The following is a 1,153,433-nucleotide window of genomic DNA, read 5'->3' on the forward strand; positions in this document are numbered from 1 at the left end:
TCAGCGGTCAACTTTTCCCCCTTTTCCAATAGTTTCTCCCCGGCCTGCCTCATGGGGGCACTAGACATTACCGTCACCGGGAACAAATGTGCCAGGGGCATCCCCACCTGAAGGTGACCTCCCTCTTCATAGTGTTCCTGACAATCACTGCCATCCTGCTCAGCTGTACAACCGAGGGTTTCTGCAATTCAGACCTCACCAGTACCCCAGCAGGAAATTCCGACTCCCCCTCATGGTCTTTCAGAGCGTCCACTAAGAGGGCTTCGCCCTTAGGCACTCTGGGAAATTTGGGGGTCCCCATCACTCTCACTACTTCCCCGGGCCGTACCGCCATTGGCTTAGACTGGGTGAACCACACAGTCCCTCATTTAAATTTGGTATCTGGCCCAATGCTGCCATGCACTTCCTCAAAAGCAGCTCGAAACACTGGGTCGCCAAAAAGCTCTCACCGGCCTTATCCTTGCGGTGATGTGAAATCTTATTTGCCTTGTTGACATTGAGGTAGAGGTTATTTGCCTGGCTCTTCCACCTCCTCTTGGTAGGCCATTGTTTGTGATGAGCCCACCACTGTCAGGTCATGGGCGAACTTGATGTGATTGCTGTGGTGTTTGGCTGTGCAGCAGTGGGCTCAGCACCCAACATTTGGTGGGGGGGGTGTTGAGGGTGGTAGGGATGGAGAAACCGTTGGGCATCCTGGAGTGACAGTACTTTACTCTGTACCTCTTCCTGGGTTAACAACGGACCCACTGTATCAGCTGGTGTATTACCCACACTTGAGAATGTAAGAACAGGAAATTAGCATCAGTGAAGATTTCACATCACTCGGAATAGCCCAGAAGCAAGATGTAAAGTAGTCACTAATCTTCAGAACAATTTGTTCAAGATGACAGGTGATAACATTCAGCATCTTCAAAAGTGTATATTTTAGGTTCTAGTCAGACATTTATGAAATTATTTGAGGAAAATTGTGTCTTGCTGCAATTGCAATTAGAATGATAATCTTTATGAAGATCCATATTCCAATGCTGTCTGACATTTATTGGCAAAACTATCTTATGTGAAATGTATTGTTTTGTGGAAGAGGTATAGTGCAAAGACACAAAATTACTATAAATCACAAAGCAGCACAATAAAAACAATAATAAGGCTGTGTTATTGGACACTTCAGAAATCTGGTGGTGGAGGGGAAGAAGATATTTTTGACAGTGGGTCTTCAGATCCATGTACCTCTTCCCTGATGGTGGTAAAAAGAAGAGGGCATGTCCCTGAGCCTCAAGGTCCTTAAATTTGGATGCCACCTTGTGGCGCTGCCTCTTGAAAATGCCCTTGACAGTGGAGAGGGTTATGCCTGTGATGTAACTAGTCAGAATGCTCTCCACTGTATATCTGCAGAAATTTGGAAAAAATCATTGCAAGCATACTAAATCTCAAACTCCAAAGCGAAGTAGAGCCGCTGGCGTGGTTGACATCCAGCTGCTCACCCTTTCCACCAAGTCAAGTCAAGTTTATTGTCATTTCGACCATAAGCTGCTGGTACAGTACACAGTAAAAACGAAACAACGTTCCTCCAGGATCCCGGTGCTACATGAAACAACACAAAACTACACTAGACTATGTGAGACAGCACAAGGCTACACTAGACTACATAAAACAACGTAAAAACTGCACTAGACTACAGACCTGCACAGGACTACATAAGGTGAACAAAACAGTGCAGGGCAGTACAATAATTAATAAACAAGACAATAAGCACAGTAGAGGACAAAGTACAATATCATAATCAATGATGTCGATGTCAGTCTAGACTCTGAGTATTGAGGAGTCTGATGGCTTGGATGGACTCAGTGAAGACTCGTGCATGTTTTCCTAACTTCTTCATACTGAAGTTCACAATTAATTAATTGTGTGGTCTGGTAAAGATGAGTGCGCGTTGTTGTGACATCACTCAACCAGCCGAACTATTTCACTGCTATGCGCCCTGTCGCTATCTGAGATTTTGCCAACAGTGGTGTCTCTATAAAGTGTTTGAGCTATGTTTAGTCACAGATTCATGCATGCAGAGGGATAAACGCACATCCTTAAGATGTGCCTGTGTTAATTTCCAGCGAGGATAGAATGTTATTACTGAACCCAATGAGTATGTCGCTCTATTTCTAGAGGGGAGAATAGAGGTCTAGGTTTAGAAGCTTGGTTGTTAATACGGAGAGGTTGGTGGTATTGAACTCCAAGTTGTAATTGATAAACAGCAGCCCATGTGATTTGCATCAAATTGCTGTGTGGATGCATCACCATGTCACAATGTAATCTTTAATCATACTAAGCTCTGAAAACACTGCAGTAGTCTAAACCCTTGCGTCCTTGTTGATGCTGAACTAGCAGGTTTTCTGGTCCTTTTAATACACAAACATACCATTGTGTAACATTTGTAAAGTACATTAAAAGTATTAGAAAGACATCATTCCATGAACTTTGAGTTTAAGAAGAGCTTAGGGAAATGGGACTCCGGTGAGTTTAAAGTGAACATGGGAAATGGACTTTGAGTTTAAGAAGAGCTGAGGGAAATGGGACTCCGGTGAGTTTAAAGTGAACATGGGGAATGGACTTTGAGTTTAAAGGTAACATGGAAAACCGAGCCAACTCCCTAACCATCACCACCAACACAAAATCGGGAAGGAACTCAGCAGGTCAGGAGGCATCTCTGGAGGTAATTCGAGGTGGAGATTTTGGCTCAAGACCCTTTCATCAGGACTGCAAAGGAAGGGCAGAAGCCAGAATAAAAAGGTAAGGGCTTAAGATGGCAGGTGAATCCAAGTAAGGGGAGGAAGGTGGGTCGGTGGGGCCGCGGGATGAATGGAAATGATGTGTGAAGCTAGGAGGTGATAGGTCGAGGAGGCAAGGGGCTGCAGGAATCCGGCCCAAGAGACCTTCTGCTTGTTCCACCTATCACCTAGCTTCTCAAGTCATTTTCTTTCATACTCCCCTCCCTGACGCATGTAATTCAGTGAAATACATTAAACAGGCATGACTTTATGCCCTGCCGTGTCCCATTGCGACTGTATTTCAAAGCAACACACAGAACGCTGGAGGTCAGGCAGTTCCTCCAGCGTTCTGTTTGGATTTGGATTTCCGCTGTTTGCGACTACTGTATAATTCAGCTACACAGTATACCGCCTCCAACTAATGCCTCCCCGACTGCATCACATTGTTGAATACGTAGCCTTCACCTTGTTCACCTCCAATTCTTTTCAGTTTTTTGTAATCAGACAACTTTTGAAATCCAATCTCATTTACCACAAGTATGGTTAACTAATCCAGCCACGTATCTCTAGTATCTCTAGAATATCACCTTGGTGTGATTGTTTGTCAACATTTAAGATCAAGTTATGATCACTGAACTTAGTAATTTCAAAAGATCTGAAGTGATGCGACTGTATAAAGTAAAGCTGATAGCTTGAATTGTTTTATACCGAACATTACACTAATACTAACCTGCGTTAAATATCCTGTATTGCACTGTGTTGAATTGTATTGCACTGAATGTTGTGTGATACTCAATGGCTCATTGTTATGCCACGCATTATATTGTACAGAATTGTACTGAAGTGAATAGTACAAAGTTGTGTGCCATCCTGTACTGGATTCAGTTCTGATTTAGTTTGGAAGAGCTGGCCCAAACGTAACGAACATGGTCTTTCTCTGTTTCTATAGTGTATCGGTCGGAAATGCACTAAAATGCTTTAATTACGGTGAACCTGTGTTGGGTTATACGTGACGTCAGACGACAAGTCGCCTGATCATGATGGCCGGTTCCCTAGCAACCAGAAAGCGGTGTGACGAGGGTCACCTAGCAACCGCCGACAGGAAACGGGAGTGGGCCAGCACTGCCCATGAAGGCCGCTTACCTTTGCTGAGTTTCACGTAATAGATAGGGGTCCTCAGTTACAACAACGCCGTCATTATTGTGAGTGTGGTGCCATAGTAACTTCTCCTGGACCCAGCGGGTGTATCAAGCGCAATCGGAGGCCGCATTAGAAGGTGAGTCCGTGGGAAACGTGTGTATCAATTGGGTGCAAACCAAACGGCCGCAACGTTAAATTAAGTAAGTGGGAAAGTGGTTGTAAGAGAGGAGCTGTTGCATTAGTAAAATCAATGATTGTTTGATATCAATATTCGCGATATTGATGTTGCTACCGAAACCAGTATGTATTGCCCATTGCTCAATATTCTTTGAAAAGGAGGCGGTGAACTACCTTTCAGAGTCTCCGCAGTTTTTCTGGTGAAAATCCACCAGATGATATTGAATGGATTTCTGGACCGAGACTCAGTAGCAGTGAAGGACCAACGACACACTTCCAAATTAGGATGGTGTACTACTGGAAGGAGGATATCCAGCCGGAGAAAGAGAAAGGCTGCAGATGCTGCAAATCTAGCGCAACGCACACAAAATGCTGGAGCAACTCAGCATCTAAGGAGGAAAATGAACAGTTGACTTTTCAGGCTTCACAGAATTGGAAAGTTAGAAGTTCCGAGTTCCTCCAGCACTTTGTGGTGTCATATAGGAATACAGCAGGGAAACATGTCCTTCAGCCCAATATGACAGCCCAATTTAGCTAGTCCTATTTGCCTCTGCTTGGCCCTAATTCCTCTAAAGCACTTGCAGCCCTTGCTTCTTGGTGGTAGAGCTGTAGGCATGGAGGGTCCTGGACAAGAAACTGCAATTTATTTTGTAGTTGTTACATACTCTGGCAGAGTGTGTCATTGGGAGAGAGATTGAATATTTAGTATTGAGCATGAGGTTACTTTGTCCTGAATTGTGCCAAGGTTCTTGATTGCCTTTGAAGCTGCATTGAATTTGGGAAGTGGACGGTATTCCATTATGGTCCTGACTTGTAAAGTAAAAATCTGAAGCTATTTGAAAACTGAAGTAATGTAACTGATGATGGCAGCACAGATAACATCTGTGGAAAGAAAGGCAGGATTAAATTCTGACCTGCTTTATTAATGGTGGGAAGTCTATAAGATATCAGGAAGCAAGTCCCATGTAGCAAGCCCTCTCACCTTGTACTCAATTGTTTATGTGGCTTATGCCATTGACTTTCTGATGAGTGGTAAGACCTAGTTGTTGATGGCATATACTGCAACAACAATAATGCTGTTGAGTGCTGAGTTTATGTAGTTAGGTTCCCTCCTTTTAGTGATGATCATTATCTGGTACTTTAATGGCATGACTGTTTCTCTCATTTATCTGCCTATGCCACAGCACGGTCTAGTTCTTGCTGCTTGCAGGTCTGGGCAGTATTATTTTCTGTGAATTTCCAAATGGTATGGAACATAGAGTAATTATCAGTAAACATCCCACAGTCAAACTGATGTTAAAAAGAAGGCCATTGATGAAGATGGTTGGGTCTGGGATACTTAAATGATGTTATGCAGCTTGAAAATTTCGTCTGCAGCACCGGGGGATATGACGCTACCCTCTGGAGCATTTTCCCCGTAATAACTCATTGCACTCAGTCTTGCTATTGCATCATGACCCCAAACTTGGTCAAATGTTACCTTGATATTAAGGGTGGTAATGGCTGACTTCACATCTGGGACTTAGCTCTCAGGTCTATGTTTACACCAAGCTTTCAGAGAAATCTGGAGCGTGTAATGCTCATTAGTGATCAGGTTGTTGGAGAGTAGGTGACACTAAATAACACTGTTAATGACCTCTTCTATCTCTTTGCTGATGATTGCGAATAGAAGTGGAAGTGGGTATGGCAGATGGACTTCAATCCAGAAAGTGTAAAGTAGTACTTGAAGGTAGAGAATGAGTTTTGTCAAACACCTCTGCTCTCTCCGCAAAAAGCGGAATTTCCCAGTGGCCAACCGTTTTAATTCCTATCCCCGTTCCAGTACTGACATTTCTGTCCATGGCTTCCTCTTCTGCTATGATGTGGCCATTCTCAGGCTGGAGGAATAACACCTCATATTCTGTCTAGGTAGCCTTCAACCTGACGGCATGAATATCAATTTCTCCAACGTCTAGCAATTTTTTCCCCTCTCACTTCCTTCTTCAATTCCTGCACTGTGGCCTCTTGCCTCTTCTCTTCATCTGCCTATCACCTCCCCTGGTGGCCTTCCTCTTTCCCTTTCTCCCATGGTCCACTCTCCTCTCCTATCAGATTCCTTCTTCTCCAGCCTTTTGCTTTTCCATCTATCACCTCCCAGCTTCTTACTTCATCCCCCTCCCCCATCCACCCGTCTTCACCTGTCAACCGCTAGCTTGTCCTCCTTCCTTTTCCCACCCCCGCATTCTTATTCTGGCATCCTTCCCATTCCTTTCCAGTCCTGACGAGGGGTCTCGGCCCAAAGCATTGATTGTTTGTTCATTTCCATAGATGCTACCTGACTTTCTGAGTTCTTCCAGCATTTTGTGTGCATTGTACAAAGTTAATGGCAGGATTTTTAGCAGTGTGAAGGAACAGAGGGGTCTTGGGGTCCAAGTCCATAGATCCTGCAAAGTTGATGTGCAAGTTGATAGGTAGTTAAGGAAGGTGTATGGTGTGTTGACCTTCATTATTTGGGAGTTTGAATTCAGTGAGCTGAGAGGTAATGTTGCAGCTCTATAAAACTCTAATTTAACCACACTTGGACTATTTTGTTCAGTTTTGTACACTTGTTACAGGAAAGGTATGAAATTTTAAAGAAAATGCAGAGGAAATTTACCAAGATGCTGCCTGGATTAAGAACATATCTTATGAGGAAAGTTTGAGCAAGGGCTTTTCTCTTTGGAGCGAAGGAGAATGACAGGTGACTTCATAGGGGGATATGAGATTATGAGAGGCAAAGATAGTGTTGATAGCCAATGCCTTTTTCTCCAAGGGTGGCAGTGGACAATACTAGAGGACTTCCTTTTAAGATGGACGGAGGAATGCTTAGGGGAGATTTCAGAGGGAGTTTGTTTACGCACAGAGTGGTAAGTGCCTGTATGCACTACTGGGAGTGGTGGCAGAGGCTAACGTATTAGGGACATTTAATAGACTCTTGGCTTGGCACGTGGGTGAAGAACAGTGGAGGTTTGTGGGCTGTGTAGTAGGGAATGGTTAGGTTGATCTTGCAGTAGGTTAAAAAGTCAACACAACATCATGGGCCAAAGGGGCTATAGTGTGCTGTTTTATGTTCTGTACTGTAAGTGAAATCAATGGGTGTATTGTTAAAATAAACGGGTGTAACCGTAAAGTGAAGGATGGTCAGTGAAGAAAGTACGAACAGGTCTGAAACAGCTGGGTAGAATAAATACACAGAATAGTGAAATCAGGGTGTATCCATACGGATTGGTGAAATAGCTGGATACAATAGTGAAATCAATGTGTTTATTAGTGAAATGGGTACAATGTGGAATAAATAAATGCTGTTAGGAAATTAACACATCACAGTGAAATAAGTGTTTGCAACTGCTCTTTAAATAGGTGTATAGTGAAATAACTGAGTGTATGAATAGGTGGAATAATGAAAATAGAGAATGCATGTTGACCGTCTTCAAGCTACTGCTCATAAACTTCAAGTAACACAAAAGAAAATTATTGCCACTTGGAATGTAAGAACCCTATATCAAGCAGGAAGATTGGACAATGTGATAAATGAAATGGAAAGGCTAAAGATTAACATCATGGGAATTAGGGAAGTTCGTTGGACAGGTGCTGGAACATGTCAGAATAGAAATAAAACATTAATTTATTCTTGTGGAACATCCCATACTAATGGAGTAGGAATTCTAATGGATGAAAACATGGCAAAAAGTGTTTTAGAACATTGGGCAATATTAGAAAGAATGCTCCTTGTTAGATTCATAGGACAACCATTTGATTTAGCAATTACACAGGTATATGCACCAACAACAGATGGAACAAATGAGGATATAGATAAATTCTATGAAGAATAAGCAAAGAATGGATGCAAATCTCAAGATATTGTTATTGTCATGGGAGATCTAAATGCTAAAGTAGGACAAGGTGCCGATGGAAATACCATAGGAAAATTTGGACTGGGGAAAAATATGAAAGAGGCGAGAAATGGGTAGAATGGTGCAAGATGAATAATCAGGTCATTATGAATACCTACTTTAAAAACCATTCAAGATGCTTATGGACCTGGAAAAGTCCAGGTGATAACACCAGAAATCAAATTGACTTTATTACTATAAACCAAAGATTTAGAAACTCAGTGACTCAATGCAAAACATATGCAGGTGCAGACTGTAATAGTGACCATAACCCAGTAATATGTCTTGTAAAAGTAAAACTTAAAAAACTAAAGAAGCAAAAGCCTGAGAAATCCCTTGACTACTCGCAATTAATCAAAGAAGAAAACTTAAGACAAAAATTTACAATTGAAGTAAGGAATAGATTTCAAAGTCTAGAGATAGAGTCTGTTGAAGATGATAGCAATCATGTAGAAATGAAGTTTAACTCTCTAAAGGATGCCTTGGTAGAATCAGCAAAGTCAGTGATTCCTAAAAAAGATAAAAGCACAAAGAATAAATGGATGACAGATGAAATCAAAAATCTAGTGGAAGTAAGGAGACGGAAGAAAGCAAATCCTAAAGAATATAAGTCCTTAGATAAAAAAGTTAAAAGCTTATGTCAAAAAGCCAAAGAAGAATGGTTAAACCAGGAATGTGAGCAATTGGAAAGAATCCTTATTACTGATCCAAAAAGGTTACACCAACAAATCAAGAATATCACTGGTAAAAAGCTCCTTTATTCTTCAGGTGGATGTTTTAAAGCAAAGAATGGTACCATTATCATGGAAAAAGATGAGATTATGAACAGATGGAGTGAGTATATTCAGGAATTGTTTGAAGACGATTGAGGTGAGAAACCAGAAATTAAGAAGAACATTGAAGGTCCAAGTATTTTAAAATCTGAAGTTTGTAATGCAATAAATAAGATGAAGAAAAAAAAGGCAGCAGGTCCTGATGAATTAGTAATAGAACAAATTATTGCCCTTGAAGATTATGGATTTGAAAAACTTACTGATTTAATCAATGACATTTATGAGACTGGAATAATACCAGAAAAGATGAAAAAATCAGTATTTATCACTCTTCCTAAGAAACCTGGAGCAATAGAATGTGAATTACATAGGACCATAAGTTTAATGAGTCATATCACTAAGATACTTCTAAGAATTTTGATGACAAGAGCTAAAAGTTAAGATACAAGCTGAAATAGGTAAAGAACAATGTGGTTTTGTGAAAGACAAAGGGACAAGAAGCGCGATATTGATGTTAAGGATACTAACAGAACGAGCTATTCAAGTGCAAAAAGATTTGTCCGTTTGTTTTATCGACTACACAAAAGCCTTTGATAAAGTGAAACACAATAAGTTATTCGAATTATTACAGGAAACTCTAGATCTAGATTGGAAAGATCTCCACCTAATCAGAAATCTGTACTGGGAACAAACTGCCACTGTAAGAATAGATGGAGAAGTGAATCGGTTTACGAAAATCGAGGGAGGCGTTAGACAAGGGTGTGTTTTTTGCCCTGATTTGTTTAATGTGTGCAGTGAAACAATATTACAAAAAATAAGAGACATCTTGGGTATCAAAGTAGGCGGTGAAAACATCAATAATTTTAGATATGGGGATGACACTGTGTTAATTACAAGTACGGAGGAAGAACTACAAAACTTAGTTGATATACTTGTTGAAGAAAGTGCAAAAGTGGGTCTATCTGTCAATTGCAAAATCACAGAATGTATGGTGATATCCAAAAAGAAGGAGAATCCTATCTGCAGGCTGAAAATAAATGGGGAAGACATAAAACAAGTACAGAACTTTTGCTACTTAGGAAGCTGGGTGACATCAGATGGCAGGCGCGACATGGACATCAAAAGAAGAATAGGGATGGCAAAAGACACCTTTACAAGAATGAAGAGTATACTGACCAACACTAAACTAGGCATGACAACCCACCTCAGAGCACTGAAATGTTACGTTTATCCAGTTATGTTATATGGCTCAGAATGTTGAGACAATATCTAGTAACATGAGAAATGAATTGAAGCAGCAGAGATGTGGTTTTTGAGGAGGATGCAAAGAATATCATGGATAAAATGAATATCTAATGAGGATGTCATGAACAGGGCAAGCACAAAAAGAGAAATAATGTATGAGATCATGAAAAGGCAACATAACTTCATTGGACATGTGATTAGGAAAGAGGAGTTAGAATGCACGGTAATTATGGGAACGATTGAAGGGAAGAAAGCAAGAGGAAGACAAAGACAAATGATGATGGAGACAGCAGCCAGAGAACTGGAAATGAATACCAATGAATTGATCCACTTGACCTGAAACAAGAATGTATGGGCCACGGCAGTCAAAGCTCAAACTGGGCATGGCACCTGATGATGATGATGATGATGAGGCTAATAAAACAAGGAGATGCAATAGTAGAGCTAGTGGGCATTTCAATGAAATAATTGAGTGTCAGAGCGAAATAGGTGGCTGCAAAAGTACATTAGGTACATTAGTGAAATGATAATTGGTGCATGTATTGTATCTTCCCCTGCACCTACCATTAACACCTCAACACCTCCACATACCAACTGCTATTGTCCTGATCTTCACCTCCCGCAGCCCCCACCTTCCACCAACTCCCCAGTCGTCATGGACACACCTTCAATGAGCAGACAAGAAGAGCTCTGGGGAAGCTGAGACACAGCAAAGCATTGAGGCCAAATAATGTGAATTCCAAGGTCCTGAAGGAGTGTGCTGAGCAGCTGTGTGGAGTTCTCCAGCGCATTTTCAATCCAAGTCTCAGCCTGGAAAGAGTCCTGACTGTGTGGAAGACATCGTGTGCTCCCAGTACCCAAGAAGGGCTGACTAAAAGTGCTACAGCCCTCATTGCTGGGGGAGAAGCTCCATTCAATGCAGGTTGGCACTTCCATTGTATCCTTGGTAATGGTCTACCGAACTGGCAGACCACAGTTTGTGCAGCTTCTGAGCTGTGTGCCAAACAAGGCTATAAGCAGCACCGGGACCCCATGGAGGACTGTATTGGCTCCCTTCCTGTTTACCCTGTATATCTTGGACTTTAGATACAACACTGAGTCATGTCATCTACAGAAGTTCTCTGATGACTCAGCAATAATTAGGTGTATAAAGGGAGGACGGGAGGAAGAACACAGGGCCCTGGTGGAGGACTTTGTCAAATGGTGCAAGCTGAATCATCTGCAGCTCATCATCAGCAAGACAAAGGAGATGGTGATGGACTTTAGGAAGACTAAGCCTGCATTGTCCCCTGTTACTATTGATGGTGAGAATGTGGATGTGGGAAGGACCTACAAGAACCTGGAGGTGCACCTGGATGACAGACTTGAGTGTAGCACCAACACAGAGGCTGTGTACAAGAAGGGCCAGAGTCATCTCTACTTCCTGAGGAGACTGGGGTCCTTTGGCGTATGCAGGCCTCTCCTTCACGTGTTCTGTCAGTCTGTTGCTGCTAGTACAATCTTCTCTGTGGTGGTGTGCTGGGCCAGTGGCATCAACATGGGTGACACCAACAGGCTCAATAAACTGATAAGCTGGCACTGTTATAGGAGTCAAATTGGACATCTGTCATAGAACAAAGGATCCTCCAGAATATCCTGGCAATTCTGTTTCTCACCTTCTGCATGCCATCTTGGCTGAATAGGGGAGCACTTTAGGTAATAGACTAGTACAACTGTGCCACTCCAAAGAGCGCTATATGAGGTCATTCTTACCTTCGGCCATTAGGCTCTATAATGAGTCAACCTATAGCTGGGGAAGTGATGCTGCCTGGCCTGCTGAGTTCCTCCAGCATTTTGTGTGTGTTTCTGCGCAATACTGCCATCACTTCTTATCTGGATGGTGTGAATATGTGCCAATTACTGTATAATATTATGGTAATTCTTGCACTTCCATCTTATCAGTGTGAACTTGTAGATCTTGTAATCTTTGACTGTAAGTCTTGTGCATATTATCTTTAAAGTAATTTTTTAAATTCTTTCTGACTTCTCTTCTAATATTTGTATATCTGTTCACTTATAATGCTATTGTGACACTAATTTCCTTTGAGATCAATAAAGTATATTTATCCATGAAACAAGTGGGAGGAAAAATGAACAAAGTGGGAAATATCAATAATCATCTAATGAGGGCATCAAGTGAAAGATGTTCAGTAATATAGTGAATTATTAATGATACCGGGGACATCTGTTGTAACATTGGTGTTTGTGATGTTCCCATATACCTGCTCTTTCTTTATTGTGGTAGAGGTCACAGGTTGACATGGAATAGTACAGTATAGAAAAATGCCTTTCAGCCCATCATGTCTGCCCCAACCAAACCATTCTAAGCTAATCCATCTGCCCACACATGGTCCATATCTGTCTATTTCAGGGGTTCTCAACCTAGGGTCCATGGACCATCAGTTAATGGTAGAGGTCCATAACATAAAGAAGATTGGGAACCCCTGCTCTTTTTCTTGCTTGGTCATGTGTCTGTCAAGATTTATCCTAAATGTTGCTGTAGTATTTGTTGCTACCACCTTTTTTGGTAGCATATTCTAGTCACTGACAACTGTCTGTGTAAGGAAAAAAAACTTGCTTTGAAAATCTCCTTCAAACTCCTCCCCTCTCACCTTAACTTTTTGCCTTTTAGTGTTTGACATTTCTACCCTGGGGAAAAGACTGACCGTCTAGCTTATCTGTGCCTTTCATAAATTTTTTATTAGGTCTCCAAAGTTCCATGGAAAATAATCCATTTGCCCAACCTCTCCTTTATCCAATAAAGTAACAACCAGGTGATAGAAAAGAACCCCTTCTGCATCCTCTCCAAAGATTGCACATTCTCCCAGGACCAGAAGCTTAATACAGTATTCCAAATGTGGCCTAACCAGAGTTTTGTATAACTGCAATATGATCCCAACTTTTATACTCAAATGCCATGGCTAATGAAAATAAGCATACCGTACCCCTTTGTTACCAATACACTTTTTCACTTTAGTGCTTAAGGAAGCACCAAATTTGCTGCTGGGGTCTGGAGAGATTTAACTTTCAAGCCTTGTATCTATACTCAGGTTCAGTGACTGTCTTTGCCATCCAGTTCTCTTATGTTTGGCAGAGTAAGCCATCCACTTTGTGTTTTACAACTGAAAGTTATTGACAACTTTCTTTAAAGGACACAAAACTCAGTAGCAAATTAAAATTAAATACTTCAACAATGCTTAAATATATTTTTCTGGTAATTCAGACTTTTAGCACTGAATTCCTCACATTTATGCTCCTGAAGAAGGGTCAGCCTGACACATCTACTGTTTATTCCCCTCCATAGATGCTGCCTGACTGGCTGAGCTTCTCCAGCACACTGTGTATATCGCTCTAGATTTCTAACATCTGCAGTACCTCTTCTGTCTATGAAACACTAGCGTAATAGTATTATTACACTTTCAGACTTGCCAGCAGGAACAGGTGAGTCAGAAAGGAGCACTGGAACTAGGGTCCCAGTTGTCAGAAGACAGCATGGCAAACGTTATTCGGTGAGCTAGGTGCCAGTACATTGGGATTTCTGGGTGGTCAAATTACAGATTGTCAGAGTTTTACTCTATCTGTAATTAGTTTTGAAATTTAGTTTCATTTTTTAAACTCACTGAACACAACCAGTATCAATTATGATTTGTGTCTCCTTGATAAGTTTCTGTTGTACTTAGTCCTCTATTAATTCTTTTCAGCAACCATGCCGCTTCCTGATGTTATGTTCTGCGCTCAGCAGATTGAAATCCCCCCTGAGTTTCCAGAGATTTTAAAACAGTTTACAAAGTCTGCCATCCGGACACAGCCACATGATGTTCTTCAGTGGTCTGCTGCGTGAGTAAAGCCTTTACATCATCTAACAGGTTTAATATGACAGCATGTTTGTCATGGAGAAATTAAGGTCAAGAGCTAAAAAGAATATGAAAGCTTTAGGACTGTTCAATTATAGCCATATCCTGACAACATGGCTCTGAGAATCTGGATATATGCGTTGAGGAAGGCACTTTAGTAGTTGTGTTATTGCTCTATTTCACTCTTGACTATATGATTAAAATTAAAACATCTCCAGCAATACCTTCCAATCCTACTCTTACACTGCTGTTGTTGAGGGTCAGCCAAAGACTTGAATTTCCACTTGTTACTCCTTCATGTACACAGTGCCTGGGGTTCCCAACCTTTTTTATGTCGTGGACCAATAGCATTAAGTAAGGGATCCGTGGACCTCAGATTGGGAACCCCTGAAAGAATGTTATGTAGTTAGTCCATTAATTTACTTTCAGTGATAACAGCCACACTACTCTACTGCCTTTTGTGATCCTCACAATGTCTCTCTGTGTTCAGCACGTCTGAAGCAAGCAGCACTTTCTCCATTTACACTGGTGAGGTCATTTCTTCAAAACCTGACACAAACTTGTACTCTATCATCAATCTTCCCATCCATTCTTTTGGGATGGTTATGATTAAAATAAATTGCTGCCTTGTGCCCTGGGCCATATTAACTCTGCATTATGAATCTACCTACTCTTACCTCTGATATATATTTTGCATCTACTTTTGTCTCACCCTAACTGTAGTCGAAACTCTCAATCACATCTTTTATTAATTTCTAATTGACTATTTCAGTCCCCAGCTGTATGACCTCAGGGCTTCCAATCTGACTGTATGCCTGTTCCTCTCATTCATGTTTTCAACTTGGAAACACGGTTGGTGTTTATTATCTGCACTTTAGCTGCAAATATTCTTCTGGGCAGATGTTTTACAATCCAGGTGCTATGTTCAAAGTTCAAAGTAAAAGTATTATCAAAGTACATATATATCACCATATACAACCCTGAGATTCATTCCCTTGCAAACAATCACAGAAAATAAGAAACACAATAGAATCAGTGAGAGACTGCAACCAAGAGAATGGACAAACAACCCACATGCAATCAACAACAAACTGTGTAAATACAAAAAGAAAGATAAAAAGGAAATAATAATAAATAAGCAAATACTGAGAATCTGAGATGAAGGATCCTTAAAATGAGTCTATAGGTTATGGGAACAGTTCAGTGAACAGGCAAGTGAAATTATCCCCTTTGGTTTAAGAACCTGATGACTGAGTGGTAATTACTGTTCCTGAATCTGCTGGTGTGGGACCTGAGGCTCTTTTGTACGTTCTTGCTGCTGCCAACAGGAAGAAGAGAGCCTTGAATGGTAGTGCTCCTTGATGATAGATGCTGCTTTCCTGTGACAGTGCTCCGTATAGATGTGCTCAGTGGTGGGGAGGGCGTTATCTGTGATGGACTAGGCAGTGTCCACTACTTGTGTAGGCTTTTCCATTCAAGGGCATTGGTATTTCCATACCAGGCCGTGATGCAACCAGTCATTATGAAGTTGCCTCCATATTTTGATGGTCAAAATGAGCATAAAAGCCATTGAGATCATCTGGGAGATGACACATCTATAGAAGTTAGTCAGGGTTTTAGATGACGTGCCAAACTTTCGCAAAGTTCTGAGAAAGTAGAGGCACTACCATGAAGGTGCCTCCATATTTTGACGGTCAAAACAAGCATGAAAAGCATTGAGCTCATCCTGGGAGAGCAACCTTGTTGAGACTTATGCCACTTGGTTTCACTTTGTAGCATTCAAGCCTTGCCACAGCTGTCAAGTATCCTTCAGTGATTCAGGTTTGGTCCAGAATTACCACTTTGCACGTAAGACACCAATGTCAGGATGCTGTTCATTGACTATAGCTTAGCATTTAATACCATCATTCACACAATTCTGATTGAGAAGTTACAGAATCTGGGCTTCTGTACCTCCCTCTGCAGTTGGATCCTCGACTTCCTAACCGGAAGGCCACAACCTGTGCGGATTGGTGATGACACCTCCTTCCTGACGATCAACACTGGTGCACCTCAGGGGTGTGTGCTTAGCCCATTGTTCTTCTCTCTCTATACCATGACTGCGTGGCTAGGCATAGCTCAAATACCATATATAAATTTGCTGATGATGCAACCATTGTTGGAAGAACCTCATATATACCATATCGCAGCCACCACCCTGCGACCAGACATTGTCCTAGTGTCTGAGTCGACTAAGCAAGTGGTGCTGCTGGAGCTGACAGTCCCATAGAAGAGGCCTTTGAAGGGAAGCTCTCCAAGTACGCAGGACTGGTCAGCAACTGTCAGTAGGCTGGATGGAGAGCGAGGTGTCTCCCAGTGGAGGTTGGTTGTAGGGGATTTGTAGCCCATTCTTTAGTTAGAGCCTTCAGCATTTTGGGCATTGAAGGAGAGAGGAAGAGGAGAGCCATTCGCAGTACCACCAATGCAGCAGAGAGGGCCTCAAGATGGCTGTGGCTCAAAAGAGGGGAGCCATGGAGTCATAAGTAGCTAGCCATCTGGACACAAGCTGGGGGCTGATCAGCCCCGGCTGGGTCACCTGGAGGAGGTTGTATGATGTTGAAAGACCCGAAACACCCGATGATTCCAGGAACATCACTGAAGATGTGTCCAGAAGCATCAATAGATGTATGTACACAGATAGAGATGAGAGAGTGTACAGGAGTGAGATATGCCAAATAATGGAGTGGTGTCACAGCAACAACCTGGCACTCAACGTCAGTAAGATGAAAGAGCTGACTGTGGACTTCAGGAAGGGTAAGATGAAGGAACACATACCAATCCTCACAGAGGGATCAGAAGTGGAGAGAGTGAGCAGCTTCAAGTTCCTGGGTGTCAAGGTCTCTGAGGATCTAACCTGGTCCCAACATATCAATGCAGTTATAAAGAAGGCAAAGCAGTGAATGTACTTCATTAAGAGTTTGAAGAGATTTGACATGTCAAAAACACCCTCAAAAACTTCTATAGATGTACCGTGGAGATCATTTTGACAGGCTGCATTACTGCTGGTATGGGGGGTGGGGGCTACTGCACAGGAATGAAAGGAAGCTGCAGAGGATTGTAAATTTAATTGGCTCCATCTTGGGTTCTAGCCTACAAAGTAGCCAGGACATCTTCAAGGAGCGGTGTCTCAGAAAGACAGCGTCCATTATTAAGGATCCCCAGCACCCAGGGCATGCCATTTTCTCACTGTTACCATCATGTAGGAGGTACAGAAGCCTGAAGGCACACACTCAGCGATTCAGGAACAGCTTATTCCCCTCTGCCATCCGATTCCTAGATGGACATTGAACCCTTGAACACTACCTTACCACACTTTTTTAATATATATTATTTCTGTTTTTTTGCATGATTTTTAATCTACTCAATATACGTATACTGAAATTGATTGATTTATTTATTTTTTCTATATTATGTATTGCATTGAACTGCTACTAAGTTAACAAATTTCACGACACATGCCAGTGATAATAAACCTGATTCTGAGATGGCTTTCTCGAGATCATACCTGGACCTCATGCATTTTACTTGGTCACCAGACTTGCATGCCATTGACCTGTCCCTCAGCAGATTGAGAATTTCATCATTCATCAAGAGCTTCTGGTTGGGGAAGACTGCAAATGATTTTGTGGGGACAGACTTGTTCTGGATTGTTCCTCTATCGTAAGATGAAAAATGAAGAAGCTTATGGTTGCACAGTGTTCAGATCCATCCATAGCTCCATGTGTAATATTAACAACCTGTGTCCCCATGCAGCAAGACTTAATAGCTTTTAGACTTGGACAAGTAACATTTCTGCTACATGTGCTAATCCACAATAATTTTTAACAAGTCTAACCAATTCTCCAAATGGATAATCACGTGACTCTCAAAGATTTTCCATCAAATCACAAGTCAGGAATGTGATGGAGTCTGTTATATAAAAATTTCCTGATGAGTGCAGCTCTTAAAACACCAAGGCACTTAAAAAAAAAATCCAAATTTTTGTCTGTCTCCCTGGATGTTATACTTCAGAAGATGCACTGCAAAAATTAACTTTGAGTTCTTTGTGGCACCTCCTAGCTGAAGTCCATAAACAGCAACATTGAGAATAATGCTACTTCTGCACAGTTTTTCTTAGGGAATGGCAGTGGTAAGACTGAAGAGAGAAGAGTTTAAAACAGTCCATTATAAATGTATTTTCTGTTCCAGTATGATAATCTGATAATAAACACAATCAAATAAATGAAATTAGGATGGCTCAGTAGCATACTGATTAGCATAACAGTATTACTGTGCTATTACAGTGTCAGCGACCTGCGTTCAATTCCCCCACTGACTGTGTGAGTTCCCACTGAATAGTCCAGTTTCCTCCCACGTTCCAGTGACAGATAGATTCGTGGGTTAATTGGTCACATGGGTTGCATGGGCTGCAAGAGCCTGTTACTATGCTGTATCTGTAAATTTTAAAAAAATATAAAATCAAACAGATGCTGAACAACTAAAGTCAAAACACAATAATGGAAGCGTCCAACAGGTCAGACAGCATCCGTGGAAGGAAAAAAACAGATTTAATGTTTTAGGTCAAAAACTGCAATGTTAACTCTTTTTTTTCTTTCTTCTGATACTGCCTGACTTAGCAAGTGTTTCTGCCATTTTCAGTTTCCATTTGTGGCAATCTAATACTTTGATGAATTGCCTAATATGTTCCAAACTATCAGAAACTAATGTAAATTTGTGATCAATTATGTTGACAGGTATTTTGCAGCTTTATCTAAAGGGGAAACACCTCCTGTGAAGGAGCGGCTCGAAATGCCAGTGGCAACACAGAAAAATGATACTGGTCTTACACCAGGACTTCTGAAGGTTCTGCACAATCAGGTATGATACTGGAAAACTTATAAGCAAAAATTTATGAATAATTTATATGCAAGGGAATAAATAATTATTATAGGTACTGTGTACATACATCTACTGATGCTTCTGGACACATCTTCAGTGATGTTCCTGGAATCATCGGGTGTTTCGGGTCTTTCAACATCATACAACCTCCTCCAGGTGACCCAGCCGGGGCTGATCAGACCCCAGCTTGTGTCCAGATGGCTAGCTACTTATGACTCCATGGTTCCCCTCTTTTGAGCCACAGCTATCTTGAGGCCCTCTCTGCCTCATCGGTGGTACTGCGGATGGCTCTCCTCTTCCTCTCTGCCTCGATGCCCAAAATGCTGAACGCTCTAACTAAGGAACGGGCTACGAATCCCCTACAACCACCCTCCACTGGGACAATAATTGTTGTCATGGCTTGCAGCTTCCTATCAACCCCTCCCTTCGCTGTTGCCTCCAGAATTTGGTCAACATCAAGCTGCTTCCACAGTGAAGTCATGTTAGCTGCAGGCCATTTGATCCGCCTCCTGTTAGACTTCATGTTAGAGGGATTAGTTTGCAACACTTGGAGGTTCTGGGTCCTATGGGGTGACTCCGGGCCTGGCCCCTCCTTCGTCTCCCTAGGTTGGACACCTGCGCGTTGCGCTGCTCCTGCTCCCGCCAAACACTTCATCCTCGCTTGGTGGATCTTCAAGCTGCAATCGTTCTTGCAGATTTTGCCACATGCACACTGCTTCCTCATCGGCATTTGTTCATTGCCTGGGTCTGATGTCGTTGTGGCCATCCAACTGGGGCGCTCTTCCTCCCCCCCCTCTCGGGTACCCCGGGAGTATCTTTTCCTTAGATTCATCGTAGCTTTTGTGGGGGTTCTGCTCTCAGAGGACACAGATTGGGTTGCCAGCCCGTTCTGCCCCGGTTGCCGTCTCTCCGGGCTGTCACTGGCTTTCCAGTCGTCACCACTCTTTTCGCGGTTGTCACCCAGTCTTTCCTGGTTGTCACTGATGAACTCAGGGTGTAAGCTGTGTACATACATCTACTGATGCTTCTGGACACATCTTCAGTGATGTTGGTAGACACTAGTTCATAAATTCATACGTAAATTTAAAATGGACCTTTGCTTCATATTTGCATTTATACTTTATAAACATTACTTGTTTCCTGTCGTTTGTCAATTTTGTGCTTACATGGAGGATATTGCCGGGAAATAATTATTGCAAGGTTAGATTTAAGTTTTGCTCTTTTCTAGTAGAGGTGTGGTGGAATGATTCCAACTAAATCAATTGACAATGTATTGAAATCAAAGCAACGCAATCATCTGGCATTTCCATGTCTTTCACTTCAACTCAAGTGAAAGAAATGGAAACTCCAGATAATTACATCCGAAGAAAATGGACAGGAATATTGTGGCACCATTCAAATTTACCTTCTTCCATCATTCTTGAGCACTTCTTTTCTTTCCTGAATCCAGCTCAGTGGCCAATTTATTAGGTACACCTGCTTGTTTAATGCAAATATCTAAGCAGCTAATCATATGGCAGCAAATCAATGCATAAAAGCATGCATAATGATCAAAATGTTCAGTTGTTCAGACCAAACCTCAGAATGAGGAAGAAATGTGATCCAACTGACTTTGACCGTGGAATGATTGTTGGTGCTAGAAGGGATGGTTTGAGTATCTGTGGGTGAAAATGTCTTATTAATGAGTGAGGCCAGAGGAGAGAGGTCAAATTAGTCCAAGCTGACAGGAAGATGCCAGTCACTCAGATAACCACATGTTTCAATAGTGGAATGATTGTTGATGCCAAACGGAGTGGTTTGAATATCTTAGAAACTGTTGATCCCATGGGAATTTCACACACAACAGTCTCTAGAGTTTACAGAGAATGGTATGAAAAACATAAAACATCCAAAGAGCAACAGTTCTATGGACAAAAATGCCTTATTAATACGTGAGGATGGAAAGGCAACAGTAACCGAAATAATCATATGTTACAATAGTGGTTTGAAGAAGATATCTCTGAATGCACATCATGTCAATCCTTAAAGTGTATGGGCTACATCTGCAGAAGACCACACTAGGTTCCATTCTTGTATCTAATAAAGTGGCCACTGAATGTAGAAACAGAGAAAAAACATCGTATATCTGCTAATCTTGTCCAGGAATAATACAGGGAAGTGTAGCTCATTGCTTATTGGGGTTCTTCGATGAAGTTCAATTCACCACTTAATGAAAAAACAGATTTTAAGAGCATTCCAAAAAATGAAAGCGGTGAAAATAATCTAGTGTCCTGAAAGACAATGAGCTGAGGAGAGTCAAGAGATTGCTGCATGAATAGAGAAAAATGAGGAAAATGGAACTGTATCTTGTGTTGATCAGGGACTTCCTCAGCAGGATTGTTGTGTTTAACTTCCCCATAACTACTGATGAGACACGAAGCCAGGAGATAGGACAAAGCCGGAACACGAAATGTTCCTGTATTCATTAAAACCACACAACTACAAATCTCAAAACTCAATTGTACACCCCAAAGTACGAGTATTTAAATGATTTGCCAAAAGAACATTGAAGACATTGATTGGAACAACTATCGGTTAGTGAAAGTCAGCCTGAGATTGGTGGTCAGCTGACCAATAGGCACTGGTTGTTTCAGCTCACTGTAACACCTCCCTCTTGAAGATGATTACCTGTAGGATTTGAACCAAAAGTTGATTTGGATTGGAACAACCAGCTTAGTGGTTCAGTCCTTCTTCGTGGTTGTAGGCTGTCACTTTCTTGTCTCAATGTTGCTCGTAGCTGTACTGGAACTGTTGGTTGGTTTGGTCGGGGTAGATCGAACCGTTCTATGAACAGATGAAGGTTCAGCTCTGTGTTTGATAATCTGCCCAATGAACTGGTGGTGCCTTCAGGAGCATGTGGTCTCAAATGGTTGATGTGGTGATGCTAGCAATGTCTGTCTATAATAACTTTGTAGAGCCTTTTCCCCATTCGTTTGCCAAACTTACCTGGTATCCAGGGGTTTTGCTCATTGCAATAACGTTTGACCCACATAGTAGCTCCGGGCTTAAATGACCTCACCTGTCAACCAAGGTCCCTGTGGCTCCCTGTGGCTCCCTTTGTGCACCTGGCCATCTGCTGTCTTGGATGTTGGGCACTGGCAGCATTACAAACAATTGTGTAGTTTTCTTTCTTAAAAGCGCTGCAGCTGCTGGCTTCCCCTCGAGACCTGGATGTGGTGTAATTCGATATGTCAGCAGAAATGTGTTGCGAGCCTCTGCTGCTGTTTCTTCTCTTCTTGATTTCGGAAGTGATTATTAGAACGTATCCACAAAACTCTCTGCTTGGTCATTGGACTGTGGATGATATGGGAGTGAATGGATGTGGATAATTCTGCTGTCCTGGCAGTCTGCAGCATAACGCTGTGAACTGAATACTGTTGTCAGAAACAAGCTTTTCTAGTTTCCCAAAGCAACTGAAGATCTGCAGCAGCTGTTGAATTGTAGGCTCTGTCGTTGACTTCATAGATTATATTTCTGCCATTTTGAATAGATGTCAGCCAGGACAAGATGGACCCACCCATTGAATGAGCCAATGAAAGCTAGAAGGAGATGGAAGAATGGGCCAATGAAGGGTAGAAGGAAACAGCTCTCATTACATGCATGTGCAGTTCAACTCTTTGAGTGAATATGCAGAAAGTTTGAAGTTAATAACTCATTTCCTTCTACCTTAGGCCACAAACTTATCAATCACCCCTCGTATGCATGAATGCAATCAACATCTCATTGCATGAATACAACTCAAAGCTGACAGTAATTAACACTCATTTTGGGTGCATTGGTGGCAAGACCCAGGAACTGAAAGCTACATTTAACTGCTGCATAGCCAATGTCTTTGTACAGACTTCATCCAGAGGGATGATCCAGAGATCAAGCTTGTCCATCCAGTCAATGCCAAGGACATTTATATCTGGCTGATCTGTTAGGTAACACACACACTGACTTGGTTACTGTTCAGCTTCACCATGCGGTGCAGTTCACCAGTCAGCTGGGGGGCTCCATCTGATGCACTGCAGGCATCGTGATGAGATGATTAGACTGGTGGGGAGCCAATTGCGCACCAGATCCATATACAGATAATAGTGATGTCTGACACCGTATTGAGTTGTAGCCGGGCCAACTGATTATTGATAAATATGTTGACATACCATCTCCTGGGCGTGAAGTCAACTTTGAATGTGACTGTTAAATTGGTGGCTTTTGAAACTTCTTGGCCTAGAAGTGAGTGAAGAATGGAAAAAGCCTTCTTTGTGACCATGGTGTTGGCATTTGCAGTAAATATATTTCTTGTATTAGCAGTTTCTTGTTTAATGGCGCGCACAACAGTTCTGACAATATTGGTTTGGCCGCTTGGAGACCTGCTTCGAGTTGATGTCTGAGCCATTGAGACCTGCATTGACATGGTTCTTTTCCACCAGGTGGCATCCCGTTTAGTGTCCATCAAACGCTGACATTCTTGAGTGACAGCTTGTAAAGTCATATCAGAGTCTTGTTCCAGTCTGGTCAGGAGCCCTTTGTGAACGCCTGTATTGCAGGTGCCTGAAATACGCAAATAAAAATCAGACGTTTGAACTGTGATTCAGTTAGTCTTACCCAGTTAGAACTTTTCACATTTGTGATTGATGATACCAGCATATGTGATGAAGTCATTTTCTTATATCATTTCTAAAATGATAGCAAAGTGTGGAAAATATCCAACTAGTGAAAGATTAATAATGCCTGCTGTATCAAAATTGCTCACCACTGTTCTCAAAATGGATACCACTATTTTAAAATAAGTTCCTCTGAGTAATAACTAGCTCATTGTATTGACAAAATGAGTGAAGGCATCAAGTATCAACTCTGCACAGAGCTACAAAAAACTGAATTTCAATACCACTGGATGAATCAACTGTGCGAGACAACAAGGCATTTCTAATGGCATATGTACAGTTTATCAAAAATGGAAAAACTTATGAAGAGATTCTCTTTTAGAAAAAAGTTAAAAACAAATATCATCAGAGAATCAATCAGTGACAAGCTCAAAATGTATACTGAGGGTAAAAGTATTTTGATTAGGAACATGATTTCTTGTGCAACAGATGCAGCACCATATATGACAGGTCACCATGCTGGTTCAGTGGCATTTATGAAAAAACACATTCCAAGTCTGTCTGTAATCCATTGTGTAATTCATTGTCAACACCTTGCAGCCAAAAATCTGAGCCAGGGACTTTTTTCAAGCATGATTCTTGTAATATCTGCTATCAACAAAATTAAAGCTCATCCATTAAATAGCAGACTATTTTTCCAGTTATGCCAAGGTAATGATAAAGAATTTGAATGCTTGGTTCTTCACACTGAAGCTGCTGCTTAAAACGTTCCTTTGAATTTTTTGACACTGTGGTTGAACTTTTGCTCAAAGTTAACAAGAGCTTGGGACACAAGATAGAACTTCTACGTAGAAGCGTGGCATACCTAGCTGATATGTATAACAAAATGGACATTTTAAATATGAAACTGTAGGGTGAAAATTTCAATTTAATCCAGGCAAAAAGGGCAGTATCCACTTTTATCAGAAAATTGGAAATATATAAGTAAAACAGTGGGAGAAGAATGTCCTCACAGTTGCCTTGCATGGAAAGTATGGCACTCTCTTTCACAGACAGTAATTTGCAAGAGTACTGCTTACACCTGCAATTACTGAAGAAGAATTTTCAGAATTGATTCAAGGATTTGAATGATCTGGAAATTCCAGACTGGGTGATTTAACCCATTTCTTAGCAAGGTGGAGGAACAGGAAGAGAGTTTGCAAGAAGAAATTATTGAAATTCAGAAGAAGAAGATGCAAAAATATTTTTCAAAAATGTCAGATTTTGTGGTATGTGGCTACATGTCATAGGCATTTTCCTGGTACTTGGAGAAGAGCCAAACTGCTCTTCATTCCATTCTCATTCTCCTACCTTGTTGAAAGAGGCTTCAGTGCAGTGAAACACATACTCACAAGAAACAGAAACCACTTTGGGGACTTCTGGCTTTTTCTGTCACAACAAACCAGATATTTCAACCCTTGCTAAAAACTGTCAAGCTCAGGGATCACATTGATATCAAAGCTGCACAGGTACAGTGTAAGCTAGGTTTAAAGGCAAATAAAAATTTAAAGCAGAATCGTTTTTCTCATGTTAGCATATGCTACACATGCTTTTACAGTATGGGGGTGCCAGAAATTACATTGTGCCTAAGAGGGGTGTTGTTAAGTATAAAGATACTTTAGGGCAGTGTTGACAAGTATGAAAGTGCTTTAAGGGGTCTTGGGCTAAAGAAGATAGGGAAACACTGGTGTTGATGATGAAAATGAATACACTTGGCTTAAATTGGATAATAGTTAATGTGATTTCCCTGGATTTGATTACATCTGACCATGACATCTATATATATATATATATAGTCACTTGCTTTAAAAGCCTTTCCTATTTAAGATACTTGAATAAAAGAGAAACACATACAAAATGCAGGAAGAATTCAGCAGATCAGGCAGCATCTGTGGAAAGTAATGAACAGTTGATGTTTTGGGTTGAAACCCTTCCCAGGACTGCCTTAATGAGTACAACAGGTTTAGATTATGCACCTGTGTCTTAAGTTTAACTTCTGTTAATTAAACTGGAATTTGGGGATATGAATTATTTTAAGGGTAGGATAGATTCTTGGTAAACAAAGAGGATAATGCTGTGTGTAGGAAGGAAAGTGGAGTAGACTTTATAGTCAGACGTGCTGTGGTCTTATTAAATGACAGAACAGGTTAGAAGGGTCTAGTGACTTATTCCTGCTTCTAATTTGTATGCTTTTGATAATTTTTGATTATCAAGATGTTGAAATGTTGCTATGCTGAAATTCAGTTTCTAAAATGTATTTGTGCATCAGCTCTCTCCAAAGAACATTGTTGAAGAATACGAATTGGAAGAGAAATGGAAGGATTTAGGTTTGCCAATCCAGCGCCTGAGAAGCATTCTGCAGCTGGGAAATTTTGAATACGAGATTGAATGGATGAAGTTTCTGGCACTTGCTTGCAGTGATTTGGGTGGGGTATGTTTACATTTCTAATACAAAACTAAATATTTGATGAAATTTTTACTGGAGATAACAGAGCATAATATTGGATGTTATTTGCTGCAGTAGTTATTGCATTGTGCTGATATGTAAACCATTCAAAACTCCAAAGGTAACATTAATTAAGTGATAAATGAGCTGTCTGTCAAATGCAAATGTAATAGGTTTGTTTCAGAGATTTTACAAAATTATTATCTATCACATCAAAATTTTAATCCCTGTAATATTGCTCGGTAAGAACAGAGTTGAGTAAGAACATTATTCACAGAACGTAGAAAAATGCGCCAAACTAATTATACTGATGATGTCTAATTACAATAATCCCTTCTGCCAGTAAATGGTCCATATCGCTCCATTCTTCGCATATTCATGTGCCTGCATAAGAGCTTCTTGAGTGTTTATCTACCTCCACCATTACTCCTGGCAGTGTGTTCCAGGCATCACCTTTCTGTGTATAAAATAAAGCTTGACCAACCCATCTCCTGTGAACTTCCACCTTCTCACACTAAATGTATTCCCTGGTAAAAGACATTTTGACCCAGGGAAAAAGATAACTTTGTCTAGGCCTCTAATAATTTTCAAGATTCAAAATTGTAAAGGAGAATGAAATAATTGTTACTCTAGATCCAAAGAAAAACACAATAACACAATAATAATAAAAACACAATAAATATAAATACATAAAATATTTTCTGTATATAGATTGATTCTATATCCATCAAGTGATGCTTGGGACAGGAGTGTCTGTACATAAGGTGACTGATAGGAAATAATAAAGTAGTTGTAGTTGTGGTTGTGGTGGAGTGGGTTAGTGGGTGGAAGTGTTTATCAGCCTTACTGCTTGGGAAAAGGAACTGTTTTTGTGTCTGGTTCTCCTGACATAGATGCTACGTAGCCTCATCCCTGATAGGGTGGGACAAACAATCCATGGGAAGGATGGTTGGGATCCTTCATGACATTACTGGTCCTTTTGAGATGTTCCCACAACCTATGGACTCACTCTCAGTACTCTTCAACTCATATTCTTGATATTTATTGCTTATTAATTATTATTTTTTCTCTTTGTATTTGCACATTTTGCTGTCTTTTGTACACTAGATGAATCCCCAAGTTGGTGCGGTCTTGCATTGATTCTTTTATTGTTATTTTTCTATAATGGGTTTATTGAGTATGCCTGCATAAAGATGAATTTTAGGGTTGTGTATGATGACATGTACATACTTTGATGATAACTTTACTTTGAACTGTTTCCGGCACCTTTCTGTATATATGCCTTGATGGCGGGTAGGCTGGTGCCAGTTTCGACTACCCGTTGGAAAGCCTTCCTGTCCGCTTCAGTGCAGTTTCTGTACCACGCGGTGATACAGCTTGTTAGGATGCTCTCTGCAGCACATAGAAACTACAGCACAGAAACAGGCCTTTTGGCCCTTCTTGGCTGTGCCGAACCATTTTCTGCCTAGTCCCACTGACCTGCACACGGACTATATCCCTCCATACACCTCCCATCCATGTATCTGTCCAATTTATTCTTAAATATTAAAAAAGAACCCGTATTTACCACCTCATCTGGCAGCTCATTCCATACTCCCACCACTCTCTGTGTGAAGAAGCCCCCGCTAATGTTCCCTTTAAACATTTCCCCCCTCACCCCTTAACCCATGTCCCCTGGTTTTTTCTCTCCCATTGCCTCAGTGGAAAAAGCCTGCTTGCATTCACTCTATCTATACCCATCATAATTTTATATACCTCTATCAAATCTCCCCTCATTCTTCTACACTCCAGGGAATAAAGTCCTAACCTATTCAACCTTTCTCTGTAATTGAGTTTCTCAAGTCCTGGCAACATCCTTGTAAACCTTCTCTGCACTCTTTCAACCTTATTTATATCCTTCCTGTAATTTGGTGACCAAAACTGAACACAATACTCCAGATTCGGCCTCACCAATGCCTTATACAACCTCATCATAACATTCCAGCTCTTATACTCAATACTTTGATTAATAAAGGCCAATGTACCAAAAGCTCTCTTTACGACCCTATCTACTTGTGACGCCACTTTTAGGGAATTTTGTATCTGTATTCCCAGATCCCTCTGTTCTACTGCACTCCTCAGTGCCTTACCATTAACCCTGTATGTTCTACCTTGGTTTGTCCTTCCAACGTGCAATACCTCACACTTGTCAGTATTAAACTCCATCTGCCATTTCTCAGCCCATTTTTCCAGCTGGTCCAAGTCCCTCTGCAGGCTCTGAAAACCTTCCTCACTGTCTACTATACCTCCAATCTTTGTATCATCAGCAAATTTGCTGATCCAATTTACCACATTATCATCCAGATCATTGATATAGATGACAAATAACAATGGACCCAGCACTGATCCCTGTGGCACACCACTAGTCACAGGCCTCCACTCAGAGAAGCAATTCTCTACCACCACTCTTTGGCTTCTTCTATCGAGCCAATGTCTAATCCAATTTACCACCTCTCCATGTATACCTAGCGACTGAATTTTCCTAACTAACCTCCCATGCGGGACCTTGTCAAAGGCCTTACTGAAATCCATGTAGACAATATCCACTGCCTTCCCTTCATCCACTTTCCTGGTAACCTCCTCAAAAAACTCCAATAGATTGGTCAAATATGACCTACCACGCACAAAGCTATGTTGACTCTCCCTAATAAGTCCCTGTCTATCCAAATGCTTGTAGATTCTGTCTCTTAGTACTCCCTCCAATAACTTACCCACTACCGATGTTAAACTCACTGGCCTATAATTTCCCGGATTACTTTTCGATCCCTTTCTAAACAACGGAACAACATGAGCCACTCTCCAATCCTCCGGCACCTCACCTGTAGAGAGCGACATTTTAAATATTTCTGCCAGGGCCCCGGCAATTTCAACACTAGTCTCCTTCAAGGTCCGAGGGAACACTCTGTCAGGTCCCGGGGATTTATCCACTTTAATTTTCCTCAAGACAGCAAGCATCTCCTCCTTTTCAATCTGTACAGTTTCCATGATCTCACTGCTTGATTCCCTCAATTCCATAGACTTCATGCCAGTTTCCTTAGTAAATACAGATGCAAAAAACCTATTTAAGATCTCCCCCATTTCCTTTGGTTCCGCACATAGCCGACCACTCTGATCTTCAAGAGGACCAATTTTATCCCTTACAATCCTTTTGCTCTTAATATACCTGTAAAAGCTCTTTGGATGTTACCAGGATGTTACATCTGTAGTAATATGTGAGTATAGATGGCCACAGACCAGCTCTTCTCAGCCTCCTCAGAAAGTAGAAACATTGTGAGCTTTCCTGATTATAAACTTCTACCAGGTCTCCTTCACTCCAAGAAAACAGCCCTAGTTTGTACAACCTCCCCTTATAGCACATGTCCTCTCATCTAGGCAGCATCCTAGTAAACTGCAGCCTCTCCAAAGCCTGCACAGCCTTTTTATAGTGGAATGAGCAGAACTGAAGGCAATACTCTAGATGCAGCCTAACCAGAGTTTTACACAGTTGAAACATAACTTCCTGATTCTGGAAATGAATGCCTCTAATAACAAACATGCACGCCCATTAACTTGTATGATCACTTTCAGGCGCTATGGATTTGGGTTAGCCATTAGTGACACTTGGTTGCAGGAGGGGCAGGACTGGCAGCTCAATGTTCCAGGGTTCCATTGTTTTAAATGTGATAGAGTGAGAGGGATTAAAGGGGGATGGATTGGAAAGAGTTTGTCAAATGTGTTCAGGAAAGTTTCCTTAATCAGTACATAAAGTCCCAACTAGAGAGAATGCAATACCAGATCTCCTATTGGTGAAAGAGACAGGGCAGGTAACTGAAGTTTGTGTAGACAAACACTTTGCATCAAAAGATCATATTGCCATTAGTTTCAAGGTAATTATGGAAAAGCATAGGGCTGGTCCTCAAGTTGAGATTCTAAATAGGAGAAAGGCTAATTCTGATGGGATCAGAAAGGATCTGGCAAGTGTGAATTGGGATAGGTTGTTTTCTGGCAAGGATATACTTGGTAAGTGGGAGGCTTTCAAAATTGAAAATTTGAGTGTACAGCGTTTTTATGCTCCTGTCAGAATAAAAGGCAAAGTTAATAGGTTTTGGGAACCTTGGTTTTCAAGAAATATTGAGGTTCTGGTTAAGAAAAATAAGGAGGTGCATAGCAGATATAGGCAGACAGGAACAGGTGAGGTACTTGAAGAGTACAAGCAATGAAAATGAACACTTAAGAAGAAAATTAGGGTGGATAAATCTCCAAGGCTTGACAAGGTGTTTCCTCATATCCTCTGGGAGGCTAGCGTAGAAATTGCAAGGGTATTAGCAGAGATATTTGAAACATCCCTAGCCACGTATAAGGTGCTGGAGAATAGCTAATGTTGTTCTATTGTTTAAGAATAAACTTGGAACTTATAAGCCAGTGACCTTGGGAAAGTTATTGGAAGATATTCTAAGGGTCCATATATATAAGTATTTAGATAGACAGGGACTGATTAGGGATCGTTAACATGGCTTTGTGCGTGGTAAGTCGTGTCTAACCAATCTTATAGAGTTTTTCGAGGATGTTACCAGGAAAGTTGTCTACATGGACATTAGCAAGGCCTTTGACAAGGTCCCACATGGGAGATTTGTCAAGAAGGTTCAGTCGCTGGGCATCCAAGATGAGGTATTAAATTTGATTAGACATTGACTTTGTGGAAGAAGCCAGAGAGTGGTTGTAGATGGTTGCCTCTCTAACTGGAGGCATGTGACCAGAGGTGTGCTGGGTGTGTTGTTGTTTGTCATCCATGTCAACAATCTGGATGATAATGTGGTAAGCTGGATCAGAAAATTTGCGAATGACACCGAAATTGGGGGTGTAGTGCACAGCTAAGAAAACTATCAAAGCTTGCAGTGGGATCTGAACCAGCTGGTGAAATGGGCTGAAAAATGGCAGATGGAATTTAATGCAGAGAAGCGTGAGGTGTTTTGCACTTTGTGAGGACCAACCAGGGTAGGTCTTACATGGTGAGCAGTAAGGCACTGAGGAGTGTGGTAGAACAGAGGGATCAGGAAATACAAATCCGTGACTCCTTGAAAGTGGTATCACGGTAACTAGGGTCGTAAAGAAAGCTTTTTGCACATGCCCTTCATAAATTGATATATTGAGTACAGGAGTTGGGCTGTTATGTTGAAATTATATAAGACGTTGATGGGGCCGAATCTGGAGTATTTTGTCCAATGTTAGTCACCTACTTACAGGGAAAAATGCAAATAAGATTGAAAGAGTGCAGAGAAAATTTACAAGTATGTTGCCAGGACTTGATGACCTGACTTATAAGAAAAGGGTGAATAGATAGGGACTTTATTCCCTGGAACATAGAAGATTGAGAGGAGATTTGCTAGAGGCATACACAAATATAAGGGGTATAGACAGGGTAAATGCAAACAAGCTTTTTCCACTGAGGTTGGGTGTGACTAGAACTAGAGGTCATGAGTGATGAACTGTTTAAAGGGAAAATGCGGGGGAACTTCTTTACTCAGAGGGTGGTGAGAATTTGGAATGAGCTGCCAGCACAAGTGGTAGTTGCAGCGTCGATTTCAATATTTAAGAGAAGTTTTGATGGGTACATGGATGGGAGGGATATGGAGGTCTATGGGACTAAGCAGATTAATGGTTTGGCATGGACTAGATGGGCCAAAGGGTCTGTTTCTGTACTGTGGTGTTCTATGACTCTTTAGAATCTTTATACAAATTGAAAAAAAGTGAATAGATTAAAAGGATAGAACATCTAATACCAATTTATTGGTAAATTTTATGGTTTTCCTCCTCAACTGCATGGGCAGTAAGATATATTGTCAGTAAACTTGCTATTTTTACTGCTGCAGTGGGTGTCCCTATTTTGCCAAATTCTTCCGAAAGGGGGATGCTGGGACATATTTTTTTTAAAATTAGGAACTAATGCTCTTGGCGATGAGAAACCTCCATACATGTCGGGAATCAATAATGATATCTTTCATCTTTGCAATATGCAGAACATATGAACATATTCTTGATATTGCCAGGCATAAACTTTGGAACAGAATAATGGTTTTACAGTTAGCAGAAGTGGTGGAGAACTTGGAAAGGTTTAACTGTTTGGGTTGGCCATACAAATTCTCATTTGTTCAGTGATTTTTTTGAAGCTCCATCAATAAAACAAGCCATTTCCCTCTTGACATATTATTGTTATGGATATTATGCTCAGTTGGGAAATTCCACTTCATAAAATCTAAGGTTTCAACACTAGATGGAGCTGTTGAAAATCTTCTGTAATCAAACTTAATTTTTCAATGTCAAAATGAGGTAAATTTATTACAACATATTGTTGTGAAGTAATTTTTATTTTAAACGTTATCTCTTCTGACTTTCCAATTTGCTATAATTTTCCTTCCCTAAAAGATCCTGATTACAGATTGGCACTGTATTTTACAAAGTAGTTTTTAATAAAGTTATGGAGGTGTCGAGCACCTTCACTCCATTTGCAAAAAGCAGGATTTCCCGGTGGCCAACATTTTTAATTCCAATCTTCATTACCATTCCAAGATGTTGATCCATGGCTTTCTCTTCTGGCCCAATGAGGCCACTCTCAGGTCTAGGTAGCCTTCAATCTGATGGCATGAACATTGATTTATCTAACTTCCCCTGCCCTCCCTCTTCCCTCTTCTTCAATTCCCAGCTCTGGCTCCCCTCTTACCTCTTCTCATCACCTGCCGATCACCTCCCCTTGATGCCCCTTCTCCTTCCCTTTCTCCCATAGTTCACATTCCTGTCTTATCAGATTCCTTCTTCTCCAGCACTTTAACTTTTCCAGTAATCACTTCCCAGCTTCTTACTTCAACCCTCACCTATCACTCCCCACCCCGCCCCCACTATCTTATTCTGAGATCATCCCCCTTCCTTTCCAATAATACTGCCTGACCTGCTGAGTTCCTCCAGCATTTTGTATGTGTTGTTCTGCATTTCTAGCATCTGCAGAATCTCTTGTGTTTTTAATAAAGTTGTTAGTTGTTCAGAACTTTCCAGATAGAAAAAGAAAAGAAAATTTTCAGCCCCTTTCACAACCTCAGGGCTCACTAAGGTATTTTACAGTCAATGAAGTAGTTCAGAAATGTAATATTAGCAATCTATGTTGATAAATTTGTATAAAAATAAGTAAATATAATTTAAATAATCCAGTGAGCTGAAATCTTGTTCAATGGAAGAATGGGAAAAGATTCCAAACTTTGGTATGAGTTTATAGGTAATCCCTAAATTAATTGAATGGATTTCCAGATATAAAATTCAGTTTTGATTCTGTACAAAGGAGTGTTCAATTTTTGTTATTTTTTTATTGTGATAATAATTATTCATTTGTTTTGTTCATGAGTCATTATTTTCAGACTGAATTTTTCTGCTGTTTATGTGAAATGTTTAAAATTTAATGAAAAAGAAAGTTAGATGAAATACACAATTCTTCCTTTACACTGCATTACATATCTCTGCTTTCCACAACACATTATTCAATATTCTGACTTTTCTGCACTTTTTTTCTACAGTTGGAATATCTATGCATTTTATAAACAGCAATTTTGGTCTCAAAATTTAGCCCTGATGGTATCACCCGTCACAGCTGCTAACTATCACTAACAATATGATCTTCACTTGTCTGGTTGTCAAGTAAGATAAAGAAATTAGCTATATTTGTCACATGTACATAGCAAGACACAAGTGACATTACTCAGAAAGCACAGCAGCTTTTCTACTTTCTCAGGAGTTTGCAAAGACTTGGCATGACATCTAAAACTTTGACAAACTTCTATAGATGTGTTTTGGAGAGTATATTGACTGGTTGCATCACAGCCTGGTATAGAAACACCAAAGCCCTTGAATGAAATTCCTACAAAAACAAGTGGATATGGCCCAAGCAACACACAAAACATTGGAGGTACTCAGCAGGCCAGGTGGCATCTATGGTAAAGAGTACAGTTGACATTTTGGGTCAAGTTGCTTCAGCAGGGTCCTACTGAAGGGTCTTGGCCAGGTGGATCAACCGTACTCTTTTCCATAGATGCTACCTGGCCTGCTGAGTTCCTCCTGCATTTTGTATGTGTTGCTTCGATTTCCAGCATCTGCATATTTTCTTTTGTTTGTGAATAGATACGGCCCAGTTGCAGGAAAGCAGGTACAGAAGCCTCACGACTCACACCACCATGTTCAGAAACAGTTATTACCCCTCAACCATCAAGCTTTTGGATCAAAGGGGATAACTTCACTAGCCCCATCATTGAAATGTTCCCACAACCCATGGACTCTTTATTATCCGTTCTTGATGTTTATTGCTTACTTATTATTATTATTTCTTTCTTTTTGTATTTGTAATTTGCATCTTTTGCACACTGGTTGAATGCCCAAGTTGGTGTGGACTATCATTAATTCTTTCATGATTAGATTATGAAGGCACACAGTCCTCTTTTATTGTCATTTAGTAATGCATGCATTAAGTTATTATTCTGTTATGGATTTATTAACTGTTCCCACAGGAAAATGAATCTCATGGTTGTACACGATAATAAATTTACTTTGAACTTTGATCTTTGAAATGCATTGTTAGCATCAAATCAAATCAGTGGAGATTGTGCTGGCCAATCTGTAAGTGCTTCTGGTGCCAACATGGCATATCCACAACTCACTAACCCTAACCGTGCATTTTTGGAACGTGAGAGGAAACTGGAGTGCCAAGAGGCAACTCACACGGCCACAGGGAGGATGTGCAAACTCCTTACAGACTGCGATGGGAATCAAATTCCAATCAGTTAATTCTGGTGCCGGTGCTACACTACCCTGATGACCAAGTGGGCAAACAACTGCCTAATGAAGTTTAATGTGGGGAAGTGTAAGACATGTACTTTGGTAAGAGAAATCAAAAAGCAGATTATTACCTAAATCTAAGGAGTCTAAGTATTCTGGTACAGGAATTTAAAAAAAGTTAGCAGGCAGATCCAACAACCAGTGAAAAAAGTATGTGTCATTTTGTAAAAAGGGTTGGAGTTTTAAAAAGGGAAAATTAGTGGTAATTATATATATTTTTGTCGTCTCACTAAAATATTGGAGGCAGTACAAAGAAGATTCACCAGACAAGTTCCTGAGATGAGAGGATGGTCCTACCAAAAGAAGCTGAATAGTTTGGGCTTGTATCCATGAGAGGTGAGAAGAATAAGAACTGGCCTTATTCAAACACCTACGATTTTAAGGGGGCACGAAAGGGTATATGTTGGGATATTTTCACTCGTGAGAGAGTTTTGAACAAAGGGAAATAACTACAAGATAAAGGATTGGTATCCCTGGTGTCATGGATTCTTGATTACCTGACTGGCAGACCACAATATGTGTGCTTGCAGCACTATGTGTCTGGCAGAGTGATCAGCAGCGCTGGGGCTCCACAGGGGACTGTCTTGTCTCCCCTTCTCTTCACCATTTACACCTTGGACTTCAACTACTGCATCTTCAGAAGTTTTTGGATGACTCTGCCATAGTTGGATGCATCAGCAAGGGAGATGAGGCTGAGTACAGGGCTACTGTAGGAAACTTTGTCACATGGTGTGAGCAGAATTATCTGCAGCTTAATGTGAAAAAGACTAAGGAGCTGGTGGTAGACCTGAGGAGAGCTAGGGTACTGGTGACCCCTGTTTCCATCCAGGGGGTCAGTGTGGACATGGTGGAGGATTACAAATACCTGGGGATACGAATTGACAATAAACTGGACTGGTCAAAGAACACTGAGGCTGTCTACAAGAAGGGTCAGAGCCGTCTCTATTTCCTGAGGAGACTGAGGTCCTTTAACATCTGCCGGACGATGCTGAGGATGTTCTACGAGTCTGTGGTGGCCAGTGCTATCATGTTTGCTGTTGTGTGCTGGGGCAGCAGGCTGAGGGTAGCAGACACCAACAGAATCAACAAGCTCATTCGTAAGGCCAGTGATGTTGTGGGGATGGAACTGGACTCTCTCACGGTGGTGTCTGAAAAGAGGATACTGTCCAAGTTGCATGCCATCTTGGTCAATGTCTCCCATTCACTACATAATGTACTGTCTGGGCACAGGAGTACATTCAGCCAGAGACTCATTCCACCGAGATGCAGCACAGAGCGTCATAGGAAGTCATTCCTGCCTGTGGCCATCAAACTTTACAACTCCTCCCTTGGAGGGTCAGACACCCTGAGCCAATAGGCTGGTCCTGGACTTATTTCATAATTTACTGGCATAATTTACATATTACTATTTAACTATTTATGGTTCTATTACTATTTATTATTTATGGTGCAACTGTAACAAAAACCAATTTCCCCCAGGATCAATAAAGTACGGCTATGACTATTGACCATTTAACTGAGGTACAGGTACATGGAAATATCTTGTCACAGAGGGTAGTGAATCCCAGGCATTCTCTGCTCCAGTGGATGATGGAAGCTGAATCATTCAAGATATTTAAAATAGAGGTGGATAAATATTTGATAGATCAAGGAGTATTAAGGATGATTGAGTGCTGACCATTCTACTTACCAAGAGAATTCTCCTTCATGATCCTGACTGCAGTTTACATACAGTCAAAGGCTGATGCTAAGCAGTCACTCAAGTACTGAGTGCCACTGTCAGCAAACAAGAAACAGCCTACAGTGATGTCTTTCAAATGATTGCCAGGGACTTCAATCAGGCTTGTTTGAGGAGATCTCTGCTCAGTTATCATCACAATATCACCTGCAACATCAGGGGTCCCAACACACTTGACCACTCCTATGCTACCATAAGGAATGCCCACCGTTCAATCCCTAGACTGCATATTGGGAAATCTGATCATTTGGCTGCCATCCTCCTACCTGCATACAAGCAGAAGGCTAAAGAGCAAGGAGCCAGAAGTAAGGACAACGAAGAGGTGGTCACGTGAGGCGGAAGAGTGGCTATAGAATTGTTTCAAGTTGGTGGACTGGGCCGTGTTCAAGTACTCATCAGAGGATCTGAATAAATACACCACGGTTTTCATAGACTTTATTAAAACAGTATAGATGAGTGTATCCGCACAAAATCATATAGCCTTCACCAGCCAGAAGACTTAGATGAACCATGATATCCGCAATCTGCTGAGGGTCAGATCAGTGGTAACTAAGTGAAATACAAGAGGCCCAGATAGAATCTCTGGAAAGGCATCTCACGTAGAAAATGGCAATTTGGGACCTAACCTAGAATCATGGAAGGATGCTTGACGGCTGTGGCAGTACTTGAGTGCTACCATCTTCTACAATGTGAAACCAAGTGGCGTAATGACAATAAGGTTGCTCTCCCAGATCAACTCAATGCCTTTTATGCTTGCTTTGACAGTCAAAAAAATGGAGGCACATTCACAAACTCTCACTGTCCCCAATGATTTCAGTCTGAGGCCGACATGAGAGCATGCTTCGGGAGGGTGACCCACAGAAAACATCTGGTCCAAACAGGATACCTGGCCATGAACTGTGCTGATCAATAGGCTGAAGTATTGACTGATATCTTTAACCTCTCACTTCGGCAGTCTAGGGTATCCTCCAGCCTCAAATAGGCTTCAATTATACTGGTGCCTAAGAAAATGTGCTAACCTGCCTCAGTGTTTGTACCAGGAATATTTGTACCACGAAAGGCCAACCTTAAAGAGGATCTACTCAAATAAGGCATCAAAAATGCCCTGCCTCAGAATTCTTCCCAATTACTCTGTGTGCATCTACATCTACCCTGTCATTCCTAGTAGTTACCTACAAGGTGCTAGCAGGGAGATTGTTCCAGAAATTTAAACAACAATCTTTAAAAATGCAGCTTCCTCATTCGTATGCCTATTGCCTCCTTTGCTGCTGGACGATTGCAGTTTTGATCACATTCTTTATCTTCGCCCCTTTATTCTATGATAGCTAAAACTCCCTCTTCCCAGGGACACCAGTAAGGCAAATGTATCAGGCTCACAGGCCCCTCTCATCAATGCACAGGAGGGGTTGGGGTGGCCTTTATTTGAATGACTGCAAGGACATCTTCCCTGGTGGCACCCCCTTTCAAACCGAAAGCTGTCCCAACCACTAAATGGGACCAGCTCTTTTGTATTCACTCCCCATTCAGGTTGGGGGTGACTACCTTCAGATGCCATGTGTCATCTTTCTCAGTCTGCCAAGCCATCAAAGTTGTGGAAACTGATGTCTCTGCTGTAACTCCCTATCTATTTTCCCCAATATCTTTTCTATTCTATGCTACAGAACTAATTATCTACCTTCAGCAACCAGCATTCATTACAGAGTGTTGTTACCATTACACTGTAGCATGCTATTCACAGCTTCCTGTCACACTCTCAGTATCTTCTGCCTTTGCGTTTGCTGTGGGTCTGTTTCCATCAACCATGGTCAGTTCTGGTGTTCATCCCTTAGGTTCTTTGTAATTGCGGGATTACTGGGTACACTTGGTCCCCGACTCTGTCTGTTTAAGCTGAGTCCAGTGTTTCCACTGATTGCCTTGCCGAGTCTGCACATGGACACAAGTGTCATCTGTTAAAAGTACCATCTGTGGTCTTATCCATCTGGGAGGAAACCCTACCTTTTCAGGCAACACCCTCACCATGACTTGGTCACCTGACTATCTCCTTTCTGTCCAGTCTCTGACCAACAATGTGCTGCTGTTTTGCTCAGTCCTTCAACACTCTAAGTTGGTTACAAAGATCTTTCACATACTGGGTTATTCTATCGCTGTAAGTCCCAGGCTCATCACAACCCATCATTACTCCATAAAGGAGTTGCATTCCTCACCCCATCAATAGTTCGTAGGGGCTGAGACCTAGCATGTGGTTTGGGGTTGCTCGCAACCCAATCTCATCAGGATCTTTGGTATTACATCAACCCATGCCTTTCCCATCTCAGTTATAGCTTTGTCTAAGTCATTCTTGATTGTCCAGTTCATCCTTTCTACCATTCCTGAGCTCTGAAGGTGATAGGGTCCATGGGCTGATTTTAAACCCTTCGTCTTGTAGTATCTCAAAACACAGGCTATCACCCCTAAATGACTTGCTTCATCTTCTGGAGCGATTAGTAGATCATCTACATATTGTAAGCTGGTTGGCCAGCAGAGTGTTAGATTGAGCTTTTCCGAAGTCTGCAGCATGATTTTATTAAAAATTGCTGGCCTATTGTGGAATCCTTTGGGGAGTCTGGTCCACATGTACTGCTGCCCACCCTGCATGAAAGCAAATCGGTCTTGGGATCCAGGTGCTAAAGGAAGCTCCCAAAATCCATTAGGGATATCCAGGACTGAGAAAATATTCTGTTATGGAGACAAGCCATTTGGGTTTGTAACAGGGCTTACCATAATTGGATGCAATCTTGGCATGATCTTATTAAGGGTGGTATTGTCTATTGTTTAACAAGTATGATCCATCTGGCCAGAAAGCAGAGTGACTGGTTAATGCAGTCTCTATTCCTATCTCTTAGGGTTTTAGTTCCCTAACTATACTCTGAACCACTGTCAGGGCATCAGCTTTTGTCGCATACAGCGTATGGGTTTTACGCAGCCCCCTCCCAATCTTAACAGAGTTTATCTTCACTCTACCACAACCTTGCTTGTGTAACTCAACACGCTAGGAACTGTTAGCAAAGTAATCCACAAAACCATCCTGGCTCCAGTCTGTGATGATCAAATTGGCAGTGGCTGTGGCTATGCTGGGTAGGTTGTGTACTCTACTGGTTGTACGTCTTTGTTACTCCTGATTTGTCCATGTTATTTCTTGCTTTCCGGAATCAATAATGGCCCTTGCCTCTCTTAAGATGTCTGTTCCAAGGATAGTACTCTTGTTATTTGGACAGATCCAGAAATCTACAGAAAGCTGCAATCCCACAATCTCAAGTACCTGGGACTAACTTCTCTCTGCCTTTATTGTTTCACCTCCTGCACTGGTAATATAAATGACCTCTCCAGCCATGGGCAAGAGTAGATCAGTTAACAATAATGATGACCCCTTGTCCACTAACATTTCATACTGCTCTCCCCCTAATAAACCTCTTGTGTACATCCATGAATGACCGAATCTGACAACAGTGGCAACTGTCAGCCACTTGTCTAACCTCAACAGCTCCATAATCTGGTCAGCCGTCAAATCAGAAAGAGAGGGCACTGCTGTGGACTCTGCCTGCTTTGATAAGTGAGCTTTTCACTTTCCTCATTTTTCAGGGCACTGCCTCCAACCACGGTCTGAGAAGCCACAGCTGTAACAAATCATCTCCTTTACCCTCCCACGTCTACTCTAGTAGCTTTTTGCCACATTCCCCACCTGTCAGCACACAAAGCAAGTTCTCTGACGTTACGGCAGCTACATTCGATACAGCCACTCTACAATTTCTCTTGCACTCATTTTGGTCCATCTCACTGGCCCATGAAACTATTGTGGAGTAGGTCAATCCCACTACTCTCCCCAAACCTAAAACTTCCTGGTGGGCAGAGCTCAGGCCTTCCTTAAAGAATTTCAGGAAGATTGAGACATTCCTCCCTGGATTATCCAACCCTGAATACTCCTCATATGCTCGATATTCATGTTCTGCATAATCCATGGCTGTCTCATCAGTTCTTTGAATCACTGGCATTGTCATTCCCCAGTGACTCTCACCTTCCCTTCAGTTTAGGCTTCACTTCCCCTTTAAAAGAGGGATATCTCTCTTCATTGCTCTTGTTCCCAGTAGTTGCCCTTGTACCATCCTGCACCCCTGGGCCATGCTATCCAATATATTCCTCGGGCACTTCATTTTTATCAACACGTCTCTTTAGGGTGCATCTGGTGAATTTCAACCACTTCCTCGAGCTTGTGCCAGAATTCTGAATTCCCATATGCGAGTTTAAGTGAGGGCATCTCTTACAAAGTGCGCTGTCCCTCCCCAGGGGTGAAGGGCTTATGAATGATCATAATCAGGGTCAGGGGCTGGACTGGGCCTTCAGGGATTTTGACCTGACGTTGCCTGACCTCAATAAGTACCATCCTGACAGATACGTCTAGGTAAAACCTTACGTCAAGGTTACAGATGTATGACAATACACACACACACTCACAAACACATATGCTAAAATACAGTTCCTGGAATGAGTATACATGCCCCACTAGCGTCCTGAACCTTCAATAACCACCCTTCACAACTGGTGGCCCCGTCTCATTAAACTAACACACAAATTTTAGTCTCTTCTATAAGTATACGTGCACTCACACACACCACACTACTTTTATCTATCAATTCAACTCTCTGTCATGTTCATGATACCTAGTGATCCCATAGCCATTAACCTGAACAGATTCAATTGTGAGTACTAATGTTAAAAATACTCATTCACTTAGACTGCTGAGATCACAGGCTGCACAAATAAGCTATTCCACTCCAGACACCAAATGTTGTTGCATGAACAAAGTCTCTAGAAAGAATTACTGGTAGATGTGAAGCAGTCTCCTTAGTCAACAAGATGAGATACAGCAGGCATCAGATGGAGATCCTTTTGGAGGAAGAAGGTCTGCCTGACCCAACACTACACATTTTTGAGCTAAAGATCAAAGAAAAGTTCAGGACAATTCCATATTTACAATCAAACAACAGGAATTCTGCAGATGCTGGAAATTCAAGCAACACACATCAAAGTTGCTGGTGTACGCAGCAGGCCAGGCAGCATCTGTAGGAAGAGGTGCAGTCGACGTTTCAGGCCGAGACCCTTCGTCAGGACTAACTGAAGGAAGAGTGAGTAAGGGATTTTAAAGTTGGAGGGGGAGGGGGAGATCCAAAATGATAGGAGAAGACAGGAGGGGGAAGGATAGAGCCAAGAGCTGGACAGGTGATAGGCAAAAGGGGATACGAGAGGATCATGGGACAGGAGGTCCGGAAAGAAAGACGGGGGGGGAACCCATAGGATGGGCAAGAGGTATATTCAGAGGGACAGAGGGAGAAAAAGGTGAGTGAGAGAAAGAATGTGTGCATAAAAATAAGTAACAGATGGGGTACGAGGGGAAGGTGGGGCCACACTCAGGTTGGAGGAACAACACCTTATATTCCATTTGGGTAGCCTCCAACCTGTTGGCATGAACATCGACTTCTCTAACTTCTGCTAAGGCCCCACCTCCCCCTCATACCCCATCTGTTACTTATTTTTATGCACACATTCTTTCTCTCACTCTCCTTTTTCTCCCTCTGTCCCTCTGAATATACCTCTTGCCCATCCTCTGGGTCCCCCCCCCCCCGTCTTTCTTTCCGGACCTCCTGTCCCATGATCCTCTCGTATCCCCTTTTGCCTATCACCTGTCCAGCTCTTGGCTCTATCCCTCCCCCTCCTGTCTTCTCCTGTCATTTTGGATCTCCCCCTCCCCCTCCAATTTTCAAATCCCTTACTCACTCTTCCTTCAATTAGTCCTGACGAAGGGTCTCGGCCTGAAATGTCAACTGCACCTCTTCCTACAGATGCTGCCTGGCCTGCTGCGTTCACCAGCAACTTTGATGTGTGTTGTCCATATTTACAATGCTTCCTTTGAGCTACGCACCACCTTCACACCTATCTCTTCATATCCGTGCTACAGACACCCAAGTACACACAAATCCAGAACTTGAATCAGCATTGTCTGGTTTTCTGATTAACTTTTTTCACGGTTTTTAGGAACCCATTGTTCAGATACGCAGTTTAGATTTAATCCACAGTTCATATTCAAATCTGGTGGCCTAAATCAGTTGCTGAAGTTATTTGCTATATGTGCTAACCCCAAAAAATGCTCTAACACCTCCTCACCATTGAGCATATCTACATAGAGCGCTGTAGCAGGAAGATACAGGGCCTCAGGCCTCACAGCACCAGGTTCAGACACAGTTATTACCCCTCAACCATCAGGCTTTTGAACCAGAGGGGATAACTTCGCTCAACCCCACTCACTCTAACACTGAACTGTTCCCACAACTTATGGACTCACTTTCAAGGACCCTTCCTCTCATGTACTGGATATCTATTGCTTATTTATCTGTTATTATATATTTTTTTCTCTTTGTATTTGCAGAGTTTGTTGTCTTTTGCACATTGATTGTTTCTCTGTCTTGCTGGGTACAGTCTTTCATTGATTATGTTGTGTTTCTTATATCTACTGTGAATACCCACAAGAAAATGAATTGTATATGGAGATATATTTGTACTTTGGTAATAAATTTACTTTGAATTCTGAACTTTGAGTGGAGTGATATGGAGAAATGGCACAGAGAGGAGTTTAAGGCCAGCAAAGAATCAGCCATAATCATATTAAATAGCAAGGCAGGCTTTGAACATCTGATGGCCAAATACTGCTTCTGTTTTCTTGTGTTCTTGAATCAATTACTGTATAATAATTTTTCACAGCGATCCCAAGGAGCTTGGTCAGTTCAACAGAGGAGTCTCATTCTGGCTATATTGTTTGTACTTACTTGAGGTGAGAGCTGAATATGCAACTTGGCCCAGCAGGGCAGTGTTGTACAGATTTCCTAAAAAGGGCAGCTATTGCACTGTTAATTTTTTTGAAGATGGCTAACAATGTTAATTTTACATGGAGGTTACATATGATTATTTTGACTGTTTTCCATGGCTGAGATATTTTCATCAAAAGGTTAATTTTCCAAAATATTGTGTCTTTCCAAGTGAACATGGTTGGTTAGTAATGCCTCTTCTAAAACTAATTAACTCTATATTAAACAAAGGACTTAAACCATGATAGTGTGGCGGCTTGCCCACGCGGCAAGCGAACGGGCTCCAGCTGTCCTGGGCAAGTCTGCAGCCAGCGGCAACCGAAAGGGCTCTGAGTGTGGGGCAAACCTCGGCCTGGAAGCCAACGTCACTTCCGCCCCGCAAAGCGCAAGGGATGCTGGGAACGGGCACTTATGCGCGTGTGGATTGAAAATAGTTCAACCAGACCATGCTCGATTCAGTGTGTTGCTTTCACTCGTCACGTATCAGCGTGACTACATTGGTGACCCCAACGGTCCAACGGCATTTGAACCCAACATGAACGACTTGGCTCTGCAGAATGCAGTTTCCCTTAAACTGCCAACCTTCTGGACCACTCAACCCCTGGTCTGGTTTGAGTAAGCGGAGGCCCAGTTCCAGGTCAGGCAAATTGTCTCAGACGCCACCAGGTATTGCTACTGGTGGGCGCCCTCGACCAGGTGACGGTGGGCCACGTTATCGACTTTCTGCATCAGCCCCCGGCAACAGACAGGTATGAGGCACTCAAGGCCCTGTTAATCCGCACAATTGGCCTCTCCCACCGCGAACGGGCTGCGCGGTTACTGCACATAGACGGCCTGGGCAACCACGCACCATCAGCCCTGATGAGCGACATGCTAGCACTAGCAGACGGCCATAAGCCTTGCCTGCTTTTTGAACAGATCTTCTTGGAGCAAATGCCAGAAGGCGTCCGCCTGCTGCTAGCAGATGAAGACTTCAGAGACCCACGCAGTGTGGCTGCCCGCACGGATGTGCTTTGGTACACCAAACAAAATGGCGGAACCACCATTGAAATTAGTGCTGCGGCACGGCCGGAAGTCCAGCCCTCCCACACCCCAGCAGCGGAGCACGTAACACCCACACCAAGGGATGGCACCACTTCTGAGTCTTGGTGCTTTTATCATCAAAAGTGGGATTCTGGGGCCCGCCGCTGCCAACTGCCATGCTCGTTCCAGGGAAATGCCAGGACCAGCCGTTGCTATAGCTACAGCGGCTGGTCACCATGATAGCCTCCTCTACATTTGGGACAAGCACTCCGGGCATAGATTCCTGGTGGACATGGGACCAGAAAGCAGTGTCCTACCCCCCTCGAGCCACGATACCCGAACTAGAAGAACAGGACCGGAACTTACGGCAGCCAACACCAGCACCATCTGCACCTACGGCACAAGAAACATCCCCTTGCAGTTCGCTTCCAGCCACTTTACATGGACATTTACGCTGGCCGCAGTGTCACAGCCATTGCTGGGTGTGGACTTACTCTGCGCGCATTGCCTGCTCGTGGATTTGAAAGGACGACGATTTGTCGATGCGAAGACGTTCCAGACTTTCTCCCTCGATAAGGCCAGGTTACCAGCCCCGCGCCTGGACTCCGTCACTTATTCCAACAACGAGTTCGCCAGAGTGTTATTAGAGTTCTCATTTATCATCACGCCGCAGTTTTCCTCAACAAACCCCAAGCACGGCGTGATGCACCACATCCCTACACAGGGACCACCCCTTCATGCCTGGGCCCGCAGGCTACTGCCCGACAAGCTCCACCTCGCGAAAGAGGAATTCAAGAAGATAGAGGAGAAGGAGATTGTGTGGCGTTCCGACAGGCCGTGGGCCTCCCCACTCCATATGGTGCCCAAGTCTGCGGCAGGGTGGAGACCGTGCGGCGACTTTAGGGGGCTGAATATCGCCACCATGTCCGATTGCTATCCGGTATCACACATCCAGGACTTTACGGCCAACCTGCATGGGGCGCGCATCCTTTCAAAGATTGACCTGGTCCAGGGGTATCATCAGATCCCAGTCCACCTGGACGATGTACCCAAGACGGCCCTCATTACCCACTTCGGCCTGTTCGAGTTCCTCAGGATGCCGCTCGGGCTCAAAAACGCGGCACAGACGTTCCAGCGCCTGATGGATGCAGTAGGGCAAGATCTGGACTTTCTGTTCATCTACCTAGATGACATACTTATCGCCAGCCGCTCCCGCCAGGAACATCTAGCACATTTATGCCTGCTCTGCTGCCGCCTAAGCGACTACAGCCTGGCTATCAACCCCGCCAAGTGCCAGTTCGGCTTACCCGCCATCGACTTCTTGGGACACTGGATCGACTGCCATGTTGCTGTGCCTCTGCCGGCAAAAGTTGAAGCCATCTGCCAATTCGCCAGACCCAGCACTGTTAAAGGCCTGCAGGAATTTGTTGGGATGGTTAACTTTTATCACCGTTTCCTGCCCTCAGCGGCCCGGATCATGTGGCCCCTTTTCGGCTTGATGTTCGGCAAGGTCAAAGAAATCACCTGGACAGAGGAGGCGACGGCGGCTTTTGAACAAGCCAAGAACCTACTAGCAAACGCTATGCTCTTGGTCCACCCCTGGGCAACCCGTGGCCAGGAGGACACACCTACAGCGGGCCTAACTAAACTCCAGGAGCGGCTTGGAACACTTGCCCCAGTCCTGACGTCCCATCACGGAACAACACCCTCTTTCGTGCCCAAGGACCTACAACAGAGCAAGTATGTTTTCGTTCGCCAAGGCGCGCACAGACCACCCCTGCAACGACCATACGAAGGACCCTACAAGGTGGTGCGCCGTAATAGGACGACCTGCGTTCGCGACATTGGTGGTCGGAAAGAGACATTTACCATTGACCGTCTCAAACCGGCGCATCTAGACCTTGAATGCCCGGTTGCAGTGCCACCCCCACGACGACGAGGCCGGCCACCTAAAAGATGTATAGTGTGCAGGCTGTGGACTCTGCACCTCCTATCGCCGGTTCTGGGGAGGGGGGTTGCGGTTCATGTAGCGGCTCGCCCACACGGCAAGCGAACCGGCTCCAGCAGTCGTGGGCGAGTCCACAGCCAGCGACAACCGAGGCGGCTCTGAGTGTGGGGCAGACCTCAGCCCGGAAGCGGATGTCACTTCCGCCCCGCAAAGCATAGGGGATGCTGGGAGCGGGCACTTAAACGCGCGCAGATTGAAACAGTACATAGTTCAACCAGACCCTGCTCGTCTCAGTGTGTTGCTTTCACTCGTTGCGTATGAGCGCGACTACAATAGGTAATTAAATTTGAATTAAACTTGCTCCCATCCCATTTTCTTCATTGACGGTAGCAGCAAGTTTTAGCAGCTGATGGAAATCTCTGAAAACACAAGGATATGATAACATAGCATTGCACACATCTCTTAAATTGAAGCAGCAACTTATTAGTAAATATGCTTTCTTTTTGAAGTCTCTTTACAGTGCCTTGAGGTACGCTTGTGAAATTCTAACGACTGACCCACCGGGTGGTGCTGCTCACATTAAAATCGAAACCTTCATTTATCTTTTCACCTACCTGGCGAAGATGGATGGGGAATTTTCAGATGCCAAAATTGAAGAAATGCTTCTAACCTTAAAGGAGGATGTGTGAGTATAACATAGAATCCTGTCATTTCTGAAAAGATGCATGAAGAATTACAAGTATCTCATAAGTTGTTTTCAGAGGCACTAATTATATGAACATCATCAGAACAGTGACTTCTTGCTTTTTTCCTTTTAGTTCTTGAACTGATTTTAGTTAATAATCATAAAACAAAATCTGTTAATTTATATATTAAAAATAATGGGCACTCGTAATTCCCCACAAGCTTTACAGGTTTAGATAGTCAATACTCGAGCCATAAAGAGCAGCAAGTCTACAGACCTCAGCTTTGATTGCAACAGTGATGCACAGCATTCCTGGGGTAGGAATTGTAAAAGTTGTTCTGAGAAGCTATAATCTAGTTGGACAGTGATCCTCCCCCAGATATTCAGTAATAATTAAATGCTTGCTGATATTCATCAGTCAGGTCCACATGCCACTCAGGGAAACACAAGCATACATTCAGGTGGGACAAGAAAAGGAAATTGGCAAAAAAACATTGCTTGCAGTGTAGAGCATCTTAAAATTTTAGATGCAATATTTGCAGAAGTTTGGGGTTTTTTGATTGCCTCAAAACTCTAGGGGTAATGTTGCCCTTTGATATAGAATATATATGTGTGTGTGTGTGTGTGTGTATATATAAAACACACACACACACACACACACACACACATATATACATATATATATTCTATAATATGCATAATATATATATATATTACATGCATACATGTGTTTATATGCATTTCTATCTGTAACTGTATGGCTTTTAAATATGCAATAATTGTTATTCATGCCATATTTCACTATGCAGATATTATAAAGAGCAGCTAATTAATTGTATGATAATTTATGAGGAATGCCAGCTGGGAATCTAGGAGAATGGCCTGTGCCATGGGACTTTTAAAATATTCTGTCTATACCTGGATGCTTTATTTTACCTTTAACTTGATTTGATCATCTGTTCAATGTTTTATTCTCCTATTTTCTTACCACAGTTCTCTGTACTACCTCTAGCATTTGAAAGTCTGTTTATTCCTAGAAATGTTATAAACATTCAAGGTATAGCTTGATCAGGTCATTTTCCAGTTAGATCATATTTACCTCAGGCTTGTATTCCATACTTTGGCTGTGTGGTATAAAAGACCTCTATAAAACAATCTCGGGCTTTACAATTGAGTTGCAGTATAAAATTGATATGTATCATATAACATGCACAGAGAATATTGAAACTCAAGTATTATCAGCATTCAGTATACATGCTGGTACATTAAACAGCCATATACATGAAAAAGACATGGAAAAGAAGATTTGACAAGCAGATTCAGAAAATGGAAACTTCCCTGTACCTGCAATAGTTAAAGGAATGGAACACTAAAGCAATTGATCTGTGAGTTATTCAGGTGAAGCCTTTCATATTTTCTGGCGGGGAGAGGGGCTTGAGTATTGACGGAACTGAATTTGAAATAAAAAGATTTGCTTATAACGAAAAACTGATTTGGAAGGTTAAAGCAAAACAGAAGATACTGGAAATGTTCAGGCAGCGTCATTAGAAAGAAAAATGAAGTTAACCTCTCATACTGAGATGCTTTGTTAAAGTGGAAAAAAGAGAAAACAAGTAAATAATAAGTTGTAAAGAGAATGAGGGGAGGTGTGGCTGGGAGGGTGAAGCTAGGGTTGCCAAGGGATAAGCTATGAATGAGATTATCTGGTTGATGGGTTAATGAGGGCAAAACTGTAAAGTGCAGAGCTGTAGAAAATGCCTAGCAGGTTGACTATGCTAAAAAGAGTAATAGAACAATATATTTAAGTAGTGAAAAGTTAACGCATGTTGTCATTCAGTGGAACTAGCAATTGAAAAAGGCTTTGGCTAGTCAACACCTCTTCTGTTTACAATTGGGTTACTAGCTTTGCAATGATGGCAATGAATATTCACTAAATTAATAGAGCGTACGGAGAATGGGCCTCTATTTTCTCAACTTTGTAATCTGTTTGAAATATGTGAAATTCTCACAATGGATATGTTGAGAAACTTCTTCCTCTAAGTACAGGACAAGGTATCAGCCATATAGTACCAAGATGTCTTATTTTTAGATGTAACTTTCTATATTGCTCTAGGGTCTCAGGAGGAGCAGAACAGAGTTGATCTAGAAAATCGATCATCGATGTCTTGTATAGAAAAAGTCATACTGCACTGTCCCCTCTGAAGCTCTTAAAATGTACTTTTTGGTGACTTTTTAAACATGGTCTGATTGGACTGTGTCATGTAAATTATTCTTAATTCACAGATATGCCTTAAAATCCAGCTTTTGAGTTTGTTTCTTGGTGATAATGTCAGTGCATTTAAAACAGCAAATGACTTACAGAGTGACAGCATCAAAGTTGCTGGTGAACGCAGCAGGCCAGGCAGCATCTGTAGGAAGAGGTGCAGTCGACGTTTCAGGCCGAGACCCTTCGTCAGGACTAACTCAACGAAGGGTCTCGGCCTGAAACGTCGACTGTACCTCTTCCTACAGATGCTGCCTGGCCTGCTGCGTTCACCAGCAACTTTGATGTGTGTTACTTGAATTTCCAGCATCTGCAGAATTTCTGTTGTGTACAGAGTGACAGCAGCTGTTTTCCCATTTTGTGTTCCATCCTTACCATGGCATTGAACATGCTAACTGGATATCAATGACCTAGAACAGAGAATTTTAATAATCCAGCTGAGTTTAAAGCTTCCTGCAGCATACCTAAGATACAAAAAAAATGTGTTATTCAGAAGAAATGCAACATGCTTTGTAATGGTATCAAGAATATTATTGTATTCCATATATTGTCCTACACACACGCACACAGTTCATTTGGTACTGCTGGACTATGCTGGTATTCAAGTTACTTTTTGTCATTGTAATCTCATATACCCCAGTTTCCTAACGTATGACAAGACCATAGATAAATGGGGTAAATTAATGCTAATTACCTCAACCCATCCCTTACAGCAAAATTCACGTCTTCAATTGTTTAGACATAGACATAGAATAGTACAGCACAGTACAGGCCCTTCGGGCCACATTATTGTGCCGACCCTCAAAGCCTGTCTCCCATATAACCCCCCACCTTAAATTCCTCCATATACCGGTCTAATATTCTCTTAAATTTCACTACTGTATCTGCCTCCACCACTGAGTCAGGCAGTGTATTCCACGCACCAACCGCTCTCTGAGTCAAAAACCTTCCTCTAATATCCCCCCTGAACTTCCCACCCCGTACCTTAAAGCCATGTCCCCTTGTACTGAGCAGTGGTGCCCTAGGAAAGAGGCGCTGGCTATCCACTCTATCTATTCCTCTTAATATCTTGTTACATTAAATAAGATTAGATTCAACTTTATTGTCATTGTGCCGAGTACAGATACAAAGCCAATGAAATGCATTTAGCATCTGACCAGAAGTGCAAAGAATAGTGTTATTTACAAAATAACTGCGAATAAAAGAAGTGCTACAGCACACAAATATAAAAGTACTGAGACGGTGCAATATGGGTGCAATACTGCTTAGCGCAGTGATGTGAGGTTCAGCAGTGTCACAGCCTCAGGGAAGAAGCTCTTCCTGTGCCTGCTGGTGCGGGAGCGGAGGCTCCTGTAGTGCCTACCGGATGGGAGGAGAGTAAAAAGTCCATGGTTAGGGTGAGATGCATCCTTGATAATGCTTTTCGCCCTGCCCAGGCAGCGTTTTGTGGGAGATGTTCTCAATGGTGGGCAATAGGGTGCCAATAATCCGCTAGGCAGTTTTCACCACACGCTGGAGTGTTTTGTGGTCCGATATGGGACAATTGCCATACCACACTGAGATGCAGTTGGTGAGTATGCTCCCAATGGTACAGCGGTAAAAGTCCGTTAGTATCCTGGGACAGAGGTGAGCTTTGTTGATGCTCTGCAGGAAATAAAGTCGAGGTGAGCTTTGTTGATGCTCTGCAGGAAATAAAGTCGCTGTTGCGCCTTTTTGATCAGGATGGAGGAGTTCAGGGACCAGGTGAGAACCTCGGAAATGTGGACACCAAGGAATTTGAAGCATGATACACGCTTCACTACAGTTCCGTTGATGTAGATGGGGACGTGAGTGTGACTTCTGGCAAACCTGAAGTCCACAATGATCTCCTTGGTCTTCTGGGTGTTAAGGGCCAGATTGTTGTCGGCACACCACGCAGCCAGGTGCTGGACCTTGTCCCTGTAGGCCGACTCGTCATCCCCTCTGATCAGGCCAACCACCGTGGTGCACCTCTACCATGTCTCCTCTCATCCTCCTTCTCTCCAAAGACTAAAGCCCTAGCTCCCTTAACCTCTGATCATAATCCATACTCTCTAAACCAGGCAGCATCCTGGTAAATCTCCTCTGTACTCTTTCCAGTGCTTCCACATCCTTACTATAGTGACGCGACCAGAACTGGACACAGTACTCCAAGTGTGGCCAAACCAGAGTTTTATAGAGCTGCATCATTACCCCGTGACTCTTAAACGCTATCCCTTGACTTATGAAAGCTAACACCCCATAAGCTTTCTTAACTACCTTATCTACCTGTGAGGCAACTTTCAGGGATCTGTGGACATGTACCCCCAGATCCCTCTGCTCCTCCACACTTCCAAGTATCCTGTCATTTACTTTGTACTCTGCCTTGGAGTTTGTCCTTCCAAAGTGTACGACCTCACACTTCTCCGGGTTGAACTCCATCTGCCACTTCTCAGCCCACTTCTGCAACCTATCAATGTCTCTCTGCAATCTTTGACAATCCTCTATACTATCTACAACACCACCAACCTTTGTGTCATCCGCAAACTTGCCAACCCACCCTTCTACCCCCACATCCAGGTCGTTAATAAGAGTCACAAAAAGTCCCAGAACTGATCCTTGTGGGACACCACTAGTCACAACCCTCCAATTCGAACATACTCCCTCCACCACGACCCTCTGCCTTCTGTAGGCAAGCCAATTCTGAATCCACCTGGCCAAACTTCCCTGGATCCCATGCCTTCTGACTTTCTGAATAAGCCTACCGTGTGGACCCTTGTCAAATGCCTTACTAAAATCCATATAGGTCACATTCACTGCACTGCCCTCATCTATGTGCCTGGTTAGCTCCTCAAAGAACTCTATCAGGCTTGTTAGACACGATCTGCCCTTCGCAAAGCCATGCTGACTGTCCCTGATCAGACCATGATTTTCTAAATGCCCATAAATCCTATCTCTAAGAATCTTTTCCAACAGCTTTCCCAGCACAGACGTAAGGCTCACTGGTCTATAATTACCCGACTATCCCTACTACCTTTTTTGAACAAGGGGACAACATTCACCTCCCTATGATGTATTACTGGTTATTTATTTCCATTAAATTATATGTTTCCACTCTATCAAACTTCTTCATAATTTGAAGGTCTCTTCCCAGTGATTCTTTTCCAAAAATAAGAATTCCAGTCTGCTTGATAGTTGCAGCTTCTCATTTTGGTCATTGTCCTTCCAAGTCTTTCCAGTGTTTTCTCCGATATTTCAGCAAAACTTTTAATCTATTTCATTCCTGGAGGTTGAGGATATCTTGCTTCCACTCTAATCCTGAGTTGATTGAATATTCTGTCCATGGGAGAGGGAGATGGTTCTTGGTGGTTTCTTTCAGATTAAGATGAAGTTGTACGGCAGCTTACTGGTAGTTCAAAAGGCAAGAAATAGGACTAAAACATCATTAATAACACTTTTTATGAGGTTAATTGTGATAAACTATCTCCGCAAACAATGAAGAGGTGAGCGGAGGCAAACCTGACTCGAGGGATGAGCCATGCTGGTGCATTACAAAGTCAGAGTGTAAGGTGTTCGAGATGCTTCGGAGACGGAGGTGGCGCCGCTGTGGGAGATGGAGTTAGGGTGAGCAATTCAGAGATGAGTCAAGGCAGAAGAGTTTTGATGCCCGTCCACCTAAATCAGGTCTCTCTCAGTACCTAGCCAATTTGGAGAGATCAAGAATGGCTTCGGCTATGTGACAAGGTTGAAGCCCAGAGCAAATAGTTGGGCAACGAGTTCTAGGCCTGGAGCGTATTACAGTGATGGGGCCTGAAATCTAATGCGTGATACTACCCAGTGTTTGGACAATTAAAACGTCGGCCCAGGTAGTCTGGAAAGGCAAGGTGCCAGGACCAGAGGTGAGGTTCGGGCTGATCTCGCTTGCTTTCCTGTGATGTTCACTCCTCTCTCTGTAGCACTGAGCCTGTGAGACTGCTCAAGCTGTTACGTGCTTCATGTCTGTGAGCTTCACAGCGATTTGTCCCGCTACATGATGACCTGAGACCAAAGCTTTGGGCTTATTCTGGCGGCTAAGGGAATCTGGGGTCTATGGAGTCAATTTGGTTTGGAATGCCGGTGCTGGCTTCAATTGTCTGCATGCTTTGTGTTTTTTCTCTTTCTCTCTGCATTGGGTGTTACTATTTTCAATTGGGTTCTTTTGGGTTTCTTGCTTTGTGGCTGCCTATAAGCAAACAAATCTCAAGGTTGTATAATTTATACATACCTTGATAATAAATGGCTCTTTGAATGTCATGTGGCTGTGTTGCTCGTGATGAGCATTCCTCCTACTGTGTTTACATTTGGCCTCTATGTTTCTGTTGTAAAGAATTAACATGTTCAGTGTCTTCCAGATACTATTACATGTTGTGTAATCACAGGCCAGAAATAACGATGAGTTGCTGACAGTGTTTCCACTGCCTTCTTGGAAATCTTAGTACTAAGAAATGGTTGCTGATATTTAGAAAGTTAACTTTGTTTCTCAATGACTCATGGTGCACCTTGGCAGGGATGAAGTCTGGAATGTCAGCGTTGTGCAAAGGGGCATGTTGGTAGAGAACTTTGAGAGATATCAACTCCTCCCTGATGGGACTCCATAAGTATAAGGCTCACCCCTTGTATCATTGAGTAAAGGAGTCAACAATGACTTTGATTGTGGCCTTCAAATATGCTCAGATACAAGTGTCACCTGAATACAATAATATTTATTCTGTAGTTCAATCTATAGATTAATTCAAACAGTAACCTTGATGCAGGTGCAACATTACCCTAAGGGAAATTGAGAAAAGGATTGGTATAACGACACAGCTTTATTTCACCTCAGTCACGGTGATGAATCTTTTAGGATTATTAGATTAGATTAGGTTAGATTCAACTTTATTGTCATTGTCCCGAGTACAGATACAAAGCCAATGAAATGCATTTAGCATCTGACCAGAAGTGCAAAGAATAGTGTTCTTTACAAAATAACTGCGAATTAAAAAAAGTGCTACAGCACACAAATATAAAAGTACTGAGACAATACTATACGGATGCAATACTGCTTAGTGCTGTGAAGAGAGGTTCAGCAGTGTCACAGCCTCAGGGAAGAAGCTCTTCCTGTGCCTGCTGGTGTGGGAGCGGAGGCTCCTGTAGCGCCTACCGGATGGGAGGAGAGTTAGAAGTCCATGGTTAGGGTGAGATGCATCCCTGATAATGCTTTTCGCCCTGCCCAGGCAGCGTTTATGGGAGATGTTCTCAATGGTGGGCAATTGGGTGCCGATAATCCACTGGGCAGTTTTCACCACACGCTGGAGTGCTTTGCAGTCGGATATGGAACAATTGCCATACCACAATGAAATGCAGTTGGTGAGTATGCTCTCAATGGTACAGTGGTAAAAGTCTGTCAGTATCCTGGGACAGAGGTGAGCTTTCTTGATGCTCCGCAGGAAATAAAGGCGCTGTTGCGCCTTTTTGATCAGGATGGAGGAGTTCAGGGACCAGGTGAGATCCTTGGAAATGTGGACACCAAGGAATTTGAAGCTTGATACACGCTCCACTATAGTTCCGTTGATGTAGATGGGGACGTGAGTGTGACTCCTGGCATGCCTGAAGTCCACAATGATCTCCTTGGTCTTCTGGGTGTTAAGGGCCAGATTGTTGTCGGCACACCAGGCGGCCAGGTGCTGGACCTCGTCCCTGTAGGCCATCTCGTCATCCCCTCTGATCAGACCAACCACCGAGGTGTCGTCTGCGAACTTGATTATGGAGTTAGAACCATGTACAGGAACACAGTCATAGGTGAAAAGGGAGTACAGAAGAGGGCTCAGCACACAGCCTTGAGGCATGCTGGTGTTCAGGGTGAGAGTGGAGGAGGAGAGGTTGTCTAACTTAACTGATTGGGGTCTGTTAGTCAGAAAGTCCAAGGTCCAATTGCAGAGGGATACGCTGATACCAAGCTGGCCAAGTTTGGTGATCAGCTTGGAGGGGTTCACAGTATTGTACGCCGAACTAAAGTCAATGAACGGCATTCTGACATAAGAGTTATGTCTTGCATGTCTTCACATAGCTGACATAAAATGGGAATGATTTTCCAAGGACAGCCAAATTTGTTTGGATTAATCAGAAGTTGTGGTAAGGTTGAGAAAGGCCTTTGCATTGCTACATTTTTTTTTAATTTGTAGTGTTTATTTTTGTTTTTAAAATAACTTTGTGCTGTAAGTGACCATTGAAAGTTTAGTCCAAGTTAGTCCAAAGAATTGGCTTTTTCCTGTGTGTTCCAGACATGGAAGTGATTGTGATGTCCCCACTTAAATTTCCAGCAAGTTGAAACAATCCAAAAATAACAATTACTTAGGAGTAAAATATTTCTAATTACAAACACTGGGGATGAGATAAAAACAGTATTATGCACTTGAATTTCCTCTCCCAAGAGAGGAAGAACTCAGATTTGTTCTCTATCTCATGATAAATTAGAAACAGTCTTGCAGTGACAATAAGCAAAGGCTTCAATTTGCTGGTGACCAGAATAGTGCTTTTACTGGGTCATCCCAGATTTACATCTGATAGGCTTAGCTGAATTTGGACTGAGCTGAGTTTTGCTGCTGCTGTTAGGCTGTTTACTAATCCCTGCTGCTTAATTATATACAAAAATAACGTAATACAAATCAAAATAGAATAAAAGCAAGATTTTCAAGGAATTAGAATATTTCTTTATGCATATTGATAATGTGAATAAGTAATTCTTACCTGTTCCTTCATTGCACTAATGGTTTTTATGAGGTACAGTATTTCTTCTTTAATTCTAAACTTGCCCTCTTGAATTGCCTCTGCTTAACAAAGCTAACAAAAGGGGATTGCCAAGCTGATGTAATTGCACCTCCTGACTTTTTATTCATCTCACCTTTGAATGCGGGTTTTTATAAGAAATCCCCCATTAGTTGTAAGTCAACATGAAGTTTAAAATATGCAACAAGGAAGGTGTACTTAATTAAGCTCTCTAAAATTAAGGGAATTTGTACAGGGTAAAGTGCCCTCAGTGGTTTTCAATGAGATCACCTCTCATTTTTTAAAAAAATTGCAGGGAGTATTAGGCTAATTGTTTCTCAAGAATCCCCTGTGCCTGCACTGTAGTTGAGGCAAGTAAATACTTCCTTTGGTAGGCGCCCAAAATCAGCCACAGTACTCTGGGTATGGTCTCAATGTAATCCTGTCCAATGGTAGCAGAAAATGAACAGTGCCTATAAAAGCATGTTAATGTGGGAGTGTTGATGGGCCTACATTTATTTTGCTTGAGGGTCTTTCCCTTACTGTTACATTTCAGGCCTTTTTAAATAAAGGCTAAAATGACATTGTCTTCCTAATTCCTCTTGCACTTGCATGTTGATTTGCTGTATTTGATGTCTGAGCTAGGAAATGTGTAGAGTCTCCATTGTTCCACTGCATAAATCAGGAGTCCACTTGTGTAGGAAAGGCAGCATAATGGAAGATGCTGCCTCTGGATTAAACCCATATCATAAGTGGACATGGATTTGCATAGAGAAATGCCGTTGGGTCTCAGCAGAGGCATTGGCATTAGATGGAAACCCCAATATGACTTTCTAAGTGTTTTCTGACCATGTCTTTTGCTCTAGCTGACATCAAGCTGACTTAGCTGGCATTGCTTATTTTCTCTCTTCCTCTTTTCTTCGATGCCAGTGGTACATTTGCATTGCTTTCAAATCCAATGGCACCATTTTAAAACTCTAGGTAATTTTGGATGCTTCACAGTTACAGTGGATTCTAGTCAATTGGGCCATTGGTTAATTGGGCAGCCACTTATTTGTGACAACTCTTTTAAAAAAACAAAAACTAATCAAAAATAGCTGGGATTCCTTCACTTATTTGGAATGTTATGCCACTTAATTGGGACAGAAAACTGTTGCTGAACAGTTTCTAACTAATGTCAGTCTCATGCGCTTGCGTAGCCATTAGACACAACACTGTGCTTCGAGCAGAGTTTTTAAATACTGTCAGTTGCATGTGTTTGTGTTCAAAAAGCAGTGAATTTTGTCACTGATAGTTAGAGGTAAGCAGTAAGACGATTCAGAACTGGTTTGCTCACTGTGGTTTCCAAGAATTCAGGCTCAGAGATGCCAGAAACAGCCAGGAGTTCCTCCACCCTAAGTGTGGCCTTATCTCGACAGTGGAAGAGGTCATGGAGGGACATATCCGAATGGGAATGGGAAGTGGAATTAAAATAGGTGGCCACTGGGAGATCCCGCTTGGCTTGGAGGAACAGCACCTTATATTCTGTTTTGGGTAGCCTCCAGCCTGCTGGTATGAACAATAATGCCTCCACCCCCCCCACCCCCCGCCCGCCCCACCTTCACCATTTCCTATCCCCTTGTCCCTCTCTCATGTTATCTCCTTGCCCACCCATTGCCTCCCTCTGGTGTTCCTCCTCCACCCTCCCTTTCTTCTTCCTTCCATGACCTTCTGTCTCTTTCACCAATCAACTTCCTAGCTCTTTGCTTCATCCCGTCCTCCAAGTTTCACCTATCACCTGGAACTTCTCTCTCCCCTCCCCTCACGTTTCAAATTTACTCCTCAGCCTTTTTTCTCCAGTCCTGCCGAAGGGTTTCGGCTCAAAACATCAACTGTACTTTTTTAATAGACAATAGGTGCAGGAGTAGGCCATTCGCCCTTCGAGCCAGCACCACCATTCACTGTGATCATGGCTGATCATCCACAATCAGTACCCTTTTCCTGCCTTCTCCCCATGCCCCTTCACTCTGCTATCATTAAGAGCTCTATCTAACCCTTTCTTGAAAGCATCCAGAGAATTGGACTCCACTGCCTTCTGAGGCAGAGAATTCCACAGATCCACAACTCTCTGGGTGAAAAAGTTTTTCCTCAACTCCGTTCTAAATGGCCTATCCCTTATTCTCAAATTGTGGTCTCCGGTTCTGGACTCCCCCAACATCAGGAACATGTTTCCTGCCTCTAGCGTGTCCAATCCCTTAATAATCTTGTATGTTTCAATCAGATCCCCTCTCATCCTTCTAAGTTCCAGTGCATACAAGTCCAGTTGCTCCAATCTTTCAACATATGACAGTCCTCCCATCCTGGGAATTAACCTTGTGAACCTCTGCTGCATTCCCTCCATAGCAAGAATGACCTTCCTCAAATTTGGAGACCAAAACTATACACAATACTCCAGGTGTGGTCTCACCAGGGCCCTGTACAACTGCAGAAAGACCTCTTTGCTCCTATAGCAACACTTTCAGTATGCTGGATGAACTCAGCTGGTCGGGTAGCATCAGTTAGAAACGATGAGTCGACATTTCGGGCCAGAACCCTTCGTCAGATATAAACCCTTCGTCTTTGCTCCTATACTCAACTCCCCTTGTTATGAAGGCCAACATGCCATTAGCTTTCTTCACCGCCTGCTGTACCTGCGTGCTTACTTTCAGTGACTGATGAACAAGGACACCTAGATCTCGTTGTACTTCCCCTTTACCTAACTTGACACCATTCAGATAGTAATCTGCCTTCCTGTTCTTGCCACCAAAGTGGATAACCTCACATTTATCCACATTAAACTGCATCTGCCCACTCACCCAACCTGTCCAAGTCATCCTGCATTATCTTAACATCCTTCGCACATTTCACACTGCCACCCAGCTTTGTGTCATCTGCAAATTTGCTAATGTTACTTTTAATCCCTTCATCTAAATCATTAATGTGTATTGTAAATAGCTGCGGTCCCAGCACCGAGCCTTGCGGTACCCCACAAGTCACCGCCTGCCATTCTGAAAGGGACCTGTTAATCCCTATTTTTTGTTTCCTGTCTGCCAACCAATTTTCTATCCATGTCAGTACCCTACCCCAATACCATGTGCTCTTAATTTTGCCCACTAACCTCCTATGTGGGACCTTATCAAAAGCTTTCTGAAAGTCCAGGTACACTACATCCACTGGCTTTCCCATGTCCATTTTCATAGTTACATCCTCAAAAAATTCCAGAAGATTAGTCTAGCATGATTTCCCCTTTGTAAATCCATGCTGCCTCAGACCAATCCTGTTACTGCTATCAAATGTGCCGCTATTTCATCCCTTATAATTGACTCCAGCATCTTCCCCACCACTGATGTCAGGCTAACTGGTCTATAATTCCCTGTTTTCTCTCTCCCTCCTTTTTTAAAAAGTAGGATGACATTAGCTACCCTCCAGTCCTCAGGAACTGCTCCTGAATCTATAGAACATTGGAAAATAATTACTAATGCGTCCACGATTTCTAGAGCCACGTCCTTAAGTACCCTGGGATGCAGACCATCAGGCCCTGGGGATTTATCAGCCTTCAGTCCCATCAGTCTATCCAACACCACTTTCTGCCTAATGTGAATCTCCTTCAGTTCCTCCGTTACCCTAGGTCCTCCAGCCACTATTACATCTGGGAGATTGTTTGTGTCTTCCCTAGTGAAGACAGATCCAAAGTACCTGTTCAACTCCTCTGCCATTTCCTTGTTCCCCAAAATAAATTCACCCATTTCTGTCTTCAAGGATCCAACTTTGGTCTTAACTAATTTTTTCCTCTTCACATACCTAGGGAAGCTTTTACTATCCTCCTTTATATTCTTGGCTAGCTTGCCTTCATATCTCATCTCTTCTCCCCGTATTGCCTTTTTAGTTATCCTCTGTTGCTCTTTTAAAAGTTTCTCAATCCTCTGGCTTCTTGCTCACCTTTGCTATGTTATACTTCTCTTTTATTTTTATACCGTCCTTGACTTCCCTTGTCAGCCACAGTCGCCCCTTACTCCCCTTAGAATCTTTCTTCCTCTTTGGACTGAACTGATCCTACACCTTCTGTATTATTCCCGGAAATACCTGCCATTGTTGTTCCACTGTCATCCTTGCTAGGGTATCTTTCCAGTCAACTTTGGCCAGCTCCTCCCTCATGGCTCCATAGTCCCCTTTGTTCAACTGTAACACTGACACTTCCGATTTTCCCTTCTCCCTCTCAAGTTGTAGATTAAAACTTATCATATTATGGTCACTACCTCCTAATGGCTCCATTACCTCGAGTTCCCTTATCAAATCCAGTTCATTGCACAACACTAAATCCAGAATTGCCTTCTCTCTGGTAGGCTCCAGTACAAGCTGCTCTAAGAATCCATCTCGGAGGCACTCCACAAACTCCCTTTCTTGGGGTCCAGTACCAACCCGATTTTCCCAGTCTATCTGCATGTTCAAATCCCCTATAACAACCGTAGCATTACCTTTGTGACATGCCAATTTTAACTCTTGGTTCAACTTGCACCCTATATCCAGGCCATTGTTTCTTATTATTGATGCTCCCCGGCCTGCTGAGTTCCTTCAGCATTTTGTGTGTTTTGCTTGGATTTCCAGCATCTGCAGATTTTCTCTTGTTTGTAATGCTATTTATTCTTCTGTGCTCTACCCCACCTATTGACCCTCATTGAAACCGCTGCCTCATAACTAAGGAATATATTGCAGAAAAATCCTGCAGTATTGCACTTCTTGAATGTTTAATAGCATTGCATTGGATAGGCATTAAATTATGGTGATGCAGTTGCATACCACACAGTTAGAGCACTTTGTAAATATAGGTATAAATTCAACCCCAGGAATAGAATGATAAAGGTTAACAAGGCCCTATCACTAAATCTACTGACAGTAGAATGACTTGAAACTCCTGGCAGTTTATTTAAATAATGTGATGTAATGTACAGAAATAGTTTTTTTTCCCTTTCTCATCAATTTTATGATGATGTGGTTATATAGGCGTAAGTGTGGGGGTTTTGAAGCTGAAATAAAACAAATATGACTATTTGTATTATGTTTCATTTCTAGAGAATATCTCTAGGTGTTTTACAGTTAATTTTCAGACGTAATTCATGTGGTAAAGCATAAAATAGCAAACAGTTAGTAAAATGTTGGGTCTTATAAACCAAGATTAGATGATGAGAGAGGACACTGGGGAAAGTACCCTGCATTTTCTCAGATAGTACTGAATAATTTTTGATATCTGCGTACCAGAGGAGATGGGAGCTTCTTTTAACATTTGGAATAGTACTATTGCACTCTCTCAGTACTCGACTAAACTGCTAAAGTATAATTTGTGTTCAAGCACCTGGAGTGGTGCTTGAACCATAGCAGACTGAAACTTAAACAGTGACCACATGGCTGAGATACTAGAGGGTTGCCAGTTCAATAAAAACAATATTCCATCAAAGATTACTGCTAACAGAAGAGGAAGGAGATAAGAAGTAATGGCTGCAATAGTTCTTCTGTTGGTATTTAAATAATCTTCTGCTTATTTCCAATTTCATTCCTAAAATTTAAGGCAAGAGCCAGTGCGGGATACTTTCATAAGTTTGTTAACATAAAGCACAGTGGCTTAAAATTTGCTGAAGAAGGCATCTCACAAGGTTATGCTTTCTTTTCTCTTCCTCAGCTTAAAACATTTTTCATTCTAACTCTGTTCACATCATTACTCGCAGTTTAATTAAGTCATGTGATTGTTATTTCTGTTTGACGTTAATAATCGTACATCTGTTTCATAATCAGTTGATACTGATGAGAAGATGCAACATGTAATTCTTGATTGAATTTACTTTTACTCAGCAAATGCCTTCACAGTTAACCTGCTGAAGTAACATTTGCTACTTAACTCTAAGAATAGATATGTGGAATTAGTTTGACTAAAGCGCTTTACCTACCTGCTTCCAAACATAATGCTGCTATTACAGACTAAATTAACCCTTGAGAAGTTTATAAATATTGTCCATTTTCATTTGACTTGCTGGATTTTTAGAATAATTAATTTAAAAAGTTATAGCCCTACAACACGGAAACAAGCCCTGTGCCCAACTCATCCAGGATGACTATAAATGCTATTCTCATGTTCTTGCTTTTGACCTATATCCCCCTATCCTCTCCTTGTATCCATCCAAATGGTTATTAAGTGCTGTGATCATACCTTTCTGTACCACTTCTTCTGGCTGCTTGTTCCATCTACCCACCGCTGTCTGTGTAGAAAAGCTTGCAGCTCAAATCTCCTTTAAATATTTTCACCCTAACCTTACACCTATATGCTCCAGTTTTAGATTCCCCCGTCTCTGAGAAAAGACTGGCTATTTGCCCTATCTATGCCCCAAGTAATTTTATAAGCATCTATAAGTTCATCCCTCAGCCATCTGTATTTCCAGTAAGATCAACCCTGCCTATCCATTCTCTCTTTATAACTGAAGGCCTCCATTCCAGTGAGCATCATAGCCAATATCTTCTGCACTCTTTATAGCACTGCAACATCACAGTATATTTACTTTCCGTTGTAATTAAGTTATTCCTTTTTTTATTCTTTTCGTTGTTTGGGTCATTTGTGCTGTAAAAATATGATGCTGTCATGGTTTCTGCACCTAGAGTATGATATCAGACTCTTTCTTCAAGTAGGATATTGTTTTTTCTTTAGTGATAAAACTGATGATGGCAAACAAATTTATTAATGAAAAAATAAAATTTACAAGCCAGGAATCAGAAAATAGACCTGACTTTTTCTAACTATGTATACAAACAGAACATACTGAAAACTCATGGTAGGTTTTATAGCATTTGTCTAATGCTGTCTGAACTGCTGACAGTTTGCAACATTTCCTGCTTTTACTTCCGATTTTTAGGATCTGCAGTTTTTGATTCTCTTCATTGCATTTCCCAAAGAATCTTTTTTCTGAATTACCTAAGCCCCTTACTGAATCAGACAGCAGACTCTGTGGAGCTTTTTAAATCCAAACCTCATAAGATCAAAATCTATGGGTTCAATCAATAATCTGGATTTTTAAAAATTAGGGTAAATAACAGCCAATATTGCATGCATCAAGTTCTCACAAATTATATTGTGATAAATTTTAATAGTGATCTTCATCCAGGGATAAGTATTGGCAGCTCAATAATGACAAAACTTTAGGTCTTGAAACTAAAGCTTTTCAATCTTTTACTGCCATTTGAGAGAGTTGCTAGATTCTTGATTTAACATCTCAAAGGTAGCACCTCCATCAGTGCAACACTTATTCACTACTACTTTGGAGTATTAACTTACATTTTTACGCTCAAATCTCTGGAGTTGCCTTTGAATGCACAGGCTTCTAACTCCGAGCCAAAACTGTTATTAACTGAGAAGTGAAACAACTTCTAAGATTGTTATTTCTTTGGGAGGCAATGAAACTCTGCAATGCATCTTGTGGCATACTTTTAATTATTTGTTTTCTATAACAGATTACATCATATCACATCATTGTATGATGGGTTGTCAGAGGTATGATACTTTTTCCTGACTTTAATTTTTCCTCTGTAATCCTCTATTATACTGTATATCCTTATTTTCAAGGTATTATCTTCAAATAATTAAACAATTTAACTCTTTGAAGGTCTGCACTCTGCTATTATGCTGTGGTCTGTTGAGTTAAAATAATCAGAAATGCCGAAGTGGTCATTTCCATTCTAAGCATGGGAGATTGAGAAAAGTTATGGGACTGTTACTGCAATGTTGTACCCTCATGAGAATAGGCATGCATAGTAAACATTCAGTAAGCTAAAAGATGTGGAAATGGAAGGAAACATTAAGTACCACACTCAGTTTACCTAGATCGCGCGGCGGTTCGAACGAATATCGTATTTGTGAAGTAGGATGCTGTGCACAATCCGGATTTGATGGAGACAGCCGTGAGAAGCACGGAGGAACACCTGGAGTAACTTCTGAAAATGCCCGCTGTGCTGCCGCTGCTACTGTGCGATCGAGAATCTCCGAAGGGAAGGCCCCAAATCCTCGGCTTTGCCTATTGCCTGTTGCCGGGGCCGGGGTCGAAGCTCTCAGCAGAGATGGTGCTCAAAGCTCGGTGTCGGAGAGCTGGTCGGAGGCTCGGAGTTTTCGGACGGACTCGGAGTCGGACTGTGGTCGGATGCTTCCAGGGTGCTGCATCGGCAAGTTTGCAGCGCTGGAGGTTCACCGTTTGTGTGAGATGATGAGACTTTAGAGAGACTTTGAGATTTTTACCATGCCATGGTCTGTTCTTATCAAATTATGGTATTGCTTTGCACTGTTGTAACTATATGTTATAATTATGTGGTTTTTGTTAGTTTTTAAGTCGGTTTGTCATGTGTTTCTGTGATATCATTCTGGAAAAACATTATATCATCTTTTAATGCATGCATTACTAAATGACAATAAAAGAGGACTGCGTGTCCTCATAATCTAAATAAATAGCTGGTATAAGACAACCTTGGAAAAATGTTGAGTATTACAGGAACAAAGCAGACTATTCAGTGAGCCTCTTGAATATTCAATTAGGTAGTGGATAATCTGTGTATGAACTCCACAGTTCATACTGTGAAGGATATTCATAATGCTAAATATCCTTGCCTAACAAAAGATTCATCAATTTTGGTCTCTTCACTTTTTAAAATTTGAGAGTTTCGGATTTCTGCTCTGGTTGGTTTGAGCATGTATCATCCCAAATGAACTCTCTCTTATTTTAAAGTAATACGCACTCATTCTCTACTTCCCTGTAGGCATTTTTAAAGTGGGTGGAACTCTAATTTCTAAATTTAAGCGGAAACAAATCCTGTCTTTTAAAACTTCTCATGATAGATCTGCTTCCGCCTTGGAGAAATTATCAATAATCTGAGTTGCTTTCCCCTTTGTCAAAGAGCCCTCCTAAAGTCTGCTTTCCAGAACTGAAAGTATCACTGCAGTTGGAGTTCAAATAAAGATCTGACATTTACATAATTTCCACCCTGTTGAATGGCCAACATCCTATTAATTATCCTATATCCTACTATGCATTTTTTCAGATTTTAGTGATTTCTATATCGCTCTACTCAACTACAATTCCTAGTCTATTTTTGATTTTTATCATAATTATCTCAGATGGGAAGTGGATCAAAACTTTCTTTCCTGCATTGAACTGGTTTTGCTCATTTTGCAAATTCACATTAGCTGTCAATATATCTTTTTAGCGTTATGACTATTCAGTACCTAATTTGTCATTGCATGAAAATTAAAAATACTGATTGTGAGATTTGTAAACTTCGATTTGTACATGCAACTTCTATGTTTAGGCATTTAGATTGCTGATTAGCAGAGCTCACCTCGTCCCATGATACTCACAGTACAATTTGCCTTTGTGGACAATGCAGTTTTGCATCTGCAAACCATAGAGGATGCTGGTGTTGTTGCTGATAATAAAATAAAATAACTGAGCCCAGAATGCATGCACACATACAACTTAACTATGCTTTATTTGCTTGCGCACAAAGAGAGCAGCAAAGCCCCTGTCACCACACTGTTCTGAAGTCTGAACAGAGAAATGCCACTCTTATATAGAACCGGCTAGCAGTTACAAATATTAAACATTTGGTGAACTATGTATGTTTGAATTTACCAATCACCATTCACAATACAGGTGTTAAAAGTCAATAGAAATTACACGCTGACAACTGATTATACTTTAAGTTTACTAGACCAATTAATTGTCCCTTAGTTGTGTGTGCTCTGCATTCTTTCATTATATCCTTACCTCATCACCCATATGTGTAAACCTCTCTGCAAAGGAGTGATTTCTTGCCTGGGCTGTCTGTACTCTATTTTCAATATATCATTGCCTGGACACTGTTAACTCTTGCCTTGCTGCAACTTCCACACTCCCTCCATCTTGTCCTGTAGAGGATAACATAGATCTTACTAAATTTGAATAGCACAGAGTCACTAAAACTCCATCAAGAGCAGTTAGTCATTTGATCATGATGAAAGCTCTGTAGGCCATTGATCCACAGAGAGATCTCAGGCAAGAGATTAAAATGTATATTACAAATAGCAGGGAGTATTAGAACCGCTAGTAAAGAATGAAACCAGATAAAGGGTCCCCCTGATGAAGATGGAGTCCCATGTAACTCTTGTCCAGTCTTCTTAACCTTATCAGCTTTTAGGTGGGTATGCACAACTAAATTGTTGATATTCTCTGGTGTATCACAGATATACGTGCAACACACCTGCTGATAATGGAACAAGTACCAGCTCTTTGACTACAAAAGTCTTGTGCTAGTCTCGTGCTAACAACAGCGAGGGCCAAGCTGTCCTGGGCCATCAGAGAGGCAAAGCATGCACACGCCCAACAAATCCACAGCCACTTCCAGGACAGCAGCGACATGCGGCGCATGAGGAAGGCATTCAGGACATCACCAACTGCCTGTGCTGGTGATGCCTCCCTTCCAGATGCGTTGAACAACTTCTATGCTCGTTTTGAGGCAGAAAATGACGTGGTGGTGACTAAGACCACTCCTCCTTCCAATGACCAGGTGCTGTGTCTTACCGTGGCCGACGTGAGGAGAACTCTGTGCAGGGTCAACCCACGGAAGGCTGCTGGACCAGACAATATTCCTGGCAGAGTGCTCAGAGGATGTACAGACCAGGTGGCAGATGTTCTCACTGACATCTTCAACATTTCCCTGAGCAGCGCCGTCATTCCAACATGCTTCAAGGCTGCCACCATCGTCCCCATGCCGAAGAAGTCTTCAGTGTCCTGCCTCAATGACTACCGTCCTGTTGCTCTCACATCCATCATCATAATGAAATATTCGACAGGCTCGTTATGAGGCACATCAAGACCCTGCTGCCCCCCTCATTGGACCCCCTGCAGTTCACGTATCATCCCAACTGCTCAACAGACGACGTCATCACCATCACCCTCCACCTGGCCCTCATCCAGCTGAACAAAAAAGACACGTACGTTTGAATGCCATTTATAGACTTCAGTTCAGCATTCAACACAATCATTCCTCAGCACCTGATTGGAAAGCTGAGCCTACTGGGTCTGAACACCTCCCTCTGCAACTGGAGCCTAGACTTCCTGACTGGGAGACCTCAGTCAGTCCGGATCGGGAGCAGCATCTCCAACACCATCACACTGAGCTCGGGGGCCCCCCAGGGCTGTGGCTCATTCCACTGCTGTTCACTCTGCTGACCCACGACTGTGCTGCAACACACAGCTCGAACCACATCATCAAGTTCGCCGATGACATGATTGTGGTGGGTCTCATCAGCAAGAATGATGAGTCAGCATACAGAGAGGAGGTGCAGTGGCTAACAGATTGGTGCAGAGCCAACAACCTGTCTCTGAATGTGAACAAAACAAAAGAGATGATTGTTGACTTCAGGAGAGCATGGAGCGACCACTCTCCGCTGAACATCGACCACTCCTCCATAGAGATCGTTAAGAGCACCAAATTTCTTGGTGTTTACCTGGCCGAGAACCTTAACTGGTCCCTCAACACCAGCTCCATAGCCAAGAAAGCCCAGCAACATCTCTACTTTCTGCGAAGGCTGAGAAACGTCCATCTCCCACCCCCCATCCTCACCACATTCTACAGAGGATGTATTGAGAGCATCCTGAGCAGCTGCATCACTGCCTGGTTCGGGAATTGCACTGGCTCGGATCGAAAGAACCTGCAGCTGAGAAGATTATCGGGGTCTCTTTTCCCGCTATTACAGACATTTACACCACACGCTGCACCCACAAAGCTAACAGTATTGTGAAGGACCCCACACACTCCTCACACAAACTCTTCTCCCTCCTGCCATCTGGCAAAAGGCATCGAAGCATTCGGGCTGTCATGACCAGACTGTGCAACAGTTTCTTCCCCCAAGCCATCAGACTCCTCAATACTCAGAGTCTAGACTGACATCTACATCATTTATTATTATATTGTAATTTGTCCTCTACTGTGCCTATTGTCTTGTTTATTAATTATCGTACTGCCCTGCACTGTTTTGTTCACCTTATGTAGTCCTGTGCAGGTCTGTAGTCTAGTGCAGTTTTTATGTTGTTTTATCAGAATCAGAATCCTTTAATATCACCAAGTATGTGGACACATACAAGGAATTTGATGCCAGTTTCCCTGAGCTCTCGCTGTACAGAATCAAAAAGTAAACAAAACAGTAGTGTAAGTACTCATGAACTATATACAATGAAGTATACCTGTGTATGTACAGGTGGATTTGGTTTATAATAGACTAAAATTCAAGTGTTCATAAGACTGATGGCGTACGGAAAGAAACTGTTCTTGTACCTATTTGTCCTGGCAATTTTTATGTAGTCTAGTGTAGCCTTGTGCTGTCTCACATAGTCTGGTGTAGTTTTGTGTTGTTTCATGTAGCACCAGGATCCTGGAGGAACGTTGTTTCGTTTTTACTGTGTACTGTACCAGCAGCTTACGGTCGAAATGACAACAAACTTGACTGACTTGACTTGATTTTGAAGGGCCACAGTGCAGAATTCCAGCATTTCAGCAGTAATGTCATTGATGGCCTGGCTCATATCATGTAGCCAAAGATTCCATTTTAGAGGGGGTATCCCTGGCAACCAGTGAGGCCTGATGGCCACATACCAGTAATGGGATTCAGAGGGTCTCCACAGGAATAGACTATGCATGCACTGTTCCTACATCTTGTATTCTTATTTAGGTAACTGCATAAAGTCCATTTGGAGATATATAATTAGTCTACTGGGGGAGAGCCCAGCAGTGGTAGACACCGCCAGTGTCTTTTTGGGATTATATCTGGCAAATCATACAGTTGTTGCTACTTTCTTGCTGTGGTCAAGAATCTCACCTTTTCCATTTTCTCACATCATCCTCTATATTCTTGCACATAGTGTGCTTTAGTCAGTAAAGTCTTTTCAGCCACTGTCGCATCATGCTGTAATTGTACTACTTCGTCAAAGAATTTGCTAAGTATTGGCAACCTGATCACGTCGGAGTGCTGTGTAGCCATAAAAATCTACTGCTGATGCCTCAGCAAAGGAGTCAGCTCATTTGTTCTGTCTAGTTATTTCATCCTTCCCGTTGGCATGAGCCACATAGTTCATAACAACAATTGTAGTAAGTAATTGAAAGGCAGGAAGAGATTCATTGTTAATTCACTGTGTTTTATCAGAATTCCGAAGAGGTGAGAAACCCACATCGTTTCTATAATTGTCTATTGTCATATGCCACTGCTGAAGTATAATGAGATTCAGTGTAAATTCTCGAAAAGGGAGGTGAAATTCTCGAAAAGGGACAGGACTGAAGGTGCTATATTTCAATGCGTGCAGCATACAGAATAAATTAGCGCAGCGCAGATCTTGTAGTGCAGTTAGAGATTGGCAAGTATGATGTTGTGGGTGAGTCATGGCTGAAAGAAGATTATAGTTGGGAGCGTGACACCTAAAGATATACAGTACATTGTATCAAAATGACAGGTAGGCAGAGGGGGTGCCATGGCTCTGTTGGTTTATAAAAAAGATACAGGGTCAGATAATGTAGAATTGTTGTGGGTAAAGTTTAGAAACTGCAAGGGTAAAAAACCTTTGACGGGAGTTAAATACATGCCTCCAAACAGTATCCAGGATGTGGGCTACAAATTACAGCAGGAGATAGAAAATGCATGTCAAAAGCTCAATATGCTCGTAGGTTGGGAAAATCGGGTTGGTGCTGATTTTGGATCCCAAGTGGGAGAAGTTCTGGAATGCCTATGAGATGGCTTTTTAGAGCAACTTGTAGTTGAGCCCACTAGGGGATCAGTTATTCTGGATTGGATATTGTGTAATGAATTAGATCTGATTAATGAGCTTAAGGTACTGAAACACTTAGGAGGCAGTGACCATAATATGATATAATATGCCCTGCAATTTAAGAGGGAGAAGCTAAAGTCAGATGTATTAGTATTACAGTGGAGTAAAGGGAATTATGGAATCTTGAGAGAGGAATTGGCTAATGTTGATTGGAACGGTACCCCAGCACGGATGACAGCAGAGCAGCAGTGGCTGGAATTTCTGCTAGCAATTCAGAAGGCGCAGAATCGATACATCCCAAAGAAGTAGTATTCTAAAGGCAGGTTGACATGACTGTAGCTGACAAGGAAAGTCCAAGCCAACATCAGGGCAAAAGAAAAGGCATATAACAGGGTAAAAATTAGTGAGAAAGTAGAGGATTGGGAATCTTCTAAAAACCAACTGAAGGCAATTAAAAAAAGATGAAATATGAAGGTAAGCTAGCCAGTGATATCAAAGAGAATATCCAATGTTTTTTCAGATATATAAAGAGTAAAAGAGACATGAGTGTAAATATCAGATCACTGGAAAATGACTCAGGAGAAGTAGTAACAAGGGTCAAGGAAATGGCTGAAATGAATAAGTAATTTTGCATCAACGTTCACTGTGGAAGGCACCAACAGTATGCAGGATTTTCGATAGTGTTAGGAGGCTGAAGTGAGTGCAGTTGCTATTATTAGGGAAAAGGTACTGGGAAGCTGAAGGGTCTGAAATTAGATAAATCACCTGTGCCAGATGGACTATACACAAGGGTTTCGAAAGAAGTAGCTGTAGACATTGTGGAGGCATTAGTAATGATGCTTCAAGAATCTCTAGATTCCAGCATGGTTCCAATGGACTGGAAAATTGCAAATATCACTGCACGTTTTATAAATTGAGGGAGACAAAAGAAAATTATAGGCCTGACCTTAGTGGTTGGGAAGATGTTAGAGTTGATTGTTGGGTATGAGGTGTCAGGGAACTAAGAGGCACATGACAAAATGGGTCAAAGTTAGCATGGTTTCCTTAAGGGAAAATCATGCCTGACAAATCTGATGGAATCCTTTGAGGAAATAACCAACAGGATAGACAAAGGAGAATTAGTGGATGTTGTGTACTTGGATTTTCAAAAGACTTTTGACGAGGTGCCACACGTGAGGCTGCTTAGCAAGATAAGAGCTCATGGTATTATAGGAAATATACTAGCATGGATATAGCATTGGCTGATTGGAGGAGGGCAAGGACTGGGGGGATAAAGGAAGCATTTTCTCATTGGCTGTTGGTGTCTAGTGCCATTCCGCAAGGGTCGGTATTGGAACACCTTTTTGCATTGTATGTCAATGATTTGGATGACAGAATTGATGACTTTTTGACCCAAGTTTGCAGACCATATGAAAGTAGATGGAGGGGCAGGTAGTGCTGAGGAAGCAGGGTGGCTACAGAAGGACAGACAGATTAGGAAAAGGGGCAAAGAAGTGGCAGATGGAATACAGTGTCAGAAGTGTATGGCCATGCAATTTGGTAGGATGAATAAAAGTGCAGATTAATTTCTAAACAGGGAGAAAATTCAAACATCTAAGGTGCAAAGGGACTTGGAAATCCTTGTGCAGGATTCTCTAAAGGTTAACTTGCAGGTTGAGTCGGTGATGAGGAAAGCAAATACAGTGTTAGCATTCATTTCGAGAGGATTAGAATATACAAGCAAGAGTGTAGTGCTGAGGCTTTACGAGGCATTGGAGGGGGTTCAAAGGAGGGTCACAAAACTGATTCCGGGATTGCAAGTGAGGAGCGTATGATGGCTCTGGGCCTGTACTCAATGGAATTTCAAAGAATGGGGGAATCTCATTGAACCCTATTGAACGTTGAAAGTGCTAGTTAGAATGGATGTGAAGAGGATGTTTCCTATAGGGGGTAAGTCTAGCACCAGAGGCCACAACCTCTGAATAGAAGGAAGTCCATCTAAAGCAGAGTTGAAGAGGAATTTCTTTAGCCAGAGGGTGATGAATCTGTGGAATTCATTGCCATAGGCAGCTGGGCATTGACTATATTTAAGGTGAAGGCTGATAGATTCTTATAAATTGGGGCATGATAGGGAATGGGGTTGAGAAGGGAAATGGATCAGTCATGATCAAATGCAGAGCAGACTTCATATGCTGAGTACCTCATTCTGCTCCAATGTCCTATGGTCTTATGGTCTAAATGTTTACAACAGCACCAGCTACAAGGATGCAGGCTTTTGTTCAGGTAAGAAAGTTCAGCTACTTGAGCAGAACAGGGCAGAAGGTAGCTGTGCCATCTCAGCTGCTCTATGAGGTGGAGGAAAAGCCAAAGAAAGTGATATACAAGCATATATCAGGTGGTGTTTTGTAATGGGCAGAATTAAAACTTTACAATTTCCTAAATACAGTGCAGGAATGGATTATTTAAAGTAAACTGTGTAGTCTGTGGTGCTGGTGGTGGTGGAGGCAGGAACTGTTCTCAAAGTTGCCTTGGCCTGAGTCCATCTTTGAGTCCAGTGGCCAGGCCGTCCACGAACAATACATACCCCTCATGGACATCCCCATAACATCCCCATATTTTACCTCTACCCTGTCCACCGTCCCATTTCCATGTTTGTTGATGTGCATCAAAGAACTATAAAATCGTGCATTTAGAATAGCATTATTGAAAATATATCTACACTGTTGGCGGGTGGCCAAATGGTTAAGGTGTCAGTCTAGTGATCTGAAGGTCGCTAGTTTGAGGCTCAGCTGATGCAGGGTGTTGTGTCTTTGAGCAAGGCACTTAACCGCTGATTGCTCTACGACGACACCGGTGCCAAGCTGTATTGGCCGTAGTGTCCTTCCCTTGGACAACATCAGTGATGTGGAGAGGGGAGACTTGCAGCATGGGCAACTGCTGCTCTTCTATACAACCTTGCCCAGGCCTGTGCCCTGGAAACCTTCCAAGGCGCAAATCCATGGTCTCATGATCCTAACGGATGCCTATATCTGCACTGTTCAGAACAAAAATAATACCAGTCACAAGTGCACGAGACAAATGCCTATAATGCAGGTAATGTTAAAACTTAAGTTTACAGTGAAATTTTAAGCAATAAGTTAAACTGGTAATGATGAGCCTGAATTTGGTTGCTGTTGTGGAGACAGGTCATACAATGAAAAGAAGTTGCAAATGGAGCACAGTGTCGGGAAGTGTATGCATTTTGGTAGAAGGAGTAACTCGCCTTTTTACTTAACTCTTCTCATCTCATACAAGTAACAGTATATGTTTTCCTTTAACCTAGGTTGCAACTTATTTACAATAACATTTATTAAGACAGGTATCCCAGCTTCCAGAGTTAATCTGGAATACTTTTGAAAACATTTTCGTACATGTTCTACATATTCATTAACATCACTGTCTTTTGTCCAAATCTACAGTCCAAGAGAAATATTTTCTCAGAGTGCCTACTAGATCAGTTCAAGATACATTTAATTCCACATTTCACTCATCCCCTCTGCACCCCTTTGCCTCCCTAGTGCTATTGAGATCCTCCGCCAGAGGCAGAGCATCAGCTGGCACTGGCCTCACCGACTACTGAAGAGACACCATTTGGTGTGGGCCTTGTTGAAACTGTGCCTGGGGAAGGCAGAGTTCATCCTCAGACTCTGGTGCTAATTGTTTCTTTTTAAATACCGACACAGACGCCATTATCCTTTGCTTGTCTTTTCTCTGTCTTTTCCTTCTTTAACTTTTGCTCACTTTCTCTACCTTTGAATTGTTTTTTATTTCACATCTACACTGAACAATCACAGACCACCCTACAATCTTCTTGCATTTTCCTTTCTCCGTGAACATGTCTGAGATACTCACTTAGTCCATTCCACCCATATGATACACTTCTCAACATAACTTAATGCTTTCTGGTCATAATGCATGCTATTAGAGTCCTTTAGAAGTCTGGCTCAGGGACTTTCATGCTACCGTTCAAATACACACTCACACGCATACAGACACATGCATTTCGGAATTCAAAGTGCAAAGTAAATTTATTATCTAAGTACATATACAACCCTGAGATTCATTTTCTTGTGGGCATACTCAAAATATCCAATAACCATAATAGGATCAATGAAGGACTGCACCAACAGGCAGACAACCAGCGTGGGAAAAGATGGCAAACTATGCAAATACAAAAAGGAGGAAAATAATAATAAACAAGTAAGGAATAAGTATCAACAACATGAGATGAAGACCCCTTGAAAGTGAATCTATAGGTTGTGGGAACAGTTGTCGCGTAAAGTCATCCCCTCTGGTTTAAGAGCCTTATGGTTGAGGGGTAATATCTGTTCCTGAACCTAGAAGTGTGAGTCCTGAAGTTTCTGTACCTTGTTTGTGATGGCAGCAGTGAGAAGAGAATATGACCTGGGTGGTGGGGGTCCCTGATGAATAATGCTGCTTTCCTGTGACAAATGCTCCATGAAATTGTGTTCAATGGTGGTAAGGGCTTTAAACGTAATGGACTGGGCCGTATCCATTACTTATTGTAGGATTTTCTGTTTGAAGGCATTGATGTTTCCATCCAGGTTGTGATGCAGCCAGTCCATATACTTTCCACCACACATCTACAGAAGTTTGTCAGAGTTTTAGATGGCATGCCAAGTATTCATAAACTTCTAAGGAAGTAGAGGCACTCGCATGCTTTCTTGGAATTGCACTTACGTGCTGGGCACAGGGCATGTTCTCTGAAATGTTAACACCAAGGGATTTAAAGTTGCTTACCCTCTACACCCCTGATACCCTGATGAGGACTAGTTCATGGACCTCTGGTTTCCTCCTCCTGAAGTCAAAAATAGGGGATAAGGAAATGACGGACAAACTTAACAAGTACTTTGCATCAGTCTTCACTGTGGAAGCCAGAAATTCGAGAGTGTCAGTGGGCAAAAGTGAGCGTAATTGTTGTTATTATGGAGAAGGTACTTGAGCAGATGGAAGATCTGAAAGTAGATGTCACTTGGACCAGGTAGACTACACCCCAGGGTTCTGAAAGAGGTGGCTGAAGAGCATTAATAATGTGTGGAGGCATTAATAATGATCTTTCAAGAATCACTAGATACTGGAATGGTTCCAGAGGCTTGGAAAAATGTAAATATCACTTCACTCTTTAAGAAGGGAGGGAGGCAGATGAAGGGAAATTACAGGCCAGTTAGCCTTTCTACTGTGGTTGGGAAACTATTGGAGTTCATTACTAGGATGAGGTTACAGATTACTTGCAGGCACATGATAAAGTAGTCAGCATGGTTTTCCTCAGGAGAAATCTTGACTGACAAGTCTGTTGGAATTCTTAGAAAAAATAGCAAGCAGGATAGACAAAGAAGAGCCAGTATATGTTATTTACTTGGATTTTCAGAAGGCTTTTGACAAGGTGCCACACATGAGGCTGCTTAACAAAATAAGAGCCAATGGTATTACAGGAAAGAAACCAGCACGGATAGAAGATTGTTGACTGGCAGGAGACAAAGTCCAAACAAAGGGGGCCTATTCTGGTTGACTGCCGGTGACAAGTGTTGTTCCGCATGCATCAGTATTGGGACCACTTCTTTTCATGTTATGTGTCAGTGATCTGGATCACAGAATTGATGGCTTTGTGGCCAAGTTTGGAGACAGGTAGTGTTGAAGAAGCAGCAAGTTTTCAGAAGGACTTGGACAGATTGGGAGAATGGGCAAAGAAGTGGCAGTTGGAATATAGCGTAGCAAAGTGTATGGTCATGCACTTTGGGAGAGGGAATAAAGCTGTACCCCATTTTCTAAATGGGGAGAAAATTCAATACTCTGCTAAGGGACTTGGGATTCCTTGTGCAAGATTCCCTAAAGGTGAACTTGCAAGTTACATTGGTGGTGAGGAAGGCAAATGCAATGTTAGCATTTATTTTGAGAGGACTAGAATATAAGAGGAAGGATGAGATCTCTAAGAAATAATTAAATAGAATGAAGCCAAGGGTTAGCTATCTCATTGGAACCTCCAAGTAACTGTTGCCACTAATTATTAAACAAAATAAAATAACTGGACCCAGAACACACACACACTTACAACTCAAACATACTTTATTTTACTTGTGCACAAGGAGTAAAGCATGGCCCCTGTCACCATACTGTTCTGAGTTCTGAACAGAGAAATGCCATGATTATACAGAATTGGCTAGCAGTAACAGCTATTGACCATTTGCTAAACTCTGTATGTTTGAATTCCTTACTTGCAAGAACAATTACCATTCACAATATATACATTAGGTGTTAATAGAAATTACAAATTGACAACCAATGATACTTTGAAGTTAGGAAAGCCATTAATTGTCTCGACTTCACCACACCTCATTCCCATTCCAACTTCACTCCTTCCGAATGCTCTGCTCTCCACTCCCTCAGCACTAATCCTAACTTTACTATAAAACCTGCCGATAAGGGGGGGTGCTGTGGAGTCGGCGTACTGACCTCTACCTTATCAGGCACAGCAACAACTCGCGGATACCTCCTCTTATTTACCCCTCGATCATTAGCCCACTAAGGAGCACCCGGCCATTGTCTCCCACACCATCACCAACTTTATCAGCTCAGGGGAGCTCCCATCCACTGCTACCAACCTTATAGTTCTCACACCCTGCACTTCCCGTTTCTACCTCCTACCCAACATCCACAAACCTGCCTGTCCAGGTAGACCTATTGTCTCAGCTTGCTCCTGCCCCACCGAACTCATTTCTGCATACCTCGACACTGTTTTATCCCCCCTTGTTCAATCCCTTCCCACCTATGTTTATGACACTTCTCATGCTCTGAATTTTTTCAATGATTTTAAGTTCCCTAGCCTCCACCGCTTTATTTTCACCATGGATGTTCAGTCCCTATACACCTCCATCCCCCAACAGGAAGGTCTCAAAGCTCTCCATTTCTTTTTGGATTCCAGACCTAACCAGTCCCCTTCTACCACCACTCTCCTCTGTCTAGCGGAATTAGTCCTTACTCTTAATAATTTCTCTTTTGGCTCCTCCCACTTCCTCCAAACTAAAGGTGTAGCTATGGACACCCGTATGGGTCCCAGCTATGCCTGCCTTTTTGTTGGCTTTGTGAAACAATCCATGTTCCAAGCCTATACTGGTATCTGTCCCCCACTTTTCCTTCGCTACATCGATGACTGCATTGATGCTGCTTCCTGCACGCATGCTGAGCTTGTTGACTTCATTAACTTTGCCTCCAACTTTCGCCATGCCCTCAAGTTTACCTGGTCCATTTCCGACACCTCCCTCCCCTTTCTTGATCTTTCTGTCTCTATCTCTGGAGACAGCTTATCTACTGATGTCTACTATAAGCCTACGGACTCTCAGAGCTACCTGGACTATTCCTCTTCCCACCCTGTCTCTTGCAAAAATGCTTTCTCGCAGTTCCTCCATCTCTGCCGCATCTGCTCTCAGGATGAGGCTTTTCATTCCAGGACAAAGGAGATGTCCTCCTTTTTTAAAGAAAGGGGCTTCTCTTCCTCCACCATCAACTCCGCTCTAAAACGCATCTCTCCCATTTCACGCACACCTGCTCTCACCCCATCCTCCCGCCACCCCACTAGGAATAGGGTTCCCCTTGTCCTCACCTGCCACCCCACCAGCCTGCAGGTCCAACATATAATTCTCTGTAACTTCCACCACTTCCAACGGGATCCCGCCACTAAGCACATCTTTCCCTCCCTCCCTCTCTCTGCTTTCCACAGGGATCGCTCCCTATGCAACTCCCTTGTCCATTCGTCCCCCCCATCCCTTCCCACCGATCTCCCTCCCGGCACTTATCCTTGTAAGCGGAACAAGTGCTACACATGCCCTTACACTTCCTCCCTCACCACCATTCAGGCCCCAAACAGTCCTTCCAGGTGAGGCGACATTTCACCTGTGAGTCGACCGGGGTGATATACTGCGTCCGGTGCTCCGGATGCAGCCTTCTATATATTGGCGAGACCCGACGCAGGCTGGGAGACCATTTCGCTGAACACCTACACTCTATCCACCAGAGAAAGCAGGATCTCCCAGTGGCCACACATTTTAATTCCACGTCCCATTCCCATTTTGATATGTCTATCCACGGGTTCCTCTACTGTCAAGATGAAGCCACACTCGGGTTGGAGGAACAACACCTTATATTCCGTCTGGGTAGCCTCCGACCTGATGGCATGAACATTGATTTCTCTAACTTCTGTTAATGCCCCACCTCCCCTTTGTACCCCATCCCTTATTTATTTATTATTATTATTTTCTCTCTCTCTCTCTTTTTTCTCCCTCTGTCCCTCTCACTATAACTCCTTGCTCATCCTCTGGGTTCACCCCCCCCTTCTTTCTCCCTAGGCCTCTCGTCCCATGATCCTCTCCCTTCTCTAGCCTCGTATCCCTTTTGCCAATCAACTTTCCAGCTCTTAGCTCCATCCCTCCCCCTCCTGTCTTCTCCTGTCATTTCAGACCCCCCCCCCCCAACTTGCAAATCTCTTACTATCTCTTCTTTCAGTTAGTCCTGACAAAAGGTCTCGGCCCGAAATGTCAACTCTTCCTATAGATGCTGCCTGGCCTGCTGTGTTCACCAGCATTTTTTGTGTGTGTTAATTGTTTCTTAGTTGTTTTGTATGTTTCACATCCTTTCGTTATATTCTTATCTCATCTCCCATAACTGTAAACTACAATGCAAACAGAAGCTATGCTCTTCAAAGACCTTTCTTACCTGGGCTGTCTGCAATCTATTTGCAATCTACCCTTGCCTGGACCTTTTTTTAACCTTTGCCTTGCTGAAACTCCCGCACTAGTTCTGATTCCTATTCTTTATGCCTGCATTTTTTTGTAAGCAAAAACATCTTCCATTTTAAGTTGCTTCTAATGGTCTTAAATCACTGCAGTAACACTTAAGACTGATTTATACTTCTGTATCAACTCAACGCTGTAACCTACGCAAGTGACCTACGCGCATTGTGAGCATTTATACTTGTGCATTGATGTGTCTACGTCACTCTGCAATTCGCGCACATCATGCATGCGCACACACCTGCCCGTGCAAGGCTTCGTGGTCATGGTAGTCTTTCTCGGGGTAAACAAGTTTAAAGCGAGCGTCGTTTTTCGTAAAAGCGAAATGTGTCCTCCATAATTTCGGAGGTCTGTAAAGCTTTATGGAAAGCATTGCAGCTAGAGTTCCTTCCCTGTCCTTCAGTCGCCCAATGGGAAGCTATTGCAGCGTAAGAGGAAATGTGATGCTACCAAGCGGACCAATCACAGTTGTTGTGTTCTGTGCTGCTGCGACACGTAGTTACATTTTGGGAGAGGTGCGCGTCAGGCTATGGCGTAGGGGTCCGCGTTGGCTCTCTGTAGGGTTTGTGGTGACGCCGTACCTACAGTGTCAAGTTGACACAGAAGTATAAATCTGCCTGAAGATTAGCATCCTGGCCCCTGGAAATGGTCTTCTGGTGAAAACAGTTTATCCTGTTTAGAGGTTGCTTAACAGAAATAAGTAGGTCTTTGTCCAGAAAACTTAGTGGAATCAGACATCCATCATTTTCATGGGCATATCCCTCTTCCAAACACAGCTGAGAATTTACACACATTTCCTGAATTGCCTTAGCATTTTGGAACCAAAATTATTATTTATCTTTTGTCTACTTTACAAGCCTTAATCTTCTATTAAGTATAAACAATAATTACAAAATTAAATCACTACACAATTAAATCATGAGAGTGTATTTCTACTATAGGCCATTGCCAAGAGAGTACCGTGGGATTGCTTTTCATTACTTCCACATTTCAACTGCTGAATAAACCCATTAAAGACAGAGTTTTTTCTTTTCTCTGGAGATCACCTAACCACATGGGGAGTCTGCACACTAAATCTTAATCCGCTCAACAGAAAAATAATTACTTAGCTCATTATCTTTTATAAGACAGCAGTACAGTACTTCACATTTAGCATATACCTGAAGCATATCCCATTCCTCGACATTGGAAATGAAGCAGTATCATGTGAATTTGACCAACTGGGAGTAATGCTTGTTTGGCCATGAAGAGCAACACTTTTAAACTTATGGTTTATTTTTAAAGACGGCTTAATTTTACACTTTGTAAGAAAAATAATTTTTAAAAATCTTTAAAATATAGTATTTTCCCCATTTTAACCAGAAATGTTATAAATATGTAATGGAAAAAACTGGCATGAGTGCTATTAGTGTTTCTCAGTTGTATATTAAGCCCTAAATCAGAAAATCAAGCTTTCAGGAGAACCTTTTCAAATTCCAAATCCAACTATATTAATTCCACATTGCGTAGCTAATAAATTCCTTATATCCATATACTTAATGGAAATGCATATATAAACTTGTCACACCATTAATAACACTCTTCTACACAATTTTGATCTGGTTCTTCCAGTTGCTCAATATGTGTTTGAATTCTGGTAAATTATTCTGTTTAACCTCATATTATAATAATATCAGTTTGTTGCGTAAAAAATAGGAATTAACATACTTTAAATATTGATGATGGTGACTGCAGGGCTTGAATTAAAGAGAGAGACTGCATAGATTGGAATTTTCCCCCCGGATCTTTGGAGACTGAGGGCTGACCTTATCAAGGTATATAAAATTGAGTGGCATAGATAAGATGGATAAGGGGATGTCCTTTTCCCAGGGCAGGGGAGTTTTTTACTAGAGGGCATAGGATTAAGATGAGAAGGGAAAGATTTAAATGTGAACTGAGGGACAACTTTTTTCCACATAGAAAATGGTGATTATATGGAATGTGCTGCTAGAGGAAGCTGTAGGCCATGTGAAAGTGGAATCTCCCAGTAGCAACCCATTTTAATTCTTCTTCCCATTCTGACGTGTCAGTCCGTGGCCCCCTCTACTGCCACAATGAGGCCACACTCAGGGTGGAGGACCAAAACCTTATAATCTCTCCGGGTAGCCTCCAGCCTGGTGGCGTGAATATCGATTTCTTGAACTTCCAGTAATTGCCAACCACCCCCCCCCTTCACTATACCCTCTTCTCATTTTCCTCTCTCATCTCGTCTCCTTACCTGCTTATCACATCCCCCCTTTGGTGCTCCTTCCCTTTCCCTTTCTTCCATGGCCTTCTATCCTCTCCTATCAGATTTCCCCCTTCTCTTTCACTATTCGACTTCCCAGCTCTTTACCTCAGCCCTCCCCTCTCCCTCTTTCACCTGTCACTTACTACTTCTCCCCACACCTCCTTAGTCTGACTTCTCATCTCCTTTTTCCAGTCCTGATGAAGTTGATAGTTTACTCTTTTCCATCGATGCTGCCTGGCCTGCTGAGTTCCTCCAATCACAATGATTAAAAGATATTTGGCAGGTATATAAACTGAAAAGGTTTAGAAAGAAATGGAGTAAATGCAGGCAAATGGGGGGAGATATTTTGGTCAGCATGGACAAATTGGACCGAAGGGTCTTTTCCATGCTATATAATTGTATGACTTTCAGTATAACCTTGGTAGTTAGTCCCTGATCTCTAAACTCACTTTGCCTGAAGCTTGTTTGCATTCAAGTCTTTGTGCACTTTGACAAAAGACATTGAACAAATAGTTAAAAAACTATTTTAATTTGCATATTTATATTTCTACTTCTGCTGCTGTGCCAGTTAAAACAAAAGTGTTGTGGTAATTATTGCTTTAGGACTATATTATATGAATTTGCATCATGCAAGTCTAACTTTAGTCATAGTGGTTCACCTGAATGAGGACTGCATACTAATCACACTTTTTTTTGGTTTTACTTCCTGTGAAAAGATGTGTAAAAATAAATTTTCCTAAGTTCAAAATAACTCACACCTGAGACAATGAATTTTTCAATGGCAAGTTTGTACATGTTTGCAAGTATAAGTTCCTGGCCAGTATGATCACACAATTAGTTACTTATCTGAGAGTTTAATCCTCTGAGTTTTCATCATCTTTTATAATTTATTGCACATTAATATGTTTTTACTTTGAATAAGGAAGGTCAAATGCAGAAAAATAATTCATTCATTTTAACTATCACACTTACTTAATACGCTCGACTCCAGTTAATTAGGATACATGAGGACCAGTACATTTTGGCCCAATTAAGCAGCTGCCCAATTAGCCAAGATTTTATGGAAATAGTTAAAAAGGTATAAAAAAGACAAATTGTGTTACAAATAAAGTAGGTAAATGTACAAATTAGAACACTACCAATACTACTGCAGTATCGACGGAGGAATTCATCTGTGTCACGTTTTGACTGTATATGAACAAAATCAGTGTAGACACCTAGTGCAGATAATGAACTGCCTTCATACAATGCTGTTAACGACTGCATCCTCCAAATATTAATTTTCATTGCAGCACTCAAGATATCATCAATACCTATAAATTCTTTGTAGTTTTTAATGTGAAGTAGTGAAATCATTTTATTTTCCCTCCCAACCGTTTCTGGCATCTCAAAGTCTGAATGATAGAAATAGTTCTGAATTGTCTTACTGCTTATTTCTTGTCAACTATCAGTGACAAAAATCACTGCTTTTTGAACACAAAACACTGGTCACTCTAAGCACAGCGCAGTGTCTAATGGCCACACAAGTGTACGGGACTGATGCTAGTTAGAAACTGTTCATCAATAGTCTCCTGTCCCAATTAGGCAGTATACTATCCGAAATAAATGAAGGGAATCACAGCTATTTTCTCAATTAGTTCTTTAAGAGTTGTCCTAAATAAACTGCTACCCAATTAACGGATGTCCCAATTAACCTGTATCTTCTGTATATCTGATGCGTGTATTTGAGCTTTGGAGTCTTGGGAAGGAGAAGTGCCAGTAGATTTTGGGCTACAAAGCAGGAAAGAAAGGCATGTATACTGAGTGAGTAACTTTCCAGGATGTCTCCTTCTGCAGTTTATGGCACCTCTACATATGCCCTCCTTGTAAGGTTAATACTATCATAAGCATTCTTCAATCAATTTGATCATCAGCACTGAATAAAGAAGCAATGAGGCATGTTGAATGCAGCAGAGGCAATGTACTATGGTAATGTCTTAGCCACAACATTGCAGCTAAGGTGCTCAGACTTGTGTTGGAGAACAGCTGCATCATTTGGTAAGCTATCGTCATATAGCAACATCTAGAATTTGCCTGATAATATGTAAAATTGCTTGTACAAATCCTATCCAAGACAAGTCTACACTGATCAATTACTGTCCAATTATCCTAGTCTCAATCATTATCAGATTGATGGAACATAATATTTAGAATTCATTCAAAGAATGTTTACCAATAATCTGCACACCAATGCTTACTTTGGTTTTCAACAGGCCCACCCAGTTCCACACCTACAATGGCTTTTATCTAAAAGTAGAAATAAGAAATTAATTCCAGAGACAATATTCAACAACCTATCAATCACCTCCCCCTGGGTCCTCACTACATCTTCCATTTATTCCACAGTCTGCTGTTCTCTCCTGTCAAGTTCAATTTTCTTCAGGTCTTTGTCTCTTCCACCTAACAACTGTAGTTTTTCTCATCATTTCCTTTCAACCACTCTCTTCCAACTATCTGCCTTCACCCCCCACCCCCCACCTGGATTCACCTGTTATCTGCCAGCTTGTGCTTCTCTAGCTCTGCTTCTGCCCTCTTCCTGTTCAGTCCAGCATGAAGACGCTCAAGTCCATTCGCACCTCAGAATTTAGAATTTTCTTCCTATTTAGAAAATAGTCTACACCTTTATTTCTTCTACCAAAGTGTGTGACCATACACTTCCTTACACTATATTCCATCTGTCACTTCTTTGCACATTCTCCCAATTTTTCTAAGTCCTTCTACAGACTCCCTGCTTGCTCAATACTACCTGCTCCTACACCCATCTTTGCATTGTCTACAAACTTGGCTAGAAAGCCAACGATTCCATCATTCGAATCATTGACGTATAATATGAAAAGAAGTGGTCCCTTCACTGACCCCTGCTGAACACACTAGTTACCGGCTAATCATCTTCACCAATGAAGGGTCTCAGCTCAAAACAATGATTGTTCATTTCCCTCCGCAGATCTGTCTGACCTGCCGAGTTTCTTCACCATGTCATGTGCATTGCTCAAGATTTCCAGCATCTGCAGAATGTCTTGTCCGTCTAGTTACCTGACTGTGGCCTCAAAGGATGATTCATGGAAAATCAAAGTAAATGAGAATTTGAGTGGATGTAGGGGACAGCTGGGTTGAGACATTCCATTGGTTTATCTATTACAAAGAAAGGTTATTGTGGTTGTTAAAAGTCAATTTTCATAGGACATCGCTGAAGGTGTTCTACAAGTCAAGTTAATTCACTTTTTATTGTCATTTCGACCATAACTGCTGGTACAGTACACAGTAAAAATGAGACAATGTTTTTCAGGACCATGGTGCTACATGAAACAATACAAAAACTACACTGAACTATGTAAAACAACACAAAAACTACAGTAGACTACAGACCTACCCAGAACTGCATAAAGTGCACAAAACAGTGCAGGCATTACAATAAATAATAAACAAGATAATAGGCACAGTAGAGGTTGGTGTCAGTCTGGGCTCTGGGTATTGAGGAGTCTGATGGCTCGGGGGAAGAAACTGTTACATAGTCTGGTCATGAGAGCCCGAATGCTTTGGTGCCTTTTGCCAGATGGCAGGAGGGAGAAGATTTTGTATGAGGGGTGCGTGGGGTCCTTCATAATGCTGTTTGCTTTGCAGATGCAGCATGTGGTGTAAATGTCTGTAATGGCAGGAAGAGAGACCCCGATGATCTTCTCAGCTGACCTCACTATCTGCTGCAGGGTCTTGCAATCCGAGATGGTGCAATTTCTGAACCAGGCAGTGATGCAGCTGCTCAGGATGCTCTCAATACAGCCTCTGTAGAATGTGGTGAGGATGGGGGGTGGGAGATGGACTTCTCTCAGCCTTCGCAGAAAGTAGAGACGCTGCTGAGCTTCCTTTGCTATGGAGCAGATGTTGAGGGGCCAGGTGAGATTCTCCGCTAGGTGAACATCAAGAAGTACAGGGCTGTACTTTAGACCAAATTACATTCAGCTAACTTATTCATGATCTTTCTTCCATGATAACATTACGAATGGGAATGTTAGCCAATAAGTGCATGCTGTTTATTTCCATTCTCAACTTCAGTTGATGAAGCATTCCATGTCTGCATGTGCTTTGCTGCTACAATATATTTTTCTTATGACTTTGTGAAAAAAAACAGACAGAAAATCATATTAAAACAATAAATTATGGTTACACACAGCCATCCCTCTTGGTAAATGCTGTTGGAATGCACAGAAAACTGTATCTTCCTTCAGTCTATTAATGATTGAGAATTGACTGATGAGATGTTAATCGGTCAGAGTGAACAGAACACACAAAAGCAATTTTTCCATAATGTCTGGTTGATGTCAGTGTTGTTTGTGTACTCAGAACATTGCCTAGAAGCGCAGATAATTCTCACCTACAAGTCTTTAGCACCATAGTTCTTATGAGATGTTGTCTTGGCTGGTATCTGCTGCATCATTTAGAATTATGTTCATATGGAAAATGTTACTGATGTTATGTTGGTCATCTCTGATAGACTTTTATAATATAGATTAAATTAAAATAAAACTTAAGTGTTTTGCAAACAATTAAAACGTTGATAATGATCATTGTCAGCAACAACAAACTGGTGACAGGCATTCCACTCATTGGCAAAGTGACCATTATGTCTCCAGTGGTCCCATGGTTTTTTTTGTTCTTATGCAAAGTCTCAAGTCCATCCTTTCCAGCATAAAATGGTAAGCAACTTCAGATCAGCACTTGTTTTCCCTATCATGATGAGTGCCTGATATCTGAGGTCCAACTTCCACTGTAGCACAGGCAGAAGCTGCCCAACGTCTGAGCTCAGACTGCTGCCACCATGACCCCTGGGTTCCAATGTTCAAAGGAGCTTTGCGATTGTCATAGCATTCCAGAAATCTGTGCTCCAGCAAATTATTAGGATCTCAGAGGCCTCTCACTGGGGGAGTAACGCAGTTCCACGGAGGAAAAATCAGCTATCTTCTTTCAGGTTAAAATAATTCCATCATTGCAAGGATAACAATGGCCCTGCTGTTACTTATTAACTACTGCAGCTCACATCAAGATAATATAGTCTAAATCTAAGCCAGTAACCCTAGATTCAAGATTGTCTTCACGGGTATCTGCAGCATAGAAAGAATTAATTAATCTATCAACTTGACATAGTAGAAATATTAGAGAACCCAAAAGAGACACTGTAAATGGTCAGGTAGGGCTTCCAAGGAATGATTAGTCAAAGGTTGTATGGCTTGGTCATTAATTTAAGTGTAAAATTGTTGCTGCTTTGCAGTTAAGGGAAAACCATAGATGAATAGTAATCAGAAAACTAATATGAAGAAAAAGAAAACAATATTGCAACATTTTCTTTGTTACGGGTAATTACCTCATGAAATTGCTGAAGGGCGATGAGGCATGCTTGAAGCGAAGGAATACCCACGTTATTGTTCGGTGGACCCTCTGAAATTCAATCCTTTAAGCACACGGGAATACTGCTGCACAACTCTAGGCTGGAATGTTATCTGATTTGAAAACCACCTGGCAGATGGTAGGACACCACAAACTTGAGGACAGCATCTATCCCTCTGTTTTTAGCTTCATGAATGGACCGCTTACATGATACCGATTGAACTCTGATCTCCCAATCTACCTCATTGTTGCTCTTGCATTTTATTTGTCCATCTGCACTCCACTGCCTTTGTAACTGCAAATCTATATTCTGCATTGCATTTTATTTTATTATCTTGATGTCCTTATGCGTAGTATAATATGTCCGGAAGGCATCAGGCAAAGGCTTTTGTCTTTCATATGACAATAATATACCAATACCAATAGTAAAGTAGTTGCTGCCTAGGACTTTCTAAATAATGGGGACCAAGACTTTTTTTTTCTTTTAGTGAGGACTAGTCTGGGTATCCATCATATTGCCTTGATGTCGTATCGTGTCTTTAATTAGAGATCAGTACATTTTAATGTGGTAAGTGGAGGTGACAATCATATGGACAGCTTTAACCAGAGTAGTTAAAATGTTTCATTCTACTTGGAGCAATATTCATAGAACCAAATAGAGAATATTCTTTAGTATATATGTAGGTGTACCTATTATAACTGAAAGAATCAGTGGAAGATCCTACCTGAAATACAGTAAAGGTCTTCTGCTGACTTGTATTTTGAAATCTCTCTGAGAATCCCAGAGGTTTATCTACCATATCTAATGACCCTATATAATTGCTGGTGTAATTTTACTTTAAAGTACTTGCAGGAGCTTGCACAGATGTGGGGAGTCATGCATTTGGGGTATAGACTTTATTCCAAAAGAGCATATTGCTAAGATACTTTGGACAAAGCTTCAGAATGAATTTGTCATGCAAACTTCCTGGATGCATTGTGTTAGTAGAATCTGTTAGCAATTGGATACATTTTTATTTTTGTGTGCAATGTGATGGTTTTGAAGAATAACTGAAGATTCACATGTGGAAACTTTAATATCACATGATTCAATCTGTCACTATCCATTAGGAAGACCAGTATCTGGACAAATCCTGTAACTACACTACTTGTTTCTCTTCAGTTAAAAAGGACCTGAATTCACTACGTAACCTGATAACCCAATTAGAACACAGACTATGTAAACCACTGTTGCCTGAATTAATTCAGAGACTGTTTTTGGTTATTGCATCCTTTACCACTACAGTGATTGGAGCATTGCCTACAATATCTGGCTGATCTTAGTTATCATTTATTAACCTTTGTTATTAATTGCAAACCTTCAGAAACCCCTCTTCATAGTCATGTTGTGATAAGGATGTTGTTTCTTGAAGGCTGTTGAGCGATACACTCTTCTGGCAGCAGTCCTTCTCATGCCTTGATTTTGTCCTGCTCCTGCTTGTTACTAAAACATTCATAGTTGGTAAAATAAATAGATAGATTGATAGATAGTTAGATATATATATATTTCATCTCTTCAGGACAATTTGTCAGAATGTGTATCAAAACAATGTTCCATAAAGGTTGGAGTCATTTCTTCATACCCTTCATGTATCTGACAGGCATGGGTGAGTCAACTGCGTAATTTCATGTTGCAAGCTGCGTAAGACCACTATAATGGTACTACCGCAGTTTGAAATTGCAATTGGTTACACAATGCCAGAATGATTGGCACAACTCAATCAACTTTCCACTCTTCTGATTTTAAACACCCAGAATTAATTAATTAGATGGGAGATTCAGCTTCACTTTCATGCTTTCACTTTTCCCCTATGAAGTTACCTTCTGAATCTTCCATGCCTAAAGTAGTTGATCTTTATTCAGTTGCTTCAGTTATTATAAATATGACAGCTCAATATAACTGCTGCTGTTTGAAAATTCTTCCTTCATAGAACAGTTCTTTATATAGTAAATCATTTTCTCAACTCTTAATTCTGTCCTTCAATATGTTAAAATTAATTAAAAGACTGATTCAGAATCAGGCAATTACATTTAAGCCAACAGTTGCTATTTATAGTTCTCCATTAAACTAACCACTTTTTCATGTGACTGTGCCCATTAGTGCATTACAGTACCTAGAAATGGTCAATGCCTCCCCAACCCCCATAGTTGACCAGTTTGCCATTTCAGATGTTCTTCTACTGTATTAAGTAACTTCAATTAGCAAAAAGAGCCTGTCAAAAGAATTGATTATGAGAGTTTACTTTCATCTACTATTGATTGTTTTAGGTAATTTTAATCAATTAATCTTTATCTATTGAGATCACAAGGAAGTCTCTCTTGCTCTGCGCTCTTTCCTCAAAAAATGTATTCAACATCATTTCCCTATAACTTAGCCTAGAGAAGTACTTAATGTTTCAGGCAGATGAATTTTCACCTGAAAGTCATTGAACTGAATTGTTAATGCAGTTTCTCTCTCTACAGTTACTGATTGCCCAGCTGTTTATTTTACAGAATTTTTATTTTTGCATTTTTGAATAAACTCATTAACTATCTCTCCAAATGGAACTAGACTCTAGCTTTTCTTTTGCTTTGGGGTCAGGATAACATGTATTGTGTTTCAGAAGCTTCTCTGAGCATCTTATCAGTGGCTTTTTATTTTAACCCAGTCACTGCATTAATAGACATTCCTTCATAGGTGGGGCATAGAATATAAAAATTGGGATGTTATTGTGCAGTTTTACAAAACGCTGGTTAGACCCACTTTGAGTATTCTGCACCGTTCTACAAACGTTTGTAGATGGTCACAATACAATAGAGGAAACAGTTGTGCTGAAGAGTGTGTGGATGAGGTTCACCAGGATGTTGCCATAATTGAATGACTTTATCAAACAGAACAGAACAGGAACAAGCCCTTCAGCCTCTGATATTGTGCCCAACTATTTCAGTGAATGATGCCTAATTACACTAAACCCTTCTGCCTACAGGGATCCCTCCATTCTCTGTATATTCATGTGCTTTAGCTATGGTTAGAGTTTGGATAGGCTGCACCTGTTTACCGTGGAGCCATGGAGGCTAAGGGCCATAGAGATTGATGTACATAAGAGGCATAGATAGGGTAGATATTCATAATCTTTTCCAGTGTTAGGGGTATCAAAAATGGTGTTGGTTTAAAGTGAAAGGAAGGAGTATTTAAAGGGTATTTAAGTGGAACGTTTTTTGCATAGAGAGTGATTAATGTCAAGAACTTGTTGTTGGAGATAGTGGAATCAGATGTAGTCATAATGTTTAAGAGACACTTAGACATGTATTTGAATAGGCAAGTTATAGAGAATACAGACCTAAATCAGGCAAATGGAATTGGAGTAGACAGATAAACAATCAGCATATACATGGTGGGTTGAAGGCTCCTTTTGTGCTGTACCATTCTATGAACTTATGACTATTATTTTTAGGTTTCTCAACTGGTTAAATTGACAGGATATGATGTGTTCATTTCATATCCACTATTTAAAGATGTTTAGCTGCCATGACATTTGCATTGTTGAAACAGATGAAAAAAATGGGAGATTGCAGATGTTCCCAAGCAGATTCTTGCAATAATTATGCCTCACAAGAGGGATGTTTAAGGTTGTTCAGGTCATGGGAATTTGTTTTTCCCTGATGTTGGGAGGAAGACATCTGTAGCAAGAATGAAAATATATGAAAGGAAGTTGCTATAGAAAAATTGTCTCTTGGTTTGGATTCATTGTCAAGTAAGTAGTGGTTCAGTGACTGAAGTAGACCAATAAAAAGGGTCCTTACATCTCGCAGATTGGATGGTGAAGCTCCTAAGTTTTCAGATTGTCTGGAAGACCCAGCTTTGGATTACTCTCCCAACACTGGCTGATTTGCAACAGGAAAGGAACTGGACAGCACCTTAGCTATCTCAGTAATTTGCAGATTGTTACACCATCCCACAAACTCCTAGGAGGAACGATGTCCACAGCCATGCAGCAAAAGCTTGCTAGCAAATTCGGGTTGCATGATCCAGCCTCCACTTTGGTACCCAGGCATTGGACAAATTCTTGTGCTATGGTGAAGCAAAAATATTAGCATTCAGATCCTAATAACACAAAACCTTAAGTTGAAGAATTATCCTTGTTTTACTCCTTTTAAACTCTATAGATTCATTGATATTTTTCATGGGCCTACTGTACAAAACTGCAGAACTCTCCAATTCCACCCACTACCCCCCACCATGCTCTCCCCTTTCAATCCTGCTCCATTCCTCCCATTTCAGTCTCCTTTTCCATCCCCACCCGCCTTCCTATAAAGCACAGTATCCACACCTCTTGCACCCTCCCCCGTCCCTTTTCTGGTTCTGATTCCATCTGCCATTCACCTCTCCCTTAATAATTCCCATTATCACCTCCCTTATTTGTCAGATTCTATCACTGGTGGCCTTTTTGTTCTTTCTCATCACCCCCCCCCCCAGCAGCTATCTCCACCTTCATCCCCCTCTCCCAGAGCTTCACTCCTTCTTGTTCCTCTCTGCTTCCATCCATCATTTACCTACTGTTCTGAGCAGGAAATTCTTACATGGTCTGAAAACTGCATGACACTTTAGTGAGACATTATATAAAAGAAAATTTCAGCTGTGTGGCAACAAAGGCTATGTGTGTGGGAGCATTGCAATTACTGTGCAGCCATGCACGTGCGCAGCTTAGAGGGAACCGTGCTTTCTCACTGAAAATGCTGCTCAGACCACTAAATTCTTCTAGCAGATTATTCGTTGCACTGGTTTCCACTATATTACTGTGAATAATCTTTGCCTGTACTTAAACTTTTAACCAGAGATTTTTTTAAATGTGTGATGTGTAAAATACAGAACATCTTCCTCCATTTAACATCATGATACATTTTTGTTGTTTCCTTGTAAACATTATCACAAGGAAATGTCACTGTGCACTGTCTTCATAAACACCTACACACCACTGAATGAATAAATAAATATTAATATTGATGCTCTGACTATACAACTTAAGAAACTGTGCATAACAGTAAAGGAGTTTAGTGGCATGGGTGACTATCATTGGTGCTTGATTCTTTAATAGAAAATACACAGTAGCAGTTCTGATTATATCTATTAGCAATTACTGTCCCTTTTAAAATTTAACTTGTATTTAAAGTATCTTGGAATACAAGGACCTAAAAATTGTTTTGCAGTTGTAAGGAGGTATCTTTGGACTGTGCAGGCAGTTTTGAGGGCTGAGTCACAACCATTTTTGGTTCTTGGGTCTCATGAGACAGATTTGCAGTAGCTTCTAGAGAATTCTATAGTGTAGAGAAGGTAAATTTCTCAGAGAGATCCAAGGATAGGGGAGATTAAGAGAAGGGGAAGAGGTGATGAGTGAGAAGCCAATAATATTCTTTGGCACTGGGATGAGGCCAGGAGCAGCACTCTTGCACTAGGAAAACAAGAAATGACATGTATTGGAAAGCATGTACTTCCAAAACAAGAAAGGACATGTATTAATGTAGCATCTTTAAGTTAAAAGCAATTAACACCAAATGAAATACTGTTGAATTGTTGTCACTTATAATGAAGAGAACAATTGAGAGAGAGAGATGTGATCATAACTGACCTTATAAAAATGCAACAATTGTAGGCAAGCATGCTGTCATCAATACCCAGTTGTTGTGCCTTCCTTTCTGCCACCAACTACATTTGCAAGCTTTACTGCATCTCTCTGATTGTAGCTGGGCTCTCTGTCTTACCGGGCTCTTGGTGATGATGAAAGCATTTACAGGATAGTGCCATGCTTTATATGATGGCATCTGGCAAAAGGTACCGAAACATTCGGGCTCTCACGACCAGACTGTGTAAAAGTTTCTTCCCCCAAGCCATTAGACTCCTCAATTCCCAGAGTCTAGTCTGACACCAACACACACACACACACACACACACACACACACACACACACACACACACATATATTCAACTAAACACCACTCCACTCCCTTTGCAATTTTTGCTCATTTCTTTCTCAATTCCCGCTAAAACATTGCTTACATTTACATTATTTCTTATTCTATTGTAATTTGTCCTTTACTGTGCCTATTGTCTTGTTTATTAATTATTGTACTGTCTTGCACTGTTTTGTGCACTTTATGTAGTCCCGTGTAGGTCTGAAGTCCAATGTAGATTTGTGTTGTTTCACATAGTCTAGTGTAGTTTTGTGTTGTTTCAGGTAGTCTAGTGTAGTTTTGTGTTGCTTCACGTAGTCTACTGTAGTTTTGTGTTGTTTCATGTAGCACCATGATCCTGGAGGAACGTTGTTTTGTTTTTACTGTGTACTGTACCAGCAGTTATGGTTGAAATAATAATAAAAGCGACTTGACTTGACTTGAAACTGCCAGGATAATAAATCACCACAAGAAATGTATCAACATTAGTTTCCACCCCCACCATTTTCAACTGTTATGCATCTGTTTTTTCCCTGCATTATTAACGTATCAAACAATTTACTACCCACTTATGCACCTCACAACAGATTGAAGTGAATAACGCGTTCCCACTTAAGTCTCATTCCCTTTTAACCCTTGTGTGTATCGTGATACTGGCTCTCAGTTAGGCACTGCCCTGATTTAAATATTTTGATTTGAGTTTTCACATATTTCAATGTTCTTATTGTCTGTAGACCTCTTGCATCCTTGTGGTTCTCCAAATTCTCTGTGCCTCTTCAGATAGGCATTCCTACTTTCATTATTCTTTTATTGTCAGTTGTGTCATCTGCAAACTGAGGCTTAAGCTCTGAATTCCCTTCTTAAGCCTATCCACATTTCCTACTCTGTCACAAAAGTTTTGTTCACCTTTCTTGTACATTGATAAATGGCTTGTTAATTAGTTTTTAATATTTTTCTGAAGCACTTTGGGGTGTTCTACCAATCCAGTAATGTTTTTCTTCACTGTTTCATAACAGCTCAATTTTGTTACACTGGCATAATCAATGATTCACCAGCATGGCCATAGAAAATGTTCATCATAATGCTATAGCCTACATGAACACCAACAGATCTCTATTTATTGTTTATGATGATTAAGAACATCACATTTTGTTGCATCCTATATAGCTATTGTAATGCTTTCATTTGAAACCAATCATCTGTGCAGATGCTCTCCAAGTTAAATAACATCACAGAAATGAAATTACTGATACCCTTGCTACCTAGGAAAGAAGCAAAGCGTAGATACAAGAGGACACAGGCGAGTGTCTTCGGCCTGAGAACATTGCCAAGGAAATGTAATTTGGTGCATTGTTTAATGGAAAAGAGGCACTATCATAGGAGCTAGAGGAAGTCCATCCTACAGCTATGGGAGGAATAAATCAAAGATGAGTTTGTGTTAATTGCTAGATTAGCAAGCAGAGTACTCGGCTATTGACCCAGAGAACTGAGTTAGAATCTGGCCTGGGTGTTTGGGGAAACGTACACTTAAGGAGTTAAATTAGTCTGTTTCAGTAACAGCAATCATGAAAATACCAGATTGTTGTGGAATCCCATCTGGGGCATTAATATCCTACAGGGATGAAAATCTGCCATCAATACATGGTCTGGTCTGCATGTGACCCCAGACAATGTTGGTGATTTTAAACTGCCTGCTCAGTTCAGAGCATTTAAGGATGGACCAAAATGCTGGTGATGACCAAATCCTGTGACTGAATAGCAAATAATGTGAAAAGGCTTGATTCAAGTGAGTTTCAGGTATGTACCCAAGTTACGTTTTGACCAAGCTGGTCATCCCTATGAGGAGGATCAGGTTTTCATTCTTCTTTGCATTACTTTCATTACTATGGATGCCCAGTCTTTGTAATGCTTTAACCTGTGCTATTAGAAAGAAACAGAACAAATGTGTTAGTAATAACAAAACACACAAAAAACATGTTATTATAAAATACATATTTAGAATATCTATGTATTGTGCAGAAAATAAATGTAGAATGTTAAGTGCAGGAAATCTGGAAAATGATATTGCAGATGCAACAGTTGAAGATGGGTTTTTAAATAAGAATGTACAGAGCATTTTTATAACAGCCAACTTTCTATAATTTTATTTTAGAGAAAAACAAGGTGGACTGATACAACCCAGAAACTTCAAGCACTTCCAGAAAGCTAAAGATAGTAAAGAAAATGAAACGCCTCTTCAAGGTCAAGTTTAAAACTGCTTAACACAAAAGCGTAATGTACAACAGAGAACAACTAACATGTTTTTAGAATCTTCATTTACTATGACTTTATACTTAATAAAGTTCAATCTTTCTAATTTTTTTGTTTTCTTTTTGCTATTATGTAAGATCTACTTGTTTTATATTGTGATTAAAGGTAATATATTTGTTGGAAAGCACTTTAGGATGTTTTGAGGATTCTTTAAAGCAATATAAAAATGAACATATTGAGGGAATCCAAGACAAATGACCATCATTGTAAGATAGTCACTAGAAAATGCAAAATATAAAATTAGAAAGTGACTTATTTACCCAGAAACTAGTGAGAAATTGAAACTTGCTATCAGATAAAATAGTTGGAATAAGTAGTGATGAAACCTTTAAACAGAACTATAAGTAATATGAGGGAAAAAAATAGAAGCTATAATGACAAGGTTAACTGAGGTAAGGCAGTGTGTTGTGTCTTTGAGCAAGGCACTTAACCACACACTGCTCCAGTCCACCCAGCTGAAAATGGGTACCGGCAAATGCTGGGGGTTAACCTTGCGATAGACTGGCGTCCTATCCGGGGCGGGGGGGTGGAGTCTCGCACGCTTAGTCGCTTCACGCCACAGAAATCGACATAAGCACCGGCCTGATGGGCCACAAAGGCTCAGGACAGACTTTGACTTTTTAACGGAAGTAAGAGGGAAGAAGTCTTGTGTATGGTCCAGTTAGGCTGAATGGCTTGTACTTCTGTTGTAGGTCCCATGTTAATCTATCCTTTGACTTCAAGACAGCCAGCTTTTGTTAAAATCTTCAAGTTTATAAATTGAATTTTTAGATGTAATGAAATTAAATGCACCAATTAAAACATTTACTACAGTCTCTTTGGTCTTTTAAATGAGCGTGAGAACAGTTACTTGAACACTGCTAACAACAGGAATTCTGCAGATGCTGGAAATTCAAGCAACACACATAAAAGTTGCTGGTGAACGCAGCAGGCCAGGCAGCATCTCTAGGAAGAGGTGCAGTCGACGTTTCAGGCCGAGACCCTTCGTCAGGATGTTCGTTAGTCCTGACGAAGGGTCTCGGCCTGAAACGTCGACTGCACCTCTTCCTAGAGATGCTGCCTGGCCTGCTGCGTTCACCAGCAACTTTTATGTGTGTTACCTGAACTCTGCTTATGGGTGTGTGCGTGTTTTTTCTCCCTTTTATAAATTAGAGTTTGATTGGAATTTTTTATAATTTCGAGTTTAAGATTTACTTTACTTCAACTTATTTGAGAAATAATTACAAGTTTTGTCTTGGACATTACACATTGCTTCACCTACTGATGCCATTTAATTTCAAATTGTTTTCTGCATTTATTTGATCCATCAAAAAGAAAGATGATTTGTCCAGTTAAATGTAGTGGCCACACTGGTGGTATTGTCTGTGTCAGGGCAATTATTTTGCACCATCCGCTTGAAAGTTTCCGTTCTGTAGTAATTCTCATTAATGTGAAACAGGCACTTAGCAGTAAATGTTTGGTAACTTTTCTCAGACACTGGGGACCAGACAAGCATTCATGCCTAATGAGTTGCAGTTAACAATAGATACATGACAATCTAGCACATTTGTGGGAATGTCTTTGATTTGTGTTCAATCAATAGGCAGGGTAATTGTATACTGGAATGGTATTTCCTTGATGATGTCATTATGTTATTATTATTACTTCCTCTGACTTTGTAATAAATGCTTCGTAGTCTCAACTAAATGCATTGTACTATTAAGCAACAAATAAATTACTACACAAACTAATTATTACTGGCTGACTCATTTTACAAAAGAAAATCAAGTTACCAAATACTGAGTGCAAGCTGTGTCCCTAAGTAAGAGGGTTCAGAATCAGGTTAATATCACCGGCATATGTTGTACAGTTTATTGACTTTGCGCAGCAGCACATAATAATAGTAAAAAAATATGATTCACATACAACAGAATACATCACATTGCTATAATGTAGTTTTAACATTAGTATTACATTGTACAGTGACTTGAGTGAAGATACAACAGAGAGAAAGGAAGCAAGAGACTGGACAAAGGTCATAGATTAGTTTATGTATATGTAGGTATGTATATATGTAAAATAAATAATAGTGCAAAAATAGTAACAAAAAAGTAGTGAGGTAGTGTTCATGGGTTCATTGTCCATTCAGAAATTGGGAAGAAGCTGTTCCTGAATCACTGAGTATGTGCCTTCCGACTTTTGATCCTCCTTCCTGATGGTAGTAATGGGAACAAGGCATGACCTGAGTGATGGGGGTTCTTAATGATGGATAGCGTCTTTTTGAGGCATCACTCCTTGAAGATGTCCTTGATACTACAGAAGCTGGTGTTCATGATGGAGCTGACTAAGCTTGCAAACTCTCTGCAGCTTACTTCGATCCTGTGCAGTAGGCTGACCACACCCCCAACCCAGAGTGCTCTCCATGATACATCTATAGAATCTTGTGACTGTTTAGGTGTCATACCACACCTCCTCAAACTCCTCATGAAATATTGCCACTGTCATGCCTTCTTTGTGGCTACATCAATAAGTTGGGTTAATATTTCTGCATTGTATGAGTAAAACCTAATCATAAATTGCCTGCACGTTTTGCTCTAAATATGATTCACATACAACAGAATACATCACATTGCTATAATGTAATTTTAGCATTAGTATTACATTGTACAGTGACTTGAGTGAAGATACAGCAGAGGGAAAGGAAGCAAGAGACTGGACAAAGGTCATAAATTAGTTTGCAATACATTCTGGGACAAACCTGTCTGGCTCACTGAGGTAGGATTAATCAGGAATGCATAAGGACTTGGAGCAGAGTTGGCTTTCTGGGCTTTCATTTTTCCAACATTCTTCAAGATCATGGGTGACCTACCTCAGTGCTATTTACATTCATCCCTTGATATCCAGATATCTGTTAAACTCTATTTTGAATTAGTTCAATAACTGATGCTCTATTCTCTCTGGAGAATTCCAAAAATTAATCAAGTTCCGTGAAGCAATTTTTCCTCGTTGTTATGAGACACTGATTCCTGGATTGCAAGACCTTAGCCCAGGGAAACATCTTCCCTACATCCAGCCATTTGGACCCTGTAAGAATTTTATAATTTTGAATGAAATCACCTCCTTCTAATTATTACGGAGTACAGACCTACATACTCAATTTCTCCTCATTGGGCAAAACCCACCATCCCAGGAACAAGTCAGGTGAATCTTTGTTTCACATAATGGCTACGATATGTTTTTTTAATCTCCAATCTACCAGGAGACTTGGCAATCTAATCTTTTTTGATGCTTGTACAGTCGCTCTTTTTCTCCATTGGAGTTTTCTATCTCTAAGACTTAGTCACTTGGTTCTGACTTGGGAATTAAATGCTGAATGAAATAAGGTGAGTGGAGATTCATATTGAGCGTAAACATCATTTTATTTTATTTAGAGATACAGCACAGTAACAGGCTCTTCACTGCCCAATAACACCCATCTGGCCAATTAACCTACTAACATGTACATCGTTTGAATGTGGGAGGGAACCAAAGCACCCAAAGGAAGCCCGCACAGTCACAGGGCAAACATACAAACTCCTTACAGACGGAGGTGGAATTGAACCCGGGTCGATGACCTGTAACAGTGCGACGCCAACTGCTAAGCTACTGTGCCACGTCCAGTCACTGTGGACCAACGGAAGTGAAAAACGAGAGATTCTGCAGATGCTGAAAACCTTGAACAACCGACACAAAATGCAGGAGGAACTCAGCAAGACAGCATTATGGAGCGAAATAAACTGAGCAATTTGGGCTGAGTCCCTTCTCCGTTTATTCACCTCCATAGATGCCGCTGGAATTGTTTCTCCAGCATTTTGTGCATTTTGCTCAATGAGATGTAAGATTTGTTTCTAAGTTGTAAATTCTGTACAGTTATACTTAAGTTTGCAGTTTATCTGTATATGTATGGTACCTGACTTAATATCTGTCTCCAGAAATAGTGTTACCACAAATAGATCTATTTTTATGTTTCTGTAAATTAAATTTCACTGGAACAATTCAAAGTTATAACTTCAAATGGAAAGTGAATTGCATTCTGTCAATTGTCTTCTAAAGAATTTCAGAGCAACATTTACTGAACTGCAGAGTAAATTAATGCTGTCTTCCAAGTACATTGCATTTTCTGTGTGTCACTTGTTGTTCAGTGACTATGTTTAAGCTCTTGATCCTCTCTAAGCTTCCTCTCAGCTGTCAGTCATATCTGGCCTTTTGCCATGATTCAAACTTGGGAACTTCCCTATCTAGGAACTCTCAAGTGAAATATTGCTGATGCTGGAAGTATGAAATGAAAGCAGAAAATGCAGAACAGGCAGCATCTGTGGAGAGAGGAACAGAGTTAGCGTAACCAAAATTCTGCCCCAATGCAATGATAATGCTGCATCTTATCCATAAATCCCAATGGAAGCCCCATTTATGAGTGCAGTCATTGGTCTAAATTAGTGTTTGCATTTCCTGCTCATACGTATTCCCAAATGATCCTGTGGACTCCCAGGGCAGCAGAATATGTAACTGAGCCTGTGACTAAGTTTTAATCATTTTAATTGAACTTTACTATGCAGGTGTTATTTTTAAAATTGAAGTATATTTATGTTTTTAAATAATGCTTTTTGTGTTTCAAGTTTTACTGATTGTGAATTCAAAGACACCCCGCAAAGGAGTGACTACTGACAGTTTTCAGAGCCCATGAGCTTTGGGGAGTGCGGCTTCTCCAGCTAACGAAGTGGTTTCATGAGTACAATTTGCTACTTTTTTTTTTGGTTATGTCCCATTTTGAGCTTGTGTTTTTGCTTTGTTTTCAAATAGATTTATTAAAATACCAACAATGAAAAAATATAAAATGAAGTCATCTGTGTCCAGGTGCTGTTGTGCCCATTGATAGTAAAAAGCCTTGTGTAAAGCAGTGGATATTGTGTGCTCCCTCTCCAGGGACAGCCAGGCTCACATATAACATTGAAAAGGAGTCGGCAATCAGGATGATCTTCCTATGCAGGCTACTCTCTGGACTTGAAAACCTTCAACATGGATAGATTTAAAGCGGTGTTGATGTGCTCTTGATTGGTAAGGGCATCAAAAGTAATAGAAAGCAAGCAGGTGAATGAGGTTGAGAGGAAACATAAATCAGCTATGTTCCAATGGTAGAACAGATCCGATGGCCAAATAGTCTAATCCTACTACTACGTATTATGATCTTTCCAGTGCCGGGAGCAAACCAATGAAGAAGTTCACTGAATGAAAAACTTAAGAAGGATGAAGCCAAAATGCAACCAGCATTTTAGGAGCTTCATCTTTGTACAGTGTATATTCAAAGAGAGACTACAATTTCTCAACCACCAAAATTACAGGCAGCCTGGCTGAAACACAGAATCACTCTGCAACACGCTCCACTCCAAGTCCCCACTGTACATGTGGAAGACTCCCACTGAAGGGGCATCATCCTGCAAACGAACCCCTCTCCTACCAGCAGGAACAGGAACAGAAACAGGCTGCCATGTTGCATCTGAACAGCAGGACAAGTATGGAGTGTGCAGGGTTGGCATAGATGGCATTTCCAAGAAACACACATCAAAGTTGCTGGTGAACACAGCAGGCCAGGCAGCATCTCGAGGAAGTGGTACAGTCGACGTCTCAGGCCGAGACCCTTCGTCAGGGGTGGCTTGTATTATGTGGGACTGGATCTCAAGGAAGGTTTCAAAGCCTGGGTTGAATGATTGTTTCCACCCCAGTGGTGGTCAAACCTTCAGGATTGCTGTACACACCTCTATCCCCGTCACCCACAGTGTCAGGTCTCCCGGAGACATAGCTACAAATTTGGTGCTGTGCAGTTTGTTCCTCTCAGATGTTATGCTAAGACATGCTAAGGTGCTGATGGCTGAGCACCTGGGGGAAAATTATGCCAAGGCCACATTAGTATAACCAGTTCGTTTTTTTCTCCCCTGGGGAGGGGGGCAACAACTTTGTGGCAACAAGTGATCTGTCCCGACGCTTCCAGATTCAGAACCTTCCATCAAGGATGGAAATGATGGAGATTAAGAAGTTTTAAATGGCAGACAAAAGGGAAAGGGGTTGAGAGAACACAAAAGGATAGCAGTTTGTCTTTTCCTCCAGATTCCAGCATCTGCAGCCTTTTATGTCTCCTTTCACCAAGATGTTGCATGAAGTGGAGTTGTCAATCATGAGGAGACACTGCACTAATGGGCTTTGTCTTTCTTGGAGCAGAAGAGGTTGTGGGGAGCTGCGAGCCTGTGGGAGGTACTGTATACAAAATTATGAGGGACATAAATAGGGTAGATATTAGGATAATATTCCTCCGAGCAGAGGTGCCAAAAACTATACAGCAACAATGTATGGGGCAAGAGGTTAGAAGGAATCTGATGAAAAATAGTTTCCAGTTATAAATCTGGAACACTGTCTGAGTGAGCGGTGGAAGCAGGTACTAACTTTTAATGTCTCAACATTTGAATGAGCACTTGAATCACTGATGCATAAAAGGATATAGATCAAATGTTGCCAAAAGTATATTTACTACAGATGGGTTCTTGATGATCTTCATGGCCTCTGCTACATGACTGAGTTTGATTAAGACATCAGTCTCTAATATAAAGAAATACAACCAGTGGCCACTTTATCAGAAACCCCTGCGAGTTAATGCAAATACAGTATATCTAATCAGCCAATCGTATGCCAGCAACTCAATCCATAAAAGTATGCAGTCATGGTTAAGAAGTTTCAGTTGCTATTCAGACCAAACATCAGAATGGGAAAGAGATGTGATCTGTGTGATTTTGACCACACAATAATTGCTGGTGCTGGACGGGCTAATCTCCTGGGATGTTCATGCACAACAGTCTCTAGAGTTTACAGAGAACGGAGCAAAAAACGAAGGAAAAACATTCAGTGAGCGGCAGTTCTAGAGGCGAAAATGCATTATTAGCAAGAGAGGATAGAGGAGAATGGTCAGACTAGTTCAAGCTGACAGGAAAGTGACAGCAACTCAAATAACCACTTGTTACAACAGTGGTGGGCAGAAGAGCATCTCTGAATGCACGATGCCTCAAACCTTGAGGTGTAAGGACACTGTCCTTACACATCTGGAGAAGAAGGATGCTTACGTGAGAATGCTGTTCTTGGACTACAGTTCAATATTCAACACCATAATCCCCTCCAGGCTTGACAAGAAGCTCAGAGACCTTGGCCTTCACCCTGCCTTGAGCAGTTGGATCCTGGACTTCCTGTCAGATCCCCAGCAGGTGGTAAGAGTGGGCTTCCTCTCCTCTGCCTTTCTGACCCTTAACACAGGTGCCTCTCAGCGCTGTGTCCTAAGCCCCTCCTTTTCTCTCTGTATACCCATGACTGTGTTGCTACCCATAGCTCCAATCTGATAATTAAATTTGCTGATGATACTACGTGGATAGGCCTAATCTCAAATAATAATGAGGCAACCTACAGAGAAGAAGTCATCACCCTGACACAGAGGTGTCAAGAAAACAACCTCACCCTCAATGTCGTAAAAACAAATGAGCTGGTTGTGGACTACAGGAGGAGTGGAGACAGGCTAACCTCTATTGACATCAATGGACCTGGGGTTGAGAGGGTGAACAGCTTTAAGTTCCTTGGCATACACATCACCAAGGATCTCACGTGGTCTGTACATACTAGCTGCGTGGTGAAAAAAGCACAACAGTGCCTTATTCACTTCAGATGGTTTAAGAAGTTTGATATGGACCTCCAAATCCTAAGAATTTTCTACAGGGGAACAATTGAGAACATCCTGACTGGCTGCATCATTGCCTGGTATGGGAACTGTACTTCCCTCAATCACAGGACTCTGCAGAGAGTGGTGTGAACAGCCCAGCGCATCTGTAGTTGTGAACTTCCCATTATTCAGGACATTTACAAAGACAGGTGTGTAAAAAGAGCCCAAAGGATCATTGGGGACCCGAGTCACCCCAACCACAAATTGTTCCAGCTGCTACCATCGGGAAACGGTACCGCAACATAAAAGCCAGGACCAACAGGCTCCGGGACACAGTGGTGCTTCTACCTGAGTACATCAGAAGGGACTTGTCTTCACCTCTCTGCAGTGTCATCAATCAAACTGTGCCATCTGCTGCATTCTAATTGCACAAAGCATAACAGATGAGGCTGATTATTCCCATGTTTCTAAAGGTAGCAAATGGCATTAAAGCTCTGATAGCACAGGATTGTTCTCGGGCACTGCAAGGGCAACTATCAGAAATGTCTGATGCAACTCATTTTTCACTGTAACTTCCCCTGCCTCTCTTCTGTCATGGGAACTCATGAATATTCAATCTTATACACTTCTAGGAGGATTACAAACTTTGAAAAATAACATTAAATGTGTTTTTTACATGTTCAAGATCTTGTGTATTTTTTTATTAAGTGCAATCGTGAACAATAGCCAGATCAGAAATGCTGATCAAGTCAACTAGTTCCCAAAGAGAACTCTGATAGGCCAATCAGATGGTTCACTGCTGCTCAGTGATAGAAAACAAAAAAATCATGTGTACAATTACAAACTGTAAGAAACCTTTAAAAATAGTAGAAATACTGGAGTCATGACGATCGTGATGAGGTCTGCTGGAGAGAGACATTTATACACATGCTGTCCTCCATCGTTCAAAGAGATTGAAGGATAAGGTTACAGGGTGACAAAACGTGGCAGGAGCACTTGGAACTAAAAACTAATCCGTACCGGGAGAAAACAGCACCTGTTCTTTCCGCACTGTTCTCCAGCAGTTTGAGGACTAAGTCCAGCCGGAACATAGCTCACAGGTGCTCTTGAAAGTCAGGTATTAACCCTACCTACCAACAACCAAGCATTGCCATCCTGGTCCCCTTCATGATAGCTTATGAAGAAGCATGTGACTTCCCTGCCAGAGATGATAGGTGTTTGTGCACTCGACTCTTGAAGGCTTGGACCCCATTGTCGCAGATGTTTCCAACCACAGCATCTGGAAGGCTGTTCCAAATTCTGACAGCACAGTGAAGGAAGCTTCTATCCAGTGTGTAGGTTCTCGCATAGAAACAGCATGAGCGGCATAGATAAACTTGATCGTGCAGTGCGCCACTTCTCATAAGATGAAGGCAGCATGGCGCGAAGGTCTGCAGGGCTGTGGCTGGTGTGCATTTTGTATAGCACAGTAGCCGCAGCAACCTGTCGTCTGTGGTGTAAACTACTGATGGCTAGCTTCTTACAGGCTGTGGCTTCATCTACACCTATAATCCTGAGAGCCTTTCTTTGAATGAAATCAAGCTGGCTGAGGACACTCTGTGAGGCATTCATCCATGATAAGCAGGCATACTCCATGATAGAACATAGAACATAAAATAGTGGGGCATGTATTGTTTCTTGAACAGAAGGAAGATATAAAGTTGCTGCAGGCCCTCTTAGCGTCAAGTAAGAAATCAATCACTAGAAAGTGGCTAAATCCAATACCACCTACATTAGAAGATTGGCAGGAAATTATCTTGGAAATATTTTAAATGGAAAAGTTGATTTACTCCCTGAGAACTCAAAAAGAAAACTTTTATCAAATCTGGAATAAACGGATTGAATATATAACCCCAATGCGAGCAGACTTTAGATGACTCTCCTAATGATTTATACTGCTCTTCTCATCAACACAGTAATATTGCTAACGTAAGCACCCCTAGTCTAAATGTCTACTGTTTTTTATTTTCTTTTGGAAAATAGAGAATTAACACAAGTAAAGGAAAAGATTTGGGAAAGGGATAAAAAATGATAAAATTAAGTAAATAAGTACATAGGGATTGGATAATTATGTCTGGGGGCAGGAGCAAGCATGAACAAATTAGGATATAAACACCTACAATGGTTGTTACATAGGCTTACACACAACACTTTGGACCAGTAGAAATGGTCCAGAAGAGATATATGGAAACTATTATTACTATTTTTCTTAACAACTAATACCATTACTTAGCCTAATAGATTAGAATTACCGCTGTACATAATTATCTATTTAAGTGTCTAATTTCCTTTTATATCATCTCAATGTGTACTTAACAATGTACAAATAATTATAGTTTTATACATATAAAAAAATGGAAAAGGTTATACGTGTGAAAAAAGTACATGATACTTGTGAATTCCTTATCCAAATAAAATAAAATTTATAAAAATGTTCAGCACAGTACAGGCCCTTCAGTCCACATTGTTGTGCCGACCCTCAAACCCTGCCTCCCATATAACCCCCACCTTAAATTCCTCCATATACCTGTCTAGTACTTCGTACCTGGGCTTTGTAAACGGTGGCTCTGCCCTCTTTGTCTAGTTTGGATGCTATTTTTCACAGAGCTCTAAGCCTTTGTCCAGCCTTGTTTGAATTAGTGGAAAGGTGTTTATCCCACACCAACTTGCTGTCAATATTAACACCAAGGATTACTAGCTCCTTCTTTAAATCCAGCTTGCAGTTCCCAAAACACAGTTCGGGGTTAGATGGATTCCTCTTCCTAGACATCACCATCACCTTGCACTTAGTAGGCTCAAAGGTGACATTGCAGTCATCTGCCCAGGTTTTCATCCTGTCAAGATCCCTATTCAGGCCTGCTGCCACTGTATTACTCTCTCCTGCTCTAATTGGTGCAAATAGTGTGAAGTCATCAGCGTACAGGTATAGTTCGTTACTGTATGCATCAACCAAGTCGTCGATAAAGATGGAAAACAGAAGTGGCCCAAGTATTGAACCCTGTGATACAGATGCATTGATGGTTGAAGAATCAGAAGCCTGACCAGAGATAACAACTTTGATGGTCTGTCCATGAAGGTAGCTCTGCAGCCATCTAAGCAGCTTTCCAGATATTCCTTTGGATCTCAGTTTAACAGAGTCCATTATGCCAGACCTTGTCAAATGCTCCTTTGATATCCAGGGCTATGACACACACTTCTCCACTTTTGTCTAAGAAGATGTTCCACGTTTGAGATAAGGTGGTGAGGAGACTGGCTGTACTGTGATCAGGTCTAAATCCATACTGCCTACTTGAAATTAAGCTGTTACGGAGTAGGTAGTTCTGAACTTGTTTGTGGACTGCTGCTTCCATTACCTTGCTGATGACACTGAGTAAGGATATGGAGCAGTAATTTGTGGGATCAGCTCTGGAATCCCACTTGTGTACTGGTGTTACTGGTGCTACGTATTTTCCATTGTTCTGGGAATACACCACTCGAGAAGCATAGCTGGAAAAGGCGGCAGAGAGGACCTGCAAGTTCTGCACTGCATTCCTTTAAGGCCCTAGTTGGAATCTGGTCAGGGCCAGATGCTTTATCAGGCTGAAGCTGTTGCATAATTTTCCTGATGTCTTTAGATTTGAAGATGATTTTGTTCAGCGAGATGGTAGTAAACTGCTATTATGTGTAAAGCATTTTGAATGGTACTTAGGTGGTGCTAGTGGACCTCATTTTGAAGGATGTTCCACTGACAATCTTGTCTGAACTTAATGGGTCTTGCCAAATACAACAGTTTGCACCCAAAGTTTTTCATCTGACACCGCAACATTCCATAGCCTTAACATCTTTTTGGGCATATTTCAGGGCTGGGATTTATTCCCTAAAATGTTTATGTCCTCTAGATTCCATGAGTTTTGGAGCAGATACAATATGTTTTGAGTCAAGCCTTTCCAATGAGTCCATCCAATCTGGAGCAAGCTAATGATTAGAACTTTGAACAGTACACAGCATTGTGCAAAAGTCCTAAGCATATGTAAAAAAAATCTGTAAATGAAAGATGCTTTCAAAAATAATGAAAAGTTTCTAAATATCAAAATATTTACTATAAAGAGCAGTAAATATTAAAAATTTAATCAGATCATTATTTGGTGTGACCACCCTTTACCTTTAAAACTGGATCACTTCTCCTAGCTACACCATTGAGCAGTTTTATAATAAAATCTGATGATGGGTTGTTCCAAGCATCTTGGAGAACCTGCCACAGTTCTTCTGCAGACTTTGCCTGTCTTGCTTGCTTCCGTCTCTCCGGGTAATCCCAGGCAGCCTCAATGATGTTGAGATTAGGGCTCTGTGGAGGCCATACAATCTGCTGCAGAACTCCTTTCTCTTTTCACTGACAATAGTCCTTTATGACCTGAGCCATGTGTTTGAAGTTGTTGTCTTACTGCAGAATGAAGCTGGAACCAATCAGATGGCTCCCTGATAGCACTACATGATGGATGAGAGTCTGCTTGTGCATCTCAGCATCGAGGATTCGAGATCACCAACTCCATTTGCAGAAATGCACCCCAAAACTGCAAGGAACCTCCAGCATGCTTCATTACTGGCTGTAGACACTCAACCATGCAGTGCTCTTCAGCTCTTCTACAGACAAAATGCCTCCCATCTGAGCCAAAAATTTCAGATTTGGACTTGTCAGTCGAGAGCACTCACTGCCATTGTTCAGCACCCCAGTCGTTGTGTTTTTGTGCGTAGGTGTGTCTCTTGGCTTTGTTTTCATTTCAGAGGAATGGCTTTTTGGCAGTCACTCTTCCACAGAGACCATTCCTGACAAGGCTGTAGAGCGATGTACTTGGATTCCAGATGTTTCTGTGAGTTCGGAGCTGATAGCAGTGCTGGATTTCTTGCGATTTAGAGGGGATGTCAGTTTGATGTATCTCTTATCTGCTGCACTCAGTTTCTGTGGCTGGCTATTGCATTTCTAATACATTTCTTCGTGCTTTTTCAGAAGAGCTTAGACAGCACATCTTGAAACTCCTGTCTGCTGTGAAATTTCTGTTTGGGAGAGACCTTGCTGATGCAGGATGCTCATCTTGGTCTTGTTGCTGTGTTCACTCTTGCCATGGTGTAAGAATTGATGACTTGAAGGTTAAACCATTACATCTGCCACCCCTCACCTTATAGTTTGATTCCTTCTGTACCCATTTCTGTTTCAGTTCATCAGTTTAGTTCATTCAACTCAATATGTCATTGATCATTAGTTCCCGTTTATTGTTTTTGTTTAATCATGCCTGGGCTATGTACCTACAAAGTAATCAAGTTTTTACTTGAAAAGTGGTGTATTACTTAATATGTTGCTTTATGTAACGAAATACAAAAAAATTCTCTGAAACATTAAATATTTTGGAAAATGAATGTTCAAAAATCTAAAATTTGCTCTTTTCTACTGACACTCTAATGCAAGCATCAAAAATAAACATTTAAAATAAAATTTATGTAAAAATCTAAGGTGCCTAGGACTTTTGCACATTTCTGTAAACCTTTTGGCCTAGCATGTCTGCACCAATCGTGTTATGCTCCACTAACCCCATCTGTCTGTACATGGTTAGTATGACTCCATTCTCTGCCTGTTTGTGCCCATCTAAATGCCTCTGAAACATTTCCCTTCTATCTGCTAACTCCACCTTTCCTGACATGTTCCAGGCACCTACACTTCCCATTTTTATCTCCTTTAAACTTCCCCTCTATCACCTTAAAATATGCCCTCTTTTATTTGAAGTATCTACCTCTAGAAAGACTCTATCTTCCCAATCTATGCTTTTCATAATTTTATATAGCTCTATCATGTCTTCCCCATGCCAACCTTCTCCTCCCTCCAGCTCTAACCATACAGAGGAAACAATTCAAGTTTTTTTCCCCAATCTCTCCTGATAGCTATTATATTCCAATCCATGAAATATCTTGTAATAATCTTCTGCACCCTTTCCAAGGCCACCACATTCTTCCATTAGTGTGGTGACTAGAACTGCACACATTACCCTAACTTTGGCCTAAATAAAATTTTATACAGATGCAACACAACTTTCCGACTTTTATGTTCAACGTCCGAACTGGTGAAGTCAAACTGGAAGCCCGAGAAGAGTTTATTTGTCAAGCATATTGTATGCCTCTTGTTGCACTGCAAGCTTGCTGATGACATGTACCTGCGTATGGGCAAAGGCTAAAGAGCAAAGCTCCAGGCATTAGGACAACAAAGGGGTGGATTTGGGAGGCAGAGGAGCGGCTATGGGATTACTTTGAGCCACATTCAAGGACTTATCTGGAGATCTGAAAGAATACGCCATGGTTGTAACCGACTTTATTAGAGCAGCTGTAGAATGAGCGTGTCCCCACAAAATAATTCAGTCTTCCTCAATCACAAGTCCTGGGTGAACAACGAGATCCAAAATCTGCTGAGAGCCAGATCAGAGGCATTCAAGTTTGGTGACTAAGAAAGTTACAGGCAGTTCAGGTACGATCTCCAGAAAGCCATCTCATGAGCAAAGTGGCAATTCCAGACTAAACTGGAATCAACAAAGGATGCTTGACAGTTGTGGCAGGGCTTGACGACTATCACCTCTAATCGAAATAAATCAAGCAACATAGGAGACAGTAGAGCTTCACTTCCAGATGAGCTCAATGCCTTTGACCATCAAAACATGGAGGAACCATCACAAACTCCCACCTCCCCCAATGATCCTATGATTTTAGTCTCTGAATCTGACGTGCAAGTAGCCTTCAGGAAGGTGAACCCACAGAGAGCATCGGCCCAAGTGAAGTACCTGGCCAAGTACTAAAGACCTGTGCAGATCAACTGGCTGGTGTGTTCACTGAGATCTTTAACCTCTTGCTTCGGCAGTGTTTGTTACCCACTTGTTTCAATCAGGTTTCATTTTTACTGGTGCCCAAGAAGGGCATGGTGCCCTGCCTCAAGGATTACTGCCCATCAGCACTAACATCCACAGTGATAAAGTGCTTTGAGAAGTTAGTGATGAAACCAATCAACTCCTGCCTGAGAAGCAACTCTGATCCGTTCCAATTTGCCTACCGAAGCAAAAGGTCTGCAGCAGATGCCATCTCTTTGAGTCTTCACTCAACCCTGGAACATCAGGATGCTCTTTATTGACTACATTTCAGCATTCAATACCATCACCCTCTCAAAACTAATCAATAAGCTTCAAGACCTTGGCCTCCATACCTCCTTGTGCAATTTGGATCCTGGATTTCCTCACTTGCAGACTCCATTCCTCTCCTCCATCAGCACAGGTGCACCATGGGTCTGCTCTACTCACTTTATATTTACGAGTGTGTGGCTAAGCACATCTCCAATGTCATACAACATTGTCATGGAACTGATGACACCACTGTTGTAGGCCCAATTAAAGGTGGTGATGAATCAGCATATAGGAAGGAGATGGAAATTCTGGCTGAGTGGTGTCATAACAATAACCTCTTACTGAACGCAAGCACGAGGAAATCTGCAGATGCTGGAATTCCAGGCAACACATAAAAGTTGCTGGTGAACGCAGCAGGCCAGGCAGCATCTCTAGGAAGAGGTACAGTCGATGTTTTGGGCCGAGACCCTTCGTCAGGACTAACTGAAAGAAGAGCTAGTAAGAGATTTGAAAGTGGGAGGGGGAGGGGGAGATCCGAAATGATAGGAGAAGACAGGAGGGGGAGGAATGGAGCCAAGAGCTGGACAGTTGATTGGCAAAAGGGATATGAGAGGATCAGGGGACAGGAGGCCTATGGAGAAAGAAAAGGGGGAGGGGGGAAAAACCCAGAGGATGGGCAAGAGGTATAGTGAGAGGGACAGAGGGAGAAAAAGGAGAGAGAGAGAAAGAATGTGTGTATGAGGGGGAGGTGGGACATTAGCAGAAGTTCGAGAAGTCAATGTTCATGCCATCAGGTTGGAGACTGCCCAGACAGAATATAAGGTGTTGTTCCTCCAACCTGAGTGTGGTTTCATCTTTACAGTAGAGGAGGCCGTGGATAGACATGTCAGAATGGGAATGGGATGTGGAATTAAAACGTGTGGCCACTGGGAGATCCTGCTTTTAAAATGTATGGCCACAAATGTGTAGTGGAGAGTATATTGGCTGGCCGCATCACAGCTTGGTATGGAAACACCGATGTCCTTGAATGGAAAATCCTTCAGAAAGTAATGGATACAGCCCAGTCCATCACAGGTAAAGCCCTCCTAACCATCCTGTATATCTACATGAAACACTGTTGCAGGAAAGCAGCATCCATCATTAGGGACCCCCACCACTCAGGACATGCTCTTTTCTCGCTGCTACTATCGGGAAGAAAGTACAGTAGCCACAGGACTCACACCAGGTTCAGGACAAGTTACTACCCCCAAACATCAGTCTCTTGAATCAAAGGGGACAACTTCATTTGCCTCATCATTGAAATGTTCTCACAACCAATGGACTTGCTTTCAAGGACTCTTCAACTCATTTTCTCGATATTTATTTATTTATTATTGTTATTTCTTCTTTTTGTATTTGCACCTTAGTTGAATGCCCTAGTTGGGCAGTCTTTTATTGATTCTGTTATGGTTATTATTTTATAGATTTATTGAGTATGGCCACAAGAAATTTACTCTCAGGGTTTTATATGGTGACATATATATACTTCGGTAATAACATTTACTTTGAACTTTGACATGATAATGGTTGTCCTCCTCAACAAAGACAATGAGATGGCTTAAACGAGGAGGTAGAGCAACTGATAAAATGGTGTGAGCACAACTTGATTCTCAATGTTGACAAGACCAATGAGTTGACTATGGACGTTAGCAAGGCGCAGGCTGACTACTCCTCACTATACATAAATAGCTCCTCTGTGGAAAGAGTTAGGAGCATCAAGTTTCTGGAAGTGCACATAATGGATGATCTCATTTTGTCCCTTAACACCAAGAAATCACAGCAGCATCTCCACTTCCTTAGGAGATTGAGGTGAGGCTCTTCCCCCCATTCTAACCAATTTTTACAAGAGCAACATTGAGTGTCCTGACCAACTGCCTCACTGCCTGATATAGGATTTGCAAAGCATCTGACTGTAACTGCCTACAAAGCAGTGAAGTCTGCTGAGAGGATTGTCGGGGTCTCTCTTCCACCCATTAGCGATATTTAATCAGGAACGCTGCATATGCAGGCCCTTGGCATTGTCAATTATCCCTCCCTTCCGTCCAACGATCTCTTTGACCCCCTACCATCAGGCAGGAGGTAATGTGGCATTAGGACAAGAACTGTTAGGATGGGAAACAGCTTCTTTCCCCAGGCTGTAAGACTACAGAACTGCCTGTCACCACTGAGGTCTCAGCATGCATGAAACACCAGTGGTGGTGTACTGTTTACTTTTTAACTAGTGTCGTAAGTGCACCTTAGTATTTGTTAATTTATTTGTGGTAATACTACTTTGTGTTATTTGTGTCAGTTATATGTACATCTTGGTCTAGAGGAACATTGTCTCATTTGGTGGTATACATGAGTATTTTTGAATGACAATAAATGAACTTACCATTTACGTTGCCATTTTAAAGAAGCTATAGACTTGCATCCCAAATTTCTCTATTCTTCCAATGCTCCCAGGGTGCTGCCATTTATTGCATTTGACCTCTCAAAATTCATCATCCAACACCTGTCCAGGTTGAGCTCCATCTGCCAATTTTTGCCTGATTTCCCAACTGATCTAGATCCTGTTACATCAGGTGACTTCCTTCCTCCTTTTGCTACATTTTCTCACCAGCTTCATTCATGTTTATGTTGCCTGCAAAACGTACTAATATCGAAAGAGATTCCCACATAGATTCTTGCACAACACAACTGTTTTTTTTTCTTCTATGACCATGCAAATTCTATCCAATTTACCAACTCACTATTTGATACCATGCAACTTATCTTCTTGACCAGCATACCATGAGGAATCCTGTATCCTTTATTAATTATGGACCTGCATTATATATACGAGGACTAGTTTGAAGCTATAGGGCCGTTACCTTCAACTAGTTGCCATTTTTTTAATGTGTTCTGAATTCACTAGTCTTCTCAATTATCATAGCAATTGCAAACTTTACCCAGAAAGGGCACTAGATACAACATAACCTTGTCAAATAAAATCCATGTAAGCAAAATACAACAGTTATCAATCATCTTTGTCACTAAATTAAAAACTCAGTAGTATAAATGAAAGGCTATATCATTGTAACTAGTTCTCTTTCTGAGTAAAGTTTGCTATTGCAATGATAATTGAGAAGATTATCTGAGTCTCAGCCTGGAAAGGGTCCCGACTGTGTGGAAAACATCATGTGTGGTCCCAGTAACCAAGAAGGGCCAATTGAAAGTCTTGAATGACTACCGTCTGGTGGCCCTGACCTCACACATCATGAAGACCCTAGAGAGGCTGGTTCTGGCTCACCTCCGACCCCTGGTCAGATCAACCCTCCATCCCCTGCAAGTTTTCTCCCAGGAGCACATTGGAGTTCACGGTGCTGTCATCTACCTGCTGAATATACCTGCTTAGTATAACACTAAGGGGCAGAAAACGCTGGTGGGAGTTGTGTACAGGCCACCTAACAATAGTAGTGAGGGTTGGGGATGGTATTAAACAGGAAATTAGAAATGCGTGCAATAAACCAAATTGGTGAAGGTGCTGAGGAAGAGGATTTCTTGGAATGTATGCGGGATGGTTTTCTGAACCAACATGTTGAGGAACCAACTAGAGAGCAGGCCATTCTAGACTGGGTATTGAGCAATGAGGAAGGGTTAGTTAGCAATCTTGTCCTGCGGGGCCCCTTGGGTAAGAGTGACCATAATATGGTGGAATCCTTCATTAAGATGGAGGGTGACATAGTTAATTCAGAAACAAACGTTCAGAACTTAAAGAAGGGTAACTCTGAAGGTATGAGATGTGAATTAGCTAAGATAGACTGGCATATGATACTTAAAGGGTTGACGGTGGGTATGCAATAGCAAGCATTTAAAGATTGCATGGATGAACTACAACAATTGTTCCTCCCAGTTTGGCAAAAGAATAAACCAGGGAAGGTAGCGCACCCGTGGCTGACAAGGGAAATCAGGGATAGTATCAATTCCAAAGAGGAAACATACAAATTAGCCAGAAAAAGTGGCACACCTGAGGACCGGGAGAAATTCAGAGTCCAACAGAGGAGGACAAAGGGTTTAATTAGGAAGGGGAAAAAAGATTATGAGAGAAAGCTGGCAGGGAACATAAAAACTGACTGTAAAAGCTTTTATAGATATGTGAAAAGAGAAAGATTGGTTAAGACAAAATGTAGGTCCCTTACAGTCAGAAACAGGTGAATTGATCACGGGGAACAAGGACATGGCAGACCAATTGAATAACTACTTTGGTTCTGTCTTCACTAAGGAGGACATAAATAATCTTCCGGAAATAGTAGGGGACCAAGGGTCTAGAGAGATGGAGGAAATACATGCTAGTAGGGAAGTGGTGTTAGGTAAATTGAAGGCATTAAAGGCAGATAAATCCCCAGGGCCAGATGGTCTGCATCCCAGAGTGCTTAAGGAAGTAGCCCAAGAAATAGTGGATGCATTAGTGATAATTTTTCAGAACTCTTTCGATTCTGGATAAGTTCCTGAGGATTGGAGGGTGGCAAATGTAACCCTGCTTTTTAAAAAAGGAGGGAGAGAGAAACCAGGGAATTATAGACCGGTTAGCCTGACATCAGTGGTGGGGAAAAATTCTAGAGTCAGTTATCAAAGATGTGATAACAGCACATTTGGAAAGCGGTGAAATCATCTGACAAAGCCAGCATGGATTTATGAAAGGAAAATCATGTCTGACGAATCTCATAGAATTTATTGAGGATGCAACTAGTAGAGTGGATAGGGGAGAACCAGTGAATGTGGTATATTTGGATTTTCAAAAGGCTTTTAACAAGGTCCCACATGGGAGATTAGTGTGCAAACTTAAAGCACATGGTATTAGGGGTATGGTATTGATGTGGATAGAGAATTGGTTGGCAGACAGGAAGCAAAGAGTGGGAATAAACAGGACCTTTTCACAATGGCAGGCAGTGACTAGTGGGGTACCGCAAGGTTCAGTGCTGGGGCCCCAGTTGTTTACAATATATATTAATGACTTAGACAAGGGAATTACATGCAGCATCTCCAAGTTTGCAGATGACACGAAGCTGGGTGGCAGTGTTAGCTGTGAGGAGGATGCTAAGCGGATGCAGGGTGACTTGGATAGGTTAGGTGAGTGGGCAAATTCATGGCAGGTGCAGTTTAATGTGGATAAATGTGAGGTTATCCACTTTGGTGGCAAGAACAGGAAAACAGATTATTATCTGAATGGTGGCCGATTAGGAAAAGGGGAGGTGAAACGAGACCTGGGTGTCATTGTACACCAGTCATTGAAAGTGGGCATGCAGGTACAGCAGGCGGTGAAAGAGGCAAATGGTATGCTGGCATTCATAGCAAGAGGATTCAAGTACAGGAGCAGGGAGGTTCTACTGCAGTTGTACAAGGCCTTGGTGAGACCACACCTGGAGCATTGTGTGCAGTTTTGGTCCCCTAATCTGAGGAAAGGCATTCTTGCCATAGAGGGACTACAAAGAAGGTTCACCAGATTGATTTCTGGGATGGCAAGACTGGATCGACTAGGCTTATACTAGCTGGAATTTAGAAGATTGAGGGAGGATCTTATTGAAACATATAAAATTCTAAAGGGATTGGACAGGCTAGATGCCGGAAGATTGATCCTGATGTTGGGAAGGTCCAGAACGGGGGGTCACAGGATAAAGGGGAAGCCTTTTAGGACTGAGATGAGGAAAAACTTCTTCACATAGAGAGTGTTGAATCTGTGGAATTCTCTGCCACAGGAAACAGTTGAGGCCAGTTCATTGGCTATATTTAAGAGGGAGTCAGATATGGCCCTTGTGGCTAAAGGGATCGGGGGTATGGAGAGAAGGCAGGTACAGGGTTCTGAGTTGGATGATCAGCCATGATCATACTGAATGGCAGTGCAGGCTCAAATGGCCTACTCCTGCACCTATTTTCTATGTTTCTATGAACAGAGCCTACTTCTTTTTGGATAAGCAGGGCAGCACTGTGAGGATCATGTTTTTGATTTCTCAAGTGCCTTCAATACCATACAGCTCTCATTGCTGGGGAGATGCTCTATTCAATGCAGGTTGGCACTTCCATGGTATCCTGGATAATGGATTACCTGACTGGCAGACCACAGTTTGTGTGGCTTCCGAGCTGTGTGTCATACATGGCTATAAGCACCAATGGGCTGCCACAGGGGACTGAATTGGCTCCCTTCCTGTTTACCCTGTATCCTTCAGACCTTAGATACAACACTGAGTCATGACATCTGCAGAACTTCTCTGATGACTCAGCAATAGTTGGGTGGACAGGATGACAAATACAGGGCCCTGGAGGACTTTGTCAAATAGTGCAAGCTGAATCATCTGCAGCTCAATGCCAGTATGACAAAGGAGATGGTGATGGACTTTAGGAAGACTAACTCTGCACTACTCCCTGTTACTATTGATGATGAGGACATGGATGCGGTGAGGATCTACAAGTACCTGGGGGTGCACCTGGATGACAGACTTGAGAGGAACACCAACACAGGCTGTGTACAAGAAGGGCCAGAGTCACTTCTACTTCTTGAGGAGGCTGAGTCCTTTAGAGTATGCAGGCCTCTCCTTCACGTTTTACCAGTCTGCTGTTGCCAGTACAATCTTCTATGCAGTGGTGTGCTGGGGCAATGGCATCAACACAGGTGATTCCAACAGGCTCAAAAAACGGATTAGAAAGGCTGGCTCTGTTGTAGGAGTCAAACTGGACACACTGCAGGCTGTGGTAGAACCAAGGGCCCTACAAAAAATCCTGGTAATTCTGGACAATGTTTTTCACCCTCTGCCTGCCACCTTGGCTGAACAGAGGAACGCCTTTAGTAATGGACTAAGACAACTGCAATGCTCCAAACAGCGCTGTATGAGGTCATTCTCACCATCAGCCATTAGGCTCTAGAAAGAGTCAACCTATAGTTAGGAAAATGACTTCCTCCTGTTTGAGGTAACTTTTTTTTGTTCTTTCTTATTCTCTTCTAAAGTTTGTATTATCTGTGCACTTGTAATGTCACGGTGATACTGTGATTTCCTTTGGGATCAATAAAGTATCTATCCATGTAAGGCAGATCCATCCATGATAAAGGATACAGGATTCCTCATGCAACACACACGAAATGCTGGAGAAACTCAGCAAGTTAGGCAGCATCTATAGTGAAGAATAAAAAGCTGAGATCCTTCATTCATTTCCAAGATGACCTACTGAGCTCCTCCAGCACCTTGTCTGTTGATCTGGATTTCCACCACCTGCAGAATCTCATGTTACTGATTAACCTGTTAAGTCTAAACTGGATAACTGCTTTCAGGAAGAGGGTGTAATCATGTAGTTTTTATGTCCGTCATTGTGGAGGTTCTGACTCACACTCACATTATCTGAAGGAATAAACAATTACACCGTTTTAAACAATAGTTTATCTTCAATTCAGAATCTGTTAGAAGTTGTTGCCCACAACTGTAATTTTATTTTTAAAATTTACGAGCTCAAGATGTAAACGGAAGTACCTCTGCAGACACGAAAGTAAAACAATTTATTTCAAGGTCTCCAGACAAACGCTAGAATTCTCTCCGCCCTGGTAAAATTCGACAAGCACACAGCATTCTGTCACTCGTCCGTTGAATGCATCTTCTGGAAAGCCTGTCAATGGCAGATTGAGGTCGAGGGCAGTCACTTCACCACTGACTGAGGGTTTTTTTTAAAATGCAAAAATTGTCCGCAACCGCTCTTCAAAAAGCACCATTCCGTCATCCATAATATACAAAACAAAAACTAATCGCGTGGAAATCACGTGGGAACCGAATACACAACACTGCGTGGGTAGGACATGGGTTTGAAAAAAAAACACATGCATTTCCATCCTCCACCTCCCCAAAAAAGCACCAAGCAGTCCATCCCGTGGCACTGGAAACCCAACTGTTGAACACGGTGATGGGGGCTGGGGATTTTGATGACAGGTACTGGCGTATGAGAGAACAAAACTCTAACCTGTCCGAGAGCTCCAATGAAGGAAAAGGGGAGGGGGTAAGGAGTAAATGGGGTAACGAGCAGCGAAACAGAGGTGTGACAGGCAGTTGGGCGAGGAAGAACACAGGGAGGAGAGAAGGTATGGAAATCAAGGGGGACGGGTATGGTAAAGGAGCCGAAGAGAATAATTGGACGCAGAGGAATAACTAGAAGAGACTGGTAATTAAAGAGTTGTACAGTGACAGAGAAAACGGAATGACAGCGATCAGAATACAGAGGTACCGTAGCCGGGTACTGGGTGGCCACGTACCACAGGGAGAAGTTTCAGCAGACGAGGAAAAAGACCACGGAGGAACACAAGGGATGTGACAGAAGCGCACAGAAGGATGGTGTAATAAATTAATAGGAAGCGATGGTACTCAAGGATGAAAGAAACGGATGGGTGGGAGGACCGAAGAATGGCAGGATGCCAGAGGTAACTAAGAGACATTTGGTAATGGCTGCGAACAGAGTACAGTACTAACGTTGCTGGGCAAGGGGTAACGCTATTAAAAGAAGTTAATGCCAGGGCTGGAAGCGAGTGATACTGACAGGCGGTGAGATTAATATCGAGAAGGCGGGGTTATCGCTAAAAGTGAAAGCCTGCGGTGAAGAAGGGTTGGAGCTTCGGGTCGGGATTTCCCAGAGGCGTTTCGGTTGCTCTGTCACTGTAGATGCGAGCGGGTTGAGGAGTGTCGGGACCTGCGACACCGCCTCGGGACAAGTCCCATGTACCGTAAATTCTCCGCTTCGTCCCAAATCTCCGCTTGTCTTTAAACCTGTGCTGCAATCTGCTCTGATCGGATTAAGTGGAGTCTGTTCCGACCGGCTTGTTAGTTGTACGTCCACGTGCTCGGGCAATAGTTTGTAGCGGAGCGCGGCCGGCGACCGAGAGCTCCGCAGCACCGAATCCGGACAGCAGCGCTCCAGCAAGAAGAGCCAACCAAGAGCGACGACAATGATGAAGCATGTGCGATGCGACGGAGCTGAGCGAAGGAAATAGCCTCCAGCTCAAGCCGCGACCTCCCTCTCCCCTTTCGATACGGGCAAGATCCCACCCCCCCTACTTCGGGACGCTGGACTCCGCCCGGTTTGGCGCCTCACTATATTGCGGAGCTTGCACTCCGACCCAAGATCTGCCCCTGGCCCGGGACCGCCGCCACAGCCCAGCAGCAGCCGACCCGTCCCCGTGATCTGCGGCTGTTGCCCGGTGGCGCTCTCAGCCGAGCCCGCGCCCCGCCCATGCGCCCCGGAGGCCGGCTCCCGGGGCTCTCGTACTGTTGCCGTGGTGACGGCGGGCGGGCGAGCGGCCGACCCGCATGTTGCTAACGAGGGAGGTGGTCGGCGACCGGCCGGCCGCGACGAGCGGGATCCCTGCCGCCGTCGGATGCCCTCAGCATCTGCCCGAGGACGAGTGGGAGGATGCAGGCACCGAGATCCAGGAGGATGCCGACGAGCGGTCGGAGTCAGACACCTGCAGCGTCCTGTCGGACGATTCTTTCTACCCTCCGGAGCTGCGCTCCCCTAGCAGCGAGATCACAAACGCGACCGAGGGCCCGCTCACCTTCTACCGAGCCTGCGCCACCAACAACGCCGTAGGACTCAAAGAACTGATGTGCCGGGAGCTGAGCGAGCAGGAGGTGATGGCGGTGGACAGGAATGGTCGGGTAAGTGAGGGGCACTAGGGCTGTACCGGACTCAATGCTTCAACACACACACAGCCGCGTTCTCACACGCCCAGTTTGGAGTACTTGTGTTAACATGCGCCCGGCGTGTTCCCACACATCCACACACTGACTTGCACATGTTTACTCTGTGCCGCTGTACACATGCGCACGGCGCCCAAACCCCGTGCACGCCCGGCACATGTTGCCGGGCTCCCGCATTCCAACTCGGCAAGTCTGGCAGCACTGATGTAGGGGAATAAAGAGTCGGCACTTTGGGCCGAGACCATCCATCAGGACTTCAAAGAGAAGGAGCAGAAGCCAGAATAAGAATGTGGGGTGAGGAGAAGGAGTAAAAGTTGGCAGGTGATGGGTGAGGCCAACTGAGGGACCCATCCGCCTTACCCCTCACCTGGTCTCCTTTCCTCACCCCCCCCCCCGTATTCTGGCGTCTTCTCCCTTCCTTTCCAGTCCTTTGTATTGTTTTGCATTGTTAGATAAATAGATAGATATACTTTATTGATCCCGAGGGAAATTGGGTATAGTTACCCGTAGGAAATCTCTTGCTTCTCAATTTCCAACTACAATTTGAGTGGGTCTGTAGTTCCCTTAAAACATTTGTAGATATTTTTGTGATGTTGATAATCCACTTGTTTTATAATTTTTATTCATTTTGGGAGGTTGGATACCATTGGCATTCATTTCTCATCTCTAGTTACCTTGAGTAGGTGATGGTAAGTGGCCATTTACAATTGCTGCATTCCCTTTGACGAATGTACTCCCTCAGCAGTATTGGGAAGGGAGGTCTAGCGATGAAGGACCAGGATGGTACACAAATTGGACAGAAATGTATATAGGTGCTGGTTTTCACAAGCATCTGCTGTGCATGCCATTCTTGTTGGTAAAGATTGAGGATTTGGGAGGTGCTGTATGTGCAGCCTAGGTGATTAGATAGGGGATCACGTTTATTATTACTGACATATTTTGTGAAGTATGTTTTGCGGCAGTGTAAAGTGCTGGACAACAAAGTTTTTGAAAAAATTTAAAAAGAGAAATAGTGATGTAACCAGTCGTAGTGGTCTATGCTGTACATCTGTAGAAATTCGTTAGTCTTTGCTGCTGCAGGGCATTTTGAATATCAAAATTCAAAATATGTACACTATATACAACCTTGTCTCCTTACAGGCAGCCACAAAACACCAAGTGGAACCCATTTAAAAAAAATAACAAAGCACCCAATATACAAAACAAGAACAAATTGTGTAAACAATTAAAGTAAGCAAATAACATTCAGAACTAAAGTTCATATGTGTGTACGTTGCATTATCTGTGTGCTAGCGGTGGAGGGAATGAATTTTCAAAGGGGGTGAAAGGGTACTAGTCAAGTGAGTTGCTTTCGCTTGGAAGCTGCCTAACCTGCTGAGTTCCTCCTGCATTTTGTCTGCGTTGCCCTGAAAGGCATCAAGCTTCTTGAGAGTTGGTGCTCCACCAATCCAGGCAAGTGGACATGATCCTGACTTGTCACTTGTAGATGGTGGAAAGGTTTTAGGGTGACATGAGTTGAGTCATGTAGGCCAGGGTTGCTTTACCCACGGACTCTCACAGCTACCTGGACTACACCTCGGCCCACTCCTGTTACTTGTAAAAACACCATTCCCTTCTCTCAATTCCTCTGTCTCCACTGCATTTGCTTTCAGGATGGGGTTTTTCATTCCAAGATGATGGCGAGGTCCTCCTCCTTCAAAGAAATGGGCTTCCCTTCCTCCACCATCAATGTTGCTCTCAACCGCATCTCTTCCATTTCGCACACGTCTGCTCTCACCCCATCCTCCCGCCACCCTACCAGGGATAGGGTTCCTCTTATCCTCACCTACCATCCTACCAGCTTTCGTGTCCAGCACATAATTCTCTGAAACTACTGGCATCTCCAACGGGATCCCACCACAAAGCACATCATTCTTTTCCTCCCTCCCCAACCACTTTCTGCTTTCAGCAGGGATCGTTCCCTATGCCACTTCCTTGTCCATTTGTCCCTCCCCAGTGATCTTCCTCCTGGCAATTTTCCTTACAAGTGGAACAAGTGCTACACTTGCCCCAACACCTCCTCACTCACTACCATTCAGGGCCCCAAACGGTCCTTCCAGGTGAGGTGACACTTCACCTGTGAGTCTGTTGGGGTCATCTATTGTATCCGGTGCTCTCGGTGTGGCCTAGTGTATATCAATGAGACCCGATGTATAGTGGGAGACTGCTTCACCAAGCACCTACGCTCCATCGGCCAGAAAAAGCAGTGTCTCCCAGTTACTGTCCACTTTAATTCCACTTCCCATTCCCATTCACGTATGCCTGTCCATGGCCGCCTCCACTGTCATGATGAGGTCACGCTTAGGTTGGAGGAACAATATCTTATATTCTGTCTGGGTGGCCTCTAACCTGATGGCATGAACACCGATTTCTCAAACTTCCGGTAATGCCCCCCACTCTTCACCTTTCCCCATCCCCTTTCCCCTCACTTACCTTGTCTTCTTGCCCACCCATCGCCTCCCTCTGGTGCTCCTCCCCCCTCTTCTTTCTTCCATGGTCTTCTGCCCTCCTCTGTCAGACTCCTCCCTTCTCCAGCCCTGTATCTCTTTCAACAATCAAATTCCCAGCTCTTTACTTCATCCCTCCCCTTCAGGTTTCACCTATCACCTTGTGATTTTCCCTCCCCCCTTTAAATCTACTCCTCCGCTTTTTTTGCCCACTCTTGCTGAAGGGTCTCGGACCAAAACATCAGCAGTACTTTTTTCCATAGATTCTGCTTGGCCTGCTGAGTTCCTCCAGCATTTTATGTATATTTCTTGCCCTTATCTATTTTTCTGTCAAAAATTCTGCCTGTTCTATTCTGCTCAGATTTCATCATCGCTCCAGTCAGCTGTACAAAACACTTGAGCTCTGGTTCATGACTCACCCCACTTCCTATCAAACTGTTTTTGAAAACTCATGAATTTTGGTCACTGTTGGCAATCCCATATTCATTAATTTGGGCATGTTGCTCGTGATTAAATCTGAGTTGGCCAATTCAGTTGTTTGTTCAGTAACATTTTATTTCAGAAGTGCCCCCAAATATACTCAAGGCATTGGCTAGCTTTCATACTAGAGATGTCCTGTGGAATAAGTAAAAAAAAATTAAGTTTCCACTGTGGATTTGCTCCACTTTTTATGACAAAATACTCTGATGTCCGCATTTATGTATACTGCTTTGGGCATCTGTGACCAACCCTTGCACAACCTTTGTTCAGTTCTGACAATGCAGCTTCTGCTACTTGCTCACACTTACTGGTATTTTTCTCTCCCATTGGTGTGGTTCCTTGAATTCAGCTGCTGCTTGCTTCCAGGATCCGTGCCTTTTAAACTGGGGTGTTTATCTCTGAGCAGTAGCAGAAGTAGCTTCTCATGTTGGAGTAATGGTGAGGTTTATTTTGAAAACCCTTTGGTGTTAATTGTCAGCGCCTCCTTTTGGCTCAAAGTTGAGCCCAGCTTTAACTTGATCTTGGTGCGTGACACATCCTTATGGTTGATGTTGCTCTTTGATTCCTGTGTTTTATATCTATTGCTATATGAATTTGTGCTAATGATTCATTAATTTAGAAATATAGCCTGTTCTGCCCTTCATTGACTGTACTTTGTAAAAAAAATTCAGTATTCTCCTTTAACAATATAAAATATGATACATATGTCCTTTTTACTTTCAGAGTATTTTTTTTCCATACGAGCTAATTTTCTTTTAAAATTGTGTCAGAGGGAACCAATTGGACTAAAGACAGGTAAATCTCCAGGATAGTGATATATTTTACTCCAAGATGATAATAAAAGTAGACAAGGAAACTGTTTATACATGTAGTCACGACCATGTCTGGAAACCATTAGTGGTTTCTTTAGAATCTCTGGTTACTCATGAAAGTTTCTGTGCTCTAGGGACTTCAGAGCGAACTTAAGGTCATTGCAGAGGAATATTAATCCACCAGCCCAGAATACACTTAGTTGAGATCTGTGGAACAACCTGATCTTGCTGTTTTATTTTAGAGGTTGTGAAGAATAACTTCTGGGTATCTGCAAGGTAATTTTCTTGTAACTGATGCTCCTGAAGTACCCCTTCTCTGGCATGCAGCCTACAATTAGGATTTTGAGGCAGATATTCTGTGCTCCCGACAGGGTGTGTCCAAACTGGGCTGGTCTGGAAGTGTCAGGCAGCTGGAAGGGAAACAGCAAGCACTAATGTAGCACGACTTTCAAAGAGCTATTGTCCTTGAATGTTTTAAATATCTTTTACTGTCCTGAATTATCTGTATTTTTCCAAACTAGACTAAATCATCATTGTATCTAACTTCTTAATTTGGTTAAGTTAAAATATATGCTGGCAAGTGTTCAAGGCCAAAGGCTGGCTGGCTTACTTAGTTACTTATCTATTTATTTATTTAGCGATAGAGCGTTGAGTAGGCTATTCTGGCCCTTCGAGCCATGGTGCCCCAGCAACCCCCATCAAACCCAATTAACCTGATTATCCCTAACCTAATCACAGGACATTATACAATGATCAATTAAACTTTGTCTTTGGACTGTGAGAGGAAATCGAAGGACCCAGATAAAACCCACACATTCCACGGGTAGGACATACAGAGACCCTTTACCGAACAGCACTGGAGCTGAACTCTTAACTCCGGAACACCCTGAGCAGTAATAGCATCGTGCTAACCACTACACTACAGTGACTGGTGTGAAAGGGAGGAAAAAGTTACTGTTTCATTGCATTTCTTTATAGTTGGTGGTGGGAGGGCCTTCACAGAAATGGCATTGTGCAATGGGGCGGGTTGGTAGAAGATATTTTTGCAACGATAGATTTAAGGCCCATTTACTTTTATGCTTCAATGCAACGATGACTTGGTCTCTTAACGTGCAGCATTGGATATTTTGGCTTGAAGACTGAATTTGGGGTAACCTCAGTTCGGGAGATGAAGTGAAGATGACATGGGTTGTCCTGCAGACAAACTTCATTCCAGTGGAAAGCATAAGATATGTAGCATTGTGGTGTGGAAGTTTAATGAAAGCATCGGGGAGATGACGTAGCCTTTGGCACTCTGCACTGAGATTGTGTCTGCAGTGATTGCACAGATGGAAAGAAACCTTTGAAGGAAAGTAAGAATAACTTCCAGGGTAAAATTATTCCAGAGAGTTGGCAGGGTGTACTTATTTGTACAACACACACAACATCCTGGAGGAACTTAGCGGGCCAGGCAGCATCTATGGAAAAGAGTAAGCAGTTGACGTTTCGGACTGAAATCCTTATCAGGACACTTGTCTTTGTGCTACTGCTGGACTGCGATATTGTCTTTGTACTTATTTGTATTAGGGAGAAGGTGAAAATCTGGAATGGACTGTCATTGGGTCAGGGGAGAGCAATTGATTGGGTGAGGGAACAATAAGTGGAATTTCAAAGTGATCCCCCTGGTTTTTCACATGGATTGTTGGGATTCTTTTCCATTTCTAGAATGGATCCTTGAGGCCTTGGTTTGAGATTATTATATGCTGGAAAGAGCAGGTTCGTAGGAATGTTCTTACATATTTTCAACTTCGATTTAAGCTCATTCTCGTAGCTGTACATACCCAGGCTATAAACACCATGAAAATTACCCTTTTGCAGCAGCACAGTACACTGCAAACATGACAAACACAAATTAGTGTGAATTATATGAAAGCCCTTTTAACTGGGCATCTCTAGAGACGCAGCTTGTTAGCCCCTCACTAACAGCCACCTTTCACAGCCTCCGTGCGTCTAGGGTTGATTTGACTTGGGTCCCACCAAAGCTGGGAGGTTAGGATGTCCCATATGTGTGTGAATACTGTGTAAATACTGCTGTCATGCAATTAGCTGTCGGCAAGAAATAACAGATTGTACACTGCTTTCAATTATAAAGTATATTAACAAATGTCAGCTTTATTGAACAGTTAGTAGGAAAACAAAAGGAAAAAATAAAAAGGGCCCATTACAGTTAACCCAGTCCAAATGTGCACGTAAGTTGGAGCTGATCTTGAAGTTGTTTTTAACTCGCGTGCTGGACCCACGATCTGCATGAAAGTAAACACCATCTTCCAAACTTCGCTCAACATCCTCCTTAAACAAATGGGCTCCCCCATGGGAGTACTGGTCCTTCTCCCTTGAAGTCATTCATCTGCACAAAGCATCTTGTGCAACAGGGGTGGCATTCTCAGCCATCTTCCCTCCTGTCTTCTCCCAGCTCTTGCCAAAAAAGACCTCGACCTACACCAGTATCTGTCACAAAAACCTCTCCTCCCAGCGTTCTTTAGAAGCTTCTCCCAATTCCACTCTCCACAACATTCCTAAGCATGAACATCACAACCCCTTATCTTTAACAGTAATCCAAACACTACCAGCAGAACACGCTGCTTCTATCGAAAGCCATAAAATTAAACGCCCTACAACATTAGCAGTAAAATCTTAACCAGCATGTTACATATACATGCCCAGGAAAATAAATGATTTCATGAGAGAGAGAGGAAAGAAAGAAAGAAAAAGAGAGAAAATAAATCTAGTCCTAGATAGGATTGAGTTATGGGTCGTCTAGCTACTGATTTTCTCTTTGCCATATTTCACCAACAATGCAGAACACTGCTGCACTAGAATATTAGCCTGGGTGAGCTGCTGAGTTTTCTGAAGTGTGGCTTGATCCTGAGTTCCAACAAAAGGGTAACAAAGATAATGCATATAATTTTGTCAGTATTTATTTATAACTTGATTCTACTTGCTGAGTAAAAGTATACTGCAAATAATATTTCACCTCCTTTCACTTAAACCCTAAATAATAATTTTAACTTCCACTGGTTAGCACAGGTTCATAGAAATACATTTACGAATTTCCACTTCGTGTCAAATGACATATTTGGAGCAGATAATGGAAATTTTCAAAGAAGAAAATATATGGACACTGTGAAAGAACTAACAAATCTAAATGTGCGAGATATCATTGACGCTGCGAGGGATCGTTCGATGTGGAGAGCCATGAACACCCAAGCGTGTAACGCGCAAGGCACGTGAAGAAGAATAATGGAAATTTAGATGTTATATAACTATTGACTTCTCCTCTGCTAATTTTTAGGAATGAGAAAATCATAGGATGAGATCACCCAGTCCCCAGTTTCCACTCCTGGCATCTGAAGGTTATTGTTAAGTTGATAAATACATTGATAAATTGTTTATTATTACATGTACTGAGGTACAGTAAAAAAAACTTTGCTATGCAAGGCATTTATACAAATCATTTAATCGCATGAGTGCATTGAGATTGTACAATAACAGTGAAGAGTAAAGTGTACTGTTATACAGAAGTTGCAGTGCAGGGAGACCATAATGTGCAAGGCTCTAACAAGGTAGATTGAGTCAAGAGTTAATCTTATTGTACTAGGAGATGCTTTAATAGTCTTATAAGTGTGGAAGAGAAGCTGTCCTTGAGCTTGGTGGTATGTTTTCAGGCTTTTTTAAAAAATATTCTGCCATTTCTGGAGGGGGGTTGGGAGAAGAGAGAATGTCTGGGGTGAGTGGGGCTTTTGATGGTTGGCTGCATTACTAAGGCAGTGAGACGTAGAGACAATTCAGTAGCTTCTTGTAGTCTTGGGCAGTGCAGTTGCCATACAAAGTCATGATGCACTGAGATAGGATGCTTTCTATGGTGCATCAATAAAAATCGGTGAGAGTCAAAAAGGATTAGTCAGATTCCTTTAGCTTCCTAAGGAAGTAAAAGGAGTTAGTATAATTTCCTGGCCATGGCTTCTACATGATTGGACCAGGACAGGCTGTTGGTGATGCTCACTTCTGGGAATCACTAGGCTCTTCATCCCCTTCCTATGCTCTGGGAGGAAGTCCTAGGTCTAGGACAATAGAGATGCATTTGCTTGGAAGTGTAGTATTGAAGGTTGATCTAATGTCTGCAGTGGTGACTGTGGATACATGTGCATTGAACACTTTCAGGATGGGTGATGATATTCCATTCCCTTTCCATTCAGAACGTCCATAAAATGCATTAAGCTCATTGAGAAGGGATATGCTGTTATTGACAATGCTGCCCAGCTTTGTTTTGTAGTGCTGCCACAACTGATGGCTTCTCTGGATCTCAATTTTGGACTGGTATTATCTTTTAGCACCCCTGATAGCTTTACAGAGGTCGTGTCTTGAATTCTTGTGTAGGTCAGGGTAACATGGTTTGAATGCTGCAGTCTTGGACTTAAGTAGGGAATGTCTGGATTGACATCTTTAGTACCAAATCCTCTATCACTATTTGATTATGTCCATGATGGTGGTGACATACTCCTCCAGGTTAGCTGCTGAGTCTTTGAATGTGGATCAGCTTACAGTCTCAAAGCAGTTGAGTAGAAGCTCATCCACAACCTTGGACTATACAAATTTCTGTACTGGGTTTCATGTTTCTGTTTGTACACTGTGAAAAGGAGCATAGCCTGTGGTTTGATTTATCTAAGTATTGGTGCATGGTAGATTGATAGGTGCCAATATTAGGAGAAATTCATAACATTACTTTATAATCTACATCAGTTGATGACATCACACCATTTTATTGCCAAAGCCAGCTGAAGGACCCCACTTCCATGCAAACAAGGACATAGCTTCTTTTTTTTGCTTTATTGGTTGCTGGTTTGCCCTGTTTTCTTGTGGTATGTCAGATTTTGTCCAGTTGCTCTGTCAGAATCTGTTTTTATATGAATCAGTTGGGATCATTGAGTTATAAAGCTGACAGAGTTATTTTCTTGCAGGAACCCACATAGTAACCATTCATTTAGTAAACATTCAACCCATCCATGTAAGTGTCACAATGTCTTAAGTGCATCGTCTCCAAACACAGTACATCAGTCAAAATTTCCTTTGTTTCCTGCTTGAAGTTATCCTGATATCCTCATTGTTAACTTGATTGGTGCTGGCTGCTTTAATCATTGACATAGAAGTTTCACCTATCTCTTCTAGGGGTTCCATCAGGAATCTCTTCTATAGATAACACTTCATCAGCTTTCGTTAAATAATGGACTTTGAAACTCTGTATTTTGAAAAACAGCTTTAATGTAATCTATACTTCATTGTTCTTGTAACTCAAAAAGCAAAACCATCTAAAACTGGTTAAGATCTCCACCAGCACAGGTGTGTGCTTAACCCCCGGCTGTACTTGCTTTACACCTATGACTGTGTGGCTAAGCACAACTCCAATACTATATTCAAGTTTGCTAATGACACCACTGTCGTGGGCCGAATCAAAGGGGTAATGAATCCCTGTATTGGAGGGAGGCTGAAAATTTGGCTGATTGGTCTCATAACAATAACCTCCTACTCAATGTCAGCAAGACCAAGCAACTGATTTTAGAGTTCAGGAGAGGGAAACTAGAGATCTGTGAGCCAGTCCTCATCAGACGATAAGAGATGGAGAGGGTTAGCAACTTTAAAGTCCTGGGTGTTACTATTTCAGAGCATCTCTCATGGACCCAGCACGTAAGTGCAATTGCGAAGAAAGCACTGCAGCACCTCTACTGCCTTAGAAGTCTGCAGAGATGTGGCATGACTTCTAAAACTTTGACAAACTTCTATAGATGTGTAGTGGAGTGTATGTTGACTGACTGCCTCACAGCCTGGTATGGAAACACCAATACCTTTGATCAGAAAATCCTACAACAAGTAGTGGATTTGGTCTGGTACATCACGGGTAAAGCCCTCCCAACCATTGAGCACATCTATATTAAACACTGTCATAGGAAAGCAGCATCCATCACCCAGCCCCATACTCTTTACTTGCTGCTGCCATCAGGTAGAAGGTATAAGAGCTTCAGGACTCACACCACCATATTCAAGGACAGTTACTGCCCCACAGTTACTACTGAACAAAAGGGGATAACTACACTCACTTGCCCATCCATTGAGATGTTCCCACAACCAGTGATCTCACTTTAAGGACTCCTTATGTTGTTATTTCATGTTCTCATTATTTATTACTATTTATTTACATTTGCATTTGCACAGTTTGTTATCTTCTGCTCTCTAGTTGATCTTTCATTGATCCTCATAATTACTATTCCATAGATTTGCTGAGTATGCCCACAGGAAAATGAATCTCAGGGTTGTGTATAGTGACATATATGTACTTTGATAATAAAATTTACTTTGAAATTTGAAGATTAGAAATCCTTACCACTAATTCAACATTGCCCTTGGAAAATCAAATTAACCTCCAAAGAATCCGGTTGCTGTAACCTGACTAAACACTTTTAATATCTGAGATAATGTGAAGTACAAGAAGGATGAGAATTTCTTGCTCGACCAGAATTTTGAGCAACAGTCAATAATTGAAATTAAATGAAAAACAGAATTCTGGAAGTACTCAGAGGGGTAAGCAGCATCCGTGAAGGCTAAAGGTGTAACTCAACAGTTTGAATCATAATCTTGTAAAGAAGAAGAAAGATAGCCACTATATAACTGTACGCATGGGCATTGTGATAGAGGCTTGTGGTAACAGGTAGAACCAGATGGGGTGGAGTTGATGGGCAAGTGGAAAAAAGGAAAGGAATGGAAAAGGTGAATAGAGGGAGAACACTAGGGGTGTATTTGTGAGGAGAGAACACCATATGTGTGGGTTACATGAAATTGGAATAGGTAAATCCATAGCATTGCTTTGTTTACAGGTAGAACGTGAGAAGTTGTCCTTACTATTTGAGTTTGCCTCTCCATAGCAATGGAGAAGACAGGGTAGACAAGTTGATGTAGGAGTGGGAAGGAGAGTTAAGATGACATGCAGCCTGAAGTTCGTGATGCCCATTGTGAACAGAGTGCAGGTACTCAGCAAAAAGTGGCCTCATCTACACTTGTTTTCACTGATATGAAAGAGGCTACGTCATGACCAGTAAATGCAGCAGGCCAGGTTGGAAGAAGTGCAGATGAGCTTTTGTCTCAGCTGGAAGGGCTGCTTAGGGGCCTGAATAGTGGTGAAGGTACAGGTGTTAAACTTCCTTTGTTGCTAAGGTAAGCGCCAAGAATTAGAGAAGGGTGGGTGGGTTGCTGTAAATGGATGAGGGAATCACATATATCGAAAATAAGGAGACAACAAGGAAATGGCTAACAAGAGGAAGTCTGCAGTTGCTGGAAATCCAAGCAACACACACAAAATGCTGGAGGATCTCAGCAGGCCAGGCAACATCTATGCAAAAAAAGTACAGATGACGTTTCGGGCTGATACCCTTTGGCAGGACTGGAGAGAAAAAAGAAACAGCTAATCTAGTTGTAGCTTCCTGAGGCTGATATAATAAAATGTTGACTTAATTTGTGATATTACATTATAACTGAATTACTTTGCCATCTGGTCATAATATCATTTGGATGGAAGGAAATATGTTTGTGAGATGTTGGAAGGAAAATCTAAGTATCTCAGTGGCAAGATTTATAACCTGTATAGATTTCTTTTGAGTAACAGCTGAAATGATTGCCCCATTTTTTTGTTTAAGTAAATTAACCATTCCCAAAGAGCAGTCAGCCTTAGGTTTGTGCAGAAGCTGATAGAGCAGTGTGATCAGGCGAGAATTAATGAACAGTTACACTAGTGCCTGCTGGAAATGTATATCTGTGGGTTTCTGCCGCGGATCTCGCTCGCTGACTGATTAGCATCTAAACTGCTGAGGGGCACAAACCTCCCATTCATCTGCAGCTGGTCATTAAAACCAAGCAATTCCACTATCCTCTGCACAGCTGTGCGTTAGCTACCTGATAGCTTGGTTCAGTCATATGCTTCTGCAACCACAACTAGTAGCAGGTCTATTTGGAGAACTGAAGTTCCTAAGTTTTAAAATCATTGGTAATCGTTGACACCTCTGCAAATGACTGCTGCTGTGTGGCAGTCTGTCATTTACAGCGCTGCCATTCATAACAGTGCATGTTATTTTCTACACAATTCTCATGAAATAAAATAAACTTCTTTGTGTGCTGTCTCCTTTTATCTTTCTCATTTGTTATACGAGCCATTCATTTGGACAGCTGGCTGGAATTTCTATGGTAGAGAAGACTAACTTATGCTACAGCAAATTTCTACAGATGACCATGGAGCACATTCTAACCGGCTGCATCACTGTCTGGTATGCGTGGAGGGAGGGATCGTGATAAGCTGTAGAGGGTTGTAAACTTAGCTCCATCATGGGCACTAGCCTCTGTAGTATCCAGGACATCTCCAAGGAGCAATACCTCAAAATGGTGGCATCCATCAGTCAGAACACAAGGTATTCTGCAGATGCTGGAAATCCACAGCAACACACACAAAATGCTGGAAGAACTCAGTGGGTCATGCAGCATCTATGGAAATGAACATTTTTGGGCCAAGACCCTTTATCAGGACTAGAAAGGAAGGGAGAAGTTGTCAGACTAAAAAGATGTGGGGAAGGGGAAGGAGAACAAGCTAGAAGTGAGAGGTGGTCAGGTGAGTGAGGTGAAGTAAGAAGGTGGGAGGTGATAGGTGGAAAAGGTAAAGAGCTGGAGAGGAGAGTGTACCGTGGGAAAAAGGGAAGAAGGAGCATCAGGAGAGGTGATTGCCAGCTGAGCAGAGGTGGTAAGAAGCCAGATTGGGGAAAGGAGAGGGAGAAAAATTACCAGAAGGAGAAATTGATGTTCATGCCATCAGGCTGGAGGCTACCTAGAAGGAATATGAGGTGTTGCTCCTCTACCCTGAGAGTGGCCTCATCATGGTATTGAGCAGCATATTGGAACGGGATGAGGATAAGAATTAAAAAGGTTGGCTACCAGGAAACTCCACTTTTTACAGATGGAGTAAAGGTGCTCGACGAAGTGGTCTTCCAATTTACATTGGAGCTCACCATTGTAGACGAAGCTGCATCAGGTCCACTGGATACAGTAGACGATTCCAGCAGGTTCGCAGGTGATATGTTGCCTCACCTGGAAGGACTGTTTGGTGCCCTGAATGGAGGTGAGGGAGGAATACACAGGTGCAGCATTTCTGTCGCTGGCAGGGATATTTGCCAGGAGGGAATTTAATGTGGAGGGATGAATAGACAAGGGAATCATGGATGGGATCCCTATGGAAAGCAGGGATTGGGGGTGAGGTAAAGAAATGCTTAGTGAAAATGGTGGAAGTTGCGGAGAATGAGGTGTTGGATGCGAAGGCTCGTGGGATGATAGGTGAGGACAAATGGAGTTCTATCCCTTTTGAGGCGGCAGGAAGATGCATGAGTATCAGAATCAGGTTTATTATCACTGGCATGTGACATGAAATTTATTAATTTAGCAGCTGCAGTTCAATGCAATACATTGCATCTCTAGCAGAGAGAGAAAAAATAATAATAATAAATAAAATAAAACATAATAAATAAACAAGTAAATCAGTTGCATATATTGAATAGATTTTTTTAAAATGTGCAAAAACAGAAATACTGTATATTAAAAAAAGTGAAGTAGTGTCCAAAGTTTTAATGTCCATTTAGGAATCAGATTGCAGAGGGGAAGAAGCTGTTCCTGAATCGCTGAGTGTGTGCCTTCAGGATTCTGTATCGCTTACCTGATGGTAACAGTGAGAAAAGGACATGCCCTTTGAATGTTTGGGAAATGGAGGAGATGCAGGTGAGGACAGCATTGATGGTGGAGGAAGTGAAACTCTATCCTCTGAAGAAGGAAGTCATCAGAACACAGGGTGGGAAGAGATGGGAAGACTAGATAGCAATGGGACTTAGTGAGTTTATAAGAGAGATTGGTGGACAGTTTGTCTCTAGAGATGGAGACAGAGAGATTAAGAAAGGGGAGAGAGGTGTCAGAAATGGACCAAGTGAATTTAAGGACAAAGTGGAAGTTGGAGGCAAAGTCATGGGTGCATGAAGCAGCACTAAATGCAGATGTTATTGTAGTGCAGAAAGAGTTGGGGAGCATTACAAGGGAAGGCTTGGAAGATGGATAGTTCCACATAGCCTACGAAAAGGCTACCCCTTGGGTTTGGAGAAAGTTGGAGAAAGTAAAGAAATTGTTGAGTGTGAGGACCAATCAATTCTGCTAAATGAAGGAGGGTGGTGATGGAGGGGAACTGGTTGGGTCTGTTTTGCAGAAAATGCTGTCTGTTGTACCTTATTGGGTACTGGTCTATGGTAGTAATGCTTTAAAAGGCGTTCATTACTGATGACCCTAGAATACGTTTGTTCTCTCTCTCAGATATGTTTGGATTGAGCTAGTTCCACCTTCAAATCCACACAAATTAACTCTACAGTTCTGGTCTCTTCAACAGGCCAGATGATCTACTCCTGCTGCTATTTCTTATGTTAACGTTCTTGATTTTGATTTAAGATTTGTTATTTTGTGTCAATGGGTAGTCTCCTGTTAGGTCCAAAAGCATTCTTGGACATAAGCTTTTATTGGAGTATAATTCATGATTGTTCTAAGTACTTTGAAGTCCAAACACCACTAGACATGTTACAGCAGCTACTACTTACAATTGATATTTCCTCAATCATTCCTAGAAATTCTGAGCATCCATTGTGCTATATTGTTCATTGTTAAACAGCACAGCAAATAACAATTTTGGATATACAGTTGCCCTTTAAAATTCAGACTCAACCTTGTCCAGTTAAATGCACTGGAATGGTCCATATTCCTTCCAGAGAAGATGAACTGCAGATTGACTGCAGTCCAGGATCTTGGCCAAGGGCATGGGTTAGGAATTGAACAGAGCACACAGAAAATAGGGGCGGGAGCAGGCCACTGGCCCCTCAAGCCTAACTCACATGGTGAATCGATGCTAGCCTCAACACCTTTTCTGTGTAACTCCCTGTAATTGTTATATCCTTGTTATTTCAAATTTTTATCTATGTTGACGCAAACAATCCAATGATCGGCTTCCACCTTCCTCAGGGAAAGAGAATTGCAAAAATTCACCAGCTTATGAGAGAAGAAATTTCTACACATCTCATGTCATTATTTTATGACTATGTGCCATTATTTGTAATTCTTCCATTAGTTAAAACATTTCAACATCTGCTCTGTCAAGTCTTTTTAGGATTTTATGTGTTATTTGTTAGTTCACCTATCATTTTGCTAAATCCCAAAGACCATAAACTCAAACTATCTACCTTTTCTTGATATGACATTCTTCTCACCTCAGATTATCCTGGTGAGTCTGCTTTGGAATGACTCAGATGTTTCTATAACCCTTTTTGGTTGAGTGGGCCAAAACTTCTCATAGTATGTGAGATTTCCTCACCAGTAGTCTGCATATTTGTAAGAAGTGCCCCTGCTAAACTCCAAGCTTCACAATAAGGATCTAATATATTTGGCTACTTGTGATACAACAACCCTCTCATCTCAGGAATTAGCTGAGTGAATATAGCTATAGGTTCCTCTCCAGCAGCAGCTTGCTACATCCTTGGTGAGGCTATTGATTGTGAAATAGGTTCAGGTTGGAAAGACAAATTAGTATCTAACCAGGAGCTGTTAAGGTTAATCACATGGGCTGGGGACATTTGGGTTACTTAGAGGGTATTTGCAAGGGAATCAGTATTGTGAGGAGGAAGCATGCTTAAGAAGTGTAGGCGAGGAAATAAGGGAGTCCATTTTCAGAATGGAGTCTGGCTGGGGAAGTCCCATTGTTGTATATACAGCAAGCACTGTCAAAAAGTTGTTCTGAAAATGCCCAGTTAAACAGTAGTATTTTAGGCTGAGGCTAATTTCTTTGTGCTGCACTCTAAAAGAGCATTGCACCATAAAACTCACAATTCAGCACATATCTGGCATGGAAACGCTGTCATCCATAGAGGTGCAATTTACAACTGGAAATGCCACTTTGCAGGCATCCCACCCTGCAAAAACTCATTTCAGGGAGGTAGCACCAACAATTTGCGGGACACTTCTGGGAGAGGTGGGATGTCTGCAATAGAGTAGCTCCTTAGCAGCTAGCCAGCTAGTTTAAATAACGTTAGCTATGCTAATGAACGAATGACACCTGTTAAACTCACCTCAACATGTCTTTCACAGTCTTAACCCACCATGGGCAATAGAAAAGTCACTGTTGCAAACAGTGCAGCGAGCAACACTGTCATTTTTGTTGACCCCTATTAGGCAGGGGTACACCTTAGTGTAGTCTGGGGTGACGTACGTTTTATTTTTTTTGGAACACTCTGCCATGGCGCGCTCTCTCTCTCTTGCTCGCGCTCTCGCTTGCTTTCTCTCTTGTTCTCTCGCGCGCGCTTTCTCGCGCTCTCTCTCTCGCTTGCTTTTTCTCTTGTTTTCACTCTTGTTCTCTCGCGTGCTCTCTCTCTCTCTCTCGCTTGCTTTCTCGCGCTCTTGCTCTCTCGCTTGCTTTCTCTCTCGCTCTCACGCGCGCGCTCTCTCTCGTGGTCGCTCTCGCGCTCTCTCTTGCATTTCTCTCGCTCGCTCTCAAAACAATTGATTTCCGTTATATTGTATATAATTTGCGGGCATCAGGGAGCCACTATTCATATGCGGGAAACTCCCGGAACTTCTGGGAGAGATGGGATGTCTGACTTTGGGCTGCTGCCAAGTGATGATTCTGCCCAGCAATGATCATTGTTACAGGCCATCCTGGGGAAAATAGATCCCCTTGAGTGTTACGCTAAAAGTGAAAAGCATCTGAATTTCTACACCTTGAGGTATGGGAATGGTCTATTTCAATGCTCATGTAGGTTGTTTCTGTTCAGCATACCTTTGGAATGATTGCGTAGAAACGAGTGGTGAGACTCATTTATTGCTGCTGTGTTTACTGATCTCCTGATGCCTTTGCTTAATAAACGAAATGCAATGCTGTAGTTCATAACTAATCCAGTTGGCCTTCTGATTTCCCAGTGTCAATATACCAAAAGTGGATGATATCTTTGAGATATTCATGCACATGTACTTTAGCATACAAAATATTTAAGTTAATGATTTGGCCTTCCTCTATTAGATGTGCTGTTTGCACTCTTCTATGGTGGAATTGATCGAATTTGTGTAAAGTTAAAATTACAAAAACTTCACATTTTCTCAAACACTTTTTTTTCTTTGTTGCATACCAAGCCATTAGTACTGGCATTAAAAAATAATGTTTTGACTGATTAAATAAAACCAATTTTAAGTAACTTACATTTCCCCTTCCTACTGTAATCATTGTGCAATTTCCAATCTTAATATAGAGTTCTGCAAAATATATTTAACTAAGTTAATTGGAGCTTTTTTCCTTCCTGTTTTACTGCCTGTGTGAAACTTCCTGATATGGCTGAGTGCTCAGCCAGCTTGATAACTTAGCAGTTGTATGATTAGGGATTGTACAGGTGGTATTAGAAAAGGGGAAATCAGTGACACAGAAATTACTGGATCTTTGCGGGATACTTTCTTCAGAAGCTTTGCTTCTGACTAGAGAACCTGAACCATTGAATTTCAAGTTATGATGTTAGAAACAACCAAAGGGCGTTTTTCCCTGCTATAAATTACATGGAGGTGCATGGGATTGTGGTGCAGTCAAAGCATGGTAAAATATAAAACATATCACCTTCAGTAAGTGATTAATTCTTCAGATAGCTTTTTTTTTTGTCGTGGTTGGAGAGGGAAGGATTGTTGACCCAACACAAGGGTGGCCCATTCTGACAGAATCAACAGTGTAATGTAATTTATTTAGTTAATGAAAGGAAGGTCTGCTATATTTTTTGTCGTAATTTGGGAGGGAAGAAGCCATTTCACATTGCTGCTTTTATCTTGTCTTTTGGTATCCTTTGCTGCTTGTCAGAATATTGTTTACACTGTAATATCAGAACAAGTTGATTTATGTCAGAGAGACTTCTACAAAAACCAACATTTCTAAATTTAGTTCATGACCAACAGAAAAGCAAGCTTGCTGAAGGCTAAGGCCATATGGCAGATATCAAAATTACCAGGGAAAAGTAATCAAGGAAACCTGGAATGCTGCTTTTTCTTTTTCAAGGACTAGAATATAAGGGTTGAAGCAGGGTTGGTGTTGAAGTTGTGCTCCAAAACTCTGCTATACAAAACACTGGTTGGAGAACAACTGGAGAGCTGTGAGTTGGTTTGGGTACCAGGTCTTAGGCGGGATAGTGTAGATTTCTGCACCATGTATGCAGTAATGAGGTTACACAAATTATGGTTCAAGTGGATGGAAAAGGGAAGTTGATTGACAGGACTGGACAGAGTAGGTAGAGGAAAGGTATTAACGATGGTGGGTAAGTCCAGACCAGGGGGCCACAGCCTCTGAATATTGTAAGCCATTGAATACTGAGATGAGCATGTACCCAAAGAGTGGTGAAACTGTGGAATTCTCTAGCACAAATAGCAGTCAAGGCCAAATCATTCGATATATTCTAGAAGTAATTTATTTGTATCACAAGTGGTTAAAAATGTGGGGAGAATACTGTAACCAAGTGTTGAACTTGAATGACCTATGATGATTATATTGAAAGGTGGAAGAGGTTTGAAGAGCCAAATAGCTTATTGCAGCACTTCCTGTTTACTTGTGTGTTTGGATATGCAGTAGAATCTACTGTAAAGAACATTACACTTGTGCAGGGTAGGTCACTTGACTCTTCAAGCATGCCTCATGCTCTGTTTCTATGTCAGTTCTCCATAGCTCTCAATTCCCTGATATTTCAGAATTTATCTGCATTTTTAAATACCCCCAGTGATGTAGGCTCCACAACCTGCCGAAATAGAGAATTCTGGAAATTCATCATCTTCTGTGACAAGTTCCTAGGCACATTTGAATGTTCAAATGAACATTCCTTAATCTTGTAACTATGCCCTCTTGCTCAAGATTCTCCAACAAATGAAAACATCTTGATATTTAGCCTGCAATATTATTCTGACATCCTGACTAATATACAGTTGAGAGTCTTGTATGTTTTAATTAACTCACCTCTCATTTTCCTAAACTCCTAAAATATAGATCTAATTACTTTAGTCACCCTTTCATCCCAGTAGTTAATCCATTGAATCTCTTTTGAACTAGCTACAATATCAGTTTATCGTGAGGCCACACCAGTACACTGTGCAATTGTAGCAATATTGCTTAAGAATATTTCCTATCTCTAAATTCCAGTCCTCTTGTGCTAAATACTAGTATACCATTTGCCTTTCTAACTGCTTGCCACACCTGCCCACTATCTTTTGCAAACTAGGCACAAGATCACCTGGATTCGTCTGTCCTTCACTCAACTAATTTTTCTATAGCTCAATTATAGTTTTTTTAGATTTCTCTTACCAAAGTGTATGTCCGCAACTTTCCCAGATTAATTTCCATTTCCCAGTTTTCATCCAATCACTCAATCAATATATCCTTTTTGAAACATGCCTTCCCACCTGTTTTCATATCACGGGAATCGTTGAATCCCTTGCCCTCTGGCTTCTCCCCCAGATCATTAATGTAATTCTTAAACAATTGAGGGCCAAGAATTGAGCATTATGACATTCCACATCTACTGGCTTGGAAAGGCCTGTTTATTCTGACATCCTGACTAATATGCAATAGCCATTCTTCAATCCATGGAAAAACGGTTCCCCAACTACCTTGTGCTCATGTGCATTAACCTTTTATGAAGCACCTTGTCAAATGATTTACAAAAATCCAAATATTCTACATACACAGGTACTTCTGGTTACTCAGCTTTTTACATCCTTGAAAAACTGGCAGATGTGTCAAACATGGTTTACTTTTCACAATTTAAAAAAAAATGAGCCTTTGAAGAAATCTGTGAAAAGAAATTTCTACGTGTCATAAAAGCTTGGAACTTTCCGTGCAAAGTCATTGATGCTAGGTCAATAATTAAATGTTGATATTGACGGATATAGGACGAAAGTGTAGTAGGGCCAGAGAACAGCCATTGTTTTATTTAGCTTGTTGAGCTAAATGACCTATTCATGTTTTTATACCAAGTCAAGTTTATTGTCATTCGTACAAGTAAAGTGAGGTACAGGTACAATGAAAAACTTGCTTGCAGTAACAATGCAGATACATTGATTCAGAGAACACACAGAGCACAAGTTGCACATAAATTACACAAAACAGTGAAGAAAAAGCTTGCAGTCACCTCTGACTTGATGACCTTTAGATATTTCACCTCTCAAGGGTCTACTGCTTTGTTATAAGTACAGCAAAATGTTTTACTTTTCTTTTGTGGTTTGCCAGTCATAATCAGCAGATTTTGAACTGTATTCTGTTATTAAAAGCACACGAGAAAGTTGCACAACAAAGAAAATCTGCCAAATTCTGAAATAACTTCAAAAGCAGAAAGCTCCTTTGGTAGATAACTTCAGCCTGTCATCAACAAGTCTGTTGTGGAAAAAATCACATGTATTAACATATATCATGCTTGTAATGGGGCCTCGAGGAGTGGTGGAGAGCAGCCAACAGTCTGGGTTTAATGTTATTGAAGACATTTCTTGCTGTTTCTGGTGGTTCCTGTAGGTGTAATTAGCTCACCCATAATACTGTGAGAGAAACACTTCTTCTCAAGCTTGAGTACAGTACAGCAATAGAGTGTGTGAATATCACATGCAGTTCCTTACATAGCTTCATAAAGAAAGACATGAATCAGAAGAAAACAAGCACAAGAACTACTCATTCATCGCATTTACCAGGCTATTCCTCCCTTGGTTTGCAATCTTTCCCTTGAATTATTTATGCAATTACACCCCTTTTTTGACCGGTGTACTCCAAAATATAATTCCATGCTTTGCCAAGGAATCGGCCTTTTATCATTTAGCTTTAATCCGTGTCCTATAGTTGTGAGTCCATTTCCCATTTGATAATAAATAAAGGTCTGAGATTCTGAAATTGTGACAATATCCTAAAAGTTCCTTCCAACATGTTCTCAAATACTCCAATTGCTTTGTTAACATATACTGTACCATGACCTAGAGTAGAGGTGACAGAACAGGAATGTGGAGTCTTAAGATTGAATCATTTCCTGTCAGGTTCCTGGTGTTTCCTTAAAATACAATGAGCTCCAAGCTGGCATTAGAAACTGTTCCTCCTGATTTATTTTGCCTAAAGTTTTTGTGGTTTGAATCCCTCTGTTAAACCATTTACAGGTTTCCCCCACCATCCGAAGGTAGAGTGTTCCTGTGAAACGGTTCGTAAGCCGGAACGTCGTAAAGTGAAGAAGCAATTACCATTTATTTATATGGGAAAAATTTGTGAGCATTCGCAGACACAAAAAATAACCTACCAAATCACACCAAATAACACATAAAACCTAAAATAATGGTAACATATGGTAAAAGCAGGAATGATATGATAAATACACAGCCTATATAAAGCAGAAATTCTTTTCTGTAATCATTGCACTGTCCACCGTAGCGAAATCTCATGTAAGCACTCTCGGCAGGAACACTCGGCGCAAGCGCTCTCAGCGGAAACACTCTCTCCAGTAACCTTTAAGCTATGAAGTTGCCAAATCATACCAAATAACACATAAAAATACACAGCCTATATAAAGCCTATACACAACCTATATAAAGTAGAAATAATGTATGTACAGTGTAGTATCACTTACTGGAATCGGGAAGACAACGAGCACACTGATGATGGTGTGTTAGGCTGAGTCATCAGAGGTTGGGGTGGTGGGACACTGGGGTGTCATCTCATCGTTGTCTGTTTCCATCAGGGCAGGCGGGTCATCTTCTATGTCTGCCTGCCTCGATGTTGAAGGTCGAGGTTCGTCGTCTGCTGTGGCTGATGTGGAAGGCTTGAAAAATGACAGTATGCTTGACTGCTAGCCTCACGCATTTTTCTATCATACAGTTCTTTGTAAGCACTCAAACCACCCTGCAAATATGCCCTAAACCTACTTACCCTTTCAAAATTAAAGTCGTACTTTTCTGCAATCATTGCAGCGAAAATCTCATGCAGTTGCTTCACGTTCAGTTCCTGGACGACTTCACTTTCGGTCCGTTGCTATTGCTTTCGGTTTCAATTGTTATCCTCTCCTCTTCCAATTGCATTAGCGCTTCATCTATCAGTTCTTGGTCATGGGATGCCAAAACCTCTTCAATATCATCTTCATCAACTTCCACAAACTAACTTTGCCCTTACTTCATTCACCATGATCGAAACGCTTAATTGTGTCTAGTTTTACGCTAAGTGTAACATCCTTACAAGCTCCTTTAGGCTTTTCCAATGCCTTAGAACTCATCTTGCTAATGGATGCTCAAAATAAATCGACATAAAGCACAGATGCTCACAGGCACGTGTTTAAGCAATGCCGGCTAGAATGCAGTTCCATGGGAGGAGCTTGGCTGCTCAGGGCACGGGCTGCCTTTTTTCGTAACCGTGAAAACACCTGTTAGCGAAAACAGGTAACTAATGTAGGTCTTTCGTAATAGCGAGGTGTCATAAAGCGAACATTTGAAAAGCAGGGGACACCTGTTATCCCCTCTAAGGAAAGCAATCATTTTTCTGTTCTCTCTGCATAACCCTGATGGTGCATTCCATGATCCTTGGAATTTTAAAGCTACTCTTGGTATTTTATGATTGATATTTTGAAGGAAAATGTCTTTTGTGGATATGGAAAAGCAGTAATGCATTCTGAACACATTTATTTACAGTGCCCCATGAAGCATAACTTCCAGCTATACTGTACAAAATTCATTAACAGTTTGGATGGAATTGCAATAAGTTCTAAGTTTTATCAATGAATTGTATGTCGTCTAATGAGTATGCATTACTGTGGGCAGGCAATAATGTGTGGAAAGCAAATATCTTATACCACCTCTCTTAAAGCTCTAATAGTAATTAACTGAAAGATTATAACCACTAGCTAAATTCTTATTTTAGATTCTACTCTCAGTGTCCCTCTAATAGGGTTTACTTTTAGCTTAATCAGTAGTGAATCATGCATGACGGCTAATCTGCAATATGTTCTACAATGTAATCTTCATGGTCAATTTTGTTTTTTTTTACAACAAAATTTATGATAAAGAATACATTTGGTCAATGTATAATTCAGGTACAGTATTAAAACAAAAATAGCCTGTTCAATATATTGGTATGAAAAGGTTGACTGTTTCATCGTAGTAAGATGATGTTTTATTAAAGCCAGGCACTTTATGCTATGCCACGGTAAGCAAGTTTATCTAAGGATGTGCCCATGGCTGTGTTTATTTTTCTGCTGGCAAGTTACAGTTGAATTTCCAAGTTAAATTTTCTGAACAAATATCAACAGTTGGGGTATGGCAAATATGCCAAACTCCCCATGAGTTGCTCTTCAAGTATGAAAATTCAAATTTAAATGCAACCATCTGTATCAGATATAACATTACATACTTCCTTGATTTTGCTATAAGTTTTACTAATAATACAGAGTACTCAAATGAAGATAAATCTAATTTTCCCCTTAATTTTTTTTGTCACTGTGCGCCTTCTACATATTCTGTTCAACCAGCAGTGGTATAATAATTGAAATAGCTCCTCACTTGCAGATTCTTAAATGTACTGAATAAATTTAAATAAAACAGTAGGTAGACAATTCTGTGTCCTGTGGTGTCAGGAAATCCTACTGTAAAGAATCCATTCCCATTCTGACATGTCTATCCACGGCCTCCTCTACTGTAAAGAACCCATTCCCATTCTGACATGTCTATCCACGGCCTCCTCTACTGTAAAGAACCCATTCCCATTCTGACATGTCTATCCACGGCCTCCTCTACTGTAAAGAACCCATTCCCATTCTGACATGTCTATCCATGGCCTCCTCTACTGTAAAGAACCCATTCCCATTCTGACATGTCTATCCACGGCCTCCTCTACTGTAAAGAACCCATTCCCATTCTGACATGTCTATCCACGGCCTCCTCTACTGTAAAGATGAAGCCACACTCAGGTTGGAGGAACAACACCTTATATTCTGTCTGGGTAGCCTCCAACCTGATGGCATGAACATCGACTTCTCTAACTTCCGCTAGGCCCCACCTCCCCCTTGTACCCCATCTGTTACTTATTTTTATGCACACATTCTTTCTCTCACTCTCCTTTTTCTCCCTCTGTCCCTCTGAATATACCTCTTGCCCATCCTCTGGGTCCCCCCCACCCTTGTCTTTCTTCCCGGACCTCCTGTCCCATGATCCTCTCGTATCCCCTTTTGCCTATCACCTGTCCAGCTCTTGGCTCCATCCCTCCCCCTCCTGTCATCTCCTATCATTTTGGATCTCCCCCTCCCCCTCCAACTTTCAAATCCCTTACTCACTCTTCCTTCAGTTAGTCCTGACGAAGGGTCTCGGCCTGAAACGTCGACTGTACCTCTTCCTAGAGATGCTGCCTGGCCTGCTGTGTTCACCAGCAACTTTGATGTGTGTTGCTTGAATTTCCAGCATGTGCAGAATTCTTGTTGTTTGAAATTTGAAGAGATCCTTTGAGTGAGTACTATTGCAGAAAACTTGAAAATCAAGCTCTGCAGTTTGAGTACATAGCAGGGGTTATGGTCGGAGATGAATTCAGGCAGAGAGATTAGCTGGCGACTGTAAACAAAAAATCCCAGGGACCCAGCTATATTGTATTTACTTGAGTAATTCCCTAAACAGCCAGCATTTGATTTATAGAACGTAAAACATTACTGCACAGTACCAGCTTTTCAGCTCACGATGTTGCGCTGCCTTTTAACCTGCTTTAAGATCAATCTAATGCTTCCCTCCTTCATAACTTTCATTTTTTTATCCTCCATTTGCCTAAGAAGAGTTTTCTTAAATGCAGCTAATGTATCTGCCTTTACAACCACTCTTGAGAGGGTGTTCCATGCACCCCCCACTCTCCGTGTTTTTTTTAAAAGACTTGCTTCTGACACCTCCCCTATACTTTCCTCCAATCACCTTAAAATTATTATCCCTTTCCACTCTGGGAAGAGTTGCTGGCTATCCACATTTGTGTCCATATTCTGCCCGTTTCTGGTATCACAAAGGAACCTCCACCATTCTGTTGTTTGTTGTGGTGCCATGAGAACTTTTGCATCTTTTTATAGGGGCATTTGGTACATTGGTTCAACATCTTATTCAATAGACTCTATTCCAGCAGTGCAGCAGTGGTCAAGTGTCAACTCACATATCGCACTTTCACTTTCATCTACAGCGTGTGATTCACCTTCTGATTTACGTCTGCCTTATTAATCTAAGGTTGAGTTGGATGTACTTGTAATCCTTTCTCTGTGGTAAATTGTTATTTTATCAGACTGACTGGACATTTAAGGTTTTTGCTGATGTAGCTTTCCCTTAAGTCTCACATCATCAAAAAAAATCCTATTGTTTATAAATGACTAGGCAGCGGTGGGAAAACAAGTGAAGTTTTCAAAAATAACTTGAAACGTTTCCAGGAAAATTCCAGCTGTAAACAATTTACCAGCTCAAGTCATTTGTTGAAATTAAACATGGCGTTACTGGCTTGGTGAGTGTGAGAGTCTGCTCTGTGCTTCCAGCTCTGCTGGACTCAGACTTGCGCCCCCCTCCCCCCCATTATTATGGATCTGGGTGGGGGAGGTGAGAAGAAATGATGTGCACAATTGCTACATTCTCACAGGAAATGCCTGCGGTCTCACGACAGCCAGCAAATACATCCCCATCCATCCCACTGGTCTCCAGAAATGTTTCTGCGAGAGGTCCAAAAGTTCATAATCTGGAGGTATAAGGTGAAACCAAATATTTAAATAATGACCAGTGAGAAAAGCCCATATTTGGGCTTGAACGATCAGGCAATCATCATAGCCTTCACCAATGACTCCTTGCTAAAAAGATGTTTTGAATTGCTGTGTACCTCACAGAAAACAAGGATCTTAATTCAGGGTATTTTTGTGTGTAATTTCCCTCATTGTTGCCAATTTTGTCTTCACTATCATCTGTTCTGTTATTTTATTACCATTTCCCCACTATTTCCCCCCCTTTGTTCTACCTCTTGTACCCCAGTGATGTGGCCAGCTGAAAAATTCCAGCATTTCAATTTTGCTGTCACTTCCATTTTTCAGTTTTTTATCTCTGAAGTTGTCTGAGCCAGTATAATAGATTTAAATACTAGAGTGACATAGAGGGATGCCAGAACTGATGAAAGTGAACGTAATACATGATTAAGAAAATGGAATGATGAAACAGGACACTGAAAACTTGACCATGAGTTGGATTCTTTATTTTGCTCATTTTTTTTTCTTGCTGGATACGACCTTTCTTACGGATATCGGTGGCCTTTCCAATCTAATTTACTTTGTTGGACCCCTTCAACTTTAGTGGCTCCACATTTTTGTGAGAAAAAATAACTACTTAATATTGACATAAGGCTACTACATTGCTTATAAATGCTTCATTTCCTCCTGCAGCTTTTAGCAATTGCCAGTTTAATCTTTTCTTCTTTGTTCCCTTTTTTATCTGCTTAATTACATCAATTTTTCCATGTTGTTGTCTTATTTGCAATTGACTCTGTGTATTTAATATTTTAGTAATATTTGAATAGTCTTGTATATATACACATATTGTTTGATTCAGTACTCTTCATGTAAATAATTCTTACGGGTTATATATATAAAATACATGAATTCCGTCATCACGTGAAACGTGCTCACCCCACTTGGAGTAAGTCACAAAGTTAGGCTCACATTTTGGATTCTTCCTTTGAATTTCTTTCCTTTGAATTAGTTTAAGGTTTTGAAGTTACAAAACATAACATTGGTGATGAGGTATTTTTAAAATGAACCTGAGACAGGTATCGTCCTTTTGAACCACAGTAAGGAACAGTGAATAAAAAAATGCAGCCCATCACATACAAAGACAGTCGACTTTAAAAAAAAAAGAAGCGCAATGTGTGTTCATCAGTAGGGAAGACATGATTTGGGTTTTTAAAAGAGTCAGAAGATAGAAGAATTCACAGGTTCATAAAGAGTAATAATCATAAAGCAGAAATGGCTGACTACATTGGAAAGATTGGCATGTTTGATTCCACAAGAGACAACTAGCTCATATATGCTGAGTTAATTGAACAATATTTTGAAGCAAATGAAATAGCCAATGAGAAACAAGCACCGATTATGCTGAGCACATACAGTTTACTTCAAAGTTTGACTGCTCTAACCAAATCAGCAGAAATGAGTTTTGCTGATACTACGAAAGTAACGCAGGAACATTTAGAACCAAAGCCATTGTTGATTGCAGAACTCTTTGGGTTTCATAAGCGGAATCAGAAGGAAGAGGGGCCCATTTTGGTTTATGTGCCTGAATTGAAGAGGTTTTCTAAGCGTTGTCAGTTCAGTAATGGGCTTAATGATGCACTGAGAGATCGTTTTGTTTGTGGAATGCTACAAGAAAGTAGTCAAAATGGCTTGTAACTGAAGCACAACTTGCATTGAAAAGAGCAGTTGAAAGAACTGTGTCAATGGAAACAGCAGACAGACTCAATTGAGTTGCAGTCAGGAATGAAAGTGAACGTGAACAAAATGGCAAAGTTGAAACAGTAACCAGCCTAGCCGAACGAATTTGGTTTATTGTTGTGGCAGTGGCTCACATCCACCAGACCAATGCAGGTTTAAAGAAAAAACAAAGAGCTTGTAGGGCAGACAAAATAAATGGACTGCACAGAGAAGAGAAAGAGTTAAAAGGCAAAGTGGTAGTTTCAAAAATAGCATTAATCTGCATGCTATTGATGGAAAAAAAACTGATAATGATGAGAGTGACACAGGACTGTGTTGCCTTGAGAACTGAATGGCAAGTTAATTAAAATGGAATTGGATACTGGCTCAGCTGTATCAGCATTCCACAAAGTGAGTTTGAATGGCATTTCAAAAATACTAAACTGAAGCCTGCGGATATTCAACTAAGAACTTGTACTGGAGAAAAGATAACTCCTGTGGGAATGACGTTCAGAACAGTGAAATACAACCAAAAAACCAGATTGGGCTTGTGTAGTAAAAACAGGAGGACTAGCATTGTGAGGGTGTGATTGGCTGAGACAACTACAACTTGATTGGAGAACCATCCATTATTTGCATACCACATCCCTGATAGGTGGACGTGGAGAGAATGTTTCCTGTGGTGGGCGTATCCTGAACTAGATGGCACAGCCTCAAAATTGAGGGGCAACCTTTTAGAACAGAGGTAAGCAGGAGATTTTAGTAGTAAGAATATTTAGAGTAGTGAATTTGTGGAATACTCTGCCACAGACTGCAGTGGAGGCCAAGTCTGTGGGTATATTTAAAGCGGAAGTTGATAATTTCTTGATCAGTCAGGGCATCAAGGTATATGGTGAGAAGGCAGGTGTATGGGGTTGAGTGGGATCTGGAATCAGCCATGATGGAATGGCGGAGCAGACTTGATGGGCTGAATGGCCTAATTCTGCTCCTATGTCTTATGGTCTTATCTCCTGCAACAGAGTCAACTGAAAATATATTAAGAAAGGCACTGGATTATGCTACAACTGTCTCCATGTTGTATGCCATGAACCATTGCCCAACAGAGGGCAAACAGGTGTTGGTGCCTCTGGTTGGTAAGTATATTGGACCAAGGAAGGACCATGCTGCTCAGATGGAGCATAAAACTAAAGGAGTGGTCTGAATACAACAGTTTTTTGAAGGCAACATATTTGAGAGAGCTTCCGATATGTTAATCAGGTAGTCATGTGTAAAATGTGACTTGGTTTTAAGCTGGGAAAGGGTTTAAGGAGTCTCAGAAATGTTGTAAGCATTAGGCTTTTGTGACTATAAAGAACCAGAATATACTCTGTGTGCACTAAAGTTATTGCATGAATTTCAAGTGGGAAACAAAAATCTGCTTGTAAAAGTAATTGCCAAGACCAGAGCCCAGTTGGATGAATGGAAGGAAGGCCAAAAAGAAAGGAGTCAATGGAGATACGAAAGATTCAAGATGATGTTGTGGTTGAGGAAACCAAGAAGAGAGGTCAGTTCATAAATGGATCAATAGAAGGATTAATAAGAGAATACTCCAGGGAACGAAATGGACTTTCCCAAGGCCAAGATGCACAAACCAGCAGGAGGAAAAGGAAAGAGCTGTCAGATTCACTTCCCGCAGTCTCTGAGTCAATTCCTACAACCACTGTGGAGGAGGCCCTAGAACCTGAGATTGTTTCACAGCTACAAGTCTCACCTGCCAAGCAGAGTGACCTCCCTTGTCAGGAAAGACGTTATCCCATAAGAATAAGAAATCCTCCACAGCGATTGAATCTTTAAGCCTGTGTGGGACAATTTAAAATTTACTATGCTGTGGATGTCTGTATATGGAAGTTGTATTATATAATGTACTACATATATAGTTGAGATGTATTCTATATTGAGTTGGAGTTTATAGCTAAGCAGGGAGGAGTGTTGTATGTTTAATATTTCAATGTCATCATGCTACCATGTGAAATACGTGCATGCCTCACTTAAACTAAAATGCAAAGTTAGACTCGTATTTCAGACTCCTGTGTCTTCCTTTGAATTGCATTAATGTTTTGAAGTTACAAAACATAACGTCTAACATGGGTGGGTGTTTTCTGCTTCCAGACTGGCCTGATGGTGGCTTGTTATCAGGGGTTCATGGACATTGTTTTCATCTTGGCTCAGTGCCCTCACCTTGATGTCAACTGGCAAGACAAGGAGGAAAACACAGCTCTGATTATTGCAGCACAAGCAGGTAAGAAACAAAATGGTCACTAAACTTGTTAGCTGCAGTTTATTCTATTACATGTGCCTCTGCCCACCACTCCATTTTAAGTTATACCTCACCTTGAAATTCATTTGAGAATGGAACCAATTGCAAATCTGACTTGCCAGATTCTTCCCATGCAGGGTCAAATTTCAGTTTGATGCTTCAGGAAGGTGAGGGGAGATTTTCACACCAATCACCCCTTTACAGCTTGCACTTGGTGACTTATTTCAGTTCTACATTGTTAAAATAATTGCTTCCCCTCTCATAATGAGGGCTGGTACCTGGTCTTTTATTTAAATGATCTATTGGTCAATTGCAGTTGGATGGGGACACCAACCAAATTAGGAATTTTCCATTAGATGTTGTCAAGTAGAATAGATGAGAATTAAAAGCATTTTACTTTTGGAGGAAGTGGCATACAGCAATGACATGAGACATCGAGAACTTAAGGCTGCCAATGCTTGGGTTCACCAGTCCTAAAGCATGCTGAATGCAATTGTAAATAACTGAATGGTTATTCCCTTCATCCTCACGTTTCAGCCCATACAGGGAATAACAAACATAATTTCTTGAAGTACCTTAATAAGTGAGGTAGTAATTATTCTGGAGCGTAGGCTGTTTCACTATGGCACAGAAATGCCTGAAGCAATCAGGAAGAAATCACACATTTTTAGTTACCAGCTTTGGGTTGCAGCAGCAGTGGAGTGTTCTGTGTCCTGCAGCATTGCAATGGTAGAATTACTTCACTCTCAGAGATGCTTTAACTTAGGTGTTCAGGTAGACCACTTTTTGATGATTAATCCCTAACAGACAGAAAGCTTTTTCCCTGTATCTCTATACAGGTGACAATAATAAACCAGTCTAGAAATGTTACTAGTGTTAGAAGAGGAGGATTGTGGTGGTGCATTGAGCATGACCTGGTTTATCATGCTGAATATTGGGGAACTCATTCTTCAAGTCAGTACCCAAATACTCAAATCGCCTATTAACACTGTCATGTACCATAGGTCATTTTGTTTGTGATTTAATCTCTGACATATGAGGACGGTATTTCTTACTCTACCTGGGTAAGTCTATCTTTGCAGCCCTACATTGCTTCAAGTTCACATTAATGTTAAAATTATCATTTTTTTTGAGGATTGAAGACACACTGTCAGGATTAATAGGATGAAAGAGACAGTCTCTTGTACACTTTTAAGATTTGACAACCTCACCCAGTGAGTTGCCTCCATGTAGGACATCCTTCTTTGGACAGGTTACCCTTCCTTAAAGCATGGCGCTTTTTCTCAAAGCGAAGTTTCCTTCCTAAGATACAGGATTGCACTTCTCACCTTGGTATTCTTTCTCCTCGCAGTGTGTCCGCTTTCAAAATCATAAATGCAGTGTGGGATGGCATCCTGTGCTGAGTACCCTTTGTTCTTATAGAGAAGGCATCCTAAGTGCTGGATATCATAATTTGATGCAAATTGTCTATTTCAGTGTAGGACATTCTTCCTCAAACTGGCAGTCTCTTCCTACTTTACGCTCCTTTTATATGATGTGCCCTTAACAATATTGAATCTACTTTTTCAGTATGAAGAACCATTCCCCAGTTCCAGGTACTTATACCTTAATCAGTTGACTAATAATCATTTAGCTATTTGGAATATCACTAGCAGTTCTAATAATTGGATAGATGAGTGGTAATTATGTGACTATTTTATTTCCATCACTTGTAAAACTTAAATGTCTGTGTGTTGCACTGCATAGGAAATGCATAAAGGTGGGCAGGGCATACTGAAGAAATGTTACTGTGACATTGTAAAACACAGATATCAATTAATGGGTGCCTGGCAACACGCTTCAAAATAGTAATTCAATCTGGCAGCTTTGCTGAGATTGAAAACTGCAGAAGCAAAACTCAAGGTTTACAATCATCAGCAGAACCTAAATAGTGATTTCTACTCTCAATCTCACTGCTGGGTGTCTGTCAGTATTTCAGAATTGTACACTAGGATTGCTTGAAAAATGTCAGATTGTAACATTCTGATTTTGCTTTGAGAATGGAACAAAGGAACAGGATTAGACCAGCCAGCCAGCCTGTCATTCAACTCCACTGTGGCTGATCCATATCAACACTTATCCCCTTTCACTCCATATCTCTTATCACTCTTGTCTGAAAATACCTGTCAAGTTTCGTTTTCAATGTTCAATCCATGTATTTTTTTTGCATATTGTAGAGTCATGCTATTATGTTTTCCTTAAAAAGACAAACAAGTTTTGCATCCTGAATAACTTGACACTTCCTCAATACTGACTGCAATGTGAATCCTGATTACGTGTTGAAATCATTGGAAAGATCAGTTATTAGAACAATGGGTTAGACTATCAGTCGGATGCACTATAGGCCTGGTTTTAAGATTAAGTAAAAATTGGCGAGAATCTCTGTGCTGGTCTGTGCCTTGCATCACTAACTCAAGGTACAGGCAACTCCAATTCTGTAGGTTCAATGAATAGTTGGAATCCTGCTTTGGTTTTTGAAGTACCGACAGTAAATGGAAAAAAAAACAGGAACGTTATGATGAATCATAGCAGTTGGTGTAGTTTTGTCACATGAAAGATTTCCTTACATAGTTGCCAAGATAAGATTCCTGCACATAAAGTTCATCATAATGCTTTGCCAATTGTATTATTAGTTGATTAAATGCACTATTAAGGTCCAGATTGCAGATGAAATTCTTTTGAAATAATTAAGTTTGAACTTACTGTAATGTTCTACGTAAATATTTCAAAGCTGCAGCATTCAACTGCAGAATTAATATTGCCATAGAAGACCTGAACTAAATGTGGAGTTTGGCAGTACTGGCAGCAGAGTTTATTAACTGTACAAGGAGTTTACATAGGTAGCTTTTTTCCCTAACTGTTCACCCAAGCATTTTCTTTGAAATATAAAAATAAGACTGTATGAAGGCGGTATCCATTACTAAGGGCTCTCACCATCTGGAATATGTCTTCCTCTTGTTACTACCATTGGGGAGGAGCTACAGCAGTCTGACTGCACACAACTGATGATTCAAACACAGCTTCTTCCCCTCTGCTATCAGATTTTTGAACAGTCTCCGACTCTACCTCATTATTTCTTTTTTTTCATATGCTATTTACTGTACTTATTTTGAAATTTATTATAATTTTAATGTCTTTGCTTTGTACTACTGCAGCAAAACAACAAATTTGATGTCATTATAGGACAGTGATAATAAACCTGATTCTGCCTACTATCATAACCGTGTCCAGTCATTCCCACTGTTCCTGCCACCTGACCATAATCGGTCTTGGTTAGATTTTTACAAGAAGATTAATTGGTATAAAAATACTTGTACAATGTGATATGACACTAAGCTAGGTTACTGTTATTGATGTACCTTCATTCTGTCATCTTGGTCATATTTGTTATTGTACCTCTTAATATCACATCTTTCACTTGGGATCTGTTCTCCAGAACTATGGTAATGAGGCCTCATCTCCTCACTGCATTTAGTAATAAGTTAGAGCGGGTGTGATAAACCCTGGGTTACTGGGAAGTGAGGGAAGAGGTTGCTGCACCTTTGGTGATGATTTGTGTTCTCATTGGTGCCGGGAGTTAGTATTAGAAGATTGGAGAGTGGCAAATATTATTCCTTTGTTCAAGAAAAGTAACAGATTAATCCTGGAATTATAGACCAATGAGTCTAACCTCAGTGATGGGCAAACTATTGGAGAGGATTCTTAAGAGACAGGATTTATGAAAATTTGGAGAAGCATAGACTGTTTAAGGATAGTCAGCATGGCTTTGTGACAGACAGCCCATGCCTCACAAGTTTGATTGAATTATTTCAGGAAGAGACTGGAAAAAATGGATGAATGAAGAGCAGTGGATGTAGCGTGTATAGATTTTAGTAAGCCGTTTGACAAAATTTGGCAAGGTTCATTTGGAAAGTCAGGAGGCATGGGATGCAGGGAAACGTGTGAATTCAGAAATGGCTTGCCCACAGAAGACACTTTTTAATTTGAATGATAGATTTCTTTCTTTCAAAGGCATTTAAGGCTATGTTTTAAAAAAAAATGATCTCCATCGTGAGTACTTTAATCCAATTTGATTGCAGCTTCCTCAATAAATGCAAAAACTATCAATACTTACATCACAGTGGTACAGCTACTATAGTTACTGTGTCACAGTGCCAGTGACCCAGGTACAACTCTGATCTAGGATGCTATCTATGTGCCACTTGAATTATTCTCTCTGACTACGTCCCCTGTTATTTTTGCTAACCTCCCTCACTATCCACTATACCACCCATTTTAGCGTAATCTGCAAGTTGACTAGCCATGCATTTTACGTTCTTATCCAAATCATTGATATAGATGACAAAGAACAAAGAGCCCAGCACTGACCCCTGAGGCACACCATTAGCCACAGACCTCCAGCCTGAGATTCACCTTGTTCTTTCTACCATGAAGGTAATTATGTATCCACTTAGCCAGCTCTCTCTGGATTCTTTGCATTCTCACTTTCCGGAGCAGTCAACCACGTGGAAACTCGTCAAAGGCCTTACTGAATTTCCATAAGACCATAAGACAAAGGAGCAGAAGTCGGCCATTCGGCCCATCGAGTCTGCTCCGCCATTTTATCATGAGCTGATCCATTCTCCCATTTAGTCCCACTGCCCCGCCTTCTCACCATATCCTTTGATGCCCTGGCTACTCAGATACCTATCAACCTCTGCCTTAAATACACCCAATGACTTGGCCTCCACTGCTGCCCGTGGCAACAAATTCCATAGATTCACCACCCTCTGACTAAAAAAATTTCTTTGCATTTCTGTTCTGAATGGGCGCCCTTCAATCTTTAAGTCATGCCCTCTCGTACTAGACTCCCCCATCATGGGAAACAACTTTGCCGCATCCACTCTGTCCATGCCTTTCAACATTCGAAATGTTTCTATGAGGTCTCCCCTCATTCTTCTAAACTCCAAGGAATACAGTCCAAGAGCGGACAAACGTTCCTCATATGTTAACCCTCTCATTCCCAGAATCATTCCTCTCTGTACCCTCCTTTTATGACACAGGAACTACTCCCTCCCTAGTTACATTGTTCCCTTAAAATCACTGCTAAAGTTATCTCATGCCCTCTTCTTGGCTTCCTGATTTTCTTGAGATGATATTTTACATCCTGATGCAGGGTCTCAGTCCAAAACACCATGTTGATTGCTTATTCCTTTTCATAGATGCTGCCTGACTTGTTGGTCCAGCATTTTATGTGTATTACTTCTGTAGGAATTCACTAGATCCTAGCTGACTGCAGCTGACCTATGCCACCACCTTTTTTTTTTCCCCCTGGTCAGTCTCAAAATCCCTGCTCATACAGGGTTCCCTGCTCCAACCAGCCTAAACCTTCAATCTAACAAGAACATGCTGACCTTGAACTCTCACTGCCTTATCTTTAAACCACTTGCCTCTGGTCCCTTTGGCCACAAGCAACTACTCCAATCAACCTCCTTTATTTAGAAATACTCCATGGTAATGGGCCCTTTTAGCCCACAAGCACATGTTGCCTAATTGCACCCAGGTGATCAAGTAACCGAACCAGTGCATCTTTGGAATGTGGGAGGAAAATGGAGCAGCTAGAAGAAACCCATGAGTCATGGATTCCTCCTGTCTCCTCCTGTCAAAATTTGCCTTTCCCCAATTTAGAATTTGAACCTGTGGACAGTCCTGAGCCTTTCCATAACTATTCCAAAAAACTAGAACCGTCGTCGGTGGTCCCAAAGTGCCCTCCAGTTGTCACCTCAGTCACTTTCCCTATCCTACTGCCAAGTGTAGGTTGACCTTTGCCCTCTCCCTAGCAGGGCCCTAGGAAATATTCCTGAATGCACTTAACAAATTCCACAAACTTAACAGTATGCCAGTCCCAGTGTGTGTTAGGAAAGTTAAAATCCCCTATTGTGACAACCCCAATATTCTTATGACCCCGTACAACCTCCTTGCTTATCCTTCTGACTTCTGTTGACTATAGAATAATCCCAAAAATGTTATCTTTCTTTCTTATTTCTCAGCTCCACCCATAAATCCACAGTAGATGATCCTTCAGTAATTTAATCTCTGACTCTTAATCGAAGAGGCAACTTCCCCTTCTCTTTCCTGACTAATGCACCTGTACCCCGGAACATTAAGCTGCCAATCCTGTCTTCCCCTTAGCCATGTTCTGGAGGATGAACAAGTGGCTGAGGAACTGGTGTAGGAGGCAGGGTTTCAGATTTCAGGATCATTGGGACCTCTTCTGGGGCAGGTGGGACCTGTACAAGAGAGACAGGTTACACTTGAACTACAGGGGGACCAATATCCTTTCAAGGAGATTTGTTAGTGTTATTGGGGAGGCTTTAAACTAGATTTGCAGTGGGATGGGAACCAGAGTGCCAGAGCTGACAGTGTGGCTGGGGTGAAAATAAATAATGTTAAAAGTTCAAGCAAATCCGCTAATAGAAAGGTTTTGAGTGGTGGTAAAAATCTTCTGAGGTGTATATATTTCAATGCTAGGAGTATTGCGGGGAAGGCGGATGAGTTGAGGGCGTGGATTGACACGTGGAATTATGACGTTGTAGCAATTAGTGAAACTTGGCTACAAGAGGGGCAGGACTGGCAGCTTAATATTCCAGGGTTCCGATGTTTCAGATGTGATCGAGGCAGAGGAATGAGAGGTGGGGGAGTAGCATTGCTTGTTAGGGAAAATATTACAGCAGTGCTCAGGCAGGACAGATTAGAGGGCTTGTCTACTGAGTCCTTGTGGGTGGAACTGAGAAACAGGAAAGGTATGGCCACATTAGTGGGATTGTATTACAGACCACCCAATAGTCAATGAGAATTGGAAGAGCAAATCTGCAGAGAGATAGCAGGCAACTGCAGGACACATAAAGTTGTGGTTGTAGGGAATTTTAATTTTCCATATATTGATTGGGACTCCCATACTGTTAGGGGTCTAGATGGTTTAGAGTTTGTAAAATGTGTTCAGGAAAGTTTTCTATAGAGGGACCAACTAGAGGGGATGCAAGTGACGGAAGTCTGTGTAGGGGAGCACTTTGGTTCCAGTGATCATAACACCATTAGTTTCAACTTGATCATGGACAAGGATAGATCTGGTTCTAGGGTTGAGATTCTGAACTGGAAGAAGGCCAAATTTGAAGAAATGAGAAAGGATCTAAAAAGCATGGATTGGGACAGGTTGTTCTCTGGCAAAGATGTGATCGGTAGGTGGGAAGCCTTCAAAGGAGAAATTTTGAGAGTGCAGAGTTTGTATGTTCCTGTCAGGATTAAAGGCAAAGTGAATAGGAATAAGGAATCTTGGTTCTCAAGGGATGTTGCAACTCTGATAAAGAAGAAGAGGGAGTTGTATGACATGTATAGGAAATAGGGAGTAAATAAGGTGCTTGAGGAGTATAAGTGCAAGAAAATACTTAAGAAAGAAATCAGGAGGGCTAAAAGAAGACATGAGGTTGCCTTGGCAGTCAAAGTGAAGGATAATCCAAAGAGCTTTTACAAGTATATTAAGAGCAAAAGGATTGTAAGGGATAAAATTGGTCCCTTTGAAGATCAGAGTGGTCGGCTATGTGTGGAATCAAAGGAAATGGGGGAGATCTTAAATAGGTTTTTTGCGTCTGTATTTACTAAGGAAACTGGCATGAAGTCTATGGAATTAAGGGAAACAAGTAGTGAGGTCATGGAAACTGTACAGATTGAAAATGAGGAGGTGCTTGCTGTCTTGAGGAAAATTAAAGTGGATAAATCCCCGGAACCTGACAGGGTGTTCCCTTGGACCTTGAAGGAGACTAGTGTTGAAATTGCAGGGGCCCTGGCAGAAATTTTTTAAATGTCGCTGTCTACAGGTGAGGTGCCGGAGGATTAGAGAGTGGCTCATGTTGTTCCGTTGTTTAAAAAAGGATCGAAAAGTAGTCCGGGAAATTATAGGCCGGTAAGTTTAATGTTGGTAGTAGGTAAGTTATTGGAGGGAGTACTAAGAGACAGAATCTACAAGCATTTGGATAGACAGGGACTTATTAGGGAGAGTCAACGTGGCTTTGTGCGTGGTAGGTCATGTTTGACCAATCTATTAGAGTTTTTCGAGGAGGTTACCAGGAAAGTGGATGAAGGGAAGGAAGTGGATATTGTCTACATAGACTTCAGTAAGGCCTTTGACAAGGTCCCGCATGGGAAGTTAGTTAGAAAAATTCAGTCGCTAGGTATACATGGAGAGGTGGTAAATTGGATTAGACATTGGCTCAATGGAAGAAGCCAAAGAGTGGTAGTAGAGAATTGCTTCTCAGAGTGGAGGCCTGTGACTGGTGGTGTGCCACAGGGATCAGTGCTGGGTCCATTGTTATTTGTCATCTATATCAATGATCTGGATGATAATGTGTTAAATTGGATCAGCAAATTTGCTGATGATACAAAGATTGGAGGCGTAGTAGACAGTGAGGAAGGTTTTCAGAGCCTGCAGAGGGACTTGGACCAGCTGGAAAAATGGGCTGAAAAATGGCAGATGGAGTTTAATACAGACAAATGTGAGGTATTGCACGTTGGAAGGACAAATCAAGGTAGAACATACAGGGTTAATGGTAAGGCACTGAGGAGTGCAGTAGAACAGAGGGATCTGGGAATACAGATACAAAATTCCCTAAAAGTGGCGTCACAGGTAGATAGGGTCGTAAACAGAGCTTTTGGTACATTGGCCTTTATTAATCAAAGTATTGAGTATAAAAGCTGGAATGTTATGATGAGGTTGTATAAGGCATTGGTGAGGCTGAATCTGGAGTATTGTGTTCAGTTTTGGTCACCAAATTACAGGAAGGATATAAATAAGGTTGAAAGAGTGCAGAGAAGGTTTACAAGGATGTTGCCGGGACTTGAGAAGCTCAGTTACAGAGAAAGGTTGAATAGGTTAGGACTTTATTCCCTGGAGTGTAGAAGAATGAGGGGAGATTTGATAGAAGTATATAAAATTATGATGGGTATAGATAGAGTGAATGCAAGCAGGCTTTTTCCACTGAGGCAAGGGGAGGGAAAAAAACCAGAGGACATGGGTTAAGGGTGAGGGGGGAAAAGTTTAAAGGGAACAGTAGGGGGGGCTTCTTTACACAGAGAGTGGTGCGAGTATGGAATGAGCTGCCGGACGAGGTGGTAAATGCGGGTTCTTTTTTAACATTTAAGAATAAATTGGATAGATACATGGATGGGAGGTGTATGGAGGGATATGGTCGGTGTGCAGGTCAGTGGGACTAGGCAGAAAATGGTTTGACACAGCCAAGAAGGGCCAAAAGGCCTGTTTCTGTGCTGTAGTTTTTCTATGGTTTCTGTGTTTCCGTAATGGCTATAATATCCCAGTCCCACTTAGCTATCCAAGTCTTGCATTCATCTGCCTTATCTGACGGAATTCCTGCATTGAAATAAATACAATTTAATCTCATAGACTTTCCTTCTCCTGGCGATTCTTCAACCTTGTTATCCAATTTGCTGTCACTAACTTCTGTATCACTTTCAAGCCTCGCATTTGCTTCCCTGATGCTTGGGATCCCACCCCACCCCCGGCAGTTATTTTAGAAAGACAGAGTATTACTCAATATTCCCTCTACTGCCCTAGATGTATTTACAGTCCATTAATGTCATTAGGTGGCCATGAAAATAATTAGTTCCAACTCCTTTGCTCCGAGTCTGAAAAGGTGTCCTTTAATTGGATAATCTCACCAAGGAACTGAGCCCGTTCTCTGAATGGGCAGAAAATCAATGATTTTTGGGTCAGTTTGTGTGGATCAGTTCAGTAATGTCAAATACAGTGGATTCTAGTTAATTGGGACAACATCAGGACCAGGACATCTTGGCTCCATTAAGCAGGTGCCCCAGTTAGCCAAAGTTTCATGTAAATAGTTAAGATGTAAAAAAGACAAATTACCATTTAACTGAGTAACAATTTGTGTACTTAAATGAAATATGGAACAAACGAGAACACTACCAATGCCTCTATAGTATAATAACACTGTGTGTTAGTTCCTGATAGTTATCGATGGAGGAATTCATTTGCTTCTTTTGATTGACTATAACTGAACAAAATCAGTGTAGACTACTTTCATACAATGCTTTAGATGATTGTATCCTCCATCATTTTCTTTTTTACATTCAAGATGATTGTCAATACCTTCTTAATTCCTAACTTGTTGACGAAGTGTAATCATTTCAGTTTCACTCTTGGCCATTTCTAGCATATCCAGGACTGATTGCTTGAAATCATGGTGAACAAAACAGCTCTGAATTGTCTGACCGCTTATTTCTTGTCAACGATCAGCGTAAAAAAAAACACTGCCTTTTGAAGAGAAATATATGCACGTGACACTGTTTAAAAACTGACCACAGTGTAATGTCTAACAAAAATGCAAGTGCACCATCTGCCGCTAGGTACTGTTCAACAACAGTCTCCTGCCCCAATTGAGAGGCATAGTGTCCCAAATAAACGAAGGGAATCCCGGCTATTTTCTCAATTTAGTTGTTTTTTTTAAGAGTTGTCCCAAATAATGATTAACCAATAAGCCAATTAACCAGAATCCATTGTATTATAGACATTGGTTAAGGGGGGATTTATGAGGCAAGTTTTTTTAAACAGTGCCTGTTGCCTGGAATACACTGACAGGGGCTATTTTAGAGCAGATATCATAACATTTAAGAATCACAGACAGGCACATGAACAGACAGGGAATAGAGGGATTTGAAGGAAAATGTGATTAGTTGCTATTGTGGTGGGTGTAGACAGCATGCATTGAAGGGCTTTCCTGTACTGTGTTGTTCTGCATTCTAATTTGAAACTTAACTCTATCACCCATGGCAGTCCTGTTTTTCTGAGGTTGTGGCTTTCATTAGTACTTTATGACACACTTAACAGAACATTAGAGTGACCCTTGGTTTGCTCACTCAGTCTACTGAACAGAACACTCTCATAAGCATCTTTTGTCCGAGTAATTTTACCTCTTCTCGTGACTCTTACTGGAAACGATGAGAACTAGCTTCTCCTCACCAATGTGCTGGGGGATAAAGTAGGAATCAGATAATAATAGAATATGCATATTATGTTCCTGTAGGGTGCAGAAAATCTGAAATTCTCCAGAAAATGTGGAGGCTGATTCCTTGGGGGGTAATTATAGAAAAAAGTTGATAATGTTTTTGAAAAATTGAGGAATTGGAGGGCTATGGAGAACTGGCACATGAGCAAAATGAGGCCTAGGGCAGAACAACTCTGACAATATTGAACGGTAAGGTAGACGAAGGGCTGAATAGCCTCCTCCTGCTCTTGTATTTTGATGTTCTTGTGTTTGCTTTATCTCCTGTTGGAGGAAGATTAATAGTATTCTGCTGACCGTAATTTTGTGAAATGACTGCAAAAAAAAATGATGTATGTAATATATGTTGTGGAGATTTGCCAATGAGAGTAAAAATATCAACCATAATCCTTGACCACATATTTCTTTCACTCACCACACCTATCGATGCTGTGGTTTCTCAAATTGAGATCAGTGGTTTAATGTGAATATATTCTGACCTTCGCCTGTTTGGAATGGAAAAGAATTTTGTTTTTCTCATTTGGTTATCATTAATAATACTTTGATACTATAATGAAATTGGAAGAAAGTAACCTTGAACTGAAACCAACCATCTTTGGTGGATGGAAAAGATCTCACAGCACAATTAGGAAGAGAAGGAGCATTTTCTTTGGATCCCTGACCTTTTTGTATCATTCAACCAACAAAATAAGGGTGAAAGTATATCATCTGACTATTAACACAATATTAAGGGAATCTTCTGTTGAAATTATGCAAAATTAAGCTTAAATGTGCCATCATGTAGTATGAAATTCAGTATATAAATACAGCTGTCTGAAACATTTTTGGGAAGGTATTTCCATCCATTTGGATGGATTCTAAAGGGAAAATGCTTTTTGTATCTTTCAAGGTATCACTTTTGTTGCAATTATCTGTGTAGACTGGTAGAACACTCTTCACACATGGCTGCTGTGATTCCGTGTATTTGCAATCTCTAAGCACCGTATCTTTTGCAGGGCACATTACCATCACGAATTACTTGCTGAACTATTATCCTGGAATTGACATTGAGAGGAGGAATGTTCATGGGTTCACTGCACTAATGAAAGCAGGAATGCAAGGAAGATCAGATTGTGTCAGAGCCCTGATGCTGGCCGGTAAGTACCACTGATTTCAACTAGTATCATTTGTGATATCTCACCTGTTTTCTCGAGGTGTACAAGATCCCGAGCCTCTTAAATTGAGCAATACAGACCAAAAGCAAGGAATTTACGCCTTTTTACACGGCTAGTGTATTCTAGGCAAGGAACTTTAAAATGGGCATCAAGATCTTGCAGAGGGTGCAATGGAAATTTTAAGAATGGTGCCAAGGATGAGGTGCATTGGCGATGTTGAAAGATACAAGAATCTTTCCTTACAGCAAAGGAGATCAGAGATTTAATGGCTCAAAATTTAATATCTTTTGTACCAGTGCATAGGAGTTAGATGCTTCTACTAGAAGGTTTATAACCAGAGCACACAGATTTGGTGTAACTGAAGATTAAAAATGCCAGTGATAATGTACAGAGAAGCGATTAGTGGTGAAAAAAATCTGGCCTGAAAGGTGGTAGGAGATTCATTAATTCAATTTTGAGTGGACAATAGAATCAGCTTGCTGTTTAACCGGCAGCTAAAATTCTGGTGTATGGCAATATGTATTGATTTTACTTATAGATACTTCTCCTTCTCAACCTCTTGTCTGGGCTTTTCCCATTGAAGCACACCCATCATCTGTAGAGGGAGATGCTGGTACCCACAGACTAATATTGCATGTGAGGTTGACCCAGATGTTCAACCCATGGCAGTCCCTCTTAAAACTGGCACTTATTTTGATAAATCTTTGAGGACTTGATTACTCTGTTGAGGTCTATGGAGTGGGAGATCATGGAGTGCATTGGAGACAGTTCTTTGTGGACATTACCTGCCAGTTTTAAAAAGCGAATGGGGGCTATTGGGACTTGTCTGCGGAGATTGCATGGTTAATAGTAACTAGGGTTAAATAGCAAGGGCCAATAAAAAGCAGCAGGTTTGAGCAGTGCAGCCATTGTGGGAGTGGACAGTATTAGTGGTCAGGCTTTGGCAACAGGCTTAGGGCAGGAACAGACACAAGCTAAAACTTGAGTTTGAGAAGTTAAGAGACATAACAATTGTAGGCAGGATGATAGTTCAGGCAGTGGAATGCTCCTTCTGTGAGATGTGGGATTTCAGAGTACCCAATTGTCTCCCTGATGACTCCATCTGCAGTATGGGCACCTGACTGACAAGTTTAAAGAGCTGGAGCTGGAGCTGGATGTACTCAGGGTCAACTGGGAGAATGAAAATTTGATAGATGAGTCTTTTACTTGGGTGATCACACTCGGAGTGCGGGCTTCAGATAGTAGATGGGTAACCATCAGAAGTAAGGAGAGTAAGCAGTCAGTGCAGGGTTCCCTTGTGGTCATTCTCCTCAGCAACAAGCATACCCTTTGGATACTGCTGGGGAGATGACCTATCAGGGCACAATGGCAGCAGCCAGACCAGTGGGACTATGGGCAATTCTGAGGCTCAGCAAGGAAAGATGAAGTCAGGCAGAGCGGTAGTGATAGGAGACTTGATAGAGGAATGGACAGGAGATCCTGTGGCATTGACAGAGAAGCTAGAATGGTGTGCTGCCTCCCAGGTGCTAAGGTCCAGGACGTCTCATAGTGGCTGCAGAAGGTTCTCAAGAGAAAGGGTGTGCACGTTGGCACCAACAACTTGAGTAAAAGGAGGGAAGAGGTCCTCCGCAGTGAGTATAGGGTGTTACCGAAAGGGCTGAAGAATGGTATTTACAAGGTAGTAATCTCTGGATTACCTCCGGTGCCAGGGCAGGAGTGGGATGATGGTATAGATGAATGAGTGGCTGAAGACGTAGTGCGGGGGCCAGGGGTTCAGATTTCTGGATCATTGGGATCTCTTCTGGGGAAGGTATGACCTGTACAAAAAAGGACTGGTTACACGATCTGAGGGGGACTGATAGCCTTGCAGGCTGGTTTGCTAGGGCTGTTGGGGAAGGTTTAAACTAAGTTGGCAGGGGATGGGGACTGGAGTGATTAGGGCCAAGGATGGACTGGCAGGTGATGGGGCAAACCCGAAAAGGGTGATGAATACAGGACTGAACATGTTATATTTGAATGCATGCAGTATATGGAAGAATAAGGCAAATGACCTTGTAGCACAGGGTTTGGTGTGGCTGTGTTGGTAAAAAATCAAATCAAATCCTTAGGAAGAGGGGACATGGGATCAGAAGATGTAGAATCCTGGTGGGTAGAGTTAAGAAATGGCAGGGGGTAAAAAGACCCCCATGAGAGTTGTATACTGGCTTCTGTCAAGTGGCAATTCAGACTAAGCTGGAATCAATGAAGGATGCTCGACAGTTGTGGCAGGGCTTTAATGCTATCACCTCCTGCAAAGTAAAATCGGATGACATAGGTAACAACAGGACTTCGCTTCCAGATTAGTTCAATGCCTTCAGTGCTCACTTTGACCTTCAAAGCATGGAGGAACCATAACAAACTCCTGCAGCCTCTAATGATCTTGTAATTTCATTCTCTGAGGTTGACATGCGAGCTGCCTTCAGGAGGGTGAACCCATGAAAAGCTTTCGGCCCTGACTAAACACCTGTGCTGATCAACTGGCTGGAGTGTTCACTGAGATCTGTAACTTCTCACATCGGTAGTCTGAGATATCCACCTGTTTCAAGCAGGCTTCGCTTTACCAGTGCCTAAGAAGAACATGGTAATCTGCCTCAATGACTATTTTCCAGTAGCACTTACATCCACAATCATGAAGTGTTTTGAGATGTTGGTGATGAAACATATCAACTCCTGCCTGAGAAGTGACTTGGAGCCACTCCAACTTGTCTACAGGTCCACAGCAGATGCTATCTTGTTGGCTCTTCACTCAACTCTGGAACATCTGGACAGCAAAGATGCATACATTAGGCTGCTCCTTATTGACTACAGCTTAGCATGCAATGCCATCATCCCTTCAAAACTAAACAATAGGCTTCATGACCTTGGTTTCAATTTCTCCTTGTGCAATTGGAACCCTGTGTGGTCTTCTGCTGCTGTAGCCCATCCACTTCAATGTTCGACGCATTGTGAATTCAGAGATGTTCTTCTGCACACTACTGTTGTGATGCTTGGTTATTTGAGTTACTGTCTCCTTGAATCAGCTTGAACTAGTCTGGCCATTCTCATTTGACCTCACTCATTATCAAGGCATTTTCGCACCATTCTCTTTAACTCTAGATACTGTTGTGCATGAAGATCCCAGGAGAATGGCAGTTTCTGAGATACTCAAACCACCCTATCTGGCACCAACAATCATTCCACAGTCATTGTCACTTAGGTTGCATTTCTTCACCATTCTAATGTTTGGTCTGAACTACAAGTGAAACACTTGACCAGGTTTGAATGCTTTTATACATTGAGGTGCTACCACATGATTGACTGGTTGAATGTATGCATTAACGAGCAGGTGTACCTAATAAAGTGACCACTGAGTGTATATATTCTGGCAAAAGAACATGTCTAACAAGGCTAACATTTATTATCCAGTCCTAGTTGGCCTGGAGGAAGTAAAATGATTTGTCTTCAAAAACCAATGAAATTGACTGTAGAGTAAGATATTCTAGGATCGTGACAAGAGATATAATGGCAGACCATGACCTTTTCACACATTACTCTAGTATTCCATCATATCTTTTCCCAGTGTCAGCTAGTCAGCAATTGTCAGTCTGAAGACTGGTAATTCACTGAGTCACTTCAGGCAACCTTAGTTTTCAGCCCAGATTGGGTTACCTTGATTTCCTGGCTGCCTAAGAGGGTAGTGATATCATCTAATCTAACAGCAAAGCTTGTCAACATGTAGTGAGGTTACACAGTCCGGTGGAAGGAATGGTAATTTGAGCTATGCTGGTCATGCACTGACGTGAATTGATGTTTGTTTTCAGTTTGCACTGATATTTTGCTGCAGAGAATGATAGGAAAGCAAGGTTGCATGCAGCTAAATCCATTAACCAGAAAAACAGCACAACCCCTTTCACACAATGTACTTAAGCGCTGGATGAAGGTGGTACTCCAGGGTATTCCAAGTACGAGGGGTGATTAATAAGTTTGTGGCTTAAGGTAGAAGGAGTCAATTTTAGAAAACCTAGCACATTTATTTTTCAACATAGTCCCCTCCTACATGTACACACTTAGTCCAGCGGCCATGGAGCATACAGATCCCTTCTTTGTAGAAGTGGTCCACAGCAGGGGTGATTGATAAGTTCGTTACCTTTTAGTATTGCTAAAAATTACTTTACCTATCTTGGTATTAAAATTACTAAAAATTTTAAGGATCTCTATAAATATAATTTTTTCCATTAATTGACTACACCAAACAAATGCTTTCTAAATGGTCACCTATGACAATATCATTAATAGGTTGAGTTAATGCTATTAAAATGATAGTTCTACTGAAATTCTTATATTTCACGCAGATCCTTCTTTTGTTCCTAAAAAGGATGGTGGCATGGCATTGCCTAATTTTAGAATGTACTATTGGGCAATTAATATTCGGTATATTACTTTTGGATTCACTATTCAGATATCCATGAATGTCCTTCATGGTTGGAATTGGAGGAAAGCTTGGTGAAAGGATTCTCTTTGGCCTCTTTACTGGGAGCTCCCCTTCCCTTTTTGTTTTCTAAGATTAGTAGACAAGATTTTAATCCCATTATTAAACATACATTAAGAATTTGGTTTCAGTTTCATAGATTTTTCGAGTTAAATAATTTTATTTTTTCTAGTAATATTCATCTCAATTTTTTTAAACCATCAATTTTGGATAAGGCCTTTTTAATCTGGAAAACCAAGGGAATAATAACTTTTTCAGATTTGTTTTTAGAGGACTGTTTAATGTCTTTCTGTCAGTGGATAAATATGATTTATCTAATGTACACTTTTTTAGATATTTACAAATTAGGTATTTTTTACGTGGTTTGTTGCCAAGTTACCCTTCTGCTTATCCACCTAATATGACAGATGCTCCCTTTCAGTTTAAACCATTTCAAAAAGGATTGATAGCTATAATCTGTAAAAGGTTATTGAACTCACGAATGATATCTAATGATAATTAAATGTGCTTGGGAATCGGAATTTCAAGAGTCATTTTCAGATAATCAATGGAGTAAAATGTTTCATTTGGTTAATAACTCATCTGTTTGTGCCTGTTATTCCTTGATACAGTTCAGGGTAATGCATCGGGCCCATATGTCAAAAGATAAACTAGCGTGTATTTTCTGCAATATCAATCCTATTTGTGACAGATGTAATATTGAGATGGCCACTTTAACTCATATATATTGGTCTTGTATAAAGCTAGATAACTTTTGGAGAGATGTTTTTAAAATGCTATCAAAAGTCTTGGATCTGGATCTACAACCTAATTTACTTACGGCAATTTTTGGGATTATCCCTTCGGAAGCAGGAAATATTCCTGTTTCTGCTCAACGTATGATAGCCTTTTCGACTTTATTGGCTAGGAGAGCCATTTTATTGAAGTGGAAGGATTCTAATCCATCTACGGTCTTTTATTGCCTCCTCCATATGTCCTGTTTTAGAAAATAAGAAGTCGGACATTTGATACATCCTTTAAATTTGAGCAAATCTGGAGACCTTTTATCCAATATTTTCATTTTATTTGATTTATTACTCTTCCAATTTTTTTTCGAAGTTTTAGATTTGATCAGAAAGTCTTTCTTTTTTATTTGGTCGCATCCTCAAAATGGACTGCCGAGTCCCTTTTTTTCCCTTTTTTTTATAGTGTAGTAGGTTTTTTTTCCCTTCATTTAAAATTCAATGTTTTTTTCTTTTCATGAACTGATAAGAGGAGAATCGCTGTTTTCTTTTTTTTATTATGTATTTTATACTAGCTTAACAATATGATTTTGAAAATGTCTATCTTAATCTCGGTTTGTAGTGTTATTGATATATATATTTGAGATAATTCTCCTCTTGTTCCTATTTATGTTTCTCTTAAATCGATAAAAAGATTAATAAAGAAAGAAATAAGTTCTTGGCCTAAGGTAGGAGATGGGTTATTAACTTCAAACTTTCTGCATTATCACTCAAAGAGCTGAACTGCACTTGCATGTAATGAGCGCATCTTGGATCTCCAGGTGCTCCACAGCAGGGGTGATTGATAAGTTCGCAGCCTAAGGTAGAAGGAGATGAGTTATACAGCACTTGTTACATGTGCAGTTCAACTCTGACTGAAAATGCAGGAAGTTTGAAGTTAATAACTCATCTCCTTCTACCTTAGGCCACAAAGTTATCAATCACCCCTGCTGTGGACCACCTCTGGAGGTTCAAGACACCGACTTCTACAAAGAAGGGATCTTCACAACCGCTGGACTATGTGTGTGTACATGTAGGAAAAATAAATGTGCTAGGTTTTCTAAAATTGACTCCTTCTATGTTGCATTTCTTAATGCCTGAGTTACTGATCAGGAATTTATGCTATTAGCTCCAGTTAAACAAGCATGCAGGGTAGCATAGCTGTCATTGTAGTGCTTTACAGTGCCAGCGGTAAGATCAGGGTTGAATTCCCGCCACCGTCTGTAAGAAGTTGTACATTCTGTCTGTGACATATGGGTTTCCTCCGTTTCCTCCCACATACTTTGGTGTCAGAAACATGGCAACACCTGCAGGCTGGACCCAGCACACCCCGAGTGTGTTGGTCATTGGCACAAAGGATGCATTTCACTATATATTTTGATGTACATGAGAATTTGTTTTTTATACTAATCTTGTTCAGCAGCTTTAAGTTTCCTTATATCAAGCAAATGTGATTTAGTGAACATCTATAATTTCACAATATTCTGTCTTCCTTTTCTGGAATGAGGGTAGTCAGGTGTGATGTATTTTTAAAATCCCACCCTCACCCCTTTTGTGTGTGATCGCAGTTCAGTGAAACAAACTGGGAAAATTTATTATACTGAAGGTGCTAATACCAATGCGGATTGTCATTAATTAGGATTTGTATTTCTGAGATTGGGCTAGTGAAGAAATTTTTGCACCTATGGACACTGTATCATTACAACTTACCTGTTCTGATTATGATCTATAGGGAAACTAACAGCATTTTCATAAAACCTTGCACACAACCTCTGATTTTCTGAATTATTTTAAGGCCAATGGTTTTTGTCTTTTGCGCATACTGTAATGTAGGAAGCTGATGACATACTCTGCATGTGTTTGTGGGGTATATATTAGCCTGGATACAAAATAATTCCCTTGATCTTTGAAATAGGTCCAGAGCACTCTCTTAAGATGGCAGATGGTGTGGGGGTGGTGGGGGAGGTCCAAAAGTCACCATCCCAATACCATAACTCTCCTATAGGTCTTGAGGGGGAACGTCAGCCAAGTTTCAAGTTACAACTTTCTGATTCAGAGGCAAGAGTATTATTACTAATTGGGCCCAACTGTAGATATTTTTCATCAGGATTCACTGGACAGATTCTACTGCAGATATTAATCTAATGCTGATCATGGTGCTTTCTCTCCAGGTGCCGATATCGATGCAACAGATCCAGGGAAGGGACTTACTCCACAGCAATGGGCACAGTTTACAGGGCGGTTTGAAACAGTCTGCCTCATGCGAAAACTCCTGGCCCAGCCCTGCCCTGTCCAATTCAGTGATAACTATAAGCCCGAGTGGCCAAAACTGAAAGAACTTGTAGCCAAAGCCAGTGAGCCCAAGAACTGTTTAGAAAAAATATGTGAGACTTTTAGGTCAGCATTTGTTATCAACTTCCCTCATGATCCAGAAGAAGATGGCCCTCTGGACCACATGGTTAGAATGACCACGGCCATCACCAGCCCTTTCGTTGCGATTGGTTGCAGGACAGTCTGTCCAAATAGCCCCCCTTGCGTGGGAAAGAAAAGATACACAGTTCAGGAGATTCTGAGGCAGCAAGAATCTTGTAAAACAAAGGCTCCAAACAAGGATTATGTTAAATACCAAAAACTATTTCAGAACTCTCAACTAGTGATGGTTCCAAAAAAGAAGGAAAGGAGAGCCAGCCTACAGACACTGAAGTCTTCCACTTCACATGTATCACCTGCTTCTTCCAGGAGGGGTAGTTTAATGCCCTTGAGCATGCTTAAATGGAGTAGTGTTCAGCCGGGCATTGTGGTGCCGAAGGTGCGTGTGGTCAAAGCGCCCACTCCGACTTACAACCCTGATAAAGTGCGCAGGAAGAGCTCTGCCAAGAGCAGCAATTTCCTGGAACTACCCTTATGGAGGTATAAGGAACTGAAAGAAGAGAGAAAGAAAGCAGAAGAAGAAGAAAAAAGGAAAGCTGAAGAAGCAGAGAAAGAGAGAAAACACAAGATTGCACTAAAAAAGAAGTCGTAGGGATAAACAAAATATGTCAAAAAGCAAAGCAAAACCAGGGGAAAAAAAACTGAACAATTCCTCTGCTAAACAGGAAAAGTTATTAAGACCTGGCCCTGCAAGTTCTGTAAGGCCCAGGTCTACAACTAATACTTCCACATTATCAACATAAACAGTTGAAGGTTTTGGGTAATTCAAGGTATGGTGCAACGACTTCTTAGTAATACAGGATGTAGCTAATTGTGTCTGAAATCTTCTGTTAATGTAATCCACCCTTGTTGAGTGTCCAGAGGCAAAATAAGTTGCACCTTTGTTCTAAAAATAGCTTTGAAATTGAATTTAGCCTCCAAGTCTGCAAATTGTCAAAATGCATTTGATTTTTTTTGTTATAGATCATTTGGACACTGTGATTCTTTGCTTAATAAGCCAGGTGTCAAAACATCAGGCAATTGTTTTATAGGTTTTTCTATATAGATTGAGCAGAGGTCACATTTACCTCAAACACAAAACATATGGCTTTAATAGAACAGAGGGTCAGCATGTCAACTGAGCTTACCACAGTGGAAGAGCTGCTCCTAATATGATCAATTAATGCAAAAATTACTGGTATCTGGTATAATTTACCTGTGATTGTTTTTAAAAACAGTGGATTTATTTTGATGGTGATGCTACTGCATAGAAGAACCATGCTCACGTTTTAAGGAAATGTTGAGTTAGCAAACTAGTGGACAGCTCCAAGAACTAGTTTGTTTCTGAGGCTTGCAAGATAGTGATTGGGTAGCTGTAAAAAGAAACAGCCTCATGTAGCAGGACCTAACAATTTTTCTTTTTTGAAAAAAAACACTTCAACATAGAGAAATCTACCTCTGATTGAATCACCTGTCCCATTGGTATCCTATTGTGAGCTGCTGTTGAAGCTCAATTCATTTACTGATCCTTACTGCAGTCACTGCACTTGGTTTACAAAACAAAAAAAAAAGCAGTTTAGGAGAACGAGTAGCCAGCTGCTTGACATTTGTTCCTAGGGCAAAGGTTAGGCCTATAACAAAAAAATGGCCCCACCGTGGAGAAGGGATATTATGAGCATCCTAGTTGGCACCCTCAAGCCTTTTGGACAGGGCAGTGTGCTGTTTTAATTTTCAAGATGTGTGTGTGTGAGAGAGTAATATTGTAGGATTGTGCTGAGCAGCAGGAGTTCAGCTGCAAGTTATCCTTCCAACTTTCCATTGACATAGTGGGTCACTGTGTTACTGGATAGGCAAGATGTTGCTTATTCCCTTTTCAATGCAAAGGTAAATAAGGTACAAGGCACTGAGATTATGGATGAAGTAAGATTTTATGTAAAGGGTGAAAATATCAGTTTAAAGAATACCAACCCACAAGTACTAAGTCATATTTGAAACTCTTTCTTCTCAGACTTAGCTCTGTAATTGCCCAAGGTGTCAGTCAGTCAAAATTTTGTATATTGTCGGGGCTAGCTGTGGTCAGCAGAGTTTTTCACTTTTCAAAGCCTGACAGTCTTAAGTAACTTTAAATACAGAGAGTATGAGTTCATTCACAACATTTGGCAAGTGTGTATTCTTTTTGTTGTTGGAACCCATTATTTGGTGATTTGGATCATAAGACCATAAGATATAGAAGCAGAATTAGGCTATTTGACCCATCGAGTCTACTCTGCCATTTCATCATGGCTCATCCATTTTTCCTCTCAGCCCCAATCTCCTACCTTCCTCCCCATATCCCTTCATGCCCTGACTAATCAAGAATCTACCAACCTCTGCCTTAAATATACAGAAAGACTTGGCCTTCACAGCCGCCTGTGGCAAAGAATTCCACAGATTCACCACTCTCTGTCTAAAGAAACTCCTCATCTTTGTTCTAAAAGGACGCCTCTGTATTTTAAAGCTATGTCCTCTGGTCTTGAACACTCCCACCATGGGAAAGATCTCTCCACATCCAATCTATCAAGGCCTTTCACCGTTCAATATGTTTTAATTAGGTTACCCCTCATTCTTCTGAATTCCAGTGAATACAGGCCCAGAGCCATCAAATGCTCTTCCTATGAAAAGTCATTTAATCCTGAACCTCCTTTGAGCCCTCTCCATTTTCAGCTCATCCTTTCTAAGATGAGGGGCCCAAATCTGGTCACAATATTCCAAGTGCCAGTACTTTCAAAAGTCTCAACATTATATCCTTGCTTTTATATTCCAGTCCCCTTGAAATGAATGCTAACATCACATTTGCCTCACTACAGACTCAACCTGCAAATTGATCTTTCGGGAATACGGCATAAGAACTCCCAAATCCCTTTGCACCTCAGATTTTTGTATTTTCTCTCCACTTAGAAAATAGTCGACCCTTTTCATTTCTTCTACCAAAGTGTAAAACTGTACACTTCCCGACACTGCATTCTTTCTGCCACTTCTTTGCCCATTCTCCTTTTCAGTTTGCACTTTTTAGGAAGCTATCTGACCCTATACAGTAGCACCCTACAGATTCTGTACAATTACACAGTGGTCTCTGTCAGGTAGTTGGGAGGATACTTTAAGATTGTTAAATTTAATAGAACTAATTCTTCTGTGCACTAGGTTGGAAATTTCAGTCATCCAAAGGTTCTGTTTAATAGATCTCTTAACTAGAAGGGAGAATGAAAAGTTCTTCTCCATCAGAGCTAAAGGTAAATTAGGTGGCAAAGGCTTGCACCACTATGCCTAACGTTTTTGTGTCTATGCCGTCAGTTCAATCAAACATAATTTGCATCGTTACACCACCTACACATGGCATTAAACCTGAATCTGGATTAATTTATAGGAATAACAAAGATTGTACAATACCAGCAAACAGATAATCAATTTAGGACTTTCTTTCTGGAAGGTGCTGGATTTTAACCCACAGATCAGGGTCATTTTCAGACAGCAAGCATTATGCAATAAGTATTATACAAGAATAAAAACAGAAAATGCCAGAGCAAGTCAGATTACATCAATAAAGAGAGAAACAAAGTTAATGTTTTGGGTCCCCGTTCTTTTCCAGTTCCAAAGGTTAGTGACCTGACACATTAACTCTAGTTACTCTCTTGATAGATGGTTCCTGACTTGCTGAGCATCACCAGAATCTTCTGTTTTTAATTTAAAAATTCCAGTAGCTGCAGTTACCTTGTATGTGAAGCATTGTTCAAGACTCAGCTCATTAACAAGCATTATCAGTGGGATTGCATTTACCTATATTTCAGGGATGTAATCACTTGGTGCTCTAACTGTGCTTCCAGTTGATTTAGACAAGTGCATTAGCAAAAGCATCCTATTTGAGACTTAAAAACGAATTTTGTCAATAACCTAATTGTGTGACATGATGTTTAAATATTGACTATTTCAAAATTGACTATCTACCAACCTGAAGTCAAAACGTACAGATCAGAAGTGAGGAGCTGGCTCCCCATTAAAACTGTGACACTTGCGTAAAGGTAAACTATTGCTTAGAAGGTTTGAAAAGAGGTAGTCAAAAAACCCACTAACAAGTGCTTAAAAGCTTACAGCTGTAATTGTTTTCTCTTATATCCTTGAGCTAAAATCAATAAAACTAAAGAGGGTATTTAGCCCTATTCATTTGATTGCAAAATGTGGGAATCACTGGCAATGCCATTAAATTTCATCCCTAAATTGCCCCTAAACTGAGGAGATTTAAGAGTCAATAACAGGGGTGTGTGGAATTAGAGGGTTAAAGGATGACAGATTTCCTAGTTGATCAATTGTTGTTAAATGAAAATCTTACACTATTGTATTACCTGCAACAAAGCTAGATTTATCTTTAATTACAGATATTTAATTACTTGAATTTAAATTCCACAAATAGTCCCTGTGGGACTTGAATTCGTGTCTCTGGAAAAATAATCCAGAATTCTAGCTGCTACTTGTGCAACTTAACCACTACCCTACTATGTATTGCTCAGACAGAGCTTGATGTATTTATGATCTGTTACCTAGGTCATTTCCATTTGAAAATCTAATCTTGTGATCTCTATTCCACTCAGGAAATGGTCACTAACCAAAAATTAAACGTACTGGTAACATGCAACACAAAAATAAATTTTGGTACTTGCAAATTATTTGCTTTAGGTAGACATTTGAATTGTGCAAGAAAATCCTTAGCACATGTCCTCTTTATTGCTTTCAGTGGGTGATGTCGCATATTTCAGCCCTGGGTTGGAATACACTTTACAAAGTAAGGCAGGTCACTCAGGGATCAGGCAGTCCACATTAACTCTGGCACACATAGTCATCAGAATGCTTTCTGAGTTCAACACCTAGCAATAATTTTAAATTGTAGAACCTTTCCCGATTTGTAATTTTATTGTGATATACTAGAGGGAAATGAGTTAAGATGTCATCATTATTTAATGGTCCTACACTGTGTCAGAACAAGATGTTTATATGCAATTTTTATTAACTGGAATACCAAGCTATTTTTACAAAACAACTACATCATATTTAAATTGTTTTAAAATAATTTTAAGGATACTGAATTGATATGGAAACTGTCAGTTTGATTGTTATTGAGGATGATCCTTGTGAACAAAAATACTAAACATCATTATCGGTACTTTTGGAAGTGCATCAAATATTGAATGTCAAATAAAAGCTTAAAATCACACTATAAAGATTCTTAAAACATTGTTTTCCATTAAAAGTACTAGATGAAAATGCTACTTTCTCTGTCACCTTTTTCATCGCCTCACTTTCTGGGTCGCCGTAGATTTTCTTTACAATGTATCAGGCACTTAGCAGCTTGCAATTTACATCAGTAGATGAATAAACTCTTCTGACTTCCAGCCAGGTGCAGGTATCAATTTTAACTGACTTTTCGATGACAAACTGCCATCTTCATCAGGGATCATCAGTAGGTTTAAAACTTAGAGAACGCATGCTATGATGAAGGATCTTGGCTGAAACGTCGACGGTTTATTCTTTTCTAAAGATGCTGCCTGACCTGCTGAGTTCCTTCATCATTTACTGTGTGTTGCTCTGGATTTTCAGCATGTGCAGACTCTTCTGTGTTTATATTTAATTTGCAGTCTCGTCCTACAGCTGTGCCACATTGTCTCAACTGTGTACCCACTTTTAATTTCTTAGGAAAAGGCAAAATTGTGTAGAATGATGTGATCAATAGTACCTATAATTGTTAATACGTGATATTTTCTTATTTGAAAGTGGATGATCCATTTTGGCTCCTTCATATTCCCACCTTCATAGAAGCCCAACAGGATAAAGCAACTACTTAAAATGCTAGATGGGATCACCTGTAGAAGCAGAAACAGAATTAATGTTGCTGGTCAGTGAAGTCATCCACCAAACTGACAGAAGCCTTCTTCTGTCGGTACAGAAGCAGAACAAACTCAAAGTTCCAGATAGGTGGTGGAAAGAACTGAGAATGGACAGAGGAAATAGAATAGGAGGAAATGTAATCAAGCTTGGTTTACAGAATATGGTTGTGAGGACATCCTTATTGCTTTGAGAGGAGTTGCAAATGAAAATGAACAATCAACAAACATCCCCACTGCACCAAGGTGAAGGCAACATACAAGATGTACATAGATTACACCTACTAAACCCACAACCTCTACAATGGTCACAATGGAAGCACCATCATCACTAAATTCCCATCAAAAATTTGTCACGCCATCCTAATATTGAAATTTATTACCATTTCATTTTGATTGCATCAAATGCTAGCACTTGCTGCAAAAAGCACAGTGGTATATTTTCCTCACAACAGCTGACGGTGGGTGCACGTCACTATGGCCTCATTGCCAAAAAGGATTGAGCAATAAGTGCCTTTCCAATGACACCCACACTTTATGAAGTAGCAACCTATCTTGAAGCAAGGTATAAAGGGGTTGTGTGTGGCTAGAACAAGAAGTGTTTCATGAAAAACCAGGCATAGCCAGAAAAGATTTGGTGAAGTGAATGAAGTTACGAGAGAGATTGTTCAATGCAAAAATGGGTTGAGTTGTGCAGACAAGGGTACAGTATTAGATGTGGGCCTAGACAGCTCACCAAGGAAGAAATGGTCAATTTTGCAGCCCTGCCTACTGGGGGATGAAGATGTGGAGGAGGCAGGGCATTAAGTGTAAAAATAAATCAGGTGAGTAGAGGAAGGAGAGCTTCGGATCAATGACATATTCCATCTTGAATTTTCAGCTGGCTCTTGAAATCTGAGAAGGTAGTGAAACAATCATACAACAGCCAGCTCTTCAGTACTAGTTCCTCAGCTCTTCATAATTTTTCTTTACATATTCAATATAATCTAGATAGTTATTACTGAATTTGATTTTTATTTTCTGGCAAACGTATACTTGATAAGTGGAAGGCCTTTAAAAGTGAAATTCTGAGAGTAAAAACCTTGTACGAGTATGTCAGAGTAAAAGGCAAGAATAACAGGGAACCTTGTTTTCAGGGGATATTTTGGCCATGGTTAAGAAAAAAAGGTGCTTAGCAGGATAGGAACAAATGAGGTACTCGAGTACAAGAAATGCAAGAGAACCCAATGGAATCGAGAGGGCTAAAAGAAAACATGATTGCTCTAGCAGACACAGTGAAGGAAAATCCTAAGTGCTTTTACAAATATGTTAAGAGCAAATTGCAAGGGACAAAATAGGCCCTCTGAAAGATCTGAATGGTAAACTATGCGTGGAGCCTAAAGACATGGGGAAGATCTTAAATGGATTTTTTGCATCTGGATTTAATTGGGAGATGGACACAAGAGGTGATAGAGGTGAACCCTGTACAGATTACATTGGAGGTGTTTACTGTCAAGGCAAATCAGCATGGACAAATCTCCAGTGCCTTACAAAGTGTTCCCCTGGACCTCGTGGGAGGTGAGTGCACAAATTGCAGGGGTCCTAGCAGAGATATTTAAATCATCTTTAGTGACAGGTGAGATACCGGAGGATTGGAGCATAGCTAATGTTATTCCACTCTTTAAAAAAGGCTCTAAGAATAAACCATGAAATTATAGGCCAGAGAGTCTGACATCAGTAGTGTGGAAAGTAATAGTAAAGTATTCTAAGGGACTGGATATATGAGTATTTGAATAGACAAAGACCGATTAGGCTGTGAGTGTGGTTGGTCATGTCTAACCAATCTTAACAGCATTTTTAGAGGAAGTAACCAGGGAAGTTGATGAAGGCAAGGTAGTAGATGTTGTCTAGCAGGGCCTTTGACAAGGTCCCTTATGGAAAATTGGTCAAGAATGTTCAGTACCTCAAAATGACGTATTAAAATTTGATTAGACATTGGCTTTGCAGAAGCCAGAGTGATGGTCGCCTCTCTGACTGGAGGCCTGTGCCTAGTGAAGTGTCGCAGAGATCAGTGGGGAGGGACAAGTGGACAAGGGAGTCACGTTGGAAGTGATCTCTGCAGAAAGTGTGTGGTGGGGGAGGGGACAGAAGATGTGCTTGGTGGTGGGATCCCGTTGGTGATGGCAGAAGTTAAGAAGAATTATGTGCTGGACATGGAGGCTAGTGGGTTGTATGTGATCATAAGGCCATAGACATAAGAGTAGAATTTGTCCATTTGGCCCATTGAGTCTACTCCGCTATTCAACCATGGCTGATCCTTTGTGATGCTTGGTGGCGGGATCCCATTGGTGATGGCAGAAGTTATGGAGAATTATGTGCTAGATGTGCAGGTAAGGGGGTGATCGGTGATGCTTTGTGGTGGAATCTCGTTGAAGATGGCAGAAGTTAGAGAATTATGTTCTGGACGTGGAGGTGGTGGCGTAGTAAGTGAAGGGTTTAAGGGTAACGTGAGGGAAACTACTTAACTCATAGAGGGTGGTAAGAGTGTGGAATGAACCGCCAGAGCAAGTGGTGGATGTGATTTTGATTTCAATATTTAAGAGGAGTTTGGATAGGTACATGGATGGGAGGGGTTGAGAAAGGTTCTGGTCCAGGTGCAGGTTGATGGCACTAGGCAGATTAAATGGATTGGCATGGACTAGATCAGCTGAAGGGCTTGTTTCTGTGGTGTAGCTTTCCATGACTCTCTGACACTCCTAAAGCTAAGTAGAAGGCAATTAATAGTACGTCTGACCCCAAACTCTTAATTTCCTGTTCTGCACAATAACTTGACAAAAATGTATTGGGAGGGGGGGAGGTATTTGATCCTCCACAATATTCCGCGTGGGAATTTAAACTGGAGGTGGCAGTGTTTTTTTTTACGAGGTCGCGTTGCGAGCATGGATGGAGAGCGTGCTCCGGAATGGTCTGTCACTGGATCAAACTTGGGAACCTCTGTTCTTGAGCCCGGCGCTGATCTCACTGCGCCACCAGCCAACACATTTGCCCACTTGATGTAGTTTCAGAGAATGCTGAGATGGCTGTAAGTAAGTGCCTATTCTCCTCATGCATGCTGATAATTTGAGTGATAAGATAATTGTAATAAGGAGTAGATCATTGAAGCCCACGTTGTTAAGAAGGTTCAGCAGTAAGCTACTTTGCTGGACTGCCCTTGGTGTTATTAATTTAGGTTAAATTAGAGTTACAAACCCTTTGGTCTGCTTCATAACCATTTATCAGAGTGAGTTATAATGACCACCTTCTTTTTCTGTTTCAGAAGTTTATCAGCTGCTCCATGCCCTCACCAAAACACATGGTTGAGAGTACAGATGGAAAAGTATTTTATACTTGGAAGATTGCCCATCATTGAAAGTTAGAACTAGCTAAATGAAGAGAAAACATACAATGTTTTGAAAATGTAAACTGCAAATTAGTAAATAAATACAGCTGTTTAACATCCCTTCATTGGCCCCTGTGGGAACATATGCTGCTGAGTTGGTTATATAAAGAGCATTTTCATTTAGTTTTTCACTCTGATTCTACTATATTTACTCAAGCAGCAACAGCTAATGGAGTCCAATTCTCACCTTCAGAAATATGATCCCACTCCCATTCTGAGATCTCTGCACTAGCCTCCTATGCAGGAACAGATTTTTCTTCAATAACTGGAAGATGAGGTAACTTGACAGAGGTGGATAAGATGATAGAAGGCATAGATTGAGTGGATATCCAGTATATTTTACCCAGTGTGACAATGACTAATATAAGAGGGCTTAATTTCAGTTGACTGGGGGAAAGTATAGGGGGATGTCAGATTTTTTTTTCCACATAGGGAGTGGTAATGCGTGAAACACACTGCTGGGCTGTAGGTAGAGGCAGATACATTAGAGACATTTAAAAGACTCTTAGGTAGGCATATTTTATACATAGGCATCCGTTAGTCTTGTGAGACCATGGATTTTGTACCTTGGAAGGTTTCCAGGGCACAGGCCTGGGCAAGGTTGTATGGAAGACTGGCAGTTGCCCACGCTCCATGTCCCTTCTCGCCACGGCACCGATGTTGTCCAAGGTAAGGGCATTAGGACCCATACAGCTTGGCACCGGTGTCGTCGCAGAGCAATGTGTGGTTAAGTGCCTTGCTCAAGGACACAACACACTGCCTCGGCTAAGGCTCAAACTGGCGACCTTCAGATGACTAGATGACCGCCTTAACCACTTGGCCACACGCCAACACATAGGCGTATTAATAGGCATATTAATGAAAGAAAAATGGAGGGTTATGTGGGAGGAAAGGGTTAGATTGATCTTAGAGTAGGTTAAAAGACTGGCATAACATTGTAAGGCAGAAGGCCTGTACTGTTCTATGTTCTAACTACACAACCGACAGTTCCACTGGTGGTGTTTTTATTGGCGCTCAAACTGCTCTTCCAGAATATTCCTGTTTCTTTATTAACTCCTTCCACTCCCACTGCATTTTACCTAGCAACACCATTTAGATGTTTATTCTCTCCAACTCATTATAGACTTCTCCCCTTTGTTACGTGGCTATTGAGCACAGGATTTCACTTGATGTTCAAGATTTGGCAGGATACTGAAGAACAGGGGTTTTCTCCCAGTGTTTTAGTCAAATTTCATCCCTGAAACAAGGTTACTGACAAGCAAATTATCTGGTCATTATCCCAATGTACTTCATGGAACCTGCCATTGTGTTTGACTCTAATGATTTGCAGATCATTAAGAAAATTTATTCAGTTACAAAAAAAGACCAGAAATTTTTAAAAAAATCAGTAATGGTGGCATTGAAATTACTGGATCATTATTAATTAAATATCATCACAGTCACTAATGCCAAAGAAAGAAACATGCTGTTGTTTTTTTCTCCCTGTCGCGTTATTAGGCCACTTCACAGAGCAATTTTTAAAATGCCCTCTGAAATGACCAATCAAGGAAAATTTTGGTTGGGCAATAAATGTGAGACTTCCCTCACATTTCTCGTGGTGGGTGGGGGTAGGGGGTTTAAAAAGAAATTGACTGCCAAGTTTTCCCAAATTACATGTCAAAAGTGTATTTAATTGGACACAAAGTACTCTCAGGAATCCTGAGTACATAAAAAGCGCTGCGGCAATGTAGAAGTATGCAGAGATCAAGTTGCCAAATGTTTTCAATTACTTTAGTGTTTACTTCTGATACACACACTTATTTCAATTTCTAATGTGATTCACAACCTGCATACAAGTGACACTGAGAATCAGCAATGATTGTACTAACAAGGCAGGAAACATAAACGCAGAAGCCACTCACAAAGTGCTCACACATGCACCAATGTCTGACATTCTGCAGACTGTTTCTCTATCATTCCAGAAGCTGAACTGTCATATTTGAAATTATATTAACACAAGAAATCAATATCTGAGGCACCAATTTAATTAAAAATGGCTAATTATTTCCAAATGCATTTTGACACAGTTTACAAAATTTAAAATCATGTATCTGTTTCTTAGGCAGAAAGAAACTTTCAAATATCCAGGACATTAAGAGACCGGTTAATGATCTGGGGTATCTCCCATAAGATTACTGATCTGCACCAATATCTGTACATTCATTTCAAGGCATTGGACTCTTCACTTGCGAGGCTGATGGATGGAATGATTGATTTGATGTGAAATAGGCAGTTTCTCCACTGATGGAGAAGGCTTCTGGTGGGCAACTTGTGCAGCAGCAGGAGGAAAGTCTTTATCCCCCTGTGGAAAGGAAAAAAAATACAATTAATTTGCATGTTAACATAAGGAAGGCAATTAGACAAACCCATTCTATAAAAGTTATCTTTACTAACGTCAAGACATTACAAACTATTTTATAACTCATAAAGCACATATGATGAAGAAACCTTTACAAATTTATAAATCAAGTGGTCAACTAAAACACAGGAATTTTCTGCAAACAACAAAGCAGTGAAACTGAAATACTTCTGTTTATCTGACTTTGAACGACAAATATTGGCTAGCGAACCTATTTTTAAACAGACCATGGGATTATTTGCTTCTAACTGAGGGGCAGACTGAGCATTCATTTAAGATCTCACCCAAAAGTCACAGGAACAGGAGCTGGTTCTTCAACTCAGAGCCCATTTTCTACCGTTCAATTACATTATGACTTATTTGTACCTTAGGACATAGAACAATCCAGCTAAGGAACAGGCCCTGCAGCCTACGACATTGTCCTAAGCTGATTAAATTAGTAATCAAATGCCTTCTACCTGTACAATGTCCGTGCCTTCCATTGATCACCTGTCAAGAGCCACATAAACACCCCTGTACTATTTGCTTCCAACACCACTCCAGGCACCCATCACTGTGTGAAACAAGCTTACCTCGCACATCCTGTTACTTAATCCCTTTCACCTAAAAGGTTTGCCCTCTGGTGCTAGACATTTCAATCCTGGGAAAAAATGCCAGCTCTATTCTATCTATGCCTCTCACAATCTTATAAATCTCCATCACATCTCACTTTAGCCTCCATCACTCTAGGCAAAACAATGCAAGTCTGCAAAACAACTCAAGTTTGCACAACCTCTCCTTATAGCACATGTTCTCTAGACCAGGCAGTATCCTTGTAAGCCTCTTCTGCACCTTCTCAAAGTCTCCATATACTTTCTAGAAAGGGATGACCAGAACTGAACTTCAGCAATAGACCTGGATCCCAAGTTCCCTCTGCACATTAACACAGTTAACACTATTGCTAATAATATTGTACTATCTCCCTACATTTGATCTCCCAAAGTGCAACACTTTTGGATGGGTTAAACTCCACTTGCCATTTCTCCACTAATATCTGCAATTGTATCCTAATTAGTGGGAAGCTTTTAAAAACCAACAGAAAGCAAATTAAAAAACCATAAGGAAAGAAAAGATTAAATACAAAGGTAAGCTCGCCAAAAATGGCAAAAGGGATACCAAAAGATTTTGCAGATATATAAAGAACAAAAGAAGGGTAAGGGTGGATATTGGACTTCTGGAAAATGATGCTGGGGAGGTACTAATTTGGTGACAAAAGAAATGGCATACAAACTTAATGAGTATTTTGTGTCAGTCTTATCTACGGAAGACACTGGCAATATGCCAGAAATTTGAGAGCGTCAGGGAGCAGAAATGAGTATAGTTGGTATTACTAAAGAGGTGCTTGGGAAGCTGAAAAGTCTGAAGGTAGGTAAGTCACCTGGATCAGATGGACTCTAGGTTTCTGAAAGAGGTAGCTGAAGAGATTGTGGAGGCATTAGTAATGACCTTTTAAGGGATCACTAGATCCTGAAATGGTTCTGGAGGACTGGAAAATAGCAAATGTCACTCCACACTATAAGAAGAGAGGTAGCAGAAAGGAAATTTTAGGCCAGTTAGCCTGACTTCAATGGTTGGGAAGATGTTCAGGTCCATTATTAAATAAAGTTTTGGGGTACTTGGAGGCACATAATAAAGTAGGCCAAAGTCAAAATGGCTTCCTTGAGGGGAAATCTTGCCTGACAAATCTGTTGGAATTCTTTGAGGAAATAACAGACAGAATGGGCAGTGATGTTGTTGACTTGGATTTTCAGAAGGCCTTTGACAAGGTGCTGCATACAAGACTGCTTAAAAAGAGCTTATGATATTTCAGTAAAGATACTAACATGGATAGAGAACTGGCTGAGTGGCAGGTGGCAGAGAGTCAGAATAAAGGGGACCTATTCTGGTCGGCTGCCACTGACAAGTGGTGATTAGCAGGGATCGGTATTGGGACCACTTCTTTTTCATGTTATATATCAACGATTTGGATGTCAGGATTGATGGCTTTGTGGCCAAGTTTGCAGACAATACTAAGATAGATGGAGGGGTGGAGAGTGTTGAGGAAGCAGCAAGTCTGCAGAAGGACTTGGATAGATTGGGAGAATGTGCAAAGAAGTGGCAGATGGAATTATAGCGTAGGGAAGTGTATTGTCATGCACCTTGGCAGAAGGAGTAAAGTTATAAACTATTTTCTAAACAGGGAGAAAATTCAAAAATCAGAGGTGCAGAAGGACTTGGGAGCCCTTGTGCAGGATTCTCTAAAGGTTACCTTGTAGCTTAAGTGAGTGGTAAGGAAACAAATGCAATGCAAACACTCATTTACACCTGTCCCGTACTCTGAAGTTGGTCTTTAAGCACCCTCCAAAAACATATATTCCCAATTATCTCTTCCTAGTTTCTGCTCAATACTCTCATAACTTGCCCTGCTCCAATTTGATAACTCTCCCGCATGGTCCATGCTTACTTACCCTTGCCTGCTGCTATTGTACAACTTAAGGACTGTGGACAATATCATTAATTAATTAGCCAATCAACTATTAACTAACAATTTGCAAATATGCCTCTTTTAGAGTCAGCAGCAAGTCCTGAGACCTAACCCTTTTCAACTCACACCCCTCTTGCTTCTGGCTCCTCTCAATTCCATTTATGTGCCAAGTTAATAATACTTACTGTTTCTGTCTAATATTCTTATCGTGTCCACGGTCGGTCTATACATGGCCCAGCCAGAACTGGACACATTTTTGCACCTTGTTGTTGAACTCACCAAGATCTGCAACAGTACAGGGTTCCTCTAGCGATGAGCATTGCGGGAGATGTTACATATTCTGTCTAATATAAAGCTATCACTCCGGTCTTGAAGTTTGACTGAATTATCCTCACGAGTTTTCTTTTGGGGAAGAATGTAAAAGAACTAAATATTTCCACAAGTCTTTGTGTAATTATCTGAACTCTCACCTGAACAGTGTAAAGTCCTCCTCCTCCTGAGTATCTGACCAGAAGGAAAGAATTTCTCTACGTCTATTTGTAACCCCATGGGAAAGGTTTCACTACCAGTGTAATGGTTTTTCTGTAGCAGCAGTGTTTGGGTTATGACTAGAGATAACGGGGGCTTTGGAATGTATGCCGTCCAATGAAGGGAGTGTTTTTTTTCTTCTTGCGTGCCTGAGAACGAGGTGATCTGGGTCTTTTGTTCAGTGGAAAATGAAGAAAGACGAAGCCTGAAAGAAGAGGTCGTAGACACCCGGAAGGAGTGGGGCCGGGAGTCGACGAAGCCTGGGAAAATCGATGGAGGACCAACGGAAGGGAAACTGTGAGCTCCAATGTGCACATTAGATAGTTTCATTAAAATGGGCCCTTTTCTTTACTAAGAAATTAGTAAATTACTTTTAAGAATTATAAAGCTAAATCGTTTAATTGCATATGGTGTACTGTATGTTATTTCGTGGAACTGATCTGTAACAGGATAACACATCACACATCATCCAAACAAACAAGAGGTCTTGTACCTCTGATTTCACACGTTTAGCGGGGCCAGAGACAATCTTCCCTAGACTAACGCAACTGGTTGAACCTGAAGGTTACATATTGAAAAATGACCGTGCAGTGCTCCTTTAGGAATATCTGTCCTGACTATGCATTGGAATTTCTACCAGTGAGGCCTGAACTTTCAGCTTCAAGAAGTAAGGTTCTAGGTGCTCCCCTCTCAGAAGGATAGCTGTTGTGATTTATTGTTCAGCCACTGAATTCAGTGCAAGTATTTCACTGTAAAAATCATCCCGAGTCAGTTGTGTTGTACTTGGTCTCCAAAGGGAATGTATTCTTTGGGCTTATCTTCACTAGATTTTTAAAAAATGCACTTAATTCCCTGTGAAATATCTGAGGTCATGAATGGCATGAAACCTTCTTACGTATGAGAATTAACATTCCGGTACTGCAATCCCATCGGTTGGAGACCGTGGCTTCCTCTTAAAATTTAGAGGGGCTGCAGTGCACAATTTGCACACCCAGAAAAATTGGCAAAGTTACATTAATTACTTTCCAAAAGTAAATATCCTCTTCCTTAGTGTCAACAAGACAAAAGAGATGGTTATCTCCTTCAGGAGAACTCCCCACTACTCACAACGGCCGGCACAGCAGTGGAAACTGCAAGCAGTTTCAAGCTCCCGGATGCGCACATCTCATAGTCCCAGAACAAGGAAGCTCATCAACACCTCTATTTTTTGAGGAGACTGAAGAGAGCTGGACTTTGCATATCCATACTCGTGTCACTCTACAGATGTGCAGTAGAGATCACCCTGACAAGCTGCAGCACTGCTTGGTATGAAAACTGCCCACTGTGTCACTGGCACCAGCCTACCTGCCATCAAGGCCACATAAATATGTGCTGCAAAAAGGCTAGTAACATCATGAAGGATCCCATCCACCCTATTAACGGACTGTTTGTCTCACTCCCATCAGGGAAGAGGCTACGTGGCATCTATGCCAAGACCATCAGACTCAGAACTGTTACTTTCTCTAAGCAGTGAGGCCGATCAATACATCCACCCACTAACTCCACCACTAATTTAATATTTCCTATCAATCACCTAATGTACAGCCTAGTGTCACTTTACGGACATACAATTAATGTATCTTGTGTTTTTATATTTGTGTCTTTAAAAACTATTATTATTTGTTTTTAATATTTTGTGGAGATTTTTTTTGTGCTGCATCAGATTTGGACTAACAGTTATTTTGTTCTCCTTCGACTTGTGTACAGGAAATGACATAAAACACTTGTGAACTTTGTTTAAAATTCCCAACAAGTGGTTCTCGTATTACTTAAGTTTTCCTTGGGTTTTCCCTGGTTTTTCTCTTAACAGTAACCCAGAGGTCACAAGAATCCCCACAGGGAAATAACTCGTAAATAGCTCTATGGTTCATGTATATCTTTGGAGAGGTGGTTGAATTTGGAAATCCACGTATAATGTCAACATGTCCTTGGCAATAAGCTTTATTCAGGTACCCCATCTAGTGGTGAAAACTATGTGCAATAGCACAAGTTCCTAATATGGACTACATTAGATGACTAAATAGTTTAAACTTAATACGGCCAGTTAGCAATGCCATCCTTTCCTGTTTCTCCCAGTAGTGCTGAATTTTTCAAGTGAAGGGCAGCTGAAAGCGTTTAACCAGCAAATTCACAGTTTGAGACCACTGCTCCAAACATCTCCCAAGGGTTGCTGCCTACTTTAAACCTTAATCATGTCTCCCTATATTATCTTTTCCACGAAATCAGCAGCTCATTCATGGTCCGATTTAATTGTTCAGCTCCCAATTTCACTAACCTGCATGGTAGCTGATACTACTAACAGTATCCTTTCCTCTCTGTATGGTTTCTCTCTGCTTCGAATCATTCTCCTCCTAAATAAAGCCTCATAGCATATCTCCCCATGGAAACAATGTTCCTATTACAACCGCTATTCTTTCCAGCTTATTGAACACATTGCTTCTCAAATACAAAGTCAAATCTCTCTAATAATTGAGGCCAAACTAGCATTTTACGATCTCATTTGTCCAAGACTTCATCTCTATCTCTACTTCCAGCTCTGTAACAATGGCTTGCTTTCGGCTCCTTTGATGATAATTCTCATCCACACTGCCACTTCAAGGTTTGATTATGATATTCTGCTGGCTGGTGTTATACGTTCCCACCTTCCATAAACTAGAAACTACACACTGGTTTAAAAGCCTTATTCATTCATCACCTGTGTCTGGATTGCACTGGCTCTCTGTCTGGCATCAATTCAAAACTATATTTTTTGTACCTGTTTTCAAATTCTCGCCTGCTTTGCACTTTTCTATCTCTATCATCTCCCTTCTTCCAACTTTGTGGATATCCAAACGAATTGCTTCACCATTGGTGCCCACTGATTTCACTCCCTAGATCCCAAATTCTGCAATTCTCTGCCTACTCTTCTCTAGCCTCTTCACTGATGTTAAGATGCTCAACTCCAAAAAACCTGATGCCCTGTGCAAATATTGCTCAATAATAATCCTGTGAAGCATCTTGGGGTGCTTTATCAAGGCAACGGCATTAATAATAGAAAAATTGAATCATCAGCAGAAACACTTAGAGCTCTCGCTGTGAAAGCTGAATGGTATGATCACACTGTGACCAGATATTGGAGTGGTCATAGGGCAGGTAGTAGACATAACCAAACTATAAAAAGAAAGGCCAGATTAGTGTGCTTAACCAAATCAAGAAAAGTTAGAAACTAATCTGATAACAAAAATCAAGGGAAGTGTTTTACCAAGAAAACGGCTAAACGCGTTGCCATAAGAAGACTAAAGATCCCTTTAAGGGAGATTTTATGAAGGAGAAAGAAGGTTATGCAGATCAGATAAAAAGTACTAAGAGAAGGCTTGTAGATAATATAAACATCTGTTCAAATCAGATAGACCAGTTAGACTATTTCTGTTGTATCTGGACTACCTCAAAACTGCTGAAAATAAACTGCAGTTCAGTTACTGGATGAACGAGCAGAAGCTTAACATTTTGGAAAAGCATGGAAATGAGAGAAGGGTTAAAACCAAAGTATTAACTGTCCATTATCACTTTCCAGCTACCTCTGCCTCTTAAAAATAATTTTGTGTAGAAATAGAATAAAGAGAAATAATTGTATCTTACCCTTGCTAAAGCACCAGAGATAATTATTGGTACAGATGGTTTAGGGCTGCAAAATAAAAATGTACATTTGATTACACAAATCAGAATTGTTATAATTCTTCATCTATTTTAGGTGATGAAGGAAAATTCACTCACCCAATTCAACGGCAGTGATACAGAAAACACACAAGAACATTTATAGGAAGCATGAGGCTTAATACAATAAACATTACTGACAGCAATGGCAATGTGCTAAGGTTTACTTGTCATACTTTTCATTAATCATCACACAATGATTTATGATCAGAATTCTTAAAGTTTGTTCATAACCCCTTTTCCTCAATCATCCTTTCATTCACGTCTCTCCGTATAGCCTCCATTTCAATCCATTGTTTATCAGCTCACAGAATGAAGCAGGCAGCCCAAAAACTAATTATTAGTTCACTATAACAAATATGTTTTCTGCCAATTCTCTGGAATACCAGTCATGTAATATCCTCAATGGCACTGTAACACTGTGCCGTGAAATAGCTGAAGATTTATTACATTGTCTCCATTTGACAACAGTACAAATGACCTTCTACAGATATAACTAAAATCTCTTAACACTATCATAGGCAATTGCCCTTCGATAAGAATGATACTACACGTTTACAAGTATTTCTCATGCACAAGTTTTTAAGCGTAATTTGCGCACGAGTGCTCCCTATATACAAACATATTTGACTGCAACTGCACACAGTGAACAGAACAGCACAGGAAAGGAAGAGACATTTCATCCCACCATAACTACACTGACTTTGATGCCAAGTCAATTTATTTATTAATTATACAGCGCAGAATAGGCCCTTCTGTCCCGCCAAGCAACCCCTGATTTAACTCTAGGCTAATCATGGGACAATTTACAATGGCTAATCATGGGACAATTTACAATGACCAATCAACCTACCAATTGGCATGTCTTTGGACTACAGGAAACCCACGCAGTCATGGGGAGAACATACAGGCAGCAGTGGGAATTGAACCCAGGTTGCCTGTACTGTAAAGCATTGAGCTAACCACTAAGCTACCATGCCATCCCTAGTCCATATCCTCTATTCCATGCCTGTTCATATGTCTTAGGGCATGACTCTTAAACATTTCTATTATCTGCTTCCAGAACTTCCTTAACTAGCAAGTTCTAGGCACCTGCCGCTCCATGCTATGATGATAATCTGGCTTCGTAGATCTCATTTAAACTTTTCTATTCTCAATTTAAACCTATGCCATCACATATTTGATATCTGACTATCTACCTCATATATGCCTCTCATAATCTTATTTTTTAGTAGGTCACACCCCCATCCCATTTCTGACATTCCAGGTAAAACAATCCAAGCTTGTCTATTTTCTCCTAATAACTAAAATTCTCCAAGCCAGTCAAAACCTTGGTGAGCTTCTCTGCAGCCTCTCTAAAGCCACCACATCCTTCATATAATACACTCAATATTCCAAATGTGGTCTAACCAAAGTTTTATACAATTGCAACATGACAACCCAAACTTTACACTCAAAACCCTGACCAAACCTGTCAACATATCAATGCCCCTAATGGTCCTGACCTTTACTGTTACTTTCCTTCTGCAAGTAACCTTAAGCTTGTCTAGATTTGGATCCAAATTATCAACTCATCATGGATCCCATGTGACTTTATTTCTGTACCAGCCTACTCCAAGGGACCTTGTCAAATACTTTTATAAAGTTGATGTAGACAAAATTCACTCCCCTACCCTTATGACACTTCTTCAGAAATGCAATCAAATTTGAGAGACAGAACTTCCCCCGTACAAAGCTATGCTGAACACCCCTATTAAGTCTGCACATTTCCCAGTGTGAATAATCTTATCCCTAAGAATCTTCTCCAATAAATGACATTCCAGGTAATTTGTCAATTGAGGATTAGCTTAGAAAGAAAAGCTTTTATTATTATTCCCCCGGAATTAAGTGAACTTTATTATGAACTAGTAGCATCAATGTACAAAACTACTAAAAGATCTAAATCTACCTTCTACAATGCAGCATTCAAAAGTAAAATTTGCCATTTGTAATATTTCATAAATTTCTTGAAGTAATTTATGAAGAGGGCGAAGCTTAGTTATGATGGCGCTAAACGGCAACTCCTTTGCTTGTACCTTTGGAAACAGCTCTATTTCCATCTTTAATATCTCTATTTTTACTTTCAGGGTTCTTTTGAAGACCTTGACCTGGAGTTACATGCTGACTTTGGTTCTTTACGGGAATGGGACGGGCTCATCAGGGTTTCACAACTGGCTGTTATTCAACGTGCCAAGAATGCAACCTAAGAGCTTAGCTCACCTTCGGAGGCCCGGAATCTCGTGGCTCTGGAAACGGAGGGATTGAAGGTGGGTGCCTCTGCAGAAGATCGGTGTGTTGTGGGAGTCGGAAGATCTCTGACTGTGTGCCCAGAGACCCGAGATCTTCGGGCACAGAGCTCGGGAAAGGCGACGCAACAGACTTTTAACATTGTAAACCAGTGAGTTGTTTGTGATGTCCCTCCCCCCCCCCCGCGTTGTGAAATGGAGACATCTCTTTCTCCCTTATTAGGGAGAGAGAGAGCCTGTGGTGTGTCAAATACCAGGTGAACAAGTAGTCTTTGGGGTACCGCAAGTCTGTGTCTTTGCTGTTGCTTTGCTGCACACTTGAGGGCATGGTGGTTGGTGCCGATGCTGGTGGGGGGAGGGGGGGATCGTTGCTTTGCTGCTACTTATGTGTGGGAGGGGGGAGCTGGGGGGGACTTTGGGGTTCTAACATTTAACTGTCATTCATTCTTTGTTTTCATGGATGGTTGCGAAGAAAAAGCATTTCAGGATCTATATTGTATGCATTTCTCTGACATTAAATGTACCTTTGAAACTTTTGAAACAATTAATCATCCCACTGTAAACAAAGTCGATGTCCTGTAGCTGAACACAGCATAGGCAGTCCCTAAATTTTTGACAGGGCTCCATTCCTCAGAACTGTTTGTAACCTGCACTGTTTCGCAGTTGGAAATGTATAACAAGTGGGTGTGGGCATGGATCACGTGAATGAAGTACAGGATAGGAACAGGCACCAGGGCCCACAATGTTGTGTCAAACCAATTACATTAGCAATCAAATGCCTAACTACACTAATGCTTCTGCCTACATAATGTGCATGTTCTTTCATCTCCTGCGCATCCTTGTGTCTATTGAATGCTTCTGTCGGATTTGCCTCCATCAACATCCCAGGCACCAACCATTCTGTAAAAGTAGTTGCCCTGTACACTTCCCTTGAACTTACTCCCTCACACCTTAAATGCATGCTGTCTGGTATTAGACATTTCAACCCTGGGAAAAAGATACAGCTCTTTATGCCTCTTATATACCTCTATCAAACCTCCCCTTAGTCTCTGCCACTCCAGAGAGAATCAACCCTCATTTGTCCAACCTCTCCCTACAACACATGCCCTCTAATCCAGGCAGCTCCCTGGTCAATCCTTCTGTAGCCTTTCCAGAGACTCCAAAACCACATGTGGAGACCAGAACTGAAAGCAATAACTAACTAGAGTTCATAAAGCTAAAACATTATTTCCCAACTCCTGAACTCAGTTCCTTCACTAATTGACCCTATTAACCTGTGTAGCTAATTTCAGGGAGCTACGGCCTTTGACCCCAAGATCCCTCTGCACACTGTTAAGGGGCTTGCTATTAACAGCACATTGTCTTTTTATGTTTGACCTCCCTAAATGCAAATTTCACATTTGCCTGGGTTAAACTCTGCCTGCCATTTTTCCACCCATATCTGTATCCTGCTGTATCCTTTGCCAGTCTTCTACGCTACCCATAACACTACCAGTCTTCTTGTGTAAGTATCCCATGCATCTTAATCTTAGACCATAAGACAAAGGAGCAGAATTAGGCCATATGGCCCACTGAGTGTTCTCCACCATTCAATCATGGTTGATCCTTCTCTCCCCTCCTCAACCCTATTCCTCGGCCTTCTCCCCATAACCTCAGAAGCCATGTCCAATTAAGAACCTATCAATCTCTGCCTTAAATACACCCAACAACCTGGCCTCAACACCTGCCTGTGGTAACAAATTCCACAAATTCACCATCCTCTGGCTAAAGAAATTTCTCCGTGTTTCTGTTTTAAGTGGACGCCCCATCTTCCGAATGAGCTTCCCTGAAAGACCTTGTCAAATGCTCTATTAAAATTAGGACCTGTGGTAGGTTTGAGCAAAGTACCAACATTTAAGAATAAAATTTAGATATACAAATAAAAACACCCATTTTGTAAGAACAATTTAAATTAAGTCCATATTAAATTGTATAGTTAACGCTCTTGTTTTAATGTGCCTGTTTTGGAAATGTGCGTACACTCATTACTGTCAAAAAGGCAACTTTCTCCGGGAAGCATCCATGATTCATTTTTCTCCCACACAAGTAAAGAAGTTCATGTTCTGTTCTGAGAACTTGTAACAGGACCTTTATTGAGTCTTGGCTTACAGTGCTAATAAAATTTAATATACGAGCTGATTTAATACCTTTAGCTAATTTTAAATGGAATCCCCTGTAAAACTGTCAGGTGACAAATGCAAACTGAGAACTGAATGAGCATTTGGCTGTAAAATATATATCATCACACATAATTGCTACAAGTTTAAACTCCAATAAACATTAATGCGTTTAACACTGTCTTGATACTTGAAAACAGGAAGACGGCAGACTGATGGGAGGAGGAAATTTGGACTAGAAACCCGGAACCACAAGTTTCTCTAAGTGATCTGGCAAAATTAACCACTGAGTGTTTACATTTTTTGACCAGTTTCTGCCTCGCTGCCAGAGACTGCCCGTCAACGGAAGTAGGTAAGAAGTCACCCAGAGGGAGTGTCTTGCACAGATCAGCTTATTGGATCCTGACAGAAATACTTCTGTTCCTCCTGGCCCACATATCATGCAGCAGACCTCTTATGTCCCGAATCTGGCCCTTCTCGTCCCGTTTTACCTGGGAAGGTTGGAGCCCGGCTAGATTACTGAGAATCCTCCTGCTTTTCCATTTATACTCAGCCCAGCTCTCTTGCTGCCATTAATCTAAAAGCATCTAAACACAAATTAAGATTCATTCAGTTTGAGCTTCACAAACTGAACGAAATTGTGTTCCAGGAACCTCTCTCTGTATTTTAACAAGATGCACCTAATTAAAAAGCAAGTTGCCACAGATCACAATCAACGAACAGCTTATTAACTGTTGTTTTGGTCACAAAACACCACCACAAACTAGATATGTACAGAAATGACTGGGCACAAGTGTAACCTTGGAGATGGCATGCATGGCAACATACTGGCATCTTTGTGGACTGGCAGAGCAGGGTTTTCAAATGATACTGTCACTGGCCTTCACCTCATTTATAACCTATTCTAAAGTATTCACCTCAACTCCCTCGCGATTTAAGCTTCATTCATACAGGTCACTGTTGAGAAACTTTCAGACATCCAAATACACAAGGACACTGGGGTTTCCTCAGCTATTTCAGCAGTTCATTTTTCCAAAGAAATTGTGAACTTTGGTCAGGCAAGAATTTGTCTCTTTTCAATGACTATTATTATCCCTGCCAAGTCATGCAATTTCCTGAATTGGGCATTTATCACTGTCATTTCATTGTCACTGAATCAAGATCCTGGAATTCTTCCTAAACAGCTCTCTGTGGGAGCACTTCCTTCACAGAAACTGAAGCACTCACGAAGGCTCATTAATGGGTGGGACCCATAGTTCAAAAATGAATTAAAAAGAAGATGGTCCTCACAGTTACTCAGTAATTGGCTCTCTTCATTCAGGCTTCCTGCAGTTTGGTGTTGCCTTTTTATGAATATGGATATCATGGTTGTCACTTTCCAATCCACTGGCACCATTCCAGTGTTTATTAATAACAGTTCTTTAATATTTTTATTAGTATTCTGTATAAAAACTTTGGCATATGATCTGCTCATTTTCACTAGGATCTGTGCAAATGTTAGCATAACAGATGAAGCTCAAGGTTTCCAATTAATCTGTTGCGATTTTAATCATGACTGAGAAATGGTCTTTAGTTTGGAAAAACGTCGGTCTCTGTCTCCTTACCAGCATGCTTTGAGGAAAATGAACAAATTAAAGTGGAAGGCAGAAACTGCACATATTCTAAACCACCACAGTAATGTCCCACAAAGTGAGAGCTAGAATAGAGTCAGATGATTTCATAGGGCAACTGATGACACATTTATACTAATTTGTTGATGTGAGGAGAATCTGACTAAGGTTCATTAGATAGCAAGGGGAAGCGACTGTGTTCCAACAGAGCACAAGAATCACAACTTTAACCTAAATCTGGCCCTGCATGACCTAGTTGTCAGGAAGTGATCTCCACCGCCCCCACCCCACCACCGAGACTGTAGCCCCTCCAGAACAGATTGCCATTTTGATGACTAACAGCTACACAGTGTACTTTTTCAAGAGGCTACCAGTTTCTAAATAAGCCAAGAACTCCTTTTGACAAAAGGTTATTTTGCAGGAAATTATGGGCCTACTTTGCTTGCATGGACTTGCCAGAAAGTAATTATCAAATTATTTCTGATTCCTCCTTTGTACCACTCCCTTCCCCCAACCCAGACTTTCAATTATACCTGCCCCTCACTATTTACCTCAGAATATCTGTACTCCTCCAAATCAAATCCCTTGTATACCTGTTTGATGTTTACCACTACCATCGTACATACACTTTAAACAGGCAAGATCCTCTCTGGAATTCCTTCCTACAATCTCCCTGGAGAGGGATAATAAGTCAGCTATGATGGAATAGTGCAGCAGACTCAATGGGCAAATGGTCTAATCCAACTCCTCTGTCTTCTGATCTTACAGTCTCATATAGGCACTGACCTCTCAAGACCTTGTGCCAATTAAAAAAGTCGCAGAGTCAAAGACCACATTATTTCAATATAGACACTGCTTTAAAAACCTCCTTGCTGGCCACTCTTTCAGTTGCCTGTTGACTATTCCATTATGCAACTCAAAAGTCTTTTCTTTGCAATAATCTGCCCGTGAATGTGCTTCGGCAGGTTTTTTTTGTGAATGATGACAAAGGTGAACAACCTGCCTACTGACATTACTTCTGTTTGACCAGCAGCCTCTGTATGTTAGTGCATGATGAACAATGAAGATTCTGAATCAAATCTGCATGGGTGCATGGGACTGCTATTAAAATTTCCAAGATTGAATTTGCACTTCAAATCCAACCTGCAGCAAACTGAACCATGCAAAACAATAGTACTTTAGCCACAACATGTTATGATGCACCTGAATGCTGCTACAAAGAGGAATCAGTACATAAACCAAACAAAAATTGGATTAATTACATTATAAATTATTAAACCAATAAAAAGCTGTTTGGAAATTTGGAAATTTTATAATATAGAAATCCCTTCAAAACAAAATAATAATCTCATATTGATGACTATTTTTAGTTCTTCCCTCTCAGGGCTTCAGTAAAATAAAATTGAGCAGATGCTTTGATTGTTCACATGCACACTGCAGTTTATTTATATTTAATCAAACATTTAAATTCTGATTGTTCAATTACCACCTGGGGGCAGCCTATCTCAACAATTCAAACAAAGGCATGTCATAATGCAGACCTATGATTTTTTTCATTAGCAGACATGCACTCTTTGCAACAGCCCACTCAGATTAACTGCAGCATTTACATGCTCAACTTGCATGATCTTTCGCAACAGATGAAGAAAATTCTACAGATTACACTTAATTCTGCCTGTAACCAACAAGGCCTTTTCATGATTTACCCAGTATTGCCAACGTCAAAATAAAAACATAATTTACAATCCCAGGGCTTTGGGTGGTGTTCATTTTTCATCTTATCACTTATTTGTCTTGAGAATTGTTACACAGAAAGTCCGCAAGGACAGGGGCACGAACTTACCATAGCAAACAAAGAGGGTACCATTAGGAACCTCTTATTTGTTTATATGGAACATCTCCATATAAACATAGATACCCTTTATAGCATTTTAAAAGAATAACACACAAGCATTAATTAACATTAATAGGCATAAATACCAAAAAGGAATTGATGAGATAATAAACGTCTTCCATTGAAACTCATTAGAGATGGGTTTTCAAATTAAAATACTGAACAGGTTTTCAGATGCCAAGGTATTAAACAAAGACTGCTCTCCACAAGAACAGCACAGCAGAGGAAGCCACTTGACATGTATAGGCTGAAAACTGATTATTGTATTTGGATACACAGTATTTACTAAGATGCATGGGATCTGTGGTGAATTGGCCATATAGATTCAGAATTGGTTTGTCCATCGAAAACACAGGGTAATGGCTGATGGGACTTACTCTAGCTGGAGTTCTGAGATTAATTGTGTTCCGATGGGATCTGCATTGGGACCTCTGCTGTTGATGGGTGGATTTGCAATCCTGCAGATGATAAAAAGTTCGGCAGTGCTGTAGGTAGCATAAAAGTCTGGTAGAGGATACAGCAGGATGTAAACCACTTGCAGATACGGTCTGAGAAATGACAGATGGAGATTAACCCAGCCGTGTGAGGTGCTGCACTTTGAGACATCTGAAGTAAAAGGGGCTGTATATTGTTAATGAAAAGATTTTGGGGTCCAAGATTATAGTTCCTTTGAAGTGGCTATGCAGGTTGATAGGGTGGTAAAGCAGGCATATGGCATGCTTGTCTTTATTAGTCAAGGAAATGTGTTCAAGAGTCAGGAAGTTATGTAGCAGCTTTCCAAAACTTTAGTTAGACATTTTGCTCAACCCAGTGTAGGAAGGATGTGGAGGCTTTGGACAGGGTGCAGAAGTGGTTTACCCAGGATGATGCCTGGATTAGAGGGCCTGTGCTTCAAGGAGAGGCTGGATAAACCCGAGTTGTTTTCTCTAGAGCAGTGGAGGCAGACCTGAGATCTGATAGAGGTTTATAAGATTACAATAGGCAAAGATATAGTAGAGAGACAGTATATTTTCCCTAGGGTTGAGACTTGTAATACCAGATAGTATGCACTCAAGGTTAGGTGGGGTGTAAGCTCAAAGGATTTGTGCAGGGCAAGTTTTTTTAAATAACACAATGAGTGATGTGTGCTGGAATGTACAGCTTCGAGTGGTGGTGGTAGCAAAGACGGTGGGGCATTCAAGATGCTCTTAGCTAGGTGCATGAAATGGAAGGATATGGACATTATGTAGGCAGAAGGGATTAGTTTAGTTGGGTATTTGATTATCAGTTTAATTAGCTCAACACAACGCTGTGGCCTGAAGGTCCTGTTCCTGTTCCGTACCGTTCGATATTCTGTTGGCTTCCTGTCACTTAGACACTTATACTTCAAGATGCGCCTTGGGCCTGACTTCACAAACACATAATGTGTTCAGGAAAGCACTGGATAATGAGGATGGAACTGAATTGTCCATCCTTAGTAAGAATTATCCCCGCACAGCTTGCATATTTAGAGGCACCTGGTGGGATAATTTGAGACATGCTGCTGGTCGGGGTCGACTGTGGATATTGCGACTTAGTTGTCTACATAGAAACATAGAAAACCTACAGCACAATACAGGCCCTTCGGCCCACAGAGTTGTGCCGAACATGTCCCTACCTCAGAACTACCTAGACTTCCCCGTAGCCCTCTATTTTTTTCTAAGCTCCATGTACCTATCCAAAAGTCTGTTAAAAGACCCAATCGTATCCACCTCCACCACCATTGCCGGCAGCCCATTCCACGCACTCACCACTCCGAGTAAAAAACTTACCCCTGACATCTCCTCTGTACCTACTCCCAAGCACCTTAAACCTGTGTCCCCTTGTGGCAGCCATTTCAACCCTGGGAAAAAGTCTCTGACTATCCACACGATCAATGCCTCTCGTCATCTTTCTTTCTTTCTTTCCAAATCTTTTTATTATTATTATTCAAAAAATAACACGAGTACATCGAAGTAAACAACACTTACAATGTCTCAAGGAAAAAAAATTATTTTAAAGATTGAAAAATTTTTGTGATAATAAAAAAACCCTATTAAGCAGAAAAGTGGGGGGAAAAATACTCCCATTAGGTGTACAACCCCAGAGCCATGCATCATACAAAAAGCTTCTAAAGATAAACATCAAACCGCCAGCAAAAAAAATACTAGAAATTTACAATTAGATCGTGGAGAAAATCTATCAATAAACTCAAATGATAATAACGAGCAAATGAACCCCACCTTTTCTCAAAATCAAACAAAAGATCAAAGGTTTGACTTCTAATTTTCTCCAAACTAAGACACAGCATCACTTGAGAGAACCATTGTGACAAAGTGGGAGCTGATGTATCCTTCCACTTCAACAAAATGGCCCTCCTGGCTATCAACGTAACAAATGCAATAACGTGTTGGTCAGACACAGAAATACCATGGATATTGTGAAGAATTATTCCAAAAAGCACAGCTAATTTTCTAGGTTGTAAATTAATTTTAAGTGCTTTAGAAATTGTCAAAAAAACTGACTTCTAGAACTGTTCCAGTATAGAACAAGACCAAAACATGTGTGTCAGTGTAGCTGTCTCAGTTTTACATCTATGACAATAACCATCAACATTAGGGAATATTTTAGACAGTCTCTCCTTCGTCAAATGGTAACAATGTACAATTTAAAATTGAATCAGTGAATGACTAGCACAGATCGAAGAAGAGTTAACCAGCTTCAGAATCCGCGTCCAATCCTCCGTCATAAAAGTCAAATTGAGTTCCTTTTCCCAATATTATTTAATCTTAATTAAAGGACGCTTATCTCATTGTAATAGTAAATTATAAATTCTTCCAATAGAACCCTTCATCAAAGGATTCATACTCATAATAGTATCAAACAGGTCAGCCTCCAATATATAAGGAAAATTACTTAAATATTTTTGTAAGAAATATCTAACTTGAAGGTATTGTAAAAAGTGGGAGTATGAAAGAGAATATTTATCAACTGATTGTTCAAAAGATATTGATCTATCTTCTTTAAATAAATCCAAAAAAGAATTAATACTTTTATTTTTCCAAAGTAAAAAAATTGGATCACTCAAAGAAGGCTTAAAAAGTAATTTTGATAAATTCAACTACAAAGTTTAAATCTTTTAAGAAAAAAAAATTGCGGAACTGGAGCCAAATTTGTAAAGAATGCTTAATCACAGGGTATAGATTTAAATTAGCAACTTTAGCTAATTGTATAGGTAAAGCAACTCCCAATAATGAGGTTAAGTAAAACTGTTTCACAGCTTTCAATTCCAGGTCTACCCAAACTGGCTGATCGTTCTTATCAACCCAATGTAACCAAAAGGACGTGTATCACACATTAACAGCCCAGTAATACATTCATAAATTAGGTAAAGTAAGACCTCCATCCTTTTTCAACTTTTGTAAGTGACACTTACTAATTCTTGGTCTTTTATTATTCCAAATAAAAGATAAAATAATAGAATTAATCCGATCAAAAAACTTCTTAGTCAAAAAAAGGGATATTCTGAAATAAATATAAAAATTTTGGTAAAATCATCATTTTAACTATATGGATATGACCAACAAATGAAAATGTAAGTGGACTCCATCTACTAAATATATACTTCATAGAGTCTACCAAGGGAACAAAATTGGCTTTATAAAGATCCTTATAATTTTTGGTAATTATAACACCTAAATATCTAAAAGAATCTGTGACTTTAAAAGGAGTATTATCATATTTAGAAACAGGTTCATTCAAAGGAAACAATTCACTTTTACTAAAATTTATTTTATATCCTGAAAAATCTCCTCTCATCACTGTATACACCTCTGTCACGTCACCTCTCATCCTCCGTCGCTCCAAGGAGAAAAGGCCGAGTTCACTCAACCTGTTTTCATAAGGCATGCTCCCCAATCCAGGCAACATCCTTGTAAATCTCCTCTGCACCCTTTCTATGGCTTCCACATCCTTCCTGTAGTGAGGAGGCCAGAATATGATATGCAACCTGGTATGCAAGCCAGGGCAGTAGGACATGGAGAGCAAACTATTGCCCATGCAGCAGGCTCCATGCCTCCATTCAGCTGATGAATCCAAAGGAACTGCAGAGACCGATACAGTTTAGCACCAGCCGCATTGCAAGAATTGCCAGTCAGCGTTGAACTCCATGTAGGACTGCCTTAGGGACTCCAGCTCTGGAGCTTTCCTCCGGAGTTTACTCCTCAAGCCTTCCCCATGAGTGGTATAGCTGCAAGGCAGCAGCGGTTTGAGGTTGGAGCTTTCCTTCTTCTTGATGAGCTGCCAACTAAGGCTGACGAGCCCGATCTGCCTGAAGCGACTGGTTTTTAAGGCACCAGTAACTGCCTTTGCCCCTTCTGCTGTCAGTAGAACTGGTTCCATCAGGCTCAGTAGCTAAGCCACATGTGAAGGCCTGGAACTGGTCTTTATTTTCAAAGGCTATTTGAAACGCACACCATTGGGAGCAGGAAATAGGTAGTGAGAGCCTATCTCCCCCAGCTAGGACAACCTCAAGCAGCGGTATAACAACTGTCATGATAATATATAAACCTATTTTCCTACAGTCAAAAGGATAAGTAGCTTTTAAGTATTGAGTTGGCATGGTTTCTGCAGGTTCCATACTACTGTTTAATATGGCAATTAAGAGCTTATAACCAAATTTCCTTTACTGAAGGTGAACAACAGTTACCCAACAGCAATAGCTAATAAGGCAAAGTATTACTAGTCTTACCACACACACATAAATCTAAATGACAGTGGAAACAAGAAGTTGGAACAAGAATCAGGAGCCTGCCCTAGTAACCATTAGAATCCAACATTACCGGTCTATTTTCCTGCTTTCTCCACAAAACTCCATAATCCTATGATTGGAAATGTAGAAATTCTGTCTTCACTCATGTACCAGGACTCTGCCCATGACTCGAAACACTCAAAAGGAATTCTTTTTCATCTCATTCTTAAATGAGTGACCCTTGATTCTGAGATCGTGCCGTCTGGTTCTGGGCACTCCCTTGAGAGGAAACATCCTCCCTGGACTTACAGTGCCTTAAATAGTATTCACCCCCAACCCTTTGTTCACATAAATCAGGGATTTCCATCAATTCAATTGAGAATTTTTATGCCCCTTTTTCCCCCACAGTAGAGCCCTCAAGAAGGATGAAAACCAAAATTTCAAAAACTTTCAGAAGTCAGCATTTCATAAGTATTCATCCCCCTTTGCGCAACACTTAGTTAAGACAGCTCTCGCAGCTATTACTGTTCATAATCCTATTGGATTAGTATCTATTAGCTTTGCAAAACATGATATAGCAAAATCTGCCTATTCCTCCTTGCAAAATTGCTCAAGCTGGGCTGGCTTAGCTGGGGAGCAGCAGTACTTGAGGTCTCGCCAGTGATGTTCAGTCGGGTTAAGGCCAGGATTCTGGGCCACCCCAGGACATCAATTTTCTCCACTCCATAATTGCTCTGGCAGTGTGCTGTGGGTCGTTGTCCTGCTGAAAGACAAAATTCCTCCGCAGCTTAAGCTTTCTGGCAGAGGGTAGCAGGTTTTTTTTTTATCCAGGATCTCTCTGTATTTACCACTTTCATCTTTCCATCAATCCCGACCAGATTTCTAGTCCCTGAAGCTGAAAAACATTCCCATAGCATGATGCTACATCCACCATACTTTACAGTCGGGATGGTGTTACCTAGTGCACGGACCGGTTTAATGTTGACAATATTCTTGCAGACAGGCTGACCCGGGGGGGGGGGGCGCGGTGTTCAAGTTCAACAGTGAGCATGACAGGGAATGAGGAAAGGTGCAGCTGACTCATATCGTTTCATATCGTTTCCTCGTGGTCCGGTAGCACATGCTTTGCGGCCCAGTGGTTGGGGACCACTGACCTAGCTGATGCACTGTATTAGATTCACACTGCATGTGCCACTTAGTGTTGAAGCCAAAAAATTCCACATTAGACTCATCCAACCACAAGCCCTTCTTCCACATATTTACAGTATCTTCTAAATAATGCTTTGTAAAGTTTTTACAGACAAGAGTATGTGTTTCTTTAGCCAGGGCTTCTTCCTTGTCACTCTTTCATAAATACTCTTTTTGTGCAAGGCCTTGGAGATAGTGGAGCCATGAACCTCATCTCCAGTTGCAGCCACTTACTTCTGCAGCTCAGTCAGAGTAGCCCATCATAACAGTGCCATTCTTCTCCAATGACTCAGTTTAGAGGAGCTGCTTGAGCTAAGCTGTATTGCTGTGGTTTCATATTTTTCCACTTTTTCACAACGGACTGCAGCGAGCACCAAGGTACGTTCACAGCCTTTGAGATGGTCTTGTACCCACCCCCAGATTTGTACTTCTCTACTATTATTTCCCTGACTTATCCTGAATGCTCTTTGGTCTTCAATTTGGTTTCATCTGTTGAAACCATACTGTTGGACCTTACAGAGAAAGGGGGTATTAATTCTGATGAATTAACTGAAAACAGATTATCCTCCAATTTTCTACATCAACAAACTACGTGAGTTGGTAAGGTTATGTATTGTACTGAGAAAAGTCAGCGTAGTAATTACAAAGGGGATTAACACAATTTTGTTTTTTAATTTTTCTTAAATTGTTGACAAGTTTTGGAATTTTTCTTCTGATCTGACATAATGTATAATGTTTTGGAGATGTTCCCAAAAAATCCTACTTCAATATATTTTAAGTTTAGAAAATGAGACAGTAAAATGTGAAAGTAGTTTTGGGGGCTGAAAAGGCACTGTACCTCCAGAGTTTTGTATGTTTCAGTAAGATAATTTCTCATTCTTCTGTACTCCAATTAGCAAAGTCCCTAACAGTTTAACCTTTCCTTGTAGGGCAATCTTTCTAATGAATCCTCTTTGTTCCAATTAATACCTTCCTTAAATAGAGCACCAAAATTATTCACAGTTCAGAAGATGTGGTCTCACAAGTACCTTGCATCGTTGCAGTTAAACTTCACTACTTTTATACTACAAAGCTCTTTATACTTCCTGTATATATGTGACACTTCCCCTAAAAAAAAAACTAAATCAATAGTAATAACTGCCTACATTCATTAAATTATTCTACCAAGTGATTTGCATGCTAATTTACATATTAATTTACTCATTAGTTTACACATAATGTAAAATTGGACAAATAACAAGCTTCCATCCACATGAATACAGTCATTAACTATAAACCTAGTGACCTTTTATCTCTCAATGTCAAACCTGCAATATAACTAAACTTAACAATAGAAGCAAGAGGGTCAAATGATACCCTTATAGTAACACTATTACATTCCTAATGGCAGCATCTCTAGGAAGAGGTACAGTCAACGTCTCAGGCCGAGACCCTGACGTCGACTATACCTCTTCCTAGAGATGCTGCCCGGCCTGCTGCGTTCGCCAGTAACTTTGATGTGTGTTGCTTGAATTTCCAGCATCTGCAGAATTCCTGTTGTTTACATTCCTAATGAATGGTTTGTCTTGTACAACAGCAGTATCTGTGCAGAAAGGCCTGGCAAACTACTTCATTATCTTGCCATGAAAACCCTATGGATAACTAGAGTAAAAGGAAAAACAAACTTTGAGATAGTGCTGAAAGATGAGATCTCCAAGTTGAAAGACACTCAACAAGCCACTGGGGAAGAGATGTATGATGCGGTTCGAGTAAAGCCTTCTGGACCTTAAATTGCTGATGTTCCTGGGCACAAAATGAGGGTCAGAGGCTGCAAAGCTATGTTGATTTCAGTTACCTGGAACGTACGCAGTATGAATCAAGGAAAGCAGGAGACAGTGAAAGATGAAACGGAATGCATGCAAATTGACCTACTTACAATTGGCAAGCTGAAGTGGATATACCATGCTGGAAATGACAAGTAACTGGCTGGAGTTATATTGAAATAATATGCAGTCAGAGATTGCCTAATCTCAATCAGTCTATGGGGAAGACCTTATCAACATTACCATCGTACAAATATATGCACCAACAGCTGATGCAGAAGAAGATGAAGTAGATCAGTTCTATGAGCAACTGCAGGCTGAACTTGATGGGACATGCAAACAAGATGTACTGACAGTTATGGGAGATAGGAATGCAAAAGTTGGGAGTGGAAAGGATGGTCAAGAAGTCAGAAAATATGGACTGGGTACCAGAAATGAGGCTGGACAATGTTCAGGCAACCCCTGCAAAATCAACAACTTGTTCATCTCAAACACGTCTTTCCAACGACACCTTTGCAGACAGTACACTTGGACCTCTCCCAACAGATTACATAGAAACCAAATAGATTATATCTGCAGAAGTCACTGAGGGAAAAGCTCAATGTTGTCAATTAAAAACGAAACCTGGAGCTGACTGTGGTTCGGACCACCAACTACCAATGTGCAAAGTCAAAGTAAAATTGAGGAAGCGCAAGCCTTTCACCAGAGTACCAAAATATGATCTTCAAAATATTCCACCAGAATTCAAAGGTGGCCTGAACAATTGTTTCACTGCTCAAACACAACTGATAGGACACCAGAGGGCTTGTTGGAAAGTATCAAGAATGCTGTAGGTGAAGAGTGTGAAAAGCTCTGCATAAGATGAAAATGCAAAAGAGGCTGGATAGGATGAGTGAAAAAACTGAAAATGGCACAGGAAAGAAGAGATACCAAAGCTAAGGGAAAAAAGGTAGCAATTGCAGTTCTCAGTCGAGCTTTCCAACACTCTGCTAGGCGAAACAAAGAAAACTACAATAACATGCGTGAAGAAGTAGGAATGGAAAATACGAAAGGAAAGACAAGATCAATCTTCTTAAAGCTACAAGAAATGAAGAGAAAATTCCAGCCTCGTGCAGGAATGCTGAAAGATGAACAAGGTGCCAGACTCAACAAATCTGAGAAGTTCAAACAACGATGGAAGGAATACTATGAGTCATTATACCAGAAAGATCAACTAGATCAGGAGTATCATCCTATATCTTACAATCAGGAGCTAACAGTGATGAAGGATGAAGTTGAAGCAGCATTAAAAGCCCTAACAAAGAACAAAGCGCCTGGTGTTGAAGGAATTTCAATTGAGGTACTACAGTAATCATACACAGCTACTGCAATACTGACGACACTCTGTCAGCTGATCTGAAAGACAATGTCACAGCCAAGTGAATGGAGGCAATCAGTGTTTTTATCCAATATTGAAGAAAGGTAATTGGTGGAGTGTGAAAATTATAACACAATCGCCCTCATTCCTCACGCCAGCAAGATTTTACTAAAGACCATTCAGAAAAGACTTTAACCTTAGTTAGAGCGGGAGCTTCCTGAAATGCAAGCAGGTTTCAGGAAAAGGAGGAGGACAAGAGACAACACTGCAGATGTGAGATGGATTATCGAGAAGACAAAAGAATACCAGAAGGACATCTATATGTGCTTTACTGACTACAGCAAGGCCTTCAGCTGAGTCAATTATACCAAACTATGGATCACAATAAGACACATAGTTGTACTGGAATATTTGAGAGTCCTTATGCGCAATCTTTATATCAAAGTTCAAAGTACATTTGTTATCAAAGTATGTATCTATTATACAACGTTCAGATTTATTTCCTAACAGGCAGCCACGAAACAAAGAAGCCCCAAAACAAACCCCATATACGTATATTAAAAAAAAACTAACACTCAACATGCAGAGAATAAAAACTACATCAAGCCCACAAAATAAAATAACCCATAAAAAACTGTCGAACACCTAATGTGCAATGGAAAAAGACATCATGCAAACAGTAACCGCAAGCAAATAGCGTTTCTGAATTGAAGTCCGTAAAGAGAGGTTCATAGTTCAGCACAAAGCCAAGTAAACATAGCAGCAATCTGAACCAGCCCATACCTCGCCTTGGGCCTCGGCTTTGTGACCTTTTCAATCTGGCCCTGCACTTAAATCTCCAGCCGAATAATAGGTTCCGCCTCATGGGTTTCACCTCTTTGATTCAGTCTGCAAGTCTCTGTTAACATATCGTGTCTAGTCGCGTTGATACGTTCTGGGGCCTGGATCCCGTGGCTTCGAATCGGCCTGTGCCCAACCTTTCATGCTCTCAGCGAAGGGCCTGCCACCTCACCTCAGTTCACCTTGCCTCCAAGTCCAAAGGGAAGTTATGGACTATTACTTGCAATAAACATTTGCCAGAAAAAGTGTGATGAACAAAGTATTTAGTTGCAATCCTTGTTTTGTTTGCCACCAGTCAGAAGTCACTGAGGCTCACTAGCGCCATCTTAAACCAAGAAGTATCAATCAAGAAGCAGCAGTTCGAATGGAGCACAAGGAGAAACAGAATGGTTCAACATCCATGTCCTCCTGCCTGTTAAATTTGTATGCCAAACAAATCTTTAGAGAAGCCGGAGTATATGAGGAGGATTGAGGGGTGAGAATTGGTGGCAAAATCATTAATAACTTTCATAACAAGAAAGCACGACAATACTGGTTGTAAAGAGGACCAGAAGCAAATGCTAACCAACATCACGGAACATAGCCTCAAGATGGGTCTGCACCTTAAACTGAAGACTAAGATTATGACTACTGGCAGCACAACCAATTTCAATCTCAATGGAGGGGAAATTAAAGTGGCTGACAGTTTCAATTTACTTGGATCACTGATTAACACCGAAGCAGTAAGCAGTCAAGAAATCCAACGAAGAATTGCCCTTGGCAGAGCAGCCATGAAGGATTTAGAGAAGATACTCGGGAACAGGAATCTATTTCTACGTACAAAGGTTCAGCTTGATGGTATTCTCAATGGAATGATATGTATGTGAAAACTGGATGGTAAAGAAGGATGGGGAGTGTATCGCTGCCTTTGAAATGTGTTGCTAGAGAAAAATACTACGCATCTCGTGGACCTCTCACAGAAGAAATGAATCTGTCCTCAATGAGATCAAACCAAGTCTTTATCTGGAGGCTCAAATGGCCTATCATACTTTGGGCACATCATGTGAAGAAACAGCTCCCTTGAAAAGGATATCATGTTTGGTAAGGTGGAAGATCGATGGAAGAGAGGAAGGCTCCCAGTCAGATGGATGAACACAATAAAGACAGCTATGAATGCAACATTATCTACAATGAGCTGCCTTTGCAAGGATCAAAACTCATTTAGGGCAACTATACATGGGGTCACCATGAGTCGACGACTCAATGGCACTTAACAGCAACATTCCTAATGATGAACACTCAATAAAAGGTTTCGTTAAATGGGCTTCATGTATAATCAGTGTTATCTTTCATTAAAGTATTAACTTGGCTCTATATAACTCTGAATACAGTGCATCACACAAGTTCCTCAGTATCAATTGTAACTCCCAAAAGTTAACAGAATAATTTTATTAACTACTACAATAATTAAAATTATACATTATTTCCAAAATATTCCCAATCATTACAAATCTAATAAGAGCAATTTCTAACTGACCTTTCTCAATGTTCACAAAATTCCTATTTTATGTACACTCTACTTCACATTGTAACTCTCAGCTCAGCTCTCTGGACACCATACTTTGCTTTCTCCAGTCATTGCCTTTGAGGTTCCACCTCTGAATGGCTTCCAGGCCATCAGCAGCTTGACCTTAGCTTACTTCAGGCCTTTTAGTAGCTCCACAAAGAGCGCAAGTCTTGTAATTAACACATCAATCTCCATGACCTCCATAGTCTCTTCTAATACAACACTGCTATCTGACTTGACTGAAGGGTTTTGCTCTAATGGCCTGCATTGAGCTTCATTCTCAGTTTCCATCTTCTCCGTGAATCCCTGCAATGGCACAGCCAATGTCCCGATACACCAGTGAATCAGCTGTTTTGCATAGACTAAGCATAACACGAGAGCCCGCTTCTAAAGCAGTCACTATTAAGGATTAGAAATATACCCAACGCTGAAGACAAAGATTAGCTTTATTTGTGACATGTACATTGAAGCATACAGTGAAATGTGCCGTCTGCATCAATGACCAACATAGTCCGAGGATTACTCTGCTCAGTAATAAATGTTTGTCATTCTAAGATAGATTAATCTGATCTTCATTTTGGCTTATTTGGGTGCTGTGCTTTCCTATACAACTCCATGGCCAGCACAGGATTTCCAACAATGTACATCTTCTGCAATGGCATCTCACTCCAGTTGTACTGTGTAATTAACTGCTTTAGCTGCTACGGCACTGTGAACTAAACATGTACGGCACTCTTGCTGACAAATCCCCATATAGTTAATACAGCAAGTCCACCAATTTTGAAAAGCACTTATTATTACTGAAAAGATTTAATTTGCATTAACTTGCCTAACTCATAATATAACTTCATATCTGTGAGTATCCAATACTTAGCTTGCTTAGTACAGCCATTGGCTTGCTATTATATGACCTTTCTGCAACCTATCCATTTGTTCACTTCTCTCATCAGCTGGTCTGGGCCTCACATTCCTCTTCAGATGTGCTCTCCTCGGACTCCATGCCACTGCAGTATTTCCTCCACTGAGACCATCACACTATGTTGGAGTGGCCCTAAGTAAGACCATGCCTCGTCACCTTATCTTGCAACAGAGGGAGTGCAACAAAGCTCAGATTCCTGCTACGGCAGATCTGCCATACAAGGGGAGATTAAAGTGAACTTTCCCTTATATCCTCTAGAATTTAGAAGAATGAGGGGTAAAATTAACAAGATGTACAAAATTCACGTGGTCTAGAAAGGGTAATTTGGAGTTGGATGTTTCCATAGCTGGGATACTGTCTCAAACAAGAATCAACCATTCAGGATTGATGAGGAGACTTTTTTTTTTCCTGACCCAGAAAATGCATTTCTATGCCTAACCAGCATGGTGGCACTGACCAAGAGTACAATGTACTTATTAATTCTAGATTGGCCAATAAGTTTGCCCGCCCTCTGTTCCCTTGCCATTTTAATACCCCATGCTCTTCCCTCATCTCCTAAACCTACTTAATGGCATTACATGCAAAACTTTTAAAAAGTCTGTTCTTATCATCTTCAGATTCATCTACAACCATTTTTTGTTTAATTGTCCAGATAACCTCTACCTGCTTTGTATCATCTTTTTAAAAAATCATTACAACACACGCAATCAATCATTTATTTCTGTTACTTCCTCCACCTCCCTGCTGTTACAGTCATAACCTTTTCCAATTCTGGCAAAAGATGACAACAGTGAAGATTGCAAAGAATTTCCAACATTCCTTTTTGAACTATAAAGTGCTCAATGCAACCTAATGAAATGTAAAACTGAGTAGCATAAAGAAATTTAGTAACAGGACTAAGGAATAAAAAAGAGAAAGACCAATTTCAATGTTTTAAGATAGCGCTGGTGAAGCACAGCTTTACCAGAAAACAAAACTATTAGCTACTTTATTAACCACACTTTTTCTTGGAAACAATCGCTGCAGTCAATAGCCTGCAACTTCCCTTTTGGAGTTGAGCTTTTGAACTGCTGCACGACCTGGCATTTTTGCTGTGTCAACTGAAGTCTCGAAAGTGCAGGATGGCTTAGGTATGACAGGTACAGGCTGAAATGAGGCAGCAGGGCCCAGGCCCAAGAGCGGGGGAATGAGCTAATGTCTGGTTATTGCTGGAGTGGACTTGCAGGCGATTTGAAGTGGCAGAATCAAGGTGAGGCAGAGTCGAGGGACCAAGAGAGCTTATCTAAGCAACAGGGCTTTGTCCAAGAGCAAGGAATCACCCAAGGTTTGGCCGATTTAAGCTCTGGGCCAGATTAACAAGGTCAGGATATCGGGGATGGAGGACAGGGATGGGCCAGTGTTCAGTTCGCTGCTCAGCGAGGTTTAATCATCTTTGTGAACTTTAGTTCTGAATGTTATTTGCTGACTTTTATTGTTGGCAAGATTTGCTTCCTTTTCTGGGTGTTTGAAGTTCTTTTTTTAAAAAATGGCTTCTATTGGGTTTCTTTGTTTTCTGGTAAAGCTGAGCTTCTCCTGTAAGGAGAAGAATCTCAAGGTTATATAGGGTGCACATACTTTGATAATAAATGTACCTTGTACTTTGAGAAGCAAAATAACGAACAGTCCCAGAAGCATGCACTGATGCTGAATCAATTAGAATGTCTACTGAGGTTATGTGAAAGGTTTTAAAATGCACTGGTCAGATCTGACAGCCAGTTCCACAAAGTCTCAATAAAACTACAACAGAAATTCATTCTCTGACCTTCAGTGCGAACCTCATTACTCACCAAGCAGTCAAACCAGAAGTGTCCTTATGATTTGTTTCCCATTCGCTTTCATCCATGAAGTTTACAGGGCTAAATCAGACAGCAGGGCTCCATATCTTGAGTAAAGACAACTGTTGGTGTTGCTGAAGATCCAGGGATGTTCATCACAGATCTACCCCCCAGCTACTTAGTTAATTTACAAAATAGTCTTTTTTTGATGAATTGCAATAAGAATAAATTATGAAGAAGCACTGTGCAAGGGGAGTGAAAATTAAAGCCTGTCATGTGCTGTACAAACAGATGGCCACAAAATGAAGCACAAAAATACACTTGCTTTGGAAGAAAACAATTCACAGCCTCAACGTCGCTGTGTCTAAGTAGCAAATGACACATAAAAAATCAGAATGCAATGACACATAAAAGACATGGGGTTATTGCTTAATTAAGGAAAACAATTCCTGTTAAAGTAGTTTGCAACAAACCAAGCTGTGAACTAGAGAAAACTACAGTACTCAAAATGCTTGAGGATCATGACCCAGGAGTTCTTCTTTCTATAAAATATGCACATTCAAGCAACAGGCCATGCCAGGTGTATTTGAAGCAGCAGGGGAGCAATATTCAAATGCATATAATCTACAATATGCCTTGTTCAATGATTCACTAATCCCAAGCTTCCAGCTCATAATCAATACAACACATATTACCATCAAATTTGCTGTATGATTCCCAAACTCAGCAAGAAGTCTTGAAGTTATAACTTTGTAAAAGAACGTCAGATTAAAGCACAAAGACCTTATCTTCAAGAGGATGAAATCAGGACTACCCAGGTGAAGCAAAATGCCACTAAAATCCCAAAAAATGATGCAGATAGAGAAAAACAATTTAGGTAACTTTAGAGTAGACCTCACCTTCAGGTTAAGGCCTGTTTCTGATTAGAGGCCCATAGAAGAAGAGAAGAAAGCCCTTAACTCTGAGTGGAGTCATCGGGACGCAGTCATGATGGCGGTTTTCAGCAGGCTCTCTTATTTTTATGAGGCTGAATTGCTAGCTCAACGCTCAACCCAGCACGGATGGGAAGCGTGCAAGGGAGCCGGCTGGATTCGAAGCCGGGAACCTTCGTTCCGAAGTCCAGCGCTGATGCCACTACGCCACCAGCCGGCTTAGAGGCCCATGTTATGTGAAAATAGATACATACAACAGATGTCAATTGTGCACTGGATGCCTAATAACATCATTCCTGCACACCAGTGGCCTCTGTGCATAGATATATCAAATGCACAGAAAATGCACATGACTGACAGCACAGTGGTACAGCTTGTAGTGCCATAAAAGTGCTCAATGCAAGGCAATGAAACTCAAAACCGAATCTATTCCACCCCTGACCTCAGATGCTGACACTGTGGAGTTTGCATGTTCTCCCTATGGCCCACCTGGGTCTCCTCCAGTAGCTGCGGTCTCCTCCTGCACCCCTAAAATGTGCAGGTTGGTACGGTAATTAGCAACTGCAAACCATGCCTTGTGTCCAGCAGCCTGATAGAATCTGGTGTGTGGGGTTGATGAGGATACTGGAGAATAGAAAATGGGATTAATGTCGAATTAGTGTAACCCCATTCCCCCTCTCCTGGTTTTACCTATCACCTACCACCTTGTACTTCTTCCTCCCCCATACCTTCTTACTCTGACTTCTCATTTTTTCCCCCCAGTCCTGATGAATGGTCTCAACCCAAAACATTGACTGTTTACTCTTTTCCATAGATGCTGCCTGGTATGCTGAGTTCCTCCAGCATTTTGTGTGTGCTGCTTTGGAATTAGTGTAATTTAGTCAGTAAAGACATGATAAGTTGAAGGATCTGCTTGGCTTTATAAGGCTCTATGACTGCAATTTAATTTAGCGAAGTGCAGTGTGTGTAAACAGGTTGTTTTTTTAAAAATCAATTAACAATGAAAGTACATTAAAATTCCTTTATAAAGTATACAGACTCAATAAAACTTCTGGCTATACATGCTCAATTCCATCTGCTTTCCCAAAGTTTGCACTAACTAGCATTGTCCAAAGTGTAATTTTCATAATAACTGTTAGCACAATCAAGTGTCTCCAAAATTCTAAAACATTGGTGTTTAATTGCAAGTAAGTATTAACCAGTTATGTGAGTGAGAATGAGTGAAGACCAGACCCACCTCATCGGCACACATGTATACCAAGCAGCAGCAACAACCAGACTCAATCAGGTACACTTCCTTACAGATGGTGATAAATGCCTTAAAATAAGAAGTGCTTAATTTTGACAAACAAAAAAAAATGGTCTAGGCAACTCACTAACCATGTTTTAATGTCCTAAAAGAACTCAATATATGACACGAAAATGCCGCAAAGTACTCTTGTGAATCATCTCTTAGAATGGTAACGTAGCCAGATATAATTTAAAGTACAGTGAATTAACTGTTTTATGTAAAATTATATTTAACAATGCATTTCAAATGATAAATCAGAAGCATGCAACACTGAATACTGGCTCTAGGGTTGTAGATAACCAGATGGTTATGTTCTCAAATATTAGCTTTAACTATTAACAGAACGGAATGGGCTTCTCATATTCCATTAAGTACAGCTCTATTAAGTTTATGTTATAAATATCTGATTGAGCAATTTTGTACTGGAGAATTACACCATGTGTAATGTGTCAGCACAGCATGGAAAAAAAGATCAAGATTGTTATTTGAAAGTAGAAAAAACAAATGGCTGACAAAGAAGGCTTAGCTGGAACTCCACTCACCTGTAAGTGTTTTCTTATTTAATGTACTACACCAGTGGTCCCCAACCACCGGGCCGCGAAGCATGTGCTACCGGCCCACAAGGAAATGATATGATTTGGCGATATGAAACGATATGAGTCAGTTGCACCTTTCCTTATTCCCTGTCACACACTGTTGAACTTGAAATAACCTACCAAGTCATACCAAAATACACACAAAACCTAAAATAACACTAACATATAGTAAAAGCAGGAATAATATGATAAATACACAGCCTGTATAAAGTAAATGTAAGGGGTTTCTTCTTTTATGTTACTGCGTAGGCTAATTAAAATGGCTTCTTTGTTATGTTAACTGTTGAGAAAGTTCTCCCACTAGCAACTTGTTTGGGTTATGTTACTGATAAGAGAGCAAACGAACCAATTGGGATAGATGTTATTCTTTCTAGTGTGTCTGTAAGTGATTGTGATGTGCAGGTTTTTGGGGAGAAGGCGCGATGGAGAATGAGAGAATGGACAAGGTGCTGTGAGCCGGTTAACGGGGGTCAGACCCCAAGCAGGAGTCGTCATCCCAACTGTGAAGTATGGTGGAAGCAGCATTATGGTTTGGGGCTGCTTTGCTGCCTCAGGGCCTGGGCAGCTTGCAAATGCTGTGGGAACAATAAATTCAAAATTGTATCAAGACAATTTACAGGAGAACGTCAGGGTAGTGGTTCGTTACCTGAAACTTAATAGAAGTTGGATGATGCAACAAGACAATAATCCAAAAGACGAGTAAATCAACAATAGAATGGTTTAAAAAGAAGAAAATTCATGTTTTGGAATGGCCAAGTCAGAATCCAGACCTTACCCCAATTGAGATGCTGTGGTATGACCTGAAGAGGGCTGTTCATTCAAGATATCCCAGAAATATTAATGAACTAAAACAGGCTGTATGAAGGAATGGTCTAAAATTCCTCTTTACCTGATCAGCAACTATAGGAAACGTTTGGTGGAGGTTCTTGCCGCTAAAGGAGGTTCTACCAGTTATTAAGTACAAGACTTCACATATTTTTTCCAGCCTGGACAGTGAATGATTAAACAATATGTATAATAAAGCCATGAAAAGTACAATTGTTTGTGTGTTATTCATTTAGACCAATTGTGTTTGTCTATTATTGTGACTTAGATGAAGATCAGACCACACTTTACGAGTAATTAATGTAGAAAACCTGGTAATTGCAAAGGGTTCACAAACTTCTTCCTGCAAAACAATGTCTTACGGTCTTGTAGTCACTCCTTGGCTTCTAAAATCACCTTCAAAATCACACAATGAATCAAAGAACTGTGTGATAAATTTATAACTTATTGATAGCTTTGATGCTGATTTCCTGACGTTAATACTTAATTGCTTAGAATCCAGTCTGACAAATCACTCCATACTGATAGAGACACAAGATATTATCTTTCAGATGTTAGATCAGGTTCTGTTTGTTTTCTCAACTACTTTCTTTAGAAATGTTGAAAATGACAAGTGTCCTGTGATTAGCATTCGCAGATAAACTAACACAAAAATCAAATAGATCATTCAGCCATCCGAATAATTTGAGACCTTTGCTAACCAATGTTTCTGCCAAAAGACAATGAATACTCTCCTGTACAAATGACCCCCAAATTACAGCCATGTGGATAAAAGAAATTCATCCTTCCAGAATTCACATATCACTAACAAAAATTTAAGGTGAAGAATAAAATCTGTTCTCACGTAATTTAAGCAAGAGAAAAAGTAGTAACAAAATTGACAAAATAATTTTTTTCCAGCTCTCGTTTCTTTAGGGATGTGCAGATGATGTGGCTTCGCATTATGGAAAATTGCAATTTGAACATCTATATACTACTAAAATTCTCATGCTCTGACCTCCAATTAGCCCAAACGGTGCATTACAGCAGCACTTTTTTTTGGACTAAATTGACTTAAAATGCACTAACTTACAGAATGCATGCAAAGTTCAGGGTTATATATTCGTATAAAATTGCTCAGTCATCAATCAACAGGCCCCACTTTCCACGACCCGAGCTGATTCCAGCTTTAATGGAAAACACGACGCGACACCACAATGCACACGCACGACCCGTCTCAGCAGCGCCTCATGATGCTCATAAAGCCGATCCCCCTTTCATGGAAACCCGTGATACGACACTACGACACATTTGAAGTTAATAACTCATCTCCTTCTAATGAGATATTAACTTCAAACTTTCTGCATAATCACTCAAAGAGTTAAACTGCATGTGCATGTAACAAGAGCTGTATAACTCATCTTCATCTACCTTAGGCCACAAACTTATCAATCACCTCTGCTGTGGACATTTTCTGGAGGTCCAAGATCCGTATGCTCCATGACCGCTGGACTAAGTGTGTAAATATAGAAGAAGACTATGTTGAAAAATAAATATGCTAGGTTTTCTAAAATTGACTTCTTCTACCTTAGGCCACGAATTTATCAATCACCCCTCATATATAGTGCGTTAGTGGGTGGAGGTGCTGATCAGCTTTACTGCTTGGGTGCTAAGTAGCCTCCTCCTTAATGGGAATGGGACAAACAGTTTATGATCAGGGTTGGTGGGATCCTTCATGATGATACTGGCCCTTTTCTGTGCGTGCGCGCTCGTCCGTCCGTCCGTCCATCCTTGATTCGGTCGAACTCTCTGGATTGCCACCACATAAACTGGAATTGAAGAGGGGATCTCCCATCATTTCAATGAGGAACTTGGATCCACCAAGACTTTGCAATGGAATGCGAACGATGGTGGAAGAACTGCACGACAATCTCATCGTAGCAAAGATAAACATTGGTGCATTCAAAAATGACATTGACATGATCCCAAGAATTACTCTCAATTTATCAGAAGGGGAAGATGTCCCTCTTCAGCGGAGCCAGTTCCCGATACAGTCATGCTTTGCTATAATTACACATAAGGTGAAGGCCAAACCATGGAGAATGTGCTGATTTTTCTGGAGAAACCGGTATTCCAGCATGGTCAGCTGTATGTGGCTTTACGCCTGGGAAGAAGAAGTGAAAATGTTAAGAGTATTCTTGAAGGGTGGCAGATCAACCAGAAATGTTGTCATCAAAATTATCCTTCGTTAAACGAGGAGGAGCTGTATTTGTCTTGCTATGCGTCTTTCTTCTTTAATTTCCAAAGCACATCACATCAGACTGCATTACCTTTCTCTCAAAGGGCGCCCCAACAGGTCACCGGGTTGTCGAGTAGAACACAGAAACTTACAGCACATTACAGGCCCGTCTGCTCACAATGTTGTGCTAACCATGCAAACTACTCTAGAAACTGCCTAGAATTTACCTTCCGCATAGCTCTCTGTTATTCTAAGCTCCATGTACCTATCTAAGAATCTCTTAACGACCCTATCATATCCTTTCCTACCACTGTCACCGGCAGTGCATTTCACACACCGACCACACTCTGTGTGGAAAAACTTAACCCTGACATCTCCTCTGTATCTGCTTCCAAACACCTTAAAACTATGGCCCCTCGTGTTAACCATTTCAGCCCCGGGAAAAAGCCTCCGGCTATCCACATGATCAACGCCTCTCATCATCTTATATAGCTCTATCAGGTCACCTCTCATCCTCTGTTGCTCTCAGGAGAAAAGGCCAAGTTCACTCAACCTATTTTCATAAGGCATGCTCTTCAATCCAGGTAACATACTTGAAAATCTTCTCTGCATTTTCTCTATAGTATCCACATTCTTCCTGTAGTGAGGTAACCAGAACTGAACGCAGTACTCCAAATGGGGGTTTAACTCACGGCTCTTGAACTCAATCCCATGGTTGATGAAGGGCATCACACCATACACCTTCTTAACAGCAGTGTTAACCTGCGCAGCAGCTTTGAGTGTCCTATGGATTATATTCTGTCTTCAAGTTTGACATACCCAAATAAACCACTTCACACATCTGGGTTGAACTCCATCTGTCACTTCTCAGCCCAGTTCTGCATCCTATCGATGTCCTGCTGTAACATTTGACAACCTTCCAGCCTATTCACAACACCCCCAACTTTTGTGTCATCAGCAAACTTACTAACCCACCCTTCTACTTCCTCATCCAGATCATTTATAAAAATCACAAAGAGGAGGGGTCCCATAACAGATCCCCGCAGAACACCACTGGTCACCACCATCCATGCAGAATACGAATCATCGACAACCAAACTTTGCCTTTTGTGTGCAACCCAATTCTGGATCCACAAAGCAAGGTCTCCTTGGATCTCATGCCTCATTACTTTTTCAATGAGCCTTGCATGGGGAACCTTATCAAATGCCTTACTGAAATCCATGTACACTACATCCACTGCTCTACCTTCATCAACGTTTTATTACATCCTCAAAGAATTCAGTCAGGCTCATAAGGCATGACCTGCCCTTGACAAGGCCATGTTGACTATCCCTAATCAGATCATGTCTCTCCAAATGCTCATAAATCCTGCCTCTCAGGATCTTCTCCAACAACTTGCCACCACTGAAGTAAGACTCGTTGGCCTACAATTTTCTGGGTTACCTTTTCTCCCCTTCTTGAACAAGGGAACAACATTTATACCTTACAATCCTGGTACTTCTCCTGTCCGTATTGATGATGAAAGACCATCGCTAGAGGTTCAGCAATCTCCTCCCTCGCTTCCCACAGTAACTTATGGTATATCTTGTCTGGTTCCGGCGACTTATTCAACTTGATGCTTTCCCAAAGCTCCAGCACATCCTCTTTCTTAATGTCTATATGCTCAAGCATTTCAGTCCACTGTAAATCAACCTCACAATTGCCAAGGTCCTTTTCCCTGGTGAATACTAAAGCAAAGTATTCATTGAGTACCTCCACTACCTCTTCCAGCTCCATGCACATTTCCCCCATCCACTCCCGATTGGTCCTATCCTCACATGGTTCATTCTCTTGCTCTTCACATACTTGTAGAATACCTTGGTATTTTCCTTAATCCTACTCACCAAGGCCTTCTCACAGCCACTTCTAGCACTCCGAATTTCATTCTAAACTCCTTCCTGGTACCATTGCGATTTTCTAGAGCTCTAACAGCACCTAGTTTCTTCAGAATCAGAATCAGAATCCTTTATTATCGCCAAGTATGTGGACACATACAGGGAATTTAATGCCGGTTTCCCTGAGCTCTTGCTGTACAGAATCAAAAAGCAAACAAAACAATTGTGCAAATAATTGTGAACTATATACAATGAGGTATACCTGTGTATGTACAGGTGGACTTGGTTTATAATAGACTAAAATTCAAGTGTTCATAAGACTGATGGCATATGGAAAGAAGCTGTTCTTGTACCTATTTGTCCTGGCATACAGTGATTTAAAGCATCTACCAGAAGGAAGGAGTTGGAACAGGTGATGTCCAGGGTGTGATGGGTCTACAATGACGCAGCTTGCTCGCTTCCTGACTCTAAATGCATATAAGTCCTGGATCGAGGGCAGCTTCACACCAATAATCCTTTCTGCAGCCCGGACGGTTCTTTGGAGTCTATTCTTGTCTTGTTTGGTAGCTGATCCAAACCAGACAGTGATGGATGAACAGACAACAGACTGGATTATTCCTGAATAGAATTGAATCAGCAACTCCTGAGGCAGGTTGTACTTCCTGAGTTGACGTAGGAAATACAACTTCTGCTGAGCCTTTTTTATAACAGTGTCCGCGTTGGGTGTCCACTTCAGGTCCTGGGAGATTGTAACACCCAGAAATAAGACACAATACTGTTGAGTATAGTGCATGGGGGGAGTATTGGGGGGCTCCTCCTGAAGTCCACTGTCATCTCCACAGTCTTGAGCGTATTTAGCTCCAGATTGTTCTGACCGCACCAGAGGGCCTTTCTTGAACCTTTTGTAAGCTTTTCTTTTCTTCTTAACTATATTTTCTACATCCTTTGTACACCATGGTTCTTTTACCCTACCATCCTTTCTCTGCCTCAATGGAATATACCCATGCAGAATGCCATGTAAATGTTCCCTCAACATTTGCCACATTTCTGTCGTGCATTTCCCTGAGAACATCTGCTCCCAATTTATGTTCCCAAGTTCCTGCCTAATAGCATCATACTTCCCCCTACCCCAATTAAATGTTTTCCCAAATTATCTGCTCCTGCACTATGCTAGATAGTCGTGACTACTACCTCCAAAATGCTCTTCCACTGAAAGATCTAACACCTGACCAGGTTCATTTCCCAATACCAGATCAAGTACAGCCTCTCCTCCAGTTGGCTTATCTACATATTGTGTCAGAAAACCTTCCTGAACACACCTAACATACTCCACCCCATCTAATCACCTTGCTTGAAGGAGATGCCAGTCAATATTAGGAAATTTAAAATCACCTATCACAACAACCTTATTACTATTGCACCATTCCAGAATCTGCCCCACTATCTGCTTCTTGATGTCTCTGTTTCTCTTGGGAGGTCTATAGAAATACCCAGTAGAGTTATTGCCCCTTCCTGTTTCTGACTTCCACCCACAATGACTCAGTAGACAATCCCCCCATGACTTCCTCCTTCTCTGCAGCTGTGATACTATCTCTGGTTAGTAATGTCACTCCTCCACCTCTAAACATCTAAAGCCCAACACACTCAACAGCCATTCCTGCACCTGAGACATCCAAGTCTCTGTAATGGCCACAGTATCACAGTTCCACGTATTGATTCATGCTCCAAATTCATCTGCCTTGTTTGTGATACTCCTTGCATTAAAATAGACACATCTCAAACCATCTGGCTGAGTGCTTCTTTGCTCTATCATCTGCTTATCCTTCTTTACAAACCCCTAGCAAGCTGTCTCTACTTGTGCACCAACCGCCCTGTCTTCTGCCTCTTCACTTCGGTTCCCACCCCTTGCAAATATAGTTTAAACCCTCCCCAATAGCATTAGCAAACCTCCTTCCCAGGATATTGTTTCCTCTCTAGTTCAAGTGCAACCTGTCCCACTTGTACAGGTCACCCCTTGCCCAGAAAAGGTTCTAATAATCCAAGAACTTGAAACCCTGCCCCCTGCACCATCTCCTCAACCACTCATTCATCTGTGCTACTTTTCTGTTCTGACCTTCCCAAGCTCGTGGCACTGGGAGAAATCCGAGATTACCACATTGGAGGTCCTGCTCTTCAGCCTCCTTCCTAACTCTCCAAACTTACTGTGCAGGACCTCGACCCCTCTCCTGCCCACGTTACTCGTACCAATATGTACCACAATCTCCAGTTGCTCACCCTCCCCATAAAGAATATTCTGCAACCGCTCAGAGACATACTGGACCCCAGCACCCGGGAGGCACACACTATCCTGGTATCACTTTTGCTGCTGCTGAATCTCCTATCTGTCCCTTTAACTATAGAGTCCCCTATGACTATTGCTCCATCTGACTTCACCCTACCCTTCTGAGGCTCAGAGCTGACCAAAGTACTCTTGCTCTGATTGCTTCTGTCTTGCCCAGGTCCTCCTCAGCAGTATCCAAAGGAGTTTACCTGTTCCTGAGGGGAATAGCTACATGTGCTCACTCATCTGCACCCCAAATTCTGCACTCTGTGTAACCACTTGCTCAAATGTCATATATATCAATTGCTCTGCCTCCTGGATGATCCTAACTTCATTCAACTCCAACTCAGCGCCTTAACGGAGTCTTTCATGAGCTGGAGTTGGCCGCACTTCCCGCAGGCGTAGTCATCAGGGAGACCATCAGGTTCCATGAATTCCCACATCCTACAGGAGGAGCATTCCACTGCCGTATCTGCCATCCCGCCTGCACTATACAACAGGCAACCAACACCAAATCAACAATAACGAAACAAAAAACTAACACTTCTAACCTGTTCCTTTGGCCTCAAGACTCTTTCTTGTTGAAGCCTCTTGAGTCAAAGCCTGAGTCCAGAACCAGAGGCCACAGTTTAAGAATAAGGGGTAGACAATTTAGAATGGAGTTGAGGAAAAACTTTTTCACACAGAGGGTTGTGGTTCTGTGGAATGCTCTGCCTCAGAAGGCAGTGGAGGCCAATTCTCTGGATTCTTTCAAAAAAGAGTTAGATAGAGCTCTTAAAGATAGAAGAGTCAAGGGATATGGGGAGAAGGCAGGAAAAGGGTACTGATAGTGGATGATCAGCCATCATCACAGTGAATGGTGGTGCTGGCTCGATGGGCTGAATGGCCTACTCCTCCACCTATTGTCTATTGATGTTGCTGTCACTGCTGGCCTACTCCCAACAATGGCCTCCCTGCTTGTCCCTTCTGTACTTTAATATGAACTGTTTCTCGTCCACCCCTTTCCCGTTAATTGGCTGTCACTTGTACTGTAACTGGGTGTGGAGATCTAAATTTTAATCACAAGGATTGGATAATAACCTGCAGAAGAAACAGCTCATCAGGTAAGACTTCTCAGTCAAGAGAGCTGCTGAGCAACTCTATATCAGCCTGGCCTTATATACTGATAACCAATGAAATAAGTAGAGGTTATATGGCCCCAAGTGCCGATTTCTTTTTCATTGGCATTTTTCCTTTGGCAGTTTCTCAATGACACACAAATCTGTTTGTATTAAATAGAGAACTGTTAACTGGAAAAATCCAAATTGGCTTTGACAGCCAGGTACGAGACTCACATGCAATAACCTACATCGACTAATCGAGTTGCTTTCCCTCCCTCTAGGCACTCGTAGCCTTCAGTTTGCTTGATAGTAACTTGAATTTAACTTGTGTTAAATACTCAAAACCATTTAAAGTGCATCATTGGGATATTTTGGAAACAGAAAGAAAAATCAATTTGTATGTTTTCTTAAAAATACAAGACTAATGCACCACTGTAGTGTAGCAGTTAGCGCAATGCTATTACAGTTTGGGGTGTCGGAGTTCCGAGTTCAACGACAACACTGTCTGCAAGAACTTTGTATGTCATTTCTGAGAGCATGTGGGTTTCCTCCAGGTGCTCCAGTTTCCTCCCACATTCCAAAGATGCACCAGTTAGTAGGTTAATTAGTCATTGTAAATTGTCCCATGATTAGGCTGCGGTTAAATAGATGGATTGCTGGGCAGTACGGCTGTTTAGGCCTGAACGGCATATTTGTGCTGCATCTCCAAAAAAAGTTAAGTCTAACAGCTGTTTATCTTGGCCATGGTGCTCCATCAACATCTTTGTTTCAGGCGAATAAGAAAGGATTGGGAAAGGGATGGGTAACAATCTTTCTAAGGGTAGGCCTAATTATGCACTTAATTAAACAAACCCTGGCAAAGATCGTTTGGAAGGAACAACAGCTGAACAGCAGATACTTGTAATCAGCAGCTGCATTTCAGGAACCAACGAACAATCAAAATTGTCCAAAGTAAGAGATGGAATTAAAATTATATTTTTCCTGGATCTATGGGTCACATTAAAGGACAACCTATGGAGACTGTTATCAATCACAGGAATTCTCTGCATGACCAGTGCTTGATGTACTGTATCAGGAATGCTGCAATGCAGTAATTTCAGCTTTCAGTATTTATAGCCTGAAAGCTTTCTTACCAATGGTGAGAAGACCTATTAATATTTCATTGTTTACAACAAATGAGTGGCTGAAAAAAATTGCAATCTACACTGGGGATCTCCAGTAAGGACAGGTCTGTTGAATAAAAAACCTCAGCAATGTCCCCTTCCGCAAAAAAAGTTGAACTATTACATTATGTCAGTGCCTCTAATTGAAATACTCATTAAATCCTACCTATATTGGAGGAGAAAAAAGACTGTTCTGCTCTATGTTGCATCAAGACATGGCTTACTCCCAGCATGTCAGATACGTCCATCAGACCCGAAGGTTTCTTGATACACAGGATGAACTGAATTGCTGATTCTGAAAAGGCAAAAGGTGGAGGAATGTATTTTGTGATGAATTCTCAGTGGTGATTCAATGTAGTGATTTTGTCAGATTTGTGTTCCCTCAACCTAGAAGACCTAACAGTTTTATGCCGTCCATTCTATCTACCTAGAGAGTTCTCCTCCGTGATCCTGACCGCAGTTTACACACCACCAGTGGTCGGCTATAATGAAGCACTTCAGATACTGCATGATGCAGTCTCCAAACAATCCACCCCAACGCAGTTCAAATCATAGTCGGGGACTTCGAACAGGCTTGTTTGAAAAAAAAAGACCTGTTCAATTACCATCAGCATATAACCAGACCACTGTTATACTAAGATGAGGAATACCTATCGTTCCATGCCCAGACCGTACGTTGGTAAATCTGATCACTTGGCTATCTTTCTACCTGCATACAGGCAGAGGCTAAAGAGCAAGGCCCCCGAGATGAGGACAATGAAGAAGTCATTGTGAGAGGCTGGAGCAGCTACAGGATTGCTTTGAGTTGGTGGATTGTGCATTGTTCAAGGACCTCATCTGTGAACCTGAAGGAATATACCATGATTGTCATGGACTTTATTAAAACAGTTGCAGACAAGTGTCCCCCCCAACAAAATCAGTCTGAGTTTCCCCAACCAGAAGCCCCAAATGAATCATGAGATTCACAATCTGCTGAGGGCCAAATCACAGGCATTCAAGTCTGGCGACCAAGAAAGTGACAAGAGGTCCAGTACGATCGCCAGAAAGCCATCTCATGAGCAAAGTGGCAATTCCAGACTAAACTTGAATCAACCAAGGTTGCTCAACAGTTGTGGCAGGGCTCGGATGCTCTCAGCTGTTATAAAGTTAAGTCAAGTGACAAGAGGCGACAATGGGGCTTCGCAACCAGATGAACTTAATACCTTCTACGCTTCGACTGTCAAAACATGGAGGAACATTCACCAACTGCCACAGCCCCCGATCATCCTGTGATTTCAGTCTCTGAGGCCGATGTGCAATCAGCCTTCAGGACGGTGAACCTACATAAAACATCCGGCCCAGACGGGGTATCTGCCAAGTACTAAACACCTGTGCTGATCAATTGGCTGGAGTGTTTGCTGAAATCTTTAAACTCACACTTTGGCAGTCTGAGATACCCACTTGCTTCCAGCAGCCATCATTTGTACTGGAGTCTAAGAAGAACGTGGTACCCTGCCTCAATGACTATCATCCAGTAGCAGTTGCATCCACAGTGATGAAGTGTTGGCGATGAAACACTTCTGCCTGAGAAGTGACTTGGACCCACTCCAATTTGCCTACCAGAGCAACAAGTCCACAGCAGATGCCATCTCGTTGGCTCTTCACTCAACCCTGGAACACCTGGACAGCAAAGATGCCTACATCAGGTTGGTCTCTATCAACTGCAGCTTGGTATTCAATATCATCATCATCCCCTAAAAAATAATCAAGAAGCTTCAAGACCTTGGCCTCAATGCATCTTGTGCAGAAGGTTTTACGATTTTCAGAATGGATCAAACATCAAATTCTGGTAAGAAAAAAGCCGGCAGCATATGCTTTTTAGTCAATTCTTGTTGGTGGACAGATGTTGGGGTTATGCCAACTTCTTGAACAACTAATGATTGAGTGTAGACTGTTCTACTTGCCTCAGAAGTCCTCATCTGTGATCCTCACTGCAGTTTACATACCGCCAACAGCCGATTATAAGCAAGCATCCGGAAACTACACAACGCCAAACAAGAAGCGGCCCATCCCAATGCATTTCAAATTACAGTGGACAACTTTAACCAGGCCTGTTTGAAGAAAACCAAGCCCGATTATCACCAGAACATAACCTATTGCACCAGAGGTCCCAACACCCTAGACCGCTGCGACACTACGATGAGGAATGCCTATCGTTCCTTCCCAAGAACGCACGTTGGCAAGTCAGATCATTTGGCTGTACTCGTACTACCTGCATACAGACAGAGCCCAAAGAGCAAGGCTCCAGAGATCACGACAACTAAGAGGTGGTCATGGGAGGCTGAGGAACTGTTACAGGATTGCCTTGAGTCAATGGACTGGGCCGTGTTCAAGAACTCATCTGAAGACCTGAATGCCTACACCAGGGTCATTACAGACTGTATCAATACAGCTCTGGATGAGTGTGTCCCCACAAAATCGTTCAGGGTTTTTCCCAATCAAAGATCCTGGATGGACAATGAAATCTGGAACCTACTGAGAACCAGATCAGGGGCATTCAAGCCTGGAGATAAGGATGCTACAAGAGATGCAGGTATGATCTCCAAAAAGCCATCTCTCGGTCGAAATGGAGATTCCAGACTAGACTAGGCTGGGATCAATGAGGAATGCTCAACAGCTGTGGCAAGGTTGGAACGCCATAACCTCCTACAAATTTAAATCTTGCGCCACAGGAGACAGCACAGTTTCGTTTTCAGATCAGTCCAATGCCTTCTATGCTTGCTTTGATCATCAGAACATGGAGGAACCATTTCACACCCCCCAAGTCTCCTAATGATCCTTCAGTTTCACTACCTGAATTTGATGTGTGGGCCACCTTCAAGAGAGTGAATCCAAGGAAAGCATCCAGTCTGGGCTGAGTACTGAAGATCTGAGTCAACTAACCGGTTGGTGTATTCACAGATATCTTCAACCTCTCACTCCAGCAGTGTGTGGTATCCACCTGCTTCAAGCAGGCTTCACTCATACCGGTGCCCAAGAAGAGCATGGTAACCTGTCTAAATGACTGTCGCCAATGGCACTTATGTCCACAGTGATGAAGTGTTTTGAGAGGCTGGTGTTGAAGCAGATCAGCTCCTGTCTGAATAGTAACTTAGATCCTCTCCAATTCGCCGATCAAAGCAACAGGTCTACAGCAGATGCTATCTCGTTGGTACTTCACACAACCCTGGAACATCTGGACAGTAAAGGTACATACATCAGGATGCTCTTTATCGACTACAGCTCAGCATTTAACACCATCATCCCCTCAAAACTAATCAGAAAACTCCAAGACCTGGGCCTCAATACCCCCTTGTGCAATTGAATCCTGGATTTCCTCACTTGTTGACCCTAGTCAGTTTAAATTGGTAAAAACATCTCCTCCACAATCTCTATCAGCACAAGAGCACTGCAGGGATGTGTACTTAGCCCCTTGCTCTACTTGCCTGTGACTGTGTGGCTAAGTACAGCTCCAACACCATATCCAAGTTTGCTGATAGCTCCACTGTTGTTGGGCTATATCAAAGGGGGTGACAAATCAGCATACAGGAAGGAGATTGAAAACTTGGCTGAGTGATGTAATAACAACCACCTCTCACTCAATGTCAGTAAGACCAAAGAATTGATTGTAGACTTCAGAGGTCCAAAAGCCAGTAATCAGCAGAGGATCAAAGGTGGAGAGGGTCAGTAACTTTAAATTTCTCAGTGTCACTATCTCAGAGAACCTGTTCTGGACCCATTATATAAATATTATTGCAAAGAAAGCACAGCAGTGCCTCTACTTCCTCAGGAGTCTGTGGAGGTTCGATATGTTATTGGAAACCTTAGAAAACTTTGATATATGTGTGGTGTTAAGTGTGCTGACTGGTTGCAATACAGCCTGGTATGGGAACACCAATGTATTTGAGCAGAAAATCCTACAAAAGGTAGTGGATTCGGCCCAGTACATCATGGGTAAAGGCCTCCCAACCATTAAGCACATCTACCTAAAACATGGCTGTAGAAAAGCAGCATCCATTATCAAAGATCCTCACCACCCAGGCCATGCTCTTCCCTCGCTGCAGATGCCTCAGGACCTGCACCACCAGGTTCAAGAACAGTTAAGAAAAAGGAGGTGCCCAGCAGGTATAGGCAGGCATGAACAAATGAAGTACTTGAGGATGACAAGAAGTGCAAGAGAACACTAAAGAAATAAATCAGGAGGGCTAAAGGAAGGCATGAGGTTGCTGTAGCAGACAAGGTGAAGGATAATCCTAAGGGATCCTACAGATATATTAACAGCAGGAGAGCAAGGGACAAAATTGGACCTCTGGAAGAACAGAGTGATAATCCAGGCATGGAGTTGAAAGAGATGTGGGAGATCATAAACGGATTTTTTTGCATCTGTATTTACTCAGAAGATGGACACAGAGTCTACAGAAGTGAGGCGAGGTGTTCCCTTGGACCCTGTGGGAGGCTAGTGCAGAAATTGGAGGGGCTGTAGTAGATATATATATATATATATATATATATATAAAGTATCCTTAGCCACGGATGAGGTGCCGGAGGATTAGAGGACAGTTAATGTTGTTCCATTGTTTAAGAAAGGATCTAAGAATAAGCCAGGAAATTATAGCCTCGTGAGCCTAACATCAGTAGTGGTGAAACTATTGGAAGGTATTCTAAGGGATCGGATATATAAGTATTTGGAAAGACAGGGATTGATTAGGGATAGTCAACATGGCTTTGTGCGTGGTAGGTTGTGTTTAAACAATCTTATAAAGTTTTTCGAGGATGTTACTAGGAAAGTTGATGAAGAGAAGTTGACGTTGTCTACTTCGACTTCTTGACCAACCTCCTGTGTGGGACTTTGCCAAAGGTCTTTCTAAAGGTTCAGTCGCTTGGCTTTCAAGATGAGGTAGTATATTGGACTAGACATTGGCTTTGCCTCTCTGACTGGAGGACTAGTAGGGTGCTGCAGGGATCGGTGTTGGGTCTGTTGTTGTTTGTCATTTATATCAATGATCTGAATGATAATGGTGTTAACTGGATCAGCAAATTTGCAAATGACACAAAGACTGGGAATATATTGTACAGCCAGGAAGACTATCAGAGCTTGCATTGGGGTCTGGACCAGCTGGAAAAATGGGCTGAAAAATGGCAGATAGAATTTAACGCAGAAAAGTGAGGTGCTGCACTCTGGGAGGACAACCATGGTAGGTTTTACACAGTCAGCAGTAGGGCACTGAGGGATCTGGGAATACAGATCCCTAATTCCTTGAAAGTGGCGTCACAGGTGGATAGGGTCGTAAATAAAGCCTGTGGCACACTGGTCTTCACAAATCAAACTACTGCGTACAGGAATTGGGTTATTATGCTGAAATTGTAAAAGATGTTGGTGAGACTTACTGTGGAGCATTGTCTGCAGTTTTGGTCACCTACCTACAGGAAAGATATAAATAAGATTGAAAGAGTAGAGAAGAAATGTTTAAGGATGCTGCTGGGACTTGAGGACCTGAGTTATAGGGAAAGATTGAACAGGTTCAGACTTCATTCCCTAGAACGTAGAAGATCAGAGCTACGATGGCACTAGAAAGTGGATTCTTTGAGCTCATCTGTGGAAACAGCTTAATTTCTACTTTTAATATCTCTCTTTTTTCTTTTCAAGGTGGATGGGATTCTGTCAGTGCCCTTGACATGCAGCTACATTCAAATTTTGGTTCTTTATGGCAATGGGACCCACTCCAGGGCTCACCCACTAGCCATTTTTCGATATCACAAGGACGTGGCCGAGAAGACAAGCCACCTTCAGAGTACCAAGGGTTCACAGCACTGTGGACGAGCTGACCCTATGCTAGTGCTGCTGACTGAGGTGTCACGGGAGAAAACAGAATCTTGGGAACTGCAGATCAGCTGTCAGAGGTCTCTGTGCTTGGCAAACTGCTCTCTCTCTCATAGGTGGGGGAGAGTTTGCTGCCGATTCCGGAGTCAGAGAACTTGAAAAAAACAGCACAGCAGACTTTAACATCTTAAATCAGCAAGTTGTTCTGCTTTTGTCTCCATACTCTGAGTGATACCTCTCTGCCCTTTTATGAAAGAGAGCAAGAGAGAGAGAGAGAGAGAGAGAGAAAAAGTAGGGGAGGTGGAAGGCTGATGTTTTGCTGCTGCTTGTGCAAGGGAGGGGGAAGTAGGCAGCTGTGGGGTTCTAACATTTTTACTGTCACTCATTCTTTGGGGTACTCTTCTGTTTTTGCGGATGTTTGTGAGAAGCAAGAATTTCAGGTTGTATATTGTATATATTCTCTAATATTAAATGGAACTATTTAAGATTGAGAGGAGATTTAGAGGTATACAAAATTATGGAAGGTAAAGAGAAGGTGAATACAAGCACTGAGGTTGGGTGAGACTACAACTAGAGGTCAAAGGTGAAATACTTAAGGGGAACACGAGGGGCAACTTCTTCACCTAAGAGGGCTATGAGAGTGTGGAACGAGCTTCCAAGCAGCTGTGGTGGATGCGGGGTTGATTTCAACATTTAAGAGTAACTTGGATAGGTACATGGATGGGAAGGGAATGGAAGGCTATGGTCTGGGAGCACATCAATGTGACTAGGCAGGTTAATGGTTTGTCATGGACTAGGTGGGCTGAAGGGCCTGTTTCTGAGGTGTAGTGTTCTGACTCTATTTCTATGCCTTGCTTATACGTGCAAGCCTAAACACCTCTCAACAGTAGTTACTGTATCTGATTTCACCATGTCCTCTGATAACGACTTCCAGATATCAACTGTGTAAAAATTACGTTTCCATCAAATCCCTTTCAAAACTCCAACCTCTCAGGATATTTATCTTTGCATTTTGCTACCAGTGTACAAGTCATAAAAGTAGCATAGTCACAAATTAATTTAAGTGAGCAATTTAGCAGAAAGTTGATTAAAGAGTGCAAACACCTTTCTGAAACAAGTCGCATACCTAATTTAGCCTTAAATGCCTATAAATATCACGAAGAAGTGAACAGGATTAGATAACCGCGGTAAAAGGTTTGGTCTGGTTGAATGACCTATTTAGGTGTTTACATACGCAAAAACATTGCCTTATGCCTTAGCACAGTACATTTATCTTTGACATCAATTTAATTGTGTTATATAAATAAACACACTCCACTCACAAACAGAGGCTTGGTACTGCTCGGAAGAAAATGCATTTGATTTGCCTCAGTTTTGGAGGTTGGGAAGGTCTGCTCATTATTGTTTGTTTGGATGTAATTTGGTACATTGATTTAGGAATTATCTTACAGCAGCAACACTGAGCACTGCCCTTTCCAACCACCTTAAAGTCAAAGTGATGAAATCTGAAATAAGAGCAGCTGCAAAGTAGCAAATATAAATCAGCAGCAATCCCAAGATAATGTATTTTTTCTTGATTGGTAATCTCACTATATGTATACAGGAAATCAAATTGGAGTATAGGTTCAACATCTCAGCAATTAAATACAAGTAAAAATTGCATGATTGAACATCAAATCTAGTGTGGGAATTATTTTGCAATTAAAATATTCTCATTTTTAGTTTTGCAAAAAATAAAGTTATTTTCAATGACAGTTATTTGGAGAGATTATTTTAGCAAAATTGCTTGAATAAGTATAATGAATCTAAACACAAAAGATTCTGGAAATGCTGGGAATTCAGTGCAACACACAAAATGCTGGAGAAACTCAACAGGGAAGGCAGCATCTACGGAGGAAAAGCAACAGTCAACATTCTGAACTGAGGCCCTTCATCAGGATTAGAAAGGAGGCGGAAAAAAAGCCAGAATATAATTGTGCGCGGAGGGGAAGGGGTACAGACTGACAGGTGATACGTGAAGACAGCTGAGGGAGAAAGTGCATAAGTGGGTGTGGTTAGATGAAGTGAGAAGCTCGGAGGTGATAGGTGAAGATATCAGAATGGGGAAGCTCTCCCACCCAAGGTCTCTCTCTAAGTAAGAACTGCAATTCAATTGTAAACAAGGTGGGAGAGCAGAAACCTGATTGGATGAGGACTAACCAATCAGGAGAGACAGACTACAAGGGTATAAATATCATTGGAGCAGACATGCCCAGGCATCATCCCGGAAGAAGATGGCAGAGTTTGTCATCGAAACATCAGTTATGATCGATACCGCTACTCGGACAGAAGCCCAAGAAGAGTTTATTCATCATATATGCCGGGAAAGCACTAGATCAGCAGTCCCCAACCACTGGGCCGCGGACCAGTATCGGGCCACGAGGAAACCTTTCCTCATTCCCTGTCATGCCCACTGTTGAGCTTGAACACACGCGAGGTCATTACCCGTACGTCATCCATGTCAGTGCGGGAAGGAGATCAACTCCTCGAGCTTGCAAATGACGGCGGGCTGAAAAGTATGTTTGACATAACATCTCTGCCGGCATTCCGGATCAAAGTCAAGGCTAAATATCCTGAGATAGCCACGAAAGCACTGAAAACGTTGCTTCCACTTCCAACATCATATTGCTATGAAGCGAGGTTTTCTGCAATGAGTGCAACAAAAACTAAATCGCAGAATAGACTGGACATAAGGAACCCCCTTCGAGTATCGCTGTCCCCCATCACCCCTCGATGGGACCGTCTTGTTGCAGGAAACGAGCCCAGGTCTCCCACTGATTCAGCGATATTGGTGTGTTGCAATGATTTTATATGTTTATACGAGGAAAATACGTGCTGTGTGTTTAATATCCAAACGTTACTTAAAATGTTAAGATGCTATTGACTTATATAACCATATAATAATTACAGCACGGAAACAGGCCATCTCTGCCCTTCTAGTCCGTGCCGAACGCTACTCTCACCTAGACCCACTGACCTGCACTCAGCCCATAACCCTCCATTCCTTTCCTGTCCATATACCTATCCAATTTTTCTTTCAATGTTAATATCGAACCTGCCTCTACCACTTTTACTGTAAGTTCGTTCAACATTTACTTCAAGCTCCCGTCCTCCCCTGATAATTGACTTATCACTATATTCATGCGAGGAAAATATGCGCTGGGTGTTTAATATTAAATTCGTCAGATAAACCCTTTTAGAAACCAAATTGAGTGTATTAGCCATTTATCACCTGTATTCCAGTCGCGATTAACACCCCCCCGAACAGAATCGCCAAAAACGATTTGTAGAAAAAAAATCGGCACGTACACGCATGCGCACTGGTGCCCGCGCACGGCTTCATGGTCATGGTAGTCATTCTCCGGGTAAACACAACGGAAATGACTGCTGCTCTTGTCCGTTAGCAATCCTACCCCCCCGCCCCCCGGGGTCTGCTGGTCCTCAAGAATATTGTCAATATTAAACCGGTCCGCAGTGCAAAAAGGGTTGGGGACCCCTGCACTAGATCCTATTTCATGCTACAATTCAGACAGAACTGTATAAGGTGTTAACAGTTTGAAGTACTATGGTAAAATACAGAATATATGCACTGCAGGGTTGAAGTTAGAAGGCAAAGATTGATTAGTCAAATGTTTTCATCGGGGAGTTACTCATAGGAAATTACCAGAGTATCTACCTTCAGAATAAAGATAAAGGACTATTGGGCTCTCTGGAAGGCTGAAATCAGCACAGCAGAAGGAGAAATATTTTGCTGGTGGAATATGTTACTATATTGACTAATTCTAAATTGTAAGTGTAATTATAGAATAATACAACATGTGTTTTGAGAGATAATTATTAAATTAGTTCCTGAAATAATGCTTAGGAATGCAAATTGGAGCTCTCATTAGAGAATCCTTTATAGGTGGAAAGTGAAAGAATATCAAGCAAAAAATGATCCATAAAAGGCTTAAGTGTCATTATGCCAATGGACTGATTTGGCATCTTTTTTTTAAATGCAGAAATATAAACCTCATACCCAAACCCCTTGCCCATCTGACCTTGTCCTGCCATCTAATCAGATGAATTTTAGATATCTTGGCTCATCATTACTTCATAAATAGTATCATTTAGATCAACCCTGCAAGTAACCTGCAGAAAATGAAGTTACTGACACATAGAAACCTTGCAAATGGTTTAGCCGAGTATGAAAGAGTCCCCAATATTAAAACAGGATTTTTCCATTATCAGTAAAATGTACACATGTGCTTAAGTTAATTTAAGGATTTGCGAGCACTGCAGCCTTTGTTCTATGTATTCAGCTGTAAGTAATGTACAAACCTTTGGATGTTGATACAACTGTGGCCAGCAATCTGCTGGACTATTAGTGAAATAAAGGCTGCAGTTATTCCCATAATTAGCAGTGCTGGAAGTGCAGCAAAGAGAGAATGAGACAAAGAATAAAAAGAGCAAGGACAATAAAAAAAAGAATGAACAACATAATAAGTCATATATTCAGTTATCTCAAAGTACTTTGCAGTACTTGACTTTCAAAGTGCCTCTGTTACTATAGTAGTGGTATTGCGGAAGCCTAACTCCCACAAACAGCAATGAAATGGTGACCAGACAATATATTTTGATTGAACATCACCACCAATTTCTGTTGTGCCTTCCAGGAATAAATATGCCATATGCTTCATCAAAATATTGCATAGGATCCTTTACATTCACGAGAAAGCTGTTAGACCTAACACTTCATAGAAATGACATCTCTTACATGCCATACTCATTACGGCATTTGGAATTTAAAGTAGGATTAAGCATCTTTAGGTCTCACAACCTCTGGAGTCACCCACACCTTATACAGTATTTTGCATTAATGGTCATTTATTCTAAGCTAGTAAACTCTTCTGCACAATACCCTTAGCTATGATTGGAAAATTAAAAAGGAAAAGGGATTTGCATTGACTTAGAACTTTTCCCAGCCTCAAGTTGGCTCAATGCTCCTTACAGAAGCCAATTTATGCACAGTAAGATCCCATAACAGCAATATGATCAGGTAAGTCTGTCCACAACTTGTTGACTGAGGGATAAGTATTTGCTCAAATTTTGGGAATAACTACACTTTGCTCTGACCAGTGACTGAGGCAATATGCTACCAAGATGGTTAAACTTCCCAATGCCCCTCATGGCAGTATCAATGAGAAATATTCCCACCAAGCCAAAGTATTAGATACAAAAGCTGGTAACTAATCTTGTTGATGAGCACCAAGCTTTAAGTATTTTAAAAGGACGACAGTTGATGAAATTTGAATCAGGAAGTCCCGTAAATCAAACATGTGGTTGCCAATTGAGAGATTCATCAAAAGAATGTCAGATGAGAGAGATTATAGAAATAAAGAGGGAAAAGGTTATTAAATGTACTTAAATGTGAGGATGACAACAATTAAAACCAGTAGTGTACAGCTGGGATCAATGCTGAGACCATTGCTGTTAGTCGTATTATATAAACAATTTGTATGAGAACAAGTATGGACGTTTGGCAAGTTTGCTGACAACACAAAAAGTGGTGGAGTAATAGACAGCAAAACCGGTTGTGAACAGCAACAGGGATTCACAGATCAGTTGGGAAGCTGGGTGGGGCAGTGGAAGATGGAATTTAATCTAGACAAGAGAAAGATAAGGCATTCTGCAATATCATATACTAACAGAACATATACAATAAACTGCAGGGACCGCAAGAGTATTGATCTACAAAGGGACCTTGGGGCACACGTTCATAGGTCCCTCAAGATGGCAAAGGTGCCATCCTGCATGCTTGCTTTCATGGGTCAAGGCACTGACTATAAGAATTGAGCTGCCATGTTGTAGCCGTACAGAACACTGGCTAAACCACACTCAGTACATTGCTACCAGTTCGTGTCACCATGCTACAGGAAGGATGTGGTGGCGTTAGAAACATTATGGAAGAAATTCACCAAGAGGTTGCCTGGAATGGAGGGCTTTACTTAAATGGAGAGATTGGATAGGCTGGTTTATTCTCACCGAAATGTAGAAGGCTGAGGTGTGATCTTATAAAGCATTTATACAATTATGAGGGACACCGATAGGGTAGCTGGTCAGTTTTTTTCTAGATGTAGAGGGGATAGATTTAAAGGTAATCTGAGGTAAGTCTTTTGCACAGAGGGTTGTGGTTATATGGAAGAAGCTGCAAAAGGAAATGATACAGGTAGATACAGCTACCATGTTTAAAAGGCATTTGGACAGGTAGTTTTATAAGAGGGATACAGGCCTATTGCAGGAAAATGGGATGAGGATTAGATTGTCTTCAGGGTTGATATGGATGAGGAGTGCAGAAGGGCCTATTGCTAGGCTGTACAATTTTATGAGAGGCTAGACTGCTGGGCATAGTGACTTCAGCAAATGGGATTGGCAGGATGCACATAACAGGCGAATTTAATTTCATGGAAGGTGAAAGATGGGGACCCAGCCAAGCGTGTACTGGGATAACTTAAGAGGTCAGGGACACAAGCTTTATTCTTGCCTCTGTGACACTGCATTTAAATAAACAATAGAACTCCAGGATAAGTGTTGATATTGTGCTTCTGACTCAATGAGCAAGATCAATTTTACATAAAGATATTAATTTAAATATGAAGCTCAATGCTTTACTGTCTACAATGCCTACTTCAGCTTTTCCTCTGATTTAAACCGTTGCAAAAACATCTGTACTGCAAAACATTCATAAATGTAATCAGCTGAGTGTCCCTAATTTTATAACATTACAATAGTGAATAGACAGCAATGCATATTCATTATGATATGCATTTTATCATTTGATTTGATGCCATCTGTCCAACAACAGATGTATAACTCTATTTAAATTATGTAATTAGTTCTTTATGATTCTTCTTTATAGATTAAGAAGGCAGAGTATTGATTGCGCTAACATTATTCATAAGCTGCCCAATAAATCTAAGCACAACTCCTGACTTTAAAAGTTTATTTTTAATACGGCAAATCAAATAATGAGCACATCAGAAGGAAAGAATCTCCTTTAAAACTGGCTGTATGGTATTTATAAATAAGCACCACATGAAATTCAGAGAGTAAGTCAAATTTTTAAATAAGTGTTGAAAATTCTTTTTCAGGACCCATAAGCATGTTTAAATGATCTGGTTCAGAAATTCATAAATGCAGAAATCATTACTAAGTCGACCATTTAATAGAAAGTACTGAACAAGTTTTCATGTGTTCAAGCAACCAGGATTTTACAAGCAATTATTTTTAAGTATAAAAATAAAAACAATTTTAATCTGTGATTATCACTCTTGAAGCAGCTATGCCAGCACAATCGCAGCTAGACATTAACCTTACCTGCAACTCGTTAAGTTTCATGTGAAAATTAGTATTACGACAGTGAGTGAATTACTTCCTTTTCAGATGCATGTTGAAAAAAAACTTTTAAAAAGGCAAGTTTCAATAATATTCAAGGCAGCGCCACTGACATGTCGATGTTTCGTGCGGTACTGTTAATCTAAATACAGAGCTATTGCCCCCAAAGAGATGACTCCATTCCGTACTGTGGGTAACACTTTACGCTGCATCTTTACAGAAACGCAATTAGACACAAAAGATCTTAAAAACAAGGCAAGGAGATTTTAGAAGTGGCCATCTCTCCTTCTGGGGAAAGGCAAGTGGTTTAATCATAAGCACTATGTCTCCATCTACTACACTCGAGTACCTAGTCAAAATCTGACATGCACCATCAGGCGTCATCTGACATATTATCATACATTTTGTGCCTGCTCTGTTAATGCAGTTCTTACGATCAAGACGCAGAATCAGGTTTATCATCACTGGCATGTGACATGAAATTTGTTAACTTAGCAGAAGTGGTTCAATGTAATACATAGTATAGAAGAAAAAAACAAAATAAAATAATAATAAATAAATCCATTACAGTACACGTATATTGAATAGGTTAAAAATCGTGCAAAAAACAGAAATATATATTAAAAAAGTGAGGCAGTGTCCAAGGGTTTAATGTCCATTTAAGAATCGGATGGCAGAGGGGAAGAAGCTGTTCCTGAATTGCTGAGTGTGTGCCTTCAGGCTTCTGTACCTCCATTTTAAGATTAAATTGATTCAGGTTTCAGATATCCATGCAAAGAACTTAACCTAAGCTACAATAAAAAATGCGTCCTTTTCTCTATTGCGTGGAGCACTTACCAAAACCCACCAAGAACAATGCATACAGATACCACTGGGCTAGATAGATAGATATACTTTATTTATCCCGAGGGAAAATTGGGTTTCGTTACAGCCGCACCAACCAAGAATAGAACATAAATATAGCAATACAAAAACCACAAACAATCAAACAACAAAATGCAAACTATGCCAGATGGGAATAAATCCAGGACCAGCCTATTGGCTCAGGGTGTCTGACCCTCCACGGGAGGAGCTGCAAAGTTCGGTGGCCACAGGCAGGAACAACCTCCCGTGACACCCAGTGCTGTATCTCGGTGGAATATGGCCGGAGTCCAACAGCAAAAAGTTCAATATCCGGTCTATAAACACGTTCCTCGATCGTAATATGACCCAGATTGCACCATCCGTTGTTAACCAGAACAGTAAGCCCCCAACTCCTTTACGCTTACTGCTCTCAGTGCACTTCCGGTCAGCCCGAATGGTCTGGCAGCTGTCCACGGAAAAGTCTGATCGGGTATGTCCTCGTGCAGCCCCGTTCCAGTAAAACACATAACACCGCCCCTTGGTTAATCTACCTCTTACCCAAGAGTGACTTCTGCAATACACAATGACCACTTAACAAAATCTCGACACTCAACTCATCTGCAGGAATTCAGTCTCTCGCCTCTCCCTCGTGGATCGCACACCAAGCTCTTCCCATTAGCACAAGCACAAAGTCACTCCATTGACCTCTGCTCATGCCACTAATTCCAACGTTAAGGATCTCCCACCCCCACCGCAAATAAATGGTGTCAACGCCACATGACACTTGAACGTCCGTCATTGTTGAAGTACATGGAAATAAAGAAATACAAGGATTAAGCAAAACATGATGTAACTGTCCAGGCTCCTACAAAACAGAATCATCAAGGATCAACTTTATTTACACATATTAGGAATTTGCTGTACGTTTTTTGTAAGAATTATATAAAAATACAGCTAGAAGGGATAAATGGAATAAAGTATGCATAAATACCACCATGTATTTACAATTATAAAAAGTGGTTTGAATTCTTTACAGTGCAGTGACTGAGATAGTGGATTGGGGAGACTGAGTAGAATGGTTGATCAAATTATCTGCCTGGGGAAGAAACTTTTAAGATGGCATGAGGTTTTTGTTTTACTAGCCCCATAGCATTTTCCAGAAGGGAGTTTTTGGAAAAGGCAGTTTGCTGATGGGTATTGTCTGCAATGATTTTTCCTTCCTGTTTCTTTGTCCTGCCACATATATGTCCTGCAGTGATGGTGGAGTACAGCCAATGACCTTTTCGGCTGACCTGACAGTTCACTGTAGTTTTTGTATATTGTGAGAAGATGCTGCACCAAACCACACAGTAACAGGTGATGTGAGGATACTCTCTATGATGGTAGTGTAGAATTGTATAAACACGTTCTTGGAAAGATGGAATTTTACCAACTGCCACAAGAAATACATTCTCTGCCGAGCCTTTTTGTTTATAGAGGAGATATGGTTCTTCCACATGAGGTCCTGCAAAATAATGATGTCCAGGAATCTGAATGTTGCAACAGTGCTAACTCTAGAGTTGTTGATGACGAGCAGGTGGAGAAGAGACGCATTCCTCCTGAAGTTGATATGCATCTCCACAGTTTAGAGGGCATTCAGCTCAAAGTTGTTTTGATTGCACCAGGACACTAGCTTGTTTACTTTCTGGTGGTACTTGGATTTTTTGCTTCTGGTGATTAGTCCTATGACAGCAGTGTTGTCTACAAACTATCAGTTCAGCTGATGGATCATTGGAGTATATTTGGTGTAATAATTGGTGTATAGAGAAAATAGGAGAGGGGAGAGAACACACCCTCGTGGCACACCAGTACAGACTGAGCGGGACGTAGAGATATTCTTGTCTAGTTTCATGTATTGCTTCCTGTCAGAAAAGGAGCTAGTGATTCACCAGCAGATGGGACCTTGTACTTTAAGTTTGGAGAATTTCTCTTGCAGAAGCTCAGGGATGATGGTATTGAAAGCTGAACTGAAATCAATGAAGAGAATCCAGACATATGTACCAGGGAAGTTGAAATGTGTAGTATGAAGTCCAGACTGATGTTAACTGCATCATCTACACATCTGTTAGCTTTGTAGGTGAGCTGCAGTAGACTTGGAAAATTCTGAGTTATTCTGAGGATTTGAGAAATGATATTACCAGGCTTTCAAAAGTCTTCATTGTGACTGATCTCAGTGCAACTGGCCTGTAGTCATTGATTTTTTTAGGGACTGGAATAATAACATATTTCCTTTAAGAGATTGCATAGTTTAAGGGACAGATTGAAAATGTCTGTGAAGATTTTAGATAGGCAGTTAGTGCATTGTTTAAGGATGGTGAGGAAAACTGAGTCAGGGCCAGCAGCCTTCTTGATATTTTGCATCCAGAACAACTTTCTCACCTCCTCTTCCTTGAAAACAAGGGTGTGGGGCATTGGTGATGGTCTGGCTGAGTGGACAATGGGGGGGTGGGGGGGGGCTTTGAATTGCAATCTGAGAGTCAAAATGAATGACACTGCAAATTAATTTAAAAATTTGAAGTTGGTCCAAATATTGAAACATTGCAGCATACTGGCTCCTTCTAGATAAGGGTCAATTATGTACTTCTATATGACAACTGCTAATCTACAGATCTAAAGTTTCCTACAGGACATTACTGCACAACCCTACAAATGAACGCAAGGACAAATAAGTGGTGATGCTAGGCAGGTGTTAATCATACTCTTGCCAATAAGACCACATCAGACAGTGAAGCAGTCTGAAGACCATATCACCCAGTTTGTGAAAGGGTAATTGAGGCCAAGGAAAAAGATGAATAACCACCCCGCCAACAATTCATTCAGCCTTAAGCTGAACAGAACAGACAGAATCACGGGTTAAATATCAACTACTCCTAAGCAGCTCATTCACTTCAACTGTTTTTTTGTAAATGCTCTATTTCTTTATTACTTCCCCTATACTTTGAGTTGTAGACTAAACCAGAGACCTCATTTCTTCCCAGGATCTCCCTTACCTAGTGGCTTCTTAAGTTCACCTACCCCACTTCTGCTCAAACATTCTACCTCCAAACACCTCACTAAGCTGCCCAACCAGTGCTCCCGATCCCACTCTGAATTTCATTTCCACGTGACTATTTTGGCCAATTTATTCCATGCTGGTTCACAGCTAATCTTACTCTTCCATTAATTATTCCTATTTAAGTTTAATGTCATCCAGGGCCAAGATGCAAAACACAGTACATACAGCACATATAGTTATGATAGTGCATATAAACACAAAAAATAATATCAGCACAAGTCTCCAAGTACCATGGCCTGAGGACTGATGAGCTTGGGACAAGCCACGTTTCTGCAAGAACAAGCACACAGCAGTTTCTCATTTCATGCTGGTTCAGCAGCCGACAACAAATCAGCTTGTCTCGTGCTGGGTCAGCTGCAGGTAATCCAGCTTATTTTCTTAAAAGCAAACACTGGAGAGCAGCACTGACGGTGTGATTGAGGGGCATTCTTCAACCCAGCAGTTTCCACAGCACTTGTCCTGCCTCCAGTGCCTCCTCCCCAGGGTGGCTGTAATGGGGAACGCCTCCAAATGCGGAACTGGGCTGCTTAACAACCATGGCCACACAGCTCGCCTGCCATCAGACTCTCAGTATTTTATATTACCAATGTCCATCAAGCTCTTGCAATCACAAGTACTTAAGACACATATTTGTACCATTTGTTGGACCCAGATAGGCCTCTGCAACCTAGCATGTTGTGATCTTATCAGAAATCGTACCTTTAGTGTTTTCCCCATATTCCCATCAACTTCCTCCTAGATTCTAGAATTCAATTGCACAATAAGGATGATTTACTTGGCCAGTTAAGAAACCAACCCATGTGGCTTTGGGATGCAGAAGAAAACACGAGTGCTTCGGGGTTCCCTGCAGTCACAGGAAGAATGTGACAACATCACATGTATGATACCAGTGGTCAGACTTCGAACTGGGTCACTGGAGTGGTGAGACCACAGCTCTACTGGCTACACCAATGGGCTTCCTCATTCTCAATTCTCTTCTTATTCCCTCTCCCACAGTAAATCAAGCATTCCTTTCCTTCTACAGTATGCAGCTGTTAGGTACAAGCTCACGTAGAGGCTCTGAATGAACACTGACGAATGAATCATATCCTTCAATTTTAACGTCCCTCAAACAGAAATAAATTAAAGTCAATTACTTTAAAGGACAGAATCTCACCAACCATTTTTTGTTCCTTTTGTATTTCAATGAAACATCAGAGTATCCCACTCCCAAACTCATGCTGTTTAACACTGCAAATTCATTAACGGGACAAGAGGTGAAATTTGATTTCCTTCCTGCCCAGATCCTTCCCTTTGCAGAAATGTTATAACTAAATCATAAGGAGGCCCTTTGGAGGTTAATTGTTTTCATTGAAAAAAAGTTTAATCTCTAGTCAAGAGCAGAAATGAAAGAAATTTCCTTTTTGGTAAACAATTTGGGTTATAGAATTTAGACAAAAGCAACTTGGCTCTTCTGTCAGTGTCACTTAATCTCACAGGTCAAGCGGTGAAGTTTCACCGCCAAGTCCAGACTGATCCAGGGCCAGATTCCTTCCTGGGTTTACAATCAGCATGGTGCATTTCTGCTGAGTCAGCCACCAACGTAAACGACAGGAAATTCATTTTTCCATGGAAAGAAACCAGCAAAAAGAAATCGCAAGATTACCAGATTATCATCTTCCATTCTAAAAAGACAAATGTCAGCAGAGATTTTGGACAGTTAGATAGGACACCCCGACCCCTAGTTTCAAAGTAATCCCACAGTAATTTGAGACACTGAAGGGTCATTTGTGGCTGACTATCTTGATTTGAATTGTTACGTGCATTTTCAATGCTTTTAGCCATATACCGAAAACATAAAGAAGAAAGATTGCAAGTTAAACAAATTAGATTAGGATGTGAATTTGCGCTTTAGGAAAAACAGAATAAATTCAGCTCTTTACACATAGGGACAATTAATCATCCAACTTGTCAGACTTGTTACAGGAGGGCAATATTCAGCTACAGAGATGAGTTTAACTTTTTATGAACTTTAAAAAAATGTGTAATCCTAACTGAAATATCTGTGAACACTAACCTCCGTTTAATTTTAAGGTGCTGGCTCTAGTAGACATGGAAAAACTTTTAGTTCATGCGGAAGAAGCTCCATTAGAAGGTATGTAGATGAAGCTGTAAATTTATACTGTAACAGAACACCTGGGAAATAAAAACTTCCAGCTAATTACTGCCACTTTAATTTAAAATTCATCCTATTATCCTGAACAACAAACAGAATCCAAAATTGCCGCAGAACCATAGAAATTAATAGAGAAGGGAAGAAAACAAAACCAACTCTACTTTGTTGGAATCTTTCAAATTGGAGATGAAAACAGCAAACACTTCATTATTTAACACTGGCATTGTGAGAAAAAGAATCCTGAAATGAAGAGTTCAATACCTGAATATTAGTTATTCTTTTTTACTTTATCTGGCACTCATGGAAAAACGTTTTCTATGCCTCTGATAATTATTGTTGGGATAAGAGACTGGCTTCATCTGGCATAGGGACATTATAGAGCATGTTTTTTTTAACATATTGCCAAGTGCATATGTTATACTAACTTGAAGCCAGCCAGGGTAACCACAGCACCATGCAATCATGCAGTGAATGCATCAATTACCAATGCCTTTATCAAGGGCTGATGGCAACTTTAAATCTAATAATTGATGAAATGGATAAGGGTTAAGTACACGATCAGATTTCCGGAATTTCATTGGGGTGACAGGGGCCCAGCTTGCATTTGTATTTTCTGTTGTATTTTATTTAAACCAGTACTACCAAAGCTAGAGAGACCCGTAGATGTGTGGCAGATGTTGGGAACACTTCACTGAGCACCTCCACTCCATCCACCAAAAGCAGAACTACCCAGTGCCAAACATTTTAATTCTGATTCCCATTGCCATTCCAACATGACAGTCCATGGCCTCCTCTTGTGCCACTGATAAACTAAAGTAATCCATCATGTTTCCAACAAGCTATAAGAAAGGAACTAACATATCTTATAAGAATTACTATGGTTATAACTAAAACTATTATCACAGCTACATGCAGAAGCATCTCCCCAGAAGTCTCCAAAAATGTTAAAAGGCCATGGCCAGGTTCCCTTACCATCGGTAAACCCATGCATCTTTTCTCCAATTCCCTTAATTTTCTGGATTTCCTGAGTGATATGCTGAGATAGATCTGTAATATTAGAAGCCTCATCTGGAATATAAGTACAGCATTCCTTTCCTATGACAGCACATGTCCCTCCTTTCCCTGTTAGCAATAAATCCAATGCCATCCTATTCTGTAAAACTACCATCCTCAGAGCTACTATTTCAGTAGTTAAATCCTTAATCTGGCTCTGGACATCAGTTAAAACCTTAGCGGTACCATTCATCAACTCCTCTAGTGCGGCTGACAACTTGATTACTTCGCGCGAATTTTGGGCTGTCCCATAGAAAGGAAAAGCAATCATCCAAAATCTCTCGCTTTCTGTAATTCCTCTCCTATTGTCAATGGTGATCAACCTGATGTAATGAAACAAGAACTACAGTTGATTCTTTTCCACCTTTCTTAGTAGCAAGCTACGAGAGAGAACCCTCCTTCAGCACTCTCACAGAGTCAGCCACGGAGTCTCTCTGTCGAAGCACAGAGATACAGAGTTCTTATACCATCTTTGTCACGTATGCAGAAAACAATTTCTAGCTAACCCCCCCATTCACATGTTCAGAACAGTGATAGTCCCAGTCAAAGTCCACTTAATCACCTCAAACAAAGTGCAGTCGGCCCTCCTTATCCGTGAGTTCTGCATGCGCGAATTCAACTAACCGCGAATCAAGAAAACCCGGAAGTGCTCTTCCAGCACTTGTTGTTCGAGCATGTACAGACTTTTTTTTCTTGTCATTATTCCCTAACCAATGCAATATAACAACTATTTTACATAGCATCTACACTGTATTAGGTATTATAAGTAATCTAGAGATGATTTAAAGTATACGGGAGGATGTGCGTAGGTTATCGTGGATCAGGATCGAAAAAAAAACGGAAGTTCTCTTACTAAGTAAATCGGAACAGGTACATCCGGTATTATTTAGCATCAGTCAGTCAAACGTTTGTCTTAGCATATAGTATATATTTTACCTTTCTATGCATATAAAATACTTGAGAAACGTATGTTTCAGTGCTGTTCGATCCAGTGACAGATCGTTCCCGAGTTCGATCCAGTGACAGATCGCTCCCGAGTGTGCTGTCCATCCCTGCCGGGTTGATATGCAGGATCAAAAACCCAAACCCAATAATTAAACCACAGTGTTGCTTAGTAATAACTGTAACTTTAATCCAGGAGGGCCTTTCTCATTTAACATTGTTCCGATCGTTGACCGACTGTAGCCTAATGCTTTTCCAATGACCGATGGCATTTCACCTCTTTCCGATTGCTTTATTATTTCCACTTTATTTTAAATTGCGATCATGATTATTTTCGTGAACAGAAACACTGTGGATTCAAAACTCTGCCGCCAGGTCCTAATGCCCACTGCACTGAGACAGGTTAAATATGGTCCGGGGTCCTGCTGGGTCCTAAGGTCCATCATATTGAGACAGGTTGAATAAGGGACTCGAGCATCCGCGTTTTTTGGTATCCGCGAGAGGTGCCGGAACCAATCCCTCGCGGATAAGGAGGGCCGACTGTAGATATTCCAGTTAAGTGGAATATTGATACAAAAGGACAATCAGTTTGATAGACATTCCAGCCACTTTAATTAAGAAAGGAATGCCCTATCTGGTTTGTTGGAGCCAAAACTTAATTACAAAGATGTTCTATCCACCAACTTTTATGCTTTAATTAAGGAGCGTCCTGTTTCGTCTCCATCAGCAACCGCCTTTTGTCGAAACCAAAAGGTGTGAAAAGTCAGGAGACATCCTTTTGTGGGTTTTTGAGCTTATTAACCCAAAACCAAAAAGTGTGGAAAACTAGGAGACACTATCTCACTCCAAAGAGCAGCTGCTCAAACACGCTGCAGCCATTCTCAAACCAGAATACACAGACTCAACCTTAACCATTATTTACAGGAATCTGAGAATCCCCATAAGACTTTATCACCACGATGAGGCCACCTTTAGGGTGGAGGAGCAACACCTTATATTCCATCTGGGTAGCCTCCAACCCCAATTGCATGAATATCGATTTCTCCTTCCGGTTTAAAAAACACCTCCTCTCCTCTTTCTTCTATTATTCAGTCTGGTCTCCTACCTTTTCTCACTTGTCTATCACCTCCCCTTGGTGTCCCACCTTCTTCCCTTTCTCCTCTCCTATCAGATTCCTTTCCCACCCACCTGGCTTCACCAAACAGCTTCTAGCTTTCCTACTTCCCCTCCTCCCAACTTTTTATTCTGGCATCTTCTCCCTTCCTTTCCAGTCCTGAAGGGTTTTGGCCTGCTCATTTTGTTCATTGCCATGGATGCTGCCTGACCTGTTGCGTTCCTTCAACATTTTGTGCGTGTTGCTTTGGGTTTCCGGAATCGGCAGAATTTCTAGTGTTTATGATGCTTACATTCCCTGCTTTCACATGCAACTCTATTTCACCAATAAATTTAGGAATTCCTTGCATATGTGGCCATAAAAAATGTATTGTCACGCAACATTCAATTTACTGCACACGTACAGAGTGTATGTTCGTGGTCTTTTGCTGCTGTAACCCATCCACTTCGAGATTCAACATGATGTGCATTCAGAAATGCTCTCCTGCACACCACTGTTGTAATGCATAGTTATTTGAGTTACTGTCACCTTCCTGTCAGCTTGATCCAGTCTGGTTATTCTCCTCTGACCTGTCTCATTAACAAGGCGTGTTTTGCCCACAGAATTCCTGCACGCTGGATGCTGTTTTTCGTTTCTGTTTCTTTTTGTGCCACCCTGTAAGCTCTGGAGCCTGTCGTGTATGAAAATCCCAGGAGATCAGCAGTTTCTGAGATAGTTAAGCCACCCCGTCTGGCACCAACAATCATTCCACGGTTAATGCCACTTTTTCTGCCCCATTCTGATGTTTGGTCTGAACAGTAACTGAACCTCTTGACCACGTCTACATGCCTTTATGCATTGACTTGCTATCACATGATTGGCTGATTAGATATTTGTAACAACAAGGTGTACAGGTGTGCCTAATAAAGTGGCGACTGAGTATATATGTAATGACATACATCTCTGGACCCCTGACATAGTTCCAAACTGATACATCCAGTAAATTAAGACAAAATCAAAAGTTTACAGTGGCATGCAAAAGTTTGGGCACCCCGGTCACAATTTCTGTTACTGTGAATAGCTAACCGAGTAAAAGATGAACAGATTTCCAAAAGGCATAAAATTAATCATGATACATTTCTTTAATATTTTAAGCAAGATTACTTTTTTATTTCCATCTTTTACAGTTTCAAAATAACAACAAAGGAAAAGGGCCCAAAGCAAAGGTTTGGGCACCCTGCATGGCAGTACTTGTAACACCCCCTTTGGCAAGTATCACAGCTTGTAAACGCTTTCTATAGCCAGCTAAATCCCTCAATTCTTGTTTGGGGGATTTTCGCCCACCCTTCCTTGCAAAAGGCTTCTAGTTCTGTGAGATTCTTGGGCTGTCTTGCATGCACTGTTCTTTTGAGGTCTATCTACAGATTTTCGATGATGTTGGGGTCGGGGGACTGTGAAGGCCATGGCAAAACCTTCAGCTTGCGCCTCTTGAGGTAGTCCATTGTGGATTTTGAGGTGTGTTTAGGATCATTACCCTGTTGTAGAAGCCATCCTCTTTTCACCTTCAGCTTTTTTTTTAACAGACGGTGTGATGTTTGCTTCCAGAATTTGCTGGTATTTAATTGAATTCATTCTTCCCTCTACCAGTGAAATGTTCCCTGTGTCACTGGCTACAACAGAAGCCCAAAGCATGATCAATCCACCCTCGTGCTTAACAGCTGGGAGAGGTGTTTTTTTCATGAAATTCTGCACCCTTTTTTATCTAAATATACCTTTGCTCATTGAGGCCAAAAAGTTCTATTTTAGCTTCATCAGTCCACAGGACTTGTTTCCAAAATGCATCAGGCATGTTTAGATGTTCCTTTGCAAACGTCTGACACTGAATTTTGTGGTGAGGGTGCAGGAAAGGTTTTCTTCTGATGACTCTTCCATGAAGGTCATATTTGTGTAGGTGTCACTGCACAGTAGAACAGTGCACCACCTCTCCAGCGTCTGCTAAATCTTCCTGAAAGTCTTTTTCAGTCAAACGGGGGTTTTGATTTGCCTTTCTAGCAATCCTATGAGCAGTTCTCTCGGAAAGTTTTATTGGTCTTCCAGACCTCAACTTGACCTCCACCATTCCTGTTAACTGCCATTTCTTAATTACATTATGAACTGAGGAAACAGCTACCTGAAAACACTTTGCCTTCTCCTGCTTTGTGGGCATCGTTTATTTTAATTTTCAGAGTACTAGCAGCTGCTTAGAGGAGCCCATGGCTACTGATTGTTGGGATAAGGTTTGAGGAGTCAGGGTATTTATAAAGCTTTGAAATTTGCATCACCTGGCCTTTCCTAATGATGACTGTGAACAAGCCATAGCCCTAACAAGCTAATTAAGATCTGAGACCTTGGTAAAAGTCATCTGAGAGCTCAAATCTCTTGGGGTGCCCAAACATTTTTGTGGTGCTCCTTTCCTTTTGTCACTCTAAAATTGTACAAAACAAAAATAATACACCAATCTTGCTTAAAATGTTGAAAAGAATGTTTCATCTTTAACTTCATGACTTTTGAAGATCAGTTCATCTTCTACTCACTTAACTATTCACAGTAACAGAAACTTTGACTGGGGTGCCACTGTAGTATTCTACTGGCCAGAATAAACAATTTCATATTTCAAATCAATAATTTAAACCAAAGCCCACACGATTGCTGAAAATTGGCAGCAAAAACAGATGCTGCTGCTACACTTAGAATTAAATCTCAAGAGTGAATAGAAGGGGGGGAAAAAGCCCTGAAATGTAACTATAAACTTAACTGTATTTCTCCAGTGATAGCAACAAAGAAAGAGAACCACATTGCAGTTTGGAGAATCTGACTTTATTTTATGATTTTAAAAAAAGTGGATTCTCGTTAATTGGGCACATTAAGACCAGTACATTTTGGCTAAATTAAGTGGCTGCCCTAATTAGCTGGTTTCATGGAAATCGTTGAAAAAGTGTAAAAAAGATGAACTACCATTTAATTGGGAAACAAATTATGTATTTGAAATAAATAGAAGACAAATTAGAATACTACCAATACCACTACTATACAATAAAACTGTGTATGACTTTCTAATAATTACTGACAGAGGAATTCATCTAGTATACACTGCCATGTACTTTTGATTGACTGTAATTGAGCAAGATCAGCACAGATGCCTAGTGCAGATAATGGACTGCTTTCGTACAATGCTTAGATGATTGCATCTTCCAAATCACCACTTTCATTGTAACATTCAGGATGATTATCGATACCTTCAAATTCTTCATAGTTCCTAACTTGTTGAAGTAGTGACATAGTTTCTTTTTCACTCCTGGCCATTTTTGTCATCTCCAAGCCTGAATACTTGAAACCATGGTGAGCAAAAGAGTTCTGAATTGTCTTATTGTTTATTTCTCACCAACGATCAATGCCAAAAATGACTGGTTTTTGAACACAAACAGACACAACTGATGCTTTTTAAAAACTGTTTGCTCTAACTACGGTGTACTGTCTTAACAGCCACACAAGTACACACGACTGACACTAGTTAGAAACTGTTCAGCAATAGTCTCTGGCCCCAATTAAGAGGCATAACGTCCCAAGCAAAGAAAGGGAATCCTAGCTATTTTCTTGAATACTTTTTGTTCTGTAAGAGTTGTCCCAAATAAGCAGAACCTCCCCCCACCGCCCCCAATTAACCAACTGCTAAATTAACCAGAATCTCCTGTAGTTGTAAAATGCGAGGTTATGTGATGATCCTTCCTCCACGTCTAAATGATGAAATTCAAGTTAATCGTAGTTCAATAGCCCCAACTAGGAGTTGAGGATGCCATCGTCTACCTGCTGAACCGTGTCTACGCCCACCTGGACAAGCCAGCGAGCACTGTGAGGGTCATGTTTTTTGACTTCTCCAGTGAGTTCAACACCATCCGCCCTGCTCTGCTGGGGGAGAAGCTGACAGCGATGCAGGTGGATGCTTCCCTGGTATCATGGATTCTTGATTACCTGACTGGCAGACCACAGTACGTGTGCTTGCAACACTGTGTGTCCGACAGAGTGATCAGCAGCACTGGGGCTCCACAGCGAACTGTCTTGTCTCCCTTCTCTTCATCATTTACACCTCAGACTTCAGCTACTGCATAGAGTCTTGTCATCTTCAGAAATTTTCGGATGACTCTGCCATAGTTGGATGCATCAGCAAGGGAGATGAGGCTGAGTACAGGGCTATGGTAGGAAACTTTGTCACATGGTGTGAGCAGAATTATCTGCAGCTTAATGTGAAAAAGACTAAGGAGCTGGTGGTAGACCTGAGGAGAGCTAAGGTACTGGTGACCCCTGCTTCCATCCAGGGGGTCAGTGTGGACATGGTGGAGGATTACAAATACCTGGGGATACGAATTGACAATAAACTGGACTGGTCTAGGAACACTGAGGCTGTCTACAAGAAAGGTCAGAGCCGTCTCTATTTCCTGAGGAGACTGAGGTCCTTTACCATCTGCTGGACGATGCTGAGGATGTTCTACGAGTCTGTAGTGGCCAGTGCTATCATGTTTGCTGTTGTGTGCTGGGGCAGCAGGCTGAGGGTAGCAGACATCAAAGGAATCAACAAACTCATTCGTAAGGCCAGTGATGTTGTGGGGATGGAACTGGACTCTCTGACGGTGGTGTCTGAAAAGAGGATACTGTCCAAGTTGCATGCCATCTTGGTCAATGTCTCCAATCCACTACATAATGTACTGGGTGGGCACAGGAGTACATTCAGCCAGAGACTCATTCCTCCGAGATGCAGCACTGAGCGTCATAGGAAGTCATTCCTGCCTGTGGCCATCAAACTTTACAACTCCTCCCTTAGAGGGTTAGACACCTTGAGCCGATAGGCTGGTCCTGGACTTATTTCATAATTTACTGGCATAATTTACATATTACTATTTATGGTTCTATTACTATTTATTATTTATGGTGCAACTGTAACGAAAACCAATTTCACCCGGGATCAATGAAGTATGACTATGACAATAGGTAATGACTGAGTCAGATGATTGTAAGTTGACATCACACTCCAAACCTGAGCACAAAATTGCATTGGGGGTGCAGGCGGACCCCATATTGTGGAGGTGTCATCATCCAAATAAACTGCCAAATCCACAACTCATCTGCCACTGAAGGTGAATACAGAAGCTCCCGTGCTACGAATTCATAGAAAATTAAGGCATTCTCCTCAATATCCTGGCCAATAATCGCATCATAACTAACCATACAGAACAGATAAAAACCAGCTTATTTCCAACAACTGGGTGACCATTGCAATTGGAATAACTGCTTCACAAACTTTAATCTTGCATTTATTCAGAGTACAATGAAAGTGCCTGATAAAGGTGACAGTAACCCAAATAACAGGAAAAATAGGGTTCCTAATCCTGCTCAAAATCCTCAAAGTATCCAGGGACTGAAGATTAATCTGCTGAACACTGCTGTCAGCAACTCAATTTCTTCAATGTTTTCATTAATTCTAAAATTAGTAGAGATATTAAGATTATTCTGTCAGGTTGTTCCAATCTCAATTGCTAACTCACTGGTAGCAGCTCTTGTAGATGGGTCAGTGGCAATTGAGTGGGTGAAGTGGTTCCAGACAGGAAGAAATTTCCAAATTCCAACTAAAATCCTGAGATGTATAGAGCTGATTAACTTCTGTTATTATCTTGCATGTCATTATCTAATTGAAAACCACCAATGTGCAATTGTATGCAATATTCCAGCAATGTAATAAAAAATTATATAAACACAAGAAACACAAGCAATTCCAACCATTGAGCACACCTACAGGAAACACTGTTGTAGGAAAGCAGCATCCATCATCAGGGATCCTCACCACTCAGAACATGCTCCCTTCTCGCTGCTGCCATCAGTTAGAAGGTACAAGTGCCTCAGGACTCACACCCACCAGGTTCAAGAACAGTTACTACCCTCAACCATCAGACTCTTGAATAAGAGTGGATAACTACACTCAACTTCACTTGCGCCATCCTTGAAATGTTCCCACAATCAACGGTCTCACTTTCAAGGACTCTCTATCTCTTTAGCATTCACATTGTTTTGGGTGGAACTTGTAGATCGATAACTTCTGAATCCGAGGGAAGAGACCCACCAAATGACCAGCAGTAGAGTGTTACTAGCAACAATAAAAGTCTTCATTTTACATAGTCCAATATTGTTACATATTAACTTCTAAAGAATTCTTCAGATTTCTTAAGTCCTAAGTCTGTAACTCAAGTTCTGACAAAATGATCTTCAATTTGAAATATTAAATATTTTCTGTTTTATAGAGGCTGTCAGAACTGCTCGTCTTCAGCAAATTTTGTTACTTATTATTGAAATACAGTACTTAATGGCAAAAGTAAATATTATGAAAAATTACTGCAATGTCCATTCTATTTGCCCATAAACAAATGAATCAGATATTTCCATTGATTTACCTATAATTATCGGTGCAAATAGATAAAGGATACTACCTTTTCTACTCACACCCAAAATATAAATTTTAACTATAAATAGAGTTACTCAACTCCATTCTTTAAGTGCTAACAGTATAAGATAGCAGCCCCATACTAAATATATAATGTAGTATTCTGGTTACATTATGAGATTTAATGCCAATATAACAAGAGTTGTTAGTGAGGGATTTTGAAAGATTGATGCTTTATGAGTGGAGATCGTTAATTGAACAGCTCTACTGGGAACTGATTGTTGCCACCTCAACCCACTGTTCTCATTAAACAAACCATATCAGAACTGCTCAATTGACTCTGGTGACTGAAGATCACGGATATCATATGGCAATACTGAGAGCTGCAGGAAAGATATGAGCAGTTCTTAGCTAACATTCCTCCCTCAGTCACCAGGCTGGACATAAATAATTACAAGAATGCCTACAGGAAAAATAACTAATTGCAAAAGTGGCTGCTAAGCATTTTGAAGCAGCAAGGACATGAAGGATGCAGTATTAATGCTGAGTACATTTTCTGCATGAAAGGCACTACGTAAGCATGTGCTGTCATTAAAGTTTGGAAGAAGAAACTTCTCTTCCTTTTATTCAACAGTTTTCGTGGAACAACATTTATAGACCAACATGGCATAGTACAGGCCCTTCATATACCAGCAAATTTCCAGGAACAGTTTTGTTAAATGAAACTTCCAATGTACAAGCTTAAAAACAAATAAATTGTATTTTTAAGCTGCAAATATAGTAAACAAGTGTTATTCATTCCACTATTGCTATTTTCCATTCCTATTAAGAATAGGATATGCCAAGCAACAACTTGTCCATTATCCAAAATCATTGAAGGAGCACAACAGTAATGAAGTATAATCTGCAGTCAGTTCAAGCTTGGCAGGTGGCAGCAAGTGCTACTGCTGCAGTTTTAGTAATCCAGTTCAATCCTGACCTAACTAACTGAGATTTGCACATTCTCCTGGTGATCAATTAAATTTCCCGAGTGCTCTGGTTTCCTCCTAAATTCCAAAGACATGTTGGCTGATAGGATAAACTGCTGGTATAAATTAGACCTGCTGTAGGTGGGTGCCAGAAGAATTGAGGAAGTGCATAAACAAGAGAGAAAATTGACAGAGATATAATTGGTGAATGCAAGTGACGTCATTGTTCTGAGAACCACCAGAAAAACAATGGACTGATTGGCATTCTACGTAGGAAACTGATCTCAGTGGATTGAAGAACTTAGCTATTCTCTCAAAGCATGCCATTTTAATTGATTTTGAAAATCTCTAATGATAATTTTTTTCTTTTCTGTGGAAAGCCCTGTAGATAATATTCTGAAACCTTTAAAAAATCTAACGCAGTGGAGCACTTTAACTCTTAAATGAACTCTGTTGTTCTTAACTTTTAGCTGACTACACCAAATTAAAAGGTTGTGTATTTCCACAGGTCTTGAATAACCACAGAGTCTCATCTTAAATCAGCCAAAGCTCTTGTTCTGACGTTATCAGGAGTAGACAAAGTTAAAGTCTTTCTCAGATCACTGATCAGAAATGAGTTGTCCAGACTCAAACCCTTCATGCTAAAAATAATGCTAGCTGACCGAGTAGAAATCTTAATAGTAGCTAAACGAGAGACAGGAAAAATATTTCCACTTTCAAGTGCGAAAGGCTGAGATTAGGGAACCCAAAGCTAAGGGATATTCATACAACATAGTCATGGGATTTTCGGGGGAAACTTTATTCAAACAAGAAGCCACTATGAGTACAGATACAACAGTCATGATGATTATCACAGATCCAAAGGGGGAAGAGACTGTTTTCAGAGCGTTTCCCAGTTCTACTCCTGAATAACCCAGCTCTAACTCTAACATCATGTAGCAATGCCCCCATGCCACCATGTTATTGTCATGGAGGTTCTGATTCCATGTGTATCCAGAACTTCTGTGCAAAACCCTCATCCTCTGTAATCAAACCACTGCAGTTGCAATGAAAAGACAAGATGCTACTCTCAGTGCAAGTAAATTGTTATTGCAAACACGACGAAATCTGCAGGTGCTGGAAATTCAAGCAACACACACAAAAAGTGCTGGTGAACACAGCAGGCCAGGCAGCATCTATAGGGAAGAGATACAGTCGACGTTTCAGGCCGAGACCCTTCATCAGATTTCCCTTTATTTAACAAGATTAAACTTTATTCAGTCTCTCCTAATTACATTTGTTCAGCTTTGTATTTTCCATCTATAATATTTTATCAGGTCTTATAGGACCAACGAAAATCCTACCAGATTTTCATTGATGCTACAAGACCTGAGAAAATATTACAGATATTTTGAATATCTATAATATTTGAAAGCTTTGAAATACAAAGCTTTGAATCACTTAACCAACCACTATTCTTTTCACAGCAGGCATGTATAATGGATAGGTCACATTTAGACCAAAGTAGTCTCAAATCCAAAACTGACAAATCACACAGCAGAATTAAAACTATTTTAATTATACTTTTCATTGTCTGCGCATCATAATGAATAACTTGCCCATCTATAATCAGACAAACCATACTTATATATGCATCAAAAAAAAAACAAATCTCCAAACCTTCAGATGTCTTGCTTGAAAACTCTATTCAATTAAGTCAGAAAGACACTGTTACTGTTTGGAACTTAACTCAGTTCTTCAAGTACATCCAAAGCCAAATCTGTGTTCACATAATTGGCTTTGACATCTTATATCCTCTTCCCACATTTGCTTTCCATTCAGTTTAAGTCCACTTTAATCTATTCACAATATTTTATGGATATTTTAATTAACATATGTAGTACGAAAAGCAAGTCCTCCATCAAAGAATGTGTAATATTCTTTCCATTTTTATATATTCACAGTGATACCACAAGCACATATCTGGATAACCCTAACGATACCAAACTTTTCTTTATATTTCCATAGAACACCATAAATGGAATGTTGAAAATAATTCATTCATTTTCTCAGCCACTTAATTATTACATCCAATTGAAAAAAAAATACAGAATTTTGACCAGGTATTAATGGCCAGGAGAAATTTAAGGCACAGTATTCCACATGATAATGTTGCAATCAACAGCATTCCAGGATTAAAGTTTGCATTTCTAAATACATTCCTTTAAATCCTACAATTTTTCCTCTGGTCTTTTGAAAGGATACAGCTAACTTGCTTTCCAAACGTCACCCATGTTCTAACTTCCCTCAAATCAGCATACTCGGCTTCTATGCCTACTAATTTTTCTGTTCATCTCTTGTAATACTTTGCAATTTTAAGTCTTCTGACCCACTTTTTCTGTAACCATCTTCATTCCTTCCATATTGCTACATCTCTGTTTCAATATTCCATCAATCTTCCCATTTCTTTGTTTCTTCTTCCATTTGGTGGTGGATCATTCAACTGTCTGAATTTACCTGAGAATTCCACACATTCCTAGAGCCTCTTGAAAATGAATATTTATCTCTAGGCTACCAGCAGCCAATGCAGAGAAAATGGATGTTAAAAAAATAAACAAAAGCAAGACATTGCAAATACTGAAACTCTGATAAATATCAAATTTTAGAAACACTCAGCATATCAGGCATCATCTGTGTAGAGAGAAAATGAGGTTAACATTTCAGATGAACAGCTTTTCATAATCACTAGGAAAGGTTAAAAATGAGTTTAGTTTGATTTTTATTTGGGAGATACAACATGGAACAGGCCGTTCTGGCCCAATGAGTCGTGCTGTTCAACACCCCCCCCCCCACCCCGATTTAACCCTGGCCTAATCACTGGACAATTCACAATGACCATTTCATCTACCAGCCGGTATGTTGTTGGACTGTGGGAGGAACTGGAGCACCCACATGAAACACAAGCAATCACAGAGAGAACGTACAAACTCCTTAAAGACAGCACTGGAACTTAACTCCGAAGCTCCGAGCTGCAATAGCACTGCGCTAAACACAACACTACTGTGGCACACCTGCCGCATTGAGAAGAAACTGGAAGAACTATGAGGGTAGCAACCAGGTGAGAGTGAAAATGGAGCATGGTAGTAAAGGTGTGTCTGGTATTCATTACCTCCCATTACACCTCCTCTAGTTTAGATACACTTCCTCTAGTCTAGATGCACTTGCACCACCACCATAATTCAGTCGTTACCACAACTGCCAACTTAAATTGTTTAATATCTTCTGCTCTCCAGTCTATCACGCCAGGGTAAAAATACCCCAAGATACTACTCTGAAGTGGAAAAGTATTGTTCCAACCACCTCCAGGTCAATAGTTACTCATAATCAACAATACTTAACTGCTGGATATTGCTAATCATCATCATATTGCTAATTATGGACCTTCCCTTTTAGTTTGACCCACTCCTTTTCATTTTCTCTGCAACTCTAAACTTCTCAGACTTGATGAAAAATCATCAGCCTGAAACAATAATGCTCTTTCTGTCTCCACAATGCAGCCAGTATTGCTGGCATTTCCTGTTTTTGTTTTAAATGACTGGTTTTGTTTCTACAGACAACTTCATGCTGACTGAAGCTGGTTAATCGCAGTCTCACCTGAGACAGAAGGTGCTTGAGTTTGGTCCTCATCCCAATGTCTTCAGCAAAATATGTTCGCACTTCTATACTAGAAGTATACCCCCTCCCTTGACGTTCCCTCCCTCTATACTGAGAGAATGCTGCGTTACCAGACTTGCTGCTTTTGTTTGTCTGTGATGTTAATCCAAAGTCTTGCCCACTGACCTCACTATAAAACAGGGTTCCCAACCTTTTTAATGCCATGGACCCCTACCATCAACCAAGGATCGGTGGTCCCCAGGTTGGGAAAATCCAGTATGAAAGATCTTCGGACATACACTGAAGTGCAAGGGTATCACTCTACCAAAATACTGGCTAATAGCCAGCCACCCCACAATCAATAATATTTAACTGGGCAGATAAATATTAGCATATTGCTAATTAATAGAGACTTGCTATGTAGGAATTGGTGTAATGCTCCTACATTACAACAGCGATTGCATTTTCGTAAGTACCTCACCGGCTGCAAAACTGTGGGCTTGATATTGTGAAATGCAGTAAATATGTTACAGTCATGAAATGATTAAAAACAAATTAACCCAAAATAATTGTAAGATTAAGAAGTCATAATTAGTCATAGCTTTAATCACACTATTAAACAACAATAGAATACTAATTCTTTATTGTATTTTCAAAAATGTACCATTGGTCAGAAAGAACTACAGTCTACAATTCAAATGAAATCAAGAACAGTGGAGTAGACAGACCAATTGGCTTTGTTCTGGCCATGAGGGAGGAGATGGAGGCTGCCATTTTGTAAAGACACCATGTGCTCCATTTTGTGAGTTAAAGTTACTTGGTTTGATCAGTATTTTAAAGTGGACACCATGATGCCTCAGGTAGTCTGCTGAATTAGGAATCATTTCCAAATAAGAAGTTATTTGTGGGGTGTTCTTTAGTTGGAAATAACATGCAGGTTTGTGACTGTTGGGGTCCATATTTGCCCTACATGATTCAAGCTGGTTGCTGATTGAGAACAAAGAGCCATAAATTACCTATTATCACTTGCTGAGAAAAGGGCAATAAATGGATGCTGACCTGAAGCAGAGCCAATAAAAGGTGACATGACCTGCAGCCAGTTACACTGAGGTGCAAAATTTGAATTGGTAAGAAGTGAATATAAAAGCACATTGAAGACAGCAATGACTCAGTAGGAGGTTCACCATCATGGATGTGAGGTACGCCATGGACACGTGAAAATTTGAAACGGGACTATGAGGAACGTGTAGCCAGTAGCAGAAACTCCATTTTAACAGGTATTATATTTTCTGTTCTTTGACTGTTCATGGAGGGTCAGGAAAACTTATCAGATTTAGCTTATTTCAATCCTTCGGGATTTCAGAATCGGACTATCAGTGAAATACGACTTGAAATCTGTTATTATGCGGCAGCAGTACGGTGCGAAGACATAAACATCTATAAATGACAAAAATAAATAAATAATGAGAAAAAGGGATAACGAGGTAGCTTTCATGGGTTCAAAGACGTTTCAGAAATCTCACAGCAAATGGGAAGAAGCTACTCCTAAGTTGTTGTGTACCGGTTTTCAGGCTTCTGTACCTCTTCCCTGATGGTAATAAAGAGATGAAGGCACATTTCAGATTGACAGGGTCGTTGATCATGGGTGCTGCCTTCTTGGGGCACCGCGTCTTGAAAATGTCCCTGATGGTGGGGAGTGTTTTGCCTGTGGTGGAGTTGCAAATTCTTGCAGATTCTTGCGACCCTGTGCCTTGGCGGTTCCACACCTTCCCAAGTAGCTCTGGAATTCATGTTCTAGTCCTAGTGTTTACCTATTCATATTAGTAAATAAGGTTTTATTTTCCTGTCACTGGCAAGTTGGAAATGAATTACATACCACACACATAAAAGTTGCTGGTGAACACAGCAGGCCAGGCAGCATCTATAGGAAGAGGTACAGTTGACGTTTCGGGCCGAGACCTGACAAAGGGTCTCAGCCCGAAACGTCGACTGTACCTCTTCCTATAGATGCTGCCTGGCCTGCTGCGGTCACCAGCAACTTTTATGTGTGTTGCTTGAAATTCCAGCATCTGCAGATTTCCTCGTGTATGAATTACATAGCTGCTTCTGTAAACAACAGGTCCTTCCATTTTGTTTCACCACTACAAACTCAAAACAGGCATAGTTTATATGTGTTGGGCACGTGGCCAAGTGGTTAAGGTGTTCGTCTAGGGATTTGAAGGTTGCTAGTTCAAGCCTCAGCTGTGGCAGCGTGTTTGTGCCCTTGAGCAAGGCACTTAATCACACATTGCTGTAGTGTCTGTGCGAGGAGCGGCGCCCCACACAGACTTCCAATCTGCGCCTTGTAAGGCATGAAAATGCCCGACGCAGGCCTCTCATGGTCTGAGTCGACGTTCCCTCCCCTGATATGCTTCCAGTTAGAACTGGCTGCAAGTGTCACTGATCAATCATGTATAAGCTCCACCGTAAAGCATGGACAAAGTTAAGCTTTTCCAGTTGTTGCAGAGAATGAGTCAGATTCAATATTTAGCCATATTAACGGTCTGCACAACCAAGAGTATGTGATGCTGAAGGGAAGAATTTGCCTGGGCACAGGAAACCTGGCAAAAGTTTAATGTCAGAGTGAGACCTGATCATGCTAAGAATAGATATTTATCTTACAGTAACTTGTATTGCACTTTAGCATACAGGTTTCTCTATCTCATAGCTAAGCTCCATCTTTTCATCCACACTATTCATGACACTTTTTTTAAAAAATGGGACCACTTCAGATGAAGAACAATTTTTCTTCAAACATACTGAGCTTTTATGATGCATTAGATGAGTGATTGGTGGAAGCAAGTTCAGTATTAGCTTTCAAAAGAAGACTGAATACATAGGAATAGAAAAGATAGTGGGGCAAAGACAGAGGTCAGGCAAGTTGGATTAATTACCAGCTTTTTTAGAGACCGAGCACATCAGAAGGAAGCATGGTGCCCATCATGTCAGGAAGACTATGATTATTTAAGACTTTACAACGTTTTCGAGTTAACCTATCTTTAAGATGAAAAGTAAAGATTACGCTTAGGAAGTGCACGAATGCAAACAGTTTGACAGTTCATCAAGTAACTTACAGCCATTTTCTTTTAAAAGCAATAAGTCTGAAGTAAAATTAATTTTATTTGATAAGGTCAAAGTTTTCCATTTCTCATATTTCAATTTACTTTGGCTTTATGACAGAATGCAAGGCAGAGCAAATAGAGAATGGTAAAACTGGAAAATGATAAAGTACATTGCATTTTGCTGTTAACAGATGCAAATCCCTTAACTACTCCTTCAAAAACAAAAAAAATCTGAGTTAGTCCTTTATGGGAGCAGAGAACTCTCTATATAGTATATAAAGTATATGCCCTTCTGATTTCCTGCACTAGATTTGTTTGCCTAAAGTTGTCAGATAAATGTTACATGTAATTTCTAAAATTTAAAATCTGGGCTATAATGAACCTTTCAAGATGATTGGAGTCCAGAGGGTGGCAAGAGAGGGGAGTGAGGGCAGGAAGTTATTGGATATTTGGTCATGAACATGAAGTCTTCAGTCATTTCCTCATATTCCTTTACACCTTCAAAATGAAACATAAAATATTGCCTTTTTAAAACAAATGCCATTGGCAGATTTTGAAGGCAGTGAGGTACAGGTACTTGCAAAATAAACAGCTCTGAGACAATAATCCCAGTACAAAAATCAATGAGTACTTCACCAGCCATTTGTCACCATCTCAATCAGGTGACCCCAGCAGCTGCTGTACCTTACTTCTCTTATCCTAACTTATCCAGGGAGAAATTAAAATGCAGACCCAAGAAGCTCAGTACCTGTCACACATACATAAACACAGAGTAAACATGTCTTTCCACGCATAGTGTGAAATATTCTACATGTGGCGTCATTGCTATCAGGTATGCTAATTCTGCTAATCTTGCAGGCTACAATAAAACACTAATGGCTCTAAGCAAAGTCACGTCATCAGTACACAGTTCGCTTTTCTAACTTTGAGGAAGGACTAATGATTATTGCATTTAAAGATAAGTAAACCTCACCTGTTGCTTTCCCAATCTTCACTCTCTTTATCTTTCTCAGCAGAAGACTGGTTTGCAGAACCTTGGTGCTTTTTCACAATGCGCATACCTCCTGCCTTGACTAGAGACAGGAACCAGTGAGGATGTTGGGGTGAGAAGGGGAAAAGGGAAAGGTGGGGAGGGGGTGCAAAAAAGAGAAAGAAGATGTTAATATACATTAATTTTTCCAATTTGCGAACAATATCAACATTCCTTAAATAGGCTCAGGACATCTTTAGAAATGTTAAAAAATGTAATTCTAAATGACATTTATTAGCAATTAGAAATTTATGGTATATGAAGCTTACATTTATTGCTTTGCTGTTTATGGTATTTTTCTGGATTCAACTTCTAGCAGGAACATGTGGCTGGTGAAACAGTGGTGGGTGTGGGAGAAAGTGCGTTGCCAGTTAGCAGAGAAGAATGAAAGAAGGAAATTAGAAGTTCTTGATAAAGTGTAGCAGTTACTTTAAAACAAACCAAAACCACTCAGAGACTGAGTATGGGAGTTGACACAGGTACAACGCACTTCTAAAATAATGAACTTCCAAAATCGAAAAAGTACTTTTGATCTTTTATGAAGAAACCAGCAAAGATGAATGATCTTGTTATAGTAAAACTAATGAAACTAAAGCTAGCAATATAGCAAAATAAGTGGTCTAATAATGATATAATGGTCTAATTAGCAATCGACTAGAGATCCTAAGCTGCAGCAGCGAAAAAAAACACACCCTGCAGCTCACCCCGGCTCTAACTAGACTAAACTGAACCTCAAGACAAAATGTGAATATGTTTCTACCATGCCCCAATCCACATGACAAGTTACCCACAATAAACACGCAACATAAAATACAATAGACGACATACTGCTAAAAATAGGAGACACAAACTCTTCAAGGATAAACATTATAACATTTATACAAATACAAATGTCCTCTTTCTTCCCTCTTCTTCAAGTCAAAACATATAACCATTACCTAGGTCATAGACCAGGGGTCCCCAACCTTTTTTGCACCGCCGACCGGTTTAATATTGACAATATTCTCGCAGACCCAACGATGGGGTGGGGGGGTGAGGCAGGGTAGGGTTGCCAACTTTCTCACTGTGTTTACCCCGAGCAAGACTACCATGACCATGAAGCCTTGCACGGGCACCTGTGTACACATGCGTGACGTGCGCACACATGCCATACGCATGCGTGTATGTGCCCATTTTTCTCTACAATTTTTGGCGATTCTGTTTAGTGAACCTACACTGTACATACATTATTTCTACTTTATATAAACTGTATATTTACCACATCATTCCTGCTTTTACTATACGTTAGTGTTATTTTAGGTTTTATATGTTATTTGGTATGATTTGGTAGGTTATTTTTTGGGTCTGGGAACACTTAAAAATTTTTCCCATATAAATTAATGGTAATTGCTTCTTTGCTTTGCGCTATTTCGGCACGAAAGGTTTCATAGGAACGCTCTACCTTAGCGGGGGAAATACGGGACAAGGGCGGTCCCATATGGGACAAACCAACTTAGCCCAATATACAGGTGTCCCGGCTAATATGGGACAGTTGGCAACCCTAGTTTGGGGGGGGGGGGGGGTTAATCACGACCGGAATATAGGTGATAAGTCAACTATAAGTCACTTATAAGTGGCTAATACACTCAATTTTGTTTCTAAAAGGGTTTATCTACGAATTTATTAAACACACAGCGCATATTTTCCTCATATGAACATAGAAAATCATTGCAACACACCAATATCGCTGAATCAGTGGGAGCCCTGGGCTTGTTTTCTTGCAACAAGACGGTCCTATCAAGGGGTGATGGGAGACAGCAATACTCAAAGGGGGTTCCTTCTGTCCAGTCTATTCCATGATTTAGTTTTCGTTGCATTCTTCGCAGAGATATGTTGGAAATGGAAGCAATTGTTTTCAATGCTTTTGCCGCTATCTCAGGATATTCAGCCTTGACTTTGATCCAGAATGCCAGCAGAGATGTTATGTCAAACATACTTTCCAGCCCACCATCATTTGCAAGCTCAAGGAGTTGATCTTCTTCCCGCGCTGACGTGTATGACGCGTGTGTTCCAAGTTTAACAGTGGGTGTGACAGGGAATGAGGAAAGGTGCAGCTGACTCATATCGCCAACTCATATTGTTTCCTCGCGACCCGGTAGTACATGCTTTGCGGCCCGCTACCGGTCCGTGGCCCACTGGTTGGGGATCACTATAGACTACCAACACTCAGCCCGGTACAGAGTGACCTTTATCACCATTCTCTGTCAAGTCAGTAAGTCAGGTCAAAATCATGAAACTTCTACAGCTGCAGCTTCTCAAACCTTCGTCTCCTGTAGAAGACAAATCATGGTTGTAGGCCTGTCTAGACAGCTGGTTTGGTTTTGATGCACGCCAGCCACACAAATCTCTTCTGTCTAGAAAGACTTGAATGACTCTTCCAATGATCCATGAGATTTGAGGTTCTGTGTCATCAACTATAAGCACAATGTCTCCAGGGTGGAAACTGCATTTTATACCTGACCATTTCTGACACTCCTGTCGCTATGGTAAATACTCCTTGACCAACTGTTTCCAAAACAAATTTGACAAGTTTGACTTGCTTCTATCTACCATGAACATAAACGTCTACCTTTTGGAACTCTCCTGGTGGTAAGGATGTTGAGGTCTTCAAAAGTAACAGATGGTTGGGTGTGCTTCCAAATCACTGGCTTGGAAAGATGCTTTACTAATTCGAAGACAATTGACAATAGCCTCAACTTCACAAAGGACTGTGTGGAAATCCTCTTCGTCAAGATTCTGTGCCTTCATGGTAGAACTGACGAGACTTTTGCACAGACTTGATCAATCTCTCCCATGTTCCTCCATGATGTGAACCTGCCGGGGGAGTTAAAAGTCCACAATTCCTTTTTGAAGGAGGACATCACTGATCTGAGAATAACTCCACTTCTCAATGGCTTCTTGTAACTCACGTTCAGCTCCAACAAAGATTGTTGCATTGTCAGAACATAGTTCATGAACCTGTCCTCGTCTTGATATAAAACATCAAAGTGCATTGACAAAGGAATCTGTGTCTCAAGAAGATACCACTTCAATGTGAACAGCTGTGAACGTGAAGATCTGATCACATTTTAGGTCATATTTATGCAGAAATAGAGAAAATTCTACAGGGTTCACAAACTTTCTAGCACCACTGTAGCTGGACAGGTAAGTATGACCCCCTACTACTTCGTGTACACTCTCTGCTCTTCACCTCAGAAGATCCTAAGTAATCTACTCCTACACGTGTAGAGGTTCATCTGCAGAGATCCTGTCCAGAGATAGATCTGCCATGTGCTAGCATCCTGGTGCTTTTTGCAGTTGTCGACAAACACACTTAGACAGGATTCTTCTTATAGCTGTACTAGCACTGGTAACCTCTTATTTTTCCAGTAACCTAGTAACGTGGTTACAGCTACCATGTCCCACCTCTTTATGTACGTATCTCAGAATGATGTCTGAAATATGAAGATCCTTTGCTAATATAACAGGATGTTTACTCTTCAAGCATGACTACCTACTAAGCTGTCCACCAGCTCTCAAGGCACCATCTTCAAATAATGGATTAAACTTTCGCCCCTTTGCAAACTTGAGAATTCATCTGGAAATCTTTCTTTAGCAAAATGCACTGTTCTCCATTTTAGTCTTTCTGAGCACTTCCACTGAGAGACAACCTTGGCTGATCTGACCTCTGATCTTTCAATCTCTCTCTAAAGAAAACCCATGTTGTTCTTCATCCGAGTTAGACTGAGGAAGAGCGATGTTCAATTACTTCCTCTTCTGACTGAGAAAAAAATGCAGGTTCTTTAATCTAAGAATCCAGGCCACTGTCTTCCTCGAATGGTCCAAGACTAAAAGTGATGGATTATGTGTGTTGCTGCGTCCTCCTCCTCTTCAATCTGCATGGCATTTATTGTAACACTCCTCCTGACTTCCGAATCATCTCGCAGAAGTTCTCCAGAACAATCAGGGTTCAGAAGCCATTCTCTTTCAGGCTGAAGACAACAATGAGATCCTGAGACCCATATCTCATTCTTCAGGAATGCTTTCACCTTCAACCCTCTAGAGGCCACATTTGCTAGACTGCCTGAAGTGTTTAGATATTTCTATTGAGATGCATGTAAGACCTTAATAATTTCTGAAATTGTTAGCAATGAAAGTTCAGAACCTGGAAGTTTCATTCTTGAAATACTCTAGCACAGAAGTACTATCAAGTCCAAAAAAATTGATTCATGAAACTGCATGTGCAACTCTATCCTCCGCATTGTGTCCATACAGCTTGCCATCATAGTAGTGATGAGCTCCATCACTGAGTGATGGAAACCGACTTCAGTGGAGCCACCCTAGATTTTCCCATAATAAAGGCACTGTGCACCCGAGAGCACAAGTTGTGCAGCAATGGGTAGGTCACTGTTCCTTAGCCATCTTTGCTTGCATCCATAAAGTGGTGTAACTGTGCAGTAGCGGCTCTGCAAAATCCAGAGGGTTCAAAATTCCAACAACTTTGAAATCTTCCAACTGGCAGTTCTTCCAGCCAGCTTGACCACTCGTGAACAACTGCTGTAGGTACAGTGACATCCTAGCCAAGCCCTTTCTTACATAGGCCTTGTAGGATCTTTTCAGCAGATAGTACCACCACACTCAAGATTCCTAAAGGATCATAGAAGGAAGCAACTGTGAAGACCCCACCTGTTACTTCTGGTGAGTTATCCATTTTAGATCATGATCTTAAGCTTGAAAGTATCAGACTGAATGCACCATTCTACACCCAGTACTCTCTCTACCGATAGTATATCTTGATCCAAATCCAAATCCTTCATGTCTTTTGCACTTTGCTCTTCTGGTATCACAGATAGCACACTACGTCTGTTGCTTTGTGAGCCGAAAGCACCTTTAGCACAATTGGATACAAAGTACGGATGGAGAGACACCGCCTCTTCCTCAGCGGGCACTGACACAAGGCAGTCATCAACATGGAAGCACTGCAGAGCTTTATCCACTGTCTCGCAGCCTAACTGTTCGCCATTGTCTTTTGTGCATTTCCTAAGAATGGGGTTGACACAGCTTGGTGATGAAGTTACTCCGAAGAGATGTACCACCTTTCTAAAGTCCACCATATATTGGCTGAGCTCACCATCAGGCTACCAGAGAAACCTCAGCAGATCTGTATCTTCTGCTGGTACTTTAACCTGGCTTAACATCGATTCAGTATCTGCCATGATCACCACTGGTTCTTTGCTGAATCTGGTTATGACTCAAATCAGTGAGCTACGAAGATCTGGTCTATATAAAAGCTGATCATTCAGTGATATTCCCTGAAAAGTCACTTCACAGTCAAACAAAAATGAAGTTTCCCTTTTCTGTTGTGGAATATACCAGACTTTCTCATCATTGCATTCCAGATCCTCTGCTGGCACTCTTTCAGCAAACCTTTGGAGATGACATCCTTCATGAAAACTGTGTAGTCAGTGAGAAATGACAAATCCTTCTTAAACCTCTTCCTTAGGTTCAGACGATGCTGTTCAGCAATCTTCCTATTTGGCATGTTAACCTCCTTCTTTCTCAAAAGGTAAACTAATCTTGTCCTGGCCATTCACCAATTTTGCAGGACTTACAACCAGCTCCATGAATTTGTGGTCTTCTCTTGACAAACCAGGTTGTTCATTCTGACTGCATTCAGGGAAGTCTGCCTTAAACTGCTGCTGCCAAACCTCATCCAAGATCAAAACTGAGATCCTGTTAAATGTCAACTCTGGCTGTGCACAGTCTCTTCCAGTGGTCCATTCACAGTCCTGCCCAATGTTGTTCTAATTGCGAAGGGTCCATTACAGACCCCGTGAATTACTTGCAACAATTCCAGTGCTTTAGGCACGTTTGTCCCTGTCAACTTCTGGCAAATGGACATATTTCAGTTGAAACTGTCCCTGAAAATCCCTCTGTCATGGAATGATCCATTTGTGAACAGGCATACTTCCCTGCGTACAGATAATGGGTAGGTCACAATAGTTTTCACCATCTAAGCCAGCCACTTCCAATCCTGGAACAATATAGCTACTTATGACCTTCTCTTGACTCATGGTGGCATAGGAGAATGTGGGTCCTTTTTCCTATCAGGTTGAGGTTGTTCATGAGGTCCACTGTGGAGAACACTGCTGTTCTTCCTTAATCCAGGAAAGCATAAGTAACCACTGTCTCGTTACCTTTTTTAGACTTCACCTGAACTGGTATTATAGGAAGTTTACAATCATGATCGCCAGTTCCTGTAAAACCATTAGATACCACGGCACTACTCACTGGTGTGTCTGATTCTTTCAAGGCTTGTTTTGATTCTGCACCCATTTTGTTAGTGTGAATATGAAGTATGTTAGAATACTTGTCACTGCATACCTTGCATGAAAGATGCTTCCTGCAATCCTTGCTGATGTGTCCTGTACACAAACAGCCAAAGCAGACCATTTTCCTTTAGGAAGGCAATCTTCTCACTATGAGCCCTTTTCCCCAGCTGAGGGCAGAAATCCAATGTAAGTTCACTCTCGCAGAACAAACAAACCATTTTGGCTGACGAAACCATTTCCCTTCCAGGTTCAGTTTTAGCTTTATTTCTCACAGAGGCCACAGTAGTGGCCAAAACTTTCTGTAGCCTTAGAATGAAATTGAGACTTAGTTTTGTTTACACCCTTGCTTATTGCAGGTAATGTGGCAGCCTGTATAAGTTCCCAAATACTGGGTCTGTAACAATCTTTGCTTGCCTTTCTGTAAAAGCAATGTCAATGGAAGTAGTTTTATTGTTGCACCTTTTCTTGTAGCTTACAGATCGCTATTCTCCATTAATCCCTGCACATATACAGCAATTTCTTTACAACAATCGACATATCCGTAGGCACATCCAGCTCACACGTGCTGCACACTTCCATGGCAACAACCTCTCAGTAAAAGACTGTAGTCTTGAAGAGCTTTCACGTCTTAAGATTTGATAGGTACCCAAGAAATAGTCTTCTACATGTAGTTGGATGCAACTTGCTGTTCATTACCAAAATGTTCCTGCAGCAAAGCTTTGGCCTTCACATATCCTTTCTTAGGGCCAACATGCTGGCAACTTCTGACAAATTCCCTAGGGCGACCTCTAGTGCACTGTTCAATGAATCAGAGGCAGTCACTATAGCCGTCAGTCTTGCCTTCAACACTATTTTCAAAAGCCCTTGGGACTGCATGATACTTGAAGCTCTTGGCCACCTGTGCAGCAATTTCTTCCTGCCACTTAAGCTGCTACTTTCTTTCTGTGGCCTTTCATCTTGCCCTTCCAGAGCATGTTTCCGCTTCAATAATTGTTGCTGTGCCATTAATGCAGCTAAACCAACCATGCAGTGGAGGTATTAGATACAGAAGATGCTCTGCCTGCAGAACTTGAAGCACTGACATTTGACACACTATCACTTGGGTCTATGTTATCCTGTGGGTCCTCTGCTATAAGCGTAGTCATAACGTGCCTTGGAATTTAAGAAACATTGTCTGATGAAAAGTGACATACATTTTCACTTGTTGCAGTAACATGGCCCTCAGTGGAACATGTTTGGGTCAACCATTCTTTAACATCCCCCTGTGAATGTTCTACTAAGGCATCTAATGTTTGAAAAACACTGGTTCTGTTTGTCTTGCTCAACCTTGGGAAGTAATGACAATTGCATGCTATGTTGCTTAGCAACAGCTTCACAGAGACCTCTCAAGTCCTCTAGATGAGATTGCACCTGTAAGGCATTTTCTTTATTTCCTATAAGATCCTTAACTGACGGTACTAAACCTTTAATTTGTTTACAATCACTTTGTATTCCTTTAGAAGACTTTTGATTCTATCCACTAAAGCTTTCAAAGTACAAACGTTTGTAAATTTAATTTCTCTTTTGCCAGCTCCAATATTAGGGTCGCTGATGTTAGTTCCACACATTGATTCACTCAAGTTACTTTTTCCTTATTGTACAACTCCCAATGAACTCTTTGTTTGCCCGAGGAGCCAACGATATTCCAATCAATAAATGTAAACAAACTGCTTGCGCATCCATAGCAGTTAAACCGGACAAATGCAAATGTCTGCAACCTGAACAATGTTTCAACAGTTCAACAAACCAAAGCAATACTCTTAGCAACCATCACATGATTGAGCAATGGTCCCCAATGGACAGGTAGCAATGACCATTCAAAACTGTGTTCAAACCACACATACATAGCGTAAATCAACAACAGGTTGTTTACTTGCCGCAAGTTGTTCTTGTTTCCGACATGCTGTTCGAAGTGTTGCAATTCCAATTTCGCCAACAGGTCTGAGGCAAACCTTTGCCATAGACTGGTGTTCATTTGGTACAACAATTTTTTTTGTTGACAAAATGCAGTGGTTACTTCAACACAAACCAAAACCGCTCAGACTTAGTGCAGGAATTGATACTATATTATGCGCTTCCAAAATAATGAATTTCCAAAATCAAAAAGATACTTTTGATCCTTCATTAAGAAACCAGCAAAGACAAACAATCTTGCAGTGATAAAAAAAACGAAACTAAAACTAGTGATACAGCGAAATAAGTTGTCTAATGACTATACAATGTTATAATTAGTGATCGCACAGCAATTTTAAGCTGTAGCGGTCAATTAAAAAATATCACCTCATGGTTCACACCTGGCTCGAACTAGACTAAATTGAACCTAAAGACAAAGCGTGAATATGTAACTATACTCATTTGCACCTACCATGCCCCCAACACAAAATACAACACAGACAGACAAAAAATACACACATAGCTCCTACATAAGGAAAGCTCTGATGAGGCCTTCTAGGAGAGGGAGAGGGGGATGGAATTGAGTGCAAAGGAAGAAGAGAGATGTGGTGTGCAGAGAGAAAGAGGAATGTAAAAGAGTATCCATATACAGTACAATCTTATTTTAAAGTCTGTAAACAAAAGAGAAAGAGTAAAGGAGGCAAGGATCATACTTAGAATGAGATGGTTTGGTGGTTCTACCTTTCAACACAAGGATGCAGCAAGGAGCAGAGCAGTTGGAGAGCTTGGACCGTGATGTGCTGACCTCAAGCAGTAGCTGAAGGATAGACTCATCAGGCAACAACCCCAGTATCTTTTTGCCACTTGGCACTCATCCTGCCAATCACCTGTTATTTCAGCTATAACACATCCTGCTGCACATTCAGTCCTGCCTCTGAGTCTGACGTACAGTTAAGCAATAGCTACAGATTACCATCAAGGTTTCATTAAATAACTGAAATCTAAATCTGTGAAAGGCCAGCATTTGTTTCCCATCCCCAAATGTTCTTGAAAACGTGGTGGTAAGTTGTCTTCTTGAACCATTGCGGTCCACCTGACGTTATTGCCAGAGTGTACAGGATAGGGAGTTCCAGAACAGAAATCCAGTAATGATGATGGACCTGATCAGGACGGTGTGCAACTTGGAGGGCAACCTGCAGACCTGATGTTTTTATAACCCTTTTGCCTTTGTCCTTTTTGGTGGTGAAGCAGATTGGGTAAAGATTGGTACACAGTGTCGGTTTATCTGTGCATTTGTGAAGGAAGGAATGAATGTTTAGTGTGGTGCATGGGGGCCAGTTAAGCAGGCAACTTTGTTCTGGATAGCATTGAGCTTTTTGAGAATTGTTGGAGCTCCAACAGCTTAAAGAAATGTCATTCAGCTCAAGTCCCCATGTACACTGACAGATTCTTGACCATTACATTCTAACAGCAGAGTTTTTATTGTTATTTATTGATTAAAAAGGTGTCCTATTTGAGCAATGAGGCTCTCAACCCAACAAGAACATTATCATTTTAGCGACAGAGTGCAAATGAAATCCTGAATTAGGCTTTAAAAGGAGCAAAATAAAACCCAAAGGGTCCACATGCTCTCCCAAGTCAAGGGCTAAATTCAAGTTTGTGATACCATCAGTGTTATAATCAACAGGAGTTCAGCGATAAATAAGGCACAGTGAATGACAGAAAGCTGATGCTTTACGTACCAAGGAACATCCAGCGGAGTGAGTTTGAGATAATGCAGTCAGCTCCACTGTCCTGAAATGCATTTGCAGATGCTGATTCCCAAATTACTACTTTAGGGTATGTGAGGGCTGCCCAACTTCTGGACAGCCCTGAAGACTCCAGTAATTGAACATCAATCTCTTGGACAGCCATTCAGCAGGAAACTCATTTACCAGAAAAGGACAATTTTCACTTTATTTAATCGCTTTGCTGATTGGAGAATAAGAGGTGCTTACAGCAAATGCTTATAACAGACATCAATGGAAGTTTCAAGAAAACCTCCAAACTGAATGCCAACTTTGCAATGAGGTTGAAGAGGTTCAGCACTTTTCAAAAGAAGAACCAAAATGACAAAAGTATAAAGATGTTCTCACAATATTTGTTTCCAAGGAGAAATTGACAGAGGCAGAGAGAGTAGGATTTACAGACAAAAGTGTAGTATTTGCTATTGCCATATTGGGGAGGCGAGGGAGGAAGCACCTTCAAAATAATTATGTGCCCTCTAGCTCCTTATAACAAACTTCAAATCTGCACATCAAAGCCTGTTTTTTATCACCTTAAACAAATTACTATCTACTTTTGATAATAGATAAACCAAACAAATTGACCTTAGAAGGGACAGATTACATTAACCTTCAATTGTTCTCCACTTAAGAGTCATACAGCACAGAAACAGGCTCTTTAGCCTATTAAATAAGAACCTCATTCCACCCAGGACCCACCACTCACCTACAACTCACACATGTTTAGGTTGGGATCAGAAACAAGCACCTGGAGGAACTGGCATGGACACACAGACAACACCAGAGGTCAGGATTGAATCTGGCTCAGTAGGGTCCAAGTGCCCTACTATCTATGCTACTGCTCTCCTGATTGTTGTATATATTGTCATGGTCCAAAGACAATTCCACTGCTATTCAAGAAATGGGATAATTCCTGGGCTTAATTATAAAGCAGCGTTTCAAACAGAAAATCCTGTAACACAGTAATGCTTTTAAATTTTAATCCGCAAAGGTTAAACAAAGTAAAATCAGAATCAGTGAGCTCTTAAAACAAACTACGTTGCAATAAAAGTCATCACCGACTTCTATTATGCAAGTGTTTTATTCTCTGCTACGGACATTCATATTGCAATATGCATCTGTTCATCATTTATATACTGCTCCCCTTTATCATGGCAAATACAATACTGTCATCACACATGCAGAACATATAAAATATGGGTTCCGAGTTAACTAATTAAATAATTGTGTCTCATATCACCCCAGGAGAAAGTCAATACTACACAGAGTGCAAATTAGCATGGCTTCCTTTCTGAAAAATAAACATAAGATTCCTCATTTAATAAGGAAAAGGAATTTTACAATGAGCCCCAATTATGCAAGGGTATGCAGGTTTGAATACATCTTGGTCTGTAACACTTCGGAGATCATATTTTAATAAAATGGGTTTGAGGCAAAAGAAATGACCAACTAACATTTGAAAATAAGAAAATAGGAGCAGGAAAATCCACTCAGCCCCTCAAGTCTGTCATGCTATTTCATACAAGATGACTGATCTGCCTCAAGCCTCATTTCTAGTTCTCCACAGCCTCCAGTCCCCTGCTCTTTCAAAAATATATCTATTTCCCCTTCAACTACCCCAGATGAACTAGCCTCCACAAGCTTTTGGAGAAGAGAATTCCAGAGATACACCACTGTCTGTGAGAAGAAATCACTATGCTCCACAGCTTTAAATGCTACCCAAATGTTTTAACTATATCCTCTTGTTCAAAATCCTCCTATGATTCAAAGCATCTCAACATCTAGGGAAGAGAAAGAGTTAACATTTCAGGTTGAAGACAGTGATTTAACTGTTTCGCTTCCCACAGATGTGGTTTGACCTGCTGAGTATTTCCAACATTTTCTATTTTAATTTCAGATTTTCAGCATCTGTAATTATTTCAACACCTCTCCTATCATGATCCCTTTCCTATATATTGTTTGCTTTTTTGTGATGGCTCTTCATTCTACTAAATCCCAAACAGCAATCTAAATCTGCTTGTGCCAAGACAACCTTTCCATCCCAGGAATTAACCTTGTAAACCTTTTATCGATTGCCTCCAACACCAGTATATTTTTTCTTAAACAAGGGGACTAAAACTTGTCACAGCTTTCAAATTGTGGCCTAATATGAACCCTGTACCACTCTAACAACTCTATTTCTAAATACCATTCCTCTTGTAATAAAAGTCAGCATGCCCTTTGCCTCCCTATTTGTGATTCATGGTCAACTGTAGATCCGTCTGCACTTGGCACATCTGAAATTTTTTTCCACGTAGGAAGTCTACCTTACCAGAGTGCATGACCTCACACTTTCTGACATGAGACCCCATTTGCCCTGTCTTCCCCGACTCATTCAACTCATCTGTATCCTGTTGCAGAGGCAAAATATCTTCATTTTAACACTTCACCTCAGCCATTTGTTTATCATTAGATTTGTAACATCAAATTCTGATTTTAAAAAATCGAATTTTCGCTTTCAGAAACTGACCAAAATGTCCATTACAGATTCTCATATAAACATTAAAGCAAAAAAAACCTACCAGCTCTCTTACACTGAAATTCTTCTTTTCCCTTGCAAAGTCTTAATTTTCTTATCCTCAGTATGCCCAATCTCAAAGTTTTTAAATATTTATGGAATTTGCTCTTGCAGGGACAGTATCTAATGAGATACTTATTAAGTGTGGTCACTCTTGTAATAAGGGGCCTGAAGCAACCAATTTACACATTGCAATCTGACAGAACCTGGAACTGGTATTGGTTTATTATTGTCATACATCAAGATACCGTGGTATCTTGGCAAACATCGTGTTGGATCTTGCTTCAGCCACCCAGGTGGTGTGCAATCCAACAGATGGTGGAAATGATTGGCAAGGACACTTTTCTTGTGATTGTGAGACCCTGCTGGATATTGGTACTGTAGAATACTGCGTCCAATTCACTGGTTCATTGGTGAGACTGACAGTGGGCAAGCTGCATTGCCTCGGTTGTTGTGCGACAAGTTCCTCAAGCCTCGAAACTGCCTGTTGCCGTTGACGGTGAAGAGGCCACCAGAGCTGGCTGCGTCCCTCTGGATTCAGGTTTTGGGGCTGGCTCCTCCCCTCAGTGCAGCCCTACAGTGTTCACTCCCGAGAAGACAAGCTGGACCGCTTTCGTCTCTGGCTGCAATTGCATGAAATGAGTAACTGTTGCAGCTTGTTTTGGCTGAAACGCGACACCAGGACAAAATCCATGCACCATCAATCTATAGGCCATGATACTCAGGCACTTACATTATTTTCTTTTTAATATTGGTTTTTCTGCTATCATAATTACAGGTGCTATATATATTGTGTGCTGTGTGTTACTTTTAGTACTGTGTTTTGCACCTTGACCCCAGAGGAACTGTTTTGTTTGGCTATATTCCTGTGTATGGTTGAATGACAATTAAACTTCAACTTGAAGACACAGCGAAAAGATTGTCTTGCATACTGTTATACAGATTAAATCATCGAGCAGGAATAAGATTAAACAATAACTAATGCAGAATAAAGTGAAAAAGTGCTGTGCAAGTAAACGATAAAGTGCAACATGAGGTAGATTATGAGGCCAAGAGTACATCTTAACGTACAAGAAGCTGTTCATGAGCCTGGTGGTACGTGCTCTCAGGCTTTTGTATCTTCTGGCCCGATGAATGTCCAGGGTGGGTGGAGTCTTTGTTTATACTGACTGCTTTGGTAACACAGCGAGTAGTACAGACAGAATCCATAGAGGGGAGGTTGGTTCCCGTGATGTCTTGTCCATGACTTTGCAATTTCTTTTGGTCATACGTGAAACAGCTGCCACACCATACCCTGATGCATCCAGACAGAACGCTTTTTATGGTGCATTGATAAAAATTGGTTAAGGGTTAATGGGAGCATGCCAAATTCCTTTAGATAATCTTTTAGATAATGAAATGATATTGCTACACCATGTCATAATCTCTCATGACACTTTATGCAAGCAGCTGGCCAATTTTATTATTTACATCATGGTTAATGAACTACATACAATCTAATTTCTTCTGTCACATGATATTTTACTCAATTTCATTTCTACACTTGATTAAAATGTAGGGATGTAAAACTTTGAGTGAAAATTGAATGTAATTTTTCCAGGTTTATTTTCATATCCGTTGGGTCTCATATCTGCTAAAAGTAAGAAAAATTAAATTGGTTTATGTCAAATATCCAGCATTTTTTATTTCAAAAATATGTTTCAAAATAAATAGAGCAAAACTGAAAATTCTGGTAAAACTCAACAGGTCAGGCAGCATCTATGAAAATCAATAAACAGTTGATGTTTCGGGCCAAGACCCTTCACCAGGAGACCAGGAGTGGAAAGGAAGGTGAATACAGAATATAAAGCTTGGGGGGGGGGTGGGGGAGGGAGAGGAGTTGAAGATAGAAGGTGATAGATGAAGCCAGATGGGTGGAAGAGAGGGATGAAGTAAGAAACTAGGAGGTGATGGTGGAAAAGGTAAAGGGCTAGAGGAGAAGGAATCTGATAAGAGAGGAGAGTGGGGAAGTAGGAGGGGCATTAGAGGGAAGTAATAGACAGGTGTGAAAACGAGGTAAGGGGGGGTTGAAAGCGGGGAATTGAAGAGGGAATCAGGAGAGGGAAAATTTACCATGTTGGAGAAATCGATGTTAATATCATCATGTTGCATCTATCACAATGACTATCAACATTAGGAAAGATTTTAGAAAGTCTCTCCTTTGTCAAATGATAACGATGTACAATTTTAAATTGAATCAATGAATGGCTAGCATAAATTGAAGAAGAGTTAACCAACTTCAATATCTGCATCCAATCCTCTGTCATAAAAGTCAAATTAAGTTCCTTTTCCCAATCCTGTTTAATCTTAGACAAAGGACGCTTATCCCATTGTAATAGTAAATTATAAATTCTTCCAATAGAACCCTTAATCAAAGGATTCATACTCATAATAGTATCTAACAGGTCAGCCTCCTATATGTAAGGGAAATTACTTAAATATTTTTGTAAAAAATGTCTAACTTGAAGGTATTGCAGAAAGTGTGAGTATGAAAGAGAATATTTATCAATTAATTGTTCAAAGGACATCAATCTATCTTCTTTAAATAAATCCAAAAAAGAATTAATATCTTTATTTTTCCAAAGTAGAAAAATTGGATCATTCAAAGAAGGCTTAAAAAAGTAACTTTGGTAAATTAAACTACAAAGTTTAAATTTTTTAAGATTAAAAAAATTGCAGAACTGGAGCCAAATTTGTAAAGAATACTTAATCACAGGATATAGGTTTAAATTAACAACTTTACCTAATTGCATAGGTAAAGGAGCCCCCAATAACGAGGTTAAATAAAACTGTTTTACAAGTTTTAGTTCCAGGTCTACCCAAATTGGCCGATCACTCTTAGCAACCCAGTATAACCAAAAAGACATATATCGCAGATTAACAGCCCAATAATACATTCTAAAATTAGGCAAAGCAAGACCTCCATCCTTTTTCAATTTTTGTAAATGACATTTACTAATTCTTGGCCTTTTATTATTCCAAATAAAAGATAAAATAATAGAATCAATCCGATCAAAAAACTTCCTAGTCAAAAAAATAGGAATATTCTGTGCTTCATATAGACCTATTTCGTTACTGAATGTTGACGCTAAGATTTTGTCAAAGATAATGGCCAATCGGTTGGAGAATATTTTGGGTAAAATTATTTGTAAAGATCAAACAGGCTTTATAAAGGGTCGCTATTCCTTTTCAAATGTTCGGAGACTACTTAACATTATATATTCATCCTCTTCTAAAATTCCACAATGTGTTGTATCTTTGGATGCTGAAAAAGCGTTCGACTGAGTCGAATGGAAATATTTATTCAATGTTTTAGAGAAATTTGGCTTTGGTGTTAATTTCAATAATTGGATTAAAATGATATATAAAGCCCCTATTGCTACTGTTGTTACTAACAATTGTAGGTCTCCTTTTTTTCAGCTTTCACGGGGGACAAGGCAAGGCTGTCCATTAAGTCCTTTGTTGTTTAATTTAATATTAGAACCCCTTGCTATTGCTCTTCATGAGGCTAAAAATATCCATGGGATCTTTGTGAATGAGACCATGCATAAGGTCTCTCTTTATGCTGATGATTAATTGGTTTATATATCTAACCCTGATGAATCCATTCCTGCCCTGCTAAAATTATTTAATGAATTTGGAGGTTTTTCAGGATATAAAATTAATTTTAGTAAAAGTGCATTGTTTCCTTTAAACGATTCTGTTTCTATATATGATAATACTCGTTTTAAAGTTTCAGACTCTTTTAGATATTTAAGTATTACAATTACTAAAAAATATAAGGATCTTTATAAAGCTAATTTTGTTCCCTTAGTAGACTCTATGAAGTATTTATTTAATAGATGGAGTCCACTTACATTTTCACTTGTTGGTTGTATTCATATAGTTAAAATGATGATTCTACCAAAATTTCTATATTTATTTCAGAATATTCCTTTTTTTTGACTAGAATATCATGTTGGAGAAATCGATGTTAATATCATCATGGTGGAGGCTACCTAGACAAAATATGAGGTGTTGCTCCTCCACCTGAGAGTGGCCACATCATGGCAGCAGAGGGTGGCATCGACTGACATGTTGAAATGGAAATGGGGACTGGGGTTAAAATGGTTGGCCTCTGGGAAATCCTGCTTTTTGTAGATGTAGTGAACATGCTTGACAGAGTGGTCCCCCAATCCACATCAGGTCTCACCAATGCAAATGAGATCACATTCAATGCACCAAATACATTAGACGGCCACAACAGATTTGCAGCCCAAGTGTCGCCTCACATGGAAGGACTGTTTGAGGCTACGATGAAATTGATGGGTTCAGCACATGTGCAAGAAGCAGCACTAATGCAGCCATCAATGTAGCACAGAAAGAGTTGAAGAACATTACCAGCGAAGGCTTGGAAAACATTGACTATTCAACATAGCAAACGAAAAGGCAGGCACAGGTCCATGCAGGTGTCCATGGCTACACCATGAGTTTGGAGCCAAAAGAGAAACTGTTGAGGGCGAGGACCAGTTCCATCAGATGCAGGAGAGTGGTGGTGGAGGTGAAATGATTGGGTCTGTTGTCAAGAAAGAAGCAGAGAGCTTTAAGGCCTTCTAGATAGCCTGCAAGCTGATGGCATGAACATCGATTTCTTCAACTTCTAGTAACGTTTTCTCCCTCTTCCATCTTCAATTCCCCACTCTGCAATTGCCCTTACCTCTGCTCCTCACCTGCCTATCACCTCCCCCTGATGCCCCTGTCTTCCATGGTTCACTCTCTTCTCCTATTAGATCCCTTCTTCTCCAGCCCCTTAACTATTCCACCCATCACCTCCCAGCTTCTTACCTCATCCCCTTCCCCTGGCTTCACCTATCACTTCTTAGTTTATACTCCCCCGCCCCCCCCCCCAGCTTATTCTGGCTTCTTCGCTCGTCTTTTCTAGTCTGTAGATGTTGTCTGACCTGCTGAGTTCCTCCAGTATATTATGTGCGTTACTCTGAATTTCCAGCATCTGCAGAATCTCTTCTGTTTATTACTTTTTCCACAATAATTATAATTAGTACAAGTATTTTTAGTCAGAAATAGAAAATACTGGCAATACTCAGCAGGGTAGATTTCATCTGTGGGAGGAGAACCAGAGTTAATGTTTCAGGTCAGAGACAGTTCATTGAAACTGAAAAAGACACAAAAGAAGCTGGTAGCTTCAGGAAGGATGGGGGAAGGGGATGTCTCTGACAGGATAAAACTTGGGTGACAATGGTTAAGCTGACATAAGGTTATCTTGTCAATGAGTGAATGGGAGCAGTTCGAGAGCAAGAACAAAAGAATGTGGGAATTGCAAAATGCAGAGCTGAAAGATAGGCTCAGCAGAAAAGGCTGAACATGTCCCCCACGACTAGAGAGAAATATAGGAAGGAGGGAAAAAAAAGAGCAATATTACAGATGGCCGATTGATATAGACCGATATATCAAGTTATCTGAAAATGTAGAATTCAATACGATAGAAGGCTGCAATAAGCCCAGATCTACCCCTTTAAGCTGCGTGACAGCATAGTGACTGAAAAGCTCCTGCGCACATAGCCTTTGTTGCCACGCAGTTGGAATTTGTTTATATAATTTTGAATACGTTAATCCACAAAATCTATGTAAATCTATGTTAATATAATTGTGAAATACCCTGCAATTAATGTATTAATGAACATAATTCATAAATTTTCTAAATAATAAATGTACCACAACCTTTACTTTGGAACATTTTAGAGCTTCAACATGTTTACATTGTCAGCATTTCAAGTTTCAGCACTGTTACAAATTGTAACAATAACCACAGAATGGAAGTCAGCTCATTGTTAAACTGTAGGTCCACTGAATGCCAATGCCATCTACACAGAACATTTTACTTTTGCTATTGTACCTGTCAGTTGTTTTAACTGCCTGACATTGTATACTTGTGTTGTGCATTTTGGTATGTTTGATGTGAAAAGTAATATATTTTGACTTTTTTAGTAAGTAATCTTTCAAAAAAAAAACATGATCTATTAAGGTTTCTTTAATTAAAAAATTCACTAGACCAAGGTAAAAATTTGTTTCTATAGAATTGTTTGCATGAATGGTTCTTTTATTACAACTATAAATTTTTCAATTTGCCTTGTTAAATTCTTAAAATAATAATTATTATTTTTAGTATCTTAAGTATGCCAAAAAGAAAAGCAGAAGGTAAATACTTTGAAGAATAAAGCTTGTACAAAATTTAATGTAGAATGGCTTTTGCAACTTGTAGATACTGAATTACCCTCTTCGCATCAAAAAAAAATTAGAGATATTCTTACATCTCAAGATACTGGCAAGGTTGTCTGCACTACTTCCGCAGAAGCAAAAGTTGGGGGTGAGTTCAGTAGTGGAAAAAAAATGGTAAGTATACAAGTTAAATAACTTAAAATGACACCTTAACCAGAGAATTTGGCGGCATGGTAGCGAGGTAGTTACCACAATGCTTTACAACGCTTTCTGATGCTCCAGTTTCCTCTCTCCTCCTCCCACTGTCCAAAGATGTTCTGGTTGATAGGTTAATTTGTCATTGTAAGTTGTCCTGTGATTAGGCTATGACTAAATTGAAGACTGCCGGGTGGTGCGGCTCGGTCAATAAATAAAAACTACAGAATTCATAAAGGTGCAGTTACCAAATTACCCAACTAGAAGAAATGTGTAAAATCTGCATATGTTACCTGAAAATGCAAAAGAGTGTGAGGCAGAGTGAAACAAAACCCGCGAAAGTCGTCTAACTCTGATATAGACAAAGCAGTAATTGCTAACATTATATTAATGCTTCTATGCATTCCAAGCAAGAAATTCACGCACGTGACTAAATGCTTAAACATACCAGGGTTGGTGCAGCAAGAATTATGCATTTGAATTTGAATTTGAATGCATCAGCTTTGTGCTTCAGAAACAGGTAACTGAAGAATTGTGGATCTGCCATCCATGCACTAATTACTGACGAAAGTACAGATATGTCTGTACAGAAAATGGTAATTCTGAATTTTAAGTTTCAACTAGAAAATGAAACTTTCTATAAGACTGTGTTCATGGGTACTTTGAAACTAAGTGCATGACAGTATCACTATTGTTGAAGTAATGAAAAAAGTTTTATGTTAACAGCAATCCTGATTTTCAAAATATGGTGATGTTTACGTCAGACAGGGTAAACGCTATGCTTGGAAAGAACGATGGTGTAGCAGCAATTATTCGACAAGAGATGGAGAATCTGAGCAACACAGAAAAGACCTGGGAAGGACGATGCATGGAAAAATGATCAATTATGCAGGATAGAGAAACACTGCTACAAATAGTGTATACTATGTTCAGCAGGTAGTCAGTAAAATAAAAGGAAAACTGGAAGAACTAGCTAGTCACAGAATGTGATGTTGTGTCATATCAGAATCAGGTTTATTATCATGAAATTTGTTAACTGAGCAGGAGCAATGTAATACATAATATAAAGAGGAAAAATAGCAATAAATTAAGTAAATCAATTACACATGTTGAATAGATTAAAAATAGTGCAAAAACTGAAATAATATATATTAAACAAGTGAAGCAGTGTTCAGGGGTTCAATGTCCATTTAGGAATCGGATGGCAGAAGGGAAGAAGCTATTTGTGAATCGCTGAGTGCATGTCTTCAGGCTTCTGTACCTCCTATATGATGGTAGGAGTGAGAAAAGGGCATGCCCTGGGTGCTGGGGGTCCTTAATAATGAATGCTGCCTTCCTGAGACACCGCTCCTTGAAGATGTCCCGGGTACTTTGTAGGCTAGTACCCAAGTTAGAGCTGACTAAATTTATGACCATCTGCAGTTTCTTTTGGTCCTGTGCAGTAGCCCCTGCATACCAGACAGTGATGCAGCTTGTGGGAATGCTCTCCACAGTACATCTGCAGAAGTTTTTGAGTGTTTTTGTTGACATACCAAATTTCTTCAAACTCCTAATGAATATAGCTGTTGTCTTGCCTTATTTTTTGCTGCATCGATATGTTGGGGCCAGGTTAGGTCCTCAAAGATATTGACACCCAGGAACTTGAAACTGCTCACTCTCTCCACTTCTGATCCCTCTATGAGGATTGTTATGTGTTTCCTTGTCTTACCCTTCCTTAAGTCCACAGTCTTTGTTTAGACCACTAAGCAAAGTAAGATGGCTGTCAAGACAGTTAGCTGTTACTGTCTTAATGAGGAATTATGAAGTTTTGATCCAGTAAGTTAATGAATTTGACCATCAATCAGCGATTACTCCCTGAAAATTTTGACCAATCGACAATATCGAGTACCATTAACTATCCTTAACAATGTTTTAGAATATCTGGCATCTCTTTCTAAATTCCTTCATAAAACATAGAAATTTACAGCCCAGGAACAGGCCATTCAGTCCACATTTCAGAAAAACTGTCTGACTACAAGTGAACCACTGCAGTATGCAAAAGCAAAAATTAAGAAGTTACAGTCAGTTTCTTGGTGATACTGTTTATTGGAGTGACAAAGTAAAAGACCTGCTTGCATCAATAAGTTCTGACGCCGATACTACGCCTATTCTTTGGTTCATTCAACGTGTGTGTAATCTCTCGGATAATAGATTTCCTGATGATGAGTTACAACAATGGTAAGCTTTTGACCCTGTTGCTATTGCAAACGCCACCCATTTTGAATTTGGAAAACAGGGCGTTGTACGGAGGACAAAACAAGATACTCACCTACTATTAGGAACTATGATGGAAGTGTTGCCTCAAAAGTATCACAGCAATACTGTGATTTCAAATTTGTCATTTCTGAGAATTAAAATGATCAATGATATGTTGAGTAACGTGCTCAGAAACAAGGAATTTGAAGAACTGTCAATTGTTGTTGACATCGCTGGAGCATTTCAAGCTGACTGCGAGTGTTGATTCAGTCTCATAACTTCAATCAAATATAAACCAGAAACAGATTGGAAGTGGAAGATTTGGATGTACTAACGAGGACTAAAATTAATCTGGACTGTGTTTACAGACAATGGATTTGTAAAAAAAAGACAGGCGAGAAAAAATTTATGAAAAAACAAAAGATTTTCTTTGTTGAATTGTATTCCATTATACCTTTGAATTAATAAAAAGTATGTGACTTTTCAATTTAAAAATTCATAGTGTGCGTATTATATAAAAAAAGATTTAAAGTGTCAAGCAGGTTTCAGCCACGTAAAAATATCCTGCTCAGAGCAATGGTTGGTCCCCACAGCTACAAAAAAAATTAAGAGGGAACGTTGCCCAGATGAGAGATGCTATTTCTCAAGTGTGTGTTGGGCCTCACTGGATATGTCCTCCATGAGGCAGCCTTCCAAATTCAGTAATTTAATTCTACAGCTTGGGTGATTTGAATTCTTGGTCTCTATCAGTCATCCATTCCAGCTCATTTTTGATTCTCTTCATTTTTTTTTTAAAACCTCTCTGGGAATGGAGAACTCATGCGGTCTGACCTGTTGGGCGTATTGTCCTGCTCTACATTTCACAACCCTTAAATTCATCTAGGTTCTCATTCTCCTACTGTTCCCATTCAAACACTGATCAAATAACCTCATTCCCAGTTTATCCTCATTTTCACCCTGGTTTTATCCTTTCGAGGACATCCCCTTCACTCATTCTACCTGCAGCTTTACCAGTTTCACTTGCCTCCTTTTCAATTTGGATGAAACATCTCTGACCTGAAGTAGTGACTCTCTTTCTCTTCCCACATATGCAGATACTTCTGCTGAATATTTCCAGTATTTTGTGTTTTGTTTTACAGCACTGTGCTCAAGTCTTAGGCACATAAGTATAGCTAGGGTGCCTAAGACTTTTGCACAGTAACCTGCAGTAATTTTATGTATTGCACTGTACTGCTGACACAAAAAAACAACAAATTTCATGACATAACTGATGATATACCCGATTCTGATATGGGTCTCTATTGTAGACTGACAGTGGGAAGAGGGCAGGGAGAGGGGAATCACGGTTGGGAAAAGGAGAAGGGAGAGGGGAGGGAGCGGGAAGCACCAGAGAGACATTCTGTAATGATCAATAAACCAATCGTTTGGAATCAAATTACCTTGTGTGGTGTCTCAGGGCTGGGTGTGTCTGCACCTGCGCCACCCCTGCCCTGGCTCTCCTCTGCCACTTGTCCCACATCCCTCTGGCAGCGCACCACCCTCGCCATTCCCAAAATCGTTTTCTCCCACCAAATCTACTAACTCGCTCTCTGCTCCACATTGACAAGTACAGTACTGTGCAAAAGTCTTAGCACTCTAGCTACCTATATGTGCCAAAGACTTTTGCACCATTTCTGTAGATTTCCACTATCCGTAGTTTTTGAATTCTCATTAGTTTTAAAAATCAGATTCTGAATTGCAAATCTTTGATAGGTTCTGATGTTAAACCCCATTTATACGGACCCCATTAATAGACCAGTTAGCCCATCCAGCTGTCCATCATGCAAGTTCATAGCTTATCTGATTGTAATTTCAACTCCGCATTTCAATCTACTGACTGTAACATTTAATGTTGCTGCGGTTTTCAAAACTCTACCTATTACTGACTTTAGAATCACTGAAAGATGAATCACTGTTTCCTACACCTGTTCAAGGGTTCAAAAGACATGCAGCACCACAAGAAAGAATTTTGTCTCAACTTTTTACTTCATGCCCCTTCAAGTGGAACTATCGTCTCCACATCAACACTGTTAAACCCCCTAGGGATCTTATACATTTTGATGAATACACTGTCTTTTTGTGCATGATAAGTGCTCAGGTAAATTCAAACCTCACTTTACAAATGGAGTAACTAAAACACCATTACTAAAAAAACGCTGGAGATTCTCCAAAACACGTAGCACAGGGAGGTCAGTTTGCCCTCTCTGAAAGGGCAGTTTAATCAATCCAATTATTGAGCAATTGTTATCTATTCAAGGATTCATAAAATATGGGGGAAATGGCATTATAGGCTCACCAATTATCAATGTCAGCAAAATGAACTCACAGTTGTCTTACCACTTGCATGATATTTTCTGTTAAAAATTTAGGATGCAATTATGGTGACTCCTTTCCAAATAGTAAAGTGTATTTTCACAACCCTCCATTTTCCAGTACTTGGCAATTCTTTAAAAATAAACATAATTTTCCCAATATTTTATATTGGTAAGTATGAACTGACCACATGACAAATATTCATAGTAAATTCAAATGTAACAGTTCTTCCAGCACTAAGAAAAATTATGAAATCCAAGTTTGAAGAAACTACTTCAATTTCTTTTTAAATGAAATGGCTTTCTCCAATGGCCCAGTTAAGACGGGAGAAATACTCAGATCTGGTGGCTTTTACTCACCTAGCTAGGCACAAGTTCTCAGCAGAAATCAAAATCTTATTAAATCTTAAATATTAAATCTTAAGAGCTTGTCTGCTGCATTAAATCCAAAGGGACAGCATGAATCTCCTCAAAATCAAAGTCAACGTCAATTTATTATCGAAGTATGCACAGGTTACCATACACTACCTTGGGATTCATTTTCTTGCAGGAAAATAAAGAAATGCAATAGAATTTAAGAACCCAACAAACAGCCCAATGAAAGCAGTAAGCTGCCAAACAGTAATCAGAAGCGCAGAGGCCGGAATCCAAAGGAACAATCTACTGGACGAACTCAGCGGGTTGAACAGCATCTGTGGGGAGAAAAAAATGTCGACGCTTCAGGTCAAAACCTAGCATCAGTACTGAGAGTGGAGAGCTGCAATGGGGAGTGGTAAGAAAGATTCCCGAGGTGACTGGTAGACTGGGGGGGGGGGGGGGAATGGAAGTAAAATGACACACTGGTAGTGCCAGGTAGGGTAGGGGAAGCAAGGAGAGAGTAATTAGAAGCTAATTTCATTTTAATTATTAATTTAAATATTTCGACTTAAATAACTATCTTCCCAAGTCTGCAAGCATGTGTGCATGTATTTTAATTTGATTCAGTAATTTTAATGTTTTTCACTTTCACTCATTCAGTATCAAGAAGTATGAGATAAACGTCAAGGGCATTTGAGTACCTGACATTTGCGCCTGTATAGTCCATGTCTTTCGCTAGGCTCCCAAGGTGCGTCAGCACCTCGGGGCATGCTGCAAGAATAAACATGTTCCAAGGGCAGGAAACCGACAGGTAAAGTCAATGGAAGTTCGTTCCTAATGCTGCATGCCTGAATATGTTTGCTCCAACTTACTTGCAGTGCCAGCTTGGCTCAAAGTTGCAGACCAAATATTTAAACTGCAAGAAAGAAGATGAGGGAGAAAAAAGGAAAAAAAATGTACAAGGTAAGATAACAGACCATAGGACCTCGATAAAAAGAAAAAAAATTTCAGCACAAACCTAGTCATATATCTTCAATTATTAGGAAATACAATGTTAATCAGTTACAATGATGATGCCTGGACATAAATATATCACATATTTATGCATTAAACAATGCATATTTAGACATTCAATTGTTTAAGTGATCTAAGAAATTAATCATTCACCAAGTCCAAACCATGGACGCCGAAAAAAGATTTCTAAATAATTACAGAGAGAATCTGCAGATGCTGGAAATCCGAGCAACGCACGCAAAATGCTGGAAGAATGTTGCGTTTGGCCTACTGAGTTCCTCCAGCATTTTGTGTGTGTGTGTGTGTGTGTGTGTGTGTGAGAGAGTGAGTGAGTGAGTGAGTGAGTGAGTGAGTGAGTATGTGTGTGTGTGTGTGTGTGTGTGTGTGTGTGTGTGTGTGTGTGAGTGTGTGTGTGAGTAAGTGTGTGTGTGTGTGTGTGTGTGTGTGTGTGTGTGTGTGTGAGAGAGTGAGTGAGTGAGTGAGTGAGTGAGTATGTGTGTGTGTGTGTGTGTGTGTGTGAGTGTGAGTGTGAGTGTGTGTGAGAGTGAGTAAGTGTGTGTGTGTGTGTGTGTGTGTGTGTGTGTGTGTGTCTCTAAATAATTACTTATCTTTTAATCACTGAAAAACTTGGGGCAGGAAATACAAGCTTCATCTCTGATCATTTACGTCCAAAGGTAAAAACCTAATGATTTGCCAATAGAGGATTAAAAGGAAAATTAACTTAGGCCATGGACCTACAAACTGTGCGTACATTAAGACGTCAAATTTTAAAATAAAAGACTGCAAAGTGAAGGATGGCAGTGCACTTAAGTTGCAAATCACATCCCATAATTCCTTCCTCTTATTTGCCCATCTTTTCTCTTACTTCACTCCTGTTTCTACTGAAAAATTCAGTCAGTAGTCATCAAGGTTCTAGAAGCAGCAAAGCCAGATAATGCAGTCATTAATCAGGCAAAAAACTGTAGATAACTAGCAGCTTGCTGATGAAAACCAAAGTTGAACCCAATAGGTTGAACTCAAGGTGCAAACCCAATAGTAGAAATTGATACCTCTGAAATTTTCAGTGAGTTTTCCTAATTTTAAGTGTCACTTTGAAATCGTTGGCAAATTTTCTTAAGTTTGTTTGATAGTGGAGCTCTACTACAAGTGTCAGTGTCGTTTCTGGGATTGACAACGTACACAAAGTGACAGATCATGAGATGATGCGAGTCATTAAACCATTGTTAACAAGTAAATTACGTCAACCTCAACTGTGAAACTGTATTTCCTCTTTCCCAACAGTAAATTAAATCCCAGGAGGTCAAAGTAACAGAGATAGGGAGAGTCCAGATCAAAAAGGCATCCGAATTTTACAAACCCCCATTCTTGAAATAAGGCAGCAAGTGGATAGATGGTTTAAAGTAAGAAAATGCTGGAAAATACTCAGCAATTCTGATAAAAGTGATTAACCTGAAGTTGCTGTCTACCCTGGTATATGCTTTTGAATATTGATGAATTCAGGTGGTCATGCCTCAAGGAGGAGGCATCCATTGTCAAAGAACTTCACCATCTGGAATATATTCCCTTTGTGTTACTACCATTGGGGAGGAAGTACAGGAGCCTAGAGACTGAAATTTAACATTTTAAGAACAAATTCTTTCCCCCTGCCATCAGATTTCTGAACAGTCCTATGAAAACCATCCCCTTATTTGTCTTTTGCACTATTCGAATTCAATTGACTTTATTACTTACATCCTTCACATACATGAGTAAAAATTTTTACGTTATGTCTCAATCTAAATGTGCTCCACTACCCTATCCGCCACAGCCCAACTTACCTCACCACACTAAACTCCATGACCTCATCTCTCCCAGCCCCACAAATACATTCACCAGCCCTACCCACAAACCTAATCCTAATGTCCAAAGGGGCACATCCCCCCCCAACTAACCCTAGGTGCACCTCGATTAACCCTGGCCACAACCCCACAAATGTTTGCTTCTTTAGGATTTTAATGCCTTGCACTGCACCACTGCTGCAAAACAACAAATTACACAACGTATGGCAGTAATAATAAATTTCATTCTGATCTTCCGAATTTTCCTCCAATCTGGAAAGATCAAGGTCCAAGCCAGCAAGTTGGAAAACAACAAATGCAACATTCCAATTTGAGAAAGCAGTGAGAAAGTATGGGGCTACAGATTCATCAACCTTACCTGTGGGTCAGGCAACAGAAAGGGAAATAATGATTAATAAATCTACTTGAGTGTAATTCAAAGGTGTAACTATCATGGTGGATAAAGAGTAACATGATCATAGTGAATGTTTCTTGGAATATGGTGCCATGTGAAAGGTTACTGAACAAGAAAAAAATGCTCATGGAATTGATGGAACATGGACTGGGTTACAGACAAAAAATAGACAAACCTCCCATTTTTAAGTTGCCAAGCTGTGGCTGTTGGAATGACAGAGTAAAGAGGCCTTATAGATCTCGAGTTTATATTTCCTAGTTCCAGCCTTCTACTCATTTTGCATATCTTCATCTATGAAATACTAAATGGTATAACAGCAGAAATATCCTGATCTGAAACGCTAACTTGCTTTTTCTCTTTCTCTATGAACGCTGTCAGAACTAATATACTGTATATCTTTGTCCAGTAAACGTGTTTTCGTGATTTTACAGAAGTCTTATTCGACTGACACTTGTTGCCATTTAAAACTTAAACCATTCTATTCAATTTGAAAATACAAGCTTTAAATTTGAAGAAATAATCTCAAACCTAATTGACAGAAGAGACAATTTATTACTTTTCTCCACTTGATCTTTGCCGTCTCCAGATTAAACATATCTACCCAGTGAATAGCAGAATAACAAAATGCAAATCCTTTCTTGTCTTAAGAACAAAACATCAGTCACCAAATGCATTAGAAACCCCACAGTGGAATAAATGCTGAAACAGGAACCTCGATGCTAAATCCCATAAACTGGTCTGCGCGATTGCGTCACTTGAACAGCATATTCAATACTTGCAGAAGTGATTTATTTCCAACGTTCAGCCAAGTTTGCGGCCAGTATTCGACGGGAAAGAAAGCAAACCAATTACATGGTGCTGCGAATCGTCATTCTCGGAACAAGGTGCATACATACCAGCAGGAGGGTGGCCGGCTTTGGTTTCCACCTTCTCCCTGGGTGGGGAAGACATCCTCGCCCCTTCGCTACTCCGCACTCGTCGCTCTGCTACAAAGTGGCAACGTGGCTCCACAAACACGGCAACCCGGAGGAGCCCGCCGGGCATGCGCAGAGCTACCCGCCTCTTCCCCTTCCCTCGTCCCTTCTTTCCATCAGGAGGGCGTCAAGCGCCGAGGAGGCGTGGAGAGCCGCGACGTAGAGCGGTGACGGCGACGGCGGCTGAGAGGAAAGGGGCGTCCGCTCTTCTGCGGGGCGGAGTTAGAGGCCAAAGGCCGAAGCAATAGAGGCGGGGAAAGGACTGTAGGCGAAGGGAAGGGTAGGGTGAGTAGGCCGAGGAAGAAGAGGGAGCCGGGGGGAGGAGATGGGTGGGGAGAGTGGGCTGAGGGTAAGGATTGATGAGGGAGAGGGGAAGAGGATAAGCGAGAGGGAGGTTGAGGAAGAGCCGGATGGGGGTGGAGGGAAGAGCGGGTTAGAGTAAGGGGGTAAAGGAGTTGACAGAGAATGAGGAGGAGTTTGGGCGGATGGAGAAGAAGAGGAACAGTCGAGATGAGAGGGAAGATTTGATAACAACAGAGATTATCTAATAAAGGGAGAATGGGAACAGAGTGATAGAAGGCAAAGGAAAAGTGTGAACAGAACACACACAAAATTTTGGAGGAACTCCGCATTTCAGGTAGTAGCAACACACATGAAAGTTGCTGGTGAACGCAGCAGGCCAGGCAGCATCTCTAGGAAGAGGTACAGTCGACGTTTCGGGCCGAGACCCTTCGTTGGTCCTGATGTATGTTTGATGTGTGTTGCTTGAATTTCCTTCATCTGCAGAATTCCTCGTGTTTATGTTTTTAATTTCAGGCAGTATCTATGGAGAGGGGAAAAAAAAGGCAATGTTGAAGTCCGAAATGTTGACTATTAGAATCGGCTTTAATAATACTAGCATATGTCAGAAACATAGAAAACCCACAGCACAATACAGGCCCTTCGGCCCACAAAGTTGTGCTGAACATGTCCCTACCTTAAAAATTACTAGGCTTACCCATAGCCCTCTATTTTTTTTAAGCTCCATGTACCTATCCAAAGGTTTCTTAAAAGACCCTATCGTATCTGCCTCCACCACCGTTGCCGGCAGCCCATTCCACACACTCACCACTCTCTAAGTAAAAAACTTATCCCTGACATCACCTCTGTACCTACTCCCCAACACCTTAAACCTGTGTCCTCTTGTAACCATTTCAGCCCTGGGAAAAAGCCTCCGACTATCCACACAATCAATGACTCTCATGATCTTATACACCTCTATCAGGGCATATCTCATCCTCTGTTGCTCCCAAGGAGAAAAGGCTGAGTTCACTCAATCTGTTTTCATAAGGTATGCTACCCAGTCCAGGCAATATCCTTGTAAATTTCCTCTGCACCCTTTCTATGGTTTCCACATCCTTCCTGTATGTAGTGAGACGACCAGAACTGAGCACAGTACTCCAAATAGGGTCTGACCAGGGTCCTATATAGCTGCAACATTACCTCTCGGCTCCTATATTCAATTCCATGATTCATGAAGGCCAATACACTGTATGCCTTCTTAACCACAAGGTCAACCTGGGCAGCTGCTTTGAGCATCCTATGGACTCGGACCCCAAGATCCCTCTAATCCTCCACACTGCCAAGAGTCTTACCATTAATACTATATTCTGCCATCATATTTGACCTACCAAAATGAACCACTTCACACTTATCTGGGTTGAACTCTTAGCTGCCACTTCTCAGCTCAGTTTTGTACCTTATCAGTGTCTCGCTGTAACCTCTGACAGGCCTCCACACTATCCACAACACCTCCAACCTTTGTGTCATCAGCAAACTTACTAACCCATCCCTCCACTTCCTCATCCAGGTCATTTATAAAAATCACGAAGAGTAAGGGTCCCAGAACAGATCCTTGAGGCACACCACTGGTCACCGGCCTCCATGCAGAATATGACTCGTCTACAACCACTCTTTGCCTTCTGTGGGCAAGCCAGTTCTGGATCCACAAAGCAATGTTCCCTTGGATATCATGCTTCCTTACTTTCTCAATAAGCCTGCGATGGGGTACTTTATCAAATGCCTTGTTGAAATCCATAAACACTACATCTACTGCTCTTCCTTCCTCAATGTGTTTAGTCACATTCTCAAAAAATTCAATCAGGCTTGTAAGGCACGACCTGCCCTTGACAAAGCCATGCTGACTACTCCTAATCATATTATACCTCTCCAAATGTTTATAAATCCTGCCTCTCAGGATCTTCTCCATCAACTTACCAACCACTGAAGTAAGACTCACTGGTCTATAATTTCCTGGGCTATCTCTACTCCCTTTCTTGAATAAAGGAACAACAGCCGCAACCCTCCAATCCTCCGGAACCTCTCCAGTCCCCATTGATGATTCAAAGATCATCATCAGAGGCTCAGTAATCTCCTCCCTTACCTCCCACAGTAGCCTGGGGTACATCTCATCTAGTCCCGGCGACTTCATTGGCTCTGCTTCCTGCATGCATGCTGAGCTTGTTGACTTCATTAACTTTGCCTCTAACTTTCACCCGGCCCCCAAGTTTACCTGGTCGATTTCCAACACCTCCCTCTCTCTGGAGACAGCTTATCTACTTATGTCTACTATAAGCTTACTGACTCTCACAGCTATCTGGACTATTCCTTTTCTCACCCTGTCTCTTGCAAAAATGCCATCCCCTTCTCACAATCCCTCCGTCTCCGCCGCATCTGCTCTCAGGATGAGGCTTTTCATTCCAGGACGAGGGAGATGTCCTTTTTTAAAGAAAGGGGCTTCCCTTCCTCCACCATCAACTCTGCTTTCAAACGCATCTCCCCCATTTCACGCACATCTGCTCTCACTCCATCTTCCCGCCACCCCACTAGGAATAGGGTTCCCCTTCTCCTCACCTACCACCCCACCAGCCTCTGGGTCCAACATATAATTCTCCGTAACTTCTGCCAACTCCAATGGGATCCCACCACTAAGCACATCTTTCCCTCCCCACTGATCTCCCTCCTGGCCTCCTGGCACTTATCCTTGTAAGTGGAACAAGTGCTACACATGTCCTTACACTTCCTCCCTCACCACCATTCAGGGCCCCAGATAGTCCTTCCAGGTGAGGTGACACTTCACCTGTGAGTTGGCTGGGGTGATATACTGCGTCCGGTGCTCCCGATGTGGCCTTCTATACATTGGCGAGACCTGACGCAGACTGGGAGATCACTTCGCTAAACACCTTCGCTCCCCCTCCTGTCTTCTCCTATCATTTCGGATCTCCCCCTCCCCCTCCCACTTTCAAATCTCTTACTAGCTTTTCTTTCAGTTAGTCCTGATGAAGGGTCTCGGCCCGAAACGTCAACTGTACCTCTTCCTAGAGATGCTGCCTGGCCTGCTGCGTTCACCAGCAACTTTTATGTGTGTGACTTAACCAACTTGATGCTTTCCAAAAGCTCTAGCACATCCTCTTTCTTAATATCTGCACGCTGAAGCTTTTCAGTCTGCTGCAAGTCATCACTACAAACACCAAGATCCTTTTCCTTAGTGAATACTGAAGTAAAGTATTCATTAAGTACCTCTGCTATTTCCTCTGGTTCCATACACACTTTCCCACTATCACACCTGATAGGTCCTATTCTTTCGAATCTTATCCTCTTGCTCTTCACATACTTGTAGAATGCCTTGGGGTTTTCCTTAATTCTGCCTGCCAAGGCCTTCTCATGGCCCCTTCTAGCGCTCCTAATTTCCTTTTTAAGCTCCTCCCTGTTAGCCTTATAATCTTTTAGATCTCTAACATTACCTAGATCTCTGAACCTTTTGTAAGCTTTTCTTTTCTTCTTGACTAGATTTTTTACAGCCTTTGTACACCATGGTTCCCGTACCCTACCATAACCTCCCTGTCTCATTGGAACGTACCTATGCAGAACTCCACAAAACTATCCCCTGAACATTTGCTACATTTCTTCTGTACTTTTCCCTGAGAACATCTGCTCCCAATTTAAGCTTCCTATTTCTTGCCTGATAGCCTCATAATCCCCTTTTCTCCAATTAAACGCTTTTCTAACTTGTCTGTTCCTATCTCTCTCCAATGCTATTGTAAAAGGAGATAGAACTATGATCACTATCTCCAAAATGCTCTCCCTCCGAGGGATCTATCACCTGACCAGGTGCATTTCTCAATACCAAATCAAGTACAGTCTCTCCTCTTGTAGGCTTATCTACATATAGTGTCAAGAAACCTTCCTGAACACACGTAACAAACTCCACCCCATCTAAACCCCTTGCTCTAGGGAGATGCCAGTCGATATTTGGGAAATTAAAAGCTCCCATCACGACAACTCTTATTATTACACTTTTCCATGATCTGTTTCCCTCTCTGCTTCTCGATATCCCTGTCACTATTGGGCGCCTATAAAAAACACCCAGTAAAGTTATTGATCCCTTCCTGTTCCTAACCTCCACCCACAGAGACTCCGTAGACAATCCCTCCATGACATCCACCTTTTCTGCAGCTGTGACACTATCTCTGATCAACAGTGCCACGCCCCCAGCTCTTCTGCCTCCCTCCCTGTCCTTTCTGAAACATCTAAAGTTTCTCCAGCACTTATTTCCAAGATTTCTCGCACCTACGGATTCCCTGTGTTTATGAAAAGTCTGAATGAATACTTTTCATCTGTATGCACTCAAGAGAAAAGGGCTTTGTTGTCTGATATTTCACTTTGGTTGCTGAAATTCAAGGAGTATTAGACGTTTTAACTGATACTTCACTAATGACTGACCAGATCTCACATGATGGGCTGCTACAAAAGGTTAGAGACCTTGCTGTCTCAGGTAGGCTGACCAACTGAATCCAAATTGTCTTAGTAATAAGAGTCTAATGGTGGAGGATTTATTATAATCACCCCACTCCCTCACCCCCATTAGCCCCATCCACCTTACCCCATCAGCCCCATCACATCATCCCTATCCCCCCCACATAACCCCCAACCAACCCCCATCACCTTACTAAACTACCAACCGCTCCCCATCCTCACTCCATCACTCTTCTATCATTCCCACTCCCATTATCTCCATCCCATCACTCCATCTCCTGTCCCATGTCACTCCCTTCACCCCATCTCTGCTTACCCCTTTTCCCCATCATGTCAACAACCCCATCCCCTGCCCAAACTCCCCTCCTTGCCCAAGCCACTCACCATCCTCAACCCCTTACCCCCACTCCCCTCTCCTCTCATTAGATGGCATTTAAATCAAATGTAATTTGTTAACGTCATTGTTTTTTTTATAAACTCCTTATCAAAGCCTTTCAAGCATAAAGACTTTTCTTGAGCTATAAAGGCAATATGCTGGAACTATTCAGCAGATATGGAGATAGAAATATTTCAGGGCAATGCTCACTCCTCTTTCTCTTGTCTTTCCTCAGCTCAGTCTTCTGTTGGTGAGGATTACCTTTTTTGTAACTTTGTACCACTGAAAATATTTTTATTTAATGAACATGGTGCAGTTTGACTGATGCGCAACATTCATATTTCTGATTAAATCTTATTCTTTGGTAGTTCCTTTTATTTAATCATTGTTTCACAGTGACTTTATGTGGAACTGATAAATCTACTAATGTTCCCTGTTATCTCCCCAGCTCATCTTCAGATTATTATGAGCAGCCTTCCTGAGTTGCTTTTGCCCATGTGCAGTTAATGAAAATTCCAGGATTTGGGCCATGTGACAAGTAAGGGCTGGCAATGAGTCAATTTTCCCTCAGGTCACAATGGTATGTGTTTTGGAGAAATCTGTAGATAGTAGTATTCCTGTGCATTTGCTGTCCTTGTTCTTCATGGTAGTAGGGACCATTGTTTGATCAGTGCTATCAAAGCAGTGTGCAGTGAGTACTTGCGGTACATTTTGTAGGTGGTATCTATTGGAACCATGATAATCCTGTGGGGTAGGTGGAGTGCCAGTGAAGACTGGATGGTATCAGTCTTCTTGATGTGTGCTAGCAGTGCACTGATCCAGGTAAATAGCAGTCTATAATGCACTTGACTATGCCCTGTTGATGGCAGGAAGGCCTTGGGGTGTTAGCAATTGAGTCACATGATACAAGATACACAGTGTCTGACCTCCTCTTTTAGCCACATTCTTTATTTGTTTGGTCCAGTTAAGTTTCAAGTCAGTGTTGAACCCCAGGGCATTGATGATGATTGCAATATCATTGAATGTTGAAGTGCTGTGAGATTACAACAGGGTCAGGATGAACTGGGGAAGAGGGCCAAGGAATAGCAGATGGAACTTAACTTGGACAAGTGTGAGGTGTTGTATTTTGTTAACTTAAACCAGGGCAGAATTTGGGCAGTAAATGGTCGGGCCCTGGAACATGTAGAATAGAGAGACCTAGGGTTTTCTCAAAGCAGTGACACAAGCAGACAGGGCAGTGACAAAGGCTGGCCTTCACCAGTCGGGGAACTGAGTCCTGGAGTTGGATATCCTGTTGCAAATGTATATGTCATCTATGAAACTCCACTTGGAGTATTGTGTGCAGTTCCAGTTGTCCAGGTATACAAAGGATGTCATTAAGTCGGAAAGTGTGCAGAAAGGATTTACGAGGATGTTACTAGAGCTAGATGACTTGAGTTATAAGGAGAAGCAGGATTTGTTGGGACTTCATGCCTTACAGCATAGGAGGCTGCTGGGGTGAGATTATAGAGGTATATAAAATCATTAGGTGAGTGGTCAGTTTTTTCCCCCAGGGTAGGGGAGTCTAAAACTAGAGGACCTAGATTTAAGGTGGCAGGGTAAAGATTTAAAAGGGACTTGAGTGATAACTTTTCCCTCACAGGGGGTCGTGGGAATATGGAATGAATTGTCGGAGGAAATTGGAAAGACAAATTCAATTGCAATGTTTGAAAGACATTTGGACAAGTACATGGATAGATGTTTAGAGGGATATGGTCAAACAAAGGTAAATGAGACAAGCTCAGGTCACCATATTGATTGGCTTTGAAGAGTTAGGCCAAAGGACTTGTTTCTTTGCTGTATATGCGGTTAGACTCTTGTTGGAGATAGTTATTATTGAGGACATAAGACATAGGAGCAGAATTAGCCCATCTGGCCCATCGAGTCCGCTCTGCCATTCAGTCATGGCTGATCCTTTTTTCTCCTCCTCTTCAACCCCAGTTCCCGGTCTTCTCCCTGTAACCTTTGATGCCACATCCAATCAAGAACCTATCAATCTCTGCCTTAAATAACACCCAATGACCTGGCCTCCACAGCTGCAAAAAATTCCACAAATTCACCACCCTTTGGCTAAAGAAATTTCCCCACATCTCTGTTTTGAAAGGGTGCCCCCTCTATCCTGAGGCTGTGCCCTCTTGTCCTAGACTCTCCCATCATGGGAAACATCCTTTCCATATTTACTGTGTGTAGGCCTTTCAACATTCGAAAGGTTTCAATGAGATCCCCCCCTCATCCTTCTGAATTCCAGTGAGTACAGACCCAGCGCTATCAAACGGTCCTCATATGATAACCCTTTCATTCCTGGAATCATCCTTGTGAACTCCTGTGGACCCTCTCTGATGCCAGCACATCTTTTCTAAGATGAGGGGCCCAAAACTATGATGCAAATGTCCTCAAATTTGTTCTTATAATGGAAGGAAGATTTTTGATAAAGCAGTTGTAGATGGTTAGTCCTAGAACTTCTGCAGTGATGTCTTTCATCTTGGATGATTGGCCTCTGAAAATTACAGCCATATTCTTTGTGCAAGGTGTGACACCGATCTCTGGATTGCTTTCTATTAGATGCAGATTGGCTTCAGTTTTACCAGATTTTTCTGGTCAGATGCTAAGCAGATGATCCAGTTCAATTTCTTCCTGAGATGCCCTGTGATGGCAGTATCATCTATTTGGTACTTTTAGTTGAACATGGTTATAGTGATCAGTCTTTAACTCTCACATGCCGGGTCTGACTATTATTGAGTATGGGGTGTTTTTGGAGGTGCCTCCTCCCATTAGCAGTGAATTATCTACTGCCATTCATCGTAAGATATTGCAAGGCTGCTGAGTTTTAAGCTGATCTGATGATGGTGAGATAGCTTAACTCAGAATATTGTATGTTTTTTTTGCGTTTAATCTTGTGTAACATCCTGTATTATAGCTTCGCTAGGCTGGCAGTTCATCATTTTTAGGTGAGCTTGGTGCTGCATTTGTATTTTTTTTTCATGATGGTGTGTGTGCTCACTATTTTGAACGTGCTGTGTGACTTTTGCATCTTGGACCCAGAGGAATGCTGTTTTGTTCAGCTGTATTCATGTATGGTTGAATGATAATTAAACTTGAACTTGATTTTGAATTTGATTTGATTTGATTTGGCTTGTCCTTCTGCACTCGTTATTGAACCAGAGTTGATTCTTTAGTTTGATGATCATGGCATGGTGAAGAATATGCCAGGTCACAAGTTTACAAATGGTGACGATGTGTATTTCTGTTGCTGATGATCCACAGCACTGTAGTCAGCTGCCTTACCCCTTGTGTTGCCTAACCTTTCTGTTGTAGGCCAAGTCCAACAGCAATGTCCTTGAGGATTTAGTCAGCTAGGCCTGAAATGGTGCTACCAAGCCCATTTTAATGATGGACGCCAGTGTATACTGTATGCTCTTATTACCTTTAGTGCTTCTACCTAGAGTGTTCCATGTGGAGGAGAACTAATTTGCCAGTTGCGGTAGGATGGTATGTGGTAATCAGGAGGAAGTTCCCTTGCCCATGATCAATTTGAAGGCATGGGACTACTCAGGTATATAACCATATAACAATTACAGCACGGAAACAGGCCATCTCGGCCTCCCTCATCCATGCTGAACTCCAACTCTCACCGAGTCCCACCGACATGCACTCGGTCCATAACCCTCCACTCCCTTCCTGTTCATATATCTATCCAATTTAACTTTAAGTGACAACATTGAACCTGCCTCAACCACTTCTGCTGGAAGCTCGTTCCACACAGCCACCACTCTCTGAGTAAAGAAGTTCCTCCTCATGTTACCCCTAAACTTTTGCCCTTTAACTCTCAACTCAAGTCCTCTTGTTTGAATCTCCCCCACTCTCAATGGAAAAAGCCTATCCACGTCAACTCTATCAATCCCCCTCATAATTTTAAACACCTCTATCAAGTCCCCTCTCAACCTTCTACGCTCCAAAGAATAAAGACCTAACTTGTTCAACCTTTCTCTGTAACTTAGGAGATGAAACCCAGGCAACATTTTAGTTAATCTACCCTGTACTCTCTCAACTTTTTGACATCTTTCCTATAATTCGGTGACCAGAACTGTACACGATACTCCAAATTTGGCCTTACCAATGCCTTATACAATTTCAACATTACATCCCAACTCCTATACTCAATGCTCTGATTAATAAAGGCTAGCATACCAAAAGCTTTCTTCACCACCCTATCCACATGAGATTCCACCTTCAGGGAACTATACACCATTATTCCTAGATCCCTCTGTTCTACAGCATTCTTCAATGCCCTACCATTTACCATGTACCATGTATGAGTGACCTGTTGTGTTCAAATTCAGTGTCAAGGTCAACAGCAGGTAAAACACTCAGTTTTATTCCTCCATTTGAATGTAGAAGTGGTAATGGCAGAACTGAATGAAACTGAACTGAATACTAAACTATTTTAGAGGATATGCAAGAGTCAACAACATGAAATGTGATCTGAAGACATGTAGGCCAGATCACGAAGGATGACCGATTTCCTCCTTTGAAGAACATCGGTGAACTGAATGGATTTTTATTATGATAATTATGGCAAGCTTGTATTTTTCATGGTCATCACTAGCTGAACAGAGATTTTTCCTCAAATTCTGGATTTTTAATTAAATTTAAATCCCAAAGTTGTTATGGTGGGATTTGACTCTGTGTTTCTGGAATGTTAACCCAGGTGTCTTGATTACCAGTCTGGTAATTTACCTCTTGATATTAAATAACAATTGCAAATGGATCAGAGACTGTTGCTATAACAATACATTCATGTGAGTTCTCAAGGAAGACTTGAAACAGGAAGACAAACTAGTTCCTTAACTGTACTGAACACAATTAAGAGGAAAGAGAAAACAATAGTTCATTGCCCACAATTTTGATTCTGGTTGCATTAGTGGCTAGCAAAACTCACAAAAATATTTTTGTAAACTTCACATGAGAAAGAAATGTATAGATGATATGTGGTTATGAAAAGAAACAACATCTAGTGTAAACGTGGAAATCTGCAGATGCTGGAAGTTCAAGCAACACACACAAAAAATGCTGGTGGAACATAGCAGGCCAGGCAGCATCTATAGGAAGAGGTACAGTCGACGTTTCGGGCCAAAACCCTTCGTCAGGACTAACTGAAAGAAGAGTTTTGAACATCTAGTGGAATAATCCAGCCTTTTTGATGTTAGTAGAATTCTTATGCCCTGAGCTAGAACTTGTGAATTTCTCTGATGGGCTGATACTCCACACTCGACTGTGGGAAATTCTATCTTCCATTAAGTTAATGTTCTGATTTCCTGTTAGAATTTACTTTGTCTTAACTTATTTACTCATTGCCCATTTTACCTCTACATTTAGGTCAGCAACAAAAGTCTTCTATCTCTTTCTGTTTCTAACAAGTCTCATTGCTCCCCAGATTCTTCAGCTTGGATTTCACAAATCTTCACCATGTTGTTCTTGGGCAGCAATTGTTTCAGTGTTTTGTCAGTTGTCTATCTTTTTACTATTTTAGTGACGGGATTCTCTTTCATCTGAAGGACGTTCTACAGACTCCTAGTAATAATAGTGCTCGTGTCTTTATGATTAGACTGTAAAAGTAATGCTTGATTTCAGATTCTTCTAGGGCAATAGATATAGATGTTCTTCTGAGACCAGTTGAATTAAGATTTTCCAAGCATGCATTGACAGCTGTAATAATTTATTTTAGAATTGTATTATGATGATTTTGTTCCATATATAAACTCACAGAAAAATGCAATTTGGCCCATACGTATCGATGCCTACCCAAAATGTATATTCAAACTAATCCCATTTCCTAACACTTGGCCCATATTCTTCTAAACTTTTGTCATCCATATAACTGTCCACATTTTAAATGTATCTAATGTATTTATCTCAACCACTTCCTCTGGCAGCTGATTCCATATACCACCACCTGCTATTTTTTAAAAAAAATTTCCCCCTCAGGTTCTTATTTCCCAGGAGTGGATCAAGCTTTGTCCAACCCTGAAAGGACCATCTATATACTGCATGAGGAAGCTTTCCTGAACAGATTGAATATATTCCCAATCTAGACCTTTAACACTATGGCAAATGCTATCAATGTCAGAATAGTTAAAATCTCCTATGATGACAACAATATTATTCTTATAACTCTCCGTGCACATTTGTCTTTCTAATTCCTGAGTTCTACTCGGTGCTTGTTGTATGATCCCTCTTCTTATTTCTCAGTTTCACCCATATAGCCTTGCAAATGATCCTCCTGTAATGTCATCTCTAACAACTTACTGCTGTGATGTTCCCCTTAATCAAAAAAGGAAGTCCCCCGGTCTCTTTCCTCCACCTCTATCTCACTTAAAGCACTTGTATGCCAGAATATTAAGCTGCCACTCCTGCACATCCCTTAGCCATGTTTACATAATGGCTATAATATCTTAATCCCATATTCCTATCCATGCCCTAAGTTCTTCCTATCCATGCCCTAAGTTCATCTGCCTTATCTGTCAGACCGTTTGCAATTTAATCAAATAAATTGAATATCATGGCCTGTTCCACCATCAATCCTGATGGGAGCTGCCCAACCATATGAATGTTTTACTGTTAGATACTGGTAGGTGCTCTTTGTATGTTGTGTTGGGTATGTGACAGCAGAGTTAAATCATTTGAAAAGGGAAGATGTTCAATGAATGAGATGAGTGTCAATTTAATGTTCCTTGGCAATACACTCTGCCATTGGCAATAAAGTGGATTGCAGACATGATTTACAGCAGATGAATTCCTGTTTGATGTTAAAATTGAGCTGTCTGCAATCAACATAACATGTAAAGTTGGATTAGAAATATTTAATAGTGTTGATTATATGAAAAGTGTCTGCATATATCCATAAATGCACCACAAGCTGGGCATGTAAATATTATCATATGGAGCTACCTTCGCCATTCTGAGCAGACTGACGTGAACACCAGCGGCAAGGTGGTTGATACTGACTGAAAATTTATCTCGAACAATTCTGCATTCAAGTTGTTCTTGCCAAGAGTTTTCTTCTTTCAAACAGTTCAGTGGCTTGGATGTACTCTTCCTTTATTGGGATGTCTGCAGTAAATCATCTAATGCATGCCAAATGTGCACTTTTTCCTTAGGAGGCTCCCAGTTTAGTGATTCTTTGAAATGTCCAGTTTAGTGATCTTCTTGATCTGTCACTGTTGTTAGTAGATGTATCAGAAATAAATTAGACCCTGTATTTGTTGATATCTGTTGCTTGCCACTAATAAATTGGATCATTTTATGGACAGTTTCTTGTTCGCTGTGGACAGATGCATTCTCTGTTAGTGTTGGGTTTGCTTGTTTGCTTGCTCTTCCAAGATGTTTGACATGGTGATCTGTTTTACTGTGCTGATTATGGTATTTGTCCTGTAACCTCTGTGATTACGTGTGCAGGATATTTTACTTTAGTGGGGTTTAGTTGATTTACAGAGATAAGTTCAGCACAGGACAAGCCCCCACAACGTTGTGCCAAACTGACTAAATAAAAATCCCTCTTCCCCACATATTTACTCTATTCACCCAAGAATAAGTTTATAAACTTCTATTAAGTCTTACTTCAGCCTCTGTCAGTCTAGAGGAAATGGCTTCGGCTTGTCCAATTTCTCCTTGGAGCAAATGTTCTCCAAACCAGGAATCTTCCTGGAAAACATTCTCTGCACCATCCCCAAAGCTTCCACTTTCTTTCTATAATGAGGTTACAAAACTGACAACAATAGTCTAAATGTGGTCTAACTAGAATTGTATAAAATTGTATAAAATAACTGTATAGAATTGTGCAAATAGCTCAACTAATAAAGGCAAGCATGCCGTATGGATTCTTTACCACCCTATCAAACTGTACGGCTACTTTTAGGGAAACACAAATCTGGAACTCTGTTCAACACTGTTACGGATTCTGCCATTAAATGTGTACTCTCTATCTTTGATATCCCAATGTTCAGCACCTCATGCTTGCTCAGACTAAGCTGTATCTACCACTTCCCCGCCTGTATCTGCAACTAATAATGTTTATCCTACAGTATCCTTTGGCAATTTTTATGTGGTCCACTATGCCACCAATCTTTGTGTCATCTGCCCGCTTACCCAGCCTACAGCGGTCCCTGCAGAGCTCCACTAGTTACAGACCTCCATTTGGGAAAAAAACCCATCCACCACTACACTCTGTCTTCCATGGGCAAATCAATTTTGATCCAATCAATCAAGTCACCATGGATTCAAAATATCCTAATTTTCAGGATGATCCTACTGTGTGAAATTGTCAATACCATACTAAAATCCATTTTTGTACTTTTGGTTTCATTGTCACTTTGTTCACCTTGTTGATCTCTCCATTTCTTTCTCCCTCTCCACCAAGTGTCTAATACTTGTTTTAAACTGTGGAACAAAGGCTTCCTATACTTTTTATACTTCTCTAGTTTGTTAACCTCTAAAGCCTATGTCACTTGTTTAATAAACTTAAAACTAAGAAGTGTAAATTGATGGAGGCTTCCATAGAGTACTGGTCACTGCCAAAATCTGTTCATTTCCTTATTTTTTCGGGTTGTTGAACATCACAATTCGCTATTGATCATGGTGTTAATCTTGGTTCTTTTTTCTACCCCCTTGGAAGATATTAGATCACATGTGAATTTTCTCAATGTTCAAATGATGTGCCATTGGTGATTAGATGAGCAGAGACTTTCGGTGTCTCTTTCTTTTTCCATTCATGCTGCATATCCATGACTTCTCATTGTTCTGTTTCTGAGGTCATGGCACCTTATCCACTCATGTTCCACCTGAAGTGTCAGGTAGAGTTAACTCTTTGGTTCTGCATCTCTCTACCGTTTATCAGAACATAAGGTGCTGATGTTCTGTTTCCCCTCTCCATCTGCTTCTCTGGCTGGTGGGCTTCTGTTTGAGCAGAGATCTTTCTATTCCCCTGTTCAAAAGTATGTCCTTGTAAGTTGTTAATCATCCTGACCAAAATATAACAGAATTTATCCTCAGAAAACACTAATTCTAAACATTCAGTCTTCCTTTCTCACAAGCAGTAGTGTCTCATCTCCATTGTGACTGTAACCAGCTTCTCTGTTTTGTACATTGCATTATTTTGTATATCTCTGAGTGAGACCCAACCAATTCTTGAGATGGGGCATTGTTAAGATAAGAGTGAGATAGGAATGGAAATGAGAGAAGTTGTGGATGTATACGAAAATAGACTAAGTGGAATAAAGGAGAAGACAAAGGAAAGAGAAGCTGCCGAAGAAAAAGAGAGAGAGAGTAATGGAGGATGTATTTACTGTACAACTTCAGTATCAGGAAAAGAGTTTCTGTTTTACACCCATTTATGGGCCAGATGGACCAGGTCATTTTCCACATTATTCCACATCTCACCCAAAGTTCCAGGTATCAGAATGCAAAGATGATGACTCTAATGGAGCAAGTTTCTTTCTGTTATTAGTCACAACATATTCTTCTTGATTCAGTTTAGAGTCTTTTACGAGGCATTCATTGGACAGTGAGAATTAAGTTGGTTTGTATATTTCAGACACTCCAAAGACTGGTTAACTATCAGTCTGCTTTATAGGTTGTGATCATTGTAATTTGTGATTGTAAGTTGTCCAAGACCTCTTTCAGAGTCGATGCCTCCAGAAGACACGGTACATCATTAAAGACCCCTCACACCCTCTCCATGAACTGTTTGTTCTTCTGCCATCAGGCAAATGTTACAGGAGCATCAAAACTAAAACCACAAGGCTACTAACAGCTTCCTCCTACAGGCAGTCAGACTGCTAAATAGCTGCTCTACCTGACTCTGCTTTGGACACTTTTAACTTGCACTGGACACTTATAACTTGATTTTAACTGACATGTGACTGTTGTGTTTTACTATTTATTGTTATGTTTATTATTTAGTGTTGTGTTTGTTATGTTATGATTGCACTGCTCCTGAGAAATGGTCTCATTCTGCCCTGTGAGCTGATGTACGGTTAGAATGACAATTAAGTTTTTTGAATCTTGAACTTTATTTGTTTTCTTGTTTATGAATAATACTAGATGTTCAAAACTTTATCTAAGAGAATCTCAGGTCAGCACTGAATCCATGAAACAAGGCAACTAGCTGCAATTTTGATAACTAGTGCATTTTTGTAGATTGATGATCCACCCAGAGGTCAGTCAAATGACTTTTTGCTTGTGAAAGACAGACATCATTGGTGGAAATATTTTATCAGAGCCAGAATCAGCTTTAACATCACTGGCATATGGTGTGAAATTTGTTGTTTCGCAGCAGCAGTACATTGCTATATATAATTAAAACTATATATTACAATAAGTATATATACTGTACATATATCTCCTGGTTGACGGGGGTCCTTAATGATGGCTGCCCCCTTTATGAGGCATTGCCTTTTGAAAGTATCCTCAATTCTGGGAGGCTTATGCCCATGATGGAGCTGGCTGAGTTTATAACTTTCTCCAATACTGTACGGATGCCCGTCCATAGCAGTGATTGACCAGTTAGAATACTCTCCATGGTATATCTGTAGGAATTTGTGAGTGTCTGGTGACATACCAATTCTCTTCAAACTCCTAATGAAATATATGTACTGTTGTGCCTTCTTTATAATTGCATCAATATGTTGGGCTCAGGATAGATCCTCATACTCCCAGGAAGTTGAAACTGCTGGCTCTTTCCACTTCTGATCCCTTCATGAGAAGTGGTGCATGGTTCCCTCAACCTCCCCTTCCTGAAGTCCACAATCAATTCCTTGGTCCTACCAATGCTGAGTGCAAAGTTGTTACTGCGACAGCAGCCAACCAACTGATCTGTCTTACACCTGTATGCCTCCTCATCACGATTTGCAATTCTGGTAACACTAGTTCTGTTGTTGACAAATGTATAGATTATGTTTGAGCTGTTTTATGAAGTGTAATACAATGTGAAACGGCATGCTGTTTCTTGTATATATATCCTTCATTTTCATTGATTTTCAAGGTTCTGTCAAACTAAAATGCTGCACACTGAATTGTTATTTGTTGTTATTGCTGCTGACATATGCAGAAGTTCAGTCACTTTATTCTGTGGTATGTAAACTCACAAGACAAAGAGCATTATTTATTTAATAGGTCAATGAAAGTGACTTTCAAGTGTTTGTGTTATGCAATATAAATACAAAATATTAGCTTTTGTCTTTTTTTAGAAATATTTGTATTTTAGCTTTATGACATTTGAAATATATGGTCTGGCTAGCTGCCATATTTTTTATTATTGATTTCCATCAATAATTTGTCTGCATATTCACCTAAAGTATTCCTGATCTTCAACTCAATCCTATCCTTTGAATGTGTAAAAAGTTTATTCAATCTTGGCACTTTTTTCTTGTTTTCAAACAATGGTTCCAAACCTGAATGGCACCAGCATCTACTGAGATAATAGTACTATCTTACTCCCCAAGACAGTAACAATCTGGTTATGATGAAGCTTAATCACAGCAGGATGAGAGCAGGGCATATCTGGGAATGGATTGGTAAATGAAGAGAGTGCAGTGATTCTTACGTAAAGACGTGCAACTGAGGGAAAATGGGGTCCGAAAGCCACTGAGTTGGATGTTGCCAACTGAAATTGCTGTTGTGGGGCTTTGCTGCGTGAAAGTTATTTGTTTTATCTCCTAAGTTACATCAGCAGCTATACTTCATTGCTTGTAGAGCAGCTTGAAATGCTGCTGAAGGTCTCGGCCTGAAACTTCAATTGTACTCTTTTCCATAGATGATGTCTGGTCTGTTGAGTTCCTCCAACATTTTGTGTGTGTTCCTTGGATTTCCAGCATCTGCAGATTTTCTCTTGTTTGAGTTCAAAATACTGCTTGACTATGGAGATTTCTGCACATTTTTTTGCTGAATATTTAGGCAATGGAGAGCTGGTCAGATTGTGCCTTGAACGTAAACCACTAGTTTACCATAGGACAGCACATTGGTTGGAGGATTGAAGCTGACACTGGGAACAACTGTGCAAAAGCTTTTTAAACAAATGGCATTTTAAAGTCCTATATCCACTAATTAGAGAGGCTATGCAATTTTGATGATCAGCACTTCAATGAACAGTGACCAGCCATCTGGGAGTAAACACAACTTCAATTTTAGGTGTTGTTTAAAGTGATACACAAATTCCCATTTCATCATAGCTATTCAAGGTTCAATCTGGTCACCTCTTTATTGCCTACATATTAAACAAAAATTTGCATAGTGGCCTTCTGTTTCACTTGAAATCTTTTTTTTCTTGGGCCCCATGGTAAGCCACATCAGTGCTGGAGTATTGGAGATGGATGAAAAGCAATTCTTCATTAAAACTAATGTAATTTCTTCAGGAAAAAAAATGTTGTGCATCGACTATGGCTACTTGTAAATTATGTGCACAGGAGCAATCTCAGCCATTTACAAGAGTGTGGCAGCAAGCTTGATTAGCAAAGGAATTAAAGAATCAGCTTCACTCTTGGTCACAACATCATCACTTTATGTAACCATTATTAAAATCTAGAAGTATAAGAAAAATAATAAAAAGAATAAATAGCAATACTGGCCTTTACCTCAAGAGCTAGAATAACAGGTGGAGGACTTTATACTTCATTTTATACAGACTTATCCAAGAAGTTAAAGTAGTCATAGTTGGGGGAGGTAGTGGGGATAAGATCCCATTACCTATTAAATGCTCCCAATGGTGTGCACCTCAAATAGCCTCTGACAACTAAGTCCAGCTCCTGGCCTCCATATGTAGCTTACCTGCTGAGCCTGATGGAACCATTTCTACTGACAGGAGAAGGGGCAAAGGTGTGTTACTGGTGCCTTAAAACCAGTCATTTCGGGCAGATGGGGCTTGTCATCTGTAGTTGGCTGCTCATCCAGGAGAAGGAAAACTCTTATCTCAAACCCCTCCTGCCTTACAGTTATACCCACTCTTGGGAGAGGCTTCAGGAGCAAACCCTGAGGAAAATCCAGAGCTGCAGTCCTACATTGAGTTCAACGCTGACTGGCAACTCCTGTGATGCTGCTGGTGCCAAACTATATCAGTATCTTCTGCATGGACGACAGCTTTATCTCCATATCCTACTGTCCCGGCTTGCATACCAGCTTGTGTATCATGTGGACAGCTAGGATGCAGTATCAATGGTCAACCCTGACAAATGGAGAGTCTCATTTGAGAACTTTGTTCAGTTGGTCATTGAACCTTGAAGGATGGACAAACCTTGTTGGAAGTACTGCACAGATAGACTAGAATTTGAAGAGTATGGTCACGTTTCTGGTAGAAAGAAAGTGATGAAAATACCTGAAATGACTGCCATGGCAAGGTAACTGTGATCATCCAAAGACACTTCATGTGGTAGAAAATAAAAAGAAACAAATTCTCCAAGGGAGGTAAAGATTGATGGGTATACATGAGGGTATTTGTGCAAAAGCTATATAATATTGCCAGGTTATAGAGGTTCGTGCGTGATTACATTGTTTTGCAGCAGTTGAAATAATCAGATTATCAGGTAACACACAAAGCACTGGATGAATTCAGTAGGTCTCAACCCAATGTCAACTGTCCATTTCCTCCCATAAAAGTTACCTAACCCACTGAGTTCCTCCAGCAACATATGTTGCTCCAGATTTCAATGTTTGAAATGCCACATGCCTGCAGATTATAAAGTAATAATCCAACAATATCAGCTGTGCTCTTCCCATATTAGAAACATATGTAAACAGTTGTGGATGGCTTTAAAGAGAAACAAGGTTTGATCATTTTTACTTGGTTATGTTGGAATTGGTAACTGATATAGTGATTGGTACTAATGTATTGTTATGCATCATATCTACATCTTACAATAATCTCCTTTCAAGCGGAAGCAAGATCTTAACTTCTTATTCAAACAGCTATTTATCACTTCCATGTCACCCTGACTTTAAAACAAGATATTACATGCAGCAGAACATTGCAATAAATTGGGTAGTGGGCCAATGAAAGGAAGATAGATTTTAACTTGAACAAGTGCGTGGTGTTGCACATTAGTAAGTTAAACTAGAGGAGGATTTACCTTTGTCCTTTTGCCTTCATCAGTTGGTGCACTGAGTACAGGAGACACAAGATACTACAAATGCTGGAATCTGGAGCAACATACGTTTGTATGAAGTGCTGGGGAACCTCAGCAGGTTGGGCACCATCCAGGTATGGAAATACTTTCTCAACCCAAAATGTCAATTGTCCATTTCCCTTCATAGATCCTGCCTGACCTGCTGAGTTCCTCCAGCATCTCATCCGTTGCACTGAGTACAATAGGTGGGATGTCATGTTATAGCTGTGCAAGTCACTGGTGAGACAACACTTGAAGTATTGTGTGTAGTTTGAACACTCAGCTATACGAACGATGTCAATAAGCTGGAAAGAGTATAGAAAAGATTCACTGGGAAGGTTTTTTTTATTCATTTATGGGACGTGGGCATCGCCAGCTAAGCCAGCATTTATTGCCCATCCCTAATTGCCCTTGAGAAGCTGGTGATGAACTGCCTTCTTGAACCACTGCAGTCTCTGAGGTGTAGGTACACCCACAATGCTGTTAGGGAGGGAATTCCATGATTTTGACCCAGCGACAATGAAGGAAAGACGGTATGTTTCCAAGTCAGGATGGTGTGAGTCTTGGAGGGAGATTTCCAAGGGATAGTGTTCCCAGGTATCAGCACAAGTTACCAGCACTAGAAAGCTTGAGTTATATAGAGAGGCTGGACAGGCTTTTTTTCCCCTGGACATTAGGAGACTGGGATGACTTTATAGAAGTGTATAATATAAAGGGCCTAGATAATGAGAATGGCCACAGCCCTTTTCCCCAGATTTTGGGAGTCTAAAACTAATTACAATGTTTAAAAGATGTTTAGGCTGGTAACGATTAAGAAGGATACGGGCCACATGCAGGCAAATGGGATTTGCTCAGGTAGACAACTCAGTTGGCATGGATGATTTGGCCCAAACAGCTTTCTTTCATGCTGCATAACTCTGTTAAATGTTGACAGTGAGAAAGAAAAAGAAATGGGACAATACAGCAGAGCAGCAGTTATAATCAATCGGGCAGGAGACTTAAGTAAAAACAAGAGCCAAGAAGCATTATGGGAGAGAACAGATGTTGCATTTACAGTGCAGACTATTGATCAAAATTGAAAAAAAGATTCTTACCAGCAAACTCATTTTGAATCTTGATGTTTAAATGCAATCTTGTGTGAAATGTTAACCAATTTCTGTTCAGCAAAGCTGCACAAACAATGTCAGAAATGGTCAACTAATGTCTAGGATGCCAACTGTTATTATTTGGTTTTTTAATTTACTATTTTTTCAGTTTCCAGGGATTATTTGTGTGGACAGTTTTCATTGCCCTTATCCGATCACTCTCAAACAGGTGATGGTGAGGTCCTGCCTTAAATTGCAGCTCATGGTACTCCTGGAATGCTCAAATCTTAGCATTTCCAGGATTTCGACTCAGCAATACTGAAGGAGCCACAGTACATTTTAAAATTAGGATGTTGGAAGGAAACCTGCAGGTAGTGTATGAAGGCACCTGCTTCACTTCACTTTCATGGTGGTAGAGTATTGGATTTGGGATGTGTTGTTAGACTGGACGAGAAAAGGAAATTAAGTGAGTTTTGTAGAAAATAGACCTGTGATCATGGTGTACCAATGGCAATGGAGAAGGTGGGAAGGAAGAAAGTAATAGATGATGAGTTTACCATGCAACTTTAATTTTGGGTAAAATAATTTCTGTTTTACACACCTTCTTAAATCTTGGCATACAGGATGCATCATGTTCTATTGTGCCAGTGCGAAGAGGTAATTTTGGCAAAGAAAGGTGTAAAAAATCAACAAGGCTGCTTTCTCCTGGATTGTGTTGAACTTGTTTACTGTTGTTGGATCTGCACTCAGCCAGCCAATTGGAAGGAATTCCACCAGACTATTAACTTGTGAGTTGGGGAGGGGGGAGGGTGGAAACACTTTGGGTTGTCAACAGGTGACAGTCACAGCAGGAGATCCAGCTTCTCACTTGCTTGAAATGATCACTAATGTTATAGAACAAGGAGGTCACCCTCAAAGCGGATCTCCCACCTGGTGAACTGCCTCTCTCACTTTCCAACTCCAATGTTTGCACCACCCTAAGCAGGGTTAATGTACGGAAGGCAGCTGGTCCGGATAGAATACCTGGCCGTGTGCTCAGAGTCTGTGCAGGGCAGTTGGCTGGAGTCTTCACAGACATTTTCAATCTGTCCCTGGCACAGGCAGTCGTCCCCAAAAGCTTCAAGATCGCCACCATCGTGCTAATGCCGAAGCAGTCCACTGCCATGGGCCTGAATGACTTCTGCCCAGTTGCACTCACCCCCATCATTGCAAAGTGTTTTGAGAGTCTGGTTCTATCACATCTGAAATCCTGTATGCCCTCTACCCTGGACCCCCATCAATTTGCCTATCGCACCAACAGGTCAACAGAGGACGCCATCTCCACGGCACTTCACTCTGCCCTGACCCACCTGGACAGCCCCAACTTTTACGTCAGAATGCTGTTCATTGACTTTAGTTCAGCATTCAATATTGTGATTCTCTTCAAGTTGATTGCCAAACTTCGCCAGCTTGGTATCAGCGTATCCCTCTGCAATTGGACCTTGAACTTTCTGACTAACAGACCCCAATCAGTTAAGTTAGACAACCTCTCCTCCTCCACTCTCACCCTGAACACTGGCATGCCTCAAGGCTGTGTGCTGAGCCCTCTTCTGTACTCCCTTTTCACCTATGACTGTGTTCCTGTACATGGTCCTAACTCCATAATCAACTTTGCAGACGACACCACGGTGGTTGGCCTGATCAAAGGGGATTTTGAGATGGCCTATAGGGATGAGGTCCAGCACCTGGCTGTGTGCTGTGCCGACAACAACCTGGCCCTTAACACCCAGAAGACCAAGGAGATCATTGTGGACTTCGGGCATGCTAGGAGCCACACTCACGTCCCCATCTACATCAACAGAGCTGTAGTGGACCGTGTATCAAGCTTCAAGTTCCTTGGTGTCCACATTTCTGAGGATCTCACCTGGTCCCTGAACTCCTCCATCCTGATCAAAAAGGTGCCTTTATTTCCTGTGGAGCATCAAGAAAGCTCACCTCTCTCCCTTTTACTGCTGTACCATTGAGAGCATGCTCACTGACTGCATCTCAGTGTGGTATGGCAATTGTCCCGTATCGGACCGCAAAGCACTCCAGCATGTGATGAAAACTGCCCGGCGGATTATTGGCACCCAATTGCCCACCATTGAGAACATCTCCCATAAATGCTGCCTGGGCAGGGCGAAAAGCATTATCAAGGATGCATCTCACCCTAACCATGGACTTTTTACTCTCCTCCCATCCGGTAGACGCTACAGGAGCCTCTGCTCCCGCACCAGCAGGCACAGGAAGAGCTTCTTCGCTGAGGCTGTGATCCCGCTGAACCTCATATCACAGCGCTAAGCAGTATTGCACCCATATTGTACTGTCCCAGTACTTTTATATTTGTGTGCTGTAGCATTACTTTTTATTTGCAGTTATTTTGTAAATAATACTATTCTTTGCATTTCTGGTCAGATACTAACTGCATTTCATTGGCTTTGTATCGGTACTCGGCACAATGACAGTAAAGTTGAATCTAATCTAATGTTATCTGCTATTTAAGAGTCCGTGGCTAGATATTGTCCATGTATGCAGGAAAGAAGAAGAGTGGGAAGTGAATAATAGCTTTCGTATTTGTACTACCCAGTTTAAGCCCCCTAAAAACAGGAGCCTCAGGACTCATATTGTTACTTCAGTAACAGTTATTGCAAGAACAATTATTACATCTCAGCCATCAGGCTCTTGAATCAAAGGGGATAACTTCACTCAGCTTCACTTGCCCCATCATTGAAATGTTCCCACAGCCTATGGACTCACTTTCAAGGACTCTTCATCTCACATTCTTGGTGTTTATTGCTTATTTATTTATTATTATTAGCATTGTTGTTACTGCTATTTATTTATTTTTGTATTTGCACAACTTGTGTTTTACACACTGGTTGAATGCCAAAGTTGGTGTGCTTTTTTATTGATTCTATTATGGTTATTATTCTACGAATTTATTGAGTATTCCTGCAAGAAAATAAATCTCAGGGTTGTATATGGGGACATGTATGTACTTTGGTAATAAATTTACTTTGAACTTTGAATTGCACAAGCGATTCAAATAAATGGTTATTGGTGATGAAAATTACAAATACTTTACTTGAAATTGTACTTTTCCCAAAGTAAATTTCTGGCTTATTTCTGAAATTTATTTGGCAATTAAAACTGTTTTAAAAAAACTTCCATGAACCAGTGCAATTGAGTAGTGTGTTTATTTTCCTGTATTGAAAATATCCAATGATGTCATTTAAGGAGGCACCCTGGAGAAATTTCAAGAATACAGCTAAAATTGGTTTAACCACAGATACATTGTTCGTATCTTTTAAATCACTGAAAGTATCTTTAAAAATAAAACTGACCTAATTACTGGTCTCAGTGGTATATACTTGTTAGTATCCTACGTCAACATTTGCTCCCAAAAAAAATCTAATTTGTGGTGCTTCCTTGAACAATCAGAGATACATATAACTTGGTGACAGTTGGCATGCTCAATTATTTGGCTGGCATACACTCAGTGCACACTTTATTAGGTATAGGAGTGTAACCCTGTGTGGTCTTCCATTGTTGTAGCCTATCCACTCGAAGATTCGATGTGTTGTGCATTTAGTGATGATCTGTATGCCGCTGTTGTAACGTGTGGTTATTTGAGTTACTGTTGTCTTTCTGTCATCTTGAATCAGTCTGAACATTCTCCTCTGACCTCTCTCATTAACAAGGTGTTTTTGCCCACTGACCTGCTACCCACTGGATGATTTTGGGTTTTTTTGCACCATTCTCTGTACACACTAGACTTGTGTGTGTGAATATTCCAGGAGATCAGTTTCTGGGATACTCAAACCACCCCATCTAGTACCAACAATCATTCCACTGTCAACTTCTTCTTTGGCTGTCCATCGATTTCGATGTTGACTAAGGCCTGGGCAAGGTTGTATGGAAGTCCGGCAGTTGCCCATGCTGCAAGTCTCCCCTCTCGATGCCACTGATGTTATCTTGGCACCGGTGTTGTCGCAGAGCAATGTGTGGTTAAGTGCCTTGTTCAGGGACACAACCAGGCTCGAACTAGCAACCTTCAGATCACTAGACCGTCACCTTAACCACTTGGCCACGCGCCACACAGGTCACATAGTCACCTAGATCACATTTCTTTCCCATTCTGATGTTTGGTCTGAACAACTGATGTCTGCCTGCTTGTATGCATTGAGTTGCTGCCTCATGATTGGCTGGTTATATATTTGCATAATAAAGTGGCCACTGAATGCATATGCCAGGTTTGGTAGGTAGGACCAGTGCGTGCATGAAAAACTTGCTTTAAAGACAGAAGAAAGTTTGTGCTTGTTAGTAACTTGCCTTAGAAAATCCATAATCCATTACAATGCTTTGTTGTTTTGCGGGTGAATTGCTAGCAGAATCATGAACTGTACATGGGAATTCAGTGGATGATCCTACAATATTTAGTTTTGCAATCCAAAGTGCTGTGACTTCCCCCACCCCCACCACAACTTTACAGATAAGTTCAGGTGGAATTGATTCCACCATTCTGTGAAAAATTTAAAAGTTGATACATGGGGAATGTTAGGACATTTGACTTCATTGCACTAGTTAAAGAAACTTATTTGAACAGTTTTTAAATTTTAATAGCATCATTTTATTTTTTAATCACATTACCCAGTTTCTTTCAAGACTGCAGTTTAAAGGCTATATAATCTCCATATAACCCAGTATGCTGTTTACCCTTTTTTCATTGTTGACAAAACACACTGTAAAAAGCATTTAACAAATTTAAATCTTGTCTATCTACATCTACAAACTGTCAGCAGGACAATCAACTACCCATCGATTCTCAGAGTATTTTATTTCCTACAATTAGAATTTGAAGCATTTTGTTTACTTCTCATTTGGCACCAATGAGTACTGCTGCACTATTCTCAAAAACAAAGTTATTTTAAAGAGGGCAGTATCCCTTTTATATTTGCCTACACAGGTAACTTCGAATCACAGCTAAATAGATAACCTTACAGTAAGCCACCCTTCAGTGTATCTTGATATACAATGCAGTTCTTTGAAAATAGGTTCCAGTTTCCATGGAATGCAGTGCAGTATGTTAAATGCAATAAAACCCATGAGTCTGTACGTCAATCGCAGCTGTGTTGTAAAATGACTTAAATGTTTCCTAATTAAGACCAGGAGCTCTGTGGTTTTGACATAGACAACACACGCTCATTGAAGGTGTGAAGTGAAAAGTTCATTTTAACCAAAACTGCCCACCTAGAAACCCATGAGATTAAGTTCTACAATGATTTTGCACCAAATTCCACCCCTATATTTTGTTTTACTTTGATTAATTACGTGACAGTGGGCTGGGTATTAAGTTCAATATAGTATTTTATGGAGTGTTTAAAAAATTCAAAGGTGAACAATAATGAGTGGGGTATAAAACCAGTGTTTCATCTGATCCTATAGGTCTTCCACCTGATAAATTAGGTTAACATTACCTTTGACCCACCAATCCAAGTTTTTAAAATTCAGTGTTTTAGGCCTGAAAAAGGATACTGCAGATTCACACAAACAGACCTTATGGCACATTGGAACTACTGTTGATTTTGTATCAAGAGAAAGAAACATGGGAAAAAAACTTTTTCTTTTTTTCCTCGATATTTTTTACAAACATGGATGACAACTTCATTTATTTACTGTTAACACTGTATTGTCATAAACAAAACTGGTATAAATGAAAAATTGTCTTCAAATATCTACATCTAAAACTTTAGGCAGTGAAAGAGAGAGAGAGACACAGAGAGAGAGCGCGTCTCATCAAATGAGCGTGTGGAATGATGCTCGTAATATAAGCGACCAATGAGGTTTTCAGTTAGTGACCACACAAACAAATCCACATACCAGAACAAACAATACTGCTAAATACTTCCTTCAGTTAGTTACTTCATAAAAAAAGAAAGCTTGGAAATTCACACATCTGCTCAAACTCGCTTACACTTTTGTTGTTCGTAATTAAAATAGTATTAAGAACAAGAGACAGAAGGAGTACTTTGGCATTGCTGTAATGGACACAATGCTCTCATTGATCAGTAATGTACATCCAATACTTCACAACAAAGCATTAAAATGAAAAAGAAAATGAACCCAGGAAGGTGGCGAGAGAAATAGTCTTGCTGTACAGAAGAAAACCCGACTGAAAACTACAAGCTGTGACACACGAAAATGTTTGTCTTCAAGAGGTGACAGACTGTCCCTGTAACAAGTGTAAACACATTCAGGCTCTTGTGCTTGACCTTTGACATGGCCTTTCCCATTTCCCTCTTCTTACTTTTAACCACTTTCATTGCCATCCACAATACCATTTTCTTTGCATGATTAATAGTCTTCCCCCTCCCTCCCCAATCACCCTCCTTCTCTGTATACGCATCATGAACTTCTAGTCCTATCCCACCGCACCCCCAACTCCTGCTCTCTGGTGAGCAAATCTTCCATTTCCTTCATATGAGCTGAATGTCACTTGCATTTCTCTCAGTACTTATCCATCCGACCACCATCTACAACGTTTTACCCAATGACTGTCCTATGGAACAGACCTCTGACAATTTAAGACTTGCTGAAAAATGTCTTGTGATATTCATGCACATGCACAGTTCCCAGGGTCTTGTTTTTTCTTGTGTATCTGCCACCTCTGCTTAGACCCAAGAATCGGGTGAGGCTGGATAGTGGCTTGTCTCGTAGTTTAACTCGCTATAGGGACGCGCGGCAGAATAGAAATCAACATAATTGCCTGTTGACTTCAGGCCGAGATGCATGTTGTATTCACTGGTTGCTGGGCGACTGTGCACCTGATCTTCAAAGAAAGAGTCATCGTAATTTCCAGTAGAATTTTGATAGGTTTGATAAGTGTCATAGTCTTTCCTACTAGGTTCCTGTGCAACAGGTTGCGATGAAACCTATAGAAAAAAATGAATTAGACCATGATTCTCAATTTAGCTACTTGAAATCTGCAATTTCCCCCTCCCCTTTTAAATTTATATCCAAATCATGTTTATATAAATGATATAAACATGAGAAAGTCTGCAGATGCTGGAAATCCAAAGTAACACAAACAAAATTCTGGACCTGACCTGCTGAGTTCCTCCAGCATTTTGTGTGGACGTAAATGCACAAGGCTTGATCAGTAAATTTGCGGATGTCAAGAAATTAGGTATTGTTGTTAATTGTGAAGAAGGTTATCATAGATTACAGCGGATCTTGATCAGTTAGGAGAGTGGACAGAGGAGTGGCAAATGCAGATAAGTGTGAGGTATTTCGAAAGGTCAAAGCAGTTTAGGAAGTATGATAGGGCCCTAGGGAGTGTCATGGAATAGAGTGACACAAGAGTGAAAGTGCATTGATCATCGGTAGAAATGGTGGTGAAGAAGGTGTTTAGTCCACTGGCATTCAGTCAGGTCACAGAATATAATATTTGGGACATAATGTGTTGGTTGTATAAGTCTTTGGTGAGGCAGTACTTGGAGTAATGTGTACAGCTTTGGTTAGTTTGTTACAGGAAAGATATTGAAAGACTGTAGACAAGATTTATGATCATGTTGCCGAAACTAGAGGGCTTGAAATATAGGGAGAGGTTGGCCAGGTTAGGTCTTCTCTCCTTGGAGCATAGGTGAATGAGTAAATGTATACGATTATAGAAATGTTTAAAATTATGAAAGGCATAGAAAAGGTGGATGGTAACAAACTTTTTCCCAGAGTGGGGGAGTCCAAAACTAGAGGGCATGGGTTGAAGGTGAGAGGGGAAAGATTTAAAAGGGACCTGAAGGGCAACATTTTCACACAGAGGGTGGTGAGTATATTGGATAAGCTGCCAGAGGAAGTGATTGAGACAGGTACAATAATATCATTTAAGAAGCACCTGAATAAGTACATAGAGTGATGGGGCTAACAGGGATATGGGACAACTGCAGGAAATTAGAGCTAATTGGCTGGACACTGTGGTTGGCATGGACTCATCAGGCATCATTCTATGACTAATTCTCTTTCTGAAAGTCACAGTAGAAACTATTTCCACTAACTTTTAATTTATACATTCCAGATCAAAACAGTATAAACTAGTTTCTTTACCTCCCCCCATTTAGTTTGCTAATTTCCTTAAATTGATGCATTACCAAAGCTTCAGGCAAGAGAAACAGATACCATTCCATCAAAAATAGGCATTACGACTTAGAACATTTCTATTAAATTCCTCTTATATTTTTCTGCTTTAAGAACAAAACTAATCAAATTTCTGTTTATATAGAATTAGTTTACACAATATGACAGTGATTTTCTGGATTTATAGCATTTTTATTAAGAATGGAATTCTAGTTTCAAAAATTTCCCAACATTTGCCAAGGCCACTGATGTCAAGAGCAGGCAGAATATAAATTTAACCTGTTGCTTCTATTAGTGTTGTACAATAGCTCCATTAGAATAAAACTGGCATTTGGAAAATAAAATAATGAGATTAGATTGCATAGATTTGGCCTGTATTCCCACATCTGAGGGATGATGAAGATATTTAACAGGATTAGAAACTATGTTCCCTGGTGGAGAGTATGTAAATGGGGTGGGGAAGGAAATAATTTTTAAAATTAGAAGGAAATCCAAGAGGACAATCAGAAAGCACTTCCACAACAAAAGATAGCGGAGGTCTACTGTACAAGTCAACAGTTATTATCAAATGAACTTCTCAAGATCAAGACTAGTAGATTGTTCATAAGGCTATGGAGCAAAGGTAACCAAATGTAATTGAGGTATTGATCACCTTAATCTAATTAAATGGTCAAACAGGGTCAAGAGGATGAGTGGCCTATTCCTTTGCCTTTAATGTCTTACTGCTAGAAACGGAATTTCAGTTTATAGATTCATAGAGTTACACATTGAAGCAGGCCCAACTCATTCATACCAACCAAGGCGCCTATATACATTAATCCCTTTTACCTACGTTTGACCTAAATCCCCCTAAAGCTTTCTATCTAACATACCTGCCCAAATGTCTTTTAAATGCTGTATTTGCACTGGCCCTTACCACGTCATCTGGAAGCTCATTCCAATATCCACCAACATCTGTGGAGAAATTTACCCCCTCAAATCACCTTTAAACACTTCCCCTCTCACTTTAAATCTAATCCCTCTAATTGGACCCCCTCCCCCACCACTAGCTAACCTGGGAAAAGACTGAAACTATCTATCTATGCCTCATAATTTCATAAACCTCTATCAGATAATCTCCCCAGCCTCCTTCGCTCCAGAGAAAATAGTCCCAGCCTATCAATTCTCCGAAAAACTCAAGTACGCCAATCCAATCAACATTCCTGTGAATCTTTTCTACACTCACTCTAGCCTAATCACATCTTTCCTATGGTGTGCTTAACCAAAGTGCTACAACAGAAAAGCCTAACCTTTGTTTTATTAGATGGAAATTTTTAATTCGCAAGTGTTAGGGATAAATTTGTCATGCAACTATCTTGATTACCTTCAAATTCTTGTGGTGTTAATCTTGCTCTACTATGTAGCTGGAGATAATTGTTCTCCATTGGTATAGTGGGTTTCCCAGGCTTTGGCTCCATCTGTATCTCTTGATCGAGAATGGATGGGAACATAAGGCTGAGTTTTCTACAAAAGTATACCTAATATTATTTTCTTCTTCCATCAGCTTGTAAAATCACAGAAATCACAATAATTTGGGAGAAGAAAAGCCACCAGGCTCACTCTCCTGGTAATTCTCAAAGGAAGAGAAAATATCTACAATTTACTGGAGCAAAAAACAACCTGCTGGAGGATCTTGGCAGGTAAAGCAGTATCAGTGAGGCTCCTGATTCCAGCAAGTTGTCTACCGTTTATAATCTGTAGCATTCTCACTAATGAAAGGAGACTAAGGGTTAGGAAAGCTTCTGCATTTTGCTGCTTTGTTCAGATGTCATTTCGTACAGGCTGCAAATAGTTAAACATGTAAGTCATTTTTGTTTTTTTTAAATGAATAACAGACCTGGTTGTGCTTGATAGCCTCAATGGGAGTAGCGTAGGAATTCCTATAGCCTGATCCAGCCACTACAGAGAGCTGAGCTGTTCAAATAAAAATAGGTCACATTAAGCATGTGATACAAGACATTATATTAAGAAAATCAATAGGTTATTGGTTAAGCTCTGTTATTTCCAGTAGACGTGTTCCCTCTGCCATTGGGAATTGAGCCCTCAACTTAGAAAATCTGAGAGCTTTCAAAGAAAGTATAAAAGTAACTTCCGTTTATGTACTGTCTGGTCTCATAAACCCTCATCTCCAACTTACTTGTCCCACCTTGTTGAATGGAAAACAATGTTCATTCATCATCAATGACATAAAATTCTGTAATTTGCTACATAACATTGCCACGGCAGCATTTCAATCAGACCCACCACCAGGATCTGCTCAATACAGTTAGTGTTGAGAAATAAATTCTATTCTACCCAGTTAGCCACATTCTAAGAACAAATACAACAAAATGTACTTATTTGACGGTGCCTATTGTAGAAAGCAGGTTCTTGCTTCTTACCACGCCTGAGTTTAGGTCCATAAATAATTATTTGTATGGTTTTGATAGCAAATGTACAACATAATGTGACTTAATCCCATTGCTCTGCTGGGCTTTGGAAGTTAACATATTCCTTGCATGATGGAGGGCAGTACCAGGAACCATGGTTTTAATGATTGATTACAATGCCACATTGCACATCATGATACCTTAGTTGGCTGACAGTCAATGCAGAGTTCACAAGAATGAATTTCTTTGTGTAGAAATAAAGATAAAGGCCTTTATTGCTAAGGTGTCGGAACCATCAGGGAACTCTTTAAATATCACTGTGCTCAGGTAGCTAAGCTAAGCAGGAGGTAAGGTTTGGTTACATTGAAAGGTGATTTCTTATTCTTAGACAATAAGGCATTGGAGCAGAACTTTCAGCCCATATAGCCCACTCAGCCATTTCATCACAGCTGATCCTGGATCCCATTCAACCCCATACACTTGCTCTCTCACCATATCCCTTGAGACCTTGACCAATCAGGAATCTATCAACTTCTGCCTTAAATATACCCACGGACTTGGCGTTCACCGCAGTCTGTGGCAGATTCACCACTCTTTGGTTGAAAAAAAAACCCCTCCTTACTTCTGTTTTAAAAGGTCACCCCTCAATTTTGAGGCTGTGCCCTCTAGTTCTGGATACCCCCACCAGAGGAAACATCCTTTCCATATCCAGCTCATCTAATCCTTTCAACTTTTGGTAGGTTTCAATGATACTCCCATGCATTCCTCTAAGTTCCAGTGAATAGAGGCCCAAAGCTGCCAAATGCTCCTCATATGTTAACCTCTTAATTCCCAGAATCATCCTTGTGAACCTCCTCTGGACGCTCTCCAATGACGACACATCTTTTCTGAGATACGGGGCCCAAAACGGTTGACAGTACTCCAAGTGTGGCCTGACTAGTGCCTTATAAAGCTGCACCATTATCTCCTTATTTTTATATTTTATTCTCCTTGAAATAAATTCCAACATTGCATTTGCCTTCTTTATCACAGACTCATCCTGTGAATTAACCTTCTGGGAGTCTTGCACAAGGACTCCTAAATTTCTTTGCACCTCTAATGTTTGAGTTTTCTACCCATTTAGATAATTGTTGTTGTCTGCATTGTTGTTCCTTTTACCAAAATGCATTATCATACATTTCCCAACACTGTATTCCTCTGCCACTTTTTTGCCTATTCTTCCAATTTGTTTAAGTCCTGCTGCAATCACATTGTTTCCTCAGCAGTACCTACCCCTCCACCTATCTTCCTATCATCCACAAACTTTACTACAAAGACCTCAATTCCATTATCCAAATCATTGACAAACAATGTAAAAAGTAACGGTCCCAATACTGACCCCTGAGAAACACGACTAATCACTGGCAGCCAACCCTTTATTCCCACTCGCTGCCTCCTGCCTGTCAGCCACTCCTCTCTCCATGCCAGTATATTTCCTGTAACACCATAGGATTTTATCTTGTTAAGCAGCCTCATGTGAGGCACCTTATCAAGTGTCTTCTAGAAATCAAGGTTAACGACATCCATTGCCTCTCCTTTGTCCACCCTGCTTGTTACTTCCTCAAAGCATTCTAACAGATTTGTTTAGCAAGATTTCCCTTCACAGAAACTATGCTGATTTTGACTTATTTTATCATTAGTCTCCAAGTCCCCCAAAATGTTGCCTTAATAATGGACTCCAAACCACTGAGGTGAGGCTAACTGGCCTATAATTTCCTCTCTTTTGTTCTCCTCACTTCTTAAAGAGTGGGGTGACATTTGAAATTTTCTGGTCCTTCGGGACCATGCCAGAATCAAGTGATTCTTGAAATACCATGATTAATGCACCCATTATCTCTTCAGCAACCTCTCTCAGGACTCTGTGATGTAGTCCATCTGGTCCAGGTGACTTATCTACCTTAAGACCTTTCAGTTTGTCTAGCAATTTTTCCTTTGTAATAGCAACGGCACTCAATCCTGCTCCTTGACACTCATGGACCTTTGGCATTCAGCTAGTATTCCACAGTGAAGACTGAAGCAAAGTACTTGTTAAGTTCTTCTGCCATTTCTTTGTCCCCCATTACTACCTCACCAGCATAATTTTCCAGTGGTCCAATATCAACTCTCACCTTTCTTTTATTCTTCATTTAACTGAAAAATCATTTAGTTATCCTGTTTCATAATATTGGCTAGTTTGCCCTTACATTTCATCATTTCCCATTTATAGCTTATTTAGTTGTCTTTTGCTGGATTTTAAAAATGTCCCAATCATCTGACTTCCCACTCATTTTTGCTACCTTATATGCCCTTTCCTTAGCTTTTATGCAGCCCTTAACTACCCTCATCAGCCATGGTTACCTAGCCAAGCAGTTTGAGAACCCCTTCTTCTGCAGGCCATATCTATCCTGCACCTTGTGAACTATTTCCAGAAACTTCATCTACCTCTGTTTTGCCATTATCTCCGGCAGTGTCCCCCTCCAATCAACCTGGTCAAGCTCCTCTCTCATGCCTCTGTAACTCCCTTTATTCTATTGCGATACTGATACGTCTGACGTGTGCTTCTCCCTCTCAAATTGCAGGATAATTGCACTTATGTTCTTGCAATATAAGTGAGAATTGCACCCAGGCTCAAAGAGTTAAACATAAACCCAATTTGCCTTATGTCTTAAAATTTTTAAATACCCAAGAATACTTAAAGAAATATACATTCTCTTCGATACAAAGTGGTGAATATAATCAACAACTGTCATTCCTGCACCTATTTGGTCCCAACAGCCAAAGATGAATTTTTCCCTATCATCTCTTGACAGTAGAGAATCCCTTTCTTCTGGCATTTCTCACAATAAAAATATCCTGGAACTCTCCTGTTTTGCCTCAGTTGTTAAAATTTGTTGAAGCTGAAGCCCTTTGTACAAAGGATCACAAGGTCAGTTAGATACTAAAGTCCCTAAACACATTTAGAAGCATTAAAAGTAATTTGCTTTTTCTTAATTTTGATAAAATGGTAATGAGGGAATGTAAGCAACCTATTTATTCATATTAGACAAAATTATTATTAACTAAAAGAAGCTATATTATATCCAAGTCTTGTTAAAATAAGGATAATAAGAGAATTGACATAAAACTGTCCAAGGATCACTTTGGATCAGGTGAATTAATATACTCCAATCCGTTGTGTTGGGCACGTGGCCAAGTGGTTAAGGCGTTCGTCTAGTGATCTGAAGGTCGCTAATTCGAGCCTCAGTTGTGGCAGCGTGTTTGTGTCCTTGAGTAAGGCACTTAACCACACATTGCTCTAGTATCTGTGCGAGTGGCACCCCACACAGATTTCCAATCTGCGCCTTGTAAGGCATGAAAATGCTCGATGCAGGCCTCTCATGGTCTGAGTCGACGTTCCCTCCCCTATCCTAGTAAACAATCAATAGAGCAGACTGGGAGAGGTTCTTCTACTTAACTACTTTCAGCTTGGTTTGGAATGGAAGCGAGGAAATCTACCTCAAGCAACACACATCAAAGTTGCTGGTGAACGCAGCAGGCCAGCAGCATCTGTAGGAAGAGGTGCAGTCGACGTTTCAGGCCGAGACCCTTCGTCAGGACTAACTGAAGGAAGAGTGAGTAAGGGATTTGAAAGTTGGAGGGGGAGGGGGAGATCCAAAATGATAGGAGAAGACAGGAGGGGGAGGGATAGAGCCAAGAACTGGACAGGTGATTGGCAAAAGGGGATACGAGAGGATCATGGGACAGGAGGTCCGGGAAGAAAGACAAGTGGGGGGGGGGGGAACCCAGAGGATGGGCAAGAGGTATATTCAGAGGGACAGAGGGAGAAAAAGGAGAGTGAGAGAAAGAATGTGTGCATAAAAATGAGTAACAGATGGGGTACAAGGGGGAGGTGGGGCCTTAGCGGAAGTTAGAGAAGTCGATGTTCATGCCATCAGGTTGGAGGCTACCCAGACGGAGTATAAGGTGTTGTTCCTCCAACCTGAGTGTGGCTTCATCTTTACAGTAGAGGAGGCCGTGGATAGACATGTCAGAATGGGAATGGGATGTGGAATCTACCTCAAGTCCTGATGTGCAACTATCAATTTTGGAACAGAATTTAGCTGAGTTCTGAACTTGCTTCATTGCCTTCCAAGGCTTGGTTGGCTTAACTCTGAATGTTTGCTCGAATAGAGTTGGACAGTTCTTTTAGAGGTCCGTAGAACCACTTGCATGTACATTAGCTCTTCTAGCAAGATGGGCAGAAAATGAGGAATACACCTTTGATGTTTAATGAAGATATTTCCATTTTTCTCACTGAAAATACATTATTGAGGAATATAAAATACATATTTATGGAATATCAGATTCAGCTGAGAAAGCAAACTAAGGTTAAAAGGCATTTATTGAAGAACTGAATTAAATTAGTAGAGATAAATACATGATAATCAGCATGGGCATAGTGGAAAAAACCTCTTACAACTCTGTGAATGAGGGAGTAGACTCAAAAGTCTACTCCAGGTCCTTCTCTTTATGTTCTCACCTGGAACAGTATCTTTTCTAGAGGTATGTTCTCCTTTACTCGCATGGTAGCTAGAGTTGGTCCCGCTTGTGTCATAGTCAGACTTTCTTTCTTTTAAGTTGATCATCTCTCGAGGTGAAGCTGGGGCGCTTGCTGAAATTGAGAGGATCTGTGTTATTCAGATATATTTCTTATGAATATTTTAACAACAAGGTTAGCCACTTGAAACTGGAGTTGTTCACTCTACTTGACCAACTGAAAGCCTTTTTGATTCGACAGCACAAAATTGTTAGAAAGATTGCAATCGGGAGGACAGTTTCACACACCACCCCATTTCATCATTCCTTGAAAGCCATGGAAAATAAAATTAATTGTTGAAATATTAGGAGTGGAGCCTTAACTCGGTTATCTGACAAAGAAGAAAGAATGGAGGCACAATCATGTCTTTACCTCTGCCACATCAAGCAAGCTGCTGATTCTTCTGGGCCAGCAGTTGCTGACCTTGGAGACAGAGACTGGGAGGAAAAGGGAAGCTGGCAGCAGGATGCAAGTAGGAAAAAGACATGGGGTTGTGATTCTTCCACAGGCTTTGCAACTGGTTTGATTCAATAAAGGAAACTCACGTATAGAAGAATACATCAATACATGTTTATATTGTTTTGAAGACATTCCAGTTACAGTTTTATGGCTCACAGCCTTTGAAAATTCAAGAGGGGGACAAAAAAGACCATAGATTCTGTAATCTGGAGCAACGCACAGGGAACTGTGGAACTCTATAGGACAAGCATCATCCATGAAGGGAAATGGTCTGTTAATGCTTTGGATAAAGACCCTTCATCTGGACTGAAGGAAAGAGGGGAGACAGACGACCTGTTAGGTTCCTCTTGACACTTTCTGTGTCACTGAAAACTCCAGATACCGCTACAGGAAAACCTTAAGAGCATGAGGATCTACCAATAGCAAATCAGAGGATAATGAAGACTGGGTGCACTGTTCCAAATAACAACATCATCTTGTAAGAGCTAAACTTCTGGAGTACTGAGCAAAAACCCTAGATGTACTTGTTTTAAATGAGGAAACAGAGAACTGAAAATGTTGACAGGCATATCCTTCCCCAAGGATATGCTTCACAAAACCGACTAAAATTCTTACGTGACATTATTTCGAAAAATAAATTTGTTTACAGCAATCTTAATGTCCTGGGAATTAGGACTTAATTTTGTGTAAAAGAAAAAAAGTGTGTAAAGACTTAATGAAATTCAGCCTGACTTGATTTACAATTGCTGATAGATTGAGGGAAAATGTTTACAACAAATAGCAAAACTCCTTGAAGTATTGTACTAATTTTAAGAATTGGAATATAAAGTTACTTCCCCTACTAACTGATCCTTGATTTAAAAAAAAGACTTTTGGCTAAGCTCCATGTTTGCCTCACTAAAATGAGGAATTCAGATTTTCTCACTAATATTCGCGGATATTAGTACTTCATTGCTCAAAAACCTGCATTGAAAACAATCACTGGCTTGCTCCCTTGCTGAAAAATCTCTTGTTGACAAATGACAATTTTATTGCAAATTCTGGGAAGGAAACTTGAAATGAGAAGGAACTGCAAAATTGACAGCAAGCCAATAAAAAATGTCAAGTCAATAAATTTTCTCCTTGGCTTTCATTTAGTCATATACCTATAGCAGGGATGATTCCACGTTATTAGGAACATGCAGCCCTGCCAATCACAACACTCAAGAGACTACTTGTGTACGTTTGCTTCCAAAATACCTCTGCAACTGAAACTATGACGTAACATGCTCCAATAACTTTTTGTGTACCTGTTGAGCACTGAGCTTAAAATGAAATGTACAAAAGGTAATTTAAAAGGAAACTGCAATGGTCAATTGGTTTCATGGCAGGTCATTTAATCAGGACAGGATTGCCATAAATTTCTGTTAGATGGGTTTCATATAAGTTATTTTTGCTTTGAAAACTGTTTTTGTAGCTTGAAGGATGACATGAAGGTTCGTGTGAAATGGACCAAATATTTTAAAGGATAACATTCCCACTGCAAAAAATTATTGTGATATTTTACATCCTACAAAACATATCTGTTTACTGCAGCTGGTTTTCAAATTCATTTGTCATTTAATATAGTTACTGAATAAAGTTGAACACAATTTTATATGAACTGTAAAGGGAATATACAAGGGGAAGTGAGCATTGATGAGAGGGTTGATAACAATGTAAAATACTGTATCATGAAATAACTTTATTTTACAACACAAAATGAAACTCAAACAGATCAGTTGTTATTAAATGCAATGTAAACACTTATGTGCAGCATTTAGGACTGATTTGCTGCCCTTACCTAGAAAGTTTAACCAAACTCATGTGTCTTCTCTCAGGTGGCATAAAAAATGCTCGAGCAATTACTTGGAGAACACTTGAGTCAAAGTCCATATTTTTCCCTCAGTCAGATTAACTAAGTATAAAATTATCAGGACGCTATTTATGGAATCTCGATGTGTACAGATTGGATACCACAATAAGTAGGTTACAATAATGACTATCCTTCAAAAATACATCGTTGGCTTTAAAGTTACCCTGAAATGAAATCAGCTACCGAAGGATATATAGGTCTGGATAAGTAACAGGTTTGAGGCTACTGTAATGTATTTCCTTTAGAGCAATGACCTACCCCCCCCCCCCTTAGCACAACTGTTGTCTGCGTATGCGCATTGTTCTTTTTCACTCGCTGCAATGCGAACACACCGGTTAAAGCCATCTCCCACATCTGTGTTTTTATTTAATATATGTGTATTTAATATATTTTTGCACAGACACAACAAATTGGTGACGAGCACGAATCTGAATGTCAGAAAATATCATGAACTGCACCGACGGTTACGGCATGATTACGGGACAAAACAACAAGAGTGAAACAGTACAGAGAAGGCCATCATGGACGCTACCAGATGCGCTGAATTTACAGTGTAAGTAACGTGGTGATGGCTTCAGTTGGGAAAGTTGACAAATTTGTTAGTGCTACTTAAGGCTGGGAGTTGTAGACTGAGAGAGTTGAACTGTATTGTATCGCAAACAATGTGGAGGAGCAAAAGAAAGCCCCTACACTTCTTCGCTTACTGGGTGCAAGGACGTAGTCTCTTATGCAACTTAGTAATACCTGAAAAGCCAGCAAGCAAGACATTAGACGAAATTGCTACAATTTTACAAAATCACTTGAACCATAAACTGCTGGCAATGGCTGAAAGATTTAGATTTTACAAAAGGAACCAGTCAAAAAATGATAGCCTTTCTGAATACATTCCAGAACTGAGCAAACTTTCCCAGTATTGTGACTTTCGAGATGGACTTTCTGATGCACTAAGGGACAGGCTTGTATGTGGCATGCAAAGGCAAAGCATAAGGCTACTGGCAGAAAGACACTTCACCTCAGAATGGGCATCGACCATTGCAACATCGTTATAGACTGCAGCAAAGGATGCCCAGAACTACAGAAAAAGAGGTTAGAATGTGAACTGCACACAATTTCCCTGAATGGTGCAAAAAGCCAAAGGTGTTATCAATGTGGCAAATCCTCCCATGCTTCAAATGATTGTTGATTCATAGAAGAAACATAGAGACATAGAAAACCTACGGCACAATACAGGCCTTTCGGCCCACAAAGCTGTGCCGAACATGTACTTATTTTAGAAACTACCTAGGGTTACTGATAGCCCTCTATTTTTCTAAGCTCCATGTACCTATTCAGGAGTCTCATAGAAGACCCCATTGTATCCGCCTCCACCACAGTTGCTGGCAGTGCATTCCATGCACTTACCACTCTGCGTTAAAAAAAACTTACCCCTGACATCCCCTCTGTACCTACTTCCAAGCACCTTAAAACTGTGCCCTCTCGCGTTAGCCATTTCAGCCCTGGGAAAAAAGCCTCTGACTATCCACACAATCAATGCCTCTTATCATCTTATACACCTCTATCAGGTCACCTCTCATCCTCCGTCGCTCCGAGGAGAAAAGGCCAAGTTCACTCAACTTATTCTTGTAAGGCATGCTCCCCAATCCAGGCAACATCCTTGTAAATATCCTCTGCACCCTTTCTATGGTTTCCACATCCTTCCTGTTGTGAGGTGACCAGAACCGAGCACAGTACTCCAAGTGGGGTCTGACCAGGGTCCTATATAGCTGCAACATTACCTCTTGGCTCTTGGACTCAGTCCCACGGTTGATGAAGGCCAATACACCGTATGCCTTCTTAACCAAACAGTCAACCTGCGCAGCAGCTTTGAGTGTCCTATGGACACAGACCCCAAGATCCCTCTGATCCTCCACACTGCCAAGAATCTTAGCATTAATATGATATTCTGCCATCATATTTGACCTACTAAAATGAACCACCTCATACTTATCTAGGTTGAACTCCATCTGCCACTTCTCAGCCCAGTTTTGCATCCTATCAATGACCTGCTGTAACCTCTGACAGCCCTCCACACTATCCACAACACCCCCAACCTTTGTGTCATCAGCAAATTTACTAACCTATCCCTCCACTTCCTCATCTAGGTCATTTTTAAAGATCACAATGAGAAGGGGGTCCCAGAACAGATCCCTGAGGCATACCACTGGTCACCGGCCTCCATGCAGAATATGACTTGTCTACAACCACTCTTTGCCTTCTGTGGGCAAGCCAGTTCTGGATCCACAAACCAAGGTCCCTTTGGATCCCATGCCTTCTTACTTTCTCAATAAGTCTGGCATGGGATACCTTGTCAAATGCCTTGCTGAAATCCATATACACTACATCTACTGCTCTACTTTCATCAATGTGTTTAGTCACATCCTCAAAAAATTCAATCAGGCTTGTAAGGCACAACCTACCTTTGACAAAGCCATGCTGACTATTCCTAATCATATTATGCCTCTCCAAATGTTCATAAGTCCTGCCTCTCAGGATCTTCTCAATCAACTTACCAACCACTGAAGTAAGACTCGCTGGTCTATAATTTCCTGGGCTATCTCTATTCCCTTTCTTGAATAAGGGAACAACATCCGCAACCCTCCAATCCTCCAGGACCTCTCATGTCCCCACTGATGATCTCAAACACAAAACTAAGCAAATGCATAAAGTTACTGAATGTAAAACAGAACCAGACAACATAGAGTCTGTCAAAGGTGAACTGTCATGCCTAGAACTGCATAGTATAACTGAAGCACATGACGAAATCATCTGGATCACAACAGATGTGTCTGGTGTGAAATTGAAAATGAGGCTGGACTCAGGGTCAGCTTTGTCCATAATTCCAGAGGCTGATTGCAACAGACTGTTTTCTAAGGTACCATTCGAGAAGACCTCAGTGATGCTAAAGACTAACACAGGTGAAAAAGTGCCTCCCAAAGGCAAACTGAAAGTAAATGTGATGTATGTTGTGTTCATGCGGCTCCACGGGACCAGAGGCACCATCTACCTCACAATCTACCTCAATATTGTGCAACCTCATACTTGTATATTATTGCCTGCCTGTACTACACTTTCTTCGTAACTTAACACTTTATTTTGCATTCTGTTATTACTTTCTCCTGCAGTACCTCAATGCACTGTTGTGACGATTGAACGGTATGGATAGTAAAAGTTTTTCACTGTACATTAGTACAAGAGACAATAATAAACCAATTTATGAATTTATAAACCTACCCACAAAACATGAACAAATGAAACATCCCACTTCACAGTGGAATGCAAGTGGGAAATGAGAGATCAAATTCAAGTAACCAGACTTTGATTGGCAGCCTATGTTTCCATAATCTTCTCCCTATCGCAATGACATACTGTAAGGTGCAGTCAAACTGATGAGAATTTACAACCACTTTTCCAGCAACACCTTTGCAGTGTTGCATGTCTAGGAGTGCCTGAAGGTAGATAAGTATGCAGAGTCACTTTCAAATACAGAAACATTAAGCTGATACATACATTGCGAGATCATAAAAGATGAGGTTAATTTAGTTTGCATTTTATAATCCTGGCAGTGATATGAAACAAAAATAATCCTTTTAGACTTGCTCATTCATAATTCTGTAACTGCCTACAGCCTACCACTTTCACTAAAATTACCACATTCCACCAATCTGATCCCATGCAAGTTTGTAATTTCTTTTGCTCTTGGTTGGGAGGAGTGCCTTCACCTGCTTAAGTTCTAATGTACTAGAATTCTCTTCCTCAATCTCCTCTCCACACCACAGTCTTTTACTTCACTCTTAAAAGGTACTTTTCTGTTCCAAGTTTTAGGTCACTTGTCCAAATATCTGCCTGCCAAAATCCCTATAAGATTTTCCAACCTTAGGTAAGCTGATCTTATTTCCAAGTACTATGCTTAAGTCCTTTTCTCACCCCACTTCTTAAAAATGCACTCATGTTTCTTGTCACCAGATCTGCCTTAATCAATCTCCATATTGGCTTTTATCTTGCACAGCTCTGCTTTGAAAACTCAACCATCCACTCTTCCTGCAGTTCTGAGGAAGCATCCCTGACTCAGAATAGTAGAGGCAGCCCCCATATTTGGATGGTTCCCGCTCATAGGAAATGGTCCATATCACAATTTTTCAGAACACAAAGCCATGTTGTCTGTATATGCAATAAGAAATGCAAATCTGTAGTTTTATATGTTTTCCCTCTTAAGTGAAAGGTGCTGACTAATATAACATCAAACACAAAAAAGGAGTAGCTGAAGACTGTTTGGCTTTTCAAGCCTGTGCTGCCTTCAATACAATCATGACAGATCCTGTACCTCAATACCATATCCTTCTCTCTTCCCATACCATTTAATGTAATTTCTGCCCGGAAATCTATTTGTTTTCTTCTTAAATATATTGCGATTTGTGTTCCATAGTCTTCTGTGGTAGAAAATTCCTCAGGTATACTTCCCTCTGAGTGAGGAAATTTCTCCTCATCTCCACCCAAGTTGTTTTATCCGATATACGGATAATGTGACCTTGGGCCCTAGACCCTCCCAGCCAAGGGGAATATCCTCGTTACATCCTGGCTGTTGAACCCATCATATTTTTGTACATTTCAACGAGATTGTTTCTCATTTCTTCTAAACTCCAGTGAATAGGGCCTTGTTTAACCCAACTTCTCATTACACAACAGACCCACCAACCCCCAGGACTGTCTGAAGAATTAACAATACATTGTTTTCCACAAAAAGTAATTCCATTCCTAGATAAGACACGCAATGTGCAAGATAAGTTCTACTATAAAAATGTTCTTCTATATTTTCTTGCTGCATTCTTACTCCTGTATTCAAAACCTCTTGCAATGAAGGTCAACATACCACTTGTCTCAAACTGCTGGCTACATCTGCACGTTTGCTTTCAAAGACTAATCTACAAGCATACTCAGGTCTCCTTATACATAAACATATCACAAATAACTGCATTTAAATGATACCCCACCTTTCTGATTTTCCTATAAAAGTGGATAATGTCACAGTTATCCACAGTACAGTGTATTTGCCATGTACTTGCTTACTTAGCCAGATGGTCTAAATCACCTTAAATCCTTTTACATCCTCAGCTGATAATTCTATCAAGCTCTATATTATCCGAACACTAAGAAATATTTATTCCATTCCCTCAATCAAATCATTAATACATATATGTTGTGAGTGGCAGGGACCCATGCACTGATTACTGCAGCACTTTATAAGGTACCAGCTGCCTCCCTGAAAGAGCACTACTACCTCCTCCTCTCAATTTCCTGTCTGTCAACCAATTTTCAATGCATTCCAGTATATTCCCATGTATTCATTTTGCATATAAACCTCATTTGTCGGACTTTAATCAAAGACCTCTTAAGATCCAATTACACCATGTCCATTGGTTCTCCCTTATTTATTCTGTCATTTATAGCTTCAAAAAACTCTTTGTTGAACTTTATTTTCCAAGTGTATACTGATCTTGTGAATATTTTCTAAGTAATCTAGTGTCACATGCTTTATCATGGATTGTAACGTCTTCCCAGCAACTGATGTTAGGCTAAATGCCCTGTAATTCTTCCAGTCCATATGAACCATTCCACAGTATAGAATTTTGATAGACAACAGCCAATACATTCACTACTTCCCCATGCCAAATTTTTCTTGTGCTGTGAGATGCATATTATCAGGCCCTGGGGATAGATCAGCTTCTAATTCCATTAATTTTGTTACGTCATTTTTTTTCAAGTGTCAATTTCTTATGTTTTCCTGCTTTTCCCCAGACTGTTGATTTTCCACATTTCTGGGAAGCAATTTGTGCACGTATTCATTGAAAATGGTCCAAAATACTTAATTGCTTTGCCATTTATTTGCTCCTTAATGAATTTTTCCTATTTCTGACTTGAGAATGTTACAACTGGTTTTACCAATCTTTTTCCTTCTAATAACAGTTATCAATCTCCATCAATTAGTCCTCATCAAACATGGAGGTAAGAAAGATTCCAGTGATAGAGAGATTTGGGAACTATAACTTAAATGTCTCCAGTCCTTCATCCTGCATCACAAAGATCATTTCCATTGGGTTCAATCCTGACCTCCAGAGCTATCTATGTAGAATTTGTGTATTCAGATTCAGATCTAGGCTCATTTATTTATCACATACACATCAAAACATACAATGAAATGCGTAATTTGCATGAACAACCAACGCAACCGAAGGATGTGCTGGGGGCAGCCTGCAAATGATGCCACGCAATCCAACACCAATATTGCATGCACATTTACCTTACCACCGCCCCCCTGGTTGTTTCTATTTCCTCCCATGTCCCAAAGGCATATAAATTAGTGGGCCAATTGGCCACTATGAATTGCCCTCAGTGTGTAGGTGTCAATTGATAGGAAGAGAGAGAACCGTTAAAAGGAAATAATTAAGGGAAATGGGATTATTCTGATAGCTGGCATAGATGCAAAGGGCTGAACAGCCTGTTACGTCACAGGAAAACATACAAAATATCACATTGAATGTGGAACTGGTTAGAATAAGTGTAATAGCTCAGATCTGTAAAGCTGGGAGTGAACTAGCATAGTTCACTTGAGGCAGCTTAAACTAACTACTACTAATTTTAACTCCTCCCCATACTTACACCAGAGCTGTACTGTAAGTAGAATTTAAATAGCATTCTCTGAGATTTCTCTGTTATTCTGTTCAGGATAATGGTGGGGAGGGCAAATTAACCCCGTGGCATTAGGGAAAGGTTATGCTGAATGAATTAGACGAGCTTGTTGTTGTCTGTACAAGAGGAAGAAGTGCTAATAGAGAAACTTATAGAAACAGACTGAATTATATGATGGGTTAACCTATGAATGACTCACCATTGATTACAATTAGTTAAGTTTGCAATTTCCTTTTAATCACACTACAATAATGACAGTACATCAAGCTTCTTTAGATTGCTTAATAAAGTGCTCTGGGATGGTTATAAAATTCATCACATAGATGTTAATTTTTTTATGTACTTGTTTTTACTGCTATCTTTATCGAAAAGTAGTTTGTTAATATAATGAAAAGTTTGTATTTGTTAATGAGGCAGACTGGTCCCCCGTGACAAATATTACTACGTTAGTTGTGCACCTCTGTGAGGATACCTATGACTTTCCAACCTTGAGATTATTATCTGTTTCCATAAGCTGTCGATGATCCTACAGGAAAATAAAATTGTAACACATATGCAGACCTCTGTGTCTTACAGAGATGGCCATGATTGCTCAGAGCAATGGACTGCATTTAAATAATGACAGTCGTCCATCCTGCAAGACCAAATAAGATGTTCAACTCAATTGCCTGCAAAAAAAAATCAATTCTGTTTTGAAATGAGTTGACACACACTGATTCCTATTTTAATGCCAGCATAATTATATACGGGTCATCTGATAGCAACAGATGGTGAAAGCCACAGATCGACTTCTCTTTTAATATTATTTCCCTGGATGGAAGAGTCCCCTACAGCACAGTAGAAATTGTTTTGCACTAATGTCTCTGCATACTGAAATTACAAGCTCAGAGATCATAGAAGGGCACCACCATGTTTTTGTAACTCCAAAGCATAAAAACTAATTGAAAGGAAAACAAAAGAGCCAGGAATTTGAGTCGAACTTTGCTTTTACATTAAGCGAGGAGCACAGTATCACATGATGGCATGATGACGTATGCCGTGCATGTACTTTCAAATATAATCTGTTAGGAATTATTTAAACAACAAAGAATGCTGAATTAAACAATATACTAAACAATCCTCTCTGCTCCTTCCTTCCTAGCATGTCGCACCAGACAGTCACCCATTCTTGTCTGGCATCTAGTGTCAGGATTGGTCTCCTCTCAGATTATCCGGGTCACGATATGAACGTTCCTGACTCAACCCTTGTTTTTTACAAGGCCGAGTGGCTAGCTCGATGCTCAACCCGGCACGGATGGAAAGCATGCTCGGGTCCTCCCTGCTTAACTATAAACTCCAACTCAATATAGAATGCACCTCAACTTAAGTATATGTCCTGCATACTCCTTCTGAGATTGAGCTTGAGGGGATCCAGGAACAGCACAGCTGGTGAGTTATGGAGTGTGCTGCATTGCAATATGCACGGAGGAAATTGGTGACTTTCTGATTTAGTGTCAACGTAGTGTGTTCTGCTGACATTGCTCACAGTGCGTTCTTTACACTCAGGACAAACCTTTCAGTCAAGCCATTTGTAGTTGGATGGTATGGTACAGACGTAATGTGTCTTTTCCATTCATTTTCCGGAATGACTGAAATTGTTCTGCAGCTGTGGCCCTTTGTCACTGACGAAGTGTTCTAGAACAACAGTCCTTGAGAAGAGGCTTCTCAACACACCAATAGGGAGTGAGGCTGTAGTGGAGGCTCTTGAGAACACTTCTGGCCACTTTGTAACTGCATCTACTACTACTACTAAGAAATTTGTCCCCATGAATAGTCCGGACAAAATCCACATGAATCCTTTCCAGGGCAATGCAGTCCATTCCCAGGGATAGAGAGGCACTGCTCGTGGTATCTTCTGGATGTGCTGGCATTCTGAACAGTGGACGGTGAGCTGCTCGATCTGCTGATCTATCCCAGGCCACCAGACAAAGCTTCAAGCCAATGTCTTCATGCTTACTAACACCTAGAAGACCAGCATGTAGCTCCTCCAACACTTTAGCTCTCAGCTTGGATGGTACAACAACTCTCAAGCCCCAAATAAGGCAACCCCCATCAAGGGTAAGTTCATCCAGGCACTGGTAAAAATGGGAGAACTGGAGTTTCTACTGCACAATCTCTCCATTTTAGGTGGTCATGTAGACCTGAGACACTGTGGGTCTTTTCTGGCTCCTCTTAGGATCATCCCTGCCATAATAGGGTGACTTTTGATTTGCATTAGGGAGAATACATCGAGAAGAGTGTCCTGTTTTGTAAATTTTTCAGGTATTTCCCTTTCCAAGGGTAAATGGGACAATCCATTAACATTTCAGTGATGAGTTGTCCTCTTGAATTCCATTTTGTAACAGTGCCCTCCAGCAAACAAAGCCCATCTCTGCATTTGTGCCGTTGCTGTTTGTGGAACATCCTTCTCTGGATTGAAAGTGGGCACCAGTGGTTGATGGTCAGTAATGAGGGTAAACTCTCTCCCATACAAGTACTGGTTCAAACGTTTTACACCCCAAACCAGACTCAAGACCTCTCCGTCAATCAGTGCGTAACTCTTCTCTGCAGTGCTCAGGAGACGTGATGCAAAGACTATGTGCTGTTGATTGCCGTCACGTGACATGGCTGCATCTACTGCATTATATAAGGTGAAGCATCACAGGCAAGCTTCACCGGACAATGTGTATCATAATGTGTGACCACAATGTCTGACATTACCTTTACCTTTTTGAAAGCCATCTCACACTGCTTTGTCCATTGGCTTTTCTTCCTGATCTGTAGTAATGAGTTCAAGGGGTGGAGCACAGTAGCCCGGTTTGGCAGGAATAGGCTATAGTAATTTACAAATCCTAAAAATGACTGAAACTGTGACACACCCTTTGGCCTTGGAGCATCTACCACTGCTTGTATTTTCACAGCACACTTGTGTAATCCTTGTGTGTCAGTAGTGTGACCACAGTAAGTGATGATTGTTTTAAAGAATTCACACTTGTCACATTGTGCTCTAAGCCCATAATCTTCTGATCTTTTTGACACTGTCTTGAGATTTTGGAGATGTTCCTTGTCATCCTTACCAGTAACACTGATGTCATCCAGGTAACACTCTGTGCCTGGACAGCCTTGCAGCACCTGGTCCATAGTTTTCTGCCAGAGTGCAGATGCAGGCACTACTCCAAAAATAAACCTATTATAGCGATAAAGCCCTTTGTGAGTGTTGATGGTGAGAAACACTTTGGAGTCTTCTTCCATCCCAGCCGTAGGTGCTTTTTTACTTGAGTATTTCTCAATGCACTTTTTTAAAACTGAAACTCTCACTGTGCTTCAACAGATAGACGGTTGCCTCGGTTTCATTTAAAACATACTCATTGCCACTGTTATGCTTTGTAACTCCAAAACACAAAATCGAAAGGAAAACAAAGGAGCCGGGAATGCGAGTCTAATTTGGCATTATGATGTACGCCATGCATGAACTTTTAAATATAACCCGTAATGAATTACTTAAACAACAAAGAATGCTTAATCATATATATTTACAAAATTACTCAAATATTACTGAAATATTCAATACACAACAGGTGCTACAAGCACTGATGTGCTTGTTATCCAAGAGTACCGTCAAGAAGTGGTTAATAATCTTAATAAATTTTCCCTACGCTATTTCTTTCTCTGACAGCTTGCTGGGGTGAAAATAGTTTGCTTCTACCTTTGCCCTTTGAGTTCTTAAGTAACTGATCTATGTATGATCTGTAGACTTTGACACAGATGCAGCTTTATGTGGTGGGAGGGTGGGTTAATTGAGTTCCTGCATAATTCTCCACTGCTAAATCTCGGTTCCCGACAGAGAAACGTGGCAGAAAAACTTCAAATACATCCCTCTTTCAGTAAAGGCACCAGATGTGGTCTTACTAATGCCATATATAACTGAAACATGATCTCACTACTTTTATATTCAATTCCACTACCAATCTACAATGATATTTCTGTTATCTTTGCTAATTTCTTGTTCAACTTATTTTTTTTTCTTTTTATTTTTATTGAAGGAATGACACAATACAGAATATATAATGGATTACATTTTTCCTTCATTTTGCTTTTATATCGTACCCCCAAATAAACCTCCCCCCACCTGCCCTCCCCAAACATATCATAGCAGCTAATATATTTACAACACAACAATTCACAAATACAAGTACGGACATTTCACAACCATACCCCCACACTACTTCAAGACGACGGCTCGCACACATCTGAGACATGTCAGATGATCCAAAATACACTCATGTTTACAATTCATCAACCACCTGTGAGGTAAATTATAAGCGTGTTAAATGGGAGGCAACTTCCCAAGTACAATCAAATGCCCTCAACTAGTAGGTAATTCCTTAAGACTCCCAAAATATGATAAGAAAGGTCCCCATTTCGAATAGAACTTTTTCACAGACCCCCTCAAAGTGAATTTAATCTTTTCTAATTTCAGAAAAAACATTACATCTTCTAACCAAGCAGCAGCAGTTGGGGGAGTGGCAGATTTCCAAACCAGCAAAATTCTCCTACGGGCCAATAGCGATGTAAATGCAATGATATCTGACTGGCTTGCATTTAAACCCAAATCATCATCTGCCACACCAAATACAGCTATAAGCGGGCAAGGTCTCAGTGTCACCCCCAAAACCTCACTGACAATTTTAAAAACCAGTGCCCAATAGTCATCAAGCCGAGGGCATGACCAAAGTGCATGTACTAAACCAGCCGGAGAGAAGGAACACCTGTCACAGCCAGCGTCTGTCCCAGGGTATATGTCTGCAAGTCTGGCTTTACTTAAATGTACCCTGTGTAAAACTTTAAATTGTATGAGCCCCAGTCTAGCACATGATGATGAGAAATGAACCCTATTCAATACTTTTGCCCAATATTCCTCAGCCAGATCCATTCCAAGGTCATCCTCCCACCTACTCCTAGTTTTGTTTAGATCTTGAACTCCCAATGACATCAGCTGAGAGTATAGTTCAGAGATCAGCCCTTTATCTTTAAAGCTAAGAGTGAATTTTTCCCATAACATAGCAGGTGGTAGATCAGGAAAAGAGGGAAATTTTTCCTTGACAAAGTGGCGAATCTGCAGGTATTTAAAAAAATGATTATGCGGAAGGCCATACTTACTGCGCAGGTTGTCAAAACTATCAAATATGTTATCAGTATACAAATCCTTAATGCGCATAAGACCGTTCAAACCCCAATGTCTGAAAGCTGAATCGAATGTGGAGGGAGGAAATAAATGGTTTTTATGAATGGGGCCCAAAACTGAAGCTGATATGAACTTATAGTGGCAGCGAAATTGATTAAAAATTTTGAGGGTGGAGAGCACGACCGGGTTAGATGTGAATTGAGAGGATTTCAATGGTAAGGAAGAATACACCAAAGCTGGGAGAGACGAGGAGTGGCAAGACCGTGACTCAAGCAGGCACCAGATTATATCTGGCCGGTGGAGCCAAAATAATACACTTTGAATGTTAAATGCCCAGTAATAATGAATAAAGCTGGGAAGATCCATTCCACCTACGTCACAACCTCTTTGGAGAGTGTGCTTATTAACCCTTGGGACCTTATTTTCCCAAATAAAGGAGGTTATAGGTTGGTCGACTGATTTAAAAAATAACTTAGATAAGAAAACTGGCAAACACTGAAACAAATAAAGAAATCTAGGAAGTATAGTCATTTTCACTGATTGAATTCTCCCAGCTATAGTAAGGGGTAAACTGCGCCATCTCTCGAAATCAGCCTTCATTTGGCTAACCTGAGGCCTGTAGTTAGCTTCAAACAGAGATGTAAAAGGGCGAGTAATATGTATTCCTAGGTATGCAAAACCATCTCGAGATAAAGGAAAAGGCAAGGATTCCTGTCGGATCTGTAGAGCCAAGTTATTAATGGGAAAGCATTTGCTTTTTTGAAAGTTCAGTTTATAGCCAGAGAAGGCTCCAAATTGACCTAATAATGACACAATAGCAAGACTACTACCTACAGGGTTGCTAACATAAAGTAAGAGGTCATCAGCATATAGGGAAACACGGTGTTCCATGTCCCCTTTTCTAACACCTTGAAATAATGTAGTTGACTTAGGTGCAATAGAAAGAGGCTCAATTGTAATTGCAAAAAGAAGAGGGGACAATGGGCAGCCTTGGCGAGTGCCATGTGTTAATGGGAAATAGTCAGATCGAAAATAATTTGTCTGTATACATGCTAAAGGCGAGTGGTATAATAGCTTAACCCAAGCTATAAATATTCTGCCAAATCCAAATTTCTCCAAAACACTAAACAAGTATACCCACTCCACTCTATCAAACGCCTTCTCCGTGTCCAAGGAGATAACAACCTCCGGACTTGGAGAATCACTGGGTGAATAAACAACATCACGCAGTCAACAGATATTAAAAAAAAGAATGGCGATTTTTAATAAAACTTGTTTGATCATCTGAAATTATCTTGGGAAGGGGACGTTCTAAACAGCATGCAAGCACTTTAGCCAAAATTTTCACATCTACATTCAAAAGTGAGATGGGGCGATATGATCCACATTGAGTCCGGTCCTTGTCCTTTTTAAGAAGTAGTGAAATAGCTGCCTGTGAAAGAGCAGGGGGTAAGGAGCCGTTCTCCAAAGATTCCTGAAACACTTCTAGAAGGATCGGTACGAGCTTATCCTTAAATTCCTTATAAAATTCTATTGGATAACCATCAGGACCTGGGGACTTAACACTCTGCATAGCCATAATGGCATTATTAATCTCTTCCTGCCCAAGAGCCTGATCTAGGTTCTCCACCTCTTGTTGTTCAAGAGTTGGTATTTCCAAATTATCTAAAAAAGTTCCATATTTGTTTTATCTGAGGGGAACTCTGAGGCATACAGAGAGGAATAAAAAGTTGCGAAGATGTTATTAATCTCTTTTGGATTGCTTGTCAAGTGTTGATGCATGTCTCTTATCTGAGGAATAAGTCGTGATGCAGCTTGACGTTTCAACTGATGAGCCATAAGCCGGCTCACCTTGTCACCATATTCATAATAGAGGCCACGTGTCTTAAGAATTAATTGTTCTGATAGGTTTGTAGGTAGAAGATTAAACTTCGCTTGCAAATCAACCCGGCTTTTATATAATTCCGCAGTGGGTGCCTCAGAGTATTTTCTATCCAGGTCCAAAATAGATTGCAATAACACTTGCATTTCCTTCCTACGCTCTTTATTGGCGTGTGAAGTATAAGATATTATTTGACCCCTCAAGTAAGCTTTTAAAGTTTCCCAAAGTAAAGAGTACGATACCGACTCAGTTTTGTTAGTCTCGAAGAATGTGTCAATGTTAGCCGATATATAACTACAAAATTTCTCATTAGAAAGCAAAAGGGGGTTAAGTCTCCACAGAGGCCGTTCTGTAACGTTTAAAGGAAAACATAGGAACAGTTTCACGGGCGAGTGATCAGATATAACTATAGCAGTGTACTCAATTTGTCTAATCATTGGTATCAAGGAGTTATCTATAAAGAAATAGTCTAGCCTGGAATAGGAGTGGTGAACATAAGAAAAGAAAGAGAATTGCCTGACTGATGGATTCAAAAATCTCCAAGGATCCATATAACCATTTTGTTGCATAAACATCGAGAAGGCCTTTGCCATACCAGAAAATGTTCCCTGAGGGCAAAACCTGTTAAGCAGTGGGTCAATAGCACAGTTCAAATCTCCGGAAAAGATTAGCTTATGTGTATTCAGGTTAGGTATTAATGACAAAGCCTTATTTGCAAAGTGGACATCGTCCCAATTAGGGGCATAAACATTTACCAAAATAACAGGTATCTGAAAGAGGGAGCCAGAGACTATAATAAAGCGACCATTAGGGTCACTGATTACATCAGATGGTGTGAACTGCATTCTTTTGGTGATTAATATTGCCACCCCCCTGGACTTACTATTAAATCTGGAATGAAAAACTTGACTAATCCATGCCTTACGAAGTCTATCATGGTCCTCCACTCTTAAATGTGTCTCTTGTAGAAATAGTATATCTGCTTTTAATTGCTTCAGACGAGAGAAAACTTCAGCTCTTTTAACCGGACCATTGAGCCCCTTTACATTCCAAGAAATAAACCTCACAGGGTGGCCTCCATCAGCAGCACTCATGTTAACCATATCAAAAGACACACAGGGCCTACAATCCAAAATAGTGCGAGGGCATAAGTTGCACACAATAACTCACAATGAAAAGAAAGTCTGATAAATCTGTAACACACAAAAGAATAAACTGCCATTGTAATCCCCCAAAACACTCTCCCCACCCCTTTACACAAAAAACCCAATTAAGCCCCGAAACCTAGATCTACCTCCCCAATTGAGGATGATCGCAGGCAGTACCCAACAAAAAACTTCCAAGGCGTTCCCCATACAGCCCAATTTTCAATCTAATCTAGGGTGGCTTCCCTCCTTAAAATTGATCCTATCACTTATACTATCTTTAATATGTTAAAGATGACACAGGTCAAGCTAAGCATTAAAAACAAAAAAAAAACACTAGGCAACACTTAGGCCTGAGATACAAATCCCAAATATGTACATTTTGCTGGTTGAAAGTTTTTGTTAATCAGTTTCGGCAGCATAGCAGTTCGACCCCATCGCGTTCCGCAAATTAAACTGGAAAAAATGAACAAAGAAGTGGATTGTGAAAATTAACAGTTTGCCTCAGCATGAGACCCCTTCAAAGCAGCATGAATAACCTAAAAAAAAGTCATTGCTCTTCTCGTTCTTTTTCTCCCCAGCGCAAATGGTGAAACTCTTTGGCCGCCTTTGGTGTATGGAAATAATGCTTTTTACCTTCATGCATGACCTGGAGCTGGGCAGGATACAAGAGACCAAATCTGACCCCTTTCCCGTAAAGCAGGGATTTCACCTCCTTGAAAGCTGCTCGTTTTCTCCCCAGCTCTGCACTGAAATCTTCATAAAAAAACACGCGGTGTCCGCGGAAATACAGCTCCTGCTTCCGTCTGTTGATGATGCGTTGCTTATCTTGAAAGGAGTGAAAGCAAACCAGGAGCGTCCTTGGTCTCGTTTGCTTGGCTTCAGAGACACTGGATGGTTTACGTCCGACTCGGTGAGCATGCAAAAGTACGAGAGGACTTGGGAAAAAATTTGTCCCCAGCACTTCATCAAAAAACTTGGTCATAAATTTAACAGGGTCCGAACCTTCCAAATTTTCAGGAATGCCAACCACTCTCAAATTGGATCTCCGCGACCGATTTTTGAGGTCACCTAGCTTTCCCTTCAGAAATGCGTTTTTGCTCTGCAACACTGCAATGGCGGCTTTGGCACTCACCAGTCGGTCACTGTAATCATTCAGGCCGTCTTCAACCTCACGAATGCGTTCGTCATGCGACTCGTAAGAAGACATAATTTGTTCCATGGTGGCATTCACTAGTGATAAAGCATCTTCAGGTTCTCTTTTTAGGGGAGAATGCACTGCTTGCATCATGTCAGTAATAAGTACTAAACGAAGCCTCTCCAAGTCATCGGGTAGCGCTTGTCCGGGTCCAGGTCCAGCAGCGTGCAACGGCGCCAGTACTGTAACATCAGCCTTCTTGCTCGAGGCTTCGCTATCTTTTTCCCCAGTTTTACTTTGAAGGTACATTCTACTTGCCATTTCAATGTCCAGCTACGTCCCGCGTTGTTCACAATGGTCTCGAGCATACGGCAAAGATAAGCAGGTAGATTTTCAATAAAAATCGGGAGCCACACTCACACACACCGACTCGCGCCATACTCAACCCTGGAAGTCTTGTTCTACTTATATACATGTATTTTGCAAATAATTACCAAATAATTTCCTAGGCAGACTATCCATACAGATATACTTTTCAAGTCAACTGCCATTTATGGAGTGTCTTTAAATTTTTATCATAGATTGCTTTTATACTGGTATATTGTTTGTGTACTTGTGTATGAGCATTACATAAGCCTCTGCTTTTATTGTAAATGTTTTCCGGATGTGGAACAGATTGTGATTTCACATTTATATTTGCAGGCTTTCTTATTTTGTCAGTGTAAATGACAAGGGCTACAATGTTTCCTGCAAAGGAAGGCAGTCAGGCTCAGTTCTAAGCATATAAATGCTGAAGTAAAGATGTTTCTCTTGAAATTAATGAAAATCAGCACATGTGAGAATGCTATGGTACTGTGACACTTGCGAAATGTGGTTAAATCTTTCAACCATTTTTAAAAAGCTAGACCAGGATGGACAGCTACTTAGGTATATTTACAGGTGTGTTAAATAGGCAGGCACATCATCTGAAAACAATGACCTATAACCACTTACACGAAGTTGACATTTGTCACATCATAAGTGCCGAACGACAGAATAAGGTTAAAACATAATGATCGTCAAAACATTCTAGGAGGGAGGTGGGGGAGGGCCATCCATGAAGTACAAAAGTTTGATTCATCAGTTCCAACCACTCCAGTGCCATCAAATCCAACACCAGCAAAGCAACTTGCATTTATATAATGCAGTAAAAATTCACAAGATGCCTCAACAAGAACAATCAGCCAAAAAGTAAGACCAAGTTACATAATAAGAATAATGACAGGAGGCCAAAAGCTGGACCCTTTTGGACCCCTAGCTGTATCCTACAGGACTCAAAGGAAGAAAGGAGGCAGAAAGGTGAAGTGGTTTATGGAAAGAGTTCCTGAAGCTCCCCACCACTCTACTGTTTGATTAAAATGACGATTCTGTTTAGCTATAACAGAAATATTCACCTCTGGCAGTCTGAACTGAAAATCTGAAAATAAATTATCCATAAAATCGTTACCAACACAAAACATGGATGAAAGAAATGTCCCCTCTACAGGTTTCCCCCGCCATCTGAAGGTAGAGCGTTCCTACGAAACGGTTTGTAAGCCGGAATGTCGTAAAGTGAATAAGCAATTACCATTTATTTATATGGGAAAAATCTGTGAGCGTTCGCAGACACAAAAAATAACCTACCAAATCATGCCAAATAACACATAAAACCTAAAATAACAGTAACATATAATAAAAGCAGGAATGATATAAATACACAGCTATAAAAAGTAGAAATACTTTTCTGCAATCATTGCACTGTCCACCGTAGCGAAAATCTCACACAAGCGCTCTCAGCAGAAACACTCTTTCCAGTAACCTTTAAGCTATAAAGCTGCCAAATCATACCAAATAACACATAAAAATACACAGCCTATATAAAGTAGAAATAATGTACGTACAGTGTAGTATCACTTACCGGAATTGGGAAGACAACGAGCACACTGATGATGGTGTGTTAGGCTGAGTTGTCGGAGGTTGGGGTGGTGGGACACTGGGGTGTCATCTCATCGTCGTCTGTTTCCATCAGGGCAGGCAGATCATCTTCTTCTATGTCTGCCTGCCTCGATGTTGAAGGTCGAGTTTCGTCGTCTGCTGTGGCTGGTGTGGAAGTCTTTAAAAACGACAGTATGCTTGACTGCTAGCCTCGCGCATTTTTCTATCATACAGTTCTTTGTAAGCACTCAAACCATCCTGCAAATATGCCCTAAACCTACGTACCCCTTCAAAATTAAAGTCGTACTTTTCTGCAATCATTTCAGCGTTGTCAATTGCAGTTGCTTCATGTTCAGTTCCTGGACGACTTCACTTCCGGTCCGTTCGCTACTGCATTCGGTTTCAATGGTTATCCTCTCCTCTTCCAATTGCATCAGCTCTTCATTTATCAGTTCTTGGTCATGGGATGCCAAAATCTCTTCAACATCATCTTCATCAACTTCCACAAGCCACACTCACTTTGTCCTTACTTCGTTCCCCATGATCGAAACACTTAATTATGTCTAGTTTTACGCTAAGTGTAACACCCTTACGAGCTCTTTTAGGCTTTTCTGATACCTTAGAACTTATCTTGCTAACGGATGCTCAAAATAAATCGACATAATGCACAGATGCTCACAGGCACGTGTTTAAGCAATACCAGCTGGAATGTAGTTCCGGGGGAGCAGCTTGGCTGCTTGGGGCACGTGTTGCCTTTTATCGCGCGCTGCCTTTTTTCATAACTGTTAGCGAAAACAGGTAACTAGTGTAGGTCTTTTGTAACAGCAAGGTGTCGTAAAGCGAACATTTGAGAAACGGGAGACACCTGTATTGCCAGGAAACTCAAATGTCTCTATTTTCCTGCTACATACAAGTGCTTTGTAATAGTATTTTCTATATATCAAAAAAGTTACCTCAAAAAAGTGGCCTTAAATCCAGTTGTTTCAAGCTCCTCTCCAACCTCTAGATGTATTTAAATTGCAGTTAGTGGTTTATAAACTCTTTTCCCCCTCTACTCAGAGTTGTTTAGTCAGCTTTAAGCACATGAAAGACAATTGAACATTAACAAGTGGTGCTTATTGACTTGGTCTCGCATTCAGTGCATCTAAACAAACAGAGTGGTGCTACAAATGGCAATTCTGAAACTTTATTTAATGTAAATAACATGGAGTATTTTAGAAAGATATAGCTTTCTCTATTTGGTATGGTTATAAAAATCTGTAGGATTCTACCACTGTATCAGTGGTAGGGTACTTATTGGAGAAGAATTTTAGAGGTAGGATCTACTCACATTTGATTTATTTGGGATAGTCAGCTTGGCACATCTTACAATGAAATGCATTCTTTGAGTCAAACATGAAGCTCATTGATGAGGATAGGGCAGTGAATGTTGTGTAAAGCTTTTGACAAGGTCCCTCATGGTAGGCTGATCCAGAAGATTACAGGACATGGTATGTAGGGAGACTTGGTAGACTGGATTCAAATCGACTTGGCCATTAAGGGCTGCTTTTAGTGGAAGGGCATTATTCTTTACTTCAGAACTATACTTCTTTAGGAGTTTGAAGAGGTTTGGTATGTCCACAAATACACTCAAAAACTTCTACAGGTGTACCATGGAGAGCATTCTGACAGGCTGCATCACTGTCTGGTATGGGGGTTGTGTGGGGGGGGTGCTACTGCACAGGACCGAAAGAAGCTACAGAGGGTTGTAAATTTAGTCGGTTCCATCTTGGGCACTAGCCTACAAAGTACCCAGGATATCCTTAGGGAGCAGTGTCTCAGAAAGGCAGCGTCCATTATTAAGGATCTCCAGCACCCAGGGCATGCCCTTTTCTCACTGTTACCATCAGGTAGGAGATACAGAAGCCTGAAGGCACACACTCAGCGATTCAGGAACAGCTTCTTCCCCTCTGCCATCCGATTCCTAAATGGACGTTGAACCTGTGAACACTGCCTCTCATTTTTAATATACAATTATTTCTGTTTTTTTTGCACCATTTTAATCTATTCAATCTAAGTATACTGTAAATTGATTTACTTATTTATGTATTATATTTTTCTTCTTCTTCTATAATAATGTATTGCATTGAACTGCTGCTGCTAAGTTAACAGATTTCACGACACATGCCAGTGATAATAAACCTGATTCTGATTATTCTGAACTGAAGGTCTATAATCAGTAGTGTTCCACACAAAAATTGGCAGAGTTGTGGACATTGAGGAAGGTTGTCAGAGGATTCAGCAGGATATAAGTAGATGAATTAACAATGTGGCCAGAGAAAGGGCAGGTGAAATTTAATCCAGACGAGTGCTCAGGAGGTCAAATATAAGTGGAAAGCAAAAAGAAATTGGCTAGTACCAAAGGAACATTGATGTACAAAGGGGTCCATTGCTCCTTGAAGTGGGGAGATAAATAGACAAGGTGGTATAGGAGGTGTATGGCAAACCTACCTTCATAAGTCACCCTGACTATAAAAGTTTAGGAAGCCATTTAGCAGCTGTACAAAACATTAGTTCGACCACTTTTGGAGTACCATATGGAGTTCTGATTGTTGCTTTGCAGTAAGGATGTGGAGGCTTTGGAGGGGATGCGTCAGAATGTTACATGCATTAGGGATTTTAAGCTACAAGGTATGTTTGGACAAACTTAAGGTTTTTTTTTCTCAGAAGTATGGATGATGAGGGAAGACTTCATAGAAGTTTATAAAGGTACAAGAGGCACATGTGGATAGCGGCTTTTTCCCAAGGCGAAAATATCATCATTTAGAGGGCACGGATTTAAGGTGAGGGGCAAAGTTTAAAGGAGATTTATGGAACTTAGACTTTAGGAGGGAGTCAATGGGAACTGATCACCATATTTCTAAACCATGATTAATTCCTCAACATGAAAGATGACTTCTTTCATCCCCATGAAAGAATCTGGGTAGCAACTTAACTGATAACCAGATCTGACAGCAAAGCAGGTTATATGACATGCAGGGAGTTTCTTAACGACTGGAAGTACAATGCAAGAGAATTAGCAACAAAGATGTGAGGAGAAGATTTTTTTCTGCAGCAGGAGGATTTTTTTTCTTGGACAGGATGTATCGAAACCTGAAGTTCTACAGAGCCAGGTTCAAGAGCAGCTACTTCGCTTCAGCTGTTTCTCGAAACTACCTGCACAACCCCAATCATTACCACGGTATAGTGACTATATGATCACTTTGAACTACAACAGACTTATGTCTTTTTGTTCTAATTGTGTTCTTTCTTGCATAATTTATGCTTGATTTGTGTCTTTCTTGTGAATGTGTGTTCAATGCAATATGCCCATGATGCTGCTACATTTAAGTTTTTCATGGTACTTGTGAAAATGACAATAAACTTAACTTGACTATTTGATTTTGAGTGAATATATATAGACTGTGTTGGAAACCGATTCCATAACAACTTTAAAAGGGGAATTGATCATATATGTTAAGACTATTGATTCCCAGGGAAATTACAGAATGATAGGGGATTATCCACTGCTGCGATTTACAGGACAAGGGGCTATGGGGACTGACGGTTTCAGGAAGTCAGCATGGGCAGAATAAGCTAAGGAGCTGTGCTATTCTATAATAGTTGTTTTAAACATAGAAATAAAAATAACTTTTTTATTTTTTTGAACTTAAATGGCGGGAACTTAGCTTTGCAGTTGCCTGTAACCAGAATGGCACCAACCTTGCCAGCTGGTCTGGGAAGTGATTGGAGTGCTGGTGCAGCTTACCTGAGCGATTGTTCGGGGACATCCTGACCGGTGATATGGAAGGAGTGCGTGAGGAGGAGTAGGGTCTCTGCCTGTCCCGCTCTATTGTAGAAGACGAGGCCACAAAATGATACTGTGACCATCCATCCTGCAAAAAAAAATAATTAGGATGTTATAATGACAGCCGTGCAGAATTGGACTACGGATCTCCATTGTCATTATCAAAGGGTAAGAGATTATCCACTGATAAAATTAAATAAAATAGGAAGAAATATTAAATATGGGATTAAATGGAGGTCCATCATTCACCAGAGAGGATTTAAATCAATCTTTTCAGCATCAAGTGAGTTAATGTGATTCGAATTCAGATTTCTTATTCAAACTACACATAGAAAGCTTCATCAGTAATATTGAGAGCAATTATTAGAAGAGGTACAAAAATCAAGATGAAATATACAAACTTTTTTGGAACTTGATAAGTGCTCAATCATCCTCAGTATTGAATACTTAGGGGAGGAGTGACTTAATATGAAAGGCATAAGTGATCATTATGAATAAAATTGTGATATCTTTCAAAATTGTTGCATTCACCCACAGAGTAATGACTGATTTATTCAAGAAGCAAGGTCGAATTTGAAAGTAACAAGAAAACGGTTGATTGGCATGATTACCAGTCAAAGATCAGGTCAACGTTCTCTGACAGGTTCTCCACAAAGAAAAGCTACCTGCGAGTGATTACAAGGCATTAATGTAACAGCCCAGATGAATTTCAAAATTAACAGCGCAAAATCTAAAATATTTACAACAACCTCATTCAATATGATAAGATTACATCTCTGGGGTTTGCTTACTGATAGATGTAGCCTTACATTGTCTGTACTTGGTTATGAGAGGAAGTGGATAGTCATTCAGTCATTGATAAAATCTTATTAGGAAACGTAGAGCACTAGGCTTGATTCCTAAGGCATGCCAGAACAGGGTCAGAGGACAAAAATATATTAACTCAAGACACTGGAAATCTTCAACAACACACATGACTAATGAAGGGTCTTGACCCAAAATGTTGACTGTTAATTCTTTCCATTGATGATGCCTGATTTGCTGAGTTCCTCCAGCATCTTGTGAGTGTTAATACTTCTCTTTTACTAAATCTGTTTTTCAGACTAAATCAAAACTCCGTATGTTCTCTGGGGAGGATTTAAAATGAGAGGAGGGGAATTTGGCCTGGTGTCGTGCCTATAATTATCCCATTTCATCAACAGATATTACTACGTCACCAGTCTGGAGAATCCAACTGCGCTCAAACTGGTGGCTAAGCTTTTTTTTATGACCTTTGGCATTTTGGGATGTTCCAAGGTAAGAAAAATGCTACCTGAGTTCAAGTCCATTCTTTCATTGTGAGCTGAGGGCTCCACTTAGGCACTCTAGCGTGGCTTCCTACTGTCAGCTCGTGTGCACCCTAAGATGAGAGGAGAAGGAGTGCAAGGATAGTTGGTGTGGGCGAGGACTAATGTTCAGCAGCCTGTGACTGCTCCATACAGTTTGGAAGAAAAATTTTCCACACGGCTGATTCTATGAAGTTAAACATATTGGAATCCCCAAACCACAGTGATGGGTATGTTGTCTAACAGTTCACCTCTGTAGCTACCAAATTGAACCTTCAAGAGGTAAGAATGAACAGGAGGTCACTGAACCCTTTGAAACATGCTGTAGGAACTCGCTGAATACTTTGTGCCTACTTTGAACTAGCCTCATAATTCTATATTCCCTGAACACCTAGAAACTGGTTGAGCCTCCTGAGCCTCTTGGGTAGTGAATCCATCAGCCTCCAGATGAAGAAGATTCTTCTTGTCTCATGTCACATTTCACTCCATTAAAACAAGCTTCTACAGATCTATAAAATAAATGAGCCTGGCAGTTAGAATCTGTAACAAAGTCACTGGTCTGCATCCTGGATTAAATTGTGCATCAACAATCTGCTGATCAATATCACAGGGCTGTCCTTGCATGCTACAGGATCTAAAAGGCCTTAAAAACTGCAGAGTGGAACAAGAGAGTCAGTCAGCTTTGAATCTGGTGCTGACATCAAATTCATCTGAACCAGGTTTAAACTCCAGGAACCCTTCCTATAAAATCACCTGACGAAACAACTAAACTGAGCTTCTGAGAAGGTTTCATCTCCACCAGCCTCACTCTAGCTGCAGTGTAAAACTTCCTGTTACAATAGGACATACACCATTATCAGTTACCTCAGAACAGCACCCGTTTTCTCATTTTCTTTTGCCAGACATGCTATCTAAAGTGGAATTTTCTTTATTTCTCCATTTTGATACAAGCACATCTCACCAAGAGGGTCAGCCGGTGATTTATGTGAAATTGAAATGGTAAGGCAGGTCATCAGCATCAAAAGGAGCAAGGCTAATGCACTACTGAGATCTTACTGTTGTCAGATTCTGATTTAAATGTTGTATATCCGCATGTTACTGATGACTGTGATAAAGCCCTTTCTTGCCAAATGCTTTCTACCTGCTGAGCAGTTTAATGTTTCAATTTTTCCCACTAGTATGTACTATATTCTTCATTTTATTTTTCACTTCAGTTGACCACAAGTGAAACCTTATTTTTACATGAGTCACATGATCATGGATTCAGGTTCCAGTTCAGTGACATGAGAATGTAATTCAGGCTAGCACTCCACTGGAATACCGAGGGGTGCTGCACTGTCAGAGTTGCTACTTTTTGGTGACACGTACAGGAGCTTAATGTTGATTGTTTTTGGAGGGGCATGTTAGATGCATACCTAGGTAAGACCAATGTGCATGTGCACACATCCTTAACCTGATGAACACTTACTGGGGGAAAGGGTGCTTTGGATCAATGCCCCACCTGTCCTCTCAGGTGGATGAATATACCAGACGAGGGACAGGGACTTCGCCCAACCTCTTTGCCCAATATTAGTTGGTCATATGGCTATTCGCCTCATTACTATTTGCAGGGCCTTGCCGTAGCAGCTGTAATTCCCTCCATTACAACATTGGCAAGACTTGGGAAGACTTGGCCGTGAACACTCTGGCACTTCCCAAAATAAAACACTGTGGATTTGTGCACTTTCCGCACTGTCAGCTTTCCCACCCTTGGCAGAATAAGCAAAGGAAAAAATGTAACATCTTCCTTTCCAACTTTGTAACTCCATAATGAAAGAGAAAGCACCAGAAACATTCAGCAAGTTAGACCGCACCTGAAGAAAACTAAATTGTTTAGGTGGAGTTCCAATGGAAGGCCTTCAACGTGAATTAATAACTTTGTTTCTCTCCTCACCCATACTGCCTGATCTACTGAGCATCTCCAGCACTTTTTATTTCACCTTTTGGCAATCGTTTGCTTTTGTATTGAACGTGGTAGAGCAGGAATTGCTACATTTCCAGATACATGATGCTTTCTGTTCCTTCATTACTTATATCTTGTAGTCAGATCACTGTGAATGAAGTTTACTGCAGGTCTAGTGGTCTTGATGCTTACCAAGTGCTTATGGATAGGGTGATGCCATAATTGATAAAAGAGTAGGATTTTGTTGGGAATGAAGAGAGTGTTTCTTCATTGAATGAAGAGGAGTAAGGGGAGGCCGTGGCTGACAAGGGAAGTAACGGACAGTATAAAAATAAAAGAGAAGAAGTATAACAGCAAAGACGAGTGGGAAGCTGGAGGATTGGGAAACTTTTAAAGAGCAACAGAAGGTAACTAAAAAGGCAATACGCAGAAAAAAAATGAGGTACGAAGGTAAACTAGCCAAGAATATAAAGGAGGATAGTAAAAGCTTCTTTAGGTATGTGAAAAGGAAAAAAATAGTTAAGACCAAAATTGGGCCCTTGAAGACAGAGGTGGGTGAATTTATTATGGGGAACAAGGAAATGGCAGACGAGTTGAACAGGTACTTTGGATCTGTCTTCACTAGGGAAGACACAAACAATCTCCCAGATATAATAGTGGCCAAAGGACCTACGGTAATGGATGAACTGAAGGAAATTTATATTAGGCAGGAAATGGTGTTGGATAGGCTGTTGGGTCTGAAGGCTGATAAGTCCCCGGGGCCTGATGGTCTGCATCCCAGGGTACTTAAGGAGGTGGCTTTAGAAATCGTGGACGCATTGGTAATCATTTTCCAATGTTCTATAGGTTCAGGATCAGTTCCTGTGGATTGGAGGGTGGCTAATGTTGTCCCTCTCTTCAAGAAGGGAGGAAGAGAGAAAACAGGGAATTATAGACCCGTTAGCCTGACGTCAGTGGTGGGAAAGATGCTGGAGTCAATTATAAAAGATGAAATTACGACACATCTGGATACAGTAACAGGATTGGTCCGAGTCAGCATGGATTTATGAAGGGGAAATCGTGCTTGACTAATCTTCTGGAATTTTTTGAGGATGTAACTATGAAAATGGACAAGGGAGAGCCAGTGGATGTAGTGTACCTGGACTTTCAGAAAGCCTTTGATAAAGTCCCACATAGGAGATTAGTGGGAAAAATTAGGGCACATGGTATTGGGGGCAGAGTACTGACATGGATTGAAAATTGGCTGGCTGACAGAAAACAAAGAGTAGCGATTAACGGGTCCCTTTCGGAATGGCAGGTGGTGATCAGTGGGGTACTGCAGGGTTCAGCGCTGGGACCGCAGCTGTTTACAATATATATTAATGATTTAGATGAGGGAATTAAAAGTAACATTAGCAAATTTGTCGATGACACAAAGCTGGGTGGCAGTGTGAAATGTGAGGAGGATGTTGTGAGAATGCAGGGTGACTTGGACAGGCTGGGTGAGTGGGCAGATGCATGGCAGATGCAGTTTAATGTGGATAAATGTGAGGTTATCCACTTTGGCAGTAAGAACAGGAAGGCAGATTATTATCTAAATGGAGTCAAGTGAGGAAAAGGGGAAGTACAACGAGATCTAGGTGTTCTTGTACATCAGTCACTGAAAGCAAGCATGCAAGTACAGCAGGCAGTGAAGAAAGCTAATGGCATGCTGGCCTTCATAACAAGGGGAATGAGTATAAGAGCATAGAGGTCCTTCTGCAGCTGTACAGGGCCCTGGTGAGACCACACCTGGAGTACTGTGTGCAGTTTTGGTCTCCAAATTTGAGGAAGGACATTCTTGCTATTGAGGGAGTGCAGCGTAGGTTCACAAGGTTAATTCCCGGGATGGCGGGACTGTCATATGTCGAAAGATAGGAGCGACTGGGCTTGTATACTCTGGAATTTAGAAGGCTGAGAGGGGATCTTATTGAAACATATAAGATTATTAAGGGATTGGACATGCTGGAAGCAGGAAGCATGTTTCCGCTGATGGGTGAGTCCAGAACCAGAGGCCACAGTTTAAGAATAAGGGGTAGGCCATTTAGAACGGAGATGAGGAAAAACTTTTTCACCCAGAGAGTGGTGAATATATGGAATGCTCTGCCCTAGAAGGCTGTGGAGGCCAAGTCTCTGGATGCTTTCAAGAAAGAGATGGATAGAGTTCTTAAAGATAGCGGAATCAAAGGTTATGGGGATAAGGCAGGAACTGGATACTGATTGTGGATGATCAGCCATGATCACAGTGAATGGTGGTGCTGGCTCTAAGGGCCGAATGGCATATTCCTGCACCTATTGTCTATTGTCTATTATTATGACATTAATGGTAGGGCCTTACAGTATCTGCAACTTATAACACAAGTGCACCCATCCATCTGGAGGACAAGTGGCTGGGAATGGGGAGGATAAAGGGAGAGGACATGGTGGATTGGGAGTGTAGGGTAATGAAATTGGTGGAAGTATACATAATTCACAACCACCGACATTGCGCTGGGGTTCACTTTAAGAGGCTGGTCTGACAATGATGAGGTAATTATGTAAAGGACTTTTTCTGTGCTTTGTGTTCAGATTTTTGGTGTTCAATAAATGAGTTGCTAGGAATTTTTCTAAACACTGAACTCCTCTGCTGTTTTATTTGTGAAGACCTGCAGGAGTCCAGGGAGCAGGTGAACTGGAGGGAGGCTGGTGATTTCACAACAGCATTAAGTCAGGTTAAAGATAAAGATCAGCTTTATTTGTACAGTGAAATTGCATCAATGACCAACACATTCCAAGGACGTGCTGGAAGCAGTCTGCAAGTGTTGCTGCACATGCCCATAACTTACTATTTCTAACCCATGCACCTTTGGAATGTAAGAGGAAACTGGAGCACCTGGAGGAAATCCAAGCAGTCATGGGGAGAACATACAAACTCCTTACAGACTGCCATAGGAGTTGCAGACCTAGGTCGCTGGAGCTATAAAGTGTTGCAGTAAATTCTAAGCTACTGTGTTGCTCTGGCTATCTCATCGTTACCATATTGCTTTCTGAGGAAACTTCCTTTGTACAAATTTACTACAAAACACATTAGGGTCACTTCAGGTTTTGAAGGCTGCAACAAAATTCAAATCTTCCATACACTGGCTGACACAAACTCAGCAGAGATAACCAAGAAAATAGCTTAAAAGATCTGCAATAAGTTTCTTCATTGGTTATCCTGCTTCCCACGAAACCTAGAATGCTCTTCAAAAATCATCTCTTTAACTGGGGTGTATTCCTTGCTCAAGTAAACAATAGCTAGTTTAGCAAGTCGACTTTTAAAAAAAACTACAAATGCTGCAATTTGGAAGAAAAATAGACTGCTCAAAGAACTCACTGGCTAAGGCAGCACCTGAGGAGCTAAGAACAGTTAAGACGATGTTTTGGACTGAGACCCTGCATCAGGAATGATCATTTATTTAAAAATTGATCATTGCCCTTCGCAGTTAGAACCTGTAGTACCAGATGTTTCCACCAGGTGGTGGAAAGAGTCTTTACAGCAAGACATTGCATGACTGCCCCACAGGAGAGGATCAATGTGGGCTGAAACATGTTTAATGAATACCAGGAGCTTCGCTGCACAATTTGAGATTCCAGATTGTTGTGAATATCATGACAATTTAAAATATTTACTTTAGCAAAATGGGATTTTAAATGAGAAACCTTTACATGAGCAAACACTCAGAATCCTATTCCCTGGCCCTTTGGTTGTTCTCGATGGAGGTGAGGTTGCTGGCTAGGCCAGAACTTACTGCTCATCCTAATTAATGCCCTAGAATTGACACAGTTTGCATCTAGTCGATTACATTGCTGAGGTATGGAGTCACATGTACTCAAGGGAATGTTAGCAAACTATCATGTTCAGAGAATAAAACCACAGTTACATCATGGTCATTAACAATCATGCCTAGAGATCAAAACAACAGGGTTAGCAGTAGAGCTCAGGGTATCGGAGTTTGGCGTTCAATTTGGACCTCATCTATAGGGAGTTCAGTACGTTCTTCCTGTGGAATGTGTGGGTTTTCTCCGGGTGCTCCGGGTTCCTCCTACTGTCTAAAGACGTACTGGTTAGCAGGTCAATTGGTCATTGTAACTTGTCCCATGATTGGGCTGTGTTAAATCAGGGGTTGTTGGACAGTTCAGTTCGGAGGGCCTGAAGGACCTATCTCTGCATCTCAATAAAATCATTATAAGTAAATAAAAGTGAGCCTTTTCTTTCATATTCCGTACTTTTCATGACATACAAGGAGCCTTTTTACCAGCTCTCAGAGCAAATCTTTTTTCTCATCCTCCTATTTTTTTTCACCGTAACCCCATTCCCCCTGACACAACTAAATATAATTCTTCCACCACCATCTACCCCTGGGGCAACTTACAGTATCAGTTCAAGCCACCAATCAGCATGTTTAGAATGTGGGAGGAAACCAGAGCATCTGGCAGAAACCGATGCATTCACAGTGAAACTGCAAATTCAAAAGTTCAGCATCTGAGGTCAACACTAAATCCAGGATTCTGGAGTTACCAGTCCGCTGTACCACCGTGCAATAAGTGGGCTTTTACGGCTACTTTTGTGATATCAGATTTTCATTCTAGATTTTTTCAATGGTGAACTTATATTTCCCGTCTGCAGCTGTAAGAGTGACAACCATATTTCCAGACTTCTGGATAGAAACAGAGTAGGTCCCTTTCCACGCTGCTGACTCCTAGTTTTTTCAGCCCTTCTCTGGGCTAGCAGACCATGTAGTAGTGCTGCATGACCAGACAATGACAGATATGTGGCCCATAGATGATGGCCGAGAATCTATAAGACCATAAGACATAGGAGCAGAATCAGGCCATTCTGCCCATCAAGTCTGCTCAGACATTTGATCACAACAGATTTGTCAACCCTATTCTCCTTTCTCCCTGTAGGTCCTTACTAATCAAGAACCTGTCAACCACTGCTTTAAATATACTAAATGATTTGACCTCTAGAGCCACCTCTGAGAATGAATTCCACAGATTCCCCACCCTCTGGCTAAAGAAATTCCTTCTGTTTTAAACGGAACACTGTTCTATTCTGAGGCTGTGCCCTCTGGTCTTAGACTCTCCCACTATTGGAAAAATCCTCTCCACATCCGTTCTATCTAGGATTTTCAATATGCAATATGTTTCAATGAGTCCCCTCCCCCACTTCCTTCTGAACTCCAGCACGTACAGGCCAGAGCCATCAAGCATGCCACATACTGCACACTAACCCTTTCATTCCTGGGATTAAAGTTGGCAGAAACTCACGCTTGTCCGGGAGTTCCTATGAATTGAACGCAAATCTGGGCTGAGTCAGACAAAGGTGACCAGGGAGACTGCATGCTTCGCAAGATCATTTTTAACGTTTCATTTTGGCAGCAGGTTGACACCTGATTGAATCAACATTCACTGGCAAATGATCAAGGTGCTTTTCAGGCAATGTGCTAGCACACCCATTGATGGATTGGAGAACAGTGTATTCAAAGATTGAGACCTCAGACCTGGGTCAATAGTCAAAATTCACAGGGCAGCACTGATTACTGCTCTCCTAAATGCTTCTGAAGTCTGGACCATCCACATCTCAGGTCAATGGAAAAATACAAGGCTCTCTCCACAAAGTTCTCCACATCCGCTGGGCGGACAAGCACCCTAGTGTCAGGGCCCTCTCTCAGGCCAATATCTTCAGCTCAGACGGTCTAATTACACTCAGATAGTTCCACTGGGCAGGCCATGCCATTTTACCACTTGAAACTAACGACTTCTTGCATACACTCATTTCCTAGCTTTGGACAGCCAAACAGAGGAAAGTTTCCAGAATGTTCTTAAGGCTTTGAAAATAAAATGGAGTGTCACCACTGACTGCTGAAAACCTACAGTCCACGGCTGCTCAATGAAGGAGGAGACAGGATTGTGCTGAAAGCCTCAGTGAATTGGGAGCACACAGAGGTCCTCCGTAAGTTTTGTAAGGAGCACACCACCTCACAAAGTACCCACCCACCACCCCATCAGGGACTGCCTGCCCCAACTCCAGAAATGTCTGCAGTTGCCACGCTGGCCTCATTGACTGGCTCAGATCTCACGGAATCAAATGGAAACGAGCATGATCTCAGGGCGCTGCCTAAGGAAAAGCACAAGAGGCTCTGCAGTCTGCTCTACAAGCCGGGTTTAAGGATAAATCTCAACACAGGAGAGACAGGTTGTGTATTGGGGGAAGAGGATCAGCATTTTAGAGCATAGACACCATGAAAAGGATTTGCGAGAAGCTTTCCAGAGTTAGTAATCCCTGAATTAATTTCAGGCTTTCCCACTCTACTACTCCCAGGAATGTTCCAGACTTTTGGATAGAGAGAAGGTTTGAACCTCCTGAGGTGAAGATTTTATGAATAGTTTCTGACCTTACCCATTGCCCATGCAGAAAAGAGATTTAATGTGTGAAACTGCTCTCAGAATATTCAGCCAAGCGTGCCTCCACGCCTTTCACTCTCAGCTAGCACTCACCATACAAATCAAATTGTATACTGCTCAATTTCCATGGTTCGACCCATGACCAGTGACATCCTTGTGTCGCATGTCTGCACAAGGCTATGAAACAGTTCTTCCCACTGGTATTCTACAGCACGAGGCTACAAGTCTATTTCACTGAAACCATTCAATTCTCATGGTGAAATAAGAGGAGGATAAGCCAATGGTAACATTTGTTCTATTAGGAGTCAGAGGACTTACAGAGTCACATTCAGCTGAATTTCAATACCTAGCAATTAGTACACTTGGAAAAGAACAATATTAGAATTCAAAGCATCTGTAGAAGGAACCCAAGTCATTCGATCACACACATTTCCAAGGAGGAACAAGTTGGTCATATAAATATTATACGAGGCACCACCTTTTCATTTTGACTTTGTTTTGAATTTACATCTACATTGGCCAGGTTTCCTGGACCTCAGAAACTCACCAGGTGAAGTGAGGTGACAAGGGCTGAATGTGTTGGACCAACTGGTTGTGGGCTAGGATTGCAGAAGTGTCTACTGCAGGCTAAACTAGGTAGCTAGAAATCCTGCCCCACTAGCTGCCTGGTCCCCTCACCGTGAACACCGAACATACCTCGTCCCCACCCTTCGATTCATCCCCCCTCAACACAGTCTGACTACCCTGACCACCGTCTCAACTACTTCCCCACCTCCATGCTCAAGAATCTTCTCACCAACTGCAGTACAGGACACGCCCATTACCTCTCCCCTACCAGACCTACCTGTTCTCCTTGGCTGGGGCCTTGTGCAGTTGGCTTCCCTCCTGATGGACCTCCATCTTGCCAATTAGACTGCCATGTGGAAAGCCATCAGAAAGAAAAATAAAAAGGTCCTGCAGTTACAAAAAAGGCAGGAAGAACAGGAAACCCATTCTGTTGGGTTTGCCAACATGAAAACAGCATCCCACTGTGGATTAACTCTGCAGGCTAAAATTCAGGCCTGAGTACTTGCTGTTTCATTTCCCTGATTCATTATCCATTTTTTTATGGTTCTTTAGACTCTGTTATCAGCATTTACATGCCTGAGCTAGTGGTTGTGGGTTCAAATCCCACTAAAACAAGTAACTCAGTCTGAAATTCCATGAGTCTAGAGAGCACTTCACTGCTAGAAGTCTATCCCTCGAACAGATATTAAACTCAACCAATCTCACATGCAATGCAGAAGAGCTCATGGAAATTTTAAGTAATGAATGTAACTATTGTGAATGGGGTAAAGAGGGGAAGATCCTTGCTCAGTCTGGTATACCTTCACCCTGCAGGTAACCCCTGTGTCATACTGGGTGTACCAAGAGGGAAATGCAAGCCCATAGTGGGCACCATGAGCTTACAGAAGGAAGATGTGATGAAGTCACACTGTATGCACAGGATGGATCAGTAAATGGATTTACTGAATGAAGCATGGAGAGTTCAATGCCAAAACGTGAAGGAAGATGGAGCTTGAAGAGGGATATTTGGTAAGACAGTAGATGCATCAGCAACAGAAACAGTATTGTATAAAGAAGAATGGGCCGATGAACAGATAGGACCAAGAAAAGGAAAGCATTAGAAGGAACAGCACTGAAAAGATGCACACATTTTTATCATTGCTAGCAGAGGCGACACTGCTAATTACTTTCCTCTGCCAGAAATGTTCCCAAGTAAGTCAACATTTTATCTTGCCTTTCAAAGGTACCTACTAATAACTTAAATATTGAAAAGGTTTCATGCCCACTCCATGTGTCCCGATAGAATGGCCCACCAGAGCTTATAGTTAAGTGTCCCTTACAAGGGAAAGTGCCTCTGAGTTAGAATCAAAAAGAAGATTGACACAGAAGGCCATTTGACCAAGTGTGCCTGCGCTGTTTCTGAAGAAGCTACCCAGTCTGTTTCCACCTTGCCACACTAGGCCCTTAACCCTACAGCTCATGACTCTTCAAGGACACATGCAAATGTTTAAAATGTGATGGGAATTTTTATCTCTACCACCTTTCAGGTAGCGAGTTCTAGAACCCTACCACCTTTTGGGAGAATAAAGACTTTTCATGAGGACGAATGAATTTAATTCTACTGTTTATTCCCTCCGCTACGGAAAATAGTTATCACATCATTATTTGATACACCTCAAGTGAGTCTTCCCTCAGCCTCCTCAACTCAAATGAAAATACTCCCAGCTCATCCAATCCCTCTTCAATTTTGCTGCCCTGGCAAAGTCATTTGAACTCTCTCCTGTTATCATCTTTCCTGAAACATAACCAGCACAATGCATGGGACTTTTCTCTAACTATGCTAAATTAAACTGAATTATAGTCACTATTTCAAAAAATGCTCTCCCACTGTTTGTTGGATTAAGTTTGGAGCCCTCTTTGAATCCAAACTCTTGGAGGAAAATATTAACCCTTGAGTGTGGGTGGGATTTCAGCAGGCAATCCGACAAGCTCCAGGAGAGCACTCTAGTAGGCATGGGGAGAGATGGAGGTGCAGGTTATATGTTAGCAGGTCAGAAATTAGAAACAACACTACTGAACATGCAGATTAAACCTGAGTTCTTCAGGCGGTGATCAGAAAACCCAGGAAAGATGGGTTGATGAATTAAATTTGCGCAACACTCATTAAGAGCAAGTAGAACAGCAGCTTGTGATTCCATCACAGGGTGTATGGACTTCCAAAGTTTCCTAGAGTTAGCCAGGAGACCTCAGGTGCAGTCAAGGGCTGAGATGTGGACAGAAATGATGCAGTTTCACAGATGAATGTTTCTGTGAACGTATTTCTTCACAGGATCTAATGCTTCTCAACAACTTTTAGAATTGGCATTAGAATATGACCCAGCTTTGTAAACTCTGAGACAGGTTTTATCCTGGCCACTTACTTGCAGCCACAGCAGAGGAGGACAATAGTGCAGGTGGTACTCAATGAGCTGCCACTCCCCGTCATTGGTAAAGGTGAGTCACCATTTAAAAGCCCAATCATTTGCCTTCCAGATCCCTACTGGACATAGAGTATCTGCATATGAGGCAAGGCAAAAATTCTCAGAGTGACCGACCTCTCACAAGGAGAGGGTTTCATCATTATCACCGTATATCTTACAGGACAGGTTAGGACATTGTGCGAGAATAAAAACTGAATGATGTAAGGAATTATAATAATACAAACAACAACTGCTGGAGGTACTCATCTGGTCAGGCAGCGGCTGTGAAGCAACGTTAATGTCTCAGCTCAATAAGATATTCTCAAAAATAAATTTTAATGACTGTGTTGCATCAGGGGATACCCCTTCATAAGGTGCAGGCTGAATCCCAGGATTGCCTGGATCTCTGCCTCATTCTGCATCCTTTGCTCTCTCCTCCTGAACGGGAGGGAACAGCAAGTGCATTAAGAGAGATATAATGAGTGTTGAATTTATAGATGGCTTTATGAGAGCGAGGGAGAAGAAAGAACTTACATAACGATGTAATTTTGAATTTCATTGGTAACTCGATGTGAGGAAGTGGTTGGAGGACAGATGGATGGTGTATCTGCATGCAAGTTGGTGAGTTGAGCGATGCATTCGGACAGAGTTAAGGGGGGGGGGGTTTCAGTAACAAGCATATCAAGAGTAGTCAGATATGCCACCATAGTATCTTACGTAAAATGATAAGGTCATCGAACAATAGAAAGCAATGAATCTGAAACAGGGACCATACTCTGCTGCTGTCTTTACAAAGGCCTTTGAGAATAGCTGCAGGCTTCATGAGGAAGGATGGTATCCCAGTAGATACTTACAGCAGCCTATATTAACAAAGTCCAGTGAATCTTGGGTTTACTTATTGCATGCTTGCCATTCTCTTTGAGTTCCTTCTCTGCTCTGCTGACAACTCCAGCATCACTTAAATGCATTGCTTGCATTGAATGACGTTCCAGACATTGTCCTCACATTTGGTCAAACAAATCATGCGGGAAACCTCATAAGAATATGGTAACACTGAAGCTGACTTCTCCGTGGATTGTCACCTCGTCGTGGTGGAGAAGCTTGTGTGGTCCTGTGATCCCGAGAGCAATGCTGTCTGGAGCTATGCTCCTGGTAGGGTCACTCATGGCGGTAAGGTCGAGGGTAAGGTTCCTGACAAAGAACAATCCAACCAAGACCTCAACGGTGGAACAGGCAGACGAAGTTACTTCGAGCTCAACGACTGTGAAGGCGGATGAAGGCTGCAACAAATCCATCAGCTCCACTCGTCATGGTTTCCATGCCACTGGAATCAGTTGGTTGATTTGTGAAGTATCGTGTGCTTCTTGGAGTGCAACATCAAGTACACATTAAATAAATACACGCACAGGCATCTTCGCTCTGTGAGCCACTTCTTCAGAACAAAGACTATCATCCTCGACCTCGAGGGATAGTCACGACGACGACTGAGGCTGAATTGAAACTGTTCCTACAAAGGTAAGCCAAAAACTTTGGATCTTCTTTTTGAAATTGGACACAACTCTCTTCCTCCAGAGTAGAGCTAAAACTTAGTCACTTATCCCAACATTTGTTACACAGAAACCAAGTATTAATCACAGAATGATTTAGATTGAAGCCCATCATATATTCTTAAATTGCTCCTTCTTCATCATTGTTTTAATAAAGGGAAGGAGGATTTGAACTCGAAGTATGCTTCAACAAACGTTTTATAGAAATTTAGACAAATTCTCTGATCTGGTGATCCTCCCGCATTCTCTCTATGGCTTTAACGTCTTTCTTGAAGTGAGGCATAAAAAACTGTCAGAGCATTCCAATGACAGACTTAATTATTCTTTCTGGCTTCATTTTCATTTATTTAATTTGTATAGCAGTTGTATTTCTAAAACCTAGGATTACATTTTGCTGTTTTTTTTTGTTTTGGTGCCACATAGCCTCGGGTTTTATAGGTTTGTACATCTCAGTCTCTCTGCTCCTCCACTCCAATACAATTTGTGTATGATCTCCCCAGGTTATGCTGGGGTTCCATTTCCTTGAATTGTTCATAACCCAGACAGTTTGCAAGTTGGAAATGTGGCCATTAACAAGTTCCCACCTGGCAGTAGAGGCCAGCACTCACGCAGTGACTGGCAAATCCATCCCACCAGTCTTGCAAATGTGTATGAGCTGCACAGAGATTGAGCATTTGTAAGCTGCAGGAGACCTGTGTATTTCAGCTCCTCACTCTTTTTCCTAAAATTTAGCATCTCACGCTTCTCCATTTTACAACAATGTCTACATGTTAACAAAACTGTAAACGATGTAAATGTAAAGTCCCAGTACTCCCCTTCCTATTTATGCGCCATGGGTTGGTTTGTAAACCAATCTGCCTTTGACTGCAAGAAACTGCAGAAATGTGGATACAACTCAGAGCATCATGGGAGCCAGCCTCCCCTCCACTGACTCCATTTATACTTCCTGCTGCCTTGGTAAAGCAGCCAATGTAATCAAAGACCTTGCACATCCTGGACATTCTCTCTCTGCCCACCCCCCAACCCCCAACCCCCCAACCCCCAACCCCAAACCCAATAGGGCAGAAGTTGCAAAAGCCTGAAAGCAAACACAACCAGGCTCAGGGACAGCTTCATTATATTGCAGACATTCCAGTCATGTGGAAACATGCAATCTCCCTAGAGAAGTAAAGAGCCCGATAAACATCCAAAAAGATTAATGGGGTGTAAGGAGCCATTGGATAATATGAGCTTTATTAAAATGACTTTTGTTTTTACCAAAACCTATTGGTCCATTCAACAGGAAACTTATGTTTTCCTGAAGTCACAGCAAAGTTTCAGAATCTACCAAATATCCCGGTTTAGTACTGCCTTAATGTGTGCTTCTTCAGTTAAGCTGAGATGTTTGCATATAATATAAGAATGTAAGAAATAGGAGCAGGAGTAGGTCATCTGGCCTATCGAGCCTGCTCTGCCATTCAATAAGATTATGGCTGATCTCACCAGTGACTCATCTCCACCTACCTGTCTTTCTCCCATAACCCTTAATTCTCCTGAACATGAACAGTCACAACATGATAAGAGCAGGCATGGTGAAATGGAGACTGCCTTACCTTCTTGTAAAGACTCCTCAGATCTCGATATTGCCACATGCTGTTCAGGACCTGAGATGCTGCCTTCACCACTTTGGGTGAGTGTCTGTGTGTAAGAAACCACAGCTCAGTTTAGGTACAACATAACAATTGTCATTAATGACTGAAAATGTTGAGGGGATAAAAAATTGAGAATGGGTGTTGACAGAAATAAAAGTACAGTGGATTCCAGTTAATTGGGGCACATTGGGATCAGTCCAATTAAGCAACTGCCCCAATTCATGGAAGTTTCATGGAAATAGTTAAAAAGGCACAAACAAGACAAACTACCATTTAACTGAGTAACCAATTATGTGTTTCAATGAAACACCGGACAAAATAGAACACTACCAAGATTACTACAGTACTAGAAAACTATGTATTAGTTCCTAATTGTTATCAGTGGAGGAATTCATTCAGTGTATGCTGTCATGTTCTTTTGATTGACAGTAAATGAACAAAATCAGCGCAGGCATCTAGTACAGATAACGGACTGCCTTCATGTAATGTTTTTGATGATTGTATTCTCCAAATCTTTACTTTCATTAACATTCAAGATGATTATCAATACCTTCAAATTCTTCATAGTTCCTAACTTGTTGAGGTAGTTAAATTGTTTCATTTTCACGCCCAGCTGTTTCTGGCATCTCCAAGCCTGAATGCTTGAAATCACAGTGAGCAAAGCAGTTCAAGAGTGTCTAACTGCTTACTTCTTGCCAACTATCAATGAGAAAAATCACTGCTTTTTAAACACAAGAACATAAGAAATAGGAGCAGGAGTAGGCCAAACTGATGCTATTTAAAAACTGTTTGCTCTTAGCATAGTGAAGTGTTTAAGGTCCACATAAAATGCATGCGACTGATGCAGGTTAGAATTTGTTTGGCATTAGTTTTTTGTCCCAAGTAAGCAGCATAGTGCCCCAAATAAATGAAGGGAATCCTAGCTATTTTCTCAATTAGCCTTTTTCCTTTAAGTGTTTTCCCAAATTAGTGGCTGCCCCTATTAACTAGAATCCACTGTATAGTGACTCTGATAAATAGTGAAGCTGGTATGAATTTGTCATCTTTACCTTTGTTGTCTCACAAGCTTTTTGCTTCAAATTAAGGGTGAAAGAAACAAGTCTGAACAAATAGTTTCTAAAGGTTAATGTAGTGTATGATTGATTTTGCTCCGTAGTCAGAGCTAAAACATACACACGTTTACTCACTGTGACAAGAAACAAATGTATTGAATCACTCTTCTCCATTATAATAGACGAGGATAAATTTATATTGGGTTGGGAAGAATACCAATGCAGGACCGACTGTTCTTTCTTGATAATTTGAGGTTTTCAGTATTGTTATTGAGTACAAGGGTCAGAGGAAAGGCGTGGAGCCCCATTCTAGATGAACCAGAGAGGGATAGAACAAACTAAAAGAAAATGTGGTACCAATGATGTGTTTCATTTTAAACCCTGCCCAATGCAATTAGCTCACAGGTATCTGATTGTGTTTGTGATAGCTCCTCATCCTCAGCCAGAAGGCTGCGAGTTTCATGAAAGGTACTTTAGTTGCAGGAGTCGGGGCAGTGAGGGAATGTCAGCTGGTGCCACTTTGTAGAGCGGCGTGGGGAGGAAGCAAACTGGCAGAATAGCTTATTATATATAAATGTGGGGAGTGGTGAGAAAACTTATTGTAAGAGGGAGTAGAAGAGCTTATCTGCTGCGGGAATGGGGGAGTGAGGGTTAGATTTCACATGTCAGCCAATTTCACGGTGCAAGTTTAGAAAACTGTCCAAATATCCTGCTGTCAGCAGAATCCAAAGCACTGTGGTAATCAAAGGAATGCATTTTGACTCTCTAAGAACATGTAAAACAAGTTATAGTGAGATGTAAACCCTTTTGCATCTCTTCCCATTGCAATGAATGGGAAAGAATTGAGAAATACAACAGAAAACACAGAGTGAAAATGTCCCCAAGAGGGAATCAGCAGCACATATTAATAAGGAGTTTAATCTCCCTTAGATGAAGCTTCAGATTATGAAACAATTCAATAAAATAATGAGGTATAAACCAGATTAGAACCTGAGTGTTGGATGTGAATGATTTGGTCCTACGAAACAGACAGTTCAAGATTTGAAAACAGCAACTGAAGCCTTCTTTCATAAAAAATAAAATCTATACAGTAATAGACCAGAGCAAAAATGTCAGCCTCAACACATCACAGCTTTTAAACTGAAGTCACAACTTGGAAGCGTTTCTGTTATCAGGGACTTAAAGTGGATCAATATAAACTATTCTGAAATCAAATTGCAATTGTCAGATCTACAATAAGGTGGCATCAAAATAATGCTTCAGACAAGACAAGGTCCAATCAAATGAATTCATTATGGTTTTATAAGTGTCCCTGGATTTGAGGGGCTCAGTGAAGATAGGGAAGGAAGTAAAGGAGGCAGTGAAGCATTATTATGGTGAATATTGCAGAACTGGTGATTGGATATGACCTTCAGGAGTCAAAGATAGTAAAATGAAAGGGGGGGAGGGGCCATCAACTCTCCTAATTTTTATTTCTAAACAGAAATTCAGATTGGGATGAGAAACAGGAAGTGCACATTAGGTCTGACAAATTATTTTGTCTGGTTCACATCCTCATCCAAATTTACAATGCAACCACAACACATTTAAACACTTTCCAAAGAAAGCTAAACTCCTTCAATTTCTTGGGAAAATCTGGAGTTTAATTGCTCTTTTCACCATGTACTTCCCATTTAAATTATTGCACCGAGAGAGCCTGGTGCACTGTAAAGACTGTAGATGCTGTGAGGCAGTGGCTATTTTGGTCTTGATTTGACCACACTGAAATTCCACCGTGATGTGCAAAAGCACATGGGTGGGTGCTGGGTGAGGCTACGAGAGGGATTTATTGATCATTAGGTTTGATGGGTCCTTGACATGAATCATTGACCTTGCTTTCTTCCAGCATTTTGTGTTTTGATTTGATATTTACAGCATTTACGTGTTTTGTTACGCCTACCTGCCCTTGTGTGCTAAGGAGGGGCAGGGTCAGCATTGGAGACTCACAATGAGAACATGGAAGGTTGCTGCTGAGGTGGTGGCAGGGTGGTAAGGTGATAGATTTAATGAGGGCCTAGTTGTCTTAGAAGTGCCCAACTAAGACCATATAGCCCATTTTTCCTTACACTACTCCAGAAGAAATCTTGCATTCTTGCATGGGGAGTGACTGCTTGGGCATGTCTGATGTGAAAATCCCATTCATGTCACAGGAGTGTTGTAAAATGACCTTCAAGGTTGTTCATTGCAGAGTCTAACTGTTAAGCACGTTCCCCCATGAGGGGTTCATCAACCTCCAGTGCTGACGATTAATCTCTCAGATGGCCGTAAGCAATTTTTTTTTAAAAATGCAAGATTGAATGAAACAGTGCAGTTAACTTCCTTTCATTTATTCTAAAAGTATTGGTGATGGGGATGAAAGATGACAAAATTTATCCGAACACTTAGCAAAAAATTTCTTCCCTCATTTTAAATTTAGGAGTGGAACTGAGGGACTTTGTAATAAAGCTTCCAGAAGTGTACCCAATCAACGTTGGCAAAACTTTTTGACAGCTTTGTTGATCAATGTGATTCCTGACCATTTACTGTGGCCTGATTCATATTTCTCAGCCAGTGTCATTCTACTCTGCAGCCAGCGAGAATCATGGCCCGTGCACATCTCAACTTGTTACGTACTTGTCTCCTTTACTTTTGGCGATGCCGATGAGCTTCTCAATCCCTCCAGAGTCTCGCAAGGCCTTGGCATTTTCCATGTTTTTGGTAATGACTTCATGCAAAGCACAGCAAATGGCAGTAATTGTCTCATCAGAAATGGTTTTGCTAATGGTGCTGCTCCCAGTACCGGTGTTGCTGCTGCCTCCAGGAAGACGGTGAACGAGATCTCGCATGGCATATTTCCCTTGGTGGGGCAGGAAAGAGGAGCATGATTAGACCAAAGGACCATACACATCTCCATATTATTATAAAAGATCACAGAAGTGCTGGAAAAGATAATTTTTCAAAAAAGATGACACCAGAGCTCTAAGGCTATCAGGAAAAACTAAAAGACTGAACAGAGTGAGAATGTCTAATGGTTATTCTGATACAGGTCCTTTCCTTCATGAAGGTGCAGATTTTCACTTATACTGAGAAGCCAAAACAGATTTATGAATATAAGGTAGTCATTAATAAGTTCAAAGTAAGACCATACGATATAGGAGCAGAATTCGGCCACTTGGCCCATTCAGTCTGCTCCATCATTCTATCTCTCTCAACCCCATTCTCCTGCCCTCTTCCCGTAACATTTGATTCCCCAACAAACCAAGAACCCATCAAATTCTGCTTTAAATATACTCAGTGACTTGGCTTCCACTGTCATCCGTGGCAATGAATTCCACAGATTCACCATCCTCTGGCTAAAGACATTCCTTCTCACCTTTGTTCTAAATGGACATCCCTCTATTCTGAGGCTGTGCCCTCTGGTCCTAGACTCACCCATGATAGGAAACATCCTCACCACATCCACTGTGTAGGCTTTTCAATATTCAATAGGTTTCATTGAGATCCCCCCTCATTCTAACAAACCAATCCTCATATGTTAACCCTTTCATTCCTGGAATAATTTTCGTGAACCTTCTCTAGACCCTCTCTGATGCTGGCACATCCTCTCTCAGATAAAGGGCCCAAAACTGCTCACAATACTCCAAGTGCAGTCTGACCAATGCCTTATAAAGCTTCAGCATCACATCCTTGCTCTTATATTCTAGAAATGAATGCTAATATTTCACTTACCTTCCTTACCACCAAATTTGCAAGGTAACCTTTAGGGAATCCTGCACATGGGCTCCCAAGTCCCTTTGCACCTGATTTTTGAACTTTCCCTGTTTAGAAAATAGTCTATACCTTTATTTCTTCTACCAAAGTATATGACCATAAACCTCCCTACACTATATTCCATCTGACACTTCTTTTTCCATTCTCCCAATCTGTTCAAGTCCTTCTGCAGACACCCTGCTTCCTCAACACTACCTGCCCCTCCACCTATCATTTAATCAACTGCAAATTTGACTACAAAGCCATCAATTCTGTCATCCAAATTGATGACATACAACGTTGAAGAGAACTGGTCACAATACGGATCCCTGTGGCACGTCACTTGTCACCGACCGCCAACCAGAACAGCCGTCTTTATTCTTACTCTTTGCCTCCTGCTAATCAGCAAACCTTCTATCCATGCTTGTATCTTTCCTGTAATACCATGGACTCTTGTTAAGCAGCATCATATGCGGCACCTTGTTAAAGGTGATCTGAAATTCCAAGTAAAGTTCAAAGTTCAAAGTAAATTTATTATCAAAGTACAGTGGTGCTAGAAAGTTTGTGAACCCTGGAGAATTTTCTCTATTTCTGCACAAATAAAACCTAAAATGCGATCAGATCTTCATGTAAGACCTAAAACTATATAAGCCATTCCTCCTTACAAAATTGCTTCAACTCTGGGTTGTTGGTGGGCTTCCTTGCATGAACTGCTTGCTTCAGGTCCTTCCACAACATTTCTATAGGATTAAGGTCAGGACTTTGACTCAGCCATTCCAAAACAAAACTTTTTAAACCAGTCTGTTGTTGATTTACTCTTGTCTTTTGGATCATTGTCTTGTAGCTTTATCCAACTTTTATTAAGCTCCAGGTGATGGACTGCTACCCTGACATTCTCCTGTAAAATGTCTTGACACAATTTTGAATTCGTGTTTCCTCAATAATTGCAAGTTGTCCAGGCCCTGAGGCAGCAAAGCAGTCCCAAACCACAATGTTCCTTCCACAATGCTTCACAGTTGGGATGAGGTTTTGATGTTGGTGTGCAGTGCCCTTTTCCCTCCAAACATAGCAATGTGAATTTCTGCCAAGAAGTTCAACTTTAGTCTCATCTGTCCACAGAATATTGTCCCAGAAGCATTGTAGAACATCCAGGAGGTCTTTTGCAAACTTGAGATGTGCAGCAAAAGAGAGTAGTGGTTTCCTCTGTGGTGTCCTTCCATGAACACCATTTTTGTTCAGTGTTTTTCTTATAGCAGACACATGAACAGAGACTTTAGCAAGTTCTAGAGATTCCTGCAGGTCTTTTGCTGTTACTCTTGGTTTCTTTCTCACCTCCTTCAGCATTGCACGTTGTGCTCTTGGTGTGATCATTGCAGGATGCCCACTCCTATTGAGAATATAACAATACTGAGCTTTTGTGGGTAATTTCTCTTACTGTGGACTGAAGAACACTCAGGTCTTTCGAAATGCTTTTGCAGCTTTTTCCAGCTTCATGCATCGCTACAATTCTTCTTCCAAGGTCATCTGAAAATTGTTTTGATTGAGGCATGGTGCACATAAACAGATCCTTCTTGATCAGAGCAGGCTCTATCAGTAACCTGACTTTTTGTGTGTCTTTTTGTATAGAGCAGGGCACCTCTACAACCCACACCTCCAATCCCATCTCATTGACTGGAACACCTGACTCCAAATAGCTTTTGTCGAGGCATTACATACATTTTCCAACAAATACATGTAATATTAGATCATTTTTCTCAATAAATAAATGAACAAGTATAATGTTTTCTTGTGTTATTTATTTAATTCGGTTCTCTTTATCTAGTTTTAGGATCTACGTGAAGACCTGATCACATTTTAGGTCATATTGGTGCAGAAATAGAGAGAATTCTACAGGGTTCACAAACTTTCTAGCACCACTGTATATATTCTGTATGTCATCATATACAACCTTGAGATCCATTTTCTTATGATCATATTCCATAAATCCAATAACCATAATGGAATTAATGAAACCAGTGTGCAAAAAACAATCTGCAAATATGAAAAGAGAGAAGATAATAATAATCATTATAATAATTGCCAGCCGATTAGCCTCTCAGCCTCGTTGGGCAGTCAGCCACTCAGCTGCTGAGACTCAGAGCACAGGTGAGGAGCCGGGCTCGCTTTCCGGTTCTGGGGGATGGCCTAGGATCTGGGACATAAAGTGCGGAGAGAAGACATCCTTCAGTGTAAAATCAGGCATGTCCACCCCCCCTCCACCCCACACCCCCACAGTCCTGAATCAAATCCAGACATGTCTGTACCCAGATCAGATGGTGCTCTGGTCAGTGTCTGTTCTCCATGTTAGGGGCGGCGAAAACTAAAACCTGTCTGTGGGTTTGAAAAACAATACCCTTTCACTTTAGAAATAGAGAGATGCCTAAGGAACAGAGTGATACAGGCACTGCCTGTGGGTTGCCAGGGCATTGCTGGAACTAGCGCTGGTCAGGATAGTACGTGAATTGCTGGCCGTGCAGGCACTGGGAAACCCGATAAAGATACTGCCAGCATTCGAAATAGCCCACCAACACCACAGGCTGAAGGCTGCTGCAAGTGTTTCTCAGGGGAAAGGTCCACTTACAACTGAGAGCACTCAAGCAGTTATGAGAAGAAAGACACACATGAAATAGTCATTAGAAATAAACACATTGATCCTGTGTGTATATTATCGAGTAATGGAACCTGAGACCGATATGGCAGCATACAGGGCCAAAATTCGTCGATAGTTTATAGCACAACGTCCCTCCATGCAAGTAAATGCATAATGAATAGCAGGTCAATGTAGATAAAAATAACAACAAATAAATAAGAAATAAATATTGAGAACATGAGAAGAGCCAATGAGACGGCATTTGCTGTAGTTCTAATTGGAAAGGACCCAAGTCGCTTCTCAGGCAGGTGCTAATATGTTTCATCACCAACCTCTCAGAACACTTCATCACTCTGGCTGTGATTGCTGCTGGATGATAGTTACTGAGGAAGGTTCTCAGGCACTGGTATAACTGAAGCCTGCTTGAAGCAGGCGAGTACCTCAGACTGCCAAACTGAGAGTTTAGAAATCTCAGTGAATATTCCAGCTAGTAGATCAGCATGGGTCTTTAGTACTTGCCCAGGTAACTTATTTGGGCCGGATGCTTTTCGAGGATTAACCCTCCTGAAGGACGCTCACATGTTGGCTTAGCGACTGAAATCACGGGATCATCAGGGGCTCCTGATGGTTCCTCCATGTTTTGACAGTTTAATCGAGCACAGAAGGCGTTATGCTCAGCTGGAAGGGAAGCCCTGCAGGTACTTAAGGTGTTTGATTTTACTCTGTAAGAGCCCTGCCACATCTGTCGAGCTTCCTTCATTGATTCAGGTTTAGTCCAGAATTGCCACTTCACCTGTAAGATAGCTTTCTGGAGATCGTACCTGGATTGCTTGTAACTTTTTTGTCATCTGACTTGAATGCCTCTGACCTGTCCATCAGCAGGTTGTGGAACTCATAGTTCATTCAGGACTTCTGGTTGGGGAAAACTCTGCATGACTTTGTGGGGATACATTAATCTACAACTGTTTTATAAAGTTTGTGACAACCATGGTGTATTCATTCAGATCCAGAGATGAGTCCTTGAAAATGGTCCAGTCCACTGACTCAAAGAAATCCTGTAGCTGCTCCTCTGCCTCCTGCGGCCACCTCTTTGCTGTCCTAATCTCTGGAGCTTTGCCCTTTAACCTTTGCCTGTATGCAGGTAGGTAAAGGTCAGCTAAGTGATCAGATTTCCCGAAATGCGATCTAGCATGGAATGCTCGGCATTTCTTATCTTAGTATAACAAAGGTCTAGTGTGTTGGGACCTCTGGTGTTACAGGTTACATGATGTTAGTAATTGGGCAGGGATTTCTTCAAGTGAACCTGATTGAAATCCATGACTACGATATGAAATGCTGTTTCCTGTTTAGTGACAGTGGTATCTCAAAATGCAGTACCTCAAGCACTTGATTATAGTCACCACCAGTGGTATGTAAACTGCAGTCAGGATCATGGATGAGAACTCCTTTGGTGAATAACATGGACAGCATTTGATCGTTCGGTGTTCAAGATCAGGGGAACATGAGTTCAACAAAATCGCCACATTGGAGCACCATAGAGCTTATCATGAAACACACATCTCCACCTTTTGCCTTTTCCAAATCAGCAGTTTGGTCCATCCAGTGTATTGACAAGCCTTCCAGTCTGATCACCATATCTGGTGTACTGGGAGTAAGCCATGTCTCAGTAAAACACAGAACACAGCAATTTCTCATTTCCCGTCAACACACTGATCTTGCTCAATTTTGTTCCCCAGTGACGGCACATTTGCTAACAAGATGCTGGGTAGAGAGGGTCTTATTCCTCTGTGTTTCATCTTGAAGTCCCTTCCTCTAGCATCACTTCCAGCCTTGTCTCCTTAAAGTTCCCATACCTGCTTGCTTGAGAATTAGGTACGCTGAGTCCTTCAAAATATCATGAAATCTGTGGTTCATTAGGTCAATTTAAAAGTACAAATGTATATTGCATAAAGGATAACTACATGCTGCAAAATGTAGTGAGTGTAATTCAAAAGAGGTTTATTTAGATATATTGAACATAGCCTACAGAACACTGTTGTAGTTCGCTGGCATCATCTTAATGATTCAGTCATCCACTAACTCTCCTTTGTCTATCCTGCCTGTTATTTCCTCAAAGAATTCCAATAGATTTGTCAGGCAAGGGTTTCCCCTGAAGGAATCTTATTAAGTATCTATATTTCTCAATCTCCCTTGAGATTCATTTTCTTGCAAGCAGAAACAGGAACAAAAAAAACACAATATAATTTACAATAAACTGTACAAAAACAAAGTCTAACAAACACGAATTGGAGTTAAGCTCAACCAATATCCTGCAAGGTAATGACAACTAGATGAAAATAAAACTAGAAATCTAGTGCTTCCCATGATTTTAAGAACATTATTGTATCCTTAGTACAATCTTAACATAGGCAACTCATGTTGAACCTTTTTGTGCAGATTTCCTTTCCTCTCCTTTCTCCATTGCACCAGCATCCTTGCCTCACTTGGGTTACCCAAGTTGCCTACTCTTGAAGCACACCACCTTCCCAGACTATCTGCGAAGTACAGAAGATACTAACATCAAATATTAGCAGCAAATATCCAACCGGGTGGTATTTGACCATCAGTCCGATCTCACGCGATCTTTTAAAATTCAAACAACATTCAACAAAAATGTAAAAATCAGCAAGGTTTTTATGTCTATAATCTTTCTTGCTGGTTGTCAGCACAATGAAAGAATAATCATCACAAGGCTTTGAGACTCCAGTGCAGTCTTGAACAATTGTGAATCCTTTAGCTGACTGCTGTGAACCAGACTGCGCAAATGGCCTCCACGAATTCACAGTCTATGAAGACCCCTAGAAATCTCAACGCAAAGTTGAACATAAAGTTTAAACTCCACACTAGATCTTTCTACTCTATGCTATCTCACCCTCTCAATAGGTCCATCCATTCTTTCACACTCATGTTTACCTTCCTTCATCAATGGTGAAAACACATGAAATAAAGGCAGACAAAAATTGATTTGCGCAGTTTATATAATATTAGTTGTGAATAGTGATTGCTACACGAAAACACTCACAACTTTAAGGGCCATGTCATGTTACAAACGTTGCAGCAATGGTTTGTGGAACGTTCCAGAGACAATTTGCAAAGTGTTCTTTAAGAAACTACAGCCCGCTTGTGTTCGCAGTGCCTTGTGCTTAAGCTAATAAGTTTTGAAATGTTGAGGTTCATCGGAGGTTAAGAACATATAAATTACTTTTTTCAATTTTCCCCTCTTTAGTTTTAACACAAACATTCATGACTGAAACAACCATATTTGGAACTAAGGCACTTAGATCAACAACACAATGAAGAGGCACATGAGGATTTGTGTAAAGGGGAGTTTGATGGTCGGTACATACTCAGTGGGCTGAAAGGGGACGATTCCATGTGTATGAACCAATGATCCTTTTACTCTATAAATCATCTCAACCTCACCCTCAAACAGGATTCTTATAACTTGAGCTTAAATGTCACAAAAAGAATACAAATACATCAATGAAGGTACGAGGAGAAACAAACTTCTACCAGAAAAGAGAGATATGACTGATTAAGAGAGGCACAACAGATTGTGAGAAGATTGGGAATGGCCTAATACGGGTCTTTAAAATTCTGCAGGGTCTGTAAAGTATAGAGGTTGAGAATATATGTTAATTTGTAGGAGATGATTGAAAGATCAAAGACAGAAGGGTTTTAGTTTTTGATCGTGCTACGATGGTTATTACTGGTCTAACAGCCAGAGTTAATCATATACAAGAATTCAGATCCCACTGTGGCAGCAGCTGGGATACTTAAATTTAACTAACTAATAAGTAGGGAATTTAATGTAGAAAGCTAGGTATGGTCACTACTATAACATCATTAAATCCCAGCTAGTTTACTAAGAGCCTTTGCTGGTCTGGCCTCACAGTGGTTCTCAAAGCAATAACATGGTCATCCCTGAATTGCCTCTGCAGTTCAGGGCAGCGATTTACAGCAAATGTTAGCTTCATACATATTTTAAAAGCTATTTTAGTCACTCATACATTCAATAAAGAATTCAGGTCAAACTATTTTAATCAAAGACTTGTGAGAACATTGAAGTTACTCATTTTGGGAGAAGCTGAGACAGGTAACAGAGAAACCTTTCACAGGCATTATGATGAGAGGAGATCAACAGTGGGAAGAGATTAGTTTGGACCATTCGTACTACCAGCCTACTGGACATAAAATATCTACTTTTGTGCTGTAGTTACCATGCATTTTTAAGTAATTTTAACTCTTCAAAGCCTATTACCCGGTAACTTTTCTGAGCAAGATTTTGAAATTTAAACATGGAGGGCAAACTAAGAAATTAAGTTGCTGAGATGAGAAAGCGTTGTTGAGGAATTTAATCAGAAATGCGTACTCATCTGTGACAATTTTTGTCAATAACCATCTCTATTTTTGTTAACTGGAAATGAAATGCCATTCAGCAACCAGTGAAGCATATTAAAATTTCTATTGAAGGGACAAATGGATTTGATCCTTGAGGAAAAATAAGAGTATTAGAACGCAGAGGAAACTTTTTTGAAAATACTGCTTACAGTTCATGGCTGAGAAATAACACTTCATCCCTGATTCAGAGGTCTCAATTGATTTTTGAACACATAATCTAGACTGAAATTCCACAGCAGTGCCGCAGGATTTCTATACTGGTGGAGGTGCCACCTTTCTGAGGAAATATTCAACCATGGCAAAATCTACCCTCTCACATGGCTGGAAAAATACCATGTCATTATTTCTGAACTGTGCAACACTTATCCCTTAACCATCATCACAAGAAAACAATCTTATTATTGTTTCATTTCTCTATAAGGGTTATTTTGTATAGTTCAATTCAGCTGCCATCTTTTCTACACTACACCAAGAACAGAGTTGAAAATCACTGCAATCAAGATATTCGGTCATTGTGAATGCAATGTTCATTTCTGTCCCTTCCACTAATCCTTCCAGCTTTATCAGTTAATAGATCATATCAAAATCACTAGAACTGATGAACTGACTTTTACATCACTTGCTGTGGGTGGAACTGAGTTGGAACCAGAATAGTTATCGTGAAATCATGGAGGGAGGGATCCACAGGGAACACTCCCTCCTTGATTCCCTTGTGCATTTATCCCTCCCCATTAATCTCCCTCCTGGCACTTTGGCAAGCAGCCAAAGTTCTACACCCGCCCACTCACCTCCTCCCTCATCTCCATTCAGGGCCTCAAACAGTCCTTCCAGTTGAGGCAACACTTCACCTGTGAATCTGCTGGGGTTGTCTATTGTAACTGGTGCTCCTGATCTGGTCTCCTCTACGCTGGTGAGACCAGTCATAAATTGGGGGACTGCTTCGTCGAGCACCTCTGCTCCATCTTACCAAAAGCAGAATTTCCCAGTGGCCAAACAATTTAATTCCCATTCCTGTTCTGACATGTTGGTCCATGGCCTCCTCTTGTACCAAGATGAGGCCACCCTCAGGGTGGGGAAGCAATACCTTATATTCCAGTCTGGGTAGCCTCCAACTTGATGGCATGAATATCTACTTCCTCATCCCTTCCCCTCTTCTTCTATTTCCACTTTGGCCTCTTCTTACCTGCATATAGACCCTCCCTGCTTCGCTCCCTCCTTCCCTTTCTCCTGTGGCTCACTCTCCTCTCCTATCAGATTCCTTCATCTCCAGCCCTTCACCTTTCCCACCCACCCGGCTTCACCTATCACCTTCTAGCTCTCCTTTTTCCCTTCCCCCCACCTTTTTATTCTGGTGTCTTCCCCCTTCCTTTCCATCCTGATGAAGTGTCTCAGCCCAAAACGTCGACTCTTTCTTCATTTCCATGGATCCATGGATGCTGCCTAATCTGCTGAGTTCCTCCAGCATTTTCTGTATGTGTTATCATATTTGTACGAACGGGATGCCGTTCATTTTTGTATGGTGGAAGCAGTGGGTTTGATGTTACTTTCTGAATGACCTTCATGTTCTTTCTGTTTCGTTGCTATCTGGAGAATACAAATTTCAGAGTTGTATATGAATACATGCTTTAATAATAAATGAACATTGAACCTTTTGTATTTAGAACTTTAATTTCAGAAGTATTTTATCCATTGTGAAATATTTCAGATATACTTTGGAACTGAACAGGAGAAAACTGCATGCTCTCTCTAAAATCCCATTTAGCAATATAACAAGGACCACACTAATTTGTGCAGAAATGCAGTCAGAAATTCATGCAACATGGAAGTTCTAAGAAAAAGGTACAAAGTCCAAAAATATCTATTTTTAAAGAATGCTGATAGTTAATGGGTTTTTACAACCATTAGAAGAGTAAGGTTGCAGTCAAAGCATCTGATGTGAGGCTCTGTAATTACAACAATAACCTGTTTAAAAAAAAGCACTAAAGGCAACTATGAGCTTGAGACCCTAGAATCTAGACTTTTCAAACAAATACTGGCAATTATGAGTAAGTGAAAAGTGGGAATGTGGAAAAACACAGAATTGAACGAATGTTGAGAAAATTAAAGAGATAGGGTGAGATGAAGTTATAAGGGAATTTGAGGGAAGGGATGCGACCTTCCAAAGCCGAGGCTTTGCTGAACTGCAAGTCAACAAGGGTAAGAAAAACAAGAAAAGTTGACGTGAGTTTGACTTAGGTCAACAGAAGCTTGGATGCACTCCGGTTTACTGAGGATGTTGGATGGGAGGCCAACCAGAAGGCTATTGCAGTAGTCAGGGATGCACCTGGGAATTTTAATTCAACTGTATTGGAAGGATATGTTAAATGTATATATTGATATAGAAATATGATCCTGTCTATGCTTCTTTACAGATAAGCCTTCAGCCCCGCTTGCTGCAACTTGCACATACTCGTGACAATAGACAAGTCTGAGTGTAATAAAGAAAACACGAGAGGTTTCCCTTCCAAACTGCTCATAAGTCTCAGAGAATCAACTCTGCTTTTCTAATTATCCTGGGAAATGCTTTGCTGCCAATAGCCCAAAAGAAATGCAAAGAGTTATCCTTCCACCTACCTATGAGCTCCTTGTTTCTGACATCCAAGGCCATGTTCCGCAACGCAGTGGCGACAGCACAAACCACCCGGTCATTGTCGATGCGCAGTAGCTCCACAAGAATGGGCAAACCCTTCTCCTTGCGTACCGCAGCACGGATGTAAATGGACCACTGTGAACAGGAACAGGAACATGTTGGAAGCAGACGGAACTAGACAACGGGCAATGTTCTGATGAAGGGAAGGTGGAGATCTTCCCTACTATGTATTTCCACTGACATAAACCAAACATTAGAAGATAGATGCTGAGATTCACGCTGGACCAACATTTGAACGGACTATGGCTTAAACCATGATAAACAGATTTAAAAAAGGAATGGGTTCGATGGGTAGATACAGAGAAGCTTCTGCTTGTGCAGAAGTCCAAAACTAAGGGTGATAAGTATAAATTCAAGAAGCAAATAAGGTAAAACCTATTTAATCATTGTGCGCAAGAAAGTGGCAGTGTTTACACAATGGAGGTGATCTGAAGAACCCAGAGTCCTTCACGTTGGAATGAAACTGAGGAAGACAGGAAAAGAAAGATAAGTGAAGAAAGAAGTGAAGAAAATAGGATGGTGAAGGTTCTGTGGAACTTGCTTCAGGGTAATAAATTCAATGCAACTTAGTACAGTAAAAACAGGTAAAAATATATCATAAAGGCAATGTAAGTTGCTGTCTACAAAGTTTTATTTACAATTGAATGAACAATGCACAGGACATAGAGCAGCTGATTCACTCCATCAGAATACTGCCAATGTGTTACTGAAGGAAATTTTTAGACAAAGCTTATAACCTAAGAGTGGTTTACAGTAAGAAGTTTAAGGAAGATGACCTAATGTTAATGCCACCCAGATCATTAAGGAATAATTATTTTAATATCTTATGAATAAGGTGTGAATTGAGGGCAGTGTGGTAGTGTAACACTATTACAGCACCAGTGAACTGGGTTCAATTATTCTGCTGTCTGTAAGGAGTTTGTACGTTCCCTCTGTGACTGTACGGGCTTCCTCTGGGTGCTCTGGTTTCCACCCATATTCCTACAGGTTAGTAGGCTAATTAGTCACATGGGTGTAATGGGGTAGCATGGGTTATTGGATCAGAAGGGCCTATTACCATGCTTTATCTCTAAATAAAATGTCTTTGAAGTGACTTCCAGTGAAGAGACACAGATACAATGATTAAATTTAAATTAATATGAAGATAATGAAAGCAGCCTTCTCCAAAGAGATACAGGATAATCCATAGGAGGATTTCAACATAACTGGGAATTGGGCCAATTACATTCACTTTGAGGTAAGTCCCTCAAACGGGAATAAAATATAATATGCAGGAAAGGAAAATGTAATAAATAAAAAGCAATGTACAAGGAAAATTAAAGAGATCTAGCTATCCAGAGGAGCAATAAAATTGCACTCCAGCCTCAATTAAAGCACATAATTTGCAGTGTGCCAGGTGTTGAAGGGTGTGAGAGAAGTGAGTGCAGATACTATTATAAGGGAGAAGGTGCTCAAAAAGCTGAAAGACCTAAAGGTACATAAGTCACTCGGATCAGATGAACTGCACCCTAGGGTTCTGAAAGAGGTAGCGGAGAGATTGTAGAGGCATTAGTAATGATCTTTCAAGAATTATTGGACTCTGGCATGGTTCCAGAGGGCTGGAAAATTGCAAGCACCACTCCACTCTTTAAGAAAGGAGGGTGGCAACAGAAAAAATATTATAGACCAGTTAGCCTGACCTCAGTGGTTGGGAAAAGGTTGGAATCAATTATTAAGGATGTGGTTTTGGAGTACTTGGTCACGCAGGACAAGATAGGACAAAGTCAGCATGATTTCCTTAAGGGAAAATCTTGCCTGATGAAGCTGTTGGAATTCCTTGAGGAGATTACAAGTAGGATAGATAAAGGGGATACAGTGGATGTTGTACATTAGGGTTTTCAGAAGGACCTTGACAAGGTGCCACATATGAGGCTGTTTACAAAGCTAAGAACCCACTGTATTACAAGAAAGTTACTAGCATGGTTAGGACATTGGCTGACTGGTAGGCTGTCAGTGACTAGTGGTGTTCCACAGGGGTCGGTGTAGGGACCATGTCTTTTTATGCTGTATATCAATGATTTAGATGATGGAAAAGATGGCTCTGTTGCTAAGTTTGCAGATGATATGAAGATTGGTGCAGGAGCAGGTAGTGTTGTGGAAACAGAAAGGCTGCAGAAGGACTTAAGACAGATTAGGAGAATGGGCAGGAAAGTGGCAAATGAAATACAATGTTGGAAAATGCATGGTCATACACTTTGGTGGTAGAAAGAAATGTGCAGACTATTTTCTAAATGGGGAGAAAATTCCAAAAATCTGAGATGCAAAGGGACTTGGGAGTCCTTGAGAGTCCCTTAAATTTAACTTGCAGGTAGAGTCAGTGGTGAGGAAGGCAAATGCAATGTTAGCATTTATTTCAAGAGATCTAAAATATAAGAGCAGGGATGTGATGCTGAGGCTTTATACGGTTTTGGTGAGGCCTCACCTTGTGTATTCTGAACAGTTTTGGACTCTAAGAAATGAAATGCTGGCATTGGAGAAGGTTCCAAGGAGGATCACAATGATGACTCCCAGAATGAAAGGGTTATTATATGAAGAACATTTGATGGTTCTGGGTCTGTACTCACTGGAGTTTAGAAGGATGAGGGGGATCTTGTTGAAACCTTCTGAATGTTGAAAGGCCTAGACAGAGTAGATGAGGAAAGGAAAGGATATTTCCCATGGGGGGGGGGGGGAGTCTAGGACCAGAGGGCACAGCCTCAGGATAGAGGGGTGTCCTTTTAAAACAGAGATGCCGAGACATTTCTTTAGGCAGAGGGTTGTAAATTTGTGGAATTTGTTACCACAGGCAGCTGTGGAGGGTAGGTCACTGGGTGTATTTAAGGCAGAGATTGATAGGTTCTAGATTGGCCATGGCATCAAAAGTTACGGGGAGAAGGCCAGGGAGTGGGGCTGAGGAGGTGGGAAAAAAAGGATCAGCCATGATTGAATGACAGAGAAGACTCGATGGGCCAAATGGCCTAATTCTGCTATGTCTTATGATCTTACAGTCTTATAATTGCTGTGTCAACATTGAACTAAGACTGCTAAGTGATCTTGCCACTGTACATCAGCACAGAACAGAATCATATGCATGATAAATGGGCCTTAGGATAACAGCACAAGAGTGGGCAGTATATGGGTGCAGCTACAACCAATCTCTAAGGATGGTATTGACAATGAACACACCTTTCAGAATATAGGTATCTGAAAGCTTCTTCATGGTGGTGCAAGTAAAGATGGATCCCTGGGCTCCCGTTTAATACAGCCAGAGCAGGCTTTAGCTGCCCGATACAACTTGCTTTAATTGCCTGCCTTGGAAGGTCCCTACAAAAGTCTGGCTACTTCGAGAATTCTTGTCTCTCCTGTGTTTACTACTATCAAGCCCACGTGGTTTTCAGCAGCTAGCAAAGTCAGGGTGTGAATAATTTAATAATTAGGATATTATTTTTACTGAATATTATTGTCCTCCTATGGCAGAACACTTCACATGTCAAGACTAACTGCAGTTTTCAAATGGAAAAGAGTTGGGATGGGAGAACAATTGAACTAGGTTGCAGAGATATGGTTGAATTATTACTTTAAAGCCATACACAATTTTAACACATTCATGTTAAATCTCTGCGTTATTTTGCTTTAGTAAGTGTGCCATATTGTAACTGCAACATCCGTCCAAAGGAGGCACTATTCTGTTGGAGGGAGGTTGCTGTTACAATACAACATAATTACTGCAACTGAGAGAATGCAACTGTAATGTGACAAATTTAAATTGACACATTCCATTAGGAATTGATAAAGTTATGTAAAAATAATAGGATGAATGTCTGCATAACAGATCAACCTTAAAGCACATTTAAAAATAGTAATTTAGCTTGTTGAGAAAGACTTGAGCTTAATATTGTTGCACAAACCAATACAATCCAATTAAAAATCAATAGACGAGGCACAGCAATTCATTGAGTTCAGTGGGTAGACAGTTTTCATTTGTTTCCCCTTGATCTTTAATAATTTAGCAAAAACTAACTTCCATGCATGGTAACAAATGCTGGCTTGAATTACTACTCAAAATACTTACAATGTAAGTCAGGCCATCAGCATGAAACCTGTTAAATGAGCCAAGTACCCTTGGAGGAGAATATCATTTGTTCTTCGATACATTATCATCATTTATTCATGAAAGAAGACAGTCACAAAATTAACTTTTCAGGGAAAATAAGCTTTGAAACGTTAACTCTGTTACTTGTCCCACAGAGGCTAACTGACGTTGCATTTTCCATTTTTTATTTCAGATTTCCAACATCTGCTTTATATTAACCTCTCAATTTCTTCATTACAGCTGGATGTCCCCATCAAACAATACCTGTGTTTGTGGAATTTCTGGGCATTACTTAACCATTGGGCTGCAACATTCTGCTAGATCAGGGGTTAACAACCTGGGGCCCACAGAACCCTTACTTAATGGTATTATTGGTACATGGCATAAAAAAGATTGGGGACCCCTGTGGTAGATGGTTCCTGCTGTTTGATTGTTGTGGGTGCTGGTTTTCCATCAATTTGCTCGACAGTGTCACCTGATCAGGGGTTTGTAAAGATATTGTATATCTTTGCAACTTTCGTATTTTATCAAATATATAGAACAACATTTTGGCCTTTTTGGTTACTTAGTGCGTATACATAGTAAATACATGACATTTTCCTGTTATATAAAAGGAATATCCTCAGCTTCGAGTTTCTCCCCATTCAAAAATAATCTGGTGAATTCATTTTTAATTCACTTAAATTGCAAGCTATAATCCATACTTTTTCCCTTCACTTTATCTGTATGCTTCCTTCATGCATCACTAATCACAGCGACTAATTATAAATCACTGGCAGACATAGGTACATGGCCTTCCAGGTCATTATCCCAAGTTGATTAAAATTGTAGCTTACAACACTTTTGTGAGATACTGGAATCTGGTGCTCGGGCCACTATTATAAACTGCATCTAATCCTCCTGATTCAGAGGGAAATATGCACAAGGAAAGAGATAAATTGAGCACTTATTAGATATAAGGAATTAGTCAATAAATTGTTTATAATATCTTGAGAGTTTTACTCATTTATTGTTTGGGGTAAAGGTACAAGAGTAAACTACTTACTCCTTCAAGTTCATTCCAATAATGACTTGCAGACTATATCTTAACTTCATTTACCAACCTTAGTATTCTGTAAGGAAAGAGTTAAATTTGACTCCTCTGTGGTATATGATAAATGTGTAACACAAAATGGAAGTTTGTAAGACAAAATGGTGTCAGCCTGGAATGAGGTGATAGTCTGGAGATCTGCATGATTGCACATCCTTGAGATTAAATACTGGTGAAGAATGCCTTCCTCCTTACAGACCTGTTGTCTCTGTTTCTAAGCCATGTGCCTAGGCCAAAGGTTGCAACAGGTAAGAAGGCACAGGCTGGTACCAGTAGGGGATGGAAAAGTATTGGGGTTAAAAACGATGTTAGATTTTTAAAGTAGTCCTGAAGGGTATAAAAAGGGACACCTTCTTTGTGCAAGGGGAATCTTTTCTTAGGCTAGCTTGTGACTCATGCTGAGACCTGGGAGACGGGAGAGAAGAGGTGAGGAGAGAAAGACAGAGAGAGAGGCAAGGAGATAACGAGTCAAGGAGTGAATAAGGGAAAGAAGGAAAGAGAGAGAAGAGGAGAGTGAGAAAGAGGTAAAGGCTGAGGGCAAGGGAAAGGGAGAGATAGAGTGAGAGGGAGAGAAAGGGTTGGAGAAAGGGATAGGAAGGGAGAGAGGGAGGGGAGAGAAGTGGGGTGAGAGAAAGAGAGAGGGAGGGGGAAAAGACTCACTTACAGACTCCAGTCAGTTCAGATTGGCAACAACATCTCCTCCACAATCTCCATCAGCACAGGTGCACCACGAGGTTGTGTGCCTAGTCGCCAGCTCTACCAGCTTTACACTTACGACTGCATGGTTAAGCACAGCTCTAATGCCACATTTAAGTTTGCTGAAGGCACCACTATTGTATGCCGAATTAAAGGTGGTGATGAATCAGCATATAGCAGGGAGATTTTCAGTCTGGCTGAGCGATGCCACAGTGACAACCCCTTACTCAATGTCAGCAAGACCAGGAGCTGATAACTGACTTCAGAAGGAGGAAACCAGAGATCCAGGAGCCAGTCCTCACTGGGGGATGAGAGATGGAGAAGGTCAGCATCTTTAACTTCCTCGGTGTTGTCATTTAAGAGGATCTGTCCTGGGTTCAGCACGTAAGTACAATTTTGAAGAAAGCACAGCAGCACATCCACCTCCTTAAGAGTTTTTGAAGATTCGGCATGACATCTAAAACTTTGACGAAGTTCTATGGATGTGCGGTGGAAAGTATGTTGACTGGCCGCATCTCAGCCTGCTATGGAAGCACCAATGCCCTTGAATGGAAATTCCTAAAAGTTCTGGATATGGCCCAGTCCATCACGAATAAAGCCCTCCCCACCATTGAGCACATCAACATGAAACACTGTTGCAGGAAAGCAGCAGCCATCATCAGGGACCTGATGCTTTGTTCTCACTGCAGTTATCAGGAAGAAGACACAGGACCCCCAGTGATCGGTTCATAACTATTATTTTGTCTCTTTTACTATTTCAATCATTCTTCTGTCTTTTGTCCTGTAGACTTCATATAACTTTAATAAAATAATTTCTGATAACCTTTAACCCATATAAAGTGTCACCTTTGAGGACTCTTCTTGCTGCTGAATTAGAAAATAACAAATTTTTAAATATTTTTGTTACATACTCTCGTGCATTAAAAACTAATTATCTTCGTGAGATTGTAAACTTCAACCCCTCCTCATGCCTTAACAACTTTTCATGACAAAGTGTTTCTTATACCCCCAGTGCTCAATGCAAGTGTTGCTTCTTGACCATACACCTGATTCAAATAAAGTTTCTTGTGTTAGACCTGCCCATTATTAAAGGTTTCTCTCTATCAGCTCTTCTAAATTTTCTTCATGACTCAACTGGATCATCTGTTAATCTTCTATACTCGAGAGAATTCAACCCTAGTTTTCCTGCACAACTCTTTTGTCTCATGATATTCCAGTGATATAAAGAACAAATAAAGCTAGGCATGCAAGCACTGACTTTGTGGTCTTACCTTCCAGCTCCCTGCAGCCAGGTTCTGTAAGGCTCCTGCCGCTCCTTCGAGAGTATCCGGATTTGAGCATTCTGACAAAAGTGTGAGGTAGGGTTTGACTATAGAGGGATGCCACAGGAGCTGTATCCCCTTTGGTGGATCTGTTGCCTCTGGGAGAGGTCCAACACCATCCCACTAGGAAAGGAAAAGAACGGGGGGAAAAAGTCAGTGCATTCAAGAAATTTAAGATGAAATGGCAGCAAAGAATCTTTCATCTACTGCAGAACCTTTATAATCCTCACAGACCAATTCTGTATGTAAAAATAACCCATTCATAACTCTGCATTCACTGGGATCTGAAATTCCCATTCTTTCCACAACAGAGAACAAATTGCCCTCTGGGAATGAGCAGAATTTTGGATGATGATTGCTCAGCTGCTGCAACACAATCTTGACAAATTGGGTCAAGGATGGAAACAAGATTCTCTTTAGAAATTGTCCAACGGTCCAGCCAAAACATGCCATGACATGGAAACTCAGAGTAAAAGAAAGCAACAATCATTTACACTTCATTTAAAGAATGCTTGCATCTATTTGTTGCAGCAGTTCCCAATTTCACTTCAACAGCTGGTCTACATTGCCTGCAGCATCTCTCTAAAGACCTCCAGGATGCCCCCTGATCTCATCACCCAGTCAGGTCCATGAAAGGCACACAAGATCTCATGGTGTTAAGCAAAACAAAAAAAAAATTCTGTTCAGGTGACTACACAAAATAATATATAGGTGTGTTGTTTAAGATCAAGTCCCTTCTGCCATCACAATTAAAGCTGGAGGATTATACATACATTCCCATTGCCTGTGAAACCTATTGAATGTTGAAAAACCTGATAGAGTGGATGTAGAGACGATGTTTTCTATGGTGGGGGAATCTAACTCCGGAGGACACAGCCTCAGAATAGAGGGATAAGGGATGTCCATTTAGAATGGAGATGAAGAGGTAGTTCTTTAGCCAGGGAGTGGTGAATCTGTGGAATTTATTGCTACAGGTGGCTGTGGAGGCCAAGACATTGGGTATATTTAAGGCAGAAGTTGATAGGTTCTTCATTAGTCAGGGCATGAAGGGAGACAGGGAGAAGTCAGGAGATTGGGGCTGAGAGGAAAATGGATCAATCTTGATGAAATGGTGGATTTGTGCCAAATGGCCTACTTCTGTTCCCATGTCTTATGGTATTTTGGGAGAATAGAAACAGAGAGCACAGGATCAGGGGTTAATCATTCATACCTTGTGCCACCTCTGCTATTCATTTAAGTTTATTGTTTAATTTTAATTAAATCTACTTAGTTGCCATTGTTCCAAAAGTCTAAGAAAAATCTACCAGTCTCGGTTTTGAGATTTTCAGTTGACTAGGCAGCAATAGTTCTCTGGAGCACTTGGTTGCAAATTTCCATTGCCATTTGTGTGAAGGAAGCTTTCCAACATCACTGCTGTATACTAATTTTAAAATGATGCCTCCTTGAGCTGAGAGGGATGTAAGGTGGGCTGCTGAGTTGATATTGTGCAGCTAGTATCTCCTCCATTGCATAAGGTAGCATGCTCAGTATTATCTTTCCCACAATGTGATTTGTACATTTACCAGTGAAACAGACAGTATCTCACTAATGATTGGCTCAGCTGTGAATTATCTCATTAGCTGTCTTCGTAGGAACAAACTAAAACAAGTTCTCAAAGAAAAACAAATCTCGTTTACTCATGTTAAGAATTTTTAATGCAATACAGATATTCTCAGAGGAACATTTTTACCGATAAAATTATCTGCACAACCCATTCTTGTGTATCTTTATTTTCCTGTCTGTGCAGACAATAGAAGATATATTAAAGAGGCTCTATTCAGATACAGATGAATAAGAATGGTACAGCAACAGAAGACAGCCTGCTATATGTAGATGCATGTTATCTTTATAAACCTTTGCAGGAGAATTGCTTCATCCTCACTTTGCGTTACCATTATTTATCAAGCTGAGAGCTAGGGATAAGTTTTTTTTTCACAGGAGGAGTAGAACTGATAAAGCTAAGTCTCTGCTCTAATAATCACGGAATCAAAGTCAAAGATGAGGCTGCATTTAAATAGCATCTTTCAGAACAGTATAATGTTTACAATTGCTTAAAAGCCAATTAAGTATTTTAGAAATAAAGCTAATGACTTGAACTTAAATTCTCAAGTTGTCAGAGTGGGATTTAAGCTCAAATCTGCAAGATCAATAGTGCAGTTTTCTGGGTCTGATGCCTGCAAGTGAAATCCTGTGTACCAATGCAACACAGTGCCTTGTTACACCACATTAGTGAGCAGTTAGGAGTCAACTAGAATGATATGGGATGAAAGTCACATGCACACTGAATGCTGGTCTCCAGGAAATAATTGCCCAATCTACAACTGGTTTCTCCAGTTATCAGAGCAGTTTGCAAGCAATGATTGTGGTAGACTAAATTGAAAGAAGTGAATCATTGCTTCATCTTGAAAGACAGGTTGGGTTCCAGGATGGTGAAGAGGGAAGAGATAAATAGATAGGTGCTGCATTCCCTAACAGCAGTAGGACGGAGCGAGGGTGGGGGTGGGAGAGGCAGAAGAGCAGACTAGGGTGACCGTCCTGCTGCCTACCACTTGAATTCTCCATACTATTCCCACACTGACAGAGGCCACGTATCTGTGGCCTCCATCGCAATAACACAAGCCTGACAAACAACACCTCTCCCACCTGGCACACTGTAACCTTCCAGTGAATTCTCCAACTTGTAACTCACTTTCTTTGTCTGTATCAAAACTGGCCATTTCTGCGGCAAGTCGTCCATTTGGCTACACTTTAATATACTTGATCTGAGTACATCTTACAGCCCTACTTTTTAGCAAAGTATTGTTCATTTTTGCCTGTCCTATCACTCTCTACTTCCTGATTAATTCATTTGCCAGACAGCCCTTACAAATCATCTCCATGATAATCTTGTCTTTATCCTGTCACAGATAGTTCCCTTGTTCTATTCTACACTCCCTGGTTTTCTGTGAAATTGACATTAAATTTTTTCATCCCTCTTTTCCAGTTCCAATGAAGGATCTCAGACCTGAAATGTTAACTGTTTCTCTTTCCTCAGATGCCGCCTAACCTGCTGAGTGTTTCCAGCATGCTCTGTTTTTACAACAGGGTATCCCCAGGATCAACTGCATGAAAAGTATATGGTGGAAAATCAGATGCTATAGATTGGGCCAGTATTATGAGGCTGGAGGTCAGGAAATTGCAGGGATCACGGATAACCCCAGGAAGGGCATGGCAAGAGGTCAGCTGAGGCAGATAGGAAATATGTTTAGGAGATACCAGAGGGAGAGCTGCCAGGTGGTGTTCCTACCTTAGATCTTTCAGAGGAGACTCTGAACTCAGGATTTCAAGACTGGGACCTCCACTGTCAGGCTCCTTTCAAGAAATTACAAAGAATGCTCTAAATATTGAAAAGGCCAGTGTCTGCACGATGCCCTGTCACGTTTCTGGGGCATGGACAAAATTAGGGAGGTGATATAAGGCATGCATTTCACACTATCTGGATCGTCCATGCATAGGGCTGACCATGAGGAAAACTATGGTCTTCAAGGCACACGTGGCAAGTCACTGATTTTCCTTTCTGAACATAGAAATTGTACTGCTCAGGGTTCACAATCATCACACCACACAGAACAATTTACAGCCCGGTTGGCTTCCTCTCCTAAATGGCATTAGTGACCCATTAGTTGTAGACTGAGGCATTGCGGGACAACGAACGGCAGGGTTTTGCTGCGATGATTCTATGGATGGAAGTCTGTAGTCAAGTGGTCGCGCATTCTCCCTCTTTCTCTCAGTGGGGGAAGAGTTTGCTGCTGATTCTCGAGTCGGGATTCTCGGAATAAAAAGCAACACGTCAGACTGTAATACCATAACAGCAACTTTTAGTCTCCCTTTTTGCTGTGAAAATGGGTGATATCTCACTGTCCTGTTCGTGAGAGAGAGAGAGAGAGGGGGGGGGAGAGAGGGTGAGTGAGAGTGAGTGAGAGAGACAGACAGACAGACAAAGACAGAGACACAGACAGACAGCCTCTGGCATGTTGAACTGTTGCGTAAACAATAGTTTTTGATGACTACAGACCATGCAGATTGATTCCTGGGATGGCAGGACTTTCATATGATGAAAGACTGGATCGACTTGGCTTTCACTCGTTGGAATTTAGAAGATTGAGGGGGGATCTTATTGAAACGTATAAAATTCTAAAGGGATTGGACAGGCTAGATGTGGGAAGATTGTTCCCAATGTTGGGGAAGTCCACAACGAGGGGTCACAGTTTAAGGATAAAGGGGAAGCCTTTTAGGACCTAGATGAGGAAAAACTTCTTCACACATAGAGTGGTGAATCTGTGGAATTCTCTGCCACAGGAAACAGTTGAGGCCAGTTCATTGGCAATATTTAAGAGGGAGTTAGATATGGCCCTTGTGGCTAAAGGGATCAGGGGGTATGGAGGGAAGGCTGGTACAGGGTTCTGAGTTGGATGATCAGCCATGATCATACTGAATGGCGGTGCAGGCTCGAAGGCCGAATGACCTACTCCTGCACCTATTTTCTATGTTTCTATGGTCTCTCTTTGGGTGCTTTGCTAATGCTAGGTGGGTGATGGGCACTGATGCTTTTTACTGAAACAGGTGAAGGGGGGAAGGTTGATGCAATGATGCTTACTGCTGCTTGTGGAGGGAGGGGGAAAGGGGGAGGCTTTGGGGTGCTACCATTTTTCTGTCATTCATTCTTTTGGGGTTCTGTTTTTCATCAATGTCTGCGAAGACAATTATTTCAGGTTGTTTATTGCATACATTCTCTGATAATAAATGGTATCATTTGAACCATTTTGACAGGTACTTAAGGTAATTCTCCACTATCAACTGAACAACCAAAATGAACCATGAAGAATGTTGAAAGATCACTGTGTTTCCCTCTGCACAGATGCAGTCTGACCCGTTGGGTATTTCCATCATTTTCTCCATTTATTTTAAAGAATGCCTCTTCCCTCATTGGCCTGTAGATCTTGTCTTTTCCAATAAATCACACGGGTGCTGGTTGTGGAGGAGCTTGGGGCAGATGGTGTGTTATCATGATGCTACAAACAGTAGAAGTACAGGGGAAGCTTGGTGAACTGGATGGTCTTTCCCATCCTAATATTTATTTCTTTCATCGTGTGCTGAGCATAAAAATAATGACAAATGGAACTCGCTTTCTGATTTTTGTTTGGGTGAGGGTAAAGGCTGAGGTTTCCCTATTGCACATCAGTACAGACAGTGATAAATGCTTTGGGAGAAAAACACTCCGTCACTGCTCTGTCTGCTGCCAGCAATGTGTGAAGTGACCCATGTACCTGCAAAGTTCTTCACATTTTGCTTGTGTTGTAATGGAAAGAAAAGCAATTATTATAAGCACAAGATGTGTGTGTGTAAAGGTTCACTTCTTGGCCTGGACTGACTTGGATTTGTCTAAGGGCCACTGTTGCCCTATGTCACACGTAAACAGACGGCAGATTTCTTCTTTTATTGTAAATTGCCCCGACCTTTATCTGGATTTTCCAATCACCTTTCTGAATTTTTTAAAATGTGCAATTTAACCATCTGGGGGAAAATAAAATGGATTTTCATGGGGCATGAAATTAAGTTTCCCACCTAGCTGTGCGATAAGTGAATCTGTTTAAAATCTTAAGTGCTTGCAAAGTTTTTTTTGCAAGCTGATGTGAATAATGGTCCCAGGCCATCTTCTTTAATGGTTGTTGCAGCCTAAATTGGTGCTGTGGATTTTGGGTCTAATACAAAAACCTATGGTGGGACTGGATTTTTGAATGTAAACAGCAGCCCTCACCTCAACCATTCAAGCATGTAATGAAAGGTGTGTTTAGAAATAAAACTGTGCAGCCTGTTTGTTAACCACAAGTGAAACTTGGTAATGACCATTTCCAGATTGTTTCTCATCACTTAGAAATCCCGTCTGGACACATCTGTAGCTGATTTCATCACGACTCTGATGAGGTTTCTGCGGCAAGCTTGCAAAGCCTGCAGCATTGCAGGCAAACTTGGCGTACATTTTAAGCTTAAGTGCACTGTATATGTTACCATATACTACCTTAAGATTCATTTTCTTGTAAACGTTTACAGGAAAAAAAGAAATGCAATAAAATTTTACAAAAAACAAAGACTGACAAGCAACTGATGTACAAAAAAAAGACAAGCTGTGAGAGTAAGAATAATACTGAGAACAGGTGTTGGAAGAAATCTTTCAAAGTGAGTCTGTAGGTCGTAGAATCAGTTTGGAGTAGTGGTGAATGAAGGTTCAGGAGCCTGATGGTTGTAATCTCCTCCTGAGCCTAGTGGTGTGAGATCTAAGGCTTCTGTACCTCCTGTCCATTGATAGTACAGAGCAGAGGGCAGGATCTGGATGGTTGAGATCTTTGATAATAGATGCTAACGTCCTGTGGTAGCACTCCATGTAAGTGTGCTCAATGATAATGAATTGGGCTGAATCAATCACTTTCTGTAGCCTTTTCCACTCCTTGGCATTGGTGATAACCCACCAGGCCATGATGCAACTAGTTAGGATACTCTCCACTATGCATCTTGTTACGTACCCCGTAACTGGGTTGCAAAACCAGCAGAAATGGATCACTCAGCTGGAGTCTGGATTACTAGAACTAAGAAAGTTTTATTAAAGAAACAAGCAACACAGTACTCTAATCAAAAGGATAATAAATGCAACAGTTCAGCAATGATAAACACACATGTGCACAGAATTAAGATAACAGGATCAATCAAGCTCTATCGTTGTCTAGGGGTAAATGACCAGTTTCAAAGTGACGCAAAGTTCAGTTCAGGTCGCAGTAATCGCTGCCGTGGGAGATGGACAGTGTGGGGGAAGGAGAGAGAGAGCAAAATGAATGAATATTCAAGGCTTCCACACAGACCTTCGCAGTCAGCTTTCGGGCGAGTCCTTTGTGATGTCATCTGAGATCCTTGTTTTCCTTATCTCTCTCTCTCCTGAAGACAGGTGGCAGACCAACTGCTGATTCCACTGGTGCCAGCCCAGGCCAGCTACATCTTAATCTATGTGTATTCTTGTCACAATCTATAGACGTTTGTCTATAGGCAGTTTCCCCCCTTTAATATAGCTTCTACCTCCCACACATTGGCCCAGCACAGATGAGAACACGGTCTGTCAGAAGCAGCAGCAAGCTGTCTAGCTTCAGTGTTAAAACACATTATACACAGCATGCATCAAAGTTCAACAGGGTCCTCAGCTTCCTAGAGTTTAGAATTTAGCTTTCTTCCCTCCAATTTACATTTGTTACTCTTTTTGCAGTATGCGTTTGTGTCCTTCTCCTGACTCCAAAAGGATCGAGTTTTCATGTCATTTTCATTGATGCTTGAGCCGTCACACTGATTGCTAACAAACTGGTGGTTAGGCGGAAGCTAGGGGGCTCACACCATTTGGCTGCTAGGGTATTCCATACGAGGAAACAATACACGATGGATCAGTGGTAATACCCAGGAGCTTCAAAAGGTGTTCTAGAAATCCACATCTTTACTTCTCACTATATTCTGTTCAGCCGTAGCACTGTATTGTAACAAGCTCACAGACTTATGCACATGTGATAACTTGCTTAATGAGAAAGTGAATATAACGCTTTATAATGTTATAGTTAAGCACGGCTTCAGCTTCTCACCAGAGGCGAAAATGACAGCAGCACTACTGATGGAAAAGTGTAATTACAATCTGAAAGTAGAGAGAGAGAGGAAAGCACAGAGTGCCTTCACTTGTCAAACATCTTTTAAATTCCCAGGATTTCTCCAGTGCTTTGCAACTGATAAGGTACTGTCGAAATGTCGTCAGTGTCAGTTGCAGGCAAACTCTGCATCTATTAAGCAAAGGCCTATAAACAGCAATAAGCTAAATAACCAGTTGATTTTTTTTGTTGGATCTGGTTGAGGAAATAATGTTGGCAGAACTCTGCAGCTCTTCAGGTATTGCTGGGGGGTCTTCCACTTGAGCAATCTCCTGGGACCTCAGTATCACAACTGAAAAATACTTTGCATTGGAAATGTGACAAAAGAATCACAATGGCAACATTAAAGTCATACATAATGTATGTTTTAGTATGGGAAGTAAATTGCATCTATTGCCATTGTCCAATTCTCTGCTCTCCCACAGCCATAGCAGAACTGAAGACTACTGATGATCTTAATTATAATCTACATGGCGTGTTACTTGAAATTGGATGGTATCATTATTAGTTTATCCTACTGGATGCAACTTTTGTTTAAAAAATACCTTCCAGACATTAGAATTCCCCCTTAGCTCTACCATGTATTCTGGGGTAAAATTCACTCTGTTTAGTTCTGTTAATCTCAAGAGTGACACGGCACATAACAGACAAACAAATCTCAAGAGTATATGTCCAGTGCATTTGTTGCATCTTTGAGATGGTCTGGGACATTAGAGAGTAGAGTGTTGGGAGGGAATAGGAGTCAACTTCTAACGTGATATTCTCAAGTAGAAACAAAATTCTAGATAACTGACCTTGCCCGAATCAATAACAACCTAACACTTCCTATGAGATGCTTTAACTCATGCTTCAACTGCAGTGAAAAGAAAAGCTCAACGTTTCAGACAGATTGGTCCTTCTGGCACTGATTTTATTGGACTTGCTCCATTTGGGTTTGATGCTGTGTGAACCATCAATGGCTCTGATTTCCACGTCCTTTGAGAAGACCTTCTTTGTTGCTTACCTCAAGGTATCCCCTGACAACTTGTTTACAGACTTGGCAACACCAGTCAACTCCTCTGCTGTGAATACTGATGAACACTTTTCAATGGGTTGACACACAGCTATTGTTGTTTCCAGACAGCTCTCTCACCTTTAACAAGCCAGATATCTGTTTTACTTTTTTTTCTGTTTTAAATACACTGAACAAACCTGAATTCTCCTAATGAATGCCACAATATGTTTCTCCATTTTCTATTTTGTCCCAACAGCATTTGACAAAGGCAACATGTGTTTTTGTACACCTGACTAGCTCATTTGCTAAACCCTGCACAGCATAATTAACTTCTTTCTCAAAAAATTATTTTCAGGATTTATGTGCCTCCACTTTACAAATGCCTAACTTAGGAACAGCCCATGGATACAAACAAGCACTTGGAAGACTGACGGGATGGATTTGTGGCTGTTGCAGGGACCTTCCATTCACAGCAATACCTGAATGATCGGCTTAACTGCACGTTGCCCTTGTTTGGCCTATGCTTTCATTTAAGTACGTTGCTGGATAGCATTAGCAATTTCTAAACTGTTCGTGTTATGAACAGTTTTTGGGAGCGGAAACCTGTCATAACCCGAAGAGGGTCTGTACTAGCAAGACAAATACTGTATTTATTGCCCTTTCCCAACTCCCCTTATTAAAATGGCGATGAGCCATTTTATTGAACCACTACAGTTGTCTGGTGACTATATACACTCAGTGGGACTGGGTCGGAGACTCAAGGTTTAGACTCATGAATGAAAAAGCACAGTGAATATATTTCTAAGTCAAGAGTGGGTATAACTCTGAGGAGAAGCTGCAGATGGCGATGTTCCTATGTAGATCCTGCCTTTGTTCTCCTGGCAGTACAGGTTATACGTTTGTTTAAGGGGATAAGCAGGATGAATAAAATGCAATACATTTTGTAGATGATACACACTGCAGCCACTATGCACTGTTGGTGGCGTGGATGGCTAATTTTCTTTCTTGCCCTAGTGTTAAGCACCCATCCAGGCCAGTGCAAAGTTTTCCTTCACGCTCCTAATTTGAGTCCTGCAAATCCTGGAACAACCTGGGTGTGTTAAGAAGTAAAACATATGCTTCAGGATGCTGGGCCTCTGACCTGCTCTTGCAGCCTGGTCCAGTCGAGCTTTTGGTCAATGGTGACCTCCAGGTGGCTTCACTGGAGGACTTGGCAATAGAAATGTCAATGGTTGCCAAGGGCAGCAGATTAGATTCTGGTTAGATGGTTAATATTCTTGTTAGATGATTAGATATAATTAATATTTATGCAGCACCTTGAACACAGTAAGAGATCCTAAGGTGTTCCAAAAGAGTATTTGATACTGAACCCCATAATAAGACATCAAGAGTGTGATGAAATCAGCTGGCGAAGCAGCTGATTTTAAATGGTATACAGGGTTTTGGAAAATTGTAGAGATTTATAGTTTGCAAAGCCTGTGGAGAGCAAAGGCATTGAGAAATTTGTAAACAAGAAAGATAACCTTAAGTCTGAAGCACTACTCGAACTGGAGCAATCTTCCTTTTGCCCATGGCTAATGTCACTGTTCAAGCCAGATATATGTATCACTGTTGCAGACTCTCCTTCATATTTGTGAATAATGTTTCATTATCTGCCCATTTGTTATCTGCTTCTTGAATTTACTTTCCTAACTGCTCTGCCCAAGATTTTTCCATAAAATCTGTCTAAATCATTTGAAACATTTTGTTCATAAACTGCTATTGAATAAACTGTCCTATCCTTGTTGTTTCCTAAATTGTGAGCTGCCTTTTTTAAAAAATCTTGTTGCTGTTGACAAAGTCAGAACTTATAACCTATTTCGCATCAACAATTGAGATGTGGAGACAAATGATGTCACGCTCCAGCCCATTCCCCTTAACTTTTAAATTTTTTTGTATCATTTGACGTATTCTCTCTTTCAGAGAAGTCCTTTTAACCTCCTTCCACATTTCCACGCTGAACAAAATTGTAAGGATCATGTTTTCTCCCAACTTGCAGGGAATTCAATTATTTTGATTGTAATTTACCACAAACATCTTGAAGGTGTAGAATATTGCGCATTTCAGAACCACAGGATCTTCAAAAGCCTTTCAAAACCAATGAAGCATGTTGCAGTACAGACGGTTTATGCAATTCATAAGGATATGTAGCAGGCAAACTGCACATAACAAACCCCCATGTGAACTTACAAGGTAGTAACTAGAAATGTTGTTTAAATGAGAAAAATGCCAGGATACTGGGAGAACTACACTTTTCCCTTTCAAAAGTATTTTTGGTGTGACTGTGGTTGGTCAGCCATCATTGGGATGTATGATCAAAAATTCAAAGTTCAAAGTAAATTTTATTATCACATATATGTCACCATGTACAACCCTGAGATTCTTTTTTCTGTGGGCATACTTAGCAGATCTATATATTAGTAACTATAACAGGATCAATGAAAGATCAACCAGAAGACAACAAATTGTGCGAATGCAAATATAAATAAATAGCAATAAATAATGAGAACATGAAATAACATGATAAAGAGTCTTTAAAGAGAGATCATTGGTTGTGGGAACATCTCAATGGACAGGCAAGTGATTGTAGTTATCCCCTTTTATTCAACAGCCAGATGGTTGAGGGGTAATAACTGTTCCTGATTGGTGTTGTGAGTCCTGAGGCTCCTGTATCTTCTACCTGATAGAGCAGTGATAAAAGAGCATGGCCTGGGCAGTGAGGATCTCTGATGATGGATGTTACTTTCCTACAATAGCATTTCATGTTCATGTGCTTAATGGTTGGGAGGGCTTTACCTGTGATGTACTGGGCTGAACTCACTACCTGTTGTAGAAAGGCAAAGGCCCAGAAATTCTAACATGCAGCATATGATAAGACAGATCCCATTGGAAAACTGACTTCCAAGTCTTGTCTAACATATCACAAAGTTTTCAATTTTGTATCTGGGCTTTTCAGTCATATGATGCACTTGACTGTGCATGACATCATGGATTCAAAATGACACACAGTTGTCCTAGGCCTCGCATGCAAAAATAGATCATCACAAAATTGCGAGGCCAGTTCAAATGATCCTTAAAGGCAACCTGCTTCAGTAGATCGCAGCCCATGCAATTAGGTTGCATGTTTATAAACATATCTCTCTCGGATAGGGAGTTTCCCTCAAGCTCCATCAACTCCGCTCACACCATTTGTGGCTCCCTCCACTATGGCATGGTTCCCCAGTGACTGTGTAGCTTTCTTCTTGGTGCTGCAGATTCCTCCCACTTGTAGCTTTTTAGGTTAGCTGACCACAGGAAACTGCCCTATGTGTACAGGTTGCAGTAGAACCAATTTGGGGTGGGGAGGGAGGAGATAGAATTTGTGGCAATGTTTTGGAGATTTTTTTAAATGGATACCAATGAACACTTGATGATTGACACAGTCTTTGTGGACTAAAGGACCTGATTCCAAGCTGTAATGCTGCATGATGCAAAGCCTGTGCGATTGGACCCAATGGTTTGCAGGTGCAGTTCCTCATATAAGATGCTGAAGGGTGAATGGCAGAGGAAAACCTTGTTAACATTTTCGAATGTAAGCAGGAACCTTTTATATATTTTCTCAAATAAATGGCTGTGGTGTCTTCATTCTGTTTCCTAACCCTTGAAGTGTGCTATTAATGAGGAACTCCTCTGAGCTAATCTCCTCAGGTCAACAGGATCACCGTTAGTAATTAACCTTGTGCATTTCCCCTATCATTTCATTTTCTGATTCTTGGCCTTTGTTTAAATAGTGGCCAACATCACTGAGGGTTGCATAGCTGGATTTAGACCAGTTCATGCAAGTGAATGTGTATAGAGAAGGGTGAAACCATAGACAGCCATTGGCATAGATAAGTCAGGGATAACACCAGGAATGGAAAGCTATGGCAATAAGGGGAGACCCTTTCTGAATTGTACACGTGTAGGGCTTGATTGAAATGAGAAAGTTCTTGGACTATCGGGATCTCTTCTGGGGTACAGGCAACCTGCACAAGAAAGGCAATTTTAATTAGAGGTGGACCAATAACCTTGCAGGGAAATTTGCTGGTGCTACATTGAAGGTTGAAAGCCTAGGTTGACAAGAGGCTTGGGGTTCTGAACAGAAGCAACTCATAGGATAAAGTAGTGGCTAGCAAGAGTGTGTTTTGTAATCAGGATAGCTGGGGGCACAGTAAAGGCAGGGAAGGGAATAGCCAGTTAAACTGAATTTAATTCAATGCACAAGGTAGACAAACTCAGAACAATAATAATAATAATAATAATTTTGTATAACCTTGAATATGCGCTTCCTTTGTTTGTGGAGATCTCTTGCTGTTGTATCAAAAAAGAACAAGGGATGAATTGTTAAAATATATATTTTGTTACACTGGGTGGGAACTTTGGTCAGCATGGCCTCGTGGGGGTAAAGAGCCTGTATCCCTCACAAACAGCACTAAAATAGTTCAGTTACTACACCCGCTTTGCTGCTTGAGTAACTTACTGCTGGCTGATAAACTGCTCTGCTTCACTGTACTTTAAAACAAAGAGCAGCATTTGTTGAATGGTGCTCATGCGTATACTGTTTGCAAAAACAAATAGTTTGTTGAAATACCTTCCTTGTATTAATACTACAATGTCAGAACACTGTGCACTTTAAGAAAATGCGGGGAGATGGCATTAATACAGAGGGGTGCCCACTTGTTGGTGTGGATGTGTTGGCCTTGTTTCTGTGTTTCTGTATTGTACCATTCTGATAACTGAGGAAGTTTACACGCTTCATTACTGCAGTTGTAAGATTTAAGATTGCTGCTCATTTTCTTTTTCCAGCCAGTTGCTACAGAGACACTGCTTCTGCTAATCTCACCCTCTGAACATTTTCAATTTATATTGTGCAGTCCACAAAGATACCCTCCCATCACTTCTTATCTATTAAACGCCAACTGTCATCTTTAAAATTTTCTTTTGATGGTTTGATTTCAACTTAGGAATGAATTCTGCAAACTGAAATAAACTCAAGTGCAAACTTGCTCAACAATCAAATATTGTTCTGTGTTTGCTCTCTGTCTCCTGTCCTCCTCTGAGGGAGAGCAAGTTCCCCCCACCCCATAGCAAGGTTACAAGTCACAATTTTTTCTACTCAGTGGATCAGAATGTAAGAGATATGATTAGTAAATTTTGCAGATGACATGAGAATTGGCCTGTTGTGGATAGTGAGGATGTTAATCTAAGTTTACAGTACATATGCAGATTGCATTTAATTCTAATAACAATGAGGCAAAGCACTTTAGAAAGTCATATAGGTCTAGGACATGTACAGTAGGGTTTGCTAGCATTCCAGTTAGCAAACCCAGCACTCCCTGAAAGATGCAACCAAGGTAGATAGGGTAGTGAAGAGGGTATGTAGCATGAATTCTTCATATGTAGGGAAATAGGAGATAAAAACTGGGCTGAGTGTTTTGTTTTTACGGAGTTCTCACCCTAAAGATGCAACTACAGCTGCTTAAATTGAAAATAAAACTCAGGTTTTTTTTTACAGACCTTTGCGATGCTAGAGAACAACAGAGACAGAACCATGGTGGATAAGTGGAATAAAGATACAGATCAGCCATAATCCAGCAGAAAAGTGAAACAGGCTTGGGGGACTCAATCTGTTCTTGTTTCTGTATTCCACAGTACATATCCAATTCCCTGCTGAATGTTATTTTTGACCCACATTCATTAACCTTCCCAGCAGTGTGTTTTAGATCATCACAGTTTATTCCACATAGAAAAATCTCCTTGTGTTTTTCTTGTTCTTTTGCCAATAAGCCAAGCATGAAATTACTTCATATGGGACCTTTGAGGGTGTTTTACAGCTGTAGCAGATGTTATATTTCTCCCATGCATTATCATACAGGTTCTGGCCTCCCAGGATTAATAAATAGATTTTGTGACAAATTTAAGGGGAAGGGCCAAAAATTATTGCCATTCCCTCATAGTGTAGGATAATAAGGAAATCAGAGAGAGAAGCAAGAATGGATAATTTGGCCTCTCGTGATTGCTCTGCGAATCAACATGATCATAAGGGTTTTGTATATTTCAATGAGAGCAGCTCTTATTCTTTAACACACAAGAGTATGGGGTAGTCTGCTTCTTCTCAGGAAACAACCTGGAGAAAATTGTTGGATTTCCTCCATGATTGCAGAAAGACATCTTTACACTTGCACACAAATTATTTTGCCATCGAACCAATGTACCACTTGCCTTCATAATTACTTTCTGTACTTGCAAATGACCTTTGAGTGATTCATGCCCAAGGACACCCAGAATTCTCTGATCACCAACACTTTTCAACTTTGCAGCTGTTAAGAAATAATCTGCCAAGTAGGATGACCTCATATTTTCCTACATAATATTCAATCTGCAAGTGTTCTGAACAATTCACTTATGCTGTCTATCTACTCCTAAAGCTTCTGTACATCCCCCTCATTTACAACCCACATTGTCACAAAGCAATCCTGCTCCACTCATCCAAGTCTGCAGTATAGATTGTGACAATCTGGAACGTTTGCTCCTGCTCCTACAGCAGCAACCCACTGGTCGCAGATTTGCAATCAGAAAACAACCTTTTCATTCCTTTTTTTCCTGTCCATTAACTAAATCAAAAGCAATACGTTACCGAAACACACATGCTCTAATTTTGTTTAATAACCTTTTGAATGCCACCTTATCCAAAGGCTCCTGAATATTAACTCTCATTTTTGTCAAGCATGATTTCTTTATCATTAGTCCATGTTGGCTCTGTCTAGTCGTATTATTATTTTCTAGACTCAGTGGCCTTTTATTAGGTAGCTGCTCGTTGATGCAAATACCTAATCAGCCAATCATGTGGCAGCAACACTCAAAAGCTTAAAAGCATGCAGACATGGTCAACAGGTTCAGGTATTGTTTAGATCATACATCAGAATAGGAAGAAGTGAAATTTAAGTTACTTTGATTGTGGGATGACTGTTGGTGCGAGACAGGGTGGTTTGAGTATCTGAGAATCTGATCTCCTGGGATTTTCACGCACAACATTCTCTAGAGTTTACAGAAAATGGTGTGAGAAACTCCTCATCAATGAGTGAGGTCAGAGAAGAATGGCCAGACAGGTTCAAGCTGACAGGAAGGCAACAGTAACTTAAATAACCACGCGTTACAACAGAGCAGAAGAGCATCTCTGAATGCACAACACGTCGAATGTTGAAGTGGATGGGCTACAGCAGCAGGAGACCATGAACGTACACTCAGCGGCCCCTTTATTACGTACAGGAGGTAGCAGAGTGCAAGTGCACTGCCTCCAATTCCTTTATTCTAGTATATTACCACATACTGACGGTAAGCTACCTCATCTGCAGTTCTCAATTTTCTCTCTCTTTCTGTTCATAAATAGTGGAATTATATTTACTACCTCTCAAACTGTGAGAACCATTCTAAAATTTTACAAGAGAACCCCCAGTGCATCCACTCTTTTCATACCTAGCTTTTTCAATATATTGGCATGTTAAGTCATTAGGTCCTGGGAATTTATTGGTTTTCTGTCCTAATTAACTAACGCTCCTCATTCATGCTCAACCCACTACTTCCAGGAGTATTTTGTGTTTTCTCTTTTTCTGTTATTTATCTTATTCACCATTTAATTTCCCCTCTATCTGTCCATAAAACCCCAGGTTAAATTTTATGAATACTTTCCATTTTACATATCCACAGAAGCTTTGGGACAATGATCTTCAGGTAATTACGACATGCATCTTCAGCTAATTTCACCTGTATCTGTCCATAAAACGCCAGATTAAATTTTGTGAATATTTTCCATCTTACATATCCACTGAAGCTTTAGGACGATGACCTTCAACAGGTAATGAGAGCCACTTTACCAAGTCTTGAAAATGACTAGAATTTATAGTGATCGTAGCAATCACTGAGAAATTAACAATTTTTCAATTGAAAAGGGTAGAAATACACCTTGGAAGCACAAAAGATCATCAAAATATTTGAACCTTCTTTATCTCTGTGCTGGTATTAAAGAAATGTGGATTTTCTACTGTAGGCCGTTACTTTATTGCTAAATTTTGCCAGCAGAATAAGATCAAATTTTTCCTAAAGAACATTGTCAGTCCCCCCCCCCCCCCCACCATTTTAAGCACCACATTGTACTGACATATAATGACTGACTTAACTCAAAGGAGTGAATTCAGCAGGTTGACTGCTCAGCAAATGCTATTAATTCCCCTTCATACTCTTCCCTTTCCCTCCTTCCCAGCTGAACTGACCTTACTCCCAGTCGGGCAGCTCAGCGCATTGAAAAGTTCACAAGCAAAACATTGGAGGAATTCAGCAAGTTAGGCAACACTAATGGAGGGGAATAAACAGTCAACATTTTGGAATGAGAACCTTCATCAGGACTGTCATCAGCATCTGCAGAATCTCTTATATTCATGATTTACTGCTCCAATGCAATCTCTTTGACGTATGTGTATTTGAAGAAATTTTAATCCCTTTTCAACGGTTCAGTGAGACTCTCAATGCTTCCCTTCTGCTGCTCTCTGCCTCTTTGACCATGTGCTCACATAGACTCACTTTTCACTTCACCCTCCCCATCCCCCCCCAGCTTGTACTCATTCCCCTCCTTCCATCTTCTTATTCTGGCTTCTTCCCCCACCCCCACCCCCAACCTCGATGAAGGGTCTCAGCCCAAAACAGTGACAGTTTATTCCCCAGCACAGATGGTGCCTGACTTGCTGAATTCCTCCAGTACTTTGTGTGTGTTGCTCAAGAATTGCAGCACCTGCATAATTTCTTGTGTTTAAAAGGCCATTGATTACCTGGTTCTGGCCCTTCTTTTTCTTCTTCTTCTTGCCCCAACAACTGGAACTCTCACTATCCTTGCCGTTGCTGTCACTGCACAGTAGTCCGTCAAACTCGTCTGTTCCCATCTGCTGTCCCTGGCCTGTCTCTGCGGCCAGCCGATAAGAAAGGTTCCTCAGGATACAGACACAATTCTCAATCGTCTGTGGCATGAAAACAAAGAACAAAGTGAATCATGTTGCATTACAGAAGTATACAGCATGGAATGAGGTCATTTTACACATTGTGGCAATGGTGGTTCTTCAAAGGAGACTGAAATTAATCCTTTTTTATTTCGCTTTCGTGTACAGACCCATTTCTAGTATAGTATTTTTCTTTGAATGATTTCTTAAACATTAGTGAAACTTCACTGGGCATCAGAGCTAGAATGCTTCCGCATCAGTTTTCAAAATTGCATTTAGTTAATGCTCTGGCCTCGAGAAGCTCAGTTCATTTTGGGTGAACATCACTTCCCTGTACGTATGCAAATTTTTGTATCATTTCCTGCGCAGGTTGACTTTGATTCGATTTGAAGGGAATGATGGAATAACATTCATCTCCATCCTCTCTTTATTTGCCTTTGAAACAGCAATATCTGTGAGTTTTAAGTTTTTGTTAATATTGGTAGATATTTAGTAGGTATATTTTGAAAGGAAATAATTATGTTTATTGTTTATCATTATTAAGATATTGTTGTGCCATGTGTTTACACGGCATAGTTATGGAGCATTGTGTATGTATGTGTATTACTTTGGTTAACACTGACTGCGAGAATAATCGGCAGCATTAATATATTCAGGCAGCGGCGGTTCTGTATTGAATTTAATATGCATTTTACTTTCTGCAGTTTCACAAGTAGGAGGTCTCATTAAAAACCTTGAAGAAAGCTTCCATCTCGGATGATTTTTGAGAAGTTGTTTAACTCACTGCATATCTGTGTAGATTTGCATTGTGAAGGCAGTAGAGTTAAAGTAATGAATACATTTGTAATAAAAAGATTTATTTTCCTGATACTGAGTTTAATGGCCAAAAAATGGTGAAGATTTTTCTTGCAAAGCTATAACGTGTTTACATGAATACTCATTTTTAACTGTACATCTATTCTTTGCAGTGCATTGTCATTAAATAATGGCAAATTCTGGCATGTCTTATTCCAAACCACTTTGATTATTAAAACGCAACACTTCATTCTGACAAAATTAAATTGACATTATAAGCGTGCAAACAATTTCCTTTGTTGCCATCAGCAGCCCATCCTCACATCTCTGCTGACTGCCCAAGGGCAGTCGTAGGTTCAGCTTCCACTGTTAACATCGGTTTGCATTCATGTGAGTTGTTGATTAAATTATTTCCTGTGGGGGTGAAATATTGTCCCTGACTCCCACTAATGGAGTTGGGATGTAAACTGCTGGTGTGGATTTTGTACTGTGGGACGAAGGGGCAGAGGTGAGGCGATTAAACTGTTAATGTCATGTGCCAGAGCCCAGTTGTCAGATCTAGGAGATGAACAATGGTGGATCATACAATGAGCTACTTCTGGGATAAATAAAGTCTACATTTCCTGTCAATACCTACTAGCTATCATCAATGCCAATGGTTCTCAATGTGGGCCACGTGCTCCTCAGGGGCCCATGTCAGACATTGTCTGGCCCACAAATAAAAAACTAGAAACTGGGGTCACAGGAGTTTTTGAATGGGCCATGAGAAGTTATCGGTTTTAATGAAATATTATGAAAATATGTAAATAAAATAGTCATGAATATGTGAACATTAATTTATTTGGAACCCTCAATTAAATGAATGGGAAAACAAGCTAGATGATGCCAATGATGCAGGAAAACATTTTTGCCTGTGTAAGTTGGTGGGGTGGAGGTGCGTGTGGCACGTCAGTCCTTATCTCTGCTCCTACTCGCACCGCTCACATCCTGCAGGGTTCCCCGCAAAGCCCCGCTCCACATCCACCTCCCAAATTACAAAGTGCAGATTGGGCAGGACTGCCTGCAGCAAGGCCAGTCAGTGAATATGCAGCAGGAGGCTGGCTCTATTTTCCTTCCACGGACCTGTCCCTGTTATAATGCTTAAAAACGCGACATGAAGGCTGCCGTTAATGCCGGAGGGTCATCTGCCTTAAATGGTTAAACTACAGAGAGGCGAGAACACACGAAGTCTACCTCTGCATCACTATCTACCAGTACAACTTCCATTATCCCTGATACTCATCATACTTTGAAAGGAAGTTCAATTTGCTTTTCTTGGTGAGTACACACTCTTTATTGTGACATAGAATTTAACAATATTTTAAAAAATATTTGCCTAAAAGCTAAATTATTTAAAAAATACTGCTTCAAAAGGTAGTTTTATTTTCACATGCATATTCAATACGGTTACTTTTTCACATGAGATTATACTTATTACAATTCATTGATGCTTACTGATTCTCTCACTTGTTTGTATCAGTCACAAGGATCATACTAAATACTCGAAGTAACAATATTAAGCACTTTTTGTTGCTGGTTGGAAGAATATTGTATATAAAGCATCCTATTCAGAAATAGTCTTACTTTTCATATATACCTGTAACATTTTATTTAACACATTAATACTTATAACCTGTTAAAATACAAGTATTGACTGTATGCTAGAATAATTAGCACAGTTGACCAAAAAATACTATAGCAACTAACGGAGTCTATGGAGGGTGGGCACAACAGAGGTACCTGAAAGTCACAAGTGGACCACGACCAGAGAAAGATTGAAAACCACAGATCAATGCTATTAAACAAGTGCCATTTCTAGGCTGCATGCCAGCACTGAATAGGGATTTGTAATGACAAAATCCTGGGATTGCTCTGACAGCTGGCCTATAAATGGCCTCCTTCGATGTCCATAAGGAATCACGAGATTGGAGAAAAACTATCGACTGAAAATCTGAACAGCTGTACAGCAGGCATAATCTCCTGTGCATTCCAAGTGCAGCTATGTTGGTTTGTTTGCTCCTTTAAGGTTGTTAAACATTTTCTGACACTTGAATTGCTGGGTGTGACATCATTTGAATTGGGATCTATTGTCAACCACTCTTTGAAGCCTAGTCTCATGCACATTAAGGAAAACTTTCCTCATGAAGAAGGCTTTGCACAACCTCACACTTGAATCTAAAGGTGTTTGACTTTAGGTTACCTGCTCTTTGCAAAACAGTTGAGCTTCAATTACTGCAACCTTGCCTGGATTTATTCTTCTCTGATGACAAAATCACAATTACCAGTGGTCCTGATACTTGGAATTCATTAGCATTATTGGAATCAGGATGGCTGGTTATTCTTTTCTACTTCTGTATAATATGAACGACCATTAGCACTAGACATATCCAACAATCTGACACTGTGATACTTATTGCTTCGAAGAGTAGATAATCAACACAGTAGGGTTCTCAATCACAGGTCACTTCAGAGAGTGGCGCAAACAGCCCAGCACATCGATGGATGTGAACTTCCCTCTCTTCAGGCCATTTGTAGCAGCAGGTGCATAAAAAGGGCCCAGAGGATCATTAGGGACTCCACCCAACCCAACCACAAACTGTTTCAGCTGCTACCATCTGGCAAACGGTACCACAGCATTAAGGCCAGGACCTACAGGCTCCGGGACAGTTTCTTTCACCATCAGATTTATCAATACACATTGATCTGATTGCATATCGGACTGTACGTACACACACACAAAAAAGTTACATACATACTTTTAGTGTTTGGGGCAATATCCTCCCACATTTCCCTCCTTATTGCTCGTACATAGTGACAGAGATGCAACTTAAAGATTTTTACTCCCTCAAGTTGTGAGATGGATGTAAGAAATGAATCTTAAATCTTAATCTTAAGTGTTCTGAGCTTCTACTATTAATAAATGTGCAATAGTCAGTGCAAAAGCATTCTATTGCATTCACAACATTTTTAATGGAGGAAGCTTTAATTCAAAAGACATGGTCTTCAATGGAGACTGCTAATCTACTTTAAAGGCAAGGACTTAACAGGCTTTTTCTCCATTTGGTAATATATCAACACATTTTGAGAAGCAAAGAATCTCTTGGAAGCAAAATATTTCAGTGACATCAAACAGCCCATCTGTAAACGTCCACCTTCGTATGTTAGAAAAGAGAAATCTGAGATCAGGCAAACCTTGCTGTCAATCTCACTGCTTCCCAGAGCCGACTGAATCACAAACAACAAAGCATCAGTGAGACCATCACATTCTCTCATCCTTCTTCGGGCTTCCTCGCCAGCTGAACTCACGTTCCTAAGAAGAAAGCACAAAATGTCATCAGCATTTCCACATCATTCTTGTGTTGTCCCAATGACCTTTCTATCTGAGGGCGTTAACCCACAGATCACTGCAGACTAATCTTTAGTTCAAATATAGGTACTGCAGATGCTAGATGTTTGACATAAAAACAGTAAATGCTGGGAGCATCTATGGGAGCAAAACAGAATAAATATTTCATGGAAGTACAGCAGAAACATTCTGATCTGATCAAATCTTAGCAACCTAGGTTCAATTGTGATCTTCAATGATATCTATAAAGAGTTTGCATGTTCTCCTTATGAGCACATGGGTTTCCTTTAGTGATCTGATTTCCTCTCACATCCCAAATATTAGCTACTTGGCAGGTTAGCTGACAGTGTAAAATGCAAATTGCAGCCCCACCCCACCCTCAATAAAAGAAATGGGATTAATATGAATGGATGGTCGATAGTGAGCATAGATTTGGTGGGCTGAGTAGCCTGTTTGTGTGCTATATATTTCCGTGAGTTTACTGCAGAACCACACAACTCAAAACGTGTTTTCCAGCCCATGGTGACTTTCCCAATTCATTGAAAGAGCGAATCAGATTGTCCTCTGATCTTTCTGTTGCAGTTTATTTCCATCCATATTGGCTGAAGGTCCTATTTTTCTGCTGTATGACTGTGACACGATGATTAACTGTTCCTTTCTCCACAAATACAGCCTGATCTATTGAACATTTCCAGTATTTTCTGTCTTTATCATTAACTACAAATGACATAAGGCAGGGAAACCATTGACCTCAACTCGCCCATGCTAGCAGAGGGATTCCCAAATTGGGGTCCACAGACCCGTTGCTTAATGGTATTGGTCCATGGCATAAAAATGGTTGGGAGCCCTTGCCCTATAGACTCTTCCTGACTACCTTCATCTGAATCTATCAGCACCACTCTCAAGTCTCTTCTTCGTCAGAGGTTTGTCCGGTGTTCCTTAAGTGTATTGATACTATTTGATTTCATCAGTCTCTGTGGTAGCAAGGTCTGCATTCTCACTGATCTTTGGACTAGAGGGATAAGAGACCCAATCTTTACCTTCCCGAAATGTACTCTTACAATTTTGGTTATCATTCTTACCTGCACCTTCTCGACTGACTCAGAATTATTTTTGTAATACTGCAAACAGAATGGTGCAAAACATGTAAAATCTAAAGTTTGCTACAGGTTTAGCACAACTTTCCTAATTTTCCATTTCAGTTCATCTTAAAACAAATCCTAGTGTTTGCATTAATTTTCCTAATGTTGGGCTAACCTGTTGGTGCAAGTTTTGGTGAAGCATTTGTATTCCAAAGCCACCTTGCATTTATCTGTGCTAAAATTCATCTGTCCAGACTGCAATGTTATAAATTTCCTACTGGAATTTGCTGCTGTCCTTTTTGGTATTGATAGTTCCCTTCCTCCCTTTCTGACCTCACGCCGAAAACAAAATCTACATTTAGTATCAACCACAAAGTTAGAATTTGCATTACTGGGTCGGGGAAGTTTTAACAAGTTTCCAGTGTAGATAAAGAAATCGGATTTCATCAAAACGATTTCCTAATTTGTTTTTATAATTTTCCAAGGATAACCAAATAACGTACTTCCCTTTCCTAGGTTAAACTCGTTGAACGATCTTATATCACTCAGTGCTGCACCACTTGGCTTAAAAAAACTGTAAGCAGCTACAAGAGAATATATTGCTGCTGCATTGTGCATAATAACTCTGCATAGCTGATAGAGATTAATTTTATATGTTGCTGAATAAATAACAATTTATTGGGCTCCTTAAACTGAAGCCTATGTTAATGTTGAGTGGCAGAGCTTAAACAATAACAAATGAAAGTATTATTCTAAAGCTCACATATCAAAATCTTTCACTCAAAAATCAGATGTTCGAATAGCTATCCACTGCAGCTTCTGGACAGCAAAATACCACTGCATTTAAATTGTAAAAGCTTGCAATACTGAGAACATTTTATTGACCAGAAATTTTGGGTGTTGGCTTCATTTTACAGATCACATTGCTTCTTATTACCAATATAAGAACTGCCTCTGAAACAATTTCCCCTCTAGTCCCAAAGGAGGTATTAAGTGGCATTAATAACCATGGTTTAGGAAGTTCTGCAGTATTTTCAAAGAAATTGACAACATTTCAAGGCAAAAGGCTACTAGGGTCATTCTATTCAGTAGTTTGTTCCTCAATTAAAATTGTGCATGAAGAAACTTGTGGACTTTTTTTGCAAATAAATCTAATTTTTTTATTTCTTTGACCTGAAGACTTTCAATCTTTGCAGCAAGGATAGACAAGGTTGGATTTTCTTGTAAAAGAGGCAGGTGGCCTTTAACATCAATCAATCAATGCTAGAGTGACATAGGTAGTTTCCTGGACTAATTTCGATATTCTAAGCAGGTTGGAAAGATATTTCTTAGAATTGTTCTCTTTTAACTGGTCTGGGATTTTATCTCTCCTTTCCCCTTCCCCCAGCTTCTCCCCTTGTTCAGTGTATTACAGGTTTCCCCCGCCATCCGAAAGTAGAGCGTTCCTATGAAATGGTTCGTAAGCCGGAATGTCGTAAAGCAAAGAAGCAATTACCATTTATTTATATGGGAAAATTTTGTGAGCGTTTGCAAACCCAAAAATAACCTACCAAATCATGCCAAATAACACATAAAACCTAAAATAACAGTAACATATAGTAAAAGCAGGAATGATATGATAAATACACAGCCTATATAAAGTAGAAATATTTTTCCACAATCATTGCCTGAACTGTTCTCTGTAGTGAAAATCTCACGCAAGCGCTGTTGGCAGAAACACGGCGCAAGCAGCCTCCAGTAACCATTAAGCTATGAAGCTGCCAAATCATACCAAACAACACGTCAAAATACACAGCCTATATAAAGTAGAAATAATGTATGTACAGTGTAGTATCACTTACGGGAATCGGGAAGACAGTGAGCACACTGATGATGGTGCGTTAAGCTGAATCGTCAGAGTTTGGGTGGTGCAGTGGCCCCCACCCTCTAGCCAGTGAACTGATACCGATCTGCGAAGCATGCAGGAGTCCAGCGGTAGCCGGGAGGCACACAGCACATCTTCAAGAAAAAAGCTGAAACAAACATGCTAATTAATTAGGTGCCACCCAGCATGTAAATGTCGGCCCAGATCAGAGGCGACGCAATCAGCAATCCCCTCTGATCTGGGACGACAATTACGTGCCGGGCGGCACCTAATTAATTAGCATGTTTATTTTGGCTTTTTTCTTAAAGATGTGCTGTGTGCCTCCCGGCTACCGCTGCATTCTCCGCGAATCGGTATCTGTCCGCGGCCTGGGGGTTGGGGTGGTGGGACACTGAGGTGTCATCTCGTCGTCGCCTGTTTCCATTAGGGCAGGCAGCTCATCTTCTCCTATGTCTGCCCGCCTCAATGTCGAAGGTCGAGGTTCATCTGCTGTGGCTGATGTGGAAGGCTTGCTTGACTGCTGAGACTCGTGCATTTTTCTATCATACAGTCCTTTGTAAGGACTCAAACCATTCTGCAAATATGCACTAAACTAACGTACCCTTTCAAAATTAAAGTCGTAATTTATCATTACTTATTCGGTTTCGATTGTTATCCTTTCCTCTTCCAATTGCATCAGCTCTTCATCTATCAGTTCTTGGTCACGGGATGTCAAAACCTCTTCATATCATCTTTGTCAGCCTCCACAAGCCAAACTCGCTTTGTCCTTGCTTTGTTCGCCACGATCGAAATGCTTAATTATGTCTAGTTTTATGCTAAGTGTAACACCCTTCCGAGCTCTTTTAGGCTTTTCCGATACCTTAGAACTCATCTTGCTAACGGCTGCTCACAGGCATGTGTTTAAGCAACGCTGGCGAGAATGCCATTCCAAATTCGGGGGAGAGCAGTTGCTCGGAGTGCGCGCTGCCTTTTATCGCGCGCTGATTTTTTTTCGCGCGCTTTTTCCGCACGCTGCCTTTTTTCGTAACAGTGAAAACACCTTCTGTTAGCAAAAACAGGGAACTAATGTAGGTCTTTCGTAACAGTGAGGTTTCATAAAGTGAACGTTCGAAAAGCGGGGGACACCTGTACATGGATTGACAGGAGAGCATATGCTCATTTTGCCATCTTGTTCAAGAGGATTCTTTGTTTCCAGTCCTAGAATGAGTTCATGGAAGGTTCGAAACATGCTGTTTTGCTAGATAGCACCAAGTTGGGCAGTCTTTCATTGATTCTGTTATGGTTATTATTCTATAGATTTATTGACTATGCCTACAAGAAAATAAGTCTCAGGGTTGTATATTGTGACATATATGTACTTTGATAATAAAGTTATCCAAGTATAAATTGATAATAAAGTCACCTTTTTTCTATTTCTCAACGCTCAGTGTATTTGTGCGTAAAAGGGTGAATTTGACACCTAACATTTTTATACTCAGAAACTGTGAAACATTGAAATTGCATTTGCTCACCCATTATCATCTTTGTGTCCAAAAGGTGTAAAAAAAAAGCAATGTATTTTGATTTTCCAAAGATTCTTCCACCTAGTTTCTTCTGTATGTTTCTCCATGCTAAATACAGACCTGTTACATCTAGATCTTCGGATTATTTTTAAAGTCATAACAGGCAGAAAAAGAAAAGAAGGTAGATATCTCCATTAATAAAAAAATGATTTTAGTACAGTTGGGAGAAACTATCATTGCTCAAAAGATCATGACATACAAACAATCTGGGTGAAGACCAGATGTAGTAAGTGCAAGAATCAACAAAACATTAAAAAGATTCATCAAAATGACTCCCTAATAGGGAGTTAAGAGCTTGGAGGGAATATGGAGAGAAGCAGAGTTGAGGGCAAGATCAGATCAGCCATCATTTATTCATTCATACCTGGTCACACCAGACAGTCAGCCATTCTTGTCTGGCGCGTAATGTCAGGATTGGTCTCCTTTCGGATTAACCGGGTCACGATATGAACATTCCTGACTTGACCCTTGTTTTTTTTTAACGAGGCCGAGTGGCTAGCTTGACTCTTGACCTGGCACGGATAGAAAGCGTGCCCGGTGTGGGGGGTGCCGACTTGGATTCTAACTCGGGAGCCTTCGCTCCGAAGTCAGGCGCTAATGCCACTACGCCACCAGCTGGCCATGATGTTAGTGAATAGCAGAGCAGGTTTCAGAAACTATATTCCAAGTAGGCATCCTCCTACTCTATTTCTTAGCTACTGATATCCATACTAAAGGATTCTCTCCACAATGGCACAGTTTTAACATTGAAAGAAAAAAATGGGAATCCAAATGCATGATCTCTATTTGAAAGACAATATATTTCATTATTGTTGTGGTATCCTGTGGCAATACTGTGACCAGCAGAGCTGTTGAGTGAAAGAACTTTCAAGTGACATCTCCTGGATCTGGTGAGTAAACCAATTTACTCTGCAACTAGTGTTACTGGCTGTCTGTTCAAACAGATGATACTTCCTACTAGCTACTTTCTTGCAAATGTCAGAAGAGTGACAGTATTTTCTCAGTGGAAAGCTATTCGTTTACATGAATATGATTCTGTGACGCTCTGCCTAGGTAGAATTATCAAGGTACTGCATTCCAAGCTAACAGCCCAACTGAGCCCAGGCATCATGAGAAAGTTTGCTTATCTCTGCTTCCCTGTCAGTGCAAAAATGTACAAAACTACTGAGAGAGTCAAGGATGGTCCTGCTGTCTAAAGGGATATTGTGGCGACCCACTTTCTAGCACACACAAACCTGTGCGCGCCAGCAGAGAGGCCGGCCCCAAAAAGGGCGCCAGGCTATCTTCACCAGCAGGGAGAAAATCCCGTGCGCGGGAAGGGTCTGCGAATATGCTTTCCCCACTGCAGTCCCGCCCAGGAAGGGCGGGGAACGGGAAGGCTTTAAAGGAGGCCACGAAGTTTGAATAAATCTCTTTTATGGCAACTCCAACTCACCGACTATGTGTCGTTATTCTACCGCTGTGTGTAGCACACTGCTACAATATATTATCAATTAGGGAACCGATCCTCTGATCCCTTTCCACAGACTTGTGTGAGGTCACAATCTCAATGTTATATATATTAGTAAACAAAGTCCATTTAAAAGGAGGCACAATCAGATGACAGACTGGCAGCCATTTAACTGAGAGCTACCAGGTTAAATGGTGTTCCATACCACTTCATCACAGCAGTAAGCCTAGGAGGGTTACAGAATGGAAAGGGCAGATTACAGAGTGTGAGCTACCTCATATATTGGATACTGAACTGACGAGCAGAATATGTAATATAGTAGAGGTGAGCAATGTCACATCAGAAGGATTCTACTGGGAAGTATACTGAAAGGTACTGGGAAAGGTCCTGAGGATTACCATAGTAGAGGTACTAAATTGAGAGATGTACTGAGGGACATCGGGGAGATGATGCTTCAGAAGCTATGCCAGTGATATCACTAGAGAGCGAATGGTCTACCAAAGGATACGATAAATAAAGTGATATCATGGAAGTTGCATCAAAGGATAATCATTGGATGGATGAACTGGAAGGTAAAGTGCGAAGTACCACAGAGAGGTGAAGGAATAAAACACATGCTCCATGGTAAGCTGGAAGATGTTACTTATTGACTTTGCTGAAATGAGCAAATCACAATGTTGACATGATATGTACTCAACACTAAAAGCACCCATTTTTTTAGCAGAATATGTTTGCAACTTTGTTCCATTTCCCACATGAGCACTAGAGGCACAACATTTGCTAAACAGCTAACAGATGCAGCAAAAAAACAGTGAATAGAAAAAAATAATTAGCTGCTCAAAATAGTCCTTGGATGCCCCAAGATATCATACAGCTAGCATTCCCTCTATCCAGCCCTCAGCAACACCCACCCATCCCTAGGATGCAGATCTTTCCTCTATAGTCCAAATAATGACCAACCCATCTCTCACATCCAACAATGCACAACACTACCATAAGATTCTTCCCTCAATTCATGAAGAAACTCGCTCCTTCTCAAAGATTTACTAATTGCAACGCCCAGAAGTCACAAAGCACAAGTCGATCTCACTGAACTTGATGTCTTCACTCTTCATTTGATGTCTTCACTAGACCAGATAGTTGAGTTTATTTCAGGGGTGTTCCACTCCGTGGGCTGAGAACAGAGTTCTGATAGATAAAGTTTGCTTCTTTCTTGTTTAAGACATCCCAACAAGGCTGACTTTGACTTAGTTTGTTATTCTATCTGAAAGCTGGCACCTCTGTCACTGCTGTACTGCATTAGTAATTCATTGGGAGTACTGGTTGAGTCTGCTAAAAAGTCTGGCAAAGAGGTGGTGGTGGTGGAGATAGAGGATGGAGTTACAGTGCTCTGGGCTTGGATGGGTCAGAATGGGGTACCAAACAGGAGTACGGTTCTTCCACCTATCCCGGCTCCAGCTTCCCCAAGGAAGCCCAACACATGTTCTCACTTGCATTTTTATGAGGTCTGGTGGTTATTTCAAGCAGCCATCAACCCACCTGAGGTACACAAAAAAACCTTTTTTTTCTCTAATAAGGCATTGCTCTGAATTTAAGCAGAAATCTGACTGGAAGCTCTGCAGCCCTTCTTATCCCCAGAGGTTGGACAAATCAAGGATCAAATATCTTCATTTGCAACTGAAAATATTTGTTCCCCAAAATGTACTGAAGTAATTCTATTAAAGTTGAATTATGGATAAAAGTTTGAGATATTATCTTCTTTGTAGTCCTAGGTCTGGGTAATACTTCATCAAAATGAAAACGTGATAAATCAAGACTGTAATCATACCACGTGCTGGCATTTCTGAGATGTAAACTAATTCCCAATCGAGAAGAATTATGTTACTGTAACTCGTGGTGTACTTCTCTATTTCATGTTAGACGATGTATTTTACAGGCAAGTACAATATTGAGCTGGTCTCTAGAGCATTTATAGTGATTAAAAACAGTGAAACAATATTACAAATTTATGAGATTGACTATCATTTTAATACATGCGTAGTTTTCATTTTGCTTTCTAGACTGGATTCATACTTTGCTTTCTCAACACAGAAAAAGACAAGAATATACAAACATGCCTGGAGAGAAAAAAATACATTGCATTATTTTTCTCTGCACCAACTAACTACATTTCATATACTGCTTTGCATGCTATCAGGACTAATAAGACTCCATCAATACTATCTTCCAGAGTTTTCCCAAAGGGAGGTGATAGGCAGATGAGGTAGGAGGGAAGCCAAAATGGGGAATGGAAAGGAGAGAGAAAGGGAAGGGGGGAAGTTACTGGAAGTTAGAGAAATTAATGTTGATGCTGGCAGGTTGGAGGCTACCCAGATGGAATATGAGGGAGGCTCCTCAAACCTGACAGTGGCCTCATTGTGGCAGTAGAGGAGGCCTTGTACCGACATGTTGGAATGGGAATGGCAAGTAGAATTGAAATGGTCGACCACTGGAGAACCTTGCCTATTGCAGACAGTTAAGTTGCTCGACAAAGTGGTTCCCCAATCTACGTCTGATCTCACTGATGCGGATGAGGCTGCACCAGAAGCACCTGATACAGTAAAGGACTCGGAAAGATCTGCAGGTGAGGCGCTGCCTCACCTGGAGGAACCATGTGGGGTCCTGAATGATGGTGAGGGAGGAGGTAAAGGGGCAGATATAGTACTTGTGCCACCTGAGGCGATAAGTGCCAGGAGGGAGATCAGTGGGTAGGGATGAATGGAAAAGGAACCATGGAGAGAGTAATCCCTTTGGAAAGTAGAGAGTTTTTTTGGCGGGGGTGGGTTCAGGAAAGATGTATTCAGTGGTAGAATCTCATTGAAGATGGTGGAAGTTATGGAGAATGTGGTACTGGATGCAGAGGCTTGAGGAATGGTAGATGAGGACAGGGGTGACTCCATCCCTATTATGGAAGTGGGAAGATGTGGTGTGGGCAGATGTCTGGTAAATGGAGGAGATGTAGGTGAGACCCCACGTCTCCCTTCTCTCCCCTTCCATTCCAAATTCTGGCTCCCCTCAACCTCTTCTCTTCACTCGCCTGTCACCCCCTCTCCCCCCCAAACCCCAGCACCCCTCCTCCTTCCCTTTCATCCCATGGTCCACTTTCCTCTCTTATCAGATTCCTTCATCTTCAGCTCTTTACCTTTTCCTTCTATTATCTCCCAGCTTCTCACCTCTCCACCCCCCCCCCTCACTCACCCACCTTTCCCCTGTGATGTACTTCTACTCTGGTTCCATGGGCTCTGTGGTAACTGATGAGGCCAAAGTGAGAACAGCAGGTTCTTTTCTGGCAGGGCAGGAGATTGACTGAGGGGTAGCTGAACTTTTCCACCATGCCTGATGCAGGGACTAGAGGCTCTCATTACCATCCCTGATGCACTCTGAGCAGTCACGGGACAGCGGTTCCCAGCAGTCAGTGGGGAAATTTTCAGCACACCCTTGAACATTTTCTCTGTCAGCTTGGTAATCTCAGTGCTCAGACTAGAGTGACTACATCCAGAAAGTTGGAACATTCAGATGGCATGCAAAATGCAATAATTTAATTCTCCATTTGAGACTACAATTTCAGGAACAATTTGTTTTAGACAGGATGAAAGTATACACAAATATAGTTGGCAAATAGAAGGGCACACAATGCCCTTGTTAAAAACCTAGCACTGGCACATGTGTAGGAAGCTGAATGATGCGTGCACTGCAATCCCCATGGTTACCAAACGGAGGCATGGCTTTCATGACTACGTGGTAAATTGACTTAGAAAAATGAATGTTTCATTCAAATAGGTTGAGAGTGCTTGGAGAGGCTGGCGATGAAGCATATCAACACCTGCATGAGAAGCAGCTTGGACACACTCCAATTTGCCTACTATCACAACAGGTCAACAGCAGCTGCCATTTCATCAGCTCTTCGCTCAACTCTGGAGGATCTGGACATTGAAGAAGCATATATTAGGGTGCTCTACATTGACTACAGCTCTGTATTCAACACTATCATCCCCTCAGAACTAATCAATATTCCAGGAGCTGGGCCTCAATACCTTCGTGTGCAACTGGATCCTCGATTTCCTCACTTGCAGACACCAGTCAGTTTGGATTGGCAACAACATCTCCTCCACAATCACCATCAGCACAGGCGTGTGTGTGCTTGACCACCTGCTCTACCTGCTTTATACTTATGACTGTGAGGCTAAGCGCAGTTCCAATGCAATATTTACATTTGCTCATGACACCACTGTTGTTGGCTGAATTAAAAGTGCGATGAATCAGTATATAGGAGAGAGATTGAAAATCTGGCTGAGTGGCACCACAACAACAACCTATCACTCAATGTCAGCAAGACCAAAGAACTGATTATTGACTACCGGAGGTTGAAACTGGAAGTCTGTAGGTAGGCCAGTCCTCATCGGAGGATCAAGGTGGACAGGGCCAGCAACTTTAAATTCCTCAGTGTTATCATTTCAGAGGATCTGTCCCAGGTCCAGTATGTAAGTGCAATTACAAAGAAAGCATGGCAGTACCTCAACTTCCTCAGAAATCGGCGAAGATTCGGCATGTCATCTAAAACCATGACAAACTTCTGTAGAAGCACGGTAGAGAGTATACTGACTGGTTGCATCACTGCCTGGTATGGGAACACCAAAGCCCTTGAACTGTAAAGCCTACAAAAGGTTCTGGATGTAGTCCAGTCCACTGCAGCTCTCCTCAACATTGAGCACATCCACATGGGAGCGCTGTCGCAGGAAAGCAACATCCATCATCAAGGACACTCACCTTCCAGGCCACGCTCTCTTCTCTCCATTGCCATCAGGAAGGAAGTACTCATGTTCCACACCACAGGTTCTGGAGCAGTATTATCCTTCAACCTTCGGGCTCTTCGACCAGAGGGGACACCTTCACTGACCCCAACAGTGAACTGATTCCACATCCTATGGGTTCATCTTTAAGAACTCTACAACTTGTGTTCTCGATATTTATTGCTTATTTATTACTATTATTTCTTTCTTTTCCTTTTTTTTATTTACCCTGTCTGTTGTCTTTTGCACATTGGTTATTTGTCCATCTCTGTCATGTGCAGTTTTAATAGATTCTATTGTGTTTCCTTGTATTTACTATGAATGCCCACAAGAAACTGAATCTCAGGGTAGTATATGGCGGCATAAAGGTACTTTGATAATAAATTCAGTTTGAACATTGAAAAAGATTGAAAACACATTGATGGGAACCCATCCAGGATATGCCGTCTTTTCATCTACCACCAGAGAGGAGGTACAAGAGCCTGAAGGCACTCACTCAGCGTTTTAGGAACAGCTTCTTCCCCTCTACCATCAACAATAGTGAGATAGTTATTGTTCATGAATGGACCATGAACTCATGAACAATACCTCACTATTCCTCTTTTGCATTTTTGTATTGTAACTTAAAGTATTTTTTTAAATCTTGCATTGTACAGCTGTTACCAAACAATTTTTGCAACATATGTCAGTCATAGTGAATCTGATTCTGATTATGTAGTGCTGGAGGTAGCCATTCTGAGAAATGCACAGGTTTCTGGATGTAAAATGTAAACGTGTCATCCGTTTACCTGTTCCTTTCCAAAATTCGATTTTCTGAATGATAGGAACTGTCGAGTAATATACTGTATGTTACTACAAAATATTAAAACTGTAATCACAGAGGACCTGGGTAGGTACAATCAATACCATAATAAGATAGGCACATAAACACAGCACTGTTGATTGGTAATTAGGAGCTAATTATCCATTATATTATTCCCTTGGAGAATGTGACTTTGAAACATTTGAACATGGTCAGAGCACAGCAAGTATAACAGTAAGGGATTCAGTCCTAGATCCTCTTCTGCCTGGTGAGACTCCCGCTACCTTGCTCCCAGGCTGCGAAAACTTGCTTTGAAGTTCACTGCTACTTGGAGCCGCTGCCAGAGCCAGTCTTCTGTTGAGAAGCCAGCTCCCAGCTGATCAATAAGACTGGCCCAGCACCATGTTCGGACTTTCTCATTAACACTGATTGGAACTGTTTGTCAAACTACTCTGAGAGTCAATCAGTCCACAGAATCACCTGCTGCCAAAGTAATTGAATAATTCTAAGACTAACATCCATTAAAAATATTTTTAAACTCCAAGTTGAACTGCCAGATGGTATGTAAAAATCATTTTGGAAGTCTGGGTTAGAATCCCAAGCCCATGCTAAATGGTTTTTCCATGAAAAGTTGCATCCCAAGATTTAGAATAGAAGTCAATTATCAAACATCAAATATTTTACTGAGAGAATCCATAGTTCTCTATGGAAAAACCTATTTTGAATAGTGGGGCAGCCAAGGAGAAAGCAAACCAAACCCAGAACAAGTAGGTGGAGGAAGTTGGTGAACCAGAGATAGGGTTGGAGGATGTAGAGAGTGAGTAGGGATAGAAAGGGAGCTTAGGTGAAGAACGATTGTGATGTTGTAGGTTGGGATGGAGTTGGGATAGAGGGGCAGCTTTGGGGAATGGAGGATAGGGGAGAGGGAGTGGAGGCAGAAGAGAGAATGAATTGGGGTAAGTAGAGTGGTGGTAGGGATAGGTACAGTGAATGGTAGAGGAGAGGAGGGGTGCGGCAGTGGTAGTGTAGACATAGTGATGCAGGGATGAGGGAGTAGCAGACAGAGAAGGGGAGGAGGAGAAAGATGGTTGTTAGGAATCCATTATTCCAGCCTTAGAACAAGACAGCAGCAGTTCATTAGCCTAGTGCCCTCAGTTCTACCCAGTACAACTGCTTCATTAATGGCTCCCTTTACATCAAAAGGACAGAAATGAGAACATTCACTGATGATTGTTCAATTTTACTCTCAACTCTTCAGCAAACAAAATAGTCCATGATTGCACGTAGCAAGAGAAATGACATTCAGACATGCAGCAAGTAAAACCTGATCCATAAACATGGAGGGCAATGACCATTTCCAACAAGAGAGAGTCTAGCCATCTAAGCTTAATATTGAATGGCATTACTTTCCTTGAGTTCCCTAGCACCAACACCAGTAACTAGGTGCCCAGAGGGCCTGACCACAATATTACTCAGGCTGAAGTGCAGGGTTGAGGGCTGGGTGTCCTGCAGTACCTTCAGACACCATGAAGCTTTTCCACCATCTACAAAGAGGATGACTGCAGCTCCAAAAGCACTCAAGTTCAACAACCTCCAGGGTAAATCAGTCCACTTGATTGTCACCTTGCCTACTGCCATAAACATTCATCTCCTCTACTTCTGGAGCTACTGAGTATATGTACGTTTACAAAGTGCACTCTGGTCACATGCCAACAGTAACTTCCAAATGCGAGATCTCTGTTGTGTGGATGGAGAAGGTCATCAGAACACCACCATCTGCTGCGTAAGCTCCTAGTTTCTGGGTCCAACTCCTGTAACTCCCTCCACAGTAATACTACAGGATTGTCTTCACCAGATGAACTGCAGAAGATTTACTATCAGCTTCATAGTCTGGGGATAGGCAATTAATACTGACCTTATCAATGATGGTCACATTCTTTAAAAAAAACACACCGATATATCGAAATCCTGCCTTGGCTAGAGTCTACTACATCTGTACCTTCTCTGAACGGCACCATCTCTCAGATAATACCCAAGCAAAATACTGCCAATGCTGGCGGCAAATCTGGAAATGCTCAGCAGGTCAGGAAACATTTGCAGAGAGCAAATGCTTCGGGTGAACAAAAGGTCCTCTGTTGCAACAGAAATGCCATTAAAAATGCTGAGCAATGATTGCACTCGTATGGGTTGGCCCCAGGCTCATCCAACTTGGAGCCTCAATTTGTTATTCTCTGCTGTCAAAGTGAGGTAAGGATATTACCTAGGAACCCCCAGCAAGTTGCAAGTAAACATCCATCACAACATGACAGCTTTCAAATCTTAAAAAGGTATTTTGACTATACCTTTTCGCACCGTCTCTTGTAAAAATGCTATTCCCTTTTCTCCTTTCCTTCGCCTCTACCGCATCTGTTCCCAGGATGTGGCTTTCCTTTCCAAGACATCAGAGATATCCTCCTTCTTCAAAAAATGGGATTTCCATTCCTTCACCACTGATGCCGTCCTCACCCGCTTCTCCTCCATTTCCCGAACATCCGCGCTCACCCCATCTTCCCACTGCCTCAACAGTGATAGAGTTCCTCTAGTCCTTACCTACCACCCCATGAGCCTCCACATCCAACATATCATCTTCCACAACTTCCACCATCTCCAAAGGGATACTACCACCAAATATACCTTTACTTCCCCCGTCTGCTTTCTCCAGGGATCACTCCCTCCATGATTCCCTTATCCATTCATCCCTCCCCGCTAACCTTCCTCCAGACACTTATCCCTGCAAGCAGCCACTGTGTAACACCTGCCCATTCACCTTCTCCCTCACTTCCATTCAGAACCCCAAACAGGTGCATTTTTCCCTGCCCGCTTCCCTTTTTTCTCTATCGAGCTCTCTCGTGGTTCTTCCATCAAAATAAAGGGGCTAGCAGAATAGCTCACTGCAACATAACCACTTCAGCAAAAGCTACACAGCAATTATATACTTCAAATGACACTTACTTCTGGTATTTGAGGAAATAAAAATGGCTCGTGTTATGAATTCTGTTCTCCGTCTGCAAACAGCAGTGATGCATTTAGTAACCACTTGCAGTGCCCTATCCAAAATATATGGCCTCTGCCCTAAAGCTTAACAACATGTGCCCCTGCTGAGTTTTGCTTCAACTGCCTAGCAAGTGATCAGTGGGATCATTTGTACAATTCCATGTATGCAACAAGAAAAACGTCTTTTTACCAGTTTCGCTGACAATTCTGGTAAATGTTCCATTATTTTCTGCTGTATAACAATGGCAAGAATCTATCCTAACCAGGGTGCTGAGGATGGCTCACCTGTTCTGTTTGAAAGCATTCAGTTCAGAACGAACATTGATGTGGCTTTTTACAGCCAGGTTAATGTTCTTCAGTCTAATTTCATTATGAAATTACTAAATTACAAACAGGCTAAAATAATTGGTTCTTGAGAACACTTGACAGCAGGAGTACAAAACACTCAATTCCAATTCCTTATAATCATGCTTCTGACAGTTCTAGTTCACTAACATTTAATAATATGCTTTGATAAGTTTGGAAAAGCTTAGTGTAAGCAATGAAGTGCTTTGTGGTTTAAAGTCTCATGCTGCTTGCAGCTCTGCCTTACCAGCCTTGTACATGCAACACACATCAAAGTTGCTGGTGAACGCAGCAGGCCAGGCAGCATCTGTAGGAAGAGGTGCAGTCGACGTTTCGGGCCGAGACCCTTCGTCAGGACTAACTGAAGGAAGAGTGAGTAAGGGATTTGAAAGTTGGAGGGGGAGGGGGAGATCCAAAATGATAGGAGAAGACAGGAGGGGGAGGGATAGAGCCAAGAGCTGGACAGGTGATAGGCAAAAGGGGATACGAGAGGATCATGGGACAGGAGGTCCGGGAAGAAAGACAAGGGGGGGGGGGACCCAGAGGATGGGCAAGAGGTATATTCAGAGGGACAGAGGGAGAAAAAGGAGAGTGAGAGAAAGAATGTGTGCATAAAAATAAGTAACAGATGGGGTACGAGGGGAAGGTGGGGCCTAGCGGAAGTTAGAGAAGTCGATGTTCATGCCATCAGGTTGGAGGCTACCCAGATGGAATATAAGGTGTTGTTCCTCCAACCTGAGTATGGCTTCATCTTACAGTAGAGGAGGCCGTGGATAGACATGTCAGAATGGGAATGGGATGTGGAATTAAAATGTGTGGCCACTGGGAGATCCTGCTTTCTCTGGCGGACAGAGCGTAGATGTTCAGCAAAGCAGTCTCCCAGTCTGCGTCGGGTCTCGCCAATATATAAAAGGCCACATCGGGAGCACCGGACGCAGTATATCACCCCAGTCGACTCATAGGTGAAGTGTTGCCTCACCTGGAAGGACTGTTTGGGGCCCTGAATGGTGGTAAGGGAGGAAGTGTAAGGGCATGTGTAGCACTTGTTCCGCTTACACGAATAAGTGCCAGGAGGGAGATCAGTGGGGAGGGATGGGGGGGATGAATGGACAAGAGAGTTGTGTAGGGAGCGATCCCTGTGGAATGCAGAGAGAGGGGGGGAGGGAAAGATGTGCTTAGTGGTGGGATCCCGTTGGAGGTGGCGGAAGTTACGGAGAATAATATGTTGGACCCGGAGGCTGGTGGGGTGGTAGGTGAGGACCAGGGGAACCCTATTCCTTGTGGGGTGGCGGGAGGATGGAGTGAGAGCAGATGTACGTGAAATGGGGGAGATGCGTTTAAGAGCAGAGTTGATAGTGGAGGAAGGGAAGCTCCTTTCTTTAAAAAAGGAAGACATCTCCCTCGTCCTAGAATGAAAAGCCTCATCCTGAGAGCAGATGTGATGCACACATTCTTTCTCTCACTCTCCTTTTTCTCCCTCTGTCCCTCTGAGTATACCCCTTGCCCATCCCCTGGGTCCCCCCCCCCTTGTCTTTCTTCCCGGACCTCCTGTCCCATGATTCTCTTGTATCCCCTTTTGCCTATCACCTGTCCAGCTCTTGGCTCTATCCCTCCCCCTCCTGTCTTCTCCTATCATTTTGGATCTCCCCCTCCCCCTCCAACTTTCAAATCCCTTACTCACTCTTCCTTCAGTTAGTCCTGACGAAGGGTCTCGGCCTGAAACGTCGACTGCACCTCTTCCTACAGATGCTGCCTGGCCTGCTGCGTTCACCAGCAACTTTGATGTGTGTTGCTTGAATTTCTAGCATCTGCAGAATTCCTGTTGTCAGCCTTGTACATGCTTTGTTCTCTTCAATCTCATCCCTGGGAAATTCAAACTATAGCAATTCATTTCTGATTGGCATTTGGGAATAAACTAGGGTAGACTTTCCTGGATCCAGGCAGAAGATCTGCCACCCCATTGTCATGGTTACTTTCTCTATGTCTGAGGGTTGTACGGCATAAGCTGATCTTTCACCTCCTGCAGGCATTAGGTGTGTCTTCCACCAAAGGCTTTCTAAATAGTCTTTAATACAAATGGTCAGAGATACTTCAAGGCAATTCAAAATAGAGTTAATAAATCTAAATTAAAATAATTGAAGTATATTAAAATACTAACTAGTGATTAAAAACATTAACATAAACTAAGTCCAGAATTTAACTTTTTCTCATCCAAATGAATAGGGTCGGCATACTTTCCTCCCTGGGATAAACACAGTATGTCACTGCTCTGCCACTTGGCTCAACAGAAATTTCAGCAACAATGTTGTTTGATGTGTTAATGTCTGACCTCCAGATTGCCTCACTCCTGCCTTTCTTGAGTTTCTGTACAGATGCAAGAAGCGTTGAGTTGTAAACGGTTGACTTCTTGTGGTCCTCTTTGGAAATGCAATCTGCCAGTCTCCTCAGGAGTCCTGATGAATGGTCTTGGCCCAAAGCGTTAACTGTTAATGCCCCTCCATAGATGCTGCCTAACTTGCTGAGTTTAGTGCACGTTGCACAAGGCAAGTACATTTCAGATTGTTATCTAAACACTTCTACCTGTGGCATCTTCATCTGTGCAACCTGATCACTTGGTTTCATTCATTACAGCAGTAACCACTTTCTGAAGACTTCTTTGGTTATAAAGATTTTAAGAGTATCCTGAGGTCATGTAAAATATTATGTAAATGTGTGACAAAACTTTTTTTTACAATAAGCTGCTCTTCTTCAACATTCCTTTTGAGGAGGAACTTAAACCATAAAACTGCAAAATGCTGTTGATGTATAATGGGGGAGTTTTCAAGTCAGAAAGGAAAGTGAGACAGACTTTCGTATCACTAGTATTTTGGAATTATTTAACTGGTGGATTTCCTTTTCATTATCTTCATCATAAAATATATCAAAAATTAAGAGACATTTTAATTAAAATTCATTGTTACTATGTACTTTACAGTAATGTGATTTGGAGCAAATTTCTGTGAATTAATTTAAGTCGCATGTCTGTGATTCTGATCCTTACCTGATTCTGAGAAGAAATGCAGAGTCACCAAAGAAATATACACTTCTAGGATTACAGTAATATTACGCTTCACTATGTGATTACCCAGCAAAAATGCACATCATTGCAACTAAAACAAAATTAGTAGGAATAATGGATAGATGTGCCTATATAATGCGGTATTAAGAAGAAGAAAGCCCTTAACTCCGAGTGGAGTCATCAGGACGCCGTCATGACGGCATTTTTTTTTAGCAGGCTTTCTTATTTTTACGAGGCCAAGTTGCTAGCTTGACGCTCAACCCAGCATGGCTGGAAAGCATGCAAGGGAGCCGGCTGGATTCCAACTCAGGAGCCTTCGCTCCGAAATCTGACACTGATGCCACTACGCCACCAGCCAGCCACATACTGCAGTATACCTGGTTAGAATCTACCAATTTACTTCTGGGTTAGAATCTATCAATTTGCCACAGATCCTTCCCAAACTGGACTAAAAGACTCCTTCCCCTAATTAGAGTAAGGCAGCTGTGAAATGTGTTTGGCAACTGCAAACCAGCTTAACCCAGTTCCTCATGGGCAAGAGTCCACAGTCCAAATTTGCCTATAATTCAAAGCTAATAAGCAGCAAGCTGCTAATATTCCCAGTTCTCAGTTAGTCAAGTGACACTGCAATCATAAACAAATTTGACTCTGGAAGGCAGCCTGCGACTCAACCAGGCTATCAGCCTTCTGGTACTCTGTGCATGCTTGGCGTAGTTCCAGGAACAATCCAGAGTTTAACAGGGGTGATTACACACACCTGAGTGACATCGATTATCATGGGCAAATGACTAATATAACTTTGTTATTTTGTGCCATGATTATGCAGAAGGCAAATCACTATGTGCCTTGGAGGCTTAACCAAATGGTCAAAGCCTGGTCTGTATTACTTAAAACTTTACCTGATCTGCTACCTGGTAATTTGGTCGTGAGGGTCATTCTTTCTTCAGGTAAGGCTACATTTGCTTTTGGGTTCTTAGGGTGGGATTTGGCCAGAGTGGGGAGTGGGGGGGGGGTGAGAGAGTAAAGGAACTATGTGGGAGTGTAGACAAACTTCACTTTCCAAGTGGCCACATCTGATGCCTATTGTCCCATCAAGGATACAGTGGTGGACATACATTTACCATCTCTCTTCAATCTGAAGGCAAATTTGCCCCAAAATTTCCCTGGGCACTTAGAACAGCATCACAGAAAGTTGGCTTTGTAAGCTATTTCTGGCATACTACCTGGATAAAATGTGAGATGTTAATTCTAACAGGCACAATGCTTTTCTCTGTGTGTTAGAATAGCACTCCCACAATGACTTAGTCCAAATTGGCATAGATTCCCCATGCAAAGTTGATTAAATTCCTGCTTAAAACTATCTGAGGCTGAGACATTCCCTGTTAAACCAATAAGCAACTTGCCCTGCTCTCAAAATATGATGAGGGAAGAACAGAATGAGTATAACTGGCCTATGAATACTTGATTGGCTGTGAAACATATTTGATCATACTGTCATGAAAGGTGACAAATATAATCAAGACATACTGTATGAAACAACATGCACAACCACTTCAACAATAATGATACACTTCATTCTGCAGCCACAAAACCTTTCAAATAAATGAATGAAATGCCCATGTGTCACTGTAAAATAACACAAAAAATTCTAAAGGGCTGATACAGAAAAAACACCATGGGGCAACACAAAAATGCTGCAATCAAAAGGTAAAAGTGGATAGATTGCTCATCACTGCCCATACCCTAATTTGTGCTGGAAACCTGCCATTAATGAAAACATTATTTAAGGCTGATGTTTCCTAAGACAATTAATCACGAAGACAAGCTGTTCAGGCTGATTGTGAAGGTGAGGAGTAAGGAACAAATAAATCCATGAAGCTACATGCATATACAAATGAATAAAAGAACATTCTTTCTTGAAATGGCTCCAGTTGTTAATACAAAAAGAGGATAGATTTCTATAAGGTTCTGAACTATCAATATGACCCAGACAGCCAGCAAATGGCTAACTGGGAAAATGGAGATGCATTAAGTTATCCACATGATTAGCCTTCAGGTCACAGACTTGGAAAGTTTGAATGCATCTCCTTGGGAGGAGGTCCGACTCTTTTCTCATGAGACCTGAAAGATGCTGGGAAAATTTACTCAATAAGTTCAGCCCCATGTTTCTTTTTGCCATTAATAATGTTCAGCGTCACAACAAGTACAGGACTTTCCCAGCTGTGGTAAGGATTAGCTTCCAAAAGAACTGATCTTTATGTGAAAGCCCGTAACAGCGGTACAATAAATGCAAAGCATTCATGGGACATACCAGCTGCCGTAGATAGTGAGAAAAGAATTCAGATGATAGTCAGTCTCCTATCTGTAAAGATGCAGTAAATTAAACTGAACCACACTTGCTTTGACAAGCTAAAACCTACAACTATTCATCCAATGGCAATTATTGCCACATGGAAGAGCACAGGTGCTCAAGAGAGCTGTTTCCATTTTAAGTAAATAATTTGTTCAGCAGATTCCTTTCCATTGACTTGATCAATAGGAGTATTAAATGTTAATAGTTTTAAGAACCTGAGTTTGAAAGGCAGTCTTCAAAAATGTCTCCTACCCTTCACTGTAGTTAATAAAGCAACGAATTAAATTAAATAATATGCTTTGTTGTACCAGAGACACATTTAATATATGCTTACTAACTAGTAGAACCCTATATCCAAAAATTTATTAATCTGCGTTTGAATGTACTTGGCAATTGACCCTCCATAGCCCCTTGGCTAGAGAACTCCAAAGATCCACATGGGTAAAAACTGTGATTCCAGTTCCTGACATTTCAGCCAGAGGAAACACCATCTCTGTATCTACATTGTCATGACCTGTAAGGGTTTTATCTAGTTCAACATTATCACATCTTAAAAGATACTATGGAATATAGTCCAGTGTGCTTTGATTCTTGTTAAAGGGCAGATTTACTCTCCTAGGAATCAAACTGGTGAACTTTCACTTCAGTTCCTCTGTCCTGGGTTTATCCATCCTTAGCCAGTTGAACCAGACACAGAAATTTTATTTTCTGCATTTTTTTTTGGCTTTCTTTGCCATAGTGGGAGACTGCACATTTTTTCACATTATATTGATTCTGCTATGCTCTTGAACATTTGCACCTTTGACAGCTACATCACAGAAGTTATGGCACATTTGTCTTTCATAAATCTATGTTGACTTTCCCCAATAAAAACATTATTTTCTAAGTATTGGCTACTGTTTCTTTCATTATAGATAATATCGTTAGGTTTACTTTTACTCCATAATTACTCAGACTTTTCTTTTTTAAATAATGTGGTTACATTTGCTAACCCCCAGTCTGTGGGAAAGTTCTAGAATCCATGGAATTCTGGGAGATTACAACCAGTGTAATCACCATCTCTGTAATCATTTCCTTTAAAAACCTAGAATGAAGATCATTATGACTTAGAGCAGTATACTTTTTTTTTACTAATGCTAATTTCTTTGATCTCATTCACTTCAACTTTGTAGTTCTCTGTCATCTGCAGGCTTTCTGTGCCTTCTATTAATATAAATATAAAATTCTTGATTTTCTATGCAGCTTCCTTATTCTTCAATACAATTTATAACTAATTTTTTATCCCTTCTGTTTTGTATTCATCAGTAGATGAGTTTCTTATCCAACATTGTTGGTAGAATCTCAGGTGGTGACGAGAGGGCGTACAGGAGTGAGATATGCCAACTAGTGGAGTGGTGTCACAGCAACAACCTGGCACTCAACGTCAGTAACACGAAAGAGCTGATTATGGACTTCAGGAAGGGTAAGATGAAGGAACACATACCAATCCTCACAGAGGGATCAGAAGTAGAGAGAGTGAGCAGCTTCAAGTTCCTGGGTGTCAAGATCTCTGAGGATCTAACCTGGTCCCAACATATCAATGTAGTTATAAAGAAGGCTAGACAGCAGCTATACTTTATTAGGAGTTTGAAGCAATTTGGCATGTCAACAAATACACTCAAAAACTTCTATAGATGTACCGTGGAGAGCATTCTGACAGGCTCCATCACTGTCTGGAATGGGGGGTGGGGGGGGGGCTACTGCACAGGACTGAAAGAAGTTGCAGAAAGTTGTAAATCTCGTCAGCTCCATCTTGGGTACTAGCCTACAAAGTACCCAGGATATCTTTAGGGAGCTGTGTCTCAGAAAGGCAGCGTCCATTATTAAGGATCTCCGGCACCCAGGACATGCCCTTTTCTCACTGTTACCATCAGCTAGGGAGGTATAGAAGCCTGAAGGCGCACACTCAGCAATTCAGGAACAGCTTCTTCTCCTCTGTCATCCGATTCCTAAATGGACATTGAATCTTTGGACACTACATCACTTTTTAAAAAATGTACAGTATTTCTGTTTTTGCACATTAAAAAAAATCTATTCAAAATACATTTTTTGAATTTTTTTTTCAAAAAAAATGTATTTCCCCCCCTCCCACTTTTCTTTTTCCCTAGGCCTCCTGTCCCATGATACTCTCATATCCCTTTTGCCAATCAACTTTCCAGCTCTTGACTCCATCCCTCCCCCTCCTGTCTTCTCCTATCATTTCGGATCTCCTCTCCCTCTCCCACTTTCAAATCTCTTACTAGCTCTTCCTTCAGTTAGTCCTGACGAAGGGTCTCGGCCAGAAACGCCTACTGTACATCTTCCTAGAGATGCTGCCTGGCCTGCTGCGTTCACCAGCAACTTTTGTGTGTGTTAATTGATTTACTTGTTTATTGATTATTATTATTAGTATTATTTTATTTTTTTTTCTCTCTGCTAGATTATGTATTGCATTGAACTGCTGCTGCTAAGTTAACAAATTTCACGTCACATGCCGGTGATAATAAACCTGATTCTGATTGATCATTTTCCCTGTTCTGTTTTGCATTAGAGGGAGAAACGTGACTTGCAACCCACAATAAAACTCTGATGATTATTTGGAAGTTCAACCAGATTGGTGCCTGGTTAGTCCCCAGCGTGAGCCAGGCATCCAGACTGCAAGCAGGGTGCGTGGTCATTCTGGAGACCCAGAATGCAATGTGGGCTGGCGTCAAGTTGTGGGCTGGAGTCAGTATCAGGATTTGGAACGTCAGGGGTCAGGAGTGCTGGTATGTTTGAGGCTGGGGCTGGAGTATATTTAAAGCTCACTTGGAAAGTTTATTATATCACTATGTATTATGCAATAAAAAAGCAAAACTAATATGCATTTGGGTATTAATGGAATAATATCCAGTGGTTCTGAAAATCTGTTTGTTCAGCACCAATGAAGTTCTATACATGTACGATTATCAGTGTATAGGGATCTAGCTACTTAAGCCACTCACTCAGGTTCAATGCCAAACCAGTGTGCAAATTTCACTTTCTTTCTGCATCTGCACAGGTTTCCTCAGGTGCTCCAGTTTACTCATACACCCCAAAGATATACTGGTTGGTAGGTTAACTGGCGGCTCTGAAATGGCCTATGGTGTACTGGTGAGTGGTAGTATCTGGACAGTTAAAGGGAATGTGAGGAGAATAGAAAGTTGGGTAAGTGTAAGATTAGTGTAAGTGGGTGCCTAATGACCAGGCAACACACACAAAATGCTGGAGGAACTCGGCAGGTCAGGCAGCATCGATGGGAAAAAGTACAGTCGACGTTTTGTGCCGAGACCATTTGACAGGGCACTTTGACAGGAGTTCGGCAAAACCCTCACTCAATGCCCCCCCCCCCGTGATCTCTGCAGCCCTCCTTCTGACTCTTCGACCATGTGCTTACCCAGATCCGCTACTAGAGTTATGTGTCCTTCCTGGGAACATGCCTTCACTGCTAGCTTGTAAAGTGTTTCGGCCTGAAACGTTGACTGTACTTTTTTCCATGATGCTGCCTGGCCTGCTGAGCTCCTCCAGCATTTTGTGTGTGTTGCTTGGATTTCCAGCAGCTGCAGATTTTCTCTTGTTTGTGCCTAATGATTGGTGAGTGAAGGATCTGTGGTTCTCACTGTGTAACTGTAACTATTAATTCTTTAAGTGGAGTCATTCCTCATTTACTGTTTAATATTAAAGTTCCTTTCAAGTTTACTGAGGACAACTGTTTTTCGTAGTTTGTTTCTGTCAGGTTTAAGATTCCAAATTAAATTAGACCTTGAGTTTTCCTTTCATTTCCATTACACAGATTTTGATAAATCAGATAAATTTGATAAATCAGAATCGGTGTAATCAGCAGCTGGATTTTTAGAGACAGCACTGACAGCTATGAATAGAAAGGGAGAATGGAGAAGGATTTGCCATCCCAGCCAATAACAGAAACAAAGTTTTACACATCTACAGTTTCAAAATTCTTCCCATTAGTGCCTCAAAACCTGAAATTTAAACCCGCATTTTAGTCTCTTCATGGGTATGAACAGATAACATGGGGATCTGTGATGATGTGTGCTAGAAAAAAATACAACAGTAACTATGGTTACAAGCAAATGGCATGATTGAAAACAAATTTAAAGGCTGCCAGAATGATAAATAGTGAATAATAAATGGTTGGCATAGTGAACTGGCTTTTCATGTTCTGGATGGGTGGGCAGGAAGATTTACAGGTGCTGGAGAGGTGAGAACACATTCCAAGTCCTATCTCCCTGACACTGATGGGTGGTCGAGTAGTTGGGGGCAGCTGGACATCAATTGACTCTTATTATCAGTAGAGGGTTGAAGGATTGCATTAATTCTTCAAGCATCCATGTGTTAATTGAGATTAATAACTTCTGCAATTTGAGATCTCCTGGGAAAAACTTTGGCTAAGTATCCTATGCTGTCTTGTAGTTGTTTCCAATCTGTTAAGTAATTTGATCTGGTTATGGAAACAAGCAAGGAGGCTGTACGTGTAGAGGGGCATGGCAGCAAACAAGACTTAGCAGGGCACTCAGTATAGGTAATGACATCAGGCCTGTGCCCATTTTGTGCAATGACCTTGCTTACTTTGTGGGCATAAAGGAATTTCTTCTGTCCACCTCAACTTTGGAGAAGTGGTGCAGGAAATCTGTTGATGCCCATGTTTGAACGAGAATTATTTTCATCAGTGTCATAAAGCCACAAATATCTCCCCCCTGTTATTAAAATCTTAAGTAAAACTATAAATATCGTAAACATTCCCCAAGCAGCAGGTGTGGAGAGAGAAACAGTATCTCTCCTCTTTTGGTAATTCCTGCTGCAACAAAGTGCCTTTTTCAGGAGTTTGCTGCAAGACAATATGGCCTGCTTACTGGAGCTGGTTGTGCATAATTAGAGTTGCGGATGCTATTGAGGTTCACTTATTCTGCTTTAGGATTTGGAGGATCTTGCATAGATAGTGTTGGTGACACCATTTGGAGGATCTTGCATAGACAGTGTTGGTGACACCACTTCAATAATTTCAGGTACTTCTCGTAGATGACCCACATCTGAGAAGCATACAGGAAGGCAAGGATTGCTGCTGCTCGGCACAACATGAGTTCCTTGGTGGACCTGAGGTTGAACACTTTTTGTCAGATGATCAGATGATCAAAGGCTATGCTGATGCACTGGAGGCAGTGGTGTAAGTTACCATTTAAGTCTGCTCTCATCTGAAGTTTTTGTACGTTCTCCTTGTGGAAAGTGTGGCCTGGGTGCTCCAGTTTCTTCTCACAAAGACATACCAGTTGGTAAGTGAATTGGTCATTGTAAACTGGAAGTTGCTGGGCGGCAACCTGTTCCGCGCTGTATGTCGAAATAAATAAGGTGACCCCAGACATAGAAAGTAACCCATATTTTTTCAAGATTTATCATGGAACTCTACTAATGAGGGGCAGTATTATACAATGAGGGCAGGAGAGGAGGGCACTTTGTTCTGCAGAGCATAGGGTTCACCCCCTTCTAGGTTCTCGTAAATGAGTAACTAATTACTTGCAGCTCAGCCGTCATAGGTATAACTACACAAGCATTATCTGTGTACAGCAGCTTGAAGACTTGAGCATGGAGTGTCTTGGTACTGGAGTAAAAGCCACATGAGTTGAACAGTTCTCACTCTTACTGTATATTAGCTCCACTGCAATGGGCACATTGGATTTGAGGTTCAATAAAGCAGCAAGGAAGTTTGAGAAGAGGGTTAGGGTGGTGACACAGCTTTGCTTGACTGCTGCACTGAAAGTAGAATTGTATTGGACACGTTGGTTAGAATCCTGCCTTGCATAACTTGAATGGGGATAAATTTCTGAGACAGCCAAGTTTGAACTAGAAATTTCACAGTCTCTTTGAGTAACAGAATCAAAAGTATGGTCTTTCGTGAGAGCAAATGATGCATCTAATGGTTAATGCTGGTCCATGTGCTTCTTATGGAATTGTCACCTATAGAAGATCGGGTTCATTTTTGCCTCTAGATGGAAAGAATTTGTCAACAGCTCTTTAAACACTGGGAGCAAAGAGTTAAGGAGGACTCTGGCAATGATCTTGCATGTGAAATATAGAACACAGAACACAACAGCACAGAACAGGACTTTAGCCACCATATTGTGACGACCTTTTAACCTATTCCTCGATCAATCTAACTATTCCCCTCCTACATAGCCCTCCATTTTTCTATCATCCACGTGCCTATCTGAGAGTCTCTTAAATGCCCCTAATGTACTACCACCACCCATGCACTCACCACTCATTGTGTAAAACAAAAAATGAGTGAAAAAAAAATTTCTTCCCCACAAATCGGTTTTGCCTTCATCTTCCCGACTATACTGTACACACATTATTTCTACTTTATATAGACTGTGTATTTATCATATCATTCCTGCTTTTACTATATGCTAATGTTATTTTTGGTTTTGTGTGTTATTTGGTATGATTTGTTAGGTTATTTTTTGGGTCTGGGAACACTCAAAAATTTTTCCCATATAAATTAATAGTAATTGCTTCTTCGCTTCACGCCATTTCGGCACGAAAGGTTTCATAGGAACGCTCTATCTTAGTGGGGGAAATACGGGACAAACCAATTTAGCCCAATATACGGGATGTCCCGGCAAATATGGGACAATTGGCAACCCTATGTTCAAGTTCAACAGTGCATGACAGGGAATGAAGAAAGGTGCAACTGACTCATATCGTTTCCTCACGGCCCAGTAGCACATGCTTTGCGCCCTGGTACTGGTCCGCAGCCCGGTGGTTGGGGACCGCTGCTCTAGCTCACTCACTCAACCTATCTTCATAGGATGTACTCTTTAATCAAAGTGGCATTCTGGTAAATCCCCACTGCACTTGATGATCCTTCCTATGATGAGGTGGTTAGAACTGAACACAAGATTCCAAGTGCTTTCTGCATTGACCATGTGCTTTCTGCTGCCCACCAACTCTTCGACCATGTGCTCTTCTGCCCTCTGACTCTTCAACAATATCCCAAGTGAGGTCTAATCAGGGTTTTATAGAACTGCAACATTACCTCAGCTTTTCAACGCAAATCCCTAACTAATAAAGGGTAACACACCATACACCTTCCGAAGAACCTTTCAACATGCATGGCAACTTTGAAGGATCTATGGACGTGGATTCCAAGATCCCAATGTTCCTTCACACTGTTAAGAAAACTGCTATTAACTCTGTATTCCGCCTAAAAGTTCAACCTTCCAAAGTGAATCACTTCACTCGATTGAATTCCATCTCATTTAACTTCCCAGTCTAGCTCTGCATCCTGTCAATGTAAAGTTGTAACCTACAACAATCTTTTAAACAACACCACCAACCTTTGTGTAACCTGCAAACTTACCAACCCACCCTCTGACATCCTCATCCAAGTCACTTACAGTATAAAAATCACAAAGAGCTGAGATCCTTGAACTGTGGAACACCACTGGTCACCGACCTCCAGGCAGAATATGCTCCAGCTACAATCATCCTCTGCTGTCTATGGGCAATCCAATTCTGAATCCACACTGCCAAGTTTCCCTGGATCCCATGTCTCCCAATTTTCTGAATGAGCCTACCTTGGGATCCTTAATAAACACCGTACCAAAAACCAGATACACCACCTCCACTGCTCTACTTCATCAATGTGCTCTGTCACATCCTCATAGAATTCAGTCAGACTGCCCCTCACAAAGCCATGCTGACTATCCCTAACCAGACAATGCTTCTTCAAATGTTCTCATATCCTGTTTCTACGAATCTCCTCCAATAATTTGCCCACCACTGAACTAAGACTTGTTGGTCTATAATTCCCTATTTCCTTTCATGAAGGAATAACATTCGCTGCCCTTTAATTATCTGGTACAGCTCTTGAAGCCAGTGAGGATGCAAAGGTCATTGCTAAAGACGCAGCAATATCTTTCCTCACTTCCCACAGTAATATGGGGTTTATGCTGTCTGGCCCCGTGGACTTAACTATCATAATGTTTTTCAAAAGTTCCAACACATCCTCTTTCTTAATATTAACACGATTTAAAATATCAGCCTTCTTTTAACTGTCCTCACAAATATCACAGACCCTCTCCCTGGCGTATTTTGAAGCAAAGTATTCATTAAAGACAAACCCTTCCTCCTCCGACCCCAGGCATATTTCCTCTTCCGTCTTTGATCCCACCCTCACTCCAGTCATCCTCCTGTTTTTCACATATTCTGCAAGGTCTTCTCAGAGCCCATTTAGCTCTCCTAAGTCCACTCTTAATCTCTTCTCTGGCTGCCTTGAAACTCTCTTCCTAACCCTTAAGTAAGCTTCTTTCTTCCTCTTGACTGGATGTTCCACATCTCTTCACCCTCCATCAAACTCTACATTTCCATTGCGCATTTCCCTGAATTCATCCGTTCTCAATTGATGCTCCCAAGGTCCTGCCTAAAAGCCTTGTAATTCCTTCCCATAAATACTTTCCCATACCGTCTGCTCCTATTCCTCTCCAAAGCTATGGTAAAGGTCAAGCAGTTATGGTCTCTGTCTCTGAAACGCTCAACCACTGAGAGATTTGACATCTGAATTGGTTCACAGCCTAGCACTATATCCAGTATGGCCTTTCCTCCAGGCGGCCTATCAACATATTGTGCCAGAAATCCTTCCTAGACACACCTAACAAAACCTGCCCCATTTAAACCTTTGGCACTAAGGCGGTGCCAATCGATATTAGGGGATTTGAGGTCACCCATGACAGCAACCCACAAAGGCAATGTGTGTTAAAGGGTTGTGTGGTAGAGATGTATTAAGACTAGCATTGTTCTGGTGAAACCAGAAAACACCCACGGTGATGGTTTGTGTTGATCTAAAGGGCTCAATGAAGTCTTCTGGGCTTTCTACAGGATCCATGTGTCAAACAACTCAATGAAAAACAAGATAAACTAACTCCCGTTAATCTCACACAGATGAATTGTGCAAACCTCCTCTTGTGACTGGTTGGTATCCACACCTGGGCAAGTCAACTTGCCGGAAGTGGCAACAAACCTTAGCTGCACATTGTTTGACGTTGCTCTGCATTTCCACTCTCCTTTGTGCATATGCACATTATTCACAGCAACTACTAGTCTAAAAACAGCGATGTAGATGTAATGTAAATTAAACTAGACACAACGGACAATTGGCTTAAATTTGATCACACTCAAAATTGAACTTCCTGCCAAAGTTTCTAGCCAGGGGTTTCTCTGGATTCAAAGCTGAAACTTAAATCTTGATGTCAGCTCCATGTCTCTTCATTTTAATACCTCATCCTATTTATATTACTGCGTTTGAGGACTTTTCCAGCATTTGTTGGATTCAGCAGTGGAAGATGGATGGTGACCTCTGTTGATAGCTGAGATTAATTATTGCACATTTATCATAGGGAAGTCTGCTGTTGATACACAGTGCCTGACAGACAGATGAAGACTCACTGTGAGCAGTACGTCGAAGATAGAGAAAGCACCATACTGACTACAGAGGATGACAACTACCAGATTCTCCAGCCCTGCAACATTATTCTGCTGCTGTGAAGCAGTGTGGGATTTACTTAATTAAATTTTCTATGTAAATTAAAGTTGCTATTTTAATATTTATATTTTGAAGGAATTTATTGAATCAGGCTTCCTCTTAATGCAGATAGAAGATCCCTTGGGAAAAACATGTGAGGATGCTGTTCAATTCAGTCCATGCTAACATTAATTGTTTAGATAGAACGTGAAGTGGACTCTCTTTTGATGAAGCTCCACGAGTTCAGTCCAAACATAAACAGAACAAATTCTGTTTTTCCTCCTTTGGCATGATTTCAATAATCTGCAAAAGAAATGGGGCAGGACGAAAAGCCATTGTAGGTAGGAGATTCCACTAGTCTGCACCCATCAAGGACAATCTGCAAAACTGCATATTTCTGGTCCAATGTTCTAAAACAACTGATTGGGGAGAAAAAAAAATGGCCAATTTTTGCCCTTAGGAGCAGAGCCAGCATTTACTGCCAATACCTGACAGTCTTTGAGAAGATGGCAATAGATTTTCTTCTAGACTAAGAGGAGAAGGTCCCCAAACAAAGATAAGAAATGTCTTGAATAGGACTCCAATTCCAAAGACCATGTAAGAAACGAGAAAGGAAATTATGAAATTATTATTGACAATATCATTGTCAAATTACAGAGATAACTAGCTGATTGAGAAGATGCAACATTATAAGGATCAATACCCCCAGCGACATGACGAAGAACATCAGTGAATTATCTTATTATTTTGCTCTTTTTGTACTTTTCAAATATATTTTTATTGTAACTTCAAGTATTTTTTTTATGTATTACACTGTATTGCTGTTGCAAAACAACAAATTTCACAACATATGTCCGTGACATCGGAGGAGGCCAAAGGGAGATGCAGATATATACTCACATCCTTCTACAGACGTGCAGTAGAGAGCATCATGACATGCTGTATCTCCGCATAGTACAGGAACTGCACTGTGATGGGCAGGAAAGCTCTTAAAGAGTTGTCAGAACTGTCCAATGCATCACCAGCACCAGGCTACCCACCAGTAAGGACATATATACAACAAGGAGCCAGAAAAGGGCCAGTAACATCATGAAGGAGCCCATCCACCCTGTTTGCCCACTTCCATCAGGGAGGAAGCTACATTGTTTCAATGCCAGGACCACTAAACTCAAAAACAGTTACTTTGCCCAAGCAGTAAAGCTGATCCACACCTCCACTCACTAACACACCCCTCCAACACTACTTTATCATCTTCTGTCAGTCACCTTATGTACAGGCTCCTGTGTCTAGCATTACTTTCTGGACATACAATCAATGTATATACACTATCACACATTAATATTTATTGAGTTTTATATTCTTGTGTATTTTTTTGGTGCTGCATCAGATCCGGAGTAACAATTATTTTGTTCTCCTTTCTACTTGTGCACTGGAAAAGACATTAAACAGTCCTGAATCTTGAAAATACACTTGATTCTGAATTGCTGAATTTTCATTTGTTTAAGTATTCTGCCACTTTCCCTTAACTAAATCGGCTGTGCCTCAAAAATCTTCAGTCAGCTGAAAAGGTTCAGGACTATCTTAAGGTTGCTATATAAATGCAAGCCCCTTATTTTATTTCCTGAAAAATTATTTGCTCTGGGAGTGATCCTTTTTCTGCTTGTAAATATTTTGATGAATATTTTTATAAATGAACTCCTACTAATTCAATAATTGAAATTAAAGAATGGCTCTTCAGTACTTTAGGATAGATAATTACTTCAGACTGGACTTTTTTTGAACAGTGTAACTTTTTTTAAAACACTAAGTATGGTCGGCGCAGTTCTTTAAATTTCGGAAGTCTTTTGTGCATCTGATGTTCAGATGTGTGGATATCAAATCCATATATCAAATATTGCATAACTCTTGTTGGAGAAAATTCATCTGTGTATCCGAAGCCTGTAAGTGGTCAGGGGGGCTGGCACCAAGGAGAGATAGAACAGGATGGTGAAGCCTGCTGCTGCACCTATTGGTGCCAAGTCCAAAGCGCTGTCAGTTAAGTCCTGTTTGCAGAAGTGATCTTGCTGTATGCCCAAACCCGCTTGGGTTCTTTAATCATTGCAATGTCTGTTCAACATACTCCTGGCTAACGTTCAGTCCCTGGACAATAAGCTGTGTGAATTGAGAGCCAGAATTTCCTCCCAGTGGGAAACAAAGGAATGTAATGTTTTGTGCTTCGTGGAGACCTGGCTGGCGGATGAGATATCGGATCATGGTATCGAGCCGTCAGGGTTCTCCCTGTTCTGGGCAGACAGGTCAAAACACCTCTCTGGGAAGAGTAAAGAAGGTGGAGTATGCTTTGTGCTCAATAATGCTTGGTGCGACTCCTGGAACATGCATGCCCTCAAATCCCTTTGATCCCCAGATCTGGAGTACCTGGTGCTGCTGTGTAGACGCTTCTGGCTGCTGAGGGAGTTCATGGCTATTATTATCACAGCTGTGTATATTCCACCGCAGGCTGATACTGACCTGGCTCTCAAGAAACTGTACGAGACCATCAGCACCCTGAAGACTGTACACCTGGAGGCTACCTTCATCGTCACAAGTGACTTTTTAATAGAGTGTTGCTGACTAAAGTTTCTCTGAAGTTTTGTCAACACATCCAGTCATGCACACGGGGAGACAGCACACTCGACCACTGCTACTCTCCCTTTCGCAATGCTTACAAAGCGCTCCTTCATTCGCCTTTTGGAAAATCAGATCTCTCCTCCATCTTACTGCTGCCAAAGTATGGGCAGAAGCTGAAACGAGAGGCGGCCATAGTTAAAATTGTCCACTGTTGGTCCGACCAATCGGCCTCCATGCTACAGCACTGCTTTGATGACGTTGACTGGAATGTTTTCCATGATGAGGATGTCAGAAAGTCTCCAAGTTCACGGATGGAGTCACGAGGTTCTTCCGGAATTACATCGAGGGTGTTGTCTCCCAGAAACTGGTCAGGGTCTATCCAATCCAGAAACCCTGGATCAACAGTTCCATGTGAGCAGTACTTACTGCGCGACACAGAACTGTTAATTGGCAGGAACTCAAGAAATGCAGCTATAATCTACGCAAAGTCATCAAGGCAGCGAAACAACAATACAGGGACAAGATTCAGACTCAACTTTGAGAGGCTGGTCAAGGACTACATCTGCAGCTTGCTACCACCCAAACTGGACCCCCTACAATTCACCTACCGACACATCCAATCAACAGATTTCGCAATAGCCACAGCTCTACACAACGTCCTTACACATCTGGAGAAGAAGGATGCTTGTGTGAAAATGCTGTTTGTGGACTACAGTTCAGCATTCAACACCATAATTCTGATCCGGCTCAACAAGAAGCTCAGAAACCTCGGCCTTCACCCTGCCTTGTGTAGCTGGATCCTGGACTTCCTGTCAGATCGTTGGCAAGTGGTAAGAGTGGGTTCCCTCACCTCTGCCCCTCTGACCCTCAACACAGGTGCCCCTTAGGGCTGTGTCCTAAGCCCCCTCATTTACTCTGTATATACCCATGACTGTGTCACCACCCACAGCTCCAATGTCCTAATTAAATTTGCTGATGACACTACACTGATTGGCCTAATCTCAAATAATAATGAGGCAGCCTACAGAGAAAAAGTCATCACTCTGACACAGTGGTGTCAAGGAAACAACCTCTCCCTCAATGTCGCAAAAACAAAGGAGCTGGTTGTGGACTACAGGAGGAATGGAGAGGGGCTAGCCCCTATTGACATCAATGGATCTGGGGTTGAGAGGGTGAACAGCTTCAAGTTCCTTGGTATAAACATCACCAAGGATCTCACGTGGTCTGTACATAGCAGCTGTGTGATGAAAAAGGCACAACAGTGCCACTTTCACCTCAGACGGTTGAAGTTGCTTGCTATGGGCCTCCAAATCCCAAGAACTTTCTATAGGGGCACAATTGAGAGTATCCTGACTGGCTGCGTCATTGCTGGTATGGGAACTGTACTTCGCTCAATCATAGGACTCTGCAGAAAGTGGTGCGGACAGCCCAGCGCATCTGTAGATGTGAACTTCCCACTATTCAGGACGCTTACAAAGACAGGTGTGTAAAAAGAGCCCAAAGGATCATTGGGGACCCGAGTCATCCCAACCACAAATTGTTCCAGCTGCTACCATCTGGGAAATGGTACCGCAGCATAAAAGCCAGGACCAATAGGCTCCGGAACAGCTTCTTCCACCAGGTCATCAGACTGATTAACTCATGCTGACACAACTGTATTTCTATGGTATATTGACTGTCCTGTTGTACATACTATTTATTATAAATTACTATAAACTGCACATTGCACATTTAGACGGAGACTTAATGTAAAAATTTTTACTCCTCATGTATATGAAAGATGTAAGTAATAAAGTCAATTCAATTCACTTCTCAGCACAAAGTGACAGTTTATAGTGATAGTGAAAATTTATCATCTGACTTATGCCTGATCCCAATCACATCAATCACGTCCAAGTATATTTGTTACCAAATATGTACTATGTATATTGTGATTCATTTTCTTGCACGTGTTTACAGGGAAATGCAAATATAATAGAGTTTATGGAAAACTATACATAACCAAAGACTGACTAACAACCAATGTTTGCAAAAGACGACAAGATGTGCTAATAAAAAAATGATTCTGAACATGTGAGTGAAAGTGAATCAGTACAAAGTAGTGGTGATTGCAGTTATCCACACCAGTTCAGGACCCTGATGGTTATGGGACGTTCTCTCCCCAAAGTCCATTGTCAGGTGCCAATCCCCAACTCTATGTCCTCTTGCTCTCATAGGTTATTCTCTAACAGTTGATAAAGCTGATTTTCTTGATGCCATCTATAACTCTGATTAGCTTTTCTTTGTCCAGGCTCAACTTTTCCCCCCAGCTTATGCCAGTTCACCTTAACTCCACTCTGCTGCTTTGATTTTCAGCCCTCTTGACATCCTCTGCTTGCTCAGTTCAATACCCAGGGCCTGCTGTGTAATGGTATATTCCTGGAGAATCATGCACAAATTGACAAGTTTAGGGGAAAAGACTTTCTGGGCCATTTCAAGTTCAAATCCAAGTTCCAGTTTAATTGTCATTCACCCATACGTGAATACCCATGGACACAGCTAAACAAAATAGCGTTACTCTGGGGCCAACGTGCAAAACACAGTGCCAACAGTCATACACACCACAAGGCATATATAGCACATATAAAATAGCAAGAAAGCAAGCACAAATGCTAACAGTAAAATACGGTCACACAAAAAATGTAGTCCAAGTCCCTGAGTCAACGAATGTTGCAGCAGTCTAAAGTTGAACACAATACAGCTTGTCCTCTGCTGAGTGAACTCTGGGGGGGCAGCACTGACCCCAGCATGGATGCCAATCCACACCGTGGTAGAGTACAACGACTCCGATGCCTCCCCCTGGGTGGCTGCAAACAGGTGATATCGCGGCTTGGGGCCTAGTCTTCACAACTACAGAGGTCCTGCAGCTCCCCCACCTTTTGCCAATAAACCAATGAATTGGACTTACAGCGTTCCACACCATCAATGTCCAGCAGGGTCTGGTGATCACAAGAAAAGCAACTAAACTGATCACTCAGTGTTAGACTGCACACCTCCTTCGTGCGCTGACGCCTCTCGACGCAGACAGCGGCACGACCTGCACTACGTCTTGCTCCTTCAGCTTCTCTACCAATGAGCAACTTGCTGATGGGGAAGATCTGCAGTACTTTAACTTCCTAATGTCCAGCAGAGTCTTGCAATCGCACATAATATATTTAAAAAAGACAATACCATTGGTTGATCCCATAAAAGCTGCTGCGTCTAAGCGCGCCGCCATCTTACCAGAAGTATATCATTTGATCCTGGATAGAAATTTAATTTGTACAAATGTAGTCTACTTCCTGTGAATGCTGTCAAGGAGCTTAGTCTGTCACAGATGGCCTCTTACCTGCAAATCCAGCACCAGTGATAGGACTAAGTATTAGGATAACTGGAGGTGGTGCACAGTTATTGTCCTATAACTGTGCCACAAAAAGTTTCAGACACACATTTAAAGTCAAGATTTTAAACAGAATGATGCTCTTATCTCACATGCAATAAAGATAAAGGCCAGGCTAACTAACCTGAGACACCCGGTGGCATTCCGCAGAACCATTGATGTGTGGAGTTGAATTTTCCGGTCTTCCTGGTGAGGTGAGATATCCCAACCAGAGTGCGGAATGATGATTGCATTGGTGAGCACAACAAGGGCGTCCTGGATAATTGGCATCTTTAGTGCATCACATGATGACAGGTTCCACAAGACACCTTCAAAGAGAATGAAGCTTAGATGTAAGTTAGTTTTTCAAAGAGGGAGCTGAGGGAACAGAAACACAATTAATGCTGAAAACATTGCAGTTATAGAGTGGACTGATGCTCCTTTTACACACTGACCACTACTAGGAGACATAACCAAAAAAGAGGATGTGTGTTGTTTAAAGGAATGCAGAGGTAAAAAGGTGAGTTGATTCTCTTGCATTTGTTTTGCCTGCTAAATTGTGAACCTATTCTGATGAAAGGTCATTGATCTTAAAAGTTAATTTGGTTTCTCATTCCACAAATGCTGCCTAATTTCCCAAATATCTTGTAGCAAGTGCTGATGAAGGGCCTCCGCCTGAAACAACAAGATGCACAGATCTCCACAGATGCTGCCGGAATTGCATTTTGTCTGTGCATCTCTAGCATTTTCTGTTACTTATAGTACTTGTTATTATCCCTGAGCTTTTGAAAGAAACTATACATGGCATCTTACATGGAATTACATTTCTTCCTCCCAGGATTTGTGTTAGTCTGTATTGCATGTTCTGATTCAATAATAACTTCTAAAAGGGAACTGGAATGGATATTCCAAGGCTTTGCGGAAGAGCGCAACTGATTCAAGCCCAACAAAACTCGAATGAAAAGACACACACAACCTTGGGGAAGAGACAAGAAAAAGAATGCAACTAACAAATTATCAAAATGTTATGTAATCTTCACCCTAAGTCACCCTAAGAAACATATGTTGTTCAACTGCATTTGAGATTTTGATGCAGTCATTTTTAGCAAGAAAGATTTATAACTAAACTAATTAGTTGATTTGACTGGGAGCCATAATCTCAAGAAACTTTATTACACTGAGTTCCTTATTTGGAGGAATGAATTCAAAATAGTGGAACTTTGCTTATGAACTAACATTAACAGAACCAGCTGGTTAACAAGGGATACCCCAGAGAACTGTAGTATAATACGGCAAACAACAAAGCTGATTCATCATGTAAATTGAGAGTTAAAATAAGTAACCCACATCTGCTGCTGACCAATTATCTAATCATTATTATAAGTTAGTGATCATGGTAGATTATATCTAATTTGGAAAAGGCCAAGCAACCAATTTATTCTGATGAGTAATGCAACAGAAGTCTGTACTGAATGTGGTCCAACATAATGGTCAAACAGAATGGGCTAAGGTAATCTCTGATGAGAAATCTAACAAAAAAAATTCAGTTTAGTCCTTTGACTGAATTTAGGGGAATGAACCTCAATTAATTACAGTCAGTAAAACAAAATAACTAGGGAGTAAAGAATGGCAACATCAAACAAGTGTTAACCAAGTTATACAGTAAACTGACAATACTAAGAAGTTATCTAAAGTTAGAGGAGCACAGGGAAGAATTTACAAGATAGAATAGATTGATCTTCACTTTTCACTGTAGAACAGCAGCTGGTGCTCTCTTTCCCTTTCACAATTCCATGTGTAGGATCTAAGGGTCCCAAACTTAGTCAAATTGAAGAATGTATAAAATACGTCAATCTTTGTTTTTCCAGTAGGACTTTATTTAGTTGCATAATTAGATGTGGGTGCTGAGGATTAATGAAGATAACTCCTAACTGACCCAGTGCTTATAAATTCGATGTCAAAATTCTCTCTACCTAAAACACAAGTTAATGCAACACTGTACAAAAATCCATGTCAATTTCATTTATGGGAATGAAAGCTGATATTCTAACATGTGCAACATGCAACGTATCAAATACATTTGAACCATTTACCTTCTGCGTACAGTCATACATTTTTTACTGCAAGGGTAGCAAAGACACTGTGCACTCTTTTGAAATTTGTTTCGATTGAAATCTAATTTAAGCCACCAAGGATGAATTCCTACACCCCATATGTTTCCTGGTTAACTTGTATGTGATTAGAGTAAGGTAAGGCAAGAAGTACCAGCATGTTAAAGGGAATGCTAGATAAATATGAGGGAAGCAGGGAAAATCAAGGTGACAATTTTATGCAGAAGGGTGGAGGTTAAACAACAGCATTAATCAATTTGCCTTTTTCTGAACTATAACTGCTTTGTACCTCCCGGTAATCTGTGGAGATTAAATAAAGAACATTAATAAATTTGCCTTTCTCTTAACTAGAAATGCTTTGTAATTCTCTGTAATCAAATTAAGATTAAAAAGGAATAATTAAATTCATAGACATACAGGACAAAGCACACAATTGAATTCAATAGCTGTATGTATTCAGACACAAAATTATAGTGAACTCATTAAATATTTAGTTCATAATATTTTAAAGTAGTTCATTAAATTTAGAAAAGGTATTAATGATGTATTGAACTGCACTGCAGAGCATTAAATAAGGCCAGGTCATTTAGTCACTAGAACCAGCCCATGCTAATCTGCACCAGAACACTATTTATCTAGATTATTAAAATTTGAAATAGATTGGAAATACTGTGTGCCTGGTAGTGCTGATAATGGGTCCTCAACCTGAAACAGTAAGTTGTTTCCATAGATCTTGCTTGGCCTGGATCAGTGTTTACAGCATTTTCTGCCTTCATTTATCTAGTTTGATTGCACAGCTCCAGACAAGTTTTACATTCCTCCAAGATCACTCTGAAAGCAGAGAAGTTAACAACTAGGAGGAAGGAACAGCTACAGCAATTATCTACAACACTTATAACTGTAAGCTCAGTATTCTGGGTTAAGACTTTGATGGTATTTATGATGACATAGGTTTTGGGCTTTAAAACTCTGCTTGTAGACAGTTATTATATGTCTTGAAGCATAGTGTACATGCAGACTGACACCATTCATCTCTATAACATGAAGGCTGAGATAGGTATACTATTAAAATGAGATAGGTACATTATGTAAGTGCTACATTAATATAGCGCTTTCCTCAGGGCATCCCACGGCATTTTAAAGTCAACTAAGAACACTCTATGAGTAATTTAGCATTATCTGCAATGACAGCCAAACAACGGAGAGAAATTACCATTACTCTGTTTTAAATGGAAAACTATTGTCAAGAACACCAAGAACTCTTCTACTCTTGTCAAAAGCAGTGTCACGAAATGAGTTTTGCTTACCTGCTTAGGCTTCAGTTAAATAGGTGAGACATTATCCCAGAGCAGCATTCAATCAGTACAGCAATGAGAAGATAGAACAGATAATGTGTCCAACAGCAGGACCGAGACTCAGTCTAACTCAGAGAACAGTCAGCAGACTGCTGAGCCACAATGAACTCCCCCAAAAATAAATTACATTGATCCCGTATGCATTTAATTTTGGCAAAGGTATTGTGTTGGGTGACAAGATAGAAGGTAGTTAATAAGCAAAAGCAGCAGCTTTACAGCAGGTAATCTAATTCAAGGGCTTCCCACTAAAATAATTGGGCAAGTCTAATTGAAATGTAACACCCACTGCCCATTATACTCAAGGCTCCGGTAGTAATGTGCACAGAACCAACAGCTACTATCCAGAAGACACTCACACTTCAGTCCAAATGAAATCCAGAGAGAGGAATGACTTCAATTACAAGCCATGTAAGGGTATTTAGATTGAAGATAAATAGCACAGAACAGTACACAGATGAGTTTATTATTGTCTCATGTACTGAAGTACAGTGAAAAATCTTGTTTTGGTACCGTCCATTGAGATGATTACATCACGTCAATACATCAAGGTGGTAACAGGAAAAACAATAATAAAATGCACTGTTCAAAGAGGCCACAAAAATGACATTTATATTTTATAAATAGTGCCATCTTAACTGAAAGTTAAGATGGCGCTACTGAATGGATGCAACAGCTCACGGGTAATTAAAAAGACAAGAAATTTGACGAAGAACATCACAAAAACACCCTTTCAGGGGTAGATTGTGTTAAATTATCGCCTCAGTGAGGGGGCGAGTGATGGCAAGGCGAGTTTGGGGGATGAGCTGAGATGGTGTGTTGCAGGATTGATGTAGATGGAGTGAGCCATTTGGAGGGGAAAGGTCAAGGCAGAGGAGTTCCGATGCCCGCACAACCAGTCCAAGTGGAGGTTGGATCACTCTGGGCATCAAGCTGATTTGAAAAGCTTGAAAGCGGCTTTGGAGTGGGCTGCGAATTCTGGGCCCGCAGCAAGTCCCTGAGTGACGTGGTCTAGGCCCCAAGGCCTTCGCAGTAGCTGGGTCCTAATACAAGGTATGATCCACTGTTTAGGCAATTTAAACGCTGGTCCAGTGCGGAGGTGACAGATTATTTTGTTTGCTCTCCATGATGTTCATTCCTGTCTCCAGGGCACCAGAGCTTTTTGCTGTCCCGTTGTTTGGTCAATTTAAACGCCAGCCCAGATAGACTAAAAAGACAGGGTGTCAGGATCCAAGGCGAGAGCCGACATTGCTCACTCTTCGCGATGGCCACTCCTTTCTTCATGGTGCTGAAGCGAAGAAGACAGCTGTGCTCTGTGCCCGCTAATATGACAAACTGCTAAGTGAGGCTTTGGACCCACCCTGGGCTGCTCCAGGGTTTGGAAGTGAGGTCTTCACTTGGTATGGAAATTGTTATTCGCTTCAATTGTTTGCATGATTTGTGTTCTTTTTCTTTCTTTTGCCCATCAGGTGTTGGTATTTTATTTTTATTTTCTTTAATTGGGCTATTTCAGGTTTCTTGCTTTGTGGTTTCCTATAACAAACAAATCTCAACATTGCATAATTTATACATTCTTTGATAATAAATGTACTTTGAATTTTTTAATTGAATGCATTGCTTTATAGGCACGATGAATATATTGTTTTGACAACATCACAGATATAAAGAAGGCCATGTATATTTCCTGGATATATATTTTAGGAATCAAATTTATTTTTGAGATTTAAAAAAAATCAGCTGTGCCTCAGCAGACATCCAAAGCATCTGATTTCATGAGTGTACTGGTTAAAACTACCTGGTGCTGAATGAAGCCATTTTTGCTTGGAGGGACACCTAATGGTTGAAGCTATTCTGCTGGAAACCATCAGGGCTGAATGAGGCTGAGAGTGATTTCCTGATGAGGTTTTGGCTGGCAAGGTGGCGAGAAGGAAGGTGTGCTGCCGGCCACAGAATCTTGGTGACAACAAGTTTCACGACGTATGACAGTGATGTCAGAAACCCCATCCTGGTTCTGATTCTGAATGGCATTCTTCCAGTTAGGTATCCAAGAGGTGATCGAAGGGTCTAGGGAATGAGATGCCAAAAGTAAAGGAATTCTGTGCTGTGAAAATCATGGACTCATTGAAAACTTACATCACAAAAGGAAGCCACTTGACCCATTGTGCCTGTGCTAGTGAAAGGTCTACAGTTCTGCAGCTTATGGCTTTTCAAGAACACATCCAAGTAGTATCTAATTGCACTGAGATTTCCTGCCTCTACCACTCTTTCAAACCATACCATCCCTGGCATGAAATAAAGTGTTTTCACCTTCCCTCCAGTTCTTTTGTCAATTTCATTAAATCAATGAGCAAGTTCCCTCAGGTATAGGATCTTTTGCTCTTGTATCTTCACGTCAAATCTATGCTTTCTCTAACATGGAAAACTAATCTTTCAACATCTACTCTGCCTAATACAGCTCTATCTGCTCTGTTCCAAAGAAAGAAACTCCAGCCTACCCAAACTTTTTGCTACAATTTTCAAGACTTAGCAACATCTTCATACTACTCCTCTGCAATGGAATCACATCTTTCCTGTGATACATCAAACAGAAATGTGCACAGTACCGCTTTATATAGTTCTATGGCAATCTTGATCATACATTCTATACTGTAGTTAATAAAAGAAAGCATCCACTATGCCTTTTAACACCTAAATGACATGTCCAGCTAACCTGTTCCTCCAGACCATTTATTGTTGTATTTATTATTACCATGTATATTGTTAATCCATGATATTAGGTTAGAATTTCTCAGAGCTGAGATTAATCTCCACCAACCTTATGTCCCACAGCTATTTTATTACTCAAAATCCCTCATGAATAGTTTACTTCTGCCAGGAGCAAGGATGAGTGTCACATTATAATGTAGAGTGGAACAGTGGAGGCCATCCATAATTACGTGTTTTACTGATAGTTATTCAGAAACCTTGGGGGTAATTCTTGCCCAGCTTCTGTTATTTCTGCCACTTGCTTGCACTGGTTTCCTTATGAAACTCCCTTGAGCTGGATGCATGTGTAGGCTCCTATTTATAATGAACATAGGGACAGCATATAATGAAGCACACAACTACTGAAATGCATTCAAAACATTGATTATGAAAAATGTAATAAATAGTACTGTCACCCGAAGCTGTATATCAACAAGTGATAAGTGATGTGTAATGTGAGGTGTGTGTGGTGGTTGCTAGCTGTACTATGCCATACTATTTGAGCACTGGTCGTGTCAACCATTTTTCTTCTCTCTCTACTTCAATCCTTCTCCAGTTTTCTATGCTCCCTACTCTCTTCACTCTGAATCTCTGTCCAATACCCCTATTAACCTCATCCTTTTTCCCTCACTTCAACCTCTTCTCCATCCAATCCCATTTCCCCTTGTGATCCCTTATCTTCTCCACTCTTCTGAACCCCATTCACTCTGCCTCTCCACTCCTGCATCCCCCACCACTCCCATTTCCTCTTTCCAAGTTTTCCCTTTGCAAAGTCTACCATGCCCCACAAATTATTTTTCCTTCTTTGGACAAAATCTGCACGGCTGTCAAAATAACCACAGCTCTCCAAGTTTTTATGTCAGGCTCTTTCAAGAGTACCTTGTCAATCCGTGGACCAACTGCACAAACTAAGACCTTTTTCTCTCATGGTTGATATATTTTCCTTTGTCAACTGCTACCATTATCATCCTGCGACTGAGATATATTTGAGCTATCGTTTCACTCTGTTCAAAGCATGGAAGTCAGAATCCTGTTTTCACTCATCTTTTTCAATGCAGAAGCATCTACAGAAGCAAGCCAGTGACAGCAAGAAAGATAAGATTGTGGCTGTCAGGCAGAGTTCAAGATAAAATAAAACAGATATTGCCTAACAATTGCAACACATTTTTCATCATTTTTCTGTTCACAATGCAAGCCCCAAAATCAGCCAAAGTGAATTTAATCATTGCATTCAATGAAAACATCAGATGGATAACTGATTTAAAAGGTGGAACTAGATTTGATAAACAGATCACTCCTGATATGCACAGAGGCAGCTCCTTTCAGTTGCCAGTGCCAATCATCCAGGGCTATGCTCTTTTAGAAGAGACGATGACATCTCAATCTGAGGTCAGATACAGATTGGAGCAGCTCATCGGCAGTCAAATCTCATTCACTGTTTAAGCCTGTTTGCTGAGCTATTTCAACTTCTTCTTCCACACTGTTTCGGATTCACGCTCTTGCTTTCAAATCTCGCCATTGCCTTACCCCTGCCACATTCCTTCTCTGGAACCACTCTTGTAACCCCTCCAGAATCTCCACACTTCCATGATTTCATTTTTGTCCACTCCTAATTCTGGTTACTCCAATACTCTGTGTGTTTTCAGCTGTTTAAGCATGAACTCTCGGGGGGCGGGGGGGGGGGGCTAACGCACAGAATCGAAGTAAGCTGCAGGGAGTTGTAAAATTGGTCAGCTCCGTCATGGGCACTAGCCTCCGTAGTATCCAAGACATCTTGAAGGAGTGGTGCCTCAGGAAGATCCCCACCACCCAGGACATGCCCCCTTCTCATTGTTACTGTCAGAAAGGAGGTACAGATGCCTGAAGGCACCCACTCATTGATTCAGGAACAGCTTCTTCCCCTCAGCCATCCGATTCCTAAATGGACATTGATCCCCTGAACAATTCCTTACTACTTTTAAAAAATTTATTTCTGTTTTTGCAGTACTTATTTGAACTTAGTATTAATTATACATGTATACACTTGCTGTAATTTAGTTTCATTTCCTGTATTTATCATGTATTTCATTGTATTGCTGCCATAAAGTTAACAAATTTCATGACATATGCCGGTGATATTAAACCTGATTCTGATTTTATTCTTCTAAAGGACTCTGCAGACTTAATTCTCAGGAATGCAGAGTTGGCATCTTTAAGAAAACGAAGGAATATTGCCATGGCAGGAAAAGAGGGAGGAAGGTTGGAATCCAAGCCAGATTAAAATGTAGGGGTATGAAAACTGCCTCTACACAGTATCTTGTTAGCAAATGTACAGTTGCTGGAGAACAAGATGAAAGACATAAGGGCAAGATTGCTGTGTCGGAGGGAAATGAGGGATTGCTGCTTTCTGTGCCTCACGGAGAAACGGCTCATTTGGCTATGTTGGTAAGACCCGAGGATGTCTCAATACACTGGATGAACTGGACTACTGATTTGGAGAAGGCAATAAGTGGTGATTTGTGTTTCATGATAAACTCTCTGTTATGCTCAGATATAGTGGTCATATCACACACTTGTTCCCCTAACCTAAAACATCTAATGATTAATGTTACTTACCATACTACTTACCAAGACTGTTCTCCACCATGATCCTGACCATAGACTGTATACCACCAGACATCGATGTTAAGCAGGAACTTGTGGTATTCAGTGCTGTGATCAGCAAACATGAAATAGCCTACCATATAACAATTACAGCACAGAAACAGGCCATCTCGGCCCTTCTAGTCCATGCCGCACTCCTACTCTCACCTAGTCCCACCAACCTGCACTCAGCCCATAACCCTCCATTCCTTTCCTGTCTATATAGCTGTCCAGTTTAACTTTAAGTGACAACATCGAACCTGCCTCAACCACTTCTGCTGGAAGCTCGTTCTACACAGCCACCACTCTCTGAGTAAAGAAGTTCCCCCTCATGTTACCCCTAAACTTTTGCCCTTTAACTCTCAACTCATGTCCTCTTGTTTGAATCTTCCCCCACTCTCAATGGAAAAAGCCTATCCACGTCAACTCTATCTATCCCTCTCATAACTTTAAATACCTCTATCAAGTCCCCCCTCAACCTTCTACGTTCCAAAGAATAAAGACCCAACTTGTTCAACCTTTCTCTGTAACTTAGGTGATGAAACCCAGGTAACATTCTAGTAAACCTTCTCTGTACTCTCTCTATTTTGTTGACATCTTTCCTATAATTCGGTGACCAAAACTGTACACAATACTCCAAATTTGGCCTCACCAATACCTTGTACAATTTCAAATTACATTCCAACTCCTATATTCAATGCTCTGATATATAAATTCCAGCATATCAAAAGCTTTCTTCACCACCCTATCCACATGAGATTCCACCTTCAGGGAACTATGCACCATTTTCCCTAGATCCTTCTGTTCTACTGCATTCTTCAATGCCCTACCATTTACCATGCATGTCCTATATTGATTAGTCCTACCAAAGTGTAGCACCTCACATTTATCAACATTAAACTCCATCTGCCATCTTTCAGCCCACTCTTCTAACTGGCCTAAATCTCTCTGCAAGCTTTGAAAACCTACTTCACTATCCACAACTCCACCTATCTTAGTATCATCTGCATACTTACTCATCCAATTTACCACCCCATCATCCAGATTATTAATGTATATGACAAATAACATTGGACCCAGTACAGATCCCAGAGGCACACCACTAGTCACCGGCCTCCAATCTGACAAACAGTTTTCCACCACCACTCTCTGGTGTCTCCCATCCAGCCACTGCTGAATCCATTTTACTACTTCAATATTAATACCTAACGATTGAACCTTCCTAACCAACCTTCTGTGTGGGACCTTGTCAAAGGCCTTACTGAAGTTCATATAGACAACATCCACCACTTTACCCTCATCAACTTTCCTAGTAACCTCATCAAAAAATTCAATAAGATTTGTCAAACATGACCTTCCACGCACAAATCCATGTTGACTGTTCCTAATCAGATCCTGTCTATCCAGATAATTATATATACCATCTCTGAGAATACTTTCCATCAATTTACCCACCACTGACATCAAACTCACAGGCTGATAATTGCTAGGTTTACTCTTAGAACCCTTTTTAAACAAAGGAACCACATGAGCAATACGCCAATCCTCCGGCACCATCCCTGTTTCCAATGACATTTGAAATATTTCTGTCAGAGCCCCTGCTATTTCCACACTAACTTCCCTCAATGTCCTAGGGAATATCCCGTCAGGACCCAGAGACTTATCCACTTTTATATTCCTTAAAAGCTCCAGTACTACTTCTTCTTAATCATCATAGTTTCCATAACTTCCCTCCCAGCACATTTGACAGCTACGATTAGGAATGCCTACCATTTCATCGCTAGACCACATTCTGGGAAATCTGATCATTTGGCTGGCCACCTTCTACTGGCATACAGACGGAGGCTAAACAGTAAGACTCCAAAGATCAGGACAACAAAGAGGTGGTCACGTGAGGCAGAGGGGTGGTATGGGTTTGTTTCGAGTAAGTGGACTGGGCCATGATCAAGGACTCATCAGAGGATCTGAGTGGATACGCCGCGGGGGTTGTCACAGATTTATAAAGCAGTCATAGATGAGTACTTCCTCACAAAATCATTCACAGTCTTCCCCAACCAGAAACCCTGGATGAACCATGAGATCCAAAATCTGCTGAGGGCCAGATCAGTGGCATGCAGGCCTGGCAATCAAGTAAAATACAAGGGTATGACCTTTGGAAAACCAGCTCACATGCAAAGAGGTATTTCTGGATCAAACTTGAATCACTGAATGATGCTTGACAGCTGTGGCGGGACTTGAATGCTATCACCTCCTACAAAGAGAAACCAAGTGACAAAGGTGACAACAAGGTTTCCCTCCCAGTTGAGCTCAATGCTTTTGATATTCGATTTGACCATCAAAACATGGAAGCATCTTCACGAACTCTGACAGTCCCTGAAGACTGTATGATTTCAGTCTCTGAAGCTGACGTCAAAACATCTTTCAGGAGGGTGAACCCATGGAAAGCTTCTAGCCAGAACAGGGAAACTGCTCGAGTACTAAAGACCTGTGCTGATCAATTGGCTGGAGAAGGCAAAAGATGGTGATTTGTGATATCTTTAACTTCTTACTTTAGCATTCTAATTCTAATGTACCCACCTGGTTCAAGCAGGCTTCAATTATTCCAGTGCCTAAACAGGATGTGGTAACCTGCCTCAATGACTATCGTCCAGTAGCATTTACACCCACTCTGATGAAGTGCTTTGAGCAGTTGGTGATAAAACATACCAACTCTTTCCTGAGAAGTGACTTGGATCTGCTCCAATTTGTCTACCATCATAACAGGTCAACAGGTGCTATTTCATTGGCTCTTCACTCAACTCTGGAACATCTGAACAGTGAAGATACATACATCAGGATGCTCCTCATTGACTACATCAATGCTATCATCCCCTCAAAACTAATCAATAAACTTAAAGACCCAGGCCTCAATACCTTCTAATGCAACTGAATCCCCAATTTCCTCCCTTACAGACTGCAGATGGTTTGGATTGGCAACAGCATTTTCTCCACAATCACCATCAGCTCAGGTTTACCACAAGACTGAGTGCTTAGCTCCCTGCTCTACTTGCTGTATACTTATGACTGTGAGGCTAAGCACAGCCCCAATGCTATATTTAATTTTGCTAATGATGCCTCTGTCGTTGGCCAAATCAAAGATGGTGATGAATCAGCATATAGGAGGGAGATTGAAGGTCTGGCTGAACCATTACCACAACAACAACTTATCCCACAATATCAGCAAGATCAAGAAGCTGATTATTGAGTACAGAAGGAGGAAACCAGAGGTCCATGAGCCAGTCCTCCAGAGGTACAGAGGGTCAGCAACTTTAAATTCCTCAGTGTTATCATTACAGAGGATCTGTTCTGGGTCCAGCACATAAATGCAATTACAAGGAAAGCACGGCAGCACCTCTACTTCCTTAGAAGTTTACGAAAATTTGGCATGTCATCTAAAACTTTGATAAACTTCTATATATGTGCAGTGAAGAGTATATTGACTGGTTGCATCACGGCCTTGTATAGAAACATGAATGCCCTTGAACAGAAAAGACTACAAAAAGGTGGTGGATACAGCCAGTCCATCACAGGTAAAGCTCTCCCCACATTGAGCACATCTACATAGAGCGCTGTCATAGAAAAGTGTTGTCCATCATTAGAGACCCCCACCATCCAGGTCATGCTCTTCTCACAAACAGGAGCCTTGTAGGCTATGATCAACTGATTATTGTTCAAAAAAAATAGAGAATTTTCTTTAATTCTGATTTGTAGCCTTATTTCACCCAGCTTGGATCGTAAAGAAATAGTAGCACCACCACACAATTTGAGAGAATATTTCATTGCAACGTGAAAACTTCATCCAAGTCACTAATGTCGACTGAAGATGACCAACACAAATCCCTGTGCCATCTCACTAGTTATTAAATGCTAATTTTATAACTAGTCACTAGCCCAACCTTCAGGTCAGAGTTGAATCCAGGTCACTAGAGTTACGAAGTGGTAGCTCTGCCAGCAGTGTACTAGTGTTGCTCCTGCTTTTGATATACCAGTATATTAACTGCATCACCATTGCACACCTACACTCCTATCCAACCACTAAATCACTGTGCTCTTGGTTTGTAATCTTCTACATGGCACTTTATTGAATGTCTTCTTGTCAGTGCCTTCTTTCACTGCATCACCCTATAACACAACGCCCAGAAAACACTCTAAACAGATTAGAAATGTCATGCAAATAAGATACTATCAGAATCTATTAAAAGACATTTAGCTTATTGGTCCTCGATAAAAGAATCAATCTTTAGTGTACATTAGTGAAAGTGCCTAAACTGTATTTAATCAACAAATGGGAATAGGTTAAATTTTCAGCTTGTTTTTTTAAGTACCTCCTTTAAGCTGCTTCAAAAAATATTCAATGGCTCATCCAGTTTAATCCCTTTATCGAAGGTTGGAAGAAATGCAGACATTTCCAAATGCATGTAAAGTGAACATCACTCATTTTCACATTGAGATGATGAATTAGATTAAATATTTTTCACAATAGTTTCTTGTATTGCACATTTTATTGCACAGCCATAATGTAAACAAAGGTTACCACTGGCTGGGTGGTTGAGAGACTGCCCACACGACAAATTGCCCTAACTTCCCTGCCCTCAATGGAGTATACCTAGTCAATACATAACAAAGGTGATAAGCCCCATTTTGAGTCAGGTCTTGTTCTGGTACCAGCTTGGCTGATTGTTCCTTTAACCTAGTCTATATTTTGTTGTCCATCCAGAGTCACCATGATAATTTTAAATATCAACCTATTGATTTCTAATACTTAAGAAAGGGATTGCATGGACCCTCCTGATTGATGAAATCAAAGGCATGTTGAGAAATACAGTGGCTGATGCTAACGTCTACATTTTTCTTGTCATACTGTGAAGGTCACATCCACCGTGCCTCCATCGGGAAGCAGCTCTTCTGCCTGTGGGAGTGGAGAAAGATTTTGACTATGACTTTCCCAGTGCCCCACGGTGAAAGGAGCAGAATTGGGCATGGGGCTAACAACAACATCCTGTAAAAACCCAGAGCTACAGAAACTCTAAAGCCTTATTCCTGGGAGAGGAAGGATCTTCACCTAGAAGAGGTACGATGGTCTACACCTGGGGACAACTTGAACGACTGGTCCTGGACAGAGGACTCCAGCGAGCTGCAGTTGGCAGCCTATGCCCCAGTAGGGGTGATGGGCTAAGTAACTAAGTAAATCTCACAGTGGAAGATGGCAGGGAGGCCCCTCTGTAGTTATGATAGTTAGACTTGTCTTCTTTCTTGAAGATTACCACGATTACAGATCTCTGAAGTTCCTTGGTGTTTCTACTTCCCAGCTTTTGAAAAGATTGTAGAATCCTGACTGGAGGTATGCACTGCTGAGTTTTAGGGTTTCAGCATGAATGTTATCTGCTCCCATGTCCTTGTTATTATTTAATTGGGATATGGCCTTCTTAATGGTTAGGAGTAGGAGAAACGTTGGCTTGAGTAGGCTGAAGTGTGTTGAAGACAAAACATAATTCTAACGAGTAGGACTACAACATAACCAATCTTAGTGAAGTTTTGTGTCAAAGAAGGTGGCTTCGTTGTTACAATACTTTCATCACCACAATGTTGCTCTTCACCTCCAGCAAACATCAATGGGGTTGGAGCTAATCCTCATAACTAATGGGGCACTGTTCAATTTTCAGACTACCCTCCAGAATCAACATCACTCAAACCTCTGCAGTTGAGCCTAGCCTTACAATCAACATTTACCAGGCAAAGATCCTCTACCGCATATCCTGTTACATTACTTTGTCTTCTGATTGTAAAGACTGCTTCCCATTCCTGGGGAGCCACCTCTCATCTCAGTGAAGGTAGGCATTGCTGATGGAGTTCACTGTTGCTGCCGATGTAAAAAGGCCATTTGAATGTTTAGTATTGACAGGTGATTGTTGACAGTACTTTGATGCAGCTATTACCTACTTACTAATGCTCAGTCTGGGTTTCACCAAGACTACTTGGCTCCAGCATTCATTGCACTCTTGATCCGAACATACACTAAGACATTGAGTTCCAAAGGTAGGGCGAGAGTGACTTTCTTTGAGATTGTGGCAGCATTTGACTGTATGTGACATCAAAGGGGAAACACAGCAATAGTTGGACTCATGGCCCACACAAAGGAAGATAGCTGTGGTTGATGGACATAAGCATCCTAGTCCTAAGAATCACTGTAAGAGTTCCTTAGGACAATGTCATAGGTCCAAGCATCCTCTTCATAGAGACATAGAGAAGCACAGCAGAGAAACAGGCCCTTTGGCCTATCTAGTCCATACCAAAACCATTTAAATTCCCTACTCTCAATGACCTGCACCAGGACTACAGCCCTCCACATCCTTACTGTTCATTTACCTATCCAAAATTCTCTTCAACATTGAAATTGAGCTTGCATGGACCACTTGTGCTGGCAGCTCATTCCACACTCTTGAGCTCTTTTAAATGAAAATGTTTTCCCTCATGTTCCCCTTTAACTTCTCACCTTTCACTCTTAAGTCATGGCATCCAGTTGTATTCCTCCCCAACCTCAGAGGAAAAAGCCTGCTTGCATTTACCCTATCTATACCTCTTCACTAATCACTTACCTTGCATTCTAAGATCAGAACTCTGGAAGTATTGAATTCCATCTCCACAGCAAATCAATTAGCCCATGTCTGCATGCAGCAGGACTTGGTCAATATTCCGTCATAACTAACGATTGCCTAGTATCATCAGTTCTGGGCAATGACCAATTCCAACAAAGTGCAAGTTAACTTATCACTCTTTACAAACTCTTAATATTCAAAGGTGTTACCATCATGAACACGCTAATCAAACTGGATTTCCACCTGGTGCTCTGGTTTCCCCCAGCATCCCACAGACATGGTGCTAGTAAGTTGTGGGCATGCTATGTTGGCACCAAAAGCAAGGCAACACTTGGAGGCTGTGCAGCACATATTCGAACTGTGTTGGTCATTGATGCCATGGGCACATTTCACTGTATGTTTCAATCTTTTGATGTACATGTAACAAATAAAGGTAATCTCTCTCTTTGAAACATTGACTTCCTGAGGACCATTGTTCACTAAAAAAACTACTGAACCAGCTACATAACTACAACAGTCTGTAAGAGCAAGACCAAAGTCACATGGCAAATGACACCTGACCCTCCAAAGTATCAAAATCCCTCAAAGGAATAAGCCCGAACTATTATGGAATACTCTTCAATTTCTTAGAAACAGGACATTGCAGCCCATTTGACTGGAGACCATGTACAATCCTAAACATTTATTCTGACTGCCACCAGTGCACTGTGTACCATCAAATTAAAGTACTGAAATTATGCACTAAGGCTACTTCAACAGCCCATGAAGTCTGTCACCAAGAAGGACATTTCCTTCATGTCACTTACTATTTTGAGTTTGAAATATTATACTGTTCTTGGAATTTCCTGCTTGAAGACATTGAGGGAGCTCCTTCAACAGAAGGAATTCAGTGGTTCATGAAGGTACCTCACCACCACTATCAGAATGCCTTATCAATAATAATATGCATATTCCATAAATGAACAAGAAAAACTTTTGTACTTCTACATGTACAGACTAATGCATGATAATCCCTAAATTGCTGTGTTTATGCTTGGTTATGATGGCAAACTAAGAGGAATAGATAGAGTGGACAGCCAGCGCCTCTTCCCCAGGGCACCACTGCTCAATACAAGAGGACATGGCTTTAAGGGGTGGTAAGTTCAGGGGGGATATTAGAGGAAGGTTTTTTACTCAGAGAGTGGTTGGTGCGTAGAATGCACTGCCTGAGTCAGTGGTGGAGGCACATACACTAGTGAAGTTTAAGAGACTACTAGACAGGTATACGGAGGAATTTAAGGTGAGGGGTTATATGGGAGGCAGAGTTTAAGGGTCGGCACAACATTGTGGGCCGAAGGGCCTGTACTGTGCTGTACTGTTCTATGTTCTACGTTCAAATGTTGATGGTTTCCTACCTTATCCAAGTTTTAAAACAAAGGCTCAAGCAACATATAAAGCTCCATTAAAATTTCAACTATTCCCAAAAATAGGATGCTCCTTCTCACCTCAAATAGTTTTACTTATTGGTGATAAGAAAGTAAATAGTAAGTTTTTTTTAAACCAAGCTGAGCATTGGGAGCAAAAAAACTATCAATGAAACCCCAAGGAGCATGTCCAAACTGAGATGGCAAAACTTACAAGGTTACAGTAAAATTAAATCTTGTCAGATCTGCTTCCTATTGCCAATTCTTTGTCAATCCTCTTTAGTAATGGAGCTGTAAACATTGATCAGGTGACAAATATGCTAGACTTCAGTACAGAACAAAACATAGGTAATGTTGTACTGTGTCACACTATGTTCTCTGGCTCTTTCATTTGTTCAAAAGGTGAGGCTTGAAGCTGCACAGGAACATTATACTTAAAGAAAGTGCTTGTTTTGGGAGAATACTGAACATGCTCTTATATACTCAGATTAAAAATAATCCAGATTAAATCACTATTATGTCATCAAGTGCATAGTGTATGGCAGTTTAACTTGTGGTCCTCACCCTACAGGACCGAGTCATTTGCTTCTCCAAGTCAGGGTAGCATGTCACTATTTGTGGTATTATTTATTAGCTATTTTGACTGATTTTCAGCTTTGTGCTACTGGTAAAATTATATAGTTATTTTGAGAGCTGCTGCCTACATGAAGGACGTTAAAAATGTGTGATTAGATAGTTTTAGATACTGTGACGGGATCCTGAATTACCCCTATGCACTGTACTAGTTTACCTCTATTAACTGTGCTTTTGAAAAGAGACAGAGTTATTTAACACCAGAGTTATTTAACACCAACAACTTGTTTGTAAAAGAGAGAGATGGAACCGAGCAGTTCGTAAATTGCTATGGTGACCGAAAGCGGTGTTATTTAATGGACACTCAATGTTATGATTTTCGGCAGGGTGTTGATACTTCTCAAGGACAGTCGCCTGCTTGTGCATTTCTTAGAGAGAAAGAGGAAGGAGGAGTTATTTGAATGACAGTTGATGCTCAGCACGGGAAGATAAAATAGGAGGTCAGACGACAGACCTCAGACACGTTTTGGACACTGAATGAACATTGTTGTGCCCGCAGGAAAAGTGGGTTTTGGAGGATCGATCAGGTGGATTGATCCGTCGCCCATGCAGTGGAAAGGGAAGGGGTTGGCTGTCCATGTGTCCACCTTTGCCTGGGGGATAGCTCCACCACAGAAAACCGGTCCCCTTTGTTAAAGTCACAATCGGTGACCTTTAAAGGATTTCAGAGGACAACGAGGAGATCGAAGGCATCAGCTCACCTGAAGACTCAAATCTCTCCCTCTCTCTCTCTCTCCATCACTACTCAACTCAATACCACGAACTGAACTGAACTTTACTTTACTCATCATCGTAAGACTGTATCTCTTTACCCCCAGACTTAAAGAAGCTTGGTTTTTCATACATATATTTCCACACTTACTGATATACTTACTTTTATATATATAATCATTGCTAACCTGTTTGATTTATCTACATTTATATTACTGTATCGCGTAGTTACTAATAAATATTATTAGTTACTAGCAATACTGGACTCCAAAGTGTTTTCTATTTCTGCTGGTTCTTTATTCCTGTCACGCGGTACGTGACAAAATCTATATATTAAGGTGCCCCGAGCTTTATACTTAATGGTTTTAATACATAAGGATAAACTCAATAGCCATAATCATTTACATGTATTAGGAATTTACTGTGGTTTGTTGGCACAACTTGCAACAAAAAAATTTAATAATTGTTAAGAATAAAGAATTATTATAAAATTAAGTTAGAGGTTAAAGTATGGATATGGAATAAAATATGCATAAACACATAAATACCAGCATATATTTACAATGTAAACAACATTATAAAAAGTGGTTTAAAGTGGTATAGTGACTGGGGTAATAGATAGAGAGGGTGAAGGAAGGCTATGTAGAATGGCTCATCAGATTAACTGCTGGAGCAAAGAAACTTTTATGATGCAAGGAAATTTTTTTTTGCTTTGTAGCCCTATAGTGCTTTGCAGAAGGGAACGTTTGGAAAAGGTAGTTTGCTGGGTGAATAGTATCCACCCTGATATTTCTGTCGTGCTTCTTTCTCCTGCACACATACAAGACTGGCAATGAAGGTAGACTGCAGCCAATAGCTTTTTCTACTGACCTGACAGTTCAGAGTAGTTTTTATATATTGTGAGAAGATGCTGCACCAAAACAGACTGTAATGGCTGATGTGAGGACGCTCTCTATGATGGCAGAGTAGAATTGTACCATGACGTTCTGAAGAAGATATTTATATTTAGAGTATTTTTAGTACTCATAGTTAGAATATTTTGCCACAATACCACATCAGCCCAATTGTAAGAGCATCTCCCAGTTCTTGATATCCCCTATCAAAGGGAATAGAATGTACATTTACTCAAAGACAAAATTTAAGGAATGGTTGGATCAGGAACTATAGCAACTCCTAAATAAAAACAAGGTAATTTATATAGAAACTTGCAACAAATAAGGGATTTTTATGTGTAAATTATAGGCACAGAATCATTTTTGGTATTTTAATCAGTGTGGACACAAAACTTGTTTGGCAAAGAAATTAACCAGTCACTTCCATTCTGCCAGACCAGATCTGAAAACAATTGTCACAACATGGACAGACACTGATGCTGCCCTTAAGCATTTAGCACCTTAGATTGCATCTGTACAAATAATGAAGGCTACCACCATTGAAATGTATGACAATATATACCAGAGAGAAATAAAAGAGTAATAAGGCATTTCAGCTTCTCCAGTGTTAACTGCAAGCTTCCAATCAGCATTACACCAGTTGGAAAATTAGCCATGATGGCCAAATGCTATTAAAAGGCTCACTTAGAAACAAGTTAATGGGGTATTTTGTGACGCTGTGATAAGATCATAATGTGCAAGATGTGAAGCCATCTCTTGTAGACTTGAACTACATTTTGATAATATTGGAAGTGAATCACAAACTTCATGAGGAAGAGAGGTGAAGGTTTTCTCTCTGTGGCCAAAGTAAACATTGTTTTTCAATCAAGCTCAAAGCTATATAAAAATGCAATGCATGCCATGCAGTATTGTGGCACCAAAGCATGGGTCAGTATTCTAGCTTTGCAATAATGAACACTGATTGTTATCATTAACTGCAGAAAAATAAACTCCTGGGAAGTTAACCTGAACAGCAACATACATACTGGCTGTGTTGATATCTTATTCATCACAAGTGCACAAACAACTCCCTGAGGCTACATGTTTTGACAGTGAAACAAAGAGATGAGTAAATATGTCATGACTAGCACTGTCATATTATTAGGTCTGCCACTCTGTGGGATACCTTGTCAATGAACATTCCTCACGGTTACACAGCGCCCTGCCAGTAGATTTGGCAGGCATCTAATTATACTTGCCTAAGAGATTGAAGGTGTTACAGACAGCACAAGCATTCTGCATGAGTCTCAGATGAAAGACAAAGCTATCTTCTGCCAGCGACTAACTAGGTATTATTCCATGAGGTATATCAAGCTGAGCCTTTGTGTTCCACCTCTTATTAGATTTCCTTCCGCTCTCATTGTGCTATCTGCCAGCAGCCCTGTCACTACTAATGGTGATGAAGTGGCGACCATTGCCAAAAAATAAATTGCCCTTCTTCACCCTTCATTAGTTACTGCGCTTTGCAACTGGATATGCTGAATAGCTACATCCAGTTGGCACTTTAAAAGCCCCCTGTGAGTTCTTCACCTAATAAGAGAAAGTTTCATATTAAAGGATCAGATCTTAAACGGGGCATTTTGCAGTTTGCCTTCATGTGATTATAAACATATAACCAGAACCATATAACAATTACAGCACGGAAACAGGCCATCTCGGCCCTTCTAGTCCATGCCAAACTCTTACTCTCACCTAGTCTCACCGATCTGCACTCAGCCCATAACCCTCCATTCCTTTCCTGTCCATATAGCTGTCCAATTTAACTTTAAACAACATCGAACCTGCCTCAACCACCTCCGCTGGAAGCTTGTTCCACACAGCTACCATTCTCTGAGTAAAGAAGTTCCCCCTCATGTTATCCCTAAACTTTTACCCTTTAACTCTCAACTCATGTCCTCTTGTTTGAATCTCCCCCATTCTCAATGGAAAAAGCCTATCCATGTCAACTCTATCTAATTTCCTCATAATTTTAATACCTCTATCAAGCCCCCGCTCAACCTTCTACGTTCCAAAGAATAAAGACCCAACTTGTTGAACCTTTCTCTGTAACTTATTTCAAAGTTCAAAGTAAATTTATTATATACATCACTATATACAACCCTGAAATTCACTTGCTTGCAGGCATTCACAGTAAATGCATGAAAAGAATAGAATCAATGGAAAGCCGCACCGAACCGGACAAACAACATGCAGAGGACAACAAACTATGCAAATACAAACAGAAATAATAATGATAATAAACAAACAAACAAATAAATAAGCAATAAATATCAAGAATATGAGATGAACAGAGTTTTTGGAGAGTGAGTCCACAGGTTGTAGGAAAAGTTCAGTGATAGGGCGAGTGAAGTTGAGGGAAGCTCCTGGTTCAAGAGCCTAAAAGTTAAGGGGTAATAACTGTTCCTGAACTTGGTGGCTGGTCCTAAGGCTCCTGTACCTTCTTCCTGATGGCAAAAGTGAGAGGCGAGTATGGCATGGATTGTGGGAGTCCTTGATGATGAATGCTACTTTCCTAAGACAGCTTCTTGCAGAAGTGCTCAATGCTGGGGAGGGCTTTACCCGTGATGGACTGGGCTGAATCCACTGCTTTTTGTAGGCTTTCCCATTCCAGGGCACTGGTGTTTCCGTGATGCAACCAATCAATACTCCATCCCATTTTTTTTTCAGTGATACAACGCAGAGTAGGCTTCTTCTGGCCCTTTGAATCACACTGCCCCAACAACTTCCACAAACTGAATGAATCCACCCTAACCACGGGACGATTTGCAAAGACCAGTTAATCTATCCGGTATGTACTTGAACTGTGGGAGGAAACTGGAGAACGTAGGGCAACCTACATATTCCAAGGCGAGGACATGCAGAATTGAGCTCTGAACTCCGGAGCAATAATAGCACTGTGCTAACTGCTACGTTACCGTGATGCCCACAGTAGATTTTAGATAACATGCCGAATCTTTGTAAACTTCAAAGAAAGAAGAGGCACTGCCATGCTTTCTTTGTGATGGAACCTACATGCTGGCCCAGGACAGATTCTTTGAAATGATAACACCAAGTAATTTAAAGTTGCTGACCCTCTCCACTTCTGATCTCTCGATGAGTGCTCGCTCACGGACTTCCGGTTTCCTTTTTCTGAAGTCAATAATCAGCCTCTTGGTGTTGTTGACATTAAGTAAGAGGTTGTTGTTGTGGCACCACTCAGCCAGATTTTCAAACTCCCTCCTATATGCTGATTTGTCACCACCTTTGATTTGGCCAATGATAGCGGTGTTGTTAGCAAACTTAAATATGACATTGGAGCTGAGCTTAGCCTCATAGTTGTAAGTATAAAGTGAATAGAGCAGGAGGCTGAGCACACAGCTTTGTGGTGCGCCTGAGCTGAAGGAGATCGTGGAGGAGATGTTGTTGTCAATATGAACTGACTTTGGTTTCCGAGTGGGGAGACTGAGCATCCAGTTGCACATGGAGGTACTGAGGCCCAGGTCTTGAAGCTTGTTGACTAGGTGTGAAGGTATGATAGCATTGAATGCCAAGCTGCTCTAATTCCATACCTCAGCTTGCCCATCAAACTCCTGGTAATGTCTCACTCTCAGTTAACGCTTTCTCAGTATTTACTGAGTCTATTTCAAAGCAAGGCATTGCATAGCATTCATTGCTTCAGCTATTTTTCAGTTGGAAGACTTGTTTCCCGGACCATCACATAACTTGTTTCTGTCATTACCTGAGAGCACCAGCAGTTCAGTAGAGCATGGCCAACAATATTGCACTGACATTTTAACCTACTGCAGTGTCAACCTAACCCTTCACTTCTAAGAAGACCTCCATCTTTTTTTCAGCTTTGTGTCTATTTACGGATCCCTTCATGTATCTGCCTCTACCACCAGCCCCTGCAGTGTGTCCTTCCACTCTCTGTAAAAATATACTTCTGACATTCCCCCTATACTTTCCTTCAATCACCTTAAAAGATGTTCTCTCATATCAGCCATCACCAAGCTGGGAAAAAGGCACTAGCTGTCCACTCTCTCTATGCCTCATATCATCTCATACACCTCTTTCATGTTTCCTCTCATCCTCCTTTGCTTCAAAGAGAAAAGCCCAAGTTTGCTGAACCCTTACCAACAAGACATGCTCTCTAATACATATAGTATCCTTGTAAATCTCCTTTGCAACCTCTGTAAAGTTTCTGCATCCTTCCTAAATGAAGGAATCAGATTTGAACACAATACTCCAAGTATGGTAAAACTAGAGGTTTACAGAACTGCAACATCAACTAACAGCTCTTGAAGTCAATCCCATGACTAAGGAAGACCAACACATCATACATCTTCTTATTGGCCCTAACAATTTGCACAGCAATTTTGAGGGTTCTATAGACTTGGACCCTAAGATCCCCCACACTGCTAAGAATCCCGCCATTAACTTTTAGCCTGCCATGAAATTTGACTTTTCAAAGTGCATCAATTCACACTTTTCCAGATTAAACTCTATCTGCCAATGTAGGTCATAGAAAACCTGGAGCCTGCTCAGTTACTCAGCTAGATCATAGGTGACCGTACCTTAAGTTCTTCACTTTCCTTGATACACTTATTTCCTAAAAATTCTATTTATTTCAGCCTTATTTGCTGCCATTTTGACACCCATTGTCATTCTCATTGTCATATAAAAGAAGTTGCCCCAATTTTTTTCTGAAGCCCTTCCTGATTTCATTGCTAAATGGCCTGAGTCTTGTGGTACATTTCAAACAGATTACTCAATCTGTAAAAAGTAAAAGCAAAAGTTAAAATTAAATTTATTCCAAAGGAAATTCCGTGCCTCATTCTGCTAACTTACCACTCTTACCCACTTTGAGCATCACCCCCAGTGATAGCCTTCCAATGATACACAGAGCTAAACAAATGAATACTGACTCAGGAAGAGCACTTTAATTTTTCTCAATGTTTTATTAATAAGAGATCCTATTTGTCATAAACTTCCATAACCTCAAGGTCATCTACTTGGGCCAAGATAAAGAAAAAAAGAAACAAACTGCTGGGAAAATGTAGCAGGTTAAGCAGAATCTGTGGAGGCAATGGGCTGGTCCCTTCTGCATCCACAGATGCTGCTTCACCCATTGAGTTAGTCTAGTATTTTTTTTTGCTCCAGGTTTTGGAATCTTGGTTCCTTTTGTCATTAGACGTTTGATCACAAAAACTGCATTTAAATATACGAATGACAACTCTGATGGAACATCCTAAAGAGTTTCATCTTGAACAAATTTCAGATGGAGGAAAGGAAGTTTCATTTCCAACTTTGGGAAGAGTGCATATTTAGACTAGAGAAAAGAAAGAGAATTCTGACCTGTAACCAGCTCCCTGATCTCCACGTCAGGAGTCTTCCGAAGCAATCGCACCAGTGCTGGGATCCCACCACAGTTTTTCAAGGCAATTTTGTTGTCGTCATTTGCCTTTCCGTACACCAGGTTTCTCAGGGCTCCACAGGCACTGCGATGAACTTCTTGCATACGATGGTCCAAAAGGTCTACCAACAACTGGATTCCACCTTGTCTTCTTATCTGCAAGATTAATTTATTTATTAGACACTAATAATTAATCCTCTTAAAATAAATAAATGTTCATGAGAGAAAATAACCCTATAGTTTAACAAATCCGTTCTAAATATTTAAAGTAACAGCAAGACAGTTATCCGAGCATTAAAAACTCACTCTGAATATATTCTTTTGGAAAGCAAACGTATTAAAATAAACACCTACGTTGTTATCCAATGACTTTCTCACAAAATCAGAATTTTCAATTCCTGCTCTAATGAGTTATTCAATTACAATCTACTGTTCCCAAGTTGTGGTAAATGTGATTAGTACAGGTAGTTATTCGACCACCGTCATTAATGTAAAAGGCTGAATGGCCGTTTTTCTGAGCTGTTTGACTCTATAACTCTGTTACAATTTTAGAATAATGCCAGAGCATATTTTAAATCTACTCAACCAAGCAAATGGTTTAGCACCTTAGCCAAATGGATGACTCTCCAGTGATGCATAATCCTTCAATATTACCCTCACCTGGATCATATACTTAATTCTCAGGCAGAACTTGAACAGTAATTAGCAACACTATTGACGATCATGTCAGAGACAGAACTTCAATAAAGTCCCTTAAGATAATCTCTCTTTATTCAACCCAATAATGAAACCAGCTTCCTTGAGTTGCCAGTACACCTCTTGAGCATCCGACATCAATAAGTAGCATGAATTATGGGTGCATTCAGAGTGGCTTCCTGAAAGTAGGGAAAAGATTAGTCTGCAATTGGGTTCTAGGCTAGGCGAGTACATTGATAACCTCACTTGAAAAAAATCTTAGAAGTGATCAGCATTTATATAGTATTGTTTAAATGCAATCTACAGTTGTCAAGAAGATTACAGCCAAACATAAAAATTAATCTTAGGCAATGTAAGACAAACAGCAACTAAACCACCAATAGTACCGGGCTCCCACAATAGGTAATAAGGTAATGATGCAGATGGTTTGAGATACACAGTGGCCACTTTATTAGGTACACCTATTAGTTAGTGCAAATATCTCATCAGCCAATCATGTGGCGACAACTCAATATATAAAAGCATGTAGATGTAGTCAAGAGATTCAGTTCTTATTTTGATTAAACATTAAAATAGGACAAAATTAGATCTAAGTGATTTTGATCATGGGAATGATTGTTGGTGCTAGACAGGGTGATTTGAGTATCTCAGAAAATGCAGAATGGTGTAATAAACAAAAAAAAATCCAGTGAGTGGCAGTTCCATGCATAAAAGCACCTTGTTAATGAGAGAGGTCAGAGCAGAGTGGCCAGGCTAACTCAGGCTGACAGGAAGAGGACAGTAATGTGGGGGGGGGGGTGGAGGACGTCGACTCAGACCATGAGAGGCCTGCATTGGGCATATTCATGCTTTTCAAGGCGCAGATAACGTGAATAATCACACATTGTAACAGTGGTGTGCTGAAGAACACCTCTGAGAGCACAACATGTCAAACTTTGAGGTGGACAGGTTACAGCAGCAGAAGATCACAAACTTTGGCCACTTTGTTAGGTACAGGGAGTACCTAATAAAGTGGCCACTGTGTGCACATATCGGCCAGGTCACCAAGAACAACCTCCCTGTTCTTAGATAATCAACCACTTAACAGCTCAGAACACTCAACGTCCTACAAGATCTTTAGGAGTTGAATCCAGATTGAATATCTCTTTCTCATCTACTGCTGTTTGAGTCAGTTTTCTGAACTCCCGCCCCCTAGACGTTGAGAGTCATTAATACCACTGTCAGCAAAAAATCTAAATTTAAAGGGGCTCTTCCCATGCATGGACGGCCAATTCTGGTTGGTTATTTCCTGGCATATCTCTTGCCATCTCAATTGAGAAATTAACCCAGACCATTTTAAAGGCTACAATGGCAACTAATGCTAAAATAATGCATGCATAAAAGTGTCACATATTTCAACTCTGTAAAAATTCAAGAGGCGTATACAACAATTTCTGTTTCATCAACAATAACCTTAGAGCTTCCATTTAATTTTCCTTCTAAATTCCTTAAATCCAAAGATGCAGGGATGGGCACAGTCACAGTGACCCATCTGCACACTCTCAGATAAGACACAACTAGAAACTGGACACTCAGTGATAGTTCTACAGTTTAATGTGAGAGAGTATTAACCAGACTAAAAGGAATGTGTCACTCCAGAGCAGCACTGAGGGAATTCTGCACTATTAAAGCAGATAAAATATTAAATTGATACTCTCTTCATCCTCTGATTTGAAATGAAAAGATCTCAACAATAAAAATAGAAGAGCTTTCAGGATTTCCCTGGACAATGCCTCTCTGCAACCAACACCACACTAAAATGACAAGGCTGCGTACTTGCCCTTGTTGTAAATGAACTGAGTGCTGCAGTTCCTGGTTCAAAAGTTCTGCAGTCCTGCAGCAGTCAGCTCTGAATAGTGGCAGAAAATTAAATCAGTAAAGCAGAAGGCTTTATAAATGTACCCATCCACAACACCAACAATGCCTGGAACTTTAGTATGAAAGACAATTTTGAAGAATTTGCAAACATTATGCAGATGCGTACCTTTTCAGATCTATTCCAACAAAGGCAGCAGTATGAAATATTTCTTCATACTGCTTCTAGTTTAAAATGGTGCTGGTGAAACACAGCGACAATTTGCTGGCAGCAAACAAAACTACTAACTACTCTATTAAATACACTTTCTTTGCTGAAAGGTCACTGATATCAAAAGCCTGCAACTTCCTTTTTGGAGATGAGCTTTTGAACCACCTGTATGACCTAGCATTTTTGTGGTGTGAACTGAGGTCTCGAAGGTGCAGGACGGTCGTGGTGTGGTAATGTACAGACTGAACTGTGGCAGCAGGGCTGCACCCAAGTGTTAGGAATGAGCCAAGTCATGACTGGAAAGGACTTGGAGCCGATTCAAAGTAGCAGAATGAAGGTGAGGCAGTGGGGCCTGGGCCTGAGAGCGAGGGACAAGCCGATAGTTGACTGATTTAAGCACCAGACCAGATTGGAAAGATTGTGTACGGGCCGAATCAAGGTGGTGGGTTTTGGGTCCAAGAGGGAGGACCGACCAGCTGTTTCGCCAATTTAAGTGCCAAGCTAGATTGAAACGGTCAGGGTGTCGGGGCTGAAAAGGAAAGGGATGGGTCAGTTCTGAATGTAATTTACTTACTTCAGCTCTGAATGTTATTTGCTTACTTTTATAGTTTGCAAAACTTTCTTGTTTTGCACTTTGGGGGCTTTGACAGTCTTTTTTTTAATGGGTTCTATTGGGTTTCTTTGTTTTGTAAGGAGATAAATCTCAAGGTTGTATATAGTATACACACTTCGATAATAAATATACTTTGAACTTTGATTTGATATTTGATTCACTCTTAAAACAAGCGACGACTGAGTGTAGAAGATAACAGGAAAGGCTGCAGGCTCCAGCGACGTCCTGGTTGTGCTGCTGAAGACTTGTGCTCCACGCCAGCCTTTGAAAGACTGTTCCTATATCAATACATTGGCATCTACCTGAAACAGTGAAACACTCCTCCAGAGAATGACCTGTACACAAAAGAAGAAACAATCTACCTGGTCAACAACTGCCTCATTGTCCTACACTCGATCATCACCAAAGTGATGTAAAGCATTGTTGATAGATCCATCAAGCATCACTTGCTCATCAATAACCTGCTCACTGAAGTTTAGTTTGGGTTCTGTAAGAACTACTCACCCCAGACCTCATTACAGTCTTGGTCTAAACCTGGGCATGAGCTGAACTCTCAAAGGTGAGTCGACATCAAGGCCTCATTAGACTGAACACGGCTTCGAGATGCCCTTTTAAAATAGAAATCTTTGAATCAGAGGGCAGAAAAGGTACCAAGTAAAAGGGAGCATAACTGTGCTTGTTGAAGGAAAATAATAAAAGCACAGAATATTGGTATAGACATTTCTTATCATATCCAATTCCCAACTAGCAGCAGCTCTTTGATCTTGAGATCATAAGTGGGATTGCTTATTGTTCAGTGATTGTTTGGTTTTGTTCACAGCTCCTCAGATAATGAAAGAGTCCAAGAGAGAGCAGCAGAACAAGACACATTCAATTTCTTCGTTCATAAAGAGCAAATAACGTACGGCACACATTTGGTAAGTGCCTCTCTGCCATCAGAGTGCATCAACTTACTTCCTGACATTCAAAGCCACTATTGTCACTGAGGCTACGTCCACACTAGACCAGATAAATCGGTAGATGAAGTTTCTTCTCTTCGATTTGATCCTCCGTCCACACTGAAACAGCATTTTCCTCCCCCGAAAACGGAGCTTTTCTAAAATGCTCTCCAAAGTGTTTAAATCTGAAAACGCCGGTTGGGCGTTTTAGTGTGTACGGGGTAACCGGAGGTTTTAAAAAACCTGTCGTCCCTTTCATCGGTGAAGAGACTATGGCTGTAGGAAATGTTTCCAGGGTGACCCCTCTGTGGGAGTGGGGAAGATGTTGGTGGGGCCACCCGGGGGTCTGTGTAGCTATTGTGGTGGCTGTAAGGCTGGTATTGTGGCGGTGAAAAGTACTGGGGGGGGGGGGGAGCCATCATATTCCTGATCATTGCAAATCCCTCTGCAACTGAGTTAGTCAGTTTTTCAATGTTTGTCATCAGCCGGGTCATACTGTCCGTGAACTCCCTGTCGGTTGCCTCCATACGTTCCAGTATTTGTTTTTTCAGTTTTAAGTCCTCCTGCGCGAGAGCCAACAGCTGTCCATCATTTGGCAATTTCCTTTTAAGTTTTTCTAGTCTGTAACTGGACAAACGTGCACCAAGTATACCATTTCCTCTTCACTTGTTTTCTGTAGATGGGTCCTGCGCATGCCCAGTAGGAGGAGATTCGCCCAAATATCTGTTTTAATGTAGACGGAGGTATTTTCAAAAACGCCTGGTGTGGACGTCTATCATTTTTACGTGAAACCGGCGTTTTCAAAATTATCCGATCTTGTGTGGACGTAGTCTGAGTTCCCCCTGCCGCCAGCACCCTGGGGGTGGGGAGGGCGGAATCAAAATCAACTATAAATCTAATCTGCTACATAAATACAGGGGCTACAAGAACATGACTAAGACTGACCATTCTATAGCAAACAGCACTTATTTTGACTGCCCAACTTCCTCTATTAATAGGACTGCCAGAAGATAGAACACTCCTCATTTCCTCAGATGAATATAACTCCAGTAATGCTTAAGAAGCTCAATATCCTAACCCAGTTCACAACAGAGTGCTTGATCAGCATGGCACTCACGAGAATCACGATGGCAGCATTATGTACAATCTTGCCATAAGACCACAAGACATAGAAGCAGAATTAATTCATTTGGCCTGTTGAATCTGCTCCGCCATTTCATCATGGCTGATCCATTTTACCTCTGAGCCCCAATCTCCTGCCTTCTCCCCATATCCCTTCATGCCAGGACCAATCAAGAATCTATCAAGCTCTGCCTTAAATATACAATAAGACTTGGCCTCCACAGCTGTATGTTGCAAAGAATTTCACAGATACACCACTCTCTGGTTAAAGAAATTCCTCCTCATCTCTATTCTAAAAGGGCACCCCTCTATTTGGAGGCTGTAGTCTGCCCTTAAGCTCTCCCACTATAGGAAACACCCTCTCCACATCCACTCTGTCAAGGTCTTGCACCATTCGATAGGTTCCAATGAGGTCACAGCTGCATCTTCTGAACTTCAGTGAATACAGTTTCAGAGCCATCAAAAGCTCTTCATATGACAAGCTGAAAACCTGGAATAATTTTCATGAACCTCCTTTGAACACTCTCCAGTTTCAGCACATCCTGTGCTCCCAACCCCCACCAGTAAGTCATCCCCTTCAGAAGTATCTAAAGTTGTATACTTATTATTGAGGGGAATAGCCACAGGTGTAGTCTGCACTGGCTGTGCATTTCTCCTCCTTCTCCTGACAGTCACCCAGTCTCCTGCAACCTAGGGGTGACTATCTCTCTGTAGCTCCTGTCTATCACCTCCTCATTCTCCCGTATGAGTCGAAGGTCATCGAGCTGCAGCTCCAGTTCCTAATATGTTCTCTCAGGAGCTGTGATCCGGTGCGCCTGATGCAGATGTGCTTTTCTGTGAGACCAGAAATCTCCCAAGCTTCCCACATCCCACACACAGTACAAAACACTGCCCCTGGAGCCATTCTCATTGCCCTAACAGATGAGGAATGAACGAATAAGGACAGGGGGAAAGTAACTTACAAGACAATGTACCTCACTGAAACCTGATCTCAGCTAAGTCTGATGAGCCAATGCCACTCTAAACACTGGCATACTCAGAAATAATGGCTGCTCTGCTTGCATTTGAATTACTCTTATTGGTCCCTTCTAATGAATCCATCTTGCTGATTCTTCGCTCCTCAGTTCAGAGAAACTGCCATGAAACTCTGCCCTTGAAATTCACCCTCCTGATTCCGCACCCCTGACATGGATTGTCCAAGGCTTCTTCAATAACAGTTCTCAAACATTTACTTATACTTCCAGGACAAGGGTAGCAGATACATAGCAGCACCACCATCTACAAGTTACACTTTACCCTGACCTGGATATATATTGCTGTTTCTTCCTCATTACTAATTCAAAAATCATACAGGAAGTATTTTCTTCAACAGTATGACTCTAGAGGTCAAAAGTGGTTATTCACTGCCCCAAGGGAATTTGTGGATGGACATTGAAATTGGCCTTGCTAGCCTTACCCTAAACAACAAAGAAAACATTCTATCCACATGTCTCATGGCTGAGAATGGGAACTGCTCTGCTTGTGACTGCAAGAAACAGCTGAGGATTGTGGACACAGCTCAGTACATTGCAGAAATCAGCCTCCCCTCCATCGACACCATCTACACTTCTCACTGCCGCAGTAAAGCAGTCAGCATAATTAATGATCTCACCTAGTCTACACGTTCTCTGTTCTTCCCTCTTCCATCGGGCAGAAGATACAAAAGCTTAAAAGTACATACCACCAGGCTCAAAGACACCTTTCACCTCATTGTTATAAGACTATTGAGTGGTTCCCTAGTACGATAAGATGGCCCCTTAACTTCACACTCTTACCTTGTTATGATATTGCACTTAATTGACTGCCTACACAGCTGTTACCCTAAATTCTACGTTCTGTTATTGTTTTACCTTGTTCTACCTCAATGCACTGTGTAACAATTTGATCTGTATGAACAGTGTGCAAGACAGGCATTTCACTGCACCTTAGTACATGTGACAATAAATAAACTAATTCCAATTACTGATAAAATCTCCATGCTATTTGAAGTCTAGTCAACTGTGAGAGTAACAAGACGTGCTTTGACAGCTTTATGAAAATTAGTAAGAGATTGTCAGGTCCAAGCAACCACCCGCCTGAGAAGGAACTCCATGAGGGCTTTGAAGAAATTTTCACATTATTTGAAAACAAGAAATTATTCTCAAGTCGAAGTTCAAAGTTCAAAGTAAATTCATTATCAAATACATGTATGTCACCATATCCAACTCTGAGATTCATTTTCTTGTAAGCATACTCAATAAATACATAAGAAGATAATAATCATAATAGAATCAATGAAAGACTGCACCAACTTGGGCATTCAACTAAGTGTGCAAAGACAACAAACTACAAATACAAAAAGAAATAAATAATAATAAATAAATAAGCAATAAATATCAAGAACATGAGATGAATGGTCCTTGAAAGTGAGTCCACAGACTGTGGGAACATTTCAATAATGGGGCAATTGAGGTGAATGGAGTTATCCCCCTTGCTTCAAAAGCCTGGTGGTTGAGGGGTAATAACTGTTCCTGAACCTGTGGGTATGAGTTCTGAGGCTCCTGTACCTTCTTCCTGATGGCAGTAGTGAAAAGGGAGCATGTCCAAGGTGGAGGGGGTCCCTGATGATGGCTGCTGCTTTCCTGTGATGTTTTGCATAGATGTTCTTAATGGAGAGGGTTTTATTCGTGATGGGATGGGCCATATCCACTACTGTTCAAGGGCACTGGTGTTTCCATACTAGGCTGTGATACAGCCAGTCAATTTACTCTCCACTACACATCTATAGAAGTTTGTCAAAGTTTTAGACGTCATGCTGAATCCCCGCAAACTCCTGAGGAAGTAGAGGCACTGCCATGCTTTCTTCATAATTGCCATTATGAGTTGGGCTTGGGGCAGATCGTCCAAAATAATAACACCAAGGAATTTAACATTGCTGACCCTCTCCACCTCTGACCCTCCAGTGAGAACTGGCTCGTGGACCTCTGGTTCCCTTTTCCTGAAGTCAATGCTCAGCTTTTTGGACTTGCTAACATTAAGTAAGAGGTTGTTTCAATCTCCCTTCTACATGCTGATTCATCACCACCTTTGATTTGGCCTATGACAGTGGTGTTATCAGCAAACTTGAATATGGCACTGGAATTGTGTTAGCCACACAGTTGGAAGTGTAAAGCAAGTACAGCGGGGGGCTAAGCACACAGCCTTGTGGTGCACCTGTGGTGAGGGAGATCATGGAGGTGATGTTGTTGCTAATCTGAATTGACTGTGGTCTGCAAATGAGGAAATCCAGGATCCAATTGCACAAAGAGGTATTGAGGCCAAGGTCTTGGAGCTTACTGACTAGTTTTGATGGGATGACAGCATTGAAGCTGAGCTGTAGTCAATAAAAAACATCCTGAAGTAGTACTTTTACTCTGCAGATATTCCAGGATTGAGTGAAGAGGCAATGAGATGGTATCTGCTGTGCACCTATTGCTTCAGTAGGCAAATTGGAGTGGATCCAAATTGCTTTTCAGGCAAGAGTTGAAATGTTTCATCACCAACCTCTCAAAACATTTCATGACTGTGGATTTAAGTGCCACAGGATGATAGTCATTGAGGCAGGTTACTTTGGTCACTATAGGTCTCTTTGGGCACCTGTATAATTGAAGCTTGCTTGAAGCAGGTGGGCACTTCGGACTGCTGAAGTGAGAGGTTAAAGATCTCTGTGAACACTCCAGCCAAATGATCAGCACAGGTGCTAGTACTTGGCCAGATATCTCGTCTGGGCTGGACCCTTTTTATGTGTTCACCTCCTGAAGGCTGCTCACACGATGGTCTCAGACTGAAATCATAGGATCATTGGGGACTGTGGGAGTTCATGATGATTCTTCCAGGTTTTGATGGTCAAAGTGAGCATAGAAGGCATTGAGTTCATCTGGAGAGGAAGCCCTATTGTCGCCTATGTCTCTTGATTTAATTTTATAAGAGTTAATAGTATCCAAGCCCTGCCACAACTCTTGAGCATCCTTCGTTGATTCAAGTTTAGTCTGCAATTGCCACTTCACCTGTAAGATGGCTTTCTGGAGATTGTACCTAGACCTCTTAACTTTCTTGGTAATCAGACTTGAATGCCTCTGACCTGGCCCTCAGGAAATGGTGCATCTCATGGTTCATCCACAGCATCTGGTTGGGGAAGATTCTGAATGATCTTGTGAGGACACACTCACCTATAACTGTTTGTACAAAGTCCATGACAACCATGGTATATTCATTCAGATCCATAGATGAGTCCTTGAATATGGCCCATTCCACATACTTGAAGCAATCCTGCAGCCATTCCTCTGCCTCCAATGGCAGTGTAAACTCTGTAGGTAAACTGGGGTTACTTTGATGTGGTTAAAATGAAACCTGGTAAGAAATTATACAACTATATAGAGTAATCTCCAGGATGCCAGTACTTCCAATGCAATCAGAAGGAAATAAAGAGAAGTCAGTAGCAGTGGTAATCCAGCTGTGTATATGGCCTCTTTCCATTTGCCTTTGGGAAGACAAATATAAATTACCTTCTTGAATCACTACTACTGCTTGAACAGTGTGCAAAGAAAGTAAGACTGACTTCCATTTTGATTTTGTGGGTTCCTAGTTGCTTAATGGGAGCAATATGGGAATTGTAGACTCTTCCATTGATGGGGCATGAGATGGCTGGGTGGCTGGGTGCTTATGCAGGGTTTCTGCATGGTCCATGTTATCCCCAAACCTTGAATGGCCTCTGGCCAGAGATTCCCAGGAATCATGAGGAGAATGTATTTCTTCAAGGAGGCTTTAAGCACATCCTTTCACTCTTCCCTGTACTTTTTCTCTCTCTCTGTTAAGCTCTTCTCATGGCAGAGATCAGGACAGAGATCTTGATTTGGGAGACCGGTGCTGGGCACATATTTGTCATGCCCTGTGCAATTTAGCTGATCCTGCAAAGCATCTCAGGAAGGCAGCGTCCATTGTTAAAGACCTCCAGTACCCAGGGCATGCCCTTTTCTCACTGTTACCATCAGGTAGTAGGTACAGAAGCCTGAAGGCACACATTCAGCGATTCAGGAACAGCTTCTTCCCCTCTGCCATCCGATTCCTAAATGGATATTGAAGCTTTGAACACTACCTCACTTTTTTTTAATATACAGTATTTCTGTTTTTTGCACATTAAAAAAATCTGTTCAATATACATAATTGATTTACTTGTTTATTATTATTTTTATTTTATTTACTATTTTTTTTCTCTCTCTGCTAGATTATATATTGCATTGAAATGCTACTGCTAAGTTAACAAATTTCACGTCACATGCGGGTGATAATAAACCTGATTCTGATTGAACAAACACTTATAGAAAAAAAACAAGCAAGAAATTACGAAGTTTTGGTCTGGCAGTTTTGAAGGAATCACAATAAATAGTTAAGTTGTGTGAAAATCAAGGTTAGGTTTTCAGTGTAGTGGAATTTCTGTGCAGATTTCCATTTCCATTTTTTCTAACAATGTAGAAAGTAACTATTTTTCCCTCTATAATCCATATTGGTTTACACAGCAATGCCATTCCTCATTTTTTTTTGTACTCCATTCTCCTCACATTGCATCAACTCTCCCTGATTCAAAAACTCACATACATACTAAGAGCAATTTCCTTAGTTGACTAAACTATCTACTGGCACATCCTTGGGGTGTAGGAGAAAATTGGAGCATGTGGCAGAAACCCATTTGATCACGTGGAGAATGTGCAAACTCTACAGAGAGAGCACCAGAGCCTGTGATTGAACATGAGTTGCTGGAGCTGTGAGACAGCTGTACCACCCTCCCAGGTTTTTGAGATTTCAAAACTATAGAAGAGCAACATGCACTGTGAAGATAAAAAGTTCATTTTATCAAGATGTTAGATCCTGACACTTGGTTTTCTGCATGTTCTGACGGTTTGGAGACTGCTGTCATTCTGTCTGAAAAGGCAGAATAAATTCCTTTGGAAAGAAGGTAAATATTTCAAATGTAAGGATAAAAGGGATTTTACTGCTACATTATATGCTGATGGAGCTGCTTGGGATAGTATGGGATGTTTTCCATAGAAAAAATGAAACCAGGTCAACGTAAGTTAGGACAGGCAGGAATTTCCCTCTCTCCACCTTAGATGCCTGGCTGTCAGTCATCTGCACCAATTGCAAAGAGCCCCCAACTCTCCTCTCTGCAAACTTTTCCATAGATCTTCAGTAAGTTTCTGAATATCTGTCTCCGCCATGTTTCAATGTGTATGACACTGATCTCAGGGTTAGCAGATTTTATGTTGAAATCTATTCCATTACCTCAAGCAGATAATGTAGGCTTATTACCTATACTTAGGTATTATTACAAATACCTAAGGATGCTGCATGACTGGAAAAAGTTCAAAGTAAATTTATTATCAAAGTACATACATGCCACCATATAAAACTATCAGACTCATTTTCTTGTAGGTATACTTCGTAAATTGAAGAACCATAATAGAATCAATGAAAGACTGCACCCAACAGGATGGACAAGATACCAATGTGCAAAAGAAAACACACCATGCAAATACAAAAATAAAGAAATAATAAGAATAAATAAATAATCAATACATATTGAGAACCTGAGATGAAGGAGTCCTCGAAGGTGAGTCCATAGGCTGTGGGAACAGTTCAGTGACGGGGCAGGTGAAGTTGAGTGAATTTGTCCCACTGGTTCAAGAGCCGGATGGTGGAGGGGTAATAACTGTTCCTGAACCTGATGGTGTGAGTCCTGAGGCCCCTGTCTGTACCTTCCTCCTGATCGTAGCAGTGAGAAGAGAGCAGAACCTGGGTGATGGGGGTCCCTAATGACAGATACTGCTTTCCTGCAACAGCACTCTGTGCAGATGTGCACAATAGTGGGGAGTGCTTTATCTGCCATGGACTGGGCCACACCCACTACCTTTTGTACGATTTTCCATTTAAGGGCTTTGGTGTTTCCATACCAGGCTGATGCAGCCAATGAATACTGTCTCACCACACATCTATACAAGTTTGTCAAAGTTAAAGCCAAGATAAAATGTTAAAACCAAGGCCCTAACAGAGATTTTCAGAGCATGCATATAATTCTATGACACCATTTAAACTACATACGACTGGAGATGCTGGAAACTGGAGGTTAAACAGCATTTGTGGGGGAAAGCAATTGCTGATAATTCAGATTGATGTTTTGACCCAAAATATCAACATTCATTTCCCAGCACAGATGCCTGACATTTTGCTTGTTCATTTAATTTGCACAGGTGGTTTCCCTAGTGTTCTGAACCAACATCATCCAAATGTGATTATTTGATAACTGTCTATCTTTGAAACTTTGCCAATTGCCCATCATTAGAGCAGTTATCACACTTAAAAAGATTGTTCAATTAACTGAAAAGACCAGTGGAATATCCTAAGGTGGTGAGAGGTATTATAAAAAGGGTTTTTCTTTCATTTTGTTTTTAGGAGAAATTGGAGACAAAGCCTGGTCTTTTTCTTCTCTTTCTCTCTCTGTCTTTCCCTGCCAATAACTCCCTCCAAAAAACAAGATTCTCCTGAGCACAAATGGGAGGAAATTATCACCACCATTCTTCGCTACAATCTCAAGAAAAACGTCAGGAAACCATTAGGTCATCCATTTCTGTGTTTGAAAGGGTCACTTTATAAGACAAGTAATCTAAGAGTACAACATAAAACAAAATTATTCTTAAAGTAACACCAAATACAGACTAACAAATCAGTTAGCTGTAATTCTAATTGTGGAATTTTGCTCTGCTCGGATTTGCTGCTGTGATTTCACAGAAAACATAAGCACAAAAAATATTTGCCGTCTGTTCCTTAAACAATTTGGTTAGCTTGATGTCTCACTGGTCATATTGGAGATAGTACAGTGCTTTCCACTTTAATGGAGATTAATTTATAATATCATGACCAGATGTAGTATGTGATTTATGTTCTTACAAGTAAGGTTGCCTTTATAAATAAGTTATGACCATCTCAGAGAGTGAGATATAAATCATACAATCAGACAAGCAAGCTATAAAACCAGCCAAGCATGTCTTTTTGCAAAACAGTGGTCAATTTTTCCAAAAACTTATTTCCCCCAATTTTCAAAAACAAACATTCATGTTGTTTTGGAGGTGCTTGCAATACCCACATTTATCCTCAATCCCCAGTTGCCCTTTAGATGTATTTCAGATGAGGCACGTGTACTTAAGATGCTCACACAATACTGTTACACTGGAAGGTCCAGGAGTTGGACACAGCCATGATAAAGGAGTGCTGATATGTAACCAAGTGGTCTGGTCTATGACTCAGAAGGGAACTTGGGATTGATGTCATGCTTGTGCATGTGCTTCTCATGTCCTCCAGGTGGTAGTTTGGGAGGTGCTTTCAAAGCAGACGTGGTTAGTCACTGCAGTATATACTGTGGGCAATGCAGCTGCAAAGTGGGGGTGGTAGAAAGAGTGTATATTTAGAGTAGTAAATGGCCTGATGACCATGTGGACTGCTTTGCCTGGATTGTTGGAGTCCATGACAAATAAGCACAAAGACATCCATGAGAGATGTGCCCTCAGAAATCAAAAGTCATTAATAGAATGATAATGTTACTTGGATGGTCAGGCTGGCAACATTCAAGAAAACCAGACCCGATTTTGAGAGTTCTTCGGAATTGAGAATGCACTGCCAAGGAACCTGCTAAGTCTCATGAAACAGGCAAGTCGTGGGCCTACATTTTTAGGTGCAGAACTCACCCTCCACATTCAGCTAGCACTAGCATGCTGGAGTAAACCAGTTGGGTCATTCTAGTTAAAACAAATTTCATTTGCATTAATGTGAATTAAAAAAGAGCAAAATTAAGTCTTTAGCTTTTATTTTTAAAACTATTTCCAAGACATTTGAAGAATTTGAAATTACTCCATCCTGCTGCTAGCCTGCAGGTCACCCTTGGGCAAGGTGTAGCACCTGCTTAGCCCCCCCCCCACTCAAAATCAGGGCCATGTGAAGCCATGGGAGCAGGAAGTGGATGGTCATATGAGCAGCTGGTGCATATCACAAGACCACTAACACTAGGCAGACAATCTCTGAGGAGTATCGGTAATAACTGTAATCAACGGTCATGTAAAGACACTGCCCAGAAGATGACAATGGCAAACCACTACTGTAGAAAAAATTGCCAAGAACAATCATGTTTACGGAAAGACCATAATCGGCAATGCCATTCAACACAGCACATAATGAATAACAAACTCATTGTAAGAAATTATATAGAATTTCTACCTCTGTGCAATTGATAAGGAAATCATTTTTGGGAAGTATGTAATTCAATAGCCAGAAAAAATTCTAACTGTCTGAATTATGAAAAAAATACATAAACTATAAACAAATACATTTTGTGCCATAGAAAGTGGAAACAGCTATTCAATGCATGTGTTCTTTAATTTCCTCAACCCACAAAATGTTTTGAGATCTGTTTGTTTTTCCTCTTCCATCCCCTGTGACTCTTTAAATTTCTTTATGTCACAATAAATAAGTAAACTGTTTGCCCAGATTCTAAGTTCTTGAATTCTCTTGAGACTATACCTCCTTACTACCATCTCTATCTTTGAAAGGTCTCTTAAAAACGCTTTGCCTATATGGGTCAGAACAAACTTTAGTTTTAATTACTCATATGCAGCAGCTCAGGGCATTTCAACAATGTATTATAAATGGTATTATTCGATAAAAGATTGGAAATGTGTAAACAGCAGAGGAATTCAAATATTCTCCTCCCTTTCCCTCTACCAATCTACAACACACCACCAAAAAAACTATATCAATTTTGGGGAATATGGGTTTTAATTAACAACTAGAAATAAAGAAGATAAATAATCTGTTTTAGACTAAAACATTTCTGTCCCAAGATTCGTGTATATATATTAGAGGAAGTCTTGGGTGAGTATAAAGGACAACAGTGCAGTGATCGTGAAGGATAAAGGCTCGAGCCTCTACACCACAAGCATGTTCTTAAAAACAAGTAAGAACTTCATTAGACGTCGAGTCAAAGAATTAACTTTAACAATGACAATGAAAAGTTGACCTCTCTCCCACCACCATCTCACCCTGAAAATTACTACTATGATTAAGTAAATAATGAACAATTGCTGGCTTACAATTAAAGTAGCTAAACACACTCTAACAATATACTGACCTAGGCAGCTTGAACAATTTTATTCCTGAATGTATAAATTACAATCTAGTGGCAATTATCAAAATGGGAAGTTTGTTTTGTATACTTAATTGCGTATCCTTTGAATGGTGAGGAAATGGAAGTGCCCTTTCATGAAATGTAATTTTATTTCTACAATGATCTCATCAAATGCAAATTACTGCCTTTAATCCAATGCTCTGCTTTATTAAAGAACATGACCAAGAAATTCCTGCAGGCAACTGAAAAAAGGTGGTGTTATGCATTTGAAAATGTGTTTTTACCAGAGTAAAGAAATACCACATCCATTGGGAAATTCATTTCCTGACTTTGGTGTGATTTTTGTTTGTCCATGTACTCGTGATCTCCCAAATGACGTCAACAGTGTTATAACACGCAAATCTCAGCTCCACAGTAATTTTCAAAATCAGTGGTCTAAAAACTGGCAGTCCATATTTATTCATGAAACAGTCAAGCCTCAGTAATCCCATTTCCCTCGCCTTCATGTAGAAATCTGATGTTAAGCACAACCTTCCATGTGTCTTGACTACTTTACCCTTGGGAGTCAAGGGCATGGTCAAGTTCATAATTTGAGCAGGACTGCAGGTTGCTGCTGTGGAGCACTATGGCATCTCACAATTTCCTATTCATTTCTAGTTGGGTGCAGTCATACTAAACTTCATACTCAAACAGAAAATACTTCATCACTTTTTCCTTTTAATCATAGGAGAAGGAAGGGTGACCACAGAAAATACTTGCAACTCCAGGCATTCCCAAATGGCATGTATTTATTGTCTGTACTTGTGTCATATAACTTCTACAGAGACTTCCCTCCTTATATATCCTGGAAATATCCTTTTTGTCCCAAAATCTAATTCAATACTGTCCAAATTACTATTCTTATTTAAATATTACAAAATCACAATGTCATAATAAGTCATTTTGTTGTCAATGCTTGTCTGATTGGATATTTATGAAATACCCCATACCAAACAGTAAATCACCTTTTTTCTCAACTTTGGTTTCTTTTATAAAACTAATTCATGAAAAATGTGTTTCTGGTTCGATCGGCGTTTATGACTCATCCCCAACTGTCCTTCAGATCTGAGCACTGGGTTTTCATGTGGTTTCTTTGGAAGCATTGTTACATTCCTGAGTGTTTTGTTATGCCTCTTCAATACTATTCAGAAGTGAATCATGTGTTTGTGGCCCCAAACTTACTGCAAGGATAAACATACTAAGGTCTGAGTTTGTTTCCAGGCTAATATCACCAATAGTGAGGCCATAGTTCCCATCAGCCAACTTTATTGGAGAGTCCACGTTATCTGCCAGTCTACTCCAAGCTCTGACAGGTAAAGAGATTACCAGACAGAGAAGCCAATTCAAGCCTATGCTCAAACCTCCTTCAAGCAACGATTCCTTGGAAACTTTGGCCCATGACTTGAGCCACAAGGTGAAGTTCACTTGTATAAAACTCGGGACAGACCACACTCTGAGTATTGTCTTCAGTTCTAGTTACCTCATTACAAGAAAAGTGTGGAAGCTTTAAGAGGGTGCAGAGGAGCTTTACCAGGACATTGCTGAGATAAGAGGACATGTCTTATGAGGAAATGCAGTGCAAGCTGGGGCTTTTCTCTTCGGAGCGGAGAATGAGATGCAACTTGATAGATATGTATAAGTGATTCGTAAGGCCAGTGATGTTGTGGGGATGGAACTGGACTCTCTCACGGCGATGTCTGAAAAGAGGATGCTGTCCAAGTTGCATGCCATCTTGGACAATATCTCCCATCCACTACATAATGTACTGGTTGAGCACAGGAGTACATTCAGCCAGAGACTCATTCCACTGAGATGCAACACAGAGCGTCATAGGAAGTCATTCCTGCCTGTGGCCATCAAACTTTACAACTCCTCCCTTGGAGGGTCAGACACCCTGAGCCAATAGGCTGGTCCTGGCCTTATTTCCTGGCATAATTTACATATCACTATTTAATTATTTATGGTTTTATATTGCTATATTTATACTCTATCCTTGGTTGGTGCAATTGTAACGAAAACCAATTTCCCTCGGGATCAATAAAGTATGACTATGACTGAGATTATAAAAGGCATAGATAGAGTGGACAGGCAGCACCTATTCCCCAGGGCAACAATGGGTAAATGTGAGGAGTATCCTTTTAATGTGAATGGTGGAAAGTTTACAGGAATGTCAGAAGTAGTTTTTTTAAAAACTGAGAGTGGAAGTTGCCGGGATTGCCTTGCTTGGGGTAGTGGTAGAGACTGATACATTAGGATAGGCATATGGGTGAAAGAAAAATGGAAGATTATAGGCCAGGTAGGAGGGAAGAGTGAGATTGATTGTGGAGCTGGAGAAAGGGACAGCACAATTGGTGGGTCAAAGAGCCTATTCTGTGGTGTACTGTTCGATGTTCTATGACTGCTCAAAATGAAGGAGTACTAATAATGCCATTGAGAACCTGAAGTCCACTTGTCAGAATACAGAGGACCTGCGTAAGGGACAGGAGTGGTCATCGTATCATAAACTATCCATCCGCCCACTCCATCAGGCACATCTTCCCATCTGAAAAAGTCAACAGCTTCCACACGTCTCATTACTCACAAAGCCCTAATGGAAACAAGTCATTCTCATTCCTGAAGGGTTGTCTGAAAGGAATGGCTAGGCATAATGAATAACTGACTTACTTCTCTGAAGGATATTAGTAAAAAGTGTGTGTCTGTATGTGTTTCAAAGAATGGTCCAGCAGTTTCATGTTCACTATTGTTCACTGTTACAGACTCTAATATTTTATTTCCAATTCTTTACAGTAACTAAAACTGCCTCAACAGCCATGGTAGGATATAAATTCCATTATCCTGATAACAATAATCAGGCCAGTAACCTGACTATTACCCTATTATATGCTTGATTTCTCAGACATTAGAGAGTCCCAATCCAAAAACCATGAAAAAATTATTTCATGAGCTTCCAACTGCTTTTTATATATTTTCCAATTTGGCAGTCCACTGCACCTCCCAAAGTGAAAGCAGCAACTATACGCAGGACTACCATCTGATAACAAGCTATTTCAATTGTACCAAAACTCCTTTCTGAGATTTTTGAATCTTTCAAACTCAGCACTCCACTGTGCAAATCCCATAGAGAGGAATTCACGGTTCAACTGGAGTATCTACTAATCAATTTATTTATTAGCTCTTTAATGCAATACAAGCAGTCCAAGTTAAATAATGATGTTGTTCCTGAGAATAGGCCACAGGTTTATTTCTTGGTACGTCGGAAACATCGACTTTCTGTAACTACTCATATTGTATCACTCTACATGCTCTTGTTATAACCATTTCATTCATTTGAATATTCAGCAAAAACATGACCCATAATTAAACTGATGAAATATACAGCGGTGGCAACTTTATCAGGCACTCCCTGTACCTAATAAAGTGGACACCAAGTGCACGTTCATGATCTTCTACTGCTGTAGCCTATCCACTTCAAGATTCAACATGTTGTGTGCTCAGAAATGACCTTTTGCACTGGTGTAATGTGTGGTTATTTGAGTTACTGTCACCTTCATGTCAGCCTGAACCGTTCTGGTCACTTTTCTCTTATCTCTCTTATTAACAAGGTGCTTCTGCCCATAGAACTGCTGCTCACTGAATGTCTTTTTTTGTTTTTTGCACCATTCTCTGTCAACTTTAGAGACTATTGTGTATGAAGACCTTAGGAGATCAGCAGTTTCTGAGGGACTCAAACCACCCCTTCTCCAACAATAATTCCATGGTCAAAGTCTCTTGGACCACACTGCTTCCCCATTCTGATGTTTGATCTGAACATCTTGACCACGTCTGCATGTTGTCATGCATTGAATTGCTGCCACGTGCTTGGCTAATTAGACATTTGCGTAAACGAGCAGGTGTACAGGGAAACCTAACTCAGTGGCTGCTATGTATATATTGTGTCTATTCATTAATGAATACCATGAGACATGCTATTATGACTATCTTGAAAATGTTTTGAAAATGTGCGGGAGTATTTGCCTCAATTCAGATTACCATAAATCAGACTGTCTGTAAACCAGAGGAGCCCAAGAGTGTATTCTATCATCCATCAGCATCCTCTGTTCTTTGATGAGGGCAAGTTAATACAGAAAAGTTTCGCAAACACGGATGTGAACGGACCCAATGCTTTTGCTGTTATATTGAGAACTGATGAGGTTTATTCAAGGAACACTTCTGAAATGAGAGTTAAGTTATTCCTCATAATATTTCTCTTGTTCCAAACTCCTTGCAATAATATCATGAAAGCTGAAAGCACTTATCCTAATAATTAATTGATAAGAATAGAGTCATCGAAAAGTACAACACAGAAACAGGCCCTTTGGCCCATCTAGTCCATGCCAAACCATTTAAACTTCTCATTGATAAAATATACATTCATCTTCTGGCACAGCTGTTAGTTTGGGTCCATTGTCAGTTTCAGCAAACAGATGCATCCCAAGGTTCAAAACACAACCCTTTTTGATCATGGACTCACTCTCTGATAAGCAAGAAATTACTTACTTTTAAGACATCAAACCCTGAAGTGGATAGACTACAGTGACAGAAGATCACAAACATACACTCAATGTCCATTTTATTAGGTATAGGAAGTACCTAATAAAGTAGACCACTGGGCGTATATTTCATTATGAAACCCTTTTTACTGGGCATCTCTAGAGTCATGGTTCTTTTAACCCCTCGCTAACTACCACTGGATTCAGCGATGAGAAAACCACCTTTCGCAAACTCCTTCCATCTAGGGTCGGTATAACTTGGTCCCAACAAAACCGGAAAATTGGAATGTCTTGACCACCTGAACCCCAATCTCTGCGAATACTGCATAATTACAGTTCCCATGCAATTAGCTGTCAGATCATACACTGCATACAATTATAAAGAAAGTATATTTAGAAATTTCTGCTTTATCGAAAGTTAGCAAGAATAAGAAAAGAAAAAAAATTAAAAAGGCCCATTACAATTAAACCAGTCCAAATGTGCAGCTAAGTTGGAGCTCATCTCGATGTTGCCTTTAACTCATGCACTGGACCCATGGTCTGTGTGAAAGCACATACCACTTTCTGATTGTTGTTTGAAATCTATCTCAAACAAATGGGCTCCCCCACAGGAGCATTGGTCCTTCCTCCTTAAAGCCATTCAGCTGCACAAAGCACCTTGTGCAACAGGGACGGCATCCTCAGCCATCTTCCCTCCCGTCTTCTCCCAGCAACAGCCAAAAAGACCTCAATCCATATGAATGTCCATCACAAAAACCTCTCCACCTAGCCTTCTCTAGAACCTTCTCCCAATACCACCATCCTGATTGGCTGACACAACATTCCTAAGTTGAACAACATAGTCCCTTTTCTTTAACTCAAACCCAAACAGGCTGAAAGCAGAACAGACTGCTCTTACAGAACTGTTAAAATGAAATACCTACAGCACAGCAGTAAAAATCTTAATCAGGGCATTAGTTAGTTTAATTATGGGTAGTAGGCAGAATATTCAATTGAATGAAATAGCTATTACAAGAAATTTGGATAAATTATATTCCATTTCTACATTCACAAAACTTACAAAAGTCAACCTAAACGTAGTGCTAGCATCAAAGACCAACCAAATGATGCACTTTTAAGTAAATGCACATCAGGAATGAAAACCAGGAACAAACGTTTATCAGCTCACACAGAGGCAAGGGAAAAAAAAGCTTCATAAGAATTGGGATACTGTATATATAGCAGAGTCTTGGATGTGTTTAATTTTATGGAGAGCAGAAAGCAGAGAAACATCCAAGCAGGTGCTAAGATAGGCATGGATGAATGGAGGATAAGCAGAGACAGGAGCAGCAGTTGCATGCAATGTGAATGAGGTAGAATTGGCAGCTTTGATGGTAGAAAGAATGCAAATTTGAAAGTCTACCCTGGAACAGGAAACGAGGACTTGAATAGCTAGGTTCATCTTCAGAAGCAGATAGAGTGGTAGGTAGTAAAGTGAATTAAAGTCAATAGTATTGCTGAATTGAATAATTGGTTTAAGGAGATTTCTCTTCATCCAGCGCTTGTTCCTTTGCAAGTAGCAAGACAAATTCTGAGGCAGTGAGGCAATCAAGTCAAATCTAATATAGACTTTTCAGACGATGACACCATGATGCAAGGAGTTAAACTGTTTCGGAAAAAAATTTCAAAATCTAAGGCCTAGGTAGCTGAAAGTACAGCCACCTTCAGCGGAGCAATGAAAGCAGGGACGTGAAGAAAGCTGTAACTAGAAGTCTTCCAAGTATGGTAGGGTTGGAACAATTTAAGATATATGTAGGAGAAAGAATATATAAGTACTTCAACACAAGACTTAAATCTGAGGGGCTGGTGAAACTGATGCTGTAGAAATGATATGAAGCTTAAAAAAACATACAGTTGGTATCTCACTGTAATTCTTCACATTAAATAAAGGCTATCATGACTCCATTATTTAATTTCTGCTATTTTCAAACTCCAGCAATGCCGTGAAGAGCAAGGAAAAAAGCTCTTCAAGGAAGCTGGTTAATGTATTCACACCAGGAAATACATATTGATGTTAAATAATTGGCTACAACTGACATTAATATAATATAAATCTCCTCATAAAACATACATTCAAGCTGTTTTGAAGAAAATGATTTGAAGAAAGGATATGTTCTAAAAGCTGTTTTATTTCCTCCATACAAAATACCTTCAGAAATGTACATCAATTGAACACAGTTATAAGGCTCAAAAAGCAACATATATCTGAAACATTCTGTGCTTTGTGTTATTGTATAACTCAAATGGGCAAAAGTATACAGGATGTTTCTCCACCACTCCACACCTTGTGGTTGTGGCTTGAACTAGCCCTCTGGCTACTGCATGTTTCCTGAGGTCCTGCTGACATTCTGGAACAGTCATTTCAAGAGGTGAAGCAGACCATGAGTGCCAACCCAACCCAAGTGGCAGGAAGTGACAACTATCTGTCCTAACGGCCTTCTGACGGATTGTGCTGCCAGGTGACCACTGATGAACAGAGACACAAGTTAATATATGTATATACACTTAAAAATTAATGGAAAGTAATTCCACAGAAGCACATTTAACATGGAAGTAACAACAGTGGTGTTAATTACAATAACATTTAAGGAAACCATTTTAATGGATACACCTAAGAGCATATCAAAGCGGTGGGGTCTGGCTCCAAAAACAATGCTTGGCCAATCTAAGTGGCAGGCCGGATTGAAAAGGTCAGGGTGTTGGAGTCAGCTTGCTGCTTGGCGAGGTTTACTCACCTCTGCGCTGAACTGAGGCTGTGGCCTGCATCTAAAGCACTCCTGGAGCAGCTGCAGTGGTGACTGGCTTTCTGTGTGTGAACTCACTTTTATGAATTTTAGTTCTGAATGTTATTTGCTTACTTTTTATTGTTTGCACAATTTATTCTTTATTTTTGTACATTGTGTTTGACGGTCTTTTTTAATCGGTTCTATTGGGTTTCTTTTTTGGTGACTGCCTGTAAGGAGACAAATCTTGAAGTTGTATATAGTACAACTTCAGTACTTCCATTCAATTGAGGTGCAGTTGGTCCCCTTGACTAACTATGCAATGCTGTGGACTCCGTGACAAGTGGAGGACAGAATGAGAAGACAGAATTCCTTGCTGGTACGTGCGCTAAAGAAAGTCATTGATCCTCTATAGAACCTCTGACTAGGTGGCAATGCAACCCAGTTAAACATTGGATCGATTGCTTTGAACAGCTTCTTACGTTCAATTAACTTGACCAATATGATTCAGTTCTGTTGCTGAATAAGTCTGACATTCTATATACTATAAATACATAGGTTAAAATGTGGAAAGCCAGACTAAAAAGCAGATGGTTCTTTTGGATGTTCAGGTTTTGGTTTCATAAATGCTGGGACAGTTTAACAATATTACAATTTCCAAGACACATAAAAAATCCAAATGCAGCAGACACTTCTTGGATTTAAGCTCCACTGGGTTAAACCTCCCCTTTAAAACCTGAGAGGCTACTCTGTAAATAAACAATGAAATAAAACTGCAGCATTTTCCCGAACATCACGTCAATGTCATGAGGTAAAAAGTGTGTTGCTAATTTGTGCATCGCAAGTTCTCTCACACAACTGTGCGATTATGAAAAGGTCTGCACCACGACTGTGGTTGTCAGATAAATGCTGGCCAGAACAGAGGCAGCCTTGTTCATCTTTGAATGGTGGCATGGGAGACACCTGTGGATTACGTAAATCTCAATTAAACATCTTACGTGCAATTTAACATCTCACCTCTAATACACACCTCCAACTGCACTCCCTCAATACCAAAGTAATGTCTCAGCATTCAAGCCTCTACAATGAGAGTTAACCGTGCACATCCTGGTTCAGAAGTAAATGTGTTGATAAGGAGCACCAAGTAACACAATATATGTGGCAGAGTGAAGCAGCACAGTGGCACAACTGTAAAGCTGTTAAAGCAGCCTGTGTTCAACCTGATCTCTTCTGCTTGCACATTCGCTGTGACAAATGGATTTCCCCTGGGTGTGCCAATTTCCTCCCAAATCCCAGTGATGTGCAGGTTGCCGGGTGAATCAGCCACTGTAAATGGCCCCTAGCGTATGTGATAGAATCTGAGGTACGGTAAATTGATGGAAAGGTGGGAGGAATAAATGCGGTATTAGCGTAGGACTGACTAGGTGGGATGAAGGGTTTGTTTCTGTGTTGGATTCCACAACTGCAGGCATTACAAAAAACTATGTTGAAAATGCCATCCCCATCACTGTACAAGTCCAGACATTACTTCATAAACATTGGGAGCTATTCGCTCCTGAAAACACAAGGGCAGAAACACACCTTTGCTTTTGACTAAATTGGCATAAACAAAGTTGCGCGTTAAGTTACTATGTGCTTCCACTTTGTTACTGAGACATTGACATCATCCCCATAGCACAGTGGGACACATACAGTACTGAGAACCACACCAATAATCCAAACCATCTCCTCTCACTGGCAACTGCTGACAGACAGATAAAGTTGCAATGTGGCTAGTATATGAACACATCTTGTTTGTTTCCACCTCCTTATATAATGATAAACTGAATAAACAGCAGTTAAAGCTATAATTAGCAAATATCACCTTCTGCTTACTCCAGCATTAATAATAATCATTTTTGAAGCTGATAAGAGACTGACAGAATCACTGTCACATGCGTGGATGTTTTAATAGGATTTCAATCCCACCACTTGTGCTGGAAAAGCATTGAGGTTTTCACCAAATGCGGAAAAAGTTTCTCCACAGCTGGGAATGGCAGGTCAAACAGTGCAACTCTTGAGATTATTCACTTAATGTAACGATTAATTCCATTGGGTACTCACCTCTGCCTTGATCTTATTGTCTCCGAAGCACAGGTGCTGGAGGTAGGCTGCTGCATTGGATTGCACTGAAGGGAACTGATGTTGCAACATCTGAATGACCTCTGGCAGCTCAGGATCCCGCCAGCCAAACTCCCTGTAAACATCCACATATTGTGAAAAATGTATGTAACACTTCCATTAAAATGATTCTGCATTATTCTAGATCTAACTTATGCAGTAAGGCATGCAATATTTTCTGAACACTGCACAGCCACCTTAAATAAATGCATTCTATATTATTCTGCATGTTTGCTTGTTTTTTAGATGCTGGAAGTGAACTCTGATATGGGCATTACATATCTCACCATACACGAATTAGACTTCATTAAAGACACTTAAATCCTGTCAATGAACTATATCATGATTAAACCTGTCCATGAAATCTCCCTGGAGATGATAAATTTTTGTACTCTCAAGATCCAACAGCACATAATGTTCCGGCCTCCAGAGGTACAGTTCACTTTGTATGCAGTTTGTTTTGTATGAATATCACTTTCTGTATGTAAGCTGTGTTTTATAGCATTACCTGCACGGGTAATTTGAATTTAATTTTGAAGCACACAGTGGAAAGACATCTATCTCCATCCTCTCTATCTGCCCTTGAAACAGCAATATCTGTGAGTCTTAAGTTTTGTTAATATCGGTAAACATTTATTAGATGTATTTTGAAGGAAGCACAAGTTTATCATTTATTGTCGTACGATGAGTTTACTCTTCTTTACACAGCATAGTTAAGGAGTGTTAGATGTGTGTATTACCTTAATTAACAGTGACTGTGAGAATAATACAGTATTAGTATATTCGGATGCACAACGATTCTGTACTGAATTTAATACATATTTTACTTAACTTTCTGCAGTTACACAAGTAAGGTCTCATTAAATGCCCTGAAGGATGCTTCCATCTCAGGTGATATTTGGGAAGTTGTTTCACTCACTGCACATATCTGCACTGTGAGGGCAGTAGAGATACCTATTAAAAGTGGTTTGAAATGCAATGAGAGGGACAACATACCTGTAGATAAACACACATCAGCCAAAGAAATGAAGAAATGAAAATGAATTAACAGCAATATTGGTACTGCAGTAAGATATTCAGACCCTCAAGCAATTTCCTTCATTCACTGATATTATATCCCAACTCTACCAATTTAAATTCGCTCCATAATGGTCCTATTTACAAATCACAGACCTGAAGTTAATAACTGAGCAAACAACTGCTGTTTCCTGTGAGAGTGTGGGTTGCAATTCTACTACCATTTGTGTAAAAGAGTTTAAACAATGACCCTCCTCTCGACCCATTATCAGAAAATAAATCCCCTTGTCAATCTAATCAATTACTTCCAATATGTAAAAAAACACAAGTCATAAGGAAACTAAGTTGAAGCAAAAGCTGGCCATTTGGCACCACACCTGCCTCCAACCTTGAGCAACACCATGGCTAATCTTAACTCAGCATCACTTTCCCAACCAATCCCATTATAGCAGCCAATTCTAACCAAACCAAATTGCTGCGGCTGGCGACCCCCACGGATTTGTTATACTTGTATGACATGCCCTCAGCTGCAATAATGATTGCTCCAAAAGTCGAAGATACGCACTTGATCCTTTATGAGCAATTAGCAAACATACAATCTTGAAGCAATGAAACCTAAGTGTACCCAAATGTAAGTGTAATTGAAATGACATCCGTCAGCTCCCTGCTGCAAACCACCACAATGCACGAATATGTAACTTATTCCCTTTGCTCTTACCACACCCGCCATCCACTCATGTGAGTAGTTACCATAATAAATGTGCACAAAAGAATACAATGCTGATAGAGAAGAGATGCTTGGCTCCTGCACTCATAATTCCCTCATTGCCAAAAGAGCTATGTCTTCATCTGTGTCTTGACTATTACTTAGCAAGTGAACCTCCACAGTTTTGTTGGGCTCTGAATTCCAATTATTCACAGTCTTCTAGATGAAGAAATTTCTCTCACACACACAAAAAAATGTAAAGATTTGTAAAACAGATAGTCATTCAGGCCACCATCAGTGGTAAGAGAACGAGAGATGTTTCAGCTCAGAGAATCTTGGTCTGCTGAAGTGACCAAGTCATCCCTCCCACATCGGTATTTAACCCTGCAAGCAGCCAAAGAGCTCCACCTGCCTATTCACCTCCGCCCTCACCTCCATCAACGCCCCAAACAATCCTTCCAGGTGAGGCAACACTTCACCTACGAATCTGCTGGGGTCGCCTATTGTGTCTGGTGCTCCCAAAGTGTCCTCCTCTACATTGGTGAGACCCGTCGTAAATTGGGGCACCGCTTCATTGAGCGCCTCTGCTCCCTCCATCAAAAGCAGAACATTTTAATTCCAACTCCCCTTCCTGTTCTGACGTGTCGGTCCATGGCCTCCTCTTGTGCCACAATGAGGCCACCCTCAGGGTGAAGGAGCAACACCTTATATTCTGTCTGGATAGCCTCTAAACTGAAGGCATGAATATCAATTTCTCCATCCGGTATAGATACTTGATTCTTCCCCTCTCCCTTTTCTTCTATTTTCCACTCTGGCCTCTTACTCAATTGCCTATCACTCTCCCTGGTGTTCCTCCTCCTTCCCTTTCTCCTGTGGTTCACTCTCCTCCCCTATCAGATTCCTTCCTTTCCAACCCTTTATCTGCTCCCCCCCCCAACCACCACTTTCCGCTTTTCCTGGCTTCACCATTCACCTTCCTGCTATCCTCCTTCCTCTTCCCCCCACCTTTTTATTCTGGCATCTTCCCCTTCCTTTCTAGTCCTGAAGAAGGGTGCAGGCCCCAAACGTGGACTGTTTCTTCATTTCCATGGACCTGCTGAGTTCCTCCAACATCTTGTGTGTGTTGCTTTGGACATCCAGCATTTGCAGAATTTCTTGTGTTTATGATCCACGGTATTTTTTTGATTTTTACTTACTTGAATATATATTTTCTCTTCTCTGCACTAAATGCCTAACTCCTTATTCTGAAACTCTTGCAACTGTTTATAGACATCCCAGCTAGAGGAAGTGTCATGCTCACACATACCTTGTCAAGCCTCTAATGAATTTAAAAAAAAACCTCTGATTCTTCTAAATGAGTATTAGCACATAGCACAGTCTATTCAAATTATCCTTGTATCACAAGGTATTTGCACTTCATGAATTAATCTACTGTACTCCATTTATTTTTCCTTTGCAGTATATATATCTTTTCTTACGTAGTAAGAGTAGACTTGACCACAATATTTCAAATGTGGTCTCACACTAGGACCGTAATATGACTGGAGTAAGATGTCCTTAGTCTTGCACTCAATCCCCTCCCCGAAGTAAAGATCAACATACTATTTGTCTTTGTAATTGCTTGTTATTTCTGCACATTTTATTTCAGTGATTGTGTACAAGAATTTCCAAATCCTGCTGAACATAAGCACTTCTCAATCTCCAACTATTTAAAAAATTTTTCTCTTTTCCTACTAAATTTTTGTTGTCATTTTTCAGCATGAGATTCCACCTGCCTTTTCATCTATTTGCTTAACCTTAGCCTTAAGAACATTAAATCCCATAGTACAAGCTTTTAAACCCTGGTAACATTCTGATGAATTCCCCCAAGCCATTGTACCCTTGCTAGGCGTGATTCCTTTAACCAGCAAGAGTGGTCTAGATGATGTCCAAATCTACAAAATTGAAAATAATTCACAAATATCAATTTTGATATCCCATTCCTCTAATTTCAAAGTTTCAAGGTACATTTATTAACAAAGTATGCATATAGTATACAACCCTGAGATTTGCCCTCCCACAGGAAGCTGTGAAACAAAGATACACACTGGAATCCATTTAAACAAAACATCAAACACCTGACAAACAAAAGAAGATATCACACAAACAGCAAAAAAAACCAAGCAAATAACCTGCAGAATATTAAACATCAAACCGCAGAGAGCCTGAAACGGTCCAGGAATGACAGCCACTGAGTCACTTCAGTTTAGCACTGCAGACCACAGCCGCAGAGACAGTTCCATGCCGAAGTGGCTCAATCAGATTGTGCTAATAGCAAAAAAGGGTAGCCAGAAACCCAAGGTACATGGACTGCAGAGTCCTCCAAAAACGAGTCCACAAAGTCTACCATTTTATTTGTGAATTTGATTTTTCCTGCACCAACTAATATATCTTAGTTATATGCTTACATTGACTACAGGACCTTAGAAAGCCTGTGAACCCCCAGTGTTTCAAACCATTCTCTACTCTTGGAAATAATGAGGATCTATAACTTCCTCACAGCAAAATAAATGCTTGAGGTACAAAAATGTATGAAGTATAGATTTTAAAATTGTATAAATTGCAGAAAACACAATGGCCCAGATTTTGTTATCATTCTACATGACAATGCTGGCAATTGGCCATACAAATACTGCTAATACCGCATGCTGTTGGAGCAGTGTTGCCAGGATAATCAAGGACGACCCACCCAGCCAACACACTTTTCGTCCGTCTTCCCTTCAGGAGAAGGCTCAGGAGCTTGAAGACTCGTATGGCCAGATTTGGGAACAGCTTCTTTCCAACTGTGATAAGACTGCTGAACGGATCCTGACCTGGATCTGGGCCGTACCCTCCAAATATCCGGACCTGCCTCTCGTTTTTTTTGCACTACCTTACTTTCCATTTTCTATTTATGATTTATAATTTAAATTTTTAATATTTACTATCAATTTGTACACCAGGGAGTGGGAAGCGCAGAATCAAATATCGCTGTGATGATTGTACGTTCTAGTATCAATTGTTTGGTGACAATTAATTATAAAGTATAATTAATTAATGTGGAAGTCCCACCCTTGCAGAACAAAATCCTGTGCTTCCTTTTACAATGTTTAGAATTATTTAGTGATTTTACTTCTTTTTTTCAAAAGAAAATAATAAAACTTGCAATCATAGTTGTTAAATATTTCAGAATGGTGAGGACATTTGATATACATTGACAAATGTAACAGTTGGCAAAAGTTGGAGATACGGCTTTGTCAAATTTTAAAGCTTATCAGAGTAGGGTGTTCTGATTTATCATCTTGTCATTTGGGGTCCTGCTTCCACTCACTCCCTTACCAGTTAGCTTCAGGATAGTTTTGGCCAACAAGACTGGCCTATCAGGGCTGGAGGGAATACACCAGGAGCAATGTGGAATGCAAGAGACAAGGTCAAGTGGCCAGCCGCACTCAAGGGGAGTCTGTGCCTGTGTCTTGATTCAGTCACTGGTTTGATGGAGACCTGGAAATTATGTTCATTGAGACCAGACTGCATGGCATAAACTGAGTCAAAGTACAAAGTGAAATATTCAGTGAAGGGTTGGCTAGGATTAGACAAAGGGTAACAGAGACCAACCATGAGAATGGAACTGAGTTGGACAGAACCAACAATCTCCAGAAGCATCTGAGTAACTTAAAAGATTAACTATCACCAAACAGTGCAAATGATGCTAAAACAGCATACTACACACAATATATCCACTGTACAAATCTGGACATTTCATGATCCTCCTTTACAACATTCACAACTCATGGAATTGTTGCAACATCTATCTGGAAACTCAGTTGTCACATTTCCATTGGGCTAATTTTTTAAAAATTTATATTTCAGCTCAAGCAATGTCAGGATGCCCATGGCAACTTAAATACATCTTCAACCATAGTGATTATTGCTGTAATATAGAAGAGGTCAAATACCTACAAACAACAATGAGAAAATGATCACATACGTTTTTCCCCTTAATAAGGTTAGTCCTGCACTGGGGTCTTTATCATTCACCTGAGAACACAGACAACATCTTGGTTTAATAGCTCACCCAACTAATGTCATCTCCAAAATCACCCTAATAAAATGCTGCTCCAGATTATAGATTCACAGAGTTATGCAGCACAGAAACATACACTTTGGCCCAATTTGTCCATGCCAATCAAGGTACCAAGTTGAACTAATCCCATAATGCTCTAATCCTTTCCAATCTATGTACCTGTTTACATATCTTTTAAACATCACAATTGCACCCACCTCTACCACTTCCTCTGGCAGCTCATTCCACATACCACTCCTCAGTTCCCCTTTAAGTCATTCTCAACCCACTTTAAAACTATACCCTCTGTTCTTAGACTCCCCTGAGAAAAAGGCTGTGACTTTCTAGCCCATCAATGCGTAATTCCATGAACCTCTAAAAGTTCATCCCTCAGCCTTCTAGCACCAGGGAAAACAATCCCAGTCTATCAAATGTCTCCTACCTCATGTCTCTCTTCTGCACTCTTTGCATAGTGACCAGAATTTCGCACAATATTTCACATGTGGTCTCACCATCAGCTCGCTTTTCACTTATGACTGTGACACCATATTCAAGATTGCTAATGTCACTGGCCAAATCAAATGTGGTGATGAATCAGCATATAGGAGGGAGATTGAAAATCTGGCTGAGTGATGCCACGATGACAACCTCTCACTCAATGACAGCGAGACCAAGGAGATGACTATTGAGTTCATTGGGAGGAAACTGGAAGTCAATGAGTGAGTCCTCATTGGAGGATCAGAGTAGGAGAAGTTCAGCAACTTTAAATTCCTCAGTGTTATGCAATGTTGGCATTCATTTCTAGAGGAATAGAGCATAGGAGCAGGGATGTGATGTTGAGACCTCACTTGGAGTACTGTGGGCAATTTTGGTCTCCTTATTTAAGAAAGGATGTGCTGACGTTGGAGACGGTACAGAGAAGATTCACTAGAATGATTCCGGGAATGAGAGGGTTAACATATGAGGAACGTTTGTCCGCTCTTGGACTGTATTCCTTGGAGTTTGGAAGAACGAGGGGAGACCTCATAGAAACATTTCGAATGTTAAAAGGCATGGACAGAGTAAATGTGGCAAAGTTGTTTCCCATCATGGGTGGAGTCTAGTACGAGAGGGCATGACTTAAGGATTGAAGGGCACCCATTCAGAACAGAAATGCGAAGAAACTTTTTTAGTCAGAGGATGGTGAATCTATGGACTTTGTTGCCACAAGCAGCAGTGGAGGCCAAGTCATTGGGTGTATTTAAGGCAGAAATTGATATGTATCTGAGCAGCCAGGGCATCAAAGGTTATGGTGAGAAGGCGGAGGAGTGGGACTAAATGGGAGAATGGATCAGCTCATGATAAAATGGTGGAGCAGTCTCGATGGGCCGAATGGCCGACTTCTGCTCCTTTGTCTTATGGTCTTATAATTTCAAAGGATCTGTCCTGGGTTCAGCACACAAGTGTCATTAGGAAGGAAGAACAGCAGTGCCTCTGCTTTCTTAAAAGTTTGCCAAGTTTTGGCATGTCGACTGAAACCTTGACAAACTTCTGTATAAGTGTTAGTCTGTCCCGAGCCTTATAGGCTCATCAGGCCAGTGCTTATGCAGGTTTCCATGGCATGAAGCGACTGAGAGGACGAGACTTCCCCTTGGATAGGACGCCAGTCTATGGCGAGGTTAGCCCCCACCATTTGCAGCTGGGTGGACTGGAGCAGTGTGTGGTTAAATGCCTTGCTCAAGAACACAACACGCTGCCTCGGCTGGGGCTTGAACTCATGACCTTCAGATCACTAGTCCAATGCCTTAACCGCTTGGCCACGCACCACACCTGTATAGGTGTGGTGGAGAGTATATCGCCTGGTTGCATCACAGCTTGATATGGAAGTACCAATGCGCTTGTATGGAAAAGCCTTCAAAATGCAGTGGACACTTCAGTCCATTACAGGTAAAGCCATCTTCATCATTGGGCATATCTACACAGAGGCTGATGCAAGAAAACAGCACAACAAGGATGCCCACCATCCAGGTCCTGCTCTCTTCTTGCTGCTGCTATCAGAATGTTGGCACAGGAGCCTCAGGACCAGGTTCGGAACAGCTATTTCACTTCAGTCATCAGGTTCTTGAACCAGAGGGGATAGTTTCATTCAACTTAACTCACTCCATCACTGATTTGTTCCCACGTAGTGTTCTATGGTTCTATGGTTCATCTCATGTTCTCGGGAGTATTTATTGCTTATTATTTTATTATTATTATTAATTTATTTTTTTCTCTTTCTTTTTGTATTTGCATATTGTGTTGTTCTTTGCACGTTAGTTGTCTACTTCTCCTGTTAAGTGTGGTATTTCATTGATTCTGTTTTGTTTCTTGTATTTACAGTGATTTCCTGCAAGAAAATTAATCTCAAGGTTGTATATGGTGACACGTATGTACTTTAATAATAAATCTACATAGAAATTGGAATCTTGTACAGCTGTAAAATATCGTATACTCAGTATCCCAACTGATGAAGGCAAGCACTTCATATGCTTTTTTCACCACCATGTCTACCACTTTCAAGGAGCCATGCACCAGTGCCCCTAGGTTTCTCTGTTTTACACCACTTCCCCAATACTCTGCCATTCACACATGAAAGTGATTTTCTCACTGTAATTAAAATATAAAATAAAAGTTAACACACAGACAAAACCAAAAGCAAATGCTCTGAGCTGGGTAGAAGTATTTTCTCCGACAACCACATAACAAAATCACATAAAAAGCAACTTTTATTTTGTGGTTAAATCTCTGGGGATTGAATCCACAAGCTTCTGAATCATGAATTGAGTACGTGTTATCACTATGCTAAAGCTAACCATTGAATAAAAAGGAGCAATTAATGACTAAAAAGCCAGGGACAGGAAACAAAACAGACAAAACTCATCATTTGAAGTCTCTATACATCTGTTAGACCTGCAGAATAATACAGAAACTGGGCATCTGCCGCATCAACACACCTATGAAAATCTCAACGACTGCACCATTAAAAAGGCAGTGAGACTACATCACAAGGAATATATAACACAATCACCACCAGATGGATACATTCTGCAAATATTGTGTACAAGAATGGGTACAATTCCATTTGGACCACGTATATGATTTCCTGCCTCCAGTTCCTTGGTCAACAAAATCTAAATGATTAAAATAAAAAAAATCATAAGTGCACCAATAAAAATATCATGTCATGATATTTGCTGTTAACGTTATTATAATAGAGTCCAAATGGACTCTATTTTTTTGGATATTCTTGAACAGTTGAGGCCCCAACAGTAAAGCCACAACTCGGCAATAGATACTGAGGAGAGCCGAGTTAGCCAAACTCATTGCAACTGTCAGGATGGCTATGCATCTTACCCTGAACAATTAACACAGTCCTCGAGTCAAGGCAAAACTTGGTGAATAATTACAAGGCTCACACATTCAATTCAATTCAGACAAGTGCTTTACATAGTGTAGGTGCCTGAACCAACTGCTGGTCACCAATTATCATATTCCAGCAATTATATAATGAGATACAATAGCACATAAATTCAAGCTAATTAATCACTTTGTTTCAGGTCATGGCAACAACACATAACTTAAAAAAATTTTTTTAACAATTGCAACGGAGTTGATGAGGCAAAGTAAGTATTAGATGGAGATCAAGTATACTTCACAGACTTACACAAGGGACTAATTTCACAAAGATTACTTTATGAAGGATGCATCAGCATGGGGTTTATATTAATAGTCATCTGTCTTCAAACGTCTGACTGTTCTGATCCCTTTGGCCTATTATTTCACCAAAATGTGATTACTTGTGCTGATTTATAGGATGTAACCATAAACATGCAAACTGTTTATTTTCCTCTTCCTTGATTAAGTACAACCAGCCCTATATTACATTACAGGACACTTTATTCATTCTTTCACATATAAAATACGAGGCTCGAGTATTTCAGTATGCAAAATGCAAGAAGAAATGTGAAAACAAATAACTTCACTTTGAGATTGAAACCTGTAATAGACAAGCAAGTCTTAGGAACAGAATTTGGATAATTTCAGCTAGTTCTATGGGATAAATCACAGTTCAAGAATTATATGAACTGGTGGCAGTTTTGCTGATTTAACATTAAAGGGGGGGTCAGAAAGTGGATTCAATAGTTTGGAGAACAGATGGCAGGATACATATCCAGGTACTCCTCTCCGAGTCTGTAGTATATATACTGAGATCAAAAAAAAAGATTCCCAAGCAAAAGTCACATTGCTGGCCAAGATTCAATGGTACAATTTTGCCTTGCAGTCAAATGCCGGCCCATTTCAGAACACAAAAACACAAAATCTAATCTGCCATTCTCAATTCAGCACCAATGGTAGGTGCTCCATGGCCAGAGGATGTGCTAAATTGTCTTTTGGAAGCAATATTAAACCAAGAATAAATTCCTCTCCCTTAAAAAGATCTCAAACCCTATTTAAAAGAAGAGTAACCACAACCCACAACCACCAAAACTCTGCTAACGTCATCCGAGTCGACATTATACTCAACCAATCAAAACATGACCGACTATTAATTCATTACACTGCCTATGGGACCTTACTGTGAGCAACAGGCTGCCTCATTTTCAATATTTCAACAAGTTCATCACTTCATTAAAACTGCCTCATTGCTTGCAATATGCTTTGGAATGTCAGATGTTATTGAATTTGCCTGGTCAATATACATATTTTTCTTTTAATTTCTGTGAGAGGGCTAAATCTTGGTCACAGTAGAGCAGGAATAGCCTTTTCTCTAATTCAATTCGAGCTCTAGATAACCATAATATATAGAGGCCATTCAGTTTGCCAAGTCTGTCTGGGCATTTTGAAAGATTAATCCAATTATACATAGTGGCTTGCACTTTCCCTAGAGTTCCCATTTTTTCCACTTTCAAGTATTTATTTGAAAGGCACAATAGCACCAGCTTTTGGGCTGTGCATTATAAGTGAAGGCATAAAAAATATCCAATAAGTATCATGTAATGGCTTAACGCAGTTAGCAGCATTTTGTCCCTACATTCCTCTCCTGTGTTTTGAGAACTGTCTGTTGGTTGATAGGCCTGAGCTGTGGTCCCATGTGTTTATTCTGGAGTTCCAATTCACATAAAAAGTATAATGCCTTAACTAAGCAAGAGGCTCTGAAGCAAGACATTCAAACCCCTGAATTCACGGTGATCCAAAACTTGTTTCCTCAACTGGACTTGTTTCAGTGACCCTGAGTTGCAAGAATCTATCAACCTCCATTTAAAATTTTCTCTTTCTTTCTAAATACAATATTTTTCTGAGGAACAGAATCATAGATTTCCCCCAGCCTTCTACCAAATGTCGTTCCTAACAGTTCCACTCTAATTTTAAAGTTAGGCAGGCAACCAAGTCTCAAGCTCCACAATCAGAGAATATAATTTCTTTCTACCTCTTCAGTGTTTTAATTGTCTTAAACACTTTAATTTCATCATCTGTATTTGATGTAATGCAAGTCTAGACCCTGGTCAGACCCCACTTGGAGTATTGTGCTCAATTCTGGTCACCTCACTACAGGAAGGATGTGGAAACTATAGAAAGGGTGCAGAGGAGTTTTACAAGGATGTTGTCTGGATTGGGGACCATGCCTTATGAGAATAGGCGGAGTGAACTAGGCCTTTTCTCCTTGGAGCGACAGAGGATGAGAGGTGACCTGATAGAGGTGTATAAGATGATGACAGGTATTGATCGTGTGGATAGTCAGAGGCTTTTTCCCAGAGTTGAAATGGCTAACACAAGAGGGCACAGTTTTAAGGTGCTTGGAAGTAGCTACAGAGGAGATGTCAGGGGTAAGTTTTTTATCCAGAGTGTGGTGAGTGCATGGAATGGGGTGCCAGCTATGGTGGTAGAGGTGGACGTGATAGGGTATTTTAAGAGACTCCTGGATAGGTACATGGAGCTTAGAAAAACAAGAGAGCTATGGGTAATCCTAGGTAATTTCTAAAGTAAGTACATGTTAGGCATGGCATTGTGAGCCGAAGGGCCAGTATTGTGCTATAGGTTTTCTAGTTTCTAGACAATGACACCTTGCTGTGCGGTCAATATAACTTAATTATTTCAATCTTTTTTTTAATGATTTGCTGGCTATTATGTAAAGGCAAAGATTATTTATCCATAACAGTAAAAATTAAAGAATTTGTATTTTTCCCTTACCAACTTTTATGTGTATATTTCTAATAGTATCAGTCTTTATGAAACAAGTTCAGGCATAATTATTTTCTTTTCTCATCTTGACAATGCTGATAAAATTGCTTAATTGTGTATGAATTGATATGGGCAATCTGCACATGCCTAAATAAACTGGCTGAAGAAACTCTCTTTAGCAGAAGACAACATGGAAGTTAACTCTGCTCTCCATGGTCTCGGTTTCTGGGCTCTTTTCACACATCAGGGCTCCGGCCCCTTGCAACTCCCCTGGTCTTGTTTCCCACATTTCCTAGAAACACACCTTGCTCTGTTTTCCACATTCCCATGAAATTTACTGAGACTTTATTCCCACACTCCTTTAAACTAGAAAATTAATTATTCTATAGAGTAGCATGTAAAAACAGTGAATTAAAATGTATTGGCATATAAATAGGCATCTAATGGTCTTGAAAAGATGCTAGTCTGGCACTACCAAAGTTCCCAGTGCACCAGATTAAAGGAGTTTTACTGTTTTATGATCTATTATTTTCTGATACAGACAGGCAATGTTGTAAATCAAAATCAGTGATCCGGAAGGTTAATGGAAAATTTCACCAATAATCCCCTCATTCTTTGTGAGATTTTCTATCTTAACAATTCAGAGCACAGGGGTGGCACAGGATAGCATAGTGGTTAGTGTAACATTTTACAGAGCCAGATATTCAATTCCTGCCCGCAAGGAGTTTGTATGTTCCCCAAACACATGGTCATGCCATGTTGGCGGCAGAAACATAGCAACACATACGGCCTCCCCAGCGCATCCTCAGAATGTGTGGGTTGTTAATGAAATGACACACCTCACTGTATGTTTCATTGTTTTGATGTACATGCGACAAATAAAGCCAATCTTTTATCTCTTTTTCAAATATTTACTTTAAACTTACCCGTTCAGTAGCACTAAATGAACTAAATTGTGACAACAGCTTTTTCTTCTGAATAGTTCCACTGAATTTAATGCAATTAATTATGGATACAAAGTATAACATGCAATCATTACATTTTAATCTCTGCTTTTGTATTATGCATTTAGTACAAACAGCAGGAATGAACTTCTCACCACAAATACTTTGACACATCAGCCAAGTGACATTAATCACAGTGAAGTTCCTTAGGAATTTGCAAAGATTTGGAATGACATCTAAAACTCTGACAAACTTTGATAGAAGTGTGGTGAAGAGTAAGTATATTGACTGGCTGCATCACAGCCTGTTATGGAAACACTAATGTCCTTGAACAGAAAATCCAACAAAAAGTCATGGATATGGCCCAGTCCATCATGGGTAATGCCCTCCCCACCATTGAGCACATCTACATGAAGCATTGTCACAAGAAAGCAGCATCCATTATCAGGGCCAAACACCACCCAGGACATGCTGCTGCTATCAGGAAGATACAGGAGCCTCAGGACTCACACCACCAGGTTCAGTAACAGTTATTATCTCTCAACCATCATGCTCTTGAAACAAACAGAATAACTTCAATCAATTTCACTTGCTCCATCACTTGAAATGTTCCCACAACCCATGAAACTCACTTTCAAGAACTATTCATCTCATGTTTTTGATATTTATTGCTTATTTATGTATTATTATTATGAGTTCTTTCCTTTTGTATTTGCAGAGTTTATTATCTTTTGCACACTAGTTGAGCAGCCAAGTTGATGCAGTCTTTTATTGATACTATAATGGTTATTATTCTACTATGGATTTATTGAGTATGCCTACAAGAAAATGAATCTCAGGGTTGTATATGGTGATATATATGTACTTTGTTAATAAATTTGTTTTGAACTTGAATCTTGAAGTAGTCAAGTAACAGCAGCAGGAATCACTTATTTCTGGTGGAAAAAAAACCTTTTTTATGTACAAGAGAAAAGTATGGACAATTTAGTCAAATTATATTGTGCTCATCCATGCAAAGCTCAGATTTTTGAGAGAATTTTGTTCTGGCACTTGCCTGGATGAATGCTGCAGCAACAACGCTTGTCACCGTGGATGAAGGAGTCTGCTTGACTGGCACACTGTCAACTTTTCCAAATGTTCACTGCTTCGACCAGTAACTCAGTAGCTACAATGTGTCTCTTCGACAAAATGCACTGCAGTTACTCACCTCAACTACTCCATCAGCACCTCCCAAACCCTCCACTACCAAAAAGAACAAGGACAACAAGAGCAGGGGAACACTACCATCTTCAGATCCCCTACAAGTCACACACAACCCTGACTTGGAAATATTATTGCTAGGCTTCATCATTGTTGGGTCTGAATCCTACAAACCTCTGTCCAAAACTGCTATGGAAGTACCCTCACCAGAAGCCTGCAACAAGATATCGTAGCATTATGTTCTGAATTAGGGCTAGGCTGTAAATGCTGGTCTTGCGAACACCATGGTCACAAAAATAAATCAACAGAACTTCAGAGTTGTGTCAAGCTAAATGCTTCAGAGTTCTCAATTGTACAGGAAGACACCAGACAGAAATTCATCACTTGCTCCCTTTTGCCTCTAATCTGGGATCATCCCACTCGTGCTCCTTTATTTACAAAGATGTGAGGCAAAAGACGATAGAGGCTGTAAACATGTTTTTTGGATGCAGTAATGCTTTTCCTCTCAGGTAGAGGCAAGTGATTATTCGGCATAGTTTGTCAAACAGCACACAAGTTCTACAAGATTTCTGGCCAATATGAGTTAAACAGATAATCTAGTTATGATGTTACTTTTTGTGGGACCTTGCTCGACACCAAGAGGCTGCTATATTTGTCTACATTACAAATGAGACTATATTTGAAGAATTGAAGACATTGCAAGAGAGTGAAAAGTATGGAAAGGACACTAAATTTGAAATATATTAAACAATATATTTTTAAAACTGATAACCAGATAATGAAAAAAATAGTGTTACCTTGTGGTGACCTTCTTTCAGATGCACCCTTTTAAGCAGTTAATTGATTCTTATCTAGCAATTGGAAAAGCAATTTCAAATTAACATCCTTGGTAACCTACAAAAACTCTGGGATTAAACATCTCTTATGGGAAAAGATCTGCAGCAGCCTCTATTAAACAATTATTTGACATCTCATACATTCCTGGTGAAGCTAATTGGCCACAGACGATTAAGCATCTGATAATTATCTACAGTAACTCATTTTAGTTGTCCAAATAATCTTCAAGAATACATAACGATGAACTTGAGTGATTAGGATAATCTTGTACCGTATGTTTTAGTTACATTGTGCAGACTTTATTTTATGGTGTGATTTGTTGATGCTATAATGCTTTTTAATTTGGACAGAGAAAACATCTGTTAACATATCTCCTGAACACTTCACTGTGAAAAGTATCGGGTTCTCCACGGAAGCACCAAGAAGTTTGGAGTTTTCTGTAAAATATTATTTTAGTTCCTAGTTGCATGCATGTGCTGGATTAATCCTTCCATTTTTAATTTACAATAGAAGAGGACTAAAGTAAATGCAAAGCAATCGATGTTGTTGTAATACTTCCTATGAAGATCATGAGATCGAATGTTACAGGTGAATTATCCATTTACACAGAGAGACCATCTGCCTTAACAAATTGGCCCTTTACAATCTTGCTATTCATTAACACCTCCCCGAACCTCTACCCACGCCAACACACACACCTTTCTAAGCTCAGAGCTAATGAAGTACTTATATGCTTTTGCAGACTTTTTTTAAAATCATATATGAAGCTTGGAAACCAGTTTGAATAAAGGAAGAAATCATAGAAAATAAAGTTGTAATTACCCAGCAATCTTTTGGATGAGGGATAAATACCAGGAATGAGGCCAGTAAAAGTCCTTTCTCATCTTTGCAATGTTAGCACTGAAATGAGTGGTAACATTTGCAGACTATTCCCAGCATATCCCTATGTAGTGTTGGTTGTCAGAGCAAATGGAACATTTCACTGTCTGTTTTGATAAGTGTGATAAATAAATCTGAATCCGAATTTGTGCTGTGCCATAAAACATTAATGCCCTCTGAGAGCGCTGATGGGTTCTTTGTTCAATGCCTGATCTTAAAGTGAATGTTTCCACCCAAACACTTTGGCATTGCATTGAAGTGTCAGCCAAGACTATGTTGTTACATTGCAAAGAAACAAACCCAAAATTACCTCAAGTTATCACGCTATGGCTGAAATCTACCAATCTATAAGAGAACCTTAAAAAAAATCTAATTAGGAATGCACTGGATTTTAAATAATGTATAAGCACAAATTCGCCTGCAAAAAATAAGACCAAACATTATCCTTGTCACTAAATACAAACAAGAGAAAATCTGCAAATGCTGGAAATCAAGCAACACACACACAAAATGCTGGAGGAACGCAGCAGGCCAGGCAGCATCGATGGACAAAGGTACAGTCGACATTTTGGGCCAAGACCCTTCTGCAGAGCTGCTAGACAATTGGCCTCCTATCCAATGAAGGCATAGTTCACTGGTCTGATGGAACTATGAAGATAGCTACATCAATGGGCAGATGATTTATTCTGGCTGATGTATATGGCCATCATGATTTTCATTCTGCGTTGACCAGGAATTTCTTTTCTTAGGATGTTGGCATCAGTTAACCAGGCCACTGATCATTGCCTATCCTTAAGTTTCTTCAAGAATGTTATGGTCAGGTACATTTCTGCTTGAGCAGCTGCGTATTTCTGGATTTGGTCTTGGGTGTACCAAAGCAGCAGTAATTATATGCCCAAATTAGAAGGGTGTATGAGGTGCAGGGACCCCTGTGCTTTCTATGTTTGCCCTTTTAGGTGGCAGAAATTACAGGTTTTATAATTCCTGACTCAGAAGCTTGCATGGGTTAGTGTTGTGCATCCTCAGACAGTGCATTTTGAAGCCATGGTGCACTAACAATCGGGAGTATGGTTGTTCACAACCATAATGTTCACAAGATGATGTTCAAAAAAGTACACACGCCGCAATCTAAATATCCAAAGAGAGCACATTAAATACAAATGTAGAGTACTAAGCAATCGTCGAAAAATCAGCCCTCCTCACCATTACACATGCTGCCATAAAGATATGCCCAGCGTAAGATGCAGGGTAAGCACCAGCTCGAAAGAGTTTATAATCTACTGCATGCTCCCTGTCAGTGTACGAGAGCAGCACTGGCAATCAGCAGGGAATGGATGGCAAAGCTCAAGAGATTTATAGCACACAAAGATATTATTGGTGAAAGCTCTCAAAAGACCAATATACTCTGCTCTCTTCCATCATCTGCTTCAAATATTTATCTAATTCTTTTTCCCTTTATGTATCCCTTCAACATCTTTTATTCCCCAAAACTATCATCTTCATAAGACTGCTCCTAACCTCTCAATGTGACAACCTACAACTGCATCAACCTTGTCATTGACGCTTCCAACCTCAACCGTGTTCGGGCTGTCAAATCTGAAGAGAATTTGGAAAACTCACGAGTCTGCATCATTAGTGTCAGGTTTCTTCACACCATTTGACAGAGTGAATCCTTCAAAAAAAAACTATCTTAAGTGGATCCTACTGAAGTCAGTGGGTTGGCAAGTTAAAGGTTACCAACTTAGTGAACTTTTCTAAGCTCATTCAGTTTCCCAACTAGCACATGTAAGGCACTGAACATTATCTTATCTATTTTATTTAGAGATACAGCACAGAACAGGCCCTTCTTGTCCTTTGAGCCTTGCCGTCCATTGATTCAATCCTAGCCTTATCATCAGGCAACTTACAATGATCAATTAACTTACTAACTGGTTTGTCTTTGGACTGTGGGATGTGGGAGAAACCCACACGCACACAGGGAGGAACGTACAAACTTGCTTACACTGGATACTGGAACTGAACACTGACACTCCGAGCCGTAATAATGTCACACTGCCTGTTACTGTACTGTGACGCTTGTATTTTTCAATATAACAGAGCTATATCTTATTGGAACCAACTGCTGTCATTCTCAATTCCAAGGCTCAGTCTGAGATGTTAGAGACAAACAACTGCAATTCTGGATGGCAAGAGTCCCCTCTTTATTTTCAAAATAACAGTAGATGCTTTATTTAAACTAACTGGCACTTACAAGTAATTGGGATACTGCAAGGTGATATTATTCATCCTTTTGTCAGTCTAATACTGACTCTTTGTTCCTTACTAATCAAAAGCTCCTTGTGTGACATTGTTAATGCCTCGTGCACTATCTCTTCTTCTTCTGTGATACTTACACTCACTCCCATTCAGTTCTGCTACCTCTTTGTGCTCACTGCATTCAAAAATCTGCTGGTGCTTTTATGCTAGTTAGTTAGAGGTACACAATTCTGTGCTGTGTGAAATGTGAACCTAAATGTGTGATAGAAACGTGATCGATGTCACAATATCGGCTCAACTTACGTTTGGCACAGAACTGTCTACGTTTATTTGTACGTATGCATTTAATTTGCCACAGCTATACAGCAGTACACATACAGGCAATAATGTATTAGGATTTCTGAGCTTGCCTTTAGCTTCCTTAGATCAAACAATGTCACATATACTGTGACTGCAACCCAAAGTGGGGGCTATCAAGCGCCATTAATGATGCAGCCAACTTAGTTAAAATGCCTTTAACATTACAAGTTGTGAGCATGCCAAAACTTTCCAATTATAAATTGCAGCTTAATGTAGTGCTACAGACATGCACAGTCAACACTAAAAGCATTGCAAGGAGATGTGAGGATGTGACTTGGCTAGCAGGGGATTTGCAATAGGCTACCTGGCAATACGTTGTCGTATACAAAAAGGGCCATTAACCAGGTAAATTGGGAAGGCTTACCTTGGGAGCTTCCTTAATGTGTGCCATCTTCTCCCACATCTGTTCCCAGGTGTTTCAGGTACAGCACGCTGGGTTGGGCCTGACCGCCACTTCCTGCAGGGTATGCTGCTTTGCTGAACTCTGGAGTGGCAAACAGAGCAACCCTCCTCACACCCAGGTCATACAGCAGCACCTTCACTTCATCAGTTATCAAGCAGGGCATCTGAGCACGGACCATCCCCCAATAGCCATGCTCTTTCCTGCCTTGGCATTTATCACACCAGAAAGAATCTCTTCCAAAAAGACTTCAGAAAAGCTGAGACAGGTTTCAAATCAATTACAGTCTTTTAAAGCCAAGACCAGATTTGTTCCCTTTGTTGCCACTTATAACTGCTGTATTCTTTTAAGTGCTAGTAACCCAGTTTATAACTGGACAAGACCATCTGTTCCCATTTTAAAGGCACATGCTGTTTTCATTTTACGTTTTTTGTTCTGAATTCCTGCATCCCAGTTTTAACTGAAACCACCAATGTAAACCTGCCAATTAACTTAATTATTTTGGTATGCCATTCTATGGTGGCAGAGATGGAGGTGGCGATGTAGAGAAATGTAAATTGTGACATAACTTTATGCTAGTAGCTTCTTTATGAATGAGGATATAGGAATTTATAAGAAAAGCACTAACACAGAAGTGGCTCCAAGCCTAACAACAGCAGTACGTTCCAATAGAGGTTGTTTTATTGAATTGTCTGGAGGTTCTGAAGTTGCTCATTTCACTAGGACTCCCTTAATTCTGTGCTACTATTGAGCAGGAAATTCTTCTCTGGTTAGCTATTTGTGAAGATTTCCTGAAGTCAATTTTGCTTGAAAATTCTGAAAGACGTTTTGGACTGAATAAAACTGCCTCGTAACATTTACAAAGCTGCTATACCTGCACCTCTGTTATATAATATCAACCCCATGCCCCTAACACTACCCCTGCCCACTGCCCTTTACTTTATGCACCCTGACCAATGTATACCCAGCAACCACTGGTTTAAGAAGTTGTCTCCTCTCTGATGACTAAACAAAAGACTGGTCCATTTTATTTTTGTGGGGTTTCCTATCGTATCCCTATCTGTACTTGTGGTCTGTAGCTTTCATAGGAGTTGGGCCAAAACAGGATGAGGAAAAGGGTTCCAACTGCAAAGTCTGTTAGCAGCTTCAAGGCGATGACACAACCTCGTGCCACAATATGCCAGCAACACACACAAAATGCTGGAGGAACTCAGCAGGCCAGAAGGCTTCTATAGAAAGGAGTAAACAGTTGACGCCCTGGGCCAAGATCCTTCATTGTGACCCTTTGTCTGTCCTGATGACGGGTCTCAGCCTGAAACGTCGACTGTTTACTCTTTCCCATAGATGCTGTATGGCCTGCTGAGTTCCTCCAGCATTTTGTGTGTGTTGCTTGGCTTTCCAGCATCTGCAGATTTCCTCGACTTTGTGCCACAAAATGTCATTTCTTCTTAAGTATTATATTACTTGGTAAGGCAAAGACAAGCAGTGGGGGAAAGAAAACACAGTAAAACAAAAAAAAAAGAGTACCCATAATGGCCAAAGAGCATATTACCTTAAAAGCAACCTCCCAAGTAATCAACTTCCATTAATCAGCAAATTATACATTCATGTCCAATTTTTATGACTGAAAGTTTGTAAAAATGATGGTTGCAGGCAGGTGAAATTGTTAAAAAGTGTAATGCTTACAGATGAGACCCTGAGATTTTAAGAAATGTCGAACAAAACTATAAAACTTTAATTAAGAAAAATAAAACTGACTTGCCAGTAAACAGCCTCTTTTGTGAATGTTGGTGCTGCAATGCAGAAAATACAGCAGCCAAGGATGCCAGAGATAATATGAAATTTATCAGATTATCTGCTGTTGGTAAAGCAAGTTCAGGGATAAATTATTGGCCTGGACAACACATTCCATAGGATTTTTCATGGTTAAATGAGAGGGCAAACAGAGAACTAAATTTAAAATCTCATCCAAAAGGTAAGACCTCCAGCAGTTCATCAGTACTGAACACAACATTTGGTTGGAGTACAGATAAGGTCAGCTATTAAATATGGTCTCACAAATAAAGGTGAAATGTACTGTGTTTCATGTTGCAAATAAAACAATGTGTCAGGTATGTCGGATAAAAAGGTTGTGTTGGAAGAAACGTTGGATTGCTTTGTGGATATTGTATTTGTGCTTGGCACATAGCCCTCTATAGCTTTAAAATTTCAGTCACATTTATAACTTCCACTCATGCTTCAGGAAAACTTAACAGAAAGGATATGAGAAAAATACTTTACATCCAAATTTTTTGATGCAAAGGACTGAGCTCTAGGTATCAGCAATATTTGGAAGACCAGCAAGAAATAGACGAAACTTGCGAAAAGCATCATTCTAACGTGAAGAAATGCTTAAGTTCTTAACCTGAGATTAAAAGTCAATAGTTACCCAGGTGTATTAAGGGGTATGAAACCACTGAGGAGAAGACGACTGACAAAATTTGACACAATTTCTAATGACCTTGGTGTAATGTAACTGACCATTACTGAGCAACATTACAACAAAATTTGAATACTTTAGGTAACCTTATGTTGAAAAACTGAACAAACATATCTACTGAGAGCTTGCACAACATTACCGTTCACTCTAGAGCACCTGAAGTCTGGTTTACCAAGCTACAAACTAGAGAGGTCAATTATTTAACTCTGAACTAACTATGCTATATTCTTAAAGCCCCAATTACCCTTTTACTGCCAACACTAACTATACAACATCTACACAACAAAATTTTAAGGTTTGAACACATTATATAGATCATTTGTTATTTGCAACATATAGAAAGGACGTAGCTTTGGTTTAAAAGGGTTACCATGAAGATTTGTTTGAAGTAATTCTACCAAAACTTGCATTTGACTGTGCCTTTCCATTTTATTTAGCTAAATGGAAGACAGCACTGTTTGATCAACACCTTTCAATATAAATATGGCAGTGGCAAAATTATTTCAATCACACTTTCTGAGGAATCTATTTATTTCATCCACTTATCGACACTGAAAACAATCCTGCACGAAGGTAAAGAGACAGAATGAGATACACAATCGATGATGCCAGGTTCCTCGTGTGCGTGTAAAGGAACCGGGGCTAAAGAGTTGTTAATACATTCAATGGTTATTTTATCAATGTCTCTATGTGACAAAGAACAACAGTTACATGCCCTAAATTATTGGAAAAATAATTTACTGTTAACTTAAGACAGAAAACATGGTGCTGTAATCCAAATTAGGTCTCCCTGCCTTTCTCTGCTGCTTAGAAGATCCTCCTAGGACCCAGTCCTGATGTCTCTTCTTTTGGGCTCAGTGTTACTCATGTTGGATTTTGCTTCCGTGAAGTGGTTTTGGGTGGTTTACATTCATAGCACTGTATTATTCTAGAGTGTAAACTCCTGGTTGCATTTCCCCCCATGAAGACAGTGACTACAGTATAAAGTTAGTTCTTTAGTCGTAAGGAATACTGGATAGTAGAGTAGCAGAGCCAAGAACCCAGACATATTCCTGATCTCAGTGCTGTTTGGATGGAGTCTGCACATTCTTCCCATGACTCTGTGGGTTTCGTCCCACATCCCAAAGATGCTAGGTTGGTAGGTTCATTGGCTGCAGTAAGCTATCTCTAGTGAGCTGAGTGACCGAGTCTGGGATGAAATGATAAGAATGTGCGGAGAATAAAACAAAATTGTATTAACGTAGGATTAATGTAAATGTGTGGTTGAGGGTCAAAGATGGCTTGATGGGCAGAAAGATGCTGTGCTGTCACTACGAAGACATAAAGAGTACTACTGCTTTCTTTTGTTAGTTAGGCTGACAACCTATCATTGTCTGGAAAGTTATGAGTGAAAACATGGCAAAGCATATCATAAATAGGCAAAAATAAACCGCTGGAAGTACTCAGCTGGTCAAACAGCATCTGTGTAAACAAAGGTAGTCAGTGTTTCAGGTCAACCATCCCTTCACTACTACAGATGCTACCCCAGTTCTTCCAGACTTTAGGTTCTTGCTTCATATTCCAGTGCTTGCAGTCCCTTATTGCTCCAGAATAATAGTGTAATGTCCTGGTTAAGTTTTTACTGCTAATGCTGTGGGATATTTCATTTAATGGTTTTCTGTAGAAGTAGTGTGTTCTGCTGATAGTGTTTGGGTTACCGTTAAAGATAAGGGGGTTGCAATGTTCAGTTTACGAATGTTGGGTCAGCCAATCAGGACGGCGGAATTGGGAGAACGTTCCAGAGAAAGCTGGGTGGAGGGGTTTTGTGATGGACACCAAATGAGTCAAGGTCGTTTACAGGGGGAGATGGAGAGAGAAGAAGATCGAGAGAACCGATGGTAGGACTCAATCCGACCGGAATATGCGATTTGATGGAGTCCAAGATGGAAAGTTCTATTGGAGATCGGTGAATAGGAGTTGGCGCCATGAGTACGTGGACATCTCCAGCTTTTGGAAGATCTGAGCTCTACCTTTGTGCACACTTGACTGTTTTAAGTATAACGGGTCCTTTTACTTTTTTTCCTATTTTTACCCTTTCTTCTTTACTAATTGCTTGATTAAGTGGCATTCATGAATATACTTTTCTTATAATTGTATGCAGTGTACAATCCATTATTTCTTGCTGACGGGTAATTGCAATTGGGCAGTATTTACACAATATTCACTCAGATTGGGGTGCGGATGGTCGAAAAATCCCTGTCTCCCGGTTTGGTGGGACCCAAGTTATATCGATCCTAGACATATGGAGTTTGAGAAAGGTTTTCTCACCACTGAGTCCATTGGCTTGTTAGCGAGCAGCTAACCAGCCGTGTTTCTAGAGACACCCAGTGAAAGGGGGTTTCAATAGTGTATTGAGTATTCAATATTACAGTAATAATAAAAATCACATTAATTAACATCGCTCCAACATTTTAAAAATCCAGTTGGCCCGACAACTTATTTTTATTGAGGCTGTGAGAATAACTATGAAGATTTACTTATACCACTGCAACGGATGTTCCTCAGTAGTTTTACAAATGTTAGACCTGCATTGAGTAACATGATCTCAACTATTTGTCGTGTGTTCAAATATTTCTGTTATTTAATGTATCCTCATGCCTGTAATAAAAATAGAAATTACTAGAATATTTAGCAACCAGGCAGAATTTATGAATAGGAAAACAATTAAGAATTCTTCCAACAAATCTGTTTTCCTCCATTTCTGGCCTCTTTAGGATCCTCTGCTTCATTTGACCTACCATTAGCAGCTGTGCCTCTGTTATGTTCTAGATTCTTGAATTCTCTCACTTATTCTGATCATTGAAAATGTTCCTTAAAACCTACCTCTTTCTGGTTTTGATTTGAATCATTGTCCCTTTTTACCCATAATCTTTCAAGCAGCTAGTGTCTTTTATCAAATAAGCTAGCAGATGGATGAAAAAACCTGCTTTTACATCTCAATAGTCAATAGTCTCTATAGTCTTCACTACCGTTTATAGTATTATCTTGTTTGTAATATATTCAAATGCCTACTGTGAAGTGCATTTGGGTTGGTCAATATATTAAATGCATTATACATACATGTGCCGGAGGATTGGAGAGTGGCTCATGTTGTTCCGTTGTTTAAAAAAGGATCGAAAAGTAATCCGAGAAATTATAGGCCAGTGAGTTTAACGTCAGTAGTAGGTAAGTTATTGGAGGGAGTACTAAGAGACAGAACCTACAAGCATTTGGATAGACAGGGGCTTATTAGGGAGAGTCAACATGGCTTTGTGCATAGTAGGTCATGTTTGACCAATCTGTTGGAGTTTTTCGAGGAGGTTACCAGGAAAGTAGATGAAGGGAAGGCAGTGGATATTGTCTACATGGACTTCAGTAAGGCCTTTGACAAGGTCCCGCATGGGAGGTTAGTTAGGAAAATTCAGTCGCTAGGTAGACATGGAGAGGTGGTAAATTGGATTAGACATTGGCTCGATGGAAGAAGCCAAAGAGTGGTGGTAGAGAATTGCTTCTCTGAGTGGAGGCCTGTGACTAGTGGTGTGCCACAGGGATCAGTGCTGGGTCCATTGTTATTTGTCATCTATATCAATGATCTGGATGATAATGTGGTAAATTGGATCAGCAAGTTTGCTGATGATACAAAGATTGGAGGTGTAGTAGACAGTGAGGAAGGTTTTCAGAGCCTGCAGAGGGACTTGGACCAGCTGGAAAAATGGGCTGAAAAATGGCAGATGGAGTTTAATACTGACAAGTGTGAGGTATTGCACGTTGGAAGGACAAACCAACGTAGAACATACAGGGTTAATGGTAAGGCACTGAGGAGTGCAGTGGAACAGAGGGATCTGGGAATACAGATACAAAATTCCCTAAAAGTGTCCTCACAGGTAGATAGGGTCATAAAGAGAGCTTTTGGTACATTGGCCTTTATTAATCAAAGTATTGAGTATAAGAGCTGGAATGTTATGATGAGGTCGTATAAGGCATTGGTGAGGCCAAATCTGGAGTATTGTGTTCAGTTTTGGTCACCAAATTACAGGAAGGATATAAATAAGGTTGAAAGAGTGCAGAGAAGGTTTACAAGGATGTTGCCAGGACTTGAGAAACTCAGTTACAGTGAAAGGTTGAATAGGTTAGGACTTTATTCCCTGGAGCGTAGAAGAATGAGGGGAGATTTGATAGAGGTATATAAAATTATGATGGGTATAGATAGAGTGAATGCAAGCAGGCTTTTTCCACTGAGGCAAGGGGAAAAAAAAACCAGAGGACATGGGTTAAAGGTGAGGGGGGAAAAGTTTAAAGGGAACATTAGGCGGGGCTTCTTCACACAGAGAGTGGTGGGAGTATGGAATGAGCTGCCAGACGAGGTGGTAAATGTGGGTTCTTTTGTAACATTTAAGAATAAATTGGACAGATACATGGATGGGAGGTGTATGGAGGGATATGGTCCGTGTGCAGGTCAGTGGGACTAGGCAGAAAATAGTTCGGCACAGCCAAGAAGGGCCAAGAGGCCTGTTTCTGTGCTGTAGTTTCTATGGTTTCTATGTGAAAGCTAAGTTAAGTAAAACGTTGCCTGCATTGATGGTCTTGTCAGAAATTTGCATTCTGACAATTAAATCCTCTTCCTTCCCTGTCCCATAATGTTTGCATCAGTGAGTAGGTCAGGCCACCTGTATATCCCAGTTGGGTGTTATAATGTACCAGAAAATCTTAAGCACTCAGATTTCAGCATTCCTTAGCTTAATAGAAATGGACGAGAAACTTTGAAAACCACGATGGTGGCATAGTGGTATGGTTAGTCACAGCCTCAGAGACCCTAGTTCAACCCTGACCTCAGAGACCCTAGTTCAATGCTGACCTCAGAGACCCTAGTTCAGCCTTGACCCCAGGTGTTCTCTAGGTGGAGTTCACATGTTCTTCCCGTGACTATGTGGATTTTCTGTGGCTTCTTGTCCCCAGTGTGCAGATGAGTGATGGAATCTCAGGAGGACTCGAAGGGAACGTGGGGTGAATAGAATTGGCCTAGTGTAGGATTAATGTAATGTAATCCAGTGGGCCAAAGGGTCTGTTTACATGCTGTATTACTCAGATTTCCTGTTACATAACTCAAACCAATTCCCTGCTTATTTACAAAGTTTATCATAACTTGTAGGACATTACAAGCTGCTTTACAGTTATTAAAGTACTTTTGAAGCATTGTCTTTATTATCAAGTAGTTAAAAAAAAACTCAACACTAACAAAAACTGGCTGTAATCTCACTGCCACACTTCAATGAGCTGGAATGCTTCTTACATTCCAACATTCACCAAAACTGCTTCATTAGATCCTGCCACCTGGAAATGTGATCTATAAATTATTTATTTACTTTCGAGATGGACAGAGTAAATCACCCATAATTGAGCAACAGCAATGCAATGCATCAAATCCAATGCAGCACAAAAGAAAAATAAAAAGATAAAGAACAAATAATAATAAAATACAGAATAAATGTAAATACATAAGGTAGCTTACATACATAGTATTGATACATAGTCCATAAAGTGATAAGGCACAGAGAGTGTTTGTAAATAAGGTGACTCCGAGTAGTGGTGGTTGGGGGCATGGAGGTGTTGATCAGCTTTACTGCTTGGGGAAAGCAACTGGTTTTGAGTCTGGTGGTCCTGGAGTGGATGCTATGTAGCCTCCTTCCTGATGGGAATGGAATAAACAGTCCATGAGCAGGGTGGGTGGGATCTTTCATGATGTTACTCGCTGCTTTTTGGTACCTTTCTGTATGAATGTCCTTGATGGCAGGCAGGCTGGCTGGTGCCAGTAATGCACCGGGTGGTTTTAAATGCCCATTGTAGAGCTTTCTGGTCTGCCACAGTGCAGTTTCTGTACCAAGAGGTGATGCAGCTGGTTAGGATGCTCTCTACTATGCATCCGCACAACGACATGAGTATGGTTGTGCAAGGTCCAGCTCTCTTCAGCCTCCTCAGAAAGTAGAGGCATTTGTGAGCTTGCCTGACTATGCAGGACATGTTCTGGGACCACGATAGGTGTGTGAGCTGTGCCCTCCCAGGAGCTTCAAATTGCTTGCACTTTCTACTTGCTCTGCCACTGATCCAGGGGGGGACGGTGGTGGTGGTGTGATTGGTGCGAGTTCTCCTGAAGTCAACAACCAACTCATTTGTCTTGTTGACATTAGGGAAGGGGCTATTTGCCTGGCACCAGCCCTCGAGCTCTTCCACCTCCTCTCTGTAGGCTGTCTCATCGCTGTTGATGATGAACTCCACCACTGTTGTGTCATTGCCAACCTTGGCAATGTGATTACTCAGAGTTTTGCCATGCACTCATGCGGGAGCACACAGCACTGGGGGCACCCATGTTGAGGATGATGGGGCATGATAGATTGAAAGTTGATATGTATACAACATTACACTTAAGTTCACATCGTAATCCAAAACTATCAACTAGTTTGGTATTACATATACAGAATGCACACACAGGTGACCTTCGCATGACAGGGGAGGTATTCCTAGGGATTGTATTCCTAGAATACAAGTGGTCCGTTTCATGATTTTCCAAAACTGCAAGCTGCATCATCTGCACATGTCAAAGAATACAAAATGCAAAAAAAGTTGTGCTCCCGATGTGGCCTTCTATATATTGGCGAGACCCGACGCAGACTGGGAGACCGCTTTGCTGAACACCTATGCTCTGTCCACCAGAGAAAGCAGGATCTCCCAGTGGCCACACATTTTAATTCCATATCCCATTCCCATTCTGACATGTCTATCCACGGCCTCCTCTACTGTAAAGATGAAGCCACACTCAGGTTGGAGGAACAACACCTTATATTCCGTCTGGGTAGCCTCCAACCTGATGGCATGAACATTGACTTCTCTAACTTCCGCTAAGGCCCCACCTCCCCATCGTACCCCATCTGTTACTTATTTTTATGCACACATTCTTTCTCTCACTCTCCTTTTTCTCCCTCTGTCCCTCTGAATATACCTCTTGCCCATCCTCTGGGTACCCCCCCCCTTGTCTTTCTTCCCGGACCTCCTGTCCCATGATCCTCTCGTATCCCCTTTTGCCTATCACCTGTCCAGCTCTTGGCTCCATCCCTCCCCCTCCTGTCTTCTCCTATCATTTTGGATCTCCCCCTCCCCCTCCAACTTTCAAATCCCTTACTCACTCTTCCTTCAGTTAGTCCTGACGAAGGGTCTCTGCCTGAAACGTCGACTGCACCTCTTCCTACAGATGCTGCCTGGCCTGCTGCGTTCACCAGCAACTTTGATGTGTGTTGCTTGAATTTCCAGCATCTGCAGAATTCCTGGTGTTTGTGTTTATTTATTTACTTTTTTAACAGAGGTTTATGACAGCAAATTTTTATTCCATGAATTGTCATAGCACTGGGGTCACCTATACTCTACAGCTAAAATCAACCATATTTTCTCATCAGAAACAGATTTATTACTGCTGTTATGAAATTTGTTGTTTCACAGCAGCAGTACAGTGCAAAACAATTACTATACATTATAAAAATAAATAAAATAACGCAAAAGATGAATAACAAGGTAGTGTCCATGCATCATTCAGAAATCTGATGGTGGACGGGAAGAAGCTGCTCTTAAAACATTAATTGCTGATCTTTAGCTCCTGTACCTCAATCCTGGTGGCAGTAAAGTGACGAAGGCATATCCTAGCGATGAGGGTAACTAAAGATGGATGCATCAGCATACCCATGCAATTTTTTGTTAAGTTTTGCTTATCATTGCTTAAAAATTTAGGTACACTCATTTATTTGGCAGATGCAATAATTTCAGTTCCAAAGCTGATACATTAAAAGGACCACACACAGAATGCTGGAGGAATCCAGCAGGCCAGGCAGTATCTATGGAAGTAGATGCTGCCTGGCCTGCTGAGATCCTCCAGCATTTTGTGTGTGGTCCTTTGATTTCAAGCATCTGCAGATGTTCCTTGTTTGACATTAAAAGGACTGAACTATAGGAAAAGAAGATTAGAAAATCTGTGGCTGCTGGGAATCAAAAACAAAATACAAAGTGCTGGGGAAAAAAGCAGAAAGTCAGGGAGGAACTGCAGAAAGAAAAATAGCTAAAAGATGTAATTTAGTTTTCGGTAGGAGAGAAGCGGAGGGGCGGAGGAATTTGCAGTAAAGGGAGTGCATGTAATAAGATGAATCAAAATGGCTTATTGGTCACAGCACATTAAGCTACTAGATCTGTGTAATGAATCATTAGTGGCAAGGTGGTGGGACCTGCCTGTCCAGGGAAACCTATGTGTTAAAGAAAAAAGCAGAAAATGGAAAGGGTTGGAAGATCTAAGCGTGCAGGCAGCGTCTGTGGAAAGAGAAACAGTTAATGTTTCAGCTGAATACATAGCCATAGACATTTAACTCTATCCTGCCAGCTGCAAACTTCTTTCAACCAAAGAAATTCCCTTGGTTTCATCTACCCAGACCAGTTTATTTCTGTCTTCTCAACTGATGAAAGGTCTTTTATTTGAAATGCTATTTCTGCTCCCAAAAATGTCTGACCGGCTACTTTTCAACTTTGAGAATTCTCAGCCAGAGATACTCGGGAGTTGGTGAGGATGTTACAATTTCTTCTGCAGGGTTCTCTTTTGTCCACCTGGCAATCTCCTGGCATGATACAGCTTGGAAGACAGTGTCCATTTCTGGTGTCTGGTGTTGGGTATGTGAATGATATGACATGCTCATGAAGTTTCAGTGCTGGGGGTGGTAGCTTGGGAGAGGTCACCCATTTGGGTTGCTTATTCTGCCAGTGGATTTGGAAGATTTTGAGATTCATTGGGTTGATTCTCTACAGCGCCCCAAGGTACTTGCAGTCATCAATTCCTGCTTCAGGAACATTTATGAAGACCATTGTAAAATATTTAAAAGATTCATCTTCAAACATCCACTTTCTCATCGGGACAAGGATTGCTCGAGTACACCATATACTGAAGACAGATAGTAAAGGAACTAAATCTTTGTGGATATCAAGAGTAAGATCCATGCTCTTGTATACTTCTCTGAATAAGCTGAGGAAAATTTTGAGCTCAGCCTCCAACCTCCAACAACAAAAGACCAAAACAAAAACAACTATAAGTCAAGGCTTTGGATCAGATATCCTGGCTGGCGACTTAAAATTTGGCAAAGGAAAACCTTAGTCACAAATCATATGATTAGGAAGAAGAGTATATACCATAGAATTTCAAAAACGCTGTAATCTAGACTGAGCTAATTATACAGAGCAGGGGTTCGCAACCTTTTTTATTCATGGATTTGTTCCAGTAAGCAAGGGGTTCATGGACCCCAGGTTGGGAACCCCTCATATAGAGGTTTTGCTGCCCCAGGGAAGGCCATGGTCACAATTCTCTCAACTCCTTCCTTCCAGCAGCTGAAGAACTGTTTCCTGAATCACATCACATACTCTGGCCGCTTATAGGCACAAAGACTTCACCACACACAATATTGGTTGCAACTTCAGCCAATGTTTATGGCAAGAAGCTGTTAAGAGGATCAACGGGACCAGATTTAGATGGCCACCTTGGTTGGCACAGAGAAGTTGGGCTGAGGGACCTGTTTCAACCTTGTGTTACTCTATGACATGGTCTTTTATGACCTCACTAAAAATCTTTGATTCCAACAACAATACAAATATACTACTTACTTACCTTTTCATAAAATTACTGAGCTGCTGCAGTCATGAGGGAATAGCATCATGCAATAAGTTTTAAAAATTACCCATTCCACAGGCATTAAGGGTTCAATACATCAAATATTTCTGTAAAATCTAACAGTCCATTGGTAAACAATTCTGAACTTTAAAACTGACATTAATTAAAATTCATTAGAATCATCTGCTTTTGTGAATCTTCGACTTAATATAGTTTCCAGTGACATAATCTGATTCCTGCTTTGTGGATTCATAGTCTGAATACACAAAGAAAAAAAATCAAAACCAAAACCAATTTCACCCTCTGAGGTTTTCATGCCCCATTCTGAGTAAAATCATTTAAGTATTGATGGAATTTTTATGTGCTCACTTCATATCATATAGCCACCAATTAAGTCAAGGGGTGAGGAAACAGATGATGCTAAGAATGAGAAAGATTCTGCAAAATCCATATACCAAATTCAATCAGTCAAGTGCTCACTTGGTATATTTTGACTTAGTTTAGAGATGATCCATCACAAACTCATCTTGGTTACTGTCACATGGAGGGAGGACAGTGTGTATAATTGTTATTTTTAAAACAGTTTCCAGTATTAAATCAAAGTCGGTTGCCATGATCACCAGAATTAAGGTGACTGTAACCTTTCCTTCATACCTCTTCCCTGGAGCAAGATCAAAATTGGGAATTCACTGAACTGATTCATCTCATTACTCATTTTAAGAGTCAAGTTCAATAATAATCCTTTTCTCAAATGCTTGTACGTTGAAAGGTGCTGGATAATAGAAGACTTATTTTTTCCCATTTCAGTATCAATATTAGACAATTCAAGATCAAATCAGTTATATCTTTGCAATATGCGTATGAGAACATTAGAAACAGTAACAGGAGTATGCTCTTCAGCCCCTTTTGCTTCTAACAGCATCAAATGAGATAATCACTGAGCTTTCTCTTCAGTGCCACTTTGTTTTGTAGTAGCTCCACATTTCTCAATTCTGTTACATTCCAGAAACCCAATGACTAAGTGGCCATCCCTTCAAGAGTGAATTTCTTTCTCTAAGTCAGACATTTTACTTCTTGGGTCAAACATAGAACATAGAAAAGTACAGCATAGTACAGTCATTCTAGATTAGTGAATTATGAGTATGATAAGAATCTGTACTGTATAGGGGCAGAATGCAATCCATGCTCACAATCTAATGGTGGTGTTGTTTTCTCAATCAGAAGTTAAACCAACATGATGGTCTGTTGATCCCTCAGTTGACATACTAGCCCTACATTCCTCCTTAGAACACCTGGAGAATAAAGACGCATATGTAAGGCTCCTTTTCATTGACTACAGCTCTGCCTTTAATACCATCATTCCAAATAAACTGGTTCCTAAGCTCCAGAACCCGGTCCTTAGCACACAGATCTGCAGCTGGATCTTCAACTTCCTCACAGACAGGACCCAGGCTGTAAAAATAGGGGACAAGCTCTCTTCTACAATCACTCTGAGCACCGGTGCCCCACAAGGCTGTGTACTCAGCCCCCTGCTATACTCACTGTACACCCATGATTGTGTAGCCAAGTTTCCATCGAACACAATAAGTTTGCTGATGACACCACAATTGTAGGCCGTATCTCGGGTAATGATGAGTTTGAGTACAGAGAGGAAATTAAGAACTTGGTGGCATGGTGTGAAGACAATAACTTATCCCTCAACATCAGCAAGACGAAGAAATTGGTTGTTGACTTCAGAAGGAGTAGCGGAACGCACGACCCCTTTTACATCGGTGGTGCGCAAGTGGAACAGGTCAAAAGCTTTAAGTTCCTCGTGGCCAATATCACAAATGACCTGACTTGGTCCAACCAAGCAGAGCCCACTGCTAAGAAGACCCACCAGTGCCTTTACTTCCTAAGAAAGCTGAAGAAATTTGGCCTGTCCCCTAAAACTCTCACTAATTTTTATAGCTGCACCGTAGAAAGCATTCTTCTAGGGTGCATCACAACCTGGTATGGAAGTTGTCCTGTCCAAGACCGGAAGAAACTGCAGAAGATCGTGAACACAGCCCAACGCATCACACAAACCAATCTTCCGTCCTTGGACTCACTTTACATCGCACGCCGTCGGAGCAGTGCTGCCAGGATAATCAAGGACACGACCCACCTAGCCAACACACTTTTCATCCCTCTTCCCTCTGGGAGAAGGCTCAGGAGCTTGAAGACTCGTACAGCCAGATTTGGGAACAGCTTGTTTCCAACTGTGGTAAGACTGCTGGACAGATCCTGACCCGGATCTGGTCCGTACCCTCCAAATATCCAGACCTGCCTCTCGGTTTTTTTGCACTACGTTATTTTCCCTTTTCTATTTTCTATTTATGATTTATAATTAAAATTTTTAATATTTACTATCGATTTGTACTCCAGGGAGCGCGAAGCACAAAATCAAATATCACTGTGATGATTGTATGCTCTAGTATCAATTGTTTGGCGACAAAGTATAAATGTTAATGAAAGCAAACAATTTGGTCACAAACCCATGAAGACATTATTTATTTTTGTAGTTTATAAATACTTCTGTCTTTTCGGGCACTACTGCTGCAGAACAACCAATTTCACGTCATATGTCAGTGATTATAAATCTGAATTCATACATGATGCCAAAAGATACACATTAAAAAATACTGTCTGCTTTTGCTTTGGGAAATGGCTTAGGTAATGAAACAACTGGATAAATATGACTTTTTTTTCCATTTTATATGTTGGCCTGAATTAAGATTTAAGAACACATCAAGGCGAGAGCCAAAATTTTGATATTCCGATTATGTCCAATACATCCATCCATGGCCTCCTCCACTGTCGTGATGAGGCCACACTTAGGTTGGAGGAACAACACAGTACATTCTGTTCGGGTAATCTCCCATCTGGTGACATGAACATCGCTTTCTCAAACTTTCAGTAATGCCTCCCCTACCCCACCCCCCACCTTTTCCCATCCCCCTCACTCTCTCTCTCTCATCTTATCTCTTTATCCACCCATTGCCTCCCTCTGGTGCTCCTCTCCCCTTTTTGTTTTTTCCATCACCTTCTGTCTCTTTCACCAATTTACTTCCCAGCTCTTGACTTCATCCCTCCCTCTTCAGGTTTCACCTATCGCTTGGTATTTTTCTCTCCCCTCCTCCCACCTTTTAAATCAAATCCTCAGCTGTTTTTCTCCAGTCCTGCCAAAGGGTTTCTGCCTGAAACGTGGACTGTACTCTTTTCCATAGATGCTGCCTGGTCTGCTGAGTTCCTCCAGCATTTTGTGTGTGTGGCTCGGTTTTCCAGCATCTGCAGATTTTCTCGTTTGCCAAAAATTTACTTCTGATTCATTATAAAGGTATGTCCAATTGTGACAAGAATGCTGGTTTTGAGTGCATAGTTCAATTTTCTTTTTCAGATGCCCTTGCATCGGCTGAAAAGCTACTAAGATGCCGTTCCATATTCATAGACCACATACTTAGTAGAATGTTGGTTGCAGGCTGAGAGTTGGTTCAATTGTGCTTTGCACAGTATTCCCCATCTCCTTGACAACTCACATATTATGAAAGGGAGGACACCAAAAGATGGGTGGTATTCCATGGATCTGAAAATGCTGAGCCTAATCATGTGATTTTATGTTGAATAATTTCCGAGGAACCAAAGTACTCTTTTTAGCTTTACAAGTTATTATTAAGGCCAGCCTTAGAATAATGTGTGGTCTTGTGAAAGCTGTTTAAAGTGTGTGTTTGAAGTGTTTGAGAATGAGAGTCTTAACCTTAGTGAGGGTCCAGATGTATCTTCATACCTATAGATAACGCTTCATCAATACTCGGAATTTATGACGTCCCACAGAATACTTCCAAAATGTACTGCAATGGATTTCAGTTGTCTTCCCCCTGAGTTAAGGCATCTAAGACCATTATGATATAAATATTAGGAGCAGGAGGAGGCCATTTCCCCTTGATCCGCTTTCGATATTTGATTAGATCACAACTGATCCATTTATCGCTTTTCTTCTTTCCCCTCCTATTCCCGTAACTTTTGATTTCTTTACTGATTGAAATTTAGTCCCATATTTGAACATTTTGAAGGATGTAACCTCTGCACTTTTCTGACGTAAGGAATTTCTGCAACGCTCTGAGCGATGAAATTCTTACTCCTCTCATTTTTAAATAGAAACCTGTTTATTCAGAGACTGCACCCCTGATATAAAATTCTTCCATAAAGGGAAATATCCTCCTGATATTTACCCTGTCAAATCCCTTTCGGTAATATTGCCCCTCTAAGCTCCACTGGGTACATATCTAAATTGAACGACCTATCTTCATAAAACAATCCCTCCCCATCCAGGATCATCTAAGTGAACCTCTCTAACTTGCCTTTAATTTTAGTATTTCATTCATTAATAGGTAGACTAAACTGCACACAGTACTCCAGAAACACACGAAAAGTGCAGGACAACTCAGCAGGTCAGGCAGCATCTAAGGAAGGGAATGGACGGTTAGCATTATGGAAAGAAAGAGGGTGGAGGCCAGATTTAAAAGGTGGGTGAAGGGGGAGTATTACAAACTGACAGGTGAGGGGTAAATCCAGATGAGACAATGAAGATAGGTAGGAAAGGAAGGGGAGAAAGTAAAAATGATGTGAGAAGCTGGGAGGTGACAAGTGAAAAAGGCAAAGGGGTGAAAAAGAAGTACAGGTGTCTCCCGCTTTTTGAACGTTTGCTTTACGAAACCTCACCGTTATGAAAGACCTACATTATTTCCCTGTTTTCGCTAACAGAAGGTGTTTTCACTGTTACGAAACAAGGCAGTGCACAAAAAAAACAGCGTGCGCCCCGAGCAGCCGCTCTCCCCGAGAACGGCATTCTCGCCGCCATTGCTTGAACACGTGCCTGTGAGCAGCCGTTAGTAAGATGAGTTCTAAGGTATCGGAAAAGCCTAAAAGAGCCCGTTAGGGTGTTACACTTAGTGTAAAACTAGACATAATTAAGCATTTTGATCGTGGTGAACGAAGTAAGGACAAAATGAGTTTGGCTTGTGGAAGTTTACGAAGATGATGGCATCACATGACCAAGAACTGATAGATGAAGAGCTGATGCAATTGGACGAGGAAAGGATAACAATCAAAACCGAATGAGTTATGATAAAGTACGACTTTAATTTTGAAAGGGTACGTTAGTTTAGGGCATATTCGTAAGATGGTTTGAGTCCTTACAAAGAACTGTATGATAGAAAAATGCACGAGGCTCAGCAGTCAAGCATACTGTCGTTTTTCAAGACTTCCACATCAGCCACAGCAGACGACGAACCTCGACCTTTGACATCGAGGCAGGCAGACATAGGCGAAGATGACCTGCTTGCCTTGATGGAAACAGACGACACCCCAGTGTCCCACCACCCCAAACCCCCTGCCACAAACAGATTCGCGGAGAATGCAGCGGTAGACGGGACACACCCAGCACATCATTAAGAAAAAAGCCAAAATAAAAATGCTAATTAATTACCTGGCACGTAATTAATTAGCATGTTTATTTTAGCTTTTTTCTTAAAGATGTGCTGCGTGCCTCCCAGTTACCGCTGTACCCCTGCGTGCTTCACGGATCACTATCGGTTCGCTGCCCGGAGGGTGGGGGCCACTGCACCACCTCAACCTGCAACAACTCAGCCTAACACACCATCATCAGTATGCTCAATGTCTTCCCAATTCCCGTAAGTGATACTACACTGTACATACATTATTTCTACTTTATATAGGCTGTGTATTTTTACGTGTTATTTGGTATGACTTGGCAGCTTCATGGCTTAAAGGTTACTGGAGAGCGCTTGCGCCGTGTTTTTGCCGAGAGCGCTTGCGTGAGATTTTTGCTATGGAGAACAGTTCAGGCAATGATTGTTGAAAAGTATTTCTACTTTATATAGGCTGAGTATTTATCATATCATTCCTGCTTTTAATATATGTTACTGTTATTTTAGGTTTTATGTGTTATTTGGCATGATTTTGTAGGTTATTTTTTGGGTCTGCGAATGCTCACAAAATTTTCCCATATAAATAAATGGTAATTGCTTCTTCACTTTGCGACATTCCGGCTTATGAACTGTTTCATAGGAACGCTCTACCTTCGGATGACGGGGGAAACCTGTAGTCCGAAAGAGCAGTGGTCCCCAACCACCGGGCCGCCAAGCATATGCTACCAGGCCGTGAGGAAACGATATGATTTGGCGATATGAGTCATCTGCACCTTTCCTCATTCCCTGTCATGCACTGTTGAGCTTGAACGCATGCGAGGTTATTACCCACACGTCATCCATGTCAGTGCGGGAAGGAGATCAACTCCTCGAGCTTGCAAATGACGGCGGGCTGACAAGTATGTTTAACATAACATCTCTGCCAGCATTCTGGATCAAAGTCAAGGCTGAATATCCTGAGATAGCCACGAAAGTAATGAAAACGTTGCTTCCATTTCCAACATATCTCTGCAATGAATGCAACGAAAACTAAATTACGGAATAGACTGGACATACGGAACCCCCTTTGAGTATCGCTGTCTCCCATCACCGTCTTGTTGCAGGAAAACAAGCCCCAGGCTCCCACCGTTTCAGCGATATTGGTGTGTTGCAATGATTTTATATGTTCGTACGGGGAAAATATGTGCTGTGTGTTTAATATCCAAACGTTACTTAAAATGTTATGATGCTATTGACTTACTTATATAACCAGAGAACAATTACAGCACGGAAACAGGCCATCTCTGCCCTTCTAGTCCGTGCCGAACGCTACACTCACCTAGTCCCACCGACCTGCACTCAGCCCATAACCCTCCATTCCTTTCCTGTCCATATAGCTATCCAATTTTTCGTTAAATGATAAAATCGAACCTGCCTCTACCACTTCTAATGGAAGTTCATTCAACACTTACTTCAAGCTCCTCTGTCCTCCCCGATAATTGACTTATCACTATATTCATGTGAGGAAAATATGCGCTGTGTGTTTAATATTAAATTCATTAGATAAACCCTTTTAGAAACGAAATTAAGTGTATTAGCAATTTATCACATATATTCCGGTCGTGATTAACACCCCCCCGAACAGAATTGCCAAAAACGATTTGTAGAGAAAATTCGGCATATTCCATGTACGCGCATGCGCACTGGTGACCGCGCATGGCCTCATGGTCATTGTAGTCTTTCTCAGAGTAAACACAACATATTTGACTGCTACTCTTGTCTGTCGGCAACCCTTTCTCCCACGGGTCGGCCGGTCCGCAAGAATATTGTCAATATTAAACCGGTCCGCAGTGCAAAAAAGGTTGGGGATCCCTGCGATAGAGGACTGCGAACTATGGAATAAAGGTAAGTAGGTGGGAAACCTTGGGGAGGAAGGTGTGGGTGATGGACAGGTCTTGAGGGCAGGGGAGAGGAGTAATGGAGTCAAAGGGAGAAGGCAAAACAAACTTCGGGGGGTAACAGAAGGGAGTGGTTGCTGGAAGTTAGAGAAATCAATGTTGTGCCGTTAGGATGTAGACTAGAAAGTGCAACTGTCGTAAGATTTCACTACCTTCATATTCCAAATCCTGAAGCTACAAATTAATAATATTTCATTATCATTCCAAGTATGAAAAGTTAAACTATTAATCAGGTTAGGACCCTGACAAAGGACCTTGGCCTGAAACATCGACTATTTATTCCCCTCCTTAGATGCTGCCTGACCTCCTGACCTCCAATAGTTTGTGAATCTTACTCTGGATTTCCAGCAGCTGCAGAATCTTTTATGTTCAGTAACATATTCTTAATTGTTGCAACATACATGCTACATAGTTGGAGGGTTCACTCACAACATCTGAATAAATTCAGTTTAAATTACACAAACATTAATTACATATGACATGAATGTGCTCCCAGTGTTCGTTTCTACAAGGAAGCATGCATTAATATTAAGTGCTGCCCACTCAAATCCTTGTAAATAACAGGAAATGGAAGCATGAGCTAAATGTTGCTGATTCTGCTCCTGTAATGACTCAGCCAAGGCAAACTATCATTAATACAGCTAATAAATGAGCAACACACATCAAAGTTGCTGGTGAACGCAGCAGGCCAGGCACCATCTCTAGGAAGAGGTACAGTCGACGTTTCGGGCCGAGACCCTTCGTCAGAACTTTGATGTGTGTTGCTTGAATTTCCAGCATCTGCAGAATTCCTCGTGTTTACGTTAATAAATGGGCAAGTTCTTTTCTCCCTCACTAAACACCATTGGCAAAGTCATCAGTAAACTGTCTGAACCTCTGCAGTTACAATGAAACAATGAGTCCAATGACTTCCCAAGAAATAACTATTGATCTGATATAAAAGCTGAAAAAAATCACACCGCTCCCTTTGTAAATAATAAAAAAAGAAGCAAGTTACGTGCCAAAAGATAAATGTAATGTTTGACCATCAAATGCATTATGAGAAATTACAAAGCTGGGGAATACAATGAGCAAATAAAGCTCTGATAATCTAATTGTGCTTTTGATCTTCTATCCCCTCACAGCAATTATCCTTTATTTGCCCTCAATGTAATTTAGTGATTACACAAGGCTGAAACTCATTAAATATCTGAGTGTTGTATGCTTCCTCTTTATTAATGAAAAATAAAATAGAATTTCCACTACATGTAAATTGCATTTTGCTTTGCTCCCCAGATCAAGAGAAAAGGTGAACCCAGGTTAATCCTAGGTTGTGTTACGCTGCCTGACTTCATCTGAAGTGGTAATTTCCTTCTGTATCCTTGGTAGGACAAGGGGAATAGCAGCAAGGAAACCTCAACCTATTTATATGTATGAAGTTGGATGTTCATTTAATGAGTAATATGTCAAAGTGGTTAAGTAATTGTTATAGTGGCCAGTGTTAGACCATTAATCCAGAAGTATGAATTTGAATCTTGATGGGAAACTAGGGATAGACAATAAACGCCAATATTGCCAGCGACATCCACATCCTGTGAATGAATAAATAATTTTAAAGAATTAAATTTGGGGAGAATTGCTCATTGCAATGCCCTTGTGGTCTCTTATTCATTGTTGGAATGCACAGCAACCACTGATTAATCCACTTCGGTAGAAAAGCAGAACATTGTTTAACTGTGAGAGATTAAATGGTGTAACTGTTCAGAGGACCTGGGTGCTTTTTTAACAATAATCATTTAAAGTTAAACTGCATCCACAGGAAGCAAATGATACACTGGTCTTTATTGCAAGACTACAAGAGTGTAGCTTACAATTTTATAGGGCTCTAGCCAGACTCTGGAAAATTCTGTTGTACATACTGTATCTAGTGTTGCATAAAGAAGAATGTACAGGCAGCTGAGTGAAAAGATTCAGCAAATTGGTTGCTGAGACAACAGGTTTATCACGTGAGGACAAATTACGCATGCTGAACATACTAACTGGAGTTTCAAAAATTAAGGCATCATCTCATTGAAATGTACTTCACTCTTCTGGAGCTAGGGTAAAAGTAGGGATGATGTTTCCTCAGTTGGGTTGTCTGAAACAAAGGAACTGGCCATTCATCAAGGACAGGGGACCCCAACCTTTTTTGCACGGCGGACCGGTTTAATATCGACAATATTCTTGCAGACCAGCCGATCCGGGGTGGGAGGGGGGTGTTCAAGTAGGGTTAAATTCACCTCAACATGTCTTTTACAGTGAGGGTTGCCAACTTTCTCACTCCCAAATAAGGGACAAAAGTAGCAGTCAAATCCTGACGAAGGGTCCAGGCCCAAAACATCCACTGTAACTCTTCCTATAGATGCTGCCTGGCCTGCTGCATTCACCAGCATTTTTCGTGTGTGTTGACGGGTCACTTGTGTTTACCCCGAGAAAGACTATCATGACCATGAAGCCTTGCACGGGCACCTGTGTGCACATGCATGATGTGCGCATGCACATAGGTGCCGATTTTTTTTCCACAAATCGGTTTTGGCTTAATCTTCCCGACTACACTGTACATACATTATTTCTACTTTATATAGGCTGTGTATTTATCATATCATTCCTGCTTTTACTATATGTTAGTGTTATTTTAGGTTTTATGTGTTATTTGGTATGATTTGGTAGGTTATTTTTTGGGTCTGGGAATGCTCAAAAATTTTTCTCATATAAATTAATTGTAATTGATTCTTCACTTTACGCCATTTCGGCACGAAAGGTTTCATAGGAACACTCTACCTTAGCGGGGGGAATACAGGACAAGGGTGGTCCCGTATGGGACAAACCAATTTAGCCCAATATACGGGATGTCCCGGCAAATATGGGACAGCTGGCAACCCTATGTTCAAGTTCAACAGTGCGTGACAAGGAATGAGGAAAGGTGCAGCTGACTCATATCGTTTCCTCGCGGCACGGTAGCACATGCTTTGCGGTCTGGTGGTTGGGGACCGCTGATCAAGGAGCTTGCATGAAACCTTTTCACTTAGAGTGGTAGATTTTTGGAATTCACAAAGATATGAGCAAAATCCTGAATTAAAACTACAGGGAGACGAACATGGAGGCTAGAAAGCTAAGGGATATGCCTTGTACAACTGGATCCTCAATTTCCTTACTTGCAGACCCTAGTCAATTCAGATTGGCAATTACATCTCCTCCACAATCACCAGCAGTACAGGTGCACCACAAGGCTGTGTGCTTAGCCTGCTGCTCTTCTCACTTTCCACTTATTACAGGTTGGTACGGAAACACCAATGCCCTTGAATGGAAGTAGTGGAGAGAGCCCAGCCTATCATGGGTAAAGCTCTCCCTACTGCCGAGCACATCTGTCCATGCTGTCGCAGGAAAGCAGCATTCAATCTTTAAGGACCCTCACCATCTGGGCCATGTTCTCTTCTCATTGTTGCTATCAAGAAGGAAGTATAGCAGCTTCAGGACCCATATCACCAGGTTCAGGAACAGTTATTAACCCTCAACAATCAGGTTCTTTAACTAGTGAGAATAAATTCACTCAACACAACACTAAACTGTTTCCACAACCTACGGATTTACTTAAAGGACTCTTTATCTTACGTTCTTGATATCTATTGCTTACTTATTATTATTATTTTGTTTGATTTTTATTTGCACTGTCTGGTGTCTTTTGGATATTGGTTATTTGTCCATTTTGTAGTGTGTGTGTGTTTTCACTGATTCTATTGCATTTGTATTTACTGTGAATGACTGCCAGAAAATAAATCTCACAATAATATATGGTGACATATACATACTTTGATAATAAATTTACTTGTATTTTTATATTTCAGGAAAGAAGAAGTGCAAAAATTATTGGAGCACATTTGCAGGGATAAATCCTGAGAACTGGACAGGATCTGTCCCAGGATACTAAAGATAGCAAGGGAGAAGATTTGTGGGTATCTGAGGAGATTTTTGCATCTTTGTTAATTACAGGTAAGATACCAGAAAACTGGAAGACAGCTTATGTTGTGTCCTTCTTCAAAAATTGCAGTAGGATAAACTGAGCAACTATAGGCAAGTGAGTCTTACTCCAGTGGTATGATGTTGTTTGAGCAGGTTTTAGCCATCAAAATTTACATTCACTTGGAAAGATACAAACTGACAAAGAGGAGTCAGCATGGTTTTATGCACGATTTCGTGCTTCACATATCTGATAACCAAGGAGATTATTGAATGCAGTGCAGTTAATGTTGTTTATATGAACTTCAGTAAGGCTTTCATCAAGGTCAAGCATGGTAGGCTGTTCCAGAAGGTTATGTTGGTGAACTGGATTCAAGACTGGCTGAATGATATGTGGCAGAGGGTAGTGGTGCAGGGTTGTTTTTCTGATTGAAAAACTGGAAGAGGTGGTGTACTGCAGGGATTGGTGCTTGGGCAAGGATGAGAATGAAGGTGGATATGATTTGTAAGTTTGCAGACAACACAAAAGTTGGTGTAATTGTGGAAGATGAATAATTTTGTTTAAAGGTACAATGGGAAACAGATCAGCTATAAAGTTGGACAGAGTGGTGGCAGATGGAATTTAATCCAGAGAACGACAAGGTAATGCACCTTTGAAGGTCAAACGTTGTTAGAAAGCTAGGGTAAATCGAAGAGACCTTAAGAGTGTTGAGGTACAGAGAGATCTTGGAGTGCAAATCCTTAGCTCCCTGAAAGTGGGGATAGGGGTAGATAAGGTAAATATGCATTTGGTAGGTTTACCTTTGTAGGCTGAGCATTTTGAATAAGAGTTGGGACATCATGTTGCATTTATACAGAACATTGATCTGACGGCACACCGGAGTTCTGGTACCCAAAATGCAGGAAGGAAATGGTAGCAATAGAGAATGTGCAGCAGAAATTCACAGGCTGTTGCCTGGAATAGGGAGAGATTGGATAGGCTGGGATTATTCTCAAATGAATGTAGAAAGCAGAGGGTGACTTTTTGGAAGTTTACATAATTATAAAGGGCAAAGATAGGATATATAGTCAGAAATTATTTTCCACGCAGTGGTTGCATAGGTTTATGGTGAGAAAAGAGAAAAAACTTAAAAGATCTGAAATGTAACTTTTTCAACACAGATAATGTTGAATATTTGAAATGAGCTGCTGGAGGACGTATTATAATGTTCAAAAGTCATTTTGACAGGTACGTAAACAGGAAAATAATGGCCATTTTTGGCTTTTAATGCTAATCTTGTGGGTAATGCAGGATGGAAGTACTAAGACAAAACAAAGCCATGATCTTTTTGAATACCAGCTCAAGGGACCAAATAGCCCACACTGCTTTCTGCTTATTACCTTCATTAGTCCTTTAGCAATAGTCAACAACCACAAAACTCGCCCAGTGCTTGCTTTTCCTACCGAGCAAAACAAGCTGCTTCTAAAATCTCCCCCGTTACTGGTTTTAACCAATTACAGCTCAACATGCATTTACCTAGCTTGTCCCTTCCTATGTCACTAGATAATGTGCAGGAATGGTTTGGAGTGTAAGATTTGTCAGATCATTTGTAGATGTTATGAAAACCTGTCAAGTTGTAGATAGTGAGAGGGGTTGTCAGTGCGACAGCATGATTTAGATCAGCTGGAAAGTTGGAAGGCGCATTGAAAAATGGAATTTAATCCTGACATATTTGTTGTTTGGACAAGCAAGGGTAGAATATACAGGAAATAGCAGGACTCCAGGGAATATTTACAAACAGAAGGATCTTAGGGAACAGGGCTATAAATTCCTAAAGGTGACAGCACTTTTAGCACAAGTGGATAAAGTGATGAAGCCGCATATGAGATGCGTACTTTCAGCAGCAATGCATAGAATGCAAGCACAATGACATTATGATATAAGACACTGGTTAAGTCATACCTGCAGCACTGCATGCAGAAGCGATTCACCAGGATATTGACTGGATTGAAGTGTTTCAGTTATAAAGGGAAACTGAATAAGCTGGGTTGGTTTTCCTGGAGCAGAGGAGGCTTTGGGGGTGGGGGGAGGACATAAAATTATGGGGGGAGGGGATAAATAAAAGCAGATAGTAAAAACATTTTACTCATGGTGAGGGTGTTTAAGACAAGAGGACATGGGTTTAAGTTGAGAGATGGGAGGTTTAAAGGGCATCAGAGGAGGATTTCCTTCATACAAAGCGTGGTAAGAGTCTGAATAAACTGTTTAAAGAGGCACATACTCTCACAGCCATTTAGTAGCATCTAGACAAGTACTTGAATTGCTAGAAACAGAATGATCAGATGTGATGCAGGTATCTGGGATTAGTAGTGATACTGTACATACAATGGGCAGCATAAACGTATCAAGCAGAAAATCCTGTTTCTGAGCTGCACAAATCCATGACTATAGGTTTTGAGACTCAGACAGTTGGTTAAGAAACTAATTTTCCTTCCTGCTTGTACAGGGAAACTTCTAATTTTCAGATTCAGAACGAAATTATGGACAAATTTAAAAATCAGCAGGGATACTCTATTTTTTCCAGTGTCAAGTTCTAGCCCAACAGTAATATTAATTAAAATTCAGTCCCCATCCCCTCAACAGAAAGGTCCTTCAATGAAAATTATTGCAACAATCATCTCCCTCCTTCACATCAAAAACATATTTGGTTTTATAAGCAGAAAGAAGTGCTAAAAATGTTGCATTGCAAAGATCTTAAGCTTTTGACCATCTGAATACAGGGCAGACTTGGATCAAAACCACTTAATATGATAATTACTTCCAAAGTCTTACTTATAAAAATTGTCAGACCCCCTTTACTCATTCCATCCACCAACATCATCAATAAATATTGATTTCTTTCTCTTTCTCAATTACATGAACTAATGTCACTGCAGATCTCAAAATAACAAACTCTTAATTTAAACCATTTCCCATGGCTCTGGGTGTATTAGAGAAGCTTTGGTTAATTGAGGACTTTTTTAAAAAACTTGCTCAGTACTGCATAATGTAAAAGCAAATAGAGATTTCACAGAAAAATTTTTACACCAAATCACTTTAAGTTCTTGAAAAATATAAAGAAAGAAACCATGATCAGAACAGATTTGGTGCTTCAGCCCTAAGTTTGCTTGTTAATGAAAAACACACTCCTCTTTTGGATGATGTGGTTCAATCCAAGGCTCCATGGCTGAATACGATGAGGGCAATAGTTCCCCACTGAGAAGGAAAATTGGTTCTTGATGTCTTGGGAAGAAACCTTTGAACACTTCTGGCAGCAATAAGTCTCACATTGTTTTGTCCTTAGGACAATGCTACCAACAACAGTCATATGAACATATGAATTCTGTGTAGGCCATTCAAACTCTTAGCCCCGCTCTTGCCATTTAAAAAGAATGTGGCTTATCTTACTGGAACCTCAACACCACATGGCACTAAGCACTGGGACGTAGCCCATTCCACTGAGAAATCTTGCACTGATAAACCACAAAGTGTTTTTTATATTTCTGAAGTGTTGCATTAGGTCAGCTAAATTACTCAAAGCAACCAAATAACACAATTGCCCAACAATTCTCAATAAAATAATGTTCACCAGTTGTGGTATAAATATTGATCTAGAAGTTACTGATTGTATTTACGTCAACTTAACTGGGCGGACAGGACCCTGATTCAAAAAGCAACTCATTTGACAATGCTGCAGTGGTGGACTGGGAAGGTCAATCTAAATAATGTGATCGTTCCTTGAGTGGGATTCAAGCTCACACTACATGACACAGAGGCAAAGTATTCTGCAGAAGATCTATGATCATGATGAGGGAAACAAGAAGGAAAAAAACAAACTACACAGTAAATAATTGCCCAATGTTGTGATTTTTTTTGTTCAACATTTGAAGCCTTACTGCATTATATGTAGTGGCAAAAGTTAAATACTCATTGTTTTTTAATGACCGAGGAGCACTTTTCAAGAATTTTCAGGTAGAATGCTAAGTACGTATTGGCACAGCACAAGATCTATTCACAATCAGGGCCATGTAGTTCTTTTATTATTGTAAAGAAATTCTAAGGTCCTTCACCGTAGTACAGTCCACCGAAGTCCAAGGAAAATAAACTTCCAACAAGGCTTGCACATAAAATGAAAAGATTATAAACTTCTTTACATACTTGGGCTAGATAATTAGAGTCATACAGCACTAAAACAGGCCCCCTGTCCCAACTCATACATGTTGATCAAAATGTCTATCAGAGTTTGTCCCATTTGCCTGTGTTTGGCTTATAACCTGCTACACCTTTTCTACCTATGTATATGTCACAATGCCTTTTAGATATTGTAACTTTATCTGCATCCTTTTCTGAGAGCTTGTTCCATAAACCCACCACCGCCTGCATGGAAAGTTGCCTCTCAGGTCCCTTTTAAATCTTTCCCATCTCATCTTTAATCTAATGTAACACACTCAAAATGCTGGAGGAATTCAGCAGGCCAAAGAATAGCTTTCGCCCTGCTGAACTCCTCCAACATTTATGCGTGTTGCTTTGATTTCCTGCATCTGCAGATTTTCTTATGTTCATCAAACCTATGCACTCTAGTTTTAGACTTTCTAACTCTATGTACATTTAGACTTCCTTCCTTCTGCCAGGCAGTTTTTGTATCCAATTGGCTAGCTCATTCTGGATCCCATGTGATCTCACCTACCACACAGGCCTAGCTACAGTCAAATTCATCAATGTCATTGCATCAAAGCAGCTTCTCTTTCCTCCAAACAGATGTGACAGAATGGAAGAGCTCAACACTATGACACAAAAACCCTCCTTTTAAATTGACCAATGCATGAAATAGTTTTATTTTTGGTAGTAAGTTGCCCAATATGATGCAACAAATATCAATCTTCACAATGCATAATTTTCTCAAAGAAGCAAATGGAATTAGTGCAAGCAGCAGGTTAATTCTGCTAGCCTGTGAAATTGGTTCAGTAATTTTACGACTCTTATGTTATTATAGTAATCCATTCAAAGGCATATCAGCATATTAACAGTGCTGTATCATTCTTTAAAGGAACAATATTGGTCAGGAAAAAATTGGTTTGACCTTTGGCTATTTGTAGTTTCATGTCAAATAAAATTCCTGTCCTGGTCAGCAAACCAGAATCAGGTTTAACATCATCGGCATGCCGTGAAATTTGTTAACTTGGCAGCTGCAGCAGTACAATGCAATACATGATAAATAAATAAATAAATTGATGGATTGCAGTAAGTATATATATTAAACAGTTAAATTTAAAATAGTACAAAAACAGAAATACTAAAGAAAGTGAGGTAGTGTCCTAGGTTCAATGTCCATTTAGAAATTGGACGACAGAGGGGAAGAAGCTGTTCGCCGAATGTGTGTAATCAGGCTTCTGTACCTCCTTGAAAATTGATTGATGCCACTGAATATCAAGATGGAATACTAATAAACTGGAATATCTTACACCGGCACCCTGAGAAACCTAAAAAGAACATAAAGCTAATAATAAGCTAAAGAGAGAGCTGTTAGAGCAATGGTCAAATATTTGATCAAAGATATATGCTTTATACAATGATAAGGAAGAAAGAAACAGGAGGAAAGGCAAGGAGGTTGAAGGAGGGAATTGAAGACATGACCATAACTTATTTATATTGACATATTATGTAGAAGATCCTAGGATTCTGCTATAACTACAGCAACTAAAGAATTTTGACTATGATGCATTATTTAACAAATTCTTTCCTGCTGCGTGCAAACTATATCTCAAGGCTGTAAAAACTGATTGGTTTGCATAGATCAGTCAAAGCCTTCATACATGGATGAGAATCTACCCTAAAGATCAGTTCAACTGCTTACACAAAATATTCTGCAGATGCTGGGGTCAAAGCAACACGCACAAAACGCTGGAGGAACATTCACTGTTCATTTCCACGGACGCTGCCCGACCTGCTGAGTTCCTCCAGCGTTTTGTGTGTGTTAGTTCAACTGTTTATAACCCATGAAATTCAAAACTGCAGTTTGATTACTTTTCAACCAGATGTAGAAATCTGCGGAAACCAGGGGAAGCCTTCATATTAGATGGCCATAATGCATTGTAGAACAAAGGCGTAATGTCAAAGTTTAAAGTAGGACATGCTTGATTTGTAAAGTTTGTCATCAGTTTTATGAGATTTGTGAGAATATTGCCAGGATTCAAGAGCTTGAATTAATAGGGAAAAATTGGACGTTTAGGACTTTCTTGCTTGAAACACAGGAGATTACATGAGCAGCAACCTTACAGAAGTGGATGAAATTATGAGTTTATAGATAGGATGAATAAACATAGTTTTTGTCCAAGGAAAAAGGGAATCAAAATCTAAAGGGCATAAGTTTAAGGTGAAAGGGGAAAGGTTTAAAGGGACATGAGGGCCCTTCTTTGCACAGAGTGTGATGCTATATGGAATGAGCTGACCATTGGTCAAGGAAGGTACAGCAACAGTACCTGTCGGCCCCCAACCAACACATATTCCACCCTCCCCTCCTACCCCTCCTCACACACCCCCACCCTGCTCTCATGACTATACCCCTTCCCCACACGAAACCACCACGGTGGGCTTCACAGCTGAACAGGTGAGAAGACAGCTGAAACGTCTCAACCCAAGCAGGGCTGCAGGACCGGATGGTGTCAGTACCAGGGTGCTCAAAGCCTGTGCCCCTCAGCTATGTGGAGTACTTTGCCATGTATTCAACCTGAGCCTGAGGCTCCGGAGGGTTCCTGTACTGTGGAAGGCGCTGCGCCCCAGCAGCCTCAATGACTACAGACCAGTGGCATTGACCTCCCACATCATGAAGACCCTGGAGAGACTTGTTCTGGAGCTGCTCCGGCCTATGGTCAGGCCACACTTAGATCCCCTCCATTTTGCCTACCAGCCCCGACTAGCAGTTGAGGATGCCATCGTCTACCTGCTGAACCGTGTCTATGCCCACCTGGACAAGCCAGCGAGCACTGTGAGGGTCATGTTTTTTGACTTCTCCAGTGCGTTCAACACCATCCGCCCTGCTCTGCTGGGGGAGAAGCTGACAGCGATGCAGGTGGATGCTTCCCTGGTATCATGGTTTCTTGATTACCTGACTGGCAGACCACAGTACGTGTGCTTGCAACACTGTGTGTCCGACAGAGTGATCAGCAGCACTGGGGCTCCACAGGGGACTGTCTTGTCTCCCTTTCTCTTCACCATTTACACCTTGGACTTCAACTACTGCACAGAGTCTTGTCATCTTCAGAAGTTTTCGGATGACTCTGCCATAGTTAGATGCATCAGCAAGGGAGATGAGGTTGAGTACAGGGCTACGGTGGAAAACTTTGTCACATGGGGTGAGCAGAATTATCTGCAGCTTAATGTGAAAAAGACTAAGGAGCTGGTGGTAGACCTGAGGAGAGCTAAGGTACCCATGACCCCTGTTTCCATCCAGGGGGTCAGTGCGGACATGGTGGAGGATTACAAATACCTGGGGATACAAATTGACAATAAACTGGACTGGTCAAAGAACACTGAGGCTGTCTACAAGAAGGGTCAGAGCCGTCTCTATTTCCTGAGGAGACTGAGGTCCTTTAACATCTGCCGGACGATGCTGAGGATGTTCTACGAGTCTGTGGTGGTCAGTGCGATCATGTTTGCTGTTGTGTGCTAGGGCAGCAGGCTGAGGGTAGCAGACACCAACAGAATCAACAAACTCATTCGTAAGGCCAGTGATGTTATGGGGATGGAACTGGACTCTCTCACAGTGGTGTCTGAAAAGAGGATGCTGTCTAAGTTGCATGCCATCTTGGTCAATGTCTCCCATCCACTACATAATGTACTGGTTGGGCACAGGAGTACATTCAGCCAGAGACTCATTCCACCGAGATGCAGCACAGAGCATCATAGGAAGTCATTTTTGCCTTTGGCCATCAAACTTTACAACTCCTCCCTTGGAGGGTCAGACACCCTGAGCTGATAGGCTGGTCCTGGACTTATTTCATAATTTACTGGCATAATTTACATATTACTATTTAACTATTTATGGTTCTATTACTATTTATTATTTATGGTGCAACTGTAACAAAAACCAATTTCCCCCGGGATCAATAAAGTATGACTATGACTATGACTAGTATTTAAAAGATAATTGGATAAGTATATGGCTAGGAAAGGTTTAGAGGGATATGGGCCAAACGTAGACAAGTGGGAAGCTGTTCGTCACGGACTGGTTGGATCAAAGGGCCTGATTCTATGCTGTATTATCCTATGGCTGTAAATACACAGTTTTTCTACTTTTTGATAACCTTTTTAATCTATTTTAAACTTACTAAACAGTTCTTTTATGATAGAGATGCATAAGAAAGAATAATCAGGTGGTGGTGTTAGCTTCTTCCATGATGTAGGAAGTACAATGGTAAGGATTTCCTGTTCAATTTCTTTATAATGCCTTTGATACTGAGTGGGAAAAACTCAACACCAATGCAGAGAGGACTTGTGGCCCATGTAAATAAATCTTTCATTTGTAACATTTGTAATACTTGGGAACTTACCACATATGCTTTTTTGTACATTCACCGTCACTAATAATGTCTATTTAAAGAACACAGTAGCAAAGAAATAAATTACTTTCAGCACCTTCACTAGAGATGAACCAGCAATGTTAAATTATGGTTGCATAGGGGACAAAATCATACCTGCAGAGAAGACCTAACTGAGCAAATGCCTGTTTGTCAAGCTGATCTTCCCTCATAATTTTGGTTGCTGTGGATGACATACGACTTGGACAAGCAAACTCTAAAAATATTTATGCAGACAGTAGTGAAATATATTAAAACAGAAACTGCAAGGAATGCAACAGATCATTCAACCCATGATGTTGTGCCGAGATAAATTAGTAATCAAATGTCCAAGTAAACTAATCCTTCTGTCTACACAAGGTCTATATCCTTCCATTTCCTGCACATTTAAGAGCCTCGTGAACAGTTCTATTGTACTTACCTCTACCACCATTTTGGGCACCCTATACTATACAAAACAAATTTGCCCTGCACATTCCCTTGGTATTTACCTCCTCACAACTTAAATGCATGCCCTCATGCCTTTCAAACATTGGAAAAGTATATTGGTTCCCTATTCTGTCTATGCCTCTCATAATCTTATAGAACTTTATCAGATCTCCCCTCAGCCTCCACCATTCCAGGGAAAATAACATAAGTTTGTCAATGCCCACTAACCCAGGAAACATGCTGATAAAACTCTTCTGCACCATTTCCAACATCCCCACTTCCTTCTTGCAGTGGGGAGACCAGAATTGAATGCAAAACTCCAGATGCTGCCTCAGTGGCATTTCCTAAATAGTGTGGACACATCGGAATTGGAATATTATTGCCATACTGTATGTACCAAGATAGAGTGCAAAGCTTGTTTTGCATACAGATCAAATCATTTTAAGGTGCATCGAGGCAGCATAAGGTAAAATAATAACAATGCAGAATGAAGTAGCACAGCTACAGAGAAAGTGCAGGGCCGGTAAACAATATGGTGCAAGATCATAATGAGGTAGACTATGAAGTCAAGATCCTTCCTTATCATACTAGGAACCCAATTAACAGTTTCATGGCAGTGGGGTAGAAGCTGTTCTTGAGCCTGCTGGTATATGCTTTCACATGGTTATATCTTCTGCATTTTGGGAGAAATGAGAAAGATATGTGAGGTAAAAGCAGGAGGACATGCAGATTGGGCTGGATGAAGGAAGGTGGAAAGGGGTGTTTGTTGCATAAATATGGACATGGACTAGAAGTACAAAATGATACATTTCTGTGCTACAAATACTTCGGAAATCTCTTGCAACTGGTAGCTTTCTATCAAGGTAACTCGCCTTTCTTCACTCGTCAGTAAGAAAAAGAATGGTATCGAGACCCTGCAGGAAGGACTGCCATCTTTCTGGCTGCTTTCCACCCCTTAAAGATATGGCTACTGGAAATTGTCCATATGTAAATGGAAGGTGGGAGAATTTGAGTTCTTTAATGGTATGTGTGCAAGAAAAGTTAACAGGGAAATATGCATGGGAATAGCAGACATCCTACCCTGCAAAAACTCATTTCAGGGAGGTAGCAACCCCACCCCCCCACAACATCATATCACCCCCCGCCCCACTCCCGCCCGTCAACCTCCAAGGGTGTATGTAATACTTTGTGTTAGTGATTTTGTCTAATCTGTAAACCAAGTTGGGTATATGCAGCAAATGTGACATTAAAATATGTACTTATATTATATTATGATGTTTATTCTATTACAAATTTAAGCAAGTCTACAGGGAGTTCGGCCTCATCACGTAGGACATCAATAGCGTAGCTCCTTAGCAGCTAGCCAGCTAGCTTAAATAACGTTAGCTATGCTGTAATGACACCTGTTAAACTCACCTCAACATGTCTTTTACATTTTAACCCACCACGGGCAATAGAAAAGTCACTGATACAAACAGTGCAGCGAGCAACACTGTCATTATTTTTGAGGTCGACTGTAAAGCCTGCCCACAGAGAAAAGTGATGGGTCTACCTAGCAGGGGTTTTTGCACCGCAGACCGGTTTAATATTGACAAAATTCTTGCGGACCGGCTGACCGGGGGCAGGGGTGTTAATCACGACCGGAATATAGGTGATAAGTCAATAGCATCATAACATTTTAAGTAACATTTGGATATTAAACACACAGCGCATATTTTCCCCGTATGAACATATAAAATCATTGCAACACACCAATATTGCTGAATTAGTGCGAGCCTGGGCTTGTTTTCCTGCAACAAGACGGTCCCATTGAGGGGTGATTGGAGACAGCGATACTCGAAGGGGGTTCCAGTCTATTCCGCAATTTAGTTTTCGTTGCATTCATTGCAGAAAACTCCGCTTCGCAGCGATATGATGTTGGAAATGGAAGCAACGTTTTCAGTGCTTTTGTGGCTATCTCAGGATATTTAGTCTTGACTTTGATCCAGAATGCCAGCAGAGATGTTATGTCAAACAAACTTTTCAGCCTGCCGTCATCTGAAAGCTTGAGGAGTTGATCTTTTTCCCGCGCTGACATGGATGATGCGCGGGTAATGACCTTGCGTGTGTTCAAGTTCAACAGTGCGTGACAGGGAATGAGGAAAGGTGCAAATGACTCATATCGTTTCATATCGCCAAATCATATTGTTTCCTCACAGCCCGGTAGTTGGGGACCACTCTTAGCATGAAGAGAGACCAATTAGGATGCTCGCTCTCCCTCTCCCTTTCAAAAAAATCTATTTCCGGGATATTGTATATAATTTCCGGGCGTCAGAGAACCACTATCGATATGTGGGAGACTCCTGGATCTTCCGGGAGAGGTGGGATGTCTGGAATAGAATTGATGTGATTGCACTAAAGGCCAGGAGTGTCTTGATAGGCCAAATGGCTTTTCTGGATCGTTAGTACAAATAAGAAATGTGATGAATGTCTTTCCTTTTTTTCAAAGTGAAGAATTAAACCCAACAGTTTGCTTCCTGTGGCTGCAAGCAAGATAATTAAGGCAAAGGCACAGGGACGGTGGCAAAGCATTGTATGACACAAAAATACTGGAAGAATTGATCCAAGAAAAGGTCACGCAATATGTGAAATTTAAATACATGAACAAGTTCTGAATTCAATAGTCAACCATTGAACAAATCTTTAGAAAGTTGACTGCTACAGAGCAAAGCAGCGGGGTTGCTTTGCATTGGGCTGACTGTACAAAGACAACAGATTAAGAAAAACAACTTTATCAATTAACTTTCTTAGCCTTGAATCCTACCAAACTGAAATACTTCTAAAAAGTAGTCACTTTAAAAATGCAAGAAGTGCAATAGCCAATCTCCACACAGCAAGCAAAAATAAAATAAGCTGTATTTCTTCAAAGTGGTGCCTTGGGATCTTATAAGTATATCTGAGATAGTGAACAAGACCTCAAATTAACACCCGATTCAAATATTGAGAGCTAGGAATTTGTGCTCAGACCTCCAGAGAGAGACTTGAACAGGCAACTTTCAAACTCAAGAGGTTACAGTGCTGCAAATCCAGCTATGCCTGCCACATTAAAGGCACTTATTCTGTGGAGCCAATTTCCATAAATTAGCTGTTGGAATCAAGCTCCCATAAGCACAGGTGCAGGCTCTCAAAGATCCCAAGAAATTCGCTTCCCATCAATGGAGCAGTGACCCACACAGTGAGGGGTGGTTGCGTGACGCAGCAAGCTCATTTTCGCTTCTGAATGCAACCTGTTGCACATGCAAAAGAGAGACTGATCAATAGTTGCGTTGATTAACTGGCCCTTAGACTTTACCCTTGAATTTTGGCTCATCGGGTGTCATCACCAGCAGAAGGCTGTTCCATACATTCTATCCATGTGACATCAAAAATATGGGGGGAAAAAGAATCAATAGCAATTACATGCTACAGACACAATTCTGAGATATGTTATCAACCACTTCATATGAGTTACAATTTCATCAGCTACTTCAGATGACCCAGTGCCCAAGGTCTGAGATATTCTGCTTGTTTCTTAACTCAGCTATTACTTTTCTTAAAAAGTCAGCTATTGGTTTATTATCCCATTACCTGGCTGTCCCGATTCATATTCTGCAGCAGTCTAATCCTTTATTAGAAGAGATTACATCAATACCACACAAACAGCAGCGGCTGTCACCTGCACGACAAGCCATAATGAAAACCAAGCAGCTTTCTTCCTGCATGTAGCCCTGGGAACTTGTCATTAGAAAATTGCTTTGACATTGTGGCACTGTACTGTGGACTGCTGACCAGTAAAGTCCACCTGTGCCGTGAGATTGCTCACATATTCAACTCCCCCATGCGACATTTCATAAGCCCATCTGCATCATGTGACTGCTCACAAGTCCAGCTACATTGTCAGATTGCTCACAAGTCCAGCTACATCGTGAGATTGTCCACAAGTCCAGCTACATCGTGAGATTGCTCACAAGTCCAGCTACATCGTGAGATTGTCCACAAGTCCAGCTACATCGTGAGATTGCTCACAAGTCCAGCTACATCGTGAGATTGCCCTCAAGTCCAGCTGCACCGTGTGACTGCTCGCAAGTCCAGCTGCACCGTGAGATTGCTCGCAAGTCCAGCTACATCGTGAGATTGTCCACAAGTCCAGCTACATCGTGAGATTGCTCACAAGTCCAGCTGCACCGTGAGATTGCCCTCAAGTCCAGCTGCACCGTGTGACTGCTCGCAAGTCCAACTGCACCGTGTGACTGCTCACAAGTCCAGCTGCACTATGAGACTGCTCACAAGTCTAGCTGCACCATGTGACTGCTCACAAGTCCAGCTGCATCGTGAGATTGCTCACAAGTCCAGCTGCATCGTGTGACTGCTCACAAGTCCAGCTGCATCGTGTGACTGCTCACAAGTCCAGCTGCATCGTGAGATTGCCCACAAGTCCAGCCGCACCGTGTGACTGCTCGCAAGTCCAGCTGCACCGTGACATTGCCCACAAGCTCATCCACATTGCTCATGTGTTCATCCACACTGTGAGATGCTCACAAGGAACTTGCACCCACACTGTGAAATCATGAGGCTACTCACAAGTGTGGGACAAGTGAAGTTACCAACATATGAGATGGGTCAGGAGGAATTTATGTCATCACAAAGGATACCAGTATACTTTATTGCTACTCATGAACTGGCATTATAATTTTCCAAAAGGGGTTTCAGAGATAAAATCATCAAACAAACTGTGAACACTGGGATCTGAACTTAAAATAGAAATTCTGGAAGAACTCACCAGTCAAGTAGCATCTGTTGAAAAGAAGCCAATTAATACTTTAGGGCAAAGTCTCTAGTTTTGATGAAGAGTTTTTGATCTGAAATATTGACTAGTTTCTGTTCCCACAGCTGCTGCTTGATAGGCTGAGCTTTTCCAGCATTTCTGTTATAGTTACTAAAAATGTCAACTCACATTGGTTCACTTATCACCAGTGCCAGAATTAAGATGGACAGCAACTAGTTTGGAAGATAAAAATGTTTTCTCACCTGGGACCAATGAGATGTACCCAGGCAACTGTGGGAGGTGAGGGAAGAGATTATTGAGCCTCTGGCAATGATCTTTGCATCATCAATGGGATCACAAGAGGTTTCAGAGGATTGGAGGGTTGCAGATGTTGTTCCCTTATTCAAGAAAAGGAGTAGAGATAGCCCAGAAAATTATAGACCAGTAGTCTTACTTCAGTGGTTGGTAAGTTGATGGAAAGGATCTTGAGATGCAGGATTTATGAACATTTGGAGAGGCATAATATGATTAGGAATAGTCAGCATGACTTTGTCAAAGGCTGGTCATGCCTTATGAGCCTGATTGAATTTTTTTGGATTGTGACTAAACACATTGATGAAGGTAGAAAAGTAGAGCAGTAGATGTAGAGTATATGAATATACTCAGCAAAGCATTTGATAAGGTATCCCATGCAAGGCTTATTGAGAAAATAAGGAGGCATGGGATCCAAGGGGACCTTGCTTTGTGGATCCAGAGTGCAGAATATAGTATTAATGGTAAGACTCTTGGCAGCATGGAGAATCAGAGGGATCTTGTTCCAAGTCTATAGGACACTCAAAGCTGCTGCACAGATTGACTCTGTGGTTAAGAAGGCATATGGGACATTGGCCTTCATCAACTATGGAATTGAGTTTAAGAGTCGAGAGGCAATGTTTCAGCTATAGGGGACCCTGGTCAGGCCCCTCTTGGAGTACTGTGCTCAGTTCTGGTCGCCTCACTAAAGGAAGGATGTGGAAACTATAGAAAGGGTGCAGAGGAGATTTACAAGGATGTTGCCTGGATTGGGGAGCATGCCTTATGAGAATAGGCGGAGTGAACTAGGCCTTTTCTCCTTGGAGCGACAGAGGATGAGAGGTGACCTGAGAGAGGTGTATAAGATGATGAGAGGCATTGATTGTGAGGGTAGTCAGAGGCTTTTTCCCAGGACTGAAATGGCTAACACAAGAAGGCACAGTTTTAAGGTGCTTGGAAGCAGGTATAAAGGAGAAGCCAGGGGTAAGTTTTTTTTTACTCAGTGAGTGGTGAGTGTGTGGAATGGGCTGCCGGCGACAATGGTGGAGGCAGATATGATAGGGTTTTTTAAGAGACTCCTGGACATGTACATGAAGCTTAGAAAAATAGAGGGCAATGGGTAACCTTAGGTAATTTCAAAGTAAGTACATGTTCGGCACAGAATTGTGGGCCAAAGGGCCTGTATCGTGCTGTAGGCTTTCTATGCTTTTATGAAGAGTGAAATAATTTATTCAAAGACACAAAACAGAAATTGAAATTTACCTTACAGTATTCCCATCATTATGCCAATGTGGTCTGAATGACTCTTAATTTGGCAGGGGGATCATTTCATCGACAAGAATGCTGTATCTACCTCATAATTCCAACCATTTTCAAACCAGCAGATGAAACAAGTACACAATGATGATAAAATAGAAAGTCTTGCAGAGATGGGGCAGGAGATTTGTATTTAATTCTCTCTGGTGTTTCAGGCCTTATTCTGTCACTCACGATCAGAGTCAATTCCAAGAACACTAGCAGCTGCAATTCAGGAATCACATTCTGACTTTGAATCAAATGAAGAGTGAGAGTTCTGAATGGAGGAGCTAACTGTCTCCTAGGTGGATACCTAAAACGTGATGGCATAATATTGAACAGCGACTGAGTTCTTTCCAATATCCTCACCAAGCTGGTTGGTTGTTAAAAAGACAAAAAGAAACTATTTGACTGAGAATCAGTTAGATGATGAAGAGTTAGTTCTCTTTTCAGTTGCAGCAGAGGAGGTTCTCAGACAGTGAGAACAGACATACTGTATCAGGCAACCAATGATGGGAACTTGATAGCGGGTCCACTGCCGGTGGTTGTACCTGTATATGAGATTTAATCATTTGAAATATTTTCCAACTGGAATTGCCAGCTCAATGGAGCAAGGATTCATACGTTTACAAAGAATGCTATTACGGGGAAATATGCTATAAACAAACTCAATATTAGACCATATTTATCACTATAGTTGAGATGTTGTAGCAGCTTTGTTACTGGAATAGTAATTCAAAGGTCAGGCCAAGAAGTTTAAAGAAAAACTGCTTTTCCCTTAGAAATACTACATTGCAGCACTAACACTAACTTTGATGATTATTTCAACAGAATGGATTTTTGAAGAACCAACTGATTCACTAAGGTCCTTTAAAGATGAAAGTACGCTGTCCTCACTTAGAGAGGAGATCTGTGAGTCTAATCCTCTTAGCCATGCATTCACTCTTTACAGAGCAGCAACTAACTTGGATATATGAAGCTGCACTGCACGGTAAAGGCAGCCCACCACTAATTTCTCAATGGTGAATGTGGAGAGGATTATAAATGATGAATGGTAAAAAAGGAAGTGTAATAAATTACGTTCTTTTTGAGAACACCCACATCCCAATAAACAGCAAAGGAAAAAATGTCAGTTAATAAAATGAACTGAAAAACTTCTGTTTGGACCTTTCTCTTCCTTGGCAAAGCAGTCAACATAATGAAAGACCTTCCTCTCCTTCCCATCTGGTTGAAAATACAAAAGCCAAAAGCATGTAAAGTTAGCTTCAATCACGCTAGTATAAGACTATTGAATTGGCCCCTACTATGATAAAATAGAATCTTACTCTCACAATTTATCTCGTTATGATCTTTCACATTATTGGTTGTTTCCACTGCACTTTCTCGGCAACTATAACACCTTATTCTGCATTGTTTTATTGTTTATCATTTTACTAACTCATTGCACTATTGCAATGATATAATCTGTAGGAATAGAATGCAAAATGAAGTTTTCCACTGTACCTTAGTACCTGTGACAATAATAAACCAACTTACCACTTGCAGATATTACATATGGATTTTATATTAGCTTATTTCATCTAGCCATATAATTCTTTTGAAATATAATTGTTCCGCAAAGTTTTTTTAAAACCTTAATAAATACTTTATATCATTAAGTGGCTTGAAGGGTTTACAGTAGAAAATGTTTATAATTGCAGGTAAATATCAAAATTACATTGGGCTACAATATAAGATTATCACTAATAGATCCTGATCGTAGTAAGAAGATGGATCTGGCTACAACAAGGAAATGTAAAGGTGAACAAGAACATGCATTTAGGGAAAATCCAAATAAACATAGATGGGAGTAGGGAATAGAAGAAAACATTGCTAAAATGACTGAGTGCTTAGGGTGAGTGTTGTGTGAAACATAAACAAGGAATACCCCTTAATAATAGTGGTCACGTTGGCACAGAGTGAATCTGTATTTACTGACAAGTACCTTTATTGGCTGAGCTCACAAGCACGTGAATTTATACGACTGATTACCTGTGTGCACACCTACCAAGTTTCCCTGACCATCCATGAACAGTCAAAGAAGAGAAAAGGTAATGCCCAGGAAAAGTGGTCTACACTGGCCAGGTATTGCTCAAAATCCTGATGTGAACTCCACATGTCCAATGTGGGGTCCTCCACATCTGCAATGGTTGGTCTCCAGAGAGTTGCTGCTGTCTGTATTCCCAAAATCCTCCATTCTTATTCTTTTCCTTATCAAATCAAACTATGATGTTTCAATTTCGTTGGCTCATGGTCATCTGATTTACCGGTATTAGTTCTTATAAGATGTGGCCTAGAGCTACAAGAGCATTAAATTATTGATGTTTCCATCAGCCTTGTGTCTTAAGTGATTTACTTTGTTCTACCTAATTCAGACTGGTTCAAACCAGTCTAAACAGGTCAGCCAAACACTGGGTCCAGATGTCCAAGTTGCAGGCTGTCTCTTCAGCAACCCTGAATTTTACATAATAAAGAGCTTCTTATCTGAAAATGGTCTCAGCAGAAAACTCATCATGTCCATGTTCAGTTGCTCTGACTAACTTATCCTGGAGCAAGATTAAGTTCACCAACAGTTCACAAAATGGTGGCTGCAAGGATAGTCTCACAAAATGGCTACCACCATTCCTGCAACCACATGGTAAGAACAAAGACTTCTGCTTTGTCTGTTTCTACTGCCCTTGCCTCATTCCTGTTCACTGATTTGTAGATTGCACTTCATTCTGGCCAACAAATTATAAATTCGTTTTTCATGCTATGGAATTTTAAATGCTCTGTTTATCATAGAATGGAAGCATGATGAGGGTTATTCTCACAAGGGTTTTGCAAGAAGCTTGAATGGTTTTCTGTGGAAAAAATTCAAACCCTTTAGAAATCAAGCTGCATTTTTAAGTAAGTTCCCATGATTGACAAGACAGCTAGCAACCCTTAGCTTAGCGACATGAACTGCTGCTGATCAAGGCAGGAAAGGGGCAAAGTATCTGTAAAGACAGATAATACGTTTTTATAGAATCTTCCATCACACCCATATTTTATGAGTGATTAGACTTCCATTCACACTGTAAAGGGATGTTCTGATGTCAACGAAGATACCTTATCAATGCACGAGACCCAAGAACTCTGACAGACAAAGCAGAGAACTTGGGAAGCAGTTTTACAGCAGCTTTTTATGAAGTTACTAAAGGCCATCCCTGGATAATTCATTTTTATAGATGTTCTTTAGTTGCATCTGTTCAAAAATCAGATAATGCACAAGTATGGCAGTGACATCTCACAGTATTGTAAAGAATGGCATCTAAAGCACATAATGCTGATTTGAAAGAACAATTAGTAACAATGAAGAGAGACAGGAATCTAATTTTGCCATTCATTGGGAACATTAATGTATATGTGCCAGACTTCAGAATTTAGTAATATTATGGGAATTTTGTTCATATGTATGGATGTCTCTCTCCTGCATTTACAACCTGGTATGGGCTGTATAATATACTGAAGCAAGTATTAGGATTTGCATTGTGAAAAAAAAATCAACGACCACATAGCTGGCTTGCTTACTGCAATTCCTGTGTAATTCCTTGTGCCAGATTCAATTTAGTGAAGGTTATTAAAACATTAATTCAATATTTCCAAATATGCCAATTGTGCACTCTTTTCGTAAACACAAAATAATCTGCAGATGCTGGGGTCAAAGCAACACTCACAACATGCTGGAGGAACTCAGCAGGTTGGGCAGCATCCATGGAAAAGATCGGTTGACGTTTCGAGCCAGAACGGTCCTGATGAAGGGTTCCGGCCCAAATCATCAACCGATCTTTTCCACGGATGCTACCCGACCTGCTGAGTTCCTCCAGTGGGTTGTGAGTGCATTATTTTCACTCTTTCCCTGAATTATTCCCATTCACTTCTTCACAATGCATAATATCATGTCGTGGAAATATACAAAATTGCCAAAAAGCTACATTCTTGATGATTCTATCTTTAAAAAATCTGAACGTTCAGTATATAAAAATATATAGAATACCAGCATCGGTGTTGGATTTATTATCACTGATGTATGTTCATGAAATTTGATGTTTTGCAGCAGCAGTTTCATGCAAGACATTAAAATCACCATAAGTTATCAAAAAAAAGTGCAAAAGATAAATAACAAGGTAGAGTTCATGGACCATTCCGAAGTTGTTCCTAAAACATTGAGCATGGTTATGCAGGCTCCTGGGAAGAGGATACACCCCGGTTGGTGAGTAAACTTTATGACGAATGTTGCCTTCTTAACGTCTCTGGTAGATGTCCTTCGAGGATGGGGCTGGTTGTGCCTGTAATGGAGCTGCCTGAGTCTACAGTCCTCTGCAGCCTCTTGTGACCCAATGTACTGGAACCTTCATAACAAGCCGCAATGCAACCTGTCAGAATGCTCACTACTATGCATCTCAGAAATTTGTGACAGTTTTTGGTGACATACCAAATCTCTTCACACTCCTCATGGACGTGTCTTCTTCATGATCACATGAATGTGTTGGACCCAGGACAGATCCTCTGAGATGTTGACACCCAGGGACTTGAAGCCGCTCACCCTTTCCACGACTGATCCCTGAATGGGGACTGCTAGGTGCTCCTCCTTCCTGAAGTTCACAATCAATTCCTTGGTATTCCTGACATTGCGCGCGAGGTTACTGCTGCGACACCAACCAGCTGATCTATATTACTCCTATACACCTCCTCATCACCATCTGGGATTCTACTGACAACAGTTGAGTCATTGACGAAATTGTAGATGCCATTTGGGCTGTGCCTAGCCACACAGACATGGGTGTAGAGAGAGTAGAGCAGTGGGATAAGCATACATCCTTGTGGTTCACCTTTAGAGATTGTCAGTGAGGAGGGGGTGTCATTAACCATTTGCACTGACCGAGCGGATCAGGAATAATATCCACGTAGCTGGCATTATCTTCTGGAGCAGCAAGATATTACAAAAAACAACTTCAATTCAACATTTAGTGATATATAGAATATTGAACTGAGGTAAAGGGGAAGTTGTCATTATCTTTTGGAGCATTATCTTGAGAAATGTGCAAGTGCATTTTATAACACGGTAGAAATTTAACAATGACAGCAAATTCAAAGTAGAAAGCACAAACTGACAGAATGTAATACAAAAAAATAGAACAACTGAGATATAATCTGGCTTTGTGAGACGAAGGCAGCAAATCACAATTGCAAGAGATGATGGATAAGAACAACTGCGGTGGGAGGTTTCATAAATGACATACAACATTACCATGCCACCTTGATAACTGAAACACTCAGCTGCAGGGAAGAGGCAACAGAATGCAACTACTCCACCAGAGTGGCTAGAAAAGAAGCTATAACATTACTGAGCAGCTAACCTGAAAGAAAGGAACAGTGGTCCGTGAATCTAAACAACATTTCTCCAGCTCACTGTCCCCAACCTTTTGATCTCAACACGGCAACAGCTAATTGTCACTTGTAATTGAATTACTCTGTCAGAGGCTGGAGGTGAATGACTCAGTGAACCATGATTAGCAAAATAAAATGGGAAGAATTACCTAAGAACTACAAATGAAGACTTTATCTCTTCGCTGAGTGATTGCAGGCACATTGACTTCCTTCACTCATTTCCAGAAAAACATTTGGTGTTTTCTTGAACACATCATCACTGCTTCTGTCAACAGATTTCCTGAGCAACTCTTCCTTATGTCCCCCATGTTAATTAACTCAAAATAAACCTTCATTTCACCGAAGTTTAAAAGCACCCTCCGAGTGTTAACAACGTCCAAGTTTTATCATTCACCCACCATGGCGCCAAGGAGGCGTAGTGGTTCGCTGAGGGCGTCAGGGTTCAGAGTTCAACTTTGGTGCCTTCTGTAAGGATGGTATACATCCTTCCCATGGGTTTTCCCCCGGGTGCACAGTCCAAAGACATACTGGGTAGGTTAACTGGCCATCGTAAGTTGTCCTGTGGTTAGGTTAGGGTTAGATCCTGGTTGTCTGGGGTTGCAGGGATGGCGTGGCTTGAAGGACCAGGAAGGGCTTACTCCCTGCTGTATCGATAAATAAATAATAATCCTGACCTTTGTAATCCCTCCTCTAAACCACACCATCTCCTTGTTCATCATCCTTTGACCAGTTTTCTAATCGTCTCCTCCTCTGTATAATCATTCACCTTTGGATAGTTCTACTGTACAGTACACTCTTAGCCATCCAGCATCCATGGAGAACTGGGAATTTGCATGAGAATTACTAAAACAAAACATTAATGTACCACGTACTAGTATTCTGCACACAAACCTTTATTTGCCAAAAATCATGTTATCTACCTGTCCTTTCCCTCGCGATAGACTGGCATCCTATCCGGGGGGGGGTGGGGGGTGGAGTCTCGTACTCTCAGTCGCTTCACGCCACAGAAACCGGCATAAGCACCGGCCTGATAGGCCACAAGGCTCGGGACAGACTTTCACTTTAACCTGTCCTTTCAAATAAAAATGTTTTACACCAAAATTCTAAATTTAAATGCTTAAGAACGTCAATGTAAAATAAAGCAATCGAGTGGATAGATGGGAGAAATACTGTACAGTACAGTTAATGGAACCAACCATCATGTTAACAGATACGAAGGACTGGGGCAGGCTGCTGTACTGCAGGCTACTGGGAGATAGTGTCTGAATAAAATTGCACTGGAACCGGGGGGGTGTCAAATTCGAATTACTGTTCTTGGAAAATATTTATGAAATTGCTCAAAGGTTGCATGAGAATTCCAGATGCATAAATATGAGAGAAGCTCAAGTCATAAACACAAGAGATTCTGCAGATGCTGGAAATCCAGAGCAGCAAGCACAAAATGCTATAGGAACTCAGCAGGTCAGGCAGCATCAATGGAAATGAATGAACAGTCGATGTTTCAGGCTGGGATCCTTCTTCAGGACTGGAAAGGAAGGGGAGAGATGCCAGGTTAAAAAGGTGGGGGTAGAGGAAGGAGAACCAGCTGGAAGGTGATTGGTGATACGTGGCTGTGGTATCGAGTCTGGGTGAGTACCTGATCGAAGAGTCAGAGGACAACAGACCTGAGACGACTCTCACTCACTGCTTCCCCTCTGTAACCTCTGCTGCCCTCCCAGTCTTTGACCATGTACTCACCCAAACTCACAACCACAGCCATGTATCACCTGTCACCTTCTAGCTAGCCCTCCCTCCCCTAACTTGGGAAAATGACCAAAGGCTGTGAAAGGTGCAATATTACAGCAAGTTCTTTCTATTTCATTCTGCTTAGTATCTCTGCTCAAAAAACTGGGCACCATCAAACTCTAGCCGGGACATGTGTAGAACAAAAAAATACCCTCCGGGAAAATAAAAAGAAACAGAATTAAAGGGGGAGTTAAGTAGACAAGCATTTAGTGAAAGAGTAACATCTTGTTGCATTAAAAAGCTTTATTAATGAAAGATGAAAATTAAAATTGCTTTAATTTTATCATCAGAAACCACAAAATTAAAAACAGTACTGCCCAGATAGTCAAATTACTGCAAAAACCCAATAATAGCTAGCTCTAAAAGAACAGTAACCCTCAATATCGAGTGCTCAAGCAAAGGGCCCCATTAAACAGAGGTGCATTACACAGTATTTCAAATAGATGCCTATATTTGCTTCAGCATCTTGCATGTCAGCTGACAATTTATAAAAGTAATCTGACAAAAGTTCCTCTAAATCAGCTGTCAGTTTTCAAAATTTACTTACCCTGACTTTATTTCAAATGATCTCCACAGGGCATAAATTATAAAACATCTAAATTAATTTCACAGCGCTGAAAAGCAAATCGAAAGAATCAATTCTGAATACACACGCAATACGTTCTTACTGTCATCCATATTTCTTCTTGTTGGCATTTCCATTCTGTTCACTTGAGTCAGTCTTTCTGCTGAGGCTCTGTGGTTGTACAATCATCTCAGAGACAGACCATTATGCACGGAGGCCAAATTTCAGTCTTAAGTGCGTAATCCAATTTGATAATCCCAATGTGATAACGTAGATGGGCTATATTGCCATAGCTGCAAATCTTTGGATGAAACATCTAATGGAAAACAATTTTCTCTTACATAGTTAAAAATATTTTGTGGAATTTTCTAAGAAGTGAAACAGAGGCCTTCCTAGTGTCTCAAACAATAGTTACCCTTCAGCTAAAAGGTGGTGTTTTGTCTAGTGGTGGTGTCCTGACAAAGGGTCTCAGCCTGAAACATCGACTGTACCTCTTCGTAGAGATGCTGCCTGGCCTGCTGCGTTCACCAGCAACTTTGATGTGTTTTGTCTGGTCATTTCTGACACTGGGAATGCAAGTTGGCTTCTAAATGTCCTGCACTGCAATAGGGACTAAATTTCTTAGGACATCATTTGTGCTAAAGCACTCAGAGATGTCTTGTGATCATAAATGACTTTTACAAATGGAAGATTGAACATTTCAGCACAGTGCAGGCCTTTTGCACACGATGTTATGTCAACCTTTCCTCCTACGTAGTCCTCCACTTTTCTATCATCCATGTGCCTAACTCAAGAGTTTCTCAAATGTCCATGATGTGTCTGCCTCTATAATCACCTCCTGGCAGGGTGTTCCATACACCTACCATTCTCCATTCAAAAAACTTACCTCTGACATCCCCCCTAAACTTTCATCCAATCTCCTTATGGTGATGTTCCCTTATATTAGCCATTTCCATCCTGGGAAAAATTCTCTAGCTATCCTTCCGATCTATACCTCATATCATCTAATACAACTCTATCAAGTCACCTCTCATCCGCCATTGCTCCAAAGAGAAAAGCCCTAGCTCTCTCTACCTTGTTCTAAGACTCAGCGTCTTCTAAGTCTTAGAAGGATGGAAGATGAAGGGTTCCCAACTTTTTTTAATGCCATGGACCAATACCATTAAGCCAGGGGTCCGTGGTTTTCAGGTTGAGAACCCCTTTTCTAAGGCATATTTGGTAACCCAGGCAGCATCCTGGTAAATCTCCTCTGCACCCTCTCTGAAGCGTACACATCCTTCCCATAATAAGGCAACCAGAACGGAACATAATATTCCAAGTGTGGTCTAACCAGCATTTTCAACTCAATCCCCCAACTACTAATGAATGTCAACACACCATAATGCCTTCTTAACAGCCCTATCAACATGCACAGCAAAATGTAAGGTCTTTCTACCATTTCCAAGGACCTTAAATTATAAACATTATATTTCATTAAGGAGAAAATAGTATTATAGTCTAAGGTACTGATAATTCTGCAGAATACTGAGCACAGTTAACCAATGGTAATGGGACAGGCTTCAATAACTTGCTCCAAAGGACCATCTGCAACTATATTGCCAATCTGTAGATGGAAATTGAACTGGAAGTCCTGAGACGCCAACTTACAAATATAAATGCTGATAGAAAGCTGTACATTATGACAACAGAAAATAAGACTTGCAGGCAGGAAATGCATCTTACTCAGGATTGAGAATGCTACTTTCAACCCTGGAAATGGATGGTGGGGAGGGGAGGGGGGCTACGTAATAAACACTTGTTTGGCCACATGCCTGCTAATGACTAAATATTTAAGATATTTGGGAGTGGGGGGGGGGGGGAACCTGAGAAGGTCAAGAACGTTTCAGGACAAAAATGGTACTCATCCGGTAAGAAATAAATGGGGAGATCAAAGTGGGAATGTGAGAGACATATGATGACACCATATACTATTATTGTGTGTGGTATTATTTATATGCCAGTTGCAATATTACAACCCAAAGATTATATTTTCTTTCAAACAATCACCCACAGGAGGAATTAAACGGCAGAGAGCTATTAGAAACAACTGCTGTTGCCAATTCTTTTCAAGACAACCTTCCTCCATTATGAGGACAAGACTGGGGACATACACTGATAATTGAGAGTGCCATATTCGCATCCTCACACAGAATAAAGTAATCCTCAATTATATGTAGACAAACCTGGACAACATCCAGGTGAAAGCTAATTGAGGACTATCAACATTCACAGCACATGATTTTCTTCAACAAAAGAAACTCTAATTACCCTTCCTTGAGATATAAATCTTTAACTATCGACAACCTGAAGGGAAACACTGACCAGAAATATAATTAATGCCAGGACCGTACACAGGTCAGAGGCTCAGTATTCTGCAATAGTGCTTCATTTCCACACTTGACAAAGTTATTCTACATGTATGAAATGTAAAGCAGCAGATGATCAAAAACATTTATCTGCCTGTGTGAATGAGGCTGCAACATTCATGAAGCACGGCACCAGCCAGAATATGATGCCTTTTCATCAGCACTTCCTCCAGCACTGGCACAACTTCACTGCAATTTGTATCATCTATCGATTCAGCTGCACTAACTTGACAAGGTTTCTTTTAACCCACCTCTCCAAAACCACTTAGAAGGATAAGGACAGGAAACAGGAACACTATCACCTTCAAGTCTCACACCGGCATATCTTGAAAATAACTTGTGGATCCTTCAGTGTCATTAACTGAAACACATGGAGCCACTGTACCTTCTCGCATGGCTGAGAAGGGGACACATCACCACTCTCTCAAAGGCAATTGGACTTTCAACCCATGAAAAACATTTTTATAAAGCACGTACCTTCTTGCTTGGAATGGAGCAGACTGAGAAGGGGACACATCACCACTTTCTCAATGACAATTCCACCCTATGAAAAACGTTTTTATAAAGTGTCCCTACCTCTGGTAAAAGTGGCTCTGGAAGTTTCATTTCACTCCCTCAGCCTCCAACTGTTCTACTCAGTATTGCAACATTTTTCTCCATCCCTATTACTCACATAATTATACACATAAACATTCAATGAAAATGAACAAATCTTATTTTTGTTTTTATTTTGGTCCTACAGTTTTCCTCCCAACTTCATCTTTATTTCCTGGTCACTTCAGGCACCTGGAGGGCTGGTAACACTCTTCTAACTTGGGGTTACTGGACCCATCCTGAGGCCTAGGATTAGCCCAATCAAATCCCACTGAACATGACTGAAAGTATGAAAGTGATCTGAACAGTAATAGGACCCCCCCCCCCCAACAATCAACTCAAACCCTATCAACAATGAGGGAATAGCTGCTGAGTTTTAAAATCCGATTTAAAAATATTATATTCCTACGTGGGAGACTTTGAGATGTCAAGTAAAAAGTAATAAACAAGAAAGCAGGAGATATGGTAGCTCCAAGTAGACAAGAGATTTTTTACAGAAAATCACTGTATTGAGCCAATATGCTTTTGTTTGCATGCAAACAAAATATTTAAATAATGTTCAGGCAGATGCAGAAGATTGCAGCTTTCACAATGTGCTGCTGTCTTGGTTTGATTTGTGTTCCTGATGTCTTTGAACTTTTGCTCTGCATAGAGAACAGAAAATGATAAAAAAAACGTTGTACAGCTGACAGGATATTTCTTTCTGTTGATAATAAGACCATCCTCACAGAAATGGGAATTTATCTCACTTACAAAGCAACGTAAGCCAGGTTGGTGCTTGAACAGTAATGCATTCTTTTGAAGCACTAATCAAGTAGGAGCAAATATAAATGCAGATTAAGAATTGGAGTTTCAGAGTGCCAACCCTACTGGTTTTATTCAAGATCTCAGAATTGTTTCTTCTCTGCATGATATGACATGGGGAGAAAAGAAAGATGCAGGAACATTACAGTGAACCAAACTGAACCAAATGTGGCTCTTGCTGATGAATCCAGACAGAGTGTCGCTGCAATATTTTTTTACCTCTTGACAGTAATAACTGGCACAACCTAAAATCCAAGGAGGACATTGTGAGCATTAAGACAGAAACTGCACTGAATTCTAGCAACGTGCAAATGCGGACTAAACATGTCTAATTTAAACCCTTTTCACAGGCAGGTTACCCAAGATTAATGACAGCATTGAGATCCAAGACAAAAATTGAGGGGGAAGAAGATGTATTGAATTGGAAACTTTAAATTTAACAGGAAGCTGTAAAGACTTCAATGCACACATTTAAAACCACAGAATGCAATTACTTTGTACTGATGCACTTTGAACTCAAATAAGAAATGAATTAGCTTCGCTATCTCTACATTAGTATGCAAAGAGGCAAATTTTTCGGAACAGAGAAATGTTAACTTAAGAAAACTAACTGCTTCAGAAATAAGTCAGTGACAGCCTCACAGAATGGCACTCACTGTACACAACCCAGCAGTGGAAATGGGAGCTGAAGGTCCCTTGGAATAAACCACAGATGATTAAATACAAGATTCAGCAGCTGTTACTGACTTTTCAGCATGTAGTCTCAGCAAATGAGATACGGTAAGACCAGAAGAGAAATTATACTTCTTGTTTCGCTCATACAAATGTTTTGTAATCACTCACTGGAATTGTTAATAGTCTTCATGCAAGCAGACCCCAAATCATCTCAGAGCTTGCCGTGCACCAAGAACAGCACATTGAGGAATTTTGGTTCCCTAGATGTTTCCAGAGCTTTACCTCATGAACTCTGAGGTGGAAAGGAAGTGACTAACTAAAAGAGAAAACTTTCATCACAGAGAGGGAGTATTTACTCAAAAGACACGCAGCATCCCTCAGTGAATGGCATTTGGAGAAGTTACTATTGATAGTGAAGGTGCAAAACAAATGAAAAAGAAATATTTTGTGATGGGAATGAGGAGGAAATTTTAAAAGATTACACTTAACAGTTCTCTGTGACGTTAAAGTTAGCCATCCTCTTAACAACGTAACAAGTTGGCCACTCACCTGGGATCCTTCTGAATGCTGTCGATGGAAGGTGATCGTGCCAAGGTGCCCTCGGGTGGGATGGCTGGCCCAGACTTGCTGTACGGCGACTCCACTGAGGGACAATACTGGAGTGTCCGGTAAGGGTCCCCATAATTGGCTGCCGGGCCGGTGGCATAGCTGGGCCTCTGGTAGGTTGCTGTGTTCTGGCTGCCCGTGCGCTGCAAGGGTACGGAGTCAACAGCAGGGGAAGACGGGGCTACAGTGGGAAAGTAGGGACAAAGCAAGAAACTGAGGACCTGCTCACAAAAATGGTTCACTAGGTCTAGGCAAAGGAGCACCACACATAAGTACAGGGGGTTGTGGGGTTTGAGAGGGGACACAAAATTAAAGTCAGAATCATATCAAACATCTCACTCAGAGAAAAAATACACATTGCACCACTGAATGCTTTGAAAGAATTGGTCTGCCTTTGAAGCTTCCTTATCTACACTGGACCCTGGCAGAGGGAGTTTGTTTGAAGGTAATAGTCACCAAGGACTGTCAAACAAAGTTGGGCAAATCCAGTTGAGTTACTGAACAGCTCTGACCTAGAGAAAGGAAGATGTAACTCTATAGTGCATTTCACAGCCTTAGGAGGCACCAGAAGTCTTATAAGCAAAGAAATGTTTTCAATGTACTAGCCCTGGCTAAACTGATAACCTTCTGATCTCTGATCAAGAAGGTTGTCCCACTCCAGACTCTTGCACGTAAAATCAAGATCAAAATTCCAATGCAGTATCGTGGAAGCCACACAGCTGCCATCTTTAAATGATGCCCACTACTCCCAAGTAAATAGATAAAAAGTTTTTGATGCTTTCTGGAAAAGAGGAGGAGGGTTCCCTCCAGTATTCTGGTCAATCACTGTCTTCAACCAACTCTCAAAAACATATTACAGGGTCATCCCATGTTATGATGGGGTTTCATTACTACGACCTGTTTATAATCTAAATAGCTGCCAAATGGGAAACACTATTGCAAAGTGAGTTTGTACATTGCGGAAAATGCCTGCAATCTTGCAGCAGTTAGCAAGTCCATTTCACTGGTGCCCCAATCATTTGTTCATACAAACGGACACAAGAAGAGTGTTTGAAAACTGAGGAAGACTTCATCTGCAACAATATTTTGCCATTCCATGCATCAATTGTATTGGGAGTTTTAACTAAACATAGAAATCGCTGGCTATATTGCTTTGAGACATACTGAGCGAATAGTAATGCAGGCTTTTTTCCCCCGCTCTAATTTTGTTAGTGCACTACATTTAGTACTGAACATACTGTAAAGAACGTGGTATTCATCCACCATCAAGACTAGCTGTCAATCAGAAAAGCCTCACTTCTGCTTCAACCGAGTGAATTGCAATTCATTTGAAATGTATCTGGACAACTAGTTTTCACATTGGAGGATAGTTGCTTTAAAATTTCTAGCCAGTGCAGAACAGAATTAAAAGAATGAATATTGACATCCTAATACATTAAGCATACTTTGGGACCTGTTTTACTCTGTAATTGTTAGCTTAGGATGAACTGTTATAAACCTGATGATTAGAAATCAGTTGTTCACATGATACCTTGCTTAGAGGCAAAAAAGCATAACGCAAGTAGAATATATGTGGCACCATGCATTTTGTCTAGCTACTAATGACTGGTAATTTCTCCTATATCACAGATCCTAAACATTTTGTAATGCTGAATGAAAGAAATCAGGCTCCAGTCGCCCACTACTGATCTTGTCATTCCCACTGAGTGACTGTTTTGGATAATGCAAGGCAGATTTAACCATGGCACCAGATCAGCAATCTAACATAGAACATAGAATAGTACAGCACAGTACAGGCCCTTTGGCCAACAATGTTGTGCCAACCCTCAAACCCTGCCTCCCGTATAAGCCCCGAACTAAAATTACTCCATATACCTGTCCAGTAGTCTCTTAAACTTCACTAGTGTATCTGCCTCCACCACTGACTCAGGCAGTGCACTCCACGCACCAACCACTCTCTGAGTAAAAAACCTTCCTCTAATATCCCCCTTGAACTTCCCATCCCTTACCTTAAAGCCATGTCCTCTTGTATTGAGCAGTGGTGCCCTGGGGAAGAGGCGCTGGCTATCCACTCTATCTATTCCTCTTATTATCTTGTCTAGATTATCTAGGGGGTGTAAATTCACAAATGTTTCTGACAGAAAAACATAATTGAGCAACTACTTTAAAAAGCTATCTTACATGGAAGAAACCTTTTAACAGCTGACCAAAACATGACTCCAGTCCCTGCTCTAGTCCACGATGTCTAAGGAGACCAGCTCGAAAGGTTGCCATTGCTTAGCAGTTAAAGATGGCTAATAAATGTACAGCTCCCTCCCCTCCTGAGAATAAAAAAAAAAGGCTTTGTTATTATGCTATGCCCCACAGTTTAAAATCTGACTGGAATTTGCTGTTAGAGCAGCCAGTGCTCACTGAAACTTGGCCGGCAGTAGGAGAGAAGTAAATTGTTATTAACAGCTTGTTGGTTCCAAAATGCTGTGCCTAGTATTTTGAGAGTACAGCACTTAAATGTGTATATGTTAATCCTGACTGAACAACCTAGAATTCACATTACGCTCCTGATTCCTTATACAAGGGAGAAAAACTGTTGATGTTCTAGCTCCTGGAGAAGCCACCGCTACCAAAGGTTCCTGGTGGAGATGTGTTAATGAGCACTAGTGAAGAAACTGCAGGGCTAAGCTTCAATGTATTTCCCACCTCCGGTCAAATAACAACAACTCACATTAACTTACATTAGCACAGTCCAACAAGCCAATGCACTCTGCAGAAGGATCATCAGAACAGTCCACTCCATCCTTCAGAAATGACTTCGCTTTTACTGGAAGAAGTTGCTGCAGCTTCTGTCGTAAGTTGACTTTTCGTGCTCTTTAAACTGAATCTATTTTCTGAATAAATTGACTCTGTGCCATAAAATAAATTGTTTGCTATAATTCCTCACCTCAATCTGAACTCATTAGCCGACAACACCAATAAAAACAAAATTGGTAAATAAGGAGGGTAATAGGAAATGTGGCTCCTTTGAGACAGGAATGTTGAATTCTGGTAATAGAAAGGACTTCTAGTAATCCATGTTCTCGATCAGGTATCAGAACCTGAGTGCTTAATACAGATATGACTTGCTGTTGGTTCCCTCATTACAATTAATCAAGATAGTTTGCACAGTCGTTATACAAAGCATGTGGTACTTTTAAGTAATGGAAATTATGTGCAGCATGGCTGAATAATGAAGATTATCTGTGGCCCATTTAAATAGTACAAATTACTCCTGATTGTATATGATTTATAAAATATTTAAGTAGTGCTATTAACTCATGACACAACTAAATAGTGCAAAACCACACCACATAGGTCAATAATAGAAAACAAAATGCTTCTGGAAAAAAAAAGTATCTGGAAAAAATCCTTTGGCCAAATTATTTCCCAAAACAACAAAATAACTACCCATTCCAAAATCAAGGAGTAGCCTTGGGCACCACATGGGCCTTGGCTATGCCTGCCTTTTCGCTGGCTATGTAGAGCTGTCAAAGTCTTCCCTGGTAATGCTCCCCAACTCTTCTGGCACTACACTGATGCTGCTACATGCACCTATGTTGAGCTTGTCAATTTCATCACATTTGCCTCCAACTTTCATGGTGCCCTGAAATTCACTTGGTCCGTTGTTTTTTACACCTCTCTCCCTTTTCTTAATCTCTCGTCTACTGACATTGTTTATAAACATACTGATTCCCACAGCTACCTTGACTATCCCTCTTCCCACTGACTCCTGTAAAAATGCTACTCACTTCCAGTTCCTTCGTCTCTGCCACATCTGTTCCCAGGATGAGGCTTTCCTTTCCAGCACATCAAAGATATTTTTCTCTTCAAAGAATGGGGATTCCCTTCTCTACTACTGACGTAGCTACCCTCACTCACATCTCCTCCACTTGCCAGACATCCATGTTCACCCTATCTACCCGCCATCTTAAGAGGGATAGAGTTCCCCATATCTTCGCCTACAAACCTATCAACCTTTACATCATTCTCTACAATTTCCTCCACCTTCACGGATTGCTCCCACTATGATTTTCTTCTCCATTCGTTCTTTTCCACTAAGCTCCCTCCCGGCACAAATCGAAGATTCAAAGATTCATTTATTATCAAAGTATGTATGAAGTATACAACTCTGAGATTCTTCTGCAGATAGCCATAAAACCAAGAAAAAACATGGAAACCAGTTCAAAGAGAAACAGCAAACCCACCAGCCTGATCATCACCCCTCAAACCCACCTCCCTCTGCAAGAAACACAACAGAACATCAACCCCCAAATTGCACTCTTCCACACAAAAAAGGAATGGCAAGAATACAGAATATAAGAAATGTTAGACTGAAAAAAGTCCATTGTCCATAGTCTAAAATCCATATGCAAAAATCTTCAGCTTCTTCAGCAGCGGAGCGATCCTACCAATGCTCAGAAGGCCATCAGTGCTCACCCTCCACATTCGCCTCGATGTTTCAATCTTCCTCGTCACTTTAAGCGGCAAATAATGGAAGCTTTAATTGGAAAAATGGAGTCAAGCATTCGCTTCTGCCCTGTCTCATAGCAGCACCTCCAGGTTCATGCATGCTGCTTCCCGGAACCTTCTTAGAGACAGCAAAGTACTGGATCATTCAATCGATCTCCAGGTTGCAAATCGCAGGCTCTAGCAGTTCCAGAAACACACTCAGGATGAGAAACAGGTGTAAAAGTGACAGAAATGCTACATCTGTCCAATCACCTTCACCCTTACCTCCATTCAGCGACCCAAGCAGTCCTTCCAGGTGTGGTAATACTTCACCTGTGACCCTGTTGGTGTCATCTATTGTATCCAGTGTTTCCGATGCAGTCTCCTCTACATTGGTGAGACCCAATGTAAATTGGTCGAGCACCTCCACTCCATCCGCCCAAATTATAATTGACCCGTGACCAATCATTTTAATTCCTACCACTATTCTCGTTCCAACATGTTGGTCCATGGCCTCCTCCTTTGCCACAATGAGGCCACTCTCAGGATAGAGGAGAAAAACTTCAAATTCTGCCGAGGTAGCCTCCATCCCGGTAGCATGAACATTGATTTCTCTTTCTGGTAATTTTTTTCCTTCCCTTTCATCTTCTTCTATTCCCCACTCTGGCCTCTTACTTTTTCTCCTCACCTGCCTAACACCTCCTTGGTGGCACTCCTTGTTCACTCTTTCCTGTGGTCCACCCTCCTCTCCTATCAGATTCCTTATTCTCTAGCCATTTACCTTTCCCACCTATCTGGCTTCACATCTCACCTACTAGCTATCCTCCTACCTCTCCCCCAGCATTTGGTGAAGGCTCTCAGCCAAAAACATTAACAGTTTATTCATTTCCATAAATAATGCCTGACCTGCTAAGTTCCTCTAGCATTTTATGTCTGTTGCTATGGATTTGCAGCATCTACAAAACTTCTTGTGTTTACAATTAACTACACAAGGCTCCCCACTGTATTTTAACTGCACAGTATTACCTTCTAGAAATAATCACTCGTGAAAGGGCTAAGCACTTCGAGTATGCTGCAATCAATTGAGTGATTAAGGTTGCCATAAAATTCTGTGAAATTCAGGAAGAGTCTGACCTCAATATTGGATTATTGGGTGGTGACACATGATGAGATTGTGGGTAAGTAAGTAAAAGTAAAATCAAACACAATAACTCAGGCTACGCCCACACTACGCCGGATAACTTTGAATATGAAGCTTTTTCTCTTCGTTTTGACCCTCCATCCACATTGAAACGGCGTTGCGTTTTCATCCTCTGAAAACGGAGCTTTTCTAAAACACTCTCCAGAGTGTGTAAATTTGAAAACGATTGTTGCGTGTTCCATTCACAACATGATGAGTTCCTCCAGCTTGTTGTGAGTGTTGCTTTGACCCCAGCATCTGCAGATTATTTTGTGTTTACGATTGTTGCGTGTTGTAGTGAGGACGGGGTAAACGGAGATATTTAAAAACGCTGTCATGACAACACCACAACAACAACAATGCTTTTTGTGCTTCTGCTTGGTACTGCGCAAGCACTGCCGGACAGCTGATATAACGCGCAGTAGGTGTGAACGGCGTGAGAGTTCAATTGTAAAGTGAGCTTTTTTGTCTATTTAAAAACGCTGTCATGACGTGCCGTAACTGATGGTGGCAGCGCGGCATTTCGTTGTTTTCTTGAGTTAGAAATGTACTCACGAAATACTTTGACCCATAGCTTACTGAATAAATAAGTATACTCACTTCGCCCCGTTTTCTGTCTTTACTTGTATGAAGGTGGTTTACCTACTTATGCAAGTACTTCTCTGACAATAGATGTGTAACAGCCTAATGTAACGTTGTATGGAAATACAAGATAACACTGATGCAGACATGTTTTATACATTTAACAAGGTGCTTTATTAATGCAACAGAGTTAGTCAGTTTTGCAATGTTCGTCGTCAGCTGGGTCATACTATCTGTGAACTCCCTGTCAGTTGCCTCCATATGCTCCAATATTTTAGTTTTAAGCCCTCCTGCACGACAGCCCACAGCGATTCCTTTTGAAGTTTTTCTAGTCTGTAACCGGACAAATGCGCACCAAGTATACCGTTTCCTCTTCGCTTGTTTTCTGTGTGTGTCCTGCGCATACCCAGTAGGAGGAGATTCACCCAAATATCCGTTCTATTGTGGATGGAGATATTTCGAAAAAAGCTTGGTGTGGATGCCTGTCATTTTTACTGGAAACCGGCGTTTTCAAAATGATCCGGTCTAGTGTGGACGTAGCCTCAGGTCTTTCTGGTAAATATCAGGAACTCTGAATAGAGCAGCTGGCATTTACTCCTTCCGGTGGAGCAATTTTGAGTCTTTCACACATGTTTATACGCATCGACATCCTATACTTAACAACGCATTTAGAACATTGGTTCTGTCAATTCCGTCCATAATCTTTATGGGATTACCTCTGATAATTACACTGGTGAGCTGCTTCATGGATCCTCAGCCGGGTTAGACCTGCTGCAGGATCTGCAAGCCCATTGGTATCAATGGGGCTTGTTGGGCTGCGAATAAAAGAGCAAAGGGGAGGGTATGTTCTTTTAAAATAATGCTTTTAATTACAACTCAGACCCCACTTAACACTGAGGATGTGTTCCTTGGAAGTGGCATGCTATGTAAATTAATGCTGTGCAGGGTCATCATAACATTATGTAAATGGCCATGTGTGCCTGATAAAAAAAATCACACCCGAAATGTATGATACATTATTTTACGTATACACAGTAATTTGTGGAGTAACGAACATGCAAATAGGCCTAACGTGTACATCACTGGAGCAGCAACACATAGCAGCAGCAGAGGGAAGCAGGTGATGGTTACATCTTAGGGGAGGGACCAGGCGATGGGTCCGCCCCTAATTTTGGCTTCTTCTTCAAGCAGGCATCAAGATTTGACTGCCTTTTCTTAAATTTCCTCTCATGAAGCAGTTCTCGGTAGCAGGAAATCATGTGGAGAGCACCTCTCTTTGCCCTACTGCTTCACGCCCAGTCAGAGTCATTATCGATGAACTGGTCCATGATTTGTGTGATCGTGGTGATGCTAGTGCTGAGGAATTTTGTGGTGAGGTTTTCATGCTGGTGTTGATGATAATATTGAGGTCATCGTTGCAGAAGCTTTTATCACATCAGCATTTTCTAATAACTGTTCTAATCATCGATGTAGCTAATTTCAAAGAGGCACCAATGTCAATCTGGCGCTCACCAGCTTCCAAACACTGTATCACTGGCAGTTTCACATCCAAGCTAATGCTTTTCCTAGTCACCGTAGATGCACTACCCTCACTGGAAGTTGCAGGCCGTTTTCCAGACACTATGGGCGAAAAAAATGGAATAAATTGGCGAGGGAGCAAGAATGTTTACGCTCATGGGGGAGGCAGAGCGTAAACTAATACCTGATTGGCTGTGAATGGCTCAGAGCGCATGTAAAGTGCTCTCATTGGCTGATTAAATGTTTACTGTAATGGCGGCCACTTTTGAGAAGCTTTAAGAGTTGTTTAGAATGAATTTTTGTCATTTTTAAAAATTTTAATAAAGAATTGAATAACCGTGTTGTAACAACTCAGTGCTATACGAGGTCTGAGTGTATACGCAAGCCCCTTTGGGTGTCTTTGGCTGTTTTTTGCTTGTTTGAATGAAAAAAGGATTTTAATGTAAATACGTTTCATTTATTTGCTTCATTATTTAAAGATATTAAATGGCACTCATCATTTGTTTCCAGAGGAATCCTAGATATTTAAAACCAGAAAACTTATATTTTTTATTTTATTAACATATAGCACGAAATAGGCCCTTCCAGCCCTTCAACCCAGTTTATTCCTAGCCTAATCACAGGACAATTTAGAATTAGACAATTTACAAATTAGAATGTGGGAGGAAACCCATGCGGTCATGGGGAAAATTTACAAACTCCTTAAAGGTAGTGGCGGGAATAGAACCTGGGTCACTGGTACTGTAAAGTGTTGTGCTAACCATTACACTATCCTGACACCCCATGAAGGACTATTGTGTACAGACCAGCAATTTCAGGTGTGGGGAAAGTACAGTTGCTGTACTTAATCTTTCAGACATTAGCTAAACTGGCCTAAACAGACTCCCAGCACTTTCAGCTTCTAATTTCAATCATCTGGTAATTAGCTCAAAGAGAAAGGATTTAACCAGTTGCAATTTAATCTATGCAGAGGCTCTAAGAAGCAGAGCTCTGATCCATGCCTGACTAAGTGACATCTGCAAAGATCCATTTAAGTACATGTTAAATAAGTAAATGGGACAAAAAGAATCAAGGTGTATAGAGAAATGGTTAGGCAAGAATGTTGAGAAGTGGTTTATTGTTCCTATTGCACTGAACTGCCTGATTCCATGCTCAAAGCAGTAATTACTGGACTTCCTATGAAAACAAATTAATTTATTTCATTTACTGTGGCTCATCACCTGTCTTCTTCAAGACACTGTGATTCAGGAAGGTGGAATTCATCATTAAGGACCCTCATCATCAGGGATATGTCCTCTTCATGTTTCTACCATTAGGGGAGATACAGAAGCTTGAAAGCCCACACTGAACAATTCATAAACAGCTTCTTCCCCTCCATCAACAAATTTCTGAATGGTCCACGAACACATGAACACCACCTCATTATTTCTTTTATCTTGCACTACTTATTTTGCAATTTATTGAATTTTCATGTCTTTGCATTGTACTGCTGCTACGAAACCATGAATTTCCCATCAGAGAAGACAGTGATAATAATTGTGATTCTGATTCTGTCAGGACCTTTCAATGCACTGTTCGTTTTAGCTGACAGTGCTTAAATGCTTCTCTCAGAACACCTAGTAGATCAGGATGAGGCATGCTTTCCACAATCCTATAATATGCTTCAAATCCCACTGAAAAAACATGTAATCATTACTCAAAGAAATTGTTTAATGACAGAAAGCTTTTAAAAATCAGTCCATACCTTGCTCCTTTCTGACAATCAAATCCCATACATTCTCTTCACATCTCATTCACTGTTCACTGACAAGTCTGCTTTCCTCTCATTGCAACTTGTGCCTCTAATCATAACTTTTTTCCTCTTTTAAAGCCAAACTCTAACCAAGCATTTGTTCAGCTTACCTGAATTCTCTTTCATTGGTTCTTTTTGCTTTCTGTTTCTGTGAGGCACTTTGCAAAGTTTGAATAAATTAACTGATCTACAGAACATCAATGTTATTTTGAATGTATTCACTCAAAAAAGAGTCACATACAGTGTCTATAAAAATTATTCACCCTCCCTTGGAAGTTTTCATGCTTTATTGTTTTACAAATCACAGTGGATTTAATTTGGCTGTTTTTAAGACTGATCAACAGAAAAAGACTTGTGTCAAAGTGAAAACAGATCTCGACAGTGATCTAAATTAATTACAAATATTAAAAACAAAAAAAATTGATTGTTTAAGTATTCATCCCTTTTTAAATAGCAATTGCTGCCTTGAGTCTGGGTGGATAGGTCACATCTGGACACTGCAATTTTTCCACATTCTTCTTTACAAAACTGCTCAAACTCTGTCAGATTGCATGGGGATCTTGAGTGAGCAGTCCTTTTCAAGTCCAGCCACAAATTCTCAATTGGATTGAGATCTGGACTCCGACTTGGCCACTTCAGGACCTTAACTTTGTTGTTTATAAGTCATTCCTGTGTGGCTTTGGCTTTATGCTTGGGATCACTGTCTTGCTGGAAAACAAATCTCCCAAGTTGCAGTTCTCTTGCAGACTGCATCAGGTTTTCCTCCAGGATTTTGCTGCATTCATTTTACTCTCTACCTTCACAAGCCTCCAGGGCCTGCTGTAGTGAAGCATCCCCACAGCACGATGCAGCCACCACCATGCTTCATGGTAGTGATGGTAAGTTTTTGATTATGTGTGGTGTTTGGCTTATGTCAAATACAGTGTTTAGTCTGATGGCCAAAAAGCTCAATTTGGGTTTCATCAGATCATCAAATTCTTCCAGCTGACTTCAGAGTCTCCCACATGCCTTCTGGCAAACTCTAGCCAAGATATCATGCAAATCTTTTTCAACAGTGGCTTTCTCTTTGCCAATCTCCCGTAAAGCTGTGACTGGTGAAACACTCGGGCAACAGTTGTTGCATGCGCAGTCTCTCCCATCTTAGTCACTGAAGCTTGTAACTCCTCCAGAGTTGTCATAGGATTCTTGGTGGCCCCCCTCACTAGTCCCCTTCTTGCATGGTCGTTCAGTTTTTTTTTTAGGATGGCCTGTTCTAGGCAGATTTACAACTGTGCCATATTCCTTCCCTTTCTTGATGATTGATTTAACTGTACAAGATGGGATAGTCAGTGACTTGGAAATTTTCTTGTACCCATCTCCTGACTTGTGCTTTTCAATAACCTTTTCGTGGAGTTGCTTAGAGTGTTTTTTCTGTCCTCATGGTGTAGGTTTTGCCAGGATACTGACTCACCAGCAGTTGGACCTTCTGGATACAAGTGTGTTTTACTACAAACGATTGAAACACCTTGACTGCACACATTTTTCCAATAACAGTTCGCCATTTAACTAATTGTGTAACTTCTAAAACCAACTGGCTGCACCAGTGATAATTCGGTGTGTCATATTAAAGGGGGTGAATACTTACACAATCAGTTACATTGTGTTTTATATTTGTAATTAATTTAGATCACTTTGTAGAGATTTGTTTTCACTTTGGCACAACAGAGTCTTTTTCTGTTGTCAAAAAGCCAAATTAAGTCCACTGTGATTCAATGTTCTGTAACACCTTGGTTAAGATTTTTACTGCTGTGCTGTAGGTATTTCATTTTAGCAGTTCCGTAAGAGCAGTCTGTCTTGCTCTCAGCCTGTTTGGGTTTGAGCTGAGATAAGAAGCTGTGTTATACAACTTGGGAATGTGGCATCAGGATGGTAGATTTGGGAGGAGGTTCTAGAGGACGCGGGTGGACAGTTCTCTGTTGGTGGGAGCTGGATGAAGACGGGGAAATAGATGGCCAAGGTGCTTTCTGCAGATGAATGGCTTCAAGGAGGAAGAACCAATACTCCTGTGGGAGACCCGTTCATTCGAGATGGATTTCCAGCGACATTTGGAAGATGGTGGATGCTTTCGTGCAGACCGAGGGTCCAGCGTGTGAGTGACAGTCAAGTTCAAGATGAGCTCCAACTTAAGTGCACGTTTGACTGTTTAAGAGCAATGGGCCCTTTTTGTTTTTTCTTTCTTTCGTTTAATAATTGTTTGGTTAATTAACATTCTTAAATATATTTCTTTATACTTTTATGTAGTGTACAATCTGTTATTTCCTGCTGGGGGCAATAAATCACACAGCTATCACACAAACCTGGTTTTGGGTGGGTGAGCCATCCCAACCTCACAGATCTGGTGGGACCAAAGTTGGATACTTCCTAGGTGTACGAAGCCGGAGAAAGATGGGTTTATCGCCACAGAATCCAGTGGCTGTTAACGAGGGGCTAACGAGCCATTTTTCCAGAGAGGCCCAGTAAAGTGGGGCTTCAGTCGTAAGACAATAAAGCATGAAAACTTCCCATGGGGGAGGGGGCTGAACACTTTTTATGGGCAATGTGTGGGGTGAGTACATCAGACCTACAAAGAGTAGAAAAACACGGATTCGCTCTCAAAAACACATTTATATTTGTTCACGAATAGCAGGGGCCTCAAAATAAGTAAACAATTTCACCATATGAGAGGGAAAAATATCACCTCTCAAGAAAGTAGTGACCTTGGGGAGGAGAACTTGATCTTTGCACTTGTGTATCTGAGCCTGTGACATGTTTCTTAGCCATTTGGCCTCCAGATCAGATATCTCAAGGTCCAAATCCTATTCCAGATATTTGAACAGAATAATGTGGGTTGAGACTGTGATGCCATATTGAAGGAATGTTGTTCTCTTAATGTTCTTGAAAAGGCATTCAAGTGTTCACTCTTGGTTGTAACCTAAATTATCCAAAGTTACTACTTTGTAGAAGAGCAGTCGAGTTACTGCAGTGTCTGATCAATAGTTATCACTCAAACAACATCAGAGAATTTATGTATCTGTTGGAGGTAACTTGGAAAATGTATCGCTCGGGCGGTTGATGGTTGGGTTGAGTTGTTCTCTGATCTTGCACCGTACAAAGAGATGTCTCCTCATCTGGTGATGAAATGGATTGAGAAAAACAGAGAACAGCTCAACACAAGTGTATCTACTCACTATCATACCATTGCTTCTGGGAGCTTGATGCATGTGAATTGGCTGCTCCATTTCCTTCCTTACTCCTTGACTTTACTTTGAAAGTATTTCACTGGGATATTCTGATGAGAAAGCTAAATCTTCCTTCATCTGAAGGAGTTACAACTTACAAAGGCATCCTTCAACTTTTAAGAGCATTGAGATTTACAAACTCATATAAACATCAGAAAAGCGAGGAAGAAAGTATATCTTAAGGTGAGGAGACTCCTGATTTTTTTAAGTCAGTGCCGCATTTATGGGGAACAATGGATACATATGATGGGAAGTTGGATATCACAAGACTGAGAAAGAAATGCAAGTGCATGCTGGGAGGAGGAGGAGGAGGAGGAGAATGAAGAGGCAGCTCACATGGAGCATGAATACTGATACAGATCTGTCGGTTCAAATAATAAATAAATAAATCTGTTGGGTCCTGCTGAAGGGTCTCTACCTGAAATGTTAACTGTACTCTTTTCCGTGGATGCTGCCTGGCCTGCTGAGTTCCTCCAGCATTTTGTGTGTGTAACTTGGATTTCCAGCACCCACAGATTTTCTTGTTTGTCCTCAGGTCAAATGGCAAATTCATGTCATGCAAATATTATGTCCCCATTAATATCATTTAATAGAAGCTTTAGTGAGCTATTGGAAAATGGCTGATGATGGAAACTGAGTTAAATCATGTGATAATACAACTTTGACTATCATACAAAATACTGGACCAGATCTCAAACAGAGATTGCAAAGACGACAGCTCCAAAAGAGTTGAAAATCAAAGGTAAAGTCACATCAGAATCTACCCATCGTCCATAATAGTGGTGCACAAATAAACCAGAGATGAAAAACAGATTAAATTACACGCTAGATAAACCTGCCTCATTTTACCTAAATTTTAGAGATCAACAGGAAACCTGATAAAAATATTTAAAATGTTAAGAAGATGTGGTAGATTTTACACCATGAAGCTCCTTCTTCTGGTGCGAGAAATCAAGAGCAGAAGGGTAGGATCTTAAAATAAGAGTTAATTTGGGAAGGAAGTATTTATTGAAACAAGATCTCAATTTCTTCTGTACTGAAGACTAGGGGGTCAACTGAAGCTTTAAAGATGGATACAGTTCCAATTGTCAAGGACACCAGGAAATACAGAGTAAAAGACAGTAAATGGGATTGCAGTCCAATAACTGATTACAGAGGGTAGCTGCCCTATTGACTTCATGAGCTTCGCCAATTCCTTTTGTTCCCAAGTAGAACTTGGGACAGAGGTCCTGAATCAGGGGCTCTTGCAACACACTGTGCAGACTGAACAATGAGAATGTTGCCCAGTGTTCTTGAGCACAGATTTTAAGTACTTAATTATAAACCGCATCTATCAGGCTATGAGTAACACAGGTTTGACCTTGAATCAGCTACTCATAGCTGGGGAAGAGGGGAAATTTGGGAATGCTACAGTTGTCCTCAGCTTTCACGTGTCTGGAAAACAAAGGTAGCTAAAGTCTGTGATCTACCAGGTACAAACTCAGGTCAGGTGCATCATTGGTTGCCATGGTCAAATAGCCTGCTACCATTCCCTTGTTCAGCTTCACTATTGAAAAATGGCTGCCTGGAAGAACACAAAGACTGGTGCCTGTGGAATTACACCGCAGCACAGCGGGCCCTTTCAGAAATGAAATGCGGAAGCGTAAAATTTATATAATGTCTTTTCCTCTTTTCCTGGCACAAAAGAAATCCAGCATCTAATTTGTGCATAGCAAGGTCCTACAATGGCTTTGAAGACAATTTGCTATTGATGGGTTTGGAGTAAGGAAACACTACCCAGCTCCTTTTTGACATGGTGCCATGGGAGCTTTTACATCTCGTTGAACGTGCCTTGGCTTAATATAGTCAGCTGAATGACAGTATATCATATGGTGAAGCACTCTCTTAGTGGTGCACTCAAGTGACAACTTTGATTTTGTGCTCGCCTCTGGTGTCAGCCTTGAATCCACAATTTTGTAACCTTCTGAGAGGAGGGAGTGCAAACACGGAGGCACGGCTGGCTCCCAAGGAGCAGGGCAGGGCAGAGCAATGTAGAAAGTAGCAGAGGGAAACAAAACCAAGCATTCATTACACAGTAACACCAGCAAAAGCAGTTCAATAAGATAGAATGTTATCCTACGGTCAGAGATAACAGTGCAATCAATGTCAAGTCCTTCAGTGCTTGGATTTAGTCTCTCATTTAGCTAATGGGGATTGAAATCTGTAGGTGAAGATGGAACCATTAAGGTGACTTCTACAGAAAATTTATTCAGATAACTTGCTCTGAAATTTACCAATGAAAACTCTTGCTCAAGGTAACCATGGCAATTTGCAGTTGTCCTTGAAATCTTCTGTCAATGTATGATTGTTGATTGCAGCTGCTCTCACTGCAAGAACACTTTCAGTCTTAACCGTGGTACAAATGGAGGCAAATTAACTTCAATATTTTTCAACCTCCAAGGATTGTATTGTGACTGCACTTTGCCTTTCATTAGCCATCACTCTTACTCAGTTAGGAAGGATAATAAAATGTGTAGCTGGCAGATTTAACACATTTACCCATTCTCAGGTTTCTGAATGTACCTTATGGGCCACTCAGTAAGCTCAACAATCATGAGTATAGAGGGATTATAAAAACCTTGAAGCTAAAAGGACATAACTGAATTAATTTTGCTTTTGTTGTGCTGCAGTTTTTAACATTAAGCCAACTATAGCACCCATGTGACATTTTCCATTTCCTCCCACCAGCAGAAACAATTTTGCTTTATTAACTCTATCAAAACAATTCATAACTTTGAAGATCTGCATTGAATTCCCCTTAACACTTACTACCTGGAGGAGAATAATCCTAGTCGCTCCAATCTTTCTGCATATTTGAGGTCTCTCATCCTTGAAAAAAATTGCAGCCTGGTGTACCAAGCTTTCATAAACAGAGCACTGAAAGTCTATTATATCCGATGCAGGATGCAAGCTCACTCCTCATATCCCTGCCTAGTGTTTCACAAATCTCGCCCTGCTGTTGTGGATAGTAGAGGTACAAAGAAATGTGATCAGGCTCACAGCTCCTCCTGTCTGTTTTTCATTTCAATCATATTGTGATCAGTCATATTTGTGGCGGTGAGAGTGTACAGCAGGATGGGGCTGACTGTCAATACCACCATGACAGAAGTGGTTTGCCAATGGAGTACCAGTGTCTCACCCACTCTACCTGCCTTCACTGTTGGTGATGAAAAGCTGTCAGTAGTGCCATCTTTCAAATATCTGGGGAGCATTCTCTCTGAGGATAGCGGCATTGACAACAACATTCAGAGCCCCATTAAACAGGCATCAGCTGCCTTTGGGAGACTTCGGCGTAGAGTCTTTCAGAACAGGAGCCTTCGTTCCTCCACAAAGGTCACCATATACCAAGCGGTCTGTGTCACCACCCTCCTTTGTAGCTGTGAAGCTTGGGTAACCTACAGCCGTCACATCAAGTCCTTGGAGTGCTTCCACATAAGCTGCCATCAGCGCATCCTGGGAATTACCTGGCGTGAGCGGGTGCCCCACACTGAAATACTTGTAAAGACCAACTGCAGGAGTATTGAAGCCATGATCACCCAGTGTTAGCTGCAGTGGCTGGGGCATGTGATAAGGATGCCCCCATGTCAGCTACCCCGCAGAGTGTTATACGGCAGCTACATCATGGTCAACGCTCAGCTGGAAGGCCGAAGAAGCGCTATAAGGATCAGATGAAGAATGCTTTAAAGTGCAAGAGCAGACCGAAAGGTCTGGAGGATGTTGCTGCTGACTGTATCACTTGGCGAAAGCTGTGCAGGGACAGTGTTCATATTCTGTAGATGGAAAGAACAACTAGAAGACAGCAGAAGAGAGCCAGAAATGCAGCCATGGCTGCCACCACTACCACATATACATGTCCCACCTGCAATAGAGCTTGTGGGTCCAGTATAGGACTGTATAGTCAAAGATCTGCACTTTAACTCCATTTATGCACTTTCTTCTGTAATCATTAATACCTAACTTTAAACATATTTCTCAGGTTCAGTTTTGAAATATTCAATTGATCTACTTTGTGACACTTTCAGATTTTCATTATCTTTTTGTGTGTTGATTCCTTCTTGACATTATTCACAGCTCTGAACTTCATGTATAGTCACCTGAAACTTCTTGCCACCTAGACCACTTTTGCAATGAGCTGCCAGAAGCTAATTGTTCGTTGTTGGTCACAATCTAATGTGATTTTGTCCTCCTCAAGTTCTCATTGATTTGAACCAAGATGCACTCTGTTCAAATAACTCCTCACCAAGCCCTGAAAACTGTAGAACACCTCATAGCAGTACTTGGCCCAGATTCAATTACACAATCCCCTAATTCCTTTAATCTATAATGTTTAATTAAAACCAATTTTAACACCATCGTGGCCTTATTTCCCAATTTACTTAAGCTGTATCTCAGTTGTCAGCATTTTCACAGTTCTGGGTTCAATTCGCATTTTTGAAACTTCGGGGTTAAGATGATCCCTTTTGAATGTCCTCTTGGGGGATATAAAGGACCTCTACTGCTTAGATTCCACATAGAAAGTGAAAGGATTTTGTTTTGGTGTCCTGGCAAATAATTATTTCTCACATTAACTAATATTACAAAACAGCATGAATTTTACAATGCTTTGTGGCATCTTGCTGCGCATTAACTGCTACTTTTCATACACCAATAATGACTATATTTCAACAATACTTCATTGTTACACTATTACCTTACAATGAACCATGTCTTCCATCTATAAATAAAAATTATTTTGTTGTATTTGCTTGATACTGCTCTAATTGGATTATTTAAGGTGACCCAAATGAACAAGCAACAAATACAATATATCTTAGAATGAGAAGTACTAAGGACAGCGGCAAAGAAGGGCGAAGGTATTCTAAAATAAAGACCTCTAATGTAGTTACGGTATTCTTAAACAGTAGCTAACCAAAATTGTTGTCCCTACTTTTATGGTAACGAATTAAGTACATCTAGATGTAGTGCATTTGATAAAGGATTAAATGTGACAAGATCATGAAGTTGAGTTGATCCTCTCTCAATTTTGGCCTAACAGCTTCAACTCTGATCAAAAAACAATTTAAGTGTATACTTTTCGATTCCTAGATTTCTTGGCAGTCGATCAGATCCTTGCATTGCAGTTCTTGTCCCTATTAGATACTGAGATAAACCTTACTAAAATTCCATTTAAATGGGAATCAGAGGAGCGTTAAACAGAAACTCAAATGGTGCCAGATCAGCCATGGGTTCTCAAGCTGAAAGGCTCAAACGAAGCTCTAATCTGCTTGTAAAGGCATCACTTTCTGTGTTTTCAATCACGAATTCACCATAATGTCTTTCCTATTTTTAAACTTGTCAAGAGCTAGCATATTACAGTTTATTTTGTATTTTCACTGGTTCCTCCTGATATAGTCTTTGATTTCTTTTTCATCTTCTAAATATTTGATTGGATGTTTAGGGCTTTCAAAAATTATAAAAGGTATTGCAAAAGACATGAATTTCTCAAACACTGTCTACTTCTAGCTCAATAATGTCAGCCATCCCAGTGGCCAATGCTGTTGAAATCCCTTACTGTGTTTCGCTCACCTCCATGCATGACAATTCAACCTTCTCTAGTTATGTTCTCATTTCTACAAGCCTTCAGCTCAGATCAAACTTCATTGCAAAAAAAAAAACTGCTGGAGAACTGATGCAATCTCGACCTAACCCAGTCCATTCCTTTGCCTTCACTGGTACTGCTTGGCACGCCGGATTTCCTCTAGTAGAGTGCTTTTTACTCCAGACTGCAGCATCTTAAGCCTTTTGTCATTCATCAAATGTTATTGCCATTGTCTACCCCCTTCCAGGTCCAGATTTATCCACTGTTGTATTCACTCACCTGTAACTACTGATGAAACTTGAAGCCAGATAACAGAACAAGCCGGAAGCTGAAATAAGCCTTTATTTGGTACAACTTCACCAGTCTCAAAACTCAACACAAACTCACATTTCCCAGTATGACTATTCAAATGGCTTGCCCCAGATAAGCCGAGTCCTCGATTGTGACAACGATCAATCCTTGGAAGTCCGTTTGGGATTGGTTAGTAGACCACTGGGTGCTGAGCCTTTCGGCTCGCCTCCTGAAGATGATTACTTGTCGGATTTGAGCCGAGGGCTTATTTGGAATGGAACAACCGGTTTATGCTGATGATTAGTTTGTCTGAGGCCACCTTCTAGTCGTAACGTTGTTTGCCACTCTGCTGTGTTGGGTAAGTTGAACCCTCCTAGGAGGAGATGAAGGTCCAGCTCCGTGTTTGAAGGTTTGCCACATGAACTTGTTGAAACTTCGGGAGCACATGGCTGCAGCTAGTTGATCTGGTGACGCCATTGATTTCCAACTACAATAATTTCGTGGAGCACTTTCCCCAATTGTTTGACAATCTGACTTGGTACCTAGGGCTCGTGCCTACTGTGATACTATCTGACTCACACTGCAGCTTCTGGCTTGAATGATTTCACCCGTTGACCAAGACTGATGTGGCTATCTTTGTGCACCTGATTATCTGCTGTCTCAGACATTGGATACTGTGGCAGCATCACATCCAGCACCATGCACACATCTCTTACCAAAAGCACTCAGCTGGAGAGCTCTCTTTGAGGTCTGATTGTAGTGGTATTCGATATGTCAGCAAGAATATGTTGAGAGCCTTGGACAAAGCTCCTTCCCTTTGATTTTACAAGCAATCATTTGAAGGTATCCCCAAAGCTCTCTGTTTGGTTGTTGGACTGTGGATGATATGGGTTGAGCAGGTGTGGATAATTCCACTGTTCTGGCAGAATGCAGCAAACTGAATTGAGTGTCGTTGTCAGAAACAAGTGTTTCTGGAATGCCAAAGCAACTAAAGACCTACAGCAGCTTTTGAATGTTAACCTCTATTATTGCTGACTTCATAGGTGTCATTTCTGGCCACTTGGAATATGTGTCAACCAGGACAAGGTGGTATATCCATTGATTGGGCCAAGGAAGTCAATGTGTTTTCAACTCCAAGGTCAAGTAGTCTGAAGCCATGGCTGTGCATTGGCTCTACTGGATTCTTTGCTGCCATAGAGCACTAAGTACACTGCCTACATATTCATGTGATATCTTCATACTTTATACTTTATTGTCGCCAAACAATTGATACTAGAGCGTACAATCATCACAGCGATATTTGATTCTGCACTTCGCGCTCCCTGGAGTACAAATCGATAGTAAATATTAAAATTTTAAATTATAAATCATAAATAGAAAATAGAAAAGGGAAAGTAAGGTAGTGCAAAAAAACCGAGAGGCAGGTCTGGATATTTGGAGGGTACGGCCCAGATCCGGGTCATCTATAACCAGCCAGTACACAAAGCTTGTGACGGGGCTTTTTCAATTGATGCCCAGGTGACAACAGTGGGACTGTTGAAACATTCATGGATTTACTATTCTTTATCCAAACAATGGGCAGGAGTTCACAGTTGAGAGCGAAGAATGACATCGCTAGAAGGATATGACATCTTCCTCAACCTTCACAATAAGATACCTGGAAATATGCTGAAGAAGAGGGTCTGCAGCTGTTTCTGGTCTGACTTTGTAGGCGATGACTAGAAGACCTTCTGCAGCAATCGATACAATCTGGTGGACTTCACAACCAATTGAAATCGCAGCCACAACTGTGTCTTCGTTTTCACTAACCTGCTGATTCACAAGTCAGGAGGGGGCACCTGCCTGACCAGATCTTTGGGTTGTTGTGTACTATTAGACTAATAACATTGCTGCCCACTTTTGCATATGGTTGGTTGAATGCACTGGGATGCCTTTCGTAGACCTGAAGATGGACAACAGTGATTTGTGACCAGTAAGGAGAGTGAAGCCTCTGCCATAAAGCAACCTGCGGAATTTCTTCCATCTTGATTTGTTCACAGGTCCTTTCTGCTGCAGTCAGTGATCTGCCCATCCATGAGAGCTTTTTTGAAAACATCAGGGAAAATTTGTGTATGACAACACCCACCCCGTGGTTGGACACAACTATCATGATGACAATTGGCAGCTTTGGGTTGAAATGAGTCAAGAGAAGGTTGGATGACAGTACATATTTTCACCTGATCAAAAGCTTGGCGTTTCCATCGTGGCACCCACGCTCAGCAGGACAATAATTGATTCTCACTGTCTGTGTACTGTAGGGAGAAAAGCTGAATAATGACTGATCATGCTCAAAAATGATTGTAAAGTGCTGACATCTGCTGGTGGCGGTATCTTCAAAATAGCAGTGATGTTTTTGGAATCTTTGGCATTGATGATGAATCTCAGATACTTGATTGAGGACATCGTGAAGCTGAAATTTTCTGCCCGAAGTCGTAATCCAAAGTCTTGTAGTTTGTTCAAAACTTAGTCTAGGCCTTAGCATAGTTCTGTGATCTGTGCCCATCACAATGATGTTGCCGAGGTAAGTGGCAGTACCATCAATACCACTCTGCATAGTGTGTATAAGCTGCTGGAAAGTTGAAGGAGCTGCCTTCACCCAGATGGAGGAAGGAAAACAAACCTTTATATGTTTTAATGGTGAGAAGCTCCTGTGAATTTTCAACCATTTCTACCTGGAGGCAGGCTTCTGCCAAGTCCAACTTTGCAAAGTAGTAACCATCATTGACTTTTGCCAGACCATCTGCTGGTACTGGTAATGGGTACCAGTGTATCTCCAGAACTTCTTTGAGACCAGTTAAGAAGTCTGTACACAACCTTACTGTACTGTTGACTTTCTTGATAATAACTATAGGAGCTGCCCAACGTGAGGAGTTGACAGCTTTGATCACACCAACTTATTGCAGACAATCTAGCTCTTACCCCACGATTGGTAAGGATGTGTATTGCACTGCTCTCCTGGGACAGAAGATAGACTTTGCGTCTGGATGGAGATGGAGTTCTGCTTGCAGTTTGGTGAAGCATCCTAAAGCTTCTTGAAACATTTCTGATTAGCATGGTTGCAGTTGTTGTATGGTCTCACATACTGATGGTGGAATGGTGTTGCCTGATATGATTTGAATGACCAATGTATTCATACAGACCTCATACAGAGGGATACTCCAGAGATCAAGCATATCCATCCAGTCAATGCCAAGGACATACAGAACTGGCTGCTCTGTTAGGTAACACACACCATTGACTTGGTTACCATTCAGCTTCACTATGCAGTGCAGTTCGCCAGTCAGCTGGAGTGTACCACTCAATGCACTGAAGATGGAATGAATGAGTTGGTTTGACTGGTGGGGACCCAAGTTCCACCACATGCATTTGGAAATAATGGTGATGTCTGATGCCATGTCAAGTTGTAGCTTGACCAACTGATTGTTGATAAATAAATTAACAAACTGTCTCCTGGGCAGGAGGGGGTGCAACGAGGTCCATTTTGAATGTGACCATTAAATTCCTTGTGGATTTTGAACACTTCTTGTCCTTGTGTTCCACTGGCCTTGAACACAGTGAAGGACAGCCAAAGCATTTTTTTTGTGTGTGACCATGCAGTGGTGTTTTCTGCAAATACATTTCTTGTATTGGCAGTTTCTTGCATAATGTCATGCACCACAGATCCACCTGGCCACTTGGAGATCTGCTGCATGACAATATCTGGGCTGTTGGACACTGTATTGACCATGGTCTGTTCGACAAGGTTTGAACTGTGTTTTAGGTTGATCAAAAGGTGACATTCTTGAGTGATAGCTCCAGTCTGGCCAGGATCCGTAGGCGAATATCTGAATCGCCAGGTGCTGAATTAGGCAAATAAAAATCAGACATTGAATAGTGTTTCAGTCATGTTACCCAGCTTGAACTTTTCACATTCACCATTGACGATACTGGCATAAATGATAAAGACATTATGCCTTATTTAGTAAGTTTTAAGCAATGGTAGCGAACACTGAAGAGATATGACTGCTCTTCAAATATGCTTGTTAGCTGTCGGCAGTTTCATCAAATAATAAGTCCTGTGGGTTCTTACGGCAGAATAAATTTGAAATAGCGCTCACGTTCAGCAGTACACAATTTTCGGAGCAAAGTATGTGTTTACTAGGAGTCATCTTTTCAGGAAAACTCAACCCAGAGTACAACTTCGTAGCATTTGAACCATGATTCAAATACAACTCCTGAAGTAGATCCGAACAGGAAACTGGAAATGGACACAACAACTGACTCACGCGAGTTCTTTTCAGTGTTTGACACCTACGTCATTGGACTCACTGATAACATGCTGGTTAACGTTTTGATTAAGTTCAGCAGTACTGCCTCAAATTGAGCTTGCTCCTGTTGTAGAATTGCGCACAAGTCTTCTGCTGAAATTGCCATGCCTGTATTATACAGCGCCTTGTCACCAATTTGTTGTGTTCACTCATCTATAACTACTGTTGAGATACAAAGCCAGACAACAGAGCAAGCTGGAATAGGAAATAGCCCTTTATTCGGTAAAACCACACTACTCTCAAAATGCAACTCAAATTTACACTCTGCAGTACAACTATTTAAATAGTTAACCCCAGAACAATTCAGTCCTTGATTGGGACAACAACCAATCACAGAAAGTCCGCTTGGGATTGGTTACAATTGACCACCAGGTGCTGATTGTTTGGGCCCAACCTATCATCAACCATCCTCCATAAACTTCATGTACGGGTCTATCTCTGAGAGATTCCTGCAGACCATCTGATTCAGTGCACTTTTGAGAAATTCCTAACTGATACCTTGAAATGCAACTTGAAAGGCATTTGTTCACATCTGCTTTGCTTCTTCCTGCTTAAGGACAGCAGCTGATTATGCAGGTTATTCCCATAAAGATATCTTAGGGAAGGATAAAGCTGGGCAGCTTCATCCACATGACTGAAGAGAACATACTAAGCCTGGGCTTGCTTAATGCTGAAAAGGAGATGTCAAGACAGGAAAGATTGCTGTGCAGAATGTTAATGCAAAGACAAAAAAAAGAGACACATACATACACTTGCCCTGTTGCCTAACATTAAATATAAAACGTTAGGTGACAGGGCAAGTCTCTTCTCATATATAAATGAATAAAAATAAAGAAAGCTAAAGTAATGATAATTTAAGGCCAAGCTCACAGGTATTACTAAACAACCACTAATATATTCTTAATCAAAATATGCCACCAAGCAGTTGCAACCAAAGCCAGAAATATGGGGATGGAAGGGAAGAGAAAGAGAGGTCTTAGGTAAGGTTGAGTGATGGGTTCACGGTCTATTTCTTGATTTTAAGTGCCAGATGCTGGGCATAGAGGCTCTGTAGATTAGATACTAAGAGATATATCTTTGAATGAGCTTTTTATGAATCAACAGTGGTGCTCAATTGAGAGAGCATTCAAGGAACTTCCCAGTCTTTATCTTTTCAGAATGACATAAACAAAACACAAACTCATCATTCCACAGATATTACTTAGCAACTCAAACTTGGACAATGAATTTTTTTGGCTCTCCAAGTTCTCTTTGGACCACTTGGATTATAGTAGTTCAAGAAGCCTCATCTAATAAAGCATAACAGACTCTGTTTTGGTGAGAACAGGAAAAGCATTTTTCAGAGAAATAGAAATTTCAACAGAGTAGCAAAACATGGTTAAATGCTAGGTTGTATGCCTGAACTTGTCTCAGAGAGATAGTGCGTTGTGTCAATGACATCCCAAGAAAAGGAAGAAGCACACATCAAAGTCCTTGCTAATAGGTGGCATTAGCAAGGAGCTAGTATGTACTGTTCTTTCCAAGGTGCCTTGGATACAATCAAAATGATTGCTAGGTTACTTCAGAAATAGGCTTTCACAAAATTATGTTGATTTTTGAGCGAAACAGGATATAATTAAAAGACAAAATTGTAAAAGATACAACTGTGATGAGAATACACATGGATTAAGATGTTAGCTGTCCTGTGCTGGCACCAGTGGTATCAGCAGTTGGTCTGCCACCTGTCTTCAGGAGAAAGAGAGATAAGGAAAACAATGGAGCAGCATTTGGAGATGTTAATGAAGGGCCGGGAGAGTTTAACGGAAGGAGAGCTGTCAAGATCGGCTCCCCCTTTGAACCCTGAACTGTTTGAAGTGATGGACAGGCGATACCCCAGCAGGGGGATAAAAAGGGACAGGTTCGCTAAGGCAAGACACACACGACACCACGAGGTAATGAGACCCTGGAAGCGGTGCGCCTCCCATAAGTCGGTGGCAAGTTTTGGAAGGCTGGTCGCGGGACCAAGCCATAGACGCGCAGGGTGGAAAGGCACGATCAGCGGGAACCTGGTGTGTGTCCGCCCCTACCTGGGTGCCAGGTTCACCGCAGAGAAACGATCGTATCTGGAAACAGAGGGGTCACGGTCGGTGACCTCAGAAGACATCACAAAGGGCTCGCCCGAGAGCTGACTGCAAAGAATATCAAAGGTCTGTGTGGAAGCCATTTGAATATTCATTCGTTTTGCTCTCTCTCTCTCTCCTTCCCCCAACTGTCCATCTCCCACGGCAGTGATTACTGCGAACTGAACTGAATTCAATTCAATTGAACTTTGCGTCACTGTGAAACTGGTCATTTACCCCTAGACGACGATAGAGCTTGATTGATCCTGTTATCCTAATTCTGTGTACATGTGTGTTTATCATTGCTGAACTGTTGCATTTATTATCCTTTTGATTAGAGTACTGTGTTGCTTGTTTCTTTAATAAAACTTCCTTAGTTCTAGTAATCCAGACTCCAACTGAGTGATTCATTTCTGCTGGTTTGGCAACCCAGTTATGGGGTACGTAACACAACAAAGAAATTAATCTTAATATTTCATACAGTTTAACTGATAATTATTTTTACTTCCAGATATTTCAAATTATATTACGAATCTTAACCTGCCACAGTGCAATTTAAATATGTATTCTGCAGATTATTGATCGTATGTACTAGGTTTACTAGTTCAATCATACACTCAGTGACCACTTTATTAGGTACAGGAGTGGAACCCATTATGATGATCACTGCCACTACAAGGTTCAACATATTGTGCATTCAGAGATGCTCTTCTGCAAACCACTGTTGTAACACATACTATCAGCTTGAACTAGTCTGGCCATTCTCCTCTGTCCTCTCTCATTAATAAGGTGTTTTGGCCCACAGATGATTTTTTTTTGTTTTTCGCTCCATTCTCTGTAAACTCTCAAGACTGTTGTGTATGAAAATTCCAGGAGATCAGTGGTTTCTGATCCACCCCATCTGGCACCAAAATCATTCCATAGTCAAAGACACTTAGATCACATTTCTTCCCTATTCTGATGTTTGGTTTGAACAATAACTGAACCTCCTAACCATGTCCACATACTTCCATGCAATGTGTTGCTGTTACATGATTGGCTGATAATATATTTGCATTAATGAGCCTCATCCTATCAAGAATGTCCTTACAGGTGTGCCTTATTAAGTGACTACTGAGTGTATAATCACATTACAACCGCACCTGTTTATTCAAATGAATGGCAGCAGAAGTTACTCATTTACTCTAGCACATCTAAAGTGTTCAGAATGTTTCTCTTTCTTACCATACCAAAGCACTCAGTTGAAGACTGTCGTGCTCTGAAGCTGACGCTCTGGGTTGAAAGAATACTGCAAGCAGAGGAGGTGAAAGCATCTAGCTTCACTAAGAAACTCAGGAGATCATGCAGCTAATGAGATGCATTGTTAAGAAAGCATCTACCTAAATTCATCTGGGGCATCTCCAGCGAGAAAATCAACCGAGAGGCCTGGAGTTGAATTTGATCAAGTCTTAATAAATACCTTGAGGCAGAGAACTAAGGGGATAAGTTCCACTTGAGAAAAAGTTTTAAAGTCATGAGAACAGCTGAACAACACACTATACTGTAGGTTCACAGCTGTTGGTGTTGTAGAAATGAAGAAAAGGTTATTGCTACTGGCAAGTAGAATTAATGATGAGAAGTTATCAAAAGCCTAAACATTTGCCTCCTTCCTTAAAAATGTTATAGCAACATTTTTGCCTGTTTTCAGAGATTCTGCATCAAGCAGTGAACTCAAAATGAAAAAGGTGCATAAATGCCCATTATCCCTGAACTGAATAGTAAAGGGATATTAATGCAGATGTATACATTTTGTTGATGAACAGCTGTTTTCCTTTTAAGTTTCTTTACTCATTTCTTCCAGGGCATTAGCAAGAAGACTCTTGTGCAGAAAACCAGTAAAAGGTAGGGAATGGGGACTAGGACTCACAGGAAACAGGAGCAGGAATGGCCATCGAACCCATCTATGTTCAATAATATCATAGCTGACTTTTTACCTCATTGCCACTTTCCTGTACCAGCCCCATATCCGTCACTTCCTTAACATATAAAAATCTCTATTCCTTATATTCCGTCTGGGTAGCCTCCCACCTAATGGCATGAACATTAATTACTCGAACTTCCAATAATACCCCTCCCCTCTCCTTCACCAATCCTCATCCCCTTTTCCCTCTCTCACCGTATCTCTTTGCCCACCCATCACCTCCTTCTGGTAGTCCTCCTCCTTTTCTTTCTTCCATGGCCTTCTGTCCTCTCCTATCAGATTCCCCCTCCTACAGCCCTGTATCTCTTTCACCAATCAACTTCGCAGCTCTTTACTTCATCCCTCCCCCTTCAGGTATCACCTATCACCTTGTGCTTCTCTCTCCCCTCCCCGCCCACGTTTTAAATCTATTCGTCAGCTTTTTTACTCCAGTCCTGCCAAAGGGTTTCAGTCTGAAACCTTGACTGTACTCTTTTCCATAGGAGCTGCCTGGCCTGCTGAGTTCCTCCTGCATTTTGTGTGTGTTTACTTCTATTCCTCCTTGTTTTGAATATACTCAGCAACTGAGCTACTATAACTTTCCTTGGTGAAAAAAATCCAAAGATTCATTGCACTCAGATCTCATCTGTATTCTGAATGTCTGATCCCTTATTCTGAGACTTACCCCATCACGGGGAAAAATGGCCATTTTGTCTGCAAGCCCAGTAATGAAATCACCTTTCATTGTACACCATATTAGAGGATAGGCCCGGTCTGATTAATCCATTTTTACAGATCAATACTCATAAAGTCAAAATTAAGTTTATTGTCATTTGCAGAAGTTCATGTGTGCACAAGTGCAATGAATCTTCTTAAGAATCAATGTGTACTTTGGTTGCACTTATCGAACACAAATGTAGATCTAGGGAACGAGATTATTGCTTCTATAAATGCTTACCCTTATTTTGCAAAGCTCATGCATCCCATTGAAGCATCAACAATCCTATTTAACAAGAAACCTTTTCTATTATTAAAATGTGCTCATAAATTTGAACCGAGTAAGCTGTAATACCCTGCAGAGGATCTGTTTGCTGCTGAAACTGATTATTCCCACACAATAGCTGCCTGAAAGCAGCTACACAGTTTGATAAGGTGGTTAAGAAGGCATAGGACATGTTTGTCTTTATTAGTCAAGGCAGTGAATTCAAAGGTCAGGAAGTTATGTTGCAGATTTATAAAACTCTAGTTAGGATGCATCTGGAGTATTGCAGACAGTTCTGATCACCACTTTATAAGAAGGATGCTGAGGCTTTGGAGAGAGTGCAGAAGAGGTTTACCAGGATACAGCCTGGAGTAGAGAGCATGTGCAAAAATGACAGGTTAGACATATTTGAGTTGTTTTCTCTGGAGTGGTGGAGTCTGAGGGGGGATCTGATGGAGGTTTATAAGATTATGACAGGCAATGATAGAGTAGGCAAGCAGTATCATTTTCCCAAGGTTGAAATGTCCTAGATCAGAGGACATGCATTTAAGGTGAGAGGGGGTAATTTCAAATGAGATTTGAAGCACAAGTTTATTTTTACACAGAGAATGGTGGGTGCCTGGAAAACACTGGCTAATGAATCTAGAGGCAGATACATTAGATACATTTAGATAGACCTATGACTGTGAGGCAAATGTAAGGATATAGGCATTGTGTAGGCGGTGGGGGGGATAGTTAGGTTGTCCGTTTCATTACTAATATAATAGGGTTGGCATAACTTTGTGGGCCGAATGGCCTGTTCCTGTGTAGTACTGCTTTATGTTCAACGTTCAATAATCCCAGCAACCTGGTTATTTTGAAACTAATACAATTACAAACTATAGTTGCACTCAACACCCACTCTACAAAACAATAATGATATGAGAAATGAGAGATCAACAACGCTTTGCATTTGGATCACTCAAACAACTAAGGAAATAGCTTAAAAATGCGGACATTAGAATACTTGACTGAGTTCAGGGTTATTAACAGACTTAAGCACAAGTAAAAGTAAATTTATTATCAAAGTACATATGTGTCGCCATATACAACCCTGAGATTCATTTTCTTGTGGGCATTCACAGTAGATACAAGAAACACAGTAGTATCATTGAAGGACCACACCCAACAGGACAGACAGATAACCAAAGTGCAAAAGGCAACAAAGTGTGCAAATACAAAAAAATAATAAAATATAATAAATATCAAGAACATGAGAAGAAGAGTCCTTGAAAGTGAGTTCACAGATCATGGAAACCCTTCAATGATGGGCAGAGTGAAGTTGAATGAAGTTACTTCCTTTGGTTTAGACCCTGATGGTTGAAGGGTAATAACAGTTCCTGAACCTGGCCGTGTGGGTCCTGAAGCTCCAGCAACTCCTTCCTGATGGCAGCATCAAGAAGAAAGCATGATCTGGATGGTGAGGTTCCTTGATGATGGATGCTGCTTTCCTTTGTCGGTGCTCTGTGTAGATGTGCTCAATGGTGGGGAGGGCTTTACACATGATGGACTGGGCAGTGTCCACTACCTCTTGTAATGCTCCCGTCAGGAGCACTGGTGTTTCCATATTATTCTGACCCTCTCCTCCTCCGATCCTCGATGAGGACAGGCTGATGGATCTCTGGTTTCTTCCTCCTGAAGTCAATAATCAGGTCCTTAGTCTTGTCACCACCCCTTAATTCAGCAAACGACAGTAAACTGAGCCCAACACATTGATGCATTCACAAAGAAGGCACACCAGCAACCCTACTTCATTAGGAATTTGAGGCGAGTTAGTATGTCATCAAACACTTGCAAATTTCTGCAATTGTGCATTTTGATTGTTGCATGGTCCCCTGGTATGGAGGCTCCAATGTGTAGGACTGAAAAGGGCTGCAGATGGTTGTAAATTCAGCCAGCTTCAACAAAGGTACAACCCTCCCCACCATTGAGGACACGTTCAAAAGGCAGTGTCTCACAAAGTCACCATGCATCATTAAGGACCCTCACCACACGAACATGCCCTTTTCACATTATTGCCACTGGGGACATCAGGAAGCTCCGCACAACCACCAAACTCCGTAGGGAGTGGGTCCTGCAGCTGCAGTATGCAGACCACTGTGCTCTTGTGGCCCATACTCAGGAAGATCTTCAGACTGTCCTTGCTGTGGTGGTGAGAGTATACAGCAGGATGGGGATGACTGTCAATACCACCAAGACAGAAGCGGTTTGCCAATGGAGTACCAGTATCCCACCCACTCTACCTGCCTTCACTGTTGGTGATGAAAAGCCGTCAGTAGTGCCATCTTTCAAATATCTGGGGAGCATTCTCTCTGAGGATAGCGGCATTGACAACGACATCCAGAGCCGCATTAAACAGGCATCAGCTGCCTTTGGGAGACTTCGGCGTAGAGTCTTTCAGAACAGGAGCCTTCGTCCTTCCACAAAGGTCGCCGTATACTAAGCGGTCTGTGTCACCACCCTCCTTTATAGCTGTGAAGCTTGGGTAACCTACAGCCGTCACATTAAGTGCTTGGAGCGCTTCCACATCCTGGGAATTACCTGGTGTAAGCGGGTGCCTCACACTGAAAAATACCACTGGGGAAGAGATACAGGAGATTGAAGACCCACATGATATGTTAGGAACAGCTTCTTCTCTGCCATCAGATTTCTGAACAGTACCTTGTCATTCCTCTTTTTGACTATTTATTTTTGTAACGTATGGAGTATTTTTATGTCTTGTGCTGTACTGCTACCACAAAACAACAAATTACATGACATATGTCAGTGATAACAAACCTGATTTTGGTCCTGGAAATTTCTCAGTCAATGGAGGGCAGAAGGGGGGCCCAATGTGCACTGGCACAGACACACCTGAAGCTTATTTTAGTATCATGAGGAAGGAATCAAGAATGGTTGAAGAAGGCCCCTGCAGAGTTTGTGCCCAAGGGAATTAATTACAAAGAAATATACTGCCTCTCAATACCAGTCCAAATTGTGGGAAGGCCTGGAAGAAGCTAGGCCTACTCTCATGAGATCCTACTCCAGATCAAACAATCTCAGTTACACACAAATTCCAAAGCTAATACTACTGAAAGAATGTCTTGGTACATCAGCATTCAGAATTTTGTTTACATAAATGACTTTTACACAAGAAAATTAATAATTTTTCTGAATTATTTTGAAATATTTAGGCTTACTATCCCTGATGGAGATATTTCCACCTACGACTACCACTCATTTTGGGTATCACCCACATAAAGTACAACATGCAAAGGAATAATAATTCCTTGGCAACTTCTCCAGGAATCTCCTTAAGGTGTTCTCTCCAGCAGGGTGTCTTGTGTGAACCCACACAACATTTCTGAGGCAGAGTTCTGTCAATGGAGACAAAACAACTTTCAGGAAATTCCAGGCACCTTCTAGATACTATTGAAGAATGTTGACAATTTTCCATTTCCTCGCCTGAGTGTGAGATTACCAGAAATGAGTAATGAGGACTTTAATGAGATTCTTCAAGCTCAGAGTCTCAGGCATAATGTTATTTATGTTGGGGGCATATGTAAAAGGGCCACAAAGCTAAATCACATGGCTTAAGTACATAGCAGTCATGAAATCTCTTCCTAATCCTCTCACCCTCTCAAAGAATACACCTTAAATACTATAAATATCTGTTGATTACAGTCGTACACTTTGGGGTATCTTTACTATATTCAAGGTAATAAAGTTTTTAATCATTATCTGTTAAATGATTCTGAGTAGTGATAACGTTTTGGTTTCCTTTCAATCAATAAACATGTTCTTTTTCTAAGAATCTGTCACTGACTTTAAGGGCATTCTGTGTCTGTTTGCATCAATGCATTCAGAAGGATTGTTAGTTTGCAGAGTTTATGTTGTGTGTGTAAGAACCAGCAACTCATTATGTGTGGCTGTACGATCAGTATTCAACCCTCTGGAGGTGTCCTTGAGTTTCCAGCAAAGATTAATTTAGGGCTGCTGTAAGCAACCATGGAGAAAATTCTTAAAGGCTTTACAAAGATCAAAATTTACAAAAATTTCCATGTACACTTTTCTGCTGATTATCTGTAAAAATATTAACAAAATCCTCTTTGACATTCATTTGGATAATGAAGAGTTAGTTCACTTTCCATTTAGTGTGTGATTAGCAAAGCATTTAATCAACTATTGGTTGAGAAAGGAAGGCTAAGTGTTGGGGGTAGAACAGTTGCCTTTGTGATAAAGCCTCCAGGGATAATTTATCTTATCTAGTTGTGAATGTGAATGTCCCTGGTAGCACTGGCATGTATTAACCATCCCTAGTTCTCCTTCAGCTGAGGAGTCAACCAGACATCAACCATACACCTAAAGACCAGATCAAGATGGTAAATTTCCTTCCCTGAAGGGCATCAGTGAATTGGCTAGGCTTTAGGGAGAAGTGGTCATTCCATGGCTACTGCTACATAGCTTGGCTTATATTTAAGTTAAATGCAAATTTTCCACTTGCCCTTTGAGAGATGCATACTTGAATCTCTAGAACAATGACCCAGAACTCTACTAGTTAGTCCAGTAACTTAACTGCTGTCTTCCAAAGGAGATGGAACCATTAAATTCTATGGAGCAAATAGGCTGCTGGATTGCTGTTGTGTATGAACTGTTCCCACATCCTATAGATTCACTTTCAAGGACTCTTCATCTCATGTTCTCGATATTTATTTCTTACTTACAGTATTTTTCATTATTATATTTTTTATTGCTCTTTTTGCATTTGTACAGTTTGTTGTTTTTTGCACTCTAGTTGTCCACTCAGTTGGTACGGTCTTTCATTCACTCTATTATGGTTATTGGATTTATTAAGTATGCCCCCAAGAAAATGAATCTCAGAGTTATGTATGCTGACATATACTATACGTACTTCGATAAGAAGTTTACTTTGAACAGGCATCCTGAGGGAGCATTGGTCATGATGTTGTTGTTCCTATCCATGCCTTGTGGTGCATTGGAAAGCAACCTTTGCTGTTTCCTTAGCATTTGTCTGTTTTTTTAAAATGAGGCCGAGTTGCTAGCTCAATGCTCCACCCAGCACGGATAGCAGGCATTCAAGGAGCCAGCCGGATTAGACACCAGGACCACTCACCTCAAAGACCAGAGTGAATGCTATTACAATAGCAGCCAGCTTTTTGGTCATAATGGTTTTAAAACAAAAATGCAATGTTTCATTTTCACTACAATTATTTTATGACAGGAATTAATTATTCTGATTGCATCTGTTAAGTACTGCACTCATTTTTTGCTCAATAACATAAACAAGGTAAACCATAGTCATTTACAGAGAGAGAGGAGACTTTTGTAAATACCACTGATGATCACAATAAATGTTTAATTCCAACTGCTGTCAATACAAATTGGTTCCAGTGCAATGTTTGAGAGACTGCAGGATAATAAGCAACATCAAATGCTATCTTTCATAGGAAATCACAAATGATCTGTCACATGGATGAGATAACAAATGAGATCTCATCTGCTGTTGCAAAAATGAGAAGTCAATCTCAAGGAACTATTTACGCATGACATAGGTGCTAAGACCAAAGGGCTAATGTTTAATGTGAGTTGAAACAGGTTTGTGGAGGAGTGAAATCTGAGGTAGATTTTTTCCACCCCGAGTGTGATTGCAGTCTGAAGTATATGGCCCATGAAGTGCTGGAAGCAGCACTCTTGTAACATTTCAAAAGCATCTGGATGAGTACTCGAATCACCAAAACAGGGCCAAGTGCTGATAAATGGGATTAGTATTGGTAAGTACTTGATGGTTGCATGGAAACAGAAAGTTGAAGGACCTGTTTATGTGTTGTATGACTCTACAACTAAGAGCATGATACTTCTCCCTGATGTGCAGGCCAATAATTATTCCTCAACCAACATCATTAACATTGATCAGTGTCTCACTGCTGGTTATGAGATGTTCTTTTGAGCAAGTTGGCAGACCCCCATTTTAGCACTGATCACAATTTGAAAAGTACTGAAGTGACTTGAGATGTCTCAAAGCAGTGGAAGATGCCTCATGAGTGCAACTTATTCCTCAGGTAAGAGCTCTCGGTGGGAACTGTGCTTCTAGCAAATGGGTGTGCTGGCGTGGCAGGGAAGACGCATAACTAACTAAAATAGCAAGCATGATAGCTGTAGATATTTCACTGTACCTGTACTCGTGCGATAAGTCCCAGTAAGAGATGGCTGCAGAGGGTCTCCTTGACTTTGACTGAGACTCCTCAGAGGGGGCTTTTGATAAACTCTATCTTCGTATATTGGGTCAATGTGGTGCTCTGGAGACTGCAGCGGGCGCAGGTCTGGACCCAGGTGGCTGTGCTGGCTGCTGTAGGAAGCCCGGGAGCTGGCTGCGATGCATGAGAGAAAAGAAGGATTTCAGCATGCAAAATCCATAATTAATAAAAACACCATTGAAGAAGCACAAACTCGGGCATAGAAATTGCATTGCCACCATTAATGGAGTCAAAACATCAGTGTACTTTATTCTAGTACTCTGAAAGTCCCATATAGAGCACAATCTTCAATTCTAAAGTTCACATATCACAGTAGTCGGTGTTTATACTTATATTTTATACTTTTTTGTCACCAAACAATTGATACTAGAACGTACAATTATCACAGCGATATTTGATTCTGCGTTTCCCGCTCCCTGGATTACAAATATTAAATATTAAAAATAGTTAAAAATTAGTAAATATTACAAATTTAAATTATAAATCATAATTGTTTTGTGCTGTATCAGCAACTTTGTTCATTTAAGTTCTCGTAGCTGAAGGGACATACCATGTAACAACAGATCCTTCCACCGACAAGGTGCTGTTGCCATTTATTATTGCTGAGATGATAGGTGGGCAGGGCAAGGATGGTAGAGAACTCTCAGGGACCTGGTGAAAACAGTACCTGCTGGGGGCATACCTTTGTGTGATACTCCAAGGCTACTGTTAGGCACAGCAGGCTGGAAGTTGCCGAGGAGGAAACAAAATGCACGCAGCTCTCTGGGGAAGCCTGCTGTGCAGGAAAATATGGAGACACCCTTCCGGCTGCTTAGGCCAATGTCTTCTTTCTTTAAGTATGCAGTACAGTCACCTCCCTGAGATCGAAGGCAGCAAGCCATAATGTATGGCAAAGATCAACTGCAAGTGCTCGGTATGACTGCAAGGCTGGGAGGCTGAGGATGATCATGATCATCATGAGCAAGGTAGATAAGGGACACTGATCTCAGCAAGATCCCACTGAAATCAGAGAAGCCAGTTGGCCTCGTAAATAACACAGTTTCAGGGGAAACGCGTTAATAAAAACCTGGCAGCTCTCCAAGTCAATAGAAAGAGCAGTCATTTTTTTCAAATCACTGACAATGAGGATTATACTGGAGATAAACTTGGAGCTTGCACTGCAGCTAAAATCATTTGGAGGAGTTCTATGCTTAAGATGCTTGCACAAATAAAAATCCTGCTGGAAAGTCAACAGCTGAATTTCCCAGTAAGTGCTAAGACTCCTAGGAATGGTCCTTGGTTAAGTTAATTTTCAACAGGAAAGTACTTCTTCTGGAATCACTAGGTCCCAGTCCCTGCCAGTGACACTTGCAGTTAAGCCTCCACTCAATGTGAAGTTGAGGCCCCTTTTTTCTTCAAGAAATTAGACGTGATTGTGAATGGGACATAGGGGAGACCTAGGAGTGGGGTGGGGTGGGGAGTAATGAGCGAATTTCAGTGATTCTCCCCATTTTATCCTATGGGCAATATGGGTTTGATAGAATTACTGGTGCAATTCATTGCAATAAACTACTTTAGGTGTGGCTGGGCAATTCATGAAGGATTGGGAATATTAGTTCGTGCTATTGAAAAGTGTTAGTGGAAAGGCCTGGATTATTAATCTAGAGGTATATGCGAGCTTGGAGTGTGAATTCAACTAACTAAACAAGTCTGTTACAGAGTCATGGTGAACTGGAAACTCTGATTATTCAGGGCTGAAATCCATTATCCTTCCCCTGCATTGACTAAATATGACTCCAATAGACTCAAAATAGCCTTGTTAAAATAACCCAGGAAGCAACTCAGTTCAGATGCAATTGCAGATGGGCAAGAAGTGACATGAATGAATAAATAAGACAGACACACACTGACATGTGACAAACCAATACTGGAAATGCTGAGAAGGCAAAATGATGACACCTAAACTATTCTGCTCTCCTGCACCATGTTTCTATGCAGAGCATTAATTGGAATCCCAAGGTTCTTCCCAGGAGGATTACCAAAAAAAATGGGCATTGAGCACAGAATCAGATTTACAGACAGTGTCTGAATGCTTGAACAAAGAGCCTCAGAAGATTTTTTAAGTGAGGAATGGCTCGAGAGACAGAGATGTTTAGTTTGGTCATTTCAAGGGGTGAAGGCACAAAGTGAAAACCTGAGCTGAGACTGTAAGGTAAGAACAGTACAGAGACTAGGAAGGGTGAGGCCAGGTAGTATTGAAGACAAGGATGTGAATGTTAAAACTGAGGCATTGCTTAAATAAAAGACAGCTGAGATTAGTGAGCACATGAGTAATGGATTACAAGGTGTCAGTGCAAAAGGACACAGTCAGCAGAAATATGGTTGGGCTGAAACTTATGGAGGAAGGCTGGTCTGGGGAGCATTGGAGTATGCAAGTAGGGACATGGTATGCTCTGGGCTTAATGGCAGATGAGCTGAGGTCAGTGCTGCATTCCTGTTACAGATGCTCTCGGTTATAGCTGGGCCATGTGACACTAAGGCTCTAAACAATGTGGTTCTGCCTAAGCTGGTTGCAGGGAGTGGGAGCCACACTAGCAGCGAGTTGAGTTTCTGATGTAGAATTATTAGTCTTCCGCCTTATACTTAAAGGAACTTTCTTCCTGTCCTGTACTAGAACCTACACAAGTAATGTGACCACTTAGAGACAGCAGTGGGTCTGAGACAGAAATGGTGTGTTTGGAACAGGACCTTGCCAATGTAAATGTGAGTAACTGCTAGTGCCTTTTTTGATCATTGTTACCCAGAATCGAAAGAAGTGAAAGAAATGTGAAAATAAGCCACTTGCCTGCAATTTTGGAAAGGCCTACATAAAAAATAGTAGGTATTTTTAAAAAATAAGTTTTATATAGTTCTGCAAAGGGAAATAAAATCAAATTAATAAGTCAGTAATAATTCACTGAAGCAGGTCAATATATGGAGTTTAGGAACAAGACACAAAGTTTGGGTGACCTGGCTTTGTTTGATGTCAGGACCAGATGCTTAATAAGGAAAGGGTTCCAACCCCAAAGATTGTGCACAAAATTCACCTTTCAGAGAAGCAAAAGGCCATGAGGGGTATGGACCCAGAGATTGAGTCTGTCCATGTGCAACACAGTAAAAGTGAGCTTGGGTGAGACACAGGAACTAGTGGGTGTGGGTAGCACAAATGTGATGAGAGAGCAAGAAGGAAGAACAGATGCATGTGCCAGGAAGTAAAAGTGTGAGACAGTAGAGAAGTGAGAGGGTAACACAGTATAAGAAAGTATAGCATAAGAAAACATCAAATATTTTAAAGAAGGATGAGAAACTTCCTGATGAAGGGTCTCGGCCTGAAACGACGACTGTACTCTTTTTCATAGATGCTGCCTGGCCTGCTGAGTTCCTCCAGCATTTTGTGCGTGTTGCTTGGATTGCCTGCATCTGCAGGTTTTCTCTCGTGAGTAACTGTATGCACACTGAAGTATATGTCATGAACACTGGATAAGATCAGGATGAACTAATACACAATTGATTAAACTGGAACAGAGTACCTGTATTGTGCTGTAGGTTTTCTATGTTTCTAACTGAGTTAGTTCCAGCCCAGTCACCTGACACAAATATGTAATATAGATGGCATAACTGAAATCAAATTGGAAAGACTCTTTGACAAAATTTATTAATGTAAATAATTAAAACCTATTTTGAATTATATTTGCGTAAAATGAGGACCCTATAGTGAGCACTGGCCAGCTGCTGTGATCTTGATGAACGACTAGAAGGTCACCTCCCACTAACAGCTGCAGGAGGCTTAGAGGAGAAATGATTGGGCTGTGGGAACTGATTGCATAAAAAAGTGATTACTGATTGCAGCAAGCAATGGTTCAAATTAAAGAGTCAGTTCCGCACTTTTGAAATTGAGAGCTAGAGATGAGAATACACTGAGAGAAAAATACATCCACGGTATTCCTTCAAGTAGTGCTCTGCATCACAGGCAACAGCAGATATAATCAGCAGTAATTAGCTATACTAAATCAATCTATTGTCTTCTACATATCACGTTCCCACAGCTTCCTGTTTTAAGGTTTCTTCCCTTCATTAGCTGAGGCAGTAAAATCTCTTGGGTTGTTTTCTGATTGACTACTTTTATACTACTCATGTTGTAAAATGACGAGAGTGTTTCAAGCTACAAGACTTACCTTTTGACAAGAGTGACTTTCATTTTCTGTAAAGCATCTTTCATAACCATAGATCAAACAATGCACTTAACAGCCAATCAAGTAAATTTGAATTGCAATGTGTGGGACAGTGGTCCTTGTACTTTCTCATTAATTGTGAATCAGAGTGACAGCCCACTTTAAGACAGTAACAGGTCATTTAGCCTGACGATCTGTTCTATTATTTTATTACACCATGGGTGATTTGCAACTTAATTTCATCTTCACACCTGTAATTGGCAAATTGCCCACTATATGCATGAGCATTTGGAGAGAACATGTAATTTTTATTGCCCTTTGTAGATAAAAATACTTTTTGATATCATCTACAATATTTCTATATTATGTTGCCTAATCTTGATTTCCACACTAGAGATAGCTTTTCTGTACCTATCCTGTTAAGTTCTTTTACCATCCGAAACATCTTGCTGATAGTGTCCAATTTCCACCACTTCCAAAAATGCAAGCCAAATTTCAGTAAAATATTTTCACAATTTAAGCCCTCAATCATTCTGGTGATGTTCCTTAAAAGCCAATATATTTTACTAAAATGTTGCTCCAAAACTGAATGCAAAGCTTTAACTCAGCTTTCTCAACATTGTACTTTTCTATGAAGTTAGAGGGTAGGAAGGGAACATCACATCACAGTTTATATGGCCACACATACTCAGTAGGTAGGTAGCTGATTGCTAATTAAATTGCCTCCTGGCTTTGGAAAAGATTGCTTGACAAAACTGCCCATGTTGATACTGGCTGGATGAGAAACAAAAACAAAATTTTCATTTGAGTAGTTATCCTGTTAACTCTATAACAGCGGCTGTTACAATCTTATGGAGTGGTGGAACAGAGCCAGTAGCTGATTTACTGTTTCTGTGATATCATGGTTTGACTTGGAACTAAAGATTAAAGACACATGAATAGTAAGCTTTCTAGCATTATGCAATATTATTGCAAGTCTATTATTGTTGAGCACTTGTTGGGATAGTCAAGACAAACACAAACGTAGACCTCCAGTGGTTTCCACCTCTTTCCTAGACTATCTTAGTCTTGTGATTCCCTAAGCCAGCATGGTCTCGATGCATCAGTTCTATGTTTTCATTCGGCTGTGAAGGATAAATTCTGATATAACTTACATTGAAAGGAACAAGGTGTACCTTCATTCAACTGTGGAGGATAGAAACCAATACAAGTTATATTGGAAAATAAAGCCGTGAATGGTATAATATCATACTGAATGGTGAAAAGTCAATTAGCAGGAAAATCTCAGCTTGGAAGGGAGCAGAAGACAATGTAACCGCCCATGATGCCGCAGCAGGACCTGAAGACTTCACTGGTGGATCATGAGCAATATGGGATGTTTCACGTCATACTCTGGGATTATTTCTGATTCATTTCATGAATGGCTTTCCAGCTGCCAGGGAGCACATGATAACCATTTGACCTACTGTGTGTAATGTTCATTAAGAGGTTTATTGTAGTATAGTCAGTGAAATATAATGCGGACTTTAATCAAATGGAATTTTAAACATTTGCTGCATCATCTAGGAATAAAGCTGCAAGCAGGAAAGCTATAAAAACAACCGCAAGTGGGAGAATGTGGCGCTTACTACCACATGCAATGTCCTTGAATGTTAAAATCCCACATAACAGTTCATAAAATATTGTTACCATCTTTCAGCAGAGAGATTTCTCATAATTCCTTATTGCCCATACTGCATTCAGACAAAACCCTTCATTATTGTAAAGATTTCTATCATCACCACTCTGAAGAACATAACAGTTCCACATTATTCAGCCTTTCCTAATTAACGTAATCTGTTAATTTCTCCTATGCACCATCCTCTTTGCTCTTAGGAATGGTAATGACATCTCACCAAATAATGAACATGTCTGAGCATCCAGCTGGATTACCTGCTAGGCTGCCAGGCCTTTGTAAGGTACTCCGCTCGTACAGCTCCTGCGGGTGCTTGCTGTATGGATCGGACGTGTGGGTGAGGCGTTTGGTGGGCGAGAGTGTGGCGTAGCTGGGCTGGGCCGAGCTGGGCTGGTGTGCGGGCGAGGTCACTGCATTGGCCGGGGGCGACGGGGAGAGGGCAGCTGAGGGCGCCGCTATGTTGACTGGCGAACTGGTGCTGTAGGACTTGGACAGGCGGCTGGGAGAGGCCGTCTGCTTTGGGGAGGCGAGCCGCTGGGTGGTGTAGATGCCACTCTCAGCGGCTGAGCCTGCCCGCTGGAGCTTGGGTGGTGAGCCTGTCCGCTGCAGGGACATGGGTGAGCTCACTCTCTGAGCGGGCAGTGTGGCACTGACGTAGTAGACTGAAGATGGATGCTGCGCTTCTGGCAGGCGGAAAGCGCTGCCGTGACTCGGCACAAAGGTGTCCCTCGACTGCGGTGCAGAGTGAGATGGGGAGGATTCAGACCCTGATGTACGACTGCCGTCACCAGCCCGGTTAGCCTGTACGGGAAAACACGGAGAGAGAAATCAAATTAATACAGCACTAGCAATGAAAACCTTAAATCCAATACTGTTTTTACCAAAGCACTTCAGAGTTACAGAACGGTGAGAGATTTGGTTTGATGGCCACAGAAGAATGAATACAAGCACAAAGAATTGTCTTAGCAAAAGGCAGGACATGTTAAGGAGAGAATTCCAGAGCTGAAGGCAGAAACATTCATAGTGAGAATTGGAATTCAGACAGGAATCTGAGGTTTCAGAAGTAGGGAAACACAAGGGGGTAAGGGATTGCAAATGTAGCAAATTGTCAGAATGAAGTCCAGTGCATTAGAATGAACAGGTCCAAGGAAGGCCAAGAGCAACAGAGTTGAGAATAAACTGAATCTTATGCAGTAAAATATCCTATAGCACTTTACAGGAAAACCACCAGGCAGAAATTAGCGTTAATACAATCTCTTGCAGGGCCTAAAACTTGGCCAACAAAGTAAAATTTTGAGCAAGCCAATTGAAATGAACTGATACATTGAGTGATTCAGACAGCTTAGGGTCTGATTAACAGATGGAGTGGGATCTTATGGTGGGGCAAGAGGACAAACATTATTAAGGGAAGACAGGAGTAAAATACACTCAGTGGCCACTTTATTAGGTACACCTGTGTACCTGCTCATTAATGCAAATATTTAATCAGCCAATCACGTAGCAGCAATTCAATGTATAAAACTATGCAGACATGGACAAGAGGTTCAGTTGTTGTTCAGACCAAATATCAGAATGGGGAAGAAATGTGACTTAAGTGACTTGGACTGTGGAATGATTGTTGGTGCCAGATAGGGTGGCTTGAGTATTTCAGAAACTGCTGATCTCCTGGGATTTTCACACTCAACTGTTTCTAGAGTTCACAGGGAATGGTGCAGGAAACAAAAATCATCCCATGAGCAGCAGTTCTGTGGGTGAAAAAGCCATGTTTATGAGAGCTGTTAGAGGATAACAGCCAGACTAGTTCAGGCTGACAGAAAAGCAACAGTAACTCAAATAACAATGTGTTACAAGCGTGATGTGCACAAAAACATCTCTGAATGCACAACACATTGAACCTTTAAGTGGATAGGCCACAGCAACAGAAGACCAGGAATATACACTCGGACATTTTTTTCGGTGCAGGAGGTATCTAATAAAGAGTCAACTGAGTGTAAAATCCTGAAGAGAAGAAACTGTGTGTTTTGAGCAATGATAATCCTTCATCCTTCTTGCCATCTGTAGGAACGTCAGCTATTCTCCAACAACAAAATTACTTGTGCAAAATATTTACTGTTTGATACTAAAACTTTGGCTAGTCATTTAGAGATGTCAATCTTGTTCTGACCCTTGGGTTGCCATTATCCTGATTACCTTCAGAAACTAAAGGTTAATCTCCCAGATTGTGCAAGCTTTGAATAATGGAAAAAAAAATCTAGCATTAGTTTCCCTGACTGCTTTGTTTGTAGGAAAAATGTTGTGGTTAGTGGGTAAAAGACTGTTCATTTGATGAAGTGGGAGGTCATCCGATGAGCATCCTATGACTATACCCAAATATATGTACATTGATACTGTCAATTAGAAAACTTACAGGCTCTTTAATAAATACTCTAGATGTTCACAAGAGTCCGTGAACACCTTGTGTATCAAGGCTTGGGGTCACATTCTTATTTCCATACCGCACCTCAGAAATATGAGCACACTATGCTGCCACTCCACTGCACCTTTAAGGGATGAGAAATCAGACTGAAGCCCAGACTATCCTTTCAGGTGAACATTTAAAAAATCCTAGCCTATTCTTTCAGGTGAACAGTTTAAAAATCCTAGCTGTGCTCCCTAATGCGCTGCCCAATATTTATGTATTTTCCAAAATTGGACATTGTCCCACTTGGTGGTGCAATAATATCAGCGCCGGACTCCGGACCAAAGGTTCCTGAGTTCGAATCCAAGTTGGGTTGAGCATCAAGCTAGCAACTCAGCCTCATAAAAACAAGAATAGCTTGCTACAGAAACACCGTCATGACGGTGCCCCGATAACTCCACTGTCGAGTTAAGGGCTATTCTTCTTCAAAACTGGACATTAAATCTGGTCACTTATCTTACAGTTGTCAGTGGGATCTTGGTGCACACAAACTAGTAATTGATCTTCTATATTATAACAGTAACTACATTTCCAATCCACTGTAAACTGCTCAAGATGCCTTGAAAGTATTAAGATCATTATAAGTGCGAAGTTCTTTCTCTTATGCCTGTTCTTCTCACTGTTCACATTTTTATAGAATTATATTAAGTACCTGCCCATAGCTATGGATGCCGACACCCGCTCCAACCTGACCACTCGAGGTCCTCCCAGAGAGCTGTGATGTAGTTGAGTCACCGCGTGAGAGGGTCTGGTTGCTATGGTAACCGCCCGAGTACTGGTATGATCCTTCAGGGTTGGCATTGATCTGTGAGGCACTCTGGGAGAGAAGACTGGGCCCTGTTCGGAGTCAGTTAAGTACAGTCAGAAGACTTGTCACCAAAGCAGAATGTACATATTTAATGCCCTTTTCTGATCCAATAGAATTTAATACTTTCAACCTTTCCAAATGAGACTACAGCACTCACCTATGATGTGAGTGAGACAGACAGTTAGCAACTCTTTCAACTAATCAATCAACAATGAGTTAAGTGTTAAATTAACTTAATTTCACCTTCACTTGAAGAGTATTCACGATGGTCCAGTATACCCGATTCTTGCAGAGATCTTAGGCAGGAATCTACCAGCTCCAAGCCACTGGCAATTTCATCGTCTGCACTTTTCTGTGCATCTGAGGTTTGTATATGTGGTTCAAAAAGAGAAAAAGAGTAAATGGCAGAATAATTAATAAACTCTTGCCCTAATCTGATACTCTGAGATAATAATAAGCTTGAAGGACTTCCTCTGTTCATCACATAGAAATTAACTCCATACTTAGTTCTCCAATTACGCCCTAAAACTAAATGGCACTTTGGTATAACATCACTTGAGGCCGTTACCAATTATCACAATTTTTCAGTGTGATTAGACAAGCTGCCAATTGAAGAGACCCTGTATAAGAGGTCACAGTTTTCCACTGTATGCATACAAAATCATTTAGAATTAAACAAATATTGGGTAGACAATACGTAGATAAAAATCAAAGAATGCCATGCAATATTACTCTGCCTGCCATTGTTCTTTACTGTTTGAAGCTAACTAGGCAGGCTTACAGAACTTAACCCCTTACTTTTAAAGGAAGAAGCTTTACCTTGTATGTGCCAGCGAAAGGAATCCTCTGTCGAACTGAGGAAACAAAAGTGAAAAAAAAAATATGGATGAGGTTAAGTATGACGTGATGTAAATAGCACAGTCAGTTTAAAATTACAGGAAAGCAAAAGACATTTAAGTGAAACCATTACTATAAAATATGCAACGTTACTTGATCATGTGTGATTACACAAATTCAACACTGGTCCTCACAAGGGGGTGAAACTTGATCAGGAACGGGTTTTAAGAAGCACTTTAAAAGAAGCTACCAAGCCTTCTGCAGCTCAGGATCAAGAGAACTGAAGGCATATTCTTCTGTGGCAAAGTGCTGAAGATCAGGGGCAAAGACCAGACTACAGTTGCTGCAGCAAAACAAACAAACAAACCACTTGTGGAACTCATTCAGTCAAGCAGCATTCATAGAGTGAAATGGAGAGCTGGTGTTTCTGGTCAAGAACCTGGATCAGAGGGGCAGCATTTGTCAGGAGTTACAGACAGATGTTGTATTGATAGAGAAGGTATCTACCTTCCTAGTTTCACCTTCTATCAGTATAGTGCACTTCACCATGGATTATGGGATGACCATCACCAAAACTAGGAAAGACAGGCTCCTTTGCTTTTCCAGCTTTGGAAACATCAATGATATCCCAATGCATTACCCTGCTAAAGGCAGCTTATCAGCACTTACAGGTAACTGAACTTCCAGACTGCAAGCTTGGCTACCTGCTGATTAAACGCATTAAGATTCCACTAAGAATATTTTCAATAGAAAGATCCTGTGGACATCCATGGTTAGACTTCCAATTAAATTCTGAAAGCAAACAGACCATTACCACAACTCTTTCAAGATCACTGCTTATTAGAAGTAACATTAGGCCTGCTGGCAATTTTACCCATTAACATGTTCTGTTTATAGCAAGGGTTCAAAGTTCAAAGTAAATTTTATATAAAAGTACATACGTATATGCCACCAACTCAGCAAATCTATAGAAGAAAGATGAAAGATCAACCTTTTTTATGCCATCGAATCCTACTATTAACCAAAGGGTCCGAAGACCATGGGTTAGGAAATCCTGGTTTATTGCCACTTCTGTGAAATGACTGTTCTGCCAGCAGTCGTTGGCTTATCTTAATAGGGAGGGGAGGGAACGTCAACTCAGACCATGAGAGGCCTGCGTTGGGCATTTTCATGCCTTACAAGGCGCAGATTGGAAGTCTGTGTGGGGCGCCACTCCTCGCACAGACACTAGAGCAATATGTGGTTAAGTGCCTTGCTTAAGGACTCAAACACGCTGTCACAGCTGAGGCTCGAACTAGCGACCTTCACATCACTAGACGAATGCCTCAACCACTTGGCCACATGCCCAACAATAATTTCAATGACAACTAACTGGGTATTTTAGAAGAGCTTTCATGTAAAAGAAGTTCTTGGAACATGATAGGTCATTTGTCTCTTCAAGTCATGCATTATATGGTTAATAATCTTTCTCAACACCATTTTCTTGCCCTACTCACTTATCCCCTGATTCTTCCAGTATCCAGAAATCTATCAGCTTCTATCTTAATTGTAATCAATGACTCATCTTTCATGGGCTCCTGGGGAACAGAGTTCCTAAGACTCACTCACCTCCTTCTGAGTAAAGAATTTTCTTCCTATTTCAGTCTATCCCTGACACTTTGATGGTCAACATTTCCCCATCTCTCACCATTAAAAAAAACTATTTTTTCTAACGAAGTGGATAAGCTCACTTCTATTTTCTTTTCTGTATTCCATCTGCGACATTGCTCACTTGCTTCCAGTCCCATGAAACCTTCTTGCATCCTTTTCACCCTAATATCCCTCTAAGTTTATGCAATGGACTAAATTGAAGGGATTACACATAACTCCTCAGTGAAATTGTTGATCTGGATTAAGAATGCCTGGGGTCCAAACGCCAATTCTGGTGATGCCCCATAAGGCACAGGCTGCCAATCAGAGAAGTCCAACATTTATTGTTTATTCCAACATTTTGCTTTCTATCTACCAATCATTTCCCAATTGAGAGATGGCCCTTCAGATCCAGATTAGTTTATTGTCATGTACACCAAGATGCAATGAAAATTCTTACTTGTGTGAAGATCCCAGGCATGGTAATTAAAAATGCAATAATAAATACAGGAAGCAATGCAAAGCAACATGAAGGTGCAACATATAAATGAATGGTTTGAAGATAGTAATGCATTGTGAAGCGGTGTAAAAGGAAATATTGAAGTGACAATAATGGAACAAACAAGAGAACTAGAATTAAAAAGACAAAGAATGTGGCAGTGTCACCCAGAATTCTTCAACACCTGGATTCTGACTTCCTGTTCTGAATCTGAAGCTCCCTTGTGCCAGGCTATTTGGGCAAAGACACTGAGAGTCAATCTCTTCATTCCCTCAGCCTACCGTGGCCTGCACCTCCTACAGATCCCAAAGTGTACAGCATTTGTGAATTGTGGGAGGGGAAATAAATATTTTCCTTTAATGGAATGAGAAAAAACACATGGATTTTTTTTACAGCAGATAATCAATTCATTCTGCCTGTTCACATTCCACAGGGAGTGAGGACGAATATTTACCAACAGGTTTCATAGTTGTCTTTGCCAGTGAATGAACTTTACCATGAACTTTACAGATTAAGGTTTTAGCAATATTAAAACAATGTTTTGCTGTACTTTTGAGGTCTAATCAAACAATCTCCCATAATTTGACCAAGCTAGCTCCCATTTCCTTTCAACAGCTTCAGATGCCTCCTGCTCAATCTAAGTCGGGTTTTAAGAAATGCCTGATTCTTGTTGTTGGTAAATGTCAAACTCAGGTACCGTGATCGTGAATGCATTCTTTCTAAATATAATGGAGCTGCTATGCATCACAGATGGTGGAATCATCTGTGTTACGCCGAATTTGGTCTCTCCTCCTTGTGAGTAGAAGTTCCTTAAAAAGCTCTCGTTGCCAGAAATCAGTGAATATTTAGAAATGAAAAACACTGAATTCCAAACAACAAAGAAACATCACTGTGACGGATTCCTATGGAAAATGGTCGGCACAGTCTGATAAAAGAGATTGCCTAGAATAGATCAGAGGCTTTACTGGTAAATTGTTTCAAAGGGTGCATTTGATCATCTTAGCTCTTTGACTATGTGATAGTCTTAAGATTTCAAGAACTCCCACCCAGAACAGATAAATTGCAGAAAGTTAACAGAAATTAAACTGGATTCAATTTAGTTAAACCTTGAACTTTCAGAATTAGTGCTCATAGTGTAAGGTTCCAGTCTCTGTGGTATCATCAACCACAAAGGTTATTTCACCAGCATTAACTAAGCAGCAGTTTCTGTCAAGCTGCCTAACAATTGATATTAATTTTTGATGGGCAAAGTGAAAATCCAAAATCCAAGTTTCATTTTGTTTGCCCAGCTGTTAATGAATTACCTCAGGAACTAAAGTGGTACCTTAGCAAGAAGAAAACATCAACACAGCTCACAGAACACTTACTTCCATAAAATCAGGTCAGTTTATACAGATAGACATCCAGAGAACTATTAACCGAAGGAGAAATGACGCACCAGGGAAAGTTTATTATAATCAGGGCATGCTACACATTCTTGTACTTGAGCTTTTAGTGTTTAAAACCGCACAAAGTTCTTGACGCCGTTTTAGTTGTACAAGGACATGACAGTAAGAATTTTAAGTAAAACTTCTTTAATGCAGGGCTTGAACCAAAGAATCTGTACTGTTAAATAAACATCTTCTTTTAAAAGACAATTGAAGGGAACAATTTCCTGAGAGATCTTTTTGACTGAAGAAAACATGCACGCTTATATGTAAGGTTCACACACCAACTTTAAGTAATGTGGTAAAGGCACCTGAATGAAGCAACTGTAAAACAATTGAAGTAAAAGAAACAGATCTGGGCCATTTAATCTCTTGCACCTAAATTGCCATTTAATTCAATAACGACTATATTCACTACCACGATGACATATCTTGAATGACTATGACTTAAATTCTATCAATTTCAATAGTTTCTACATTCTCTGCCAATTAGGCACAGGTTCCATAATTTGAGAGCCTCTGTCTCTCAATTGATGCTTCCCCACTGAGAGTCAGTCAAAATTATTGGAATGAATCAATCCTGTTATGCGTCATAATTTCACATATTTACAGTACTTTTGTCAGCACATAGCACAACCTGCTCTGAAATTCAGGTTTGGCACACATTTCCGCTCTCCCTGTTAGTATACAAGAGTTTTAACCTACAACCGAGACCACACTAACCAGCCCTTCTAGAGACGCAAACACGAGGAATTCTGCAGATGCTGGAAATTCAAGCAACACACATCAAAGTTGCTGGTCCGAAACGTCGACTGTACCTCTTCCTAGAGAAGCTGCCTGGCCTGCTGCGTTCACCAGCAACTTTGATGTGTGTTCCTTCTAGAGAGAACTGAACTTTACAAACCAGCTTCCACTACATTAGCAGCCTTAATGGTAGAATCAACACAAAAAAGGACTGATTTATCTGTGGTCAGTTCTGATGTATGTATTTGAGTAAAATGAAAGGAAAAATTCATCGGATATTAGACCATAAGACATAGGAGCAGAATTAGGCTATTCAGCCCATCAAGACTGCTCTGTCATTCTATTTTGTCATGGCTAATCCCGGATCCCACTCAACACCAGACACCGGGGGACTTCTCGACATATCTTTGGATGCCCTAACTGATCAGGAAACCATCACCTTCCACCTTAAATATATACATGGACTTGGCCTCCACTGCAGTCTACGGCAGAGCATTCTACAGATTTACTACTCTCAGGCTGAAAAAAATCCCTCCTTGCTTCTGTTGAGGAGGTTTAATTCATTTTCCTTCTTGTTGAGATGTATTATTTTCAGTCCATGAGGTTGAATATACTGCTTCCAAGCAACATCAAGCAAGATCAAGAAAGATATAATAAGATCATTTTAAAGGTGCCTGTATGATTTTGTGCTTAAATGTATTAAGATATTCTTGTTTGGGAGTTGGTTGAGGCATTAGACTTTATTACCATTGTCTCCACTCAGAAGTACTTACCAAGATTTACATGAAAGGGTCATATGTCAATCTATCTAATTGCCTCTAATTGGTATTTGGTCCATAAGCTTCCAACACCCTGTCTAGATCATTAATGAATATTGTTGGAAAATGGCTGAAATATGACAATGAGTATAGGGTATGGCGATGGCAGAACAATTAAATTACCAGGCAAATTATCCAGAGGCTTCAACTAGCAAAAGAGAGACTGGAGTTCAAAATTAGATAGTTTTAAAACAAATGACATCCATAAAACCTACCCATCTGGTAAACAATATTCAATTCTGGTTGCCTCTTTATAGAAAGAATGGGAAAGCATCAGAGAGGGTGCAGAAGTAGTTTACCAGGATTCTGTCTGGCTTTGATGCCAAGTATTTGAAGGACAGGATGGATAAACAAGGGTTGCTTTTTCTAGAGTGGTGGAGGCTGAGTGAAAATGCAATTAAGTTTATAAAATTATGAGAGGCATAGATAGATAGATCCTTCAGAACACTATTGAGTACGGCCTAAAGATATCAAACATTCCTCAATATTAAGCCTATTATTACTGGGATCATTCTAGTGAATCACTTCTGGTCCCTCTCTAGGACCAATACATCTTTCCTTATACAGTATAAGGTGTAAAATTGCTCACAATATTCCAGATGCAGTCTGACTAATGGCTTATAAAGCCTCAGCAGTACACCCTTGCGTTTTTGTATTCCAGTCCTCTCGAAATGAATGCTAACATTGCATTTCCCTTCTTTACTACTGACTCAACCTGCAAGTTAACCTTAAGGGAATCCTGTACTTGGTCTTCCAACTCCCTTTGCACCTCTAAGTTCTGATTTTTCTCCCTCTTTAGAAAATACTCTACACCTTTATTCTCCCTACCGGGCTGCATAAGCCAATTCTCCCTGATGCTGTATTCCATCTTTCACTTCTTTGCCTATACTCCAAACCTGTCCAAATTCTTCTCCAAATTCATGGGGCTTTGTGACACCACTTATTCTTCTACCTATCTTAATGTCAGCTGCAAACTTGGCCACAATGCCATCCCATCCTTTAGATGAAACGCCAACAGTTGCAGGTTCCCCTCCGAGCCACACACGCTATCGTGACATAGGAAAGTACTACTGTCCTTACATTGCTGCTAGATCTAAATCCTGGAATTGCATTCCCAGCCACATTCTAGAAACATCTTCATCAGAAAGACAGCAGTGGGTCAAGATGGCAGCTCACCACCATTTTTTCAATGGCGATTAGGGACTGACCACTGTTGCAGCCCTTGCCAGTGATACCCAGATCACAAAATAAGAAATGAACAATGCACAGGGAACCAAAGCAAATTCCACCTCTCTCACAATTGCTGCCTGACCTGACCCATTGTTTGTGCTCTCAGCACTTTCTGTTTTTACTTCAAAACTAGGATGGAAAAAAATGAATTTTTTAGTTCGTACATATGGTCTCAAAAATTCATGGATCACATTTTTTTAAAAGAAATTATTCACTCACTCAACACTCTAAATTGCACACAGGCACACATGCAATTTGATGAGCATAGCAAATACTTTATTGCCACGCAAGTTCTGTTCTGAAGCTTTCTCTCACTGACAAAGCAATATATCTTTTAGCTGACTGCCCGTCTTCTTGTAGCATTACAGATTATCCCATACTTCAAACATGACAAGTCATGCTTCAAATTCCTCAAGTTCCTCAAAGACATGGTAATCCCATGTCTTTCAATCCATCAAGAATCTTACATCTTCTAATTCCAGTTTCTGGCACATTCCTGACTGCCATTGTTACATCTCTTCCTTCTGATACCAACACATCAAATCTTAAAATTTCCTCAAGTCTCATCTCCATGTCTACATTGAAACATAGTCAAATGCGCCTTTTGTGTTAACAACCAACACAACTGAGGGTGTGGTGGGGCGGCCCGCAAGCATCGCCACACATTCTGGCGCCAACGCAGCACAGCTACAATGCTCAGCCGAACAACATGGAACACACAAGCAACAAAACAACAGCAATTGCTCCTTTCCTCCTTCCAACCAACACACATACACAGTCCTTTAGCCCCAAGCAAGCCATTTCATCCCTAAATTTCTCCACTTTGATCAGATGATTAGTAAGACCCCCCTTCAATTGTCTTAGTGTCCCATGCTGTTTGCTGATAAATTTGTCCTGGGAAATACCACTACAAAGTGTCTCAGAACATCACCTGAGGCACAGCCCATATGAGAGGGGTGATTGATAAGTTTGTGGCCTGAGGTAGAAGGAATCAATTTTAGAAAACCTAACACATTTATTTTTCAACATAGTCCCCTCCTACACGTACACACTTAGTCCAGCAGTCGTGGAGCATACGGATCCCTTCTTTGTAGAAGTGGTCCACAGCAGGGGCGATTGATAAGTTCATGGCCTAAGGTAGAAGGAGATGAGTTACTAACTTCAAGCTTTCTGCATAATCAGTCAAAGAGTTGAATTGCACGTGCATGTAATGAGAGTGTTTTGGACTTCCAGGTAGTCCACAGTGGGGGTGATTGATAAGTTCGTGGCCTAGGGTAGAAGGAGGTGAGTTATACAGCTCTCGTTACATTCACGTGCAGTTCAACTCTGAGTGATTATGCAGAAAGTTTGAAGTTAATAACTCACCTCCTTCTACCTTAGGCCACAAACTTAGCAATCACCCCTGCTGTGGACCACTACTGGAGGTCCAAGATGCCGACTTCTACAAAGAAAGGATCCATATGCTCCATGACCGCTGGACTAAGTGTGTAAATGTAGGAAAAATAAATGTGCTAGGTTCTCTAAAATTGACTCCTTCTGCCTTAGGCCACAAACTTATCTACCACCCCTCGTACTTGTCAAGATATGAGTAGAATTCCAGATCGAGCCTTCTTTTGGATGCTGAATCATGGGATTCAGTGCTCGATATGGCTTCCAGAGCTAGCTTTATGCATCACTCTTTCATGGTGTATTCTAAGCTCTAGCATTATTTGGAAGGAGATTATGGCTCATGCCTAATTTTTGATTAGTTTCTCATTCTTAGTAAAAACAATGGAAATAGATCTCTCACATCTGGCGACCAGAATCTGTTCACCCAGCAGGAGACTCAGACTTAAAGTTTTGAAAAGAGACATTAGATCATAGGCAGCCATCACGGTAAAACAATACATCACAAGGTAAAAATGTATGCAAAGGCCACGGCAAAGCAAAAATAAACAGAGTAGAACCTAAAAACTACAAAGCACATGTAAAAATTGCACTTTGCTTAATGGAGGCAGGCATGGGGCCTTCCAGACTGTAGGCTATTTTAGAAACAGCACGAAGATCATCAGGACATGTGGATGGCAAATATTCCAGCCACGGTGCATCAGAATCATTTCCAAGGCACAGCAATTTTGAAATGCTTCATCAATCACTTTTCCTCCATCATTAAGTCAGAAGTTAAAAGGATGCTCAGTAATGACTGCAGGTTGTTCAGTTCCATTCACAACTCCTTAGATAAGCAATATGTGTCCCAGTGCAGTAATGTGAGGGTATCATCCAGGCTGAAGGTGATGAGGCAAGTAATACATAAATGATACCGCAAAATCAGACCCTATAATGTGGCAGAGAAACTTCCGGTGGTGAGACTGTTGGCACAACTTCTAGTTGGCAGCTGCAAGTTGAAATCACATGCAAAGCTCAGTGGTGGGACTCTGTTCTCAGCCAAGTAGTTTGTTAAAGCATTATGGTCTGGACCCCTAGCCAATTGCTTAACAACGTCTATTATTAACGTTTAACAGTAAGGCTGCCATCCTGCTACTAAATGGTAGAAAAGAAGGAAATGTATCATTTATAATGGAAGATAAGCTCCTGGTATTCCTCCAGAACTAGGGATGGATGTGAGGGTTTGCTTACTTGGATTTTCAGAAGGCCTTTGACGAGGTGCCACACATGTAGCTGCTAAACAGGACAAGTGTCCATGGTATTACAAGAAAGATACTAGTATGTCTGGAATATTGGTTGACTGGGAGACGGGGAACTGTGGGAATAAAGGTGGGGGGGGGGGTGACATTCCCAGTTGGCTGCCGTTGACTGGCGGTGCCCCGCAGAGGTCAGTGTTGTTTCTGCTACGTTTGACGTCATATGTTATTAATCTGGATGACAGAATTGATGGCTACGTGGCCAATTTTGTGGATGATACAAAAATAGGTGGAGGAGCAGGTATGGTTGAGGAAGCAGTAGTCTGTAGAAGGACTTGGACAGATTAGGAGAAAGGGGAAAGAAGCGGCAGAAATAGTGCAAGAAGTGTGCAAAAGTGTATGTTCATGGACTTGATGGTAGAAGGAATAAAGTGGTAGACTATTTTCTAAATGCTGCCTGGTGGCGTAGAGATATTCACACTGGACTTCGAGGTGAGTGGTTCTGCGTTCATATCTGGCTAGCTCCTTGCACGCTTTCCTTCCGTGCTGGGTTGAAAGCCAAGCTAGTCACTCTGCCTCGTAAAAAAAAACAGACTAAAATGCTAAAGAAATGGCAAGGTTGCGCCAAAAGGAGCAGAAAGAACGCAACGTTGGTATTCATTTCAAGAGGACCGGAATGTAAAAGCAAGGGTGTAATGCTAAAGCTTTATAAGGCATTGCTCTGACCACATCTGGAGTATTATGAGCAGTACTGGGTGCCATGATGGCGTAGCAGTTAGCCCAACACTATTACAGATTTGGCCATTCCATAGTTCAGAGTTCAATTCTGGCATCCTCTGTCAGCAGCCTCTGTATGTCTTCCATGGGACGTGTGGCTTTCCCTGAGTGCTCTGGTCTCCTCCCACTGTCTAAAGACACACTGGGTAGGTTAACTGGTCATTGTAAGTTTTCCCACGATTAGGTTAGGGCTAATCGGGGCAGTGGAGTTGCTGGGGCGGCACAACTCAAAGGGCCAAAATGGCCTTCTCCACGCTGTATCACTAAATAAAATAAATATTTATTTGGCCCCTGGTCAAGGAAAGGAAAGGAAGATCTGGAGAGGTATACAAGAATGATCTTAGGGATGAAAGGGTGAATTGCATGAGGTTTGTTTGATGGCCCTTGGCCTGTGCTCACTGGAGTTTAGAAAAATGGGGGGGGGGGTGTCATTAAAACCCACTGAAAGGCACAGAAAGAGCAGTGTGGGGAGGATGTTTCCAATAGTGGATGAGTCCAGGGTCAGAGAGCATAGCCTCAAAATACAAGGAAAGGAATTTATTTTCAGCTAGAGGCTGGTGATTCTATAGAATTCATTGCCACAGGGGCTGCAGAGGCCAAGTCATTGGGTATACTTAAACCAGGTGCTGTTAAAATTCTTTATTATTAAGGGCATTAAATGTTATGAGGAGAAAATAGAAGAATGGCATTGAGAGGGAAAATAAATCAGCCATGATCAAATGGTGGAGCAGACTCAATCGATGAATGGCCTAATTCTGCTCCTATGTCTTTGGGTTGTAAATCATTTTTCCTTTTTACACTAGTGCAGCAAAGTTGGGTTCATTGGGAACACATGTCCATTTAACTGCAGAGGAAGGCTTCATCTTATACTTGAGTCCTGCTGAAGAGTCTCGGCCCGAAATGTCAACTGTACTCTTTTCCATAGAATGCTGGGTTCCTCCAGCGTTTTGTGTGTTACCTTGTATTTGCTGTCACTGTAACACTGATGTAAGCTATGCATGTTATGTTTTGTAACTTCAAAAATATTAAACTAATTCAAAGGAAGACATGGGAGTCCAAAATGTGAGTCTAACTTTGTGTTTTACTTTAAGTGAGTCACACATATTATATGGTAGTGAGATGACGTATGCAATTCACGTTTTGATACATATAACCAGTGATGAATTATTTAAATGAACAAGAATGCTTAATCAAACAATATGTATACAACATTACTCAAATATTACTGAAATATTAAATATTCAACTCTCTTCCTGGCTTAGCTATAAACTCCAACTCAATATAGAATGCATCTCAACTATATACACAGTATATTATATAATACAACTACTATACAAACATCCACAGCATAGCAAATTTTAAATTGTCCCATTTGGGCTTAAAGATTCAATCGTTGTCGAGGATTTCTTACTCATGTGGGATAACGTCTTTCTTGACAAGGGTGGTCACTCTGCTGGGCAGGTGAGACTTGCTGCCATGGAACAATCTCAGGTTCTGGGGCTTCTTTCTTGTTAATTGTAGGAATTGACTGAGACTGCAGAAAGTGGTTCTGACAGCTCTGGACATCTTTCTTCTCCTTCCCTTATCTTCTTCTAGTTCATGCATATTGATCTTGAGAAAGAGCAATTAGTTCACTGGAGTACTCTCTTAATAATCCTTCTATTGCTCCCTTTATGATCTGATTTTTCCTCTTGGTTTCCATATCCACAACATCATCTGATGAACCCTCTGGTTTCATATTTCCACTGACTCCTTTCTTTTTGGTCTTCCATTCATCCAGCTGGGCTTTAGTCTTTGCATCAACTTTTGCAAGTAGCTTCTTGTCTCTAACTTCAAGTTCATGCAATAATCTAATGCAGGCATAGTAGACTCTGGTTCTTTATACTCACAAAATGCCAAATACTTGTAACTTTCCTGAAGCTCCTTGAACTCTCTTCCACTTAAAACATAGCTACATTTCACACATCTTGGCCCGAAATGTTTACTGTACTCTTCCATAGATGCTGCCTGGCCTGCTGATTTCCTCCAACATTTTGTATTTGTCGGTTGGATTTCTAGTATCTGTAGATTTTCTCTTGTTTGTGATTGGATTTCACAGGTAACTGCCTGGTTAACATATCAGAAGCTTTCTCAGGTATGTTACCTACAAAAACTGTTGTAAACGGACTACTGCTTTCGCCACTTTCACGATTCCTCTGAGCAGCATGGTCCTTCTTTGGTCCAATATGCTTTCCAAACAGAGGCACAGAGGTTGTCATCAACACCTATTTGACCTCCGTTGGGGAATGAGTTATGATGTACAACATAGGGAAAGTTGTGGCATTATCCAGTACCTTTCTTAATTCACTCTTAACTGGCTTCATTGTAGGGGATGTGGCATGCAAATAGTAGATGGATCTCCAATCAAGTTGTAATTGTCTCTGTCACTCACGTCCCCACAATGCTGGTCCTCCTGTTTTTACCACATACAAGCTCAATGTGACTTGTTGATTGATGTATTTCACTGTTGTGACTGTCATTCCCACAGGAATAATCTTAGTTGGATATCTGAAGGCTTCAGCTTAGTATCTTTGAAATGCCTCTCAAATTCATTTTATGGAGTGACTGAAACAGCTGAGCCAGTGTCCCATTCTCTCTTATTAATTTTTCATTCACTTATGGTGGAAGTCATATCTCTGGTCTATTGTTAGCTTTCACATTGTAAATCTCAAGGTGACACAGTCCTGTGCCACTCCCATCATTTTCAGATTTTTTATCAAAAGCGTGCAGATTAGTGCTCTTTTTGAAAGTGCAACTTGACTTTTTACCTTTGTGTCTTCTCTTATCATTCCATTTATTTTTATCTGCCCAAAATGCTCTTTGTATGTGTCCTACTTTGTTACATTTTCTGCAAGTTTCGCCTTTAAACCTGCATTCGGCTGGTGCATGTGAGCCCCTGCCACAAGAGTAACACAATTTGTTTGGCCAGGCAGGTTTCTGTTTAGACTTTACAATTTCGTTCACATTCACTTTCATTCCTGACTGTAACTCAATTGCATCTGACTGTGGTTTCCATGGAAACAACGATTTTAATTGTTCTTTGTAATGTGAGCTGTGTTTCAGTTAGGAGGCATTTTTGAATCCTTACTTGTTAAGACTCCACAAACTAAACCATCTCTCAGTGCATCATTAAGGCCATTACCAAACTAACAATGCTCAATCTCTTCAATTCAGCCACGTACACTGAAATGGACTCCTCTTCTTTTTGATTCCACAAATGAAACCTAAAACATCTGCGGTCAACAATGGCTTCAATTCTAAGTCTTTCTGTGTCACTTTCATAATATCAGCAAAGCTCAGTATGAAAGGTTTGGTTGGAGCAGTTAAACTTCGAGCAAACTGTATGCCTTTAAACTCAATGAACTCAACAAAATTGGTTCTCATTTCTCACTGGCTATTTCATTTGCTTCAACATATGTTAAATTAGTTGAGTATATATATTCCAGTTACCCTTTGCATACTCCAAAGCGTACATTTTTCCAATGTAGCCAGCCATTTCTCCTTTTTTATGATTATTATCACCCAGTCCTCAAACTTTATGAACCCCTGAATTCCTCTGCTTACTCCCTTTTTTTAAACCCGACAGTCCACATGTGCCGGGCTGCGTAGTTTAATCAACATTCCTCATTCCTTTTTTTTTAGTTCAAACATCTTGCTGCACTTCAACAATAGGTCGATAGCTCACTTGGGTTCATTTAAAAAATATTTAGTTGCAAATATTTTGCTTTGTAACTTCGTAAACATTAATCCAAAGGGAGACACAGGTGTTTGAATTGCGGATCTACCTTCATGTTTCACTTTAAGTGAGGCACACACGTGTTACGTGGTAGCATGATGACATATGCAATTCACGTTTTTATATATGTAACCTGTAATGAATTATTTAAATGAACAATATATATACAAGATTACTCAAATATTACTGAAATATTAAATACACAGCAATTCAGAACTTATATGTGTAACAACTCTTTTAAAGAGCAATTCAATTAGACCTATGCTCTTGCCCTTTCAGCATAAACTCTGCAAGATGCTGTTTTTCAAACACACATCAGTTCCCCTTTGAAAATGGCTATTAATTTGCTCTCAACATTTTTTTTGGCAGTGCATCTCACTGCAATCTCACTGCATAAAATAACTCATAGTTCTGTTGGCAATTAACTTAAAATTATGTGTTCTTATTAACTATCCTGCCAGTAGATACATCTTTCTCCTTATTTATTCCATAAAAACCTTTAATAACTTTAAGACTGCTTTCAAATTTCTTTACCTTCTTGGCTCCCAGAAGAACAAGCCTAACTTTACATAGCAGTTATTGCACAGAGTGAGGTCATTTGCCCCAAATGGTCCATGAGCTGCCTCATCACATCCCTCTTTACCTAATTGCCATTAACTTATCCGTTACCCTTTCCTGATTTACATGTTTATCCAGCTTCCCCTTATAAGTATCCATTACTCCTTTCATCTCTTCACATCACCAGTTTAATAAATTCCAATTTTTATTTCATTTTATTTGCAGAAAAAATACCTTCGTATTTTACACTTCAACTGCAGACAAAATTAGCTTGATCTCACAGCAATTGATGCTTGATTGACTGCAAATCTTGAAAATGTGTTTATCACTGCTGCAAGAGAGAGATAGAGCTCCCTTTTCACAGAATCATCTACAGCCAGTGAGAACAAACAAATAAAAATCTTAATGAAGTTCCACAGTTTTTTAACACATAGATGTGGATGTCATCAGAAAATCAAGTTTTCACCTTGAGCAGAGAAGTCCTATTTATCCTGGCTAGATCCTAAACTGTGCTTGATGTGGTGGATTGATCAAGCAAAAGGTGAATTCATAAAAGAAACCAGGATAATGTCATGCAAATGAATCAAATTTAAAACCTTAGCAGCCAGCTAGCCTACCTAAAAACTCAGTTCGCTCTCCAAATAACTTGCAATGGTTTATAAGAACTAATAACTTCATGCAACTGAACATATAATGGGCATCATACATGACTTGACATGATTCTCCCAGAACATAATTAAACCCTTGATTCTTCGTAGCTTGTCCATATAAGGCAACCACTATTTATTTTATTTCCTTTATTTAAAGTTGAAAGCAATCTTTAAACACTATAAAATCCCATGATAATTTTACTAAAGGAATATAACCTTTCAAAAGAGATTACTGCCAGTTGACATTATCTGAAAGGGAATTGTAATTCAAAGAGCCAGCTGAAATCCTGGTAGGTCATATTCTCTGCAAAAACAGGGGCTTCATGATCCAGAGTCATAGCTATAAACAAAGTGAACTGAAAAATCATGGAGTTAAAGAATTGTTATGCCACAGGAGGAGGCCAATTGCACCAAAAATTTTTGCCCACCAGTTTCCATTTTTCTGCTATTTCTCCTGTAGTCTTAAAATATATTCCCACTCTGGTATCTATTCATTTCCATTTTGAAGGCATTCTGCTTCCACCATGCTTGCAAGCAGTAAAGTCCATAGGTGTTCTTTCTGGTCCTGGAAACACTTGCCAAAGGGAGAAGCCTCCTCCTCTATGCACTTATCTTAGACTATAGCACTGAGAGACCAGGCAGTATAAAGTTAGATAGAAGGTGTTTATTTTAACACAGCACATAAAAGATATATTGGTTATTCATCTAATCTAGTTATTATCTACCAGTCCTCTTGAAGAAACATACACCACATTTTCCCAATCTTTTCAAAAGAAAGTAATAATATTCCTAGCTGGTTGCAAAGAAACTCAAATTACTCTTTAATTCTCCTAACACTATTGCTTGGATCAGACTGCAAGGGCCAAAAGGCCTAATTCTGCTCCTATAAATTATGGTCTGCTTTTGTTCTGAAAGGTTCAGCCGATTTCAAAACTCTGTTAGGTCTTTTGAGTGACACTGGTTTGAAGAATCAGTGTTGAAATCTCCTCTGGCCTCAGAGATATATCACCTAAGGCATGTTTACACTCAACATTTCCACATTTGGCCAAACCATCCAAAATGAGCAAAATTAGGCCACTCAGCCCAATGAGTTTCTTCTGCCATTCCATCATGGCTGAGTTATTATCCCCCTCAATTCCATTTTCCTACCTTCTCCCTGTAACCTTTGATGCCCTAAGAAAGAAACTGTCAGCATCCATTTTAAATATACTCAATGACTTGCTCTCCACAACTGACCATGGCAATGTATTCCACAGAGTCACCACCATTTGGCTAAAGAAATTCCTTGTCAGCTCTGTTCTAAATAGATGTCCCTCTATTCTGAGGCTGTGCCCTCTGGTCCTATACTCAAAGGAAGCATCCTCTCCACTTCCATTCTGTCTAGGCCTTTCAATATTCAATAGGTTTCAATAAGATTCCCCCTCATTCTTCTAATCTTCAGCAAGTACAGGCCCAAAGCCATCAAATGCTCTTCATACATTAACCCTTTTGTTCTTGGAATCATTCTTATGAACCTCTTCTGGACCCTCTCCAATGCCAGCAGATCTTTTCTTTGATAAGGGGCCCAAACTACTCACAATATGCAGCGTGGTCCGACCAATGTCTTAGATAGCCTCAGCATCCATATCCTTGCTCTTACATTTCCTACACATTCAGCTTCTAGTTCACCTGCTTCTTCACAAGCTGGTACAGCTTCAGTCATATCCAAGTCACTTTCCATTTCTGGATTATCTGGAGTCAATAATCATTCAGTCTGCATGTACTTCTCACTGTCCATCCTGGAAACGGGCAATGCATTGTCTTGAACTGTATGTCTGAACAATTAAGTCAACTTCACAAAGCCGGTCAGGTTCTTGCTGTGCTCTAAGAACTCTACCTTCTCACTTGTTTCCCCTCTCCTTTAAAGGTTTAGTTACAACAGGTCTTTATTTATTCATCTAAACTGTCTCTTCAGCAATAACAATTTCTAGATTCAGATGAACCAGATCTTTTGCAATTGTGACTAAGTCACTGGAGAAAGTGGAAAAGTTATGGGGATGGAAATCTTTATTCATCATGACAAATGGATATTCTCTTGGAGACCATCTTGTAGAGATCCAGAAACTCAAAACTACATCACATTTTTATACCCTTAAGGTCAAAGGTAACAGTAGATGATTCGATATAATTGATAATTACAATGACATTGTTTACTTCTGTACTTTGAGTTGACAGTGCTTCCTTTGAATCGCATATCTACAGTGAGAAACATCTCTGAATGTTTGTAAACCTTTGCTAGAACTAATTCACTCAGATATTCTAAAAACTTCTGAGGACAGAGAGCGAGAGGCCCAAGATTAGTGTTGTGAGAGCTGACTCTCTGAGTACACAAATCCTCTGGTTATTGATAGATCAGCTACTTGATGTGCTAAGTGATAGTATCGAGCTTCCTTGAACTCGTTTACAATCTGCAAATTACTTACACCCAGCGTTGCCTGGATTGATGCAGGCCAGTTAACATAACCCCATTGTTTTAACACTTGTTTGTTGCATATGCTGCATATCTTATTGTCACCAATTTGCCCATCATATCTGTTTGTCTGTGGGCTAGCCTGTGCTCCACAGACAGTATTGTTTATTCACAAAGGTGAGCTTTTAACTTCAACTTACTGCTTGCAATTTACAATTTACATTAAGACCTGAAGACTGGATCTTGCTTGAATTAATATCACATTATTCCCAAACAAAATTCAAACTTGTCAAAAACCAATTAAGAAATATAATTCCACTGTGTCAATCTTGTTGCTGCAGTGCTTGTTCTGTATTTCAACCAGAAATATATGAGCTGTCAATTTTGAGTTGGACATGGAGAACCCTTTGGAGCTTGAGCTTTCAGAATTCCCTTTATAACATGAACAGGTTGCTTTATTACTCTATTAGAGCAAAATAGTAGTGACCCTACCAACGGCTTCTGCAGAACACCACTGCCTATCATCCTCCAATCGGAAGAAGAAATTACTACTGCTCTCTACTCCCTTTAACACAATTTCCTATTCAAAGTGCTATGATTTTTCAGTTCCAAGACTCCCAGTTTTGTTAATCGGCTTTCTGCCTGGGACTTTATCAAATGACCTCTGAAAATATATGATGTTGATAACATTTACTGCATTTCTTTTTGTTGTCCTTCTTTGTTACTGCATCAACAATTTCAATTGGGTTACTTAAATGCACTTTGCCTTCAGCTTCCTCCTTCAACTTGTACTTCTCCAAATATCTATTAGTGTTTTCTACGATTGATGTTCCTACAAGCTTTCCCACAATGAATTCAAACAGGGTGTCCTTGCACCCCTGTTTTGAATAAAGATGTTAAACAGTTGCCTTCTTCTAGTCCCATGAATTATTCTGGTTCTTGGAAGGATCAGAAGATGTTAGCAAAGCCTTCTGTAACCTTCACCTTACCCTCTACAACCTAGGATTCTTTCCATCTGATCTGCTGACGTGTTTACCTTAAGCATAACAAGCCTTCACTCCACCCATTATCTCTATCACTTCTACGGACATTTTGTCAGCTCTTCCTTGGTAAACATTAAAACAAAGTTCATAGTATTCAAGCTATGCGTTGCTTCTAGGAATCAATCATCATCTTTACTTGTTTTATCTGAATTTGTACAACTTACACCCCTGTGAAAGGACTGCCGTTCTTATACTCGCCCTTTGCTCATTTTCATTTCTCCTTCTTGGCTTACAATAGTCAGCTCGGTTCTTGCCAAAATTATTTACTTCCCTTGCACCATCAACCTTAATATTCCCTCTCATCATCTTCCCAAAATGCTTTCTTTCATTCATTCAAGGGATGAAAGGCCTCACAGAATGAGCCAGCATATAACTGCTCATCCCTAGTAGCTTCTGAGAAGGTGTTGAGGTGCTTCTGGAACCGTTGTAGCCCTTGAGGTTTAGGTATATCCATAATGCTGTTAGTGAGGGTTATAGGACTTTGACCCTGTCACCGTAAAGTAAAAGTGACATTTCTCCATGACGGTGTGCAGCTTACAGGCCAATTTCCAGGTGGCAGTGGTTCTCATGCCTGTGCCCTTCTGTTACAGGCCATGAAGTTGGAAGGTGCTGCCTAATGGATCTTAGTGAATTCTGTAAATTATATGAACTGCTGCTGATGCATAGTGGTGAAGTGAGTGAATTATCATGGATGGGGTGTCTGTCAAGAAGGTTGCTATGTCCTGTATCACGTTATGTTTCATAAGTACTCTTTGAAGCTACATTCTTCCAAGGAAGTGGAGAGTATTCCATCATATTCCTGATTTGAGCCTTTTAAATGGTGCACAGGCTATGAGGGGTTATGAGGTATTGGGATTAGTACTGATAGGCATGATGGTGAACATAGTTATCATGGGCCTAAGAGCCTGTATAAATCTATGACAAGGCATGCACAGGACACAGTGACTGGGAGCTTTCCAAGCTGCACAGAATTGCTTCCAGGCATGACATCAGTAGAAATTAGAAGACTATCCAATCTCGCAGAGTAGGACTAAAACTAGTTGCAGTAGGGCTGATCTACAGTGCATATCTGGTTCCTGGCTAGTTATCTGCAGCGCTTCAGAATGCAGAGTGTCTATTATAACAAATAGGAAAGAAATGCTTCAACTGCAAAACATTATAAATTAGAAGTATGCCATTAGCTTTAGAGCACTGCTTTAAATTGATCCTTTGAGAAGCACACTGCAAGCCTTGCAGCAAATACAAAACCTACCCAATATTTCAATTAATGCAAAGTTCAGGCAATTAGCTTTCTCAGTCCCAATAAAGCTTCAGATTTCTAAAAGGAAAGATAAATTCTCTGCACATCCTTCCCCCCCCCCCGCCCCCATAAAACTAGGCATTTGAATTCTTAGCAACACACACAAAATGCTGGAAGAACTCAGCACGCCAGGCAGCATCTATGGGGGAGAAAAGTACAGTCGACGTTTCAGGCCGAGACCCCACAGAACTCTTACACCCATTAAAAATCTCCACCTATGATCTTATTGATGTTTAGTGTAGGTGTAACGTTAGGCTAAAAAGACCAACAAGATTAGTAAAGGTCTCCTTGTTATCTGAGAAAAGAAATCAAAATTATGATTTGGTACTGAAAAAGTATGAAAAGAATTAACAAGCCTCAGAAACTGGCTTTTAACACATTGCATTGACTATAAATGCATCAAATGTATATCCTTTTCGATATGGAAGCTTACTTTCTAACTGTAGTTAAGCAAGAAACAGCATCCTCACTGTAGGTATATGTGCAAGTCCTAGTATAATTATTAGAGAAAGATGCCAATTCGTTTCTTGGTGCCTGTTCTCCAACCTGTACAGAAAATGTGTACAGTTCTCATGAAACTTAGCAGCTCCACCACAAAGTATGAAAGTTGATGGGATGCAAGATGCCTAGCCTGATGGCAGCAGGCATATTTTGGAACATGCGCATCCCTAAGGTTTATAGAATCTGTCGGCAAGGAAACAGGCCTATGGCCTAACAAGTAGGCACCAACCATTAAGCATTCTCTTACACTAATCCTATATGATATGGAAACACCAATAACCTTGAACAGAAAATCCTACAAAAAGCAGTGGATATGGCCCAGTCCATCACGGGTAAAGCCCTCCCAACCAATTGAGGACATCTACAAGAAACGCTGTCACAAGAAAGCAGCATCAAGGACCCGTTCCACCCAGGACATGCTCTCTTCTCACTGCTGCCATCAGGAAGAAGGTACAAGAATGTCAGGGCTCACACCACCAGGTTCAGGAACAGTTACTACCCCTCAACCATCAGTCTCTTGAATCAAAGGAGATAACTTTACTGAATTTCACTTGCCCAATCATTGAAATATTTCCATAACCAATGAATTCCCTTTCAAGGGCTCTTCGCCTCATGTTCTGAAAAGTTATTGCTTAGTTACTTATTATTGTTATTTCTTCTTTTCGAATTTGAAGTTCGTTGTCTTCTGCACTTTAGTTGAATGCCCTAGTTGGGCAGTCTTTCATTAATTCTGTTATGGTTATTATTCTATAGATTTATTGAGTATACCCACAAGAAAGTGAATCTCAGGGCTGTATAGGGTGACATATATATATATACACACACACTTCAACAATAAAATTTACTTTGAACTTTGAATGCCATTTTAGTCTCCCCTCACTCCCATCAATTCTACGAGATTGTTGCAGCACCTACACCCTAGGGGAAATTTACAGTGGTCAACTAATCAACCAATCTGCACATCTTTGCGATGGAGGTGGAAACCAGAAGAGCCAGGAAAATTTCCCAAGATGTCAGTGAGAATGTGCAGGCAGCAATAGAGGGGAAGATTGAAGCTGGGTCGCTGAAACTCTATTTGTTGCACCTTTGAAATGCCCTTTGAATTCCATTCCTTTAATTTTATTTTTGATGAACAAAATAGAGGCAAGGGTTTTTGTTTTATGCTGATACTTTTGTTTCATGTGAAGGCTGACTAGGTGGGTGAAGCACTGGGATCAAGAGACATTTGGTAGTTTGATTAGTGAGGTCAGCATTGAATCGGTGTAGTCTGAGTTGGTTTAGAGGGGTCATTGGTGATACAATGAAGCTGGAACAGACATTTTAAGGTTCTGCAGCAGATGAATTACATTAGTGCTTTTCACAACTTGGCAATTACATCTCTGCCAATTATTTTATACAATATAGCTCATACTGAAGCTTTATTTCCTTGCAAATGGCCAATAAATCCTCAGCCCTTCCCAGTATATTCCCGAGAATGCTTAATGTTAATTCTTTCCAATGACATTTTGTACGATATGGTGCAGTTCACACATAAACCTTAGAGCTGCTCAGACATTGTCGTACCAGCAGACTAGAACATTACTGCCTCCAGCACAGAATTGGACTTTGCAGGCTCTAGGAATCAGTGCCATTAAAATGCATATTCCTCTTCATTTTGTTAAGATTATTTTGTTTAGGACACCATTATCAGTATACCTTGCATCAGTAAACCTCTCTAAGCTAGTTGCTTCTATTTGCATAATTTGGTTCTTTTAAAACTGATTTCCCAAGCATGTACATTTACAATCTAATGGACTGATTTTCTTATCCACAGTGTGCTTGCAATAAGAACTCAAGCACCAAACTGCAAGGTTTTCAAAATCTTGGAGGTTTCAAGGTCATCAGATTATTTTATTCTTCTTTAGCACTGCCTGACAATGCTATCTATTCTGCAAGAACAAAAACAAATTCATTTATGGCACATTCCCAACACATGCAACAGCCTCCAGTTGTCTTTCATGATAAAGAACTGAAAGCAACTAAAATCAAACATAATGAAACAGTTTATCTTGGCAAAGAGTGCTTTGGGGAAATGAGTTCAGAAAAAATGTTTTAGAAGAAATTTGTATGCAACCCTTACTTTTATTGTATTTTTGAATATAACATTTAGGTGAACATAGCAGATAATTTTAATTATTTACTTGGATTAGTGGTGGATCCTCATCTCTAGAGCCAGTTTCAAGTGTTTAATCAAGGCTGATATTGTCTGTCCTGATCAGCAATTATCCCTTGATCAATATCATCCAGAAGATGGACAGCGGGCCATTTATCTGAATACTAGTTTAGAATGTTTATGTGGATAAATTGATTGTCAAAGTTATACAAGGCTGCAAATAATCAACTGCAGTACCATGGAGCCCAAGTAAAAGGTTTGTAATTTTCTCTGTACATTATCTCTGTATTCTTTCAATCTTATTGATATCTTTCCAGTAGTCGTAGTCATACTTTATTGATCCCGAGGGAAATTGGTTTTCGTTACGGTTGCACCATAAATAATTAAATAGTAATAAAACCATAAATAGTTAAATAGTAATATGTAAATTATGCCAAGAAATAAGTCCAGGACCAGCCTATTGGCTCAGGGTGTCTGACCCTCCAAGGGAGGAGTTGTAAAATTTGATGGCCACAGGCAGCAATGATTTCCCATGACGCTCTGTGTTGCAGCTGGGTGGAATGAGTCCCTGGCTGAATGTACTCCTGTGCCCAACCAGTCCATTATGTACTGGATGGGAGATATTGTCCAAGATGGCATGCAACTTGGACAGCATCCTCTTTTCAGACACCACCGTCAGAGAGTCCAGTTCCATCCCCACAACATTACTGGCCTTACCAATGAGTTTGTTGATTCTGTGGGTGTCTGCTACCCTCAGCCTGCTGCCCCAGCACACAACAGCAAACATGATAGATGACCAGGAATGCACATCTTACTCCAAATTAGGCCTGCCCAACATCATATACATTTTCAACATCACAACTCCTCTACTCAATACTCTGATTTATGAAGGCTGACGTGCCAAAATTTCTCTTCATGAACCTCTCTACCTGTGATGCCACTTTCAAGGAATTATGGATCTGTATTCCCAGATCCCTCTGTTCTACTGCATTCCTCACTGCCTTACCATTCACTGGAAGTCATCCTCTGATTTGGCCTCCCAAAGTGCAACACCTTGCACTTATTTGCATTACAAGGGCAAGGAACCTATAGTATTTTCTTGCCTTTCTTGGCAGTGAAATCCACAATCTTCACCACCAAGAAGGGCAAGAAGAATAGGGACAAAGAAACACCACTGCTTTCATATTTTCTTCCAAGTTGTGCAGTAGCTTGTTTGGAAATAGATCCTCGGTAGTTCATTGATGCTGGTCTAAACCTTCCCTATCCAAAATCATGATACCACCACCCTGAGCCAAGGACTGCAACAGTTTCAATTTGCAGCTTATCACCATCTTCCCAAAGGCAATTAAGAATGACAATAATTTCTGGCCTTGACAGTGACACTCAAGTCTTGAAAATGAGCGAAAACAAAATAAAAACAATAAATTTGCAATTAATTAATCTTGAACCACACTGAAACTAGGACTCTTTCAATCTTGTTGATATCTTTCTTTCTAGTAGGTAGGTGACTAGAAATGGAAATATTCCAAATTGAGACTCACTAATGTCTTGTACAACTTCAACATAACATCCAACTCTATGTACTCGATACTCTGATTTGCGAAGGCCAGTGAGCATAAAGCTGTTAAAAAATTCCAAATTTAACTTTCCACTAATGCTGGCTTCCAGTATCTTCTGGTGAACCATTTCTGTGTATAATATTAAAGTGCTACATTCATCTCAAACCAAGCCAGCTGGCTTTAGCCTTGGGCTTATACTATGTTGTTACATTAAACCAAATTGCACATGACATAGCAACTTTCTGATAGTGAAAGAAACTGCTCAGCCTCTCTTCTAGGCTCCACGCCTAATAGTAACTTTTTAGCCTAAAGCAGGCAGAAGTCTTCAAACCCTTATTATTGCTATTCTATATTTAGCCAATAGAAGGTGCCCAAGAGAGGGCTTGTACAGCTCCCCCTTGATTTCCCCTGTGTACCTCTGGAGCCTGGGCTATGGCTGGAGTTGACACCTTTGCTGGAGGTCTGCATTAAGATGACAGACAATGTAATAAACAGATTGTGTACACTGAGTGATTATTTCATGAGAAAGATGCTGTTTAATATCCAAATCAAACCAATGGAAAGGTGTAGCAAACTTGAAGAAAAGATGCCTTATAATCATAGTTTAAGGATATTTCCACCACCATGTTTTCTGCAAGCTGTATCTACATTGACTATAGACTAATAGAAAGAGATTCATTGGTCAATAACTTCATAATCATGGTTTCATTCAATGACTGTCAACGTAGAACCATTACCAGAGATCTATGTTCAAATAAGAAATTCCAGTGTTTCGTGAAAGGTAAGTTAGAGCTGAAATCACACCCTCTGAGTTCTACTGTGCTCAGCTACTTTAAAACTGATTAATACATGTAAAACATACAGTTCTCTAAATTGTATATTTTAAATTGGATCAGCGGGTCATCAGTGAGGAGGAAAACGCAAAAAATTTTTGAGAATGACATCAGGAATGCGATAGTTATCATGAGAAGATAAACAAATTGGATTTCTTGTCTCTGAGTGAGAAGACTATGGCCTAACCTAATAAATAAAGATGAACACACAAAGACCATTTCCACTTGTAAAGAAGAACATAACTGGTAGCCATCAATAAGTCAATTAGGCAACTCAAATACAATTTCTTATCCAAAGAGATGTAAGAATATTCACCTGCAACCAAAGGGAGTGGTTGAGGTAAACAATGTTGGTGTGTCTGAGGGAATGCCATATAAGCATGGGTTCCCAACCTTTTTTAAGCCATGGACCAATATTTTTAAGCAAGTGGTCCATGGATTCCATGTTGGGAAACCCCTAATATAAAAGGAGACAGAAATACTATATAAAATTTTGCTGTTAGAATTAAATTAGGGAAGAGACTTCTATAGAGACTATGCTATGCAATGAACTGTTTTAGAAACATAGAAAATAGGTGCAGGAGTAGGCCATTCGGCCCTTCGAGCCTGCACCGCCATTCAGTATGATCATGGCTGATCATCCAACTCAGAACCCTGTACCTGCCTTCTCTCCATACCCCCTGATCCCTTCAGCCACAAGGGCCATATCTAACTCCCTTTTAAATATAGCCAATGAACTGGCCTCAACTGTTTCCTGTGGCAGAGAATTCCACAGATTCACCACTCCCTGTGTGAAGAAGTTTTTCCTTATCTTGGTCCTAAAAGACTTCCCCTTTATCCTCAAACTGTGACCCCTCATTCTGGACTTCCCCAACATTGGGAACAATCTTCCTGCATCTAGCCTGTCCAATCCCTTTAGGATTTTATATGATTCAATAAGATCCCCCCTCAATCTTCTAAATTCCAGAGAGTATAAGCCTAGTCGATACAGTCTTTCATCATATGAAAGTCCTGCCATCCCAGGAATCAATCTGGTGAACGAGATTGAGCAAGCGTCACTAACTGGGGTCTTCCTTGATTGCAGTAGGTGACCATGATGTCTTCTGTGCCTTGCCGTGCCTTTTGCTCCTTTTGTGCTGTGAAATACTCTTGTAAAATAACAGAATGGATCTAACATGTATGTTATCTAAGGGAGACTAGCATACAATAATTTTAAGTGTTCAACAGGTCAGATTAACTTTCTTCCAAAAAGGTGTAAAGGGATCTGAGCTTCAGAAAACTAGAAATGTTGCTCTCCAAAGGAAAAGTGACAAAGTGCTGGGCTAAGAGAGCAATACAGAGAAAGCCAATGAGCTGTGCAGAGACAATTTTCCACAGCTAAGAGGTCAAGGCTCAACTGTGGATAGGGAGCAAGATTCATACACCACTACTCAGCAACGTAGCCAACATCACTTCAGATTACAAATTCTGATTCTTTCTCTCAATGTTATATTTAACATTTGCTACTGAGTGCAATATATAAAATCTTAATTCAGGAAAAAACTTATTAGAATCCTAATTCATAGACAATTTGTTAATAATGCTATGGTCCAGGAAGTCCAGGAGGTTGCCTTCAGTATTTTATATAATACTGGTTGCAAAAAAGTAATTATTGCATTACACTTAAATATTTAATGAGTGATATTTTCCAGTTCTGTCCAAATGTCTCAGACTTGAAACATTATCAGTTTCTCTTTTCATTCATACTGCCTAATGTACTGAATGTTCTCTGCATTTTCTGTTTTAGTTCTAATTTCCAGCATCTTCATTTTTCCCCTGATTTTCATTTACCAAATATTCTACTTCACCTATTATTGTAGATTAGCCAATGTCATTAGAGCCAGGACAGCACTGAGGAGGCTCAAAGAAGCCTAATCCAAATCAACAAACTTGAAATCTGTAGGAATATTACAGAGCATTTGTGTCAATTTAACAGTGCAGGAATTCAGTGCAGAAAACAACATCTGCAGAATGCTGAAATTTAAAATAATAAGAGAACATGTCGTATGAAGAAAGGTTGAGTAAGTTAGGGTGTTTCTCTTTGGAGTGAAGGATAATGAGAGGTGACTTGATAGAGTGCATAAGGTGATAAGAGGCATAAATAGAGTGGCTATCCAGTGCACTTTCCATAGGGTGGCAATGGGTAACACAAGAGGACATACTTTTAAGGTAACGGGAGTGAAGTATAGTAGGAATGTCAGAGGCAGATTTTCTACACAGGAAGTAGTGGGTTCATGGAACACTCTGCTGGGATGGTGGTAGAGGCAGATACATTAGGGACATTTAACAGACTCTTAGATAGACACGTGGATGAAAGAAAAATGGAGGGTTATGTGGGAGGCATGGGTTAGATTGATCTTGGAGTAGATTAAAAGGTCTTCCCAACATCGTGGGCTGACGGGGCTATATTATGCTCTGCTGTTCTGTGCTGTGCTCGGTTTCTTTAATTCTGGAAACATTTAGCAAGTCAGACATCTTCTGCAGAAAGGAAAACAGAATGCCTCAGGTCAATCATAGTTCATTTTATCAGAACTGGAAACAATCAGGACACACAGCTTTTAATATGCATAGGGGTGGTGAGATGGAGAAGAGAGAGAACAAAAGGCAAGGTCTGAGATCAGGTGGAAAGCAGGAGTAACTAAATGGCATAAATGATGATAATGCAGGATAACCAAAGCTGAGTGGAACAGAACAAGGTAGACCTGAAAATACTGAAAAAATTTGGAAAGCACTCTGGAAGTCTGGGATGAAAGTGCAAGAAATGCCCATTAATTGGAAGTTGCTGAACTCAGTGTGTTTATTCCAGATGGCTGTATTGTGCCCAGTCAGAAGACTGAAAAATTCTAAATCTTTTGTTGTACAAGTACTTACAATTGAAAGGTTGCATCTACTTAACTACCACTGTTCTTTTTTATTAAATCTGATTTGCAGCCAAAACAGAATGGTTTCTTTCAATGTCATGTATAATCATAAATAACTCGCTCATTGATGCATTAAAATGATCACGGTTCTAAGATTTACACGTTCGTAAAATGATTTGCATAGTCCACAGTCCAGAAGGTTGACGGCTTCTGATGACACCACAGAAACGCACAAGTTTCTTCATGTGCACTTTGCATGTGGCGTCTTCTAGGTGTCATTTGTTGTTCAGTCAGTGACATTCTTCTCGCCTCTACATCAATTGTGCTGAAGATCCACATCAGAGATTTACGTGCATGATCCATACTGACTCTTCAATGCAGTGCTAAGGGAATGCTTTATAATACAATCTTAAACCAAGGCCACATTCACTCTCTCAAATGGAAGTGAAAGAGCCAATGGAATTTCCTGAAGGCAAGTGCACTTGTCTGATGTTTAGTTGTCAGTAGAAAAACCATTGTCAGTAGAAAATTATCATTAAATCACCACACTTTGATAAATGCAGACTGGTAAATAAAATTGGCAATTTCATTCTGATTCTGATTTCTGATTCTATTTTTGCCACATATATTGTAGAGTGAAAATACTTGCTATGCATGCAATTCATAGAGATCATTCAATTACAACAGAGCATTGAGATAGTTAAAGGGAAAACAATAACAATGCAGAATAGAGTGCTACAGTCATAGGGAGAGTGCGGGGCAGGATGACAATGACATGCAAGGCTCTCACCAGGTAGATTATGATGTCATATTAGGGGACTGTTGAATAGTTTTATAATGGCAGGATAGAACTTGTCTTTTAGCACAGTGGCACATGCTTCAGGCCTTTGTATCTTCTGCCCTATGGGGGGGGGGGGGGAGGAGAAGATAAAATTTCCAGGACAGGTGGATTTTGACTATGTTGGATGCTTTACTGAAGATGTGAGAAGTGTAGAAAGAGTCCATGGAGGGGAAACTAGTTTCCATAATATGTAGTGCTGTGTCTACACAAGCAGTCTCTTGTGGTCATGGGCAGAGCAGGTGCCATACCAAGATAAGAAGTATCAAGATAAGAAACTTTCTATACTGCATTGATAAGAAATGTTGAGTCAAAGGGGATATTATAAATTACCTTGTCTGCTGAAGAAGCAGAGGTACTAGTGAGCTTTATTGGCCATAATGTCTATGTATCTGAACGAGGACAGGTTACTGGTTACGCTTACTCCTGGGAACATGAGGGAACATGAGCTTTCAACCTTCTCAAGCTGAGCACCATGTAAAAGAAGCATGTTCATCACCCCTCTTCCTGAAGACAATGGCCAACATATTTTTAATTTTACTGACTTTGATGGAAGGTTTGTTGTTATTAAGGCATGTTACCTTATCTTTCTTAGGCACCCAGTGTTATTTTAAAAATGCAGGTGGGAACCCCAGGCTGAAGTAAGGAGAGAATTAAAAGTGTTGGCAAATGGTTCTGCCTGCTGATTTGCACAGGTTCTGAGAACACATCACTAGGGACATGATCTGGGCAGGATGTTTTCCACAGAAGATTAGTCTGACATCTGTAACATTTATCGTGGCTTCAGGTGGTGACATTCCAGTCCCTTTCTGTTCAAAGTAAGCTTAGAGAGCATTAAGCTGATTGTGAGGGGATATGCTCTTGTCAGTGATGCTGCTGACTTTGTTTTGTAAGCAGCTGGTCTGGGACTAGCTTTGTATCTTAGATTTTGGACTGGTATTGCATCTTAGCATCCCCAGTAGATTTACAAAGGTCTTATCTCCATTTTTCATAGAAGCCATGATTAACTGATTCGAATGTCATAGTTCTGGACTTCAGCAGAGTGGATTTCCTGCTTCATCCATCGTCTTCAGTTTGGGAAGAGCTAAACTGACCTCTTTGGTACAAAATCCTCTACATACTTGCTGATATAATCCCTGATGGTGATGACATACTCATCCAGGTTAGCTGAGTTGTTGAGTCTGGGCCAATCTACCTACTGAGAGCAGTCATTTACAAGTTTATCAACTTCTTCCAACCCACACTACACAACTGTTTGTGCCGGATCCTCATATCAGTTTCTGTTTGCACACAGGGATGGGCATAGCCTAGTGGACTGCTTTTCTAAACTCCACTGCACTTGGCAGCGCTGCTTTTTCTTTCCGTTACAGCGACTACTTTTACAAAGATGGCATTGACTGCAAAGGGACACCTGAGATGACGAGAAGTGTGATCTAAATGCAAGACGACACTGGTAAACCACACTGACACGTTGCGGGCAGCTTATAAAACTTCTAAATATACCTCTTTTGAACTACTGTCACTGCAATCTGCGGCAAGGTATTTCCCTTTAAGCAACATACTTTTGAACTAACTCGATGAACTATTGATTTCACAATCTTCTGAAGGACTCAGTGGAGTTAAGTCTCAAGCAAGCAGATACAGCACCTTTAAGCAGACGAAGGTTCATCGTCATGGTCAGAAGTGAGACAAGAGGGGTGGACTCCAAGCTAGGCTGAAACAAAGTGGAAGAAAATCCCTCTGCCAAGCATCGTATTAGCAAGTGTGTGGTCTCAGGAGAACAAGATTGAGGACCTGAGGGCAAGCCTACTGTATCGTAGGGAAGTGAAGAATTGTTGTGTTCTGTGTTTTACTGAGAGATGGCTATCTCCAAGCATGCTGCCAGGTAGCATCTATGGAAAAGAGTAAACAGTTGACATTTCAGGGTGAGACCCTTCATTAGGATGCAGAGGGAGGCAGAGATCACAGATTGGGAGCAGTGACAGAGATATCACTGAACTCCCTTTGAAGGGAAGATTTGAACTACTCCAGGGTAGGCATCCATCGAAGAGACTTCACAGTATTAGCAATCCTGATGAGGGGTCTTGGCTCGAAACGTTGACTGTTCACTCTTTTCCATAGATGATGCCTGGCCTACTGGGTTGCACCAGGATTTGCTGTGTGTTGCTTTGGATTTCCAGCATCTCCAGATTTTATCATGTTTGGGTTTCCAAGCATACCACATTTGGCAATCAGACCCAAAGGCTTTTTGACACACAGGATGGACCAAGCTGCTGATTCGGAAAAGGCAAAAGGCGGAGGTGTATGTTTCATGATAAAATTCTGTGGTGCTCCGATGTGGCAATTTTGTCATACTCATGTTCCCCCGACCTGGAACACCTAATGATGAAGTACCGACCATTCCATTTACTGAGAGAGTTCTCCTCCGAGATCCTGGTAGCAGTTTACATACCATCATTGGCCAACTGTAATCAGGCACTTGAGATAACACATGCTGCCATCACCAAACAAGTAAAAGCCCCCATCAACACATTTCAATCAGGCTTGTTTGAAGAAATGCCTGCTCAATTACCATAAGCATATAACCGGTAGCACCAGAGGTCTCAACACACTAGACCACTGTTACACTACGATAAGGAATGCCTACCATTCCATGCCCAGACCGAATTTCTGGAAATCTGATCACTTGGCTGCCCTTCTCCTGCTTGTATATAGGCAAAGGCTAAAGAGCAAGGCTCCAGAGATTAGGACAACAAAGAGGTGGTCATTGGAGGCAGAGGGGCAGCTACAGGATTGCTCCGAGTTGGTGGTCTGGGCCATGTTCAAGGACTCATCAGTGGCTCTGAGTGAACACACCACGGCTGTCATTGGCTTTATAAAAACAGTTGTGGACGAGTGCTTCTCCACAATATCATTCAGTCTTCCCCAACCAGAAGCCCTGGATGAACCATGAGATCTGCAATCTGCTCAGGGACAGATCAGAGGCATTCAGGTCTAGTGTCAAAGATACAAGAGGTCTAGGTACAATCTCCAGAAGGCCATCTCACGGGTGAAGTGGCAATACCAGACTAAACTTGAGTCAATGAAGGATGCTCGACAGCTGTGGCCGGGCTTGAAGCTATAAAGTGAAATCAACTGACAAATGTAACAACAAGGCTTTGCTTCCAGATGAGCTCAATGCCTCCTATGCTCACTTTGACCATCGAAACGGGGAGGAATCTTCACAAACACCCACGGCCCCCAATGGTCCTGGGATTTCAGTCTCTAAGACCGATGTGAGAGCAACCTTCAGAAGGATGAACCCAAGGGAAGCACCAGGCCCAGTCTGGGTACCTGGCTGAGCATGAAAGACCTGCGCTGATCCACTGCCTGGAGTTCTTGCTTTTGCAGTCTGATATACCCATCAAGCAGGCTTCAATTATACCAGTGCATAAGAATGTGATAACCTGCATCGATGCCTATCATCCAGTAGCACTTACGACCACTTCTGCCTCAGAAACAACTTGGATCTGCTCCATTTTGCCTACCGGCACAATGGGTCCGCAGTTAATACCATTTCATTGGCTCTTCACTCATCCCTAGAATATGGGAAAGCAAAGATGCATACATTAGGAAGCTCTTTATTGACTACCACTTAGTGTTCAATTCTATCATCCTCTCAAAACTAATCAATAAGCTTCAAGACCTAGGCCTCAATACCTCCTTGTGCAATTGGATCCTCGATTTCCTCACTTGCAGACCCCAGTCAGTTCAGATGGGCAACATTTCCTCCGGAATCACCATCAGCACAGGTGCACCACAAGGCTGTGTGCTTAGCCTCCTGCGCTTCTCGTTTCACACTTATGACTGTGTAGCTGAGCACAGCTCCAATGCCATATTTAAGTTTGCTGATGACACCACTGTCATAAGTTGAGTCAAAGATGGTGTTGAATTAGTATAAAGGAGAGAGATTGAAAATCTGGCTGAGCGGTGCCACAACAATCTCTCACTCGCTGAGCAGTGAGTGAACACAGGCCTGTCCTTCAACTCCAGCCATGACACCCTGACCGTTCCAATCTTACCCAGCACTTAAATTGCCTAAACCTCGCTCTCGGACCCGGACACTGCTGCTTAGATATGTTCTCGGGCCCTGGCTCCACTGTCTCAACTCTGCCTTGCCTCAGTTTTGCTGCTTTGAATCGGTTCCAAGCCCAGTCCAGCAATGACCAAACATTGGCTCATTCCTCGTTTTCGGGTCCCACTGCCTTGACTTGACCAGCTTACATCATGCTGCAACTGTCCTGCACCTTTGAGACTTCACCTTAGACTGCAAAAACTCCAGTTTTTACAGATGGTTCAAAAGCTCAGCTCTGAAAGGGAAGTTACAGGCTATAGATTGCAGTGATCTTTTTCCGGAGAAAATGTAATTAATAGAGTAGTCAGTTGTTCTGTTTGCTGCCAGCAAATTGTTGCTATGTTCCACCGGCACCACCTTAAACTGGAAGAAGTTTGCTAAGCTTCGGCATGACATCTAAATCTTTGACAAACTTCTGCAGATGTTGACTGGTTGCATCACAGCCTGCTGTGGAAACATCAATGCACTTTAACAGAAAACCCTACAGAATGTAGTCGATGCGGCCCAGTCCATCGTGGGTGAAACCCTCCCCCATAATTGAGAGCAGCTACACTGAGCACCATTACAGGAAAGCAGCATCCATCGTCAGGGACCCCCACCACCCAGATCATGCTCTCTTCTCGCTGCTGCCATCAGGAAGGTCTACACGAGCTTCAGCACTTGCACCACCAGGTTCAGGGACAGCTACTTGAACTAATGGGGATAACTTCATTCAACTTCATTGCCCCATCACTGAACTGTTCCCAGAACCTATGGCCTTACTTTTAAGGACTCTTCATCTCATGTTCTCAATATTTATTGCCTATTTATTTATATTATTATTTCTTTTGTCTTTGCCGAGTTTGTTGTCTTTAGCATATTGGTTGTTTGTCCACCCTGTCTTTCATTGATTCCATTATGGTTCTTAGAAAATAAATCTCAGGGTTGTATATGGTGACAGATGTGTATTTGATAATAAACATACTTAGAAATGTGAAGTGTTTCTTGTTCCCGAGTTATTCAAGCAATATTCAGAGACTGTTGTGCTAACTGCTGTATGCTCTTCCGTGGAAATAAATCAGTGTAATTCCACTGCTTAATTTGGACACGAATTATAGACACACAAAGAGCAATGACAATATACAGTAACTATGTGCAACATGTTGGCTGGAAATAGGATGATTTCCCATGGCCAGTAATGGAAAACAACAGATGACTTGCTGAAGATAACTAACAGTGCTGTACAAAGAAAATTCTAGGCAAAACAATGTCCAATATGTAAAAAAAGAGCAGAGTCTTGGTTTAACATATCATTGAAAACATAGGTGCCTTCAGTACCAGACCTAGTGCTCAGTTCTAGATTTCCTCCTGAAATGTTCAAAGTATAGTTTTTAATCCACAACCTTCTGGTTAGCCAAGTGAGCTGTGCCTGAGTTCAGGTTGTAACTTATGTCCAGTTCTTTCCTCCAATTCCACGATGCCCTACACATGCAGCAACTGTGGCAGAGTCTGCCGTTCCAGGATCGGCCTCAATAGCCACAGTTCATGCTGCTCGACAAACCAGTGACTACCAGAGGCGCAGTACCCATGGTTGACCATGACCGACGGAGGCCACACACACACACACTTCCTCCTCTACCAGGTTTTAAGTGTTATAATTTCTCTAGTGTACATTAGATCTCATTCTGACAAATTGGAGTATCCCATACATCAGCCTGAACATTCAGTCTCTTCGCCACAGAGGCACTGAGATTGTAATGTGAAAAATCCACTGCAAATTCTCAGTTTACTCTGACAGTACCTCCCAAACCTCAAAAAGTGAGAAGGACAGGGGTAGCAAATATTCGAGACACCACATCTGTTTGTTTTTGCAAGTCATGCCCCACACTGAATTGGAAACATATTGCCAATCTTTAGCATCACTAAGTCTAAATCCTGGAACTCAGTTATCCAGACGATTGCAGCAAGTGAAAGCAGCTCACAACCATCTATTAAGAATTAGCTCTGCCAGAGATGTCCACGTCTCAGAAATGAAAGACAAGTATTTATAGTGGCTTAAATAGATTTAATGGTGGTATTATTTGGACTGATATGAACATCAAACGACTGCTTCTATCACATACCAATATACATTGGGCAAATTGTTGGTGGCTTCTTTGGTGTCACAACTCTGGAAAACCCCCTTCTCCAGCCCTGTATCTCTCAACTGTACTCTTATCCAGAGATGCTGCCTGACCTGCTGAGTTTCTCCGGCATTTTGTGTGTGTTGCTTGGATTCCCAACACCGGCAGATTTTCTTTTGCTTGTCTCTGGAAATATATTGCTATTCAACATTAAAGGATTGCTAAAATCAAGACAATGTACAGAGGTAACAGAATGAAAACTTAGAAACTTTATTTTTTTTAATTACCTCTTACATGTAGTTTTGATATACAGCTATAGGATCTCCTGAAATAATAGCCTTTCCAACAACTGACAATATAAAACTGAAACCCTTGAACAATAGTGGACATGTGCAATTTACTTTTGATCAATAAAGGGATCTTAGTCAAGAAAACAAGAAATTATTCCAGGTGTCAAATAGTTAGTAGTTTAATAGCGAGAGTGTTACCTGGCCAATTCGGTGCAAATATCAAATTAGAGTTTAACGTCATGTGCACGTTAAACACATATGCACGGGGCAATGAGAAACTTATTTGAGGCAGCATCACAGCACATAGCATGATATGAGCAGCATTCACTAAAAACATAAATTAAACATAAGTTTTCCAAGAAATAGCATAATTAGAACAAAAAAGGACAAACTGAATTTTAGTGCCAAGTGCTCAAAATGGTCATCGTGTTGTTGAGCTCTAGTGATACAAGCTTTTCACAAGTTAAAGAGTCAGCAGTGCTTGAAAGAAGCACAATCAACCCCAGCACAATATTATATTCGGCTAGGAATACTGCGCCATACAAGTAAACAAGCTGGTCAACCATACGTCTGAAAGTCAAAGGAGATGACTGACTACACAACTGCAGAGCAAGTAAAATGACATGGCCAGGCCCAAACCAGATAATCCAGCTGTGTTCAGTATCAAGGCACAGATCATTCACTGTGGTAAATAAAATGATACAATCCTCCTAATTAAATATGCAGAAATTCACTCCAGACTGAATGGGAGTGATGGATGCAGCTATTACTTATCCTGACATTCCAGATATTCACTGTTTCTTATCTCAGTATATACTTATGAAGGTGAAATACCACAACTATAAAGAAGGCAACACTGTCCACTTTGTCACAGTTGATAGATCAAATATTAGTGTCTATTTGCCTTTAATCAGAAAGAAGGGTTATCACTTGTGCAACATCATCACGACTCCTCATTTAGAACACACTTGGTTCAACCTAAGAGATAACCATTAGAAGAGAAGAAAACAGTGTTTAATACTGTAATAGGTTATGTTAGAAATCCCAAGAATTGGCAAAATGATGCCCCATTAACAAACTGAACATTATCCATTTGGCATATTTATTTTTTTCTGAGATATGGACATCATGGCTAAAAATAACGTAATTTTTTTCATTTGTCCCTTGTGAAGTAATATTAACATGAGAGAGATTAAGGAATGGGATGCAAAATTAAAATGAAATTATGAGTTTGACAAAATTTCTCAATCGTAGGAAGATGAAATGAAGAGTGTGGAGTACCACAAATCAAAAACAAAATAATTATAAATTCTACTATTAATGGTCCCAGGAAGTGAAAGTGAAGGCTGCAGACATGTGGAAGGGTAAAACTGAAAATGTACATATGAATGAGGCAAAAAAGTATAATTGTTTTTGGTCCATTTTTCAAAATGGCACCAACGGCAATGTTTTGCAGACAGCTCATTAAACTATTAGATACTCCAGTAGATTTACTACTGGCCAAGAGTAAGCATGACCTCATATAGTGTTCTTTGGTGCAGCCCATTTGTCTCCGTCTCTTTCTAAAAGTACTCCTCTCTTCAGCCAAAGTGCAGAAGGTGATAAACTATTGTCCAAGATTGCCAAGATTTTCCATACAGACTTTTATTTTACCTCAGCCTCCAGTGTGTCCAGTTTGACTGCTATAACAGAGCCAGCATTTCTAATCAGTTGGCTGGATAAACACCACCCCATAGAAGATTGTACTAGTGACAAAAGACTGGTAGAACACACAATGCCTATAGAAAGTATTCACCCCTCCCCACCCTGGAAGTTTCATGTTTTATTGTTTTACAACATTGAATCATAGTGGATTTAATTTGGCTTTTTTGACACTGATCAACAGAAAAAGACTCTTTCGTGTCAAAGTGAAAACAGATTTCTCTACAAAGTGATCTAAATTAATTACAAATATCAAACACAAAAATAATTGATTGCATAAGTATTCATCCCCTTTAATATGACACACTGAATCCATCACTGGTGCTACCAAATGGTTTTATAAGTCACATAATTAGTTAAATGGAGATTCTTTTTTGGAGACCTGTGTGAAGTCAAGGTGTTTCAATTCTTTATAGTAAAAATACACCTGTACCTGAAAGGTCCAACTGCTGGTGGGTCAGTATTCTGGCAAAAACTACACTATAAAGACAAAAGAACACTCCAAGCAACTCCACAAAAAGGCTATTGCAAAGCACGTCAGGAGATGGATACAACAAAATTTCCAAGTCACTGAACTTTTAAGTCAGTCAGCAAGAAATGGAAAGAACATGGCACAGCTGTAAATCTGCCTGGAGCAGGCCGTCCTCAAAAACTGAATGACCATGCAATAGTGCGCATGCGCCAGTCGTACATGCAGCCAGTTACAGCTGCTCCGATTAGCTTTCTTACTTTTTTCTTCTTACTTACTTTTTTAACTTACGTTGTTTGTTGTATTTTTTTTTCACGGTAACACGTTGAAGCTGCACCCTCTCTAACATGCTGGTGGAGAGAGTTTTATTTGGGTTTTTAGTGCTGGAAATAGTTACATATGGACACATCTCATTAGCGGGGCAGCAGTGTGGTTGCATTGTTTATTCGAGGCACCAGCTGATTGCGCTTATGCCGGCCGGTTTAACGAACGGAGCGGCGGACACCCCGGCTGAAATCTGGAGAAAAACCACAGAGTATGCAGTGGGGGATCAAAAAGGCGAGGGAAGAGGACCTGGGCGAGACAACTGAGACTTATGGAGAAGAGGAGTTATAAGCCGTGTCTTCCCTCTCCCATTATGGGCAATGTGAGGTCGCTGGGTAATAAAATGGACGAGTTGACGGCGCTAGCCAGGAGTCAGAGAACATTTCGGGAGAGCAGTGTTATTTGTTCTACTGAAACGTGGCTGCATGAGGACATACCCAACCAAAACGTTTCCACAGAGGGCTTCCAGACCGTTTGGGCTGACCAGAAGTGCACTGAGAGCGGTAAGCGTAAAGGAGAGGGGCTTGCTGTTCCAGTTAACAACAGATGGTGCAATCCTGGTCATATTACGATCGAGGAACATGATTGTAGCCTGGATATTGAACTTTTTGCTGTTGGACTCCGGCCATATTCCACCGAGGTACAACACTGGGCGTCATGGGAGGCTGTTCCTGCTTGTGGCCATCGAACTTTGCAGCTCCTCCCGTGGAGGGTCAGACGCCCTGAGCCAATAGGCTGGTCCTGGACTTATTTCCATCTGGCATAGTGTGCATATTGTTGTTTGATTGTTTGTGGTTTTGTATTGCTATATTTATGCTCTATTCATGGTTGGTGCAGCTGTAACGAAACCCAATTTCCCTCGGGATCAATAAAGTATATCTATCTATCTATCTATAAGGGGACTAGTGAGGGAAGCCACGAAGAGAGCTATGACAACTCTGGAGGGGTTACTAGCTTCAGTGGCTGAGATGGGAGAGACTGCGTATATAACTACTGTTGCCTGGGTGCTTCACCAGTCACTGCTTTATGGGAGAGTGTCAAAAAGAAAACCACTGCAGAAAAAAACTCACATGAAATCTCAGCTAGAGTTTGCCAGGAGGCATGTGGGAGACTCTGAAGTCAGCTGGAAGAAGGTCCTATGATCTGATGAAACCAAAATTGAGCTTTCTGGCCATCAGACTAAATGCTACACCGCACACAATCAAAAACACACCATCCCTACTGTGAAACATGGCATTGATTGCACCATGCTATGGGAATGCTTCACTGCAGCAGGCCCTCTAAGGCTTCTGGCGGTAGAGGGTAAAATGAATACAGCAAATATAGGAAAATCCTGGAGGAAAACCAGATGTAGTCTGCAAGAGAGCTGCAACTTTGTTTCCAGCAAGTTAGCAAGTGGCCAAGTCAGAGTCCAGACCTCAATCCAATTGAGAATTTGTGGCTGTTTACTCATGATCCCCATGCAATCTGACAGCACTTGAGCAGTTTTGTAAAGAGGAATAGGGAAGAATTGCAGTGCCCAGATGTACAAAGCTGATAGAAACCTATTACACAAGACTCAAGGTTGTAATTGCTGTCAAAGGTGCATCTACAAAATACTGACTTGAAGGGTATGAATACTTATGCAATCAATTATTTTGTGTTTTATATTTGTAACTAATTTAGATCACTTTGTAGAGATCTGTTTTCACTTCGACATGAGTCTTTTTCTGTTGATCAGTGTCCACCGTGATGCAATGTTGTAAAACAATAAAACATGAAAACTTCTAAGGGGGCAAATTCTTTTTAAAGGCACTGTATGAAGGAGGGGACTGCGTACTCCAAAGGACCTCTGTCTCCTCAGGAAGTAGAGGCAATCTTGGCCCTCTTGTACACAGCCTCTGTGCTGGTGCTCCACTCAAGTCTGTCATCCAGATGTACCTCCAGGTACCTGGAGGTCCTCTCCACATCCACTGTATGTATACACGGTATACACACTTTGATAATAAATGTACTTTGAATTTTGAACTTTCTTCCCCAAAATGAACAGTTAGAATGATGTAGAAGATAACAACACTTAATGTTATGAAGGTAATAAACAGCCAGCACTCTCTGCAGTGTACACATGCATGGTCAAATTCATTGACCCAGAAGTTATGTTAATCACCCAAAGGATGTGGTGCTTTAAACTTCACTAAAGTAATCAGCAAACTGACACAAACTGGCTAAACATGATAAAATAGTTTTTCTTATATAATGATGAGTAATAGAAATTTTGGCAACCTATTAACCTTTGACTACTGCAGAAGAACCTGGAAGGTTAGAGGGCTTGAGAAGATTACAGACACATTAATTAACTGGGAACTGAATAGATCATCAAGCAGAGGGGAGCTGTATGAAGGGCACGTTAAGTAAGGCGGGCAGGCATAACAGAGTTTTGGGTGATCTCACATAAAGTGGGAAGAATGAGAGCAGGAGGACAGTAATTTGTTGGAAGGATCAAGTGTGCAACTGACAGGAGCACGGCTGAGGACATCAGTAGCAGGTGAGATGGAGATATGGAAGCAGAAAATGGTGTTAAACATCACACCATTATATTAATGAATCAAATTGAAAGGAAGGCAGAACGAAGGCATACAGGCAAATGAGGAATCGGATTCCTGAATGCATTTTAGGAAATCAATCTGAAAATAGTGTTTGCAGCTTTTATTTGGCCCCATGTGCTATTGAAGCTTGAGGTACCCTGCTCAGCATTGTGCTGTTACCCTAACAGCAACACCTCCAAGGCATACATATGATATTCTTTAGTTCTATGTATGCCAAGGAATCCCAAGTGAAGCTCTCGGTTTAGTTCAGAGGGAGCGCTGCAATGTCAGAGGAATGACTTTCATTTGCATGCCCCAGGCACTGCTTCAAAGAAGCACTCAGGACACTTGCAGGTGCCAAGCACAAGCTTTATCCATTAATCATCTTCACAACACTATAGCTCACAATGACTATTAGCTAACTATACCAAAAGGTTCCAATCAACAGGCGACAAAAATCCAGCTGTTTTAGCCTCAACCCCTTTAATCCCTATACACCCACAAATGTGAGGCCACATTCTGCTATAATTTCATCTACAATTTTTCAAATGACCACTGTAACGGGCTAGATCAAATAAAGATGAGATGGAGTAACGGAAGGAGAAGGAAAAGCTGAGTAGCATGATATCAAGACAAAAGCCTGGTCCTCAATGTCACCAAAACACAAGAGCTCACCATTGCAGGGTACACACCCATCTGCACCAATGGTGCTGAGGTAGAATTGGTTGAATGCTTCGTTCCCAAGTGTAACAATCACAAATAACTTGTCCCGATCTGTCCATGCAGATGCTGTGGCAAAGAAAGGATATCGATGTCTCTACTTCCTCAGAAGGCTAAGCGAATTCAGTGACCCTCACCAAGTTTTACAGATGCACCAGAGTAATCATCTTATCTAGATGCAGCAGGTTGCTATGGCAACTGCCCTGCCTAAAACTGCAAACCATTGCATAAAGTTGTAAATGTAGCATGCCCTTCATGAAAACCACAGCCCACCTCCCTCCACTGATTCCATATCTATGTGTCAGTACTTTGAGAAAGTAGTCAAAATATTTATGTCTCACTACTTTGGGAAAACAGCATAACCAAAGGCTGATCCCACCCCATTCACTCATCTCTCCTCCCCCATCCCCAACTGGGCAGAAGATGCAAACAATTGAGAATACACATCGCCAAGCCCAAGGACAATCACCATTCCACTGTTATAAGACTTGAGTGGAATTTGTGAGCAGTGAAGAATTCTTGATCTCTCAGTCTACCTCTCCATGGCCTTTTGCACATTATCTGACTAACTGCATTGTTCTTTCATTGTAAATGTAACACTATATTCTGCATTGTTATTATTTTATCTTGATATATTTATACATGGAATGATCTGTCCAGGTGGCACACAAACAAAACGTTTTGCTATTCTCAGTACATATGGCAATAGAAAACCAACCTGAGTTGCCAGCTAGCTCTGGAATGGAACCTGAAAACTTGTTTTGGCGAGGATTTAAGCCTGGAGCTATACAGGGACCATACTGGAAAACAGACCTGAAATGGAAAACTAGCTTTGACCTTATGAACAGTCAGATTTGGCTTGAGGAAGCATTCAGCCCCCTCCTCCTTCTGATGCTCTGCATGTTTACAATGAGAGTGGATTTCCAATGAACCATGTAATGTGCAACACTACTGTGCACTGAGGGCAAGGTAGCAATACACCATTAAGTACTCTCGTGAGCTGGGCATGCCCTATTCTCGTTACCACCATCAGGGTCAAGGTATAGGATCCTGAAGTCCTACACTCAGTCATTTAGAAATAGCTTCTTCCCCTCCGTCATCAGGTTTTGGAATGGTCCATGAACACCAATTATTCTTCTTTTTGCACTATTTATTTATTGTTATCATTTATAGATTTTTGCTTCTTTGCACTGTACTGCTGCAAAAACAAGATTTCATGCTGCGTGTCACTGATAATGGATCTGATTCTGATTTTGGTACACTTGCTTAGAGTGGCCAGTGCTGTGGATACTGGAAATTCTCAACATGCATGTAAATAATACAAAATTATTGGCACAATGAAGCCGGTTAATAAATCAAACTGATTCAGATTCCATGATGACCAGATATGCTAACATGATATTCAGTCACCCCAACTCTGGGCAAATTTCCCTCCATCCAGCCCCTTCACATTCATTTCTTCTGTGTAGTCAGATAACTTTATAGCAGTGACAAAACCTGTGCGTAAAAGCCCAAGGCAGAAGTGGGAGAAAGACTGTGGAAAATTTTTCTCAGATCTTTTGTCCTGTGATTGAAGCAAGTTCAGATTTTGTAAGGCAGATGAATCATTACAGACTCAGGTTTAACATTGAAAAAACAAACTGCCTGTTAAATTGGTCAAAGCTTTCTTCAAGATTTCATGTAGGGAACATATTCTATGTTCTAATAGAACCAATTTCTTTTGAACAGAACTCCACAGCAATCTACATAAGTTAGTAGGCAGGTACAAGAAGTAGTTAAGATGGTAAATAGCATATTGGCCTTCATACCAAAGGGGGTTAGATCCACACAACCTTACTTTGATTTCAGTAATACAAATCTAATCATTGAAATGGAAACCAGTAGTGCCATTGATAGCCTCTTTTCAGAATAATCATGGAAAATTATTTCTGCTTATGTTAACATAGATTTTCTACATGGAATCAGATCCAATTAGTTGGAGAAGCCTGTCATCCATGCAACTTTAAAATTCAAAGAATGCAAATAATTATGAATTTTAGCCCCCTATTAATTTAATTTTTAAACACATCTGCTTATTCCGGTATTATCTTTTGTGGGAATAGATGTAGGCAATTCAGGCAGCCATGAGTTACAGGCACACATTTTATCGATACCTCTACATCACTAAATGTCCAACAGAAAACTCATCAATCTTGAATTCAATATTTTGAGTTGCTTAAGACCCAGAAGATTTTTGGGGGCAGAGAATTTCAGATCGCCACTATGCTTTGTAACTGAATATTATCAAAAAGAGTTGAAATCGCAATAGTTTTAGAGTCACACAGTACGCATGCAGATGCAGCCCCACACGCTGCACATGTCAAGGACCTGCATGTTATTTCCATTTACCAGCCTTCTCTGGCAATTCAAATGCTTGTCCAGATACTTAAATGGTGTGATGGCCTCTGCCTCCTTTACCCATGAAGCAGAGCACTCCAGATTCCAATTACCCTCTGGGGGAAAAGTCCTTCCTCCAATCACCATATACAGCAGATGCACTAAAATTACTTGCACATGTGAAGCTCACAGAAATAAAATGTACACATGGTAATATCAAATACAACAATCAATAAAGAAATAAGCATAAAACAATGGAATAATACAAAGCAGAGTAGTGCAAACAGAAGAAATGCAAAAAGAAATGCTAAACGTGACAATGATGGAAGAGGTAGAATCAGGGGTTAAAGAACTTGGCAGCACCACCAGGAACAGGATGTGAAGGAGGTGTTGGTTCAGTGGTCCGATAGCAATGGGGAAGGAGTTGTGCTCGAGTCTGGTCAACTGGGCATTCAAGCTCCTATATCTTCTCATTATCTTTTAGCTTCAATTTATGCATCCCTATTTTAGACCTTTTCCACTGTAGGAAGAGATTTTTTTATTATCAGCTCAATCTATGCCTTTACATGTTTTTATATACCTCTACAAGCTCCCTCCTCAGCTTCCTTGATCCCAAGGAAAACAAGTCCAGCCTACCCATTCTCTTCTCATTAGGAAAATGTTCCTTCCCAGTCAACATCCCAACATCTTGGTGCAGCTCCCCTGGAGCCTCAGGGGAGCAATAACACCTTTTCCACTGCATGTCCACCAGAATTGTTCACATGATTCCAGATGGCTTAACTGGTTTGTTATATGTATCACATAAAAATCTGAGGCTGCAAATTGTTAGGCTGAAGGTGGTTGCAGGTGGAGAAAAATATGATTTTCTCTATTAACTGTCTATTAGTATTTATTTCCTTCGGTACGTGTTGGGCACGTGGGCAAGTGGTTAAGGCATTTGTCTAGTGATCTGAAGGTCACTAGTTCGAGTCTCAGCTGTGGCAGCGTGTTTGTGTCCTTGAGCAAGGCACTTAACCACACATTGCTCTAGTGTCTGTGCGAGGAGTGGCACCCCACACAGACTTCCAATCTACGCCTTGTAAGGCATGAAAATGCCCGATGCAGGCCTCTCATGGTCTGAGTTGATGTTCCCTCCCTCCCTCCTTGGGTGGTTACAGCCATTAGAAGCAAAAGCAGATTTGCGTGGAGCAACTTACAGAGGAATTTGCTCCGTCCTATTTTACATGACACCATTGCCAGATACATTTCTTCATCTAAATCATGATGTTGTGCATCGTACATTCATTGATCTACCAAAATAAAAGATACTTGACCATTGAAATAAAACTCTGATCAGCAATTGTTCAACACGAATCCTGCAATAAGCAACAGATAGCTAATCTTCAGCTACATTCATTTATTCCTGTGAACACTAGTGCCTTTTAGGTAAGGCTTCTCATAGGTCAATATCAATCAGCAAAGGAAGACACAGTTAGTAGACCTATCAGGTTTTAGCCAAAATCCTGATAACTCTGCCATCTTTCCTGATGCCTAACTTTATTTGAGTGCTGGAATACTTTCTGTTCCCCAAATTCAGACCCTGCCTCGGCTGCAAACTACAACATCCTGTCACCAGTGAGGCAGAAATTAAAAAGATGAAAATGAATTGCACTTGAGTGCATGAGACATCTTGACAGAGACATCTGGTGCTCCAGTATCACAATGCCAGTAAGATCCGCCTCAACAACATGTGCATCCTTCCCCTACTGCTTTGCAGTTCAGAGACGTGGTCAATAATTGCATCATTAAGCAGGAAGCCAGATGCTTTCAACTTATGCTGGCTACAAGACACTCCACTTCAGTGAGCATCACTGACACTGAGGTATAGCAAACATAGTCTCACGGACATTGTCTGAATGGACACCTCAGTGAATTGCACCCCGTAAATCAGTATTAACAACCTGCTGAAGCACAGGAGAAAACTTTGGAGCAGAATTCAGTTTAAGTGGATATGAGTAATTGAGACTGACCTCAAAATATCATAGTCTTACTGTGCTCACAGTGGAGCAACAAGTGTAGAGTAAGATTCCTTGTATTGTCCTATGGGGACCACGCAATATCCAAGCTAGAGGCAAACAACTGATCGCAATAAAGTAATCGTAACTTCATATACACAATTTGTTTAATTTTAATTTATTGCTTATAGGCCACCCAATAACATTTAGACAAAACCTGGGGAGATAAAATTGAAGTGGTTAAAGATAAAGAACAACTCGCAAAACATTGGATGTGAACATTTTATTTTTTAAAGTAACTCCTAGCTCAGAAGAAGTTTACATCCTGCTTCACAGTTTTTGCCGAGCCCAAGATCGTCACTCCCACATGAAGCAATGTATTTTGGGAGGTCTAGTAAGGGTAGGACATAGACGATGAATATTAGGACCTTAGGGATTATTGAGGGTCAGATGGTGTACAAATCCAAAAATTCCTGGAGGTGGCAGCACAGATACATAGGGCAGTAGAGAAGGTGCACAGGATGTAAGCCTGTATTTGTAGGGGCTTAGAATTTGAGAGCAAGGAAATTACAGTAGAGTTTTATAAAATATTGTTGAGGCTACATCTGGAATGTTGTGTGCAATTTTAACTGCCACAATATGGAAAGGACATGATTATTTTGGCGGGGGTGTAGAAGGGATTTTTCAGGGTATTGCCTGGGATGGAGTGTTTCAGCCTGATGGGGCTGGGCTTGATTTCTTTGGAGCACAAAAGACCAAAGAAATTATCTGTCGGAGGTGGGCGAAGTTATGAGGGGCATGGATACAGTGGAAATTAGCAAACCTTTCCTCATAATAGAGGTGTCAATAACAGAGTAAACAGGTTTAAGGTAGGGTGTAAAGAGTTTAAAGAGGACATAATGAAGTACTTTTTCCAACTTGGGGTAGTTGAGGTTTGAAATGCACTGCTTGGGATGCTAGTTCAAACAAAAACTCTCACAATATTGAAGAATTATCTAGTCAAGCATCTGAATCACCAAGGCTTATAAGCTTACAAAGCAAGTGCTTGTAAATGGGAATACTCTGGATTGGTACATAATGGTTGGTATGAAGAGAGCAGCTTTTATCAATGTTCTATGACTCTATGACAATTCAATCCTTCACAAAGTTCTGGCTGCCAATTTCGCCCATTCTTGATAAACTACTTTGCTCACAGTCTATCTTTGGTTCTCAACTTATTCATGAGCTTGCAACCCATAACATCTAGTCTTACAATTCTCTAGTATTTGCATCTGTACATTCTTGACTTCCTTTCTTTTGTTGTGCCTTTACCTAGATACATTCATGGCGTGAAATCTCTTCCCTAAACCTCATTAATTTATGTTTTCTTATAGTTCTCTCTTTAAAACCCAATATTACACATAATCTTCTTCCAACATAATACATGCTAAAATTCAATACTCATTTCATCTGAAGTACTTAGTGATGAAAGGCACAGAAAAAGTGCTATAATATTTATTTTGAAGGGTCTAACTATTATTTTTCTTGTCCTGCTGTTTTTGATAGCTGAACTGTTGCAGAACCTGTAACAGCAAGAGGACTGAGCATCATTGATCATGTAAAGGACAAGTATCATTACACACCTGTTGGATTGATTGGTTGCACTGAAACATTCTACACAATTTAGTGCAATATGTGGAGTAGTTTCCAATTGGATGCAAAACTGCTATGGCGGTACAAATTAACAAATGTTTTGCTCAAGTTTCTGCTCAAACTCATGTGCTTATCGAAAAACAAAAATGTGCCCAATTTTAGCTGTCAGAAACATCTGCATTTTTCATTATCTTGCTTCAAGCTATCATTATCGATTTACTAAACAAGGGCCCAACTGATAGAAAAACTGGAGGGCAATATAAGAAGGAAGGGTTAGATTGATCTCAGAGAAGGTTAAAAGGTCAGCACAACATCATGGGTTGAAGGGCATGTACTATGCTGTAATGTTCTATATTGTAAATAGGCCAGTGAACACTGGCTCATTTCCTTGTACTTGAAAAAGTCCTTGGAATTAGTTTTCCAGTGGTGGCAACCTAGTATGCTTTATCAACATGAATCCATTTGGTTTAAAAACTTAGTGTCATCAGAAGAAGAGAGAAACAGGCCTGTGCTTTCCAGCAAGTTAGTAAATATGCTGCACTGATTTTCCCTCAAATGGCATCAATACTTTCAGTGTCACTTCTTGCCAAATCAGCAGGTATATCACAGCTTCACTTTGACTCTTGGAGGAAATGTGAAGTCATGGCATGCCATGCTCGGTGATGTTCGAGAAGTCCCCTTCCTTCATATTTTTAATCTAATTTACTGCTGCTTCCCTGCTTTCCAAAACTATCATTTTTGTGGTGCTCATACTTTATCGACAGTACTACCACAAGTGAAGGTCTCGAAATCCGACACACACTCACTGCCCTGGAAAGACAGAACGCAAAAGCCTGTGCATCAACCTATACTCATTTTCAGGACTGTCCTTATTCCAACTGGACTTCTAACCGGCTGTACAACTGGGCTGACTACAGCGATCTATAAGTGGGAACTGCAGAGTAAAGTTTGATGCAAAAGCTGTTCACCACGATGTCAGCTCCCAACCAACCTGCAACCTGTTGTACCACCGATTTATGATTTCAGTTTGAGCAGGATTTCAGTAGTAGTGGCATTTCCTGAGGCATTAGTTTCAACAACAGGAGAATTTGTTAATTACTATGCAAGAATAAAATTAATTAGGTAAACTTAACTCAGTGTTTTTTTAAAAGGCAAGATAACAGTACCAGCAAGTGACTAGGGTGCATATTGTATGCTACAGTTCACCACTTCTGTGAAACTTATTTTGGTACTAGAGATACTGACAATCTATATGGCTCCACTCAGTATGAACTTGAATGATCAGCCCAGGAATTAAAAATTCCTTTGTGGTGTCTACAAAATGTGTACTTTAGTAAAAACATTATTTTTTATAATGCCCTTATTATTAATTCACTAAATTAAAGGAGATCAGGTCCTATGTAAGAATATTTTTAACTACCAATTAATTCTAATTGAATTCAATTTTCTTCCCTTGCCCCTTCAAAGTTCAATATACATTATCAAAGTATATATACATTATATAACCTTGAGGTTTGTCTCCATACAGAAGCCACAAAACAAGAAACCCAAATGAACCAATAAAAAACATCCAAACACCCAATGCACAGGGATAAAAACAAATTGTTCAAACAATAAAAGCAAGCAAACAGCACTAAGAATGAAAATGAGTTCAGAGACACGAAGCCTGCAGTGGCCTGTGAAGACCCAAGCCTCAGTTCATCACACAGCAGAGCAAAACGCTGCGTAGCCCACAGACACAAAGCTCAGAGCACCCAGTGTAGGCCCACAACCTCAGCCTCGCGCCACAAAGAGTGGCGTAAATGCTGCAGGGCAGCGAGCAGGAACAGCCTGATCCCCGCCTCTGGTCCCAACACCCTGCCATTTCAATCCATCCGGCCTGGTGTCTAAACCATCCACAAGATCGGGTTGTTCCCTGCTCTAGGACCTGGGCTCTATCGCATTGATACCTTCCACACCCCAACCCCACTGCCACAGTTTGGCCCGTGCTGTTTGCTTAAATATTTCAGTTTAATACTAATTTTCTCACAAACTTTAGTTTTCAAAACTTCCAACTGACATCCCTCAGCAGTCAGATGATTTAAATACTATCACTGTACCATATTACACATCAAGCAATCATATTGAACTACTCTGACCCATTTTAAACTAGAGAAGATGGCCAGGAGGATTAAGTAACTAATCCCTTTCATGTTCCCTCCATATCTGCAATCAGAACCATAACAACTACATGTTAACACAATTTAGTCTTGCAGTTCAACCTGTTGCTCAGGTTGAATTGGATTAGTGAATATTTTTGTTTTGATTTACATTAATGACATGTGGCGAAGCACAGCTCCAATGCCATCCTTAAGTTTGCTGACAACACCACTGTCAAAGCCTGAGCCAAAAGTGGTGTTGAATCAGCACATAGGAGGGAGATTAAAAATCTGAGTGGTTCCACAACAACAATCTCTCACTCAATGTCAGCAAGACCAAGGGGCTGATTATTGACTTCAGGAGGAGGAAAACGGAGGTCCATGAGCCAGTCCTGATGGGCAATCAGAGGTGGAGAGGTCAGCAACTTTAAATTCCTCAGTGTTATCATTTCAGACAGAGGATCTGTCCTGGGCCCAGCACATAAGTGCAATTAAGAATAAAACACGACAGCACCTCTACTTCCTTGGGAGTTTTCAAAGATCCAGCGTGACATCTGACACTTTGATAGATGTGTGGTGGGAAGCATATTGAATGGCGGTATCACAACCTGGTAAGGAAATACCAATGCTCTTGAACAGAAATTCCTAAAAGAAAAATAGAACGTTGTCACAGGAAAGCATCATCACCACCACCAAGGTCATGCTCTCTCCTCATTGCTGTCAGCAGGAAGAAGGCACAGGAGCTGCATGACTCACACCATCAGGTTCAGAAACGGTTATTACCCCTCAACTATCAGACTCTTGAACCAGAGAGGATAACTTCACTCAACTCCACTAAACTGGTCGCATAACCTATGGACTCATTTTCAAGGACTCATCATCTCACGTCGTCGATATTTATTGCTTGCTGCTTGTTATGTTTGTTTGCTTATTTATTGTTTCTTCTTTCTTTTTGTATTTGCACAGTTTGTTGCCTCTTGCACACTGGCTGTCTTTCGTTAACTCTATTATGGTTATTGGACTTATTAAGTATGCCTGCAAGAAAATGAGTTTCAGGATTGTATCTAGTGAAATACATGTACGTTGATAACAAACTTACTTTAACCATGTAACAATTACAGCACGGAAGCAGGCCATCTCAGCCCTTCTAGTCCGTGCCGAACTTTGAAGTTTTTAAGAATTGTATGTTAAAAATCTTGTTACATGGCAATTACGATCTATTTTACACCATCACATGGAAACATCTTCAAATATATTTTGAGGAATCAAAATGGAATATAACAAAAGCTTTTATCCTATCACCATGGAGAAGTTGCTTCCACTTCTGCAGGAGTTAGTACATGGCAGACATTAATATAATGCAGATTTCAAGCAAGATCTTTGTTCACTGACCGCTAGAACATGGAACACATCATTAAATAAGGCAGATTAGAATGAAGGTGTATAGGAATATATTGAAATAAAGTTGGAGAAGTTGCCATAGAATACAGAAACCTGACAACCAACTGCTGTGATCAATAGTCTGTTTTTGGGTTGTAAGTGTGATCAATTGTAATTCTATATAATTGGACTCTGTTCTCACAAAGAATACAATTCATAAAATATCTATTTACCTACCTAGCTTTAATTCCAATCCAATTCTTTACTGCTGCACAATTTATACCTATGCTACATTTTTTATGAAAGGCATTTTCACACTTTGATAGACAACAGATTAAGTGTGCTATGCTGAGAGTTTGGAATTGTTAGGTTTAAACTTGAGATAGTTGTGGAATTATCTCCTACGGCTTCAAACATGTGATCCACACCTGCTACTGCCTTCTTCCAAACCAGGGATCAAAACAGTCCAAATTATTTTACACAGGTAGTGACAAAGATAATTTTATTATCCCGTCTTGTCTTATGGCCTGTCCTGGGGTTGGAGACCCTAATTTGACAGATCCAGAGACCGGAGTGTTGGGGGGTGGGGTGGGTAGGCAGGGTTTTGTTTTGCTGTTATGTCTGTCTTGTTGTATATTGGCTGTGTGTTATTTTGCTGAACACTGTAGGCATGCTATGCTGCTGCCAAAAGTGTGGTGGCACATGTGGGCTGCCTCCAGCATATTCTCAAACTGTGTTAGTTGTTAACATATTTCACAATATAGTTCGATATACATGTGACTAATAAATCTAATATTGAATCTTTATTTACCTAAAATCTGAAAAATATGGAGAGAAATCCCCCTGTTCTACTTTTGAACACTCTGGACCCAAACATATCTTTGGACACTTTGAAGTAGTAATGGGGGACGATGAAATGGCAGACAAACTGAATAAGTATTTTGCATCAGTCTTCACTGTGGAAGACACTAGCAATATGGTGTCAGGGGTCATGATGTGTGTGAAGTTACCATAACTAGAGAGAAGGTTCTTGGGAAACTGAAAGGTATGAAGGCAGGTAAGTCACCTGGACCAGATGGTGTACACCCCAGAGTTCTGAAAGAGGTGGCTGAAGAGATCATGGAGGCACAAGTAATGATCTTACAAGAATCACTAGATCCTGTAATGGTTCCAGAAGACTCGAAATTTGCAAATGTCACTCCACTCTTCAAAAAAGAGGGAGGCAGAAGAAAGAAAACTGTAGGCCACTTAGTCTGACCTCAGTGGTTGGGAAGATGATGGAAGAAATAACAAGCAGGACAGACAAAGAAGAATCAGTTGATGTTGTGGACTTGGATTTTCAGAAGGCCTTTGACAAGGTTCCACACATGAGGCTGCTTAACACGCTACGAGCCCATGTTACTACAGGAGAGATTCTAGCATGGATAGAGCAGTAACTAATTGACAGGAGGCAAAGAGTGGGAATAATGGGAGCCTTTTCTGGTTGGCTGCCAGTGACTGGTAGTGCACAACAGGGGTCTGTGTTGGGACCAATTCTTTTTATGTTATAGAACCATAGAAACTACAGCACAGAAACAGGCCTTTTGGCCCTTCTTGGCTGTACCGAACCATTTTCTGCCTAGTCCCACTGACCTGCACACGGACCATATCCCTCCATACACCTCCCTTATATGTTAATGATTTGGATAATGGAATTGATGGCTTTGTTGCAAAGTTTGCAGACGATATGAAGGCAAAGGAGGGACAGGTAGTTTTGAGGAAGTAGAGGTATCACAGAAATATAGAGGATTTAGACCGATTAGGAGAATAGGCAAAGTTATGACAGATGGAATAGAGTGTCGGGAGGTGTATGGTCATGCACTTCGGTAGAAGAAATTAAAAGGTTGACTGTTTTCTAAATGGAGAGAAAATACAAAAAACTGAGACGCAAAGGAGCTATGAAGTCCATGTGCAGGATTCCCTAACGGTTAATTGTAGGTTGTGTCTGTGGTGAGGAAGGCAAATGTGATGTTAGTATTCATTTCAAGAGGACTGGAATAGAAAAGTAAGGATGTAAGGTTGAGACTTTATAAGGCACTGGTAAAGCCTTTCTGCATATTTAAGGCAGAGGTTGATAGATTCTTGATTGGTCAGGGCATGAAGGGATAGGGTGAGAAGGCAGGAGATTGGGGCTGAGAGGAAAATTGGATCGGCCATAATGAAATGGTGCAGCAGACCCAACAGACCAAATGGCATAATTCTGCTCCTATATCTTATGGTCTTATATTACGAAACAGGAGAACAAAGGAGAAACCAGTCAAGGTCAAGAAAAATATAACTGAGCCCTGCATTGATTCTTACTTCTAGCAAAGAAAGGTTTCCCAGGAAATTCTTATTCTTTAACCATATCATTTAAAATGATTGATCGTTAGCTCATTACTGTTAAATTAAGATTAGGGAGTGAAAATTGGTCACCTCATTTCCTAGATCATAATGGTGACATTAAAAGTATCAAAATGATTGTAACTTCCTCATGCTTCAGAAATTCGTTTCTTTTTTTCTTATTTTACAGTTGTAAAACTACAACAAAAACTTAATCATATCACCCACAACTATTAATCTCAATGGTAGAGACATGAGATACTATAGATGCTGGAATCTGTAGCAACAAAAATCAAACTATTTTATAAACATCTGTCAGGCAGCATCTGTGGTGTGAAATAAACAGCTTATATTTCAGGTTGAAATTCTTCAATCTGGGTGATATCTGTCCAGCAATAATTGGAGCTCCTTCCTTTTATGGTTCACTATCCTCCCCGATCAGATTCCTTTTGCTTCAGCCTTTCCCCTTCCCCATTTATCACCTCTCAGCTTCTAGGTTTAATTCCCTTTAAACACACCCCCCCCCCCATTTGCCACCCTCCTTCCTTCCCTCACTCACCTGAATTCATTAGTCACCTGCCAGTTCTTGCTCCTCCCCCTCTCCCTACTCTCTTAAACCCCTTCCTCTCAAGTCCTGAAGAAGTGTCTCGGCCCAAGGTAGTGAATGTTCATTTCCCTTCCTAAATGCTGTCTGACCTGCTGAGTTGCTCTAGCATTTTATGTGGTTGAATAATTGGGCAAATCACTAAACTCCTAGACCTCGGCCTTGATACCTTCCTGTGCAACAAAATCCTCCATTTCTTCACTTGCAGACCCAGTCAGTATGGATTGGCAACAATATCTCCTCCACAATCACCATCAACACAGGCGCACCACAAGGCTGTGTGTTTAGCCTCCTGCTCCACTCGCTTTATACCTATGGCTGTGTGGCTAAGTACAACTCCAATGCAATATTCAAGATGGCTGATGACACCGTTGTTCTTGGCCAAATCAAAGTTGCTGACAAAAATCAGCTTGCATGTTGTCATAACAACAACCTCTCACTCAACGTCAGCAAAAACAAAGAGCTGATTATTGACTACAGGAGGAAGAAACTACAGGTCCATGAGCCAGTCCTCCTTAAAGAACTGGAGATGGAGAGGGCCAGTACCTTTAAATTCCTTGATATTATCATATCAGAGGATCTGTCCTAGGACCAGCACATAAGTGCCATCACAGATAAGGCAGGACAGCATCTCTACTTTCTTAGAAGTTTGCATAGATTCATCACATCACCTAATACTTTGACAATCTTCCATAGATGCACAGTGGAAAGTATCCTGACTGATGGCATCATGGGATTGTATGGAAACACCAATGTCTAGAAACAGAAAAATCTACAAAAAGTAACGGATGCAGCCCAGTCCATCACAAGCAAAACCCTCTCATTATTTGATACATTTACAAGGAATGCTGCCACGAGAAAGCAGCGTCCATCATTAAGGACTTCCATCATCCAGACCACGCTCCCTTCTCGCTGCTTCCATCAGCAGGAGGTACAGAAGCTTTATGTCCCATACCACCACATTCAGGAACAGTTGTCACCCGACAACCATCAGGCTCCTGAACCACTTCAATGCGGAATGGGCTCCACAATCTACAGACTCACTTTCAAAAACTCTACAACTCAGGACTATTTACTTTCTTTTAAAAAATTATTTTAATTATTTTTACTTAGTTATTGTCTTCTTTTGCACATTGTTTGTCAGTGTTATTTATCGGTTTTCATAAATTCTATTGTATTTCTTTATTTTCCTATAAATGCCTGGAAGAAGACTAAACTCGGTGTAGTATACAGTGACATATACTTTGATATAAATTTACTTTGAACCTTGAGGATACCACCCTTAATCCTGATATCATATCTACTCCTAAATATCAGAAAGGAAGAAGTTTATCATGTTCCTTTCATTAGAGATAGAGATGTCGCAAATCTTTATTCAATGAATGTGAGCATGTGCCTTGACAAAGCAGTCCCTCAGGTCACCAGAATTTGACAAGTGACCAATGCTAAAGGGGAATAACATGGGTATCGTCTGTTTGTAGGAGACCACTTTAGCCCATCCCACTAGCTTTCTATATTACTCTGAACACACTGCCATAGAACAACACAGGAAGTCTCCATCTTTCTTCTAAATTTCATCTCCAAGATATCTGTGGGGCCTTGCCTTTATCATTATCTCAAAGTAATGAAGCAATTAACATTCTTGCACTCCAAGCTCTTATCCTGTGTCCTTGAACTGTCCAGTACAGCTTAAACAGCCAGCCATGATTCATATGTTACTTTTCTTCTGAAACTGATCAAGTATCTCAGCAAGCTTTACCAAGTTAATAAGTAATACAGTAGAATGCAAAAGTTTGGACACCCCTGGTCAAAATTTCTGTTACTGTGAATAGCCAAGCGAGTAAAAGATTATCTGATCTCCAAAAGGCATGAAGTTAAAGATGACACATTTCTTTAATATTTTAAGATTACTGTTTTATTTCCATCCTTTACAGTTTCAAAATAACAAAAAAGGAAAAGGGCCCGAAACAAAAGTTTGGGCACCTTGCATGGTCAGTGCTTAGTAACACCCCTGTTGGCAAATATCACAGCTTGTAATCACTTTCTATAGCCAGTTAAGAGTCTTTCAATTCTTGTTTGGAGGATTTTCACCCATTCTTCCTTGCAAAAGGCTTCTAGTCCTGTGAGATTCTTGGGCCGTCTTGCATGCACTGCTCTTTTGAGGTCTATCCACAGATTTTCGATGATATTTAGGTCAGGGGACTGTGAGGGCCATGGCAAAACCTTCAGCTTGCACTTCTTGAGGTAGTCCATTGTGGATTTTGAGGTGTGTTCAGGATCATAATCCTGTTGTAGAAGCCATCCTCTTTTCATCTTCAGCTTTTTTACAGACTGTGTGATGTTTGCTTCCAGAATTCGCTGTTATTTAATTGAATTCATTCTTCCCTCTACCAGCAAAATGTTCCCTGTGTCACTGGCTGCAACACAAGCCCAAAGCATGATCGATCCACCCCCGTGCTTAACAGTTGGAGAGGTGTTCTTTTCATGAAATTCTGCACCCTTTTTTCTCCAAACATACCTTTGCCCATTGTGGCCAAAACGTTCTATTTTAACTTCATCAGTCCACAGGACTTGTTTTCAAAATGCATCAGGTTTGTTTAGATGTTCCTTTGCAAACTTCTGACAGTGAATTTTGTGGTGAGGACGCAGGAAAGGTTTTCTTCTGATGACTCTTCCATGAAGGTCATATTTGTGCAGGTGTCATTGCACAGTAGAACAGGGCACCACCACTCCAGAATCTTCCTTCAGGTCTTTTGCAGTCAAAACGGAGTTTTGATTTGCCTTTCTAGCAATCCTATGAGCAGTTCTCTCGGAAGGTTTTCTTGGTCTTCTAGACCTCAGCTTGACCTCTAACGTTCCTGTTAACTGCCATTTCTTAATCACATTACCAACTGAGGAAACGGCTACTTGAAAGCGCTTTGCTATCTTCTTATAGCCTTCTCCTGTTTTGTGGGCATCGTTTATTTTAATTTTCAGAGCGCTGGCAGCAGTTTAGAGGAGCCCATTGTTGCTGATTGTTGGGACAAGGTTTGAGGAGTCAGAGTATTTATAAAACTTTGACATTTGCATCACCTGGCCTTTCCTAACGATGACTGTGAACAAGCCACAGCCCTAACAAGCTAATTAAGGTCTGAGACCTTGGTAAAAGTTATCTGAGGGCTCAAATCTCTTGGGGTGCCCAAACTTTTGCATGGTGCTCCCTTCCTTTTCTTTCCCACTCTAAAATTGTACGAAACAAAAATGATACACTACTCTTGCTTAAAATGTTGAAAAGAATGTTTCATCTTTAACTTTATGACTTTTGGAGATCAATTCATCTTCTACTCACTTAACTAGTCACAGTAACAGAAATTTTGACCAGGGGTGCCCAAACTTCTGCATGCCACTGTATGTTAACAGTACAGAATAAACCCCTAGACTGTAGATTAAACAATTAATGGGTTGACATTACTGCAACTCAGGGAATTCATGATAATACACACTCTAGTCATCCCACACACGCATGAATTATATTAGAGGTTAGTTTGTTTCTAAAATCCATTTCCCCAAAGACTATACGTAAAACAGCATGAATATTGTTCTTTTTAAACCAAAGTCTGTTACAGTCTCTCTGGGTCCTGAGCTCTGGGATGCCTTCCCTGAACTTCCCCTCTCTCTTTCTTTTAGATTAAACTCCTTGAGCAAAAATTTGATCCCCCATATATCGTGTGTACATCATCAGCAGTGACACAGCAGGAAAATGTAGGGATGCACAACACACTGAAGCATTTAATCTGGCGGTATTAATTTCATTTTGCTGAGAAGTACTGACACGTTGATAATGCTGCAGCACTGCTCCAAATATAAAACCAAATAAAAGAATATTAATTGGCCATCTTTCCACATATAAATCACATTTAAAAAATATCTCTTTATGCTACTTCCTAAAGATTAATTTCAGAAGTCTATGATAATAGCTTTGGTGATCTGAAATTCTCATTTTAACTTTTCAATTCAAGCACATGGTAATTATATTATCTTGCTCCTGGCCAGTTCAATGTAATAGATTTAGTTAATGATATCAGTTATTCAAAATCAGTGTTCATATCCAAACTTCAGGTCAACATATTTTTGACTATTTTTAACCTGAAGTAAAAAATATATATAATTGAAAAGGGAACTGCCTGTGTCAAGTATTCGTTGTACTTATCCTTAGCCTGGTTCATCTTACTATTCGATCTATTTTTCCACTTAAACATTGATCTCTTTCTGAAATTTTGACTCTTGCAGTTCATCAAGCCTTGGTGGTTGGTAGGCATTATTTGAGTCCAATTCAAGAGAATACATTGACTATATAGGCATTCAATTAACACACACAAAATGCTGGAGGAACTCAGCAGGCCAGGCAGCATCAGCATCCAATTACTTTCCATCTTTGATTTGCAACAATATGACATGAATAACCAAACATATTCGGGAGAGTCTTTTTCTTCAATTTACTGAGTTTTGGGATTACGGTATTGTTGGCAAAGTCAACATCTATTGTGAATTCTGAACTCCCCTTCAGTGGGTACAGACCTTCCTGAACTATGTAGTGAGGGTAATCCCAAGCACATAAAGACTTGGCTGTCCTTGCTTGCAGAAGTCCTGGGTTCAGAGGTGCCAAAGTAGCTCAGGATATTCTGTATTTGGTCAAAACTGTCGCATGCGCACTGGTATTTGAGGGAATAAATAGTTAGATTGGTGGATGAGGTTCCAATCAAACAGGATAGTTTATTTTGAGTGGTGTCAGGTTTCCTGAATGTTGTTGGAACTGCATCAATCCAGAACATTAGACAGTATTCCATCACATTCCTGGTATGTGCCTTGTAGATTGTGGAAAGGCTCAGATAGGAACAGAGAAAATAGGAGTAGGCCATTTGACCCTTCAAACTTGGTTGACCATTCAGTATGGTCATTTGTCTAAATAACATATTCCATTCCCACTCTGCCCATTTCACTCTGTTGAAAAACCGTCTCCTTAAAAATATTCAGTGACATGGCCTCTATGACCTTCTCTGGTGACAAAGTCAACCAGTTCACCACACCGTATCTCAGCCTTTTGCTATCTTGCACATAATCCTAAATTATGACCCTTTAATTTAATTTATTTTATTTATTTATTGAGATACAGTATGAAGTAGGCCCCTCAGGCCATGCTGCCCAGCAACCCCCGATTTAACCCCAGCTTGATCACGGGACAATTTACAATGGCCAATTAACCTACCAACCAGTATGTCTTTGGACTGTGGGAGGAAACCAAAGCACCTGGAGGAAACCCATGCGGTCACAGAAAGAACGTACAATCTCCTTACAGGGAGCAGCGGGAATTGAACTCTGGTTGCTGGTACTGTAAAGCATTGTGCTAACTACTACACTACCGTGCTATCATCAGCCACACCTCACCAACATCCAATATGTCTACTCACCAGAATTTTGGACAGTTACTGACCCATTCTTCAAACTCAAGTGAACATAGATTGTGTCAGCTTCATCTCACCTCATACAGTGGAGCCACAGCCCTTCAAATCAGCGCAATGAACTCCCTCAGCACCATTTCCGTACAAATAATAACTCTCTTTAATTCCTCAGTTTTCTTGGATTCTTGATACCAAATATTACTAGTAGGTTACTCAAGTCCTTTTCAGTGAAGACTTAACTACGGCACTGGTGAGGCCTCATTTGGAGTACCGAGAGCAGTTTTGGGCCCCTTATCTAAGAAAGATATGCTGAAACTGGAAAGGGTTCAAAGGAGGTTCACGAAAATTATTCCAGGATTGAACGGCTTGTCATATGAAGAGTAATTGATGGCTCTGGGCCTGTATTCACTGGAATTCAGAAGAATGAGGGGCGACCTCATTGAAACCTATTGAATGGTGAAAGGTCTTGATAGAGTGGATGTGGAGAGGATGTTTCCTGCGGCGGGAGTGTCAAAGACCAGCGAACACAGCCTCAGGGTAGAAGGGCACCCTTTTAGAATGGAGACGAGGAGCAATTTCTTTAGTCAGAGTGTGGTGAATCTGTGGATTTCTTTGCCACAGGCAGCTGTGGAGGCCAAGTCTTTAATTATATTTAAGGCAGAGGGTGGTAGATTCTTGATTGGTCAGGGCATGAAAGGATATGGGGAGAAGGCAGCAGGAGATTGGGGCTGAGAGGAAAATTGGATCAGCCATGATGAAATGCCGGAGCAGGCTCAATGGGCCAAGTGGCCTAATTCGACTCTGATATCTTATAGTCTTATGCTATCGGTTAAGTTGCTGGGCCATGAAGAGTCAGGCAATTTGCTATAGGATGCACGGTGTTTGATCTGCTGTTGTAACAAAAGTACTTATGTGGCTGGTCCACTTAACTTTCTGGTCACTGTGACTCCCATAATGTTGATGAAAGAGTACTTGTAGATCACAAAACAATATGCTATTAACAACCGTTACTTATAATCCATCAGTCCAGGCTTTGGAGAATTCAAGCACTGACTGCTTCATTTTTTGAGGGATTGAGAATGAAATTGAACATTGTGCACTTACCACCAGAATTCCCACTTCTGACTTTATAAAACAAGGATGTTCTTTGATGAAGCATGAAAAACAGTTGGGACTCAGACATTACCCCGAGGATGTGGTGACTGATTAATCACCTATAACTTCAACCATCTTCCTTTTGTAGGACATGATTCCTACCAATAAAATATCTTTCCCTTGATGCCTAATAACTTCAGTTTTATCAAGACTTCTCGATGCTACACATAAGATGATGGAGGAACTCAGTGTGTCAGTCAGCAACTATTTACAGCAATGGACAAATCAGCATTCTGTGTTGAGATACTTCATCTAAAGTCCAGATGAAGGTTCTTAAGCTAAAATGTCGACTGTTCATTGCCTTCCATAATTGCTGCCTGACTCGCTGCGTTCTTCCACCATTTTGTGTGCTGCTCCAGATTCCAGCATCTGTAGTCTCGTGTCTTCATGATGCTATACCCACTATAATGCCACTATAATGTCAATGCAGTCACTCTCATCTCACTTCTGAAATTCAGTTCTTTGATTCATGTCTGTGATAAAGTCTGGAACTAAGTGTTCCTGTGACAGGGCAGGCTTTTGTTGAGAAGTATTGCTTGATTTTATAATCAATAACACCTTCCATCTCTTAGCTGTCAATTAAGAATAGACTGGATAGTCATGAGATTTTTCTTGCTTTTTCTGCACAAGATGCTCCTGGGCATATTTCCACATTGTTGGGCATGTGCCAATGTAATATTGTGCTGGAACAGCTTGGCTAGTATTGAAGAGCATAGGTCTTCAGTACTTTTCTCCTGGCCTTTGTCATAGCCAGTGTTCTCTGCTATATCTTGATATCAGAAGGAGTGAATCAATTTAACTGAAGACTGGTTTCTGTGACAGTGAGAACCTCAGGTGAACTCAAGAAGGATCATTCATTTTTCATGTTTGACTGCACACAACTGAGAATGATACTGTTTTGCCTTTAGCATGCACAGCCTGGGTCCTGCCATCACTGAGGATGGGGATATACTTCAATCCTCTTCCTCCAGTCAGCAAGTTAATTGTTTTCCATTATTCATGAATAGATATAAAAGATCTGCAGAGACTTGATCAGTTCTATGGGTTGTGATGCTGCTGAGTTCTATTGCATACTGCTTAGATGCACGTAGTCTCATTCTGGAATATCAGGAACTGGATCTCATTAGTACCAAGTTTATGTATTTATTAGCCCAACTACTGAAAATTACTGATTGTAACTCATGACTGACGTTATCACCAATTAACCTTTTTTTTGCATTTTTCATTTATACCATTTAAATACTAAATGCATAAGGCAAACCAAGCTTTCCTCTTGCCTACAGTTAACCATAACTTGTCACAATGTCCAACATTAACAATCCATAAGTAGAAATCTCTTCCTACTTTCCTATCTTCATACCCCAAATTCATTGTAATTCATTACCCCAACAATTCCTGCACACATCTGCAATTTGACCTTAATATGAGTTCATGGGTTCAATTATTAGAATATTAAGTAGTATTCCATGTGGGAGTGCAATCAAACATGTCTGCTCTCAGCAACGTGACCAGTTACTTTCCTCAAAGCATGTTAGAGCGTCCCTAAGGCGTTTATAAAAATTAGGCAGTTGTCATCACGCAATGCCAAAGAATATTTTTTCAACAATATCCTGTCTATCACATCATCTATGCTAATGCAGCATGTATTTTCTCAGAGTATTTTCTAGTTAATACTCAGGAGTAAGAACACCCAGCAGTTTTCAGCTCCTTAGAAACATAGAAACATAGAAAATAGGTGCAGGAGTAGGCCATTCAGCCCTTCGAGCCTGCACCGCCATTCAGTATGATCATGGCTGATCATCCAACTCAGAAAAACACCTTACAATGGAATAGAAATGAAAGCCTCAACTGATCAGAATTTGCAGTTATATGACACCAGAGAAGATATCAATAAGCTTGAAAGAGCAGAGAGAGAGCTTACAGTGTTGTTGCTGGGACTTGAGAATCTGAGTTAGAGGAAAAGATTGAATAGGTTAGGACTTTAATTCCAGAAGCATAGGGGCATGAATTATAGAGGTATACAAATTATCTGGGTTATAGGTAAGGTAGATGAGATTAGGTGAGTAGAACTAGAGGTCACACATTTAGGGCGAAAGGTGAAATATTTAAAGAGAACCTGGTGTGGAACTCCTTCACTCAGGGCAATACTAGTGTGGAACGAGCTGCCAACGGAAGTGGTGGACCCGAGTCAATTGCAGCACTTATAGGTACAGTAAATGGATGAGAGGGGTATGGAGGTTTATGGTCCAGGTGCAGATAGATGGGACCAGGCAGATAAACAGGTCAGCACAGACTAGATGGGCTGAAGGGCCTGTTTCTGTGCTGAAGGATTCTGACTCATAACTGGGCAAACTCCGACTCAAGCCACACGAAGCGATAAGACAAAGGAATCTGGTGAAGACAAGCATCCTAGAGGTGGAGGTACAAGAGAGCTATCCAGCATGAAAACAGGCCCTCTGACCAACAAATCCATCACCTCCAAGATATCTATAAAAGCTGTTGACATTTGCCTAAACAGGGCATAGGAAGGAATCTACAGTGTAAAGCCCATGTAGAACCTGATGAAGACAACTCAGCAACAATGCAACCCAGTGTGTCTTGTAGTTGCGAACTTCCCATGATTCAGGACATTTACAAGGACAGATGTGTAAAAAGGGCCCGTAGGATCATTGGGGACCCAAGCCATCCCAACCACAGTCTATTCCAGCTGTTACCATCTGGGAAACAGTACCGCAGCATAAAAGCCAGGACCAACAGGCTCTGGGACAGCTTCTTCCACCAGGTAATCAGACTGATGAACTCACACTGACTTGAGTGTACTCTATATTGTATTGACTGTTGTATTTATTATTAACTACTATGATTGCACATTGCACATTTAGACGGAGACGTAACGTAAAGATTTTTACTCATATATATGAAGGATGTAAGAAATAAGGTCAATTCAATTCAATGGAGCAAAGAATCTGTGTGATGTATAAAGGCCAAAACTGAAGGAACTCCAAGATTCAGAAATGTAGGAGATTAATTGAGAAAGGGATAGTTATGGAGGCTGATTTTTAAAATACTGGCATTATCTGACAGGAAGCCAGAGGTTTCGGTGACTGAATGAGTTTAGGCAGCACAGACTTGATGAGCTCAAGTTTATGGTGAGTGGAAGATGGGCAGCAGATAGCTCAGAGATTACCTGAGTAGTGAAAGCTGGAGATTTGAAACAGCTTCCCCATCTGGAAGGACTTTGATCTGGATAGATCTGTACTAAGCTGGGAAATGCTTTTATGACAGTATCTGTGTAACCTAAAATGAAACGAATCACTTCCATTTTTTTCCCTCTATCTGCCCATTCATAAGCACCCCAAACAATTCAATGAACCCTTTAAGAAACACGGCAGCTGAACCATATTTCTGAAAATAATTAAAATCCTGTTATTTTTTTGAGAGCTGGATTCTTTGAGTATTAACAAGAACTGTGTACAGGGCTGGAAAGTCAACACTTGTCTTTTTTTAAGTGTCTAATATTAAATTTAAATCCAATCAAGATATGGGTATTCATCTAAGGTAAAGTATAACACTCATCCAAATAATATCAACACTCAAAATTCATCTGCAGGAAGATTTTCAACTTCAGCAATCTGAAAAACAACAGCCCAAAGCCTATTTTACCTGAAATGGTTTAAAGGGCCAACCAACAGAATGCCTTCTTGTCCTCACTGAGAATTACTCACAATGATCTCAAATACAGTGGTGTGCAAAAATCTTGGGCACATATATATCATTTTGTGTAGTGCTGTGGTAATATTATGTATTGCACTTGCAATGATGCCACAAAAACAAATTTCATTACACATGGGAGTGATGATAAACCTGATTTTGATATAGGTCTCTATTGTGGAATGAGAGTGGGAGGGGGCAGGAGGAGGGGAATTATGGTTGAGAAAAGAGGAAGGGAGAGTACAGGAAGCACCCGAGGTACATTCTGTAATAATCAATAAACCACTTGTTGGGAATCAAATGACTTTGCCTGGTGTCTGAAGGCTGTATATGTCTGCACCTATGCTGCCTCTCTCCCCTGGCACTCCTCCTCTGCCACCTGTCCCACACCCCTCCCATGGTGTTCCACCCTCACAATTCCCAATATCCTCTGCTCCTGCCAGCTTTACAAACTTGCTCTCCATTCCACGTTGACAAATATAGTACTGTGCAGAAGTCTTAGACACTGTAGACTTTTGCACAGTACTGTACAAACTCATGTATGTTTGGATTGCTTTGTTTGTGGGATTAAGGTCACAGTTACTTCTTGCTGTCTAACCTCAAAAATGTACCAGCCTTCCATTGCTAACTTCAGCTATCTCTCATAGCTTACTCTGCATTGTTACATTAAAGAGTCACCCAAACTCCATACTTAAGGAGCATAAACTTTATTCACCTTATCTTTAGTATATTTTATTCCTAGAATATTCTACCTTGGCGCCTCACCGTGGCATAGGGGTGGCACTGGCCGAACATCAGCGAAGTACGGCGGATATTCGTTCCCTGGCAGGTCTGATCAAGCCGTGAAGGTGATGTTCCATTGCTGTACTACTAGACTAGATCTAGTAGTAGGATCGTGGCTGGCTAAGTCAAGGAGGTAAGCATGCCTTTGCTACTTTGTAGGTTATGCCTCTTTAGGCAAAGGCTGCACCCAACGAGGACACCGGCAGCAGAGCGTCTGATGGTGTCTGTGGCAGATGAATCCAAAAGGGTCAATGGTACAGCCACCCTGGTGGCATGTGGAGGAACCAGAGTGCTGGTCAACGGACGGCATCACTAGACTAGTTAGTTGTCACTGTGGGGCAGCTTCCTTATCCGCTAAGTCTGTTACACTTCTGTGTACCACTTAGCATCAGACTTGGAAGCCCAGAGAGACTGTACAGTGGGGGCATGACACCGTCTGTCTTATTACTGTGCAAGGCGTGTCAGTCAACATCGAAATCGATGGACAGCCAAAGAAGAAGAAAGAAGAAGTATATTTTAAAATGGTGAAAGTTTGGGAAGTATTCATATTCAAAGAGACTGGATATCTATGATCATGGAGATTCAGCAAGAAAATGGGATGCTGGTCTTTCCATTGAACAGGACTTGAGAACAAGTTTAGATGCCTGACTACAATTATGCAAGACTTTGGTGAGAACAGGCCTTCTTAAAAGGAAACATTTTTTTTTGCTACAGAAGGAGTGCAGTGAAGATCCGCCACACTAGTTCCTGAAATGGGAATCAAAGGAGGAGTTGGCTACACCACCATTATCTGGGGTTTAGAAGAATGACAAGGGACTTCTTTGAGATGTACTCAAATGACAGTCTGTCAGAGTCAAAGAAGGGTAGGATGTTAGCCTTGGCTAATGAATCAAGAATTAGAGCCTAAATTCCTCAAGAAAGACTATTTGGGATTACATTGAAGAAAAATTTCTTCACTTGAAGGACAGTATATCTTTGGAATAGTCTATCCCAGAGGACTGTGGAAGCTCAGTTATTGATTGCCTTCAAAAGAGAGATAGATGGATTTTTAGATATTAGAGACATCAAGAGATATGGGGACATAGCAGGTAAATGAGGCTGAGGTTGAAACAGAAGATCAGCCTCCAGTTGAATGGTGTTGAATGGCATAATTTTTTCAATTTCTTGTCCTGGTGTCCCAAGAGTGAAAATATATAAATCACAGGCTAATGCTTGCAGTGCAGGCTTTCCTAAAGTGCAAATATTCATAGAGCCCCACCTATGTCCTATTGCCTGGGACACAAGAGTGCCTAGGTGTAGTCTTAAAGGGTAGAAGAATGTCCTCCAATTAATCTGCTATTCTTGGGAGAACAGCCAACTATGGAGAGCTAGTTCACCTTTGTAATGACCACGAGTGGTGGTTTAATGAAAATCTAGAATGCATCAGATCTCCACAGAGATCTGGGAAGGCTGAAGGAAATATGGAAGGGCAAGAGCAATGGAATGATTTGAGATTTTCTTCAGCTAGTCTAACACTAGGTGAGGCAGCCTTAACAACAAAGCCATCAAATAACCGTAACATTTTATGTCATCAGCCAGTCATACAAGCACAATGTAATCCCAAACAAAAATTGATGGGAAAAGATGCCAATTTTAAAAACTAGAAATTTATCAGCATCTATTAATGCTATAGCCGGCCGGTGCCATAGTGGCATCAGCACCAGACTTTGAGGCGAGTGGTCCTGGTTTCGAATCCGTCTGGCTCCTTGCACACTTTCTATCCGTGTTGGGTTGAGTGTCGAGCTAGTAACTTGGCCTTGTAATAAAACAGTAAAATGCTATCGAAATGGCAAAAGTGCCACCCGATGCACCACAAGGTGTGAAAAGGAACAACAATTAATGCTATGGACTGATCTGTGCTACATCGGGCCATCAACTATCAAAGTTGCATTGGCATTCAGTCTCATTCACCATTCAAGAGATCATACTGCAATTGCCAGTGGCAAGACAATACACATCCCCAGTACTTGAGTTTATGACTGGGATTGGGGTTCCACAATTGAAGGTCATAGATCCTTGAATCCAGAAATGCAAAGCTGGAAACATGCATGCTTTCTAAATGCTGGAGGGGTTACGCAATGACTGCGCTCTGAACGCATGTGCTAATTGCAACGCCTTTATCTCAACGTCTGGTGAAGACAGATCAATGTGTTATGGGATTGAGATTTTACTTAAAAAACTGAGCACTTCTAACCAGCACGCAATATAAATGTTTATGATCTAATTTGATTCTCATTGGCTTTGTTCAGATAAGAAGGAATTCAAAATATTATGACAGGAAAATTATGCAGTTAGCCAGTTTCTCCTATTAAAAGAGAATGTACATTGCTTTAAAATGTACATAAGATACTAGGGGATTTTAATCCTCACTTCAGTTAATTAGTACTGCAAAGATTAGCTTCTTCCTATGTGGAAAATGATAAGCAGAGATATTGACAGCCATGTTGACCTTTCATTCTCCACTTGAATTTGCAAAAATTAATGTCATCCTAAAATGAATGATCTTCCCCTGGATGAGCTACTCAAAAATAAACATATCACAACATCAGGCACGGCGTGGTGCTTGCCTTGCACTCAACAGTAAGTTTAGGGGAAAAAAGAGCCACAGTGGTGGAAACTTTGTTAACTACATGCCATACCATCTGGGGTTTGGAACAGATAGTCTGCATAATCTATCAATCCAGTAGCTAGACTTCATAATTAAGATATTTTCATGATAGTGTAGATTTACAACTATGGACATTTGTTAGGAAATAATGAAAAATAATTATTGATTTTTGATTTAGACTGGGAGCTAGAGATTGGCAAAAGATGAAAATTTCATTGTTCAAGATATTATCTCGTACAATTCTTTCTAGTAGCTGGCAATATTTAAACAGGAATGGGATAGTGCCATGACATTGTTAAGCCATCAGGAATAGCTCAAGTTGGCAGTGCCTCCACTTTCAGTCCATACTCAATAGCACTCAGAGCTGGGATATTTGAGAAGGTCCATTTACAATGTAGGATCTGAAGTAATCTAAGCATGCAAAATTCTGCAATGTACCACTGATTGTTTGATGAAAGAGTTTCATTACACTATGAGAATATTAACTGTCATTTGCATCTGGACAAACGGGGTCTCTTCATCCCAAAATAGCTAGTTGGTCATAATCTGACTACACACAACTGCAATATATTGAATAACTCTGGTGGTTTCCCAATACACTCTTCTACCTCACCTGGCTATTTCTAATTTACAGTTGTGATCATTCTTGAAAGGGACTAAATGCCTGTGATAGAATAAAACAAAAAAGTGTGAATTGCTGAACAAACTCAGGCAAAATCTATGAAGTCAGAAATCAAATTGATGCTTTTGGTTGATGAATCTTCATTTGTCTTTCTCTCTTCAAAGATGCTGCCTGAACTGTTGAGTGTTTCCAAGTGTCTCTTTTGCCTTCCAGTTTTTTATTACCTTTCCCTACAAAGAGATGTGTATGCACCTATTTATGTCATTCCTGACCTGTTACAACTCCATAAGATCATTCTCAGTCTCCTGCACTCCAAGGAATAAAGCCCTGGCTTGCCCAACCTCTCCCTATAACTCAGGATCTCGCACTCTTTCCAGCTTAATGATCATTATAACATTACAACTATAATGGGGTAACTGAAACTGTACACCATACTCCAAGTGCAGTCTCACTCATGAATTATACAATGGACATATCATCCCAGCTCCTGTACTCAGTTCGCAATGGCCTCTTCCACATCCTATCTACTTGTGATGCCCATTTCAAGGGAAATATGTACCTGCATTCTATGATTTGCCTATCCTGCAGCATTTCACAGGACTCATTATTCACTGCAAAATTCACATTCTGGTTCAGTGTCCCAAAATACAACAGTTCATACTTACCTGGATTGAATGCCCATTTGCCATTTTTCAGTTCAATGACTTTAAATGATTAAGATCCCTCTGTAATTTTTGATCATCTTATCATTGTTACAAAATGTAGAAGGTTATCAAAAATTACAGGGGGATCCTGATCATCTAAGGGAGTTGAAAAACGACAAATGGCCTTCAATGCAGGTAAGTCCGAGTTGTTGTACTTTGGGAAGGCAACCCAGAAAAGGTTTTATATATTTTTAGTTTAATCATATTTATCTGCTTTGGGGTTAAGATTCATTGTCATGTCTTTCAAAAGGAGAGGAGCAAGCATTTGCCTCTTAAGCCTATTTGGCTATTTGGCGATTTTAGGACCTATCAATATGCCTTTCTGACTTATGTCTATCTCATTTTCCCTTTGGTTGACAGAAATTTAACAAACACAGTTTTAAACTTGCCAATTGTCTAGCATCAAATATATTTTCCAAACAATTCCCCCTCATATCTATTGATTCATTTCTATGTTAAGATGTGTTCATTTTGGATATTTATTTAATACCTGCTTCCAAAGAAAAGAAAGGAAAATGCCACAGTAACGTTTCAGAAGATGGGAAGGTCACTAATGTAACATTATTTAAGAAGGGCAGCAAGGATAAGCCAGAAAACTCCAGGCTGGTGAGCCTGACATCTGTAGTGTGTAAGATACTGGCAGGGGGATCCGAAGAACAAGATCTACCAGCATGTAGAGGTAGAGAGGGGAGAACTGATTAGGGGTTAGTCAGCATGGCTTGCGGGTGCAAAATTCTGCCTCACAAATTTGTTAGAGAGTTTTGATGAGGGTGGATGCTGTCTATATGGACTTCGATAAGATCACATATCGAATGCTAGTCCAGAAGGTTAGATCGCATGGGATCCAAGGAGAACTAGTTAAGTGGATACATAACTGGTTTGATGGTAGGAAACCTGTGATGAGTGTGCCACAGGGACCAGTGCTGGGCTTATTGTTTTTTTATTTCTATAAACAATTGGATGAGGATGTATATACAAGGTTAGTATGCTTGCTAATGACACATAATAATGTCCAAACTTCTCCCAAGAATAAATATCCTAACGAGGTAAACAGTTTCAGATTAAATCTCCTATGTAATTTTGGAAACCCAGCAATCCTTGAGAGTTATGAGTTGTAGCTGCTGGTGGAAGGAGGAGGGGAAGAGTTAGGTTGGAAGAGAAATGTTTTCCCTTTCATCCTCCTACACATCAGAATCCAAGGTCCATAGCACAAAAGCTTTCAGGTTTCTACACAAAGATCACCCACACATCCCCTGTAGTTAGAGGGGAGAGCTGATGAGCAGTAAGTCACACAAAAAAAAATCTCATTTACCATGACAACAAACAAATATGAAATTGTTTAGGATCACCAGAAGAAATCTGCCATCTAAGTATTCATGTCCAATTATTCTAATAGTTTCAATTGAAAAATAATAGAAACATGGTATTTTGTATCACAATTCTGTTAATATATCACTAATTTATTTGAATGACAGTTTGCACAAATTTGCTGTTTGATACCAGAAGTCACACGATCAATTCTATTGTGCCTTAGTCACAGTGAATGGATCTGAGAGCAATATTACAAGGTCTGGTGTTATGGAGTTGATCGTTCTACAAAAATGACAGGATTTGCAATCTACAAATTAATTATGCACAAAAAAGTCATTAAGTAAAATGCAATGAACTTAAGCCTTAAACTTGCTTTACAAAATTGGTGGAGTTGCACATAAATTGCTCATTAAACTCTATGGAAAGTTAGGATGGTGATTAAGAATTTATTTTTGTTTAAACAATCTGATCATTGTTATTATAATGCAAATAATCACTCTGGTCCTGAGAGTGCTTAAATTAAATAGTAGTGCATCATAACTTCAAAGGTAAATTGTCAGCAAATTTTTAAAATTTCAAATAAAAAATAATTTTTATTTCTGTACTTTCTTTCCCACTCATTATTCATTCTCCCTGGCTCTCCTTTCATTTATACTTGATTTGATTCTGACTCAACTTCCACCTCAGTCAAAGTGGTTCTTAATCAATATAAGTCTTGTTGCTAAAATGATAAACTACTGGCCTCGCCATTCTCCGAGGTCTCAGATGCCCTACTGCTCTCTTCACACAGCTGTCAGTACATCCTTCCAAAATGTCACAGCACAAACAGTACTTGATCAGGACATCAAAAGATGTCTAATTAACAGGAACACACAAAGGTCCTTTTCTCAGTTGTGTTATACTCCTGTTGGTTCCTGCTGAGAATCTACTCTAAGTATGTTATCTATTCAAATTCAGGGAAAATGGCAAAACGTCTGTGACTGAGAAAAAGACATTTCAACACAGAGAAATCCGTGAACAAACAATTATTACTTGTGTTTATTTAAATTACTCATTAAATATAGCAAAACACAATGACATTTCAAATATGTGTTACCAATCAGTATTTGACAGAGTAGCATATACAGAAATGTCAGGACAGTTCACCTAATGGTTGGTCAAAAAGGTGAACTTTAAGGAGAGTATCAAAGGAGGTGCATGGCAGGCAATTAACAGAAGAATTCCAGAGTTCAGGACCTTGCCAGATGGAAACCCGGCTACAATGTGTACAGATTAATTTTTAAAATGCTTGAAATGGGAAATAAGATTAGACGATGTTGGAAACACTCAGCAGGTCAGGCAGCATCAATGAAAAGAAAAGCAGAATTAATGTCTCAAGTCAAAGATCCTTCAAAGATTAAAAATGGAAATATATAAAGTGCCACAAATGGAGAAGCAGTTACCTAAAGAGTTAGTGGATGGGAAGATGTTCTAGAGAATGTCAGCAGGCACAATGTTGATAGGTGAATGAGACTTGGTGTAAGTTAAGATGCAGGTTACAAAGTTTTGAGTGAGCTCAATATAGTCTAAGCTACTTAAAATAAGTTATTGCAACATGAGTGATGCATCTAACTGTCCATTTAGGAACAACTTGGTGGACAATGAGTGTATGCTGTTGGGAAGTTTGTGGTCGAAACACAGTTCTCCATATGAAGCAGCCTTGGCTCATTACCCTCGTAAATGCTAATCCATCAACAGTTCATCAAAATGGATCAGTTTACTGACTCATTATTCATCAACTACCAGAGTCTATCGAGTGTAAATGTCATTAAACTGATCCAATTATTGGAACATAAAACTGCATCAGCTGAAAGAAATACATATTTATGCTCTGCTGCTAAATCTAAAGCCCGCTGGGTAAGCTCTAGATGATGTGGAGTCTGAATATTGAAAGCACTATGGGATTCCAAGCAAAATGGTTTATGTCCTCATTAACAGTTTTTTTCTTGATTTATACCAGCCTGATGCACACAGCCAGGCTATCCAATAATTAAATGCCCCAACCATGCTGTCAAAACCCAACCTCACTGAATGCGTTAACTTTGCTGTGACGGAGGCACATTGAACCTGTGTCATTTGCCACAAGTGGAGAGAGCTTGTGGATGCACTACAAAGTTCCCACCCCTTACAGTGCAGCAGGAATATCTTTGCCCTGGTTCCCCTGTCCTCACCTATGTATAAACAGGAGAAGTGTGAGATCAAATCTGCATCCCCTTTATTACAGCAAGAAGCAGCATTATGTTTAATATCCTAACTAGATTCAATGTCGATTATTTGGCAAGTCTAATCAAGCTCCATTGTGGGTGGCAGGAGGAAACTGTCAGCCATCCACTCTTTGTTATTTTCTACATTAAGGGAAAAATCAACGAAGTGCTAATGGTTGGAGATCAGCAAAAACGACTTCTTGTATGATGCTGGACTCAGCACTAGTCCAGGAGCAGATCCAGATCAAAGTGAAGGCCAACTGACCTTTGTATCCAGTACCTGAACTTTACTCTGACCATGGCTGGTATAAAAGAGATCCAATTCCTCTTTAATGAGAACCCCAACCTTCATTAAAAAGTTAATTACATGTTAAGGTTTTGATTTTTACTTTATATTTTTATTGTTCATTAGTTAATGGTACTTGAACTCATTTAATTTACCTGACTTAAATCCTATATTGAAATCTATTTAAAATGTTCTTACGTGGTTTTGAACGTCAGAGACATTTAATACAGTGAAATATGCCTTTTAAAACTGCATGCTTCACCTTGGTGGCAGGATGGTCCTGGTGACAGTCACCTATGGCCTGGTTGCTGTTCACAGCCAACTGCACCAACCATAGAATAGAAATCTTCAGTACAAAAGAGACGGTGCTCAGCGGAGAGGACCAGGGTGAGCAACAGGTCCAAACAACTGATGTTATCAGCACGTGGAAAGGAAACTGATAAAAGTGTTGCCTATTTCCAAAGTGCCAACAAAACTATAAACCTACAGATGGATTAGAGTACTTTGCGAAGAACATGCCAAGGGAGTGATAAAATATAGAATATTTCATTACCTTACCTTGGGTCCTTGGGTAAACGTTTTTTTTCTAAAAACAAGCGTCCATATGTTAATGTAGTCCGTGTCGAAAAGTACACAGAAATCATGCATAAGGTATAAATACTCTCTCTGTAATTTAATGGCAGCAAAAGCATATAAGACTGATCAAAAATAACAATTACCATAAATAGGAGAGGGAGAGGAAGCCAGTGCTGCTATTTGTAGGCGTGGACATAAAATCATAAGACAAAGGTGCAGAATTAGACCATTTGGCACATCGCGTCTGCTCCATTACAACATGCCAATTTATTATCCCTCTCAACCACATTATCCTTCTCCCCATAACCTTTGACGCCCCAACTAATCAAAAACATCACCTTTGCTTTAAATATAACCTCTGGCTAAAGAAATTCCTCCCAATCTCTGTTCTAAATCAGTGTCCCTCTATTCTGAGGCTGTGGCCTCTAGTCCTGGACTCCCCCCACTAAAGGACACATCCTCTCCAAATACACTCCATCTAGGCCTTTCAATATTTGATAGGTTTCAGTGAGATTCCCCTTCAACCATCCAAACTTCAGCGAGTATGAGCACAGAGCCATCCAATGCTCCTCATATGTTCACCCTTTCATTCCCAGAATCATTCATGTGAACCTCCTCTGGACCTTCTCCAATGCCAGCACAACTTTTCTCAGATAAAGGACCAAAACTGCTCACGATACTCCAAGTGCGGTCTGACCAATGCCTTTTAAAGCCTCAGCATCACATCCTTATTCTTATAACCTAGTCCTCTCGAAATGAACGCTTAACGTTAGATTTACCTTCCTTACCACCATCTCAACCTGTGAGTTAACCTTTGGGCCCTGCACAAGGATTCCCAAGTCCTTTTGCACCTCTGATTTTTGAATGTTCTCTCCATTTAGAAAATAGTCTGTGCCTTTATTCCTTCTACCAAAGTGCACGACTATATACTTCCCTACACTATATTCCATCTGCCACTCCTTTGTCCTTTCTCCCAATCCGTCTCAGTCCTTCTGCAGACTCCCAACATATGTTCATATGTATGGTGGAAATTGAATTTGAGCATTCATTCATATCAAGGGATGTCTAAAAGTCATGCATTTCATTACCCGGGGACTTCACATCCTTACAACTGAACACAATTTCATTTATTATTTTTATGCAAGTAATGGTGCACAGAACATTTTGCACCTAGTCCCCATTAAAACAAGGCTCAGTGGGAAAATGGATTATGGATTTCACTAAAGATGTAACTTCATGCAGGTTGTATTTACTCTTCACACTTTACAGACACAATAAATTCATTAATATGTCGAGCATCTATTAAGAATTCACAACAGAAAATGTTGCAACCTTGGATTTTTGTTTTCATCTCACTAAAACAAGGGAGTCACGAAGCTGAAAGCAGGAATCATGCACATCTCTGATATAAACCTTGCCTTTGCTACTAGTTTAATGTATTAAATTTCTGCACGATGCTTAGAGTGATTTTAACTAGGTGGAAGTGGAGAGGATTAAATACAAAACATCCTCGTAAGGCTGAGGTGTGGCAATATGTTTTCTCTCAGAGTCATGAGAGGTAGATAGGTTCTTGGTAAGCAAGGGGGTGAAAGTGTACTGCGAGTGTACAGGAATATGGAGTTGAGGTTAGAATTATATCAGCCATCATTTACTGAATGGAATAGCTGGCTCGCAGGATTGTAAACACAAAATAATCTGCAGATGCTGGAGTCAAAGCAACACTCACAACATGCTGGAGGAACTCAGCAGGTCGGGCAGCATCAGTGGAAAAGATCGATCGACGTTTTGGGCCAGAACCCTTCGTCAGGACTGAAGAGGGAAGGGGCAGAGGCCCTATAAAGAAGGTGGAGGGAGGGTGGGAAGGAGAAGGCTGGTAGGTTCCAGAAGAAAAACCAGTAAGGGGAAAGATAAAGGGGTGGGGGAAGGGAGGCAGGGAGGTGATAGGCAGGAAAGATGAAGAAAGAATAGGGGAAAACACAATGGGTAGTAGAAGGAGGCAGAACCAAGAGGGAGATGGTAGGCAGCTGGGGGAGGGGGCAGAGTGACATAGGGATAGGGGAAGGGAGGGGGAGGGAATTACCAGAAGTTGGAGAATTCTATGTTCATACCAAGGGGCTGGAGATTGAGTGGCTTATTCTTTGTCCTAATTTGAGTCTGTTCGTTGCTGCCCAGTCTGAGTATACACGCGTCACTCGGCAGCTCTATTACCACAGTGCACAATGCAGGACACAGGTCACCGTCCGGAGATGCAAAGGGGATGGGCAGCCAGTGCTAAGTAGCCCCATGGCTGATTTCCGTCAGCAATGCTTTGGATACTGTTGGGGTAGAGGGGATGACCCAGCAGAGGAAAGCCAAAGCTCTCATGTCTCTGGGCAGAGCATGAGTGAGAAGTGCTATAAAATATCTTGTTTTTTAAGTAGAACCATTTTCTGCTTTAATTGTTTTTCCCAGAATACCTCTGCCTTGCTAGCTAGAATTTGGGAAGAAATATTAAGTGAGCAATGCTTATCAAGTTCAATCTTCCCACCACCTATTCCAGAGTTATCTTGCCAGACGTATCCTGCAGCCTTGCAAATGATGAGATGCCTCCTTGGCTGGGAGCATTAGCCAGCTAATTGTGCTGAGAAACCTCAGCAGAGCTGGCTCCTGAATAGGAGAAGGAAAATGAGCTTGCTCACGTAATGGCTGGGACTGGCTTCATTAGCAATCGGCAGTCAGGAGGTGGCCACCTCAACTGTCAGCTCAAAGTTCAAGGTAAATTTATTATCAATACATATATGTCACTATATACAACATTGAGATTCATTTTCTTGTGGCATACTCAGAAAATCCAAGAAACTTAATAGAATCAATGAAAGACTGCACTAAACAAGATAGGCAAGTGGCTAATGTGCAAGAGACAACAACCTGCGCAAATACAAGAGAGAGAAAAAAATAAATAAGCAATAAATATTGGGAATATGAGATGAAGAGTTTTTGAAAGTGAGTCTTTAAGTTCTGGGAACAGTTCAGTGCTGGGGCAGTTGATGTTTAGTGAAGTTACCCCTACTCCTTCATGAGCCTGATAGTTCAGGGGTAATAACTGTTCTTGAACGTGGTAATGTGAGTCCTGAGGCTCCTGTACATTCTTCCTGATGGCAGCAGTGAGAAGAGTGCATGACCTGAGTGGTGGGGGTCCATGATGATGGATGCTGCTTTCCTTTTCTCAATGGAGTGCAGGGCTTTACCTGTGATGACCTGGGCTGAATCCACTACACTTTGTTGGATTTTCCATTCAGGGGTATCAGTGTTTCCATACCAAGCCAGTCAATATACTCTCCACCAATACGGGTCTTATCTTTCGTTACACTTCACTCGAGATTCCATGCTGCAAAAGGGCATTGGAAGGTTGAAGGGCTCTAGATGACAATATGCGTTTCTGGGGCCTGAACCATTAGCCCTCCTGTAGTATCACACAACAGCAACTTTTAAAAAAATTATCTGATTCCACAGATCTTAATTTGGATCATTAATTATACTTAAGAGCCTCTTGCATGTTTCCTGCTTCAATGGAAATATTGTGTTCCTTAAAGGCCTTGTCATCGCCATGTAATCTCCTTTGAACTCACTTTTTATTTAGCAATAAAAGAAGATGATGAAAGATAGAATACAATGTTTATTCAATGAAATGTGAATAAACATTTTTGTTGTGAATTTGGATTTTAGATTATGAGATTTTTATTTATCTCTTTGCTCAGTTGAGAGATTTTTTTAAGGATTCATTTGTCTGTGTTGTCTTCACCAGCAGTCCTTCAGGATTGAGGATGACTTACTGCCACTAATTTTGTGGATTCTGATGAGATGATGAGAGCAATGAGGGAGCTGCAGACTCTTCCACAGATGGAATAGGAGGAGTCCAAACAGAACAGGCAAATCAGTACTTTGAGAGATGGTGCACACCTTCTGCGACTTAAGGTGCTTCAGCTTGAAATTCCCAATGCCAATCTCAGAGTCCCTTCTCCCTATGTGTGGTTACGAGCAGGGGATTCCTTGAGCCAGTGGGGATATTTCACATTTTCAAGGAGGCTTTGAGAACAACCTTGAATCATTTTTCAATATATCTATGACAGAGCCCCACTGATTTCTGTTTCAGGAGTCTGTGGTTTTGCATGCAACTGAAGTGGCCTCCCCAAAGGAATTGAATGAATGTAATTAGGGCCTCGCTATTGGGAATATTGGCCTGGAATAGGACTTTGATGTTGTTTCTCTTATTCTTCCAGTGGGCTTTATAGGCTTTTGGTGAGAGAGGATTGGTGGTATCTATTTAGAGCCTTGAAATGGCTTTTGTAGGTAAGCCAGGTCTCATAAGCTTGTATGAAGGCAGGAATTACTGCTGCTTTGTATCTCTGAGCTCTGTACCAGGTTTTAGATTTTGATCTTCAAAAACCCTTTTCTTCAGTTATGTCTAATGCTTCAGGGACAGTAATCTTTAGCCTTGCTTAAGGCTGGTAAACTTTACACTTCTGTTTTTAGCTCCACACTGAATAACCTCATGATACATTATCCTTTTCTTTTTGGAGCAATTTATCAATGTAATTACAAGTAACATTTCCTGACTGTTGATGTCATTGTATTTCTGGTGGTCCATAAATCTGTCCCAGAAATCTAAAGGGGTAACGGATGTAACAATAAAGCATCTGCCTTAACTGGATCTGTAATTGACACTTCAGATTTCCTTATTCTTGGCTTTGTAAAAAGACTGTCATAACAAACAGCAGGCTTGCTATTGACATGCAGGTGACATTTTGTCATTCACACCCCGCCAGACATTTGTTTAGCAATGAAGAAATCTTCTTGAACTCACTTCTGCTATGGTTCCTGTTCTTGCCTTTCGACTTTGATACAGATGGAAAGTTTAGCTGAGCATTGCTTAATTTTGGTCTTCAAATTGGCTGCTCCTTGGTTAAACTGCTCTTTTCTGTGTCACAGCCTAACTTACCTAGTTGTCTGGTTTAAACTCCCCATGTGGCTTTCAGAAAAAAAATTCTCACGATTGCATTGTCTGTGATGCTCGGCCTGTGCCATAACATGCAGATTCACTTTGCTTGGAGTCGCTTTGTATGCCTTCCCTCTTGAAGAATAGGGATTTGAAATGAGTTTACCGTCATTAATCTATCAGAAGTTCCCAAGGTAATTCACAAGAATATTATTCACCAAGGTTTGACAACAATCCACATTAAAATACAAGAGATTTTCCAGCTAAGATCATAGCTCTAGAACAGAGAAGGGGCATGTAGACCCCAGGTTGGGAACCCCTGCTGTAGAAGGTATGGAACACCTTTAGGAAGAGGCAGAAAGTGCAGAGGCTAAGTGATTTAGGAAGGGAATTCAGAACTTGGATACCCAGCTAGCTGAAACAGGATAACAGCCTTTATTTCCCTAACACAAGAATTGGTGTGAGTGAAATAGCAGGGAGAAAACTGAGTGTTGAGTTATCTACTGTAGGCTATTGCTGAACTGCTTTTGATATTTATTCAATCAAACAGCATTGCATTAGCTGCAAATGATATGATTTAACAAGCAGGCTTCAGAGCAGTTTTCTTGACACAAACTTCTGGCCTTCTGTAGCTTGACAGCTTACTCGACTGCATACAACTTAGTTGGCATTGATTGCACCAATTTGATGCAATGACTGTGCCGATGAAGTACAGCAGTACTATGAGTTCTATGAGTTGTTCACATTTCTGCTATGGGTAAATGGCATGACACTTAGTGGCCATTTCATTAGGTACTTCCCACCCAATAAAGTGGCAACTGAGTCTATGTGCTGTTCTGCTGCGGTAGCTCAATCCTTTCAAGGTTCAGTGCGTTGTGCATTCAGAGATGCTCTTCTGCACGCCACTGTTGTAATGCGTGGTTATTTGAGTTACTGTCACCTTCCTGTCAGCTTGAACTATTCTCCTCCCGCCTCTCTCATAAACTAGGCATTTTTGCCCACAGAAGTGCCATTCACTGGATGTTATTTTTTTTGCTTTTCATACCATTCTCTGTAAACTCTAGAGACTGCTGTGCATGAAAATCCCAGGAGATCAGCAGTTTCTTAGAAACTCAAACCACCCTGTCTGGTGCCAACCATCATTCTACAACTAAAGTCATTTAGATCACATTTCTTCCCATTCTGATGTTTGGTCTGAACAAGAACTGAAGCTCTTGACCATTTCTGCTTGCTTTTATGCACTGAATTGCTGCCACATAATTGGCTGATATTGCCATAAATGAGCAGGTGTACAGGTGAACCTAACAAAGTGGTCACTGTGTGTATAACACTAATTGCTACACAGGAATAATAATGTGGAGTTGAGATTATAACGTATGACTGTGGTAAGTGAAGTTTACTGTCAACATAAATGCAGTACCAAGTCTAGGAGTATTTGACACTTATACTAGTAGTCTGAAATACAAATTCCAGACACGTCATTACTTTGTTAGATCAGAATCAGAATAAGACTTAATATCACCAGCACGTCATGAAATTTGTTAACTTTACAGCAGGACAATGAAATACATGATATATAAATATAGAGAAAAAAACTGAATTACAGGAAGTCTGAGGATAAGGAAGAAAATGGAGTTGAGAAGCAAATCAGCTATGATCTAATTGAATGGTGTAACAATCCCGTGAGAGAAATGAGTTACTTCAAGTATTATGCTGTCACGTTATATTAACAAACATTAATATTTGGGAGTATTTTGCTTTGGTTCTTCTGTGCACTAAATTTGTGGAATTTCTAAATAAATCTGTCAATGTCAACTAGGGCAGCAGAAACAAAGTAGGGCTTAGACTAGAGGAAACAGTTTGCTGATACCTTTATTGAGGTGTTCAGAAGATATAACAGTTCAGCACGGGACAGGCCATTCAGCCCACAATGTTGCGCCAGTCTTGATGCCAATTCATACTAAATGTCTCCTTCCTCTGTCATCCCTGTCTCTCCTTCCCCTCATATTCATGTGTCTATCTAAAAACCTCTTAAACTCCACCAAACCACATGCTTCCTCTACTACCCCGTGAAAAAATAAACTTGCTTCTCACTTTAAGCTTCACTCCTCTAGCCTTAGAAGTATGTTCTCTGGTGTTTGATATCTCTACCCTAAGGAAAAGATCCTGGCTGCCTATAGCTCTCATAGTTTTGAAAAATCTTTATCAGGTATCCCCTCGGCCTCCAACACTCCAGGGAAAACAACCCTTTCCTTATAAACCATACCTTTTAATCCAGGCTTCAACAGAGTAAACCTCTCCTGTGCCCTTTCTGTAGCTTCTGTACTGCTGATATGAGGCTCTTCTGCCTGCTGTAATTACCTGGATTATCCCTACTTCCCTTTTTTGCACCAAAGGCACAAACTTTGCACTCTCTAGCCCTCCAGAACCTCACCTGTTACTAGTAGAAACACAAAGATTTTTGACAAAGCCCCGTTAATCTCCTTATTTGCCTCTTTCAATATTCTGAGATATATGCCACCAGGCTCTGGCACCTTATCCACCTCAATGCTTTTCAGAAGATCCAGCACCAAATCCTCCTTGATCTCAAAAAGTTCCAGCACATTCGCATGCCCCATTCTGCCTTCAACAAATCCTTTTTCTTGGTAAATACCAATTAAAAGTTCTCATTTAGTATCTCAACCACTTGCTACAACTCTAAGCACAATTTCTCTCTATCCTTGAGTGGACCTACGGTCTCCTTATTTATCCTATTTTTCTTAATTTAAGTATAAAATGCCTTGAGGTTCTCCTTGATCTTACTTGCTAAGGATATTTCATGGTCATTTTCAGCCTTCCTAATCGCCTGCTTGAGCACTTTCCTGCTATCTTTATATTCCACAAGGGTCCTGTCTGATTTTAGCTTCCTAAACCTTACATGTGCCTTCATTTTCTCCCTGATTAAATTTAGGACCTCTGGAGTCATTCAAGGTTCCCTTACCTTACCATCCTTGTCCTTACTCCTTACAGGAATATGCTGATTCTGAACTCTGATCAGTTAATCTTTAAACAATTCCCATATATCAGACGTGAGCTTGTCTTACAACAGCTGCTACCAATCAATGCCCCTTAGCTCCTGTCATAATTTGTCTTCCCCCAATTTTGTACCTTCCTATAAGATCCAATTTTATTCTTACTTATAACTACCTGAAACCATAATGTGTTGTGATCACTATTTAGCCTGCCCCTTGCTAACCTTCCTTTTATTTTTACTTTCCCAGTGTCCCTGCTGCTGTAGTTTTCATTCCCCTGCCACTCTTATTTACATCTTCCCAAGTAGCCTAGCGAACCTACCAGCAAGAATATTGGTTCCTCTCCAGTTCAGATGCAAACAGTCTTGTTTGTACAGGACTCACATGCCCTGGAAGAGGGCCCAGTGATCTATAAATCTGAAGCTCTCCCTTGTGCACCATCTCCAAAGTGACATATTGAACTGCACTCAGTTTTGTTTTTAAAACTCAATTTAGAAACCTATTGGGTAGGAAATTGGATCATGTATGGCTGTTTATTTAAGCACTACATGTGATGGAAAATTAACTTTCCCAAGATATTTTTATGAAGTTGCCAGTTCCAAGTTGTTTCATTTCACAAATTCAACTTGGCGTTTCTCAGTGTGAATCATGTTTGCGTATCTGATGCAATATCTGTGCCAGGTGTCTGTCAAATAACATGGTTCTCCATGTAACTCTCTAGAGAAATTAGACCATATCATTCTAAGCAATGTGCATTTTTGTTTGCTCCCAGAACAATTCAATTTTAGTAATGCCAAAAACACATGAGGATCCCATTTTATTTCCCTTATTTTCTACAGGTCACATACCTCAACCACTATCCAAGACCAAATCTCTGAAACTCACCCTTCAAAGACAACAGCATCTGACAATACTGCTCTGTGATGAACAAATCTGTAATTCAGACTCAGTATTTATAAATATTCCAATCTTTTCCTGAGAACCAATTACTTTCTCTCCAAGGTAATGATCTTCCCAGTCTCTAGAATTTTGTCCTGCCTTTAGCCCACAAAATCAATGGGTTTCTCCAATGCCAACTTTCTCATCCCATTATTTGAATCCATAACTTCAAATATAAAGGAATTATGCTCTTTAATTTCCTCCACATACTCTTTCTGTTCCTCCTTTAAAGTTACAAACTTCCCCCTATCTATTACATCCTTTAGCTCATGGTCAGTTTTTGTTTGACTGGACTAAGAGCCAACATAGTCCTCAAGAATGATCTACCTGTGATAAGGCAGAATTCTTGGTCAACTGCTCTGGACAGGGACAGTGGCTTATCGCCTTGTTACCCAGCCTAACTGAGGAATAAGTGCTGTTAGCCATCTTATCGGAGAAGTTATATCATAACGGTCACTTGTGCTAAACCAGGAAGGAGCAAAGTACCGGGGCAAATTTAGAAATAAGAGGAAATCTGCAGATGCTGGAAATCCAAACAACACACACGTCACAGGCAGCAACTATGGAAAAGAGTACAGTCGACATTTCTGTCCGAAGCTCATCGGCAAGAAAAATTTAGATATCCTTATCAAAGACATGGCACAAATAAGCCACTTCCATGCTTCATTTTTACATCAGGAAAAAATTGCTACAGCTATTCTTCAATCTCTAGTATCTCATTGTGAAGCTCTGCATAAGGATTATATTTAATTCTCATACCCCTTATACTGTGGCACCATATTGTAATGAAAACATGGAATTTTAATCATATTCATTGTGAACTAAAAACTGAGAGCCATGGTTTATGTTTCTGTAAATATTGTTGCTGACTGTGATCATCAGGATTGGCAAATATGAAATAAGATCCTTTTTTACTAGGTTGTGTTCATCATGACTGCAGTCATTAAATCACAAATAATAGTGATGTAGTGACTTATTTGTATTAGAATAGATGTCTTTACTTTCATTGAAATAGCAGACATTTTGATACACAAATAATAATGATGTAGTGACTTATTTGTATTAGAATAGATGTCTTTACTTTCATTGAAATAGCAGACATTTTGATTAAAATTACACTCCATTGTTTCATTGTATGCCTAGTAATCAGAAAAAAACTTATTTCTGGTGAGTTAAATGGGTGTCATGATTCACCTTACTCACAAAGTAGGTACCATCAAATAAATTGCAAAATTAGCACATCCCCACTTTAATAAAAATAGTTATTATAGTTTGTTCTCTTTAAAAAGATTTTAAAATGAATCTGCACAATTAAGCAGGCAATTTGAATGTCATTCATAGGAAATGAGTCAGTGCAATTAAACAGCCCATAACTGTCATGGAGATGAGGGGAAAATGGTGGAGGACAGCAGCACAGCAAATGGTGCAGGGACTGCAGAAAATGGAAGAGGTGTGGAATTGACAAATGTTTCTTCAGAATGAGGCTCTCTTGACTCATGGAGTGCAGTGAACAGGTGGCAACTAGTCATTGTCACAGAGTTAAGAGAACACTGCAGAACAGAACCAGGCCCTTTGGCCCATCTAGTCCATGCCAAACTATTAATCTGTCTAGTCCCATCGACCTGCACCCGGACCAGAGCCCTCCATTCCCCTCCCACCTATGAGGTGGATCAACCTTCTCTGGGAATCCCCCATGTAGTAACACTTGCCTCTAACATGAACAAAATCTGTTCAGAAGGCTACTGGAGGGATGGTGTTTTAGTATTTTTCCAGCCCATCCTGCCTGTCCAAGTCCCTAAAGGAGCTTATAATTACAAGTAATGCCACTGAGAGTCCTTAAACATGTTATAATATTATATGGACCTCTGCCAGACAGTAAAATTCAGCAGAATGTTGACCAGATATTCATCTGCACTCAGGCCTACAAACTCTAATGAGCCTGTGTTGGTCCAAGGCCTAAGCATAGCCACATTCCCTTGCCTTAGCATAGTGTGCATCCTGATGGCCTGGCTAGATACTGGGAGGGATACAGAGGCAGGTCTCCAGTTTTAGCTCCACTTTCTGGCCTATTCTGCACCAAACCCTATCCCTGTGTGATTCAGCTGGATATCAGAAGGTATCACAAACAGCTCCTTTTAAAGTGTGCCACTGACTTCTGAGAACTGTTGGTTTTCCTAGGGTTGAGACAGCTACAGCGGCTCACAGCTTGAGGGGACTGAAGCAGACTTTGCCTTAGTGTTCCCAGTTCTAAATTTGCACATTGCTACCTTACACCTGAACATGCTTAGTGATTCAGTCTCTGTCTTTCTTTGGGGCATAGCATTCTAGATTCACAACCATCAACAACCTGAGTGACTTGATAGAACTTTCCAAATAAAACCCTGGTGTTGTAGTCCCCCTTCCAACTTACAATCCTGGCTTTGATTTCAATTCTTGGTCCATCCTCCATCAATATCAACATCAAAACAGATTGATACCATCATGATTATTAATAATTTTATTTCTGATCATGCATAAATCTTAACCCTGTTCCTTGACCTTTCATATATTTTCCAAAAAAGTAAGAGTGTATTAATAGTCAGCCATTCAAGAATGTTTTTTTTTTCCCTCAGTAGATTTAATTCCAACCTTTTGCACTATTTGTCACAACACTGTACAACCTGAGCAGAAGAAAAATATATTATTTAACATACTCCTGCAGAATCATTCCTTTGATAGAGCATTTGGTGATTAGAGAAGCAGTATTTCTACTGTCAGGATGCAACTGTGTTGCAACAACCATATTAACATCTTCCATGCTAAACTCTACACAACATCATCAACCAAAATGTCAGCCTTAACAAGGCTTTCCTTTTAGATCAGCAATAAATACATTCATTAAATATTCTCATGTTTTCTTTCACCCTCAGATTCTGTTTTAGACTATTTGAGGTACTAAGCTAAGTTTTTCTTCCTTTGGTAGCTAGTCCCTCAGAATCGAGGGTGGTCAGCTTTTACTCCCGTACTGTTCCAACGTGACTTAAGAGGCCAATGTGGAAAATGCAAACTCGCAGAAGGAGGTGGATGACAGGGAAGGCAAGGAGGACAGTTCACAAGTTCTTGTACTCCTTCTGCTGCAGTGAATTCATATCATTTATGTAACCTTGTACAGGCTACACCCCTTGAAGGTATTACTGAGGACAGTAACATATGAATGCTCAAAACCCTGACAAAATTACATCAACTTGCATCATACAGTATTTTTAACATGGTTAAATGCCTTAAGTACTTCACAGATGCACCAATCATGCAAAATTTGGCAGTGAGTCACACAAGGGTAAACGTTCAGAAGTTTGGTCAGAGAGCTAAATGTTTAACAAGGCAAGAGCAAAGTATTGTGCAAACAGTTCCAAGGATAATGCTCACGGGAGCTGAACACAATAAGCTACGTCTGTGAAAAACATGTTTAATGTCATTCCTACTCACATCACAATAGCAAGAAATACCTGAAATACATGTCAGTCTTCTCAAGGTAAAGATGGTGCAAGGAGCTTTAATTTGCAAGACGATGACTACTTCCACTTACTACAATACCATGGTTTATAACATGTTCTGGAGGAAACAACAACCCACATTTGTGAAATTAAATACATATTTATGCGATGAGTTGTAAACTCCAGATGTAGCAAGTTCATGATGACTTCAACACAGGGTACAGTATAAGTGAGAAAGCCAAGTATGTAAGCACTGCTTCCAAGTTGTGAACATAAAACAAGGTAGTCACTCCAACCCTCAAACCCTCACAGATGAATAAAATGAGTATCCATCTACCCTTGGAGCCCCATTGGCCCATGTATGAACTGTTTCTTCAGCTACCTGACCTACTGAGTGCTTCCAACATCTTCTGGCACATTTCTGATGTCAGGCATCTGCAGCTATTTGCTTTCTTTTAATTTTGCATGGTTCAGTGAGATCACCTCTCATTATTCTAAGTTCAAGAGAGTATATAGACCCTGTCTCCTTAATCTCTTCCCACCATGCCAAGAATGATTTGGGGAGTAAGAGACAGGATGCTTCTCTGGGTCAGGGCTTCATCAGTTTGGCAGCTTTCAGTGAGGTTCATCATGGACAATGCCACCGGCTGCCTCCTACAAATTTTGGCATCAGCCTGACAGCCTTTTGTGTTTCTTTGCTGGCAGGTTGGTGCTCAGAGCTCCTTCCTCGATAGGGCAAACATGCTGCCACCTAGAAATCTGAACAGACTAATATTCCATATGGAGATTCTGGGCACTTGGTTCATGTTAGAACATCACCACTCAAACGCAAGAACTTAAACCCAGATTAGTGCCACAGTATTTATAGTTTTTGGGAACTTTGCCACTTCAAGCCTAGAGGCATACACCCAATTCCGACTGTTCTCTGAATCTCATTACTTGGTATAACAGTGCTACTCATCCCAATGGATTAATACCACCAACCCTTCCACCACAGGAAGACCTGAAACGCAATGAACCCATTACTGATTTGCAGCAATGCAAGTACAACACAACTGCATCAGACGAGGTCTCCAGTACAATGGCTTGGAGATTTGGGCACAGATTATGGTGCTCAACCCCCACTTGCAGCAGCATCATAAATATGCATTTTTGTTTGAAGGATGGACTGAGAAACACTCGGCTCGAGAATCAGGTGGTGAGAAGTGGGATGGTGAGAAGAAGTCCAGCTTGCAGTTCGTGGGCAATCAGAACAAAGAAATGATCTAGAGTATGCTGAGATTTAACTTTAATGATACAGAGCAATGGCCCCTGGGCAGTGGAAAATCACATCCACAAACATTTCAGAACAGCTTTATCAGGGAGATAAAACAGAACTTCTCAAATAAGAGTTCCAAGTTCAAAGGAAATGTATTATCGAAGTATATATATGTCACCATAGAAAACCTGAGATTCATTTTCTTGTGGGCATACTCAATAAATCCATAACACAATAATAACCATAAAGGAATCAATGAAATACTGGGCAAAATACAACAAACTGCAAATACAAATAAATAAATAAATCAATCAATCAGCAACTTAAATATCGAGAACATGTCTTTGAAAGTAAGTCCATAGATTGTGGGAACATTTCAATGATGGGGCGAATGAAGTTGAGTGACGTTATCTTCTTTGGTTCAAGAGTCCTGATGCCTGACTGTTCCCGAACCTGATGCTGTGAGACCCGAGGTTCCTGTACCTTCTTCCTGATGGCAGCTACGAGAAGGGAGCGTGAGCTGGATGGATGCTGCTTTCCTGCGACAATGCTTCACGTGGATGTGCTCAATGGTGGGGAGAGCTTTCCCTGTGATGGACTGGGCTGTATCCACTATATTTGAAACACACAGAAAATGCCAGAGGAACTCAGCAGGTCAGGGAGCTTCTATGAAAATGAATGAACAGTTGAAATGAATGAATAGTTGACATTTTGGGTTGAGTTTCTTCATTAGGACTGACCTGCTGAGTTCCTCCAGTGTTTTGTGTGTTACTCTGGAGTTCCAGCATCTGCAGAATCTCTTGTGTTTATAGAACTATGGCCATGCCTACCAGTGGCTTGTGCTCCAAAATCATAGACTGATTGTTATAAGCATAAAAGTTTTATAAGCGTACAATCTTCTACAACACTTGCAGGTTTTATTTCTATTTAATTTTCCATATATTTTCATTACACATAACAAATGGGCACATTAACAGAAATGTGCATAAGTGCAGTTCAAAGGCTGTAAGTGCTGAACAGCAAGAAACCTTTTCAGTAACTTGCCACTGTGTTGGAGTGTCCACCACAAAAATACAGGACTACTGCCCGGTCTTTGTTACAGGCAATATGAAGAGGCTCAGCAAGCAACAATGATTGTTTACATAACTGACCTCCACACTGCAGCACTGAAGCACAAAGCTGAAGGACATGAGAGAGCAATTAAGCTGTAATTTTCTTGAGTAGTTGCAGTTGCATCACTGTTTTGCTGTGCTTTATTTATATGTCCAGACATCCCACCTCTCCCGGAAGTTCCTGGAGTCTCCCGCATATTAATAGTGGCTCCCTGTTGCCCGCAAATTATATACAATATCCCGGAAATCAATTTTTTTGAGAGAGGGAGAGGGGGAGAAGGGGAGAGGGGGAGAGAGGGAGAGAGGGAGAGAGCAAACACGCGACGAGAGAGAGCACGCGCCATGGGAGAGTGTTCCAAAAAAAGAAAATATAAAAAGTACATCACCCCAGACTACCCTAAAGTGTATCCCTGCCTAATAGGGGTCAAAAATAATGACAGTGTTGCTCACTACACTGTTTACAACAGTGACTCTTCTATTGCCCATGGTGGGTTAAGACTGTAAAAGACATGTTGAGGTGAGTTTAACAGGTGTCATTCATTCATTAGCATAGCTAACGTTATTTAAACTAGCTGGCTAGCTGCTAAGGAGCTACTCTATTGCAGACATCCCACCCCTCCCAGAAGTTCCAGGAGTCTCCTGCAAATTGATGGTGCTACCTCTCTGAAATGAGTTTTTGCTGGGTGGGATGTCTGTATGTCCAATACTCGAATGCAGGCTTCCGCCTCCTGATTTTTGCTGTTTGCTCAGTATTCTTTTCCTTGGCATTTTCTCATTCCATTTTAGTTTCCGTTCACAGCGCAACATTTTGAATGAAGCTTTTTTGCATTTGTTCCCAAACAGGTCACATTGGCAAAGCACCCAGTACAAATCCCACGAGTCCAACATGACAATTGTTGCTGATTGCCCTCTTTGAGCAAAGTCTAAGTACTGTAATCAGCCAAATCACTTCAAGACTTCTTTTATAGCCTTGTCATAATGTGAAAAGGTATTCAAGGTAAATGTATTCAAAGGTGGAAAATGGGCTGACAGTATTATCTGGTTCTTTTTTAAAGCACTCCTGTAAAATAGGAGATTAGACTACTCAGACAATATTTACTAAAAAATGAGGGCTCTTGGCCTTGCCATGAAAGCTGGCATTTCTGATAAGCTAAACAGAATTAGAATGTATCCTTTTGAACTATATTACAACGGCAGGCCAAAACAAAAGGTACATTTGAAATCAAGATTCAACACACAATTGCTAATTCTTTTCATGTCAGCCTTTCTTTCAGTTTTAAATTAAACTGATGATAAAACGTATGTTTGTTGTCCCTACGGTCAGAGTCTTCAGACTAATTTCCGAATTTATCTCATCTTCTCTCAAAGGCAATCTACACAATGGGTCTTTTATACTCAGCTTAAAGACCCTAAGACAGAATCAGGCACTTTGGTCCATCGTGTCCATACAGATCAAGTCCCCATATATACCAATCCCATTTATCGGAATTGGGTCCATAGCCTTGTATGCTAACATGGTGATTCAAGTGAATGTATTTTAATTTAGGAACATAAATAAGTAGGTTTTGAATTTTTATGATTTTTTTTTTGCATGTGAGTCTTTTTCAGATTTATTTGGGCTTTTATTAGTTTTAAAAAAAATATGGTTACTTTTCAATGTTCATAAACTTTAATCAATAAGATGCATCACTTCTCCATTTCTATATGCACTCTTAAATCACAACGATGGCATTAAAGTTAGGGATTAATGTGAAATTTCTGTGCTCCGATTCCCTGTACCACATTGTGAAGCATTTGAAATTTATTGCAGTGTAGTTTTAAATAAAAGGACAAAACTGTTTCAAGTTGAGCCCATTTTGCAATATTGTAACAAAGCCACAGAATGTCGGTTTGCAGCGGGAGGATAAAATTTCCAGAAGTAAATAAGTTCAGTCCTGCAAAAATTCTATCTTAATACCCCTTTGTGGAAGCATTACATCTACTTAACCCGATATTTGAGGAATGCCTGTGCACACCGCCATATCAGACACATGAAAGCCGGCCTTAACCCTGCTGCTTTTGAGGAGAGAGGTGATTTCATCATTCAGGCCAGTGCTCTGCTTGGACATGCACAAGAGCTGAAGTAAGACTACTATCTACCAAGAAAGTTGGTTTGCTTTGAAAATGAATCTGTTATCTACAGTGTAATATTGAATTCATTTTTATTGACAGTGATGGCAGTTGGTTCGTTGAATACTGCACATATTAGCAACATAGAGGATACAGCTTCTGGAATCAAATCTCTCATACTGAACAACCTCAGCAAAGCATTCATTTTCTTTCATGCAATCAGATTGAGTTCTATTTCTGTCTCCACTTATTAACTTTTTTTTTGTTTACAATCATCAAGCTTCTGACCAGCACATCAACGGGATTAAAGATTAGCGGTCTATAAACACACACTGAAAACCATATGCAGAATCCTGAAAGCAAAAAAAAAATTCTGTATAGTTGTCATTTGTTGTCAATACAGTTTTGTCGATTTAAAATAAGTGACTTGCCTGAGTAGGAGCTCATGAAATAAATTCCTTTCAGATTAGAATTCCCAGTGTTAAAGTGGCAAGCAACATTGTACATTTTACATTAAAATCAATCAATCAAAAGCTGTAACTGTCCTTGAAATTAGCTGAACCTTTCATTGCCTAAGTACAGGTTTTTAACCACATTTTCATAATGGACTACACTGGTTATGGCAAATGACCAGCACCAGTTCTCCAGTATAGATAGCTTTCTATGTAAAGAATTCTTGCTTTAATTAGGAACTAACCAAAAGCTGGAAAAAAAATCCTCTAAATCTCATTACATATACTGACCCAACTGATAATACTACATAAAGTGGCTATTTAAACTAGAATACTAACACTTTCTTTACACAAATTAAAAACAAGACATGCCACTAAGTAATGGGCTATCCTAACTATATCCAGTTACATGCAGAATCTCATCATTCCGGTGATCACACTTTGACCAGGGGCAGACAATTGATTAAAATGCTCAATGATCCGACTTTACCTGAATGTCCTGGCTTTAAGCATGCCCAACATGCTTTAAGTTGCGCCTTAAAATCTACAAATTGGACAGAGCATTTGCTTATAATTTTCCTTTACCTAGAGTCATCGAGACATAGAGCACTGCGTACAGAATCAGGACCCTTATCCCAAGTAGTCACTGCTGTATTATTATTCTGCCTCATCCCATCGACCTGAACCTGGACCACACATCATCATACTCCTCCCATCCATGTACTTATCCAAACTTCCCTGAAATGTCAAAATCAAACCCATATCCACCAGTTCTGCTGGCAGTTCATTGCACAATCTCATCAGCCTCTGAGTGAAGTTCCCTTTTGTGTTCCCCTTAAATAATTTACCTTTCACGCTTTACCTTTGACTTCTTGCTCTAATCTCATTCACCCTCTCTGAACCCATCAAAATGTTTACACTACTATCAAATCTCCCTTCATTTTCCTACGCTACAGGGAATGCAGTCCTAGCCTGTTCAACCTCTCCCTATAACTCAGGTCCTAGAATCCTGACAATCTACATTGTAAATTTTCTTTGTACTCTTTCAACCTTATTGATATCTTTCCTGTATGTAGGTGACCAGAACTGCACGCAATATTCCAAATTTGGCCTCACCAACTTCTTAAACAACTTCAACATAACATTTCAATTCCTGGCTTCAATCCTTTGCTCTCTGCACTCCATTTTCAAGGAATTATGGTCTGTATTCCCAGATCCCTCTACTGTACCACAATCCTTCCATTCATTGTGTATGTCCTACTCTGGTTTGTCATCCCAAAGAGCAACATCTCACACTTCTCTGTGTTAAATTCCATCTGCCATTTTTCAGCTGGTCCAGATTCCACTGCAAACTTTGATAGTCTTTTGTACACTATACTCCCAAATTTGCTATCATCTGCAAATTTGCTAATCCAGTTTACCACACCATCATTCAGATCGTTAATATAGATGACAAACAACAATGAACCCAGAACTAATCCCTGTGACACACCACCAGTCACAGGCCTCCAGTCAGAGAGACAATCATCTACTAATACTCTCTGGTTTCTCTCATGAGTTAACATCAAACCAAGTTTACTACCTCATCCTGAATGCTAAGCGACTGAACCTTCTTGGCCGACGTCCCATGCTGGACCTTGTCTGCACGTGCCTTGCTAAGGTTCGCGTACATAATGTCCACTGCCTTTCTTTCGTCAACTTTCCTGGTAATTTCCACGAAAAGCTCTATAAGATTGGTTAGGTGTATCCTAATATAGAGAAGTTATGTTGACTATCCCTAATCAACCCATCTACCCAGATACTTATATCTAGTCCCCCAGAACACCTTCCAATAACTTACACACTACTAACATCATGTCTACTGACCTATAATTTCCTGCGTTATTCTTAGAACTTTTCTTAAACAAAGGAATACCATTAGCTGTTCTCCAATCCTCTGGTACCTCACCTTTGGCTAAGGCCATTTTAAATAACTCTGCCAGGACCCCTGCAATTTCTGCATTAGCCTGCCATAGGGTCTAAGGTGACACCATGTCAAGCCCTGGGAACTAATCCACCCTAATTTGCCTCAAGACAAGAAGCAACTCCTTCTCCATAATCAGTCCATGACCTTATTATTGTTTTGCCTTGGTTCTGTAGACACTGTGGCCATTTCCCGATTAAATACAAATGCAAAAAAATCCATTTAAGATGTACTCCATTTCTTTCAGCTCCATGCATAGATGACCACGTTGATCTTCAAGAGGACAATTATATCCCTTGCTATCCTTTGGTTCTTAATATACTTGTAGAAATACAGGCACTACGGCAGTGTAGCAGTTAGCACAACACTATCACAGCTTAGAGTGTTCAGGAATTTAAAGTTCACCATTCTGTAAGGACTCTCTGTACATCCTCCCCGTGGAATCCCTGGGTTTTCCCCCAGGTGCTCCAGTATCCTCCCACAGTCCAAAGATGTACCAGGTGATCAATTAGTCATTGTAAAATTGTTCCGTGATTCCGCTATGCCTAATTGGGGTTGTTGGGTTGCTGAGGTTGCAGAAGGGCCTACTCTGTGCTATAATCAGAGAATAAATAAAGAAACAGAAGCCCTTGGGGATTCTCCTTCATCGTGTCTGCCAGAGAAACCTCATGCCTTCTTTTACCTCCTCTTGATTTCTCTCATAAGCAACATATTTTACATTAAAGGCTTCCTCTGAAACACCAATTATTGTCAACATAACAGGCTTAGTTTGCAAGCTGTGCCTATATAATCAACCATGATGGTCACGACATGTTATTTCTCTTATATAGGCAGTTGCTCGTGTCAAGAGTTCTTGTTGAAGTGGTGTCTCTACTAAACGCTGAAGAAAAATCCTCTCAATGTCCGACCATTTACTGACAAAAAAAAATGTCAGTATAGACCCTGCTGAGTCTCTTAAATTCTAGAATGAGCTGGTCTCTCGTGAGCTGCTCGTGGATAGTATTTGTCTTGTGCATGGCCTTGCAGTGTAGTTACTTTGATCGAATTGCCCTTCAGCTGCCCTGCCCCTTTACATCAGAATAGGCATTTGAGGCTGCTTGAGAAGACTGAATATCATACGGGAATTAATTGATGCTATTTGTAAAAAATCCAAGATCATTTATTCATTAGTTATATCGGTAACTGCCTGGAACTGAACCAGACTTCTTGCAAACTTTATGTAGTATTTGATCGAGCTGAGGTCCCGACTATATACGAATGCTCTCATTGGTATTGCATATTTCCACATCTTCTACTGCCTGCCCATGACTTGTCTCAGATCACCAGCTCTCTCCATGCCTTTTTTTACCTTTAATCTTAATGACTGCAATGCAAGCGATTCCCCCACCCCGTGCCTAGGCTCACTCCACCTACTCCTGTGCGCGCTGACCTACACTGGCATCCAGCTAAGCAACAACTCAATTTTAAAATTCTCATTCATATTGTTTAAATTCTTCCATACCTTTTTCTCTCCACCTCTGTACAGTTCACCCCTACAGCCCTCCAGGATGTCTATGTCTCTCCATTTTCGCCAACCTCATGATCCATAAATTTGATCTTTCCACCAGTGGTAACCATGCCTTCAGGTGCCTTAACCCAAAGCTCCAGAACATCTTCCTTAACCACTCTGCCTTACTCCCCCTTTTGAAAATCTTCCCCAAGACCTACCTCCTTGAATATTTCCATCTGGTCAAACTTATCTGAAGCACAGCAGGCTTATACTGAAGGTGCTGTATATAAACACTATTTTCACTAGCTGCAAATTTCAAGAGGACACTTGGACTAGATACAACATCCTGTCTCCTTGCCAAAAAAAACCTGAATTACTTTTTGCTTTTTTTTGTATTTCTTCAGTTTTGCATCTGTTTCAATGAGTAACTACCACTTTGTTGGGATTTTGCACCAGTGCAGTATTACACCAGCAAACAGATTTGTGACAGAGTTTGCTTATGCATAGGGAGCGAATGGGAACTTTAAACCACTTGCCACCGACTACTGTAGGATTTCCCTCCCTACAGAAAGCAAAATACATAAAGCTATGCAGCCTCTGAACTAACAAATTTACTTATACTGAACAGGAAAATAAAGAAAGATAGAACTGTACATTCTTGAATCTATATAAAAAAATAAAAAGCCATACAATTATCTTTTGTTGGACTGAAGACCTTTAACTCAGAATTAATTGCTAAATCTGGCAAACGTATCCGAGCTTTAAAGTGATCTTTGAAGGGTGAAGTCACATGTGACCTCAGTCTTCAGTTCTTTAACCTGCTTCCATTTCTTCGAAACTCATCTCTCCAGTTCTTAGCTGCTCCCAGATCTTCTCACTTTGATTCGGAAGGCAGGAATTGAGAAGTGATGGGTTGAGTGTATGCTCAGAAGTCCTCACCGCCCTTGAAGCCTTTCCCCAAACATTGTACTCGGGCCACTAGTACCCTTTCTGGCCTCTCAGATTTGCTCCACCCACATGACACCATCAATCTCTCCCTTTCTCTCCCACGCTGGCCTTTCAAATCAGCACACTTTTCAATACTTTATTCCAGGGGAGTTCTTTCCTGCATTTAATGTTGCAAATGATTTTTTTCTCCCTGATGCCAAGCTGCTTCACGACAAACTTTATTCTCTCCTCAGAATCTCATTCCTTTGTTCTTTCAATAGAATATTCATATGGAAAAGTAACTTTGTTGACATCATGCATATGTTGCTCACCACCACCCCCCCCAACCCCCCGCCAAAGCTGTTGCTTCATTTAACATTTTCAGATGGTTACAGTGCATTTCGTATAATTAGTTCAGAATTAAACATTGGAACAAGATAGACAAAAAGAAATTGTTTCCTGTGGTTAAGGCTTCTATTGTGGGGAAGCACAAATACTAAATTAAATGTAAATATATTAGAATGATTGGTAGGACCTTCTGTACTTGGAGCATAGAGAGGCTTTGGAGTTTCCATACAGGGTTAGTAGCTGATACTGGGAGTATGACAATATTAACATATAGACTTTGGAGGTGGATGAATTAAAATTCTTGAAAGAAAATGGGAAGAGCCTCCCCGGACACAGTCAATTCTATTTGCCTGAATGGACGGTAAAACACGAAGTTAAGATTGAAGCCAGACTGCTGGAGCTGGTAACAGCAGCACTACCTGCTGCTCCATGGATTGATGATATTTATGTCCTAAAAGCCCTTTATACGGTCCATAGAGGGTATGCACTTTCCTCCTCTGATTCACCATAAGCAAAGCATGGAACACACTCATTGTACAATTGTTCTGTCAACCTTGTTAATTACTAACACCTAAGTTACTTCCTGGGATAGTAACAGGCTCTTTAACATGGCCAGTAATAATTTGGTACCCCTCCAAGCAGTGTAATGCAATGTTAGCCTTGATTATCCTTTAAACACAGAATTTATAATGGAAGGATGTTTGATTTTTACAATGTTTATTGGAATGTGGCTGTGCACTTAAACCAATTATTACTCTTCTCTGCATTCCATTTTATCCAAAAGAGACAGAAGTAATTTTATTCAACACAAAGGATTCTGCAGATACTGGAAATCCACAATGTTGTGTATTTACTGCTTCAGTAATATTTGAATCATATTGTAAATATATTGCCTTCTTGTTTGTTTAATAATTCATGACAGTTTATATGTAAAAGTATGTGAATGGCATACATCATCATGCCACCACGACAGGCTGAGATCCTTCATCAGATGTTGATGCTGCCTAATTCTATTTAATCTTGGCCCCGCATCACAATAGCAGTTAGGATGGACTAGTGTGGCATCAGTGTCATAAAAAAAAGTAAAACATTCTATTCTTACATGCAAGTGCCTGCTTTGTATGGTTGTCTCCCATTTCTTGTTTTTGTTTCTATTGTTTGATTCTCAAGTTCTCCTCTTAGGATTTCTCAATTCTGTCAGCTAATGTGATGTTTTTACTCAAGCTTTTCTCCCCATTCCCGCTGTAAAATCAGTAATGCATTAGTTTTCAACAAACTTCATATCATCTGTTCTTTACAATATCATCAGTCAGACATACTGGCCCAGTTTCAGACAGTAGAAGCAAAGCCACAAGCTTCCTTCCTTAAATATACCATGCGCCACGTAAAATATGCAAAGCACTGACCAGAAGTGCATACAATGACTGATGGGCAAGATGGAAAAAGTTCTTCAACGGTTAGGTTTAGAAAAATCTCAGATGGAAATGCATCTTCTTACTGTTTTGCTGGAGTTGAGATCACTTTTAATCTGCACTGCAAACACACACTGGTCATTAACAGGTCCAAGTAATCAAAGTTCAAACTGCAGCACATCACACACTGTACTTCAGAATTTGTGGTTAGCTTGCTTGCAACTGAAGTGTCATTCAAGGATTTTTCAGGCCACTCAACCGTAAAAGGTATCTGTCAGAGGAAATCTCATCTCAGCAACATGGGCCATTAACTTTGAATACTCTATCCAGTAAAACAGTAACAAGGACACCAAGCAAAAATGAAAATAAAAGTAGAAGTCTCTGCTAAATGCACATATATCAAAGGAGACCGAGATGCACGGTATACATTTAACTTTTTTCTTCAGTATTTCTTCCCACTTTGAGAATTTCGCAGATATTCTGTATCCAAAGCACATTATCTCTGTATTTACTCAATATTAAACCCAAGCACTAATTGGACCTGACAAGTATGAAGAGCTTGTCCGAAGGACTCAGCCTCCGCAAATGTCCATGCAAGAGACATGGCCAATTACTGCTATCTTCCAGCTTCTCAGTTCCCTTTAAAATGTGCATGTTTTCTATATAAATTGCAGAAATAGTAGATATATCACTCCATTCCAGCTATTTTGCATTATATATTTGGTCAGATTCATTAGCTTTATCATAATCTGGTGATCTTTTCTACAAAATGCTAAAGAATGATGATAAGATTCATAAGGCATATAATATTTTACTATTTGTTAGAGGAATGATGGGGTACAGAGTGTCTTCACAATTGAGCAGAAATATGAGAGTTGTTAATAAATTCATTAAGCAGCTTAGGAGAAATATTTCTGCACAAGTGTTGTTTGAATTTGGAAGTAGTTGAGGCAAAAATATTAATGCATTAAAACAAAAGTAAGATATATACCAGAAAGAAAAGCAATTCTGATTAACTTAGGGTGGCAGTAGATGTGGAATATTATCATCAATATAGACCAGCTGCAAATTTTCCCAACTCAATACAATAAACTTTATAATTTAATGAAAAAAATTTTGCCTTGGCTTAAATTAATGCATTGGAAGAACTCACTTGGAAAGTTAGAAAAGACTGAAGCACCTGTAGAACATTTTGCATGATCTCTGAAAACCCCAAATCAGTTTGCATCTTATGAGCAACACACATCAAAGTTGCGGGTGAACGCAGCAGGCCAGGCAGCATCTCTAGGAAGAGGTACAGTCGACGTTTCGGGCCGAGACCCTTCGTCAGGACTAACTGAAGGAAGACTTTCAAATCTCTTACTAGCTCTTTCTTCAGTTAGATCTGACGAAGGGTCTCGGCCTGAAACATCGACTGTACCTCTCCGTAGAGATGCTGCCTGGCCTGCTGCATTCACCAGCAACTTTGATGTGTGTTTCTTGAATTTCCAGTATCTGCAGAATTCCTCATGTTTGCATCTTATGAAGTACTTCTGAAGTGCAATCACTGAAATAATAGAGAGTTTGGGAGTCAAGTTTTTTTTACAGCAAGTTCTCACTATCAGGAATGTTCTAATACCTAGATGATCTCTGTTTGGAATGCTAATGAAAAAAAAATTGAACTGAAATGCTATTGTTTTTTTTTCTCCACAGATACTGCCTGACCTGTTCAGCCTTTTTACCATTTTCTGCTTTTTTTTTTACTGATATTGACTGATGAAAGTCCCAAAGTCCCAGCAAGAACTGTTTTGGTCAACCTTAACAGAATCAATAGATCTTTTCTCTCCAGAATTTTAGTTTAACATCTCATCTAATGGATTGCACTAGTAGCCATGCAGTATTTCCTTATTGTTGCCTTGGATTATCAGACAGCATTCATGTGTGATATCTCCAAACTATGGCATGAATCAATAAGATTGTGATTCGGTGAGAGTGCAACCAACTATGCAAAAGTGCATTACAATAAGTTTCTCATCAGTTATTAAAATATGACATAACATCTATTATATTTGTCATGGGAGTTTAATAACTCTATGGTTGGTATATGTGCATCCTCACATTTCAATCAGGAATAAATATAGCCATTATGATACAGAAGAGGTATTGATGATTGTGGAGTAATCTAGTGAAGGCTATTAAGAGATGAGAACTTTTGAGGAATTTCATAAAGCAGATAATTACTTTGAAGCCAACAAATAGAAACAGAGGTAAACAGGAACAGAAACTATTTCCACTTGTGTAGAAATCCCAAACAAAGTAAGCATCCTTAAAATGAGAGGCAGGCCACTGGCATTGGTGTGGGTTAACAGATTCAGTATGCACTCCTTCAAAGAAATAGGCAATGAAATAGGGCATTTTCTCCTTCAAAAGGGCAATAAGTTTGGATGCACTGAATGATATTGCCCTAATTGTTGAGCAAGGATTAAAGAAAGGAATGGGTGGATGGAGCTCAGAGATTTGAACACAATTTAACTAAAAGAAAAAACATACTTGTGAATAGATATTTCATTTTCCTAGTGAATTTTTTAAAATCTCCACGCTGCTTTCTTTGAACTTTTTTTCTCCAATCTCTTCAACCTGCCTAATGATTACAAAGCATAGAAGCAGACTCATTAACCCACCACGTCCGTGCCAACCATTTGCATCGGTACCTCACTGATCAACAGCATCCCCCAGATTCTACCACTCGCCCATAGAAGAGGCAACATACAGCAGGCAAATGCCCTACAATCTAACAATCTTTGAAATGTGGGAGGAAATCATAGGAAATCTGGACAAACTAAACACGATTTGAAACTCTCTCTTCCATTGCGTGTGTGAAACTTGAATTTTGTTCTGTCCTTCCATATTCTGGATTCAACTGAACTAGACTCGGCATGTCTTGTTACTTCCATGTATCAGCATTCTGCAGGAATGCATCCTGTCATGGGCTGTGACATTGATTTGAAACTCAAAAAAAAATTTGTGAGTCGATGCTTCATAATAAGACTTTATCTGCTTTGCATGACCTGCTTCTTTTGTGTCTCTTTCACTGTATCTACTCATCACTCAGATTCTTCATTGGAGGCTGAATAATAAAGAGACACAAAATGATGTTTGATCCCGTTTTTTTCACAAACTTCTAAGTTGAATTAACTGAAATTGTAGACCATTATCCAACTCAATCTTCTCAGGAAGACCACGTACAATGAAAATTGATCTTGTTTCTTCTATGATGTCGTACCCGCTTTACTGCAGCTGATTTGCAATGTCTGTGCAAACACGAGAAAAGTAACCACATCTTTCATAAAGTGGTCTATCAGGACATGCTGAAATGGACCGGCTCCTCATTTTCAATGACACTCCTGTGAGGCGGGACCTGCAGTCTTTGCAGACTATGCACTGCTACCAAGTTCTGGATCCCTACCTATACCACTATAATAGAGAAAACAACAAGTTATTGTGTTCATGTTAACAATGTCAAAATACTGAAAGAGGTTCCCTCAGTATTCTGCTTTATAGCTGTTTGGAGTTACAACTATTCATGCCCCAACTGCTGCTGGCCTGATCTGTGCAAAGTACCTTATACTATGATGGAGGAAATTGAGATTTTCATTTAAACATGTGTCTTCAACTGTCCAGCCACACAAAGTATGAATTCTATACTTGCTTTAACAGTTCTGTATCAGTTTTGCTTTTGCCACCCTACTAAGTACAAGGTGAATCAATATCCTCGTAAAGCGATCTTGATAGTGTGGCCACTGTGGCATTGTGTTTGGATGTTCAATTTTCACTTCAGTAACCACATTGGAAGAGGGGTTAGTATACACAGTTTTATCTTAACCTCTGTAGCAGCAGTAACACCTTGTTCATAAAATATCTTGGGTGATTATTTCACTGCTTAAGGCATTCAGTATATCAATGAATCTTTATTGGTTGTTAATCATTCAGTACTGTTGGCTTCCTTCATCCATACTTTCATGTGTTGCATGTTCCAGGCCCAGCAATATAAATTCACCACATATCCTCCAACTTTGGCTCTATATTATTCTTCAGAACAGTTTAATTGAGAGATACCTTTCAGACCTTTCAAAACTGGATAATTTCGACTCTTCAGGGCAACAGAATAAAAGGTTTTGCTCAAGCACTGTGTTTATTCAATCATTCAACTTGGTTAAAATGTTCCTTTACTACTACCTTCTGCAGCTAGGAAACCAAGCTAAGTAAAATGGCATTTGAACATTATGCCCTTGAACACCAGTATAAGAATCTGCAGACTTACACTCAGTAGCCACTTTATTAGGTATACCTGCTCATTAATGCACACATCTAGTCAGCCAATAATGTGGCACTAATTCAAAGCATAAAAGCATGCAGACATGGTCAAAGAGGTTCTTTAGACCAAGCATCAGAATGGGGAAGAAATGTGATCTCAGTGACTCCGACCGTGGAATGATTGTTGGTGCCAGACAGGGTGATTTGAGTATCTCAGAAACTGGTGGTCTCCTGGGATTTTCACACACAACAGTCTCTCGAGTTTACAGAGAATATTGCTAAAAACAAAAAAAGAAATCTAGTGAGCAGCAGAGCTATGAGCAAAAACGCATTGTTAATGAGAGAGGTCAGAGGAGAGTGGCCAGACTGGTTCAAGCTGACAGGAAGGCAATAGTAAGTCAAATGTTTTGAAGTGAATGAGCTACAGCAGCAGAAGACCATGAATATGTACCTAATATACTGAATGATCTATAGCAACCGACCATGAAGATACACCTTATATAGTGGCCTCTGAGGGTATTTGCGTGCTGCTCCAGAAATGTGCTCATAAGATAATACCATAAAATATAGGAGCAGAAGTAGGCCATTCAGCCCATCGAGTCTGCTCTACCATTCAATCATGGGTTGATCCAGTTCTTCCAGTCATCCCCACTCCCCTGCCTTCTCCCCATACCCTTTGATGCCCTGGCTAATCGAGAACCTATCTATCTCTGCCTTAAGTGTACCCAATGACTTGGTCTCCACAGCCACACCTGGCAACAAATTTCGCAGATTTACCACCCTCTGACTAAAGTAATTTCTCTGTATCTCTGTTCTAAATGGACATCCTTCAATTCTGAAGTTGTGCCCTCTTGTCCTAGACTCCCCTACCATGGGAAATCACTTTGCCATATCTAATCTGTTCAGGCCTTTTAACATTTGGAATGTTTCTATGAGATCCCCCCTCATTCTCCTGAACTCCAGGAAGTACAGCCCAAGAGCTGCCAGACATTCCTCATATGGTAATCTCTTCATTCATGGTTATTAAGTTTTCATACTAAATACATTTTTCTAAGCTACTGTAAATTTCTTAGACTAATCTTTTTGAAACAGAACTGGCCTGTTTAGATAGTCAGCTACTTTGATATCTTTATTTTTTGATTGTTGGTGGAAATACCTGACCAGTTAGCACTCCCAGTCACTACTTGTTATAGAACGTGATATTTAATCTCAGCTTTTCAGTGTCTCACCTGTACATGTCTTCAAACGTAGCATACCTTTAGCTAATGACACTTTTTGAACATTTTGGTGTACATAATTAAGTAGTAGCTACTGAATCAATGACAATCAATTAAATTCTAAAATTCACTGTTTTCTCATTATTACCACAAGTAGCACATACGGTATACACACAGAGTTCAATGTTTTCTTTCTACCTATCAACTGCCAGACTCTGTCACAATTGCCACTCTTCCCTCCACCATCTGTTTATCACCCCTCTTTACCTGGATCCACCCATCACTTAACAACTCTTGCTCCACCCCTTCCATTCCCCACCCCCACCCCACCTCCATCACTTTATACGGACTATTGCCTCTCTATCTCACAGTCTAGATGAAGGGTCTTGACCTGAAACATTGACTGTCCAGTTCCCTCCACAAATGCTGCTCAACATACAAAGTTAAGGAGAGGAGAAGATGGCGGCGCGATGCAGCGCGCAGCAGCCACTCCGGTGGTGATATCTGTTATCTGTCAAGTTGGGTGCCGTGCACAATTTTGATTTAATGGAGGCAGACATGAGAGCACGGAGGAACATCTGGTGAAGCTTCTGAAATGTCTGTTTTGCTGCCGCTGCTACTGTGTGAACCGAAATCTCCAAGGGGGAAGGCCCCGAGTCCTCGGCTTTGCTTGTTGCTCGGCGGCCGGGGTGGGGTCGAAGCGCTCGGCAGAGATGGTGCTCGGTGTCGGAGGGCTAGTCGGAGGCTCCAAGTTTTCGGACAGACTCAGAGTCGGTGCTTCCAGGTTGCTGCATCGGCAAGTTTGCGGCGCTGGAGGTTCATGGCAGGGAGTTTCTCCCTTCTACCATCTGCGTGAGATGTTGGGGCTATCAAAACTTTGAGACTTTTTTTTAACATGCCCATGGTCTGCTCTTTATCAAATTACAGTATTGCTTTGCACTGTTGTAACTGTATGTTATAATTACGTGGTTTTTGTCAGTTTTAGTCTTGGTCTATCCTGTGTTTCTGTAATATCATACTGGAGGAACATTGTATCATTTTTTTTAAATCTTTTTATTGAATAAGTATACAAAAAGGTAAGCCATATAGGCACTAATTCACTGTTAGAATATAATAAAATTACAGGAGATATTAATACAAAAAAAAATACAAACAATGTAATTTAAACATAACATACCAAGGTAACATAACAGTATACTAATTTTTATATATATCAATAGAGAAAAGGAAAAAAAAAACCCCCAAAAAAACCCACCGTGCAACTAACTAAAAGCAAAGCAAAGCAATGGGCTAACTTGAAACCAAACAGAGTTAAAAAACTTAAAATCACGTCCTCAATCCCGACCTCCATTAAAAACAGTAAAAAAAAACAAGAAGGGTATATATTACATTAAATGAAAATATTGAATAAAAGATCTCCAGGTCTGTTCAAATTTAAATGAAGAGTCATAAAGATTGCTTCTAATTTTCTCCGAATTCAAGCATAATATCGTCTGAGAAAACCAAAAAAAGGTAGTTGGAGCATTAAGCTCTTTCCAATGTTGTAAAATACATCTTTTCGCCATTAAAGTAAGAAATGCAATCATTCTACGGGCTGAAGGAGAGAGATTACTGGAAATTTTAGGTAGTCCAAAGATAGCAGTAATAGGGTGAGGAGAGATATCTATATTCAATATCTTGGAAATAATATTAAAAATATCTCTCCAAAAAGTTTCCAGAGTAGGACAAGACCAAAACATATGAGTTAAAGAAGCTATCTGCCCCGGACATCTATCACAAAAAGGATTAATATGAGAATAAAAGCGAGCTAATGTATCTTTGGACATATGTGCTCTATGAACAACTTTAAATTGAATTAGGGAATGTTTAGCACAGATAGAGGAAGTATTGACTAATTGTAAAATCTGCCCCCAGTCATCCACGGAAATAATAGATCCCAATTCTTGTTCCCAATCTGACCTAATCTTATCAAATGGAGCTTTCCTAAGTTTCATAATAATATTATAAATAATAGCCGATGCACCTTTCTGACATGGATTAAGGTTAATTATGGTATCTAAAATGTACGTAGGAGGAAGCATTGGAAAGGAAGAAAGTATGGTACTTAGGAAATTTCTAACTTGTAAATATCTAAAAAAATGTATTCTTGATAAATTATATTTAGTAGATAATTGTTCAAAAGACATAAGGGAACCATCTAAAAATAAATCCAAAAACCGTGAAATACCCTTAGTCTTCCAAATTTGAAAAGCACGATCCGTAAAAGAGGGAGGAAAAAATATGTTACCTAAAATAGGAATCGCTAGCCCAAATTGGTTAAGATCAAAAAATTTTCTGAATTGAAACCAAATACGTAAGGTATATTTAGCTATCGGGTTAGACACCTGTTTAAGGCGTTTCAAATCAAAAGGAAGAGAGGAACCTAAAATACAGCCAAGTGTATAGCCCTGAACAGATTGTAATTCCAATGCTACCCATTTAGGAATGGATAGTATATCCTGGTCAAGTAACCAAAATTTCATATGTCGAATATTAATTGCCCAATAATAAAATCTAAAGTTAGGTAATGCTAAGCCTCCATTTCTCTTAGCTTTCTGTAAATGTATTTTACCCAGTCTCAGGTTTTTATTTTGCCAAATAAATGAAGAAATTTTGGAGTCAACTTTATCAAAAAAAAATTTTGGAACAAAAATTGGTAATGCCTGAAATATATATAAAAATTTTGGCAAAAAAAACATCTTAACTGCATTAATACGACCAATCAAAGTTAAATATAAAGGAAACCATTTAGATGAAAGTTGAATAATATGTTCAATTAAGGGTAAAAAGTTAATCTTAAATAAATCTTTGTATTTACAAGTAATTTTAATCCCAAGATATGAAAAATAATTATTAATCAATTTAAAAGGAAAGTTATGATATAAGGGAAGTTGTTTATTAATCGGGAAAAGTTCACTCTTACTAAGATTTAATTTATAACCTGAAAAAAGACCAAATTGTGCTAATAGCTCTAAAACAGCAGGGATGGATTTTTGGGGATTAGAAATATATAAAAGTAAGTCATCAGCATAGAGTGATATTTTATGGGACTTTAAGCCCCGAGTTATCCCAGTAATATTTGGAGATTCTCGAATGGCAATTGCAAGAGGTTCTAATGCAATATCAAATAATAAAGGACTAAGAGGACACCCTTGTCGAGTACCTCGAAAAAGAGGGAAAAAAGGTGAGCTTAAAGAGTTAGTGCGGACCGAGGCCACAGGAGAATGATATAACAATTTAATCCAGGATATAAATTTCGAGCTAAAATTAAACATTTCAAGCACCTTAAATAAGTAAGGCCATTCTACTCTATCAAAAGCTTTCTCAGCATCTAAAGAGATAACACACTCAGGAACATTTTGTGAGGGGGTATAAACAATATTTAACGGTGTGCGAATGTTATAAAAAGAGTAACGACCTTTAATAAAACCCGTTTGGTCTTCCGAAATAATAAAAGGAAGTACTTTTTCTAATCTATTTGCTAATAACTTAGAAAAAACTTTAGAATCAACATTTAATAAAGATATTGGTCTATAAGATGCACATTGAGCAGGATCTTTATCCTTCTTTAATATTAGAGAGATTGACGCTCTATTGAAAGATTCAGGAAGTTTACCAAGTTTTAATGAAGCCTCAAAAACCCTAACAGAGCCAAGGGATTAATGAAGGTGCAAAACATTTATAAAATTCTACGGTAAACCCATCAGGGCCAGGAGCTTTCCCCAAATTCATAGAGAAAATAACATTCTTAATCTCATCCGTGGTAATGGAAGTATCTAACATAGAAGACATATCCTGTGAAATCTCAGGGAAGTCTAGATTATCTAAAAAATCATTCATATATTTAGAATCTCGAGGAGACTCTGATTGATATAAGGAAGAATAAAAATCACAGAAAGTTTGATTAATCCCCACATGGTCAAGTATCAGTCGGTCATTTTGGTTATAAATCTGATTAATTTGAGATTTAGCATAATTAGACTTCAGTTGATTAGCCAACAGTTTGCCAATTTTGTCACTGTGTACATAAAATTCACTTCTTGTTTTCTTTAATTGGTTTACAATCGAGGATGAAAGTAATAAACTGTGTTCCATTTGAAGTTCAGTTCTTTGTTTATATAACTCCTCAGAAGGAGCTATAACATATTTCTTATCAATTTCCTTAATCTTGTCCACGATTACCAACTCCTCCTGCTTCAGCTTCTTCCTCAAAGCAGCAGAATACGAGATAATCTGACCACGAATATAAGCTTTAAAAGTATCCCAAGGAATGTTCACAGAAATATCCTCTGTATAGTTAATTGTAAAAAAAAGATCAATCTGTTCATTCATAAAGTTAACAAAGTCCGAGTCCTGAAGCAATAACGAATTAAAACGCCACTGTCTATTATTTTGTGTATTGGCCTGAATTTTAATAGAAAGCTTAAGTGGAGCATGATCCGAAATGGTTATAGAGTCATAATCACATTTAATCACTGAAGAAATAAGACGAGAATCAATAAAGAAATAATCAATTCTTGAATAGGAATGGTGAACATGTGAGAAAAAAGAAAAATCTTTTTCCTGTGGATGCAAAAAACGCCAAGTGTCCGTCGACCCAGAATCAGAGAGGAATGAATTAATCAAAGTTGCAGATTTATTAGGTAAAGTCCGTAGAGGAGCCGAACGGTCCAAAGCTGGAAATAAACAGGTATTAAGATCTCCGCCCCAGATCAATGAAAACTCATTCAAATTCAGGAACTGATTAAATAATGATTTATAAAATTCCGGACAGTCCATATTAGGAGCATAAACATTAACCAAAACTACCTTTTTATTAAATAGTAGACCACTAACCAATAGAAATCTACCATTCGGATCAGAAATAATATCATGTTGTATAAAAGTAACTGAGGAGTCTATAAAAATAGAGACGCCTCGAATCTTAGCATTGGAGTTCGAATGAAACTGTTGTTCCTTCCAGAATTTAAAAAAACGTAGTCTGTCCCCCCTCCGCACATGGGTCTCTTGTAAAAATAAAATTTGTGCTTTAAGTCTCCGGAACACTTTAAAAACTTTTTTCCTTTTAATAGGATGATTAAGACCATTAGTATTCCAGGAGACAAAATTAATAATAGACTCCATAAACCCTAAAGTCAACCCGCATCAAGGAGGATTGACAATAGGCTCGACCCACGAACCCGGAAAGGGAACAGAACAAATAAGAGATACCGGGAAGAAGAACGCAACCAATACTTCAATAATGTACATAGCCCAAGAAGAAAGAAACTAAAACGTGAAGCCCCTCCCACCACCCCCCACCCCATGACCCCAAGGCTAAATCTAACGCAGACCAGCCCGAAAGAAGCAAGCACTAAAACTACCCCCATGACTTCCGGTATACGCTCCCTAAAAAAAGTGTAAATATAAAAAAAGATCAGCTAATTATAAAACAGTAAGAGAATAAAAAAAAGGTAACTCAATTAAAACAAACACATTGTATCATTTCTTAATGCATGAATTTCTAAATGACAATAAACGAGGACTGAGTGTCCTCATAATCTAATCTAAAAAAAAAAGTTCCTCCAGTGTTTTATTTTTGCTCAGCAATCTGAAACTCTCACTATTGACCATTTTTTTTTGTTTGCAAGTTTCGGATGTTGCTGGCATCAGAGCTGTCAACAGCTTTGAATGCTTCTCAGTGTTGGATTTAGAAATGGCTTGGCAACAGAAGGCAGAGGATAGAGCTGGAGGATGTTAATCTGACTGGAGGTCCATAACCAGTGGTATTTTGCAGGGATCAGTGCTGGTACCTCTGTTGTTCATATTTAAGGATTTCAATTTAAATGTAGCTGAGGTTGAGCTGAACAGTAAGTTTGTGGACAACAAAATATTGACAGGATTGTGGCTAGGGAGGATGATTTTCAAAGCATTCGGCGGGGTATAGACCAGTTGGAAATGTGGATAAAAAAAAATTGCAGATAGAGTATAATCTGGACATCTGTGAGGTGGTGCATTTGGAAGGTTGAATGTAAGAAGAAAATATACGGTAAATGTCAGAATCAAGGTACAGAGGGATCTTGGGGTGCAAGTCCATAACTCCCAAAATACAGTGGTAAAGAAGGCAAATGACATACTTGCCTATATCAGTCAACAAGTCATATTATATCTGCATAAAGCTTTGATTCGGCTATATTTGGAGTACTGTATGCAGTTTCAGTCAGGATGTGGAGGCTTTACAGAGCGTGCAGAAGAGATTCACCGGGATGTTGCCTGGATTAGAGATATTAGCTATATCAAGTGGTAAAACACACTTCTTTTCTCTGTTTATAACCTTATACAACTATGAGAGGTAGAGGTAGGATGGTCAAAGGTCCTTTCCCCAGTGTGGCAAAGTATATACTGTGGGGCATAAATTTAAGAGGAGAGGAAGAACATTTGAAAGGGATCTATGAGCCAGATACTCTCACAGACAAATGTAGCTGCCTGGAGATACGATAGCAACATAGAAGTGGCATTTTGACAGGTTCACAAACAGACATTGTGGCTTATTGACCAAATGCAGGCAGATGTGATAGAGTTCAATTGGCATTTTGGCTGGCACGGATATCATGAATGAAAGTGCTGTTCCATGTTCTATGTCCTATGAATGGTCCTGTAGGGAAGTTTCAAAAGTCTAAACTGGAGCAGATTCAGCATACAGTTTCCCCAACGATATTGCTGGGGAACCGCAGCAATTTTGTTCTACATTACTGACACGACAAGTAAGTGTGGGACTTGCATAATAACAAGAATTCTTTACTTTGGTGACACTAACGTTGAGGAACGCTGGCAGTCATCTTTAAATATTTTCAGCTAGCTGCAGCCCAATGATTTTTTACAAGTTCTGCCTGATGTAATTCCCGTTAATTTGGCTAATGTCTTCCTTTTTACATATCTTTTATTTTGATCATCATTTCTATTCCTCTTGTCAGTGTACTCCGATATTCCATTTCTTCTGTCTTTATCAGTGTCTTCAAATTGTTCTGGCTGAGTGGTTTTGAAAGGGTTGATCGCATGTTACTTCTGTGTTCATGATGTATTAAATCTGAATAAAACAAAATTTCTTTTTCCTTTGGTTTCAGCAAACAGCTAATGTTCAGACCTTCTCTCCCAAGGGCAGTTAACATTAAAAATGAAGCCCCAGCTGCTCTTAAAGTCTGTAGAATATCCCTCACCACCTATCCAAAACTGAAGTGAACTTCTTTCTCAGTGGTGTCCTAACCTACAGTTATTTCTCATCTAATGTCACCAGAAATTGATTGGACTGGAAACAGTCCAAGGTGAAAAGTTCACACCAAATCCTCAGTGTGTAGCAGAGTGATGGTTTTAACTGTGGGCTTGCTGTGGAAAGGCATCATTGTGTGCAATGGAGCGAGAAAGGAGAGACACTGCCCAGGACAGAAGTGGGTCTTGGGTGGACTGAAGTATATTTTGATGCTGGACTGGAGTCACTGCATGGGCTAGAAGGATGTAGAGGCAGAGAGATGCAAGCGCTGGGGACAGAAGTGCATTCAAGAGTTAGCCAAGGTCCAACAAGGCCTCAACCGAACCGGTGAGAGGACAACATGTCTGGCCAGATTTTGGAACTATTTTTGGGATGAGTGCAGGTTGCAACCATTATGGGGGCGGGCGGTTGTGCTGACGGAGTAGATGATCACTTGCAATTGATGTGCAAGGTTCAAATCAATGGTTATCAAGGAGGCAGGGCCCTAGCAGACGCAAAGTACAGAACTGAAGTTAGTGACATTATGACATTATGCTATGAAAACAAAACGAGCACTTCCATTTTCCCATGGCGATAATCAAACGGAGAGGTGCCAGAGGAATGGCATTTTCTAACGTGGGTTTGACAGGGTAAACATTTATGTCGATCCAATCATTCGCTCAATGAGAAATAAATGGTACTGTATGATCTCTGCCAACATCTGGTAAGTACCACACAGATTTTACAACACTCATCTCTACATTATAATAATACTGTATATACTGTTACGACATCACTTGAAGAGGACATCACTACCCACAAAATGCTTTGGAATGTTGTACAATTGTATGTGAGATATATTGAAGAATTGGTTCTCTGACGCAAGGAGCTCATGCTCATGCTCCCTACAATTGTATAAGAGATATATGGATAGTTTCACCATTAAGAATTGGTTCTCTGACACAAGGAGCTCATGCTCATGCTCCCTACAATGCACCATACAATTAATATGGTTTGACAAGTCATTTTGCTTCAGCCCCCTAGTGGGTTAAGCAAAAAAAGTTGTGAACACAGATCAACTTATAAATTATGAGCATTTCAATCCATTTTAATAATAGATGGTTTAATTTACTAGGTGATAAATTAAAGTGCAGAAATTATTGTAAAGAATATTCTAATAATTGGGCATAATTACATTGACATCGTATCTAAAGTAACAAACTTTCTGCATCACAATCACCCAAATCCTTGTAGAATGGAAGTAACATAATTGGCCTCTTAAGCCTTTTCAACCATTTTAATGGATGGTGGTTGATTGGTGCCTAAATAATTTGATCCACAACAACATGCTTACTGAACCAAAATCTACCCATGTCAGTTTTGATCATTCTCACTTGACCTTGATCAGCATAATAGATGTTTTGTTCTATATATGAAAAAACTGTTGCCTCAACCCATTCATGAATGGCCTAGACCATTCATGAATGGTTTGAGAATAGCTTGAACTTTGAACTATATTTAAAATACTACAATGTTGAATCAGAAGCAATATTTTTGCTACTTGCTCCATCAAATCTTTTGAAAATATGACTGACCTAACTAAATCCTTGTAAAATTTTGACAGCTGGCTGATCTTTTATCAAATATTTCTTTCCCTGCAGCACAGAATATCCAGATTATTAATTTGCAAGTTTCTGATGCCAACTCACTGGAGGAAACACTGACCTTTTAAAATCATAAGCACCAAGGACCAAGCTTCAGAACAGTGTTCTTTTTGAATGTCTACAATGATTGAAGATTAAAGATTAGCTTTATTTGTCACATGCATGTCAAAACATACAGTGAAACGGTCGCTTACATCAAATCAAATCAGCACGGATTGTGCTGATGTTCCTCGCTTCTGGTGCCAACGTAGCATGCCCACAACACACAAACCTGACTGCATAAATAAGTGTAATGGTGAATACTTTGGCAAACATGCTTTATAGGCTAAAACAAAGACTATGAACTACACCAACAATTAAAAGCTGCCTTATGGATAATTCTCAGACCAATTTCTTTACCTAAATCCATAGCATTACAAGAAAATTCCTAAATTTTTCAATTTAAATTATTCACTGCTTATTCAAAAAAATGTACAAAATAAGAACTCACTATCTATTGAATGGCAAGGTTTTCAAAAAGTGACAACCTAGTTAAATTATAAAAAAGGACTATGAACTAAAATCAGTTCCCAATTGCAGTGTTATGGCTACAAAATGCCTATAGCATGTTAGTTTTATAAATGGATAAGCTTGAAGGCACTTCATTGTAGAAGTAGTGATCAAAGTGTTTTCTTTACTCCTGCCATTAGTTTTTCCTTTCCGAGTTAATGATTTAAGTGAAAATTATGGTTTGGAAATAAACCTTCATCAAGCTTCAATGTGTGTAAATAAACCCTATCTCAACCAAGTTCAAAAATGTAAGTTTATTGACTGCATCATGGTCAAGGCTTTCAAGTGCTGTGTGCATCATTCTATGGCTCTTTTTATCATTCAACTGCACTTTAAAATCAATTCTTTTGAAGCTTTTGATTCCTGTTCAAACCATTTTTATTGACTAGGACAGGGATTTATGATCATTTCTTTCTTTCGAACACAGCACCATTGATATCAACAGATCATCATGAGAGATTGCAAATTCCTCAACGATAATATTCTTGAAAATGAAGGTGTAAAATATCTATTCTGTGCTGGCCACTGGTATTTAGGTTAGCCATCAAAGGAAATGAACACAAAGTAAATATGAAAACAGATCTGTATGAGAGAAAGAGGTTACACATAAAAAGGGCTGAATCAATATATATTCCCGTACTCCCCAATGGATTGTGTAGGGTTTCACTGAGACAACAGCATGATGGGAATCTGGTAGTGGTTTCAGGAAAAAGGCAAAACTGGATGTGGAATGTTGATGTTAAAGGAGAGCAAGTATTCTGGCAGTCATAATTTGCCTGAAATGTAAGGTGTGAAAGGAATAAGACCAATGTACAAGGACCTGAATAGGCAGGTGGGATCTTTATACTATGGCCTAAAAAGTTTAAGAATTGCAGCTGAGTGCTGCTGATTAGAGGATTTAGAAAAGCTTGATGGCAGTGAAACAGGCGAGAATTTATATTGGCACATGTAACATTTATAGCTCTGAGAAGGAATGATTTGCCCCATTGCTGGAAACACTCTGCAGGTCACTCTGCAGACGTAGAAGCAGCAACAGATCTAGATTTTCAGTCAAAGAATATATCAAAACTGGGAAGAGTGGGAGATAAAATATATTTTAAGGTGCAGAGAAGAGAAGATCTGGAGACAAATATGGTGTAGGAACCAAGTGAAAGTGGATGGTAAAGGAGTTGGTGAACAATACACTACAAAGACTGGTGAGACCAAATTGGTTAACTTAAGAAACAAATAAGAGTGTGGTAATCATATTCATGTGATAGATCTCACACAGTAAGAGATGGAATAATATCACTGTAAACAATTTCTGGGAAATACAAAGATAGCAAGGTGGGGATTTCAACTGCTATAACATAAACTAGAATAGTACCTATATAAAGGCTAAAGAAAGAGCACAATTCTTGAAACGTATCCAAGAAAATCTTACCCATCTGTACAATATGCAGGAAGGCCAATGAAGGAGGCAGCTCTGGATTAGGTAATAAGCACAGGAAATTGAGAGGGTACATCGGGGGCAGTTTGATTTACAACTCGGCAGGGTATGCATGCCATTGCTTTCCTCTGAGATAGGACTTAACAGTCTGAGGTTCCCAATTGCTTCGAAAGGGAAGCAGCCATACAGGTGCCCAAGAAGAGCAAGGTGATCTACCTCAACAGCTATCGACCAGCAGCATTCACACCTACTGTAATTAAATCCTTCAAATATGCCCATTTATGGCTATAATTAACTCCAGCCTGAGCCAAGTCCTGGACCCTCTGTAAGCTGCCTACCACTGCAACAGATCTACAGCTGAACACAATCTCACTGGTTCTCTGCTCTACTTTAGAGCACTGAGACAAACACAAAACATACATCAGGCTGCTGTTTATTGATTAAAGTTCAACATTCAATACCATCACCCCTTCAGTATTAAAACTGGGCCTCTGTGCCTCCCTCTGCAACTGGATCCTCGTCAGGAGACAACAGTCCATACAGACGGGTGATAACACCTCCTTCTCGCTGACAGACAATGAAGGAACACCACAAGCCTGTGTGATTAGCCCACGGCTCCCTCTCTCTCACACAGGTCAAATGGCATCTAAAAATTTGCAGAGACGCTACCATTGTAGGTAAAATGTCAAATGGTAACAAGGAGCTGTTGAGGAATGCGATGGCTGGATTAATTGGGTGCTGTCACAACAACAACCTCACGCTTAATGTCAGCAGGACTAAGGAATTGATTGTGGACTTCCGGAAGGGGGGGAAAAAAATCAGGAAAACGTAGGCCAGTCCTCATTGAGGGGTCAGCGGTGGATGGGGTGAGCAGCTTCAAGTTCCTGAGCCAGCAGCTTTATTTTCTTGAGGAGACTTGGTCTGTCATCAAAGATGCTTGCAAATTTCTATAGACATACGATGGAGAGTATTCTGACTGGCTGCTTCACTGCCTGGTGTGCAGCCTCCAATACAGAGGATTGTAAGAAGCTGCAGCAGTTGTAGATTCACCCAGCTCCATTATGGACAAATCCTTCCCACCGTTCACATATTCAACCGACAGTACCTCATGAAAGTAGCATCTATCATCTGGGAAATGCCCTCTTCTCATTACTATAATCAGGAAGGAGGTACAGGAACCTGAAGACGCATATTCAACATTTCAGAAACAGCTTCTTTCCTTTCACTATCAGATTGATGAATAGTCCATAAACAGTACCTCATTATTCCTTTTTTTCTTCTATTTATTTATTCTGTAATTTAGAGCAATTTTATATCTTTGCACTGTACTGCTGCCACAAGACAACAAATTCCATTTCATATAAGACGGTGATAATAAACCTGTTTCTGATTCTGATGGGAAAAGACAGACCAGCAGAGAACATACTTAAATGCATTAAGGCCAATTTTCTTAGGCAGAGACACACTTTAGAAAAAATTGATGCAACAGCTCCTTGAAGGTAAATCTGTGTTAGTGCAGTGGGAGTGCATTGAAGGAGCTGATAGTCAGTGTCTGAACAAATATATTTACGTTATAAGGAGCTGCTCCAAATTCTAAATGCCCAAGCTATTAAAAATACATAAAAAGGGAGCTTACAGCAGGACTTTTATATTAGGGTTCAACCCTGTAGAAAGCCCAGGGAAGTATAGAAAGTGCATCACTGAAGTTGGAAAGAAAATGAAGAAGACTAAGAGATTGCATTTAAAAAATAGTGGCAAGACAAACCAAGGTTAAAAAGTAAAAGAAAAGAGAATTAGGAAGGAAAGAATTGGTTGTATTGAAGACCAAAATGGCAGACTGAGTGTGATGGTAGAAGATGTGCAAAGTTCTGGAAGACTACTTGCCAGCTATATTCATGGAAGAGAAAACTGATCAAGACAGTGGCATTCAGGAAGAAAAAGGTCAAGTATCCTGGGAGAGAGGACACGGTATATGGGTTTGAATCTTCAAAAATAGATAATCCAGCTGCAGCAATTAACATGTATCATAGGACCTTAAGAGTAAGAACTGAGGAAATAACAACCATTTTCCAATGGCTTTCACTCCAAGTGATGGAGAGGACAAATAGAAGGTTGCCGATGTGGTACTGTTGTTTAAAAAGGGTGAAACGTGCTAGTCAGTCTAACAGCTGTGGTCTAAAGAAAACCTTTTAAGGGAAAATATAAATCAGTATTTACAAAGCTGTGATGGATCCTTAGTACGCAAGTGTATTCATAATGAAATACTAAAGCTCGGCTGTGAGAAGCTTCAGTTACAAGTCTTCAATTCTCTAATCCACATTAGGGAGAGTTTGATATACCGAGAAATTCGGAAATACTGTAATTGTTACCATCTTCAAGAATCAGAAGCAGAATCAGGTTAATTATTGTTGCCTAATAAAACATGAGATTTTTAGTGAAAGGTGAAAGACTTATACAGTCTGAAGAGAAACCAGCGTGATATCAAAGGGCAAAAACATAATGAAAATAAGGAATAAAAAGGTAGTCTTCATGGTAGGAACGAGTTCAGAAATCTGATGATGGAGGGAAGAAACTGCACCTAAATCACTGAGTGTGGGCCCTCAGGCTCTTGTATCTCCTCCTTACAGTAATAATGAGTAGAAGGCATGACCTAGATGGTTAAAGTGCTTAATGGTGGAGGGGAGGGTTTTGCCTGTGGTGGAGCTGCCTAAGTCTACAACCCTCTGTAGCCTCTTGCATCGGAGCCTCCATACCAGGCTGTGAGGTGACAGGTCCAACTGTGGTCAGCTCTGAGGGGCCTCCACATAACCATCACAGGAACATTGACATTCAAAGTCCTCCTCAACTATCTCAACTCTTCTCTACATCACAATGTAGATGCCGCCCATCTCAAGGCAAGATGGACATGATCTTTATCATGCGACAATTCCAGCATAAATGCAGGGAACAGTGCAGAAATTCATCTCCATCTTACCTCTCTTCCACAATAGCATGCAAGTCATGATACAAGTCAAAAGGCCTATGCCATTGCCTAGAAATTACAGACAAGGGAAGGGAACACATGGTAAAGAGCAGGACACTAAGCTGAAGATGGAAGAACAAGTAAATAACATGGATAAGGCAGCATATGGGACAAGGCATAACACATGAGAAGGAAATTCATAATAGAAATGTATAAAGCATGAGGCAGATGACAAGAAGAGTACAGCATACAAACTTGTTCACTGCAGTACGGGTAGGATGTGACAATCCGGAGGGAGTGCAGAGATTTTATTAACACTTTTCAGGGCTGATGAATTATCAGTGCAAGGAAGGGATGGATTTTTTGAAAGAAGTAAGACTGAATGTCATCTGATGACAGCTTTATCAAACATAGCAACAGGCAAGAGTTAGGAAGTAGATTAGAAGATCCATTCGCAAACAAGAGATTTTTGGTGGGCATGGATCTAATAGCCATTTTACCTTGTTCTTTACAATACAGGTTCTAAGATTCTAATTTACTAATTTATCAGAATCCCTATCTTATGTAGGATTGGCATTTTATGCATGAAAGACTAGGATAAAAGTTCATGAAAGTCAAAGTTCTGATTAAGAGGTCTCAACCTGAGGTATCAATTGTTTACCTTTCCACAAATGCATCTGATCTTCTGAGTTAGTCCAGCTTTTTTCTATTCTTAACCACAAGACATTTAACTTTAGTATCAGAAGTGCAAACATTTCATCACACAAAGAGTAGTTACAGCATGAACCTTTGATTCACAGAAAATCATAAATATTTACTCAGCAAGTTAATTGTAAATCTGAGCTTGATTTATTAGACAAATATATACAGCTAAGATAGATTGATGGTGTGAAGATGCAGATCAGTCATGATCTCATTCAATGATGGGACAAGCTCAAAAGGCTAATTCTACTCCTCCTACATCATAACTAGTTATTACAAACACAAGCCCAGTCTACAGAAGGGTTGGATCAGTATCTTACACAAGATAATGACTTCTTGGGTTGCTGCACTGGTAAATCAGTTACCCTTTACTAGGAGTTAAGATTTGCTTATAATACAAATGTTAAAAACATTCTTCTTGATAATATAAGTATTAAAATAATTTACAGCAAAAAAATACCCACAAACATTTCAAGTAGCCAGCACAAGTGGTGCATGCAAGGTCAATTTCTACATTTAAGAGAAGTTTGAATTGGTACATAGATGGTCGAGGCATGGAGAGATATAGTTTCGGTGTAGGTCGTTGGGAATAGGCAGTTTAAATGCCTCAGCACAGACTAGATGGGGCCAAAGAGCCTGTTTCTGTGCTGTACTTTCCTATGACTCTATGACCATGGCACCTGGGCTTGAACGATGCATGTAACTTAATTGCACAGTTTTCAAAAGAAATGGCAGACTGATACAAGTTTCATCAATAAACACACTTCTGAGCTTTGGAAATGCCTAGGTATTATCTATCAAATCTACTATTCCAGTTGACAGCTTTTATATCACAATATCAGTGGACAGCAAAAGGCCAACACGGCCTCCCTCCATTTGGGCATCGTGTGTTTCTGCACTTTCTTCTAAAGACGACATTTCTATGGCAGTGAATCTTTTCACTTCACTTTATTGTTAAAGCAATGATCAACATCAAAATTGATCCCTTTCCCCTACCCCACTGTATGCTCAACACCAGTGATATAAAACATGATCTAATATCAAAGGAGGAAGCTCAGCACAGTGGAGAAATGTCTGCAATGAGTACACAAAGGAAATAGATAGGAAGAAAGAAAAAGCAAACATAAAAGCTATCATTTTGAAATGCTGAACCATAGTAGTGGAAGGAAGGAGAATTGTAGAAAAATTCAGAGATGTAGAGAGTAAGGAATGGGAGATAGTCTCTAGTTGTTGTGCAAAATGTATCTAACAATTTTAGAAAGTTCAGGAAATAAGAGATATATCATTCATTTTAAATGGTAAATACAGACCATTGTCCTTTCTATTCTTCAGCATATTATTCTTGCCCTGCTCCCAACCATGTCCAAATCGATTCCCTCCCCTCCTTCATTTCATCTGTACTACTGGTCTTCTGCAAAAATGAGTACAGCTGAGCTATTATTTGACCTTCCTGATTTAGCCTCCTTTCACTGTCACACACAGAGTAACAAAGGCAAAATGATTGTGCTGCAAAGAAATAAAAGGTTTATTTTGATCCCAAGGTATCCAACAGGTGCTTGCTTAACAATAGATGAGAAACGTTTTGTGGTGCTGTAAGACAACAACCAAATTGCCCATAGTAAGGTTCCAGAAACACTAACATGAAGATGAATAAATACCAGGCACTGTATCACACAGACGTCTCTAGACAAAGGTGCCCATAAATACTGCTGAAAAGCTTATGTTCCTCCTCTGATAGCAATGGAAATACTTTCCTCATTGTCTAAAAGCATACTAATTCCTTGAAGGAAAGTTTGGGTTGCCCATTTAACACTTGGAGTGCCAATATATCTATTTCCTACCATTGGATGGGATGTGCAACTCAACCTAGTCAGTCGTGGGTTAGTGATTGACATCTGACTTGGAGGTGTGCTGATGACTCAAGTTTCTCGACAATGAGTACCATAATATCACCAATTTGTGTTTAAAAACCGTTGAAGTTCTTTGAATGATGTGCTTTAAGAAAACCTTTGATGAACAGGATGGCATTCATAGTGTTAAGACATCCTAACAGAGACCTGTGCACCAGACCAGGTTGAGTAAAGGCTGAAATGTCATAAAAGAGCAATATTGCGGATGAGATGTTTGGGTTGGTCTCCCTCAAGTGGATGCAGATAATCCCACAGGATTTATTCAAAGACAGATCTCAACTAATATTTATCTATCAAATAGCTTTACTAAAATAGATTACTTGAATATTAACTGCTCTTTACAGAGAGATAGTTGTACACAAAAATACTGTCACATTATATTACAACAGTCGGGAAAGCAGATTTCAATGTCCGAAAGTCACAAAAGATATTTTTATAATTAAAGATTTTTATGCGTATCATACAAAGAACTTGGGGGGATTCTTTGATAAAAAGAAGTGAAATTGTGGAATTCACTGGCACACAAAACAAATGAAGCACTGAAGCATTAAGGAGAAGTTTGACAAGTGAATATGGGATTAAAATGTTAAGAGGGTAAAGGGGGAAGGATTGAGAAGGCATATCAATGAGAGGAGGCTCATACTCAGTTCACATCATCAAATTCAATACAATTTATCCAGAATCATTAGAACTGGCAGAAATATCATTAGCAGCACTTGCTAAACTGTAATATAAATGGGTGCTAAAGATTTTTACTAGATGCATAATGCACCTACAATGACATTTACTTCAGCAAAATTAAAACATATTGGAAATAGGAGTGATAGGCCATCTAGGTCTTCAGTCTATTTTGTCATTCAAAAAGATCACCAATCCTGTACCTCAAGTCTACTTTCTCGCTAATTTCCATATAGTTCCAGAAATCAATCAATCACAACCTTGAATATACTCATTGGCTTAGCATTCAAAATCTCTGAGATAAAGAATTCCAAAAGTTCATAATCATTTGAATCCCAAATTCCATTTTGGTTCTTGAAACACCCATCCCTTATCCCAAAGATAAGTTCCTGGCTGCCAGGCCCTCCTGCTGAAGTAAGTTTCTCCATAGCACCTACCTGATCAATCGCTCTCAAGAGTCTTGCACAATTCAGTGAGAGCAGCTTTTATTCTTCTAAATTCTTGATTATAATCAATAGCAATGATTAAAAGTCAGGCAGATGTCTAGAATGGAGTGATATAGATAGACATGTGCAGGCAGATATGCATTTAAAATTGACTTCATGGTTGGCCAAATGACTTGTTCCTGTGCTGTACTTTTCTACATTTTAGGTTCAGTGTTGGTGAGTGCAGAACAAGCCAAGCATAAAGGTCATGTACAAAAAAGACTGGAAATAGAGAAATGGTTCTCAGGTTTCCTGCACTTAAGTCCCATTGCTACTCTGGGAGAATTAAGTTAGGTTCTGCTTGTCACTTGCAGCCCTTGCTTGCCATTGCTTACAAAAGTCAAATGCAGAGGACCGGTCTACCTAACATGGTGCCTACAGGAGACGCCAGGTAAGTTGTGGTGTGGCTTCAACAAGTGTTAGGCTGACCTCATCTTTGAAATGCTTTAATAGCCTTTCACAGAAGGCAAAGCTGATGGCGGAGGTTTTTCTCCAATTGAAACTAGGAGGTTTCCTTTGTTAAGTAGCTCTTAAATATCTCTGATATCATGAGATGTAGGCAGATTATTAAAAGTGCAATAAATAATTTAAAATATTTTCAAAGAAATACATTTAGAATGCTAATACATAGTAATAATTAAATTATTAAACTGAAATAATTAAATTAAATCTTCCTATTGGCTTCCAAATCTGAAGCCTGGCAGGTCTCCAATCAAATCTGAATCGGATATGGGCAGGTCTACAGAAGTTAGAACATAACAGGAAGTAGCTAGACACTGAAGTTCTCTTCCATCAGTATTTGGGCTGAATATGGAAATGCTTAGCAGAGTACACTAAAGAGCACTGACAGGGGCTTTTGAAATTGGTTCGGCATCAGTCAAAGCTTTTGGAGAAACATTTAAGTAGGAAAAAAATAACTTTCCAGGATGAATCAAGATTTATGGAATGGTATTACATGTGAAGCCTCTTGATTTGAATATCCTGATGGAAGTCAAATGAGCCATTTATTGCAAAACAAAATTGTGGGAACAAACTGTGGTAAACACAGCTCAATACAGCTTGCTAGTTTATATGCCACTAGGTGAAGTTCTCAAGATCAAAAAGTTCACCCTCCAGACAAAAGAGTATACAGAGTGCTTTCTTCTTAACTAACAGAAGTAGTCAGTAACATAAATTATCATCCATCAAAACAATAAGCACCATTAAGTTTCACAGAAAGCATAAGACATTAGTGCGAACTATTTAACTAATACCATTATGACATTGCACATAAACAATCTTTTTAAATGTGTGAAATAAAATATACAATATTTTCTCTTAATTTACAATACAAAGTCTAACAAATTTAAATACATCATTTTACAATTGCATAAATAAATCTTTCTGTTTATTGTTTATAAGACACATCCATGTCAGCAAAATTTCCTTATCCTTGTATGTTGTCTTGTAAACTGTACAAGAATGCCTGATGGATAAAATATTTCATTGGAACTTAAAATTCAGAACAGGATCTGACCATTTAAACTTTTCTCACGAACTGGATAAATAGTGGCATAGAAACTTCTCACTTTTTGTCTTGCTAGCCCCATGCAGAGAAAACCTTAATTTTTTAGCCATCTCCATTTATCAATTTCACAAATTACTATCAACTTTGTTATTGAAAAGTGCAGAGAAACTATCCGTATGTTTAATTTCCATTTTCTGAAACAGTTTTCTAATACCTTAGAAAAAGAACAGAATGAGCTTATAAAATACCAAGAGATCTTATTGAAATCCATGAAGGAAACACAGGCTTAACAAAAATGATTAAGATGAATGTTTTTAATTGAACAGAAATGCACAAAGAAACACCAGCTGGCATCAGTCCATACATGAGAAAGGGCTTCATAAAAGCCATGTGCTTCCTTCACTGCAAAATAACCAAAGGATTGTAAGGTTTTTCATTGCATGCCCTCTATTTATCAGACTATCCTCATTAAACAAAAACCAATAGTAATGATTTCTGAGTAATGAGAGTCAATTGGTACCTGAGAATGTGTTGTATGGAAATAAATGTTAAACATTAACTACATCAGCATTAAGTGCTATTTATTGTATTCCACAGTGGCCATTTTAAGTTATGAAGGACAACGAACAATCCTTCAGCCGCATTTTAATTTGGTTAGGTAACATTAGTGCACAGCGTTAGACACGTTTAAGAGCTCAGGAATTGCAATCCGAATATTCTGCGTGTTGGTAGAGTATTTTTTTTTACACACACTATAAGCTCTGTAAATGTGGAACATTACAATTACAATTATCAGAATCAGGTTTATCGTCACCGGCATGTGATGCGAAATTTGTTAACTTAGCAGCAGCAGCTCAATGCAATACATAAAATAGAAGAGAAAAATAAATATAATAAGAAAGAAAGTACTCCTTGGATTTTCTGAATAAATGCAAACCTGGCCTAGAGGAAGAAAATAATTTGGTTTTTAAAAAAGTTATCTCATTTTAAAAGCAAAATGGATTATGTTTATTCACTATGAGGAAATAACAAAAATTAATCTATCAACATATAGCAAAGGTACTCGGGAGTTCTAGTGCAGGATTCCTCACAGATTAATGCAGGTTGAGTTAGCAGTGATGAAGGTAAATGCAATATTAATATACATTTCAACAGGACTAGAATATAAAAGTAAGGACATAATGCCGAGGCTTTATAAGGCATTGGTTAGATCACATTTGGAGTACTGTGAGCAGTTGTGGGCTCTATGTCTAAGAAAGCCTATGCTGATATTGGAGAGGACCCAGAGCAGGTTTATAAGAATGATCCTGGGAATAAAAGGGTTAACAGATTAGGAGCATTCAGTGGCTTGGAGCCTGTACTTGCTGGAGCTTAGAAGAATGAGGGGGGAATCTCATTGAAGCCTACTGAATATTGAAAGGCCTCCTGGCGTGATGTGGGGAGACCTTTTCCAATACTGGGAGAGTTTAGGACCAGAGGGCACAGCCTCAGAATAGAAGGGCATCTCTTTAGACAGCGATGAGGGTATAGTTCTTTAGCCAGAGGGTACTGAATCTGTAGAATTCAGGGTCACATGAATTCCCAGCCTCAATTTTGTCATTGGGTATATTTAGAGTAGAGATTGATGGGTTCTTGATTAGTAAGGGTCTCAAAGGTTACAGTGAGGAGGCAGGAGAATGGGGTTAAGAGAGAAAATAAATCAGCCATGACTGAATGGTGGAGCAGACTTGATGTCTTACATGTCATCATTACTCATTCAAAAATCTGAAACTCGCAATGACAGTTATGACAATTCCATTCTGTCAGCTATGCAGGTGTTCAGAAAGAAGGCCCATCAACAACTTCTCAGGGACAGAAATGCTGACAGTGGTATCTGTTCCTCAAGAACAAACTAAAATAAACCATGTGCTGCCCTATCTTATTGTGCACACTTCCACATAAGCCTGAACTTCACTGATATCATCCATTTCCAATCATCATGGTTTATATATTCCCTCAGTAAGTATTTGCACAATTTTGTTTTTGCATCGCTGCCAACTTCTCTGAGATAAACAATGAGTTTTTAAATGTTAATCTGTACATGATGAACTGTCAGACTATAGATGTCAAATAATTTCTCAAGACATTGTAGTAAAATGATATATTTACTGTGCACTGCTGTTGACAGACTGGACTTGAGGTGTATCTGTCTGTTCTGCTACTGAACTACGATGATATGTTTCTGCCTGTCAGGGATGTCACTTGTGTCACAGCTGGGCTTCATTCAATCCTAATGCACTTAAAGAGGAAAAACCCCAATAAAATGAAAATTACCTCCTTCAATTAAAATGTAGCAGAGCTCATAGCAAATGCTCTGCGACCCATCTAGGGATTCCTCTTTCTCTTTCCATCGTCTTTAGTTGAAGTATGGCCAGAGGAATTCACTGTGTTAAAAACTGAGATGAGAATTATTTCAGGTGTGCAAAATTAGGAAAGATTTGGATTGTGCAAATAAGGAGATAGTGTTTCCATGTGAAAGAGAATCTACATCCAGATACAGCTTGATGATTATTAACAAATGAACTGGTGGAAAAATATAAAGAATTCTTAAAATGCAACAAGCTATTTTTATTTTCAATGCACTGCCTTGGAAAATGTTTTGAAGGCATTGTTCAAAGGGGACACTTGGTTGTGTATTTGAAAAAGATCAACTTTCAGATCTATGGAAATAAGAACAAGGATGTGAAACTATTGTTTAATTCTTCCAAAGAGTTTGCATTGGACACAATGGGCGAAACTGCCTCTTTCTGTACTTTAGTATTCCATAACTAAAATCTAGTTTACACTGTTACTCACCCTCCTGTGGGTGGGCATCATGGTAGTGCAGCAGCTGCCACAGTGCTTTACAGCACCAGCTGTAAAATCGATCAGGGCTCAATTCCCTCTGCTGTCTGTACGGAGTCTGTACATTCTCAAAAAGCAACTCCCGAGTACAGCCCCTCAGGTGGCAGCAGCCAAATGTATTGCTTCCTTTGGACTACAGTGGTGAGGCCAAGAGGGGGAACTTGACGACTGGGCATCTCAGGATCTCCATACCTTCCGCCCAGGCTTGTGATGATGATCACCATCACTCGATGTCCTTTGAGACAGGCGGATACCAACCAACGTTCCTCCTGTGACTGCATAGGTTTCCTATGGGGGCTCTGGTTTCCTCCCACATTCCAAAGGTGCACTGGTTAGGGTAAGTAATGGGAATGCTATATGGGTGCTGAAAGCATTGCAACACTTACAGACTGCCCCTAGTTCGTGCCTTGGATGTGTTGAAAGTCCAAATAGTGCTTTTCACTGTACATATGCTAACCTCTTTATTACGTATACCTATGCAGACTCACTGTAAGAAGGGCTCCATTGGCCTTCAGTAATGATAATTAAAAGGGGTTTCAAGTGTTGCCATACCTGGCATATGGGGAAGAATCTGGGTGGATTAACAAAAAGATTAGTGGTGAGAGGTAAGGATAAAAGAGGAAAACATAACAGTGACACCATGCAGTGAGGGGAAGCAAAGAAAGAAAACCAGACTTTAAATAAACCTTCAGATGAAGTGGGATGAGGATGAAGTGTCCCTTTGAATTGGGAGAAGTGCCAGCATGAAATGAAAAATGGAAAAAGGTCCAAAGCCAGGCTCAACATTGAGAAAGTACTACATTCCTTATCAGGAGGGGGAGGGAACGTCAACTCAGACCATGAGAGGCCTGCGTCAGGCATTTTCATGCCTTACAAGGCGCAGATTGGATGTCTGTGTGGGGCGCCACTCCTCGCACACTAGAGCAATGTGTGGTTAAGTGCCTTGCTCAAGGACACAAACACGCTGCCACAGCTGAGGCTTGAACTTCCGACCTTCAGACCACTAGACAAACGCCTTAACCACTTGGCCACGTGCCGATCAGGTCCTGGTAAAATACTAATCTAACCTTTCGGTGAACATAAATGCAAATGTGCAAAGATGAAAGGTAAGTCTTCCCCGGAAGCCAGTGAATATTTATCCTTCAAGCTATGTATTTAAACAATGGCCTATTCACACTACAGTATGTGAGATCTTGCTGAGTACATCTTGGCCACTTTACAACTGTGGCTAATATTCAAAATTGACATAATTGGGTGGAAAAATAAGCCTTGGAAACTCCTGAAGTGGTAAGAGTCACAGTGTAAATTAATAAAAACAGAAATTGGTGAAAATAACAAGCTGGTTTTTCATCAGTCTGTCTAGGACAAAGTTTTCATCCATGAACATTCACTGACAAACTGCTCAATCACTCTCCAAAATTCAGACCCTCAATTCCTGGTAACATCTTCAAAAAATGTCTGCACTCTTTCTATCTTGAAATGGCTTTCAGATGTTGCACATTTGGAATGTTCTATTAGAACAACCTAGAGAAGTGGGTGAATTGCGCATACTGGAGATAGTGTACACTGCACTCTGCACTCAACATGCACCAAGTCCACCAATACCTCTACTTCCTCAGGAGGCTAATTAAATTTGGCATGTCCCTGTCAATTGTTATTAATGCAGCACAGAAAACATTCAATTTGGATGCATCGTGGCTTGATATGTCAACATGTGACCACAAAAAAAACTGCAGAGAGTCATGGACACAGCTCAGCACATCATGGGAATCAGCCTCTCTCTATGGACCACACACAAAATGCTGGAAAAACTCAACAGGCCAAGCAGCATCTATGGAAAAGAGAAAACAGTCAGTGTTTCAGGCCAAGACCCTTCATCAGCACTACAGAAAAAAGATGATAAGTCAAACTAATAAGGAGAGGGGGGGTGGGAGGGAAGGAAGAAATACAAGGTAGTAGGTTTCAGGAGAAACAGGGAGGGGGAGAGGTGAAGTAAAGAGCTGGGAAGTGGATTGGTGAAAGAGATAAGGGGCTGTGGAAGGGGGAATCTGATGGGAGAGGAAGGACGGCCAGGGAAGAAAGGGAAGGGGGAGGAGCACCAGAGGGAGGTGATGGGTAGGTAAGGAGATAAGGTGAGATAGGGAATTACCCATTGTCCTAACACATTTACTCTGTCTCTCTCTGCACAGACTGTTTTTATTTCAGATTTCCATTGTCCACATAAATATGCACACTTATCTTTTACTGATCACATTGACAACTTCTCACTCTCCACAACTGAAATGTAACAGTTTGACTTTGCTCCTGCTGACCAACCTGGGTGAGCCTTATCTACATTTCTGTTACACTGACAAACTAATTAGCCTGTAAAGAGAGAAACTGAAACTGTACAACGCTGAGGAAATCCAGCCCACTTAATGTTAAAAATGGCTTGCTGGTCTTTATATGCATAAATAAGACAAGTGACATGTAAGCTTATAGATTTACAGTGAGAATAGATGAGAATATGGGTGGGGGAGGGATTAATGTGATGCACAGATATTTCCAACATAAGATCTGGGTTCAACCTTATGAAATGCACCAGTAAGTGGCAAAACAGCAAAGATGAACAATAATGAGATCATGCAACAGTTGAAATTAGCCAGCTCCAGACTCCTTATCTAACAGTTTCACAGCAATTAGTTGCAGACTTTCCTTTGTGTTTCATACTGGGTCTCACATGGACATAAAAAATAATTGTGGCAAGATACAGTTTTCAGTGAACAACTGTTCATTCCATCTCATTTTATCATGTTGTAAATTTTTCTTCAAACCATACTTAACGAACATGAATTGCAGCTCTCTGTATTTTATTGAAAAAGAATAAAGTTATAAGAAAGGCCATAATTCTCTCGTATCATGTGATATGAATCAACAGTGACAAAAATAATTAATTTGACTTGATAACCATCTCACCAATTTGCTTACTTGTTTCAGACATGTCATAACAAGGTACTTGTATTTCACTCGTAACATTCATGGAGAAAAAATATTTTTGTTCTTGTTGAAATATTTGACAACCATACAGTTTGCAATTCATATTCCAATATTAAATACCATTGACAGTTTGGTAAATTTTATAAGCTGAATTATTTTTGCTGCTATTGCTATTTAACAATAGTAACTCAAACAAATCAATTAGAAATAAACACCTTGAGCTCTGCAACAGGATACCACAAAGTAACTTATAATCTAAAACATACTTTTAAAATAAAGTCACTATTATTGTATAAATTAGCTGCTAAGTAAAGCTTTTTCTAACCTCCAGCCAACACAAATGTAACCTCAGACTCATTCAAGACCAATAGCATATTTCTATTTCCCAAACACAAATCCTTGATTAGTGCTAATTGGTGCCAAACTAAAGACAATTAAGGACTGACCTTTGTCTCCAAGGAAACAAATTAAGACAACCTCACATTACTTCTGTATGCAACTATTGTAGCTGACAAAGACAGCTTGCACCTTAACAGGTTGAGACTTTTTTTAAAAAAATACAACTTGAATTAACAAGATAAATGACAGGTCACAACTTCTGATTTCATTCAATGTACCACCAGGACCTTTGTGAGGGACCCCAAGTATGAACCAAGAATGATGCCCATTCATAAAACTAAACACACCTGCTACAATATTTTCATATTTAAATACAGCTCAGGAAATAGATACATTGAGAAAAATACATAGTTAAAGAGGAATGTTAGCATGTTGGAAAGTGGAGCAACACACACAAAATTCTGGAGGAACTCAGCGGGCCAAGCCACATTTATGAAAATGAATAAACAGTTGACGTTTTGAGCCGAGACCCTTCATCAGTCGTGTAGGAGGTGTTGCTAAGTGTTACTTTGGATTTCCAGCATCTTCTACAGATTTTCTCATGTTAGAAAGTGGAACTGATTAGACAACTCTTAAGTAGTCGCCTTGAAAAGTTGTCAAATGGCTTCCCTGTGGCTCTGATGAGTTAATGTGCATCAACTACCAAATAACAAATGGAGAGAACCCATTTTTAACTGCCTTGTATTTTACTCTGGATGAAGCTTCAGGAAATGGGACAAATTTATAAATATATTTTGACTAATTGAATTGTTGTTCTGGTTGGTCAATTGGAAGGTTCTGTCAACAGGAAGTATTTTGCCAGCTGTATGCAAGAGGTCCAAAGACAGACACAGAATCAGAATGGATCAAGTTAGTGCTTATCAAATGCAGGTTTCACTGTCAGAAAAATGAGCTAGATTCTTAAGATCATAATGCTTACTGGAAACCAGTAGAGGAAATGTGTTTTTCCATTGGCCAGAGTTAAGTTAGATCAGCCACTATGGGCTAGTGATAAATATCACATGTACTGACTTTTTAATCTGTTCAGATTCAATAAGCTCAAGTCTGGAGTCAGAGATACTGCTGTCTACTTGCCTACATGAGGAACAATCCAATACTACTCAAGAGATTTGATACCATCCAGGACAATGCAGCCATCTGTCTCTCACCAACACACCATGGCCGCACCATGTACTAATTACAAAATGAAATGCAAGAATTAACTAAGGCTTTTTTGATAGCACCTATAAATTTCATCTCCCAAAACAACAGCAAATGGGAACATGCCAATTGAAAGTCCCTTTTTTGAAAAAAATACAACACTGCTCCTTTATTGATGAACTCGCGAGCCAACAGCACTGTGAGTGATTTCATTACAGGGCTACAATGGTCCAGGGCATCATCTCCTCCACAAAGACATTGGGTAATGACCATTCAATGCTTGACTTGCCAGTGACACAGGCATCCTATGCAAGAATCTGGAAAAGTTCTCCAAACATCTGGTGTCAGTGGCAGAAGGACTGAGGATATCTCCCAATCTTCTTTAGATGAAGGGCTACAGCAGTTCAAGATGGCAGCTTATTACCATTTTCTCAGTAGCAGTCAGGAATGGCCAATTTATAATGGGCTTGTCAACATGACTCTTATTTCATAACAAGCAGGAAAACAAACATCCAGAATAAATGTTCTAACATCACAACAAACTCAGGATATGTAGCATGTTAGTCTTCACACATTACATGTTTTCCACAAAGACTCTGATACTGCAATGAAACATTGTAAGCGTAAACACTACATTTCATTCTTTTACACATGCTTACATGTCACACGGCTGGAGGACTGCAATTTGTAGGTCACCGAAAAATAACTGTTTCAATTTTAATAGCATGTCCCTTACCAGTATTACTATTAGAAACTACATGCATCTTAATTGATGCATCAAATGACCATTAAGTAGGAACATTTAGCCCATTGAGTCTGCTCCACCATTCCAACATGGCTGATTTATTTTTCCCTCTGCACCTGATTCTCCTGCCTTCTCCCCATAATCTTTGCTACCATTATTAATCAACCACTTACCAACCTCCACTTTAAATATATCCAACGTCATGGACTGCACAGCCAACTGTGGCAATAAATTCAATAGATTCACTACTCACTGGCTAATGAAATTCGTCCTCATTTCAGTTCTAAAGGGACATCTTTTTATTCTGAGGCTGTGCCCTCTGGTATTTTCCCACTAAAGGAAACATCCTCTACTCATCCACTCTATCTAAGCTTTTCAAAATTCAATAAATACCAGTGAGATCACTCTCATCTTTCCAAACCCCAGCGAGTACAGGCCTAAGCCACTGAATGCTCCTTACTCATCATATGGTAACCCTTTCATACCCAGAATCATTCTTGTAAACCTCCTCAGGACCCTCCTTAAACATGTCCTTCCTTAAACATGGAACCCAAAACTACTCACAATACTCCAAACAAGGCCTGGCCAATGCGTTGTAAAACCTCAACATTAATTCTTGCTTTTAAATTATAGTCCTGTTGAAATGAATGCTATCATCGTATTTGCCTTCCTTACTACTGACAGAGCCTGCAAGTTAACCTTTAGGAAATCCTGCACTAGGACTCCTAAGTCCTTTTGTACCTCTGATTTCTGAATCTCTACATTTAGAAAATAGTCTATATCATTAATCCTTTTAACAAGTACGTGACCATACACTTGCCTACACTGTATTCCATCTGCTATTTCTTTGCCCATTCTTCTAATCTGTCCAGATTCTTCTGCAGACTCCCTGCTTTCTCATCACTAGCTGTCCCTCTACTTTTCTTTGTATCATCCGCAAACTTGATCACAAAGCCATCAATTCTGTCATCCAGATCATTAACATATAATGTGAAAAGAAGCAGTCCCAACTCCGACCTCTGTGGAACACCACGTCACCAAACACCAACCAGAAAGTGACTCCTTTATTCCCCACTCTTTGTCTCCCGCTAATCAGACAATCTTCTAGACATGCCAGTGTCTTAATACCAAGGGCTCTTTCAGGTCAGCAATCTTATGTCAGAATGAAGAAAGTGAAAAAGAAAGTAAATTCGTTTTCAGTTGCAGAGGAGATTGGGGAGATGTGCAGATAAAGAGAACAAACTGCAGACATTGGAAACCTGATTTTGAATTCTGAACCCCCTCCCCCAACAGAAGGCAAATTTAATACACTCACTTCTGCCCCCTGACTTTCTCAACCTTCTAGCATTTTGTTGGTGCCTTCCACAGTGCAGACTGATGCAAAATACTTTTTAAGTTTGTCCACCAATTCTTTTTTCCAGTTACTTCTCAAGCATCACTTTCCAGCGGTCTGATGTCCACACTTGGTGTCTTTTATATATATCTGAAAAAGCTTTTTTTTATTATTAGCTAGCATACCTTCATATTTCATCCTTTCTCTTCTTCATATTTTCTTAGTTGCCTTCTACTGGTTTTTTTAAAAACTTCCCAATCCTCTAGCTTCCCCTGAACTTTTGCTATATTGTATGCCCTTTGTTTTGCTTTTATGTTGCTTTGAGTTCCATTCTCAGCCATGGTTGCCTTGTCATCCCTTTAGAATGTTGTTTCTTCTTGAGGATGAAATGATCCTGCATCTTCTGAATTACTCCTGGAAACTTCTGTCATTGCTGCACCACTGTCATCCCTACTAGGATCCCTTTCCAATCAACTTTAGCTAGCTTCTCTCTCATGTCTCTATAACTTTTACTCAACTGTGTTTCAAATACATCCAATTTTAGCTTCTCCCTCTCAAACTGCAGGTGAATCTTATCATATTAAGATCATTGTCTCCTAAGGGTTCCTTTAACTTAAGTTCTCAAACTGAATCAAGTTCATTGCACAACACTAAATCTAGTAATGCCTTTTCCCTAGTAGGCTTGACCACGAACTTCACCCAAAAAGCCATCTCACATGAAGTCAGCTCTCCTGATACTATGGAAAGCGTAACACTCTAACATCAATATGACATTTCATATATTTCTCTTTTCCACAGGAGTACAGTGCTTAAACAAAATACAGTCAAGGACTGGGTCCCCGCATCTCATGCCAAGTGCCACCACTATTAGTTTGAAAGTAGTCACTAGAACAATTATGAAATGTTTTTGAAGAATTGCACAACAGTGTGGAAGGTGTGTTGGAGAATCAGTGGAATAGGAGCTCTGACCAGGGTATGGGATTTACACCTTGTACCCTGGAGCCCTATCTGTAGGCAGATTGCACTTACTGTTCATCCTACTCAAAATCAAGGGTGACTATAGCAAAGCCCATTGGAAACCCCACAATGTAATCTCTTTATCTGCCAAAAATGAACTAGCAATAATGTAATGGAAAGCTAAGAAGGCATAAATGACAAAAAAATGCTCCAAGAACAAGAAATCTGCCTCAACTGCTATGGAATGATGCATATCATGTTGGTAAATCCATGTACTTTAATGTCAGCATCCGAACTAATTCTGAAAGCACTCTTTAAAGTCAAACCATGATTTATAAGGGAGAGTTGTCCTATTATTATTTTTGTTGTAATAATGCAAACATTTTGTGTGGGTGGCTTCTTCTGGTTCATGAATGCTTTTTGAAGGGATACAGCAGCACCAGCTGTAATTTCCCCTCCCCTCCTAAACAAGCCATCCCACAAAATTAAAGTGTGGACTTCTGCCCCCAGCCAGCCAGCTATCTGAGCTGAATGACTGCAGATAAAACCTCAACGAGCACCTGGATATGTCAGCTCTTTGTGCATCCAAAGACTCTCCGAAAGCAGTCCTAATAAAACTCACAGAAGTGCTGACGGTGCATCTACCTAGTCACTCACCTTTGGCTCAGTTAAGCAATATCGTCAATGCCAACAGCACCATCTAATCCAATTTATTTTTATTAGGGCTCGGCTATTACAATCTCAATTTAATCTTCAGTGAAATGATGCAGGCCATGATAGAGTGAATAGTTGTTGATAGTAACTGTGTCATCTTTTATTAGTATCAGGTAAAATCTTTCTGTGAAATGGCCACACAGACTCTGCATTATCTTGTGCCAAATCTTCACCTGGTTTTCTATTAACAGCCACAGAAGGCCTGAAACTTAAAGCTATAGCAGGCCTGGGACGGTAATATATGGCAGCATTGTAATCACAAACTAATTTCTAACAAGAAGTGGGTAAAATCTCATTCAAAGTTCTGCTACCTATCTCTTAATTCTGCTTGAAGCCCCATTCACCCATCACCCTGTGCTCACCCTTCTGCAGTGGCTCCTCATTAAGGAAGTCCTCAGTTTTAAAGCGAGCAACATTTTCAGTCCTTCATGGCCTTGCTCTTTCCGGTCTCCAAAATCTCCTGCAACCTAATACCCTTGGTGAATTTTAGTCATGAGATCATCCCAGAATTTAATTGCTGCATTGTTAATGGTTATAGCCCCAGTCTATGAAATTTCACCAGTAAACCACTCGCCTCTGGTTGCTCTGAAGCGATTACTTTAAATCTGTTTGACCAAGCTCTTGCTGTCTCTTAGATTTGTCCTGATATTTTTAGATGCCACTGTTCCTCAAACTTTATTTTGAAGGGCCTTGGGAAGTTTTACTGTTGTTAAATTCCCTATATAATGCATTAATACAATTCAGTAATAACTGCTGGACCACTGCAGCAGTTCTGTAGTTGTAGATGAGTGTGTATGAGACGTTCTGCTCTGATCTATTTCATGTACATCCCGGAACTGGACCACACATTGATCTGTTCACTACAACCATCAGGCTCCTGAAACAGCCTGGGTAACTTTACTCACCTCAACTCTGTATTGATTCCACAACCTACAGAGTCACTGTCAAGAACTCTACAACTCATGCTCTCGGTATTTTTGCACATTGGTTATTTGTCAGTATTTATGGAGTGTTTTTTTCATAAATTATATTGTATCTCTTTACTTTCTTGTAAATACCTGCAAGAAAATGAATCTCAAAATAGTATTTGGAGATATATATGTACTTTGATATTAAATGTATTCTTACTTTGAATTTTTCAGAATTGAAATGATGATGTGGTGGGTATGAAACCAAAAAGAATGAATATGATATAACTTTGCACTCAAAGTATTTAACCATCAGTAGGAAACAAATATCTACACGTATTATCTGGAAAAACTTCAATCAAAAACTAATTTCCAGGTCATTTGCAAACTCTGAACCGTAAAAAGTTGTGTAATTTCTACCTGTATGGAATAATGATGCTCACCATTGCTGTTTCAGTGGATGTACAATCATATAAAAGAGCTCTTTGTAATTGTGGCCATTCATGAAATGTTAATTTAATTAAAACGGGAAGTCGAACTGGTTTCATTTCTACAAATAGAATTATTGGCGGGATGCTATATAGCAGTCTTCATCTTTCCCTGCAGTTTTTCTGTCCCTTCCATCCCTGGTGTCGCATGCTGACCAGTGGCCCATTGGAAAGCTCTTGACAATACGCACTCACATATTAAGAATTAGCTGAATGGCACAGAGAAACTGAAGAGGTAGAGAATCATCACGAGGTAAAACTGAAATTTATCTACTCCGAGGTTGAAAGTGAAGGAAGGTGATAAATATAAAATTGACAAGAATGGACTTGGTTCAGTGATCATTCATACAAGTCAGTAAATGAACAGAACACTACGGAAGTCCTAGAAATATGAAATGAGGGCCAGCAATGTGCCAGTAAACATACATAGGGGTTAGTCCAACTTGTGAAGAAGCTGGACTGCTAGCAGCAGAATTTTAGAGCAAGATCATATTTTCATAAATTGTTTTCAAGTATACAGCATCAGGTTTTAGAGAGGAACAAGGCACATTCTTGATCCTCTGTATTCATGGGCAGAATTCTGTCAAAAACAATAGTCAGCAGTGAGAAAAGTAGCAGGGCATTGAACATCAACAATCATTTATAAGGTTCAAATCACAATTAGATAAATATTCAACAGTCAGCCCAGGTATCTAAAAAGTTTCTTGCAAAACAACGTTCATTATATCAGAGTGCACCAGCTTCATCATATTGTCCACAATGCTGTACCAAACAGAAAACCTCTGTATTGGTCTGTAACATAATGCCAAGGTGTCAGTTTAAATAGAATTGAGCTTCTATTGTGCACCAAAACTGTGTGGAGCTCTGCCCATCCATTGCCCTCAATATTTTCAAACTGACACAATGGAAAGCTTTCCTGACGTGTTCTTCCTTTGAAATGAGTAAGCTGAATCTTGGTTGGTTAATCAATAAACTTTCAGAAAGAGAAAGCTCTCCTAGACTTTATGCAGTCAAGCATAAATACTTTATTGATTGAATCAGAAGACTGTTTTATCGTAGAGAGTTTAGAAGGTGGGAGAACAAACTAAAAGAGTTTAATGAGATAGTGGGAGATAGAACCCCCTACTGTTTCACTAAAAGGTTAATAACTAGTAGAATCAGAAATGGTTTAGCTATTGTGTCCGAAACTACCTAAATTTTCATCCCATCAGCCCATTTAGTGATACCTTCAATGATATAATTGGTGTTTACAACCACTACAACTTATACTTTACAGCACTTTAAACATAGTAACACATTGCAAGACTCACTGCAAAATACAGTTTACAGACAGAGAGTGAGAGTGATGTTAGGAAGAGCACTGCATTGCTTAAGCACCCATAAAAATGAAGGTGTCAGTAAATGGCACAAATGAAACTGGGAATGGACAGAAGAGATCAGAACTGTCAGAAAGGCAAGTTTGAGAGCCGGAAGAATTTTCGGAGACTGTTGGAGATAGAAAAGAACATTGCAGGTTCAGCCCAGGTTGCAGCAGGCTTTCATTCCTGTGAATTGCTCATAATCTGAACAGTTCATAAGTCAGAAATGAAGCCGTGACCCATGTTCCCACACAGCAAGGGATGCATTCAGCCTCACGGCAGCCAGCAAAACCGTGCCATTGATCTTCCCAAACACTCATTTGTATGTAAGGGCTGCACATGGCAGCGGGATGGGAATCCAGGCAGAAATTACGGGGAAGCAATACAAAGACCAAAGCAAAAGTCAGAAAAAAAGTCAAGAGTGGAGTACAGAAAAGTCACGTGCAAAGGACACAAAGATTGCTAGATTCTAAAAGGACAATAGTGCAAGGGCTCTTTATCTGAATATATTATCATAGTATTAAAAATAAGACCACTGAATTTGATCACCACAAAGGGGTATGATTTAGTGGCCATTACAGAAATGTGGTTGCGGGGTGAAGATGATTGGGAATTAAATATCCAAGGTATCAGGTAATACAGAAAGATACGCAGGGAGGAGGGTAGTGTTCTTCATGAAGGATGAGATCAAGATGATAGTGGGAGACAAAATAAGATCAAAGAAGCAGAATGCTTAGTACATCTGGGTGGAGATTAGGAATAGTAAATGGAGAAAAAAATCACTGGTGGGAGTTTCTATCGGCTACCGAATAATAATAATACTGAATAATAACAAATATAATTCTGAAAGGGTCAGGCAAATAGAAGCAGGTAGTTTGCTTCCAGTGGTAGGGGACACATCCTCAAGTTTCAGGGGACTAGATGTGGGATGGACATGAGGAGAAAATGCTTTTCCCAGAGAGTAGTGAATCTATGAAATTTTCTGCCCAGGGAAGCAGTACAGACTGACTCATTAAATATATTTAAAACACAGTTAGACAAATTTTTCATAACAGCATAATTAAGTGTTACTCAATGACAAAGCAGGCTCAAATGCCTAACTGGCCTACCATTGCTCCTATTTCTTATGTTCTTATGAAAGAGAGACAAGACACAAAGGCAGCTCCATTAAATTTTCAGGCTCTCTCGAAAGCCACTGTCAAAGATGATTTCATACATATTTTGTGGTGGATGATATTCAAGGAACCTTCCTGGTCTAACACCAATGAATACTTCTTCAGGTTTAAGTGAAGAATACAATTCTCTTAGTCTACTGGAACTTCATGTCTTACATGAACAATTATTTTTGTGGTCCTTGCCATTTGTTCTTGCAGGATGATCTGTCCAATGTGTCCTAGAATAGGCCATCAAGCTTAGCCTTAATTCCGATCTTTGGATGGCCATGTCTACTAAGACGTTCCTTTACCTCTTCTTCAGTGAATAGCACAACATGTGTGTTTCCCCTTGGGTTGACCTTGCCTAAGCTAAGTAATACCTCTGTAATGTTGCACTGCTGGGAACTTACAGAAACATTTTTTGGACGAGTCTTGTTAACCTTCAGCTAAAATCAATTTCATTATTAGAGATCATACTATTATGTTATGCACCGTTTGCTTTGAGCTACCTGGAGTATCATCTATTGATTTCTTGTTTTAGTCAAGACATGAGCTAAGAAGACCAGTTAATTCCAAACCTTCAACTAAATCTTGTCCCAGCTTCCTCTTTATGAGTTTAAATAGAGGGAGAATAAACAAGTGTATCCACACCACCCGCCCACACCCCCCCCCCCCCCCGCCCTCGGGTTCCAGCTGCATACTCACAGCCCAGAGTTCAAGCCGTGCAAACTGCAATCTGGACCCAGGCTCACAAATACCGTGCCCATGATTTGTTCTTCATCAAATTATGGTATTGCTTTGCACTGCTGTAACTATATGTTATAATTATGTGGTTCTGTCAGTGTTAGTCTTTGGTTTGTCTTGTTTTCTGTGATATCACTCTGGAGAAGCATTGTATCATTTCTTAATGCATGTATGCATTTCTAAATGACAATAAAAGAGGACTGAGTGTTCTCATAATCGAACATAATAATGAGTGAGCCGTCTATCAGGACTCCCATGATATCCAAACAATTGGATGGCGAATAATGAGACCCTTACGCAGAAGCAGGAAGGGTCGTCACAAGAATTTTCCTCAAAGTGCAGACAACTATAAAGCATACGTACGGAAATATTCTGATGAATTTCTTCCCAGGGTCTCAGGCTCCCATTCACAGGGCACTAATCTGCCATGCAGTTCTGTCTTCTGGAAGAAATCTCCCATTCCCCCTGATACAAACAGTATTGCTTCACTCTTCTATAAGTGGTAAACCGCTGCTAGCACTGAAATATCCACCTTTGGATCATAGCTGCAAGATGGTGTTCTGGTAGCTGCAAGAACTTGCACACACCAATGGGTAATCTGACATAGGGAGATCTCGCAACTGAAGATCTTGATCTTTAAGCGGCCTTCATAAGTAGCACTAGCATTAGGGTGAATTGAAACAATATTTTAATGCTGTACTATGATTTCAACCACAAAAAAATTTTAGGGCAGGTGAAAAATCTTTGGTTAAAAATCAATTATTGTTTTAGGGAATGATTTGGGAAAAAAAACAAGGTTGAAAGTAGTTTAAGCAAAGAATTCCAAACTTCACAACCCAGCGAGTTGAAGAAAAGATGAGAAGTCCACTAAAAGTCAAATAATCTCTCATTTATATTCCAGAAGTCAGCTCTCTGATTAAGGTGCATTGTGCTGACTGGCACTCAGTAGTCCTCTGTGTATTGCATAAATTCTATTCTACTCAATGCGCTTCCAGAATAACCATGTACCACAGAAAATATGCTGAATCAAATCAGAGTTAGACAAAAGAACAAAAGGGCAAAAAAATGATTTGAGATGCACAGAGGGGCCTTGTGTGCATGCCCATAGTTCATAGGGCATTTGCTACGTCTGCCTTCATTGACCGAGGCATTGAGAATAGGTGTTGAGGTGTCATGTTGCAACTGTATGAAACATTGGCCATGCTACAGAAAGGATGTGGAAGCAACAGAGAAAATGCAGAAAAGATTCACCAAGATGTTGCCTAGAATAGAAGGATGTAGTTACATGGAGAGGCTGGAGAGGCTGGACAGGCTGGGTTTATTCCCACTGGAATGTAGGGGGCTGATGAGTGACTTTATAGAGGTTTATAAAACAGATAACATAAATAATGAGTCTTTTCTTCAAGTCAGGGGAGACTAGAACTAGAGAGCATAGGCTTGAGTGGAGGAGGGGGGGATTTAAAAGGAAATCTGGGGTGGTAGTTCTTCCATGCAGATGATGCTGGCCATCTGGAACAAGCTGCCAGAGGAGGTGATAGAAGCACATACAATTACAATGTTTAAAAGGCATTTGGACAGGTATTGCGATAGGAAAAGCATAGAGAGGAACAGACTTAATGCAGACAAATAGGAGTAGCATTGATAAACACCATGGTCAGCATAGAACAGATCGGCTACAAGGGCCTATTAGTTTGTATTATTCTATGAGAGTTACAAGTACCATAGGCATACTGCATACAGATGACCCCAAAAGCCTACAAAGACTGCATTAACCGTAAAGCAGTTGTATTTACACAAATCCTATCGGAACCCATTTTATTCTCCCAATACTCTCAGCCAATTCTCTCATTCACCTACACACTAGGGGTAATTTACAGCAGCCATCGAAACTAGTAATAATTCTGGGATGAAGGAGGAAACCTGAACACCATGCAGTAACAGGGAGAGTGTGCAAACTCCACACAGCCAGCACCGGAGATCAAGATTGAAAGCAAGTCACTGAAACAGTATGGCAGCAGCTGTAAATTCTTTTTCTCCAGGAACCCGTGATTGCAAATGGCCCTCCAGGTGATGCAGTGCAAGTGAAAAATCCATAGTCAATGATGTACAACCAGGCCAATGGCCCATCAAAGCCATCCTCCAACAACTCACAATCTTCATCCTCAGACAACTTGGAACCCATGAGATTCAACCTCAAGTGACTCAGAATCCCTGAGATACAACTCCATGCAGCTCGCAGTCTTTGGGATTCAACCTCATACGTTTCATTGCTGTAAGGTTCTATGTTAAGCAACAAATAACCGCATGGTGATAGTGACTTCAGTCAACAAATAAACCAGCAATACTGTTGATTAAAATATCAAAAGGCAGTCTCATCTAAACATAAACAACAGGAACTCTGCAGATGCTGGAAATTCAAGAAACACACATCAAAGTTGCTGGTGAACGCAGCAGGCCAGGCAGCATCTCTAGGAAGAGGTACAGTCGACGTTTCAGGCCGAGACCCTTTGTCAGGACTAACTCATCTAAACATCATCAGTTACGATCAGTAATGTATTCACTCTGTGAACGTGAATTACCAAACATCCAACCTCTCAGCTAAAATAGTTCTTATTCTCAGACGCAATCTGCATATGGTATTTGGAAATATTTATTTAGTGGTGAAATAAAAGTGATACCCTTATAAAACTGAGCTTTTTTTGTTTGTCACCCAAGCTGTCCAGTTTGTAAACAACTATTTTTTAATCACAGGAATAATTGTAGGAACAATTCAGTCTTTTTTTCCAGTCTGTGACTCATAGCAATTCTCTTTGATACTTTGCTTATAAAAACATTTTTATAGCATTCAAAATTCAAAACATTTATATTCCTTGGGATTAAAGTATATAATTCTCTAACTGTGGCCAGACAGGCAGGTAGGCTGGTAAAGAAGACATATAATGTGTTTGCTATTATTGGTTGGAGTACAGGGCATAAAAGTTGATATTGGTTAGACTGCACTTTAAGTACTACATACAGTTCTGGGGATTTGAGAAGTCCCCTGCCATGCAGAGAGTGGTTGATGTCTGGTACTTGCTGCCAGAAGTAGTGATGTAGTCACATAGAATCACTCTATTTAATAGACATTCAGATAGATATTTAAATGGACAAGGTATAAAAGGAAACTGATCTCCTGCAGACGTGGGATTAGTGTAGGTGGGCCAAAAGGCCAACATAGACATAGATTGAAGAGCCTGTTTCTGTGCTGTCAAACTTCACAACTCTGGAGAACTTTGGAAAACAGATCGTCATTGAGCACGAAAAAGCAATTAACTCAAGGCCATGGCATACCAAGGGAAGTATGAGCCTGAGCTTCCAGAGATTTATCCTGGAATAAAAGTAGTGGAAACTATAAGATCAGAAACCTGTCCGAGAATTTAATTAAATTTTCATATAAATCATTTAGGAAAGTTAAACAAAACACCACATCCATTAAATAAGCAATTCTGAAGCAACTTGCAGAAAATACCTGAGTAATTCCTGTACGTAATAGAATTGGGCCACCAAGAGTAATTCATTTGAAAATTGGCTTATTTTATCCAATCTCTGAATCACTTTACAACTCGACATTTTAATGACCAGCTGCGCTGCACTAGAAAATTGAACTAATAAAGATGATTTCCTCCAAGAAGCAGAGAAACAATACAAAGTTTTTAAATGAATTTCGACAATTAAAGACAGAATTTACTTTTGATAACAAATTCTATAATTATGTCAGCGTTCTCCAAATCCACTTCACCTTTTCAGCCGGGTAAGGACTGCATTCATCTGTTCTCTAGCTAAACTACCAAGCCAAGTGGACTCAGTCAATGTCTGTGAATTACATCCAATGGTGGCTCCTCAATGGTAAGAGGCTTTACCTTGGCCCACAGTGTTAACAAAACACACTTTCAATGTCTGTACCTTATTATCTCCTCCCTTGTCCCCCTCTATTATCTTCAAACACTCGGACCACTCGTCACGCAGGTACAGCCAGATGAGCAGAAATTTCCTCCACAATCCTGCCAACCTTTGTACACAATTGAGTGACTCCACACCCAAGTATTTGGAGATATTTTCTCTTTTCAACCAGAAGGTGAAGGAGTAAAAGTGGACAGTAAAGACTGAGAAATAAAGCAGAAATAGGCCATCCATTTGGTTGACCAAACTACCTGAAAGCTTATCCACCAAAACAGAAAATGAGCTACACATTTTTGATCACCTATTCCACCACGGTACCTCCTGTACTTAATGAGTGGTCACTGAGTGTATGTTCATGATCTGCTGCTGTTGTAGTCCATCCACTTCAAGGTTTGACATGTTATGCATTCAGAGATGCTCTTCTGCACACCACTATTTTAACACATGGGTACTTGAGTTACTGTCACCATCAAGTTCAGCCTACTGTCTATTCTACTGTACACATGTATACCACCAAACAAAACATTGTTCTTTTGGAACACGACGCACAAGACAGTACATATAACTCACACACACATAAAGTAATATTACCATTAGCAAATTAACAAATTAATGTCACCTTCCTGTCAGCTTGAAACAGTCTCACCATTCTTGTCTGCTCTTTCCTGTTAAGAATGCATTTTCTCCCACAGAACTGATCTTCACTAGATTTTTTTTTGTTTGTAAACTCTAGAAATTCCAGGAGATCAGCAGTTTCTGAGATACTCAAACCACCCCAGCTGGCATCAACATTCATTCCGTGGCCAAAGTCACTTAGATCACCTATCTTCCCCATTCTGATGTTTGGTCTGAACAACTGAACCATTTGACCATGTCTGCATGCTTTTATGCATTAAATTGCTGCCACCTGATTGGCTAATTAGATGTTTGCATTAATGAGCGGGTGTACCCATTAGAGTGGCCAAAGAATGTACATAAATTGTGGACATAGGATTTGAGGCCAAAGCTAACACTGGAAGAGAAATGGTCAATGACGATGGTGTGGGTATTCAACTGTGGGAGGAATCACAATAGCCAAGTGGCTTTAGTTGTCATGGACTGGACAGTAAATAGGAATGACAGCTAAGGGAAATCCTCAATAACTTAGTGACAAGCTACCTTGTTGACAGACTTTTCAGAATAAACTACAACACAGTCATTGAAGTGCCAGTACAAAGATCTTTCAATGCTGCTGGGACATTGTGCATGCAATTACAAAAAAATTAGCTATCCCGATGGGCAAGTGATCAGAGAGATTCATGGTAGAGAAGAATTTTTGGTACAGTCTACCATTTGACAGTTTACAGCACTGAAATAGTTCTAACAGTAATACGATGTGGTTGGCACTGTGATTCTTCAGCAGATCGTCTTTAATCATCCCCTGCTGTGTTCTACAGTAACTGGTGAGCTTGTGGCCTTGAATAGTAGCGTGTAATGTGATTTTCAGTCTGTTTAAATCAACTAGCCACTGTGCAAACAGATGTCTTTAAAGCTGTGAGCAGTGCGGGTTGGATGCCGACAAATTAGCAGAGGCAGCCTGTCTTTGCGGTCAGCACCTCAATCACCCGGCCTTGCATTTCTCACATACAGCAGTCTCTTACAGCGCAATTTCAAGTGTTTATGGAGCAGCGTGTTCCACCTCACTAGCCAGCAGCAGCTTCATTATTCAATGAAGAGCTGTCGAACTAATAATTGGGCTGCACAATTTTCATCTCACAATTCCAGTGCCTCATTTGTCACAAGTGGTTCCTGTTAATTGTAATAAGCAATTCTGCTAACAGTTCTTGATCACTGCTTTATCCTTCACATCTATTTCTAGGTTACAGACAATACATTTTCAAATATTATTGGAAGTAACTAATATTTTAATTTAATTGTATTAAATAATATTGCCAGAAATATTGTTGATGCCAGCATATATCGCCTAACAGCGTAGATATTGAGCCAATTCCTCTAATGGTTTGGAACATAAGGCATTCAGCTCCTCAAACCTTTTCTGCCATTCAATGAGATCATAACCCATTGGTATTTCAACCCCTTCCACTTGTCTTGGCTTTGTAACCAGTAATATTTTTGCAGGGCAAAATTCTATCAATCTAGTGTTTTTTTTTTAATTGACTCAATGACCACTTTTTAAGGAGAGGGACCTTCCACTTTCCACCACCTTTACTGTGTTTGATCATTAATCTCAAATAGCCTGGTTCTAGTTTTAAGGTTAACCTCACCTATCAGAAGAAACAGTTTCTTTCCAACACATTACAGCCTTCTTTAATTATCTTAAGCAATACAATTAGCTCACCCTTATATTCTGAATGCAAACAATTCCAAAGCCAGTCCATGCAATTTATCCAGATAATTTAACCATCTCATGTATGATGTGCCCTTTTTTTTTTCCATAGACTCTGATGATAAGTTCATCAAAATATTTTACTAGTCATGAACACATCCTATCCAAAATGCATTGAGCACATTTCAAACTTCAATCTCACATTCAAAACTGCTTGATGAGGAAACAGATCTGGAAAAAAGCAAGAAATTCCTGATGTTCACAGAATCAAAACAAAAAGCAAGATCCGGAAGTCCAAGGCGTGTCTTGGGAATGAAGATGAGCTTCCTCTAATACAGCTTAAATGATCTCAAAAACGCCTTTTTGTATATTATTCTAGTAAGCTGAATAGACTCTGTTCTTAACAACTAACAAGAGTAAAAACATTTCTTTTGAAATCAAATTATCATTCAACAGAATTAAGCAATAAAACCAGAAAATGGAAAGTTTTGTCCCTACAATAACTTGACTCATCAAAGAATTAGAATTAAACACATTAAACACATTAAACTGAGGAATGTAATGGGTTCAGCATACCCTAGCACTGGGTTGACAGCTGACGGGAAACATTCAAGTGCACCAGGGCAGTGAGTTTCCTTCAGGTGCTCCAGTTTCCTCACATGCCCTACACCAAAAACTTGCAGGTTGATAAGGGTGATTGATAAGCCCTGATGTGTAGTTGGGTGGTAGAATTTTGGAGTAGTTGATAGGAATGTGGGGAAAATAACACACAATTAGTGTAAATGGCTGTGAGATAGTCAGCGCGGATTTGGTCCAGAGCTTTTGGACTCTATGTAATACTCAATCAGTCTTAAAGGACACTATCACTATTGAGCCTCGCATTAGAAATATTCTGGCCTTGTTATCAATAAATTTCACAAATGGACCAACCATCTGAACACTGTAGTCATAAAGCAGGACAAAGACTTTACACCTTGCTAAATATTTCCTGGTAGCTCAGTGATGCACCACTATCTGCAAAACTCAATTAACTGATGTAATGGATTATTGCCAATACCCACAACACAAAGAAACTAAACAGCATTCAGAACTGTTTGATCAAGGCCCTCCAGCACGTTTACAAATCACCAAAGTAATTGCTTCCTCTTCTACGTCTCTATAGGTAAAAAAAATGACTATTACAATAACTTAGTGGGAACATAATCACCTTCACATTCCTAATCAAATCACATACAATTCTGATCTGGACATACATTACTATTCCTTCCATCTACCTGGTCAAAAGAATAAAATTTCCAACTTAATGCTACCTTGTCTTCAAGGATAATTAAAATTCAGAGCAAATTTAATACAGAGACAATGATGATTCAGAGCAAAGGGTGCAATATCAAGAGTCCAGAGACAACAGCTACTGACAATACTGTGCAAAAGCCTTAGATGGTTGCACGGTACTGTATCTGTCAACTTGCAGTGGAGAGCGAATTTATAAATCGGCAGGAGCAAAGGATGCTGGGAATGGCAAGGGTGGAGCCCCACGGGTTGGGTGTGAGACAGGTGGCAGAGGGGTTCCAGGGGCAAGGGATGGTGCAGATGCAGATATAACCAGCCCTGAGCCACCAGGCAAAGTCATTTGATTCCAAACAATTGGTTTATTGATCATTACACTCTCGGTCCACAACAGAACATCACTCACATATATAACGAAATTTGGTTTTTTTTGCTGCAGCAGCAGTAGTACAGTGCAGGCACCCTATCTATTTATATGCGTCCAAGACGTTTGCACAGTCCTGTATTAGGGTAAGGGTAAACCTGGGAAGTTCAGGAACTCTGGATGACAAGACAAGCTCTGGCCAAGAAAAAGAAGGCAGCGTACATTGTGTTTAGGAAGTAGCTAGGCCACATCTGGACTACTGTAGATAGTTCTGGTCGCCCCATTATAGGAAGGATGTTGAGGCTTTGGAGAGGGTGCAAAAGAGGTTTACCAGGATTTGTCTAGATTAGAGGGCATGTCTATAATGAGAGCTTGGACAAACTTGAGTTGCTTTCATTGGAGGGGCAGAGGCTGAAGGGAGATCTGATAGAAGTTTATAACATTAGGAGAGGCATAGATAGATTAGTCATAGTCATACTTTATTGATCCTGGGGGAAATTGGTTTTCGTTACAGTTGCACCATAAATAATTAAATAGTAATAAAACCATAACAGGGGAGCAGGGGTCACCAGTGCCTTAGCTCTCCTCAGGTCTACTACCAGCTCCTCAGTCTTTTTCACATTAAGCTGCAGATATTTTTGCTCACACCATGAGACAAAGTTTCCTACCGTAGCCCTGTACTCAGCCTCATCTCCCTTGCTGATACATCCAACTATGGCAGAGTCATCAGAAATCTTCTGAAGGTGACAAGACTCTGTGCAGTAGTTGAAGTCCGAGGTGTAAATGGTGAAGAGAAGGGGAGACAAGACAGTCCCCTGTGGAGCCCCAGTGCTTCTGATCACTCTGTCGGATTAGATAGACAATATATTTTTCCAAGGTATGAAATGTCTAATACCAGAGGACATGCACTTAAGGTAAGAGGGGGTAATTTCAAAGGGGATGTGAGGGGTGAGTTTTTTTACTCAGAGAGTGGTGGGTGCCTGTTTTGCGCTGCGTGGGATGGTGGTAAAGGCAGAAACATTAGAGACTTTTAAGAGACGTTTAGATAGGCACATGAATGTTAGGAAAATGGAAAGATATAGACAACATGGAGGCAGAAGAGATTAGTACATATGATTACTAATCTCAAGATCTCTGAGGATCTAACCTGGTCCTAATGTATTGATATAGTCATAAAGAAGGCAAGACAGCGGCTACACTTCATTAGGAGTTTGAAGAGATTTGGCATGTCAACAAATACGCTCAAAAACTTTTATAGATGTACCGTGGAGGCATTCTGACAGGCTACATCACTGTCTGGTATGGAGGGGCTACTGCACAGGACCGAAAGAAGCTGCAGAAAGTTGTAAACCTAGTCAGCTCCATCTTGGGCACTAGCCTACAAAGTACACAGGACATCTTTAGGAAGCGGTGTCTTAGAAAGGCAGCGTCCATTATTAAAGACCTCCAGCACCCAGGGCATGCACTTTTCTCACTGTTACCATCAGGTAGGAGGTACAGAAGCCTGAAGGCTCACACTCAGTGATTCAGGAACAGCTTCTTCCCCTCTGCCATCCAATTCCTAAATGGACTTTGAAGCTTTGGACACTACCTCACTTTTTTAATATACGGTATTTCTGTTCTTGCACATTTTAAAATAATCTATTCAAATATACGTAATTGAATTACTTGTTTATTTATTATGTTTTATTTTATTTATTATTTTTTTCCTCTCTCTATTAGATTTTGTATTTCATTGAACTGCTGCTGCTAAATTAACAAATTTCACGTCACATGCCGGTGATAATAAACCTGATTCTGATTCTTATATAAGTTAATTGTTTCGGTACAACATTGTGGGCCAACTAGCCTTGTTCCTGTGCTGTAAAGCTCTATGTTCTATGTTGGGCAAGGGATAATGCCTTGATGACCATAAAAATTAATAATCCACTTAAGGGGGAAATTAAGAGGGTAAAGAAAGAATACCACATGGATCTAACAGACAAGGTTAAGAAGAATATCAAAAGGTCCTATAGATATATTGAGAATAAAAGAGTGGCCAGGGAGAGAGCAGGCCACCTTAAAGGTCAGCAAGGCTGCTTATATCTCGATCCACAGGAGAGAGGTGAGATTTTTAATAGTGTTTACAAAGGAGAAGAGCATGGTTGAGGATAACAAGCAGAATTTGCAACCTTACAGCGCATTAAGGTGTATAATTCCCCAAGGATGTTCACAAAACTAAAGGGCCTGAGTCATTGGAAGAGTTTGACCAGGCTAAGTCTATTCCTTGGAATGAACGAGAATGAGGGTCAACCTTGCAGAAATATTTGAAACCACGAAAAGCAGAAACAAGGTGATAGTGTTTTCCGTGGAGTGGGGAGTCCAAAATCAGAGGGGTAAGGCTTTAGAAGGATGATGACTATATGCAACAAGCTGCCACAGAAAGTAGTTGAGGCAGACACAATAGAATAAATTAGGAACCACTTGGATGGGTAACAGAAGGGGCAGGGCTTAGAGTAGGGGCTCCCAATCTGGAGTCCATGGACCCCTTGCTTAATGGGATTGGTTTATGGTATAAAAAGGGTCGGGAACTCCTGTCTTGGAGTGATATGGACTAAACACAGGAAATTGGGACTAGCTGGGTGGGCACCCTGGTCGGCTCAGATCTAGATGGGCTGAAGGGCCTGTATCTGTGCTGTATTTCTCTGAATGGGTTACAACAGTTAAACTGCCTGATCAACACGGCCTATATCTCAAATGTTCAAAATATTAAAATACCATTCGGGGCATACAGTAGGTGGCAGAGTTCTCTGCAGTATAGTTTAATATTTCAGTGGCCAATGCAACTTCTTCTACACCAACTTTAGCTTTTGCTATGTGCGCCAAGATTTGTGGCCGCCAGGCCCCTGCAGTTTCAGTGTGTACTTTAGATACTGATTTCCTGTTACAATATACAAACAGATTTACTGGAATCAATAGTTTGGAATACTCCTGCATGAGTAGTTGGACAGAAGCTAGCTGGTCATGAAGGAGAAAGGAATTTGCTTAAGGGACATGGCGGAATAGGCTTATATGGTGAATTGTGCTGAATTTCCGTTTCCTTTATTGCAAGTAAAAAATCGGCACCAAAATCTATGATCCAATTTAGGTATCAATTGCAAATGTCAAAAAACTCTGATTGCATACCTTTAACAAACAGAAGTACCATGAGTTGGGAAGCAGTATGGATTGTTTATGAATGTTAATGTTTCAACTTAAATGCACATGCTTTTCTGTTTAACTTCATAGAATCTTCTATGAAAATCATAGTGCTACATTTTTAATAAAATGGTGGTGCACAGAGGAACCATATTTAGCCCAACCTTTCTTCGCAGCTCTTTGAAAGAGCTACCTGAACAGTCACACTTTTGTGTTTCTTCTCCACATATCTGTAATTTCTTCCCTTTCAATTGTGAACCTCATTCGCCTTTGAAAGTTACTTTTGAATACAATAATCCCACCAAGCTCCTTTGCCAATCACCTTAAATCTATACCCTTTGTTTACTGACCATTTAGGGAAACATTTTCACAATTTGAGCAACACACAAAAAATTGCTGGAGGAGCTCTGCAAATCAAGCAGCATCTATGGAAGAGAATAAACAGTCAACATTTTGGGCCAAGACTCTTTATGAGGACTGGGTTTTGGCACAAACCGTTGACTGTTTATTTCTATCCAGAGATGTGTAGATCATTTTACAGATATTTCTCAATTTCCCCATTCTTCCAAGTTATCAGTAACTTGGTAAATGAAGAAACTGATTGGTTGGAACCTGCAATGCACTGCCAGCAGATATACTGTGACCTTCAAGCGGGAATCAGATAAATACAGGACAAAGGAAAAATTGGAAGGCAACTGATGAGTGGTTAGGGATGGAACTAGTGAGTGGTGTTCAGACAGTCAGCACAGACGTTTGATGCCGTAACCACTCTCTAATTATATGATGCTGCAGTGATTACTCCTGCAAGAGCACCACAACCTTGCCAAGGGATGGGTGGTCTGCACACCTCAATGACAAGGAAAGCTATGCTAGCTGAAGTCAGGGCCTTTTGCTTTGGCTCTGGATAGGGTCATCCATGCCAAACAGGTCAAAGGGTAGAGGCCAGACTAACAGTCCACCGGACCTCCAAGTTCCGGGGTTCAGCCAAGTGTTAACAGCCCTAACTGGTTAAACAAAACTGATACGGAAAAAGCAATGGAGAATCCTTCAACTGAGTGCAATGGTATTCCTGATTCTCCACCCGGTATTTGCATGACTGACAGTAGTGACAACAGGGAGGAAGCTACGGACATTGTGAAGGAAGCTCTGAACACTGCCAAGACCAAGACAAATTTTGGTTTCTGAAATGTATGAACCATGTACCAACATTGGCAAACTAGCACAGATAACTGCAGAAATGCCTCGTTACTGGCCATCGGTGAAAGCAGATGGACCAGGTCTGGCAGACTAAATGCAGCAAATGGTCAAATAGTTTTATCCTCAGGAAGGGAAGATGGTCAGCATCATGATGGTGTACCGGTCATTTTGAAGAAAGGCATTGAGAAATGCTTGCTGGAATGGAAACCAAGCAACAGTAAGCTGATGAGAGTCAGGCTAAAAGGGAAACAAATGAACATGACTGTGATCTAGTGCTATGTTCCAACTAACGACAGTGACATTGAAGAAATGGACATCTTGGAAGAATAGGTGCAATTGGAGGTAGAGTTAACATCAAGTCATGACTTAATCATTGTCATGGAAGCTGTACCAGAGCTGTGTTCTATCCACACTCTTGTACGGGGCCAGAGTGCTAGCGCATATCAGAGAATGACCTTGACAAGCTATCATGGTTTCACACCACGAGCCTTTGGAAGATGCTCAGTACCTTCTGGTCAAGAAAGATCTCCAACCATGTCCTACTCCATCAGTGTCATCAGGAGGACGTGGCCACAATCCTCATGAGTGTACGGGGTTCTTCTTTGTATGTTAAATTTAAACTGGCTTCTTTGTTATGTTAATCTTTTAAACTGCTGCGTATGTGGATTAAAATGGCTCCTATGTTATGTTAAATGCTGAGAAAGTCTCTAGCTGGACATTTGCTTGGGTTAATACAGACAGCCGGGTGCTATTAGCCAGTGGGTGTTCATGTTATTATTTCTTGGGGTGATAATGCTGTCTCATATGACTGGCAACAGGGAATCGGACGAGAGATGGGGAGGACGACGGAGAGATGGGGAGGACGGCGGACGTGCAGGAAGGCTCCGGTCCATCACTCTGGGTGGTCCCGAGCCACGAGTCAATGGGGTCCGGAGGGTCCGGGTGGTCCCGAGCTGCGGGTCGACGGGGCCCGGGTGGTCCCGAGCCGCGGATCGACGGAGCCCGGGTGGTCCTGAGCCGCGGGTTGACGGGGTCCGGGAGGCCCCAGTGGTCCCGTGCCGCGGGTCGATGGGGTCCGGAGGGCCCGGGTGTTCCCGAGCCGCGGGTCGACGGGGTCCGGAGGGCCCAGGTGCTCCCGAGCCGCGAGTCGACAGGGTCCGGAGGGCCCGGGTGCTCCCGAGCCGCGAGTCGACAGGGTCCGGAGGGCCCGGGTGCTCCCGAGCCGCGAGTCGACAGGGTCCAGGGGTTCCGGGTGCTCCCAAAGAACTCCCTGAGCTCCAACTTGTGCACGAAGAACTTGAACTTTGATAAGTCTGGCACCTTTTTTTTCCATTCCTTCTTTTTCTGTATTGAACTTATATTAATTTCATCGACTTAGTAATATCTATGAAGTGTACTTGGTAAAACGTACTGTGTGTGCTGGCTGATGATTGATGTTCGGGACTGATCTGGGTGGCATTGGTACAGCAACCGACCCAGCTGGAGGCGTCCAGGCGGGCGCCGGATGGGATTTCCCCTAGATATATACGAGCCAATACAGCGGAGCTTTACAGGAGGAAACGTTGGAGGTGGATTGGGCACGTGATGAGAAAAGAAGCCAACTCCATCATCACTACAGCACTTCATTGGACCCCTGAAGTGCAGAGAAAAAGAGCGAGACCAAGACAACTTGGTACCATACTGTAGATGCAGAAATGAGAACCTTGATCTGCATCTAGTGCACAATAGAGAAGATGGCCAAGCATAGACAGAGATGGAGGATCTTCATCACTGCCCTAAACACCAGTGGCATAACAGGTAAGTAAGTAGTGATTGCCAACTGAGTGTCTACAAAATACGCAAATAAATTTAGGCTTGGGCATTCAAATCTAAGATGCCTTAACAATGTACAAGTCTTTTCTTGTGTCAAAAATACCTCAGGTTCCAAAAACCTAATTTTGATAAATGAGTCCAGAGTCATGTTATCAATGGATATTTAATCAATCATCATTCTGACATTTTTATATCTCTTTTAAACCCATTCTCTATTATTTTACTTTATAAATATTAATTTATATTTAATAAAATATTCTAAGTTATACTACCTCTGTTTGACTCTTTATACCATGCAAAGGGTGTTACTCTATCAAGAATATCAAAATATATTCACTAACTCAGAAAAACACACCCAAAACAGCACTACTGTTGTGACTAATACCACTATGGTGCAGGGAGTTTGTGCTTTTGTGCAAAGATACATACAATTTGGCTACTCCAGTTGAATTCACTTTTTCATTATCTAGCAACCAGCAGAAATAATTTAATAACTATTGCACACCTGTTGAAATCAACCACTACACACCAATGTCTAATTTAGAGGAAACATGATGTGCCAGTGCTTATTGACTACACTTGCAACCTGGAGACCTGAGTTTAAATCACATCATAGCTGCTGTGGAATTTAAATTTAGCTAATGACCTGTTTTTTTTATATATATAAGCCACCAAGTGTTGTTAAAAATCCATCTGGCTCACTAATGACTAATGTATTTCAAGAGAAAAAAATCTGCCATCCTGTTTAAATTAGGTCTAAATGCAACTCCAGACCCACTAATGTGATTAACTCTTAAATAAGCTGGCCAACCAGCCAATTAATGGGGAAAGGTAATTAATCATGGCCTTGACAGCAATGTTCAGATCATGAAAAATAAAGGCAAAGCATGCCCTCCTCAAATAGTTAGTGCTCACTGAATCTAACCATTTCTAGAGTCAGTATGTAATCTGTCTACTTCTCAAAAATTCATACAATAAGAGCAGTACACAACAGAAAAAGTCAGCTGCTGACTCTCAATTGCTAACCTCCACATCCCAGTTGGCATTACTGACCATTGGATAAATGTTCTATGTGCAAGAACACAGAACATAGAACAGTACAGTACAGGCTGTTTGGCCCATCTAACTTGCTCCATCCAAGATCAATCTAATCCTTCCTTTCCACACAGACCTCCATTCTTCTTTCACCTATATGCCTATCTAAAAGTGAAGAAAATTGTCTACTGGCTTCTGAATTGAAGAATGCTGAAATGCAACTGACATCCTGATAAAACTGCACATGACTGATGACTGATGACAGATGAGGAGCAGGGCAAGCGCTTCTGTTAAGATCTGTCTTCCTGCGTATGATCCATGCTGAGTGTCCAGACATGAGACTTAATTTCATACCCAACCTCCAAGCGAGTGTTTCACAGGGACAGAAATCCCATGCGCTTACTCTAATAATCTGTGTGTAGGGAGGTCAACTGCACAGAAACTGTGAATCAAAGCTGACATTAAAGTTGACAAAACACACCAGCTATTTTTAGTAGAATTAACGAAAACATTTAAGGTAAATATGCAATTCTGGTCATAGATTTTACAGGACCTGAAGTCAAAGGTAAAACGAACACCTTACAAATTCCATGACAAATACACATTGTGTTACTTTCTTTCACCATACAAGTGTGAAGAATGATGGGTGCTTTTACTTAAAACACACACATCAATAATCTCTGTCCTTGGCAGTTATAGCCAAGCAGTAATGTGTGTTTCAGATGAATACATTCAGGTAATGTTCTGGATTCTCATTTAGGGCACTGAGGTCAGTAATTAGTTCAAGCATTTTGTGTCTATCAATATGATGGATATTCACTGTCCTGGTAAAGGAGATCTCATGTTTGCTAAGCTGGCTTTCGAAACACACAGCATCTGGGACTTGTAATATCACAAAACAGATACTAGTAAACTTCTAACTAACAGCTTGTTTAGTTTTTGGTTGTAAAAGGAGATCAGCCTTCAGTTCTTAAAATGCAAATAGCCAGCAGTAATCAGCTTGAAGTTAAAACAAGTACTGTCTATTTTGTTTGGACATATACATGTATGACTGTAAATACTTCGGCCAGATGAGGCTCATCAGCCATAGTTGGCAGCTCATCTAGGAGGGAGAAAAACCCTAATCTCAAACATCTGCTGCCTTGCGGTTATACTCACTCATCAAGGAGCCTTTGGGTGTAAACCCTGAGGAAAAATCCAGAGTTGGATTCTCTAAGGAGTCCAGTGTTGAGTTCAACGTTGACTGGAAACTACTGCAAAACTGTCATGGTCTCTACCTTTCCTTTGGACTCATCATCCCAGAGGGGGAGCCTGCTGCATGGGCAACAGCTTGATCACCATATTTAACTGCCCGGGCTAGCATACTGCATAAACAGCTACACTTGCAACATCCATGGTCAACACTGACCAACAAAGGGCCTCACTGTAAATAAATGAGCTTTGTTAGCTGGAAATATCTCCTCCTTGGTAGGAAGAGGGGAAGTACCGCTTGGATAGTGGGTATTGCCTATTTATATCAGGTCTTAAGGTCTTTGTCTGAGTTTAGAACTTCACGGTTGGCAAACCCAATAACAAGTGCAATTTCACCTGCCTCAACTCAATTCCAGCACTTCCTTCCTTGAGCAGAAAGCTGCTAGAGGATCTCAGCGGGTGAGGCAGCATGTGTGGATATATCAGGTCAAGATCCTGCGTCAGTGCCAAGATCCTCCAGCAGTTTACTTTCCCGTTGCAGATTCCAGCATTTTATATTAAATAAGATTAGTTTATTGTTATATCTACCAGTGTACAATGGAATTCCTTGTCTGCATGAGCTCACAGGTGGAACAGTCAGTATACATGGTAATAATCAGTATCACAATAAATACAATGATGGCAAAGCAGCAGAATTGTGCAAAGATTGGAGTGTAGCCTGAAGTAGAGCCAAAAAAACCTGAAGTGACAATAACAGAATAACTGAAAGGTAGAGTTAGAGAACATGGCAACACCATTGGGAAGGGGATGTGAAAGAGGAGATTAATTCAGCAGTCTGACTGTAGTAAAGGAAGTATCGATGTCTGGGATTTCAAGCTCCTGTATCTTCTCCCAGAAGGTAGAAGAGAGGAAAGGAAAAGGCCAGTGTGGCCGTAATCTATGACAATACAGTGAGCCTTCCTGAAGCAGTAGGAAGTGATGAGCAAGTGGGCTGTGTTAAACACTCTCTACAGCTTCAGTCTGTCCAGAGCAGCTCAGGGGCCACACCAGGCTGAGGTGCAACCTGTCAGGACACATTTAACAGTGTAACTGTAAAAGTTCGAGAGAATCTTCATGTCTTTTCATGACTGGCATGGACCATGCCTGCAGTCTCTTGTGCCTCAGCAGCTGAAACTGTGGGTCACTACAGCATTTCAGCAGCTGTCCTATCCACACCCAAGTGGTTTATGGGAGCATATAGGCCAGCTGGTGGCTTCACTGACATTCCCGGTTTCTTACACACAAAGTGATGATTAAAGAATACATTTTTTTTAAATTCAGAACTAGGCTTACATGACAGTTTTTGGTAGAAATAGGTGCCTTCTGCAAAATGTCTGTTGCAACTCAATTCATCATGACTTACTTTCAAGCCTGCAGCAAGTCATAAGAAAGACATTTGCTAAAATGACTATGTTTATCTTTCATATACAATGGCATTTGTTGAAAGACAAAATTGAGGAGTGACCGAATAAAGGTCTTTAAAATTATTTAAGGGGTTGGATAAAATAGAAATAGAGAAAATCTTTCCATTTCCAGGGAGATCAAAGCTGGTGTCATAAATACAAGATTATTACTAAATCCGCTAGGGAAATTAGGAGAGACTTTCTTATCCACTGAGTGCTTGGAATGTGAAACTTGCAACCAAGTGGAGCAACTGAGATTAAAGGTATAAACCTATTTAAGTGGGAACGTTATGGAAGGTTATTCTGTCAATTTTAGATGAACATGAGAAGGAACCTACATGGAGCTTAAAGATTAGAATCACTAAGACCAAGTTTCCAATTTCTACACCGTCCATTCTATATTATTCAACAGAAGGACAGCTTTTTCTCATGATTCACTGTCTGGAATACTAAGTTGACATGCGTTGATGTAACTAAGAGTAAGCTTTACTGAAGGTGCATTACATTGGCTCCATAGTCAATAGATAAGTAAGTGGATCTTGTAACAAAGAAACAATCCATCAATTACTGATACCGTGACTGGACTGGGCATTTGCACACACAGGCTGATCCAGTTATTCCTTGGCACAAATTGTTGAGCAGCACTGGGGTTCAAAGATGTCCAAGCCAACATTTCTCCCTCAGACACATGGTCAGATTCACATTAGTTGGTTATGCATTGCAATGACATTTTTGAGATCTTGCTGTGCACTGAAATGTAGCTATGGAACACCCTGATGGTTGTTCTCACAGTCATCACTTTCTTTATCCCTTGTAGTTGCCAAGAACCTGTGCCTTACTTTGCAAAATTCTTGCTTCAGTAAAACTGGCCATCTTCAGAGTCAGCATGAACTCTCGGAGGGCTAAAGGTGCAAAGCTGCATCACAAACTGTGCAGACTAAGAAAACTACACATCGCAATAGAGATTCTATGAACCAAACTGCCCTATATCTGATGGCAGAACTTGCAATACAGTGAGAATTCCATACCTCACACAAATTACGACAAGCCTTACACTGTGCAAGTCCCATGAAATCTTAAAATCTACTTCAGATGAAATAAAAGGTATGTAGCAGTAGGCTGATACAATCAAACTCACATGATTCTATAACCTAGTTAGATGAAGCACCTTCCAAAAGCTGACAAACAACAGAGATTCAAATTAAGTGCCATTTATTCAGTGGCATCCCAAGGTCGTGTCAGCCTAAACTGCAGCTGAGCCCTAATTACCGCTTCAATACTGTACACATTGCTTTTGCTCCAAATGACACTATAATGTGATTCAGTTGAAAGAGAATAATGTCCAATATACATAGTACTTTTCGTAATGTCAGAATGTCCTAAACTGCTTCATAGTCAATAATAGCCCTGAAGTGTTTGCAATATAGGGAAATATGACAGTCCCACCAATAGCAAGCCAATAACTAGTAAAATAGATTGATGGCACGGTCTGAAAGAAATATAATGGTCATAACACCAAGGATAACTATGATGATTTTTAAAATATTGACGTGGTATCTTTTGCATTATCTGAGAGGCAAAATTCATCTATTGCCTAACATGTCACCTGTTGAGAGCATCTTGGAAAGTGTGAAGATGGACAAAAGGTCAATCGAGATTGTGCTGTAGTGGCTGAACTTCAACCCATTCAGACCCTTTTTCTTTCAGATGATAGAAAACATGCATGAGATTCAGATCATGGTTTCTAGTTCTCTAGGATGACAAATTGCAGTTCTTTGCACAACCTTTGTTTTGACATTTGGTGTTCAATCAGGAAATCAGATTAAACATCACTCTGAACCATTGTCTTTTAACTAACAACTGTTTACAAAGCAAACCAGCAGCTATTGAAGAACATTCCACAATTCTCCCCGTCACATATCAGTGAGGTTGGGAGAACGTTAAAAAGGGAGTAGGGTTTTACTGGTAAATAGAAAACACCATTAGTAGACACATCTGAAAAGAATTTTGGAAAAAGGTTGGCTTCAAAAATACAGCTCCATGAAGATTTAAGCAATAATATCTCACGATAAGTTATACATATGGATGAGAAGTTCAACTGGGAACGAAAATATTCATGTCCGTAATTCAGAAACTCAAGCCAATCTATCAAATTTGTAAGTTAAAATTGACCAGCACAAGCAATCCACTCATGAAGAATCAAGAACCAACAACAGGATGAAGATAAATGTTATCAATGAACACAATCACAAATGCAGTGTAGAATGGGAAACATATGCACTTTGTGATACAAAACTCATACGAAGTGTAAATTGTTAAAGAACATCATGAGAACATCCCCTTCATAAACACCTTTACAATAACTATATCAGATAATTGCTAGCATTTCTTAGCCAAACAGTTCTGCTTGCTTCACTGATTACAGATCCTACATCCAATTGTGGACTCTATCTTATTTTTCTTCCTTTCAAAGTTTCATTCTACACTGCACAATGGTGAGAGCTCCCATGAAAGGCACTGCAAGATTGATAATATACTCTGGCAGGAATAAAATACTTCTTAAAGTCAAACCCTCTGATGCATGTAGGGTTCCATTACAGGAGTGCATGGTTCTGTTTATCCTTATATTGCAACTTCAGTTCTTGTTCAGACATCATCAACCCACCATTTGCGTCCCTTTTATGCTTTTTACACAATTAGTAGTCTGCAACACTGCAATTTTAACAATGTAAAGACTTAAGAACCTCAGGTTGTGCTAGTTCATGAAGTTTTCTTTTCCCATTTTAAAAGTATATTTTTAACTATTGTGATTGCAAATTGTAGTGATTAATATATGTATCCAATGTTGGATCCAACTGTTTAATTCTTAGATTAGACTGTTTAGCTGTTATTTTCTTTGCAGTTTATCAATTAATAATCAGCATGTATTTTAAGTGGTTGTTATCATGTGGCAGCACAAAGTATAATTCTGAAAAGCTATGGAAGCTTCTTTGTTTTGCATTATTTGAATAAGTGCTTTCCCATTGGTTAACTTGGTACTGTAGTACTAAATAATAGCTTTCTGATTTGTTAATTCTTATCCACAAATTTGAATAGAACTTTCCTTACCTCTATGGGTATAAAATAGCTAAACACCAAGCAGCACTATTTAAACCTAATTAGTATCTTTGATCTTAGCTTTTACTTCACTGATAGACCTCTATCAGTGTCTGTTCAACTCTCCTCTGTCCTATCAATTCTTAATAAAACAATTGTGAAGCAACAAGTTTTCAGTCAATTTCTTGACCTCTAGAAGAACATTGGATTAAAACATTAGAATCTAACAAGCATTTCAAAGTTTAGAATTTGGAACAATTGAAGACAAAAGTGGCATTTTTAGTACACAACAAAAAGGTTAAGAATTTCCTCTGTTGTCTGAGAGAAAAAGGGTTCTGGCTTTGAATACCACATGAAATCAAGATTGAGCATTGCTGCATTGCTATTTTTAAAAAAGCCGTGAAAATATTAGTTGTACAATCTATTGAGCTGTAACCTACTGAGTTATGATCTATTTTGGTCGCACGACAATCTATTTTGGTATCTAGTGGAAATATTGGTTGTACAATCTATTTGGTTGTGATATATTTGATTAATAGATCAATTTATGGTTGTTGGATCAACATATTTGGTTGTGATCTATTTGGTTGCAATCTTTTACTAGTGGGAAGAAAAGCGAAACTTGTGATAACCTACAAAACAGCATGATAGAGACAGAAAAAAGTCTAAAGTGCAAATCTTTGTTTTAACCAAATGAGCGAAAGAACACAGTAATTCAATTGAAGGGCATTGTGCAGAGCTCATAAACAAACTAAAACAATATGGAAAAGTGCAGTCATGACTTCGTGTGGATGGTCCGACACTTTGAGTTGTGTTACTGCTGTTTCTCTACCCCGTAAGATTCATATTTCTGAAGCTCTGACAAGTAATTCCATCTTACATCGGCCACTCCACAGTCTAAAGTGGACAGTTTCCCGATACAGTGACATAATGTGAACTCCGAGGAATTACTGGATAGAGATGACATGAATTCTACAGCGGATGATAGTGATGAAACAATAAGATTGACAGCTATGCCATAGCTTGCTCCAGTTAAGACCAAGGAGTGAAGACATACAGGACTGAAGATGAAACCACTGTTAATCAATGTATTGACATGCTAACCCCTTTAGGGGCGGATCCATCAACTATTTTCAATGTCCTGAAGCCATGACACATAGTTTACAGTTACTGATGTTACCAATGGATCTGTTCCATGCCACTAGTGTTTGTATGCCAACCATGGTTGGCTTTTACGGTTGATGGTCAACAATATCAGTGGATGAGGCTACCACAAGGGCTCCACGACAGACCCACTGTCTATCACCTGGCTGTGCGACAACACTTGAGGGACTTACCAGCCACTGATTTGACTATTGTACAGTATGCAGATAATGGCTTGATTGCATCCAAACCTGAAAACCAGCATGAACATGATGTGCTTTAATTGCTCGACTATCTATCCTGCAAAGGTCACAAAGCAAATCTATACAGGGCACAATTGTAACAAGAAGAAGTCGTTTACTTGGGTCAGGAAATTTCTCCAAGGTAAATGGGAAATCACTAAGGTTCATGAAAAAGCCATTAGATCAGCAAAGCTTCTGACAACAGATCAGCAACTCTGGTCATATCTGGGTTTGTGCAACTGCAACAAATCATGGGTCGATTCACATGGTGAAATTGCTCAACCACTCAACAATCTGCTGAGGGGCAGCAAGCACTCAGAAAACCCTGTGAGTCTTAATAAAGAACAACTAGAATCTTTACTAACTTTAAAGGCAGCATTGCGTACTGTATCTGCATTAGGAATCCCCAACACGGGCACACCATTTACCCTATACTGCACGTAAATGAGAAACATACATGATGGCACTCTTAACTCAAGAACATGGAGACCGACAGCATCCTTTTGGCTATTACTCAGCTAAATTGGATAATGTACCATTAGGTTAGGCTCCATGTTTATGAGCAGTGCAGGCAACCTAACTGCAGTCTTTGCTGTATCCAGCATCATGCTTGATCAGATTTTAAAAGTTTGAAGTTCACACTCAGTACACACTATGGATAGGGTCTCCCAAGTAACAGCTGTTTGGTGGTCCAAGTAGTCCATTGTTCTTGTGGCACCCAGTATCATCATTCATTGAGCAAATCCAGCTACTCCATTGCCATGGGACATGGAAGACTACGATGTCCACGATTGTCCAAGAACATTTACATGCATGAAGATGCAAATTATTCCAAGGAAATGCCTCTATTGAACCCAGGTCTGATTCTTTACACTGATGGCTCCTCAACAATTGAGAGACAAACTCAAATGGCTGGATGGGCAGTTGTTTCTGAAACTGAAATGCTGGCATCAGGAAGCATGGCTCCTGTTACTGTACCTCTGAACAATGGGCAGCACTAAACGACTTGATTGAAGCCTGTAAGTTGGCAGAAGGAATATCAGCTAATATTTTCACTGATTCGCGATATGCTTTTGGAGTTGTTCATGATTTTTGAAAGCTTACAGAGACTAAGTTGATTTCTTATGGCTGTAAGAATCAATCAAGAATGGCCAACTAGTATAAGAACTTATGGATGTCATAAAACCACTGTCAAAAGTTGCTGTATTAACATCTAAAAGTTACTCCAAATTGACTACAATGGAAAACCATGGAAATGCATTTGCAGATGAAAATGCAAAATTGGCAGAATGGGGAGGAGTAAAAGAAGTACCAGGATCACGCGCAGTGAACTCAACAATTGGCATTATAGATTTGAAGTTGAACTCTACATCACAGATAAGCATACAAAATATTCGATAGATGCAAGCTCAATGCTCTTCAAACGAAAAGTGGTTCTGGATGGAGCATGGTGGGAGGTTAAACAGTGAAGGAGTATGGACATGCGCAAATACTCATAGCTCCAACTACTTTGCTTCCTAATCTGCCACAGCAAATGCACTCTCTAGGACTCATTGAGCACAAAAGATAGTTGACAGGTTCTCCCATTGGTGGTTGAATCCGAAGTTCAGGGCTCAAGCTTGACAAATATTTGAAAGATGCATGACGTGCCTGCAAACAAATCCTGGAGTAGCAGAACAGCTACCACAATTAAATGTTCCTGCCCCACCTGGTCCATTTTTATGCTTACAAGTGGACTACGTTTATTTACCAAAGTGTCATGGATACTCAGACATACTCGTAAGAGTGGACAAGTTTTCGAGATGGGTGGAACCTATTGTAGCAAGGAAAACTTTACCACACACACAGCAAAAACTCCAATCAAGGACCATATTCTGAAATGGGGACTGCCATGTCACATTGATTCTGACCAAGGAGCGCATTTCACTGGAAGTGTTTGTCAGGAATTATGCTGACTGATGAACACTGAATGGTCTTTTCATTGTCCACAGTACCCAAAGTCATCAGGACAAGTCAAATGAAGGAAAGCAACCATCAAACAATGATTGATCAAATATCATGAGGAAGGTATACTATGGCCTACAGCTCTTTCTATGGTCTTGTGAAGCATCAGGGCAACCCTAGACAGGAAAACTAAATTAAGTCCATTTGAGATGCAAACAGGTCACTGCCAGAAGTCTTGGATCTCAAAGAAACTGATAAACACATTATGGTGGACAGTTTAGTTAACTATTTTGTGAAATTAACCCCAGCTGTCCATTCTGCTTCTCAATAGGTTTCTCCCAGTTGGGAAGACCCAGCAGAAGGAGAACATACCTGATTCCTGTTGATTGGGTCCTGACTAAGAAACTGCATAAGGAACCACTGGGAGCTCAGTGGGAAGGCTCCTATCAAGTGCTACTAATTACTAACTTGGCAGTAAAAGTAGATGGTAACAGTAAGTGAATACATGCCAGCCACTGCAAGTGAGCTAAAGTGGTACCCAACAAGGACAGATAATGTGATTAATGATTGTGTAGACAAGTTTCCATCAAACTCGATATATAAGTTTGCTGATGACACCACAATTGTAGGCTATATCTCGGGTAATGATGAGTTTGAGTACAGAGAGGAAATTAAGAACCTGGTGGCATGGAGCAAAGATACTAACCTATCCCTCAACGTCAGCAAGACGAAGGAATTGGTTGTTGACTTCAAAAGGAGTAGCCGACCGCACAACCCAATTTACATCGGTGGTACGCAAGTGGAACGGGTCAAAAGCTCTAAGTTCCTCGGGGTCAATATCACAAATGACCTGACTTGGTCCAACCAAGCAGAGTTCACTGCCAAGAAGGCCCACCAGTGCCTTGACTTCCTGAGAAAGCTAAAGAAATTTGGCCTGTCCCCTAAAACCCTCACTAATTTTTATAGATGCACGGTAGAAAGCATTCTTCTAGGGTGCATTACAACCTGGTATGGAAGTTGTCCTGTCCAAGACCAAAAGAAGCTGCAGAAGATCGTGAACACAGCACAGCACATCACACAAACCAAACTTCCGTCCGTGGACTCACTTTACATCGCATGCTGTCGGAGCAGTGCTGCCAAGGACACGATAATCAAGGACACGACCCACCCAGCCAACAAACTTTTCGTGCCTCTTCCCTGTGGGAGAAGGTTCAGGAGCTTGAAGACTCGTACAGCCAGATTTGGGAACAGCTTCTTTCCAACTGTGATAAGACTGCTGAACAGATCCTGACCCAGAGCTGGGCCGTACCCTCCAAATATCCGGATCTGTCTCTCGGTTTTTTTGCACTACCTTACTTTCCATTTTTCTATTTTCTATTTATGATTTATAATTTAAATTTTTAATACTTACTAATTTTAACTATTTTTAATATTTAATATTTGTAATCCAGGGAGTGTGAAGCACAGAATCAAATATCGCTGTGATGATTGTACGTTCTAGTACCAATTGTTTGGCAACAATAAAGTATAAAGTACAATGTGTTAGTAACCTCCTGGCCACAGTGCTTACATTGCTGTGCTACAGTAAGCAAATCACTAACCAGCCAGAAGACTTCAAGCATGTTGACAACTAGTGAACATTATGAAGTTTATTTAACATTAGTTGTTGTTACACTAATGTGTCTTACCATAATTTACATCTTATTACTTGTGTAGGGTTCTCAGTAATATTAACTGTAGTGTTAACTGTTAATTACAAAATGGCTTCTCTGAAGTGTTATAATGAAATGGCTTCTTTGTAATATGAACTATGAGGTAATGTTCTCTGTAGCTGAAATGTTTGGGTTATAGCTACAGATAACGGAGGAACTAACTAATTGAAGCTATTTTATTCTATCTGTAGTGTGGGAACCTGGGTCAGTGCGCAGGTTTTTCCGGAGGAGAACCAAAGAGGAAGGACGTGCTGGACATGCTCTGGTCGATCATCATGGTTGGTCCCAGGCAGCGGGTGAAGGAGGTCGGAGGAGATCAAATGGTGGAAAGAAGTCCCCATTAATTGAGCTCCAATGGTTGTGCACGAAGTGGTTGAACTCTGATAAGTTTGGTGCCTTTTACTTTCCTTTTATATTGTATCTTTATTAATTACATCCTTCTAGTAAGATTTATAAAGTGTAATCTGTAAATCGTACATTGTGTGCTGTCTGATATTTGATGTGAGTTTGTACTAGGGTGCATCACACAGCAACTACGCAAACGTGACACACGATTAGGCGGGCGGACGGGGTTGCCCTAGACAAACACGAGCCAGCCGACAGCCCTGAGCGTTACACTTGTTTATTTGATCATTAATAGAATACTTCAAACTCACATAACTGTGCCTACTAATCTGTCTAATCATGATATTATCTTATGAACACTTTGAAGAATATATACTCTTTGATATTGCATAACTTAAGCAATTTTGTTTTGATTATCTTATACATAACGTTGATACCACAAGTTTTTCTGCCTCTGAATTTTAAGATACAATGATTCTAAACGTGTAATTTGGAATCAAAGGGGAGGGCTCGTTTAGTTCTTAGACTGCTTAAGTGTTATTTTCTTTGATGTTTAACAATTAACTATTTAGTTGTATTTTAAGTAGTTTTTATGTATATATAATAGTTTAATATGCCTCTAGCAGTTATACAAAGTATAATTCTGGACAGTCAGGGAAGCTTCTTTGTTCTGTATTACTTAAATAAGTGCTTTCTCAATGGCTAACTTGATACTGCTGTATTAAATAATAGCTTTCTAATTGGTTAACTCTTATCTACAAATTTGAATGGAGTTTTCCTTATGTTTATGGGTATAAAATAGCTTAAAACAAAGCAGTGCCACATTAACCTTCTCAGTATCTTTAATCTTAGTAACTTTCTCCTCACGAGTCCTCTATCACTGTACATTCAATTTTCCTATGTTCTATCAACTCTTAATTTAATTGAATTGAGTACTGTGATCTGCTAAACCATGGTCCTAACTGCTGTACTCGTCTCATTAAGGAATGAGACCAGTATAACAGTTAGAAAGGACCTTAGTTTAGCATATCACAATTTTCAATTAAATTGAATTTAGTGGTGCTAAGAAGCAGCAGGGGCATCAAAACATTTGTGGGAATTATTTCACAAACAAGAGAAAATCTGCAGACGCTGGAAATCTGAGCAACACACACAAAATGCTGGAGGAATTCAGCAGGCCAGACAGCATCTATGGAAAAAAATGCAGTCGACATTTCGGGCCGAGAACCTTCGGCAGGACTTAATTATTTACTGGCCTGTGAATAATAATGGTGATGTAAGGCTCAGTATGATTGAGGAAATTGGAGGTGAAGATAATACAGAACGTATAATAAACATGGGGGTCTCTAATTTGCACATACACTGGGAAAACCAAATCTGTACTAATAATGATTTTATGGAATTAGAAAATGATAAAATTCTGGATCAGTGTGTTGAAGACACAACTAGGAACTAGATTATTTTAAATCTGATGCTCTGCAATGAGAAAGGGTTAAAAGAAATCTTGTTCCAGGAAATGTTAACATGACAATATTTTGCAGTAAGTTTAAAAGTGATTTGATTTTAATTTGAAACCAGGGTTTTCTATTTAGCAAAGGAAGGTATAAGGGGAAGATTGGCTGGGATACATTGAGAAACTACATTAAAGGTTATGACAGTAGATAGGCAAAGGCTTAGGGAAATAATGCACTTACCTGCAACAAATGTAAATTTCTTTAAGACACAAAATCACTGTGTGCAAAGCACTCCAACCATGGGTAAGGGGATAAATTAAAGTATCAATTCAAAGGGAAAGGTTTATAAAGCTGCTATAAGAAACTGATAAAGAAAAGGGAAAAAAGGAACAAGTGTAAATTATCAAGGAATATAAAAACAGAGTGTAAGAGGTATTTATGGAAGAAAATAAGATTAGCAAAGGAAATTGTAAACCTTTACGAAAATGGAAGTACTCTTAGTGGGGAAATAAGGAGATAGAGGAATTAAACAAAAACTTACAAAAACCTTGGAGAAGTAATGAGGAAATAAGGGTCCAGTGCAATGAATAAAAATCATTATTAGTCAAGAAATACTCCTTGAAAGGTAATGAGCCTGAATATTAATAAATGCTATTGCAGACAAAGAGGTGGTAATAGAAACAGTGGATGATTTGGTTATCAACTTCCAAGTTTCTAAATAATCTGCTAATATTTCCTGCATATTGGAAAATCTCAAATGTGATCTTAAGAAATGAATGAAGGGAAAAGAGGAGGTAGAGAAAAAGCTGGAACCAATGAAAAAAGGATACAATTTAAACACACATAAAATACTAAGGTTAAGCAGAGTCTACATGAATTTATGAAATAGAAATGATGTTTGACTAATCTGTTGGGAATTCTATGAGGTCCATCTAGTGGAGTAACTGTGGGGTATCAGTAGGTGTAATTTAAGTTTTGGAGGGATTTCAGTAAGATACCATACAGATGATGAATAAAATTGGGAGCAATATACAATATTGTGGATTGGGATTTAGTTAGCTGAGAGAAAACAAAGAGTTGGAATAGAGACATGAGAGATTGCAAATGCTGGAAATAGGAACAGAAAAATGAACTGCTGGAAGAACTCAGCAGGTCAGGCAGAATTTGTAGAGAGACAAATCATAAACATGAGAAAGTCTGCAGATGCTGGAAATCCAAAGCAAAATACACAAAATGCTGGAGGATCTCAGCAGGTCAGGCAGCATTTGTACAGTGAACTGGACAGAAGAATAAATGGGTCCTTCTTTGGTCAGCATGTTGTGATAGTGAGACACTGCAGGGATCGGTGGTTCAGCACCAACTGTTTACAATCTACGACAACAATTTCACTGAGCACCAGAGGTAATATTTACAACTTTTCGAACAATGCAAAACTACATGGGAATGTGAGCAGTGATGAGGATACAAAGTGGCTTCAAGGAGATACAGAAAATTTGAGTGAGCGAACAGTGTGGCAGATCGAGTACAATGTGGAAACATGCTGGAAAACAAAATAGAAATTCTGAGTTTTTTTTAAATGGTGAGAGATTGGGAAATGTTGATGCTTAGGGGAGTCTGTGTGCTCTTGTACACTAGTCACTGAAAGCTAACATGCAGATGCAGCAGTAAACTATGAAGGCAAGGGAAAGCTGGCCACTGCAAGAAGACTGAAGTACAAGCATAAAGACAGTATACTAGAAAAGGGCCTAGGGAGACCACATTTGGAGAAGTTACGTAGAATCTTGATTTTCTTACCTTAATCTAGCTGTTATGGGAGCCGTGCAATGAAACTTTGCCAAACTGCTTCTTGGGGTGAGAGGTCTGTCAAAACTGGAGAAACATCTGCTATGTAGGTATCTATCCTCTTGAGCTGAGGAGAACTAGGCATGACTTCATTGAGTCATACAAAATTCTTTAAGGGTTCAACATGGTAGATGCAGGAAGGCGAATTACCCTGGATAAGAAGTCTTGAACTGAAGGTCGATGTCTCAGGAGAAGAGCTATTACTTTCAGGACTGAAATAAGGACAAATTTCTTCACTCAGAGGCTGGTGAATCTTTGGAATTCTCTGCTCTTTTGGGCTGACAAGGCTCAGTGAATGATTACGTTCATAAGGAAAATCAATAAGATTTATAAATCTATACGAAATCAAGTGATAAGTGAACAGAAAAAGAAAATAACATTTGGGACATGTTAAATGGTTAAGCAGGTTCAAAGCAGCAAATGACATGTACCTCTTTCTGTTTTTCGTCTATGCTTGGTTTGTGTCAGGTGTTGAATAAGTGTTAGAGGGGTCACGGGGAAAAAGTCCAATATTCCTCTTTGATCATAGATCAATACAGGACAGAAACAGGTAATTCAGCCCAACAGTTCCATTCAGAGCACTGCATTCTCCTGCTAGCCCCATTGACCGTGTTCAGACCATAACCCTGCAAGTCCCATTGACCGTGTCCAGACCATAACCCTGCAAGTCCCATTGACCGTGTCCAGACCATAACCCTGCAAGTCCCATTGACCGTGTTCAGACCATAACCCTGCTAGCCCCATTGACCGTGTTCAGACCATAACCCTGCAAGTCCCATTGACCGTGTTCAGACCATAACCCTGCTAGCCCCATTGACCGTGTTCAGACCATAACCCTGCAAGCCCCATTGACCGTGTCCAGACCATAACCCTGCAAGTCCCATTGACCGTGTTCAGACCATAACCCTGCTAGCCCCATTGACCGTGTTCAGACCATAACCCTGCAAGCCCCATTGACCGTGTTCAGCCCATAACCCTGCAAGCCCCACTGACTGTGTTCAGACCATAACCCTGCTAGCCCCACTGACCGGGTTCAGACCATAACCCTGCAAGCTCCACTGACCGTGTTCAGACCATAACCCTGCTAGCCCTTCCCCTCCACGTACTTGTGCAAATACCTCTTAAATGCTGCAGCTGTACTCGCCTCGACCACTTCATCTGGCAGTCCATTCCAGGTACTCACTATACTCTATGTAAAAAATTATACCTCTCAGGTCTCTTTTAATCTCTCCCTATTACCTTTTATTCCTGCCCTCTAAGGTTTTTTGAGATCCTGCACAGTAACAGGCCCTTCCAATCCAATGAAACTGCGCTGTCCAATTACACCCACGTGACCAATTAACTTACTAACCTGAATGTCTTTGGAATGTGGGAGGAACAGAAGCGAGTGGAGGAAACCCATGCAGTCACAGGGAGAACATACAAACTATGTACAGACATTGGCGGAACACCCCAACCGTGGGGAAAAGACTTGTAAAATCCCAGGATCTTTCTGTCTAATTGAAAGAGGAGGCATTCCCAATTATGTGTTATTCATGCTGGTGATATGATCTCCCAGGGATATGAAAAACCATATCTAAAAATAAGAATGAGATGAATGACAAAGGCCAATAAAAGGAAATTATTTTTAACCTAGTTGTTTGGGAGATCAATGGAATGAGAACAGGCCACTGCTCTGGCAGCAAAGGTGAAAATTACTGTTAATTATGAGTTTCTAGCTACTGAAGGTTAATCTCCTGGACTGCTGCAAGCAGCCTGAGAATGAAAACAGAATAGATTTGTCGGAAATAAATTGTGTTCCTTTCACTGTCATATAAAAGTGCTCGAGCTGGGGGAAAAAGAGACAAAGGAAGAGAGAGAGGGAGGCACAGGGAGAGTAAAAGAGGTATAAAACAGGAAAAGAAAGCACATAAAATAAATTACACAGGACAGTGGAATGTGCTTTAAAACAAGCAGAGCTCCATGGTAGCTACTACAGCTCCAGGTGTCAGAGTTCATAGTTCTATCCCAGTGTCCTCTGTAAGCAGTCTGTATGTCATCCCAGTGGAATGCATGGGTTTTCTTCAGCTGCTCCAGCTACCTCCCACAGTCCAAAGATGTACTGATTACTAGGTTAATTGGCCATTGTTAATTGTCCTGTGATTAAACTTAGGCTAGAGTTAAAATTGGGCGACGCTGGCTGTGTGGGTTAAAGGGCTGGAAGGGTCTATTCTGCACGGCAACTCCAAATAAATAAATAATATATTGAAAAGCATAGGCTGTGTGTTGTAATGAAAGAACACAGCAGCTAATATTCTCACAGCAGGGTACATAAACAGCAATGTGATCATCATCAGACAATATGTGTCAGTGGTATTAGTTTCAGATTAAATATTGTGCCATTGGAGGTTTGATCCGGCAGCCCGACTGGATGGGTGAAACAATGTGGAAAAAAAAAGCCTCCAATGTGTCTCATATGTCTCGAGTTAGGTATTCCACATTCTCACTTTAAAATCCAGAAAATGGAATCTTTTAAAAAAGCTATTCATGCAAGGTTAAATAAAAACTTTCAAGCTATGTCTGAATGATTTTTGTGAAGCAAGCATTTTAAAAGAATATGAACCAATGAGTTAAAATACAGATCAGGCACAATCAAACTGAGACATGGAATGATCAACTCCTGCATTCCTTAATACACAGAAGAGCAAAATCCAGGCTCAAACAAATGCGTGTTTAACAAATAGCCAAAATATGACAGTGGATATTTTCTGATTGACTCCTGAGTTCCATAGTTGGTTAAACTAGTGATGGCAACGGTGAGAGCACAAATCAATTGCACTGCAAATGGCATTAACCGGTCTCACAGCATAGAGAAGAGGAGGAATGGGAATGGCTAATAGCTCTTCAGATAAAAGAAAGATCTACTCAGTTTGTGACTTTGTGCCCTTTCAATAAATAGAATTTATCAGCAAAGCTGTCTGTGTGAAAGGAATTTTAAGTGCATGAGTTGGGAAATCAATTTCAGAAGCAGTGTGAGGGTGATGAGGTAGGAAAAATAAGAGAAATGGAATGCTGTGGTGAAGAGAGAATTTAGTATTTTGCAAGACCTGTTATAATCATTATTTTCACTCGTACTGGTTCTTAGAGAAGAAAAGAAAATGAACAGGAAATGGGCTGCAGTGGGTAGGAAAAACCCACAGACTTGGGACATGATGCAACAGGTACCCGAAATTCCTCGAAATGTGAATGAAAAACTGCTCTTTGGTTAGAATTACTCAACATCTTCTGTGTTGTGGTGAAGTGGCCTTATTTTCTTCCTACTAGCAACACAAGAACAATATTAAAGCACTGACTACACTTCGTTGGCTTTAAAGTATTTTGAGATGTCCTGAAGCCCAGACAGGTGTAACAGAAATGAAAACATTTCTTCTTGCAGAGCTTATTAAGTCCCAAGTGCGTTGGGATGTGGGAACACTTGAGGGCTTCTATTGGATGCTGCCAGAACTTGTTGACCACTTGGGAAAATTGAACTGAATCTACTTAAGATTTTGAGAACAACAGTTACCTCTTACACCTTTAATATATGTAACATATTGCTCACCATCTCCAAATAAACCTGCCTATATATTCCAGCAACTCAAGCCTCCTACTGTTCCTGCTTACAGAGCGTTGGGCAGTATAAGTCATTTACTGACAAAGACTATATACAGAACGGAGCATAAAATACGGTGGTATAGTGTAAAGTACAAATAAAAGAATTTGGTTTTAATCTACAACTCAAGAATCAAAACTCTGTTAATTGGGTAAATCTGGAAGGAGGCGGTGGCGAATGCAATGTTGCCATGTATTTCACGGTAATAGAATATAAAAGGAAGGAGATAATGCTGAGGCTTTATAAGACACTAATCAGGCTGCACTTGAGAGTACTGTAAACAGTTTTGGGACGCGTATCTCAGAAAGGATGTGTTGGCATTGGAGAGAGTCTCGAGGATGCTCACGAAGATGATTCTGGGAATGGAGGGGTTAACATATGAGGAGTGTTTGGCAGCTTTGGGCCTGTACTCACTGGAATTTAGAAGAGTGTGGGGGGGGATCTCATTGAAACCTACCAAATGTTGAAAGGACTAGATAAGGTGGATGTGGAGAAGATGTTTCCTATGGTGCAGGTATCCAGAACTAGAGGGCACACCCTCAAAACTGAGGGGCGATCTTTTAGAACAGAGGTAAGGAGGATTTCCTTTTAGCTGGAGAGTAGTTCATCTGTAGAATGCTCTGTCACAGACTGCAATGGAGGCCAAATCCATGGGTATATTTAAAATGGAAGTTGGTTTCCTGATTGGTCAGGGCATCAAAGGATATGGCGAGAAAGCAGGTGTATGGGGTTGAGTGAGGTCTGGGATCAGCCATGATGAAATGGCAGAGCGGAATCGATGGGCTGAATGGCCTAATTCTACTCCTAAGTCTTATGGTTTAATAATAATGAGCATCTATAGTGGCCAAAAAGCCACTAGATGGTTTTAAGATCTCCTCTGATTTAGTAAAACTCTTCAACAGAAGACATTTTCTGCTTTTATTCCAAACGGATGGGTTATCTCCCGAAATGGTATGAAACTCACTCACCCAGGCAAAATCACAAATGAGAGCAATAACGCAACAAAGGCATGGTTAACCCAATGACAACAATTCAGTTCCTCCCACCTAGAATGTCTGAAGACAAGCTCAAACGCAATCTTCAGTGTGTAACATAATTCGGGTTGAATACAGATCTGTCATTACCTCCCCGTCAAATATTCCATGTCTCCATTAATAAAGTATTCCATGCATCTTTTTATTCCATCTTATTGACCATTTATGCTGCCTTTATGATCCCACTGCACTTACTTCACTGTCCTCCCAACTTATCATGCCTCCTTTCGCCTGGTCACACCTCCACAAATGCATCATTTCACACTTATCTAGATTGAGCCAAGAGCCTCAGTCATTTACCAACAGCTTGCCACATACTTGTGCTACTAAACTTGTCATACTTCAAAACAAGCAGTTTCAGTAAACCTACAAAAATAAAATAAAAAATAGCCCAGGTTTGTCATAGAATCACATAGCTTGAAAACAAGCTCTTGGGCCCACTGTGTCTATACCCGCCATCAAGTACCTATGTATACAAGTTCTATTTTTAAGTACTCAGCCCACAGAACAACATTTTAAGTTCTCATTTAAATACATTTTAACTACTAAGTATCCACTTCCATCATCTCCTCAGGCAGTGCATTCCTGATCTCACCCACCCTCCGGGTGCAAAAAAAATCTTCTTCGAATCCCTTCTAAATCCTCCACACAAGTCTTTTACATTGCCACGTTCATAACTCTAATTCTGCCATTAATTGCTACATTAACCTCATCTCAATCAGCAAAGTGACAGAAGAGCTTGCTCATCAATGTACCAGTTAGGTTTCTTCAAGGATCCATAGATCATTATATCCTGGACCAAAGAATTAAATTACTGAGGAGCGAAGAGATTGACTGCTTTTGATGTGAAGTATTGTATTAAGCAGCAGGAATGAAACTGAAGTCATGGCCATTAGGGGAAATTCTCCACAGGTTGGAATCATAGAGAGCAGGACAGTATGATATTTGGAGGCCAATTATCAGAATATATTTTTGTCCCAACTTGCTTCAATAATGACCTTCCTTCTGGTCTCAATTCAGAATTTGAAATATTTGCAGTGTTCAGTTTGCCTTAAAACTGATCAGAAAATGGAGTAGTCAGAACTTATATATGACAAGCCTCAGAGGACATTCAATTATGGACTAGTAAGTAACAGGTGACATTTATACTACAAAGGGCCAGGTTAAGGACATCCCTGGTGAGAGAGTACCTAACCTTTGACAATTAATGGCATTTCCATCATTGATTATCAACATCTTAGTGTTACCACCACAAGCAACTTTAAGAGCTGCTTGGAGTGGAATGTAACACATCCCCTGACTGTCTAAAGCATTTCTGGCAACAGTAAGGTATGTTTCAGGAATCCAATGTAGTACTTTCACTTTGACTGGATGAGTGCTCCTGCAGTGACACTCATAATCCTGGGTGTTATGCAAGCTAAAGTAGCTCACTTGATTCCAGCCCATCCAGTCCCTCTGTGACTAACCTACTGAAGTTGCAGCGTCTACAAAATGCGCTGAAGAAATTGGCATTGTCTTCTGCAATAGCACCTCCCAAAGCTCTGAATACTACTACTTCAAAGATCATTAGGCACCACAAATATCACCACTAGCAACTCCATAAACATCTTATACATAAGTTATCAGTGTGGGATGAAATGCCCTGTATAGCCTACTTAACGGTAGTGTTAATGTACACTTCACCATTTATAATGTAGTATAGCAACAAACTAAATTCAATTACAGAAAGACAATGAATGCACAAACACATCCACTGAATGAAAAATACAAGGAAAATCTGCACAGACAAAATGTTACATTGAACCTCACGTATCTAAAAATTTGGTAAAAGAAATTAACTTGAAGTACAGGAAAGAGGTAGGCAAGCCTAGGATGGGAATTACAGAGTTTGGGGCCCTGGTTTGCCGAAGGCAAGGCTACAAATTATATCATAATTAGAGGAATGCAATTTTCTTGAAAGATTGTAGGGCTGGGTAAGTTTATGGTGCTTGGGAGGGTGAGGCTGTGGAGAGATTGGGCCAAGGACTGATTTGAGGTTGAAAATCTTTCGGATGAGGTGACTCAGCGAGGGTGATAAGTACAGGGATATGTGTGATGGAGAGTGAGTGGATGTTAGCAATTGAACAGCAGATGCAATCATGCATTCCTGGTCAAGGCAGCAATGTTGATAATGCCTTAAGCATGAGAAGACAGTAAGTCAGCCTGTCTTCCTCTGCACAGCTGACACATAGGATTTCCCTGGACACTGTTGTAATGACATATAGAAGAAAAGTCAGAGCTTTCAAGAGAAGTGGAAGTTTTATTTACTCAGATATCTTTTACTTATTGGTTATATTTGGTTGGCAGGTCATATGAGATGTGACAAACATTGCTGAACTCTCGCATCCAAAGAGCATCTGAACACACTTCCAGATGACTCAGACATCCACTGGGGCCCACCCAAATGATGTAAGGAGATCTGTATTCTCACATCTTCATCTGGACGTCCATTCATACACGTACCAGGGCTTGCTTCCACTTAATTTCCAATTACATACCCATCTAACCCTACCCAAATGCCCACGTATCAAAATCTGTTGTATTCTGAAATTTGATAGTGGTGGGGAAGAAGCTGCTCTTAAAACACTGAGTATGGGTCTTCAGGCTCCCATAGATCCTCCCTGATGGTAGTAAGATGAAGAGAGCATGACTCAGATGGTGAGAGCCTTTTATTATAGATGGATAAAAGTAGCACTGATCACTGACTGTACTGAGGCAAGGATTCAGAATGTCAACCCTTGGAATGGAAAAGCTACCTGCATCGCTGGGGACCTCATGAACAATTCAGGCAATAATAACAGTGGGCACTTTATTCCCTCCATATTACTGTGCTGCTGGCAATGTGCTTATACAGTGGTAGCACTACTAGTAGTGAATGAGTGGAGAACTAAATGAGTTGTGTGGTCCATTCCCAAAATCTTCCACCTTCTCTGACTGTAAGCAATTTCACTGGCCCAGAGCCATGAGCCTTACAATAAATTAAATGATCACTCAATACCCACAGATTCAAGAGGGTCAGCAGCAAACTTAGGGGAGAAACTATATGAGAATTTTCAACACTTCCATTACTTGTAATGTCATGTGTGAAGCCAAGCAGAGCTCCAGAACGGATGATGCTAATGAGAGAGATAATGAAAGACAATGGAGAAACATTCAAAATGCTAGTAAGAGAGAAGAGAGAGATTAACGAGAAAGAGACACAATTCAGATGTTGGCGTCTGCCACAGACCGTTTGCTTTGAACCTGAACTGTTTGAAGTTTGATGGACAGGTGATACCCCATCGGGGAATAAAAATAGCCGGTTTGCTAAGGCACGACACACACACGCCACGAGATCCTGGAAACAGCAGTGTGCCCCACAAGTTGGTGGGAGTTTGGAGGACCAGTTTGCGGGAATCAGTCGGAGGCTCACAGGGTGTAAAGGTACAATCGGTGGGAACCTGGTGTGTGTCCGCCCTTGCCTGGGTGCCGGGTTCACCACGGAAGAACAATCGTATCCGGAACAGAGGGGTCACTGTCGGTGACCCCAGCTGGATCAGAAGGCATCGACAGGTTTGCCTGAAACCAACTGCATCTCTCACTCTCTCCCCCCAATGGTACAACAACAGCGATTACTTCGAACTGCACTAGACTGAACTGAACTCTGCTTCACCTTAAGACTGATCATTTTACCCCTAGACTGCGATAGAGCTTGGTTGATTCCTATTACCCTATTTCTTTGTATATGTGTATACTATCATTGCTAACCTGTTACATTTATATCCTTGAGGTTAGTGTACTGTATTACTTATTTCTTTAATAAAACTTTATTAGTTCCTAGTAATCACAGACTCCGAGTGTTCCATTTCTGCCAGTTACAGGGTATGTAACAGTAAATGTACTGTAATTGTTAAAGAAATGGATGATTGATGGCCATAACCATCCAATTAGAAATCCTTTTTGCCCGTTTACCACAGGAAATTTAGGGGAGGCAGTCATGAGCAGGTTATGACAAGAAATTACCCGGGGTACTTCCAGTCATTATATTGACACAATAAAAGGTGATCAGATTGACCCAAATATGTCATTATCACTTGACAGGGATTGTGGAAATCCAAGCTACTAATACTGAAAAATCCATTTCAAATAAAAATACTCTGTCCAATAACACACAACCCTGGCAGAATATATCATTCCTGATGGAATAAACTCTGCTTACATTGACCTGAAATCCCATTAGTGCCCCAAGGAGAGACTTTCTAATCCGACATCTACCGGTAAGATCAATGAGAAATGTGGGGGAAAAAAATCTTTAGTTGCAGAAATATTTAGCTCTAAATCCAATCTGTGCTGTGCTCAAAGCATACAGATGAGGGAGCTGTTCAAAGATGCAATGAATACAAAGGTTACAACAAGTGGGGGTTGAGGGGCTTGCTTTAAGATTCTTGAGCAACTAAAGCAGGCACTACACTTGGACAAAATAAATAAGAGGCCTGGTGAAGTCTGACAATGAGCTATTGTTACAGCTGTTCAACTACTTAAATGAGACCCTTCACCATAGCAAAGTTAAGGCCAGGACATTCTCATTGCAGACTGAAGATTCAAGGCAATGAAAACACATAGATACGCATATTAATAATCTGCATTATTCATTTCACTTTTAACTTACTAGTTTGCTCAGTAGACATACCTTCGATATTTGGCATAATTTTTTAACATAAGCAATGAAATACCATTCAAGACACTGTCATTTTGATTCTGAATTGGCTGAACATTTGTGGGAATGTGTAAAGTGAATGATAGCAAATCAGCAGTTTGTTTTTCTCCTGACTAATTTTGTTTCCATTTATTTTTAAACTTTATTCATAATAAATCATTCAATACCATTTCATCCTTTACCTTCATAGCCAATGTATTCTGTACTGTTCTATCATATTCGTACATGGCAACAGCACTGCTGCAACTCAAGAGGCACTCTGGGCTGGTATAATACTACAATACTTGCGGGCATTCCTCCCCTAACCGAGCCCCTCCCTCCCCAGTAGGAGTAGAACTCCACACTGCAGTCCTTCCCCACCAAATCCTCGTGTCGCTGCACCAAGCTTTTGAGCAGCATTCCTCCATGGACATCTCAATGTGCTGACAGACCAACAACTTCTGGGCAGCCAAAGAGCATCTTTCACGCAGTTGATGATCTGCCAGCGGCATCTGATGCTCACCTTCCTGGGAACAGCCCACAAATCAGAGAGAACTCTGTCATACAGCTTCTTTGGATGAACCGCGACACCACCCCTTCTGACCTTCTCCAGACCCTCTTCGCAAACCTACGGTCTGCAAAAATGTGAGCCACCGTCTCTTCCCCTCTACAGCCATCCCACAAGCAGCGGGTTGCGGGAACGGTGCTCCAGGCATGAGAAAAGGATCTGACTGGGAGTGCTCTCACTGTCAACCAGGCAAATTCTAAGTCTCTGTTGGTGAGGCCTGGCGATGAGGCATTCCACCAGATGGTCTGGACAGAAACACACCCCACTGTGTCCATCAAGTCCTTCTCCTGCAGTATCTGCAGGATGTTCCAGGCTACACACTGCCTGATGGACTTGTGGTCAAAGGTGTTGGCTTGGGAGAAGTTCTCCATGAAAAACAGGTGGTACGGCAACATTCAGCTGACTGGGATATTGCGCGGCAATGGGGCCAGACCTCTCCTTTGCAACACCTTGGCATATAGGGGCACCTGGTGCCCTCATATTCAGGTTCAATGCACAGCCCGAAGCACCCACTCACAAAGGTAGTCATCTACTGAGGTCAGCGAAAGGATCATAGGCATCCCTGCAAATTCGCTGTGTGCCGTTTCACACAGGTGCATCCATCCAAAGCTTATTCCTTTAAGAGACCCTGATTCCTTCTCTTAGCTAGAGAACCAGTGACAGGAAACTGCCACTGGGGCTTAGGTGATCGAGGTGAATTAGTCAATATCAGAAGCGGCTGACAGAACAAACAAATAGCATTTCTTAGCCCCCAGAATAATATAAAACCACAGCAACAATGCAGCTCATCACATTTGAGAGGAGGAAGCCTCTCTGTAGTGAGTCCACACACTAATCTGTAGTGTGTCCACACATCCTGCCACCCATGTAAAAAGAGCAGATTGAGGGGAGAATGGGTTTTAAAATAAATGAGTTATTAGCGTGAGACAGCAAAGGAGCATTCCACCGTCAGCACTCCAACTCGACTCATTCTCTCACACTGCCTAAGCACCCTAGCGACATGAAGGTTATTGTCCAGTTAAATTACTGATGATAGTGAATGGAACTCATGTATCAAAATATTCAGTAATAGAGAAAACACAACTATATCCTGTTCTAATTCTTAATCATCCCCAGCATACCCTTTTACATGTACCTGTGACATAGTACAGGGAAACCTGAGAGTAATTGCTTTAATGTTTGAGTAATGTTAGGTTACAATGGACTCTGCTCCTTAGCTGCTATTAACATGATTGAGTGGACTGAACAGTTTGTGTACTCAAACTGATGAAGTCCTTCTTTGTAGAGAATGTATTTTCAAGGGGAGAACATGCTATAACTCTTCAGTTTGACTACAGGAGTTCCAACTCATGATTGCCTGCAGCAAGGAGAATTTGAAATATTACTCATCAAGTGTGCTCTGTTGTACCTCTCATCAATCAACAGTCATGAAGCAGTAATCGGGAAGAGGCTTCCTCTACAGGAAAATACATTGCATGGCACAACTGAAGTAACACAAGAACTGCATGGGCTCAAGGAAAGAGCACCCTTTCTTTTACCCAACACCCTATCATTCCACACACCTTCAACCTTGGTAAACCAGCAGGGCATCAAAATGTTTCACGCACACACAAAACCTTCACTCTGAGCACACCTCCGAGGCTTGTGCTAAACTACAACATGAAAGTAAACAGGATTCATGCTTAATCCATACCTAATGCTGCTCATGCTGCCCGTATCGGATCCCAGTTTGCATCGCTCCAATTGGCTGGCGACAATCTGACGCTCCGCCTCCAGCTCTCTGGTTAATCTTTCAAACTGCAGCTCCTGCAACGAGGGGAGGGGGGGGGGGGGAAAGAAAGAAAGAAACAGGCATCAACCATGAGGAAAGTACATGGGGGCAGGGGATATTAAACAACACAATAAATTCCTCCTTCATACACCAGTCACTGTATGAATCACAGATCCATTAAAAAATTGATAACATAAGCCATTCAGTCCATCATGTCTATGCCAATTAATAAATTTCACTCTCCCACACTAGGTACATTACAAAATAACTCAATGTTCTATAACTCATGACCAAACAGTGCTTAATGCATCCTTAGGCTGATTAAGAAACAAAGTTTTCTCATCTCACCTCTAATCCTTCAACCTATTACTTCAAATGAATGTCTGCCAGTATTTGACTCCTCTGCTAAAGAAATTATTTTCCTCATATTTACCCCAGCTGGGCACTTTAATTATGACTGTCCTCAGCCTACTCTTTTCTAAAGAAGCAGAAGCTGTTCTATCCAATCTTTCCCAAGAGCTAAACATTTTCAGCGTGGGCAACATTCTTTGGCGTCTCTGTATGTGATGCGGAAACCAGAACTCTATGCAGCATTCAACACGTGGCTTAACTGATGTGTATAGTTCTTGCTTAACATCCCTACTTTTATACTCTATCCCTTGGCTAACAAAGTATTCCATCTTTTTTTAATCACTTTATTGAAGTATCCTGTTACCTTAAAGGATTTGTAGTCATTCATTTCCAGATCCCATAGCTCCTCCACACCACTGAATATCCTCTCATATATTACATGCACCATTGCCAAGACACATCTTTCCAATTGCATCACCTCCCATTTCTCTGGATTAAATTATATTTGCCATTTTTTGGCTCAGCTGACATGCATTCTGTAATCGAAACATTTCCACTGTTAACCGCATCATCAACTGTTACAAATATTGTAGAGTTATTTGTCATGATCTCTATATTTAATCCAAACTATTAATAAACATATTACAAAAACTGAATACCAAGACTTATGGAACCCAGTGTTAACAGCTTTGTAATCACAAACATACCTACCAACCTTCACTCTTTGTTTCCTGTCACTGGGATCCAAAATGCAACCCCATCGACTTAAATCTCAAATCTCTTTACCTTAATTTTTCAACCAGACTGTATCAAAACACTTCACGAAACCCATAGAGACTTCATCAAAGGCATTGCCATTAACAGTCTTGCTTGTACTTTCTGTAATTCAATTAACTTATGCAGTAAGAATCATCCCGTTGCAAACCCTTACCGATCATCATCGATTAATGTGTTTCAAATAAGTTTTGTACTATTTGCTTCCAATGAAATCTAGTCAACCATTCCAAGTTAAACTAAATGGGCTTCAATTACTCAGTTTATTCCCTCTTCTCATTTTAAACATTACTGCAACAACAGCGTTCCTATCCTCTAACAGGTTCTCATTGATCTCATTGAAACCAACTGAATGTTGAAAGGCCTAGAATAGGGTGGATGTGGAGAGAATGCTTCCTATGGTGGGGGTATCCAGAACTAGAGGGCGACCCTTTACAGAGGTAAGGAGGAGTATTTTTAAGCCAGAGAGTAGTAAGTCTGTGGAATAATCTACCACAGACTGAGGTGGAGGTCAAGTCCATGGGTATGTTTAAGCCGGAAGTTGATAGTTTCCTGATCGGTCAGGACATCAAAGGATATGGCGAGTAGACAGGTGTATGGGGTTGAGTGGGATCCGGGATCAGCCATGACAGAATGGTGGAGCAAACTCGATGGGTTGGACGGCCTAATCCTGCTCCTCTGTGTTATGGTCATATAGTCTAAGGTTGAAATATTGTCCTGAGCCTTCACAATTTTTGTTGGCTGCTTTTAACAGCATAGGCTGCATATTATATGGTCAGTGATTTATCCATTCTCAGTAAATGATATTTTTTCTATAACATTTTGTTTATTCATCATAACTATATCATTCTCTTCTGCTACAAAGACAATCAGTAATTAGTCATTAGGACCTAATCCACATCCACCACCTCTGTTAAATAACATTTTTGGTAACTAATACTCCTTACCTTTTCATTCGTTTCCTCTTTATGTACTTATAGGCCATCTCTGGATTTTTTTAATTTTCTAAACAATATTTTTCTTCATACACTGAATTCCTTTCTTAATGCCTTTGATTGCTCTACTTTATCAGAGAGTAATGTCATGTGGGTGACAGAGCTCCTGCACTGAATCAAAACCTACATGACACTGCTTCCATCTACTAGTATTAAACTGCTTTCAACTTAGTAAAAAAGACGTTATTCTGAGATTCATTACTCCTGTTTCACGCTTGTTCTTTTCCACAACTACTCTAAATTCATGTGAATTGTGATTACTTCCATAACAGTACTCTCTGACAGAAACTTCTTCCACCTGTCTAGCTTCATTTCTTAAAAGTAAATCCAGAATCATACCCAACACACCCCCATCCCCTGAAATGACACAGAGGAGATAGAAATACATCAATCTGACCAAAGAAAGAGTAAAAAAATAGATACAGAAGTCTCACTCAGTAGAGAGTCTTTCTTTCTCTATTTAACTAATAACTTACCTGACATAACTCTCTCCAAAATAATATTTTACCTTAAATGCAACACAAAATGAATTTAATATGTATGTAGACCTTTATGACCCTCAAAAGTGTGCTACTTCTAATAATAACAGCAGCCATCATTGGATTTGTAAAGACCAAAACTCCAGCCCTTCAAACTAATATATTATTCAGACACTGGAAGGGTTCTCCTGTTCTTCGAAAAGGTATCATTTTAGGTACATCTGAGAAGCAAACTAGTCTTTAGTTTAACTTCAACAGTCCATCACCTCTTCAATACTTGAGTATTGGTGTAGATTATGTGTAAGGACTGGTCCTGAACTCTTTAGGTTTTGATTCAGTGCAGGAGCTCTGTCACCCACATGACACTGAAACTATAAATAAGACAGTATGATCTACATCCATTATTCTGCTATCTTCTTCACAACTATTTGTAAACCTGTAGGGGATAGCATCAATATCCGCTTATAAAGAAATGAAGTAGAAGGCTTGACATTGTGAATTGTACTCAAACTTTTCCTGCTGGTCAATTTTATTACTTGTAAGTTTTAGGCAGACATAGCATAGCTGTCGGAGTTGAGGATGTGGTATGGTGATTATCAGCAGAAAAGAGAATTGGTCTGGCTGAAAACTGTAATGTTGTCAAGACTTGCTCCAATATTTCAATGCCTGCCTGCAGCATTTGGAGATCATCATAACCACTGAATTGTGATAAATTGTGGTAAATGCAGATCTGATAGAAACATGTAAAATTATGAAAAGGATAGATAAGATAGAGGCAGGAAAGTTGTTTCCACTGGCAGGTGAGACTAGAACTGGGGGACATAGCCTCAAAATTCGGGGGAGTAGATTTAGGACAGAGATGAGGAGGAACTGCTTTTCCCAGACAGTGGTGAATTTGTGAAATTCCCTGCCAAATGAAGGAGTGAAAGCTACCTCAGAAAATATATTTAAGACAAGGTTGGATAGATTTTTGTATAGTAGGGGAATTAAGGGTTATGGGGAAAAGGCAGGTAGGTGGAGATGACTCTATGGCCAGATCAGCCATGATCTTATTGAATGGCAGAGCAGGCTCAACGGGGCAGATGGCCGACTCCTGCTCCTATTTCTTATGTTCTTAAGAAACCACAATCTCTCGAATCACTACCCAGCAATGTGAAGTCAGTCCATGAAGAGAGCACCAGTTCAGTTGGACACCCTGTGGTCTCTACCGGACACAAAACAATCATTTCCTTGTGACTGGTGGCTGCCAAAACTCAGCTGGCAGTACCCCTGCACTGTGTCTCACCCTGACACTGGAAAATCCTAGACTAATATTCCAATGCAGTAATGAAGGACGGATTGCTTTATCATATATGTTGACGTTCGGTTTATATGTTAAACTGAGGCCCCATTTGTCCATCTGGGAAAACAAAAGGGATCCTACAGCAAGATTCTCTTCAGCGTTGGTCAGTATTAAGTATTCCACCAACTTCAAGAAAGAACTTTTATCTCATTGCATATCACAGCCACCATGATTTTCAAAATAGAGTATAATTTCCTTTCAATGGCTTAAAGCACAAACATTCAGCATTATGCAGGAAAGAGTAGATGCTGACTAACAGCAAAGATTCTGTAGACAAAGGATCTAGTGTTTTTCAGACGTATATGATGGAAAAACTCTTCTCGGGCTTCTAGCAGGGTACAGGTATCGATTACAACTGACCTTTTGATGACAACTCTGCCATCTTCATCAGGGATGATGCCTGGGCATGTCTGGTTCGGTGGTATTTATACCCCCATCATCCATCCTGCCTAATTGGTTAGTCCTCATCCAATCAGGTTTCCACTCTCCCACCTTGTTTACAATCAAATTCCACTTCTTACTTAGAGTGAGAACTTTGTCTTTGTTAAAATTCATTTCCTCTAGTTTTATTTCAGTGACTTCCTTTACCAGACGGTGGAAACCTACAACACGGAGCACAGGAGGTGTATCCATTTGGGATACCTGGGGAAATCAGCGTTAGCAGAACATTACATTCGCAATGGCCATTGGCTTGATTGCGACAGTACAGAATGACTGTGTACGACAATTGCTTTTGGGACCACCTGGTGATCGATACCTGTACCCAGCTGGAAATCCAAGAAGAGTTTATTCATTCTGTAGACAAGTTGTCAATCACAGCTAGAAAGCGGCTACCAAGTGTGATTATTGACAAAAATGCCAGGAAGCTGAGTGGGTGGGGAAATACCAGAAGGCATTCTTCACTGGTAAAATGACGACACGTTCGGAAGCAGCAGCCTCTCCAGCGTCAACCAAAGATGTTTTTGGCTTTTTAAATGTCATTCTTATGATCACAAGACAATGCTAGACATTTAGAACTTCCGAGTACGGTAGGTCTACCCCATAAACGAGCTGCTCATTCATGGAGGAGCTGGACTTGGTGCAGACCGTGCTACTGCTAAGAAAAGGCATTGGAGTTGGTGCACGAAGGTGGTGTGCAGTCTGACAGCGAGTTATCTTGGATGTTTTCCTTGCGATCGCAAGACCTTGCTGAACATTGGTAATGTAAAATACTGCAAGTCCGCTCCCCGTGTTTATTGATGAAAGAGAAAGTGGAGGAGCTGCGCAGGGTTTGATTTTGGCGAGGAACAGGCCTCTAGCCGCAGGCTTGCCTGTTGCAGCAGCCCCAAGAGAGCAGATGCCGGAGATGGTGCAGCATGGCATCCATGCTGGGCTGGGGGCTGCCCTCTACCCTCTACCGTTTGCTTGGTGGAAGACAAGCTGGATTGCAGCGTGCGTGCGTACATCCATTTGGGGACTGCTGAAAATTGCTTGTTGTTGCTGATAATGCACCATCAACTTACAGGACATGTCATATTATTTATACACATATGCACACACACAAATATATATATTTATTATTGTGTGACTGTATACTTACTGCTATCTTATATGTGCTATTTGTGCCTTGTGTTGTGTATGAATGTTGGTTCTGTCTTTTACACCTTGGCCCTGGAGGAACATTGTTTCATTTGGCTGTATTCATGGGTACTCGTATATGGTTGAGTGATAATTGAACTTGAACTTGAAATCCAAAACCTTTGAATAATTACTTTTTCTCCCTAAACATCCTGAGCATCCATTACCAACTCACTAGCAAACATTATTTCACTCCATTCCACTGTTTTAAAATTCATCCTTTAACACAGTCCCTTTCCAGTCAAGCAAGCATCCTAATCATTAGCAGTCTAATTCCACATTTCATCCTGAATCCCACCAAAACCTCATACTCTGCCTAATCCCAGAAAGAGTTCACAAAGCAGATCCAGTACATGATTAATCTACCCTGTGAGTTTACAGAATCTGCCTGATTCCCTAACCACTCCTTGGCTTTGTACCTCACTCTGTACATTATACATGGCCCAGTTGATTACACTCGTAGCCAGTCATATGAATGTGGTTTCAAATTCCATTCTGGAGGTATGAACACAGGCAGATACAGAGACATAAAAGCAATGCCAATAATGCTGTAGTTAAATCAGAATCAGGTTTACTATCACCTGCATGTGTTGTGAAATTTGTTAACTTAGCAGCAGCAGTTCAATGCAATACATAATGAAGAAGAAGAAATAAATAAATAGTAAATCAATTACAGAATACTTATATTGAATAAATTAAAAATCCTGCAAAAACAGGAATAATATTTATTTAAAAAGTGAGGTAGTGTTTATGGGTTCAATGTCCATTTAGGAATTGGATGGCATAGGGCAAGAAGCTGTTTCTGAATCGCTGAGTGTGTGCCTCCTACCTGATGGTAACAGTGAGAAAAGGGCATGCCCTGGGTGCTGGGGGTCCTTAATAATGGACGCTGTCTTTCTGAGACACCACACCTTGAAGATGTCCTGGGTACTTTGTAGGCTAGTACCCAAGATGGAGCTGACTGAATTTACGACCCTCTGCAGCTTCCTTCGGTCCTATGCAGTGGCCCTCCGCCCCCATACCAGACAGTGATGCAGCCTGTCAGAATGCTCTCTACGGTACATCTATAGAAGTTTTTCAGTATTTTTGTTGACGTACCAAATCTCTTCAAACTCCTAATGAAGTACAGTCTCTGCCTTGACTGCATCGATACATTGGGACCAAGTTAGCTTCTCAGAGATCTTGGCCCCCAGGAACTTGAAACTGCTCACTCTCTCCACTTCTGACCCCTCTACGAGGATTGGTATGTGTCCCTGCATCTTACCCTTCCTGAAGTCCACATTCAGCTCTTTTGTCTTACTGACATTGAGCGCAAGGTTGTTACTGCAACACCACTCCACTAGTTGGCAAATCTCACTCCTGTACACCTTCTCGTCTCCATCTGAGACTCTACCAACAATGTTTATATTATCAGAAAATTTATAGATGGTATTTGAGCTATGCCTAGTCACACAGTCATGGACATAGAGAGAGTAGAGCAGTGGGCTCAGATATTACAATGTGCTCCCAAGAAACTTTTAAAGAACAGGGAAATTGGTGATGATGTCTCAGCTACTTATTAGATTTCAAGCAATATCACAACGGTTAAGGGATTTTTTGGTGTTTATATTGTCATAGAGCAGCACGGAGGTAAGCCCTTCAGCCCACAAAGTTTGCAATGACCATGAATCACTTATTGACCCGTATCCTGCATTTAGCCCATTTTTCATTCTCCCCAAATACTCCTCGATTCCCCTCAGGTTCTACCACTAGGGACAAATTGCAGTGGTGAATGACCTCTCAACCTGTATAGTCTGAGATGCGACAGGAAATAGAGCACCTGGAGGAAATGCACACGGTCACAGGGAGAATGTGCGAACACCACCCAAACAGTACTTGAGGTCATGACTGAAGCCGGGCATGTGGCACGGTGAGACAGTGGCTCTGCTATCTGTGCCACAGTGACTATTTATTATTGTGGTCTGTACTGTTCCTTCCTCGGAATGACTAAACTTCCAAACTAGTTTATCAGCAGCTATACTATCCTTTGGGATATTCCAAGGACATCAAAGGTGATGTGTAGGTTCTCCTCTTGGTGACCTCCTCCAGCTCCACAATGCCCCTTCAAGACAAGTGTGTTTGTCTTCAACTATAGTAACTTGGGCATTCCTCACTTCTTTCCCTCTAGTGGTATCAGTGCTTCAGCATGCAGCTACAATTAACCCGAGTTCTTGATATTTCATTATAATGTTTTCAAAAACACTGAACGTGACACTTTTTAAATTAGTGGGCCAAGGGAGAGCCAATACCAAAGGTGATATAGCCCACAACCGAACCACTGCAGTATCAGCTCCATGACAAAGATTAGATTTTACTTACTAATCCAACAGGATATTTTTCTGCAGAGTTTATCTAGCAAAGCATTGAATCAATGAAGGACTATTTATTCCCATATCCAAATATCAGGTCAAAAGGGCTTGGTCAAAGCCTGTAACTGTGAATCTCTTACAGTTACAGTAGCTGATGAGATTGTGGAGGCATGAGTAATGATCTTTCAAGAATCACTATATTCTGGAATGGTTCCAAAGGACTGGAAAATTCCAAATGTCACTCCACTCTTTAATACGGGAGGGAGGTAGAAGAAAGGAAATTATGGCCAGTTAGCCTGACTTCAGTGGTTGGGAAGATGTTGGAGACCAGTATTAAGGTGAGGTTTCAGGATACATAGAAGTGTGTGATAAAATAAGCCAAAGTCAGCATAGTTTCCTTAAGGGGAAATCTTACCTGACTGAATCTGTTGGAATTCTTTGAGGCAGGATAGACAAAGGAGTCAGTGGATGTTGTGCAGAGGTCGGTGTTGGACCACTTCTTTTCACATTATATGTCAATGATTTGGATGATAGAATTGATGGCTTTGTGGCCCGGTTGAAGAAGCATGGAGTCTGCAGAAGGACTTAGACAGATTTGGAGAATGGACAAAAAGTTGCTGTTGGAATATCATGTAAGGAAGTTAACAGTCATGCATTTTGGTAGAAGGAATAAAGGTGTAGACTACTTTCTAAAGGGGGAGAAATTCAAAACTCGGAGTCATAAAGGAACTTGGGAGTCTTTGTGCAGGATTCCCTAAAGATTAGCTTGCAGGTTGAGCTGATGGTAAGGAAGGCAAATGCAATGGTTAGCATTCATTTTGAGAGGACTAGAATATAAGAACAAGGATGTGATGCTGAGTCAGGCTGCACTTGGGGGATCATGAGCAGTTTTGGGCCCCTTATCCAAGAAAATATGTGTTGGCACTGGAGAGGGCCCAGATGAGGTTCACGAGAATGATTCCAGAAATCAAAGGGTTAACATATGAGGAGCATTTGATAGCTCTAGGGCTGTACTCGCTAGAGTTTAGAGAATTAGAGGGTATCTCATTGAAATCTATCAAATATTGAATGGCCTAGATTGAGTGGATGTTGGGAGGATGGCTTCCTATAGTGCGTGAGTCTAGGACCAAAGGGCCCAGCCTCAAAGTAGAGGTACATCCATGTAAAACAGAGATGAGGAAGAATTTCTTTAGCCAGAGCCTAATGAATCTGTGGAATTCCTTGCCACAGACAGCTGTGGAGACCAAGTTGTTGAGTATATTTAAACAGGAAGTTGATAGATTTTTGATTAGTCAGTGCATCAAAGGTTACAGGGAGAAGGCAGGAGAATGGAATTAAGAGGAATGATAAATCAACCATGATGGAATGGTGAAGCAGACTCAATGGGCCAAATGGCCTAATTTTGCTCCTATGTCTTATGGTCTTTTTTCCTTGGCCATTCAACTTTCACATGAGTCTCCATCTAATCACAATCTACCACTATGCTCTGATGGAGGTCATCAACCTGAAATGTTGACTGATTTCTCTTTCCACAGGTACTGATTGACTGGCAAATTCTTCCATCACTTCTATTCTTGCTTCAGATTCCAACAACTGAAATTTGACCTGTTTTCCATTCCCACAACTGAGATTCGGATTCTGCTCCTGTTACATTTTTGAACAAAATAAGAAAAAATTTCTTGGCAAGAATTATTTCTTAAATCTTTCAGTAACATCACCATACAGGTTTCATTTGATCATAAAACTATAATCCACATGTTCAAATTACTCTATTGATGTAGCCTTTTCCCCACAAAATGAATGTAATATGTATGTAGTCTTTCATACACTTAGGGAGTGGTACACTCCAATGATCATTACTTTAGGATAGAAATATCAGCAGCTATCTTTGGACTTTGGAACTAAAGCCTCCTTGAGTTCAACGTCTCTTTGAAATGTCCGTCCTCCTCAAATTCAGGCATCTTGTACATCACCAATTTGCTTCACCCTACTACCAGCAGCCATGCCATTGGCTCCTTGCCCGGAGCTTTGGATTTCCTCCCTAAAGTGTTCAAAAGTATTACCTTAACTCTTCCTCCTACAAAATATCCTTTCATCAAACTAAAATTTCCATCAAGCATCAGGTAACACTTAACCATGTTTATGGTGCTATATAAAAGCAAGTTGACACTGTAGATCAGGCGATCCCAACTTTTTTCCTGCACTGGATCAATACCATTAAGCAAGGGATCTGTGGGCACTAGGTGGAGAATGTCTGCTGTAGAATATGATATGTATTCCATAATTACATGCCCAAAATTTATCTCTGCAAATAAATATTTTAGACAGGGAAAGCTTCTGTGATAACTGAGTAATAATGATATGGATCACAACTGAGTTTTTTTGCAATTCACTGCAATAGCCCAGATAGATTAGATTAGATTAGATTCAACTTTATTATCATTGTCCCGAGTACAGATACAAAGCCAATGAAATGCAGTTAGTATCTGACCAGAAATGCAAAGAATATTGTTATTTACAAAATAACTGTGAATAAAAAGTAAGTGCTACAGCACACAAATATAAAAGTACTGAGACAGTACAATATGGGTACAATACTGCTTAGCACTGTGAAGTAAGGTTCAGCAGGGTCACAGCCTCAGGGAAGAAGCTCCTCCTGTGCCTGCCGGTACGGGAGCAGACGCTCTTGTAGTGCCCACTGGATGGGAGGAGAGTAAAAAGTCCATGGTTAGGGTGAGATGCATCCTTGATAATGCTTTTCACCCTGCCCGGTCAGGATTTATGCAATCAGTTTTCGAACAACAGCAGCAAGCAACAAATTATCACATTCAGGAGTGACAGAGGAATAAGAGAATTAATGAGAATATGGTAAATCATTGGCCGAATAATGTAGCAGAAAAGAATGAGGCACTTTGCTTATTGCTGAGGAGCCCATAGCTGAAAATATATCTTTGATATTTTCCATTTTTCTTGGCTCATTTCCATTTCCCAATCCTGATGTCCCCATCATCCCCAAATCTCCTGTCACAGCTGAGAATATTTGTATTTATTAAGTTTCAAAGCTTAAACTGTTCTATCAAAATGAAACTCCAAAGTTCCAGCTTCAAAATGAGAGACCTTCCCTTGTGGACCAAATGCTTATCTGCCGACTTACTTAAAGGCTGAGCTTTCTTTTAAATCAGTGCAGGTCTTGATAAGATATTAATTCTACTTCATTCAGAAGTCCAGTAATCACATATAATCCAAGGGACATTGTTTGAATCACACATCAACACACTGTACAATAAAAACCTTTTACAACAAAAAGGTCAAGAATAACATAAAGCCATGAAAATCACACCTTTTTTTCTACAAACCAACTAGTAGCAGCACCTGCGAAGTACGATACAACAAGAGTTGAGATTAGGCACTAAAACACAACATAGAAGCTTTGAACTTCTCAGAAGTATTCTCATTCAGGACAAATCGATTCCAGGCTGATTTCTAGGTCAATGGGGGAGGTGGGAATAAAAGCTGATTATTTTTATTCATTTCATCTTTGAATACTAACCATTTATTCACATAATGGATTCTCTGCCAGACTATCTATATACACACACACACACACTTTTTCCTTTGAAGAACTTCTAGAACTCCCCTTCAATTCTTGTAGAAATAAAAATAATAACTTCCAATTTTATCTCAATTATTCCGGAGATCAGAGAAAATAAACAGAACTATTTGGCCATAACCTGAAGTTTTAAGCGGGAGTGGTGGGGTCCTGGTTAAACTTAAATCAGCAAATGGTCACTAGCTGTAGTTTGTCAAGAGGTTTGTGTGCATATTTTACTTGCGGAAATATCTTCAGCTTCAGGATACAATAAATGACAAGATACACTGCTGAAGATCACGCTGACTCCAGCTCATTCAAAAACGGACTGATACCAGGCTAAAACACCCCCATGTAAGGTCACAAGGCAAGCAAAATTCATTTCACTTTTATCCCTGTCCCAGACAAAAAACGCTATCAGCTATTGCACTGTAGACTAGACGAACTAAAGGACAAAGCACCTTAACCGATTTACAAGCATTTATAAAAAAGAAGTCAGCATTACCTCATTGCTCGATATCGATACATTCCTGGTTCAAGTACCTGAATATGGAACACGCTATGCAAATATCAAAGCAAAATACTCTAAGTCTCTCCAAGTTAACATTCTTTCCAATGAGCAAACAACTTTTTCTATTCGTTAGAAAATGTCTCATCCAATGCAGGCAGCCCGAGTGCTCACTGCCTTCCAGAGTAGAATGGAGTTCACCCAGGCACAAAGGTCTCCATGGCAACCACTGAATTTCGACCCTTGTTGGCATTATTTATGCAACATTTCACCACAAAAGGCCTCCTCAGTAGCTGTGAAAGCCAAATTCTGCTATTTTCCAATCAGCACTCTTACTTTTCCATTCCTGAGGCAATCTGCATACCGACGTTAAAAGATACCAGTGTGATGAAAATTGAGATGCTTTACAGAGATTGAAACATTGACTGATTAAGGTCTGAAAACCAAAGCCTGAGAGTTGTAGTGAAAATTTCATTCAGCACCATTTTAAAAGGGTTGACTGAGGACAAGCTGATATTAATACTGCAATTCAAATATATTTTTTAAGGAAGAATGAAATCAGTTGAAAAAGCTGCTGAATCATACAAACATTCATGTCTAGTCTTTTTTTACATTCCAGAATGGATTATTTCGGTCTAAATGTACTAACACTCATATTGTGTTATAAAATCAAACATCACTAGGCCATTTGGCCCAACATGTCTGTGAGAGTTTTCTGAGGAACTCTCTTTCAGTCCAATGTGTTCTTTGAGTTGTGTCCAATTCCCTTTGCACAGTCATTCATGAATCCAGTTCCACTACCCTTCCAAGTATTTTTCTTCAAAATGAGTGTAACTTCACAAGTTAACAAAAAAAATGAGCAATCACAGATAAACTCTTCTTCGTTCCCTTGGATGATATAGGGAAAGTATAAGAACAGTAAAGTTTAAATTGGGTTTCATTCCTTGAGGCATTAAACAATGATATCACTGTGGCCTTTAAAATAATTAATGCTTTGTAGAAGTGGAGAAAGAAAACATAATTCTAGAAGGGCCATCCAGAGCAGTCTTAAAATCAGATGTAGGTCACCCTGGATTATGACAGGAAGTACTTTACTAATAAAAAAAAGGCGTAGAAATCCAGAACTTTTAAATTCACAAAGTGTTCGATTTTAACATCCTTGTTCTGATAAAAAAAAATTATGCTCCCCAACTCCTTCTACTCTACGTGGATGACTACATTGGTGTTGCTTCATTCATCCAGGCTGAGCTCAGCAATTTCATCAACTTTGCCTCCAACTTCCACCCTGCCCTTAAATTCACTTGGTCCATTTCTGACACCTCTCTGCCTTTTCTTGATTTCTCTATCTCCATCTAAGGAGACAAACTGTCTACTAACATCTTTCATAAACATATCAATTCCCACAGCTATCTTGACTATACCTATTCCCATCCTATCTCCTGTAAAAATGCTATTCCCTTTTCTCAGTTCATTCATCGCTGCCACATCAGTTCCCAGGGTAAGACTTTCCTTTCCAGGACATCAGTGATGTTCTCCTCCTTCATAGGATGGGGTTTCATCATTGATGCTGCCTTCGCCCCCAACTCCTGCATTTCCTGCACATCTGTGCTCACTTAATCCTCCCCTAATCCTCCCCCCTTAACAGCGATAGAGTTCCCCTTGCCCTCACTTACCACCCCTTGATCCTCCACATCCAACACATCATTCTCCACAGTTACTGCCATTTTTAGCAGAATCTTACCACCAAATACATCTTTACACCCCCCCCCAACTCTCTCCTTTCCACAGGAACAGTTTCCTCTGTGATACCCTTGTACACACGTCCCTCCCTACTAATCTCCCTTCTGGCACGTATCCCTGCAAGTGACAGAAATGCTACACCCAGCCATTCACCTCCTTCCTCGCCTCCTTTCAAGTCCCCAACCAGTCCTTCCAGGTGAGGCAACACTTCACCTGCAAATCTTTTGGTTTTGTCTATTTTTTATCCAGTGCTTCCGATGTGGCCTCCTTTACGTCGGTGAGATTCAATGTAAATTGGAGGACTACTTTGTAGGGCACCTCTACTCCATCCACCAAAAGCATTTTAGTTCCTATCCCCATTCCCATTTTGACACATTGGTTCATCATGGCCTCCTCTTCTGCCACAATGAGACCACTCTCAGGGTGGAGGAACAACACCTCATATTCCGTCTAGTAATCTCCAACTAGATGGCACGGACATCAAGTTCTCCTTCCAATTTTTTAAATTTTCCATTCCCCTTCCCTCTTCTTTTATTCCCCACTCTGGCCTCTTACCTCTTTTCCTCATCTGCCGATCACATACCAGCGGTGCTCCTCCTTCTTCCTTTCTCCCACTCCCCTGTCTGATTCTTTCATCTCCATCGCTTTGCCTTTCCCACCCTCCTGGCTTTGTCTATCACCCTCTAGCATGTACTTTTTATTCTGGCACCTTCCCCATTCCTTTCCAGTCCTGATGAAGAGTGTCAGGCCGAAACTTCAACTGTTTTTTTATTTCCATATATGTTGCTGACCTGCTCAGTTCCTCCAGAAATATGTGAGTGTTGCTCAGGATTTCCAACATCCACAGAATCTCTTCTGCATAAAAATATATTAAACTAAAACTTCATCTCTGTTTCTCTCTCCACAGGGGCAGCCTGACCTACCATTTTTCCACCATTTTCTTTTCTGCTTGCAGCAGTAATTGGGTTAAAGTCGTTTTGCAACTCACAAACCTATCCCACTAGAGTCATTTACTGCTTCAGTGTCACACTACTTTTACTGAATAAAATGTATCAGAAATAGTCAGCACTATTTTGCATTTCAAAGGATGGAAAGGATCTATATAACTGAGCTAGTATCTACAAAACAACTCAATAATGCATTAATGCATGCATTACTAAATGACAATAAAAGGGGACTACGGGTCCTCATAATCTAATCTAATCTAATAGATACTCAGAAATAACCTGGCAATCATCTGTATCATAATAATATGGAAGCATTGAATTAGTTCCTGTCTGTTATTGTATTTTCCTTTTGTAATCACTCCAAATATTGAAGTTGAACAATCCTTTCTTTTCCCCTCTGGACAGCAATTTAAGCATACGGAATGGAGACAAGTACAAATCTGGGGTGTTGGTGGCAGTTCACATACTCAGCCTGAATCAGAAGGCAACATGTTCGCACCACCACATAGACTTAAGCATAATCTATTCTGAGACTTTTTGTATAGCACTGAGCAAGTGCAGCACTCCCTCAACTAATGCTAAAAATACAATCGATTCTAGTTAATTGGGACACACTGAGAACTGTACATTTTGGCCCAATTATGCAGCTGCCCCAATTGGATGGTTTCATGGAAATAGTTAAAAAGGTATAAAATTTTTATTTTTATTTTTGTCAACTGCTGTTCATCTGAGTAACAAGTTATGAATAAAACACCAAACAAATGAGAATACTATTAAAATTACTCATACTATAAAACTGTGTATTAGTTCCCAATACTTATTAATAGAGGAATTCATCCTGACTACATTGTCATGTTCTTTTGATTGACTGTAAATAAACAAAATCAATGCAGATAACTTAGTGCAGATAATGGACTACCTTCAAGCAATGCTTTCGACAAATGCACCGTCCAATTATTCATTTTCACTGTAACATTGTTGATATCATCAAATGCTTCATTGTTCCCAAGTGGTGAAATTGTTTCATTTTCACTCCCAGCCATTTCAGGCATCTCCAAGCCAGAATGCTTGAAACTGCAGTGAGTGAAGTAGTTCTGAACTGTCTTACTGCTTATTTCGCGCCAACTATCAGTGAGAAAAACCATGGTTTTTATTTAAAAACACAAACAAATGCAATGGACACTATTTCAGAATCAGAATCAGGTTTATTATCACCGGCATGCGACGTGAAATTCGTTAACTTAGCAGCAGCAGTTCAATACAATACATAATCTAGCAGAGAAAAATAAATAAATTTAAAAAATAATAATAACCAAGTAAATCAATTATGTATATTGAATAGATTTTTTAAAGAGTGCAAAAACAGAAATACTGTGTGCTTAAAAAAAAGTGAAGCGGTGTCCAAAGATTCAATGTCCATTTAGGAATCAGATGGCAGAGGGGAAGAAGCTGTTTCTGAATCGCTGAGTGTGTGCCTTCAGGCTTCTTATCTCCTACCTGATGGTAACAGTGAGAAAAGGGCATGCCCTGGGTGCTGGAGGTCCTTAATAATGGATGCTGCCTTTCTGAGACACTGCTCCCTAAAGATGTCCTGGGTACCTTGTAGGCTAGTACCCAAGATGAGCTGACTAGATTTACAACCCTCTGCAGCTTCTTTCGGTCCTGTGCAGTAGCCCCTCCATACCAGACAGTGATGCAGCCTGTCAGAATGCTCTCCATGGTACAACTATGGAAGTGTTTGAGTGTATTTGTTGACATGCTAAATCTCTTTAAACTCCTAATTAAGTATAGCTGCCATCTTGCCTTCTTTATAACTACATCGATATGTTGGGACCAGGTTAGATTCTCAGAGATCTTGACACCCTGGAACTTGAAGCTGCTCATTCTCTCCACTTCTCATCCCTTTATGAGGATTGGTATGTGTTCCTTTGTCTTACCCTTCCTGAAGTCCTGAAATCAGCTCTTTCGTCTTACTGATGTTGAGTGCCAGGTTGTTGCTGTGACACCATTCCACTAGTTGGCATATCTCACTCCTGTATGCCCTCTTGTCACCACCTGAGTTTCTACTAACAATGGTTGTATCGTCTGCAAATGTATAGTTGGTATTTGAGCTATGCCTAGTGTGACAAGAATACACATAGATGTTAGCTGTCCTGTGTGATCAGCAGTTGGTCTGCCACCTGTCTTTGGGAGACAGAGAGATAAGGGAGACAATGGAGCAGCATTTGGAGATGTGTAATGAAGGGACGGGAGAGAGAACTGTCTAGAGCGGCTCCCCCTTTGAACCCTGAACTGTTTGAAGTGATGGACAGGCGATACCCTAGCAGGGGGATAAAAAGGGACAGGTTCGCTAAGGCAAGACACACACGACACCACGAGGTAACGAGACCCCGGAAGCGGTGCCCCCCCGCAAGTCGGCGGGAGTCGTTTTGGAAGGCTGGTTGCGGAACCAAGCCATAGACGCACAGGGTGGAAAGGTATGATCAGCGGGAACCCGGTGTGTGTGTCCACCCTTGCTTGGGTGCCAGGTTCACTGCAGAGGATCGACCACATCTGGAGGAGGGGTCACAGTCGGTGACCTCAGGTGACATCACAAAGGACTCGCCCGAAAGCTGCTTGTGAGCAATATCGCAGGTCTGTGAGTGGAAGCCGTTTTGAATGATCATTCGTTCTTGTTCTCTCTCTCCTTCCCTCCACATTGTCCATCGCCACGGCAACGATTACTGCGAACTGAACTAAATTGGACTGAACTTTGCATCACTTTGAAATTGGTCATTTACCCCTAGACAACGATAGAGCTTGATTGATCCTGTTACCTTAATTCTGTGCACATGTGTGTTTATCATTGCTGAACTGTTGCATTTATTATCCTTTCGATTACTGTGTTGCTTGTTTCTTTAATAAAACTTTCTTAGTTCTAGTAATCCAGACTCCAACTGAGTGATCCATTTCTGCTGGTTTGGCAACCCAGTTACGGGGTACGTAACACTAGCCACACAGTCATGGGTTTATAGAGAGTAGAGCTGTGGGCTAAGCGCACACCCCTGAGGTGCGCCAGTGTTGATCGTCAGTGAGGAGGATATGTTATCACCAATCTGCACAGATTGTGGTCTTCTAGTTAGGAAGTCAAGAATCCAATTGCAGAGGGAGGTACAGAGGCCCAGGTTCTGCAACTCCTCATTCAGCATTGTGGGAATGATGGTATTAAATGCTGAGCTATAGTCGATGACCAGGATCCTTTCATAGGTGTTTGTGTTGTCCAGATGGTCTGAGGCAGTGTGGAGAGCCATTGAGATTGCGTCTGCTGTTGACCTATTGTGGCGACAGGCAAATTGCAATGGGTCCAGGTCTTTGCTGAGGCAGGACTTCAGTCTAGTCATGACCAACCTTTCAAAGCATTCCATCACTGTCAACGTGAGTGCTACTGGGCGCTAATCATTAAGGCAACTCACATTATTCTTCTTAGACACTTGTATAATTGTTGCCTTTTTGAAGCAAGTGGGAACTTCCGCCCATAGCAGTGAGAGGTTGAAAATGTCCTTGAATACTCCCGCTAGTTGGTTGGCACAGGTTTTCAGAGCCTTACCAGATACTCCATCTGGACCTTCTGCCTTGCGAGGGTTCACTCTCTTTAAAGACAGTCTAACATCAGCCTCTGAGACAGAGATTACAGGGTCATCAGGTGCAGCAGGGATCTTCACAGCTGCAGTTGTGTTCTCCCTTTCAAAGCGTGCATAGAAGGCATTGAGTTCATCTGGTAGTGAAGCATCACTGGCATTCATGCTATTGGGTCTCACTTTGTAGGAAGTAATGTCTTGCAGACCCTGCCAGAGTTGCCGTGCATCTGATATTGCCTCCAACCTCATTTAAAATTGTCTCTTCACCCTTGAAACAGCCCTCTGGCATTCAGGTCTGGCAACCCAGGCCTGTACCAGAAAACCAGGTGTGATTTGCACAGATCTAGCCTTCAGTAGATGAAGACTGTTCACTTTAAGCATGGTGTGGTGTATAATGGCCACACAACGTTCACACGATTGATGATAGTTAAGAACTGTTTGGCAACAATCACCTGTTAAACGGCAAAGTGTCCCAAATAAATGAAGGGTTTCCTTGCAGTTTTCTCTATTTATTTTTACTCTTTTTGAGTTGTATCAAATAAGCAGCTGCCTTGATTAACTGATGGCTCAATTAACCGGACTCCACTGTATATGGTCTCATGATTCACTAATGCATAGTTTGCCAGTAAGTTCTATCATAAATGAACTCTTACCGTGCTTCTCCAAACTTTGCCAGCCATATAGTAATGCATGCATTGTAGACAGGCCACAAGACCATAAGGTATAGGAGCATAATTATGCCATTTGGCACACCGAGCCTGCTCCGCCACTTTCAATTTTCCTCTTAGCCCCAATCTCCGGCCCTCCCCCGATCCCTTCCTGCTCTCGCCAATCAAGAATCTATCAACCTCTCCCTTAAATATACATACAGACTTGGTCTCCACAGCAGCCTATGGCAATGAAGAAATTCCTTCTCATCTCCATTCTAAAAGGACTCCCCTCTATTCCTCTGGTCTCAGACTCTCCCACCATAGGAGCACTTGATAGTGTCATTCAGGGTTAGTATGGATGATGCACTCCTTACAGATTTTTTTTGAGGCTTCTGTGTGTTCCTTGAAAAGAGAGTCAAAGTCCCCAGTGTTATCCAATTTTCTGATTTGAACAACTGGCTAGAGCTTCTCCTAAGCTGCTGAGAATGCCACATTTTTTGAAGAAAGTTTTGAGAACATCTCAAAGTGTTACCAGGGTCCGGAACAGTTACGACCCTAAAACCATCAGGCTCCTGAAGTGGTATGGAAACTTCGTTCATCGTAACTCTGAAATGATTCTGCAATCCACAAACTAACTTTCAAGGACTTTTTACAACTCATGCTCTCAGCATTATTTTTTTTGTTTGCACAATTTGTCTTCTTTTGAATTTGTTTGTTTGTCAGTCTTTGCTCAAGTATATTTTTTCATAATTTTACTGCATTTCTTAATTTTACCACTGTATATATTAATGCTTCCAAGAAATTGAATTGTAAGGTAGTATTTTAAAGTTGACTTTGATTTTGTCCTCCTGATAATGACTGAGTTTAAGCGGACTATCTGTTTTGGAAATCTTGCCTTAGGTATATCAGTGATATGGACTACCTATTGGAATGCCTGAACGTGATTTGCACCTCATTGTTGGGGACATTTCCTTAGAAGAGGATACAGATATTGATTTCCTTATTCTGTTCGTAAATTAAAATGATTTTGCAGATATAGCATTCTGGTATTACTTCAGTGCCTTCAGATGCCTGTTCTGACAGGTCCTTCAAGTATGCAGGGGTCTGAGGAAGCAAAGCTATCAGGTGAACCACGGACTTCAGGCTGGTTTGAGGATTTGTTGTTAAGATGCTCTCTTTCAGGTGGCATCGTGCAGAGGGGCAGACTGGGGAAGGATCTTTATTTTTCACCACTCTGCAACCATACCACTATATTCTGCCCTTTGTTATTCTTGATCCTACTGTACTACTTCGATATACTTGTGTGTGGACTGATCTGACTATGGCATGCAATTCACTGCATCTCAATACACGGGACAATAATAAACCCATCAGATAAATATTATCATGAAGAGAGCACAACAGTGCCTCTACTTCCACAGTAGTCCTCAGAGCTTTGGCATGTCATTGTAAACCATGTGTGGTGGAAAGTGTGCTGACTGGCTGCATTACGATCTGGTATAGGAACTCCAATGCCTTTGAGAGGAAATTCTAACAGAGGGTAGTGGATTCAACCCAGTATATCCTGGGTAAAACCTCCCAACCACTGAGCACACCTACATGAAACGTTGCCATAGCAAAGCAGCATCTATCCTCAAAGATCTTCACCACCCAGGCCATGCTCTTTACTTGCTGCTGTCATCAGGTAGAAGGTACAAAAGCCTCAGGACTCACACCACCAGGTTGAAGAAGAGTTACTATCTCTCAAACATCAGGCTCTTGAACAAAAGAAGATAGCTACACTCATTTAAGGACTTGTTATATTGTTATTCCATGCTTGTTTTTTTTATTAATATTTAGTTACAGCTGTGTTTGCTTCCAGTTAACAGTTCCTGATGTTTACAGTTACTGTTCTGTATACCTGCTATGTATGCCTGCAGAAAAAGAAAGAGTTTCAAGGTTGAATGTGGTGACATGTATGTACTTTGATAACAACTTTTACACTGATGTTAGAGTGAACAAGAGAATGATGCTGAAGGTAAGTAATTGGCAATTGGTTTAGTATTGCCTCGTGTTCTGAGATACAATGCCATCTAGACAGATCAGTCAAGTCCATCAACGTAGTACAATAAGATTAAGAATAACGTAGTGCAGGCTATAATGTTATAGTTACAGACAGAGTGTAGTGCAGGTAGACAAATAAAATGACAAAGCAGGCTGAGAAATCAAGTTCAAACACCATATAAGAATTTTATAATAATTGAAGCATTTTATAACAACAGGATAGAGGCTGTGCTGGAGCTTGGTGGAGTGTGTGCCTAAGATTTGTATCTTTTGCATGATGGAAAGGGGTGGAAGAAGAAGAAGAGAGAATTGCCACAGTGTGAGGGGTTTATCATTACATTGGATATTTTCCTGAGGCAGCAGGAGGTGTAGACATAGTCGATGGAGGAAAGGCTGGTTCTTGACATCAACTGTGTGTTCACAAATGTTGGCAATTTCTCACTGATCTGGATAAAGCAGTTGGGGTGTGGAAAACCGTTCCTGGCATTAATGGGGTTGTGGGGCATTCAGATAGCAAATGGATTTTGAGGGATGTGAGTGAATGGAGTGTGGATATGATGGTGGGTAGAGAAGATATTGCAGGGTTTGAAAGATGGGGAGGGGGGAGATATAGTCTAACTTCAGGTATTTGAGTGAATCATAAACGCTGTCGCTGCTGGAAATCCAAAGCAACATACACGAAATGTATTCCAGTTCCAGGACAGGCCACCTCCCAGCCTCCATTTCTTGGCCTGGACTCTCAGACTCGCAGACACTGGGCCTCTTAACCTCCGGACTTACAGGGATTTGGCCTCTGACCTCCACACAAGCTGACCCTTGGGCTTTGACCATCAAGCCTCCATCTCTGGACTTGCCAACCTGCAGACTTCTACATCTGGACTAGCCGAGCTCAGGAGTTCGACCTTCGGCTTTGCCAACCGGACTTCACTGACCTCTTAGTGTCGACCCCAGGATGCTCCCATGCTGGTTTGACCTTTGGGCCTTGGCCCCAGAATTTGCTGATCATGGGTTTAACCTTGGGCCTCAACCTCTGAGGATTTGGGAATGGCTGACCTGGGAATCACCGGTTTCCTCAGCTCTTGCCAACTCACCGCTAGAATGCCGACCTTTGACCACGGACTCCAAACACCTACTCCTGCACTGATTCTTCAATTAATGGCCTGTACCTGTAATTCTCTCTCATCCCTAAACCCTAACTCCCTGCCCAGTCCAAAAATCATCACTAAAACCCAAAGTCTGAGTTACGACATTGACAGACGTTGCAGCTCAGTGACATCTTGACCTTAAGCCCAAAATGCTGCTCAATGTGAAGAAAAATATAACCAGTATATTTTACAAAGAATGATATACATCTGCCATTGATGACAAGACAGTGATCCCCTTGGGACACAGACTCAGCTGGCATCATAATGCTCAAACCAAAACTTCAAAATAAAATTAACTGAACATAATCTTGATATACGTGCTTGAGTTTCAGAGTTGATTACGCTCAACGCACCTTTCAATTTATTTTGATTTTTATCTCCCTTCCTCTCCAAAATTATACCAACTGATTCCGCAACCTGTTACCTTCCGAAATAGCAGCTTTTTCCACTGATGAACACAAAACATGGGTTTTAGATTGTGTACATTGATTCCATAATTGACATGTCAGGACAACTTCAGTACAATGTACTGATATAGTTAATAGTATTATGATATTAGTAAAAGGAAAGTCCTACCCTTATTTTTAACACAATAGAATCTTTACCAACTTCTGCCATCCAACAGAATAACCATGGGATATGAATTTTTTTGGTGTTTTTTTACATACACTGTAGTATTGATGTCAACAAAGATGTCAAGAGGCTTGCAATAAATTCATCCCTAAAGAATAACTCTTCTTCGAAGTTTTTCCTTTAGCCATCACAACTAAAGAAAATAATTCCTTCTACATAATAATATACAAGCACAATGGACACTAAGCTTTATGGCATTGGAATAGTTTCTGTTTGTCACGTGTACCAAGATACAGTGAAAAGCTTGACTTGCATACTGTTTATACAGATCAAATTATTACACAGGGCATTGAGTTAGAATACATGAAAACAAGAACAATGTAGAATAAAATGTAGATGCTACTGAAAGAGTGCAATGCAGGAAATAATATAAGTGCAAGAGCACAATGAGGTAGATTTTGAAGCTGAAAGTCCACCTTACCATACAAGAGGTCTGTTCAAGAGTCTAAAAGCAGTGAGTAGAAACTTTCTCTGAGCCTGGCAGTAGGTGCTTTCAGGCTTTTGTATCTTTTACCTGATTGGGGGGCGGGGGGTGGAAGAGGAGAGGACGTTCGTGGTGTCTTTGATTATGCCGACTGCTTCACTGAGACAGTGAGAAATTTAGTCAGAGTCCACAGAGGGGAGATTTTGCGGGGTCCTTGAAAATGAAGCATGTATTAGCTTACTTGGGAGAATGCTGCTCTATGGATTTCAGGTGGCCTTGGCTGTGTATGTTCTCCTACTGCCGGCTGATCTTCTGTGACCTGTCCAATGCCTAAGTGAAATCAATGAACCTTCCAATTGATTTCATAAAGCACAAGAGTTCTTTCATATTTAAAGGCACTTGCTCCCCATAGCACATAACCCAAGTGCCTTAACAACTCTGAACTCCAGCAGTGTAAGAGCATTCCTCTTGCTCCATTTAGCTGAGGCAGTAACAGTATTTTCTCAGAAATGGCCAATTGTTTTCATGCTCTAACGTGGCTGCCAATTGAACATTGCCCCCTACTCTGGACTATCAGAAATATTTGACTGAATAATGTTGAATCTTTGAAATCGTGCTATGACACCACTGACTCTTAGATGTACGTGTCTTAATTCGTAAATCTACTTCTCACTGCAATGAGTTCTATTCTCTGGTCATAGGAATATATGGTGCCAAAAATAACTATATTGCCTTTCAACTAGCCTCTTCTATGAACAAAAGATTTTCCAAGATTGCATTTCTTTGAAAAATGTAGGAATCAAGTGTATTCCATTCCTGTAAAATCTTCACATGTCCATTCATGAATTCTGAGGACAATTGATTCCTGAGGTAGTTGCAGGCTCACTTCAGATATATCACATGCAGATTCATTCCTCAAGAAGCCTGCTGTGAAACATTAACTGTCCCTCACCTAAGATGTAAGACAAGCACAAGCATACTTAGTCCAGCTCTCAGCCAAGATTAATTTCCAACACTCAACCCAAGTTAGCAGTCGCAGTAAGAGATCAAATTTAGAATCTTCCTGTCCCCACTCCAGAAAGCCAATCTGACTGTGTACCTTTTTCGAAGGAAAGAGTGTGACAGCCAATCAGCACACTAAACATACCCATGCCACCAAGGCTATTAATAAATGGTTGTGTTGTTGTTGATGATGACAACAACTGATATCAAAGGGATTGCCTACCCACCCCCTATCATTAGATTTCTGTCTCTGGAACCTGGAGTCTGCAGGGTCCACCAGAAGGAGCAGATAAGGGACCTTAGCTAGAACACCACTCAGAACATCAGTTGAAAGGCATTTCAGATCAACTGGATTCATAATCCTTTGATTCAGAACCAACTGGGCTATGGCTACCTGTCGAATGACTCTACATATGGCATTCAAAATGATCTACATTCAGAGTCCTTGAGAAATTGATGCAAGGTCTCAAATTTAAAATTGTAAATGCAAAAGATGTCTTTACTTTTGTGCAGCTTATCATGGAGTACTTGTTCATCTTAGTTTCTTCTGTCTCATTTGGTCTTGTAAATGAGGTTCACCTCATCTGCTTCACTGGGGCATGAAGTGCAGGTTGTACGTCCAATAAGTGTACTCAACTAGAGCAGACAATTTAATGGAGAGAGAAAAGAAAACAAACCTCAAGATGCAGCTACTCTTTAGTTTGGATACAAGAACTGGCATACATTCTACAGCTTCACTTAATAGCATTTTGAAAAGATGGCACTTCTGAAAATCCTCATTAATGTCGTGAAGCACCAACCCAGATGGGGCATAAACAGTCAACCTGTCTGAGAGGTATATACGGTATATTATCCACTTTAGCCCAGCTGACACTTTCTCTCCCAGGCCGCTTTTGTTGGTTGTATTGCGAAATGATAGGCTGCAGAAAAAGTTGCGCTGATGAAGGGAAAAAACGGCAAACCAAACCCTAACACAAAGAAGGAATTGTAAAATAAAGGAAGTGATCAGGCAAGAAGCCAAGATATCAAACCAGATTACCTCGACAAGCAAACCATTTATAGAAAAATAATATCAGTATAGATTAAGTGAGTAATCTTTCAATCATCTTCTGCTCTTTGCATTACTCCTAAAATACGGTATTACATTAAGCCTCTGATATGGCACTACAGTACTAAATTCTGCTGTTTGTGAAAACTTGAATTCAAATGCTTTTTGTTGATGTATGGAAAGGCAATTAATCAACTACACACAACCATTACCCTAAAAGAGTATTGCTTAGACCATATGACATAGGAGCAGAATTAGGCCATTCAGCCCATCAAATCTGCTCTGCCATTCCATCATGGCTGATCCCCAATCCTACTCAACCCCACACACCTGCCTTCTCGCCATATCCTTTGATGCCCTGACCAATCAGGAAACTAGCAATTTCCGCTTTAAATACACCCACAGACTTGGCCTCCATCGCAGTCTGTGACAGAGCATTCCATGGATCCACCATTCTCTAGCTGAAAAAAAATTCCTCCTTACCTCCATTCTAAAAGGTCGCCCCTCAATTTTGAGGCTGTGCCCTCTGGTTCTGGATACCCCCATCATAGGAAACATCCTCTCCACATCCACCCTATCTAGTCCTTTCAACATTCGGTAGATTTCAATGAGATTCCAACCTCCACCCCCCACCCCCTCACCAACATTCTTCTAAATTCCAGTGAGTACAGTCTCAAAGTTGCCAAATGCTTATATGTTAATCCCTTCATTCCTGGAATCATTCTTGTGAACCTCCTCTGGACTCTCTCCAATAACAACACATCCTTTCTGAGATATGAAGCCCGAAACTGTTGACAATACTCCAAGTGCAACCTGACTAGTGTCTTATAAAGCCTCTGCATTATCTCCTTGCTTTTATATTCTATTCCCCTTGAAATAAATGCCAACATTTCATTTGCTTTTACCACAAACTCAACCTGCAAATTTATCTTCTGGGAGTCTTGCACAAGGACTCTTAAGTTCCTCTGCACCTCCGATGTTTGAACCTTCTCCCCATTTAAATAATAGTCCGCCCTACTGTTCCTTTTACCAAAATGCATTATCACACATTTCCCAACACTGCCACTTTCCCAACATTTCCTATCTGCCACATTTTTTGCCCATTCTTGACTGATGTATTCTTATGGTTCTTACATTTTGGTTGAAACAAAACTTCTGAGTAAAGAAACCTCACATTTTCAAAGCAAGACGACTAACACACGCAAATGGAAGTTAATTTTTTTAAGGTTGTAAGGTTGATATAATTGAATTTTACCAAATACATTCATTGGCCACTTTATTAGGTACAGGATGAACCCTGGTGAAGTATTCTGCTGCTGTAGCCCAAGGTTTGACGTATTGTGTGGTCAGAGATGCTCTTCTGCACACCGCTGTTGTAATACGTGGTTATTTGAGGTACTGTCATCTCCCTGTCAGCTTGAACCAGTCTGGCCATTCTCCCCTTAGCTCTGTCATTAACAAGACGTTTCTGCCCACAGAAATGCCATTCACTGCATGTTTTTTGTCTTTTTGCACCATACCCTGTAAACTCTAGCGACTGTTGTGAGTGAAAATTCCACAAGACCAATAGTTTCAGAGATCCTCAAACCACCCTGTGTGGCACTAGCAATCATTCCACAGTCAAAGTTACCAAGATCACATTTCTTCCCCATTCTGCTGTTTGGTCTGAACAACAACTGAACCTCTTAGCCATATCTGCATGCCTTTATGCATTGAATTGCTGCCACATGATTGGCTGATTAAATATTTGCATTAATGAGCAGGTGTACAGGTATACTTAATGAAATGGCCATTGAGTGTATAGATAGATAGATATACTTTATTAATCCTGAGGGAAATTTGGTTTCGTTACAGCTGCACCAACCAAGAATAGAGCGTAAATATAGCAATACAAGAAACCCCAACGATCAAACAACAAAATGCAAAACTATGCCAGATGGAAAATAAGTCCAGGACCAGTCTATTGGCTCAGGGTGTCTGACCCTCCACGGGAAGAGCTGCACGTTCGATGGCCACAGGCAGGAGCAATCTCCCGTGCCGCCAAGTGTTGTATCACGATGGAATGTGGCCGAAGTCCAACAGTAAAAAGTTCAATATCCAGTCTGCAAACACGTTCCTCGATCGTAATATACCCTGGATTGCACCATCCGTTGTTAGCCAGATCAGTAAGCACCCCACTCCTTCACGCCACTTACCACTCTCGGTGCACTTCCAGTCAGTTGGAACGGTATTACCCACCGAACTCCTCTTCTCCAAAAGTCTCTGTTGTCTCGACCTGGTCGTCTTTCCTTGGCTTTGTGATCCCCCTCTGTGTGTTTTCCTCCGGATTTCAGCAGGGATGTCTGCCGCTCTGTTCGCTAAGCCGACCGGAATTTGCTGGTCCGTGGAATACACAATGCCACCTTGCTTCTGTCCCGCGTGTCGGGCTGTGTAACAGCTTAATGGTATCATCCCATTTTCTTCCTCTCCCCCCACCCCCACAACAACCACCACACTGCCTCCCACCCCTTGGCCTACTCTGTGGTGCATCACATATAGTTTACAATTATTTGCCTACTTCTATATTGCTGATGGTATTGATGTTTCTGATTTGCAATGCTTTTTGCTGACTATCTGGTCATGGATAGGCAGAAATTTTCTCCAATTAAACATCAGGAAGAGCAATGCCTATCCCTTCGTTACTAGGACAAATGTAGTTCTCTACCTACCACTTCCATTTTATTTTATTTAGAGACACAGTCCAGACCAGGCCCTTCGGTCACTTTGAGCCACACCATCCAACAACCCCCTCATTTAACCCTAGCCTAATCACGGGGCAATTCACAATGACCAATTAACCAACTAACCAGTACATCTTTGGACTGTGGGCTGAAAACAGGGCACTCGGAGGAAACCCTTCTGTAAGCAAGTTTGTACGTTTCTTGCTGTGTGCAGAAGACGCCGGACTTGAACTTAAAACTCCAACACCCTGAGCTGTAATAGTGTCATGTTATCTGCTACGCTACCCTGGAGACAAATCTCTTGGAAGATTAGTCAATGACTTGAAATGTTAAATCTGCTTCTCTTTCCACTGACGCTCTCTGCATTTTCCAACTTCATTCTATTCCTTTTTTGGTGACACGCCTGATGTAACCATGATCTGATCTTCTAAACCGCAGATTAGACCCTCAACATGCTTGCTGCTTGCCCCTGCTGTTGACACCCTCATCGGTACCTTTGTCCCTCTGGACTTGAGGGCCTGCTGAGCACTAGATCAATGGCATTCAGACCTAGTGTCTCAGGAAAGTACAAGAGGTCCAAGTATGATCACCAGAAAGCCATCTCACATACAAACTGGCAATTCCAGACCAAACCTGAATCACAGAAAGAAGCTCAACAGCTGTGGGAGGGATTGAATGCTATCAGCTCCTACAAAGCAAGTGACAGGCTTTGCTCGCAGATACGCTCAATGCCTTTCATGCTCGCTTTGACAGACAGAACATGGAGGAACCTTCGCAAACTCCCACAGCCACAAATGACCCAGTCATCTCAGTCTTGGAGGCCAGCGTGAGAGCATCCTACAGGTGGGTGAACCCATGGAAAGAATCTGACCCAGACAGTGCAGCGAGCCAAGGACTGCAGACCCATGATAACCAACTGGCTTGAGTGTTTACTGACACCTTTCAGCTCTTGCTTCAGCAGTCTGGAGTACATTCCTGCTTCAAGCAAGCTTCAGTCATACCAGTGCCCAAGAAGAACTTGGTAATCTGCTTCCAGTAGTACTTAAATCGACTGTTACGAAATCCTCTGAAAGACTGGTAATGAAACATAACAACTCCTGCCTGGGGAATGACTTGGATCCTCACCAACTTACCTACCGTCACACAGGTCAGCAGCAGATGCCATTTCATTGCCTCTTCATTCAGCTCTGCATCTGGACAGTGACAGTGCATACATCAGGATCATCTTCATTGACTATACCTCAGCATTCAACACTATCATCCCCTTGAAACTGGTCAATAAGCTGCAAGATCTAGGTCTCGATACCTTGTTGTGCAACTGGATCCTCGATTTCCCCACCTGCAGATCCCAGGCAGTTTGGATTAGCAACAACATCACCATCAGCACTGGTGTACCAGAACACTGTGTTCTTAGCACCCTGTTCTACTTACTTTATACTTCTGACTGTGAGGCTAAGTACAGCTCCAATGTCATATTTAAGTTTTCTGATGACGCCACTGTTGTTGGCCAAATCAAGCATGGCAATGAATAGGAGGGAAATTGAAAAGTTGGTCAAATAGCACCACAACAACAACATCTTACTCAACGTCAGCAAAACCAAAGAGCTGATTATTGACTAAAGGAAGAAGAAACCAGAGATCCGTGAGCCAGTCCTCCTTAAGGGATCAGAGGTGGAGCGAGTCAGTAATATTAAACTCCATGGCATTATCATTTCAAAGGATATGTCCTGGGACTAACACGCAAGTACCATACAAAGAAAGTATGGCAGTGCTTCTTTCTTAGTTGTTTGCACAGATTAGCTATGTCATCTAAAACTTTAAGAAACTTCTACAGATGCACAGTGGAAATTTTCCTGACTGGTTGCTCCACAACTTGGTATGGAAACACCAATGCCCAAGGATGGAAAAGCCTATAAGAAGTAGTGGAGACAGCACAGACCACACAGGAGAGGCCTTCCCCACAACTGAACACACCTATAAGGAATGCTGCCACAAGATAGCACCATCCATCACCAAGGACCCTCACGATCCAGGCCATCTTCTTGCTGCTTTCATGAGGAAGGAGGTATAGGAGCCTTAGGTTCATGAACTTCTTCCTTCTGGTAGGCGCCTTAGATCACTGTATGCCAGGACAAACACGTACAAGAACAGTTTCTTTCCGTATGCCATCAGTCTTACGAACACTTGAATTTTAGTCTATTATAAACCAAGTCCACCTGTACATACACAAGTATACCTCATTGTATATAGTTCATGATTATTTGCACTATTGTTTTGTTTGCTTTTTGATTCTGTACAGCGAGAGCTCAGGGAAACTGGCATCAAAATCCCCGTATGTGTCCACATACTTGGCCATAATAAAGGATTCTGATTCCGATTCTGATTCTGATGAACACTTAGTACCCATCAAACATCAAGCTCCTGAATCAATGTGGATAACTTCACTCACCTCAACACTAAACTGATTCCACAATGTATGGACTTGCTTTCAAGGTCTCTACAGGTCATGTTCTCAGTATTATTAATTTATTTAGTATTATTATCATTTGCCGTTGTTTTTATATATGTACTGTTCGTCTTCTTTTGCACATTGATTATTTGTTCATCTTTGTATGTAGTTTTTAATTGATTCTGTTAAATATACTTGTTCTACTGCGCAAACACGACGGAATCTGCAGATGCTGGAATTTCAAGCAACACACGAAAACAGGCAGCATCTCTAGGAAGAGGTACAGTCGACGTTTTGGGCCGAGACCCTTTGTCAGGACTAACTGAAAGAAGAGCTAGTAAGAGATTTGAAAGACTTGAAAGAGATTTGAAGAGATTCTTTCAAATCTCTAACTACTTCTTCCTTCAGTTAGTCGTGACGAAGGGTCTCGGCCCGAAACATCGACTGTACCGCTTCCTAGAGATGCTGCCTGGCCTGCTGCGTTCACCAGCAACTTTTATGTGTGGTGCTTGTTCTACCTTGAATGCCTGCAAGAAAATGAATCTCAGGGTAGGATACAGTGAATGTAATTCACAAATAGATTTACTTTGAACTGAGTTATACAGAAATTTTGAATATGTTAGGACTTATTCTCTGGAGCACAGGATAATGATGCATATAGGCTTTTTCCCCACAGTTTGGGTGAGCTAGAACTAGAGGTAACGGGTTAGGGGGCTATGGTGAAAAACTTGAGGGGAATTTAGTCAAACAGCTTCACTCAGAGAGTGGTGTGACTGTGGAATGAGCTGCCAGTGGAAGTGTTACATGTGGGTTCAATTGTAACATTTAAGATAAGTTTGGGTAGGTTCATGGATGGGAGGGCACTGGAGGAAATTGGTCCAGGTGCAAGTAGATAGGACTGCACAGAAAATTAGGCTGGCATGGACTAGATGGACCGAGGCACCTGTTTCTGTACTGTACTAAGACAAAAAAGGTAGCCTGGCCTAGAAGCAGCTCTAAAGATACTAGTGGTTAGATCTGATCTGCACATGTTTTATAGTTGCTTTACTTTTTAAATATCAGATAAGCAATTCCATGATCATACAGTCACAGATATAAAAACAGAACTGTTCAGCACTTAACGGTGTCGTCAGCTCATCATGCCCATGCTGATCTTTTTGCCCATCTGCAGTACACAAACCCAATTTTCCCATCCTAGGACCATGCATTTATTTCTATGCTTTACCAACTTAAATGTCTCTTAACGTTAGTCATTGTATCTGATTCCAGCACTTCATCTGGCAGTGTGTGCCAGATATAAAAAGATACCGCTCAGTTATCCGCTGAATCTCATTTCAGCTTAAACCTATGCTCCTTACTTCTATATCTTAATATGGGAGAGTGATTTTGACTATCTACCATGTTAGTGCCTTTTACAATTTTATAGACCTTCATAAAGTCACCCTGAGCCTCCCTTCTTTTAGGGAAAACACACCCAGCGTATCTAATCTCTCCTTCTAACTAAAGTCTTCCTGTCCCGGTAACAGCATCTGGGTGAATCTCTTCTGCACTGCTTCCAAACTGTGCTGACCAGAATTGCGCACAATATTCCTTGTACGTAAAGTAGATACACAACGTTCAGATATTTATAATATAATCCCAAATTTGGGAGGCATTCTTTACTATGCTATCAATCTGTACTGCCGCTTGCAAGAGCTATGCACTGATAGCCCTCGGTGCCCTTCCATTTACTGTTTATGTCTTGTTGCTTTTTTTACATCCTGAAATGCATCACTTCACACTTACTGGAATCAAGTTCTATTCGCCAATGCTCCATCCAATTTTACACCTAATCTACATCCCTCAGTAGCCTTGCTTGTTATCCACACCACCACCAATAATTAGACATGAGATTCTGCAGGTGCTAGATAACTTGAGCAACACACACAAAATACAGGAGAAACAAGGCAGCATCTATGGAGGGGAATAAACATTTGATGTTTTGAGCCAAAACACTTCATTGGACTGGAGAGGAAGATGGCAGAACCCAAGTTAAGGGGATGGGGGAGGGAGGGGAAGACTGTAAGCTAGCAAGTGGTAGGTGAGGCCAGCAGAGGGGAAAATGGGGAAAGGGGCATTCTAGTGTCACCTGCAAACTACAACACCGACATTTACATCTAACTTGTTAAAATATTGTGCAACATTAAATGAAGCCATTCAGTCCTTATATGCCTCTGCTGGATTTTTCTTTAAACAGTAACAGACCTATTCTGTAATATTTTCACTTCATCAATGCCAAATTTTCCTTTCTAAATACATAACAAATTTCCTTTTGAAAGTTAACACGTACAGAAAATCCAACTACATCTTTATGGCTACAGGGGCCAGGCATTAGCTTGTTTTCTTTAAGCAAATTAACTGCTTCAAGACTGATTACCTATAAACACATTCTAGCCTGACCTTCTCACAATAGAGCACACAGAGGAGAAACCTTTACATGCAATGAAACAAACTCGATTAACGGAGACAGTCACGTTAACTCCAATCTAGGAATACTGTGCAGAATGTCAGAATTGATTTCGTTCTTTTACCCTGTGACTTGATGGAAATGCAAGCTGATAACTTTTGAGAGAGAGCAATGGGATGCTGGTGAACACAGGGATCAATCGTTTATATCCTTAAATACTGAAACTTAAGGATTGGGGGATAAACAGAGCCAGGGAGTAATTTTGCTATTAAATGATGTAAAAAGGAAAGAAAGGCTGAATTAGGAGCATGCGAGAAACTCATCCAGAAGATAACAAAATCTTGAGATTGAGAATTCCAAAATCACAACAAATTTATTGCATTCAGAATTATGAGGAAGCTGTTTACTTTTTTTCTCTTGTTGGACTAAAGAACTAACTGGTAATTATGAGCAATTATTGCATTGCAGAATGGGCTAATACATTGTTAATTTACCAGTCCTAACTGTCTACAAGTTCAATGGGCAATCAGTACACACATTAAAAAATAAAAATAAGGTAAAAGGAGCGATACCACTTGTGTGAAGCCAATGGCAGATGAGAGTAAATCACTGGGTTTATTCTGCATCTTTTTCCCGTAAAGTGTTCCATCAATTTTTGTATTAATAACAGTATAAAAGCTAACACTACATTTTGCAATATATAGCCTATTAATATTAAGACAAAGAAAATGCTTTATTCATATTTAGCATATCTAACTTATCTTTTTTAATGGAGAACACACAGCCCCATTTTATTGAATTCATTAGTCTTCCTTTCGTATATTGGTCAGATTATCAGGGCAATTATTCAAAGATGAACAGATACATATTACATACAATATGCATCACATAACAGGCTACCTGTCCCAACTCGCCTACCCTTCAGATCTCCATCCATTCAATCTGCCGCATCACAGCCATTTCACCAATCATTCCTTTCCCCTTCTCTCACAACACTTGGTCTGCATCCTCAAGCAAACATCTAAGCCACTGGCCTCAAACACTTCCCGTGGAAGCAAACTGGAAATCCTACAACTTTCTGTATAAATAAATGATTTTTTTCCTAATAGATTTATTTAGATTGAAATATAATTGCAGTTTAAAAGGCCTATTGATTTTAAAAACATTCTATTCTTATATTTTTATTTAGTAATTGGTCGTGATTTGGTTGGAAATTGTCTCACCTAAATCAGACGGCTGTGGGATCAAGTCCTTCATCAAAGACTTGAAAGTATTATCCAAATACAACCTGCACCATCATATAAAAGGTAAGCAATGTCTTTCAGACAAGGTGTTAAACTGAACCTTACTCTAAGGTGTAAGCAAAAGATCCCACAGTACTATTCTGAAGAAGAGGAAGTCAGTTCTCTGGTTGGCAATAAAGGACAAGAGGGCACAGCCTTAGGATAGAGGAGAGTCCATTTAAAACAAAGATGCAGAGAAATTTCTTTAGCCAGAGGGTGGTGAATTTGTGGAATTTGTTATCACAGGCAACTATGGAGGCCAGGTCATTGGGTGTATTTAAGGCAGGAAGTGATAGGTTCTTGATTGGACATGGCATCAAAAGTTATAGGGAGAAGGCCAGGGAATGGATTTGAGGAGGAAGAAAAAGGATCAATCATGATTGAATGGCCAATTGGCTTAATTCCTCTCCTGTCTCTTATGGTTTTACGGTCTAAAACTTCAGCTGTCAGCAACTTCAGCACTAAGCAAGCAACTTCTCCCCTTCATCGTCAATATTATTATTATTAATAATATTTGAAAGCTTTTGTAAAACTGTGATTTGTTTAGCGCAACTGGGTGGAGGAGATTAATCTTTTCCTTGTAGGAGACTCCAGGACATTCTTGCAAGGTTATCAACGTTGTCTGTAATGATGCTCTTGCATATTCATTGACAGCACTTGCATTCCCCATCTAGGATACTTGAATCTATTATACACAAATTTCTCAGTACATACTTTGAATCTGTCAGAAAGGGTGATGTGGAATCAGGATTTGCTCCAATCTGTAGATGACAATATATTTAGGGCTTTTTCAACGACTACTTAACTGATTCATAATTTAGTTTTAAAACAAATAGAATGAAAATGGGCAAATCTGTCTTCCGTCTGTTACAAAGATACGCCACAAGTAGAGCCACTGAGACAAATACCCCCTGCTGCTCAGGGCAAAAGCCAGTTTAATTTCCCCAAAACTTGCCAGAATTTTGCAAGACATTTGCAACTGAGCACTGCACACTGGCACGTTCACACTTAGGCTTAAGCTCTGAGATATCCTCATTTGACCTCTGACTGGCATAGAGTATTTGAAAGGCAGACCTCCTGGTACATTATGTAATTTTGTAGTACTTCAAGCAACACATCGAATAAGTAATCAACGTTTCTTATTTTTGAACCCCATTTTGTATAAAACACAGCATTTTCCACCATACCTGTAACTGCTCTTTTCTAATACTTCACTGATTTAAGATAAGGCACAAACATGCAAATCAACACACACAAAATGCTGGAGGAACTCAGCAGGTCAGGCAGCACCAATGGAAAGGAACAAACAGTCAAACTTTCAGGCCGAGACCCTTCATCAGGACTGATACACGAGAAAACCTGCAGATGCTGGAAATCCAAGGCAATGCACACAAAATGCTGGAGGAACGCAACTATCTATGGAAAGGAATAAACAGTAGACGTTTTGGGCTGAGACCCTTCATCAGGACAAACATGCAACTGTTCCTCTACAGATCTAGGAAAGCCTACCGGAAAGACCAAAAAATGAAAAAGTATTCCATTTACCATCCTGAGGAGTGCTGACGAGGAGGATATTATGAGGATCTTCTTCATGAGGAAAACAAGAACAATGAGGCACACGAATAAGAGGTCATTCACTTAAGACCAAGATGAAGAGGAAGTTCTTCCCACAAGAGGTTTGCGAACTTTTGGAACTCACTACCTGAGGCAGCTGTGAGACCTGAGGTACTGAATATATTGAAGGTCAAGGTAGATTTTTGCACCATAGGGTAACAAAGAGTTGTGGGGCTCAGGCAGGGAAGTGGACTCGGAAGACCAATCAGTCATGATCTTGTTGAATCATTGGGCAGGCTCAATGAGGCACACGGTCTAATCCTATCATTTCTCACAAGGTTCCTAGCCCTCTTCAATAAGAAATATGCGTACAGTGATGCACCACTCAAGGTTTAAACCTGAAGCCTGAAATCCCTTTCAATCTTAACCTGACAGATCTACGTATCAATTACATCTATTACCTCAACTTCAAGGAGTTACTGTATACTTAGATCAAAGGAGGACATTTCCTTTTATTTCCCCCCCCCATATCCTGCCCTAACTAACAACACATCACACTCACACAAATTAAACTCCAACAGTAAAGTGATATCAAATGGCACTCTCCATACGTCTAGTAGGAACAGGAAGGATAGCTCAAAGATAAGCCCATTAAGGGAGGACAGGTTGACTTGTCCTGCTTTTCCTCAGCTGCTAAAAATGATTAGTGAACAAGCCTATAATTTCTACACTTCCACAAAAATCACGTGAAGGCAAAGGCATGTATTAACATTACACTTCTGCAAAAGTTGGCCACATAACTGAAGCCTGATGTAGTATGCAGCATGTTAGCTTACAGACATATTAGAGGGTGCCAAAAATCCCCACTAAGGATTCTATAACTGAGCATTTAGCATCTATTGCTCACAAGACAATTCCCATAATTCATTCCTTTTTTCCAGATAAATGGATCATGCACCCAGTGCATACCAAAGGAAAGCAGTTCATCTTTTGTTCTGTGATTGATAACCTTATTAAGTCAATTCTAAAGTAAAGCTTTTCCTTACATGCTGCTTCACTCATGCATTGTGAGAGTATAATAGCCTATTAGGCAACAAACCCATGTGCAGAGCCTAATGATGGAAATATGGCCATTACACTCAATTTGAAATGGGAGGTCAAAATTTTTCACCCTAAAGTAGTTTTTCCTTTTATATCTTCCTCTGCCGCAACACACAGGAAAATTGAAAATTGTATCCATATTCAGCAATTTCTCTGCTCCTGAAATTCGCTGACAATGATGAATTATTTTCTGCACTTGTCCATTGTGATCGCAACTACATTGCGAAGACTCCCTCGTGCAAAGTCCTTTCCCAGTGACAGCCCTTGCAATCCAGAAGTCTGAGCACAAAAAATTGACCACCTCTCCTGTGCAGTACTGTGGTAGGAGATTTGCTGATTTTCAGATCAGATATTAAAAATAATTCTACCCTCCAGGATAGATGTAAATGATCTTACCTCATTCCTGCTTCAAAGCAGAGCAAAAGCCAGTTTGTAACCAACAAACTCATCACTAAACCAGATGATTTGGTTATTAATCTCATGGCTGTGTGACCTTGCAGTGCTTCCTACACAGACTGCATCTTAAGAAGTACTAATTGGCTATAAGGTGCTTTGGGACATCCTGCAGGCATTAAGGGATTATTTAAATGCAAACTCTTTCTTCTCATCGTGATAACAGTTTTCACTTGTTGAGCATGCACTAATTTGAGGGTGAAGGAGAACATGATGCAAAGACTGCACTGTACTATTTTTTTAAGAATCCCTTGGGCTACAGAATCAGAATTAAGTTAATTATAACTGTCTTATATGATATGAAAATTTTTGTTCTGCCACAACAGTAGAGTGTAACGATTATTATAAATTAGATAGTGCAAATACTGCAAAAAGAATAATGAGATAGTGATTAAAATTATGGTGACTGAGGGAAACAAGCTGTTTCTGAATCATTGGCTGTGGATCTGCAGACTCTTGTATCTCTGCCCTGATGGTAGAAAAAGAAGAGGCAAAGTCCTACGTGACAAGCGTCCTTAATGATGGATGCTGCCTCCTTGAGGCACTGCCTACTCTCTCTACACCCACAATTGTACAGCTAGACACAGCTCAAAAACACCATCTATAAATTTGCCAATGACACAAATACTGTTAGCAGAATTTCAGATGGTGAGGTAAAGGTGTACTGGAGCGAGATAGATCAGCCGGTCAAGTGGTGTCAAAGCAACGACCTTGCACTCCATGTCAGTAAGACCAAGGAATTGATTGTGGGCTTCAGGAAGGGTAAGTTGAGGGAACACAAACCAGTCTTCATCAAAGGACCAGAAGTGGAAAGGATGAGTAGTTTCAAATTCCTGGGCGTCAACATCTATCTTATTGGTGCAATTACAAAGAAGGCACAACAGTGGCTAGATGTCATTAGGAGTGTGAGGAGATTTGGTACACCACCAAAGACAGTCGCAAATTTCTACATATGTACCACAGAGGGCATTTTAACTAGCTGCATCACCACCTGGTATGGTGGGGCCACTACACAGGATCGGAGAATGCTGCAGACAGTTGTAAACTTTTCTCCAAAAGGCAATGCCACAAAAAAAGCAGCATCCATCGTTAAGGACCCCATTGCCCAGGAAATGCCCTCTTCTCATTGCTATCATGCAAGAGGAGGCTGAAGACACACACTCAACATTTCAGGAACGGCTTCTCCCCCTCTGCCATCAGATTTCTGAATGGACAATGAACCCACGAACACGCCCTCAGAATTTCTCCCCTCTCTCTTGTGCACTGCTTATTTAATTTATTTTATATATACACTTCTTATTGAAACTTATTGTTTCTATTACTATGTACTGCAAAGTACTTCTTCCACAAAACAACAAACTATATGCTGGTGATATTAAACCAGATTCTGATTCGGCTTCTTAAGGACGGAATTAATGGCAGGGAGGTCATGCCAGTGATGGAGTTGTCTGAGACTACGACGCTCTGCAGCTTCTTGCAATCTTCTGCATTGGAGCCTCCATACCGTCTGTGATGCAGCCCGTCAGAATGCTCTCTATTGCACATCTATAGATATTTGCAAGAAACTTTAGTGACATACGAAACCTCCTTCAGTTCCTAATGAAGTAGAGTCAATGGCATGACTTCTCTGTGATAGCATCAGTGCCTTAGGCCCAAGACAGATCCACCAAATGTTGACATCCTGGAATTGAACCTCGATGAGTACACCTCAGCTGTCACGGACCTTACTTGGAAATGCACTGAGGACTGTGTGTCTCGCAAGACGATCTGGGTATTCCCTAACCGGAAACCTTGGATGAATTATGAGGTCAAGTCCCTTTTGAAGGCTAGAGCTGAGGCTTTTAGGTCCGGGGATATCAGTCGCTACACGGAATCCAGGTGTGAACTCCGGGAAGCCATTAAGGGCGCCAAGAGGCAATATCGAGCCAAGTTGGAAGCCCAGGCTAACTAGAGGGATGCCAGTAGACTATGGTAGGGTCTAAATGAGATCACTGGGCACAAAGAAAAGGCTGGGAATATCAATAACTGTGGCGCTTCTCTTCCTGATGAACTTAACGTATTCTACGCAAGATTCCAACAGAAGAGGAGCTCCCTCCGGATGAACCGGACCTGGTGGCATTGAGATTCATCGTCACTGAGGAGAACGTTAGAAGGGCCTTCCTGAAGATAAATCCAAGGAAGGTGACAGGCCCAGATGGCGTCCCAGGACGGGTTCTCCGGGCCTGTGCAAGTGAGCTAGCTGGAGTGTTTGCTGACATCTTCAACTGCTCCCTGCTTCAGTCTAAGATCCCCTCGTGTTTTAACAAGGCAATGATAATCCCAGTGCTGAAGAGAGCAAGGTGGCATGCCTGAATGACTATCAACCTGTGGCTCTGACATCAATTGCTATGAAGTGCTTTGAGTAATTGGTTATGACACACATCAACCACAGCCTACTGGTCAACCTCAATGCTTTGCAATTCACCTACCAGAGCAACAGGTCAATGGAAGATGCCATCTCTTTGGCCCTACATTCCTTCTTAGAACACCTGGAGAATAAAGACGCATACGTAAGACTCCTTTTCATTGACTACTGCTCTGCCTTTAATACCATCATTCCAAATAAACTGATTCCTAAGCTCTGGAACCTGGGCGTAAGCACTCAGATCTGCAGCTGGATCTTCAACTTCCTCACAGAGAGGACCCAGGCTGTAAAAATAGGGGACAAGCTCTCCTCTACAATCACTCTGAGCACCAGTGTCCCAGAAGGCTGTGTACTCAGCCCCCTGCTGTACTCACTGTACACCCATGATTGTGTAGCCAAGTTTCCATCGAACTCAATATATAAGTTTGCTGATGACACAACGATTGTAGGCCGTATCTTGGGTAATAATGAGTTTGAGTACAGAGAGGAAATTAAGAACCTGGTGGCATGGTGCGAAGACAATAACCTATCCCTCAACATCAGCAAGACAAAGGAATTGGCTGTTGACTTCAGAAGGAGTAGCGGACTGCACGACCCCATTTACATCAGTGGTGTGCAAGTGGAACAGGTCAAAAGCTTTAAGTTCCTTGGGGTCAATATCACAAATGACCTGACTTGGTCCAACCAAGCAGAGCCCACTGCCAAGAAGGCCCACCAGTGCCTTTACTTCCTGAGAAAACTAAAGAAATTTGGCCTGTCCCCTAAAACCCTCACTAATTTTTATAGATGCACCGTAGAAAGCATTCTTCTAGGGTGCATCACCACCTGGTATGGAAGTTGTCCTGTCCAAAACTGGAAGAAGCTGCAGAAGATTGTGAACACAGCCCAGCACAACATACAAACCAATTTTCCGTCCTTGGACTCACTTTACACCGCACGCTGTTGGAGCAGTGCTGCCAGGATAATCAAGGACACGACCCCCCCAGGCAACACACTTTTTGTCCCTCTTCCCTCCGGGAGATGGCTCAGGAGATTGAAGACTCATATGGCCAGATTTGGGAACAGCTTCCGTTCAACTGTGATAAGACTGCTGAACGGATCCTGACCCGGATCTGGGCTGTACCCTCCAAATATCCGGACCTGCACCTCAGTTTTTTTGCACTACCTTACTTTCCATTTTTTTATTTTCTATTTATGATTTATAATTTAAATTTTTAATACTTACTATCGATTTGTAATCCAGGGAGCAGGAAGCGCAGAATTAAATATCGCTGTGATGATTGTACGTTCTAGTATCAATTGTTTGGCGACAATAAAGTATAAAGTATTAAGTATTTAATGCTGCTCATCCTTTCCAACACTTACTCCTCAATGAGGACTGGTGGATGTTCTATTGACTTCCCCTTCATGAAGTCACAATCAATTCCTTGGTCATACTGACAATATGAGGTTCAGGTCTTCACTCAACATTTTGTTCCTTAGCCCAAGCCACATACAAGGGAATGCTATCGAGTAGACTGTTGTACATGTACCTTATTTCTTCCTGGTCTCTTTTCATCTTTCAAAAAGTCAGAACTCAAAGTATCAATAATGCACAGGATGACAAAAACAAAAATCATGAAAGCTTTTAAATATTTAATGTAGCACTTTTTAAGTCATAAAAAAGCAACAGCAGTCAGAGTATCTGTACAGCCAAATGGCTTTGCACCTCCCTACCTCCTTGTCTGTTCATATTAAGAAACTGTAGCAATTTCTCTTTTTCATATTCAAGGTGCATGACATGGTGCTTCCTCAACTTGAACTCCTGTTGCCATAGTGTTGGTTGTTAACTTATATGTTTATATCACAAGTTCCAAAAATGTGCTAGATGCACCACCTTGAGGTGATCAGGTACATGGGAACGATTTTAGAAAGGAGGATTTAATTTTCATTATAGTAGAAGAACAAGTTTTCCATGAGCAGCCTGACCAGCTATCATTCAGTCAGCTTCTACCTTCGGTTGGGATCAAGGCTGGGATCCAGGTTGCAAGATCAAGCAGGAGATGGCAGCCAGGATTTCCAGACTGGGTAGGGAGGAGCTGACTGAGAGTGTAAGGTTCAAAGGTTAATGTATAAGGCATGTATTACCAAATCCACTCGCACTTTTCTTTCTCTTGGGTCCCTAAGTCTGAAGGGCACACCTCATACCACACCCTTCCCTATCCAGCTGGTGTGTCATCTGTCCCTGGATCCTACCTCCAGTTCATTAACTCATACTTTCAGAGTATGGCCAGGGTGCTCACTCAGCCCAGTGAGTATGGCACTTGGATGTTATTGCCACTGCGGCTACCACTTTTCCCCAGCCACAAATTCCCACACCATTACATCAAGACTTTTGCTTCCCTCTCTGGTGCACAGAAAGAGAACGTCAATTATGCTCGGTGCTTTGATCTGTATTTATGCCTCATTCAACATGTCCAACTAATTATCTGGTCCTTGCCACGCTATAATGCAAGTTCAAAGTTCAAACTTCAAAGTAAATGTTATTAACAAAGTGTGTGCGTGTATATATATATATATATATATATATACACACACATATACACACACCACCATATACAACCCTAAGATTCATTTATTTTAATACTCAACAAATCTATAGAATGATAACTATAACAGAATCAATGAAAGGTCACCCAACCAGGGTGTTCAACCGGTGTGCAGGAGACAACAAACTGTTTCAATGCAAAAAGAAGAAATAATAATAAATAAATAAGCAACAAGTATCGAGAACATGAGATGAAGAGTCTTTGAAAGTGAGCCCACTGGTTGTGGGAATATTTCAATGATGGGGTAATTTGGAGTTGAGTGAAGTTATCCCCATTGGTTCAAGAGCCTGATGACTGAGGGGTAGTAACTGCACCTGAACCTGGTGGGTGTGATTCCTGAGTCTTTTGTACCTTCTTCCTGATGGCAGCAGCAAGGAGAGAGGTCTTGCCGAGACAAATTAATAGCACATTTCCCACCTTCCCACAGTCTTTGTCAACATGATCAGCATGTGCCAGAATGAAACCACTGGTGAGAATAAGTAATCAAAAGCAATATTTTGCAAAAGAAAACAAAACTCAAATTTTTAAAATCGTAGAAATTAGAAAAAGAAAGAAAATATGCTGAAACACTCAACAAGTCATGCAGCATATGAGGAAAAATAAACAGAAATAATGAAATATTTCTTTCGTTTCTCTTTCCAGAGGTGCTGAGTGCTTACCAGATTTTGTCTTTCTGTTTGAAATCTCAAAGGAAACCATTGAGCAAATGCCACATTTCTTCCTGGTCAATTTTTTCTATGCTTTGAAAAGTAACGTCTGAGTACCAACTGTACTTGAAATGTGTTTGATTGGCTGCGAAACACTTTTGAGTTATCTCAAGGTTAAACAGGGAATGAGATCAATCCAAGGTCATGTTCTCTTTTATTTCAGCATCTAAGTTATTAATGTATCTCATGATAAGAGTCCAAAGTCATCCTAGAAATCACTGGGGAACATGTCGTCTCAGATCTGCCAGAGAGCAACCTAATGCCATCCCTTCTATTTCCTATCCCTCAAGTAGCTCCACAGGCATGCCACGTTATCTCTTGTTTTATGTGTTTTAGCATTTACTGATAACCCTTTTTGTAGTCACTATGTAACGCCTCCCGATTGTCCATCTGGCAAATATCTATAAGTACACTCCATTCACCAACATGCCAGTGACTCTTTCAAAATGTTCTACTAGATCAGGCTGATAGGACGTCCACAACCCTGCCCCCACCCCCCACCGAAATCTATGCTCACTCTGTAATCTGCTCCTGTTTAGCTAAATACCCCGTCATACTTATTCAATAATGGATTCCAATAAGTATCCCACAATTGTCACTAAACTGACAAGTCTGTTGTTACGCGGTTTCTCACTCCTCCACTGAAATCCTTCACCTTCATTTCAATCATGGATGGACATCTGCTACTCTTCTACATAAAAACACAATTTGGCGGAGTTTTAGAAATTATAACCAATGCACATGGAACTTCCCTAATGATAATACTATCCAAGTGAACCAACAGGCCCTGAAGGCTTGTCTATCTGATGAACTACTGTATCTTTATTATTACCCATTTTGTAAACCGACTGCTAGTCCACAAAATTTCCCAAAACTTCATCAAGTATCAGGCTTCATTCCATCTCTGGTATTTGTCCTATTCCTGATCTGAAAAAAAAACATATTTCACATTTCTTCCATCTCTTTGTGATCTATTGTCAGACATTCCTCCCTGCAAAATCTCATTTCAGGGAGGTAGCACCATCAATTTGCGGGAGACTCCTGGAACTTCTGGGAGAGGTGGGATGTCTGCAATAGAGTAGCTCCTTAGCAGCTAGCCAGCTAGTTTAAATAACATTAGCTATGCTAATGAACGAATGACACCTGTTAAACTCACCTCAGTATGTCTTTTACAGTCTTAACCCACCATGGGCAATAGAAAAGTCATTGTTGCAAACAGTGTAGCGAGCAACTCTATCATTATTTTTGACCCCTATTAGGCAGGGGTACACCTTAGTGTAGTCTGGGGTGACGTATGTTTTATATTTTCTTTTTTTGGAACACTCTGCCATGGCGCGTGCGCGTTCGCTCTCTCCCTCTCTCGTGGTCGCTCTCTTGCTCTCGCTCTCTCTCTCTCTTGTGGTCGCTCTCTCGCTCTCGTGGTTGCTGTTGCGTGCTCTCTCGCTCGCAAAAAAAATTGATTTCCGGGACATTGTATATAATTTGCGGGCATCAGGGAGCAACTATTAATATGCGGGAGACTCCCAGAACTTCCAGGAGAGGTGGGATGTCTGCATTGTTCTATGCTTAATAGCCCCACATTCCTCTTTACCATTCATTTTCTTCATGTATTAGTGAAATCTAGTAACTGTGGAATCCTTTGCACAGCTTTTCCATATTAGAAACTGTAGGAAGAATGCAATTTCATTGGTGAGAATGCAGAGGGGATTTCCCAGGCGATTGGATAAACTGGATTTGTGTTCACTGGAGCAAAGGAGGCCAAAGGGTAAACTGATAGAAGTATTTGTTTATCAGAGGCATAGACAGGGTAAAGAGTTAAAATTATTTTCTCATAATAGGGGTATCAATATTTTCATTTGATTTGATTTATTACTCTTCCAATTGTTTCTTTTCAAAGTTTTAGATTTGATCAGAAAGTCGTATCCTCAGGATGGACTGCCCAGTCCCCTTTTTCTTTTCCTTTTTTTTTCTTATAGTGTAGTGGGTTTTTTACCTTCTCATTTTAAAAATTTAAAGAATTTTTCTCTCTCTATGAATTGATAAGAGGAGAACTAGTTGTCTTTCTTTTTTATTATACGTTACATATTTGCTTAATACTATGTATGATATTGATAATGTCTATTTCACTTTCTGTTTGTGTTGTTATTGATATATATATATTTGAGATAATTCTCCTCTTGTTTGTATATATGCTCTTGCTAAATCAATAAAAAGATTAATAAAGAAAGAAAGAAAGATAGGGGTATCAAAATCAAGAAAGCACAGGTTATGGTGACAGAAAGGAATTTCAAAGGGGACCTAAAGGGTAAGTTTTTGTTTTATGCAGAGAGGTTAAAATTTGGAACAGGCTGCCAGAGGAGCTAGTGAAATCAGATATAATTACTGCACTTCAGAGGCATACAGACAAATAAGAAAGGCACAGAAAAATATGGTCCTTATGTAGCAAATGGAGTTCAAGTGGATGCTAAAAATGCTGGCAAGAACATGATGAGTCAAAGGGCCCATCCTTGTTCTGTACAAATCCATAACTCATTACATTTTTGAACTCATTACTGTCTTTGAAACTTCTACTTACTTTTTACTGCTCTTCCAGTCTGCCAATTTGCCTCCTCTTTACATCCTTGCAAGTTCCTTTTAGCTTTTACGCCATTTGTTGCCCATAGTTGTTCATCTTACTTTTGAGGTAGTCATTACATTGGTATATAACGGAAAGGTTGTGGCTGCTGAGGAAAGTGATTGAAGTACAGGCAACAGCAATTTTTAAAAGAAGATCGGATAAAATGCTGAAAATAAACTCATGAGTTTCAGATGGTAGCAAGAGAAGCAGATTAATTTGGGCAGCTCTTTCAAATTACCCACAGAGACATGATGAACTTGCTTTTTGGGATGTTTTATGATGGTATATAACACACACACACACACACCACTTCCATGTTGAATATATAAACTTCCATATTTATATATATAAAAAATTAGATTTGTATTGGTCACCCAAGGAAAAAGAACTGCATATGATACATTTATACCCTAAGGCAATGGGGAGCTGGAGTCTTCTCATGCACTGTTATTAATTTACTTCCTGGAATGCACACTGTGCAAAGTATGCTTTAAAAAAATCTGTGAGTGAACTCAGCTGAGTTTAGTAAGAAAACTTCAAATTACCTGTAGATAACAACCTAAGATCGCTGTAATTGGAGTAAAGTTGTCTACCATAAGATTAACTAAGGACAGAAATAAAACTACATTAAAAATATAACTTATGTCTGTGACATTCTGGTGTTCGTTTCTGCATACAGCAGCATCGAAATAAATGCATGATAACCTACATGTTTTTCTTTACCCACTATCTTTCCATTAGCCAATCAATAAAATACTTACACCATTATTAATCCTGCTGATTGGGGACATTGTTCCACGTCAATTACTTGGAATACACCAATGGTCAATCTCAACTCTGACAGGCCTCAGCATTAGCAGATCTTGGTTCAAAGAGTGAGTTGAGGGAAAAGGCTAGAGAATTTCTCCGCTTTCTTCAGTGGAATGCAAAAGAAAGTAAGAGATTCTTGAGACAAGTGTAGAAAAAAAATGTGATATGTGCATTAAAGTAGGACAATGGGACACAGACTGCAACTGACATAAGGATTAACAAAGTCTAAAAGTCATACACTGAGAATGAATTGCCAGTAGCAGCTGGAAGCTTTGTGTTCTCATTTGAGACAGTTGGACGTTATTTATCTTGCCAGATGAATGAATTGCGAATACTCCTTCCGTGGCTAATCCACAAAAAAAACACAATGTTGATGAACTTGGCAGAAACTATTTTCAACATCATATCAGCTTTGCTCAATGATTGATGCAACAATCTGCTTCCTTCAAAAGCTTTGCGCGTAGTAATATCTTCCTTAATGTGGCAGGCAGCACAAATCACATACAAATGTCTATGCACATATTGCACAGCAGATTGACAAATGCACTGCACAACCAATGAGCAACACAAAGCCAAATTTTGCAGGCAAGATTTTGGATAAATTCTTCTCCCTCACTCATGGCCAAGGCCAATTATAAATCCTTCTGAAAATTTTAGATCCATCCTTCTTAAAAGTCAAACCAAAGGCTTTCCTATTATGTTTCCTTATCCAGTTAAATACCTGGAAATGCTGTGTATTCACATTTTTCGGGAAAAGCTTCCATCACTTGATTGGTCAAACAACATCCGCAAAATGTACACTTGTAATAGTGAGATACTTACCTAGCACTGGACATTAATTACATCAGTTAACCTACTCACTGCATAAACTTTCAAATGCATTTCCACACCAAAATCTGCTTGCACTAAACTAAACAGGCAGCTCAAATTGGTTATTCCTGCCACCCGTTACTCCAATTTTGCAAAACATAAGTGCTGTTGAAAATGCTGTGTAAACCAAAATGCTTGCTGGTGCTGTGGGTGGAGTACAGCTTCATCATCTCCATGGTTGTGATAATTTTTTTTTCCCTTTGACTTTAGCCTGTAAATGGCAAAATGGAGGGAGCAGAGAAGAAAATACTGAGGAAAAAAAATGAAGTAGCCAATGCAAACTACAGGAGGATTTTTCTGTCACCCAAGAGATGGGTGAACATTACACAGCATTATGGGAAAATATTTAAGTGGTAGGCCACCATTTTGAAACAACCTGAGATCAGGCTTCTCATAATTAAGGTTTGTTCTGCCCCTCCCATGTGACGGCTTCATGATACAGGAAGCCCTGCCAGTTCTAATAAGTGTTATTATAACTAGAACTCTAACCGCTGTGCCATCAACCAATCCCCATCCACCCCTTCTCTATCTCACACAATCTCACACATTCCAATCAATGTTGCTAATTGCCATTTAGTCCTCTCTGTCAGCTCCATCTGGCCCCATTTGTTTTACAGAGGCTATAGGGAAGAGAAGGAATTTCATATTTTACAGCAAATTCTTTAGCTACACCAGTCACAGCAGAAGAACTGGCAAATCCTGCTACAAGTGACAGAGCTATATTTAATGCAGTGATCGGTTATTTCTGTTTGCCTGGGTGCACTCTGTGCACAAGTAACACTGACATATCCATCATATATTTTCAGAATTGTCATCTGTAACACACATTTTGGAATGGCCACACCTTTAATACGCTGCATAATCATTGAACAAGCCTCTCATGCTTGACTCAAACAATCAAATCTATCTGACCACATGAGACTGAGCGAGTCGTCGAGCCACAAGCGTGATCCTCAATTCTTGGGCTTCTGGGATATCAATTGAAGTTGAAGTTCAAGTTTAATTATCATTCAACCATACATGAATATAGCCAAATGAAACAACGTTCCACCAAGGCCAAGATGCAAAAGACATTGCCAACAGCACACATAGCACATAAGGTTACAAATCTCAGAAAAAACATACAGCCACGAAGAAAAAAATATATAGCCCACGTACCCAAGTGGCATAACTGTAGAATTGATGGTAAGTTGTCCAGGTCCAGCTTGTTCTTCCATTGAGCAAACACCGGAGGGCAGCACTGATGGGAGGGGCCAGCTCCCAACGCAAGTACAGATTTCAGCGTGCCCTGCAAGTGCTCTCCCACACCACTTCGCCATCTCCTCTCCTGGTTGGCTGCAACAGGCGACCCAGGGGCCTTGGCCTAGTCCTCACCACAAACGAGGCAACATAGCTCCTCCTGTCAGTGTCACCAACGAACAGGACTTGCAGTATACTACATTACCAAAGTCCAACAGGGTCTTGTGATCAGAATAAAATGTTCAAGGCAAGCACTCACACTGCGCACTGTCCAACAGTGCACAGCAAGCCCAGGCGAGAACACAACAGTGTGCAAAACATCCTGCTCCATTGCTATTGGGCAACTCACTGATAGGATAGTCCAACGGTACTTGACATTCTCAGTATCCAGCAGTGACCTATGATCTTAAAAAAGACAACCATGAACAAATACACCTTTGATTGGACCCGGATTGGCTGCTGCGTCTGAGCACACTGACATCTTACCAGAAATAAAGACAGAAAATTGCTAAGTATTTCAAGACAATGAAATTCCAGAATGCAATGTGTTTCTATTTCATCCCATGAATTATTTGGTACTCACATGGTATGAATAGTACTCAAAAACTTGCGAGTATCAAATAACTTCGGCTAGTCTTTGCACAAGCTTGTCAACACCATCTAAATCTATTGTAGGCCAATTGACAACAGACTATTTTTATTTACCAACATTCCACTTAATGTCTTGACATATGACCAGTAGTGTTGCAAAGGGTCAAATGGAAAATCTGTGTGTTGAGAAGATTATGCATTCAAATCTACAGTCAGCTTGAAGGTCACTGAATAGATTAATTAGTGTCTGTTCCTAGTAAGATCTGAGACTTTGCTCCTGATTCACCCACATCCCCTCCACTATCTATTCTCAATGCATTCACAGTGCTCTTTGATGAGGTTAAGACATTTTGTTAAAAAAACGAATTATCAGGAAAATGGGGGAGGGGAGAAATCTGAAATGATATTGACAGCTAAATATTAATGACGGCTTACAAAATAATGAAGGGTATGAGATCACACTTTGTTATTAGTTGATCTGCTGCCAGCTTGAAATATTGAAATAAAGACTCTAGTTTGGCCTTCACTTGGAAATTGAAGAACAGTAAAAATAAAAAACTATTAACATCAGCCAAAATCATTCCAACACCCTCCTCAGGAATAGTGCAATTAAAATAATGCATCTGAATACTGAGCTACACATTTCCAAAGCCTTTCTATAATGATCTACAGCTGGCAGCTGGAGGATGGAAAATGATGATCAAACAAACAAGTGACATTTTAGCTCCATTTCCCATTATGATTCCCGAGAGAAGGCTCACGTCTCAACATTAATTGGAAACTGAGGTCATCTTTTGCTCTGCGCTAGGTTTTGTGCACCCAACTAACCGTCATGTTGTTTTCCTAGCTAGAATTGAGGTGATAATGTATTTGATTATATTTTGTCCCCATGGGATGCCAATGCTGCATCGTCCATTCCTACTTGCCCATGTACTGAAGAGTCCATTAAGGGTCAACTACATGAATGGGTCTGGAGTCACATAAAAGCTAGACTGGATGAAGCAGCACAGTTCTCTCTCCAAGGAGTATCTCTGAGTTAGATACTTTCCACGTTTTGCACTGCAGCATCAGGCAATGGCCACTTAACAGAGATGAAGCAAATCTAGATACAGACTCTATTTTCAATTGCAAATAGCTTTGATGCCAACAATTTATAAAAAAAAGCTACTGTTGCAGTGCAAACATATGTGACAAAGTAAGTAGTAAAGCTCAAACGATGCACGGAAAACAAATTTCAAAAGAAAGTTGGTTTAAAAGAAAGATGAAACAACTTTCCATGGTGCCTTTCAAAATATCAAGGCAACAGCCAATGAACATTTTGTGGTTGAAATGCCAGATGACCAATAAGCAGATAAACTCCCACCAATACCACCATGATAATGATCTAGACACCTGATTTTTATTACTGGCCTTGGTTGAGAAACTAATATTGTCCAGGATACCAAAGAGAGTATCTCTGATGTTCTCCAACATGCCATGGGCCCACGCAAGTATGCGGCAGGATTCTTGGTTTGATGTCAATTTAAAAAACATTATCTGCTCTCTTTAAAAAAATCATGCTTAAAATATTATCATGCTTAAAAACCACGCTTAAAAATATCACAAGGGACCAATCTGGTAAACAGTAAAAAAATTCTCCCAGTTTCTTAGCCAATATGTGTACATCAATCAACTTCACTAAAAGCAGATGATTTTCTCAACAGTCACGTCTCCTTAAAATATATTCAAGTTGCTTCACACAAATTTGTTATAACACCATTGACTCTCCTGCTTAAGATATGTTCCTTTGGGTGTAAAATACTTTGGAATATATTGAGGTTATAAATCCTTCTGACAACAAGCAGGAATAGGATACAATAAAAACTTAGAGATAACTTGAGTTGCTTGCAGATCTTTTCTGCAGTACCTCCAACACACCACCTACTTACAACATATTTTGGAAAATCTTTGGGTGTTGATTTATCACTAGGCCTAGTATAGGAATCCAAGCTCCTGCAAGGTTTGTAACATCTTTTCTTTTAATATTGGCAGGGATGTGTTTTATCACCATTCCTAACTATCCATGGTCCATTGTTACCATGAATCGCTCTAGTCTGTGTAGTGAAGGTATTAACATGGTGCTGTTAGGGACTCTCAGGATCTTAACCTAGCAATAATGGAGGTAGGGCAAAGAACATCCAAATCTGTATGGTGTGCAATTTGAAGGGGAATGTGGAGGTGGGAGAACTTGCAAGTGCTATCACCCATTTCCTTTGAGGCATTAGGAGCTGCAGATTTGGTAGGTGATGTCGATGAAGTGCTGGGCAGTTTCTGAAGTGCATCCTTCAGCGGATATTCCATGCAGAATGGATGGATGAGATGCATGTCAACCGAACTGCCTTTTCCTAGGAGGTGCTGTGCTTTGAGCAATGTTGGAGATGGACTCTTCCAGCCAAGCGGTATGTACCTTGCAGTTGGTGGAAAATCTTTAGGGAACCTGGAACAGAGTCACAGTACACAGAGAGTGGTGGATGTGTGGAATGCACCGCTGGCGGTAGCAGTGGAAGCAGATACAATAGGGTCTTTAAGAACCTCTTAGGTAGGTACGTGGAGCTTAGCAAAATAGAGAGCTACTGTAGGTGCTAGAGAAATTATAGGCGACTTCTAGAGTAGGTTATATGTTTGGCATAACATTGTGGGCCAAAGGGCCTGTAATGTGCTGTAGATTTCTATCTTCTATGTAACCTAGCCTTTGACCTAACCGTGAAGCCGTATATTTTTGAAGCTGATTTACTTAAGATTCTGATCAATGCTGACCCCTAAGCTGTTGAAATGAGCGCTGTTATTGAAAAGATTAGGCATTTCCTTGCCGGAGTTGGTTAGTACCCAGTATCTGTTAGGCTTCAGTATCAGTTTTGAAGTTATCAGCCAAGCTTAATTAGGGATATTTAGTCCTTAGTCATCCCTTCCAGAAATGACAGATGGAGCTTAAACTCACATTTCTACATGCGGTGGATAACTTCAAAGTGGTCATGCTTCGAAAGCAAATGCAGGTACTTTAAGTGTGATGAAGTCTTGTTTCACTCGTCCTTTAATGCTGTCAGCTTCACGTGCCCACCATTGTGAAATTTATTTTATCTTGTTAATGGCATAAAATGCTAGTTTCCTCACTATCCGCATCTCCTTTAAGGGAAATGTTCAGCCTGACCACTCAGCCTAGGCTCCTCAAAATTTTAAACTTCTAATTAAATCTCCCTACCATCTCCTAAATTCTAAAGAAAACGAATCCACATCATTCAATCTGTTCTCATGGCCTTGTCCTGGCAAAAACCCTTCCAAATTTTTCATATTTCAAGTCATTTAAATTTTTTCTAGTCCTGGCAAAATCCCTTCTGGATTTCCTCTCCAGTGTAAATCCATCGATCCTACAATGGTGGCTGACGTACTTAGATGATAGTTACAGCCTAATCGGCATCTTAAACAGTTCTGCTTATTGCCAGTGCCTGAGTTTTGCTGCACGCAGGGACAGACTGTTTCATTATGAATAGTTTTAAATGGCCTTCAATAGAAGTGAGTACAACCGCTGGTTTATACTCACACACAGGTTTGGCACAAGCAACCAAAGATGAATTTCTTCCTTTGTTCTGGAGTGAAAAGGAACTAAACCAGCAGGATAAAAATCCACACGAGAACAAGAGGTCTTTCACGGGTGTGATTTTCATCTCATCTACATTCAAAGTCAGATCCTAAAGGTAAAAGGACACTGTTTAGTCACTGCCTATATTCTGCATTGGGATGCTGAGTCTACCAGATCAGACTTAATTATCTCCAATTTGAAACCCATTCAGACACACAAAGGTCGCAGCATTGCAAACTAAATTGCAACATTTCTCTAAATTTCTTGGTATCTCAGACTGATGCATACTTAGGGTCGAAAAAAATTCAGCCAACATCACTTGTGCACAAAGATCTCATTGAGAAACATTTCAGGCACATTCACATTCCTTTGACCCAATTAAGTTACCAACCCACTAGGATTCCCCTGGTGTCTCCAGTAATTAAATATTAATCTCCTGGACCCTGCTGTGGAAAGCAAGGAGGAAAAAAAGATACAAAGGCATTGCTGGAATTTCTTTGAGGATTGAGGTGGGGGAGGGATGGGAAGGATGATTCAGGTGAGGTGGTTAGAGGATGTGATGAAGCCTTGAGGAATCCACCTAATTATCTTTTACCCCAATCTGCTATCACTGTGGATGTATGCAATATTCTGAAGGAATGTTTTATGGCTGGTTAATACTGAACCTGAGGAAAAATACTGCAGCCATGCTTTCAGATATGTAAAGACACCATGAACATACTGTACATTTGGATTAAGCAGAGCAGGCAGACAGATGTACCTCGGTGTTAACAATAAAGGGCATTGAACACTGGGAATTATGAACATACAGGTTAGTATCATGCATGTTAGTAGCCCCAGAACATATTGGTGCAGACAAGAGCAATTATAAGCCTGTGATCCGAGTTGGTTCAAGGGAAAACTGGAATGAACTGAGGGACTACTAAATTTACAGGCACTCGGTTAGTGTTAACTGTGGCTCAGAGAATACCACGTACACTTGAGCCAAGAGATTGAGAGCTTAAGTCCCACTCTAGAGGCTTGAGCACAAAATCTAAATTAATGTCTGGCACAGCACTGTACTGTTGAAGTTAACGTCTTTCGGTTCAGATGTTGAAACACTGTACTGTATACTGAAAGAACAGCTAGAGAGTTATCCCTGGTGCCATTATTATCCAAACCAGCATTTGAAACATACAAGGTAGATACTTGTAGTCTGTTGTATGTACTAAATGTGTGAGGTTGTGATCTGTGACTTCAACAGAATTTTATTTTGCAGTGGTATTCAATGTGCCTACATTGCTACATAACAGCCTGGATACTAAGAACATGAGGAGGAGGAGGACCTAATGCAGACTAGTTGACTCCTCAAGCCCACCCTGCCATTCAAAAAGATTTCTGCTTTAACACCACTTTTGTACGCATTCCCCAAACCTGTCAAGTCGTACCAATCTCAACTTTGAATGCATTCAAGTTCTTTTCCCCAGTTTTCTCATTTCAGAACACAAAGACCCTCCCAAGAAGTTCCTCATCACCATCTTAAATGGACAACTCCTTCTTCTGAAACCATGACCCCTGGTTCCAGGCACACCCACCATGGGAAACTTCCTCTAACCATCAGTACAGCAAGTGCATTGTTCTTCGTGGCACATTGTTAAGTGTAATTTGGCTGATGGGTTTCTGGCATTACACTTCAGAAGTACTTCCCTACTCACAAATTGCTTTGAGAATCCCAAAGTCAAAGATGCAAAGGAAATGAAACTGCAGTAGTCTATTAAGCACCTGGTGTCTGATCTTTCATTTACATCACAACCAAATTTCCATCTCAGCACCACCTTCTTGTTAAAACTCCACATGCCTTCATTCTTTTAATATCCAAACATTTATTGATTTCTCTCTTTAGATTCCTCAATTACTGAGCCTCCATGGTCTGCTTCAGAACAGAATTCCAATGATTCACTGTCCTCTTCATGAAGAAATTTCTTCTCATCTCAGTCCGAATAGTTGGCTACAGTCAGCTTCTGTAGAGTCACTATATAGATGCAATATTTTTTTCAGTCAGTAGACTCAAGAAATCTAGGAATGATGGTCTTGATATTCCCACTGTGCTCATAACAGAATATAGAGCTTCTGCTCATCACTGTTCAAAATATGATCAAGGATTCCAGCCATGTAATCACATCTTACCATTTTATAACACTCTAACTACTCTGCCACTGGACTCTCCAAATACATATATTTGTAAACATCTTCATAAATACTTTGGAACACACAATCTAAAATGACATATTTGTGCATTAGCAAGGGGAAGAACTAATCTCTTGGATAAATTCTGAAACCTTCAGAAATGATTACACATGAAAAATATTATGGCTGCTGGTAACCTGAACCCATCCCAACAGTTTACCTCCTCTTCATCACAAAAATGTATGAGGTAATTACAGACCTGTAAGCTGAACAACAGAAGGGAAGATAATGGAAAAGATTCTGAGGGGCAGAATTAATGATCACTCAGAAAGCAAAGATAGCCAGCAGGGCTTTATCAAAGGCAGATATGTCCTGACCAATCTGAAACTTTTCTCTTGAGGTACTTTTTTCTTGAGCGTATTGTTAAGAACTTTGCGGTAGATACTTGGAATTCAGTAAGGCCTTCAGCAAGGTCCCACATGACAGACTGGTGTGAAAGGCAATGTTTCATGGGATCCACAATTAGCTGGAATCCAAACTTGGCTTCGCAATAAGATGCAGCAGATGTTGGAGAGTTGCTTTTATGATTAGATATACAAAGAATGGTAGCATGACCCTTGAACATAATATACAGTATATGAATGATCTGGAATTAGATGCAGGAGGCACAATCAGTAAATTGACAGATGATGCTGAGATTGATTGAGTTGTTGACAGTGTAGAGGGTAGCTCTAGACTACAGGACAATCCTGATGTGCTGGTGAAATAGGCTGAGTAATAGCAGCTGATGTTTAATCTGGATAAAGATGAGGTGATGCATTTTGTGAGCACTAATGAGGCTAGGACACATACCATCAGTGGAACAGAGGACTTTGGTGAACATGTTCAAAGGTGGCAGATAGAAAATGTGATTAAGAATGCTAGACCTCATTAGTCAGGACACTGAACACAAGTGCAATGAGATTATACTCCACTGGTCAGACCTTAGTTCTGCTCATTGCACTGCAAAATGTTGCTAAGGATAAAGCACTAAGCTATGAGGAGACACTGCAGTAGCTAGGTATGTTTTCAATACAGCAGAAGAGGTTAAGAGGTGATTGAAGTTTATGTGCCAAATAGATAGGGTTTTCTGCAGGAACCTTTCTCTTTTATGAGGGTGAATAAAACTGAGGACATAACTGTAAGGAAGTTAGAGGAAGTCTGAGGGAAACTTTTCTTTCCCCACTCAGAATGACAAGTACCAGCATGCACCACACTAAGAGAGTGCTGAGCGCAGGATCGCCAACAGCATTTAGAAGGAGAATAGATGAACATCTAGGAATTGAAGGCTATGGATCAAAAGATGGAGCTCAGATTAATGTGGATGGCTGCTCACTGCTTACCGTGAATGCAGTGACAAGATGGTATTATGTTGTACAACTCTATAATCAGCAACACTTACAACACGCTGGAGGAACTCAGCAGGTCGGGCAGCATCCGTGGAAACGTCGACTCATCGTTTCCACGGATGCTGCGTGACCTGCTGAGTTCCTCCAGCGTGTTGTAAGTGTTGCTTTGACCCCAGCATCTGCAGATTATTTTGTGTCTATAATCAGCAAGTCTTAGAGCTCTCCCAGTGGAGGTTGGTTGTAGGGGATTCGCAGCCAGTTCCTTAGTCAGAGCCTTCAGCATTTTGGGCATCGAGGGAGAGAGGAAGAGGAGAGCCATCCGCAGAACCACCAATGCGGCAGAGAGGGCCTCAAGATGGCTGTGGCTCAAAAGAGGGGAGCCATGGAGTCATAAGTAGCTAGCCATCTGGACACAAGCTGGGGTCCAATCAGCCCCGGCTGGGTCACCTGGAGGAGGTTGTATGATGTTGAAAGACCTGAAACACCCGATGATTCCAGGAACATCACTGAAGATGTGTCCAGAAGCATCAATAGATGTATGTACACAGCAGTGTTTATGGAGACAGGGAGAAAGGAAATAAGGAATTGAATGGGATCGCATCCAAAAACATCATTCTCTGCAACTTCCACCATTCCCAAAGGGATCCTACCACCAAACGCATCTCTATCTCCACTTTCTGCAGTGATCACTCCCTCCGTGATTCTCTTGTCCATTTGTTGCCTCCCCACTAATCGCCCTCCTGGCAGATATCCCTGCAAGCAGAAGAGTGCTACACCTGCCCATTCACCTCCTTCCTCACCTCCATTCAGGGCCCCAAACAGTCGTATCAGGTGAGGTGACATTTCACATGTGAATATGGTACGGTCGTCTCTTGTATCCAGTCCTCTACATTGGTGAGATCCATCGTAAATTGGGGGACCGCTGCCTTGAACATCTTCACTCCATCCACCAAAAGCAGAACTTCCTGGTGGCTAAACATTTTAAATCTGATTCCCACTCCCATTCCAACATGCCGATCCAAGACTTCCTCTTGTGCCACAATGAGGCCACCCTCAGGGTGGAAAACCAGCAGCTTATATACTGTCGGTGTAGCCTCCAACCTGATGACACGAATATTGATTTTTCCTTCTAGAAAAAAAACAGTCCTTCCCCTTCTCCTCTTCTTCTACTCCCCACTCTGGCCTCTTACCTCTTCTCACCTGCCTACCACCTCCCCATGGTGCTCCTCCTCCTTCCCTTTCTCCTATGGTCCACTGTCCTTTCCTATCAGATTCCTTCCTCTCCAGCCCTTTAACTTCCCTACCCACCTGGCTTCCACCTATCACCTTCTAGCTATCTTCCTTCCCTCCTCCCACTTCTTTATTCTGGCATCTTTCCCCTTTCTTTCTAGTCCTGAAGAAGGGTCTCAAGCCCAACATTCTGACTGTGTGTTCATTTCCATGGATTCTGCCTGACCTGCTGAGTTCCTCAAGCATTCTGTGTGTGTCGCTTGGGACTGATATAATTGCTGTGCTGGGACCTGACATGAACCCATTGAGAAAACTCCTGGGTTCTACTAAGAAAGCATTTCAGGTCAACGAGCTCTCATCAGATAAAAATCTATCAGTCTGTACATTGCAGGTGGTTTCCATCCATCTCAGTATTGCTGGCATTTCTGTTGACACCACAAGCATTTTGCCAATAAAACGGGCATCATGGATTGCTGTACAGGTACTGTGAAACACTGGAAAGTCAGCGTACTGCAATAAATTCAGAATACAAATTAGTCCATTCTTCATTGCTGCTGATCTCCCCTTCGAGTCCAGTGGGCTGTTATACTTACTGGGATTCCACATTGTAATCACTTCTCAGAAATGGCACTGTTCCAAGATCCTAATGATTCCAATGGGGGCAGTAGAGCTGCAGACTGAATCTGGTAATTATATCTTCCAGAACATGGCCAATTTGGTCTGTGATGGTTCTATCGAGGTACTTTTTGATGACAAACATGGTGGACACCTACACGGAGAACATTCAGTCTTATTCTGTGTGTTGCTCAACATGAAGGAATATTGATTGATCAGCTGAGGGAGGACAGGGGATGGAAAAGGTTTGAATGATGCTCTGGGGTTTAGATGTTTCAAAAAAGGGACAGGGAGGGAGGTAAAGGGGGAGAGGAAGTGGATTCCTAATCAGGGATTGGATCATAGCTGCAGAACGGGAAGTCATTCTGGAGGGATCGTCTACTGAGTAAGTGTGGGTAAGTCAGAAACAGGAAAGGAGAAATCACTCCATTGGGAGTATTCTATAGAGTCCCCAATAGCAACACAAATGCTGAGGAGCAGATTGCGAGGAAGATTTTGGAAAGGCGCAAAAATAGCAGGATTATTGTCGTGGGTGATTTCAACACCCTAATATTGATTGGCAAAAGTTTTAGATGGGCAGAATTTGTCAGGTGCATCCATGAAGGATTCCTGACGCAATATGTGGGCAGGTCAACTAGAGGAGAGGCTATACTGGATCTAGTACTAGACAATGAACTTGATCAGGTGACAGATTACTCAGTGGGTGATCATTTTGGAGACGGTGACACAATTCCCTGACCTTTAGCATAGCGCTGGATGGGGATAGAAATAAAATGGGAAATTGAAGTGGTATAGGAAAGTATTTAATTGGGGGAGGGGGAATTATGATGCTACTAGTTAGGAAGCATAAATTGGGAACAGATGTACTCAAGAAAATGCATAGCATAAAATGTGGTGGTTGTTAAGGGAGCACGTGTATGGGCTTATGGATAGATTTGTCCCATTGAGGCGGGACAAGGATAGTCGGGTGGAGGTACCACAATTGACAAGAAAAATGGAATATCTAGTCAAGAGAAAGAAAGAAGCAAATTGAAGGTTCCAAATGCAAGATCAGACAGAGCTGTTGAGATTTACAAGGTAGCCAGGAAGGCACTTAAGAAGGGAGAGCTAACAGAGGACATGAGAAGGTCTTGGCCAGTGTGATTAAGGAAATCCCAAGGCATTCTACATATACATGAAGAACAAAAGGGTAGCTAGAGTGAAGGTAGGACTGATCAGGAATAAAAGAGGAAATGTGCCTGGAATTAGCAGCGGAATGGGTCATCCTTAATGAATACCTTCCTTCAGTATTCACCAGTTAGAGGGACCTTGACAAATGTGAGAACAGCAGAGAAAAGGCAAATATACTGGAATCAGTCGACATTAAGAATGACAATGTTCTGGACATTTTCTAACACATTAGGATAAATAAGTCCTTCGTGCTGAATAGGACATGCCCCAGATTACTATGGGAAGTGAAGGAAGAAATTGCTTCATCTTTGGCAATGACCTTTGCGTCCTCACTGGCCACAGAGTAGTACCAGAAGATTGGAGGGTAGCAAATGTTATTTATTTTTGCAAGAACGGTAATAGAGATAATCCTGGCAATTAAAAACCAATGAATCTTATACAAATGGTGGACAAACTATTGGAGAAGATTCTTAAAGATGGTATTTATGAGCATTTCAAAAAGCCTTATCTAATTAGGAATAGTCAGCATGGTTTTGTAAGCGGCACTGTGTACCTTACAATCCTGATTGAGTTCTTTGAGGAAGTGACAAACCAAACTGATGAAGATAGGCAGTGAACTTATGCATATGGATTTCAGTAAGGCATTCAACAATGTTCTCCCATGATTGGCTCATTCAGAAAGTCAGGAGGCATGGGATCCAGGGAAATTTGGCTACGTGCATTCAGAATTCACTTGCCCATAGAAGGCAGATGGTGGTAGCAGATGGAGAGTATTCTGCCTGGAGAAATGTTCCACAAGGATCTGTCCTGAGACCCCAGCTCTTTGTAATTTTTATAAGTGACTTGGTTAAAGAAGAGGAAGGGTGAGTTAGTATGTTTGCAGATGACGCAGATAATGCAAAATGTTGTCATAGGTTACAACGAGACATTGATAGGATACGGAATGGGACTGAAAAGTGGCAGAAGTAGTTCAATCTAGAAAAGTGTGAAGTGATTCACTTTGGAAGGTTGATAGTACACAGGGTTAAGGCAGGATTCTTAGCAGTGTGGCGGAACAGAGGGATATTGAGATCCATGTCCAACAATCCCTCAAAGTTGCCACACAAATTGACTGGATGGTTAAGAATGCACGAGGTGAATTGGCCTTTATTAGTCAAGGTATTGAGTTCAAGTGCCACGACGTAATGTTGCATCTCCATAAAAATCTAATCAGACCACACAGGAGTGATGTGTTCAGTTCTGGTCACCTCAATATAGAAAGGATATGGCAGCTTTAGAGAGGGTGCAGAGACAGGACAGGGTGCTGCTTGGATTAGACAGCATGTTTTATGAGGAAAGTTTGAACAAACTCGGGCTCTTCCCTCTAGAGTGAAGGAGGATGAGAAATGACTTGATAGAGATTGAACTTGAGAGTTAGTTAAAAAGTCGGTACAGCATTGTGGGCCGAATGACCTGTACTGTGCTGTACTGTTTTACGTGATCGGATGATGGTTTCCTTATCCTGCTATCGGAGGCTTAATGAAGTCTGCAGTGATCCCGAGTGTCACTGCCTCCTGCCTGCTTACCATTCTGTTGACTTTCTATTGGGTTGATCTTGCCAATGAGATGAACATTGAGATGGAAGAGTCAGGTACCTCATCTGAAAAGTATGATTTTGAGAGGATAACTATGTCAGGCTGTGGAATGGTTAGCCTATGGGGCAGCTCTGCCAATTTAGACACCAGTTCTCACTTTTGAGGATGGCTTTGCAAGGCTGATTGACCTGGGAGTGGCTTTCTTATGCTGAAATTCGGGAGACAGCTTCACATTCCACCAAAGTTATAATCTTGCTGGTGAACGCAGCAGGCCAGGCAGCATCTATAGGAAGAGGTACCGTCGACGTTAACGTCGACGGTACCTCTTCCTATAGATGCTGCCTGGCCTGCTGCGTTCACCAGCAACTTTGATGTGTGTTGCTTGAACTTCCAGCATCTGCAGAATTCCTGTTGTTTGCGTTGTTAAAGTTATAATCTTTCTCAGTTTCACCACAGCAGTAAGGAAACTATTGTGATGAAACAACTGAGGGACTGCAAGAGATTTCCAAGGGCATTTCAATGTCAATCTTATTGGTAGAAATGTCCACTTATATAGAATTCATTACTTAATTCACATTTTCTCATTGTGTCAGGTAAACAGTTGCTTTCTTTAAGACCATTTAAACACCTTGCACTGTTAATTACTGAATGCTGCTTTAGAGAACATCTCCTCTTGGGTAAACAAGCATGAGAATAGATAGAGCACAACTGCTAAGAAGTCCTACACACAATCTGTTAGATGACTAATTCTGAAATTGCAATAAATCAGCAACTTTGGATACTTCCAGCAACAATTTAACTCTCTGCAATAATGACTAATACACAGAAACGAAAAAAAAATCACCTGAGATTATCTAAACAATGGGAGAATGTCAAATTGTAAATGATGATTGACTATTTTAGAGGAATAATAATATGTTGGAAAATTAGTGGCATAACCATCAAAGAATACTTAATTTGGGTTCCTAATATTGCTCTGTATGTAGGCAGGGTGAGACTTACTATCTTTCAGGATAAAGTAAGTGAAGAACTGAACATCAATAATGCCAAAAAGCAATCGCTATAACAGATGAGATGTTGCATTACAATTATAGGTCTATGGATTATGAAATGAGGTGTGCTTTTTCGTGCTTATACAAGATCTTGGCCATCTAATGGGGAAAATTGTCCGAAGCTGTCTCCTTTCGTGCGAAGTGATTCTGGCGTTTTTGAAAGTTGGAGAGAAAGACGAATAAAGCTTAATTCCTATCATAAAACATGTTACTTATTAAGAACAGTTAAGAGAATTGCAATTCTACATTTTATCAAAACACAGATTTATTGATTATCTGATTGTTTACAAGCTGATAATGGAACAAACTCAACAGTCTGAGTAAATCCATAAGGGAGAACTAGGGAGTCATAATTTGAAATTATGCACAGCCAGGTCTAGGTTAGATGTCAGAGTCAGAGACTGAATCATAACAGAATCAGGCCCTTTGCCTTACCAAGAGTGCAATGACGATGCTTTCATCTACCTGCTGAACAGTGTCCACTCCCATTTGGATAAGCAGGGCGGCACTGTGAGGATTATGTTTTCTGATTTCTCAAGTGCCTTCAATACCATACAGCCCTCATTGCTGGGGAAGAAGCTCCATTCAATGCAGGTTGGCACTTCCATTGTATCCTGGATAATGGGCTACCTGACTGGCAGACCACAGTTTGTGTGGCTTCAGAGCTGTGTGTCAGACATGGCTATAAGCAGCACCGGGGTCCCACACGGGACTGTATTGGCTCCCTTCCTGTTTACCCTGTATAACTCAGACTTTAGATAAAACACTGAGTCATGACATCTGCAGAAATTCTCTGATGACTTAGCAATAGTTGGGTGGACAGGAGGATGAGTACAGGGCCCTGGTGGAGGACTTTGTCAAATGGTGCAAGCTGAATCATCTGCAGCTCAACTTCAGTAAGACAAAGGAGATGGTGATGGATTTTGGGAAGACTTAGCCTGTTACCATTGATGGTGAGGACGTGGATGCGGTGAGGACCTACAAGTACCTGGGGGTGAACCTGGATGACAGACTTGAGTGGAGCACCAACAGGGAGGCTGTGTACAAGAAAGACCAGAATCGCCTCTACTTCCTGATGATACTGAGGACCTTTGGAGTATGCTGACCTCTCCTTCACGTGTTCTACCAGCTTGTTGTCGCCAGTACAATCTTCTATACGGTGGCACGCTGGGGCAATGGCATCAACATGGGTGATACCAACAGGCTCAATAAATTGATTAGAAAGGCTGGCTCTCTTATAGGAAAAAAACTGGACACACTGCAGGCTGTCGTAGAACAAAGGACTCTATGGAAAATCCTGGCAGTTCTGGACAATGTTTCTCACCTTCTGCATGCCACCTTGGCTGAACAGAGGAGCACTTTTTGTAATAAACTAGGACAACTACGCTGCTCCAAAGAGTGCTATATGAGGTCATTCTTACCCTCGGCCATTAAGCTCTATAATGAGACATCCTATACCTGGGGAAGTGATGATGACCTCCCTCCTGTTAAACTGTTTGAGGTAACTTATTTTTTATTCTTTCTTACTTCTCTTCTAATTTTTGTATACCTGTGCCCTTGTAATGCTATTGTGACAATTTCCTTTGGGAATCAATAAAGTATCTATCTATCTATGACGACTAACAACCCATTTACAATAATCCTGCACAAATCTAATCTAATTTTATTCTCCCTACATTCTGCTGCACAGCTGAGATGCAACTTACAGCAGTTAATTAACCTAATAATCCACACATTCTGGAGGGAAACCAGAGCATTTAGTCATAGGGAGAACATGCAAACTCTACACAGAGAGCACCCAAGGGTCTCTAGACCTGGAGACGTGGCTCTCTGTCTATACTACTGTGCCACCAGAAGTAGAATCCTTAGTTAGGACCCTCGCTCATGCAAGTGATGCTTACTCATTCAATTCTTCCAGGAATTAGCTGGACCTTGGTTTTGACTGAGATGCATACCATCTCAATCAAAACTTGAAGCACAAATTCATCTCTAGGATTAACTTTGATTTGCTGAAATGGTTAAGGTCATGCCAGATTCTGCCCCCTCCTCCAACCACTGAACGGGACTTACTTCTATATTTGCCCTCCCATATGAAATGGGCAATCATGGTATTTCCATGACCTTGATTGTTCCTGCAAATTTTTCTACAGAATGGTTTGCCATTTCCTTCTTCTGGGCAGTGTCTTTACAAGACAATTGACCCCAGCCATTTTCAATACTCTTCAAAGATTGTCTTCCCAGCATCAGTAATCATATAATGATTTGTGATATGCATCAGCTGTTCATATGACTATCCACCACCTGCTTCATGTGACTCTGGTCAAGGGACGAAGCGGGTGTTACACCTTGCCCAAGGGTGACCTGCAGGCTAGCAGAGGGAAGGAACATCTTAGACCTTCTTTGGTAGAGAGGTACGTCCACCTTGCCACCCCTTTAGAAAGTATACCTATTAAAAAAAATTAAAGGTATCACAATCATACAGATCCATTTGCATGGACAGGAGGATCTTTACCTCATCGTCCTTGCCGAGCTGTTTATTTATATCACAAACATGAGCAAGTCTGCAGATGGTGAAAATCCAGAGCACACACAAAAAATGCTGGAAGTCCTCAGCAGGTGAGGCAGTATGAATAAATGAATAAACAGTCGACATTTCAGGCTGAGACTCTTCTTCAGGACTGTGAAGGAAGAGGGAAGAGCCCAGAATAAGAAGGTAGGGGGAGGCGAAGGAGGCTAGCTGTAAGGTGATTGGTGAAGCCAGGTGGCTTGTATGCATCTTGAGACCATTTTGATTGACTCACAGAAGTCAACCATATTAAGATATTCTAGGAAATTTGAATTGAAATTCCTTTGGGAAATACACAGTGCTCCTTAAGAAAGAAGTTGTCAGTGCAAGGTATTAATTTAATATAATTAAACTAACACAATGCATCCAGCACTCTAATACTCACTAACTCAGGCAGGTTTCTTGAAAGAAAAGGACAACAATCTATCAGCACAGATTTGTAAAGTCACAATGAAACACAAGAATGAAATATTTATCCCAGCAATGTCAATACAGCTTGCAGTTCCATCTGAAGGTTTTACTTTTAGAATAAAGAAGCATTGTTCTCTGTAATCAAAACAGTAAATCATCATTTGTAAACCTTCACCAATAACTTTTTATAATTGCTTCCTTTCTCAGATTCATTCAATCGTCCATCTCGAGGTGGTTCAGATTTATTCCAAGCTTACATTTATTTTAAAAGAAGCTCCACTGACCAGTTTGCAGCTTGCCAAATCACTGACTGCTGTCAGCTCACTCAAATTGTTTCTGTTCATACAGAAGACCATGAGACACGGCAGCAGAATTAGACCATTCGGCGCAGTGAATCCGCCCCATCGTTCCATCATGGCTGATTTATTTTCTCTCTCAACTCTACTCTCCTGTCTCCTCCCCGTAACTTTTAATGCCCTCACTAATTAAGAATCTATCAACTGCCTCTTTAAATGCACCCAAATACTCGGACTCCACAGCCGTCTTTGGCAATAAATTCCACAGATTCACCACCCTATGGCTAAAGAAATATAGGTGACTGCAATGTGAAACTTAATGGGGTATCTGGAGCGAAATGCAACAGAAAGCTAATTAAACAAAAGAGGGAAAAATTAAGGCATATATTGAATGATTGAGATGAAGTAAGGTGGGAGAGTAGACAGTGCATCAAGCCGTGTGTAAACAGTGAAATACACCTGGCATATTAACCTCTGATTCAGGCCTCTAGTTCACCTTTCATCACTGGTAGTCACACAATCAGCTTTTTGAGCTTTAAGCACTCTCTTAAGTCTCTATCTCTATTGGTCTTATTGGCCTGTTCTGTCTCATCTTGCCCGTGTCCTATCTACTCTGATAACACTTCTGTGAAGGGCCTTGGATTGCTTTGCTGTGTTAAATGTGCCACTAAAAAGCATTTAATTCAATCGCCTATTCTCTGTTCCAAACTCTTGACAGATTTGTTTACAATATTTGCACATAAACCATAGAGATAACTTACATGTTATTAGATTGATTTCATATACTATTTGCATTTCATCAGGATTCCTGAAAGCACTATCCAATTAGTCCCACTTCCACACCTTTCTCCCCAGCTTCATCCTTTTCAAATAGATATTCAGCTTCCTTTTAAAATGGGTCATCAAATCTGTGTAATCACAGTTTCAGGCAGAACATATTAAATCATACACACGCACACACCTGGTAAGGAAGTAATTTCTTTAACAAGAGAAAATCTGCAGATGCTGGAAATCCGAGCAACACACACAAAATGCTGGAGGAACTCAGCAGGCCAGGCAGCATCAGTGGAAAAAAGTACAGTCCAAGTTTCTGGCCGAGACCCTTTGGCAGGACTGGAGAAAAAAAAGAGATGAGTAGATTTAAAAGATGGGGGAGGGGAGAGAGAAACACAAGGTGATAGGTGAAACTGGGAGGGGGAGGGATGAAGTGAAGAGCTGGTAAGTTGACTGGTGAAAGAGATACAGAGCTGGAAAAGGGGGAATCTGCTGAAAGAGAGAACAGAAAGCCATGGACGAAAGAAAAGGGGGGGAAGAGCACCAGAGGGAGGCATGGGCAAGTAAGGAGATAAGGTGAGAGAGGGAAAAAAGGATGGGGAATGGTGAAGTGGAGGGCATTACCAGAAGTTCGAGAAATCGCTGTCATGCCATCAGGTCAGAGGGTATCCAGACAGAATAAAAGGTGTTGTTTCTGCAACCTGATTGTGCCCTCATTGCAACAGTAGAGGAGGCCATGGATTGACATATTGGAATGTGAATGGGAATGGGAAGTGGAATTACAACGGGTGGTCACGGGGAGATCTCGCTTCTTCTGGCGGATGGAGCACAGCAGCTCAGCGAAACGGTGTCCCAATACACATCGGGTCTCAGCAATATACAAAAGGCCACACTGGGAGCACTGGATACAGCATATGACCCCAACAGACTCACAGGTGAAGAGCTGCCCCACCTGGAAGGACTGTTTGGGGTCCTCACTGGTAGTGAGGGAGGATGTGTAGGGGCAGGTGTAGCACTTGTTCCACTTGCAAGGATAAGCGCAAGGAGGGAGATCAGTGGGGAGGGACAATTGGATAAGGGAGCAATCCCTGCGGAAGGCAGTAAGTGGGAGGAGGGGGCCGAGGGGAAGATGTGCTTGGTAGGATGCGTTGAAGATGGTTGAAGTTACGGAGAATTACCTGCTGGATGTGGAGGCTGTTGAGGTGACAAGACGAACGCTCTCCCCGATAAGGAGGTGAGAGGATGGGGTAAGAGCAGACGTGCATGAAATGGATGAGATGCGGTTGAGGGCAGCCTCGATGGTGGAGGAAGTGAAGCCTCTTTCTTTGAAGAATGAAGAAACCTCCTTCTTTCCAGAATGAAAAGCCTCATCCTGAGAGCAGATGTAGCGGAGACGGAGGAATTGAGAGAAGGGGATGGCATTTTTACAAGTAACAGGCTGGGAAGAGGTATGGTCTAGGTAGCTGTGAGGGTCTGTGGGTTTATACACAAACAAAGGAAAATCTGCAGATGCTGGAAATCCAAGCAACACACACAAAATGCTGAAGGAACCCAGCAGGCCAGGCAGCATCACAAATATCTCTACTCATATGCTAATATACCTCTGAAAATCTGAGTTTCTAATTCTTCCAAATCCATACAGTATTTTTGCAGATAATATTTCAAAGTACATTTATTATCAAAGAATGTATAAATTATACAACCTTGAAATTTGACTGCTTACAGACAGCCACAAAGCGAGAAACCTGAAAGATAGATACTTTATTGATCCCAAAGGAAATTACAATGTCACAGTAGCATTACAAGTGCACAGATATACAAATATAAGAGAAGTAAGGAAGGATAAAAAATAAGTTACCTCAAACAGTCTAACAGGAGGTGGGGGTCATCACTTCCCTGGTTATAGGTTGACTCATTATAGAGCCTAATGGCCGAGGGTAAGAATGACCTCATGTAGCGCTCTTTGGATCAGTGTAGTTGTCTTAGTTTATGACAAAAAGTGCTACTCTGTTCAGCCAAGGTGGCAAGCAGAGGGTGAGAAGCATTGTCCAGAATTGCCAGGATTTTCCGTAGGGTCCTTTGTTCTATCACAGCCTCCACTGTGTCCAGTTTGACTCATTATAACAGTCAGCCTTTCTAATCAGTTAATTGAGACTGTTGGTATCACCTGTATTGATGCCATTGCCCCAGCACACCACTACACAGAAGATTGTACTGGCAACAATAAACTGGTAGAACATGTGAAAGAGAGGACTGTATATTCCAAAGGCCCTCAATCTCCTCAGGAAGTAGAGGCGACTTTGGCCCTTCTAGTACACAGCCTCAGTGTTGGTGTTCTACTCAAGTCTGTCATCCACGTGCACTGCCAGGTACTTGTAGGTCCTCACCACATCCATGTCCTCATCATCAACAGTAACAGGGAGCAGAACAGGCTTAGTCTTCGCAAAGTCCATCACCATCTCCTTTGTCTTACCAATGTTGAGCTGTAGATGATTCAGCCTACACCATTTGACAGGGTCCTCCACAGGGCCCCGTATTCATCCTCCCATTCTTCCTTTATATATCCAGCTATTGCTGGGTCATCAGAGAATTTGCAGATAACATGATTCAGTGTTGTTTCTAAAGTCTAAGGTATACAGGGTAAACAGGAAGGGAGTCAATACAGTCCCTTGTGGAGCCCTAGTGCTGTTTATAGCTATGCCTGACACACAGCTCTGAAGCCGCACACACTGTGGTCTGCCAATCAGATAGTCCATTATCCTGGATACAATGGAAGTGCCAACCTGCATTGAATGGAGCTTTTCCCCAGCAGTGAGTGCTGTATGGTATTGAATGCACTTAAAGTAAAGTAAAATAAAGGCATCTATTAGTCTTGCAAGACCACGGATCTGCACCTGGAAAGTCTTCACTCTCCAGGGCGCAGGCCTGGGCAAGGTTGTAAAGAAGACCGGCAGTTGCCCATGCTGCAAGTATCCCCTCTCCACGACACCAATGTTGTCCAAGGGAAGGGCATTAGGACCCATGCTTTGCACCAGTGACACCGCAGAGCAATGTGTGATTAAGTGCCTTGCTCAAGGACACAACATGTTGCCTCGGCTGGGGCTCGAACTCATGACCTTCAGGTTGCTAGTCCAATGCCTTAACCACTTGGCCACGTGCCCACACGTGAATGCACTTAAGAAATCAAAAGACATGATCCTCATCCTCACAGTGCTGCCCTGCTTCTACAAATTGGGAGTAGCCTTTGTTCAGCAGGTAGATGACAGCATCATTGACTCCAATGTGCTCCTGGTAGGCAAATTGCAGGAAATGGAGGGCTGATCTGACCAGGGGTTGGAGGTGGGCCAGGGCCAGCCTCTCTAGGATCTTCATGATGTGTGAGATCAGGGCCACCGGACGGTAGTCATTCAAGACTTTCGACTGGCCCTCCTTGGTTACTGGGATCACACGTGATGTTTCCCACACAGTTGGAACCCTTTCCAGGCTGAGACTCAGATTGAAAATGTGCTGGAGAACTCCACAGTATTCCTCAGCACACTCCTTCAGGATCTTGGGGTTCACACCGTCTGGTCCCAATGCCTTGCCGTGTCTGAGTTTCCCCAGAGGCCTTTTCACCTGAGTTTCCTCAGAACCCAATTTTTAAAAAAGAGCAACACCCAATGCGCAGAGAAAGAGAAAAATACACAAATCATGCAAACAATAGAAGCTAGCAACAACATTCCAAACCACATTGAGTCCTTAGCTCCCAATCCCCAGGGCAACCTGGACCAGGCCCAAGCCTCGGTCTCAGTTCATCATATTAGTGGGTCAAGCCATCACGAAGCTCTCAGACACAAATGACAGCAGTCGGGGCAGTCTCACAGCCTCAGCATCATGGAGAGAGGAGTGCACATCACGGGACAGTGAGTGGAATTGGCTTTCTTTAAAAGAAGTACTTGGTGCATATTACAGTCCAATAATATTGATCTCTAATGAGCAGATAACAGAGTTACACTGGTTCATCAAGAGTAGGATGCGGCAAATAGGGTAGCCGGTATCTCCTCCAAATGCCCTCTCTGTCACTTAACATGACATTGCCCTCCTACTGTTCACTGTTGGTGTCTTCTCAATTTGCTTTGAGTAACATCAGTATAAAGGATTTTGAGAAGGCAAGTAATCAATTTTCATGTAATATCAAGAAATCTGGTGCGTCAGAAAGTTCATTACTAACACACAAAACTGAAAAATGTGTGTAAGGTGTACACCATATATTACAAAAAACACCTTGCTTTTATATGGTGACTTTTGTGACTCATGCTGTCACCAAGTACTTTACAGCCAACGAAGCACTTCTGGTCACTGTTCTAGCAAAGATATGGTGGTTTTAAGCCAGATAATTTTTAATCAAAACTCATCCTTCGTTAATTCCTAACCCAATGGTCATTTAACAAATGGCAGTCTGGGGAGGTGCTTTGCCTCCATTCCTTGAGCACAGGGAATGATGAAAATATTCTGTGGAGTTCATTGCCACAGGCGGCTGTGCAGGCCAAGTCACTGGGTAGATTTAAGGCTGAGTTTGATAGGTTCTTGATTAGTCAGGGTATGAAAGGATACAGGAAGACGGCAGGAGATTGGGGCGGAGAGGGAAGTGGATCAGCCATGATGAAATGATGAAGCAGGCTTCATGGGCCATACGGCCTCATTCTCTTCCTTATCTTATGGTAATAATCGACTAAAATCATCCTGTCAAGTATTAGGTCACATGACAGGTCATAAAAGGGCAATATATTAAAGCAATGTACAGGAACATAAGGAACTGCAGAAAGTAGTGGATTTCTGCCCAGTGCATCATGGGCACATCCCCTCCCTACCATCAGTGATGTTTACAGGAGGTGCTGCCTCACAAGATCGCCACCATCTGGGCCATGCCATCTTTTCTCAGCTACCATAGGGAAGGAGGCACAGAAGCCCGAGGTCCCATACTGCCACATTCTAGAACAGCTATTTCCCTTCAACCAAAGTTCAAAGCAAATTTATTACAAAAGTACATAAGTGTCACCATTAATAACCCTGAGATTCATTTTCTTAAGGGCATTCACAGCATATACAAAAAAACACAATACAATCAATGGCGTACCCAACGGCACAGACTATGTGCAAAAATCAAACTATACAAATACAAAAGTGCAAAATGCGCAAAAATCAAACTATGCAAATACAAAAAGAAAGAAAAAATAGCCCAAAACATCAACTATCTATTCATTTCCATGGATGCTGCCTGACCTGCTGAGTTCCTCCAGCATTTTGACTATGTTGTTTTGGATTTCCAGCAACTGCAGACCTTCCTGAGCTTAAATAAATAAATACGCAGTAAATAGAACATAAGATGAAGAGTCCTTGAAAGTGAGTCCATAGTTTGTGGGAAGAATTCAGTAATGGGTTTTTGAACTAACTGGTAAAACCCAAACCGCTAAAGTTTAATAACTCTATGACAAATTTGAACTAAAATAGACTGTTTTTCTGCTCTAAATGTGTTTTCTTATAAAAATTGTGTATAATTTATGTTTATGGTTTTCTTGTGAATGATGCTACATGTACAGTTAAGTTTTTCATTATACGTGTGCTTATGATAATAAACTAAACTTTGACTTTGTATACTAGTAATTACTAAACTGGTAATTGATTAATGAGTGCCTCAGTAGTGTAGCAGTTAGTGTAATGCTAATACAACACCAATGACTTCGGTTCAATTCCACCACTGTGTGTAAGGAGTTTGTATGTTCGCTCCGTGACCGGGTGGGTTTGCTCAGTTCCTCCGGTGCTCCAGCTTCCTTCCACATTCCAAGGTCATACATGTGGATGAGTAGGTTAATTTGTCATATGTGTGTAATCGGGCAGTGCTGGCTCATTGGGCTCATTGTGCTACATCTTTAAATGAAGTAATTTTCCAATACACCAAACTTTCCCATCATACATTAGTGGTAACCCCCCTTATTTTTTTGCAAACTCCTTTACTAGTAAAAGTTCTTCCTATTATTGTTTTGGTTATGGATCACTTCCTGTAATGCTCTGGAATAATTTATTGCATGAATATGGGACAGGATTCAGGTTATTGATGTGGCCTTCACTGAAATCCTGGCTTCATTCTTCCAGGCACTTCATGGACAGAAACATTTAATTTTTTGCTAATCTGCCATCTGTTCCTTGTTGTGTAGATGCTTTGAGTCATTCTTGTCGGCTGGCTTCTTTGAGTTCATTTCCACCTATTTTTCTGGACAATTATCTCCAGATGCTAAATAATCCTTGAACACTTATCTCAGAATCATTCAGAGACCCCTTACTCCTTCACTTAGGAAGCAGGGGAAAAAATAGCCTTTTTTATTCATTTGAAGCCAAGCCTGATCTTCGGGAACTGCTCACTCATGCTCCGTAGGCCACATGCAGGCTTTCCATGATGTTCTGGTGGGGACGACTCAGCTTCTGAGAAATGACTCATTAATTTTACTTGGAGTGAGTCAGAATGCCCTTCATTCTGACACAGCCTACTTCGATCAATCAGGAAGTGGTGGGTTTCAGCGGATCAGAAAAAAATGATACATAAATCCCACTCCATCCATTTCCCAGTTTACAGAGCTTTACAATAAATATCCGACAGAGAATTGACCAGGCCCTACAATAAGATAAGAAAGGTGTGACAGGAAGTGATCTAAAGAGAAAGAGAAAAGCATGACGCTGAAAACATTCAGCAGGTAAATGAACATTTGTGGAGACAGAAAAAGAGCGTTAATGATCTGGACTTTAACAGATTATTCTTTGTTGGCCTGTTCAGAACAGCTGGCACTCACCTGTTTAAACCTCTGTGCATGGTGATGGTTCAGAGGTCACTTTGTCAGTTGCACTTTGCTGCTGCATTACACAGTGAGTCCATGATTGGGCAGATTTTACACTTCATTACAATGGATTAAATCACCTTTGAAATCCTGCACTGTTGAGACTTGGGGCAGGATCCAAGACCATGTTGATTTAAATAGGAAATTTGAAGCCAAAGGCTAAAGTCACAGAGGAACACTGTGCTTCCTTTAAGTTTAACATGTTTATGTTTTATTCAATGTCCTTTTCAGACAAAACCTTCCATGTTATTCATTCGTAAAACGAGAGATAAGAGACCACAGATCCTGCAATCTGGATCACCAACAATCTGGATGAACGCAGTGGGTCGAGCAGCATTTGTGAGAAGAAAGGAATTGTCAACAATTCAGGTCGTAACAACCTGAAACGATAATTCCTTCCCTCCCGCAGATGCTGCAGGACTCACTGGGTTCTTAAACTTGGTTTACACTTCTGCGTTAAAGAGATGCTGTAACCTACGCAAGTGGCCTACGCGCATTGTCAGCATTTATACTTGTGTGTTGGTGAGTCTGCGTCACTCGGTAATTCGCACACGTATCACGCATGCACACTCACCTGCCTGCGCAAGGTTTCATGGTCATGATAGTCTCGGGGTAAGCAAGACGCGAGCGTCTTTTTTCATGCGAGATTGCGAGATGTGTCCTCCATAATTTTGGAGGTCTGTAAAGCTTTATGGAAAGCATTGCAGCCAGAGTTCCTTCCCTGCCCTTCAGTCGTCCAATGAGAAGCTACTGCAGTGCAGGATGACATGCGATGCTACCAAGCGGACCAATCACAGTTGTTGCGTTCTGCCTTGCCACGACGCACGGTTACACTTTGTGAGAGGTGCGCGTCGCAGCAAGCAAGCTCTCACATAGGGTTCCGTGTCGGCTTTGCGTAGGGTTTGCGGCGATGCGTTGACGCAGAAGTATAAACCAGGCTTTACAGCAGATTGTCAGTTTTAAAATAGCCTTGGCCCTTAGCTAGCTGTTAGGTCACTTCAGGGCTAGGGCCTCGCTCTGAGCCTCTAGAACACCTATCACTACTCGAGCCATGACAATGAAATCTAAGATAGAAAGCACAGACAAATTAGCCTGCTGTATCCTGACCAATCAATTCTCTGCACGGGGAGCCATAAGTGGCAATCCTGGCATGCGCTTATTTTTGTTGCATTTTAGCCAAATCACCTCGATTTACCCCCAAATTCCTGCAGCAATACAGCGCACAGGGGTATCGAACCAATGCCATGTGTGCCTAAGATATTGTGCAAAAAATATTTGTTGCCACATGGTGCAGTGCCACCCCCTTGATTCTTCAAACTTCATCCAAAATAAAAAGATATATAATGACTATCAAATGAAGCAGTAATTGATTTTTTACAACCCAGGATCAGTGAGATGTTTTCACAGGAAACGTCTCACATTGCCTTAGCTACCAGCTAGATTACTGCGTGAACATGTGATGTTGGATGATAGGTTTTGAAATTTTTGCAGACCTGTTGTACAAATCAGTATTTGGAGAGTAAACAATTGAGACAGTTGGCATTGGCTTCGCTCTGCTTGAATTTTTACTTCTGTTGCTCGAGAGGATATTTAGTGATAATACTGCATTTAGTTTAGTGCCTCCATGAATAATTATTTTTCAAATTTCATTTTTAAAAATATTAATAAATTTTGAATAGGTTTTCTAAAATGCTTCATGTATTTCAATTTCCCTCTGTTACCTTTATTATACCTTTACCTGTACAACAAGGAATAAACGTAAATAAACAATAGGACTCATTATTTTTCCTTTAAAAAGTCCACGATTATTGTTACTAATTTATTAATAAATGATAATCTCTGCTGAAAATTATCACGGCACATGAGAGAGTTTATTTTAGCAGATTATCACCAATTTTGGAACACTCTCTCAAAATAGTTCATCACCCCTGCCATAGAACAACTATTTGGAGAGAGTTCCATTTATTGAACTGCTTTGATGACCTCCTGTTATTCTGAAGCCCTTTATGAGTAATTTTTAACTTTATCAATGTAGTGATTGGTAATTTATTTTGTCACATGTACCGAGATACATACAGTGCCTATAAAAGCATTCACTCTCTTTGGAAATTTACATGTTTTGTTGTTTTACAACATTGAATCACAGTGAATTTAATTTTGTTTTTTTGACACTGATCAACAGAAAGAACTCTTCCATGTCAAAGTGAAAACAAATTTCAACAAATTAGTCTACAATTATTAAACGCAAAATAATTGATTGCATGATTACTCATCCACTTCAAGTCAGTATTTAGTAGATGCACCTTTGGCAGCAATTACAGCCTTGAATCTGTGTGCATAGATCTCCATCAGCTTTGCACATCTGGACACTGAAATTTTTCCCCATTATTCTTTACAAAACTGCTCAATCTCTGTCAGATTGCATGAAGATCATGAATGAATAGCCCTCTTCAAGTTCAGCCACAAATTCTCAATTGGATTGAGGTCTGGACACTGACTTGGCCACTCCAGGGCATTAACTTTGTTGTTTTTAAGCCATTCCTGTGTAGCTTTAGCTTTATCCTTGGGGTCATTGGCTTACTGGAAAACTAGTATTCTCCCAAGTTGCAGTTCTCTTGAAGACTACATCAGGTTTTCCCCCAGGATTTCTCTGTATTTTGCTGCATTCATTTTACCCTCTACCTTCACAAGCCTCCAGGGCCTGCTGGAGTGAAGCATCCCCACAGCATGATGCAGCCACCACCATGCTTCGTGGTAGGGATGGTGTGTTTTTGATGATGTGTGGTGTTCGGCTTATGCTAAACATAGCATTCAGTCTGATGGCCAAAAAGCTCAACTTTGGTTTCATCAGACCCTGGAATCTTCTTCGAGTTGACGTCAGAGTCTCCCACATGCCTTCTGTCAAACTCTAGCTGCAATTTCAAGCGAGGTTTTTTTCCAATAGTGGCTTTCTCTTTGCCATTCACCCATAGAGCTGGTGAAACACCTGGGCAACAGTTGTTGTATGTGCAGTCTCTCCCATCTCAGCCACTGAAGCTTGTAGCTCCTCCAGAGTTGTCATAGGTCTCTTGCTGGCCTCCCTCACTAATCCCCTTCTTGCACTGACACTCAGTTTTTGAGGACAGTCTGCTCTAGGCAGATTTACAGCTGTGCCATATTCTTTCCATTTCTTAATGATTGACCTAACTATACTTCAAGGCAGTGGTCCCTAACCACTGGGCCGCAAAGCATGTGCTACCGGGCCGCGAGGAAACGATATGAGTCAGCTGCACCTTTCCTCATTCCCTGTCATGCACTGTTGAACTTGTCTGTAAAAGACATGCTGAGGTGAGTTTAACCCAACTTGAACAACCCCCCCCCCCCAGGTCAGTCGGTCCGCAAGAATATTGTCAATATTAAACCACTCCGCGGTGCAAAAATGGTTGGGGACCCCCGCTCCAAGGGATATTTACTGACTTGGAAATTTTCTTGCATCCATCTCCTGATTTGTGCTTTTCAATAACCTTTTTGCGGAGTTGCTTGGAGTGTTCTTTTGTCTTCCTGTTGTAGTTTTTGCCAGGGTAATGACTCACCAGCAGTTGGACCTTCCAGGTAGGTGTATTTTTACCACAATCAATTGAAACACCTTGACTGCACACAGGTCTCCAAAAACAGATCATGTGACTTCTAAAACCAATTGGCTGCACCAGTGATGATTTGGTGTGTCGTATTAAAGGGGGGGGGGGTGAGGTGGATACTTAATGCAATCAATTATTTTGTGCTTTATATTTGTAATTAATTTAGTTCACTTTGTAGAGATCTGTTTTCACCTTGACACAAAAGTCTTTTTCTGTGGATCAGTGTTAAAAATGCCAAATTAAATCCACTGTGATTCAATGTTGTAAAACAATAAAACATGAAAACTTCCAAGGGTGTGGGGGAGGGTGAGTACTTTTTATAGGCACTGAATCTTACATTCCTTTCATGCAGATTAAATCATTGCCCAGTCCACTGAGGTAACAAAGCAGAATAAACTGTACCAGCTACAGAGAGAGTGCAGTGCAGGTAAGCAATAAAGTTCAAGATCACGAGTTAGGTTGTGAGTTAAAAGTCATTCTTACCATACTAGCTACTGTTGCAAAGTAGGACAACATTAATAGTGAGTGGATTGGTTGTTTAAGTGATGTCAGGTAAAAGATAAAAAATTGTCAGAACATCAGGGAAAGGTCTGGAATCTTTTGTGCACAGCTTAAAGTGATGGTAAAACCTCGGTTTAACATCTCACATTGCACAGTATTCCCTCAGTACCACATTGATGTATTAGTCTAGATGCCATACTCGTATCCCCAAGGTGGATTCTGAACCTTCTCATTCAGCTTAAGTAGGCTTCCAGCTGAGCTATCACTGTTATAGAAGCAAAAAAAAATATTTGATTTGCATGATATACATCTCCATTAATGAGCCTGGCTCTCAGATAACAAGGAAAGATTAGCAGTCTAATTCTGCACCGATTCCACCAATATTCCACTGCAACTCAGGGGTATAATCAGGAGATTATACTGATCATTTTTTTTTAATTAACATGTTGCCAAATGCACTCTGGATAAGCATAAAATAGTTGAAGTAATGCAGTCTTTGAGCATGGCAAAGAGGCAATAATGGTGTAGGTGATACAATGACAGCAACCTGCACAGTGACAATGTTCAATGCTGTGTGGAGCCTACATTGTAAGCTGTAGGTAGTTATGGAACAAAATGTACTGTACATTAGAGCCTAATGATAAAATTACCTAAACTGCTCTAGGCACCTTATTGTATTTTATGCCTGATGGTGTAATATTTCATTCATGCAACTTAAAATACAAGCGAGTCAAACTGATCACAGTGAAAATTCCACATTAAGAACCCTTCATTTCTTCGACATTGTAAATATAAAGCATGTTCAAGAAACATCTGTTAAATCTATATGTCAGGAAATTAAATCCAGAAAATATTTTTACTGAATAATGCATAACACATATCGCTTGATGATTATCTTTCCCTTTGTTATTTGCAGGCTCAATGATATATCAAAATGAATCAAACCACTTTGATTTATTATTTATCATGTATGATGCCTACAATGGTACACAGTTTGCTTTTACTTAAAACGAATGACATCCTACTCTGCAAATAAATTCAATCTCAGTAAACTTTATGAATCAACCAGTCCCTGAACAGAATAATCCTCTATTTCTATGGTGCTTCAAGCTAAGAAAAAAAAATCATCCCTCAATGTCAAGCTAGAAAAGTAAGCAGGGCTGTTCTTCAGCCTGACTGGAGATGCAGATCTGTGTCTGATATCTTAAAAGGCTACAATAAATTATGAATTTAAGCCTCCAAGATTCTGGTCATTTTATATTCAGTGACTGGTCTGTTTGATAAATATTGGCTACTAAAACAGTATGTCTCCAGCCTTTGCAGAGAAAGGAATTGGAGTTCTTTAGGATAATACCTTTGGTTCTCCCAGAAAGAGGCACTTCCTGGTGTCAAAATGACTATTAATCAGAAGGTGTAACCGAGAGGTAACGTTGCAGCTATATAGGACCCTGGTCAGACCACACTTGGAGTACTGTGCTCAATGCTGGTCGCCTCACTACAGGATGGATGTGGAAACCATAGGTGCAGAGGAGATTTGCAAGGATGTTGCCTGGATTGGGGAGCATGCCTTATAGGTTGACTGAACTCAGTCTTTTCTCTTTGGAGCGACAGAGAATGAGATGTGACCTGATAGAGGTGTACAAGATAATAAGAAGTATTGATTGTGTGGATAGTCAGAGGCTTTTTCCCAGGGCTGAAATGGCTAACATGAGAGGGCACAGTTTTAAGGTGCTTGGAAGCAGGTACAGAGGAGATGTCAGGCGTACTTTTTTCATGCAGAGAGCAGTGAGTGCGTGGGATGGGCTGCTGGCGGCAGTGGTGGAGGCAGAAACGATAGGGTCTCTTAACAGACTCCTGGATGGATACATGGAGCTTAGAAAAGTAGAGGGCTATGGGTAAGCCTAGGTAGTTCTAAGGTAAGGACATGTTCGGCACAGCTTTGTGGGCCAAAGGGTCTGTACTGTGCTATAGGTTTTCTATGTTTCTATGATGCAGAGTAAGTTCAAAAGAAGTATGCAGGGCAAGATTTTTTTTGCACAAAGAGTGGGTGGGTGCCTGGAATGTGCTTCCTGGGCTGGTGGATGGTGGAGACAAATATGATGAAGCTGTTCAAGAGGTTCTTAGATAGACATATGAATGAGCAGGGAATGGGAGGATACGGACATCATGTAGGCAGAAGGGATGAGTTTATATGGAAATGTGATTACTAATTTAATTGGTTCAGCACGACATTGTGGACCATAGGCGCTGTTCCTGTGCTCTATTTTTTTATGTTCTAACATGAATGTGAGGAAATTTTTTAAGCTTCACTGAAGAGCAAACACAAGTACCATGGTCACTTTCTTGGCTGTATTATTCTCTGATCCCATCCACGTACTTTTCTAGTTCTTCCACCAGGCATTCATGTCTTGCAAAACAGTATAAATGAAGTTTACCTCTCACACATGGAGCTATTCTCATCTCCTTACTTCTGTCCTAATGTATGAAGCAAGAGCTGAGTCTAGAATTTTCTGAGCTAACAGAGTATGAATAGAAAGACTGCATTCTCTGCTCTGTATAAGAAAACACGACTTGCATACCATTCATTTCAATTTATCTAACTTCCAAAGAGACAGAAATCATTTCTGAATCATTCCACTGCCCTCAATCATAAAGATACTGAACACCAAACTAGTTGTCCAAGGCTGTAATATTATGACAGCAAATACTTTAGAAAATCAAGGACTGCGACTAAAATGCCAAAAGTATTCAAGATGTGTCAAATGTCACAGAGGCTTCACGATAACAAACTTACCTTTTGTGTTTCTACATTTCTCCCTTTTTCACAATTTTTCATTCTTTTCTGACCTTCACTTTTCCTTCTCTTCCTTAACAAGGTAGCTTGTGTCATTTTCTCTAGTTCCCTTTTCGTAACAATTCTAAGGCATTTGTAGGTCATTTCCTACTCACCACTTTCTGGGAACCCTCAGATCAACTCCAACTACCAACATCACAATTCACTGTAAGTCTCACTAACCCCTCGTTGCTGACCTACGGTAGCTTCTGCTCTACTAATGCCCTGAGTTTAAAATCTTATTGTTGTATTCAAATCGTCCTAAGGCATCTGGTCCAGCCAGTCTTGGCACTTCTGCCACTGTTTGGGGGTACCTTAAATGCTGAACACCCTTCCTTGTAATTGGCCAGATTTAGCAAACGTTGTTAACTCAGTCTGATAAGGCAGGGTTTGTTTGGCGTTATGACCCAATATAGTAGCAACCTCTTAATTTTTGAAGTGGATAGCCATTGGCTGACAGGGAATCATTTGCTCTTTGATAGTTCTCATTTTCAGTGCTGGTCACCCAGTCTAGCCGAGAACGGAAAACAAAAGAGCTAGCCCTTGAATCTGAAACATTAGCACCATTTCTTTCCCAATAGTAGCAGTGTGACTTGCTGAGTCCTTCCAGCAAATTTTGTTTTTATCCTAGATTTCCTGCAGCTGCAGGGTTTTTTAAAAAAATGCTTTTAGCTTAGCTTAGATGGAAGGCAGAGCAGGCAAACTTTTCTGGTTTAATTGTCATCATGAGGCAGACCAAGAGAAACTGACCCACAAAACCACCGCCTCAGCCACATACCCCTACTTCTGTGACCTGCACCTCTGTAAACTCCCATTACGATACTCCGACTCTAATACACTCCTGCTCAGTGTCATTCTTGTGCCTTTTTTTGTTCCTCCACTGGCAATCATCCATTCATTCATTTCCTAGTTTTGAGCTTAAAAGATCTCTTGCTAAACCTGTCTCCTCCTCTCTGTACCCTCTCTCTCATTAAAGACCTTATAAAAACTCACCTCCTTAGCTAAGCCATTGTTTAATTCCCCTAACATCACTTTGTGGCTGAATAATAAATAACTTTTTTATATATTCCTGTGAAGAATGTTAAGGCCATTTACTTACTATGTGAAAGAGTTCATGCAAAATCGATGATTGAAATTGCTTTTCTTGTAAGTGCTCACATTTACAAGATGAAAGTTTTTTTTTTAAGCATGTCGTACCAGACATTCAGCCATTCTTGTATGGCACGTGGTGTCAGGATTAACCGGGTCACATTAAGAACGTTCCTGAGTAGACCCTTGTATTTTTTTTATGAGGCCGAGTGGCTAGCTCGACTCTCAACCCGAAATGGGTGGAAAGCGTGCTCGGGGGTGGCCCGACCTGGATACGAACTCGGGAACCATCGCTCCGGAGTCCAGCGCTGATCTCACTGCACCAGCAGCAAGCAAGATGAAAGGTGAAAACCATGGACATATGAGACTACGTAACACATTGGATGAAATACCCCGCCATGGATATAGTGCCTTTGGATCTTCACTGTGCTTTACTACGGAAATGATCTGTATATAAATAAGAATTCAACAGTTCATTTCTTTAATTGTAGACGATTAAAATGTAAGGGCCAAAGGTTCAGTTAATAAAGAAAGAAAGAAATATTCAGCAGATCAAGCTGCATTTGTGGAGAGATTGAGTGTTAATATTTCAGTTCATTGAAAGAATCCTGATCAAACACCAATAACCTAAAAAAATTAACTATGCTTTGCTCAGAAATTGAAGTTCACACTTAATTGGTATACTAAATGAATGTCCATTTGGGCATTCAGCCAAAAATGCTACATTGAAAAAATTTAATCTGTTTAAAAAAGCTTTAGGGTGGTTTCCACTGCTACATTAAACTGGGAATTGCATGGTTCTCAAGAACAGCTGCCTGCAGAGATCTCAGCTGCTACACAGTTGCCAGTAGGAACCATCGGAAGCCAGTAAGAGCATTGAAAAGCCGCAGAAAAGGCAGCCCTAGAAATGAAGGAAAACATGGGGCTACAGTACTGGTAAAGTTGGGGGCTATAAATGCATTTTATTTGTCCACCTCCCAGACAGTCATTGGGACAGATTGAGTCCCATGTTGCAAGTGGTCACAGCACAGGCTGATCACAGCAGGAAATACAGCATGTATGCTGTTGTTCATTAATGCAGTAAGTACTATAAGATTCAGCAATGACATGTACAGAAGGCAAAACATGAAAAGAATTGAGCAGGCAGATGCAAACAACAACATATTAGTGAAATTGCTGACTTGCTCCTCGTTTTACTGGAAGTTAAAATCACAGGTTGCCCCCTTTCTGGCTCCAATTTCTGTTTGTAAGACAGAGATGAGTACTGCATACAGGGCCAGCAGTGGATGCATGAATAACATCACAGGGATGTCACATGAACTGAATCAGATTATGCAGACAGAGCCTTGTCCAGTTTTCAGATGGACGGCCCTCCAACAGAAAAGGTTGCACTCATGATCAATTATGTGTAAAAAAAAAGCTTGTGAATTGTTTACAAACAAAAGGGGGCAAATTAACCCAATTTTTAGAACCCTTTTCTCTCTGCTGCCTAGCTTTCTGAATATTCCAAGCACTTTGATTTCTTTCAAATTTCCAGCATCTGCATTGTTTTGGTTGAGGAATAAGAGGGAAGTATTTGCTACATTTACATATGGGGCAGGCAAATGAAAAACACTAAGTGAAAACCATGAGGCATGGCCACACAACGGAGGGAACAGTACAGAAAAAACAAGGGTCGGCAGTGAACATTTTGCTTCCCACCTCAAGGCAATATACCAAACATATGTAAAAAAACAAATGCTGGAACACAAAAAAGGATTAAATAGTTGACTAATGATAATTTCTGCACATGCTGGAAATTCAAGCAACACACATTAAACACACGTTGTAAGTCAAAGGCACAGAAATGTAATCAAAATTTATCAACAAGTCTTCCAAAAGTTTACAAAGGAAGATACTGTATAAGCGTAAGGAGCAGAGAAATAACAGTATTTTAAAGAGACAGTGGATGACTAGCACTCTTTAATTATTTATTTTTCTTGGCGGATTCTTGAGTCAATACTTGGGCAAACTTGACATTATTTTACTGCAACACACATCAAAGTTGCTGGTGAATGCAGCAGGCCAGGCAGCATCTCTAGGAAGTGGTACAGTCAATGTTTCAGGCCAATACCCTTCGGGACTAACTGAAGGAAGAGTTAGTAAGAGATCTGAAAGTGGGACGGGGAGGGGGAGATCCAAAATGATAGGAGAAGACAGGAGGGGGAGGGATGGAGCCAAGAGCTGGACAGGTGATTGGCAAAAGGGATATGAGAGAATCATGCGACAGGAGGCCCAGGGAGAAGGAAAAGGGGGAGGGGGGGGAAACCCAGAAGATGGGCAAGGGGTATAGTCAGAGGGACAGAGGGAGAAAAAGGAGAGTCAGAGAAAGAATGTGTGTATGAAAATAAATAACGGATGGGGTAGGAGGGGGAGGTGGGGCATTAGCAGAAGTTAGAGAAGTCAATGTTCATGCCATCAGGTTGGAGGCTACCCAGACGGAATATAAGGTGTTGTTCCTCCAACCTGAGTGTGGCTTCATCTTTACAGTAGAGGAGGCCGTGGATAGACATGTCAGAATGGGAATGGGATGTGGAATTAAAATGTGTGGCCACTGGGAGATCATGCTTTCTCTGGCGGACAGAGCGTTCAGCAGTGTTTGATAAATAAATCAGGTGTTTAATGTGTGTTGCTTGAATTTCCAGCATGTGCAGAATTCCTGTTGTTATTACCTTACTGCATGCTGTTAATTCAACAACATGTATCTTCAAATTCTTGTTCAAATGTATTCACAATCTTTAAAATTTCCGGCCTTCACCTTTAGCATTGATTTTATGATAAAGAAAATAACTTATTACTTCTTTCTCTTGTTGTACTGCAATTTACTCCCAACTTTTATATCAATTAAATTTTACAATTTAATTCATGTGATGTTTCACTTACGCAAAAAAAGAGGAAATCTGCAGATTCTGGAATTTCAAGAAACACGCATATAAAATGCTGGTGAACGCAACAGGCCAGGCAGCATCTATAGGAAGGGGTACAGTCGACGTTTCGGGCTGAGCCCCTTTGTCAGGACTAACTGAAAGAAGAGATAGTAACAGATTTGAAAATGGGAGGGAGAGGAAGAGATCTGAAATGATAGGAGAAGACAGGAGGGGGAGGGATGGAGCTAAGAGCTGGAAAGTAGATTGGCAAAAGGGATATGAGGCTGGAGAAGGGAGAGGATCATGGGATGGGAGGCCTAGGGAGGAAGAAAGGGGGAGGGGAGCCCAGAGGTTGGGTAAGTAGTTATAGTGAGAGGGACATAGGGAGAAAAAAGAAAGAGGGAAAATAATAATAAATAAATAAATAAGGGATGGGGTATGAAGGGGAGGTGGGGCATTAACGGAAGTTAGAGAAGTCAATGTTCATGCCATCAGGTTGGAGGCTACCCAGACGGAATATAAGGTTTTGTTCCTCCAACCTGAGTGTGGCTTTATCTTGACAGTAGAGGAGGCCGTGGATAGACATATCAGAATGATATATTCCGTCTGGGTAGCCTCCAACCTGATGGCATGAACATTGACTTCTCTAACTTCTGTTAATGCCCCACCTCCCCTTCGTACCCCATCCCTTATTTATTTATTATTATTATTATTATTTTCCCTCTTTCTTTTTTCTCCCTATGTCCCTCTCACTATAACTACTTGCCCATCCTCTGGGCTCCCCTCCCCCTTTCTTTCTTCCTAGGCCTCCCATCCCATGATCCTCTCCCTTCTCCAGCGTCGTATCCCTTTTGCCAATCTACCTTCCAGCTCTTAGATCCACCCATCCCCCTCCTGTCTTCTCCTATCATTTCGGATCTCCTCCTCTCCCTCCCACTCAAATCTCTTACTATCTCTTCTTTCAGTTAGTCCTGATGAAGGGTCTCGGCCCGAAACTTCGACTGTACCTCTTCCTCTAGATGCTGCCTGGCCTGCTGCGTTCACCAGCAGTTTTTGAGTGTGTTGCTTGATGTTTCACTTAAGTCAGTTTCACCTAAGACACGGACATGTATTCAATACGTTGGCTTCTTAGTTTACAATGAGATTTTCTTTTACCTTTTTTCATTTCTTTTCCTTTTTGTTACATATTAGTCATTGAAGTTTTGAAGGCAAAACACTGAGAAATATCGTATATAAAGCAAATAGTTTTCTGGTCATCTATTCACTGCCAACCTATTCTTCTTTTATCATTTATCCAACAAATGTTCTTTCATCAGTTTTCCTTACAACTTAAAACTGAAGCAGGCATCGTCACATTCACAGATCTCATTGCATAAATCAACTCTAACCACCAACAAACCATTCCTTCAAATTCCTAATTAAGAGAAAAGGCTTACAAGAAAGTCTTAAGGCTCTATTTGTGCTCGGTCTCCTAGGTTACTGTGGCTCAACTTTAAAGAGGAGACCAGCAATAAAGGGATTTTGAATAATAGAAAAAAAATACAACAAACTTGCACACATACTATTTATGACGCATGGGTAACCCAAAGGACTCGGTACCTAATTAAATACTTCTGGTGTATCCACTATTGTAACAGGGTAGCCTAGTTAAGCAAGATCTCCAAGAGAATTCTGGCAAATAACCAGATAACCTGCTTTTGAGACTGTAGCTTTCTTTTTGGTCTTGCTGCTTAGTAGGGAATAATGGAAGCAAGGCTACCTATTAACAAACCTTTACTGAAGGCATCGAATTTCAACCAACACATGTGGGTTGGTGTACCATTAAGAAAGTACACAAACACAGTGCTATTAAAGAGACAGCGATCCTCACATGCACTACACTGTTTCACCTTAAAAAGCCATAAATCTGCACAAGCTATGAACTACTTACATATAAGCACCAAGACTTCCATCTCACCTGTGAACTGTTGTAATGGCACATTCCTTGTCGCGAAGCTCTGATAAACCAGCTCTCTTAATAGATTTTGGGCTCTTCCTTTGATCTGCTTGGTATCAAGCTCTGTGATTTAAATGTACCATGTGGTATGATTGTTAGTTCATCTTTGTACTACCTACTGCTGTTAGCTGAAAGTTGATACCTTCAGTAAAGGAAGATTAATTGGTGTCCTTACTGTGAGAAAGCTAAATCACTGTTGACATGAAAATCTGGACTCAGGCTGCTTATGATAGACTTTTTTTTGGTCCCAAGAACATTTTAAAATGTATCAAACAATTGCTTGTTTCACAATCTTGTGTCGGTCTCTACCGATGCTTCAGTAATAGACACTTTGTTTCACTTACTTTCTGCAGTGCAAGACATCTCCCTGACTCTTTCAGGCAGATACTTGAATGATTAGGAATACCCCATTCTCCATCACACCATTTCACCACATCTCCTGGGTTGACGTCATTTTGATCTTTCCTCAATTTCCTACAATGTCACAGTTGCATGCATCTACAGTTCTGGTTTTTCTCCTCCAAAGGAGATCTCTCAGCTTTAGGTGCAGGACTAGCACCACCATTTGTACCTCAATCACCACACCTGCCTCAGGGAGAGCACTGCTTCCCTTGGTTCCCGCTCTCTCATCCTGGAACAGGACCCATCGATTCTCTGTTTTCCTTGACCACTTCGGTGCTACAGCTGGTGGCTCCGGTTTCACAAAATCTGTCAGCTCAAGACTTCTTTGGTGCACCTCCAGCGAATCTGACTAATGTCCTGTTTGGGTGAGGCCTGCACACTTTGAGGTATGAGCAGGTCCCTTATATCCTTGTTGTTCAACACAACAATCATCACAAAAAGCCAGGTCCTCAGTTCAAGTATTCAGACCAGTCTGGGCCACAGACTGTTGATATGTGCTTCAAATCCATAACTATGATAGGGCACTGGATCCATCTGTATTGTTAAGCCAAAAATTTTTCTCCTCATAACTCAACGGGTACCTCAAGTCAAGTCAGTTGTCATTTCGACCATAAGCTGCTGGTACAATACACAGTAAAAACGAAACAATGTTCCTCCAGGAACCTGGTGCTACATGAAACAACACAAAAATTACACTAGACTAAGTGACACAGCACAAGGCTACACTAGACTACATTAAACAACATAAAAACTGCACTAGGCTACAGACCTGCACAAGACTACATAAAGTGCACAAAACAGTGCAGGGCAGTACAATAATTAATAAACAAGACAACAGGCACAGTAGAGGACAAATTACAATATAATAATAAATGATGTAGATGTCAGTCTAGACTCTGAGTATTGAGCAGTCTGATGGCTTGGGGGAAGAAACTGTTGCACAGTCTGGTCGTGAGAATCCAAATGCTTCGGTGTCTTTTGCCAGATGACAGGCAGGAGAAGAGTTTGTGGGAGGGGTGTGAGGGGTGTGTGGGGTCCTTCACAATACGAGTGCAGCGTGTGGTGTAAATGTAGTGGGAAGAGAGACCCCAATGATCTTCTCAGCTGACCTCACTATCCGATGCAGGGTCTTGCAATCTGAGACGGTGCAATTCCTGAACCAGGCAGTGATGCAGCTGCTCAGGATGCTCTCGGTACATCCTCTGTAATGTGGTGAGGATAGAGGGTGGGAGATGAATTTTTCTCAGCCTTCGCAGAAAGTAGAGACGCTGCTGGGCTTTCTTGGCTATGGAGCTGGTGTTGAGGGACCATGTGAGATTCTCCGCCAGGTGAACACCAAGAAATCTGGTGCTCTTAACGATCTCAATGGAGAAGCCATCAATGTTCAGCAGAGAGTGGTCGCTGCGTGCTCTCCTGAAGTCAACAACCATCTCTTTTGTTTTGTTCACATTCAGAGACAGGTTGTTGGCTCTGCAGTAGTCTGTTAGCCACTGCACCTCCTCTCTGTATGCTGTTCTCTGCATGCTAATACAATTTTGGACTACAACAGAACAGTGTAATGCAGTATTCATATGTGTAGCTGTCTTTGCTTTATCAAACAATTAGGAAGCCTGAAGGACATTGTTTTTATCTGCTTTGTGCAATAAATGCCATTCAACTTTCCAACTCCACCTCTTCATTATTCCGTAGTTTGCATGATGCCCCAGTGGGACTATTCCAAACCTGTGCATCACTATAACCCAAGCAGCAAGAGCAGCTTTTACTATAGAAGCATATAAATTGGGAGCAGGAGGAGGCCACTTAGTTCCTTAAGTCCTCTCTACTGTTCAATAAAATCATGACTGATCTGAATGTAACCTCATCTCTGAATCCCTGTCTAGCCATGGTAACCATTCACACCCCCCCCCCATTTATAGAGTACCTATCTAGCAGAGCTTTAAAATAATTGAAGACCCCCTTCCTCAAAAAGTGACAGATTTTCCAAAAGCATCACAATTCCTTATGTGAAAATGATTTTGCCTCATCTCTGGCTTAAATGGGCAACTCAATATTTTAAGTAGCAGCTCCTAGTTCTAGATCACCCACAAGGGAAATCAACATCTTCACAACCACCTTGTCAAGACCTCTCAGAATCATACATGTTTTAATCAATACATTTTAGCCAAGTGTTAACTTCCCCAGCGACTTGTGACTCCATGTAATATGCCCCACTCTGTGGCACGTTATAAATCTGGGACCACTCCGACGTTGGCTGCTTCCTATCGCCTCAGTGATGAAGTCTCCTGCACCAATGTGACTTGCCACCTCTTCCCTTTTGCACTCTTATGATCAACAAGTAATTTCCAGAATCCACTTGCAGCATCCATGCGTCTCAATGGCAAAGACCCCGCTGCCATCAACATTTCTCCACACATCCTAGAATCATGATCTCAGCAAAACTGTCCCACATTAAGCGCCTCTTCTATTCTGGTTGCTGTTCTGCATTCTCACTTGAGCAAGAAATACAGCATATTAAATTGTTTTGCCAGAACTTCTTCATGTCAATACACAATCCCACAACGCTCAAAAAAAATCATACCTGCACAAACTGCCTGGTTCTACGTTTCCTCTGATCCCAATTTGCAGGCACTGAACATGTTACTCTCAAAAATATCTGACGGTATTTAATTAAAAAGCTCTGACAAAATCTTTACAACCTTGTTGTAAGATACCACCCCTACAAGGATTGAGAGCTAATGGTCTCACCAACATTTTGGGCATCTCTAGCCCTAGTGTCAATAGCAAATGTGCATTTTGTAAATCCATGCTGTGTGTGTGGCGTATTTCTTTGTTGTATCTCTCATGGTCTCAGGAACACATCCATTCTCTCTCTGTACAGGGCAGATAGCCATGCTTCTAAGGCTGACTAATATACCTGCACATTCATTGCTCTATCTAGGAAACCTTGTTCTCCATTTGCTTCACGTTTTAATAATTGACAACTTCACAGGTATTCTGCACTCCTTCTTCTAGCATAGCCAGCTCACATGCAACTGGATTTCATTTTAATACCTTCCCCTCTGACAGAGCAGCACTCCCTCACTGGTGTACTGAACAGTCAGTCTTCCTCATATGCCTGGAACAATAACCTATTGATTCAGAACTAAAACTGATACCTTAAGAAGATATTGACCAAAGATTTGACTTGTTCCTCAGACCCCATTCAGATGAGAATGTTTAAATGTGACAGTGTTTAAATTTAAAAAAAACATAAGATTATTTTGAAACAACAGGCTATTGCAAGTACTATTACAAATATTCAAAACTGACATTCAACCTGATCCCTGACTGGAACAGCCAAGTGGACGTATGCATTGCTGGTTCAATACTGAATGGGTCCCAGCCTTCAGTGGTAGTTCAAGTGGAAAATTTAAGCAGAACTGAAGGAGTAATTAAAAATAATGTAACAGCATATTGGAACGTCAAAAATTTCCACGAGGGGCTTGCTTGCTTCTCCTTGCAATCACTGAGCAAAGTTCAAAGAAGCTAACAATGCAGAATTCAAAATTATTTTTAAAAAACTGGACAACTTAAATGCATAATACATTCTCCAAGACCCTACTCCATATACTGCTGAAATGAGTATTACAAAAATATAGTCTAAAATCACTCATCGTTAAAGTTAACTTCCTACATTTAAATAGTCATAAGTATCCTGATATAAATAGTTCTTCAACAGTCATGAAATAACTTTAATGAGCTCATAGCCTCAATTAATGATCACTCATTCCCTTTCTATAGCTTCTTCTAAATGTGAGTCAAACAATATTGGAGAAGCCAAACAAATCTGCTTTTATTGACGAGCAGGGTGACGAAACATGAGTAAAGAGGGAATAAAAGTACAAGATCAAACCCAAAGTTAAATGTGATCGGGTATTTACAATGCTCACTTACATTAATTCCAACTCAGACTTCCATGCATATCATGCACATCTGCACAGAGGGTGTAGGGTGGTGACGTTAACTGATGTACAGTCCATTAATAATATTAACTGTATACTGTTCAGATTATGAACACTTGTCTCACCAGAAGGGTTAAGATCTACTTCCACATTAATGTCTATCCCAATATCACCTTCTGGCTCTCACTAACACTAACAGTGATCCTCCATGCCCCCTGATTATCCTTCAGCTTTCCAATGAAAACATTGGAAGATCTAAACATGTTTTCTATTGTCACAAACAAGAGAAAATCTGCAGATGCTGGAAACCTGATGGCATGACAATGAGGCCACACTCAGGTTGGAGGAGCAACACCTTATATTGCACCTGAGTAGCCTCCAACCTAATAGCATGAACATTAATTTCTCAATCTTCCAGTAATGCCCCCTTTTTCTATCACCATTCCCTATTCCCATTTCCCTCTCTCACATTATCTCCTTACCTGTCCATCACCTCCCTCTTGTGCTCCTCCCCCTTTTCCTTCTTCCATGGCCTTCTCCCTTCTCCAGCCCTATTTCTCTTCCACCAATCAACTTCCCAGCTCTTTACTTCCCCCTTCCCAGTTTCACCTATCATTTTGTGTTTCTTCCTCCCCTCCTCCCACCTTCTTACTCTGACTCCTCGTCTCTTTTTTTTCTCTCCAGTCCTGATGAAGGGTCTCGGCCCAAAACGTCGACTACACTCTTTTCCATAGACGCTCCCTGGCCTGCTGCGTTCCTCCAGCATTTTGTGTGTTGCCTATTTTCTATTGTCATCTCTCTCATTCTATTCACAAATTTTGTATCAGTGATCAAATGATTCTCCCAGCATTAATTTTCTCCACCTACATTAATTTCCTCTTAATCACTTCCCCATCCAGTCTTTTCCACTTAACTTAGCCTTTCTTGACCTCACTCATCATGCACAATCCTCGACACTCCAATGTGAGTTTATTTACATCCGTCATTGTTCCACTGGTTGAATCCTCTCCTCTACTTCTGCATCAGTAGGGTTGAGAGGGAAAATAAATCAGCCATGGCTGAATGGCAGAGCAGTTGATGAACCAAATAGCCTCACTTTGCTTCTATGTCTTATACATCTCTCCCCCACTGATCATCTTCCTGCCAAACCCACAATTGTTTTTCCCAAACAAGAGAAAATCTGCAGATGCTGGAAATCAAAGCAACACTCATCATCTTTTTTCCCTCCAGTCCTGCCAAAGGGTCTTGGACCAAAACGTCCACTGTACTTTTTTTTCCATAGATGCTGCCTGGCCTGCTGAGTTCCTCCGGCTTGTGTGTGTTGCCACAATTTTTTCCCATCTCTTTCTCTGTCACCCTTGTGATGAGAGCTTGCAAAAAAAATAGCTTGTCCATGATTAAGTGTATTAATCTAATTCTAGGACACTGTAAGTTTAGGTGTGAAACACATTCATGAATTTCTTGGTCAGTGCATTTTGTCTTTGAAATTTCATTGAGGGAGTTACAGAGCATGTTCAATTTTCCTCCTTAGTTGGAGGATTGGAGGTGAAATCTCATATTTGTTTGCAAAGAGATATCATGCTTTCCCCAGCACAATTCATTCAGCTTTACTTGTGAGTTGAAGAGACAGATATGATAGAGGAGTTTATTTAAGAGGCTAGCACGTAACATGCAGAGGATGGTAGGATGTGCGCAATGTGTAAAGAAGAGACTAGTGTAATTAGGCATCATTAGCCTAATTTGTTTAGCACAACATCGAGGGCCAAAGGGTCTGTTCCACGTTCTGTTACATTACTAAGAGTAACATCAACAGGAATTTAAATTCCCTGATGACTCACTATAAACAAAGGTAAATTGTATAAAAGGTGAGAATAGAAGTGGCATAATGAGAAGAATCAGTGAGTTGCTGAATTCCTAATCTCTCAATCACAAATTGCCTAGGATGAGACCCAGGGAAATCCTATTCTCCCACTAAGAAGTGAAGCAAAGGGAAACCTTGAAATTGATCGATCAGCTGCAACTGATAGGAACCCTGAGTCAACTGCTTGAGAAATGGGAAACGGGGAAATGCTCATTAAGATCAACAAATGGCAGACTTCTGATCAAAAGCATCAAGTGTAGACAGGAATCCTGGCTCAAAGATCAACCAATTTATATGATAGTGAGTTTCAGAATCTTGGGATCCGCACAGCTATTATGTGCAAATCAGCTGTGATATTACCATGGTAATATGAAAAACATGACTGCCAATTTGCACATAGCAAAATTCCACAAAGACAACATTGTCTTTGTCATTGTAGAGTATATTGTGGTTTCGCTTGTCACGAATGCTGCCTGAGTGGCTGAATTCTTCAAAGTATTTCTTTATATAGCTTGTGGTACTCCACTTCAAAATATTCCCACCCCAGAGTGTCACCGAGGCCTCGACTTAATGTCTCTTTTTAAGGACAGTGGAGCACTTCCTTAATGGCAAAATGGAATACTGCTAAAGTTTGAACTTAAACAATTCTGAATCCAAGATGAATGTGCCATTGCAGAGTCAAAACAGTTATCTAATAAATTCCTTATGTAACACAAAATTGCAACCTGCCATTATTAGAAAAATATATATGATTTAGAAATCAAAAATCTTTAATTATTAGAGCAACCTTTAAATTAAGTCTGTATCGCAGCATGAAGGCCAGACACATGAAGAGTGGCCAGCTATGGCTGGATATATTCTTGAAGGTTCCATCATACAACCTGCTAAATAGCACATTTTAAACTGTTAGCCATTTACGTGGCAGGCCAACTTCTCAAGCAAAAGGCATCTTCATTATCCAACAGAATGATTCTTCAATTTTTCTCCAGTTTTAATACACTTAACAACTAATAAGCATCCAAAGTTATTTGGTAAATTATCTTTTATGCCATTAATTTTTCATTCTATCTTCTAGATTAGAGGTTTAAATCCTGTCCTGATCCAGCTGTCCAATCACATCTCTTTGCATGGAGTGAGAATCAGGGATTAGTGAAAAAACAAGGACATGAATTAGGATTTGTTTTGGCTTCAATGACTCCCACAGTGAGATATGTCTGCACACAATGCTAAGGACCTGTTTCAGGCCCAAACAATTACAGATCCTTATACTAATCTACTATCAATACACACAAAATGCTGCAAGGACTCAGCAGGCCAGGCAGTGTCTATGGAAAAAGTACAGTCGACATTTCAGGCCAAGACCCTTCCACAGGACCACTCTGCTGGTTGATTAATCTTTAATTTACTTGGATTCTAGGCTAATCCTGGTGCCATCACACCTGAAATAAAAGACAGATTTCCAGAGGAATGCTATTAATTTAAGCACATATTCCCAATAGATGGGCATATTTTGTTCACAGTAACATAATTAAAGTAAAATGTTGTAATCATAAATTCTTTCATTAAAAAAAAATTGAATAAAGTCGGAATTTAGTTTGCAAGTCCGCCTTCTGAAATAATTTTATTTAACTTTCTCTTCGGCAAAAGCAAAATGGATTCACCCAAATGAATATTCAACGTCAAAACAGACAGTGGTCGCTAATCTATTTGTCCAAGGGGGACAACACAACTATGATGTTCTTACTGCACATGTCAAACAAAAATCCAACATGTCTCATTTAACTGTCACATGAGGTGCTGCCCAGTTCAATTCAACTGGATGTATGAGATTTTATTCTGTGGTCAGTATCATCACAGAGACCAAAGGCCCACAGAAGAAACATGAAAGAACAAAGCACTTGGATCCAGATCTCATTACAGCCTTGTCCAAACATGGACAATAAAAGATGAGAGTGGCTAACCTTTACATCAAGGCGGCACTTGATTGAATGAACAAACATCATGACGTTCTGGTAAAATTGGCCCAGGAGAATCATGAGGAACTCTTTCTAGTCAGTGGATCTGTCACTAGCAAAAAGGAATAGCAGCAAGCCAATTATGTCAGTCCCAGGAAATCACTGCAGATGTTCCACTGGGTTGTTTGCTAAACCCAACCAACCTCCTCAGCTGTTCCTATCGAGGCTCGTCCCTCTACTAAAAAAGTGGGAGGATCACTGATGTCTGCACAATGTTCAGCTTCTTTCACAATTTCTTAAATAACTGAGTAAATACAACACAACCTGGCCAACAATTGGAGATAGGCTTAAGTGAAAAGTAACATTCAGGCCACAGAAGTGACAAGGTAGCAAGTCTCCACCTGCAATACAGGATGAGAGTAATTGATAGCTCTGATTGATAATTAACAGCAATCATTAACACCCAGAGATCCCACTGACTAGTAACTGCTTTGGAACAGTCACATAATCAGCACATTGGAATCACCTACCTGTTGTAGGTAACTCACCTTGGGAGTCTGCAAAGCTTTTCCACAACGTATAAGGCATCAGTCTGATGGATAACCATTAAGAGTAATGTACATTTAATGCATCCACCTCAAGGGCACTATAACTGAAGGTCTAACATTAACAGTGCAGGGCAGTAACTAACCAAGATTTCTTCAGCTACAGTTGCATGCAAAGGTTTGAGCACCCCAGTCAAAATTTCTCTTACTGTGAATAGCTAAGCGAGTAAAAGATGAACTGATTTCCAAAAGGCATAAAGTTAAAGATGACACATTTCTTTAATATTTTAAGCAAGAAAACTTTTTTATTTCCATCTTTTACAGTTATACTTTATACTTTATTGTCGCCAAACAATTGATACCAGAACATACAATCATCACAGTGATAATTGATTCTGCACTTCGTGCTCCCTGGAGTACAAATTGATAGTAAATATTAAAAATTTAAATTATAAATCATAAATAGAAAATAGAAAAGGGGAAGTAAGGTAGTGCAAAAAAAACCGAGAGGCAGGTCCAGATATTTGGAGGGTACGGGTCAGGATCTGTTCAGCTGTCTTATCACAGTTGGAAAGAAGCTGTTCCCAAATCTGGCCGTACGAGTCTTCAAGCTCCTGAGCCTTCTCCCGGAGGAAAGAGGGACGAAAAGTGTGTTGGCTGGGTGGGTCATGTCCTTAATTATCCTGGCAGCACTGCTCCGACAGCGTGCGGTGTAAAGTGAGTCCAAGGATGGAAGATTGGTTTGTGTGATGTGTTGGGCTGTGTTCATGATCTTCTGCAGCTTCTTCTGGTCTTGGACAGGACAACTTCCATACCAGGTTGTGATGCACCTAGAAGAATGCTTTCTACGGTGCATCTATAAAAATTAGTGAGGGTTTCAGGGGACAGGCCAAATTTCTTTAGCTTTCGCAGGAAGTAAAGGCGCTGGTGGGCCTTCTTGGCAGTGGACTCTGCTTGGTTGGACCAAGTCAAGTCACTTGTGATATTGACCCCAAGGAACTTAAAGCTTTTGACCTGTTCCACTTGCGTACCACCGATGTAAATGGGGTCGTGTGGTCCGCTACTCCTTCTGAAGTCAACAACCAATTCCTTTGTCTTGCTGACATTGAGGGATAGGTTATTGTCTTCGCACCATGCCACCAGGTTCTTAATTTCCTCTCTGTACTCAAACTCATCATTATCCAAGATACGGCTTACAATTGTGGTGTCATCAGCAAACTTATATATTGAGTTCGATGGAAACTTGGCTGCACAATCATGGGTGTACAATGAGTACAGCAGGGGGCTGAGTACACAGCCCTGTGGGGCACTGGTGCTCAGAGTGATTGTAGAGGAGAGTTTGTCCCCTATTTTTACAGCCTGGGTCCTGTCTGTGAGGAAGTTGAAAATCCAGCTGCAGGTCTGAGTGCTAAGGCCCAGGTTCCAGAGCTTAGGAATCAGTTTATTTGGAATGATGGTATTAAAGGCAGAGCTGTGGTTAATGAAAATGAGCCTTACATATATGTCTTTATTCTCCAGGTGTTCTAAGGAGGAATATAGGGCCAGAGAGAGACCAACTGCCGTTGACTTGTTGCTCCGGTAGGTGAATTGCAAAGCGTTGAGGTTGATCGGTAGGCTGTGGTCGATGTGTGCCATAACCAATCGCCCAAAGGACTTCATAGCAATTGATGTCAGAGCCACAGGTCGATAGTCATTCAGGCATGCCACCTTGCTCTTCTTCGGCATCGGGATTATCGTTGCCTTCTTAAAACATGAGGGGATCTTAGACTGAAGCAAAGAGCAGTTGAAGATGTCAGCAAACACTCCAGCTAGCTCGCTTGCACAGGCCAGGAGAACCCGTCCCGGGATGCCATCTGGGCCTGTCACCTTCCTTGGATTTATCTTCAGGAAGGCCCTTCTAACGTCCTTCTTGGTGACGATGAATCTCGATGCCACCAGGTCCGGTTCGTCTGGAGGGAGCAGGATGCTCCTCTTCTGTTCAAATCTTGTGTAGAATACGTTAAGTTTGTCAGGAAGAGAAGAGCCACAGTTACTGATATGCCCAGCCTTTTCTTTGTGCCCAGTGATTTCATTTAGACCCTGCCATAGTCTACCGGCATCCCTCTGGTTAGCCTGGGCTTCCAACTTGGCTTGATATTGCCTCTTGGCGCCCTTAACGGCTTTCCAGAGCTCAAGCCTGGATTCCGTGTAGCGAATGGTGTCCCCGGACCTAAAAGCCGCAGCTCTAGCCTTCAAAAGGGACTTGACCTCATAATTCATCCAAGGTTTCCGGTTAGGGAATACCTGGATCGTCTTGCGAGACACACAGTCCTCTGTGCATTTGCAGCCAAAAAAGTTCTATTCAAAACGTTCAAAGGAACACCTAAACAAGCCTGATGTTTTTTGGAAACAAGTCCTGTGGACTGATGAAGTTAAAATAGGACTTTCTGGCCGCATTGAGCAAAGGTATGTTTGGAGAAAAAAGGATGCAGAATTTCATGAAAAGAACCCCTCTCCAACAGTTAAGCACAGGGGTGGATCGATCATGCTTTGGGCTTGTGTTGCAGCCAGTGGCACAGGGAACAGTTACTGTTAGAGGGAAGAATGAATTCAATTAAATACCAGCAAATTCTTGAAGCAAACATCACACTGTCTGTAAAAAAGAAGAAGATGAAAAGAGGATGGCTTCTACAACAGGATAATGATCCTAAGCACACCTCAAAATCTACAATGGACTATCTCAAGAGGCACAAGCTGAAGGTTTTGCCATGGCCCTCACAGTCCCCTGACCTAAACATCATTCAGGATCTGTGGATAGACCTCAAAAGAGCAGTGCATGCAAGACGGCCTAAGAATCTCACAGAACTAGAAGCCTTTTGCAAGGAAGAATGGGCAAAAATCCCCCAAACAAGAACTGAAAGACTCTTAGCTGGCTACAAACAGTGTTTAGAAGCTGTGATACTTGCCAACGGGGGTGTTACTAAGTACTGACCATGCAGGGTGCCCAAACTTTTGCTTTCGGCCCTTTTCCTTTTTTGTTATTTTGAAACTGTAAAAGATGGAAATAAAAAGGTTTTCTTGCTTAAAATATTAAAGAAATGTGTCATCTTTAACCTTAAGCCTTTTGGAAATCAGTTCATCTTTTACTCACTTAGCTACCCACAGTAACAGAAATTTTGACCAGGGGTGCCCAAACTTTTGCATGCCACTGTACATCTCTGAAACTCATACCTTTATCACCTAGATAGACGTGGATCAGCTGCATGGGGAAGTCACCACGTTCAAACTTCTTCCTATGTTGCACGTTATCTCAACATGAAAATATATCCTTGCCCATATATCATCATGATGCTCCAATCTGGACAACCCTTCCCAATAACATTCTACAATATCTTCTCCACCCAGACTGAAGCTTTCCAGCTCAGCACCACCTTCTCAAGGGCTATTACAAATGGACTATAATTGCTTGTGATACCCATACCCCGTACCTGATTTTTTAAAAGGCATTTTAAGAACAGCAACTTACATTTACAGATAACCTTTAATATAATCCTAAGGCTCTTCACTGGAATGTTAACATTCACCAAGTCACATAAAAGGATATATTGGCAGTCAAGCATTTTGTCAAAATTTTTAAGACGATCCATATTAAAAAAGGAAGAAAGGCAAGAGAAACAGAGTTAAGGAGACAGTACCAGCACTCTGGACCAAGTCATATGAAATTTTACACCAATTAATGTTCTGGTATAAAGGAATCTAAAACTAGAGGGGCACAGACAGTTTGTGTACCCACTTAATTGAGCAACAATCCAAGACTTCAGAAAGCAGAAAGTAGAAATATTGGAAGTCCAAACTGAAAACTGAAAATGCGAGAGGCACTTAGCACGTCAAGCAGTTACGTGTCAATTAAGAACAAAATCATTGGTTAACTACGTTTCTGTCTCCATAGTTGCTGCCTGACAATTTCTAGCACATGTTCCACAAGTTCATTCTTCAGCTATTTTAACAATTATTTCAACAAATACTTAATTTTAGGTAATGACTCACACTGCTGAACCATGTATTCAAACATTAGCAACAGGAATTCTGCAGATGCTGGAAATTCAAGCAACATATATCAAAGTTGCTGGTGAACGCAGCAGGCCAGGCAGCAACTCTAGGAAGCCGTACAGTCGACGTTTCAGGTCGAGACCCCTCGTCAGGACTAACTGAAGGAAGAGCTAGTAAGAGATTTGAAAGTGGGAAGGGGAAGGGGAGATCCAAAATGATAGGAGAAGACAGGAGGGGGAGGGATGGAGCCAAGAGCTGGACAGGTGAATGGCAAAAGGGATATGAGGGGATCATGGGACAGGAGGTCCGGGGTCAAAGACGGGGGTGGGGGGGGGGACCCAGAGGATGGGCAAGGGGTATAGTCAGAGGGACAGAGGGAGAAAAAGGAGAGTGAGAGAAAGAAAGTGTGTATAAAAATAAATAACAGATGGGGTACGAGGGGGAGGTGGGGCATTAGCAGAAGTTAGAGAAGACGATGTTCATGCCATCAGGTTGGAGGCTACCCAGACAGAATATAAGGTGTTGTTCCTCCAACTTGAGTGTGGCTTCATCTTTACAGTAGAGGAGGCCGTGGATAGACATGTCAGAATGGGAATGGGATGTGGAATTAAAATGTGTGGCCACTAGGAGATCCTGCTTTCTCTGGCGGACAGAGCGTAGGTGTTCAGCAAAGCGGTCTCCCAGTCTGCATCAGGTCTCGCCAATATATAGAAGGCCACATCAGGAGCACCGGACGCAGTATATCACCCCAGCCAACTCACAGGTGAAGTGTCGCCTCACCTGGAAGGACTGTCTGGGGCCCTGAATGGTGGTAAGGGAGGAAGTGTAAGGGTATGTGTAGCACTTGTTCCGCTTACAAGGATAAGTGCCAGGAGGGAGATCAGTGGAGAGGGATGGGGGGGACGAATGGACAAGGGAGTTGCGTAGGGAGCGATCCCTGCAGAAAGCAAAGAGAGGCGGGGAGGGAAAGATGTGCTTAGTGGTGGGATCCCGTTGGAGGTGGCGGAAGTTACGGAGAATAATATGTTGGACCTGGAGGCTGGTGGGGTGGTAGGTGAGGACCAGGGGAACCTTATTCCTAGTGTGGTGGCGGGAGGATGGAGTGAGAGCAGATGTGCGTGAAATGGGGGAGATCAAACATTAATTTCAAATTGGAGACACAGTTTGCTTCCAGCTCATGGAATGTATTGTTGGGTATGTACAAACGTTTGTAGAAATCTTACGGGGACTTCAGTTATAGAAACTGCAAGAATGTGACTGCCTCTGATTTCAGTGCAGTAACTCATAAACATGCAATACTTCTTTTAAAATTCCAGACATGTAATAAATCAAACAGAAATATATCTACATAAACACAATACCACATGGATATTATGTGTATGTATCCAATATTACAACAATGAGCTGCTTTATAATCCAAAATGTGTGTTCTCTCAGGCATTGACATTGAGTTTCCAACTTTATCTCGATGTGTGAATGAACACGAAGATCAACCCAGATTTGAAAAGATTGCAAGATGCCATGCCAAGAGCAGCAAACTACTGAATACATAAGAATGAGGTGCTATCCCAGTGGAACTGCAACACAGGACTATAAGGTACTGAAACACAAAAACCGCTTGCAATAGACAGAGCTAAAAGATCTCACAATCTACTGATCACATCAAAGCTATCCAGTCCCTTCACATGAATCATCATGACTAAAACACCAAAAGCAGAAGGTGAAACCATTCTTTATAATGAGGAAGCCTAGCAGAGGTGCCAATGATTAAAGTAGTTAAGACAGTAAGACATAGGAGCAGAATAAGACCATTTAGCCCATTGAGTCTCTTCTGCTATTCCATCAGGGCTGATCCTGGATCCTAGTCAACCCTTTACACCTGCCTTCTTGCCAAATCCTTTGATGTCCTGACCGATCCAGAAACTATCAACTTCTGCTTTAAATATACCCACAGACTTGGCCTTCGCTACAGTCTATGGTAGAGCATTTCACAGATTGACTTCTCTCTGGTAAAAACAAATTCCTCCTTATCTCTCAAACACGAGGAATTCTGCAGATACTGGAAATTCAAGCAACACACATCAAAGTTGCTGGTGAATGCAGCAGGCGTTCTCATCCCCATCCCTCTCCACTGATCTCCCTCCTGGCACTTATCCTTGTAAGCGGAACAAGTGCTACACATGCCCTTACACTTCCTCCCTTACCACCATTCAGGGCCCCAGACAGTCCTTCCAGGTGAGGCGACTCTTCACCTGTGAGTCGGCTGGGGTGATATACTGTGTCCGGTGCTCCCGATATGGTCTTCTATATATTGGCGAGACCCGACGCAGACTGGGAGATCGTTTTGCTGAACACCTACGCTCTGTCTGCCAGAGAAAGCAGGATCTCCCAGTGGCCACACATTTTAATTCCACATCCCATTCCCATTCTGACATGTCTATCCACGGCCTCCTCTATTGTAAAGATGAAGCCACACTCAGGTTGAAGGAACAACACCTTATATTCCGTCTGGGTAGCCTCCAACCTGATGGCATGAACATTGACTTCTCTAACTTCTGCTAATCCCCCACCTCCCCCTCGTACCCCATCTGTTATTTATTTTTATACACACATTCTTTCTCTCACTCTCCTTTTTCTCCCTCTGTCCCTCTGACTATACCCCTTGCCCATCTTCTGGGTTTCCCCCCCTCCCCCTTTTCCTTCTCCCTGGGCCTCCTGTCCCATGATTCTCTCATATCCCTTTTGCCAATCAACTGTCCAGCTCTTGGCTCCATCCCTCCCCCTCCTGTCTTCTCCTATCATTTTGGATCTCCCCCTCCCCCTCCCACTTTCAAATCTCTTACTAGCTCTTCCTTCAGTTAGTCCTGACGAAGGGTCTCGGCCCGAAATGTCGACTGTACCTCTTCCTGGAGATGCTGCCTGGCCTGCTGCGTTCACCAGTGACTTTGATGTGTGTTCCTCCTTATCTCTATTCTATAAGGTCACCCCTCAATTTTGAGGCTGTGCCCTCTAGTTCTGGATACCCCCACCATGGGAAACATCCTCTCCACATCCACCCTATCTAGTCCTTTCAACATTCAGTAGGTTTCAATGAGATTCCCCCGCATTCTTCTAAATTCCGGTAAGTACAGGCCCAAAGCTGTCATATATTCCTCATATATTAACTCCTTCATTCCCAGAAACATCCTCGTGAACCTCCTCTGGACTCTCTCCAATGACAACACATCGTTTCTGCGATATGGGGCCAAAAATTGTTGGCAATACTCTAATACACGCGTCTTATAAAGCCTCTGCATAATCTCTTTGCTTTAATATTCTATTCCCCTTGAAATAAAGGCCAACATTGCACTTGCCTTCTTTACCACAGATTCAACCTGTAAATTAACCTCCTGGGAGGTTTGCATGAGAAGTCCCTCTACACATCTGATGTTTGAACCTTCTCCCCATTTAGATAATAATTCACACTATTGTTCCTTTTACCAAAATGCATTATCGTGCATTTCCCAATACTGTATTCCATCTGCAACTTTTTTGCCCATTCTTCCAATTTGTCTAAGTCCTGCTGCAATCTCATCGCTTTCTCAGCACTACCTACTCTTCCATCTATCTTCGTATCATCCACAAACTTTGCCACAAAGCCATCAACTCCATTATCCAAATCACTGACAAACAATGTGAAAAATAGCAGTCCCATGCTGACCCCTGAGGAATACCACTCGTCACTGGCAGCCAACCAGAAAAACTCCCCTTTATTCTCACCAGCTGCCTCTTGCCTGTCAGTCCATTCCTCTTTCCTTGCCAGTATATTTCCTGTAATGCCTTAGGATTTTATCTTGTTAAGCAGCCTCATGTGTAGCACCTTATCAAATGCCTTCTGAAAATCCAAGTAAATGACACCCACTGCCTCTCCTTTGTCTGCTCTGCTTCTTACTTCCTCAAAGACCTCTAACAGATTTGTCAGGCAAGATTTCCCATTATAGAAACCATGCTGATTTTCACTTATTTTATCATTAGTTTCCAAGTACCCCGAAACCTCATCCTTAATAAAAGACTCCAACAGTTCCCCAATCACTGAGGTTACGCTAACTGGCCTATAATTTCTTTCCTTTTGCCTTCTTCCCTTCTTAAAGAGTGGAATGACATTTTCAATCTTCCAGTCCTCTGGGACCATGCCAGAATCAAGTGATTCTTGAAAGATCATACCAATACATCTGTTATCTCTTCAGCAACCTCTCTGAGGACTCTGGGATGTAGTCCATCTGGTCGAGGTGACTTATCCAGCTTAAGACCTTTGAGTTTACTTAGCACTTTTTCTTTTGTAATAGCAATGGCACTCACTCCTGCTCCTTGATACTCACGGACCTCTGGCATACTGCTAGTGTCTTCCACAGTGAAGACTGATGCAAAGTACTTATTACATTCATCTACCGTTTCTTTGTCCCCCATTACTACCTCACCCACAACATTTTCCAATGGTCCAATATCAACTCTCACCTCCCTTTTATTTTTTATATAACTGAAAAATCTTTTGGTATCCTGCTTTATATTATTGGCTAGTCTGCCTTCATCTTTTCCCTTCTTACAGCTTTTTTGTTGGATTTTAAAAGCTTCCCAATCATCCAATCTCCCACTCACTTTTGCTACCTTATATGCCCTTTCCTCAGCTTTTATCCAGTCCTTAACTTCTCTTGGCAGCCACGGTTGCCTATCCCTGTCATTTGAGAACAACTTCTTCTGAGAGACACATCTGTCCTGCGCCTTGCAAACTATTCCCAGAAACTTCTAAATAGCTGCAGACTTCAAGCGAAAAGCACTCAATAGCTGCAGTTGTACCTTGTATAATTAGAAGATGGTTGTGGTCATTGGACATTTATCTGGGTAGTCCCAAGATATCACATGGGGAGCTGCAGTAGACTCAATTGCTTTATCATAATCACATCAGTCACATTTCTAATACAAATTCAGGTTTATCGCACAATTTCATCCTTGCTAACTCTTGAATTTAAGTTGATAGTTTTCAATGCATGCAACACACTTAAAAGTTGCTGGTGAACGCAGCAGGCCAAGCAGCATCTGTAGGAAGAGGTGCAGTCGACGTTTCAGGCCGAGACCCTTCGTCAGGACTAACTGAAGGAAGAGTGAGTAAGGGATTTGAAAGATGGAGGGGGAGGGGGAGATCCAAAATGATATGAGAAGAAAGCATCCTTGTTTCTCCCCCTCCCCCTCCAACTTTCAGATGCCTTACTCACTCTTCCTTCAGTTAGTCCTGACGAAGGGTCTCGGCCTGAAACGTCGACTGCACCTCTTCCTAGAGATGCTGCCTGACCTGCTGCGTTCACCAGCAACTTTTATGTGTGTTGCTTGAATTTCCAGCATCTGCAGAATTCCTGTTGTTTGAGTTTTCAATGCATTGAATCTTTCTGTCATTAATTAAAAATTAGTAATTTCCAGATGAAGATTGTTCAACTAACTAGACTATAATTTTCTGGTCTTCCACTTTCAACTTTCAGGCTTGGTATACAAGGAAAATTTATAACGAAGGCATCTGCAATGTTCTCCAACACCATCTTTAAAACATACAGTTGAAAATTACCCAGACTTGGAGATTTTTCATGCTTTAGTGATGATAATTTATAATGATTACTTTATATTGCTAATGTTACTCAGACCCTTCCCTGATATATTAATCTATTCTGGATGTTTAACATGGTTCTTTACAGCAATAAAACACCGTTGCAACGCAATCCTCCAACATGTCTATTATCATTTTATTTACAATATCACTGTTACGACGGTCCACATTGCTCTTGACAACCACTTCCTTCTCACCACATAATTGCACTTCTTTTTGCTACTTTTGATACCCCTGGCAGTTTTTTGCTCCAAATTTGCCACAATGAAGGTGCTGTGTGGCAGCAGACCACAGGAGTGAACATTGTGCTCAAAATTCTGGTCCACGCAGAGATCTCAGAAGTCAATTCAATTTCCCCTCCTAGGGTGGTGTCCTATCTGCTGACTATCTCCGTTAGATTTCCAGCGTGCTTTATTCCACTAAGTATGTTGAGATGTTATTTTTATAGACACCATTACAATCATTTGAATGACCTCAAATGCCCAGTCACTACATCTGCGAGATTCTTATTTCTGTACATCATATTTGGTATTGTAAATAGTGTAGGTGGATATGCAAAACTATAAAGAGACATTAGTCTAAAGCGTGGCAGATGGATTTCAATGCAAGCAACTACAGGGAATTTTTGAATTCAAATACATAACTTCATGGGATAGTCTAAAAAATAAGGATAAATATACAAAGATAACCTACATTTTGGGGTCTTAACTAGTCAGGTGGATTACTAAGGTAAGGAAGTTTTATTAGCTTTATGCAAAGCTGCACCCGAATTGCCTCAGTGCTGTACATTTCTGGATACTGGACTTCATGAACAATATCTTGATTTTAGAAGTACTGCTGAGAGTCAATGGAATATTACAAGGTCTCCAGGGATTAGTTGATGAGGTAAGATCACTAAATTAGCTTTGTATTCCTAGAAGCTTGGAAACACCTGATCTTAGAAATTAAGCAACCTGAGCTCAAGCTTATTACTTGGGTGGAAAATGCCCAGCAACACCAGGTGCAGTACTACTTTTTAATTCCCTAGGTATAGATAAAGGTGCGTCTTTGGGAGAATCTGAAGGCTAAATAGATTGGACACTTAGGCCAAGGTGTCTGATCTTAAAAAAAACATAATTATAACTATTGAAATGGAAGCTAAGAAAGTCTTTTTTTTGATTCAAGAAATGACAACTGAAGTGTGGAAATCTTCAGAAAGCAGTCAATTTAAGATTAATTACTAGCTGAATAATAATTTACACTAGATAAGACTTCTTTTGGCCCAAGTTGGATGAATGGAATTTGCAAAGCAGTGAGCAACTTCTCTTTACATGGTAAAAGAGAAGTAAGAAGTGGATTGGCCTATTCCTGTTTCTTTAAAATGCCAGTTGGGTTCTATATCAGGCTTTTGATGGTATTCAAAGTTAAAGTGCCTTCTCTGTTATTCTTGTTGCCGGGTGACAAGCAACTAAAAGCTCTCTATGCTTATTTTCAAATTGTGCTGGACTCGAAGCAGCAACACCCACTGTGAAAAACAAAGTGATAAATGGTTGTTTCAAACATGCAAAAATCTAAAATAAAACATTGCTTCAGTTAGAGGGTGACTGTTTCTTACTCCTTATCTCTTAGTTTCATTTGAAAACAGATCTTTTCTTCAGAACAGAAAAAGAAACATTTCCTGCTCATTTTATCAACACTATTTTCTTCCCTGCTTTTGGCTTCACTCACAATGAGCACCAATTTTCCCACTGCTGTGCATCAATGTATCTAGAATGTGTTCAAGTACATCTCCTCAGGCATTTTCCAACTTCCCCTTCTGGAAAAAAAATACACAAATTACCTCTTGGATAATGCCCTCAAGATTGGCATGAGATTGCCCCATTGTTCCACGTGGGAGAGAGAAAAAGGTTCATTTCGGAAGAATGCCTGTTTCGCATGCTCAAAGATCTCACCTACCTGAATCAGAAGCAATAGTGGATGGCAAAGATCCCATGGCTTTACTTAAAAATTAGTGGGAGTAATTCTTTTTCCTACACAAATTGTAAATCCTAATTAACACTAAAACTTGCCATTCGTTTTACTGCTTTTCTGCAGTGTGGAAAATGCAGCCACATTTGCCATATTACCGTCGTGGATAAAAGGTGATGTATGGGTTAAAAGGAGAAAGCGAGGGACGGAGAGAAAGGCAGCTGTGAAACAGAGACAGGAAATGAAGAGAGATTTAGATGCAGAGAGGCGAGTTGCAGATGCAAGATCACAGAACTTTTCGCCCAGCAGCATACTGAAGAAAATTGATATTCAGCTTCGATTCTCAACGCAACCTGTACAATAAATACCGTAATATAGCTGTTCTCATTTCCACATTAAGATACATTTTTGAAAATGGCCTTTAACACAGTTAGAAATCCAATGTCCTTCTCTCTACTCACATATTACAAATGACCCCTTTCTGAGGTGCCCTGCAATTTGAAATCAAGAAATGCGTCGCGGCCGCTCAGGGACACTGCCGAGCCATCTGATCCTGGCTTCTTCTACCTCAGGATCTGGGAGCGTGGACACTCCGGTCCCTCCTGAACTTCCATTCCTTCACACAACTATCGACCGGTATCGGTTAATAGAGCGGCACATTCAGCTGGGGGAGAGCAGAGCTGGCGCACAAAAATGCCTTCCTTATCTGCTGGACCACTTGTGGAGTCACTGTTTGATTCTACGCGATTTGCTGGTGTGGAAGACGAGTGTTTAAACCATTGTTACTTGCAGGAGACAGCCTGACAGATTCAATTTCCATTCCACTTCTTACATTCGTAATCTAAAGAGTTATGCTTTCTCCCTCCGCCGCTCCCCCCCCACCCCTCCAGATGGTGCATCAGACCACAGATTTTCTTCTGATTCCCTTTATTCAAATAAGAAGCCCACCCAGCGCAAGCAGCGGCCAGACTTCACATGGCGGGGGAGCGGCTCCCTACATTACCGAGAACAGCGCCCGCCGCTGAGTTTCGTGGCACATTCGCACACGTCAAACGCGGGTTGTCACGGCAGGGGGTGGAAAAAAGAGAGAAACAGGGCTTCGGGTCGTCTTGCCAAGCCTCTGCACCGCTCCAGCACCCACCTCGCCACTACATACGCGATGATATCTGCGTAGGATAAAGAGAAAATAATGGGTCCAATTGCACTGACCCTTGAAGGAAGGAGACTGCGTGAACATCACAATATAAGGAAAGGCCATTTGATCCCTGGGTCCCCATTCCTGACTGATAATTTAACTCTTATTGTGACATCCATTAGAATTGTGAACAAGCCCAGCGACAATGGTATTACTGCACAAAGTGTTAATCAGCACATAATTTATTATCATGTCTGCTCGTTTAACCCAGCTTTTGCAGCTAGTACGTACTTGCATGTATTTCCCGGTTCAGTTCATTACCCTTATTTATTTTACTGTTTCCAATATGTGACGAATTCTCCATCACTCGCCAGAACACCACACATGTACCTGGAAAGATTCTGTCGTTAGAGTGACGGGCACACGTGAGGCTAGGACGGTCTTTCCCTGCATAAGAATTCCTCCCCTAGCGGGACTGAGAGCGGGATCGGGGGGTGGGGCGGTGTGGCTTATGGAGCAGACGTAGAAAGAGGCACAGCAGGGCACTCAGCGGCAGAGAAACTGCAAGGCAAGTGGGGAATTGTGGCCAGATGGATTGGGTAGAGCAGCGAGCACAACAGGAGATACGGGAGCACTGGGGAGTGGCGGGAGACAGATGAGAGTCAGGCTCACACAGTTGAATGGGAGGGAAAACGATGATAAACTGGTCAATACTGGTCGATTATTTTCCAGTCAATGTGGCCGCCTCTCGAACGTGCGCTGCTGCCACCAGCTGGTACTCGGTGTAAACGTACCTCTGTTCGTTCCCGCTCGAGTTAATGGACAGCGGCTCAACGCCGCCGTCGGTTTAAACTTTAAACAGTACGTTATAAACTGCATGGATTGAGACCTCGCTGTTTTGTAAAGATCACATAATAAGCAATGATCGACAGACGAAGGAGGCTTCTAATATTGCAAATATAATACAGGAACAGGCCCTTCGGCCCACGATAGCTGTGTCGAACAACACACCAAATCTCCTCTGCCTGCACAGGATAGGATACATATCGCTTCATTCCCTGCGAATTCGTGTGTCGAAAAGCCTCTTAACACCACCACTCCTCACAGCCCGTTCCAGGCGCCCACCTGAAACAAGCTGAAGTCTACTTCATTGAGAAGGCAGAAAGACACGGCAGTGAGAAATTTACTGGGGAATTTGCGGCGCAAATTTCTAAATTAACAGACGGGCACAAATGTCTGCAGATGCTGTAATCTGGGCGGACGAACGAATTTCTGGAGGAACTCAGCAAGTCAGGCAGCATCTGTGTGTGTGGGCGGGGTGGGGGGTTTGTTACTTTGAGTGTAGTACTCCGATGCAGGCGTTTGACCCGAAACGCCGGCAATTCTTTTCTCCCATAGATGGTGCCCGATCGTTGAGTTTCTCCCACGTATCGGTCATTGTTTCACATTAGAAAGTGGCCTACTTTGTCACAAGCCATTGTTAAAACGAAGTCCATGTTTATACTTAAAGGAAATTAAATGGTTGTTTGAAAGAGAGAAAAAACATTATAAAGAGTAAGGGCTACTACTACGGCCACTCAGGTCGAGGGGGCCGGCGTCGGGCACGATGACGGACTCTCCACTTCTCCCTCTCCCGCATCAATGTGTTCAGTTCATCTACATTAGCCGCGCCGCTGTCTTCTGGGAGCGTGTTGACCACAGTCTTGGGAGGGCGCCCAGGGTTCATCCTCCCGATGCTTGGGCTCCCATATGATGACTAGGCTGGCAGGTAGCTCGGTGTGGCGTAGACAGTGCCCCGCTAGTTGTAGTCTTCTGGCCTCGATTTTAGTGGTGAGCATCGGTAGGTCGTCATAGAGCTCGACGTTCGTCATGTGCTGCTGCCAACTCACGTCAAGAGCCATCCGGAGCATTCGTGTATAGCAACCATCCAGGGACTTTCGCATAGTCTTGGTGAGTGTCCACATCTCGCATCCGTACGTGAGAATGGACTCTATGACTGCTATGAAGATCCTCTTTTTAAGCCCTCTGGTCAGGTTCGACTTCCAGATTTCCTTCCTGTTGTTCATAGCCCTCCACGCCAGCGCCTTCCGTATCTTTATGTCCTTCTCCGAACTCATCATTCTTGACCCGAGGTACTTGTAGTCAAAGACTTTCTTAATGGTATCATTCTCTACGGTCTTCAGAGTACCTTAGTCGCAGTTAAACGCCATGTACTCTGTCTTTTTAGCGTTTAGGTGAAGTCCAACTTTATTGCACTGAATTTCTACTTTAGTCAGTGGCTGTTGTGCTTCCTCCATCTGGTCAGAGGGCAGGACAATGTCATCTGCAAAATCGGGATCTGTGAGCGTAACTGGTCTGATCCTTTTGGTTCGCCCTGGTTTTATGGTAAAACCAAGCTTGACGCAGAGCGTAATCAAGGACGATTATAAAGATGTGTCTCCTTGCAGCACACCAGCGAGGAGCTCGAACACTGCTGTTTCTCCGTCTGGTGATACAACTTTCACCATGGTTTTGGTATAGCTGGACTCTATTGCTGTCAGTAGGTGGTCTGGCACTCCGCGAGCTTTCAGGATCTTCAGCATTTTACCTCAGTGAATGGAGTCAAAAGCTTTGCGAAAATCAGTGTAAGTAAGCACGGCTGGTAGGTTGTTCTTCTTGACTTCCTCGCTGATCCTACGGAGAGCAAGTATTTGCATTACTGTTGTGCGTTTCTGCTGAAAACCATTCTGATTGAATCTTAGCTTAGGGTCAATGGCGGTGCGAATCCTGTTCAAGATCATTCGATTGTATAACTTTGCTAAGATGCAGGTCAAGCTGATACCGCGGTAGTTATCTGTGAGGGATCCAGACTTGGGGACTGGGATAATGTTTGAGAGTGACCACTGTTCTGGTTTGTCGCCTTTCATCGGTGCCGTATTACATATGTCCAGCAAGATGTCATCCAGGTCGCAGTTCTTCAGGACATCTGGTGGTATCCCATCTGGTCCAGCGCTCCTGCCCTGTTTGAATGCATATTTGGCCTTCTTCAGTTCCTCAATGGTGAATGGGCCGTCATCGATGTCGACTTGTGTTAGTATCGTGGGTATGTCCTCTTCTTCTTCCGTGATCTTTGAAGGGCTTCCCAGCAGGTTCTTAAAGTGGGTGAACCATGTCAGGACACGGTCCTCTGCTGTTTTACCACTTATTTGACCTGATGGGGACTTCTTCCCTCTGCTGATCTCATTGACTAGGTGCCATGCTTCTCCATGCTGCATGTCTTCATTAGCAGCTTCTATCTCTCTAATCCTCTCAGCTAGTTCCTCTTCCTTCAGTCAGTCGTAGGTGGCAAAGAGATTCTTCTTTGCTGTCTTGAACTTGTCTCTTAGCTCTTCTGTTTTGCTCCTTCTAATTTCGGCATGACAAGCATTGACCACACTTCTTGCTGCGACGACGTCAGGATTTTTCGAGATCCGACTCTTCTTGATTCACTTCACCGTAGGCAAACTGTTTGTTGCACCTGCGTGTGCGTCTATGAGCCGTTGATAGCGGTTGGTAGCAGTCTCTTCCTCCCCCCTTTCCAGTAGGCCAAAGCGATTTCTCACCTCCACTGTGTACTGGGCTTGAAGAACAGGTTGTGAGGAGAGTGCCTTCAGTCTATCTTCTCCTTGGGACCTGTGTCTTTGGGGTGCCGTAGGCTCAGTCTCACACTACTCTGTGGTCAGAACTGACCGAGTTGAAGGTGCTGTAGGCTTCTGTGTTGATCACACAATTACACCATTTTGTTCTTATGAGCATGTAATCAAGCTGTTTCCTGTAGGTGGAGGCTCTGTTTTTATATGTCCACAGTTTACCAGCTCGCTTATTGAATTGTGTGTTGGCGGCAATGAGACTGTGTTCCTGGATGAAATCAACTAGATATTGTCCATTTCTGTTGGTGAAGTCTTGGTATGAGTATGGAACATCTTCCAGTCTGACCTGGGCATTAAAATCGCCGAGCACAGCCAGGAAGTTATGTGCCGGTATTGAAGTGACAGCTTCGTGAAGTTTACTGTAGAAGGCCTCCACCTCCTTCTCCTCGCTGCAGTCGTGCAGGGAATAACAGATGATGACAGAGGTTGCCGGGTTTCCGTCGAATTCCACAGTAACGATTCTGTCACTGACTGAGACTACACCCCTCAGTGCCTTCTTCGCTTTGCTGTTCAACGTCAGCCCTATTCCACCTTGTGGTGACATCATCGTCAGCTCTCTCCATGCGGACGAGGTGATGAGGTGCATCCCCTCTACCTGTGAACCTTATCTCTTCGTCAGGGTGTACATGACGGTGTTCTTGGATCCCCAGGGTGGAGATCTCGTAGCTGCTTGCCTGTGATGACAACTCTGTGCATCGAGGCAAGAGGCGGATGGTGTTTGCGTTGAAGGTTGAGATGATCGTTTTTACCTTACAACGCAAAAGAGGCACAGTTCGCTCGACCCCCTTGTCGGACTCAACCTCCCCTGTGGGGTTTGAGGTTGCATCTTAATACTGCCTGTCTCGGCCAGGCTCTGGGCGTAAGAGTAAAGGCTACATAACGAGTAATGCCACTGCCTCCCAGTTCTATAGACTTAGGTTCAAACCCGACCTCCGGTTCTGCTTGTATGGAGTTTGCATATTCACCCTGTGATCACGTGGGTTTCATCTGGGTGTTGCGGTTTCCTCCTGCATTCCCTAGGCATGCCAGTTGATATGTTAATTGGTTAGGATAAATTGTCCCTAGTGTTCAGGTGAGTGTGGAGTATAGGTGAGGTTAGCGGAAATAGCTGCTTGATGGCCAGTATGGGCTTGATGGTGCAAATGGCCTGTCTCAATAGAATCTTAGGATTCTAAAACTTTAAATGGAAAAGTGAGAAAACTGAGGTGATCCTCATAGTGGTAGGTACTGTTAGACTTCCGGTTGAATGGTTGGCTTCTCTATACCATGACAATCACAGAGATAGTCTAGAGTAATTCAATCAGCAATGATGGCAAAAAAAAATCTTTCTTGATACTGGAAGCTTTTTGAGTAATTCAAACATCTAAAATTCTTACCCTTATTTTGAAGTCCTACCGTGGCTTCATCCTTCCCATTTCTGTAAACTTCTGTGACACTTCAATCCTTTCTGATCTCTGCATTCCTCAGCTATAGCCTCCTGCACACCCTGATTATCTCTTGGCCACCATTTCCATTGATGCCAAAAGCTATCTAGGGGTCAGGTTCCAGAATCATTCCCCATAGAACTCTCCATCTCTTTCTTTGACATCCCTTAAAAGACTCCTTAAAACCTGCCTCTTTGGTCAAACACTTGTTCAAGTGTACTGATAAACGCAAAGGCAAACTGTGCTTTCTTCTTGCTGATATTTAACCTAACAATCCAGAAGTAAAAATCACTTCCCACTCTCCTGTCTTCACACCTCTACAGTGTAACTCATTTCCCCAAACAATTACTGCACACATCTACAATTTGACCTTAATATGAGTTCATGGGTTTGTGGTGTCATGGCAGTGTAGTGGTTCAAATTACAAAGTTCAAAAAGGATCTAGTGCTTTTCCGGTGTATATGATGAACAAATTCTTCTTGGGCATTCAACCAGGTATAGGTACCAATTATAACGGATGTTTTGATGACCAACTCTGCAATCTTCATCAGGGATGATGCCTGGACATGTCTAATCCAATGGTATTCATACCCCTTTAGTCTGTCCCTCTTGATTGGTTGGTCCTCATCCCATCAGGTTTCCGTTCTCCCACCGGGCTAGACATGCCCAGGCATCGTCACTGATGAAGATGGCAGAGTTGGTCATCGAAACATTGGTTATAATCGATACCTGTACCTGGCTGGAAGCCTAGGAAGAGTTTATTTATTCAAAGTTGGTCTGGTATTGGGGGGGGGGGGGTGGAGGGCTACTGCACAGGATCGAAGTAAGCTGCAGAAAGTTGTAAAATTAGTCAGCTCCATCATGGGTACTAGCGTCCATAGTATCCAAGACATCTTCAAGGAGCAGCGCCTCATAAAGGTGGCATCCATCACTAAGGACCCCAACCACCCAGGTCATACCCTCATCTCATTGTTACCATCAGGAAGGAGGTACAGAAGCCTGAAGGCACACTGTCAGTGATTTAGGAACAGCTTCTTCTTCTCTGTCATCTGATTTCTCAATGGACATTGAACCCATGAACACTACCTCACTACTTTTAAAAAAAATATTTCTGCACTACTTATTTTAATTGAACTATTTAATATACATATTTATACTTACAGTAATTCAGTTTTTTTCTATATTTATCATGCATTGCATTGTACTGCTGCCGCAAAGTTAACAAACTTCATGACATATGCTGGTGATATTAAACCTGATCCCGATTCTGATTCTGTCACCTTATACAACCCTGAGATTCATCTTCTTACAGGCATACTTAGTAAATCCAAGAATCAATGAAAGACCGCACCCAACAGGGCAGACAAACAACCAATGTGCAAAACAGTCTGTGCAAATGTAGAAGAGAAAAAATAATGATTAAACAAACAATAATTATCGAGAACTTGAGATGAAGAGTCCTTGAAAGTAAGTGATAGGTTGTGGAACAGTTCAATGATGGAGTGAGTGAAGTTAACTGAAGCTGAATTAACACAATGCTGTTGCAGCTTGGGGCACTCTGGAGCTTGGAGTTCAATTCTGGCACTGTCTGTAAGGAGTATGTATGTCACCCCTGTGAACGAGGGGATTCCTCAGTCTACATGTTCCAATTTCCTCCTGTAGTCTAAAGACTTTATACTTTATAGTCGCCAAATAAGTAGTACTAGAACGTAAATCATCACAGCGATATTTGAATCTGCGCTTCACACATATTAAAAATTAGTTAAAATTAGTAAATTATAAATCATAAATAGAAAATAGAAAAATGGGAAGTAAGGTAGTGCAAAAAAACCAAGAGGCAGGTCCGGATATTTTTATATTATTTTATATATTTTATATTATTTTATCCGGATAACATACTGGTTAGTAGGTCAATTGGTTATTGTAGATTGTCCTGTGCTTAGGCTAGGGTTAAATGGATAGGTTGCTGAGTGGTGTGGCTTGTTAGGCCGGTAGGGCCTGTTCCATGCATTACCTATAAACAAACATAAATAAATCCATACATGCATATCTGCCTGGGAGTCAAAGTCAAATTAACTCTTCTGAGGCACTTTGGGATTCTTTAAACTTTCCCTGTTGGTCCTCACAAAGAATCAATAAACTCAAAAACTAATTTTGAATTCTATTGGATGAAACCACGTGATTTCAAAGCAAGCATGATGTAATCAAATTGTAATGTCTCATTTAGAATCATACCATATGGCAATTGCCCCTTTGGCCCAACAAGACCCATCAACCACTCAATTACATTAATCCTACATTAATCTGACGTTTATTCTCCCTATGTCCCATCAAACCTGCACAGGCACCCCATGGATTCCACCCATCACCCACACAATAGTTACCAATTAGCCTACTAATTGTCTCGGTGATGTGGAGAAAACTGGAGGACCCTGAAGAAATCAATTTGGCTAAATCTACACAGACAACACCCAGGATTGCTCCCGGGTCTCTGGAACTCAATTACATGCACCACTAAGCCATTGGGGTAATGTCATTTAAAAAATATGACAATGTCAAATTATGCCTTTGAACACTGTGAAGCACTGTGGAACATTTTGCTACATTAAAGAAACCTACTGCAATTGATAGATTTTATGGCTAAAGCATAAATTTCCAATATACATGCTTTAAGTTACAATTATGTATCTGCAGTGTTTTGTTAACCATTTGTTTCATTTTTGCCATTAATGACCCGCCTTGTAACACGTTAAGTAAATTATTTATAATTACCTGCTTTGGATACTTCAAAATTGTTCATGTTGAACTTTGATATTAGTAGATTATTCGAAGTTATCAAGCCTAGCTCCTCTACTAGATCAGGCACGTTCAGAGTCAACTAGTCCAGGGATTTAATCTCAAAACCAAAAGCTGCCTGGGACAACCCCAATTGAACAGCTCAATTAAAAAACAATTAACTCACTAAATATGTGATGCCCATAACAGCAAGAATATCCAATTATATCAGAGCTGTCTGCATAAAAGCGGAATCTGATTATACTGCATTAACAATCTGGGAAAGGGAAGAACTGATTCTCAAAGTAAAGCATAGGAAGATATACTCTGACAAGTTTTCAATGTTCCACAATTCTGAAAGGTAAACAGGAAACTTAACCATTTCCATTACTGATTCGAGAATTAGACCTAGGTTACAATGCAATAAAATATCCCTTAAAATTGCCAACAGACTAAATTTACAGAAACACAAACATCGGTGTTCATTGTAACAGATAAACGAAATGAAAGCCAATATATGGAAAAAACCACAGACAATGGAGGAAGACACAAGACCTGTCCCAGATTGTAAAAGTTGCATTACCAATGAAGTTGGGCTTTCCAAGACTGCCCAACACAATCAGAATGCCAGTATGCCAAATGAAATAGTGCAAACAAATGCTGGCAACGGCTTAGGGTCATGGCCACAAATCCGTTCTTGATCCTCTGCCTTCACAATAAGCCAAGTGTATGCTGATAAACACTCCTTTAAGAATTGCTGGTCTGATTAACATAAATTAAAAAAAGGTAATATTATAATTTAGATTATCCAGCGGATAATTGGCACCCAATTGCCCACCATTGAGAACATCTACCATAAATACTGCCTGGGCAGGGCGAAAAGCATTATCAGGGATGCATCTCACCCAAATCATGGACGTTTTACTCTCCTCCCATCCGGTAGGCGCAACAGGAGCCTCTGCTCCCACACCAGCAGGCACAGGAAGAGCTTCTTCCCTGAGGCTGTGACACTGCTGAACCTCTCATCACAGTGCTAAGCAGTATTGCATCTGTATTGTACTGTCTCAGTACTTTTATATTTGTGTGCTGTAGCACTTCCTTTAAATTCACAGTTATTTTGTAAATAACACTTTTCTTTGCATTTCTGGTCAGATGCTAAATGCATTTCATTGGCTTTGTATCTGTACTTGGCACAATGACCATAAAGTTGAATCTAATCTAGAAGCCTAATAGATTTTTGCCAATCATCCAATCATTTGGATATCAGTGGCAACCATGTTGGTAACAAATACACTTCCTTGGAGGGAAATCTGAGTGCCTATCTTTAGAGGAAGTGACAAAGAGGATGGTAAGGTATTGGATGTTGGATACAGCAGAATATCACGTGCAACAAGTTCCTTTCAAAATTTCCTCTCTTCATATTATGACTGGATATGAGCTATTAAACCAAATTTAAGTTATATTTCTCATCACAAAGATTAACCTTACACATAAAATCATTATGATAAATTGTAACATTAATATTTCCCTTAATTATTATGAATTAAATAAAGCCTATAACAGAATATCATGTGCAACAACTTTATTTCAAAATGTCTTCTCTTCATACTATGACTGGACATAAGTTTTTAAAAATTATTCTTGAATTGGAAGAAAGTAAGGTTTAATGTATGGCAAGATCTCAAATTCCAACTATCCTACACCAGAAAGAAAGCCACGCCCATAAAAGAAACATGACAGAGAATAATGACAAAATTGAATCCATAAACTGTGACTATTGAGAGACATTTCGAAAGATGTGTCAAATTTTGTTCTTAGTCTGTAAGAACGTACAAGGCAATTTATCTAAGTGGTTCTAAAAATGGAGGAAAGATGAAAGTGTTTTTAGAAATAAAAGTTTCAAATGTGCTTTTAAAAAAACAAACTAGGATTTAAGTTCAAGTTAATTATCATACATCAATACATGAATACTGCCAAACAAAACAGCATTCCTCTGGGACCAAGCTGCAAAACTTAGTACCAACTGTCATACACAACACAAAGCACATATAGCACATAAAAGATACCAAGTAAACATACAGTCACACTATATATGTATGTATAGCCAAAATCCCTGAGTGGCATGTCCTGTAAATTGATGGTGCATGGGTGTTATCAGCAAGAACAAGCAGTTCTCAGCGTTCCACAGACGAACGTACGAATGCAGGTAATCCAGCTTGTCATTCCACCATCGAGCACCAGGAAGCAGCATTGATGGAGGGACCAACCCCCAACCCACCATGGACGCTGTGCTACACCACCTCCAGTGTCTCCTCTTCTGGGTTGCTGCGAACGGGCAAGCCCCTGGTTTGAAGCCTGGTCCTTGGTACAACCGAGGTCACACAGCTACACAGCATCTATCTCACCAATAAACTAGGGAATAGACTTGCTGTATTTTACATTACCGTTGTCTAACAGGGTCTTGTGATCGCAAGAGAAAAGTCCAGGATAGTCACTCACTGTTAGACGGCACACCACTTTCACGCACCAACTCTGATGCTGTCCTGTATCAGGCAGTAACAGGGTGCACACAAACTCCAACTTCTCCACCACCGAGCAGCTCGCTGATACGTTAGACCTGCAGTACTCGCAGTCCTTAATGTCCAGCATTCTCTCATGATTGTGAGAAAGACGTTTAAAAAAGAGAAAAACATCTTTGTTTGGCCCCTGAGAGGCCACTGCATCTGAAAACATCACCATCTTACCGACATCTTAAACTCCCAAGAGAGGCAAGGTGGTCCATAGCAGTTTTATCTATTTTGTTTCTTGCTAGAATTATGAAAGATCTTTTATACAGAATATCAATAATGCAGCTGATATGCTCCTTTTATAGTGCCCATAACTTTTGATGCTTCTATTTCAGTTATTAATCTTATAGCGACACTAAGTATCGAGATTTTTATCTTGCTAAGTTCTGTCGAACGCTTGGACCTTATGTCGCCAGGGTATTCTAACACTCGGGAGTAATAGTATAGGAATTGTGTTTGTCATTTTATAAAAGCATGATAACACGCATTTCGTGATAAGTCATATTTCTAATGCTTTTATTTAACATGCTTCTCCACTCGATCAAATTCTATATTCACAAATCAGAATTCAGCAGCTACACAAATTGAAAAGTTAAATGGGCAGTGAAGAAGATAAACAAAAGAAAACAAATCAATCTTCACTCAATTATCAACATTGGTGATTTTAAACCAGTCAGCTTGGCACGCAAGTTAAAACAAACTGCTGAAAATAGCCTTGTTGCTTTTTCAAATACACAATAATAAAACTGCTCTGTAAAATTCTCTTTTATGCATTTGAATACCTTCATTAATCGTTCACAGAATCTCTCTTGGGGGTTAAGTTGACATTCTTACTGTAACAATTACTTTTGTCAGCTGAAGAGATTTACAGCTGCAACTCTGCCGGCAAATCCCAGGGGGCTGAAATCAGAATGAGTGCACAGCACAGCATCTCCCATCATGCGTCAGTGGAATCCACTCTGCTTTCCTTGGGATCAAAGAGCAATTACAAATTAGTTAATTTACATGATTAAAAAAAGATTGTCTTAGTATTCTCTTGCACCCTCCAATTCCGTCCTTATCTGTTCTCATAAAGTTCTTAATTCCCCCATTCACAGCTAAGATCTCAGTGGCCACAGGCTCGAACCCTGCAGTCCACGAATCTCTGGCATCCATTAAAATTTCTGACCAAGCTTTTGGTTCCCTGATATTCTAATGCAGCTCAGTTTCAAATGCTACTCCATAAATTGCATTGAGATATTTTACGACGATACAGGAAATACATAAGCACATATTGTTTTTCAGTGTGATGACTGGAATGTGATGTCAACGTCATTATCCTCTTCTCCACACATCCATACTTGGCCAAGAAAACTTCGGCTGTAAATCTTTTTGAAAAGGGGCAAGATATCCATTGGAACAAGTTACTTCTTAGCAGTCACTAGAGACCTTGATCAGGGCTGTGAATCCTACTTTTTCTCTCTCTAATGCAAGAAGAGAGAAGGCAATCCTACACACAAAACATAGCCACTTTGCGGCCCAATTACAGAGCACTGCACACTGCTAATCTAGGATAACAAGCACAAGACCACATCTGACTGAAAAGAAAATTACTGAGTATTTTTAAATAGTGGGAGACTGAAAGGTGTTGGTATTCAGAGAAAACTGGGTGCACTTCCACAAATTACTGAAAGTTAATGTGCAGATACAAGACAGCAATTAGGGAGGCAAGTTGTACATTGTTTTTATTTCAGGAGGATGTGTGAAGAGTAGAGACATCTTGCTGTGCTTATACAGTCCTGGTCAGAATGTGTCTGGAATATCGTGCATAGCCCTCGTCTCCTTAATTAAGGAATTATGTGTTTGTGATGGCATGATTGCTCTGAAGGTTCACCAGAGTAACTCCTTGGATGGCAGGTGTCAGTATGAAAAGAGTTTAAGCAGAAGATTCAAAATGGAACACTCAGGAATCTTTATGGCACCCCATCATTTGCTTCAAATCACTTTATCTCATCTTGTTCTGAAATCTACTTCCACTTTGCTGCAAATATGAAATTGTTCTTGCAGCCCTTGATAGATTTGTTTGGCCACAGTGACACGAGCAAAAAGCGTCTTGCTGTTCTCACCTATTATCTCCTCGCTACTCTCTTTCTTCAACAAATGTCAGCTTACGGTGCCAGCCACTCAGCAAAGCACAACCTGTGGGATTTCTAAATGTCATTTCCGCAGAAAAACCCTGCTAAATCATGAAGTTGTGTGTGGACAGAGCCCTGGGCTTGGTTCAACAAGAATGATAAAACAATTGTGTGTGTCTGGGGAATTAAGGGAACACAGGAACACAAACAAAAAAATTCTACCTGAGGCATGTGAAAGAAGTCAAGTTAGGTCAATAATGACAGGCCCATCACCAGCACAAATAGGATAAATTCAGAGTAGAGTGACAGCCTCATTTTCTTACTGGCTGAAGAAGAAGCAATGTTGACCTTTTCTACCCAGTTGTTAATCCATGGTTAATCTCAAAGATTTTATTCACCACTTTGCTTCACAAATGTTAGCTCTGCTATCAATACAAACATTGTTGTGGCAATTTTGTGGCCTTCTGCTTCTAATCATATTATTTGGGCATGAAGCTAGATCTATATTTCAGTGGAGGTGGTCAGAACAATAAATGAAAACAATGACAACTCATACAACTGAGAGTGGCCAAAATTATAGACATAGGGATTGTACTTCGTCAGTTAGCAAGAAAATTCATGAAACATTAATACAATTGTGCTCCAGTCTCCTCACAGAAAATCCCCTATCTCATGATGATAAGAGTTACTGTTATGTTTAGATTACATCATCCATTTAATACTTCGTGTCATAACACTCTGGCAAGATGACACATCAAAAACAATTGTCTGCGGCTCTTATATATTGCAACCCAACAGATCAGTATTTGCAAGTTGCAAGGAATAGTAAAATTTCATTTAATATTTTTGTTTTTAGGGTATCCTGACAAAGGAGTAACTAGTCATAGATGGCTCAGTCACAATCTCATCTCCTCATGCAATCCAACACGCACTTACATTTACTCATGTATTCAGTACCCTGGTATTCAGCCCCCAGCCCTTTGCTCACATAAGGGAGTATTACAACCAGGGATTTTGATCAATTTAACTGAGCATTTTTATTTGTGAATCATATGCTCCTTTTTTCACAGTAGAGACGCCCCCACCACAAAAAAAACAGGGAAAACTGTAAAGCATGAAAAATTAAACATTCAGAAACTGAAATGTCAGCAGTTCATCCCCCTTTGCTCAGTACTCAGTTGAGCCACCTCCCGTAGCTATTACAGACAGTAGTCTTTTTGGTAAGTCTCTATTGGCTTTGCACAATGTGATGGAGCAAGGATTGCCCCATTCCTCCTTGCAAAACTGTTCAAACTGTGCCAGGTTAGGTGGGGAGCAGCAGTGCACAGCAATCTTGAGGTCTTGCCAAAGATGTGCAATGGGGTTAAGGTCAGGATTCTGACTGAGCCACTCAAGAACACCAGCTTTCTGCATTGGAAGCCACTTACTTCATGGTTGCTCTGGCAGGTGCATTGGGTCATTGTCCTACTGATAGACAAGCTTCCTCCTCAGTTCAAGCTTTCTGGCAGAGCTTCTGACCAGATTCCTAATCCCTGCTGCTGAAAAGCATCCCCAGAGCATGATGCTACTCTATCTCTGTTTTATTATGTGAGTACATAACGGAGAACTTCAGTTCCCCAAGTGTGCAATATGAGTAGTTCACCTTGGAACTGGAAGTGACATTGGTGAGCTGGTTGCACGCACTCAGGTCGAGCTGAAGCCAGAACTGGAGTGTCTTGTAAATAAATATGTGCTAGTGTTTTTACCCACACTGTTTGTCTTTATTAAGAACAAAAACATAACAAACTTCACCATACTTTACAGAAAGGATGGTGCTATCTGGATGATGCACAATATTAGATTTATGCCCGACATACTGTTTAGTTTGAGACCAATATGTTCCACTTTAGTCTCATCCAACCACAAGGCCTTCTTACACATCTTTACAGTACCTTCTAAGTGATACTTTGCAAGGTCTTTACGGGCAAGGACATGCTTTTTTTTTTAAAAGCCAGGGCTTCTTTCTTGCCACTATTCCATAAGTACCCTTTTTGTGCAAGGGCTTAGAGATTGTGAAGCCATGAACTTCATCTCTAGTTGCAGCCACTGACTTCTGCAGCTCATTCAGGTGACTGATAGCGTCACAGTAGCCACTCGTACAAGTGCCTTTCTTCTCCGGGGACTAAGTTTAGAGGAGCGGACTGACCTAGGCAGCATGGCTGTGGTTTCATTTTTTCCGACTTTTTAATGATGGACTGCACTGTGCTCTCAGGTATGTTCAGCATAAGACTTCGAAATAGTCGTGTACCCATCCCCAGGTTTATGCTTCTCCATTATAATTTCCTTGACTTGTCTTGAATACTCTTTTGTCTTCTTTTTGGTTTGGTCTGTTGAAAATCTACCACACTTTTGGACCTTACAACGAGGGAGTATTTTATTCTTATGAATTCATTGAAAGCAATTTTCTACATCAACAAATTGGGCGAGTTGTTAAGGTCATATATTGCACATGAGGAAAGTTAGCGGAGTAATTACAAAGGGGATAAATATTTTTCAGCCTCAATTTTACTTATTAATTTTTAGTAAATTGTTGACACGTTTTGGAATTTTTTTTGATATGACACGATGTACAATGTTTTGTAGGTCAGCTCAAAAGATCCTACTTCAATATGTTTTAAATTTAGAAAATGAGTAAAATGTGAAAATAGTTGTGGACCAATCACAAACAAGAGAAAATCTGCAGCTGCTGGAAATCCAAGCATCACACAGAGAATGCTGGAGGAACTCAGCAGGCCAGACAGCATCTCTGAAAAAGAATAAACAGTTGATGTTTCGGGCTGAGACCCTTCATTAGGATTGGGGGACTGGAGAACTGGAGAAAAAAGATAAGAAGTCAGAGTAAGAAAGTGGGGGAGGGATGGAGGAAGAGCTGGGAAGTCGATTGATGAAATATATAAAGGGCTGGAGAAGGGGAATCTGATAGGAGAGGACAGAAGACTATGGGAGGAAGGGAAGGGGGAGGAACGCCAGAGGGAGATGAGGAACAGGTAAGGAAATAAGGTGAGAAAGGGAAATAGGAATGGAGAAAGGTGAATAGTGAAGGGGAGAGGAGCTACAAGCAGAAGTTTGAGAAATCAGTTTGGAGGCTTATATTCAGATCGAATATAAGGTGTTGCTCCTCCAACTGAAGTGTAGCCACATCACAGCAGTAGAAGAGGCCATGTTGGAATGGGCATGGGAAGTGAAATTAAAATGGGTGACCACTGGGAGATTCTGATTTTTCTGGTGGATGAAGCATAGGTACTCAGTGAAGCAGCCTCCCAATCTACGTCGTTGTGAAAGCTAAATACCTTTTCATGGCACTGTACATCACTGTACATTCACATACACACATACAGTGCCTACAAAAAGTATTCACCCTTGCCTCTTGGAAGTTTTCATGTTCTATTGTTTTACAATATTGAACCACAGAGGATTTAATTTGGCATTTTTGACAGTGATCAACAGAAAAGACGCTTTCTTCTCAAAGTGAAAACATCTCAACAAAGTGATCTAAATTAATTACCAATATAAAACACAAAATAATTGATTGCATATGTATACACCCCCTTTAATATGACATACCAAATCATCACTAGTGCCACCAATTGGTTTTAGAAGTCACATGATCTGTTTTTGGAGACCTGGGTACAGTCAAGGTATTTCAATTGGCTGTGGTAAAAATACACTTGTATCTGGAAGGTCCAACTGCTGGTGAGTCAGAATCCTGGCAAAAACTACACCGTGAAGACAAAAAGAACACTCCACACAACGCTGGAAGAAGGTTCTATGGTCTGATGAAACCAAAATTGAGCTTTTTGGCCATTAGACTAAATGCTATGTTTGGGGTAAGCCAAACATTGCACATCATCAAAAACACACCATCCCTACCATGAAACATGATGGTGGCTGCATCATGCTATGGGGATGCTTCACTGCAGCAGTCCCTGGAAGGCTTGTGAAGGTAGAGGGTAAAATGAATGCAGCAAAATACAGGGAAATTCTGGAGTAAAACCTGATGCAATCTGCAAGAGAACGGCGACTTGGGAGATTTGTTTTCCAGCAAGACAATGACCCCAAGCATAACGCCAAAGCTGCATAAGAATGGCTTAAAAACAACAAAGTTCATGTCTTGGAGTGGCCAAGTCAGGGTCCAGACCTCAATCCAATTGAGAATTTGTGGCTGGACTTGAAAAGAGCTGTTCACTCACAATCCCCATGTAATCTGACGTAGTGCGAACAGTTTTGTAAAGAAAAACGTGGGAAAAATGCGGTGTCCAGATGTGCAAAGCTGATAGAGACCTATCTACACAGATTCAAGGCTGTCAATTGCTGCCAAAGCTGCATCTACTAAATACTGAATTGAAGGGGGTGAGTAATTATGCAATCAATTATTTTGTGTTTAGTAATTTAATAAATTTAGACCAATTTGTAGAGATCTGTTTTTACTTTGAAACAAAAGAGTCTTTTCTGTTGATCGATGCCAAAAAAAAACAAAAATCCACTGTGATTCAATGTTGTAAAACAATAACACATGAAAACTTCTGGGGTGGGGGGAGTGAATAGGCACTGTATATGTATGCACACCTGCACATTGTGCAACATGAACACACAAATGCACGTGCATGCGAGTACTTGCATTTGTGTGTGCATGTACCAAACACCAATAATCATACAAATGTAAAAAAAACTCGGCTAAAAGTAATGTGTGTTAGTCTCAACTTTATATAAAAATAAAACACCTGCGATATACCAAGTTTTTAACATTGCAGATATAGACCTAAATTTGCAATCATGGGCAGAGTGGCAACTGACCTTACAACAATGAGCTAACAAAAATTAATCAATCTCTGCTTCCACCATTTTCCAACACTGGTTTCTGTTCAGCACCAGTTCCCATGATTTTTATGTTAGCAACAGTGCTGTCTTTAAGTTGGTAAATGTTAAAAGAATTCTCACTGGCACCAAACTAGGAACTAAAAATGTCAATTTTCAAATAACACTTTAGAAAACACAAAATAAAGACTAGAACATTTCCATGCAATGAATAAAAAACTGAAATATTATCAATAAATATTTAACAAAATTACAATCTTAAGATCCATGATATTCGGAATATTTGAAAGGGAATATGAACCACATAATTAAAAATTTCAAGACAGTATTCAATGATGTAACTTCACAAATAAGCATACTCCACACAGCAAAATACATAGCATTCTCTGAGTTTTTTTAAGTGAGGTTAATTTGTAAACATCCAATGCTCTGATGAGCAATGATTTTATAAGGTTGCATTGCAGAAGAATGCTAAATTACACAGCTTATAGACCACATGGAATCAGTAACAACAGCTTCTGGATTTCTGCAATTTACTATTGTGTGAGCAGACTCTAGATGCTGTTAGCTTCAAATTCTAACACTGGCAAATGCAGGCTATTTCACCATCTTTAGATGTGCAAATTCCTGCTGAAAATAGTGCCTTCAATTTTACTACTGCAGAAAATGCTGACTTTAAAACACACTTATGAAATTAGTAGTTTTAATCATTTTAATTTTGCTGTTCTTTTCTTTATTATCTCCCTGTACCTACTCTGCCTTCACAATGCTGTGTTATTATTTCATATCTTTGGTAATTTTGAATATTATTACTGAAATCTCATTATCCCAGTTTTTTGGTGTGGAATCTATTTTCTTCCGATGCAAATGCACAGTCACATTAAAAGAAGCAACGTAAGAATAGGAATTGATGATTTTTCCTGTTATATAAATCAATGAAGTCACAATTCATTTGTGGCCACCCTTGATTCATATTCTGATATCTTTATCAAATGAAAAGTTATCGCTTTACCTGAATTCTGTCTAGATCTTGCCTCATGCTATCTTGGGCAGATTGATTTTCTGAAGAGTTATGAACAGAATTGAACATAGCACAATCATTAGCTGACACTCCACCTTCACTGATGAAGGAGCTGAAGGTGGTTTGGCCTAGGATGCTGCCCAAATTTGCTCCTGGAATGAGATCTTAAGATTGAGGTGATTTATTTATTTATTTATTTTGCCAGCAACAGCGACTAGCTCCTCCAATTGGTTGCAAGATTTCCCCATTCCCATGGACTCACACAACTTTATGACAAACTAAGTCAAATCAGCCAATTCTACTTCACCCCTGGAATTCAGTTCTTTCATCCACATTTGGTCTAATACTCCGACTCCGGTGGAATGGTCCAGGCACATATGTAAACAGAATACTGGTAAGTCCATCTTGTCTGCACAGACAATACACCGTCTATCATCTTGCCGAACTGACGGAGCAATAATTAGTAGATTGGATTTGTCTTTTCTGTTAACAAAATACACTTGGTCAATAATGCACATTGTCAGGTAGATGCCAATACAGTGGATTCCGGTGAATTGGGACATATCGGGACTAGTATTATGCAATTGCCCCAATTAGCTGAAGTTTCATGGAAATATTTAAAAAAGATATTAAACAAAAGAAACTGAGCAACAAATTATGCATTTGATTGAAATACAGAACAAATTAAAATACTATCAATACTACTATAGGACTATAAAACTGTGTGTTAGTTCTGAATAGTTGTCAATGGTAGAATTCATCCAGTGTTCGTGATGAACAAAATCAGGGCAAACAGATAGTGGACAGCTTTCATACAATACTAACAATGATTGCGTCCTCTAAATCTTCATTTTCATCGTAACATTCAAGGTGATTGTTAATATCTTCTAATTCTTCATAGTCCTTAACTTGTTGAAGTAGTGAAATTGTTTCATTTTCACTCCTGGTTGTTTCTGGCATCTCCAGGCCTAAAAGCTTGAAACTGCAGTGAGCAATATAGTTCTGAATTGTCTTACTGCTTACTTCTCACCAACTATCAGTGACATTTTTTTTGAACACAAACACACACAATTGACGCTATTTAACAACTGTTAGCCCTGAGTACAGTGTAGCGTTTAATAGCCTCATGTCATGCATGCGACTGGCACTAGTTAGAACCTGTTTGGCAAGTCTGCTGCCCTCATTAACCGGGATAGTATCAAAAATAAACAAAGGGAATCCCAGCAGTTTTCTCGATTACTTTTTGTTCTTTAAGAGTTGTTCCAAAGAAGTGGCTGCCCTGATTATCCAGTGGCCCAACTGGAATCCACTGTATTGCAAATGTACTGAAATAATCTGAGTGCAGGTATGGTGAAATACAGAGCCAAATTCTTCAGCACTACAGTCAGGAATGCACATAGATATTTTGTGGTATCCTGCAGAATAAGTCATGTCAGCTGAAGACCGACAATGCAGACCTCAAGAGGAGGCTGAAGCTGACACATAAATAGGATTTCAAATTTCTGATCTCTTTACCTACCAAGTTTGGCTATTGTTCAGGGTGGGCATGTTATGAGGATCTCTTTTCCTTACAAATTGCTTGGGAGTCGCCCATCATTGATTTCTGAATGTGGAAGCACTGCTGAATTATGATCCATGGCTTTGCAAGACACTTCCATTCATTCTGAAAGGGCAACCCTGAGCTTAATCCACTTTCCCAGACTATAGCCATGCATGTTACAACTCTTCAAGCACTCACCTAGATACTTTTTAAATATGATGAAAGCTTATACTTCCCCACACTTTCACAGTAAGTTCTGGACCCCAACTTTTACATTAACTATTCTCTTTTACATTACTATTAAATATAAAAATGCATTTTACTTTGTCAGTTTTTAATTTTCAATCTATGATTGATGGTGGGAAAAGATCAGAACCCTTTAAACTGAATGTGCAAATTAAAACCTATGGCCTAAACCTGAGTCAAGTTGGATTTTCCCTGGGTAGATTTTTGTTAGCTCAAAGAATTAAAGGATACGTGGGACAAGGCAGAGCTGGGTGATGGACAGCCATTATCTCTGAATAGCAGAATCGTGCGGAGAACTAAATTCCCACACCTGTTCATGCATGCCTTAATTTCTTAGGTTTACACAAAGATATCAGACGGCTGCCAAAGCCTGGAGGGAAAAAAAGTGAAGGAAATTTTCAATGAATGATAAAGAGGCACATTATAATCCTACAGAGGTACAACAGGATGGATAAGAAGAATATATTTTCACTTCTGGCCCAAGCTAGTGAAAGGAATGTGGTCTGCCTGATTCTGGACTGTACCAGCCTGGTTTATAATGGGTATGTGTAGTCACTGTTCAATGTAAATCAGCAATCGCACTAAATGGAATGGTTCAACTCAGATTCTCTCAACTGACGTTGATGGCCAACTACAATTAAACTGATTTAGTCATTTAATTACTGCAAAGGAGCTCTCACCCCATACACCCCCAAATCCCCTCCCAAATCACCAAATCATCAATTTGTATAGAAACAATGCCCTGAAGTCTTACCAACAGTCCTTCCAAAAATCTTAGCATGTAGGCATAGAAAATAGCATACAGTATATTAATCCATGAAGATTATTAGAGTTTTAAACTGACTCAGTTTTGGCCTCAATAAATTTGCCCATAAAGACAACTCTATCAATTAGGTCAGATGAAACCAGTAATATCTATGCTTACTCATCAGTCGGAATACTGACTGCAGGAGCTGGGACAGCATGTTATGGCTACACAAAACATTAGCAAGGCCACATTTGGAGGACTGCATATAGCTCTATTTGTCCTGCAATATGAAGCATCTCATTAAACAGAGCGCAAAAATATTTGTAAGGATGTTACTGGGACTGGAAGGTTTGGCTTATAAAGAAAGTATGGTTAGGCTGGGATTTATTTCCCTCGAATGCAGGAGGCTGAGGAGTCACCTCATAATAAAATTGTGAGGGGCAAAACTATAGTGATTATCCAGTCTTTCCCCCAAGGGAGTTCAAAACTATGCAGCAGAGTTTAAAGTGAGAAGGGAAAGATTTAAAAGTCCTGAGGGGTAAATTTTGCATATAGGCTGAACTGCCAGACCAGCTATAATACTTAAAAGCAATTTGGACAGTTACATGGATAGAAAATGTTTTAAGAGATATGGGATATGCAGGCAAACGGGATTGCAGTTAGTCATCATGGACAGGTTGAGGTTATGTTCCCATGAGATAGCACGTTTAGTTTAATTTATTGTCTTTGAACTGGACATATGTATACCGCCAAGCGAAACAACATTCCTCTGGACCAAAGTGCATCACAAAGTTCATATAACTCACACAGACAACACGTAGAATAATATTACCACAAATAAATTAACAAATAACAGGGTGCATTTACGACAAAAGTTTATAAAGTAAACAGAATAACGCTACTGGCGCTTCATATGTGATGAGACCTGGGCAGTGGCAGGGAGTTCGACAGTCTCAGAGCCTGGGAGGAGAAGCTGCTTCCCATCCTAACAGTTCTTGTTATTGCTAAGGTCCCTCCTGCCTGATTGTAGGCGCTCAAAGAGATTGTTGGACGGATGCAAGGGATCATGGACAGTGCAAAGGGCCTTGCGTAGGCAGTGCTCTGGCTAAATATCTGTGATGGGTGGAAGAGAGACCCTGATGATCCTCTCATCAGTCCTTGCAGTCCTTTGTCGGGACTTGCAGTCAAGTGCATTGCAATTCCCATCCCAAACAGTGATGCAGCTGGTCAGTACACTCTCAATGGTGCTCCTATAAAAATTGGTGAGAATGCAAGTGTGGTGGGGGGGGGGGGGGAAGAGCCTCGCTCACCTCAATTTCCACAGAAAGTGGAGATGTTGCTATACTTTCTTGACCAAAGAGGTGATGGTGAGGGATGAAGTGAGATTGTCCACTATGTGCACTCCCAGAAACGTGGTGCTCCTACCTCTCTCAACGGCGGAGCCGTTTGTGTGCAGTTAATAATGGTTAGCCTGCACCTTCCCAAAGTCCACAATCACCTCTTTGGTCTTGTCCACGTTGAGACTCAAGTTGTCGTGGTTGCACTGTTCCACCAGCCGCTCTCCCTCCTCGCTGTGTGACGTCTCGTTGTCATTGTTGATGAGGCCAACCACTGTTGTGTCATCAGTGAACCTGATGATTTGGTTTGAACTGGATCTAGCAGTGCCATTATGCGTCAGCAGTGGGATTAGCACACAGCTCTGGCGGTTGCCAGTGCTCAGCATGATGCAGCTTAAGTTATTTTTCTGCCAACACGTATTGACTGTTGCCTTCTGTCAAGAAGTCCAAGATCCAGTTACAGAGAGAGATGTTGAGACCCAATGATGACAGTTCACCAACCAGCTCTCTATCAAGTGCCAAGCTGAATTTGATAAACAGCATTCTGATGTATGAGGCACCATTTTCCAGGTGGGACAGGGCAGTTTGGTGTGCAGAGGCCAAGGCTTTATCAATGGACCGACTGGAGGAGGGGGTCCAACGTAACAGGAAGATGGGATTAATTCAGAATCAGGTTTAATATCACCGGCATATGTCGTGAAATTTGTTATCTTTGTAGCAGCAGTACAATGCAATACATAGTAACAGAGGGGGAAAAAAAAGAGATCCATAACCAGCCGTTCAAAGAACTTCATTATTTTTGAAGTCAGTACCACTGGCTGCTAGTCATTGAGGCAGGTTACTATTGCCCTCTTGGGCACCTTGAAGCCTGCAGGGACAGCGGACTGCTCCAGAGAGATGTTAAAGATGTCTGCTAGACCTCTGTTAACTGGGCTGCAGTTTCTCAGCACCCAACCAGGTACGTCATCAGGCCCTGCAGATTTACATGTGACCTTGGCTAGGGTCTTTCTCACATCAGCTGTGATTAGACAGTGTGCCTGCTCCTTGGGGGGAAGACAGGCCTTTCTCAAAGGCATGTTGTTCTGTGCATCAAACTGAGTATAGAAGACACTCAGCCCACCAGGAAGACAGGCATCACTGTTGTTGACCAGCAGGGTGGATTTGTAGTCTGTTATGGTCTGAATACCCTGCCACATGCGATACGTGCCTCTGGTGTCACAGAAATGGTTATATATTCTCTGTGAATGATCCAGTTTTGCCTTCCTGATGGCATGGGAAAGCACAGCTCATCCTGACCTGACAGCAGTCTTACCTCCCAATTTGAAGGTAGCCTCCTGATCTCTCAGCTGTGCCCAGACTTCTGCTGTCAACCATGGCTTCTGATTTTCCCCTTACAAAGGTGTGTCTGATAATGGTGATGTCCTCAATGGAGTTCTCTATATAGTACGTCACAGACCTTGCAAATTCTTCAATGTTAATGTGATGGTTGTAGGTGACCGCCTCTCTAATTTCTATAGGTGTAACATGGAGAGCATTCTAACTGGTTGCATCACCATCTGGTATGGGGTGGTGGGGTGCTATTGCACAGGAACAAAGTAAGCTGCAGAGTTGTAAAGTTAGCCAGCTCCATCATGGGCGCTCGTCTCTATAGTATCCAGGTCACCTTCAAGGAGCGGCACCTCAGAAAGGCGGCATCCATCATTAAGGACCCCCACCACCCAGGTCATGCCCTTCTCTCATTGTTACCATCAGGAAGAAGGTGCAGAAGCCTGAAAGCACGCACTCAATGAATCAGAGCAGCTTCTTCCCCTCTGCCATGGGGTTTCTAAATGGGCATTGAACATATGAACATTACCTCACTACTTTTTTATTTCTGTTTTCGCACTACTTATTTAATTATTATATATACACACTGTAATTCAGTTTTTTTCTATATTATCACTGTACTGATGCCGCAAAGTTATAAATTTCATGACATATGCCAGTGATACTAAACCTGATTCTGATTCTGATTCTGAACACGTTCCCGTCTGTATTTTCAAAACACTCTGTGATGCTGAGGTTGCTCCTTCTGGCCCCGGTCTTTATCTTATTTTGAACTGGTTTGAATCAGTGGCCTGTATGCAGGAATTAGCATTAGTGGTCAAAGTATTGGAGCTGGGGGCAGGGAGCAGCTTTGTGTAATCCAGGTTTAATGTGTTCTTCCCTCTGGTAGCAAAATCAACACGCTGACAGAATTTAGGCAGAACTGTTTTTAAATTAGCATGGTTGAAGTCCACCAGCAACAGTAAAGCAGATCACTGATGGCGCGGCTGAGCTCATGCAGCTTTATGTGATACAGCTCTGTGACTGCTACCTGGCCATCACCAAACATCAAACCTTGTTTCCTGAACCCATCTCCTTTCCAGTTTTTACATATGCACTCAGCTTTAAACCTCAGTTAACATTGCTTGGTTGTCTGGTCTGGAAGAAGATGGTGCCAGCAAACAACGTGACCAAAGGCGACATCCGCAGACAGTTCATGAAATTACTTCTTTTACTTCCTCTTACTACTTTTTTCAAATATGATTCTGCTACTGTTGGAGCCTGTAATGTACAGTTTGAATGTGCAGATATCCCACTCTGTAAAAACTCATTGCAGGGAGGTAGCACCCCCGCCCCCCCCGCCCCCCACAACCCCATTTACCCGCCCCCTGGGTCGACCTCCAAGGATGTATGTAATACTTTGTTTAGTGATTTTGTCTAATCTGTAAACCAAGTTGGGTATATGCAGAAAATGTGACAATAAAATACGTACTTATATTATCATGGAGTCACTTTTTTACTCTATTACAACTTTAAGCAAGTCTTCAGGGAGTTTGGCCTCATCACGTAGGACATCAATAGAGTAGCTCCTTAGCAGCTAGCCAGCTAGTTTAAATAATGTTAGTTATTATAATGAACAAATGACACCTGTTAAACTCACCTCAACATGTCTTTTACATTTTAACCCACCATGGGCAATAGAAAAGTCACTGTTGCAAACAGTGCAGTGAGCAACACTGTCATTATTTTTGAGGTCGACTGTAAAGCCTGCCCACAGAGAAAATTGATGGGTCTACTTAGCACGAAGAGAGACCAATCAGGATGTTCCCTCTCGCTCTCACTCTTCCTCTTCCTCTCACTCTCCCTCTCAAAAAAAAATCAATTTCTGGGATATTGTATATAATTTGCAGGTGCCAAGGAGCTGCCATCAATATGCCGGAGACTCCCAGGGGAAAGGTGCAATGTCTGAATGTGTGTTGTCGGGTTGATTGAGCAATTGGGCACTCTACTGTCTTGGAGGAGTTCGGTGAGGCTTCGAGTGAAGTGTATGGCCTGGAGACAAGGTGTGAGCCCGTGGTCAACTCCATTTCTCGCCAATCTCACCGATTAAAGCATCAAGGAAGACTCAAATCAGTGAGGGCAAGAGCAGAAGGTGAGTGGGTCTTCAGTACCATCTGCCTACATGTGACTGGTCTCTCTCTCCCTCCCTCTCACTCGCTGTTGCCAGAGGAAGGTGCCCACGTTGACTGGTCTCTCTCTTCCTCTCACTCGTTGCTGCCGGAGGAAGGTGCCAGAGCCTTGGGTCTTGGTCAAGGTTTAATCAATGTGGTTGTTGACTGGACTCTGTAGTTTATGTTATGATGTGTTTCTGGTTCTGGTTGCTCTATTATTTGTCGCTATTTTGTGGGATTTTTGAGCGGGGGTGCACTGGCATGGACCCACCACAGCACAAGGTTTCACTGAAATGAACAGAGATTGATCGTTCCTGGACTGTTACATTGGCTTTGTGGTTTGATATTTTATGTTTTGTGTTTTTTCACTAGTTTTCTTTTGCTGTTTGCGCAATTTGTTCCTTTTTTTTTATTTTTGTGCATTGAGGGTTTGATATTTTATCTTTGAACGGAATCCATGGTTTTCTTTGTTTCGTGGCTGTCTGTGGAGAAGACGAACCTCAGGGTTGTACACTGCATACATACATCAATAATAAATGCAATTTGAATCTTTGAATCTTGTCTTGAATTGTTTACTCGAACTTTGTATCTGTTGGCATCCCTTCTTCTTTTGTCACATCTTCTACCACCTTAACAAATTCTACTCTCCTTCTCACCAGTTCTGCAAGATTCTTGTTTGATGCTGGCATCAAACCTAGAAGCACCTTAGGCTCTATTTTAATGTTGCCATGTGAATATAAACTCTTATTGTTCATTTAAAACATTGCCAAGAAAAAGTGAAAAGGTAGATATAATTTGATTTCAAGAAGAAGCATTCATCTGCGGTATGTTCGATATATCTATTACAAAAACTTGCATTTATGCAGTATATCTAACGTGGTAAACAGCTCGAAGATGGTAACAGAATAATAATCTACTGTAAGAACAGAAACAAAGGAGATAAAGATAAATCATGTGCCAAGAGCTTGATGAGAGAGTTTTTAATAATCATCTTAAAGGAGACAGGGAAAACTAGAGAGGGTATCCTGGGACATTTGAGATCATTGAAAGCAACCCTGCTGATGATGGGGATCCACAACTTTACAACCTTTTCAACTGGATCCTTGACTTCCTGACCAACAGACTGTACTCAGTGAGGATCGGCAGCAGCACCTCCATCAATATTTTTCTCAAGTCTAGTGCTCTACAAGGTTGCATCCTCAGCCCTTACTCTACCCCTGGATACTCATGATTGTGTGTCAAATTCCGCTCTAACTCTATTTACAAGTTTGCAGGTGATACTACTGTAGTGGGCCATAATTCAAATAATGATGGGCCAGAGTACAGAAAGGAGAACCTACTGACAGAGTGTTGTGACAACAGACATCATCAGCACCTCTACCTGCTCAGGAGGCTAAAGAAATTTGGCATGCCCTGTTTGACCCGCACACATTTTCATTCATGCACCATATAAAGCATCCTATCTAGATGCATTACTCATGGTAATGTTAGTGCTCTGCAAGAAACGGTACCGAGTTGTGGACATAGCTCAGCGCATCACAGAAACCAGCCTCCTCTCCATCAACTCTGTCTACACTTCTCATTGCCTTGTGGAGGGTGGAGCAAAGTCACGATGGTGCTAAACGGCGACTCTTTTGCTCGCATCTTCAGAAACAGCTCTATTTCTATCTTTGATATCTCTTTTTTTCCCCTTTTTTTAAGGTTCTTTTGAAGACCCTGATCCGGAATTACATTCTGATTTTTGGCTCTTTGCGGGAATGGGACCCGCTCTCAGGGCCTCACGACTCTCCACTTTTTGATATGCCAAGGACATAGCCTGGAAGGCTAGCGCGCCTTCAGAATGCCAGATTTTCGTGGCTCTGGAGACGGGCTGATTTAAGGCTGGTGCCCCTGACTGAGGCATCGCGGGAGAACATGGAATATCAGGAGCTGTGTATCCAGAGACCTGAGCCCTTCCGGGACCAATTATCTGGGAGCAGAGCTTGGAAAAAGTGACGCAACAGATTTTTAACATCATAAATCAGCAAATTGTTTGTAATGTCTCCCCTCTCGTTCTTTTTCCCTTATTGGGGAGAGGGAGAGCCTGTGGTATGTCGAATTACTGGGTGAACAAGTAGCCTTTGGGATATTGCAAGTCTGTGTCTTTCTTGTTGCTTTGCTGTGTGCTTGAGTGCTCAGTGGAGGGCGCTGGTGCTTTTTTTTGCTGTTGGGAGGACTGTTGTCTTGCTGCTGCTTGTGCGTGGGAGGTGGGAGCTGGGGAAGCTTTGGGGTTCTAACGTTTAACTGTCATTCATTCTTTGAATAAAAATTTCAGGATGCATGACGTTAAATGTACCAATTAACCTAAAGCAGCCGCCGCGATCAAAGATCCCAGCCACCCTGAATATTTTCTATTCTCAGCCCACCCATTAGGCAAAAACTACAAAACCCTGAAAGCAAACACTAGGCACAAAGACAGCCTCTGTCTCATTGTTATACACTACTGTCTGGTTCCTTAGTATGACCTTGAACTTTACCAGCACTGTACTTTATCTCCACTGTAACACTTTATTCTGCACTCTGTTATTATTTCACCTTGTACTACCGCAATGCACCACTGTAATGAATTAATCTGTATGAATGGTATTCAAGACAAATTTTCACTGTGTCTTGGTACACGTGACAAAAATAAGCCAATTAATCAAAGTACAGGAATTCAGAATGGGACGGTTGGAAGGATGTAGTCAAAAAGGCAATGAGTCATGAGAAATAGGAAGATTTGCAAAAGAAGTGAAAAATCCAAATTTAAGTTAATGTGGACAGGTTTCACCAAAAAGCAGCTTGCCTCTGGAATGTGTGAGGAAATAAACCACCTGAAGGAAACCCTCACAGGGGTGTGTAAATTCCACAAAGACGGCACCGCAGGTTGGAATGAGGGGAACAAGGAGACATTTGCACTAACTGCAATGTCACTGTATCATGAGAAATTCCTGGATTACAGATCTACGTAGATTAATGAGTTTGAATCCAAAGATTGGCTTTATCTGTCACATGTACATCAAAACATACGACGAAATGTGTTGTCTGTGTGAACAACCAACACAGTCTGGGGGCACCCCGCAAGTGTCACGCCAACAAAGCACGCACACGATATACGAACTCTAACCCGTAATCTTTGAAATGTGGGAGGAAACCCACGCGGTCATGGAGAAAATATACAAACTCATTATAGACAACGGCAGAAATTGAACCCTGATCGGCAAAGGCTGGTGCTGTAAAGCACCGTGCTAGCCGCGATGCTACCATGCCACCTACTGCTGTGTTACCATATCACCCTTCTCAACATGGCAGTCAACGAATTGAATCCAAAGTACCAAAGTAAATGATCTGGCATGAATTATCTGAAATGATGATTCTAAACCTTCAAATTTCACTGATCTCTGAAAAAAAAAATTTGGCTTGCTCTATATATGATTCCAGAACTGCATCATCACATTTCATCCTTCAATACCCTCTGAAATAGGTGGAACTGACTCAGTTCAGGAACAATTAGACAAGAGCAACATATACTGGCCTATTCAACAATAGCCACTTCCAGTGAACACAGTAATAAAATTATTTTCTTGACCTCATCCTTGTAATGCTTGGTTCGATGTATTCATTTAAGTACAGTAAATTGGATATCCTTCATGCAGTATTGGTGGGTACACCTCCATGATTGTCAGAAAAGCCCTAATTTGCTTTCACCTCAGATGTCCCTTGAATTAGATCATTTTGCAATTGTAAGTACCTTTTAATTCTTAGACAAAATTTTTCTACCACTTAGAAAAATGGAGATTTTTGAGATCAGGGGCTGGCAGATGAGAAAGATGGTCTTTCTCACAGTAAGTCTTGTGCAGTGGGACTGTGAGCGAGGATTGGAAGTTCGATTAAAACACATTCATTCTCCAGCTTGAGAAAGGATTTGGATAGATTGTGAGTAATTGTGATTGTTTTAAGTATGGCAGTGAAGCTCAATACACAAGTTTGCCACAAATTGTAAAGGAACTATCTTCATGTACCAACAAAATGGATACATCTATTGTCAGTATCTCAAAGAGACAATCATTTAACATCAAAGAGACCGTGTCTATGTGTTGGGATGAGATGGTTCATCTGAAAAGCCCAAGGGAACAATTTGCATTTCTGTAAAGTAGTCAATGGCTGATGTAACTGAATAGTGAATTAAATTCACCAAATGTCGTGGCAATTCCTGCTATGCAGCTGCCTGACTATAGATGTAGTAACGTTAAGAATAATTTATGAAACCTCTTTACACTCCATAAGCTGATGCCAGTTTTCCTCATAAAAAAGGTCTTATAGCATTACCCCTGTGAATTAGCTCTTTGAGGTCCTGAAGCATTAAGATTCAAACAGTCAGAATTCTAGTCCTTTGATTGCCTAACATCCCACCAAGCACTCAAAATATGCAATTTTGTTTCAATCATGTACGCCAACAACAAACAGATGACTTTCCCTTCACTTGGAAAGTGGGGCATTAAGAATTGAAGCAAGGTACGACACAAGTTAATTCCCAAATTCCTCAGGAAATAAAGCAAAAAAGTAATACTTTTCTAAAGCAACACACACAAAATGCTGGAGGAAATCAGCAGGATAGCTACATCTATGAAAAAGAGTAAACAGTCGGCGTTCCGAGTCAGGACCCTTCATCGGGATAGGAAAAGAAGGGAGAATTCAGTGTAAGAAGGTGGAGGAAAGGGTGGAAGAGGTATAAGGTTCTAGGTGAAAGCGGAAGAGGGGGAGGGGTGAAGTAAAGACCTGGGAAGTTGATTGGTGAAAGAAATAAAGGGCTGGAGAAGGGATAATCTGATGGGAGAGGACAGAAGACCATGGAAGACAGGCAAGGGGGAGGAGCATCAGAGGGAGGTGATGGGCAGGTAAGGAGATGAGGTGAGAGAGAGAAACAGGAATGGGGAATGGTGAAGGAGAGGAGTACGGTGGTGGCAATTATTGGAAGTTTGAGAAATCAATATTCTTGCCGTCAGGTTAGAGCCTACCCAGATGGAATATAGAGTGTTGCTCCTCCACTGTGAATGTGGCCTCAACGTGGCAGTAGAGGAGGCCATAGACTGACATGATGGAATTGGAATGGAGATCCCACCACTTGTGGCGGATGGAGCAAAGATCTTGGCTAAGTGGTCTCCCAATCTACGTTGGGTCTTACCAATATACAGGATGCCATACTGGGAGCACCAGATACAGTAGATGACCCCAACAGTCTCACAGTTGAAGTGTTGCCTCACCTGGAAGGACTGTTTGGGGCCCTGAATTGTAGTGAGGGGAGGAGGTGTAGGAACAGCTGTGGTACTTGTTTCACTTGCAAGGAAAAGTACGAGGAGGACGATTTGTGCAGAGGGACAAGTGGACAAGGGAGTTGCATAGGGAGCGATCCCTGTGGAAAGTGGAAGGGGGGAGGAAAAAGATGTGCTTGGTGGTGGGGTACCATTGGAAATGGAAGAAGTTATGGAGATTTACGTGCTGGACACCGAGGCTAGTGGGATTGTAGGTGAGAACAAGAGGAACCCTGTTCCTGGTGTGCCAGTGGAAGGAGGGAATGAGAGCAGGTGTGCGTGAAATGCAAGAGATGCAGGTGAGGGCTGTATTGGTGGTGGGTAAGGGAGCCCCTTTGTTTTTGAAGAAGAAGGACATCTCAGTTGTTCTGGAATGAAAAGCCTCGTCCTGAGAGCAGATGCAGTGGAGACGGAGGAATTGAGAAAAAGGGGATGGCATTTTTACAAGTGACAGAGTGTGAAGAGGTATAGTCCAGACAGCTGTGAGAGTCACCTATCGTTAAGCACATTCGCTCTGTCTGCCACAAAAAGCAGGATCTCCTGGTGCCCACCCATTTTGATTCTACTTCCCATTTCCATTCCGACATGTCTGTCCATGGCCTCCTCTACTACCATGATGAGGCCACATGGGCTGGAGGAGCAACACCTTGTATTCTGGCTGGGTAGTCTCCAACCTGATGGCATGAACATAGATTTTTCAAACTACCGGTAGTTGCCCCCTCCCACTCCTCTCCTTCACCATTCCCTATTCCTTTTTTCCTCTCTCAGCTTGCCTCCTTACCTGCCCATCACCTCCCTCTGATGCTCCTCCCCCTTCCCTTTCTTCCATGGTATTCTGACCTCTCCTATCAGATTCCTCCTTCTCCAGCCCGTTATCTCTTTCACCATTCAGCTTCACAGCTCTTTACTTCACCCCTCCCTCTCTCAGAGTTTCACATCACCTGCCACCTTGTACTTCTTCCTCCCCTCCCCCCACCTTCTTCCCAACCTTCTCAGAGCCGATGAAGAGTCTCGGCTGAAAACGTTGACTGCTTGCTCTTTTCCATATGGGCTGCCTGGCCTGCTGGGTCCCTCCAGCATTTTGTATGTGTTGGTTTTGGATTTCCAGCATCTGTAGCCTTTCGCTTGTTTGTTATACTTTTCAAATTTTCTAATGCAGTAACAATACTCAGAAGATTTAAGACATTATAAACCAATGTTGATTAATGCCGTTTTTATGTCTGATTTTGATACCTGCCCTCCCAATTGGTTCTGAATTATTTTATGCTGCATATTTTTTAATGTTCAAAAAATTACTTTAGCATTCTGCACAAAGAATTGAGTAGGATTGCCTTTATTATAGTGCTTTACATACCCAGTGCATTAAAGATGTTCCATCACAAGGAGTACTTTACAGTCAAAAGAGGCAGCCAACTTCAGCACCGAAATGCCCAAGAATGTAATTGAAAGCTTACAAAATTATCAGTATACTGCGTGGAACTACCTTATTCATCTTGAAAATAGTTTAATCTTCTACCAAAGAACAGATGGGGCTGCAGTTTACTGTTACGGCTGTCAGCTGGCATTCTTGTTGGTGCGATACTCCCTCAGTACAGATGTGTCAGAGCCAGTGTATGGTTTGTGCTCAGGTTCCGATAGGGGGGTCTCGACCCACAACCTCCTAGTCAAGAAGCAACTGTTCCACAGAGGAGGGAGAGAAAGGGGGAGCTTAAATAGAGAGGTAGAGAAAATAAGGGGACTAGTTGCATAATTATGAAGTTACCAGCATCAAAAAATGAAGTGTTACACTGCCCTTTTCTAATTCAGTTTCAGGAATTTTTTTATTACCGTGCTCAAGTGACTTAAGGTCTTTTGAAAAACAATTAAAAGGTTTCAAGCCTCACCTTGTTCTGGCAGCTACTGTGTTATCCCATGTGCCCTTGATTAAAGCAGAAACAGACTGTATGTAAGGTCCAAATGAAATGGAGCATCTGCTAAGTAAATGCATGGCACTGCAAACAGGGTTAGTAAAACCAAAAACTATTTAATAGAAACTAATACCCAACAGCATTTTCACCCTTTCGCATGCCTTATGTTGTTTATCTTTGTCCTCTGCTATTCCTGTCAGCTCTCTATGGCTTCTGTGGTGAAATCTCCTGAATCAATCAGCAATAAATAAGTCCATCCGTTGCTTTCAAGTAGTGAATTTCTTACCATGCAGTAACGATCCTGGACATAAACTCCAGTCTACCAGACGGTGAAACGTGCTCTCTCATGATACTAATACAGTTTTGCACTGTTGATTTTGCCTTCTTTCTGCCATTCTGTGATTCATTACCATGCAGTATCAATGGGTTTCACCATTCAGTTGTCTACACTCTTGCAATTAACAAAAACAAGAGAAAAATGTTCAAAATCCAGAGAAACTTGTTTCTGGATTCCTAAAACAACATCATGTTTTAGCCCAGTTAAATGCTTAATGAGCCAATGTGAAATAATGAGGTTTTCCCCAGTACACCAGTTATATCAAAGACATTTTTGCATATGGACTAAAATCAGGCCTCAACGATACAACACTTGTTGGCAGAGTTTCAGATAGTGATGAGGAGGTGGTCAGGTGCGAGATAGATCAGCTGGTTGCAACAACAACCTTGCCCTCAACGTCAGTAGGATGAAGGAATTGATTGTGGACTTCAGGAAGGAGAGGTTGAGAGAACTCACACCAGTCCTCATTGAGGGATCAGAAATGGAAAGGGAGAGCAGTTTCAAGTTCCCTGGTGTCAATAGCTCAGAGGTTCTATTCTGAGCCCAACATATTGTTGCAGTAACAAAGAAGGCACAATAGGAGCTGTATTTCATTAGGAGCTTGGGAAGAGTTGCTATGTCGCCAAAGATAATCACAAATTTCTTCAGGTGTACTGTGGACAGCATTCTAACTGGTTGCATCACCACCTGGTATGGAGGGGCCACTGCACAGGATGGGAAAAAGCTGCAGAAAGTTGTAAGCTCAGCCTGCTCCTTCATGGGCAACAACCTCCCCAGCACTGAGGACACCTTCAAAAGGCAATGCTTCAAGGAAGTGGTATCCATCACTAAGGACCCCCATCACCCAGGAGATGCCCTCTTCTCATTGCTACCATCGGGGAGGAGGTACAGGAGCCTGAAGACACACACTCAACGTTTCAGCAACAGCTTCTCCCCCTCCAACATCAGACAATGAACCCATGAACATGACCTCAGTATTTTTCCCTCTCTTTTTGCACTACTTATTCATTCATTTATATGATTACACTGTATATATGTTTTTGCAATTTATAGTTTTTATTATTATGTATTGCAATGTACTGCTGCCGCAAAGCAACAAGTTTCAAGACATATGCTAGTGATATTAAAGCTGATTCTGATTATGATTCATTTGTCTGTATCACATATACATGTGTCTAAGCTAGCAGTGAGAATGCTTACCTTCTGACATCACTGAGGAAAATTCATTACTTTTGTTTCAGGTGCACAGGGACGATACGCAGACTCTCTGGAGTAGTTCCAAAAGGATGGATGTGCACCAGGAAAAGGGATCCCCTATATTCTATGCTAAAATCCTAACCACCAACTCCATTCAGATTAATTGTTGCAAGTTTCCTATTCTTGACAATATTCCAGTGAATGGCATTGGGATGGTATACAATGTTAAAAATGCTATGTAAATGCAAATGGTGATTAGGTTCAGGCTCACTAAACCAGTTTATTGTCATTCGTGGTTAGAAGAGCTGACATCCTGTTAGTTGTTTTCAGTTACTAGAAAATGCACTGAAAATGCAATGTCTAAGAGTAAATCTTTCAAGAAAGATAGAGCTAAAGTAGTCCATTCAGTCTACTGGTGCCTTACTGCTGCTATCTCCTTTTGTTCTACTTGCAGAGACAAACAAAGATGGGGTGGTGGGGGGTAAGAATAGAAGAGGGAGGCAAATTCAGGTACACAACAGTATTCCAGGAGCAATGGAAGATACAAGAAGTACAGGGAAATACACAATGAGTCCTGATGAAGGGTCTCGGCCTGAAACATCAACTGTTAACTCCATGGATGCTGCCTGGCTTGCTGAGTTCCTCCAACATTTTGTGTGTATTGCTTTGATTTCCAGCATCTGCAGATTTTCTCTTGTTTGTGAAGTACAAGGAAATGACTGAAGGGAAGGAAGAGGACAGAAAAAGGTAGATAGATTATCAAGAATGGCTGAACAATACTAAGGGTGGAAAATACATCACAAAAAGGCCGTTGTCTTGTTCAATTTGACCTGGCTGACCCTTAGTTCAACTCCAGTTATTTACTATTAATTAACATACCTTGAGAAAGCGATGAATGGAAAAGTTTACAAGAGAAATTAAAAATCATAATTAAAGTTAGCAATGACCAGTAATTTGCTTGTCATTTAAGTGGCCTAATCATGCAAGGCTCTGTCATAATGATCTAGGTCACAAATGAAGGCACTGAGAAGTTACAGAAGCACAGAGGATGAGCATCAAATGCAGAATCTCAGTTCACAAGGACTTTTATTTATATAGGGTCTTTCACCACTCACTGTTAGCCATAAAACTATTTGAAGCCAGGGAATTTGGGAAAGTGTGGCAGCCAATTTTTCACATTGGAAACTGCCACAAACAGTTACATGTTCATGAAAGAGAAAAAGTCTTGAAAGAAAATAGTGATGTTAGTTGAGGACGCCAAGAAAAACTGCTCTTCTCCAAAACAACAACATGGGATCTTTTTATGTCTGCCCAGCAGAACAGAGTGTGCCTGATTCAACATTTCCTTTAAAAGGTAGTACCCTGAATACTGGAGCACTCTTTGTATACACTGAAAATTCAGCCAAGTTTTTACACTTAAGTTGTTGAAGTGAACCAGGAGATCACAATCTTCTACACTGGAGGCAACAACAAAAACAGCCGAGCCACAACTGAAACTAACTTAGCTCTGATGGCAAAGGCAAAGGTTGAGAAGATTGTCTCAGGGTAGGTGGTCCATCCCAGGACATGGTGAGAAACATAGTGCAAGAGTGAGGTGAGAGGCACTAAGTTAGGTCCACTGTCCCAGGAGGAGGTGAGGTGCACTGTCCTAGTACATGGTTGGGAACTTAGTCCAAATGGCTATTGCAGATATGTAAAAGAAAATGAATGATGTTGTTAGATTGTCACTGCCCTCTACTAAGATAACAAGAAACCTGTTCAGTTGTGTTCTATTTTGTTCAATGGTGCTGCTGTCTTTTTCAAGAAATGAAAATTTCCATTAGTTCATAAGGTTGCTCATACACTGCAACACTAATGATTTGTCTTCCCAGTACTGTTATTAATGCTCAAGGTCTGACTGTCATATTACTAATGAGAAAGCAGCTAAAACAAAACATTCTATTGTGATCTATGCATATCAATGTGACCTTGGAAAGGATCTCCTTACCTCCTCCATCCAACTTTAACTAAACCGCATGTAAACAGGAGGGACACTTCCTTTTACACTCCAGATTCTGTTCCAAGGATATCATTGCTGACCCAATGTTAACTCCACACATCTCTTGACTTGGTTTCACAGCATTTAAATATCCAAAATCCTTCAATCACAGTTTGAACATTTTCAATCAAATTAGCTTTCACAATTTTTTTAGGGAGGAGAAAGTGTTTCAGATTTTCACTAATTTTGTGCAAGGAGCACTTTCTGAAATCATCCCAGGAAGTCTAATCTCAATCATTTTTGTACTGTTCCTTCCCACTGGAAGTAATTGTTTCCCTCAAAGAATAACCACAATTATGGAGTTAAGGGAACAAGGATGTTACCTTAACAGCCTCAAGGGACTGAGCAACACTCACAACACGCTGGAGGAGCTCAGCAGGTCGGGCAGCAGCCATGGAAACGATCAGTCGACGTTTTAGGCCGGGACCCTTCGTCAGGACTGAAAAGGGAAGGGGCAAAGGCCCTGTAAAGAAGGTGGGGGGAGGGTGGGAAGGAGAAGGCTCAAAGGACTGTAGCCTGTTGGTGTTCCTAATACACAATATATTTACATATGTTTGTCATCTATCAAACCATTGTCCATCTTAAATACTTGTTGCTAGCTTATGCATTTTTTTCTGATAATTAGGAATAAATAATCAAGAGTTTTAATTCTAATCAATTAAAACTTGTTTTAGCCTATTCATTCTAATTAATCCTTAAGTACCACCTCTTCCTTAGTAACTCAATACTCCAAGTACTGCCAGCTTACGTAACTGCAACGTGATAACCCTGCTACTTTCCAATATTTTTTATTAGTTTCTACATAGAAGAATACATACAAGAAAGTATATATAAAAGGTCAAAAAAAATTTTTAAAACTACCAATTACATTATATCTATTCATAATAACAATCTCATTACCCTGTATTTTCCAGCATCTGCAGATTTCCTCATGTGACCCCATATTCATGTAGGTTAATCAGTAGTTATATTGAAATATATTAATTTATTACAAAAAAATCTAACTCCTACCAAGACCGAAGCTGTATATTAAGGAGAAAAAAGGTAAAACACCTCCTCATATAATAAATAATAATAATAGCCAACATCTGAATTTAAACAACGAATTGAAGGTTTTGAAAATAATTCAGAAACTCCTAAGCTCAGTGCCCTGACTGATGAAGGTCAGCGTGTTAAATGCCTCCTTCACCACCCTATCTACTTGCACTGCTACTTTTAATGAAATGTGCACATGTTCTCCTAGCTCCCCCTGTTCTACAATCCTCTTCAGTGCCCTCCCATTCAGAGAACAAGTCCTACCATGGTTTAACTGTCCAAAAATGCATCATCTCTCACTTATCTAAGTTGAAATCCATTTGCCATTCCTCAGCCCACCTCCCTAACTGATCAGGATCTCATTAGCTCCTCCTGAATCGCATGCAGCCTAACCTTCCAGATCAGCTTGTCATGCAGATCCTTTCCAAAGGCCTATCTGGTCAGACACGAGCATCCATGCACAAAAGAGTGCTATTTCTGATCAAGCCTTGACTATTCGAGTGATGGTAGAACCTGTCCCTCAGAACTCCCTCCAATAACTTCTCTACAACTGACACGTGGCTCTCTGGCCTGTAGTTCTTGGCCTGCCCTTGCTACCCTCCTTGAACAATGGAACTGCATTAGTCATTCTCCAGTCTTCTGGACCCTCGCCAGTGGCTAACAATAAAAGACATATTTCTGCAAGGAACTCAGCAATTTCTTCCCTGGTCTTACATAAGGTTCATGGGTGCACTTCAAGGCTGTCAACATTTTTTTACTCATAATACATATATGATCCAAAACCATACTACTTATTAGCCTTGTTTCTTTGATATCCATGGCAATCTCCTTAGTAAACATCGAAGAGAAATGGACATTAAAAAACCTCAGCCATCTCTTGCAGGTGAGCATACAGACAGCCCTGTTGGTCTTTAAGGGGACCTAGTAACCCCCCCAGTCACTTTTTGACATACTAATATAACTGAAGAACCTCTTGATATTACCTTTAACCCTGTGTGCCAATTCTAACTCATACTCTCTTTCTGCCCTTCTTAAGCTTGATCTTAAACTTCCTATGTTCATTGAGGAATTAATCTGACCCTGCTGGGGAAACACAATGTGCAGCATGCTTTCTTCTTTTTCCCTACCACAGCCTTGATATTTCTTGTCAGCCAGGATTCCCTGAACTTTGTATGTCTATCCTTCACTTTGAAAGGAAAATGCAGGCCCCTGGACTCTTGATACGACCGTTTTAAATGCCTCACACTTGCCAACAGATCCTTTGCCTTAAATAGAGTCCCCAGCTGGATCCTGACCAATGCCCTCAAAATTGGTCCTGCTCCGGTTCAGAACCTTAACCTGTGGAGCTGTTGTGTCTTTTTTTTTGCATAACTATTTTGAAACTAACAGAATTATGGTTATTGGGCTCACCCCATTCCTTAAGAGGAGGTCCCACATTGCTCCTCTCTGAGCAGTACATCATCATGACATGCAGTGTACAAAAAAGCCCAGAAGTTGAAACACACTAGGGTACCATGGAGACTACATAGAAACTCAAGAACTAGAATCTCTGCCTTTTGAATGATAAATATTTTACCTCAGCATGATTATCCTTTACTTACCCCATTTCTCTTAGTTCACCCTAACATTTATGGTAAGATACAATTCATTTGCACTTCTGGGGCAGGAGCTTTGCACTATAAGACTGTTTATTGAGAATGTGGGTATGGAGAAGTCTGACCATATTGTGAGATTTTTCAGTTGTTTCATTATGGGAAACCATTCAGCAGAGCATGTATGTTTGAAGTGCTTTATTCATTACATCTAATATGCTAATGTTTTCTATGCGCAGATCAAAGGCACAAAACTGATCAGCAAAGTAAACAAATCCTGTTGCATAAAACAGGACTTCTAAAATCAAAAGCACCCATGCATTCCTCACTGATGAAATTCTTGGGCAATGTGAAGCTTTGGCTTTAGATTCTTTGTGTAGGTGAAGAGGAAAGATCCACCCTCACCATTTTGGCTAAAAATACAGAAATCCCCATCTCCAAGCTCTAGATAATAACAATGACCTTATCTTTGGGAGCTGAATTGGAGTCATTATGATGCTTGGTTTTTGAGTCCCATTTTTCAGCTTTATTAAAAACCAATGTAGTTGTCCAAACATTGTTAAATAGAAGACGCACAGCCAAAAGGCAAAAGAAGTCTCCATCTCAGCAATGCCCTCAAACCAAGTCAGGCAGCTGATGATATCAACTTTAGAAGACAAGGTTTCATTTGCTCAGAGGATGGATAACATATTCTGAAGTGGGCAGAAACTGGGCTGACGGGCAGTGGTGCAAGGAATGAAATTTGTAATCTGACCAGAATCTGTGCAACATAATGATATATGTGCAATCTAATCACACACTGCAATGAATACTGCAATGTGCATTCCATTATTAAACCCTGAGAATGATCATTCATCATCTTGACACCATATTCTCTCTATACTCACAACAAATCAGGTGACACTGGCGCGAACAAATTATTCTCCTCATGTGGTCTAGTGATCAATAGATTGTAGATAAGACTAGTTTTGGTCTGGCATAGATTCAGATTAACGCTGTTGACAACATTTATTGTCTTGGGATGACAAAAAAAAAGTTTTGTTCTAAACTACAAAAAGCAGGAAATACTCCAACTAAAAAGGGACTAATTGGAGATTGGGGGACTTCATTGACTTTTAAATGGCTTTTGGGTCAACAATGCAATGGGAAGACCTCATTGCATCTTGATATTGATGAGCTTGGGAAGAGGAAGAGAAGCAGATAACCAGCCATAGTTCCTATGAACAAAATGTGAAAATGTGCATACATGCGTTGGCATTGAATGCACAATGAAACACTTGCTGTTGCTTGCTGTTTTGCCTAACATAAAGATCATTCAACAAATTTGTATCCTTCGACACCTAGAAGGACAACTGTCTCTACTTTCTTAGATGTTTGCACAGATTTGGCATGTCCTCTAAAACTCTGACAAACATCTGTAGTGGAGAGTATCCTGACTGGCCTCATCATGGCCTGGTATGGAAACACCAATGCCCAAGAATGGAAAAGCCTCCAAAAAAAGTGATGGACACAGCCCAGTCCATCGCAGGAAAAGCCCTTCACACCATTGAGCACATCTACAAGGAGTGCTGCCACAAAAACGCAGCATCGATCATCAAGGGCCCTCATTATCCGGGCCATGCTCTCTTATTACAGCTGCCATTGGAAAAGAGGTACAGGAACCTCAGGTCCCACACCACCAGGTTCACGACAGTTATTACCCTCCAACCTTTGGACTCCTGAACCAACGTGGAAAACTTTACCCACTTCAACACTGAATTGATTCCATAGCCGATGGACTGACTTACAGGGACTCCACAACTCACGCTGTCATTACTTATTATGTATTTGTATTTGCGGAATTTGTCTTCTTTTGCACATTGGTTGTTTGTCAGCCTCTTTTTGTATGCAGTTTTTCATTGATCATTTGTACCTGTTTGTTCTCGTGTGACTGCCTGTAGGAAAATGAATCTCTGTATAGAATCACTAAGAATCAAATCCACTGCATTATCTGATAAAGGGTCTGCCACAGAACGTCGACTGTTTACTCTTTTCCACAGATGCTGCCTGGCCTGCTGAGGTCCTCCAGCATTTTGTCTGTGCTGCTTTGGATTTCCAGCATCTGCAGATTTTCCTGTGTTTGTTACACTGCTGTTTTAATCTCTCATGACTCCTAATGTGGGACTTCTCCAGGTCTCAGGAGATCAGCTAGTTCACTCTCAAGACTACATTGTTCACTGCTACGTCACACGTTTGGTTCGTCCATCGTCGTCAACGAAGTCAACATTGTTCACTGCTATGTCACACGTTTACTATTGTCAAGGAATGAAACCGGTGTATTCTCCCTGGCTCTAGAAATTTTGGAGAATGGCTCCAAAAAAGTGCATACTTTGGAACATAGAAAATAGAACTGACAGCACAGAAACGTCAGCTCACCTCGTCTGCATTAATTATGATGCCAATCTAACTCAACCCATTTACTGACATATAGTCTGTACCTTTTATTCTCTGCTTGATCGGCATCTCACAAAATGCCTTTTGAACATTGCTAATGCATCTGCTCCCACTATCTCTCCTGGCAATGCATTCCTGGTACCACATTAGTTTTCCTTGGTAAAAGAAAGCTTCCCTCGCATACCTCCTATAAATGAATCTCCCTCTCACCTTAAAACTATGCCCTCTAACATTTGACATTTCCACTCTGAAAATGCAAGAACTTGAAAGCACGTACCACCATGCTCAAGGACAGGTTCTATCCGCTGTTATGACAACTGAGTGGTCCCCAAGTACAATTAAGTAGGCTCATGACTTCACAATCTACTACATTATGGTCTTGCAACTTAGTATCTACCTGCACTGCATTTTCCCTGTAACTCTACCACGAGATTCTGCATACTGTCATTGATTTCCCTTGTACTATTCAGTGCATGCTGTAATGAAATGATTTCAATAGACAGCATGTGAAACAAGGTTTTCACTGCACTTTGGTACAAGTGACAATTAATAAATCAATTCACCAATTTATCCCCCCCCCCCATCCATGCCCTTTGTTATTTCATAATGCTCAAACAGGTCACCTCTCAGTCTCCAACAATCCAGATGTTGTCCAATATCTCCATATAACTAATACATTCCACTCTAGTCAACATCCTCGCTAACCTCTTGCACACTCTCCAGTAATGTGGCTACCAGAAACATATACACAACTCCAGATGTGGCTTAATCAAAGTTCTATCCAGCTGAAACACAACTTTCCAACTTTAAGGCAAGCACGCTGTGCACCTTCTGTACACTTGTCCATTAGCCACATGTTTTGTCACTTCCAGGGAGCTATAGATTTGCTTCCCTAGATCCCTCTGCACATCAGTGCTCCTAAGGATCTTTTGGCTTACTGTATACTCTGCTCGTACATTTGACATCCCAAAATGCGTCACCTCATGTATGTCCAGTTTAAACTCCATCTGCCATTTATCTGCTCATATTTTCAACTGGTCTATATTCTGTTGTATCCTTTAACAACCTTCCACACTGTTCACAACTCAACCGCTTTTCATGCAGTCTGCAAGCTTCCTATCAGACCACTGACATTTTTATCTATAGACATCCCAGCATTGATCCTTGCAGAATGCCACTGGTCACAGTCCCTCGGTCTGAAAAAGAAATGCTCCATTACCACCCTCTGGTAATTTATGATCTAATTTACCAACTCATCACGAATCACATGATGAGTTGACTTAATCTGAACCAGCCTACCATGAGGGATTTTATCGAATGCTTTTCTGAAGTCCATGGAGACAACTTCAACTGCTCTACCTTCAAAATTCATCCTCAACTGCTTCTCAAATCAAATTTGTGAGACAGGACCCCCCAACCCCTGTAAAACTCTATGCTGACTATCTATGCTTTTCCAAATGCAAGTAAATCCTGCCCCTGAGAATTTTCTCTAATAAGTCCCCAACCATTGCAGACAGCTCACAGGATTCCCTAACATTACCCATACTGCTCATCTTAACAAAGGAACAACATTGGATATTCTCCGGGTTTCTGGACCTCACCAGTAATTAAAGAGGCTACACAAATCTCTGTTAAGGCCCCAGCATGTTACAATAGATTCCATCAGCTCCTGGAGTTGAATGCATCCTAATATATTTTTTTACACACACCTATACCTCGTCCCTTGTAATATTGGCATGCCCCTTCCTGATCTCATCATCATCTATGTCCTTCTCTTCAGTGAATATCAATGCAAAGTACTTATTTAAGATCTTGCCCACTTCATCAGGCTCCATACATAAATTCCTTCCTTTGTCTTTGAATGAATCTACCCTTTCCCAAGCCACTCACTTGCCCCAATACTATACATATAAAATACCTTATGATTCTCCTTAATCCTCTGTGCTAAGGTCATTTCATGGCTCTTTTTTTAGCCCGCTTGTGTTTTTTTTTTGGTTTTAAATGTTTCTTCTATGTTAATTCCTGGAGTACCTTGATTAAGTACAATACACAAAACCTTTCAGTAATGCTGTCAGTGAGCATGGCCCAAAGCACAAGTGCAGTCTTTCCCAGAGAGGATTATGTGCAGCTAGAAACTAATAATTCCTTTCTCCTGTCTAGAAATAAAATAATATCTGGGACCTTTCTTGCTGACCATATTGTAAATAATATTGCATTCCACAATATCATATTCACATTCACGAAATGTCATTTACTTGTTTCAGTGTCCTCATTAGCCCAATTTTTGTATAATCCTTTAATTCTGGCAAATGTTTTTCACATTGACTCTCATTCTCTCTCCCCCTCAATACACTGCCTTCACCTATCTCTGCCTAGGGCAGTTACTTATCAATGATAATGTTATTATCTAATTGCCACTGCTTTCCATCTGCTTCCTCTGCCTACTTGCTTGAACTGGTATGCTCCCTCGGTCTGTATCTGCAGACTTCCCTTCGCTCATAATCCTGCAAAAGCAAATACTGAAAGTCACCCTCCCCCTCATAGAACAGTGTTCCAAAGGACTCACTGACATTTGAAGCTTCATGTTCTCAGCTATTTTCCTTTCCAAGCCATTCACCAAACTGAGCAAGCACTTGGAAGGAAAATTGTTGTCAAAATATGTAAAATTTATGGAGCATCAGAATTTAAAACACGTAATACAGAAAATATAAAAAAAAACTATCAGTGACATAACATCTGAGCATGGTTTTACCAAAGGTAGTCCATCCAAAATAAAACTTCTGAATGGTTACAGATCTAACTGTATTTGCTGAGATTGTGGATGATGAAGGAAAGTAGACATTTTTAAGTATTCACTGGGAGAGAGTTTTGCATTGCTCTTCACACCAACTCCTGTCCCTTTCAGCACTCTGCTTATAAATTTATGTTGGCTCTGAGTCAAAAAAAAGGCCTCCTATTTAAAAATTTCATCCCTAACCACTACCTCTGTATTCCTTTATGATATCCTCAGTATTCTTATTTCCTGTCAATTATTTAAGAATTTTCTTCAATTAATAAATATAAATACAATTAAAGAATTAGTGACCATATTTCCAAGAGTTCATACTCTTAATTCTGAAATTCCCTTCCAATAGGAAAGGAAAGGTACATCACATCTGGAGTTTCTCCGGTTAGTGGACGATTTCCCTCCACGCCTCTCTGACGTAGTGGGGAACCGCGTACGAGGCAAGTTACAGCAGTGGTTTGCCATTGCCTTCTGCTGGGTGAGTTTCCAAAGAGATCACCAGCTCGTAACCCACCATGGATGGAAAGCGTGCAGGGGAGCTGCCTGAATTCGAACCCAGGACCTTCCGTCTTGAAGTCCGACGCTGATGCCACTACGCCACCAATATCTCCACATAATTGTTGATTCTACAAAACCTGAATCTTTTACTACGTTTCTCCTCCCTGGTACGTTATAACACACAAACGTAAAGCACCTTGGGATGTTTAATATACTGCACAGTTGTGTTAAAAATGATTACTGATCTCAACCTTATAATTACAAGAGTCTTCTTATGCAAATCTTGCATTTAACTCAATATAATTTTCTGGGTTAACTTTTCTCTCCACAATATATTCTTCTGTCCTACCATAAGATGCTTAAAGGAAAGTTGTTTACCCCTTTGGCAGTTCTGAGGTAATTCTCTGGCTCGATTTTACAATCCACAGTCATGCCCCTATTTTTGAAAAGGTTTCTCCTGCTCTACTCTCACCATACATTCACAATCAGTTTTAATGCTTTCCTTAACAGCAATAAATAACCCTGACAAGAGCCTGGGAGCAGGTTCTCAATTGTAGCTCAGAGCTGAAGAACTTAATGAGGAGAATCAGTGGATACCCAAAGGAGGTCTATGCAATACAAATGTACCCAAGAGGTGAGCTGACTGCATAAACTGCAAATGCCCAAAGGCCAAGGACTGGAAAACTGGTCATATCTCCCATCTTCATTTACCACTCTGCTGATATCATATCTTATAAATTCTAGTTACAGAGTTAATACATTTTGCCTGCTACTATCTACCATGGAGAAAATGTGGACTGAATATAGGAACTTTGCACTTGAATAATTTGAACCACACTAATACAGTACAGTATAGTTAATGCGAATGCTGAATTGCCTGGTGTGACAAGTTAAAGACTTGAGAAAATAACCCTTTCAATGGGCTAATGAGAGGAATTTGTAAAACAAAATGTGATATCAGCCCTCATCTTCAGATGTTCCGAAGATTTATTGGAGCAAATGCATTGCCAAGTTTATCTAGGACTAAAAAATGGAAGTTGAATACTTTGAAAGGTCGTCCTGCTGTTGATTTCTATGTACTTGAAGTGGATGTGTCACCACATTTTGTTACTAAATTTATTAAGTTTGTGCATTTTGAAGAGGTCTCAAATATGGGTTGTTTTTGCTTATGACAAGCAATAAAGCTACGCTCATGAGAGTTCATTTGTTGCTTTTGTTCAGCTGGTGCAGAGGTCCATCATCTGCAATGCACTGACTTTGGATAGGAAAAATAGTGTACATGAGTACCGATTGTCCTTCCATTTGAGAAGTAAATCAATTTCCTCCTCCGTTATGATTGGCAAGTTAGAAGTCAAAATGAGATGTAAGTCAGTAAGATTAGGGGAATTGTTTCCTCTCGTGTAACAATAAACATGCCAAGTCACCAGAGAAGTGTCTGGAATCAGCAACACAAATGGTTGAAAAGATGGAATTCCAAAAAATGGTAAAGACAGCAGCGATATAATTGGGTGGAGGACAAGTTCAATTAGACAGGCAGAAGGTACAAGGTGTGTTTGACTTAGTGAGAAGATTTTGTTTCTATAATACTACTTTGCTTTCTCAGTGTCAACGCCTGCCCTGGTCCCAAACCCCAACAAATTACTCATCCAATTAAGAATGAAATGATTTTTGAGATCAAAAATAGTATGCCCACAGATGAAAAAAGGGATTATCTTTGGAGACAGGGCTTGTTGATACAAGTTGGGGGTTTTAATCTACTTACAAATATATTCAGCTGCTTATACATAATGCAGACACTGTTTAGAAATAATTGTATCACTCTTTTTTAAAAATCAGCAAAAGCCAATTTTTTTCTTAAAATGTGGAACTTTTATTCTAAGTTACCTTATCTTGTAACTACCAAGCAGGTCGCAGCCATTAAGCAGGCTCACTTTCTGCATTCTTATTTAAGGATGTTCTCTAATTTCTACAGATGTAGAGAGCATTCTGACAGGTTGCTGCATTGTCTGGTATGGAGGTGGCATTGCACAGGATCAGATAAAACTGCAGAGGGTTGTAAACGCAGTCAGCTTTGTCATGGACAGCAGCCTCCCCACCATCAAAGACAGCTTCAAAAAATGAAGTCTCAAGGAGGTGCTATCCATCATGAGGGACGCTGACCATCCAGGACATGCCCTATGTTCATGACCATCATCAGGCCCTATGTTCATGACCATCATCAGGCCCTATGTTCATGACCATCATCAGGCCCTATGTTCATGACCATCATCAGATCCTATGTTCATGACCATCATCAGGCCCTATGTTCATGACTATCATCAGGCCCTATGTTCATGACCATCATCAGGCCCTATGTTCATGACCATCATCAGGCCCTATGTTCATGACCATCATCAGATCCTATGTTCATGACCATCATCAGGCCCTATGTTCATGACCATCATCAGGCCCTATGTTCATGACCATCATCAGGTCCTATGTTCATGACCATCATCAGGCCCTATGTTCATGACCATCATCAGGCCCTATGTTCATCATCAGGCCCTATGTTCATGACCATCATCAGGCCCTATGTTCATGACCATCATCAGGCTCTATGTTCATGACCATCATCAGGCCCTATGTTCATGACTATCATCAGGTCCTATGTTCATGACCATCATCAGCCCGTCATGACCATCATCAGCCCGCCATGACCATCATCAGGCCCTATGTTCATGACCATCATCAGGCCCTATGTTCATGAACATCATCAGGCCCTATGTTCATGACCATCATCAGGCCGTATGTTCATGACCATCATCAGGCCCAATGTTCATGACCATCATCAGGGAGCAGATACAGAAGCTTGAAGACACACTCTGTGTTTTAGGAACAGATTGTTCCCCTCTGCCATTAGATTTCTGAACACTCCATGAATCCAAGAACACTACCTCACTAATCTGCTCTCTTTCTGCACTTTTCGCTTTTTTAAATGTATTCCTGTTGTAATTTATGGTAATTTTATGTTTTGCATTGTACTGTTGCTGCAAAACTTCAAACTTCAAGACATATGATTGTCGGTGTTAATAAACCTGATTCTGAATTAGGAATTTTCTACATTTACTCATTTGGTCAGGTGAGAATTTTATGTACTAAAGAAGCAATATTTGTTTCTTTCCAGCATCAGGACATTCACACTTGGTTATGTCACGCTTCCCTTTTAGTTATAAGGCAGTGGTTTCAAGGACATTTTCACATTTGGTGAGGTGAGAACTCTATACAATAAAGAAGCTGCATTTGTATAGACTCCTTTCCAATGTCAAGATGTCAAGACCTGGTGATAATCACCCTTCCTTCTGAGTTATAATGCAGTGGCGTCACTCAATGACAGGAACCCACATGTCAATGGCAGTGCTCAGAGGGTGTTTTACTGTGCAGCTTTTGTGATCCCTCCTTTTGAATGAGTGGAAAACATGTGGTATTATTTGGCAAAGTGTAAATTTGTCCTCCTTGATGTTCTCAAAATTGAGGATCCAAATTTATAATCTTACTATATGCAAAATGGTTGTTGAGCTACCTTGTGTTATGTCAGTGAAAACATTTCATCGGTAATTAATAAACTCTGAAGCACTGCAAGACATGCTTAGCTTGTAAAGGAATCTATATTAATGCAGCTTCTCCCTTTACTGAATTTTACTTAATCACATCATGAGAAAAAAAGTACTCCACTATATACTGCATCATGATTAGATGCAAAGTTCCTCCTCATCTTTGGCCTCTTTGGGTACTCAAAGCAGTTACATTTCTACTTAAATGATGTGAAATTTGTTGTGTTGCAACAGCAATACAGTGCAAACACATAAGATTGCTATAACTTTCCAAACTAAATAAACAGTTCAAAAAAAGGAATAATGGACCGTTCACGTACCAATGGGAAATTGGATGAAACTGTTTCTGAATCACTGAGTGTGGTCTGTCAGGCTCCTGTACCTCCTCACCGATGGTACTAATGAGAAATAGAACATGCCCCTGATGGTGACAAGTAAACAAAAGTGGAAGGAAAAAAAGAACTGGAAAGACACATCAGAATACACAAAGACTAACATAAAAACATGGCAAACATGGGTCAAAGCAGAAAGTAACAAAAAGAGGTGTGAGTTTTCCCTGGCTGCTCCCATTTCCTCAATTATCCCAAGGATACACTGGTTGATAGGTTAATTGGCTACTGTAACTTGCCTTGAGTGTAGATGGGCAGTAAGTGAGTCATGAGGAATTGATGGGCATGTGAAGGAGAATAGGGTATAGTAAAAAACTGGGGCAGGGGTGTGGGAGAATGAGAAGAATTGTAGTACACTGTATGGACTCAAGGGTCTCTATTTTGAGAAAAATATCCAGTAAGAAATCAAAGAGAGGGCAGCTAGAGAATTCATTTTAACAAGTTTAGAACTGGAGTGAGGGAAGAGAAAGAGAACCAAGGAGACAGAAGGACAGAAAGAGATGCTTTATTTAGTAATTGGAACTTGGGATTGAGGGATGCAAGAGAGAAAAGGTGATCAAGATTTATACAGCTGATGGGAGGAACTGCATTGCATTAGGCGTGGGGGGAAAATGAGAAAAATCTGATTACAAGTTGTGCTAGGAATAGGATGGGGAATTTTTTGCAGAGTTTAATGGCACATATAAGAAACAATGAAATGGAAAAATGAGAATAAGCAACCTTTGGAGGAAATGAGTCAGAATAATGATGAAATGCAAATCTTTTAAAAAGAGATGGATTAAAGATGCCCCTCTGTTTTTAATTCAAAATTGATCCAAAAACAGTTCAAATATATGATCTGCACTTGATACATAGTTATTTTTAATTCATTCCTGGAATCCAGGTAAAACTGGACAGCAACTGACTGCCCTTAAAATGATAATGGTGAGCTGCCTCCTTGAACACAGCAACTGCTGAATACCCTAATTCTTGTAGTTGCGGTAATAATGTGGTGCTATCACATAGGATGTTCCAGCAATGTGATCCAGAGAAATGAAAGAGCAGCAATATATTTCCAAGAAGGATGAGTGTTTGACTTGGAGGGGAACTTAGAGGTGAGAGTTTCCCATGTGTCTGCTGTCCTTGACTATTGGGATGTTAATGGTCATGGATTTTGGAGATGTTTCTGAAGGTGCTCTCAAACAATTCTTGATATAGCATGGTGTGAATAAAATTCATCCAGTTCAAATTTAATCAATGAGGATGTGATGAACTTAATCCCCTCATTATTAAGTTTTGATGGATATCTTTCAAAGGCAGATTGATTAGCTCTGCCTTTTGAGATGGCAGCGCGACGCAGCGCACGCGGCCTCTCCGGTGAATGATATCTGTAATCCGTCAAGTAGGGGACCGTGCACAATTCTGATTTGATGGAGATGGACCTGACAGTACGGCGGAACATCTGGAAACTTCTGAAATGCCCGCTTCGCAGTTACTGTGTGGTAACCAGAATCTCCGGAGCAGAAGGCCCCGAATCCTTGGCTTTGCTTGTTTCAGCAGCCAGGGCTAGGTCGAAGGCACTTGGGAGGCTGTATCGGAGGGGCTGGTCGGGGGCTCTAAGTTTTCGGACGGACGGACTCAGTGTTGGCTGTGGTCGGCTGCTTCCAAGGCATTGGCAAGTTGATGGTGCCTGGAGGTTTATGGCAGGGAGTTTCTCCCTTTTGCCGCCTGATATAGGGGACTCGGGAGTCGATCGACCCAGGGACTTTGAGACTTTTTTTTGCTGTGCCCATGGTTTGTTCTTCATCAAATTATGGTATTGCTTTGCACTGCTGTAATTATATGTTATAATTATGTGGTTCTGTCAGTGTTAGTCTTCGGTTTGTCCTGTTTTCTGTGGTATCTCTCCAGAGAAACATTGTATTATTTCTTAATGCATGTATGCATTTCTAAATGACAATAAAAGAGGACTGAGTGTTCTCATAATCTAATCTAATTCAACTGTTTAACATGCACATAGTCTGGGTTGTATCCTGGCTCCTTTTTTTAATGCATCGATGCTTTTATCCATTACTCACAAGATATTGTTGGTCCCCTAGTTTGACAGCAATCATTGAATGAGGTTATGGTGAGCTACAAGATTTCTGAACATGCTAAACACAATTCTGTTGCTATTGAAGATTCACTGCATCTTTTTGAACACCATTTTATTGTAGCTGGCAACTTTGTTCTGAATCAGCCTGAAATATCACTGCGATAGCCACTTGCAACACAATGGAGCGTGAAGTTTGTGTTCACAAGCAGTATTCTGTAGGCATTCTTTTCTTCGTCAGAAACACCAGGTAGATTGGCGACTTCAAAGTCTTTGTTTTCCCAGGTTGGCCCTCACTCTGCTGAGCTCCTTTTAGCAATGGGCATCAAGGCACCGCACCAGAGCATAATGTATGTCATTAGTAATCTTGGGCTTCTTTCAAAGAATGTGTGGGGAATATCATTCATCAGCAGAAGGAAGGTAGTTTTTGTAACTTAGTCTTGATGGGTTCAGGACAAAATGCAGAGGACTCTCTGCCAAGACCATTCCTGTTACACAGCACTGTGCCATTACCAAGGTAAATCTGACATTTATGGTCCTACAGTCGGACATTTATGGATGAGGTATTCTGGGGTATGACTAAGAGTATCACTATGTCAAGCTGTTACTAGTTTCACCTGTGGGACTTCTAGACAACTCTTCCAATTCTAATATGCCTTCAGATGTTGGTAAGGATCACTTTGGATGTTTGAGTGGGACTGTTTTTGCAATAACCAATACTGAGGTTGTTGTCATCTATTCCATTAAGATTTATTTATATCATTACTTCTTGTAGTGATTTTGATACAACTGCATGGCATGGTAGGTCACTTGAAGGGGCAGATAAAAGACAAGCCGATTGATGGAACTGGATAAACACCAAACTTCAGTTTTCTCTCTCTAACAGACTGCACCAGCTCAACTGTAACAATACTCCAGCAGCTTCATGGTCATCATTGCTCGTACCAACTTTGTATTCCAGATTTATTTCATTCACTTTATTTAAATTCCTCAGTTGTCATATTCAAATTTCAGCTTCAATTGGTGGATCACTAGCCTCTGGAATACTGAGCAGGAACATAATCATTATGCCACTGCTCCCGCCATGTGTCAGAGCAGCTCTTTCGGCATCATGTATTGGAAATAGAGGAAACCCAATTAAATACTTCTATTTAATGTTGATCTATGTCTTATAGATTTTGCTTTTCGGCCAAAGGAGAATGGTAGAAAAAATGTAATCAAGCTCAATGCTATCTTGCATCAGGTAAAATAAAGGCTATTTAAATTGACAGCTTCTGATTATCTATGTCACTGAAATATATTGGGAACATATTCCAGTTGACAACAGCATCAGTGTTTAACTATAGATCATTGCTAATTAATACATATACAGTAGAATTATTTGTGTGTCAATCGACTCCAAAGTCTGAAGAACAGCACAACCAACAAAATCAATATTCCTACAGTAAAATGATCTGAGGCTTCCTTCATAAATCTTCTAATAACCTAGGCTGTGTCAATTAATAAATCAGCAACTCACTTTAACAGTTCTTTTTCAGATTAAGCCTAACCCCTAACTGAAGAGAAGGAAGAGCATGTAAATTCAGACCGAGCAGTTTAATCCAAGGAATGCTGTCTGTCTAGAAGTGCTAGCCCTAGGCTTAGCTGGCAGCAAGGTCAGAAAAATCCCTACCCCAGGATTATAATCATGATGACCTGTCAATTCATCAGTGAGGGAGTGCTGCATTGTCAGAAGTACCATCTTTTATGTCAGTTGTTAAGCAAGATTATGTCCGACTCTGCACGTGTAGGAGATACCATGATGGTACTTGAAGTAATACAGAGCAGGTTTCATCACTAATTCTTGTCCATATTTATCCCTCAACCAGCTATAAGAATGTCATATCCCGTTTGCAGGATCTTACTGTGTGTAAATTGCTACCATATGCACCAATATCAAAATAGTACACTGTTGGCTGTGAAAATGCAGCGATGAAAAGACCAAAACATTCACATTCTTTTTCTCTTTCTGTAATGTTTACATACAGCTAGCAGCCAAACATCTTGTTTACAATCCTGCAGAACACTCCAGAAGCAATAGCAAATACTAGAGACAAATAATAAACACAAGAGATTCTGCAGTTGCTGGAAATCTTGAGCAAGACCCTTCATCACGACATCAGATAAATAATCTTCTTCTGTTAAATGATTGAGGCAAGGCCATACTCTAGAAAAGGCATTAAATGGAGGATCTTCTGAGGTAGATATTAAAGATCTTATGAAACTACTTTGAGCACTTTATTCTCAATCACATTATCATTTGAACTTTGCTGAGTCTAATTGTGGTCACCAAGTTTGCTAAATCAATCTGTTTCAAATTTTGAGCATTTTCTTCTGTTTCATATTGTCTATATTTATCCATCAACCAGCTATATCTTCTCCTGTTTCATTTTACTTCCTCTGGAGTTCCCAGACAACTATGACCTTATAGATCTTTGGAGGATGCAGGTCAAATAGCTGGTGTTACAAAGTGGAGAGTTTGGCAGAAAGGATTTCTAAAATAAATTTATCCTTCAAAACAAGCCAGAAGCTAGCTTATTTAACTATGGAACAGTCTTTTAAACCCCTCAAAACATTTGAAGTAAACTCAAGGTTTCTGTAGGCGAGGCAGAATGTGTCAGGTTCCTTGCACTTTGCAGCCACTCTTGACACATTCTTCTTTTTAAACATCATTTTAAACCTTTCAAGGATTAAAGAAAACAACACAATAAGACATCTCGCAATGGATCATTCTTGTTTGTCATATTTTAGCATTTTATAACAAGGTATTAATACAACCCCACACACTGCAGGGTGGAAGAAAGGACATAGATTTGCCTATACTGCATTTATGGAGTTCCAAAGACAAAGCACTTCGTAATCAATCAAACATCCTTCAAGTGTGGCCAATGCTGAATTGCAGGAGCCATGCTTAACTGGTGCCTGCAAGTCACTGAATTACTCACACATACATATTTTTTTTCATTCTGGAATAAAATTATTCTTTCACCCACTCAACCATTCACACAAGAACACAAGAAAATAGGAGAAGCAGGCCAGCAGGTTCCAAACGCTGACCTGCTATTCAATATGATCATGGCTGATCTACAATGACGTAGCTCTTCTTTTGTCCCAGTTTTCCATCATCCTCAGTTCCTCCATGTTTCAAATCCCTATCTATTTCAACCTCAACATGGCCTCCACCCCCATCTGGGGCAGAGTATTCCAGAGATTCTCTATCCTTTGAGAGAAGAAATTTCAATGCTTCTTAGCTTTAAATGACTGGACCCTTGCTTTGCAACTATGTTCATTAGTGTGTGACTCTCGCATAAGTGGAAACTAATGAAAAATCAGTACTAACTGTGACACTTACAATGGGTCACTATAAAGACGGCAGGTGGGAAACATGGAGGCGTTATAATGGTGCCATTGATAACAATCGCAGAAAGACAGCAAATCCTTAAACATATTTTATGTGTTCAGGGACTAGGTTTTCAAGTGGAATTAAAAGAGACTGAGGTCAAGGTAACCTATTCTGGATGCCTGAAGAATTCTCCTATTCAAACTAACAAAATACCTGGCAAAGTATACATGGCCGTGCTCATGTCAATTGCATCTTATAGCCCATGTCAAAACTTTCCAAATTACTTTAACGTCTGTGTCTTCAAACCCAATTATAATGCTGTGTCAGTCTGGGTGTCAGTTTTGTGTGCAGGAAATGGACAAACCATTCAGAATTCTGGATCTTGTAACTCAGGATATTTTAAGACTCCAACCTAGAAAGCAAACATACTTATGGAGTATTGTCAGTACAGAACTCTCACTTAATTGAATGAATCCAAGTTTACAATTTTAATGCCAGCACTATGAGAAATGTGTTCCACTAATTGTGGGATTTACCCAATGTATAATTCTATCGTACAGAATTAAAATAATAGGGCGACCAAGAACAGAGTCTGCATGGTGAATGAATGAAATTCAGTACTCAAAGGCCATGGCAATTTTACTTTACATTTGGCATTATCATTTAATTTTTCACTAATTGCCTTGGAAGATCAAAGACAGAAGCCTCCAGTTGCAACCAAGTTAGCCATTAAAAATTTGTGTTCTAATAACTCTTATGCTACGTTTTCCTGCCAAAATAAGACAACTAGAAACTTGTAATGCTTTATGGTAGCTCAAATTTGAGCTCAAAACACTGTTTAGGTATATTTCCGGAGACACTGTCTTGTAGTTTCCGACCCACATCAAGCCATGTCTATATTTCTGCCTTTTGTGACCAAACATAGATTCTAACACAGCAAAATCATCCAAAAAAATTGAACAGACCCTATTCTGCCAAATAAATGATTTTTTTTACTAGCAAATGATTTTCCTCATTCACTTCTCCACTTTATCTACAAAATTTAGTCATATGCAAAAATATTCAGGAAAAATAAAGAAATAGAAGCTCAAGCAGAGTCTGGATTGCTTTGTATTTCAAAAAGACCAGGACAAAACTGGAGAGCTGTCAAACCCTCACTAGTGATCAGATACAGAACTATGTTTACAAATGACTTGTTGTTAATTGATACCCAGCTCATCTCTGTAGTTTGGAGGACAAAGTCAGAACAGTAGAGCTTACACCCTTCTAGACTCAGTGAGTCAAACCCTATCCATGGCTTCCAATTTTGCAGAAAGCAACTGATAACAATAATTTGCACATTTTCTAAACTAGCATTTTATCTTTAGTTGTCACCTTACTAAACACTTTCCCTTCACTGGCATCCTTTTTGTTGTTTCACCTTTCCTCTCTTCCATCTTGTCAGCAATCTTCCCTCTTCCCACTTATCTAGCCTTGATATTTGCTCAAGACCTGCTACAACTTTTTTAAAATGAAAAATACAAAAGTAAAAATAGAAAACGTTAGAGATAATCAGCAAGTCAGGCAGTACTTGTAGAGAGAGAAAAAGTTGATTTCTCAGCATGATGACCATTCAAAAGGTCTTCAATAATAATTGTGGCTATTTTTCTATAAGTACCACAACACCATTTTTTCCAAGTAACTTCTGCATTTTATTAGAGTGTAAGAAATTATTCTTCAGAAATAGAGATCCTAAATAACAGGAGCACCAAGTTTACATTTGAACTCTCTAGAGGAAATTCAGAACAAACCTTTCAGTAGTATGGACAAAAAGCAACATTGCACTTGTACAAGATCTTTCATTTTCTGTGGATGTGCATTTGATTTACCTGATTTTATTGTCAGTCATGCCTCAGTGGGTCAGAGTTTTGCCTCTTCATCACAAGACTGTGATTAAGTATCACTCAAGAGTCTTGAATGCATAATCTAGGTCAGCTAATATTTCATCAAGGGAGTGCTACACTGGGTTGCCAACTTTCACATGTGTCAAACCAAGACTCTATCTGCCTTCTCAGGTGAGATTATAATTTCTCTGGCACTATTCAAAGAGAAAAGCACTACTCAGTGTCTAGTCTGATATGTATCACTCAAACATCATCAATAAATCTATTACTGTATCTGGTCAAGATTACAGTGTTATCTGTGGGACTACTGTGCTGATGGCTGTACTGACTGGATTCCAGCAATACTTCTATGATATTGGGACATTCTGAAGTCACAAAAGATGCCAAGCTACTTCCAGGCTTTCTTTCTGTCAATGTAACTTCCATAAACTACAGAGTCTTGAAAAGAAGTCTGATTCTCATTTTCAAATGGCTCAATTCAAGCTGCGACAATCACATTAACTTTTAGTTCACATGATCAAGTTGTGGGTGCCAATCTGGATTGCATTTAAAACTGAAGGTCTAACATAAACTGAAAGGTGAAAATAACTGGAAGAAATCATTGTTTGCCATGTTGTTTAGAAACTAATTTTCCACATGTCTAACCACATATACAATTCGAGGTGCTACAGATGAACAGGTGATTTTCCTCCATTGCATGCCAGAGTACATGTGTAATCAATCTCATTGCACCTGGTAAAGGGTTTGATTGCTGCATGGTTAACTCTTTGGCACTCTTACCCAATCAATTCAATTGCAGCTGTTTCCCTCTCCTTAATTTAGAGGAGAATCATGCTTATTGCAAAATGCTTTTGGCAAATATTGCCCATAAACAAGTCTTTGTCTTTAAATGATCTGTCAATTTTGTATTGTCAATACTCCTGTATATAATTTATCAATGTCAAGTAAATATTAAATAATTGTAATCAACACCTTATAAGGCACGTGCAGCTTGGTGCAGCTTGTTATAAGTGTGGCTGATAAACATAAGCAGTAATTCATGGAAAATTAGTCAGACTCAAGTACGTGGGAATAATTGGCATCCTTCACAGGAAAAGAAATTTAGGAAAAAGGAAGACAACTTAATTATCCAATAAAACATGAGCAATTTTCTGAGTTGCAGCTTGAGTCTCAAAACTCAAAGACACCCAAGATGATCACACATGCCAAGAAGCGAGCACCAGAAACACTCTGTAGACATGACATCAAAGATGGGATATAATGAAATAGGAAATGGGGAAAAAGACTAAATTAGAAGGCTGCGAATGTACAAACAAAATTTTACTGTCAAGTAAGTGATCCACAGTACAAAGCATAATACTCTGCTTCACATCTCCATAAATCATTTAACTATTCCAAAATCAGCAACTTGTATTTTTCCAATGTATGATTTATAATAATGTCCCTGCACTAGGAAGATTGTTCACACAATTTGGAATATGGGAGGAATTAAAGAATTGTGGACTCAATTATCAAATCCGTACAAGTTAACTTACTGTGAAATTTTACTGCTTACATTTCTACTTAGTATTCTTAATGCATGCTGGGAAGCCAGGAGTACGATTTGCATTTATTCCCCAACTGTAAGTGTCCTTACAAAGGTGGCAGTGAGCCAGTTCCATGGACCACCACCACCACCACCTTCCTGCCATGATACTTATGCAATGTTGCAGAAAGAAAGTTATGGAATTCAGATCTTGCGTGGGAGGAATGGCAATATACTCTATTTCCAAGCCAGGATGTGTGGCACGTGGAGGGGAAGTTGCAGAAAGTGGTTTCCATGCATCCGTGATGATTGTAGATATCACAGGCTTGGGAGATGCCATGGAAGTGGTCTTGCTGTGCTTTTGCAGTGAGTATTGTAGATGGTACATGCTACAGCTACAGTGCCTTGCTAGCAGAGAACATGAATATTTAGGATATTGGAATACAAGCCATTCAAGTAGGCTGATTTCTCTAGGATGGTGTCAAGTTTCTTGAGTGCTGTTAAAACTGCCCTCACGCAGGAAACAACAGGTATCCTGGCACAGTCCTAACTTGTTCCTTATAGATAATGGCCTGATTTTGGAAATCAGTTGCTGAGTCACTAACTTCAGGACATCGCCCTCTGATATATTCTTGTATTTATGTGGTCAGTTCAGTTGAGTTGCTAGTTCCTGTGGTATGTTGAATTATGTGAAGGAGTAGTTTTTGGGGTACTGCAAGTCTGTGTCTTTACTGATGCTTTGCTGCATGCTTGAGTGCTCGGTGGGGGGCGCCGATGCTTTATCGCTGGTGGGGTTGGGGGCGGGGTCATTGCCTTGCTGCTGCTTGTGCGTGGGATGGGGGGAGCTGGGGGGCCTTTGGGGTTCCAATGTTTAACTGTCATTCATTCTTTGGGGCACTGCTCTGTTTTTGTGGATCTTTGCGAAGAAAAAGAATTTCAGGATGTATATTGTATACATTTCTCTGACATTAAATGAAACCTCCTAAGATATTTAAAATTGGAGTGCTCTGTGCAAATAATGCTAGCAAGCAAAGAAATTAGTAAAACACATCTTCTTTGTTGGAAATGATTAGTATTTGGCAAATGTATTATTTAAATGTTACTTCAACGTTCAGGGCTCAAAGTGAATTTCAGTAACAGAGTACATATATGTCACCATATATAGCCCTCTGATTCATTTTCCTTTGGCATACTCCACAAATCTATGGAATATTAACTATAACAGGATCAATGAAATATCAACCAGAGTGCAGAAAGTGACAAACTGTGCAAATACAAATATAAATAAATAGCGATAAATAATGAGAATATGGAATAACAAGATAAAGTCTTTAAAGTGAGATCATTGGTGTGGGAACATCTCACTGGATGGGCAAGTGAGTGTACCCCTTTTGTTCAAGAGCCTGATGGTTGTGAGTAGTAACTGTTCTAATATCCAACATTCTAATATCTAACAACAAGGATCTAAAAAGCGTGGATTGGGACAGGTTGTTCTCTGGCAAAGATGTCATTGGTAGGTGGGAAGCCTTCAAAGGGGAAATTTTGAGAGTGCAGAGTTTGTATGTTCCTGTCAGGATTAAAGGCAAATTGAATAGGAATAAGGAACCTTGGTTCTCAAGGGATATTGCAACTCTGATAAAGAAGAAGAGGGAGTTGTATGAAATGTATAGGAAACGGGGTAAATCAGGTGCTTGAGGAGTATAAGAAGTGCAAGAAAATACTTAAGAAAGAAATCAGGAGGGCAAAAAGAAGACATGAGGTTGCCTTGGCAGTCAAAGTGAAGGATAATCCAAAGAGCTTTTACAAGTATATTAAGAGCAAAAGGATTGTAAGGGATAAAATTGCTCCTCTTGAAGATCAGAGTGGTCGGCTTTGTGCGGAACCAAAGGAATGGGAGATCTTAAATAGGTTTTTTGCGTCTGTATTTACTAAGGAAGCTGGCATGAAATCTATGGAATTGAGGGAATCGAGTAGTGAGACCATGGAAACTGTACAGATTGAAAAGGAGGAGGTGCTTGCTGTCTTGAGGAAAATTAAAGTGGATAAATCCCCGGGACCTGACAGAATGTTCCCTCGGACCTTGAAGGAGACTAGTGTTGAAATTGCGGGGGCCCTGGCAGAAATATTTAAAATGTCGCTGTGTACGGGTGAAGTGCCAGAGGATTGGAGAGTGGCTCATGTTGTTCCGTTGTTTTAAAAAGGATCGAAAAGTAATCCGGGAAATTATAGGCCGGTGAGGTTAACATCAGTAGTAGGTATATTGGAGAGAGTACTAAGGGACAGAATCTACAAGCATTTGGATAGACAGGGGCTTATTAGGGAGAGTCAACATGGCTTTGTGCGTGGTAGGTCATGTTTGACCAATCTGTTGGAATTTTTCGAGGAGGTTACCAGGAAAGTGGATGAAGGGAAGGCAGTGGATATTGTCTACATGGACTTCAGTAAGGCCTTTGACAAGGTCCCGCATGGGAGGTTAGTTAGGAAAATTCAGTCGCTAGGTATACATGGAGAGGTGGTAAATTGGATTAGACATTGGCTCGATGGAAGAAGCCAGAGAGTGGTGGTAGAGAATTGCTTCTCTGAGTGGAGGCCTGTGACTAGTGGTGTGCCACAGGGATCAGTGCTGGGTCCATTGTTATTTGTCATCTATATCAATGATCTGGATGATAATGTGGTAAATTGGATCAGCAAGTTTGCTGATGATACAAAGATTGGAGGTGTAGTAGACAGTGAGGAAGGTTTTCAGAGCCTGCAGAGGGACTTGGACCAGCTGGAAAAATGGGCTGAAAAATGGCAGATGGAGTTTAATACTGACAAGTGTGAGGTATTGCACGTTGGAAGGACAAACCAACGTAGAACATACAGGGTTAATGGTAAGGCATTGAGGAGTGCAGTGGAACAGAGGGATCTGGGAATACAGATACAAAATTCCCTAAAAGTGTCATCACAGGTAGATAGGGTCGTAAAGAGAGCTTTTGGTACATTGGCCTTTATTAATCAAAGTATTAAGTATAAGAGCTGGAATGTTATGATGAGGTTGTATAAGGCATTGGTGAGGCCGAATCTGGAGTATTGTGTTCAGTTTTGGTCACCAAATTACAGGAAGGATATAAATAAGGTTGAAAGAGTGCAGAGAAGGTTTACAAGGATGTTGCTGGGACTTGAGAAACTCAGTTACAGAGAAAGGTTGAATAGGTTAGGACTTTATTTCCTGGAGCGTAGTCTTCTAGGAGATTTGAGGGGAGATTTGATAGAGGTATATAAAATTATGATGGGTATAGATAGAGTGAATGCAAGCAGGCTTTTTCCACTGAGGCAAGGGGAGAAAAAAACCAGAGGACATGGGTTAAGGGTGAGGGGGGAAAAGTTTAAAGGGAACATTAGGGGGGGGCTTCTTCACACAGGGAGTGGTGGGAGTATGGAGTGAGCTGCCAGACGAGGTGGTAAATGCGGGTTCTTTTTTAACGTTTAAGAATAAATTGGAGAGATACATGGATGGGAGGTGTATGGAGGGATATGGTCCATGTGCAGGTCAGTGGGACTGGGCAGAAAATGGTTCGGCACAGCCAAGAAGGGCCAAAGGGCCTGTTTCTGTGCTGTAGTTTCTATGGTTCCATGGTTCTATTCTGATTACTTGCCAACGCCTGAATGTTGTTGGGATTTTGCTGCGCACAGGGATGGGCTGCTTCATTACCTGAAGAAGTGTGCGCAAGTTTGAACATTGTAAGATTAGAAGCAAATAACCCTGCTTTTGACTTTATGGAGTTTAGGTCATCAATGATCCAGCTGGAGATGGATGAATCTGGGAGAGCAGTCTGTAGGTATCTTGCCACTGTGCTTCACACTTGAGATGATTGATCGTCAGTAAGTAAAACTATCTTGTGTGTCAGGTATGACTGTAATACTATACTGTATTCAAATTTAATCCTCAATCATATCTTTAGAAATAAGTACAGAATGTGAGATACTATGACGGATCCTTTCATTAGTTTAATCAGATATAATGTCACATTTCACGGTTGATTAAAAAAAAGCCTAATATTAGAAATTGCATCTGCATCTTTCTAAAAATGTTTCAACATGAGGTTACTATTCGTATCATGCCATATATCTCTGCAGTGTTAAGGATCTTCTAACTTAAGTGCTAATTTCATTCATTATCTTTTATTTATATATATACACTCATACATTAATTCTCAGTGGGAGGAGGTAATTAGAATGTGATGATGCTCAGATAGGATGTTTAGCGCGATTGGCCTAGACCAGTGATTTAAATTGATGTTTCTGTGTTGTACATCACATGATGTGGAACTGGAGGTATGTGCATTGTAGACTGAGACAGAAGGAAAAATCCTGGCTTGAAACAGTGAATATCAATGAATCCATTATGCTTTTAGAATAATCCAGCAGTTTCATAAGATTATTCTTTCATTGCAGAGCCGCAAATTACTATATTTATTGAACTGTCCTTGTATTTGAATGGAGATAAATGCACAAGTACATTTTGTATTACTAGCAATCGGAGCACTCTAGTTTATTTATTGATTTTATTTTATTTAGCAATTCTGCACAAGATTGGGCCTTCCGGCCTTCGAGCAACACTGCTCCAGCAACCCCTGACAAACCCGATTAAACCTAACCTAATCACGAGTCAACTTTCAATGACCAATTAACCCACCCGGTATGTCTTTGGACTGTGGGAGGAAACTGGAAGACCTGGAGAAAACCCACACATTCCACAGGGAGGATGCAGAGACTCCTCACAGAATGGTGCTGGAATCGAATTCTGAGCTCCGAAACACCCCGAGCTGTAACAGCATCGTGCTAACCACTGCATGACCGTGGACTGAATGCCACCTTTGTGACAGCAGCCATTATGCTGCAAGAAAAGCTTTTAAAATATAACTCCGCACCGATGTGCAGTGTTTGATTCTGTAGCTTTGTGTACTCTTCTCTTCAGATCTGAAATACGGTATGTAATATTATTAATGAATGTGCTAATGCAACCAGATAAAATTTATCCTTCCCCTGTCTTAATGAAGTCATTTAAAAATCATGCTACTGCATTCATTACTAACAAGACATAGTGTGATGCTCATCTAATTTAAAATATTTTCACAATAAAATAATCCACCATTCTTTTGACAATGCTACAGCCACCTAAATGCTTGTTTGCTAGAGAGATAATGACGCCCAAAATACTCTCTACTGTGAAGAACAAGCAAAGCATTTGAGAATTGAATAATCCTACATTCAGCAGGTGTATAGATTTAAGATAAACAACATTACAATTATGAACATGAATATTATTACAATGCACATTCAATAGTGTTCACTGTAACGATCTGTACTGAGCCACATAACCGGGATGTAACTGAGGACCTAAACCCCTTTCATGTCCTTTTGTATAGCCTGACATTAGGCAATCTGAAGTAACAAAAGAAGGCGGAGTGGAGTGATGATGGCGCTAAACAGCGACTCCTTTGCTCGCATCTTCGGAAACAGCACTATTTCCATCTTTAATAGCTTTATTTTTCCTTTTCAGGGTTCCTTTGAAAACCCTGACCTGGGGTTATACGTTGACTACAGTCTTTGTGGGAATGGGACACGGTCTCGGAGTTTCATCACTGACCGTTGTTCGGCATGCCATGGGCTTAGCCTAAGAGCCTTTGGAAGCCTTGAATCTCGGGGCTCTGGAGACGGGCAGATCGAAGGTCGGTGTCATGGCAGACCAGTGTGTCACTGGGGGAGTTGGAATATCTATGGCTGTATGCCCAGAGACTTGAGATCTTTGGGCACAGAGCTCAAAAAAGGCAAAGTAATGGACATTTAACATCGTAAACCAGCGAGTTGTTTATTATGTCTCCCTGCTCACTGTGAAAATGGAGACACCTCTTTCTCCCTTATTAGGGAGAGAGAGTGCCTGTGGTATGTTGAATGCTGGGTGAACAATGTAGTCTTTGTTTTTACTGTTGTTTTGATCACACTTGAGTGCTCGGTGGCGGCTGCCGATGCTTTTTTTTGCTGGTGGGGGGAAGGAGGATTGTTGCCTACTGCCACTTATGCATGGGAGGGTCTTCGGGTTCTAACATTTAACCGTCGTTCATTCTTTGGAGCACTCCTCTGTTTTCGTGGATGGATGTGAAAAAAAAGCATTTCAGGATGTATATTGCATACATTTCTCTGACATTAAATGTACCTTTGAAACCTTTGAACAGGGGGCTGACAATATCACATACAAGGCATTGGAGTGACTTATTAAAAAGATAGCAAATGGCATTTAACAAATAGAAAACATTATCAAACTGGAAATTCATGGATCTACTGAAAAGGTTCAGGAATCAAAATAGGAAATGTGGAAAAGAAAGACAAATTTATGAGCTGTCAAGTTCATCTCTTCTAGATGTTAAAGGTTTTGATGTATTCAGATTAAATTAATATATGCAGAATAAATTATCATGTTCTATGGATGGAATCAATTTTCTTTAATATATTTCAACTCATATTCAGTGAAAACAACTACAACTTGCATATTTATTTAGCTTCTTTAACAGAATAAAAATTATCTGCAAGCATTCACAGGAACTTAAGTAATCAACAGATGGCAGCAAGCCACATAAGAAAATACATTCTGGATTGCGATTATCTTTAGTTGGCAGTTCTGTACAGACCTACAGCTGGCCATTATTTATCTGACCTTCTGGTCTGGCTCTAGATTCATCATGAAGCCTGGAGCAGAATGTGGACACACTGTGTAGGTTGGCACAAGCAGCAGAGCCCAATTCATTTAAATGAGGTTGCTGACCCGAAGCAAAAATGAATTTCCAGCTATTTAGCCCATCAAATTCTACTACTGAGTGAACAGTCTCCACAATCCAGGCACTAGCTGACAAATCTGACCGCAAGTTTTTCTCATATTCGATAGCAAATCTAGCAAACCTCCAGGCCACAGAGAGTCTCGTTGATGTCACATCTGTTTCATCCCTTGCCAAGGTGTCTATGTCTTTTGCATTATTTGCGGGAGTATACAACCTTAATCTTACACTTATCAAATTTAATTTTTACAACTTCATTATTGTTGTCAATTTACCTGCAAACAATCACTGGAGAATTGAGATGGATGATATTTTGCTTCAATGTACACTTTGAATATTTCCTTGGATATATGATTTTTTTTAGATCCACTTTAAAATCATCATGTATTTCCCACAAGGCTGCAGTACTCGCGATGAGTTTATTTCATAAGAAAACAAGGGTTTGACACATGACTGATCTTTTAGCATCTCCGTCAGAGGATATTTCTGTACAAAATTTCACAATATTCTTAACTCCACTATTAGACGAGTCCCTCCCAATTATATTTGGGAAATGTAAATGCAGTAGAGTGTTATTTATGTGCAAACAAATAATAAGGATGGAGATTTAGAACTCAATCACAAAAGTGGTGAGTTTGATATAAAATGATTACATGGTGTGGAATTGACATATTTTAGGCAATTAGAAGCAAGTAGAGCTTATTGTGGATTGGAGAGCTTCAATGGATACTAAATGGGTTTGCTCAGATCAACTACGTATAAAGGCCAATGAATCAATATTTCAGAAGGAATAGAGAAATAGAACTTCTTTAAACACGATGCAGCAGTCTGTAATGAACACTGAAGAAGCCATTTACCCTGTATCAATAGGATGGTGTTCATAATTGCAAAACCGAACTGTCACACTACTGCTCAAATTAGCTCAGTTTCCAAGCCACACAGAGGAGGAACAAATTGGCATTTCACTTAATGCTGTGAGAAGGTAGCCAACTTTAAACTAAATAACCTCAAACTATTCAAAACTGTAAACACTTATGCTATACTTATGATTAGAATTACAACATTTGATTAAATGTACATCATAAGGTAAAACTACAGAAATTTGGAAGACAAGAGGGGGCCATTTAGGCATTCTGTGTTCTTAGCTACAGGAATCTAAAGTTAATTTTACTATCTGATCTTCTCTTAGTAATCTGGTGCCTTCCTCCAATTCAAATATCTTAGAACTTTCCCTGCAAAGATACAATAGTCTCTGTTCAGCTACTTGCATTCTCTGTGTCATAATCTTCCTCGCACTAACAGCCTATAATGTGAAGAATGCATCCCTATCCATCCCCCTGACAATAATAACTTCAAAATATACATTGTAATGATTAGATGTTCTGCTGAATCAGAGGAATCCTGTTAATCTAGTCTTACTTTAAACTATCATCATCTGGCAGAACATCAACATTTAATTAAAAAGGGAACACATTCTACACAAATCAATAGATCATTTAAGAGAATATTTTTTCACCAAAATACACAGTTACCTGCAGACTAAAATTGCCTCTTGCCAGAACAATTAATATACTAACCCAACAATTTTAACAGATCCTCTCTAAAGAAGGTACTGGGGTTTCCAGGAAATAGTTTATACAATTATTTTTAGATCAAACACTCTTTAAAACACAACAATTTCATTGGTTTAATGAATTATATTCACCAAACCTGTTCACTTTACCTGATATCCTACAGAAGAATAAAGATGCAGTTGGAAACTCAATATCTGACCTTACCACGTAACACATTCACTAATAAGAGATCTCTGTATGTACATTTAAACATAAAATAGCAGCATCTGATACCTTGCCTGGTGGATTATAGACATCCATCCCTCACAAATTATCTGTTACTTTGACATCCAAACTGCTGGAGGAACTCAGCAAGACAAGCAGCATCTATAGAGGCCAATGAACGGTCAACATTTTTGGCTGAAACCCTTCCTCATGTATGTTGCTCTAAATTTCAAGTACCTGCAGAATCTCTTGTTTTCATGCTATCCTGACATAATGTTTCCATTGGCACACTGTGGTAAACCATGTATATAGGTTGTAACTGGGTTACCTGTCTGGACATGCCTGGACACGCCCTTCTGCTGACTGCTCCTGTGGCTCTCCCACAGACCCCTGAATAAAGGCGATTGTGTCACTGCTCCTCCCTCAGTCCAGGACAGATATTCAGCATGGACGTGTGTCCATTTTACTGTTAATAAAAGCCTTTCGGTATTTACCCCACTTCCAGTCTTTTGGAGTAATTGATAGTGCAGCAGACCCCCACCCAGATCCTTCTTTAATATGCAGACCTCAATCAGCAATATATTAAGCATTCCCAGATCTTTGTACGGGGATTCAGTTTCATCATTACTTGTTTATCCATTTAGTATGTAATCACAAATGTTCAGTCAAAGGTTTAAATACATACACCATCAATCTTTTACTCTAGGATTATTTCCCCACCAGTTACTGACATCCAGTAGAGTATTGCATCAGAACTTAGAGGCTATAACTACCTGGGAAGAAACAGGAGGAGGAGCTCCTTTCCTTGGAAAGGAAAATTGGTTGCCTCGTATTATCGAATCAGAGATTTCTTCCCTCTAGCAGCATTTCTGCAGCCTTACATTTTTATTTTGTCCCCTTTTTAGTTCTCATGAGGGGTCTCTAGACAGAAACATTGACTCTGTTTCTCTTTGCACAGATATGACCTGACCTGCTAAGCATTTCCAGGATTTTCTATTTTTGTTTCAGATTTCTAGCATCTGCAGATTTTTTTTTCACTTGAGGAGAGCAGGAATTGGTCAGATTTAAATGTTAACACCCTGAGCTTGCACCTTGGGATAGAACCTCTAACGTTGGTCGCATCAACGTTGAACAAACAATTCTTTGAGAAGCAAGGTTCAAACAAGACCAGGTGAAAGCAAATTGCGAGGGTGATTGGGATATGAACAAATATTCTGTGTTATAAACGAATGAAAAATTGGACAGTACCCTCAAGTCTTCTGAATTGTAAAAGGAAGTCAAAAAATTAATGTTTTCCTTGACACAGATAGTCATTCAGTCAGCATACTTTGTGTCACCCCCTATGCTCCAAGTGTACTGTCCCTCTACTTTAACACTAACTCCTTACCCCTTGGATACTTATCTATTTATGAGGTTCAAAGTATAATTCATTATCAGAGTACATACATGTCAACACATACAACTGAGGTTCTTTTTCCTGCAGGTATACTCAGCAAATCTACAGAGAGTATTCTATAGAATAGAATAGAGGTGATATGCAATGTTTAATCCACCAGACAAGCCCTCCACCTTCCCTTTCCAAAGAGTTACAGACTCTTTAGTCTTTTTTGGTAGTTATAACCTCTAAGATCTGAATACTTATTTCTTACTGACTGGCACAGACGATAATTCTAATACCATTGTAGTTATTAACCCAATTGTGAGATGAAGCAGTCTGGTTCATGCATTCCTACTGATTACAATTTCTCGTGTCAATGAATAGCCGTCTCTTTTTTTTGTTCACACATAGAAAGGTCATAGCATTTCCTAACTGACTGCTCTTAATTTGTGACAACTACTAATTGCGCTGAAGCAAATTGAGTTTTAGATATAGCTGAGTGTAGGAGAACAAATACTTGGTGGAATATGATTTGGGTTAGAGAAAGGATAAAACAGACCATGAAATCGTGCAACTTTACAAGCAGTGTTAACACCTAAATTGTAAAATAAATGAATTAACTTAAGTTCCGCTCTGTTTTCTGATGAAGAACCACTATGTAAATATGCTTGAAATGTTTGCATGCAAATAATGGAGTGTGATTTTATAATAGAGAAGTTAGCCACAGTCATTCTATCCAAATGATGGGCATGATGTTATTACACTGATTTCTGTAAGTTTACATTCTATGAACAATTCTTGAAAGGAAAGTTATTTTCCTTGCAAATACTGCTTGAACTTGCTTTCACCCCACAAGAAGTCGAGTGTAGAAAGACCAAATTCTACAGGCTTCTTGGAAAGATTCATGTTGTTGGAATAGTCTTTACTCACACCACACAATCTTATCTTGTTTAGACTTTTACATAGCATTAATGGGCTTTATCCATTGATTTTCAGGACACTGTATTAACTTTCCATTGTTAATCTAAAGTTACTCCACAACTTCAGTACAACTGGAATCTTCCTACAATGGATTGATTTTCTAAGACAGACAACACTGCTTCTCTCTATCACATGAAAAACTCACTCTGGTAAATTTACATGGATATACATGTACATAAATACATATTACGCATAGTGGCATAATCATATGTTGCTTGTTTGTTTCAAAGAAAAAGTGAGATGGCTACGTATATAGAGTGAAATTTGGACAGGCGACCAACTATTTGATCAAAAACCAGGCTTTAGAGGACATATTAGAGAGTTCTAAGTAGGGAACTCCAGAGATTAAAAGCCATGCAGATGAAATTTTGGCTGTCAATAATAAATCAAATGTACAAGTTGGCATATTGCAAACAGATATGATAGAAATATGAATGGTTAATAAGTGACCCATTTCACTTGGATATCAGTCACAAACAAACATCCATTGAAACAAGCTTAATGGAATTTCAAATCCTTAATATTCGTTCCTCTACCTAGTCCAAAGCAATCATCTTTCTGTATTACTGGGTTAAAAATTATGCAATGCCATCAGTTTACTGAAAACATTTTATCGGAAATCCTACTACTTGTTATTCTGTCTAATCCTCTGCACTCACCAACTGACATACTGAACTAAAGGGAATCTTAAGGCTAGAACCCTTTCTTCTCATTACTTGATGTTTCTTGTTGACATTGTCTGGTTATCTGTTATGTACAAAGCAAATTGAAAATTTTCAAATCGCAAATTATCAGGTGAAGTACCGATTTATAAAGGAGAAATTGTGATCCTTGGGAGAAACAGCTGCATTTGATACTCTGGGTCCCAAGGCTCTTTACCACTGAGATTCACTGCCTGCAGCTAGCACATTGATTTTTACTGTCAACAACTCTTTGTCATGATATCATATGTCTGTCTGCTCTGGGGTAATCATACAAGAGAAACTTTTGTCTTTTTTTTATCCTTGACTTCCCAAGTCCCCAGAATTCAATTTCTTTTCATCGACTTGTGTTCTCTGATATAACAGCTGTTAAGATTACTAAGACTTTTAATCATTTTTCCTTTCTGCCTGATTTATAACAATGAATCTGTCTGTCTTTTCTCCCCCAGCCTCTTGACCAATATATCATGTTTGGTCATCTAGTGCTGGTCTGCAAGTGTAATGTGTTCCAAACTCTGTCCATATATATTGAAAAGGATGATCTCTGCACACAAAGTATACAGCAAATAATTAAAAACTTCATAGCAGCCAACAGTTTTCCACTGCCTATTGATTGCACCCTTGGTTGCTGGGATGGGGTAAACACACCATTGCTCAGCTTCATTGTGGCTCTGACTGTTGCCCTATTTCATAAATGTTGATTGGCATCAATGAACAGCTTGTAAAGACGAGAGTTGATCTCCTTTGCCACCTGCAGGCCTGGAAACATAATCAACTCATCCTCTCATATTCTAGTTGCTGAATAAATATTCAAAGGTAAAATGGCAATCATAGGGTGGTTAAGGCAGGGGCACAGTTTTTTCGGTCCATTGGCCCTTTGTTCAGTTACAAGAATAATCCAACTGGTTTTACTCCACCCTCTTCAAATAGCCCTGCAAGTTCTTTATTTTCACATATTTATTCTGCCCACTTCTGAATGTGACAGTTTTCTTCACTTCCACTACTACTCAAGCAGTGCAATCTAGACCAAAATTAATTATTGAGTAAAAAAAACATATCTGGCTCATTTGTCTAATTCTTGTTTTCTGTAGCAATGGGAACATCTTTTATCATATACTTACTTTATCAATTCCTTTCACGATTTTAAATTCTTCCTCGAGATCTCTCCACAACTACCTCTGTTCCAAGGAGAACAGCCCAGTTTCTCTAGCCTTCCACTTTACTTCAGTTCGATTTTGACAAATCCCTTCTGTAACCTCTCCATATTTTCTAAGAGTGTGGTGCCCAAGTGGGCATGTTAATCCACTTATGGCTGAAACTTTGTTTTATGAAGTTTCATCATGACCACTTCACTCTTCTACTCAGAACCTCTATTTATAAGGCCCAGGAGAATTTCTCTAAAAGAGTGCTTTTGCAATATGAAGTACTCTGCCCACTTACAAGCACCACACTCTGAAATGAAAACAAAAGGATTTGAAAAAACGGAGGAGGGATTTTCTTAAATAATCCCAGCTATGTAATACTTCAGTCACTTGATAGACTGATGGAAGTGGAATTGTTCTCCAAAAATCAACAAAGTTTATTAAACAGAATCCAATAGAAGAGTGTGGACAGAGGAAGCAGTTCCTTGGCAAATCAGTCAAGAATGTGGGGGGGGGGGGGCATAAAATGAACCTAATCAGCAAAGAACCAATATTTTAACACAATGATTAATCAGGGTCTGGAATGCACTTCAAAGTTGTTGTAGGTTTTGGAAGATTCAGTTGTACCTTTCAATAGGTAGTTGGACAAATAACTGAAAGGGGAAGAATTTCCAAATTTCCAGGAAGAGAGTAATTCAAGTAGGACCAGCTAGGTTATTATTACACACAGCTGAAATGGATTCAACAAGTATATTACTTTGCTCTAACTATTCTGTGCTTCACATCTACAGTTGTTTCTTTTAGAAGAAATACAAACAACCAAGGAATAAGGCTGAAACTAATTACAATAGTCATAACCCCAGCTGACCAAAGCTTTGGAATTGAACAAAAGGTACTGATATTATATCGAGACAAGCGATTCTGTAGATGCTGGAAATCCAGAGCAATATCTCGCTGCTACTACTTAATTGATGAGCAGAGTATCAGCTCCACACAATAAAGCAAGAGTCTGATTTAAAAGATTTTTCACGTTTTCATCAGACTGCCACTGCCACTTTCTGGTAGACATGGTCTTAGTCGAAGCGCAGGGAGAAGAAATGGATTAATTGCTGATTTGACAGGGAATGAAGCAGACAGATCTGATACCAACACAGGAGGGAATCTGTAAATGGTTTTGCTCAAAGAAAATCCAAACATGGCACATTAGGTTTTTTTTCCCTTCTCATTCCTTCTCTCTGTACGATCATAAGTTAAACTGAATGCTTTTCATATTCCAATGAGCCTGGAAAAAACTTCCTAATTAGCTCCTCTCAGCCATCTGCTGGTGCATCGTAATGTCCCTAATAGGGTGTCAAATGGATTCCTCTGAAACTTGAACCTGCTGAACAGGTAATGGGTAATATTTCTAATTGATCGCCTATGGGCTGGGATTCCTTGGGCTTGCAAGGCAGATGAAAGGAGAAGAGACAGCTTGTTCTATTACATGAGAGCCATTCCAGCACTACCTGTGAACCAGGAGTACTTGCCCTCAATTCACCAGCACTGTTAAACTTTCCATATGTAAGACAGCCCTAACAATGAGAAAATCCCAAGTAACATCGCTTCCACCAATTCAGCTCCTGACTTCTTCTGTATCTTCCTTTCAATACTACTATCGACTCTAACCTCATTGCTACCTTCAAATGCCATTCCTGCTTTTGCCTCTGATAATCTGGGCAAACTTTTCCAACCAGTATGTGTCCAGAGCAATCCCTAAACTCCTCACTGATCTACTCTCTTCTTCCATGAAGTCATATGACCTGGCCTACCTCTTACTTGCATTAGTTTCATAGCCTTGAATATTATCAAATGCCTTTAGATGCCTGGAAAGAAGTGACGCGGCAGACTTTAGCACCGTAAATCAGTGAGTTGTTTGTTTTTGTTGGTCTCCCATTTCACTGCGTGACCCCTCTCTGGCCCTTTATTAGGGGAGAGAGAGAGACCCTGTGGCATGTCAAATTGGTCAGGTGAACAATTAGTTTTTCTGTACTGCAGATCATTGCAGGCTTTGCTGTTGCTTGCTTGCTGGGTTGTGGTGCCGATGCTTTATTGCTATAATAACTGGGGAGGGGAAGAGTTGATGCTTTGTTGCTGCTTGTGCGTGGGAGGGGGAGAAGGGGGCTTTGGGGTTCTCTCATTCTTCTGTTTTCGTGCTTGTCTACAAAGAACAAGAAATTCAGGTTATATATCATATTAATTCTCTGATATTAAATGGAAGTATTGTACTGTTGATATTTATTTGGAGTGATTATTAAACAAATTTAATTTTGGGTGAATTAAGGAAAAAATATTGCAACCAACAAAAGGTTTATGAAAGAGATAATTTACAATAGAACTCTGGAGGAGAGAAGGTCTTGAGCTTTAGGGAGAGTATTCTAGAAACAGACCAAAGTAGCTGTAAACTTGACCACTGATGGTAGGGTAATAAAAATGGAGTAAATGTAACACCAGAGCAAAGTACTTGGAGGGTTAGAATACTGAAGGAGGTTTCAGACGATAGGGAGGGTCAAGCCATAGAGGATTCAAAGGATATGAAAAGAAAGTTGAGGATTTAAAATCACAGGTTCATCGCACTGGGAGTCTTTATTGTTCATAAGGTATAGGAGTGATGGGATCAGTATATTATTGTCACATTTCCCAAAATACAGTAAAAAACTCAGATGTGTAAGCCTTCCATACAGATCATTTCAAAAGTAGGGGTTATGACATGGGCAGTGGTTTTTTAAATGAGCTCATTTACAGAGGATGTACTGTGGGAGAGCGGCTAGGAACTAATAGAATAGTCTCATATGAAACTAACAAATATTGAGGACTTCAGGAGCAGATGACTTGAGACCGGAATGGAGATGGAGGAATGACACGGCTGTGGAAGTAATTAGTATTTTTGATGGAGAATTCATGTTGCTCAGATTAGGATAAAGGAAAAAAGAACATCAGTGTTGTGAAGGGATTCGCTCAGTTTATGATGGGAAGATCACTGGTAGCATTTAGATTAGATTAGATTAGATTAGATTCAACTTTATTGTCATTGTGCCGAGTACAGATACAAAGCCAATGAAATGCATTTAGCATCTGACCAGAAATGCAAAGAATAGTGTTATTTACAAAATAACTGCGAATAAAAAGTAAATGCTACAGCACACAAAAATAAAAGTACTGAGACAGCACAATACGGATGCAATACTGCTTAGCGCTGTGATGTGAGGTTCAGCAGTGTCACAGCCTCAGGGAAGAAGCTCTTCCTGTGCCTGCTGGTGCGGGAGCAGAGGCTCCTGTTGCGCCTACCGGATGGGAGGAGAGTAAAGAGTCCATGGTTAGGGTGAGATGCATCCCTGATAATGCTTTTCACCCTGCCCAGGCAGCGTTTATGGTAGATGTTCTCAATGGTGGGCAACTGGGTGCTGATAATCTGCTGGGCAGTTTTTACCACACGCTGGAGTGCTTTGCGGTCCGATACGGGACAATTGTCATACCACACTGAGATGCAGTTGGTGAGTATGCTCTCAATGGTACAGCGGTAAAAGTCCGTCAGTATCCTGGGACAGGGGAGCTTTCTTCTTGTTCCGCAGGAAATAAAGGCGCTGTTGCACCTTTTTGATTAGGATGGAGGATAATAATCCCTCATTATCCTAAATTAATCTATCCACAATGTAAGTAGAAGCAAACAGAGGTGTGAATTTTACACAAGCACTGCAAGCACCTAATCCTAGTGCCATTCTGACTGAAGCATCCTGTGACAAGGCTAGATCTACCTCCAAAACTCTTCTGATAGCTCTGGCAACCAGCAAAACATGGTCAGGAGAAGAATAAATTCTACCTTGAAATGAGGTAAAGAAGGTTATATCACAAACAAGAGAAAATCTGCAGATCCTGGAAATCAAGTAATGCACATAACATGCTGGAGGAACTCAGCAGGCCAGGCAACACCTATGGAAGTGGGTACTCAATCACCATTTTGGGTCAAAACCCTTCACCAGGACTGGAAAAATAGATGAGAAGTCAGAGTAAGAATGTGGTTGGGGGGGGGGGAGAAGAGGAGCAAGAAGTTGTGGGTGATACTGTAGGTGAAACTGGAAGAGGGGGAGTGGTGAAATAAAGAGCTGGGAAGTTGATTGCTGGAAGAGATAAAGGGGTGGAGGAGGGGGAATCTGATAGGAGAGGGTCGAGGCCATGGAAGAAAGGAAAGGAGAAGGAACACCAGAAGGAGGAGATGGGCAGCTGAGGAGGTAAGGTGAGATTGGTAAATGGGAATGTGGGATGTTGAAGGAGAGGCGATGGGGGGGGAGGGGTCAATTACTGGAAGTTCAAGATATCACTGTTCATGCCATCGAGTTGGAGGCGACCCAGAGAGAATATAAGGTGCTGCCCCTGCAACCTGAGTGTGGCCTCATCGCAGCAGTAGAGGAGGCCATGGACTGACAAGAAGCTTATAACCTGTATGACTCCTGTTCAATTTAAACAGTGAGGAACAGCAAGTAATTGGATTGACTCTGATTATATGAATTACTCCCATTTGGGTGAGGCACCAAAGGAGCCCTTTGAAAGAGCAAGCCAGCTCCCTGAAGCTTGAAACAAGACACACTTCCCTTTGAAGATTTAATAAAATCACCAAAGAAGATATTCACATGTAAATTTAAATAGGAGTGGACATGTTTCATCAAATAATTTCCCTTCCACTCCAATTACCAAGAATTTATGGCACTAATATAACTCTCAGGCACATAATTCTGACCCAGTCACAACATTTTTCCTAATTATTTATACTTTCAATGCTCAGCACAGCAAACAATGCTGAACAAATGCCACCATTCTGAAACATCAGTTCATGTTCAAGGATTAATTTTTCCAGCATTGTTCATTTGCAGATAATTTACAAGTTACCCAGTATTCTGTTTCATCAGCAGGAGAATGACTAATGCAATACTGCAGTACTATTATGCTATTTAATATCACACCAATTTTCAAACCAGGTACATTAATTCTTAAATTTATTCTATACAGACGCTCCCCGGGTAACAATCAGGTTCCATTTTTACTGATGCCCATCAATCAATTTCGGCCTGAGGACAACATTTCCACAGTATTGTAATGAAAGGCATCAAAATCATGAGAGATTGATAAAAGTGTTACTAAAAGTGGAGGGGGAAGGCGAGACCAGGGAGAGGGGCAGAGGGAGCGAGTGGGTGGAGGAGGAGAGGAGGGAGAGGAGGCAGTGGAGAGTGGGGCCAAGAGCAGATGAGGAGTGTGGGGGAGCAGGGGGTGAGAGGAAGAGGATAGGGGTGAGGGAGCTTGAGGGGCAGAGCAGGAGAGGATGTTTGAGGCAGAATGGTGGTAGGGGGAGAAAAGTGAGAGAGAGAGAGAGAGAGAGACTCCTACCTCACTTACCAAAATCTCAAGATGCTCTTTACAGGAGTCATGTCAACTAAAATATGCATTATTCCATTTCAAAGTAGGATATTTTCTTTCCCAAGTACTCAAAGAAAATTAGTACCAAATGTGCTCGTCCAATCAAGTTAATGAAAGGAATATTAGGCAGTAAATTTAATGGACAGCCAACCTGCTAACATTGCTCTGTCCGCCAGAGAAAGCAGGATCTCCCAGTGGCCACACATTTTAATTCCACATCCCATTCCCATTCTGACATGTCTATCCACGGCCTCCTCTACTGTAAAGATGAAGCCACACTCAGGTTGGAGGAACAACATCTTATATTCTGTCTGGGTAGCCTCCAACCTGATGGCATGAACATTGACTTCTCTAACTTCCGTTAATGCCCCACCTCCCCTTCGTACCCCATCCATTATTTATTTATCTTTTATTATTATATATATATTTTTCTTTCTCTCCTTTTTCTCCCTCTGTCCTTCTCACTATACTCCTTGCCCATCCTCTGGACTTCTCCCCTCCCCCTTTCTTTCTCCCTAGGCCTCCCATCCCATGATCCTCTCCCTTCTCCAGCCTTGCATCCCTTTTGTCAATCACCTGTCCAGCTCTTAGCTCCATCCCTCCCCCTCCTGTCTTCTCCTATCATTTTGGATCTCCCCTCCCCCTCCAACTTTCAAATCTCTTACTAACTCTTCCTTCAGTTAGTCCTGACGAAGGGTCTCGGCCCGAAACGTCGGCTGTTCCTCTTCCTAGGGATGCTGCCTGGCCTGCTGCGTTCACCAGCAACTTTTATGTGTGTTGCTAGAAATTCCAGCATTTGCAGATTTCCTCGTGTTAACATTGCTTCAGTTCTATGTCATTGATAGTGCAGGGAGTAACTTCAGAGACAGAATCAGGTTTATTTCCTGCACCGACAAGAAGGGCCGAGTTTCCGTGCTGTAATTGTTATATGGTTATATGGTTACTGTCACCGGCATGTGATGTGAAATTTGTTAACTTAGCAGCAGCAGTTCAATACAATACATAATCTAGCAGAGAGAGAAAAAATAAATTAAATAAAACATAATAATAATAAACAAGTAAATCAATTACGTATATTGAATAGATTATAAAAAACGTGCAAAAACAGAAATACTGTATATTGAAAAAAAAAGTGAGATAGTGTCTAAGGCTTCAATGTCTATTTAGGAGTCAGATGGCAGACGGGAAGAAGCTGTGCCTGAATCGCTGAGTGTGTGCCTTCAGGCTTCTGTACCTCCTTCCCGATGGTAACAGTGAGAAAAAGGCATGCCCTGGGTGCTGGAGGTCTTTAATAACAGACGCTGCCTTTCTGAGACACCGCTCACTAAAGATGTCCTGGGTAGGCTAATGCCCAAGACGGAGCTGACTAGGTTTATAACCTTCTGCAGCTTCTTTCAGTCCTGTGCAGTAGCCCCTCCATACCAGACAGTGATGCAGCCTGTCAGAATGCTCTCCACGGTATAACTATAGAAGTTTTTGAGTTTATTTGTTGACATGCCAAATCTCTTCAAACTCCTAATAAAGTATAGCTGCTGTCTTGCCTTCTTTATAACTACATCAATATGTTGGGACCACGTTAGATCCTCAGAGATCTTGACACCCAGGAAGTTGAAGCCCACCATCTGTCATGTATCCAATACTAAAATTATGTTCCCATTGAGAACCACAAGGAATTGGAATTACTTTATTATTGGCACATGTACCAAGACACAGCAAAAAGCTTGTCTCATATATTGCCCATACAGATCAAATTTTTACCAGTGCATTAAGGCAGAACAGCCGGCTGGTGGCGTAGTAGCATCAGCGCCGGACTTCGGAGCGAAGGCTCCTGAGTTCAAATCCAGCCGGCTCCCTTGCACGCTTTCCATCCGTGTTGAGTTGAGAGTCAAGCTAGCAACTTGGCCTCATAAAAATAAGAAAGCCTGCTAAAAAAAACTGTCATGATGGCATCCTGATGACTCCACTTGGAGTTAAGGGCTTCTTCTAAGAACAAGGTAAGACAATGACAATGTAGAATAAAAGCAAAAGAGTGGGCATATAATACAGCAAAATATAGGGGAAAGTTAGAGGATTGGAAAGCTTTTAAAAGCAAACATGTTATGTTTTGTAACTCTAGAAATTAACCAAAAGGAACACACAAGAGACTGGGATAAACTGTACACTTCATTTCTACTTAAGTGAGGCATGCATTTATGATGTGGTGGCATAATGACATACGTCATTCACTTACTTTTACATATAGCCTGTAATAAATTATTTAAACAAAGAACGCTTAATCTAACAATATATTTATCTTATTAATGAAATATTAAATACACAACACTCCTCCCTGCTTAGTTAAAAACTCCAACTCAATATAGAATACATCTCAACTCAAATATGCACCAGCAACTTTGATGTGTGTTGTTTGAATTTCCAGCATCTGCAGAGTTCCTCATGTATGCACCGTATTGCTGTCCAGTTATTATTATTATTTTTAAATTGTTCGATCCAGGCTTAAAGATTTAATTGCTGTGGAAGATTTCTTATTCTTGTGGGATAACGTCTTTCTTGACAAGGGGTGGAGTCACTCTTCTTGGCAGGTGAGACTTGCGGCTGTGAAACAATCTCAGGTTCTGGAGCCTCCTCCACAGTGGTTGTAGGAGTTGACTGTGGGATTGCAGGAAAAGTTTCTGACAGCTCTGGACACCTCTCTTCTCCAACGATTGGATCTGCTCTCAACTGATTGATGTGTTGTCTCCAGATGACATCGGACACAATGTCCACTGTGTAGGAGAGTGGTCCAGTTCTGTGCTTAATCTTTCCAAGTTCCTACTTTTGATCACTTCCCTATTCCCTCGCCAGTACTGCATGTCCAGGAGCGAAACATTGAACCTCATTGTTTGATGAGCTCTCGATCTGTCTCAACTGTTTGTCCTGCATACTCCTTCTGCCATTGTGTGTGAGCACAAGGGGTGAACCAGGAACAGCACAACTGGTTATAAAGTATGCTGCACTGTGACATGCAAGGAGGAATTTGGTGAGCTTCTGATTCAGTGTCAGTGTACTGTATTCTGCTGACATTGCTCACAGTACATTCTTTTGATTTTGAACAAACCTTTCTGACAAGTCATTTGTAGCTGGATGGTACGGTGCAGATGTAATATGTCTCATTCCATTTATTTTCAGGAATGGCTGAAACTGCTCCACAGCCAACTGTGGTCCATTGTCACTAAGTAAGTATTCTGGAACACCAGTCCTTGAAAAAAGACTTTTCAACTCTTCAGTGGTGTGTGAGGCTGTAGTGGAGGCTATTGCAAACACACTCTGGCCACTTTCTAGCTGCATCTACTACTCCCAAGAAATTTGTGCTCATGAATGATCTGGCAAAATCCACATGGATCCTTTGCCAGGACAATGCAAGCCACTCCCAGGGATGGAGAGGCGCTGCTTTTGGCATCTTCTGGACATGTTGGCATCGCAAACAGCGCATGGCAAGCTGCTCAATTTGATGATCGATCCCAGGTCACTGGACAAAGCTTTGAGCCAATGCTTTCATTTTGACCACACCTAGATGACTGGCATGTAAACCCCACAACACTTTAGATCTCAGTTTGGATGGTACAAAAACTCAGAATCCCTGCATAAAGAAACCCCTATCAAGCGCAGATTTATCCCAGAGCTGATAAATATGGGGTAACTGTAAATTCTGTGGAATATTCCAGCCATTTCATGTTGCCATGTACACATTTGTAGATCTGAGATAGTATGGAGTCTTCCCTGGATTCCCTTCGGATTATCCCTGCTGTAATAAGGAGAATTTTGATTTGTGTTAGGGAGAATATATTAAGAGGAGCATCCTTCTTTGTAAATTTTTCAGGCATTTCCTTTTCCAAGGGTAAACAGGACAATCCATCAGCATTTCTATGATTTGTCATTCTCTTGAATGTGATCTTGTAATTGTGTCCGCCAAAAAACAGAGCCCATCTCTACAATATTGCTGCTGCTGTTAGTGGAACAACCTTCTGTGGTGTGAAAATGGTCACTGGTGGTTGATGCTCAGTAATAAGGGCAAACTCTCTCCCAAACAATAACTGGTTGAAATGTTTTAGACCCTAAATCAAAGTCAAGATCTCTCTGTCAATCTGTGTATAATCTTGTCTGCAGCTGTAAAGGAACGTGATGTAAAGGCTATGGAGCATTCGCTTCCATCACTCATAATATGTGAATTGACTGCACCTATACCATAAGGTGAGGTATCACGGGCAAGCTTCACTGGGTGATGTGGATCATAATGTGTGGCACATCGTTTCATGTCACTATGTCCTTTGTCTTTTTGGAAAGCCACCTCACACTGCATTATCCATTGCCATTGGTGTGACCACAGTAAGTGATGCTTGGTTTAAGGAATTCACACTTGTTGCACCGTGCTGAGAGCCCATTATCTTCTAATCTTTTTAACACTGTCTTGAGGTTTGGGCGATGTTCCTTGTCATCCTCACTGGTAACAATGATGTCATCCAGGTAACACTGACTGCCTGGGCAGCCTTGCAGCACCTGGTCCATAGTTTTCTGCCAGAGTGCGGGTGCAGATGCCACTCCAAAAATAAACCTATTATAGCAATAAAGCCCTTTGTGAGTGTTTATGGTGAGAAACACTTTGGACTCTTCCATCTCCATCTGTAGGTAAGCCTCAGCTAAGTCCACTTTACTGAAGTATGTTCCTCCAGAAGGTTTGCAAAGATATCCCCTGGCCTGGACAGAGGGTATTGATCTACCTTCAGTACCGGGTTGATGGTGACCTTAATATCACCACAGATTCTGACAAACCCATCCGTCTTGGCTACTAGAACCACTGGCACTGCTCCACTCAACCAGGAAAGAATTCTTTTAGCCTCCATGTGATCTAGCTCACTGGCTTCTTCATTATGGATGGGATAAGAAATTGGATGGGCTTTGTAAAACTTATGCGTGGCTAATTCATTTAAAACTATTTCGCCTTTCAGTTTGAGTTTACCAATGCCATCCTTGAACGCTGCGGTGGCATCATTGAGTACCTTTCTTAATTGGCTTTCAGTTGACTCTGTTGCAGGGGATGTATCATGTAAATGGATGGATCGATCTCCAATCAAGCTGCAGTTGTCTCTGCTAATCACAGCCCCACAATGCTGGCCCTTTTGTTTTTACCACATATGAGCCCAACGTGTCTTGTTGTTTGTTGTTATTCCTCCATTACTAATGTCATTGCCACGAGTTATCTTTTCTCCAGAATAACAAAAATGCGCGAGTGTCAGGGGACAGAAGTGAGTGTCGCTGCTATTCATAAGGAGAAGGTGCTTGGGGAGCTGAAGGGTGTGAAGGTACATAAATCACCTGGACCAGGTGGACTGCACCCCAGGGTTCTGAAAGAGAGAGCTGAAGAGAAGGTGATGGCATTAGTAATGATTTTTCAAGAATCGGTAGATTCTGGAATGGTTCCAGAGGACTGGACAATTTCAAATGTCACTCCATTCTTTAAGAAGAGAGGGAGGCAGAAGAAAGGAAATCAGAATCAGAATCAGGTTTATTATCACCGGCATATGGTGTGAAATTTGTTAACTTAGCAGCAGCAGTTCAATGCCATACATAATCTAGCAGAGAGAAAAAAACTGAATAATAATAATAAATAAACAAGTAAATCAATTATGTATATTAAATACATTTTTTTAAAGTTCAAAAACAGAAATACTGTATATTAAAAAAAGTGAGGTAGTGTCCAAAGATTCAATGTCCATTTTGGAATCAGATGGCAGAGGGGAAGAAGCTGTTCCTGAATCGCTGAGTGTGTGCCTTCAGGCTTCTGTACCTCCTACATGATGGTAACAGTGAGAAAAGGACATGCCCTGGGTGCTGGAGGTCCTTAATAATGGACACTGCCTTTCTGAGACACCGCTCCCTGAAGATGTCCTGGGTACTTTGTACGCTAGTGCCCAAGATGGAGCGGACTAGATTTACCAACCTTCTGCAGCTTCTTTCGGTCCTGTGCAGTAGCACCGCCCCCACCAATTAGCCTAACTTCAGTGGTTGGGAAGATGTTGGAGTTCCTCATTTAGAATGTGATTTTTGGGGTACTTGGAGGTGCATGATAACGTAGGCCAAAGTCTACAGTGGGTGAGTCTAGACTAGAGGACACAACCTTAGAACAGAGGGATATCCACATAGAACAGAGATGAGATAGAATTTCGTTAGCCAGAGGGTGGTGAATCTGTAGAATTCATTGCTACGGATGGCTGCGGAGGCCAAATCATTAAGTATATTTAAATAGAGTAATTGATAAGTTCTTGATTAGTCAGGGCATCAAAGGTTAAGGAGAGAAGGCGGAAGAAAGGGGTTGAGAGGGATGAATGAATCAGCCATGATGGAATGGTGGAGCAGACTCGATAGGCCATGTGGCCTAATTCTGCTCCTATGCAGTATGCTCTAATAAACTGTAACAGCTACAGAGAAAGTACAGAGAAGATAAAAGATAATAACAAAGTAGATTGTGAGGTTTAAAGACCATCTTATTGTACCATTCAGTAGTCTCACAATGAGGGAGGGGTGTAGAAGCTGTATCTGAGCCTGATGGTATGTGCTTTCAGGCTTTAGAATCTTCTGCCTGATGGGAGAGGGAAGGGAGAATGTGCAGGTTGGAGGGGTCTTTGATTATGCTGACTGCTTTACCTTACAGTGAGGAATATAGACAGAGTCCATGGAATGAAGGTTGGTTTCTGTGATATACAACTCTACAACTCTCTGCAGTTTCTTGCAGTCACATGTAGAACAGTCACCATAGCAAGCCTCCAGATAAAATGCTTTCTATGGCGCATCAATAAAAATTTGTAAGGGTTCACAGAGACCTATCAAATTTCATTAAACTCCTGAGAAAGTAGAAGTTCTGGTGAGCTTTCTTGGCCATGGTGTTTCCATTGTTGATCCAGAACAAGCCATTGATGGTGTTTACTCATAGGAACTTCAAGCTCTGAAACTCAACACCATTAATATAGATAGGAGCATGTACACTGCCTCCTTCCTGGAGTCAATGGCCAGGTTTTTTGTTTCACTGACAATGAGGGAAAGTGTTTTTGTCATATCATGTCACTAAGCTCTCTGTCTTCTCCTGTACTCTGACTTATCATTATTTGAGATACATTCCACTATGGTGGTATCATTGGCAAACTGATAGATGGAGTTAGAGCAGAAACTAGCCACACAGTTGTGAGTGTACAGGGATTAGAGGGCTGAAATGGTGATCAGGAGCAGCACTAGTGTTTAGCATAATCATGGAGAAGGTGTTGCTGCCCATCCTTACTAATCATGGTCTGTTAGTCAAGAAGTCAAGGATCCATTTGCAGGATCTGGAGACTGGTGATCAGTTTGATTGGAATTACAGTACTGAAGGTGGAGCTGTAGTTAATAAACAATAGTCTGACATTGGCATCTTTACAATCAGAGCTGAGAGGAAAGTACAAGACGATCTTCTGGCAAAAATCTACTTTTGTTCCAAGTGGCTTCCTTTAGAGTCCGTGTTCTCATGGTTTCAATGAATGTAGATGATGTGTTGCTCTCAACAGCACCCACAAAGCCTGTGAACTCCACTGCGTCAAAAGGACAAGGGCAGCAGGCCATGGAAATACCATCACCTCCTGAGAAAGTAGAGGCTTTGGTGAGCTCCTTGGCCATGATGCTACCATTGTTGATCCAGAGAAGGCCATTGATAGTGTTCACTCATAGGAACGTGAAGCTCTCAAACTCGACACCAGTAATGTAGATAGGAGTATGTACAGTACACTACCTCCCTCCTGAAGTCAATGATTTATTTATCTTAAAGGTGAATAAAATCAAACTTTGAATCCTTAGAATCATACATCTTAAAGAGAAAATGAAATCCATGAGGACAAAACCCCATACAGCACCTCAAAGGAATAATCTAATTATGCTCAGGACAGGAAATCATTAGCTATGCGGAGTATTGCACCTATGTGTGTCTTTCAAAGAGCAACTTAGTTTGATCAATTCCCCGTTCTTTTCCTGAAGTCTCTTCATATTTTGTTGTTTAGGGATGCACTTTCCACTTTGAAAGATTCCAATGAGTCTGCTTTTGCCACCTACTTGTATTACAGATCATAACAACTGGCTGTCAAAAATAAATTCTCATTTCCCATCTGGTAACACTTGCAATTATTTTAGATCTGCACCCTTTAGTTATTAACCGATTTACCAGTGGAAAGTTTCTTCTTACTTATTGTAAATTCTTCATCTTTTGGAACAAGTTTATTTAGTTATCACTTCATCATCTTTGCTCAAAGGATTAGAATCACAGTTTATCCTGAAACTCCAGGAAATTGAAACGGTATGTGCTTTCTCAATGTGCCAGCTCTAAAGTTTGTTTTCATGACAGCTTAGTGCACTCAGCAAATAATTTGAATATCCAGTGGCGTCATTTCATTAAGAACACATCAATATCATAAATGTAACTTTATGCATCTGAGGCAAAATTCTGTATGCCATTATTAAAATACAAACACAAATGTCATTTAATGCAACTAAGCTATTTTCATATTCAGAGGGGTCTTAATTATTCTGAGGAACAATTTCCTATACAGTAGTAAATTCTGCAAACCTTTTGAATAGTAACATTCGAATATGTTCCTATCCAAAACTGGAGATTCTACCATGCATATTTGTGAATTTTAATTTCTGATAATTATATTAAAACATAAAAGTGTGAGGGCTAAAAAATAATAATTCAGGTCATGGCCTTTGCTTAATTCATATAAATAAATAACTGATTCTCAAAGGACGAAAGAAGGGAACCAAATCCAAACTAGTTGTGCCATGAAGATCTTGAGATATGATCACATTTGGGGCTTAGAAATAACTCAAAAGCTGTTTAATGTGAAAAAAGCAAGTAAGAACTTGCTTTATATGCTGACTCTCCATCTCAGAATGGCAAAATTGATTTTAGGCCAATGAAACAATTTTTAAGCTGTTAATGATATGCAGGAGCTAATTAACACCAACAACGATGACAAAATAATCAGATCACATGTTTTAGTTACAATAATTTAAATATTTGACCAGGCCATTAGGAGTAGATATCATGCTCTTCTTTCCAGTGTGTTGAGGGATTATTTGTGTCGACCTGGGAAGACAGTTGAGCCTTCATACATCAGAAAAGTCTTTCCTTCCACAGCTCCACATGATTTTATTGCAAAAAGTTTAAAAGTTTCAAAGTACATTTATTATCTAAGTATGTAGACAGTATACAACATTGAGATTTATCTCCTTACAGGCAGCCACAGAACAAGAAATCCAAAAGAATGCAAGAAAAACGCTGACAAACTTCCAATGTGCGGCGGGAGAGAGACAAAGGGAGAGGGGAAGAGGAGTGAGAGAAGGTGGGGAAGTGGAAGGAGAGAGGGGAGTGGAAGATGAGGAAAAGGGGAGAGGGAAGTGCGGGGGAGGGAGAGAGGGGAGAGGGGAGGAGAGGAGGAGAGAGGAGAGAGAAGAGAGGTGGAGAGGGGAGGGTCAGAAAGGGAGAGGAGGGAGAGGAGGAGAGAGGTGGGAAGGAGGGGAGAGAGTGGGAAACAAGAGGTGGAGTGGAGGTGGAGAGAGGGGAGAGGAGGGAAGAGGGGAGATGAGGGGTTGGGGAGAGGGGAGGAAGGGGAGAAGGGAGGAAAGGGAGAGGGGGAGATGGGGAGAGGGGAGAGAGGATAGGGGGAGGGGAAGAGGGAGAGGGAGGGAGTGAGAGGAGGATGGGGTGGGTGAAGGAGAGGGAGAGGGAGGGAGGGGAAGGGAGAGTGGAAGGGTGGGGGAGGAGATGGGAGGGAGAGCAAGGAAGTGGGAGGGGGAGGAGGGAGTGAGGAAGTAAGGGAGAGTGGGAGCGAGAAGGAAGGAAAGTGGGAGGAAGAGAGAGGAAGAGGGAGGGGAGGGGAGGGAGAGTGGGAAGTGGAGAGAGAGGCAAGGGCGGAAGAGGGAGGGAGGAATAGGAAGGAGAGGGAAGGAGGGGGGAGAGGAGGAGGGAAAGTTGGAGAGTAAGGGGAAAATGGGTGGTAGACGGCTGGAGAAGAATAGGCACTGTGAGGGCGAGGAGGGAAAGGAGAGGAAGGTGGAGGGAGAGGCAGGTGGAAGAAGAGAACAGTGAAGCGAGAGGAAGGCAGAAGGAGAGTGGGACAAAGGGAAAGAGAAGGATATGAAGGGGGAAGAGGTAGGGAGAGAGAGGGAGGAGAGGGAGGGAGAGTGGAAGGGTGAGCAGGGAGATGGGAGGGAGACGGATTGAGTGTGATGGATGGTGGGAGAGAGAGGGAGACAAAGGGAGAAGGTGGGAGGGGAGGGAGTGGGGTAGGGAGAGAGGGAGAGTGTGAGGGTGGGAGTAGATGGGTGGGAGAGAGGTGGAAGGAGTGGATGGGAGAGATTGAGAGGAATGGAGAGGGAGAGGGAGGGAAAGGAAGCAAGGGAAGGTGAGGGGGGAGGGAGAGGAGGGTGTGAGAGAGTGAGGGAGGAAGGAAGGGAATCTCTTAAAAAGATGGGGGAAAAGATGGTCCCAATTGTGAATGTGCTTTGTAGGATATAGCTGCAGGTCTGTATAAGAATACCAGGTAGGAGTGGAATTAAAGTGAAGTTTGACACTGCCAGGTTAAAATAGTCATTGTCTGATGCAAGTCTCAGGTCATGTTCGAGAGTCACAATCCTTACCATTCAACATATGTCAGGACTGGGAAGAAAGGCCAGCGCAGAGTGAAAGACAATGTTGTGTGAGCTGACAACAAAGAACCCTGATCTTAGAGAGCTCTGTTAATGGAGCGTCTGAATCGGTCGGGACTGGGAACTGGGCCTTCACGTTACAGCTGGTTCCACGATTATTAGCTGGCTTGTGGAGAAAATAAAGGGTTCTGGAATATGAAAGCAGAAGAGTACTGAATACTGTAGTGAGTAAACCTCTCAACCATTGATTCACATGTTATCTGGTTTATGGTAAATTTTCCACTAGATCATAAGACTGCCAATAACATGACTGTTTACAAAAGCAGAAAAGGGACATCTTTTTTTTCTGGTTTCTTCATACTTTCCACTGAAAAAGACCTGGCCATCACAAGTTCATTGGTCTCTGTCTCAGATTTACTCAACAACTACTTAGGTCAAAATAACCCAATGAAGTTGAGAGTGCCAGAAATTCACAACCCTTAGGATGAAGAAATGTCTCCTCATCCCAGACCTTGCTTTGAGATGGTGACCACTGTTGCTATTCTTTCTAACCAGGAGAAACAACCTTCAGCAACTACCCTGCTAATTATTTTATTAGCTTCTTTATTCTTCAAAACCTAAGGGATTACAAGCCTAGTCCTCAAGCAATGAAATGTATCATTCCTTTTAAAAATCCAGTGTGCTATCTCCCTCGATTCCCACTGAATTCATAATTGAATCAGGCATAGGTGGCAAAGCAGAATGGTTGAGGATTGTTCCTCAGGCTGGAGGCTGTGCCTGATGTTGTCCACAGGGGTTGGAGCTGGGACCTATGCTGGCTGTAATTTATATAAACAATTTGGATGTGAACATACAAGGCACGATTCACAATTATGTGAAAAAGGAGGTGTTGTAGATACCATAGAGGGTTTTGAAAAATTACTCAGGGATCTTGATCTACTGGGTATCTGGTCCAAGCAATGGCAGACAACCTTCAATTCAGATAAATGTGAGATATTGCATTTTGGGAGGCTAAATTAGGGTCGGACTTGTACAATGAATGGTAGGGTCCTGGGGACATTATGGAAAAGAGGGGACTAGTTCAGGTGGTTAATTTGCTGAAAGCATGCTGCACTGCAGGTAGGCAGGATGGTGAAGGTGAGTGGCACGCTGTCCTTCCTCAGTCAGTGCACAGAGCACAGGTGTTGGGAAGTTATGTTACATTTACTGTATATAATATGTTGGGGAGGCCACACTTGAAGTATTATGTACAGTTGTGGCTGCCTTGTTATTGGAAAGATGTTATTAAACTAGAAAGAGTGCAGGTAAGATTTACCAGGATGTCACCTGGAATCGAGAGCCTGAGTTACAAGGAGAGAGGTGGTGTCGACTAGGATTTTATTTCCTGGAACTTAGGAGACTGAGGGGTGAACTGACAGAGATATATAGTCATACATGGAGCACTGACAGACTGAAAGCATATGGTTTTTTACCTGGGGGGTGGGGAATTTAAAAGCAAGGTGGCACAGGTTAAAGTTCAGAATGAGAGACTTAAAAGTGACTTCAGGGCAGCCTCACGCAAAGGCTGATGCATATTTGGAATGAGTGACAAGAAATAGTGGTTGAGACAGGCATGTGAACATTTAAAAACCCTCACGATAAATACATGGAGAAAAGAGATGTAGAGGATTATGGGACAGATGCAGGTCGATAGGACCGTCAGCTGGGCTGAAGAGCGTGTTTCTGTAATCCATGACTCTTAGTTATAAATATTGTTGGGAACTCTGCGTAGCTATTGCATTTCCTACTTTGCTGAAGTTACTGATCTTTAAAAGACATCTCGATGTCTGTGAAGCATTCCAAGATATTTGAGGAGGTGAAATGTCTTGTATAATTTCTAGGAAAAGCTAGGAAGTTCCCGCTGGTGTTCAAGTCAAAACTATACATCAAACTATTCCACTAAAGTAAATTATCACATAATTTATGGATGCCAGTTGTCTACAGAGTTGTCTGGATCACGTTCCTGCTACAACAGTTCATAGCAAGTACTCTGGGATTTCCTTGGTCATGAAAGGCACCGTAAATGCAAAGGCTTTCTTTGTGTCATCAACCTGAGGCTGAATATTGTTTTCACCCACTTCCTTCATGCAATCACTGTGCAAAAAAATATTGCGTTGTCAGGCACATCGACTCGCCCTTGTACTCTTCAAGGATGGCATGCAAGACTCACACAGGAACAAAAGATATTTTCACCCATTCATTTCTAAGAACAGGAATGACATCAAATACACTTGCTGCATTTGGCGGCCACAATATCGTCTGACATGTCATCTGTATCGGGAATCAGCCCTCAGGTAGAGGACATAAGACCAATGTTACAGGTAGTTAGAAGGCCATTGGCCAACTGTAAGCTTGTGGTGAACTGCCTTCCTTCTTTCTAATTAGTGATAAGCACAGCGCATTGTGAAATCTTCACAGCAAAATACACCCAAGTAGTATCATGGAATGAAACAGTATATATAATGATGCTCACTGTGTGCATATAACCTCTTCCAACTACTATTCTTCCACATCACAAACCACCTACATCATTCCCAACACAAACAACCTTCAGGCACTCATTTAAGATCAGATTATGTAGCACTGATTATTTTATTGCAAATAAATATTCTTGAAATAAAATGGAGATTGTGTGCTGCAGAAAAAGCATAAAAATAAAATTATGGTAAATAAAAATTAGCATCACATTGAGTGATCAGTTCTTTAGGAAAAACACCATAACTGTGTTGAAATGTGAGGCGAAGAAAGACTATACAGTTAACTGCATTTTATGTTAAGCAATACAGCTGGTGTGTGTCATAACTGTGTCAGAACAGATGGGGTCAAGATTCAGAAGTCCAGGTGAAATGTCAGTGTGCTAACAAGAATTTGGTGTCCAAAGTCTCCGATGAAATGTTCCTACCTCCATTTATTCTACATTTCCCAGAAAGTGCCAGCTAAGGCTCAGTGAGGTTGGGGTAAGAGGGGAAAATGTGCTAATTAACACAAGAGAAATAAAATGCTTGTGTTCATATTTTATCAGTTGGTTCAGAAATTTTGGTGAATTAGGGAGATCCTGGCAGGTCGTCCCATTGACCAATGTTCCCAACACTGGAAGGTTTGGAGAAGTGTTAGACAACTGGATCAAATAAATGAGAACAGCTCTAAACCAAAGGACAAGTGTTTGCCCGTATACAGAAATCTGTATTATTGTAATTTCAGCAAGCCTTCCTTCACAGAATCCTTTTTTCTTCATCCAAGTAGAAAATGAGAGGAGCTAAAAACAAAGGAAACCAGCTGTGCCATTTTTTTTCAACAAGATTCTTATTCATGCATCTCAATAGCTCTCCATAAATATCTAATGAAACACATGGTTGAACTAAGCAAGCTCAGCTGACTTGTTTTTAAGAATTAAAATTCACAAGTAAAAATGAAAGAGGTAATTCTGTTTGGTTCTTAAAGTTAACAACAGATTGGATGCACTCAGCCAAGGATGAAACCAGCAAATCACAAATTAATCTGAAGGGAAAAAAGTTCAAGCTTGCAAGCCAGCTGAATTCACCTTGAGGTAAACAGCAGAAACTATTAACGTCATACTCCTTTAATTTATCATAGAGTCACTGAACGCAGAATCAGGCTCTTTGGCCCACCATGTTCAGGCCTACTGTTTTGACCATCTACACTAATCCCATTAGCCACATTAGGTCCATATCCTTCTACATCTTGCACGGGGAATTGGAGAAGAGGGAAGGGGGAGGAAGTAAAAATTACCGGAAGTTGGAGAAATCAATATTCGTGCCATCAGTTTGGAGGCTGCTTAGATGTAATATGAGGTGTTGCTCCTCCAACTTAAGAGTAGATTCATTGTGGCAGAAGAGGAGTCCATGGACTGAGATGTTGGAATGGGAATTGGGTTTAGATTTAAAATGGTTGGCCACCAGGAAATCCAAAAAGCCGTTTCTAAGGTGTTCCATTCTGAAGTCACCAATGTGTGCTCCCAATTGCTTGATCACATTTCATTTTGCAGTTTTAAATAAAGTTTCCTGAATTTGATATCTTTCTTATTTCTGACCTTCAGAGTGACTTCTGTGTTTGTGCTCTTGGATCACTTTGATCATCTTGGTCACGCTTACTGTGCATTCCAGTATCTCTTTCTCATTAAACTTGAGTGTACTCCTGTCCCTAAGTGTACATACCCTGACTTCCTATCATATTCCCTTATCTTACTGGTTCCTTACCCTAAACAGATTGTTCAGAGTCCCTTTTCACAGACCTTCGATTTATTTCCCTTGGTTCAGATTCTTTACAAGCATTGGAAAACCTTGACCATTTAATTTAATTTTTCCTTGGGGCCCAGCGGTTTTAATGGAAACAAAATTCCCTAGTAGATTTTTGAAGTCCAGGCAATCGACTATTTTGAAGTGCCAAGCGTTTTGCCTTGCACGTTTACCAGATGCTCTACACCTTCTCTATGGCAACATCCCCTTCCCAATGCTGACCCTGTTTGCACCTCTTGACATATGTACAAATGGATTTCTTGTCTTTGTTTTTACCACTGACTCATTTAGCGTTATCTTTCTTCTTCCCTTCGCTGCGGCAAGTGATATGAAAGCAAGTAGTTTATGAAGAAACAGCCTGTCAACTTGCTGCTCCTTGTTTCTTGATCTGCTGAGTGTTAAGGTCAAACAGATGATATTAGTCTGACATATCTGAATCAGCACCAGACCAACACCATCGTTTGTCAGCGGTATGATCACCCTATCATCACAGGCCATGGTTTACCTAATTTCTCCTAGTGTTTGAAAGGTTTCTCTGGAGCATGTGTATTAGGACATCATTGCCGTTAGTGTCTATTTTTGAAAGTTGTGCCTGCATATGTCTAATCCTGTTGCTGAGCAGTCTCCTGTAGTATCCACACTCCTCAATTCTTATGATTTGTCTTAAATATTGTGTTAGACTAGCTGCAGTGGCACAAGGGCCTTTCAGCATGCATTTCTCGACCTCAATTATACTCAAAGCAGCTGTCGAGCAGTATTCAGCAATTCACATCGATATTCCTTTGCTTTTCAGCAAATTGTGGATTGTAATTTTCTTTATCAGCCATGTTCTATTTACTTCTATAAAATGGTGACAGGTGTCCAATTTTACTCCTGTTATAGCAGTAGGCTGTTTTTTAGCAGGCGGGAGAAAATTGGGCAATTTCCCAGACAGCCTTCTGCATTTTCTAATTATGTAGCAGACAATCTTGGCCACTTCCTGTTGAAAGTGCTCTTAATGCCTTTGGAATCAGGTGTTTATGGAGATGAGAAGTACAATACTGTTGGAATTAGTACTCAGGCTTTTGAGTTTTCTTAAGTGATACCCTCTTCTCAAATGTGAGGATTTTCATGTTAATTATTGGCCTACATTTACTCCTTATTTAACACACAAAATAATCTGTCTAAGTATGATTTGGAAGTTAACCAGCTTGATAATTTTTTTCAGAATGACAATGTTATCCTCAATCACGTCTTCTGGCCTCTGATTATGAGTACTAAATTTAACTCTGAAGTATTTTGATGATGCTGGATTGAACTCATTAAGTAGGGTGTCTATTGAACTTGATGGTGCTCCCAACTTTATCTGTGTATCCTGTATGCTGGAGACCAATCCATAAATAATGTTTCCTTTTTCCACTCTCATAGCACCGCATTTTATTCTTCAATGCCTTTCCCATAGCCTCTACAATATTATCAAATATCATGTCCAATATAGTCCATGTGAATACTAAATGCCTCTTACATTTTATATCATTTTCCAGCTTTTTTCATTTATCCCAATATATGCTAATTCTGGCCTCTTTTCCTGAACTTCCTTTTGCACTCATTTAGGTTTCAGGCAATGTCTTATGTGTCCCTATTTATACTGGGTTCATTGGGATGCTTTTGGAGACAGAGAGGGGAGTTAGGGGTTAGGTTAGGGTTACGGAATAGGGATGTTGGGGAACTAGAAGACAGGTTGGAGTCTAAGTCTCCACTCCAACTCTGAAGGTCAGAGATGTGGATGTGGTCAGATGTTGGGCCAGCAAACCAGCAAGGACAAGGAGTGGTGGACCCCACAGGGTAGTCATCAGTGGGTTCTGGGATAGGACTCCATAGGAGCAGGAAGTACAAAGGCTGGTGACACCCTAGATATTCAGATCAGTGAGAAAAGAGTTTGAGGCCTTCTTTTTAGGTCCCATCATCTCCAAGACCAGCGTTCAAAGCCAGGAGTTCAGATCCTCATTTTTCGTCATCAACGAGTCCTGGGTCGATACCAAAGATCAAATCCGAAGGTCGATTGGAAGTCCAGATTGCAGACTTAATGTTGATCGGAAGTCCAACAATTGAGGCTTAATGGCCTGAGCCAAGTCTATGAATTTCTGTGAGTCCACTGGGGAAGTCAAAGACCCAGTGTCTGCAAATCCATGAGTCTGCAGGAGGCTGGAAGCCGAAGACAGCTTGTCCTGGGTTTAGATGGGATGAGGGCCGAAGTGCAGGAAATGGAGGAGATGTGGGTGAGGGCATCATTGATGACAGCAGAAGGGAAACCACGATCCTTAAAGAAAGAGGACATTTGAGATGTCCTGGAAGGGAAAACCTCATCCTTGGAGCAGATGCAGCGGAGATGTAGGAACTGGGAATAGGGAATGGTATTTTTGCATGTGGCGGGGTGGGAAGACGTATAGCCGAGGTAGTTATGCGAGTTAGTGGGTTTCCCTTCTGCTGTCATCAATGATGCCCTCACCCACATCTCCTCCATTTCCCGCACTTCGGCCCTCACCCCATCCGCCCACCACCTCAACAAGGACAGAGTTCCCCATGTCCTCACCTACCACCCCACCAGCCTCCGGATCCAGCACATTATCCTTCGCAACTTCCGCCACCTTCAATAGGACCCCACCTCTAAGCACACCTTTCCCTCTCCACCCCTCTCCGCTTTCCGCAGGGATCGGTCCCTCCCCACGGATCTCCCACCCGGCACTTATCCCTGTAAGCGCAAGTGCTACACCTGTCCCTACACCTCCTCTCTTGCCACCATTCAGGGCCCAAAGCAGTTCTTCCAAGTGAGGCAAAACTTCACTTCTGAGTCTGTTGAGGTCATCTATTGCATCCGGTGCGGCCTCCTCTACATCAGTGAAACCCGACGCAGATTGGGGGACTGCTTCGTTGAGCACCTCTGCTCCATCTGCCACAACAGACAGGATCTCCCAGTAGCCACCCACTTCAACTCTGCTTCCCACTCCCATTCAGATATGTCCATACATGGCCTCCTCTACTGCCATGATAAGGCTAAACTCAGGTTGGAGGAGCAACACCTCATATACCGTCTAGGTAGTCTCCAGCCCGTTGGTATGAACATAGAATTCTCCAACTTCCGGTAATTCCCTCCCCTTCCCTTCCTCTATCCCTATGTCACACTGCCCCCTCCTCCAGCTGCCTATCACCTCCCTCATGGTTCCGCCTCCTTCTACTACCCATTGTGTTTTCCCCTATTCCTTCTTCACCTTTCCTGCCTATCACCTCCCTGCTTCCCCTCCCCCACCCCTTTATCTTTCCCCTTACTGGTTTTTCACCTCGAACCCTTCTCCTTCCCACCCTCCCTCCACCTTCTTTATAGGGCCTCTGCCCCTTCCCTCTACAGTCCTGATGAAGGGTTCCGGCCCGAAACGTCGACTGATCATTTCCACGGATGCTGCCCGACCTGCTGAGTTCCTCCAGCGTGTTCTGAATGTTGCTTTGATCCCAGCATCTGCAGATTATTTTGCGTTTATTATATAAACAAAGTTCTCACAACAGTCCTTGACTGAAGCAGCAAGTATGGCCCAACAATTATACAACAGAAACTACTTAATCATCAGTCTTAAGGTAGCAATTTCCCTAACACCTAACATAATGGCCATTGTTAGAGTGGACAGGATTAGAGTGAGGAGCTTGAAGCTATTGCTCAAGTGTCTTCAGCGAGGAGAGGCAGAAACAAAGGAAAGCTTCTGCTAAGTTTCTTTCTTTCGTTCTATTGCACAGTTAGAGCAGTAGGAATGACAGTCAGAACATTGGAATGACCTTGTGGGATGTGAGCAGACAGGGTAACCTCTAGTGTCCTTGATGACTATACCTGCAAGACGTGCATTCAGCTGTAGCTGCTTAAGACTGCATTAGGGAACTGGAGCTGGATGAACTCTGCATCATTCGGGAGACTGAGGGATTCACTGACAGGAGATACAGGGAGGTAGTCGCACCTAAGGTGCAGGATGCAGGTAACTGGATGACCATCAGGAGAGGAAAAGGGGATAGGCAGCCAGTACAGAGTAGCACTGTGGCCATTCCCCTCAGTAACCAGTATATTACTTTGGATACTGTTGGGGCGAGGGCAGTCTAGCTGAGGAAAGCCACAGCAATCAGGTCTCAGGCACTCAGAGGGAAAGGGGGAGAAAAGGCAAGCAGTGAAAGAGGACTCATTGGTTAGGGGAACAGAAAGGAAGTTCTGCGGATGAAAATGAGATTCCAAGATGGTACGTTGCCTCCCAGGAGCCAAGGTCAGGGACATCTCAGATCAAGTCCGAGCATTCTTAAAGGGGAAGGTGAGCCAGAGGTTGTGGTCCACACCAATACGAGGAAAGGTGACGAGGTCCTGCAGAGTGAGTTCAGGAAATAAAATGCTAAGTTAAAGGACAGGACCACCAGAACGATGATTGCAGGATTGCTACCTATGCCACATGCTACTGAGGCTAGAAATAACAAGATGGAGGGTTTCATATTTTTGGCTCATTGGGCTCTCTTCCGGGGAGGTGGGGCCTGTATAGCCAGGATAGTTTGCATATGAATTGGAGGGGGACCAATATTCTTGGGGGAAGGTTTACTAGTGCTGCTCTGGGGGTGGTGGTGGGGTTAAACCAGAGTTGCAGGGGAATGGATACCAAACTGCCAGCACAGCTAGTGGAGTGGTACTGGGGAAGGAACATGCTCGACCTACAAATAAAGACAGGATCCAAAAGGTTGAGCACAGTGGGACTAAGGTTCTAAGTTGTGTTCACTTCAGTGCAAAGAGTATTGTAGGTAAGGCCGATCAGCTTACAGCATGGGCCCACACGTGGAATTATGACATTTTAGCTATCAGTGAGACTTGGCTGCAGGAGGAGCAGGACTGGCAACTTATAGAATAGTACAGCACAGTACAGGCCCTTCGGCCCACAATGTTGTGCCGACCCTCAAACCCTGCCTCCCATATAAGCCCCCAACTTAAATTCCTCCATATACCTGTCTGGCAGTCTCTTAAACTTCACTAGTGTATCTGCCTCCAACACAGACTCAGGCAGTGTATTCCACACACCAACCACTCTCTGAGTAAAAAACCTTCCTCTAATATCCCCCTTGAACTTCCCACCCCTTACCTTAAAGCCATGTCCTCTTGTATTGAGCAGTGGTGCCCTGGGGAAGAGACGCTGGCTATCCACTCTATCTATTCCTCTTATTATCTTGTACACCTCTATCATGTCTCCTCTCATCCTCCTTCTCTCCAAAGAGTAAAGACCCAGCTTCCTTAATCTCTGATCATAATGCATACTCTCTAAACCAGGCAGCATCCTGGTAATTCTCCTCTGTACCCTTTCCAATGCTTCCACATCCTTCCTATAGTGAGGTGACCAGAACTGGACACAGTACTCTAAGTGTGGCCTAACCAGAGTTTTATAGAGCTGCACCATTACATCGTGACTCTTAAACTCTATCCCTCGACTTATGAAAGCTAACACCCCATAAGCTTTCTTAACTACCCTATCCACCTGTGAGGCAACTTTCAGAGATCTGTGGACATGTACCCCCAGATCCCTCATCTCCTCCACACTACCAAGTATCCTGCCATTTACTTTGTACTCTGCCTTGGAGTTTGTCCTTCCAAAGTGTACCACCTCACACTTCTCCAGGTTGAACTCCATCTGCCACTTCTTAGCCCACTTCTGCATCCTATCAATGTCTCTCTGCAATCCTTGACAATCCTCTACACTATCTACAACACCACCAACCTTTGTGTTGTCTGCAAACTTGCCAACCCACCCTTCTACCCCCACATCCAGGTCGTTAATAAAAATCACGAAAAGTAGAGGTCCCAGAACATATCCTTGTGGGACACCACTAGTCACAATCCTCCAATCTGAATGTACTCCCTCCACCACCACCCTCTGCCTTCTGCAGGCAAGCCAATTCTGAATCCACCTGGCCAAACTTCCCTGGATCCCATGCCTTCTCTCTGAATAAGCCTACCGTGTGGAACCTTGTCAAATGCCTTACTAAAATCCTTATAGATCACATCCACTGCACTACCCTTATCTATATGCCTGGTCACCTCCTCAAAGAACTCTATCAAGCTTGTTAGACACGATCTGCCCTTCACAAAGCCATGCTGACTGTCCCTGATCAGACCATGATTCTCTAAATGCCCAGAGATCCTATCTCTAAGAATCCTTTCCAACAGCTTTCCCACCATAGTCGTAAGGCTCACTGGTCTATAATTACTCGGACTATCCCTACTACCTTTTTTGAACAAGGGGACAACATTCGCCTCCCTCCAATCCTCCGGTACCATTCCCGTGGACAATGAGGACATAAAGATCCTAGCCAGAGGCTCAGCAATCTCTTCTCTTGCCTTGTGGAGCAGCCTGGGGAATATTCCGTCAGGCCCTGGGGACTTATCTGTCCTAATGTATTTTAACAACTCCCAACACCTCCTCTCCCTTAATATCAACATGGTCCAGAACATCAACCTCACTCATATTGTCCTCACCATCATCAAGTTCCCTCTCATTGGTGAATACCGAAGAGAAGTATTCATTGAGGACCTCGCTCACTTCCACAGCCTCCTGGCACATCTTCCCACCTTTATCTCTAATCGGTCCTACCTTCACTCCTGTCAGCTTTTTTTTCTTCACATAATTGAAGAATGCCTTGGGGTTTCCCTTAACCCTACTCACCAAAACCTTCTCATGCCCGCTTCTTGCTCTTCTCAGCCCCTTCTTAAGCTTCTTTCCTGCTTCCCTATATTCCTCAATAGACCCATCTGATCCCTGCTTCCTAAACCTCATGTATGCTGCCTTCTTCCACCTGACTAGATTTTCCACCTCACTTGTCACCCATGGTTCCTTCACCCTACCATTCTTTATCTTCCTCACTGGGACAAATTTATCCCCAGCATCCTGCAAGAGATCTCTAAACATCAACCACATGTCCATAGTACATTTCCCTGCAAAAACATCATCCCAATTCACACCCGCAAGTTCTAGACTTATAGCCTCATAATTTGTCCTTCCCCAATTAAAAATTTTCCTGTCCTCTCTGATTCTATCCTTTTCTATGATAATGCTAAAGGCCAGGGAGCAGTGGTCACTGTCCCCCAGATGCTCACCCACTGACAGAACTGTGACCTGACCCGGTTCATTACCTAGTACTAGATCTAGTATGGCATTCTCCCTAGTCGGCCTGTCCACATACTGTGACAAGAATCCATCCTGGACACACTTAACAAACTCTGACCCATCTAAACCCTTGGAACTAATCAGGTACCAATCAATATTAGGGAAGTTAAAGTCACCCATGATAACAACCCTGTTATTTTTGCACCTTTCCAAAATCTGCCTCCTAATCTGCTCCTCTGTATCTCTGCTGCTAATATTCCAAAATTCCATTGTTTTAAACACGATAGAATCAGAGGTATTAAAGGGAGAGGGATGGCATTATTAGTCAGGGAAAATGTCATGCCAGTGCTCTGACTGGACAGACTGGAGGGCTCATCTACTGGAGCTATCGTACTGTGCAAAAGCCTTAGGCATCCAAGATTTTGTGTATGATTTCAGTTGGTATGGCCTCCACAGATCCCTGATCTTAACATCATCGAGGCTGTCTGGGATTACCTGGAGAGATAGAAACAAGCAAGACATCCAAAGTCTGCAGAAGAACTGTGGCAAGTTCTCCAAGATGCTTGGGACAACCTACCAGCCGATTTTCTTATAAAACTGCATGACAGTGTAAAAAAGGAAAGGTACGTCGCATCTGGAGTTTCTCCGGTTAGCGGATGCTTTCCCTCCATGCCTCTGTGACGTAGTGGGGAACCGCGTACGAGGCAAGTTACAGCAGTGGTTTGCCATTGCCTTCTGCTGGGTGAGTTTCCAAAGAGATCACCAGCTCGTAACCCACCATGGATGGAAAGCGTGCAGGGGGAGCCAGCTGGATTTGAACTACCTAAGAGAATTGATGCAGTTTTTAAAGGTCATACCAAATACTGCCTTGATTCAGTTTTTTACTATTTACTGCTCTTTATCATCATTTTTTTTTTGATATTTTAGAAATTCTCAATTCATTATTTTCAAAAGCATATTTGATTCATATTTCCTGCATGTGCCGAAGACTTTTTGCACAGTACTGTATGGGTGGAACTGAGAAATAAGCAAGGGTTGATCACATTAATAGGATTATATTGTAGTTGCAAGAAAAATAAAGACGTCATACTAGGTGATTTTAATTTTCTACATATTGATAGGGTCTCCCATATTGTAGAAGGACTGGAAAGGATAGAGTTTGTCAAATATGTTCAGGAAAGTTTCCTAATAAATATATAGAGGTCTCAACTAGAGAGAACACAATACTGGATCTCCTGTTAGAGAACAAGACAGGGCAGGTAACATAAGTGTGTGTAGGGGAACACTTTGGATCTTGTAATAATAATTCATTGGTTTCTAGATAGTTATGGAGAAAAATAGGGTTAAGACTCTGAATTGGAGAAAGGTCAATTTGATGGTATCAGAAATGATCTGGCAAGTGTGGATTAGGACAGGCTGTTTTCTGGCAAAGGTATACATGGTAAATAATGTGAGAACTTCAAAAGTGAAATTTTGAGAGTACAGAGTTTGCCTGTGCCTGTCACAATAAAAGGTAAGCCTATCAGGCATAGGCAACCTTGGTTTTCAAAGGATATTGACATCCTGGTTAAGAAGAAGGAGGTGCATAGCAGGTGAAAGCAACAAGGAACAAATGAGGTTCTTGAGGAGTATAAAAAATGCAAGAGAACACTTAAGAGGGAAATCAGGAGGGCTAAAAGAAAGCCTGAGGTTGCTCTGGCATACGGTTAAGGAGAATTCCAAGAGCATCTGCAGATACATGCAGAGGCCACTTTATTAGTTACCTCCTGTAACTTATAAAATGGGCCCTGAGTGTATGTTGATGGTTTTCTGCTGATGTAGCCTATCCACTTCAAGGATCAACATGTTGTGCCTTTCAGAGCTGCTCTTCTGCACACCACTGTTGTAACGTTCAGTTATTTGAGTTACTGTCAGTTTCCAGTCTGGCCATTGTCCTCTGACCTCTCTCATTAACAAAACATTTTCGCCCACAGTGCTGCTGCTCACTGGAAGTTTTTTGTTTTTCTCATGATTCTCTGTTAGCTCTTGAGATGGTTGGGCATGAAAATTCCAGGAGATCAGCAGTTTCTGAGATACTCAAACCACCCCATCTGACACCAACAATCATATCACAGTCAAAAGTCACTTGATCACATTTTTTTCCCGTTCTGATGTTTGATCTGAACAACAATGGAACCTCTTGACTATGTCTGCATACTTTTATGCATTGAATTGCTGCCACATGATTGATTGATTTGGTACTTGCATTATTATAGTGTACAGGTGTACCAAATAAAGTGGCCACTCAGTATACATTAAGGGCAAAAAGATAGCAAGGGTTAAAACTGGTCCACTTGAAGATCAACGTGGTCATCATGCATGGAGCCAAAAGAGGTTGTGGAGATCTTAAATGGATTTTTTTTTGCATCTATTGGAATTAAGACACAAATATAGAGTCTATGGATCTAGGGCAAAACAGTAGTAAGACCATATCTGGATTACAGTAGAGGAGGTGCTTGTTGGCTTGAGGCAAATTGGGGTAATTAAGTCCCCAGGACCTGACAAGGTGCCTCCTCAGACCTTGTGGGAGGCTAGTGCGGAAATTGCAGAGGTATTTAAAATGCCCAAAACCAAGGGTGAGGTGCTGGAGTACTGGAGGATAGCTAATGTTCTGTTTTTCAAGAAAGGCTCTAAAAATAAACTAGGGAATTATAGGTTTATGAGCCTAAAGTCAATAGTGAGTAAATTACTTTATTCTAAGGGCCGAGATATACTGTATAAGTATTTGAATAGGCAGGGCCTGATTAGGTATAGCTTTGTGTGTAGCAAGTCCTATAAAGAGTTATTTTGAGGAGGTAACCAGGAAAGCTGATGAACGAAAAGCAGTGGACGTTGTCAACTTGGACTTTAGCAAGGTTGTTGACAAAGTCTTGCATAAGAAACTGGTCAAGAAAGTTAAGTCACTTACAATTGAGGATGAGGTAATAAATTGAAATCAACACTGTCTTCACCAGAGAAGCCAGAGAGTGGTGGTAAATGGTTGCCTTTCTAACTGGAGTCCTGTCACTAGTGGTGTGCTGAAGGGATCAGTGCTGGGTCCATTGTTGTTTGTCATCTACGTATCATCAACAATCTAGATGGTGAAATGGTAAACTGGATTGGTAAATTTGCAGACGACACCAAGATTAGGGGTGTAGTGGAGAGTGAGGAATGCTCTCCAAGCTTGCAGAGGGATCTGGACTAGCTGGAAAAGATGAGCTGAGGAATGGTAGATGGGATTTAATGCAGACAATGTGAGACGTTGCATTTTAGGAGGACATATCAGGGACTTGCACAGTGAATGTCAGGGTACTAAGGAATTTGGTAGAATAGAGGAATTTGGGAATAATTCCTTAAAAGTTGTGTCACAGGTAGATAGGGTTGTAAAGAGAGCTTTCGGCTTTTGGTTTTCATAAATTGGAGTATTGAATATAGAACTCGTAATGTTATTTTCAAGTTGTATAAAATGTTTTTGAGGCCAAATTTGGAATATTGTATGCAGTTCTGGCTTCATACTTACATGAAAAATATCAATAAAATTGAAAGAGTACAGGAAAATATTACAAGGATGTTCCCAAGACTTTGGGACCTGAGGTAAAGGGAAAGGTTGATTAGGATAGGATTTCATTCCCTGGAGTATAGGAGAATGAGGGGAGATTTGATAGAGGTATACAATATTAGGAGGGTATAGATAGGGTAGATAAAAGCAGCCTTCTCTCACCGAGGTTGGCTGGGACTAGAACTCAAAGTCACAGGTTAAGGATGAAAGGTGAAATATTTAGGGGAAGCCTGATGGGGAACATTTCACTTGAGGGCGGTGCAAGTATGAAATGAGATGCCAGTAGAAGTGGTGGATGTGGGTTCGATTCCACCATTTAAGAAGGGTTTGGTTAAGCATTTGGAAGGTTATGAAGGGCTATGGGCAGGTGTGGGTCAATGGAACTAACAGAATAACAGTACAGCATGGACTTCATGGGCCAAAGGGCCTGTTTCTGTGCTGTAGTGCTCTATGATTTTATAACCTAATAGATAAGCATTGACCTGGTTCTAATTTTTTCAAAATCTCTGTTAAAGATATCACTGAAAGAAAAGATTTCTCTGTACTTAACATTTTAAACATTCCAATCAGATCATGCCTCATTCTTTTAAACTCAAGGGAGTATATACCAAACTCATGCAGCATATCCCAATAATTTAATCCTCTAAACCCTTGTGTCATTCTTTGTTCTTCAAGTTTCACATCAAAGCAAGCTAATTAATTGTTTTCTACAGAAACACTGTCTCTAATTTCACCAGGTAGAAACATCAGCAATTGCTGTCTTTCCATGCAATTAAGACCAAATGTTCAAAGTAATGATTTTAGTAGTTCAGATTGAAATTATACTCAATACCACCCCCTCTCCATTACCACTAATATAGTTCACTTCTTTTGTGTCCATAAAATATTTGATTTTCAAAAAGATGTTAATGTGCCCGTTGCTTTGCAAAAGCAACAGTGTGAATGAGATGGCAACTGAGATTCTGTCATCATGTTTTCATCATGGTCACCTGGATGTTTTCTTTCACCTATGGTGTTAAGTTCTTCAGCTGATGCCGAGGTAGCCACAGGGAGCAAGGCATGAATAGCCTTTGCATATCTCTTGCTATAAACTTAATGTGCCTGAACCAGTCTACTGTTGAGCTTTAGACTGAAGAACAGAAGAACATTTCTCTCTGAATTTAGTTAACTATTCCTTTTACCATGAGGAAATCTGACTTGAGAGCATATATCAATACACCATACATACATAGAATGCATAGAATACAACAGCAGATTGTATTCATGCATGCAGTCAGCACAAACAGTCCATCGACTGTCAAACCTGTGTTCTATTATAATAGTATCAATGTGTAGGAGTCTAGGACCAGAAGACCCAGACTCAGAATAGAGGGACATCAATTTAAAACAGAGATGAGGAAGAATTTCTTTAACTAGATGATGGTGAATCTGTGGAGTTCATTGCCACAGAGGCCTGTGAAGGTTGGGTATATTCAAAGTGGAAGTTGATGGGTTCTTGATTAGTTAAGGCATCAAGGGTTGCAGGGAGAAGGCAGGAGAATGGGGTTGAGAAGGATAATAAGTCTGCCATGAGCAGCTCAATGGGCTGAATAGCCTCATCCTTCTTCTATGTCTAACGGTTTAATGATCTCCTGGGCTCGCTCTCTCTCCTCCAGTGACGAGACCTGACCATAATCTGGGATGTGGGATCTCCACGTATCCAAGAGTATAAGATCTTTAGTGATATTTCAATGCATTGCAAATTTGGCAGTTTCATATGACTCTTCAACCATGGAGTGGTGTGCTATAAGGCAGTGGGCTTCGCAGAGATCACAGCCACAGCCTCCTCTTGTCGGAATGCAATGTTGGCAACCCTGTGCAAGAGGGAAATAATCACTAATCTAAGTGTAGTGATATCAGTGAGGAATGAATGTTGGCCAAAAGTCAAAGCACTACACTAAATTTTTTTTCAGACTAATGGCAAAATATCCTTAAAAACAGCTGAACAAGTGATCAGACCAAACGGTGATACATAGTGCAACTCATATCTCTGTTACTGCACTGCAATAAACAGTTCAGATTGTGTAGTTCAACATTAAGCTCAGAGAAGGTCAGATTATTATCAAGTGGCCCACATCAGAATTGCTCACTTGTATAAGACAAGGTTCACACAACTCAGAAGCATCAAATTTGCATCACTCTTAGAATGCTAACACAGCTACTGAACAACTTTAAGCAAATTATTCTTTCAAGGCTCCAGTGACACTACTGAATGGATCAAGGCAGTTGACTGTTACTGATTTTGGATTAACAGTTCTCTTGTGTCCAACTTCTTTGAAGCAAAGCTTTAGACTTTTTGTGAAAATATTTTTCACAAAGCAAAGAATCCGCGACAAGAACATTTGCAATATCTGGTGAACCACAGATGGATGCTTCTGGTCTAATTCATCATCATAACTTGAAATGTATTTTATATAACAGGGCCCTTTAATCTTTAAGAATTATTTAGCAATGGAAACACTAATTTTTCCCTTACCCCAATCACTTGCTGCTTATAATATAGCAAGCTCATCTGAATCTATCCCTCTATTCCTTTTCCACTTTCCCAAATTCAGAAAAAAAAGCTTCTTTACGCATAAATCAAATTATATACAAAAATTAACTGGGAAGACTGGGAGGAGGAGGGATGAAAAGGCATATAAATTATGTCACCTGGTGCAAAATGTTTGCATCTCTTTTCTTGGCTTTAGACCTTAAGAGTATTTGAAATGTAAAGAAAACACCAGAAATTTTGTACAGCAGTATTTTCACAACATCAATTAAATAAATCGACAATTAAAGAGGTCTTTCAGTGAACGTCATAGTTCTTGAGGAATAAATATGAGTCAGAGCACCTAGGGGAATTTCCCTGGTTTTCTCCAAAATAGCACTGTGGTATATTTGACGTGCACCCTGAGAGAAAAAGGGCCTCCAATATACTGTCTCTTCTATTAATGCAGCACTTCTTCATAACATCACTGAAGTACCAGGTGAGACTGCAGATCAATACTGTGGATTAGATTTATGAGAACGCTGAATTAAATTTTACATTACCTGTACAGCTAAGTTTGTGACATACGCAGGTGAGAGTCCGTTTGCTGTTGAATCAAAAACAAATAAGCTAGTTCAACCCAATTTTATGACGTTAATATTTCATTTAGACTTGCATTTCAATGCAGGGTCTTACTGTCAAGGCAGTGAATATAGATGAGTTATTGCAGTTAGAATCTTTGAGTTTTTAGTGAAAGTTGAATATCCATTGCCGATAAAGGAGGTCACATTTCACAGTGTGCAAGTATCTCAATAGTCCAAATAACATCATGGCTTAACAGCAAGGCCCAAGACATGCTGTTGGAAGGAAATTAAATTAATTTCAGTGAACAGGATTATTTTTGATATTGAGGACCTTTTTGGATAACAAGTTCCATGGATTGTCCATTTAAGAAATTTCTCGTTGAAATTCATACAAGTCTGGGTGGCCAGGGTTTCCTACCTTCACTCATTACTGGCCTTTGTGTTGATGCTAAAATTAAACCATCTCTTCAACAAATATTTGGGATGGAGGCAAGGCACTAGACTCACTTTTGATATTAATCCCTCTATTTCCAGTGTTCAGAGCCTTAAGGGGTGAGCAGAACTTCTACTCTAACAAGTGCAAACAGAAAAAAATCTTTTAACTATGAGGCATCATCATATCTGTATTACAAACTATTTCTACTGGCAAATACTTTACATAACTACTTTACCACAGCAGATTAATTGGTCATTTTCACATGAGTGCTTGTGGGATCTTACTGTGTGCAAGTTGGTCATTGCTCTTCCTAAATTACAACAGTGATTATTACAAGGAGTATATAATTGTTAATTTTATCACATTGTGCTTTGTATTGGAAGTGGAAAAATAATGACTTAATATCAAAGGATGTTACTGGAAGTAGATTTCATCTTAAAACAAAAATCAAAATCAGGAATGATGCCAAATCGGGAAATGGCTCACACTGGGGAAAATAACTCAGGTTTATGTGGAGAGAGTTGGTATCAAATGGGAATTCTATGTTTTAAAAAAAACTATAGGCCAAGTAGCTATGCTGTGAAGATTCTATGCTTCCATAATTTTATGATAAAAATACAAGCAATTCCTCAAAGCAATCCTATGCTAAATCAACTGGTATCTATTAACTCAGCTCACTTTGTATCTACTGACTACAAAATGCAATCAGAGCACATTAGTGCACATGAAATAGAATCTACAATTTAACCAGAATGCTAGACCATTTTTATGATGACTGAATATATTTGAATACGAAATTCATTCTGATTACCATAATAATGAGTTGGTAAAGACCTAGTCTCTTTACCTTCATGTAAGGGTAATATCTGGAGCTTTGAGTAGACTATCTTACAAAATTATATCAACAGGGAAACACCATCGGTGCTCCCGCTCACCACTTCTCTTTAGTTTTGCAGTGTTCTCATTTATTTTTTATATATCAGTTCAGTAACGTAACCCCATCCTGTTTGCAAAAGGAAAGGCTACAGCCAGATAATTCCACGATGGCAGTGAAGGGGATTGAATTCTCCTTTCATTCTAATTATAATGGAAAAGATAAAAGGGCTTTCATTTACATAGCACTTTTAATGACCCCAGTATATCTCATAGTACTGTACAGCTGATGATTTACCTTTGATGTGCTGTCTTTTTTTTATATAATACAATAAATGTATTTGAATAAATTTGTGTATGGCAAGGTTTCAAGATAATCCAGTGCGACAATAAACTAAGAATTTGCCTTGGGTAATTATTAGGGAATTTCATAGTATTTATCCTTACGATATGGCAGACAGCCATTCGGCCTGTTAAATCTCTGCCAGCTCTCCACAAAAACCTATTCTCCACTTACACTCAGTGGCCACTCTATTAGGGACATCAGCTCATTAATGCGAATATCTAACCAGCCAATCATGCAGCAGCAACTGAATGCTCAAAAGCATGCAGACCAGGTCAAGAGGTTCAGTTGTTGTTCAGACCGAACATCAGAATGGTGAAGGAATGTGATCTAAGTGACTTTGACCATGGAATGAATGTAGGTGCCAGACAGGGTGCTTTGAGTATCTCAGAAACTGCTAATCTCCTGGGATTTTCATGCATTACAGTCTCAAGAATTTACAGAGAATAGGGGAAAAACAAAAAAAAAACTTCTGTTCTCTGGGCAGCTCTGTAGGCAAAATGCCTTGTTAATGAGAGAGATCTGAGGGGAATGGCCAGATTGGAAGGCAACAGTAACTCAAATAACCACCCATTATAAGAGTGGTGTGCAGAAGAGCATCTCTGAATGCACTACATGTCGAATCTTGAAGTGGATGGGTTACAGCAGCAGAGACCACACTGGGTTCCAATGTGTACCACTGAGTGTACTTCCCTGTGACCAATGGTCTCTCACATGCTCATCAACTGCATTTATGAGCAATACAACCGCACTCCAGGGACAGCTGCCTTGACTTTCTTCAAATTAGTGATATGTGATCTTGTAGCAAGATCTCAGTTCATTCTCAAGGATGGCACTTCCGATGTTTCACTACTTCCTTGGGTTTGTCCTGGAGGGTCAGCAGAAGCACAGCCAAAGTCAAATCTGAATGAAATGGTGGAACTGAATGGTTAGTTTAGAAGAAATATCAACAATCAAAAACATTGAGACCAGCAAAGACCCCAAATGACATTGCTTACATGCAGCTGTGTTGTCAGATCAGCTGCACATCAATCAGCAGAGGTAAAAAGCTGAAAAACAAACCTCAGTACTGTTGCTGCAGCTTTTTGTATTCCTGTTCAGGAGGATCTGGTCATGTGTTCCATGTTCATAGGCATCCCTATCCAAACCTTATAAATTCTGGTGCTGCTATATCCTGGGTAATGTTTTTCTTGCAATACCCTTCTTCCCATTAGGCAGGTAGGAGATAACACCTCTCTAAATCTGTGACTCATGGACAAGTGTTGACCAGGAGCATTAGCTTTTGTGGAGGTTGTGAAGAGATATTCGGACTGATCATTATGTCATTGGTCAGATCGCACTTGGAGTATTGTGAGTAGTTTTGGGTCCTTTACCTAAGAAAGGATGTGCTGACACTGGAGGGGGTCCAGAGGAGGTACACAAGAATGATTCTGGGAACAAAAGGGTTAATGTACGAGGAGCGTTTGATGGCTCTGCACCCATACTTGCTGGAGTTTAGAAGAAGAATGGGGGGTGGGGAGGTGAAAATCTCATTGAAACCTATGGAATATTGAAAGACCAAGACAGAAAGGATGTGGAGTGGATGTTTCCTATATAGTGTGTGAGTCTAGGACCAAAGGGCACAACCTCAGAATAGAGGGATGTCTATTTAGAATGGAGATGAGAAGAAATGTCTTTAGTCAGAGGATGACGAATCTGTGGAATTCATTGCCACAGGGAGCTGTGGACACCGTCTTGAGTACATTTAAAGCAGAGATTGAAAGATTCTTGATTGGTCAGGGTGTCAAAGGTTACGGGGAAAAGGCAGAAGAATGGGGTTGAAAGAGATAATAAATCAGCTATAATGGAATGGCTCAGCGAACTTGATGGACCAAGTGGCCTAATTCTGCTCCTACATCTTATGGTCTTATTACACCTAGCATAAATTCCACTCTGGTAATGTATATATTCATACTAAGATAAATTTATGGTGAATGCATGTGACCATACATGCAGATGTGGCGGTTGAGTGAGGGGATTAGGTGAAAACATTAAAACCAGATTGGATTGCAGAAGAGCATCTCTGAATGCACTACATGAATGTCCCAGCACCGGCCAGTGCATTCCCTATTTTTTTTCTACCTTGAGAAAATGGCAATCCCGAACAAATTTGTTCCTGATGAAACGAGTGAGTGATTTTTAGCCGTCATCCAACCCAGTGTAATGTGCTATAATTATTGTGTTAGGAAAGTGACGTGTTTGTCTAATATGTGATGGTTTGTGAATACTAAGACACTTGTCTGTTGAGTTATAAAGTGAGGAGATCGTAAACAGGGAGATGAGTCACATATTTCGCATAATTTCGAGACATTCACAGTGTCAATTGTGATTAAGGGAGCAACTAGCTCAAATGTGAGTCATAACTTATTGGACTGACGCTTGAGATGGAATATGGCAAGAATGCCGCATCATCAGAGGTGTTTTTCCGGACTAGATGTTAGACCAAGGCCCATCTACCATATCAAGTTAACAGGATCGGACTCTTTACTCTTGAACAAAAGGAGCAGAGGGCTGAAATAAAACGGTGAGTTTATTTTACAGAGGATACAAAGAGAATGTTTTCAGTTGTGGGAAGAGCACAACAAGAAGACATCAATATAAAATTGTCACTGAGAAATCCAATCCAACAGCATGGAAACAGGCCTTTCTATCCAACCCATCCACACCAACTGTGTGAGACAGTCCCACCTGACTGCATTTGGCAAAGCTTCAAAACCCCTTCTATCTGTGCACTTCTATGATGGCTTTTAAGTGTTGATGATATGAGGGGTGATTAATAAGTTCGTGGCCTAGGGTACAAGGAGTCAATTTTAGAAAACCTAGCACGTTTACTTTTCAACATAGTCCCCTCCTACATTTACACACTTAGTCCAGCAGTCGTGGAGCATACGGATCTTGGACCTCCAGAAAGTGTCTACAGATGGGTGATTGATAAGTTCGTGGCCTAAGGTAGAAGGAGATGAGTTATATAGCTCTCGTTACATGCACATGCAGGTCAACTCTTTGAGTGATTATGCAGAAAGATTGAAGTTAATAACTCATTTCCTTCTACCTTAGGCCACAAACTTAACAATCACCACTGATGAGTTATTTTCTTCAAACTTCCTGCACAATCACTCAAAGAGTTGAACTGCATGAGCATGTAACGAGAGCTGTATAACTCATCTCTCTCTACCTTAGGCCACGAACTTATCAATCACCCCTGCTGTGGACACATTCTGGAAGTCCAAGATCCGTATGCTCCATGACCGCTGGATTAAGTGTGTAAATGTAGGAGGGGACTATGTTGAAAAATAAATGTGCTAGGTTTTCTAAAATTGACTCCTTCTACCTTAGGCCACAAACTTATCAATCACCCCTCATGTGCCTGCCTCAACCACTATTTCTCGCAGCTTATTCCAAATACACACAATTTTTTTGCATGAAGAAGTTGCCTGTGATGTTCCATTTAAATCGCTGATCTTAAGCCTACGCCTTCTTGATTCTGTACCCTATCTCTGAGGAAACAAACTATGCCCTTCATGATCTTATATACCATGATCAAGTCACCCCACACTCCGCTATTTCAACTACAAAATCAGAAGAACCATCTTAACCCAAGGAGTCATGAGAATGTGGAAATCAGTCCCATGGGGAAGAACAGGTTAAGGAGGAGGCTGCACAAGCAAATCAGGCAATAGGGAGCAGAAGCTACTGCTAATGAGTTAAGAGTGGAGGAAGCTTGAGTAGCCAATGAACACTAAATGGATTAGTTTGGCAGAATGGCTTATGTCTAAACTATACATCCCATGTTATCATCTTGGAAGGATGCAAATGCTGCTTTGATTGTACTTCTAAGAGCCAGTGAGTTCTCCCCAGTGTCCTGATCAATGTTTTAATCATCACAAAAGCAGATTGTTTTGTCATTATCACATTGCTGCAAGAGCTTGCAATCTGCAATGCTTTTTAAATGCATAGGGGAAAATACATTTCATTCTATGTAATTAATATGCTTTTCTACATTGTGAAATCGTGAAGGAGTTTAACAATCAAACACTATGGAGTTACAGTGAATAAGTGGTCCCATGAGGAAAGATCAGCTATGATCTTACTGAACAGTGGGAATGCTCATGAAAGGCTTAATGGCCCATTCCTGCTTCCATTACTAGCGTTCTTATTGACTGACAGAGATGGCATGCACTGCTGCAGCCACTATTACAATTGGACTACATGATGGGATTACTTCTTCTGAATGTCTCGCATTTCTCTTGTAGCTATTTTAACTACCAGGTTCTTTAATGTGGTTGCACAAATGTTGGAAAGCATTTTTAGGTTTGTCTTCGTCAGAAGTCTAACTTCACTGAAATCTGGCACTACAGAATTTTATAGATTACATTGATATCGGAAACTGGGGCCAGAGTGATCTCCTGATTGTTATGTTAGACAGGAAAAGCAAGACGCTGGGCATTGGGGTGGGAGGGAAGGTAGAGGGTGTTTGCAAGAATGGAACGATTGAACTATTTAGCATCTAAAAATGCTATCTGTGGATTTACTCAATAACAATTGTAGGAAATTAAATGCTGACAAGATATACCAGATTATAAAAAAGATGAAAACCTTTTTTATTGGGATTATTATGAACCTTCAACTATCAAATTTGCTTAATAAATAGCACTCTGAAATTCAAATCTGAACATTGCACTAAAAATCTACTACTAATATTTAAGCGAAGTCTACAGAATGACGTTCTCTGAGGTACTGAAGAAAATGCTGCACTCTCCTTTTAATGAGATATTGCCCAGTCTTTCAATGAATGCAAACAAAATTCACAGGAGCTTCTGCATAAAAGCCAAGGAATTCTCTCCAGCATCCTGGTTAATCGAATATCACGTTAACTCTCTGGCTATTTATTTCAATACTGTTTGTGGAAACTTTCTATGTGCAAATTAATTAGTTTTCTGCACCATAACAGTGACTATACCAACAAAATGTAATTCAGAGACTGTAGATTCTGCAATACCTCCTGCAGTCATGAAAGATTAAGTTAATTTAGGCCAATATTTCAATTAATTCATGAGATACAATTAATGGGTGAAATGTCTAGCCCACAAAATGCCCTTTATAGGATTCATTTAAGAACTTTAAACATCTTGGTTTTATCCATGCTAAAACAGAATGAAGTGTGTAACATCCTGATAATCTAATTGGTTATGAACTTCAAGATATCAACACATTGTGTGTGAATTTATTGTGTACTTCTTGACAATGCTTCAGTAAAATGCTCGTATTACCTCAGTGATTTAAACCTAGAAAACGGCAATAAAATATTCACAAGGAAGTGCATGGATAAGGAAGCAATCAAGAGCATACAATCTCATTAGATGGCAGTATTATGCAGCAAAGGTTTGTAATGAAATTTGGTAGTGCTGGAGATTACGTTAACAGAGAGGCAAGAGATTATCAGAGGATAATAATTCAACCTATCCTCAACGAACAGAATTTCAATTTTAAAAAAATGCCATAATAATGTTAGATATTTTAAATAAAATTTATATTGTGTACTAACACCTATTATAGTACAATATGTGGCAGAATAATCTGAACATACACTGTATTCAGATGCAGAAGTCAAGGCACATAAAACTTCATTTCCTCAGTACTGCAGACCAATAGCAATAAATACTCTACAACATTTTTTCTAAATTTCCATGTGCTACACTTAGATACAAATCAAGTTCCTTCTAGACAATCCTAAACATCCTCAGCAAGGGACCCCCTCCCCCCATCCAGGCCAGGCTTTCTTCTTGCTACTATCATCCAGCAGGAGGTACAGGAGCCTCAGGTCCCACACCACCAGTTTGAGGAACAGATATGACCCCTCAACCATCAGACTCCTGAATCAGCGTGGATAACTTGACTTATCTCAACTTTGAACTGATTCCAACAACCTCTGGACTCACTTTCAAGGACTCTACAATCATGTTCTCAGTATTAATTATTTGCACAACTTGTTGTCTTTTGGAGTCGAGGGTATATTGACCGGCTACAACACAGCTTGGTATGGAAACACCAATGCCCTTGAGCAGAAAATCCTAAGCAGTGAATACGTCCCTGTCCATTATGGGTAAAGGCCCACCCCCACCCCAACCATTGAGCGTATCTACATGAAACATTGTCTCAGGAAAGTAGCATCCATCATCAGGGATACCCACCACCCAAGCATGCTCTCTTCTTGGTACTGCCATCCGGAAGAAGGTACAGGAACTTCAGAACTCACACCACCAGGTTCAGGAGTAGTTATTATCCCTCAACGATCTAGCTCATCATTCAACTGTCCCCTCAACATATGGACTCACTTTTAAGGACTCTTCTCAATATTTATTGCTTATTTATTATTATTATTATTATTTCTTATTTTGCATTTGCACAGTTTGTGTATTTTGCACACTGGCTGTATGCCCAAGTAGGTGTCAACTTTCATCAATTCTATAATGGTATTACTCTATTATGGATTTATTGAGCATGCCCACAAGGAAATAAATCTTAAGGTTGTATATGGTAACATATATGTACTTTGATAATAAATTTACTTTGAACTTTGGACTTTTAATTGGATCCAAATTATACTTGTTTAGTGTTTCTCTTGTCTAAAGCCAAACATAGAGGAAAGAAAGGGAATGTCACATTCCAATGCACAAATGAGACATATACAATGTCACTGCACCGTTTTACAGAAGTGATTTTAATTTAAGTTTCTGTCAGTCCTCTCAAATAACTATAAAAGATCCAAATCAAGGAACAAGTTCTGGTAGGAACTCAGTGAGCGAAGCCACCATCTTGTGGGGTGGAGTTTGAAAGAAAGTGTCAACGCTTTGCGTTGAACTACTTGATCAGGACTGAGAGTGGAGAGGGGAAATAGCTAGGGGATGGGGAGTGTTGAAGCCAAAGCCAAAGGTGATTGGTGGACAGGCAGGGGTGGGATGAGGGGATGTAGAAGAATGACGGGCTAACGGTGGAGTTGGGAGACATCATAGATGAAGGCCAACAAAAGAAAAATGAAGCTGGGGAGAGGGTGGTTGTGAGGGTAAAGATGGAGACAGCTGCTGGAGAGTGATAAACAGGAACACAAAGGCCCCCAATGCAGAAATCTGACAAGGAAGAAGGTGATAATGGGACTCATGAGAGGAAAGGTGAAAGGCAGAAAGAACAGAAGGGAGGGTGAGAGTTGGTGAGAGAATTATATGGGTGGGTAATGGGAAGGGAGATAGAACAGGATGGACAGAGATGAATAGATAGAGAGAGAAGAAGATAGGGAAGGAGGGAGCAAAGATGGATGGCTTAATAAGAGCAATTATCCACATATTAAGCTTGTTGACCTTTAAAATATAAACACAAGAGATTCTGCAGATGCTGGAAATCCAGAGCAATGCATACAAAATTCTGGAGGAACTCAGCAAATCAGGCAGCATCTATGGAGTGGAATAAAGAACCAACATTTTGGGCTAAGACCCTTTATCAGGACTGGAAAGGAATGGGGATGAAACCAGAATAAAAAGGTGCGAGTACAAGCAAGAAGGTGATAGGTGAAGCCAGGTGAGGGGGAAGATAGTTGGGTGAGGGAGTGGGGGGAATGAAATGAGAAGCTGGGAGTTGATAGGTGGAAAAGGTAAAGGGGCTGGAGAAGAAGGAATCTGATAGGACAGCAGAGTGTACCACGGGAGAAAGGGAATGAGTAGGGATACCAGAGGGAGGTGGGAGGCTGCTGAGAAGAGAAGGGTTAAGAGGGAACCAGAATGGGGAATGGACATAGAGAAGCGAGGGAAGGGGAGAAATTATTGGAAGTTAGAGAAATTGATGTTCATGCTGTCAGGTTGGAGAGTACTCAGACAGAATATGAGGTGTTACTCCTCCAACCTGAGACTGACCTCATTGGGGCAGTAGAGGAGGTCATAGGCCAACATATTAGAATGGGAATGGGCAGTGGTATTAAAATGGTTGGCCACTGGGAAATCCTACTTGTTGCAGGCAGAGTGAAGGTTCTGATAAAGTGGTCCTCCAATCTACGTCGGGTCTCACTGATATAGAGGAGGCTGCACTATGAGCATCACAGAGTAGGTGACCCTGACAGACTTACAGGTGAAGTGCTCCCTCACCTGGAGAACAGTTAGGGGCCCTGAATGGTGGTGAGGGATGTGTAGCTCTTCTTCCACTTGCAGGGGTAAGTACCAGGAGGGGGATTAATGGGGAGGGATGAATGGACAAAGGAATCGCAAAGAGAGTGATCCCTGCAGAAAATGGAGAGTGCTGGGGAGGTAAAGATGTGTTTGGTAGTAGGATCCCATTGAAGATGATGGAAGTTATGGAGAATGATGAGCAGGATGCACTGGCTCATGGGTGGTAGGTAAGGACAAGAGGAACTGTATGCCTATTAAGGCTGTGGGAGAATAGGGTGATGGTGGATGTCTGGGAAATGGAGGAGATGCAGGTGAGGATAGCATCAGTGTTAGAGGAAAAGAAACCTCATTCCTTGAAGGAGGAAGACAGGAAGATGTTCTGGAAAGGAAAGCCTCACCCAGGGAATAGATCCTACAACCTGCCCTTCACCTTCTAGCTTGTACTCATTCCATTCCCCAACTTTCTTATTCTGGCTTCTTCCTCCTTATTTTCCAGTCCTGATGGATGGTCTTGACCTGAAACATCTGCTCTTTATTCCTTTCCGTAGATGCTGCCTGACTTGCTAAGTTGATCTTAAAAAGTACTGTTAATGGCAAGTTTTGGGACATGACCAGCAGCTCAGACGGTCACATAGAACAGGAAAAAAGGATGTTGCTTATTGTATTGTTCCCCGATAATGGAGTACCTCTCACAAATCAAGCTGTGATTCTGATGAAAGATGATCAATCTGAAATGCTGGCTCTGTTTCTCCGCCCATATCTGCTGTTTGCTTCCCAAACTCTCTGATATCATTTAACCTGCAGAGAATCAGTCTGGGTGTGGCTACAGAACAATATCAATCAGATTTGTCTGATCAGATTGGTTGTGTAAACCTCTATTATCAGCTACAATTCTGGCAAAGTGTCAGTCCTAATTCAGTAAAAAGTTGTTTTATCTGTAAGTAGACCAGAAAACCAAATTTGCAGTGATGATATTAAAAGCATGAAATAATCAAATGAATTCCATACCGCTTTCTACACTGGTATGTTAAGGAGCCAGTTTGAGTAAAGGCTTTTTGAGATATTATTGTCCAGAATGTTAATAATCTTGGAAAAATTAGCTACTGGAGAAGAACAATAATTTAAAACAACTGTAAATAGAGGTGAAAATAATGTATTTTCATCTAAAATTATCTTCGATAAGGAATGCTAAATAGAAGTCATGCATTATTAGATAAATAATGCATGACTTGAAAATACATTAAGTTTAAAATATACCCAGAAGCAAGGTGTTCCAACCCTGACAAAAAAGTCAATAAAAGCGGATTCTGAAGGTGGATGCAATTTAAAACCATTGATGCAATGAGAGATTGGTGTGCAAGAGGGAGGATGACTTCTTGCTCACTTTAAATTAGAAGACACAAAAACACACTCCACGGATAACAGCAAAACAATGAAAATGTTGGAGAAATTAATGGAATAAAAGCAAACAAATGCTCTGGATCTGATGATATTTTTGAAACATTGTAGAGTTTCAAAAATATTGGATCCAAACATTTTTAACTGGATATACATTGTAGTATTTCAAAAATATTGGATCCATTTTTGATCATCCAGAATTTTGTGTCATTTAGAAAGGCTTCCAAACAATAGGTAAGGTGGATCATGTAATAAATGATCCACATTCCTCATTTCATTTTAATAAATTGAAAAAGAGAACAATGGTGAATTTCTCCATCTGGCATTGTCAATGAAGTAAAAGGTAGAATCTATTAGTGGGTCCGTGATAACAAACACCTAGCAAATCATGGCATGATTAAGTAGTTCATTATAAACTAATGAATATTGAATTGAATTGACTTTATTTCTTATATCCTTCACATAGATGAGGAGTAAAAATATTTACGTTACGTCTCCTTCGCAAAGTGCAATGTGCAATCATTGTAATTTATAATAAATAGAACAGTTAATGTAATATAGAGTATACTCAAATCAGCGTGAGTTAATCAGTCTGATGGCCTGGTGGAAGAAGCTGTCCTGGAGCCTATTGGTCCTGGCTTTTATGCTGTGGTACTGTTTCTGAATGGTAGCAGAATATATTGTGGTTGGGGTGACTCGGGTCCCCTATGATTTGGGCCCGTATTCCACACCTGTCCTTGTGAATGTCCTGAATCATGGAAAGTTCACAACAACAGATGTGCTGGGCTGTATGCACCACTCTCTGCAGAATCCTGTGATTAAGGAAGGTACAGTTCCCATACCAGGCAGTAATGCAGCCAGTCAGGATGTTCTCAATTGTGCCCCTGTAGAAAGTTCTTAGGATTTGGGGGCCCATACCAAACTTCCTCATCCGTCTGAGGTGAAAGGGGTGCTGCTGTGCCTTTTTCACCACACAGCTGGTGTGTACTGACCACATGAGATCCTCGGTGATGTGGATGCCGAGGAACTTAAAGCTGTTTACACTCTCAACCCCCAATCCATTGATGTCAATAGGGTTTAGCCCATCTCCATTCCTCCTGTAATCCACAACCAGCTCCTTTGTTTTTGCAACATTGAGGGAGAGGTTGTTTTCCTGACACAACTGCGTCAGGGAGATGACTTCTTCCCTGTAGGCCACCTCGTTATTGTTTGAGATAAGGCCAATCAATGTAGTGCCGTCGACAAATTTAGTTAGCAGATTGGAGCTGTGGGTGACGACACAGTCATGGGGAAACAGAGAGTAAAGGAAGGGACTCAGTACACAGCCCTGAGGGGCTCCTGTATTGAGAATCAGAGGGTTGAAGGTGAGGGAACCCACTCTTACAACCTGGTGGTGATCTGAAAGGAAGTCCAGGATCGAGCTGCACAAGGCAGAGTCAAGGCCAGGGTCTCTGAGCTTCTTGTTGAGCCTGGATGGAACTATGGTGTTGAATGCTGAACTGTAGTCCAAGAACAGCATTCTCACATAAGCACCCTTCTCCTCCAGATGTGTAAGGACTGTAAGTAGACCACATATGAATTGAGTCTGAGCAATCCTTTAAGAGTTTTTTTTAACTGTCTGTATCTAGCAGGTGGGTAAGAGATGGTGGTGCCCCTGGAATATCTAAAAGAATTCGATATGCCACGAAAAAGTCTGTGTATATTGTATTTAATATAGTGAATTGAAGACTTGCTAACTGATTGAAAACAAAGTTTGAATAAATGGGCCAATTCAGGTTATAGGTTGTAACCAAAACATTACAAAAAATATCAACGCTGGTGCCTTAGGTAGTTCGGTAGCTACAGTATTCATCGATGATTTCAATAGGAGGAGTGTAAATTGGATCTATTAGTAATAATACAAAGGAGGGTTGGAAAATAGGAGGGTGCAAATTGTTTTTACAAACAGATAGTCACAAGTTAAGTGAATGAACAAGAAGAATGGACATGTAGGTGAAAGATTCCTGCAATTGTCAGACTTCAGGACCTGCCAGTCCATTCAACAATCAGTGAAGTACTGAAGTGGAAACATCCTTAGACTGTATAAACTATCAGTCAAGTCTTCCATTATGAGTTGCTTGACATGTCTTGCACTGAGAAAGCAAAATTATCATTACTAAATTGGGTGACTCTCAGCTGAATACTAAATAGATGTTATTGCTGTCTCCAATATTAAATAAATAACTAGTAAATGTGCTCAAGTGAGAGAAAAACAGGAGTTTTGTTAGCGTACCTGACATCTCTCCACTGTGTCATGCATGTAGTAATTTACTATAGATTTACTGAAGGGATGTAATGTTAGAATCTAGGACTATAACAGAGGATTGTTAGCATCAAGTGCAGAATTTCTTGAGCACATCACCATAGCAAGGAATCACATTTAATAAATCTGGGACATGGAAGCTGAAGAGCAGTGATGAGTCAAGTTTCTTGGCTTTCAGAAGCTTCAAAGCTTCTGCCCAATTCAATTAACTCTCACTGATGGACAAGTCACAATTTTAGGTGGTGGGCTGAAAACTCATATACATGCCATGGAAAACCACTGGAAAGATTAATTAAACTCAGTCAAATTGTTCACTTTAAACATCTCCCCCTGATGTCTACTAAAATCGCTTACAGTACAAAATCACAAACTTCCTTTAATGTAAGATGTATGATTTAGAATTTCTTTTCAAAACTGTAGTTACCAGAAATCTGAAATAAAATCAGAAAATACTGGAAACACTCAGCAGATTTGGTAGCATCTGGAAAAAGAAATGGTTCATGTTTCAAGTGAATGATACCTCTGCACAATGGTTGTAGAATCATTCAAATGGAAAACGCCAACCCCAGTTTGTCGTCTTTTGCATGTTGATTGCTTGTCTTTGTGTGTAGTTCTTCATTGACTCTATTGTGATTCTTTGTACCTACTGTGAATGCCACAAGAAAATGAATCTCAAAGTGACATGTACGAACTTTTGATAATAAATTTACTTTGTACTTAGTACCTGTAACATATTGTGTCTTGAAGCTTAACTCTACATTTCACTTGCTTTTTCCTTACAGCCACGTGCATTGAGTATGCAGCCAGTATTCGAGAGTAGCATAGGACTGTTGCATTACACTAACACAGATAACTGAATTTTTAGAGCTGGTATTAGAACAGTATTATGCCAAGATTAAGAGTTGCCTTAATTTGGAAACGTCAGGAGCTATATCTTCCCAACTTTTAAAGCAGTTATCGTAGACTCTCACAGCTACAGGGACGACACCTCTTCCCACCCTGTTACTTGTAAAAACGCAATCTGCTTCTCTCAATTCTTCTGTCTCTGCCACATCTGCTCTTAGGATGAGGCTTTTCATTCTAGAACGAAGGAGATGGCTTCCTTTTTCAAAGAAAGGGGCTTCCCTTCCTCCAAAGCCTCTTCCATTTAATTTCATTTCATGCACTTCCTCCAACAAACAGATAGTCACAAGTTAAGTGAACGAACAAGAAGAATGGACATGTAGCTGAAAGATTCCTGCCATTGTCAGACTTCAGGAGCTGCCAGTCCATTCAACAATCAGTGTACTGAAGTGGAAGCATCCTTAGACATGCACATCTGCTCTTACCCCATCCTCCTGCCACCCTACCAGGGAAATGGTTCCTCTTGATCTCACCTACCAACCCACCAACCTCTGTGTCCAGCACATAATTCACCACAACTTCCATCACCTCCAACTGGACCCCACCACCAAGCACATCTTTCCCTCCCCCATCCCCACTTTCTGCTTTCCACAAGGACTCCCTTGGCCATTTGTCCCTCCCCACTTATCTCTCTCCTGGTACTTACCCTTGCAAGTGGAACAAGTGCTACACCTCCTCCCTCACTACCATTCAGGGCCCTAAACAGTCCTTCCAGGTGAGGTGACACTTCACCTGTGAGTCTGTTGGGATTATATATAGTGTTCGGTGCTCTCGGTATGGCCTCCTGTATATCGATGAGACCTGACTTATATAGGGAGACCGCTTCACCGAGCACCTACGCTCCGTCCACCAGAAAAAGTGGGATCTCCCAGTGGCCACCCATTTTAATTCCATTTCCCATTCCCATTCCCATATGTCTATCCATGGCCTCCTCTACTATTGTGATGAGGCCACATTCGGGATGGAGGAACAACACCTTCTATTCTGTTTGGGTAGCCTCCAACCTGGTGGCATGAACATCGATTTCTCAAACTTCCAGTAATGCCTCCCACACCCCCTCTCCTTCACCATTTCCCATCCCCTTTCTCTCCCTCACCTTATCTCCTTGCCCGCCTATCTCCTCCCTCTGGTGCTCTTCCCCCTTTTCTTGCTTCCATGGCCTTCTGTCTCTTCCACCAATCAACCTCCCAGCTCTTTAGTTCAGCCCTTCCCCTTCACATTTCACCTATGTGTCTCTCTCCACTCCCCACAACTTTTAAATTTACTCAGCTTTTTTCCTCCAGTCCTGCTGAACGGTTTCGGCCTGAAAAGTCAACTGCACTCTCTTCCATAAATGCTGTCTAGCTCGCTGAGTTCCTCCAGCAGATTGTGTGTGTTGCTTTATCATAGACTGAAATATAATTAATATTTTGTCATTGTTGAACACTGATGTTTTAAGCCCAGGAAAACTATTAAACTGCAAACATTTTACTTACACCTGCACTAAAGTCCTCAGAAATATTTTGGAAATAAAGAAGTCTCAATGGTGCTTAGTAGCATGGTATATAAATTGCAAGCCCACCTGTTTCTTCCTAAAGTAGCTTTTAACAAACCAATTCATTTTGGTAACTAAAGTAAATCAAACTGAACATAGAAAACTGTCTAGGTCAAGCTAATAATAATCACCAGCACTGCTGAGCATGTCAGATGAATACTCTTCACTTTTCCCAAGTAACTGTGTTGCCAGGCAACCGAGCTCACAGCTGCCATCATTCACTCGGGTGTCCGAAGGCAAACAAAGCAAGAAAGCGCTAAACATACAGCACATCTACTGACATGTTACACATCAGTCGATTGACTATTAGCCACAACAAGTGACACTTCCATTTTTTTTTCTTAACCCATCTCAAAGTAAATGCAGGAGTTCCCTCATCAACAAGTGTAATAAATCATAAATGTTAACCCATGAATGGTTCCTGCCACTAAATGTCGGGAATTTGCATGGGTTCCTCTGGGTCCTCTGGGTCCCTCCCATGTTCCAAAAGCATACTGGCTGGTAGGTGAATTTGACATTGCAAGTGGTCCAGTGATTAGGCTAGGATTAAATCAGGAGATCGGTCGGCGGTGCAGCTCAAAGGGCTGGAAGGGCCTATTCTGTGATGCATCTCAATAAAATAAATTTTCTCCAACCATGTGCAAGTAAAATGACACAAATTATACTGCTAATTCATAGTAATTTAATTTGATGCATTATTGACAGGTGAAGAGCAAGCCACTTAGTCAGTTTATCGACAGCACCTTGTAAGTAAACTGTGACCATTTAAAAACATAACAAGACCCTTTACAGGAATGTTATAAAATAAAATTTTCACAGAAACATGAGGTAAGTGACCAAAGACTTTGACAAATGGAGAGATCTGAAAGAAAACTTCAGTTTAGGGAGGGAAGGTCAGAGCTGAGAACCAAGGCAGCTGAAGGCATAGCCACTATGTACTTTAGGGGCATGTGGAACAGCAGAATCAGACAGGTGGAGAGGTCTTGGGGAATGAGAAGAAAAAAGGCTTTCACAAGTAATGATGGGCAACAATTTTTTACCTTTCCCCCAAATAATTTGGCTTTTTAGCTCTTTTGTGACTCACAGCATTAGTAATGAATGCAGACTTGGAACATCTAGTCTGCAGTGTTTATTTATAACAGCAACCCAGCTAGTCCCACACCTTCATCCTCACTCCACAACCATGAAAATTCATTTCTTTCCAATTCTCGCCCAGCAGTACCCTTCGCATTGCATGTTAGACTCTTGCCAACACCAGTGTAAACACACTTTTTCATGTGTACCTTTTAACTCCTTTGCCAATCACCAAGTACAAGACACAATATTATTTAATTGCTTTAAAAAAGGTCATCATAATTTACTTTGTCTCATACACTGAACTGCTCTTCATAACATACATGAGGTTTTTTAAAAAAGGTACTTTCTCGATCTCTCCCGCCACTTCCAAGAAACTCATTGGGCAGAAGATACAAACGCTTAAAAGCCTGTACCACCAGGCTCAAAAACAGCCTCTAACCCACTGTTATAAGACTACTAAACAGTTCTCTGGTATGATAAGATGGGCTCGTGACTTCACAATCTACCTCATTATGATCTTGCATCTATTTACCTGCACTACACTTTATCTGTCACTGATAGAATTTGTCCTGTATTGTTTTTTTTTCTACATTGTTTTACCTGTTCTAGCTCTATGCCCTAGGTAATGATTTGATCTGACTGAAGAGTATGCAAACAAGCTTTCACTTACATATGACCATAATAAATCAAGTCAAATTCCGCTCTTCTTGTAACATTTTTAACATTGTGTCTTGACCTTCTATTGTCTTTTCTTAATTCTTCCTATTAAAACTTAATATTTCATGTTTCTCTCTGCATTGTCTGAATCTACCCATTCAAGATAATTTATCAGCTGGCCCATACATTCCCTTGAGGTTTATTACTATTCATTTCATAGTCCACTCTGCCTTAACTTATTGTATTATCCACAAACGTAGAAATTGTGCCCTGCACACTCAAGTCTAAAGTAATTAATTTACATTAAGAAAGGCAATGATCTCAATACCAGCTTTTGAAGAATTCCACCATACAAATCCATCCAGTTGAAAAACAAGCTTTGCAACCACTCAGTTTCCTATTATTTGGCCAACTTTTTATCTATGCCTCCATAATTCTTTTGATTTCATGGTTTGCAGTCTTAACAACAGACCTTTTCTTCTGGCACTTTAATCAATGTCCTTTGAAAGTCCATTGGCTCTATTTCCATTTCAGCTAATTAAAAAAAAAACAAACAACATATGGCTTTAACAATCTCTGCCATTCTGTTGAGTTGATCCAGATTAATACCGCTTATTGTTTCTCAAATTTACATGACTTGATTAGTCTGAAATTACTCAGATTATCTGTATACCCTTTGGTGAATAATGCCCCAGTCCTCAGGTGCCATCCCTGAATTTACAGCCGGCCAGACCAAAATCATGTTTCCTCTTACTTCCCCCAGCAACTTCGGAAGTATCCCATCGGGACCATGTCATATGTCCACTTTAAATGCAGCTTCTTCTTTTGCCCATCCAGAATATCCCCTACGTTTTCCATTGTTCAGATTCTAGAAACATTATCTTCCTAGTGAAAGACTTTTGGTCGTGCAATCATGCTCCTGGTCTCCAATGAGTAAACGCCTTTCCGTTCTCGGATCAGCACCAGCGGCAAAATTCTATAGATGCACAGTGGAGAATATCCTAACTGGATACATCACAGCCTGGTATGGAAACACCAATGCCCAGGAACGGCAAAGATTACCGAGAGTCGTGGATACAGACTAGTCCACCGCAGGCAAAGTCGTCTGAGCACATTTACATGGAGCGTTACCACAAGAAAACAGTTATCGCTCTACAACCATCAGGCTTCTGAACCAGCACGGATAACTTCACTCACCAAAACTTTGAACTGATTTTACAAACTACGGACTCACTTTCAAGGACTGTTTACAACTCATGTTCTAAGCATGATTTTTATTTGCATAATTTGTCTTCTTTACAAATTGGTTGTTTGCCAGTCCTTGTTTATGTTGAGTTTTTCATAAATTCTATTTCATTTCCTTACTTTCCTGTAAATGCTGGCAAGAAAATTAACCTCAAGGTAGTATATGGTTACATATACAGTACATACTTTGATTATAAATTTTACTATGAACTTTGAAAATCTCTGCTCTTAAAAATACTGTATAAAGCTAGAACTGAGCAGCACAGAAACAGGCTTCAGCAAAAAGGAGAAAAATATAAAGGCAAAAAGCAAGCACACACAGCAGAGGTGCACCGCACCAAAAAACCTCAGGCCTCACCCCGTGAGAAAGTCCAATACAGGGCCCCATATCCTTTCAAAGATGTCCCCTCTGTCCTCATTATGTAGTCTCAGTTTCTCCAAATGTAAAGTATTTGCCAGTTCTCTCAGCTACAGATCGTAAGTAGGCACAGAGCCCATTTTCCACATTTGCAGGATTAAACTTCTTAGCAATCACCATTCCAAACAATACAGCCATTTTTTCATACACATTGGCTGAAGATAGGGAGCTTGTTGCTCCAAGGATGGCTATGAGCGGGTCTGGTTCCCACCGCTTCCCATAAGCCTCAGAGAAACAGTGAAAAATACTTTTCCAGTATGCATAAAGCTTACAACATGACCAGAATGAATGTGACAAGTTACTGTTCACAGATTTACATCTATTACAAACTGCTGAAACATCAGGGTAGAAACTGTGCAACTTTTGATTGGAATAATGGAGTCTATGTATTGCTTTAAACTGTATAAGTCTGTGTCTGACGTTGACCGAACAATCATGTATACTCTTTAAACACTCATCCCAGACCTCCTCTGTCAGTTCTATACTCAATTCATCCACCTATGCCTGTTTAAAACCTGCAGTATTCACCCGAGCTCCATTATGTAGGATCTGATAAAAACAGGATACCGCACTACGAGTTACAGGATCAAATTTATCTATTGCCTCCAGGGACTCATGTTTGTCTAAAACTTCAAAGTTAGGTATATATTTCCTAACATAATCTTGAATTTGTAAATATCTAAAAATCTAGTTGCAGGGATATTGTAACCTGCTTGTATCTGCGTAAATAAGGCAAAGTTTCCATTAATATTTAGGTCACCTACATTACAGATGCCTCCAGGTAGAAAAACAGTATCATACAGGCCAGGCAAAAAGGAATGATTGTCACAAATCGGAGTGTCAATATAAGTTTTTGGGGCCCTAATGTGTAGTTTCCTACATTAATCTGGGCTCCAAGCTCATTTGCCTTGTTATAGTATGAGGGGTGATTGATGAGTTCGTGGCCTAAGGTAGAAAGAGTCAATTTCAGAAAATCTAGCACATTTATTTTCCAACATAGTCCCCTCCTACACTTACACACTTAGTCCAGCGTCTTAGACCTCCAGAAAGTGGTCCACAGCAGAGGTGATTGATAAGTTTGTGACCTAAAGTAGAAGAAGATGAGTTATACAGCTCTCGTTACATGCACATGCAGTTCAACTGTTTGAGTGATTAAGCAGAAAGTTTGAAGTTAATAACTCATCTCCTTCTAAATGTAGGAGGGTACTATGTTGAAAAATAAATGTGTTAGATTTTCTAAAATTGACTCCTTCTACCTTAGGCCACAAACTTATTAATCATCCCTATTAGTTAAACATACAATACAACACAGTACAGGCTCTACAGCCTACAATGTTGTACTAACCTTCTAACTGATTCCAAGATCAATCTAACCCTTCCCTCCCACAAAGTCCTCCAATGTTCTTTCATCCATGTGCTCATCTGGGAATCTCTTTAACGTTCCTAATGTGTCTGCCTCCACAACAATCCCCTGCAGTACATTCCATGCACTTACCACCCTCTGTTTTAAACACCTCCCTCTGACATCCACCCCACTCCCCCATTCTTTCATCCAATCATCTTAAAATTATGCCCTCTCTTAGTCGCCACTGCTGCTCTGGGAAAAAGCCGCAGACTGTCCATTCGATCTAAGCCTCTTGTACACATCTCTACAGAGTCACCTGATATCCTCCTTCACTCCAAAGAAGAAAAGCCCGAGCTTTCCCCATAAGACAACTTTTCCTTCAAATAAATTCACTTCAGCTCATGTTCATTATACTGGACCTACTTCATTGCTTTCACATCTCTATGCATATTTGCTCTTCAATATCCTTGCAAATAGAAGACCCTCTCATATAACTGCATCCTGATTATTTCTTGAAGTTCATACCAGCCTTTTCTTAAATTGTCATGTCTCTGTTCTTACCACAATGTCATAGTCCCATTGAATTAATTGAACCTGTAGCTAATCAACCTTCTTTAATATGCTTTTTACATTTATACACGTGCAGTCTATCAATCTCTTAGCTTCATCCAAGTGAATGAAGCTGTCAAAAAGCTTAATTTCCTTGATCTTAAACACAAGAGATTCTGGAGACACCAGAAATCCACAGTAACACATACAAAATACTAGAAGAACTCAGCAGGTCAGGCAGCGTCTATAGAGGGGATAAAACAGTTGACAATTCGAGCTGAGGCCCTTCATCAGGCTTAGATCCGATACTAGATATGGTATTATTTACCTCAGCTGATCCTGTGCCCATCCCTGTCAAGATATTTTAAAACCTTCCCCTGTAACATCAGCAAACATGACCATGTGGGCATTGGTCCTGACCTCTGTTGGCATGCTGTATGTCAGGCCTGTAAAAGTTCCACCTCCCCCAGAACTTGTCTAAACACTACAGGAACTTTAAATCCTGCCTCCTGCATCGTTTCTTCAACCACACACCTATCTATAGTACCCACCCATTTCTATACTCACTGGCACATGGCAGGAGTAATTAAGAGATTACTCTGAAATCTGTCTACAGGTCCTTTATCTTTTCCTACCAATGCTATTAATACCAATACGGACACCAGTCTACAGCTGATCACCTTCCCAGCAAAATGTTCTGCAGTTGCTCAGTGATATTCATAATACTGGCACCAGGGAGGCAATGTACCGTTCTGAAAACACATTTGCACCCATGGAAACATGTACTGGCTCCCCTTATTCCCTTCAAAATAATTGTATCTATTATCTATTTAAGCTGGGGAAAATATGGAAACAGAAAACCTACAGCACAATACAAACTCTTTGGCCCAGAAAGCTGTGCCAAACATGTCCTTACCTGAGAAATTACCTAGGGTGACCCATAGCTCTCTATTTTTCTGAGCTCCACGTACCTGTCCAGGAGTCTCTTAAAAGACCCTATCTTTTCCACATCCACCACTGCTGCTGGCAGCCCATTCCACACACTCACCACTCTCTGTGTAAAAAACCTACCCCTGACATCTCTTTTTGTACCTACTTCCATAAGACCATAAGACAAAGGAGCAGAAGTAGGCCATTCGGCCCATCGAGTCTGCTCCACCATTTTATCATGAGCTGATCCATTTTATCCTATTTAGTCCCACTGTCCCACCTTCTCACCATAACCTTTGATGCCCTGGCTACTCAGATACCTATCAATCTCTGCCTTAACTACACCCAATGACTTGGCCTCCACTGCTGCCTGTGGCAACAAATTCCATAGATTCACCACCCTCTGACTAAAAAAATTTTTTCTCACTTCTGTTCTGAAAGGGCGCCCTTCAATCCTGAAATCATGCCCTCTCATACTAGACTCCCCCATCATGGGAAACAACTTTGCCACATCCACTCTGTCCATGCCTTTGAACATTCGAAATGTTTCTATGAGGTCTCCCCTCATTCTTCTAAACTCCAAGGAATACAGTCCAAGAGCGGACAAACGTTCCTCATATGTTAACCCTCTCATTCCTGGAATCATTCTAGTGAATCTTCTCTGTACCCTCTCCAATGTCAGCACATCCTTTCTTAAATAAGGAGACCAAAACTGCCCACAGTACTCCAAGTGAGGTCTCACCAGCGACTTATAGAGCCTCAACATCACATCCCTGCTCCTATACTCTATTCCTCTAGAAATGAATGCCAACATTGCATTCGCCTTCTTCACTACCGACTCAACCTGGAGGTTAACTTTAAGGGAATCCTGTACGAGGACTCCCAAGTCCCGTTGCATCTCAGAACTTTGAATTCTTTCCCCACTTAAATAATAGTCTGCCCGTTTATTTTTTCTGCCAAAGTGCATAACCATACACTTTCCAACATTGTACCTCATTTGCCACTTCTCTGCCCATTCTTCCAATCTATCCAAGTCTCTCTGCAGACTCTCCGTTTCCTCAGCACTACCGGCCCCTCCACCTATCTTCGTATCGTCAGCAAACTTAGCCATAAAGCCATCTATTCCATAATCCAAATCGTTGATGTACAATGTAAAAAGAAGCAGCCCCAACACTGATCCCTGTGGAAAACCACTGGTAACCAGCAGCCAACCAGAATAGGATCCCTTTATTCCCACTCTCTGTTTCCTGCCAATCAGCCAACGCTCTATCCACGTATGTAACTTTCCTGTAATTCCATGGGCTCTTATCTTGTTAAGCAGCCTCATGTGTGGCACCTTGTCAAAGGCCTTCTGAAAATCCAAATACACAACATCCACTGCATCTCCTTTGTCTAGCCTACTGGTAATTTCCTCAAAAAATGGTAATAGGTTTGTCAGGCAGGATTTTCCTTTAAGGAATCCATGCTGAGTTCTGCCTATCTTCTCATATGCCTCCAGGTACTCTGTAACCTCATCCTTGACAATCGACTCCAACAACTTCCCAACCACCGACGTCAAGCTAACAGGTCTATAATTTCCTTTTTGCTTCCTTGTCCCCTTCTTAAATAGCGGAGTGACATTTGCAATCTTCCAGTCCTCCGGAACCATGCCAGAATCTATTGACATTTGAAAGATCATCGCTAATGCCTCCGCAATCCCCACAGCTACTTCCTTCAGAACACGAGGGTGCATTCCATCTGGTCCAGGAGATTTATCGACCTTTAGCCTATTCAGCTTCCTGAGTACTTTCTCTATCATAATTGTGACCGCGCACACTTCTCTTCCCTGCCACCCTTGAGTGTCCGGTATACTGCTGATGTCTTCCTCAGTGAAGACTGATGCAAAATACTTGTTCAGTTCCTCTGCCATCTCCTCATCTCCCATTACAATTTCTCCAGTATCATTTTCTATCGGTCCTATATCTACTCTCACCTGTCTTTTACTCTTTATATACTTGAAAAAGCTTTTAGTATCCTCTTCGATATTATTTGCTAGTTTTCTTTCATAGTTAATCTTTTCTCTCTTAACGACCTTCTTGGTTTCCTTTTGTAAGGTTTTAAAGACTTCCCAATCCTCTGTCTTCCCACTAATTTTTGCTTCCTTGTATGCCCTCTCCTTAGCTTTAACTTTGGCTTTGACTTCTCTTGTCAACCACGGTTGCATCCTTTTTCCACTTGAAAATTTCTTCTTTTTTGGAATAGTCTTGCACATTCCTCATTTCTCGCATAAACTCCAGCCACTGCTGCTCTGCCGTCTTTCCCGCCAGTGTCTCCTTCCAGTCAACTTTGGCCAGTTCCTCTCTCATGCCACTGTAGTTTCCTTTACTCCACTGAAACACCGACACATCAGATTTCGGCTTCTCTTTTTCTAATTTCACAGTGAACTCAATCATGTTATGATCACTGCCTCCTAAGGGTTCCTTCACCTTAAAGCACCTTAAAACTGTACCCTCTTGTGCTAGCTATTTCAGCCCTGGGTAAAAGCCTCTGACTATCCACACGATCAATGCCTCTCATCATCTTATACACCTCTATCAGGTCACCTCTCATTCTCCGTTGCTCCAGGAAAAAAAGGCCGAGTTCACTCAACCTATTCTCATAAGATATGCTTCCCAATCCAGGCAACATCCTTGTAAACCTCCTCTATACCCTTTCTATCGTTTCCACATCTTTCCTGTAGTGAGGTGACTAGAACTGAGCACAGTACTCCAAGTGGGGTCTGACCAGGGTGCTATACAGCTGCAACATTACCTGTCAGCTCCTAAACTCAATCCCACGATTGATGAAGGCCAATGCACCGTATGCTTTCTTAATCACGAGTCAACCTGCACAGCAGCTTTGAGTGTCCTGTGGGCTTGGACCCCAAGAACCCTCTGATCCTCCACACAGCCAAGAGTCTTCCCATTAATAATATATTCTGCCATCATATTTGCCCTACCAAAATGAACCACTTCACACTTATCTGGGTTGAACTCCATCTGCCACTTCACAGCCCAGTTTTGCATCTTATCATTGTCCTGCTGTAACCTCTGACAGCCCTCCCCACTATCCACAACACCCCCAACCTTTGTGTGATCAGCAAATTTACTAACCCATCCCTCCACTTCCTGATCCAGGTCATTTATAAAGATCACAAAGAGTAGGGGTCCCAGAACAGATCCCTGAGACAGACCACTGGTCACCAACCTCCATGCAGAATATAATACGTCTACAACCACTGTTTGCCTTCTGTGGGCAAGCCAGTTCTGGATCCACAAAGCAATGTCCCCTTGGATCCCATGCCTCCTTACTTTCTCAATAAGCCTGGCATGGGGTACCTTATCAAATGCCTTGCTGAAATCCATATACACTACATCTACTGCTCTACCTTCATCGATGCCATATAAAGAATGTATTCTCAGGGCTCTTTTGAGGGATGGATATTTATCATCTGAAAATGAAGTCTTTCTTTGATTTAGTTGGGATATTTGATCTTTCATTTTAAGTGTCGTTATTGTTCACAAGAAAAGGGATCAGCAATTTCAGTAACTGTGGAGGATCCACCCACAGGGAAGGTCATTGCATGGCTATTACTTTCACTGGCTGGAAATCTCATAGCAGATTTCCGTTCTGTCCATCAAGAGGCATAAAGGTTGGGACCTTTACTCCATAGTAATCCAGCAATATTACGGACAATGACATCAACTTTCTCTCTACATGCCAGTTTTTGAGAGAGTTCATGAAGGTTAACTTTTAAAGTCAGCATTCCCTCCTAAACCAATCTCCAATGTGTCTGAGCTGTGATTTTGCTCAGCCAGTTCTAGTGCAAAGGCCACATTGTCCACACACAAGGCAGGAGAGTTGCAAATCAAACACTCTACTCCAAGGTCAAATTAAGCACTTTACCCCAAGTTCTGTTGTGGCAAGCAATTTTGAGAACAAATATGGATGTTCTTAAAGTCTCTTTGTAAAATGCAACAGCCTCAACATGAGAATCTCGGCTCAAGTCTACTCAAATGAATTGAGTAACTTCTGCTAAGGCTAAGGCTCAATGTTGGAAGCCCTAAGTCCCATAAGCTGTTGTGAAAACAAGAAATCTACAACACCAATGAACCGGCTGGGAAGAGAAAGAGATGATCAGCAGGTGTGTCACATTAACATGAAATGGGCTGTTGGAATCCAGATAAAGGAAGTATTCTGAATGCTAACGACAACAATAAACATCATTGTATGATGTGATAGCTATAAACTAAGTGATTGATTTGGTCACTCTGATAAACAAATCATGATGGAATCAACAGACAGGCTGAGAGACTGTCGTGAGAAACTTCATGCCCTAGACTTTGAAAATGTGATTACTTAAATACTAGATTAGATTTATTTGTCACATGTACAGTACATTGAAACATTGAAAAATACAGTCAAGTATATTGTTTGTGTCATTGTTTCATGATGTGCTGGGGGGGGGGGCAACCCACAAATGTCAGCATACAGTGGTGTTAGAAAGTTTGTGAACCCTGTAGAATTTTCTCTGTTTCTGTATAAATATGACCTAAAATGTGATCAGATCTTCATGTAAGTCCTAAAACTAGAGAAGAGAACCCAATAAGATAAATAACACGATAAACATTATACTTGTTCATTTATTTATAGAGAAAAATGATCCAATATTACATATATTTGTTGGAAAAAGTATGTGAATCTCTGGGGTAATGCCTTCTGCAAAAGCTATCTGGAGTCAGCTGTTCCAATCAATCAGATGGGATTAGAAGTGTGGGTTGTAGAGGTTCTCTTTGTCTAGTTTTAGGACTTAGGTGAAGATCTGATCACATTTTAGGTCATATTTATGCAGAAATAGAGAAAATTCTACAAGGTTCACAAACTTTCTAGCACCACCGTATGTCCGGCGCCAACATAGCATGCCCACAACTTACTGACTCTAAACCACAAGTTTTTTTGGAATGTGGGAGAAGATTGGAGCGTTTGGTCATGGGGAGAACATACAAATTCTTTCCAGACAGTGGCAGGAGTTGAGCACCGACTTTCTGATTGCTGGCACTGTAAAGATCTATTAATACAATACTCCCTAGTAGGTAAGTTCCAAACAGAGTGTTTATGTGATTAACATAGTGCAATCTGTGCAGGCATGAATGCAACTTGGAAAACAGGTCAACTAAATGTGGCGAGCAGTCCACCCCACTTCACAACCCTCCACGTGATTTGTTGTACTTGGAGAATTCACCGGCTCACCTCTTTTAAAGAAATTGTTTCAAAAAAGGCACCAGACTGGGTAAAAGCCTGATTTTTTTTTCTTTATTTTCTGATGTACTGGCAGTAAAAAATTTGTAAGAGTGAGCTATATACAGTATATTTCACATAAAATTGCCCATCCAAGATTTCACTGTTCTTTTCTAGCTATTCCATTTTTCACTTGGGACTTATTCTATTACATCAAGAGCTAATAGCCTTGCTCCTTGTTAATACATGTATCAAAGAGCAAAGGCTGTTAGCCCTCACCGTGCAGCAACTTATCCTAAAGGAGTAATCCAACTGTTGGGCATATGCTAGTGAAGCTTTGAATGAGGTGCTTGAATGTTTGCATTTGTTTTCATTTCAATAATAGTGGAAAATATGCAATGCAAAGGCACACCTTTATCAAACAAATTGCGTTGGTTATTCTCAAGTTCACTCAGTGTGCTCTGGCAGGAGACAGTAAAATAAAGCCATTGGATAAATAATATTTGATCATAAGGAGCTACAAACATCATACAGTGGTTTTACAGCATCAAATGAGGTTTTTTTTTTGGCAGCACCACCAAAACACACTTTTCATCACTTAAAAGTATGAGGTCAGTAGGCATCCCTCCAGGTTTCACCTATCAATAGACAATAGACAATAGGTACAGGAGTAGGCCATTCAGCCCTTTGAGCCAGCACCACCATTCACTGTGATCATGGCTGATCATCCACAATCAGTACCCGGTTCCTGCCTTCTCCCCATATCCCTTCACTCCGCTATCATTAAGAGCTCTATCTAACTCTTTCTTGAAAGCGTCCAGAGAACTGGCCTCCACTGCCTTCTGAGATGCATGCTGGGAATGCTGAGGGGAGAGAGAATCACTTGGTGATTCTCTCTCCTCTCCCCCCACCTTTTAAATCTACTCCTCAGCTGTTTTTCTCCAGTCCTGCTGAAGGGTTTCGGCCCGAAATGTCAACTGTACGTTTTTCCATAGATGCTGCCTGGCCTGCTGAGTTATTCCAGCATTTTATGTGTGTTACATGGACTTGCCAACAATTTCACCTCAAAGTTGTGGTTTTGTTATAAAATCACTGTACAAAATACAGCTTCAAAATCTAATTACTCGCTACTCATAATATAATGGAAAGCCTTGAGTTCCACAGACAGGAGGGATTCAAGATGAGGCCCACTTTAATTGATTAATGTTGGAATGGGAACTAACATACTGCCCCAACAAGTGAAAGTTCTATTGCTGACAATGAGCTTGTAAAAAGGTCATTTTACAAAAATACTAGGCTGCTAAAGAATCTGATCTGAAAGGTATCTGATTCGCCTTGTGTGCTGGCAACAGGAAAGGATCATGCTGGAAAACGTGTTCAGAAATCCAACTAATGAAGAGCCGCTACTGAAGTTTATGTCTGGATAAAAATAACAATCATTGACTACTGCTGGCAAGCTTTATGCTGAAATCTAAGAAGAATAACATCAAAACAGTGACCACCATCTTGTGCCTCAGTAGATGCAGCATCTCTTAAATTATTAAACAATTTGTCCAGACCATAGTTAGAACACACAAAATATTATTTTACTAAAGAACACTAGAATGTGCTCTTCTTATGAGAAAGTGCATGAAATATGCTCATGTTTGCAGATATGCCTTTTTACTTGAAGTACCATTCCACAGATAGATCCATCCCTCAACTCCAGTTGCTCTCCAAGCGGCTTTGTTCTTGTGTGTGAAAAAAATATTTTATGCCATGCATCCTCTGTTCTTGACTACTCCGAGAAATGGAAAACAAACAAAAACTACATTTTTAATAATTGATAGATTTTTAAGTAGTACAGCATAAAAAGCACAAGCATTTTACCAACTTTATTCAGTTAAATGATCAGCTGAAGTTATTCTCAGCATGCATCTGGATATATCCGAGTACCCAGTGTCTGTATCCCCCAAACCAGCAAAGCATTATCGACTTGCTTCAGTGCAGGGGTGGCTTTATAGTCTGGTGTACATCTGCGTTTCAATCATCTCTTCTTTTTCCCAGCAACACACGCAAAATGCTGGAGGAACTCAGCAGGCTAGGTAGCACCTATGGGAAAGAGCACAGTTGACATTTCGGGCTAAGACCCTTCATCAGGACTGGACATGGAAAGTTAAGGAGTCAGAGTAAGGAGGGAGAGGGGAGGAAGAAACACAAGGCGATTGGTGAAACTGGGAGGGGATCGGGGTGAAGTGAAGAGCTGGGAAGTTGATTGGTGAAAGAGATACAGGGCTGGAGAAGGGGGAATCTGATAGGAGAGGACTGAAGGCCATGGGAAAAAAGGGGGAGGAGCACCAGAGGGAGGTGATGGGAAGGTAAGAAGATAAGGTGAGAGAGGAAAAATGGGAATGGGGAATGATGAAGGTGGGGGAGCGTGGGATTCCTGAGAAATCAATGTTCATGCCATCAGGTTGGAGGCTTCCCATACGGAATATTGGTGTTGCTCCTCCAACCTTGCTTCTCCTTTGACTCCTCCTACTTCCTTCAAACAAAAGGAGTAGCCATGGGCAATCGTATGGGTCACAGCTATTCCTTCCCGCTTGTTGGCTATGTGCAGCAGTCTATGTTTCAAGTCTATACCGGTATCACTCTGCAACGTTTCCTACGCTACCCCGACGACTACATTGGTGCTACTTCCTGCACCCATGCCAAGTTCGCTGACTTCATCTACTTTGCCCTCAACTTCCACCTTGACCTCAAATTTACCTGGTCCATTTCTGACACCTCCCTCTCCTTTCTCGACTTTGCTGTCTCTATCTCTGGAGACCGTTTATCTACAGTGGGATTATAAACCCACCGACTCTCACAGCTACATGGACTATGCCTCTTCCCACCTGTTACTTGTAAAAATACTACCCCCCTTCTCTCAATTCCTTCATCTCCCCCACATAGGTCATCCTTCTTCAAAGAAAGAGGCTTCCCTTCCTCCACCATCAATGTTGCCCTCAACCGCAACTCTTCTATTTCGCACACTTCTGCTCTCACCCCATCCTCCCGTCACCCCACCAGGAACAGGGATCCTCTTGTCCTCACCAGCCTTCGTGCCCAGCACATAATTCTCTGTAACTTCTGCTATCTCCAATGGGATCCCACCACCAAGCACATCTTTCCCTACCCCCCACTTTCTGCTTTCCGCAGGGATTGCTCCCTAGGTGACTTTCTTGTCCATTTATCCCACTCCACTGATCTCCCTCCTGGAATTTATCCTTGCAAGCTGAACATGTGCTACACATGCCCCTACACCTCCTCCCTCACTACCATTCGGGGACCCAAACAGTCCTTCCAGATGAGGCGACACTTCACCTGTTGGGGTCATCTACTGTATCCGATGCTCCCGGTGTGGCCTCCTGTATATTGGTGAGACCAATGTAGGGAGACCACTTTGCCAAGCACCTGTGCTATGTCTGCCAGAAAAGGCAGAATGTCCCAATGGCTACCTATTTTAAGTCCACTTCCCATTTTCATTCTAACATGTCAGTCCATGGCCTCCCCAACTGTCATGATGAGGCCACATTCAGGTTGGAAGAACTGCACCTTACATTCCACTTGGATAGCTTCCAACCTGAATGCATAAACATCGATTTCTCAAACTTTCAGTAATGGCCCCCCCCCCTTCACTATTCCCCATTCCCATTTTTCCTCTCTCTCCTTACCTGCTCATCACCTCCTTCTGGCTCTCTTCCCCCTTTTTCTTTCTTCCATGGCCTTCGGTTCTCTCCTAGCAGATTCCCCCTCCTCCAGCCCTGCATCTCTTTCACGAATCAACATCTCAGCCCTTTATTCCACCCTCCCCCCCTCACCAATCACCTTGTGTTTCCTCCTCCCCTTCCCCCACCTTCCCACTGTTTCCAGTCCTGATGAAGGGTCTCGGCCCGAAACGTCAGCTGTACTCTTTTCCATAGATGCTGCCTGGCCTGCTGAGTTCCTCCTGTATCTTGTGTGTGTTGCTCCGATTTCCAGCATCCGCAGATTTTCTGTTGTTTCTTCTTTTTCCTGATCCATTTGGTTCCATGTTTCTCTAATTGGAATTACCTATATTTTCAATGATATTTTAATACAAGTGCTTCGTCTTTGGTAAAGGTAAAACATTCAGTTCAAGGGAGATCAGAGGAATTATTCTATGTGTTTTGTGTAGTACTTATCCCTTAGCTCAATGACATGTAAAAAGAAAAGCTGCTCCTTATCCCCGTTGACTGCCTTGCTATCTATCTTACAGTAGCAATTATACGTAACATGTACACTGGTATCTGAATACAGGGTGTCAAGAAAGTGTCTTGATATATTTCTCTCTTCCTGAGTCTTAATGATTCTTTGAAAGGACTTCAATCTTCATATACAGGCAGCCCCCACATTCCAGGGGAAGGGAGATATTGCCTTACTAGAAAATTGTCCATGATATGAGGCTATACCGGTGCAAGTGTCAAGAAATGAAAGTTGAAAAATAGAGTAATTTTTTGCCTAATTTTTGAGAGAGTAAATTTGTGAGTTCCATAAGGGTGGATTTCTATCACCTGAAAGGTTATAATGTGAGAGTTATCTGTGTTACCTCCTTTGAAAGACTGATCACAATAATCCTTGACAACACACTATCTATTGTGAGCACCGCTCAATTTAACGAGCTAAATACTTGATATCCTTTTTGTGTGTTTTGTGAACAATCCAAATGCTCTCTTGGTTAGTTGAGGCTCATCAGTCCCCTAATGGTAGATACCATTGATAACGACAGGCAGTATTTGTAGAAGCAATGACTGGAAAGTGGGATAGTGTTTGGGGAGACAAGGTCCTAACTATGCTTCAAGGACACCCTGAATTATGTTGTGTAGCACTAGAAACATGCAAAATAGGATTGATGCAACTACCTGCCGAAGCTACTTCAACAGCACCTCTAAACTCTAGCTCTACCTCTGAGGAGGACAACAGCAGCAGATGCACGGCAAAACCACCATCTCCAGGTTCTTCCCCGTGTCCTCACTTACAAAGATATCTCAGGTCCTTCTTTCTTACTGGCTCCAAGCTCCTTAACCTAACCACATTGTGGGTGTACTTCCACCAGAAAGGTTGCAGTAGTTCAAGGCACTGACACACAATCACCTTTTCAAAGCCAGTTAGATATGGGCAATAAATGCCTATTCTGTAAAGCCCAAAAATGAATAAAATGACAGATTCGGCATGGGATCGAACTGACAGCTCAAGTGGCCATTAGCAGCAACAGAAAGACACAGTGATGTAGCTTGTAACTTCATGGTCTGGCATATCCCTCACCTTTCAGCTTGAGGAGCAAACTAGATGTTTGATTTTGAAAGGACATGTTGACTGCAGTGTCAAAAGTACCTAAAACTGAGATGCCAGCCTAGTGAAGTGTCAAATCATTACTGTTAGGCATCCGTTAGTCTTGCGAGACCATGGATCTTCACACTCCAGGGCGCAGGCCTGGGCAAGGTTGTATGAAAGACCAGCAGTTGCTCATGCTGCCAGTCTCGCCTCTCCACACCACTGATGTTGTCCAAGGGAAGGGCATTAGGACCCATACAGCTTGGCACCAGTGTCATCGCAGAGCAATGTGTGATTAAGTGCCTTGCTCAAAGACACAACACGTTGCCTTGGCTGGGGCTCGAACTCACGACCTTCAGATCGCTAGTCGAATGCCTTAACATCTTGGCCACGTGCCCCACAGATCATTACTACCAGCATGCTAAATGGTAAAATGCATAGACAGTTGAGTGTTCTGACTTCCTGTCATATTTAGTTGTGAAAGGCTGGTGGATAATTAAACCTAATGGAAACAAATGGCACCAGTACACTTACTGAAGACAGGACCTTTCATTCGGGCATCAGAGTCAAGCCTGGAGCATTCACAACTATACTTATCCAGAAGTGCTGAGAGGTTGATGCATCCTGGCTTTCTCCTGAGAACCTCATAAGCAAATCTTCAGCTAATCTGATTCACCCCACATGATGCCAAGAAGTAGCAGAGAACATTGGATACATCACAGTCAACAGCTAAGGTAGCATTCCAAATGCTGTACTGCATAATTCCACACCAGCACCAGTTGTACCCACTTCTGATCAATAGTTTTTTTAAGATCAATTTTCAGGATTTAGTCTTCGCTAGCAAGGCTAGCAGTTTTTTTGCTCATTCCTAATTGTTGCAGTCCTTCTGGTGATAGTACTCCAGCTAAAATATTGGGTAAGGAGTTGCAGGATTTAGAACCATCGACAAAGAACCGTGGTACATTTTCAAATCAGGATGACATGCAACTTGATGGGGAGTCTGCAGATGCTTGGTGATCCCCTGCATATGTTGCCCTTGTCCTTCTTGGCAGTAGAGGTGTGGGTTTGGGAGATCTTGTCAGAGTAGACTGGGTGAATAGCTGCAGTAGTACGTTCATTGGTAGAGAAGGAAACATGTTTAAAGTAGCTGTTGGATTGCCAACCAAGTGGTCACTTTGTCTTGGATGGAATCAAATATTGCTAGCACTGTACTCAGCCAGGCAAGTGTAGACCACCCCATCAGACTCCTGACATATCTTGTATGGTGGAAAGGTATGCCAGGAGGAGAGTTATTTGCCTCAAACCTACTCTTGTAACCGTTCTTCATATGTGGCTAGTCTGCTCTGTGACCTCCAGGATAGTGATTAAGGACAATCAGAGCTGCAAATGAGAGGCTGGTCATGGAAGCCATCAACTCCAACTTTCCAAACAACTTCAAGCCACTATTATTTGCCTACCAATAAAACTGATCTGGGGTGCACACCAGTAAAGACACATATGTCACATGATTGTTAATTGACCACAGTTCTTCCTTCAATACGATTTGTTGAAACAAACCCATCACCAAACTCTGGACCCTAGGAATTAATGTCTCCCTCTGTAACTGGATCTATGACTTTCTGACCAGCAGACTGCAATCAGTATGGATGGGCAGCAACTCCTCTGCCATGGTTATTCTAAACACTGGTGCTCCACAAGGTTGCATCCTCAGCCCCCCTACTCCACTCCCTGTACATACATGACTGCATGGCCAGATTCTGCTTTAACTCCATATACAAGTTTGCAGATGAGATCACTGTCGTGGGCCACACCTCAAATAATGATGAGCCACAGTACATAAAGGAGAGATAGAGAGCTTAGTAACATGGTGTCGTAATGACAGCCTTATCCTCAAAGTTAACAAGAAAGCTGGTCATGAACTTCAGAAAGGAGGATTGTACACATGCCCCTGTCTACGTCAACGCTGTTAAGGTTGAGAGCTTCAAGTTCCTAGATGTGATCATCACCAATGGCCTGTCCAACTATGTTGATGCCACGACCAAGGAACTCACCAATGCCTCCAATTCCTCGGAGGCTAAAGAAATTTGGCATTTTCCTGTTGACTTTTACCACTTTTTATTCTGTCTGGAATGCATTCAAGGACAGCTTTTTCCCTACTGACATCAGACTCTGGAATGGATTGCTTGTACGAAAAGGTGGACTTGGCCTCTCAATCTACCTTGTTATAACCTTGCACCACACCTTTTCAGTAGTTTTACACTTTATTCTGCACTGTTAATGTTTTACCTTATTTTAGCTCAATGCACTGTGTAATGATTTGATTTGTATAAACAGTAAACAAAACCAGCTCTCACTGTATCTTGGTACTTGCGACAATAATAAACCAATACTAATAAACCATTCCCAACACCACTGAATATAAAGGGTTCAAGATTTTAGCTTCTTGTTGAATACAGTCATTGCCTGACATTTCGTGGCACAAATATTATTCATGCAAACCTGAATGTAGTCTTTATTGTTTGCAGGTATAAATGGTCTAATTTGCTCAAAAGTTGCAAATGGTAATGCAATCATCAGCAAATATACCCAGAGATGGACAATAAGTGCACTTTTAGCCAGTAACTCCTGCAACTTCAAATGACTAATAAAGAATTTTTACTTTGTTTTCAAAATAGCGTCTTTCAAATTTTTAAGAATAAATACTTGCTCTTTAAATATCACTGGGAACTATCTTATTTTGTCAAAAAAGGCAAGGTACGCTTCATATAGACGCAATAGCGGGAATGCCAACACCTTTAATTCACAACACAGCTCCAAATATCAATGGGGCTATCAGATGGATTGAGATACTTAATGTGTGACTGTATCTGGAGGGCAGATTCCTGTATCTGAAGGTGTAGCAAAATATATCATCCTGGTCTGCCTTACAGCAAAGAGCTTAAGAATTAAATTGTCAGCATCTCACAACATATCATCATATACTCATCTTTCATGCTGCTTGAATCTTCTCCCTAGTCCCTTGTCTCTCCTCTTTCTGAAAATGAATATTAAAATTCTTGGTGGCCTGTGAGAGGGAGAAATAAAGTTGTTTTTGGCCAACTAAAATCAAGTTGTTTTCTTTTTTTCCTATTTCTTATGAAAAGATCAACTGGAAACATTAAGTGTTTCTCTTTCCACAGCTGCTGTCTCACCTGCTGAGCATTTGCATCATTTTATGTTTTTATCATCTTTGTCAGTGCTTGTTTCTACTCTTACAGAATATCTCAGAATACTTTACTACATTAAAAGAATGTTATACAGTACAGTGCAAAAGACTTAAGCACATATATATATATAGCAAGGGTGCCTAAGAATTTTGCACAGTACTGTATTGGCTTTACGTATTGCACTGTACTGCTGCCACAAAAAAAAAATGACATATTTGAGTGATGCTAAGCCTGATTCTGATATGGTTCTCTATTATGGACTGAGACTGGGAAGGGGACAGGGAAAGGGGAACTATGGTTGGGAAAAGGGGAAGGGAGAGGAAGCGGGAAGCACCAGAGAGACATTGTGTAATAAACCAATCTGGAATCAAGTGACCTTTCCTGGTATCCCAGGGCTGTGTGTGTCTGCACCTGCACCATCCCCTTCCATAGTGCTTCACCCTTGCCATTCCCAACATCCTTTGCTCCCACAAGAATTACAAACTTGCTCTCTGCTCATTGACAAATACAGTACTGTGCAAAAGTCTTAGGCAACCTAGCTATATATATGTGCCTAAAACTTCTGCACTGTATATATATATATATATATATATATATATATATATAGAAAATCAAGAAAACTGTTGATACTGGAAATTTTAAATAAAAGTAGACAATTCAGCTAATTACTACATCATACTAGACTTTGTAAAACTTTGAATGTCTAATAGGTCAAATGACAATTTAGCTCTTTCTGATCTTGTTATAAGTAGAGTCTGTTGGTGAATACTGTTTGTTAATGATTAAACACTGTTCCTGTCTGTAGAGTATTTGTTGATAATTAACAGTAATTTGCTGATAGAAAGAATGGTATTCTTAGTCTCAGGCACCATTAAATGTGAATGTCTGTCAGCATTAGGGCTTATCGTTTATATATAAACATTAATGCCCTTCTGTAAACTCAAGAAATACTTTGTGTCAAGACATTGGGGGACTAACAAAGGAGAGTGCCGATTAAAATGTCTAATTGATTAATGAGGATTGTATTAATGGACACAGGATGTGTTTGAAAAAAATACAGGCTGTGTTCAGACAAAAGATCAGAGTTTATCTGTCTCATGGTTGCTCTGCCTTGTGAAGCTTGTAAATATATTGCAACACACATAAAAGTTGCTGGTGAATGCAGCAGGCCAGGCAGCATCTCTAGACGTTCTGGGCCGAGACCCTTCGTCAGAACTAACTGAAAAAAGAGCTAGTAAGAGATTTGAAAGTGGGAGGGGGAGGGGGAGATCCAAAATGATAGGAGAAGACAAGAGGGGGAGGGATGGAGCCAAGAGCTGGACAGTTGATTGGCAAAAGGGCTATGAGAGGATCATGGGAGAGGAGGCCTGGGAGAAAGAAAAGGGGGGGGGGAAGCCTAGAGGATGGGCAAGGGGTATAGTGAGGGCACAGAGGGAGAAAAAGGAGAGAGAGAAAAAAACCCGTGTGTATATAAATAAATAAATAACGGATGGAGTACGAGGGAGAGGTGGGGCATTAATGGAAGTTAGAGAAGTCAATGTTCATGCCATCAGGTTGGAGGCTACCCAGACGGAATATTAGGTGTTGTTCCTCCAACCTGAGTGTGGCTTCATCTTTACAGTAGAGGAGGCCGTGGATAGACATGTCAGAATGGGAATGGGATGTGGAATTAAAATGTGTGGCCACTGGGAGATCCTACTTTCTCTGGCGGAACAAGCGTAGGTATTCAGCAAAGCAGTCTCTCAGTCTGCGTCGGGTCTCACCAATATATAAAAGGCCACATCGGGAGCACCGGACGCAGTATATCACCCCAGCCAACTCACAGGTGAAGTGTCGCCTCAACTGGAAGGACTGTCTGGGGCCCTGAATGGTGGTAAGGGAGGAAGTGTAAGGGCATGTGTAGCACTTGTTCCGCTTACAAGGATAAGTGCCAGGAGGGAGAATCGGTGGGGAGGGATGGGAGGCACGAATGGACAAGGAAGTCGCATAGGGAGCGATCCCTGCGGAAAGCAGATGGGGTGGGGAGGGAAAGATGTGTTTAGTGGTGGGATCCCGTTGGAGGTGGTGGAAGTTATGGAGAATTATATGTTGGACCCGGAGGCTGGTGGGGTGGTAGGTGAGGACAAGGGGATCCCTATTCCTAGTGGGGTGGCGGGAGGATAGAGTCCCATGATCCTCTCATATACCTTTTGCCAATTAACTGTCTAGCTCTTGGCTCCATCCCTCCCCCTCCTGTCTTCTATCATTTTGGATCTCCCCCTCCCCCTCCCACTTTCAAATCTCTTACTAGCTCTTCTTTCAGTTAGTCCTGACGAAGGGTCTTGGCCCGAAACGTCAACTGTACCTCTTCCTAGAGATGCTGCCTGGCCTGCTGCGTTCACCAGCAACTTTGATGTGTGTTGCTTGAAATTCCAGCATCTGCAGATTTCCTCATGTTTGCAAATATATTGGGCTGCTCTTTCCTGATTTCCTTTGGATTTTACCAAGGGCCAGAAATTGCAATCGGTGCCTAGCACCCAGGGGTAGTTTCACAAGCAAGTCAGAAATCGGCATTCCTCCAACAACAACCGAGTGGTCATGAGGTATTGTGAGCCCAGAAATCTTTGTGATATGTTACTTTGTATTTTGTGTGGTTTAATTGTGCTTTCTATTTTATGATAATAAATTAAGCTTAAGTTACTTTGTTGTGCTTGTATGCTTATTACCACATTTCCTGGACTGTAGGGTCTGATCATCCCAGCCTATTACAGTCAGGCAGCAGAGAAGCAATCAATACTTTGAGTCTGCTACTCTTTTTTCTATTGGAAACAAAATCTGTCAGAAATATTCAGCTGAAATAAGTAGGGATTTTATTTCTAAAAAGTAGGCCTGTAATCAATTACCCTTCTTGCATACACCAACTGAAGGCGGAACGCATGCAAGGGCTCCAAACTATTTGAGACCACTGTTGACAGTGAACTTCTGTCTTGCAGGTGAGGGTGAAGCCTCGACTCTTTTAGTCAATTGTTGGTGAACAGACAAAGGACTCTGGAAGCCAAGAGTTCCCATATCTGAAACCACTCAAAGACCTGAGACATAACTGTCTATCACTGGTACTTTGTCAGACTCCTTTGGAGAGGTCATATACACAGCAGAGTAGTATTAGCAGTGGCTCGGAGATTAGCATTGTGGTTGTGGGTTCAACTTCCACTCCAACCAAAGTGACCAAATATTCAGATGATATTCCACTGTAGTAATATAAAATTAGTTATTTAAATGATATCCTATTAATTATTTCAGATGATAATTAAAATCCCAGGGTATGATTTTTGAAGAAATTAGGCGAGTTTTCCTCCATGGCAAAGAAAAACAGCCAACAAAAACAAATTATCTGTCCTATCCAAATTCTGTTCACGAGGGCTTCCTCTGTACAAAATGGGCTGCCGCAATTAAAATACTTTAAAACTACTTACCTGTCTGCAAAATGCTCTGGGGTTACCGAAGATAGTGAGAAATGTGGTGTGACACAGTCGTACTGTGGGTGATATAGTATGGCGATTACTCAAAAAGGCGGCATTCATCCTTAAGGTCCCCCATCTTCCAGGAGATGCCCTCTTCTCATTGCTACCATCAAGGAGGAGGTACAGGAGCCTGAAGACACACACTCGATGTTTCTGAAACAGCTCCTTCTCCTCCGCCATCAGATTTCTGAATGGTCAGCAAACCCATGAACACTTACTCAGTTCCGCACCCCCCCTCAGTTTTGTATTACTTATTTAATTTATTTTTTTAATTTATACTTCCTATTGTAATTTATAGATTTTATTACAGTACTATGTACTGCTGCTGCTTAGCAACAAATTTCACAACATATGCCGTGATAGTAAACCTGATTCTAATTCACCTTTCTTAAATAAAAATTGACACAAATAACAATGGGATAAAACAGGAAAATCATGAAGTTAGTGAGCAAGTTGCCAAATTCCTGTATCATTGATCCATAATCATGAGCTTTAATTCTCCATGATACCTGCAGAGCTTTAAATTTAAGTCATTAAATAGAGCTGGATATGTTTAAAAAAACTCATTTTAATAACGGTAAACATGATACTGCCAGAATGTTGTTAAAAACAAACATCTGGTTTTCTAATGACCATCTGTGAAGGAAATCTACTGTATTTACCTTCTGTGACTCCTGTCCACCAACATGGTCAGCTCTTAATGGCTTCCTCAGTTCAGCAGCAATTAGGGATAGATAAAGATTGCAGTCACATCATATTCCTTGAATAATAAGCAAAATATACTCACAATTTATTTAATGTTCAAAATATTGAATCATGTTGCAACTTCTCTGAAGTTGCGTAACATAAAAGTGGGAACCCAGTTTTTAAAGTACTTTGAATGAATAAAAAAAATTAAAATAAGTCAAGTGAAATTTAACCTTGGTGTGTTTTCTAGAGGACAGGTATCTCCACTGTCAGTTTTATGTTATCCTTTCTGACTTCCATCTTAATTTGATCTCGGGTAACACTAATGCATAGTGGCCCGAGAAGCGTATGCTGAATTGAAGTTATTTTCCTGAAAGAGGTCAAGTGAATCCATCTATTTCATATTTGAAGCGTTAGCTTCCCTGCAGATTCCAACAAAATTCATTATCTGTAATTTCTATGTTCCATTGTTACCAATACTTACAGTACTAATTGAGCACTATAAACATTAAACCATCAGAACCAACAGTGTAACTATTATGGGCTAACATACCTAACTTGTGATAATAACAAAGGCACTAGTACCTTTTTCCATTCTAGTGCCTCTCGGCAATATTACCTCAGTAGCTGCTGCACAAGCAATGGTATCCACTTATTTACAGCAACACACATAAAATGCTGGAGGAACTCAGCAGGCCAGGCAACACCTAGGAAAAGAGTATAGTCAACGTTTCAGGCTAAAATCCTTCAGTTTTTAATTCCAGTTTAGAACTAAGGGCCTTTTGTGATCTCCTATGACCTCAATCAGCTATACCCAGAATTTCCTAATTTGGATTGGTTTGTGCCCAAGTGCTTTCAGACCACTGCTAATATCAGGAATCTTTTTTCTTTTCTGCCTCCTCTATCATGACATCATCTGAAAACTTGGGTCTCTCTGCTTTCAATGCTTTGCCTCTTCATTGTTTCACATGTCATGTTCACTGCGAGCAAAGCTTCTAGCACCATCTCTTCGAGCTTTAGGCAGTCCAGACTTACTCTAAGCTGGAAGGTTAGACTGTAGGCTCAACACAGCCAATGAACAGTGCACACGGTGGAGACAGCAAATGCTGAAATATGGAAAAAAAACTCTAACTTCTGTTAATGCCCCACCTTCCCCTCGTACCCCATCCGTTATTCATTTATTATTATATATATATATATTCTTTTTCTCTCTCTCCTTTTTCTCCCTCCGTCCCTCTCACTATACTCCTTGCCCATCCTCTGGGCTTCCCACCCTCCCCTTTTCTTTCTCCCTAGGCCTCCCATCCCATGATACTCTCATATCCCTTTTGCCAATCACCTGTCCAGCTCTTGGCTCCATCCCTCCCCCTCCTGTCTTCTCCTATCATTTCGGATCTCCCCCTCCCCTCCCACTTTCAAATCTCTTACTAGCTCTTCCTTCAGTTAGTCCTGATGAAGGGTCTTGGCCCGAAACATCGACTGTACCTCTTCCTAGAGATACTGCCTGGCCTGCTGCGTTCACCCGCAACCTTTATGTGTGTTGCAGTCAACATTTTGATCAGATGAAGAGTCTTTTCTGAAAATGTTAACTGTCCATTTCCCTCCACAAATTATGCCTGCCTACTAAGTTCTTCCAGCATTCAATTCTTTATAATAGCACAAAGTTGATACTGCAAACAGAAATTATACACATAACAGCTCCCCAAACATGAGATTTTGTCTAAATTTTAATGTTTGAGTTAATTGTTGCATCATTTTCAGGGTTATTCACGTTAGCCTCTGTTATAACTAGTCTAGTACAGTCTATGTCTTAGTCTCTGCCTGGTGCAGGGTTACTTGATCACAGCTGGTGTAATGTTAATTGGTTTGGTCCCTTGTTCCTTCAGCTATCCAGTAACTGCTGTTTGGGTAGCCCGTGTATAGACATTATCTGGCTTGTCTATTATGCCCTACTGCTTGAAAATCCTGGCAATCTTTACAATAAACCCTTTAAATTAACCTGGCTAATTAAGTCAGGTACAGTATTTAAGCTTATCTGTAGACAATGAAAAGTACTTAGCTAGGAGTTAACACTATCAGTAAATCTTTTTAAATGATTTGTCTCTCAGTGATATGATTCTTTTTAATTCTTCGCAATATTGCATATCCTTTTTTCCCAAATCCACTTCACACTTCAATTCTCTGCAACTCCTCTATCTGCTCCAAGCTTTGCTATGCTGTTTATTTCTCTAAAGTAACCTCTGCCTGATAGCTAGATAAATTTTACATTTCCTGTTTTGTTTTTTTATTATCAATCAACATTAATATTTGATTAGTTTTTACTCATTGCAAAATATCTTACACATTGACCCTATGGTTTGTCTCGGTCCTGCTAGCTATCCATGAGCAGAATTCACAAGTCTTTGCTTTCCCCTTTTCCTTTCATCTTTCCATGTCTTTAGTAATTTTAAGTCTTTACAGATTGTCGCTTTGTAAGGGATCGGCTTTTCAGTCTCTCTCTCGCTATCCATGGTCTTGGCATCTGCATGTTTGCTCTACAGTGCAGGTAAGTTTAAGCAAAGTAAACAGAGGACAAGGAATATCAATTTTTAAATTATTGCATCTGATTATCGTATTCTGTATTTCCTCAGGATCCATCTCAATATTCAGACTGTGAACTAGTAGAGCAGGGCCAGAGACAGGGGTGGAAGGCATGAAGTGAGCCTGTAGAGGCAGGATGTAGGGACGCAGGGATGTAGAAATATTGCTGGCTACTCGCTATGCAAAACCTAATTCCTCCTTGGCATTAAGGGGGCTGCAAAGAAAAGAGCCATCAGGACTGTCACAGCCTCCAGATGGCTATGGATCAAGAGAAGCAATGCTGTTGGGACACAAGCCAGAGCCCTGGCCTCCAGGTTACATCACCGATGAAGTGTCGCAGCACATCCTAGTATGCATCTCAGCATCCCTCAATCAATGTCTGTGAACCAGAATATCTGGCTGTTTGTATCAATTATTGCACAACATCGGCTGCCATCCTTCCTGCTTTTCATTTTCAGACTGTCCTTTAGTAGTTCTTTAGCTCTAATCCCTTTGAGATATCACAAGGCAGTGTAAGGTGCTATACAAATGTGTCTTTCTTCTTAAAGTCACTATCCACAAGTAACAAAATAGCATACATTAAGATTATTTTCATTTTTTTTAACAATAAGTGAACAACTAATAAGCAACATTTATTTATACTAAATTCAGTGTGAATGGAAAAAAGGGGGGGGGGAGAGATGATACTTTCACTCAACAAGCCATTATAATGCATGACAAGTTGAAAAATTTAAAAGCTACTTCAGACCAAAATTGGATATGCACTTAACAACTGTAATTCACTGGGAATCAATCATTTTTCAAATATCCATAAATAGCTTGATGGCTGCTCCCCACCATGCCCTACATAATTTCCATTTATTATTTTCCATTCAACTTTAGATTAAACTAATCTACTTTTCAAGGAAATTAACGACCTGCATTTTGCAGAGAATGATGGTGAAAAATTCAGTGTCAGTTCCCCACAAAATTGACAGCGGCTTCCGAGGTTCCAAATGTGAGGAAGTTTACACAGAAATCAGAAAATTGCTGTTAGCAATTTGTCAGCAGTCAACAGACTACGTTCCAACACTGGATCTATCTCAGCAACAGAGGGAGAACTTGGGTTCATTGTTCAAGTTACGACTTTTCCAGACAATTTTGTTCTAGGCCCAAATAGATGCATTTACTGCATGATTTCAATGGATGGAAACATTTGTATGAGACTTAGAAAAAAAACTTTACAAATCTAAAAGGAATTCAGCTAGATTATTTATTTTTAAAAATACTTGTTTCAATCTTTCCAAACTTTTTAATGACCTTTTAAAATTCAGCCTTGAGAAGTTTAAGAAAAAAATCAGTCGTTTGTTCTTATTAAAGTTTACTTAACATTTTACAAAGTTTTGAAGAGTTTTTGAATGTCTCTGAAACATTCAAGGATCATATTTTGAGATAACAATGACATTTTGAGCTGTAGCACATTAAAACATTTTCAGCATTCAGGGCCACATGTTGCGCAAGGCCTTCTGGTCTAGTTTCTCAAAGGTTCTGCTGGGAGTCTATCTAAAGGGAAGACGAATTTCAAATTAACCATTGTTTGCTTGCTGCTGATCACAAATTTGCTGCAGCAGGCCTACGTTTTAGAAGTGAAAAACTTCAGAAGTGAAATGGTGAAAGTTTAGAGCACAAAGATGCAGACAGCAAGTGCTGGGAACCTGGATGCCAATGTCCCAAATGAAAGCCTGGCTCAGAAGGAAACAGCCCATCAGTCCATGAGATCCAAAGCAAACTGGATCTAAAATTGGGTAGGTGTAGGAAACAGAGAGGATGGTGGAGGGTCACTGTTGTAATTCTGTGACCACGGTCTACCCCAGGGATTGTTTCTAGGCCCTTTGCTTTTTGTTATATACATAATAACTTAGATGTGAATGTATATATTACACATACAAGATTATATATTTAATTGTTCTTTGATTATATTACAAAGGCAGAATTACTTAAGGATTGCAAAGTACCTCCTCTGTGAATGAAAGTTTGACAGATGCCAAGGTCTGCCAAGAGAAGAACTGATAACAACTTGGGTCAGAATAAAGACATTTTGTAAAGCAGCCATTGCTGAATAAATTGCACAGCACCTTCAAATGGTGCAATTTGTCTTTCTTCTCTCTTAGTGATCTGCCCGATCTGGTGAAATGCACTGCCTGCAGATGTGAAGCACTCTGTGGCTTTCAAAAGGGAATTGCATCAATAAATAGCTGAGAAATACTTGCAAGATTACAGAGATGGAGCCAGGCTTGGAACCGGTGAGCTGTTCTGAGAGACAGCGACTATCACACCATAGGCTGGATGGTCTCTTCCAATGTTCTAACCATTCTATGATCCTATCATCGTGTGGATGCGGAAAGGACTGTGGGAGACTGCACATTTTCCAAATATGATTCCATCACAAATTTTAGTTTGACAGATCAGTGAAAATAAGACTGCAACCAGTGATTGAGTTGAAAATGGCCATTATCCATTTGGTTGGAAAAGCATGAAAAATGATAACTGCCATTGCTGTAGATCACAGTAGACCTGTAAAAGAGGTCGGTTAACATCTGACAAGAGAAAGTAGAATTTAATATTCTGACGGTAGGGAATTTATCAGAATTGAAAACAGGAAAATGGAGAGAAGCGAAGGAAAAAGGGACAAGAAAGACAAAATGAATGAGAATAAAATTGGTTGCAATCTCAGTTCAGGAAATGGAATTAGTCAGAACAGAGTGAAAGATAAAGAATGACATGGACTGAAGAGAAACACTGCAGAAGTCAGCAGATATTTATTGATTCCGATAAATGCCTATGAGGTGAAGTAAAGTTTGTAAAAGTCAAGCAAGCACAAGTGTTGTCCTTTTTCACTGTCTTCAATTTTGTTCAAAACCAACATTGATCTGATCGCCAGTCCATACTGGAGCTCCACAATGAGCTTTACTCCCCATATCATTGTAATGTTCTTTCTGGTGGTTCTATTTTTGTCTTCACTGGGGAGATACACGTGCCACATATGACAGGTTAAATTAGTGAAACTTATAAATTTCATCACAAACCTGAAAGGCTGATTACTAAAATGATTCATATGATGAGCAAAATGCTCCTAAACATATCTTGCGGCTGTGAGATGCAGACACAGACCAGGTGGTTAAACAACTGATGTACTGCTGGTGAAAGACCAAGGACATCGAAGGCAATTGAAGGGTAAAGTGCTGTAAGACTTACAGTTTGAACTGGAATGGATTTTTCTTATCTTTAATTAAAGACTAAAGCTGATCAAATTATTTCCACTTTTGGACGCAGGCTCCAAAAATGAACAGTGCAAAATGATCTGGGGGATTGGATCATCCAACCAAGCTGCAAGCTGATCAATGAAAACCTCTCTGGACAAAATATGATCTTACTACTGATAAACTGAAGTAAATGGAAAATTTCACAAATTACTTTTACTATTAGCCAGAAAATAAACATTTTTAAGATGTATTACTATTTTAATTGTAACGGCTGCAAATCTTCCACCTGTTCTCAATATTTCCCACAATCCAGACTTCCTGGACCTTTCCATTAGTGGATCTTTTATCTTTTATATGTAGGGATGACAGTATATTTTTATTGCCAAGATCTAGGCACATGACAGCACAACCTCCTTTTAGAATTAGACTAAACCAATAGCATTTGTGTTACCACAGGATAGACAAATTGCCTTCTGCAGGGATTGCAAGAGGGATGTGCAATGAACCGCTAAAAAAAAGTTTGCACATTATGTAAACCTTTATCACACAAGTCTACTTATACACCAGAGTGACCCAGAACACAATGATGTGGCCTTTAGTTTACAAAGCCATGTGTTACACACCATTTTTGACAGACAGGCTATTAAGCCTTTGAAGATAAAAGGTGAAATATAATACACATTTTTGTTTCTTTGATCTTGTTATTTAGACAGAAAAGCAGAGGTTAAAAAGAATACATAGCACACTATGAATTTAATCTGCAACCCCACCGTGACAGTGAAATGTAATGCAACACTATCCCAATCATTTGCAGCAATACCAGTGCAGTTGCAGATGAGGGAAAATATTCTAATATTTTGAATAGTGGCAAATTTGTTGCTGGGATTCTGCAATAAGATTATTTCAATAAAGGTTAATTTAATGCACAAATCAGACGGCAAAAAATTGACATATCTTAGACGTTTGAGCTAAAAATAGGGAATGCTGGAACTCACAGGAAGCCAGGCAGCATCTATGGAGAATTAAACAATTAGTGTTTCAGATTGATGGTCTTTCATCAGAATTTGCCTCTGAGATACATTTTGACACATGCAGGATTAATAATGCTTAATATTCCTCATCCTAGTATTGATGAAAAATCAAATAATTCAACTGTGTTTCTCCCTCCACCGATGCTGGCCCACCTAACGAGCATTTTATGTTTCTGCGTGGAATGGGCTGCTGGCGACGGTGGTGGAGGCAGATACGACAGGGTCTTTTAAGAGACTTTTGGATAGGTACAGGGAGCTTAGAAAAATAAAGGGCTATAGGTAAGCCTAGTAATTTCTAAGGTAGGGACATATTCGGCACAACTTTGTAGGCCGAAGGGCCTGTATTGTGCTGTAGGTTTTCTATGTTTCTAAAAAGATAGTATACTAAGAACACTACCACAAAAACATTATTTTATATCTGCTACTACTTATAAAGGGCCACAAATGGACTACAGTGTTACTAAAATGCATTACTTTATGTGTTACGTACCCCATAACTGGGTTGCCAAACCAGCAGAAATGGATCACTCAGTTGGAGTCTGGATTACTAGAACTAAGAAAGTTTTATTAAAGAAACAAGCAACACAGTAATCGAAAGGATAATAAATGCAACAGTTCAGCAATGATAAACACACATGTGCACAGAATTAAGATAACAGCATCAATCAACCTCTATCGTTGTCTAGGGGTAAATGACCAATTTCAAAGTGACACAAAAGTCCAGTTCGATTTAGTTCAGTTTGCAGTAATCGTTGCCATGGCGATGGACAACGTGGGGGTGAGGAAGAGAGAGAGAGAGAGAGAGAGAGCGAGAACGACTGATCATTCAGAAACGGCTTCCACTCACAGACCAGCGATATTGCTCTCAAGCAGCTTTCGGGCGGGTCCTTTGTGATGTCACCTGAGGTCACCGACTGTGACCCCTCCTCCAGATGCGGTCGATCCTCTGCAGTGAACCCGGCACCCAAGCGAGGGTGGACACACACCGGGTTCCCACTGATCATACCTTTCCACCCTGTGTGCTTAAGGTCCGGTACTTCCCACCGACTCGTGAGAGGCGCACCGCTTCCAGGGTCTCGTTACCTGCCTTAGCGAACCTGTCCCTTTTTATCCCCCTGCTGGGGTATCGCCTGTCCATCACTTCAAACAGTTCAGGGTTCAAAGGGGGAGCTGCTCCAGACAGCTCTCTCTCTCCCATCCCTTCATTACACATCTCCAGATGCTGCTTCATTGTTCCTTATTTCTCCTTCCCCTGAGGACAGGTGGCAGACCAACTGCTGATGCCACTGATGCTAGCCCAGGCCAGCAAACATCTTAATTTATGTGTATTCTCGTCACACTTCCCCCCTTTAAGGATTTTTACCGGGAGGTAAAAATTACAAACATGAATACATTATTTGATACACACACAAATATACATCTTTATCAGCTATTTGGCTAATACAGCATATTTGAAGTTGTCAACACCTGACAGACAGTCAGCCATCACTTTTTCTGTTCCTTTTATATGTGTTATTAATAATCCCTTAGACCAGGCTCCAACTTAGCAAACTTCATAGTGGCCAAAAACACTGATGAATTGCGATCAATGTAACCTCTCATTGGGTTTCGTCCCGGACCACAATAACAAGGGTCGTCCCATTCCGACTTGGTTTTCTCTCGCAAGGGCTTAGTGGGGGGGGAGGGGTAGTAACCGCAGAGTTATTGCAAAACTTCCTATAGTACCCCACCATCTCCAAGAGCCTTCTGAGGGCCCTCTTGTCTGTCGGGGTTGGGAGGTCAGCGATAGCCTGCACTGTAGCTTGCATCACTGCCAGCTGCCCCTGTGTCACCACAATTCCCAGGTAAGTGACCCTCGTGTGGCCGAATTCATTTTTTTCAAGGTTCACTATCAAGCTGGCTTCAGACAGCCGTATTAAATTGCCAATACACACCTCTGTGTTCATCAGCCCTTTAGGCACTGAATTACTCATTATATATGGTTGTTGTTTGCTAGGCTGACCTATTGTAACAGACATCACCCAACGTCCCAGTTCTTTGCATCGCCTCGGGACAATCAAACACACGGGTGCGAGTCGTTTAATTACTTCTAAAGAGCCGCTTTGTTCGGGGATTAAGGGAGAGACCTTATCAGTAGACCTGGCCAAAACAATAGCCTTCTCCAATCTGATCGATCCCATACTAATCTTTTCAAAATGGTTTTTTTCTCTTATCAGGGGGCCCCTAGCTTCATTGATTTCCACACTAACACCGACTAGGTTTGTTAGCATATCAAAAGCCGGTAACCGTCTCAGTTCGCGTCGGTCATGATCAATAACATTCTTCCCCCTCGGCAGCCGGTAAACCTCTTTCAAGATTCCACCAACTGTTTCCTCCAGCACCGCAAAATGTCCACTGGGGGGTACCTCGTGGGCCATGATAAAAACCTCATCCCCATAACTCTTTTGCACCACCCCCCACTCCTCATCTGCGGGTACTGTACTTGATTTCCCTTTTTTCCTTAGCACTTCCTCCTCCACACAATAGCCTACTAGTTCCCTTGTTAAAGCTGTGTCAGAGAGAGCTGTCTCTGCCAAAACCATCAGCCCCTCGTCTCGCTCCCGCATCTGCACAAATTCTTTCCTGGCTACTGCTACGTCTGTCCCAGCTCCCTCACTACCTCTTGTCTCACTACACTCCTTCTTTTCATTTTCTACCCCCGTCTCGTACAAGGTTGGCAGAAACGTTTCAGCTAAATTTACCACCGCAGCTAAATTCACTACCACAGCCCCATGATGAACCTGTGAGTCCATGGGCGGGGCCTCACTGCTGGCAGGCTGACCTGTCAATCTCACGATTGGGAACACGATTCCCCCGGCGACGTCATTACCAAGCAAGACTTCCACGCCCTTCATCGGTAATTTGGACCTCACCTCGATCGTGACTAGTCCAGAGACCAGGTTGCTTTGTAAGTGTATCTGGTGCAAAGGGACTGACTCTGTCCCTTCCCCAACACCTTTGACCTCTACCTCCCCAGTCTGGGTCTCTGAGCTAAACTCTAATACACTCTTCAATATCAATGACTGACACGCTCCCGTGTCTCTCCAGATCCGCACTGGAACTGGTTTTAACCCCTCCTTCACTGACACCAATCCGGCCGAGATAAACGTCTCGCGCCCTTCCTGAACTTTAGCAGACCTGTCCTTCCCTAGCGGTTCACTTAACAGCTCGATACAGCCATTCAGAACCCCCGTTTTTCCTTTCCCTGTCTCCTTCCTTGGGGCAAAGCACCTGGACGCAAAGTGTCCGACTTTCCTGCAATTATAACAGACGACCCCAGGAGACTTCCTGCCAGACTGCTCCCGGTCTACCTTATCCTTCTCACTAGTCCCCGGCTTACTTTCTGACTTTTCTGGCGGACTCTCCCCGCCGTCCTGACTACCCTTCTGGTAGCTCTTACTCGGGGCAAACTTCATTTTATGCATCAACGCATACTCATCCGCTAACTTAGCAGTTGCGGCTAACGTGGCTGCCTCTTTCTCATCGAGGTAGGGTCTCATACCCTCAGGGACACAACCTTTAAACTGCTCAATCAGGATCAGCTGTAGCAGTCTGTCATAATCCCCCTCTACCCCCTTTGAGGCGCACCAATGCTCACAATATGTCTGCATCTCACGGGCAAACTCCAAATACGTGCGGTCCCACTGCTTCCTCGCATTCCGGAACCTCTGCCGGTATGCCTCCGGGACCAACTCATAAATCCTGAGGATGGCCTCTTTTACCACCTCATACCTCTGGGCATCTTCCGCGGACAAAGCCGAGTAAGCTTCTTGGGCTTTCCCTTTCAGTACACTCTGAAGTAAAACAACCCACTTATCCCTCGGCCAGTCCTGACTTATAGCCACTTTTTCGAAATGGAGGAAGTACCGATCCACGTCGGTATCGTCAAATGGGGGAACCAGCCTAACCTCCTGGGACGTCCGGAACCCTCCACCTTGGTTCGGCACGAGCCCCTGCTCTGCCCTTAACCTTAACTTCTCCAATTCGAATTCCCTTTCCCTCTGTTTCTCCTCTCTCTCCAACTGTCTGTCCCTCTCTTTCTCTTCTCTCTCCAACTGCCTCTCTCTCTTTCTCTTCTCTCTCCAACTGTCTCTCTCTCTCTTTCTCTTTCCTTTCTAACTCTCTCTCCTTCTCTTCTCGCACCAACTGTCGTACCCGGAACTCGTGCTCGAGTCTCAGTTTTTCAAGCTGTACCTGTACCGCGTCTTCAGCAGGTTTTTCAATGGACACCACCCCCAGCTCGCCTTGGGGAAACACACCTTTAGATACATCGTGCTCTACAATAGCTCTGTGTATCTCCTCTCTCCTCATTGTCGACTTCCCCTTAGCAAGATTCAACCGTTTGGCCATAGCTACCAATTCCGATTTCCTGGCATCCTCTAATGCCTCCAAGGTCGGCGCCTTTATAAATTCCTCAGCCTCCATTTCTGCTGTTTGTCTTTTCTTTCTTTCGGGAATTTTGACCCGATCAATTACTCCGTCCCAAATTTAGCGTTCAAAATCGCGGACGAGAACTCCACTTATGTTACGTACCCCGTAACTGGGTTGCCAAACCAGCAGAAATGGATCACTCAGTTGGAGTCTGGATTACTAGAACTAAGAAAGTTTTATTAAAGAAACAAGCAACACAGTAATCGAAAGGATAATAAATGCAACAGTTCAGCAATGATAAACATACATGTGCACAGAATTAAGATAACAGCATCAATCAAGCTCTATCGTTGTCTAGGGGTAAATGACCAATTTCAAAGTGACACAAAAGTCTAGTTCGATTTAGTTCAGTTTGCAGTAATCGTTGCCATGGCGATGGACAACGTGGAGGGATAGAGAGAGAGAGAGCGAGAACGACTGATCATTCAGAAACGGCTTCCACTCACAGACTGGCGATATTGCTCACAAGCAGCTTTCGGGCGGGTCCTTTGTGATGTTACCTGAGGTCACCAACTGTGACCCCTCCTCCAGATGCGGTCGATCCTCTGCAGTGAACCCGGCACCCAAGCGAGGGTGGACACACACCGGGTTCCCGCTGATCGTACCTTTCCACCCTGTGCGTTTATGGTCCGGTACTTCCCACCGACCCGTGAGAGGCGCACCGCTTCCAGGGTCTCGTTACCTCGAGTGTCGTATGTGTCCTGCCTTAGCAAACCTGTCCCTTTTTATCCCCCTGCTGGGGTATCGCCTGTCCATCACTTCAAACAGTTCAGGGTTCAAAGGGGGAGCCGCTCCAGACAGCTCTCTCTCCCGTCCCTTCATTACACATCTCCAGATGCTGCTTCATTGTTCCTTATCTCTCCTTCCCCTGAGGACAGGTGGCAGACCAACTGCTGATGACATTGATGCTAGCCCAGGCCAGCAAACATCTTAATTTATGTGTATTCTCGTCACATATGATTTCTTAAATTCTTCAGTTCTTTTCTAAATCTTCCAATATTGTAGAGTATTAGTGATGTATATGTAGAATTCAATCTTGCCCTTAACTTACTGTAGTTCATGCAAAGTTGGCACGAATGTCTTAATATATGAGAAGTGAATATTTCACCATGACAAATCTGGAACTGCATGTGTTCCCAGCTTGTAATACTAAGATGATTAATGGATGCACAAATACGGGCAGCGAGATTGTAATTGTCGGATCAGTGCTTCCAATGAAATGCCAGAACCAGCACAGTAAGACATTTACCCCTTATTTCCATTGCATCACTACATGGAGAATCAGAGCGAAGGTCAGGATTTGCACATATTAGGCAAAAAGCATTGGAAGGAAAATCATCACTATTCTGCTGTCTATTAGATCCTCACAAGCCTAAGGCCATTCCATTTTCTGGCATCTTTAAATGGGTGTATTATGCCGGTATTAGCAAAACTGATGAGTCTCAATTAGTTATGTTACTCCGAAAACCATGGACAACACTGTAATAATACAGACAGTTCATAACGTTGAAGGCCACTCATCAGACTATCCTTCATGTTATTCTATAGTGTCCGTAAAATACTGCAAAGTTCAAAAGCCAGGAAAGGAATGCTTCCTTGTGTGGCGAAGTACCAATTAGTCCAGTAGTACAGCTATGCATTGTATTATATACCTCTTCTCACCACTATTTGTAGACTTTCATCATTCTATCACCTTCATCTCCAGTGCAGATCACCTCAAGAATGCCTACATTTCAAATGTCTTATGTGTTTGGGTATAAATCATTTACCCCTTGTACAATTTTGCCCAGTTCTATATTTCCCTTTACAGATGCAGATGGACTCATGACAAGACATTTCTCTCCTCTACAATGAAGAGACCATGTCCTTTAACAACATTACATTAAGGGCCAAACAATTCACAGTGAATTGTTAAAACTGGAAACCTATGCTGTGGGTGGGGGAAGGAGAGTTTTAACTTTAAGGAGAGTTGCTTCCTGGACAGAAGTGAAAAAAGAATTTTCATTCTTGACCATTTTCCCCCACATTTCTATCTTACATGGATGTTTGGGTGGCCAGGCAACTAATCCACTTACAAGAAAAAAATCATGTTTTTTTAAATCCATGGAGGCTGGGTTTTCGGGATTCAGATAATTCACAGGTTAAAGAGCAGAATCTATCCTGGATGAAAACTCACAACACTGTTTTATGGGGCAGAATGACATTTTTTACCATTGTACAGCATAACACATATCTTACGCAAACACTGTAATCTTAGGCTCCCTTTACTCCCTCTCACATTGTAGTATTTCTGAATCTACAGTGCCTCCTGATCACTCCAACAATTTGCTATGGTCTCCTAGCTGTTCTGATGCCTACCATTCTCCAAACTATCTCCACTCATACAATTCCCCCATCTCTCATCAAAGCTCAAGTAGACATTGGAGCCCATGCGTCTTTACTATAATGAAAACATCTGATTATGTCCCTCACCTGATATAAATATACTTTTATTTATTCTGATTGCAATAAAATGTCTACAGACAATGTGATGGAGGCAGACTAAAGGGCCGTGTTATTAACCCACATTAGGAGGGCATGGGTTAGCACCCTCATGCTGACACAAATTTGGATGTACTGAGTTATGACTGGATAAACTTGCAGCTGAAAGGAATGAAATTCATGGGCAGATGAACACAAGACACGCTTGTGCATTAGCAAATTACTCAGCAGAACAGCATGTATTTTTTGAGGTAGTGTTACACAGTGTAAAAGCCAGAACTTTTTAAATGGGCGCTTGGGGAGTACAAAATAATAGCGATTATAAGTAGTACTTGAAAGATAATTTTTGAAGTGGTTGTGAGAAATTAATTTACTTGTAAGGTGCAAATAACATTACTTCAAATTATGAGTATAAATTCTAAGTCAGGATGTTTGCTTAAGGATGTCTGTTCACATATAGATGCACCAGAACATGAGCATTCCTGTTAATGATGATTAACCATCGTATTATTGTAGACAATTTACTGCTGAACATATGGAAGGATGCGCCTAGAAAGAACTTTGGGAATAGCACTGAGTTCCACATGACAAGTACCTGCATCTAATTCAGACACAAGTACTAGATGCCAATCTGCTTTTTGTGGTTAAAACCATATGGCATGCAGCCAGTTCTCACTTAGAATAAATATGTATTGTCCAGACTCCCTACTGGGAGAACTGGCAGAAGGATGGGAAATACTCTTGTAGGTGTCTCCAGAACATTATTGTTTGCACACAGCTACTGTTCTTTTAAATAAGACTCTGCTAGTCTGCATGGACGGAGATAGGTTAAACTGCATGCCTGCAAAAGCTGTGCACGTCTCCATAAAATACATGTCCCCAACCAATCTTTTTTTTTGTTTTTAAGCTGTCACCAGTTGACTTAGGCCTTAAGGGTACAGATCTTGCAAATGGTGCTCATATTGGAAAATTGGTCAATGTCCCTAAAGATGATCATTCCTCATGGTGGGGCACCCAATGTTCTATTCATGACCTAGACATGGAAAACCTCTACAACATTGGATGGGTAGCATCATAGAATAATCATAGAAATGCATAGCATGGAAATGGGCCTTTTCAGACCATCTTATCCATGACAACTGTGATGTCTGACTATGTTAATTCCATTTGCATCATGCATTACTGAACAGACTTTGATCTCAAGGCCAAGCAATCCGATTTCTAGTGCTTTCCACCAGTTCAGTTTCAAACAAGCAGAAATATACCACCTAGAATACACACTTCTAAGAAAGGCTATTCAGTCAATCAGTGCATGCCCATTCAAGTCTCTCCTAATCTCCCCTTATCTAACTTTATTAACATCACCATTTCTCCCTTTTTCTTGCATCTTTTCTATTCACACCAATCTTTCTCCGAGGCAGTGAGGAGGACTGAACCACTTGAGTTGTCCCTAAAAAACTGGAAAACATTCCATAATATTCTGTCCAGCATTGCGAGCATGCTCTGCTGGCACTGGAATGTGTGATGACGCTTGCGGTCTGCCCTCATCACACCCTAGGGTGCACTGGTTGTTAATGCAAACGGTGTATTTCACTGTACATTTCGATGTCCATGTGGTACATAAATTTAAATCTTGATCTTGAATAATATATCCTTACGCTCTCCTTTCATGAGAAACAAAAACATCAATCCTGTTCCTGATGTTGGTTAAACTACTTTCATTTGCCTTTGCATTCTTTCCCAACAAAATATTTAATGTTAATTAATACTTCTGCTGCTCCCTTTTTTTGATTCTTTTGCACAGGAACAAAATGTCCGGGCTAAGAATTTTTCCACCTTCAATTTGATTAGTATTTCTCCTTTTTACCATAAATATGGTTATTATTACTCCAAATCACATATTCTAAGGCCTTCCTGGTTGATTTTTTGCTTAAAACATCATTCCTATCATTCCCACAATCCTGACTGAGAAGCTGCAGAACCTAGGCCTCTGTACCTTCCTCTGCAATTGGATCCTCGACTTCCTAACAGGAAGTCCATAATCTGTGTGGATTGGTGATAACATATCCTCCTCGCTGATGATCAACACTGGCGCACCTCAGAGGTCTACTCTTCATACACTCATGACTGTGTGGCTAGGCGTAGCTCAAATACCATCTACAAATTTGCTGACGATTCAAGAATTGTTGGTAGAATCTCAGCTGGTGACGAGAGGGCGTACAGGAGTGAGATATGCCAACTAGCGGAGTGGTGCCACAGCAACTACCTGGCACTCAATGTCAGTAAGATGAAAGAGCTGATTGTGGACTTCAGGAAGGGTAAGACGAAGGAACACATAACAATCCTCATAGAGGGATCAGAAGTGTAGAGAGTGAGCAGCTTCAAGTTCCTGGGTATCAAGATCTCTGAGGATCTAACCTGGCCCCAACTATGTAGTTATAAAGAAGGCAAGACAGCAGCTATATTTTATTAGGAGTTTGAAGAGATTTAGCATGTCAACAAATTAAGTCAAAAACTTCTATAGATGTACTGTGGAGAGCATTCTGACAGGATGCATCACTGTCTGGTACGGAGGGGCTACTGCACAGGACCGAAAGAAGCTGCAGAAGGTTGTAAATTTAGTCGGCTCCATCCTGAGTACTAGCCTACAATGTACCCAGAACATCTTTAGGGAGCAATGTCTCAGAAAGGCAGCATCCGTTAAGGACTTCCAGCATCCAGGGCATGCCTTTTTCTCACTGTTACCATCAGGTAGGAGGTACAAAAGCCTGAAGGCACACACTCAGCGATTCAGGAACAGCTTCTTCCCCTCTGCCATCTGATTCCTAAATGGACATTGAATCTTTGACACTACCTCATTTCTTTTTAATATACAGTATTTCTGTTTTTGCACTTTAAAAAAATATATTCAATGTATGTAATTGTTTTATTCGTTTATTATTATTCTTATTTTATTTATTATTATTATTTTTTCTCTGCTAGATTATGTATTGCATTGAACTGCTGCTAAGTTAATAAATTTCACGTCACAAGCTGGTGATAATAAATCTGATTCTGATTCTGATCCTGACATATCTCACATTGTAATCTTTCCATTATGATTGTGGCCTTAAACCAAACCTGCTCTTTATGAATTCATGTAGAATAACTAATATTGATTTATGTCTACTTAAAATATAAATTCATTTCTCACTTTTCTTAAAGAATTACATCTCACATTCTATTTGGCCAAGAGATTTTGATATGCGGCAAGTAGTTATGAGAGTTAGAAGTCTGAAAAAAATGCCCCTTTCCCCAAACTGTGCATGATTGGCAGTACTTTCAGGTCAAATCATGCCTTTCCATATTGAACACTCTTTGTGGAATTACAGCAGGTCACTTTGTACTTAGATGTTGAACACTCACAGAACAGTTTTTATAGAACAGTTCCTTCTGTAACAGTGCTATTTAAAGGAAGCTTCCAACAACAGTTTCTAGCCCAGCTCTGATTGGCATTGTAATGAAGGTGTGTAGCTTTTCTCTTTTTATTTTACTTTACTTCCCCAGCACAGCGTCAACCCTGAGACACTGATAACCTCCGTAAAACCCACCCCACCAGCATCATCCCTCCTCCTAAGCCCCACTCACCTAGTGAGGTCCTGATTTCTGGGTACCTTCCATGAAAACAGTGACCTCCTGCTGAACACCCCTATCCCCAAGGCCCAATCTGCACGCTTGACCGTTTCACACTCTCAATTCACCAGATCAGACCACAGCTCCGTAATAGCCTTGAACTTGAACAATCAGTGCACTATACAACTACGCTCCATCACACTATTTAATCTGCATGCAAATCTTTAGAGGTGTGTGTCTAACTTGATTTCATCCCTTGTGCTCATGTACTCAGTACTAACTTCCTTTCCCTTACTTTTCCCCTTTATCCCATAATGTCTGTCATGTTTAATTTAATTTTGCATTTCAAATTAAAATTTATTTCTTTAACTTTGATGAATGTTATTAAATTTTTCCATTGCTGTTCAAATTATCACCAAAATCATCACTCATTTTATCTTCACATTCCTCAATATTACCACGGTCACTCTGATGCTTAGCTGCCTTATATATTGGCTTGACCAATTCTTATGTTGATGAAGCAATGACAACTTGAGAACCCACTAGCAAATTCTGATACCTAACTTGCACTAGGTTCTCTGCCCCTCCATTCATTTTTATTTTTCATTTATTTTTTTATTAAGAGAGACAGCTGGTAACTGGCCCTTCCAGCCAAAAGAGCCATTACTGCCTAATTACACCCATGTGACCAATTAACTACTGACTTCTATGTCTTTGCAACATGAGAGGAAACCAGAGCACCTGGAGGAAACCCATGGGTTCATGGGGAGAATGTACAAGCTCCTCATATATAGGCAGTGGTAGGAATCGAACCCGGGTTGCAGGTGCTGTAATAATGTTACACCAACCGCTCCACTACCATTGCGCCCCATTTCTTCACATTGTTCCATTTAGGTCATGTGATCTGTTCTTGGAGCTGTTCCAGGATAACTTTCTTAGTGAAAAAAATTTGGAATGCTCATTGGATGGAAATACAGAATGAGGTTATGAAGTGCCAGCAGCTATGGCAGAAAAAGTAGATCAAGTAGTTCTGTGAGCAGAGAATACGATGAATAACTGGGAAAATGTTGGATGCAGAAAGCAGGAGAGGGAACTGACCCTCAAAGACTCAATGCTAGCCTTTGGAGAGGCAGACCGGCTCCGAGGTAGAGAGGTATATTGAGGGTTTTTAGGTTGGGTCACTTAATGTAACACTTATTAAAAAAAATATAAACTGTAAGAGTCAAAATATTGACTTCACCAATGGAAAGTGCCAGAAAAATAAGCAACCTATGAAAACAATTACTGTTTGGAAGGAAGAGGGACAATTCCCTTATAAAATGGTTAATTGCCATTCCACTTCCTCGACCCTCTCTCTCGGAACAAAGAACATAGCAAATGGAACACTTCAGAAGTGTTAACCTATCAGAACACAGGGAAACAAATTTGACAAGCTGATACTTTGACACAAATATTGTCACATAAACATAGCAGAGCGGAGCAGATCAATTAGGCTACTCCTATTCACATACCCTAATTTACTTTTCAACTGCAACCCCACCTTTTGCATTATTTTGGACCTTACCAAGTGGTGTCAAGCAATTTGGAGCTCGGTAGCTTCAGGGCAGGTGCATCATTGATCTCCTCCTGGTTGCTAACGTCAGTGCTGACTGAGTGAGAAGTTATTGATAGACTCCAAGATGTTGCTGACTATTCACTGAAGCACTCAATATCCTTATGACTAAATCCTCCTCTAGGCTGACCCTGTTGAACCACATTGGCAATACAGGCTCCATGGTAACTTTGGAAAGCATGGACTCCTTATATCTTGGGAATTACCTCTCACTGAAGGTAGACATCAATAGAGAAATTCAAAACCAACTTCAATGAGCAGGCTGAATCTTTGGCTATTTGAGGAAAATAATATTTGAAGATCAAAAACTTTGATTTGACTCAAAATTCATGGATTGCTGGGCAACAATTATTCCTGTGTCCCCATGTGTTTCAGAAATATAGCATCTCAAGACACTTGGAAAATTACCACCAATGCTGCTGTCACAAAATCTTCCAAGTTTCCTGGAAGGGCAAGTGAATCAACCCCACCATTTTCCTTCAGGCCACCATCCCAAATACTGAAGGCTTCAATACCCAGAATCAGCTATATTGGTTTGTATACAAGGATACCCTTTGAACACCAAAACTTTTCAATCCCTCAAAATCTGCCATTAAAAAAAAGCTAAAAGGAAAAAACAGCTTCCATAGCAACACACATCAAAGTTGCTGGTGAATGCAGCAGGCCAGGCAGCATCTCTAGGAAGAGGTACAGTCGACGTTTCAGGCTGAGACCCTGATGAAGAGTCCTGACGAAGGGTCTCGTCCTGAAACGTCGACTGTACCTCTTCCTAGAGATGCTGCCTGGCCTGCTGCGTTCACCAGCAACTTTGACGTGTGTTGCTTGAAATTCCAGCATCTGCAGAATTCCTCGTGTTTGAGCTTCCATAGTATCAGCAGTTAAAACTTCAACGCATTAAACACAATTTTAAAACATCTTAGAAGTGTCAAGTCTCTCTTCCACACTCTGAACTCAAGTATACAGAAAAATTCAATTACAGATTTCCAAATAACAAGTGCTTCTTAAAATAATTTTACACAGGACTATTCTGTATCCAGGGTATGCAGAAGGAACAGAAGATGTAATGTAAATGGGACAATTATCAACATGGCTCAAACAAAAGGGAATGCAAAAATATTCCAATTCTCTTTTGAAATTATATGTCACCTTGGTTCAAAATGTGTACTGCTTTTGTTTTACTTAGTTAAGTAATCCCATAATTTAAAAGCCCCAATAAGAACAGCAGGGCCAGTATCCAACTGGAGTGGGTGATTATTTCTGGGGAAGCTAAAGAAATTCCAAGATTTCTTACTTCTATCAGTCAACTACTGATTCCAATTCCAGAGACGTTTGTGCACACCAGGAGGAGGAGCTAAAGATGGATCAGAGAGTTACTTCATCCAGTTCTCTTTAATGCCTTTTTTTTCCCCCTTTTCAAGGTGGCTGGGGACCTGTTGGAGTCCGTGATCTACAGCTGCACCCAAACTGCCGTTCTTCACGGTGGCGGGTTCTCGCTCTCGGAGCTCACCGAGCTTTTCCGACATCTCCGGAAGCCGCCAGGAAGACGTGCGCTTTGGGCTGTGGCTCGTGGACGGCCCAATTCCTTGCTGGTGTCGCCGTCCGAAGCATTGCAGGAGACTGAAACATCAGGACGGTGGTGATTGCTGCCGTCGAAGGAAGCGACACTGCAGACTGTAACATTGAAACAGCAAGCAATTGGCACCCTTCTCACTGTGGCAGGAATGACACCCCTCCCTCCCTCATTAGTCAGAGGGAGAGCCTTTCAGGTATCAGTTTTTGATGGACTTTGAGGGACAGTTAGTTTTTGATGGACTTTAGATCTTGATCTCTGGGGGCTTTGCTATTGCATGGTATGTGTTGGGGGAGGGCTTATACCTTTGCTGAGGCAAGTAGGGGGAGTAGGAGTATTGATGTATTTGCTGTTGCTTGTGTGTGGCGGGGGCTTTGGGGTTCTCATGTTTTCTTGTCATTCATTCCTTGGGGGTTTTCTTCACTATTGTGGATGTCTGCAGAGAGAAAGAATTTCAGGTTGTATACTGTATACATTCTCTGATATTAAATTGAAACAAGTATAGACAAGTTGTGATTCCTCCTAGGTAGCATACAGACTTCAACTACTGTTGAGAAACAAGTGAAAATGCAGTGAAATTCAAACCAAACTATAGTGGCCAATGCAGAAGAATAGAAAGGAAGAAAGTTACTTGTTCATGTAATGATTTTTCCAAAACCATGGTTGCTTTCTTACACTGAAGATTTGCTGCTGAGGAGTGACAGAAATGACAATATATTTTCATTGCTTCAGTTTGCAATTGTATTCAATCATGTGAATAGGATCATAGCACACATTCAACACAACCGTCTGTTTGGATAAGTATAGCATTCAGCCGCCTGATGGACCCAATCAAGGATTAAAGAATTGGTGCACAGTTCAAAGGAAGTTACAATAAAATGAATTTGAGAGTCATGATCTGGATTTACATGAATTCCACAGTATAACTCCTAACACCCAGTCACACCAGCAGCAAATAAATTAGCTCATTTTTGAGAGATTGTATTAATACATTAAAGAGAGGTAAAAAATTAAATCCACTTATTTTGTTCTCCTATCAGTTTCACTTGCTTTGGGCAATTTTTATCCTGTCTCAAAGAAGGTGAAGCCTGAGTTTAATTGAAAATACTCAGCAGACCAGGCAGCATCAGTGGCTAAAGAAGCAACGTGAGCTCAGCAGATTGATGTTCCTTCAATCAGTGCTGAAATGATAATATTTTCTGTTTCAAAAAATGTCACTTGACTTGCTGTGCATTTCCAGCACTTAGTTTTCATCTTAGTCTTTAAGCATCTGCTTCACTTTTACTTCACTTAAATTTTTCATACACTTCAAATCTGTTATGAAAGTGCCTTCTGGCTGCCTCATCTAAAATATAAACTTTCCTGAAGTAATCATCTCTATTACTACCAAATTAATGTCCAGGAATTCTAGAGTCCCAGTTTAAGTTGGTGCTGGTGGAACACTGCAACACTTTACTGGCAGCAAACAAATCTGCTGACTACTCTATTAATTACACATTTTATGGACAGTTATCACTGCCATCAATAGCCTGTAACTTCTCTTTCGGAGGTCTGCTTTTGTACTACCTGTACAACCTAGCATCTTTACGGTGTTCTGAGGGATTCTGTGAAGTGGAGTCTTGAAGGTGCAATGTGGCTGTGGTGGCATAGCAGGGCCCAGGCCCAGGCCCGAGAGTGAGGGATGAGCTGATGTTTTGCTGACCTGATCGCAGGGCCAGATTGAAAAGATGTTGGGGCCAAGGGATGGGCTAGTGTTCAGCTTGCTGCTCCATGAGATCTACTCTTCCCTGTGCTGAATTGAGGCTGTGGCCTTCAACTAGCAGACTCCGGGAGCAGCTGCAGCGATGAACTGGCTTCATAGCTGCAGATTCACTTTCATTAACTTTACTTTTTATTCTTTGCATGGTTTTTTTTTTACACATTGAGTGTTTGACAATCTTTTTTATTGGGTTTCTTTGTTTTTGTGGCTGCCTATAAGAAGACAAATTTCAAGGCTGTATATAGTATACATACTTTGATGAACAAACATACTTTGAACTTTGAACCATATTATGGGAGTATCACATGCACATAATGCACAAAGGCGAAACCCTCCAACATTACCATCACCCATTTAGGACAAAAAGACTCCAGAGGGTCAACACCTGGCTGGGATAAAGAAGAAGACATTGGAGAGGGTACAGAGAAGATTCACTAGAATGATTCTAGGAATGAGAGGGTTAACATATGAGGAACGTTTGTCCGCTCTTGCACTGCATTCCTTGGAGTTTAGAAGAATGAGGGGAGACCTCATAGAAACATTTCAAATGTTGAAAGGCATGGGGGACGAACCTATTGTCAATGCTCCTTTATTTGAGGGTTGACTTTAGGGATTATGGAGTCTACTATTAATTTTGTCTCTTGGAATACTAACGGTCTTAATCATCCAATAAAAAGGAAAAAAATCTTTAAAGTATTCCGGAGACTTAAAGCACATATTCTATTTTTACAAGAGACCCATGTGTGGAGGGGGGACAGATTACGTTTTTTTAAATTCTGGAAGAATCAACACTTCCATTCGAACTCCAACGCCAAAATTCGAGGAGTTTCTATTTTTATAGATCCCTTAATCACTTTTGTACAACACGATATTATTTCTGATCTGAATGGTAGATTTCTATTGGTTAGTGGTTTACTCTTTAATAAAAAGGTAGTTTTGGTTAACGTCTATGCTCCTAACCTGGACTGTCCGGAATTTTATAAATCATTATTTAATTTGTTCACAAATTTGAATGAGTTTTCACTAATCTGGGGCGCAGATCTTAATACTTGTTTATCCCCATTATTGGACCGTTCGGCTCCTTTACGGACTGTACCCAATAAATCTGCAACCTTGATTAATTCAGATTCGAGGTCGACAGACATTTGGCGTTCTTTGCACCCTCAGGAAAAAGATTTTTCTTTTTTTTCACATGTTCATCATTCCTGTTCAAGAATTGATTATTTTTTTATTGACTCTCATCTTATTTCTTCAGTGGTTAAATGTGAATATGACTCTAAAACCATTTCGGATCATGCTCCACTTAAGCTTTCTATATTGGCCAATACACAAAATAATAGACAATGGCGTTTTAATTCTCTGTTGCTTTAGGACTCAGATCTTGTTAACTTTATGAATGAAAAGATTGATCTCTTTTTTACAATCAACTGTACAGAGGATATATCCATGAACACCCTTTGGGATACTTTTAAAGCTTATATTCGTGGTCAGATCATCTCCTATTCTGCTGCTTTGAGGAAAAGGTTGAAGGAGGAGGAGCTGGTTATTGTGGACAAGATTAAGGAAATTGATAAGAAATATGCTACAGCTCCCTCTGAGAAGTTGTACAAACAAAGAACTGAACTTCAAATGGAACACAGTTTATTACTGTCGTCCTCTATTGCAAATCAATTAATGAAAACAAGAAGCGAATTTTATATACATAGTGACAAAGTTGGTAAACTGTTGGCTAATCAGTTGAAGACTAACTATACTAAATTCCAAATTAATCAGATTTATAATCAAAAAAATCAACTGATATTTGATCAAGCTGAGATTAATCAATCCTTTTTTGACTTTTATTCCTTCTTATATCAATCAGAGTTTCCACGAGACTCTAAAAATATGTATGACTTTTTAGATAACCTAGATTTCCCTAAGATTTCACACGATATATCTTCTATGTTAGACACTTCCTTTGCCACTGATGAGATTAAGAATGTTATTTTTTCTATGAACCCGGGGAAAGCTCCTGGTCCTGATGTGTTTACCGTGGAATTTTATAAATTTTTTGCATCCTCATTAATCCTTTGGTTATTCAGGGTTCTGGAGGCCTCATTAAAACTTAGTAAACTTCCCGAATCCTTTTATAGAGCATCGATCTCTTTAATATTAAAGAAGGATAAAGACCCTGCTCAATGTGCATCTTATAGACCAATATCTTTATTAAATGTTGACTCTAAAATTTTTTCTAAATTATTAGCAAACAGATTAGAAAAAGCACTTCCTTATATTATCTCGGAAGACCAAACGGGTTTTATTAAAAGTCGTTACTCTTTTTATAATATTCGTACACTGTTAAACATTGTCTATACCCTGTCACAAAATGATCCTGAATGCATCATTTCCCTAGACGCTGAAAAAGCCTTCGACCTAGTCGAATGGCCTTACTTATTTAAGGTGCTTGAAATGTTTAACTTCAGCCCGAAATTTATATCCTGGATCAAATTGTTATATCATTCTCCTATGGCCTCAGTTCATACTAATTCTAAATTTACCTTTTTTTCCTCTTTTTCGAGGTATCAGACAAGGTTGTCCTCTTAGTCCTTTATTATTTGATATTGCATTAGAACCTCTTGCAATTGCTATTCGAGAATCTCCAAATATCATTGGTATAACTCATGGTTTAAAGTCTCATAAAGTATTACTTTATGCTGATGACTTACTTTTATATATTTCTAATCAAAAATCTATTCCTGCAGCTTTAGATGTATTAGCACAATTTAGTCTTTTTTCAGGTTATAAGTTAAATCTCAGTAAGAGTGAACTTTTCCCGATTAATAAGCAAGTTCCCTTATATCAGAACCTCCCGTTTAAATTGGTTAATAATCATTTTTCATATCTTGGGATTAAAATTACCTGTAAACATAAGGATTTATTTAAGACTAATTTCCTACCCTTAATTGATCACATTACACAACTTTCATTTAAATGGTCTCCATTTTATTTAACTTTGATTGGTCGTATTAGTGCTGTTAAGATGTTTATTCTGCCAAAATTTTTATATGTATTTCAGGCATTACCGATTTTTGTTCCAAAATCCTTTTTTGACAAAGTTGACTCTAAAATTTCTTCATTTATTTGACAAAATAAAAACCCGAGACTGGGTAGAATATATCTACAGAAAGCTAAGAGAGCTGGAGGTTTGGCATTACCTAATTTTAGATGCTATTATTGGGCAATTAATATTCGACACATGAAATTTTGGTTACTTGACCAAGATACACTATCCATTCCTAAATGGGTAGTATTGGAATTACAATCTGCTCAAGGTTATGCACTTGGCTCCATTTTAGGTTCTTCTCTTCCTTTCAATTTGAAACACCATAAACAGGTTTGTAACCCGATAGTTAAATATACCTTACGTATTTGGTTTCAATTCAGAAAATTTTTCGATCTTAATCAATTTGGGCTTACGATTCCTATTTTAGGTAACATATTCTTTCCCCCCTCTTCTATGGACCGTGCCTTTCAAATTTGGAAGACTAATGGTATATCATGGTTTTTTGATTTATTTTTAGGTGGCTCCCTTATGTCTTTTGAACAATTATCTAACAAATATAACTTACCAAGAATACATTTTTTCAGATATCTCCAAGTTAGAAATTTCCTAAGTACCATACTTTCTTCCTTTCCGACGTTATGCCCTATATATATTTTAGATACTATAATTAACCTTAACCCATGTCAGAAAGGTGTAACGGCTATTATTTATAATATTATCATGAAACTTAGGAAAGCTCCATTCGATAAGATTAGGTCAGATTGGGAAAAGGAATTGGGCTTTACTATCTTAGCGGATGACTGGGCACATATTTTACAACTAATCAATACTTCCTCTACCTGTTCCAAACATTCCCTAATTCAACTTAAAGTTGTTCATAGAGCACATATATCTAAAGATAAATTAGCTCATTTTTATTCTCATATTAACCCTCTTTGGACAGATGTCATGGGGAGATAGCTTCCTTAACTCATATGTTTTGGTCCTGTCCTACTTTGGAAACTTTTTGGAAAGACATTTTTAATATTATCTCAAAGGTATTGAATACAGATATTTCTCCCCATCCTATTACTGCTATCTTTGGATTACCTAAAATTTCCAGTAATCTTTCCCCTTCAGCCCGTAGAATGATTGCATTTATTACTTTAATGGCGAAAAGATGTATTTTACAACATTGGAAGGAGATTAATGCCCCAACTACGTTCTTTTGGTTTACTCAGACAATACTATGTTTAAATTTGGAGAAACTCAGAAGTAATCTTTATGATACTTCAGTTAAATTTGAACGGACCTGGAGATCTTTTATTCAACATTTTCATTTAATGTAATTTTTTTTTTCTCTTTGCCCATATTTACATTCCCTTCTTGCTTTTTAACTGTTTTTAATGGAGGTCGGGTTTGAGGATATGATTGTTTTAAGTTGTTTAAGTCTACTTGATACCTAGTTAGCCCATTGCTTTGCTTTGCTTTTTAGATTAGTTGCACGGTGGGTTTTTTTGGGGGTTTTTTCTTCTCTTTATTGATATGTATGGAAAATTACTATACTATTATATTGCCTTGTTGTTTTATATCTAAACTGCACTGTGTGTACCATTAATGTGTATTAATGTGTATTATTTTTGTGTATTAATATTTCTTGTAAACTTATATCACAACAGTGTATTAGTTTCTACATGGTTTACCTTTTGTGTACTAATTCAATAAAAAGATTTAAAAAGAAAGAAAGGCATGGATAGAGTGGGTGTGACAAAGTTGTTTCCCATGATGGGGGAGTCTAGTACGAGAGGGCATGACTTAAGGATTGAAGGGCACCCATTCAGAACAGAAATGTGAAGAAATTTTTTTAGTCAGAGGGTGGTGAATCTATGGAATTTGTTGCCATGGGCAGCAGTGGAGGCCAAGTCATTGGGTGTATTTAAGGCACAGATTGATAGGTATCTGAGTAGCCAGGGCATCAAAGGTTATGGTGAGAAGGCAGGGGAGTGGGACTAAATGGGAGAATGGATCAGCTCATGATAAAATGGCAGAGCAGATTCGATGGGCTGAATGGCCGACTTCTGCTCCTTTGTCTTATGGTCTTATGATCTTTTAATAAGCACAGGCTCATATTCTTTTCCCTTGTCATGCAACATTTCCAAAACAAGCTTTACACTATTAAAAACCAGATTTACAGAGATAACCAGTAAATTGAGTGTCTGATTGATCAAAAAGTGGCAAATTTTAGAAAGTACTTTGCACATGAAAAAGAGGAAACCTGTCTAAATGAAATGTAGTTAAATGCCCACTCATGCTGCTTCGTAATTAGTAAGCAACCAATGGAAGTTGATTGTCAGAAAACTGAAAGCCACAAAATTTTCTTGGGTGAACTGGTTGGACATTAATTAATGAGAGAACCTCAAAGCACCTACAACATTGCAGATGTAGCAACCCGGTCTTTGTTTCAGCAGGTGTGGTTTAAATCTCAGTTCAGCTACTCAAGCACAAAACAAAATAGCGGTTAGCGAGACGCTATTACAGCTTGGGGTGTTCTGGAGTTCGGAGTTCAATTCCAGTACTGCCCATAAGGAGTTAGTACGTTCTCGCTGTGAGCTGCTTGAGTTTCCTCCCAAAGGCGTACCAGTTAGTAGGTTAATGGGTCTTTATAAATTGTCCTGTGATTAGGCTGGCCTTAAAGAGGTGGGTTGCTGGGTGCACAACTCATTGGGATAAAGGGCCTGTTCTGCGCTGTATCTCTAAATAGAAAAAAATTAAAATGGTTGGCTCTTCACTTAAGAATTGAGGGAGCACCTCAGTGTTAGGAACATCATGTTTCACATATTAAATCAGGGCCCCATTTCTTCCATCGCATTACTTCCAAGTGTCCTGGTTAACTTTTATCCAATAAATAAAAGTTAATCTTAATCACATCATTGTTCCTAAGATTTTGGAAGTGCTGTTTTTCTAGGTTATAATCATGACTACCCTTCCAATGTATTCCATAGGGAGCAAAGTGCTTTTAGCATCTCAAGGTCAGGACAGATGCCATTGAAATGAAAGGCTTCCATTCTCTGTCTTCGAAATTTTTTTGAAAGTTACATTTATCTTGCATCAAATGCTCAGTTCACATTTGAGGCCAGGCCACCCGCTCATCACATCCACATTTCCAGAAATCAAATGATAATGGATTCATCATCTAGATTCTGTGTGACTTCATTGTTACATCTAATGCAGAAAGATTGAAAGCAGAGTTGGGGTCTAAAGTTGAAAAAGAGAATAAGTGATTGCGCTCATCTAGCCTTGATGCAACCTGCTTGACTCATGGTTAATGTAGCACCTGCGAACTTCCCTTGAAATTTTAGCAGCACAGTATTATTAATAGCTGCTGATTCATACTACATTTCATCTGCCCTGCTTTGGTGTAGGGTTGCTAACTCTGATTTGGATGTTTTCTCGAGATTTTTTCATATGGGCTCTGACACTGAACCACAGTGCACTCCTGCCCTACCATATCCAGACACACAACTTTTCTCTGCCAGTTGGAGAGGTAACTCTATTATCCAATGGATTGATCTTAGTTTCTGAAAACAACCTTTCCTATCTCTCTGTTGCTTTTTTTTTAATAATTAAAAGCTTTCTATGAAGAAACACAAACATTTCCCTTTAATGGTCAATGGTTTCTGATAGAACTAATCTCCAAAAAATTCTACTAACAATCTTAACTGATTAGCAACCCTACATTTGGCTCCCAATATCAAGTCAGCCATTGTTAACGAACCAACAACGTCATTGCACTCGGACATCTTGGCATGTCTAGTCTACTGTATACTGGCATGCCTTTCAAGATAATACCTTCCCAGTTTGACCTGCACACAAATGTTTTGGTGAGCTCTGTTCCACGATGTGAATATTTCCATGCTGGTTTCTTGGTGAATCTTATCAGCTTGGGAGGTTTCCTGACTAACTTTGAATAAGCTCATTAGAGCTTGCAAAAGATGCCTACAAATCCATGGGGACTGAGCAAGCTCATTATGATGGAATGGCTTGCTTCTCAGCCATAGCCACTTCAGCTTGGATTTTAAAGGAAGTAATTACTTCAATGTAGGAAACCTTTTATTGAACACCTGCTTCAGCTCTCTGATTCTGAAATGTCAACCTCAATTCAGAAAGCTTCTTGCTTAGAAAACTTCCAAAGTTTTCCTTCTGTAAACAGAGAACCTTTATGCCTTCAGAAAACTAAGTGTTAAGTTTAATTAAATTGCAAGCTCTTGATTTTCCTTTCCCCCCAAACATCCTTACCATTCTATGTTTCAAAGGGCAGATATGAGATTGACCGTGCAATGCATGTCTGTCTGCTGCTGTAAACAATAAACTGCTGGAAGAACTCAGCAGGTCAAGCAACATCTGCAGAGGCAAAGGGATTTATACTCCAGCATCTGGAATCTCTTGTCTCTTAAACTTGCTTAATGGCAAAAGTTTATGAAAAACCTTTTAAATAGTTAAATGGTTTAGAGCATTTCAAAACAATTAATCACAATGAAATTAAATCAATGCAATTAATCTGAAAGTTACCTCTGCTATGCAGATGCAGAAGTTCATGTGCCAAAACTGACTTCCATGAAAAGCACTATCACTGAATTGCAATGATCAAACACTCAGGACTTCTGCATTCACACATCACATAGCATTGCCGACAGAAGCTCCAGCCCATTAAAGGCAGACCTTTCGGACAAATTATCAGACAATCCACACGGGTAGCATTTTCATTTTCTAGTAATGCCATGGCTTGAACAAAAGATCAGACTCAAATCTGAGCATGACAGGATAAAAATTGTATTTAGGTCTTTAAGGAAAAACAGGAAATGAAGTCCATTAAAAGTGCTCAAGAAGGTGTTGGAATGAAAACCCAACTAATCACTAATGCCTTTTTTGGGAAAGAAATCTGCATTCTTTGGCTACACACATCAAAGTTGCTGGTGAACGCAGCAGGCCGGGCAGCATCTCTAGGAAGAGGTACAGTCGACGTTTCAGGCCGAGACCCTTCGTCAGGACTAACTGAAGGAAGAGTGAGTAAGAGATTTGAAAGTGGGAGGGGGAGGGGGAGATCCGAAATGATAGGAAAAGACAGGAGGGGGAGGGATGGAGCCAAGAGCTGGACAGGTGATTGGCAAAGGGGATATGAGAGGATCATGGGAGAGGAGGCCCAGGGAGAAAGACAAGCGGGGGCGGGGGGGAACCCAGAGGATAGGCAAGGGGTATAGTGAGAGGGACAGGGAGAAAAAGGAGAGTGAGAGAAAGAATGTGTGTCTAAAAATAAATAACGGATGGGGTACAAGGGGGAGGTGGGGCATTAGCGGAAGTTAGAGAAGTCGATGTTCATGCCATCAGGTTGGAGGCTACCCAGATGGAATATAAGGTGTTGTTCCTCCAACCTGAGTGTGGCTTCATCTTTACAGTAGAGGAGGCCGTGGATAGACATGTCAGAATGGGAATGGGATGTGGAACTAAAATGTGTGGCCACTGGGAGATCCTGCTTTCTCTGGCAGACAGAGCATATGTGTTCAGCAAAGCGGTCTCCCAGTCTGCGTCGGGTCTCGCCAATATATAGAAGGCCACATCGGGAGCACCGGACGCAGTATATCACCCCAGCCGACTCACAGGTGAAGCGTCGCCTCACCTGGAAGGACTGTTTGGGGCCCTGAATGGTGGTAAGGGAGGAAGTGTAAGGGCATGTGTAACACTTGTTCCGCTTACAAGTATAAGTGCCAGGAGGGAGATCAGTGGGGAGGAATGCATTCTTTGGCTAGTCGGGCAGAAAATGACTGACTAGATACAAGAGAGGTGCTGGAATTCAGGATTAAACCATACAAATTGCTGGAAGAACTCAGCAGCCCAGACAGCATCTATGGAGAGAAATGAACAAGTGCTTTGGTCCAAAACCCTTCATCAGGACTAGAAAGAAAGAGGGCGGGAGCCACAATAAAATGATGGAGGTCGGGTCAAGGAAGAGGAGCATGTTGGCCAGTTATATGTGAATCCAGATCAAAGGGGAAGGTTTCACTCAGAGAAAGCAAAGCTCGGTTTTTTTCCCCTTCTCTTCTTTATATCTACTCTGTAGGATAGTGCAATGCTCCACTCACGGGATGTGGGAAGGCACGGAGACCTCCAGTGTCCCTGACCACTACAACTGTGAGAAGTGCATCCAGCTGTAGCTTCTAACAAACTGCGTTAAGGAGTTGGAGCTGAAACTGGATGAACTCTGGATCATTCGTGAGGCTGAAGTGGTGATAGATAGAACACACAGAGAGGTAGGTACACCCAAGATGCAGGACAGAGGAACCCGGGTGACAGTCAAGAAGGAGGAAAAGGGTTAAGGAGCCAGTACAGAGTACCCCTGTAAGAGTGGATGTTGGACCACTGGAAAACTATGCTGGAGAGGTAGTAATGGGGGAAGAATGAAATGGCGGATGAACTGAGTAAGTATTTTGCATCAATCTTCACTGTGGATGACACGGGCAGCATAGTGGAAGTTCCAGGTGTCAGGGGTCATGAAGTGTGTGAAGTTACCATAAATACAGAGAAGGTTCTTGGGAAACTGAAAGGTCTGAAGGTACTGAATGAGATGGTGTACACCCCAGGGTTCTAAAAGAGGTGGCTGAAGGGATCTTGGAGACATTCCTAATGATCTTTCAAGAATCACTAGATTCTGGAATGGTTCAAGAAGAACTGTAAAATTGAAAATGTCACTCCAAGAAGGGAGAGAAACAGAAGAAAGGAAACTATAGGCCAGTTAGTCTGATATCAGTGCTTGGGAAAACGTTGTTGATTATTAAGGATGAGATCTCAGGGTACTTGGAGGCACATGATAAAATAGGCCATAGTCATCATAGTTTTCTCAAAGAGAAAATCTTGCCTGACAGGTCTGTTGGAATTCTTTGAAGAAGTAACAAATAGGATAGACAAAGGAGAATCAGGTGATGTTGTGGACTTGGATTTTCAGAAGGCCTTTGACAAGACGTCATATATGAGTTTGCTTAACAAGCTATGAGCCCATGGTACTACAGTAAAGATTCCAGCATGGATAAAGCAGTGGCTGATTGACAGGAGTGGGAATAAAGGGAGCCTTTTCTGGTTGGCTTCTGGTAACTAGTGGTGTTCCACAAGGGTCTGTGTTGGGACTGAGTCTTTCTAAGTTAATGTTTATGCCAATGATTTGGATGATGGAACTGATAGTTTTGTTGCAAAGTTGAAAGACAATATAAAGATAGCTGGATGGACAGGTAGTTTTGAGGAAACAGGCTAAAGAAGGACAGATAGATTAGGAGAAAGAAATGGCAGATGGAATACAGTGTCAGGAAGTGGATGGTCATGCAGTTTGCTCGAATAAATTAGAGGGTTGACCATTTTCTAAATGGAAAGAAAATACATTATACTGAGACGCAAAGGGACTTGGGAGTCCTTGTGCAGGATTCCCTAAGGTTTAATTTGCAGGTTGAGTCTGTGGTGAGGAAGGCAAATGGAATGTTAGCATTTATTTCACAAGGACTAGAAAATAAAAACAAGGATATAATGTTGAAACTTCATAAAACTCTGGTGAGGCCTCACTTGGAGTATTGTGAGTAGGATTGGGCCCATTATCTAACAAAGGATGTGCTGAAACTGCAAAGGGTTCAAAGGAGGTTCATGAAAATGATTCCAGGATTGAATGGCTTGTCATATGAAGAGCATTTGATGGCTCTCGGCCTGTATTCACTAGAATTCAGAAGAATGAGGGGTGAACTCGTTGAAACCTATTGATACATCAAAAGCTTTGATAGAATGGATGTGAAGAGGATGTTTCCTATGGTGGGAGAGTCTAAGACCAGAGGACACAGCCTCAGAATAGAGGGTCATCCTTTTAGAACAGAGATGAGAAGGAATTTCTTTAGCCAGAGAGTGGTAAATCTGTGGAATTCTTTGCCACAGGCAGCTGTGGAGGCCAAGTCTCTACGTATAGTTAAGGCAGAGCTTGATAAGTTCCTGATTGGTCAGGGAATGAAGGGATGCGGGGAGAAGGCAGGAGATTGGGGCTGAGAGGAAAATTGGATCAGCCATGATGAAATGGTGGAGCAGACTCGATGATCCAAATGACCTAATCTTAGTCCTGTATCTTATGGTCTTATGGAGTTGAAGGGAGGGCAGGGGAGGGCATGTTGAAAGGGGAATCATGTGAGAAGCTGGGACTTAGATGGGAGAGGCAACATGCAGAACAAAATAGACCACAGACCATAGAATAAAGGAAAGCATGTGGGAAACCAGGGGGAGGAAGGAGTGGGTGTGGGCAGGTCATGAAGGTGGGGGAGGGGGAAAGCGAAGGGGTGAAGGTTCAAAGGAAAACAAAAAGTGGGTGAGGAAACAGAGAAGAGTGGTAACCGTAACTTAGAAAAATTGATGTTGCTGTTGTCAGGTTCAGATTCAGATTGATTTATTACATATACATGTACACTATTAACACGGAGTATGAGGTGTTGTTCCTCTAATCTGGGTCTAGCCTCATCTTGGCAGTAGAGGTGGCTGTGGAGAGACAGGTCATTGTGGGAAAAGGAAAGTGAAAAAAAAAAATGGCTGGCCATCGGAAGATCCTGTCTAGACATGAGTGATGTTCAACAGTTCTTAGTTTTCTTTTGTTTAACAAAGTTTGCATGACAATAAATAATAAGCAATAAATACCAACCTTGCCAAAATGCATGCATTCCAGGAATGAATTATTTTAGCATTTGGATGGATGTACAGTGCTAATGCATTGCATACTTCATGCAATGGATTACTCCACTGTATTCTATCAGTCATTTGCACTTCCTGATACATCACAAGCATTGATAAGGTACTACCAGCAAGATGGCAGCACAAATCAGACACAGCAGCCTCTTGGGGGCCAACCAAAGGTGCGATTTTCTTTGTTAAATGCATCTTTTACAATTACAAGATGGTGCTGGGCTCCAAGAACTTCCGGTGGTGTGGGTCTACCCCATCAGTGAGATGCTTGTTGATCAGAGCAGCTGGCCAGGGAGTAGGAGGAGCACTCTTGGGTGCAGACCCTATTGCTGTCTGCCACCCAGAGGCCTCAGAGTTGGTGTGCAAAGGCGGTGTGCAGTATAACTGTGGGTGATTGTCTTGGACATTTCTCCTGTGATTGACAAGTGGCATGGGAGCTGTGTGGCCTCAGTTGTAATGAGGACTAAGCCTCTAGCCATGGGTTTGTCTGCTGCTGCAGTCCAGGAGAGGAGATGCCAGAGGCGGTGCAGCATGGTGTCTGTCCTCTGTTGGGGTCTGAACTCTCCTGCCAGTGCTGCCCTCCAGTGTTTGATTGGTGGAACTATAGGCTGGATTGCAGTAGCTGCGCTCTCCCAGGAACTGTACCATCAGTTTGTGGGACATTTTGCTCAGGGTCTTGGACTATTTATGTGTTTTTTTGCGTAACTATGTTTATACAATGGAGTACAACCGTTTCTCCTTTGCACAGTACACCCTCACCATCTAGGGTCATTAAAACTCATGGTCATTCTTTATACAGCAATTTTTATTGTATTCAGATTAATTACTATTTATTCAAAATTGACAACAACTAAGCAACTAAGTACTAACCTTGTACTTCTTCCTCCCTTCCCCCCCCACCTTCTTATTCTGACTTATCTTTTTTTGTCCAGTCTTGATGAAGTGTCTCAGCCCGAAACGTTAACTGTTTACTCTTCACGATAGATGCTGCCTGGCCTGCTGAGATCCTCTAGCATTTTGTGTGTGTTGCTTAGATTCCTAGCATCTGCAGATTCTCTTGTGTTTGTGGGACAACTAAACAAACTACGCAAAGTCACAAATGTGCAAGTTAAAAACTTCCATAATCCACTTGGGCTTTTGTGCGCGATGGGAAACATTAATGAATCATTGAGCATTGCAGTTAAATTGAAAATCTGAGAGGCCACTCATCTTTCAAGCCGATTGCCCTGTTTCAATGCATGATAACAGGTGAGTCTGTTAGTTTCTCTGATGCTGATTTACCTATACCTTTACCCGACGTGCATCTCAGTCACGAAAACACTGAATGGCCTAGTGTACAAAGCAGCAGTTGGGAGAGCATACTAGATTTCCAATGTGTGTGAAAATAAACTCCCAAATTCTATTTTTAAATGGCATAAAGTGAATTTTAAGATACTCACTCCATTTTCCAAATTGTCCTACTGGGGAAAAAAATCCATCATCAAATTCCAAGCTCTTCAGACAAAGACCAACTTTTAGACCTTGATTACAAAAGTTAAATATTTTAGCTGCCCCACTGCATATGAATGGATGCCTTTTTGCCTTTCCTAATCATCAATAAAATAGTTATGAAAGAAATTGTTTTCTTTCGATGTAAAGATGACTTATGAGCAATACTATTATACGGCATCTGATATGTCTTTTGCAAATCCAATTTGACTCAAAACACTAAAGTTGATGTTCCTTTTAAAGAGTTTTTGTATAACCCTTTCAGCATTGTTGACTGCTGTAGTATTCACAAATAATTATGTTGGCCAAGACTTTGAAGAATGAGAGGCAGGGGTGGCTCACTGAAACCTATCAAATGTTGAAATGTTGATGGACGTGGAGAGGATGTTTCCTGTAGTGGGGGAGTCTAGGACCAGAGGTCACAGCTGGCGATGAGAGGGATGTCCATTTAAAACGGAGATAAGGAAGAATTTCTTCAGCCAGAGGGTGGTGAATCTGTGGAATTCGTTGCCACAGGCAGCAGTGGAAGCCAGATCTTTGGGTATACTTAAGGCAGAGGTTGATAGGTTCCTGATTAGTCGGAACAATAAAGGTTACGGGGAGAAGGTAGGAGAATAGGGTAGAGAGGGAAAATGTGTTTGCAATCTTCCTCCTTATTTCTGTTCCAAAGTTTGCAATGAGTCAATGGCAGCATGGTAGCGTAGTGTTAGCACTATGCTTTACAGCACCAGTTATCACTGATCGGGTTCAATCCCTGCTGCTGCCTGCAAGGAGTTTGTACATTCTTCTCATGACTGCATGGATTTCAACCCAAGTTCCAAAAGAAGTCACACAGGGGAGGTTAGTAAGAAGTGGGCATGCTATGTCGGGGCCAGATGCATGACCATACTTATGGGTTGCCCCCAGCACATCATCAAACTGCATTCACCAATAACACAAACAACGCATTTCAATGTACAGTGGTATGCGAAAGTTTGGGCACCCCGGTCAAAATTTCTGTTACTGTGAATAGCTAAGCGAGTAAAAGATGAACTGATTTCCAAAAGGCATGAAGTTAAAGATGATACATTTTTTTAATATTTTAAGATTACTTTTTTATTTCCATCTTTTACAGTTTCAAAATAACAAAAAAGGAAAAGGGCCTGAAGCAAAGGTTTGGGCACCCTGCATGGTCAATACTTAGTAACACCCCCTTTGGCAAGTATCACAGCTTGTAAACACTTTCTGTAGCCAGCTAAGAGTTTTTCAATTCTTGTTGGGGGATTTTCGCACATTCTTCCTTGCAAGAGGCTTCTAGTTCTGTGAGATTCTTAGGCCGTCTTACATGCACTGCTCTTTTGAGGTCTATCCACAGATTTTCGATGATGTTTAGGTCAGGGGACTGTGAAGGCCATGGCAAAACCTTCAGCTTGCACCTCTTGAGGTAGTCCATTGTGAATTTTGAGGTGTGTTTAGGATCATTACCCTGTTGTAGAAGCCATCCTCTTTTCATCTTCAGCTTTTTTACAGATGGTGTGACGTTTGCTTCCAGAATTTGATGGTATTTAATTGAATTCATTCTTCCCTCTACCAGTGAAATTTTCCCCATGCCACTGGCTGCAACACAAGCCCAAAAAGCATGATCGATCCACCCCCATGCTTAACAGTTGGACACAGGTTCTTTTCAAGAAATTCTGCACCCTTTTTTCTCTAAACATAACTTTGCTCATTGCAGCCAAAAAGTTCTATTTTAACTTGATCAGTCCACAGGACTAGTTTCCAAAATGCATCAGGCTTGTTCAGATGTTCCTTTGCAAACTTCTGACACTGAATTTTGTGGTGAGGACACAGGAAAGGTTTTCTTCTGATGACTCTTCCATGAAGGTCATATTTGTGCAGGTGTCACTGCACAGTAGAACAGTGCACCACTACTCCAGGGTCTGTTAAATCTTCCTGAAGGTCTTTTGCAGTCAAACAGGGATTTTGATTTGCCTTTCTAGCAATCCTATGAGCAGTTCTCTCAGAAAGTTTTCTTGGTCTTCCAGACCTCAACTTGACCTCCACCATTCCTGTTAACTGCCATTTCTTAATTACATTATGAGCTGAGGAAATGTTACCTGAAAATGCTTTGCTATCTTCTTATAGCCTTCTCCTTATTTATTTTAATTTTCAGAGTGCTAGGCAGCTGCTTAGAGGAGCCCATGGCTGCTGATTATTGGGACAAGGTTTGAGGAGTCAGGGTATTTATAAAGCTTTGAAATTTGCATCACCTGGCCTTTCCTAATGATGACTGTGAACAAGCCATAGCCCTAACAAGCTAATTAAGGTCTGAGACCTTGGTAAAAGTTATCTGAGAGCTCCGATCTCTTGGGGTGCCCAAACTTTTGCCTAGTGTTCCTTTCCTTTTTTTCCCACTCTAAAAAACAAACAAACATAATACACTAATCTTACTTAAAATGTTGAAAAGAATGTTTTATCTTTAACTTTATGACTTTTGGAGATCAGTTCATCTTCTACTCACTTAACTATTCACAGTAACAGAAATTTTGACCGGGGTGCCCAAACTTTTGCATGCCACTGTATGTTTTGATGTACATGTGACAAATAAAGCTAATTTTATTCTCTTTAAATCTTTAGGCTGGTACTGGTCATGCACCAGTGATGAGTACCGGAAGTCAGTAAGTTGAGTGTGATGCTGAGATACATCCTATGATGCGCTGGGACACATCATCAATGATATAACCTGGGGTCACCGGGTGCTTCATGCACTTCAACATCAGACACCCTCACCTAGGCGACTCAGCCGAGGTTGATCAGGCCCTATCTTGTGTGCCAGCAGCGCTGGTCCACCGATCACGCCTCTTGATCCACAGCCATCTGGAGGCTCGCTCAGCAGCCTCCGTGATTGCCCTGATGGCTCTTTTCTTTACAGCTCCTGTAATGCCGAGGAGAGAGTAGGTTCTGCAGAGTGAGCAGCCAGCAAAACCTCTTACACCCTGACTCTACAGGCTCACATTATATATACAAAACAAAAAAAAAACAGATGCATGCGTTTATCATGACACGTTGTTAACTGCATCTGAATGTAACTCACACTTTGAAGAGCAGTGTCACTGCTTAAATCAACTGGTGTCATTGCTTCAACCAAAAGAACATGATAATACATAGATAATGAATGCTGCAGTGTTTGAGATAAGCAAGCAAGGCAGGATTTTATCACCCATTTTTTTAAAACTTCAGAGGTGATATGCTCCATATCATTGCAAAGGACTGGATCTGGGGTTTCTATTACAGACATTTCTAAAAAGGCTGGCAATGCTACATTTGTTAGAAAATACTGAAATATCAGACCCACCTATAGATTTAATGGGAAATGTCTAATTGGTATGAGAGATTCTCTTCAGAATTAAAAACTACACAGAATTCAAACTAGCACACACAAAATGCTGGAGGAGTTCAGCAGGTCAGGCAGAAAAGAGTAAACAGTCGACCTTTCAGGCCGCAACCCTTCTTCTGGACTGGAAAGGAAGGGGAAAGATGCGAAAATAGAAAGGTGGGGGGAGGAGAAAGAGGCCAGCTGGAAGGTGATAGGTGAGGCCAGGTGGGTGGGAAAGTTGAGAGGATAATAAGAGAAAGGGCAGGAGGAGAGGACCCAGGGTGAAGTAATAGGCAGGTGAGAAGTGAAAGATCAGAGTGGGGACTAGAGCAATGGGGGGGGGGGGGAGGATTTGGGCTGGATCCAAATTGTTCAATAATAGTGTGCTTTATGCATCAAAAATTTGGATTGCAGTTCTATTTGCGTCAACTGCACATGTTCAAAACCCTATATGTTGCAGTGACGTTAATTGTTACACTGTGAAGATTTGCTGCCCTCCCCATCAAATTAGTATATGTACAGTATTTGCAACTTGTAAAATGTGGGCAGTACACAGAATAGCTAGTTTGAACAGTATACAACACTAGGTGGTTTCGTTGTATCAAAGGATTTTTTGATACTTTTAGCTTTATTGAGGTTTCAAATGGAAGAAATACCACCAGAATCAACTGGATGATGCTGTACTGGGAGGTGCAATCAAAGAGATGACTTTCAATATCTGCTCAGATGAAGCCTTTTTTTTAAATTTGGGGGTTTCAACAAATTAAGAGCAAGGGAGCACATGAAGGCAAGGCTCTGATTCCTAAAGAAGATAAGGTTTGTGACAAAGTGTATCTTAATACAGGGAAGAGGGGAAAGAAAAGCTCTGGTTATGGTGGCCTATTTTCTAAGAGCTCCCAACTCCTACCTTGTCTTAAGTCAATGATTGTTCATTGGCTATTAACAACAAATGTTGTGTCAGCTGCTCAGTACTGCCATCATTTCGCCCAATTTTATATAATTAATTACACCTACTGTGGAATTTGGAAATATAACCTTTCTGGGGCCAAGCTGGATCCAGGAAGATAGATTTAGTAAGGCAAAAATGAGAACCAAATCAACCCTCAGTGGTATTTCAAATAATCCACTTAGTGTGTCAGGAGGACTGCAAAAACCAAGACCATTGTAGAGGTTTTGACCAGAGAGCTTGGTTCAATGATGTAACCTCAACAACTAGTGTTTATGTGGAATTCCACAAACTCAGTTTAGGAGATCCAGTAAGGATGCCGTAACTAATCACGATTAAACTTCATTAGAACACTGCCACTGATTCAACTGGAACAGTATTATTTCACACCTAAACCACGGTCCTGATAACCTTCTCCCCAATTTGCCTAATTTCTGTGAGGATAAAGTGTGCCCTGCAATCTGCAAACACCTATGGGCTTTCTTATTGTCTGGTCCAAGAACTCTTAAATATGATTATGCGTTGTAAATGTCAAGTGCCCAGTTAATAAAAATAAATATAAAAATTGTAATTACTTTGACAACTCTATTGCTCTGCATATTGGTGTCATATGAATGAAGGAATGCAAGTAATGGGGAAATCCTAAAACCTCACTGACATTGCAGTGCAAACAAAATGATGAAACAGTATCTGCCGCATGTATTTATTTTTGAGTACAGGTCAAGATGTGTTACTAGATCCACTTCACTTATGAAGGACATTTTGAAGCGATATATTCATGCTGTGACTTCTGTGAACTATGACATTCCATATTTTTCAAAAATAAAATCTGGCTGTGCAGAGCAGCATCTTCTGAACAATACTGCTGAGCAGAAGTTACTTGAGATGGAAATGGGATTCCAATTAAATCAGCAATCCATTGCCCTAAGGTTTGTTTGGTTTTACAGTTGTCTCTGCCTGACAACCTTGCGGGTTGAAGCATGTTATAAGCCACATAAAAGTGTATGCATCGAGTCCAACTTTACCAGTCTCACTGCATTTGAAATGCAATCACCTTATTACCTTAGTGGTTTGAACATCCAAGCTGATCAGATGCAAAATGCCAAAATTAGCAATAAAAATCAAAGCAGTGGTAGATCTAATAGAATTAAAACAGTTAAAACTTCAGGAAAGGTCTCAACTCAATGAAATTTATGTACTGTAACTCCATTTCAATAACATTTTCCATATCTCTTTACAAACTTTACCAGGTATTTACTGACTTCCCTTTTCATGGCAGAATATCCTCTGTATGGGGAGTTCATCAGAAATCTCCCTTATTCTTTCAACAGGTGATCAGAGACCTTACTAGCACAGGTTTTTCAGTCATTGTACATCTAGACTCAGCTGATCCAGAGATGGAAATAGAGCATGCAGTGTGCTGGACTTTAGTAATGTGGTCCATGTAGCAGTAGGGACTCCAGCAGTGGGGTGAAGAAGCCCTTTTTACACAGAAATCTACAGCACATTACCGGCCCCTTGGCCCACAATGTTGTGCCGACCATGTAACCTACTCTAGAAACTGCCTAGAATTTCTCTACCAAATAGCCCTCTACTTTTCTAAGCTCCATGTACCTATCTAAGAGTCTCCTAAATGACCCTATTGCATACCATCTTCGCTGGCTCTGCATTCCATGCACTCACCACTCTCTATACTTCTTCTGAAATATAATTGTAACTTTTAGAAGTGGATAAAGTCCCCTCCCTCCAACCCTCTCCCAAAAGCTGCAAAAGATATGAACATATAGAAATGTTAACAAATATTTCTGGCATTCAGAAATATTAACAAAAATGCGGTAAATAGTTCCTTTTTAAAAATAAGAAAAAAAAATAAAATTAGATGAAAACAGCTAAAAAGACAAACATTAAATTTGACCAAACATATTTAAGAAAAAAGTAACTTGTGTTTCTTGTTACTGTTGGGAGTCACACAATTCCTATTGAAATCAATATGGTCTCAAGCCCTGCATCAGATCTCACTATTTTTCATCCGTCAATACACTTGAGACTTCCACATTTGCCAAACACGGACTGAAGATGCAGAGTTGCTTCTATTGACCAACAGGAATCATGGGTTATGCTTCCACATTATCAGTTTATTAACCTGCACTACAATTCTATCACAAGTCATCTTTCCTCAAGTTAATAAAGTTTGGTTTTTCTTAACATGAATTTTAGACTTAAATTCTACAACACTTAATTTGCTTAAAATCATATAATTGGATAATGTTGCCTTTAAAATGAAAGATCCTTGAACTATTGGTAGTTTATTTGCTACCTCTTCAAAGACTTCAAACCATCTTTGTTCTATTGAAAAAAAGCTCCAATTTTGTAATCCAGTTGTCATACCTATAATCTCTCAGCCTCTCATGTTTTCTAATCCATTGATCTTGTGGCTTACCTATAATGAGATGCCAGCAATGGCAATCTCTCTTCCACCCAGAGTGTGTCTATCTTCCTTTTTTTTAATAGTTGATTCCTCATATACTAAACCAATTAGTCTTTTCTAAATTTGACCTATCTTTGAAGATAAATGAACCTACACAGCTGGGTATGCTGCATTCTGCATGCTAAAGAATTTTGCCAATGTGTCTTGCAATTCTTTACACTATTCACATTTCCCCAAGCATACAACTTTGCTTGGCCTCTCTGCTAACATTGCTCCAAGTCTCTTAGAGGCAGATGATCATTTCCTGGTTATTTTTCTGCTTCTGGTCGTGGTAGGATAATATGATGTAATTGCATAGGTTTTGCTTAAAAAAAAATTACCTAACTGAGGATGTAACCAACATTCTGAGCAATTGCTGTATGATAATATGTGAATATGAAAATATTCTGCTGCAGAGTATGTCCCTGAGAGAGGAATAGATTTTGTAGACAGAGCATTGCACCTGTGCTGGAAGTGAAAGCAGTGTTCTTAATCTGCTGAACATTTGGAAGAAATTACTGACCAGTATGTAGGAGAAGATACCTGAAGACACAGCTGTAGCATAACATTCAGCTACACTTTGACACACATCACAGTTAAATTCAAGATCTTGATTATAGCTTTCCTTTCTTCAAGGCTTTTTTCAGCAGTCATAGCACGATCTGTATTTGTAACATATTACCTCACAGTCAAATTATTAAATAAATTAAACATTTCACCTACAAGTGAGTTTCATGTAACATTTTTTGAGTTCTAAAATACTTTGTCCTGGAAGACTATTTAAAATCTTATCTAGGAATTCAATGGCTCGAGTTTTCTGGTCAGCACTGAAAGGATGATACTTGTGGTTAACCTTGAAGAAATCTGCCTGAAAGATTTCAATGGGCTCAAGGATAATCAAAACAGTATTCACAGAGAGCATTAATAGGCGTCTGGAGAGGTTAAGTTGATATGTGTGAACCAATAATGATTTGTTAAAGGTAAATCATATTTAACTAACTTGGAAGAGTTTTTAAATGAAATAATAGACAAGGTTGAGCAATTAAATCATATCAAGATTGACTTTCAGAAGGTTTTGTTATAGTCACACGCAAACATCTGGTGAGTAAAGTTGAGCTCAGAGAACCACAGTACCAGCAGAAATATGGGCAGGATAATGGCTTCAAGGCAGAAAGCAGAGAGCAGTGGTAAAAGATTGCTTTCTAAGCTAGACGTTAGCAGACAAGAAGGTTTACTAGGGATCAGTGTTAGGGCCACAATGGTTGTGAATAGTAAAATTTGCGGATGGCATAAAACTCAGAAGCATGGTCAGTGGACAGAAGATTGAATGGACAGTTAATAAATTACATTTAATGTCGAGGAGAGTAAAGCACAATGAGAGACAATATAGACTAAATAACTCTAAAGGGTATGCAATGATAAGGAAGCATGGAAAATAAAAGAGTACATTGAGAAAGTGGTCAGTAAAGCATATTGACTTCAGATCAGTGTTCATACCCTCAGTTCTAGGACCCCGATCATCCACTACCACTGTCGAGGAGCAAGATAGATCAGCTGGTTGAGTGGTCTCACAGCAATAACCTTGCACTTAACATCAGTAAAACCAAGGAATTGATTGTGAACTTCAGGAAGGGGAAGTCAAGGGAACACACACCAGTCCTCATTGAGGGATCAGAAGTGGAAAAGGTGAACAGTTGCAAGTTCCTGGGTGTCATCATCTATGAAGATTTATCCTGGGCTCAACATATTGAAGCAATTACAAAGAAGGCATGGAAGGAGCTATATTTCATTGGGAGTTTGAGAAGAATGGTATGGCACCAAGGACACTTGCCAACTTCTACAGATGTACCATGGAGAGCATTCTAATTGGTGGCATCACCATCTGGTATGAAAGGAGCCACTGCACAGGATTGGAAAAAGCTACAGGAAATTGTAAACTCAGCCAGCTCCATCATGGGCAGTAGCCTCCCTAGCATTGACGACACCTTCAAAAGACTATGCCTCAAAAAGGTGGCATCCACCATTAAGAACCCCAATCACCCATTGCTACCCTCTTGTCATTGCTTCCATCAAGGAGGTGGTACGGGAGCCTGAAGACGCACACTCAATGTTTCAGGATTACCTTCTTCCACTCCAGCATCAGATTTCTGAATGGATAATGAACCCATAAACACTACCTCAGTATCTCCTTTTGCACTACTTAATTAATTTTAAAAAATATTTACTTCTTCCCATAATTTATAGTTTTTATTATTATGTATTGCAGTGTACTGCTGCTGCAAAACAACATATTTCATGACATATGCCAATGCTATTAGACCTGATTTTGAGTTTGGATTCTCAGATGCATAAATAGTGACACAAACTATGAAGTCTGGAGAAAATGCCATTTCACTCAAAAATGGGGTGCTGCATCCAAGTCTGGTCATCACACTTAAGAAGCACGTGAAGGTCCTAGAGAGGATGCTATGAAGACTTATTAGAATAGCAAAGAGTTGAAGGATTTCACAAATGAAGTTAGACTGGAGAAGCTATCGTTCTCATATTTGGCTTAGATAGGTACACAGATTTACTGATCTAAACTAAATATACAAGAGAGATGAGAAGACTTATTTTGATCAGATCAGTTAAGATCTGGAATTCATTGCCTGTCATGTTGCAAGGGCAGTGAAAGCAGAAATAAAACACAGGTTCAAATTTATATTAGAGAGGCACTTGTGAGGGAATAATTGACACTGTTGTGGGGAAAGAATGAGGGAACTAACCAATGGGATTGCTCCAATAAGTGCTGACAGAGACGCAATATGAGTAACAATTCTACAGTTCTATTTTTGGACACAGGTGATGGAGTTGCTGCCTCACAGTTCCAGCAGTCCATGTTCATTTCTGCCCTTGGATGTTCTCCGTGCAGAGTTCAGAAGTTCATCCCGTGACAACTTGGGATTTCCCTGGATGCTCTTGTTTTGTCCCAAACCACAAAATATGCAGGTTGGTTGTTAATTTGTCTTTATAAGTATCCCTAGAGTGAGGGTGAGTGGTAGAATTCGGGAGACTTGATGGCCAGAGTAGATGACAGGGGAAATCAATGGGGAATAGGATTGCTTTGCCTCCATGGATTGAAATGGCCCTCTTCCAAGTCATAGGGAAATATACACACAATTTCCACCAATCAACTTCAAATCAAAATGCTCAGTAAGCATATTGTCAACTTCATATACTACAATTCTTTAAAACAATCCATTCCTCCTTTATTGCTTGGAGTACATTCCTCACTTCACACATCATTAAAGTGTGTGCTGTAAAATTCCTCTATGTACATTCTTAAAATAGTCCCAGCAGTCTCCTGTTAAAATTGATGGATAACCTTCTATTATTCTGTCACAACCTTCCTGATCGCTACTTCTAGTTATGTACTGCTTTTTAAATTATGCTTTCCTTTTGCTTGTAATGAAAAGTGTTTTCACAGGCCTTAACCACAAAGAAATTCTAAAATTATGTGGTCCTGTAGATTGCTTATGGTTGCGTCTTTCTAAACCAGCAATGCAGACAATACAATAATTCTGCCTTGTTATCACTGCCCAGGATACAGGTTTCCCCCACCATCCGAAGGTAGAGCGTTCCTATGAAATGGTTCGTAAGCTGAAATGTCGTAAAGCGAAGAAGCAATTACCATTTATTTATATGGGAAAATTTTGTGAGCGTTCACAGACCCAAAAATAACCTACCAAATCATGCCAAATAACACATAAAACCTAAAATAACAGTAACATATAGTAAAAGCAGGAATGATATGATAAATACACAGCCTATATAAAGTAGAAATACTTTTCCACAATCATTGCCGGCACAGATCTCCGTAGCGAAAATCTCACGCAAGCGCCATCGGCAGAAAATCTCATGCAAGCGCTGTTGGCAAAAACACGGTGCAAGCGCTCTCCAGTAATCTTTAAACTATGAAGCTGCCAAATCATATCAAATAACACGTAAAAATACACAGCCTATATAAAGTAGAGATAATGTATATACAGTGTAGTATCACTTACCGGAATCAGGACAGCGCAGAGCACACTGATGATGGTGTGTTAGGCTGAGTCGTCGCAGGTTGGGTGGTGCAGTGGCCCCCACCCTCCAGGCTGCCGACCGATACTTTGCCGCGAAGCACGCAGCAATGCAGCGGTAGCTGGGATGCACCCAGCACATCTTTAAGAAAAAAGCCAAAATAAACATGCCAATTAATTACGTGCTGCCCGAAAAGTAATTGTCGGCCCAGATCAGTGCCGATTGCTGATTGCATCGCCTCTGATCTGGGCCGACAATTACGTGTGGGGCAGCACCTAATTAATTAGCATGTCTATTTCGGCTTTTTTCTTAAAGATGTGCTGTGTGTCTCCTGGCTACTGCTGCATTCTCCACGAATCGGTACAGTATCTGTCCGCGGCCTGGGTGTTGGGGTGGTGGGACACTGGGGTGTCATCTCGTCGTCTGATTCCATTACAGCAGGCAGCTCATCTTCTCCTATGACTGCCTGCGTCGATGTCTAAGGTCGAGGTTGGTCGTCTGCTGTGGCTGATGTGGAAGGCTTGCTTGACTGCTGAGCCTCGCGCATTTTTCTATCATACAGTTCTTTGTAAGGACTCAAAACATCCCGCAAATATCCCCTAAACCTACGTACCCTTTCAAAATTAAAGTCGTACTTTATCATTACTCATTCGGTTTCGATTGTTATCCTTTCCTCTTCCAATTGCATCAGCTCTTCATCTATCCGTCCTTGGTCATGGGATGCCAAAACCTCTTCAACATCATCTTTGTCAGCTTCCAGAAGCCAAACTCACTTTGTCCTTGCTTCGTTCACCATGATCGAAACGCTTAATTATGTCTAGTTTTACGCTAAGTGTAACACCCTTACGAGCTCTTTCAGGCTTTTCCGACACCATAGAACTCATCTTGCAAACGACTGCTCACAGGCTCGTGTTAAAGCAATGCTGGCGAGAATGCCGTTCTGAATGTGGGGAGAGCGGCTGCTCAGGGCGCGCGCTGCTTTTTATTGCACGCTGATTTTTTTCGTGCGCTGAATTTTTTCAGTAACAGGGAAAACACCTTCTGAAAGCGAAAACAGGGTACTAATGTAGGTCTTTCGTAACAGTGAGGTTTTGTAAAGCGAACGTTTGAAAAGCAGGGGACACCTGTACATAATTGAAATAAATGAAACCATTCTGCTTCTCAGTAGAGGGCTCCCATCAAGCAAGTTTCAAACACAGGATATTGCACCTCCAACAGAACACAAGTTAAAATACAACTTACTAAAATGTAGATTCACTTCAATGTAAAAAAACAAGGGACTAACCTAATTGAACTTGACTCCAAAGCAACAGCTATTTGTTGTATTAAGGAAGTCAAGAACAAGATAGGAAATTTTACAATTAGAAACCACAGTGATGCCACAAAAAAGTCAGCAGACGTCGTTAAGGATACCCATCACCCAGGACATACCCTCTTCTCGTTGCTACTATCAGGGAGGAGATACAGGAGCCTGAAGTCACATACACAAGGATTCGGGAACAGTTTCTTCCCCTCTGCCATCCGATTTCATGATGGACATTGAACCCATGAACAGTACCTCACTATTTTGCTTTTTGCACTATGTATTTAATTCAGCATTTTTAAAGATAAATATCTGTAATTTACAGATTTTTTTTATCATTATGTATTGTAATGTGCTGCTGCCACATAACAACTTTCACTATATATGCCGGTGATATTAAACCTGATTCAAGAGAGATACTAAGGACCACTCTTTCCACATCATGGGCATGGAATTCTGGAAGTCTCCCCTCTGAACTCCTGACAGAAATTTAAAAAAAGATTAACAGATTATGTTAATCCAATACTTTGAGAGTTACAGAACCAAGGCAAGTAATAAATGTCAAGGTATAGAGTATCCAATTCAATCGCAGAATGAAGCACCTGGAATATGTCCTCAACTATCCAGGAATTCATCAATTTTACAGCTATGTTCTACTTTATATGATTTGCTTCCAGATCTAATAATCTGGTTTACTTAATCTCAGCCAATTTCAGTCCATTATCCAATGATGGTCAGGCAAAATCTGACAGCATTTGTGTTCAATGGAATGAAATCTAGCCAGGCGTTACATTGTCTAGTGATGGCTGACCAGTGTAGATTACTGCCCTTAAAGAATAGCAAAAAAAAAATTTCACAAAGTTACCTTATGTTGTTCAAGATTATTCATGCTCACTGAGATATAATTATGCTTAGATAAACAACCACCACAAGTTTATTTAATCAGCAACAAACCAGAACATTGGTTTCAGCATACAAATAATAGCCAGTTGAGTCAGTTTCTATAGAGGAAACAGTACTCATACAGCTACATTCCAAGTTTAAATCCAAACCTCCCAGATTAATGGAAGGTAAGAAAAACAGTGACAAATAATTTTTGGAAAGGGAAATGCAACTTTACTGGACTCATCCTAATTTCCAAATGATTCTAATATGTTGCCACGTTCCACGTCACATGCCAGTGATAATAAACCTGATTCTGATTCTGTTCTCAACTACTAAAAGAAAACACACAAGTTGCCCTAATTTTCACACTTCCTCCCAGCAACCAATAATTCTTGCTAACATTAAACTTGCTAATCAGGGCAGCTGATTAAATACATCTGTTGGTGTTTGTTCCAATATACACACATCTTGTTATTACTTATCAAAGCCTACTAAATGTATCGATGCAGTTATAAAGAAGGCAAGGCAGCGACTCTACTTCATTAGGAGTTTAAAGAGATTTGGTATGTTAACAAGAACACTCAAAAACTTCTATAGATGCACCGTAGAGAGCAGAGCATTCTGACAGGCTGCGTCACTGTCTGATATGGGATGGCTACTGCACAAGACCAAAAGAAGCTGCAAAGGGTCAAAAATTTAGTCACCTCCATCTTGGGTACTAGCCTACAAAGTACCCAGGACATCTTTAAGGAGCGGTGTCTCAGAAAGGCAGCATCCATTATTAAGGACCTCCACCACCCAGGGCATGCCCTTCTCTCACTGTTACCATCAGGTAGGAGGTACAGAAGCCTGAAGGCACACACTCAGCAATTCAGGAACAGCTTCTTCTCCTCTGCCATCCAATTCCTAAATGGACATTGAACCCTTGAACCCTACCTCACTTTTTTAAAATATAAAGTTGTAGCCTCCTGGTAAGCCTCAGGCTCGCTCAGCTCGCTTTCGTCTAGGGGGAGCAGCCTTCGGCCCTGCCAAACTGGGTAATAAAGTTTGTGTGGATGCTGTGTGATGTGCCCCACCCCGCCAAATAACAGACAGCACACAATGTACGATTTACAGATTACACTTTATAGATTTTACTGGAAATATATGTTATTAATAGAGATACAATACCAAAGGAAAGTAAAAGGTGCCAAACTTATCAAAGTTCAACCACTTCGTGCACAAACGTTGGAGCTCAATTAACGGAGTCCTCTTTCCACCATTCAATCCCCTCTGACCTCCTTGACCCGCCGCCTGGGACCAACCACGGTGGTTGACCAGACGCTCTACACGAGTCTGTCCTCATCTCCTCTCCTTGCCGAAGACCCTGGGCCTCGGACTCCTGCTCGGAGTCCGTTCTGTCGGCCAGCTTACAACATCGTGTCTCCTCTCTCTGTCCCCATCACACCTTCTGCCCAAAGCCCACGAAAACAATAGCTTACAGACACACAAGAAAGAATAACGTCTATCCCAATTGGTTAGCAAATGAATACAATTCTCATTATCAGTAATTATAACCCAAACAAGCTGCTATAGAGAACTACTGTCCCAGCAGTTAACATCACAGAGCAGCCATTTTATTATAACATAACAAAGAGGCCATTTTATGAGCCTCAGCAGTAACTTAAAAGAAGAAACCCTTTACACAGAGTTTCTGTTTTTTGCATAATTTTTAACCTATTCAATATACGTATACTGTAATTGATTTACTTATTTATTTTCTCTGCTATATTATGTTTTACGTTGAACTGCTGCTGCTAAGTTAACAAATTTCATGACACATGCCAGTGATAATAAACCTGATTCTGAATCTGATTCTAAAGAGTGCTCCATCCAGGAGATGAACCTTGTGCTTCGTTGCACAAACTGCGTAATGGTACCACCAATGGAAGCAGGCATAGAAAGATGCAAAATTACAAACCTTCAAGAATATGCATTAGCAATATGTACTGAAGCTCATGGAAAGTAAATCCTCATCTCAAAGTCACATTTCTTTTTGGTAATTAAGACACATTCATGTGTGGAAATCCATTGTGCAGGTAACATTAACATCTTCCTACAAGTTTATCAAGCTATTGGGCCATTTAATGGATTTATCAAAATGGGTTTGGTTTATTTGCTGTTTTGCTTAAGAACCAATTTATTTCTTCCTTAAAATGTATTTGTGATTTCTTTCAATGGGCTCTTGTATGTATTGTAGATACTGGCTGCCTTTTAATTTTAAAAGAAGAAAATTTATCGCTTTGTAGTTGTAAACTTTAGTGTTCTGAGTTAGTTCAGGACTGCAGATAAAAGTGAATGTTGATTATACAACTGTGCACAGTAAGATCCAATATGCTAGTGGAATCCTTTTTCGACAACCTTTTCAGAATCCGGTTTATTACCACTGGCATGTGTTGTGCAATTTGTTAACTTAGCAGCAGCAGTTCAATGCAATACATAATATAGAAGAAAAAAATAAATAATAATAAATAAATCAATCAACCACAGAATATGGAATTTGAATAGATTAAAATCGTGCAAAAGAACAAAATAATATATATTAAAAAGTGAGGTAGTGTTCACTGGTTCAAAGTCCATTTAGGGATCAGATGGCAGAGGGGAAGAAGCTGTTCCTGAATCACTGAGTGTGTGCCTTCAGGCTTCTGTATCTCCTTCCTGATGGTAACAGTGAGAAAAGGGCATGCCCTGGGTGCTGGAGGTCCTTAATAATGGACGCTGCCTTTCTGAGACACTACTCCTTGAAGATGTCCTTTTTCTAAGAACGAAAGAAGGCATAGGCCAGAAAATAACACCTGAACTTGCAAATCATCATTATGGAATCTTTTACGAGAGAGGGAAAGGAAATTTATTTAAAATTATTGCCTGAAAGAAACAAAGGAGCAGGAAGTGGTAAAAATCTCACTATGGAGACAGTGCAGTCATCTGGGGAGCAAACGACACAATGATTCGACTGTTAACCTGTTCACTGCCAATGAAGCAGCTGCGATGCTGGTGGGTGAGAAAAAGTTGCCTTAATTAATTAGATTCCAAAGCAAGGCAATGCACTTCCCCAACCACCCCCCCACACAAAAAAAAACAAAACAATACATACAGTAACCATCAAGTGATGACCTGCTCAATGCTGGTGTTCACAGGGTGAGAATTAAGTCATTGGATAATCAGATTGCACACTGCCTCCCAGGTGGAGTGGGACAAACGCATGCAGAGACAAATTCAAGAAACAGGCTACAAATATTGCCCGTTGCACTACTTCTCCCAAAAAAGGTGGATAACCTGAGTGAGGATCAGCAGCAAGGAAGATGGACCTTGTGTCATGGCATTAAGGTATCTTATTGACTGTGGAAAGAGGGTGTCTGTAGTGATTATGTCCATTCCTGTACCCTTTGTTGAAATTTACAGTACTCTTTCTGAGAGACTATATATACATATTCAAGAAATCTTTTAATATAATACATGGCATGTTATCTTTGTATACAAGGTACACGCTACCTTTTGTTACACTTTAATCATCTATGGTCCTTTCTGAAAGTAGCATATATCTCCAATAGCAGAGGTCAGAGGCACCAAGGTTAAAAATGAAATGCTGTGATTTAGCAAAACACTATCCAGTAACGACTCTGAAATCACTTATCGAAATATTGCACTGTGTTTTCTTCATTTTAGACTGTTTTTTTCTATTTGCGTCCTTTGGTCAATCAAAGGGATTTTTTATTACAGTCTCTCTGTGCTGTAATTACAGATGCTGTCACTTACATGATATTTGACACAGAATCCAGCAATTCTTCATTCCAATACACAACAGTCCCTTGGTGACAATCTTGGTGACATGATTCGATGTCACCAATAACACTGGACAACCAATTTTTTCAAAGGTGTTGCTTCCTCAGAGTTCTGTTTCTTTATGATAGACTGCTTGAAGATGAATACAAATATAATTTCAGACTACTTGTATCATGTAGGAATTTGAAGAAACAACAAATTAACTTTTATTGAATATAATGTGTTTAATTGCATAATGGTGCTGATGCTTTGCAACAGTTCAACTAAGTTAATAATATTTTGTTAATGATTTTCATTTGTACTCAGTGTCTGAGGCTTCTCGCTTAAGTGTCCAACAATAATTCACCAGCATTGATGGATTCCAGTTGCCCTGGTATCTTTTCTCCATGACCACAACATCCTGGTGAAACCTTTCACCATGCTCGTCACTAACAGCACCAAGATTTGCAGGGAAGAAGTCTAAATGGGAATGCAGAAAATGAATCTTTAGTGACATGTTGCATTTCATGGTTTTGATACCGAGAAAAATTTCAACAACTTCCTTGAATGCCTTCCATGTGATTTTCTCCGGACCCACTAGAAATTCTTCAAATTGCCTGTCATTGATGACCTGTTTGACTTGTGGACCAACAAAAATGCTTTCCTTAATCTTGGCATTAGTTATTCTGGGAAGCATCTGTCTCAAGTATCAAAATGCTTCATAGCAATTTTTGTGCCTGGTGATAGCAAATTCCATCCTTACAGTCCTGAACCCAATAATTATTACTAAAATCTGTCCTGCCATGCAGCAGCCGTGCCGCCTAAGCATGCCTGGACAAGATAGGAAACTTTCCAGCTTACATTGTAGGCAACATTTTAATTGACTTGAATTATGAATTGAAATAATAAACATAAGTGATTTCAAAAATGGTGTGTGATAGAGAAATTTCATGGTGATTTTCATGATCAGTAGCCCAAAATACATAAGATACACCTAAAGGTATTCAGGAAGCAAAATCTTTGTTGTCCCGTGTAATATGTGCATTAGAGAACAAATCTCACAATGAATATTACTTATGGTTGCCACTGAAATGTCATGGAATTTACATGGAAGATCTGCAATACTAAATCAGAAGAAATTGACAATAGGATCTTCATAACCTAACAAAAAGTTGATTAGTCCATTCCACGTTTCTTTAGAATTTTGGCAAGCTAAACTGAAGGACATCAAAAATACAAATAATAGTTATTTTAGAAATGAGTTGAAAAAGAGTCGTGCTCTTGAAGAATACACTACAGAGATTTGTATCCAGGCAGACATAAAAATGAATCTAAAAACTGATTTCACAAAGCTAAATCTTAACTAAATAATTTGTTTCTTTTTCCAGAACATCAAAATCCAAAACAAACAGATTACCTCCAGAGGTTTTATTCACGTAGTTTTAACAATTCAGAAGAAAACTCTGTGATATAAGTATCTTTCTGCTCACTCTGACAACCCAAATGTATTGCTACATTTCTGGAGTAAAATCAAATAAGCATTTGTTCATACTTGCCGATTGAAACTACCAGTCAAACAATCACTTCTCAACATGAAAGCATTTATCTGCTATATTTAGGATTGTCAATGTATTCCTGGAGAGCTCTAGTCTCCAAATGTTCTGCCCCTAGCCATTATCGGCTGTCCAAAACATCCATCATTGCAAAGAGCCATCTTCTGATGCCAATTGGAAATCAAACAGACAGTACTTTGTCCTATCAGATATTTGCGAATATCAGTCAGATAACACCTGCTACCACACCACTCCCAAAGTTTTGAAATTCTTAAAGCAAATAAGCTCCAGGAATATAAAGAGAATTAATGTCCTTTCGGTTTTATAAAAATCTTACATACAGTAGTAACCTAAACATTAGGTCCTTATTTACTGCATATTCCAGGACAATCTGAGGATTGGTGACTCTCGCTTCTCAGTGTCTTTGAATAGAGCTTTCATATTAGACAGTCCTCAAGAGTGGGATTCGCTTATTCTGTTTTCCTGGTGAATGACTCCAAGGACACACAAACAGTCTGGCAGTCGGCATGATGCATATTTAAGAGGGTTAAACAAGGGCACCTACCTGTTCTTTGACTGAAGCCAGAATAGCAGAAGTGGTCTCTGGCTCAGAGCCATCTCCATTGGAAGCAGTCAGCATCGGGCTCAGCAAGTTATTTTTCTCAGATGCAGATGGCTGCTCTGGAACTGGCATAACTCCTGCATAATTTGAAACAGAATGGGACGAGGAAGAGGGATAGAAACAAAAAGAAAGCATGTTAACATATAATTCATGTAGGCACTTATCTGATAAGCAGCTCAACAGATACAGGCTTTCACTTCTGCACTGTCCAACTGTTGTCCCACCTCACTTCAGCGCTTCACCATTTCCTTTTATTCCTTCTTCCATCTTCCATAAATCTACCTTCCCCTTGGATGTATTCTTTTCGCCATTGATAATAAAGTCAATCTACAGAACTAGTGGAAAGCTGTTCTGTTTAAAATACCTACACACCAGAACCAAGGTAACACAACTTTGCAGTAAAGCTGCAGTGCCTCAGTGATGCTTGATTTTGCATGGACTTAGGCTGATTCCACTGCCGAAACATTCATTGAAATATGATAGGTTCGGTCTTGTACTTAGCTTTCCAAGGACAAACTTTTTTTCCTATCAAGTTGCCTCTGCTGCACCATAGCCTTCCAACAATAACAAAAGATTCATGGCAGAAATATAGTCTGCTTCCAATACTTTGGGAGCAATATCTCAGTGAAGACATGTATTGAGGACGAAATGCATTATTTCCTTTAACACACCAGCAAAGACTTTGATTGATTGAGCATGCTATTTGAACATTAAAGCTTCAGACCTGGATCAAGGTCTTTGACAGCAGTAATCCCTCCCTTCTTAAAATGCTTTGAGGCCTGGGCTAACTATAGTCAGCATCTCGAGGCACTGGGAAAATATCACTAATGCTAATTCATCAAATTCTTTCGGACTCACTGTAAAACCAAGCAAACCATATGGTGCCCTCTCCCAGACCAATACCCACAGTATTAAGGCCATTGTTATTCTTAGTGGGCAACACTGGGTGGGCTACATCATTCATACATAGCCCACCCAGTTTTCAGAAGGGAAAAAAATATTGGCAGACAAAGGAAACTATCCAAGGATGTGCCTCAAATCATACCCACTAATTCCTGGGAATCCCTTGCCCATGATCACTCAAAGGAACATATTGGAATGATACTGATAATCCCTGAAGCCATGAATCCAGAACAGACAGCAGCTCTGCCAAAACAGCAGGATTACACCACTTCATGAACTATCAAATCTAACCAACACACGTCCCCAACTGTGGATGAATCCTTTGAATCCTTAATCTCCAATACCTGCCTAATACGTATCACAACACCCTATTCTCCAAAAAATTCCCATTTATTTCTAATTGACCACCTCACCTCACCCACTGATCGCTCTGACTTGTCACTAAGAATATACTCTGCCCATCTCATCAAGTTAGCTCACAATCTTAAAGAGCTATCTTGGTACACTTGTCAATCTTTTCATTTCCAGAGACAAATTCCCTAGGCATTGGTCAATCTTCATTTCATACTCCTACCATCAGGGTTCCAGTATAGTTCTTGAAATTCAGTTTCACACCTTCTCTACTTTTTCCTATATTCCTGGAATATGCAGTGAAAAATAATACGCTGTTTGTTTTAGCTTTCCTACCAAACTGGATAATTTCTTGTTTTCCATATTTTACTCCACTCAGTTAATATATTTGCTTTTGTAGTCTCCATATGTCTTCATCATAACTTGCTTTCTTTCCTACCCGCTGTGTCATCAACAAACTTCATAACCGTACCTTTGGTCATTCTATCCAAGCCATTTATATAAATTGCAAAGAGGTGAAGCCTCAGCACCCATTATTGTGACACTCATTACAACCTACTAAACAGAAAAAGACCCTTTTATACCTAGGGGTTGCCCTTCTTATCTCCTCGTACCCCGATTCCATCTTGTCTTCCTTTCTCCATTCCCATCACAGCCCCATTGCCTCATCTTCCCAATGTGCATCCAGCCATTATACACATTCATCCTCTTTCAGGTGCCGTACATCTTCCGGCTCTCCACTTCTTTCTGTAATAAAGATCCAAGCAGCTCCCTTGCTCTAACATTCATCTGCCATAGCCACACCTATCTTTATAGCTACTTTGATCAAACTTGTTCCAAACCTACTCTAGCAGCATTCCCTACTTCTTTCTCCACAATATCAACGACTGCATTGGTGCTGCTTCCTGCACATAAGCAGAATGATCAATTTCATCACTTCCGCCAGCCCTCGATTTCACTCAGGACAATTCTGATACCTGTCTGTCCTTTCTGGGTCTCTGCCTCTGTCTCAGAAAGCAAATTATCTGCTAACACTCAAAATAGAATAAACCCACTGACTCTCACAGCTATTCTGACAATACCTCCTTCCACTCAACCTCTTGTAAGGATGTCATCCCTCACTCTTCAGAAAGAAACAAATCACCAGAAAAGCTCAGTGGACCAAGTGGCGTCTGTGGCAGTAAAGAGATAGTCAATGTTTCAGGTTGTGACCCTGCTTCAGTTGTTCTCAAGGGTATCTGAAATGTTTGCTTTCAGGGAACATGGCTTCACCTCTTCTGTAGCTGGTGCAGCCTTCATTTACATAGCGCCCATTTTCCAGACTTCTGCTCTGTTGGCATTGGTATAACATTGGCATTTATTTCAAGGGGAACAGAACATAAAAGCAAGGAGATAATGCTGAACCTTTGAAAGACACTAGTCAGGCTGCAGTTGGAGTATTGTCAACAGTTTTGGGCCCCATATCTCAGAAAGGATGTGTTGTCATTGGATAGAGTCCAGAGGAGGTTCACGAGGATGATTCCAGGAATGAAGGGGTTAACATATTAGGAACGTTTGGCAGCTTTGGGCCTGTACTCACTGGAATTTAGAAGAATGCATTGGGGGGAATCTTACTGAAACCTACCAAGTAGTGAAAGGACTAGATAGGGTGGATGCAGAGAGCATGTTTCCTATGGTGGGGGTATCCAGAACTAGAGGGCATAGCCTCAAAATTGAGGGGCGACCTTTTAGAACAAAGGTAAGGAGGATTTTTTTTTAGCCAGAGAGCAGTGAATCTGTTGAATGCTCTGCCACAAACTGCAGTGCAGGCCAAGTCCGTGGGTATATTTAAGGCGGAAGTTGATCGTTTCCTGATCGGTCAGGACGTCAAGGGATATGGCGAGAAGACGGGTGTATGGGGTTGAGTGAGATCCAGGATCAGCCATCATGTAATGGTGGAGCAGACTCGATGGGCTGAATGACCTAATTCTGCTCCTATGTCTTATAGTTTTACCATATCTTCCTCCAGATGTAACAGGGATAAAAGTTCCTCTGATCCTCACCTCTCACCCAATCAGCCTCCACATCCAGCACATCATCCTTCATCATTTCTGCCAGCTGCAACAGGATCCCACCATCAACCACATCTTGTCCTCTCTGGCACTTTCCTCAGCAAACAGTCTCTCCATGTCTACCTGCTTTGTCCATCCCACCCCACCCATACCTTTCCATTCCTTGGCATTTCTCCATATAGTTACATGAAGGTGCAAAACCTGTCCTTACGCCTGCTTCCTTAGGAACTGAAGCAGCCTTTCCATGTCAGCCAAAGACTCGCATGCACCGACTCTAAACTCGCACTGCATTTGGTGCTCTCCATGCAGCCTCCTCTACAAGAGCAAGGCCAAGCGTAGATTACACACCGTTTTGGAGAGTACCTGCTCTCTGTCTGCAATGGCCACTTCAAGCTCCTGTTGCAAGCCCTTTCAACTCCCTTTCCCCTTCCCACATCAAGCTGCCACTCTGGGGGAGGCCAAACACAAACTAGAGGAACAACAGGTTTCACCGGGGCAGTCCACAAACCGATGATACAGGCATTAAATATTCTGACTTCATGTAACTCACATTCCTTGTGCTCCTTTGTCTCTCCTGATCTGGCACGTTTCTCCAAAGCACACCTTCCTGCCATTCAGTTTTCCTCCCCTTCCTCACCTGGTTATACCATGTACTTACAATGCAGTTATACATCATACTAAATGGGTCTGCACAGCCCAGTCTCCAACTGGTGTCATCTGCCCACGACCCCTCCCTTATCTAGTTCCACTTATCAACTTCCTTACATACCTGATTCCAGCAACTACAGCCTCGTGGCTTCACTCATCATGATCTAGTCTCTACCTCCAACCCAATCCCTACCAGGTTTCAAACCCCCTTTTTTCCGCCCCTCTCTCCTTACATTTCTACTTATCACCCACAGTGTCTCTGGCATCTCCCCCTTTTCCTGGCTCCACCTACCTACCCTTGTGTTAACCCTCTCTCCCATCTCTCTGTACTGACAATATGCCCACTACACTCTCAGTCCTGATACAGGGTCACAACCTGAAACATCAACCATCCCTTTGCCTCCACAGATGCTGACCGACCTGCTGAGTGCCACGTTACACCTTAAACATACAGAGCTGAAAATACATTTACCACCAGCTCTACGCAAAGGGGTCATCTGATTTGTCATTTATTGTTCTGCTCTCTATTCCAAGTTTCTACATGTATTTAAACTTGTAGTCATTTCTAGTCAAAGAAATAGATGGAATGGGCTCAAACACTGAAGGATACATTGTTGATTTTGTATCGATGAATCTGTGAAATTGCCCTAGCAATAAGGCATGACTTATTGCCCAAGCAAAGGGTATTTGTAGATGGTTCAGGAGAAGAATACCACTTTATAAGAGGCCAAATTAATACGATATTCAGGGAGCCTCTCGACCTAACCTCTGCAAGGAACATTAAGATATTTGCTTTTCATTAAAGATAAACTCACTGAAGATGGTCAACTGCTCAAGTTACAAATATGATTTCTGAGCAAGAACAGCATAAGTGTCAGTCAATCACAGTAATGAAACATTATATATCCAGCTCCTTCCAGGATAGACATAAAAATATTTATGATATTTCAGAGATTGACATCCACTCTTACACAGAGCAACCATTGAGATGCTGTAATCAAAGCAAGCTTACTACATTTCATTCACTTGCCAGAAACCAGCAGGCTTTGCCAGAATTACTTTGCAGGGGCTACATGTCAGCTCTGCTCTGTACTGGAACGGAGAAAATTTCTATTGCTGCAACGTTCAATTGATATGGGACCAGAACCAGCTAATCAGATCAATGACTGGAATTACAGCATCCTGCAGTAATTTGCTGTGTTACACAGATATGTACAAGCACAAGAAACCAAGCCGCATGCAATGAAAGTCTTTGAAAAGAAATGCGATATAATAATCCATTGTAATACAATAAAAACTCTCTACCAGCTGAACAATCATGGAAGGAAGTTGTTGTACTTGGTAGATGTGAAGATCTGTGGTGATCTTAACAACAGGAAAAGACAGTCTTTATGAGCAGCTAAGAACTGAACTTATATTGAGAAGATGGCTAAGCAAGGAGGAGACAAACTAGACAGCATTGTTATGCATGACGAGCAGCACTTTCAGTACGCTGGATGAATTCAGCAGGTCGGGCAGCATCAGTTAGAAACGATGAGTCGACGTTTCGGGCTGGAACCCTTCGTCATTGTTATGTGTGAGCTGACCATATCTGACATCAACCTTTGCAGAAAAAATTCCACCACACTGCCATGGTTGCTTCATTAGAATGGTAAGAAATAGCTTTTATAAATCAAACACTCCAAGCCAAGAAATAATGTGCAAAGTGGAGTTAATCTCCCTTATTCACTAGATTTTTGCCCTTCTTTGCGTTCCGATGTTGTATTATCATAGTGGTGGCAGAACTTCTCACTTTCAGTGAAGACTACAGGTGCCTTGAAGGACAAGCTTTAACATATAGGGCTAAGGGCTACAGTCTATGCTGACTGGTTAGCTGGCTACAAGGGAATAAAGTAGGGACGGTTGAGTAAGAAGGACCAACAGCAGCAGTTTGGGCGTGTTGTTTTGCTACCGGATAACCTAAAGGGCACTAGTTGACTTACAGTGATAGAAAGATGAAGAGCATCTTACAAAGAAAGGACATCAGAAATTTTGCTCCTTAAGTAAATGACTCTTGTCTGATATGGTACCTCATGGGACGGGGTCGAAGCGCTCAGCAGAGATGGTGCTCGGTGTTGAAGCGCTGGTCGGAGGCTCGAAGTTTTCGGATGGACTCAGAGTCGGCTGTGGTTGGGTGCTTCCAATGCATCGACAGTTGTTGGTGCCTGGAGGTTTATGGCAGAGAGAGTTTCTCCCTTCTGCCGCCTGCTATCAGGGACTATCGGGAGTCGATCGGAACTTTGAGACTTTTTTTTTTACCGTTCCCATGGTCTGCTCTTTATCAAATTATGGTATTGCTTTGCACTGCTGTAACTATATGTTATAATTATGTGGTCTTGTCAGTGTTAGTCTTTGGCTTATCTTGTTTTTTTTGTGATATCACTCTGGAGGCACATTGTATCATTTCTTAATGCATGCATGCCTTTCTAAATGACAATAAATGAGGACTGAGTGTCCTCATAATCTAATCTGATCACTTATTGAACCATGGTGACAACAGGAAATCTCCTTGCACAGTGTAACTCACAGTCAGACAGCAGGTCTCTGAACCTGAAACCAACAGACTCATCTTGCATGATAATTGCTCCTTGTGCAAGACCCTAGATGATAGGGTGGCACAACAGCAAAGTGGTTAGCACAACGCTTTACAGTTCCAGTGATGCGAGTTCATATCCCGCCACTGTCTGTAAGGAGTTTGTATGTTCTCCCCATGTACGATTGGTAGGTTGATTTGTCATTGTAAATTGTCCTATGATTAGTCGAGAGTTAAATCAGGGGTTCCCTACTGTATCTCAACAAATACATAAGTACTGGACGACTATTATTTGTGCTACAGTACAATCTGCAACATCAGCTAACAAATGCTGAATCACAATGGGAGATGATGGGTTCCACATTCAACACCAGCCATGTAGGTGATGGGCTCTTCTGTATTTCTTGATATTGGATTCGGGATTATCACATGACTCCCAGAGCACCAGGTGGTTCATTGTGCCCACTTACAAAGACTGCTCTATCGCAGTCCTCACCCAAGTCCTCTGGAGCAGAAGTCTGTAGCTTCTTTTCACCATCCTGATTGCAAACCCATATTAACTGTATCTCCACCCATGAAGATCACATCACCAATATATCCAATACATTATGAACAATTTTAGTGTTTCAGCTGCTGTAGAATATCTGAAAACAAATGGCATGTGGCTAATATGCAAAAGAAACTAACATAATCCTTTGAGTGGTGAGACAAAAATATAGTGCTAATGCTATTGCAACTTATAACGTATTAGAGTGAGTGGAATAAGGAGTGGCGGAGTGTGTAAACAATGACCAGAACAATGAGGAATGCATTGGTTTTAAACCTGATGCTGGCCATGCTCTCAGCAAAGATCATTGCAACAACTGCCAGCATAAACTTCTTCATGAGGTTTGGATATGAAGATGGACCCATCCCACCCATGCAGTTGGCTGCCAGTTGTTTATCACCCTGTCCAACTAGACAGGGAATCAAGCTGGTGGGTGTCATGCAATCTGTTTGGGTTGTGTGAACGGCTTGAATAACTCTCAGCATGTGCAAATTGTACTGTACTGTGTATGTGATGCATACAACAGTGCCATGTTTGCAAATGTATTCGCTAGTCCTGACTGACAAAGAATAATGGTGAGTGAGACTGAGGCTATGGAATGGACAGGGCTTTAACTAGTGCGGCGGGGGGAGGGGAGAGGAGGGTTGGCGTTTCTGCAGTTTGGAAAAGTGAGCATAAATTAAAAGGGAAGGAGAGTGCAGGAGAGGTTATGAAAGCCTTCAGAATTAGTGAGGAGACAAAAAGTTTAGAATGGATTAGATTCTAACTTCAGGTCCCATGGAGACAAAATAGAAAAAGATGATGAATGCAGGACTGAAAGCGTTACATTTGAATGCACTCAGTATGGGGTACAAGCTAGATGATCTTGTACCACAGTTAGAAATTAGCAAGTAAGCATCTGGTATGATAGCGGCATGCTCAGATGCAGCAGCTTCTCCGGGACCAACAAAAGTTGTTATTTTTTAAAAATGTATAATTTATGACTGCAAGACCCTGCTGGACATTAAGAACTTAAAGTACTGCAGGTGTTACCCATCAGTGAGTTACTCGTTGATGGAGAAATTGAAGGAGTTGGACTTGGTGCAGATTGTGCTGCTGCCTATGAGAGACGAGGCTGTGCAAGCTACCAGTAAGTGATCACCTCAGTTGCTTTACTTGTGATCGCAAGAACCTCAAATGGTGCAACTCCGATTCACTCTTTTGTTAGCAAAGAGCTGGAGAACTGCAAGGCCCTGGTTGCAGTGAGGCCTAGGCCTCAAACTGTGGCAGCCGCCCAGGAGAGAGGTGACGGAGTCAGTGCGCCCCACCAGAGCGCCAGAGGCAGTGTGCCATGGAGTTCATGCTGGAGTCGGTGCTGCCCTCCAGTGGTCACTCAAAAGAAGACAAGATGCATTGTGCTTGACTGCAGACTGCTGCAACTTTCATGGCCACAGGATCTTGGACTATATATATTTTTAATGTACTTTTTATGACTGCTGTTACCGCTGCCTTATATGTGCAATGTGAGTCTTGTGCTATGTATGGCTGTTGGCACTACGTTGTGCACCATGGCCCTGGAGGAATGCTGTTTTATTTGGCTCTATTCATGGGTACAGTATTCATGTATGGCTGAATGACAATTAAACTGGAACTTAAACTTGTACGACATTGTGGGAATTAATGAGTCATGTATGAAAGAAGATGACAGTTGGGAGCTTAACATGAAAGGATACACATTGTATCAAAAGGACAGGCAGGTGGGCAGGGGGAGGGGTGGTTCTGCTGGTAAAAAATGAAATCAAATCCTTTGAAAGAGCTGGACTAAGAGATGTGGAATCCTTATGGGCAGAGTTAACAAACAGCAAAGGTAAAACACACTGATGGAAGTTATATACAGACCTCCGAACAGTACGCAGGATGTGGAATACAAATTACAATGGAATAGAAAAGGCATAGAAAAAGGGCAATGTTACAATGGCCATGTGGGACTTCAATATGCAGGTCAGGTAAATTGCGAAAAACAGGTTGGTTCTGGACTCCAAGAGAAGTAAATTGTAAAATACCTCGAAGAACTTTTTTTTTAAACAACAACTTGTGGTTCAGTCACTGGGGAAAATATAATTCTAGATTGGGTAGTGTGTCTTGTACCTGATGTGAAGCTGGTAGGAGCTGAAGGTAAGGAAAGCCTGAGGAGGCAGTGATCACAATATGATAGAATTCACCCTGCAGTTGGTGAGGGAGAAGCTAAAATCAAATGTATTTGTTTTACAGTGGAGGAAATGTAACTGAATGGGCGTGACAGATGGGCTAGCCAAAACTGATTGGAAGGAGATACCAGCAGGGATGATGATTGGAGTTTCTGGGAGCAATTAGAAGATGCAAGATGGGTTCATTCCAGCGAAAATGTAACATAAAAGGGAGGATGAGGCAACTGTGGCTGATAAGGGAATTCAAAGACACCATAAAGGCAAAAGAGAGGGTATACAATTAAGCAAAAATTAGTAGAAAGCTAGAGGATTGGGAAGCTTTTAAAAACCAACAGAAGACAACTAAAAAAGCAATAAGGAGAGAAAAGATGAAAAATATTAAGGTAAGCTAGCTAATAATATAAAAGAGAATGCCAATTTTTCCCCCAGATATATGAAGAGTGTAAAAGAGAGATGAGAGTGGACATCAGACTGTAGGAAAAGGTGCTGAAGTAGTAGAAATGAGGAACAAAGAAATGGCAGATGAACTTAATAAATATTTTGTGTCATTCTTCACTGTGGGAGACACCTGCAGCATGCAAGGAATTTGAGAATATCAGGGGGCAGAACTGAATGTAGTTGCTATTACTAAGGAGAAGGTGTTTGTGAAACTGAATGGCCTGAACGTAGACAAGTCACCTGGACTAAATACACTACACTTCAGGGTTATAAGAGGTAGCTGAAGAGATTGTGGAGGCATTAGAAAGGGTTTTTAAGGAATCACTAGATTCTAGAATGTTTCCACAGGACTGGAAAATTACAAATGTCACACCACTCTTTAGTGGGGGGGGGGGTGGAAACAACAAACAGGAAATTATACACCAGTTAGCTTGACTTCAGTTAGGTTGCCAAGATGTTAGAGCCCATTGTTAAGCATGAGGTTTCAGAGTAATTGGAGGCACATAATATGGTTTCCTTAAGGGGAAATCTTGCTTCACAAATCTCATGTAATTCTTTCAGGAAATAACAGGAAAGATAGACAAAGAAGAGTCAGTGGAAGTTGTAGACTTGGATTTTCAGAAGGCCTTTGACAAGGTGCCGCACACGAGGCTGCCAACTAAGAGGCCATGGTATTACAGGAAAGATACGAGCATGGATAGAACACTGGCTGACTGGCAGGAGGCAAAGAGTGGGAATAAAGGTGTTCAGAAAGGTATGGTCATGCACTTCGGTAGAAAGAATAAAAGCACAGACTACTTTCTAAGTGGGGAGCATATTCAGAAATCAGAGGTGAAAAACAAGTTGGAAGTCCTTGTAAAGGGTTCCCTGAAGGTTAACTTGCAGCTTGAGTCTATAGTAAGGAAGGAAAATGCAATTTTAGTAATCATTTTGAGAGGACTAGAATATAAATCATGGATATGATGCTGAGGCTTTATATTGTGTTGGTCAGAATGCACTTCAAAGTTCAAAGAATAATAATACTAAATAAATAAGCAATAAATAGAGGATGTGAGATGAAAAGTCTTTGAAATTGAGTCCCTAGGTTGTGGATCAGTTCAGTGATGGGGCAAGTGAAGTTATCCCCACTGGTTTAAGAGCCTGATGGTTGAGGGGTAATAACTGTTCTTGAACCCGCTAGTGTAAGTCCTGAGGCTCCTGTACCTTCTGCCTGATGGTGGCAGTGAGAAGAGAGCATGTCCTGGGTGGTGGGGTTCCCCTGATTATAGATGCTACTTTCCTGCAACAGCGTTCTGTGTAGGCTGATGGACTGAGGCATATTCACTACTTCTTGTAGGATTTCCCATTCAAGGCCATTGGTGTTCCCATGCCAGTCTGTAATGCAACCAGTCAATATACTGTCCATCACACATCTACAGAAATTTGTCAAAGTATTAGAAGTCATAGCAAATCTTCACAAACGTCTAAGAAAGTAGAGGCGCTGCTGTGCTTTCATCATAATTGCACTTGCATGCTTGGCCCAGGACAGGTCCTCTGCAATGATAACACCATGTACTGTGAGCAGTTTTGGATCCCTTATTTAAAAAAGCATGTGCTGGCATTGGAGAGGATCCACAAGAATGATCTAGGAATGAAAGGGTTAACATCTGAGGAGCGTTTGATGGCTTTGTGCCTGTACTTGCTGGAGATTAGAAGGATGAGAGGCACCTCATTGAAACCTATTGAATATTAAATTGCCCAGATTGATGGAAGTGGAGAGGATGTTTCTATAGTGGTGGTAACTAGGACCAATAGACACAGCCTCAGAATACAGGGAAGCCCCTTTAGAACACAGACGAGGAGAACTTTACTTAGCCAGACTGTGGTGAATCTCTGGAATTCATTGCCACAGCACTGAGCAGATTTAAAGCGGAGGTTTATAGTTTCTTGATTAGTAAAAGCATGAAAGGTTATGAGGAGAAGGCAGGAGAATGGGGTTGAGAGGGATAATAAATCAGCCGTGATGGAATAGTGAGCAGATGCAACAAGCAGAATGGCCTAATTCTGCTCCTAGTCTTGTGGTCTAACTTAGGTCTGAATGTAAATATACAGTTGGTTAGAAATATCATTTGGAAATGTATTCCCTGATGTTGCTGACTTCAGGAAAGTAACTGAAGTTGAACACTGCATCTGACTTTGAGCTTTGACTAAATGGCTCTATTTCATTTCCCTGCATCTGGTGCTCCTAGTGTGGCCTCCTGTATATTGGTGAGACCAGATGTAGATTGGGAGACCACTTTGCTGAACACCTACACTTTGTCCACCAGGAAAAAGTGGGATCTCTCGGTGGCCACCCATTTCAATTCTACTTCCCATTCCAATTCTGACATGGCAGTCCATGGCCTCCTCCACTGCTGTGATGAGGCCACATTCAGGCACTCAGGTTGGGTAGCCTCCAACATGATGGCGTGAACATCGATTTCACAAACTGCCAGTAATTGCCCCTCCCCTCACCATTCCCCGTTCCCATTTCCCTCTCTCACCTTATCTCCTTACCTGCCCATCAGCTCCCCTGGTGCTCTTCCCCCCTTCCCTTTCTTCTGTCCTGCTCTCAGATTCCTCCTTCTTCAGCCCTTTGGCTCTTTCACCAATCAACCTCCCACCTCTTTACTTCACCCCTCTCCCCCTCCTCATTTCACCTATCACCTACTACCCTGTTCGTCTTCCTCTCCTCCCCCCACCTTCTTACCCTGACTTCTAATCTCTTTTTTTCCCAGTCCCGATGAAGGGTGTCAGCCTGAAACATCGACTGTTTACTCTTTTCCATAGAGGCCGCCTGGCCTGCTGAGTTGCTCCAGCATTTTTTGTATATTACTAAGCACATAAATTTATTAGGTTATTGACATGGACACAGAAAATATGAGGTTGGGTTCCTGTAAAGTTTAAGGTGCTTGTATTGAAACGTACACTAGCCATATATGCAGGTTACCCCTGGAAGACCACATCCACTTCAAGAGATGTGAGCTTAGACAATATGAAAGCAACACATACATGTAAGTGTAAAAAAGAGCTTTTGTTTGCTCTGTAACTGACTACATTTTGAGGATTTAAACAACAGGTGTGTAAAACTGAAGTCTTTGACATGGGTGTGAATGCATGGAAGGAATAACAGCTAACAGACACAGCAGAACTGTAGAAAAAATATTATCCAAAATAGTCATCGATGGAAGAGAGAATCAGGATTTGAGGGGTCTGGTTAGTAGATCTGTAATTTGTTTCTAACCTGGAAAACCACATGAAGCCTAGTTGCTAAATTTCCCCAGATCACATCAGTTCAACGTTCTCTGTCTCTTAAATTGCTCCATGATCCACCTGTGAAAGTGAATTATAATACTCAGGAGTATCTTCTAAGCAAATACATCTAGTTAGAGAACTTTGCTATTTGCTATATTCCAACAGTAGCCATCTTTAAAGTACATGATTTACAGTGCAGTGCCTTTGGATGTTGAGCTTTAAGGATGGGCTGAATAGAGAAGAGGGGAGTATATCGAGAGAGACAGAGGGCCTACCTCAGTGAACCTGCAAAAACAGAATCTCTCCCGATATTGCAGTACCTCAGCTTTGCATTAATTCTCTTGCAGCATCAGCCGCATTTTTGTGTTCCAGCCTCTGAGGTGCAGGCGGAGAGAAGCATGTATCAGTTCACGTAATTTTAATTGTTTGATATGCAGGACATAACCCCTAATCCTATTGCATGGAAAGCATTGGGGTTAAATCTCAAGGTGCCTCTTCACTCTACTGATGTTACAAGATGAATGACTGTTCCCCATCTTCAGAAACAATGAAACACTGAGACAACAATTCATAGTGCAGTAGTAATTATAGTAGCACAAGGCAATTCAGGAAATTAAAAATTCTTTGGAATGCCTTTAGATTTTCCATAGGCAGTCTTATTTTCTCACACCATGAATATAGTCATTGATGATGATGCAATGTACTTACAAGCTTTTAAAATCTGATTATACTGCAAAATAAGAAAATCTAACCATGAGCATTAGCGTATGATCAGGCATTTTTTGTAGACTTATTTCAAGTATTTTAAACAGGGAAGCTGTCATTCCCTTTTTATCTGATTAGCTTAATAGGATGGGTAAATAAATGCTCAGAATTAACCTAAAACAGGGGTAATCAACGGTATTTTGACTAGCCCGCGAGCAAATATTGGGATATTATGCTTATCCGGCCCGTGAGCAATTTTTCCTGATTCTGAGTGTTTCACGCGACCACACTGATGGACACGCATGGTGTCCTGTTACACTGGCCCCAGATTCCGTTTTGTTCCAAACCAAACACTGGTATATACGAATGACGGGAATGCAGACTACCTTATTACTATGTATCAGATACTCTCCATGCACGTGCAGGTTTTCAGATGGAATTGTTCAAATTTGTAAACAGAAACAGCGTCACTGTGTTTTAACGAGAAATCCACGCTAAATATCCAGATATTTGCATGTGCTACGATACTTGTTGAATAACTTGTGTTTCAAAATAAAATCGAAGAAAAAAATTCCAATGACAACAAATGCAAAACACAGGAAGGTAGACACTGAGCGCTGAAATTTCCAAGACACTTGGACACTAGGTTACTTCTTCATCGAGCAAGCTGGGAAACCAGTTTGTCTCACTTGCCTAGAAAATGAGACAAAGGTCCAAGAATTGAGTTTTCAACTCGTTTTGCTGATTTTCGCTTGCATGCAAATGAGTTCAAGCTGTTTGCTACTCCATTTGATGTGGAAGTGGACACTGCATCAGAAATTTTTCAAATGGAATTGATTGAGATGCAGTGTGATGACATATTGAGATCGAAATTTCATTCCGAAGGTGTGTCAGTGCTTGACTTCTATAGAAAATATATTCATCCAAGTGGGAAGCATCCTAACTTAGTGGACCATGCAAAAAAGATGGCATCATGTTTGGCAGCACTTTATCTGTGCGAGCAATTATTTTCAAAAATGAAGCACACCAAGAACCATTTGAGAACAAGATTGACTGATGCCCATCTGGATAATGTCTTGCTCTTGGCATCAACAGTCTGACACACAATATTGAGAAGCTTTCAAGCAACAAACAGCATCAAGTTTCACATTGATTTAGTGACTGTTTGTATTAAAATTTTCTTTTTTATTATACTTAATTTACCACCATTCAATGCCTCATGTTCATACGTTTTATGTTTAAAGATTCTTTGTGTCCTTTTAATAGATTCAAAAGATGCCTTGATTGAAATAAATTGCAACTAAACTGAGTTCTTTGGTTACTAATTGGCATCCTTGGTTAAGCACAAGTGATATTCTAGCATGCGCTATTCATTAATTTGAGGCAAAACATAACTAGATGTATTTAAATGGATAATTCCCATATTTCAAGTTTTTATGGCATTTATCTGGCCCACCGTCCGCTCATTAATACGCGATCCGGTCCACAGAGGCAAAAAGGTTGCTGACCCCTGAACTAAAATAAGCTGGTGAATAGATGCTCAACTGTTTCAGTTTATCGGTTAATAGGAGTAACTATACAATTATTTTACTATTCTTGGTATGATATGTAGTTAGACCTTTTGCACGAGAAAACTCATTTGTCAGCATTTCGGCTGTTAACCCTAAAATGGTCAATAGTAGAAAGTCTCCATTCAACCCTCCACCTGCCAATGGGTTGTCATCCAACAAAGGCAATTTCTCACCACTAAAGTATTACATTAAATGCCAATCCCAACAGCGTTAGCTGCATGTTGGTGAAAATTTTGTTGTGCATTGACTCAGTCTTATCACAACCAATGTCAGATAGACTGATTGTATGACTTGTCAATGTGATCAATCCGCTGATAGGTATTTCTATGTGGTTACGCCATTCCAGTTATCTCATTAATATTTTACAATCATGATTTAATCGACTATAAATGAAGATTTATGAGGCATATTTTTCAAACTACCTTGTTTCTTCAGTGGTGGTGGATTTTTAAAAAAATTCCGTTTGCATTTATGAATATAATTTGTTCAGTTGTGACCTACCATTTACACTAAGGGGCTGCTTTTCACAAATAAAACCCAATAAAAACTGATCATCTTCAACATTCAGTTTAGTTTTTAGCCCAAAATTGACTTGTTTCAATGCAATTGTTTTTTCCAAAATCATTTTATTGAGTATGTAGGAATTCAGAATACAAACCATAATGATTAAGAATTGTTGAAGGAATATTTCAGCCTAAACAGTCCTTGGTTGTCATTCATACATGGGGATTAGATGATAAGCACATTCTCAGAATTCAAATCTGCATTTTAAAAAAAGAACTTAAATTATTGCATCCAGTACAGGAGTGCTTATCAATAAGCAGCACAGTCATTTGAAATGAATATTTCTAAATTAATGTCTAGAGACCAGAGGTTGTACTTATGTAGCACTTACCATAGTTGTTTGTGTCGTAGATTGCCATGCAGATAATTAAAAACTTCCTGAAGTTCACTCACTGCTGTAGAAATGGAAATATGACACCCAATCTCCACATTGCAAATTTTCACAAATTACGCAGCATTAGTAACCAGAATACACACGATTCCTGGGTTACAAATATCCGACTTATCGACACCACTGCGTATGAATGATTTCCCATAATATTAAATTCCAAAGTCCAAATTGTGTGCATACATTTGTCCCTACGAATAACAGAACTAGTTTCTTCTCTCTTTCCACTTTTAGTATTTGTTCTTATCAGTCTTACGTGCTGTCGATGACATTCATGATAATCAGAGGAGGTATGAATACAATACCGCGTGATTTTTTGTGTATTTTCTGACTCATGGGCCAAATTAATTTAAGGATCCCTGTGAAAATGTAACCCATTCCTTAATTCAGTTATTTTTTTATTAATGTCAATGGAGTGACCACAATACTGGGAATTACTCATTTTTCTTCCGTAAAACTGTGTCCTGGGTTCATTTGTATTCATTCAAGGGACGGATGAGACAAGCTGTAATATCCAATTGACAAATAGTACTTCATTCAGAGCTGTATTCTCACAATACCCTAACAAAATTCTACATTGATATTCCTAGATCTCGGTTTGCAGAACAGAAATTTATTTTGGGCAACTGCACAAAGCTACCAATTATATACCTGCTTGATATTTAGTTTCATTGACTCAAAGCAGAACATCGTGTGTGTACCAGACACTGTTATACCATTGTTATGAGCTGTAATACGTGCTGCCAGCAGAGACAAATTTCTGCTTCACGGTGTCCACGCACAGTGTTTCCTGGAAATAAGAAAGGTCTTTTTTAGGAACGATCATCCAAAGCCCAGAAGTCTGCATTACTGATTTGAATTGCCTATCAAATAGAACTTGATTGCTACACTACTCAAAGTAATTGTCGGTTAATGTTACGTGGATGACAATTGTCTACAGCAAATAACCACAGGAAAAGTTGTTGGGCACTGAAAGATTGAATGATGACTTCATAGATAAGCGGAAGTTTGAGGAAAGCAAACACTGTACAGAATGGAAAAATACATAGGAGAAAAGATGTTTCAGTTGGAATAGTGATGTCCAACGCACAGGAAATTCATTTTGAATAACCTTCCCCAACTGCACTGTAGGCTATATAAAAGGCGGGTCAGGGCTCGGGAAGCTGCTTACAGATTGAATGACACTGTACCATACAGCAAGGCCAAGTCAAACCTTAGAAGAGGCATTAAAACTGCCAAGTACAGATACAAACTACAGATAGAGACACACTTCAATAAGGCCACCAACCCCCGATGCATGTGGGAAGGCATCAGGTCCACCAGCGACTATAAAGATCTCCTGCTCTCCAAAACGCAACACCACACTAGCTGAGGAGCGAAACAACTTCTCTGTTCTGTTTGACAGGGACAACAATGAAAAATTGACACCTGAGAAGGACACAGTGCTGACACTGAGCTCACCAGATGAGATGTACGCTTTATAGTATCAACTCATGCAAATGGACCAGTTGGCGTACCTGGCCAGGTCCTCAGGACCACCTGGCATAGATTTTTACTGAAATCTATAACCTCTCTCTGTTCCTTGCTGAGGTCCCTGCATGCTTCAAAACATTAACCATCATACTAATCCCAAAGTAGTCAGTGGTAACATGCCTCGACAACTACAAACCAGTTGCACTCACCCCCATATCCACCAAGTGCCTGTAGAGACTGGTTATGTTCCACATTAGGAACGTCATCCATGCTACTTTGGACCAGCACCAGTTTGTTTATAAGGCAAACAGATCAACTGAGGACAGCATCTCTGTCATTTTCCACATCATACTGGAATACCTCAAGTCAAGTCAAATCACTTTTTATTGTCATTTCAACCATAACTGCTGGTACAGAACATAGTACAAATGAGACAACGTTTTCCAGGACCATGGTGCCACATGAAACAATACATAAACTATACTGAACTACGTAAGAAAAAACACAAAAACTACACTAGACTACAGTCCTATCCAGGACCGCATAAAGTGCACAAAACAGTGCAGGCACTACAATAAATAATAAACAAGACAATAGGCACAGTAGAGGGCAGTAGGTTGGTGTCAAGCCAGGCTCTGGATATTGAGGAGTCTGATGGCTTGGGGGAAGAAACTGTTACATAGTCTGGTCATGAGAGCCCGAATGCTTCGGTGCCTTTTGCCAGATGGCAGGAGGGAGAAGAGTTTATATGAGGGGTGCGTGGGGTCCTTCATAATGCTGTTTACTTTGCGGATGCAGCGTGTGGTGTAAATGTGGAGCACAAGGACATCTACACCAGGATGATTTTTATCGACTACAGTTTTGCCTTCAACACCACACTTCCCATGAAGTTGACCATTAAACAACATTATCTGGGACTTGATACATCAATTTGCAACTAGATACTGGACTTTCTTACCAATTGCACCCAGACAGTCAGGCCAGGCAAGTACACATCAACCTCCCTGACCCTGAACACCGGTGAACCGCAGGGATGTGTACCGAGTCCATTCCTTTACATTCTTTCCACCCCTGTGTCCCTGCCTATGTCTCCAATTCCATTGTCAAATTTGCAGACAACACTGCAGTGACAGGATTCATTGTAAATAGCAATGAAATCACAAACAGAGAGGAGGTGCAGAAACTGTCTAAATGGTGCAATAACCATAACCTTTCACTCAACATAAAAAACATGAAGAAATTATTATCAATTATTAATTTCAGGAAATCAAGAAGGCATGAACAAGCTCCACTACTCATAAACAATGAAGCAGTGGAAAAGGTCTCCAGCTTTAAGTTCTTGGAAGTAAACATCACAAAGGAGCTTTTTTGGACCACCACCAGCTCCTTAATGAAGGCTCAGCAGTATGTATACCATCTTAGGAGCTTAAAGAAAACAAATCTGCCCTCAAAATCACTGGTAAACTTTTATCGATGTGTAACTGAGAGTATACTGACCTACTGCAGCAAGATTGACCAAAAATCATGTTGCGTGATCAGGACTGCACAGAACATCATTGGAACACAACTACCTGATATGCAAACCATCTATAGAACATAGACATAGAACATAGAAGAGTACAGCACATTATAGACCCTTCGGCCCACAATGTTCAAACCCTGCCTCCCATATAGCCCCCATCTTAAATTCCTCCATATACCTGTCTAGTAGTCTCTTAAACTTCACTAGTGTATCTCCCTCCACCACTGACTCAGGCAGTGCATTCCACGCACCAACCACTCTCTGAGTAAAAAACCTTCCTCTAATATTCCCCTTGAACTTCCCACCCCTTATCTTAAAGCCATGTCCTCTTGTATTGAGCAGTGGTGCCCTGCGGAAGAGGCGATGGCTATCCACCCTACCTATTCCTCTTAATATCTTGTATACCTCTATCATGTCTCCTCTCACCCTCCTTCTCTCCAAAGAGTAAAGCCCTAGCTCCCTTAATCTCTGATCATAATGCATACTCTCTAAACCAGGCAGCATCCTGGTAAATCTCCTCTGTACCCTTTCCAATGCTTCCACATCCTTCCTATATTGAGGTGACCAGAACTGGACACAGTACTCCAAGTGTGGCCTAACCAGAGTTTAAAGGAGCTGCATCATAACATTGTGACTCTTAAACTCTACCCCTCGACTTATGAAAGCTAACACCCCATAAGCTTTCTTAACTACCCTATCCACCTGTGAGGCAACTTTCAGGGATCTGTGGACATGTACCCCCAGATCCCTCTGCTCCTCCACACTACCAAATATCCTGCCATTTACTTTGTACTCTGCCTGGCAGTCTGCCCTTCCAAAGTGTACCACCTCACACTTCTCTAGGTTGAACTCCATCTGCCACTTCTCAGCCCACTTCTGCATCCTATCAATGTCTCTCTGCAATCTTCGACAATCCTCTACACTATCTACAACACCACCAACCTTTGTGTCATCTGCAAACTTGCCAACCCACCCTTGTACCCCCACATCCAGGTCGTTAATAAAAATCACGAAGAGTAGAGGTCCCAAAACAGATCCTTGTGGGACACCACTAGTCACAACCCTCCAATCTGAATGTACTCCCTCCACCACGACCCTCTGCCTTCTGCAGGCAAGCCTATTCTGAATCCACCTGGCCAAACTTCCCTGGATCCCATGCCTACAACTCACAATGTCTATGACAGGCTTGCAAAATTGTGATGGACTTACCCCACCCCAATAATCACCTGTTCAATCTCCTACCATGCAGCAGGAGCTACAGAAACATCTCTGCATGGATATCCAGACTGAAAAACAGCCTTTTCCGCGGGGTTGACATGTAATTGAACAATGCCCCATTTTAAGAGTTGTTTGTTTTCTAATTCAGTTGTAACTTAGATGTCACTCTAAATAACTCAGATGTTATTTTAAATTTAGTCATTGTACTTTTAGTAATTGAATCGCCATTATGCTGTTTTGCACTGAAAGGAGTAGCACTGTGAGCTCATTGCCCTCAGCAATTACAATAAAAATCTAACTTACTGATGGTGTGTTACATACTAGAACTATAGACATTTGGTAAGACATTAGGACAGAGATCTGATCTTCTTATACTCTAGCTTGAGCTACATTTTAGATAAACAATCACATATATTTTATTTGCATGGTTCTATAACATCCTAGCAATTTTATTTTGTTTTTTTTTAACATTACCTCATGATTTGTCTTTGTATATTGTGATAGATTTGAGTTGGAGCTAGCTTTAAAATGGAACACAAACTGAATTTCAGCTTCCTAAATTACAAGCTTTAGAGCCAATGGGGGTAATTAAAATTTACTATATCCCTTAACAAGGCGAGAAGGGGAAAGTATCAAATTTGTTGCTTGGTGCGTGCTTCCGTTTTAAGCATTGTTGATTTATAGGAATCTTGTTGCCTGGTCTAGAGAGCTGGATCTGTCTCATAAAGTACTGGCTACCAAGTGCAAAATAACAGAAGTGATAAAAGCAGGGATCCACTTTCATGTCAGTTTGCCCACTCTTACAAACCAGAAACAGTGGGATCAGTGTAATTGTGCTGCACAATATACAACGCAACATCGATGCAAGGTAAGATGCAAAACAGCACAGAATGAGGGAGAGAAAGGACACCAAAATAACTTCAAATATCCATTTGGGGAAGTTCATAAAGTTTCCTGCACTGTACAAATTTGTCCAAGTAAACTCATAAAGTATGTGCCAATACTTAACAATTTATCTGGTGCAGTATCTTTATTGCTCTTTGTTTTAAACTAGGAGCTGCATGAGAAAGCACGGCTTGCTGGCAGTTGACCTTTCCAAACGCACGAGAAAGGTGGCTTTCCTTCATGGCAATGTGCACATCTGCCATATTAAACAATTGCTCATGACTTTGATTCAGTGCTGTTGGCAACAAACAGCAAGAACAATATCAGAATAAGGTTTTATTTAGTGTTATATTTCACTGATATCTCATTGATCGCACATTCACTATGTCATACAGATTGGCAATATAACATTTCATCAACAATATGCATTTTTGTAGTGCCTCTAATGCAGTGAAACATCCCAAGGTGCTTCACAATTTATATTTCAAAACGTGACACCAAATCACATATTGAGATCTAAGAGCAGATGGAAAGAAGCAATCAGAAAGACAAATTTCAAAGAAAGTCACAAAGGAGCAGATAACAAAAGGGATGCAGAGACTATAATAGGAATTCTAGACAGGGTACAAACTAATAAGAGGCAAAACAGGGTAGTCGGAAGTTGCTACTTTTCAGTTACTACAAGCAATTAATGACTGTTGTAGAGTCCACCTGGCTGAGAGCCTGAACTTAACCAAATTTTCAAACTTGGAAGCCTTGCAAAATGAGGTGCATGCCTTTACTTTTTGAGCACCATCCTGGAGGAGGCAACACAACTTTGTGTGCTGTTGGATTCGGTTAGAATGGCAGCAAAGTCATTGTTTGTTCGCTATTAACATTGCTACCTTCTCCATTCAAGTCAGTCTATGCCTCATCTAAACTTCAAAAACAAAACTACCATTGAAAAGTTGAGAAAATTTAAGCTTACTCCTTTTTACTCCTGTAAGCAGGAGTAAAATGAGGACTTTCAGTGAAAGTTAGTAAGCATGAACTCAAAAGCCGGTAAGCATTAAATCATATATTGAGTACATTTAATAGCTTAGTGCAAACATCATTGGTCAAAAAAAATTATATCATATTGTGCAAATGATTGCCTAGCATTTCAATAAATCTGAAGGTAAATACCACAGAAGTGAGAAATAAGAAAGCAAAATTAATACAAACAGATCTTCTGCAGATTAGTGTTAGAGTCTTTTAACTAGACTTTTACACTTACTGAAAGTTAAGTTTAAAACACTTCAGAGTGGATACTATTTTTCAGAGGCAATTACCAAATCAATCCAAAGAGGAAAGACCTTAATTGCATGGAGGGTCTGTTGAAACTGATTTTTAATTGGAGCATATAAGGTTATAGAAGAATTCACTACAGATGTACAAAAATATTAGAAGAGTTGAAGAGACACTTAGTATTGGTTGGAGGCTCAGTAATCAAAAAACAGAAACCTAAACTAATTGAGTGTAAAAAATGAAAAAGTAAATTTCTTACAGAACTTAACAAGCTGTTAATGTCTGGAAGGCTCTATTTTAAGATGTAACACACATAAAATGTTGGAGAAACTCAGCAGGTCAGGTAGCATCCATTGAGATGAATAACCAGTTGACATTTTGTGCCGAGACCTTTCATCAGGACTGTAAACGAAGGGGAAGGAGCCAGAATAGGAAGGCGGTAGGTGAAGTCAGGTGGGTGGGAAAGTTAAAGGTCTGGAGAAGGAGGAATCTGATAGGAGAGGAGAGTGAACCATGTGAGAAAGGGAAGAAGGAGGGGCACTAGGGGGAGCTGATAGGCAGGTGAGGAGAACAGGTAAGAGGCGGGGAATAGAAGAAGAGGAAAGGGAGAGTGGAAATGAATAAAAGGAAAATAACTGCCAGGAGGGAGAATAATGGGGAGGGACTAATGGAAAAATAAATGATAAAGGGAGTGGTCCCTGCAGTGATGGGAGGGGGTTGGGAGGTAGAGATCTGTTTGGTGATAGGGTCCCTCGATGATGGCAGAAGTTGCGGAGAATAATGTGCTGGATGCAGAACCTCTTGGGGTGGTAGGTTAGGACAGAGGAACTCTGTCACTATTAAGGCAGCAGAAAGGTGGGGTGAGCACGGATGTCTGCGAAATGGAGGAGATGCAGGTGAGGGCAGCATCAATGGTGGAGGAAGGGAAACCCTGTTCTTTGAAGGAGGAGGACACCTCTGATGTCTTGGAAAGGAAAGCCTCACGCTGGGAACAGATGCAGTGGAGACAAAGGAACTGAGAAAAAGGAAAAGCATTTTTACAGGAGAAAGGATGGGAAGAGGTATGGACAAGATAGCCATGGGAATAAATAGGTTTATAAAAGATGTATGTCGGAGGACAGTTTATCTCCACAGATGGAGACAGAGAGATTGAGAAAGGAGAGGGAGGTGTCAGAAATGAACCAAGTGAATTTAAGGGCAGGGTGGAGGTTGGAGGCAAAATTGACGAAATTATCGAGCTCAGCATCTGTGCATGAAGCAGCACCAATGCAGTTGTCAATGTAATGTAAAAAGAATTGGGGACCATTACCAGGAAAGGCTTGGAAAATGGACTGTTCTACAAAGCCAACAAAAAGGCAGGCATACGTAGCTGAGGCAGGTGACGACTAACCCTTGTGATTGGAGAAAGTGAGAGGATTCAAAGCAGCAATCGTTGAGGGTGAGGACCAGTTCTTCCAGACAGAAGAGAGTTGTGGTGGAGGAGGATTGGCTAGGTCTTTTGTCAAGAAAGTAGCAGAGAGCTTTAGACCTTCTTGACAGGAGATAAAAGTGTATAGGGACTGAGCATCAGGGAGGGTAAAGTTCAAAGACCAGAGAGGAGCGCTAAAGTCAAGCCAGCTGGTGTCTTGTTGGCAATGAAGAATGAAAAGATCCGGAGCAGAGTGTTCAAGTAGTGGAAGAGGGTTGCAGACAACAGAGGGGATCATCGGTGCGGGGTGGGGATTTCTTGCCAAAGAAGTGGGCTCTGAGATTAAGCTGACAGAAGATGAGCACAGGGCGTGGCAGGTGTGGGGGACAAAGGTAAGGTTCTTGCAGAGTACAATAAGTTTTCCCTCAGAGACAGGAAGGTCAGAGGGAATGGTGAAGACATGGCAGGGATTAGAGCTGGGATCAGAGGGGGGGAAGAGAGTTGGTGGTGTCAGTAGAGGGGGAACAGTACAAATAGGAATTGCATAAGTAGTTGCAGGAAGAAATTGCAAGGAATATTTGAAGTGGGAACTGAATCCCAGTTTTCTCTGGTCATATCTGAGCCTCTTGTATCCTTGTTAGGAAGTACGAAGTGCTCAGAGGATTATCAGTCAGCATCACACACAAAAAAAATGAAGAGAAAGAATAAGGACAACCCTCTTCTGAGTACCAGAAAATAATTGATTTTTAATTGCACAACACTCATTATGGAGCATTGCACATTGTCCTGGGTGTTGCCATTGTCGGGTCTCCTGGGACAATATCTCCCCATCGGAGTGCTGGACCGAGAGACATGTGACTTAAGGGGATAGGATCAAGTTATCAATAACTAAAAACCAACTGTAAAGAGTAATATTATTGTAAATGATATTGACATTACTTTAAGCATCCTACCCCTGTGCAATAAAGATGCTCCAAAGATGGCACTGAAGCAATTTGTCAGACATTCTCCTGCGCTAAGAGTAACTAGTTCTGCTGCACCCTTTGTCCTAAAAATCAGTTTGGCTAACCAATCCAAACACTTGGGTTTGTTTCAGGTTTCCTGCTTCTCACCTACTTACCTGCCTACTTCAGGAGGGACCCAGCCTTAAACTTCTTCCGTCCTAGCCACTGGCCAGAGCCATAAATAAACTCATAATGGATAAAAAAACAATCACAAATGAAATCCTCTCATGTCTTCCATGAATATGTTAAGCCAATACCAAATAGCAAGCATACACCCTTCTATGAAAAATCTACCCTTAAGTTTCTGATCGTGGATAATGTCAATGGATCTTTATTTTCATCAACATTTCTGATCAATTTATCACATATGGAAGCATTCCCAAACTCAATACATCAAATCTCAAACATTTCAAGATGATTATATACAAAAACAAGGACTTACACTGCTGGTACCCTTGGGCTGTTTAGGATTGTAAATTCCATCTTCTCATTGGTATCCAAGATTCACTGATCCAAAAGAGTTTACCTCCAACAGCTGGATCACTAGAATACAGCTACTCCATTGATAGTAATAGATATGATGACGACGACTACTACTACTACTTCGACTCAGACCTAAGGGGCCGGTATCGGGCATGATGACAGACTCTCCACTTCTCCCTCTCCCTCATCAGTGTGTTCAGTTTATCTAAATTAGTCGTGCCGCTATCTTCTGAGAGCATGTTGACCATAGTCTTGGGAGGGCGCCCAAGGTTCATCCTCCCATGCTTGGGCTCCCATATGATGACTAGGCTGGCAGGTAGCTCGGGGTGGCGTAGACAATGCCCCGCTAGTTGCAGCCTACTCGCCTCGATTTTAGTGGTGAGCATCGGTAGGTCGTCATAGAGCCTGACGTTCGTCATCTGTTGTTGCCAACTCATGTCAAGAGCCATCCGGAGCATTCATGTATAGCAACCATCTAGACTTTCTCATAGTCTTGGTGAGTGTCCACGTCTCGCATCCATATGTGAGAATGGACTCTTTGAATCCTATGAAGATTCTCTTTTTAAGCCCTCTGGTCAGGTTCGACTTCCAGATTTCCTTCATGTCGTTCATAGCCCTCCACGCCAGCGCCTTCCGTATCTTTATGTCCTTCTCCGAACTCATCATTCTTGACCTGAGGGACTTGAAGTCAAAGACTTTCTTAATGGTATCATTCTTCATGGTCTTGAGAGTACCCTCGTCGCAGTTAAATGCCAGGTACTCTGTCTTTTTAGCATTAGGTGAATCCAACTTTATTGCACACAATATGACACAACATAATTATTTCATGAAGATCTCATATTAGCAAACCTACAGTACCAAAGGTTTCCTTATATTACCACTTTGGGACCAGAGCCCATTACACCAGTTCATTGTGCATGAATTGAAGCATTTTATATTGCTTAGATTTACTGAAATGAATGGGTAGCTCTGCACACGATCAATCCCTTTCCAGTGTGAATTGATTAATATATTGTTATGTGTCTGATACAGCAGCATAAAGCTAAGAATTGAATTTGTATCTGTCAATGTACTGATGCCAAAACATTAAAAGCTCATCAAATAAAATCAGTGCATAGCCTTACTACAATTGATAGACATTGTCAATGTCTTGAATATGATGCAACTATTATACCTTTAATTATGTGTCATTTTATATATAACTACACCTAGTTGTATTTGAAATATTCCCAGATCTTTCACACATAAAAGGCATATCTAAGGTGGTGCTGTCACTTGTAATTATCAGGTCTACTTGCAAAACGGTCTATTTCATAGAGAGTCTGGCCAGCCAAACAATCAATCAAAAAATTCTCCAAATATTTAAAAACTAAATACTAGAGATATTTAAACTGATGATAACCATTACTGGATTTGCTATAAAAACTATCCTTCCTTTTTTAGCAAGCCTTGCAATGGTAGATGCAAAAATTATTGACTGGGTTTATTGATACAAGATTTATCAAGGTACGTGGGCAAAGGCAGGTAGATGTTTGTGCAAATGTAGACTATGAATAACAAATTAGATATGTTGGGTTAAAATTATGGATGCCAGTTCATGCTTACTCCATAGCATGTCAAGAAAAAAATTCATTGACCTGGAATGATGGCAGTTCTGGGTAGAAGCAAATTTGATTTAACTACCACTCCATCTCACTCTACCCATTTCAAAAAGGGCATGGAGTTCAGCACAAGGTTGGAAGAGAGAGGGATCAAGGGAGGGGTAATTCCATATCTTTGGAAAGGGACAAACTGAGGGATAACATTTTGCAGGCAGTTTTAGCTTCCTCACTGCCAAGGAAAAGACTGGCTGAACAATGTAGCAGAATAGCTGGGTCCATTCTTTGGGGCAATGAAGAGCTGTTAAAGACAGTGCATTGCACGGCCATCTAGTAACATTAAAAACACAACCAAGATCAGAACAGAATGTTGAAGGCAGAATGCTTGGAACCATGATCGCGTGACATCTTCAGATATTCCAAATTTTACTTTGGCTGATGCTATGGAATGTCATTCCCTGAGATTTTGTGTCAGCAGAGGTTGTGTGAGAAAACATAAACCATTGAGATGAGATGCAAGCAAATAACAGAAGGGCTGAAAATGATTGGAAAAGTAACAAGTAATAACTCAGTATAATTGAACTGAAGATGTTGGGTAAGAGGCGGTGGAGCTACATATAAGCAGATTGGGGTGCAAAATGGAGACCTCAACATTGACTCCACATGTGACAACTCTAAAACTGGGTATCTATGAGCAACCATGGATCATCATCTGGACTAATGCACATGACCATGATATGCAATGTCATTGCCTGGTATATCCTTCACTCCACTGTGCAAATACAGGTACAGGCATTCACAAAAAGTACACCACTAAGAATGTCTGCAATGAGATTCCAACCTGATGAAGCTACAGCTCAGGACGACATGGATGCTGAACAACATGATGGATGGATCACAAAGCCCTGCAGTCCTGCAGCACTCAGTCATGAATGATGGTGAGTAATTAAACTACCATCAAGAGATGACTCCAACATTGTTCTCACCCTCAGCAATAGGGAATCCCAGGGTAGCAATGTTAAAGAAAAGGTAGAAACATTTGCAACCATGTTAAGCCAGATGTGTTGGATGGATGATGCATTCCAAATTTATGCTGAAATTCCTTATTCCCTGAAGATTTGCAACTCTAGCCAGGCTGCTCCAGGGCTTTAACCACACACGCAACACCTCAAAGTTCTAGAGGTTAGGATAGGGCATAAAAACAAGAAATTCTGCTGAGGCTAGAAATCACGAGTAACACATACAAAATTCTGGGAGAAGGCAGCACCTATGGAAAAGAATAAGGAGTCGATGTTTTGGGTTGAAATTCTTTATCAGACTTTCTTTCCAAAGGTGCTGCCTGACCTGCTGAGTTCCTCCAGCATTTTGTGGTATTGCTCTGGATTTCCAGCATCTGCAGAATCTCTTGTGTTACTTAGGTAAGAGCATTAATTTTCACACATGGCAGCATATGTTCAAGTGTGATATTGAGGAGACATGGGAAGGCTAAAGGCCAGAGTCCTGGTAAGACTAAATAACTGGAGTCAAACCTCACATAAAGGAAAACGTTATAGCTGTTGGATGTTAGTTGACACAGCCCTAAGATATGAATGGAGGAGTCCCTGAGGACAGTGTCTTACGCTCAACCATATTGAGTTACTCTTCAGTGACTTACCTCAACCAAAAGGAGTTGCTCGCTGATAATTGCCTGATGCTTCAGTTCCATAATTTGCAAATTTGGAAATTTTTAGCAACCCATGTCTGCATGCTAAAAGAACAAGACAACATTCGGGAACAAACTGAAGCATAGCATTGATGCTGGGGCCATACCAATGGCAGGCAATGACCTTCTCCATCAACAGGGACTCAGAACATCTAGCTTTGACATTCAATGGCTTTCTATCAACAAGCAACCCCACCCCCCATCAATATTAACATCCTGGAGCTTACCACTGACCAGAATCACAACAGCATCAGAAACTGGTGACCAGAGCAGGTTGGAGGCAGGATATTGTATGGTGAGTGACTCAACGCCTAATATCAAAAAAACCTTTTATTGCATCTTCCAGTCAAAGTTCAGGACTGTGATAGGGTACTTGTTTTGAAATGTGTGGTTCTATATCACTCTAGAACATTGGCAACGTCAAGACCAAGTGTCCCACTTCATCAACAAATAATCTGCTGGAAGAACTCAATGAATTAATCAGCATCTGGGTGTGGTGGTGGTGGTGGTGAAGAGAAAGGTCCTGATGCAGTGTTTCAATCTAAAACATAAATAATTCCTTTGCCACCTCGTACCCCCTGCCCCCCATGACATACTGCTGCTCCCTGTTCAGTTCCTCTAACGGATTATTTATTGCTACAGATTCCAGCATCTGTAGTTTCCCATGCCTCAAGCCTAGGATTTGGAATGATCAGCAGCTTTTTCAGCGTCCGAGGCATTCATTCACTCCACTACCACTGCTGCAAGTCTGCATTGCTACCATTTACAAAATCAACTGTAAGTCACTACTTACCTTTGCTACAGCAGCAGTACCTTCACCAAGGGAGACAAAAGTAGCCGGTACGTGGGAACATTCTAGTACTTCTCCAAGTTGAATATCCATGAAAATATGACATAATTACTATTTCCAAATATTGGAACTCACTATCCACCTGCATTTTGTGACTAGCTCCAGTGGTTCGAAATGGTGGCCCAACACCATCTCCTCGAGGGCATCGTACTGGGCAACAAATGCTGGCCTTGTCAGCCATGCCCAACTTAATTAAAAACCATCCACAGTATATACGTCAGATAACACGATAATGATGATTCTAAAATTTCCCCTTTATTAACAGCACGAGATCTAATTCATTCATTGCTGACGACCCGTCTCCACTCTTCTTGTGCCCCTGGTTCTTGAGGTCTTTACCGCTATGTTGACAAGAGAATATATGGAGGAAAATATTTAATCAGTTCCATGGAGAAGGGAGGTTAACAAAGAAGAAATAAAACCACTATCTGGGAGTAACTGGGGAGGGTGGAGTTGCAGGACGGGGTGCTATTGTGAACAATGTATGTGGCAGAAAGCATGAAATAGCAACATGAAAAACAGATTGCCAAGGAAATAAATTGACATAGTGGGAGCAATTATAGGGAAACATTTACACAAGCTGAAAAACATCCAAATAATGATATGATTCAGGTATGATGCACAAGGAAGCACAAGGTGGGATAGCCCAGTGATGAGATTCCTGCAACACGTCACACCACACTGCAGGCTCACTTACTGCCATGTAAAAACAGATGCCTGTGACGCAGCTCCAATCCAATTAAGATACAGTCTCATTTCAAAATGAATATACTTTGATCTTAATCACAGTGAGGAAAGCAGGTGAAGCCTGCTTATATTTCTATGGTTGTGTTACCATCCTTATGGATGACACGTGTTTAGACCAGAAGAGATAGGAAGAGAATTAGGCCATTCAGCCCATCAAATCTACTCCACCATTTCATCATAGCTGATTTATTAGCCCTCTCAATTCAATTCTCCTTACTTCTCCCCATAACCTTCAACTCTCTGGCTAATCAAGAACATATCAACTTCCACTATAAATATACTCAAAGGCTTGACCTCCACAGCCACCTGTGGCAATGTATTCCAAAGATTTACTATCAGCTGGCTGAAGAAATTCCTTCTCATCTCTGTTCTAAATGGAGGTCTCTCTATTCTGAGGCTGTGTCCTTTAGTTGTAGACTCACCCACTATCGAAAACGTCCTCCTCACATGCACCCTATCTAAGCCTTACAATATTCAGTAAGTTTCAATGAGATCTCCCCCCCACCACCTCCATTCTTCTAAACTCCAGCAAGTACAGGCCCAGAGTCAATAAAACACTACTCATATGTTACCCCTTTCATTCCCGGAATAATTCTCATTGGACCCTCTCCAATGTCACCACATCCTTTCCGAGATAAGAAGACCAAAACTGCTCACAATCCTCCAAGTGCGGTCTGAACAATGTCTTATAAAGGCTCAGCATTACATCCTTCTTATATTCTGGTTCTCTCAAAATGAATGCTAACATTGCATCTGCCTTCCTTACCATCGATGCAACCTGCAAGTTAACCTTCAGGAAATTCTGCACAATTCCTAAGTCTCTTAGCACCTCTGACTTTTGAATTTTCTCCAGTTCAGAAAACAGTCTATGCCTTTATTCCATCTACCGAAGTACATGTCCATGCACTTCCCTACACTATAATCCTTCTACCACTTCTTTGCCCGTTCTCCCAACCCATCTCAGTCCTTCTGCACACTGTCTGCCTCTCCAGCTATTTTCATAATATCTGCAAACTTAGCTGTAAAACCATCAATTCCATCATCCAAATCATTGAAGTATAACATAAAAAGAAGCAGTCCCAACACCAACCCCTGCAGAACAGCACTAGTCACAGGCAGCCAACCAGAAAAGGTCGCTTTTATTCACACTCCTTGCCTCCTGCCAGGGAGTAAATCTTCTATCCATGCTAGTATCTTTCCTGTAATACCATAGGTTCTTATTTTGTTGAGCAGCTTAATGTGCAGCATCTTGTCAAAGGCTTTCTAAAAATTCAAGTAAACAACATCCACTGACTCTTCTTTGTCTATCCTGCCTGTTATTTCCTCAAAGATTTCAAACAGATTTGTCAGGCAAGATTTCCCCTTAAGGAAACCATGCTGACTTTGGCCTATTTCATCTTGTGCCTCCAAGTACATCAAAACCTCATCGTTAATAATGGATTCCAATATCTTTCCAACCACTGAGTCAGGCTAACTGGCCTATTATTTAATTTTTCCTTCCTCTCTCTCTTCTTAAAGTGTGGGGTGACATTTGTGATTTTCCAGTGTTCCAGAACCATTCCATAATCTGATTTTTTAAAGATCATTACGAATGCCTCAAGAATCTCTTCAGCTATCTCTTTCAGAACCCTGGGTTGTAGTCCATACAGACCTTTCACCTAGAATAGCAACTGCACTCACTTCTGCCCACTGACGATCCCAGATTTCTGGCACACTGCTCGTGTATTCCATAGTGAAGACTAACGCAAAGTACTTATTATGTTCCCCCACTATTTCGTTGTCCCTATTACTCCATCTCCAGCATCAGTTTCCACTGCTCTGACATCCACTCTTGCTTCTCCTTTACTTCTCATATATCTGAAAGATACTTTTGGAATCCTCTTTTATATTATTGGCTAGCTTACTTTCATATTTCATATTTTGTCTCCTTATGGTTTTTTTTAAGTTGCCTTTTGTTGTATTTAAAAGTTTCCAAATCCTCTAGCTTCCCTTTAACTTTTGCTTTACTATATGCCCTCTCATTTCTTTCTGTGTTGACTTTGGGTGACCTTATCACCCAGAGCTGCCTCATCCTCCCTTTAGAATATTTCTTTGTCTTTGGGTTGTATCTATCCTGCACTTTTGGAATTGTCCCCAGAAACTCCACTCATTGTTGTTCTGCCATCATCTCTGATAGCATCCTTTCCAATCAACTTTGTCCAGCTCCTCTCCAATGCCTCCACAATTCCCTTTACTCCGCTGGAATACTGCCTCATCTGATTTTATCTTCTCCCTCTCAAATTGCAGTGTGAATCCCATCATATATGATCATTGCCTCCTAAGGCACCCTTTACCTTAAGTTCCCAAATCAAATCTGGGTTCATTACACAATGCCCAATCCAGAATTGCCGTTCCTCTGGCGGGCTCAACCACAAGCTACTCTCAAAAACCATCTCATAAGCATTCTACAGATTCCCTCTCTTGGGATCCAGTCCCAATCTGATTTTCCCAATCTACCTGCATATTGAACTCCCCCACACTACTGTAACATTTCTCATGCCTTTTCTATCTCCCATTGTAATTTGTATCCCACATCCTGAGGTATTCAGAGGTCTGGGTATAACTCCCATTAGGGTCATTTTACCCTTGTAGTTTCTTAATTCTACCCACAAGGATTCTACCTCTTCTGACCCTATGCCACTTCTTTCTGAGGGTTTTATTTAATTTTTAACTAACAGAGCCATGCCACCTGCTCTGCCTACCTGTCTGTCCTGTCAATACAATGTGTATCCTTGGATGTTAAGCTCCTAACTCTGATCTTCTTTCAGCCACGGTTCAATGATACCTACAACGTAGAACTTGCCAATGTACGTCATTCCACCTCCTGAATAGTGGTTAGGACGGCACTATTACCAGCTCTGGGGTGTTCTGGAGTTCACTTCCCACCCCATTCTATAAAGAGCCTCTGCCTGCCTTCCCTGTGGAATGTATGGCTTTTCCCTTGGTACTCCTGTTTCTTCCCACAGTCTAAAGACATACCAGGTAGGTTAATTGGTCATTGTAAATTCTCCCATGATTAGGTTAGGGTTAATCGGGGTTGTGGGGCACTGTGGCTCGAAGGGTTGGAAGGGCCTACTGGACGATGTATCACTAAATAAAATAAATAAAAATTAAATAATAAAATAAATGTTAACACTTTCAGTCCTGTATTAATCACCCTTTTTGATTTTGCCCCCATGTTACACTTCATTGCAATTTTGCCCCATCATCTATCTGCCTGTCCCTCCTCACAGTCTCACTGCATACTGCATCTAGTTGAATACCGACTGCCCAATTCTCAGCCCCCCGGGTTCTCATTCCCTTGCCAAATTAGTATAATTCCCACCCAACCCCACCCCCCCCATGCATTCATCTGCCAAATCATCCCATTATTACCCTCACTGATGCATTCAATCCAGAGATTTCTACCCTGGAGGTCCTGCTTTTCAGCTTTCTACCCAACTTGGGCCTATTCTCTCTTCAGGACCTCATCCCTTTTCCTATTTATGTCATTTTTACTAATGTGTACCACCTCTTCTGTCTGCTCACCCTCCCCTTTTATAATGCTATGGACCTGATCCAAGACATCCCTGACCCTAGCTCTCAGGAGGCAAAATACCATCCAGGTTTCATTTTCATATCCACAGGTGTCCTGTCTGCTCCTCTAACTACAGAATCCCCTATCACTATTGCACTCCTCTTCTCCCCACTTCCCTTCTAAGCCACGAAGCCAGACCCAGTTCCAGACATCTGGTCGTTGCACTTTTCTCCTGGTAATCGTCCCCCCAGACAGTATCCAAGGCAGTATGCTTATTATTGAGGGGGAACCACCACAAAGATCTCTGCTCTGGCTGTCTGTTCCCTTTCCCTTTCCTGACCGTCACCCAGGTACCTGCCTCCTGCAACGCAGGGGTGACTACCTCCCTATAGCTCCTATCTATCATTTCCTCATTCTCTAGTACAATCTGAAGGTCATCGAGCTGCAGTTCCAGTTCCTGTTCAACAGAAAGGCATAATATAAATCAATAATCTATGCTGAGTGAAAATAAAACTTAAGAAAAACTAAAACACAAAGGTTGAGAACAGTTTATACCTTGGAATAACAAAAAATTACACTGATTGATGGCTTTAGGCAATTTGTGCATTGTTAATTAGACAGCAGAGGACCTAGGGATTCAGAAGTTCTAAATATTACATCACAGATTTAAGGAATAATATAACTCTAATCAGGTAGCTTTGACAATATCATCACACTGACATTTCCTGTAAAACTATCTCCAAGTATTTACCATGCTGTTAATTAGTTTGAAGGGCTGTGATCAGTGTTATACAAGCAAGCAGGAAGCCAATGTACAGATGCCAGGAACGCACTAGAGTATCGAGATGAATGACCAGTTAATTGCCTCTTGTTTGAGAAGGGGGTGGTTGTATAGGCATCAGTAAAAATTCACTAGTTACTGCTATTAGATAACCTATGTACTAATTTACATAACTTAGAAATTATATATTAACTTATGTGCCCTGGCTACTGGTTCCTTGATCTTCTATCCACAACTACTTGATTGCATAAGAAAATAACATACATTTGCTTCGTTCTAGATAAAGAAAGGAAGGAAGTTATGTTAGTCTTGGGGAAAAAAAAGTACAGATTCATTAGATTGATATCTGGACTACAATGATTAGTTTACAGTGTGAAAGTACGCAAACCAGGATTGTAAACACGAGGAATTCTGCAGATGCTGGAAATTCAAGCAACACACATCAAATATGCTGGTGAACGCAGCAGGCCAAGCAGCATCTTTAGGAAGAGGTACAGTCGACGTTTCAGGCCGAGACCCTTCGCCAGGTCTCGGCCCGAAATGTTGACTGTACCTCTTCCTAGAGATGCTGCCTGGCCTGCTGCATTCACCAGCAACTTTTATGTGTGTTGCTCAAACCAGGATTGAATACTCTGGAACCTGAAAGATACAGAGAGTAACTAGATCAAACCTTTTGAAATATGAGGAGCAAGTGGTAGAGAAGAATGAAATTACTTCTACTCAAAAGAAACTGGAACAAGTGAGATAGTTCAAAAAATAGAGCAATTGGGTTTTCAAGAGTGGAGAATATTTTTGAACAAGGAATATTTGTAATCACCTCTGAATTATTCTAAGATAGGTTATACTAAGATAACTATTTGTTTTAAATTTGAGATTTATAGACTACTGCTAACCAGAATGTTAAGGATGAATGGCGCAGATGGCTCACAGTTTACAAGGGCTAAAATGCCAACTTCTGGTTCTATCTTCCTAACGAATATACCGGAATCAAATTTCCAAATGATTGTCAAGCATGAATGACAACAGTGGCACAATCACTGGCCTAGAATGACTTTGGAGTATTTTGAAAAATAAACCAATAAATGACTTCTTAATATGCAGCAAATTACCAGCCAACCTGGACATCATTTTTAAATATCAGAGTGGAATCCTCATTAGCACTAACAAGGCACTTAGGCCTGCTAGAAAAAAGGTATTGGCATTATATGCCATATTGTGGATAACCACTCTGTGTGCACTACCTGAATTTCCTGTACATCTTTGAAAACCCTCAGTGGTCCTTTCTTTAGCTGCAGAGCCTTCTTGAACCAAATGAAATGAAATTAGTTCCTTTATTTTATAAATAATTGATTTTTGACTTTAGGATAAACAGAATTAAACAGCACAACTTATTTCCTTTATATTAAAAGTGAAAGCATTGAAAGAAAATGAAATCTGGCCTCATTATTATTTTCCTGGGGGGTTAAATTTCAGTTTCCGGATCTTCCAGGCGAATCCTTTCTGATGTCTAATCCTGATGTTATCTGTACAAGTGCAGTCCAAGTACAGTGTGACGTTTGACTGGGCAGTGCACGAAATTGTGAAAATTGCTAAATGCGATTTTGCATGGGTATTGTTAATCTAATGCACACTGTTCAGAACCTCACAACTCTATGCTCCCAACCTCATAGACGGGGAGCGTGCAAATGAATCACCAGTCATGCCATCAATTGATTGTCTCTTTATCCAGCAACCACCCGGCGGTTTGCTGTGCTGGTTCAAATTCAGTCCCTGCAGAACGAAGACATCATGTCTGCTCTCATGTTAGTAGATGGTGATCAGTTACCTTAGACTATTACACAGTGATGGAGTGGATTCACTTTCACTTCCAGTTCAGAGCAGAGCTGACAAGTTGTGTGCCCAAAGCAATGTCCATCCAGTCAATGCTATCTTTGGAATGCCTGCATTTCTATAAATGGTAGTTATTCCCTGCACTTGCTGTCTTGTCTTGGAAAGACAGAATTATATTTTGGTCTTAATAGACAGCCTTAAATGATCTCTCTGAAAAAGTAACAGACAGCGAAATGCAGGATTTCCATCTATCTCCACGTCAAGTTTAAAAGGAGCCAGGAGCATTAAATTTAGGTGTCAAATTCACTGTAGCAGTGATTTTCAAAGTAGTCAATGCCCTACTCTCCAGTTACATTCAGAGCTGCAGCAGGTGGTAGATTTGTGTACCAATACTCTTTTGAAGAGATACCATCTTATTCCTCATTCAGGTTCAGATGGGAGCTGAACACAAAGGGTGTATTTGGCCTCAAAGTGTGAGCAAGGAGGGAGGAGAAGATGGTGCTGTGACGCAGCGTGCGCAGCCGTTCCGAATAAATATCGTATGTGTAACTAGGGGGGTCGTGCACAATCCGGATTTGATGGAGACAGCCATGAGAGTACGGAGGAACACCTGGAGTAATTTCTGAAATGCCTGCTTCGCTGCCGCTGCTACTATGCGATCGAGAATCTCTGGAGACTAAGGCCCCAAATCCTCGGCTTTGCCTATTGCTTGTTGCTGGGGCCGGGGTCGAAGCGCTCGGCAGAGATGGTGCTCAGTGCTCGGTGTCGGAGAGGTGGTCGGAGGCTCAGAGTTTTCGGATGGAATCGGAGTTGGACTGTGGTCGGATGCTTCCAGGATGCTGCATCGGCAAGTTGACGGCGCTGGAGGTTTACCATTTGCGTGAGATGATGGGACTTTCCAGAGACTTTGAGACTTTACCGTGCCTTGGTCTGTTCTTATCAAATTACAGTATTGTTTTACACTGTTGTAACTATATGTTATAATTATGTGGTTTTTGCTAGTTTTTAAGTTGGTTTGTCATGTGTTTTTGTGTTATCATTCTGGAAAAACATTGTATCATTTCTTAATGTAGGCATTACTAAATGACAATAAAAGAGGACTGTGTGTCCTCATAATCTAATCTTTCCTCCTTTTTCCTCCTGATCATTCTACTCTTTGTGGGCCCTTATGTCTGATAATGATGTTCTGCAGGAATAATTCTCCAATGCAGAAGCCTTAAAGCTTCTGTCATTCCTTCCCATAGAGCTCTTTACAATTTGAAGGCACAATAGAAAGCATCAGCAGCTTAAGGGATATAGGAACAGTCAGAAAAAAATCTACTAACAATGATCTGGTAGGCACATGATTAGCACTCTAAATTGACAGGGGCTCTTTCTTGCCACCCAAAGTGTTTTATGTCCTGTAGGTGATCAGACAGACATAGTTGGAGTGCTGAGCTACTAACGTCAGCAAATATTAGTTGTGGTTATCATGATATGTCCACAGTGCATCTGTAGAGAAAGCAAGGTGAGTGCCCGGAGAGCAGCTAGGCTATTTGCTCTGCAGATATTCATATGCGTGTACACTATTTTGGAGATTTAAGGACAGTTGTGGCACATAATAAAATAAAACAGGCATTATGACTTTGAACTTCGCTGAGGAGTTTAACTTATGTGTACTGTGGCGCAGGAAACATGGAACTAAGTATGCATCATTATGTTTGATGGTGCTATTACAAAAGTGTTAATTTATCACTTGTTTAGCCAGCAGGTGGTGTAGTGGCATCCGCCACAAACCTCAAGGCGAGTGATCACAAGTTCAAATCAGGCCGGCCCCTTGCACACTTTCCATCCGTGCTGGGTTGAGTGCTGAGCTGGCACCTCGGCCTCGTAAAAAACAGACAAGTGCTAAAGAAAAGACAGGGTTGCTGCCTGATGTCCTACAAGGTGCAGAGAGGAACCAGAACCATTTATCATTTGTTCAGACTTTGTCAAGCCACAAAGAGCTTTGAAAAGTTCTGAGCAGTAGATACAGAACATAGAACCATACAGGCCCTTCAGCCCACAATGTTGAGCTGATCCTCAAACCCTGCCTCCCATATAACCCCCCCATCTTAATTCCTCCATATACCTGTCTAGTAGTCTCTTAAACTTCACTAGTGTACCTGCCTTCACCACTGACTCAGGCAGTGCATTCCACGCACCAACCACTCTCTGAGTAAAAAACCTTCCTCTAGTATCTCCCTTGAACTTCCCACCCCTTACCTTAAAGCCATGTCCCCTTGTATTGAGCAGTGGTGCCCTGGGGAAGAAGTGCTAGCTATCCACTCTATCTATTCCTCTTATTATCTTGTATACCTCTATCATGTCTCCTCTCATCCTCCTTCTCTCCAGAGAGTAAAGCCCTAGCTCCCTTAATCTCTGATCATAATCCATACTCTCTAAACCAGGCAGCATCCTGGTAAGTCTCCTCTGTACCCTTTCCAATGTTTCCACATCCTTCCTATAGTGAGGCGACCAGAAATGGACACAGTACTCCAAGTATGGCCTAACCAGAGTTTTATAGAGCGGCATCATTACATCGCGACTCTTAAACTCTATCCCTCGACTTATGAAAGCTAACACCCCATAAGCTTTCTTAACTACCCTATCTACCTGTGAGGCAACTTTCAGGGATCTGTGGATAGGTACCCCCAGGTCCCTCTGCTCCTCCACACTACCAGGTATCCTGCCATTTACTTTGTACTCTGCTTTGGAGTTTGTCTTTCCAAAGTGTACTACCTCACACTTCTCGGGGTTGAACTCTATCTGCCACTTCTCAGCCCACTTCTGCATCCTATCAATGTCTCTCTGCAATCTTCGACAATCCTCTACACTATCCACAACACCACCAACATTTGTGTTGTCTGCAAATTTGCCAACCCACCCTTCTACCACCACATCCAGGTTGTTAACAAAAATCATGAAAAGTAGAGGTCCCAGAACAGATCCTTGTGGGACATCACAAGTCACAACCCTCCAATCCGAATGTACTCCCTCCACCACGACCCTCTGCTCTCTGCAGACAAGCCAATTCTGAATCCACCTGGCCAAAGTTCGCTGGATCCCATGCCTTCTGACTTTCTGAATAAGCTTACTGTGTGGAACTTTGTCAAATGCCTTACTAAAATCCATGTAGATCACATCCACTGCACTACCCTCATCTATATGCCTGGTCACCTTCTCAAAGAACTCTATCAGGCTTGTTAGACACGATCTGCCCTTCACAAAGCCATGCTGATTGTCCCTGATCAGACCATGATTCTCCAAATGCTATCTCTAAGAATCTTTTCCAACAGCTTTCCCACCACAGATGTAAGGCTTACTAGTCTATAATTACCCAGACTATCCCTACTATCTTTTCTGAACAAGGGGATAACATTTGCCTCCCTCCAATCCTCCGGTACCATTCCCGTGAACAACGAGGACATAAAGATCCTAGCCAGAGGCACAGCAATCTCTTCCCTCGCCTTGTGGAGCAGCCTGGGGAATATTCCCTGAGGCCCCAGGGACTTATCCATCCGAATGTATTTTAACAATTCCAACACCTCCTCTTCCTTAATATGAACATGCTCCAGAACATCAACCTCACTCATATTGTCCTTACTGTTATCAAATTCCCTCTCATTGGTGAATACTGAAGAGAACTATTCATTGAGGACCTTGCTCACTTCCACAGCCTCCAGACACATGTTCCCTCCTTTACCTCTAATCGGTCCTATCTTCACTCCTTTACCCTACTCGCCAAGGCCTTCTCATGCCCCCTTCTTGCTCTCCTCAGCCCCTTCTTAAGCTCCTTTCTTGCTACCCTATATTCCTCAATAGACCCATCTGATCCTTGCTTCCTAAGCCTCATGTATGCTGCCTTCTTCCACCTGACTAAATTTTCCACCTCACTTGTCACCCACGGTTCCTTCACCCTACCATTCTTTAACTTCCTTACTGCAACAAATTTATCCCTAACATCCTGCAAGAGATCCCTAAACGTCGACCACATGTCCATAGTACATTTCCCTGCAAAAACATCATCCCAATTCCAATTCACACCCACAAGTTCTAGCCTTATAGCCTCATAATTTGCCCTTCCCCAGTTAGAAATTTTCCTGTCCTCTCTGATTCTATCCTTTTCCATGATAATGTTAAAGGCCAGGGAGCGGTGGTCACTGTCCCCCAGATGCTCACCCACTGAGAGATCTGTGACCTGACTCGGTTCGTTACCTAGTACTAGACCTAGTATGGCATTCCCCCTGGTCGGCCTGTCAACATACTGTGACAAGAATCTGTCCCGAACACACTTAACAAACTCTGTCCCATCTAAACCATTGGAACTAATCAGGTGCCAATCAATATTAGGGAAGTTAAAGTCACCCATAATAACAATCCTGTTATTTTTGCACCTTTCCCAAATCTGCCTCCCAATCTGCTCCTTGGTATCTCTGTTGCTACCAGGGGACCTATAGAATACTCCCAGTAGAGTAACTGCTCCCTTCCTGTTCCTGACTTCTACCCATACTGACTCAAAAGAGGATCCTGCTACATTACCTACCCTCTCTGTAATAGTATCCCTGACCAGTAATGCCACCCCTCCTCCCCTTTTTCCACCCTCTCTATCCTTTTTAAAGCACTGAAATCCAGGAATATTGAGAATCCATTCCTGCCCTGGTGCCAGCCAAGTCTCTGTAATGGCCACTACATCATAATTCCATGTATGTATCCAAGCTCTCAGTTCATCACCTTTGCTCCTGATGCTTCTTGCACTGAAGTACACACACTTTAGCCCTTCTACCTTACTACCTTTACACCCTTTATTCTGTTTCTCTTTCCTCAAAGCCTCGTTATATGTTAGATCTGGCTTTACTCCATGCACTATACTTGCAGTTCTCACATGACCTTTATCCTCCTCCACCTCACTATCTGCTCTAACACTCTGGTTCCCTTCCCACTGCAAATCTAGTTTAAACCCCCCAGAGCAGCACTAGCAAACCTTCCCGCAAGGATGTTAGTCCCCCTCCAGTTCACGTGCAACCCGTCCCCTCAGAACAGGTCCCATCTTCCCTGGAACAAGGTCCAATTGTCCAGAAACATGAAGCCCTCCCTCCTGCACCAACTCCTTAGCCATGTATTTAGCTGCATTATCTTCCTATTTCTAGCCTCACTAGCACATGGCATGGGTAGTAATCCTTAGTTTGCAATCTAATAAAATCTAATACCCAACCAATTTTATGAAAAAAATCGGAAATAAGATCTATCTTGGCTCTAGCCATGAATGACGGGAAATAACAATTTGCAATTGTTGTTAAGTACTATTTAGTTGTTCTTTTTCCTTTCCATTACAAATCATACCTTTCACCAAAGTGCCCCCAATCCACCAAACCAATGATCAGCTAGAAATTCACACAAGACAATGTTGCAGAGTGTAGTGAATCTGTGGAATTCATCGCCATAGACGACAGTGGAGGCCAAGTCATTGAGTGCATTTAAAGCAGAGGTTGACAGCTTCTTGGTTAGTCAGGGCATCAGCAACTGGGAGAAGGCAGGAAAATGGACTTGAGAAGGATAATAAATCAGCCATGATGGAATGGCGGAGCAGACTTGATGGACTGAGTGGCCTAATTCTGTTCCCATGTCTTATCGTCTTCAGGTATAATAAGATGTCGAATTTAGGGCAATTAACTGAAATTAATAGTTTTTGCTAATTAAGAACTTTAATATGATGCTAAGAGAAATAAATAGAGTTAAGATAAAGAGCAGAAATGATCTAATTGAATCACAGAATAAGTTGAAGGGCTAATGTCTATTTATTTATTTATAATGCATATTATAATGTTTTAACTGAACATGATTTTAAGGAACTAATTCTACATTTGTTGAGAGTTGTCTAAATACTTTGTTCTTGTTAAAAATTCATTAAAAATCTTGGTATTAACCAAACTGATGAGAATCATCATCTTGCTGTTTCTGTCTCTTGAGTCACTGCCATAACATCATGTATTTTTACATATTATATTCCCAATTATACAGTGTATTCAGCTCATCATATGTCAACTGGCTATTTGACAATAGTCAATTAACCCCGATTTCCTGCTCTTTGCCCAACATCCTATAATATACACCCAGTGACTACTTTATTAGTTACACCAGCTTATTAATGCAAATTTCTGATCAGCCAATCATGGTGCTGCAACTTAACACATAAAAGCATGTAGAAATGGTCAAGAGGTTCAGTTGTTGTTCAGACCAAACATTAGAGTAGGAATTAAATATCATTTAAGTGACTTTGACTGTGGAATGATTGTTGGTGCCGGACAGGGTGATTTGGGTATCACAGAAACTGCTGATCTCTTGGGATTTTCACACACCACAGACTCTAGAGTTTGCAGAGAATGGTGTGAAAAACAAAAACAACATCCAGTGAGTGGCAGTTCTGTGGATGAAACACCTTGTTAATGAGAGAGTTTAGAAGAGAATGACCAGACTGGTTCACACCGACAGGAAGGTGACAGTAACTCAATGAAACACATCTCAAGACAGTGAGGGGCAGAAGAGCATTACTGAATGCATGATAAGTTGAATTTTGAAGTGGATGGGCTACAGCAGCAGATCATCACACTGGGTCCCATTCCTCTACATAATAAAGTGGGCACTGAATGTATATGAACACATAGAAGAGCTGAGATATTCATTCCCACCCCAACTATGACATCTGTAGTACACTACTTCATATTCCCCAGCAGATTATCCTTCACCACCTTTCTCTACTTGATGTACTTTAGATATTTTTTGTCCATAGGCACAATGTCCCTTAAACCTCAAGAAGCTTCAGTTTTGTTCTATGGTAACAAAGCACACTGTTATTCCTGCTCTTCAAAGTGCTGCAGTTACAAATAGTGAAAAAAAAAACTTTCAAAAGCAAAATATTGCATTTGCTAGCATGTTGAACGTCACTGAAGTGAAACGGTAATTCTGTTTTTCTCTCTCCACAGACGTGACCTGACAGGCTGAGTGTGCACAACATTCTTTTCTGTCACTTGAAGAACGTCCCACAAAGTAGCAGAATTCTGTTACAGCAGATTGTCAAAAAAAAAGGTTCTGTGATCTAGAATAAAATGACTCTGTAGCAATATACTCAAGAGGATACCCATGTAAGTAGGACGTTGACCTGGCAGGATTTGCACTTTGAGCATCCTTCCCTGAGGACAGGAGGCACAGTGGTACATTAAATGTTTAACCTGACTGTTCCTGGAATTCCAGAGTTCCTCAATTTGATCTGGAGCCATAGTATCTTTGACTAGCTATGCTGCATTTATTGTGGAGGATAGCACAGGAAATGATTGCTGCTAATGATCTAGGAAGCAATTAAAAGACAAATTCTCAGCAAAGAAAAAAAGCCATACATATTGTACTACAGTAATTTAGGATTGAAACATTGGTTCCTAGGTTATTATGATGCACCAATATATAGCATCAATTGCATCAGAGCAGAGCAAATAGACCATAAAGCCACTAAGGACGCTAGAGGCTGCAGATGTGGGAATCTGGAGCAATAGTCTGCTGCGTGGACTCAGTAGGTCGAGCAGCAGCTGTAAAGGAATTCAGGAAACCCAGGACAACATCTGTGCTTTTCTATTACACAATATCATGGGATTTTTCTATGCTTATTTTTAAAAATTAGGCAGCAGGGCTCTCATAATGCAGCATTTTAAAATGTCAGTCTAGTTACTTTATCCCCAGTTTCTAGAATGAGACTTGACTTTCTGACTACCACTGCTACCTCTGAGTCACGTCTGTCTGACACCTACAGGGGGGACCATCTGTTCCCTCAGTCGAAAGATAAAACAAAAGCAGCACGTAAAGCACAATGTAGTCTCTGAAGCTAGAAGAAATGATAAACTTCTAGTGCTATCCCCATGTTGTTTTCTCCAAGCCATACTGTTAGGGCATACACCATATAATAAGCAAAGGGTGGCTCAGCATCTTCTGACATTCCAACCCTGAAGCCCTCGGCTGTGTTCCAAAGAAAATTGCATAAATCAGTCATCCTCCTGTTAATTAGTCAGGTCATTAGTTCATTTACTTCCATCTCCTTCTACTTCAACAGGCAGGAAAGAGCACGGCTGCTCCTACAATCCCTGGCAGTGTTGAACCATGGAATCAAAACTTGTTTGCAGCAGCAGAAGTCTGAGCCAAATAAAATTAGTTCTAACTGATGCAAATAATCAGGTTTCATTTGATTCACTCAAATAATCTGCCAGACAGTACCTCACCACATTGTTATACTGGAAGAAATCCAGCTGTTACACAACTCTGCATTCCAAAGTCATTAAATGAACTGTCAGAGAAACCTGTGTGGATCAATATTTCCCTCTAACTGTGAAAGGAACTATGGGCAAGAGGCACAAGGATGCTAGAAAACTGGAGAGGTATGTAGGAGGGAAGGGTTAGATTAATCTTAGACTAGGTTTAAAATTCGGCACAATATAGATTAATTTTAGACTAGGATTAAAGTTCAGCACAATATAGATTAATCTTAGACTAGGTTTAAAGTTTAGCACAATATAGATTAATTTTAGACTCGGATTAAAGTTCAGCACAATATAGATTAATCTTAGACTCGGATTAAAGTTTAGCACAATATAGATTAATCTTAGACTAGGATTAAAGTTCAGCACAATATAGATTAATCTTAGACTAGGTTTAAAGTTTAGCACAATATAGATTAATTTTAGACTCGGATTAAAGTTCAGCACAATATAGATTAATCTTAGACTCGGATTAAAGTTTAGCACAATATAGATTAATCTTAGACTAGGTTTAAAGTTCGGCACAATATTGTGCGCTGAGTGACCTGTACTGAGCTGTAATGTTCTATGCACAAAAACATGTACATAAGAAGCTAAGTCTTACTTTAAAAATTGCAGACCAAAGTTGTTCCAACTTCTTACTGGTGTGGGAGCTAGCCAACCTTACTCCATAAGACCATAAATTATAGGTGCAGAATTAGGCCATTTGGTGAATCAAGTCTGCTCCGCCATTTCGTCATGGCTGATCCAATTTTCCTCTCAGCCCCAATCTCCTGCTTTCTCCCCATATCTCTTCCAGCCCTGACCAATCAAGAATCTATCAAGCTCTGCCTTAAATATACATTTAGACTTGGCCTCCACAGCTGCCTGTGCCAAAGAATTCCACAGAATCACCACTCTCTGGCTAAAGAAATTCTTCCTCATCTCCCTTCTAAAAAGACACTCCTCTATTCTGAGGCTGTGTCCTCCGGTCTGAGACTCTCCCATTATTGGAAACATCCTCTCCACATTCACTCTATCAAGGCCTTTCACCATTCAATAGGTTTCAATGAGGTCACCCCTGATTTTTCTGAATTTGAATGAATCAAGACCCAAAAACTGCTCACAATACTCCAAGTGAGGTCTCACCAGTGCTTTATAAAGTCTCAACATTACATCCTTGCTTTTATATTCTAGTCCTCATGAAATGAATGCTAACATTGCAATTGCCTTCTTACCACAAGGATTAAGTTCCCTTGCACCTCAGTTTATTTTTATTTTCTCTGTATTTGAAAAATAATCAACCCTTTCATTTCTTCTACCAAACTGCATGACCATACACTTCCCAACACTGTTTTCCATCTGCCATTTCTTTGTCCATTCTCTAATCTGTCTAAGTCCTTCTGTAGCCTCTCTACTTCCCTAAAACTACCTACCCTTCCACCTATCTTCATATTATTTGCAAACTTTGCAACAACGCCATCAATTTCATCAGGCAAATCATTGACATATAACATAAAAAGAATCCGTCCCAACACAGACCCCTGTGGAACACTACTAGTCACCGGCAACCAACCAGAAAAGGCTCCCTTTATTCTCACACTTTGCCTCCTGCCAATCAGCCACTGCTTTATCCATGCTTGGATCTTTTCTGTAATACCATAGGCTCATAGCTTGTTAAGCAGCCTTGTGTGGCACCTTTCAAAGGCCTACTGAAAATCCAAGTACATAACATCAACTGATTTTCCTTTATCTATGCTGCTTCAAAGAATTACAGCAGATTTGTCAGGCAAGGATTTCCCTTGAGGAAACCATGATGGCTACGCCTATTTTATCATGTGCCTCCAAGTACCCTGAGACCTCATCCTTAACAATCATCACCAACATCTTCCCAACCACTTTGGTAACTAACTGGCCTATAGTTTCCTTTCTTTTTTCTCTGTTCCTTCTTCAAGAGTGGAGTGACATTTGCAATTTTCCAGACTTCTCGAACCATTCCAGAATATAGTGATTTTTGAAAGATCATTACTAATGCCTCCACAATCACTTCAGCCACCTCCTTCAGAACTCTGGAGTGTACACCATCTGGCCCAGGTGGCTTATCTAGCTTCAGACCTCTAAGTTTCCCTAGAACCTAATCTCTAGTAATGGTAACTTCACACAGTTCATGACCCCTGACACCTGGAACTTCTACCACATTGCTAGTGTCTTCCACAGTGAAGACTGATGCAAATTTCCCTGTCCCCCATTCCTATCTCTCTAGCATGGTTTTCCAGTGGTCTGCTAACCACTCTTGCCTCCTTTCTACACTATGTATCTGAAGAAACATGGTATATTCTTTAATATTACTGGCTAGCTTACTTTTGCATTCCATCTTTATCTTCTTAATGATGTTTTTAGTTGCCTTCTGTTGGTTTTTAAAAGCTTCCCAATCCTCTCACATCCCACCAGTTTTGCTCTATTATATGCCCTCTCTTTGGTTTTTATGTTGGCTTTGATTTCTCTCATTAGCCACAGCTGTGTCATCTTTCTTTTAGAATTGTTTTTCCTCTTTGGGATGTACAAACGTGTATGTATCCTGTGCCTTCCAAATTGCTTCCAGAAATTCCAGCCATTGCTGCTCTGCTGTCATCCCTGCCGGTGTTCTTTTCCAATCAGTTCTGGCCAACTCCTCTCTCATGCCTCTATAATTCTCTTTACTCCACTGTAATACTGATACATCTGACTTTACCTTCTCCTTCTCAAATTTCAGGGTATATTTGATCATATTATGATTACTTCCCGTAAGGGTTCTTTTGCCAAATCTTGTCAGCAATTCAATGGTTCACATCACTGCCTTTCTCAAGACCTTGAAAATCTGCAAAATGGGCTTAATCAGTGGCGGGCAGCCTTGCCGCAATATTTAAACTGCTAGCTCACCACTTGGGAGAAGTATCGTATGGAGGGTGGGATGATAATGCTGAAGATGAGGTACCTGGTTTACAAACAGAGGCAATGTGTAGTGAGGAGAGGCTGTTGATAGGGCAAAATTGCAGTCAACAGGATGAGTTGCAATGTGAAAGGCAGACAAAATCAAAAAGGGTGCAGATTAGCATATATGATACTGTAGGCATGACTGAAAGAAGGTTATAGCTTGGAGCTTAATGTCCAAGGATACACTTTGTATCAAAAGGACAGACAGGAAGGCAGAGGGGGAGGTGCTGCTCTCTTGTTAGATAATGAATCAAATTGTTAGAAAGAGGTAATGTAGAATTGGAAGGTGTGGAATCACTGCAAGGGTAAAAAACAATGATGGAAGTTGTATACAGACCCCCAAACAGTAGTAAGGATATGGTCTACAAGTTACAACAAGAGATAGAAAACACATGCCAAAAAGGCAAGGTTACAGCAATCATGGGCGATTTCAATATGCAGGTAGATTGGAAAAATCAGGATGGTGCTGGATTCTGGGGGGGGGGGGTGATTTTCTAGAGTGCCTATCAGATGGCTTTTTAGAGCAGCTCCTGGTTGAGCCCACTAGAGGATCAGCTGTTCCAATGAACCGGAATTGATTCGAGAGATTAAGGCAAAAGTACCCTTACAGGAAGTAATCATAGTATGATCAAATGTACCCTGAAATTTGAGAAGGAGAAGGTAAAGTCAGATGTATCAGTATTACAGTGAAGTGAAGGGAATTATAGAGGCATGAGAGAGGAGTTGGCCAGAACTGATTGGAAAAGAACACTGGCAGGGATGACGGCAGAGCAGCAATGGCTGAGTAAGTCATCGGAGTTCAACAATGCCCCATTAGGGGGAACACTTTCAGTATTTCCCCACGCAATTGGTTTTAAGTATAGTAACCAATTTTCCATTCCACTGAACATCATGTACCAAGTCTGTCCCAGGTAGGGGATGATGCGGCAAACAAATGTTTGCTGTTCAAGTACCAGATGAACTGTGAGTGAAAGGAAGTAATGACATGGGGTGAGTACTGGCTGCAGAACCTTTTAAATTACAATTAGATTTGGCAAAACCCCTTCCACACAACCCTCAGTATCCTTTGAACCCAGAGGCAGATAAAGGCATTAACCCTGTATTGGAAGCATTCCTGCAAAGGGGGAATTGTCATTCCGGCAGTGATTCCTTGTAATATCCCTATATAGTCAGTGCAGAAGCTGGGAAAGGGCACCTGGCATTTTATTCAAGCTGTTAAATTAATCTGCAATACCAACCTACCCCATCGTCCCAAACCCCACTACAATCCTCAGTTGTGTTCCCATGAACACTATACAGTTGTGACTTATGTGAAGAGTTTTTCCCAATCCCAATTCACCTGGATTCCCAATATTTGTTTCCACCTACCAAGGGAAACAATAAACCTGGACCCGCCTCCCACAGGGATCTACTGAAAGCCCATAGGCCCTTCCTCAAGCTCTCCAGAAGGACTTGGCAGATATAGATTTTCCATATGAATTGACGCTGCTTCGATATGTGGATGATCTGCTTCTATCTTCCCTGGATCGTGCAGCCTCTGTAGTCCTTTTGAATGCCCTGGCCGACAAGGGCAACAAAGTGTCAAGAGAAAAATTGCAGCTTTGTCAACCCAAAGTGCATTAATTTGGCCACATCATAAATGGGGCCTGCCACCTGCTATCTGACAAAAGGGTGAGGGCCATTGTCAGTTTGCCTTATCCATTCTCCAAGAAGGATCTTCTCAACTTCTTGGGTAGGACCAGGTTCCATCCCACCTGATGGCATGAACATTGATTTCTCAAACTTCTGGTAATAGTAACCACGCACCCCCACCCCCTCTCCTCGTCCCTCACTTCTCCTTCATTTTTCCCCATACCCATTTCCCTTTCTCACCTTTTCTCCTTACCTGCCCACCACCTCCCTCTGTTGCTCCTCCCCCTTTTCTTTCTTCTGTCTTCTCCTACCAGATTCACCCTTCCCTAGACCTTTATCTCTTTCACCAGTCGATTTCCGAGCTCACACCTCCCCCTATCCTGGCTTCACTTGTCACCTACTACCTTGTACTTCTTCCTCTTTTCCCACCACTTTCTTATTCTGACTTCTAACCTCTTTTTTCTCATCCAGATAAAGGGCCCTGGTCCCAAGCTTCAACTGTTCACTCTTTTTCATCATTGCTACCTCGCCTGCTAAATTCCTCCAGCATTTTGTGTGCATTGATTTGATTTCCAGCATCTGCAGATTTTCTTTCGTTCCAGGGTATGAAACTGGGTATCTTAACATGCTGAACTTAGTCGCCCCAACCACTTCAGAACCTCAATTTACCATTAGCTCTGGAACAACTGAAGTGGTCAACAGAAGCCGGCAGGTCCTGTAAAGATCGCTTGTCCGCACTGGCCCTCGGACTCCCAGATTATGGTAAGCCTTTCCATCTGTTTGTACACCAAACCAGAGGTTTTTCTCAAGCCATACTTAGTTGACAACATGGCAACACCCATCACCTGATAGCCTATTGCAGTACTCACCTGGACTCTGTAGCCCAGAGCTGACCTAGTTGCCTAATAGCAGTGCCTGAAGATGCACCATATTTAATACTTCAGTAACATTTGAGTAATATTGTAAATATATTGTTTAAGCATTCTTTGTTTGTTTACATAATTCATTACGAGTTATATGTAAAAGTAAGTGAATGGCATATGTTACAGCGCCATCGTGTCAAGGTGAGCGCCTCAGTATAGTAAAGGAAAGGAACTAAGCACATGTACTTTGGGCTCCTGTATTGTTCTTTCAATTAATTTCTGGTGTTAGAAAACATGACAGCAGCCTGCCAGGCAATAAATTCATCTCAAAATCTAAACTTGGGTTGTGCCATATGCCTCAATCTGTCTCTGCTTTACTTAATTGTTCAGCCACCCAGTATTTAACAGCCGCCCAAGTGATTCATTATGAGACTGACCCCTCTGTTGAACCCTGCCACGCTGTTGCCAACTGAAGATGATTGGGAACCCCCACAATTGTGAAGCAGTGATTTCATGACCAGATCTATGAGAAATGCCATCACAAAACCCAAATTAAATTATTTTTTTCATGGACAGCTTTTCCTCATGATCTGACACGAGAAGTAGTTTTAGTAGATATGTGGTGTGCGTATCCCACACTGGGATGGAGATACGACTCTACCAGAGGAGGTGTAAGGCACAGCTTCTGTCTGCTAGCTTGCATGTCACCCTTGCGCAAAGCATAGCACCTGCTTAGTCCCCTCGATCAAGGTTACGTAAAGCCATGGGAGCAGGTGGTGGATGGTCGTATGAACAGCTGGTGCATATCACAAGTTCTGGTTATGTGACCACTAACGCCAGGCATACAATCCCTGAAGAGTATTGATAATGATCATCTTGTAAAGACGCTGCCCAGAAGAAGGTAACAGAAAACCATATCTGTGAAAAAAATTTGCAAAGAACAATCATTGGCATAAGGCCATGATTGCCTATGTCAAATGCCAAGGCACATAATGATGACAGACCACTGCCCTCCCTTTGTAACAGTTGAAGCAGCTCAACTCCCCTCCTCCTCTTCCACTCGAGCAGCTGAGCATTTTGCTTTAACAAGAGCTTGTATCCTTGCAGCTGGTACTACCATGTATGCTTATACAGACTCTCATCGTGCCTTTGGAGTGGCACTTGACCATGGGCAATTTGGAAGCTATGTGGATTTCTGGAACTATAATGGCGACTTGATTGCTGATCTTCTCTCTGCTATTCAGTTACTTTCTGCTGTTACAGTTCCTAAGTGTACTGCTCACAGTAACAGAAGTGAGGAAATATCTAAAGGAAATAAACAGACTGATTCCACTGCCAGTGCAACAGCAGCTGATCTTTATGAGCATGGGGTACCCTAGTGTGTTCTGGCTGCCAATTCTTTTTCAGACTTTATTGACGAACTTATATAATTTCACTGTGATGCACCTGAGGCCGAAAAGATTTCATGACCTACAGCACACAGTGACATGTACAAGACTCTCAGGGCCTCTGGTATCACCCTAATCGTCATCCTATGGCGTCCTTTGCTCTCTTCCCCTGGTCTGCCTGTACAGTACACGATTTGACATGTACAGGTAAAGGGGGAATGATGGGTATGATCGCAAATGAGTGGTATGTGCCGGGATTTCCAGCCTCAGTGAGGAAAGTAGCAGGGAACTGTGTGATTTGTCAGAGACAGAATCTGGAGAAAACACCGCTGGAATCTGCTGCTGTTGGACCCTCCTCCAGGGGCCATTTGTGCATCTCGAAATGGACTTTATGCAATTACGTTAATGTATGTGTTATATTTATGAATTTATTATTTTATGTTTGTTTTCTCTGTGGGAGGAAAGGTATCCAGCTCATTGAAATGGTTTCAGTAAACTCTTATTATGAGAATTTATTCCTAGATTTGGAATCCCCAAAAAGATGTTGAGTGATAACAGCCCACACTTCACAGGCAAGGTGATACAGGAACTAATGAAAATTGTACAGTGTTAGGACCATTTCACCCGCCCTTACCCCCAGCAGTCTACTGGGAGTTGAAATACAGAACTGACCCCTGAAAAGCAAGCTGGGTAAATTGTGTGAGGAAACTGGACTATGGGGGCCAGTGGTGCTTCCAGTGGCTTTCACAACAATGTGCTGCAGTCTAAACCGTGTAACAGTATTATCTGCACATGACATAGTATCCCATGTGCTTGCTGGTCACTTCTCTCTTTTCAGTAAACCAGATGGACATCCATACTGTGAGTGAGAGCATGTTACAGTATTGTGTGGCATTAACGCAGACTTTTCCAGAAGTATCAGAAGCTCAAATGGTTGTGACAACTCCTGAGTGCCATATTTATCACCTAGGAGACCAGGTACTTGTGAGAGCCGACCAAAGAAAGAACTGCCTGGAACACCACTGGGAAGGTCCACCCCAAGTGTTTCTGACCACATACACCACTTTAAAGGTCCAGGGAAACTGAAGTGGATACATGCCTCGCATGTTAAGTCAGAGGTGCCATCAGGCCAGGGAACAAGAGGCCAGTAGAACCTTAAAGATCAGGACTGATGGACTGAACTCTTTCTCTTTGCTATTTGCCACCTAAAGTAACCAATATGCATTATATATTCTGGGTAATCCAGACATCTTTTTTCCTGCCTAAATGCAAAAGAATCTCACGATACTCGGGACACTTCTCTTTGCCTTAGTCATGAATAGGTGTCGTGTACTAACAGGTCAAGGTGTTGGGCGTGCTCTGGAGGGCCTATACATTCGGAAGGTGGCTTGCCAGTGCAGCCTATTCCCCTGAACCACAGTGAGTTTGGTTCTGTGTTTTACTTTGACAATGAAACTAGAATTGTAAAGGGAGCACAGGACTGCACTGCCCATAGTAATGACGCTTGCCAATACAACTGTTCCAAGAGTTCGTATCAATTTACTGTTTACAATGAATTGCATAACCACCCACGCCCATGCTGAAGCTGCTTCATGGGGATTGGGGTGATGTATGATACTGTAGCCATCAAGGGGCAGGAATAGACCTAGGTAACAGTATGTGCAATGCCTATACCACCGGTGACTCTCCGAATCCTGCTAATGGTACTTACTGGGAGTGTGGTTGCCAGGAGTACCCAAAGAATGGGAACTTTGACCTGAACCAACACCATGGAGGGATTGTTGTTACCTGGCCTATGTAGTACCATATATGTAACAACCTTCCTTTAATCTCCCTACGTCCCACTGTGCGGTGCACCATCAGAGAAGCTTTAAGGAAATTGAGTGGTTCTGGATAATAGCATCCCCTTTCTGGGACCCTGCCAGAGTCGCTTGCATCTCTTTACATGGTAGGGGGTGGCAGGCACAGACGAGATAGGATTAACGGAAGAATTACCCAACGGCTAAGGGATAATGGCTTTAATAATTTCAAAGTATCAGTTGCTAAATTGTTGTTTTTATTGATTTGACACCTCTATTGTGAATGATGATTGACTTTGCAAGTAAAGAATTGAATCATATATGATTTTTTTAATGGTCAATATCCATAACTGATAAGCCAATTCTGTAAAAAATAGCAGCCTTCTATGCTGCTTCAGAACAGTGTGGTGTCAGGGGTCATGCTGCTCTCCTTGTGCACAAGTAAATAAAGTATGTATGACACTTAAGAGTGTGTGTGTGTGTGTGTGTGTGTGTGTGTTCTGGCCTCAGTTATTTTATTTACTTTATGATTGGCGACAAAAATGGCAACACCAAGGAAGTAAAGGTCACTTTAAGGAGAAGTTATGAACAACTACAATGTAGCATGTTGTTTAAGGATAGCAGAGCCCACACAACTTGGAAGAAACCCAAGGTACTCCCCAGCTCTCCTCCCACTTTGTGGTTTGGATATTTTCAGGATTAAGGTTCTCAGACTGCATTGGGACCTAGAGTTCAGACCAACCCAGTTCTGCAGGCTACTCTCTGTGCATTGGGAAGCCAGGCTTCCCAGACACTGATTGTTGTACAAGGAATGCATCAGGGCCAAAAGGCACTGAGTTAAAACTGCATGGTACACAGGCAAGAATGGATTCCCCTCTCAAAGCTCTTTGCTTCACTGCTCATGGTTGATAAAATAGTGTGATGCCATCACCTCTAATATAACAGATATGCCTGATTTAAACAATTAAAATAGAAACATCCTAATTAAAATTCACACCATTCAGTCACATGGTTAAAAGCAATGTTTCCACAAGTAGCTATTACAAACTTCTCTCATTTTCTTTATTGTACAGTACAACAAACAACTACCTCTTTATCAGCAACATCTTTCCTTGAAGAATTTTTATCATTAAATATTAATATTTGTTTTGATTACTCCATCATTGTTTTACAAGTCGTCATCGTTTACAAGTAACTGAAAACGATTAAACTAAATTAGTAAAATTTCATCGTTCACGTCAAGCAGGTTCACAACACCTTTGCTATCCAGGAAATGATCCTTAGGTTTCCAGGAGTTCAGATGTTGCAAAGTAACACCTGCAGAATTTGCATAGTTTCATATCATTGCATTTAATTTGTGAAGGTACTCACTTCTCACTGATTTCCCAGTTTTATACCTGCATGCTGAACTCAACTTCATAATAAATTAAAACCTGCTGAAGTTACTATAGTTCAAAAGCTTTCAGTTTTTGTTGCGTATTCAATATGTCCATAAGGCCCCATAATGCTATGCACACCTTAAGGAAGCACTGATGTGGAAAAAACGAGAGCATTGGGCTGTTGCAAACCAACCTGATCAAGGCAAGAAGGCTGCCTGAAAAGGCTCATCAAATAAAAGGTGTGCACTGGAGTAACACAGGTTTTCCCTGAGGGTGCACCAGTGCTGAATTATATTACACCTGATATCCATGACAAGTAATGGAAATAGTGTCACACACAACATGCGCCTAAATTCTTTCTCCAGCTTTGTAGAGCAACTGGAGGAAAAATAGCAAATTGGGTCAAGGCTTCAGAGGGTGTGGGGCAGTGGAGGGGTAAGAGTGCACTACCTAGATAAATTAATATCAATAACGTGGGAAAGAAGGGCAACACTGTGTATTTGGATTAGACACTGACTGTTGTACAGACTCCCATCAGGGCCAAAAGACAGAGTTAAAACTTAGTCCTACACAGGCAAGAGTGGATTTCCCTTTCCTCACTCATCCTCCCTCACATGGTCTTTTCACTACGTGAGTGAATGGTGTGAATCCTCAACTGGGATGTTGAGGGACTCCATAAACAGCAACTAAGGGGAAAGGGTGGCATTGAACTGCAGTCAGTTTGCAGAATATATTGGGATCTTTCTTTCCTCCACTTGACTGCAGTGAATGCATCTGAAACCAGCGATAGCTTGCCTCAGCTGAGAGCTACTCAAGCTTCAGACAGATTGTGAAGGAGCACACATACCATATGCAATAACGAAAAATGTTGGAAATAGAGGCAGACACTACTTGACACAGGATGTAAATGAACTTGTGTGGGCGCTGACGTTTATTATGTGCAAGATCTGACAAAAATGGTGAATGTCATGGAATGCTCAGTTCTAAAGCATAACATACAATCAGTTACGACATGATAGTAGTTTTAGGGTCAATTTGTTTTTGGATGCAGGCCTATGTATCACTATTAGTCAGGACACTGGGGAAAACTGTATTACTTACAAAAACAGTATTATTTACCTTCACTTAAGGCACCAGAAGACCTTTGTTTAATGTCTTAACCAAATGACAGGTCATCATTAATAGTTCCAAAGCGGAGAGAAGTTCATTTAGAATGATAGTCTAGACTTTACACATACTTCACCAGAGTGAGAAAGATATACAGGTGTCCCCCGCTTTTCGAACATTCGCTTTACGAAACCTCACTGTTATGAAAGACCTACATTAGTACCCTGTTTTCACTTTCAGAAGGTGTTTTCACTGTTATGAAGAAAGGCAGTGTGCGAAAAAATCAGCGCGCGCCCCGAGCAGCCGCTCTCCCCCGGATTCGGAACGGCATTGCTTTAACACGTTGCATTGAGCAGCCGTTAGCAAGATGAGTTCTAAGTTGTCGGAAAAGCCTGAAAGAGTAAGGGTGTTACACTTAGCGTAAAACTAGACATAATTAAGCGTTTCAATCATGGTGAACAAAGCAAGGACAAAGTGAGTTTGACTTGTGGAAGTTGTCGAAGATGATGTTGAAGAGATTTTGGCATCCCATGACCAAGAACTGATAGATGAAGAACTGATGCAATTGGAAGAGGAAAGGATAACAATCGAAACCAAGTGAAGAAACTGCGTGAGATTTTCGCTGCAATGATCAAGTACGACTTTAATTTTGAAAGGGTATGTAGGTTTAGGGGATATTTGCAGGATGGTTTGAGTGCTTACAAACAACTGTATGATAGAAAAATGCACGAGGCTCAGCAGTCAAGCAAGCCTTCCACATCAGCCACAGCAGACGATGAACCTCGACCTTCGACATCGAGGCGGGCAGTCATAGGAGAAGATGAGCTGCCTGCCCTGATCGCCGATGAGATGACAACCCCGTTTCTCACCACCCCAACACCCGGGCCCCGGACAGATACTGTACCGATTCGTAGAGAATGTAGCGGTAGTCGGAAGACACACAGCACATCTTTAAGAAAAAAGCCAAAATAAACATGCTAATTAATTAAGGTGCTGCCCCACACGTAAATGTCGGTCCAGATCAGAGGCGATGCAATCGGCAATCGGCACTGATCTGAGCCGACAATTACATGTCGGCAGCACCTAATTAATTAGCATGTTTATTTCGGCTTTTTTCTTAAAGATGTGCTGTATGCCTCCCAGCTACCGCTGGACCCCTGCGTGCCTCGCGGCAATGTACCGGTCGGCGGCCTGGAGGGTGGGGGCCACTGCACTACCCAAACTCCAACGACTCAGTCTAACACACCACCATCAGTGTGCTCGGCGCTGAACCAATTCCGGCAAGTGATACTACACTGTGCATACATTATTTCTACTTTATATAGGCTGTGTATTTTTATGTGTTATTTGGTAGATTTGGCAGTTTCATAGTTTAAAGGTTACTGGAGAGCGTGTTTATGCCAACAGCACTTGCGTGAGATTTTCTGCTGAGAGCGCTTGCATGAGATTTTCGCTACGGAGATCTGTGCAGGCAATCGTTCTAGAGAAGTATTTCTACTTTATATAGGCTGTGTATTTATCATATCATTCCTGCTTTTACTATATGTTACCGTTATTTTAGGTTTTATGTGTTATTTGGCATGATTTGGTAGGTTATTTTTGGGTCTGTGAATGCTCACAAAATTTTCCCATATAAATAAATGGTAATTGCTTCTTCGCTTTATGACGTTCCGGCTTACGAACTGTTTCATAGGAACACTCTACTTTTGGATGGCAGGGGAAACCTGTACTCTTAAAACGGAAATATTCACGTTTGTAACCTTTCTCATCCGCAACAGCATTTTGTTGCAGCTTCCTACTGAACCTTGCTATTGAACACAGCTCTGACATCCATAGGACTATCTTTTATTCAGGGAATCGTCTGCTCATTTAAAAGAAGAGCTGAGACTACCTGGCCCTTGCTGCAATCTTCCATAAGTCATCACAGATCAGGCAGCATGGTCTCAGCCTATTTCTGCCTTCCATTCTCTCCTTAAGCTGCATCGCTGGAGGATGGGACATTGCATAATGTCACATTTGCCTTTACTCAGTTGCAAGTAAACCTTACTCCATTTGAGTTTATGAATGAGTGCAAAAGCGATTCTTTGACTTCTGCTGATGCCTCCCATGGTGCTGCGGCATTCAAACGACCAGCAGCCGCAAAAGAAATGACAGCAATATAGGAGTTGAAACAGGAGAAAGCAGTGAGAACTGGAGAGGAATGAAAGAGAACGAAGGTAAATTCAAGGGATGGAAAAACGTCTGCTTATCAAAAGAAGATGGACTATCAATGTGAACTAGCCAAGGAGGAACAAAGGAAACCTAGCGTGGATTTATTTTGGCCATTAATGACAACATTAATGGCAGCAATATTCAGATTTATTAATTGGAAATTGTTTTTCATGTAGGTACTTAGTGGGAGATTAGCTAACTCCAGCTTAGAAGTTTCAATAACTAGTAAACCCATTCAAAGTACCACCATTTCAAAATGGCCTCAAGCCTGTGATAAAATTGCAGTCCTTCAAAACTACAGCTGCTGTTAAATGGGGAGAATAAAAGCAAGCATTCCAGTGTTTAAGGAAAAAAGCATGACTGTCCATGAACCCTGCACCTAAATAAAATATACAAAACAGAACATGAAAATTTCCATGGTGTCACCAGGAAAAGGTATTGTTGAAAGGTGCAAAAGGGCAATCTGCCACCTCCTGCTGGGAGTCAATTCCTCAATTCACAAGAGGTGCTTTATAGCTGACACAGTCAACTGAAATCCTGTATCAGTGAGCCAGCAAGAGGACTACAGTTTCGAACTAACTACTACTTGTCATGATATATTAATGAGATGACCTTAGATATGCTGCCCACATATGTGCAGATTTATCTTTTCGTGCTTCATTGAAGATTTCATTGTCCACCTCTTTTAATACAGGCAGCCCTCAATGCAACCAAAAGCTAGTGTTCAGATTAAACTTCTGCCTCTCACTGTCCACTATCACCATTCCTATCCCTCACACCATGTTCCCAATCTCAGTTCACGAATAACTAAGAGGTTATGGTTCACTACAAGAAAGACACAGATTAAAGAAACAATACAGATCAAAGTCATTGCCAGCTGAGAGCTGCTCTAACAATACTCGACAAGCTCAACACTATACAGGACATAGCAACCCACTTGATAGGCACCTCATTGACAACCACTCACATCAACAACATGGCGTAGCAGTTGTTGGTATCATATATCAGGGGTCCCCAACCTTTTTTGCACCGTGGACTGGTTTAATATTGACAATATTCTTGCAGACCAGCTGACCAGGGGGAGGTAGGTGTTCAAGTAGGGTTAAACTCACCTCGACATGTCTTTTACAGTTAGGGTTGCCAACTTTCTCACTCCCAAATAAGGGACAAAAGTAGCAGTCAAATCCTGACGAAGGATCCCGGCCTGAAACGTGGACTGTACCTCTTCCTATAAATGCTGCCTGGCCTGGTGTGTTCACCAGCATTTTTTGTGTGTGTTGACAGGACACTTGTGTTTACCCCAGAAAAGATTACCATGACCATGAAGCCTTGCGCAGGCACCTGTGTACGCATGCCTGACGTTCACATATGTGACGTGCACATGTATGTACGTGCTGATTTTTTTTTTCCACAAATCGGTTTTGGCTTAATCTTCCCGACTACACTGTACATACATTATTTCTACTTTATATAGGCTGTGTATTTATCATATTAGATTATGAGGACACGCAGTCCTCTTTTATTGTCATTTAGTAATGCATGCATTAAGAAATGATACAATATTCCTCCGGTGTGATATCACAGAAACACAGGACAGACCAAGACTGAAAAGACTAACAAAACCACATAATTATAACATATAGTTACAACAGTGCAACAATACCATATCTTGATGAAGAACAGGCCATGGCACAGTAAAAAAGTTCAAAGTCTCTCGAAAGTCCCACATCTCACGCAGACGGGAGAAGGAAGAAAACTCTCCCTGCCATGCCCGACCACAGTCCGACTCTGAGTCGTCCGAAAACTTCGAGCTCTGATTAGCCCTCCGACACTGAGTACCGAGCACCATCTCTGCCGAACGCTTCGACCTCAGCTTCGGTCGCCAGCAGCAGGCAAAGCCAGGGATTTTGGGGCCTTCCCTCCAGAGATTCTCGATTGCACAGTAGCAGCGGCAGCAAACTGGGCATTTCAAAAGTTTCTCCAGATGTTCCTCTGCTTCTCACGTCTGTCTCCATCAAATCAGAATTGTGCACGGCGTCCTACTTACAATTACCGATATCATTTCACCGGAGAGCTGCGCGCGCTGCCATCTCCTCCCACCAATATGTGACGTTGTTGAAAAAATGACAAGTCCTTTTCAAGTCAGGATAGCAATAATATCATTAATGCTTTTACTATATGTTAGAGTTATTTTAGGTTTTATGCATTATTTGGTATGATTTGGTAGGTTTTTTTTGGATCTGGGAATGCTCAAAAAATTTTCTCATATAAATTAATGGTAATTGCTTCTTCGCTTTATGCCATTTCGGCACGAAAGGTTTCATAGGAACACTCTACTTTAGTGGGGGGATTACAGGACAAGGGCGGTCTCGTATGGGACAAACCAATTTAACCCAATATACAGGATGTCCTGGCAACCCTATGTTCAAGTTCAACAGTGCGTGACAGGGAATGAGGAAAGGTGCAGCTGACCCGTATCGTTTCCACACGGCCCGGTAGCACATGCTTTGCGGCCCGGTGGTTGGGGTCCGCTGCCATATATATAAGGAACCACTGCACCAACTCACCAGGATTCCTTGACAGCACCTTCCAAAACCATGAGCTCTATCAGCTAGAAGGACAAGGGCAGCAAAACATGGAACACTACTAACAGGAAGTTGCCATCCAAGCCATATGCTATCCTGACTTGAAAAGGACTTGCCATTCTTTCAACACCACCCCGCCCAATTCCCACCCCAACTGCATTGTGGGTATACCAAC

General features: G+C 40.9%; 4 protein-coding genes and 1 long non-coding RNA gene across 12 annotated transcripts in view; 2 read left to right on the forward strand and 3 right to left on the reverse strand.

Moving 5' to 3' along the window:
- Positions 1-3,847: 3,847 nt before the first annotated feature.
- Positions 3,848-95,703, forward strand: ropn1l (rhophilin associated tail protein 1-like). Of its 2 annotated transcripts, XM_072283055.1 has the most exons (7): positions 3,848-4,035; positions 8,756-8,857; positions 13,746-13,881; positions 18,671-18,794; positions 25,752-25,913; positions 46,929-47,104; positions 94,614-95,703. In XM_072283055.1, exons 3-7 carry the CDS (start codon positions 13,751-13,753, stop codon positions 94,711-94,713), a joined length of 693 nt encoding a protein of 230 aa, XP_072139156.1. In that variant the 5' UTR covers positions 3,848-4,035; positions 8,756-8,857; positions 13,746-13,750; the 3' UTR covers positions 94,714-95,703. The 2 variants fall into 2 exon arrangements, with proteins under 2 accessions (XP_072139156.1, XP_072139155.1); XM_072283054.1 differs by lacking the exon at positions 8,756-8,857.
- A 22,330-nt stretch (positions 95,704-118,033) lies between these two features.
- Positions 118,034-174,193, forward strand: LOC140212555 (ankyrin repeat domain-containing protein 33B-like). 2 transcript variants are annotated; one of them, XM_072283522.1, is made up of 4 exons: positions 118,034-118,100; positions 148,870-148,999; positions 161,121-161,261; positions 168,719-174,193. In XM_072283522.1, the coding sequence occupies exons 1-4, from the start codon at positions 118,038-118,040 to the stop codon at positions 169,567-169,569; spliced, it is 1,185 nt and encodes a 394-aa protein (XP_072139623.1). In that variant the 5' UTR covers positions 118,034-118,037; the 3' UTR covers positions 169,570-174,193. The 2 variants fall into 2 exon arrangements, with proteins under 2 accessions (XP_072139623.1, XP_072139622.1); XM_072283521.1 differs by lacking the exon at positions 118,034-118,100 and adding an exon at positions 118,130-119,331.
- Positions 174,194-180,291: 6,098 nt separating this feature from the next.
- dap (death-associated protein) lies at positions 180,292-287,947 on the reverse strand. The gene is made up of 4 exons (XM_072283523.1): positions 287,711-287,947; positions 259,496-259,595; positions 187,370-187,415; positions 180,292-180,624 (listed from the first exon to the last, which is right to left on the reverse strand). Exons 1-4 carry the CDS (start codon positions 287,856-287,858, stop codon positions 180,505-180,507), a joined length of 414 nt encoding a protein of 137 aa, XP_072139624.1. The 5' UTR covers positions 287,859-287,947; the 3' UTR covers positions 180,292-180,504.
- Positions 287,948-312,879: 24,932 nt separating this feature from the next.
- On the reverse strand, positions 312,880-892,803 carry LOC140212554 (catenin delta-2-like). Of its 6 annotated transcripts, none has more exons than XM_072283519.1 (23): positions 892,239-892,803; positions 785,635-785,747; positions 607,954-607,988; positions 607,378-607,494; positions 606,979-607,163; positions 604,126-604,669; positions 597,923-598,117; positions 563,569-563,806; positions 511,749-511,868; positions 492,850-492,982; positions 467,700-467,913; positions 443,367-443,550; positions 407,115-407,232; positions 402,924-403,109; positions 385,249-385,422; positions 378,005-378,155; positions 367,207-367,429; positions 363,464-363,548; positions 358,164-358,232; positions 347,567-347,693; positions 323,326-323,457; positions 318,257-318,333; positions 312,880-315,182 (listed from the first exon to the last, which is right to left on the reverse strand). In XM_072283519.1, exons 2-23 carry the CDS (start codon positions 785,646-785,648, stop codon positions 314,922-314,924), a joined length of 3,582 nt encoding a protein of 1,193 aa, XP_072139620.1. In that variant the 5' UTR covers positions 785,649-785,747; positions 892,239-892,803; the 3' UTR covers positions 312,880-314,921. The 6 variants fall into 6 exon arrangements, with proteins under 6 accessions (XP_072139620.1, XP_072139618.1, XP_072139615.1 ...); XM_072283517.1 differs by lacking the exon at positions 892,239-892,803 and adding an exon at positions 797,713-797,885; XM_072283514.1 differs by lacking the exon at positions 892,239-892,803 and adding an exon at positions 786,428-786,465.
- A 197,963-nt stretch (positions 892,804-1,090,766) lies between these two features.
- LOC140212557 (uncharacterized) overlaps positions 1,090,767-1,153,433 on the reverse strand; it is a 485,064-nt gene continuing 422,397 nt past the window's right edge. Inside the window, exons 4-5 of the long non-coding RNA XR_011889745.1 lie at positions 1,092,448-1,092,581; positions 1,090,767-1,090,809 (exon numbers count right to left, since the gene is read on the reverse strand). This is a non-coding gene — a long non-coding RNA (uncharacterized lncRNA). The remainder of the gene's footprint in view (positions 1,090,810-1,092,447; positions 1,092,582-1,153,433) is intronic.

Source organism: Mobula birostris, chromosome 19 (genome assembly GCF_030028105.1).
Source record: "Mobula birostris isolate sMobBir1 chromosome 19, sMobBir1.hap1, whole genome shotgun sequence".
In the NCBI taxonomy this organism is placed as follows: Eukaryota; Metazoa; Chordata; class Chondrichthyes; order Myliobatiformes; family Myliobatidae; genus Mobula; species Mobula birostris.

What these genes read in the sequence shown, in the direction of transcription:
- ropn1l (XM_072283055.1), top strand. Translation starts at nt 13,751, where the DNA reads ATGCCGCTTCCTGATGTTATGTTCTGCGCTCAGCAGATTGAAATCCCC. An exon ending in TGAAGGTTCTGCACAATCAG is followed by an intron (nt 18,795 to 25,751) that starts GTATGATACTGG and finishes TTTGTGCATCAG; the next exon opens with CTCTCTCCAAAGAACATTGT. An exon ending in CTAACCTTAAAGGAGGATGT is followed by an intron (nt 47,105 to 94,613) that starts GTGAGTATAACA and finishes ATTTTATTTTAG; the next exon opens with AGAAAAACAAGGTGGACTGA.
- LOC140212555 (XM_072283521.1), top strand. Translation starts at nt 118,984, where the DNA reads ATGTTGCTAACGAGGGAGGTGGTCGGCGACCGGCCGGCCGCGACGAGC. An exon ending in GATTATTGCAGCACAAGCAG is followed by an intron (nt 149,000 to 161,120) that starts GTAAGAAACAAA and finishes TATCTTTTGCAG; the next exon opens with GGCACATTACCATCACGAAT. An exon ending in CAGAGCCCTGATGCTGGCCG is followed by an intron (nt 161,262 to 168,718) that starts GTAAGTACCACT and finishes CTTTCTCTCCAG; the next exon opens with GTGCCGATATCGATGCAACA.
- dap (XM_072283523.1), bottom strand. Translation starts at nt 287,858, where the DNA reads ATGCCCGGCGGGCTCCTCCGGGTTGCCGTGTTTGTGGAGCCACGTTGC. An exon ending in AGCCGGCCACCCTCCTGCTG is followed by an intron (nt 259,596 to 287,710) that starts GTATGTATGCAC and finishes TCCTGTCTCTAG; the next exon opens with TCAAGGCAGGAGGTATGCGC. An exon ending in TCTCTGGTGCTTTAGCAAGG is followed by an intron (nt 180,625 to 187,369) that starts GTAAGATACAAT and finishes TCCTTTCCACAG; the next exon opens with GGGGATAAAGACTTTCCTCC.
- LOC140212554 (XM_072283514.1), bottom strand. Translation starts at nt 786,451, where the DNA reads ATGAATGACTACAAATCCTTTAAG. An exon ending in GACTTATCGCACGAGTACAG is followed by an intron (nt 563,807 to 597,922) that starts GTACAGTGAAAT and finishes TTCCCACTGTAG; the next exon opens with CCCCGTCTTCCCCTGCTGTT. An exon ending in GTCCCCGAACAATCGCTCAG is followed by an intron (nt 323,458 to 347,566) that starts GTAAGCTGCACC and finishes TCTCAATTTCAG; the next exon opens with CAAGCGCCCCAGCTTCACCT.